Below are 1,153,433 nucleotides of genomic sequence, written 5' to 3'. Positions count from 1 at the left end.
TACATCCACGTGATTTGTATTCTGAGTATTGGCTGGTTCCAGGAACTGCAGTCATATCTCATTAATACAGGTACCTGCTAGCAGCGTGGACATATTCTGCTGACGCATAAGCCGTTCTGTAATGAAAATTCGCAGAACTGAAAAGGGTAATGTTTAATCGATTGGGACAGATACACTGCACCGCATGCACGAAAGCAGTAATGGACGTTTTTTGCCGACAATGTGTCTTTTGCTTTCGTTTATTTTTTTTGGACTGCGTCCGTTACTCTGCTCGGATTACAGTGAATTGCGTGGACATTTAAATAGCATTAAATACCTCTCAATGTTTTGACAAAAACCGTTCGCTGCCTGGTAACATGTTTCCGTCGTTATCCTTTAAATTCAGAGTCTCCACAGTTCCGGTTCAGTATTGCTTCGTACAAAGGACGTAATACAAAAATCATACTTATATCTTTTATTATAAACGAACCAATAATCCCCACCGCCGGTTATCTAATGAAGCTAACTATCAATCACGAAACATGCATTGTACGCATCTCAGTATTTTTCACGCTATATCTATTGAAGTATGGTTTGTAATATTATTGGCATTTCCGTCGTATGAAAGCCGTGAGTACCCTTTGATATGCATTCGCCTAGCTGTGCATTAAATGATCAACTTATGAGATGAGACCCATTCTTTGAAAGACATTTGTTTTATATAATTTACGTAACTAAAGATGCGCCTCTAGCGCGGACGCTAATTCAACGATTGCGCAGTCAAAGATACATTCTAACAGAAGCTGAACTGAATGTTTCGCCTCGATCTAAATAAAAGATGACAGTAAAAATCCTTTGTAGATCTTCAGATTTTATCGTACTTCTGCTTGTAATGTGAAAACGTAAAGAAGATCGTCTTTAAGCCATGAATGTGAGCTGCCTGGCCAGCGTGCGGACAACATTATTAATTAATAAAATTCAAGTAATTTATGTTCGATACTGTAAACCGGGAAGTTATTGTTATGAAGTGTTGAACGGTGCAAGAATTGTCTCGAAGAAAGGAGAAAAGTAATGACTGTAATATGTGACAGAAACGGGAACCAAAAAAGTTAGCACAGGACAGTCTGAAATCTGATCGGACCATACAGTTAGAAAATTACTTATGTAAATTATACTGTTTATAGATAAGCCCTAATTGCTTGTGAGAATTATTTGAATATATTTAGTGTTTACCAGATCTCTTATTCTATTCTTTTCCTTTATTTCTCTTTTTTTTGCCTTCATGTCATATTATTTTTATAAATGTCAAACAGCCTTTACTACAGCAGAGAATACTGTGGCATCCTGATCGTAGACAGAAGGCCACTCCTTGTCTTCTATACAACTCATAGCTGCCTTATTTATTAATGATTTCATATGCAAATGCAATTTTTTTATTGTTCATTGTTAAAGGTCCCTTAGGTAATTATAAAATTCATACTGATTACGCAAAGAAATCCGAGTTAATCTTTTCCGAATAATAGAAACCTTTGCGTAATCAAAAACTAGCCTCCTCCTGACAACGATCAGGAGCCGAGCAGAGGACGGACGTCTTGACCGCTTTCGTGTTTCCTGTGGCATAGTTGTGCCAAACTGGGAATACGACATTCTAGTATGAAACACAATATATATATATATATATATATATATATATATATATATATATATATATATATATATATATTTCTTTTATCATACTAGAGGTTGCATAGTGATACAATTTGCAGATACATTCAGAGATCTGTATCTGCAAAATGTGTTGTGAAAAGAGTTAGTAGTAAAGAAGTAATAAATTAAAAGGTCATGCCTAATTCTGAAGTTTTACTGCAAGATCAGCGAGTATGTAGAAAGTGACAAATTATTTTCCTATATTTCGCAGGAAGTGCGAGGAAGAGAAAGCTTCTCAAAGATTTTAAATTATGTATAAGTTTGTTGGGAGTGACTCAGTGTCTTCATTTTCAGATACTGGACGATTGTTGCTAGGTAATCTGCACGCCATGAGAGTCCTCAGACATATATGCAGTTTGTAACTTTAATGCTTGGCTTATTATGTTAAATCTTTAACGTAAGATTACACCTATTCATGAGCAGATTATAATACCATTTTAAAGTATTAAATCGCTCAGTAATTATACGAAATTCCCCTAGAAGCCATTAACACGCAGCTTCCAACACGGAACTTATGACCGATTTAGCTGTTTAGTAATATAAGAATACCGGCTAGGATTCGAAAATACAGGTACACGTACAGGTGGTGGAATACACTCAGCACTACGTGGACTAAGTAGGTAATTTTATGACCACACGTGAATCACAGGCGCCTCAAAAAACCTACTGAGGACTACATAGTGTGAAGTGTTCTTGATACACAACATTTTGACTAATCAACTGAACTTCGGCTCCCCAGTTCGTACATTGATATTTCAGCCTTAGGTACTTATGTCTTTAACATTAACAGAGCAGGGCATCAGTTAGCGAATAGTTGCCCTGGAAACATTATGGTAAAGTCTCTACATTTCCTTTCCACCTGTTTTCTGACTGATGTGAACAGTCGCGACATGCTCTCCTACACCAACCTCTTCATCTCGCAGTATCATTTACATCTGTAATCCCCAGCTATCTGTTGGTTATATTCCAGTATCCGTCTGTCCATAATGTTTTTCAATTCTGTATCACCCTCGAGTGCAATGGAAGTTAATTATAATACGAACCCATTCAATTTATAAAATTCCCTTTTCTCTGATTGCGCATACGTCCTATTAAGTATTCTTCCCTCGATTAAATCGATCAACATAACGCCTCATACGCTTCTTTTCCAGTTCTCACATACAAACCTATCGAATTTCTGTGGGGTACCAGCCACTCGTCGATTATAGGGTGCCTAAAGGTTGCTGACTTTTCGGACAGCTATTCAACAATTCAAGAATATCGGTATCCATGTAGAACTGTGTGGCTCTGTTAGACTCCGTCTAGTACTCTGCTGGTCTGCTAGCCTCTGTATTGTACTGTGCTGGTGTGCTAGCCTCTGTCTAGTATTGTGCTGGTCACCTAGTCTCTGTCTAGTACTGTGCTGGACTGCTAGTCACTGTCTAGTACTGTGCTGGTCTGCTAGTGTCTGTCGACTACTGTGCTGGTCTGCTGGTCTCTCTCTAGAACTGTGATGGTCTGCTAGTCTCTGTCTACTACTATGATGGTCTCTAAGTCTCTGATTAGTACTGTGTTGGTCTGCTAGTCTCTGTCTAGTACTGTGCTGGTCTGCTAATTTCTGTCTAGTACTGTGCTAGTCTGCTAGTCTCTGTCTACTACTGTGCTGCTCTGCTAGTCTCTGCCTAGTACTGTACTGGTCTGCTGTTCTATGCCTAGTACTGTCCTGGTCTGCTAGTCTCTCTCTAGTACTGTGCTGGTCTCCTAGTCTCTATCTAGTTCTGTGCTAGTCAGCTAGTCTCTGTCTAGTATTGTGCTGGTCTGCTAGTCTCTTTCCACTCGTAGTACTGTGCTGGTCTGTTACTCTCTGTGTAGTACTGAGCTGGTCTGCTAGTCTCTATACAGTACGAAGTTGGTCTGCTAGTCACTGTCTAGTACTGTGTTGGTCTTCTATTCTCTGTCTAGTACTGTGCTGGTATGCTAGTCTTTGTCTAGTACTGTGCTCATCCGCAAGTCTCTCTCTAGTACTGTACTGGTCTGCTACTCCCTGTCTATTACTGTGTTGGTTTGCTAGTCGCTGTCTAGTACTGTGCTGGTCTGCCAGTCACTGTCTAGTACTGTGCTGGTCTGGTAGACTCTCTCTAGAACTGTGCTGGTCCGCTAGACTCAGTCTAGTTCTGTGATAGTCAGCTAGTCTCTGGCTAGTATTGTGCTCGCCTGCTAGTCTCTGTCTAGTACTGTGCTGGTCTGCTAGTCTCTGTCTAGCACTGTGCTGGTCTGCTACTCTCTGTCTAGTACTGAGATGGTGTGCTAGTATGTGTATAGTGCTGAGCTGGTTTGCTCAGTCTCTGTCTAGAACTGTGCACAGTCTGCTACTCGCTGTCTAGTACTATGCTGGTCTCCTATTCTCTGTCTAGTACTGAGCTGGTCTGCTATTTTCTGTCTAGTACTGAGCTGGTCTGCTAGTCTCTGTCTAGCATTGTGCTGGTCTTCTAGTCTCCGTCTAGTACTGTGCTGGTCTGCTAGTCTCTGTCTAGTACTGACCTGGTCTGCTAGACTCCGTCTGGTACTGTGCTGGTCTGCTAGTCTCTGTCTAGTACTGTGCTGGTCCGTTAGTCTCTGTCTAGTACTGATCTGGTCTGCAATCCTCTGTCTAGTACTGCGGTGGTCTGATAGTCTCTGTCTGGTACTGAGCTGGTCTGCTAATTTCTGTGTAGTACTCAGCCGGTCTGCTAGTCTCTGTCTAGCACTTTGCTGGTCTCCTAGTCTATGCCTAGTATTGTTCTGATATGCTATTTTCTGTCTAGTACTGAGCTGGTGTGCTACTCTCTGTTTAGCACTTAGCTGGTCTGTCAGTCTCTGTGTAGTACTGTGCTTGTCTGCTATTTCCTGTCTAGTACTGGGCTGGTGTGTTACTCTCTGTTTAGCCCTTAGATGGTTTGTTAGTCTCTCTCTAGTACTATGCTGGTCTGTTACTCTCTATCTAGTTCTGTGCTGGTCAGCTAGTCTCTGTCTAGTATTGTGTTGGTCTGCTAGTATCTCTCTAGTTTCTAGTTTTGTAGTCTAGTTTCTGTCTAGTACTGAGCTGATCTGCTGGACTCTGTCTAGTTCTGTGATGGTTTGCTAGTCTCTGTCTAGTACTGAGCTGCTCTGCAAGTCTCTGTCTAATACTGCGCTGGTCTGCTAGTCTATGTCTAGTACAGTGCTGGTCTGCTACCCTCTGTCTAGTACTGAGCTGGTGTGCTAGTCTCTGTATAGTGCTGAGCTGGCTTACTCAGACTCTGTCTAGTAATGTGCTGGTCTGCTAGTCTCTGTCTAGTATTGTGCTGGTGTGCTAGTCTCTGTCTAGTACTGATCTGGTCCGCTAGACTCTGTCCAGTACTGTGCTGGTCTGCTAGTCTCTGTCTATTACTGTGCTGGTCTGTTAGTCTCTGTCCAGTACTGAGCCGGTCTGCAAACCTCTGTCTAGTAGTGTGCTGGTCTGCTAGTTTCGGTCTAACACTGTGCTGGTCTTCAAGTCTCTGTCTAGTATAGTGCTGGTCTGCTAGTCTCAGTCTAGTACTGTGCTGGTCTGCTAGTCTCTGTCTACTTATGTGCTGGTCAGCTAGTCCCTGTCTAGTAATGAGCTGGTCTGCTGGCCTGTGTTTGTACTGTGTGGGTCTGCTAGTCTCTGTGTGGTACTGTGCTGGTATACTAGTTTCTGTCTAGTACTGAGCTGGTCGGCTTTTTTCTGTCTAGTACTCAGCTGATCTGCTTGTCTCTGTCTAACACTGTGCTGGTCTTCTAGTCTCTGTCTTGAATTGTGCTAATCTGCTAGTCTCTGCCTAGTGCTTCGCTGGTCAGCTAGTCTCTGTCTAGTACTGTGCTGGTCTGCTTGTCTCTGTCTAGAACTGTGCTGGTCTGCTATCCTCTGTCTAGTTCTGTGTTAGTCTGCTAGTCTCTTTCTAGTAATGTGCTGGTCTGCTAGTCTTTGTTTAGTACTGCTCAGGTCTGGTATTCTCTGTCTAGTACTGAGCTGGTGTGCTATTCTCTGTTTAGCACTGAGCTTGTCTGTTAGAATCTGTATAGTACTGTGGTAGTCTGCTAGTCTCTGTCTAATATTGTGCTGGTCTGCTGCTCTCTGTCTAGTACTGTGCTATTTTGCTAGCCACTGTCCACTGCTGTGCTGGTCTGCTAGTCTCATTCTAGTACTGTGCTGGTGTGCTAGTCTCTGACTAGTAATGTGCTGGTCTTCTAGTCTATTTTTAGTACTGTGCTTGTCTGCTAGTCTCTGTCTAGCACTGTGCTGGTCTGCTATACTTTGTCTAGTACTGTGCATGATTGCTAGTCAGTGTCTAGTACTGTGCTGGTCTGCTAGTCTCTGTCTAGTACTGAGTTGGTCTGCTAGCTTTTGTCTAGTATTGTGCAGGATTGCTAGTCAGTGTCTAGTACTGTGCTAATCTGCTAGTCTCGGACTAATACTGTAGGGGTGTGCTAGTCTCTGTCAAGTACTGAGCTGGTCTGCTAGTCTCTCTCTAATACAATCCTGGTCTGCTAATCTCTGTCTAGTACAGAGCTGGTCTGCTAGTCCCTGTCTAGTACTGTGCTGGTCTGCTAGTCCCTGTCTATTGCTGTGCTTTTCTCCTAGTCTCTGTCTAGTACTGTGCAGGTCTGGTAGTCTCTATCTAGTATTGTGCTGGTCTGCTATTCCCTGTCTTGTGCTGTTGTGGTCTGCTAGTCTCTGTCTAGAACTGATCTGGTCTGCCAGTCCCTACCTAATACTGAGCTGGTCTGCTAGTCTCTGTCTAGTACTGGGCGTGTCTGCTAGTCCCTGTCTAGTACTGTGCTGGTCTCTTAGCCTCTGTCTAGTACTGTGCTGTTCTGCCACTTTCTGTCTGGTTCTGGGCTTGCCTGCTACGCTCAGTACTGTGCTGGTCTGCTAGCCCCTGTGTAGTACTGTGCTGGTCTGCCACTCTCTGTTTAGTATTGTGCTGGTCTGCAAGTCTCTGTCATGTACTGCGCTGGTCTACTAGTTTCTATATAGTACTAAGTTGGTCTGCTAGTCCCTGTGTAGTACCGTGTTTGTGTGCTGGGTCTCTGTCTAGAACTGTGCTGGTCTCAGAGTCTCTGTCTAGTTCTGAGCTGGTTTACTAGTACCTGCCCAGTAGTGAGCTGGTCAGCTAGTCTCTGTCTAGTACTGTGCTGGTCTGCTTGTCTCTGAGTTGTAGTGTACTGCTCTGCTACTGGTTTTCTAGTACTGTGCTGGTCTGCGAGTCTCATTCTAGTACTGAGCTAGTCTACTGTTCTCTCTGTAGTACTGAGCTGGTTTACTTGTGTCTATCTACTACAGTGCTGGTCTGCTAGTCTCTTTTAAGTACTGTGCTAGTCTGTTAGCCTCTGTCTAGTACTGTGCTGGTTTGCTAGTCTCTATCTAGTACTGTGTTGGTCTGCTTGTCTCTGTCTAGTACTGTGCTGGTCTGCGAGTATCTGTCTAGTACTGTGCTGGTCTGCTAGCCTCTTCCTACTTAGTACTGTGCTGGTCTGCTAGTCTCTGTCTAGTACTGCGCTGGTCTGCTAGCCTCTGTCTATTACTGTGCTGGTCTGCGAGTCTCTGACTAGTACTGCTCTGTTATTCTAGTGTTTGTCTAGTACTGACCTGGTCTGCCAGTCTTTGTCTAGTACTGAGCTGGTCTGCCAGTCTCTGTCTACTACTGTGCGGTTCTGCTAGTCACTGTCTAGTACTGAGTTGGTCTGCTAGTCCCTGCCTAATTCTGTGCTGGTCTGCTAGTTCCTGTCCAGTACTGAGCTGGTCTGCTAGTCTGTATATAGTACTTAGGCGGTCTGCTAGTCTCTGTTTACTACTGTGCTGGTCTGCTAGTCTGCGTCTAGTATTGTGCTGGTCTGGTAGTGTCAGTCTAGTATTGTGCTGGTCTGCCAGTCTCTGTCTAGTAGTGAGGTAGTCTGCTATTCTTTCTCTAGTACTGAGCTGGTCTTCTTGTGTCTGTCAAGTACTGCGTGAGTCTGCTAGTCTCTGTCTAGTATTGTGCTGGTCTGCTAGTCTCTGGACAGTACTCTGCAGGTCTGCTACTCTCTCTCTTGTACTGAACTGCTGTGCTAGTCTCAAACTAGTACTGTACTGGTCTGCTAACCTCTTTCTGTTACTGAGCTGGTGTGCTAGTCTTTGACTAGTACTGAGCTGGCGTGCTAGTCTCTGTCTAGTACTGGGCTGGTCTGCTAGCCTCAGTCTAGTACAGTGCTTGTCTGCTAGCCTCTGTCTAGTACTGTGCTGGTCTGCTAACCTCTGTGTAGAACTGTGCTGGTGTAATAGACTACGACTAGTACTGTACTGGTGTGCTAGTGTGTGTCTAGTACCATGCTGGTGGTCTAACGTCTGTTTAGTACTGTACTGGTCTGCTAGCCGCTTTCTTGTACTGAGCTGGTCTGCTAGTCTTTGACTAGTACTGAGCTTGCGTGGTAGTCTCTGTCTAGTACTGAGCTGGTCTGCTAACCTCTGTGTAGAACTGTTCTGGTGTAATAGACTACGACTAGTACTGTGCTGGTGTGTTAGTGTGTGTCCAGTACCGTGCTGGTGGTCTAACGTGTGTCTAGTACTGTACTGGTCTGCTAGTCTCTGTGTAGTACTGAGCTGCTGTGCTAGCCTCTGGCTAGTACTGAGCTCGTCTGCTAGTCTCTGTCTAGTACTGAGCTGGTCTGCTACTCTCTGTCTAGTAATGTGCTAGTCTGCTACCCGCTGACTACTACCGTGCTGGTCTACTAGCCTCTGCCTAGTACTGTGCAGGTCTGCTAGACCTTGCCTAATACTGTTCTGGTCTGGTAGTCCCTGTCTATTACTGAGCTGGCCGCTGTTCTCTATATAGTACTAAATTGGTCTGCTGGTCTCTTTCTAGTACTGTGCTTGTCTGTTAGTCTCTGTCTAGTTTTGTGGAAGTCTGCTAGCCTCTATCTAGTATTGATCCGGTCTGCTAGTCTCTGTCAAGTACTGAGCTAGTTTGCTAGTCCCTGTCTAATACTGAGCTGTTCTGCTGGTCGCTGTCTAGAACTGTGCTGGTTTGCTAGTCTCTGTCCAGTACTGTACTGCTCAGCTAGTCCCTGTCTAGCAGTGTGCTGGTGTGCTAGCCGCTGTATAGTACAATGCTTGTAAGGTAGTCTCTGTCTAGTACTGTGCTGTTCTTCTAGGCTCTGTCAAATACTGCGCTGGCCTGCTAGTATCTGTCTAGTACTGTCCTGGTCTTCTTGTCTCTGTCTAGTACTGTGCTGGTCTTCTAGACTCTGTCTAATACTGTGACGGTCTGCTAGCCACTTTTTAATACTGTGATGGAATGCTAGCCACTGTCTAGTACTGTGCTGGTCTGTTAGCCACTATCTAGTACTGTGCTGGTCTGCTAGTCTCTGTCTAGCACTGTGCTGGTCTGCTACTCTCTTTCTAGTACTGAGATGATGTGCTAGTATGTGTATAGTGCTGAGCTGGTTTGCTCAGTCTTTGTCTAGAACTGTGCACAGTCTGCTACTCGCTGTCTAGTACTATGCTGGTCTCCTATTCTCTGTCTAGTACTGAGCTGGTCTGCTATTTTCTGTCTAGTACTGAGCTGGTCTGCTAGTCTCTGTCTAGCATTGTGCTGGTCTTCTAGTCTCCGTCTAGTACTGTGCTGGTCTGCTAGTCTCTGTCTAGTACTGACTTGGTCTGCTAGACTCCGTCTGGTACTGTGCTGGTCTGCTAGTCTCTGTCTAGTACTGTGCTGGTCTGTTAGTCTCTGTCTAGTACTGAGCTGGTCTGCAAGCCTCTGTCTAGTACTGCAGTGGTCTGATAGTCTCTGTCTGGTACTGAGCTGGTCTGCTAATCTCTGTGTAGTACTCAGCCGGTCTGCTTGTCTCTGTCTAGCACTTTGCTGGTCTCCTAGTCTATGCCTAGTATTGTTCTGATCTGCTATTTTCTGTCTAGTACTGAGCTGGTGTGCTACTCTCTGTTTAGCACTTAGCTGGTCTGTCAGTCTCTGTGTAGTACTGTGCTTGTCTGCTATTTCCTGTCTAGTACTGGGCTGGTGTGTTACTCTCTGTTTAGCACTTAGATGGTTTGTTAGTCTCTCTCTAGTACTATGCTGGTCTGTTAGTCTCTGTCTAGTATTGTGCTGGTCTGCTAGTATCTCTCTAGTTTCTAGTTTCTAGTCTAGTTTCTGTCTAGTACTGAGCTGATCTGCTGGACTCTGTCTAGTTCTGTGATGGTTTGTAGTCTCTGTCTAGTACTGAGCTGGTCTGCAAGTCGCTGTCTAATACTGCGCTGGTCTGCTAGTCTATGTCTAGTACAGTGCTGGTCTGCTACCCTCTGTCTAGTACTGAGCTGGTGTGCTAGTCTCTGTATAGTGCTGAGCTGGCTTACTCAGACTCTGTCTAGTAATGTGCTGGTCTGCTAGTCTCTGTCTAGTATTGTGCTGGTGTGCTAGTCTCTGTCTAGTACTGATCTGGTCCGCTAGACTCTGTCCAGTACTGTGCTGGTCTGCTAGTCTCTGTCTATTACTGTGCTGGTCTGTTAGTCCCTGTCCAGTACTGAGCCGGTCTGCAAACCTCTGTCTAGTAGTGTGCTGGTCGGCTAGTCTCGGTCTAACACTGTGCTGGTCTTCAAGTCTCTGTCTAGTATAGTGCTGGTCTGCTAGTTTCAGTCTAGTACTGTGCTGGTCTGCTAGTCTCTGTCTACTTATGTGCTGGTCAGCTAGTCCCTGTCTAGTAATGAGCTGGTCTGCTGGCCTGTGTTTGTACTGTGTGGGTCTGCTAGTCTCTGTGTGGTACTGTGCTGGTATGCTAGTTTCTGTCTAGTGTTGTGCTGGTCTGCTATCCTCAGTCTAGTACTGTGCTGGTCTGCTAGTCCCTTTCTAGTACTGAGCTGGTGTGCTACTCTCTGTTTAGCACTTACGTATTCAGTAAGTTTCTGTGTAGTACTGTGCTGCTCTGCTAGTCTGTGCCTGGTATTGTGCCGGTCTGCTACTCTCTGTCTAGTACTGAGTTGGTTTGCTAGTCACTGTCTAGTGCTGTGCTGGTCTGTTAGTCTCTGTATAGTACTGTACTGGTCTACTATTCTCTGCCTAGTACTGACCTGGTGTGCTATTCTCTTTTTAGCACTGAGCTCGTCAGTTAGTCTCTGTCTAGTACTCTGTTAGTCTGCTAGTCTCCTTCTAGTATTGTACTGGACTGGTAGTATCTGTCTAGTACTGTGTTTGTCTGCCAGTCTCTGTCTAGAACTGTGCTGGTCTGTTAGTCGCTGTCTAGTACTGCGCTGATCTGTTAGTTTCTGTCTAGTACTGAGCTGATCTGCTGGACTCTGTCTAGTTCTGTGATGGTTTGCTAGTCTCTGGCTAGTATTGTGCTCTTCTGTTAGTCTCTGCCTAGTGCTGTGCTGGTCTGCTAGTCTCTGTCTAGTACAGCGCTAGTCTGCTACTTTTGTCTAGTACAGAGCTGGTGTGCTAGTCTCTGTATTACGCTGAGCTGGTTTGGTCAGACTCTGTCTAATACTATGCTGGTCCGCTAGTCACTGTCTAGTACCTTGCTGGTATACTAGTTTCTGTCTAGTACTGAGCTGGTCGGCTTTTTTCTGTCTAGTACTCAGCTGATCTGCTTGTCTCTGTCTAACACTGTGCTGGTCTTCTAGTCTCTGTCTTGAATTGTGCTAATCTGCTAGTCTCTGCCTAGTGCTTTGCTGGTCAGCTAGTCTCTGTCTAGTACTTTTCTGGTCTGCTTGTCTCTGTCTAGAACTGTGCTGGTCTGCTATCCTCTGTCTAGTTCTGTGTTAGTCTGCTAGTCTCTTTCTAGTAATGTGCTGGCCTGCTAGTCTTTGTTTAGTACTGCTCAGGTCTGGTATTCTCTGTCTAGTACTGAGCTGGTGTGCTATTCTCTGTTTAGCACTGAGCTTGTCTGTTAGAATCTGTATAGTACTGTGGTAGTCTGCTAGTCTCTGTCTAATATTGTGCTGGTCTGCTGCTCTCTGTCTAGTACTGTGCTATTTTGCTAGCCACTGTCCACTGCTGTGCTGGTCTGCTAGTCTCATTCTAGTACTGTGCTCGTGTGCTAGTCTCTGACTAGTAATGTGCTGGTCTTCTAGTCTATTTTTAGTACTGTGCTTGTCTGCTAGTCTCTGTCTAGCACTGTGCTGGTCTGCTATACTTTGTCTAGTACTGTGCATGATTGCTAGTCAGTGTCTAGTACTGTGCTGGTCTGCTAGTCTCTGTCTAGTACTGAGTTGGTCTGCTAGCTTTTGTCTAGTATTGTGCAGGATTGCTAGTCAGTGTCTAGTACTGTGCTAATCTGCTAGTCTCGGACTAATACTGTAGGGGTGTGCTAGTCTCTGTCAAGTACTGAGCTGGTCTGCTAGTCTCTCTCTAATACAATCCTCGTCTGCTAACCTCTGTCTAGTACAGAGCTGGTCTGCTAGTCCCTGTCTAGTACTGTGCTGGTCTGCTAGTCCCTGTCTATTGCTGTGCTTTTCTCCTGGTCTCTGTCTAGTACTGTGCAGGTCTGGTAGTCTCTATCTAGTATTGTGCTGGTCTGCTATTCCCTGTCTTGTGCTGTTGTGGTCTGCTAGTCTCTGTCTAGAACTGATCTGGTCTGCCAGTCCCTATCTAATACTGAGCTGGTCTGCTAGTCTCTGTCTAGTACTGGGCGTGTCTGCTAGTCCCTGTCTAGTACTGTGCTGGTCTTTTAGCCTCTGTCTAGTACTGTGCTGTTCTGCCACTTTCTGTCTGGTTCTGGGCTTGCCTGCTACGCTCAGTACTGTGCTGGTCTGCTAGCCCCTGTGTAGTAGTGTGCTGGTCTGCCACTCTCTGTTTAGTATTGTGCTGGTCTGCAAGTCTCTGTCATGTACTGCGCTGGTCTACTAGTTTCTATATAGTACTAAGTTGGTCTGCTAGTCCCTGTCTAGTACCGTGTTTGTGTGCTGGGTCTCTGTCTAGAACTGTGCTGCTCTCAGAGTCTCTGTTTAGTTCTGAGCTGGTTTACTAGTACCTGCCCAGTAGTGAGCTGGTCAGCTAGTCTCTGTCTAGTACTGTGCTGGTCTGCTTGTCTCTGAGTTGTAGTGTACTGGTCTGCTAGTGGGTTTCTTGTACTGTGCTGGTCTGCGAGTCTCATTCTAGTACTGAGCTAGTCTACTGTTCTCTCTGTAGTACTGAGCTGGTTTACTTGTGTCTATCTACTACAGTGCTGGTCTGCTAGTCTCTTTTAAGTACTGTGCTAGTCTGTTAGCCTCTGTCTAGTACTGTGCTGGTTTGCTAGTCTCTGTCTAGTACTGTGTTGGTCTGCTTGTCTCTGTCTAGTACTGTGCTGGTCTGCGAGTATCTGTCTAGTACTGTGCTGGTCTGCTAGCCTCTTCCTACTTAGTACTGTGCTGGTCTGCTAGTCTCTGTCTAGTACTGCGCTGGTCTGCTAGCCTCTGTCTATTACTGTGCTGGTCTGCGAGTCTCTGACTAGTACTGCTCTGTTATTCTAGTGTTTGTCTAGTACTGACCTGGTCTGCCAGTCTTTGTCTAGTACTGAGCTGGTCTGCCAGTTTCTGTCTACTACTGTGCGGTTCTGCTAGTCACTGTCTAGTACTGAGTTGGTCTGCTAGTCCCTGCCTAATTCTGTGCTGGTCTGCTAGTTCCTGTCCAGTACTGAGCTGGTCTGCTAGTCTGTATATTGTACTTAGGCGGTCTGCTAGTCTCTGTTTACTACTGTGCTGGTCTGCTAGTCTGCGTCTAGTATTGTGCTGGTCTGGTAGTGTCAGTCTAGTATTGTGCTGGTCTGCCAGTCTCTGTCTAGTAGTGAGGTAGTCTGCTATTCTTTCTCTAGTACTGAGCTGGTCTTCTTGTGTCTGTCAAGTACTGCGTGAGTCTGCTAGTCTCTGTTTAGTACTGTGCTGGTCTGCTAGTCTCTTTCTAGTACTGAGCTGGTTTGCTAGTCTGTATATAGTACTAAGTTGGTCTGCTAGTCTCTGTCTAGTATTGTGCTGGTCTGCTAGTCTCTGGACAGTACTCTGCAGGTCTGCTACTCTCTCTCTAGTACTGAACTGCTGTGCTAGTCTCAAACTAGTACTGTACTGGTCTGCTAACCTCTTTCTGTTACTGAGCTGGTGTGCTAGTCTTTGACTAGTACTGAGCTGGCGTGCTAGTCTCTGTCTAGTACTGTGCTGGTCTGCTAACCTCTGTGTAGAACTGTGCTGGTGTAATAGACTACGACTAGTACTGTACTGGTGTGCTAGTGTGTGTCTAGTACCACGCTGGTGGTCTAACGTCTGTTTAGTACTGTACTGGTCTGCTAGCCGCTTTCTTGTACTGATCTGGTCTGCTAGTCTTTGACTAGTACTGAGCTTGCGTGGTAGTCTCTGTCTAGTACTGAGCTGGTCTGCTAACCTCTGTGTAGAACTGTTCTGGTGTAATAGACTACGACTAGTACTGTGCTGGTGTGTTAGTGTGTGTCCAGTACCGTGCTGGTGGTCTAACGTGTGTCTAGTACTGTACTGTTCTGCTAGTCTCTGTGTAGTACTGAGCTGCTGTGCTAGTCTCTGGCTAGTGTTGAGCTCGTCTGCTAGTCTCTGTCTAGTACTGAGCTGGTCTGCTACTCTCTGTCTAGTAATGTGCTAGTCTGCTACCCGCTGACTACTACCGTGCTGGTCTACTAGCCTCTGCCTAGTACTGTGCAGGTCTGCTAGACTCTGCCTAATACTGTTCTGGTCTGGTAGTCCCTGTCTATTACTGAGCTGGCCGCTGTTCTCTATATAGTAGTAAATTGGTCTGCTGGTCTCTTTCTAGCACTGTGCTTGTCTGTTAGTCTCTGTCTAGTTTTGTGGAAGTCTGCTAGCCCCTATCTAGTATTGATCTGGTCTGCCAGTCTCTGTCAAGTACTGAGCTAGTCTGCTAGTCCCTGTCTAGTACTGAGCTGTTCTGCTGGTCGCTGTCTAGAACTGTGCTGGTTTGCTAGTCTCTGTCCAGTACAGTACCGCTCAGCTAGTCCCTGTCTAGCAGTGTGCTGGTCTGCTAGCCGCTGTATCGTACAATGCGTGTAAGGTAGTCTCTGTCTAGTACTGTGCTGTTCTTCTAGGCTCTGTCAAATACTGCGCTGGTCTGCTAGTATCTGTCTAGTACTGTGCTGGTCTTCTTGTCTCTGTCTAGTACTGTGCTGGTCTTCTAGACTCTGTCTAATACTGTGACGGTCTGCTAGCCACTTTTTAATACTGTGATGGAGTGCTAGCCACTGTCTAGTACTGTGCTGGTCTGCTAGTCTCTGTCTAGTACTGTGCTGGTGCGCTAGTCTCTCCTCTAGCACTGACGTGGTCTGCTAGTCACTGTCTAGTACTGAGCTGGTCTGCTAGTTTCTATATAGTACTAAGTTGGTATGCTAGTCTCTGTCGAGTACTGTGTTGGTCTGCATTTCTCTGTCTAGCACTCTGCTGGTCTGCTAGTCTCTATCTAGTACTGTGCTGGTCTGCTACTCTGTGTCTAGTACTGGATTGGTCTGCTAGTCTCTGTCTAGTACTGTGCTGGTCTCCTAGTGTCTGTCTACTACTGTGCTGGTCTGCCAGTCTCTGTCTAGTAGTGAGGTAGTCTGCTATTCTTTCTCTAGTACTGAGCTGGTCTTCTTGTGTCTGTCAAGTACTGCGTGAGTCTGCTAGTCTCTGTTTAGTACTGTGCTGGTCTGCTAGTCTCTTTCTAGTACTGAGCTGGTTTGCTAGTCTGTATATAGTACTAAGTTGGTCTGCTAGCCTCTGGTTAGTATTGTGCTGATCTGCTAGTCTCTGTCTAGTACTGATCTGTTATAGTACTCTCTGTCTAGTTCTGGGCTGGTCTGCTAGTCTCTGTCTAGTCCAGAGCTGGTCTGCTAGACTCTGGTACTGTGATGGTCTGCTTGTCTCTGTTTTGTACTGATCTGGCTGCTAGTCTCTCTCCAGTACTGATCTGGTCTGCTAGTCTCTGTCTAGTACTGTGCTGGTCTGCTAGTCTTAGTCTAGTGTTGTGCACGTCCGCTAGTCTCTGTCTGATTGTGAACTTGTGTGCTAGTCTCTGACTAGTACTGAGCTGTCGTGCTTGTCTCTGTCTAGCACTGGGCTGGCCTGGTAGCCTCTGTCTGGTACTAAGCTGGCCCGCTAGTCCCTGTGTGGAAATGTGCTGGTGTGCAAGACACCGACTAGTACTGTGCTGGTGTGCTAGTGTGTGTCTAGTACTGTACTGGTGTGATAATCTCTGTCTACTACTGTGCTGGTCTACTAGCCTGTTTCTAGTACGTAGCTGGTGTGCTAGTCTCTGACTAGTACTGAGCTGTCGTGCTAGTCTCTGTCTTGTACTGTTCTGGTCTGCTAGCCTCTGTCTAGTACCGTGCTAGCTTGCTAGTCTCTGTGCAGGACTTTGCTTGTGGTATAGACTCCGACTAGACTGTGCTGGTGTGTTAGTGTGTGTCTAGTACCGTGCAGGTATTCTAATCTCTGACTAGTACTGTACTGGACTGCTAGTATCTGTCTAGTTTTGAGCTGCTGTGCTAGTTTCTGTCTAGTACTGCGCTGGTCTGCTAGCCTCTGTCTAGTACTGTGTTGGTCTGCTAGTCTCTGTCTAGTATTGATCTGGTCTGCTAAACTCTGTCTAGTACTGAGCTGGACTGCTAGTCACTGTCTATTACTGAAATGGTCTGCTAGTCTCAGTCTACTGCTGATCTGGTCCGCTGGTCTTCTTCTAGAACTGTGTTCGTGTGCTAGTCTCTGTCTAGTACTGTGTTAGTCTGCTGGCCTCTGACTGGTACTGCGCTGGTCTGCTACGCTCTGTCTTGCACTGGGCCATTCTGCTAGTCTCTGTCTACTAATGTGTTGGTCTGCTAGTCCCTGTCTAATTCTGTGCTGGTCTGCTAGTTCCTGTCTAGTACTGTGCTGGTCTGCCAGTCTCTGTCTAATAGTGAGGTAGTCTGCTATTCTTTCTCTAGTACTGAGCTTGTCTTCTTGTGTCTGTCAAGTACTGCGCTAGTCTGGTAGTCTCTGTTTAGTACTGTGCTGGTCTGCTAGTCTCTTCCTAGTACTGTGCTAGTTTGCTAGTCTGTATATAGTACTAAGTTGGTCTGCTAGTCTCTGTCTAGTATTGTGCTGGTCTGCTAGTCTCTGGACGGTACTCTGCAGGTCTGCTACTCTCTCTCTAGTACTGAACTGCTGTGCTAGTCGCAAACTAGTACTGTACTGGTCTGCTAACCTCTTTCTAGTACTGACCTGGTGTGCTAGACTTTGACTAGTACTGAGTTAGCGTGCTAATCTCTGTCTAGTACTGGGCTGGCCTGCTAGCCTCTGTCTAGTACTGTGCTTGTCTGCTAGCCGCTGTCTAGTACCGTGCTGGTCTGCTAACCTCTGGGTAGAACTGTGCTCTTGTAATAGACTACGACTTGTACTGTGCTGGTGTGCTAGTGTGTGTCTAGTACCGTGCTGGTGGTCTAACGTCTTTCTAGTACTGTACTGGTCTGCTAGCCTCTTTCTAGTACTGAGCTGGTGTGCTAGTCTGTGACTAGTACTGTGCTGGCGTGGTAGTCTCTGTCTAGCACTGTGCTGTTCTGCTAACCTCTGTGTAGAACTGTGCTGGTGTAATAGACTACGACTAGTACTGTGCTGGTGTGTTAGTGTGTGTCTAGTACCGTGTTGGTGGTCTAACGTCTGTCTAGCACTGTACTGGCCTGCTAGTCTCTGTGTAGTACTGAGCTGCTGTGCTAGTCTCTGGCTAGTACTGAGCTCGTCCGCTAGTCTCTGTCTAGTACTGAGCTGGTCTGCTACTCTCTGTCTAGTAATGTGCTTGTCTGCTACCCGCTGACTACCACTGTGCTGGTCTACTACTCTCTGCCTAGTACTGTGCAGGTCTGCTAGACTCTGCCTAAAACGTTTCTGGTCTGGTAGTCCCTGTCTATTACTGAGCTGGTCCGCTGTTCTCTATATAGTACTAAATTGGTCTGCTAGTCTCATTCTAGTACTGTGCTTGTCTGTTAGTCTCTGTCTAGTGCTGTGGAGGCCTGCTAGCCACTATCTAGTACTGGTCTGGTCTGCCAGTCCCTGTCAAGTACTGAGCTAGTCTGCTGGTCCCTGTCTAGTACTGAGCTGTTCTGCTGGTCGCTGTCTAGAACTATGCTGGTCTGCTAGTCTCTGTCCAGTACTGTGCTACTCAGCTAGTCTCTGTCTAGCAGTGTGCTGGTCTGCTAGTCGCTGTATAGTACAATGCTTGTAAGGTAGTCTCTGTCTAGTCTTGTGCTGGTCTTCTAGGCGCTGTCAAATACTGTGCTGGTCTGCTAGTATCTGTCTAGTACTGTGCTGGTCTTCTTGACTCTGCCTAGTACTGTTCTGGTTTTCTAGTCTCTGTCTAATACTGTCACGGTCTGCTAGCCACTGTTTAATACTGTGATGGTATGATAGCCACTGTCTAGTACAGTGCTGGTCTGTTAGCCACTGTCTAGCACTGTCTAGTACTGTGTCGGTCTTATAGTTTCTGTCTAGTACTGTGCTGGTCTGCTAGTCTCCTTCAAGTACTATTCTGGTCTGCTAGTCTCTGTCTAGTACTGTACTGGTCTGCTAGTCTCTGTTTGGTACTGTGCTGGTCTGCTAGTCTCTGTCTAGTACTGTGTTTGTCTGCTAGTCTCTGTCCAGTACTGTGCTGGACCGCTAGTCTCTCCTCTAGTACTGATCTGGTCTGCTCGTCACTGTCTAGTACTGAGCTGTTCTGCTAGTTTCTATATAGTACTAACTTGGTCTGCTAGCCTCTGTCGAGTACTGTGTCGGTCTGTAAGTCTCTGTCTAGAACTGTGCTGCACTGCTAGTCTCAGTCCAGTACTGTGCTACTCAGCTAGTCTCTGTCTAGCAGTGTGCTGGTCTTCAAGCCGCTGTATAGTTCTATGCTTGTAAGGTAGTCTCTGTCTAGTACTGTGCTGGTCTTCTAGGCCCTGTCAAATACTGTGCTGGTCTGCTAGTATCTGTCTAGTACTGTGCTGGTCTTCTTGTCTCTGCCTAGTACTGTGCTGGTCTTCTAGACTCTGTCTAACACTGTGACGGTCTGTTAGCTACTTTTTAATACTGTGATGGTATGGTAGCCACTGTCTAGTACTGTGCTAGTCTGTTAGCCACTGTCTAGTACTATGCTGGTCTGCTAGTCTATATCAAGTACTATGCTGGTCTGATAGTCTCTGTCTAGTACTGTGCTGGTCTGCTAATCTCTGTTTGGTACTGTGCTGCTCTGCTAGTCTCTGTCTAGTACTGTGCTGGTGCGCTAGTCTCTCCTCTAGTACTGATGTGGTCTGCTAGTCACTGTCTAGTACTGAGCGGGTCTGCTAGTTTCTATATAGTACTAAGTTGGTATGCTAGTCTCTGTCGAGTACTGTGTTGGTCTGCAAGTCTCTGTCTAGCACTCTGCTGGTATGCTAGTCCCTATCTAGTACTGTGCTGGTCTGCTACTCTCTGTCTAGTACTGGGTTGGTCTGCTAGTCTGTGTCTAGTACTGTGCTGGTCTCCTAGTGTCTATCTAGTACTGTGATGGTCTGCCAGTCTCTGTCTAGTAGTCAGGTAGTCTGCTATTCTTTCTCTAGTACTGAGCTGGTCTTCTTGTGTCTGTCAAGTACTGTGCTGGTCTGCTAGTCTCTGTTTAGTACTGTGCTGGTCTGCTAGTCTCTGTCTAGTCCTGAGGTGGTGTGCTAGTCTGTGACTAGTACTGAGCTGGCGTGATAGTCTCTGTCTAGTATTGTGCTGGTCTGCTAGTCTCTATACAGTATTGTGCAGCTCTGCTACTCTCTGTCTAGTACTGAACTGCTGTGTAAGTCTCAAACTAGTACTGTACTGGTCTGCTAGCCTCTTTCTAGTACTGAGCTGGTGTGCTAGTCTCTGACTAGTACTGAGCTAGTGTGCTAGTTTCCATATAGTACTTAGTTGGTCTGCTAGTCTATGACGAGTACTGTGTTGGTCTGCAAATCTCTATCTACTACTGTGTTGGTCTGCTAGTCTCTGTCTAGTACTGTGCTGGTCTCCTAGTGTCTGTCTAGTACTGTGATGGTCTGCCAGTCTCTGTCTAGTATTCTGCTTGTGTACTAGCCTCTGTCTAATACTTTGCTGGCTTGCTAATCTCTGAGTAGTTTTGGGCTCGTCTACTTGTCTCTGTCTAGTACTGTGCTGCGTTTCTAGTCTCTGTCTGCTTCTGTGATGGTGTGCTAGCCACTGTCTAGTACTGTGCTGGTCTGTTAGCCATTGTCTAGTACTGTGCTGGTCTGCTAGTCTCTGTCTAGTACTGTGCTGCTCTGCTTGTCTCTGTCTAGTACGGTGCTGGTCTTCTAATCTCTGTCTAATACTGCGCTGGCCTGCTAGCCACTGTCTAGTTCTGTGCTGGTCTGTTAGCCACTGTCTAGTACTGTGCTTGTCTTCTAGGTGCTTTCTAGTACTGTGCTGGTCTGCTAGTCTGTGTCTAGTACTGCTCTGGTCCGCTAGTCTCTGTGTAATACTGATCAGGTCTCATAGTCTCTGTCTAGTACTGAGCTGTTCTGCTAGTTTCTATACAGTACGAAGTTGGTCTGCTAGTCTGTGTCTTGTACTGTGTTGTACTGCAAGTCTCTGACTCGAACTGTGCTGGTCTGCTAGTCTCTGTCTAATACTGAGCTGGTCTGCTAAACTCTGTCTAGCACTGAGCTGGTCTGCTAGCCTCTGTCTGGTACTGATCTGTTATGCTAGTCTCTGTCTAGTACTGTGCTGGTCTGCTAGTCTCTGTCTGGTACTGAACTGGTCTGCTAGTCTTTGTCAATTACTGAGCTGATCTGCTAGTCTCTTTCTGGTACTGTGCTGGTGTGTTACTTTCTGTCTAGTGCTGAGCTAGTCTGCTAGCCTCTGTCTAGTACTGTGCTGGTCTGCTAGTCTCTGTCTAGTACTGCTCTGGTCCGCTAGTCTCTGTGTAATACTGATCAGGTCTCTTAGTCTCTGTCTAGTACTGAGCTGTTCTGCTAGTTTCTGTATAGTACTAAGTTGGTCTGCAAGTCTCTGTCTAGTACTGTGCTGGTCTGCAAGTCTCTGTGTAGTACTGTGTTGGTCAGCAAGTATCTGTCTAGAACTGTGCTGGTCTGCTAGCCTCTGTCTAGTACTGTTCAACTCTGCTAGTCTCTGTCTCGTACTGTGTTGGTCTGCTAGTCTCTCTCTTGTACAGTTCTGGTCTGCTAGTCTCTGTCTAGTAGTGTGCCGTTCTTCTAGTCTCTGTTTAGTACTTTGCAGGTCTACTAGTCTCTGTTTAGTACTGTGCTGGTCTGCTAGTCTCTGTTTAGCACTGGGCTGGTGTGCTAGCCTCTGTCTGCTACTGTGCTGGTCTTCTAGTCTCTGTGTGGAATTTTGCTGGTGTGCTAGATTGCGACTAGTACTTCGCTGTTGTGCTAGTGTGTGTCTAACTCTGTGCTAGTGTGCTAATCTCTGTCTAGTAGTGCGCTGGTTTGTTAGTCTCTGCCTAGTGCTATGCTAGTCTGCTAGCCTCTGTGTAGTACTGTGCTGGACTGCTAGTCTCTGTCTAGTACTGATCCGGTGTGCTAGTCTCTGTCTAGTACTATGCATGTCTGCTAGTCTGTGTCTAGTACTGTGCTGGTCTGCTAGTCTCTGTCAAATACTGAGCTGGTCTGTTAGTCTCTGTCTAGTGCTGTGCTAGTCTGCTGGCCTCTCTCTAGTACTGTGCTGGTCTGCTTGTCTCTGTCTAGTTCTGTGCTGGTCTGTTAGTCTCTGTCTAGTGCTGTGCTTGTCTGCTAGCCTCTCTCTAGTACTGTGCTGGTCTGCTTGTCTCTGTCTAGTACTGTGCTGGTCTTCTAGTCTCTGTCTAACACTGGGCTGGTCTGCTAGCCACTGTCTAGTACTGTGCTGTTTTGTTGGCCGCTGTGTAGTACTCTGCTGGTCTTCTAGTCTCTGTCTAATACTGTAGTGATGCGGGTGGTACAAGAAGAGGTGGTGGAGGGTTCGCCACGCGGTGTCGTTATAACACTCTCTTGCGGCTGCTGTGACCGTGCTGTCCTCTGGATCCTTGAATCTGGGGGAAGTGTCACAGATAGGTAATCGGGTACGCGACAGAGGTGAAGTTGATTGAGATGTCGGCGCTGCAAGCCATCTGGACCTAAAATAAGATACATGCAAGAGCCAAGTCGACGAACGATCTCCCATCGCGCCCTACATCTGCTGCCGCCAAAAATCCTGTAAAAGTCTATATCATGGGGAGCAAAGCAATACTTGCGGCCTTCCTTCGGCGCCGGACCCTGAGGAGGGTGGAGTAATTCCGCCGGCGATGCTCCATCTCGTGGGTGCGATCGATATGAGGCGAGAATAATTTGCAATGCTTGATCCCTGGTGTGTGCTCAGCGAAGTTTGGTCATCTGCCGCTTGAAGGTTCTGGCAAAACGTTCCGCTTCACTGTTTGACTATGGATGGAACGGTGCACTAGTTAGGTGCTGTATACCATTGCGTTCATAGAATGTTTCAAATTCATGTGACATTAAATGATGGTCGATGTCCGACACTGTGACCTACCGTAAACCTTCGAGGCAAAAAATCGATGACAACACCTGAATTGTGCTACACGATGTTCTCGAGGTCATTGGCACAGCAAAAGGAAACTTGCTATACGAGTCAACCACAATCATCCAACGGGTATTCCAGAAAGGTTCCTAAAAATCTGTGTGCTCACGTTGCCATGGCGATAGCAATTTAGGCCAAGCAGAAAATTTTTATTGCCGAGCGGACTGATTTTCCGCACATACATGACACTGTGACGTCATCTGTTCTATTTAGGCGTACACACCCTGGCGAGTACAGTGTCGACACGCTAACTATTTTGTACGAACAATATGGTTGCACTATCGGTCGGAGGATGGCATTCACGTACTTTACAGGGCTCCTTCCATGACCAGCAGCGGCGTACGTCGGCTCCAGACAATGCCACCCGAAAAACAGCAGGGAACCTCTATCTTGCTGCACTCGTTGGACAGTGTGTCTAATGCATTCAGCCTGACCGCGTTACCTCCAAACACGCCTCAAACGATTATCTGGTTGAATGCCAATGCGACACTCATCGGTGAAGAGAACGTGATGCCAATCCTGAGCGGACCATTCGGCATGTTGCTGGGCCCATCTGTACTGCGCTGCATGGTGTCGGCGTTGCGAAGATGGACATCGTCATGGACGTTGCGAGGGAAGTTGTGCGCCATGGAGCCAATTGCGCACAGTTTCAGTCGTAACACGACGTACTGTGGCTGCACGAAAAGCATTATTCAACATGGTGGCGTTTTTATCAGGTTACCTCCGAGTCATAATCCGTAGGTAGTGGTCATCCACTGCAGTAGTAGCCCTTGGGCGGCCTGAGCGAGGCGTGTTATCGACAGTTCCAGTCTCTCTGTATTTCCTCCATGTAAGATCAGCGTCGCTTTGGTTCACCCCGAGACGCCTGGGTACTTCCCTTGTTGAGAGTTCTTCCTGGCACAAATTAACAATGCAGACAAGATCAAACCGCGGTATTGACCGTCTAGGCATGGTTGAACCACAGACAACACTAGCCGTGTACCTCCTTCCTGGTGGAAGACTGGAACTGATCGGCTGTCGGACTGCCTCCGTCTAATAGGCTCTGCTCTTGCATGGTTGTTTACACTTTGGGCGGGTTTAGCGACATCTCTGAACAGTCAATGGGAGTGTGTCTGTGGTACACTATCCACAGTCAACGTTTATCTTCAGGAGTTCTGTGAACCGGGGTGATGCAAATCTCTTTTTCACCAGAAACTGCTGTCATAGCGGTCTCTGCTAGGCCGGGTATAGCACTCTACTGTTTTGCTAGTGTCCATCTAGTGTTGTGCTGGTCTGCTAATCTCCATCAAATACTGTCCGACCGTGGCTGTCAGGAGCAGCGCCTGTATTTTCTTGTAGAGGCTGCTCCTGCCCTGGTGACGTCCTGGTCAGAGCGCTATTGGCTGACGCCGTCTCACAGCCTTCCCTGCGGTTGCGTTCTTCGTGCCATTGCCTTTTGTTAACCTGGAACGATTTCCAATGTAGCAGAATTGCGTTGCGACTACTTATTGGTCACCAGCGCGTACGTTAAGTTTACTGGTAGTCGATTGTCTGCTACCACTCATTACTTTCGTCTTTTATTTAAGTACTTTCACAGAGTTTGTGTGTTCAGTCGACTGTTCATTCCATTTAACATGTCGTCGAGTTCTCCCTCTCTTTAGGTGGATAGCAATGTCATCAACGGATTTTTTCAGAGATATCATTCCACCCAAAACTTTATCCCACTGCTGAATCTTTCCTTCTTGTCCTTCGCTGACGGGTAGAAGAGGAAAACTGGTTCCTCGTCTTTCGTTTTTCATCCGAGTACTTTTCTCTTTTTGTCATTCATTTATATTGTTTCCTCTTGAATCCTGTACGTTTCGCACATTACCCTTCTTTCCCTATGTCCTGTACTAATTTTCATGAAACTTTAAAATGTCTAGTATCATTCTACTTTGGAATCTATCTTTAGGTCAACAAATTGTATTAAGGTGTCTTAAATTTTCTTACGTCTTTTCACGGGTGGAAGAAGTAAAAACAGAGCTGTTTCTTGTCTGTCCTCAATTTTCTTCTCCATTCCTATGTAAATTATTCTGATCAGTACCTTGGATTACTAAACCGTTAAGCAGATTGTGCGGTAGTTCACAGACTTATCGCCCTTTGCTACCTTCAGGATTTTGTGGATGATGATCTTCCTTATACGAAATGGCGCCTCTCCGCTCTCGTAGAGTGCTCGAGTCGAAACGGAAAAGCTGCCATTACAATGGTTAGCACTTGAGATACTTAGGGTCTCTCGGTGCTGGCATTCCTATCCTTCCTTCAGTGGATGATATCTTCATGTGGCAATATAGGATGCACAGTTTTGCATAAAACTCTGTATCTGGCACTCGACAGTTGTCTAAGCCAAGTGCCGCCCATAAACTTTATGTAAAAGTTGTGGTTAGAGAGGGAGTTGACTTCTGAGCACACGTGGTGTCCTTATGCTGCAGATATTAAGCTACCAGCCCGTTCCTTGATACTCACTCACTATTCCTCTCTCAGACGTAAGCCAGGTCAGTATATACCCATAAAGGCGTACCGTTTTCCGTAACGCCGATTCTGCAAGCTTCTGTCGTCACCATAACTTATGTTTCAAGACTTTTATTGTCTTTTTGCTGAAAGTACTCCACTTATTTTCTATTTGCTGAAAGTGCTAAAGCTTCGATGTTAACATTATAATATTACAAGCTTTATCCGAACTGGTTCTGAAGCATCAAAGATACCGACCGATCGCCGTGTCATCCTCACTTACAAGGTCATTGGATTCATATATCGACGGGCTTGTAGAGGGGCTGTTGTCCCTTTTTGTGACGCACCTGCTACTTCTCAATCAAGTACCTCCTCAACTGGCCTCAAAAGGACTGAGTGTAGCCGCGCGGGATTAGCCGAGCGGTCTAGGGCGCTGCAGTCATGGACTGTGCGGCTGGTCCCGGCAGAGCTTCAAGTCCTCCCTCGGGCAAGGGTGTATGTGTTTGTCCTTTGGTTAATTTAGGTTGAGTAGTGTGCAAACTTAGGGTCTGATGACCTCAGTAGTTAAGTCCCATAAGATTTCACATACATTTGAACATTTGATTGACTGAGTGTACGCCACTTGCCAATAGCGCTTAGCAGACCCGGGTGGTCACCGTCCCAAGTGCTAGCCAAGCCCGACAGCACGTAAGTTCGATGATCTGACGGGATTGGTGATACCACAAGTGCAAGGATGTTGGCCTATAATATTATATGGTCATTTCAAATCGATCATCAACAAATTTCACTTGTTTGTCCCTAATATTCCATAGGCAATCCGAAATTGCAATAGGATAGTAGGTAATATTGGAGAGAGATGCGACAAATCACTAAAATGTAGACATCAAACATATTCACACGCCCGTCGGACTTCAACCCTCTCTCTTCCTTTTTTTCTCGTTTGAGTCAGTAGTCTTTTGAACGGTCTGATGTGGTTTGCCACGAATTACTGTCCTGTCCCAGCCTTTTCATCTCACAGTAGCACTTGAAATCTGCGTCCTCTGTTATTTGCTGGATGCATTCCAATATCTGTCTTTCCCTACAATTTTCACTCTCTACAGCTCCCTACAGTACCATGGAAAGTATTTCCTGATGTCTTAACAAGAGTCCTAACATCCTGTCTCTTCTTCTTGTCAGTGTCTTCCTTATATTCCTTTCACCACCTATTCTACGGAAAGCCTCCTCATTCCTTATCTTATCAGTCCACTTACATTTCAGCGTTCTTATTTAGAAAACCTTCGATTCTGTTCCAGTTTTCCCACTGTCCACGTTTGACGACCATGCAATGCTGTGTTCAAAACGTATATTCTCAAAAATTTCTACATTTGATATCAACAAACTTCTCTTTGGCTTGGAATGCCCCTTTTGGTCAGAGATAGTCTGCTTTGATGTCCTCCTTGATCCGTCCTTCAGGAGCTATATTGCTGCATAGATAGAAGAATTCCTTGGCTTCATCCATATCTTGATCCCCAGTTTTCCACTGTTCGCCAGTTCAGTTGTACAGAAAAGGTCATCTCTAAAAAGGGCAGTCACAGAAGCTGGAAAGAAAAACGTAGGTACAAGGGTGCCATGGGTAAAAGAAGAAACACTTCAGCTGATCGTTGAAGGAAAGATGCACAAAAATGTTCAGTGGAATTAGGGAGTACAGAAATACAAGCTGTTGAGGAATGAAATAAATAGAAGTGTAGGGAAGCTAAGACGAAATGGATACACGAAAAATGTGAAGAAATGACTGACTCAGAATATAGAAAAGTCAAAAGAACCTTCGGTAAAACTAAACGCAAGGGTTGTAACATTAAGATTACAGTATGAATGCCACTGCTAAATGTATCGAACATGTTAGGCAGATGGGAGGAATAAACTGAAGGTATCTATGAGGGGGAAGACTTTTCTGATAACATGATAGAAGAAGTAACTGGAGTCGATACAGAAGACGCAGAAATCCAGTATTGGAATCAGAAGACTTTAAGATAGAATAAGGCAGTAGGGATGGGTAACATTCCATCAGAATTTCTAACATGATTGGAGACTGTGGCAACAAAACGACTGTTCACGTTGGTGTGTTGAATGTATAAGACTGACATTCGGAAAAACATCATTCGCACAATTCCGAAGACAGCAAGAGCTGACCGTGCGAGAATTAAAGCATAGTCAGCATAACAGATCATGCATCCAAGTTCCTGATAACAATATTATACAGACGAATGGAAAAGAAAACTGAAGATATGTTAGTTATGATAAAAAAGTTGATGACATTGCTATCGCCAGTGATAGTGAAGATGAATTTGAGGATCTGTTGAATAGAATGAACAGTCTAATGTGTTTCTTCTTTTACCCATGGTTAATTCGCAGTGCCCTTCTTTGTACCTATGTTTTTTTTCCAACTTCCGTTACTGCTCTTTTTACAGATGTCCATTTCTCTTCAACTCAACTGGCTTCTGAGCTATTCCTTACCGCAATATCTATAGCCTTAGAGAACTTCAAGCGTATCTCCTCATTATTTAGTACTTCTATATCCCACTCCTTTTTGTGTTGATTCTTCCTGACTAATCTTTTAAAGTTCAGCCTATTCTTCACCAGTACTAAATTAATTATAGCCTGAGCCTACATCTGCTCCGCAGTACGCCTTACAATTCAGTATCTGATTTCGGAACCTATGTCAGACCATGATGTAATGTAATTGAAATCTTCGAAGTATACCTCGTTCTCTTCCGGTGATTCTTGAACAGATTGTTCGGTATTACTAGCTGAAATTGGCACAACTCTATTAGTGTTTCTCGACTCTCATTCGTACTATCAACCCCATGTTCTCCTGTAACCCTTTCTTCTGCTCCTTCCCCTGCAGCTGCTTTTCACTCCCCCATGACCATTAGATTTACCTCTACCTTTAAGTACTGAATTACAATTTTAGTATCCTCACATACTTTCTCTGTCTCTTCATCTCCAGCTTGCGATGTCGGCTTGTATACCAGGACTATCGATGTCTGAGTTGGTTTGCTGTCGATTCTGATAAGAACAAACCTGTCATCAAACTGTTTGCAATAATACACTATCTGCTCTACCCTTCTATTCATAACGAACCTTACTCCCGTTGTAACATGTTTTACTGCTATTGATATTACCGTATACTCATCTGACCGGAAATCATTGTCTTCTTTCCATTTCACTTCACTGACCTCCACTATATCTAGATTGTGCTTTAGCATTTCCCTTATCAGATTTTCTAGCTTCCTTGCGAATTCAAGCTTCTCACATTCCACATCCCAACTCCCAGAAACTTAAACTACCGTAATTTATTGAATCTTTTTCTCATCGTCACCTCCCCCTTGGCAGTCCCATCCTGAAAATTCGTATGGAGGCCTAGTCGTGAATCTTTCCCCGATGGAAAGATCATCATAGCACTCTTCAGTTACACGCCACATGTCCTGTGGATACAAATTATGTGTGTTTAATGTAGTGATTTCCATTCCCTTCTGGATCCTCATGTCGTTGCTCATTGATGATTCTTCCACCTTTAGGGCAGATTCCAACGCGAAGGGCAAGTGAGTGCCCTAAACCTATGTCCCCTCATCCGCCTTTCGGACAAGGCAGTTGGCAGAATGAGGATGACTTCTTATGCTGGTATTGTTGACCACTTGTGTACAAAATTTCATCAGTGGTGGGGATCGAACCTTGGACAGAGGACGTTTTGATTACTAGTCAAAGACGTTGCCCTTGGAGCATAAGAGAGGATAACAATGTTGTCAAGTTTCTGATAACAATAAATTAAATGAGAAGAACTACAAAATTTACAGATCGCGTATCTGACACATTGATGACATACGACAACGCCTTGGAAGATACCCGCTAGTAGTGTAGCAGGGAGAGGACAATATAGCCTTAAATCAACAGAAAGGTCATTCCGGGAAATCTCAGGCATGTTGCTTGTCATATTCACTGACATCAGCATCAGCACATCCTTATCCCCAAGGTCATTCAAGGACTCTTGATATCCTTCCTTGTATCATTGTCAAGGAGAGAAAGGCGTCTCCACCCTCCCACGTACTTCTGCAAATTTTGCAAGCAGCGCCCCCTGCCCCAAGTGCACCTTCCCTGCTGTGCGTTCGTGGGATCGACAATCGACTGCAGTTCACATGCATTTCATATTTCACTCACAACAACAACATCCAGCTATTAGCATGTCTGCGCCCTGTACCTCCACTCCAGCAACTTGCATGAACGAACACCTTGCTGCGCATTGTGCATCGCGCGCCCGAACGCCGGCCCGCACGCGCGCATACTGACCCGTGCACCTCAGGTCTCCACTCTGCAGCTAGGTTTGCATTACTGACTACTGCATGGGGGCTTAATTAAATGGATATGAAATGCAAATACTTTTAATTTTCAGTCGCTGACTGTCCGGTTACGAAGTCTCGTAAACGGTTGGCCCTGACTAGTTTTAGTACGCAATCTGACTGCATAGAATAACAACAAAGAATGAAACGAAAATTTCCGTTAACACAATTAATTAATTAAGTCCCCAGCAACTATAAAACGTACAAAACCAAAGCACAAGTGTAACTGTTCTGTGTGTGGAAGTGTGATTCAACGTACACATCTGGCACGGTTCTTCTTCAATAAGACAAGAAATTTTAAATATCATTTATACTGAAGTAATTAAAAAAAATAGAAATACTATAATTGCGCAAGTGAACCAGAATTACACTCTAATACAAGAACACAAGCCAGATGCTTGTTGACTGAACCTGTAATGACGCAATATTCAAGACATTGAAATAATAAAAAGAAAAGGGAATTTTTTTACCTTCATATATATTGACGAAAAGCACTCTAGTCATTAGAATATCTCCATTGGAACAACATCTGCTGTCTAGCCCATCAAACAACTGCATAAAACATGGAACAAGCACTCCCTACTACAACATCTCAACACCGACTCACTACTGCCACATCTCGATAAGCACTCTCCACCACGACTTCTCGACAAGAACTCTTCACCACGACATCTCAGCAAGCACTGACTACTACGAGTTCTCAACAAGCACTGCCAGTGGAGGCGGCGGAATAAAACTCTTTGGCGCAATCTCTGGCGCTGTGGCTCAGTGTAGCCACCTTTCAATACCATAAATTTGTTTGAACACTGGCACACCAGTCCTGATATTGGAAACTTTGGTTTGAAGCTATATGTCATTCGCCAAGGAATACTGGTATGATTACATACCATATATCCCTACAAAAAGTTAAAAACCAACATTTACTTATAAAATACAAAATAACAAATTGGGAATTCATATTTGACGAACATAGGTTTCCCCACAGCCCATATTTCATTACTCAGAAATTTCTTCCTCAAATTAAGACCTATATTAGATACTAGTAAACTTCTCTTGGCCAGTGATACCCTTTTTGTCCTTGTTAGTTTTTTTTGCATCCTCCTTGCTCTGGCGATTATGGATTATTTCTCTGTCTAAGTACCAGAATTCCTTAACATCATATACTTCGTGACCACCCATTTTGGTGTTAAGTTTCTCACTATTCTCATTTCTGCTACTTCTCATTACTTCAGTTCAGCCCGTCTTAGTTTTCCACTTCTTAAATCGTCAGTATTGACAAGGCTCTCCGATATTGCAACAAAACACCAGCTTTGTAAGATGGGGAAATGCTGCCTGAGGTACAGGCAGGATTTACCCGTTACAAACAAAACTGGGTTACTATTACAGTATCGGGCAGCCTCGGCAATACTGACGTTTTAAGAATGGGAAAATCAAAATGGGCTGAGAGGTAGATGGAAGTCTGTGTTATGGAAATGCATTGCACTGAGGTAGTCCGTATAGCTGAGTTAGCCGCAAAGCCCGGTTGGTGTAGCGAAAAACCCAGAAACGTAATAAGCAACAGTCCTGGGCTCGGGTACCGGGATTGGCACAAATTGTAAGTCATTGCTTCGAGTTATATCCTTACCGAAGGTAAAGTTGCGACTCATTATGTCTCTAGGAAAATTTAATTACATAACATCAATAGATATGTATTAATCTGTGAATGTGGAGTTTAACATGTTGCAAAGGCAAAAAAAAAAAAATCAATAAAATAAAGTATTTGCTGGTACTTCGTAATTACGCCCACATGGATGAAACATTGCACCCACTCGTCCTGGAAGCAAATTTTACCACATTCTGTTGAGATGACACTGCTTTGTTCAGAATATCTGACTCAAGTATAGTATTTAACACACTGCTCGCTGTTAATTATCGCATTTTTCGTCTAACACTGACAGGACACTAAAGATGTAATCTCAGTTAAACATGAATAAAATTTGCACCCATCGCACTGAGGGGAACTTGACTTTGAGTCGGTGGAATCTGCTCACCAATAATGATCTCCGTTGGCTTTCCTTTTGGTGTACGCTTTCTGACAACGTTAACCAGAGTCCGGACAGGATGGTTGGCCAGAACGAATATTAAGAGTGGACAGTTTTTAATCAATTTTTATCCACTGATGATAAGTTTCTATTACTAAAGAATTAGATGCCGATGATCTCTCTGTTCCTTGACAAAGACTAGTGACTGATGGAGAATGTTTAGTCTGAATGCAACAAAACAGTGGCGCTACAAAGAAGAGAAATTCCATAGTTTGTATTAGAAAAAACTATTGGGCTGTGAGGATGGGCTCTCACCTGACTGCATTAGTCGTCAGAGGCTTTTTCTGTTTTCACAATTATATGATATTTCGTGTCGGGCCATCTCAGTTTACTGTCCACATGAACACCCAGTAGTTTTGTCAGTGATTGATCAGTAAATCTAAACTGCGTAAAATTCCGCTATGCGTCCAGAGCATTGGGAATTTTTGCCTAATATAATCTACTGTATACTTTTAAAGCACCAGCAGAATTCATCCATGCGCAACTAAGTTCTCAGCTACCAAGTTATGGACATATCGTCTGCATATTCTAAGAGTGGAACATAACTGCCGCGAATAAAGCATCTACATCGATAATCCGCAAGCCACTGTATGGTACCTGGTGAAGGGTACCTTCTACCACTATTAATCATTTTCTCTCCTATTCCACTTGAAATAGAGCTACGGTAATGACTATCTATATGCGTCCGTATGACACTTAATTTCTATTATCTTCTTGATCATCATGCGAATATGTTGGCGGCAGCAGAATTGTTCTGCAGTCAGCTTCAGATTCCGCTCCCCTAAATTTTCTCAACAGAGTTCCGCGGAAAGAATATCGCCTTCCCTCCACTGATACCAATTTCAGTTCCCAAAGCATCTCCGTAATACTTGCGCGTTGTTCAAATCTACCGGTAACAAATCCAGCAGCCCGCCTCTAAATTGTTTCTATATATTCCCTTAATACTACATGGTTCGGATTCCAAACACTACAACAGTATTCCACAATGGGTTGCACTAGTATCCTATATGCGGTCTCCTATATAGATGAATCACACTTTCCTAAGATTCTCCCAGTAAACCGAAACCAACCATTAGCCTTTCCTACTACTATCCTTAAATGCTTATTCCATTTCATATTGCTTTGCAAAATTTCACCTACCGACGAGACAGTTTCAAGAGCACACTATTAATGTTTTCAAACATTACGGATCTGTTTTCCCTAATCAACTACATTAAGTTACATTTTTCTACATTTAGAACAAACTGTCATTCATCACATCAACTAGAAATTTTGTCTGAGTCATCTAGTGTCCTCCTAAAGTCACTCAACGACGAAACCCTCCTGTACACCACGGAATCTTCAGCAAACAACTACAGAAAGCTGCTCACCCTTTGCACCGCATCATTTATGCATGGAGAAAATGACAGCGGTCCTATCACAATTCCCTGTGGCATTCCTGACGACACCATCATCTCTGATGAATACTCGCCCTGGTTATGTTTCAGAAGTCATGAAGCTGCTCACGTATCTAGGAAACTATATCGCATGCTCTTAACTTCTTTAACAGTCTGCAGAGGTGCATTTGTGTTTCGGAAATCGAGGAATGTGGAAACTACCTGTTGCCCTTCATTCATGGTTCTCCGGATATCATGTGAGAAAAGAGCACGTGGGTTTCGCACGAGCGATGCCCTTAAAAACCATTCTGATTCATGGTCAGGAGCTTGATCGTCTCAAGAAAATTCACTACATTCGAGCTGGGAATATTTTCGGGAATTCAGCAACAAACTTATGTTAAGGAGATTGGTATAAAATTTTGTGGGTCCGTTCTTTTGTCCTTATTACATATGGGATTAAGCTGGACTATTTTCCAATCGCTGGGGACTTTTCTCTTGGCGAAAGATACGCGGTAAAAGGAAGCTAAGTAAGGGGCTATTGTTGTAGAGTACTCTTTATAAAACGGAACTGTGATTCCATTTGGACTCTGCGACTTACTCGTTTTCAGTCTCTTAAAAGAGAATAAGGTTGGTTTCCGAACAGTTAGAGTTCCGTCAGTTAGTCATCTCAGGCCATCCTTACCCCCATGTTGTCGTGAAACCAAAGGTTCCGTGTCGGAAGAGAATAAGGGACAAAAATTCCATAACAGGTGTTACTCCCTGCTGCGCGACTGAGAAGACAAACAGGAAAACTACGCAACTTTCAGTTGTTTCTCTACGCCAGGTCTGGTTGTTATTACGCCATCCGTACGGGAATCTGTGCGATCGTCAAACGATAGTATGCATGTATGATCCTCCTGCGTGTCCTATTTCTTAAATGCGAAATTTAAATCCTCTCCTTTGCTTTTGCCATCACGTACTGCTACACCAGACTGCTTAGCGGGTGAATGGATAGAAGCCTTAAACACGCTTAATCATTTTACGCAGGACCACTGTTTTCTCGTGTCCTCGACAAGATCTTTTGCTAAAGTACAAAGACGCCAGTTATATCCATCAAGCATCGACTTTTCTGCAGCCGCAGCGCAGCCTCCGTATGTCTGAGGATAGTAAAAACAGATAACTGCAGACTGCATTGATCCAAATATTTTTACGGAAAACGTGACTTATATGTTCGTAAGAAAAACATCAATGGGGTTGTATGCATCCGATATATCTAAAACTAAGCCTCTAAAATAAGTAATGTAGCACCGGCTTTTTTCGATATACTTTGTACGAGTATTTACGTAGTCAGTGGTTCTTCTCTCTTTCCGAAGTAATCTTTGTTACGATACTGGAAGAAGAAATTGGGAGAATATACTGGAATCAAAAATACTCAAGATAGCAATAGTAGTAAAATATAGTTTCTATTTGTATTTACAACAGCTTCTTTGTTGTTCAGAGCTAATCTACTTATTAGAAAAAATTATTCATGCTGTCCGTGAATTAACGTAAGTTAATATAGGTCATGTTTTCTGCAGTGAGGTTCACTGTTGTAGCAAATAGCATAGCTAGCCTTACGAAGTAAACGTCACAAGAAGATTGCGTCTAACGAAACCAACCGAGGACAGGTGTCTAAAAGTTTGTGTAACTTCGAATCTTCACCTTAAATAACTGTTTTCAGCTATAATCAGCTATATTAATAACTGCGCTCTTACGTGACGCAAATTGGATTCAGTGCGTACATTTCCACCTATCACCAGTGGTTAACTGCCGTTTGTGGTAGTTCCGCAATATTAAACTTGTGACTTCCGATTATATGTCAATTTTAGCTCCTTACGTGACCTAAGTATGGCGCTCCTTTCCGCATACTGTATGTCCACTGACGCATAACCTGTCACCATACATATTGTGTCTAGTATGGTTCCCTGATACGTAAATTCACACAGTGAGGATTAAGAAATCTGGTGGGAGAGGACAAAGGTAACGCGTGAACATTAAGTCCCTATTGAAACTCCGATGCAATAGCATGTGATGGCAAGCACGGCGCGGTGTGGGTTATACACTTATTACGCCACTGCAGCTTAAATAGACGCTGACAAGATTAGTCGAGATGTCCCTCTGCAGTGAACAGCGCATTTTCGACTACGAACAGCAAAGTCCTGCGTCCATGATTCGGACCCAACTACTACTTAGATTTGGAATAAATCATCGAAACTGGCTGTCGAAGACTTCTGGTATAAGACGTCACTGCCCCTAGAGGTAGACGGCTCAGCAATGATCAGTGGAAGGAGGGAGTGGAAGCCAGTGCAACATTAAAGGCATACAATATCTCTCCATGGAAAAAGTACTGCACAAATGTCTCAATTTCACTACTGCAAAAGATTCTGGACGAATCCCCCTGTCGGAACTACGGGAGAGGTCAGCCCACAGGGAGGTGCCGATAAAAAAATTTATTGAGAAATCAACAGTAGAACATTACCCTATGAGTCGGAGTGTGTAGTGACGTACGTCTGGATGTGGCAGTGAAGCTAAAAAGTCAGGAAAAGGAATTGTAAATAATGAATCCAGATGTAGTAGAAGACAGTGAAATGGTTGGGAAAGAAGATAACTATATCCGTTGAGAAGGTAAATCCAATAGCAGCAGAACGTGGTATGAATGGAGTGCGAATCATTACGAACAGGAAGATAAGATACGGATGTCACAAGTCAGACATGTCGAGGTACAGAAATTGTACTAGGAATCTGATCAGGTATTTCCGTATTACAAGTAAATAAAAATCAAATAATTATATTCACCTGTAATACTGCAGAACGGTAACGAATTGTAGGCTAAGAGAGAATACGAGATCATCAGTAGAAACGATGTCCGCCCCTGGTAGCTGAGTGATGCCGGCACGGTAGCTCAGCGTGTTCGGTCAGAGGGTTAGCTGCCCTCTGTAATAAAAAAAAACTGAGTTAATCGATCAACAACGAAACTAAACGGATGTCTTACGACGTCCGCCCTGAGCAGATGCAACGAACAAAAGCGAACAAAAAAAAAAAAAATTGTGGTCAGCGCGACAGAAAGTCAATCCTAAGGGCCCGGGTTCGATTCCCGGCTGGGTCGGTGATTTTCTCCGCTCAGGGACTGGGTGTTGTGTTGTCCTAATCATCATCATTTCATCCCCATCGACGCGCAAGTCGCCGAAGTGGCGTCAAATCGAAGGACTTGCACTAAGCGAGCGGTCTACCCGATGGGAGGCTCTCATCACACGCCATTATTATAGTAGGAACGACAGAGGAGGAATTTTTTTTTTTTTGTCATCAGTCTACTGACTGGTTTGATGCGGCCCGCCACGAATTCCTTTCCTGTGCTAACCTCTTCATCTCAGAGTAGCACTTGCAACCTACGTCCTCAATTATTTGCTTGACGTATTCCAATCTCTGTCTTCCTCTACAGTTTTTGCCCTCTACAGCTCCCTCTAGTACCATGGAAGTCATTCCCTCATGTCTTAGCAGATGTCCTATCATCCTGTCCATTCTCCTTATCAGTGTTTTCCACATATTCCTTTCCTCTCCGATTCTGCGTAGAACCTCCTCATTCCTTACCTTATTAGTCCACCTAATTTTCAACTTTCGTCTATAGCACCACATCTCAAATGCTTCGATTCTCTTCTCATCCGGTTTTCCCACAGTCCATGTTTCACTACCATACAATGCTGTACTCCAGACGTACATCCTCAGAAATTTCTTCCTCAAATTAAGGCCGGTATTTGATATTAGTAGACTTCTCTTGGCCAGAAATGCCTTTTTTGCCATAGCGAGTCTGCTTTTGATGTCCTCCTTGCTCCGTCCGTCATTGGTTATTTTACTGCCTAGGTAGCAGAATTCCTTAACTTCATTGACTTCGTGACCATCAATCCTGATGTTAAGTTTCTCTCTGTTCTCATTTCTACTACAGCTCATTACCTTCGTCTTTCTCCGATTTACTCTCAAACCATACTGTGTACTCATTAGACTGTTCATTCCGTTCAGCAGATCATTTAATTCTTCTTCATTTTCACTCAGGATAGCAATGTCATCAGCGAATCGTATCATTGATATCCTTTCACCTTGTATTTTAATTCCACTCCTGAACCTTTCTTATATTTCCATCATTGCTTCCTCGATGTACAGATTGAAGAGTAGGGGGAAAGGCTACAGCCTTATCTTACACTCTTCTTAATACGAGAACTTCGTTCTTGATCGCTCACTCTTACTGTTCCCTCTTGGTTGTTGTACATATTATATATGACCCGTCTCTCCCTATAGCTTACCCCCACTTTGTTCAGAATCTCGAACAGCTTGCACCATTTTATATTGTCGGACGCTTTTTCCAGGTCGACAAATCCTATGAAAGTGTCTTGATTTTTCTTTAGCCTTGCTTCCATTATTAGCCGTAACGTCAGAATTGCCTCTCTCGTCCCTTTACTTTTCCTAAAGCCAAACTGATCGTCACCTAGCGCATTCTCAATTTTCTTTTCCATTCTTCTGTATATTATTCTTGTAAGCAGCTTCGATGCGTGAGCTGTTAAGCTGATTGTGCGATAATTCTCGCACTTGTCAGCTCTTGCCGTCTTCGGAATTGTGTGGATGATGCCTTTCCGAAAGTCAGATGGTATATCGCCACACTCATATATTCTACTCACCAACGTGAATAGTCGTTTTGTTGCCACTTCCCCCAATGATTTTAGAAATTCTGATGGAATGTTATCTATCCCTTCTGCCTTATTTGACCGTAAGTCCTCCAAAGCTCTTTTAAATTCCGATTCTAATACTGGATCCCCTATCTCTTCTAAATCGACTCCTGTTTCTTCTTCTATCACATCAGACAAATCTTCACCCTCATAGAGGCTTTCAATGTATTCTTTCCACCTATCTGCTCTCTCCCCTGCATTTAACAATGGAATTCCCATTGCACTCTTAATGTTACCTCCGTTTCTTTTAATGTCACCAAAGGTTGTTTTGACTTTCCTGTAGCTGAGTCTGTCCTTCCGACAATCATATCTTTTTCGATGTCTTCTCATTTTTCCTACAGCCATTTCGTCTTAGCTTCCCTGCACTTCCTATTTATTTCATTCCTCAGCGACTTGTATTTCTGTATTCTTGATTTTCCCGGAGCATGTTTGTACTTCCTCCTTTCATCAATCAACTGAAGTATTTCTTCTGTTACCCATGGTTTCTTCGCAGCTACCTTCTTTGTACCTATGTTTTTCTTCCCAACTTCTGTGATGGCCCTTTTTAGAGATGTCAATTCCTCTTCAACTGTACTGCCTACTGCGCTATTCCTTATTTCTGTATCTATAGCGTTAGAGAACTTCAAACGTATCTCGTCATTCCTTAGTACTTCCGTATCCCACTTCTTTGCGTATTGATTCTTCCTGACTAATGTCTTGAACTTCAGACTACTCTTCATCACTACTATATTGTGATCTGAGTCTATATCTGCTCCTGGGTACGCCTTAAATCCAGTATCTGATTTCGGAATCTCTGCCTGACCATGATGTAATCTAATTGAAATCTTCCTGTATCTCCCGGCCTTTTCCAAGTATACCTCCTCCTCTTGTGATTCTTGAACAGGGTATTCGCTATTACTAGCTGAAACTTGTTACAGAACTCAATTAGTCTTTCTCCTCTTTCATTCCTTGTCCCAAGCCCATATTCTCCTGTAACCTTTTCCGCTACTCCTTCCCCTACAACTGCATTCCAGTCTCCCATGACTATTAGATTTTCGTCCCCCTTTACATACTGCATTACCCTTTCAATATTCTCATACACTTTCTCTGTCTGTTAATCTTCAGCTTGCGACGTCGGCATGTATACCTGAACTATCGTTGTCGATATTGGTCTGCTGTCGATTCTGATTAGAACAACCCGATCACTGAACTGTTCACAGTAACACACCCTCTGCCCTACCATCCTATTCATAAAGAATTCTACACCTGTTATACCATTTTCTGCTGCTGTTGATATTACCCGATACTCATCTGACCAGAAATCCTTGTCTTCCTTCCACTACACCTCACTGACACCTACTATATATAGAGTGAGCCTTTGCATTTCCCTTTTCAGATTTTCTAGTTTCCCTACCACGTTCAAGCTTCTGACATTCCACGCCCCGACTCGTAGAACGTTATCCTTTCGTTGATTATTCAATCTTTTTCTCATGGTAACCTCCCCTTGGCAGTCCCCTCCCGGCGATCCGAATGGGGGACTATTCCGGAATCTTTTGCCAATGGAGAGATCATCATTACACTTCTTCAATTACAGGCCACATGTCCTGTGGATTCATGTTACGTGTCTTTAATGCAGTGGTTTCCATTGGCTTCTGCATCCTCTTGTCGTTGATCATTGCTGATTCTTCCGCCTTTAGGGGCAATTTCCCACCTTTAGGATAAGAGAGTGCCCTGAACCTCTATCCGCTCCTCCGCCCTCTTTGACAAGGCTGTTGGCAGAATGAGGCTGACTTCTTATGCCGGAAGTCTTTGGCCGCCAATGCTGATTATTTATCAAAGTTTAGGCAGCGGCGGGGATCGAACCTGGGACCGAAGACGTTTTGATTATCAATCAAAGACGCTACCCCTAGACCACGGGTACAACGCGAAGGAATACTAGTAGAATATGGCAATATTTATTTAATTATTTCTTATTTAACCTATAAGGGTAGGGCCTTAATATACAGTCTTACTTATGACCAGGAATAACACGTATCAAAGATACTACAACAGATTCACAGCAAAAATTATAATAATAAAAATAATTTAGTAATAAGAATTAACACTAATAATGATAGTAAAACGTATTAAGAAACCTATAAATTAGTTTAGCAACTTTGAGACCACGTTAAGCATTATCAGAAGGAGAAGGGGTAAAGTAAAAGGAAAAGACCTGAGATGATAGTGACAGTGACTTTTATGAAAGAACAGAACTTAAACAAAGAACTCAGACACAGACGAAGGAAAAGTTGTGGGGAGGGTGGACTGACGAGTGCGAGCTGCAGAGAGAAGCTATCGTGACAGAAGATGGACCGTTAGCTGTCTTCCGAAGTTTGAAAGGAATTTCATTCCTCAGATATTTCGACGAGTGTTAAGATATTCCGATGACTAGCTACATTATAAGGAACAAAATTCAAGTTTAACCAGCCATTATTATGAGCTCTAGGATTTATTTTCCTATTCGCAATTGATGGATAAACAGGTCTATTATTAGCAGACTCAATTTCTCAGATATTTTGACGAAGTCCATGGACCATTATCTGTCTTTGGAGTTAGAAAGGAGTGTAAGTTCCCTGATATTTTCAGGAAGATTCTCCAATGATTCTCCAATGATTTAGAGAACGTGGCAGGCATATGTAATGGTACAGAGAGGATTTTACTTTGTTGAGAACGAGTATTTCTGGTGTGCTGTTCAGATAAGGGTTGAAGAAAAATAAGGGTTGAAGACGAATAAGGGTTGAAGACAAATAAGGGTTAAAGTCAAATAAGAAAAGACGATAGAGTAAACTTAATGATACTATCTACGCTTGGCGGCACATAGCCGTGTTAATTGTTCGGAAGCGGGAGTCATGTGGTCGAAGTAGCGTACGTCACAAGCATTCATCGTTAGTTGTAGCCGGTGCAACCTTTTGTACGAGAGCTCTTGCATTATAGCATCGCCATAATCAAATATGAGAAGTGTTAGTGACTGAAACAGTTTCTTTTCAAGATCGAAAGGAAATATATTTTTAATGTTTTTTTAGTGAATGAAATTACGCTGACACATACTCACAGGCCGCAGTTGTGTATTCAGTCCATTCTATGTTGTGGTCCATAACAATCCCCAAGTTCTTTGCAGGAGGAGATTGGGATTCGAGATGGAACACATACTCTGAAGTGAGCAGTATTAAGTCTATTGTGACCAATTATAATTGCCTGCGTTTTAGGTGGGTTAAGTTGCAAACCTATGTTATGCACCGACTTTCATAAGGCAACTAAATCAGCACTTACATTCTGGACGGCTGTGCACAAGTTTGTAGGGCTTGCATTTGGATACAACCATAGGTCATCTTCGTATAACTGATATTTGCAGTGGGAGAAAATAGTTCAGACATCACCAACATATTACGAGAAAAGTAATGGTTCCAATACCGATTCTTGTACGACCCATGATATTACAACCCTCCACTGGGACTTTTTTGATGCAATCATGATGCACTGTTGTGATGAAATGGGTCTGAAATTCTCTAAAACTGTGAATATTGGATACTGATAGGTCAGTTGTGGAGGAATGGACATATACGTAAAGAGTAATCTCAGAGTATGAATCTACAAATATAATTTTAAGAAGCGTCGTATGATAAGATGTTGAGTAACAAACGATACACTCAAAAATATCAAGGAAAAAAGCAAACATTAGAATGTTCAGAAGAAAGGTAGGAATGTACCACTTTAAGTACACTTAATCTAAGAACAAAGCCAGTTTTAAGCGCAAAGGAGATTAATGAAATGTGTAGAAGAAAACGAGAAGAAATTGAAAAAAAATGTTTGTTTGAAGGGCAGAGTCAAAATAATTCTCGGAGAATTGAGATGCCTAAGCATTATGGTCATGAGAGTAACATCGTTGTTCAACGCAGAGGAGAAAAGGATTTAGGTAGAAAGAGTGCATTGAGGGTTTCTAAGAGTCTGAAATGTGTCGGGCACTGCAGTGGAAATATGTTTAATAAATCTGTTTCTGGGAGATAATTCGTCCCTAACTGTAGATCTAATTTCAGAATATCCGTTTCGGCCTCAGTTTCCGTGTGATGCTACTTCCTGTAGCCTATGTATTAAGCATTATGTGTGTCTGGCAAAAGGTGAACAAAAATAAGTGTCAGTACCCAATTTAATCAAGAAATGAGCAACATAAGAGTTAAAAAAATTGAATAAACGTACCTGATAATGCTTTCCTCCTGATTTCCTACGACTGCCTCAGGAAGGTGTCTTCTTAAGATCTAGTAGTAGTCGGACATCAACGCTGTACTTCAATTGCCTTGATAACGCTTTTGCATTTGAGAAATGTCCTGATGGAACAGTTATCCATGTTACTTAGTAACAACACCAAGATTTCCTGGAAATAACTCCAAATGGTTGACCAAGAAATGTAACCTAAGTTACCTGTTAGTTCCCATGTGGCGATGGCCGGCCGAAGTGGCCGTGCGGTTAAAGGCGCTGCAGTCTGGAACCACAAGTCCGCTACGGTCGCAGGTTCGAATCCTGCCTCGGGCATGGATGTTTGTGATGTCCTTAGGTTAGTTAGGTTTAACTAGTTCTAAGTTCTAGGGGACTAATGACCTCAGCAGTTGAGTCCCATAGTGCTCAGAGCCATTTGAACCAACCCATGTGGCGATATGACCTCACTAATTGTAGTTGCCTAAAAAAGTTCTTACGAGATAGCCATGCCTTTTTCAACATCATCCAACAAATCAAGGAAATGTTCATCAGCCCTTAATTCCGATATCTGTCGTCCTACAAATATCCCCTCCCTAATTTTTGCTTAACTGGTCTTTGGTATCTGTTCTCGCAAGTATATGAATCCATAAGATGTTTTGTCGGTGGCCTTCACGACGTTTTTGATAAGACCCATTTTAATATGCAATGGAGGTAGGTACACTCTTTTCCGGTCAACAGGAGGAGTCTTCAAGACATTTTTCTCTTCAGGCAGAAGATTTTCTCCGAGCAGGTTATTTTAGCCAGATTAACGGTTTTTTCTGTCTGCGCTGCTTCTCTCGCATATGAAACAGCAGTAATTCGTGTACATGAGATGCAAGCAGAGCATAACTGCAATAACCTTGAGATCACATTTATGCCATTTGGACTGGATATATGTGAACAGCAGATTATGAGTTCTCATGTGTCTCATTCTTGTTGAAAGCATGAACCTTCAGAAACCACATGCAAGATTTTTATATTCTCTCGCTCGCTAGGTCTAAACTATTAGTCGTACAGGAAATATGAATGGGACCATTTAGTAGGAAATTTAATGTATTTAAATTTAATACTGGGAGATGTTTTCGCTGGAGGTCACTTTTGAGTTATTCAGGAAAACCAGTTTGAGTGTAACTTGTATGGTTTTCTTAAAATAAGTCGAAAACTATTTCCTCAAGCGGAAACGTATTACATTAGAGCTAACTACATTAAATTGCTTCCAAAAGAAGTTGTGTTCAGTTTTTGCTGTATGACTAACAGTTTGCACGTGTTGTGGAAGAAAAGATGAAAATCTTGCTTATGGTATTTGAAGGCATTGTAGATCACATAAAAGCATAGGTAGGAACAACTGATTCACCCTGTACAGGTCTTAAAGCACATGGGAAACTAGGATGTTACACAGTTTTCTTTGTATTGGTCCTGATGACCAGATATTTCTGTCACACAGCAATAATGTCTCTTTTGTGATCCGTTAGTTCCCAGCAAATCATGGGGACACCAAAGGACATGTGACGTGATCCTGTTATCCAGGCGGTCAGGAGTGTAGCACATATCAAACAGCATATATGTTAGGGGGGGGGGGGGGGCGGCACTTTTTGCCTCGGTCGTCGGACTTGCACTCAAAATGAAGTTCACAGGAATTTTATTCGAGAGAACTTAATTTTCGTCTCTGAGAATTCTGAGTTAACTCACCATATATTAGGAACGAAGCATTTCCTATTTCCTCTCTTGAATTTACACATAGCACAGACTTTCGCCAACCTACAGCAAATCACTTCACAAAGTCAAAGCTCTCCAGAATTGAGACTTATGCAATAAACAGCGCGTTGCGATGCAAAAAGAACGTGATTTAACGGCCTTCTTAGCATCCTGGTGCTGAATGTCAGAAATAAGAATCATAAATGGAATTCCATGTATATATTTCGATTGTTTGTCAACAATCATATGAGCAAAAAGTAAAACAAGATAATTAAGCAATACCAAAGTAACTAACATCCATCATTTTCAAGTTATTGTATAGACAGAGGGTAGTGTATCACAAAAACTGAGTCCAATACAGCAAAACGGATTTCGTTGTAGAATCAGTAACTGCGACTTAACTAAGAAAGCCAGTCACATTCTTTGTGATACAAATGGTATTCGCCAGTGAATTTAGTAGACTTGGAGATATGTCCCCCATACTTCTTTCCTCTTATCAGTCTGGTGATAGTAACTGAGTTCCTCTCTTAGTGACTTGCAGTAATTTCAGGAATTTTCAAAAGAAACTCTACAGGGTATGTTTGTTTCTGTGTTGCACAGGAAAGTCTCCGACAAGAGAAGTTTCCATAGTTGTAGAAACCTTTTTCTGTCGTCATTAGAAGTAACCAGGTAACATAAAACATAGCAAGGCGGAAATTGTTAGGGGAAAGAAAGCTGGGTCGCCAAAGGTCAAGAAAAACTTGTTCTCTAGGAGTGCTCGTGAGTGGATGCAAATGCTGCTAGTCCTCCCAAGTATAATTTCGTTCGACCTGAGGAGTATGTATGTCTATTGTTGATATGTTTCTGATTGCTATTTAACAGTTGAAAACTTCGTGGAAGCATTTTGATTATTGATTCCCTATAAATCCCCCTTTTACTGTGTGAATATATGCAACCGCTTTTGTGCACTGAACCATGTTCACTGGTCAGCTTAAGCACTTCGTAATTCCAATAAATGTTTCGATAGTGCTTCCATTAATATATTATGTTATATACAATATTTATATCGCGAAGTGTTCTGCTTATTGGGTCTCTATAAATTCCGATTTAGTTGTGTAAATATTAGCCATCTAGTTCAGTTTGCCTCTTATGAAACAAGTAATGGTTCTGTGTGCAAAGCATTTTGTTTCGCATGCTTCCCTATTTCTGTACTACGTAAATAATGTCTCCAATCTATTCGGAATGATTAAGAACCGGGGATGAACATTACATCTTAATATTCCTGTCCATATCTGAAACGTGTGTTCTACTGTGATGGTTTGTACTATGTGCTCTCCACCACCAATTTATTGCTTCTAGTACGTTTTTACTATTTTTTATTGTCTGTCATGTCATTGAATTCATGTTCATGGTATGACTGTTTATCATACAAAAGGTGTGTCACATGATACCGCACCACTATAACTGCTGCAAATGTCTTCTTTTCCCACACAGGCTTCGGTGTCAATCACAATGAGGCACAACTCTACACAAGCGGAAGACACCACCGGACATTGATATCTAGCCATGAACTGACACCTCGTCCCGCAAATACTCAAATAGTCGCTACAGAGGCGAGTAAAACATTTCAGTATTACGTTAGATTAAGATAATTTATCTTTATGTAACAGCTTTATGTGTAAATAAGCGCCTGATAAGTAGCAAAACATGCCTGAAGCGTGTTGCAATGTGTTAAAACCAAACACTAAATATGTAATTAAAGTGCTTCTCACTGCATTGTTCTGTACTACACCAATGAGAGAATGTTCGCATTCTTGATTAAACAGTGCATGTGTGCTACTGAAACTGAATCCATAGGTACAAATCCCGCTTGAATAGTATATTTACAGTTAGACTTTTTCCTCTCCCTCTACTGAACCGGTAAAGACCGCAACGAATTTAAGTGTCAGGTTCGTACTAAACGCTTAAATTTGTACTGCAGTACTGGGTGGGTCAAAAAACATGTTTCGTGGTCGTCAGATGACTGGTGTAATAAGCCAAATTTTAGTGCTTATTATTTATTAACTGATGATTGCTTCTCTGTCCCATATTTTCACAATTTTTCGAATTATGTGCCTGGGAGAACAGAAACACTGGATGACCGTCATACAGAAAATTCGTATTTATCTTAAGCAGTTCTCTTCAGGGTAACGACAGGACACCAGGTCAGAAAACCTGATAACAAGCTGGTTACTTTTGGTATAAATCTGCGTTAGCGTCATAATTTACGAGACATCCACAGTGAGTGTGCGGGTGGGCAGAGGGTGTGGGCGTGAACGATGGTGAGGGAGACCATAACATTGTTTATCGCCCGGTTAAGGGGTGACAGTCCAGCGATAGAAATGAAGTCATTTGCAGTATGATGCAAGCAAAGAGCGCTTAGCAACGACCAACTGGCAAGGACTGTGTTGTGTCTAGGGTGCTATTCAACCATTGCTGAGCATTTCTGTCGCAGACAGAAATTAAGAATAGCCTATAATCTGATGTAGTGGTAGTTCGTTGTTATGATTCAGCAGCGTATGGATTGTCTCTCCAAATTCTAGAGCCATGTGTCCATCTTTGCCGCCGCAACGGAACTCGATAATTCTCATATGACTGTTGATGTAGCCTAGAATCGTCGTTAATATTAAAATGTTAGGGGCTTAATAAATAACACTTTGCGCAAGCGATGCATAGAAGCTCAGCACCAAGCTCAGCTCAATGAACCTGTCGTTATTTCGAGTTCTCTGTGTCTTAAACATACTGCACTTTGAAAAGCTCTTCAACATAAGCGCTTTTCGCTTTTACAGTCAAAGTATGAGCAGCCGATATATTTTAATCATAACGAATAAGTGATACTTTTCTTTCTTTTAGTATTTATGGACTGAATGATAGTTTTACTTAAGGGTGACATTCTTAGACATTACTATCGGCATTTTGTGTTCCTTTTTACACTTTCTGATAGCAAATGCTTCTCCTTTCACGTCAACAGTAGCTGAAATCAGAGTTGCCCTGCATACACTGACTAGATTAATTTTCAACGGAACTTCGTGCCTGCGTTTTCTGTCATTTCTTATGATTTCCTGCATGGTAGCCTTTCTTGATTCGGAACTTACGAAGTTTGCCTGTGGATGTTACATTTTGTAATCGAAGCTGTCTTTTCATTTGTGTGCCTGTCTTCCATGGATAGTGCCATTGACACTGATCTCAAGATAAATATTTTCCAATCCTATTATTGTAAAAAGACGTGTTGTCCACTCATAACGTTTGCAGTATAACTCCAGGAGATGTTATAAAAATTTGAACCACGTCTGGCGATGGGATTTTTGGTTTCAGTACATTTAGGAGAGAAAAACACAATTAATTGTGTTAGTTAATGATTTATGTTGTTTGGTCTGCAGTCGGCACATCTGAGTTTTACTAGTGACGACGCTCTACTCCCTGAACTCAGTTACAGAAACGCAAATAAGATTCACTGACATCTATTTTTGGCACATCGACGCTCGGCAGCCACGTCTTTGGGACACGAACTGTAATCACTTCCTTGATCGCTCACGGCTAGTATTCTCCCTGCTAGAAGTATAACTGTTTATTGACAAAAACGCAGGATATGTTTAGCAACCCTGTGACCGATAAGTTACTCCCTGGATGACACAAAAGTAACCTACAATTCAGTTGATACATTCGTATCCTTTGCATTAAATAACGTGATGGATTTTCACGTAAGGTGCGAAAAGCCATCAGTTCTGGTTTTGAGTCCAGTAAAGTAATCCGATCTGGAAATTCCAATTAATCTCGCCTCTTACATTGCGAGCTGATATATTCTAGCCAGTACTACATCAATAAGGGGCAGCACAACGTTCAAGTATTCCGCTAGCTGTTAGGTCAAGTGTTCGCCTGTAAAGGATGATGGGGAGGGATGGGGGGGGGGGGTTCCGCTTTGGTTGTCGATTCTCCAGTCTCGCTCAACGAAACGTTTTCAACTGTTTCGAGACAGAGCTACGAGCAGTCAGACCTAAAATCAATATATGAAATGCCATGTTTCCATACTATTGAACTGTGAGACAGGACATTAAGTGAACATAGACCCTTTAGAAGACCAAAATGAGTAATATGTTACTAAATCGAGCTGATACAGGCATGTTCATGTTACAGTTTAGACTTCCGACGTAAGGATATCGCGGTAATTTGAATATCATTTGAAATAGTACGGTGCATATTTCAATAGCGTTGTCAATTATTCTATTGAACAAAAGTAAACAGCAAATAGAAATTAATCAACAGTATAATCTCTCGCATTATGTAAAACGACATCTTTGAAGTGCATTTTCATCCAGAGAGGAATTTTCTTGACTGTTTCCCGCTAAGGAGCTTGGAAGGTAAACATCTAAGGGCACAATATCAGAAGGATAAGTGTGTGAGAGAAAACTTCTTGAACTTCTGGATAGTTTTGTTAGTGAAATGGTCAGAGTATATATGTTATCGTGTTTATCAACACGTGATGAAGAATTGCAGGTCGTTTTTCAAGCACTGCGACTGATACATGACTCAGTTGTTGGCAAAAGATACTAGCTGCGGTATTCTCTCTCCTGGCGAGGTTTGCGTAATGCATAACTCCCTTTTTGAGTCTAAATATTATGTTCCTACTACCTTTTGCACAAGTATATGTTTCTTCTTAGGGCCCAGGCATTAATTCTTAAGACGTTAACATGAAGTCATCTAACTAATCACCAATAGCAATCTTGCATAGGAATTTTCAATGACCAAGTTGATGACGACTAAGCATAAGTGCATTAATAATCATGTCTTTGATTTTTGACGTTTTAAATTAGAGCATGCAGTGCTACTGCTTCCGACTTCTGGACCTTATCCATCGAATACAAATGTTACCCGACACTCAAATGGTCGAACATCATCCCATATGGCTGTTATCGAAGCTCCCTGAATGTGCAAACACATTCATACCAGGACAATGTTTCTTGACTCAACAAGATCTTTTTCTGATCTGTTTTGTCGAAAAGTACACGTCCCACATACAGCACAAATGTTCAGGACAGCCTCTGCAACATTCACCCCCCTACCAAACCCAAAGCAAATGTTCGACATTTGACCAGTTGCGTCTATATATTATCACACTTGAACAACTTCATAAGTTTCAGCCATGAAAAATCCAAATCGTAACTGCGAGATAAATAAGAGAACTACAGAAAACAACCGTTTATAAATGAGCTCACAGCGCCGCACCATGTTCCCCTGGTCAGAGGCATCTAGAAAATGAGACGAATTATGTTTGAGGTTCCATCAGACAAATAACTTTATCAGATGTCCGACACGCGGTTTGAAGAAATTAGGGAATAGGGTGGACGCGAAAGCGCGACTTTATATTTAGAGAGCATGACGCTCATAATTTTTTTTATTTTTACAGTCGGGCCCTCTACATTACCTTCAGCCCGTCCTTACGCTCGCCAATATTCTTCCTTCTCGGCCTGGCTTCATTTACTTTAATGTTCTTCACTGCAGCCGTAAAACGATAGGCTAATTTCTTCATTCTTGAAACTAAAAATAAATACATAAATAAATCTTCTTTTCTTAACAAAGAATTCACTTCTTTGAGACAATATAAAACAATTACTAGAATTTTTTTTTCACTGATTTTATTCTTCCGTGTTGTGCCTCCTGACTACAGTATAGTTGTTCTGACGCACCCTGACATGTCAGCAGCACAAACTTTTCTGCCAAATTAATTAAAATGATGCCCACTTCGTGCAAGCTCTCGCAACTGTAGTATGAAATCACAAATTACTTCTTCTTTACATTACAGTGGGAAGTAAAAATTTTGAAACCAACGCTTTATGTTTCGGACTCTTTGTAGATTATGATCTGGATATACTCTTCTGTACTTGTATTTTTGTCCGTAGTTGTGAAATATGCGAACTGGCAGTCTGCACGATGCAGTTGCCACATGAGCAACTTTGCCATCACTCTGTCGAAGTTTTATGACCCTTGCGCTAGTAGTTATTAAGTTCTCACACTGTCACACACACGGAATCCCCAAAATAAGCAGATCTGATAAAACCTAGCGGAATACCTACTGTGTCAGTTTCAATGAGTTTATGTTCTTCATAATTCCGCTTATGGAATTCAAAATGAGATGGACTGCTTGCATTTCCGTTGAAGACGCAATTCGCCACGTTCTCTCGGTATATCATTTCTTTTTTCATGGAAAGGGTGTGAGATCCCAGACCATGTAATACCATTTCGTAAGGGAATTCGTGGTCAGTTTCCGATCTGCAGGTAAGGGTTTCGAAACCTGTCACTTCCATGAATTTTAATTCGTGGTAAGAGTTTTTAGTTTAGGAGGACAACGAGGATTATTAAGTATTCATAATTTTAAAGTATTCATAAGTATATAACTGAGGATGTAGTGGACTCAAACGCTCGACTAGAATTCTATGCTACCGTTCTTGTGACACTTTTTCTCTTTATGGATTGGGATTTCTCCTTGGAATTAAAAGAAAATGGCATCTCCTTTGTGCTTTCGTCGGTATTGGCATCCTATTTCCACATAAATATAGAGGATACAAATCAAGATGATGACTTCTCTCGGCGAAGAAAAACTAAACACTTTATTTTTGATGCCTTCATTGGCACTGACATCAAGCGCCAAGTGAGAAAGGAAATTAATTTCATATTTGTCTCAGCATTTTTGGTCAAAGGTCATAAAGCAACTTAAAATCAAGAGTCTCTCGAACTTCATATTTGCTAACTGATACTAGTGAAACCTTCGATATTTCACAACATTTTATGTCTAGTTAACAATGACGATCGTTGCTTTGGTCGGGTCTCGAGCAGGCACGATAGCTTTGGTTAGTTACAGTGGCTGTAGGTGCTTGGTTTCAATTCACATCAAAAATAAAACGTCCATGATGACATTTAAAGTTCTGTAATGTGCGCAAATAATTGTTTAGTCGTGAGTACAAAGCAATTATTGGTGATACGATGCTAATTTTGAGATTTCGATAAGAGCGCTTGACGCTGTTAATCGCGTTGCTTGTAATTAATTAGATCAACGTCCAGTTTACGACCAAACACTAGTATCGGAAACGACGTTACAGAGTTGTAGAAACTTTTAAAAAGCAAAAATTCTTCGAATTCTCATAGAACTTCAGGGGTGCAGATATTGTCTCGAAATATGTTCTTCATAAAAGTATTTATTTTTGCCTAACGTTTACTGGAATGACTTCGTGACAGAGATAGTTAACTCAGGTTCTAATGTGTGTTGTAGTGATTTTGAAATGTCGCTTACTGTAATAAAACTGAGTTTACAAGTGCTATGGGCAGTCTTATCTCTAATGAAGCGTTTACTAATACTTACAAAATTCTGGTGTTGATTTTCATCTGGACTGATTACCTTAAAGAACAGTGTTCTCTAGTGATCAGGTGTGTTATCCGTTTTGTAGAGTCAATTGAATGTACTGCAAATAGGCTAGAGGATCTGCAAGACAACTATGTTATGTGTCCTGCATGCAAATCAGCTTAAGCTTCAATACGTTTTTTGTGGTTATGTGAATGTAGCTTCAACTCTCCCAGTAACTAGACGTGGGGAAAATTTTTCGTTTCATTATATAGTCTTTACCTATCCTCTCTGTTACTTTTTTGTTCTCGCATCGCATGACAGAGAGAGCGTGTTCTCTCCGTGGTCTGTGCTCCACGTTTTGGAAGAAAAAAACTAATGCTGTATGGAGGCACAGGGGATTTGTGCATGTTTGCACAAAACGCTCTCACCCAAATGCTTGGCAAACGTGCTGTTGATTGTGTAGCCACCTTTAATCAAAGATCGTTGTTAAAGAAATGATAAAACTTATTCTAGATATCCATTACTTAGTATGTACATTCGATTCCCGTTGCTGGATTACTGACAGCACTGAAGGTGCTGGTAATTCGTTTTCTGAACACATGATGGCTATCAATTATTACAGTCACAACTACACTTGGCATCCCACAATTTATATTACAGGCATTTAGGATTTTGTGAAGATGATTAAATAACAAATTTTCAATAAGGAACCCGTCCATAAGTATACCGTTTGGATATACGTCTGAAGATCAGATCCCTTTAAAATTTCTAGATTTTCCGCAAGCATTTGACTCAGCAGCGAACCTACGCATATTGTCAAAAGTACGGTCATATGGGTTATCAAGCGACATTTGTGACTGGATTGAGGACTTTTTGATGGTTAGGAGATAGCATATTATATTGTAAGGAGAGTTGTCGTCAAATGTAGAAGTAAATTCGGGTGTGCCACAGGGAAGTGTGTTTGGGACACATGCTGTTCATATTTTATATTAATGACCCAGCAGACAATATTAATAGTGAAATCAGGCTTCTTGCAGGTCATGCAGTCATATACACCGAAGGGCCAAGGAAATTGGTATAGACAAGCGTGTTAAAACACAGAAACACGTAAACAGGTAGAACACGGCACTGCGGTCGGCGACGCCTACATAAGACAACAAGTGTCTGGTGCAGTTGTTAGCTCGATTACTGCCACTAAAATGGCAGGTTATCAAGATTGAAGTGAGTTTGAACGTCGTATTATAGTCGGCGCACGAGGATGGGACACAGCATCTCCGAAATAGCGACAAAGTGGGGTTTTTCCCGTGCGACCATTTCACGAGTGTACTGTGAATATCAGGAACCTGGTAAAACATCAAATCTCCGACATCGCTGCGCCCTGAAAAAGATCCTGCAAGAACGGGGCAAACGACGACTGAAGAGAATCGTTCAACGTGAGGGAAGGGAATCCTTTCGCAAAGTGCTGCAGATTTGAAGTAGACCATCAACAAGTGTCAGCGTGCGAACCATTCAACGAAATATCATTGATATGGTGTTACGGGAGCGATGGCCCACTCGTGTACCTTTGATGACTGCATGACACAAAGCCTTACGCCTCGGCTGGGCCTGTCAACACCGACTTGGGACTGTTGATGACTAGAAACATGTACCTCCCGAACGAGTCTCGTTCAAATCGTATCGAGCGGACTTGTAGAGGTATGGAGAGAACCTCATGAATCCAAGTACCCTGCATGTAAGCAAGTTGGTGGAGGCTCTATAATGCATGTTCACAGGTTTGTTTAATTCGTGGGAAGTGTCAGTGAGATACAGAAGGAAATGGACTGCACGATTCTTGACGATAGACTTAAAGTATCCAAAGAAAGTCTATTAAGAAAGTTTTAAGAAACCGGCTTTAAATGACGACTCTAGGAATATACTACAACCCCTACGTATCGCTCAAATACGGATCGCGAGGATAAGATTAGAATAATTGCTGCCCTCGCAGAGGCATTAAGACAATCGTCTTTCCCTCGCGTGAATGGAACAAGGAGAAGCCCTAATAACTGGTACAATAGGACGTATCCTCTACCATGTACCTCGTGGTTTTCAGAGTAGAGATGTAGATTTAGATACCCTGCTTCACGGTGCGCACGCAAAATACGAAATGGGAGCCGTCGTCAGTCGTTGTTGTGATTACATCACAAAGCAATTTCGTCTGATCATAACAAGGGCTGTCGTCTACATAATGAGAGGTCACCAGCACAGTAGCTCACAGTGCTCGTGTTTCGCCTGGGGACTGGCCACTCTCTTTGTAATAAGTGAACTGAACCACATTTTCAACGACGGGAACTGCGACATCTGTACAAAAATGCTGGCAAAAATGACGAATAAATATATAGAACGGAAGAAAAATGGTCAGCACAAAAGCCTGCTATGTGAAGGTCCTGAGTTCAGTTCTCGGTACTAATAGCGATTCTGCCCCGGTGGAACGACTGGAGGATGATTCACTCAGCGTCATAATGCCAACCGAGGAGCTGCTTGAATGAGAAGAAGCAGACTCCAAGGTCTGCAAAGTTAACAAGGCATGGTCGGGAGGTGTGCTGACTCAGCGCCCCTCCGTACTTTTTCCAGATGACGCAATTGGGTAAGGATGGCACGGCGGTCGGTAGTCACGATTGGCCACTCTGCGGCTAGAGGAGTGGTGTTCTGCTTTGTTTCTACACGAAAGGCTGCGAGAAACTGATGTATTTATAACTTAGAGTATTAACTGTGTTGTTCCAGGGGCTGAAGAGGACGTTCTTCGTCACGTAGTAGAGAATAGAGCACGCAGGTTGGAGCTCATTGCCTCCCTTGTGTGGGTGCAGTTCGTTCTGAACACTGAAAGTATTTCCTCTGTTCAGGTTAGGTTCACGAGAGTGATGAAACCTGGTCAATAATATCCGTGTAGCCTTTCACCCTTAGTGTTCAATCTGTACGTCAAATAAGCAGTGATGGAAATAAAAGAAAGGTTTAGGAGTAAAGTTAAAATTAAAGGTGAAAAGCATATCATTGACAGGAATTGCTGATGACATTGCTATCCTGAATGAAAGTGAAGAAGAATACATGACAGTGTAATAAGTACAGAGATTAAGAGTAAATCGAAAAAAGAAGAAAGTAATGAGGAGTAGCAGAAATGAGAACAGCGACAAACTTAACATTAGGATTGAAGGTCACGAAGTAGATGAAGTTAAGGAATTGTACTACCTACGCAGAAAGATAACGAATGACTGACGGAGCAAGAAGGACTTCGAAAGCAGATTAGCACTGGCAAAAAGGGCATTCCTGCCGAAGAGAAGCCTACTAGCATCAAACATAAGTATTAATTTGAGGAAGAAATTTTTGAACATTCACGTTTGGAGAATGTCATTGTATGGTAGTGAAACATGAACTGAGGGAAAACAGAAGAGAAGCGAAGCATTTGAGATGCGATGGTACAGACGAATGTTGAAAATTAGGTGCACTGATAAGGTAAGGAATGAGGAGGTTCTCCGCAGAATCGGAGAGGAAAGGAATATGTGGGAAACACTGAAAAGGAGAAGGGACAGGATGATAGGACATCTGTTAAGACAGCAGGGAATGACTTGCTTGGTACTAGAAGGAGCTGTAGAGGGAAAAAACTGCAGAGGAAGACAGATATTGGAATAAATGCATAAAATAATTGAGTTTGTAGATGGCAAGAGCTACTTTGAGATAACGAGGTTGGAACAGGATAGGAATTCGTGTCGGGCCGCATCAAACCAGTCAGAAGACTCAAAAAAAAAAAAGTCCTTGCGGGAACAGGAAACTTTATCTACAACAACCTCTACGAAGGTCAAGTTGCTATAAACTGTTTCATGAAGCAAAACTGAATGTTTGTCAGGAGCTGTGCGGATTCTGAACTCAGTACAAGAACCATTCGCTCTAATTCATTTCCGCTGTTGTATATGTTCCTCCCAGAGTTTAAACAGGCAGGTTAGTATCTCTTCATGAATACGCAAACCTTCCTGCCATCCAGGTTAAATAAAATAAGGAGAATATCATTCTGCTGTGTTTCGTAACCTGCTGTAAAGATTTTCTGCCCTGAACACGTTAAGTGCTAAGAGCTACTGACATATCAGAATACAGTCCCGAAATCGCCCAATAACACGCACTGAAATTACGACCGTTGTCTGTGAGCACTCTCTGACGCCGAAATGTTCGTTTCTGATTCTTGATTGTCTTTAAAGTCTCGGCCGGCAGCCGTGCCCGAGCGGCTCTAGGCGCTTCAGTCCGCAACCGCGCGATTGCAACGGTCACAGGTTCGAATTCTGCCTTGGGCATGGATGTGTGTGATGTCGTTAGGTTAGTTAGGTTTAAGTAGTTCTAAGTTCTAGTCGACGGATGACCTCAGATGTTAAGTCCTATAGTGCTCAGAGCCATTAGAACCATCTTAAGTGTCGGAAGTTCTACTGCTATAGTCCGGGCCATCTGTCTCAGTTATGTTTGATGAATTCCTTTAGATGGTTATTATTGGGTAAATGGTTAAGAGGAAAATGATTTGCTAACAGAAACTGTCTGCAGTCTACTGTTAAGTTCCGTGTACCATAAAATTTCGCTGCGTCACCACGCAGTTCAATTAAAGCTGAGGAAACTCAATATACAACAGAACTGATTTAATCACTGATTTGGCAAGCATTACGAACGTGCTAGTATTACTAAAAAGATCCAAGTGAAGATATGGAATGAGCATAAGGGAAAAATTTAAGTACAAACGATAACTCAAATAACTGCGAACATCAGGTTAGATGTACTAACATAATCTTACAAAAAGTGAAGGGTTTGACTGAGAAACAGTCCTCACAATTTAACACAGTTTATTGAAATAAAACATAATATTAAATATTCACAAAGTAGTTTTTAACTATAATTTCTTGTTGTGTATCATTTCATTAACTCACTTACATTGTTACTATGTTGGGTGCTGCGGTACATTGCAGCTATAAATGAAACGGAAATCTTAGGCGCGCATGGGAAAGTTCATACAATCATATTCAATTCACATGAATAGAGACAAACAGAATTTTGCTCGTCACAATAAGCCAAAGGCCCAGAGTTTTATCCGTGTCGCTATGATTGAAATACTGTGAATACGAGTACAAACGTATAGACACAACGTTAAAATATCACGCGGAGTCAAGAATAAGACATTCAGTATGATACGAACAAAGATATTCAATCTTAAAGCTTAACGAAATGAAAAGTACAACAGACAAAACACATACACACGATAAAAGTCTATATACCTACTCCAGTTAGGAGAGAAATCCAGAAACTGAATTTACAACCCCTCACTGGAATAACACTCTTCCTACACCACGTGTTCTGGTTACACAAAGCAAGGACGAGAAAATCTTATTGAACACTGAAAATATGCTCGTGGTGAAACTCTAAAAAATATAAGAATTCGACTACCGAACATGAAACCGCGCGAGGTGGTGCTGTGGTCAGCACAATTAACTCGCAGTCGGGAGGACGACGGATTAAACCCGCGTCCGACCCTCTTGATTTAAGTTTTCTGTAACTCTGCTAAATCGCTTCAGGCAAATGCCGGTACGTTTCCTTTCAAAGGGCTCGGCAGATTTCCTTCCCCACCCTTCCCCAATGCGAACTTCTACTCCGTCTCTGATGACCTTGTTGCCGATGGGGTGTCAAAAACTAATCTCCTTCACCTCTTCTTCCTCCTCCTCCTCCTCCACCGACCTTGAAACTGAACTAGCAAAGGAAATGGTTACGTCAGTTAGAACAGTTACACACCATCACACATTAACACACTCATCAGCCCCAAGTCATTCTTCGTTGACCATTGTCTCAGACCCGAGTAACGAGAGCACTCCCTCTCTGTAACGAATTTCTCCTGGGAAGCCGGAAGAGACCAGAGGGGTTCTTTCCACCACCAACATAAGTCATGTCCATGACTATCAAAGAGAATAAACCTCTCTGCCTTGAGTGAGAAATCTACGTTGTCTACACTGTTGCTACCACAGCACCACAAAAGGCAAATTAAATATACATACTCACCCATTCATACAGAGAACGAAAAAAGAAAGGAATTTTGGAAGCACAAACAGTAGGTAATATACTTACTATTAGGTGCTTACTGGAAAAATTGATACTTTAATGCAATTTTATATCACTACATGGTGATAAACACGAAGTACAAAACTAAATAACAGTGATTGAGGGTGAGAACACAAAATACAAGATAAATAATATGAAACGATTCTAACAGACGTTTCACCCTCTGTATGCACAAGGTACTCCACCTTACGCATCGCCCTGAAATCCCACTTCCGGCAGTAATTGTATGTGCTGTTCAGGAACTGTCGCCGCATCTTGCTACTATAAAAACAATAATACTTTTCGCCCTCTACGCCTGGGCGTAAGGGTATAAGGGGGCAGCCCGCCTGCTACAGGCTGAAGAATCCTAGCTTTCAGTGTTACAAGTGACTGAATGACGTTTCAGGTCGATCTGAATGCTATGGGATAAACACATCGGTGGTGTAGTGTGCTCTCCATTTTTTGGCGTACGCTGCTTCGCTGCAACTATGTACTGAATTGATGAGGAGCCCTCCAATTGCCAAAAAGCTTAATTTTTCCATCAACCATTTCTGATTTTATTTTCAAGCCATTTTCTAGTGGAATCTGAAAACTGGGATATTCTAATAATTCCTGGTCACCAGAATTCTGGGTAGGTGATTTGGCTGGTGAATCCTAAAGTAGGCTATATGGTGTGCGTTGAAATCTCGACGTAGAAGGAGTGGTTACAGCATCTACATGATGACTTCAGCAAAACCCTATCTCGTCGAAAATTAGGACCAACGTGATTTTAGTTTAATAAGGCATTTCTTGCAGATGAGAGAACTGCAGAAATCTTATGAAAATATAGAAAGATAACTGGTAGTTTAGTAAGATAATATTGTCGTTATATCACAGTGAAGTTCACGCAACAACGATAAGATGTGTGCACAAAGAGATTTGTGACATAGCAGCCATTTATTCTAGTAATTCGTCTGTAAAATTGGAAAGAGAACATTAGATAATCGTTTCATATAGCCTCAGCTATGCCCTACAGAGAGACAAGCGCAACTATCATGTCAAAATATTTTTGTTCGAACAACTGTAACACATCACTTATACGTGTGTGTTTGAATCTACAAGGAAAACAAAGCTGCCGTCAGTTTGTCGCTTACTGATTTCGTTGCGTAGGCAGTCAGAAACAAACCACTAACAATTATTGTTAAGGCGGCATTCATTTGTAAATAAAGAATATAAATGCAACTGAGCTGTTGCTAAGGAACAGTATTCCGCAAGATGGACTGCATATGTATGTTCCTGTTATCGGTAGTAACTATGACAGAGTTAACTGTTTTAGCGTTGGTCAAGGAGGGGATAATATTAGAGCGCGTCCCAATCCCCTGTAGTTGGAGCTTCCCACAATGGGTCACCTGTACCATATTCGCTGTGATAGTGGTCTGCCACGCGTTCTACGAGTTTCGGGATGCCTATAAGGAATCTAAACCTCCTTCCTGTCTGCCATTAACAAGTGTAGAAGATGAGGAGGCAAGTATTAACCACAGAGTGTTTCACTATTCTCGTTATGTGTTCCTGTCTGCAGCTCTTGAATTTGGTTAGTAGTGATGTACGTTCATCAACATATCGTGTTATCGGTTCTGACGTTGTTATTAAAGAATGTCCTATATGTTGGGTAGCTACAACGACATACATAAGGGCAAATTATTTTACAACTAATAAGAGGTGAAATATTGTGGGTGCAATATTTGACGTTAGTTATAACTGATTAAGTATTCGTGACAGGTTTGGATTTCATATGTATGTGTATTATGTTTTACTCAGGATATATATTATTTAATTTGTGAGTTCTTGATAGGAGCAATACATGCTATTTCCTTAGGACTGAGTGTGTCATTCTCCTCCTATTTCCAGATACTTATATACTCTTAATTTTTCTTGTCTACTTCTTTACACTTTGATCTCCATTAGTTTCTCACTGTTAACGTGCAATGTGTACAAGATAATGTTGTCATCATGTACCTGATTGTATGGAATCATTTTCAGGAGCGGGGCCAGGCGCCTGTATGAGGAAATGGACGGACATCTGCGTCTCCAGCAAGAGTGACTCTCCCAAATGCCGACGCCACCTCAGCGAAAATCCATCTCTGAGTTAGCTGGGGATTCCGCCCACTCCTACTGGCAAATTTTCCGATCCCAGTTATAGCGACGTGTAAATAGAAACTGACGTTTTGGCCGATTCTGGAAACCTCAGCGTGCTCTCCCTTGTGCGCTGCAGCTGTTGAGCCAGCAGAGAAATACCTGTAGTTATTTTCACTACATGTCCTTACAAGTGACTTAACAAGCTACAATTGTGACGTGCTCTGGCATACGCCAGCAGATAAATTTCAGGGGGATCTGAACAGAAAAGTGATAAACAAGACTGGTTATTTCTCTCATCTTTACGGAGCCAAAGCCATTAGGGGTGAGTATTTAGTGTATCAAGAACGATGCGTCCCTGTGAAGACTTAGATTACTGTGTGGTAACAGAGCACCGTTTATTAAGTCACTGCTACATGACGTCCTCAAGGTGTTCGTCATCAGAAAACTGGCGTAATGACTTCTTATCGACGTAGTGCCAATTCTGTACAGACACTGGAAAACTGATATTGTTTACAAGTACCTTTGGACTAAATGTGAATGTAGTTGATTAATCTTATGGAACAAATGTTGCTATTTTCTGCTACGCACGCCAGTTGAAATTATTGTGTTGCAGCATGATGAACCGACTATGTGTTAATATGTCTTAAGAAGAATTAATAAATAATTCACGGACATTATCAGCGTTCTTTTACTCTCACTATGTAGCACAATATCTAAGGCTACATATCTGTGACTGGACGTGGAATTACTGTGGCTTGCGCCAATCAGTTTCGCAATTCGTGAAAACTTTCTACAAATCCTTAACTAACTCAGATGTGATAAGATGCAAGTGTTTTATCTTGGGAAAAGGCGTACGTCAACAGTTTACTGGCATACACTGAATATTATTGAAAAGATACCGGAACGCAGTCGGCTAATGTCATGGGGATGTTATGACTCACAGGCCAAGGATTTTGTAGCCATGGTTCACACTGTTAAGTCACAGGAGGAAGTATCAAACTTGCTCTTGCGTTTAAAGGAAAATCTAACTCACCCAACAACTGAGAAGATAACATTAAAGTTGTCATGAAACAGATAATAGACTCTGATAACCTGAATGTGATATGCATTCTCATCTAGTGAATATTAGCTTCAACCGCAGTGTCGAATAGCATATCTTCGTTTCACTTATGTTAAAAACATTGTCGGCGACAAGAGTCCATTTAAATGACCGACAGGTTAGAATGAATGTCACAGGAGAAATTTTCTTTTTAGTAAATGTCAATGTGACAAACATTGGACAACAGTTGATTTGAGGAACTTTGAAGATGAGCGTTCCGACTCTAGGAATGTTGAAGTTACATGTTAATAACAGTTCTACGTAATATCAGCCTGATGATATTGCCTAGACTCCATCGGATGTGAATCATGGAAATGGCTAGCTGTATCGACATCACAACACATCTAGAGAAGGTGATCCAGTAGTCAGTGAAGGGCAAAAGGAAGCTATTACTCATCAAAACTGATTTGATAAATAGAGCCAATAAACAGATGTAGTCAGAATAGTGCATCGGATCGCAAGAGCTTTTCTCTAGCTGGGGATTAATGTGTCTGCAATGCAGTTACTGTAGTTTCTTTTTTACATGCTTCTTCTTGGAAGTCAGTAGTAGAGTGTGCTTATTTTTAATTTACTTACTTATTTCTGACTTCACGAGAGTTGTCAGCCACATAGTTGTATATCTGAGCACCACAACAAATGATACAGTCTCCTGATTCAGTGAGAAACAGAGACTGCTAGCACTTTGGCTCCTGTGTAATCGGAGCAACATCTCAACAGTAGGACATGGAGGCTTTTGCGTTGCTCAAGCTTAGAATCTCCCGTAATACTCAATTTAAAATTAGAACGCGATACTATATTATGTCTCTGTAAGGAGCGAGCTTCACGAGTTGATAGACTAGAAGTTATGGCCATTGCAGCTGGCTTCTGAACTGACAAGTGTCTCTCGATGTCATATGTTGTTGTTGTTGTTGTTGTGGTCTTCAGTCCACAGACTGGTTTGATGCAGCTCTCCATGCTTCTCTATCCTGTGCAAGCTTCTTCATCTCCCAATACCTACTGCAACCTACATCCTTCTGTATCTGTTTAGTGTATTCATCTCTTGGGCTCCCTCTACGAATTTTACCTTCCACGCTGCCCTCCAATGCTAAATTTGTGATCCCTTGAGGCCTCAGAACATGTCCTACCAACCGGTCCCTTCTTCTTGTCAAGTTGTGCCACAAACTCCTCTTCTCCCCAATACCACTCAATACCTCCTCATTAGTTATGTGATCTACCCATCTAATCTTCAGCATTCTTCTGTGGCACCACATTTTGAAAGCTTCTATTCTCTTCTCGTCCAAACTATTTGTCGTCCATGTTTCACTTATATAGATGGTTAAACTCCATACAAATACATTCAGAAGCGACTTCCTGACGCTTAAATCTATACTCGATGTTAACAAATTTCTCTTCTTCAGAAACGCTTTTCTTGCCATTGCCAGTCTACATTTTATATCTTCTCTACTTCGACCATCATCAGTTATTTTACTCCCCAAATGGCAAAACTCCTTTAATACTTTAAGTGTCTCATTTCCTAATCTAATTCCCTCAGCATCACCCACCTAATTCGACTACATTCCATTATCCTCGTTTTGCTTTCCTTGATGTTCATCTTATATCCTCCTTTCAAGACACTGTCCATTCCGTTCAACTGCTCTTCCAAGTCCTTTGCTGTCTCTGACAGAATTACAATGTCATCGGCGAACCTCAAAGTTTTTATTTCTTCTCCATAGATTTTAATACCTACTCCGAATTTTTCTTTTGTTTCCTTTACTGCTTGCTCAATGTACTGATTGAATAACATCGTAGCGAAGCTAAAAACCTGTCTCATCCCCTTCCCAACAACTGCTTCCCTTTCATGCTCCTCGACTCTTATAACTGCCATCTGGTCTCTGTACTAATTGAAAATAGCCTTTCGCTCCCTGTATTTTATCCCTGCCACCTTTAGAATTTGAAAGGAAGTATTCCAGTCAACATTGTCAAAAGCTTTCTCTAAGTCTGCAAATGCTAGAAACGTGGTTTGCCTTTCTTAATCTTTCTTCTAAGATAAGTCGTAAGGTCAGTATTGCCTCACGTGATCCAGTATTTCTACGGAATCCAAACTGATCTTCCCCGAGGTCGGCTTCTACCTGTTTTTCCATTCGTCTGTAAAGAATTCGCATTAGTATTTTGCAGCTGTGACTTAATAAACTGATAGTTCGGTAATTTTCACATCTGTCAACACCTGCTTTCTTTGGGATTGGAATTATTGTATCCTTCTTGAAGTCTGAGAGTATTTCGCCTGTCTTATACATTTTGCTCACCAGATGGTAGTGTTTTGTCAGGACTGGCTCTCCCAAGACCGTCAGTGGTTCTAATGGAATGTTGTTTACTCCCGGGGCCATGTTTCGACTTCGGTCTTTCAGTGCTCTGTCAAACTCTTCACGCAGTGTCGTATCGCCCTTGTATAGACCCTCTATATTCTCCTTCAACCTTTCTGCTCTCCCTTCTTTGCTTAGAACTGGGTTTCCATCTGAGCTCTTGGTATTCATACAAGTGGTTCTCTTCTCTTCAAAGGCCTCTCTAATTTTCCTGTAGGCAGTATCTATCTTACCCCTAGTGAGATAAGCCTCTACATCCTTACATTTGTCCTCTAGCCATCCCCGCTTACCCATTTTGCACTTCCTGTCGATCTCATTTTTGAGACGTTTGTATTCCTTTTTGCCTGCTTCATTTACTGCATTTTTATATTTTCTCCTTTCATCAATTAAATTCAATATTTCTTCTGTTACCCAAGGGTTTCTAGTAGCACTCGTCTTTTTACCTATCTGATCCTCTGCTGCCTTCACTACTTCATCCCTCAGAGCTACCCATTCTTCTTCTACTGTATTTCTTTCCCCCATTTGTGACAATTGTTCCCTTATGCTCTTCCTGAAACTCTGTACAACCTCTGGTTTAATCAGTTTATCCAGGTTCCATCTCCTTAAATTCCCACCTTTTTGCAGTTTCTTCAGTTTTAATCTGCAGTTCATAACCAATAGATTGTGGTCAGAGTCCACATCTGCCCCTGGAAATGTCTTACAATTTAAAACCTAGTTCCTAAATCTCTGTCATACCATTATATAACCTATCTGATACCTTCTAGTATCTCCAGGATTCTTCCATGTATACAACCTTCTTTTATGATTCTTGAACCAAGTGTTAGCTATGATTAAGTTATGCTCTGTGCAAAATTCTACCAGACGGCTTTCTCTTTTATTTCTTACCCCCAATCCATATTCAACTACTATGTTTCCTTCTCTCCCTTTTCCTACTTTCGAATTCCAGTCACCCATTACTATTAAATTTTCGTCTCCCTTCACTACCTGAATAACTTCTTTTACTCATCATACATTTGTTCAATTTCTTCGTCATCTGCAGAGCTAGTTGGCATATAAACTTGTACTACTGTAGTAGGCGTGGGATTCGTGTCTATCTTGGCCACAATAATGCTTTCACTATGCTGTTTGTAGTAGCTTACCCGCACTCCTGCTTTTTATTTATTATTAAACCTACCCCTGCACTACCCCTATTTAATTTTGTATTTATAACCCTGTATTCTCCTGACCAAAAGTCTTGTTCCTCCTGCCGCCGAACTTCACTAATTTCCACTATATCTAACTTTAACATATCCATTTCCCTTTTTAAATTTTCTAACCTACCTGCCCGATTAAGGGATCTGACATTCCACGCTCCGATCAGTAGAACGCCAGTTTTCTTTCTCCTGATAACGACTCCTCTTTAGTAGCCCCCGCCCGGAGAGCCGAATGCGGGACTATTTTACCTCCGGAATATTTTACCCAAGAGGATGCCATCATCATTTAACCATACAGTAAAGCTGCATGCCCTCGGGAAAAATTACGGCTGTAGTTTCCCCTTACTTTCAGCCGTTCGTAGTACCAGCACAGAAAGGCCATTTTGGTTAGTGTTACAAGGCCAGGTCAGTCAATCATCCAGACTGTTGCCCCTGCAACTACTGAAAAGACTGCCGCCCCTCTTCAGGATCGACACGTTTGATGGCCTCTGAAAAGATACCCCCCCGTAGTGGTTGTACCTACGGTACGGCCATCTGTATCGCTGAGGCACGCAAGCCTTCCCACCAACGGCAAGGTCCATGGCTCATGGGGGGAGAACACTGTGAATGTGTACCGTTGATGGTGTGACAGGGTCGTGTCCTGTAGGAAACTATGTGAGGAGGTTGCGAGTACTCAAAAGTGTACACCTGATGGTACATGGCAGGCTGTCCACGTATCTGAAGCTGTTTTCTCGGGAAAAACTGGTGAAGGCTAGGCTAACAGCTCTAGTAAATAACTTTCATACATTTAATCCCTCCGTTGCAAGACAGTTCCACTGTTGAATCAAATGGCTCTTGTGATAAGTCAGCAATAACGATGTCACGAAGGCACGCACTGCAGCCATCTTTCTAACTACGTGCCACGTCACACAAACACGCATTTAGTATGCAAGAACCAGTATTCCGCAAGCTGAAAATGTGGAATGCTCCAGTATTGTGTCCTCAAGGTCCGACTGCATGAAGAATTTAATGACTTCAATGTAGTATTAACACGGGCCATGGAGGAGTTGAGACGTTCTGCCAGTGCTAAATTTCTTGTTTTCAGCGATTATTGAATGTCCTTCACCCAGCGGATAAGTAATCCGGGAAATCCAGAATGCACTCCTCCAGCTACAACGATTGGGGTAGTGGGTGTCATTCTTTTGGCTACCTGGGAACATGCGTCTTGTGAGGAACGAATGGGCTGATCTAGCACGCAAAGAGGAGTGCCGTGATCAACAGTTATTTCATTGTGCCATCCCTCTGCATGATACCACTTCATTGCTGAGTACAAATGTATTGATGACCTCGCCGTTGAATGCTGATGAGATCGGCACACACACACACAAACGCCCATTCGTTTAAAATAACCAATAAATGATATTATCTTTTAAAACTGTGCATTTATTTATTCAGCTCCTCCGACGCCTCTTTTAATATTTTAAACGCTGTTGCTGTGAATAACATGTATCGCTACACGGTTCGGCGAATGCCTCACCACAGAGATATCCTTCGCGAGCTGCTATGGACACACAGAGCACGTCATATATCAGAAAAGAAGCTTCGCGCTCGCTGGCAGCGTCGTGCCAACGTACTATTGGTTCTGTTAAAACTCATGGTCAACTATTACGCACTGATGTGTCAACGACTTCTGGTCATGTGCACAACCAAATGCCTGTGGTGAAATATAATTTGCTTCTCATAACCAACAGAAAAAAAAAATGCATGATTCGGCAGTGTAATGTCGTACTTGTGGTCAGGACTATTAACTGTATACGGGGAATATTTGATACCTTTGTGCTATGCCGAACCTTAATGCCTAATAATGCCGTTGCCGACATTTCGACTGCTTTTTGGAACTTTCGGTTCCAGATGGCTGCAGTCGCAAATCCACAACTCTGTGATACTACACAATTCGTCATTAACATTGCTACACAAGAAGAAATGCGGATGATAAACGGGTATTCATTGGACAAATATATTATACTATAACTGACATGTGATTTCATTTTCACGCAATCTGGGTGCATAGATCCTGAGAAATCTGTACCCAGAACAACCAACCACCTCTGGCCGTAATAACAGCCATGATACGTCTGGGCACTGAGTCAAACAGAACTTGGATGGCGTGTACAGATACAGCTGCCCATGCAGCTTCAACACGATAGCACAGTTCATCTAGAGTAGTGACTGGCGTATTGTGACGAGCCAGTTGCTATGCCATCATTGACCAGACGATTACAGTTGGTGAGAGATCTGGAGAATGTGCTGGCCAGGGCAGCAGTCGAACATTTTCTGTATCCAGAAAGGCCCGTACAGGACCTGCAATATGCAGTCGTGCATTATCCTGCTGAAGTGTAGGGTTTCGCAGGGATCGAATGAAGGGTAGAGCCACGGGTCGTAACACATCTGAAATGTAACGTCCACTGTTCAAAGTGCCGCAAATGCGAACAAGAGGTGACCGAGATTTTGTAACCAATGGCACCCCGTACCATCACAGCAGGTGATACGCCAGTATGGTTATGACGAATACACGCTTCCAATGTGCGTTCACCGCGTTGTCGGATGCGACCATCACGATGCTGTAAACAGAACCTGGACTCATCCGGAAAAAAATGACGTTTTGCCATTCGTGCACCCAGGTTCGTCGTTGAGTACACCATCGCAGATGCTCCTGTCTGTGATGCAGCGTCAAGGGTAACCTCAGCCATGGTCTCCGAGCTGATAGTCCATGCTGCTGCAAACGTCGTCGAACTGTTCGTGGAGATGGTTGTCCTGCAAACGCCCCATCTGTAGACTCAGGGATCGAGACGTGACTGCACGATCCGTTACAACCATGCGGATAAGATGCCTGTCATCTCGACTGCTAGTGAGACGAGGCCGTTGGGATCCAGCGCGGCGTTCCCTATTACCCTCCTGAACGCACCGATTCCATATTCTGCAAACAGTCATTGGATCTCGACCAACGCGAGCAGAAATGTCGCGATACGATAAACCGCAATCGCGATAGGCTTTTATCAAAGTCGGAAACGTCATGGTACGCATTTCTTCTCCTTCATGAGGCATCACAACAACGTTTCAACGTTTCACCAGGCAACGCCTGTCAGCTGCTGTTTGTGTATGAGAAATCGATTGGAAACTTTCCTCATGTCAGCACGTTGTAGGTGGTGCCACCGGTGCCAACCTTGCGTGAATGCTCTGAAAAGCTAATCATTTGCATATCACAGCATCTTCTTCCTGTCGGTTAAATTTCGCGTCTGTAGCACGTCATCTTCGTGGTGTAGCAATTTTAAAGGCGAGTGGTGTAACATCCCTTGTTTGCGGAGAGCGTCAATCGGAATTTTTCTTCAGTGCTCGTTATGTGTGATCACAATGATTGTATCGAATCGTATAAGTCGTTTTCTTGGCTGAGTTACGTGTTGATCACGATTATTCATGAGGGGGCACAAAAATATCCCTGTGAAATTGCTGTTTTAGTTTAAACCTATCCCACTACTCTCCGACATATGGTCCCTAAATGATTGTTATTAGAAAACATTTATTCTGTGTAAGTCTAAGAGATGTGGAATCAGGCAAATAGGAAAATGGAGATGAATCACAAAAAATTGATCATCAATAGAATATGACAGCCCACATCACAGAAACCATTTGAAAACAATGTATGCTGTCAGTAAGATTTTGGGTAAATTTTATCATGTTTTAGACGTGCTTTTCGTATATAATTTGTCATCCCAATCACCTTATTGCTGAAGGTCCCCAAGAAGAATCTCTTAGAGATCATACCTTATTTAGGGGATGTTTTACCTGGATGTAATTAAAATGTAGATTGTCTGTTTTTGTTTGTAAGATGTGTATTGCGGCCCGAAGATTGGTTAATAATATTCTTACACTGGAGTGTTGATGACTACGCTTACTCAGTTTTGGAACTTTAGATATTTCTGATCATTCCCTTAATTGCACATGTCATGTAAACATTGCTGACTTTCATTTTATATCCTGCTGTGTATTATACCGAGTCAGTGCTTGATTATTAAATGGCCTTTGCTGCCAGGAACGCTGCAGAGGCAGTTACCGAACACAGGCAACGAGCAAGGCCCACTCTGACTGGAAGACGGATTATTGTGAATCTGTAGAAGAAAACGGACTTAAAGCGGCACCTAGGTGGCCATGGCCTTGCCGGCGGCCAGTAATACGATTTTGCTGTCTGAATGGTGGGAGAGCGGTATGTCTGACGCTGTTTTGCTGTAGAGCAATATGTTACTTGCGGTTCCTGCAGAACACTAACTGTAGCAATGCAATGAGTTCAGTATGTGTGTGTGTGTGTGTGTGTGTGTGTGTGTGTGTGTGTGTGTGTACATTTCACATACAGTGCTACCCTGGCTTCAGTGCTAGTTGTTACTAATTCTGCCCATTATACGCCCGGCATCGCATTTACAGGAAAGAGCAAACAGCAGTGTTGTGTGGTGTACTTGGGTAGTTACTCTGTGTAAGGATGTCCATATGATTGCTACCCTTCTGTTAACTGATTTATAAATGAATGCACCTGTTTCTGAGAAGACAGGCAATGATTATTTCGGGCTATTCATACATCACTTTTCAGTGAACCAAATTGTATTTGCGATTGGTGATGCTTGTGCGCCAGAGTAATGAAACTGTTTTGGGGTAAATAAGGCTTGATGAATACAGTAATTTCATGTCATCCTGCAGTGTGCCATAGCCTATGGGCACTTTCAGTAGAAGTACTTTAACGAGTATTTTTTGTCTCTTCTCCAGTATGATTTCATTACGCCTCTGGTAGCATTTGCTTTGAGGTTATTGTGAATGTTGTCTATTCTCTCTTAATTGTTTTTAATCCGTGTCATTGTCCCAGAGCAAATTAATTGTCCCATGTGGCAACTATGTCTTTCATCTTGTAGTACTTGTTCTTCCATGTTGGACTGTAATTGTAATTGAAATCACTTTCGTATTCTGCCTTGACTGAGCAAGCCCTGGTTTGAAACTTTTTGTTTCTTCTGTATGCCCCTGTGTCGGGTGATTTAATGTTTTTTATGAAGGCTCAAATCTTAGTGTAAACTGAAAAATGGCTCTTACTGTTAAATTAAAATTATAAAGTTTCTGTTCACTCACAGCTCTGCGTAGGTCACCACTTCCCTGCTCGACTACAGTACGCTTATCTTCCAACCATAGATTCTAAGGGAAATGGTCCTTCCAAATGGGCAACGAATCATTGGATCCTACAACCGAACATATTTTCATTTGAGAAGCAATGACAGTCACGTCATAAAACATGTAAATACACAACATAGAGAGGTTCAAAAACGGTTCAAATGGCTCTGAGCACTATGGGACTTAACGTCTAAGGTCATCAGTCCCCTAGAACTTAGAACTACTTAAACCTAACTAACCTAAGGACATCACACACATCCATGCCCGAGGCAGAATTCGAACCTACGACCGTAGCGGTCGCGCCGTTCCAGACTGTAGCGCCTAGAACCGCTCGGCCACCCCGACAGGCCATACAGAGGTCCATACGATTATTCTTAGGCTGTTGTAGGCACGCATCAACAAACAGGTAATTAATGTACAATACTTAATTACGCAGGACACCTCCAGCGCTAAAGTCAGTCAAAAGACAGACTCCACTTAATAAATTACGTGAGTAATATAGACAGAGAGTTTCAGCTAGTACGTCTGTCAGTGCAACAGAGGTAGTTTGCCACCTACATATCGTTTAAGCTGAACTTTATTTAGTAGTTAAACTTGTTGTGATTGGTGGCGAGATGCTGAAAATCTATGTTCTAAAATAATGGATTCTTTTCTTGTCAGTGTAAGCGAAACCTTAAGTTATTAAAAATATAATTTTGCCGTCTAGCACTCATTCCATGAACCAAATTGTTAATACCAAAAAGATGTAATATAAATGACAAACTTAACTACGAAACAGGTATGTTGGTAAGCATTGGTTTGTATCCCCAGTTCCTTGAATAAGCCTCTGTAAGACTTTCATGAGTTCACACGACAAGTAATTTCTGTTTCAAAATTCTGGACTCAAAAACTTTGTATTGGCTGAATGAGTTGCCCCTAAAAATTAAATGTCTCTTTTATTTTATTTTGTAAATCATAAACGCCTGATAACATACGAGTAGGAAACAAGGATTAGTTTCGACGCATTAGCTGTTCTGCTGTATGCTCCTGCGAAATTAGGAAATTATTAATTTGTAATCTCAATAACTGTATACCTTTTCTACCTGCTCGTCGTCATACTTTAGATTTATACTGGCAGGACACCTCCGGCACGTTCTGAACTCTATACGGGCTTCAATAGGCCCATTTGAAGTTTCCACATGTGTTTGGAAGCTGGCAACATTGCAAAATCTTTTCTTTCGTTTATGTTAGAACACTCGATAGAACAAGGACCTGCTTCTGCATCTATAGCGAATCCAACGATTTTTAGCGTGTGTGGTAAGTGGCTGTACCGTAAAATAATACCAAATATTTCCGATTTTTTAGAAGAAGCTTTCTTTTATCAACGACTCTTTGAAGTAGATTGGTGTTACCTTACTTACTGTTTATTACTTGAATTTTGCAACACCTACAGTACCGTCATCTCGATCTGTCATTTTCAGTTATAAATGTGACTAATATTTTTTGTCAAGAGTGTCGTGTAACATAAAATAATCATACTGTTTTGTCAAGATTTGCAACTATAGTACAAAGCGATATAATTTTTAACTAAATAAGCTTGAATTTCGTTTAAGATAATGTGGTTCTATGACCATTAACACCATCGGGTGCAACCTATACTGGATTATGGGCTCCTGTCGAAATAATAAAAGCTCTCCGCACGCCGAACGTGGTAGATACGATACTGTTTTTGGCATATGTCTTTGGTGCTTATGCCCCCAATGATGCGAATCATTGCCCACGGGCAAAATAAGACTATTTTTGCCCTGTTATTTGACTACGTCTACACAGCTATATCCCCATGAAAGTATCATGGATATTCACATAGTTTTGCCGGCCGGTGTGGCCGAGCGGTTCTAGGCGCAGCAGTCTGGAACCGCGCGAACGCTACGGTCGCAGGTTCGAATCCTGCCTCGGGCGTGGATGTGTGTGATGTCCTTAGGTTAGTTAGGTTTAAGTAGTTCTAAGTTCTAGGGGACTGATGACCTCAGATGTTAAGTCCCATAGTGCTCAGAGCCATTTCACATAGTTTAGATAAACGATCAAAGATTCTAAGTAATCCTCTTAAAGTACCACCAGGTTCCACAATTTTCATCATCACTCACTTTTCAATCTGTAGTTTGTCTACCACGATTCACTATGACTGTCGAAATAAAGTCATGGGCATAAACATCTGTTACACTTTATTCCCAAAAACTTAAGTGTATCAGGCATAAACCAAGGGTTTCAACCATATTCGAACAGACAGTTTAAAGAGGAACATTTACCACATTCATCAAAAGTCTACATTAAACCGCACTGTTTTGGTACCACCTCGTCTATTCTACAACGTAAGAGCTACGTCAAACTTGAAATGGCTGAAAGGATAGCAGCCTAATATATTTTAACGATAATCACACCAATACTTAAATACCAAACAATCTGTTGTCAAAACAGAAAACATCACGTCACTGAATCGTTGCAGGAAGCATATACCGATAGTAAGAGTGCTTGCAAGAAATCGCACTCGATGAAATGAATAGCAGCACATCTCAGCCGTCAGTGAGAACAAGATAATGGGTATACAGGGTGGTTGTAACTGAACTTTCGCTACCTGACATTCCCCCATGGTAATCCGGTGATTATAGGACAATGCTACATTGTAGGAAATTAGTAAGGATGTGCGGAAGGAAATTAACATATAAACCACCGAAAGAAATACCCTTTAATATCCACATTAGGGCGTAACATTTGTTAATTGCGTACCATGTTTACGTTCCAGGTTATAAATGTTCCTTGGTGTGACAACCATCCACAACCCCGAAAGCCTGAAAGTTTGTACAGATACCATTTTACAATACTTTACTAATGGTGGGCCATGAAATGTGCAGCTATAGTGCCACAGCTCATGTACTGCTTGACGATCATACGCTACATCCAGCATTCTCAGCCAGGGAAACACTATCTTCTTCAACAACCGCTGCCGTTTTGATAAAATAGCTCCACGAATAAAATCCTGCTTATCCTGTCCATACACTCGTTGACTGCCTGGGACTGGAACTGTTATGCTCTGATGCTTGTGTTTCTACCCTATATCCCCGTAACAGTGGATCTCAACTTTTCTTGTTCCCCAAGAAAAGGTGGAATATGTTTAAGACAAACGTGGCTTTGGTTTCATTAGGCATTTCTTGGAGACAAGAGAGCTACAGAAATGTTGTGGAAAATATAGAAGAAAGACTGGTACTTCAGTAAGTCAATCCTGTAGTTATGTCATGGTGAAGCAGACGAAACAATGATAAGAGGTGTGCACAAAGAGGTATGTGACGGAGGAGGCTTTATGCTAGCAATCCGTCGTCAGTAAAATTGGAAAGAGAACAGTAGGTAATGTTTTAATATAGCCTCAGTTGTACCCTACAGAGTGGCAAGGGCAATAAGCATGTAAAAGAATTTTTGTTCGAACAACTGTAACAAATCATTCATACATGTGTGTTTCAATCTACAAGGAAAACAAAGCTGCCGTCAGTTTGTCGCTTACTGATTTTGTTGCGTAGGCAGCCACAAACAAACCACTAACAATTATTGTTAAGACGACATTCATTTGTAAATGAAGAATATAAGTGCAATCGAGCTGTTGCTAAGGAACAGTATTCCGCAAGATGGACTGCATATGTATGTTCCTGTTATCGGTAGTAACTATGACGGAGTTAACTGTGTTAGCGTTGGTCGAGTCGGGGATAATATTTGAGCGCGTCCCAGTCGCCTGTAGCTGGTGCTTCCCGCAATGGTTTACCTGTACCATCTTCGTAGTGATAGTTGTCTGCCACGCGTTCTACGAGTTTTGGGATCCCCATAAAGAATCTAAACCTCCATCCTACCCGCCTTTACCAAGTGTAGAAGATGATGAGGCAAGTATTAACCGTAGTGTGTCTCACTATTCTTGTTATGTGTTCCTGCCCGCAGCTCTTAAATTTGGTTAATGGTGATGTACGTTCATCAACATATCGTTATATCGGCTGTGATGTTGTTATTAAAAATATGCTCTAAGTTGGGTAGCTACAGCTACACACGTAAGGGTAAATTATTTTACAACTAATTAGAGGTGAAATAGTGTGGATACAAAAAGACAACTGAATTTAAGTGTGGTTCTCCTTTGTACGCACATCATTGTTTGACCTTCATTATTACTGATTAGGTATTGGTGACAGATTTTATACTTAATATTATATTTTACTCTGGATGTATATTATTTAATTTGTGAGTGAGTTCTTGATATGAGCATCACACGTAATTTTTTGTAGGACTGAGAGTGTCATTCTTCCCCTAATTCCAGATAATTACAGTCTTATTTTTCCTGTCTAGTTTCTTAGACTTTGATCTCAATTAGTTTCTCACTGTTAACGAGCAATGTGTACAATAAAAAGTTGTCATCATGTACGTGATTGTATGGAATTATTTTCAGAAGCGAGGCCAGGCGCCTGTATGAGGACATGGACGGAGATCTGCGTCTCCAGCACGAGTGACTCTCCCAAATGCCGCTGCCACCTCAGCGAAAATCCAGCGCTGAGATAGCTGGGGATCGCGTCCCGTTCTACTGGCAAATTTTCTGAGCCCAGTTACAGCGACGTGTAAACAGAAACTGACGTCTTGGCCGATTCTGGAAACCTCAGCGTACTCTCTCTTGTGCGCTGCAGTTGTTGAGCCAGCAGAGAAATACCAGTAGTATTTTCACTACATATCCTTACAAGTGACTTAACAAGCTACAATTGTGACGTGCTCTGGCATACGCCAGCAGATAAATTTCAGTGGGATCAGAACAGTAAAGTGATAAACAAGACTGGTTATTTCTCAGTTTCTTTTGGAGCCACAGCCATTATGAGTGAGTATCTAATGTATCAAGAAAGATGTATCATTGTGAGAACTGAGACCACTGTGTGCAAACAGTGTGCCGTTTATAAAGTCACTGCTGCATGACGTCCTCAAGATATTCGTCAGCACCTTGATGGAACGTTAAGAAAATGTAGAACAGGAAACTGATGTAATGATTTCTTCATCGATGTACTGCCACATCTGTGTACCTACTGGAAAATGTGTATTGTTAACAAGGACGCTAGCAATGCCTGTGAATGTAGTTGATTAATCTTGTAGTACAAAAGTTGTTAATTTCTCCTACGCACGCCATTTGAAATTATCAACCGACTCTGTGCTAATATTTGTTTATGAAGAAGCAATAAATGATTCATGGTCGTTATCAGTGTTGTTTTACTGTCACTATATAGCACAATATCTAAGGTTACATATCTGCGACTAGATGTGGAATAACTGTGGCTTGCGCCAGTCAATTTGGTGGTTTGTGAAAGCTTTCTACAAATCATTAACTAACTCAGCTATGATAAGATGCACATGTTTATCTTGGAAAAAGGCGTATATGACAGTCAGCTAATGTCATCCTGATGGTATTACTCTCACGCGAAGTATTTTGTGGCCATGGTTCGCACTGGTAAGTCACAGGAGGAACCATCAAACTTGCCACTTCTTTAAAGGCAAGACCAACTCACCCAAGGACTGAGTAGATAACGTTTAAGTTGTCATGAAGCTTGTCTACTGAATATTCGCTTGAAGCGCAGTGTTCAGATGTAAATATGCTTCTGACTAGTGTTAAAAGCACAACTGTTGGTGACATGAGTGCACTAAAATGATTGACAGATCATAATGAAGGTCACAGGACAAATCTTCTTCTTTTCAGTCACATCTATTTTAATGTGACAAACATTGAACAATAGTTGATTTGAGGAATTTTTAAGTTGAGCGTTCTGACTCTAGGAATTCAGGTTCCTGTGTGATAGCAGCTCTGTGTAATATCAGACTTATGCTATTGCCTGGTCTCCATCTGACGTGAAACTTAGAAATGGCTAACAGTATCGACTTAACAAGACTTCTAGAGAGAGTGATCCAGTATGTCAGCGAAGACAAGGCGAAGTTGTTCCCCATCAAAACTGACAAGATGTACAGTCAGAATCGTGCATCAGATTTCAAAAGCTTCTTCATTAGCTTTGGATTAGTGTGTCTGAAATGCAGTTAGAGTAGTTTATTTTTTACATAATTCTTCTTGTTAGTTAGTAGTAAAATGTGCTTTTTTTCAAATTCCCTTTCTTATTCTGAGTTCACAAGAGTTCTCAAGCACATACTTGTGCATTTGAATGCCATGACACAAACAATACTATCACCTACTATCACCTGAGTCAGTGAGAAACGGCGACTGGTAGCTCATTGGCTCCTGAGTTATTGGAGTTAGTGGCAACTTTTCAACAACAGGACACGGAGGCTTTTGCGTTGCTCATAGCTTAGAATCTCCCGTAATAATTTAGAGCTTGAACATGATATTATTTTGTGTCTCTGTAAGGAGCAAGCTTCACGAGTTGACGGACTAGGGGTAATGGTCGCTTCATAATTGAGGTAAACAGCTGAGGTGAAGAACTATCATCTGAACTGACAAGTGTCTGCCGATGTCATACGAGCACTGTGAATGTGTACCATTGATGGTGTGACAGAATGGTGTCCTGTTGGAGACCATGAGGAGGTTGCGAGTATTCAGCGTGGTCTGCAGAGAAGCCCGGTCTGACGTCAAGTGTTCGCCTGATGTTTTACGGCAGGCTGTCCACCGATCTGGTGCTGGTTTCGCGGGGAAAACAGCTGAAGGCTAGCATGAAAAATCTAATGAATAACTTTCAGACATTTAAACTCCCTGTAGCACCACAGATCCACAAGTGAATCAGAAGGCTCAGCAATAGCGATACGATATCATAAAGACCCGCACGGCAGCTATCTCTGTAACTACGTGTGTTGTCGGACGAACACGCATTCAGTACGGCAAGCTGAGAATGTGGGAGTCACTGAACAAGGTTTCTGAAAGGAGAACCTTGGACACTATTTAAAAGTTCCACCAGGGTGCTGAAGTGCTGATGTCATGCAAGGTTCGGAGCAGTGAGGTAATGCCTGGGGCTCGCGCTTTTGCTTATAAGGAAAAACTGCTGCTGTTGCAAAGAGAACAGCAGATCTGGCCTGGCTAAACACTCAAATTTAGGCACATATTCACAGTCATTACCAGCCACTAACTGCTGGGACGTCCGTTCCACTCGATGGACCAAGATGACCAGCCAGCTACCGTCACTGGACTATACCACTACTAGCGCAAGACATTGCGTGTGGTGAGTCCAACGTGGCCTAGTAATAAGGATCGCACAGGAAACCCGCCAAGGAAATGGAGTCGTGAGACCTGAGGATGGCGGTAATGTGCAGCCGAAATTAGCCATGTGATAGAATACAGACGTTCTCGAGATACAGCTGTAGTTTCTCATACATATCTTCATCCTGAGCGTCCGTGGGATGATTGACTGAATGCCCACGACTGTTTTGCCTGATTGGCATACCGATTATGGACAGTTCGGTCTTCAAACAGAAGCTTTTGGATCACCTCTTATACAGTTAGAGCCGTTAGAAACTTATTTGTGAAGGTACGATCACAACTACAATCCAGAAAACAAACGACGCACAGAAGTAAAGGCGTACGAGTTAATCAAGGCAAAGACGGATATCCAAATTTTCTCTTCAGCATATAACGTCCTTTTGTCACATTACTAGCAAATAAACCTTCTCTGCCGTATGGAGCACGTTTGCAAAAACTTTTCATTTGCCAAGATCGTAAGGATCCCTCCTTGCGAACGTACCAAATAAAAGATTTACCTAAAGAAGACTGCAACACTATTTTTATAGACCGCCTCCTACAACATTGTAAGTGGCAGGTTAAATGGGTCAAATAGCTCTGAGCACTATGGGACTTAACATCTGAGTTCATCAGTCTCCTAGAACTTAGAACTACTTACACGTAACTAACCTATGGACATCACGCACATCCATACACGAGGCAGGATTCGAACCTGCAACAGTAGCGGTCGCCCGGTTCCAGGATGAAGCTCCTAGAACCGCTCGGCCACATCTGCCAGCAAAGTGGCAGGTAATTATGATTATAAAGTACTCGCAGTCTTTCATTACTTTCCCCATAACTTTACAAGGTGAATTTTTTGTGTTGGTCCGTAGATGATACAGCATTTCTGTGATGATATCTGTTCGACTGTCACAGTCCTCTTATTTGTCTTATGCCGTTAGTTTTGGCTCGCAGTCCAGTTGCACAGGTATTCCAGGGCTATTAGAACCTACATCCATGTGATTTGTATTCTGAGTATTGGCTGATTCCAGGAACTGCAGCCATATCTCATTAATACAGGTACCTGCTAGCAGGGTGGACATATGCTGCTGCCGCATAAGCCGTTCTGTAATGAAAATTCGCAGAACTGAAAAAGGTAATGTTTAATCGATTGGGACAGATACACTGCACCGCATGCACGAGAGCAGTAATGGACGTTTTTTGCCGACAATGTGTCTTTTGCTTTCGTTTATTTTTATCGAACTGCGTCCGTTACTCTGCTCGGATTACAGTGAATTGCGTGGACATTTAAATAGCATTAAATACCTCTCAATGTTTTGACAAAAACCGTTCGCTGCCTGGTAACAAGTTTCCGTCGTTATCCTGTAAATTCAGAGTCTACACAATTTCGTTTCAGTATTACTTCGTACAAAGGACGTAATACAAAAATCATACTTATATCTTTTATTATAAACGAACCAATAATCCCCACCGCCGGTTATCTAATGACGCTAACTATCAATCACGAAACATGCACTGCACGCACCTCAGTATTTTTCACGCCATATCTACTGAAGTATGGTTTGTAATATTATTGGCATTTCCGTCGTATGAAAGCTGTGAGTACCTTTGGAAATGCATTCACCTAGCTGTGTATTAAATGATCAACTTAGGAGATGAGACCCATTCTTTGAAAGACATTTGTTTTATATAATTTACGTAACTAAAGATGCGCCTCTAGCGCGGACGCTAATTGAGCGATTGCGCAGTCAAAGATACATTCTAACAGAAGCTGAACTGAATGTTCCGCTTCCATCTTAATAAAAGATGACACTAAAAAACCTTTGTAGATATTCAGATTTTATCGTACTTCTGCTTGTAATGTGAAAACGTAAAGAAGATCGTCTTTAAGCCATGAGTGTGAGCCATCTGGCCAGCGTGCAGACAACATTATTAATTAATAAAATTCAAGTAATTTATGTTCGATACTGTAAAACGGGAAGTTATTGTTATGAAGGTGTTGAACGGTGCAAGAATTGTCTCGAAGGAAGGAGAAAAGTAATGACTGTAATATGTGACAGAAACGGGAACCAAAAAAGTTAGCACAGGACAGGCTGAAATCTGATCGGACCATACAGTTAGAAAATTACTTATGTAAGTTATACTGTTTATAAATAAGCCGTAATTGCTTGTGAGAATTATTTGAATATATTTAGTGTTTACTGGATTTCTTATTCTATTCTTTTCCTTTATTTTTTTTACCTTCATGTTATATTATTTTTGTAAATATCAAACAGCCTTTACAACAGCAGAGAATACTGCGGCATCCTGGTCGTAGACAGAAGGCCACTCCTTGTCTTCTATACAACTCATAGCTGCCCCATTTATTAATGATTTCATTTACAAATGCAATTTTTTTATTGTTCATTGTTAAAGGCCCCTTAGGTGATTATAAATTTCATACTGATTACGTAAAGAAATCCGGGTTATTCTTTTCCAAATAATAGAAGCCTTTGCGTAATCAAAGACTAGCCTCCTCCTGACAACGATAAGGAGCCGAGCAGAAGGAGGACGTCTTCAACCGCTTTCGTGTTTCCTGTGGCAAAGTTGTGCCAAACTGGGAACACGACATTCTAGTATGAAACACAATATATATATATATATATATATATATATATATATATATATATATATATTTCTTTTATCATACTAGAGGTTGCATAGTGATACAATTTGCAGATACATTCAGAGATCTGTATCTGCAAAATGTGTTGTGAAAAGACTTAGTAGTAAAGAAGTAATAAATTAAAAAGTCATACCTAATTCTGAGGTTTTACTGCAAGATCAGCGAGTATGAAGAAAGTGACAAATTATTTTCCTATATTTCGCAGGAAGTGAGAGGAAGAGAAAGCTTCTGAAAGATTTTAAATTATGTATAAGTTTGTTGGGAGTGACTCAGTGTCTTCATTTTCAGATACTGGACGATTGTTGCTATGTAATCTGCACGCCATGAGAGCCCTCAGACATATATGCAGTTTGTAACTTTAATGCTTGGCTTATTATGTTAAATCTTTAACGTAAGATTATACTTATTCATGAGCAGATTATAATACCATTTTAATGTATTAAATCGCTCAGTAATTATACGAAATTCTGAAAAGCAAATTTTTGTTTCCCCTAGAAGCCATTAACACGCAGCTTCCAACACGGAACTTATGACCGATTTAGCTGTTTAGTAATATAAGAATACCGGCTAGGATTCGAAAATACAGGTACACGTACAAGTAGTGGAATACACTCAGCACTACGTGGACTAAGTAGGTAATTTTATGACCACACGTGAACCACAAGCGCCTCAAAAAACCTACTGAGGACTATCTGGTGTGAAGCGTTCTTGATACACAACATTAATCAACTGAACTTCGGCTCCCCAGTTCGTACATTGATATTTCAGCCTTAGGTACTTATGTCTTTAACATTAACAGAGCGGGGCACCTGTTAGCGAATAGCAGCCCTGGAAACATGATGGTAAAGTCTCTACATTTCCTTTCCACCTGTTTTCTGACTGATGTGAACAGTCGCGACTTACTCTCCTACACCAACCTCTTCAGCTCGCAGTATCATTCACATCTGTAATCCCCAGCTATCTGTCGGATATATTCCAGTATCCGTCTGTCCATAATGTTTTTCAATTCTGTATCACCCTCGAATACAATGGAAGTTATTTATAATACGAACCCTTTCATTTTATAAAATTCCCTTTTACGCTGATTGCGCAACGTCTTTTAAGTTTTTTTCCCTCGATTAAATCGATCAACATAACGCCTCATACGCTTCTTTTCCAGTTCTGTCATAGAAACCAATCGAATTTCTGTGGGGTACTAGCCACTCGTCGATTATAGGAGGCCTAAAGAATGCTGTTTTCGGGCAGCTATTCAACAATTCAAGATTATCAGTATCCATGTAGAACTGTGTGGCTCTATTAGACTCTGTCTAGTATTGTGCTGGTCTGTTAGCCCCTGTCTAGTACTGTGCTGGTCTGCTAGTCTCTGTCTAGTACTGAGCTGGTCTGCTAGTCAGTGTCTAGTACTGTGCTGGTCTGCTAGTCTCTGTCTACTACTCTGCTGGTCTACTACTCTCTATCTAGTACTATGCTGGTCTGCTAGTCTTTGTCTAGTACTGTGCTGGTCTGCTAGTCTCTGTCTACTGCTGTGCTCGTCTGCTGGTCTCTCTCTAGTACTGTGATGGTCTGCTAGTCTCTGTCTACTACTCTGATGGTCTGCTAGTCTCTGATTAGTACTGTGTTGGCCTGCTAGTCTCTGACTAGTACTGTGCTGGTCTGCTGGTCTCTCTCTAGTAGTGTGCTAGTCTGCTAGTCTCTGTCTACTACTGTGCTGGTCTGCTAGTCTCTGCCTAGTACTGTGCTGGTCTGCTAGTCTCTGTCTAGTACTGAGACGGTCTGCTAGTCTGTATATAGTACTAAGTTGGTCTGCTACCCTCTGTCTAGTACCGTGTTGGTCTGCTAGTCTCTGTCAAGTACTGTGTTGATCGGTTAGTCTCTGACTAGTATTGTTCTGGTCTGTTAGTCTCTGTCTAGTTCTGAGATGGTCTGCTAGTCTCTGTCTAGGACTGTCGTGGTCCGCTAGTCTACTGTACTGGTCTGCTAGAATCTGCCTAGTACTGTGCTAGTCTGCTAGTCTCTGTCTAGTACTGTGCTGGTCTGCTGGTCTATGCCTAGTACTGTGCTGGTCTGCTTGTCTCTCTCTCTAGTACTGTGCTGGTCTCCTAGTCTCTATCTAGTACTGTGCTGGTCAGCTAGTCTCAATCTAGTATTGTGCTGGTCTGTTAGTCTCTGTCTAGTACTGAGCTGGTCTGCTACTCTCTATATAGTACTAAGTTGGTCTGCTAGTCACTGTCTAGTATTGTGTTGGTCTTCTATTCTCTGTCTAGTACTGTGCTGGTCTCCAAGCCTCTATTTGGTTCTGTGCAGCAATGATAGCCTCTGTCTAGTACTGAGCTAGTCTTCTAGTCTCTATATAGTACTAAGTTAGTCTGCTGGTCTCTGTCTAGTACTGTGTTTATTTGCTAGTCTCTGTCTAGTACTGTGCTGGTCTGCTAGCCGCTGTTTATTATTGTGTTGGTCTTCTAGTCTCTGTCAAGAACTGATCTGTTATACTAGTCTCTGTCTAGTACTGAGCAGGTCTGCTAGTCTCTGTTTAGTACTGTGCTGGTCTGCTAGCCTCTTTCTAGTATTGTGCTGGTCTGTAAGTCTCTGTCTCGTGCTATGCTAGTCTGCTAGCCTCTGTCTAATAGTGTGCTGGTCTGCTAGTCTCTGTCTAGTACTGAGCTGGACGTCTAGTCTGTATATAGTACTAAGTTGGTCTGCTAGTCTCTGTCTAGTACTGTGTTTGTTTGCTAGTCTCTGTCTTGTACTGTGCTGGTCTGTTAGCCTCTGTTTAGTATTGTGTTGGTCTTCTAGTCTCTGTCTAGTACTGATCTGTTATACAAAACTCTGTCTAGTACTGTGCTGGTCTCTGTCTAGTAGTGTGCTGGTCCGCTAGACTGTGTCTAGTTCTGTATTGGGCTGCTAGTCACTGTCTAGTATTGTGCTGCTCTGCTAGTCTCTGTCTGCAATCTGCTAGTCTGCCACTCTCTGTCTAGTACTGTGCAGGTCTGCTAGTCTCTGTCTAGTACTTTGTTCGTCTTCTAGTCTCTGTCTAGTACTGTGCTGGTCTGCTAGTGTCTGTCTAGTATTGTGCTGGTCAACTAGACTGTGCGTAGTACTGAGCTAGTCTGATGTTCTCTCTCTAGTACTAAGCTGGTCTGCTTGTGTCTGTCTAGTATCTGTGCTGGTCTGCTAGTCGCTGTTTGGTAATGTGCTGGTCTGCCAGCCTCTGCCTAGCACTGTGCTGGTCTGCTAGTCTCTGTTTACTACTGTGCTGGTCTGCTAGTCTCTGTCTGGTACTGTGCTGGTCTGCTAGCCTCTGCCTAATACTGTGCTGGTCTGCTAGTCCCTGTCTAGTACGGTGCTGGTACGCTAGTCTCTATATAGTCCTAAGTTGGTCTGCTAGTCTCTGTCTAGTACTGTGTTGGTCTGCTAGTCTCTGTCTAGTACTGAGCTGGTCTGCCAGCCTCTGTCTATTACTGTGCTGGTCTGAGAGTCTCTGACTAGTACTGACGTGTTATGTTAGTCTCTGTCTAGTACTGAGCTGGTCTGCTAATCTCTGTCTAGTACAGAGAAGGTCTGCTAGCCTCTTTCTAGTAGTTTGCTGCTCTGCTAGTATCTTTCTAGTGCTGTACTGCTCTCTTAGTCTCAGTCTAGTGCTGTGCAAGTCCACTAGCCTCTGTCTAGTACTGAGCTGGTCTGCTAATCTCTGTCTAGTAGTGTCTGGCCTGCTAGGCTCTGTATAGTACTATGCATGGCAGCTAGTCTCTATTAAGTACTGTGCTGGTCTTATGGTCTCTGTCAAATACTGTGCTGGTCTGCTAGTCTCTGTCTAGTACTGTGCTGGTCTGCTAGTCTCTGTCTAGTACTGTGCTGGTCTCCGAGTCTCTGTGTAGTAGTGTGCTGGTCTGCTAGCCTTTGTCTAGTACTATGCTTATATGCTAGTCTCTATCTAGTACTGTGCTGGCCTTCTAGTCTCTGTCAAATACTGTGCTGGTCTCCTAGTCTCATTCTAGTACTGTGCTGGTCTGCTTCTCTCTGTCTAGTACTGTGCTGGTTTGCTGGTATCTGTCTAGTACTGTGCTGGTCTGCTAGTCTCTGTCTAGTACTGTGTTGGTCTTCTAGTCTCTGTGTAGTACTGTGCAGGTCTGCTAGTCTCTGTCTAGTACGGTGCTGGTCAGCTAGCCTCTGTCTAGTACTGTGCTGGTGTGCTAGTCTCTCCTCTAGTACTGATCTGGTCTGATAGTCTCTGTCTAGTGCTGAACTCGTCTGGTAGTTTCTATATAGTACTAAGTTGGTCTGCTAGTCTCTGCCTTGTACTGTGTTGGCGAGCAAGTATCTGTGTAGAACTGTGCTGGTCTCAAACTAGTATTGTACTGGTCTGCTAGCCTCTTTCTAGGACTGAGCTGGTGTGCTAGTCTCTGACTAGTACTGAGCTGGCGTGCTAGTCTCTGTCTAGTAATGTGCTGGTCTGCCAGCCACTGTCTAGTACTGTGCTTATCTGCTAGTCTCTATCTAATACTGTGCTGGCCTTCTAGTCTCTGTCAAATACTGTGCTGGACTCCTAGTCTCATTCTAGTACCGTGCTGGTCTGCTTCTCTCTGTCTAGTACAGTGCTAGTCTACTAGTCTCTGCCTAGTGCTGTGCTGGACTGCTAGTGTCTGTCTAATACTGCTACTCTCTGTCTAGTACTGTGCTATTCTGCTAGTCTCTGTTTAGTAATTTGCTGGTCTGCTAGTCTCCGTCTAATACTGTGCTGGTCTGCTCGCCTCTGTCTAGTACTGTGCTGGTCTGCTAGTCTCTGTCTACTACTGAGCTGGTCTGATAGTCTCTGTCTATTACTGTGCTGGTCTGGTAGCCACTGTCTATCACACTGCTGGTCTTCTAGTGTCTGTCTACTACTGTGCTGGTCTGCTAGTCTCTGCCTAGTACTGTGCTGGACTCCTAGTGTCTGTCTAATACGGCTACTCTCTGTCTAGTACTGTGCTAGTCTGCTAGTCTCTGTTTAGTAATTTGCTGGTCTGCTAGTCTCCGTCTAATACTGTGCTGGTCTGCTAGTCTCTGTCTAGTTTTGTGCTGGTCTCCTAGTCTCTGTGTGGAGTGGTGCGGGTGTGCTAGACATCGACTAGTACTGTGCTGGTGTGCTAGTGTGTGTCTAGTACTGTGCTGGTGTGCTGTTCTCTGTCTAGTACTGTGCTGGCCTCTTAGGCCCTGTCTAGTAATGGGCTGCTGGGTTAGTCTTTGTCTACTACTGTGCTGGTCTGGTAGCTACTGGCTATCACACTGCTGGGCTTCTAGGGTCTGTCTAGTACTGTGCTGGTCTCCTAGTCTCTGTCTACTACTGAGCTGGTCTGATAGTCTCTGTCTAGTACTGAGCTGGTCCGCTAGTCTCAGTCTAGTACTGAGCTTATCTGCTACTCTCTGTCTAGTACTGTGCTAGTCTGCTACCCTCTGTCTAGTACTGTGCTGGTCTTCTAGTTTCTGTCTAGTACTGATCTTGTCTGCTAGTCTCTGTCTCGTACTGAGCTGGTCTGCTAGTCTCTGTTTACTATTGTGCTGTTCTACTGTGCTCTGTCTAGTACTGTGCAGGTCTGCTAGCCTCTGCCTAGTACTGTGCTGGTCTGGTAGTCCGTGTCTAGTACTGAGCTGGTCCGCTATTCTCTATATAGTACTAGGTTGATCTGCTAGTCCCTTCCTAGTACTGTGCTGGTCTGTTAGTCTCTGTCTAGTGCTGTGCAAGTCTCCTAGCCTCTGTCTAGTACTAACTGGTCTGCTAGTCTCTGTCAAGTACTGAGCTAGTCTGCTAGTCCCTGTCTAATACTGTGCAGGTCTGCTAGTTGCAGTCTAGAACTGTGCTGGTCTACTAGTCTCTGTCCAGTACTGTGCTACTCTGCTAGTATCTGTCTAGTAGTGAGCGGTTCTGCTAGAAGCTGTGTAGTACTATGTTTGTCAGCTAATCTCTGTCTAGTACTGTGCTGATCTTCTAGGCTCTGTCTAATACTGTGCTGTTCTGCTAGTCTCTGTCTAGTACTGTGCTGGTCTGCTAGTCTCTGTCTAGTACTGTGCTACTCTGCTAGTCTCTGTCTATTAGTGTGCTGGTCCACTAGACTCCGTCTAGTACTATGCTTGTCTGCTAGTGTGTACCTAGTAATGTGCTGGTCTTCTAGTCTCTGTCAAATACTGTGTTGGTCTACTAGTCTCATTCTGGTACTGTGCTGGTCTGCTAGTCTCTCCTCTAGTACTGATCTGGTCTGATTGTCTCTGTCTAGTACTGAGCTGGTCTGCTAGTTTCTATATAGTACTAAGTTGGTCTAGTAGTCTCTGTCTAGTACTGTGTAGGTCAGCAAGTATCTGTATAGATCTGTGCAGGACTGCTAGTCTCTGTCTAGTACTGTGCTGGTATGCTAGACTGTCTAGTACTAACCTGGTCTGCTAGTGTCTGTGTAATAGTGTGCTGGACTTCTAGTCTGTTTCCAGTGTTGTGCTGGTCCGCTAGACTCTGTCTGGTACTCTGTACGTGTGCTAGTCTCTGACTAGTACTGACCTGGCGTGCTAGTCTCTATCTTGCACTGGGCTGGTCTGCTAGCCTCTGTCTGGTACTCTGCTGGTCTGCTTGTCCCTGTGTGGAACTGTGCTGGTGTGCAAGACTCCGACTAGTACTGTGCTGGTGTGCTAGTGTGTGTCTATTGCTGTGCTGGTGTGCTAATCTCTGTCTAGTACTGTGCTGGTCTACTAGGCTCTGTCTAGTACTGAGCTGATGTGCTAGTCTCTTTCTAGTACTGTGCTGGACTGCTAGTTTTTGTCTAGCACTGTGCTGGTCTGCTAGCCTCTGTCTAGTACTGTGATGGTCTGCTAGTCTCTGTCTAGTACTGAGATGGTCTCCTAGTCTCTGTCTACTATTGAGATGGTCTGCTAGTCTCTGCCTAGTACTATGCTGGTCTTCTAGTCTCTGGCTTGTTCAGTGCTCGTCTGCTAGTCTCCGTCTTGTACTCAGTCTTCTGGCCTCTGTCTGGTACTGCGCTGGTCTGCTAGTCTCTGCCTTTTACTAATCTAGTCTGCTAATCTCTGTCTAGAACTGTGCTAGTCTGCTACCCTCTGTCTAGTACTGTGCTGTTCTGTTAGTTTCTGTCTACTTCTGATCTATTCTGCTAGTCTCTGTCTAGTACTGAGCTGGTCTGCTAGTCTCTGTCTTGTACTGAGCTGGTCTGCTAGTCCCTGTCTACTAATGTGCTGCTCTGCTAGTCTCTGTCTAGTACTATGCTGTTCTGCTAGTCTCTGTCTAGTGTTGTGCTTGTCTTCTAGTCTCTGTCCAATATTGTGCTGGCCTGCTAGTCTCTGTCTAGTACTGTGCTTGTCTGCTTGTCTCTGTCTAGTACTGTGCTGGTTTTCTAGTCTCTGTCTAATACTGTGCTGGTCTGCTAGCCACTGTCTAGTACTATGCTGGTCTGTTAGCCACTGTCTAGTACTGTGCTGGTCTGTTAGTCTCTGTCTAGTACCGTGCTGCTCTGCTAGTGTCTGTGTGGGAGTGTGCTGGTCTGCTAGCATCTGTATACTACTGTGCATGTGAGCTACACTCTGTCTAGTACTGTGCTGGTCTTTTAGGCTCTGTCAAATACTGTGCTGGTCTGCTAGTCTCTGTCTAGTACTGTGCTGGTCTGCTTGTCTCTTTCTAGGACTGAATTGGTCTGCTAGTCTCTGTCTAGCACTGAGCTCGTCTGTTAGTCCCTGTCTAGTACTGTGCTGATCTGCTAGTCTCTGTCTAGTACTGTGCTACTCTGCTAGTCTCTGTCTAGTAGTGTGCTGGTCTGCTAGTCTCTGTCTAGTACTATGCTTGTCTGCTAGTCTCTGTCTAGTACTGTGCTGGTCTTCTTGTCTGTGTCAAATACTCTACTGGTCTGCTAGTCTCTGTCTAGTAATGTGCTGGTCTTCTTGTCTCTGTCTAGTACTGAGCCGTTGTGCCAGTCTCTGTCTAGTACTGTGTTAGTCTGTTAGTCTCTGTCTAGTGCTGTGCTAGGCTGCTAGCCTCTGTCTTATACTGTGCTGGTCTGCTAGTCTCTGTCTAGTACTGATCTGGTCTGCTAGTCTGAGTCTAGTACTTAGCTGGTCTGCTAGTCCCTGTCTAGAACTGTGCTGGTCTTCTAGTCTCTGTCAAATACTGTGCTGGTCTGCTAAACTCTGTCTAGTACTGTGCTGGTCTGCTTGTCTCTGTCTAGTACTGTGCTGGTCTTCTAGTCTCAGTCTAATACTGGGCTGGTCTGCTAGCCACTGTCTACTACTGTGCTAGTCTGTTAGCCGCTGTGTAGTACTGATAAGAACAAACCTGTCATCAAACTGTTTTCAATAATACACTCTCTGCTCTACCCTTCTATTCATAATGACCCTTACTCCCGATGTAACTTGTTTTACTGCTATTGATATTACCGTATACTCATCTGACCAGAAATCATTGTCTTCTTTCCATTTCACTTCACTGACCTCCACTATATCTAGATTGTGCTTTAGCATTTCCCTTATCAGATTTTCTAGCTTCCTTGCGAATTCAAGCTTCTCACATTCCACGTCCCAACTCTCAGAAACTTAAACTTCCGTAATTTATTGAATCTTTTTCTCATCGTCACCTCCCCCTTGGCAGTCCCATCCTGACAATTCGTATGGAGGTCTAGTCGTGAATCTTTCCCCGATGGAAAGATCATCATAGTACTCATCAGTTACACGCCACATGTCCTGTGGATGCAAATTATGTGTGTTTAATGTAGTGATTTCCATTGCCTTCTGGATCCTCATGTCGTTGCTCATTGATGATTCTTCCACCTTTAGGGCAGATTCCCACGCGAAGAGCAACGGAGTGCCCTAAACCTATGTCCCCTCATCCGCCTTTCGGACAAGGCAGTTGGCAGAATGAGGATGACTTCTTATGCTGGTATTGTTGATTATTTGTGTACAAAATTTGATCAGTGGTGAGGATCGAACCTTGGACAGATGACGTTTTGATTACTAGTCAAAGACGTTGCCCTTGGAACATAAGAGAGGATCAACAATGCTTGTTGAGTTTCTGATAACAATAAATTAAATGAGAAGAACTACAAAATTGAGAGATCGCGTATCTGACACATTGATGACATACGACAACGCCTTGCAAGATACCTGCTAGTAGTGTAGCAGGGAGGGAACATGATAGCCTTAAATCAACAGGAAGGTCATTCCGGGAAATCTCAGGCATGTTGCTTGTCATATTCACTGACATCAGCTTCAGCACATGTTTATCCCCAAGGTCATTCAAGGACTCCTTCCTCGTATCATTGTCAAGGAGGGAAAGGCGTCTCCACCCTCCCACGTACTTCTGCAAGTTTTGCAAGCAGCGCCCCCTGCCCCAAGCGCACCTTCCCTACTGTGCGTTCGTGGGATCGACAATCGACTGCAGTTCACATGCATTTCATATTTCGCTCACAACAACAACATCCAGCTATTAGCATGTCTGCGCCCTGTACCTCCACTCCAGCAACTTGCATGAACGAACCCCTTGCTGCGCATTGTGCATCGCGCGCCCGAACGCCGGCCCGCCCGCGCGCATACGGACCCGTGCGCCTCAGGTCTCCACTCTGCAGCCACGTTTGCATTACTGACTGCCATAAATTGGTTTGAACACTGGCACACCAGTCCTGACATTGGAAACTTTGATTTGAAGCTATATGTCATTCGCCAAGTAGTACTGGTATGATTAGATACCATATATCCCTACAAAAAGTTAAAAACCAACATTTGCATATAAAATACAAAATAACAAATTGGGAATTCATATTTGACGAACATAGGTTTCCCCACAGCCCATATTTCACTACTCAAATTAAGACCTATATTAGATACTAGTAAACTTCTCTTGGCCAGTGATACCCTTTTTGTCCTTGTTAGTTTTTTTTTTGCATCCTCCTTGCTCTGGCGATTATGGATTATTTCTCTGTCTAAGTACCAGAATTCCTTAACATCATATACTTCGTGACCACCAATTTTGGTGTTAAGTTTCTCACTATTCTCATTTCTGCCACTTCTCATTACTTCAGTTCAGCCCGTCTTAATTTTCCACTTCTTAAATCGTCAGTATTAACAAGGCTCTCCGATATTGCAACAAAACACCAGCTTTGTAAGATGGGGAAATGCTGCCTGAGGTACAGGCAGGATTTACCCGTTACAAACAAAACTGGGTTACTATTACAGTATCGGGCAGCCTCGGCAATACTGACGTTTTAAGAATGGAAAAATCAAAATGGGCTGAGAGGTAGATGGAAGTCTGTGTTATGGAAATGCATTGCACTGAGGTAGTCCGTATAGCTGAGTTAGCCGCAAAGCCTGGTTGGTGTAGCGAAAAACCCAGAAACGTAATAAGCAACAGTCCTGGGCTCGGGTACCGGGATTGGCACAAATTTTAAGTCATTGCTTCGAATTATATCCTTACCGAAGGTAAAGTTGCGACTCATTATGTCTCTAGGAAAATTTAATTACATAAGATCAATAGATATGAATTAATTTGTGAATGTGGAGTTTAACATGTCGCAAAGGCAAAAAAAAAATCAATTAAATAAAGTATTTGCTGGTACTTCGTAATTACGCCCACATGGATGAAACATTGCACCCACTCGTCCTGGAAGCAAATTTTACCACATTCTGTTGAGATGGCACTGCTTTGTTCAGAATATCTGACTCAAGTATAGTATTTAACACATTGCTCGCTGTTAATTATCGCATTTTTCGTCTAACACTGACAGGACACTAAAGATGTAATCTCAGTTAAACATGAATAAAATTTACACCCATCGCACTGAGGGGAACTTGACTTTGAGTCGGTGGAATCTGCTCACCAATAATGATCTTCGTTGGCTTTCCTTTTGGTGTACGCTTTCTGACAACGTTAACCAGAGTCCGGACAGGATGGTTGGCCAGAACGAATATTTAGAGTGGACAGTTTTTAATCAATTTTTGTCCACTGATGATAAGTTTCTATTACTAAAGAATTAGATGCCGATGATCTCTCTGTTCCTTGACAAAGACTAGTGCCCGATGGAGAATGTTTAGTCTGAATGCAACAAAACAGTGGCGCTACAAAGAACACAAAATTCCATAGTTTGTATTAAAAAAACTATTGGGCTGTGAGGATGGGCTCTCAACTGACTGCATTAGTCGTTAAAGGCTTTTTCTGTTTTCACAATTATATGATATTTCGTGTCGGGCCATCTCAGTTTACTGTCCAGATGAACACCCAGTAGTTTTGTCAGTGATTGATCAGTAAATCTAAACTGCGTAAATTTCCGCTATGCGTTCAGAGCATTGGGAATTTTTGCCTAATATAATCTACTGTATACTTTTAACGCACCAGCAGAATTCATCCATGCGCAACTAAGTTCTCAGCTACCAAGTTATGGACATATCGTCTGCATATTCTACGAGTGGAACATAACTGCCGCGAATAAAGCATCTTCATCGATAATTCGCAAGCCACTGTATGGTACCTGGTGAAGGGTACCTTCTACCACTATTAATCATTCTCTCTCCTATTCCACCTGAAATAGAGCGACGGTAATGACTATCTATATGCGCCCGTATGACAATTTCTCTTATCTTCTTGATCATCACGCGAATATGTTGGCGGCAGCAGAATTGTTCTGCAGTCAGCTTCAGATTCCGGTCCCCTAAATTTTCTCAACAGAGTTCCACGGAAAGAATATCGCCTTCCCTCCACTGATACCAATTTCAGTTCCCAAAGAATCTCCGTAATACTTGCGCGTTGTTCAAATCTACCGGTAACAAATCTAGCAGCCCGCCTCTAAATTGTTTCTGTATATTCCCTTAATACTACATGGTACGGATTCCAAACACTACAACAGTATTCCACAATGGGTTGCACTAGTATCCTATTTGCGGTCTCCTATATAGATGAATCACACTTTCCTAAGATTCTCCCAGTAAACCGAAACCAACCACTAGCCTTTCCTACTACTATCCTTAAATGCTCATTCCATTTCATATTGCTTTGCAAAATTTCACCTACCGACGAGACAGTTTCAAGAGCACACTATTAATGTTTTCAAACATTACGGATCTGTTTTCCCTAATCAACTACATTAAGTTACATTTTTCTACATTTAGAACAAACTGTCATTCATCACATCAACTAGAAATTTTGTCTGAGTCATCTAGTGTTCTCCTACAGTCACTCAACGACGAAACCCTCCTGTACACCACGGCATCTCCAGCAAACAACTACAGAAAGCTGCTCACTGTTTGCACCGTATCATTTATGCATGCAGAAAATGACAGCGGTCCTATCACAATTCCCTGTGGCATTCCTGACGACACCATCATCTCTGATGAATACTCGCCCTGGTTATGTTTCAGAAGTCATGAAGCTGCTCACGTATCTAGGACTATATCGCATGCCCTTAACTTCTTTAACAGTCTGCAGAGGTGCATTTGTGTTTCGGAAATCGAGGAATGTGGAAACTACCTGTTGCCCTTCATTCATGGTTCTCCGGATATCATGTGAGAAAAGAGCACGTGGGTTTCACACGAGCGATGCCCTTAAAAACCATTCTGATTCTTGGTCAGGAGCTTGATCGTCCCAAGAAAATTCACTACATTCGAGCTGGGAATATTTTCGGGAATTCAGCAACAAACTTATGTTAAGGAGATTGGTATAAAATTTTGTGGGTCCGTTCTTTTGTCCTTATTACATATGAGATTAAGCTGGACTATTTTCCAATCGCCGGGGACTTTTCTCTTGGCGAAACATACGCGGTAAAAGGAAGCTAAGTAAGGGGCTATTGTTGTTGAGTACTCTTTATAAAACGGAACTGTGATTCCATTCGGACTCTGCGACTTACTCGTTTTCAGTCTCTTAAAGAGAATAAGGTTGGTTTCTGAACAGTTAGAGTTCCGTCAGTTAGTCTTCTGAGGTCATCCTTACCCCCATGTTGTCGTGAAACCAAAGGTTCCGTGTCAGAAGAGAATAAGGGACAAAAATTCCATAACAGGTGTTACTCCCTGCTGCGCGACTGAGAAGACAAACAGGAAAACTACGCAACTTTCAGTTGTTTCTCTACGGCAGGTCTGGTTGTTATTACGCCATCCGTACGGGAATCTGTGCGATCGTCAAACGATAGTATGCATGTATGATCCTCTTGCGTGTCCTATTTCTTAAATGTGAAATTTAAATCCTCTCCTTTGCTTTTGCCATCATGTACTGCTGCACCAGACTGCTTAGCGGGTGAATGGATAGAAGCCTTAAACACGCTTAATCATTTTACGCAGGACCACTGTTTTCTCGTGTCCTCGACAAGATCTTTTGCTAAAGTACAAAGACGGCAGTTATATCCTTCAAGCATCGACTTTTCTGCAGCCGCAGCGCAGCTTCCGTATGCCTGAGGATAGTAAAAACAGATAACTGCAGACTGCATTGATCCAAATATTTTTACGAAAATCAACAGTAGAACATTACCCTATGAGTCGGAGTGTGCAGTGACGTACGTCTGGATGTGGCAGTGAAGCTAAAAAGTCAGGAAAAGGAATTGTAATAATGAATCCAGATGTAGTGGAAGACAGTGAAATGGTTGGGAAAGAAGATACCTATACCCGTTGAGAAGGTAAATCCAATAGTAGCAGAACGTGGTATGAATGGAGTGCGAATCATTACGAACAGGAAGATAAGATACGGATGTCACAAGTCAGACATGTCGAGGTACAGAAATTATACTAGGAATCTGATCAGGTATTTCCGTATTACAAGTAAATGAAAATCAAATAATCATATTCACCTGTAATACTGCAGAACGGTAACGAATTGTAGGCTAAGAGAGAATACGAGATCATCAGTAGAAACGATGTCCGCCCCTGGTAGCTGAGTGATGCCGGCACGGTAGCTCAGCGTGTTCGGTCAGAGGGTTAGCTGCCCTCTGTAATAAAAAAAACTGAGTTAATCGATCAACAACGAAACTAAACGGATGTCTTACGACGTCCGCCCTGAGCAGATGCAACGAACAAAAGCGAACCAAAAAAAAAAAAATGTGGTCAGCGCGACAGACCGTCAATCCTAAGGGCCCGGGTTCGATTCCCGGCTGTGTCGGTGATTTTCTCCGCACAGGGACTGGGTGTTGTGTTGTCCTAATCATCATCATTTCATCCCCATCGACGCGCAAGTCGCCGAAGTGGCGTCAAATAGAAAGACTTGCACTAGGCGAGCGGTCTACCCGATGGAAGGCTCTCGTCACACGCCATTATTATAGTAGAAACGATAGAGGAGGAATTTTCTTTTTGGTCATCAGTCTACTGACTGGTTTGATGCGGCCCGCCACTAATTCCTTTCCTGTGCTAACCTCTTCATCTCAGAGTAGCACTTGCAACCTAAGTCCTCAATTATTTGCTTGACGTATTCCAATCTCTGTCTTCCTCTACAGTTTTTGCCCTCTACAGCTCCCTCTAGTACCATGGAAGTCATTCCCTCATGTCTTAGCAGATGTCCTATCATCCTGTTCTTCCTCCTTACCAGTGTTTTCCACATATTTCTTTCCTCTCCGATTCTGCGTAGAACCTCCTCATTCCTTACCTTATCAGTCCAACTAATTTTCAACATTCGTCTATAGCACCACATCTCAAATGCTTCGATTCTCTTCTGTTCCGGTTTTCCAACAGTCCATGTTTCACTACCATACAATGCTGTACTCCAGACGTACATCCTCAGAAATTTCTTCCTCAAATTAAGGCCGGTATTTGATATTAGTAGATGTCTCTTGGCCAGAAATGCCTTTTTTGCCATAGCGAGTCTGCTTTTGATGTCCTCCTTCATTGACTTCGTGACCATCAATCCTGATGTTAAGTTTCTCTCTGTTCTCGTTTCTACTACTTCTCATTACCTTCGTCTTTTTCCGATTTACTCTCAGACCATACTGTGTACTCATTAGACTGTTCATTCCGTTCAGCAGATCATTTAATTCTTCTTCACTTTCACTCAGGATAGCAATGTCATCAGCGAATCGTATCATTGATATCCTTTCACCTTGTATTTTAATTCCACTCCTGAACCTTTCTTTTATTTCCATCATTGCTTCCTCGATGTACAGATTGAAGAGTAGGGGCGAAAGGTTACAGCCTTGTCTTACACCCTTCTTATTACGAGCACTTCGTTCTTGATCGTCCACTCTTATTGTTCCCTCTTGGTTGTTGTACATATTGTATATGACCCGTCTCTCCCTATAGCTTACCCCCACTTTTTTCAGAATCTCGAACAACTTGCACCATTTTATATTGTCGAACGCTTTTTTCAGTCGACAAATCCTATGAAAGTGTCTTGATTTTTCTTCAGCCTTGCTTCCATTATTAGCCGTAACGTCAGAATTGCCTCTCTCGTCCCTTTACTTTTCCTAAAGCCAAACTGATCGTCACCTAGCGCATTCTCAATTTTCTTTTCCATTCTTCTGTATATTATTCTTGTAAGCAGCTTCGATGCATGAGCTGTTAAGCTGATTGTGCGATAATTTTCGCACTTGTCAGCTCTTGCCGTCTTCGGAATTGTGTGGATGATGCTTTTCCGAAAGACAGATGGTATATCGCCAGACTCATATATTTTACACACCAACGTGAATAGTGGTTTTGTTGCCACTTCCCGCAATGATTTTAGAAATTCTGATGGAATGTTATCTATTCCTACTGCCTTATTTGACCGTAAGTCCTCCAAAGCTCTTTTAATTTCCGATTCTAATACTTGATCCCCTATCTCTTCTAAATCGACTCCTGTTTCTTCTTCTATCACATCAGACAAATCTTCACCGTCATAGAGGCTTTCAATGTATTCTTTCCACCTATCTGCTCTTTCCTCTGCATTTAACAATGGAATTCCCGTTGCACTCTTAATATTACCACCGTTGCTTTTAATGTCACCAAAGGTTGTTTTGACTTTCCTGTATGCTGAGTCTGTCCTTCCGACAATCATATCTGTTTCGGTGTCTTCACATTTTTCCTGCAGCCATTTCGTCTTAGCTTCCCTGCACTTCCTATTTATTTCATTCCTCAGCGACTTGTATTTCTGTATTCTTGATTTTCCCAGAACATGTTTGTACTTCCTCCTTTCATCAATCAACTGAAGTATTTCTTCTGTTACCCATGGTTTCTTCGCAGCTGCCTTCTTTGTACCTATGTTTTCCTTCCCAACTTCTGTGATGGCCGTTTTTAGAGATGTCCATTCCTCTTCAACTGTACTGCCTACTGCGCTATTCCTTATTGCTGTATCTATAACGTTAGAGAACTTCAAACGTATCTCGTCATTCCTTAGTACTTCCGTATCCCACTTCTTTGCGTATTGTTTCTTCCTGACTCATGTCTTGAACTTCAGCCTACTCTTCATCACTACTATATTGTCATCTGAGTCTATATCTGCTCCTGGGTAAGCCTTACAATCCAGTATCTGATTTCGGAATCTCTGTCTGACCATGATGTAATGTAATTGAAATCTTCCCGTATCTCCCGGCCTTTTCCAAGTATACCTCCTCCTCTTGTGATTCTTGAACAGGGTATTCGCTATTACTAGCTGAAACTTGTTACAGAACTCAATTAGTCTTTCTCCTCTTTCATTCCTTGTCCCGAGCCCATATTCTCCTGTAACCTTTTCCTCTACTCCTTCCCCTACAACTGCATTCCAGTCGCCCACGACTATTAGATTTTCGTCCCCCTTTACATACTGCATTACCCTTTCAATATCCTCATATACTTTCTCTATCTGTTCATCTTCAGCTTGCGACGTCGGCAAGTATACCTGAACTATCGTTGTCAGTGTTGGTCTGCTGTCGATTCTGATTAGAACAACCCGGTCACTGAACTGTTCACGGTAACACACCCTCTGCCCTACCTTCCTATTCATAACGAATCCTACACCTGTTATACCATTTTCTGCTGCTGTTGATATTACCCTATACTCATCTAACAAGAAATCCCGTTGGCAGAATGAGGCTGACTTCTTATGCCGGAAGTCTTCGGCCGCCAATGCTGATTATTTATCAAAATTTATGCAGTGGTGGGGATCGAACCTGGGACCGAAGACGTTTTGATTACGAGTCAAAGACGCTACCTCTAGACCACAGGTACAACGCGGTGGAATATTTGTAGAATATGGCAATATTTATGTAATTATTTCTTATTTAACCTATACATTGTAGGTCCTTAATATATGCCGGCACGGTAGCTCAGCGTGTTCGGTCAGAGGGTTAACTGTCCTCTGTAATAAAAAAACTGAGTTAATCGATCAACAACGAACTTAAACGGATGTCTTACGACGTCCGCCCCGAGCAGATGCAACGAACAAACACGAACAAAATGAGATTTAAAAAAAAAATAATAATAATATACAGTCTCATTTATGACCAGGAATAACATGTATCATCGATACTACAACAGATTCACAGCAAAAATAATAACAATAAAAATAATTTAGTAATAAGAATTAACACTAATAATGATAGTAAAACGTATTAAGAAAGCTATAAATTAGTTTATCAACTTTGAGACCACGTTAAGCGTTATCAGAAGGAGAAGGGGTAAAGTAAAAGGAAGAGACCTGAAATGATAGTGACAGTGACTTTTATGAAAGAACAGAACTTAAACAAAGAACTCAGACACAGGCGAAGGAAAAGTTGTGGGGAGGGTGGACTGACGAGTGCGAGCTGCAGAGAGAAGCCATCGTGACAGAAGATGGACCGTTAGCTGTCTCCAGAAGTTTGAAAGGAATTTCATTCCTCAGATATTTCGACGAGTGTTAAGATATTCCGATGACTAGCTACATTATAAGGAACTAAATTCAAGTTTAACCAGCCATTATTATGAGCTCTAGGATTTATTTTCCTATTCGCAATTGATGGATAAACAGGTCTATTATTAGCAGACTCAATTTCTCAGATATTTTGACGAAGTCCATGGACCATTATCTGTCTTTGGAGTTAGAAAGGAGTGTAAGTTCCCAGATATTTTTAGGAAGATTCTCCAAGGTTGGGCTCCGCATACAGGAAGTGATTTAGAGAACGTGGCAGGCATATGTAATGGTACAGAGAGGATTTTACTTTGTTGACAACGAGTATTTCTGATGTGCTGTTCAGATAAGGGTTGAAGAAACATAAGGGTTGAAGACGAATAAGGGTTGAAGACAAATAAGGGTTAAAGACAAATAAGATAGAGGGAAATGATTGAAAAGACGACAGAGTAAACTTAATGATACTATCTACGCTTGGCGGCACATAGCCATGTTAATTGTTCGGCAGCGGGAGTCATGTGGTCGAAGTAGCGTACGTCATAAGCATTCATCGTCAGTTGTAGCCGGTGCAACCTTTCGTACGAAAGCTCTTGAATTATAGCATCGCCATAATCAAATACGTGGAGTGTTAGTGACTGAAACAGTTTCTTTTCAAGATCGAAAGGAAATAATTTTTTTATGTTTTCGTAGTGAATGAAATTACGCTGACACATTCTCACAGGCCGCAGTTGTGTAGGTTGTTGTGGTCCATAACAATCCCCAAGTTCTTTGCAGGAGGAGATTGGGATTCAAGATGGAACACATACTCTGAAGTGAGCAGTATTAAGTCTATTGTGACCAATTATAATTGCCTGCGTTTTAGGTGGGTTAAGTTGCAAACCTATGTTATGCACCCACTTTCATAAGGCAACTAAATCAGCACTTACATTCTGGACGGCTGTGCACAAGTTTGTAGGGCTTGCATTTGGATACAACCATAGGTCATCTTCGTATAACTGATATTTGCAGTGGGAGAAAATAGTTCAGACATCACCAACATATTACGAGAAAAGTAATGGTTCCAATACCGATTCTTGTACGACCCATGATATTACAACCCTCCACTGGGACTTTTTTGATACAATCATGATGCACTGTTGTGATGAAATGGGTCCGAAATTCTCTAAAACTGTGAATATTGGATACTGATAGGTCAGTTGTGGAGGAATGGACATATCCGTAAAGAGTAATCTCAGAGTATGAATCTACAAACATAATTTTATGAAGCGTCGTATGATAAGATGTTGAGTAACAAACGATACACTCAAAAATATCAAGGAAAAAAGGAAACATTAGAATGTTCAGAAGAAAAGTAGGAATGTACCACTTTAAGCACACCTAATCTAAGAACAAAGCCAGTTTTAAGAGCAAAGGAGATTAATGAAATGTGTAGAAGAAAACGAGAAGAAATTGAAAAAAAAATGTTTGTTTGAAGGGCAGAGTCAAAATAATTCTCGGAGAATTGAGATGCCTAAGCATTATGTTTGTGGTGTCACCGCCAGACACCACACTTGCTAGGTGGTATCTTTAAATCGGCCGCGGTCCATTAGTACATGTCAGACCCGCGTGTCGCCACTGTGTGATCGCAGACCGAGCGCCACCACAAGGCAGGTCTCGAGATACGGACTAGCACTCGCCCCAGTTGTACGGACGACGTAGCTAGCGACTATACTGACGAAGACTCACTCCTTTGCCGAGCAGATAGTTAGAATAGCCTTCAGCTAAGTCAATGGCTACGACCTAGCAAGGCGCCATTAGTAACATTGCATGTATCTAAAGAGTCTCACTTGTATCGCCACAATCTCCAGATGTACCAAAAGGATGGATTAAAGTTAAGTCTTCCCGAAGCTACGTACTTTTCTTTATAGCCTTCATTACGTATCCTGTTTCAGACCTCACGCATCCGACTTTAGCTTAGCGCGTGCCTTTCGGCTTCCTCTCATTGTGTCTAGGCTGTCTTGCCTAGACACAACAATGTTCATGAGAGAAACATCGTTGTTCAACGCAGAGGAGAGAAGGATTTAGGTAGAAAGATTGCATTGAGGGTTTCTAAGAGTCTGAAATGTGTCGGGTACTGCAGTGGAAATATGTTTAATAAATCTGTTTCTGGGAGATAATTCGTCCCTAACTGTAGATCTAATTTCAGAATATCCATTTCGGCCTCAGTTTCCGTGTGATACTACTTCCAGTAACCTATGTATTAGGCATTATGTGTGTCTGGCAAAAGGTGAACAAAATTATGTCAGTACCCAAATTAATCAAGAAATGAGCAACATAAGAGTGAAAAAAATTGAATAAACGTACCTGATAATGCTTTCCTCCTGATTTCCTACGACTGCCTCAGGAAGGTGTCTTCTTAAGGTCTAGTAGTAGTCGGCCATCATCACTGAACATCAATTGCCTTGATAACGTTTTTGCATTTGAGAAATGTCCTGATGGAACAGTTATCCATGTTACTTAGTAACAACACCAAGATTTCCTGGAAATAACTCCAAATGATTGACCAAGAAATGTATCTTAAGTTACCTCTTAGTTCCCATGTGGTGATATGACCTCACTAATTGTAGTTGCCTAAAAAAGTTCTTACGAGATAGCCATGCCTTTTTCAATATCATCCAACAAATCAAGGAAATGTTCATCAGCCCTTAATTCCGTTATCTGTCGTCCTACAAACATCCCCTCCCTAATTTTTGCTTAACTGATCTTTGGTATCTGTTCTCGCAAATATATGAATCCATAAAATGTTTTGTCGGTGGCCTTCACGACATTTTTTATAAGACCCATTTTAATATGTAATGGAGGTAGGTACACTCTTTTCCGGTCAACAGGAGGAGTCTTCCAGACATTTTTCTCTTCCGGCAGCAGATTTTCTCCGAGCAGGTTATTTTAGCCAGATTAACGGTTTTTTCTCTCTGCGCTGCTTCTCTCGCATATGATACAGCAGTAATTCGTGTACATGAGATGCAAGCAGAGCAGAACTGCAATAACCTTGAGATCACATTTATGCCATTTGGACTGGATATATGTGAACAGCAGATTAAGAGTTCTCATGTTTCTCATTGTTGTTGAAAGCATGAACCTTTAGAAACCACATGCAAGATTTTTATATTCTCTCGCTCGCTAGGTCTAAACTATTAGTCGTACAGAAAATATTAATGGGACCATTTAGTAGGAAATTTAACGTATTTAAATTTAATACTGGGAGATGTTTTCGCTGGAGGTCACTTTTGAGTTATTCAGGAAAACCAGTTTGAGTGTAACTTGTATGGTTTTCTTAAAATAAGTCGAAAACTATTTCCTCAAGCGGAAACGTATTACATTAGAGCTAACTACATTAAATTGCTTCCAAAAGAAGTTGTGTTCAGTTTTTGCTGTATGACTAACAGTTTGCACGTGTTGTGCAAGAAAAGATGAAAATCTTGCTTATGGTATTTGAAGGCATTGTAGATCACATAAAAGCATAGGTAGGAACAACTGATTCACCCTGTACAGATCTTAAAGCACATGGGAAACTAGGATGTTACACAGTTTTCTTCGTATTGGTCCTGATGACCAGATATTTCTGTCACACAGCGATAATGTCTCTTTTGTGATCCGTTAGTTCCCTGCAAATCATGGGGACACCAAAGGACATGTGACGTGATCCTGTTATCTAGGCGGTCAGGAGTGTAGCACATATCAAACAGCATACATGTGTGGGGCCAGGAAGGGGGGGGGGGGCGTCACTTTTTGCCTCGGTCGTCGGACTTGCACTCAAAATGAAGTTCACAGCAATTTTATTCGAGAGAACTTAATTTTCGTTTCTGAGATTTCGGAGTTAACTCACCATATATTACGAACAAAGCATTTCCTATTTCCTCTCTTGAATTTACACATAACACACTTTCGCCAACATACAGCAAATCACTTCACAAAGTCAAAGCTTTCTCACTATTGAGACTTATGCAATAAACAGCGCGTTGCGATGCAAAAAGGACATGATTTAATGGCCTTCTAAGCATCCTGGTGCTGAATGTCAGAAATAAGAATCATAAGTGGAATTCCTTGTATATATTTCGATTGTTTGTCAACAATCATATGAGCAAAAAATAAAAGCAAGATAATTAAGCAATACCAAAGTAACCAACATCCATCATTTTCAAGTTATTTTATAGACACAGGGTAGTGTATCACAAAAACTGAGTCCAATACAGCAAAAAGGATTTAGTTGTAGAATCAGTAACTGCGACTTAACTAAGAAAGTCAGTCACATTCTTTGTGATACAAATGGTATTCGCCAGTGAATTTAGTAGACTTGGAGATATGTCTCCCCATACTTGTTTCCTCTTATCAGTCTGGTGATAGTAACTGAGTTCCTCTCTTAGTGACTTGCAGTAATTTCAGGAATTTTCAAAAGAAACTCTACAGGGAATGTTTGTTTCAGTGTTGCACAGGAAAGTCTCCGACAAGAGAAGTTTCCGTAGTTGTAGAAACCTTTTTCTGTCGTCATTAGAAGTAACCAGGTAACATAAAACATAGCAAGGCGGAAATTGCTAGGGGAAAGAAAGCTGGGTCGCCAAAGGTCAAGAAAAACTTGTTCTCTAGCAGTGCTCGTGAGTGGATGCAAATGCTGCTGGTCCTCCCAAGTATAATTTCGTTCGACCTGAGGAGTATGTACGTCTATTGTTCATATATTTCTGATTGCTATTTAACAGTTGAAAACTTCGTGGAAGCATTTTGATTATTGATTCCCTATAAATCCCCCTTTTACTGTGTGAATATATGCAACCAATTTTGTGCGCTGAACCATGTTCACTGGTCAGCTTAGACACTTCGTAATTCCAATAAATGTTTCGATAGTGCTTCTATTAATATATTATATTATATGATATTATATTATATACAATATTTATATCGCGAAGTGTTCTGCATATTGGGTCTCTATAAATTCCGATTTAGTTGTGTAAATATTAGCCATCTTCATTGTGCAATGAAACAAGTAATGGTTCTGTGTGCAATGCATTTTGTTTCGCATGCTTCGCTATTTCTGTACTACGTAAATAGTGTCTCCAATCTATACGGAATGATTAAGAACCGCGGATGAACATCACATCTTAACATTCCTGTCCATATCTGAAACGTGTGTTCTACTGTGATAGTTTGTACTATGTGCTCTCCACCACCAATTTATTGCTTGTAGTACGTTTTTATTCTTTTTTATTGTCTGTCATGTCATTGAATTCATGTTCATGGTATGACTGTTTATCATACAAAAGGTGTGTCACTTGATACCGCACCACAATAACTGCTGCAAATGTCTTCTTTTCCCACACAGGCTTCGGTGTCAATCACAATGAGGCACAACTCTACACAAGCGGAAGACACCACCGGACATTGATATCTAGCCATGAACTGACACCTCGTCCCGCAAATACTCAAATAGTCGCTACAGAGGCGAGTAAAAGATTTTAGTATTAAGTTAGATTAAGATAATTTATCTTTATGTAACAGCTTTCTGTGTAAATAAGCGCCTGATAAGTAGCAAAACATGCCTGAAGCGTGTTGCAATATGTTAAACCAAACACTAAATATGTAATTAAACTCCTTCTCACTGCATTGTTCTGTACTACACCAATGAGAGAATGTTCGCATTCTAGATTAAACAGTGCATGTGTGCTACTAAAACTGAATCTATAGGTACAAATCCCGCTTGAATAGTATATTCACAGTTAGACTTTTTCCTCTCCCTCTACTGAACTGGTAAAGACCGCAACGAATTTAAGTGTCAGGTTCGTACTAAACGCTTAAATTTGTACTGCAGTACTGGGTGGGTCAAAAAACAGTTTTCATGGTCGTCAGATGACTGGTGTAATATGCCAAATTTTAGTGCTTATTGTTTATTAACTGATGATTGCTTCTCTGTCCCATATTTTCACGTTTTTCGAATTATGTGCCTGGGAGAACGGAAACACTGGATGACCGTAATACAGAATATTCGTATTTACCTTAAGCATTTCTCTTCAGGGTAACGACAGGACACCAGGTCAGAAAACCTCATAACAAGCTGGTTACTTTCGGTATAAATCTGCGTTAGCGTCATAATTTACGAGACATCCACAGTGAGTGTGCGGGTGGGGAGAGGGAGTGGGCGTGAACGATGGTGAGGGAGACCATAACATTGTTTATCGCCCGGTTAAGGGGTGACAGTCCAGCGATAGAAATGAAGTCGTTTGCAGTATGATGCAAGCAAAGAGCGCTTAGCAACGATTAACTGCCAAGGACTGTGTTGTGTGTAGGGTGGTATTCAACCATTGCTGAGCATTTCTGTCGCAGATCGAAATTAAGTATAGCCTATAATCTGATGTAGTGGTAGTTCGTTGTTATGATTCAGCAGCGTATGGATTGTCTCTCCAAATTCTAGAGCCATGTGCCCATCTTTGCCGCCGCAAGGGAACTCGATAATTCTCATATGACTGTTGATGTAGCCTAGAATCGTCGTTAATATTAAAATGTTAGGGGCTTAATAAATAACACTATGCGCAAGCGATGCATAGAATCTCAGCACCAAGCTTAGCTCAATGAACCTGTCGTTATTTCGAGTTCTCTGTGTCTTAAACACACTGCACTTTGAAAAGCTCTTCAACATAAGCGCTTTTCGCTTTTACAGTCAAAGTGTGAGCAGCCGATATATTTTAATCATAACGAACAAGTGATACTTTTCTTTCTTTTAGTATTTATGGACTGAATGATAGTTTTTCTTAAGGGTGACATTTTTAGACATTACTATCGGCATTTTGTGTTCCTTGTCACACTTTCTGATAGCAAATGCTTCTCCTTTCACGTCAACAGTAGCTGGAATCAGAGTTGCCCTGCATACACTGGCTAGATTAATTTTCAACGGAACTATGTGCCTGCGTTTTCTGTCATTTCTTATGATTTCCTGCATGGTAGCCTTTCTTGATTCGGAACTTACGAAGTTTGCCTGTGGATGTTACATTTTGTAATCGAAACTGTCTCTTCATTTGTGTGCCTATCTTCCATGGATAGTGCCATTAAAACCGATCTCAAGATAAATATTTTCCAATCCTATTATTGTAAAAAGACGTGTTGTCCACTCATAACGTTTGCAGTATGTTATAAAAATTAGAACCATGTCTGGCGATGGGATTTCTGGTTTCAGTACATTTAGGAGAGAAAAACACAATTAATTGTGTTAGTTAATGATTTATGTTGTTTGGTCTGCAGTCGGCACATCTGAGTGTTACTAGTGACGACGCTCTACTCCCTGAACTCAGTAACAGAAACGCACATAAGATTCACTGACATCTATTTTTGGCACATCGACGCTCGGCAGCCACGTCTTTGGGACACGAACTGTAGTTACTTCCTTGATCGCTCACGGCTAGTATTCTTCCTGCTAGAAGTATAACTGTTTATTGACAAAAACGCAGGATATGTTTAGCAACCCTGTGACCGATAAGTTACTCCCTGGTTGATACAAAAGTAACCTACAATTCAGTTGATACATTCGTATCCTTTGCATTAAATAATGTGATGGATTTTCAGGTAAGGTGCGAAAAGCCATCAGTTCTGGTTTTGAGTCCAGTAAAGTAATCCGATCTGGAAATTCCAATTAATCTCGCCTCTTACATTGCGAGCTGATATATTCTAGCCAGTACTACATCAATAAGGGGCAGCACAACGTTGAAGTATTCCGCTAGCTGTAAGGTCAAGTGTTCGCCTGTAAAGGATGATGGGGGAGGGGGGGGGGGTTTCCGCTTTGGTGAAATGCCATGTTTCCATACTACTAAACTGTGAGACACGACATTAAGTGAACATAGACCCTTTAGAAGACCAAAATGAGTAATATGTTACTAAATCGAGTTGATACAGGCACGTTCATGTTACAGTTTAAATAGACTTCCGACGTAAGGATATCGCGGTAATTTTGATATCATTTGAAATAGTACGGTGCATATTTTAATAGCGTTGTCAATTATTCTATTGAACAAAAGCAAACAGCAAAGAGAAATTAATCAACAGTATAATCTCTCGCATTAAGTAAAACGACATCTTTGAAGTGCATTTTCATCCAGAGAGGAATTTTCTTGACTGTTTCCCGCTAAGGAGCTTGGAAGGTAGACATCTGAGGGCACAATATCAGAAGGATAAGTGTGTGAGGGAAAACGTCTTGAACTTCTGGATAGTTTTGTTAGTGAAATGGTCAGAGTATATATGTTATCGTGTTTTGTCAACACGTGATGAAGAACTGCAGGTCGTTTTCCAAGCACTGCGACTGATACATGACTCAATTGTTGGCAAAAGATACTAGCTGCGGTATTCTCTCTCCTGGCGAGGTTTGCGTAATGCATTACTCCCTTTTTGAGTCTAAATATTATGTTCATACTACCTTTTGCACAGGTATTTGTTTCTTCTTAGGGCCCAGGCATTAATTCTTAAGACGTTAACATGAAGTCATCTAACTAATCACCAATAGCAATCTTGCATAGGAATTTTCAATGAGCAAGTTGATGACGACTAAGCATAAGTGCATTAATAATCATGTCTTTGATTTTTGACGTTTTAAATTAGAGCATGCAGTGCTACTGCTTCCGACTTCTGGACCTTATCCATCGAATACAAATGTTACCCGACACTCAAATGGTCGAACACCATCCCATATGGCTGTTATCGAAGCTCCCTGAATGTGCAAACACATTCATACCAGAACAATGTTTCTTGACTCAACAAGATCTTTTTCTGATCTGTTTTGTCGAAAAGTACTCGCCCCACATACAGTACAAAGGTTCAGGACAGCCTCTGCAACATTCACCCCCATACTAAACCCAAAGCAAATGTTAGACATTTGTCCAGTTGCGTCTATATGTTATCACACTTGAACAACTTCATAAGTTTCAGCCATGAAAAATCCAAATCGTAACTGCGAGATAAATAAGAGAACTACAGAAAACAACCGTTTATAAATGAGCTCACAGCGCCGCATCATGTTCACCTGGTCAGAGGCATCTAGAAAATGAGACGAATTATGTTTGAGGTTCCATCAGACAAATAACTTTATCAGATGTCCGACACGCGGTTTGAAGAAATTAGGGAATAGGGTGGACGCGAAAGCGCGACTTTATATTTAGAGAGCATGACGCTCATAATTTTTTTTATTTTTACAGTCGGACCCTCTACATTACCTTCAGCCCGTCCTTACGCTCGCCAATATTCTTCCTTCTCGGCCTGGCTTCATTTACTTTAATGTTCTTCACTGCAGCCGTAAAACGATAGGCTAATTTCTTCATTCTTGAAACTATAAATAAATACATAAATAAATCTTCTTCTCTTAACAAAGAATTCACTTCTTTGAGACAATATAAAACAATTACTAGAATTTTTTTTCACTGATTTTATTCTTCCGTGTTGTGGCTCCTGACTACAGTATAGTTGTTATGACGCACCCTGACATGTCAGCAGCACAAACTTTTCTGCCAAATTAATTAAAATGATGCCCACTTCGTGGAAGCTCTCGCAACTGTAGTATGAAACCACAAATTACCTCTTCTTTACATTACAGTGGGAAGCAAAAATTTTTAAACCAACGCTTTATGTTTCGGACTCTTTGTAGATTATATACTGGATATATTCTTCTGTACTTGCATTTTTGTCCGTGTTTGCGAAATATGCGAACTGGCTGTCTGCACGATGCAGTTGCCACGAGCAACTTTGCCATCACTCTGTCGAAGTTTTATGACACTTGCGTTAGTAGTTATTAAGTTCTCACACTGTCACACTCACGGAATCTCCAAAATAAGCAGATCTGATAAAACCTAGCGGAATACCTACTGTGTCAGTTTCAATGAGTTTATGTTCTTCATAATTCCGTTTATGGAATTCAAAATGAGATGGACTGCTTGGATTTCCGTCGAAGTCGCAATTCGCCACGTTCTCTCGGTATATCATTTCTTTTTTCATGGAAAGGGTGTGAGATCCCAGACCATGTAATACCATTTCGTAAGTGAAATGTACGCGATTCGTGGCCAGTTTCCGATCTGCAGGTAAGGGTTTCGAAACATGTCATATGAATTTTAATTCGTGGTAAGAGTTTTTAGTATAGGAGGACAACGAGGATGATTGAGTATTCATAATTTTAAAGTATTCATAAGTATATAACTGAGGATGTAGTGGACTCGAACGCTCGACTAGAATTCTATGCTACCGTTCTTGTGCCACTTTTTCTCTTTATGGATTGGGATTTCTCCTTTGAATTAAACGAAAATGACATCTACTTTGTGCTTTCGTCGGTATTGGAATCCTATTTCCACCCAAATATAGAGGATACAAATCAAGGTGATGATTTCTCTCGGCGAAGAAAAACTAAACACTTTATTTTTGATGCCTTCATTGGCACTGACATCAAGCGCCAAATGAGAAAGGAAATCAATTTCATATTTGTCTCAGCATTTTTGGTCAAAGGTCATAAAGCAATTTAAAATCAAGAGTCTCTCGAACTTCATATTTGCTAACTGATACTAGTGAAAACTTCGATATTTCACAACATTTTATGTCTAGTTAACAATGACGAACGTTGCTTTGGCCGGATCTCGAGCAGGCACGATAGCTTTGGTTAGTTACAGTGGCTGTAGGTGCTTGGTTTCAATTCACATCCAAAATAAAACGTCCATGATGACATTTAAAGTTCTGTAATGTGCGCAAATAATTGTTTAGTCATGAGTACAAAGCAATTATTGGTGATACGATGCTAATTTTGAGATTTCGATAAGAGCGCTTGACGCTGTTAATCGCGTTGCTTGTAATTAATTAGATCAACGTCCAGTTTACGACCAAAAACTAGTATCGGAAACGACGTTACAGAGTTGTAGAAAAAACTTTTAAAAAGCAAAAATTCTTCGAATTCTCATAGAACTTCAGGGGTGCAGATATTGTCTCGAAATATGTTGTTCATAAAAGTATTTATTTTGCCTAACGTTTACTGGAATGACTTCGTGACAGAGATAGTTAACTCAGGTTCTAATGCGTGTTGTAGTGATTTTGAAATGTCGCTTACTGTAATAAAACTGAGTTTACAAGTGCTATGGACAGTCTTATCTCTAATGAAGCGTTTACTAATACTTACAAAATTCTGGTGTTGATTTTCATCTGGACTGATTACCTTAAAGAACAGTGTTCTCTAGTCATCAGGTGTGTTATCCGTTTTGTAGAGTCAATTGAATGTACTGCAAATAGGCTAGAGGACCTGCAAGACAACTATGTTATGTGTCCTGCATGCAAATCAGCTTAAGCTTCAATACGTTTTTTGTGGTTATGTGAATGTAGCTTCAACTCTCCCAGTAACTAGACGTGGGGAAAATTTTTCGTTTCATTATATAGTATTTACCTTTCCTCTCTGTTACTTTTTTGTTCTCGCATCGCATGACAGAGAGAGCGTGTTCTCTCCGTGGTTTGTGCTCCACGTTTTGGAAGAAAAAAACTAATGCTGTATGGAGGCACAGGGGATTTGTGCATGTTTGCACAAAACTCTCTCACACAAATGCTTGGCAAACGTGCTGTTGATTGTGTAGCCACCCTTAATCAAAGATCGTTGTTAAAGTAATGATAAAACTTATTCTAGATATCCATTACGTAGTATGTACATTCGATTCCCGTTGCTGGATTACTGACAGCACTGAAGGTGCTGGTAATTCGTTTTCTGAACGCATGATGGCTATCAATTATCACACTCACAACTACACTTGGCATCCCACAATTTATATTGCAGGCATTTAGGATTTTGTGAAGAGAATTAAATAACAAATTTTCAATAAGGAACCCGTCCATAAATATACCGTTTGGATATACGTCTGAAGATCAGATCCCTTTAAAATTTCTAGATTTTCCGCAAGCATTTGACTCAGCAGCGTACCTACGCATATTGTCAAAAGTACGGTCATATGGGTTATCAAGCGAAATTTGTGACTGTATTGAGGACTTTTTGATGGTTAGGAGATAGCATATTATATTGTAAGGAGAGTTATCGTCAAATGTAGAAGTAAATTCGGGTGTGCCACAGGGAAGTGTGTTTGGGCCACATGCTGTTCATATTTTATATTAATGACCTAGCAGACAATATTAATAGTGAAATCAGGCTTCTTGCAGGTCATGCAGTCATATACACCGAAGGGCCAAGGAAATTGGTATAGACAAGCGTATTAAAACACAGAAACACGTTAACAGGTAGAACACGGCGCTGCGGTCGGCAACGCCTACATAAGAAAACAAGTGTCTGGTGCAGTTGTTAGCTCAATTACTGCCACTAAAATGGCAGGTTATCAAGATTGAAGTGAGTTTGAACGTCGTATTATAGTTGGCGCACGAGGATGGGACACAGCATCTGCGAGATAGCGACAAAGTGGGGTTTTTCCCGTGCGACCATTTCACGAGTGTACTGTGAATATCAGGAAGCTGGTAAAACATCAAATCTCCGACATCGCTGCGCCCTGAAAAAGACCCTGCAAGAACGGGGCAAACGACTACTGAAGAGAATCGTTCAACGCGAGGGAAGGGAATCCTTTCGCAAACTGCTACAGATTTCAAGTAGACCATCAACAAGTGTCAGCGTGCGAACCATTCAACGAAATATCATTGATATGGTGTTACGGGAGTGATGGCCCACTCGTGTACCTTTGATGACTGCATGACACAAAGCCTTACGCCTCGCCTGGGCCTGTCAACACCGACTTGGGACTGTTCATGACTAGAAACCTGTACCTCCCGAACGAATCTCGTTCAAATCGTATCGAGCGGGCTTGTACAGGTATGGAGAGAACCTCATGAATCCAAGCACCCTGCATGTAAGCAGGGGACTGTTCAAGTTGGTGGAGGCTCTGTAATGATGTGGGAGGTGTGCAGTTGGAGTGATATTGGACCCGTGATACTTCTAGATACAACTCTGACAGGTACATGCTGTCTGATCACCTGCATCCATTCATGTCTATTGTGCATCCCGACGGACTTGGGCAATTCCAGCAGCACAATGAGACAGCCCGCACATCCAGAATTGTTACAGAGTGGCTCCAGCGATAGTCTTCTGAGTTTAAACACTTCCGCTGGCAGCGAAATTCCTCAGACATGAACATTGTTGAACATTTCTGAGATGCCTTGCAACGTGCTGTTCAGAAGAGATCTGCACCTCCTGATACTCTCACGGATTTATGGACAGCCCTGCAGGATTCATGGTGTCAGTTCTCTCTAGCAATACTTCAGACATTAGTCGAGTTTATGCCATGTCGTGTTGCGGCATTTCTGCGTGCTCGTGGGGGGCCCTACACGATATGAGGCAGATGTGTCACTTTCTTTGCCATCATAACGACCGGGAGAGCGGTGTGATGACCACACATCCCTCCCGTCCGCGTCCTCAGCTGAGGATGACACGGCGATCGGATGTTCCCGATGGGCCACTTGACTGAAGACGGAGTGCTATCAGTTTCTTTGGTCTTCAGTGTATAATGGAGTACTATCTGAAAGAAGTTGCATAATATTCGCATAGATCTTGATAAGATTTCAAAGTGGTGCAGAGATTGGCAACTTTCCCTAAATGTTCAGAAATGTAAAATTTTGGACTTCACAAAACGAAAAAACCTCGTATCCTGTGATTATAATATCAGTGAGTTACTATTCGAATCGGCCAACTGATAAAAAAAGTTCTGTGTAGCACTTTGTGGGGATATGAAAAGGAATCATCACATAGGTTCAGTCGTAGGTAAGGCAGGTGGTAGGCTCCGGTTTATCGGTGGAATACCGGGGATGTGCCATCAGTCTACAAAGGATATTGTTTACAAATCACTCATGCGACCAGTTCTAGAAAATCGTTCAAGTGTGTGGTACCGGTTCCAGATAGGACTAAGAGGGATATAGAACGTATACAGAGAGGGGCAGCACGAATGTACACAGGTTTGTTTAATTCGTGGGAAGTTTCAGTGAGATACAGAAGGAACTGGACTGCACGATTCTTGAAGATAGACTTAAAGTATCCAAAGAAAGTCTATTAAGAAAGTTTTAAGAAACCGGCTTTAAATGACGACTCTAGGAATATACTACAACCCCTACGTATCGCTCAAATACAGATCGCGAGGATAAGATTAGAATAATTGCCGCCCGCGCAGAGGCATTCAGACAATCGTCTTTCCCTCGCGTGAATGGAACAAGGAGAAGCGCTAATAACTGGTACAATAGGACGTATCCTATACCATGCACCTCGTGGTTTTCAGAGTAGAGATGTAGATTTAGATACCCTGCTTCACGGTGCGCACGCAAAATAAGAAATGGGAGCCGTCGTCAGTCGTTGTTGTGATTGCATCACAAAGCATTTCTGTCTGATCATAACAAGGGCTGTCGTCTACATAATGAGAGGTCACCAGCACAGTAGCTCACAGTGCTCATGTTTCGCCTGGGGACTGGCCACGCTCTTTGTAATAAGAGAACTGAACCACATTTTCAACGACGGGAACTGCGACATCTGTACAAAAATGCTGGCAAAAATGACGAATAAATACTATATACGAGTAGAACGGAAGAAAAATTGTCAGCACAAAAGCCTGCAATGTGAAGGACCTGAGTTCAGTTCTCGGTACTAATAGCGATTCTGCCCTGGTGGAACTACTGGAAGATGGTTCACTCAGCGTCGTAATGCCAACCGAGGAGCTGCTTGAATGAGAAGAAGCGACTCCAACGTCTGCAAAGCCGACAACGCATGGTCGGGAGGTGTGCTGTCTCCGCGCCCCTCCGTACTTTTTCCAGATGACGCCATTGGGTAAGGATGGCACGGCGGTCGGTAGTCACGATTGGCCACTCTGCGGGCAGAGGAGTGGTGTTCTGCTTTGGTTCTACACGAAAGGCAGCGAGAAACTAATATATTTATAACTTAGAGTATTAATAACTGTGTTGTTCCAGGGTCTGAAGAGGACGTTCTTCGTCACGTAGTAGAGAATAGAGCACGCAGGTTAGAGCTCATTGCCTCCCTTGTGTGGGTGCAGTTCGTTCTGAACACTGAAAGTATTTCCTCTGTTCAGGCTAGGTTCACGAGAGTGATGAAACCTGTTCAATAATATCCGTGTAGCCTTTCACCCTTAGTGTTCAATCTGTACGTCAAACAAGCAGTGATGGAAATAAAAGAAAGGTTTAGGAGTAAAGTTAAAATTAAAGGTGAAAAGCATATCATTGACAGGAATTGCTGATGACATTGCTATCCTGAATGAAAGTGAAGAAGAATACATGACAGGATGAATGAAATAAACAGTGTAATAAGAACAGAGATTAAGAGTAAATCGAAAAAAGAAGAAAGTAATGAGGAGTAGCAGAAATGAGAACAGCGACAAATTTAACATTAGGATTGATGGTCACGAAGTAGATGAAGTTTAAGCAATTGTACTACCTACGCAGAAAGATAACGAATGACTGACGGAGCAAGAAGGTCTTCGAAAGCAGATTACCACTGGCAAAAAGGGCATTCCTGGCGAAGAGAAACCCACTAGCATCAAACATAAGTATTAATTTGAGGAAGAAATTTTTGAACATTCACGTTTGGAGAATGTCATTGTATGGTAGTGAAACATGGACTGTGGGAAAACAGAAGAGAAGCGAAGCATTTGAGATGCGATGGTACAGACGAATGTTGAAAATTAGGTGCACTGATAACGTAAGGAATGAGGAGGTTCTCCGCAGAATCGGAGAGGAAAGGAATATGTGGGAAACACTGAAAAGGAGAAGGGACAGGATGATAGGACATCTGTTAAGACAGCAGGGAATGACTTGCTTGGTACTAGAAGGAGCTGTAGAGGGAAAAAACTGCAGAGGATGACAGATATTGGAATAAATGCATCAAATAATTGAGTTTGTAGATGGCAAGAGCTACTTTGAGATAACGGGGTTGGAACAGGATAGGAATTCGTGTCGGGCCGCATCAAACCAGTCAGAAGACTCAAAAAAAAAAAAAAAAAGTCCTTGCGGAAACAGGAAACTTTATCTACAACAACCTCTACGAAGGTCAAGTTGCTATAAACTGTTCCATGAAGCAAAACTGAATGTTTGTCAGGAGCTTGGCGGATTCTGAACTCAGTACAAGAACCATTCGCTCTAATTCATTTCTGCTGTTGTATATGTTCCTCCCAGAGTTTAAACAGGCAGGTTAGTATCTCTTCATGAATACGCAAACCTTCCTGCCATCCAGGTTAAATAAAATAAGAAGAATATCATTCTGCTGTGTTTCGTAACCTGCTGTAAAGATTTTCTGCCCTGAACACATTAAGTGCTAAGAGCTACTGACATATCAGAATACAGTCCCGAAATCGCCCAATAACACGCACTGAAATTACGACCGTTGTCTGTGAGCACTCTCTGACGCCGAAATGTTCGTTTCTGATTCTTGATGGTCTTAAGTCTTGGCCGGCCGCCGTGGCCGAGCGGTTCTAGGCGCTTCAGTCCGGAACCTCGCGACTGCAACGGTCACGGGTTCGAATTCTGCCTTGGGCATGGATGTGTGTGATGCCGTTAGGTTAGTTAGGTTTAAGTAGTTCTAAGTTCTAGTCGACTGATGACCTCAGATGTTAAGTCCCATAGTGCTCAGAGCCATTAGAACCATCTTAAGTCTCGGAAGTTCTACTGTTATAGTCTGGGCCATCTGCAGTTATGTTTGATGAATTCCTTTAGATGGTTATTATTGGGTAAATGGTTAAGAGGAAAATGATTTGCTAACAGAAACTGTCTGCAGTCTACTGTTAAGTTCCGTGTACCACAAAATTTCGCTGCGTCACCACGCAGTTCAATTAAAGCTGAGGAAACTTAATATACAACAGAACTGATTAAATCAATGATTTGGCAAGCAGTACTAACGTGCTAGTATTACTAAAAAGATCCAAGTGAACATATGGAATGAGCATAAGGGAAAAATTTAAGCACAAACGATAACTCAAATAACTGCGAACGTCAGGTTAGATATACTAACATAATCTTACAAAAAGTGAAGGGTTTGACTGAGAAACAGTCCTCACAATTTAACACAGTTTATTGAAATAAAACATAATATTAAATATTCACAAAGTAATTTTTAACTATAATTTCTTGTGGTCTATCATTTCATTAACTCACATTGTTACTATGTTGGGTGCTGCGGTACATTGCAGCTACAAATGAAACGGAAATCTTAGGCGCGCATGGGAAAGTTCATACAATAATATTCAATTCACATAAACATGAATAGAGACAAACAGAATTTTGCCCGTCACAATAAGCCAAAGCCCCAGAGTTTTATCCGTGTCGCTATGATTGAAATACTGTGAATACGAGTACAAACGTATAGACACAAACGACCTTAAAATATCACGCGGAGTCAAGAATAAGACATTCAGTATGATACGAATAAAGATATTCAATCTTAAAACTTAACGAAAGGAAAAGTACAAGAGACAAAACACATACACACGATAAAAGTCTATATACCTACTCTAGTTAGGAGAGAAATCCAGCAATTGAATTTACAAACCCTCACTGGAATAACACTCTTCCTACACCCCGTGTTCTGGTTACACAAAGCAAAGACGAGAAAATCTTATTAAACACTGAAAATATACTCGTGGCGAAACTCTAAAAAATATAAGAATTCGACTACCGAACATGAAACCGCTCGAGGTGGTGCTGTGGTTAGCGCAATAAACTCGCAGTCGGGAGGACGACGGATTAAACCCGCGTCCGACCCTCTTGATTTAAGTTTTCTGTAACTCCGCTAAATCGCTTCAGGCAAATGCCCTGAAATCCCACTTCCGGCAGTAATTGTATGTGCTGTTCAGGAACTGTCGCCGCATCTTGCTACTATAAAAACAATAATACTTTTCGCCCTCTACGCCTGGGCGTAAGGGTATAAGGGGGCAGCCCGCCTGCTACAGGTTGAAGAATCCTAGCTTTCAGTGTTACAAGGGATTGAATGACGTTTCAGGTCGATCTGAATGCTATGGGATAAACACATCGGTGTTGTAGCGTGTTCTCCATTTTTTGGCGTACGCTGCTTCGCTGCAACTATGTACTGAATTGATGAGCCCTCCAATTGCCAAATAGCTTATTTTTTTCCATCAACCATTTCTGATTTTATTTTCAAGGCATTTTCTAGTGGAATCTGAAAACTGGGATATTCTAATAATTCCTCGTCACCAGAATTCTGGGTAGGTGATTTGGCTGGTGAATCCTAAAGTAGGCTACGTTGCGTGCGTTGAAATCTCGACGTAGAAGGAGTGGTTACAGCATCTACATGATGACTTCAGCAAAACCCTATCTCGTCGAAAATTAGGACCAACGTGATTTTAGTTTAATAAGGCATTTCTTGCAGATGAGAGAGCTGCAGAAATCTTATGAAAAATATAGAAAGATAACTGGTAGTTTAGTAAGATAATATTGTAGTTATATCACAGTGAAGTTCACGCAACAATGATAAGATGTGTGCACAAAGAGATTTGTGACATAGCAGCCTTTTATTCTAGTAATTCGTCTGTAAAATTGGAAAATGAACAGTAGATAATCGTTTCATATAGCCTCAGCTATGCCCTACAGAGAGACAAGCGCAACTATCATGTCAAAATATTTTTGTTCGAACAACTGTAGCACATCACTTATACGTGTGTGTTTGAATATAAAAGGAAAACAAAGTAGCAGTCAGTTTGTCGCTTACCGATTTCGTTACACAGTCAGTCAGAAACTAACAATTATTGTTAAGGCGGCATTCATTTGTCGGTGAAGAAGATAAATGCATCTGAGCTGTTGCTAAGGAACAGTATTCGGCAAGATGGACTGCATATGTATGTTCCTGTCATCGGTAGTAACTGTGACAGAGTTAACTGTTTTAGCGTTGGTGAAGGAGGGGATAATATTTGAGCGAGTCCCAGTCGCCTGTAGCTGGTGCTTCCCGCAATGGGTTACCTGTACCATATTCGCTGTGATAGTGGCCTGCCACGCGTTCTACGAGTTTCGGGATGCCTATAAGGAATCTAAACCTCCTTCCTGTCTGCCATTAACAAGGGTAGAAGATGAGGAGGCAAGTATTAACCACAGTGTGTCTCACTATTCTTGTTATGTGTTCCTGTCTGCAGCTCTTGAATTTGGTTAGTAGTGATGTACGTTCATCAACATATCGTGTTATCGGTTCTGATGTTGTTATTAAAGAATGTCTTATATGTTGGGTAGCTACAACGACATACATAAGAGCAAATTATTTTAGAACTAATAAGAGGTGAAATAGTGTGGGTACAAAAAGGCAGCAGAGTTTAAGCACGGTTCTCCTTTGTCATTCGACAATATTTGACGTTAGTTACAACTGATTAAGTATTCGTGACAGGTTTGGATTTCATATGTATGTGTATTATGTTTTACTCAGGATATATATTATTTAATTTGTGAGTTCTTGATAGGAGCAATACATGCTATTTCCTTAGGACTGAGTGTGTCATTCTCCTCCTATTTCCAGATACTTATATACTCTTAATTTTTCTTGTCTACTTCTTTACACTTTGATCTCCATTAGTTTCTCACTGTTAACGTGCAATGTGTACGAGATAATGTTGTCATCATGTACGTGATTGTATGGAATCATTTTCAGGAGCGGGGCCAGGCGCCTGTATGAGGAAATGAACGGACATCTGCGTCTCCAGCAAGAGTGACTCTCCCAAATGCCGCCACCACCTCAGCGAAAATCCATCTCTGAGTTAGCTGGGGATTCCGCCCACTCCTACTGGCAAATTTTTCGATCCCAGTTATAGCGACGTGTAAATAGAAACTGACGTTTTGGCCGATTCTGGAAACCTCAGCGTGCTCTCCCTTGTGCGCTGCAGCTGTTGAGCCAGCAGAGAAATACCTGTAGTTATTTTCACTACATATCCTTACAAGTGACTTTACGTAGCATAATTGTGACGTGCTCTGGCATACGCCAGCAGATAAATTTCAGGGGGATCAGAACAGTAAAGTGATAAACAAGACTGGTTATTTCTCTCATCTTTACGGAGCCAAAGCCATTAGGAGTGAGTATTTAGTGTATCAAGAACGAAGACTGAGATTACTGTGTGGCAACAGAGCACCGTTTATTAAGTCACTGCTGGATGACGTCCTCAAGGTGTTCGTCAGCAGAAAACTGGCGCAATGACTTCTTATCGACGTAGTGCCAATTCTGTACAGGTACTGGAAAACTGATATTGTTAACAAGTACCTTTGGACTAAATGTGAATGTAGTTGATTAATCTTATGGAACAAATGTTGCTATTTTCTGCTACGCACGGCAGTTGAAATTATTGTGTTGCAGCATGATGAACCGACTATGTGTTAATATGTCTTAAGAAGAACTAATAAATAATTCACGGACATTATCAGTGTTCTTTTACTCTCACTATATAGCACAATATCTAAGGCTACATGTCTGTGACTGGATGTGGAATTACTGTGGCTTGCGCCAATCAGTTTCGCAATTCGTGAAAACTTTCTACAAATCCTTAACTAACTCAGATGTGATAAGATGCAAGTGTTTTATCTTGGGAAAAGGCGTACGTCAAACAGTTTAGTGGCATACACTGAATATTATTGAAAAGATACTGGAACGAAGTCGGCTAATGTCATGGGGATGTTATGACTCACAGGCCAAGGATTTTGTAGCCATGGTTCACACTGTTAAGTCACAGGAGGAAGTATCAAACTTGCTCTTGCGTTTAAAGGAAAATCCAACTCACCCAACAACTGAGAAGATAACATTAAAGTTGTCATGAAACAGATAATAGACTTCTGATAACCAGAATGTGATATGCATTCTCAGCTAGTGAATATTAGCTTCAACCGCAGTGTCGAATAGCATATCTTCGTTTTACTTATGTTAAAAACACAATTGTCAGCGACAAGAGTCCATTTAAATGACCGACAGGTTAGAATGAATGTCACAGGAGAAATTTTATTTTTAGTAAATGTCAATGTGACAAACATTGGACAACAGTTGATTTGAGGAACTTTGAAGATGAGCGTTCCGACTCTAGGAATGTTGAAGTTACATGTTAATAACAATTCTGTGTAATATCAGCCTTATGATATTGCCTGGACTCCATCTGATGTGAATCATGGAAATGGCTAGCGGTATCGACATCACAACACATCTAGAGAAGGTGATCCGGTAGTCAGTGAAGGGCAAAAATGAAGCTATTACTCATCAAAACTTATTTGATAAAGAGAGCCAATAAAAAGATGTAGTCAGAATAGTGCATCGGATCGCAAGAGCTTTTCTCTAGCTGGGGATTAATGTGTCTGCAATACAGTTACTGTAGTTTCTTTTTTACATGCTTCTTCTTGGAAGTCAGTAGTAGAGTGTGCTTCTTTTTAAGTTACTTACTTATTTCTGACTTCACGAGAGTTGTCAGCCACATAATTGTATATCTGAGGACCACAACAAACGATACAGTCTCCTGATTCAGTGAGAAACAGAGACTGGTAGCACTTTGGCTCCTGTGTAATCGGAGCAACATCTCAACAGTAGGACATGGAGGCTTTTGCGTTGCTCAAGCTTAGAATCTCCCGTAATACTCAATTTAAAATTAGAACGCGATACTATATTATGTCTCTGTAAGGAGCGAGCTTCACGAGTTGATAGACTAGAAGTTATGACCATTGCAGCTGGCATATGAACTGACAAGTGTCTCTCGATGTCATATGTTGTTGTTGTTGTTGTTGTGGTCTTCAGTCCAGAGACTGGTTTGATGCAGCTCTCCATGCTACTCTCTCCTGTGCAAGATTCTTCATCTCTCAGTACCTACTGCAACCTACATCCTTCTGTATCTGTTTAGTGTATTCATCTCTTGGTCTCCCTCTACGATTTTTACCTTCCACGCTGCCCTCTAATACTAAATTTGAGATCCCTTGAGGCCTCAGAACATGTCCTCCCAACCGGTCCCTTCTTCTTGTCAAATTGTGCCACAAACTCCTCTTCTCCCCAATTCTACTCAATACCTCCTCATTTGTTATGTGATCTACCCATTTAATCTTCAGCATTCTTCTGTAGCACCACATTTAGAAAGCTTCTATTCTCTTCTCGTCCAAACTATTTGTCGTCCATGTTTCACTTATATAGATGGTTACACTCCATACAAATACATTCAGAAACGACTTCCTGACGCTTACTTCTATACTCGATGCTAACAAATTTCTCTTCTTCAGAAACGCTTTTCTTGCCATTGCCAGTCTACATTTTATATCTTCTCTACTTCGACCATCATCAGTTATTTTACTCCCCAAATGGCAAAACTCCTTTAATACTTTAAGTGTCTCATTTCCTGATCTAATTCCCTCAGCATCACCCAACCTAATTCGACTACATTTCATTATCCTCGTTTTGCTTTCCTTGATGTTCATCTTATACCCTCCTTTGAAGACACTGTCCATTCCGTTCAACTGCTCTTCCAAGTCCTTTGCTGTCTCTGACAGAATTACGATGTCATCGGCGAACCTCAAAGTTTTTATTTCTTCTCCATAGATTTTAATACCTACTCCGAATTTTTCTTTTGTTTCCTTTACTGCTTGCTCAATATACAGATTGAATAACATCGTGGCGAAGCTAAAAACCTGTCTCATCCCCTTCCCAACCACTGCTTGCCTTTCATGCTCCTCGACTCTTATAACTGCCATCTGGTTTCTGTACAAAATGAAAATAGCCTTTCGCTCCCTGTATTTTATACCTGCCACCTTTAGAATTTGAAAGAAAGTATTCCAGTCAACATTGTCAAAAGCTTTCTCTAAGTCTGCAAATGCTAGAAACGTGGTTTGCCTTTCTTAATCTTTCTTCTAAGATAAGTCGTAAGGTCAGTATTGCCTCACGTGATCCTGTACTTCTACGGAATCCAAACTGATCTTCCCCGAGGTCGGCTTCTGCCTGTTTTTTCATTCGTCTGTAAAGAATTCGCATTAGTATTTTGCAGCTGTGACTTATTAAACTGATAGTTCGGTAAGTTTCACATCTGTCAACACCTGCTTTCTTTGGGATTGGGGTTATTGTATCCTTCTTGAAGTCTGAGAGTATTTTGCCTGTCTTATACATCTTGCTCGCCAGATGGTAGAGTTTTGTCAGGACTGGCTCTCCCAAGACCGTCAATGGTTCTAATGGAATGTTGTCTACTCCCGGGGCCATGTTTCTACTTAGGTCTTTCAGTGCTCTGTCAAACTCTTCACGCAGTATCGTATCGCCCTTGTATAGACCCTCTATATTCTCCTTCAACCTTTCTGCCCTCCCTTCTTCGCTTAGAACTGGGTTTCCATCTGAGCTCTTGGTATTCATACAAGTGGCTCTCTTCTCTGCAAAGACCTCTCTAATTTTCCTGTAGGCAGTATCTATCTTACCCCTAGTGAGATAAGCCTCTACATCCTTACATTTGTCCTTTAGCCATCACTGCTTACCCATTTTGCGCTTCCTGTCGATCTCATTTTTGAGACGTTTGTATTCCTTTTTGCCTGCTTCATTTACTGCATTTTTGTATTTTCTCCTTTCATCAATTAAATTCAATATTTCTTCTGTTACCCAAGGGTTTCTAGTAGCACTCGTCTTTTTACCTATCTGATCCTCTGCTGCCTTCACTACTTCATCCCTCAGAGCTACCCATTCTTCTTCTACTGTATTTCTTTCCCCCTTATGTGACAATTGTTCCCTTATGCTCTAACTGAAACGCTGTACAACCTCTGGTTTAGTCAGTTTATCCAGGTTCCATCTCCTTAAATTCCCACCTTCTTGCAGTTTCTTCAGTTTTAATCTCCAGTTCATAACCGATAGATTGTGGTCAGAGTCCACATCTGCCCCTGGAAACGTCTTAAAATTTAAAACTTAGTTCCTAAATCTCTGTCATACCATTATATGATCTATGTGATACCTTCTAGTATCTGCAGGATTCTTCCATGTATACAATCTTCTTTTATGATTCTTGAACCAAGTGTTAGCTATGATTAAGTTACGCTCTGTGCAAAATTCTACCAGACGGCTTCCTCTTTTATTTCTTACCCCCAATCCGTATTCACCTACTATGTTTCCATCTCTCCCTTTTCCTACTCTCGAATTCCGGTCACCCATGACTATTAAATTTTTGTCCCCCTTCACTACCTGAATAATTTCTTTTATCTCATCATACATTTCATCAATTTCTTCATAATCTGCAGAGCTAGTTGGCATATAAACTTGTACTACTGTAGTAGGAGTGGGATTCGTGTCTATCTTGGCCACAATAATGCTTTCACTATGCTGTTTGTAGTAGCTTACCCGCACTCCTGCTTTTTATTTAGTATTAAACCTACCCCTGCACTACCCCTATTTAATTTTGTATTTATAATCCTGTATTCTCCTGACCAAAAGTCTTGTTCCTCCTGCCGCCGAACTTCACTAATTCCCACTATATCTAACTTTAACCTATCCATTTCCCTTTTTAAATTTTCTAACCTACCTGCCCGATTAAGGGATCTGACATTCCATGCTCCGATCAGTAGAACGCCAGTTTTCTTTCTCCTGATAACGACGTCGTCTTTAGTAGCCCCCACCCGGAGAGTCGAATGCGGGACTATTTTATCTCCGGAATATTTTACCCAAGAGGACGCCATCATCATTTAACCATACAGTAAAGCTGCATGCCCTCGGGAAAAATTACGGCTGTAGTTTCCCCTTGCATTCTGCCGTTCGTAGTACCAGCGCAGCAAGGCCGTTTTGGTTAGTGTTACAAGGCCAGGTCAGTCAATCATCCAGACTGTTGCCCCTGCAACTACTGAAAAGACTGCCGCCCCTCTTCAGGAACGACACGTTTGATGGCCTCTGAAAAGATACCCGTCCGTAGTGGTTGCACCTACGGTACGGCCACCTGTTTCGCTGAGGCACGCAAGCCTTCCCACCAACGGCAAGGTCCATGGTTCATGGGGGGAGAACACTGAGAATGTGTACCATTGATGGTGTGACAGGGTCGCGTCCTGTAGGAAGCTATGTGAGGAGGTTACGAGTACTCAAAAGCGTACACCTGATGGTACATGGCAGGCTGTCCACGTATCTGAAGCTGTTTTCTGGGAAAAACTGGTGAAGGCTAGCCTAACAGCTCTAGTAAATAACTTTCATACATTTAATCCCTCCGTTGCAAGAGAGTTCCACTGTTGAATCAAATGGCTCTTGTGATAAGTCAGCAATAACGCTATCACGAAGGCACGCTCTGCAGCCATCTTTCTAACTACGTGCCACGTCACACAAACACGCATTTAGTATGCAAGAACCAGTATTCGGCAAGCTGAAAATGTGGAATTCTCCAGTATCGTGTCCTCAAGGTCCGACTGCATGAAGAATTTAATGACTTCAACGCAGTATTAACACGGGCCCTGGAGGAGTTGAGACGTTCTTCCAGTGCTAAATTTCTTGTTTTCACCGATTATCTGAGTGCCCTTCACCCAACGGATAAGTAATCCAGGAAATCCAGAATGCACTCCTCCAGCTACAACGACTGGGGTAGTGGGTGTCATTCTTTTGGCTACCTGGGAACATGCAACTTGTGAGGAATGAATGGGCTGATCTAGCACCCAAAGAGGAGTGCCGTGATTAACAGTTATTTCATTGTGCTATCCCTCTGCATGATACCACTTCACTGCTGAGTGCAAATGTATTGATGACCTCGCCGTTGAATGCTGGTGAGATCGGCACACACACACACACACACACACACACACACACACACACACACAAACGCCCATTCGTTTAAAATAACCAATAAATGATATTATCTTTTAAAACTGTGCATTTATTTATTCAGCTCCTCCGACGCCTCCTTTAAGATTTTAAACGCTGTTGCTGTGAATAACATGTATCGCTACACGCTTCGGCGAATGCCTCACCACAGAGATATCCTTCGCGAGCTGCTATGGACACACAGGGCACGTCATATATCAGAAAAGAAACTTCGCGCTCGCTGGCAGCATCGTGCCAACGTACTATTGGTTCTGTTAAAACACATGGTCAACTATTACGCACTGATGTGTCAACGACTTCTGTTCATGTGCACAACCAAATGCCTGTGGTGAAATATCATTTGCTTCTCATAACCAACAGAAAAAATGCATGATTCGTCAGTGTAATGTCGTACTTGTGGTCAGGACTATTAACTGTATACCGGGAATATTTGATACCTTTGTGCTATGCCGAACCCTAATGCCTAATAATGCCGTTGCCGACATATCGACGGCCTATTGGAACTTTCGGTTCCAGATGGCTGCAGTCGCAAATCCACAACTCTGTGATACTACACAATTGGTCATTAAAATTGCTACACAAGAAGAAATGCGGATGATAAACGGGTATTCATTGGACAAATATATTATACTAGAACTGGCATGTGATTTCATTTTCACGCAATCTGGGTGCATAGATCCTGAGAAATCTGTACCCAGAACAACCAACCACCTCTGGCCGTAATAACAGCCTTGATACGTCTGGGCACTGAGTCAAAGAGATCTTGAATGGCGTGTACAGATACAGCTGCCCATGCAGCTTCAACACGATACCACGGTTCAGCAAGAGTAGTGACTGGCGTATTGTGACGAGCCGGTTGCTCTGCCATCATTGACCAGACGATTACAGTTGGTGAGAGAACTGGAGAATGTGCTGGCCAGGGCAGCAGTCGAACATTTTCTGTGTCCAGAAAGGCCCGTACAGGACCTGCAAGATGCGGTCGTGCATTATCCTGCTGAAATGTAGGGTTTCGCAGGGATCGAATGAAGGGTAGAGCCACGGGTCGTAACACATCTGAAATGTAACGTCCACTGTTCAAAGTGCCGTAAATGCGATCAAGAGGTGACCGAGGCGTGTAACCAATGGCACCCCGTACCATCACAGCAGGTGATACGCCAGTATGGTTATGACGAATACACGCTTCCAATGTGCGTTCACCGCGATGTCGCCAAGTACGGATGCGACTATCATGATGCTGTATACAGAACCTGGACTCATCCGGAAAAAAATGACGTTTTGCCATTCGTGCACCCAGGTTCGTCGTTGGGTACACCATCGCAGGCGCTCCTGTCTGTGATGCAGCGTCAAGGGTAACCTCAGCCATGGTCTCCGAGCTGATAGTCCATGCTGCTGCAAACGTCGTCGAACTGTTCGTGGAGATGGTTGTCCTGAAAACGTCCCCATCTGTTGACTCAGGGATCGAGAGTGACTGCACGATCCGTTACAACCATGCGGATAAGCTGCCTGTCATCTCGACTGCTAGTGATACGAGGCCGTTGGGATCCAGCGCGGCGTTCCGTATTACGCTCCTGAACGCACCGATTCCATATTCTGCAATTGGATCTCGACCAACGCGAGCAGAAATGTCGCGATACGATAAACCGCAATCGCGATAGGCTACAGTCCGACTTTTATCAAAGTCGGAAACGTGATGGTACGAACGTTTCAACGTTTCACCAGGCAACGCCTGTCAGCCGCTGTTTGTGTATGAGAAATCGGTTAGAGACTTTCCTCATGTCAGCACGTTGTAGGTGGTGCCACCGGTGCCAACCTTGCGTGAATGCTCTGAAAAGCTAATCATTTGCATATCACAACATCTTCTTCCTGTCGGTTAAATTTCTCTTTTGTAGCACGTCATCTTCGTGGTGTAGCAATTTTAATTGCGAGTAGTGTAACATCCCTAGTTTGCGGAGAGCGTCAATGGGAAGTTTTCTTCAGTGCTCGTTATGTGTGATCACAATGATTGTATCGAATCGTATAAGTCGTTTTCTTGGCTGAGTTACGTGTTGATCACGATTATTCACGAAGGGGCACAAAAATATCCCGGTGAAATTGCTGTTTTAGTTTAAACCTATCCCGCCACTCTCCGACATATGGTCCCTAAATGATTATTATTAGAAAACATTTATTCTGTGTAAGTCTAAGAGATGGGGAATCAGGCAAATAGGAATATGGAGATGAATCACAAAAAATTGATCATCAATAGAATATGACAGCCCACATCACAGAAACCATTTGAAAACAATGTATGCTGTGAGTAAGATTTTGAGCAAATTTTATCATGTTTTAGACGTGCTTTTCGTATATAATTTATCATCCCAATCACCTTATTGCTGAAGGTCCCTAAGAAGAATCTCTTAGAGATCATACCTTATTTAGGGGATGTTTTACCTGGATGTAATTAAAATGTAGATTGTCTGTTTTTGTTTGTAAGATGTGTATTGCGGCCCGAAGATTAGTTAGTAATATTCTAACACTGGAGTGTTGATGACTACGCTTACTCAGTTTTGGAACTTTAGATATTCCTGATCATTCCCTTAATTGCACATGTCATGTACACATTGCTGACTTTCATTTTATATCCTGCTGTGTATTATAACGAGTCAGTGCTTGATTACTAAATGGCCTTTGCTGCCAGGAACGGTGCAGAGGCAGTTACCGAACACAGGCAACAAGCAAGGCCCACTCTGACTGGAAGACGAATTATTGTGAATCTGTAGAAGAAAACGGACTTAAAGCGGCACCTAGGTGGCCATGGCCTTGTCGGCGGCTAGTAATACAATTTTGCTGTCTGAAGGGTTGGAGAGCGGTATGTCTGACGCTGTTTTGCTGTAGAGCAATATGTTACTTGCGGTTCCTGCAGAACACAAACTGTAGCAATGCATTGGGTTCAGTATATGTGTGTGTGTGTGTGTGTGTGTGTGTGTGTGTGTGTGTTTGTGTGTACATTTCACATACAGTGCTACCCTGGCTTCAGTGCTAGTTGTTACTAATTCTGCCCATTACGTGCCCGGCATCGCATTTACACGAAAGAGCAAACAGCAGTGTTGTGTGGTGTACTTGGGTAGTTACTCTGTGTAAGGATGTCCATATGATTGCTACCCTTCTGTTAACTGATTTATAAATGAATGCACCTGTTTCTGAGAAGACAGGCAATGATTATTTCGGGCTATTCATACATCACTTTTCAGTGAACCAAATTGTTTTTGTGATTGGTGATGCTTGTGCGCCAGAGTAATGAAACTGTTTTGGGGTAAATAAGGCTTGATGAATACAGTAATTTCATGTCATCCTGCAGAGTGCCATAGCCTATGGGCACTTTCAGTAGAAGTACTTTAACGAGTATTTTTTGTCTCTTCTCCAGTATGATTTCATTGCGCCTCTGGTAGCATTTGCTTTGAGGTTATTGTGAATGTTGTCTATTCTCTCTTAATTGTTTTTAATCCGTGTCATTGTCCCAGCGCAAATTAATTGTCCCATGTGGCAACTATGTCTTTCATCTTGTAGTACTTGTTCTTCCATGTTGGACTGTAATTATAACTGAAATCACTTTCGTATTCTGCCTTGACTGAGCAAGCCCTGGTTTGAAACTTTTTTTTTCTTCTGTGTGCCCCTATGTCGGGTGATTTAATGTTTTTTATGAAGGCTCCAATCTTAGTGTAAACTGAAAAATGGCTCTTACTGTTAAATTAAAATTATAAAGTTTCTGTTCACTCACAGCTCTGCGTAGGTCACCACTTCGCTGCTCAACTACAGTACGCTTATCTTCCAACCATAGATTCTAAGGGAAATGGTCCTTCCAAATGGGCAACGAATCATTGGGTCCTACAACCGAACATATTTTCATTTGAGAGGCAATGACACTCACGTCATAAAACATGTAAATACACAACATAGAGAGGTTCAAAAATGGTTCAAATGGCTCTGAGCACTATGGGACTTAACATCTAAGGTCATCAGTCACCTAGAACTTAAAACTACTTAAACCTAACTAACCTAAGGACATCACACACATCCATGCCCGAGGCAGGATTCGAACCTACGACCGTAGCGGTCGCGCCGTTCCAGACTGTAGCGCCTAGAACCGCTCGGCCACCTCGGCCGGCCATACAGAGGTCCATACGATTATTCTTAGGCTGTTGTAGGCACGCATCAACAAACAGGTAATTGATGTACAATACTTAATTACGCAGGTCACCTCCAGCGCTAAAGTCAGTCAAAAGACAGACTCCACTTAATAAATTACGTGAGTAATATAGACAGAGAGTTTCAGCTAGTACGTCTGTCAGTGCAACAGAGGTAGTTTGCCACCTACATATCGTTTAAGCCGAACTTTATTTAGTGGTTAAACTTGTTGTGATCGGTGGCGAGATGCCGAAAATATATGTTCTAAAATAATGGATTCTTTTCTTGTCAGTGTAAGCGAAACCCTAAGTTATTACAAATATAATTTTGCCGTCTAGCACTCATTCCATGAACCAAATTGTTAATACCAAAAAGATGTAATATAAATGACAAACTTAACTACGAAACAGGTATGTTGGTAAGCATTGCTTTGTATCCCCAGTTCCTTGAATAAGCCTCTGTAAGACTTTCTTGAGTTCACACGACAAGTAATTTCTATTTCAAAATTCTGGACTCAAAAAACCTTGTATTGGCTGAATGAGTTGCCCCTAAAAATTAAATGTCTCTTTTATTTTATTTTGTAAATCATAAACGCCTGATAACATACGAGTAGGAAACAAGGATTAGTTTCGACGCATTAGCTGTTCTGCTGTATCTCCTGCGAAATTAGGAAATTATTAATTTGTAATCTCAATAACTGTATACCTTTTCTACTTGCTCGTCGTCATACTTTAGAGTTATACTGGCTGGACACCTCCGGCACGTTCTGAACTCTATACGGGCTTCAATAGGCCCATTTGAAGTTTCCACATGTGTTTAGAAGCTGGCAACATTGCAAAATCTTTTCTTTCGTTTATGTTAGAACACTCGATAGAACAAGGACCTGCTTCTGCATCTATAGCGAATCCAACGATTTTTAGCGTGTGTGGTAAGTGGCTGTACCGTAAAATAATACCAAATATTTCCGATTTTTTAGAAGAAGCTTTCTTTTATCAGCGACTCTTTGAAGTAGATTGGTATTACCTTACTTACTGTTTATTACTTGGATTTTGCAACACCTACAGTACCGTCATCTCGATCTGTCATTTTCAGTTATAAATGTGACTAATATCTTCATATTTTTTGTTGGGAGTGTCGTGTAACATAAAATAATCATACTGTTTTGTCAAGATTTGCAACTATAGTACAAAGCGATATAAATTTTAACAAAATAAGCTTGAATTTCGTTTAAGATAATGTGGCTCTATGACCATTAATACCATGACCATTAATACTGGATTATGGGCTCCTGTCGAAATAATAAAAGTTCTCCGCACGCCGAACGTGGTAGATACGATACTGTTTTTGGCATATGTCTTTGGTGCTTATGCCCCCAATGATGCGAATCATTGCTCACAGGCAAAATAAGACTATTTTTGCCCTGTTATTTGACTACGTCTACACAGCTATATCCCCATGAAAGTATCGTGGATATTCACATAGTTTTGCCGGCCGGTGTGGCCGAGCGGTTCTAGGCGCAGCAGTCTGGAACCGCGCGACCGCTACGGTCGCAGGTTAGAATCCTGCCTCGTGCATGGATGTGTGTGATGTCCTTAGGTTGGTTAGGTTCAAGTAGTTTTAAGTTCTAGGGGACTGATGACCTCAGATGTTAAGTCCCATAGTGCTCAGAGCCATTTCACATAGTTTAGATAAATGATCAAAGATTCTAAGTAATCCTCGTAATGTATCACCAGGTTCCCCAATTTTCATTATCACTCACTTTTCAATCTTTGGTTTGTCTACCATGATTCACTATGACTGTCGAAATAAAGTCATGGGCATAAACATCTGTTACGCTTTATTCCCAAAAACTTAAGTGTATCAGGCATAAACCAAAGGTTTCTACCATATTCGAACAGACAGTTTAAAGAGGAACATTTACCACATTCATCAAAAGTCTACATTAAACCGCACTGTTTTGGTACCACCTCGTCTATTCTACAACGTAAGAGCTACGTCAAACTTGAAATGGCTTAAACGATAGCAGCCTAATATATTTTAACGATAATCACACCAATACTTAAATACCAACCAATCTGTTGTCAAAACAGAAAACATCACGTCACTGAATCGTTGCAGGAAGCATATACCGATAGTAAGAGTGCTTGCAAGAAATCGCACTCGATGAAATGAATAGCAGCACATCTCAGCCGTCAGTGAGAACAAGATAATGGGTATACAGGGTGGTTGTAACTGAACTTTCGCTACCTGACATTCCCCCATGGTAATCCGGTGATCATAGGACAATGCTACATTGTAGAAAATTAGTAAGGATGTGCGGAAGGAAATTAAGATATAAACCACCGAAAGAAATACCTTTTAATATCCACATTAGGGCGTAACATTTGTTAATTGCGTACCATGTTTACGTTCCAGGTTATAAATGTTCCTTGGTGTGACATCCATCCACAACCCCTAAAGCCTGAAAGTTTGTACAGATACCATTTTACAATACTTTACTAATGGGGGGCCATGAAATGTGCAGCTATAGTTCCTCAGCTCATGTACTGCTTGACGATCATACATTACATCCAGCATTCTCAGCCAGGGAAACACTATCTTCTTCAACAACCGCTGCCGTTTTGATAAAATAGCTTCACGAATAAAATCCTGCTTATCCTGTCCATACACTCGTTGACTGCCTGGAACTGGAACTGTTATGCTCTGACGGTTGTGTTTCTACCCTATGTCCCCGTAACAGTGAATAAGAACTTATCTTGCTCCCCAAGAAAACGTGGAATTTGTTTAAGACAAATGTGGCTTTGGTTTCATTAGGCATTTCTTGGAGACAAGAGAGCTGCAGAAATGTTGTGGAAAATATAGATGAACGACTGGTACTTCAGTAAGGCAATCCTGTAGTTATGTCATGGTGAAGCAAACGCAACAATGATAAGAGGTGTGCACAAAGAGGTATGTGACGGAGGAGGCTTTATGCTAGCAATCCATCGTCAGTAAAATTGGAAAGAGAACAGTAGGTAATGTTTTCATATAGCCTCAGTTGTACCCTACAGAGTGGCAAGGGCAATAAGCATGTAAAAGAATTTTTGTTCGAACAACTGTAACAAATCATTCATACATGTGTGTTTCAATCTACAAGGAAAACAAAGCTGCCGTCAGTTTGTCGCTTACTGATTTTGTTGCGTAGGCAGCCACAAACAAACCACTAACAATTATTGTTAAGACGACATTCATTTGTAAATGAAGAATATAAGTGCAATCGAGCTGTTGCTAAGGAACAGTATTCCGCAAGATGGACTGCATATGTATGTTCCTGTTATCGGTAGTAACTATGACGGAGTTAACTGTGTTAGCGTTGGTCGAGTCGGGGATAATATTTGAGCGCGTCCCAGTCGCCTGTAGCTGGTGCTTCCCGCAATGGTTTACCTGTACCATCTTCGTAGTGATAGTTGTCTGCCACGCGTTCTACGAGTTTTGGGATCCCCATAAAGAATCTAAACCTCCTTCCTACCCGCCTTTAACAAGTGTAGAAGATGATGAGGCAAGTATTAACCATAGTGTGTCTCACTATTCTTGTTATATGTTCCTGTCCGCAGCTCTTAAATTTGGTTAATGGTGATGTACGTTCATCAACATATCGTTATATCGGCTGTGATGTTGTTATTTAAAATATTCTCTAAGTTGGGTAGCTATAGCTACACACGTAATGGCAAATTATTTTACAACTAATAAGAGGTGAAATAGTGTGGATACAAAAAGACAACTGAATTTAAGTGTGGTTCTCCTTTGTACGCACATCATTGTTTGACCTTCATTATTACTGATTAGGTATTGGTGACAGATTTTATACTTAATATTATATTTTACTCTGGATGTATATTATTTAATTTGTGAGTGAGTTCTTGATATGAGCAACATACGTAATTTTTTGTAGGACTGAGTGTGTCATTCTCCCCCTAGTTCCAGATAATTACAGTCTTATTTTTCCTGTCTAGTTTCTTAGACTTTGATCTCAATTAGTTTCTCACTGTTAACGAGCAATGTGTACAATAAAAAGTTGTCATCATGAACGTGATTGTATGGAATTATTTTCAGAAGCGAGGCCAGGCGCTTGTATGAGGACATGGACGGAGATCTGCGTCTCCAGCACGAGTGACTCTCCCAAATGCCGCTGCCACCTCAGCGAAAATCCAGCGCTGAGATAGCTGGGGATCGCGTCCCGTTCTACTGGCAAATTTTCTGAGCCCAGTTACAGCGACGTGTAAACAGAAACTGACGTCTTGGCCGATTCTGGAAACCTCAGCGTACTCTCTCTTGTGCGCTGCAGTTGTTGAGCCAGCAGAGAAATACCAGTAGTATTTTCACTACATATCCTTACAAGTGAGTTAACAAGCTACAATTGTGACGTGCTCTGGCATACGCCAGCAGATAAATTTCAGTGGGATCAGAACAGTAAAGTGATAAACAAGACTGGTTATTTCTCAGTTCCTTTTGGAGCCACAGCCATTATGAGTGAGTATCTAATGTAACAAGAAGGATGTATCATTGTGAGAACTGAGACCACTGTGTGGAAACAGTGTGCCGTTTATAAAGTCACTGCTGCATGACGTCCTCAAGATATTCATCAGCACCTTGATGGAACGTTAAGAAAATGTAGAACAGGAAACTGATGTAATGATTTCTTCATCGATGTACTGCCACATCTGTGTACCTACTGGAAAATGTGTATTGTTAACAAGGACGCTTGCAATGCCTGTGAATGTAGTTGATTAATCTTGTAGTACAAAAGTTGTTAATTGCTCCTACGCACGCCATTTGAAATTATCAACCGACTCTGTGTTAATATTTGTTTATGAAGAAGCAATAAATGATTCATGGTCGTTATCAGTGTTGTTTTACTGTCACTATATAGCACAATATCTAAGGTTACATATCTGCGACTAGATGTGGAATAACTGTGGCTTGCGCCAGTCAATTTGGTGGTTTGTGAAAGCTTTCTACAAATCATTAACTAACTCAGCTATGATAAGATGCACATGTTTATCTTGGAAAAAGGCGTATATGACAGTCAGCTAATGTCATCCTGATGGTATTAATGTCACGCGAAGTATTTTGTGGCCATGGTTCGCACTGGTAAGTCACAGGAGGAACCATCAAACTTGCCACTTCTTTAAAGGCAAGACCTACTCACCCAAGGACTGAGTAGATAAAATTTAAGTTGTCATGAAGCTTGTCTACTGAATATTAGCTTGAAGCGCAGTGTTCAGATGTAAATATGCTTCTGACTAGTGTTAAAAGCACAACTGTTGGTGACATGAGTGCACTAAAATGATTGACAGATCATAATGAAGGTCACAGGACAAATCTTCTTCTTTTCAGTCACATCTATTTTAATGTGACAAACATTGAACAATAGTTCATTTGAGGAATTTTTAAGTTGAGCGTTCTGACTCTAGGAATTCAGGTTCCTGTGTGATAGCAGCTCTGTGTAATATCAGACTTAGGCTATTGCCTGGTCTCCATCTGACGTGAAACTTAGAAATGGCTAACAGTATCGACTTAACAAGACTTCTAGAGAGGGTGATCCGGTATGTCAGCGAAGACAAGGGGAAGTTGTTCCCCATCAAAACTGATTTGATAAAGAGCGCTCATGACAAGATGTACAGTCAGAATCGTGCATCAGATTTCAAAAGCTTCTTCATTAGCTTTGGATTAGTGTGTCTGAAATGCAGTTAGAGTAGTTTCTTTTTTACATAATTCTTCTTGTTAGTTAGTAGTAAAATGTGCTTTTTTCAAATTACCTTACTTATTCTGAGTTCACAAGAGTTGTCAAGCACATACTTGTGCATTTGAATGCCATGACACAAACAATACTATCACCTACTATCACCTGAGTCAGTGAGAAACGGCGACTGGTAGCTCATTGGCTCCTGAGTTATTGGAGTTAGTGGCAACTTTTCAACAACAGGACACGGAGGCTTTTGCGTTGCTCATAGCTTAGAATCTCCCGTAATAATTTAGAGCTTGAAAATGATATTATTTTGTGTCTCTGTAAGGAGCAAGCTTCACGAGTTGACGGACTAGAGGTAATGGTCGCTTCATAATTGAGGTAAACAGCTGAGGTGAAGAACTATCATCTGCACTGACAAGTGTCTGCCGATGTCATACGAGCACTGTGAATGTGTACCATTGATGGTGTGACAGAGTGGTGTCCTGTTGGAGACCATGAGGAGGTTGCGAGTATTCAGCGTGGTCTGCAGAGAAGCCCGGTCTGACGTCAAGTGTTCGCCTGTTGTTACACGGCAGGCTGTCCACGGATCTGATGCTGGTTTCGCGGGGAAAACAGCTGAAGGCTAGCATGAAAATTCTAATGAATAACTTTCAGACGTTTAAACTCCCAGTAGCACCACAGATCCACAAGTGACTCAGAAGGCTCTTGTGTTGACTCAGCAATAGCGATACGATATCATAAAGACCCGCACGGCAGCTATCTCTGTAACTACGTGTGTTGTCGGACGAACACGCATTCAGTACGGCAAGCTGAGAATGTGGGAGTCACTGAACAAGGTTTCTGAAAGGAGAACCTTGGACACTATTTAAAAGTTCCACCAGGGTGCTGAAGTGCTGATGTGATGCAAGGGTCGGAGCAATGAGATAATGCCTGGGGCTCGCGCTTTTGCTTATAAGGAAAAACTGCTGCTGTTGCAAAGAGAACAGCAGACCTGGCCTGGCTAAACACTGTCAAATTTAGGCACATATTCACATTCATTACCAGCCACTAACTGCTGGGACGTCCGTTCCACTCGATGGACCAAGATGACCAGCCAGCTACCGTCACTGGACTATACCACTACTAGCGCAGGACATTGCGTATGGTGAGTCCAACGTGGCCTAGTAATAAGGATCGCACAGGAAACCCGCCAAGGAAATGGAGTCGTGAGGCCTGAGGATGGCGGTAATGTGCAGCCGAAACTAGCCATGTGATAGAATACAGACATTCTAGAGATATAGCTGTAGTTCCTCATAGATATCTTCATCCTGGAGCGTCCGTGGAATGATTGACTGAATGCTCATGGTGTTTTGCCTGATTGGCATACCGATTATGGACAGTTCGGTCTTCAAACAGAAGCTTTTGGATCACCTCTTATACAGTTAGAGCCGTTAGAAACTTATTTGTGAAGGTAGGATCACAACTACAATCCAGAAAACAAACGACGCACAGAAGTAAAGGCGTACGAGTTAATCAAGGCAAAGACGGATTTCCAAAATTTCTCTTCAGCATATAACGTCCTTTTGTCACATTACTAGCAAATAAACCTTCTCTGCCGTATGGAGCATGTTTGCGAAAACTTTTCATTTGCCAAGATCGTAAGGATCCCTCCTTGCGAACGTACCAAATAAAAGATTTACCTAAAGAAGACTACAACACTATTTTTATAGATGGCCTCCTACAACATTGAAAGTGACAGGTTAAATGGGTCAAATGGCTCTGAGCACTATGGGACTTAACATCTGAGGTCATCAGTCTCCTAGAACTTAGAACTACTTAAACGTAACTAACCTAAGGACATCACGCACATCCATGCCCGAGGCAGGATTCGAACCTGCAACCGTAGCGTCGCCCGGCTCCAGGCTGAAGCGCCTAGAACCGCTCGGCCACACCAACCGGCAAAGTGGCAGGTAATTATGATTATAAAGCACTCGCAGTCTTTCATGACCTTCCCCATAACTTTACAAGGTGAATTTTTTGTGTTGGTCCGTAGATGATACAGCATTTCCGTGATGATATCTGTTCGACTGTCACAGTCCTCTTGTTTGTCTTATGCCGTTAATTTTGGCTCGCAGTCCAGTTGACAAATTCCATGCTCATATGAGCGAAGCCTTCAGGCAGCTACCTCGTATCTTGATTTCCAGTGACATTGGCAGCTCGCAGTACGACAGCTTGACTGATCCGAACGAGAATCAGTAGTTCTGAATGGAGCTACCACCCTAAATCTAGAAAAATAGGAAACAAAAGAATATAAATGAACAGTGAATAGCTTTGAAGAATCTATCTGTAGTAAATTGTATTTCCAGTGTGTTCCTCTGTGGTTGCAGAATTTCATTGCCCCAGAGGCGAAGTCGTAGAACCGCAGCACAGGTATTCCAGCGCTATTAGAACCTACATCCACGTGATTTGTATTCTGAGTATTGGCTGATTCCAGGAACTGCAGTCATATCTCATTAATACAGGTACCTGCTAGCAGGGTGGACATATGCTGCTGCCGCATAAGCCGTTCTGTAATGAAAATTCGCAGAACTGAAAAGGGTAATGTTTAATCGATTGGGACAGATACACTGCACCGCATGCACGAGAACAGTAATGGACGTTTTTTGCCGACAATGTGTCTTTTGCTTTCGTTTATTTTTTTCGGACTGCGTCGGTTGCTCTGCTCGGATTACAGTGAATTGCGTGGACATTTAAATAGCATTAAATACCTCTCAATGTTTTGACAAAAACTGTTCGCTGCCTGGTAACATGTTTCCGTCGTTATCCTTTAAATTCCGAGTCTCCACAGTTCCGTTTCAGTATTGCTTCGTACAAAGGACGTAATACAAAAATCATACTTATATCTTTTATTATAAACGAACCAATAATCCCCACCGCAGGTTATCTAATGACGCTAACTATCAATCACGAAACATGCATTGTACGCACCTCAGTATTTTTCACGCCATATCTATTGAAGTATGGTTTGTAATATTATTGGCATTTCCGTCGTATGAAAGCCGTGAGTACCCTTGGAAATGCATTCACCTAGCTGTGTATTAAATGATCAACTTATGAGATGAGACCCATTCTTTGAAAGACATTTGTTTTATATAATTTACGTAACTAAAGATGTGCCTCTAGCGCGGACGCTAATTCAACGATTGCGCAGTCAAAGATACATTCTAACAGAAGCTGAACTGAATGTTCCGCATCGATCTAAATAAAAGATGACAGTAATAAACCTTTGTAGATCTTCAGATTTTATCGTACTTCTGCTTGTAATGTGAAAACGTAAAGAAGATCGTCTTTAAGCCATGAATGTGAGCTGTCTGGCTAGCGTGCAGACAACATTATTAATTAATAAAATTCAAGTAATTTATGTTCGATACTATAAACCGGGAAGTTATTGTTATGAAGGTGTTGGACGATGCAAGAATTGTCTCGAAGGAAGGAGAAAAGTGATGACTGTAATATGTGACAGAAACGGGAACCAAAAAAGTTAGCACAGGACAGGCTGAAATCTGATCGGACCATACAGTTAGAAAATTACTTATGTAAGTTATACTGTTTATAAATAAGCCCTCATTGCTTGTGAGAATTATTTGAATATATTTAGTGTTTACCAGAGCACTTATTCCATTCTTTTCCTTTATTTCTCTGTTTTTTACCTTCATGTCATATTATTTATATAAATGTCAAACAGCCTTTACTACAGCAGAGAATACTGCGGCATCCTGATCGTAGACAGAAGGCCACTCCTTGTCTTCTATACAACTCATAGCTGCCTTATTTATTAATGATATCATTTGCAAATGCAATTATTTTATTGTTCATTGTTAAAGGTCCCTTAGGTAATTATAAAATTCATACTGATTACGTAAAGAAATCCGAGTTGATCTTTTCCGAATAATAGAAACCTTTGCCTAATCAAAAACTAGCCTCCTCCTGACAACGATCAGGAGCCGACCAGAAGACGGACGTCTTCGACCGCTTTCGTGTTTCCTGTGGCAAAGTTGTGCCAAACTGTGAACACGACATTCTAGTATGAAACACAATATATATATATATATCATACTAGAGGTTGTATAGTGATACAATTTGCAGATACATTCAGAGATGTGTATCTGCAAAATATGTTGTGAAAAGAGTTAGTAGTAAAGAAGTAATAAATTAAAAAGTCATACCTAATTCTGAAGTTTTACTGCAAGATCAGCGAGTATGAAGAAAGTGACAAATTATTTTCCTATATTTCGCAGGAAGTGGGAGGAAGAGAAACCTTCTGAAAGATTTTAAATTATGTATAAGTTTGTTGCAAGTGACTCAGTCTTCATTTTCAGATACTGGACGATTGTTGCTAGGTAATCTGCACGCCATGAAAGCCCTCAGACATATATGCAGTTTGTAACTTTAATGCTTGGCTTATTATGTTAAATCTTTAACGTAAGATTGTACCTATTCATGAGCAGATTATAGTACCATTTTAATGTATTAAATCGCTCAGTAATTATACGAAATTCTGAAAAGCAAATTTTTGTTTCCCCTAGAAGCCATTAATACGCAGCTTCCAACACGGAACTTATGACCGATTTAGCTGTTTAGTAATATAAGAATACCGGCTAGGATTCGAAAATACAGGTACACCTACAAGTGGTGGAATACACTCAGCACTACGTGGACTAAGTAGGTAATTTTATGACCACACGTGAACCACAGGCGCCTCAAAAACCTTAAGGACTATATAGTGTGAAGCGTTCTTGATACTCAACATTATGACTAATCAACTGAACTTCGGCTCCCCAGTTCGTACATTGATACTTCAGCCTTAGGTACTTATATCTTTAACATTAACAGAGCGGGGCACCAGTTAGCGAATAGTAGCCCTGGAAACACTATGGTAAAGTCTCTACATTTCCTTTCCACCTGTTTTCTGACTGATGTGAACAGTCGCGACTTGCTCTCCTACACAAACCTCTTCAGCTCGCAGTATCATTTACATCTGTAATCCCCAGATATCTGTCGGATATATTCCCGTATCCGTCTGTCCATAATGTTTTTCAATTCTGTATCACCCTCGAGTGCAATGGAAGTTATTTGTAATACGAACCCTTTCATTTTATAAAATTCCCTTTTACGCTGATTGCGCATGCGTCCTATTAAGTTTTTGTCCCTCGATTAAATCGATCAACATAACGCCTCATACGCTTCTTTTCCAGATCTCTCATTGAAACCAATCGAATTTCTGTGGCGTACTAGCCACTCGTCGATTATAGGGTGCCTACGGATGCAGCTTTTTCGGGCAGCTATTCAACAATTCAAGAATATCAGTATCCATGTAGAACTGTGTGGTTCTGTTAGACTCTGTCTAGTACTGTGCTGGTCTGCAAGCCTCTGTATAGTACTGTGCTGGTCTGCTAGCCTCTGCCTAGTACTGTGCTGGTCTGCTAGTCTCTGTCTAGTACTGAGCTGGTCTGCTAGTCAGTGTCTAGTACTGTGCTGGTCTGCTAGTCTCTGTCTACTACTCTGCTGGTATACTACTCTCTGTCTAGTACCGTGCAGGTCTGCTAGTCTCTGTCTAGTACTTTGTTCGTCTTCTAGTCTCTGTCTAGTACTGTGCTGGTCTGCTAGTGTCTGTCTAGTATTGTGCTGGTCCACTAGTCTGTGCCTGGTACTGAGCTAGTCTGATGTTCTCTCTCTAGTACTGAGCTGGTCTGCTTGTGTCTGTCTAGTGTCTGTGCTGGTCTGCTAGTCGCTGTTTGGTACTCTACTGGTCTGCTAGCCTCTGTCTAGTACTGTGCTGGTCTGCTAGTCTCTGTTTACTACAGTGCTGGTCTGCTAGTCTCTGTCTAGTACTGTGCTGGTCTGCAAGCCTCTGTATAGTACTGTGCTGGTCTGATAGCCACTGTCTAGTACTGTGCTGGTCTTCTAGTCTCTGTCTAGCACTGAGCTGGTCTGCTATTCTCTGTCTAGTACTCTTCTGGTCTGCTAGTCTCTGTGTAGTACTGTGCTGCTCTGCTAGTCTCTGTCTAGTGTTGTACTGGACTGCTAGTATCTGTCTTGTACTGTGCTGGTTTGCTAGTCACTGTCTAGTGCTGTGCTGGAATGCTAGTCACTGTCTAGTAATATGCTGGTCAGCTAGTCTCTGTCTAGTATTGTGCTGGTCTGCTAGTCTGTGGACAGTACTGTGCAGGTCTGCTACTCTCTGTCTAGTACTGAACTGCTGTGCTAGTCTCAAACTAGTACTGTACTGGTCTGCTAGCCTCTTTCTGGTACTGAGCTGGTGTGCTAGTCTTAGGCTAGTACTGCGCTGGCGTGCTAGTCTTTGTCTAGTAGGGGGTGGTCTGCTAGCCTCTATCTAGTACTGTGCTGGGCTGCTTAGTCACTGTCTAGTACTGTGCTGGTCTGCTAACCTCTGTGTATAACTGTGCTGGTGTAATAGACTACGGCTAGTACTGTGCTAGACTGCGAGTGTCTGTCTGTGCTGGCCTGCTAGTCTCTGTCTAGTATTGTGCTGGTCTGCTAGTCTCTGGACAGTACTGTGCAGGTCTGCTACCCTCTGTCTAGTACTGAACTGCTGTGCTAGTCTCAAACTAGTACTGTACTGGTCTGCCAGCCTCTTCCTTGTACTGTGCTGGTCTGCTAGTCTCTGTTTAGTACTGAGTTGGTCTGCTAGTCTCTGTCTAGTACTGTGCTGGTCTGTTAGTTACTGTCTAGTGCTGTGCTGGTCAGCTAGACTGTGTCTAGTACTGTGCTGGTCTGCTAGACTATGTCTAGTACTGTGCTGCTCTGCTAGTCTCTGTCTAGCAATCTGCTGGTGTGCTACTCTCTGTCTAGTAATGTGCAGGTCTGCTAGTCCCTGTCTAGTACTTTGTTCGTCTTCTAGTCTCTGTCTAGTACTGTGCTGGTCTGCTAGTGTCTGTCTAGTACTGTACTGTTCCACTGGTCTGTGCCAAGTACTGAGCTAGTCTGATGTTCTCTCTCTAGTACTGAGCTGTCCAGCTTGTGTCTGTCTACTCTCTGTGCTGGGCTGCTAGTCTCTGTTTGGTATTGTGCTTGTCTGCTAGCCTTTGTCTAGTACTGTGCTGGTCTGCTAGTCTCTGTTTACTACAGTGCCGGTCTGCTAGTCTCTGTCTAGTACTGTGCTGGTCTGCTAGCCTCTGCATAATACTGTGCGGGTCTGCTAGTCCCTGTCTAGTACTGCGCTGGTACGCTAGTCTCAATATAGTGCTAAGTTGGTCTGCTAGTCTCTGTCGAGTACTGTGTTGGTCTGCTAGTATCTGTTTACTACTGTGCTGGTCTGCCAGCCTCAATCTATTACTGTGATGGTCTGAGAGACTCTGGCTAGTACTGATGTGTTATGCTAATCTCTGTCTAGTACTGTGAAGGTCTGCTAGTCTCTTTCTAGTGCTGTACTGCTCTCTTAGTCTCTGTCTACTGCTGTGCAAGTCTACTAGCCTCTGTCTAGTACTGAGCTGGTCTGCTGGTCCCTGTCTAGTACTGAGCTGGTCTGCTAGTCACTGTCTAGACCTGTACTGGTCTGCTAGTCTCTGGCTAGTACTGTGCTACTCTGCTAGTCTCTGTCTAGTAGTATCTGGTCTGCTAGGCTCTGTATAGTACTATGCTTGTCAGCTAGTCTCTGTTACGTACTGTGCTCTTCTTCCGTTCTTTGTCTCTTCTGCTGGTCTGCTTGTCTCTGTCTAGTAGTGTGCTGGTCTGTTTGTCTCTGTCTAGTACTGTGCTGGTATTCTAGTCTCTGTATAATACTGTGATGGTCTGCTAGCCAGTGTCTGGTACTATGCTGGTGTGCTAGCCACTGTCTAGTACTGTGCTGGTCTTCTAGTTTCTGTCTAGCACTGAGCTGGTCTGCTATTCTCTGTCTAGTACTCTGCTGGCCTGCTAGTCTCTGTGTAGTACTGAGCTGGTCTGCTATTCTCTGTCTACTACTCTGCTGGTCTGCTAGTCTCTGCGAAGTCCTGAGTTGGTCTGCTAGTCTCTGTCTAGTACTGTGCTGGTCTGCTAGTTCCTGTCTAGTGCTGTGCTGGTCAGCTAGACTGTGTCTAGTACTGTGCTGGTCTGCTAGACTATGTCTAGTACTGTGCTGCTCTGCTAGTCTCTGTCTAGCAATCTGCTGGTGTGCTACTCTCTGTCTAGTAGTGTGCAGGTCTGCTAGTCCCTGTCTAGTACTTTGTTCGTCTTCTAGTCTCTGTCTAGTACTGTGCTGGTCTGCTAGGGGCTGTCTAGTACTGTACTGTTCCACTGGTCTGTGCCAAGTACTGAGCTAGTCTGATGTTCTCTCTCTAGTACTGAGCTGTCCAGCTTGTGTCTGTCTACTCTCTGTGCTGGGCTGCTAGTCTCTGTTTGGTATTGTGCTTGTCTGCTAGCCTTTGTCTAGTACTGTGCTGGTCTGCTAGTCTCTGTTTACTACAGTGCCGGTCTGCTAGTCTCTGTCTAGTACTATGCTTGTCAGCTAGTCTCTGTTACGTATTGTGCTCTTCTTCTGTTCTCTGTCTCTTCTGCTGGTCTGCTAGTCTCTGTCTAGTAGTGTGCTGGTCTGCTTGTCTCTGTCTAGTACTGTGCTGGTATTCTAGTCTCTGTATAATACTGTGATGGTCTGCTAGCCAGTGTCTGGTACTATGCTGGTGTGCTAGCCACTGTTTAGTACCGTGCTGGTCTTCTAGTTTCTGTCTAGCACTGAGCTGGTCTGCTATTCTCTGTCTAGTACTCTGTTGGTCTGCTAGTCTCTGTGTAGTACTGAGCTGGTCTGCTATTCTCTGTCTAGTATTGGGCTGCTGTGCTAGTCTCTGTCTAGTATAGTGCTGGTCCGTGAGCCTCTGTCTATCACTGTGCTGGTCTTCTAGTTTCTGTCTGGTACTTATCTGGTCTGCTAGTCTCCGTCTAGTAATGTGCAAGTCTTCTAACCTCTGCCTAGTACCATGCTGGTCTGGTAGTCCCAGTCTAGTACTGAGCTGGTCCGCTATTCTCTATATAGTACTAAGTTGGTCTGCTAGTCTCTTTCTAGTACTGTGCTGGTCTGCTAGTCTCTGTCTAGTACTGAACTGGTCTGCTAGTCACTGTCTATTACTGATCTAGTCTGTTAGTCTCAGTCAAGTACTGAGTTAGTCCGCTGGTCCCTGGCTAGTACTGAGCTGTTGTGCTAGTTGCTGTCTAGAACTGTGCTGGTCTACCAGTCTCTGCCCAGTACTGTGCTACTCTGCTAGTCTCTGTCTAGTAGTGTGCGGTTCTGCTAGCCGCTGTATAGTAATATGCTTGTCAAATAGTCTCTGTCTAGTACTGTGCTGGTCTTCTAGACTCTGTCAAATACTGTGCTGGTCTGCTAGTCTCTGTCTAGTACAGTGCTGGTCTGCGTGCCTCTGCCTAGTATTGTGCTGGTCTTTTAGTCTCTGTCTAATACTGTGATGGTCTACTAGCCACTGTTTAGTACTGTGAGGGTCTGCTAGCCACTGTCTAGTCCTGTGCTGGTCTTATAGTCTCTGTCTAGTACTCTGCTGGTCTGCTAGTCTCTGTCTAGTACTATGCTGGTCCGCTAGTCTCTCCTCTATTACTGATCTGGTCTGCTAGTCTCTGTCTAGTACTGAGCTGGTCTGCTAGTTTCTATATAGTACTAAGTTGGTCTGCTAGTCTCTGTCGAGTACTGTGTTGGTCTGCAAGTCTCTGTCTAGAACTGTGCTGGTTTGCCAGTCTCTGTCTAGTACTGAGCTGTTTTGCTGAACTCTGTCTATCACTGATCAGGTCTGCTAGTCTCTTTTTTCTACTGTGCTGGTCTGTTAGACTCTGTCTAGTACTGTGCTGGACTGCTAGCCTCTGCCTAGTACTGTCCTTTTCTGCTGGCCTCTGTCTAGTACTGAGCTGGTCTGCTAGTCTCTGTCTAGTACTGTGCAGACCTGCTAGTCTCTCTCTAGTACTGTGCTGGTCTGCTAGCCACTGTCTAGTACTGTGCTGGTCTTATAGTCTCTGTTTAGTATTGTGCTGGTCTGCTAGGCTCTGTCTAGTATTGATCGGTTATGCTAGTCTCTGTCTAGTACTGAGCTGGTCTACTAGCCTCTGTCTAGTAGTGTGGTGGTCTGCTAATCTCTGTCTAGTACTGATCTGGTCTGCTAATCTCTGTCTAGTACTGTGCTGGTCTGCTAGTCTCTGTTCAGTACTGTGCTACTCTGCTACTCTATGTCTATTAGTGTGCTGGTCTGCTAGACTCACTCTAGTACTATGCTTGTCTGCTAGTGTCTATCTAGTACTGTGCTGGTCTTCTAGTCTCTGTCAAATTCTGTGCTGGTCTGCTAGTCTCATTCTGGAACTGTGCTGGTCTGCTTCTCTCAGTCTAGTACTGTGATTTGTTTGCTAGTCTCTGTCTGGTACTATGCTGGTCTGCTAGTCTCTGTCTAGTATTGTGCTGGTCTGCTAGTCTCTGTCGAGTACTGTGCAGGTCTGCTAGTATTTGTCTAGTACAGTGCTGGTCTGCTAGTCTCTGTGTAGTACTGTGCTGGTCTGCTAGTCTCTGTCTAGTACTGTGCTATTCTGCTAGTCTCTGTCAATTAGTGTGCTGGTCTGCTAGACTCTGTCTAGTACTATGCTTGTCTGCTAGTGTCTATCTAGTACTGTGCTGGTCTTCTAGTCTCTGTCAAATACTGTGCTGGTCTCCTAGTCTCATTCTGGTACTGTGCTGGTCTGCTTCTCTCAGTCTAGTACTGTGCTTGTTTGCTAGTCACTGTCTGGTACTATGCTGGTCTGCTAGTCTCTGACTAGTACTGTGCTGGTCTGCTAGTCTCTGTCAAGTACAGTGCTGGTCTGCTAGTCTCTGTCTAGTACTGTGCTGGTCTGCTAGTCTCTCCTTTAGTACTGATATGGTCTGATAGTCTCTGTCTAGTACTGAGCTGGTCTGCTAGACTGTCTAGTACTGACCTGGTCTGCTAGTGTCTGTCTGGTAGTGTGTTTGTCTGCTAATCTCTGTCTAGTACTGTGCTGGTCTGCTAGTCTTTTTCAAGTGTTGTGCTGGTCCGCTAGTCTCTGTCTGGTACTGTACTGGTGTGCCAGTCTCTGACAAGTACTGAGTTGGTGTGCTAGTCTCTGTCTAGCACTGGGCTGCTCTGCTAGCCTCTGTCTGGTACTGTGCTGGTCTGCTTGTCCCTGTGTGGAACTGTTCTGGTGTGCAAGACTCCGACTAATACTGTGCTGGTGTGCTAGTGTGTGTCTAGTGCTGCGCTGTTGTGCTAATCTCTGTCTAGTACTGTGCTGGTCTACTAGGCTCTGTCTAGTACTGAGCTCATGTGGTAGTCTCATTCTAGGACTGTGCTGGTCTGCTAGCCATTGTCTAGCACTGAGCTGGTCTTCTAGTCTCTGTCTGGTACTGTGTTGGTCTGCTAATCTCTGTCTAGTACTATGCTGGTCTGCCAGTCTCTGTCTAGTTCTGAGCTGGTCTGCTAGTCTCTGTCTGCTACTGAGCTGGTCTGCTACTCTCTATTTAGTACTGTGCTGTTTAACGAAATTGCTATGAAATTATTTCGTTAAAGAATAATAAATTTTTGCTTTTAAGTTAATTTTCTTTTCTTTTCTGGACGTACGAACTTTGTTGTAGAACCTGTCTCTTATTTACGTGTGGTAATAAAAATTTTCACTTTCAAAAGAATTACGTACATCTAAAATTTACGTGAACTAATATAAACCGATTAAGAATATTTAGTTGAAAATTAAATATTTTATATCATTCGGCCTTGGCACACATTTTCTGAATGCAGTGGATTTTCTGTTAAATATTTATTTAATTCTATCCCGGCGTTAGCTTTTGAACACAAGATTATCACTATTAGCAGAAAATGGTTAATTATTACCAAGCCAACATTTAATTATCACTGATCAAACCTACTTCGCTATACATTTAAGTTATTTGAAAGAACCAAAATTGTTAGATTTCAACAATAACTATCCGTCTAAGAATGCACAAATGTGTAACTATTTTTAAAATCTCAGTCAGTCTCTGGATCGCTGTAAAAGAAGAACATTCTCTTGGTTCACTGTTAATGTTTATCTATCTGTTCCTGATTTACGGGTTTGGTTGATTTTTTCCTTTAGCGGAACAATTATTTTAAATGTGCCGCCGCTGCAAATCGATCGGTCGCGGCACAGCCCAGCAACACCGCTAAAAAAATGCTGAAAACTCTTTAAAGAAATATTATAGATGATATGGGCAAGCTAATTTACATTAATAATACACACTTTTGATAAATTATAATATATTTAAACCAAGCAATAATTCAACTCACATTAGTTCGTAATTTCTCCTTCAATGGCGGCTAAATCTAGATACAGACAAATGACGTCTACCCATTCCCCAAATACATCGACACAGCTTCCTACCACTTTCAGCTCTAAACGAGGAAGACCAAAGAATACATAGTGCATTGTGCTTTTATAGTACTGCTGACTATTAACATTTCTTTGTAATTTCACGACATTATTTTCCACTGGCTGAATTTCACATCTCTGTTATCGCAGATATTGACACATTTCACAATTACATTATAAATATAGAAATATTACCATCCTAAATACAGAGAGAATATTACTACAAAAAAATATTACAATAATAACAAATGTCTTTTACACAAAATTCAATAATATTTTTCGTTAAATAATTACATTATATACAGATTGCTCAGAGCGGCGTGTATGGTACAAATAAATTTTAGTTTGTTAATGTGTGAGTTTGCCAGGGAACGTTACATTGCCCCCTGGCAGCATTTGGCAAAGAGTTTCTATACTTTGACACAAAGGTGCCAGTAACGTTCTTTACAATTCTGTATTTTTTTATGGAATGGCTCTTTTAATTAGTCCCAGGGTTAAGTATGTTCATGGCTCCCCCATTTGGGCGAAGGCAGACAGGAAACCTGGGCAAAACTGTGCCGGAGCCCAGCCATCCCAGTTGGTTCATGATTAATCTTGTCTCTTTAACAGTCATTCTTTTGAATTGATTTAGCAGTTTGTCATCAACGGTTACATAATATCACAGTCACATACAGTTCAACGATATACTGCATGGTCACTTGTTCTAGGATATATCACTTAGTTTTTTGAAATCATTTAGCACAGCATCACTTTTTATAATGTTGCCACTACCTACGTGTCACAAATCCATCTCCTACACTTGTTAGTGTTCATTTTCTCTTATCAGTTCACAGGTATACATAATAAATGTTCAATGTTTATCAAAAATGGAGTCATTGACATGTTATGCAGTTTGTGTAAATATTTTGGAAAAATGACAACAATGCTGTAGTCGGTGAGCGGTGCGGAGTGATTGTTGAGCGGCGCTCGGCGCGGCGCGTTGGCTCCGTGTAGGTCACCGCCCCCGATGTTGACAGCTACGGCGCAGAGGGGCGTGGCTGTCTGGTCTGCTACGGGCTGCTGCGGCCGCTGCATGGTTGATGTAGCCGGATGCGCGTCGTATATCAGCTCGCCCGTGTGACGTCTTCTTGCAGTGCCCCAGCAAACATGCAACAAGTTCACAAACAGTGTACTATCCTTATGGGCATTTTTCCTGCTGTGGGAAAGAACGCACACAGTTATTGGCAGTTATTATTCAGTAGGCCTTCACTAGTCTGGTTTGCACAATGTTTCGTTGTCACAGTAACACGTTTTATGGGCACACAATAATTTTCACCATGTCATGACTTGTCATTAGTCACACGCAAGTTTCACCTTAGGACAAAATGTATCTCTGTAGTCAATGCGCTTTTCTGGCGTCCCTTGACACACAAAGAGTTATATTTTGACACTAACTTGGTCCACCGTCCGTTATCGGCTCACTGTTCGTGTCGTGCTAGTTCCTTGTCCACTTGCACACACGGCGATGATACAGTTTTTTATTACTTATACACAACAACTTCGTGACGTATTGCTGCAGGTTTAACAGTCACTGTCTGTCTCTGCCACACAATACTGCACTTTTGTTTAAGTTCCTTTATTTTTATTTACAATGTCCGCTGTGCAATTTTTGTAACAGCACATTCGTAACTCTTTACCACGGTGTGTAATATTTGCGTACATGGTAACAAATATTAAAATTTCGTATTAGTTTGCCCAAAAATCATCTATATTCGTGTTCGAGTAGATTTTATTTGTGCATTCGGGCCGGATTCAGGCATATTGTTCAATAACTCCTTTGAAATCATGTCACACTTTACTCTCAAGGTCCTATGTAACTACAGTGTAGTCTCTGTAGGTTAAAATTGACTTGGACTGTATCTGGCTAGTTCCCTTTTTTTTTTTTTTACTGATTGAATCTGCACATGCTTCAATTGAAGCTTCTTTGTGCGTAACTTTGCGTTACTTAAATTTGCAATAAGTTTGCCTCCCATGGTGCCCTCAGGTCACTACTGGGTGCGTTATTCTTTCTGATAACATTGGTTAGATAATAAAGTTCTCAGGGCCTCATATTATTGATATTATTCTGGGTTCGAATCTGTCAATCTGACAGCTACACATATATACATACATACATATATAATAGAAAAGATTGTGCCAAGAAATATTTCAATTTTAACACACATATAGAAAATTATGCAGTACACTAACTAATCATTACTAAAATGTTTCTCTTGACTGAACTCTGTCACAGCTTAACACTATAAATAATTGCACTAATCAGATTATCTGTGCAGACAGTTAGAGCATGTTTTAGCCAACACAAATTAAAAGTGGACATGACACAAATATTCATAAACACATGAGAAAGTCAATCATATTCTTATAACTAAACACTTCTACACTAGTACATTATCTCTACAGATCACACATCATTAATGTTCATTATTTACAAAAGAATGGTGGCCACATAGGACTATTGGTCTTTTACTGTAGGAATATTTTTACATCCTTACGCGGATACAGTCCCCGTACTCTCCCTGAGTGGGGGTCTGCTAAGAGATAGCTACACTCATGTGGCACACTTACTACTCTAAAAGGTCCATTGTACACCAATTGCCACTTGCTATTCTGTTTCAAGGATGCCGAGGACTTAGGATGATTGCGTAAGAGTACCAAGTCCCCAACACTAAATTTTTGATTATTCGTCACATGTCGATAATATTTTTCTTTCCTTTTCTGAGCGCACCTGGTAAGGTTGCACCCTGCTTTTCTTATCTTCTCTTCCTTAGGCTCAGGAATGACTGGGACCTTAGGCAAAGGTGCCAGCCATTCATTCAGAACTCTATTATTATTCATTTTAATCTCGTTTGGTGGATACGCCGTAGAGGCATGCGGGTTTGCGTTGTGAATTTCCACAAACTTAGGTATCAGATCTGGCCATCTTGTGTGCTTATATGCAATGTATAACCTGAAAAATTTATTTAACTCTCCAAATGTTCTCTCTACTAAACTTGCTTGTGGGTGAAAACGGGATATTAGTATGTGCTTTATATCTTGTTCATGTAAATAGTTTTTCCAGGTATGGCCTGTAAAATAGGAAGCATTATCCGATATTATCGCTTCAGGCTTACCCACTTGTGTAAAATATTCTTTCCCTAACCATTTAACTATTCCACGAGCAGTGGTTGATTTAAGGCAGTATATTTTTAAGTATTTAGAGAAAAGGTCATACACCGCTAAAATGTACTTTAATCCACCCCTGGCTCGTGGGTAGGGTCCTGCTATGTCTATAGATACTAACTGAAGTGACCGATGAGGCACTATAGGATGCAGTTCAAACCTTGTGGACTTATTTTGAAACTTAGCTTTTTGGCACAGAGGACAAGTCCTGATAATGGTGCGAGTCTGCTGGCTTATTCCCTTAAAGTAACAGAATCTGGATAAAATCCTTATTGTTTTGCCTATCCCAGCGTGACCCCATGCTAAATGCGTGTGCCACACTACAGCTGGGATAGCCTGTTGCGGTATACACACGACTCCATGGTCATTTGACACACCCGTTTTATAATACAGAATATTATCTATTATTTTGAAATTCTGAACACTTTTAAGATTGGTTCCCTCTTTAATTTTGCTAATGATATCTCGCCAAATCGGATCAGTTTCCTGCAATATAGACATATTCTTACACATATGTAAAAAGTCCCTCCTATGTACCTTATCTTGTACTAAGAGTATTCGATATTCTTCCGATTGTTCCAAAATCTTTGACATTGGGGATTGCCCTAGTGGAAGCCTCGACAAGGCGTCAGCTACAACATTATCTTGTCCTTTTAGGTACATAATCTTAATTTTATATTCCTGCAATGCTAACCTCCATCTTAGCAAGCGGGTATGGTATAATTTGCAAGACATTAAATAGCTCAGAGCCTGGTGGTCACTGAATACTTTGACTTCTTTACGTTAGATGTAATAATTGAATTTCTTTACCGCCCAAACCACTGCAAGAGCCTCTAATTCGGTAGCGGAATATGCTCTCTCGCAGCTGTTTAGTGTGCGGCTGGCAAATCCGATTACATTGATTGTTGTGGGGTCGTTGCTCCTGTCCCACCGAAATAGACAAGCACCCAGACCGTATGAACACGAATCTGTCGCTATGCAAAAATCTTTTGTCATGTCTGGGTGTCGCAGTATGTTTGCATTCACCAAGGCGTTTTTTATAGCGTCAAATGCGCGTTGACATTCTTCTGCCCACACCCAGTGCGCATTTTTACGCAACAGGCTCAATAAAGATTCGTTATTCATTAATTGGTTTGGAACAAACCGTCTAAAAAAGGATGCAAGACCTATAAACGCTTTGAGTTGTCTCTTAGTTCCCGGACTAGGAAACCCACGAATTGCGTCAAGTTTTTTGCTGTCAGGTTTGATGCCTTGTGGTGTTATTATGTGACCTAGAAATTTAATCTGATTACGTCCTAATTTGGATTTCTCAAGATTCGCTGTTACTCCCGCTTGCTTAAACCTTTCTAAGACTCTACTCAGTAGTTCTACGTGCTCCTCCCAGCTGGCAGTAGCAATCACCAGATCGTCTACATACACTGTTACCCTTTGCAGCAAATCCGGACCTAAAACCGCGTCGAGGGCTGTTATGAAAACTCCTGCACTTACATTTAAGCCGAAAGGTAGTACCCTAAATTGGTAGCTCCTTCCCCCAAATACAAATGCAGTATATTTCCTCGACTCGGGTGTGAGCAGGATTTGCCAGAATGAACTTTTCATATCAATAGATGTCAAATATTGCACTCCATGGAATTTTTGAATTTGCTCATCTAAGTTTTCCGGATGAGTCCTGACAGGTACAATAATTTCGTTTATGTCTCTCGCATCTAATACTAACCGTACCTGTCCGTCTGCTTTTGCTACCGCCACCAAAGGACTACTATAAGGGGACAAAGACGGTTCTATTATTCCCCACTCCATCAGTTTTCTTATCTCTTTAGCTACTACTTCCTTCTTGGGCCAAGGAATGGAGTATGAGGCTCGACAGTAGGTTTTGTGAGGCTTCACCTCGATATTGTACTGATATCCCTTAACAATTCCTGTTAGTCCTGAAAATACATCTGCATATTCAGATAATAACTGTACCAAATCCTGGTGTTGCATTGAATTCAAATTTTCGGACTGTGATACTTTGTTCACAAGTGCGTCGACATTTGCTTTTAATTGATCACTTTGTACGTCTGGATAATAGAGATTTTGTCCTATAGAATGATTGTCTAAATGTAGTATCCACTGATTCCTACATTTTATGTTAATAGTATTACAATTAGGCACAGGTACCTCTTCAGATCCGAGCATGGACAATTCTATCCTCCTACCAGCGTTCATCAAACTTAATTTTCCCCGAGAAAGGTCGATTACTGCGTCCCTTTCTCTCAAAAAATCTACCCCCAAAATGCAGGCTACCTTTAAACCCTTTACTACCAGGAATGAGCACGCTATGGCTTCATCCCCTAAATACATCTCTACCCGCACTTGGAGTTTAATTATTTGTCGCTGTGCACTTATGGCTCCAGTGACTTTACAATTATTCACGGGAAAAGTCAGCATACGCTTTTCTTTCCCCAGTACTCTGAATAAGTCCATACTCATGACACTGACAGTAGCACCTGTATCTACGATTGCTTGCACATCAATATTGTTAATTTTGATCTCTATTATCGCTTGTACTTTGTCTTTGTGCTCCTTTATGCACGTGGATGGTTCAGTTATTAATTCATGTCCCATCTGTACCCCGTCATTATACCTAAGGATACAGATTCCCGATGTTTTGTTCTGTGTCGGGCTGCTCTCACTCCAAACCTCAGCCGACGATGGAGAGCGTATCTCGGCTGAATCTAGTTTGTTGGATTATTGCTGGTGGATGGGTGTGGCTGCTCTGTGTCACTGACCTCTACTATGTGTAAGTTGTGTTGCGTCGGCCGCCACGGTTGCGCAATTGGCGCATTTTGTGGTGGCGGTCGGTTATTGTATAACTTTCACTGTTTTGCCGGTCCGGACTGGGCCTCTGGTTCTGTGGCCAAGTTCGGTTTGCATCATTATAAGTATTAGTGTTCCACGGCCCCCTGGCATTTTTCCATCTACTATTGCTTGGTGGGTCTGTTTCATATCGGTCATCTGACCTCCTTTTCTGGTCATTATTCACCGGCGGACTATTGCCGTTCCGGTCTCTACCTCTATTCCCGTTTTGTACATAATCTTGTCTCCTATTGTTACCTCCGCCGTTTCCATTACTTGGTGGAGGCGTGTTATTTCGACCATTTCTGTAACCGTTTCCGTTACTTCTAGCCTGTTCAGAGGCTTAACATCCTCCTGAATCAGGTCAATTGAGTCCAGAACAGACAAGAAATGTTCCAGATCGTTTTCGGGCACGTGTATAAGTTTTTCCTTTACGTGTATCGGCAAGTGTGATTTCAAAAGTCTGATCAAATCCCGGGATGAAATCTGCTCGTCCCAATAACGGGTCTTATTAATGTAATTCTCAAAATATTTTCGCAAATTGCCTAATCGTGGAGAATACGGCTCTGGATTATATACCTCCTTCCGTAATCTCTCCTGAATACATGTTGACCAATATTTGGCCAAGAATGCCTTTTCAAATTGCTCATATGTATCGCAACTGTCAGCTGCTTCGGTTGCCCATAATGCAGCATCTCCTTGTATGTAAGACATAACGAACTGTATTTTTTGTGTATGACTCCAAACGCTAGGCAAAATGTTTCTAAATCCCTTGATAAACACTACAGGGTGAACAGATTTCTTCTCCGTTGTAAAGATCTGAAACTGTCGGTTTCTAATCAGACTTTCTTCAATCACTACTTTGGAATGACATTTATTTGTTTCGCTTACATTAGTTACCTGTTCTGTCTCGCAGTCGCAATTTTTCACTGCTGTATTTATATGCCTATCATTGTTGGACCTGGCTGGCGTGACATACAGCTGTGAGTCGTCCTGCCGCAAGCTAACTTCTATCTCGGCAAGACGATGGTTGACACTCCGCTGCCACAGCGGAATGTCAGTGTGTACCGCTCTTTTAAGGTTCTGCACTTCCGCATTTGAGCCACATCTTTGGCTTCAATCACGGCGTGCACTTTCTCGTCTATTTCCTTTATAAATTCGCCTTCCATTTTACGCACTTGTTCGGACACTTTGTGCTCAATTACTTGACTTGTGTCAATCTCTAATTGTTCCACCCTGTTGGTCAGTACGCTGATTTCCTCTACGATACTGGCGTTAGCCACTTGGATACTATCTACTCTTTCGCTTAGTTCTTTCACCGCTTTGGGTATGGTTTCATAGTTTTGCTTCATACTAACAATCTCACTTTGCATAGCTTCTAAAGACTGCATTAACTGCAAGTCTTTCTCATGCAGGCGTCGGTCACGCTCTGCTTGTTTAGCATCACGTTCTCTATCGCGTTCTGCTTGCATACATGCAAATTCAGCTACCAATCTCTGATCACGCTCTGCTTGTATACGTACAAATTCACTTTGGAAATTGAGCTTGCGCTCGAACATAACTCTTAATGGCCGGCCGAAGTGGCCGTGCGGTTAAAGGCGCTGCAGTCTGGAACCGCAAGACCGCTACGGTCGCAGGTTCAAATCCTGCCTCGGGCATGGATGTTTGTGATGTCCTTAGGTTAGTTAGGTTTAACTAGTTCTCAGTTCTAGGGGACTAATGACCTCAGCAGTTGAGTCCCATAGTGCTCAGAGCCATTTGAACCATTTTTTTAACTCTTAATGATTGCACTTCTGACACCTCACCACTCTCTGGTCCGTGTCCAGTGCTTGCGGGTGGCACACTATTTCCGCTATCAACTGAATCACTGGGTGGCAATGGCAACATTTCTTGCCCTTCTGCCCCCAGATTCTCACATTGTACTTCCTGAACTACGTCACTAACATTACTTTGTGTCCCACTTTCTAACTCGGTATCACTACTTACTAACTGTTGTTCATTATCCATGTTGATATCCTACTGACTACGCAATCTAACCATAGTAAAGAAGAGAAATAAAATCTGAACTAAATATCCTAACACTCAGGTTTCACAGACATAATCACACAAGAAATGGTCATTTGTTAAAACACACTTATTATATACTACAATGACTAACTACTCAAATGTCCTGTTATTTTAAAACAAAGCACTAACAACAAGCACACCACTAATGATCCGAGAACACTGCACTGAGGCTACTTTACTACCCACAGGACAACTACACTGTAGCTTTACCTTTTGGTGATCTATCTTGGGTGCTGCTGCCCCCTGGTATTGTGGTAGGTAATTAATTTTTCGAAATAATGAGCTCTCTTCTTCAGCTTGCCTCTGGGTATATAGTGTTCTCATGCAAAAAATCATATACAGGTATTACCACACAATATTGGTTATGCAATACATACAATACATGGAAAAATTATTAACTGTTCTCCAACAAAGTTCGACTATAATAATTCCCTAGTTATCTCATGGGTATTTAGTGGCCACTGCATATTCGAGCCACACGTTGGGCGCCAATTTAACGAAATTGCTATGAAATTATTTCGTTAAAGAATAATAAATTTTTGCTTTTAAGTTAATTTTCTTTTCTTTTCTGGACGTACGAACTTTGTTGTAGAACCTGTCTCTTATTTACGTGTGGTAATAAAAATTTTCACTTTCAAAAGAATTACGTACATTTAAAATTTACGTGAACTCATATTAACTGATTAAGAATATTTAGTTGAAAATTAAATATTTTACATCATTCGGCCTTGGCACACATTTTCTGAATGCAGTGGATTTTTTGTTAAATATTTACTGAATTCTATCCCGGCGTTAGCTTTTGAACACAAGATTATCACTATTAGCAGAAAATGGTTAATTATTACCAAGCCAACATTTAATTATCACTGATCAAACCTACTTCGCTATACATTTAAGTTATTTGAAAGAACCAAAATTGTTAGATTTCAACAATAACTATCCGTCTAAGAATGCACAAATGTGTAACTATTTTTAAAATCTCAGTCAGTCTCTGGATCGCTGTAAAAGAAGAACATTCTCTTAGTTCACTGTTAATGTTTATCTATCTGTTCCCGATTTACGGGTTTGGTTGATTTTTTCCTTTAGCGGAACAATTTTTTTAAATGTGCCGCCGCTGCAAATCGATCGGTCGCGGCACAGCCCAGCAACACCGCTAAAAAAATGCTGAAAACTCTTTAAAGAAATATTATAGATGACATGGGCAAGCTAATTTACATTAATAATACACACTTTTGATAAATTATATAATATATTTAAACCAAGCAATAATTCAACTCACATTAGTTCGTAATTTCTCCTTCAATGGCGGCTAAACCTAGACACAGACAAATGACGTCTACCCATTCACCAAATACATCGACACAGCTTCCTACCGCTTTCAGCTCTAAACGAGGAAGACCAAAGAATACATAGTGCATTGTGCTTTTATAGTACTGCTGACTATTAACATTTCTTTGTAATTTCACGACATTATTTTCCACTGGCTGAATTTCACATCTCTGTTATCGCAGATATTGACACATTTCACAATTACATTATAAATATAGAAATATTACCATCCTAAATACAGAGAGAATATTACTACAAAAAATATTACAATAATAACCAATGTCTTGTACACAAAATTCAATAATATTTTTCGTTAAATAATTACATTATATACAGATTGCTCAGAGCGGCGTGTATGGTACAAATAAATTTTAGTTTGTTAATGTGTGAGTTTGCCAGGGAACGTTACAGCTGGTCTTCTAGTCTCTGGCTTGTTCTGTGCTCGTCTGCTAGTCCCTGTCTAGTACTGTGTTAGTCTGCTGGCCTCTGTCTGGTACTGCGCTGGTCTGCTAGTCTCTGTCTAGTACTGAGCTTGTCTGCTAGTCTCTGTCTTGTAATGAGCTGGTCTGCTAGTCTCTGTCTAGTACTGTGCTAGTCTGCCAGTCCCTGTCTACTAATGTGCTGGTCTACTAGTCTCTGTCTAGTACTGTGCTGTTCTGCTAGTCTCTCTCTAGTATTGTGCTTGTCTTCTAGTCTCTGTCCAATACTGTGCTGGCCTGCTAGTCTCTGTCTAGTACTGTGCTCGTCTGCAGGTCTCTGTCTAGTACTGAGCTGGTTTGCTAGCCACTGTCTAGTACTGTGCTGGTCTGTTAGCCACTGTCTAGTACTGTGCTGGTCTGTTAGCAACTGTCTAGTACTCTGCTGGTCTTCTAGGTTCTGTCTAGTACTGTGCTGGTCTGCTAGCCTCTGTCTAGTACTGATCTGTTATGCTAGTCTCTGTCTAGTACTGAGCTGGTCTGCTAGTCTCTGTGTAGTACTGAACTGGTCTGGTAGTCTCTGTGTAGTACTGTGCTGGTCTGCTAGTCTCTGTCTAGTACTGAGCTGGTCTGCTAGTCTCTGTCTAATAGTGTGGCGGTCTGCTAGTCTCTGTCTAGTACTATGCTTGTCTGCTAGTCTCTGTCAAATACTGTGCTGGTCTGCTAATCTCTGTCTAGTACTGTGCTGGTCTGCTTGTCTGTGTCTGGTACTGTGCTGGTCTTCTAGTCTCTGTTTAATACTGGGCTGGTCTGCTAGCCACTGTCTAGTACTGTGCTGGTCTGTTAGCCGCTGTGTAGTACTGTGGTGGTCTTCTAGTTTCTGTCTAATACTGTGCTGGTCTACTAGTCTGTGGCTAGTGCTGTGCTGGTCTGCTAGTCTCTGTCTAGTACTGTGCTGGTTTGCTAGTCTCTGTTTAGTACTGTGCTGGTCTGCTGGTCTCTGTCTAGTACTGTGGTGATGCGGGTGGTACAAGAAGAGGTGGCGGAGGGGTCGACACGCGGTGTCGTTATAACACCCTCTAGCGTCTGCTGTGACCGTGCTGTCCTCTGGATCCTTGAATCTGGGGGGAGAGACACAGATAGGTCATCAGGTACATGACAGAGGCGAAGTTGATTGAGAGGGCGGCGCTGCAAGCCATCTGGACCTGAAATAAGATACACGCAAGAGCCAAGTCGACGAACGATCTCCCATCTCGCCCAACATCTGCTGCCGCCAAAAATCCTGTAAAAGACTATATGATGGGGAGCCGGACGCTAAGGAGGGTGGAGCAATTCCGCCGGCGATGGTCCATCCCGTGGGTGCGATCGATATGAGGCGAGAATCATTTGCAATGCTTGATCTCTGGTGTGTGCTCAGCGAAGTTTGGTCATCTGCCGCTTGAAGGTTCTGGCAAAACGTTCCGCTTCACTGTTTGACTATGGATGGAACGGTGCACTAGTTAGGTGCAGTATACCATTGCGTTCATAGAATGTTTCAAATTCATTAGACATTAACTGATGGCCGATGTCCGACACTGTGACCTAACGTAAACCTTCGAGGCAAAAAATCGATGACAACACCTTAATTGTGCTACACGACGTTCTCGAGTTCAGTGGCACAGCAAAAGGAAACTTGCTATACAAGTCAACCACAATCATCCAACGGGTATTCCAGAAAGGTTCCTCAAAATCTATGTGCACACGTTGCCATGGCGATAGCAATTTAGGCCAAGCAGAAAATTTTTGTTGCCGAGCGGACTGATTTTCCGCACATACGTGACACTGTGACGTCATCTGTTCTATTTAGGCGTACACACCCTGGCGAGTACAGTGTCGACACGCTAACTATTTTGTACGAACAATATGGTTGCACTATCGGTCGGAGGATGGCATTCACATACTTAACAGGGCTCCTTCCATGACCAGCAGGCTCCAGACAATGCCACCCGAAAAACAGCAGGGAACCTCTATCTTGCTGCACTCGTTGGACAGTGTGTCTAATGCATTCAGCCTGACCGCGTTTCCTCCAAACACGCCTCAAACGATTATCTGGTTGAAGGCCAATGCGACACTCATCGGTGAAGAGAACGTGATGCCAATCCTGAGCGGACCATTCGGCATGTTGATGGGCCCATCTGTACCGCGCTGCATGGCGTCGGCGTTGCGAAGATGGACATCGTCATGGACGTTGCGAGTGAAGTTGCGCGTCATGGAGCCAATTGCGCACAGTTTCAGTCGTAACACGACGTACTGTGGCTGTACGAAAAGCATTATTCAACATGGTGGCGTTTTTATCAGGGTTCCTCCGAGTCATAATCCGTAGGTAGTGGTCATCCACTGCAGTAGTAGCCCTTGGGTGGCCTGAGCGAGGCATGTTATCGACAGTTCCTGTCTCTCTGTATCTCCTCCATGTCCGATCAGCGTCGCTTTGGTTCACCTCGAGACGCCTGGGTACTTCCCTTGTTGAGAGTTCTTCCTGGCAGAAAGTAACAATGCAGACAAGATCAAACCGCGGTATTGACCGTCTAGGCATGGTTGAACCACAGACAACACTAGCCGTGTACCTCCTTCCTGGTGGAAGACTGGAACTGATCGGCTGTCGGACCGCCTCCGTCTCATAGGCTCTGCTCTTGCATGGTTGTTTACATTTTGGGCGGGTTTAGTGACATCTCTGAACAGTCAATGGGAGTGTGTCTGTGATACACTATCCACAGTCAACGTTTATCTTCAGGAGTTCTGGGAACCAGGGTGATGCAAAACTCTTTTTGACCAGAAACTGCTGTCATAGCGGTCTCTGCTAGGCCGGGTATAGCACTCTACTGTTTTGCTAGTGTCCATCTAGTGTTGTGCTGGTCTGCTAATCTCCATCAAATACTGTCCGACCGTGGGTGTCAGGAGCAGCGCCTGTATTTTCTGGTAGAGGCTGCTCCTGCCCTGGTGACGTCCTGGTCAGAGCGCATTGGCTGACATCGTCTCACAGCCTTCCCTGCGGTTGCGTTCTTCGTGCCATCGCCTTTTGTTAACCTGGAACAATTTCCAATGTAGCAGAATTGCGTTGTGACTACTTATTGGTCACCAGCGCGTACGTTAAGTTTACTGGTAGTCGATTGTCTGCTACCACTCATTACTTTCGTCTTTTATTTAAGTACTCTCACAGAGTTTGTGTGTTCAGTCGACTGTTCATTCCATCTAACATGTCGTCGAGTTCTCCCTCTCTTTAGGTGGATAGCAATGTCATCAACGGATTTTGTCAGAGATATCATTCCACCCAAAACTATAATCCCACTGCTGAATCTTTCCTTCTTGTCCTTCGCTGACGGGTAGAGGCGGAAAACTGGTTCCTCGTCTTTCGTTTTTCATCCGAGTACTTTTCTCTTTTTGTCATTCATTTATATTGTTTCCTCTTGAATCCTGTACTTTTCGCACATTACCCTTCTTTCCCTATGTCCTGTACTAATTTTCATGAAATTTTAAAATGTCTAGTATCATTCTACTTTGGAATCTATCTTTAGGTCAACAAATTGTATTAAGGTGTCTTAAATTTTCTTACGTCTTTTCACGGGTGGAAGAAGTAAAAACAGAGCTGTTTCTTGTCTGTCCTCAATTTTCTTCTCCATTCCTATGTAAATTATTCTGATCAGTATCTTGGATTACTAAACCGTTAAGCAGATTATGCGGTAGTTCACAGACTTATCGCCCTTTGCTACCTTCAAGATTTCGTGGATGATGATCTTCCTTATACGAAATGGCGCCTCTCCGCTCTCGTAGAGTGCACGAGTCGAAACGGAAAAGCTGCCATTACAATGGTTAGCACTTGAGATACTGAGTGTCTCTCGGTGCTGGCATTCCTATCACTCCTACAGTGGTTGATATCTTCATGTGGCAATATAGGATGCACACTTTTCCATAAAACTCTGTATCTGGCACTCGGCAGTTGTCTAAGCCAAGTGCCGCCCATAAACTTTATGTAGAATTTGTGGTTAGAGAGGGAGTTGACTTCTGAGCACACGTGGTGTCCTTATGCTGCAGATACTAAGCTACCACCCCGTTCCTTGATAGTCACTCACTATTCCTCTCTCAGACGTAAGCCAGGTCAGTATGTACCCGGAAAGGCGTACCGTATTCCGTAACGCCGATTCTGCAAGCTACTGTCGTCACCATAACTTATGTTTCACGACTTTTATTGTCTTTTTGCTGAAAGTACTCCTCTTATTTTCTATTTGCTGAAAGTGCTAAAGCTTCGATGTTAACATTATAATATTACAAGCTTTATCCGAACTGGTTCTGAAGGATCAACGATACCGACCGATCGCCGTGTCATCCTCACTTACAAGCTCATTGGATTCATATATCGACGGGCTTGTAGAGGGGCTGTTGTCCCTTTTTGTGACGCACCTGCTACTTCTCAATCAAGTACCTCCTCAACTGGCCTCAAAAGGACTGAGTGTAGCCGCGCGGTATTAGCCGAGCGGTCTTGGGCGCTGCAATCATGGACTGTGCGGCTGGTCCCGGCGAAGCTTCAAGTCCTCCCTCGGGCAAGGGTGTATGTGTTTGTCCTTTGGTTAATTTAGGTTGAGTGGTGTGTAAGCTTAGGGTCTGATGAGCTCAGTAGTTACGTCCCATAAGATTTCACATACATTTGAACATTTGATTGAGTGTACGCCACTTGCCAATAGCGCTCAGCAGACCCGGGTGGTCACCGTCCCAAGTGCTAGCCAAGCCCGACAGCACGTAAGTTCGATGATCTGACGGGAACAGGTGATACCACAAGTGCAAGGATGTTGGCCTATAATATTATATGGTCATTTCAAATCGATCATCAACAAATTTCACTTGTTTGTCCCTAATATTCCATAGGCAATCCCAAATTGCAATAGGATAGTGGGTAATATTGCAGAGAGAAGCGACAAATCACTAAAATGTAGACATCAAACATATTCACACGCCCGTCGGACTTCAACCCTCTCTCTTCCTTTATTTCTCGTTTGAGTCAGTAGTCTTCTGAACGGTCTGATGTGATTTGCCACGAATTACTCTCCTGTCCCAGCCTTTTCATCTCACAGTAGCACTTGAAATCTGCGTCCTCTGTTATTTGCAGGATGTATTCCAATATCTGTCTTTCCCTACAATTTTCACTCTCTACAGCTCCCTACAGTACCATGGAAAGTATTTCCTGATGTCTTAACAAGAGTCCAAACATCCTGTCTCTTCTTCTTGTCAGTGTATTTCCCTACAATTTTCACTCTCTACAGCTCCCTACAGTTACCGTGGCAAGTATTTCCTGGTGTCTTAACAAGAGTCTTAACATCCTGTCTCTTCTTCTTGTCAGTGTCTTTCTTATATTCCTTTCCCCACCGATTCTACGGAGAGCCTCCTCATTCCTTATCTTATCAGTCCACTTACATTTCAGCGTTCTTATGTAGAAAAGCTTCGATTCTGTTCCAGTTTTCCCACTGTCCATGTTTGACGACCATGCAATGCTGTGCTCAAAACGTATATTCTCAAAAATTTCTACATTTGTTATCAACAAACTTCTCTTTGGCTTGGAATGCCCCTTTTGGCCAGAGATAGTCTGCTTTGATGTCCTCCTTGATCCGTCCTTCAGGAGCTATATTGCTGCATAGATAGAAGAATTCCTTGGCTTCATCCATATCTTGATTCCCAGTTCTAACGTTAAGTTTTCCACTGTTCGCCAGTTCAGTTGTACAGAAATGGTCATCTCTAAAAAGGGCAGTCACAGAAGATGGAAAGAAAAACGTAGGTACAAGGGTACCATGGGTAAAAGAAGAAACACTTCAGATGATCGATGAAGGAAAGATGCACAACAATTTTCAGTGGAATTAAGGAGTACAGAAATACAAGCTGCTGAGGAATGAAATAAATAGGAAGTGTAGGGAAGCTAAGACGAAATGGATACACGAAAAATGTGAAGAAATGACTGACTCAGAATATAGAAAAGTCAAAAGAACCTTCGGTAAAACTAAACGCAAGGGTTGTAACATTAAGATTACAGTATGAATGCCACTGCTAAATGCATCGAAGATGTTAGGCAGATGGAAGGAATAAACTGAAGGTATCTATGAGGGGGAAGACTTTTCTGATAACGTGATAGAAGAAGAAACTGGAGTCGATACAGAAGACGCAGAAATCCAGTATTGGAATCAGAAGACTTTAAGATAGAATAAGGCAGTAGGGATGGGTAACATTCCATCAGAATTTCTAACATGATTGGAGACTGTGGCAACAAAACGACTGCTCACGTTGGTGTGTTGAATATATAAGACTGACATTCGGAAAAACATCATTCGCACAATTCCGAAGACAGCAAGAGCTGACCAGTGCGAGACTTATAGCACAGTCAGCATAACAGATCATGCATCCAAGTTCCTGATAACAATAATATACAGACGAATGGAAAAGAAAATTGAGAATGTGTTAGGTATGATAAAAAATTTGATGACATTGCCACCGCCAGTGATAGTGAAGATGAATTTAAGAATCTGTTGAATAGAATGAACAGTCTAATGTGTTTCTTCTTTTACCCATGGTTAATTCGCAGTGTCCTTCTTTGTACCTATGTTTTTTTTTCAACTTCCGTTACTGCTCTTTTTACAGATGTCCATTTCTCTTCAACTCAACTGGCTTCTGAGCTATTCCTTACCGCAATATCTATAGCCTTAGAGAACTTCAAGCGTATCTCCTCATTATTTAGTACTTCTATATCCCACTCCTTTTTGTGTTGATTCTTCCCGACTAATCTTTTAAAGTTCAGCCTATTCTTCACCACTACTAAATTAATTGTAGCCTGAGCCTACATTTGCTCCACAGTACACCTTACAATTCAGTATCTGATTTCGGAACCTATGTCAGACCATGATGTAATGGTCCAAGTATACCTCGTCCTCTTCCGGTGATTCTTGAACAGAGTGTTCGGTGTTACTAGCTGAAATTGGCACAACTCTATTAGTGTTTCTCTACTCTCATTCGTACTATCAACCCCATGTTCTCCTGTAACCCTTTCTTCTGCTCCTTCCCCTGCAGCTGCTTTTCACTCCCCCATGACCATTAGATTTTCCTCTACCTTTAAGTACTGAATTACAATTTTAGTATCCTCACATACTTTCTCTGTCTCTTCATCTCCAGCTTGCGATGTCGGCTTGTATACCAGGACTATCGATGTCTGAGTTGGTTTGCTGTCGATTCTGATAAGAACAAACCTGTCATCAAACTGTTTGCAATAATACACTCTCTGCTCTACCCTTCTATTCATAACGAACCTTACTCCCATTGTAACATGTTTTACTGCTATTGATATTACCGTATACTCATCTGACCAGAAATCATTGTCTTCTTTCCATTTCACTTCACTGACCTCCACTATACCTAGATTGTGCTTTAGCATTTCCCTTATCAGATTTTCTAGCTTCCTTGCGAATTCAAGCCTCTAACATTCCACGTCCCAACTTTCAGAAACTTAAACTTCCGTAATTTATTGAATATTTTTCTCATCGTCACCTCCCCCTTGGCAGTCCCATCCTGAAAATTCGTATGGAGGTCTAGTCGTGAATCTTTCCCCGATGGAAAGATCAACATAGCACTCTTCAGTTACACGCCACATGTCCTGTGGATACAAATTATGTGTGTTTAATGTAGTGATTTCCATTGCCTTCTGGATCCTCATGTCGTTGCTCATTGATGATTCTTCCACCTTTAGGGCAGATCCCAATGCGAAGGGCAAGTGAGTGCCCTAAACCTATGTCCCCTCATCCGCCTTTCGGACAAGGCAGTTGGCAGAATGAGGATGACTTCTTATGCTGGTATTGTTGACCATTTGTGTACAAAATTTGATCAGTGGTGGGGATCGAACCTTGGACAGAGGAAGTTTTGATTACTAGTCAAAGACGTTGCCCTTGAAACATAAGAGAGGATCACCAATGCTTGTTAAGTTTCTGATAACAATAAATTAAATGAGAAGAACTACAAAATTTACAGATCGCGTATCTGACACATTGATGACATACGACAACGCCTTGGAAGATACCCGCTAGTAGTGTAGCAGGGAGAGGACAAGATAGCCTTAAATCAACAGAAAGGTCATTCCGGGAAATCTCAGGCATGTTGCCTGTCATATTCACTGACATCAGCATCAGCACATCCTTATCCCCAAGGTCATTCAAGGACTCTTGATATCCTTCCTCGTATCATTGTCAAGGAGGGAAAGGCGTCTCCACCCTCCCACGTACTTCTGCAAGTTTTGCAAGCACCGCCCCCTGCCCCAAGCGCACCTTCCCTGCTGTGCGTTCGTGGGATCGACAATCGACTGCAGTTCACATGCATTTCAGATTTCACTCACAACAACAACATCCAGCTATTAGCATGTCTGCGCCCTGTACCTCCACTCCAGCAACTTGCATGAACGAACACCTTGCTGCGCACTGTGCATCGCGCGCCCGAACGCCGACCCGCACGCGCGCATACTGACCCGTGCACCTCAGGTCTCCACTCTGCAGCTAGGTTTGCATTACTGAATACTGCATGGGGGCTTAATTAAATGGATATGAAATGCAAATACTTTTAATTTTCAGTCGCTGACTGTCCGGTTACGAAGTCTCGTAAACGGTTGGCCCTGACTAGTTTTAGTACGCAATCTGACTGCATAGAATAACAACAAAGAATGAAACGAAAATTTCCGTTAACACAATTAATTAATTAAGTCCCCAGCAACTATAAAACGTACAAAACCAAAGCACAAGTGTAACTGTTCTGTGTGTGGAAGTGTGATTCAACGTACACATCTGGCACTGTTCTTCTTCAATAAGACAAGAAATTTTAAATATCATTTATACTGAAGTAATTAAAAAAAAATAGAAATACTATAATTGCGCAAGTGAACCAGAATTACACTCTAATACAAGAACACAAGCCAGATGCTTGTTGACTGAACCTGTAATGACGCATTATTCAAGACATTGAAATAATAAAAAGAAAAGGGAATTTTTTTACCTTCATATATATTGACGAAAAGCACTCTAATCATTAGAATATCTCCATTGGAACAACATCTGCTGTCTAGCCCATCAAACAACTGCATAAAACATGGAACAAGCACTCCCTACTACAACATCTCAACACCGACTCACTACTGCCACATCTCGATAAGCACTCTCCACCACGACTTCTCGACAAGAACTGTTCACCACGACATCTCAGCAAGCACTGACTACTACGAGTTCTCAACAAGCACTGCCAGTGGAGGCGGCGGAATAAAACTCTTTGGCGCAATCTCTGGCGCTGTGGCTCAGTGTAGCCACCTTTCAATACCATAAATTTGTTCGAACATTGGCACACCAGTCCTGATATTGGAAACTTTGATTTGAAGCTATATGTCATTCGCCAAGGAATACTGGTATGATTACATACCATATATCCCTACAAAAAGTTAAAAACCAACATTTACTTATAAAATACAAAATAACAAATTGGGAATTCATATTTGACGAACATAGGTTTCCCCACAGCCCATATTTCACTACTCAGAAATTTCTTCCTCAAATTAAGACCTATATTAGATACTAGTAAACTTCTCTTGGCCAGTGATACCCTTTTTGTCCTTGTTAGTTTTTTTTGCATCCTCCTTGCTCTGCCGATTATGGATTATTTTTCGGTCTAAGTACCAGAATTCCTTAACATCATCTACTTCGTGACCACCAATTTTGGTGTTAAGTTTCTCACTATTCTCATTTCTGCTACTTCTCATTACTTCAGTTCAAACCGTCTTAATTTTCCACTTCTTAAACCGTCAGTATTGACAAGGCTCTCCGATATTGCAACAAAACACCAGCTTTGTAAGATGGGGAAATGCTGCCTGAGGTACAGGCAGGATTTACGCGTTACAAACAAAACTGGGTTACTATTACAGTATCGGGCAGCCTCGACAATACTGACGTTTTAAGAATGGGAAAATCAAAATGGGCTGAGAGGTAGATGGAAGTTTGCGTTATGGAAATGCATTGCACTGAGGTAGTCCGTATAGCTGAGTCAGCCGCAAAGCCCGGTTGGTGTAGCGAAAAACCCAGAAACGTAATAAGCAACAGTCCTGGGCTCGGCTACCGGGATTGGCACGAATTTTAAGTCATTGCTTCGAATTATATCCTTACCGAAGGTAGAGTTGCGATTCATTATGTCTCTAGGAAAATTTAATTACACATCAATAGATATGTATTAATCTGTGAATGTGGAGTTTAACATGTTGCAAAGGCAAAAAAAAAAAAAAAAAAAAAAAAAAAATCCATAAAATAAAGTATTTGCTGGTACTTCGTAATTACGCCCACATGGATGAAACATTGCACCCACTCGTCCTGGAAGCAAATTTTACCACATTCTGTTGAGATGACACTGCTTTGTTCAGAATATCTGACTCAAGTATAGTATTTAACACATTGCTCGCTGTTAATTATCGCATTTTTCGTCTAACACTGACAGGACACTAAAGATGTAATCTCAGTTAAACATGAATAAAATTTGCACCCATCGCACTGAGGGGAGCTTGACTTTGAGTCGGTGGAATCTGCTCACCAATAATGATCTTCGTTGGCTTTCCTTTTGGTGTACGCTTTCTGACAACTTTAACCAGAGTCCGGACAGGATGGTTGGCCAGAACGAATATTTAGAGTGGACAGTTTTTAATCAATTTTTATCCACTGATGATAAGTTTCTATTACTAAAGAATTAGATGCCGATGATCTCTCTGTTCCTTGACAAAGACTAGTGCCCGATGGAGAATGTTTAGTCTGAATGCAACAAAACAGTGGCGCTAGAAAGAAGAGAAATTCCGTAGTTTGTATTAAAAAAACTATTGGGCTGTGAGGATGGGCTCTCACCTGACTGCATTAGTCGTTAAAGGCTTTTTCTGTTTTCACAATTATATGATATTTCGTGTCGGGCCATCTCAGTTTACTGTCCAGATGAACACCCAGTAGTTTTGTCAGTGATTGATCAGTAAATCTAAACTGCGTAAATTTCCGCTATGCGTTCAGAGCATTGGGAATTTTTGCCTAATATAATCTACTGTATACTTTTAACGCACCAGCAGAATTCATCCATGCGCAACTAAGTTCTCAGTTACCAAGTTATGGACATATCGTCTGCATATTCTAAGAGTGGAACATAACTGCCGCGAATAAAGCATCTACATCGATAATCCGCAAGCCACTGTATGGTACCTGGTGAAGGGTACCTTCTACCACTATTAATCATTTTCTCTCCTATTCCACTTGAAATAGAGCTACGGTAATGACTATCTATATGCGTCCGTATGACACTTAATTTCTATTATCTTCTTGATCATCATGCGAATATGTTGGCGGCAGCAGAATTGTTCTGCAGTCAGCTTCAGATTCCGGTCCCCTAAATTTTCTCAACAGAGTTCCGCGGAAAGAATATCGCCTTCCCTCCACTGATACCAATTTCAGTTTCCAAAGCATCTCCGTAATACTTGCGCGTTGTTCAAATCTACCGGTAACAAATCTAGCAGCCCGCCTCTAAATTATTTCTGTATATTCCCTTAATACTACATGGTTCGGATTCCAAACACTACAACAGTATTCCACAATGGGTTGCACTAGTACCCTATAGGCGGTCTCCTATATAGATGAATCACACTTTCCTAAGATTCTCCCAGTAAACCGAAACCAACCATTAGCCTTTCCTACTACTATCCTTAAATGCTTATTCCATATCATATTGCTTTGCAAAATTTCACCTACCGACGAGACAGTTTCAAGAGCACACTATTAATGTTTTCAAACATTACGGATCTGTTTTCCCTAATCAACTACATTAAGTTACATTTTTCTACATTTAGAACAAACTGTCATTCATCACATCAACTAGAAATTTTGTCTGAGTCATCTAGTGTCCTCCTACAGTCACTCAACGACGAAACCCTCCTGTACACCACGGCATCTTCAGCAAACAACTACAGAAAGCTGCTCACCGTTTGCACCGCATCATTTACGCATGCAGAAAATGACAGCGGTCCTATCACAATTCCCTGTGGCATTCCTGACGACACCATCATCTCTGATGAATACTCGCCCTAGTTATGTTTCAGAAGTCATGAAGCTGCTCACGTATCTAGGAAACTATATCGCATGCTCTTACCTTCTTTAACAGTCTGCAGAGGTGCATTTGTGTATCGGAAATCGAGGAATGTGGAAACTACCTGTTGCCCTTCATTCATGGTTCTCCGGATATCATGTGAGAAAAGAGCATGTGGGTTTCGCACGAGCGATGCCCTTAAAAACCATTCTGGTTCATAGTCAGGAGCTTGATCGTCTCAAGAAAATTCACTACATTCGAGCTGGGAATATTTTCGGGAATTCAGCAACAAATTAATGTTAAGGAGATTAGTATAAAATTTTGTGGGTCCGTTCTTTTGTCCTTATTACATATGGGATTAAGCTGGACTATTTTCCAATCGCTGGGGACTTTTCTCTTGGTGAAAGATACACGGTAAAAGGAAGCTAAGTAAGGGGCTATTGTTGTAGAGTACTCTTTATATAACGGAACTGTGATTCCATTCGGACTCTGCGACTTACTCGTTTTCAGTCTCTTAAAGAGAATAAGGTTGGTTTCCGAACAGTTAGAGTTCCGTCAGTTAGTCTTCTGAGGTCATCCTTATCCCCATGTTGTCGTGAAACCAAAGGTTCCGTGTCAGAAGAGAATAAGGGACAAAAATTCCATAACAGGTGTTACTCCCTGCTGCGCGACTGAGAAGACAACAGGAAAACTACGCAACTTTCAGTTGTTTCCCTACTCCAGGTCTGGTTGTTATTACGCCATCCGTACGGAAATCTGTGCGATCGTCAAACGATAGTATGCATGTATGATCCTCCTGCGTGTCCTATTTCTTAAATGCGAAATTTAAATCCTCTCCTTTGCTTTTGCCATCATGTACTGCTGCACCAGATTGCTTAGCGGGTGAATGGATAGAAGGCTGAAACACGCTTAATCATTTTACGCAGGACCACTGTTTTCTTGTGTCCTCGACAAGATCTTTTGCTAAAGTACAAAGACGGCAGTTATATCCTTCAAGCATCGACTTTTCTGCAGCCGCAGCGCAGCCTCCGTATGCCTGAGGATAGTAAAAACAGATAACTGCAGACTGCATTGATCCAAATATTTTTACGAAAAACATGACTTATATGTTCGTAAGAAAAACATCAATGGGGTTGTATGCATCCGATATATCTAAAACTAAGGCTCTAAAATAAGTAATGTAGCACCGGCTTTTTTCGATATACTTTGTACGAATATTTACGTAGTCAGTGGCTCTTCTCTCTTTCCGAAGTAATCTTTGTTACGATACTGGAAGAAGAAATTGCGAGAATATACTGGAATCAAAAATACTCAAGATAGCAAGAGTAGTAAAATATAGTTTCTATTTGTATTTACAACAGCTTCTTTGTTGTTCAGAGCTAATCTACTTATTAGAAAAAAACTATTCATGTTGTCCGTGAATTAACGTAAGTTAATATAGGTCATGTTTTCTGCAGTGCGGTTCACTGTTGTAACAAATAGCATAGCTAGCCTTACGAAGTAAACGTCAAAAGAAGATTGCGTCCAACGAAACCAACCGAGGACAGGTGTCTAAAAGTTTGCGTAACTTTGAATCTTCACCTTAAATAACTGCTTTCAGCTATAATCAGCTATATTAATAACTGCGCTCTTACGTGACGCAAATTGGATTCAGTGCGTACATTTCCACCTATCATCAGTGGTTAACTGCCGTTTGTTGTAGTTCCGCAATATTAAACTTGTGACTTCCAATTATATGTCAATTTTAGCTCCTTACGTGACCTAAGTATGGCGTTCCTTTCCGCATACTGTATGTCCACTGACGCATAACCTGTCACCATACATATTGTGTCTAGTATGGTTCCCTGATACGTAAGTTCACACAGTGAGGATTAAGAAATCTGGTGGGAGAGGACAAAGGTAACGCGTGAACATTAAGTTGCTATTGAAACTCCGATGCAATAGCATGTGATGGCAAGCACGGTGCGGTGTGGGTTATACACTAATTACGCCACTGCAGCTTAAATAGACGCTGACAAGATTAGTCGAGATGTCCCTCTGCAGTGAACAGCGCATTTTCGAATACGAACAGCAAAGTCCTGCGTCCACGATTCGGACCCAACTACTACTTAGATTTGGAATAAATCATCTAAACTGTCTGTCGAAGACTTCTGGTATACGGCGTCACTGCCCCTAGAGATAGACGGCTCAGCAATGATCAGTGGAAGGAAGGAGTGGAAGCCAGTGCAACATTGAAGGCATACAATATCTCTCCATGGAAAAAGTACTGCACAAATGTCTCAATCTCACTACTGCAAAGGATTCTGGACGAATCCCCCTGTCGGAACTACGGGAGAGGTCAGCCCACAAGGAGGTGCCGATAAAAAAATTTATTGAGAAATCAGCTGTAGAACATTACCCTATGAGTCGGAGTGTGCAGTGACGTACGTCTGGATGTAGCAGTGAAGCTAAAAAGTCAGGAAAAGGAATTGTAAATAATGAATCCAGATGTAGTAGAAGACAGTGAAATGGTTGGGAAGGAAGATAACTATATCCGTTGAGAAGGTAAATCCAATAGTAGCAGAACGTGGTATGAATGGAGTGCGAATCATTACGAACAGGAAGATAAGATACGGATGTCACAAGTCAGACATGTCGAGGTACAGAAATTATACTAGGAATCTGATCAGGTATTTCCGTATTACAAGTAAATGAAAATCAAATAATCATATTCACCTGTAATACTGCAGAATGGTAACGAATTGTAGGCTAAGAGAGAATACGAGATCATCAGTAGAAACGATGTCCGCCCCTGGTAGCTGAGTGATGCCGGCACGGTAGCTCAGCGTGTTCGGTCAGAGGGTTAGCTGCCCTCTGTAATAAAAAAAACTGAGTTAATCGATCAACAACGAAACTAAACGGATGTCTTACGACGTCCGCCCTGAGCAGATGCAACGAACAAAAGCGAACAAAAAAAAAAAAATGTGGTCAGCGCGACAGACTGCCAATCCTAAGGACCCGGGTTCGATTCCCGGCTGGGTCGGTGATTTTCTCCGCTCAGGGACTGGGTGTTGTGTTGTCCTAATCATCATCATTTCATGCCCATCGACGCGCAAGTCGCCGAAGTGGCGTCAAATCGAAAGACTTGCACTAGGCGAGCGGTCTACCCGATGGGAGGCTCTCGTCACACGCCATTATTATAGTAGAAACGATAGAGGAGGAATTTTTTTTTTTTTTGGTCATCAGTCTACTGACTGGTTTCATGCAGCCCGCCACGAAATCCTTTCCTGTGCTAACCTCTTCATCTCAGAGTAGCACTTGCAACCTAAGTCCTCAATTATTTGCTTGACGTATTCCAATCTCTGTCTTCCTCTACAGTTTTTGCCCTCTACAGCTCCCTCTAGTACCATGGAAGTCATTCCCTCATGTCTTAGCAGATGTCCTATCATCCTGTTCTTTCTCCTTATCAGTGTTTTCCACACATTCCTTTCCTCTCCGATTCTGCGTAGAACCTCCTCATTCCTTACCTTATCAGTCCAACTAATTTTCAACATTCGTCTATAGCACCACATCTCAAATGCTTCGATTCTCTTCTGTTCCGGTTTTCCCACAGTCCATGTTTCACTACCATACAATGCTGTACTCCAGACGTACATCCTCAGAAATTTCTTCCTCAAATTAAGGCCGGTATTTGATATTAGTAGACTTGTCTTGGCCAGAAATGCCTTTTTTGCCATAGCGAGTCTGCTTTTGATGTCCTCCTTGCTCCGTCCGTCATTGGTTATTTTACTGCCTAGGTAGCAGAATTCCTTAACTTCATTGACTTCGTGACCATCAATCCTGATGTTAGGTTTCTCTCTGTTCTCGTTTCTACTACTTCTCATTACCTTCGTCTTTCTCCGATTTACTCTCAGACCATACTGTGTACTCATTAGACTGTTCATTCCGTTCAGCAGATCATTTAATTCTTCTTCACTTTCACTCAGGATAGCAATGTCATCAGCGATTCGTATCATTGATATCCTTTCACCTTGTATTTTAATTGCACTCCTGAACCTTTCTTTTATTTCCATCATTGCTTCCTCGATGTACAGATTGAAGAATAGGGGCGAAAGGCTACAGTCTTGTCTTACACCCTTCTTATTACGAGCACTTCGTTCTTGATCGTCCACTCTTATTGTTCCCTCTTGGTTGTTGTACATATTGTATATGACCCGTCTCTCCCTATAGCTTACCCCCACTTTTTTCAGAATCTCGAACAGCGTGCACCATTTTATATTGTCGATCGCTTTTTCCAGGTCGACAAATCCTATGAAAGTGTCTTGATTTTTCTTTAGCCTTGCTTCCATTATTAGCCGCAACGTCAGAATTGCCTCTCTCGTCCCTTTACTTTTCCTAAAGCCAAACTGATCGTCACCTAGCACATTCTCAATTTTCTTTTCCATTCTTCTGTATATTATTCTTGTAAGCAGCTTCGATGCATGAGCTGTTAAGCTGATTGTGCGATAATTCTCGCACTTGTCAGCTCTTGCCGTCTTCGGAATTGTGTGGATGATGCTTTTCCGAAAGTCAGATGGTATATCGCCAGACTCATATATTCTACACACCAACGTGAATAGTGGTTTTGTTGCCACTTCCCCCAACGATTTTAGAAATTCTGATGGAATGTTATCTATTCCTACTGCCTTATTTGACCGTAAGTCCTCCAAAGCTCTTTTAATTTCCGATTCTAATACTGGATCCCCTATCTCTTCTAAATCGACTCCTGTTTCCTCTTCTATCACATCAGACACATCTTCACCGTCATAGAGGCTTTCATTGTATTCTTTCCACTTATCTGCTCTTTCCTCTGCATTTAACAATGGAATTCCCGTTGCACTCTTAATGTTACCACCGTTGCTTTTAATGTCACCAAAGGTTGTTTTGACTTTCCTGTATGCTGAGTCTGTCCTTCCGACAATCATATCTGTTTCGGTGTTTTCACATTTTTCCTGCAGCCATTTCGTCTTAGCTTCCCTGCACTTCCTATTTATTTCATTCCTCAGCGACTTGTATTTCTGTATTCTTGATTTTCCCGGAACATGTTTGTACTTCCTCCTTTCATCAATCAACTGAAGTATTTCTTCTGTTACCCATGGTTTCTTCGCAGCTACCTTCTTTGTACCTACGTTTTCCTTCCCAACTTCTGTGATGGCCGTTTTTAGAGATGTCCATTCCTCTTCAACTGTACTGCCTACTGCGCTATTCCTTATTGCTGTACCTATAGCGTTAGAGAACTTCAAACGTATCTCGTCATTCCTTAGTACTTCCGTATCCCACTTCTTTGCGTATTGTTTCTTCCTGACTAATGTCTTGAACTTCAGCCTACTCTTCATCACTACTATATTGTGATCTGAGTCTATATCTGCTCCTGGGTACGCCTTACAATCCAGTATCTGATTTCGGAATCTCTGTCTGACCATGATGTAATCTAATTGAAATCTTCCCGTATCTCCCGGCCTTTTCCAAGTATACCTCCTCCTGTTGTGATTCTTGAACAGGGTATTCGCTATTACTAGCTGAAACTTGTTACAGAACTCAATTAGTCTTTCTCCTCTTTCATTCCTTGTCCCGAGCCCATATTCTCCTGTAACCTTTTCCTCTACTCCTTCCCCTACAACTGCATTCCAGTCGCCCATGACTATTAGATTTTCGTCCCCCTTTACATACTGCATTACCCTTTCAATATCCTCATACACTTTCTCTATTTGTTCATCTTCAGCTTGCGACGTCGGCATGTATACCTGAACTATCGTTGTCGGTGTTGGTCTGCTGTCGATTCTGATTAGAACAACCCGGTCACTGAACTGTTCACAGTAACACACCCTCTGCTCTACCTTCCTATTCATAACGAATCCTACACCTGTTATACCATTTTCTGCTGCTGTTGATATTACCCTATACTCATCTGACAAGAAATCCCGTTGGCACAATGAGACTGACTTCTTATGCCGGAAGTCTTCGGCCGCCAATGCTGATTATTTATCAAAATTTAGGCAGTAGTGGGGATCAAACCTGGGACCGAAGACGTTTTGGTTATGAGTCAAAGACGCTACCCCTAGACCACAGGTACAACGCGGAGGAACACTAGTAGAATATGGCAATATTTATGTTATTATTTCTTATTTAACCTATACATGGTAGGGCCTTAATATATGCCGGCACGGTAGCTCAGCGTGTTCGGTCAGAGGGTTAACTTCCCTCTGTAATAAAAAAACTGAGTTAATCGATCAACAACGAACTTAAACGGATGTCTTACGACGTCCGCCCCGAGCAGATGCAACGAACAAACACGAACAAAATGAGATTTAAAAAAAAAAAATAATAATAATATACAGTCTTACTTATGACCAGGAATAACACGTATCAACGATACTACAACAGATTCACAGCAAAAATAATAATAATTAAAATAATTTAGTAATAAGAATTAACACTAATAATGATAGTAAAACGTATTAAGAAAGCTATAAATTAGTTTAGCAACTTTGAGACCACGTTAAGCGTTATCAGAAGGAGAAGGGGTAAAGTAAAAGGAAAAGACCTGAAATGATAGTGACAGTGACTTTTATGAAAGAACAGAACTTAAACAAAGAACTCAGACACAGGCGAAGGAAAAGTTGTGGGGAGGGTGGACTGACGAGTGCGAGCTGCAGAGAGAAGCTATCGTGACAGAAGATGGACCGTTAGCTGTCTCCCGATGTTTGAAAGGAATTTCATTCCTCAGATATTTCGACGAGTGTTAAGATATTCCGATGACTAGCTACATTATAAGGAACAAAATTCAAGTTTAACCAGCCATTATTATGAGCTCTAGGATTTATTTTCCTATTCGCAATTGATGGATAAACAGGTCTATTATTAGCAGACTCAATTTCTCAGATATTTTGACGAAGTCCATGGACCATTATCTGTCTTTGGAGTTAGAAAGGAGTGTAAGTTCCCTGATATTTTTAGGAAGATTCTCCAAGGTTGGGCTCCACATACAGGAAATGATTTCGAGAACGTGGCAGGCATATGTAATGGTACAGAGAGGATTTTACTTTGTTGAGAACGAGTATTTCTGATGTGCTGTTCAGATAAGGGTTGAAGAAAAATAAGGGTTGAAGACGAATAAGGGTTGAAGACAAATAAGGGTTAAAGACAAATAAGATAGAGGGAAATGATTGAAAAGACGACAGAGTAAACTTAATGATACTATCTAAGCTTGGCGGCACATAGCCATGTTAATTGTTCGGAAGCGGGAGTCATGTGGTCGAAGTAGCGTACGTCATAAGCATTCATCGTCAGTTGTAGCCGATGCAACCTTTCGTACGAAAGCTCTTGAATTATAGCATCGCCATAATCAAATACGAGGAGTGTTAGTGACTGAAACAGTTTCTTTTCAAGATCGAAAGGAAATAATTTTTTTATGTTTTTGTAGTGAATAAAATTACGCTGACACATTCTCACAGGCCGCAGTTGTGTATTCAGTCCATTCTATGTTGTGGTCCATAACAATCCCCAAGTTCTTTGCAGGAGGAGATTGGGATTCAAGATGGAACACATACTCTGAAGTGAGCAGTATTAAGTCTATTGTGACCAATTATAATTGCCTGCGTTTTAGGTGGGTTAAGTTGCAAACCTATGTTATGCACCCACTTTCATAAGGCAACTAAATCAGCACTTACATTCTGGACGGCTGTGCACAAGTTTGTAGGGCTTGCATTTGGATACAACCATAGGTCATCTTCGTATAACTGATATTTGCAGTGGGAGAAAATAGTTCAGACATCACCAACATATTACGAGAAAAGTAATGGTTCCAATACCGATTCTTGTACGACCCATGATATTACAACCCTCCACTGGGACTTTTTTGATGCAATCATGATGCACTGTTGTGATGAAATGGGTCCGAAATTCTCTAAAACTGTGAATATTGGATACTGATAGGTCAGTTGTGGAGGAATGGACACATCCGTAAAGAGTAATCTCAGAGTATGAATCTACAAATATAATTTTAAGAAGCGTCGTATGATAAGATGTTGAGTAACAAACGATACACTCAAAAATATCAAGGAAAAAAGGAAACATTAGAATGTTCAGAAGAAAAGTTGGAATGTACCACTTTAAGCACACTTAATCTAAGAAGAAAGCCAGTTTTAAGAGCAAAGGAGATTAATGAAATGTGTAGAAGAAAACGAGAAGAAATTGAAAAAAAAAATGTTTGCTTGAAGGGCAGAGTCAAAATAATTCTCGGAGAATTGAGATGCCTAAGCATTATGTTTGTGGCGTCACCGCCAGACACCACACTTGCTAGGTGGTAGCTTTAAATCGGCCGCGGTCCATTAGTACATGTCGGACCCGCGTGTCGCCACTGTGTGATCGCAGACCGAGCGCCACCACAAGGCAGGTCTCGAGATACGGACTAGCACTCGCCCCAGTTGTACGGACGACGTAGCTAGCGACTATACTGACGAAGCCTCGCTCCTTTGCCGAGCAGATAGTTAGAATAGCCTTCAGCTAAGTCAATGGCTACGACCTAGCAAGGCGCCATTAGTAACATTGCATGTATCTAAAGAGTCTCACTTGTATCGCCACAATTTCCAGATGTACCAAAAGGATGGATTAAAGTTAAGTATTCCCGAAGCTACGTACTTTTCTTTATAGCCTTCATTACGTATCCCGTTTCAGACCTCACGCATCCGGCTTTAGCTTAGCGCGTGCCTTTCGGCTTCCTCTCATTGTGTCTAGGCTGTCTTGCCTAGACACAACAATGTTCATGAGAGTAACATCGTTGTTCAACGCAGAGGAGAGAAGGATTTAGGTAGAAAGAGTGCATTGAGGGTTTCTAAGAGTCTGAAATGTGTCGGGCACTGCAGTGGAAATATGTTTAATAAATCTGTTTCTGGGAGATAATGCGTCCCTAACTGTAGATCTAATTTCAGAATATCCGTTTCGGCCTCAGTTTCCGTGTGATACTACTTCCTGTAGCCTATGTATTAGGCATTATGTGTGTCTGGTAAAAGGTGAACAAAAATATTTCAGTACCCAAATTAATCAAGAAATGAGCAACATAAGAGTGACAAAAATTGAATAAACGTACCTGATAATGCTTTCCTTCTGATTTCCCACGACTGCCTCAGGAAGGTGTCTCCTTAAGGTCTAGTAGTAGTCGGCCATCATCACTGTACTTCAACTGCCTTCATAACGCTTCTGCATTTTAGAAATGTCCTGATGGAACAGTTATCCATGTTACTTAGTAACAACACCAAGATTTCCTGGAAATAACTCCAAATGATTGACCAAGAAATGTATCTTAAGTTACCTGTTAGTTCCCATGTGGTGATATGACCTCACTAATTGTAGTTGCCTAAAAAAGTTCTTACGAGATAGCCATGCCTTTTTCAACATCATCCAACGAATCAAGGAAATGTTCCTCAGCCCTTAATTCCGTTATCTGTCGTCCTACAAATATCCCCTCCCTAGTTTTTGCTTAACTGATCTTTGGTATCTGTTCTCGCAATTATATGAATCCATAAGATGTTTTGTCGATCGCCTTCACGACGTTTTTGATAAGACCCATTTTAATATGTAATGGAGGTAGGTACACTCTTTTCCGGTCAACAGGAGGAGTCAAGACATTTTTCTCTTCAGGCAGCAGATTTTCTCCGAGCAGGTTATTTTAGCCAGATTAACGGTTTTTTCTCTCTGCGCTGCTTCTCTCGCATATGAAACAGCAGTAATTCGTGTACATGAGATGCAAGCAGATTAGAACTGCAATAACCTTGAGATCACACTTATGCCATTTGGACTGGATATATGTGAACAGCAGATTAAGAGTTCTCATGTTTCTCATTCTTGTTGAAAGCATGAATCTTTAGAAACCACACGCAAGATTTTTATATTCTCTCGCTCGCTAGGCCTAAACTATTAGTCGTACAGAAAATATGAATGGGACCATTTAGTAGGAAATTTAACGTATTTAAATTTAATACTGGGAGATGTTTTCGCTGGAGGTCACTTTTGAGTTATTCAAGAAAACCAGTTTGAGTGTAACTTGTATGGTTTTCTTAAAATAAGTCGAAAACTATTTCCTCAAGCGGAAACGTATTACATTAGAGCTAACTACATTAAATTGCTTCCAAAAGAAGTTGTGTTCAGTTTTTGCTGTATGACTAACAGTTTGCACGTGTTGTGGCAGAAAAGATGAAAATCTTGCTTATGGCATTTGAAGGCATTGTAGATCACATAAAAGCATAGGTAGGAACAACTGATTCACCCTGTACAGATCTTAAAGCACATGGGGAACTAGGATGTTACACAGTTTTCTTTGTATTGGTCCTGATGACCAGATATTTCTGTCACACAGCGATAATGTCTCTTTTGTGATCCGTTAGTTCCCTGCAAATCATGGGGACACCAAAGGACATGTGACGTGATCCTGTTATCTAGGCGGTCAGGAGTGTAGCACATATCAAACAGCATACATGTGAGTGGCCGGGGGGGGGAGGGGGGGGCGGCGTCGTCACTTTTTGCCTCGGTCGTCGGACTTGCACTCAAAATGAAGTTCACAGCAATTTTATTCGAGAGAACTTAATTTTCGTTTCTGAGATTTCGGAGTTAACTCACCATATATTACGAACAAAGCATTTCCTATTTCCTCTCTTGAATTTACACATAACACACTTTCGCCAACCTACAGCAAATCACTTCACAAAGTCAAAGCTCTCTCACTATTGATACTTATGCAATAAACAGCGCGTTGCGATGCAAAAAGGACATGATTCAATGGCCTTCTTAGCATCCTGGTGCTGAACGTCAGAAATGAATCATAAGTGGAAATCCTTGTATATATTTCGATTGTTTGTCAACAATCATATGAGCAAAAAATAAAAGCAAGATAATTAAGCAATACCAAAGTAACCAACATCCATCATTTTCAAGTTATTTTATAGACACAGGGTAGTGTATCACAAAAACTGAGTCCAATACAGCAAAAAGGATTTCGTTGTAGAAGCAGTAACTGCGACTTAACTAAGAAAGCCAGTCACATTCTTTGTGATACAAATTGTATTCGCCAGTGAATTTAGTAGACTTGGAGATATGTCTCCCCATACTTTTTTCCTCTTATCAGTCTGGTGATAGTAACTGAGTTCCTCTCTTAGTGACTAGCAGTAATTTCAGGAATTTTCAAAAGAAACTCTACAGGGTATGTTTGTTTCAGTGTTGCACAGGAAAGTCTCCGACAAGAGAAGTTTCCGTAGTTGTAGAAACCTTTTTCTGTCGTCATTAGAAGTAACCAGGTAACATAAAACATAGCAAGGCGGAAATTGCTAGGGGAAAGAAAGCTGGGTCGCCAAAGGTCAAGAAAAACTTGTTCTCTAGCAGTGCTCGTGAGTGGATGCAAATGCTGCTGGTCCTCCCAAGTATAATTTCGTTCGACCTGAGGTGTATGTATGTCTATTGTTCATATATGTCTGATTGCTATTTAACAGTTGAAATCTTCGTGGAAGCATTTTGATTATTGATTCCCTATAAATCCCCCTTTTATTGGGTGAATATATGCAACCACTTTTGTGCACTGAACCATGTTCACTGGTCAGCTTAGGCACTTCGTAATTCCAATAAATGTTTCGATAGTGCTTCCATTAATATATTATATTATATTATATACAATATTTATATCGCGAAGTGTTCTGCTTATTGGGTCTCCATAAATTCCGATTTAGTTGTGTAAATATTAGCCATCTTCATTGTGCGATGAACTATGTGGCCTAGTTCAGTTTGCCTCTTATGAAACAAGTAATGGTTCTGTGTGCAATGCATTTTGTTTCGCATGCTTCCCTATTTCTGTACTACGTAAATAATGTCTCCAATCTATTCGGAATGATCAAGAACCGCGGATGAATATCACATCTTAATATTCCTGTCCATATCTGAAACGTGTGTTCTACTGTGATGGTTTGTACTATGTGTTCTCCACCACCAATTTATTGCTTCTAGTACGTTTTTATTCTTTTTTATTGTCTGTCATGTCATTCAATTCATGTTCATGGTATGACTGTTTATCATACAAAAGGTGTCACATGATACCGCACAACAATAACTGCTGCAAATGTCTTCTTTTCCCACACAGGCTTCGGTGTCAATCACAATGAGGCACAACTCTACAAAAGCGGAAGACACCACCGGACATTGATATCTAGCTATGAACTGACACCTCGGCCCGCAAATACTCATAGTCGCTACAGAGGCGAGTAAAACATTTCAGTATTAAGTTAGATTAAGATAATTTATCTTTATGTAATAGATTTCTGTGTGAATAAGCGCCTGATAAGTAGCAAAACATGCCTGAAGCGTGTTGCAATATGTTAAACCAAACACTAAATATGTAATTAAACTGCTTCTCACTGCATTGTTCTGTACTACACCAATGAGAGAATGTTCGCATTCTTGATTAAACAGTGCATGTGTGCTACTAAAACTGAATCCATAGGTACAAATCCCGCTTGAATAGTACATTTACAGTTAGACTTTTTCCTCTCCCTCTACTGAAATGGTAAAGACCGCAACGAATTGAAGTGTCAGGTTCGTACTAAACGCTTAAATTTGTGCTGCAGTACTGGGTGGGTCAAAAAACAGTTTTCATGGTCGTCAGATGACTGGTGTAATATGCCAAATTTTAGTGCTTGTTATTTATTAACTGATGATTGCTTCTCTGTCCCATATTTTCACAATTTTTCGAATTATGGGCCTGGGAGAATAGAAACACTGGATGACCGTAATACAGAATATTCGTATTTACCTTAAGCATTTCTCTTCAGGGTAACGACAGGACACCAGGTAAGAAAATCTGATAACAAGCTGGTTACTTTCGGTATAAATCTGCGTTAGCGTCATAATTTACGAGACATCCACAGTGAGTGTGCGGGTGGGGAGAGGGAGTGGGCGTGAACGATGGTGAGGGAGACCATAACATTGTTTATCGCCCGGTTAAGGGGTGACAGTCCAGCGATAGAAATGAAGTCGTTTGCAGTATGATGCAAGCAAAGAGCGCTTAGCAACGATTAACTGGCAAGGACTGTGTTGTGTGTAGGGTACTATTCAACCATTGCTGAGCATTTCTGTCGCAGATAGAAATTAAGTATAGCCTATAATCTCATGTAGTGGTAGTTCGTTGTTACGATTCAGCAGCGTATGGATTGTCTCTCCAAATTCTAGAGCCATGTGCCCATCTTTGCCGCCGCAATGGAACTCGATAATTCTCATATGACTGTAGATGTAGCCTAGAAGCGTCGTTAATATTAATATGTTAGGGGCTTAATAAATAACACTTTGCGCAAGCAATGCATAGAATCTTAGCACCAAGCTCAGCTCAATGAACCTGTCGTTATTTCGAGTTCTCTGTGTCTTAAACATACTGTACTTTGAAAAGCTCTTCAACATAAGCGCTTTTCGCTTTCACAGTCAAAGTATGAGCAGCCGATATATTTTAATCATAACGAACAAGTGATACTTTTCTTTCTTTTAGTACATTTTTAGACATTACTATCGGCATTTTGTATTCCTTCTTACACTTTCTGATAGCAAATGCTTCTCCTTTCACGTCAACAGTAGCTGAAATCAGAGTTGCCCTGCATACACTGGCTAGATTAATTTTCAACGGAACTTTGTGCCTGCGTTTTCTGTCATTTCTTATGATTTCCTGCATGGTAGCCTTTCTTGATTCGGAACTTACGAAGTTTGCCTGTGGATGTTACATTTTGTAATCGAAGCTGTCTCTTCATTTGTGTGCCTGTCTTCCATGGATAGTGCCATTGACACCGATCTCAAGATAAATATTTTCCAATCCTATTATTGTAAAAAGACGTGTTGTCCACTCATAACGTTTGCAGTATAACTCCAGGAGATGTTATAAAAAATTTGAACCACGTCTGGCTATGGGATTTTTGGTTTCAGTACATTTAGGAGAGAAAAACACAATTGTATTAGTTAATGATTTATGTTGTTTGGTCTGCAGTCGGCACATCTGAGTATTACTAGTGACGACGCTCTACTCCCTGAACTGTTACAGAAACGCAAATAAGATTCACTGACATCTATTTTTGGTACATCGACGCTCGGCAGCCACGTCTTTAGGACACGAACTGTAGTTACTTCCTTGATCGCTCACGGCTAGTATTCTTCCTGCTAGAGGTATAACTGTTTATTGACAAAAACGCAGGATATGTTTAGCAACCCTGTGACCGATAAGCTACTCCCTGGATGACACAAAAGTAACCTACAATTCAGTTGATACATTCGTATCTTTTGCATTAAATAATGTGAAGGATTTTCACGTAAGGTGCGAAAAGTCATCAGTTCTAGTTTTGAGTCCAATTAATCTCGCCTCTTACATTGCGAGCTGATTTATTCTAGCCAGTACTACATCAACAAGGGGCAGCACAACGTTGAAGTATTCCGCTAGCTGTTAGGTCAAGTGTTCGCCTGTAAAGGATGGCGGCGAGCGGGCGGGGGGGTTCCGCTTTGTTTGTCGATTCCAGTCTCGCTCAACGAAACGTTTTCAACTGTTTCGTGACAGAGCTACGAGCAGTCAGATCTAAAAACAATATATGAAATGCCATGTTTCCATACAACTGAACTGTGAGACACGACATTAAGTGAACATAGACCCTTTAGAAGATCAAAATGAGTAATATGTTACCAAATCGAGCTGATATAGGCACGTTCATGTTTCAGTTTAATAGACTTCCGACGTAAGGATATCGCGGTAATTTGAATATCATTTGAAATAGTACGGTGCATATTTTAATAGCGTTGTCAATTATTCTATTGAACAAAAGTAAACAGCAAAGAGAAATTAATCAACAGTATAATCTCTCGCATTATGTAAAACGATATCTTTGAAGTGCATTTTCACCCAGAGAGGAATTTTCTTGACTGTTTCCCGCTAAGGAGCTTGGAAGGTAAACATCTAAGGGCACAATATCAGAAGGATAAGTGTGTGAGGGAAAACTTCTTGAACTTCTGGATAGTTTTGTTAGTGAAATGGTCAGAGTATATATGTTATCGTGTTTTGTCAACACGTGATGAAGAATTGTAGGTCGTTATCAAGCACTGCGACTGATACATGACTCAGTTGTTGGCAAAAGATACTAGCTGCGGTATTCTCTCTCCTGGCGAGGTTTGCGTAATGCATAACTCCCTTTTTGAGTCTAAATATTATGTTCATACTACCTTCTGCACAGGTATATGTTTCTTCTTAGGGCCCAGGCATTAATTCTTAAGACGTTAACATGAAGTCATCTAACTAATCACCAATAGCAATCTTGCATAGGAATTTTCAATGAGCAAGTTGATGACGACTAAGCATGAGTCCATTAATAATCATGTCTTTGATTTTTGACGTTTTAAATTAGAGCATGCAGTGCTATTGCTTCCGACTTCTGGACCTTATCCATCGAATACAAATGTCACCCGACACTCAAATGGTCGAACATCAGCCCATATGGCTGTTATCGAAGCTTCCTGAATGTGCAAACACATTCATACCAGAACAATGTTTCTTGACTAAATAAGATCTTTTTCTGATCTGTTTTGTCGAAAAGTACTAGCCCCACATACAGTACAAAGGTTCAGGACAGCCTCTGCAACATTCACCCCCCCCTACTAAACCCAAAGCAAATGTTAAACATTTGTCCAGTTGCGTCTATATGTTATCACACTTGAACAACTTCATAAGTTTCAGCCATGAAAAATGCAAATCGTAACTGCGAGATAAATAAGAGAACTACAGAAAACAACCGTTTATAAATGAGCTCACAGCGCCGCACCATGTTCCCCTGGTCAGAGGCATCTAGAAAATGAGACGAATTATGTTTGAGGTTCCATCAGACAAATAACTTTATCAGATGTCCGACACGCGGTTTGAGGAAATTAGGGAATAGGGTGGACGCGAAAGTGCGACTTTATGTTTAGAGAGCATGACGCTCATAATTTTCTTTATTTTTACAGTCGGGCCTTCTACATTGCCTTCAGCCCGTCCTTACGGGCGCCAATATTCTTCCTTCTCGGCCTGGCTTCATTTACTTTAATGTTCTTCACTGCAGCCGTAAAACGATAGGCTAATTTCTTCATTCTTGAAACTGAAAATAAATACATAAATAAATCTTCTTTTCTTAACAAAGAATTCACTTCTTTGAGACAATATAAAACAATTCCTAGAATTTTTTTCACTGATTTTATTCTTCCGTGTTGTGGCTCCTGACTACAGTATAGTTGTTCTGACGCACCCTGACATGTCAGCAGCACAAACTTTTGTGCCAAATTAATTAAAATGATGCCCACTTCGTGGAAGCTCTCGCAACTGTAGTATGAAACCACAAATTACCTCTTCTTTACATTACAGTGGGAAGTAAAAATTTTTAAACCAACGCTTTATGTTTCGGACTCTTTGTAGATTATGTACTGGATATACTCTTCTGTACTTGCATTTTTGTCCGTAGTTGCGAAATATGCGAACTGGCTGTCTGCACGATGCAGTTGCCACATGAGCAACTTTGCCAACACTCTGTCGAAGTTTTATGACACTTGCGTCAGTAGTTATTAACTTCTCACACTGTCACACACACGGAATCTCCAAAATAAGCAGATCTGATAAAACCTAGCGGAATATCTACTGTGTCAGTTTCAATGAGTTTATGTTCTTCATAATTCCGTTTATGGAATTCAAAATGAGAAGGACTGCTTGCATTTCCGTCGAAGACGCAATTCGCCACGTTCTCTCGGTATATCATTTCTTTTTTTCATGGAAAGGGTGTGAGATCCCAGACCATGTAATACCATTTCGTAAGTGTAATGTACGCGATTCGTGGCCAGTTTCCGATCTGCAGGTAAGGGTTTCGAAACATGTCATATGAGTTTTAATTCGTGGTAAGAGTTTTTAGTATAGGAGGACAACGAGGATTATTAAGTATTCATAATTTTAAAGTATTCATAAGTACATAACTGAGGATGCAGTGGACTCAAACGCCCGACTAGAATTCTATGCTACCGTTCTTGTGCCACTTTTCTCTTTATGGATTGGGATTTCTCCTTGGAATTAAAAGAAAATAATATCTCCTTTGTGCTTCGTCGGTATTGGCATCCTATTTCCACATAAATATGGAGAATACAAATCAAGATTATGATTTCTCTCGGCGAAGAAAAACTAAAACTTTATTTTTGATGCCTTCATTGGCACTGACATCAGGCGCCAAGTGAGAAAGGAAATTAATTTCATATTTGTCTCAGCATTTTTGGTCAAAGGTCATAAAGCAATTTAAAATCAAGAGTCTCTCGAACTTCATATTTGCTAACTGATACTAGTGAAACCTTCGATATTTCACAACATTTTGTGTCTAGTTAACAATGACGAACGTTGCTTTGGTCGGACCTCGAGCAGGCACGATAGCTTTGGTTAGTTACAGTGGCTGTAGGTGCTTGCTTTCAATTCAGATCCAAAATAAAACGTCCATGATGACATTTAAAGTTCTGTAATGTGCGCAAATAATTGTTTAGTCATGAGTACAAAGCAATTATTGGTAATAAGATGCTAATTTTGAGATTTCGATAAGAGCGCTTGACGCTGTTAATCGCGTTGCTTGTAATTAATTAGATCAACGTCCAGTTTACGACCAAACACTAGTATCGGAAACGACGTTACAGAGTTGTAGAAAAAACTTTTAAAAAGCAAAAATTCTTCGAATTCTCATAGAACTTCAGGGGTGCAGATATTGTCTCCAAATATGTTGTTCACAAAAGTATTTATTTTTGCCTAACGTTTACTGAAATGACTTCGTGACAGAGATAGTTAACTCACGTTCTAATGTGTGTTGTAGTGATTTTGAAATGTCGCTTACAGTAATAAAACTGAGTTTACAAGTGCTATGGACAGTCTTATCTCTAATGAAGCGTTTACTAATACTTACAAAATTCTGGTGTTGATTTTCATCTGGACTGATTACCTTAAAGAACAGTGTTCTCTAGTGATCAGGTGTGTTATCCGTTTTGTAGAGTCAATTGAATGTACTGCAAATAGGCTAGAGGACCTGCAAGACAACTATGTTATGTGTCCTGCATGCAAATCAGCTTAAGCTTCAATACGTTTTTTGTGGTTATGTGAATGTAGCTTCAACTCTCCCAGTAACTAGACGTGGGGAAAATTTTTCGTTTCATTATATAGTCTTTACCTTTCCTCTCTGCTACTTTTTTGTTCTCGCATCGCATGACAGAGAGAGCGTGTTCTCTCAGTGGTCTGTGCTCCACGTTTTGGAAGAAAAAAACTAATGCTGTATGGAGGCACAGGGGATTTGTGCATGTTTGCACAAAACGCTCTCACACAAATGCTTGGCAAACGTGCTGTTGATTGCGTAGCCACCTTCAATCAAAGATCGTTGTTAAAGTAATGATAAAACTTATTCTAGATATCCATTACTTAGTTTGTACATTCGATTCCCGTTGCTGGATTACTGACAGCACTGAAGGTGCTGGTAATTCGTTTTCTGAACACATGATGGCTATCAATTATTACACTCACAACTACACTTGGCATCCCACAATTTATATTACGGGCATTTAGGATTTTGTGAAGAGGATTAAATAACAAATTTTCAATAAGGAACCCGTCCATAAATATACCGTTTGGATATACGTCTGAAGATTAGATCCCTTTAAAATTTCTAGATTTTTCGCAAGCATTTGACTCAGCAGCGAACCTACGCATATTGTCAAAAGTACGGTCATATGGGTTATCAAGCGAAATTTGTGACTGTATTGAGGACTTTTTGATGGTTAGGAGACAGCATATTATATTGTAAGGAGAGTTGTCGTCAAATGCAGAAGTAAATTCGGGTGTGCCACAGGGAAGTGTGTTTGGGCCACATGCTGTTCATATTTTATATTAATGACCCAGCAGACAATATTAATAGTGAAATCAGGCTTCTTGCAGGTCATGCAGTCATATACACCGAAGGGCCACGGAAATTGGTATAGACAAGCGTGTTAAAACACAGAAACACGTAAACAGGTAGAACACGGCGCTGCGGTCGGCAACGCCTACATAAGAAAACAAGTGTCTGGTGCAGTTGTTAGCTCGATGACTGCCACTAAAATGGCAGGTTATGAAGATTGAAGTGAGTTGGAACGTCGTATTATAGTCGGCGCACGAGGATGGGACACAGCATCTCCGAAATAGCGACAAAGTGGGGTTTTTCCCGTGCGACCATTTCACGAGTGTACTGTGAATATCAGGAACCTGGTAAAACATCAAATCTCCGACATCGCTGCGCCCTGAAAAAGATCCTGCAAGAACGGGGCAAACGACGACTGAAGAGAATCGTTCAACGTGAGGGAAGGGAATCCTTTCGCAAACTGCTGCAGATTTGAAGTAGACCATCAACAAGTGTCAGCGTGCGAACCATTCAACGAAATATCATTGATATGGTCCTACGGGAGCGATGGCTCACTCGTGTACCTTTGATGACTGCATGACACAAAGCCTTACGCTTCGCCTGGGCCTGTCAACACCGACATGGGGCTGTTGATGACTGGAAACATGTACCTCCCGAACGAGTCTCGTTCAAATCGTATCGAGCGGACTTGTACAGGTATGGAGAGAACCTCATGAATCCAAGCACCCTGCATGTAAGCAGGGGACTGTTCAAGTTGGTGGAGGCTCTGTAATGGTGTGGGAGGTGTGCAGTTGTAGTGATATTGGACCCCTGATGCTTCTAGATACAACTCTGACAGGTACATGCTGTCTGATAACCTGCATCCATTCATGTCTATTGTGCATCCCGATGGACTTGGGCAATTCCAGCAGCACAATGAGACAGCCCGCACATCCAGAATTGTTACAGAGTGGCTCCAGCGATAGTCTTCTGAGTTTAAACACTTCCGCTGGCAGCGAAATTCCTCAGACATGAACATTATTGAACATTTCTGAGATGCCTTGCAACGTGCTGTTCAGAAGAGATCTGCACCTCCTGATACTCTCACGGATTTATGGACAGCCCTGCAGGATTCATGGTGTCAGTTCTCTCTAGAAATACTTCAGACATTAGTCGAGTTTATGCCATGTCGTGTTGCGGCATTTCTGCGTGCTCGTGGGGGGCCCTACACGATATGAGGCAGATGTGTCACTTTCTTTGCCATCATAACGACCGGGAGAGCGGTGTGATGACCACACATCCCTCCCGTCCGCGTCCTCAGCTGAGGATGACACGGCGATCGGATGTTCCCGATGGGCCACTTGACTGAAGACGGAGTGCTATCAGTTTCTTTGGTCTTCAGTGTATAATGGAGTACTATCTGAAAGAAGTTGCATAATATTCGCATAGATCTTGATAAGATTTCAAAGTGGTGCAGAGATTGGCAACTTTCCCTAAATGTTCAGAAATGTAAAATTTTGGACTTCACAAAACGAAAAAACCTCGTATCCTGTGATTATAATATCAGTGAGTTACTATTCGAATCGGCCAACTGATAAAAAAAGTTCTGTGTAGCACTTTGTGGGGATATGAAAAGGAATCATCACATAGGTTCAGTCGTAGGTAAGGCAGGTGGTAGGCTCCGGTTTATCGGTGGAATACCGGGGATGTGCCATCAGTCTACAAAGGATATTGTTTACAAATCACTCATGCGACCAGTTCTAGAAAATCGTTCAAGTGTGTGGTACCGGTTCCAGATAGGACTAAGAGGGATATAGAACGTATACAGAGAGGGGCAGCACGAATGTACACAGGTTTGTTTAATTCGTGGGAAGTTTCAGTGAGATACAGAAGGAACTGGACTGCACGATTCTTGAAGATAGACTTAAAGTATCCAAAGAAAGTCTATTAAGAAAGTTTTAAGAAACGGGCTTTAAATGACGACTCTAGGAATATACTACAACCCCTACGTATCGCTCAAATACAGATCGCGAGGATAAGATTAGAATAATTGCCGCCCGCGCAGAGGCATTCAGACAATCGTCTTTCCCTCGCGTGAATGGAACAAGGAGAAGCGCTAATAACTGGTACAATAGGACGTATCCTATACCATGCACCTCGTGGTTTTCAGAGTAGAGATGTAGATTTAGATACCCTGCTTCACGGTGCGCACGCAAAATAAGAAATGGGAGCCGTCGTCAGTCGTTGTTGTGATTGCATCACAAAGCATTTCTGTCTGATCATAACAAGGGCTGTCGTCTACATAATGAGAGGTCACCAGCACAGTAGCTCACAGTGCTCATGTTTCGCCTGGGGACTGGCCACGCTCTTTGTAATAAGAGAACTGAACCACATTTTCAACGACGGGAACTGCGACATCTGTACAAAAATGCTGGCAAAAATGACGAATAAATACTATATACGAGTAGAACGGAAGAAAAATTGTCAGCACAAAAGCCTGCAATGTGAAGGACCTGAGTTCAGTTCTCGGTACTAATAGCGATTCTGCCCTGGTGGAACTACTGGAAGATGGTTCACTCAGCGTCGTAATGCCAACCGAGGAGCTGCTTGAATGAGAAGAAGCGACTCCAACGTCTGCAAAGCCGACAACGCATGGTCGGGAGGTGTGCTGTCTCCGCGCCCCTCCGTACTTTTTCCAGATGACGCCATTGGGTAAGGATGGCACGGCGGTCGGTAGTCACGATTGGCCACTCTGCGGCCAGAGGAGTGGTGTTCTGCTTTGGTTCTACACGAAAGGCAGCGAGAAACTGATATATTTATAACTTAGAGTATTAATAACTGTGTTGTTCCAGGGTCTGAAGAGGACGTTCTTCGTCACGTAGTAGAGAATAGAGCACGCAGGTTAGAGCTCATTGCCTCCCTTGTGTGGGTGCAGTTCGTTCTGAACACTGAAAGTATTTCCTCTGTTCAGGCTAGGTTCACGAGAGTGATGAAACCTGTTCAATAATATCCGTGTAGCCTTTCACCCTTAGTGTTCAATCTGAACGTCAAACAAGCAGTGATGGAAATAAAAGAAAGGTTTAGGAGTAAAGTTAAAATTAAAGGTGAAAAGCATATCATTGACAGGAATTGCTGATGACATTGCTATCCTGAATGAAAGTGAAGAAGAATACATGACAGGATGAATGAAATAAACAGTGTAATAAGAACAGAGATTAAGAGTAAATCGAAAAAAGAAGAAAGTAATGAGGAGTAGCAGAAATGAGAACAGCGACAAATTTAACATTAGGATTGATGGTCACGAAGTAGATGAAGTTTAAGCAATTGTACTACCTACGCAGAAAGATAACGAATGACTGACGGAGCAAGAAGGTCTTCGAAAGCAGATTACCACTGGCAAAAAGGGCATTCCTGGCGAAGAGAAGCCCACTAGCATCAAACATAAGTATTAATTTGAGGAAGAAATTTTTGAACATTCACGTTTGGAGAATGTCATTGTATGGTAGTGAAACATGGACTGTGGGAAAACAGAAGAGAAGCGAAGCATTTGAGATGCGATGGTACAGACGAATGTTGAAAATTAGGTGCACTGATAACGTAAGGAATGAGGAGGTTCTCCGCAGAATCGGAGAGGAAAGGAATATGTGGGAAACACTGAAAAGGAGAAGGGACAGGATGATAGGACATCTGTTAAGACAGCAGGGAATGACTTGCTTGGTACTAGAAGGAGCTGTAGAGGGAAAAAACTGCAGAGGATGACAGATATTGGAATAAATGCATCAAATAATTGAGTTTGTAGATGGCAAGAGCTACTTTGAGATAACGGGGTTGGAACAGGATAGGAATTCGTGTCGGGCCGCATCAAACCAGTCAGAAGACTCAAAAAAAAAAAAAGTCCTTGCGGAAACAGGAAACTTTATCTACAACAACCTCTACGAAGGTCAAGTTGCTATAAACTGTTCCATGAAGCAAAACTGAATGTTTGTCAGGAGCTTGGCGGATTCTGAACTCAGTACAAGAACCATTCGCTCTAATTCATTTCTGCTGTTGTATATGTTCCTCCCAGAGTTTAAACAGGCAGGTTAGTATCTCTTCATGAATACGCAAACCTTCCTGCCATCCAGGTTAAATAAAATAAGGAGAATATCATTCTGCTGTGTTTCGTAACCTGCTGTAAAGATTTTCTGCCCTGAACACATTAAGTGCTAAGAGCTACTGACATATCAGAATACAGTCCCGAAATCGCCCAATAACACGCACTGAAATTACGACCGTTGTCTGTGAGCACTCTCTGACGCCGAAATGTTCGTTTCTGATTCTTGATGGTCTTAAGTCTTGGCCGGCCGCCGTGGCCGAGCGGTTCTAGGCGCTTCAGTCCGGAACCTCGCGACTGCAACGGTCACGGGTTCGAATTCTGCCTTGGGCATGGATGTGTGTGATGCCGTTAGGTTAGTTAGGTTTAAGTAGTTCTAAGTTCTAGTCGACTGATGACCTCAGATGTTAAGTCCCATAGTGCTCAGAGCCATTAGAACCATCTTAAGTCTCGGAAGTTCTACTGTTATAGTCTGGGCCATCTGCAGTTATGTTTGATGAATTCCTTTAGATGGTTATTATTGGGTAAATGGTTAAGAGGAAAATGATTTGCTAACAGAAACTGTCTGCAGTCTACTGTTAAGTTCCGTGTACCACAAAATTTCGCTGCGTCACCACGCAGTTCAATTAAAGCTGAGGAAACTTAATATACAACAGAACTGATTAAATCAATGATTTGGCAAGCAGTACTAACGTGCTAGTATTACTAAAAAGATCCAAGTGAACATATGGAATGAGCATAAGGGAAAAATTTAAGCACAAACGATAACTCAAATAACTGCGAACGTCAGGTTAGATATACTAACATAATCTTACAAAAAGTGAAGGGTTTGACTGAGAAACAGTCGTCACAATTTAACACAGTTTATTGAAATAAAACATAATATTAAATATTCACAAAGTAATTTTTAACTATAATTTCTTGTGGTCTATCATTTCATTAACTCACATTGTTACTATGTTGGGTGCTGCGGTACATTGCAGCTACAAATGAAACGGAAATCTTAGGCGCGCATGGGAAAGTTCATACAATAATATTCAATTCACATAAACATGAATAGAGACAAACAGAATTTTGCCCGTCACAATAAGCCAAAGCCCCAGAGTTTTATCCGTGTCGCTATGATTGAAATACTGTGAATACGAGTACAAACGTATAGACACAAACGACCTTAAAATATCACGCGGAGTCAAGAATAAGACATTCAGTATGATACGAATAAAGATATTCAATCTTAAAACTTAACGAAAGGAAAAGTACAAGAGACAAAACACATACACACGATAAAAGTCTATATACCTACTCTAGTTAGGAGAGAAATCCAGCAATTGAATTTAAAAACCCTCACTGGAATAACACTCTTCCTACACCCCGTGTTCTGGTTACACAAAGCAAAGACGAGAAAATCTTATTAAACACTGAAAATATGCTCGTGGCGAAACTCTAAAAAATATAAGAATTCGACTACCGAACATGAAACCGCTCGAGGTGGTGCTGTGGTTAGCGCAATAAACTCGCAGTCGGGAGGACGACGGATTAAACCCGCGTCCGACCCTCTTGATTTAAGTTTTCTGTAACTCCGCTAAATCGCTTCAGGCAAATGCCCTGAAATCCCACTTCCGGCAGTAATTGTATGTGCTGTTCAGGAACTGTCGCCGCATCTTGCTACTATAAAAACAATAATACTTTTCGCCCTCTACGCCTGGGCGTAAGGGTATAAGGGGGCAGCCCGCCTGCTACAGGTTGAAGAATCCTAGCTTTCAGTGTTACAAGGGATTGAATGACGTTTCAGGTCGATCTGAATGCTATGGGATAAACACATCGGTGTTGTAGCGTGTTCTCCATTTTTTGGCGTACGCTGCTTCGCTGCAACTATGTACTGAATTGATGAGCCCTCCAATTGCCAAATAGCTTATTTTTTTCCATCAACCATTTCTGATTTTATTTTCAAGGCATTTTCTAGTGGAATCTGAAAACTGGGATATTCTAATAATTCCTCGTCACCAGAATTCTGGGTAGGTGATTTGGCTGGTGAATCCTAAAGTAGGCTACGTTGCGTGCGTTGAAATCTCGACGTAGAAGGAGTGGTTACAGCATCTACATGATGACTTCAGCAAAACCCTATCTCGTCGAAAATTAGGACCAACGTGATTTTAGTTTAATAAGGCATTTCTTGCAGATGAGAGAGCTGCAGAAATCTTATGAAAAATATAGAAAGATAACTGGTAGTTTAGTAAGATAATATTGTAGTTATATCACAGTGAAGTTCACGCAACAATGATAAGATGTGTGCACAAAGAGATTTGTGACATAGCAGCCTTTTATTCTAGTAATTCGTCTGTAAAATTGGAAAATGAACAGTAGATAATCGTTTCATATAGCCTCAGCTATGCCCTACAGAGAGACAAGCGCAACTATCATGTCAAAATATTTTTGTTCGAACAACTGTAGCACATCACTTATACGTGTGTGTTTGAATATAAAAGGAAAACAAAGTAGCAGTCAGTTTGTCGCTTACCGATTTCGTTACACAGTCAGTCAGAAACTAACAATTATTGTTAAGGCGGCATTCATTTGTCGGTGAAGAAGATAAATGCATCTGAGCTGTTGCTAAGGAACAGTATTCGGCAAGATGGACTGCATATGTATGTTCCTGTTATCGGTAGTAACTGTGACAGAGTTAACTGTTTTAGCGTTGGTGAAGGAGGGGATAATATTTGAGCGAGTCCCAGTCGCCTGTAGCTGGTGCTTCCCGCAATGGGTTACCTGTACCATATTCGCTGTGATAGTGGCCTGCCACGCGTTCTACGAGTTTCGGGATGCCTATAAGGAATCTAAACCTCCTTCCTGTCTGCCATTAACAAGGGTAGAAGATGAGGAGGCAAGTATTAACCACAGTGTGTCTCACTATTCTTGTTATGTGTTCCTGTCTGCAGCTCTTGAATTTGGTTAGTAGTGATGTACGTTCATCAACATATCGTGTTATCGGTTCTGATGTTGTTATTAAAGAATGTCTTATATGTTGGGTAGCTACAACGACATACATAAGAGCAAATTATTTTAGAACTAATAAGAGGTGAAATAGTGTGGGTACAAAAAGGCAGCAGAGTTTAAGCACGGTTCTCCTTTGTCATTCGACAATATTTGACGTTAGTTATAACTGATTAAGTATTCGTGACAGGTTTGGATTTCATATGTATGTGTATTATGTTTTACTCAGGATATATATTATTTAATTTGTGAGTTCTTGATAGGAGCAATACATGCTATTTCCTTAGGACTGAGTGTGTCATTCTCCTCCTATTTCCAGATACTTATATACTCTTAATTTTTCTTGTCTACTTCTTTACACTTTGATCTCCATTAGTTTCTCACTGTTAACGTGCAATGTGTACGAGATAATGTTGTCATCATGTACGTGATTGTATGGAATCATTTTCAGGAGCGGGGCCAGGCGCCTGTATGAGGAAATGAACGGACATCTGCGTCTCCAGCAAGAGTGACTCTCCCAAATGCCGCCACCACCTCAGCGAAAATCCATCTCTGAGTTAGCTGGGGATTCCGCCCACTCCTACTGGCAAATTTTTCGATCCCAGTTATAGCGACGTGTAAATAGAAACTGACGTTTTGGCCGATTCTGGAAACCTCAGCGTGCTCTCCCTTGTGCGCTGCAGCTGTTGAGCCAGCAGAGAAATACCTGTAGTTATTTTCACTACATATCCTTACAAGTGACTTTACGTAGCATAATTGTGACGTGCTCTGGCATACGCCAGCAGATAAATTTCAGGGGGATCAGAACAGTAAAGTGATAAACAAGACTGGTTATTTCTCTCATCTTTACGGAGCCAAAGCCATTAGGAGTGAGTATTTAGTGTATCAAGAACGAAGACTGAGATTACTGTGTGGCAACAGAGCACCGTTTATTAAGTCACTGCTGGATGACGTCCTCAAGGTGTTCGTCAGCAGAAAACTGGCGCAATGACTTCTTATCGACGTAGTGCCAATTCTGTACAGGTACTGGAAAACTGATATTGTTAACAAGTACCTTTGGACTAAATGTGAATGTAGTTGATTAATCTTATGGAACAAATGTTGCTATTTTCTGCTACGCACGGCAGTTGAAATTATTGTGTTGCAGCATGATGAACCGACTATGTGTTAATATGTCTTAAGAAGAATTAATAAATAATTCACGGACATTATCAGTGTTCTTTTACTCTCACTATATAGCACAATATCTAAGGCTACATGTCTGTGACTGGATGTGGAATTACTGTGGCTTGCGCCAATCAGTTTCGCAATTCGTGAAAACTTTCTACAAATCCTTAACTAACTCAGATGTGATAAGATGCAAGTGTTTTATCTTGGGAAAAGGCGTACGTCAAACAGTTTAGTGGCATACACTGAATATTATTGAAAAGATACTGGAACGAAGTCGGCTAATGTCATGGGGATGTTATGACTCACAGGCCAAGGATTTTGTAGCCATGGTTCACACTGTTAAGTCACAGGAGGAAGTATCAAACTTGCTCTTGCGTTTAAAGGAAAATCCAACTCACCCAACAACTGAGAAGATAACATTAAAGTTGTCATGAAACAGATAATAGACTTCTGATAACCAGAATGTGATATGCATTCTCAGCTAGTGAATATTAGCTTCAACCGCAGTGTCGAATAGCATATCTTCGTTTTACTTATGTTAAAAACACGATTGTCAGCGACAAGAGTCCATTTAAATGACCGACAGGTTAGAATGAATGTCACAGGAGAAATTTTATTTTTAGTAAATGTCAATGTGACAAACATTGGACAACAGTTGATTTGAGGAACTTTGAAGATGAGCGTTCCGACTCTAGGAATGTTGAAGTTACATGTTAATAACAATTCTGTGTAATATCAGCCTTATGATATTGCCTGGACTCCATCTGATGTGAATCATGGAAATGGCTAGCGGTATCGACATCACAACACATCTAGAGAAGGTGATCCGGTAGTCAGTGAAGGGCAAAAATGAAGCTATTACTCATCAAAACTTATTTGATAAAGAGAGCCAATAAAAAGATGTAGTCAGAATAGTGCATCGGATCGCAAGAGCTTTTCTCTAGCTGGGGATTAATGTGTCTGCAATACAGTTACTGTAGTTTCTTTTTTACATGCTTCTTCTTGGAAGTCAGTAGTAGAGTGTGCTTCTTTTTAAATTACTTACTTATTTCTGACTTCACGAGAGTTGTCAGCCACATAATTGTATATCTGAGGACCACAACAAATGATACAGTCTCCTGATTCAGTGAGAAACAGAGACTGGTAGCACTTTGGCTCCTGTGTAATCGGAGCAACATCTCAACAGTAGGACATGGAGGCTTTTGCGTTGCTCAAGCTTAGAATCTCCCGTAATACTCAATTTAAAATTAGAACGCGATACTATATTATGTCTCTGTAAGGAGCGAGCTTCACGAGTTGATAGACTAGAAGTTATGACCATTGCAGCTGGCATCTGAACTGACAAGTGTCTCTCGATGTCATATGTTGTTGTTGTTGTTGTTGTTGTGGTCTTCAGTCCAGAGACTGGTTTGATGCAGCTCTCCATGCTACTCTCTCCTGTGCAAGATTCTTCATCTCTCAGTACCTACTGCAACCTACATCCTTCTGTATCTGTTTAGTGTATTCATCTCTTGGTCTCCCTCTACGATTTTTACCTTCCACGCTGCCCTCTAATACTAAATTTGAGATCCCTTGAGGCCTCAGAACATGTCCTCCCAACCGGTCCCTTCTTCTTGTCAAATTGTGCCACAAACTCCTCTTCTCCCCAATTCTACTCAATACCTCCTCATTTGTTATGTGATCTACCCATTTAAACTTCAGCATTCTTCTGTAGCACCACATTTAGAAAGCTTCTATTCTCTTCTCGTCCAAACTATTTGTCGTCCATGTTTCACTTATATAGATGGTTACACTCCATACAAATACATTCAGAAACGACTTCCTGACGCTTACTTCTATACTCGATGCTAACAAATTTCTCTTCTTCAGAAACGCTTTTCTTGCCATTGCCAGTCTACATTTTATATCTTCTCTACTTCGACCATCATCAGTTATTTTACTCCCCAAATGGCAAAACTCCTATAATACTTTAAGTGTCTCATTTCCTGATCTAATTCCCTCAGCATCACCCAACCTAATTCGACTACATTTCATTATCCTCGTTTTGCTTTCCTTGATGTTCATCTTATACCCTCCTTTGAAGACACTGTCCATTCCGTTCAACTGCTCTTCCAAGTCCTTTGCTGTCTCTGACAGAATTACGATGTCATCGGCGAACCTCAAAGTTTTTATTTCTTCTCCATAGATTTTAATACCTACTCCGAATTTTTCTTTTGTTTCCTTTACTGCTTGCTCAATATACAGATTGAATAACATCGTGGCGAAGCTAAAAACCTGTCTCATCCCCTTCCCAACCACTGCTTGCCTTTCATGCTCCTCGACTCTTATAACTGCCATCTGGTTTCTGTACAAAATGAAAATAGCCTTTCGCTCCCTGTATTTTATACCTGCCACCTTTAGAATTTGAAAGAAAGTATTCCAGTCAACATTGTCAAAAGCTTTCTCTAAGTCTGCAAATGCTAGAAACGTGGTTTGCCTTTCTTAATCTTTCTTCTAAGATAAGTCGTAAGGTCAGTATTGCCTCACGTGATCCTGTACTTCTACGGAATCCAAACTGATCTTCCCCGAGGTCGGCTTCTGCCTGTTTTTTCATTCGTCTGTAAAGAATACGCATTAGTATTTTGCAGCTGTGACTTATTAAACTGATAGTTCGGTAAGTTTCACATCTGTCAACACCTGCTTTCTTTGGGATTGGGGTTATTGTATCCTTCTTGAAGTCTGAGAGTATTTTGCCTGTCTTATACATCTTGCTCGCCAGATGGTCAGTTTTGTCAGGACTGGCTCTCCCAAGACCGTCAATGGTTCTAATGGAATGTTGTCTACTCCCGGGGCCATGTTTCTACTTAGGTCTTTCAGTGCTCTGTCAAACTCTTCACGCAGTATCGTATCGCCCTTGTATAGACCCTCTATATTCTCCTTCAACCTTTCTGCCCTCCCTTCTTCGCTTAGAACTGGGTTTCCATCTGAGCTCTTGGTATTCACACAAGTGGCTCTCTTCTCTGCAAAGACCTCTCTAATTTTCCTGTAGGCAGTATCTATCTTACCCCTAGTGAGATAAGCCTCTACATCCTTACATTTGTCCTTTAGCCATCACTGCTTACCCATTTTGCGCTTCCTGTCGATCTCATTTTTGAGACGTTTGTATTTCTTTTTGCCTGCTTCATTTACTGCATTTTTGTATTTTCTCCTTTCATCAATTAAATTCAATATTTCTTCTGTTACCCAAGGGTTTCTAGTAGCACTCGTCTTTTTACCTATCTGATCCTCTGCTGCCTTCACTACTTCATCCCTCAGAGCTACCCATTCTTCTTCTACTGTATTTCTTTCCCCCTTATGTGACAATTGTTCCCTTATGCTCTAACTGAAACGCTGTACAACCTCTGGTTTAGTCAGTTTATCCAGGTTCCATCTCCTTAAATTCCCACCTTTTTGCAGTTTCTTCAGTTTTAATTTCCAGTTCATAACCGATAGATTGTGGTCAGAGTCCACATCTGCCCCTGGAAACGTCTTAAAATTTAAAACTTAGTTCCTAAATCTCTGTCATACCATTATATGATCTATGTGATACCTTCTAGTATCTGCAGGATTCTTCCACGTATACAATCTTCTTTTATGATTCTTGAACCAAGTGTTAGCTATGATTAAGTTACGCTCTGTGCAAAATTCTACCAGACGGCTTCCTCTTTTATTTCTTACCCCCAATCCGTATTCACCTACTATGTTTCCATCTCTCCCTTTTCCTACTCTCGAATTCCAGTCACCCATGACTATTAAATTTTTGTCCCCCTTCACTACCTGAATAATTTCTTTTATCTCATCATACATTTCATCAATTTCTTCATAATCTGCAGAGCTAGTTGGCATATAAACTTGTACTACTGTAGTAGGAGTGGGATTCGTGTCTATCTTGGCCACAATAATGCTTTCACTATGCTGTTTGTAGTAGCTTACCCGCACTCCTGCTTTTTATTTAGTATTAAACCTACCCCTGCACTACCCCTATTTAATTTTGTATTTATAATCCTGTATTCTCCTGACCAAAAGTCTTGTTCCTCCTGCCGCCGAACTTCACTAATTCCCACTATATCTAACTTTAACCTATCCATTTCCCTTTTTAAATTTTCTAACCTACCTGCCCGATTAAGGGATCTGACATTCCATGCTCCGATCAGTAGAACGCCAGTTTTCTTTCTCCTGATAACGACGTCGTCTTTAGTAGCCCCCACCCGGAGAGCCGAATGCGGGACTATTTTATCTCCGGAATATTTTACCCAAGAGGACGCCATCATCATTTAACCATACAGTAAAGCTGCATGCCCTCGGGAAAAATTACGGCTGTAGTTTCCCCTTGCATTCTGCCGTTCGTAGTACCAGCGCAGCAAGGCCGTTTTGGTTAGTGTTACAAGGCCAGGTCAGTCAATCATCCAGACTGTTGCCCCTGCAACTACTGAAAAGACTGCCGCCCCTCTTCAGGAACGACACGTTTGATGGCCTCTGAAAAGATACCCGTCCGTAGTGGTTGCACCTACGGTACGGCCACCTGTTTCGCTGAGGCACGCAAGCCTTCCCACCAACGGCAAGGTCCATGGTTCATGGGGGGAGAACACTGAGAATGTGTACCATTGATGGTGTGACAGGGTCGCGTCCTGTAGGAAGCTATGTGAGGAGGTTACGAGTACTCAAAAGCGTACACCTGATGGTACATGGCAGGCTGTCCACGTATCTGAAGCTGTTTTCTGGGAAAAACTGGCGAAGGCTAGCCTAACAGCTCTAGAAAATAACTTTCATACATTTAATCCCTCCGTTGCAAGAGAGTTCCACTGTTGAATCAAATGGCTCTTGTGATAAGTCAGCAATAACGCTATCACGAAGGCACGCTCTGCAGCCATCTTTCTAACTACGTGCCACGTCACACAAACACGCATTTAGTATGCAAGAACCAGTATTCGGCAAGCTGAAAATGTGGAATTCTCCAGTATCGTGTCCTCAAGGTCCGACTGCATGAAGAATTTAATGACTTCAACGCAGTATTAACACGGGCCCTGGAGGAGTTGAGACGCTCTTCCAGTGCTAAATTTCTTGTTTTCACCGATTATCTGAGTGCCCTTCACCCAACGGATAAGTAATCCAGGAAATCCAGAATGCACTCCTCCAGCTACAACGACTGGGGTAGTGGGTGTCATTCTTTTGGCTACCTGGGAACATGCAACTTGTGAGGAATGAATGGGCTGATCTAGCACCCAAAGAGGAGTGCCGTGATTAACAGTTATTTCATTGTGCTATCCCTCTGCATGATACCACTTCACTGCTGAGTGCAAATGTATTGATGACCTCGCCGTTGAATGCTGGTGAGATCGGCACACACACACACACACACACACACACACACACACACAAACGCCCATTCGTTTAAAATAACCAATAAATGATATTATCTTTTAAAACTGTGCATTTATTTATTCAGCTCCTCCGACGCCTCGTTTAAGATTTTAAACGCTGTTGCTGTGAATAACATGTATCGCTACACGCTTCGGCGAATGCCTCACCACAGAGATATCCTTCGCGAGCTGCTATGGACACACAGGGCACGTCATATATCAGAAAAGAAACTTCGCGCTCGCTGGCAGCATCGTGCCAACGTACTATTGGTTCTGTTAAAACACATGGTCAACTATTACGCACTGATGTGTCAACGACTTCTGTTCATGTGCACAACCAAATGCCTGTGGTGAAATATCATTTGCTTCTCATAACCAACAGAAAAAATGCATGATTCGTCAGTGTAATGTCGTACTTGTGGTCAGGACTATTAACTGTATACCGGGAATATTTGATACCTTTGTGCTATGCCGAACCCTAATGCCTAATAATGCCGTTGCCGACATATCGACGGCCTATTGGAACTTTCGGTTCCAGATGGCTGCAGTCGCAAATCCACAACTCTGTGATACTACACAATTGGTCATTAAAATTGCTACACAAGAAGAAATGCGGATGATAAACGGGTATTCATTGGACAAATATATTATACTAGAACTGGCATGTGATTTCATTTTCACGCAATCTGGGTGCATAGATCCTGAGAAATCTGTACCCAGAACAACCAACCACCTCTGGCCGTAATAACAGCCTTGATACGTCTGGGCACTGAGTCAAACAGATCTTGAATGGCGTGTACAGATACAGCTGCCCATGCAGCTTCAACACGATACCACGGTTCAGCAAGAGTAGTGACTGGCGTATTGTGACGAGCCGGTTGCTCTGCCATCATTGACCAGACGATTACAGTTGGTGAGAGAACTGGAGAATGTGCTGGCCAGGGCAGCAGTCGAACATTTTCTGTGTCCAGAAAGGCCCGTACAGGACCTGCAAGATGCGGTCGTGCATTATCCTGCTGAAATGTAGGGTTTCGCAGGGATCGAATGAAGGGTAGAGCCACGGGTCGTAACACATCTGAAATGTAACGTCCACTGTTCAAAGTGCCGTAAATGCGAACAAGAGGTGACCGAGGCGTGTAACCAATGGCACCCCGTACCATCACAGCAGGTGATACGCCAGTATGGTTATGACGAATACACGCTTCCAATGTGCGTTCACCGCGATGTCGCCAAGTACGGATGCGACTATCATGATGCTGTATACAGAACCTGGACTCATCCGGAAAAAAATGACGTTTTGCCATTCGTGCACCCAGGTTCGTCGTTGGGTACACCATCGCAGGCGCTCCTGTCTGTGATGCAGCGTCAAGGGTAACCTCAGCCATGGTCTCCGAGCTGATAGTCCATGCTGCTGCAAACGTCGTCGAACTGTTCGTGGAGATGGTTGTCCTGAAAACGTCCCCATCTGTTGACTCAGGGATCGAGACGTGACTGCACGATCCGTTACAACCATGCGGATAAGCTGCCTGTCATCTCGACTGCTAGTGATACGAGGCCGTTGGGATCCAGCGCGGCGTTCCGTATTACGCTCCTGAACGCACCGATTCCATATTCTGCAATTGGATCTCGACCAACGCGAGCAGAAATGTCGCGATACGATAAACCGCAATCGCGATAGGCTACAGTCCGACTTTTATCAAAGTCGGAAACGTGATGGTACGAACGTTTCAACGTTTCACCAGGCAACGCCTGTCAGCCGCTGTTTGTGTATGAGAAATCGGTTAGAGACTTTCCTCATGTCAGCACGTTGTAGGTGGTGCCACCGGTGCCAACCTTGCGTGAATGCTCTGAAAAGCTAATCATTTGCATATCACAGCATCTTCTTCCTGTCGGTTAAATTTCTCTTTTGTAGCACGTCATCTTCGTGGTGTAGCAATTTTAATTGCGAGTAGTGTAACATCCCTAGTTTGCGGAGAGCGTCAATGGGAAGTTTTCTTCAGTGCTCGTTATGTGTGATCACAATGATTGTATCGAATCGTATAAGTCGTTTTCTTGGCTGAGTTACGTGTTGATCACGATTATTCACGAGGGGGCACAAAAATATCCCGGTGAAATTGCTGTTTTAGTTTAAACCTATCCCGCCACTCTCCGACATATGGTCCCTAAATGATTATTATTAGAAAACATTTATTCTGTGTAAGTCTAAGAGATGGGGAATCAGGCAAATAGGAATATGGAGATGAATCACAAAAAATTGATCATCAATAGAATATGACAGCCCACATCACAGAAACCATTTGAAAACAATGTATGCTGTGAGTAAGATTTTGAGCAAATTTTATCATGTTTTAGACGTGCTTTTCGTATATAATTTATCATCCCAATCACCTTATTGCTGAAGGTCCCCAAGAAGAATCTCTTAGAGATCATACCTTATTTAGGGGATGTTTTACCTGGATGTAATTAAAATGTAGATTGTCTGTTTTTGTTTGTAAGATGTGTATTGCGGCCCGAAGATTGGTTAATAATATTCTAACACTGGAGTGTTGATGACTACGCTTACTCAGTTTTGGAACTTTAGATATTCCTGATCATTCCCTTAATTGCACATGTCATGTACACATTGCTGACTTTCATTTTATATCCTGCTGTGTATTATAACGAGTCAGTGCTTGATTACTAAATGGCCTTTGCTGCCAGGAACGGTGCAGAGGCAGTTACCGAACACAGGCAACAAGCAAGGCCCACTCTGACTGGAAGACGAATTATTGTGAATCTGTAGAAGAAAACGGACTTAAAGCGGCACCTAGGTGGCCATGGCCTTGTCGGCGGCTAGTAATACAATTTTGCTGTCTGAAGGGTTGGAGAGCGGTATGTCTGACGCTGTTTTGCTGTAGAGCAATATGTTACTTGCGGTTCCTGCAGAACACAAACTGTAGCAATGCATTGGGTTCAGTATATGTGTGTGTGTGTGTGTGTGTGTGTTTGTGTGTACATTTCACATACAGTGCTACCCTGGCTTCAGTGCTAGTTGTTACTAATTCTGCCCATTATACGCCCGGCATCGCATTTACAGGAAAGAGCAAACAGCAGTGTTGTGTGGTGTACTTGGGTAGTTACTCTGTGTAAGGATGTCCATATGATTGCTACCCTTCTGTTAACTGATTTATAAATGAATGCACCTGTTTCTGAGAAGACAGGCAATGATTATTTCGGGCTATTCATACATCACTTTTCAGTGAACCAAATTGTTTTTGTGATTGGTGATGCTTGTGCGCCAGAGTAATGAAACTGTTTTGGGGTAAATAAGGCTTGATGAATACAGTAATTTCATGTCATCCTGCAGAGTGCCATAGCCTATGGGCACTTTCAGTAGAAGTACTTTAACGAGTATTTTTTGTCTCTTCTCCAGTATGATTTCATTGCGCCTCTGGTAGCATTTGCTTTGAGGTTATTGTGAATGTTGTCTATTCTCTCTTAATTGTTTTTAATCCGTGTCATTGTCCCAGCGCAAATTAATTGTCCCATGTGGCAACTATGTCTTTCATCTTGTAGTACTTGTTCTTCCATGTTGGACTGTAATTATAATTGAAATCACTTTCGTATTCTGCCTTGACTGAGCAAGCCCTGGTTTGAAACTTTTTGTTTCTTCTGTGTGCCCCTGTGTCGGGTGATTTAATGTTTTTTATGAAGGCTCCAATCTTAGTGTAAACTGAAAAATGGCTCTTACTGTTAAATTAAAATTATAAAGTTTCTGTTCACTCACAGCTCTGCGTAGGTCACCACTTCCCTGCTCAACTACAGTACGCTTATCTTCCAACCATAGATTCTAAGGGAAATGGTCCTTCCAAATGGGCAACGAATCATTGGATCCTACAACCGAACATATTTTCATTTGAGAAGCAATGACAGTCACGTCATAAAACATGTAAATACACAACATAGAGAGGTTCAAAAACGGTTCAAATGGCTCTGAGCACTATGGGACTTAACGTCTAAGGTCATCAGTCCCCTAGAACTTAGAACTACTTAAACCTAACTAACCTAAGGACATCACACACATCCATGCCCGAGGCAGAATTCGAACCTACGACCGTAGCGGTCGCGCCGTTCCAGACTGTAGCGCCTAGAACCGCTCGGCCACCCCGACCGGCCATACAGAGGTCCATACGATTATTCTTAGGCTGTTGTAGGCACGCATCAACAAACAGGTAATTAATGTACAATACTTAATTACGCAGGTCACCTCCAGCGCTAAAGTCAGTCAAAAGACAGATTTCACTTAATAAATTACGTGAGTAATATAGACAGAGAGTTTCAGCTAGTACGTCTGTCAGTGCAACAGAGGTAGTTTGCCACCTACATATCGTTTAAGCTGAACTTTATTTAGTAGTTAAACTTGTTGTGATTGGTGGCGAGATGCTGAAAATCTATGTTCTAAAATAATGGATTCTTTTCTTGTCAGTGTAAGCGAAACCTTAAGTTATTAAAAATATAATTTTGCCGTCTAGCACTCATTCCATGAACCAAATTGTTAATATCAAAAAGACGTAATATAAATGACAAACTTAACTACGAAACAGGTATGTTGGTAAGCATTGGTTTGTATCCCCAGTTCCTTGAATAAGCCTCTGTAAGACTTTCATGAGTTCACACGATAAGTAATTTCTATTTCAAAATTCTGGATTCAAAAACTTTGTATTGGCTGAATGAGTTGCCCCTTAAAATTAAATGTCTCTTTTATTTTATTTTGTAAATCATAAACGCCTGATAACATACGAGTAGGAAACAAGGATTAGTTTCGACGCATTAGCTGTTCTGCTGTATGATCCTGCGAAATTAGGAAATTATTAATTTGTAATCTCAATAACTGTATACCTTTTCTACCTGCTCGTCGTCATACTTTAGAGTTATACTGGCAGGACACCTCCGGCACGTTCTGAACTCTATACGGGCTTCAATAGGCCCATTTGAAGTTTCCACATGTGTTTCGAAGCTGGCATCATTGCAAAATCTTTTCTTTCGTTTATGTTAGAACACTCGATAGAACAAGGACCTGCTTCTGCATCTATAGCGAATCCAACGATTTTTAGCGTGTGTGGTAAGTGGCTGTACCGTAAAATAATACCAAATATTTCCGATTTTTTAGGAGAAGCTTTCTTTTATCAACGACTCTTTGAAGTAGATTGGTATTACCTTACTTACTGTTTATTACTTGAATTTTGCAACACCTACAGTACCGTCATCTCGATCTGTCATTTTCAGTTATAAATGTGACTAATATCTTCATATTTTTTGTCAAGAGTGTCGTGTAACATAAAATAATCATACTGTTTTGTCAATATTTGCAACTATAGTACAAAGCGATATAATTTTTAACAAAATAAGCTTGAATTTCGTTTAAGATAATGTGGTTCTATGACCATTAACACCATCGGCTGCAACCTATACTGGATTATGGGCTCCTGTCGAAATAATAAAAGTTCTCCGCACGCCGAACGTGGTAGATACGATACTGTTTTTGGCATATGTCTTTGGTGCTTATGCCCCCAATGATGCGAATCATTGCCCACGGGCAAAATAAGACTATTTTTGCCCTGTTATTTGACTACGTCTACACAGCTATATCCCCATGAAAGTATCATGGATATTCACATAGTTTTGCCGGCCGGTGTGGCCGAGCGGTTCTAGGCGCAGCAGTCTGGAACCGCGCGAACGCTACGGTCGCAGGTTCGAATCCTGCCTCGGGCGTGGATGTGTGTGATGTCCTTAGGTTAGTTAGGTTTAAGTAGTTCTAAGTTCTGGGGGACTGATGACCTCAGATGTTAAGTCCCATAGTGCTCAGAGCCATTTCACATAGTTTAGATAAACGATCAAAGATTCTAAGTAATCCTCTTAATGTACCACCAGGTTCCACAATTTTCATCATCACTCACTTTTCAATCTGTAGTTTGTCTACCACGATTCACTATGACTGTCGAAATAAAGTCATGGGCATAAACATCTGTCACACTTTATTCCCAAAAACTTAAGTGTATCAGGCATAAACCAAAGGATTCTACCATATTCGAACAGACAGTTTAAAGAGGAACATTTATCACATTTATCAAAAGTCTACATTAAACCGCACTGTTTTGGTACCACCTCGTCTATTCTACAACGTAAGAGCTACGTCAAACTTGAAATGGCTTAAAGGATAGCAGCCTAATATATTTTAACGATAATCACACCAATACTTAAATACCAACCAATCTGTTGTCAAAACAGAAAACATCACGTCACTGAATCGTTGCAGGAAGCATATACCGATAGTAAGAGTGCTTGCAAGAAATCGCACTCGATGAAATGAATAGCAGCACATCTCAGCCGTCAGCGAGAACAAGATAATGGGTATACAGGGTGGTTGTAACTGAACTTTCGCTACCTGACATTCCCCCATGGTAATCCGGTGATTATAGGACAATGCTACATTGTAGGAAATTAGTAAGGATGTGCGGAAGGAAATTAACATATAAACCACCGAAAGAAATACCCTTTAATATCCACATTAGGGAGTAACATTTGTTAACTGCGTACCATGTTTACGTTCCAGGTTATAAATGTTCCTTGGTGTGACAACCATCCACAACCCCTAAAGCCTGAAAGTTTGTACAGATACCATTTTACAATACTTTACTAATGGTGGGCCATGAAATGTGCAGCTATAGTGCCACAGCTCATGTACTGCTTGACGATCATACGCTACATCCAGCATTCTCAGCCAGGGAAACACTATCTTCTTCAACAACCGCTGCCGTTTTGATAAAATAGCTCCACGAATAAAATCCTGGTTATCCTGTCCATACACTCGTTGACTGCCTGGAACTGGAACTGTTATGCTCTGATGCTTGTGTTTCTACCCTATATCCCCGTAACAGTGGATCTCAACTTTTCTTGTTCCTCAAGAAAAGGTGGAATATGTTTACGACAAACGTGGCTTTGGTTTCATTAGGCATTTCTTGGAGACAAGAGAGCTACAGAAATGTTGTAGAAAATATAGAAGAAAGACTGGTACTTCAGTAAGTCAATCCTGTAGTTATGTCATGGTGAAGCATACGCAACAATGATAAGAGGTGTGCACAAAGAGGTATGTCACGGAGGAGGCTTTATGCTAGCAATCCGTCGTCAGTAAAATTGGAAAGAGAACAGTAGGTAATGTTTTAATATAGCCTCAGTTGTACCCTACAGAGTGGCAAGGGCAATAAGCATGTAAAAGAATTTTTGTTCGAACAACTGTAACAAATCATTCATACATGTGTGTTTCAATCTACAAGGAAAACAAAGCTGCCGTCAGTTTGTCGCTTACTGATTTTGTTGCGTAGGCAGCCACAAACAAACCACTAACAATTATTGTTAAGACGACATTCATTTGTAAATGAAGAATATAAATGCAATCGAGCTGTTGCTAAGGAACAGTATTCCGCAAGATGGACTGCATATGTATGTTCCTGTTATCGGTAGTAACTATGACGGAGTTAACTGTGTTAGCGTTGGTCGAGTCGGGGATAATATTTGAGCGCGTCCCAGTCGCCTGTAGCTGGTGCTTCCCGCAATGGTTTACCTGTACCATCTTCGTAGTGATAGTTGTCTGCCACGCGTTCTACGAGTTTTGGGATCCCCATAAAGAATCTAAACCTCCATCCTACCCGCCTTTACCAAGTGTAGAAGATGATGAGGCAAGTATTAACCATAGTGTGTCTCACTATTCTTGTTATGTGTTCCTGTCCGCAGCTCTTAAATTTGGTTAATGGTGATGTACGTTCATCAACATATCGTTATATCGGCTGTGATGTTGTTATTAAAAATATTCTCTAAGTTGGGTAGCTACAGCTACACACGTAAGGGTAAATTATTTTACAACTAATAAGAGGTGAAATAGTGTGGATACAAAAAGACAACTGAATTTAAGTGTGGTTCTCCTTTGTACGCACATCATTGTTTGACCTTCATTATTACTGATTAGGTATTGGTGACAGATTTTATACTTAATATTATATTTTACTCTGGATGTATATTATTTAATTTGTGATTGAGTTCTTGATATGAGCAACACACGTAATTTTTTGTAGGACTGAGTGTGTCATTTTCCCCCTAGTTCCAGATAATTACAGTCTTATTTTTCCTGTCTAGTTTCTTAGACTTTGATCTCAATTAGTTTCTCACTGTTAACGAGCAATGTGTACAATAAAAAGTTGTCATCATGTACGTGATTGTATGGAATCATTTTCAGAAGCGAGGCCAGGCGCCTGTATGAGGACATGGACGGAGATCTGCGTCTCCAGCACGAGTGACTCTCCCAAATGCCGCTGCCACCTCAGCGAAAATCCAGCGCTGAGATAGCTGGGGATCGCGTCCCGTTCTACTGGCAAATTTTCTGAGCCCAGTTACAGCGACGTGTAAACAGAAACTGACGTCTTGGCCGATTCTGGAAACCTCAGCGTACTCTCTCTTGTGCGCTGCAGTTGTTGAGCCAGCAGAGAAATACCAGTAGTATTTTCACTACATATCCTTACAAGTGACTTAACAAGCTACAATTGTGACGTGCTCTGGCATACGCCAGCAGATAAATTTCAGTGGGATCAGAACAGTAAAGTGATAAACAAGACTGGTTATTTCTCAGTTCCTTTTGGAGCCACAGCCATTATGAGTGAGTATCTAATGTATCAAGAAGGATGTATCATTGTGAGGACTGAGACCACTGTGTGGAAACAGTGTGCCGTTTATAAAGTCACTGCTGCATGACGTCCTCAAGATATTCGTCAGCACCTTGATGGAACGTTAAGAAAATGTAGAACAGGAAACTGATGTAATGATTTCTTCATCGATGTACTGCCACATCTGTGTACCTACTGGAAAATGTGTATTGTTAACAAGGACGCTTGCAATGCCTGTGAATGTAGTTGATTAATCTTGTAGTACAAAAGTTGTTAATTTCTCCTACGCACGCCATTTGAAATTATCAACCGACTCTGTGTTAATATTTGTTTATGAAGAAGCAATAAATGATTCATGGTCGTTATCAGTGTTGTTTTACTGTCACTATATAGCACAATATCTAAGGTTACATATCTGTGACTGGATGTGGAATAACTGACTGAATATTATTGAAAAGATACCGGGACACAGTCAGTTAAAGTCATGCTGATTGTATTACTCTCAGCCGAAGGATTTTGTGGCCATGGTTCGCACTGGTAAGTCACAGGAGGTACCGTCAAACTTGCTCTTGCGTTTAATGGCAAATCCAACGCACCCAAGAACTGAGTAGATCACATTTAAGTCGTCATGAAGCTTGTCTACTGGATGTTAGCTTGAACCGCAGTGTTCAGTTGTAAAAAAAATGGTTCAAATGGCTCTGAGCACTATGGCACAACATCTATGGTCATCAGTCCCCTAGAACTTAGAACTACTTAAACCTAACCAACCTAAGGACAGCACACAACACCCAGCCATCACGAGGCAGAGAAAATCCCTGACCCCGCCGGGAATCGAACCCGGGAACCCGGGCGTGGGAAGCGAGAACGCTACCGCACGACCACGAGTTGCGGGCGTTCAGTTGTAAATCTGCTTCTGACCAGTGTTAAAAACACAACTGCTGGTGATATGAGTGCACTATAATGACAGGTTAAAATGAAGGTCACAGGACAAATCTTCTTCTATTAAGTCACATGTAATTTAATGTGACGAACATTGGACAACAGTTTATTTGAGGAACTTTTGAGTTGAGCATTCTGACTCTAGGAATTCAAGTTCGTGTGTGATAGCAGCTCTGTGTAATATCAGACTTAGGCTATTGCCTGGTCTCCATCTGACGTGAAACTTAGAAATGGCTAACAGTATCGACTTAACAAGACTTCTAGAGAGATTGATCCGGTATGTCAGCGAAGACAAGGGGAAGTTGTTCCCCATCAAAACTGATTTGATAAAGAGCGATCATGACAAGATGTACAGTCAGAATCGTGCATCAGATCTCAAAAGCTTCTTCATTAGCTTTGGATTAGTGTGTCTGAAATGCAGTTAGAGTAGTTTCTTTTTTACATAATTCTTCTAGTTAGTTAGTAGTAAAATGTGCTTTTTTCAAATTTCCTTACTTATTCTGAGTTCACAAGAGTTGTCAAGCACATACTTGTGCATTTGAATGCCATGACACAAACAATACTATCACCTACTATCACCTGAGTCAGTGAGAAACGGCGACTGGTAGCTCATTGGCTCCTGAGTTATTGGAGTTAGTGGCAACTTTTCAACAACAGGACACGGAGGCTTTTGCGTTGCTCATAGCTTAGAATCTCCCGTAATAATTTAGAGCTTGAAAATGATATTATTTTGTGTCTCTGTAAGGAGCAAGCTTCACGAGTTGACGGACTAGGGGTAATGGTCGCTTCATAATTGAGGTAAACAGCTGAGGTGAAGAACTATCATCTGCACTGACAAGTGTCTGCCGATGTCATACGAGCACTGTGAATGTGTACCATTGATGGTGTGACAGAGTGGTGTCCTGTTGGAGACCATGAGGAGGTTGCGAGTATTCAGCGTGGTCTGCAGAGAAGCCCGGTCTGACGTCAAGTGTTCGCCTGTTGTTACTCGGCATCCTCTCCACCGATCTGTAGCTGATTTCGCGGGGAAAGCAGCTGAAGGCTAGCATGAAAATTCTAATGAATAACTTTCAGACGTTTAAACTCCCTGTAGCACCACAGATCCACAAGTGAATCAGAAGGCTCAGCAATAGCGATACGATATCATAAAGACCCGCACGGCAGCTATCTCTGTAACTACGTGTGTTGTCGGACGAACACGCATTCAGTACGGCAAGCTGAGAATGTGGGAGTCACTGAACAAGGTTTCTGAAAGGAGAACCTTGGACACTATTTAAAAGTTCCACCAGGGTGCTGAAGTGCTGATGTCATGCAAGGGTCGGAGCAATGAGATAATGGCTGGGGCTCGCGCTTTTGCTTATAAGGAAAAACTGCTGCTGTTGCAAAGAGAACAGCAGACCTGGCCTGGCTAAACACTGTCAAATTTAGGCACATATTCACATTCATTACCAGCCACTAACTGCTGGGACGTCCGTTCCACTCGATGGACCAAGATGACCAGCCAGCTACCGTCACTGGACTATACCACTACTAGCGCAGGACATTGCGTATGGTGAGTCCAACGTGGCCTAGTAATAAGGATCGCACAGGAAACCCGCCAAGGAAATGGAGTCGTGAGGCCTGAGGATGGCGGTAACGTGCAGCCGAAATTAGCCATGTGATAGAATACAGACGTTCTCGAGATACAGCTGTAGTTTCTCATACATATCTTCATCCTGGAGCGTCCGTGAAATGATTGACTGAATGCTCATGACTGTTTTGCCTGATTGGCATACCGATTATGGACAGTTCGGTCTTCAAACAGAAGCTTTTGGATCACCTCTTATACAGTTAGAGCCGTTAGAAACTTATTTGTGAAGGTAGGATCACAACTACAATCCAGAAAACAAACGACGCACAGAAGTAAAGGCGTACGAGTTAATCAAGGCAAAGACGGATATCCAAATTTTCTCTTCAGCATATAACGTCCTTTTGTCACATTACTAGCAAATAAACCTTCTCTGCCGTATGGAGCATGTTTGCGAAAACTTTTCATTTGCCAAGATCGTAAGGATCCCTCCTTGCGAACGTACCAAATAAAAGATTTACCTAAAGAAGACTACAACACTATTTTTATAGATCGCCTCCTACAACATTGAAAGTGGCAGGTTAAATGGGTCAAATAGCTCTGAGCACTATGGAACTTAACATCTGAGGTTATCAGTCTCCTGGAACTTAGAACTACTTAAACGTAACTAACCTAAGGACATCACGCACATCCATACCCGAGGCAGGATTCGAACCTGCAACAGTAGTGGTCGCCCGGTTCCAGGCTGAAGCTCCTAGAACCGCTCGGCCACATCTGCCAGCAAAGTGGCAGGTAATTATGATTATAAAGTACTCGCAGCCTTTCATGACCTTCCCCATAACTTTACAAGGTGAATTTTTTGTGTTGGTCCGTAGATGATACAGCATTTCTGTGATGATATCTGTTCGACTGTCACAGTCCTCTTATTTGTCTTATGCCGTTAGTTTTGGCTCGCAGTCCAGTTGCACAGGTATTCCAGCGCTATGAGAACCTACATCCATGTGATTTGTATTCTGAGTATTGGCTGATTCCAGGAACTGCAGCCATATCTCATTAATACAGGTACCTGCTAGCAGGGTGGACATATGCTGCTGCCGCATAAGCCGTTCTGTAATGAAAATTCGCAGAACTGAAAAAGGTAATGTTTAATCGATTGGGACAGATACACTGCACCGCATGCACGAGAGCAGTAATGGACGTTTTTTGCCGACAATGTGTCTTTTGCTTTCGTTTATTTTTATCGAACTGCGTCCGTTACTCTGCTCGGATTACAGTGAATTGCGTGGACATTTAAATAGCATTAAATACCTCTCAATGTTTTGACAAAAACCGTTCGCTGCCTGGTAACAAGTTTCCGTCGTTATCCTGTAAATTCAGAGTCTACACAATTTCGTTTCAGTATTGCTTCGTACAAAGGACGTAATACAAAAATCATACTTATATCTTTTATTATAAACGAACCAATAATCCCCACCGCCGGTTATCTAATGACGCTAACTATCAATCACGAAACATGCATTGTACGCACCTCAGTATTTTTCACGCCATATCTATTGAAGTATGGTTTGTAATATAATTGGCATTTCCGTCGTATGAAAGCCGTGAGTACCCTTGGATATGCATTCACCTAGCTGTGTATTAAATGATCAACTTATGAGATGAGACCCATTCTTTGAAAGACATTTGTTTTATATAATTTACGTAACTAAAGATGCGCCCCTAGCGCGGACGCTAATTGAGCGATTGCGCAGTCAAAGATACATTCTAACAGAAGCTGAACTGAATGTTCCGCTTCGATCTAAATAAAAGATGACACTAAAAAACCTTTGTAGATCTTCAGATTTTATCGTACTTCTGTTTGTAATGTGAAAACGTAAAAAATATCGTCTTTAAGCCATGAATGTGAGCCATCTGGCCAGCGTGCAGACAACATTATTAATTAATAAAATTCAAGTAATTTATGTTCGATACTGTAAACCGGGAAGTTATTGTTATGAAGGTGTTGAACGGTGCAAGAATTGTCTCGAAGGAAGGAGAAAAGTAATGACTGTAATATGTGACAGAAACGGGAACCAAAAAAGTTAGCACAGGACAGGCTGAAATCTGATCGGACCATACAGTTAGAAAATTACTAATGTAAGTTATACTGTTTATAAATAAGCCGTAATTGCTTGTGAGAATTATTTGAATATATTTAGTGTTTACCGGATTTCTTATTCTATTCTTTTCCTTTATTTTTTTTACCTTCATGTTATATTATTTTTGTAAATATCAAACAGCCTTTACAACAGCAGAGAATACTGCGGCATCCTGGTCGTAGACAGAAGGCCACTCCTTGTCTTCTATACAACTCATAGCTGCCCCATTTATTAATGATTTTATTTACAAATGCAATTTTTTTATTGTTCATTGTTAAAGGCCCCTTAGGTGATTATAAATTTCATACTGATTACGTAAAGAAATCCGGGTTATTCTTTTCCAAATAATAGAAGCCTTTGCGTAATCAAAGACTAGCCTCCTCCTGACAACGATAAGGAGCCGAGCAGAAGGAGGACGTCTTCAACCGCTTTCGTGTTTCCTGTGGCAAAGTTGTGCCAAACTGGGAACACGACATTCTAGTATGAAACACAATATCAATATATATATATATATATATATATATATATATATATATATATATATATATATATATATTTCTTTTATCATACTAGAGGTTGCATAGTGATACAATCTGCAGATACATTCAGAGATCTGTATCTGCAAAATGTGTTGTGAAAAGAGTTAGTAGTAAAGAAGTAATAAATCAAAAAGTCATACCTAATTCTGAGGTTTTACTGCAAGATCAGCGAGTATGAAGAAAGTGACAAATTATTTTCCTATATTTCGCAGGAAGTGCGAAGAAGAGAAAGCTTCTGAAAGATTTTAAATTATGTATAAGTTTGTTGGGAGTGACTCAGTGTCTTCATTTTCAGATACTGGACGATTGTTCCTAGGTAATCTGCACGCCATGAGAGCCCTCAGACATATATGCAGTTTGTAACTTTAATGCTTGGCTTATTATGTTAAATCTTTAACGTAAGATTATACCTATTCATGAGCAGATTATAATACCATTTTAATGTATTAAATCGCTCAGTAATTATACGAAATTCTGAAAAGCAAATTTTTGTTTCCCCTAGAAGCCATTAACACGCAGCTTCCAACACGGAACTTATGACCGATTTAGCTGTTTAGTAATATAAGAATACCGGCTAGGATTCGAAAATACAGGTACACGTACAAGTAGTGGAATACACTCAGCACTACGTGGACTAAGTAGGTAATTTTATGACCACACGTGAACCACAAGCGCCTCAAAAAACCTACTGAGGACTATATGGTGTGAAGCGTTCTTGATACACAACATTAATCAACTGAACTTCGGCTCCCCAGTTCGTACATTGATATTTCAGCCTTAGGTACTTATGTCTTTAACATTAACAGAGCGGGGCACCTGTTAGCGAATAGCAGCCCTGGAAACATTATGGTAAAGTCTCTACATTTCCTTTCCACCTGTTTTCTGACTGATGTGAACAGTCGCGACTTGCTCTCCTACACCAACCTCTTCAGCTCGCAGTATCATTCACATCTGTAATCCCCAGCTATCTGTCGGATATATTCCAGTATCCGTCTGTCCATAATGTTTTTCAATTCTGTATCACCCTCGAGTACAATGGAAGTTATTTATAATACAAACCCTTTCATTTTATAAAATTCCCTTTTACGCTGATTGCGCATCGTCTTTTTTCCCTCGATTAAATCGATCAACATACGCTTCTTTTCCAGTTCTCTCATAGAAACCAATCGAATTTCTGTGGGGTACTAGCCACTCGTCGATTATAGGAGGCCTAAAGAATGCTGTTTACGGGCAGCTATTCAACAATTCAAGAGTATCAGTATCCATGTAGAACTGTGTGGCTCTGTTAGACTATGTCTAGTATTGTGCTGGTCTGTTAGCCTCTGTCTAGTACTGTGCTGGTCTGCTAGTCTCTGTCTAGTACTGAGCTGGTCTGCTAGTCAGTGTCTAGTACTGTGCTGGTCTGCTACTCTCTGTCTACTACTCTGCTGGTCTACTACTCTCTATCTAGTACTATGCTGGTCTGCTAGTCTTTGTCTAGTACTGTGCTGGTCTGCTAGTCTCTGTCTACTACTGTGCTCGTCTGCTGGTCTCTCTCTAGTACTGTGATGGTCTGCTAGTCTCTGTCTACTACTGTGATGGTCTGCTAGTCTCTGATTAGTACTGTGTTGGCCTGCTAGTCTCTGTCTAGTACTGTGCTGGTCTGCTGGTCTCTCTCTAGTAGTGTGCTAGTCTGCTAGTCTCTGTCTACTACTGTGCTGGTCTGCTAGTCTCTGCCTAGTACTGCGCTGGTCTGCTTGTCTCTCTCTCTAGTACTGTGCTGGTCTCCTAGTCTCTATCTAGTTCTGTGCTGGTCAGCTAGTCTCAATCTAGTATTGTGCTGGTCTGTTAGTCTCTGTCTAGTACTGAGCTGGTCTGCTAGTCCCTATATAGTACTAAGTTGGTCTGCTAGTCACTGTCAAGTGTTGTGTTGGTCTTCTATTCTCTGTCTAGTACTGTGCTGGTCTCCTAGCCTCTGTTTGGTTCTGTGCAGCAATGATAGCCTCTGTCTAGTACAGAGCTGGTCTTCTAGTCTCTATATAGTACTAAGTTAGTCTGCTAGTCTCTGTCTAGTACTGTGTTTATTTGCTAGTCTCTGTCTAGTACTGTGGTGGTCTGCTAGCCGCTGTTTATTATTGTGTTGGTCTTCTAGTCTCTGTCAAGTACTGATCTGTTATACTAGTCTCTGTCTAGTACTGAGCAGGTCTGCTAGTCTCTGTCTAGTACTGTGGTCTGCTAGCCTCTTTCTAGTATTGTGCTGGTCTGTTAGTCTCTGTCCCGTGCTGTGCTAGTCTGCTAGCCTCTGTCAAATAGTGTGCTGGTCTGCTAGTCTCTGTTTAGTACTGAGCTGGACTTCTAGTCTGTATATAGTAAAAAGTTGGTCTGCTAGTCTCTGTCTAGTACTGTGTTTGTTTGCTAGTCTCTGTCTTGTACTGTGCTGGTCTGTTAGCCTTTGTTTAGTATTGTGTTGGTCTTCTAGTTTCTGTCTAGTACTGATCTGTTATACAAATCTCTGTCTAGTACTGTGCTGGTCTGCTAGTCTCTTTCTTGTACTGTGCTGCTCTGTTAGTCTCTGTCTCGTGCTGTGCTAGTCCGCTAGCGACTGTCTAGTACTGAGCTGGTCTACTTGTCCCTGTCTAGTACTGTGCTGTTCTGCTACTCTCTGTCTAGTACTGTGCTAGTCTGCTAGTCTCTGTTTAGTAATGTGCTGGTCTGCTAGCCTTTGTCTAGTACTATGCTTGTCTGCTAGTCTCCATCTAGTATTGTGCTGCTCTGCTAGTCTCTGTCTGCAATCTGCTGGTCTGCTACTCTCTGTCTAGTAGTGTGCAGGTCTGCTAGTCTCTGTCTAGTACTTTGTTCGTCTTCTAGTCTCTGTCTAGTACTGTGCTGGTCTGCTAGTGTCTGTCTAGTACTGTGCTGGTCAACTAGTCTGTGCCTAGTACTGAGCTAGTCTGATGTTCTCTCTCTAGTACTGAGCTGGTCTGCTTGTGTCTGTCTAGTATCTGTGCTGGTCTGCTAGTCTCTGTTTGGTAATGTGCTGGTCTGCTTGCCTCTGCCTAGCACTGTGCTGGTCTGCTAGTCTCTGTTCACTACTGTGCTGGTCTGCTAGTCTCTGTTTGGTACTGTGCTGGTCTGCTAGCCCTGCCTAATACTGTGCTGGTCTCCTAGTCCCTGTCTAGTACTGTGCTGGAACGCTAGTCTCTATATAGTCCTAAGTTGGTCTGCTAGTCTCTGTCTAGTACTGTGTTGGTCTGCTAGTCTCTGTCTAGTACTGAGCTGGGCTGCCAGCCTCTGTCTACTACTGTGCTGGTCTGAGAGTCTCTGACTAGTACTGACGTGTTATGCTAGTCTCTGTCTAGTACTGAGCTGGTCTGCTAATCTCTGTCTAGTACTGAGAAAGTCTGCTAGCCTCTTTCTAGTACTTTGCTGCTCTGCTAGTATCTTTCTAGTGCTGTATTGCTCTCTTAGTCTCAGTCTAGTGCTGTACAAGTCTACTAGCCTCTGTCTAGTACTGAGCTGGTCTGCTAGTCTCTGTCTAGTAGTGTCTGGTCTGCTAGGCTCTGTATAGTACTATGCATGTCAGCTAGTCTCTATTAAGTACTGTGCTGGTCTTATGGTCTCTGTCAAATACTGTGCTGGACTGGTAGTCTCTGTCTAGTACTGTGCTGGTCTGCTAGTCTCTGTCTAGTACTGTGCTGGTCTCCGAGTCTCTGTGTAGTAGTGTGCTGGTCTGCTAGCCTTTGTCTAGTACTATGCTTATCTGCTAGTCTCTATCTATTACTGTGCTGGCCGTCTAGTCTCTGTCAAATACTGTGCTGGTCTCCTAGTCTCATTCTAGTACCGTGCTGGTCTGCTTCTCTCTGTCTAGTACTGTGCTGGTTTGCTGGTATCTGTCTAGTACTGTGCTGGTCTGCTAGTCTCTGTCTAGTACTGTGCTGGACTCCTAGTGTCTGTCTAATACTGCTACTCTCTGTCTAGTACTGTGCTAGTCTGCTAGTCTCTGTTTAGTAATTTGCTGGTCTGCTAGTCTATGTCTAATACTGTGCTGGTCTGCTAGTCTCTGTCTAGTTTTGTGCTGGTCTCCTAGTCTCTGTGTGGAACGGTGCTGGTGTGCTAGACTTCGACTGGTACTGTGCTAGTGTGTGCTAGTGTGTGTCTAGTACTGTGCTGCTGTGCTATTCTCTGTCTAGTACTGTGCTGGCCTCTTAGGCTCTGTCTAGTAATGGGCTGCTGGGTTAGTCTCTGTCTACTACTGTGGTGGTCTGGTAGCCACTGTCTATCACACTGCTGGTCTTCTAGTGTCTGTCTAGTACTGTGCTGGTCTCCTAGTCTCTGCCTAGTACTGTGCTGGACTCCTAGTGTCTGTCTAATACTGCTACTCTCTGTCTAGTACTGTGCTAATCTGCTAGTCTCTGTTTAGTAACTTGCTGGTCTGCTAGTCTCCGCCTAATACTGTGCTGGTCTGCTAGCCTCTGTCTAGTACTGTGCTGGTCCGCTAGTCTCTGTCTAGCACTGACCTGGTCATCTAGTTTCTGTCTAGTATTGATCTGGTCTGCTAGTCTCTTTCTAGTACTGAGCTGGTCTGCTAGTCTGTGTCTACTACTGAGCTGGTCTGATATTCTCTGTCTAGTACTGAGCTGGTCCGCTAGTCTCAGTCTAGTACTGAGCTGGTCTGCTACTCTCTGTCTAGTACTGTGTTAGTCTGCTACCCTCTGTCTAGTACTGTGCTGGTCTTCTAGTTTCTGTCTAGTACTGATCTTGTCTGCTAGTCTCTGTCTCGTACTGTGCTGGTCTGCTAGTCTCTGTTTACTATTGTGCTGGTCTACTATACTCTGTCTAGTACTGTGCAGGTCTGCTAGCCTCTGCCTAGTACTGTGCTCGTCTGGTAGTCCATGTCTAGTACTGAGCTGGTCCGCTATTTCCTATATAGTACTAGGCTGATCTGCTAGTCCCTTCCTAGTACTGTGCTGGTCTGTTAGTCTCTGTCTAGTGCTGTGCAAGTCTCCTAGCCTCTGTCTAGTACTAACTGGTCTGCTAGTCTCTGTCAAGTACTGAGCTAGTCTGCTAGTCCCTGTCTATTACTGTGCAGGTCTGATAGTTGCAGTCTAGAACTGTGCTGGTCTACTAGTCTCTGTCCAGTACTGTGCTACTCAGCTAGTATCTGTCTGGTAGTGAGCGGTTCTGCTAGCCGCTTTATAGTACTATGTTTGTCAGCTAATCTCTGTCTAGCACTGTGCTGATCTTCTAGCCGCTGTCTAATACTGTGCTGGTCTGCTAGTCTCTGTCTAGTACTGTGCTGGTCTGCTAGTCTCTGTCTAGTACTGTGCTACTCTGCTAGTCTCTGTCTATTGGTGTGCTGGTTCGCTAGACTCTGTCTAGTACTATGCTTGTCTGCTAGTGACTACCTAGTAATGTGCTGGTCTTCTAGTCTCTGTCTAATTCTGTGCTGGTCTACTAGTCTCATTCTGGTACTGTGCTAGTCTGCTAGTCTCTCCTCCAGTACTGATCTGGTCTGATAGTCTCTGTCTAGTACTGAGCTGGTCTGCTAGTTTCTATATAATACTAAGTTGGTCTAGTAGTCTCTGTCTAGTACTGTGTTCGTCAGCAAGTATCTGTATAGATCTGTGCAGGACTGCTAGTCTCTGTCTAGTACTGTGCTGGTCTGCTAGACTGTCTAGTACTAACCTGGTCTGCTAGTGTCTGTCTAGTAGTGTGCTGGTCTTCTAGTCTGTTTCTAGTGTTGTGCTGGTCCACTAGACTCAGTCTGGTACTGTGTACGTGTGCTAGTCTCTGACTACTACTGAGCTGGCGTGCTAGTCTCTATCTTGCACTGGGCTGGTCTGCTAGCCTCTGTCTAGTACTGTGATGGTCTGCTAGTCTCTGTCTAGTACTGAGCTGGACTCCTAGTCTCTGTCTACTACTGAGCTGGTCTGCTAGTCTCTGCCTAGTACTGTGCTGGTCTTCTAGTCTCTGGCTTGTTCAGTGCTCGTCTGCTAGTCTCCGCCTTGTACTGAGTCTGCTGGCCTCTGTCTGGTACTGCACTGGTCTGCTAGTCTCTGCCTTTTACTAATCTAGTCTGCTAATCTCTGTCTAGAACTGTGCTAGTCTGCTACCCTCTGTCTAGTACTGTGCTGGTCTGTTAGTCTCTGTCTAGTGCTGTGCTAGGCTGCTAGCCCTGTCTTATACTGTGGTGGTCTGCTAGTCTCTGTCTAGTACTGATCTGGTCTGCTAGTCTCAGTCTAGTACTTAGCTGGTCTGCTAGTCCCTGTCTAGAACTGTGCTGGTCTTCTAGTCTCTGTCAAGTACTGTGCTGGTCTGCTAAACTCTGTCTAGTACTGTGCTGGTCTGCTTGTCTCTGTCTACTACTGCGCTGGTCTTCTAGTCTCAGTCTAATACTGGGCTGGTCTGCTAGCCACTTTCTACTACTGTGCTGGTCTGTTAGCCGCTGTGTAGTACTGATAAGAACAAACCTGTCATCAAACTGTTTGCAATAATACACTCTCTGCTCTACCCTTCTATTCATAACGAACCTTACTCCCGTTGTAACTTGTTTTACTGCTATTGATATTACCGTATACTCATCTGACCAGAAATCATTGTCTTCTTTCCATTTCACTTCACTGACCTCCACTATATCTAGATTGTGCTTTAGCATTTCCCTTATCAGATTTTCTAGCTTCCTTGCGAATTCAAGCTTCTCACATTCCACGTCCCAACTCTCAGAAACTTAAACTTCCGTAATTTATTGAATCTTTTTCTCATCGTCACCTCCCCCTTGGCAGTCCCATCCTGACAATTCGTATGGAGGTCTAGTCGTGAATCTTTCCCCGATGGAAAGATCATCATAGTACTCATCAGTTACACGCCACATGTCCTGTGGATGCAAATTATGTGTGTTTAATGTAGTGATTTCCATTGCCTTCTGGATCCTCATGTCGTTGCTCATTGGTGATTCTTCCACCTTTAGGGCAGATTCCCACGCGAAGGGCAAGTGAGTGCCCTAAACCTATGTCCCATCATCCGCCTTTCAGACAAGGCAGTTGGCAGAATGAGACTGACTTCTTATGCTGGTATTGTTGACCATTTGTGTACAAAATTTGATCAGTGGTGGGGATCGAACCTTGGACAGAGGACGTTTTGATTACTAGTCAAAGACGTTGCCCTTGGAACATAAGAGAGGATCAACAATGCTTGTTAAGTTTCTGATAACAATAAATTAAATGAGAAGAACTACAAAATTTACAGATCGCGTATCTGACACATTGATGACATACGACAACGCCTTGCAAGATACCTGCTAGTAGTGTAGCAGGGAGGGAACATGATAGCCTTAAATCAACAGGAAGGTCATTCCGGGAAATCTCAGGCATGTTGCTTGTCATATTCACTGACATCAGCTTCAGCACATGTTTATCCCCAAGGTCATTCAAGGACTCCTTCCTCGTATCATTGTCAAGGAGGGAAAGGCGTCTCCACCCTCCCACGTACTTCCGCAAGTTTTGCAAGCAGCGCCCCCTGCCCCAAGCGCACCTTCCCTACTGTGCGTTCGTGGGATCGACAATGGACTGCAGTTCACATGCATTTCATATTTCACTCACAACAACAACATCCAGCTATTAGCATGTCTGCGCCCTGTACCTCCACTCCAGCAACTTGCATGAACGAACCCCTTGCTGCGCATTGTGCATCGCGCGCCCGAACGCCGGCCCGCCCGCTCGCATACGGACCCGTGCGCCTCACGTCTCTACTCTGCAGCTACGTTTGCATTACTGACTGCCATAAATTGGTTTGAACACTGGCACACCAGTCCTGACATTGGAAACTTTGATTTGAAGCTATATGTCATTCGCCAAGGAATACTGGTATGATTACATACCATATATCCCTACAAAAAGTTAAAAACCAACATTTACTTATAAAATACAAAATAACAAATTGGGAATTCATATTTGACGAACATAGGTTTCTCCACAGCCCATATTTCACTACTCAGAAATTTCTTCCTCAAATTAAGACCTATATTAGATACTAGTAAACTTATCTTGGCCAGTGATACCCTTTTTGTCCTTGTTAGTTTTTTTTGCATCCTCCTTGCTCTGCCGATTATGGATTATTTTTCTGTCTAAGTACCAGAATTCCTTAACATCATCTACTTCGTGACCACCAATTTTGGTGTTAAGTTTCTCACTATTCTCATTTCTGCTGCTTCTCATTACTTCAGTTCAGCCCGTCTTAATTTTCAACTTCTTAAATCGTCAGTATTGACAAGGCTCTCCGATATTGCAACAAAACACCAGCTTTGTAAGATGGGGAAATGCTGCCTGAGGTACAGGCAGGATTTACCCGTTACAAACAAAACTGGGTTACTATTACAGTATCGGGCAGCCTCGGCAATACTGACGTTTTAAGAATGGAAAAATCAAAATGGGCTGAGAGGTAGATGGAAGTCTGTGTTATGGAAATGCATTGCACTGAGGTAGTCCGTATAGCTGAGTTAGCCGCAATGCCCGGTTGGTGTAGCGAAAAACCCAGAAACGTAATAAGCAACAGTCCTGGGCTGGGGTACCGGGATTGGCACAAATTTTAAGTCATTGCTTCGAATTATATCCTTACCGAAGGTAAAGTTGCGACTCATTATGTCTCTAGGAAAATTTAATTACATAAGATCAATAGATATGTATTAATCTCTGAATGTGGAGTTTAACATGTTGCAAAGGAAAAAAAAATCAATAAAATAAAGTATTTGCTGGTACTTCGTAATTACGCCCACATGGATGAAACATTGCACCCACTCGTCCTGGAAGCAAATTTTACCACATTCTGTTGAGATGACACTGCTTTGTTCAGAATATCTGACTCAAGTATAGTATTTAACACATTGCTCGCTGTTAATTATCGCATTTTTTCGTCTAACACTGACAGGACTCTAAAGATGTAATCTCATTTAAACATGAATAAAATTTGCACCCATCGCATTGAGGGGAACTTGACATTGAGTCGGTGGAATCTGCTCACCAATAATGATCTTCATTGGCTTTCCTTTTGGTGTACGCTTTCTGACAACGTTAACCAGAGTCCGGACACGATGGTTGGCCAGAACGAATATTTAGAGTGGACAGTTTTTAATCAATTTTTATCCACTGATGATAAGTTTCTATTACTAAAGAATTAGATGCCGATGATCTCTCTGTTCCTTGACAAAGACTAGTGCCCGATGGAGAATGTTTAGTCTGAATGCAACAAAATAGTGGCGCTACAAAGAAGAGAAATTCCATAGTTAGTATTAAAAAAACTATTGGGCTGTGAGGATGGGCTCTCACCTGACTGCATTAGTCGTTAAAGGCTTTTTCTGTTTTCACAATTATATGATATTTCGTGTCGGGGCATCTCAGTTTACTGTCCACATGAACACCCAGTAGTTTTGTCAGTGATTGATCAGTAAATCTAAACTGCGTAAAATTCCGCTATGCGTTCAGAGCATTGGGAATTTTTGCCTAATATAATCTACTGTATACTTTTAACGCACCAGCAGAATTCATCCATGCGCAACTAAGTTCTCAGCTACCATGTTATGGACATATCGTCTGCATATTCTAAGAGTGGAACATAACTGCCGCGAATAAAGCATCTACATCGATAATCCGCAGGCCACTGTATGGTACCTGGTGAAGGGTACCTTCTACCACTATTAATCATTTTCTCTCCTATTCCACCTGAAATAGAGCGACGGTAATGACTATCTATATGCGTCTGTATGGCAGTTAATTTCTCTTATCTTCTTGATCATCATGCGAATATGTTGGCGGCAGCAGAATTGTTCTGCAGTCAGCTTCAGACTCCGGTCCCCTAAATTTTCTCAACAGGGTTCCGCGGAAAGGATATCGCCTTCCCTCCACTGATACCAATTTCAGTTCCCAAAGCATCTCCGTAATACTTGCGCGTTGTTCAAATCTACCGGTAACAAATCTAGCAGCCCGCCTCTAAATTGTTTCTGTATATTCCCTTAATACTACATGGTTCGGATTCCAAACACTACAACAGTATTCCACAATGGGTTGCACTAGTATCCTATATGCGGTCTCCTATATAGATGAATCACACTTTCCTAAGATTCTCCCAGTAAACCGAAACCAACCATTAGCCTTTCCTACTACTATCCTTAAATGCTCATTCCATTTCATATTGCTTTGCAAAATTTCACCTACCGACGAGACAGTTTCAAGAGCACACTATTAATGTTTTCAAACACTACGGATCTGTTTTCCCTAATCAACTACATTTAGTTACATTTTTCTACATTTAGAACAAACTGTCATTCATCACATCAACTAGAAATTTTGTCTGAGTCATCTAGTGTCCTCCTACAGCCACTAAACGACGAAACCCTCCTGTACACCACGGCATCTTCAGCGAACAACTACAGAAAGCTGCTCACTGTTTGCACCGCATCATTTATGCATGCAGAAAATGACAGCGGTCCTATCACAATTCCCTGTGGCATTCCTGACGACACCATCATCTCTGATGAATACTCGCCCTGGTTATGTTTCAGAAGTCATGAAACTGCTCACGTATCTAGGAAACTATATCGCATGCTCTTACCTTGTCTAACAGTTTGCAGAGGTGCATTTGTGTTTCGGAAATCGAGGAATGTGGAAACTACCTGTTGCCCTTCATTCATGGTTCTCCGGATATCATGTGAGAAAAGAGCACGTGGGTTTCGCACGAGCGATGCCCTTAAAAACCATTCTGATTCATGGTCAGGAGCTTGATCGTCTCAAGAAAATTCACTACATTCGAGCTGGGAATATTTTCGGGAATTCAGCAACAAACTTATGTTAAGGAGATTGGTATAAAATTTTGTGGGTCCGTTCTTTTGTCCTTATTACATATGGGATTAAGCTGGACTATTTTCCAATCGCTGGGGACTTTTCTCTTGGCGAAAGATACACGGTAAAAGGAAGCTAAGTAAGGGGCTATTGTTGTAGAGTACTCTTTATAAAACGGAACTGTGATTCCATTCGGACTCTGCGACTTACTCGTTTTCAGTCTCTTAAAAGAGAATAAGGTTGGTTTCCGAACAGTTAGAGTTCCGTCAGTTAGTCATTTGAGGTCATCCTTACCCCCATGTTGTCGTGAAACCAAAGGTTCCGTGTCAGAAGAGAATAAGGGACAAAAATTCCATAACAGGTGTTACTCCCTGCTGCGCGACTGAGAAGACAAACAGGAAAACTACGCAACTTTCAGTTGTTTCTCTACGCCAGGTCTGGTTGTTATTACGCCATCCGTACGGGAATCTGTGCGATCGTCAAACGATAGTATGCATGTATGATCCTCCTGCGTGTCCTATTTCTTAAATGCGAAATTTAAATCCTCTCCTTTGCTTTTGCCATCACGTACTGCTGCACCAGACTGCTTAGCGGGTGAATGGATAGAAGCCTTAAACACGCTTAATCATTTTACGCAGGACCACTGGTTTTTCGTGTCCTCGACAAGATCTTTTGCTAAAGTACAAAGACGGCAGTTATATCCTTCAAGCATCGACTTTTCTGCAGCCGCAGCGCAGCCTCCGTATGCCTGAGGATAGTAAGAAACAGATAACTGCAGACTGCATTGATCCAAATATTTTTACGAAAAACGTGACTTATATGTTCGTAAGAAAAACATCAATGGGGTTGTATGCATCCGATATATCTAAAACTAAGGCTCTAAAATAAGTAATGTAGCACCGGCTTTTTTCGATATACTTTATACGAGTTTTTACGTAGTCAGTGGTTCTTCTCTCTTTCCGAAGTAATCTTTGTTACGATACCAGAAGAAGAGATTGGGAGAATATACTGGAATCAAAAATACTCAAGATAGCAAGAGTAGTAAAATATAGTTTGTAACGTCTAGTAAGAAACAAAAACAACATATTATGTAGTAACGAGAAAATTATATGTATCATATTGTGTTATTGTATAAAATTATGTATTTTTTTTATTATTTATTTTTGAGAATATCTGCGTCGGCGAGTAATGAAACCGCCACAGACGATAAATGTCGAACAAAGATTAAAATAAGTAACTAGTATATAATACGTGACGAACATCAATGTTTGTCTTCTTCATCTGGGAGTCGAGCGAGTAAGATATCCTGTGTCGCAGTAGCGAACGCTAGTGTAGCATTCTTTTGTCGAGACTAAGAGATGTACGCCATTACGTGTGAATTCATAAAGGTGTGTAACAATTGAAATATTTAAATGTTTTAATAGAGTTATGTAAATGAAAACTTGCATTATTAATTGTTAAAGCTTGCTTGCCTATTATCCCATCCAGTTGAGACATTTTTCAGTTATATAAATATTATCTGTGGTGCTGAGCTGCGTGGCGAACGAAAGAGCCGCTGCCGCGGCGTATTCAAACGACTTCCAATATAGTCTATCATACCGCAAGGAAGCGGTAAAGTAACAGTAAAATAATATTATTTCTTTTAGCTTCCAGACTTGCAGAGCAGATCAGCAGATTTTGTGATGTGTTGCAGGTTGACGCGGGCTGCTGATAGTATGTAACTCACAGTACAAATAAGTTAATGTACCGTCAAAATCTAATAGGAATCTTGCTGTGCTCCGTTCTGGTCTGGCAAACTTTATAGTGAAAACGTATTTTTTTTTAATAAGAGTCTCATGTTCTTGTGCTAGTCGTGGCATTGAATGGTGTTTTACCGAGAAACAAAATCCACTGCAAAATTTTGTTGTTGAACGATCATACGAACTGTAACATCAGTGTTCATAACCAAGTAATTTCAATTTTCAATAACTATAAAGTAGGGAAGATATGTTGATTTTTAGAATGAGTTACCGCCACGAAAAAACGTTCCTTTAATTGTAGGCCAGATACAGAACAATAAGATCTCAATATATATATATATATTGCTTTGTTAAAAGGTAATGATGATAAAGAAATTCAAAGCACGGCATTACTAACAGATATTTCGCGGCTCTTTTCGTATATGCGTTATTAAAAAACGCGAAAAGTTTCTATTTGTATTTACAACAGCTTCTTTGTTGTTCAGAGCTAATCTACTTATTAGAAAAAAATTGTTCATGCTGTCCGTGAATTAACGTAAGTTAATATAGGTCATGTTTTCTGCAGTGCGGTTCACTGTTGTTACAAATAGCATAGCTAGCCTTACGAAGTAAACGTCACAAGAAGATTGCGTCTAACGAAACCAACCGAGGACAGGTGTCTAAAAGTTTGCGTAACTTTGAATCTTCACCTTAAATAACTGCTTTCAGCTATAATCAGCTATATTAATAACTGCGCTCTTACGTGACGCAAATTGGATTCAGTGCGTACATTTCCACCTATCATCAGTGGTTAACTGCCGTTTGTTGTAGTTCCGCAATATTAAACTTGTGACTTCCGATTATATGTCAATTTTAGTTCCTTACGTGACCTAAGTATGGCGTTCCTTTCCCCATACTGTATGTCCACTGACGCATTGTGTCTAGTATGGTTCCCTGATACGTAAGTTCACACAGTGAGGATTAAGAAATCTGGTGGGAGAGGACAAAGGTAACACGTGAACATTAAGTTGCTATTGAAACTCCGATGCAATAGCATGTGATGGCAAGCACGGTGCGGTGTGGGTTATACACTTATTACGCCACTGCAGCTTAAATAGACGCTGACAAGATTAGTCGAGATGTCCCTCTGCAGTGAACAGCGCATTTTCGACTACGATCATTAAAGTCCTGCGTCCATGATTCGGACCCAACTACTACTTAGATTTGGAATAAATCATCGAAACTGGCTGTCGAAGACTTCTGGTATAAGGCGTCACTGCCCCTAGAGATAGACGGCTCAGCAATGATCAGTGGAAGGAAGGAGTGGAAGCCAGTGCAACATTAAAGGCATACAATATCTCTCCATGGAAAAAGTACTGCACAAATGTCTCAATCTCACTACTGCAAAAGATTCTGGACGAATCCCCCTGTCGGAACTACGGGAGAGGTCAGCCCACAGGGAGGTGCTGATAAAAAAATTTATTGAGAAATCAACAGTAGAACATTACCCTATGAGTCGGAGTGTGTAGTGACGTACGTCTGGATGTGGCAGTGAAGCTAAAAAGCCAGGAAAAGGAATTGTAAATAATGAATCCAGATGTAGTAGAAGACAGTGAAATGGTTGGGAAAGAAGATAACTATATCCGTTGAGAAGGTAGATCCAATAGCAGCAGAACGTGGTATGAATGGAGTGCGAATCATTACGAACTGGAAGATAAGATACGGATGCCACAAGTCAGACATGTCGATTTACAGAAATTATACTAGGAATCTGATCAGGTATTTCCGTATTACACGTAAATGAAAATCAAATAATCATATTCACCTGTAATACTGCAGAACGGTAACGAATCGTAGGCTAAGAGAGAATACGAGATCATCAGTAGCAACGATGTCCGCCCCTGGTAGCTGAGTGATGCCGGCACGGTAGCTCAGCGTGTTCGGTCAGAGGGTTAACTGCCCTCTGTAATAAAAAAACTGAGTTAATCGATCAACAACGAACTTAAACGGATGTCTTACGACGTCCGCCCCGAGCAGATGCAACGAACAAACACGAACAAAATGAGATATAAAAAAAAAATAATAATAATATACAGTCTCATTTATGACCAGGAATAACACGTATCAACGATACTACAACAGATTCACAGCAAAAATAATAATAATTAAAATAATTTAGTAATAAGAATTAACACTAATAATGATAGTAAAACGTATTAAGAAAGCTATAAATTAGTTTAGCAACTTTGAGACCACGTTAAGCGTTATCAGAAGGAGAAGGGGTAAAGTAAAAGGAAGAGACCTGAAATGATAGTGACAGTGACTTTTATGAAAGAACAGGACTTAGACAAAGAACTCATACACAGGCGAAGGAAAAGTTGTGGGGAGGGTGGACTGACGAGTGCGAGCTGCAGAGAGAAGCTATCGTCACAGAAGATGGACCGTTAGCTGTCTCCCGAAGTTTGAAAGGAATTTCATTCCTCAGATATTTCGACGAGTGTTAAGATATTCCGATGACTAGCTACATTATAAGGAACTAAATTCAAGTTTAACCAGCCATTATTATGAGCTCTAAGATTTATTTACCTATTCGCAATTGATGGATAAACAGGTCTATTATTAGCAGACTCAATTTCTCAGATATTTTGACGAAGTCCATGGACCATTATCTGTCTTTGGAGTTAGAAAGGAGTGTAAGTTCCCTGATATTTTTAGGAAGATTCTCCAAGGTTGGGCTCCTCATACAGGAAATGATTTAGAGAACGTGGCAGGCATATGTAATGGTACAGAGAGGATTTTACTTTGTTGAGAACGAGTATTTCTGATGTACTGTTCAGATAAGGGTTGAAGAAAAATAAGGGTTGAAGACGAATAAGGGTTGAAGACAAATAAGGGTTAAAGACAAATAAGATAGAGGGAAATGATTGAAAAGACGACAGAGTAAACTTAATGATACTATCTACGCTTGGCGGCACATAGCCATGTTAATTGTTCGGCAGCGGGAGTCATGTGGTCGAAGTAGCGTACGTCATAAGCATTCATCGTCAGTTGTAGCCGGTGCAACCTTTCGTACGAAAGCTCTTGAATTATAGCATCGCCATAATCAAATATGAGGAGTGTTAGTGACTGAAACAGTTTCTTTTCAAGATCGAAAGGAAATAATTTTTTTATGTTTTTGTAGTGAATGAAATTACGCTGACACATTCTCACAGGCCGCAGTTGTGTAGGTTGTTGTGGTCCATAACAATCCCCAAGTTCTTTGCAGGAGGAGATTGGGATTCAAGATGGAACACATACTCTGAAGTGAGCAGTATTAAGTCTATTGTGACCAATTATAATTGCCTGCGTTTTAGGTGGGTTAAGTTGCAAACCTATGTTATGCACCCACTTTCATATAGCAACTAAATCAGCAATTACATTCTGGACGGCTGTGCACAAGTTTGTAGGGCTTGCATTTGGATACAACCATAGGTCATCTTCGTATAACTGATATTTGCAGTGGGAGAAAATAGTTCAGACATCACCAACATATTACGAGAAAAGTAATGGTTCCAATACCGATTCTTGTACGACCCATGATATTACAACCCTCCACTGGGACTTTTTTGATGCAATCATGATGCACTGTTGTGATGAAATGGGTCTGAAATTCTCTAAAACTGTGAATATTGGATACTGATAGGTCAGTTGTGGAGGAATGGACATATCCGTAAAGAGTAATCTCAGAGTATGAATCTACAAATATAACTTTAAGAAGCGTCGTATGATAAGATGTTGAGTAACAAACGAGACACTCAAAAATATCAAGGAAAAAAGGAAACATTAGAATGTTCAGAAGAAAAGTAGGAATGTACCACTTTAAGCACACTTAATCTAAGAACAAAGCCAGTTTTAAGAGCAAAGGAGATTAATGAAATGTGTAGAAGAAAACGAGAAGAAATTGAAAAAAAAATGTTTGTTTGAAGGGCAGAGTCAAAATAATTCTCGGAGAATTGAGATGCCTAAGCATTATGTTTGTGGTGTCACCGCCAGACACCACACTTGCTAGGTGGTATCTTTAAATCGGCCGCGGTCCATTAGTACATGTCGGACCCGCGTGTCGCCACTGTGTGATCGCAGACCGAGCGCCACCACAAGGCAGGTCTCGAGATACGGACTAGCACTCGCCCCAGTTGTACGGACGACGTAGCTAGCGACTATACTGACGAAGCCTCGCTCCTTTGCCGAGCAGATAGTTAGAATAGCCTTCAGCTAAGTCAATGGCTACGACCTAGCAAGGCGCCATTAGTAACACTGCATGTATCTAAAGAGTCTCACTTGTATCGCCACAATCTCCAGATGTACCAAAAGCATGGATTAAAGTTAAGTATTCCCGAAGCTACGTACTTTTCTTTATAGCCTTCATTACGTATCCTGTTTCAAACCTCACGCATCCGGCTTTAGCTTAGCGTGTGCCTTTCGGCTTCCTCTCATTGTGTCTAGGCTGTCTTGCCTAGACACAACAATGTTCATGAGAGTAACATCGTTGTTCAACGCAGAGGAGAGAAGGATTTAGGTAGAAAGATTGCATTGAGGGTTTCTAAGAGTCTGAAATGTGTCGGGCACTGCAGTGGAAATATGTTTAATAAATCTGTTTCTGGGAGATAATTCGTCCCTAACTGTAGATCTAATTTCAGAATATCCATTTTGGCCTCAGTTTCCGTGTGATACTACTTCCTGTAACCTATGTATTAGGCATTATGTCTGTCTGGCAAAAGGTGAACAAAAATATGTCAGTACCCAAATTAATCAAGAAATGAGCAACATAAGAGTGAAAAAAATTGAATAAACGTACCTGATAATGCTTTCCTCCTGATTTCCTACGACTGCCTCAGGAAGGTGTCTTCTTAAGGTCTAGTAGTAGTCGGCCATCATCACTGTACTTCAATTGCCTTGATAACGTTTTTGCATTTGAGAAATGTCCTGATGGAACAGTTATCCATGTTACTTAGTAACAACATCAAGATTTCCTGGAAATAACTCCAAATGATTGACCAAGAAATGTATCTTAAGTTACCTGTTAGTTCCCATGTGGTGATATGACCTCACAAATTGTAGTTTCCTAAAAAAGTTCTTACGAGATAGCCATGCCTTTTTCAACATCATCCAACAAATCAAGGAAATGTTCATCAGCCCTTAATTCCGTTATCTGTCGTCCTACAAATATCCCCTCCCTAATTTTTGCTTAACTGATCTTTGGTATCTGTTCTCGCAAATATATGAATCCATAAGATGTTTTGTCGGTGGCCTTCACGACATTTTTTATAAGACCCATTTAAATATGTAATGGAGGTAGGTACACTCTTTTCCGGTCAACAGGAGGAGTCTTCCAGACATTTTTCTCTTCAGGCAGCAGATTTTCTCCGAGCAGGTTATTTTAGCCAGATTAACGGTTTTTTCTCTCTGCGCTGCTTCTCTCGCATATGATACAGCAGTAATTCGTGTACATGAGATGCAAGCAGAGCAGAACTGCAATAACCTTGAGATCACATTTATGCCATTTGGACTGGACATATGTGAACAGCAGATTAAGAGTTCTCATGTTTCTCATTCTTGTTGAAAGCATGAACCTTTAGAAACCACATGCAAGATTTTTATATTCTCTCGCTCGCTAGGTCTAAACTATTAGTCGTACAGAAAATATGAATGGGACCATTTAGTAGGAAATTTAACGTATTTAAATTTAATACTGGGAGATGTTTTCGCTGGAGGTCACTTTTGAGTTATTTAGGAAAACCAGTTTGAATGTAACTTGTATGGTTTTCTTAAAATAAGTCGAAAACTATTTCCTCAAGCGGAAACGTATTACATTAGAGCCAACTACATTAAATTGCTTCCAAAAGAAGTTGTGTTCAGTTTTTGCTGTATGACTAACAGTTTGCACGTGTTGTGGAAGAAAAGATGAAAATCTTGCTTATGGTATTTGAAGGCATTGTAGATCACATAAAAGCATAGGTAGGAACAACTGATTCACCCTGTACAGATCTTAAAGCACATGGGAAACTAGGATGTTACAGTTTTCTTTGTATTGGTCCTGATGACCAGATATTTGTCACACAGCGGTAATGTCTCTTTTGTGATCCGTTAGTTCCCTGCAAATCATGGGGACACCAAAGGACATGTGACGTGATCCTGTTATCTAGGCGGTCAGGAGTGTAGCACATATCAAACAGCATAAATGTGAGGGGCCGGGAGGGGGGGGGGGGGCGGCGTCACTTTTTGCCTCGGTCGTCGGACTTGCACTCAAAATGAAGTTCACAGCAATTTTATTCGAGAGAACTTAATTTTCGTTTCTGAGATTTCGGAGTTAACTCACCATATATTACGAACAAAGGATTTCCTATTTCCTCTCTTGAATTTACACATAACACACTTTCGCCAACCTACAGCAAATCACTTCACAAAGTCAAAGCTTTCTCACTATTGAGACTTATGCAATAAACAGCGCGTTGCGATGCAAAAAGGACGTGATTTAATGGCCTTCTTAGCATCCTGGTGCTGAATGTCAGAAATAAGAATCATAAGTGGAATTCCTTGTATATATTTCGATTGTTTGTCAACAATCATATGAGCAAAAAATAAAAGCAAGATAATTAAGCAATACCAAAGTAACCAACATCCATCATTTTCAAGTTACTATATAGACACAGGGTAGTGTATCACAAAAACTGAGTCCAATACAGCAAAAAGGATTTAGTTGTAGAATCAGTAACTGCGACTTAACTAAGAAAGTCAGTCACATTCTTTGTGATACAAATGGTATTCGCCAGTGAATTTAGTAGACTTGGAGATATGGCTCCCCATACTTGTTTCCTCTTATCAGTCTGGTGATAGTAACTGAGTTCCTCTCTTACTGACTTGCAGTAATTTCAGGAATTTTCAAAAGAAACTCTACAGGGTATGTTTGTTTCAGTGTTGCACAGGAAAGTCTCCGACAAGAGAAGTTTCCGTAGTTGTAGAAACCTTTTTCTGTCGTCATTAGAAGTAACCAGGTAACATAAAACATAGCAAGGCGGAAATTGCTAGGGGAAAGAAAGCTGGGTCGCCAAAGGTCAAGAAAAACTTGTTCTCTAGCAGTGCTCGTGAATGGATGCAAATGCTGCTGGTCCTCCCAAGTATAATTTCATTCGACCTGAGGAGTATGTACGTCTATTGTTCATATATTTCTGATTGCTATTTAACAGTTGAAAACTTCGTGGAAGCATTTTGATTATTGATTCCCTATAAATCCCCCTTTTACTGTGTGAATATATGCAACCAATTTTGTGCGCTGAACCATGTTCACTGGTCAGCTTAGGCACTTCGTAATTCCAATAAATGTTTCGATAGTGCTTCCATTAATATATTATACTATATGATATTATATTATATACAATATTTATATCGCGAAGTGTTCTGCATATTGGGTCTCTATAAATTCCGATTTAGTTGTGTAAATATTAGCCATCTTCATTGTGCAATGAAACAAGTAATGGTTCTGTGTGCAATGCATTTTGTTTCGCATGCTTCGCTATTTCTGTACTACGTAAATAGTGTCTCCAATCTATACGGAATGATTAAGAACCGCGGATGAACATCACATCTTAACATTCCTGTCCATATCTGAAACGTGTGTTCTACTGTGATAGTTTGTACTATTTGCTCTCCACCACCAATTTATTGCTTCTAGTACGTTTTTATTCTTTTTTATTGTCTGTCATGTCATTGAATTCATGTTCATGGTATGACTGTTTATCATACAAAAGGTGTGTCACATGATACCGCACCACAATAACTGCTGCAAATGTCTTCTTTTCCCACACAGGCTTCGGTGTCAATCACGATGAGGCACAACTCTAAACAAGCGGAAGACACCACCGGACATTGATATCTAGCCATGAACTGACACCTCGTCCCGCAAATACTCAAATAGTCGCTACAGAGGCGAGTAAAACATTTCAGTATTAAGTTAGATTAAGATAATTTATCTTTATGTAACAGCTTTGTGTAAATAAGCGCCTGATAAGTAGCAAAACATGCCTGAAGCGTGTTGCAATGTGTTAAACCAAACACTAAATATGTAATTAAACAGCTTCTCACTGCATTGTTCTGTACTACACCAATGAGAGAATGTTCGCATTCTTGATTAAACAGTGCATGTGTGCTACTGAAACTGAATCCATAGGTACAAATCCCGCTTGAATAGTATATTTACAGTTAGACTTTTTCATCTCCCTCTACTGAACTGGTAAAGACCGAACCGAATTTAAGTGTCTGGTTCGTACTAAACGCTTAAATTTTTACTGCAGTACTGGGTGGGTCAAAAAACAGTTTTCATGGTCGTCAGATGACTGGTGTAATATGCCAAATCTTAGTGCTTATTATTTATTAACTGATTGCTTCTCTGTCCCATATTTTCACAATTTTTCGAATTATGGGCCTGGGAGAATAGAAACACTGGATGACCGTCATACAGAATATTCGTATTTGCCTCAAGCATTTCTCTTCAGGGTAACAACAGGACACCAGGTCAGAAAACATGATAACAAGCTGGTTACTTTCGGTATAAATCTGCGTTAGCGTCATAATTTACGAGACATCCACAGTGAGTGTGCGGGTGGGGAGAGGGAGTGGGCGTGAACGATGGTGAGGGAGACCATAACATTGTTTATCGCCCGGTTAAGGGGTGACAGTCCAGCCATAGAAATGAAGTCGTTTGCAGTGTGATGCAAGCAAAGAGCGCTTAGCAACGATTAACTGGCAAGGACTGTGATGTGTCTAGGGTGCTATTCAACCATTGCTGAGCATTTCTGTCGCAGATAGAAATTAAGTATAGCCTATAATCTGATGAAGTGGTAGTTCGTTGTTATGATTCAGCAGCGTATGGATTGTCTCTCCAAATTCTAGAGCCATGTGCCCATCTTTGCCGCCGCAATGGAACTCGATAATTCTCATATGACTGTTGATGTAGCCTAGAAGCATCGTTAATATTAAAATGTTAGGGGCTTAATAAATAACACTTTGCGCAAGCGATGCACAGAATCTCAGCACCAAGCTCAGCTCAATGATCCTGTCGTTATTTAGAGTTCTCTGTGTCTTAAACATATTGCACTTTGAAAAGCTCAACATAAGCTCCTTTTCGCTTTTACAGTCAAAGTGTGAGCAGCCGATATATTTTAATCATAACGAACAAGTGATACTTTTATTTCTTTTAGTACATTTTTAGACATTACTATCGGCATTTTGTGTTCCTTGTTACACTTTCTGATAGCAAATGCTTCTCCTTTCACGTCAACAGTAGCTGAAATCAGAGTTGCCCTGCATACACTGTCTAGATTAATTTTCAACGGAACTTTGTGCCTGCGTTTTCTGTCATTTATGATTTCCTGCATGGTAGCCTTTCTTGATTCGGAACTTACGAAGTTTGCCTGTGGATGTTACATTTTGTAATCGAAGCTGTCTCTTCATTTGTGTGCCTGTCTTCCATGGATAGTGCCATTGACACCGATCTCAAGATCAATATTTTCCAATCCTATTATTGTAAAAAGACGTGTTGTCCACTCATAACGTTTGCAGTATAACTCCAGGAGATGTCATAAAAATTTGAACCACGTCTGGCGATGGGATGTTTGGTTTCAGTACACTTAGGAGAGAAAAACACAATTAATTGTATTAGTTAATGATTTATGTTGTTTGGTCTGCAGTCGGCACATCTGAGTATTACTAGTGACGACGCTCTACTCCCTGAACTCAGTTACAGAAACGCAAATAAGATTCTCTGACATCTATTTTTGGTACATCGACGCTCGGCAGCCACGTCTTTGGGACACGAACTGTAGTTACTTCCTTGATCGCTCACGGCTAGTATTCTTCCTGCTAGAAGTATAACTGTTTATTGTCAAAAAACGCAGGATATGTTTAGCAACCCTGTGACCGATAAGTTACTCCCCGGATGACACAAAAGTAACCTACAATTCAGTTGATACATTCGTATCCTTTGCATTAAATAATGTGATAGATTATCACGTAGGGTGCGAAAAGCCATCAGTTCTGGTTTTGAGTCCAGTAAAGTAATCCGATCTGGAAATTCCAATTAATCTCGCCTCTTACATTGCGAGCTGATATATTCTAGCCAGTACTACATCAATAAGGGGCAGCACAACGTTGAAGTATTCCGCTAGCTGTAAGGTCAAGTGTTCGCCTGTAAAGGATGGCGAGGGGGGTTTCGCTTTGGTTGTCGATTCCAGTCTCGCTCAACGAAACGTTTTCAACTGTTTCGTGACAGAGCTACGAGCAGTCAGATCTAAAATCAATATATGAAATGCCATGTTCCCATACTACTGAACTGTGAGACAGGACATTAAGTGAACATAGACCCTTTAGAAGACCAAAATGAGTAATATGTTACTAAATCGAGCTGATACAGGCACGTTCATGTTACAGTTTAAATAGACTTCCGACGTAAGGATATCGCGGTAATTTGAATATCATTTGAAATAGTACGGTGCATATTTTAATAGCGTTGTCAATTATTCTATTGAACAAAAGCAAACAGCAAAGAGAAATTAATCAACAGTATAATCTCTCGCATTATGTAAAACGACATCTTTGAAGTGCATTTTCATCCAGAGAGGAATTTTCTTGACTGTTTCCCGCTAAGGAGCTTGGAAGGTAAACATCTGAGGGCACAATATCAGAAGGATAAGTGTGTGAGGGAAAACTTCTTGAACTTCTGGATAGTTTTGTTAGTGAAATGGTCAGAGTGTATATGTTATCGTGTTTTGTCAACACGTGATGAAGAATTGCAGGTCGTTTTTCAAGCACTGCGACTGATACATGACTCAGTTGTTGGCAAAAGATACTAGCTGCGGTATTCTCTCTCCTGGCGAGGTTTGCGTAATGCATAACTCCCTTTTTGAGTCTAAATACTATGTTCATACTACCTTTTGCACAGGTATATGTTTCTTCTTAGGGCCCAGGAATTAATTCTTAACACGTTAACATGAAGTCATCTAACTAATCACCAATAGCAATCTCGCATAGGAATTTTCAATGAGCAAGTTGATGACGACTAAGCATAAGTGCATTAATAATCATGTCTTTGATTTTTGACGTTTTAAATTAGAGCATGCAGTGCTATTGCTTCCGACTTCTGGACCTTATCCAACGAATACAAATGTCACCCGACACTCAAATGGTCGAACATCATCCCATATGGCTGTTATCGAAGCTTCCTGAATGTGCAAACACATTCATACCAGCACAATGTTTCTTGACTCAACAAGATCTCTTTCTGATCTGTTTTGTCGAAAAGTACTCGCCCCACATACAGTACAAAGGTTCAGGACAGCCTCTGCAACATTCACCCCCCCCTCCCCCCCTACTAAACCCAAAGCAAATGTTCGACATTTGTCCAGTTGCGTCCATACGTTATCACACTTGAACAACTTCATAAGTTTCAGCCATGAAAAATCCAAATCGTAACTGCGAGATAAATAAGAGAACTACAGAAAACAACCGTTTATAAATGAGCTCACAGCGCCGCACCATGTTCACCTGGTCAGAGGCATCTAGAAAATGAGACGAATTATGTTTCAGGTTCCACCAGACAAATAACTTTATCAGATGTCCGACACGCGTTTTGAAGAAATTAGGGAATAGGGTGGACGCGAAAGTGCGACTTTATGTTTAGAGAGCATGACGCTCAAAATTTTTTTTATTTTTACAGTCGGGCCCTCTACATTACCTTGAGCCCGTCCTTACGCTCGCCAATATTCTTCCTTCTCGGCCTGGCTTCATTTACTTTAATGTTCTTCACTGCAGCCGTAAAACGATAGGCTAATTTCTTAATTCTTGAAACTAAAAATAAATACATAAATAAATCTTCTTTTCTTAACAAAGAATTCACTTCTTTGAGACAATATAAAACAATTACTAGAATTTTTTTTCACTGATTTTATTCTTCCGTGTTGTGGCTCCTGAGTACAGTATAGTTGTTCTGACGCACCCTGACATGTCAGCAGCACAAACTTTTGTGCCAAATTAATTAAAATGATGCCCACTTAGTGGAAGCTCTCGCAACTGTAGTATGAAACCACAAATTACTTCTTCTTTACATTACAGTAGGAAGTAAAAATTTTTAAACCAACGCTTTATGTTTCGGACTCTTTGTAGATTATGATCTGAATATACTCTTCTGTACTTGCATTTTTGTCCGTAGTTGCGAAATATGCGAACTGGCTGTCTGCACGATGCAGTTGCCACATGAGCAACTTTGCCATCACTCTGTCGAAGTTTTATGACACTTGCGTTAGTAGTTATTAAGTTCTCACACTGTCACACACACGGAATCTCCAAAATAAGCAGATCTGATAAAACCTAGCGGAATACCTACTGTGTCAGTTTCAACGAGTTTATGTTCTTCATAATTCCGTTTATGGAATTCAAAATGAGATGGACTGCTTGCATTTCCGTCGAAGACGCAATTCGCCACGTTCTCTCGGTATATCATTTCTTTTTTCATGGAAAGGGTGTGAGATCCCAGACCATGTAATACCATTTCGTAAGTGAATTCGTGGTCAGTTTCCGATCTGCAGGTAAGGGTTTCGAAACCGGTCACTTACATGAATTTTAATTCGTGGTAAGAGTTTTTAGTTTAGGAATACAACGAGGATGATTAAGTATTCATAATTTTAAAGTTCATAAGTATATAACTGAGGATGTAGTGGACTCAAACGATCGACTAGAATTCTATGCTACCGTTCTTGTGCCACTTTTTCTCTTTATGGATTGGGATTTCTCCTTTCAATTAAAAGAAATTGACATCTCCTTTGTGATTTCGTCGGTATTGGCATCCTATTTCCACATAAATATAGAGAATACAAATCAAGATGATGATTTCTCTCGGCGAAGAAAAACTAAACACTTTATTTTTGATGCCTTCATTGGCACTGACATCAAGCGCCAAGTGAGAAAGGAAATTAATTTCATATTTGTCTCAGCATTTTTGGTCAAAGGCCATAAAGCAATTTAAAATCAAGAGTCTCTCGAACTTCATATTTGCTAACTGATACTAGTGAAAACTTCGATATTTCACAACATTTTATGTCTAGTTAACAATGACAAACGTTGCTTTGGTCGGATCTCGAGCAGGCACGATAGCTTTGGTTAGTTACAGTGGCTGTAGGTGCTTGGTTTCAATTCACATCCAAAATAAAACGTCCATGATGACATTTAAAGTTCTGTAATGTGCGCAAATAATTGTTTAGTCATGAGTACAAAGCAATTATTGGTGATACGATGCTAATTTTGAGATTTCGATAAGAGCGCTTGACGCTGTTAATCGCGTTGCTTGTAATTAATTAGATCAACGTCCAGTTTACGACCAAACACTAGTATCGGAAACGACGTTACAGAGTTGTAGAAAAAACTTTTAAAAATCAAAAATTCTTCGAATTCTCATAGAACTTCAGGGGTGCAGATATTGTCTCGAAATATGTTGTTCATAAAAGTATTTATTTTTACCTAACGTTTATTGTAATGACTTCGTGACACAGATAGTTAACTCAGGTTCTAATGTGTGTTGTAGTGATTTTGAAATGTCGCTTACTGTAATAAAACTGAGTTTACAAGTGCTATGGACAGTCTTATTTCTAATGAAGCGTGTACTAATACTTACAAAATTCTGGTGTTGATTTTCATCTGGACTGATTACCTTAAAGAACAGTGTTCTCTAGTGATCAGGTGTGTTATCCGTTTTGTAGAGTCAATTGAATGTACTGCAAATAGGCTAGAGGACCTGCAAGACAACTATGTTATGTGTCCTGCATGCAAATCAGCTTAAGCTTCAATACGTTTTTTGTGGTTATGTGAACGTAGCTTCAACTCTCCCAGTAACTAGACGTGGGGAAAATTTTTCGTTTCATTATATAGTCTTTACCTTTCCTGTCTGTTACTTTTTTGTTCTCGCCTCGCATGACAGAGAGAGCGTGTTCTCTCCGTGGTCTGTGCTCCACGTTTTGGAAGAAAAAAACTAATGCTGTATGGAGGCACAGGGGATTTGTGCATGTTTGCACAAAACGCTCTCACACAAATGCTTGGCAAACGTGCTGTTGATTGTGTAGCCACCTTTAATCAAAGATCGTTGTTAAAGTAATGATAAAACTTATTCTAGATATCCATTACTTAGTATGTACATTCGATTCCCGTTGCTGGATTACTGACAGCACTGAAGGTGCTGGTAATTCGTTTTCTGAACACATGATGGCTATCAATTATCACACTCACAACTACACTTGGCATCCCACAATTTATATTACAGGCATTTAGGATTTTGTGAAGAGGATTAAATAACAAATTTTCAATAAGGAACCCGTCCATAAATATACCGTTTGGATATACGTCCGAAGATCAGATCCCTTTAAAATTTCTAGATTTCCCGCAAGCATTTGACTCAGCAGCGAACCTACGCATATTGTCAAAAGTACGGTCATATGGATTATCAAGCGAAATTTGTGACTGTATTGAGGACTTTTTGATGGTTAGGAGATAGCATATTATATTGTAAGGAGAGTTGTCGTCAAATGTAGAAGTAAATTCGGGTGTGCCACAGGGAAGTGTGTTTGGGACACATGCTGTTCATATTTTATATTAATGACCCAGCAGACAATATTAATAGTGAAATCAGGCTTCTTGCAGGTCATGCAGTCATATACACCGAAGGGCCAAGGAAATTGGTATAGACAAGCGTGTTAAAACACAGAAACACGTAAACAGGTAGAACACGGCACTGCGGTCGGCGACGCCTACATAAGACAACAAGTGTCTGGTGCAGTTGTTAGCTCGATTACTGCCACTAAAATGGCAGGTTATCAAGATTGAAGTGAGTTTGAACGTCGTATTATAGTCGGCGCACGAGGATGGGACACAGCATCTCCGAAATAGCGACAAAGTGGGGTTTTTCCCGTGCGACCATTTCACGAGTGTACTGTGAATATCAGGAACCTGGTAAAACATCAAATCTCCGACATCGCTGCGCCCTGAAAAAGATCCTGCAAGAACGGGGCAAACGACGACTCAAGAGAATCGTTCAACGTGAGGGAAGGGAATCCTTTCGCAAACTGCTGCAGATTTGAAGTAGACCATCAACAAGTGTCAGCGTGCGAACCATTCAACGAAATATCATTGATATGGTGTTACGGGAGTGATGGCCAACTCGTGTACCTTTGATGACTGCATGACACAAAGCCTTACGCCTCGCCTGGGCCTGTCAACACCGACTTGGGACTGTTCATGACTAGAAACATGTACCTCCCGAACGAATCTCGTTCAAATCGTATCGAGCGGACTTGTACAGGTATGGAGAGAACCTCATGAATCCAAGCACCCTGCATGTAAGCAGGGGACTGTTCAAGTTGGTGGAGGCTCTGTAATGGTGTGGGAGGTGTGCAGTTGGAGTGATATTGGACCCCTGATACTTCTAGATACAACTCTGACAGGTACATGCTGTCTGATCACCTGCATCCATTCATGTCTATTGTGCCCGCACATCCAGAATTGTTACAGAGTGGCTCCAGCGATAGTCTTCTGAGTTTAAACACTTCCGCTGGCAGCGAAATTCCTCAGACATGAACATTGTTGAACATTTCTGAGATGCCTTGCAACGTGCTGTTCAGAAGAGATCTGCACCTCCTGATACTCTCACGGATTTATGGACAGCCCTGCAGGATTCATGGTGTCAGTTCTCTCTAGCAATACTTCAGACATTAGTCGAGATTATGCCATGTCGTGTTGCGGCATTTCTGCGTGCTCGTGGGGGGCCCTACACGATATGAGGCAGATGTGTCACTTTCTTTGCCATCTTAACGACCGGGAGAGCGGTGTGATGACCACATATCCCTCTATCCGCGTCCTCAGCTGAGGATGACAAGGCGATCGGATGTTCCCGATGGGCCACTTGACTGAAGACGGAGTGCTATAAGTTTCTTTGGTCTTCAGTGTATAATGGAGTACTATCTGGAAGAAGTTGCAGAAATATTCGCATAGATCTTGATAAAATTTCAAAGTGGTGCAGAGATTGGCAACTTACCCTAAATGTTCAAAAATGTAAAATTTTGGACTTCACAAAACGAAAAAACCTCGTATCCTGTGATTATAATATCAGTGAGTTACTATTCGAATCGGCCAACTGATAAAAATAGTTCTGTGTAGCACTGTGTGGGGATATGAAAAGGAATCATCACATAGGTTCAGTCGTAGGTAAGGCAGGTGGTAGGCTTCGGTTTATCGGTGGAATACTGGGGATGTGCCATCAGTCTACAAAGGATATTGCTTACAAATCACTCATGCGACCAGTTCTAGAAAATCGTTCAAGTGTGTGGTACCGGTTCCAGATAGGACTAAGAGGGATATAGAACTTATACAGAGAGGGGCAGCACGAATGTACACAGCTTTGTTTAATTCGTGGGAAGTGTCAGTGAGATACAGAAGGAACTCGACTGCACAATTCTTGAAGATAGACTTAAAGTATCCAAAGAAAGTCTATTAAGAAAGTTTTAAGAAACCGGCTTTAAATGACAACTCTAGGAATATACTACAACCCCTACGTATCGCTCAAATACAGATCGCGAGGATAAGATTAGAATAATTGCTGCCCGCGCTGAGGCATTCAGACAATCGTCTTTCCCTCGCGTGAATGGAACAAGGAGAAGCCCTAATAACTGGTACAATAGGACGTATCCTCTACCATGCACCTTGTGGCTTTCGGAGTAGAGATGTAGATTTAGATACCCTGCTTCACGGTGCGCACGCAAAATAAGAAATGGGAGCCCTCGTCTGTCGTTGTTGTGATTGCATCACAAAGCAATTTCGTCTGATCATAACAAGGGCTGTCGTCTACATAATGAGTGGTCACCGGCACAGTAGCTCACAGTGCTCATGTTTCGCCTGGGGACTGGCCACGCTCTTTGTAATAAGAGAACTGAACCACATTCTCAACGACGGGAACTGCGACATCTGTACAAAAATGCTGGCAAAAATGACGAATAAATATATAGAACGGAAGAAAAGTGGTCAGCACAAAAGCCTGCTATGTGAAGGACCTGAGTTCAGTTCTCGGTACTAATAGCGATTCTGCCCTGGTGGAACGACTGGAGGATGGTTCACTCAGCGTCGTAATGCCAACCGAGAAGCTGCTTGAATGAGAAGAAGCAGACTCCAAGGTCTGCAAAGCCAACAACGCATGGTCGGGAGGTGTGCTGACTCCGCGCCCCTCCGTACTTTTTCCAGATGACGCCATTGGGTAAGGATGGCACGGCGGTCGGTAGTCACGATTGGCCACTCTGCGGCTGGAGGAGTGGTGTTCTGCTTTGCTTCTACACGAAAGGCTGCGAGAAACTGATATATTTATAACTTAGAGTATTAACTGTGTTGTTCCAGGGTCTGAAGAGGACGTTCTTCGTCACGTAGTAGAGAATAGAGCACGCAGGTTAGAGCTCATTGCCTCCCTTGTGTGGGTGCAGTTCGTTCTGAACACTGAAAGTATTTCCTCTGTTCAGGTTAGGTTCACGAGAGTGATGAAACCTGTTCAATAATATCCGAGTAGCCTTTCACCCTTAGTGTTCAATCTGTACAGGATGAATGAAATAAACAGTGTAATAAGTACAGAGATTAAGAGCAAATCGAAAAAAGAAGAAAGTAATGAGGAGTAGCAGAAATGAGAACAGCGACAAACTTAACATTAGGATTGATGGTCACGAAGTAGATGAAGTTAAGGAATTGTACTACCTACGCAGAAAGATAACGAATGACTGACGGAGCAAGAAGGACTTCGAAAGCAGATTAGCACTGGCAAAAAGGGCATTCCTGGCGAAGAGAAGCCTACTAGCATCAAACGTAAGTATTAATTTGAGGAAGAAATTTTTGAACATTCACGTTTGGAGAATGTCATTGTATGGTAGTGAAACATGGACTGTGGGAAAACAGAAGAGAAGCGAATCATTTGAGATGCGATGGTACAGACGAATGTTGAAAATTAGGTGCACTGATAACGTAAGGAATGAGGAGGTTCTCCGCAGAATCGGAGAGGAAAGGAATATGTGGGAAACACTGAAAAGGAGAAGGGACAGGATGATAGGACATCTGTTAAGACAGCAGGGAATGACTTGCTTGGTACTAGAAGGAGCTGTAGAGGGAAAAAACTGCAGAGGAAGACAGACATTGGAATAAATGCATCTAATAATTGAGTTTGTAGATGGCAAGAGCTATTTTGAGATAACGAGGTTAGCACAGGATAGGAATTCGTGTCGGGCCGCAGAAAAAAAAAAAAAAAAATGTCCTTGCGGGAACAGGAAACTTTATCTACAACAACCTCTACGAAGGTCAAGTTGCTATAAACTGTTTCATGAAGCAAAACCGAATGTTTGTCAGGAGCTGTGCGGATTCTGAACTCAGTACAAGAACCATTCGCTCTAATTCATTTCCGCTGTTGTATATGTTCCTCCCAGAGTTTAAACAGGCAGGTTAGTATCTCTTCATGAATACGCAAACCTTCCTGCCATCCAGGTTAAATAAAATAAGGAGAATATCATTCTGCTGTGTTTCGTAACCTGCTGTAAAGATTTTCTGCCCTGAACACGTTAAGTGCTAAGAGCTACTGACATATCAGAATACAGTCCCGAAATCGCCCAATAACACGCACTGAAATTACGACCGTTGTCTGTGAGCACTCTCTGACGTCGAAATGTTCGTTTCTGATTCTTGATGGTCTTAAGTCTCGGCCGGCCGCCGTGACCGAGCGGTTCTAGGCGCTTCAGTCCGGAACCGCGCGACTGCAACGGTCACAGGTTCGAATTCTGCCTTGGGCATGGATGTGTGTGTTGTCGTTAGGTTAGTTAGGTTTAAGGAGTTCTAAGTTCTAGTCGGCTGATGACCTCAGATATTAAGTCCCATAGTGCTCAGAGCCATTAAAACCATCTTAAGTCTCGGAAGTTCTACTGCTATAGTCTGGGCCATCTGTCTCAGTTATGTTTGATGAATTCCTTTAGATGGTTATCATTGGGTAAATGGTTAAGAGGAAAATGATTTGCTAACAGAAACTGTCTGCAGTCTACTGTTAAGTTCCGTGTACCACAAAATTTCGCTGCGTCACCACGCAGTTCAATTAAAGCTGAGGAAACTTAATATACAACAGAACTGATTTAATCACTGATTTGGCAAGCATTGCTAACGTGCTAGTATTACTAAAAAGATCCAAGTGAACATATGGAATGAGCATAAGGGAAAAATTTAAGTACAAACGATAACTCAAATAACTTTGAACGTCAGGTTAGATGTACTAACATAATCTTACAAAAAGGGAAGGGTTTGACTGAGAAACAGTCCTCACAATTTAACACAGTTTGTTGAAATAAAGCATAATATTAAATATTCACAAAGTAATTTTTAACTATAATTTCTTGTTGTCTATCATTTCATTAACTCACTTACATTGTTACTATGTTGGGTGCTGCGGTACATTGCAGCTATAAATGAAACGGAAATCTTAGGCGCGCATGGGAAAGTTCATACAATCATATTCAATTCACACAAACATGAATAGAGACAAACAGAATTTTGCTCGTCACAATAAGCCAAAGGCCCAGAGTTTTATCCGTGTCGCTATGATTGAAATTCTGTGAATACGAGTACAAACGTATAGACACAAATAACGTTAAAATATCACGCGGAGTCAAGAATAAGACATTCAGTATGATACGAACAAAGATATTCAATCTTAAAGCTTAACGAAATGAAAAGTACAAGAGACAAAACACATACACACGATAAAAGTCTATATACCTACTGTAGTTAGGAGAGAAATCCAGCAATTGAATTTACAACCCCTCTCTGGAATAACACTCTTCCTACACCACGTGTTCTGGTTACACAAAGCAAGGACGAGAAACTCTTATTAAACACTGAAAATATGCTCGTGGCGAAACTCTAAAAAATATAAGAATTCGACTACCGAACATGAAACCGCGCGAGGTGGTGCTGTGGTTAGCACAATGAACTCGCAGTCGGGACGACGACGGATTAAACCCGCGTCCGACCCTCTTGATTTAAGTTTTCTGTAACTCCGCTAAATCGCTTCAGGCAAATGCCGGTACGTTTCCTTTGAACGAGCTCGGCCGATTTCCTTCCCCACCCTTCCCTAATGCGAACTTCTGCTCCGTCTCTGATGACCTTGTTGCCGATGGGGTGTCAAACACTAATCTCCTTCACCTCCTCCTCCTCCTCCTCCTCCGACCTTGAAATTGAACTAGCAAATGAAATGGTTACGTCAGTTAGAACAGCTACACACCATCACAAATTAACACACTCATCAGCCCCAAGTCATTCTTCGTTGACCCGAGTAACGAGAGCACTCCCTCTCTGTAACGAATTTCTCCTGGGAAGCCGGAAGAGACCAGAGGGGTTCTTTCCACCACCAACATAAGTAATGTCGATGACTATCAAAGAGAATAAACCTCTCTGCCTTGACTGAGAAATCTACATTGTCTACACTGTTGCTACCACAGCACCACAAAAGGCAAATTAAACATACATACTAACCCATTCATACAGAGAACGAAAAAAGAAAGGAATTTTGGATGCACAAACTGTAGGTAATATACGTACTATTAGGTGCTTACTGGAAAAATTGATACTTTAATGCAATTTTATATCACTACATGGTGATAAACACGAAATACAAAACTAAATAACAGTGATTGAGGGTGAGAACACAAAATACAAGATAAATAAAGTGAAATGATTCTAACAGACGTTTCACCCTCTGTCTGCACAAGGTACTCCACCTTACGCATCGCCCTGAAATCCCACTTCCGGCAGTAATTGTATGTGCTGTTCAGGAACTGTCGCCGCATCTTGCTACTATAAAAACAATAATACTTTTCGCCCTCTACGCCTGGGCGTAAGGGTGTAAGGGGGCAGCCCGCCTGCTACAGGCTGAAGAATCCTAGCTTTCAGTGGTACAAGGGATTGAATGACGTTTCAGGTCGATCTGAATGCTATGGGATAAACACATCGGTGTTGTAGCGTGTTCTCCATTTTTTGGCGTACGCTGCTTCGCTGCAACTATGTACTGAATTGATGAGGAGCCCTCCAATTGCCAAAAAGCTTATTTTTTCCATCAACCATTTCTGATTTTATTTTCAAGCCATTTTCTAGTGGAATCTGAAAACTGGGATATTCTAATAATTCCTCGTCACCAGAATTCTGGGTAGGTGATTTGGCTGGTGAATCCTAAAGTAGGCTACATTGTGTGCGTTGAAATCTCGACGTAGAAGGAGTGGTTACAGCATCTACATGATGACTTCAGCAAAACCCTATCTCGTCGAAAATTAGGACCAACGTGATTTTAGTTTAATAAGGCATTTCTTGCAGATGAGAGAGCTGCAGAAATCTTATGGAAAATATTGAAAGATAACTGGTAGTTTAGTAAGATAATATTGTAGTTATATCACAGTGAAGTTCACGCAACAATGATAAGATGTGTGCACAAAGAGATTTGTGACATAGCAGCCTTTTATTCTAGTAATTCGTCTGTAAAATTGGAAAATGAACAGTAGATAATCGTTTCATATAGCCTCAGCTATGCCCTACAGAGAGACAATCGCAACTATCATGTCAAAATATTTTTGTTCGAACAACTGTAACACATCACTTATACGTGTGTGATTGAATCTAAAAGGAAAACAAAGTTGCAGTCAGTTTGTCGCTTACTGATTTCGTTACACAGTTAGTCAGAAACAAACCACTAACAATTATTGTTAAGGCGGCATTCATTTGTAAATGAAGAATATAAATGCAACTGAGCTGTTGCTAAGGAACAGTATTCCGCAAGATGGACTGCATATGTATGTTCCTGTTATCAGTAGTAACTATGACGGAGTTAACTGTTTTAGCGTTGGTCAAGGAGGGGATAATATTAGAGCGCGTCCCAATCCCCTGTAGTTGGAGCTTCCCACAATGGGTTACCTGTACCATATTCGCTGTGATAGTGGTCTGCCACGCGTTCTACGAGTTTCGGGATGCCTATAAGGAATCTAAACCTCCTTCCTGTCTGCCATTAACAAGTGTAGAAGATGAGGAGGCAAGTATTAACCACAGTGTGTCTCACTATTCTTGTTATGTGTTCCTGTCTGCAGCTCTTGAATTTGGTTACTAGTGATGTACATTCATCAACATATCGTGTTATCGGTTCTGATGTTGTTATTAAAGAATGTCCTATGTGTTGGGTAACTCCAACGACATACATAAGGGCAAATTATTTTGCAACTAATAAGAGGTGAAATAGTGTCGGTACAAAAAGGCAGCAGAATTTAAGTACGGTTCTCCTTTGTCATTCGACAATATTAGACGTTAGTTATAACTGATTAAGTATTCGTGACAGGTTTGGATTTTATATGTATGTGTATTATGTTTTACTCAGGATATATATAATTTAATTTGTGAGTTCTTGATAGGAACAATACATGCTATTTCCTTAGGACTGAGTGTGTCATTCTCCTCCTATTTCCAGATACTTATATACTCTTAATTTTTCTTGTCTACTTCTTTACACTTTGATCTCCATTAGTTTCTCACTGTTAACGTGCAATGTGTACGAGATAAAGTTGTCATCATGTACGTGATTGTATGGAATCATTTTCAGGAGCGGGGCGAGGCGCCTGTATGAGGAAATGGACGGACATCTGCGTCTCCAGCAAGAGTGACTCTCCCAAATGCCGCCGCCACCTCAGCGAAAATCCATCTCAGAGTTAGCTGGGGATTCCGCCCACTCCTAATGGCAAATTTTCCGATCCCATTTACAACGACGTGTAAATAGAAACTGACGTTTTGGCCGATTCTGGAAACCTCAGCGTGCTCTCCCTTGTGCGCTGAAGCTGTTGAGCCAGCAGAGAAATACCTGTAGTTATTTTCACTACATATCCTTACAAGTGACTTAACGTGGCATAATTGTGACGTGCTCTGGCCTACGCCAGCAGATAAATTTCAGGGGGATCAGAACAGTAAAGTGATAAACAAGACTGGTTATTTCTCTCATCTTTACGGAGCCAAAGCCATTAGGAGTGAGTATTTAGTGTATCAAGAACGATGCGTCCCTGTGAAGACTGAGATTACTGTGTGGCAACAGAGCACCGTTTATTAAGTTACTGCTGCATGACGTCCTGAAGGTGTTCGTCAGCAGAAAACTGGCGCAATGACTTCTTATCGACGTAGTGGCAATTCTGTACAGGTACTGGAAAACTGATATTGTTAACAAGTACCTTTGGACTAAATGTGAATGTAGTTGATTAATCTTATGGAACAAATGTTGCTATTTCCTGCTACGCACGCCAGTTGAAATTATTGTATTGCAGCATGATGAACCGACTATGTGTTAATATGTCTTAAGAAGAATTAATAAATAATTCACGGACATTATCAGTGTTCTTTTACTCTCACTATATAGCACAATATCTAAGGCTACATGTCTGTGACTGGATGTGGAATTACTGTGGCTTGCGCCAATCAGTTTCGCAATTCGTGAAAACTTTCTACAAATCCTTAACTAACTCAGATGTGATAAGATGCAAGTGTTTTATCTTGGGAAAAGGCGTACGTCAAACAGTTTAGTGGCATAGACTGAATATTATTGAAAAGATACCGGAACGCAGTCGGCTAATGTCATGGGGATGTTATGACTCACAAGCCAAGGATTTTGTAGCCATGGTTCACACTGTTAAGTCACAGGAGGAAGTATCAAACTTGCTATTGCGTTTAAAGGAAAATCCAACTCATCCAACAACTGAGAAGATAACGTTAAAGTTGTCATGAAACAGATAATAGACTTCTGATAACCTGAATGTGATATGCATTCTCATCTAGTGAATATTAGCTTCAACCGCAGTGTCGAATAGCATATCTTCGTTTTACTCATGTTAAAAACACGATTGTCGGCGACAAGAGACCATTTAAATGACCGACAGGTTAGAATGAATGTCACAGGAGAAATTTTCTTTTTAGTAAATGTCAATGTGACAAACATTGGACAACAGTTGATTTGAGGAACTTTGAAGATGAGCGTTCCGACTCTAGGAATGTTGAAGTTACATGTTAATAACAGTTCTGTGTAATATCAGCCTTATGATATTGCCTGGACACCATCTGATGTGAATCATGGAAATGGCTAGCGGTATCGACATCACAACACATCTAGAGAAGGTGATCCGGTAGTCAGTGAAGGGCAAAAACGAAGCTATTACTCATCAAAACTGATTTGATAAAGAGAGCCAATAAAAAGATGTAGTCAGAATAGTGCATCGGATCGCAAGAGCTTTTCTCTAGCTGGGGATTAATGCGTCTGCAATGCAGTTACTGTAGTTTCTTTTTTACATGCTTCTTCTTGGAAGTCAGTAGTAGAGTGTGCGTCTTTTTAATTTACTTACTTATTTCTGACTTCACGAGAGTTGTCAGCCACATAGTTGTGTATCTGAGCACCACAACAAATGATACAGTCACCTGATTCAGTAAGAAACAGAGACTGGTAGCACTTTGGCTCCTGAGTAATCGGAGCAACTTCTCAACAGTCGGACATGGAGGCTTTTGCGTTGCTCAAGCTTAGAATCTCCCGTAATACTCAATTTAAAATTAGAACGCGATACTATATTATGTCTCTGTAAGGAGCGAGCTTCACGAGTTGATAGACTAGAAGTTATGGCCATTGCAGCTGGCATCTGAACTGACAAGTGTCTCTCGATGTCATATAATGTTGTTGTTGTTGTGGTCTTCAGTCCAGAGGCTGGTTTGATGCAGCTCTCCATGCTACCCTATCCTGTGCAAGCTTCTTCATCTCCCAGTACCTACTGCAACCTACATCCTTCTGTATCTGTTTAGTGTATTCATCTCTTGGTCTCCCTCTACGATTTTTACCTTCCACGCTGCCCTCCAATGCTAAATTTGTGATCCCTTGAGGCCTCAGAACATGTCCTACCAACGGGTCCCTTCTTCTTGTCAAGTTGTGCCACAAACTCCTCTTCTCCCCAATTCTACTCAATACCTCCTCATTAGTTATGTGATCTACCCATCTAATCTTCAGCATTCATCTGTACCACCACATTTCGAAAGCTTCTATTCTCTTCTCGTTCAAACTATTTGTCGTCTATGTTTCACTTATATAGATGGTTACACTCCATACAAGTACATTCAGAAACGACTTCCTGACGCTTAAATCTATACTCGATGTTAACAAATTTCTCTTCTTCAGAAACGCTTTCCTTGCCATTGCCAGTCTACATTTTATACACTCCTGGAAATGGAAAAAAGAACACATTGACACCGGTGTGTCAGACCCACCATACCTGCTCCGGACACTGCGAGAGGGCTGTACAAGCAATGATCACACGCACGGCACAGCGGACACACCAGGAATCGCGGTGTTGGCCGTCGAATGGCGCTAGCTGCGCAGCATTTGTGCACCGCCGCCGTCAGTGTCAGCCAGTTTGCCGTGGCATAAGGAGCTCCATCGCAGTCTTTAACACTGGTAGCATGCCGCGACAGCGTGGACGTGAACCGTATGTGCAGTTGACGGACTTTGAGCGAGGGCGTATAGTGGGCATGCGGGAGGCCGGGTGGACGTACCGCCGAATTGCTCAACACGTGGGGCGTGAGGTCTCCACAGTACATCGATGTTGTCGCCAGTGGTCGGCGGAAGGTGCACGTGCCCGTCGACCTGGGACCGGACCGCAGCGACGCACGGATGTACGCCAAGACCGTAGGATCCTACGCAGTGCCGTAGGGGACCGCACCGCCACTTCCCAGCAAATTAGGGACACTGTTGCTCCTGGGGTATCGGCGAGGACCATTCGCAACCGTCTCCATGAAGCTGGGCTACGGTCCCGCACACCGTTAGGCCGTCTTCCGCTCACGCCCCAACATCGTGCAGCCCGCCTCCAGTGGTGTCGCGACAGGCGTGAATGGAGGGACGAATGGAGACGTGTCGTCTTCAGCGATGAGAGTCGCTTCTGCCTTGGTGCCAATGATGGTCGTATGCGTGTTTGGCGCCGTGCAGGTGAGCGCCACAATCAGGACTGCATACGACCGAGGCACACAGGGCCAACCAACACCCGGCATCATGGTGTGGGGAGCGATCTCCTACACTGGCCGTACACCACTGGTGATCGTCGAGGGGACACTGAATAGTGCACGGTACATCCAAACCGTCATCGAACCCATCGTTCTACCATTCCTAGACCGGCAAGGGAACTTGCTGTTCCAACAGGACAATGCACGTCCGCATGTATCCCGTGCCACCCAACGTGCTCTAGAAGGTGTAAGTCAACTACCCTGGCCAGCAAGATCTCCGGATCTGTCCCCCATTGAGCATGTTTGGGACTGGATGAAGCGTCGTCTCACGCGGTCTGCACGTCCAGCACGAACGCTGGTCCAACTGAGGCGCCAGGTGGAAATGGCATGGCAAGCCGTTCCACAGGACTACATCCAGCATCTCTACGATCGTCTCCATGGGAGAATAGCAGCCTGCATTGCTGCGAAAGGTGGATATACACTGTACTAGTGCCGACATTGTGCATGCTCTGTTGCCTGTGTGTATGTGCCTGTGGTTCTGTCAGTGTGATCATGTGATGTATCTGACCCCAGGAATGTGTCAATAAAGTTTCCCCTTCCTGGGACAATGAATTCACGGTGTTCTTATTTCAATTTCCAGGAGTGTATCTTCTCTACTTCGACAATCATCAGTAATTTTACTCCCCAAATGGCAAAACTCCTTTAATACTTTAAGTGCCTCATTTCCTAATCTAATTCCCTCAGCATCACCCACCTAATTCGACTACATTCCATTATCCTCGTTTTGCTTTCCTTGATGTTCATCTTATATCCTCCTTTCAAGACACTGTCCATTCCGTTCAACTGCTCTTCCAAGTCCTTTGCTGTCTCTGACAGAATTACAATGTCATCGGCGAACCTCAAAGTTTTTATTTCTTCTCCATAGATTTTAATACCTACTCCGAATTTTTCTTTTGTTTACTTTACTGCTTGCTCAATATACCACTGCTTCCCTTTCATGCTCCTCGACTCTTATAACTGCCATCTGGTTTCTGTACAAATTGGAAATAGCCTTTCGCTCCCTGTATTTTATCCCTGCCACCTTTAGAACTTGAAAGAAAGTATTCCAGTCAACATTATCAAAAGCTTTCTCTAAGTCTGCAAATGCTAGAAACGTGGTTTGCCCTTCTTAATCTTTCTTCAAAGATAAGTCGTAGCGTCAGTATTGCCTCACGTGATCCAATATTTCTACGGAATCCAAACTGATCTTCCCCGAGGTCGACTTCTACCTGTTTCTCCATTCGTCTGTAAAGAATTCGCATTAGTATTTTGCAGCTGTGACTTATTAAATTGATAGTCCGGTAATTTTCACATCTGTTAACACCTGCTTTCTTTGGGATTGGAATTATTGTATCCTTCTTGAAGTCTGAGAGTATTTCGCCTGTCTTATACATCTTGCTCACCAGATGGTAGAGTTTTGTCAGGACTGGCTCTCACAAGACCGTCAGTGGTTCTAATGGAATGTTGTCTACTCCCGGGGCCATGTTTCGACTTAGGTCTTTCAGTGCTCTGTCAAACTCTTCACGCAGTATCGTATAAGTGGTTCTCTTCTCTGCAAAGGCCTCTCTAATTTTCCTGTAGGCAGTATCTATCTTACCCCTAGTGAGATAAGCCTCTACATCCTTGCATTTGTCCTCTAGCCATCCCTGCTTACCCATTTTGCACTTCCTGTCGATCTCATTTTTGAGACGTTTGTATTCCTTTTTGCCTGCTTCATTTACTGCATTTTTATATTTTCTCCTTTCATCAATTAAATTCAATATTTCTTCTGTTACCCAAGGGTTTCTAGTAGCACTCGTCTTTTTATCTGTCTGATCCTCTGCTGCCATCACTACTTCATCCCTCAGAGCTACCCATTCTTCTTCTACTGTATTTCTTTCCCCCATTTGTGACAATTGTTCCCTTATGCTCTCCCTGAAACTCTGTACAACCTCTGGTTTAATCAGTTTATCCAGGTTCCATCTCCGTAAATTCCCACCTTTTTGCAGTTTCTTCAGTTTTAATCTGCAGTTCATAACCAATAGATTGTGGTCAGAGTCCACATCTGCCCCCGGAAATGTCATACAATTTAAAACCTAGTTCCTAAATCTCTGTCATACCATTATATAATCTATCTGATACTACCTGAATAATTTCTTTTATCTCATCATACATTTCATCAATTTCTTCATAATCTACAGAGCTAGTTGGCATATAAACTTGTACTACTGTAGTAGGCGTGGGATTCGTGTCTATCTTGGCCACAATAATGCTTTCACAATGCTGTTTGTAGTAGCTTACCCGCACTCCTGCTTTTTATTTACTATTAAACCTACCCCTGCACTACCCCTATTTAATTTTGTATTTATAACCCTGTATTCTCCTGACCAAAAGTCTTGTTCCTCCTGCCGCCGAACTTCACTAATTCCCACTATATCTATTTTGAACCTATCCATTTCCCTTTTTAAATTTTCTAACCTACCTGCCCGATTAAGGGATCTGACATTCCACGCTCCGATCAGTAGAACGCCAGTTTTCTTTCTCCTGATAACGACGTCCTCTTTGGTAGCCTCCGCTCGGAGAGCCGAATGCGGGACTATTTTACCTCCGGAATATTTTACCCAAGAGGACGCCATCATCATTTAACCGTACAGTAAAGCTGCATGCCTTCGGGAAAAATTACGGCTGTAGTGTCCCCTTGCTTTCAGCCGTTCGTAGTACCAGCACAGCAAGGCCGTTTTGGTTAGTGTTACTGTGGTGTCACCGCCAGACACCACACTTGCTAGGTGGTAGCTTAAATCGGCCGCGGTCCATGTAGTACATGTCGGAGCCGCGTGTGTCGCCACTGTGATCGCAGACCTAGCGCCACCACCAAGGCAGGTCTCGTGATACGAGAGTGGACTCGCCCCAGTTGTACGAGAACCTAGCTACCGCCCAGTTGTACGAGAACCTAGCTACCCCCAGTTGTACGAAGCCTTTTTCTCTCATTAGCCGAGAGACAGAATAGCCATCAGCTAAGTTAATGGCTACGAACTAGCAAGGAGCCATTTGTATCAGTGCCTATAGCTTACGAGTATTCAAGAGAGATGTATTCCAAGGACTATTAAAAAGATAAGTAATAAGCATCTACATACTTTTCTTCTTATTCATTTATAAGTTCTCATGTTCCAGACTTCACGCCCGTCTGCTTTATGCCGTGCGTGCACTATCGGCTACAGCGTTAGTCTAGCATTCCTTTTCAGCAATTAACTTCACGGTGTTGGCACAGCTACCGACACAACATTTATTGGCGACGAGCAAAAGAGTTTGTATTAATTCGTTTGTGACATTGGCGACGATTTAAAGTGTTTTCTGATTGCTTACATTTAATTGTGTCATGGCTTCGCCACATTCTCCAGATGTACTGTCCGAATTTTATCGCTTGCAGAATCAGCAGACGCAGGCGTTACTGGATGCCCTTGGACAGCTCGTCCAGGGTCAACGTACCATTCAAACCGATGCGGCCGCCGCCGCTTCTTCGCTACCGCTGCCACTGAACGCTGTTGCACCTCCCTTTCGACCATACGTGGCAGCCGATGAGACCTGGCAAGAGTGGTCCCGCCAGTTTGCCTTCCACCTCGCTGCCTACAGAATTCAAGGTAATGAGCGGCAGCCGTTTTTGCTTTCTTGTGTCGGTGTGTCCACATACCGTGTGATAGTGAAATTGTTTCCCCGACGAGACGTAGCAACTCTGTCCTACGAGGAAATTTTGTCTGCATTAGATGCCTATTTCAAAGAAACAGTTAATGTGGTTGCAAAACGGTATACGTTCTTTCGTACAAAACGTACGGCCGGTCAAACTAATAGGGAGTGGGTAGCAACATTGCAAGGACTTACTAGGGACTGTGCCTTTGAATGTGACTGTGGTCTTTCTTATTCAGATACAATGGTGCGTGATGCAATTGCACAGAACGTTTCTGATGTTCGCATACGGGAGCAAATTTTGAAACTAGTTAATCCCTCCCTTCAACAAGTGATAGACATATTGGATAGACAGGACACACTGGACTGTGCTCAGGAATCTTTTGATACTTCGCCAGCCGTGTGTAACATTAACCGGCCCGCTGGACGCGCCGCGCGGCCCGGTAACCGGGCCTCGCGCACGGCGACACAGCGACCGCCGCGTGCTACGCCAGGTGTGCCGCGCCGGCACACAAATGCCGTGAAATCATGCCCGCGGTGTGCTACTAGACATTCGCGTGAACATTGCCCGTCACGCCAAGCTATTTGCTTTTTCTGCAATAAGAAAGGACATGTTCAAAGTGTTTGCCAGAAAAAGCTCAGATCAGACAATCACAATCATTCCAGGCCCTTTGCTTCGCGCCGGAATCGAACCAAGGACACTCAGGCTCGTGGACCTTCGCCTATGGACATTCATGTCGTTAATTCCACTTCGTCCAGTGACACTTTCTCTAACAGTAACAGTGATCGTCCCACAAAAACTGTGCGTCGACGTCGCCGGAAATCACGTCAATTAGCAAGTGATTCTGTACCAGTGTCTGTTCCAATTGCACAAAACAGTCGCTCTTGTCGTCAGCAGGACAATAAACTTTTTGTGGACTTAGACTTTGAAGGCCAAGTGATACCATTCCAGCTCGATACCGGAGCTGCAGTTTCATTGCTCAATCACGACACATACAAACAACTGGGCGCACCTCCGTTGCGTTCCGCAAATGTTAAGCTAACTACATATTCCGGACAGAAAATTCCTGTGTTAGGACAGTGCAGCCTTCTTGCAACATACAAGGGACAAACAAAACTTGTGTCATTTTACGTTCTTCGTTCTTCTTCTGCAGTGAACTTGTTTGGTCTAGATTTATTTAAGTTGTTTAACATGTCTATTGTAAATCAGGTCCTATCAGTGAATCAGACTGTGCCTACAGACAGTGTTTCTCGGCTGTGTGCCGAATTTGCAGACATTTTTGCACCGGGCTTAGGTTGCGCTAAAAACTATGAAGCACATTTGGAACTGAAGGTGAACGCGCAACCGAAATTTTTCAGGGCGCGCAATGTTCCCCACGCATTGCGTGATGAGGTCGCAAGAACGTTACACGATCTCGAATCACAGGGTGTCATTGAACGTGTGCAAGCTTCTCTCTGGGCCTCACCCTTAGTAATTTTGCCAAAACCTTCCGGAAAATTGAGACTCTGCGTGGACTTCAAGGCCACAGTGAATCCACAGCTAGTGACTGCTACTTTTCCTTTGCCCCGCCCGGAAGATCTTTTTGCTAAACTGTGCCCGGGAAAATATTTTTCAGAGTTGGACCTAGCCGATGCGTACTTGCAAATACCGGTGGACGACGAATCCCAGCGCGTATTGGTGGTTAACACGCATCTTGGATTGTACCGCTTCAAAAGACTGCCATTCGGGTGTGCATCCGCCCCTGCCTTGTTTCAGCAATATTTACAAACTATTTGTGCGTCGGTCCCTACTGCAGCCAACTATCTGGACGATATAGTGATCTCCGGACAGACAGAAGAAGATCATCTTTCGAACTTACGAACATTATTTCAGGTCTTGCGGCAAAATGGTCTTCGCTTGAGGAAGGACAAATGTGTGTTTTTTGCTCGTGACTTACCATACCTGGGACATGTCATTAATGCCCAAGGCATACATCAGAGTCCAGAGCACCTCCGTGCCATACAAGAATTGCCTTCCCCTCAAAATGTGAAACTGCTACAGAGTGTGTTGGGTAAAATTAATTATTACCATAAATATGTGCGCAATGCCTCTTCCATTTCAGCTCCGCTTCATCGCTTACGCCGTAAAGGTGTTCCGTTCGTCTGGACGATGGAATGCGAACGCGCCTTTCGCCAGTTGAAATCGGCGTTGCTTTCTAATACTTGCCTTACGCCATTCGATCCCCAGAAACCCCTTTTGTTGATGGTAGATGCCTCGGATTTCGGGATCGGTGCTGTGCTTGCGCACAAAGTTGGCTCCCATGATCGCCCTATTGCCTTTGCGTCCAAATTGCTCTCGTCTGCGCAAAGAAATTATTCACAGATAGAGAAAGAAGCTTTGGCTCTCGTGTTTGGTGTTACTAAGTTCCATGATTTCTTGTATGGTCGTCACTTTACCATCATCACAGACCACAAACCTTTGACATCGCTTTTTCATCCGACCAAGCCTGTACCTCCACGTACAGCGCAGAAATTCATTCGCTGGTCTATTTTCCTCTCGCAGTACCGCTACGATATCTTGTATCGGTCCACTGCTAAGCACGGAAACGCCGATGCGTTGTCCCGTTTGCCTGTTGCTGAGGATAAAGCATTCGATTCTTCCGAACTTGCTTGCATGTTCATTGATTCGGAAACCGATGAAGTGGTCGAATCGTTTCCGATTGATGTTCGTCGTGTAGCTACCGCCACAGCTGCTGACCCTGTCCTTGCTACTGTTTTACGTTTTGTTGCTACGCAATGGCCTTTGTCAAAGTCTCGGATCGAGGATCCGTTGGTTCGCAGATTTTTTGCTCACAAGGAGAGACTTTTTGTTCGACGTGGTGTTTTGTTGTTGCGTTCTGATAATGATCAGTCCAGAGTCGTGGTCCCACGTTCGTTACAGTCCTCTGTTTTACGGCTTCTTCACCAAGGACATTGGGGTATAGTGCGAACGAAACAACTTGCTCGTCAGCACTGTACTTGGTTCGGAATCGATGCTGCGATTACGAATATGTGTTCTTCGTGCCCGGCGTGTGCCGAACAACAGTCCGCACCGCCGCGGAAAGTCTTTGCGTGGCCAAAAGCCACTTCCCCTTGGCAACGCTTGCACATTGATTTTGCTGGTCCATTCTGGAATGCTCGATGGTTGGTTCTGGTCGACGCCTTCAGTAATTTTCCTTTTGTTGTCCGGATGTCTTCCACGACGTCCTCCGCCACCATCCAAGCGTTGTCTGCTATCTTTTGCATTGAAGGTCTTCCGCAGACTATTGTTTCCGACAATGGCCCACAATTCATGTCCGCAGAATTTCAGTCATTCTGCCAGGCCAATGGTATTCAACATCTGACTTCCGCGCCGTTTTCGCCTCAGTCCAACGGTGCCGCTGAACGATTGGTCCGGACTTTCAAGTCACAGATGTTGAAATTGAAAGAGTCGCATTCTCGGGAGGACGCATTGTTGCTCTTTTTGTCTTCGTATCGCTCTCAGCCCCGAGATGGTCGCTCGCCGGCTGAGTTGCTCCACGGTCGTCCTCATCGCACCTTGATGTCTTTGCTGCATCCGCCGCATCAGGTTCCTGTGCAGCGGCAGACTCCTGCTTTTGCTCCAGGCGACGTTGTATTTTATCGCAACTATCGAGGTTCACGGCGTTGGCTCGCAGGGCGCATTCTTCGCTGCCTCGGCCGCGCGATGTATTTGGTTGTGGGGGCCTCTGGTGAGGTGCGTCGGCATCTCAATCAGCTGCGCCTCTGTCGTCGCTCGGGTTCTGCCGCTCCCCGTCTGCTTTCAGCGACGGTGCCGTCCGGTCAGCGCCCTGGGGACCCATCTACTGGCTCGCCTCATCCCCAGGTGTTACCGACGATGCCTTCCATTTTGCCCCATGGCGACGCGCCGCCGCCGCCGCAGCAGCAGCAGCCGCCGCCGCCGCCGCCTGTTCTCCCGCCGGCGTCGCCCGCATTAGACGCTTCGCTGCAGCCGCCAAGCGCCTCCCAGGGTCACGCGCCGCCGATCGCTTCCCGTGACCAGCTGTCCTCCGCCATGGAACTCCCGCCCGCTCCGGACCATATGACGTCATCGCGCGTCGGCTACCCCGACGCAATGGAAATTGATCCTTCGGTCCCTCCTGTCTCTTTACGGGCGCATACACCGCATGTTGACGTGCACCCTGGACTAGTTTTGCAGGCGTTTCCTAGCTCCCCTCGGACCGAATGGCCGGGTGCGGGTGGCACAGCCTCGCCTGTTGTTAGGCTCCCCGCCTCATCGCATACGTCAACATGTGGTCCTCCCCACGGCGGGCGGAAGCCTTATCTCACGACCGTTCGCCGATTTGCGGGGGAGGAATGTGGTGTCACCGCCAGACACCACACTTGCTAGGTGGTAGCTTAAATCGGCCGCGGTCCATGTAGTACATGTCGGACCCGCGTGTGTCGCCACTGTGATCGCAGACCTAGCGCCACCACCAAGGCAGGTCTCGTGATACGAGAGTGGACTCGCCCCAGTTGTACGAGAACCTAGCTACCGCCCAGTTGTACGAGAACCTAGCTACCCCCAGTTGTACGAAGCCTTTTTCTCTCATTAGCCGAGAGACAGAATAGCCATCAGCTAAGTTAATGGCTACGAACTAGCAAGGAGCCATTTGTATCAGTGCCTATAGCTTACGAGTATTCAAGAGAGATGTATTCCAAGGACTATTAAAAAGATAAGTAATAAGCATCTACATACTTTTCTTCTTATTCATTTATAAGTTCTCATGTTCCAGACTTCACGCCCGTCTGCTTTATGCCGTGCGTGCACTATCGGCTACAGCGTTAGTCTAGCATTCCTTTTCAGCAATTAACTTCACGGTGTCGGCACAGCTACCGACACAACAGTTACAAGGCCAGGTCAGTCAATCATCCAGACTGTTTCCGCTGTAACTACTGAAAAGACTGCCACCCCTCTTCAGGAACGACACGTTTGATGGCCTCTGAAAAGATACCCTTCCGTAGTGGTTGCACCTACGGTACGGCCATCTGTATCGCTGAGGCACGCAAGCCTTCCCACCAACGGCAACGTCCATGGTTCATGGGGGGAGAACACTGTGAATGTGTACCATTGATGATGTGACAGTGTCGTGTCGTGTAGGAAGCTATGTGAGGAGGTTGCGAGTACTCAAAAGTGTACACCTGATGGTACATGGCAGGCTGTCCACGTATCTGAAGCTGTTTTCTCGGGAAAAACAGATGAAGGCTAGCCTGACAGCTCTAGTAAGTAACTTTCATACATTTAATCCCTCAGTTGCAAGACAGTTCCACTGTTGAATCAAATTGCTCTTGTGATAAGTCAGCAATAACGATGTTACGAAGGCACGCACTGCAGCCATCTTTCTAACTACGTGCCACGTCACACAAACACGCATTTAGTATGCAAGAACCAGTATTCGGCAAGCTGAAAATGTGGAATGCTCCAGTATTGTGTCCTCAAGGTCCGACTGCATGAAGAATTTAATGACTTCAATGTAGTATTAACACGAGCCCTGGAGGAGTTGAGACGTTCTTCCAGTGCTAAATTTCTTGTTTTCGCCGATTATCTGAGTGCCCTTCACCCAGCGGATAAGTAATCCAGGAAATCCAGAATGCACTCCTGCAACTACAATGACTGGGGTAGTGGGTGTCATTCTTTTGGCTATCTGGGAACATGCGTCTTGTGAGGAACGAATGGGCTGATCTAGCACCCAAAGAGGAGTGCCGTGATCAACAGTTATTTCATTGTGCCATCCCTCTGCATGATACCACTTCACTGCTGAGTGCAAATGTATTGATGACCTCGCCGTTGAGTGCTGATGAGATCGGCACACACACACACACAAATGCCCATTCGTTTAAAATAACCAATAAATGATATTATCTTTTAAAACTGTGCATTTATTTATTCAGCTCCTCCGACGCCTCTTTTAATATTTTAAACGCTGTTGCTGTGAATAACATGTATCTCTACACGGTTCGGCGAATGCCTCACCACAGAGATATCCTTCGCGAGCTGCTATGGACACACAGGGCACGTCATATATCAGAAAAGAAGCTTCGCGCTCGCTGGCAGCATCGTGCCAACGTACTATTGGTTCTGTTAAAACACATGGTCAACTATTAAGCGCTGATGTGTCAACGACTTCTGTTCATGTGCACAACCAAATGCCTGTGGTGAAATATCATTTGCTTCTCATAACCAACAGAAAAAATGCATGATTCGTCAATGTAATGTCGTACTTGTGGTCAGGACTATTAACTGTATACCGGGAATATTTGATACCTTTGTGCTATGCCGAACCCTAATGCCTAATAATACCGTTGCCGACATATCGACTGCTTTTTGGAACTTTCGGTTCCAGATGGCTGCAGTCGCAAATCCACAACTCTGTGATACTACACAATTGGTCATTAAAATTGCTACACAAGAAGAAATGCGAATGATAAACGGGTGTTCATTGAACAAATATATTATACTAGAACTGACATGTGATTTCATTTTCACGCAATCTGGGTGCATAGATCCTGAGAAATCTCTACCCAGAACAACCAACCACCTCTGGCGTAATAACAGCCTTGATACGTCTGGGCACTGAGTCAAACAGAACTTGGATGGCGTGTACAGATACAGCTGCCCATGCAGCTTCAACACGATACCACAGTTCAGCAAGAGTAGTGACTGGCGTATTGTGACGAGCCAGTTGCCCTGCCATCATTGACCAGACGATTACAGTCGGTGAGAGATCTGGAGAATGTGCTGGCCAGGGCAGCAGTTGAACATTTTCTGTATCCAGAAAGGCCCGTACAGGACCTGCAATATGCGGTCGTGCATTATCCTGCTGAAACGTAGGGTTTCACAGGGATCGAATGAGGGGTAGAGCCACGGGTCGTAACACATCTGAAATGTAACGTCCACTGTTCAAAGTGCCGTAAATGCGAACAAGAGGTGACCGAGACGTGTAACCAATGGCACCCCGTACCATCACAGCAGGTGATACGCCAGTATGGTTATGACGAATACACGCTTCCAATGTACGTTCACCGCGATGTCGCCAAGTACGGATGCGACCATCATGATGCTGTAAACAGAACCTGGACTCATCCGGAAAAAGATGACGTTTTGCCATTCGTGCACCCAGGTTCGTCGTTGAGTACACCATCGCAGGCGCTCCTGTCTGTGATGCAGCGTCAAGTGTAACCTCAGCCATGGTCTCCGAGCTGATAGTCCATGCTGCTGCAAACGTCGTCGAACTGTTCGTGGAGATGGTTGTCCTGCAAACGTCCCCATCTGTTGACTCAGGGATCGAGACGTGACTGCACGATCCGTTACAGTTATGCGGATAAGATGCCTGTCGCCTCGACTGCTAGTGAGACGAGGCCGTTGCGATCCAGCGCGGCGTTCCGTATTACCCTCCTTAACGCACCGATTCCATATTCTACAGTCATTGGATCTCGACCAACTCGAGCAGAAATGTCGCGATACGATAAACCGCAATCGCGATAGGCTACAGTCCGACTTCTATCAAAGTCGGAAACGTGATGGTAAGCATTTCTTCTCCTTCATGAGGCATCACAACAACGTTTCAACGTTTCACCAGGGAACGCCTGTCAGCTGCTGTTTGTGTATGAGGAATCGGTTGGAAACTTTCCTCATGTCAGCACGTTGTAGGTGGTGCCACCGGTGCCAACCTTGCGGGAATGCTCTGAAAAGCTAATCATTTGCATATCACAACATCTTCTTCCTGTCGGTTAAATTTCGCGTCTGTAGCACGTCATCTTCGTGGTGAAGCAATTTTAATGGGGAGTAGTGTAACATCCCTTGTTTGCGGAGAGCGTCAATCTAAATTTTTCTTGAGTGATCGTTATGTGTGATCACAATGATTGTATCGAATCGTATAAGTCGTTTTCTTGGGTGAGTTACGTGTTGATCACGATTATTCATGAGGGGTCGCAAAAATATCCCGGTGAAATTGCTGTTTTAGTTTAAACCTATCCCGCCACTCTCCGACATATGGTCCCTAAATGATTATTATTAGAAATCATTTATTCTGTGTAAATCTAAGAGATGTGGAATCAGGCAAATAGGAATACGGCGATGAATCACAAAAATTTGATCATCAATAGAATATGACAGCCCACATCACAGAAACCATTTGAAAACAATGTATGCTGTGAGTAAGATTTTGGGCAAATTTTATCATGTTTTAGACGTGCTTTTCGTATATAATTTGTCATCCCAATCACCTAATTGCTGAAGGTCCCCAAGAAGAATCTCTTAGAGATCATACCTTATTTAGGGGATGTTTTACCTGGATGAAATTAAAATGTAGATTGTTTGTTTTTGTTTGTAAGATGTGCATTGCGGCTCGAAGATTGGTTAATAATATTCTTACACTGGAGTGTTGATGACTACGCTTACTCAGTTTTGGAACTTTAGATATTCCTGATCATTCCCTTAATTGCACATGTCATTTAAACATTGCTGACTTTCATTTTATATCCTGCTTTGTATTATAAGGAGTCAGTGCTTGATTGTTAAGTAGCCTTTGCTGCCAGGAACGGTGCAGAGGCAGTTACCGAACACAGGCAACGAGCAAGGCCCACTCTGACTGGAAGACGGATTATTGTGGATCTGTAGAACAAAACGGACTTCAAGTGGCACATGGACAGCCATGGCCTTGTCGGCGGCTAGTAATACGATTTTGCTGTCTGAAGGGTTGGAGAGCTGTATGTCTGACGCTGTTTTGCTGTAGAGCAATATGTTACTTGCGGTTCCTGCAGAACACAAACTGTAGCAATGCATTGAGTTCAGTATATGTGTGTGTGTGTGTGTGTGTGTGTGTGTGTGTGTGTGTGTTTGTGTGTACATTTCACATACAGTGCTACCCTGGCTTCAGTGCTAGTTGTTACTAATTCTGCCCATTATATGCCCGGCATCGCATTTACACGAAAGAGCAAACAGCAGTGTTGTGTGGTGTACTTGGGTAGTAACTCTGTGTAAGGATGTCCATATGATTGCTACCCTTCTGTTAACTGATTTATAAATGAATGCACCTGTTTCTGAGAAGATAGGCAATGATTATTTCGGGCGATTCATACATCACTTTTCAGTGAACCAAATTGTATTTGTGATTGGTGATGCTTGTGCGCCAGAGTAATGAAACTGTTTTGGGGTAAATAAGGCTTGATGAATACAGTAATTTCATGTCATCCTGCAGTGTGCCATAGCCTATGGGCACTTTCAGTAGAAGTACCTTAACGAGTATTTTTTGTCTCTTCTCCAGTATGATTTCATTACGCCTCTGGTAGCATTTGCTTTGAGGTTATTGTGAATGTTGTCTATTCTCTCTTAATTGTTTTTAATCCGTGCCATTGTCCCAGCGCAAATTAATTGTCCCATGTGGCAACTATGTCTTTCATCTTGTAGTACTTGTTCTTCCATGTTGGACTGTAATTATAATTGAAATCACTTTCGTATTCTGCCTTGACTGAGCAAGCCCTGGTTTGAAACTTTTTTTTTCTTCTGTGTGCCCCTATGTCGGGTGATTTAATGTTTTTTATGAAGGCTCCAATCTTAGTGTAAACTGAAAACTGGCTCTTACTGTTAAATTAAAATTATAAAGTTTCTGTTCACTCACAGCTCTGCGTAGGTCACCACTTCGCTGCTCAACTACAGTACGCTTATCTTCCAACCATGGATTCTAAGGGAAATGGTCCTTCCAAATGGGCAACGAATCATTGGATCCTACAACCGAACATATTTTCATTTGAGAGGCAATGACAGTCACGTCATAAAACATGTAAAGACACAACATAGAGAGGTTCAAAAATGGTTCAAATGGCTCTGAGCACTATGGGACTTAACGTCTAAGGTCATCAGTCACCTAGAACTTAGAACTACTTAAACCTAACTAACCTAAGGACATCACACACATCCATGCCCGAGGCAGGATTCGAACCTACGACCGTAGCGGCCGCGCCGTTCCAGACTGTAGCGCCTAGAACCGCTCGGCCACCCCGAAATAAAGTCATAGGCATAAACATCTGTTACACTTTATTCCCAAAAACTTAAGTGTAGCAGGCATAAACCAAAGGTTTCAACCATATTCGAACAGACAGTTTAAAGAGAAACATTTACCACATTCATCAAAAGTCTACATTAAACCGCACTGTTTTCGTACCACCTCGTCTATTCTACAACGTAAGAACTACGTCAAACTTGAAATGGCTTAAAGGATAGCAGCCTAATATATTTTAACGATAATCACACCAATACTTAAATACCAACCAATCTGTTGTAAAAACAGAAAACATCACGTCACTGAATCGTTGCAGGAAGCATATACCGATAGTAAGAGTGCTTGCAAGAAATCGCACTCGATGAAATGAATAGCAGCACATCTCAGCCGTCAGTGAGAACAAGATAATGGGTATACAGGGTGGTTGTAACTGAACTTTCGCTGCCTGACATTCCCCCATGGTAATCCGGTGATTATAGAGCAATGCTACATTGTAGAAAATTAGTAAGGATGTGCGGAAGGAAATTAACATATAAACCACCGAAAGAAATACCCTTTAATATCCAAATTAGGGCGTAACATTTGTTAATTGCGTACCATGTTTACGTTCTAGGTTATAAATGTTCCTTGGTGTGACAACCATCCACAACCCCTAAAGCCTGAAAGTTTGTACAGATACCATGTTACAATACTTTGCTAATGGTGGGCCATGAAATGTGCAGCTATAGTGCCACAGCTCATGTACTGCTTGACGATCATACGTTACATCCAGCATTCACAGCCAGGGAAACACTATCTTCTTCAACAACCGCTGCCGTTTTGATAAAATAGCATCACGAATAATATCCTGCTTATCCTGTCCATACACTCGTTGACTGCCTGGAACTGGAACTATTATGCTCTGATGCTTGTGTTTCTACCCTATGTCCCCGTAACAGTGAATCAGAATATTTCTTGTTCCCCAAGAAAAGGTGGAATTTGTTTAAGACAAACGTGGCTTTGGTTTCATTAGGCATTTCTTGGAGACAAGAGAGCTGCAGAAATGTTGTGGAACAGACAGTTTAAAGAGAAACATTTACCACATTCATCAAAAGTCTACATTAAACCGCACTGTTTTCGTACCACCTCGTCTATTCTACAACGTAAGAACTACGTCAAACTTGAAATGGCTTAAAGGATAGCAGCCTAATATATTTTAACGATAATCACACCAATACTTAAATACCAACCAATCTGTTGTAAAAACAGAAAACATCACGTCACTGAATCGTTGCAGGAAGCATATACCGATAGTAAGAGTGCTTGCAAGAAATCGCACTCGATGACATGAATAGCAGCACATCTCAGCCGTCAGTGAGAACAAGATAATGGGTATACAGGGTGGTTGTAACTGAACTTTCGCTGCCTGACATTCCCCCATGGTAATCCGGTGATTATAGGGCAATGCTACATTGTAGAAAATTAGTAAGGATGTGCGGAAGGAAATTAACATATAAACCACCGAAAGAAATACCCTTTAATATCCAAATTAGGGCGTAACATTTGTTAATTGCGTACCATGTTTACGTTCCAGGTTATAAATGTTCCTTGGTGTGACAACCATCCACAACCCCTAAAGCCTGAAAGTTTGTACAGATACCATTTTACAATACTTTACTAATGGTGGGCCATGAAATGTGCAGCTATAGTGCCACAGCTCATGTACTGCTTGACGATCATACGTTACATCCAGCATTCACAACCAGGGAAACACTATCTTCTTCAACAACCGCTGCCGTTTTGATAAAATAGCATCACGAATAATGTCCTGCTTATCCTGTCCATACACTCGTTGACTGCCTGGAACTGGAACTATTATGCTCTGATGCTTGTGTTTCTACCCTATGTCCCCGTAACAGTGAATCAGAATATTTCTTGTTCCCCAAGAAAAGGTGGAATTTGTTTAAGACAAACGTGGCTTTGGTTTCATTAGGCATTTCTTGGAGACAAGAGAGCTGCAGAAATGTTGTGGAAAGTATAGAAGAAAGACTGGTACTTCAGTAAGGCAATCCTGTAGTTATGTCATGGTGAAGCAAACGCAACAATGATAAGAGGTGTGCACAAAGAGGTATGTGACGGAGGAGGCTTTATGCTAGCAATCCATCGTCAGTAAAATTGGAAAGAGAACAGTAGGTAATGTTTTCAAATAGCCTCTGTTGTACCCTACAGAGTGGCAAGGGCAATAAGCATGTAAAAGAATTTTTGTTCGAACAACTGTAACAAATCATTCATACATGTGTGTTTCATTCTACAAGGAAAACAAAGCTGGCGTCAGTTTGTCGCTTACTGATTTCGTTGCGTAGGCAGTCACAAACAAACCACTAACAATTATTGTTAAGACGACATTCATTTGTAAATGAAGAATATAAGTGCAATCGAGCTGTTGCTAAGGAACAGTATTCCGCAAGATGGACTGCATATGTATGTTCCTGTTATCGGTAGTAACTATGACGGAGTTAACTGTGTTAGCGTTGGTCGAGTCTGGGATAATATTTCAGCGCGTCCCAGTCGCCTGTAGCTGGTGCTTCCCGCAATGGTTTACCTGTACCATCTTCGTAGTGATAGTTGTCTGCCACGCGTTCTACGAGTTTTGGGATCCCCATAAAGAATCTAAACCTCCATCCTACCCGCCTTTACCAAGTGTAGAAGATGATGAGGCAAGTATTAACCATAGTGTGTCTCACTATTCTTGTTATGTGTTCCTGTCCGCAGCTCTTAAATTTGGTTAATGGTGATGTACGTTCATCAACTTATCGTTATATCGGCTGTGATGTTGTTATTAAAAATATTCTCTAAGTTGGGTAGCTACAGCTACACACGTAAGGGTAAATTATTTTACAACTAATAAGAGGTGAAATAGTGTGGATACAAAAAGACAACTGAATTTAAGTGTGGTTCTCCTTTGTACGCACATCATTGTTTGACCTTCATTATTACTGATTAGGTATTGGTGACAGATTTTATACTTAATATTATATTTTACTCTGGATGTATATTATTTAATTTGTGAGTGAGTTCTTGATATGAGCAACACACGTAATTTTTTGTAGGACTGAGTGTGTCATTCTCCCCCTAGTTCCAGATAATTACAGTCTTATTTTTTCTGTCTAGTTTCTTAGACTTTGATCTCAATTAGTTTCTCACTGTTAACGAGCAATGTGTACAATAAAAAGTTGTCATCATGTACGTGATTGTATGGAATTATTTTCAGAAGCGAGGCCAGGCGCCTGTATGAGGACATGGACGGAGATCTGCGTCTCCAGCACGAGTGACTCTCCCAAATGCCGCTGCCACCTCAGCGAAAATCCAGCGCTGAGATAGCTGGGGATCGCGTCCCGTTCTACTGGCAAATTTTCTGAGCCCAGTTACAGCGACGTGTAAACAGAAACTGACGTCTTGGCCGATTCTGGAAACCTCAGCGTACTCTCTCTTGTGCGCTGCAGTTGTTGAGCCAGCAGAGAAATACCAGTAGTATTTTCACTACATATCCTTACAAGTGACTTAACAAGCTACAATTGTGACGTGCTCTGGCATACGCCAGCAGATAAATTTCAGTGGGATCAGAACAGTAAAGTGATAAACAAGACTGGTTATTTCTCAGTTCCTTTTGGAGCCACAGCCATTATGAGTGAGTATCTAATGTATCAAGAAGGATGTATCATTGTGAGAACTGAGACCACTGTGTGGAAACAGTGTGCCGTTTATAAAGTCACTGCTGCATGACGTCCTCAAGATATTCGTCAGCACCTTGATGGAACGTTAAGAAAATGTAGAACAGGAAACTGATGTAATGATTTCTTCATCGATGTACTGCCACATCTGTGTACCTACTGGAAAATGTGTATTGTTAACAAGGACGCTTGCAATGCCTGTGAATGTAGTTGATTAATCTTGTAGTACAAAAGTTGTTAATTTCTCCTACGCACGCCATTTGAAATTATCAACCGACTCTGTGTTAATATTTGTTTATGAAGAAGCAATAAATGATTCATGGTCGTTATCAGTGTTGTTTTACTGTCACTATATAGCACAATATCTAAGGTTACATATCTGCGACTAGATGTGGAATAACTGTGGCTTGCGCCAGTCAATTTGGTGGTTTGTGAAAGCTTTCTACAAATCATTAACTAACTCAGCTATGATAAGATGCACATGTTTATCTTGGAAAAAGGCGTATATGACAGTCAGGTAATGCCATCCTGATGGTATTACTCTCACGCGAAGTATTCTGTGGCCATGGTTCGCACTGGTAAGTCACAGGAGGAACCATCAAACTTGCCACTTCTTTAAAGGCAAGACCAACTCTCCCAAGGACTGAGTAGATAACATTTAAGTTGTCATGAAGCTTGTCTACTGAATATTAGCTTGAAGCGCAGTGTTCAGATGTAAATATGCTTCTGACTAGTGTTAAAAGCACAACTGTTGGTGACATGAGTGCACTAAAATGATTGACAGATCATAATGAAGGTCACAGGACAAATCTTCTTCTTTTCAGTCACATCTATTTTAATGTGACAAACATTGAACAATAGTTCATTTGAGGAATTTTTAAGTTGAGCGTTCTGACTCTAGGAATTCAGGTTCCTGTGCGATAGCAGCTCTGTGTAATATCAGACTTGTGCTATTGCCTGGTCTCCATCTGACGTGAAACTTAGAAATGGCTAACAGTATCGACTTAACAAGACTTCTAGAGAGAGTGATCCGGTATGTCAGCGAAGACAAGGGGAAGTTGTTCCCCATCAAAACTGATTTGATAAAGAGCGCTCATGACAAGATGTACAGTCAGAATCGTGCATCAGATTTCAAAAGCTTCTTCATTAGCTTTGGATTAGTGTGTCTGAAATGCAGTTAGAGTAGTTTCTTTTTTACATAAGTCTTCTTGTTAGTTAGTAGTAAAATGTGCTTTTTTTCAAATTCCCTTACTTATTCTGAGTTCACAAGAGTTGTCAAGCACATACTTGTGCATTTGAATGCCATGACACAAACAATACTATCACCTACTATCACCTGAGTCAGTGAGAAACGGCGACTGGTAGCTCATTGGCTCCTGAGTTATTGGAGTTAGTGGCAACTTTTCAACAACAGGACACGGAGGCTTTTGCGTTGCTCATAGCTTAGAATCTCCCGTAATAATTTAGAGCTTGAAAATGATATTATTTTGTGTCTCTGTAAGGAGCAAGCTTCACGAGTTGACGGACTAGGGGTAATGGTCGCTTCATAATTGAGGTAAACAGCTGAGGTGAAGAACTATCATCTGCACTGACAAGTGTCTGCCGATGTCATACGAGCACTGTGAATGTGTACCATTGATGGTGTGACAGAGTGGTGTCCTGTTGGAGACCATGAGGAGGTTGCGAGTATTCAGCGTGGTCTGCAGAGAAGCCCGGTCTGACGTCAAGTGTTCGCCTGTTGTTACACGGCAGGCTGTCCACGGATCTGATGCTGGTTTCGCGGGGAAAACAGCTGAAGGCTAGCATGAAAAATCTAATGAATAACTTTCAGACGTTTAAACTCCCTGTAGCACCACAGATCCACAAGTGAATCAGAAGGCTCAGCAATAGCGATACGATATCATAAAGACCCGCACGGCAGCTATCTCTGTAACTTCGTGTGTTGTCGGACGAACACGCATTCAGTACGGCAAGCTGAGAATGTGGGAGTCACTGAACAAGGTTTCTGAAAGGAGAACCTTGGACACTATTTAAAAGTTCCACCAGGATGCTGAAGTGCTGATGTCATGCAAGGGTCGGAGCAATGAGATAATGGCTGGGGCTCGCGCTTTTGCTTATAAGGAAAAATTGCTGCTGTTGCAAAGAGAACAGCAGACCTGGCCTGGCTAAACACTGTCAAATTTAGGCACATATTCACATTCATTACCAGCCACTAACTGCTGGGACGTCCGTTCCACTCGATGGACCAAGATGACCAGCCAGCTACCGTCACTGGACTATACCACTACTAGCGCAGGACATTGCGTATGGTGAGTCCAACGTGGCCTAGTAATAAGGATCGCACAGGAAACCCGCCTAGGAAATGGAGTCGTGAGGCCTGAGGATGGCGGTAATGTGCAGCCGAAACTAGCCATGTGATAGAATACAGACATTCTCGAGATATAGCTGTAGTTCTTCATAGATATCTTCATCCTGGAGCGTCCGTGGAATGATTGACTGAATGCTCATGACTGTTTTGCCTGATTGGCATACCGATTATGGACAGTTCGGTCTTCAAACAGAAGCTTTTGGATCACCTCTTATACAGTTAGAGCCGTTAGAAACTTATTTGTGAAGGTAGGATCACAACTACAATCCAGAAAACAAACGACGCACAGAAGTAAAGGCGTACGAGTTAATCAAGGCAAAGACGGATTTCCAAAATTTCTCTTCAGCATATAACGTCCTTTTGTCACATTACTAGCAAATAAACCTTCTCTGCCGTATGGAGCATGTTTGCGAAAACTTTTCATTTGCCAAGATCGTAAGGATCCCTCCTTGCGAACGTACCAAATAAAAGATTTACCTAAAGAAGACTACAACACTATTTTTATAGATGGCCTCCTACAACATTGAAAGTGGCAGGTTAAATGGGTCAAATGGCTCTGAGCACTATGGGACTTAACATCTGAGGTCATCAGTCTCCTAGAACTTAGAACTACTTAAACGTAACTAACCTAAGGACATCACGCACATCCATGCCCGAGGCAGGATTCGAACCTGCAACCGTAGCGTCGCCCGGCTCCAGGCTGAAGCGCCTGGAACCGCTCGGCCACACCAGCCGGCAAAGTGGCAGGTAATTATGATTATAAAGCACTCGCAGTCTTTCATGACCTTCCCCATAACTTTACAAGGTGAATATTTTGTATTGGTCCGTAGATGATACAGCATTTCCGTGATGATATCTGTTCGACTGTCATAGTCCTCTTATTTGTCTTATGCCGTTAATTTTGGCTCCCAGTCCAGTTGACAAATTCCATGCTCATATGAGCGAAGCCTTCAGGCAGCTACCTCGTATCTTGATTTCCAGTGACATTGGCAGCTCGCAGTACGACAGCTTGACTGATCCGAACGAGAATCAGTAGTTCTGAATGGAGCTACCACCCTAAATCTAGAAAAAAGGAAACAAAAGAATATAAATGAACAGTGAATAGCTTTGAAGAATCTATCTGTAGTAAATTGTATTTCCAGTGTGTTCCTCCGTGGTTGTGTTCCTCTGTGGTTGCAGAATTTCATTGCCCCAGAGGCGAAGTCGTAGAACCGCAGCACAGGTATTCCAGCGCTATTAGAACCTACATCCACGTGATTTGTATTCTGAGTATTGGCTGATTCCAGGAACTGCAGTCATATCTCATTAATACAGGTACCTGCTAGCAGGGTGGACATATGCTGCTGCCGCATAAGCCGTTCTGTAATGAAAATTCGCAGAACTGAAAAGGGTAATGTTTAATCGATTGGGACAGATACACTGCACCGCATGCACGAGAGCAGTAATGGACGTTTTTTGCCGACAATGTGTCTTTTGCTTTCGTTTATTTTTTTTGGACTGCGTCCGTTACTCTGCTCGGATTACAGTGAATTGCGTGGACATTTAAATAGCATTAAATACCTCTCAATGTTTGGACAAAAACCGTTCGCTGCCTGGTAACATGTTTCCGTCGTTATCCTTTAAATTCAGAGTCTCCACAGTTCCGTTTCAGTATTGCTCCGTACAAAGGACGTAATACAAAATTCATACTTATATCTTTTATTATAAACGAACCAATAATCTCCATCGCCGGTTATCTAATGACGCTAACTATCAATCACGAAACATGCATTGTACGCACCTCAGTATTTTTCACGCCATATCTATTGAAGTATGGTTTGTAATATTATTGGCATTTCCGTCGTATGAAAGCCGTGAGTACCCTTGGATATGCATTCACCTAGCTGTGTATTAAATGATCAACTTATGAGATGAGACCCATTCTTTGAAAGACATTTGTTTTATATAATTTACGTAACTAAAGATGCGCCTCTAGCGCGGACGCTAATTCAACGATTGCGCAGTCAAAGATACATTCTAACAGAAGCTGAACTGAATGTTCCGCTTCGATCTAAATAAAAGATGACAGTAAAAAACCTTTGTAGATCTTCAGATTTTATCGTACTTCTGCTTGTAATGTGAAAACGTAAAGAAGATCGTCTTTAAGCCATGAATGTGAGCTGTCTGGCCAGCGTGCAGACAACATTATTAATTAATAAAATTCAAGTAATTTATGTTCGATACTGTAAACCGGGAAGTTATTGTTTTGAAGTGTTGAACGGTGCAAGAATTGTCGCGAAGAAAGGAGAAAAGTAATGACTGTAATATGTGACAGAAACGGGAACCAAAAAAGTTAGCACAGGATAGTCTGAAATCTGATCGGACCAAACAGTTAGAAAATTACTTATGTAAATTATACTGTTTATAAATAAGCCCTAATTGCTTGTGAGAATTATTTGAATATATTTAGTGTTTACCAGATCTCTTATTCTATTCTTTTCCTTTATTTCTCTTTTTTTTACCTTCATGTCATATTATTTTTATAAATGTCAAACAGCCTTTACTGCAGCAGAGAATACTGTGGCATCCTGATCGTAGACAGAAGGCCACTCCTTGTCTTCTATACAACTCATAGCTGCCTTATTTATTAATGATTTCATTTGCAAATGCAATTTTTTTATTGTTCATTGTTAAAGGTCCCTTAGGTAATTATAAAATTCATACTGATTACGTAAAGAAATCCGAGTTGATCTTTTCCGAATAATAGAAACCTTTGTGTAATCAAAAACTAGCCTCCTCCTGACAACGATCAGGAGCCGAGCAGAGGACGGACGTCTTGACCGCTTTCGTGTTTCCTGTGGCAAAGTTGTGCCAAACTGGGAACACGACATTCTAGTAATATATATATATATATATATATATATATATATATATATATATATATATATTTCTTTTATCATACTAGAGGTTGCATAGTGATACAATTTGCAGATACATTCAGAGATCTGTATCTGCAAAATGTGTTGTAAAAAGAGTTAGTAGTGAAGAAGTAATAAATTAGAAGGTCATACCTAATTCTGAAGTTTTACTGCAAGATCAGCGAGTATGAAGAAAGTGACAAATTATTTTCCCATATTTCGCAGGAAGTACGAGGAAGAGAAAGCTTCTGAAAGATTTTAAATTATGTATAAGTTTGTTGGGAGTGACTCAGTGTCTTCATTTTCAGATACTGGACGATTGTTGCTAGCTAATCTGCACGCCATGAGAGCCCTCAGACATATATGCAGTTTGTAACCTTAATGCTTGGCTTATTATGTCAAATCTTTAACGTAAGATTATACCTATTCATGAGTAGATTATAATACCATTTTAAAGTATTAAATCGCTCAGTAATTATACGAAATTCTGAAAAGCAAATTTTTGTTTCCCCTAGAAGCCATTAACACGCAGCTTCCAACACGGAACTTATGACCGATTTAGCTGTTTAGTAATATAAGAATACCGGCTAGGATTCGAAAATACAGGTACACGTACAGGTGGTGGAATACACTCAGCACTACGTGGACTAAGTAGGTAATTTTATGACCACACGTGAACCACAGGCGCCTCAAAAAACCTACTGAGGACTACATAGTGTGAAGTGTTCTTGATACACAACAATTTGACTAATCAACTGAACTTCGGCTCCCCAGTTCGTACATTGATATTTCACCCTTAGGTACTTATGTCATTAACATTAACAGAGCAGGGCACCAGTTAGCGAATAGTTGCTCTGGAAACATTATGGTAAAGTCTCTACATTTCCTTTCCACCTGTTTTCTGACTGATGTGAACAGTCGCGACATGCTCTCCTACACCAACCTCTTCATCTCGCAGTATCATTTACATCTGTAATCCCCAGCTATCTGTTGGATATATTCCATTATCCGTCTGTCCATAATTTTTTTCAATTCTGTATCACCCTCGAGTGCAATGGAAGTTAATTATAATACGAACCGTTTCAATTTACTAAATTCCCTTTTACTCTGATTGCGCATACGTCCTATTAAGTATTCTTCCCTCGATTAAATCGATCAACATAACGCCTCATACGCTTCTTTTCCAGTTCTCACATACAAACCTATCGAATTTCTGTGGGGTACTAGCCACTCGTCGATTATAGGGTGCCTAAAGGTTGCTGACTTTTCGGACAGCTATTCAACAATTCAAGAATATCAGTATCCATGTAGAACTGTGTGGCTCTGTTAGACTCCGTCTAGTACTCTGCTGGTCTGCTAGCCTCTGTATTGTACTGTGCTGGTCTGCTAGTATTGTGCTGGTCACCTAGTCTCTGTCTAGTACTGTGCTGGACTGCTAGTCTCTGTCTAGTACTGTGCTGGTCTGCTAGTGTCTGTCGACTACTGTGCTGGTCTGCTGGTCTCTCTCTAGAACTGTGATGGTCTGCTAGTCTCTGTCTACTACTATGATGGTCTCTAAGTCTCTGATTAGTACTGTGTTGGTCTGCTAGTCTCTGTCTAATACTGTACTGGTCTGCTAGTTTCTGTCTAGTACTGTGCTAGTCTGCTAGTCTCTGTCTACTACTGTGCTGCTCTGCTAGTCTCTGCCTAGTACTGTGCTGGTCTGCTGTTCTATGCCTAGTACTGTCCTGGTCTGCTAGTCTCTCTCTAGTACTGTTCTGGTCTCCTAGTCTCTATCTAGTTTTGTGCTAGTCAGCTAGTCTCTGTCTAGAATTGTGCTGGTCTGCTAGTCTCTTTCTACTCGTAGTACTGTGCTGGTCTGTTAGTCTCTGTGTAGTTTTGAGCTGGTCTGCTAGTCTCTATATAGTACTAAGTTGGTCTGCTAGTCACTGTCTAGTACTGTGTTGGTCTTCTATTCTCTGTCTAGTACTGTGCTGGTACGCTAGTCTCTGTCTAGTACTGTGCTCATCCGCAAGTCTCTCTCTAGTACTGTACTGGTCTGCTACTCCCTGTCTAATACTGTGTTGGTTTGCTAGTCGCTGTCTAGTACTGTGCTGGTCTGCCAGTCACTGTCTAGTACTGTGCTGGTCTGGTAGACTCTCTCTAGAACTGTGCTGGTCCGCTAGACTCAGTCTAGTTCTGTGATAGTCAGCTAGTCTCTGGCTAGTATTGTGCTCGCCTGCTAGACTCTGTCTAGTACTGTGCTGGTCTGCTAGTCTCTGTCTAGCACTGTGCTGGTCTGCTACTCTCTGTCTAGTACTGAGATGGTGTGCTAGTATGTGTATAGTGCTGAGCTGGTTTCCTCAGTATCTGTCTAGTACTGTGCACAGTCTGCTAGTCGCTGTCTAGTACTATGCTGGTCTCCTATTCTCTGTCTAGTACTGAGCTGGTCTGCTATTTTCTGTCTAGTACTGAGCTGGTCTGCTAGTCTCTGTCTAGCATTGTGCTGGTCTTCTAGTCTCTGTCTAGTACTGTGCTGGTCTGCTAGCCTCTGTCTAGTACTGACCTGGTCTGCTAGACTCCGTCTGGTACTGTGCTGGTCTGCTAGTCTCTGTCTAGTACTGTGCTGGTCTGTTAGTCCCTGTCTAGTACTGTGCTCATCCGCAAGTCTCTCTCTAGTACTGTACTGGTCTGCTACTCCCTGTCTAATACTGTGTTGGTTTGCCAGTCGCTGTCTAGTACTGTGCTGGTCTGCCAGTCTCTGTCTAGTACTGAGCTGGTCTGCAAGCCTCTGTGTAGTACTGCGGTGGTCTGATAGTCTCTGTCTAGTGCTGAGCTGGTCTGCTAATTTCTGTGTAGTACTCAGCCGGTCTGCTAGTCTCTGTCTAGCACTTTGCTGGTCTCCTAGTCTATGCCTAGTATTGTTCTGATCTGCTATTTTCTGTCTAGTACTGAGCTGGTGTCCTACTCTCTGTTTAGCACTTAGCTGGTCTGTCAGTCTCTGTGTAGTACTGTGCTGGTCTGCTATTTCCTGTCTAGTACTGGGCTGGTGTGTTACTCTCTGTTTAGCACTTAGATGGTTTGTTAGTCTCTCTCTAGTACTATGCTGGTCTGTTAGTCTCTATCTAGTTCTGTGCTGGTCAGCTAGTCTCTGTCTAGTATTGTGCTGGTCTGCTAGTATCTCTCTAGTACTGTGACAGTCTGCTAGTCCCTGTCTAGTACTGAGCTGGTCTGCAAGTCTCTGTCTAATACTGCGCTGGTCTGCTAGTCTATGTCTAGTACAGTGCTGGTCTGCTACTCTCTGTCTAGTACTGAGCTGGTGTGCTAGTCTCTGTATAGTGCTGAGCTGGCTTACTCAGACTCTGTCTAGTAATGTGCTGGTCTGCTAGTCACTGTCTAGTATTGTGCTGGTGTGCTGGTCTCTGTCTAGTACTGATCTGGTCCGGTACACTCTGTCCAGTACTGTGCTGGTCTGCTAGTCTCTGTCTATTACTGTGCTGGTCTGTTAGGCTCTGTCCAGTACTGAGCCGGTCTGCAAACCTCTGTCTAGTAGTGTGCTGGTCTGCTAGTCTCGGTCTAACACTGTGCTGGTCTTCAAGTCTCTGTCTAGTATAGTGCTGGTCTGCTAGTCTCAGTCTAGTACTGTGCTGGTCTGCTAGTCTCTGTCTACTTATGTGCTGGTCAGCTAGTCCCTGTCTAGTAATGAGCTGGTCTGCTAGCCTGTGTTTGTACTGTGTGGGTCTGCTAGTCTCTGTGTGGTACTGTGCTGGTATGCTAGTTTCTGTCTAGTCTTGTGCTGGTCTGCTATCCTCAGTCTAGTACTGTGCTGGTCTGCTAGTCCCTTTCTAGTACTGAGCTGGTGTGCTACTCTCTGTTCAGCACTTACCTACTCAGTAAGTCTCTGTGTAGTACTGTGCTTCTCTGCTAGTCTGTGCCTGGTATTGTGCTGGTCTGCTACTCTCTGTCTAGTACTGAGTTGGTTTGGTAGTCACTGTCTAGTGCTGTGCTGGTCTGTTAGTCTCTGTATAGTACTGTACTGGTCTACTATTCTCTGTCTAGTGCTGACGTGGTGTGCTATTCTCTTTTTGGCACTGAGCACGTCTGTTAGTCTCTGTCTAGTACTCTGTTAGTCTGCTAGTCTCCTTCTAGTATTGTACTGGACTGGTAGTCTCTCTCTAGTACTGTGTATGTCTGCCAGTCTCTGTCTAGAACTGTGCTGGTGTGTTAGTCGCTGTCTAGTACTGCGCTGATCTGTTAGTTTCTGTCTAGTACTGAGCTGATCCGCTGGACTCTCTCCAGTTCTGTGATGGTTTGCTAGTCTCTGGCTAGTATTGTGCTCTTCTGTTAGTCTCTGCCTAGTACTGTGCTGGTCTGCTAGTCTCTGTCTAGTACAGCGCTAGTCTGCTACTTTTGTCTAGTACAGAGCTGGTGTGCTAGTCTCTGTATTACGCTGAGCTGGTTTGGTCAGACTCTGTCTAATACTATGATGGTCCGCTAGTCACTGTCTAGTACCTTGCTGGTATACTAGTTTCTGTCTAGTACTGAGCTGGTCGGCTTTTTTCTGTCTAGTACTCAGCTGGTTGCTTGTCTCTGTCTAACACTGTGCTGGTCTTCTAGTCTCTGTCTTGAATTGTGCTAATCTGCTAGTCTCTGCCTAGTGCTTTGCTGGTCAGCTAGTCTCTGTCTAGTACTGTGCTGGTCTACTTGTCTCTGTCTAGAACTGTGCTGGTCTGCCAGTCTCTGTCCAGTACTGTGCAGGTCTGCTAGTCTCTGTCCAGTACTGTGCAGGTCTGCTAGTCTCTGTGTAGTTTTGTGGTGGTATGCTAGTCTCTGTCTAGAACTGTGCTGGTCTGCTATCCTCTGTCTAGTTCTGTGTTAGTCTGCTAGTCTCTTTCTAGTAATGTGCTGGTCTGCTAGTCTTTGTTTAGTACTGCTCAGGTCTGGTATTCTCTGTCTAGTACTGAGCTGGTGTGCTATTCTCTGTTTAGCACTGAGCTTGTCTGTTAGAATCTGTATAGTACTGTGGTAGTCTGCTAGTCTCTGTCTAATATTGTGCTGGTCTACTGCTCTCTGTCTAGTACTGTGCTATTTTGCTAGCCACTGTCCACTGCCGTGCTGGTCTGCTAGTCTCTTTCTAGTACTGTGCTGGTGTGCTAGTCTCTGACTAGTAATGTGCTGGTCTTCTAGTCTCTTTTTAGTACTGTGCTTGTCTGCTAGTCTCTGTCTAGAACCGTGCTGATCTGCTAGTCGCTGTCTAGTACTTAGCTGGTTTGCTAGCCTTTGTCTAGTATTGTGCAGGATTGCTAGTCAGTGTCTAGTACTGTGCTAATCTGCTAGTCTCGAACTAGTACTGTAGGGGTGTGCTAGTCTCTCTCAAGTACTGAGCTGGTCTGCTAGTCTCTCTCTAATACAATCCTGGTCTGCTAAGCTCTGTCTAGTACAGAGCTTGTCTGCTAGTCCCTGTCTAGTACTGTGCTGGTCTGCTAGTCCCTGTCTATTGCTGTGCTTTTCTCCTAGTCTCTGTCTAGTACTGTGCAGGTCTGGTAGTCTCTATCTAGTACTGGGCGTGTCTGCTAGTCCCTGTCTAGTACTGTGCTGGTCTCTTAGCCTCTGTCTAGTACTGTGCTGTTCTGCCACTTTCTGTCTGGTTCTGGGCTTGCCTGCTAGTCTCAGGCTAGTACTGTGCTGGTCTGCTAGCCCCTGTCTAGTACTGTGCTGGTCTGCTAGCCTCTGTTTAGTATTGTGCTGGTCTGCAAGTCTCTGTCATGTACTGAGCTGGTCTACTAGTTTCTATATAGTACTAAGTTGGTCTGCTAGTCCCTGTCTAGTACCGTGTTTGTGTGCTGGGTCTCTGTCTAGAACTGTGCTGGTCTGCGAGTATCTGTCTAGTACTGTGCTGGTCTGCTTGTCTCTGAGTTGTAGTGTGCTGGTCTGCTAGTGGGTTTCTTGTACTGTGCTGGACTGCGAGTCTCATTCTAGTACTGAGCTAGTCTACTGTTCTCTCTGTAGTACTGAGCTGGTTTACTTGTGTCTATCTACTACAGTGCTGGTCTGCTAGTCTCTTTCAAGTACTGTGCTGGTCTGTTACCCTCTGTCTAGTACTGTGCTCGTTTGCTAGTCTCTATCTAGTACTGTGTTGGTCTGCTTGTCTCTGTCTAGTACTGTGCTGGTCTGCGAGTATCTGTCTAGTACTGTGCTGGTTTGCTAGCCTCTTCCTACTTAGTACTGTGCTGGTCTGCTAGTCTCTGTCTAGTACTGCGCTGGTCTGCTAGCCTCTGTCTATTACTGTGCTGGTCTGCGAGTCTCTGACTAGTACTGCTCTGTTATTCTAGTGTTTGTCTAGTACTGAGCTGGTCTGCCAGTCTTTGTCTAGTACTGAGCTGGTCTGCCAGTCTCTGTCTACTACTGTGCGGTTCTGCTAGTCACTGTCTAGTACTGAGTTGGTCTGCTAGCCCCTGCCTAATTCTGTGCTGGTCTGCTAATTCCTGTCCAGTACTGAGCTGGTCTGCTAGTCTGTATATAGTACTAAGGCGGTCTGCTAGTCTCTGTTTACTACTGTGCTGGTCTGCTAGTCTGCGTCTAGTGTTGCGCTGGTCTGGTAATGTCTGTCTAGTATTGTGCTGGTCTGCCAGTCTCTGTCTAGTAGTGAGGTAGTCTGCTATTCTTTCTCTAGTACTGAGCTGGTCTTCTTGTGTCTGTGAAGTACTGCGTGAGTCTGCTAGTCTCTGTTTAGTACTGTGCTGGCCTGCTAGTCTCTTTCTAGTACTGAGCTGGTTTGCTAGTCTGTATATAGTACTAAGTTGGTCTGCTAGTCACTGTCTAGTATTGTGCTGGTCTGCTAGTCTCTGGACAGTACTCTGCAGGTTTGCTACTCTCTCTCTAGTACTGAACTGCTGTGCTAGTCTCAAACTAGTACTGTACTGGTCTGCTAACCTCTTTCTGTTACTGAGCTGGTGTGCTAGTCTTTGACTAGTACTGAGCTGGCGTGCTAGTCTCTGTCTAGTACTGGGCTGGTCTGCTAGCCTCTGTCTAGTACTGTGCTTGTCTGCTAGCCTCTGTCTAGTACTGTGCTGTTCTGCTAATCTCTGTGTAGAACTGTGCTGGTGTAATAGACTACGACTAGTACTGTACTGGTGTGCTAGTGTGTGTCCAGTACCATGCTGGTGGTCTAACGTCTGTCTGGTACTGTACTGGTCTGCTAGCCGCTTTCTTGTACTGAGCTGCTGTGCTAGTCTCTGGCTAGTACTGAGCTCGTCCGCTAGTCTCTGTCTAGTACTGAGCTGGTCTGCTACTCTCTGTCTAGTAATGTGCTAGTCTGCTACCCGCTGACTACTACCGAGCTGGTCTACTAGCCTCTGCCTAGTACTGTGCAGGTCTGCTAGACTCTGCCTAATACTGTTCTGATCTGGTAGTCCTTGTCTATTACTGAGCTGGCCGCTGTTCTCTATATAGTACTAAATTGGTCTGCTGGTCTCTTTCTAGTACTGTGCTTGTCTGTTAGTCTCTGTCTAGTTTTGTGGAAGTCTGCTAGCCCCTATCTAGTACTGATCTGGTCTGCCAGTCTCTGTCAAGTACTGAGCTAGTCTGCTAGTCCCTGTCTAGTACTGAGCTGTTCTGCTGGTCGCTGTCTAGAACTGTGCTGGTTTGCTAGTCTCTGTCCAGTACTGTACTGCTCAGCTAGTCCCTGTCTAGCAGTGTGCTGGTCTGCTAGCCGCTGTATAGTACAATGCTTGTAAGGTAGTCTCTGTCTAGTACTGTGCTGTTCTTCTAGGCTCTGTCAAATACGGTGCTGGTCTTCTTGTCTCTGTCTAGTACTCTGCTGGTCTTCTAGACTCTGTCTAATACTGTGACGGTCTGCTAGCAACTTTTTAATACTGTGATGGTATGCCAGCCACTGTCTAGTACTGTGCTGGTCTGTTAGCCACTGTCTAGTACTGTGCTGGTCTCATAGTGCCTGTCTAGTACTGTGCTGGTCTGCTAGTCTCCTTCAAGTACTATGCTGGTCTGCTTGTCTCTGTCTAGTACTGTGCTGGTGCGCTAGTCTCTCCTCTAGCACTGATGTGGTGTGCTAGTCACTGTCTAGTACTGAGCTGGTCTGCTAGTTTCTATATAGTACTAAGTTGGTTCGCTAGTCTCTGTCGAGTACAGTGTTGGTCTGCATTTCTCTGTCTAGCACTCTGCTGGTCTGCTAGTCTCTATCTAGTACTGTGCTGGTCTGCTACTCTCTGTCTAGTACTGGGTTGGTCTGCTAGTCTCTGTCTAGTACTGTGCTGGTCTCCTAATGTCTGTCTAGTACTGTGATGGTCTGCCAGTCGCTGTCTAGTAGGCAGGTAGTCTGCTATTCTTTCTCTAGTACTGAGCTGGTCTTCTTGTGTCTGTCAAGTACTGTGCTGGTCTGCTAGTCTCTGTTTAGTACTGTGCTGGTCTGCTAGTCACTGTCTAGTACTGAGCTGGTCTGCTAGTCTGTATACAGTACTAAGTTCGTCTGCTAGTCCCTGTCTAGTATTGTGCTGGTCTGCTAGTCTCTGGACAGTACTGTGCGGGACTGCTACTCTCTGTCTAGTCCTGAACTGCTGTGCTAATCTCAAAGTAGTACTGTACTGGTCTGCTAGCCTCTTTCTAGTACTGAGCTGGTGTGCTAGTCTGTGACTAGTACTGAGCTGGCGTGATAGTCTCTGTCTAGTATTGTGCTGGTCTGCTAGTCTCTATACAGTACTGTGCAGCTCTGCTACTCTCCGTCTTGTACTGAACTGCTGTGTAAGTCTCAAACTAGTAGTGTAGTGGACTGCTAGCCTCTTTCTAGTACTGCACTGGTGTGCTAGTGTCTGACTAGTACTGAGCTGGTGTGCTAGTTTCTGTATAGTACTTAGTTGGTCAGCTAGTCTATGACGAGTACTGTGTTGGCCTGTAAGTCTCAGTCTAGATATGTGCTGGTCTGCTCGTCTCTGTATAGTACTGTGTTGGTTTGCTAGTCCCGTCTAGTACTGTGCTGGTATGCCTGCCTCTGGTTAGTATTGTGCTGATCTGCTAGTCTCTGTCTAGTCCTGATCTGTTAAGGTACACTCTGCCTAGTTCTGGGCTGGTCTGCTAGTCTCTGTCTAGTCCAGAGCTGGTCTGCTAGACTCTGTCTGGTACTGTGATGGTCTGCTTGTCTCTGTCTTGTACTGATCTGGCTGCTAGTCTCTCTCCAGTACTGATCTGGTCTGCTAGTCTCTGTCTAGTACTGTGTTGATCTGCTAGTCTCTGTCTAGTGTTGTGCAGGTCCGCTAGTCTCTGTCTGATTGTGAACATGTGTGCTAGTCTCTGACTAGTACTGAGCTGGCGTGCTTGTCTCTGTCTAGCACTGGGCTGGCCTGGTAGCTTCTGTCTGGTACTAAGCTGGTCCCCTAGCCCCTGTGTGGAAATGTGCTGGTGTGCAAGACACCGACTAGTACTGTGCTGGTGTGCTAGTATGTGTCTAGTACTCTACTGGTGTGATAATCTCTGTCTACTACTGTGCTGGTCTACTATCCTGTTTCTAGTACATAGCTGGTGTGCTAGTCTCTGACTAGTCCTGAGCTGTCGTGCTAGTCTCTGTCTTGTACTGTACTGGTCTGCTAGCCTCTGTCTAGTACCGTGCTAGCCTGCTAGTCTATGTGCAGGACTTTGCTTGTGTGATAGACTCCGACTAGACTGTGCTGGTGTGTTAGTGTGTGTCTAGTACCGTGCAGGTATTCTAATCTCTGACTAGTACTGTACTGGACTGCTAGTATCTGTCTACTATTGAGCTGCTGTGCTAGTTTCTGTCTAGTACTGCGCTGGTCTGCTAGCCTCTGTCTAGTACTGTGTTGGTCTGCTAGTCTCTGTCTAGTACTGATCTGGTCTGCTAAACTCTGTCTAGTACTGAGCTGGACTGCTAGTCTCTGTCTATTACTGAAATGGCCTGCTAGTCTCAGTCTACTGCTGATCTGGTCCGCTGGTGTCTTTCTAGAACTGTGTTCGTGTGCTAGTCTCTATCTAGTACTGTGCTAGTCTGCTGGCCTCTGACTGGTACTGCGCTGGTCTGCTACGCTCTGTCTTGCACAGGGCCATTCTGCTAGTCTCTGTCTACTAATGTGTTGGTCTGCTAGTCCCGGCCTAATTCTGTGCTGGTCTGCTAGTTCCTGTCTAGTACTGAGCTGGTCTGCTAGTCTGTATATAGTACTAAGTCGGTCTGCTAGTCTATGTTTACTACTGTGCTGGTCTGCTAGTCTGCGTCTAGTATTGTGCTGGTCTGGTAGTGTCCGTCTAGTACTGTGCTGGTCTGCCAGTCTCTGTCTAGTAGTGAGGTAGTCTGCTACTCTTTCTCTAGTACTGAGCTGGTCTTCTTGTGTCTGTCAAGTACTGCGCTAGTCTGCTAGTCTCTGTTTAGTACTGTGCTGGTCTGCTAGTCTCTTCCTAGTACTGAACTGCTGTGCTAGTCGCAAACTAGTACTGTACTGATCTGCTAACCTTTTTCTAGTACTGAGCTGGTGTGCTAGTCTTCGACTAGTACTGAGCTGGCGTACTAATCCCTGTCTAGTACTGGGCTGGCCTGCTAGCCTCTGTCTAGTACTGTGCTTGTCTGCTAGCCGCTATCTAGTACCGTGCTGGTCTGCTAACCTCTGTGTAGAACTGTGCTGGTGTAATAGACTACGACATGTACTGTGCTGGTGTGCTAGTGTGTGTCTAGCACCGTGCTGGTGGTCTAACGTCTGTCTAGTACTGTACTGGTCTGCTAGCCTCTTTCTAGCACTGAGCTGGTGTGCTAGTCTTTGACTTGTACTGAGCTGGCGTGGTAGTCTGTCTAGTACTGTGCTGATCTGCTAACCTCTGTGTAGAACTGTGCTGGTGTAATAGACTACGACTAGTACTGAGCTGGTGTGTTAGTGTGTGTCTAGTACCGTGTTGATGGTTTAACGTCTGTCTAGCACTGTCCTGGTCTGCTAGTCTCTGTGTAGTACTGAGCTGCTGTGCTAGTCTCTGGCTAGTACTGAGCTCGTCCGATAGTCTCTGTCTAGTACTGAGCTGGTCTGCTACTCTCTGTCTAGTAATGTGCTAGTCTGCTACCCGCTGACTACCACTGTGCTGGTCTACTAGTCTCTGCCTAGTACTGTGCAGGTCTGCTAGACTCTGCCGAAAACTTTTCTGGTCTGGTGGTCTCTGTCTATTACTGAGCTGGTCCACTGTTCTCTATATAGTACTAAATTGGTCTGCTAGTCTCATTCTAGTACTGTGCCCCTCTGTTAGTCTCTGTCTACTGCTGAGGAAGCCTGCTAGCCCCTATCTAGTACTGGTCTGGTCTGCCAGTCCCTGTCAAGTACTGAGCTAGTCTGCTAGTCCCTGTCTAGTACTGAGCTGTTCTGCTGGTCGCTGTCTAGAACTGTGCTGGTCTGCTAGTCTCTGTCCAGTACTGTGCTACTCAGCTAGTCCCTGTCTAGCAGTGTGCTGGTCTGCTAGCCGCTGTATAGTACAATGCTTGTAAGGTAGTCTCTGTCTAGTACTGTGCTGGTCTTCTAGGCTCTGTCAAATACTGTGCTGGTCTGCTAGTCTCTGTTTGGTACTGTGCTGGTCTGCTAGTCTCTGTCTAGTACTGTATTTGTCTGCTAGTCTCTGTCCAGTACTGTGCTGGACCGATAGTCTCTCCTCTAGTACTGATGTGGTGTGCTAGTCACTGTCTAGTACTGAGCTGGTCTGCTAGTTTCTATATAGTACTAACTTGGTCTGCTAGTCTCTGTCGAGTACTGTGTCGGTCTGTAAGTCTCTGTCTAGAACTGTGCTGGACTGCTAGTCTCAGTCCAGTACTGTGCTACTCAGCTAGTCTCTGTCTAGCAGTGTGCTGGTCTGCAAGCCGCTGTATAGTTCTATGCTTGTAAGGTAGTCTCTGTCTAGTACTGTGCTGGTCGTCTAGGCTCTGCCTAGTACTGTGCTGGTCTTCTAGACTCTGTCTAACACTGTGACGGTCTGCTAGCTACTTTTTAATACTGTGATGGTATGCTAGCCACTGTCTAGTACTGTGCTGGTCTGTTAGCCACTGTCTAGTACTGTGCTGGTCTGCTAGTCTATATCAAGTACTATGCTGGTTTGATAGTCTCTGTCTAGTACTGTGCTGGTGCGCTAGTCTCTCCTCTAGTACTGTGTTGGTCTGCTAGTCTCTGTCTAGTACTGTGCTGGTCTTCTTGTCTCTGCCTAGTACTGTGCTGGTCTTCTAGACTCTGTCTAACACTGTGACGGTCTGCTAGCTACTTTTTAATACTGTGATGGTATGCTAGCCACTGTCTAGTACTGTGCTGGTCTGTTAGCCACTGTCTAGTACTGTGCTGGTCTGCTAGTCTATATCAAGTACTATGCTGGTTTGATAGTCTCTGTCTAGTACTGTGCTGGTGCGCTAGTCTCTCCTCTAGTACTGTGTTGGTCTGCTAGTCTCTGTCTAGTACTGTGCTGGTCTCCTAGTGTCTGTCTAGTACTGTGATGGTCTGCCAGTCTCTGTCTAGTAGTCAGGTTGTCTGCTATTCTTTCTCTAGTACTGAGCTGGTCTTCTTGTGTCTGTCAAGTACTGTGCTGGTCTGCTAGTCTCTGTTTAGTACTGTGCTGGTCTGCCAGTCTCTGTCTAGTACCTAGCTGGTCTGCTAGTCTGTATACAGTACTAAGTTCGTCTGCTAGTCTGTGTCTAGTATTGTTCTGGTCTGCTAGTCTCTGGACAGTACTGTGGAGGACTGCTACTCTCTGTCTAGTCCTGAACTGCTGTGTTCTAATCTCAAACTAGTACTGTACTGGTCTGCTAGCCTCTTTATAGTACTGAGCTGATGTGCTAGCCTCTGACTAGTACTGAGCTGGTGTGCTAGTTTCCATATAGTACTTAGTTGGTCTGCTAGTCTATGACGACTACTGTGTTGGTCTGCAAATCTCTGTCTAGTACTGTGTAGGTCTGCTAATCTCTGTCTAGTACTGTGCTGGTCTCCTAGTGTCTGTTTAGTACTGTGATGGTCTGCCAGTCCCTGTCTAGTATTCTGCTTGTGTACTAGCCTCTGTCTAATACTTTTCGGGCTTGCTAATCTCTGAGTAGTTTTGTGCTCGTCTACTTGTCTCTGTCTAGTACTGTGCTGCGTTTGTAGTCTCTGTCTCCTTCTGTGATGGTGTGCTAGCCACTGTCTAGTACTGTGCTGGTCTGTTAGCCATTGTCTAGCACTGTGCTCGTCTGCTAGTCTCTGTCTAGTACTGTGCTGCTCTGCTTGTCTGTGTCTAGTACTGAGCTGGTCTGCTAGTTTCTATACAGTACGAAGTTGGTCTGCTAGTCTCTGTCTTGTACTGTGTTGTACTGCAAGTCTCTGACTCGAACTGTGCTGGTCTGCTAGTCTCTGTCTAATACTGAGCTGGTCTGCTAAACTCTGTCTAGCACTGAGCTGGTATGCTAGTCTCTGTCTGGTATTGTGCTGGTCTGCTAGTCTTTGTCTACTACTGAGCTGATCTGCTAGTCTCTTTCTGGTACTGTGCTGGTCTGTTACTTTCTGTCTAGTGCTGAGCTAGTCTGCTAGCCTCTGTCTAGTACTGTGCTGGTCTGCTAGTCTCTGTCTAGTACTGTGCTGGTCTGCAAGTCTCTGTGTAGTACTGTGTTGGTCAGCAAGTATCTGTCTAGAACTGTGCTGGTCTGCTAGCCTCTGTCTAGTACTGAGTTGCCCTGCTAGTCTCAGTCTAGGACTGAGCTGGTCTGCTAGTCTCTGTCTAGTACTGTTCAACTCTGCTAGTCTCTGTCTCGTACTGTGTTGGTCTGCTAGTCTCTCTCTTGTACAGTTCTGGTCTGCTAGTCTCTGTCTAGTAGTGTGCCGTTCTTCTAGTCTCTGTTTAGTACTGTGCAGGTCTACTAGTCTCTGTTTAGTACTGTGCTGGTCTGCTAGTCTCTGTTTAGCACTGGGCTGATGTGCTAGCCTCTGTCTTGTACTGTGCTGGTCTTCTAGTCTCTGTGTGGAATTTTGCTGGTGTGCTAGATTGCGACTAGTACTGCGCTGTTGTGCTGGTGTGTGTTTAACTCTGTGCTAGCGTGCTAATCTCTGTCTAGTACTGCGCTGGTCTGTTAGTCTCTGCCTAGTGCTATGCTAGTCTCTGTGTAGTACTGTGCTGGTCTGCTAGTCTCTGTCTAGTACTGCTCCGGTGCGCTAGTCTCTGTCTAGTACTATGCATGTCTGCTAGTCTGTGTCTAGTACTGTGCTGGTCTTCTAGTCTCTGTCAAATACTGTGCTGGTCTGCTAGTCTCAGTCTAGTAATGAGCTGGTCTTCTTGTCTCTGTCTAGTACTGAGCTACTGTGCCAGTCTCTGTCTAGTACTGTTCTGGTCTGCTAGGCTGTGTTTAGTACTGTGCTGGTCTGCTGGTCTCTGTCTAGTACTGTGGTGATGCGGGTGGTACAAGAAGAGGTGGTGGAGGGGTCGCCACGCGGTGTCGTTATAACACCCTCTTGCGGCTGCTGTGACCGTGCTGTCCTCTGGATCCTTGAATCTGGGGGAAGTGTCACAGATAGGTCATCGGGTACATGACAGAGGCGAAGTTGATTGAGATGGCGGCGCTGCAAGCCATCTGGACCTAAAATAAGATACATGCAAGAGCCAAGTCGACGAACGATCTCCCATCGCGCCCTACATCTGCTGCCGCCAAAAATCCTGTAAAAGTCTATATCATGGGGAGCAAAGCAATACTTGCGGCCTTCCTTCGGCGCCGGACGCTGAGGAGGGTGGAGTAATTCCGCCGGCGATGCTCCATCTCGTGGGTGCGATCGATATGAGGCGAGAATCATTTGCAATGCTTGATCCCTGGTGTGTGCTCAGCGAAGTTTGGTCATCTGCCGCTTGAAGGTTCTGGCAAAACGTTCCGCTTCACTGTTTGACTATGGATGGAACGGTGCACTAGTTAGGTGCTGTATACCATTGCGTTCATAGAATGTTTCAAATTCATGTGACATTAAATGATGGTCGATGTCCGACACTGTGACCTACCGTAAACCTTCGAGGCAAAAAATCGATGACAACACCTGAATTGTGCTACACGACGTTCTCGAGGTCATTGGCACAGCAAAAGGAAACTTGCTATACGAGTCAACCACAATCATCCAACGGGTATTCCAGAAAGGTTCCTCAAAATCTGTGTGCACACGTTGCCATGGCTATAGCAATTTAGGCCAAGCAGAAAATTTTTATTGCTGAGCGGACTTATTTTCCGCACATACATGACACGGTGACGTCATCTGTTCTATTTAGGCGTACACACCCTGGCGAGTACAGTGTCGACACGCTAACTATTTTGTACGAACAATATGGTTGCACTATCGGTCGGAGGATGGCGTTCACATACTTTACAGGGCTCCTTCCATGACCAGCAGCGGCGTACGTCGGCTCCAGACAATGCCACCCGAAAAACAGCAGGGAACCTCTATCTTGCTGCACTCGTTGGACAGTGTGTCTAATGCATTCAGCCTGACCGCGTTGCCTCCAAACACGCCTCAAACGATTATCTGGTTGAATGCCAATGCGACACTCATCGGTGAAGAGAACGTGATGCCCATCCTGAGCGGACCATTCGGCATGTTGCTGGGTCCATCTGTACCGCGCTGCATGGCGTCGGCGTTGCGAAGATGGACATCGTCATGGACGTTGCGAGGGAAGTTGCGCGTCATGGAGCCAATTGCGCACAGTTCCAGTCGTAACACGACGTACTGTGGCTGCACGAAAAGCATTATTCAACATGGTGGCGTTTTTATCAGGGTTCCTCCGAGTCATAATCCGTAGGTAGTGGTCATCCACTGCAGTAGTAGCCCTTGGGCGGCCTGAGCGAGGCATGTTATCGACAGTTCCTGTCACTCTGTATCTCCTCCATGTCCGATCAACGTCGCTTTGGTTCACCCCGAGAGGCCTGGGTAATCCCTTGTTGAGAGTTCTTCCTGGCACAAAGTAACAATGCAGACAAGATCAAACCGCGGTATTGACCGTCTAGGCATGGTTGAACTACAGACAACACTAGCCGTGTACCTCCTTCCTGGTGGAAGACTGGAACTGATCGGCTGTCGGACCGCCTCCGTCTAATAGGCTCTGCTCTTGCATGGTTGTTTACATCTTTGGGCGGGTTTAGCGACATCTCTGAACAGTCAATGGGAGTGTGTCTGTGATACACTATCCACAGTCAACGTTTATCTTCAGGAGTTCTGGGAACCGGGGTGATGCAAAACTCTTTTTCACCAGAAACTGCTGTCATAGCGGTCTCTGCTAGGCCGGGTATAGCACTCTACTGTTTTGCTAGTGTCCATCTAGTGTTGTGCTGGTCTGCTAATCTCCATCAAATACTGTCCGACCGTGGCTGTCAGGAGCAGCGCCTGTATTTTCTTGTAGAGGCTGCTCCTGCCCTGGTGACGTCCTGGTCAGAGCGCTATTGGCTGACGCCGTCTCACAGCCTTCCCTGCGGTTGCGTTCTTCGTGCCATCGCCTTTTGTTAACCTGGAACGATTTCCAATGTAGCAGAATTGCGTTGCGACTACTTATTGGTCACCAGCGCGTACGTTAAGTTTACTGGTAGTGGATTGTCTGCTACCACTCATTACTTTCGTCTTTTATTTAAGTACTCTCACAGAGTTTGTGTGTTCAGTCGACTGTTCATTCCATTTAACATGTCGTCGAAATCTCCCTCTCTTTGGTGGATAGCAATGTCATCAACGGATTTTGTCAGAGATATCATTCCACACAAAACTTTATCCCACTGCTGAATCTTTCCTTCTTGTCCTTCGCTGACGGGTAGAGGCGGGAAACTGGTTCCTCGTCTTTCGTTTTTCATCCGAGGACTTTTCTCTTTTTGTCATTCATTTATCCTCTTGAATCCTGTACGTTTCGCACATTACCCTTCTTTCCCTATGTCCTGTACTAATTTTCATGAAACTTTAAAATGTCTAGTATCATTCTACTTTGGAATCTATCTTTAGGTCAACAAATTGTATTAAGGTGTCTTAAATTTTCTTACGTCTTTTCGCGGGTGGAAGAAGTAAAAACAGAGCTGTTTCTTGTCTGTCCTCAATTTTCTTCTCCATTCCTATGTAAATTATTCTGATCAGTATCTTGGATTACTAAACCGTTAAGCAGATTATGCGGTAGTTCACAGACTTATCGCCCTTTGCTACCTTCAGGATTTTGTAGATGATGATCTTCCTTATACGAAATGGCGCCTCTCCGCTCTCGTAGAGTGCACGAGTCGAAACGGAAAAGCTGCCATTACAATGGTTAGCACTTGAGATACTTAGTGTCTCTCGGTGCTGGCATTCCTATCACTCCTACAGTGGTTGGTACCTTCATGTGGCAATATAGGATGCACACTTTTCCATAAAACTCTGTATTTGGCACTCGACAGTTGCCTAAGTCAAGTGCTGCCCATAAACTTTATGTAGAATTTGTGGTTAGAGAGGGAGTTGACTTCTGAGCACACGTGGTGTCCTTATGCTGCAGATACTAAGCTACCAGCCCGTTCCTTGATACTCACTCACTATTCCTCTCTCAGACGTAAGCCAGGTCAGTATGTACCCGGAAAGGCGTACCGTATTCCGTAACGCCGATTCTGCAAGCTACTGTCGTCACCATAACTTATGTTTCAACATTTTTATTGTCTTTTTGCTGAAAGTACTCCTTATTTTCTATTTGCTGAAAGTGCTAAAGCTTCGATGTTAACATTATAATATTACGAGCTTTATCCGAACTGGTTCTGAAGCATCAACGATACCGACCGATCGCCGTGTCATCCTCACTTACAAGGTCATTGGATTCATATATCGACGGGCTTGTAGAGGGGCTGGTGTCCCTTTTTGTGACGCACCTGCTACTTCTCAATCAAGTACCTCCTCAACTGGCCTCAAAAGGACTGAGTGTAGCCGCGCGGGATTAGCCGAGCGGTCTAGGGCGCTGCAGTCATGGACTGTGCGGCTGGTCCCGGCAGAGCTTCAAGTCCTCCCTCGGGCAAGGGTGTATGTGTTTGTCCTTTGGTTAATTTAGGTTGAGTAGTGTGTAAGCTTAGGGTCTGATGACCTCAGTAGTTAAGTCCCGTAAGATTTCACATACATTTGAACATTTGATTGACTGAGTGTACGCCACTTGCCAATAGCGCTCAGCAGACCCGGGTGGTCCCCGTCCCAAGTGCTAGCCAAGCCCGACAGCACGTAAGTTCGATGATCTGACGGGAACAGGTGATACCACAAGTGCAAGGATGTTGGCCTATAATATTATATGGTCATTTCAAATCGATCATCAACAAATTTCACTTGTTTGTCCCTAATATTCCATAGGCAATTCCAAATTGCAATAGGATAGTAGGTAATATTGGAGACAGATGCGACAAATCACTAAAATGTAGTCATCAAACATATTCACACGCCCGTCGGACTTCAACCCTCTCTCTTCCTTTTTTTCTCGTCTGAGTCAGTAGTCTTTTGAACGGTCTGATGTGGTTTGCCACGAATTACTGTCCTGTCCCAGCCTTTTCATCTCACAGTCGCACTTGAAATCTGCGTCCTCTGTTATTTGCAGGATGTATTCCAATATCTGTCTTTCCCTACAATTTTCACTCTCTACAGCTCCCTACAGTACCATGGAAAGTATTTCCTGATGTCTTAACAAGATTCCTAACATCCTGTCTCTTCTTGTTGTCAGTGTCTTTTCCTACAATTTTCACTCTCTGTAGCTCCCTACAGTTACCGTGGAAACTATTTCCTGATGTCTTAACAAGAGTCTTAACATCCTGTCTCTTCTTCTTGTCAGTGTTTCTTATATTCCTTTCCCCACCGATTCTACGGAAAGCCTCCTCACTCCTTACCTTATCAGTCCAGTTACATTTCAGCGTTCTTATGTAGAAAAGCTTCGATTCTGTTCCAGTTTTCCCACTGTCCACGTTTGACGACCAGGCAATGCTGTGCTCAAAACGTATATTCTCAAAAATTTCTACATTTGATATCAACAAACTTCTCTTTGGCTTGGAATGCCCCTTTTGGCCAGAGATAATCTGCTTTGATGTCCTTCTTGATCCGTCCTTCAGGAGCTATATTGCTGCATAGATAGAAGAATTCCTTGGCTTCATCCATATCTTGATCCCCAGTTTTCCACTGTTCGCCAGTTCAGTTGTACAGAAAAGGTCATCTCTAAAAAGGGCAGTCACAGAAGCTGGAAAGAAAAACGTAGGTACAAGGGTACCATGGGTAAAAGAAGAAACACTTCAGCTGATCGTTGAAGGAAAGATGCACAAAAATGTTCAGTGGAATTAAGGAGTACAGAAATACAAGCTGTTGAGGAATGAAATAAATAGGAAGTGTAGGGAAGCTAAGACGAAATGGATACACGAAAAATGTGAAGAAATGACTGACTCAGAATATAGAAAAGTCAAAAGAACCTTCGGTAAAACTAAACGCAAGGGTTGTAACATTAAGATTACAGTATGAATGCCACTGCTAAATGTATCGAACATGTTAGGCAGATGGGAGGAATAAACTGAAGGTATCTATGAGGGGGAAGACTTTTCTGATAACGTGATAGAAGAAGAAACTGGAGTCGATACAGAAGACGCAGAAATCCAGTACTGGAATCAGAAGACTTTAAGATAGAATAAGACAGTAGGGATGGGTAACATTCCATCAGAATTTCTAACATGATTGGAGACTGTGGCAACAAAACGACTGTTCACGTTGGTGTGTTGAATGTATAAGACTGACATTCGGAAAAACATCATTCGCACAATTCCGAAGACAGCAAGAGCTGACCAGTGCGAGAATTAAAGCATAGTCAGCATAACAGATCATGCATCCAAGTTCCTGATAACAATATTATACAGACGAATGGAAAAGAAAACTGAAGATGTGTTAGTTATGATAAAAAAGTTGATGACATTGCTATCGCCAGTGATAGTGAAGATGAATTTGAGGATCTGTTGAATAGAATAAACAGTCTAATGTGTTTCTTCTTTTACCCAGGGTTAATACGCAGTGCCCTTCTTTGTACCTATGTTTTTTTTCCAACTTCCGTTACTGCTCTTTTTACAGATGTCCATTTCTCTTCAACTCAACTGGCTTCTGAGCTATTCCTTACCGCAATATCTATAGCCTTAGAGAACTTCAAGCGTATCTCCTCATTATTTAGTACTTCTATATCCCACTTCTTTTTGTGTTGATTCTTCCTGACTAATCTTTTAAAGTTCAGCCTATTCTTCACCACTACTAAATTAATTGTAGCCTGAGCCTACAGCTGCTCCACAGTACGCCTTACAATTCAGTATCTGATTTCGGAACCTATGTCAGACCATGATGTAATGTAATTGAAATCTTCCCGCATCTCCTGGCCTTTTCCAAGTATACCTCGTCCTCTTCCGGTGATTCTTGAACAGAGTGTTCGGTGTTACTAGCTGAAATTGGCACAACTCTATTAGTGTTTCTCTACTCTCATTCGTACTATCAACCCCATGTTCTCCTGTAACCCTTTCTTCTGCTCCTTCCCCTGCAGCTGCATTTCACTCCCCCATGACCATTAGATTTTCCTCTACCTTTAAGTATTGAATTACAATTTTAGTATCCTCACATACTTTCTCTGTCTCTTCATCTCCAGCTTGCGATGTCGGCTTGTATACCAGGACTATCGATGTCTGAGTTGGTTTGCTGTCGATTCTGATAAGAACAAACCTGTCATCAAACTGTTTGCAATAAAATACTCTCTGCTCTCCCCTTCTATTCATAACGAACCTTACTCCTGTTGTAACATGTTTTACTGCTATTGATATTACCGTATACTCATCTGACCAGAAATCGTCTTCTTTCCATTTCACTTCACTGACCTCCACTATATCTAGATTGTGCTTTAGCATTTCCCTTATCAGATTTTCTAGCTTCCTTGCGAATTCAAGCTTCTCACATTCCACGTCCCAACTCTCAGAAACTTAAACTTCCGTAATTTATTGAATCTTTTTCTCATCGTCACCTCCCCCTTGGCAGACCCATCCTGAAAATTCGTATGGAGGCCTAGTCGTTATAGCGTCCCCAGTGCCATATTACGAAAAGACTTTAAATTATTTATAAAGAAGACATTCATAATTTGTAAGAGATTTTTTTATCATGTAGCCGTAAAATAATAATTTCTCTGTGTAGGTTTAGATTGCAAAGAAATAATTTATGACAGAATGATCTAAAGAGACGACAAGATACGCTCTTTTGTTAATTTTTTAGTCGACTTCACTTCTTCTTTTGTCTTGAATGTGTCTAGAGGGACATCTTGCGTGTGCTGACAAATGTAAGCATATTTGTATGAGTTAAACATATAATATAACGATTTAATATTATTGTGCACTTTTAATTTGTAAGAGGTGATCCCGATTTCATGTCCGCCTTCCTTGAATTAACCTGCATTCAAGTAATTTACAGCTCAACAATCGCAGCGGCCGATGCAGCCAACGACGCCATTACGTGGCGATATTAACTTACGAAAAATTAGCGGAAGCGGAAAACTCGCCAGCTATTAACATAATATTAATTTTTCTCCACAGCCGCACGAAGTTGCAGAAATACTTAGCTTTAAGATTCTTATTTTCAGTACCATAGCTGAGAGCCAGAGCCAGGACTCCGACTACAATACAGTGGTCAACGGAGGTAAGAAAATTACTCTCGCGCGTGTGTGGGCCGCAATTGTAATTAATCACTAAAGATCTTTTGCTTTAGCGTCAACTGACTAGCCGAGGAAATTTATATGAAAAGTTTATTACATTGTTCAACTTAAATATCATTTTTATGAAGGCCCACCACGTAAGTCGGCAACAATCAAAAAATAATAATAACAATAATAATATATACATTAAATTACGACGACCGACGGACGCGAGATCGTGAATCTTTCCCCGATGGAAAGATCATCATAGCACTCATCAGTTACACGCCACATGTCCTGTGGATACAAATTATGTGTGTTTAATGTAGTAATTTCCATTCCCTTCTGGATCCTCATGTCGTTGCTCATTGATGATTCTTCCACCTTTAGGGCAGATTCCAATGCGAAGGGCAAGTGAGTGCCCTAAACCTATGTCCCCACATCTGCCTTTCGGACAAGGCAGTTGGCAGAATTAGGATGACTTCTTATGCTGGTATTGTTGACCATTTGTGTACAAAATTTGATCAGTGGTGGGGATCGAACCTTGGACAGAGGACGTTTTGATTACTAGTCAAAGACGTTGCCCTTGGAACATAAGAGAGGATTACCAATGCTTGTTAAGTTTCTGATAACAATAAATTAAATGAGAAGAACTACAAAATTTACAGATCGCGTATCTGACACATTGATGACATACGACAAGGCCTTACAAGATACCTGCTAGTAGTGTAGCAGAGAGAGGACAAGATAGCCTTAAATCAACAGAAAGGTCATTCCGGGAAATCTCAGGCATGTTGCTTGTCATATTCACTGACATCAGCATCAGCACATCCTTATCCCCAAGGTCATTCAAGGACTCTTGATATCCTTCATCGTATCATTGTCAAGGAGGGAAAGGCGTCTCCACCCTCCCACGTACTTCAGCAAGTTTTGCAAGCAGCGCCCCCTGCCCCAAGCGCACCTTCCCTGCTGTGCGTCTTGGGATCGACAATGGACTGCAGTTCACATGCATTTCATATTTCACTCACAACAACAACATCCAGCTATTAGCATGTCTACGCCCTGTACCTCCACTCCAGCAACTTGCATGAACGAACCCCTTGCTGCGCATTGTGCATCGCGCGCCCGAACGCCGGCCCGCACGCGCGCATACCGACCCGTGCGCCTCAGGTCTCCACTCTGCAGCTACGTTTGCATTACTGACTACCATAAATTTGTTTGAACACTGGCACACCAATCCTGACATTGGAAACTTTGATTTGAAGCTATATGTCATTCGCCAAGGAATACTGGTATGATTAGATACCATATATCCCTACAAAAAGTTAAAAACCAACATTTGCTTATAAAATACAAAATAACAAATTGGGAATTCATATTTGACGAACATAGGTTTCCCACAGCCCATTTTTCACTACCCAGAAATTTCTTCCTCAAATTAAGACCTATATTAGATACTAGTAAACTTCTCTTGGCCAGTGATACCCTTTTTGTCCTTGTTAGTTTTTTCTGCATCCTCCGTGCTCTGGCGATTATGGATTATTTTTCTGTCTGAGTACCAGAATTCTTTAACATCATCTACTTCGTGACCACCAATTTTGGTGTTAAGTTTCTCACCATTCTCATTTCTGCTACTTCTCATTACTTCAGTTCAGCCCGTCTTAATTTTCCACTTCTTAAATCGTCAGTATTGACAAGGCTCTCCGATATTGCAACAAAACACCAGCTTTGTAAGATGGGGAAATGCTGCCTGAGGTACAGGCAGGATTTACCCGTTACAAACAAAACTGGGTTACTATTACAGTATCGGGCAGCCTCGGCAATACTGACGTTTTAAGAATGGGAAAATCAAAATTGGCTGAGAGGTAGATGGAAGTCTGTGTTATGGAAATGCATTGCACTGAGGTAGTCCGTATAGCTGAGTTGGCCGCAAAGCCCGGTTGGTGTAGCGAAAAACCCAGAAACGTAATAAGCAACAGTCCTGGGCTCGGATACCGGGATTGGCACGAATTTTAAGTCATTGCTTCGAATTATATCCTTACCGAAGGTAAAGTTGCGACTCATTATGTCTCTAGGCAAATTTAATTACATAAGATCAATAGATATGTATTAATCTGTGAATGTGGAGTTTAACATGTTGCAAAGGCAAAAAAAAAAAAATAAATAAATAAATAAATAAATAAATAAATCAAAAAATAAAGTATTTGCTGGTACTTCGTAATTACGCCCACATGGATGAAACATTGCACCCACTTGTCCTGGAAGCAAATTTTACCACATTCTGTTGAGATGACACTGCTTTGTTCAGAATATCTGACTCAAGTATAGTATTTAACACATTGCTCGCTGTTAATTATCGCATTTTTCGTCTAACACTGACAGGACACTAAAGATGTAATCTCAGTTAAACATGAATAAAATTTGCACCCATCGCACTGAGGGGAACTTGACTTTGAGTCGGTGGAATCTGCTCACCAATAATGATCTTCGTTGGCTTTCCTTTTGGTGTACGCTTTCTGACAACGTTAACCAGAGTCCAGACAGGATGGTTGGCCAGAACGAATATTTAGAGTGGACAGTTTTTAATCAATTTTTATCCACTGATGATAAGTTTCTATTACTAAAGAATTAGATGCCGATGATCTCTCTGTTCCTTGACAAAGACTAGTGCCTGATGGAGAATGTTTAGTCTGAATGCAGCAAAACAGTGGCGCTACAAAGAAGAGAAATTCCATAGTTTGTATTAAAAAAAACTATTGAGCTGTGAGGATGGGCTCTCACCTGACTGCATTAGTCGTTAAAGGCTTTTTCTGTTTTCACAATTATATGATATTTCGTGTCGGGCCATCTCAGTTTACTGTCCAGATGAACACCCAGTAGTTTTGTCAGTGATTGATCAGTAAATCTAAACTGCGTAAAATTCCGCTATGCGTTCAGAGCATTGGGAATTTGTGCCTAATATAATCTACTGTATACTTTTAACGCATCAGCTGAATTCATCCATTCGCAACTAAGTTCTCAGCTACCAAGTTACGGACATATCGTCTGCATATTCTAAGAGTGGAACATAACTGCCGCGAGTAAAGCATCTACATCGATAATCCGCAAGCCACTGTATGGTACCTGGTGAAGGGTACCTTCTACCACTATTAATCATTTTCTCTCCTATTCCACCTGAAATAAAGCGACGGTAATGACTATCTTTATGCGTCCGTATGACACTTAATTTCTCTTATCTTCTTGATCGTCATGCGAATATGTTGGCGGCAGCAGAATTGTTCTGCAGTCTATATTCCCTTAATACTACATGGTTCGGATTCCAAACACTACAACAGTATTCCACAATGGGTTTCACTAGTATCCTATATGCGGTCTCCTATGTAGATGAATCACACTATCCTAAGATTCTCCCAGTAAACCGAAACAACCATTAGCCTTTCCTACTACTATCCCTAAATGCTCATTCCATTTCATATTGTTTTGCAAAATTTCACCTATCGACGAGACAGTTTCAAGAGCACACTATTAATGTTTTCAAACATTACGGATCTGTTTTCCCTTATTAACTACATTAAGTTACATTTTTCTACATTTAGAACAAACTGTCATTCATCACATCAACTAGAAATTTTGTCTGAGTCATCTAGTGTCCTACAGTCACTCAACGACGAAACCCTCCTGTACACCACGGCATCTTCAGCAAACAACTACAGAAAGCTGCTCACCCTTTGCACCGCATCATTTATGCATGCAGAAAATGACAGCGGTCCTATCACAATTCCCTGTGGCATCCCTGACGACACCATCATCTCTGATGAATACTCGACCTGGTTATGTTTCAGAAGTCATGAAGCTGCTCATGTATCTAGGAAACTATATCGCATGCTCTTACCTTCTTTAACAGTCTGCAGAGGTGCATTTGTGTTTCGGAAATCGAGGAATGTGGAAACTACCTGTTGCCCTTCATTCATAGTTCTCCGGATATCATGTGAGAAAAGAGCACGTGGGTTTCGCACGAGCGATGCCCTTAAAAACCATTCTGATTCATGGTCAGGAGCTTGATCGTCTCAAGAAAATTCACTACATTCGAGCTGGGAATATTTTCGGAAAATCAGCAACAAACTTATGTTAAGGAGATTGGTATAAAATTTTGTGAGTCCGTTCTTTTGTCCTTATTACATATGGGATTAAGCTGGACTATTTTCCAATCGCTGGGGACTTTTCTCTTGGCGAAAGATACACGGTAAAAGGAAGATGAGTAAGGGGCTATTGTTGTAGAGTACTCTTTATAAAACGGAACTGTGATTCCATTCGGTCTCTGCGACTTACTCGTTTTCAGTCTCTTAAAGAGAATAAGGTTGATTTCCCAACAGTTAGAGTTTCGTCAGTTAGTCATCTGAGGTCATGCTTACCCCCATGTTGTCGTGAAACCAAAGGTTCCGTGTCAGATGAGAATAAGGGACAAAAATTCCATAACAGGTGTTACTCCCTGCTGCGCGACTGAGAAGACAAACAGGAAAACTACGCAACTTTCAGTTGTTTCTCTACGCCAGGTCTGGTTGTTATTACGCCATCCGTACGGGAATCTGTGCGATCGTCAAACGATAGTTTGCATGAATGATCCTCCTGCGTGTCCTATTTCTTAAATGCAAAATTTAAATCCTCTCCTTTGCTTTTGCCATCACGTACTGCTGCACCAGACTACTTAGCGGGTGAATGGATAGAAGCCTTAAACACGCTTAATCATTTTACGCTGGACCACTGTTTTTTCGTGTCCTCGACAAGATCTTTTGCTAAAGTACAAAGACGGCAATTATATCCTTCAAGCATCGATTTTTCTGCAGCCGCAGCGCAGCCTCCGTATGCCTGAGGATAGTAAAAACAGATAACTGCAGACTGCATTGATCCAAATATTTTTACGAAAAACTTGACTTATATGTTCGTAAGAAAAACATCAATGGGGTTGTATGCATCCGATATATCTAAAACTAAGGCTCTAAAATAAGTAATGTAGCACCGGCCTTTTTCGATATACTTTGTACGAGTATTTACGTAGTCAGTGGTTCTTCTCTCTTTCCGAAGTAATCTTTGTTACGATACTGGAAGAAGAAATTGGGAGAATATACTGGAATCAAAAATACTATAGATAGCAAGAGTAGTAAAATATAGTTTCTATTTGTATTTACAACAGCTTCTTTGTTGTACAGAGCTAATCTACTTATTAGAAAAAAATTATTAATGCTGTCCGTGAATTAACGTAAGTTAGTATAGGTCATGTTTTCTGCAGTGCGGTTCACTGTTGTAACAAATAGCATAGCTAGCCATACAAATGAACGTCACAAGAAGATTGCGTCTAACGAAACCAACTGAGGACAGGTGTCTAAAAGTTTGCGTAACTTTGAATCTTCACCTTAAATTACTGCTTTCAGCTATAATCAGCTATATTAATAACTGCGCTCTTACGTGACGCAAATTGGATTCAGTGCGTACATTTCCACCTATCATCAGTGGTTAACTGCCGTTTGTTGTAGTTCCGCAATATTAAACTTGTGACTTCCGATTATATGTCAATTTTAGCTCCTTACGTGACCTAAGTACGGCGTTCCTTTCCGCATACTGTATGTCCACTGACGCATAACCTGTCACCATACATATTGTGTCTAGTATGGTTCCCTGATACGTAAGTTCACACAGTGAGGATTAAGAAATCTGGTGGGAGAGGACAAAGGTAACGCGTGAACATTAAGTTGCTATTGAAACTCCGATGCAATAGCATGTGATGGCAAGCACGGCGCGGTGTGGGTTATACACTTATTACGCCATTGCAGCTTAAATAGACGATGACAAGATTAGTCGAGATGTCCCTCTGCAGTGAACAGCGCATTTTCGACTATGAACAGCCAAGTCCTGCGTCCATGATTCGGACCCAACTACTACTTAGATTTGGAATAAATCATCGAAACTGGCTGTCGAAGACTTCTGGTATAAGGCGTCACTGCCCCTAGAGAGAGACGGCTCAGCAATGATCAGTGGAAGGAAGGAGTGGAAGCCAGTGAAACATTAAAGGCATACAATATCTCTCCATGGAAAAAGTACTGCACAAATGTCTCAATCTCACTACTGCAAAAGATTCTGGACGAATCCCCCTCTCGGAACTACGGGAGAGGTCAGCCCACTGGGAGGTGCCGATAAAAAAATTTATTGAGAAATCAGCTGTAGAACATTACCCTATGAGTCGGTGTGTGTAGTGACGTACGTCTGGATGTAGCAATGAAGCTAAAAAGTCAGGAAAAGGAATTGTATATAATGAATCCAGATGTAGTAGAAGACAGTGAAATGGTTTGGAAAGAAGATAACTATATCCGTTGAGAAGGTAAATCCAATAGTAGCAGAACGTGGTATGAATGGAGTGCGAATTATTACGAACAGGAAGATAAGATACGGATGTCACAAGTCAGACATGTCGAGGTACAGAAATTATACTAGGAATCTGATCAGGTATTTCCGTATTACAAGTAAATGAAAATCAAATAATCATATTCACCTGTAATACTGCAGAACGGTAACGAATTGTAGGCTAAGAGAGAATACGAGATCATCAGTAGAAACGATGTCCGCCCCTGGTAGCTGAGTGATGCCGGCACGGTAGCTCAGCGTGTTCGGTCAGAGGGTTAGCTGCCCTCTGTAATAAAAAAAACTGAGTTAATCGATCAACAACAAAACTAAACGGGTGTCTTACGACGTCCGCCCTGAGCAGATGCAACGAACAAAAGCGAACAAAAAAAAAATGTGGTCAGCGCGACAGACTGTCAATCCTAAGGACCCGGGTTCGATTCCCGGCTGGGTCGGTGATTTTCTCCGCTCAGGGACTGGGTGTTGTGTTGTCCTAATCATCATCATTTCATCCCCATCGACGCGCAAGTCGCCGAAGTGGCGTCAAATCGAAAGACTTGCACTAGGCGAGCGGTCTATCCGATGGGAGGCTCTCGTCACACGCCATTATTATAGTAGACACGATAGAGGAGGAATTTTTTTTTTGGTCATCAGTCTACTGACTGGTTTGATGCGGCACGCCACGAATTCCTTTCCTGTGCTAACCTCTTCATCTCAGAGTATCACTTGCAACCTACGTCCTCAATTATTTGCTTGACGTATTCCAATCTCTGTCTTCCTCTACAGTTTTTGCCCTCTAGTACCATGGAAGTCATTCCCTCATGTCTTAGCAGATGTCCTATCATCCTGTCCTTTCTCCTTATCAGTGTTTTCCACATATTCCTTTCCTCTCCGATTCTGCGTAGAACCTCTACCTAATTTTCAACATTCGTCTATAGCACCACATCTCAAATGCTTCGATTCTCTTCTGTTCCGGTTTTCCCACAGTCCATGTTTCACTATTATACCATACAATGCTGTACTCCAGACGTACATCCTCAGAAATTTCTTCCTCAAATTAAGGCCGGTATTTGATATTACTAGACTTTCTTGGCCAGAAATGCCTTTTTTGCCATAGCGAGTCTGCTTTTGATGTCCTCCTTGCTCCGTCCGTCATTGGTTATTTTACTGCCTAGGTAGCAGAATTCCTTAACTTCATTGTTTCGTGACCATCAATCCTGATGTTAAGTTTCTCGCTGTTCTCATTTCTACTACTTCTCATTACCTTCGTCTGCCTCCGATTTACTCTCAAACCATACTGTGTACTCATTAGACTGTTCATTCCGTTCAGCAGATCATTTAATTCTTCTTCACTTTCACTCAGGATAGCAATGTCATCAGCGAATCGTATCATTGATATCCTTTCACCCTGTATTTTAATTCCACTCCTGAACCTTTCATTTATTTCTATCATTGCTTCCTCGATGTACAGATTGAAGAGTAGGGGCGAAAGGCTACAGCCTTGTCTTACACCCTTCTTAATACGAGCACTTCGTTCTTGATCGTCCACTCTTATTATTCCCTCTTGGTTGTTGCACATATTGTATATGACCCGTCTCTCCCTATAGCTTACCCCTACTTTTTTCAGAATCTCGAACAGCTTGCACCATTTTATATTATCGAACGCTTTTTCCGGGTCGCCAAATCCTATGAAAGTGTCTTGATTTTTCTTTAGCCTTGCTTCCATTATTAGCCGTAACGTCAGAATTGCCTCTCTCGTCCCTTTACTTTTCCTAAACCCAAACTGATCGTCACCTAGAGCATTCTCAATTTTCTTTTCCATTCTTCTGTATATTATTCTTGTAAGCAGCTTCGATGCATGAGCTGTTAAGCTGATTGTGCGATAATTCTCGCACTTGTCAGCTCTTGCCGTCTTCGGAATTGTGTGGATGATGCTTTTCCGAAAGACAGATGGTATATCGCCAGACTCATTATTCTACACACCAACGTGAATAGTCGTTTTGTTGCCACTTCCCCCAATGATTTTAGAAATTCTGATGGAATGTTATCTATTCCTTCTGCCTTATTTGACCGTAAGTCCCCCAAAGCTCTTTTAATTTCCGATTCTAATACTCGATCCCCTATCTCTTCTAAATCGACTCCTGTTTCTTCTTCTATCACATCAGACAAATCTTCACCCACATAGAGGCTTTCAATGTATTTTTTCCACCTATCTGCTCTCTCCTCTGCATTTAGCAATGGAATTCCCGTTGCACTCTTAATGTTACCACCGTTGCTTTTAATGTCACCAAAGGTTGTTTCGACTTTCCTGTATGCTGAGTCTGTCCTTCCGACTATCATATCTTTTTCGATGTCTTCACATTTTTCCTGCAGCCATTTCGTCTTAGCTTCCCTGCACTTCCTATTTATTTCATTCCTCAGCGACTTGTATTTCTGTATTCCTGATTTTCCCGGAACCTGTCTGTACTTCCTCCTTTCATCAATCAACTGAAGTATTTCTTCTGTTACCCATGGTTTCTTCGCAGCTACCTTCTTTGTATTTATGTTTTCCTTCCCAACTTCTGTGATGGCCCTTTTTAGAGATGTCCATTCCTCTTCAACTGTACTGCCTACTGCGCTATTCCTTATTGCTGTATCTATAGCGTTAGAGAACTTCAAACGTATCTCGTCATTCCTTAGTACTTCCGTATCCCACTTCTTTGCGTATTGATTCTTCCTGACTAATGTCTTGAACTTCAGCCTACTCTTCATCACTACTATATTGTGATCTGAGTCTATATCTGCTCCTGGGTACGCCTTACAATCCAGTATCTGATTTCGGAATCTCTGTCTGACCATGATGTAATCTAATTGAAATCTTCCCGTATCTCCCGCCCTTTTCCAAGTATACCTCCTCCTCTTGTGATTCTTGAACAGGGTATTCGCAATTACTAGCTGAAACTTGTTACAGAACTCAATTAGTCTTTCTCCTCTTTCATTCCTTGTCCCAAGCCCATATTCTCCTGCAACCTTTTCTTCTACTCCTTCCCTTACAACTGCATTCCAGTCGCCCATGACTATTAGATTTTCGTCCCCCTTTACATACTGCATTACCCATTCAATATCCTCATACACCTTCTCTATCTGTTAATCTTCAGCTTGCGACGTCGGCATGTATACCTGAACTATCGTTGTCGGTGTTGGTCTGCTGTCGATTCTGATTAGAACAACCCGGTCACTGAACTGTTCACAGTAACACACCCTCTGCCCTACCTTCCTATTCATAACGAATCCTACACCTGTTATACCATTTTCTGCCGCTGTTGATATACCAGATTCTCATCTGACCAGAAATCCTTGTCTTCCTTCCACTTCACTTCACTGACCCCTACTATATCTAGAGTGAGCCTTTGCATTTCCCTTTTCAGATTTTCTAGTTTCCCTACCACGTTCAAGCTTCTGACATTCCACGCCCCGACTCGTAGAACGTTATCCTTTCGTTGATTATTCAATCTTTTTCTCATGGTAACCTCCCCCTTGACAGTCCCCTCCCGGCGATCCGAATGGGGGAATATTCCGGAATCTTTTGTCAATGGAGAGATCATCATGACACTTCTTCAATTACAGGCCACATGTCCTGTGGATACATGTTACGTGTCTTTAATGCAGTGGTTTCCATTGCCTTCTGCATCCTCATGTCGTTGATCATTGCTGATTCTTCCGCCTTTAGGGGCAATTTCCCACCCCTAGGATAAGAGTGTGCCCTGAACCTCTATCCGCTCCTCCGCCCTCTTTGACAAGGTCGTTGGCAGAATGAGGCTGACTTCTTATGCCGGAAGTCTTCGGCCGCCAATGCTGATTATTTATCAAAATTTAGGAAGTGGCGGGGATCGAACCTGGGACCGAAAACGTTTTGATTATGAATCAAAGACGCTACGGCTATACCACAGGTACAACGCGGAGGAATACTAGTAGAATATGGCAATATTTATTTAGTTATTTCTTATTTAACCTATACAGGGCAGTGCCTTAATATACAGTCTTACTTATGACCAGGAATAACACGTATCAAAGATACTACAACAGATTCACAGCAAAAATAATAATAATAAAAATAATTTAGCAATAATAATTAACACTAATAATGATAGTAAAACGTATTAAGAAAGCTATAAATTAGTTTAGCAACTTTGAGACCACGTTAAGCATTATCAGATGGAGAAGGGGTAAAGTAAAAGGAAAAGATCTGAAATGAAAGTGACAGAGACTTTTATGAAAGAACAGAACTTAAACATAGAACTCAGACACAGACGAAGGAAAAGTTGTGGGAAGGGTGGACTGACGAGTGCGAGCTGCAGAGAGAAGCTATCGTGACAGAAGATGGACCGTTAGCTGTCTCCCGAAGTTTGAAAGGAATTTCATTCCTCAGATATTTTGACGAGTGTTAAGATATTCCGATGACTAGCTACATTATAAGGAACAAAATTCAAGTTTAACCAGCCATTACTATGAGCTCTAGGATTTATTTTCCTATTCGCAATTGATGGGTAAACAGGTCTATTATTAGCAGACTCAATTTCTCAGATATTTTGACGAAGTCCATGGACCATTATCTGTCTTTGGAGTTAGAAAGGAGTGTAAGTTCCCTGATATTTTTAGGAAGATTCTCCAATGATTCTCCAATGATTTAGAGAACCTGGCAGGCATATGTAATCGTACAGAGAGGATTTTACTTTGTTGAGAACGAGTATTTCTGGTGTGCTGTTCAGATAAGGGTTGAAGAAAAATAAGGGTTGAAGATGAATAAGGGTTGAAGACAAATAAGGGTTAAAGACAAATAAGATAGAGGGCAATGATTGAAAAGACGATAGAGTAAACTTAATGATACTATCTACGCTTGGCGGCACATTGCCATGTTAATTGTCCGGAAGCGGGAGTCATGTGGTCGAAGTAGCGTACGTCACAAGCATTCATCGTCAGTTGTAGCCGGTGCAACCTTTTGTACGAGAGCTCTTGAATTATAGCATCGCCATAATCAAATATGAGAAGTGTTAGTGACTGAAACAGTTTCTTTTCAAGATCGAAAGGAAATATATTTTTAATGTTTTTTTAGTGAATGAAATTACGCTGACACATTCTCACAGGCCGCAGTTGTGTATTCAGTCCATTCTATGTTGTGGTCCATAACAATCCCCAAGTTCTTTGCAGGAGGAGATTGGGATTCAAGATGGAACACATACTCTGAAGTGAGCAGTATTAAGTCTATTGTGACCAATTATAATTGCCTGCGTTTTAGGTGGGTTAAGTTGCAAACCTATGTTATGCACCCACTTTCATAAGGCAACTAAATCAGCACTTACATTCTGGACGGCTGTGCACAAGTTTGTAGGGCTTGCATTTGGATACAACCATAGGTCATCTTCGTATAACTGATATTTGCAGTGGGAGAAAATAGTTCAGACATCACCAACATATTACGAGAAAAGTAATGATTCCAATACCGATTCTTGTACGACCCATGATATTACAACCCTCCACTGGGACTTTTTTGATGCAGTCATGATGCACTGTTGTGATGAAATGGGTCTGAAATTCTCTAAAACTGTGAATATTGGATACTGATAGGTCAGTTGTGGAGGAATGGACATATCCGTAAAGAGTAATCTCAGAGTATGAATCTACAAATATAATTTTAAGAAGCGTCGTATGATAAGATGTTAAGTAACAAACGATACACTCAAAAACATCAAGGAAAAAATGAAACATTAGAATGTTCAGAAGAAAGGTAGGAATGTACCACTTTAAGTACACTTAATCTAAGAACAAAGCCAGTTTTAAGCGCAAAGGAGATTAATGAAATGTGTAGAAGAAAACGAGAAGAAACTGAAAAAAAATGTTTGTTTGAAGGGCAGAGTCAAAATAACTCTCGGAGAATTGAGATGCCTAAGCATTATGTTCATGAGAGTAACATCGTTGTTCAACGCAGAGGAGAGAAGGATTTAGGTAGAAAGAGTGCATTGAGGGTTTCTAAGAGTCTGAAATGTGTCGGGCACTGCAGTGGAAATATGTTTAATAAATCTGTTTCTGGGAGATAATTCGTCCCTAACTGTAGATCTAATTTCAGAATATCCGTTTCGGCCTCAGTTTCCGTGTGATACTACTTCCTGTAGCCTATGTATTAGGCATTATGTGTGTCTGGCAAAAGGTGAACAAAAATAAGTGTCAGTACCCAATTTAATCAAGAAATGAGCAACATAAGAGTTAAAAAAATTGAATAAACGTACCTGATAATGCTTTCCTCCTGATTTCCTACGACTGCCTCAGGAAGGTGTCTTCTTAAGGTCTAGTAGTAGTCGGACATCATCGCTGTACTTCAATTGCCTTGATAACGCGATTGCATTTGAGAAATGTCCTGATGGAACAGTTATCCATGTTACTTAGTAACAACACCAAGATTTCCTGGAAATAACTTCAAATGGTTGACCAAGAAATGTATCCTAAGTTACCTGTTAGTTCCCATGTGGCGATATGACCTCACAAATTGTAGTTGCCTAAAAAAGTTCTTACGAGATAGCCATGCCTTTTTCAACATCATCCAACAAATCAAGGAAATGTTCATCAGCCCTTAATTCCGTTATCTGTCGTCCTACAAATATCCCCTCCCTAATTTTTGCTTAACTGGTCTTTGGTATCTGTTCTCGCAAGTATATGAATCCATAAGATGTTTTGTCGGTAGCCTTCACGACGTTTTTGATAAGACCCATTTTAATATGCAATGGAGGTAGGTACACTCTTTTCCGGTCAACAGGAGGAGTCTTCAAGACATTTTTCTCTTCAGGCAGAAGATTTTCTCCGAGCAGGTTATTTTAGCCAGATTAACGGCTTTTTCTGTCTGCGCTGCTTCTCTCGCATATGAAACAGCAGTAATTCGTGTACATGAGATGCAAGCAGAGCAGAACTGCAATAACCTTGAGATCACATTTATGCCATTTGGACTGGATATACGTGAACAGCAGATTAAGAGTTCTCATGTGTCTCATTCTTGTTGAAAGCATGAACCTTCAGAAACCACATGCAAGATTTTTATATTCTCTCGCTCGTTAGGTCTAAACTATTAGTCGTACAGAAAATATGAATGGGACCATTTAGTAGAAAATTTAATGTATTTAAATTTAATACTGGGAGATGTTTTCGCTGTAGGTCACTTTTGGGTTATTCTGGAAAACCAGTTTGAGTGTAACTTGTATGGTTTTCTTAAAATAAGTCGAAAACTATTTCCTCAAGCGGAAACGTATTACATTAGAGCTAACTACATTAAATTGCTTCCAAAAGAAGTTGTGTTCAGTTTTTGCTGTATGACTAACAGTTTGCACGTGTTGTGGAAGAAAAGATGAAAATCTTGCTTATGGTATTTGAAGGCATTGTAGATCACATAAAAGCATAGGTAGGAACAACTGATTCACCCTGTACAGGTCTTAAAGCACATGGGAAACTAGGATGTTACACAGTTTTCTTTGTATTGGTCCTGATGACCAGATATTTCTGTCACACAGCGATAATGTCTCTTTTGTGATCCGTTAGTTCCCAGCAAATCATGGGGACACCAAAGGACTTGTGACGTGATCCTGTTATCCAGGCGGTCAGGAGTGTAGCACATATCAAACAGCATATATGTTAGGGGGGGGGGGGGGGGCGGCACTTTTTGCCTCGGTCGTCGGACTTGCACTCAAAATGAAGTTCACAGGAATTTTATTCGAGAGAACTTAATTTTCGTTTCTGAGAATTCTGAGTTAACTCACCATATATTAGGAACGAAGCATTTCCTATTTCCTCTCTTGAATTTACACATAGCACAGACTTTCGCCAACCTACAGCAAATCACTTCACAAAGTCAAAGCTCTCCAGTATTGAGACTTATGCAATAAACAGCGCGTTGCGATGCAAAAAGAACGTGATTTAACGGCCTCCTTAGCATCTTGGTGCTGAATGTCAGAAATAAGAATCATAAATGGAATTCCTTGTATATATTTCGATTGTTTGTCTACAATCATATGAGCAAAAAATAAAAGCAAGATAATTAAGCAATACCAAAGTAACCCACATCCATCATTTTCAAGTTATTTTATAGACAGAGGGTAGTGTATCACAAAAACTGAGTCCAATACAGCAAAAAGGATTTCGTTGTAGAATCAGTAACTGCGACTTAACTAAGAAAGCCAGTCACATTCTTTGTGATACAAATGGTATTCGCCAGTGAATTTAGTAGACTTGGAGATATGGCTCCCCATACTTTTTTCCTCTTATCAGTCTGGTGATAGTAACTGAGTTCCTCTCTTAGTGACTTGCAGTAATTTCAGGAATTTTCAAAAGAAACTCTACAGGGTATGTTTGTTTCAGTGTTGTACAGAAAAGTCTCCGACAAGAGAAGTTTCCATAGCTGTAGAAACCTTTTTCTGTCGTCATTAGAAGTAACCAGGTAACATAAAACATAGCAAGGCGGAAATTGCTAGGGGAAAGAAAGCTGGGTCGCCAAAGGTCAAGAAAAACTTGTTCTCTAGCAGTGCCCGTGAGTGGATGCAAATGCTGCTGGTCCTCCCAAGTATAATTTCGTTCGACCTGAGGAGTATGTATGTTTATTGTTCATATATTTCTGATTGCTATTTAACAGTTGAAAACTTCGTGGAAGCATTTTGATTATTGATTCCCTATAAATCCCCTTTTTACTGTGTGAATATATGCAACCACTTTTGTCCAGTGAACCATGTTCACTGGTCAGCTAAGGCTCTTCGTAATTCCAATAAATGTTTCGATAGCGCCCCCATTAATATATTATATTATATTATATTATATAAAATACTTATATCGCGAAGTGTTCTGCTTATTGGGTCTCTATAAATTCCGATTTAGTTGTGTAAATATTAACCATCTTCATTGTGCAATGAACTATGTGGCCTAGTTCAGTTTGCCTCTTGTGAAACAAGTAATGGTTCTGTGTGCAATGCATTTTGTTTCGCATGCTTCCCTATTTCTGTACTACGTAAATAATGTCTCCAATCTATTCGGAATGATTAAGAACCGCGGATGAACATCACATCTTAATATTCCTGTCCATATCTGAAACGTGTGTTCTATTGTGATGGTTTGTACTATGTGCTCTCCACCACCAATTTATTGCTTCTAGTGCGTTTTTATTCTTTTTTATTGTCTGTCATGTCATTGAATTCATGTTCATGGTATGACTGTTTATCATACAAAAGGTGTGTCACATGATACCGTACCACAATAACTGCTGCAAATGTCTTCTTTTCACACACAGGCTTCGGTGTCAATCACAATGAGGCACAACTCAACACAAGCGGAAGACACCACCGGACATTGATATCTAGCCATGAACTGACACCTCGTCCCTCAAATAATCAAATAGTCGCTACAGAGGCGAGTAAAACATTTCAGTATTAAGTTAGATTAAGATAATTTATCTTTATGTAACAGCTTTCTATGTAAATAAGCGCCTGATAAGTAGCAAAACATGCCTGAAGCGTGTTGCAATATGTTAAACCAAACACGAAATATGTAATTAAACTGCTTCTCACTGCATATTTCTGTACTACACCAATGAGAGAATGTTCACATTCTTGATTAAACAGTGCATGTGTGCTACTAAAACTGAATCCATAGGTACAAATCACGCTTGAATAGTATATTTATAGTTAGACTTTTTCCTCTCCCTCTACTGAACTGGTAAAGACAGCAACGAATTTAAGTGTCAGGTTCGTACTAAACGCTTAAATTTGTACTGCAGTACTGGGTGGGTCAAAAAACAGTTTTCATGCTCGTCAGATGACTGGTGTAATATGCCAAATTTTAGTGCTTATTATTTATTAACTGATGATTGCTTCTCTGTCCCATATTTTCACAATTTTTCGAATTATGTGTCTGGGAGAATAGAAACACTGGATGACCGTCATACAGAATATTCGTATTTACCTTAAGCATTTCTCTTCAGGGTAACGACAGGACACCAGGTCAGAAAACCTGATAACAAGCTGGTTACTCTCGGTATAAATCTGCGTTAGCGTCATAATTTACGAGACATCCACAGTGAGTGTGCGGGTGGGGAGAGGGAGTGGGCGTGAACGATGGTGAGGGAGACCATAACATTGTTTATCGCCCGGTTAGGGGGTGACAGTCCAGCGATAGAAATGAAGTCGTTTGCAGTATGATGCAAGCAAAGAGCGCTTAGCAAACGATTAACTGGCAAGGACTGTGTTGTGTCTAGGGTGCTATTCAACCATTGCTGAGCATTTCTGTCGCAGATAGAAATTAAGTATAACCTATAATCTGATGTAGTGGTAGTTCGTTGTTATGATTCAGCAGCGTATGGATTGTCTCTCCAAATTCTAGAGCCTTGTGCCCATCTTTGCCGCCGCAATGGAACTCGATAATTCTCATATGACTGTTGATGTAGCCTAGAAGTGTCGTTAACATTAAAATGTTAGGGGCTTAATAAATAACACTTTGCGCAAGCGATGCCTAGAATCTCAGCACCAAGCTCAGCTCAATGAACCTGTCGTTATTTCGAGATCTCTGTGTCTTAAACACACTGCACTTTGAAAAGCTCTTCAACGTAAGCGCTTTTCGCTTTTACAGTCAAAGTGTGAGCAGCCGATATATTTTAATCATAACGAACAAGTGATACTTTTCTTTCTTTTAGTATTTATGGACTGAATGATAGTTTTACTTAAGGGTGACAGTTTTAGACATTGCTATCGGCATTTTGTGTTCCTTGTTACACTTTCTGATAGCAAATGCTTCTCCTTTCACGTCAACAGTAGCTGAAATCAGAGTTGCCCTGCATACACTGGCTAGATTAATTTTCAACGGAACTTCGTGCCTGCGTTTTTTGTCATTTCTTATGATTTCCTGCATGGTAGCCTTTCTTGATTCGGAACTTACGAAGTTTGCCTCTGGATGTTACATTTTGTAATCGAAGCTGTCTCTTCATTTGTGTGCCTGTCTTCCATGGATAGTGCCATTGACACCGATCTCAAGATAAATATTTTCCAATCCTATTATTGTAAAAAGACGTGTTGTCCACTCATAACGTTTGCAGTATAACTCCAGGAGATGTTATAAAAATTTGAACCACGTCTGGCGATGGGATTTTTGGTTTCAGTACATTTAGGAGAGAAAAACACAATTAATTGTATTAGTTAATGATTTATGTTGTTTGGTCTGCAGTCGGCACATTATTACTAGTGACGACGCTCTACTCCCTGAACTCAGTTACAGAAACGCAAATAAGATTCACTGACATCTATTTTTGGTACATCGACGCTCGGCAGCCACGTCTTTGGGACACGAATTGTAGTTACTTCCTTGATCGCTCACGGCTAGTATTCTTCCTGCTAGAAGTATAACTGTTTATTGACAAAAACGCAGGATATGTTTAGCAACCCTGTGACCGATAACTTACTCCCTGGATGACACAAAAGTAACCTACAGTTCAGTTGATACATTCGTATCCTTTGCATTAAATAATGTGATGGATTTTCACGTAAGTTGCGAAAAGCCATCAGTTCTGGTTTTGAGTCCAGTAAAGTAATCCGATCTGGAAATTCCAATTAATCTCGCCTCTTACATTGCGAGCTGATATATTCTAGCCAGTACTACATCAATAAGGGGCAGCACAACGTTGAAGTATTCCGCTAGCTGTAAGGTCAAGTGTTCGCCTGTAAAGGATGGCGAGGGGGGTTCCGCTTTGGTTGTCGATTCCGGTCTCGCTCAACGAAACGTTTTCAACTGTTTCGTGACAGAGCTACGAGCAGTCAGATCTAAAATCAATATATGAAATGCCATGTTTCCATACTACTGAACTGTGAGACACGACATTAAGTGAACATAGACCCTTTAGAAGACCAAAATGAGTAATATGTTACTAAATCGAGCTGATACAGGCACGTTCATGTTACAGTTTAAATAGACTTCCGACGTAAGGATATCGCGGTAATTTGAATATCATTTGAAATAGTACGGTGCATATTTTAATAGTGTTGTCAATTATTCTATTGAACAAAAGCAAACGGCAAAGAGAAATTAATCAACAGTATAATCTCTCGCATTATGTAAAACGACATCTTTGAAGTGCATTTTCAACCAGAGAGGAATTTTCTTGACTGTTTCCCGCTAAGTAGCTTGGAAGGTAAACATCTAAGGGCACAATATCAGAAGGATAAGTGTGTGAGGGAAAACTTCTTGAACTTCTGGATAGTTTTGTTAGTGAAATGGTCAGAGTATATATGTTATCGTGTTTTGTCAACACGTGATGATGAATTGCAGGTCGTTTTTCAAGCACTGCGACTGATACATGACTCAGTTGTTGGCAAAAGATACTAGCTGCGATATTCTCTCTCCTGGCGAGGTTTGCGTAATGCATAACTCCCTTGTTGAGTCTAAATATTATGTTCATACTACCTTTTGCGCAGGTATATGTTTCTTCTTAGGGCCCAGGCATTAATTCTTAAGACGTTAACATGAAGTGATCTAACTAATCACCAATAGCAATCTTGCATAGGAATTTTCAATGAGCAAGTTGATGACGACTAAGCATAAGTGCATTAATAATCACGTCTTTGATTTTTGACGTTTTAAATTAGAGCATGCAGTGCTACTGCTTCCGACTTCTGGACCTTATCCATCGAATACAAATGTCACCCGACACTCAAATGGTCGAACATCATCCCATATGGCTGTTATCGAAGCTTCCTGAATGTGCAAACACATTCATACCAGAACAATGTTTCTTGACTCAACAAGATCTTTTTCTGATCTGTTTTGTCGAAAAGTACTCGCCCCACATACAGTACAAAGGTTCAAGACAGCCTCTGCAACATTCACCCCCCTACTAAACCCAAAGCAAATGTTCGACATTTGTCCAGTTGCGTCTATATGTTATCACACTTGAACAACTTCATAAGTTTCAGCCATGAAAAATCCAAATCGTAACTGCGAGATAAATAAGAGAACTACAGAAAACAACCGTTTATAAATGAGCTCACTGCGCCGCATCATGTTCACCTGGTCAGAGGCATCTAGAAAATGAGACGAATTATGTTTGAGGTTCCATCAGACAAATAACTTTATCAGATGTCCGACACGCGGTTCGAGGAAATTAGGGAATAGGGTGGACGCGAAAGTGTGACTTTATGTTTAGAGAGCATGACGCTCATAATTTTTTTTATTTTTACAGTCGGGCCCTCTACATTACCTTCAGCCCGTCCATACGCTCGCCAATATTCTTCCTTCTCGGCCCGGCTTCATTTACTTTAATGTTCCTCACTGCAGCCGTAAAACGATAGGCTAATTTCTTCATTCTTGAAACTAAAAATAAATACATAAATAAATCTTTTCTTAACAAACAATTCACTTCTTTGAGACAATATAAAACAATTCCTAGAATTTTTTTTTCACTGATTTTATTCTTCCGTGCTGTGGCTCCTGACTACAGTATAGTTGTTCTGACGCACCCTGACATGTCAGCAGCACAAACGTTTGTGCCAAATTAATTAAAATGATGCCCACTTCGTCGAAGCTCTCGCAACTGTAGTATGAAACCACAAATTACCTCTTCTTTACATTACAGTGGAAAGTAAAAATTTTTAAACCAACGCTCTATGTTTCGGACTCTTTGTGGATTATGTACTGGATATACTCTTCTGTACTTGCATTTTTGTCCGTAGTTGCGAAATATGCGAACTGGCTGTCTGCACGATGCAGTTGCCACATGAGCAACTTTGCCATCACTCTGTCGAAGTTTTATGACACTTGCGTTAGTAGTTATTAAGTTCTTACACTGTCACACACACGGAATCTCCAAAATAAACAGATCTGATAAAACCTAGCGGAATACTTCTGTGTCAGTTTCAATGAGTTTATGTTCTTCATAATTCCGTTTATGGAATTAAAAATGAGATGGACTGCTTGCATTTCCGTCGAAGACGCAATTCGCCACGTTCTCTCGGTATATCATTTCTTTTTTCATGGAAAGGGTGTGAGATCCCAGACCATGTAATACCATTTCGTAAATGAAATGTACGTGATTCGTGGCCAGTTTCCGATCTGCAGGTAAGGGTTCCGAAACCTGTCACTTACATGAATTTTAATTCGTGGTAAGAGTTTTTAGTTTAGGAGGACAACGAGGATTATTGAGTATTCATAATTTTAAAGTATTCATAAGTATATAACTGAGGATGTAGTGGGCTCAAACGATCGACTAGAATTCTATGCTACCGTTCTTGTGCCACTTTTTCTCTTTATGGATTGGGATTTCTCCTTGGAATTAAAAGAAAATGACATCTCCTTTGTGCTTTCGTCGGTATTGGCATCCTATTTCCACATAAATATAGAGAATACTAATCAAGATGATGATTTCTCTCGGCGAAGAAAAACCAAACACTTTATTTTTGATGCCTTCATTGGCACTGACATCAAGCGCCAAGTGAGAAAGGAAATTAATTTCATATTTGTCTCAGCATTTTTGGTCAAAGGCCATAAAGCAATTTAAAATCAAGAGTCTCTCGAACTTCATATTTGCTAACTGATACTAGTGAAAACTTCGATATTTCACAACATTTTATGTCTAGTTAACAATGACGAACGTTGCTTTGGTCGGATCTCGAGCAGGCACGATAGCTTTGGTTAGTTACAGTGGCTGTAGGTGCTTGCTTTCAATTCATATCCAAAATAAAACGTCCATGATGACATTTAAAGTTCTGTAATGTGCGCAAATAATTGTTTAGTCATGAGTACAAACCAATTATTGGTGATACGATGCTAATTTTGAGATTTCGATAAGAGCGCTTGACGCTGTTAATCGCGTTGCTTGTAATTAATTAGATCAACGTCCAGGTAACAACCAAACACTAGTATCGGAAACGACGTTACAGAGTTGCAGAAAAACTTTTAAAAAGCAAAAATTCTTCGAATTCTCATAGAACTTCAGGGGTGCAGATATTGTCTCGAAATACGTTGTTCATAAAAGTATTAATTTTTGCCTAACGTTTACTGGAATGACTTCGTGACAGAGATAGTTAACTCAGGTTCTAATGTGTGTTGTAGTGATTTTGAAATGTCACTTACTGTAATAAAACTGAGTTTACAAGTGCTATGGAGAGTCTTATTTCTAATGAAGCGTTTACTAATACTTACAAAATTCTGGTGTCGATTTTCATCTGGGCTGATTACCTTAAAGAACAGTGTTCTCTAGTGATCGGGTGTGTTATCCGTTTTGTATAGTCAATTGAATGTACTGCAAATAGGCTAGAGGACCTGCAAGGCAACTATGTTATGTGTCCTGCACGCAAATCAGGAGAAACGCAATCCAGGTCGTTCGTTTACTTTTGCGTATGATAGTACATCTACATAGTGTAAGTCGTGATCTATTACTATTTCGGTTTGCTTCCAATATTTCAAAGCCCAACAAATTTAAGGTAATTAAAAACATTAGGGGACCTTTTTATATGTCTTCGAGCTACACGGTTTACAAAAAGGTACGGCCAAACTTTCAGGAAACATTGCCGGCCGGAGTGGCCGTGCGGTTCTAGGCGTTACACTCTGGAGCCGAGCAACCGCTACGGTCGCAGGTTCGAATCCTGCCTCGGGCATTGATGTGTGTGATGTCCTTAGGTTAGTTCGGTTTAATTAGTTCTACGTTCTAGGCGACTGATGACCTCAGAAGTTAAGTCGCATAGTGCTCAGGGCCATTTGAACCATTTCAGGAAACATTCCTCGCATACAAAGAAAGAAAATATGTTATGTGGACATGTGTCCGGAAACGCTTACATTCCATGTTAGAGCTCATTTTATTACTTCTCTTCAAATCACATTAATCATGGAATGGAAACACACAGCAACAGAACGTACCAGCGTGACTTCAAACACTTTGTTACAGGAGCTGTTCTAAATGTCCTTCGTTAGCGAGGATACATGCATCCACCCTCCGTCGCATGGAATCCCTGATGCGCTGATGCAGCCCTGGAGAATGGTGTATTGTATCACAGCCGTCCACAATACGAGCACGAAGAGTCTCTACATTTGGTACCGGGGTTGCGTAGACAAGAGCTTTCAAATACCCCCATAAATGAAAGTCAAGAGGGTTGAGGACAGGAGAGCGTGGAGGCCATGGAATTGGTCCGCCTCTACCAATCCATCGGTCACCGAATCTGTTGTTGAGAAGCGTACGAACACTTCGACTGAAATGTGCAGGAGTTCCATCGCGCATGAACCACAGGTTGTGTCGTACTTGTAAAGGCACATGTTCTAGCAGCACAGGTAGAGTATCCCGTATGAAATCATGATAACGTGCTACATTGAGCGTAGGTGGACGAAACTAAAATGAGCTCTAACATGGAAATTAAGTGTTTCCAGACGCATGCCCACATAACATCTTTTCTTTATTTGTGTGTGAGGAATGTTTCCTGAGAGATTGGCCGTACCTTTTTGTAACACCCTGTATAATGTTCTTTTTTAAGAATGGAACGTTGTTTAGATTTATATAACTGCACAGGCTTCCGGGCCAACGTCGGTTGACATAAAAGTTACTAAATATCGTACCGTGTCATTATGCAGAAAAAAAAGTGACTTACAGTTCATTTTAAAGTCATGATTTTTTTTAAATCCAAAAAAATGCTAAATATTTCGACAGTAGTGGACGTACTATCAGTGAAAAGCATCAGTTTAGTAAGCTGAGAAAAATAGAATATCATGCAGCTGTGAAACTGTCGCCGTACGATTAGGGCAACAGTTGCGACGTAGTATATGACAGTATAGGGTGCCATTGGTTACACGTCTCGGGCACCTCTTGTTCGCATTGACGGCACTTTGAACAGTGGACGTTACATTTCAGATGTGTTACGACCTTTGGCTCTACCCTTCATTCGATCCCTGAGAAACCCTACATTTCATAAGGATAATGCACGACCGCATGTTGCAGATCCTGTACGGGCCTTTCTGGATACAGAAAATGTTCGACTGCTAGCATTGCCAGCACATCCTCCAGATCTCTCACCAACTGAAAACGTCTGGTCAATGGTGGTCAAGCAAGTGGCTCGTCATAATACGCCAGTCACTGCTCTTGATGAACTGTGGTATTGTGTTGAAGCTTCATGGGCAGTTGTACCTGTACACGCCATCCAACCTCTGTTTGACTCAACGCCCAGGCGTATCAAGGCCGTTATTCCGGCCAGCGGTGGTTGTTCTGAGTACTGATTTCTCAGATTGTATGCACCCAAATTGCGTGAAAATGTAATCTCATGTCAGTTCTAGTATAATATATTTGTCCAATGAATACCAGTTTATCATCTGCAATTCTACTTGTTGTAGCAAGTTTAATGGCCGGTAGTGTACATTAGCTTCAACTTCAAAGAGTTGAGTCTTACGATTATGCGTTTAGTGTAGTTATGTAGTTAACTATAATGATTGTTTGCGTAGCGCGATGCCATTTTTGTGTTGCATTGTACCTAATCTTTTGAATTTTTATTTATTAAATTTTAGTTGCTAGTGCTTGATATATGTAAGAGGGAAGTAAGAATTTTTGTTTGTTGATCAAAGCTGTTCCCATGAGCTGTACTTCGGGGAGTAGACCGCTATGAGCTGTACGCCACCGTACAGGAGGAATTTTCCAGCCCTGCGCAGTAATTTCGAAACCAATGAGCCTAGATTTCAGTTTCACAGTAAATTATCGTAGTATCAGGCTGCTATCCTCTCTGTGAACAGATACCAGCGGGACGTAAATTTTCCCACACGCTATCTGCAGCAGACGGACAGTCGAGATAATTATCCGCTGTCGAGGACCGCAGCCCAGTTAGTGAGATAATAGATAAAGTGAGGAATACGGCCGACATTGTAGAATTCTGTAAGACATACGTCATTTAACGTTGTTTTCTTCTTTTGGACTGAAATTCCTTCAACACAAGTATTAATTCCTGATCAATGGTCTCACATCTTTTATAATTCTTTTCTTTTTTAATTTTCCCAAAACTAGTCTAGGTCATTTAACTTATGATTGCATGATTGGATCCTCGGAGACAACTAAATTTAGATTTCGGGTAACATGGAAAGACAGAAAAATTCCTGTGACAAATTCCACTGTAAGCGTATGGAGGTCGGTTTGTAATAAAGTCACATTGCAGTTATGAGAGACTTGTAACAGCGATTTTAATAAATGTAAACCAACGTTTTTTGCATGTAACACTGCAGGTGATCAAGGACGGATTTTGTCTATGACTGCATTATCAGACTGACGAAAAATAGTCGCAACAACCATAAACAGTTAATGTAGAGTAACGCAGTCACAGGTTAATGTAAGCTCGAGGTAAGTCATCCAAATGTCAAATGCTGCTATATTAATAACCGGTGCGCCCACCAGAATGTTGACGCAAGCATGTGAAAGTGCGTTCATTCTGTTCAACAGGTGCCGAATATCAGTTCATGGGATGGAGTTTCATGGCTGTTGCACTTGGTCAGTCAATAGAGGGACGGTTAACACTGGTTGTTGGGACGCTGTAGTTGACGTCCGATAATGTCCCATACGTTCTCGTTTGGAAACAGATCTGGCGATCGAGCAGATCAAGGCAACATATCGGTATTGTGTATTGCATGTTCGGTTACAACAGCGGTATGTAGGCGAGGCATTATCCTGTTGGAAAACACCCCCTGGGATGTTGTTCATGAATGACAGCAAAAGAGGTCGTATCATCGGATTGGCGAAATAATTTGCAGTCAGTGTGTTTAGGATAACCACGAGAGTGCACCTGCTGTCATACGAAATCGCACTCCAGACCATAACTCCAGGTGTAGGTCCAGCGTGTCTAGCACGCTAACAGTTTGCTGCAGGCCCTCAACTGGCGTGCTTGTGACTAGTGAACGGCCGTCAGTGGCACCGAGGGAGAACTAGCTTTCACCAGGAAACACAACAGACCTCCACCCTGCCCTCCAACGAGGTCTCGCTTGACATCCCTGAAGTCGGATAAGGCGGTTGTTTGGGGTTGCTGGAATGCACGCTACGGAACGTTCGTTATGCCACAGTGGTGCCAACTCGTACTCAAATTGCTGACGCAGATGCAGTACGATGCACCAGAGCCATACGCCGAACACGATGATCTTTCCGATCGGTACTGACACTTGGCCGTACGGAGACCAGTCTCCTTGCGAGCATACATTGTCGTGACGGCCGCTGCCAACAATCATTTACAGTGGCTACATTCCCGCCAAGTCTTTCTGCAGTATCACAGGAGGAATAACCAGCTCCTCGTAGCCATATTACACGACCTCGTTCAAACTCAGTGAGGTGTTGATGATGGCGTGTTTGTCGTCTTAAAGGCGTTCTTGACTAACATCAAATCACCAGGTCCAAAATCGAAGGTAACTAACGCTCACGATGTTACAACGTGTAGTTAAGGCAAATCCGATTTGCATCCTCACATCCTCGCAATGGTGCTTACTAGCGCCATTGTTATGCAACCGTTGCGAAATTTGAATGGACATGATCTTTCAGATATTGAAACACACTACTCCTTCTTGGTGTTGCGATTTTCCCCTGTCGATGTATAAGCTTTTTTTTTAAACTGTCTTAAGACATTTCAAAAGGCGCTAGGAGGATTATAAATTTCATAAGTAGTAGAAATACAACAAAAAGTAAAACAATTATAGTTGAAAGGAATAAATGAAATTTTAGTTTTAAACGTGACAAATGCATTGATAAAAAAATTGAACAGTTTTAAGTTATGACATGTGTATAACAAAATATTTACAGAGGATATATTCTATATTCGAAGGCTACAGATTTGATCCTCGTCCTTCTGACTTGTGGACTGATATTTATAATGCTGACTATTTCTTTATCATTGAGTCTGAACGTTGTAGGAGACGCTCCCACCTGCTGGACGATCGAGATCATTGCAGAAGAAACTTGTCACAATGTTGACAATGTGGTAATGAAGATTGCAAAAATGAATGAATACCAAGTAGCAGACGTTTCGTAAGTTCACACCAAGCATGTGGCCTGTTGGTAGTCGCCCTGATCTGCAACGACGAGCAGTTAGCTCCACATCGTGTCGGAAGTGAAAAGAAATCCTGTCACGCAACAGAAACGTTAGAAAATTAATAGCCCAAAAAGCTGAGCACAGGGTGTGATCCTTACATGTACAAATAGCAACAAGCAAACAATGGAAAATCCAGGATGGAACGTAACAAAATTGTGAGAAGGAAGTTGTTACTCACCATATAGCGGAGATGCTGAGTCGCAGATACACACAACAAAAAGGCTCTCACAATTACAGCTTCCAGCTATTATCCTTCGTCAACATACGCACACACACACACACACACACACACACACACACACACACTCACGCAAACGCAACTCACTCACACGACTGCAATCTCAGGGAACTGAAACCACAATGGCCGAAAGCTTTAATTGTAAGACTCTTTTCGTTGTGCGTATCTGCGACTCAGCATCTTCGCTATACGGTTAATACACTCCTGGAAATTGAAATAAGAACACCGTGAATTCATTGTCCCAGGAAGGGGAAACTTTATTGACACATTCCTGGGGTCAGATACATCACATGATCACACTGACAGAACCACAGGCACATAGACACAGGCAACAGAGCATGCACAATGTCGGCACTAGTACAGTGTATATCCACCTTTCGCAGCAATGCAGGCTGCTATTCTCCCATGGAGACGATCGTAGAGATGCTGGATGTAGTCCTGTGGAACGGCTTGCCATGCCATTTCCACCTGGCGCCTCAGCTGGACCAGCGTTCTTGCTGGACGTGCAGACCGCGTGAGACGACGCTTCATCCAGTCCCAAACATGCTCAATGGGGGACAGATCCGGAGATCTTGCTGGCCAGGGTAGTTGACTTACACCTTCTAGAAAACGTTAGGTGGCACGGGATACATGCGGACGTGCATTGTCCTGTTGGAACAGCAAGTTCCCTTGCCGGTCTAGGAATGGTAGAACGATGGGTTCGATGACGGTTTGGATGTACCGTGCACTATTCAGTGTCCCCTCGACGATCACCAGTGGTGTACGGCCAGTGTAGGAGATCGCTCCCCACACCATGATGCCGGGTGTTGGCCCTGTGTGCCTCGGTCGTATGCAGTCCTGATTGTGGCGCCCACCTGCACGGCGCCAAACACGCATACGACCATCATTGGCACCAAGGCAGAAGCGACTCTCATCGCTGAAGACGACACGTCTCCATTCGTCCCCCCATTCACGCCTGTCGCGACACCACTGGAGGCGGGCTGCACGATGTTGGGGCGTGAGCGGAAGACGGCCTAACGGTGTGCGGGACCGTAGCCCAGCTTCATGGAGACGGTTGCGAATGGTCCTCGCCGATACCCCAGGAGCAACAGTGTCCCTAATTTGCTGGGAAGTGGCGGTGCGGTCCCCTACGGCACTGCGTAGGATCCTACGGTCTTGGCGTGCATCCGTGCGTCGCTGCGGTCCGGTCCCAGGTCGACGGGCACGTGCACCTTCCGCCGACCACTGGCGACAACATCGATGTACTGTGGAGACCTCACGCCCCACGTGTTGAGCAATTCGCCGGTACGTCCACCCGGCCTCCCACATGCCCACTATACGCCCTCGCTCAAAGTCCGTCAACTGCACATACGGTTCACGTCCACGCTGTCGCGGCATGCTACCAGTGTTAAAGACTGCGATGGAGCTCCGTATGCCACGGCAAACTGGCTGACACTGACGGCGGCGGTGCACAAATGCTGCGCAGCTAGCGCCATTCGACGGCCAACACCGCGGTTCCTGGTGTGTCCGCTGTGCCGTGCGTGTGATCATTGCTTGTACAACCCTCTCGCAGTGTCCGGAGCAAGTATGGTAGGTCTGACACACCGGTGTCAATGTGTTCTTTTTTCCATTTCCAGGAGTGTAGTAACAAGGGAATGTGGAGGCTTTATCAGGGTACTGAAATTAGTGGTTCTACATCTACATCTACATTTATACTCCGCAAGCCACCCAACGGTGTATGGCGGAGGGCACTTTACGTGCCACTGTCATTACCTCCCTTTCCTGTTTCAGTCGCGTATGGTTCGCGGGAAGAACGACTGCCTGAAAGCCTCCGTGCCCGCTCTAATCTCTCTAATTTTACATTCGTGATCTCCTCGGGAGGTATAAGTAGGGGGAAGCAATATATTCGATACCTCATCCAGAAACGCACCCTCTCGAAACCTGGCGAGCAAGCTACACCGCGATGCAGAGCGCCTCTCTTGCAGAGTCTGCCACTTGAGTTTATTAAACATCTCCGTAACGCTATCACGGTTACCAAATAACCCTGTGACGAAACGCGCCGCTCTTCTTTGGATCTTCTCTATCTCCTCCGTCAGACCGATCTGGTACGGATCCCACACTGATGAGCAATACTCAAGTATAGGTCGAACGAGTGTTTTGTAAGCCACCTCCTTTGTTGAAGGACTACATTTTCTAAGCACTCTCCCAATGAATCTCAACCTGGTACTCGCCTTACCAACAATTAATTTTATATGATCATTCCACTTCAAATCGATCCGCACGCATACTCCCAGATATTTTACAGAAGTAACTGCTACCAGTGTTTGTTCCGCTATCATATAATCATACAATAAAGGATCCTTCTTTCTATGTATTCGCAATACATTACATTTGTCTATGTTAAGTGTCAGTTGCCACTCCCTGCACCAAGTGCCTATCCGCTGCAGATCTTCCTGCATTTCGCTACAATGCTGCAACTTCTCTGTATACTACAGCATCATCCGCGAAAAGCCGCATGGAACTTCCGACACTATCTACTAGGTCATTTATATATATTGTGAAAAGCAATGGTCCCATAACACTCCCCTGTGGCACGCCAGAGGTTACTTTAACGTCTGTAGACGTCTCTCCATTGATAACAACATGCTGTGTTCTGTTTGCTAAAAACTCTTCAATCCAGCCAGACAGCTGGTCTGATATTCCGTAGGCTCTTACTTTATCAGGCGACAGTGCAGAACTGTATCGAACGCCTTCCGGAAGTCAAGAAAAATAGCATCTATCTGGGAGCCTGTATCTAATATTTTCTGGGTCTCATGAACAAATAAAGCGAGTTGGGTCTCACATGATCGCTGTTTCCGGAATCCATGTTGATTCCTACATAGTAGATTCTGGGTTTCCAAAAACGACATGATACTCGAGCAAAAAACATGTTCTAAAATTCTACAACAGATCGACGTCAGAGATATAGGTCTATAGTTTTGCGCATCTGCTCGACGACCCTTCTTGAAGACTGGGACTATCTGTGCTCTTTTCCAATCATTTGGAACCCTCCGTTCCTCTAGAGACTTGCGGTACATGGCTGTTAGAAGGGGGGCAAGTTCTTTCGCGTACTCTGTGTAGAATCGAATTGGTATCCCGTCAGGTCCAGTGGACTTTCCTCTATTGAGTGATTCCAGTTGTTTTTCTATTCCTTGGACACTTATTTCGATGTCAGCCATTTTTTCGTTTGTGCGAGGATTTAGAGAAGGAACTGCAGTGCGGTCTTCCTCTGTGAAACAGCTTTGGAAAAAGGTGTTTAGTACTTCAGCTTTACGCGTGTCATCCTCTGTTTCAATGCCATCATCATCCCGTAGTGTCTGGATATGCTGTTTCGAGCCCCTTACTGATTTAACGTAAGACCAGAACTTCCTAGGATTTTCTGTCAAGTCGGTACATAGAATTATACTTTCGAATTCACTGAACGCTTCACGCATAGCCCTCCTTACGCTTATTTTGACATCGTTTAGCTTCTGTTTGTCTGAGAGGTTTTGGCTGCGTTTAAACTTGGAGTGGAGCTCTCTTTGCTTTCGCAGTAGTTTCCTAACTTTGTTGTTGTACCACGGTGGGTTTTTCCCGTCCCTCACAGTTTTACTCGGCACGTACCTGTCTAAAACGCATTTTACGATTGCCTTGAACTTTTTCCATAAACACTCAACATTGTCAGTGTCGGAACAGAAATTTTCGTTCAAAGTAACTCAGATTTATTACAATCATAAATTCAATCAAGGACAAAAACGTAGTTTCGTTCCAGCACAGCATTAATGACTCTGAGCACTATGGGACTTAACATCTGAGGTCATCAGTCGCCTAGAATTTAGAACTAATTAAACCTAACTAACCTAAGGACATCACACACATCCATGCCCGAGGCAGGATTCGAACCTGCGACCGTAGCGGTCACGCGGTTCCAGACTGAAGCGCCTTTAACCGCACGGCCACACCGGCCGGCGAGCATTTCTAAAGCAATGTACCATAACATTATAGAAGACCATCTCATGTCCTAACCATTCTCATCTCCCCTTCACCTTGGGAGAAAGATCTTACAATATTTCCTCTCAGCTCCAAAATTGACTCCATACGTCGCGTTGCCGCTAACTTCAGCGTTTTAGATGTTGGATGTGAGTCACACCTGAAGGCTCCAGTCTCCGAATATGTGACTATCCCCCGACCTAATACTTCTTTGCTTAAAACATAAGAGCTAAGTGAAATTGTCTCGCAACTCATTTAAAAGTTCAAAGCGAATTGTCTGAGAAAATCCATCTGCTGACAGTTCTGCCAGGAAACACATACAAAACACATTCACCTTCCAGTCACAAATTTTGTTAGCCGTTCTTGAAATGGGAAATCTTTCAGCAACACCGGTCCTCCCTCCTCCGAAAAAAACTGAAAAATCTTGCATTTCAATGAGTATTAACAATTTAGCGACCATCTACCACCTTTGAGAAAACTACGCAATGCAAGCAGAAGCTGCGGTGTCTTTTCCCAGAAAATGGCATCCGATTCCCCACTCACACTCCTTATTTAGCAGTATCAAGCTACATTTCTTCCCACTATTTTGTACAGTGCTAAGATGAACAAACTCCGTGGCCCGGTAAGGGAGTGACGGGATACAGTCTATTTACGAACTACCCAACATTCCACGCCCAAACACGAGTTCTTTTCTCTCACTAGTCAAATAAGGTGTTATCTACTTTTCTGAGCGCACACACACACTATTCTTTTATGACCAGCATCCGGCCTTTCGCCAGCAACCATCACGTGATACCGCTTTAGCTGAATAACCACACAAAGAAGACACACAGGTCGAACACTGACCCGGCTTTCTCCTTAGTGCACACGCCTGATCACTATTCGGCGACAACTGCCCTTTAAATGTCTCTGCAATTTCTGTGAAAACCCAGAATGACGGGTGACGAACACATAATGGCACTGGCCCAGGTACCGACCAGCGTTCACTACCGGTCACTACACGATGTTGCTCTACACTGCCCAGTGAGGGTTTTTAGATTTCAATTTAAGTTGTCCCCTTTGGGTATCATGTGGTTTCAAGTGAGATGGGTCCCCAAGACTCACTTAAATTCCCCGGCCCAGTACTACAAGCAAACTATCTATTCAGAGTTATCAGAATTACTTTGTAGACTAATGGCTTGATACATGTAATTATTTGTATCACCCATTTTCGTATAAAAGTTTGAATTAAACGAGAGAAAATGGGGAAGTCTGTCACGTGATCGATGAATGATTAATACAATCAGAATAAAACGACAGTCTGGCACAAGCCTGACGCGTTTCAGATTCTCCATTAAAAGTGGCCGCACGTCATGTGCTGTGTGAGAAGTTGTCATAAGAGCTATGGCTATTGCGGATGGTGAGTTTTCATATGAAACAGTGTGGAAGAATATTTCAATGAAAGTATGGTTCGTAAACGCAGACGAAATGGCTTCCGATCATAGCTTTTACTGAATCTGAATGTGCTATCCCGATACACCTGGCTGAAAGTGAAAGACTTACGTCATGGACAGTTTCATTGAATTCTATCAAACCGATGCTCTTGTATTTTTATGCCTGTATGATTTGGGAGAGTATTTTCTGTACTTTCTCTAGAGAAAAATCCCATTTCTACGAGTGAAGATTGGTGTGAATTGTTGTTACTGTTTTGGTCTTCAGTCTGAAGACCGTTTTTTTTTTTCTTTCATTTTGTTCAGTATAGTTCGTTGCGTTTGGTCTGTGCGAACGTCACATGGCGTCCGTTCAAGTTGATCGTTGATTTCTTTACACAGTTTTTTTTATTTCAGAGGACAGTCGGCCCTCTGACCGAACACGCTGAGCTACCGTGCCGGCGTTTCTTTTTTGTTCATCTTCGTTCTTTGCATCTGCTCGGGGCGGACATCGCAGCATACCCGTTTCAGTTCGTTGTTGATCGATTAACTCAGTATATATATATATATATATATATATATATATATATATATATATATATATATATATATATTACTGAGGGCTGCTAACCCTCTGACCGAACACGCTGAGCTACCGTGCCGGCTGCTTACTCTATTCTTCTCTTGGTGTCCCTCTAAAATTTATACACTCCACTCTTCACTCCAATATTAAATTGTTGATTCCTTGATGCCTCATAATACGTCCTGTCAACCTATCCCTTCTATTCAGGTTGTGCCACAAATTTCTTTCTCCCCAGTCCTGATCAATAACCCCTCACTGTTACGTGTTCTACTCACCTAATCTTCAGCACTCTTCTGTAGCACCACATTTCGAGAACTACTATTCTCTTTTTGTGTAAACTGTTTATCATCTACAATTCACTTCCATACAAATGTTTTCAGCAAGGACTTTCTAAAACTTAGATCTAAATTCGAAGTTAGTAAATTTGTTTTATTCAGAAACGCTTTTTTTGCCTTTGTCAGTCTACATTTTCTGTCCTCTGTACTTCGGCAATCATCAGTTTTTCTGCTGCCCAAGTACCAAAACTCGTCTACTACTTTATGTGTCTCGTTTCCAACTCTTACTTCCTCAGCATCTCCTGATTTAATGCAATCGACAGACCCAGGGTTTTTATTTCTTCTCTCTGAACTTTAATTCTCACTCCATTTTATTTCCTTTACTGGTTGCTCAAGGTACATATTGAATACCATTGGCAATAGATTTCTTATTCATGCGTTTCAACTCTTATTACAGCCGTTTGGTTACTGTATTAGTTGAGAAAAGACTTTCGCTCCTTGTATTTTACGCCGGCTAACTTCACAGTGTCAAAGAGAGTATCCCATTCAACATATTCAAAGGCCTTCTCTAAGTCTACAAATGGTGTAAACGCAGGTTTGTCTTTATTTAAGCTATCTTCTAAGATAAGTCGTACGTTAAGTACTGATCGAGTCTTCCTACATTTCTCCGGAATCCGAACTGATCTTCACCGCAGTGGGCTTCAACCAGTTTTTCCATTGCTGTGTAAAGGAATTCGTGTTAATTTTTTTGCAACCGTGACTTATTACACTGAAAATGAAATGAAATGATCGTATGGCATTGTTGGCCGGGAGGCCCCATGCGGGGCAGTTCGGCCGCCGTATTGCAAATCCTTTTTAGTTGACGCCACTTCGGCGACTTGCGAGTCAATTATGATGAAATGATGATGAAGAACACACAACACCCTGATAGTCCGGTAATATTCATGCCTCTCAGCACCTGCTTTCTTGGAAGTTGGGATCATTACATTCTTCTTGAAGTCTTAGGGTATTTCTCCTGTCTCGTACAACTTGCACACCAGATGGAGGAATTTTGTCATTACTGGCGCCCCCATGGTTGTCAGTAATTGAATGTCATCGACTTTCGGAGCCTTGTTTCGGCTTAGGTCTTTCAATCCCCTGACAAATTATTCTCGCAATACCATAGATATGTGAGTGTGTGTACGTGATAGCTGTTGGATGTGTTTAACGTTACGGGACCTTTTGAAGTCGAGATCGCAACATGGCGTATCAAGAGGACGAGAATGTGGAGCTTATCAACATCTTACAAGTTCTTTGAGAGATCTAACTATTGAAATGAGGGTCATGGGTGCGACATAAAGATAAACAACACAGGCAGTTGGATGGTGCGATGACAGCAGAACTAGTAATAACGAGATGGAATGAAGACGAAACTTCGGGCAAATTATCACGCACGGGTCCGTCCAGAGCACTTCACCGAGATAATAGTAAGGTTGTTCGACTGGCTCTGACGAACAGATGAAAACTGTTGAAATCAAGTCAACGTTTACAGCCAGAATATCACAAGGAAACCTTCAATAACAGATTATTCGAAGCTGGGCGGAGTTCTCGTGTGTCCATTCGTCGTTTACCGCTGATACCATGGCGCAGACCAAAGACTTATATGTCGAAGTGCCGGAATCCACTGTAACATCTAATGGCATTCTGTGGTTTTCAGCGACGAGTCTTACTTCTGCCTGCGGCGTTCTGATCGACGCCAAATTGCCTGTAGACGATATGGTGGAAGGCCACAGGAGTCAACGATGCTTGAGACCCATCCCACTCCAAATCCTGGAATCATGGTGTAGGAAACCATTGGATGTGTCAACAAAACTGCTTTCATTATTAGAAAGATGCTCCAGAATAGTTCCTTATGACAGTTAACCTTTATTAACGACAGTCTGTTTCGGTAATTATCGCTATTGTCGAGCACCTGCGAATACAATTTTTGTGAGAACTTGTATAAATGTGAACGTCATTTACTTTAAACTGACTATATTGTACTCATGTCTACAATAATGTGTAGTCCATACTACATCGTTAATGAACCGTCTTATAAATTCCAAAGTTTTGATTAGATGGTAAATAACGTAAATATATATAAAATATGACGAGGATTATGGTTTGACAGTAGTTTTAGTTCTACTCTTCCGACGTTATATGCTTACAAAGATTACGCAGAAAAACATCATATTATTTCAGTATCTGAAAGTTTATCTTTGATTGTTGCATATGTTATTCCCAGTTTTGTGTTCTAAGACTTCAATAAAGTTATCATTCATGTCTAAATACTGTATGCTTGTTTAACATTTCTTGTGGGTACTTTTTCATGTGTATATATAATTTCCACTTTTCATCTCGGTAGCGTAGCGGTAGCGTTTCCGCCTACCACGCAGGAGGCGCGGATTCTATTCCGGCAGGGGGTTTTGTGTGTCCTTAGTCATCATTTTGATCATCATTGACTCGCAAGTCGCCGATGTGGCGTCAGCTAAAGACGACTGCAATACGGCGCCCGATCTCCACCGCATGGGGTCTCCCGGCCAACAATGCCATAAGGTCATTTTATTTCATTCATTTCAGTTTCCACTTCTGTAAGAACGTTCACTGTAAAACCTAGTGGTATTCTATGTAGAATCTGGAGTGATTTTCGATTGTATCAGCAGGGTGGTTTTGATTTGTTGAATGTAGAAAGAAGATCGACTGATTACTCTCGCTAGTTCTAATATGTTCTACACACCTGATGTTAAAATTTCTTCCAGCTTAGCCAATGTAAAAGCTATTACAGTTGCCACATGTCATTTCATATATGCCTTGATTATCATCTCCGAATGTTCCAGCGGCGGCAGATAGTAATTTTATTCAACTAGCTTTTTGAATCAATAATAACTTCTCAGTTCAATTAGCCTTTCGAACCAATTACAAGCTTTAAACAAAATTACGTTACGCCAGCACTAGAACAATCGGATATAACAATCCAGGCATATATAAAATCGCATGTGCATTCGTAATGGCTTTTGCATTGACCAAAAAGGAAAAAAATTTTAACGTAAGATATAAGGAACACATTCGAGACAACGAGAATAATCAATCGAACTTCTTTCTAAGTTTGAAAAATCGAAATTACGCTGCTTGTACAATCGAAGATACACTTTAAAACCAGGAACGAAATACCAAAAGGTTTTGCAGTGAACATTGTTGAAAAACTGGAAACCTACACACACATGAGTAAATACCCAGAAGAAATATTAAGTGAGCATATAGAATTTAGACCCAGGTACTACCTCAAATACTTTATTGAACTTTTAGAACACGAAACCCGATAAGCCGGAAATAATGCAGGCAACAACCAGGTATAATCGGGACAAAATTTAGTTATATATCGCTATTCCTCTGTATGATCTTTGCAGTCATATAACGTTGTAAGAGCAGAACTGTCAAAACACAATTAACGTAATATTTTCTCTATATTTACGTCATTTACCTTCTAATCAAAACATTGACAGTTACAAGGCAGTCCACTATCGACGCAATATGGATGTCACATCGTTCTACACGTAACGACAATATAATGTAATCACTTTAAAATAAATGACATACATTTGTACATGTTCTCACCAAAATTGTCTTCGCAGATACTTGGCAATGGCGATAAACGCCGAAACAGTCTGTTGTTAATAAAGTTTAGTTATTGTAAGCAGCTGTTCCGGTGCAGCTTTCTAATAATCGTGTTATTATCTGGCATATATTACGCTGCTGGCCACAAAGAAGAAAAACGGGACAGACTAATATAAAATTTGTAGATTAGAATTCGAGTGTTCTCCATTCGGCTAAAATTGTAAACCATTTTGTAATTCCCTTCTTTACTAGGATACCAAATGACGCAGTATAACAGAATAATTCAAGACACCATACCAACGTTCGCACCACAAACGCCTCGAGGAATCTCCAGTTCCATGACTGGACACCCGAGTCCTCTGACTTTCACATCATTATCCAGGCAGCAGTCTAAACGATCTGCGATAGCACATGTTTCAGGCAATGCACGGAGATTGTTAGTTTCCATACCACAACGAATACAAGAATAGCGGTCACACCTCATACTGATATTGTCTACGTTCCGAATGGAATGACAGTTTAAATAAATCAATTCTCGTTATGTGACAAACTTCTGTATAGCGTTTAATAAATGTCTGGTTGGTGCTTCTAGGTGTATGAGTTTTCATTTGCATCAGTGTTTGATACACATTGAGAACAGTTATTGTCTGTGGCACTTCATTACTGGATTTTTTTTAATGCCCTAGTCTGACATAACAGCAATCAAATTGTAATAGTTTCGTAAACTTCGATTCAACAATACCTTGGTACAGTACTGGTTCCTCACCAACTTTTTATCCAATCCGTTGGAGAAATGTTTGTCTGTTTGATTGAATACGTGCTTCAGCTGGATGACATTTTTACTGCACGAGGAAATTTTTTATACGATAAAATGACGACCTGCGTAATAGCCAATTTTCTTTACTCTGAAAAAAACTTATTTCTGCCTTGAAGTGAGAAGATCGCAGTTAAGTCGATGAGGAAAATAAGACAAGTAATAATTTTTCAAGAAAAAAATATATTTTTAGATATACGAGCACATTCGTTTCAACTGGACAGTATATGTCCGTTGTCGTGAGAATTCGTTCCATTGCTCGGATTGCTGCATCCACTGTCGAAAACATTGTAGTCACGTGGGAAATTCATGATCACCCATGGTTTATCTTTCCTTCTCACTCCAAACGTGTCTCCATCATTTGTAATTGATCGTAATTGATTGTCGATATGGTCATCTCGTGATTTACTGCGGCTACGCTGTTCGCTGTGTAATTTATATCGCCATCCATCAGACAGATAACAACGCCCGCAGAATTTGTTAATTCTGTCAGTCCATTAACAATGGTACTTCGCCGCACGTTTGAAACTTCTGTACTTTTATTCTCGTAAAATATTTCAAATGTAATGGCCACTGTAACCTAGTTTCCACTGAAAACCGATGTTCGTCGGCGCTCGAACACATTCAATTGCCAGTCTTCAAAACCGAAACTGGAATTCAAATAACTTCTTTTGTTTTTTTCTGACACTGAATCGCCGTTTAGGGTGCGTGCCATTTTCAAATGACAGCTGAAGATGAAGTGCATGAGTACATATTCTTTACTGTTCATCAAAAAAGATAAAAACGAAAATATGCGATAAGTTAGAGGAACTCGTTTATAGCTTGAGGTACCTAGGTTGCAACTCGTGACACGTAATCCACTCATTTATTGTTATGGATGTCCGTATCTGTGGATGGATTTACGTTTATATATCTTCCGCATCTCCTTCTAAACCACTTGACCTATTTCTACCATACTTCGTAGACATATCCTGTAAAATCTGGAAAGAATCGATGTTGGTTCAAGGGAAACCTACGAAACAAATGGGTCGGGGTTAAAAAGAAGTGTTGCCAATACCCAGATTTTATTCGTCCAGTACTTGAGAATGACAGTGCTTAGTGACATTCAACAAACTTTAGACGTAATTTTAAACCCTTGAGAAACTTTTTATCGCTGAGAACCTCCACAAAATGAGGAAAGGAAAACTCTTTATCACATACTAAATTTTTGCTGTTCCTGCATTAAAACTGCCTCCTCGAGCATGCTTCTTTAAACTTTTTACTGCTTTGCTACTACCTTTACGCGCAATAGTACCCACACATGCCACTGAATGTACCTACAAAGTTATATCCATGTATGACACGCGCTTTAGGAGATGCGACGTCATGAACATTGAGCTGCGTGAAAACGAAGCTGAGGGTGAAGTTCGATAACGATAGAGTGAATCAAGTGTACAAATATATGTGAAATATGTTAAATAGATGTAACTTTTGCGGGAAAAACTGTGTGTAAAATATTTCCCTAAACCACTGGATCGATTTCAACCAAACTTTGTCCACATATCGCTTATTATCTGGAAAGAAATATTATGTGAGTGAGAAAAAGTATCCTGCTATTGGGCTGGTGGGTGGGGGGGGGGGTGATAATTGTGGAGAGAAAAAGGGAAGAAGGAGAGACAGAGATGGGAGGAGGAGATAGACACTTATAGTGGAGAGGAGGTGATGGACAGAGAGCATGGGAGAAGTGGACACAGAGAGGTGAAGGAAGAGATGGATAGAGAGAGGGAGGAACAGATGTCCAGAGTAAGGGGGAGGATGAGATATAGAAGGAGAGGGGGAAGAAGATGAAAAGAGATGGAGTGGAGCAGATGATCAGATGCGTAAGGGGTGATAGGAGGGGAGGGGGGAGGGTGAAAATGGATGGAGGAAGATGGAACAGACTGAGATTGGGATGGAAAAGCTGGACAGAGAGGGGGAGAAAGAAGATGGACTAATGGAATAAATTTATACCCAAGCAACGCTAGGTCCTCAGTTAGCCAAGAAATAACATAAATGATTCAAAAGAGCTATTTTGTACGAGAAAGAAAATTTGTTGTGGTTAGTTGAACATACAGTTAAACGTTTTATCTGCTTATCGGCCCATATCGTCCCGAAATACGGCTACTGCGACGGAGAGAGAAGGAATACTTAGAGGTTTCTGATATGTGGATTTGGAGAAGAATGGAAGTTGTGAAAAATATTCAATCGCTCGATTTGCGTCAACAGCTATTTTATTTCGTCTAGCCACTGTGAGCTTAGCATATAGTGGCAGACCCAGTCACGTAATTAACATATATTGAAATTATTGGAGATTGTTCTTAGCTATAATTACTTTAAGTTTGGTGTACTTTTTTACCAACAACAACGGGGGCTTGCCACGAGACCACGACTTGCTTACTGTTTTTGACTAAAATTTTCATGTACAACTGAATATTACATTAGCATAGGTGTTACTTAATTTGAAGATAGAATTATAAGCGGGAGTCCTTATGTAGACGATTTATTACTTTTATTTCGGGGAATTGTAATAATTGCGTAACTTTTGTGGAAGCGTTAAGTAAGCAGCATACTAATTTCCAGTTCAGTACGTAGGATAATTGTCAATAAAGATCCCCTTACCCTGACCTGTTTGTAACGTTGTATGATGTTAAAACTGAATTGATACACACAGAGCGCCAACTTCGACAAATTTAGTTTTACCTAATGATCCCAGTCACCCACGCTCCTGCAAGGTGGTCACCTTTAGGTCATTGCTACACAAGCTACAGAGCGTGTCATTTAGCCGCGAGACCTTTAACAAGGAATTTGAAGTGATGAAGTATATAATCTATACTAACGGCTATAATGTAGATTTCGATAATATTACAAATTAAGGAATGATTAGAAAGAAGGTGAAATCTGGTAAAGTTGACCCTCATTCAAATCCGGATCAATTACTTACATTAGCGCAGGAAGAAGGGCTAGGTCGTAACACACATAGTAGGATCCGTTACATGCATTATGTTTCTGGAGGAATAGGGACAGCTCTCCGTACTAAGAATATACACTCCTGGAAATGGAAAAAAGAACACATTGACACCGGTGTGTCAGACCCACCATACTTGCTCCGGACACTGCGAGAGGGCTGTACAAGCAATGATCACACGCACGGCACAGCGGACACACCAGGAACCGCGGTGTTGGCCGTCGAATGGCGCTAGCTGCGCAGCATTTGTGCACCGCCGCCGTCAGTGTCAGCCAGTTTGCCGTGGCATACGGAGCTCCATCGCAGTCTTTAACACTGGTAGCATGCCGCGACAGCGTGGACGTGAACCGTATGTGCAGTTGACGGACTTTGAGCGAGGGCGTATAGTGGGCATGCGGGAGGCCGGGTGGACGTACCGCCGAATTGCTCAACACGTGGGGCGTGAGGTCTCCACAGTACATCGATGTTGTCGCCAGTGGTCGGCGGAAGGTGCACGTGCCCGTCGACCTGGGACCGGACCGCAGCAATGCACGGATGCACGCCAAGACCGTAGGATCCTACGCAGTGCCGTAGGGGACCGCACCGCCACTTCCCAGCAAATTAGGGACACTGTTGCTCCTGGGGTATCGGCGAGGACCATTCGCAACCGTCTCCATGAAGCTGGGCTACGGTCCCGCACACCGTTAGGCCGTCTTCCGCTCACGCCCCAACATCGTGCAGCCCGCCTCCAGTGGTGTCGCGACAGGCGTGAATGGAGGGACGAATGGAGACGTGTCGTCTTCAGCGATGAGAGTCGCTTCTGCCTTGGTGCCAATGATGGTCGTATGCGTGTTTGGCGCCGTGCAGGTGAGCTCCACAATCAGGACTGCATACGACCGAGGCACACAGGGCCAACACCCGGCATCATGGTGTGGGGAGCGATCTCCTACACTGGAAGTACACCACTGGTGATCGCCGAGGGGACACTGAATAGTGCACGGTACATCCAAACCGTCATCGAACCCATCGTTCTACCATTCCTAGACCGGCAAGGGAACTTGCTGTTCCAACAGGACAATGCACGTCCGCATGTATCCCGTGCCACCCAACGTGCTCTAGAAGGTGTAAGTCAACTACCCTGGCCAGCAAGATCTCCGGATCTGTCCCCCATTGAGCATGTTTGGGACTGGATGAAGCGTCGTCTCACGCGGTCTGCACGTCCAGCACGAACGCTGGTCCAACTGAGGCGCCAGGTGGAAATGGCATGGCAAGCCGTTCCACAGGACTACATCCAGCATCTCTACGATCGTCTCCATGGGAGAATAGCAGCCTGCATTGCTGCGAAAGGTGGATATACACTGTACTAGTGCCGACATTGTGCATGCTCTGTTGCCTGTGTCTATGTGCCTGTGGTTCTGTCAGTGTGATCATGTGATGTATCTGACCCCAGGAATGTGTCAATAAAGTTTCCCCTTCCTGGGACAATGAATTCACGGTGTTCTTATTTCAATTTCCAGGAGTGTAATACCTGCCTTCTTCATACCTCGTATTTTTTATGCTTCCATTAGGCACAAATAGATGGTGGAAACTGATCATTTTATGGGCATAGGTATGGTATATGTTGCGATTTATACCCAATAACATCCATCGGGCAGACAGGGAAAGTTTTAAGGTCTGGTTTAAAGAACGTACCTAAAATATAAACTCTAGAACGGCACTGGTTGCACATCTCCGTACTGGAGGACATTCCATCAACAACATTTCTAAAAATTGAAAATCTGGAAATATTTCGTAGGGAAACCAACGACCGTTTACGTAGTAATCTGAAAGGAGCAAAAATAATAACATCATTAAAAACAAATCAGCAATCCACCCCCAATGCGCAGCTGCAATTATGGCAAGGTGCTCTGAGGGTTGCTTTGGTCATCTACAAGGGAAACAGGCGAATGTGATCCAACCATCACACGGACATCAACTGTTCTTTCTAGCACATCTGACAGTCAAGTTCCCGTTTCATGATTCTTAGGTTGGCAACATATTCGTTACACCAGTTTCTTTCCTGCTCTGAAAATTCGTACAACTGATATTTGTGGCCAGATGCTTGCACCTTGGTTTACAATTTGTCATGATTCAATTAATATTGTTGGTAACTGTCAAGTTATATATATATATATATATATATATATATATATATATATATATTTGAGTTTATAAAATTTACTAACATTGTGTTGAATATCCCATGATAATTAGGGATATTACAAAAATGTTCAGGGAAATCCAGGAACATAGCAGTACAAGTCGCTGAGGTATGAAATAAATAGGAAGTGCAGGAAAGTTAAGACGAAATGGGTGCATGAAGAATGCGAAGAAATCGAAAAAGAACTGATTGTCGGAAGGATTAACTAAGCATTAGGAAAGTCAATACAACCTTCGGTGAAATTAAAAGCAAGGGTGGTAACATTAAGAATGCAACTGGAATTCACTAATAAATGCAGGGGAGAGAACGAATAGGTGGAAAGAGTAGACTGAGGGCCTCTATGAGAGCAGAAGACACAGGATCCGATTTAGAACAGTTAGGGGATACAATATTAGAATCAGAATTTCAGAGAACTTTGGACGACTTAAGATCAAATAAGGCAGAAGGAATAGATAACACTCCATCAGAATTTCTAAAATCATTGGTGAAAGTGGCAACAAAACGACTATTCAAATTGGCGTGTAGAATGTATGAGCCTGGCGACACACCATCTGACTTCCAGAAAAATATCATCCAAACAATTATGAAGACTACAAGAACTATAAGCGCTAGAATTATCACTCAATCAGCTTAACAGCTCATGCATCAAAGTTACTTACAAGAACAATACATAGAAGAATGGAAAAGTGAGTATGTGTTAGATGAAGACCAATTTGGCTTTAGCAAAAGTAAAGGCACCAGAGAGGCAATTCTGACGTTACGGTTGATAACGGAAGCAAGACTACAGAACAATCAAGACACGTCTATAGGATTTGACGCCATGGAAACGCCATACGAAAATGTCAGATGGTGCAAGATGTTCGAAATTCTGAGAAAAATAGGAGTTAGCTTTAGGGAGAGTCGGGTGATACACAATATGTACAAGAACCAAGAGGAAATAATAAGAGTGAACGACCAAGAACAAAGTGCTCGGATTAAAAGAGTGTAAGGCAGGGACGTAGTCTTTCGCCCCTACTGCTCAATCTGTACATCGAAGAAGCAGTGATGGAAATAAAAGAAAAGCTCAGGACTGGAATTAAAATTCAAGGTGAAAAACTGTATCTATGACGCAATTCACTGATGACTTTTTTATTCTGAGTGAAAGTGAAGAAGAATTTCATGGCGTGTTGAATTGAATGAACAGTGTAATGGGTAAAGAATATGAACTGAGAGTAAATCGTAGAAAGACTAAAATAATGGGAAGTTGTAGAAATGAGAACTGCGATAAAGTTAATACCAGGATTGAAGGTCACGAAATAGATGAAGTTAAAGAATTCTACTACCTAGGCAGTAAAATAACCAATGATGGTTGTCAAAAGCAGACCAGTAATGGCAAAGAAGGCATTCCCCACCAAGAGAAGTCTATCAGTATCACAAATAAGCCTTAATTTGAGGAAGAAATTTCTGAGAATGTACGTTTATTTCAGCTGGTCTTTTACTTGTGGGCCGGCCGTTGAGGCAGAGCGGTTCTAGGCGCTTCACGCAGGTTCGAATCCTGCCTCGGGCATGGATGTGTGTGATGGCCTTAGATTAGTTAGGGTTAAGTAATTCTAAGTTCTAGGGGACTGATGACCTCAGGTGTTAAGTCCCATAGTGCTCAGAGCCATTTGAAGCATTTTTTTTTACGTGTGACAGCCGCGTTGAAAATAGTATGAACCAATTTTAACTTCCTCTTTTATTTTATCAACATCAAAACTACACAATGCCTCCCAAAATTACAAGTTAAAAAATCGACTAGGCTCAATTAGTAAAACTTCATAGATTAATAAGAGACAGGTCTCATCAAAAAGAAAATATCAAGTATTCAAATAAAAATATTATCTAGCTCCCATTCTGTACATCCACATGAAAGAAATAAAAGCATAATTTAAACAGGCATTAAAAATGGTTGAAACGGCTCTAAGCACTATGGGACTTAACATGTGAGGTCATCAGTCCCCTAGGCATAGAACTACATCCATGCCCTAGGCAGGATTCGAACCTGCGATCGTAGCGGAAGTGCGGTTCCGGACTGAAGCGCCTAGAACCTCTCGGCCACAGCGGCCGGCAAACACACATTATGGAAGCCAAAATAAATGGGCAGGTACCCCAAAGAAACAAGGGTATATATCCGTTTGGCTTTAGTTACTTCGCCAGCTACAAGAAAATAGAGAACTTTTTGGGTATACACTAAAAGTTGTTTCGCCGATCCAAGGCAGGTTGAGCAAATTATGTGTTATTTCTCAATATCTGTCCTAAAGGCTACAGAACGTATGTCTAAAACAGTGAATGAATACCAAAATTTTACATCATGTGATTTACAAACTTTTACAATTTACGTCAATCCAGGCAGTTCCACGCGCCTCTGGTTTGTTTAGCCATGAAACCAGTTTTCCGCTTTTCTTAGCGCGGAATGGGGTACGCATCGTTCCCCTGTCCCACCAAAGAATAGTAAACAAATAAATTCAGAGACTCTGGGGAGCGTACGCATGATCCAACCTCAAACAGGGACGGAACCATTGCACATCAGTACTCAAGAAATTTGGTTTATCATTCCAATAGACTTAATAGGATTGGCCCAAACCAAAACACTCTCCGCAATAACCTTAAAGATTTATCATGTATCAGTACTTTCAGCTGTTCACAATTGTTAATAATTACACATTTAGCAACTATGGACGAAATGCCTAAAGAGCTTACTTCTGCAGGAAATGATTAAACAACAATAAAGAGTTTAACACAGTAATTGGCACTGCCAAGACTGGCACACAGACAAGCAGATGAATTAAATGCAACGTACCGAAATCCGTGAGGATCAAAAAACCAACACCACAATGCAGATCTTGGTACGGCGTGAAGCAAAAGTGATGCACTCTGACAGTTATAATAACAGCCTTCTTACCACTAACTTCAAACTGTAACACATATAATTGTGTAACGCCACATACCAAAACTAAACTCCTCCCGAACAGACCATGAAGGCCCAACGGTACCGACCGGCCGCCGTGTCATCCTCAGACCACAGGCGTCACTGGATGCGGATATGGAGGGGCATGAGGTCAGCACACCGCTCTTCCGGCCGTATGTCAGCTTCCGAGACCAGAACCGCTACTTCTCAATCAAGTAGCTCTTCAATTTTTATCACAAGGGCTAAGTCCACCCCGCTTGCCAACAGCGCTCGGCATACCGAATGGTCATCCATCCAAGTGCTAGCCCAGCCCGACAGCACTTAACTTCGATGTTCTGACGGGAACCGGTATTACCACTGCGGCAAAGCCGTTGACAGTGTAACGCCACAGGATACTAAAAATTCATCCAAGTTCTACCTTGGTAGCTCATGGAAGGCAAACCACCTGTGTAAATGGTCAGTAGACTACCAGCTAGGGGGAAATACCGAGCGAGTTTCAGCAAAAATGGACACTGTGGCAGCTGAGCGAAGCATAATGACATCTTGGAAGCGACAGATACCGTCATACTAGTGATAACAGTAGAATTTCTTAAGGAAGGCTATATACAATGCAATTTTAAACATTCAGCTGTCGAGCCAGCAGAAAAGGGGCTCTAAAGGGAGAAGTTGCGGACGTCTGAAGTCAATAGTTGCGCTGACAGCGAGGAAAAGAACAGGATACATGATGACCATCCATACGGCCCCAGAGTTCACGAGAAACACAAACATAAGTACCACACCCTTCGTAACACATGTCTTATTGTTGATTGATGAGTGCTGGTTCCGACTGTCCAGTGTATGTCTCACCCTTCTGTCAGTACCAATTATCCAATGAGAGGGGCGACTATTGAGGGTGACCCTCGGCATGCCTAGCTGTCTTTGATCGTCTATCGAACCACGAGTCCGACTGGAAGGATGCTGCTGCTACCAACTGCACTGCCAGCATCCGAGACCACAGTGATGGGGCGCAGAGACCACATCACCCTGAAGGCCTGCTGTAGACATCCTGCGTGACCTGGACACTGCCTGTCATCTGCCATCAAGTGGGTCGGCACCACTGCTGCCCATCCCGTTCCTTTGGTAGAGATCAATGTTGCTGGCTGCTGGTTCCTAAACAGGGGGCTGAGAGCTGGTCCCTGTGTGCCTGCAAGTACTTCATGCGGAAATGAGTCGCGACTCCTGAGAGCATCTCCGACGTCCATGAGAGTACCTCAGGGATCGTTACGCAAAGCTGGATACCGTCATATTCCGCGGTCGACAGCCACCCTTGACGTAGTAGCTGCCACATGACGCTTAGATGTGATGGCATTATTATGTATCGAATGCACACTGGACTTCCACTGCTGACAAGGCAGTGTTCCACCTGTCTAGGTGAGGTGCGGCACTGTGGAAGACAAACCTGTATTGCTGCCTAGTAAATGTGACAGTATCAGTGATGTGCCCTTGGCGCTCTCGAGCATAACTATGACCTCACCAATGCAACCTGCCCAGCCCTCTCCTGATGACTGCAGGAGTCTGGGACTGTGGACCCCTATAATAGTTATGGCGAGCATATATGATCAGTAATGTAATGCGAAATATTTAGCATATTGATCAAAATTGGGTGTGAGATCATAATTGTGCAGCACTTCACAAGTTTGACATACTAGCCAGTAAACAACCTGATAACTGCATTCGCAAAATGGCAAACAACCAGAGCACAATTCTCCATGTGACACGTATCCTTATAACTGAAATGAAGGCTCAAAGCATTTACCCTTATTTAAGACTTTATTTAAAAAAAAAAATATATCCAGCGCCCAAGACACCAGCACACAATTCAACTAAAGCGGCCATGGCGACTAGAAGTTCAGCCCCACTATGTAATGCTTACAAATGGGGACCTAATTCCCTAGCCTTAGCAAAAGAAGCAAGCTTAAGAACACTAAATTAATAATCCGACTTTACTTACCAGCAGCGCTTCTCTTAAACACAATAGGGCCGATACATTTATACAAATGACTTCAGCTTTGTGTTAATCTAATACGTCAGGCACATACTCTTCCTACCAAAGCCGTAACATAGTGAGCAATATGCAATCAGACCAAAAACACCAGAGATGGTGTTTCGTAAATAAATGTATCTTGAATCACCCCTATTCTCTTCGTGTTATCGGTACTGAAAGGAATGCAGATTCCTCACCAGTTCCAGAATGAGATTTTCACTCTGCAGCGGAGTGTGCGCTGATATGAAACTTCCTGGCAGATCAAAACTGTGTGCCCGACCGAGACTCGAACTCGGGACCTTTGCCTTTCGCGAGCAAGTGCTCTCCTGCGGTTCGCAGGAGAGCTTCTGTAAAGTTTGGAAGGTAGGAGACGAGATACTGGGAGAAGTGAAGCTGTGAGACGGGGCGTGAGTCGTGCTTCGGTAGCTCAGATGGTAGAGTACTTGCCCGCGAAAGGCAAAGGTCCCGAGTTCGAGTCTCGGTCGGGCACACAGTTTTAATCTGCCAGGAAGTTTCATATCAGCGCACACTCCGCTGCAGAGTGAAAATCTCATTCTGGAAACATCCCCCAGGCTGTGGCTAAGCCATGTCTCCGCAATATCCTTTCTTTCAGGAGTGCTAGTTCTGCAAGGTTCGCAGGCGAGCTTCTGTAAAGTTTGGAAGGTAGGAGACGAGATACTGGCAGAAGTGAAGCTGTGAGACCGGGCGAGAGTCGTGCTTCGGTAGCTCAGATGGTAGAGCACTTGCCCGCGTAAGGCAAAGGTCCCGAGTTCGAGTCTCGGTCGGGCACACAGTTTTAATCTGCCAGGAAGTTTCATATCAGCGCACACTCCGCTGCAGAGTGAAAATCTCATTCTGGAAACATCCCCCAGGCTGTGGCTAAGCCATGTCTCTGCAATATCCTTTCTTTCAGGAGTGCTAGTTCTGCAAGGTTCGCAGGAGAGCCTCTGTAAAGTTTGGAAGGTAGGAGACGAGATACTGGCAGAAGTGAAGCTGTGAGACCGGGCGTGAGTCGTACTTCGGTAGCTCAGATGGTAGAGCACTTGCCCGCGTAAGGCAAAGGTCCCGAGTTCGAGTCTCGGTCGGGCACACAGTTTTAATCTGCCAGGAAGTTCCTCACCAGTTGTTGGTGCATTTACAGCCTCACGTATGAACGCCAGCTGCCCACTGGTCCTGGCCGCACAGACACCACACAGCAGCGCGGCCGCGTTCCTCATCAGTCCCATTCTGATATGTGTCAACATAGTCTGCCGCATGCTCCGTCCTCAAACCACGCCAACTATTTCCCAGGAGAGAGTGCCTCCAGACCCAGCACGGCATGGCTCTAAATACGCTTCTCACTAGCCATCACAGGCCTCTCCCAGAGTGTCACAAGCTCCGTCCAGATAAATCAAGGAGTATATGCGCGAAGTGTTGAAACCAAACGGACGCCAACTAGCATTTACCTACATGGCACCATCTTCCCACCGCCCCCTCCCCCCCCCCCCCCCCTACAAGGCGGTGCGGCTGCTCATTAGACTGTTCCCCAACATCCTGAGTCTAACCAGCCAGCTTAAGTTGTCTAAGTTATGTCCTGATCAGTTTCCCACTCAACAGACTTTACTGGCAAGTTAACATGGACCACTCTACAAGGTCTCACAAAGCGCGAGGAGTTTCACAGGTGGTATTGTGTATTTTATTATGCCGCCCTATAAGTTCCTTGCACGCCCTCCTTTGTTATACTGTATTCCGTCCTCCCATTCTTTCTGTATCTTCGGGTGGCTTCTCAGTTGCTTCGGATGATGTTCGGATCGGTATTCTCTGAAGGAAGGTCGTTGATTTTCCGTAGGAGAGTGAGTGGTGAATTTACCAGGAAGGTAAACATCAACTTGAAGGGTGAGGTCCAGTGCTTTTCATTAACTGTAGTGTTAAATGCCACACTCTACCAACACAGAAACTTGTCCCACTTACTTTGAAATTTCTGATAGAATATAATTAGGGGTGATTTAAGATTTCTGTTTACCAGTTTGGTAATGCACGGCTGGGATGAGAGGGTGTAATGGTTGCGTGGTCAGTGGAGCTAGTAAAAACAAAACCTTTTCAACTCCCTTGAAATGGAAACAGCGGCATTATTACTCAAGATGTCCTTCAGTGTCCCAAATAAGGCGAACATATTCAGATGCCTGCTAGCTATACTACTGGTGCATCCCCTGCTAGATAACAACCGCACAAAACGGGAAAACCCATCCACCACCACCAGAATGAAAGTGTTCCCCATATTGATAGGTGCAGTGGTCTCAAATATTCAACGAAAACCGTATCCATAGTGTGTTGCACACACTTAGTTAGTGTGTATGTGTGAAATCTTATGGGACTTAACTGCTAAGGTCATCAGTCCCTAAGCATACACACTACTGAATCTAAATTATCCTAAGGACGAACACACACACGCATGCCCGAGGGAGGACTCGAACCTCCGCCGGGACCAGCCGTACAGTCCATGGTTGCAGCCCCTGACCGCTCGGCTAATCCCGCGCGGCCACTTTGGTAGTCTGACATGATTTTGCCTTGGAACATCCCTCACACTCAGCCACAAATATCCTGACGTATCCACTCAAGGTGGAACAGGTGAAATGTTCTTTGGTCTTATGAATGGTTTTAAACTACGAAATGTACCCCATACAATGAACTGGAAAAAATCAAATACAGCTGACATCATTTCTTGAGGAAGACAGCTTTTATCCTTACCACTAACCCATGAGCGAAAGCAGAGCAAACCTTCATGAATGGAATAAACGAAGTACTTATTTCCTCCCTTTAACCTGACCCTTTACGCCGCACTGCTTAGGGTCCGCCTCTTGGCCTTTCACCTAAACTGCCAAACAGTTGAGGGTTGACTGCTGACACAGATCCACACATCCATATTCCTCCAGACACCCAGTGTCCCCATCTGCGTCGCCCGCCTCTCCAAACAAACGACTCATTGCATCGACAGCCCCATTTTCGGTGCATACATCAAATCAAAAGGCTGTTATATCCATGGTTCAGCGTGCTATCCAACCGTTTTCCAGAGGTCTGACAAGAACTCACGTGAGCGCCTGACAATCGAAGTGGTTCAACTGGCTCTGAGCATTATGGAACTTCTGAGGTCATCAGTCCCCTAGAACTTAGAAATACTTAAACCTAACTAACCTAAGGACCTCACACACATGCATGCCCGAGGCAGGATTCGAACCTGCGACCGTAGCGGTCGCGTGGTTCCAGACTGTAGCGTCTATAACCGCTCTGAAACCCCGGCCGGCCCTGGCTATCAGTTTCGTGGTTGAGTGGTCTGTGTCCTAGATGGAACTTGGACTATTCCATCCTGAACAAAACTGCCAACTCCTATAACTTGTTCACCCAGTATCTGGTCTCATCGACACCAGACAGTATAAGGCAAGCGCACTGCATCAGTATCCCTTTCGCTCCTGGAGTAGCACTGCGGCAGTCACTGAGTTCGAACAGTCAGTCTGCAATATAGTCCTCCCTCACAAAAAAAAAAAAAAAAAAAAAAAAAAAAAAACTGCGAAGACCGGTGCAATGGCCGGAGCAAACTTCAGGGCATAAGATGACGCTTGGGATTTTCACAACTGAAAGGTTTCCTATTTGCGCCTAAAGTTATTAACATATATGGCTAATACCATGTTCGTCAAACGTTTTAATATGAATAGCCACATCGTGAAGATAGATATATTCACATCGAAGCATTAAGTCCCGCAGAACCGAATCTAAAAATACGTGACAAAATAGCTGCTCGAGTGGCCAGTCCAAAGGGGACTCTATTATATTAAACTAAGTTCCAGACAGTTTCTTCTGACAGGCCACCACTGCTCTCTCTAGACCTTAGTCACAGGTTCCGCTCAGCCTAATCAAAGAGTACCTGCACGAAGTATCGATATTGAACTGGCAACAACTGGGACTTATGTGTACACGGCACACTTTATAGTCTCGAAACTAGTTATGAACCGATGGGAGACCAGTATATCTTTCGAAGCAGATGTTGTCGTTATCTATTTATTCAAAAGGATTTTTTCAGCTGTGGCTGCCCCTATCACCAAGCGATTTGAGGATAACTCTTCCATTAGCATTTCCATTAATTAAAAGCCAAACACGGCTTTATTATCAAAGACGTTCGTGGAATCTCCTTATTGCGTTCTCAATAATTTCTTAATGTGTGGTCTCTCTCTCATGCTCGATTGTCACTTTCAGCTCAGCAGTGTTATGGCGTCCCCATGAAAAAACATCATTCTGTGGATGACCCCAGAGAGAAACATCAGGGCCTGAAAGGTCAGTTGGTATCACCGTCAAGGAAGTCACTGAATCATGAGAGAAATCGATGTGGAAAGTGGCTCCTCAATGTAGTCATTTAATTATGTGTCATGTTGGTTGTAGCCCCATGTTTCTGAAACGACATCGCATTTAGACGGTAGTGTCCTACAGCTGTGGGATGCAGGAATTATTCCAATGGATAGTCTAACACACACGAGGCCACGATATCTGGGAAATCTTGAATGATCCGCCCAGTAATTTAGCGAAGAAGTTTCTCCTACTCACTTCTTCTTCCTGTGATGAGTGCCGTACCACTTGCAGTTTACAAGAATAGATCGTTAAATCCTGTTCCACAATCCTCTAAAAGACGTGTGACCGATCTGTAATGTTCTGGAATGGCCATGGACATATCGCAGTGGACTTGGTTACTTTTATTACAGAACCCGTCTCACACCGTTAGTTTATCCACTTAGATATTGAGCTGCTGCCCGGAACACGGAAATTGCGGAGTCAAATGATACATGGCGTGTGAGGTACCGACAACGCACTGCATACGACAAACACCACCACTGCTTCAACCCACGCCAGTACTTGCCAACGCTCCATACTGAACTAAATGGCAAATTACGTGGGAAAGAATAGGTGTATGGTGGCTCACTGAAAAAATGTATTTTCCTTAGACTACCCTATAATTGAATAAGATAAAGGGTTTCCGGTAATTCAGTAATTATTTGGATAACGCTACATACCATCTGGACTTACCACCATATTTACTGCTTGTTTATTACTATTTAATATTTCGGTCGGACCGTAACAGCACTTAGTTAAAAAATAGATAAGGTTAGGTTTACGGCCTACGGCACTAGTAAAGTGCTTCTGGAATCTAAAAGCCCATAACCGGTAAAAATGGAAATGGAAATGTCGTGTGGCTAGGGCCTCCCGTCGGGTAGACCGTTCGCCTGGTGCAGGTCTTTCGATTTGACGCCACTTCGGCGACCTGCGTGTCGACCCATAACCGGTAAGAATAGTTCACATCTGATAACTTCTGGTTTTCCTTAAATGTTTCCGCTGGTAAATACATCACTTTGTGCCGCTATCAGTGCACCAACAGTGCGTGTCCAGTCTTCTGGTTGTCTCTGGTCCTGTGTACAACAACTTGTCACAGATGACTGCCGTGGGATCCGCAGCAGTAACTCCTGGAATTCCCAAAGCTTATTGCCACTCCCGAACCCCACATCCTCCCCCCCCCCCCCCCCCCACACACACATTCTCAGCTCATGTCCACTAGCAGCTTCTCTTACATTTATTTCACTACAACGAATCACTGATGCCGGCTGGAGTGGCCGAGCGGTTCTAGGCGCTTCAGTCTGGAACAGCGAGACCGCTAAGGTCACAGGTTCGAATCCTGCCTCGGGCATGGATGTGTGTGATGTCCTTAGGTTAGTTACATTTAAGTGGTTCTAAGTTCTAGGGAAGTTAAGTCCCATAGTACTCAGAACCATTTGAATCCCTGTTATTCCTCTTTAGTCTTTGAAGATAACCTCGACTTTCTTCTGGATAACTTGGGGGCCATTTTGTGTATTGTTTCATTCCCTAGTTCAGCTCTTTATTACTGAGCAACGCCTACGGAATCATTACAGTGCCGAGCAATTTGTCCGGCTTTTCAGTTTCTCCACAGGTACAGACGATCTCTTCCGCCTTGATGGGTGTTAACTATCCCACCCTAGGCTGATAACATGAATGCAACTTATTTGATCTGTACATTCAGAAAGCAGTAAATGAAATCAAATAAAAGTTTAGAGCTCGCGCCAACGTACGTGATGTGATACGGCCAAAGCCTTCCTGCTGTGACTTCGAGAAACGACCATATTATTTTCCGACAGAAGTTTCCCAATACAGTCTCAGCTATCGGAAAATTGGTGACCTCCACTGCACGCCCACACATAGATGAATAAGGATCTATTCAAAATTCAAGAGTTTTAAAAGTTTCCGCCGTTTGAATAGAACAAAAAGTCTCTAAATAGCGAAATCCATTTCCATAACTACGTTCCTCAGTATTTGTGGAATAATTAAAATATCTGTGCTCTCAGAATTTTCGTTAGTGTTGTTCGTTAAGCCAGAAATGTAATGGAACTCGAAATAAAATTGATAAAAGAATGAGTACACCATTTTCACGTTTATCATCAGAGGGTCCTGTAATCACATCGACTGGATTTCAATTACTCTTATTTTTTCCCCTGTCTGAAAATTAAGGACAGTGTACACGTGCATATGCTGAGGCATCTACTATTAGTCGATGCCCCATTCCGTTCAGATGCCTTCCATAAGGCCCACGTCCAATAGGAAAATAATTTAATTCCTCTAGAGGGGTTAATGTACTCCAAAAAGTGTTCAAATGTGTGTGAAACCTTATGGGCCTTAACTGCTAGGGTCATCAGTCCCTAAGCTTACACACTACGTAACCTAAATTATCCTAAGGACAAATACACACACCCATGCCCGAGGGAGGACTCGAACCTCCGCCGGGACCAGCCGCGCAGTCAATGACGAATGTACTTCACTTAAAACCTTTCTCTCAGAGTGAAGGTATGGATACGTCGTCCTGCTCTTTCTGCTTAACATTCTTACACCAATTCTCGCATTATATCTGAAAATATTTTCTGTTCGTTGTATGCTCCATGTAATTATATCTCTGTCCAACATCACCTTTTCGTAGCCAGAACGCTGATGATGTACGCTGTGTTCCAAAATTATGAAGTACTTCAAAGAAAATGATACAGACTCATAATCAGTACTGATTCAGAAATGCCGGCCGGAGTGGCCGAGCGGTTCTAGGCGCTACAGTCTCGAGCCGCGCGACCGCTACGGTCGCAGGTTGAAATCCTTGCTCGGGCATGGATGTGTGTGATGTCCTTAGGTTAGTTAGGTTCAAAAATGGCTCTGAGCACTATTGGACTGAACTTCTGTGGTCATCAGTCCCCTAGAACTTAGAACTACTTAAACCTAACTAACCTAAGGACATCACACACATCCATGCCCGAGGCAGGATTCGAACCTGCGACCGTAGCGGTCACGCGGTTCCAGACTGAAGCGCCTAGAAAGGCACGGCCACACCGGCCGGTTTTAGTTAGGTTTAAGTAGCTCTAAGTTCTAGGGGACTGATGACCTCAGAAGTTACGTCACATAGTGCTGAGAGCCATTTGAACCATTTGATTCAGAAACATTGTTATCGTGAAACACAACGAGCTGTTTATTCAAGGTAAAAAATGCTAATCTAGGGATGACAGTTACCTACAGTTTAAATTAGAACAAACACACTGAAAACGTTGTAGGGAATATAAATCTGTGACTCCATTTTATGTACAGCATGCTTAGACCATGTAACAAATCAGCTAAAGAGTTCTTATACATTACGACTGTCCATATTCTAAGGTATTACTGTGTCGTATGGGATCCTCAAGAAATGGGATTGGCGAATAGTAGTAGGATAAGAGCAGAGCTAGAACACTTTTTATATCAAATTGATATGGAAATTAATTAAACAAATCAATTAATTACCCCATTACCACTCCCACCCACACCCCAGGATGACGTCACGTTTTCCTCAGTATGTGCCTCCGAACCCCTCTCCATGCCTCCCCCCCCCCTCCATCACCTATCCTATTGGTGCGAATTTCGAATTTTGGCGGGAATTTTAAATTTTGGTGGGAATGTCTTTCCCAAGGCTGTGCTGACGTCCCACACCACTCCCTCCCACAGAAATTGGCGAGAAATTCAAAACGGCAGTACCCATTCTGGGACTGCAGCCCTGGTCCTTGTGGACAGAAAGCCCTAGTGCACCCCCCCCCCCACCCCACCCCCAACGCATGGAAACAGCCCATATGCCGGAGAGGAAGGTTAGAGTAGTGTACTTTATTTATTTTACTTGGAAAACTGAAGTAAAGGTATACTTATATACTTATATGGGTATGGTGTCTGTTCTTTCGGACATGTGGACATACATAGTGAGAATGTGAGTCTCGCAGGAGGCGGGCGCGAGATAGTCGCTCCAGTGGCACAATCATCTGTGCCCTCGGTGGCTTAGATGTATAGAGCGTGTGCCATGTAAGCAGGGATCCCAGGTTCGAGTCCCGGTCAGGGCACACATGTTTACCTGTCCCCGTTGATCTATATCAACGCCCGTCCGCAGGCTTAGTACTACACAAGGAGTGTATACAATCATAATGCAGCTCAAAAATTGATGATATCATAGAACTCTTGTTACCGTGAAGGGAAAAAACCTCACAATACACTGCGAAACTAATGGCAGATGTACTCAAACGATACCCTTCACCTACAATTGGGCGGGAGAGAAAGGTTGGGATGTAAGGTACTAACATTATTCATTTTGGTGGGAAATATAATCAACTCATGAGATGCTGCCTTTAGACAGAGAGGAGTTTAATAAGTCTGTTACCTGCCCGCCTGTTCAACAATCACCCTGAACGAACGTAATTGAGGCCAATACACACCATCAAGTCTGATGGAAAATGCATCACTGCTCTAATTACACATCGAAATCATCATGAAAGAAACCAGCACTCGTAACCAAATGATTATAATGTGCTGGGGACTGGGAAAAAATCATCATAATAATACAACTACAGCAAAAACCGACCCCAGAAGATTGCACACGGGCAGCTGTTGCAGCTGTCTCTTCCTCGACAAGTGCTTATGAACGAAATAACTTGGAGGTATGTTTTACCCACTTCCCCCTACCGCTCCTCCCCATAGAAAGGTATAAAGACCTGCTCTATCTTGCTGGTGGTGGTCTAATCAGAGATCCTTCTGGTGGCATTGCTGTAGTGTCTCCAAACTGCAGAAATCAATCAAAGATAGAGAAAAGACAAGAACAATACGCTTCATGCAATCTGTTAAACATATTCATCGGAAAGAGGGGACCCTCCTGGAACAACAACGAAATTCTGTAGAACTCTCCAGATCGCCTTTTCATACGTCTGCTTTTTGGAAAACAGTGAGGCATCCACTTAAAGTGACCGCAGACCCCCAGAGTAGCCTCCCACCAATCTGGTTGCCGAGTCATCAGTACAGCGCATCCTCGATTATCATTTGGCAGGTTGATCAGCGTTATCGACACCGACAAAAGCTACACATACAACAGAGGGCGACGCCAGTATCCTTCAGCACAAAAGATAAACGAAAACAGTCCTCATTGCATATTGTTTGTCTATAAGGATAGTTGCCACCTCATTCAGAACTCCCCCTCCACACCTATAGTTTCTCCGCCAGCAAGCACACGCTGTTCAGAGGGGGAAGGGGGGAAATACGACACTGTAACAATTGTATTTAACATCAATAAATCTCTTATAGTAAAGCATTTATAGTCAATGAAAATAAATGTCCTCTTCTACAAAAATAGGAGCAGTGCATTTTCTTTTAGTTATATGACCAAAGTCGCTATAGTTTTCACGTTCGACTGCAGGATACAATTCGTATCTGATTATGTTGCGACATCCAATGAAGTGCACCGCCGCCCAAATTCAGAGGTCAGGCTGTACTCCCCCTACACACTTCCACGCTATACAAAATTGGAAAGAAAGACTTCCACTACGTTTCTGCAGAAACTACCAATGACCACAGAACATCATTTTTGTTTCTAAACGGTCATTGGAGTAAAGAAAAAGTGGGAATAAAAACTCTATAGGAAAAGATCTATATTAGGCAATTTCCGTCAGCTTGATGGAAAAACCACAAGACCTGTCAGCGTCTCTCACGTTCAAATCAGTTTCTGTAAATGAACTGTCATGTGAACATGTGAAATAAAATTAGAGAATACACGATATTAGCTCAAATGCCGGAAAAAAATCAGCCATAATTCAAGTGGACGTTGCTGTTCAGTACACTATGACAAGTCTCATTTTACCAATGCAAAGCTATATCACACCTGCGCTTACGAAATAAATCGTGAGAGCCGTTCTTGTAATAGAAGCTCTTACAACGTTTTACTGGGTCTCTCTCTTCTGTTACATCAAAACTAAGTACCATCTGCATGCTTACATTTGACATTTTTGCGCCGTAACTCCCATCTACCGATATGTCTGTAAGGTTTCTATCATGTAGCAGATCCTTCTGTTCTAGTTTTGTAAGCAGTTTGATGATCATAGCATGTTTCACGCAATCTACTCACATGCCACAAAAAACAGTATCATTTCCATGTTCCTTAACGAGCTATAATTGAAGTGGTGCCTACTTTATAACCAGACGTTATGAAGTATTAAATAACACAGGACTTAAGGTAACACATTGTTTTTAAACACACAATCGTGGAGATAATAATGAAAACACTTATGAGTCCACAAGGATAGATACAGCCGATTTCTGTAAGTTTTATGAGCAAAATCGGGGTAGTATTGAGAGAAATATTTACATTCAAACTTTAGCCAGTGACACCATTCCTCGTAATAGAACCTCATAAAACGTTTTACCACATCTCTCTCTTCCGATATATCGAAAAATCAAATACCATGTGCATGTTGGTATCGAGCATATTACATCTCGTATATCGCTCCATTGGAGTACAAGACCAGTGCTCGAAGTCATTTGTACAGGTTTCTGTAAAGTCTTATTGACTGTATTGGAGGAAAACCGTATCAAACAATCACAAGAGAGGGTTCCTATATTGGTCCTTCACAAGCAGCTTAATAGATTTGTATTCAGCTTGAACACATCCAGGCAATGTACAACAACAGCTTTGTACTCTGCCATATACTTAGTTTTTCTACCATGGCTTCGAAGTCTGTTCAGGTGCTAAACCAATAATAACATGTTTCGATTCTTTAGCTCTCACAGAAAGCTGAACATCACATGGTGTAAACTACACAGCTCCCACAACACACAGGTTGATAGAAATAAAACGCATAGGCGATGTTTCTCATTGCCAAAATGCAGAAGACATTGCATTATGTGGACACTGGAGAAGTTAGCGGCATTGTAGAGCGTTTTCAACAGCTACCCAAAGGTGATGAGCTATGAAATTAATCTCATCTTCGATAGTGACGGGGTAGCGAATGCCTGGGTGTTCTGTTTCAAAGATCATTGTTTCCTTATTTTGCAGTCATGTACATCATTACTGTTCCAATGATCCAATAATGACCATCGCTGGAAGGTTTCATCCACAACATGTGCAATATAGTAGAAATAAAAAGAGGTATTGATACTTTATTGGTGAAAACGAAATAAAATCTGTGAAGGGTACCACAGCATATGGAAATGGGACAAATCTGCTACATTGAGGAATACTTCCAAACAACTGTCTGAAGCTGATGTCCTCTAAATTTAATCCCATGCTCCACAGTGGCAAGTAGCAGATATCCAGTGTTCCGCCAAGTCTCCCTCCACCTCAACCAAGTGGTGACAGTCATTCATTATGCAGTGATCAACAGTGTACCAGTGGATGGACAGGACAGGAAAGACACAGTTAATATGGGGGGATGTATGGTAATACACACCGCAGTTGATAGCGGCATCAGTTTTAGTAATTTTACCAGTTGTTCCATAATTTCAACACCAGACAATGACATTGCAGAATGCTTCCAAATTTTTGTACCACTGCTAAATCACCCACCCACTACATTGCAAATACCATTCTTTTTTTTGTCATCAGTCTACTGACTGGTTTGATGCGGCTCGCCACGAATTCCTTTCCTGTGCTAACCTCTTCATCTCAGAGTAGCACTTACAACCTACGTGCTCAATTATTTGCTTGACGTATTCCAATCTCTGTCTTCCTCTACAGTTTTTGCCCTCTACAGCACCCCCTAGTACCATGGAAGTCATTCCCTCATGTCTTAGCAGATGTCCTATCATCCTGTCCCTTCTCCTTATCAGTGTTTTCCACATATTCCTTTCCTCTCCGATTCTGCGTAGAACCTCCTCGTTCCTTACCTTATCAGTCCACCTAATTTTCAACATTCGTCTATAGCACCACATCTCAAATGCTTCGATTCTCTTCTGTTCCGGTTTTCCCACAGTCCATGTTTCACTACCATATAATGCTGTACTTCAGACGTACATCCTCAGAAGTTTCTTCCTGGAATTAAGGCCGGTATTTGATATTAGTAGACTTCTCTTGGCCAGAAATGCCTTTTTTGCCATAGCGAGTCTGCTTTTGATGTCCTCCTTGCTCCGTCCGTCATTGGTTATTTTACTGCCTAGGTAGCAGAATTCCTTAACTTCATTGACTTCGTGACCATCAATCCTGATGTTAAGTTTCTCGCTGTTCTCATTTCTACTACTTCTCATTACCTCCGTCTTCCTCCGATCTACTCTCAGACCATACTGTGTACTCATTAAACGGTTCATTCCGTTCAGCAGATCATTTAAATCTTCTTCACTTTCACTCAGGATAGCAATGTCATAAGCCCCTACTTTTTTCAGAATATCGAACAGCTTACACCATTTTATATTGTCGAACGCTTTTTCCAGGTCGACAGATTCTATGAAAGTGTCTTGATTTTTCTTTAGCCTTGCTTCCATTATTAGCCGTAACGTCAGAATTGCCTCTCTTGTCCCTTTACTTTTCCTAAAGCCAAACTGATCGTCACCTAGCGCATTCTCAATTTTCTTTTCCATTCTTCTGTACATTATTCTTGTAAGCAGCTTCAATGCATGAGCTGTTAAGCTGATTGTGCGATAATTCTCGCACTTGTCAGCTCTTGCCGTCTTCAGAATTGTGTGGATGATGCTTTTCCGAAAGTCAGATGGTGTATCGCCAGACTCATATATTCTACACACCAACGTGAATAGTCGTTTTGTTGCCACTTCCCCCAATTATTTTAGAAATTCTGATGGAATGTAATCTATCCCTTCTGCCTTATTTGACCGTAAGTCCTCCAAAGCTCTTTTAATTTCCGTTTCTAATACTGGATCCCCTATCTCTTCTAAATCGACTCCTGTTTCTTCTTCTATCACATCAGACAAATCTTCACCGTCATAGAGGCTTTCAATGCATTCTTTCCACCTATCTGCTCTCTCCTCTGCATTTAACAGTGGAATTCCCGTTGCACTCTTAATGTTACCACCGTTGCTTTTAATGTCACCAAAGATTGTTTTGACTTTCCTGTATGCTGAGTCTGTCCTTCCGACAATCATATCTTTTTCGATGTCTTCACATTTTTCCTGCAGCCATTTCGTCTTAGCTTCTCTGCACTTCCTATTTATTTCATTCCTCAGCGACTTGTGTTTCTGTATTCCTGATTTTCCCGGAACATGTTTGTACTTCCTCCTTTCATCAATCAACTGAAATATTTCTTCTGTTACCCATGGTTTCTTCGCAGCTACCTTCTTTGTACCTATGTTTTCCTTCCCAACTTCTGTAATGGCCCTTTTTAGAGATGTCCATTCCTCTTCAACTGTACTGCCTACTGCGCTATTCCTTATTGCTGTATCTATAGCGTTAGAGAACTTCAAACGTATCTCGTCATTCCTTAGTACATCCGTATCCCACCTCTTTGCGTATTGATTCTTCCTGACTAATGTCTTGAACTTCAGCCTACTCTTCATCACTACTATATTGTGATCTGAGTCTATATCTGATCCTGGGTACGCCTTACAATCCAGTATCTGATTTCGGAATCTCTGTCTTACCATGATGTAATCTAATTGAAATCTTCCTGTATCTCCCGGCCTTTTCCAAGTATACCTCCTCCTCTTGTGACTCTTGAACAGGGTATTCGCTATTTCTAGCTGAAACTTGTTACAGAACTCAATTAGTCTTTCTCCTCTTTCATTCCTTGTCCCAAGCCCATATTCTCCTGTAATCTTTTCTTCTACTCCTTCCCCTACAACTTCATTCCAGTCGCCCATGACTATTAGATTTTCGTCCCCCTTTATATGCTGCATTACCCTTTCAATATCCTCATACACTTTCTCTATCTGTTCATCTTCAGCTTGCGACGTCGGCATGTATACCTGAACTATCGTTGTCGGTGTTGGTCTGCTGTCGATTCTGATTAGAACAACCCGGTCACTGAACTGTTCACAGTAACACACCCTCTGCCCTACCTTCCTATTCATAACGAATCCTACACCTGTTGTACCAATTTCTGCTGCTGTTGATATTACCCGATACTCATCTGACCAGAAATCCTTGTCTTTCTTCCACTTCACTTCATTGACCCCTACTATATCTAGATTGAGCCTTTGCATTTCCCTTTTCAGATTTTCTAGTTTCCCTACCACGTTCAAGCTTCTGACGTTCCACGCCCCAACTCGTAGAACGTTATCCTTTCGTTGATTATTCAATCTTTTTCTCATGGTAACCTCCCCCTTGGCAGTCCCCCACCTGTTGTACCAATTTCTGCTGCTGTTGATATTACCCGATACTCATCTGACCAGAAATCCTTGTCTTTCTTCCACTTCACTTCATTGACCCCTACTATATCTAGATTGAGCCTTTGCATTTCCCTTTTCAGATTTTCTAGTTTCCCTACCACGTTCAAGCTTCTGACGTTCCACGCCCCAACTCGTAGAACGTTATCCTTTCGTTGATTATCCAATCTTTTTCTCATGGTAACCTCCCCCTTGGCAGTCCCCTCCCGGAGATCCGAATGGAGGACTATTCCGGAATCTTTTGCCAATGGAGAGATAATCATGACACTTCTTCAAATACAGGCCACATGTCCTGTGGATACACGTTACGTGTCTTTAATGCAGTGGTTTCCATTGCTTTCTACATCCTCATGTCGTTGATCATTGCTGATTCTTCCACCTTTAGGGTCAATTTCCCACCCCTAGGACAAGAGAGTGCCCTGAACCTCTATACGCTCCTCCGCCCTCTTTGACAAGGCCGTTGGCAAAATGAGGCTGACTTCTTATGCCGGAAGTCTTCGGCCGCCAATGCTGATTATTTATCAAAATTTAGGCAGTGGCGGGGATCGAACCCGGGACCGAAGATGTTTTGATTATCAATCAAAGACGCTACCCCTTTTTTTTTTTTTTTTTTTGCATTTTGTTCTTTATTGGTCGTTGTGTCTGGTCGTTGCGGACGTCGCAAGACATCCTGTTCAAGTTCGTTGGTTGATCCTTCCACTCAGTTTTTTATTACAGAGGCCAACCGGCTCTCTGACCGAACACGCTGAGCTACCGTGCCGGCGACCCCTAGACTATTAACGCAGATAGATGACTATGACTTGTCCATTTGGCCATATGGATCAAAGTATACCATACAGTGTCCTATACCAATGCAATTGGGTTACCCACATATTTCCAGTGCATCGCTCATAGGGCAGAATTTATGATTACAACTGGGCTTTCTTTCCCTATGTGGATGGGCATCACAGTATATGTTCAGATTTATAAGATAAAGACACTCCCTCATTGTCCTTGACCAGTCCTCCCTGAAACACCAATCTTAACCAAAGCACCCATCCCCAAAGCACAAAATATCATCAGATGTGTGCATGTCGGGGAGGGTAGCACTTCTTACCAGTGTATAGTAGACTTCAGGGTCTTGGAATGACATAATAGGTGGTGTAGAAGAAATGTGTGGTTTATGCATGATGGAACTCCAGATGGATGGAGTTTGAAACATTCCATGTAAATCAACCAAGCTATGAGTTCTGAAGCATTATTCCACTGTCTGGAGTCAGGTACAGAAACGTACTGGTGTAAGAGAAATGACCCAGAGCATAAACACATACTCCAATCATTACTCGGTTCTACACCTAAAAATGCTATATTTTTAAAGCCATAAAGTTTCCAAAGTCATACGCAATACAAAACTATTAATACTCTAATGCAGGATATATTTGACCAACATTAGACATACAATCACCCTGCAAATTTCTTAAAATGATAAGACTACTTTCTTCTACACCACTCTGGTGCCCTAGAAAGGCATCATCTGTGTATATGTACTGCTCAAGCTGCTTAAATCAAGTAGAATGAATTCCAGAGACTGCTGTTTTGTCTCTTAGGAAGTTAGTGGATTTTATACATGTTTTTAAATGATAAACGTACATACCCTGAGTCACACTTCCCACATCAGTCACCCTTGTCAGTAATAGTAGTAGTTGTAGTAGTAGTAGTAGTAGCAGTAGTATCGGTTTTGACGAATGTGGTTACATGTCACTGTTAAATAGAGCAAAGAAAAACCGACATGAAAACTTTCTATAGATAATACATTGAGGTACCGCCCACACCATACTGCATGAAAATACACATGAAGAAACAACAACTCCTTATAAGGGACTAAGGACCACTATCAGTAGCCAAAGGAGCTGTAACAGTCTTATTGCTGTTTACAGCAGCATCACCACAGCTCTGGTACCAGTCCTCTCGCAAAAAGAAGTCCTCATCTGAAGTTAAGGAGTTTTGCTCATATGTGGGATAATACAGCAATTTCGTCATAACAACACATTTCTCAAGAACATTCCCTCATACTATTAAATTTTACATATGTGACATGAGGTCACTCTCTTACAGAATACTCTAGGGAATGGCTTAAGTCTAATCAAGTCATAAACACCAGAACTGCAATCATGTACATGACTGTCCAATAAGGAAACAATGCTCATCGAAAGAGAACACCGCGACATCCACTGCCCCATCACCGTGGAAGGTGTGATTAACTGTCATCGCCTTCCAATAATTCCTGGAAATGCTCTACAATGTTTCAAATTTCCAGTTTCCATACGTTGCGATGTTCTTCCACATTTCTGTCATGGAGAAACATCGCCTCTGTATTTTATTTCTACCACCATGTGTGTTGTGGAAGCTGCATAGTTCATACCGTGTGATGTTGAGCTTTCTCTGAGAGCAAAACAATCGACACATACTACTGTCGCTTTAGCAGCTGACACAGACCTCGAAGTCATGGTAGGACAACAAAGTGCATGTCGGTATACAAAGATGTACTTGTACACTGTTTGGATGTGTTATAGCTTAAAAACAATCCATTAAACAGCTTATGAAGGACCAGCATAGAAATCTTATCAGGTGATTGTTAGTCTGTTGGATATGGTCTTCCTCCAGTTCAGTCAATAAAACTTTATGCAGATCTGTGAAAGCAACTTCGAGCAATGGCCATGTGCCCCAGTGGAGCGATATCTGCATATGTAACATGCCCAATGTCGACACACAGATGGTATTTTTGGCTATATGAGAAGAGAGAGATGTGATAAAATCTTATAGGAGGTTATATTACATGGAATGGTAGAACCAGTTAAAGATTGAATGGAGATAGTTCTCTCAAAACTACAACGATTTTGCTCATGAAACTAATAGAAATCAGCCGTATCTTTCCTAATGAATCATGAATTTCATTCCTGTTTAAAAATAGGTATTACCTTAAGTTCTGTGTTATTTCAGATTTAATAGCCTCTAGTTGTGAAGTAGACAACACTTGAATTACAGCTCATTGTCGAACCTAGAACTGATAGTGATTTTTCTGACATGTGAGTAGTGTACATGAAACAGTCAGTGATAATAAAATCGCTTACAAAACTAGAACGCAAGAATCTGCTGTATGATAGAAACCTTACAGACATCTTGGTAGACGGCAGATATGGAGCAAGAGTGTCAAATGTAAACATGCATGCTGTACTTGGTTCCGATGGAACCGAAGAGAGAGAGAGAGAGAGAGAGAGAGAGAGAGAGAGAGACATGTGGTAAAATATCATAGGAGCTTCTATTACAAGACAGGCTCACAGGTTTTGTTTCGTAATTGCAGGTATGACACAGCTTTGCATTCGTAAAATGGGAGTTGTCCTAGTGTACTAAACAGCAATGCCCTCTTCAATTATAGCTTGTTGTTGTCAAATCTGAAATGTGTGTGTTTTTTGTGACATGTGAGCTGTTGGCCTGAAAGACTGTATTCTCTAATGTTATTTTACATGTATGTACAAATGTTTGTACTACACACGTGAGTGACAGGTGATTTACAGACACTTATTTGAACATGAGAGATGCTCTCAAGTCGTGTAATTTGTCCATCAAGATACGTACTCCTAAAGGATTTGAAAATTAACTCAAAAGATTGCAGATTATTGAGACAAATGTTGCAACTACTACCTTACATATGTTTTAACGGACCAAATAGAAGATCGGTACAATAGATGCAGTGTTGTAGTTAAATTGCTTAGTAAAGGTCTTCTTCTTCAGAGCTTACATTCTCGATTTTCCTTTGCTCCAATGACGGTTTTGAAATAACAAGGACATTCTGCGGTGATCGGTAGTTTTTGCAGAAAAATAGTGGAATTTCTTTTCCCAATTTTAACTAGTGATGTATACCCTGACCTCTAAATTTTGGCGGTGGTGCCCTTCATCAGATTTCGCAATATTATGGAACAGCGGTGGGGGAGTTCCGAAGGAGGTGGTGAAACGTCCCCTTAGAAAAATTAATGAATTACTGTGCTGATTAACTTCTACGTTATTTAATTTTCAAACAGCTGAGCAAACTGAACGTACTCAGACATTCCTCTCTTTACTTATTCTGATCAACACTAAACTGACACACAATATTTTCAGCGCAACGCAATCTGACTTTCAATAATCCCTACAAAAGAATGGCCCTGACTAACAATAACTTATACCTTTCATGAATCACTTACCCCACAAAAATCTTCGTTATTCGAGCTACTGCAATACAGTGAGCGCCACTACTGCCAGCTAAATAAAAGATTCTAACTACTGAAGGCACTAACTACTGATTGGCATAGTTAGCAAATGAAAGATTTGGGTAGAGAACAAACAATGTATTTGCCTTAATAGTTTTCAAAAGTCATAATATATATATATATATATATATATATATATATATATATATATATATATATAAGTTCATGATGTCCAGTATTACAAATTTACTCTTTCTGGCGGACACACGTCCAGATCATTCGCTCTCAAAACTCCGCCATCTCTCTCCCCACATCCACCACTGCTGGCGGTTCACCTCCAGCTGCACAACGCTACGCGCTGTACACATCCAACTGCCCGACGTTGCAATAGCGAATATTTCAACAATGCCAACCAGCCACAGACTGCACACAGCACAGTCAGTGATTTTCATCCAGAGCGCTACGTGGTGTTACCAACATAAAAACCTAAACAGCCTACTTACAGTGGCAGCTGTCCTTTTAGACAAACAAACCGTGGCCAGGATAGCTTTCATTTATCTTGGTTTTCTTCTGAGGAATACCGGTGTCGCCTCGGTCGTGTGTAGCTTTTGTCAGCGTCGATAACGCTGACCAGCCACGTGCTCAATGGGCCACATTGTACTGAAGACTTTGCAACCAAATCTTTGGGGAGCTACTCTGGGTTCTGCGGTCGCTTTAGTTTTCTCGTTTGTTCTGAGGAATGCCGGCATGGACACTTGAAAAAGCGATCTGGAGTGTTCTTGGGAATTTAGTTGTTGTCTCAGGAGGGTCTCCTCTTTCCGAGAAATACGTTTAATAGATTGCATGAAGTGTCTTGTCTGGTCTTTAGTCTATCTGTGACTGGTTCCCTCAGACAGGAGACAGTATATCAACGCCGTCAGAAGGATCTCTTTGTGGAGCACCAGCAGCAAGATAGAAGAACCCTCTATCCCTGTTTTCAGTTTTCAGTGTGGAGTGATTACCGGGGTGGGGGGAGGAGGGTAAGACAATCTACAAGTTGGTTAGCTCATGAGTGCCTACTGACGAAGACAGAGCTGCAACATCTACCCCTGTGCAATCAAATGGTTCAAATGGCTCTGAGCACTATGCGACTTAACTTCTGAGGTCATCAGTCGCCTAGAACTTAGAACTAATTAAACCTAACTGACCTAAGGACATCACACACATCCATGCCCGAGGCAGGATTCGAACCTGCGACCGTAGCGGTCGCTCGGTTCCAGACTGTAGCGCATAGAACCGCACGGCCAATCCGGCTGGCCCCGTGCAATCGTCTGGGGTCGGTTTTTGCTGTAGTTGTATTACTATGACGATTTTTTCCCTATCTCCAGCACATGTGTTGCATTATCCCTTTCCTCATTGGCCCGCACAACCTTATGGGTGTGGTTTTAAAATTTCTGTGCCTCATATACATCACTTTTCTGCGTCACTTTGCAATGCAACGACTATGCGTGCTCCCAGCTTGCGTTTGGCAACTGTTTTGTTTCATAATACGACCTCGAGGGAGCAGCAAACGGCATCAAAGTTCGATGAGAAGACAGAGCCATTTGTCTGCGAATAAAAATACAATGTATTTTCTTCCATTTCATTAATTTAAAGAAATACTGCATTATTGTAGAATGATAATGTTTCACTTAACATGCGTAAGGTGTCGAAACAAGTGCATGGAGTGTAAGTTGGATTTTACGCATGTTTATATTTTGAGTAGGTTGATCGTAAGTTTCATGTGTTAATAGTACGAATTTTTATCGCTAATCTCAATTTCACTTGCAGACGGTAGAGTAAATATTCGCACTAAGATCTGTGAAGAAATAGTAGAGCTTTGGTTTTTATATATAAATTAATTATCAATTTGTCTTTTAATGTTAACAGATGAAGAAATACTACAACTTATTTTGGAGGATTTCGATTTAAATGACCTCTTCAGTGAAGACAGTGACGACGATTTTCAGCCAATTACCTCATTGTGCAATATTGTGGGCGACATGCTTGCGGTGGTGAAGATGATGACAAAAGGAAGGAAAATGAACAGGAGGTACAACAGAAATTAACTGTTCCATCTCAAGCCATGAGGCTTCTTTTCTGTAAGCAGAAATTTGAATCGAAACCACATTTTCCCGCGCCCGGGTTCCCCGGTTCGATTCCCGGCGGGGTCAAGGATTTTCTCTGCCTCGTGATGACTGAGTGTTGTGTGATGTCCTTAGGTTGGTTAGGTTTAAGTAGTTCTAAGTTCTAGGGGACTGCTGACCATAGATGTTAAGTCCCATAGTGCTCAGAGCCATTTGAACCAATGAAACCACATCCTCCTCCAAAGGATAACACCGCAATTTAGGTTATTGCCGCTGATGATACCCTGTCAGACTATGCCCAAAATAATAGACTGCATCAATTCAGTTATATTAAACCTTAATTAACTAAATTTGTGCTTTAGGACTTTACGTTCTTCAGCACTGCCAATTGTTGGTTGCAGTACAGAGAAGATTGCAGAGAAAACAAAGTTCCTAAGAGAGTATGTTCGATTTGCTGAGGTTTAGGATGGCCATTGCATAGGCACTGATATCAACACCATAGAGATAGAGAAGTCATGCAGAAAATGACGATGATCATGAAAACGACCAACTTGAGAAGGAAAAAATGAAAATTGACACTCCATTAGCAAAACAAGTTGTAGACATGCTTTAGGATGCTTATGACCATTATCCCATATGGATGACACATCTTCAACATATTGCGGATATGAACACTGGGAAACAGGAAGAAGTCACGTTGCATCAAGTGTGAACAATATTTGTGCATGTCTAAGGAAAAAACTCCTTTCGTTTATTCCATATTAAAAATTGATGTGTGTGTGGTGTGAGTGTTTGTGTGCGTGTGCGTGTGCGTGTGTGTGTGTGTGTGTGTGTGTGTGTGTGTGTGTGTGTGTGTGAGTGAGTGAGTGAGAAAGGGAGATAAGGGAGAGTGGAGGTTATTCTGCAACATACACATGTTTATATCACTTTAGTCATAATATTTATTCAACGTCCTTGAAAGAAAAATAAATAAAAGCACTTCTCGAACAGCACAATACAAATTATTTAGAATAACATAAGACCTTACTAGCACGATCTTCCTAGTGACGATTTTAGAAAGCTATCACCCTGGGAATTTTTTCAGTATTTTTACCTGACTCTATAGGTAATAGAGGATGAAATTGGCGTATTTCAGATAAAGGTTTAAATAATTTTCTCTCACGGTTTAAAGGGTTATGACCAACTGATTTTGAGTGTTGTCTTTTTTTACGACAATTACAGCCGGCCGTTGTGGTCGAGTGGTTCTATGCGCTTCAGTCCGTAACCACGCGCTGCTACGGTCGCAGGTTCGAATCCTGCCTCGGGCGTGGATGTGTGTGATGTCCTTAGGTTAGTTAGGTTCAAGTAGTTCTAAGTATAAGGGACTGATGACATCAGATGTTAAGTCTCATATTGCTCAGAGCCATTTTAACGACAATTTCGATGTGGAATTATAACAGTGATGCATTTTCCATCAGTTGTGATACCATGTTTGGCCTCGATTACCTAGACTCCAGGCTAATTCTCGAGCTGGCATTTGTAGCGATCTCTGAAGTCAAATAGCAATAGACACAGTACTCAGTTGTACGCTTACAGGTAAAACATTTACTAAACTAATCGCTGTGCAACAACAGTGTATCGTCCGATGAATATCTTTCCCACAAAAAAGAATAATGATAGTACTTTACACCCCAGCCTTTTCCTCTGGCAGCTTGTTGGTGAGGGTAGTGTTTGAGTGCGTCTGCCACCTATTTCGAGCGTATTGTGAATTTTTTTCCCAGTAGGATAACACCGGCTGTATGACATAAACGATTTTAGGCATTACTTGTGTAGCGCTATGCATATAGTTGTGTGATTTGGACCGATATTTATGATTAATTACGTAATTAGGACCAATCTTCACTTCAGTTTCCCAACTAAAATATAAAAAGCACGATACCCTTATCTTCTTCTCCTGCATCTGGGCAGTTTCCATGTGTTGGGGGGTGCACTTGGGCTTTTCATCCGGATGGACCTCGGTTCAAGTCCCAGAAAAGGCGGCGCCATTTTGAATTTCCCGCCAATTTCTGTGGGAGCCGTGGGGTGGGACGTCAGCACAATTATGGGACAAAGAAATTCCCACCAAAATTAGAAATTCCCACCGAAACTCGAAATTTCCGAAAATAGGATAAGTGTGATGGGGCTGGGGTAGTGGTGGGGTGGGCATGGTCGTGACGGTAATTATTTGATCAGTTTAATTAATTGCATATCAGTTTGATAACAATTTTATATCAAAAGTGTCCTAGCAAGACCCTTACGTTACTACTATGAATGGCGGCCGATGTGGCCGAGCGGTTCTAGGCGCTTCAGTATGGAACCGCGCGACCGCTACGGTCGCAGGTTCGAATCCTGCCTCGGGCATGGATGTGTCTGATGTCCTTAGGTTAGTTAGGTTTAAGTAGTTCTAAGTTCTGCGGGACTGATGACCTTAGCTGTTAAGTCCCATAGTGCTCAGAGCCATTTGAACCATTTTGAACTACTATGAATGACATCGAAAACAAAGAATGGCACTTCCTTTCGTACTAGCGTGAGTTGTGGAAAGAGTGTCACAATTATGATAAGCAAGTCCAGGTGGCAATCATTAAAACAAAGGCGCTCCTTGTTACGGGGATGTCTTTTCACGGAAATATTTTGTTGGCTCGCTCTTACATAGGAAGAAATGAGAGCGGTAAAAAAATAAGACAAATTAGAGTCCACACGAAGAGAGTTAGGTGCACATTTTTCTCAAGTGCTATCCGAAAGTGCACCGGGTGGCAGATTTTTTGAACGTGATTCTGTGAGTATTTTGGCTAACAGGTAAGTATCAATGGCAGAGTAATCATGTGGATGCAGACATGTACGTTCTGGCCTCGTATTACTAGTCCTTGGGAACATAGACCTCATATATTATGGGAAGAGACCATGTAGAAATGGTCCTGTGTGGTTCTACAACTCTCGCTAATACACTCATTTGCAGCCTGTGTTGACTTAATATTGATTTAACTAGTCTTTTACTAGGTACCTAATCACTTGAATTGTAACCTACTACGGAAGCAAATATAACTCCATGAGACACTCTGATGGACTAAAAGAACTGAATGCTCACAAACTTCCATACCTTCCATCCACAATCGAGAAGCCGAAACCGTACCACTGAAGAGTCAGTTTCAGACCCTGTATCTATTAAAGCCCTCTGAAGGTCCTTACTTATCTTCTGAGGATGAATTTTACGGTTTCGAAGCAAAGTGCTGTCAGTTCTAGGGGTGATGTTTCGATTTCGTCCACATCTGCCTTTTCTCTTTTTGACACAACGAGGATGTAACTTTAATAAGTCTTGAAGCACTAGAGGCAATGTGTGTTGAAGAAGAACAGCTATTTTACTTATCTTCTGAGGGTGAATTTTACGGTTTCGAAGCAAAGTGCTGTCAGTTCTAGGGGTGATGTTTCGATTTCGTCCACATCTGCCTTTTCTCTTTTTGACACAACGAGGATGTAACTTTAATAAGCCTGGAAGCACTAGAGGCAATGTATGTTGACGAAGAACAGCTATTTTTGCCTGCTTCATAGTTAAACGACCATTTTAACACAATCACGAAGTTTTCCTATAGAAAGCACAGAAGGAACACACGCTCTTGCTACACATAGAAGCACTCAACTGCACTGGAGAGGACCTCCAATTGTCGTCCATAGTCAAGGCAACAATAGTACACCAAGAGTTCTACAACTGGCAGGGTAAAATTGGTTACTGCTGACCAATTCTTTCTAATATATGAGTTCATCTTAATTAATTTGCACACTACTTCACATCAAACAAGTAGTTCCAAGGTGGACTTCCATGAACCAAACGCTTGCTAACACACAGCTCCACTCAACACGGTATGAGCACTATACGTTTTAAGGAAGCATCAGAATAGTGTCCAGCGATTGCCGGACTCGTCTATAGCCTCCGACAAGAACCGAACTGGTAATTTTTGGTTAATCATACTCGGTGTTCAGTCAATTGAGAACTAAAGCATTGCTTAAAGATTTATCACTGTTAGTGACCATTGAAATACGTTGATCGGCACATTTTTCAAATTCCAGTTGAGTATGGTACCGTTTCCGTTAATGAAGTGTTGTAAACTTTTGATAATCTGTGTGGCATCACCATTTGCCGTAGTTTACCTTACCCTATTTGAACATGTGACTAGGCTATATAGCTGTTCCATGTAAGCAAGCAACTCGTAAGAGCAACTATTTTCGTTGGTAAGTGGTTCTCTTCCTTACACATTTATGTTTGACGCCAAGTGCATTTACTGAACAAAAATAGAACAGTACGCCGAGTAGAGCTGTGCGAATAGTTCTTTTGCACACGTTCGTTAGGGTGTTCCTGCTCTTCTCAAATCCTCTCAAGAGGTTACGTCGTTGACTTTCATATCACAAAGCGAACACACTACTATAACGTGGTTGGGATCTGCGATCTTACTTGAATGTTCTACATTCTCTCTACGTGCGTAGGATAACAGACGTACCCAACCTGACATTTTATACACTCCTGGAAATTGAAATAAGAACACCGTGAATTCATTGTCCCAGGAAGGGGAAACTTTATTGACACATTCCTGGGGTCAGATACATCACATGATCACACTGACAGAACCACAGGCACATAGACACAGGCAACAGAGCATGCACAATGTCGGCACTAGTACAGTGTATATCCACCTTTCGCAGCAATGCAGGCTGCTATTCTCCCATGGAGATGATCGTAGAGATGCTGGATGTAGTCCTGTGGAACGGCTTGCCATGCCATTTCCACCTGGCGCCTCAGTTGGACCAGCGTTCGTTCTGGACGTGCAGACCGCGTGAGACGACGCTTCATCCAGTCCCAAACATGCTCAATGGGGGACAGATCCGGAGATCTTGCTGGCCAGGGTAGTTGACTTACACCTTCTAGAGCACGTTGGGTGGCACGGGATACATGCGGACGTGCATTGTGCTGTTGGAACAGCAAGTTCCCTTGCCGGTCTAGGAATGGTAGAACGATGGGTTCGATGACGGTTTGGATGTACTGTGCGCTATTCAGTGTCCCCTCGACGATCACCAGTGGTGTACGGCCAGTGTAGGAGATCGCTCCCCACACTATGATGCCGGGTGTTGGCCCTGTGTGCCTCGGTCGTATGCAGTCCTGATTGTGGCGCTCACCTGCACGGCGCCAAACACGCATACGACCATCATTGGCACCAAGGCAGAAGCGACTCTCATCGCTGAAGACGACACGTCTCCATTCGTCCCTCCATTCACGCCTGTCGCGACACCACTGGAGGCGGGCTGCACGATGTTGGGGCGTGAGCGGAAGACAGCCTAACGGTGTGCGGGACCGTAGCCCAGCTTCATGGAGACGGTTGCGAATGGTCCTCGCCGATACCCCAGGAGCAACAGTGTCCCTAATTTGCTGGGAAGTGGCGGTGCGGTCCCCTACGGCACTGCGTAGGATCCTACGGTCTTGGCGTGCATCCGTGCATTGCTGCGGTCCGGTCCCAGGTCGACGGGCACGTGCACCTTCCGCCGACCACTGGCGACAACATCGATGTACTGTGGAGACCTCACGCCCCACGTGTTGAGCAATTCGCCGGTACGTCCACCCGGCCTCCCGCATGCCCACTATACGCCCTCGCTCAAAGTCCGTCAACTGCACATACGGTTCACGTCCACGCTGTCGCGGCATGCTACCAGTGTTAAAGACTGCGATGGAGCTCCGTATGCCACGGCAAACTGGCTGACACTGACGGCGGCGGTGCACAAATGCTGCGCAGCTAGCGCCATTCGACGGCCAACACCGCGGTTCCTGGTGTGTCCGCTGTGCCGTGCGTGTGATCATTGCTTGTACAGCCCTCTCGCAGTGTCCGGAGCAAGTATGGTGGGTCTGACACACCGGTGTCAATGTGTTCTTTTTTCCATTTCCAGGAGTGTAGTTGTAGCGTCTGGATAGTTTTCCCCGTGTAAACTACGTTTATGACGGAATGCTCGGCTGTATTGTTATGTAATATTATTCTTTCGACTGATGAGAAATTTGCCACAGCTCAGTCCACTTCTGAAAGACTTACGTTTTAAGGCAGAAACGGAAGCCTTATACAGAAGAAAGGTGTAGTAGATTTGACCATTAATAGCACTATGGTTCGCCAGACTGATCATTACCTCGTTAGGAGAAATACAGTGTGACCTTTGATCCATTGCAACTGGATACAGCGGAATATTAATTACCGTGCATAGAGCACATTGTGGTTAGTTTTGGTGCTTTATTTCGGTTTTCCTAGATTTCTCAAAACGCTCCGCGTATCTGTGACTAAAAATTCGAACAGAATTTCTGTAAATCGAAGGGCTCCCTGGATCGAAATAACTACAGCAATGAAGACCACGGACTGGCATCCGTAGACTTTTGAGACAGTGATCACCTGAAACATCACCTGCCGACCGGCTGGATACCACTTACTGAACGCTGGACCCTATTTTGACTGGACCAAAAAAGAGTCTTCCTATGCCCCGGTCAGGGGGCCTGAAGGTGGCGAAATATATCGCCGAAACTGGTAGACCAATGAAATAACAATTTTAAAATTTAGGCAGCTGAAAGATGTTAGATTTGATATTTTGTGGTAAGTGCCTATGGGACCAAACTGCTGAGGTCATCGGTCCCTAGGCTTAAACACTGCTTAATCTAAATTAAATTAACTTACGCTGTGGACAACACACACACCCATGCCCGAGGCAGGACTCGAACCTCTGATGGGGGGAGCCGTTCGAACCGTGGCAAGGGGCCCTAGACTCCACGCAGCTTGGTTTGATGTTCTGAAAATGAGAATGTACTACGAAATCAAGCAACAGAAGTAAATGATGAAGGAACGTAGAGAACGCATATAGTCTCCCAGGCCAAAGTAACAATTAAGAAGTGGACGCCATATCAACATATAATCCTGATAATGGTGTTAATTGACTTAGACTTTGCATTTAGCAATAATTATCTCAACAAGAGCACTACCTACAAAAAACCTTGAACTGGTGATAACATTCGGAGCGGAATCCACATGACTAACAAGGAGGTGTCCCACCAGATTCGCCAACACTTTACAAGTCTACTACCAGGTAAATCCGATGTCCATCCTCCAGATGCAATAATGTGCACGCCAGGCTTTCAATTGCTGTTCCATCTATCTTAGGGCCAAGATATGTGGACGGCGGCGCGTGTCCTTGCGCCTCAGGAAGTCCAGAGACAGCCGCGCATTATATAAGTATATGGCCCAGTGCAGTTGCCCATTGCTGTCACCTGAAAGTTAACATTCCGTGCCGGCGCCACTGGAATGGTGACGTGTCCACCACAGTAAAACTGTATATGTTACACGTTAGCAACTCAAAAAACTTATAGTTATGTGAGGTCCAATAAGAAAGCAAAGAACACTAAACAAACTAGCACAAAATGCTGAAAAATTTTTAAGAGTAAATGAAGTTTAAAGTAACTCAGTGTCCTGTCAGGTAAATTCTGTTTTTTTTTGTTTGAAAGCCGGCCGCTGTTGCCGAGCGGTTCTAGGCGCTTCAGTCCGGAACCGCGCTGCTGCTACGGTCGCAGGTTCGAATCCTGCCTCGGGCATGGATGTGTGTGATGTCCTTAGGTTAGTTAGGTTTAAGTAGTTGTAAGTCTAGGGAACTGATGACCTCAGATGTTAAGTCCCATAGTGCTTAGATCCATTTGAGCCATTTTTTTTCTTCGAAAGCATGGAAACAGGACTAAAATAGGGCACAGTTGCTGTCAATGGGCTGCCTCCATCAAAGGTCTGGATGAATTTCTCTGTGAACAATTGATACATTCTAGTATCATTAAGTCTAGCACGTGTTTTCAATAATTCGCCGTCGTAGGGGTGAGTTGTTCCACGAAGACATCTGCCAGCGATGGAAACAAGTAAGATTTGCACTATGTTGTTATAATTGATTAGTATTAATGATTGATAGGTCGTAGCTATATGGTAACAGTGTGCAAGTGTGTACAGCCACCATCACTGGTAAGTACGAGGAAACTTACACTATTTTGTCATGTTTGCAATATGAAGTTACGTGCTGTACTTGGGGAACAGGAGTTATGCAGGGTTCTGGCTAATAGACTTGTAGTGTATGGCAGACTTGTAGTTTATCCCGTTAGGCACGACCACCTCCCCCTCTCCTCCCAGTCATGTTTCTCAGGCCTTAACATGACAGCGCTGCCCTCAAGCAAGTTATTCGGTCTTCGATTCGCTTCGTAGTGTATCAAGAGGTTTTGGTGGGTGGGCACAGTGTTCTTTTCTGCTAACCAGCTACAGACATGAATGCCTCATTACTAGATAAACAGCGATAGATAAACATCGTGTTTCCCGCCAGCTCCTAGTGGTCAAACAAATGGCTTCAAATCATTTTTGAATACTGTAGGGGAAGGTTGCTGTCCATGGGTCACCTACATAAGGTGTATAATAAAAATCCTCAGATATTGTAACGCATATTTTATTTAAGGTGTAAACTGAATATCATCTTTTGCATATGCCTATACCAGACACAGAAGTCATAAATATTCACTATGAATGAAATATTTAAAAAATAAAAACGTGCGTCATTGGACCAATCAAGGAAACTGGTTTCATTCATTGCGCCAGGCCGTTTTGTGAATGAGTTGTAGTATCATAGATAACATGTTTTCTAATTTTAGGACTTTTTGTTGGCGTTTGAGACCAAATAACACGAATACAAAACCAAAGAGACAAAAATAGGGCTCCTTTGAGGGTCGAAAGAAATATACATTTCACAGATTATCAAAACAAAAACTAACACAATACGTATAGGGCCTAACGAAAACTATTACTTAAACTTTATTCTCGATGTGTATTTGTGTTAGATCACTGCTTACGATGCGCACAGTCGCATTACTAATCATTTCATTGGCTGTAGTACCGCATGTCTGGACGTCAATTAGAGCTGAGGGCTGACAGAAATGATGATGTGGGCAACGCACCCCTAAGAAGCTGCTTTTAGGTAAAGAGGGGCTAGGAAGAGAATTGTTGTGCTGAACGTTTGCTGCCCTGGGAGAGAACAGCAACGAGGTGGTGATTTGCAAAGATGGAGGCCGTAGAACCCCCATAGTGCAGACAGTGTAGATGGGTTATTGCCGTCTGATGGGCAGAAAAATTATTTCAGGAGAGTTCACCAGTGGAAGAGCATCGGGGCAGAACAAGACGATAAATATCCTTTTTAGTGCAATGTAATGCGCTGGGTCACAAACGTTGGTCACAAGCCTACCTCCGAGGAATCTTCTCATGAGAAGAGCTGGGGCACATTTCTCACTTGCAAGTAGAGACATTTAACTAACGGTTTTCTAAGGATGTAGGAGGGGAGATGGAAACATCCAGAAAATGTTCTGCAAGGAGTGTGAACTTCAGGCGAGTGGCTGCCAGATTCGTGACGCATGTAGTGAGAGGTAATGATTTTTGTAATTGCAGCTGGGATTCGTCCACTGAGACAAATGTAGATACCGCGTGTCCAGGAGGGAGAAGGTATATGAAGCGAAGACAAACTTGCCTGCAGGGACTGATCGAACACACTTCCCACTGGGAATCAATCTACAGACTTCGCTGGCGAGACCCACCGCAGAGGATCTGGGGGCTAGATCTTGAGATGTGCAGATTCCACCACAAGGTATGCGTGAAGTCGCGTTTCTGTGAACAGAGTAGTTATTCTATTTACTCGAGTGACCATTATTTACCTCTCTGTCGAGTCTGACTCATATTGAAGAAAACTGCACTCGAATTTCTGTTCCTGACTAGTTAGCAAACAGAAACCTTGATCCATGTTCTGTTTTGTATTGACGTAATTGTCTTAGGAGTTCGCTAGCACCATATTGGCGTCCACTGCGTTTGTAGAGAATTATAGGTATACCACGTACATCATCTGCCCAGCGACCGACGCCTCAGCGAACAGGTCATCAGTGCAGAGTAACAGCTGTCTGCATGTCAATAGGAGATATACACGCTTCGGTGTGGCGGATAAGGAAACACTCACAGTAAAAATGTTGCGTTCCACTTGCATGTCCACTGAACTTTCTCTGAAAGTGTCAGTAGGTAGTAGGTCTTCTGTTTCTTACAGCTATTTTGTATCAGTCGCCGTTGTGACCATCTAATAAAGGGGGACGCGGTGTAAAGTAAGTTTACCAAATGTCTACATTTGAGAGAGAATATGACATTGTACTTTATATATGTACAACTTTTGCACTATATATTCTTACTGTGAATAAATCATTTATGGTATAAAACTTGTGTTCTTCTGGTAGCATCCTGATAGGCATAATTGGTTTGATTAGCATAACCGAAGTAAGCCACTACACGGTATTTCGCTGTTTGGAAATCCCTGGGTGTAGGTTGTAAATTTCAGGGTCGTTTTAATCATCTGAAGGTGTAAGACTTCCTACGTGCACGTTGTCAACTTCAGGGTCGTTTTAATCACCTGAAGGTGTGAGACTTCCATTGCAGTGACATTAGACTACAAAACATACACACTATGTGTGTGGCAAACACTAGGGGCGACTACACGTTTGCAGTTATCCTCCCGTCCAACCGTAAAAACATTTATTCACAGGGAAATGTGTCCGAATAATCCACTGGCCTTTAATTAAGATGCTTTATTTCTTCATTAATGTGTAACGGTGTGTGATTATTTTGAAACCATGTCTTCTAGTTCACACATCATGATTCGTTTATTCTACGACATGTAACATCAACAGAAGAATGTTTCTTCATTACTAGCCTTAACCCTTTCTTTGTTGATTATACACACACGTTTTGGATTTTGGGACACCTCCTATATCTTTCTGATGCAAACGAGAAGATTTCTAAAGTCGGAGGAAAAATCGATGACACCAATGGAGGATACATACAATGCTGTGAGAGATCAAGTGGGGCGGAATGTGTATAAAAACAATGCGCACTGCATCTGCTTTTTTAAACACAAATCAAATCACTACATTTATTCTCTACATTTCTTTAGACGTTATTGACACTGTTTTGAAAAATTTCTCCTCAGTATTTACTCAACTATACATAACATGTAATTGGTGCGACGAATATGTCCCAGAAAAACTTTATTGTAACCATAAAACATCGTTATGTGACATATCAAAGCCACATTTAAATTTTATGTTGAAAAATTTGTACGGGATATTTCATATGTTTATTGAATTGAGAATGAATGTGTTTCGATCGTGATTTGTTATACTTTTCCCGTATTGACCATTCTCATAAGCTCCTTTGCACCCTCCCCCCCCCCCCCCCCCCCCCCTCGGTTCTCAGAACTCTTGAAGATAGACGTTGAATGTAGATATTGTATCACAGACACAGTCACTTTGACTGTTCAGAGACGTCACTAAACCCGCTCAAAGACGTAAACAACCATGCATGAGCAGCGTCTATTAGACGGAGGGGTTCCGACAGCCGATCAATTCCACTCATTCCACCAGGAAGGAGGTACACGGCTCGTGTTGTATGTAGTTCAACCACGCCTAGACGGTCAATATCGCGGTTCGATCGCGTCCACACTGTTAATTTGTGCCAGGAAGGGCTCCCAACAAGGGAGTATCCAGGCGTCTCGCAGTGAACAAAAGCGATGTTGTTCGGACATGGAGGAGATACAGAAGAGACATTAACTGTCGATGACATGCCTCGTTCAGGCCGACCAAGGGCTACTACTGCAGTGGAAGATCACTATCTATGGATTAGGACTGGGAGGAACCCTGACAGCAACGCCATCATGTTGAATAATGCTCTCCGTGCAGTCAAAGGACGTCGTGTTACGACTCAAACTGTGCGCAATAGGCTGCATGATGGGCAACATCATTCCCGAACGTCCATGGTGAGGTCCATCCTTGCTACCGACACCTTGCAGCGCGGTACAGATGGGCCCAACAACATGCCGAATGGATCGCTCAGGGTTGGCATCACGTTCTCTTCAGCGATGAGTGTTACATATGTCTTCAACCAGACCTTCGTCGGAGACGTGTTTTGAGGCAATCCGGTCAATCTGAACCCCTTAGGCACACAGTCCAGCGAGTGCAGCATGGTGGAGGTTCCCTGCTGTTTTGGGGTGGCATTATGTGGGGCCGATGTACGCCGTTGGTGGTCATGGAAGACGCCGTAACGGCTGTACGATAAGTGAATGCCATCTTCGACCGATAGTGCAACCATATCGGCAGAATATTGGCGAGACATTCGTCTTCAAGGACGACATTTCGATGCCCCATTGTGAACATCTTGTGAATGACTTCCTTCAGAATAAGGACATCGCTCGACAAAAGTGGCCAGCATGGTCTCCAGACATGAACCCTATCGAACATGCCTGGGATATATTGAAAACGGCTGTTTATGTACGGCGTTACCCACCAACCACTCTGAGGGAGCTACACCGAATCGCCGTTGAGGAGTGGCACAATCAGGACCAACAGCGCCTTGATGAACCAGTGGATAGTAGCCATGACGAATATAGGCAAGCACCAATGCAAGAGGACGTGCTGCTGGGTATTAGAGGTATCGGTGTATCAAAGCAATCTGGACCACCACCTCTGAAAGTCTCGCTGTTTGTTGGTAAAAATGCAATACGTGGTTTTCATGAACAATAAAAAGGGTGGAAATGATATTTACGTTGATACCTATTCAAATTTTCTGTACAGGTTACGGAATTCTCGGAACCGAGGTGATGGAAAACATTTTTGATATGTGTATAAGTTTCAAACGATAATTTGGGTTTAGCTGCACTCATGAAATGCATGAATACTGAGTTCCATAAACGGTCAACTGAAAAAAAAGTTTGATACTCAAATAGTAATATTATTAATCACAGAAGTCTGTCTTTGATGTTTTATTTTTGAAACGTGAGTAAAATGAAATTTAACCACGGAAGTGTTTAACACGATTTCTGTTCAACAAAAGCTGTGAAATCTTTGGAAAGTTGGTGTCCCTTGCGTTTCCCACAATGTCGCAGGAATTGCTGCCTTCTGTTATTTCAGTGGGATATGTATTAATTTTTTCGGTAGATGTTTGAATGCAATTCCGCTCATCATGGTGTCTTTCCTGCTTACTCAAACATTCCTCTTGCTCGTTCCTTCACCTTTCCGTCAGTATTGACGCCACTTTCTCTTCGTCATCATCAGCAGACTTAATTAGGTCAACAACAAGCAGTCGCTCCTATCTGCGAAGTACGTTTCCTCTACCGCTTTCCGTGCATGTACAGAGAAGTAACAAAGCATACTAGTTCCAACGGGGGAGTGGGTGTGTTTAGTCGCGTGACGATTCGTTTTGTCAAGTAATAATTATAGAGAAAGTTTCAAAATACGTCTACAAACTTTGGGGATAGGCTCCTTTCATCAAAACAAGAAAAAACCATATAAATTCGTGTCCGAAATTCCTTCGTTTTCGAGTTATGAATGAAAGTTAATGTTCAATGGTATTCCTTGTACAGACCAACGACGTCACTTGTCTATCCACCCGCTTGTTTCATTGTATCCTGCATGACGTTGTATGCCAGAAAGACTTGTTTACATTTGTCATTCGTCTGTCTTCAATGTGTCCATTGTGAAAATGTATTAAAAATAGAGATTTGGCTCTAAAGGCTCCTTTCAAACATAACAGGATATTCATTTCGTGAGGATCCAGACGTGAGTTTTATATGCGAGTCATCTAACGTTTGATATGGTGCGTTCCCCAAAAAGTATCCATACCACCATAGACTGATGACTGAGGAATACCACGTGTCGCTCATACATCTGATCAGGAAGAGCATTTTCCGTGGGCTGTCGAAGAAGAGCTAGATAACAGCGCAAGACAAGTGGTCCTGGCATATGGTTCATCGCCAAGTACCACATGGTGCGTATTTAAGAGCTCCTCTTGTATCTGTATTACCTTCAACGTGTGTAGGGTCTTACCCCTGACGATCACGCACCACGGGAAAACTTTCGTGGACGGTTTGTTGCACAAACATGTGGTTTACGCTTGATGCTGCTACAGCATACTTTGCCCTCAGTGATGGTGACTCACTGGCTGGTATCTACATAATAGATGGATGGGTAGAGGACCAGTTCCATCGTCTGCAAGTACCCTCGGCCTCAGTCCTTTGGATTATTATCTCTAGTAGCAGCTTAAACAATTGGACTGCGCAGCATACCACCATGCTGCAGAAATTCTTCATCGAGGTGTCATGTAAGCCTGTGAAACAAATCGTCGACGTATGCATACTTGTTTAAAAGCAAGAGGAGGACATTTCGAGCATTTATTGTGAGTTTATGTGTTGATGAATTCCTATCATCTAAATTTCAGTGTTCATTAAAAACTCGAAAATGAAGGATTTTCGGATAAATGTATATACATACTTATCTTCTTGCTTTGGTGTAAGAACCATTCCACAAAGTTTCTAAAACTATTTTTGAAACACCCTGTGTAAGCTTTCTACTATGAGACAGATAGCGACCTCTCACAGCTGATCTCTGGAATGCAGACCTTGGTATGACGAGATTTGATTATATTTGTAAGCGTAGGCTTCCGCGGCCGTTGTCTTCTTCAATAAAATTCTTCAGGGTATCAGACCGCATCGTCATAATTTAAAATGCGCCAACGTTTCGGCCAGCGTTGCAGCTAGCCTTCATCAGGGCCTTACGTTAACTGCTAAATGAACACACTTGATTCCTTAAATAGCTGCACGGGAAAACCGTGTCGTTACTTGATTGGCTGTAAAGGGAGGAGGAGGAGGGGTGAAAGGTATGCTTTATTGGTGTTTCCTTTATTATCTGTCATTGGCTGAAATAGCTGTTTTCTATTGGTCTTTATATTAATCCACCCCATTGGAGGAGACGGACGAATAGCGAACAGGTGATGGCTGTGACGTCACACTGTTTCCATGCTGTCCAGAAGCCGGCTGCGGCGTCCCATTGCTCTGTGCGCTCGCGACCACTGCGGCTCTCCGCGTGTCTGCATGGGCCGCCACGGCTCTGCCGCCGCTCCGTAGCCCTGCTATTGCAGGCAGCCAAGACCTCGGAAGCTTGTACCCGTCCTCTCTATTCATGTTGGCGGGTCTTTTGGCTATTTCTATCGCCTCTCTAATCTTTCTTTTGAAAGTGAGAGGCTGTTTCGCCAGGACGCGGGCTTCTTGAAAAAATATTGGTTTCCCGCACTTGTCTCGGTGTTCCGCCACTGCTGACTTAGTGTGTTGTTTCAGGCGGATATATCTTTCATGTTCCGAGAGCCTTGTGCTAATCGGACGTCCCGTCTCACCTATGTAGACTAATCCACACGCACAACCAATTTCATACACGCCAGCTGTGTGTAGTTTGTCAACTGCGTCCTTGGTAGAACCGAGCATGTCATCTGGCCCCACGGAGAAGAGGAGTTACAGAACTTCCACAAGCACCTTAACCAACAGCATAGGAAAATTCAGTTTACAATGGAAACAGAGAAGAATGGGGTGCTGCCTTTTCTCGACGTGGAAGTTTATCGAAAACCTGATGGTAAACTTGGCCACAAAGTGTACAGGAAACCAACCAATACGGACAGGTACCTTCACGCCTCCTCCCACCATCACCCCACGCAGAAGAAGTCCGCCCTGCACACGCTAACGAAGAGAGAGTACAGGATAAGCGACGAAGAACATCTGAAGACAGAACTTGAACGCCTCAGGTCCATCTTCGGAACTAATGGCTATGGGAAGCAGATGATAGACAGCACCATGTCGACAAGGGAGAAGACTAATAGGGAAGAGGAGAAGGAGGCACAGAGCATTGCTGTGTTACCATATGTACAAGGGGTCACCGAACGTATTGGCAAAATTCTACGAAAAGCCGACATCAAACCAATTTTCCGAAGCAGAAACAAAATATCAGACATGCTCGGTTCTACCAAGGACGCAGTTGACAAACTACACACAGCTGGCGTGTATGAAATTGGTTGTGCGTGTGGATTAGTCTACATAGGTGAGACGGGACGTCCGATTAGCACAAGGCTCTCGGAACATGAAAGATATATCCGCCTGAAACAACACACTAAGTCAGCAGTGGCGGAACACCGAGACAAGTGCGGGAAACCAATATTTTTTCAAGAAGCCCGCGTCCTGGCGAAACAGCCTCTCACTTTCAAAAGAAAGATTAGAGAGGCGATAGAAATAGCCAAAAGACCCGCCAACATGAATAGAGAGGACGGGTACAAGCTTCCGAGGTCTTGGCTGCCTGCAATAGCAGGGCTACGGAGCGGCGGCAGAGCCGTGGCGGCCCATGCAGACACGCGGAGAGCCGCAGTGGTCGCGAGCGCACAGAGCAATGGGACGCCGCAGCCGGCTTCTGGACAGCATGGAAACAGTGTGACGTCACAGCCATCACCTGTTCGCTATTCGTCCGTCTCCTCCAATGGGGTGGATTAATATAAAGACCAATAGAAAACAGTTATTTCAGCCAATGACAGATAATAAAGGAAACACCAATAAAGCATACCTTTCACCCCTCCTCCTCCTCCCTTTACAGCCAATCAAGTAACGACACGGTTTTCCCGTGCAGCTATTTAAGGAATCAAGTGTGTTCATTTAGCAGTTAACGTAAGGCCCTGATGAAGGCTAGCTGCAACGCTGGCCGAAACGTTGGCGCATTTTAAATTATGACGATGCGGTCTGATACCCTGAAGAATTTTATTGATTATATTGTTGACAGAACTCATACAGCGATTTCCCGTTGAATTCCCGTCATTTTCTGCAAGCCGCATTCTTCGTGCGGCTAAGTACTCGTACGTCTCTTTCTGTCGGAATTCGAATTTATGCAAAAAATGTTCAAATGTGTGTGAATGACTAAGGGACCGAACTACTTAAACTAACCTACGCTAAGAACAACACACACACCCATGCCCGAGTGAGGACTCAAACATCCGGCGGGAGGAGCCGCGTAATCCGTGACATGACGCCTTAAACAGCGTGCCAATTGAGCGTGGCCAAATTTATGCGATTTATAGTGTGTATCACCCGTATGTGTCAGGCAATAATCGATTCACAGTAGAGTATTCGAGTATAAAACGCAACGACATATACGAGACGGTACCCAAAAATAACGAAATTACTTTTTAGAAGCTATATACTTTCAAATTGTTTCCCGAACAACCGTAACCGCTTCGAAATACTCTCCATTACAACTAATACATTTTTGCTACCGGTGCTCCCACTTTTCGAAACATTTTTTGTAAATATCATTAGAAATGGCTGACAGCTCCTCCCTAGTTTTTTCTTGACTTCTTAAGCGATAGAAAATCGGTGTTCTTTCATGACCCTTTTCATGCGTGGAAATAAGAAAAATCGCACGGAGCCAGGTCAGAGGAGTATGGTGCGTGGGGCAGCACAATCATGCCATTTCTAGTCAAAAGCTAACAGAGATGGCTGTTAATGATACTGCATTGTCGTGGTGGAAAAACTAGTCTCCTGTCTGCCATAAATCGGGTCTGTTTTGATGAACACTGTTGCGCAGTCTTCTTAAAACATCCAAATAAAAATTTCGATAGACGGTCTGACCTGAGCGAACAAACTCTGAATGAACTATACCCTTGGCATCAAAAAAGAAAGTCAGCATTGCTTTGCTGTTTGATTTGACTTGACGATATATTTTTGCACGGGGTAATGATTACTTCTTCCATTAGTTTGACTCTTGCTTTGTTTCTGGGTCGTAAGCGTAGCATCATGACATCACCAGTAATGACCTTTGGAAGAAAATATGCATCTGTTTCAAGCTGTTATTTCAAATCACAAAATTTTCACTTTCCTTTTCAGAACCCGAAGAACAAAGTTGGCAGCAATCCTTTTCATTCCCAAATCTCCCACTAAAATTCACTGAACTGAATTGCAAGATAATCAACTAAATCCGTTATCTGTCGACCGTCTGTGAGCACAGGCTCTCGAATGTTTTCAATTTTTTGCAGGTTTGGGGAGTTGTTGGGTGTCCAGAACGAGGTTTGTCATCAATTGAGATGTCGCCAATTTAAATCGAGCAAACCACACATACACTTAAACCTGAAACCGCGTAAAACGAAACAAAAAGACCACAGCGCTTGCAGAAACAACCACTGCAGATGAACAGAAGAAGCCAAGTCGACAACGCAGGCGGCACTGAACTGGGCAATAAGTTGCGATGTACACGCCTAGCGGCAAAAATGCGTACTACAGAAGCTCCGCCCACGACAATGTTATTCCGGATTTGTTCGGGTTCTCCCTCGTATTAGGAGCAGTGCTGAATTTCTGGTCGCTGTCATAACTTACAAAGCTCTAGAGTTAGCTCACTTGGGCAAAACCCGCCGGCCGCTGGTGGCCGAGCGGTTCTGGCGCTACAGTCTGGAACCGCGCGACCGCTACGGTCGCAGGTTTGAATCCTGCCTCGGGCATGGATGTGTGTGTTGTCCTTAGGTTAGTTAGGTTTAAGTAGTTCTAAGTTCTAGGGGACTTATGACCTCAGCAGTTGAGTCCCATAGTGCTCAGAGCCATTTGAACCACTTTTTTTGGGCAAAACTATAGAACAGAATCGGTCGTCACCTTGTCAAAGTATCTGTCATCAAATTTGCCTGATATGACTTCTGCACCCTATATCCCACCTCCTAACGTCCTTAACACTAACGCAGTGGTTTCCTGTCTAGGCACGTTTAAGGATGAGCTGAAAATTCTATTCAGGCGTACTGGTTTATGTTTTCAGAAAGAAAATATGGTCCAAATAGGATACATTCTTCTTATTATCTGTGCAATCGTTCAGTATCAACCGTGGGTTATTTTCAAGCACGTATCTTAAACTTCCTGCTTGATTTTAAATATGTTGTTGAAAATTACCCAAGGATGAAATTGCGAAATCCACAGATAATGAAAAGAATACAGCCTACTTAGACCATGTTTTCATTCCCAATGCGCACTGGGGCTGTGGACCTCAACAAAAATAATATTTGAATGTGTTTCAGGTTTTTTAAAATAAAATAATTTCAGTATGGCTCTTTCAATAGGGACTTCGTTATTGTAACTGTATCGATCTAAGAGAATGATATCAACGTCTACACGGCCATTAATTCTGAAATTCTCACTGGACTCGCATTCGGGAGGACGACGGTTCAATCCCGCGTCCGGCCATCCTGATTTAGGTTTTCCGTGATTTTCCTAAATCGATCCGAGCAAATGCTGGGATGGTACCTTTGAAAGGGCACGGCCGACTTCCTTCCCCATCCTTCCCTCATCCGATGAGACCGATGACCTCGCTGTTTGGTCTCTTCCCTCCAAACAAACAAACAACAACAACAACAACAACTGAAATTCTTCCCGCTAGCCCATTTCTTCCACACGGTAATACACACAGCTTCTAACTAGATCTGTGCTATAAAGCTCTGCGAACGTTAAACAGGCGAAGTGACTCTTACCACGGCTGAAGCAAACAAGGAGCACCCAACTCAGTTAGCAGCAGAACGGTGAAGATAAGCTGCCACTAATGAAGGCCATAACTACCAACCCGACGGGCACCTCGGGGATTTTTTTGTTTAATCTGCCATCTTCCAGTCTTTGCCTTGTAATCAGCGAAACGACTTGAATACGCCGTGATTAAGTGGCCGGCGGAAATTAGTCGTGCCGGCGGCCGTCCCACGACGCGGCTTCATCATCGCCCTCTTCACTGTGGCCTAAAAACCGCTGCCAGTATTGCTCTGCGCAGCCTATTTCGCCAGATAATTCAAAGACCGTGGATGTGGACATAACGTCGTGACACCATGACTGCGAATGAATGACTGAAAAAGACTAGTGTTTAATATCCCGTCGACTCGTTTTACGAGTCCATGTCATCTGCAAGAACATGATATTGCTTCAAATTTTATTGTACTAATGGCAATTCGGGCAGAAAAATTCGTTTTATCGCCTCTAGATTGTCCCACTGCCCACATGTAAAGCTAATTAAACCAACCACTATTACATATGACAATGTAGTTAATGAAAACAATTACAATGTAGTTAACGTTATTTTATAGGTCGAACAATACAGCTTTTATGAGTTAAGTATTACTTGTGTCGAGGCTCTGAAGCCGAAACACTTATGAGACGACAGATTCGTGTAGGCCTGGTTCGACATTTTTGCTAATAATTGTTGAATGTGATTTTAATTGCTGATAGTGAACGTGTAAATAAATGTCCGTGAGAAGTGTTCGTTTTGGTGCATTTTTTATCATGAAACAATAAAGAAAATCTGTGTTAGGTTCTGCTTAACACCTAGCTTACACCACTAATAGGGTAAGGGATAAGGATGTGAACATCATTTTTACAAAGCTATCGTAAGTACTCGCTCACTTCATTTATACATAGTTCAGTAATATCTTATTTTCGCTCCTAAATGACACTACCACTGTTCGTTTTTAGTGTACACTCGGTACTCGACATAAGTCCTCAGTTTCGCTGCATTTATCGTCATACAGGTCTCTATATTCGGGGAAATGTAGACCTAGATATTTTGAATTGCCACTGAGCACGCGGCTGTTAAAAGTCAGTCAGCTAGCATTGTCAGATGCGATACATGCCACTGTTGCCTCGGGTTATTAATAGTGCTAGTGATGTGACTGCTGGCACCTGATTCACAACAGGAGGTAAATAATGACGTAGTTTTGGGTTCATCTTCGTACATTTGCAGTGACACTTAACACTAGTTAACATTGTTCTCCAAGCGCAAGTGATGGACTAAGAAATACATTTCGAAGACCAATGCCAGCTATATTAGAAGTAAAACTACTCTAGTTTGTTTCTTTTTCCATTCGTACTGTGTCCTCGATGTTTCGGAAGGCACGTACGCTTGTTTCATCTTCTCCACCACAAGTCAGATGGAGATTATGTACCGCGAATGGAGGTGGTAAAGCAACCGAGAGGATTGTACTCCACTGACCCTTGGCGAAAAGATTGTTATGCATATGATAGTAGTTGCGGGACAATCCATGTGACCTACGTTGCTGGACGGTGTATACCTCTGCGAAGTAGAAGTAATGGACAGTCCAGCTTAGTGGTCCCCATCCATAGACGCTGGTAAAAAAATCCACACCGAAACATCTGTCCTCAAGGACATTGATGATGTAACAAAATTGTGTTTAGAGAATAACAATTTATAAAATAAATAAATGAATACATTTGATTATAGAATGAAACTTTATTCCATCTCTTAATTTTCCGTAGAAATTCAAACGTAAGAATTGCGAGGGTTAATAATATTGAAAAAAAATTGTAATTTGACAGAGATAGTGGCAAATGGCAGGTGTTTCAGATCCATCTCCAAAACAGTGATCTAACTAGAAAAAGGAAAATTGAGATTTGCTAACGAAACGTATACGGAGGAAATATAATAAATCATTAACTGGGCGTAATTCAGATAAAGAAAATGCAGTACAGTGGAAAAAAATAAAAGCAGAATAAATTACTCGTTTAGTACCAGACAAATTATCACAAAAGAATCACAATTCAGCAGCTAGTACTCAATTAAGAAGAGCTTAATCGAATATGGTCATCAGTTTTACTGGCATGTATTAAGGCACGATACAAAACGCAGCCGTCCCTCTTTTTTCAGGAATCGTGTAACACAGAAAAACAATCAGTGGCGGCTCGTGAGTATACATTTTGGGTGTTCACGAACTTTTAGACTCAGATCAACCTGAATGTGTGAAAAAGCATCTGCTGAATAACAGTTACGATTATGAATAAATTTATACAACTCCAGCAACTGTCAATGATAATAGTAATAATAATAATAATAATAATAACATGCGTAACTTGTCCGACGAAAGAAAGACTTGCTTTTGTGATATTTTATTGTTTTGGAGATAATTGAGTAAAGTTTAAGGAAGGAAGAAATAATGTGTAAGCTTTCACTACTCTCCGTCTCGTCAAATAAATATTAATACTACTAAAGTTTTGTCAATCGCCAGCTCTCAGTTTCTGAAGCAGGAAAACGGTATAATCTCTTGTGTGCTATTCTTTCGTACAGTCAACACAAATGTTACGCTACCTTGTAGGTATACATTAAAAATAGTAAACTATACTGCAGAATGGCTGACAATGCTAATTTACAAAGAAAAACCATGCTTCTATTTTACAATCACGCACATATCTCGATCATTCTATGATTGAAGTCTTTAGTGCTCTTTAGTGTTATTTAACAACTTTTTCTGAATCGTAAGCACCGCCAATGCGGAATACTTGTTCTATGTCTTCGTGTTTCGAAGAGAAGTTTTATCCTTTTCATTGTTGAGAAACAACGTTCAGGTTCAGCTGTTGTAAGAGGAGTTGTTATAATTATCCTCATTCGTTCATGTAATTGAGGACATGTGTCTTCATCCAAATGTTGTCTAGTAGAAGCTGCGGCGTTGCAAAAGCGCCACGTGCATTTTGAAAGTCTTTTCTGCTGCAGAGTACTTCCCCTCTGTCCTCAGTTGTGCCTTCGATAAACATCGTCTCGTTCCAACAGTAATGTCAAGTTCACTCTGAAGAAAATTTGTAGAAAATAGAGAGAATGAGCTCAGGTCTAACAATTTTGATGCCACAAGCTGATTCGTGAGTGAAAATCTTCATGTCTATACATAATCACGAATTACTGCATGGTAGACACTTCCGTTGTTTCGTCCGTCTTTATAGCCAAATAATGCGACTTAAAATTTCTTGTGTTATTATTTCTCTGCACACACTTAGCACACAATCCAGAAGTTCAGTTGAACTGGTTTGGACGTATCTTTAAACGCATTTGCAGTTTCTAAGTGTTCCTACATTAAACTGTCAATAGCACTTACTAAATTTACAAGCCCACGAAACACTCCTGGGTTTTCTGAGTCTTACCTTTCATCGTAACCACATAAAGCTAACGCAAACGCCCCATAAAATTAATTCAGTCCATTAACATGGAGAGGCTATGTCTATTCCTGTCAACTTTCTCCTTATGTTTCCTAACAGACTCTCTGTACACGCTGTCAAGCCTTTTTGCGTAAGTGGGAGTTTTCGTGCTGTTTTCAGACAGCAAGATTCGTAACACCTGTATTAGTCCATGAATTAACTTCCCGACTGAAAATCAGACTTGGGAAACAGTGCAGTGGCTGTCTTACGTTGCACTCACACACCCACTAATGCTTGTTGACCACTTCTTTGTTAAATGTTCGCTTGTAGTCATGATTATTTGATTTTGTCACATTCTCAGCCAACAAATTAGGTCTATGGGTCTTAGTTCCTTTGTTGGACATCTTATCCTGGTAATTTAGTTTTCTGTTAGCTTTTAAAATCGATTCAACAGAGTTAATCTTGACACTCCACACGAAAGCCCATTCACTGTTTTGTGTCCTTAATGCCACCCACACAATACCCAACCAACTTCAAACACAAACAGACGTTTATGGAAATGATGAAATCAGGTAGTAACGTCTTAATGATTACGAACATGGTCACCTGCCTACAGGTACATGCAACCAAATAAACTGGTGCACTCACCTGTTAGGAAATCAAAAGGATTAGTATATGATAAAATCCAAAATTTAAAGTACTAAACTTATTCAGAAACCCATAAAATACGTTTCTCTGTCCGTAGAACTATAACATATACTGATATCCGATTTAATTTTACACGACAAGGTGGAGAAAAAATATGTCGCGATATTTGAACCCTAGATAGGTGATGCCAGTAGGAACCAAAATTACTGACGTTGTGCAGGTCGACAACGAACAATTTTTAAACTACTTCGAACCATTCCGTGCAATTGCGTTGTTGCCGGATGCTCAGGACAAAACACGACCGTGAATGCTTTTTTGCGGAGATCACGATGTACCCAACGAGGGACGTTTGTATGAGTGAACAGACAATCATAGCGCTGTCTGTCAACCGACGAAAGGCAACAGGGAAATCCCACTGCCAATCGGAGCGCGTGGCGCCAAGTTTCCGTACTTTAAAAATGGTGCGTTGTCAACCAACACAAAATTAGTATTTTTTGTTCTTACTGCCATCAGCTACGCAGGGTAAAAATTTCGTGACACAATTTTTCTCCACTCTGTATATCGAGTGAAATGGCGTATCTGACGAGTGTGCTACCACCTTATGGGATTTACCCCAATTTCCAAGTGAATGGAAGTTATGTTGTAGTGTGCTACCATCTCGTGCCATTGTTGTAAACTTGTAGTTGATGCCTAGCTGTGCAAACCACGAGCCGTGCACATTGTCTATCTGATCCGCATATATTTGACTATTACTCCTTCAAACGTGCACAGCTGAAAGTGTCCTCGCGCGCCTGATGCCAAGCTTCATAGAGCCTACAGGGGTACCAATGCGGCATAGCACGATAGATTTAAGTTCCGCATACTTTATGTTACTGCATCTATACAATGTTCAACAACATACAACGAAAAATAAGCAATAAATCCGCATGGTGTCAAAAATTTGGGTATTTATGTGCTCTAGTGCTCTTCCACGGTAGCTGCCTCTGAAAACAAGTATTGGCATTAGATAGAGAAACAAATAAGTTGCAAAAGAATTTTGCGGCAGGACTGGTTCTCATAACATTCAAATAGAATGAAATTATAAAGCAACTGTGTATACTGAAGTATACATGTTAGGGAATTTTTCAATCGTTTAGAAAAAGAATGGTGCAAAATAGTTTTCTAAAATAAGGAGGGGGGGTGAGAAATGTCCTCAATTAAATAGCAAGAACAGTGTCAGCAGTGAAATTTTCTCATTATTACCCACTGTTAAATGGGAAATCATTCTGGGTATATTCTTAGGATCCATGTTTATCGTAGGCAGTCAAAGTAGAAGGAAACAGATGTAAAAAGCAAGTATATTGATTATTTTAAACCTAATCGCTGCAACCCTTAATACATATATTACACTATGAGACAACATAGTCAAGCCCTTCTTGGAAAAATGACTGCGGTTGCCTATGGAACCATGATTAAACACAGGTGTATACTTCTTCACCACAAGTAAATCTAAAGTCATAAATGTGTTTTTTCAAAGATCCAGAATTATGTAGATCCCATGGAGAGAGATCAGGATTATATGGAGGATGTGTAACGGCTTCCTAGCGATTCTTCTGCAGCATAGTCGAATCAGCCTTGATAAAATGTGGATCCATATCACTGATATACATCTTTGTACTCCGCTGGACATTCTCTATTTCTACTATAGCTCTGAAGCCTGCAACAGGTACTAAACAGATATTAAAAAGTTTCAGTTCATTAATGGTCAACTGATAATTAATGCTGACGGATAGGATTATGAAAAAACGTATCTGAGACTCAGTAAGTGGTTCAGGCTTTGGTTATGGTGGAATCACAAAGTCTTGAAACCATCTCGCTATGTGCGATACATTCTCGCGACACACCCGAAGAGCAATATGGTGTAATAATCTGAATTACGAGCAAGGTGCAAAAGTTACATTTTTATGTGTTTAAAAGCAGTTGGAAGTCGACCAACGGACGTGAGTACATGAAAATTACCTAACAATCTTTTTTTCTTGGCGTATCAGTCTTATGACTGGTTTGTTGCGGCCCGCCACGAAGTCCTGTCCGGTGTCAAACTTTTCATCTCACAGTGGCACCATCAACCTACGTTCTCAATTATTTGCTGGCTGTATTCCAATCTCTGTATTCCACTACAGTTTTTGTCCTCTAAAGCACCCTCTTGTACCATGGAAGTCATTCCCTTATGTCTTAACAGATGTCCTATCATCCTGTCCCTTCACCTTGTCATGTTGTCCACATATCCCTTTCCCCTCCGATTCTATGCAGAACCTCCTAATTCCTTATCTTATCAGTCCATCTAATTTTCAACGTTCGCCTATAGCACCACATCTCAAATCCTTTGATTCTCTTTTGTTTCTGTACATGTTTCATTAACAAACAATGCTGTACTCCAGACGTAAATTCTAGGCAATTTCATACTCTAATTAAGGCCTATGTTTGACCGTAGCAGACTTCTCTTGGCCAGGAATCCCCACTTTACCAGAGGTAGTCTGCTTTTGATGTCCTCCTTGCTCCGTAAATCATTCGTTATTTTGCTGCCTAGGTAGCAGTATTCCTTCTATTAATCTACTTCGTGACCATCAATCCTGACGTTACGTTTCTAGCTGATCTCATTTCTGCTAGTTGATACTTTCGTCTTTCTTCGATTTACTCTCATTCCATAGTCTGCACTCATTAGAGTGTTCATTTTACTCAGCAGATCATGTAATTCTTCTTCACTTTTTCTCAGCATAGCAATGTCATCAGCCAATCGTATCATTGACATTCTTTCATCCTGAATTTTAATTACACTTCTGAACCTTCCTTTTATTACTATCGTTGCTTCTTCGATGTTCAGATTCAACAGTAGAGGTGAAAGATTACATCCCTGTCTTACACCTTTTTTTATCCGAGCAGTTCGTTCTTGGTCGTCCGTTCTTATTATTCCCCTCTCTGTTCGGGAGTGGAATGGTAGGGAGATAGTATGATTGTGGTTCGATGAACCCCCTGCCAAGCACTTAAATGTGAATTGCAGAGTAATCATGTAGATGTAGATGTACCAGGCCACTGAAGTATGTTGATGTTTTCTTCCCTGTTTCCGAAGTGTGACACGGGGTGAGACCTGTCAAAATCTTTCTCCACCATCTGAAAAACTCTTTAGGAATAGCTCAGTTTTGCGCCTAAGGATTTCCATGTATTTAGTTCATCATTCCATCAACTCGAACTACTAAACCAGGGCCACCTGCAGTGAAGAAACTCCAAAACATATTTGAGTTCAAGATGCTGCTCGAGATACTGTTCAAGATGCTCAGTTCTTACCGATTCATGGATTCTTGGTCTAAAAACCGTTTATCTGTATCCTTAAGCAATAAAATGTAAAGCATCACTGAACATTACACGTTTCCAGTCACTGGAGCTCCAACATTTTGCCTCGTGCCATCCTTTATTTCTCCATGGCAGGTCTTAGCAACTTCTTCTTAATTGACTTTCATAGCTTCCACCTACTGCCGAGAAGCCTAAACCGTACCACTGAAGAGTTAGTTTCCGACCCTGTAGCTATTAAATCCCTCTGAAGGTGCTTACTTGTCTTCTAAGGACGAATTTTACGGTTTCAAAGCACAGTAATGTCAGTGGTAGGGGTTGTGTTTCGATTTCGTCCCCTATTTTTCTCAGAATTTCAAACATCTTACACCATTTTACATTGTCGAAAGCTTTTTCCAGGTCGACAAATCCTATGAACGTGTTATCATTTTTCTTTAGTCTTGCTTCCATTATCAACCGCAACGTCAGAATTGCGTCTGGGTGCCTTTACCTTTCCTAAAGTCAAACTAATCGTCATCTAACACATCTTCAAATTTCTTTTCCATTCATGTGTACATTATTCTCGTCGTCAACTTGAATGCTTGAGCTGTTAAGCTGATTTGTTCGATAATTCTCGCACTTGTCACTATTGCAGTCTTAGGAAATGTGTGAATGATACTTTTCCGTAAGTCCGATGAAATGTCACCAGACCCATACGTTTTACACACCAACGTGAATAGTAATTTTGTTGCCATTTCTCCCAATGATTTTAAAAATTCTGATGGAATGGTATCTATCCATTCTGCCTTATTTGATCTGAAGTCCTCCAAAGCTCTTTTAAATTCTGATTCTAATACTGGATCTCCTATCTGTTCTAATTCCGTTCCTTTTTCTTCTTCTACCAAATCAGACAACCCCCCCCCTCCCGCCATAGAAGCCTATAATGTACTCTTTCCACCTACCCGTTCTCTCCCCTGCATGTAATAGAGGTATTTCCCCTTGCACTCTTCGTATTACCACCCTTGCTTGTTATGTCACCGGAGGTTGTTTTGACTTTCCTGTATGCTGAGTCCTCCCTTCTGAAAATCATTTCTTTTTCGATTTCTTCACATTTTTCATACAACCATTTCGTCTTAGCTTATACGCACTTCCTATTTATTTCATTTCTCAGCGACTCGAATTTCCGTATTCTTTAATTTCCCTAAACATTTTCCTACTTACGTCTTTCATCGATCAACTGAAGTATTTCTTCAGTTACTATTTCTTCAGTTACCCGTGGTTTCATCGCAGTTACCTCCTTTCTACCTATGTTTTTCTTACCGGCATCTGTTACTGCCCTTCTTAGAGATGTCCATTCTTGTTCAAATGTACTGCCTTCTGAGGTATTCCTAACTGCTGTATCTATAGCCTTAGAGAACTTCAAGGGTATCTCGTCATCCCTTAGTAGACTGTAAATCACTTCTTTGCGTATTGATTCTTCCTGACTAATCACTTGATCGTTACCCTTCTTTTCATCACTACTGCATTTGGATCTGAATCTATATCTTGTCCTGGGTACGCCTTAAATCCAGTATCTGATTTCGGAATATCTGTCTTACCATTGTGTAAGCTGACTGAGATCGTTTCGTACCACCTCCTCTTTTCCAAGTATACCTTCTCCTCTTGTGATTCTTGAACAAAGTATTCGCTATTACTAGCTGAAAATTATTACATGCGTCACTTAGTCTTTCTCCTCTGTCATTCCTTGTTCCAAGCCCACATTTTCCAGTAAACTCTACGTGCTGTATTACCCTTTCAATAACCCCATATACTTTCTCTATCTCTTGTTCCGCAGCTTGTGATGTCTGCATGTATGCCTGGACTATCGTCGTCGGTGTTAGCTTGAGGTCAATTCACATAAAAACAACTCTATCACTGAACTCTTCTGAGCAGAAATCCTTATCTTCATTCCATTTCACTTCACTGACCCGTGCTATATCTACGTCGAGCCTTTCCATTTTCCTTTTCTTATTTTCTAGCTTCCCTACCACATTCAAGCGTCTGATATATCACGTTCCGAAGCGTAGATCGTAATCGTTTTGTTGATTATTCAGTCTTTTCTCATGGTCACCTCCCATTTGGCAGTCCCCTCCTGGATATCAGAATGGCAAACTATTCCAGTATCTTTTGCCAATGTAGAGATCGTCATGACACTTTTCCTATTACAGGCCACATTTCCTGTAGATATGCATTATGTTTCTTCAATGGGGTGGTTTTCATTGCCTTCTGCATGATAATGACACAGATCATTGCTTAGGGGCAGTTTCCCACCCAAAGGAGAAGTGTGTGCCCTGGACCTCTGTTCACTCCTCCGCCCTCTTTGACAAGGCGCTGGCTCTTTATGCTGATTATTAATCAAAATTTAAGGCGATGCGGGTTTCGAACCCATGGACCGAGAACGTTTTGATTGCTAATTAAAGACGCTACCTTTTTTTATCAGAAAGACTTGGTACTATCATGACAATGCAGTAGACCATAATCAGATCATCATGTAATACAAGCTGCAAACGGGAGAAAAAATTTATTATGATAAAAGAATAATAAATAAAAGAGAAAGGAAAAAACAAGAACGTAGCCATCAAACCACCACCAAGGTCACATGATATGTATCAACAATTATTTTTAAAAATTTTTAGTGATTTTTTACTTCTTTTTAATTTTGTGGTTTTTATATATTTTGTAGTTTGTAATAGAATCGAAAAGTTGAGCGAAAGCGAAACAAGATTACATTCGAAACAGCAAACTAAGAAAAACTCCACGTTGATTTCAAGGATTTTATACGCTCATGTGTATCTATATGAAAGTTGCGTGCTCTGTCTTCTTATCTCGCGTTTTCTACTGAAAAGCTCGTGCTTGTACTCTTGTTAACTTTACTATTACAGAGATCGCCAAAACGTTATTTTTTTTTTTGGTCCTGTGCGCAACAAATAACTTACTTGGTCGTTCTGCTGCCACTGCTTGATCTGCTGCATTCCATTATTTAACAAAAACATAAAAAACCTATTATTCATGCTGAGTGCAATGCATGTTCTGTATGGCGGCTCCTGCTGTTGCTGCGGCTGCTGCTGCTTACTACAACTACATATAAGTCAAGAGAAAGGGTTTGGTCAAATCTAAACTCGATAAATGATTAACCAAACACATAATCCTTTTTTTTTAACTATATTCTGAAAGCGATTCTTTCTCATTCAGTTCAAAAAGCTAGAAACTCTTTGAACAACCGCTTCGTACGTAAATCTGCCTCCAGTGGCATTAAAGCGATATTGCAAATTAATCAAACTCTTGAGACAGACTGAAATACACTCCTGGAAATTGAAATAAGAACACCGTGAATTCATTGTCCCAGGAAGGGGAAACTTTATTGACACATTCCTGGGGTGAGATACATCACATGATCACACTGACAGAACCACAGGCACATAGACACAGGCAACAGAGCATGCACAATGTCGGCACTAGTACAGTGTATATCCACCTTTCGCAGCAATGCAGGCTGCTATTCTCCCATGGAGACGATCGTAGAGATGCTGGATGTAGTCCTGTGGAACGGCTTGCCATGCCATTTCCACCTGGCGCCTCAGTTGGACCAGCGTTCGTGCTGGACGTGCAGACCGCGTGAGACGACGCTTCATCCAGTCCCAAACATGCTCAATGGGGGACAGATCCGGAGATCTTGCTGGCCAGGGTAGTTGACTTACACCTTCTAGAGCACGTTGGGTGGCACTGGATACATGCGGACGTGCATTGTCCTGTTGGAACAGCAAGTTCCCTTGCCGGTCTAGGAATGGTAGAACGATGGGTTCGATGACGGTTTGGATGTACCGTGCACTATTCAGTGTCCCCTCGACGATCACCAGTGGTGTACGGCCAGTGTACGAGATTGCTCCCCACACCATGATGCCGGGTGTTGGCCCTGTGAGCCTCGGTCGTATGCAGTCCTGATTGTGGCGCTCACCTGCACGGCGCCAAACAGGCATACGACCATCATTGGCACCAAGGCAGAAGCGACTCTCATCGCTGAAGACGACTCGTCTCCATTCGTCCCTCCATTCACGCCTGTCGCGACACCACTGGAGGCGGGCTGCACGATGTTGGGGCGTGAGCGGAAGACGGCCTAACGGTGTGCGGGATCGTAGCCCAGCTTCATGGAGACGGTTGCGAATGGTCCTCGCCGATACCCCAGGAGCAACAGTGTCCCTAATTTGCTGGGAAGTGGCGGTGCGGTCCCCTACGGCACTGCGTAGGATCCTACGGTCTTGGCGTGCATCCGTGCGTCGCTGCGGTCCGGTCCCAGGTCGACGGGCACGTGCACCTTCCGCCGACCACTGGCGACAACATCGATGTACTGTGGAGACCTCACGCCCCACGTGTTGAGCAACTCGGCGGTACGTCCACCCGGCCTCCCGCATGCCCACTATACGCCCTCGCTCAAAGTCCGTCAACTGCACATACGGTTCACGTCCACGCTGTCGCGGCATGCTACCAGTGTTAAAGACTGCGATGGAGCTCCGTATGCCACGGCAAACTGGCTGACACTGACGGCGGCGGTGCACAAATGCTGCCCAGCTAGCGCCATTCGACGGCCAACACCGCGGTTCCTGGTGTGTCCGCTGTGCCGTGCGTGTGATCATTGCTTGTACAGCCCTCTCGCAGTGTGCGGAGCAAGTATGGTGGGTCTGACACACCGGTGTCAATGTGTTCTTTTTTCCATTTCCAGGAGTGTACTTCCCAATTAAATACATAGTGAAACAATTACAAAAGAAATCAATGACAAAAATCAATACTTAACCTAACAATGGTTTCCCCTTAAGAATTCAACTCCTATCATTATCAAAATTACCGTCTGCTGCTACGCACATACACAAACCCTTTTATTTAAATTAATAAGCGCCCTGCAAATTATAAAAAATATCAACTTAATACCAAATCCTGTGTCGCTGCTGGCGGACACGACAGTACGGCAGCTCGGCGACGACCCCTCGCCCAACACACATGCGTACCACAGCAGACGGGCTCCTACACTGGCCTCCAAATTGCTACTAGTTAATCCGTGCGCTGCGAGGCGCGACAACAATATCTTAGATTCCAGAGCTTGTGTATGCGCGCTGTAGCCAACTTTTACATCCTAAGAGAGTATTGCCACCTCTCATAACCCCCAACCTCATTTTTGAATATTTTGCGGGTGATTCTTGCCGAACATTTTGGCAAGGAACAAACAGTATTTTTTTTTTACAAAACGGCGAAAAAATTAGGCAAAGAGAAAAAATGTTACAATTTATATCCAAAGACTAATAGTATTTCTTGCTTAGCATCTAAGTAAAATTTTTTTTTTACAAAAGGACGAAAATTTTCTTGCATGGCATATAGGCAAGAGAAAAATGTTAAAATTTAAACAAAATGGCAGAAATGTTGCTTGCCAAATTGATTGGAAAGGAGAAAACATGGCTCCTCTTACAAAAATAATATGAAAATTTTGCTAGCCTAGTATGTATGTAATAAGAAATCATCAAAGGAAATATAACAAATTTCTTACATAAGCAGATAAAAAAGATCATACAAGTTTTAACATATGTGTAACAGTAACAAATTAAGCATGGAATAGTTTTCAATAAGCTAACATAACCTAATAACCAGTAAAAAAATAATATTTTATTTTCTGCATTTGGGCACTTACGTTTCCATGACATCAATCGGTAGTGGTCTGACTACATGATACTGTATGTTTTATGCTCGCAGTTCCCTCTGGTCAAAAGAAACCAGGTCTACATGTTTTAAATGCAGCAGACTCAGGAACTTCATATCCACTGACAACCACACAAATATTCCAACATCAGTTAATTTACGGTGTAGCCTGACTCAGGGACTTCATATCCACTGACAACCACACCTGAAGTCAAATTTTCCTCTGGTGACACAGTTTGACAACGTAGGCAGACTAAGGGACCTTGTGTCCACTTCCAAATATACGTAACGTCCATTCTCCCAGGATGACACAGTTTGACAGTGTTGGCAGAATCAGGGACCTCGTGTCCACTGACAAGCACACGTCACTGCGTTATTACATAAGTACCTCCTCAAACGTATGTAGTACAAGACTCGGTCGAGTATTTCTGTATACTGAAAACGTCATATTTTATAGAAAATAGATTCTCCCTTTAAAATACGATATCTCTAATTACAGATATGAAGCAAGGAATAATATTATATCATATAAACAGGCATGTGAGCTCTGAGCTCATTTAAATGTTTTCTTTAACTCTATTGCCGCAGCAATTACAGATTTGTGGCATATATCTCAAGTCATGAATAATGTGAGGCTCACCACACGGTGGCAAAGTCAATTTTCTTTACATTTCTCGTCACAGCAATCACCGATTTGTGGCACGTATTTTTCAATTCAGTCATAATGTGAGGCTCACCACACGGTGGCAAGTTAATTTTCCTACGATTAGTTTGGACAATAACAGTGGCAAAGTTTTGATTGTGACGATGAATCATTACAAAAGGGGCACCACACAATTTTAATTTCAAGGCATAAATCCTGTGCTGTCGAACTCTAATTACCTACTATTTTTACATTACTAGTGATGCTGGAAAAGAATGTTACAATATTTGTTACAATATTTGTTACAATAATTGTTAAGTACATTTTGGTTATAAAATATTTAAATAATCCTACAAATAGAGAAGTAATTCCATAGTGATGCTATTGTATGTAATAAAAGTTACTGAATCATTTAGAAAAAGTCTAGCCAACAGCTCGCCAAATCAGTTCATGAATATGTACAAAATTTAATGAATAATTACGTGACTTTGCGTCAGAATGTTTACACTCTAATTACTAAGTTATACCAAATTTATAATTATTAGTCTGTAATGACTGTCAATATTTCTGATGTCAAACGTCAATGTCTGTGGCATAGCATCTCAATCGTTTTTTATATGGCGTCCTCATTGTCTCTGTTTGGAGGCCTCTCTAGTCTTTGTATGAATCTGTGTGGCCGTACCTTGGACGGCCACAAAGAACAAGAATAAGAAACAACCTACAAAGTACATAATAAAAAAAATTATTTACAAAATACAACACACAAAACCCCTCCACCTGTCCAGTAGAAACTGAATAAAATAGTTTATTCATCAAGGTGACAAGAAATAAATTTATGACATAACAAGAGAAAAATCATCACCTTCCAATTAACCTCGTGCTGGAATCGGCACTGCAACACTAAATTACAATCATGAAATAGAAAAACACAAGATAAATATTAAATTGACTTATTTTACACTACTATTTACACATTCATAAAATATGGCAGATACTCTCGCCTCTTGGCGTAAGTCATTTCGCTCTGGAAAGAGCATTTTTAATGCACGACGTAATTATCTAGGTCATAGCTCGGTGTTTTTGTCACGGACGACTGTTTCTGGAACGTCTTTCTTCTCGCGACCCCTAATGGTAAGCGTGCTACACTCCGATCTGAAAATATCGTCTACTACACAAAATTAGGTCACGTTAAGTGCTTTCGTTCCTGCAATGGAGAAAACTTCCGTTGCGATCATGTTTCTGTAAGAAATGCAATAAATTCAACCTTAACAACAATAAGAAGAGAAAACACTATCATTCTTACCATTCCACAATTTCACAGAGCAAAAAAATTTCTTGGCACTCATTCATCACATAAGTCAACACTTTGCTGTGTATTTGCATCAGAACTCATTTCGAGACTCATAGCTACGTCTTAACTTTACTGTGACTTAGATTTTAAGTAAGTGTGTACTCTACCTTAACATTACTGTGACTTAAATTTTACGCAAATGTGTATAAGCTACATCTTCCTTCATAGAATACCGTTGTGGGTTTCTTCGTTTAGAAGTATATCTTTCTTACCTTCTCTTGTTCTATAAATGTCCGCAAAGTGTTCACTCATTGTGTCACACTAATCATGAGTGGTCCATAAATCCTAATACGCCTTGCCTGGCAAACTAATAAACACGAAAAATCCACATAAATCATCACTCTTCAAACTACCTCATAAATCAGAACAAGTGTCAGTTCGAAGGTTTCCTAATTATACTATTACCCATCAAATACACCTTCTCAATTCAGAGCCACTTATACACTATATTTTTCCAGAAGATAATGTCAACAGTTTGTTATTTCATGTTATTTCTCAATAAAAACGTACATAGTTATTTCTTGCATTTTCCTTCAAATAAGTCACGAAAATTTCATTCTGTCAGTGAACAATCGCAAGATGTCAACAGCTGGTATAATCCTCTCGTCAGAAATGTCCTTTGCAAAGTTCTCATTCTCTCAAACAATACAAATCATTCATAATCATCCATTCTTGGTCTTTCACACAGGATAGATTGATAGTAAAAGATTAATAGATAAACATGTTAGTAAAAGATTATGAAACAGTACTGGAAACTAAAATCGGAAGAATATACTGTAACGGCTGGGGCACCTATGCTTGCCAAACATATATTTACTAAAGATCAGTAAACCCTCTAGGGCCTTATTCCTTGAAAATTTTAATGTGTGATGAGTGATGAAGACCTCGCGATTTGTGTGTTCGTATTGTCTCAAGTTCCACAGCGTTTGTGTGTGCTATGCGTCGTATACGGAAGGGTCTTTCATACACCAAGATAAAACTTCCTACTCAAGTATTTTCCCTTATGAGATAGTCGATCTGATCTCAGCAATACTTTTTGACCTACCTGTAAATTCTTGACGTTGACTCGTGGATTATGCAGCTTCTTTCTTCTGTCTGCAGCTTTCTTGATGTTCTGTAATGCTATACTTACCACTTCATGGTGTTTTTGCAATAGTTTATCTAGATTCTGTGGTCTATCGTTTTCATGTTGGATTAGTGTGTTAATTTGTCTGGAATCTAGAATCAGTCTAATGGAATTATCCCTTTTCTTAACCACGTGTAATGGACTGTTGTATGAACTCACAGCAGGTTCGATTATTCCCTGCTCTAACATGGATTGTATTTCCTGTTTGGCTTTGTCTCTGTATGTCAATGGGATGGCGTATGGTGGTACAAAAATTTATTATGTTCCTTGACCATTAATTCATAATGAAAGTTACGTATTGCCCCTGTCTTGTGAGAACACAATTTGTTTGTATGATTTCAAATAACTCATCGGTGCCTGCATTAGGATCTACTTCGTCTCGGTAAACTTTCCTTTTAATTAATTTTTCTGTACTAATGGGTTGTTCTGTTTCACAGTAAAACGTAGTGATGTTATCTGTGCAACTATTAGTCAAATTCAGTGATTGTTGTGCCTCAAGCGGAAAGAGAAAACGCAAATAATTCACTTCCTCATCCTCCTTTGTTAGCCATGCTTGAAATTTAAGCGTGACTAGCATTTAATTTACTCGTAACATGACTTCAGCATTACACAAGTTTAACATTGCTTTGTATTCACGTAGGAATTCCACACCCAAAATCATTTCTGTTAATAAAAGAGGGACTACTAAGAAATTTGCAGAAAACTCGTGTCCTTGACACCTGAAAACTAAAGAAGTCTGATTGCGTACGTCTACACTCTTTCCTTGAATGACTCCCTTTAATTTGGTCTTTAATAATGGCAAGGTTGGACAAACAGATGCCTATTCACACCTAATAATGGCAAGGTTGGACAAACAGATGCCTATTCACACCTCGTTAACACTGTCTCGCTAATTACTGTCACAGGGCTGCCAGAATCAAGTACAGCTGAAAGTAGAATATTTCCTACCGAGATTTATGTAGTTGGATGATTATACATAATTTCACTGTTGTCATTTTCTTGTAATAATGTGTCCCCTAGTCCAACAAAGTTAACATAATTTGTGTGTCGGCTTTCCGCCGCTACAAATGGTTCGTTTGGAGTCCTTGTTGCTAGTCATTGTTGTGCCGGCTCGTGTTGCCGCGAATTATTGCTTGGGTTGGGTGGTCTGATTTCTACATTGTCCCCACGCTCTAAATTGGAATTTCTGCGATCCTGTCAATTTTGATTTGTCCCCTCATCATAACAGTTTTGGTTCTCATAATTGTTATGACCATAATTATCACGTGAGCTCGATGCTCTGTATTCTGCATGAGCACCGCGTTCCGAATTGTGATTTGCGTGTCCGCGCCAATTTCGGTTGGCCCTACCGCGACCATTCCTTCTAAAATAATTTTCATTTCCATAACGCCTTTCCTCTCGCGGTCCGCGATCTGTATTACTGAGAGTTCCTATGATCATAAAAATCTATGAACTATGTTATACGGTTGATGCCGTATATCGCGCCTATCTTCTTCCGCCCTGTACGCGTGAGGTTCGTCCGAGTTCCATACGCGATTACGGTCAGGCCGCGGATTATTATTTTCCCAATACTGATTACTGTTATCTCTTTGTGTGTTTTCGTAGTTGTCAAATTCTAATTCTTGCAAAAGAGCTTGGAATGCCTCCAAGTCATCTTTGCACCTACCTGCCAAAATTATGTGGCGTAGTCTGATCGGCAGTTTTGTAAAACAGATACGAATTAATTCCGACTGACTGTACGGATTCGTTAAATATCTGTACATGCGCATGATGTTTTCAAAATATTGCACTGGAGTTGAAAATTTCGACTGCTCATAACTTTGAATCATAATGATGTAATGTTTTACACGATATTGTGTAGTCTCTGACCAGTAAGCAGATAAGAATGCGTGATAAAAATCACCATATGTGTGACTTTCACGTACTAAAAAATGGCTCAAATGGCTCTGAGCACTATGGGACTCAACCGCTGAGGTCATTAGTCCCCTAGAACTTAGAACTAGTTAAACCTAACTAACCTAAGGACATCACAAACATCCATGCCCGAGGCAGGATTCGAACCTGCGACCGTAGCGGTCTTGCGGTTCCAGACTGCAGCGCCTTTAACCGCACGGCCACTTCGGCCGGCTTTCACGTACTATTGAGCGCATTCTTGTTGCAGGCTCTCCTTCAAGTTAACTGCAAAAGAATTCCAGTTTGTGGCCAGTTGGCCATGTTGGTGGTAAAGAATAGTCAAATCGTTGTAACCACTCTCGAGGGTGGATTTCGTGACTAGCATTCCGAAAAACTTTAAATTTCCTAACTGTGAGAAAATTCTTATAGTCAAACTCGTCATTTTTCTTGGCGGATGAGTTTTCTTTTAATGCATGACTCACGTTTCCTTCATTACGTCCCGCAAACGTGTCATATCCACGAGAAAAGTGGTCGGCATTACCATAATTAACGCACTCATTGTCGTTACCAATTTGGTAACTATCGGATCTACCCGTGTCATTGCTGCGATCGATCTTTTCTTCGATGCTGGCAAGCTGTTCCTGTATTTTTTTCACATCACGTTTGTTTTGCTGATTAATTGCCATGTACCCTTGTTTAAAACGTTGCAGAGACTGAAATTCTTCGGTATCCGCGATCGGTACCCGCTGAGTGTCATCTGACCTCGTATCTAACCCGCTACTCTGTTCCGTCACTGTCATGGATAATTCATCTACCTGTTTAGCTACTGTCGTTAATTGAGTTTCTATCTTTGGAACTTCATTGGTGGTCTGTAATTGCAATGACTCAATATTTTTCACTAATTCCTCTACTTGCAGTTCTTGTTGTGACGTCTGTCGTTTCACTTCAACAATATGAACATTTTGTACGTGATCGAGGCGAGATACAAGATTATTAAGATCTGATTTGAATTCTTCACGTAGCTGACTTTTCAACTGACTGGTCATTTCTTCAAATTTACTATTTAAACTGTCATTCACCTCCGTTCTGAAGCGATTTGAAATTCTTTGCATTATTGTCATTAAATTCAGTGAGTTTGCTCTTAAATTCAGTGAGTGTACTCTCCTGTCTGTTATTAAATTCAGTGAGTTTACTTTCCTGTCTGTTATTAAATTCAGTGAGTTTACTCTCCTGTCTGTCATTAAATTCAGTGAGTTTACTCTTAAATTCAGTGAGTTTACTCTCCTGTCTGTCATTAAATTCAGTGAGTTTACTCAGTAATAATTGTAAAACATCATTACTGGGGGCAGGGAGTACAATGTTACTCCCCTCTGTTAAAGCAGAAGCAGTACCTGCATTTCCACTAACTGAAGGAAGGGCAAAATTACTCCGCTCTATCGGAGTGGCAACCAGACCTAAATTTCCACCGTAAGTGGGGAAAACAAACTTACTCTGCAATTTTGAGGCGGAAGCAACGCTGGAATTTCTCATAATGCATTCTGTTTGCGTCACTGTATTGTCATGTCCTAAGTTGCGGTTCTAGACGCTTCAGTCTGGAACCGCGTGACCGCTACGGTCGCAGGTTCGAATCCTGCCTCGGGCATGGATGTGTGTGATGTCCTTAGGTTAGTTAGGTTTAAGTAGTTCTAAGTTCTAGGGGACTGATGACCACAGATGGTAAGTCCCATAGTGCTCAGAGCTTTTTGAACCTAAGTTGCGTGTAGCACACAGTTGTTCATCACGCATTGTTGGCAAATGATCGCCTACATTCCGATTTTCCGCACTATTGTTCGAAAATTACCGGATCTCAATATTCTCTCTGTTCCGAATTTTCGGAAACTGCGTTTGAAACCGCTCCTACATTCATGTTCGTAACCGTATCTACGTTCGCGTTTGCTGTAGCATCTGCATTATTTTCCATTTTCCTTTGTGCTCGCCCACTCATTGTCGCAATACGAACGAAAACATGTCACTAAAATACACAGCTAACTTAAAAATTCCACTGTTCAATTAACTATTACACGATGCACCAACAAATTCAAAGGCAAAACTGCTGAAATAAAATTTTGTGTTAATACAAAGCAGTGCGCAAGCGATCAAAATGCTGTGCATCCACTAATGGTTACTGTTGCGTAAGCTTGCAGTTGGCAGTAGAAACACGAAGCATATCTAACTACGACTCATACAAAAAAAACGTATCCTGGCAGGCATGTCGACAGGTGAAAGTTGCGAGCTCTATCTTCTTACCTCGCGTTTTCTACTGAAAAGCTCGTGCTTGTACTCTTGTTAACTTTACTATTACAGAGATCGCCAAAACTTTATTTTTTTTATTGGTCCTGTGCGCAACAAATAACTTGCTTGGTCTTTCTGCTGCCACTGCTTGATCTGCTGCATTCCATTATTTAACAAAAACATAAAAACCTATTATCCACGCTGAGTGCAATGCATGTTCTGTATGGCGGCTCCTGCTGTTGCTGCGGCTGCTGCTGCTTGCTACATCTACATATGATTCAAGAGAAAGGGTTTGGTCAAATCTAAACTCAATAAATGATAATCCAAACACATAATCCTTTTGTAAAACTATATTCTGAAAGCGATTCTTTCTCATTCAATTCAAAAAGCTAGAAACTCTGAACAACCGCTTCGTATGTAAATCTGCCTCCAGTGGCATTAAAGCAATATTGCAAATTAATCAAACTCTTGAGACAGACTGAAATACTTCTCAATTAAATACATAGTGAAACAATTCCCTGACAATTACAAAAGAAATCAATGACAAAGTCAATACTTAATCTAACAATGGTTTCCCCTTAAGAATTCAACTCCTATCATTATCAAAATTATCGTCTGCTGCTACGCACATACACAAACCCTTTTCTTTAAATTAATAAGCGCGCTGCAAATTATAAAAAATATCAACTTAATACCAAATCCTATGTCGCTGCTGGCGGACACGGCAGTACGGCAGCTCGGCGTCGACCCCTCGCCCAACACACGTGCGTACCACAGCAGGCGGGCACCAACACTGGCCTCCAAATTGCTACTAGTTAATCCGTGCGCTGCGAGGCGCGACAACAATATCTTAGATTCCAGAGCTTGTGTATGCGCGCTGTAGCCAACTTTTACATCCTAAGAGAGTACTGCCAACTCTCATATACTTCACCTATACACATTTACAATAGAACTGGAGCGATACTGAGTCAAAACATAAAACAAAACGGACAGGGAAACCAGGAGAGGGCAAGCCGAAGCATATAAGATCGGAACAGACATAACAAAGAAAAACACTTATCAGAAAAATTAAATTAACCAACACCTTGACGACGGGAAACAAGAATCAACATGTTGGCGAACAGGTCTCGATATCGGGGCATTCGCAAGCATATTCAATAGGCTGTGATCATGTACTGCATGAAGTTAATGTGATGTTCCCCCTCGTCTTCTACAATGAACGAAGTGTCGCAGCAACCATGTAACGGTATGGGTTTTCGGCCATGGAAAGATAGAAGAATCTATGCGCAACATGATGTCCGGAGTGAACGCATTCTCAGAAGATTGTCTAAGGAAGGCCAACTGTGTCCTGATCCAAGACCAGTTTGCCGTATGACCTCCACAAGTAAAGCGATGTCGTTTCGCATCTGGAGACGTACAACGACTACATAAATCCGTGTCACTAAGCTCAATATGGAAAAGTCGCTCGTTCGCTGGAATCAAGTTATTTACTACCTTCTACTACGAGGACTGTACGCGCTTCGGCAAAATCTTAAGTCTCATATTGAACCAAACTGTCTTTCAGGTTGTTTGCGGCGATTCTCTTTCAACGAGTTTCGGGCGAGGGACTGCTTCCCGACGGGTCTTTAGGAATTTCATGGTGAGGACAGATCTCCATAACAGTCCCGAAACAGCTCACCTCAAGGTAGAAGTCACGAATGCGTTTTAACTTATAATTTATGCGGCCAACATCAATAGGGAGTTCAAGACTAGCACGACGAACACAGAGAAATAAATGAAACGTGAATGTGTGAGTTTCTTCAGTCATCTTCAAAATAGTACGACGCATATACAGCATCAGCGTCTTCTTTTGTATATCAGTCAGTTCCAGCCCACAAATGAGCGAGGCTTCGTGGTCACCTCATACCGTAAGCGAAATATATGTACACTACGCGACATTAAAAGTGCTACACCAAGAAGAAATACAGATGATAAACGGGTATTCATTGGACAAATATATTACACTAGAATTGACATGTGATTACATTTTCACGCAATTTCAGTGCATAGATCCTGAGAAAACAGTACCCAGAACAACCACCTCTGGCCGTAAAAACGGCCTTGATACGACTGGGCATTGAGTCAAACAGAGCTTGGATGGCGTGTACAGGTACAGCTGCACATGCAGCTTCAACGCGATACCACAGTTCATCAAGAGTAGTGACTGGCGTGTTGTGACGAGCCAGTTGCTCGGCCACCATTGACCAGACGTTTCCATTGGTGAGAGATCTGGAGAATGTGCTGGCCAGGGCAGCAGTCGAACATTTTCTGTATCCAGAAAGGCCCGTACAGGACCTGCAACATGCGGTCGTGCGTTATCATGTTTAAATTTAGGGTTTCGTAAGGATCGAATGAAGGGTAGAGCCACGTGTCGTAACACATCTGAAATGTAACGTCCACTGTTCAAAGTGTCGTCAATGCGAACAAAAGGTGACAGACGTGTAACCAATAGTAACCCATACCATCACGCCGGCTGATACGCCAGTATGGTGATGACGAGTACACGATTCCAATGTGCGTTCACCGCGATGTCGCCAAACACGGATGCGACCATTAAAAAAAAATGGTTGAAATGGGTCTGAGCACTATGCGACTTAACTTCTGAGGTCATCAGTCGCCTAGAACTTAGAACTAATTAAACCTAACTAACCTAAGGACATCACACACATCCATGCCCGAGGCAGGATTCGAACTTGTGACCGTAGCGGTCGCTCGGTTCCAGACTGTAGCGCCTAGAACGATGCGACCATCATTATGCTGTAAACAGAACATGGATTCATCCCAAAAAATTACGTTTTGCCATTCGTGCACACAGGTTCGTCGTTGAGTACACTATCGCAGGCGCTCCTGTCTGTGATGCAGCGTCAAGGATAACTGCAGCCATAGTCTCAGAGTTGATAGTCCACGCTGCTGCAAACGTTGTCGAACTGTTCGTGCAGTTGGTTGTTGTCTTGCAAACGCCCCCATCTGTTGACTCAGGGATCGAGACGTGGCTGCACGATCCGTTACAGCCATGCTGATAAGATACCTGTCATCTCGACTGCTAGTGATACGAGGCCGTTGGGATCCAGCACGGCGTTCCGTATTATCCTCCTGAACCCACCGATTCTATATTCTGCTACCAGTCATTGAATCTCGACCAACGCGAGCAGCAATGTCGCGATACGATAAACCGCATTCGCGATAGGCTACAATACGACCTCTACCAAAGTCGGAGACGTGATGGTACGCTTTGCTCCTCCTTACACGAGGCATCACAACAACGTTTCACCAGGCAACGCCGGCCAACTGCTGTTTGTGTATCAGAAATGGGATGTAAACTTTCCTCATGTTTGCACGTTGTAGGTGTCGCCACCGGCGCCAACCTTGTGTGAATGCTCTGAAAAGCTAATCATTTGCGTATCACAGCATCTTCTTCCTGTCGTCTGTAGCACGTCATCTTCGTGGTGCAGCAATTTTAATGGCCAGTAGTGTATTTTTCATAAGAAACGACCAGACAATTGTTTAGTTTCTTCGCCATCATCGAGGGAAGCGGATAAACTTGGGCCGCGTAGAAAGCATTGCACAAGACATAATAATATATCCAATATTCGGACTTTCTGGAGCAGAGTAAGAGAACGCCTTTCATGCTATAGTAACGCTCCCTGAAATTTTTTTGTAACAGACATCAAGTTGAGTGCCGCTATTTTGAGTGGACAACGATCAGTGATGACACCGAGAGACTTATGCCGATCCACCGCAGTAGCCCATGTAACAAACACGTCTTCAAAACCACGCAAGGGAAGAGGCTTGCATTTACCTTCATTAGGTTTTGCACCTGAACTCAGACAACATTCAAGGATTACAGCCTTCAGTCGAGTTATCTCAGCAGGATTTCGAAGTAGAACCATCACGACGTCAACGTACGCACAGAGAACTATAGTCCTTCCGGAAAGCGTCCAACCTGTCAGCTAGCATCCAAAGTAGAGGCTCCGAAGAATACTCAAACAAAGTCATTGACAGCGGGATATTTATTGAGAACGTCAGTTGGCCATTAACAACCACCGAAGCCGAAATACCCGTAAGCAGATTTGAGTGGCAACAGTGAAACCAACTGCCTCCAGAACCCGAAGCAGAAAGTCGTGATTAACACGATCAAATGTTTTATCCAAGTCTACTAAAGCAAGGGCACAAGGGGCGGACGTGACAGTAGCAACCGAAAGCACGTCACGACACTCAACTACAGGGATAAGAATTGTACGACCAGGTACGCAGCTTTGATGTTTTGCAACAATCATATCTATCAGAGCCGCCATCCTATTATTAACTGCCCTCTCCACGGTCTTGTAATCAAAGCTGAACAAAGTAAGTGAGCGAAAGATATCAGGGGCAGCCGGTCCATTGCGTTTCGGGATTAAAACAATTTTTCGCACTTTGAACGAGGTCGGCACTACTCTACCCTCTAACACTTAATTCAAAAGGGAGGTAAAGGTAGAACCCAACAACGGACCTTTGGAAGACCTTGTGGACCTGGGGTTTTTGAGAAGGCGATCCCACAATAAGTTTGTAAACTTCCTCAGGATGAAAGGCAGCTAAGAGCTAGCATTATGTTCAGGTGTAATTGTCGTATCCATGATGCTCATAGGGCAATAAAAGGTTTCATTGGACTCATCGATGTCGTAGATATCTACATAGCACTGGTGCAAGACACGCACTATATCAGCTTGCGCCATTACGATCCCTCTATCATTTGTCGTGAGAGAATCAATACAACCGCCTCGGCGACGGGTCTGCTGCCGAAGAAAATGATATAAGAAAGTCAGTACTTCCGTCCCCAGTGAACGCGGCTTCGATAGGATTTTCAAACCTTCCATTTGTATTCTCTTCAAGGTCACCAATTTTATCTTTACGCGCCTAACATACTCAATTCGCAAAGGGGCGTGATCCGAAGCAGCATATAGTTCACGCAGAATGGAATAGTAATATTCATAAGTTCTCAGAAACTCTCATGCTTTGGCAGCACAGAAAAGTATCAAAATTTGCCTGAGCCTCTGTTTTTCTAGCTGTGTCCACCAGTCAAGGGTGGAAGAGTATTTCCCAGTGGACAGTAATGCTCACACACGACTCGCGTCACGTCTTCGAGAGAGGCGTCAAGTAGGTAAGCGACGTTTAGCATCCACGGAGGGCGAAACAATTTGGTTGTCGTTCAAGATTGAGAGTTGCAGCCACAGCACAGTGATCCGTAAAGAAAGCTGGAATGACTTCAACAGTAAGAATACTATCGCTCAGGCAGTCTGATACGTAAAACCCATCTAACCTGCTACTAGAAGTTGCAGTAAAGTGGGTAAATTTAACTAACGTCAGCTATTTACAAATCCAGACGTCTTTTAGGCATAAGGAGCAGACCAATTCATGTAAGTCACGAGAGAATTTAAAATTGGGATATTGATTTGCAGGAAGCAGTACACAGTTAAAATCACCACCCAACAGAATAACTGGAGAACTCTTTACAAAAACGCGAACGATCCCCTGAGGCAGGCCGCTGTGACCGAGCGGTTCTATGCGATTCAGTCTGGAACCGCGCGACTGCTACGGTCGCAGGTTGGAATCCTGCCTCGGGCATAGATGTGCGTGATGTCCTTAGGTTAGTTAGGTTTAAGTAGTTATAAGTTCTAGGGGACTGATGACCTCAGATGTTAAGTCCCATAGTGCTCGAATGCATTCGAATCATTTCGATCCACTGAAAGACCAGTGCAAGAAGGGGCATATAGTTGACAACCTATGCCCCTGCCAGAATCCAACTCCAGCAATAGGAACGCCGTCGCGAAAGAATAAGGCGGTCCCCGTAGAATATTCGAGTCTTACATTAAAGATCATACAAAAACCAGGTAACGGGAAATTAATAACACTTCCTGTAAGAAGACTGTCGGCACATGAATCATAAATGAACTGACACAGCGAAGCCAATCACAATTCTGACTCCACATTTAAGGAAAGGAAAGTATAGGCTTGAGTCATTTATCACAGCTATACAGGGATGTACATGTTGAGCAGAATTAGCTAGACAGCTGAGCGTCGAAGTCAATTGCGGAGTCCACAGATGAATCAGAAATCGAAAGACCAGAAAACCCATCATCACAACCATTTCTCTTCGACTTCCTACGTGCCTCCGCACTGTCAGGTTGTATACGCTGTTTTTGTCGCCTACGTGGCATGACGGCCTCTGGAGACGAAGTGTGGGAGGGGTCATAGGCACAGCACCCTGCCTGTCAGAACAAGGGTCATGTGCTGCAAGTCCAGACACTAAGGCGGAAGCATTCTGTGAAACTTCCAATGCAACAGGTGATACTTCGTCGCTAATTTTACCCTCCTCAGGAGTTGCTGTAGGCGGCAAATTCGGGAAACCGTCGGCGTCTGAAGACGATGGAGCAGGAGGACGTTGCGTTTTCTCATACTGTAACGGTGGACACAGAGACAAAGGGGCAGGGGGGCGGGGACTCCGCACACACACACAGGCAGTTCAGGTGGAGCCACTTCGCGAGCAGGAGGGATGCTGGAGATAACTTGTTCGCCACTCACCGTACCACGGATGGGAGGCATCGTAGCATCGAGAGGAGCAGGGGACACAAGAGATGCGGGGGAGGTTGGGGCAGAAGTCACAGCCAAATCCTCACTCTCACCATCTTGAGTGCGACGTCTCTTGTCTGTCACTGTTTAGGGTTCTATCCTGGAGGCAATAGGGTTCTGAACCTGTCGCGTAGGTAAAGGTGGAATTTCAGTTAACACAATTATTACAACCGACTTTTTGTTCATTATGATCTGAAGCAGAAGTAGGTCCGACGTCGGGAGTGGAAGGAACAAGATCAGCAACCGTCGATTTGCGACGCTGCATTAATGACGGCTTTAATGCAAAAACCCTCAGCGGGCAATTAGACCAAACGTGGCCACTTTCATTACGTAGTAAGCAGGTTCCCTCTTGACCAGTATACATGACACGAACGCGATAACCACACACAAGTAAATGCGATGGAATATTGCGCTTGACATGTAATTCCACTATAACACCCTAATCTGTGTTGAGAAGATCAACGTTCACGACGGACGTTTTTCACGTTACCATAAGGAGTCGATATGTCCTTTAGAAAGTTGTCATCGACCTCCGGCGGGAGGTTGAACACTCGAACATTGGTATAGCCAATTTCAGCATCTGCTAATGACACCATACCAACGGAATTATCGCGATGATTGAATGGGACTTGAGAACCATGCCGCGACAGTAATCCTTCAGCGTGAAGGGGATTCATAAATTTCACGTAAACACGTACTTGTCTGCATCAGAATAAGCGGCGTGCACCTGATCAGAGTTCACATGAATTGTATTGACAAGCCAGTCATGGATTTCTAGATCCTCGGGCTGCAAATGTCGCGTTGTTTTATTGAAAGTGAAGCTGAAAGTACCTTTTCGTGAAACACACGTAGAAACCATGGTAGCCACAGAGGAGCGGCCGAAGCCTCTGCAAGTAGACGAACACAAACGGACAGTAAGGCGGAGCGAAGACGCTTCGACTCACTCGGCAGACAGAACAACACTAACGGGGAAAACTTGACACAAACGACGCTCCAGCAAGTGAAATAAACAAGAACCTTCCCGCTCGGCGCTCGATACGGAACTGTGCGTACCCCTAGACCACGTTTTTTCATGTTGCTACACTTGTCACCACAGATTAGAGTATAATAGCACGTATTACGAAACTCTCAGTAGTGCAAAACATACATATAAATTATTTCGCGGCCAAAATATACCTAATTACAGTATTAAAATTCAGTCATTCATTTGTCTCTATGAATAATCACAATCGTCTCATGGCACGTAACGGCTTCCTTAGGGGCACAGCAACACAATTCCAGGTAGTATAAGACCTACACGCATAAGTTCACTTCATATTTTTGATGGCAGTCGCAGAGGTTGTTGCAGATGATACGCTGTGTGCCTCAGAAATGGCAACTAAAAACACAGGAAACGTGCCGGAAAAAATGGCAACAAACGTAGAAACCATGCTGTAACTTATAGCAAATATACTATTACGAATCTATTTGCAGAATAAAATACTTGGATCAAAACAGTACACATGTAATAATGTTTTATAATAATTACAACGATGCCATTTTTGCATGTTTTAGAATAAAGGAAAAACCCTCTGGCGATGGCGACACTGTCACTGAACCTAGTTTGAGAATGAAAACAAAAAAAGAAAAAGAATAAATAAAAATGTAAGTGCTTTGCATCAAAGCAGACCCACAATCCCATGTTACTGTAAATAATTCCAAGTCAGGTTCTGATATATCGAGCACTGGATCAAGAGAACTTGTCTGTTTCCCAACTTAGTGATGTCGGTGACGGATTTAGTAAAACTTAAATTATAGAAACAGTTCTTCTGCATGTTGATTTGATTTCCAGTCCAACGTGTAGGGAGGTACATCAGGGCACGAGACTGTGTACTGGCCTAACCTCTGCTGCGGCTAAAATATATCAAGCGCGACGTTATGGTCAACCTATCGACATACCCATGTGGATGTCAGAAAAATCTGTACTGGATGATTTTACCAACAGCAAGATTGCTGCTCATATGATCACAAGCCGGCCGCTGTGGCCGAGCGGTTCTTGGCGCTTCAGTCCGGAACCACGCGGCTGCTACGGTCGCAGGTTAGAATCCTGCCTCAGGCATGGATGTGTGTTATCTCCTTAGATTAGTTAGGTTTAGGTAGTTCTACGTCCAGGGGACTGATGACCTCAGATGTTACGTCCCATAGTGCTTAGATCCATTTGTACAATTTTTTGATCACGTGAATTGTACTACAGGTGTCCAATAACTTAAATACGTAATGAATTGACTTTACTGAACAGGTTCGCCCTAGCTTACGTGAAGCACGGGTGCTGTGAGTTCTAAGATGATGAAAACAGGGATTTTTATCAAGTTACTGAAAGAGCCAATGGTCACTTTAAAATCCTTTTTAATACAGTTTCCTGTAGGTTTAAAATTAAACAGAAGTTCACGTAGACAGAAGACCGTTGCGTTCATTAATTATTAAAACAGGTTGGCAAGATAGGATAATGAGCTTGTGGTGAATGCGTTAAATTCAACACTACATATGGAGAAACAGCTAAGATCGGAGAAGTCACACAGATATTGCCGACTGTTAACCAGAGAAGACACAAAGAACTGCAAAAAGAATCATTCATACATCGACTATCTTGATAAGGATAATCCCTGACTTAGAATTGTTTCCGGAAATATGCGATTGTGGGTCTGCCATGATGCAAAACAATTTTGATTTCATTTATCTTATTTCATTTCCCAAACTAATTTCAACTACAGTATCATCATCTGCAGTGGATTTTTCTTTAGTCTACAACATGGATAAGTGGCATTGTTATAGACACATGTTGAATTCGCCATTATCAATAAACTTAGTTGAATTAAAAATGTGAAAACCCCTAATGTCAATCTGGAATCGCTGCATACGTCCTCTAAATTGGCAGTGATGGTAGCTGAAAATTTTTAGTCTGCTTGTCTCTTCATTAAAGACAACAATCCCTCAGAAACAAAATTCCCTCTCTCGCCTGAAGCTTCTCCTGGTGAGTCTCGGATGGGAGCAACTTTTACAGAGCGCTCTCAGCAGAAGTCGAACTTTTACTCCATCTTTTTGAGTGTGCAGTTTGTGCATGAATTTTGAAACGTTATGTGTATGTAGGTGAGCTAATTGGCCGCCAGTATTGATAACGCATAAGACCAATTTGTCTGAATGTTAGCGGGCCCGGGCCTCAGAGCATGACACAGCACATACGGCTAGGCGACTGGTATGGGTCAGTCCAGGTACAAAGACGAACAGCGTCTCCAGAAATAGGTAAATCCCAAAGCTGAGAATTTGGACGGCTGTATTTCGCACGGCCTTTGTGCAGGAAATACTCCAAAAAAATGGCGGAGTGTCAGACAAGCTGGAAGATGGCCTCTTACAGCTGTCTATTACAATTTGCAGTCAAGTGTTAAAGTAAACCTGAATACATTTGCGATTACTTAAAAACGAGGCGCATTTAGAGACAGCAATATTTTTAGTATCTTTAAAACTACAGAAGTTAATTTTTCACAGTGAGTAAACGTTTTCACAATGAACGTCTGAATTAACGACTTTTAAACGCTTCATACGATTTAAACAAACAACATCTCAGATGATAGCTTTGCACAAAAGCTATCATTCCAGCAAACCACTCCTCTGCATCTATTTTACGTGTTGACTTATGACGTCATTTATATCTCTTTTATTACACAGATGTTTGTCAGAACATCGTGTTCTCCACAATTACACAACAAATGAATACAATGTGAATACCTCAATGTAGTTATACTTGTGTAGTTATTTAATCAACAGTTTAGAATTTTGCCAGTAACTTCATATAAATGTTGATTGTGTGTACTGTTAAAAATGTGCTAATTTAAAACTGGTCAGCTGCTGTGTTAGCAGACACCAAAACTGAAAAGAGAATCAAAAAAAGATTGAGTCAAGAAAGCATAAATAATTGTTTAAAGAATGTTTAACGTCAATTCGTTGAGTTTTAACACGAGTGCACTTGCACGAGAACACTAGCTTATTTATTTATGAACGATTCTTTATTTGTAATTATTGTGCATGATCTGACTGCGAGCGTATATTTATCACAGTTCTTTCTTTAAATATTGTTGAGCTATATTAGTTTGGTTAGAAAAGTGGTTAAGTTGAATCAGATAATGTCTGTTGAAAGTAATAGTGGTGTATTTTTGGCGAGGGCAGCCTTCAGTCAATGGAAACGCAGACAGCAGCGGAGCACTACTGTGTAACGAGTGGTTTTTCAATCAAAGGGGTGTATTTTAACTTTTGAATGGATCTCATATTTCGAGAGGTCTGAATGTGCGAAAGAGTGGAACTCTAATTTTTTCTTCTTTTGTTACGGAACTGAGGATAGACAGAGTATGAATTACTATTCTTTGTATTGCGCGCGTTAATTTATGACTCATCATGCTCAAATGAAATGGACTCAGTTTCCGCGTATCTTTGATTACAATTTAGTTTGAGGATTTCTTTACCATTCTAATAAGGCTCTCAACGCAGCTTTTCTGCATGCGATAAGTGTAGCTTCTGTCTACATTTGAAATGAATATCGTAGGACCATTACCCATTGATTTGAGATGTCCTTTCTTGAATGAAAGTTATTCAGCATAATTCTCTGCCGTCTATATCAATTAAGTTAGACGTTAGAGTAAAAACATTGTTATTAAATTATTCATTTAACTTTTAATTATTATTTCTGTGTATTTTATTACCTCTCCAGTGCATAGACTATTTGACAGCAGGATCAGAGCTACAAGTTTCCAGCCTGACGTATGTGGTGCCATGTTCTGAAGCGCAAAAAAATTACGTACATTCTTCCCTCACCCCACATCAGATGTCTTACTTTTGCACGATCCTCAGCCTAGCGGTTCCCAGCTAAGGACGTTTCTCTTTGGTGCACCGGACTCCCAACATTGAAAACAATACACTATAGCTTTCCGACATTTAGGACGCAAAAATGGATGTTGTCATAAACGAATCGGGATGCTACATGCCGAAAATTCTACAGCTATAGTACTTTGACGTGTGTGTTCCACCGATATATATACCAATATATATATATATATATATATATATATATATATATATATATATATATATATATATATATATATATACCAATTGACTAGACGAAGGTATCATGCATTCGTCTCAAACTATATCCATGATGCGCTGGAAGATGTTCCACTACATGTTCGGCAGAGGATATGGCTCCAACATGATGGTGCACCTCTACACTCTGGAATTAATGTGCGACAGTATTTGGATAGAACATTTCCAGGGAAATGGCTCGAACGTGGAGGTTCAGATGTAGGGCCACCGCATTAATCTGATCAAAATCTCCTGGATTTCTTCCTATGGGGCAACTAAAGCAGCACGTGGTCTCTACTCCGCCGACGAATGTGGAAGAACTGGAAGCGTGTGTTCATGCTGCTCTTGTTACTGTGGATGCAGTTACAAAGGGTCCAGAGCTGTATGACCCGGCGGGTTGCGCAATGTTTTGACGTGCAGGGAGGTCACTTTGAGCATCTGTTGTTCTGAGGATAAAGTATTCTGTTGTGAAGGTCATGTGGTCATTAATATGGAGATTATTATTGTCACTGGCTGCTAATGTGCGACATCTGAGCGCTCATATTACATGTAGTAAAAACGACAAGCAGATGTGTTATTATACTGTGGTATCATCTTTAGCACCTCCAAATTAATATTATTTTCGTAGTTATTCTGTCCTACGGCAGCTCATTTGTTTCAACTGTCTATTTCTTATTTGTCCAACCACGTGTTTGTTATCTTCAGCGTTACAAAATGTTGTAAATTTAGAATACATGTGACCTAAGAAACGGTGTATATTACAGTATGAAATGTCAGAATGAAATGAGCAAATTAAAATAATATGCACCCCAACATGGGATCGAACCCTCGACCTCCTGTATTCTAACCCAAAACTCTATCCACTGCACCAACTGTTCAGCACAAATAGTTAGTGCTGACAGTATTTACCATACATGTGGTTACAGTGTTGCCAGATTGGCACTCGTTAATGTCCTTTTTCTGCCGGATGTACTCGCCGGACGAAGTTTCGTGAGTGACATTTTTTTATCGCTGGCGTGTGAGGAGTCTGGCTGCGAAGCCCGAGTGTGCAAATTTCTCTTCACACTGTATACAGGGTGTTACAAAAAGGTACGGCCAAACTTGCAGGAAACATTCCTCACACACAAAGAAAGAAAATATGTTATGTGGACATGTGTCCGGAAACGCTTACTTTCCATGTTAGAGCTCATTTTATTACTTCTCTTCAAATCACATTAATCATGGAATGGAAACACACAGGAACAGAACGTACCAGCGTGACTTCAAACACTTTGTTACAGGAGTTGTTCAAAATGTCCTCCGTTAGCGAGGATACATGCATCCTCCCTCCGTCGCATGGTATCCCTGATGCGCTGATGCAGCCCTGGAGAATGGCGTACTGTATCACAGCCGTCCACAATACGAGCACGAAGAGTCTCTACATTTGGTACCGGGGTTGTGTAGACAAGAGCTTTGAAATGCCCCCATATATGAAAGTCAAGAGGGTTGAGGTCAGGAGAGCGTGGAGGCCATGGAATTGGTCCGCCTCTATCAATCCATCGGTCACCGAATCTGTTGTTGAGAAGCGTACAAACACTTCGACTGAAATGTGCAGGAGCTCCATCGTGCATGTTGTGCCGTACTTGTAAAGGCACATGTTCTAGCAGCACAGGTAGAGTATCCCGTATGAAATCATGATAACGCGCTCCTTTGAGCGTAGGTGGAAGAACATGGGGCCCAATCAAGACAGCACCAACAATGCCTGCCCAAACGTTCACAGAAAATCTGTGTTGATGACGTGATTGCACAACTGTGTGCGGATTCTCGTCAGCCCACACATGTTGTTTGTGAAAATTTACAATTTGATCACGTTGGAATGAAGCCTTATCCGTAAAGAGAACATTTGCACTGAAATGAGGATTGACACATTGTTGGATGAGCCATTCGCAGAAGTGTACCCGCGGAGGCCAATCAGCTGCTGATAGAGCCTGCACACGCTCTATATGGTACGGAAACAACTGGTTCTCCCGTAGACTCTCCATACAGTGTCGTGGTCAACGTTACCTTGTACAGCAGCAACTTCTCTGACGCTGACATTAGGGTTATAGTCAACTACAAAAGAATTGCCCCGTCCATTGCAGGTGTCCTCGTCGTTCTAGGTCTTCCCCAGTCGCGAGTCATAGGCTGGAATGTTCCGTGCTCCCTAAGAAAAAAATGGCTCTGAGCACTATGGGACTCAACTGCTGAGGTCATTAGTCCCCTAGAACTTAGAACTACTTAAACCTAACTAACCTAAGGACATCACACACATCCATGCCCGAGGCAGGATTCGAACCTGCGACCGTAGCGGTCACGCGGTTCCAGACTGAAGCGCCTTTAACCGCACGGCCACACCGGCCGGCGATGCTACGTACTAATGCGCTTGATGCTAGTATTGTAGAGCAATGAGTCGCATGTCAACACAAGCACCGAAGTCAACATTACCTACCTTCAATTCGGCCAACTGGCGGTGAATCGAGGAAGTACAGTACATACTGACGAAACTAAAATGAGCTCTAACATGGAAATTAAGCGTTTCCGGACACATGTCCACATAACATCTTTTCTTTATTTGTGTGTGAGGAATGTTTCCTGAAAATTTGGCCGACTCTTTTTGTAACACCCTGTATATATATTCCCACGTCACCTAACATTCCTTGTAATACCCATAGTCATAGTTGCTATCATAACCTTATGACCACTGATACGTTCCATGGCGTTAACTGATTCGATATACTGCTGCTATTGCTGACTAACGTATCCCTATGTTAAATATTCCAATATGAACTTTGTCGTTGTTATTCATTTCCGGTTTCAATCGACTTTCGGTTCCTAATACTATCTCGGCAGTATTTAATTCAATAAGCGCTGCTAATTGTGGAACCTTTCGTTGGATGTTCCTGCAATTAAAAATATTATATTAACATTTTCGATATTTGATCTGTGACGACGAGCACTCTCTGAGAACATTGTTGCTCATGCACGATTTTGGCAGGCAAATAATCCCTGATCCCAATGGGAAGGGGGGCTCTCTAACCTAAAACGGCCCCATATGCACACCACATGTACTGTGATAGTCTAGTAGGCACTTCCTGCGTGTAGTGCACGCCTGAAATATTAAAAAGAACCCAAAAATTCTCCGCCCGGTAGCGGAGGTCAAGAAATTTTCTTTCGACTCTCTTGCAGAGTCGTCTGAGCCTCTGGTTTAGAGCTTCGACTCTGCTCCAAACCAGGGGCCGCGATCGACCCTAGGTACGATCCAACAAATAGACAGCTTACCCTGCACCCCATATGTCATGCTACATGTCCTCACTAAATCAGCCATCTATGGGAAAGAGCTGGGGATAACCTCAGAACGCAAGCGGTAGTTGTCGTTCGTGTGCCACTGTTTGCAAGTGGTTGCACCGATTGCACCGAACGTCATAGACGAGCTCTCCCTCCCCTCTCCCCCCCCCCCCCCCCCGCTCTATTCTCACGCAAACGCACCGAGTGCACGAGAACATTCTTTTCTGTCCTGTATGCAATTTCCCATGAGGGGCTACATCACTTGTCCAACGTTGGAGCTCCCACTGATTAGCTGACGCTGGAAAGACGAGCCTGTCCTTGTCTCGAGATGGTGCAGCTTAGACAAAAATTTGTCATTCGTGCGGTTCCTAGGGGGGGGGGGGGGGAGAGAATAGATCTTACCATTCTTGTTGATTTGTCCTTTCTGGTGGAGCCTGAAAAAGAGCTGAACACACTCTGATGGGGGATTAGTAAAACTTAATCCCTCAGCAGGTCGGCCGACGTGTGGTTGGCCTTTGGTGAAGTTGTTGACTCAGTCCTCGGATGAGCCAGTTGCGGGAGAGGCCCACTTCCTCGTAGAACTTCTTGGCGATGGCTCCAATCCTATCTCGGAGAGGCAGGATCCCGGTGTCCTCTTGGAGTTGGCACGTCGATTAGCGCCTCGAATGATGCATGGCAGTCTTTAGGGCGCGATTCTGTATCCGCTGCAGAGTCACAATGTGATCATCTGCGGCTATCCCCCAGACCACGGTAGCGTACTCCAAGAGTTGGCGGACCAATGTTAGGTATAGCGTGATGCCGTGTTGCGGTGGCAATGACAACTGAGGGTTTAACAGCCGATATAGGGCGCGAAGGCGGCCTATTGCTCTCCCTTTGACATCATGGATGTGATGCTTCCAGGTGAGGCTGCGGTCTAGGATGACCCTTAGGTATTTGGCCGTCCCAGTGCATGGGATAGGTTCTCCCAGGATTTAGACTGGCGCAAGCCCTGACAGCAAAAGTCTTTGGGTGAAGACAACTGCCCCAGTGACTAGCAAACCCACCTTCTACACTTGTCCAGACTGGGCAGGAGAATTGACCGCTGGCCCAACAGTAGAGGCAGCCCATGCTAGCTCAGAAGTGCTGTATTATCAACATTGGGTAGCACCTCGCACATACTCCTAAGGTGTAAGACGCCAGCCATGGGTCCCCACCTCTGTTTTGCCTTCTGCCCAGTGAGGCATTGACCCACCGTTGTCCGTCACTCGCTCTCGATTGAGGATGGGCCATCAGATGTTGCGCATTGGAAGACGCAGTGACAACCAGGTCATAAGTGGAGTCCAACACCACCAAAGGTGTCGCAGGCCTCGTCATCCGCACCCTGTTGTCGCCACAGCCTTGATCATGAGACAGAATCTACCATTTTTAGTGTATTACTTATATACAACTACCGCTTTTTGTAACATTTTGCAAACGGCTTCCACATATACTACTGGATGTACCTGCGAACTTGCGTCAGTGTAAGAGAAAGTTCATATCATGTCATGAGATGTGTGAAAACTATCTTTTGGTTAAAATGGGACGCAAATTACTCAGACTACACTCATCTAGCGTTATTAATACACTAGCCGGCCGGAGTGGCCGAGCGGTTTTAGGCGCAACAGTCTGGAACTGTGCAATCGCTACGGTCGCAGGTTCGAATCCTGCCTCGTGCATGGATGTGTGTGATGTCCTTAGGTTTAAGTAGTTCTAAGTTCTATGGGACTGATGACCTCAGATGTTAAGTCCCATAGTGCTCAGAGCCATTTCTTTTATTAATACACTGAGGTGAGGAAATTTAGGGAATTCCTCCAAATATCGTGTAGGACCTCTTTTTGTCCGATGTAGTGCAGAACTCGACGTGGCATGGACTCAACAAATAATCAGAAGTCTCCTGTAGATATACTGAGCCATACTGCATCTACAGCCGTCCATAATAGTGGAAGTTTTGCCGGTGCAGAATTTTGTACGTGAATTGACCTTTCGATTACGTCTCATAAATGTTCTTTGAGATTCATGTCTAGCGATCTAGGTGGCCAAATCATTCGTTCAAATTGTCTAGAATGTTCTTCAAAACGGTCACGAACAATTGTGGCCCAGTGACATAGCGCATTGCCTTTTATAAAAATTTCATCGTTGTTTGGGACAAATGTAGTTAAGATTTGTACTATTATAATATAGGGCTCATCATCTGGTCATTTTCGTCCATGAATGGCTGCAAATTGGCCCCAAGTAGCCCAACGTAACTATTTCCATTCAATAATCGGTTCAGTCGGACCAGAAGACCCAATCCATTGCATGTAATCACAGCTCACACCATTACGAAGCCACCACCAGCTTGAATAGTGCCACGTTGACAACTCGGGTCAGTGGCTTCGTGGGATCTGCGCCCTACTAGAAACCTACTATCAGCTTTCACAAACTGAAATTGGAACCTGTTGTGTCGGTAGCTGGGCCGACACCGTGAAGTTGAGATGGCTGAAAAGGCAAGCTAGACTAACGCAGACGGGCGTGAAGTACTGGAACAGGATACGTAATTAATGTTAGGAAGAAAAGTACGGAGCAGGTTTAATACTTAACTTTACTCAATCATGGTGGTACATCGATCTTGACGATACACAGGAGACTTTAAGTACAATCACTGTATGGCTAATGGCGCCTTGCTAGTTCGTAGCCATTAACTTAGCTGATGGCTATTCTGTCTCTCGGCTAATGAGAGAGAAAGGCTTCGTACATCTGGTCGGTAGCTGGTTCTCGTACAACTGGGGCGAGTGCTCTCTCGTATCACGAGACCTGCCTTGGTGGTGGCGCTAGGTCTGCGATTACACAGTGGCGACACGCGGGTCCGACATGTACTAAATGGACCGCGGCCGATTTAAGCTACCACCTAGCAAGTGTGGTGTCTGGCGGTGACACCACATTCCTCCCCCGCAAATCGGCGAACGGTCGTGTGATAAGGCTTCCGCCCGCCGTGGGGAGGACCACATGTTGACGTATGCGATGAGGTGGGGTGCCTAACAACAGGCGAGGCTGTGCCACCCGCACCCGGCCATGCGGTCCGAGGGGAGCTAGGAAACGCCTGAAAAACTAGTCCAGGGTGCACGTCAACATGCGGTGTATGCGCCCGTAAAGAGACAGGAGGGACCGAAGGATCAACCTCCATTGCGTCGGGGTAGCCGACGCGCGATAACGTCATGTGGTCCGGAGCGGGCGGGAGTTCCATGGCGGAGGACAGCTGGTCACGGGAAGCGATGGGCGGCGCGTGACCCTGGGAGGCGCTTGGCGGCTGCAACGAAGCGTCGAATGCGGGCGGCGCCGGCGGGAGAACAAGCGGCGGCGGCGGCGGCTGCTGCTGCTGCGGCGGCGGCGGCGCGTCGCCATGGGGCAAAATGGAAGGCATCGTCGGTAACACCTGGGGATGAGGCGAGCCAGTAGATGGGTCCCCAGGGCGCTGACCGGACGGCACCGTCGCTGAAAGCAGACGGGGAGCGGCAGAACCCGAGCGACGACAGAGGCGCAGCTGATTGAGATGCCGTCGCACCTCACCAGAGGCCCCCAAAACCAAATACATCGCGCGGCCGAGGCAGCGAAGAATGCGCCCTGCGAGCCAACGCCGTGAACCTCGATAGTTGCGATAAAATACAACGTCGCCTGGAGCAAAAGCAGGAGTCTGCCGCTGCACAGGAACCTGATGCGGCGGGTGCAGCAAAGACATCAAGGTGCGATGAGGACGACCGTGGAGCAACTCAGCCGGCGAGCGACCATCTCGGGGCTGAGAGCGATACGAAGACAAAAAGAGCAACAATGCGTCCTCCCGAGAATGCGACTCTTTCAATTTCAACATCTGTGACTTGAAAGTCCGGACCAATCGTTCAGCGGCACCGTTGGACTGAGGCGAAAACGGCGCGGATGTCAGATGTTGAATACCATTGGCCTGGCAGAATGACTGAAATTCTGCGGACATGAATTGTGGGCCATTGTCGGAAACAATAGTCTGCGGAAGACCTTCAATGCAAAAGATAGCAGATAACGCTTGGATGGTGGCGGAGGACGTCGTGGAAGACATCCGGACAACAAAAGGAAAATTACTGAAGGCGTCGACCAGAACCAACCATCGAGCATTCCAGAATGGACCAGCAAAATCAATGTGCAAGCGTTGCCAAGGGGAAGTGGCTTTTGGCCACGCAAAGACTTTCCGCGGCGGTGCGGACTGTTGTACGGCACACGCCGGGCACGAAGAACACATATTCGTAATCGCAGCATCGATTCCGAACCAAGTACAGTGCTGACGAGCAAGTTGTTTCGTTCGCACTATACCCCAATGTCCTTGGTGAAGAAGCCGTAAAACAGAGGACTGTAACGAACGTGGGACCACGACTCTGGACTGATCATTATCAGAACGCAACAACAAAACACCACGTCGAACAAAAAGTCTCTCCTTGTGAGCAAAAAATCGGCGAACCAACGGATCCTCGATCCGAGACTTTGACAAAGGCCATTGCGGAGCAACAAAACGTAAAACAGTAGCAAGGACAGGGTCAGCAGCTGTGGCTGTAGCGACACGACGAAAATCAATCGGAAACGATTCGACCACTTCATCGGTTTCCGAATCAATGAACATGCAAGCAAGTTCGGAAGAATCGAATGCTTTATCCTCAGCAACAGGCAAACGGGACAACGCATCGGCGTTTCCGTGCTTAGCAGTGGACCGATACAAGATATCGTAGCGGTACTGCGGGAGGAAAATAGACCAGCGAATGAATTTCTGCGCTTTACGTGGAGGTACAGGCTTGGTCGGATGAAAAAGCGATGTCAAAGGTTTGTGGTCTGTGATGATGGTAAAGTGACGACCATACAAGAAATCATGGAACTTAGTAACACCAAACACGAGAGCCAAAGCTTCTTTCTCTATCTGTGAATAATTTCTTTGCGCAGACGAGAGCAATTTGGACGCAAAGGCAATAGGGCGATCATGGGAGCCAACTTTGTGCGCAAGCACAGCACCGATCCCGAAATCCGAGGCATCTACCATCAACAAAAGGGGTTTCCGGGGATCGAATGGCGTAAGGCAAGTATTAGAAAGCAACGCCGATTTCAACTGGCGAAAGGCGCGTTCACATTCCGTCGTCCAGACGAACGGAACACCTTTACGGCGTAAGCGATGAAGCGGAGCTGAAATGGAAGAGGCATTGCGCACAAATTTATTGTAATAATTAATTTTACCCAACACACTCTGTAGCTGTTTCACATTGTGAGGGGAAGGCAATTCTTGTATGGCACGGAGGTGCTCTGGACTCGGATGTATGCCTTGGGCATTAATGACATGTCCCAGGTATGGTAAGTCATGAGCAAAAAACACACATTTGTCCTTCCTCAAGCGAAGACCATTTTGCCGCAAGACCTGAAATAATGTTCGTAAGTTCGCAAGATGATCTTCTTCTGTCTGTCCGGAGATCACTATATCGTCCAGATAGTTTGCTGCAGTAGGGACCGACGCACAAATAGTTTGTAAATATTGCTGAAACAAGGCAGGGGCGGATGCACACCCGAATGGCAGTCTTTTGAAGCGGTACAATCCAAGATGCGTGTTAACCACCAATACGCGCTGGGATTCGTCGTCCACCGGTATTTGCAAGTACGCATCGGCTAGGTCCAACTTTGAAAAATATTTTCCCGGGCACAGTTTAGCAAAAAGATCTTCCAGGCGGGGCAAAGGAAAAGTAGCAGTCACTAGCTGTGGATTCACTGTGGCCTTGAAGTCCACGCAAAGTCTCAATTTTCCGGAAGGTTTTGGCAAAATTACTAAGGGTGAGGCCCAGAGAGAAGCTTGCACACGTTCAATTACACCCTGTGATTCGAGATCGTGTAACGTTCTTGCGACCTCATCACGCAATGCGTGGGGAACATTGCGCGCCCTGAAAAATTTCGGTTGCGCGTTTACCTTCAGTTCTAAATGTGCTTCATAGTTTTTAGCGCAACCTAAGCCCGGTGCAAAATATCTGCAAATTCTTCACATACACTAGAAACACTGTCTGAAGGCACAGTTTGATTCACTGATAGCACCTGATTTACAATAGACATGTTAAACAACTGAAATAAATCTAGACCAAACAAGTTCACTGCAGAAGAAGAACGAAGAACGTAAAATGACGCAAGTTTTGTTTGTCCCTTGTATGTTGCAAGAAGGCTGCACTGTCCTAACACAGGAATTGTCTGTCCGGCATATGTAGTTAGCTTAACATTTGCGGAACGCAACGGAGGTTTGCCCAGTTGTTTGTACGTGTCATGATTGAGCAATGAAACTGCAGCTCCGGTATCGAGCTGGAATGGTATCACTTTGCCTTCAAAGTCTAAGTCCACAAAAAGTTTATTGTTCTGCTGACGACAATAGCGACTGTTTTGTGCAATTGGAACAGACACTGGTACAGAATCACTTGCTAATTGACGTGATTTCCGGCGACGTCGACGCACAGTTTTTGTGGGACGAACACAGTTACTGTTAGAGAAAGTGTCACTGGACGAAGTGGAATTAACGACATGAATGTCCATAGGCGAAGGTCCACGAGCCTGAGTGTCCTTGGTTCGATTCCGGCGCGAAGCAAAGGGCCTGGAATGATTGTGATTGTCTGATCTGAGCTTTTTCTGGCAAACACTTTGAACATGTCCTTTCTTATTGCAGAAAAAGCAAATAGCTTGGCGTGACGGGCAATGTTCACGCGAATGTCTAGTAGCACACCGCGGGCACGATTTCACTACGTTTGTGGGCTGGCGCGGCACACGTGGCTTAGCGCGCGGCGGCAGCTGTGCGGACGTGCGCGAGGCCCGGTTACCGGGCCGCGCAGCGCGTCCAGCGGGCCGGTTAATGGTACACACGGCTGGCGAAGTTTCAAAAGATTCCTGAGCACAGTCAAGTGTGTCCTGTCTATCCAATATGTCTATCACTTGTTGAAGGGAGGGATTAACTAGTTTCAAAATTTGCTCCCGTATGCGAACATCAGAAACGTTCTGTGCAATTGCATCACGCACCATTGTATCTGAATAAGAAAGACCACAGTCACATTCAAAGGCACAGTCCCTAGTAAGTCCTTGCAATGTTGCTACCCACTCCCTATTAGTTTGACCGGCCGTACGTTTTGTACGAAAGAACGTATACCGTTTTGCAACCACATTAACTGTTTCTTTGAAATAGGCATCTAAAGCAGACAAAATTTCCTCGTAGGACAGAGTTGCTACGTCTCGTCGGGGAAACAATTTCACTATCACACGGTATGTGGACACACCGACACAAGAAAGCAAAAACGGCTGCCGCTCATTACCTTGAATTCTGTAGGCAGCGAGGTGGAAGGCAAACTGGCGGGACCACTCTTGCCAGGTCTCATCGGCTGCCACGTATGGTCGAAAGGGAGGTGCAACAGCGTTTAGTGGCAGCGGTAGCGAAGAAGCGGCTGCGGCCGCATCGGTGTGCAGCGCACGTTGACCCTGGACGAGCTGTCCAAGGGCATCCAGTAACGCCTGCGTCTGCTGATTCTGCAAGCGATAAAATTCGGACAGTACATCTGGAGAATGTGGCGAAGCCATGACACAATTAAATGTAAGCAATCAGAAAGAACTCTTTTCCCTCGTCGCCAATGTTGTGTCGGTAGCTGGGCCGACACCGTGAAGTTGAGATGGCTGAAAAGGCAAGCTAGACTAACGCAGACGGGCGTGAAGTACTGGAACAGGATACGTAATTAATGTTAGGAAGAAAAGTACGGAGCAGGTTTAATACTTAACTTTACTCAATCATGGTGGTACATCGATCTTGACGATACACAGGAGACTTTAAGTACAATCACTGTATGGCTAATGGCGCCTTGCTAGTTCGTAGCCATTAACTTAGCTGATGGCTATTCTGTCTCTCGGCTAATGAGAGAGAAAGGCTTTGTACATCTGGTCGGTAGCTAGGTTCTCGTACAACTGGGGCGAGTGCTCTCTCGTGTCACGAGACCTGCCTTGGTGGTGGCGCTAGGTCTGCGATTACACAGTGGCGACACGCGGGTCCGACATGTACTAAATGGACCGCGGCCGATTTAAGCTACCACCTAGCAAGTGTGGTGTCTGGCGGTGACACCACAGAACCCATCTGACCAGGCCACTGTTTTTCAATCTTCTAGGGTCCAACATATATCGCCACGAGCCTAGGAGAGGCACTGCATTCGATATCGTGCAGTTAGCAAAGTACTCGCTTCGGTCGTATGCAACCTCAGCCCATTAAGGCAAATTTCGCTACTCTGTCCTCACGGATACGTTCGTCGTACGTCCGACATTGATTTCTGCGGTTATTTTACGCAGTGTTCGTTGTCTGTTATCACTGAAAACTCTACGCTAACGTCCCTGCTCTCGGTTGTTATTTGAATGCCGTCGGCCAATGCATTGTCCGTGGTGAGAGTTAGTGTCGGAAATGTCGTATTCTAGACATATGCATGACACTGTGGATCTCGAAATATTGAATTCGGCAACGATTTCCGAAATGAAGTGTCCCATGTATCTAGCTTCAACTACCATTCTTCATTCAAAGTCTGTCGATACTCGTCGTGAGATCATAAACACGTGGGAAACCTTTTCAAATGAATCATCTGAGTACAAATGGCGGCTCTGCGAGTGTACAGCTTTTTGTACGTTGTGTGCGTGATACATTTGTATATGGCACATCGCTGTCCTGTGACTTTTGTCACCTCAGTGTAATGGCACTCAGTGACTTCCAACAAACTTCAAACATAATTGAAAACCTTTTCTAATCATCTTAACGTAGTAACTTATTAGCAAAAGTAATCAGACGTTGGACCTGTTTCATACACGGAAGTTCGATTGTTTGAAGTGTCTTGGTGGGGGTTACCGGCACCGTACTGAAATATAAATACACTCCTGGAAATGGAAAAAAGAACACATTGACACCGGTGTGTCAGACCCACCATACTTGCTCCGGACACTGCGAGAGGGCTGTACAAGCAATGATCACACGCACGGCACAGAGGACACACCAGGAACCGCGGTGTTGGCCGTCGAATGGCGCTAGCTGCGCAGCATTTGTGCACCGCCGCCGTCAGTGTCAGCCAGTTTGCCGTGGCATACGGAGCTCCATCGCAGTCTTTAACACTGGTAGCATGCCGCGACAGCGTGGACGTGAACCGTATGTGCAGTTGACGGACTTTGAGCGACGGCGTATAGTGGGCATGCGGGAGGCCGGGTGGACGTACCGCCGAATTGCTCAACACGTGGGGCGTGAGGTCTCCACAGTACATCGATGTTGTCGCCAGTGGTCGGCGGAAGGTGCACGTGCCCGTCGACCTGGGACCGGACCGCAGCGACGCACGGATGCACGCCAAGACCGTAGGATCCTACGCAGTGCCGTAGGGGACCGCACCGCCACTTCCCAGCAAATTAGGGACACTGTTGCTCCTGGGGTATCGGCGAGGACCATTAGCAACCGTCTCCATGAAGCTGGGCTACGGTCCCGCACACCGTTAGGCCGTCTTCCGCTCACGCCCCAACATCGTGCAGCCCGCCTCCAGTGGTGTCGCGACAGGCGTGAATGGAGGGACGAATGGAGACGTGTCGTCTTCAGCGATGAGAGTCGCTTCTGCCTTGGTGCCAATGATGGTCGTATGCGTGTTTGGCGCCGTGCAGGTGAGCGCCACAATCAGGACTGCCTACGACCGAGGCACACAGGGCCAACACCCGGCATCATCGTGTGGGGAGCGATCTCCTACACTGGCCGTACACCACTGGTGATCGTCGAGGGGACACTGAATAGTGCACGGTACATCCAAACCGTCATCGAACCCATCGTTCTACCATTCCTAGACCGGCAAGGGAACTTGCTGTTCCAACAGGACAATGCACGTCCGCATGTATCCCGTGCCACCCAACGTGCTCTAGAAGGTGTAAGCCAACTACCCTGGCCAGCAAGATCTCCGGATCTGTCCCCCATTGAGCATGTTTGGGACTGGATGAAGCGTCGTCTCACGCGGTCTGCACGTCCAGCACGAACGCTGGTCCAACTGAGGCGCCAGGTGGAAATGGCATGGCAAGCCGTTCCACAGGACTACATCCAGCATCTCTACGATCGTCTCCATGGTAGAATAGCAGCCTGCATTGCTGCGAAAGGTGGAAATACACTGTACTAGTGCCGACATTGTGCATGCTCTGTTGCCTGTGTCTATGTGCCTGTGGTTCTGTCAGTGTGATCATGTGATGTATCTGACCCCAGGAATGTGTCAATAAAGTTTCCCCTTCCTGGGACAATGAATTCACGGTGTTCTTATTTCAATTTCCAGGAGTGTACATTCGACGTTTTGGACGTTCTGTAGCGGATTTTTTCAGGAAGGTGGCAGAGATGAATGTATTATGTGGACATTTGGTGCAGGTTTGTACTCATGTGCCTCTTAGCACACTTCCTCCTCAATTTCCTCGGTTCTGGCAACAGAGAAACAAAAAGGGGCTATAGAGGCCTGGGAAACGTGTTATCTCGGTAGGCGTATGTTGTATCTATGAGTGCGTTGTTGGTGCGAGACACAACGTTCATCATGGATCTTGAGGGAGTATAATACGGTACTTGTGCACACGGTGTAGTGTGCAACACGGGAGGATTTCTGACGTTCTCCGGAAACTTCAGCTACATGCGCTGAGTTCTTTGTTAGAGACGAAAGGCTAGGTCGACTTGAAGGAAAACTGTCCCTTGCTGATACAGACCAAGACATTTGATTTCGGTCACAGTTCAACATGCATGAAGAAGATTCAGATGCATTCTCACATCTTGGTTAGGCTGTTAGGCCTTACGGTGTGTACCATTCTGGAGATGGTACAGAACCGTCTCGGGACACGTGTGAAATGCCAGAGAAGTTATCACTACGGTATAAATCTTATGCATCCAAAAATGTGCCGCAGCGAATAGAGATTACCATTATATTTCATGGAGGATAATTGTTATTTTGTTTTTGGGGTGTGTAGTATGCCTGTATCTTTGAATAAAGTGAGTATTTGGAAGTGGTCATTATTTTATATCATTGGATGAATAACCACTAGGTTATTAAGGTCTTCTAAATGGCAGGAAGTTTATGTAGATCCAGTGTCATAATTGAATATAGTTTGAATTACATTCGGTCTGAAATGTGCTACGTCACAAATTCCACAACTAAAGATTCATTCTGCAGCGTGACTAGTAAAACCTTTACTGTTCATAGAAAAGTATTCGAATGTAAGCATTTAAAATTATGCAAGTATGTGTCCCTTGTTGCGAAAACTTTGAAATTAATTCTTACCCTAAGGCTCAAATAAAGTTGCTAAAACATGTGTAATCTGTACTTTGCCAGCCAAGAGGTGGATTTTCTCTGATTTTAAGAGAACACCCTAATAAGAGAAAGGCGAGGCAGGAACGCTTTGCGAAATAGCGACCATCTTTCGCTTGTAGAATGGCCCATTTACCATAGTCGCAGTTGGCTTTCATTCCCAGCATGTTAAAGCAATTGTAGGAAATGAGAATTATTATTTATTTTCTCATTAAGCGCGACAGCATTTGCGCTGGATTCATAAGCAATAATCGTTAGCGCTGTACGCACAGTTGGGGCCGAATTATCTGCGCAACGATGCAGAATTCCAGCGGTCAATTAGTGGCTACACGCCCACCATATAGCCGGCATAATGACCCGGCGAATGGGGCGCACGTGACCATACTATTCACAAGTTTCACACAGTCGTACTTCGCAGGACCCGAATTGAATATGCTTACCATTTCAGAGGATTCGTTTCACCACAAACTCAGGAAATGCTCTGGAGATCTTTAGTGATGTAGAGGTGAGGATCCGAAGGTCCCATTCTGGCATACCACTTTATTTTTTCCGATCGCATCTCTGCTGTAGAGTACACTATTCCCACTAGAACGGCTGTATATGAATATCGTTAACTTGAACCAGTACATTTCATTGATCCGCTCGACAGAATAACTACGAGGGCAGTTGTGCCGGTCTCCTTGGATGTTGTCTTTAGGCCGGTTCCGAAATCCCATCACTTCAATAGCTCTTTGGTACATGCGTCCTGTCTCATTTGTACAACTCAAAAACATTCTGAAAAACTCTGGCGCTCTTTCACATTGGGTAACTCTCCACTCTAACAGCTCGGCTACACGAAATCCTTTACGGAGGATAGGTGGAAGGAGCGATGGCATCCGGCCAACCTCTACCACTAACACCGCCAGATACGAGGTCATACCGATCCCGTGAAGGTATGGGACGAAGGCCAGGAAAAATGACGCAAATACCAATACCATTTTTTCCACATTTAAACACTATAGTGTCTTCTAATTCTATTTATCAGTTTTCGCTCCGTAGCTGCAATCCAACTTCGAAAGGTGCAGTGGAAATGTGAATGTTCAACTTGTACTAGAGGGGGACAGGGTCATCCCCTCCCCTTAGACGACAACCTGACTTGTTCCCAACCTACATCAACTTTTGCTGTATAAAATGGTTGAAAATACAAAGACATCAATTGTAAATACGAATAATTTAAGTTAGAATACCGTGACTGTAATGAATATCAAGCTGCTGTTACCAACCCCAATATGGCTCATTTCCATAACGAATTTCAAAAGAATAAACCTCCATCTTCAGATAAACTTACGTCAATTAATAAGACATGTATATATCGTATGTGTGACTTTTCGTTATCCTGTGAAAGTTTTTTCACTGGTCAGAGGCTCTTTCTCCTGTCGTGTTTTCATCACATACGACATCACATACACTTTTCATACAACACGTGCAGATTGTATACAACTTTTACACAACTTTGTATACAGCCAAGAGTACGCGGTGTAAACCTAACAGGAAAAGAAGCCTGCGACCACTGGATGTATTTACGTTTATATTAGCTTTCATCTTGAGCCTTGTGTTGAAATAGTGTTTTCTTTTCTGTCTTATAAATGACATCATATGCGACGTGAAATGTACTATTTATTACACTTTCCACGAGTACAGTTTCGACATTACGTCATTTTCAAGCAATTACAGCAGTAATCAATATATACATGAAGACCATACGACTGATAGAAGTACATAAGCGAGTAATCTGTGTAAACAAAAGATTTCTCATTAACCAAAAATTACTTACATGGTTAAAACACAGCAGTCGTCAACATTAATAAAATGAATAAACAGGATGTGAGCCATTATGGCCCATGTCGCCATGAGACTAGTCCGCAAGGAATGTTTCGTTACGATTTCTTTGATGCACGCTGCGTATGTATCACGTTCATTTTCTTGTGGATTATTCAGTTTCTCCATAGCCCACTAGTATATCGAAAAAAGGTGGGTCGAATTTTTCATTTATGTAGTGGTAAACGTCTCCGGTCTTGTAGACCCTTTATGTTATCATGACTGAATGAAAACGGTTGTATTGGAATACTTACGCAGGAACCCATAGACGCATGAGTGCTTGGAGGTCGATGGGCAACCTAGATTCTTAAGTATCCGCTTGGGTAGCTGAAGGGTTAGCGCGGCAGACTGCTAACTAAAGGAGGGTGCGTTAGATTCTCAGCCGGTTTATGTCGGCCGGTGTGGCCGAGCGGTTCTAGGCGCTTCAGTGTGGAACCGAGCGACCGCTACGGTCGCAGGTTCGAATCCTGCCTCGGGCATGGATGTGTGTGATGTCCTTAGGTTGGTTGGGTTTAAGTAGTTCGAAGTTCTTGGGGACTGATGACCTCAGATATTGAGTCCCATAGTGCTCAGAGCCATTTGAACCATTTGAATTTCAGCCGGTTCAGAAATTTTCTCCGCTCGGGATTGGCGTGTGGTGTTGACCCGATTTTCGTACTGTCATAGTTGAGATGAAAATCGCCTGCATGGCGTCACATTACATAACTTCATACTGGGATACTTCTGGGCCATAATGAATGTTCTTAAATGTCAAAACACAGTGCTGTATCTTCCAGTGTTGAGATGGCGGCATGGGAACGTCTCGAAAGCAATCAAATAAAGCAGCTTCGTGAGCACGTGTACCAATGAACGGTGATTAGGGGATGATTCAAAGATAAACGGTAGGTTACAACTTTGTCGTGCTGTGGTTGGTCAAGCCCAACGGATTCCTTTCTCAGCTGTTTTTCAGTGTTTGCCTTATTTCCATATTCTAGTCCCAATGTGGTTTTTTTGAGAAACACTCATAATAGGGTGTGTAATAATCACTGATTGTTTTACAGGTTTTTTGCAATTCTGTTTGTGTAGCTGTACCAGTATTGACCAACAGCGTTGTTCCATTTCACTTACTGTTGTGTGTTGTTCTTTTGGGTCAAGGTTCATTCATTTAAACATGTGTTGTGAACTTCTTGCTATCTAAAGACTTATCAGACCTCAGTTGAGGTTTTATAGCAGCAATAAATATTTCTTCAACGTCATGTTAGGGTTACAATATTAATAATCGTACCAGCAGCAAGTAAATATACGGAATGAATATTGCCTCGAGACCCGGACCAAAGAGTATTGTAAAGATCGATTATGAACAGAGTAGTGATTTTATAGAGATCGGGCAGGTCCAAAAGTTTACAGAGGCAGGTGCAGCCACCCTTGGTGTGGAAATTATTAATGCAGGTCATAAGATTAAACTATATGGGAGGTAGGAAACATACAATATTCCATTACAAACTAAATGACAATTTTGTGCCAGATAATTCACAAGTTGCAATCACTTTTAACAATTACTTTCTAAGCATAGCACCAAATATAGGATTAAATGGTTGAGCTGAAGAAGCAAGACAGTATATAAAAAACGTCATTCCACAAAAATTAAACAACTAGAAGTAGAGCCGACATCCTTCATTGAAATTAATTAAACTAAAAAAGAAATCTAGTTGGACTGATGAAATTTCGAAGATAATTCTGGAAAGTTGTTTCAAGTTTGTAAGTAATGTCGTCAGTGAGATAAGCAATGCATTACTGGCACAGGGAATTTTTACAGACATGTTAAAACATCAATTGTTAAATCGCTTCGGAAGGAGGGTGACAAACAGGCTTAAACAATTATCGTCAAATTTCCTTACTGACATTATTTCGCAAATTATTAGAAAAAGTAATCTAACGTACTCAAGAGTAATCGCAATGGAAACAGTTTATTTAGCATATCACATTTTGTGCTCCAGGAGGATTGTGCAACTGAGAATGCTGTTTATAAATTCACTCTTCAAACAGTACAAGTCTTAAGTAATAATGTATCGTAAGGTGGCAGTTTTCGCAATCTCTCCGAGGCTTGTGATGAACATGACAGTCACTTGGAAAACTCAAGTGTTATGGAACTGATGGCTTTATGAAAAATAATCCACATTATGTTGGAAAGGTAAAAAATTTTAGTGACTGGGGAAAAAATCGCAAAGGAAGCCCTCCAGAATTCAACTTTGGGTCCGCTCCTATTCCTCATACATGTGAAAGATCTTCCAATTAATATCCAACAAGTAGAACTGGTACCTTTTGCAGATAATACTAGTGTTATAGTAAATTGGATTAGAGCGAAAGCAACATAAGAGTTGGTAGACGTTATTTTCCAAAGACTTATTAAATATAACTTAGGAAATGAACTCTGCACCTATTTTGGAAAAACGCACTACATTCAGTTCTGATACAAGAAACAGAGTCATACCAACAACTGATGTAACACATGAGCAGGAATTTGTAAGTAGGGTTAAATACTCCAAATATCTGGGTGTACATATTGACGAAAACGTGAAATGGAAGAATCTTATTACTGCACTTCTCAAACAGCTACTTTTGCTCTACGTGTAAAAGCTAGACTTGGAAAGACCTCCTGACATATTTTGGACAGTTCTACTCAGTAATGTCGTGCGGAATAATTTTTGGAGAAACTCATTACTTAGAATGAAAGTATTGATTTCACAAAAGCGAGCAGTAATATAATGTGACATGTAGTAGCTCTTCAAAGAGCCAGGCATTTTCACTGCTGCCCTGACAACACATACATTCGCTAATGCAATTCTTTATAAGTAATCCATCACAGTTTGAGAACTGTGATATCCATATCTACAACACTATAGGGAAAAATGACTTTTATTACCCATTGTTAAACCTGACAGTGGCTCAGAACGGAGTTGAATATGCAGCAACAAAAAACGGTAATCATTTGCCCAATAACATAAAATGTCTTACAGGCAGCAAAGCAGCTTTCAAATCTAACATGAAATTATTTCTGCTGTGCACATCCTTCTTTCTACTGACAAAAAAAAAAAGAATTAATTGTTATTGCGTAAGACTGAAAATAACAATGTGTTTGCTAACATTAACACTAATCATGTGCACATATCCTCTAAATTGATTAGTTCCACATCATTTCAATAAAATAATCGTTTAAAAGATCTGTGGAACATGTAAGTAATTAACTAGCTGTCTAGCAGCAGGGGGAGACGTAAGAGAACTTGTTCGGCAGGTAGTTTTTTGATGCCTAATGACAATGCCAGGACAGTTACGCTCGGCTGGGAGGACCTCTGGAGGTCCTGGACTGCGCCATTAGAGAAGAACTGAACAGTTGTTTGCTACGATGGGTTCGCCGGACAGCGTTCATGCAGAGAGAAGAACAATGTCCACTTCAACACACACTGCGACTGATACACGCGTGCTGCTTCTGCAAAAGTTCAAAGAGGTCTCAAAGAACAGAGTAAGAATTTAGACATACATAAGAAGAGCATTAATAGAAGGTTCAAAAAGCTGAATGAAAGGTTAAACACGACGAACAAAATGTTTGACGAGGTGTGGGCGAAAATAGATGCAATATTGCGGAGTATCAGGTGACCACTGAGTTAATTCAGCAGGAGGTGGACAAGATACGTCAATGTCATTAAAAAGTGCAAAACAATTAACAGATGAGCTGTGTGGTGGCGTCTGATCATGACTTGATGTCATGTGTCGGCTGTGTTGAGGCATTAGAGGCTGAATTAGTGTGGAGTAACAAAACAGTATTTGCCGTTTATCAGCAGGTAATACAACAAGAAGCTTTACTGCAGAAGTAGGGAGTTGAGGACGGCAAGAAGGCGGACATACTGAATGTACTTGGCGGTTGGTCAGATTACACTATGGAGCAAGGGTGAATCAGACCGAACACAAGCTGTTCCCATGGGCGTCTGTGAAGAAGTACTTTCATCATTGCGCTTTAACCAAGGGAAATCGTAGAGTGTTTGCTGAGCTGCTATGGGCAAGTTCCTATGCTGGAGGATCACTTGTAGGTAGGGTCAATGAAATCGTATACAGTAAATGAAGTAAGGAAGACACGGGCAAATATAGTGAGTTAGAAGAACGATTATGCAACATTGGCTAATTTGCAGAAACTGTAGCTACCGTTACTCGTAGGAGGGATATAGAAAATGACGGTGACAAGTGCAGGTGACACTCTATGCAGGTGAAAAACTGTTATCTGTTCCAGGAATAAACTAATGACCAGTGTCGTAGGATGTGGCTTGTTCGATTTGATCATGCTCTTCCCTCGTTCTGGGGACACTTCTTAAAACTGAAATATGTCTGTAGCCATTTGTCAGAAGAGGCGGTTATGAAAATGCAGATTCTGATACGTGAGTGTACTTAATATTATTATTTTCGTAAGGCTTTTATAAACGAGTATTGATAAAACAGGACAGAGACTAGGTGAAATTGAACTCCTCATGAAAGAGAATTATAATGATACTAATCATCGTAGTCCCACACCATTTTTCAGGGACATGGTAAAACGTAATCAGTATCTGAAACTCCTTATAATTTGACGGAACTGATTCACACGTGTTCAAACAAATTTCCGCTCAAGTTGCGACGGGGCACAATAATTGCAAGAAGCAGTAAGAAACATGTAAACCGTTTCCAAGATCTATTACAGGTGCTCCAATATGATTGGGAATGGTATAACTTCCATCCTGTAAGAAAGTCTGGGGCCACTCTTTTACTAAACAACACCTGTGAGTGAAGAAACTGGTAGCCAGATGTCTCAGGAGATAGGAATTTTTGCAGTTCGTAAGGAATCATGCTCGTGGATCACGGGGACAGCGATAATAATAGACAGCGTTTCAACGAAAATGGAACGCAGATGTACCGTAGGGCTTCTCCACAGGTAGAAGAATTCCGCCCAGTTGACCATCGTCAAAGTGACAACCACAGGTATGAGGTCAATAGTGACACTGACTAGAATAAGGGGTAGTGAAATCCGAGTGTGGACTGGAGAGGGGGAAAAGGAAAGAAGTACTGTATGTAGACAGTGATGATGTGACAATGTTTTTGCCTCTAGAGAATGAAGAGACGTTCTCTCAGGTGTCTTATGATTTGAGTATATATTAAGATTATTGTTGTGTCATGTATCATCAATTCAACCAGTCAAACGTCCATTAGTAAGGAAGAAATTATCCATTGCTATAGCATAAATGGAACATGGCCACGTTGTAACACATTTGAAACAAAGATCCATCGTGTTGAAGGTATATGGACAGACAAATTTTGACGAGTGTACGACTTATTAAGTAAAAATATTGAACAAATCAGGAAGAGGACAATGAAGAGGGAACATAGGCTGAAGGGACAGGTACATCAGATTTACGTGAAGTAGAAGACAAGGTATTAATCAGGTCACTTAGACTGTCGGTAAAATGCCGATTTCTGTGCAATAAATTTTTCAGTGTTTGTGTCGACCCTTCCTTCGTACGGAGAGTAATACATGAAAGCACTGTGGAGATTGAAAAAAATAACATCAAAGAAGTCTCGTTTTTTGAGCAACGACAATAATGTGAAAATCTTAAAAAAATATGTGATCGTTAAGCACTGTGTTTATGCTTCAGTGTTTCTTGGATGAATAGCGCTCCCTTCCTTTTTGTGTGCATTGTTTTAAAAGAAGAATGTTCAAGTTAAATATCGTTTTGTTGTATGGTTAACTTTGACATACGCTGATAATGTGAAGTCATATGTTCAGGGATATGTGAAAGACTATTCAGAGTGAATTTCTTACGATGGGGATCGCGATTGTTAGGCATAATATATAATGTGTAGCTCCGAAAATACAATGTGAGTTGTAGTTTGTGTGGTTTCTAACCAAGAGAGCACTGGATACTAGGCACCAGTAGCTTCTTTTTCTGTTGTCTAAGGAGTCTTTCCCATGCTGACAAAGTGCTGGAGACTTTTAGGACATGTTCTGCTCATATAAATTACTTACATTGAACAAGGAGATACTGAAGAAGAGAGAACTTCACGATTCTGCATTTCAGAGGAGCAGAGTGTGTCACTGCCTCTACTGAGACAGGTTCTCAATAGAGAGAACAACAAAATTGGAATGGACCATCGGACAGGCGTCGTCAAAACAACTGTGTGAGAGAGAGTATAAGCGATGATTTATTATTTGTCAACTTGAATACTAATTAAGAAGAATGCCATAAGAGGTATAGACCTAAGTAAGTGATGTAAATCAGATATTGTGAGCTAATAACGTGTATTTACTTCAACAGAATTAAATCTTTTCCGACCAAATGATAGTTGTGTGTAGCTAATAAGGAAAGATTCTTGGTACTTAACACTCAAGTAGAAAGCGACGATAGTGGGTGGACAAGAGGAGCTGTGGAATTGAGTTACCTATTGTTCAAGTACATTGTTCTACAACGAGGAAGGAAATGGTTGCGGGAGAGCCCACGAAGACAACTGTAAATGCGAGAGATAAGGTTCACTAATGGCATGGTAAAGTAAGGAAACTGTTTCATGTTTCAAGAAATGTGGTACATGCGAGGAAAACTAATTCTTTTTATTCATTTCTTGCTGTATTGTCGAACGACGACTAGGGGTAATCATGTGTGGATTCGCCCACATGAGTGACTAAATCTGTGCAGCCAGTATGAGGTACTGTCAACTGACTTTACAGATATCAGGTAAGCTAATGCATCGCGAATACAAGTAGTAGTGAAGGGGTACTAAATTAAAATGTCATTGTAAAGGTGTGAAATGATGTATAAAGTTTGTCGCAAGACACCAAGCGCTCTCATTCTCAAATACTGCATGAGTGAAGTACGGGCATTCGTGCATCACGGGCTGCAATGGTTTTTAACCCACATCCCACCCGTTGGTCGGTATTACACTCACTGCGATTCTTTCCAGACAGTTAATGATGTGTGCCAAGTTTGGTTGAAATCGATCCAGTGTTTCAGGGAGAGATGCGGAACATATACATACATAAATATACCGTATTTTACGGACTGTAAGACGCTACGGACTATAAGACGCACCTTAATTTTTAAGTAATTGTTCAAAACAACAGCATTTGTACCATTTTGTTATTAGATTGCAAAGAAAGACTAAAAAGAAAATTATTATTTTAGAATACCCAACTGACCTTTAAAGTCCGTGAAAATCTTCACTTGCACTTTCATCTTCTTCTTCAACTTCGTCATCGTCGTTGTGTTCTTTATATATCTTGAAAGATTTGAAAATAATCTTTACTCTCAGTCTAGACCACTATTGTTTTATAAACTGACAGACTTATTTTACTGCAGATCGTCTAAAAGTTTCCTTCGGAGTGAATTGATGTTATGTTTCATCGAACATCCATTTATTCCACTCCTCTCTCAAACCCACTTTAAATGGTTTATTTATCGACACATCAAGACGCTGCAATTGTAAAGTAAATCCTCCCGGAATAACACCAAGCTCTCTATTACCCTGTCTCAGTTTCTCTTTCAGTAAACGTTTCAAACAACAACTAAACTGATCTACCACAAGAAGATAGCCGTTCTTCAAAAAGTACCTTTCCTTCTCTCCCAAACTCTATTAACCCATATGATACCTCAACAAGGATTGCAGTAATTTTAAAGAAAGGCACTTGGAAGATGAACCCATATATTTCGTCATTTATTTGATATGCAATACACTTTATTGCTTAACAACAGTTACTCTAATTACAAATTTAAACCTTGTCAAAATAATAAGAAGGGCACAATAATTTAAAAATTTGAACAAGATAAATTCATTAATGACAAAGAACCTTAACAATCTATACCATTTAGAACGGGCCTTAAAACCAGGAATATGCAAAAGTTCGCAAATGCAATTAAGAAGTCACACCAACTAGATGTGACTGCAAGCTGGTTCAAACAAACTGAGTTTACCAGTAAGATGAATTAGAAGTGAGTGCCACTAAAGGCACTCACAATTCCCAAGCATGGGTTAAACGTTTAAGAACAGTCAACACTCACCAAAAATACAATAATTCTAACAAGTCAACCCACTGACGGTGGCTGCTGGAAAGCCCTTAACAATTTATAGCCTCAACAAAATTCCTTTAGCAATAAAATATAGTCCCCCAAAATACAAGAAAATTTTGAAAGGCATACAATTTGAATGTGTCTTCCAGCTGGTAAACACCAGCATAAACACTGACAATGTCAATATACAGTCCCCAAAATACAAGATAATTTGGGAAGACATGCAATTTAGATATGACTCCCAACTGGTATGCACAAGCAGAAACATTAAAAACGACCCTTAAATAACGATCCAGTCTCCAAAAATACAAGATGAGGTGGAAAATTACAGTAGATAGCTATCAGAGCCAACAGACAACAAGCAGGCAAGTTGCGCAATGAAAAGAGTTAGCTAATGACTGTGGATAAAAAAGGAAAAACTTAACAGTTCATACTCATAAAAAAGGGCTTTAAAACTTAACGCACTCCAGAACTAGCTACAAGGGAGCAAGGTTTAAACGAGTACTTAAAGAGCAGATATAGTGACAAGGAACATACATTAAAGCTTATGTGCTTGCCTAACTCACATTATTGAACAGATAAATAGTTCCGGAACTAATGGGTGACACTCCGACTTGGCACGTATCAAACGATCAGGATTTACTTAACTTGAGCCAACATGAGGCGGCTGGCAGAGACGGCAGTGTCACCACAGTAGAAAGAAAACACGTCTCTGCTCCCGGCGCAAAAAAGAGGAATGCGTCGTTCGCTGCCAGAACTATCCTGCCAACACACATCAGAAGCGAACAGTAATCTGCCCAAATAATACTACAAACGAGAATGTCTATAGCTGAATTCTTTTATCTTGGCGGTTCGCGCATGCCCGCCCAGACGCGGGAGATTGCTGCGTTGCCAGTTGCACGCGCCAAGAGAAGCTGCGCCATAGTATAGTTCGCAAACTTACGTTTAGGGGGGAGCGCGCACTTTATGAAGTAAAGCCACCATGGCCACATTAAGCCTTTCGCTGCTACAGAGACGTGCTCCCCGCATTCCGCGCTGTGCGCGATTTTGTCATCACTGCACTGCTCGCCTGTGCAGACACATGGTGTTTCGACTGCTTTGACACACTTTATCATTCGATTTCACAAAAACTATTTGGCCTAAAAATTTGATTTTTACACATCTTCTTGACTGATACCTTCCCCCCATAAACGAATTAATTTTGTTTCGATGTTCAAAGCAGTTATTGTGCAGCATTAGATGTTGTAAACCATTGCACGAAATTTTGAAGAGTTTCCAGAGGTAAAAGTCCATAGCGTATACATTCCGTATGGTCGATTTTAGTTGCCACCAGAAATTTCAAAAAATTATATTCAAACGAATAAAATTCATGAAGTAAGACACTTCCATACTGTTTTTAAATAAAAAAAAATTTAAGCACCAAACAAGGTTTCAACTCACAACCTTTCACTTAGCAGCAATACACTTTAACCATTACGCTAACACAACTTTTTTTTTTCGTGTTCGTTGTTGATCGTTGGGTTTGGTCGTTGCGGACATCACATGACATCCGGTAAGTTCGTTTGTTGATCCTTTCACTCAGTTTATTACAGAGGCTGACCAGCTCTCTGACGGAACACACTGAGCTACCGTGCCGGTGTACAACTCGTCACTCAAAAGATCTCCCGGCGGATGACTTCAAAATATCACGCAAAATACCGACAAACACTGTTGGTATGACTATGAGTTACTCACGTTTCGTCGAGGTACAATAGGAAATAAACAATTACCACTGTTCTTTATTGCGAAAAAGCGGTTAGTGAGAATGATACAAACACCTTTCCATGCTATCGCCTGAATTAGAAGGCTTATTGTTTGTTTGGTTTAATTAATTAATAGAATATGAAGCAGTTGGTATAAAAAATGCTTTCCCCAAACTTTCTATAAAAGAAAGTCTGGTATCAAGACATTGCTTTTGTTCAGTTACTTTATTTATTACTGAATGTTTCTAAAACTGAAGACACTCGTCCGTGCTCTGCACTGCAGTCCAGCTCTGGCAACGTCGTTCTCTGTTCATTGGCTAACTGTGTTTTGTGACGTCAGATGAGCAGAACGTACCTAAACTCGTCCGTCGTCGTAAATGACGCGCGCTGGATGTAGGCAATATTGACTTATTCTGCAAGTGATTACACATACAAGTTACAAGCTTAACACTCCTTAAAATTACTCGATAATTAACAACGTGAAATAACAGCGCTTGCAATTCCAATTACTAGGGCATACTCATCTATAAAAGGTGCCTTGCATTCGACGTGGACTATGTTGCAATTTAAACTCCATCAATTCAATTTAGAACAGAGAATGCTCATATACTTGAGTGGAATACGGCCTAGAAATAGAAATTATTGTCAGTTACACTGACCGATGACCACCCACACAGTCACTCGGAGGCGCGTTATATGACAGGTCAAATTCCACATTAATACTGAGATGAGCTTACGATAGTAAGTACCAATAAAAAACAACACTTAGCTCCACTCAGGTGTGAAGGAGCAGTGACTTCCAGGATTTCAAGCAGGGGAGTTGTTGCCTCCAACCTAGGCAGGTGATTGTGCAGGCGCCGTAAAATTTAAGCCTGTTGAGTTGGCCCGCAACTTGCTGACTGGGGTGCAAACGGCATCCGCTGATCTTCCCGCAACTCGTCGCTATCGGTCCTTAATCCAACCAGCAAGGTTTGCCTCCGACCGATTTAACCATTCGTGGCTTCTCAAGGCCCGCACCAGACAGCAGGAGTCCCGCAAAACCAACAACTTGCCAGAGACGCGCCCTCCAGCTAACTGGCAGAACCAGAGCCCGCCAAAAACCAACAACATACACATCAGCCAAAGACCGTAGATCCCGAGATATGACCAGGATCGATATTGCAGTCGAAGTAGTTAGAGGAGCCAGGGGAGTGCCACGCCCGCCAAAATTAACGCCGCCACGGCTCACCATAATTTCATGCAAACCTCGTCCATCCAACCCTTCTCATGTATATGAAAAACAACACCTGGTGGTATTTCAAAAGGTTATGACATTGTACTGGGCTTGAAAATGACCACTGGATTAAGTTTACTACCGTCAGCATAACATGAAAGGACAACAGTGTAGTGCATATGGAAGGATAATATTTTCTCCTTATATCTCCTGGCATTTTCTGAGATATTTTGGTTTTGGTTCGCATGCTAAGTACATGACGCTTAATAACCTGTAGCACCAACCAACTCTACCCTTTAAGTCTCTTTTAGTTCCACTGTAGCGCTAGTTAACGAACATGTATTTGATTTTTTTCTTGTATTAATTCCACTGCCGTTTTGACGATGTCCTTGAATCCAATTCAGTACGTCATCTTCTAGTTTTGGGCAACTTTGCGTTCAGTTCTGCTTTACTAGGCCACTAATCACGACTGGTTCTTTTTTCTGTTTGTGGAGGGCGAAATGCTGCTCAGTTACTCTGTTTCCATGTTCTTCTGCGTATGCTATTACTTTGAATTTATAGCCCACGTGATATGAAAACCTTTTATTTTTTATCGTTGCGAAACTAGCTACTAACAAAAATATTGTATTGTTGAAAATAACACAAAGCAGTTTCGATTTAAGTTCGCTGACACTGTTGACTGCAGTGACGCATCACAGACTAGACAGTGTTCTGGGTTTGTGACGGCGCGGGGGGCAGTGTTAGGAAGCTTGTGAATGCCCGCAACTCATGATCGTCGCATCGGTGCACTGCTGCTGCCAGTTTAATCTGATGTTGCCAGATAGACTATAACTGACGGGAATTCCAATCAAACAATGGACATTTTTATGTTACTTTGAAGTGTAAGATGCACCTGAAATTTTTAGGAAATTTTTCGCAGGAAAAAGTGCGACTTAATGCTCTTAGAATACCGTATACATAGGCAAATCCATTATTATAATTTTTGTGGATGATGCGAGTCGCTTAACACAAGGCAGTGGCGCCACGCACAGTGGGTTCCCGTGCCCCGCTCGCCGCCGCCGCTGTAGCGCGTGCAGAACGGACACCACACGCAGCTGCGACCGCAGGCGCGCCCTATAAATCCCGAGATAAAGCGACCCGCAGTCTGGCCCATGTAATCGCGCACTCCATAAAGCAATGGTCCAACTGACAGCCCCCGCAGCGCCACTCGTTAAACACCCGCCACTGCGTCCAAATGCCAAGAAACGCTAGCGCAGAGCCCAGCAAGCCAACACTCGCCTTACGCGCAGTCCTAGTTCATACACAGAGGTGACAAAAGTCATGGGGTAGCCATATGTACGCATACATACGCCGGTAGTATTTCGTTCACAGGCATAACAGGGCAGTTCATTGGCATAGTTGCCATTTGCACTCAGGTGATTCATGTGAATTTTCATGTGAATTTTGGGAATAGCGTTTCTTTATTAAGTATGACAATATACAATAACATCTCCTTCTAGATCAATTAGTCCTTCTAAAGAACCAGGAAATATCTCTCAAACCCTAATAATGGTAAAATCGTCTTATAAAAATGAATGAATTACCTAGAGAATCCCAGAGTGTCCCAGAGACAATCACAGAGTTACCCAGAGAGCATCCCAGAGTGCCCCAGAGACCTACAACACTAAGAAGAATCGCTTCTCGGCTTTTGGCAAGATCAATGTGTAGGTTAAAAATCTAAAAAACTATAAATATAAACATAAACACAAACTGGTATCTGTATCTTATGCTGCAGCTTTAAGACGACATGGCTGTGTGTAATTTGCAGCTGCCTCGAATAAAATGACAATGCTGTTGCCTCACGAGAGAGAACATACTGATAACAGCACAAATAAAAGCAGTACTATACGTAACTACAAGGACTCGAAAACATGTGTACTGTGCGGCTGCCTCGAGACGAACGAGCATGCTGTTGCCTCACGAGCGAGACCTGGGCCCCCACCAGTGGATGCAGCTACTGATAAGAGTGCACCAGCCAATCAGAACCCAGCCGGAAGGGCGTCGCTGCACCGGAAACGCTTTTTAGCAGCGGATCGCGCTTCGTTAAAACTTCGTGCGATCCTCCAAGCCCTAGCGGCAGCCAGTGGAACTCGTTTCAAGGTCACCTGCCTTGCGCAACAAGATGGCGGCTACTAACAAAGCCATGCATGCGCAGTCCTAGTTCATACACAGAGGTGACAAAAGTCATGGGGTAGCCATATGTACGCATACATACGCCGGTAGTACTTCGTACACAGGCATAACAGGGCAGTTCATTGGCATAGTTGCCATTTGCACTCAGGTGATCCATGTGAAAAGGTTTCCGACATGATTGTGGCCAGACGGAAGGAGTTAACAGACTTCGAACGTGTGACGGTAGTTGGAGCTCAACGCATGGGACATTCAAATGGTTCAAATGGCTCTGAGCGCTATGGGACTTAACATCTGAGGTCATCAGTCCCCTAGAACTTAGAACTACTTAAACCTAACTAACCTAAAGACATCGCACACATCCGTGCCAGAGGCAGGATTCGAACCTGCGACCGTAGCGGTCACGCGGTTCCAGACTGAAGCGCCTATAACCGCACGGCCACAACGGCCGGCGGGGCATTCAGTTTCGGAAATCGTTAGGAAATTCAGTACTCAGAAATCCACACTGTCAAGAGTGTGGCGAGAATCCCAAATTTCAGGCATTACAACGCAAAACGACCAAAAGCAGCGTCTTTTTTCTTAAAGTTTTCTTAAAGTTGTCAATGCTAACAGACGAGCAGCACTGCGTGAAATAATGTGGGACGTATGACGAACGTGTCTGTTAGGACAGTGCGGCGAAATCAGACGTTCCCCTACCGGAGGCTCGAGTCCTCCATCGGTCATGGCTGTGTGTGGTGTTCTCAGCCTAAGTTAGTTTATGTAGTGTGTGTGTAAGTATAGGGACCGATGACCTCAGCAGTTTGGTTCTTTACGAATTCACGCTCTGAAACCTGTTAGTCAAGGAAGGCAGGATTGGGTTACGATTGTGGACGGGGCCGTAATTCGTTACGATTGGTTGGCCTTTTTTTATCACACACAATTTATTTAAAATCAATAACAAATTAAAGTAATGACAATAATTTAAGAATTGTTTCACAGCTGAAAGCCTTAATGGGCATAAATTAAGAATGGTTTAAACTTGCTGTAACTTACAATTACAGTTATTAGAATACAAAAGACAAATCACCAACAATCTTAAAGCTCACTGCTAAAATGCAAATACCAAATTAGGATTTTAAAACAAGTAAACATGCTCACAGGTGAGGGCCTTAATGGCAATAAATTAAGAATTGTTTCACGGCCTTAAACGCCAAGATTGTTAATTATTAAAAAAAATTTAACAAGCATACTGTCAAACAGCAATGCAATAGCAAAAGATAATTGAAAAGATAGGCAACTAATCTCCAAACAGGTGAGACAAAATGACAATAAACTTGGTAGCACAATCGTTTAACTTGCTGTAACGTCAAGAGTGGCAATTACAAAAAAAAAATGGTTCAAATGGCTCTTAGCACTATGGGGCTTAACATCTGTGGTCATCAGTCCCGTAGAACTTAGAACTACTTAAACCTAACTAACCTAAGGACCGCACACACATCCATGCCCGAGGCAGGATTCGAACCTGCGACCGTAGTGGTCACGCGGTTCCAGACTGAAGCGCCTAGAACTGCATGGCCACACTGGTCGGCGTGGCAATTACATTAAAAAATTTAGAAACATACAACAAAACAGCAAATATAATAACGGGGTTAATTCAAAAGAACAAGCAACTGATCCCCAAACAGGTGAGAAACATGATGGTAATTTGGTAATACAATAATAAAATAATGACACAACAATAAAACACAAAGGCTAGTCACAGACGATGCTCCACGAATCGACTTCTGAGTAGATCAGGCCAAGAACACTTTCTCGAGCAATGAGAAATGCAGCCAAGAGTTGCATTCACATCACAAGATGGTAACTCAGACTAGTGGCAGTCTAACGAATGACTAATGATAATCTGCTGAAACTACTTAACGTCCGATAACCAATGCAACGATGGAACAACATGGCAAGGGCCGAACCGGTTGTCAGCACTACGTCCTCAGAATTCTGTGTTTAGAGCGTCCGAAAGGAGATAAGAACCACTACTACCAGAGCAGAAGAAACATCAACCGACCTAGAAATCAAGGAAACTGTCACAACTACACGCCTTACCGGACAGCAGCGGCAAGGCGAGGAAACGTACACTGCCGTTAGGTACACTAACCTCTAGGGCAGGCAACTGGACCGTTAGCGGCCCCCAGGCAGAAAAACTACGCTCGTTGAACTTCAAAAACAGTGACACATAGAATGCAGCAACTAGTAACAAGAAGACGAGGAAAGCTAATTAGATTCGCCTTCCCCAAGCACTCTACTCGCTGCTCTTCGTCTCGGCGACACTGCGAGCAGCAACACGAAGCCACTGGAGAATCGCGAGATCTCACAATGGTGGATGTTTCACCATTCGGATTAAAATCGACTCATCTTAAAGCTTGTTGGACCGGTTAACGACTAGGTCATGTACCCTCGCGACCACAGCCCTTCCATCCGGCAGTGCATGCGTGCCGCCAGCGGTTCCAGTGTTATCGCACTGCAATCATGGCTCGTGCGGAGTCCCCAACCGAACTACTCACTCACATGACCCGGAAGAGCAACCACGTCACCCCAAAGATATGGCCTCAGATACTACATATCGATAAGGCCGCTGCTGCCACTAGCGGACAGGCAACGCTTGCGAAACGAAGTGGCGCCAGTGGACACAAGAAGAAGACAAACAACCGCAACCATGTCAACTAAACGATACTGTTTGGCCTCCAACAGAAGACGGAAACCTACAACAGCACCAACGCGAGACGCAGCACGGCTCACCCATATTTGAACATTTTGAACAAATCTGATGTAAACGACCTGTGCTAGCAGATGACCAAAGCGAGTGCCTTTACTAACAGCACTACATCGCCTGCATTGCCTCTTCTGGGCTCGTGACCATACCGGCCACTCCTTAAACGACTGGAAAAGTGTGGTCTGGTCAGATGATTCAAGATTTCGGTTAGTAGGAGCTGATGGTAGCTTTGGAGTATGGCGTAGACCGTATGAAGCCATGGACCCAGGTTTTCAACAGGGCACTGTGTAACCTGGTGGTGGCTTCATAATGGGGTGAGTTGTCCTGTGGTCCAACGGATCCCATCATTGAAAATGGTTATGATCGGCTACTTCGAGATCATCTGCAGCCATTCAAGAAATTCATGTCCCCCGACAACGACAGAATTTTTGTGAATCAGAATGTGCAGTATCATCGGACCACAATTGTTCGAAACTGGTTTGAAGAACGTTTTGGACAATTGGATGGGGTGGGTTGATGTGGGGGACGAGACCAAAGAGGGAACTGATCTGTCTCATCGGATTAGGGAAGGATGGGGAAGAAAAACGGCCGGGCCCTGTCAAAGGAACCATACCGGCATTGGCCTGAAACGATTTCGGGAAATCACGGAAAACCTAGATCTGGATAGCCTGACGCGGCGATGAACCGTCGTCCTCCCGAATGCGAGTCCAGTGTGCTAACCTCTGCGCCACCTCGATCGGTCACTGGACAATTGGAATGGATAATTTGGCCACCTAGACCGCCAGATGTGAATTTCATTCAACATTTATGGAACGTAATCGAGAGTTCCATCCGTGCAAAATTTCTGCACCGTCGATACTTCCCCAATTATTTCTTCAGACTAATTCCAGTGACGTTTTGAGTCCAAGTCACACTGAACTGCTAGGCCACTCCGGGCAAAAGGAGGTCCGACACGATATGAGGAGGAATGCGATGACTTTCGTCATCTTAGCGTCTTCACCGTTTAACTATAGAAGAGAATAATATTCAGGCTGCCATGAGAACGGATACTCTCCAGCATCTGTCAACACAAGTGTGACATAAGGTCACCAAGGAAGCTAACTACTATTGTAGTACATCTGTTATATCTGTAGTTCAGCTGGCTAAGTGACATAAACAGTCATACAGTAGGTAAGGAAAACCTTTTTCGATCACTAAGTTTGCGTGATGCTTTTCGTAATTATTTCCACCATCCTAAATTTAAGTGCAAAGGTAACACGAGAACAAGAGCGTTGCCAGTTGTGTACATAACATTATATGACAGATGGATTTCAAAAAATGGAAATAATTCCGAAAAGCGTTATGGTTATTTTGTGATCTATGCCGTCATTCTTCACTTGCTGTATGACATTTTGTACGACATAACCACCTTAGCTACATATCTTCGCATATTCAACGATCAGTAATAAGCAGCGACAAGATGCAGAGTGTAACACCTCGGTTCAGTTTACAGTGATAAAAGCTATAGAAAGAATAATTAAAAATTAAGAATAGAATTTTTAGAGGGGAAAATAGTGTAGAAGCAGAGTCCGGTAATTGCAGATCAAAATTATAGTATATCAGCAAGTAGTTTAACGTCTAAGCACAGCAAAGCCACGAAAGCTTCGTCATGGAGAAGGCAGTGACAAACTCTTGTGATGAAAAACCTATAAAAAGGCCTGATCGTCGTTATTGCCGCCTTGTTTCCTTGATTGTTTCGTTAAAGGGCGGGGAACCCGTGTCAGTCATCGAGACAATAATTAGATTGGACTTTATCGTGTTAAGATTCACGATAAACGGTTAGAATATTACGGAGATTAAAAGTGATGTAGTGTACGATCTCTGACTGTTGGTAACAACGGAGTATTAAGGGGATTTTAGGACTTTAGTGCTAGAATGGAACTTTACGGACATATAGACGACAGAAACTCAAATTATCTGCTGATACGAGTGAATTCAGAGGTACCGGTATTCAGATATTAACGTGTGCACTTATGAAAGTGTCGTGTGCCGTTAGTTGCGAATCTGGACGTAGAGCGCGTGCATATCGGCATTTGCGGGCTATTTAGATTCCTCCAGGCTAGGAAAATTTAAAAAGACCATCATCCATCACCATCTTAATCCTTGAATATAGAGTGAAAGTGAAATACAAGAGTGTTGTACTTATTTCATTTACCTAGTACTAATCAGTGAAGGTTTTACGGAACCAAAGCTATTCAGCAGTAAGTCAGCACCATCTAGCGGAAAGCGTAGGCGATACTAACACGCTAACTGAAGTGAACGTTTACGTGTTTTACGGACTGGTTAATATGAACTTTTGTGACTCTTTGACGTCCCCACTCCCTCCGAAAGGTGGCGTAGGCTGTGTTAATCATAAAAGGGGAGAGTTTTAGCCGATCAAATTACTAAATAAAAGCGATATTTACAAGTCTCGCAGTAATAGCAAAACACAAGGTCAGCACCTCATCGGAGAGTCGTCGCTGCCACGTCGGGAAGTAAAGAGGGAAAACCTACCGACCATACGTATCTACGAGCAGACGTCGACGTGGAGTACCTAAAAAGGGAACCACAGGAGAGTTGGGGATGCTTCAAGAGGAACAGGGTCCATTAGAAAATTTTGTTTCCATTCTTTCGGTACATAACTCACAACTCCCAATTGAGCTCTAACAAGTCACATAAAGTAATTCATGTGACAGGATCATGGATTTCACTTAGCGGCAGCCAAACGATTTCCCCCATTACGAAACATTGCTTTATAATTTTGTACTGAGGTTTTATAGTATGACGTACGCTCAGAAAATCTTTTGTCGTTTCTATCGACAGCAGCACTATAATCGCAATTTGCGCATGCATAGTAGTGCTGTGTGTCAAGGATAAAGAAAATACACCATTTTGAGATCTCTGCGTGTTGTTTCTGCTGTGCTCGTTTAGAGCCGTAACGGCGATTGAAAGTAGTATTGCATCTCAGATTAGACACGTAATTCGGTTTCTTGATGCAGAGAACACTAGACAGTCGACATAAACCGACAGAGTTGCGAAGTTTATGGAAAATAGAAACGATGAGGTATTCAGTGGCGAGGAGATGGATCAGTCACTTTAGTGGAGGACACGATGAATTGGACAACAACGAAGGATATGGCTGTCCATGTTAGGTTTACGAAAAAATGCTTCGTGCCGTTCAGCAACTGGTCAATGAAAAACGTAGATTGAAATGTACGATCCCTCCAAGAACTTTCCGCAAATTTCAAGATCGCTTCTTTACGAAATCATTTCTGAAAACATCTTCCGAAATATTTGCGCTCGTTGGTCGCTAAAAACTATTACAGACCAACAGAAAAAACAGCGTCGGGGCAGCGCACTTTACTTTTTGACATGTTACAACAAACACACTGATGAATTTCTAAGCAAGATACAGGACGCGGATGAGACTTTGCTCGCTTATGAAACCTCTCAATCGAAACGACATTCAAAGGTGTGAAGTCACATAGCGTCACCATTAAATATTAAAGCCGACCAACGATTGATACCTCGTGAAGTCACAGTATTTTGTGAAAGATAGGGTGTACTATTGGTACAGTTTTTACCGCAACGTGAAATAATCACTACAAACGTTTACGAAGAGACGCTTGTGAAACTGTGTAAGTGCCGCGGAATTCTCAGAAACGGTATTGTTTTGCTTCATGTCAGTTCCTGGCTGCACGCCTCCTGGCTCCACGCTTTTAACAAGACACAACAAGTCGTAGAGGACTTTGACCTCCATACAGTCCTGGCCTCACCCATAGCGACCTTCATCTCTTTTTGAACTTTCAGGCGTGGCCTAGCGGTTCTAGGCGCTTCAGTCTGTTACTGCGTGACTGCTGCGGTCGCAGGTTCGAATCCTGAGTCGACCATAGATGTGTGTGATGTCCTTAGGTTAGTTAGGTTTAAGTAGTTCTAAGTTCTAGAGGACAGATGACCTCAGATGTTAAGTCCCGTAGTGCTCAGAGCCACTTCAACCATTTTTTTTTTTTTTTTTTTGAATTTTCAAACGTTTCTTAACAGTCAACAATTCGACAACGATGACCAGATCAAAGAATATTTTAGCACGTGGCTGCCAACAAAGGTGGTAAAATTTTGAGGGATAGGAATGTGAAAACTTGTACTCCTCTATGACAAGTATCTACAAAATGTTGCGAGGTAAGTGGATAGATAATATTAAGATTTGTAGTCTTTTATAGTCAATATCTTTTTCTGTATCTCTAAATATCACTACCAAACTTAACTTACTTTCTGGTTACACCTCGCAATAACAACCGTCATGGTGCACATTGTACGAGATTCACTATTAACGCACTGTCAATCACAGTGTGGCTCACAAAGAAAACATTAGTATTTAACTTTTCGTCGAAGTATCAAATGGGTCACGTATGGCTGCACAGAAGGAAAATCTCTGATGTTACTACCAAATAAACCTTCATGCATCGCAGACATATCTTCAGGGATTGAATGGTAGAGGAGCTGTGGGCGGGAGGGGAAGAAGGTATCGAAATGGAAGATGTACTGTAGCCCATTGGTACAATGCCAAGATGGCAGTAATACTGAACTTGTCCACTTTGAAACAAGATATTGGATTTCTGTAACCAGGACCGAAACGTCAGAATATCTAGACACTACCTGTAGGGAATGAGGGCAAAGTAGCGCATTTTTGTATCATTCATCTTCAGACAAAGCTTAAAACTTAGCATAGAGGTGTTTCCTAAAAGATTATAGGTCTTCAGCCCAAATGTAGCATCTTTCCAAGGAATGCTACATTTGTACTTCTTCGTGATATTTGAGCATGTGTATCGTTTCACTGTTAACTAAAATGTTTCTCGCACCTCAAAGGCTCAAGCCACACAAGCTGTAAATATTAAAATTTTTTTGCTGTTTCATCTTTCGTATATTTTGCAGACATCGTGGAAGCTTATTATTACTTTATATTTCGCATTACAGAACCGAAATACAGAACACATTCTCCCTAATTTAGTCCTTTTTATACGACTTTTTATTAAGTTAGTCGTAATTTATTGTGAAATTACACAGCCGACCGTCACCATTGGAGAGGGTATCTTATGGCTGCAATATGAATGAGTCACAACTGGAATCGATCGACTCATACAAATACTTGGATGTAACAATATTTTGAGGTATGAAATGGAACGATCACACAGTCTTAGTCGTGAGTAAGGCGGTTGTTCACTCTTACAATACTATGGGAGTTTAATTAGAAGACTGTTTAAAAAATACTTGTGCAACCCATCCTATAATATTGCACAAGTGTGTGGGGCCTGTAGCAACAGATCTAACAGGGGGTGTTGATCAAATGCAATAAAGAGTGCCACAATCGGCCATAGGTTTCTTAGACCCGTGAGTGAAATAATGAAAGAATTGAATTGGTGACGGCTTGAAGACACACGCAAAGTATTTAGTGAAACTCTACTCAGTGTTACAAGAACCAACTTCATATGATGTACTTAGAAATACATGAGTTGGTTGTAATTAAAGTGCAGGTAGTCACGGAGCTCCAGTGTGGGCTGTGATTACCGTATGGCAGTGAAACTTGATAGGTATTCCTCTCGTTAACACGGAATCGATTGACACTGGAAAAATATTAGTTGAAATTTTAGCCATCAGGTCAAAATCTGGTACTGTGAATGCAATGAAGACATGTAGGAATGCTTCCATATGTAGTGGATAAGAAACTGAACGTGGGCAGAAAAGGTCAAAAACTGAGAAAGGCATAAGGTTGATTTTATTATCAACCCTCAAGCGGTCGCAGGTTTGTAACATCATTGTTTGCGAGGTTGACTTTGTCAACCAGCCATCGCCTTACTATTCTTGGTATTGAAAAAAAAAACTTTATTTTGCTTTTCACAAACATAAACAAATATTTTCATGTTTGAACTTTATTTCTTCTTAATACATAATTAAAAAATACAACAATAGTATCCTACTCTTTTATTTAAAAACAGATGTAATAATCTCACATCACACTTGGCCAGCACTTACTTCGCACTGCACATTATTTCTACAGCACTTATTGCATCAAATTCTGATTATTTATTAGATGTGTTACTATTGTTATAATGTATACACAAATTTTTCTCGTCCTGATCATCCAGCTCATCCTTAGTGTTACATGCGCACATGTCACTGACAGTCGAAGAATACTTTTCGCATACAAACGTTTTACTCCGACAACAACGAGTTGTGGTAACAACATTCTTTTTCCTGCCACACACAGTGCATCGACTCTTTTATTGTTTTTAGGCTCTTCTATTTGTTGAGGCTCTTCCACTGTATAAGATGCGAAAAATATTTAGCGGTCATTGGGAATGATAAGGATGTGGGTTCTTGCAACTAAATAAGCTTCCTTACTCTGTTGATACAGCTGTTTCAAAGGTATCCCCCTTGGTTTTTCTTGGGTTTTCTGCGTTGGACTAAATACTTGGGCATCGACACCAACGGTATTTAATAAGGCCAACCATACAGCCATTGTCCATATTCTAGTTACGCTAGCCAAAGAGTGTTTACTGCACGTCGGGTCGATTATGTCAACCCCTCCATTTGTCATGATGCAGTCCATGATAACGTGTAGGTTATCGGTTCCTTCATCAATTGTGTCTTAAATGTGAATGGTGCGAAGCAGAACAACACTCTTTCTTTGGGAACATAGAATACCATTCCAATATCTTTGTGGTATCCAAACAGCAAAGACCCAATTAGCCTGGAATTCAGTGGTAAGAATTCCTGTGGATAACCGTTTCATGTGTTTTCAGAGTTTCCAAGTGATTTTTTCTGTAAAAACAACACTGCCCATGGATAACTAGCCCACCAATCATCAAAAGTAATATTCCGAATGGATCCATTCAAAGTTTCTGCCAGTTGATGCTCAGTATCATTTATCTGACATAATGCAAGGGCCACCTGGTTTTGTTCGACAATATCGCTGAACTGATGCTTTATAGAATGTTTTAGCATCGCAAATAACAAAGAATTGCAAGCCGTACTTCACTGGCTTTTTCGTTATATAATGCGCAAACGAACACCTTCTCCTAGAAGGCGTCAGCATGTCATCTGTAGTTCCCAACTCTCCCAAACTCTTGGTTTTCTTAAAATTTATATCCGATTGATCCAAACATGGCCTAACTTATCTTTCTCACATTGCCATCGAACCTCAGACATCTGAGGAGAAATTAGAACCATCTGTATGACACACAAGCTCTGAGAATTATCATTTCAGTGCCACCATTACTCCAAAGTTCTTCAACATTTGTTTTATTTCCACCTTTCAAGCCAGTCAAAGTAAGGGTTCCAGTATGAGGACAGATGTCTTCACTCGAAGTCTCCTTTACATCACAGTCTACAGAATCGTTGTTTTGTGATAATGAGGTATCTAATATCCAAGTTGGTGTATTCCACAAGTCAGTCAATCATATTCTCACTAACAATCTTGTTGGATTCCAATTTCTTCCTGCGTACCACCCTTAGCTGACTTCTTTGAACCAAGAAAAATTTTCATTATATTTTTTGAGGGCGTAGATCCTTAGTTTTACTACAGTCACCGACAAAATACCCACAAATAAAATCAAAATCGTCGTCACCATCATCATCTTTATCATGACGTTGCATTTCCTCTTGACACGCTTCTATTTCTGATTCACTGTCGTGATTGCTAGCTCGCACTTATTCTTCCTTCCCGTTGGACCACTTAAATTCAGAACACTCAGTGACTTCAGAATCGTCATTTAGAAGCTTCCCGCTTTCCACCCCTGACACCTCTTTTTTAAAACGAGTGCTAAAAGTAAAAGCAAAAAATGGCTCTGAGCAGTATGGGACTTAACTGCTCTGGTCATCAGTCCCAGAACTTAGAACAACTTAAACCTAAGTAACCTAAGGACATCACACACATCCATGCCCGAGGTAGGATTCGAACCTGCCACCGTACCGGTCGCGCGGTTCCAGACTGTAGCGCCTAGAACCACTCGGCCACTCCGGCCGGCAAAAGTAAAAATGAAACTTACTTTATAATGAAAGATTTTCACGCTTAAAAACTATTGTATAAACAAATAATGTAAATTTTTTTAATTCCATCGCCTTTCGCATGGTTGACTCTGTATACCAAACAGAAGGAACACAAAAATTAGCTGGAGTGATTACCAAAGCTTTCTCACTAAAACTACAGTAACAATACAGATGACTAGCAGAGATGCAACTTGAAGATAGGTGGAAACGCCTGCATTCGAACAATGTGTCACGAAAATTCAGAGTAAAAGAATTGTTGGTTCAGTCAATCAACGCAACCGCTCGAGCGATAACCGCAGCTTACTCAATTTTTTCAATATGAGCACAGATGTGCACCTGGTGACCCAGATTGAAAATAATGTTTTTCCAGTATAAAACGGTTCCGCTTTAACGCTTTAGCATAATTACGAAGTTTCGGTTCCGTAGGATAAGTACAGCCCACACTGGTCGTCAGTGAGTAGCTGCAATTTAATTATAATCACTTGGTACCAAAAGCCCCTAACTAACGCTCTCGTAAGTTCGCGAAGACAATATGAGGCTAATTACATTTTAAGCAGAGAAGTTTAAGGAGTCATTCCGCCTGCGCTCCATACGAGAATGGAACAGCGAAACGTCCAAGTTGTTGGACCAATGGGAAATAACTCGTGGCACGTATTTCACAGTGATTGAAAGAGTATGAATGTAGATGAAGATGTAGATCTTGACGTAGATGTAGAATGGCAATCATTCTGTGGTAGTCTGCAACGTCCGAGGGCTCATAGGCAGAGTTGGACAGTTCCACATGTGGGGCGACAGCATTGAAACCGCAGAGGACAACTATCAGCGTTGTAGGTCGTAACTGTAGATGAGGCCACGGATATGAAGATCATACAACTTATAATTACATGGTGCTTCAGGTATGGCGTTTTTCTCTGTAACTTACAAATTTATAAATGAATGGAATATATATTTACATAGGTTAACGTAACAGACACTACTCTTCAGAATTACGGACAAAAAATTTAGTTATATTTTAGACGTTTATAGGACCGAGTCACATATTTTGAAACAGAACATATGTTTTTGGTGGTGTAGCCGACATCTTTAAACCAAATACGCAGGAATCAGTTTAAATCAATATCTATCAGTTTCAGTTAAGGAGCAGGAGACTGAAAAGGCCCTAAATTGTCTCTTTTGCTGCCTGCATCTATCACCACTTTTGCTGGTTAAGGCAGTTTTACAAAAATTTGAGGAGCTTGCAAACCGTCGAAGCACCTTACGGCAGCTCCGAATAAATAAAATGAATTCACCCCCCTCCCCCCCCCCCCCCGCACCACACGTACTATTCACTGAGCTGACAAAAGTCATGGGTCATGGTAGGGTGAGACACCGCCAAATATTGCGTCAGTGCAGCAGCTCCACGTAGCATGGACTCAACAAGGCGTTAAGAGTCCTCTGCGGAAATATTGAGCCAATGTGCCTCTGTAGGGGTCCGTAACTGCGAAAGTGTTCTGGTGCAGGATTTTGTGCACGAACTGACCTTTGGATTATAATTCATAAATGTTCGATGGATTCATGTCGAGCAATCTGGATGGCCAAATCGTTCGCTCGAACTGTCCAGAATGTTCTTCCAACCAATCGCGAGCAGTTGTGGGCCAGTGGCACAGCTCACGGTGATGGGAGCATAAAGTAGCCGAATATTATCATTTCCAGCTAATGAGAAGTTCAGTTGGACCATAGGACACAGTTCATTCACTGTTAACGTAGCCCATACCATTATGGAGTCATCACCAGCTTGAACACTGCCTTCTTGGCATTTTGCATCCATGGCCTCGTGGGGTCTGCGCCACACTCGAACGTTACCATCAGCTCTTATCAACTGATATCGCGATTCATCTGACCAGGCCACGGTTTTCCACTCGTCTAGAGTCCAACCGATACAGTCATGAGCCCAGAAGACGCGCTGCAGGCGATGTCGTGCTGTTAGCAATGACACTCGCGTTGGTCGTCTATTGCCAGAGCCTATTAACTCCTATTAACGTTCGTCTTACGTCCCATTTTGATTTCTGTGGTTGTTTCACGTAGTGTTGATTGTCTGTTACCGCTGACGACTCTACGCATACGTCGCTGCTCTCGGTCGTTAAGCGAAAAAAAAATGGTTCCAATGGCTCTGAGCACTATGGGACTTAACATCTATGGTCATCAGTCCCCTAGAACTTAGAACTACTTAAACCTAACTAACCTAAGGGCATCACACAACACCCAGTCATCACGAGGCAGAGAAAAATCCCTGACCCTGCCGGGAATCGAACCCGGGAACCTGGGCGTGGGAAGCGAGAACGCTACCGCACGACTTCCCGTTAAGCGAAGGCCGTAAGCCACTGTGTTGTCTGTGCTGAGAGGCAATGCCTGTAACTTGGTATTCTCGACACACGCTTGACAATGTGGATCTCGCCACATTAAATTCCCCAATGATTCCGGAAACGAAACATCCCATACGTCAAGCTCCACCTACCATTGCGCGTTCAAAGTTTGTTAATACCTGCGGTGCTACCACAATCAAGTCGGAAACATTTTTACATCAGTCACCTGAGTACAAATGACAGCACCGCCCTTTTTATACCTTGTGTACGCGATATTTCGGCACATGGAAAAATGAGCGTTTGGCGTCATTGGCCGGGACGTCCCTTGAGGGGCAGGTCTGGCCACCTTGGTGCAGGTCTTATTACATTCGACGCCACACTGGGCGATCTGCGCGCCAGATGAGGATGAAATGATGATGAAGACAACACAACACCCAGTCCCTGAGCGGAGAAAATCTCCGACCCAGCCCGGAATCGAACCAGGACCCGTGGGACGGCAATCCGTCACGCTGACGACTCAGCATATGTGTATCACTGTCCTATAAAATTTATCACCTCGGTGTATAGTACGATGTACTGTCACAGATAACGTCTCAGTACACAAGGAGACGCGAAGACACCTCGCTGATCAAAATTTAACTCAAAGGGCCACGCACTCCTTTCAGATTCGGTTCAAAGCAAAATGTTTTTAATCGGAATGACAGCGTCTATGAAATTATATGTCGCGTTTTTCTCTTGGTATCTGAGATGATTACTGCTGCACACACGTAAGCACCTACAATCACTCTTACAAATCTTTTAATAGAATTCAGTACGTATGTAGGTAAGAATACATCCTTACTACTCAACGTACTAATGACTATGACTACTGTGTAGCTAATGGTTTGTTATTGCAAACCAATGTTTTCGATAGCTACATGTGTCTATTATACATTGAGAAAAGAGACAGACTGACTTTTGCTGATGTAAAGAAAGTCAGTCAGATCATAACAATAAAATATTAATTATTGTGCGGGATAGCAGTATGTATCTTAATTGGAATTGGAGTTAAATTAATTGTAGTATTGTTCAGTCATAGCGTGGAGTGAATGTTCATTAGCATTTACTTCTCAAGTCTCAACAGTATGCTGTTATCAGTTACATAAACTACTCTTCCTTTCGTCATGGTTTCAAACGAATTTGCAACGCTCTTGAAATTTCACTAACATACTCCTCATCACTGCTCAACTAAACTTTTCTCTATCGATCAGCACGCCCCAATGCAAGTAATACTTCTTTTATTTCATACATGGACACCTAGGGTAACACCGCTTCATTGTGTTATGTTATGATAAAGCACCTGCGAGAGAAATTTATGTACTGCAAATGTAATTAGCAGACTTTCGAATTCAGTTGCTTATTGTCTTAAGGTTTCTAACAACGATCTTTCAATATTATACACTTCGATGTAATATTTCACAGGGAAATCCGTTTTAATACGACGTGTCAACCAAGCCGAGGGATCATAGTTGACTGCTGAATTAATGATATTTACCTATCACGTGATGGAAGACGGCACTCTAACGGCTGAAAAATACACATATAGCAACCTACGTACCAACATTCCTAACGAAATATTCAAGAACATACGGAACAATCATCCGTTTCCGGATAAATGCTGCGAACAAATTGAAATTAGATACGGTACTCAGTTTACCTTACCTCATCGTGCTACTTGGGGACCGGTTAGAACGTAGTTGTTTCACTATTAAGCGCAGTTATCTAACTGGTTAGTTTAGTAATCACTTTATTCAAAAATGGTTCAAATGGCTCTGAGCACTATGGGACTTAACAGCTGAGGTCATCCATCCCCTAGAACTTATCACTACTTAAACCGAACTAACCTAAGGACATCACACACATCCATGCCCGAGGCAGGATTCGAACCTGCGACCGTAGCGGTCGCGCGGTTCCAGACTGAAGACCCTAGAAGCTCTCAGCCACACCGGCCGGCCTTCAATAGTTACTCGTATAATCAACCGAAGGTACCGAATGGTGTTTATTCGACCTGCAACTATGTTACGTTATCTGGGCTGTATGCAAATGAGGCCGAAAGCAATGCACGTCGTGCGAATACTTTTGAGCATGATAGCACCTTCATACTCAGCCTCCAAAACTTTTATCCTCGTCTTAGTTGTTATAAAAAATATCACAGATAGTTTACACAATACCCACAACAAGCAACTCCATGTCGCAGCACTGCACAATTTTAGAGAAAGATATACGTAGATTTGTGTCTTTTAGTGAAAGTGTGTTTCCGTCATTTGAAATTTAATTATTTAAACACTTACCACAATTCAGAAATTGCACACGATGCCGAAGGCTGACTGTGCCAATGAAACCAGCTGATAAACATATTGAGGATTAGGGGGGTATACATATTCATTAATCTTAACTTTTCATTACTTAAACTCTTACCACAATTCAGAAATTGCACACGATGTCGAAGGCTGACAGTGCCAATGAAACCAGCTGATAAACATATTGAGGAATAGGAGGGTACACATATTCATTAATCTTAACTTTTTATTATTTAAACACTTACCACAATTCAGAAACTGCACATGATGTCGAAGACTGACTGTGCCAATGAAACCAGCTGATAAACATATTCAGGATTAGGGGTGGGGGGGGTTCACATATTCATTAAGCTTAACTATTTATTATTTAAACACTTACCACAATTCAGAAATTGCACACGATGTCGAAGGCTGACTGTGACAATGAAACCAGCTGATAAAAATATTGAGGAATTAGGGGTGGGGGGTACATATATTCATTAATCTTAACTTTTTATTACTTAAACACTTACCACAATTCAGAAATTGCACATGATGTCGAAGGCTGACTGCCAATGAAACCAGCTGATAAACATATAGAGGCCTAGGGGGGTACACATATTCATTAATCTTAACTTTTTATTATTTAAACACTTACCACAATTCAGAAACTGCACACGATGTCGAAGGCTGACTGTGCCAATGAAACCAGCTGATAAACATATTGAGGATTAGGGGGGTACATATATTCATTAATCTTAACTTTTTATTATTCAAACACTTACCACAATTCAGAAATTGCACATGATGTCGAAGGCTGACTGTGCCAATGAAACCAGCTGATAAACATATTGAGGATTAGAGGGTACACATATTCATTAATCTTAACTTTTTATTATTTAAACACTTACCACAATTCAGAAACTGCACACGATGTCGAAGGCTGTCTGTGCCATTGAAACTAGCTGATAAACATATTGAGGGTTAGGGGGGGTACACATATTCATTAATCTTAACTTTTTATTATTTAAACACTTACCACAATTCAGAAACTGCACACGATGTCAAAGTCTGACTGTGCCAATGAAACCAGCTGATAAACATATCGAGGAATAGGAGGGTACACATATTCATTAATGTTAACTTTTTATTATTTAAACACTTACCACAATTCAGAAATTGCAAATGATGTCGAAGGCTGACTGTGTCAATGAAACCAGCTGATAAACATATCGAGGATTTAGGGGGGGTACATATATTCATTAATCTTAACTTCTTATTATTTAAACACTTACCGCAATTCAGAAATTGCACATGATGTCGAAGGCTGACTGTGCCAATGAAACCAGCTGACAAACATATTGAGGATTAGGGGGGTACGCATATTCATTAATCTTAACTTTTTATTATTAAAACACTTACCGTTATTCAGAAATTACACATGATGTCGAAGGCTGAATGTGCCTATGAAACCAGCTGATAAACGTATTGAGGATTGGGGGGTACACACATTCATTAATCTTAACTTTTTATTATTTAAACGCTTACCACAATTCAGAAACTGCACACGATTTCGAAGGCAGACTGTGCCAATGAAAGCAGCTGATAAACTTATTGAGGATTAGGGGGCTACACGTATTCATTAATCTTATCTTTTCTTTGTTGTTGCCAATTTTCATATTTACCTTAATTTTTTTTATATTAGACTGTGTATTACATTGTGATTGAATGATCAGCGCACAATGATAGCATTGTTGTACTTCTATGGCATTTTATGAAATGACTGCACATGTATTAGAATGTAATGAGCAGATTCTACCAGTAAGTGATGTGGTGGGGAAGACAGAAAAACAGTCAGAAGGCAGTACAACGGGAGGACAGTTGTATCTGGGTTGTGTTGTATCACAGTTTTTAGTTTATTCAAATAGTGGTGAACATTTGATACGTTTTTATGACAAGTAATTCTTAGTTCATTCTGAGGAATGAAGCATAAACTTTTCTATCAGATGTTACAACCACTTGTGTACTTGCTGCGGAAACTGATTCATGCCACTGCAGTTGAAAATTCTTTGCGGATTAAAACTATTGTATAAAAACTACAAACATTTATGAGTGAATCTATTGGCAATGTATTATTTGTATCAACTATCTCTTTAAATTTAACCATCGAAGAAATACATACCTGAGACATAATGTTCCTTGTGGGTGATACTGACTATAAAACATAAGGCAGGGCAGAATTTTCATTTCAAATTGAACAGTATCCTGACTCTGAACCCATAAAAGAATTTTAAATAACAGACGGTACCCCTGTGCCATAATAAGCACCTAACATCACTGTGTTTACAACGCTCATGAAAATCAAGGAAAATATTCAGTGACTGTTACTTTGGATAGCAGACACCGAGATGACAAAAGTCATGGGATACCTCCATTACCTCCATTTTTCTCAAGGTCGTCTCCCCCCTGGCAATCCCCTCTGAGAGATCTGAATGGATTGTTGAGTTTTTAGCCAATGGAGAGATGATCATTACTATTTTTCAGTTACAGGCCACATGTCCAGAGGATATACATTACATGTCTTTAATGCAGTGGTTTACATTGCCTTCTGCACCTCTATGCCACTGATCATTGCTAATTCTTCGCCCTTAGGAGCAGTTTCCCATCCCATGGAAGAGAGAGTGTCCTGAACCTTTGTCCACTCCTCTGCGCGCTTTGACAGGGCCATTGGCAGGATTAGGATGACTTCTTATACCAAATGTCTTGATATTTATTCAAAATGTAAGTGGTGGTGAGGTTCGACCCAGTAGTGAGGACCCAGGAATGAGGACGTTTTAGTTAGTAATCTAAGACGCCAAATTTATTCAAGATTGTGGCTGTCTCCCCATCTCCTCTCTGTAGGGGATAGATATATGTGGCAATGTCAATACTCCCACACCTGGCCGCCTACTGCTTCCTCTCCCACCTTTTACTTGGCCACTCCCCTTCTCCACTTTCCCTTCTCTTACCCACTTGGAAATTGACGGGAGAATGACTCAGCCTGTGCTGAGCTGCTGGAGAAGAAGGACATAAGATTCTGTATTCATTTGTGTATTACCCTGTTGTCCTAAAGCCGTCCCCACTTGCTGTCACTACCTGTCCCCACTTGGGAATCTGTTGGGAAAAAGTGACTGTCTTTGCTGGAGAGAAAGGACATTAGGTATTTAAATGTATGTTTTTGGTGGAAAATGCGTGCAATTGGGGAGATGTTGGCGTTGGACAGAGACGAACTTAAAATACCATACCTTTAATTACGCAGTTGAGACCTGCACCTATAGCCTTCTACACAAAGAGTGAAAGGAGACAATAACTGTCAACTGCTGGGGGGGGGGGGGGTGGAATACTTTTCAGCAAATAATGTTGATGCAGAGGGATGGACTGAAGACACATTTTACAACTCATAAAGGTTATTGCCTGTGCTGGAGGTGTTCATGTTTTTTTAAATGGCCACACTGGAGAAGACTACTCCAGACTGAGTGAAGCAGAGGTCCTCACGTCGGTGTACAGAGCCCAAATGAGGGTGCTTGAAATGGGTTTTACGCCCTTTTCCGAACACGTGTGTGTATACATTTGCCTTGAAGTTTGAAGAATGACTGCCACCAGACGGTGCTGGAAACTGTCCTACCGTCGCCCCCACCTACCCCACTTTCCGGCGCCCTCAAAAATGGTTCAAAGAGCTTTGAGCACTACGGGACTTAACATCTATGGTCATCAGTCCCATAGAACTTAGAACTACTTAAACCTAACTTACCTAAGGACATCACACAACACCCAGTCATCACGGGGCAGAAAAAATCCCTGACCCCGCCGGGAATCGAACCCGGTAACCCAGACGCGGGAAGCGAGAACGCTACCGCACAACCACGAGCTGCGGACCCGCCGCCCTCATCCCCACGTTTTCCGATCATGAGTTATATGTTCACCTTGCTGTGTACTTCAATCGATAATACCACTCGACATTGTCAGGAGATTGCCGAAACGAGAAATGGAACAATGCTATAAACCGATCTAAAAATTTACGGAGTGCCAAAAATGAGAACCGCAGCGGAGGTTCAAATCGGACTACACATACAAAAACCTGAAACTGTTCACGACATATAAATTGTCATATAAGGCAAAAACGTTACTGATAATAACGCTGTTTTGAAATACAGGTGTTCAAATTCAATACACTGTGCTAAAAAGGAATGCATATAGCAAACTGTAGATATAAACACTTCATGTGTAAATCACGGGTGTACCCACACTGAAGAAAAAGAAAGTTTACTGCGGAGGTTAACAGATATAAAGGGTCACGAAAAAAATATTGCAAATTATAGGGTGCTACCTCACCGGAAATTAAAAGTGCTGATGCTAACGCAATACACATAATCGCTCATAAACGCGATCGTGTATTTAAGGAAAAATAACGTGCGGTCTCCTGTCTGCTGGTTGCCACACGAGGCGCTAATATGTACAGCTTTCTTCACGGGCCGGCCTGCGTGGCCAAGCGGTTTTAGGCGCTACAGTGTGGAACCGCGCGACCGCTACGGTCGCAGGTTCGAATCCTGCCTCGGGCATGGATGTGTGTGATGTCCTTAGGCTAGTTAGGTTTAAATAGTTCTAAGTTCTAGGAGACTGATGACCTTAGAAGTTAAGTCCCATAGTGCTCAGAGCCATTTGAACCATTTTTTCCGTCACGGACCAAAGCGACTACCGCCTCGTCTTGGCCACCAGAACCGCCTCCAGTGGCGGCGTCTGCTGGACGCAGCCTGAACTAACGCCCCGGGATCATTAAATCGTGTTCCCCTAAAGCCTTGGCGCCTGTAGACTGCAACCCCCTCCCGCCCGCAGGAGCACCTATCACGACTTCTCGATACATTTCGATCTGCACGTGCATGTTTTCGCTGCAGACGACCACCGCTCCTGTATATATGTTACCAGGAAAAACAGCTCTGTCTGAAACAAAACAATATATTTCGATGTCAAAGATAATAACGACTCCTATCTAAGAAAGGGAGATTTCCTCACAAAGAAGCCTTGGCCAGCCAGGAAAAGTAACTAGTTACTTTCTGCATGTGTGAGGACTCGCAGTTTTGTGTGAAAGTCGACAGTTTATCTCGCTGATGATCTTTCTCAAATGTTCCCCAACCACTCAATAGATGTCGGCAGCATCCTGCTTTTCAAAGACGATGGTAACATCTGCACGTTGCCAGGTTCCTGCCTGTGGGCAGAGACATACAATGCGTGCGGTCCAGCATTCATCTGCTGACTTGTCACAACTTGTGTTTGCATGAGGCTGATTTCCAAAACCAGCCAGTTTTTGTGGATCGCTGTTTCTGTATTACTTTTGGCTACACAAGGACATGGGGTGGAGCTTGGGTCTATATAAGCTCTACCCCTATCACACTCATCTTCATTCTGCTCTTGTGTCTGACTACGTTCATTTGAAGTCGTCGTGATTGTTTGCGTCTCTGAGGCCAACGTCTTAAAGCGATCCTCATCCACCGAAAGTGTCAGCAGCAAACGCCTGAAGTTGGATGGATATTCCTGTATGTACATATTTTCATTTCATAGTAAGTGTGAGGACCGAGTAGATCTATGTGTTTTCGTTATCTGAGTTCGGGTTTAGTACCTGCGCGTGTTTTTTCGTCAGTACTGGTTAGTCCATACGTCTCGTTGAAACAACTGTATTTCGTAGCTGTTCTCATGTTTTCCGTTTAAACGAATTTTATACCACGTGTACGTCGAGAATTAGGTTCAAGTAGCTCTATGTATTTTCGTTAACACGACCACTCTTTGTGCAAGACTGCTATTTGTTCATAATCGTTAAAACAAATGCTGTATGTAAACGACTGCTGTATATTCAGTGTTGTTGAAACGAGTTTCATATCAGGATTGTGTCGGGAATTAGAAAGCCGCCTCCACCGCCGCCGCAGTCCCTGTCGACTTCCGCCACCAAAGCCCCTGCAGCCCCCACTACCACCATCAACCCCGCAGCACCCACCGCCCCCAATGCCCCGACCGACCCCATCGTCTCCACCTCCTCCGCAGTCCTCGCTGCCAATGCCGCCACAACCCCCGCCACCCCTATCTGGTGTCCACAGATAGCACCACCACTGCCACATCCGGCATTTGGAGCATGGGTAGCCGCTGCTGGTACATCCTGATGGTCTGCATACCCCACAGACTGGCTGCTCGCTTAGGATCAACAACACCCCATGAACTGGAGCAGAAACTACTGGTGCATCCCACCATTATGCTTCGCCTCAGCCCAGGTGATCAGCACCAATTTAGTAATGTAATGCCAGAGGTAAACTACGTGATGATTAAGGGCACTTTTGATAAATGAATCTTATTTTCGCGAATTGAGCATCTATCAGAGGGGTAGAAAGACCCGTTAGGGTTGTTGAGAGCATGCCTCCTCCGACTCCCAAGAGAGAGCTCACTCTCCTTAGTAATCATCTGCGTACCCCCACATTAACTGCAGCGCATTGTTGTGTTGCTAGCACATGCCCACCCACAAACAAGGTGGTGCTACAGAGGGGATTAGCATTGCCTTCCTTTTGGGGAGAAATGGAGTGGAATCGTGGAACACCTCAGTTGTTATGTGATTTCAAGATTTTACGTTGAGTGACATACAAGTTTTCCGAGATGGGAGTTAGGTGTCGAGGTAAAGCACTCAGCTGGGTAACATACCTCCATATCCATTCGCATATCCAAAATCCAGTCAATGAGGAGAGGGGGGAGGGGGTCCAGCTACACTATGTGATCAAAAGTTTCCGGACACCTGGCTGAAAAGACTTACAAGTTTGTGGCGCACTCCATCAGTAATGCTGGACTTCAGTATGCTGTTGGCCCACCCTTAGCCTTGATGACAGCTTCCACTCTCGCAGGCACTCGTTCAATTAGGTGCTGGAGGGTGTCTTAGGGAATGGCAGCCCATTCTTAACGGAATGCAGCACTGAGGAGAGGTATCGATGTCGGTCGGTGAGGTTTCGCACGAAGTCGGCGTTCCAAAACGTCCCAAAGGAGTTCTGTAGCATTCAGGTCAGGATTCTGTATAGGCCAGTCCATTACAGGGATGTTGTTGTCGTGTAACCACTCCTCCACAGGCTGTGCATTATGAACAGGTGCTCTTCAACAGTGGGCAGCAAGAAAGTTCTTAAAACATCAATGTGCTGTGATAGCGTCACGTAAAACAGCAAGGGGTGCAAGCCCCCTCCATGGAAAACACGACCACACTACACCATTACACTACCGCCTCCAAATTTTACTGTTGGCACTACACGCGCTGACACATGACATTCACCGGACGTTCGCTATACCCACACCCTACCGTCGGATCGCCACATTGTGTACTCTGGTTCGACAGTCCACACAACGTTTTTCCACTGTTAAATCATCCAATGTTTACGCTCCTTACACCAAGCGAGGCATCGTTTGCCATTTACCACCGTGATGTGTGGCTTATGAGAACCCACTCGAACATAAAATCCAATTTTTCTCATGCTATCATAGTACTTGCAGTGGAGCTGTACGTGTCCCTTCACGTTTCAACTTCACTATCACTTCGGAAACAGTGGACCTAGGGATATTTAGGAGTGTGGAAACCACGCCTGCAGACGTATGACACAAGTTACACTCAATCACCTAACCTCCTGATGTTATACCATCCAACTGGGCACGTTCTAATGACCAAACTGTTGGTCAGTGTTGTTTTGAATGGACATTCGTAGCTTTCAAAAGAAGTTACAGAAAGATACGCAGCATACATCTTGATACAGTGACGGTATTAACGTCCCTGGGTTTTATAACTTTCATGATATCGTATTCCCCCTTCTACCCCAGGACATACCCTAATCTGAGGCACAGAATACCGATATATCGCCTCATATTTATCCTGAATAAGTCAGATGATGGTAAAGTTTCGAACACAGTCGTCAGACCCATCCGTTTCTCAGAATTTGAAGGTTAGCAGGAGATGGATGTGAACATCCTGTTATTCTCAGACGTGGAAAATAAGAAGAAAGACAATAATAATAGAATTTACTGGTCAGCGTAAGATGCATTTGAAGATGCTGTTATTTGCAAATGAAGAAATTAAGAAGAAAAACAGTTATCATCACTGATATATCACGGACAAGAACCACCTCATCTCTATCCAATCGTAAAAAAAATTGTCATGTAAAACAGTTTTGTGTTAGGTGCCTAAACGCCTCCTTCACTAGTGGCATTTTAGCACAGAACCAGGTTCATTGTGCTACCAAGACACCTATATGTATTCTAATGTCTACTGATGAAAACGAATTCATAATGTTTAATAAGAATGCCCACAAACAGGAGCGATGCCCCTTTGCAGTTTACGCTGATTTCGAATGCTTCCTCCCTCCTATGACTCGCTGTGAATGCGACCCTACAGCCTCACAGAAAAACACGTAGCATATGTGGCAGCGTTCCCAGATGCAGCGTTTTATGATTCAAGTCGTAAGCGATACGTGTAATATGCTGGGGATAATTTTTGCGGAGTGGCTTCTCACTGAGATTGAAAAACTTTCGTAGGAGGTTGATAAGCTTTACAGCACCAACATTCCAGTGGCCAAGTCAAAAGAGAATTATGGAATAATGGTTTGTACATGAAGGCTGTTGACTGCCATATTTGTGGGCTGCTCTTTGATAGAAAAAAACTCTTCATTGAGACCATCTAACAGGGAAGTTCCACAGCTCAACTCACAACACATGCAACTTGAAGTATCAATTACCACGAGTCATATCTGTTTTTTTCCATAATGTAATCTGGCATGATCCTCACTTTATCATCGAGCATTTGGCTAAATTCGGTATAGAGAAGTACTGTGCTAGTATTAGTCCTAGTAGTACAAGGAAAGGGAAATTTTGTCAAATTACAGTGAAGACATGGTTGGGTGATGAAATCTGAGGCCGCTGGCAGAATGTGGTAACAGTCAACAGCCAGCTGGCCAGGCAAGATAAACAAGGCACTCGCTGGTGCATAACTGCGATGGCAGTATTGCACACACGGTTTGTTTTGAGTGGAATTGCAACGAGGCAGAAAACTGTAGCGTTGCTTTAAGTTATTGTGGTGTATGAAGCAGTGCACTAGGCCAGAGCCAAGAGTGGCGATAAGTAAGTAATTGACGTGTGGGAATTTATCCTTGCCATAGTTTCAGTCTCTCTCTGACACTACATCACAAGTGAGGGAAAAACTGATATAAATAGATGGGCAATTTTAGATTGGTATAGAGTGTGTCAGATCAGTCGAGCATTGGGATGGACCTGTGCTGGTCTTCGCTTATAGGAGCCAGGCTAGCAGAAATGTTATAAGTATTCTCCCTAAACTTGTATTCTGCTTCCTATGTGCTTGTGCGGGCTATATTCTGCCTCCGGGGACACAGAAGTGGGGCGGGCTGAATGGCAGCTTGGAACTTGAAGATTGCATGGTCTGCCTGAAAGAGGGCAGTGACAGCGCTCTGCAGCCGGTTCAGGAGGGGCTCAGTTCCACTCAGGTCTACAGGCCATGTTCGCTTCCCACCTGGCATACCAGGGTCCGGGTGAGGCATACGCTGTAAGAGGTGCAGCAGTGCTGCAACAGCGTCAGAGACGGCGGCGGGTGTTGCCATCTGGCAAGCACCACTAGCGGCAAGTTGCGGCACAGCATCCAGGAGGGCGCAGTGAATGGACAGGAGCATCCGGTGGTGTATGCTTCTAGATAGTCAAATAAGACAGAGCAGAATTATTCCACAAGGGAAAAGGAGATGTTCCGGCTGTAATATATAGAGTAACGTATTTTTGTTGTTACCTGTATGGTAGGAAGTTTAAGGTCCTGACGGATCATGCAATGTTGAGATGGTTACTGGGAGTAAAGGATCCTTCTAGTCGATTAACACGGTGGGCTCTAAAATTAACTGAATTTGACTTTGAAGTAATTCATAAGCCAGGGAAGAAATACAGGAATGCAGATGCATTAAGTCGCAAATTAGATGCATTAGAAGTACGAGGTGCATTCAAGTTCTAAGGCCTCCGATTTTTTTCTCCGGACTGGAAAGAGATAGAAACATGCACATTGTTTTAAAATGAGGCCGCGTTCATTGTCAATACGTCCCAGAGATGGCAGCACCGCACGACAGATGGAATTTTACCGCCAGCGGCGAGAATGAGAACTGTTTTAAATACTTAAAGTGGCGACGTTTTCCTTACCTGAACAGCGTGCAATCATTCGTTTTCTGAATTTGCGTGGTGTGAAACCAATTGAAATTCATCGACAGTTGAAGGAGACATGTGGTGATGGAGTTATGGATGTGTCGAAAGTGTGTTCGTGCGTGCGACAGTTTAATGAAGGCAGAACATCGTGTGACAACAAACCGAAACAACCTCAGGCTCGCACAAGCCGGTCTGACAACATGATCGAGAAAGTGGAGACGTTTTGGGGGATCGCCGAATGACTGTTGAACAGATCGCCTCCAGAGTTGGCATTTCTGTGGGTTCTGTGCACACAATCCTGCATGACGACCTGAAAATGCGAGAAGTGTCATCCAGGTGGGTGCCAAGAATGCTGACGGACGACCACATGGCTGCCCGTGTGGCATGTTGCCAAGCAATGTTGACGCGCAACGACAGCATGAATGGGACTTTCTTTTCGTCGGTTGTGACAATGGATGAGACGTGGATGTCATGTTTCAATCCAGAAACAAAGCGCCAGTCACCTCAATGGAAGCACACAGATTCACCGCCACCAAAAAAATTTCGGGTAACTGCCAATGCTGAAAAAATGGTGTCCATGTTCTGAGACAGCGAGGGCATAATCCTTACCCATTCCGCTCCAAAGGGCACTACGGTAACAGGTGCATCCTACGAAAATGTTTTGAAGAACAAATTCCTTCCTGCACTGCAACAAAAACGTCCGGGAAGGGCTGCGCGTGTGCTGTTTCACCAAGACAACGCACCCGCACATCGAGCTAACGTTACGCAACAGTTTCTTCGTGATAACAACTTTGAAGTGATTCCTCATGCTCCCTACTCACCTGACCTGGCTGCTAGTGACTTTTGGCTTTTTCCAACAATGAAAGACACTCTCCGTGGCCGCACATTCACCAGCCGTGCTGGTATTGCCTCAGCGATTTTCCAGTGGTCAAAACAGACTCCTAAAGAAGCCTTCGTCGCTGCCATGGAATCATGGCGTCAGCGTTGTGAAAAATGTGTACGTCTGCAGGGCGATTACGTCGAGAAGTAACGCCAGTTTCATCGATTTCGGGTGAGTAGTTAATTAGAAAAAAAATCGGAGGCCTTAGAACTTGAATGCACCTCGTAATGGGTAAGAGTGTCATGGAATGGAAAAGGGCTTCTATCCTCCATTGTCTCATCTTTCCAACCATCTTGAAGGATGTTATGAATGCTGTCGTTTACAGTATGTTTACATGTAATATCGATGTTGAACTCCACAACTCATCAAAATTACAAACTGTTCACACACACAGTAATATCCTCGCCAACAGCTGAACGCAGACAGAGCTCTCCCAGCTGTTCACAAGTGGGGGGAGGGGAGGCAGCTATAGGGCAATCCACATTTGAATTAATAGAGCCTGTACCTATACGTTCTCCCTCTCCAGCAGCTCAATGCAGATTGAGTCTTCATCCTGCCAATTCAGAAGTGTAGATGGGGAGAGGAAGTGAGGAAGGAAACTGGGGAAGTGAGAGAGGGATATGGAAGTGGGGGGAGGATAATGGAGGTGGTGATGTCATGCAACATGGCCATATCTTTCGCCAGAGAGAAGAAGTGGGGGCAGTCGCCATATCGAATAAATTTAGCAGCAATGGAGACTGTGCTGTAACGAGCATTGTACTTTTACTGGGTTATTAGCATCAGTACCTTATCCTTGGTTCTTTACTTCTCTCTCCCTACTTCAAGTCGAAAAAGTTCATATTGAATAATGTGTCCAGGAGCCACCATATTTAGGCAAACGTCCACGTTGCCGTCATTAGGTACCTGATGATGGCAATATGGTCCTTCGCTGAAATGGTGTGCACATTGGGCACTTACATCCGGCATAAACTATTTCAACATGAAGTACGCCAGGAAAAGCTGAAGAATCACATCACATACCTCTGCAAGGGCGAGATGTATCATAGCAAGAAAAGACTTGACAAGCTGGTCCACTGGAGAACACTTATGATGGAAACGTGAACGTTCGCTGAAATTTTGTCCCTGTTGGACACTGATATCTGGCAGTTCACCTGTGAACTATTTCAACAAATCATTTTTTTGAAATGAAATTAGTACCGAGGGCTAGCAGAAACATCTTTCAGAATACTTTATTTAAGAAGTGTGGAAGATGAAACAAGAAGAAGAAGATGGGAATTACTTGTAACATTCTGATAAAAAATGAAAGGTTGAATCTTATATGTTTGTTGAGGGCCCTTATTCTTCTGTAGCCAGTGGTAGTCCTCAGCCTACAATAGATTTTGGAACACTACGATATTTAATGGATAATGGCAATAGTTTGGATTTCTTGAACACATATATAAATGTAAATGAATATAATACCTATTTACGAAGTTCTGCTCCGACTGAACGACTATCTTCTTTTGGTGGAGTGATAAACAGGCCACGAATGTGGGAAATGAAAAGTGAAAGATTAGAACAATTACTGGTATTAACATGAGTCAAATGAATGGAATGTAAAATGTTCATTAACTAATGCGTATTTTGAAAACACATATTTTGTATTTTGTACTTGAATACATTTGTTAAAACAATTTTCTATATACATTTGAAACAGGAAAAGTAAACACATATTTGCATTTTGAGTTTAAGTACCTGCTCGATAAGCAGAGGTCCCATGCAGTCGAAGGACAAGAACAGCACAAAGCCTGTGCCCACAGTGCCAATTGGACGAAGGCTACGCTTCAGTGATCCGACTGGGAAACACTGCAACATCCTCCGTACAGCCCGAATATTTCACCGTATAATGTTCACATCTTTGGTGAGCAAAGAAAGACATGCGTGGACATCGGTTTCAGTCGGACGAGAAAATGAAAGAGTGGCTGCGGTTGTGGATCCGTCATCAGCCGACCTGTTTCTATAAAAAGGAAATTGAACGTCTCGTCTCCCAGTGAGATAAATATCTGACACGTGTGGTGACTATTTTAGAATGGAACCTCTCCACGGTTCCGTTGTGGTGGGTCTTCAGTTTTCACTTGCCTGTGTCTTATATTTTATATTGGTTTGGAACGAAATACAAACGGAATTAAAGTCGCAAGATGTTTCTCTTACAAACGGTAATATGCGCTTTAGAAGATATCTGAAAAGTCACAGTAGACGCCAAAGCGGAAATGGGGTTTTGAGTATGGATCGAGATCCCAAAAAAGAGAAGGAGAGGCTTGAAACAAATGTGCTTTTTTGTCGCTAGTGGCAAAATTCATACTGTGATATTTTTCTGGAGAGTTTTAATTTTCGCCAGGAGAAAAGGTGTGCACCTAAAAGTCCAAACCCTGGCGATAATATCGACACGAAAAGAGGGCATGGGCATCCGAAGAGAATGAGTGAGGAGAAAAAGCATTAAATGATGTGTTAAATGAGGGACAGGAGACAAGGAGGGAGGCCAAGAAACAAGTCGCTCAGAGGAATAGAAGAAAGATTACGGAAGAAAGGACTGACATAGAAGTGATGGGAAAACTGGAGAGGACAGAGAGCCTTGTGTTCCAAGCAGCCCCTGCCAGTAGCGGGAAAGTGATCATCATGATGACAGATTTATTTAGCCATGACGATAATAAAAGAGAATTTAGAGCCACCTTATTGTCTATTTCTCTTCTGTTTCTTCCCAAATTACGCAATGAGTGGCTGGTAAGAGAGGGAATTTCGATTTGTGCTACGAGCGAACAGAATGAACGTAAACTGGAAGATGATGACCCACAATGCCAGCTGTTGATTCGTCTCCAACGTCTGCTTCACAGTTGGTGCATCCCTGTAGCTGTTGACTAAGAACAGAGCGTACGTCGCGTGAGCAGACACAAAATGACGGGGAATTCGTCCCGCATGCCAGCCGTCGCATCACTGCCGGAGTTCGTCTTCTCCATATTGTTGTCACTCCTTCAGACAAAGCGCTGCCGGCGTCTCTTGAATTATTCATGAGCCCTGGAGGATCTGACTCCAGTGATACCCAGATAACTTCCTGAGGAGGTCGCTCCAGCCACCGTGACTGTATTAAGGGGACGGAAATCCTGGCAGCGCAGCGGAGCCGACACGTCACACGATGGGTCGCGACGCAAACAGATCTCCTTCAAACTTTTTTCAGAGCTGAGACAAGTACGACTGAAAGTAGCCCAACGAGGAACCTGAATAAGAAATCTACACACTCATCTCCCGTCAAAGTGAAGTTTAAACGGGCACCGCACATCACACAACTTCTGTCCTTGACTGTAGCGTGGGCACTCTGGGTACTAGTTACGTACTGGAATGTGATTCAATAAAGATTTAAGACAGTTTCATACCATATCTAATAGTCGGTTGCTTCCTCAACGATTTGATTTTTGTTTTGCACATTTCTCTTGTAATAAACAAACACCGCCTGGATCACAACTTTTTATTTACCGACATCTGGTTCCATTCCGCTGAAGCGTCTTAACAGATCTCTATTTGCAATGCCAATTGTGGCAGACATAGCGGAAAAAAATGAAAAAGCTGGCATACTATGCTTACTTTCATTCCATAATGTCATATTGGATTATTTTTTACAAGCCAAGCTAAAGTTTTCTAGTAAGAGTTGTATGTGGTTTGAACTCAAGAACATCCTGCAGAAGCCTGTTTAGCGAACTAGGGCTACTAACTACTGCTTCCCAGTATATTTATTCCTTAATGAAATTTCTTCACGATAAAGGATGACAGCCAAAAACAGTTGCAGGATAAAAATTTATTAACATTTCTTGACCAAAGTTTCGGTACATATAAAAACATACTAGTCAATTAACCACAGATACACATCGAAAATCACAACCAACAAACATCAAAAATACGTATTTATTCACAACGACAGATGGTTTCGTTTTATTATAACATTTTGGTTGTTTTCGCTAGTATGTATTTCACAGCCTACGTTACGCGAGATTCTCGCGCATTACACTAGTGCCCTCTCTCGTTAGATGTTCCATAGCGCAAGGTTTATCTGTTTGACACTAGGACACAGGTAAATTGGTTCTATATTTTCTATTTTACATAAATGTTTTTAAATGGCCTGATACGTTTTATTTATTATGACAGAAAGTTTGAATTAACACAACTTTTAATAATGTTTGATGCGCTTATGTATGTATTCATGGATTTTAATATGCGCGAGTGTCTGGCACATACAAGTGCCCTCTCTCGGCGAAACCATCTACCCTATTGCTTTCACACTCTTGTCTCGATAGTTCATAGGAGAGGTAATGGTGCTAAACTGTTCGCTTTGGCGCTGTGCCCATAGTCATGTTGTACTAATAGAGAAGATGTCTCAATTATTGACGACGCCTTTGGCACAATTGTTTTATTAATCTCCATTACATGATGTAATTTCAGTAAGTAACTAAAGATTTTGTGCCCGTATTACTTTGGTAATTTCACTGTTACATAAGCTTTTGTTTCTCATTTCCGATGCTATGGTTTTTCTAATGAAAGTGTCTTCCTGTTCAGGATTTTTTACTTCTGATGAAGATATATTTATATGTACCGAAACCTTGGTCAAGAAATTTTAATAAATTTTTATCCTGCAACTGTTTTTGGCTGTCATCTTTTATCGTGAAGAATTTCAACAGTTGCTGTTGCAGCTATGTTTAAAATTTTGTTAATGAAATTTGTCATTAAAAATATACCACTTTTTCAAACCAACAGGTCAATTCATGGAATCAACACTAGAAATAAGAATAATCTTCACAAGGATTTAAAGTCAGTTACTCCTGTACAAAAAGGTGTGCGTTATTCAGGAACACACATTTTCAATAGCTTGCCAGCAGCCATAAAAAGCTTAACAACCGCTGAAATCCCGTTTAAGAGAAGCCTAAAGGATTTTTTGGTGCCCAACTCCTTCTACTCCATTGATGAATTTCTCACTAGAACCAACTGATTTGTGTGTGTGTGTGTGTGTGTGTGTGTGTGTGTGTGTGTGTTTGTGTAAGTGCAATCTAACTTCTGCACCATTTCAGTGTAGTAATGTGTTCATTGTAAATAAGTATTATAGCAGTTCCATTACATTTTTATTATCACATAAATAAAACAAACATGTTTTATTTTAAATTCAGTGCATTAGTGCTTTAGTGCTTTTAAAATGATTGTTTCATATCGTGTTCATTTCACTTGGAACCTGTGGAAGGTACATTAGCCTATTTGTTTCAGTTGTAAATATTTGTCATGTATTATTGTTTTTCTGAGATGTTCTACATACTGGAGGACCTCCTCACAACGGATCTATTGGAATAAAAGTAAATCTAATTCTGCGGTGCACATCGTCTTCAGGTCTAAGTTGGGACAAGAAGACAATGAAAATGATGATTTTACAGGAGTGTGATATTAAAAACTCTTGTGTTACGAATAACAGAAAAAACAACAAAATATTATGAACTCTTACATAACTGGCGCAGCAAAGTGTAGTTTGTCAGTGTTATGTGCAACTAAAATAAAGAACCGGTAGGTGTGGGGAAAATGCCATTAAACAATATTTTACAATAATAACTTGTTAGTTGTCGAGTGCAGCAGTTACTGTAGAAGAACTGGCGGTGATCATCCACATTGCCTTACCTATCTAAGCCTTCTTAACCATCCAACATCAGCCAACCAAGACACCGTCTAGAATCAATATTATATAAAAACCAACGTAAAATTAATAATAGTTATGGTACATTGGCAGTAGTGCAGCCCCACATAATTTGTTTTCATTGTCACGTATTACATATTTCAGTTTTGATTTTTCATACGAATCTGAGATAACACCTACAGAATGGAATATAACTGTATTATGACAATTACGCTCGATTGTACATGTGACAAATTAAAAACGAAGAGTTAAAAAATTAAAAATGGGGTTGGGGAAGGAAAAGATTGAGAAACAGAATAGGATTAAAATTAGCATTTCAAATAACGTATATAAGACTACTCTTCGTTCTTTAACAACGAAATTGTTTTGATATAATTAAGAATCTCTTCTGTTTCAAATATAATATTCTGAAAGCATTTTAGAATGCCATAAAAGCAATTTAAAGAGGGAGGATTGGAAGGGGATGGGAGTGGGGCAGAGAATGAAGGGATTAAACTCGACACACATTGAAGCACCATTTAAACTGCCTGTTGTCCTAAGACTACAACTGTTGTATAAATTGACAACTACTAACTAAAATAACGTTAAAGCATGGATAGCCACAATGGTACTGTTATATGAGCTTTCGACATTTCCCATGCAGCATCAAGCACTAAAGATCTTACAATAATCAGTCGGTGACTAACGCGAGCGTATGATACTATACATATAGTCAATAATTTAGGTTTTTTCATCTTCAAGTAAAAACCAAAACACAGGGAAATGACCCCTAAAGATGCACAGCATTGAGGATAAGATACGGGATGGTTCAGCGTTTAGCACAAAAAGAATACTGTGTAACAGCAAACTGTAGGGCACTGCCATCTCCTGAGACCCAGGCAAGCAGTAGAATTGTATCTACAACTGTTCACTGAATAAAATGAAAAACCAGTTCTTAGAAAAATCTGTTTGCTCATGTATTATTTCTCGTGAAAATTTTGTGTTACACTGAAAGGTTTCAAATTACTCAATGTTATTAAGAGCAGTGCAGTATTTTAAGATCATGTTTAGTTTCACTTAATGTATGATTGTTTTGTACAAGAAGCATTTTCATGCCGCCTTCATTGCTTTCATGTATATGTTCTCTAAAATGGTTTTGAAGGACCTAATAGTCTGTTCAAACTAAAAAAGTTTGCAATCACCACTCAACGCCGTCATATCTGCTGTTCCTGGGCTCAGTCGTATGTCGTAACTTTTTTCCCTATTTACTGTTCGTTTTTAAACAAAAAATCAGCAGCACGCTTCCATATCTGTTTATTACCTGTTCATTATTAATTTTTGTTGTTTTCTTGAGAGCTGGATATTTCTGCTACTTATGTTTATCATACTCAGATTTTATATCTGTACTTTGTAGCCAATGGTCCTTGCTGTTCTAGAATATTCATTTCTCTTTCAATGTCATTCGCATTTAAGTGCAGCCTGATTAACCTATATAACATATCCTGAGAATTATATTGCGTGGCATGATTCCTCTAGTATAAAGACGTCACTAAACGTTGGCTTTCTGAAAATTCCAAATGACAGTCTATCAGTGGACCTATTTATTGTTAAAACAAGATAATTTATAATTTTTTCAACCACAGTGTTCAAACCCGGGTCTTCTGCTTACTACGCAGAAGCGCTAGATGTTACATCACATTCGCTCTACAACTACCACGGCTCCTTTCCAGTCACAAATTCCTACTCACACCACAGCTCATTGCTGTGCCCTTCTGAAGCCGCATCAGTATTGCTTAGGCTCTCCAGTATTGGAATAGCACCACAGCGATGAGCAAAATGTTGTTAATACTGCCTGTACCTCACACGGAGGTGATACATTACATACAGATGATGTACATGAGACATACCGAGTCTTACTTTTAGCTATGATAATGATCTTGGCCGAAGCAATAAATTAAAATTTCTATTGCTTTACTCATACGATCTACGATAACGATCTATACCAAAGCCATGAATCAAAAACGCTGCAGCCTACATCATTATCGTAGATAAAGATGAGCCTCACTATATATCAGGAACATCAACTGTATATGATTAATATGTCGCTTATCCCTGAGGTACAGATTGGTTTTTATCCAGTGCCACTCATTGCTAAGGTGCTATTGCAGCAATGGAGAGCCTTAGCATTCCTGATGCGAGTTCAGTATGGGGAGCAGCAACTGGCTGAAGTGTGAGCTGGAATATGTATTGGGGAGGGAGACTTACATGGGAAGTCCATGCAGCAGCGATGGCTGCAGCACCAGCGTGGCGTAGTGCATGTGCTTAGTAATGTAAAGGATGAGCCAGACAGTAAGAGATTTTACTTAATTATATGAGCTTTCAAATGGTAACTTCATTTTTCTATTACGGCCAAGCCACGGCCGGCAGTGTTAGCTGCCTGTAAATTCTTTCGTCCCACGGTTTAGCAACAGGAAGTCAGCACCGATGAAGGGCTCCTTGTTCACTCGCCTTTCTCATGTGCCTACGAGGTAACGCCGCCCCAGGCGTCGCTTAGCAGGCAACGCTCTGGAAAGTTCCATGCCGCACGCACGGATTTCTCGGTCCCGACCAGTCAGGGCGGAGGAAGCCGCGCGGTGCGTCGAATATACCCGACCGCCCGTCGCCGGGCCCCCTCTCTGGTATTCTTGCTCACCCGCGAGTCGGATGCGCGCCCTGTAGCAGTGAACATCTCCCGCTTCTCCCAGTGCTGGGGCACTGTGTACTTAGTTTTGGCAGACAACCACTTTCGGCAGCTTCGCGAACAATGTTTCGGCAAACTCTAAGCTCTGGCTCACCCTCACCTTCCTAGGCATATGTAGCCCCTTTCAACATGCTTTAGCCAATAAATGGCCTTTCTCTAAAAATAATCCTAATCGTTACATAACGTCCACTGCCTGCCTATACGCCCGTCCTGTACACTAAGCAAGAGACCCAGGTTTTAATTTTAACTCATTGCTTTGGTCTACCTTACAGTCGCAGATAAAAGTGAGATTCTATATGTCTCTAGAACATCATGTATTTATGAATAATCACAGTCGTTACATCGAAATCCCTTTTTAAGATTTCATCAGTTTGACTTTGTTGTCATTCTGTTTTTCATTCCATTGTCTTAATGTTTCTAATAGCACTGAGAATTTTTCTTTCCCTCCACCGTTCCTAAATATTTAATTCTTAATTTTAATTTTGCTAATTTATCATATATGTAAATTCAGCATACACTGTTGTAATTAAAGTCATGAGATACCGATATGCACATATACAGGTCGTGGTAGCTCCTCGTACACGAGGTATGAAAGGGCAGAGCATTGGTGGAGCTGTCATTTGTATTCATATGATTCATGTGAAAAGAGTATCAGTACGGACGGGAGGGATTGTGCCTAGTCGGTCACACAGGGAATTATGAAAGCCGAAACGAGCTATCGTGAAGAACATGATGAGAATACACTTGAACAAGGCATGTTTATTCCATGAAATTCCCGGGTACCCGGGTTCGATTCCCGGTGGGGTCAGGGATTTTCTCTGCCTTGTGATGACTGGGTGTTGTGTGATGTCCTTAGGTTAGTTAGGTTTAAGTAGTTGTAAGTTCTAGGGGACTGATGACCATAGATGTTAAGTCCCATAGTGCTCAGAGCCATTTGAACCATTTTTTCCATGAAATTATACCAAAATATGCAAGAATTAAATAACTTCAACTTCTCCAGAACAGCAGCCGAGACTGAAAAGCAATACGAAGGACCGCTGGTAAAATTTGAAAGAAAACATGCATATAGATTAAGAGACATGTACAGGAGAGAATTTTTCCATCTAGAAACATTCTTTATTAACAATTTTATTGTGTTGATATGCACTACCTTGTTCAAAGCTAGTGGTGATTTGGAGCCGTATGAACACTAATGTATTTTACAAAAGGATAAAAAGAAAATTTCCGAGATAACTACACACTTTAGGCACGGGAATAACAATGAAGCTAGGCATGTATTTGTTAGTAGGGAATCTAATTAGAGTAACGTTAATTTAAATAATGATTAACTGAATTTGACTGACACCGAGCGAGGTGGCGCAGTGGTTAGCACACTGGACTCGCATTCGATAGAACTACGGTTCAAACTGGCGTCCAGATATCCTGATTTAGGTTTACCGTGATTTCCCTAATTCGCTTCGGGCAGTTGTCGGGATGGTTTCCTTGAAAGAGTACGGTCGACTTACTTCCCCATCCTTCCCGAATCCGAGTTCGTGCTCCGTCTCTAATGACGTCATATATATGGCATGTTAAACACTAATCGCCTCCTCCTCAAATTGACGGTAAATGAATCAAAAGCACAATTGCTGAAGTAAAAACAAATTGCGAATTAGCTAAACTAAACAAATGTCAGCAGGCAGACATCGCCTTTAACCTAAAGAGTGCAACAGGTAAAGCCAAACAAGACATCCATCTACATCATACTCCGAAAGCCACCAAATGGCGTGTGGCTGAGGGTACTTTCTGCACCACTGACTGAGCCTCCAACCATGTTACACACTCGAATAGCGCGTGGGAAAAATAATTGTCAGTAAACCTCTGTACTGGCTCTAATTTCTCGAATTTTCTGCTCGTGGTCATTATGTGAGGCGTATGTGGATGGAAGCAATACGTTTACCGACCCTTCCGGAAAGTGCTCTCTCGAAATTTCAATAGTAGATCTCTCCAGTGGAGTTTGTTGAGTATTTCCGTAACACTTTCGCGCCTGCTAAACTATCCCGTGACGAAACGCGCCGCTCTTCGTTGGATCTTCTGTATCGCTTCTATCAGTTCTACCTGGTAGGGATCCCAGACAGATGAACGACACTCAGGAATCGGTCGAACAAGCTCCTTCTAAGCCGCTTCCTTCGTAGATGACTTAATTTCCTTCCTATGAATGTGGGTTTGGCATCTGCTTTTCCCACTGTTTATTTTATGACGTCATTTCATTTAAGGTCGTTCTGGATAGTTACTCCTAGAAACGTTACAGTAGGTAGTGTTTCTAGCGGCTGGTCGTCAATAGTATAGCTGTGCAGCAGTGATTTTCTTTTCATATGCAGGCGCTAGGTTTCTTTTCCTATGTATGCGCATTGTGTTACACTTATCTAGTTCAGGGTGAACTGCCTGAGACTGCACCACTCATCAACTCTTTGTAGGTCATTCTGCAAATCGTTCCTGTCTTCTGACGTTGTTACTTCGTTACAGACAAGCGCATCATCTGCGAACAACCTTAAAGAGAATGCGTTACTCGATAATCTCGTATTTTTTTTTCACTAAACGGCAGTGTGGGACCGTGTCAAACTGTATCAATCTGAGCGCCGTTTCCTAGGCCCTGTGGGTCTCATGCAGGATCTCTGTTCGCGGAATCCAAGTTGATTTCTACAGTGGAGATTTTCATTCTCTAAAAGGGTCATAATCCTTTAGCGTGAAACACGTGCCATAATTCTACAACATGTTGGCGCTTCCCAGTAATACTGAAAATCGTAAGACGATTGAATGAAAAATTGTATGACAACACAGCCAAAGGGACTAAAGCTGACTAAAGCAACTTAATTGTGTTAATTAACAATTATGATACATTAACAAAACTGCGGGAGTCTTTTTAAGTAGGAGAATTACCAAGGTTGAATTTAGCCCATTGCAAAAATTTGCCATTTACGGAAATAACATTAAGAAAAGCAATGTCCTTAGGAGCCAAACTCCTTTTTCCGAATTTACAAACACGTTGCTCAACTTCTTTCGTGTATCAGATCTCCTACATAGATATATTCGTACATTATCAGTTAGATGGAACAAGCGCACAGACAATATCATTGATGTTTCAAATTCTTTTCTATACCATATAGCATTAAATGGTGTCAGTGCGCAAACTAATCAATACCTGCGAATGTTACGTATTGTCACGTATAGGAAGGTGCAAGTAGATGAATGACGAACACTTCACTTAACGAAAGCTTTTTCAGCACCTGCACATGCAAGAGAGCGGAGCGAACTGCCTCCGGCGAGAACACATATGGTATATATACAGCTACAGAACATTCCAGTACAATGATGCTTGTCATTTGTGGGTACTTCGAGAATGTACCTGAACCGAATATAGAAATTAAAGTTTTTCAGTTTAGGTGAGTATTGAACTCACCACCCTGCACACAATATCCTAGTGTCAAAATCACTACACTACGGCGTCTGCGCTACTCAGCGTTTTCTGCGACAATATTTTGATGTTTCTACTTAGAATTTTTATTACTGAGGCCATATAAAACGATAGACTGAATAGACAATGGTCCGTTTCGAAACGTGGAAGATACAGGGTGTTTCAAAAATGACCGGTATATTTGAAACGGCAATAAAACCTAAACGAGCAGCGATAGAAATACACCGTTTGTTGCAATATGCTTGGGACAACAGTACATTTTCAGGCGGACAAACTTTCGAAATTACAGTAGTTACAATTTTCAACAACAGATGGCGCTGCAAGTGATGTGACAGATATAGAAGGCAACGCAGTCTGTGGGTTCGCCATTCTGTACGTCGTCTTTCTGCTGTAAGCGTGTGCTGTTCACAACGTGCAAGTGTGCTGTAGACAACATGGTTTATTCCTTAGAACAGAGGATTTTTCTGGTGTTGGAATTCCACCGCCTAGAACACAGTGTTGTTGCAACAAGACGAAGTTTTCAACGGAGGTTTAATGTAACCAAAGAACCGAAAATCGATACAATAAAGGATCTGTTTGAAAAATTTCAACGGACTGGGAACGTGACGGATGAACGTGCTGGAAAGGTAGGGCGACCGCGTATGGCAACCACAGAGGGCAACGCGCAGCTAGTGCAGCAGGTGATCCAACAGCGGCCTCGGGTTTCCGTTCGCCGTGTTGCAGCTGCGGTCCAAATGACGCCAACGTCCACGTATCGTCTCATGCGCCAGAGTTTACACCTCTATCAATACGAAATTCAAACGCGGCAACCCCTCAGCGCCGCTAACGATATAGTGCACAGGATTGATGACGGCGATATGCATGTGGGCAGCATTTGGTTTACTGACGAAGCTTATTTTTACCTGGACGGCTTCGTCAATAAACAGAACTGGTGCATATGGGGAACCGAAAAGCCCCATGTTGCAGTCCCATCGTCCCTGCATCCTCAAAATATACTGGTCTGGGCCGCCATTTCTTCCAAAGGAATCATTGGCCCATTTTTCAGATCCGAAACGATTACTGCATCACGCTATCTGGACATTCTTCGTGAATCTGTGGCTGTACAAACTGCCTTAGACGACACTGCGAACACCTCGTGGTTTATGCAAGATGGTGCCCGGCCACATCGCACGGCCGACGTCTTTAATTTCCTGAATGAATATTTCGATGATCGTGTGATTGCTTTGGGCTATCCGGAACATACAGGAGGCGGCGTGGATTGGCCTCCCTATTCGCCAGACATGAACCCCTGTGACTTCTTTCTGTGGGGACACTTGAAAGACCAGGTGTACCGCCAGAATCCAGAAACAATTGAACAGCTGAAGCAGTACATCTCATCTGCATGTGAAGCCATTCCGCCAGACACGTTGTCAAAGGTTTCGGGTAATTTCATTCAGAGACTACGCCATATTATTGCTACGCATGGTGGATATGTGGAAAATATCGTACTACAGAGTTTCCCAGACCGCAGCGCCATCTGTTGTTGAAAATGGTAACTACTGTAATTTCGAAAGTTTGTCTGCCTGAAAATGTACTGTTGTCCCAAGCATATTACAACAAACGGTGTATTTCTATCGCTGCTCGTTTAGTTTTTATTGCCGTTTCAAATATAGCGGTCATTTTTGAAACACCCTGTGTATACAGCATACATTTTTTACACTTTCGTATTTCCTCTCCCCAAAAGCAACTACACTGCATGACGAAAAGAAAGGAACGCAAAGAACACACGTTCCGAAGTCAGTTTATCTCTTTCATGTACACAAAATGAGTCGGTACATAAATGATTAAATTTGCAATCCTCTGTCACAGCTAGAACTCCCACCAGAGTGGTGTTAGTTGATGTTCAGTGTTGTTACCAGACTTGCTAGGGTGTATGCGTATATAGAGCGTGAACAGCTGCAGATCAAGTGTGATCACTGTGAAGGGCGCATAGGTGCCGAGTACTCGTTTGAGGCAGCATCATCAGCACCTGTCAGAGATCTAAAGAGATCTCTACTCGGCGAGCTGGCAGAATCTGAAATATCCAGATTTGTAGAACATTCTGACGTTTCAGTGGCCTGATGTTGGACTGCATGGATATGTGAGGACAGGCTTACTCATCGTCAGGGATCCGAACTACTACATGTGACCACCGGAAGGGAGGAACGCCACACTGTGCACCAAGCACATCGAAGCCCTTTCACATCTCCACCTACCATCTGAGAACAAGTAACTGACCTCTGTTTTCTGTGTCGTTTGCAACCACTCGTCGAAGACTAGCAACAGCTGCACTGGGGAATTACTGTATCATTCGTAGTGTGCCGTTAACATCGTAATGCAATCAGTTTGGAGTCGGTGAATAAGGCGACGACCTGGGAAGAGGTCCTATTCGTCTATTGTTTTACGCCTGCCATGATGGTGTGAGGAGCCATGGAACGTGACTTCAGGTCTCCACTGGTTGGGATTGCAGGAACGCTGATGGCACAGTGCTGCGTCACTAACTACGTGTTACCTTCTATATGACAGTACCACTGTGTCATTTTTCAGGAAGACAGTGCTCGTGCACACGTGACACGTGTCTATGAACTGTCTGCTTGATGCTGAGGTACAGCACTCAGCAAGATCCCCAGATCTGGCTGCTACAGAACATGTTGCCAATGCCGCTGCCATTATAGAGAAAATCAAGGATCACTTTAAATAGTAGTAGTCCACTTCCCTCAAGGGAAGAAACATCTTCTTTACGACACTATTCCCAAGTCAGTGCTTGCCAAGACACAGAGGTGTATTGTCGCAATGATAAGTGGGCTTATATTGGTGTTTGTAAATTTAACTCGATTTGCAATCACTGCAATAACGTCATATGCCCTTTCAGCTCATGAAGCCTGTTTTGTTTGTCTTTCCCTTCTCCTCACTTCAATTATTTACTTTTTCTGATAAAACTGACTGTTCGTATACTATCGTGTAGCCAGAGGTCCCGCCGGTGAAGAATACATTAGGACGATCAGCCCTTCGTACGTCGTACGGGAGCTGTAGTCGTGGCTGTAGAAAAAAATGAGGACGTCACGGAAAAATGCAATTAGCCTGCTTCGGCAGGTAATGACACCGGGGCAAGAGAAAACTTGAAAATGTTCGTAGGGGAGCAAGAAAGCACTGACGACAGTTCGAATAACGATAAAATTTGCGAAGGTGAGTTGTCAGGGGTTACTAGTTAGTGAGAAAAGATAGATGGTCTCTATCAAGAGTAAAAGCAATGCGTGTGGGAGGATTTCAAAAGGAATTATGGAACCAAAAGATTAGGTAGTAGTGAAAGGAGAAAAAGTGACGTCGAGAATAGGACACGGCCCGATAGCAAGGAGGAAACGGAACTATTTACCACCGCGCAAAGTTCGCAAGCAGCTACGAGTAAACAGGTAGCAAATAATGAGGAAAAGGCACCGCGCAAAGAATGCGAGCTGCCAATAATAGTGAAATTAATAGTAAGAAAAGAAAAGAAAGAAAGTGACTGGAGGAAGATGTAATCATCAACGTTGCTGACGAAGCATTCCTAACTAACAAACTGCCAGTACAACAACCTGTTGTCTCTAGGCTGGAAGAAGCAGATGCAGACAATTGCTTACGAATTACTGAAGTTCACGAAGACCACGCAAATTACGAAGAGAAGTTGGACGTCATTAGAGCTGATGTAAATAACAATTCAGACGAAATGACAGCATGAAAGAAAAAGAACTAACAACATTAGAAGGGAACCGTGACCCTGAGTATTTAAGGATCGATAAAAGGTCGGATGAGAAAATTAATTTGTGTCCAAGAAATGAGTTTCTGTTAGAACCGAACTGTGATCTAGGAAGGTCAGATACAGAAGATAATTCGGATGAATAATGTACTGAAGTAACAGAATCGAGGAAGGCGTGACGAAATGTTGTATTGTACTACCAGAGGAAGCAACTTCAAAACAAGATCCCGATGCATACACTGCACAGACAAAACTGTTTGAGTTGTTGTTTCATTTGGTGTATTACTTACAATTGTAAGTTGAACGTAATAAATTCTACAATGCCTAAAAACCGGTATGTTCATTTTGAAACACCCTGTATAGCCGCTTGCGGAGATCGTACAAAAAAAAAAAAAAAAGTGGTTTGGAGGTTTCATTAATCGTCGTCTGCAAGCAGTCGTAGGTTGAGGTTGCATGTGTTTCTTCCCTGCGGCCTAATGCATGCTGTACCGTACAACCACAGTTACAGTATGCATCAAACATTGTCTCCACGTACGCGAACACCATAAATACTCTGCCACGCAAACATTTGGGGTTACAGTCGTCTGGTATGAGACGTTCCCGTTGAGGGGGCGAGGGGTGGTCTCCACTGGGTGCCGAACCGTACAGTTATCCTGGGTTCGGTGTGGGGTGGCGGTGGTGTGGGTGGACCGCTGTGGCTTGATGTGGGGTTATGAACCACTGAGGGCTAGGGCTGGACGAAGCCTCTCCCTCGTTTCTAGGTCCCCGGTTCAATACACAATACACACACATCACAGTATGCGTGGTTTTCCCATAGAGGGTGGTACTGCTCGTCATACTTCATGCCCTATCACCCGGTCCTGCCACAGATTTTTGGTAATGTGTCCGATTCACTTCTCTTGCTGACCCACCTTGTAGTGGATGTGATACAGCGTTGTACACAACGGTTCCATATTCACATTGAGAGCTTGCTGACATGGTGTTTACTTACGAAAAGGCAAATGGCAACGGGCGGCAGGCAACAAGGTTGTATCAGGAGACCTATTCCCGACAGCAACAACCGCAGCAGTCATTGTTTGCAACAGTGTTTACCGTTTGTCTGAGACGGTATCGTTTCAGGCATCAGGAAACCACGGATGACGTACCAGAAATGTTCAGACACCAGACTTAGAGGAAAATGTGATTAACACTGGGGAAGGCGACCGTAGGATCAGTACCAGGCAGTTGGTCCGCCAGTAAAGGATAAGCCAGACGACCGTGTGGAACATTTTCTATGACAATTGTTACCATTCTTATCACTTACAGCGCGTGCAGGGCTTACTAGCGACAGTCTTTCCACTTCCGGAGCAGTTTTGTCATTGGTTTCTTCACCAGACAACCAGGATTTCGCGATTTGTGTCATACATCATATTCATAGATGAGGCCATCTTTACGCGGAGTAGTATCTTCATCTTTCATAACAGTCACCTTGGCAGTAGTATGCAGAACCCCCATGGTATGCTGACAGCGAAACATCAGCGTTGATGCAGCCGGAATGTGTGGCGATCGTATTTTGGGACCAGTATTCCTTCCACGGCGACTAACAAGACGAAACTATCGGCATTTCTTGCGGGTGACTTTGCCTCCCCTGCCAGAAGAAGTGCCCTTGATGATTCAAAGGGTTATGTGCCTGCTACATAATGGTGCTCCAGCCCATTTCACCGTAAACGTCCGGCCGCATCTGAATCGTGTGTTCCTGGTAGAAGTATCGGACGACGGCGTCCAGTTGAATGGCCTGCTCGATTCACCGAACCTAAACCCTTGCTGTTTCTGGTTATGTTGCAGTGTCAAAAGTATCGTGTACGCAGAGCCCATTCCAGATATGGAGACACTGGAGCAGTGTATTCATGCTGCGTTTGACACTGTTGCAGCCTGGCCGATGTGAACGTGTAAGACAGAACATGCTACGGCGCGTACACACATGCGTTGAGGCACATGGAAACCACTTCCAACATTTACTGTAACTGTGGTTGCTTGGCACAGTGCGTATTAGACTGCAGCCTCTGTAAGAACATATGGCTGAATAAATGATCTCTAGCATGGAAACCATGCGTTTCCAGGCATAAGTTCATTAAAAAATGGTTCATATGGCTCTGAGCACTATGGGACTTAACATCTATGGTCATCAGTCCCCTAGAACTTAGAACTACTTAAACCTAACTAATCTAAGGACATTACACACATCCATGCCCGAGGCAGGATTCGAACCTGCGATCGTAGCGGCCACGCGGCTCCAGACTGAAGGGCCTAGAACCGTAAGTTCATTAGACCTTGTTTGATCCGTATCTTCTCATCTATCAATCCCTAAAGTTTATACACAGTGGAAAAAATCACACTGTATGTCATAATATAACCACAGAATTTCTTAGGGTCTTCTCATTTCTTGTTTGCTTCTGATATTAAAACTCTATCAGTATTGCATCGTTTTATTCCTTTGTTAGTTGTTCTTCTTTAATGCTCGTTAAACTAATACCCCACGCTACTATTTTAAAACTTTTCCATCGTCTTTTATTCATAACGTTTTTCCTTCCTTTGGCCGTCAAAGGAAGATCAGTTCGATTTTATGTTTGATATTTATGAGCTATGATATGATTCCCATGTTGCACGATGCCATCCTGTAGCGAGGCTAGCTATGTAGTGGAGCTACAACATTTAGGTATCCCAGCGAACATGTCTTTGCCACGTGGAGCGGCCGTGCGGTTTAAGGCACCATGTCACGGACTGCGTGGCCACTCCCGCCGGAGGTTCGAGTCCTCCCTCGGGCATGGGTATGTGTGTGTGTGTGTTGTTCTTAGCATAAGTTAGCTTAAGTAGTGTGTAAGTCTAAAAACCGATGCCCTCTGCACTTCGGTCCCTTAGGAATTCACACGCATTTGAGCATTTGAACCTGTCTTTCTGTTTGGATTGCCTATCTTTCATGGTTGATTTCACTACGACTATGGTTCCAGATCTCCAGGTTTTGTAGCGTTTTTGTAATTTGGAGAATTTCAGTACATTTGTTTGACTTTCCTTAGACCATACCTGCCCGCTCCCCTCCCCTCCCCCCCCTCCCCCCCTTCCCCTGCTCCACACACACACACACACACACACACACACACACACACACACAAACAAAAAAAAATTTCTGATACTGATTAGCGATGAGAAACAGAAGACCAACACCTTGACTGGCACTTTTAGAAAAAATCCGCTGGACAGAAAATGGACCTGGAACTCAGCTGGAGTGTGCATATCACTTAGTGAAGTGTGACAAGCAGTTGCATTGCGTCTGTGAGCTGCTCGTTGGGGGCATTGGCCACATTGCAGATGATGTTACGTGGTGTACCTGCAATTCTCTACCTACATAATTGGCGCAATATGTCTTCCGCTAATTCCTTGGGCTGAAATTACCTCAGTGCAAGACGGAACACGACTCACAAGTTCTGTTGGCTCACTGCCGAGAAACAGATATCTGACTCAACTATTCTCCCACAACGGAGTATTTCAGCGACTTCGAGACTCCACAGGAAGCTAATTAATCGTCATACGCGAAAACAGAATAATAGCTCTGTTCACAGAGAAACCACTTCATGCATCCCTTGCATCGCAAGAAACATTTCTATTGATATCTAACCGCCAGGTTCTTCACTGTCGTTACCACCAGCTAAGTCTCTAGGTCGATCCCCAGAGAGAACTGTCTTTGATCAGTGCCCTCAGGGGAGTGTCTGTCCACGTCATAACCTGTTCTCTTCTGGACATTTGCCGTCTACGTTCGTTCTAGGGCGAAGTATCCCAGCGGCCGTTACAAAAACATTACCCCCTACTAAATGGGTCATGGATCCTCCAGCCAATCACTTAAGGTTCACACTCATTTCAGAAGATTTTCTGGAAGATTTCATTTCCCTGTACATCCTTAGCCCTCCATCAATTTCATACTCATCTCTGCTTTTGGTGGTTAGCGTTTGCTGGAATTTCCCTAGAGAAAAAACCTCGGATTTTTGGTCGCGACCATCATTTGTAACCTCGTGCATTCCCTTGCACTAAAAAGATATTTTTTCGTCTTGTTCCGACCCCGAATCTCTTTCTCCAGGTACGCTACTATGAAACGTTTTTATTCCACCAGAGTGCAACCTCCCACCTGCCCTGTGTACACTACGGGGCTTCTGCAGTTTCCAGCATTGTAAACCGTCACCTCCTCGCTTTGCCCTCCCTCTCACAGGTGAATAAACGCCCGCCCCTGCAAAACAAGACTACTCTCTTCCCTGTCCTCTTCTGCCGATAGCGGCTTCTGGGGAACGTGAGACCTGCCTCGCCCTTCGTCAGTGCTCAGTTCTAATTAAGTCTCAAACATGTAGTTATTACAAAAATTGTTTGTATGTGGTGCTAGTCGGTATCAGCAACTGAAATGATTGGTAACCCGATTGTACATTGTGAACAACGATCTAATATAAATATAAATCGAAGAGAATATACACAGTATTAAATAAATTTTGTAAAAATCCTGCTGCCTTAGGGTTATAAGGCATATTATTGAGGAAAGGAACAATACAAATATGAAATGAGAAGCTCGTCCAATATCAGTGTTAGGGAAGACAAATGGAAGAATTAGATAAGTTGGAAGTCTTCTGGGAACGTGTGGCGCATCTGCAAAGAAAATCGCATACGAAATGCTACCGAGACCAGTCATAGAACATTTTCCAAGTGTTTGGAGTCATTATGAAGTTGTAATTACAGAAGACATCGAGCTAGGACTGTGACACGTCTGTGTGGGAGAAATTCTGAGGGCATTAAAATGGGAATCCTTAGAAGAAGGATGATGTGTTTCTCGGGAATTTCTGTTTGGTAGGTTTAGAGAACTTGTATTCGAAGTAGTCTTTGTGAGCATCGTGCAAACACCATTGTAAATTCCGCGTAGCGATCATTAGAATAAGGAAAGAGAAATTAGGCGCCGGCCGCTGTGGCCGTGCGGTTCTAGGCGCTTCAGTCTGGAACCACGCAGCTGCAACAGTCTCAGATTCGAATCCTGCCTCGGGCATGGATGTGTGTGATGTCCTTGGGTTAGTTAGGTTTAAGCAGTTCTAAGTCTAGGGGACTGATGACCTCAGATGTTAAGTCCCATAGTGTTTAGAGCCATTTGAACTATTTGAAGAGAAATTAGGAACCGTGAAGAGACATGTAGACAGTTTCTCTCTGGCTTAATATGCGAACGTATTACGAAAGAAAACTGGTAATATTATTACGATGTATCCTCCGCCGAGCCCTGTAGAGTGGTTTGCGAAGTATTTATGTGCTTGTGAGTCTCAGTATACGAGGAGCGTTCAGTAAGTAAAGCAATTTTTTTTGTCGGTCAGTTTTGGTTCAAAATATAAATACTTTGTTGTGGAACGTAGAGGAATATTTCACGTAAGCCTCTAAAGTTACATGAAGTTACGATGGTTGACGGCGCTATACGTGGCCTTCAAATGGGCTTCTATAGTGGAGGTGTGTTACAAGCAGAGAGCTGTCACTGAGTGTCTTTTGGGCGAAAACAAGGATACTACAGATATTCATAGGCACTCGCTGAATTCTACGGAGACCTGGCAGTGAATAAAAGCACGGTCGGTCGTTCAGGAAGGCGTCTATTTTCGCAAACACATTACTCAAACCTGTCTGATCTACCTCCTACCGCCCGGCCGCACACAGCAATATCGCTTGCAATCTGAGGACGTGTGGACACTCTCATTCGAGGTGATCGACGGATCAGAAACAAACACGTAGCTGCTGTACTGGACGTCTATGTTAGTAGTGCTGACATGATCGTCCACCTGTTGTGGTGCTCAGAGGTGTGCGTTCGAAGCCGCCTAACAGAAGAGCATAAGGACCAACGAAGGACCATTTGTGCGGAATTGCTTGCGCAATACGGGGCTGCGGGCCAGAATTCTTTTACGAGCATCGTCGCAGGCGATGAAAAGTGGTTCCATCACTTCGAAACGGAAATAAAACGGCAGTCCATGGAGTGATTCCACACCACAGCACAGCACACCACACCACATCGACGACAAAATTCAAAGCCGCACTCTCTGCTGATAAAGACATGGCGATGGTCTTCTGTGTGAAGTGATTATTCTGGTTGAACTCCTCCCTCATGATGCAACCATCAAGTCTGGAAAGTATTTTTCTGTCCTCAGGAAACTGAAGAAATTCAGCGTGTTCGTCGCCACAAAAATGCAAACGAACTTCTCCATGACAACGTAAGGCCTTACCCAAGTCTGCCCACCTGAGAGGAATTCACGTAACTTCATTGTTTTCCCTCATCCACCATACAGCCTGGATCTCGCTACTTCAGACTTAGATCTGTTTGGCGCACTGAAGGATGCACTTCACTGGAAGCACTGCAGGGCATGCGGGCCCTGCCAGTAAAGTGCCTTAAGGTCGGAGATTACGATGAAAAATAGTTTTCTAGCGAAAAGAATGAGGAATATGTTTACAGGAATCGTGATGAAGCCAACCCTCATTCAGGAAGAAAAGTTTGGACTGCTTATTGAAACCCCCCCTCGTGTCACTGTTTCAGATCGATTTCCTAGATGAATCCTCGTGAAGGATTTTTTCACCTACTTAAAGTACAAGAGAGAGGTATCTTCGTGACAGAACATGAACTATTCATTGACACGGAATCTTATAATGTGGTTTCTACTGCTTTAACGTTATGAAGACGAACGCAGTTGCTTCCAAGAACATTCCGTCTGCAATTCTGTTATTTGCTTGACCCGTCATGTGAAAGGCAAAATTACAATTTTCTTAGGCGCTCATGTAGAAGGCAATTTCTTCTAAAATAAAGGCAGTAGTTCTTGCATGTCCGGTACGCTCCATATCACACCAATTGTATATTAAAACCCCATTACATTGAGCTTAAATTGTATCTCCTGGAGATTTTATTATTGCGTCTTGCAAAAAATATCTAACATAATTTCTTTTTCAAAGGGTACCGAGAACGGGAAGAATTTTGTTCCACTACTCTTTAGTTCATTTTTATTCGAATATCACCGCCCATTCTTTTGACATTTACAGACAGCACGCTATTTTTATTCCGCGGCGGATGTCTCTCTCACCCAGCATCGTTTCCATTCTTCTTTACTTTGCTACATTACGTATGGAAAATAGTCGGCAATGTTTGTGATGGACTTATGTCAGGTAAGAGAATATGCGTGTCAATATTGATTAATAAATACGAAGGACAAAGCATTATATGAATTACAATTGAATCAGTTTTTGCTCGTGCGAATTCTCGAATAAGTTTTAGTGATCGGAGAAATTAGGAAATTGGTTAGTTGAACTGTACTATATTTCACGCCACATGTTTGGACGCATTGGCGACAGCGAACCAAGCAAGTCGGTGGGTGTGGAACGTAGGACGGAGCTGCTGAGTAACGACCTGTCCTGTCAAAGCTGTGCGGGACCCCAAAAATTATAAAAGAAGAGGTGTCCAGCTCCTTATCAAGTACTCACACACACACACACACACACACACACACACACACACTTGTTCACACATAAGCACATTATAGAGCAATCAGTCACACACATCCGTGCGGCACAATGGGCAATAAACTAAAAGCAAATTCAGCTTCCACCTCTGGGTTCCAACCACCGTTTACACAACGTTTCCCTTTTCTGTAAGGAAGATGCCAGAACTGGAAGTCCCCTCTCGTTTACTCCCATTTCGAAACTCCTTTGCCCCACAACCAGTCTGCCTATTAGGAGCACGAAAATAAAAAAGGAGATTCATAATAGGTTGGGTCAAATGGTTCAAATGGCTCTGAGCACTATGGGACTCAACATCTGAGGTCATAAGTCCCCTAGAACTTAAAACTACTTAAACCTAACTAACCTAAGGACATCAAACACATCCATGTCCGAGGCAGGATTCGAACCGGCGACCCTAGCGGTAGCGCGGTACCTGACTGAAGCGCCTAGAATCATTCGGCCACACCGGCTGGCCATAATAGGTTGGACCCCAAAGACTTCGCTCTACTCTTTACTGTAGATCATGATACGTACTGTAACAAGTGCTCAACACCTGTGCGAGAACGCGTCTCATGAGCACAGTTTATTTTTTTATCCATTTAATTAACTTTAAAACTGTGTACTGGACCGGGACTCGACACCGCAGCCTTCGACTTTGTGGAGTCTTATCTGGATGTCTCTACTGGCTGTGAGAAGCAAAGCCTCTGGTTTCGAATATTGGTCCGGCACACTGTTTTAATCTGCCAAGAAGTTTCAGTTCAGCACACACTCCGCAGAAAAGTAAAAATTCATTTTGGAATTTGTTAAAATGTTGGTATCTGGAACCACAAGAATAAAACACGAAATTAATCACCGACGTGTCATCCATAACATTAAAGTGCAAAATGGGTACAAAGATCAGGAATCCAAGAGCACCACGAAAAAATTTAAATTTAGTTCATCAACGTGGTTGATGATAACTCAGTCTAGAATGAAGATGATGAGAAAATATTATACCAAGTGTTTCAATATTAAATACACAAACGTCACACTTTATATATTTCCTGACTTTAACGGTCATGCCGAAAACTAAAAGCTTACAGTAGAGCACTCACCAGCGTGCTGAAAATTGTGAGCTACGCCAGACAACTTTCGTGGTCAAATCCACACATCTAATAGAACTACTTTTCTCCTCTCCTTCCTGATCTTGTTACTCTCTTTATTAAAGAAAAAGATGAAAATTTAAAGTACCGCACTCCACTGAACCGCTTCACAAAACACCAAATTATCCTCTGTGTCCATTGTCAGTATACGTTACTCTAAGTGCCACTTCCCGCTTACTCGTACTTCAGGTGCTACTCTATCAGTGGTTGTGCATTTTTATGATTATTGTCAGTGAATTCTTTAGGTTGAATGGAGGCAGAATTTAGAGGAACTTTATCACATGTTATACCGCTAAATATAAAATGTGATATTAACACAGACAACTCATACAGCAGAGGAAATGTAGTGAGAGGGAGCACACAAAACAACTTACATAAGAAGGTGGCCACTGCTCGTTATGGAAGGATTTCGCTGGTGTCAGCACCAGCATTCCAGAAAATCGCTGTCATGAAGCATCAGCATCCCCAGAATCTGGTTGATTGATTGGTTGATTTGGGGAAGGGGACCAAACAGTGAGGTCATCCGTCCCATCGGGTTAGGGAAGGATGTGGGACGAAGCTGGCCGTGGCCTTTCAAAGGAACCATCCTGGCATTTGCCTGAAGAGATTTAGGGAAAGCACGGAAAACCTAAGCAGGATGTCTGGACGCTGGTTGAACCGTCATCCTCGCATTCGGGAGACGACGGTTCCAACCCACATCTGGCCATCCTGATTTAGGATTTCCGTGATTTCCTTAAATCTCTTAAGGCAAATGTCAGGATGGCTCCTTTGAAGGGACACGGCCAGCTTCTTCCCGATCCTTTCCTAGCCCCGTCCTTCTCTAACCCTGTGGGACCGATGACATCGATGTTTGGTCCTCTTCCCCAAATCAAACAATCAACAAACCAGAACACCTTCCCTATCTCTCCATCCCCCTCCTCTCTCTCTCTCTCCTCCCCATCATGGGCAATGGCATTCTATAGTGTCATATCATGCGGTCAACCAATCGTTGTGAGGCTCTGGGTTACTAACGTTGCAGCCAATGGCGTACAAGCTCATCCCCCTAACCTACAACAGTTTTAATTTTTGTAATTCGACTGCGTGAGTGCCATCGTTTGCTGTTTGCACCTTACAGTGCCAGCAGCGATCTGCCAAACACAAGAAGACCAACAGAAAATATTTGTCAGATCCTTTTGTATTAAGAATGTGGTTTTCATAAACAAAGTCAACCTATGTGAGAGCAGCAGCAGCTATCTTACTGATTCCATGCAAGCCTTAGACAACTATTTGTCTTTTTGCATTGACTGTGCGTTTTATCTGACATGCTAAATTAATGATGTCATGGAATTTTCTGCATGCATTATATATTTAATGTGTTTATACGTAGGTGGTAGTATGCACACAAAATCAGTGCTGTGTTAATAAAATTAAGATCAGAAACTTGACAGGACTGGGTTGTTGGTGTTACTTATAGTACATTAATTTCTTATTATCACTCTAATTATACGATGCAGTAGTGAGTATCGGGTTTAAAAAATGGCGATGTGAGATACTTGGTTAGCATAAAATGATGTCACCTTAGCACAGTCTTCAGAATGTTAGTCGTGTGCCAACAAATTTTGAAATTGGTAGTATTGCCAGCGCAAATTACAGATACGTAGGACACTGACTCCTGAAATTGATAAATTTGCCGGAACTGATAAACTGAGTGTGAAAGTGTTCAAATGGTAGGATACCAAATCCAGAAATTGCTAAAACTGGCTGTAAGATCGGCAAATTATTAGGACACTAAATGTAGAAAGTGGCAAACCGGCAGGGAAAACATGTAGGTTAGGCCATACAATTGCTAAACTGGTAGGATGCCAAAACTCGAAACTGGCAACATGAATGCGATATTGATAATTTTGTATGACGTCATATCTGGTTATTGGAAAAATGGCAGTAAAAATAGTGAACTGGTAGAACAGCAAACTTGGAAATGAGTGAAATTGGTATGATAGGTGAAAATTCAGATGTACTAACCAAAAGAAGTGAACATTTTATGCAGACACATAAATGGCTCCATTCTTACAAATATGCATTTAAATTAAATATTCGAGCGCTATGCATTAATGGAGAAACTTAAGATCAAAACTGGAAACCACGAAGTAGTTGAAGTTAAGGAACTCTGCTGACAAGCCAGTAAAATAACCCAGAACGGTCGGAGCAAGGACGACATAAAAAACAGACTAGCACTGCAGGGCATTCCTGGCCACACGAAGTTTACTAGTATCAAACACGTCTTAATTTGAGGAAGAAATTTCTGAGAATGAATGTTTGGATCACGGTATTCTATGGTAGTGAGGCATGGACTTGGGAAAACCTGAAAAGACGAGAATAGATGCGTTTGAGACGTGATGCTACAGAAGGATGTTGAATATTAGGTGGAATGATAAGGTAAGGAATGAGACGTTTCTCCAGAGAATCGGCGAGGAAGAGAATAAATGGAATTCTCTGACAAGAAGAAGGGACAGAATTACAGGACATCTGCTAAGAGATCAGGAAATAACTTCTGTGGTACTAGAGGGAGTTGTAGAGAGTAAAAACTGTAGAGGGAGGCACAGATTGGGATTCATCTACTAAATAACTAAGGATGTAGGCTGCAAGTGCTAATTTGAGATGAAATGTTTGGATCAGTAGAGGAATCCATTACAGGCCGCATCAAACTGGTCAGAAGACAGATGATTAAAAAAAATGCATTAATCATTGCTGCAGATAGGTTTAACTGTTGGCATCCATATGTTAGAGTATGACTTTGTATAATGGCTGTATGACATCCATGTCAAATAGGCAGCAGCAGCAGACCTAAACTCACATTTTTACAAGTCTCAGCCTGTCCTTACACACAAGAATTCATTTCTACCGAGTCAGTGATTGTTAAATGTTTTGACTGAATACTTTTGCAAGCCCCACATTATCAGGACTAGTCGCAGACGCACATTCTGTCTACCGTTCTTTGTAAACCGCTGCCTTTGCCACTGCGCATATGTTGTATCACAGCAACAGGAGCAACATTTTTTCATCACAGTGCCGTCAAATAATGATATTAACTAATTATGCCTGAGTTGCTCAAGCAACGTTGTTTTGTGCATCTTAAGAGAAAGGACCAGTATGTCTAATGCAAACTGTTGCCTATCTGTCTATTGTTTTGATTCTTCTTATTCTTCTTCTTCTTGTACTTCTATTTCTTCCTCGTTTTTCCTGTGCTGAAGCCTGTTTCCTTCTTTAGACGGTCTATACTTGTTTTACCAGTTCGTGATTTATTTCTTACGATTTTCACGATCTCCCATTCGTCCATCCTATCAGTATTCGTTGTGTTCATACATTCTCTTATGTTCCCACACAACAATGGCGTCTATCTTTCATCCTGTTCTAGTACTTCCACTTCTCTATCTGTCAGTGCATTCCCTGCAATCCTTCGCAGAATGTTTATTTCCGTAGTTTCCCAAAAACATCTGTTTTTTATGTTTCAGCTCTTGTTTCAGCTGCGTATATCATAATTGGTCTTACTATTATTTTGTTTATTCTTATATCTTATCTTTTACTATATATTTGTTCTTCCAAATTGTATTATTTGAACACGCTGCCATCTTTTTGTTGCTTTAGCTATATGCTGTCCGTTTTGACATTTGCATTGTGTGACAGTTCAATACTGCTTCGATATTTTATTTCTTACACCTCAGATCTACGTTATTCTCTGCATTAATGGGGTTCCATTTTATTTTCTGTGCTAATCGTTTCTGAAATAAAGCTCTTGTAGGTTCATTCCACAGAGACTCTTTATTAAAATTTTATTCTTTTAAGGTAGGTTGTTTAGCAGTCTTATTCTTCCTACATGCAATCTGAGTTTTACTATTAGTAGGCTGTGATCACTCGCTATGTTGGCAGACTTTACTGCCCTAACATCTAGGACTGAGTGAGATTGAGTATTCCTATTTGTAACAATGCAATCCATTGTAGCTTTATAACCACTATAGTTACGAAAAGTGTATTCATACTGATCTATGAGGTCATACCAGTATTATTTACTGTTAGTTTGTTGCTTGCGCATTGGCTGATCATTGTCTCTCCATTATCATTTAGAAACTTTTCATTGAATCGTTGTTTAGCTTCGGGAATGTCACTATTTCCATTAAGAGCATTGAAATCCCCCACTATGACTTTAAGATCGTTTGAAGGTATCAGATTGATAATTTCTTGTAACTGCTCATAGGACCTCTCTTTCTGCTCTAAGTGTATAATCTTCAGGGGTGTACAGAGAGATAATATTCAGTTTGTTGTGAGCCAGTTTTTTCTGTGATGTGCAGGCACTTTTCAATAAGAAGTTTGTATCCTTTGTGGATAAGTATTCCTAATCCTACTTCAGCTCTTGTCCCATTCGCAACTCCGCTATAAATGAATAGGAAATGGTCATATCCCTTGTACCATTTGTCTTTCTTTTTTGTCTCTTGGATACTATATATTAGGATTTGATAATGTTTCAATATCGCTGTAAGAAGTTCGTCTTTGTTGTCAAAGGATTTTATGTTCTGTGTTCCGTTTCTTAGAATATTTTTATTTTTCGACGTCTTGGACCTTGGTGGTAATATTTGTAGCCCGTCCTGTCTGAAATATAGTACTGCTACTCTGAGCACAGAAATTACATCTTCACTAGGTGAACGGCTGGCTGTTGGCGGGTTCGTTTTCTACATTTTTCTTACCTTGACTGGCTGCTATCACCACAGCTCAGGAGTACAACCTGCCCCATGAGCCTTTCTTTTGGAGTTCTGGCATCTCGTAGACCATGGTGTTCCCACAGAATTAATCCAAAAGGCGGCAGGATGTGGTGAAATTTTTCTTCAGGGTTTTCTTTCCTTATCTATTAGAGATCCAACACCCAGTTCTACAAGACAGAAGATTTGAACGTCTGAGTTGAGAACAGGAAAAGAACATTTCCTCCGGACCTCTAAACCTGAAACCGTTCGTGTCGAGAAAACAACAGATGGCTAGGAGAGGCTGACAGGAAGAAAAAAATAGGAGCTTCATCCCAGTAAGTGAAAGTAATGTCAAATTCATCTCAGCGCCACGGTCGTTAAGCCGAGTGCTTCCAAAATGGGAGACCTCTGTTTTAATTGTTTAATGAAGAAATCTAGATGCTGTTGTATAGAAGGCACTATCACGTCTTGCAGTGTATAGTTGATCTATTGCATGTCCTATCTTCGATTTGTATCTACAGTGTTGGTACTAGACATACGAAAAAGACATTAATCGGACATTGTTACCATTATGACATTTTTTAAACTGTACTCTGCAGCGCGTACACACCGAAAAGGGCGTTAGCGTATGTACTTAACGTCTTTATCAAGTGCGGTCAGCCTTCATAATTGGAGGCTGCATTTGATACAAGTGAGTGGACTGTGTCCACTAGAAAGAAAGACAAACTGTTTCTGCGTACGAAAGAGTCGATGTGACATCCTGCGCTATGCAGGGCAGCCACTATATAAGTATTGAGAATGCTGATAAGAATGTTTGTGCGTAAGGATGACATTTCTATTTCTTAATTATTTACTGCTACGTCTTTTCGCAACACATTTCTCAGAATTGATCACATATACCACTGGATTTATCTATAAAACTATATTACTGTACGACAGATAGTTCAGGAAATACAACATTGTAAACAATGAGCGTGGTGAAAATGAAACTGCAGTGCGAAATTCACTAGACGCAGATGAGATATGTGTACAAATATGTGTGAAACATGTTAACTATATGTGAAATATGTTTGTTATATTTCAACGTAGCAAAGACGTGGGCAAAAAGCTCATTCTAAGCCCCTGCAACGATATTATCAAAATTTGGTAGTAAGAAGAGCAGGCTTTTATTTAGGTGAGGGTGATAATGCGGAGAGAGAAGGGGGCGAGGCAGATGGATAGAAAAAGAGGGGGAAACAGAAGATGGACTCAGATACTGGGGGGGAGGAGAGGTTGGACTGAGAGAGAGGGCAAGGAGGCAGTGGACAGAAATAGAGGAGAGGAGGGGATAGACAGAGAAAGGAAAGAGGAGGAGATGGGTAGAGATAGGAGAAGGAAATGCTCTCTGCTGGTAGCCACGGAATAGTCTTTCAGCGTGCGCTGTGGACAATGACTGTGCTGCCAGAATCTCCTGCGGTTAAAAGCTGAATTAAATCACAGCATTGGGTTGCGTCGTGTCATGAATCTGAAGTTGTTGTTTTCCCAGTTTTAATTCATGGCAGCCGGTGCTGGATTCCAGGCAGTGCTTTATTGAAAAATGCATTCCTGTTGATAGATTGTGCATCTTGCGGATATTTATGGTCTCCTTAACAACACAGTCCCAGAAAGATGACGCAAGTGATAAAATTCCTGCCTTTTCGTAAAACATGCGATGCCCCGAATCCAAGCAATGCTCCGCCGCCGCTGATTAATCGGGAAGCCCCTGACGTATATGACGATGGTGTTCGACGCAATGTTCTTGCACGGTTCGGCATATATATACCTAATGTAAGATTTTCCACATGGGATCTTAGATACACCACTTTTACTAAGGGCAATCAATTTTTCTGGTGGCCGGAAAACACACTTGATGTCGTCTCTTTTGGGGATTCTTTCTATTCTTGAACAAATGCTGCGAAAACAGGGCAAGAATGACGTTGTAATGGGTGCCCCGCATATTCACTTACATCCCTGCTTTCAATTTGCTTCGAACGGAAAGCATTGCACATTTGTCTATCGGAATAGCCAATCTGTTGGAGTACCGTTCTTAGGTGTTTTAGCTGACCAGGTAGACTGTCGGCATCTGAGACCACATGTACTCTAAGCACCAAAGAGCGTAATACACTACCGCTCTGTGCAGATTGATGATAACTTATAAAGGCACATTTGCATGCCGAGCGTGAGTTTCCGCGGAAACGCGAAATATTAATTAAATAAATAATCAGTGACAAATAAATAAAGCCTATGGTACACAACTGCAGCGCTGTGTCGCTGATAAAACAAAAGCACAATTACGTTACTCTTATGTTTGATTAAGAAAGGGAGAGCTCTGGTTGAAGTGGTGCGAGAAGCACGTATTTTTTTTTATTGTCTGGCACACCACCATATTTCATGTTATAGAAGAATACTGCGAGTTGCAACCACACTAGGCACTCGATTCTGTAAAGAATTTATATTTATAAAAGTAAGTAGCATTATGAACTGTAGGCTTATTCATTGAATATATCTGATTTAACTAACTGTGTAACTTTTTTATGTTTAGTAGACAATCACCTCTGTACGACGTATTGGCATGGCTGGCAAATTATTGTAATATTGAGATTTAGATTATGAGTCCGCACCTACCGCAGCAGTCTTTGGAAACGATTTAATTACGAAGTCCGATTATTCAGTTTTATTTCACGGTCAACTACGAGTAACATTGCCTTTACGAAAAAGCCATTGTCAAGCGTCTGATACCGAATAATTAAACGTCCACGTTCCAGATAAGCAAATACAATTGCAATCACAATCACCATCATACAGATAGAATAATTAACATATTTAAAATAACAACATATTTTTTTTATTTATTTACTTTATTTATTTTATATTGGCGACTGCGTGTCGGACTTGTTATTTTGTCATTTGTTACATTGTTCTCTTTGTTTCATGTAAAAAATCAACTTTCTGGACCTGGACGTCAATGTATGAGAGATAACAAAATCTGAAGATATTTTCCAATTCTCAAATTTTGCGGGAAGACGCAATGAAACTTCCAGCAAAATAAGGTAAGACGCAGCATCTTTGCATTGGTAGGCTTGACCAGACGTATAATTCAGTGTATTAGCTTTTCAGTAAATTCTGTAGTGTTTCTTTTCTGCATAACAGTTTCAGTGATAAATTTCATTCTCAGTACTTTTCCCTAAACAATAACGTATGCAACAATACCAATACACGAGTGTACAATATGGCCGACTTCTGTACGATATCATGTAACATGGCCAGCAGCCATTACCAATAATCTCAAATTCAGTTTATATTTTTAAATTAACAGACAGCCATTGTTGCTACGAGCGATTCATGCTCAACTACATTTTATTTTAAAATCAGTGTCAAAAATTTTCTTGAAACATATATCACGTGTGGCATGGTAATAACTAGAAAACAATACGCAAAAATGGAACAGCAAGGACGTACTATTCAGACGCAATCCGACTCGGACGTGAGACAAGTGTTAGAAAATGACTTTACGACAGCAACCGGTAGTGACGATTCATCAAACATTGACGCAAGTGTTGACGAAAATTTTGACGATAGGCCGTCCACTACAAAAATTTCAAAATCTCAATCAGAGCCCATGTTGGTGCATAACGTCACGTCTAATGACGCGGCGGGGGCAGAGACCTTGCAAAAGGTAAACATTGCCGACATGTTACAAATGCTAATGAAACAAAACGCCGAAAACATGGCAACCTTAAAGGCACAATTAGAGACACAAAATGAACAGTTAAAAAACACAAAATGACGAAATCAAATCTGATCTCATAGCAATCAAGATAGGTAATGACACTTTATGTAAGCGTGTGGAACTTATAGACGCCACACTGACCAAACAGATGACCGAACTCAGTACTAAATTTTCCCAGCTCAATACGAGACAAGAAAAGACTACAACTGACGTAGCACTTTTACAGACACAAGTAAAAAACCTTAATGTCACGTGTGAAGTTCTTACTGAACAAATTCAAACATATCCTTCAGTACATGACAATCTTGAAAAACGAATTACTGACGTACAGAATAAATTTGACAATGTTGAACAACACCTGACTGACATCTTACAATCAGATGCCACAGCTCATTTTCAAAATATTAATAAAGAATTTCATGATTGGGTTGAGAACAAAGACAAACATTTTGATAGATGCTTACGTGAAAATTTACCAACAATTGTGCACGACTCCGTAGCGCAATACATTACTAATAACAAACAGCTGATCAGTGACGCAGTACAATCCGTCACTGCACCCATGAGACAATTCACCGATCAACTACAGTCTGAATGTAACGAAAATATCAGTCAAAATGTACAGTTCAGAAACCAATATACATTCGAGTATGATACACACATTCCGCACACTACAAATACACAAGAACAAAACACACCACGACTACAACACATACCACGATGTGGAAACACAAACACAAGCTATTATCATGGTAAACCACAGCAACATTATCGTAATTACTCGCCAGCTGAACATACCAGTAATTACAGTGGAATAAATCCATATCACAATGCGAAGGAAGATGAAAGCTTAATGAAACACAGGCAATTTCAGATTTTTATCCCAGAAAAACGAACCATTCATCCGGTGATTTTTCTTAAATCTTTTAGTAACGCATTTCCACGCACTTGGAGTGACCGGAAAAAGATTTCATATATTGTCGGTTACATCCAAGGCGATGCAGCTGTCTGGGCATACAGTCAAGCTGACGTATGTACCACGTACAGTGAGTTTGAGCGTGCTTTTCTGAACAAATTCTGGTCGCAATCCGTCCAGGAGCGACTCAGAAGACAAATTTTAGAACCTGAAACTTTTAACAGTAAAAATGGTAACTTTGAAAGGTGGCTACACTGTGCCACTGCGCCAGAGAGTGCGCCAAAGAGTACTATTAAGCCGCCTCCACAGTGCGTGTTTAGAGTTCGTAGCAGTCAGTGCTTGTTATGAGATCGGACTAGACAGTGCCTGTTTAGAGTTCGTGGCAGTCAGTGGTTGTTAAGAGATCGGAGAAGACAGTGTGTGTTAAGAGTTCGTACCGAGATGTACTAGTGGGCACTGCTTGTCGTGAAGTCGGAGTAAGATGTTGTAGTAAAGAGTGTTGTTCCTTGTCTTATGCAGTGATTTGATGGGAGAGATAGCAGATGTTATTGTAATGAGTGCATTTCGTCAATATATATGAAGGTAAAATTTATAATGTTCCTTTATTAGTTGTGTATCTGAAATAATGTGTCACTACAGGTTCAGTCAACAAAGCATCTGGCTTGTGTTCTTGGATTAGAGTGTAATTGTGATTTTTTTGCGTAATTGTAGTTTTTCTAAATTTCTTTGTCACGTCAGTATAGTTGGTATTTAAAAATTCTTGTCTTGTTGGAAAAGAACCGTGCCAGATGTGGGCGTTGAGTCACACTCCCACATACAGAACAGTTACTCTTGTGCTCATTGGTTTCGTAGATTTTTATAGTTGCTGGGGTCTTAATTAATTAACTGTGTTTACGAAAATTTTCTTACATTGTTCCTTGCAGTCAGATAGCGTAATAATACTAGTCAGGGCCAACCGTTTACGAGACTTACGTAATCGGACATACAGTTACTAAAAACAAAAAAAAAAAAAAAAAGAAATCATTTTCAATCATATACATTTAAAGAAGCCCCCATGCACGTGGCGACCGCTGCTTCGGATCGTCCCTTGGATTCTTCTGATTGTGAAAATTGTAGACTGTAGTATTGTTGTAGTAATTTGTAGTTCAGTAATTGTAGGTTATATTGCATGTGTAGATTTGGTAATTAGCATTCTTCTAATGGTATTTTTCAAAATTTAATTTTTATTGCCTTGTATACGCGTTTGACAAATTAGTGCAATTATTTCAATTGTCCGATCAATCGTGTTTGAGGGAGTCATTGCATGTGAATGGTATTGTTGAGATAAAGAGTCACCGTGTGTAATTTTCGTACAGTGACGAATTTTTTGTATATTTTGTAAATGATTACGCGATCAATGAAAAAGGCAAAAATGATGAATAGTGAGGACGAAATTGTTATGATGGCGAACTCGCCGACAGAGGAAAACAGTATGATGGATAATGAAGGGGAAAACAATGTAATAAGTCGGGAAGACAGTCCGGAACCATTTCAAAATTTTTCTCAATCAGAAAATTCGCAGAATCTGAGATTAACGACAGAAGATTCTGGAATAGTATCGAACACAGATAGCCTTATGGCTATGCAGAAGGAAGTTAGTTTTGCGGGAAATGTTAGGGGCGAAAAGAATTCTGAACAACTTAATATGGAGCAGTTGATGAGTGCTATATTAAATTTGGGAGCACGTATGGAAACACGGTTAGACTCACAAATAGGAACGATTAAAACTGAGATGGGAACAATTAAAACTGATATGGGAACAATGGGAACAAAGTTAGACTCACTGGGATCACAAATGGGAACAATGGAAACACGGATGGGAACAATGGAAACTCGGTTAGGATCTGTATTTAAAACAGAGATGGGAACTTTGGAAACACGGATAGATTCACGAATAGGGACATGTTTCAAAAATATGAAAGATGAATTAAAGAAAGAAATCAGGGAAGAAGTACAACCGATTCTGAATTCTCACAATAATAGATTAATTGCAGTAGAAATCAGACAAAGGGAACAGGATAGAGAACAGGAAGAAAGAGATCGCGTGATAGTACAGAATTTTTCAGAGTTAAATTTACAACGTGCAAAGGATAAGGAAGAAATATTTGAGAGAATCGAAGGATCCGTACCAAATGACAGATTAAATAACCTAACACAACAATATGAACAGCTAGCTACCAAATGTGACAATACTGAAACCCGAGTCGCGACACTTACGGAAGACGTAAATAAACAGAAAGAACAATTAGGTGACTTATCGGAAAGAGTTGAGGAAATTTCAGATAAACTGACAAATCTTAGTTTACATGGGGACAGAGATTCGGATGATACAGCTCCATTACCATTTGCAGAAACCGAAGAGTATCAGAACATAAATAAGCATGTTGAAAATCAGGGAAAATTTAATGAACGCGTGAAAAAGGAATTTGAGGCATTACGGAAGCAAGTCAAACAAATCGAAGGCGAAATTGTAGAAAAAGATAGCAGAAGAAATTTAGAATCACAGGTAGCTGAGGGGTATGAAGAAAATAATTTGTTTCATTTACGGGATGCAGTAAGAGAGCGCGAGGCGCGTGAATTTAACAATAATCGACATTCGGACCGGGACAGACGCGGTAGGTCTTTGTCGCCACGAGGCGAAAACTTTGATTATAAACACTTTTTGACTGTCCGGAAATTTAAGATCTTCCGCAATTCTAAGAATGACATACATCCATGTGCATGGTTAGATCAATTTACGTACGCACTTCCGCCAGATGTGCCACAAAGTCACAAACTTGAAATTATGAGCAGCTATTAACGTCCTCAGGGGATTCACTACTCTAAGTGAATATGTGCCGTAGCGAGCATAGGGCGCCGAGCTGTAGTGGTGCTATTTCTCTTTTAATTTTCTGGACCGCTACCTACTCTCTTACTATTCTTTGCATCTGTCAAAACAACTCTTCGACTATCAATCTATCTAGTGAGTAAGTAAACAATAACCGAATATGACTAATTGTACCCAAAAGTGACTTCTGAAATTTACCGTTTGGACTTACTATATTTTCTGCAGCATTCATTCGTCGTCTAAATGAAATCTTACCTGTTTATTTTCGTGACAATATTACTTCATATGTTGACGATATTATTATTGCTAAACGTCTTGGAGTGAGCACAACAAAATTTTGGATTCATTATTGCGTATTTTTGCACGAGTTGGCATGACAGTGAATTTGGAAAAATCTGAATTTGGTCGTTCTCAGGTGAAATTTCACGGTCACATTATTTCTACAGAAGGTATTCTTCCTGATCCAGAGAAATTAGACGCTATTCGTAATTATGCTGTTCCTACCACAAAACGTGATGTTCGTAGTTTTCTTGGTCTCTGTAATTTTCTTCGACGCTTTGTTAGTTTGGACGATTTGGCCACACCTCGTTTTTGCGATCTATCTGGAAAGTTCTTTTTAAACGAAAATCGGTCGACAACTCCGTTTGGTTAGTTTGTATTCCTGATGAGTGGGTCAATAAATTGATTTGGTATACGCATCTCAGTTATGCACACTTTGGTCCCCGAAAATGCTTTCATAAATTACGAGAAAATTGTTACTTCAGTAATATGGAAAAACGTATTCGATCTGTTCTTGCCAAATGCAAATTATGTCAAATGGCTAAGCCTCCAACGATTTCTCACAGAGCACCGTTGTTTCCCGTCATTCCAGCGAAATTAAAGGAGATGGCTGCAGTCGATTTGTTTGGTCCAGTGGTTCGTTCTACTAATGGTTTTGCGTACATTTTCGTAGCAGTGGAGTTGACGTCAAAATATGTGTGTTTTACACCTTTACGCAAAGCAACAGTTCGTTCAGTATCTAACGCTTTCATCAAACATTTTCTTAAAGAAGTTGGTCATGTTGATACGGTTATATCAGATAATGGATCACAGTTTCGTTCTAAAATTTGGCTTCGTACTCTACAGCGTCGTAAAATTAAACCAATCTTCATTTCACTTTTTCACCCTCAATCGAACGCTTCAGAGAGATGGATGAAGGAAATCAATAAATTGTGCCGTCTTTATTGTCATCAGAATCACAGAACTTGGGATCAGTATCTTCATATTTTTCAAAATATTCTGAATGAACTTCCTAATGATTCAACTTCTTTACCGCCTATACTGACATTAAAAAATAAAGTACCAACAAATCGCATTTCTGAAATCGTTCCTTTTCCGCCTTCACGGAAACTACGGCATTCTGAAGTTGTGAACATGGCTCTACGAAATATTGCATCTGCGGCTGCTAGAAGAAAGAAATCGGCGAAGCGTCCTGGTCGTTTAAAAAATTTGTCGGTTGGTCAAAAGGTATTAATTAAATCTCATCGTTTGTCTCATAAAGGAAAAGGCTTGTGTCGCAAATTTTTTCTGCTTTATAACGGCCCATATAGAATTCGCAAAATTATTCATGATAACACTGTCGAAGTGGAAACTCTTAAATCACGACGCTCTAAAGGAATACATCATATATCTAACGTAAAAATTTTTGTGGAATGACATACTTGTGAAAAACTAACAGCTAGATGTAAACACGCAGAGAGTACAAGGATACCGCGCTGTGTTTTGGCGGCGGCACATACTCAAAGCAACAGTGAAGTCTGCGCGCCGCACGAGGCAGTCGTTGACCGCAAACAATGACTTCCTACGTCGCGCGGCTACAGCTGATCGAGCGCTCAGTGCGAATGCACTGACAGCCGTAAACAAACACACAGTCTAATTTCTCCGACTAAATTCTGTATAAAGCTATAAGAACTTGTTGAATTGTGTTATTAACATTCAGTATTTTGCAGGATACGGTTGTATAAAATATTTAAGACCTTCAGGTAAATTCTGTGCGTGTCCGACGTTAAGACGACCTGCTATCGAGAAATTTTCAGGAAGAATGTAATTTCGAAGAAGAAACTAATAAACTAAAAAAAGGGTAACTATTCATTGAGTTCATTTACAGGTAACCTATTTCCACTTAGGTACGTACTTTAGACGTAATTTGCTGCTCGCGATTACGTGATTCATACTTTGTGCTAAATTTCATGTTCTGTGAATTTACGTGTGAAGCGACGTGCTTGTATACATTTACTGATTTTGACAATTATTGATTAATGAACTGGGTTGTGACTTGTATATATTATGCATCGCTTAGCCGCTATGCTTTTTCACTGATGTCATATTTTCTTATTATGTGTCTGTTGTGCTTATTTATTTAAATTGTAATGGTAACCTGATTTATTGTGCTGATGTGTTTAGGTATGTAAGTTATACTTTGTGATTTATCTGCTTGCGCCTCCATGTTTACTTATTAAGATGACATATGAACATTTATTTGCTTATGCTGATATGTTGCTAATAACCTGTTTATTACGTAAGATATATGTTTGCTGCTTTTTGCATGGATTACATATTTACACATTTCTGTTTTGTTGCCATAACTGCTCTTTAATTTGGTGTATAGAAATGCTGATATACTGTGTATAAACATAGAGTTTAGGTCACACTATTGAATTAATTATAGATTGTTCGCTTGGCAGAGCCTCGTTGTAGGAATTGTGCTGCATACACTTGTGGACATTCTGTTCACTACTGGTATATTTAATCGCTATTGCTTGTTTTGCTTACGCTCAGTGCCATATTTTTAAGATGAGAAAATGAACTGCTATAATTCGACGAACGACATTAGTACAAGAGAGTCATAGAAGTCACATGAGCTGAGGTTTTATGAAAGCTGTATAAATTTATGCTAATAGGAAGGAAGCTAACGACATGACATACCAATACTAGGTTTAGACCATTAACAGTTATTACACTGCATTTTTCGTGAGCAATTGAAATAGGAAGTGACACTTTACACAAAAAATACTCCACATGTTTGCTTCTGCTATGATTCTTGAAGTGGTGTACACACTGTGAAATATTATGATCATTCACACTCCGTAATCGTACGTAATTACTGAGAGTTATTCGAACTAAGTCTGTTAGAGGTCAGGTATGCATTTCTTTTATTTAATGATGGACAAGGAACCAAAATGTATCTTATAATTTATAATGAGTAGAAAATTTGGGTCAGATGGATTACACAGAGGTTGTGTGTGGACACTGTGTCTTCGGATTGTATGGGATGCTGAATTGAAGTTGCATTAGGATTTTATCTGTACTTGTTCAAGGAGACTGACTAGAGGAAAGAGTTGTGTTGGAAGTGAGATGATATTGGCAATGAGGTTTATATTTATCGATGTATTATTATAGGTATTGAGAGTATATGAAGTTGTTTGTGGACAAGAGGTAAGGTGATATTGGTGCTGAGGTTTACATTTATCGACGTATTATTGAGGTATTATTGAGATTATGTGATGCTGATGATTATTGGAGTTTTGGTGGATAAGAGGTAAAGTAAGTGAGGAGCATATTTTTTTTGTTGGTCTTATGGAACAAAGAGGATGAAGAGAGCAGACTAAAACACTAAAGTAGAAAGAAGACAGTCTATATACACACTTTGTTAAATCACTAAGCAGTATATACTTTTTTTTGGAGAGAGGAAGTAATTGCATATCTTGGCTCACTGACAGTTGTTCAACAACAGTACATTTTGATCTGGCTTGGCAAACATTGGTCTTGACATGATGACTATGACGTTGACTTAACTATTATTGACTGTTATACATTGCTGCCAGTACTACTTGATACACATGATGAACATCAGATTTAGACAGAATTTCATTTACACAATTAACACTATTCAATTACACAGTAGTACTTAATGTGGATGAAGGATGAGTGAGTGTGTTCTGTGTGTTTTCCTTTCCTAATCCTACCCACCTATCTCCTAAATATTATTTTATTTGTTTGTAGTGGCTTGCACTGACACCCATGAATATTATAGGTTTAGTGGTATTTGTGTATTGTAATAGTTAATAGGACAATTATCTGATATCATTTGTGTGTTTGTTATGATTTGTATGTTACTGTAAAAGCATCTGTATGTGCATTCAAACTATTGTTCATGCCTGAACTGTCTGATTAGTGAAGATAAATATTCTGAACTGTTACCTGCACTTTTCAACATGATGTGTGACATTTGGTCGTGTTTAATTTCTGCTGATGAACTGTGTGATCAGTGTTAGTGGATTTTGTGGAACTGCTTCTGCTGAGAAATGTGACTTTTTGGTGTCTGCACCTACTCAATATTGCTGGGTGCAACTGATGGACTGCTTCTACTGAAATGGTGTCACTTGTTGGTGTCTGCACCTGCTCTCAACTTTGCTGGGTGCAACTAATGGACTGCTTCTACTGAAATGATGTTACTTATGAACTGTTTCTACTGAAATAATGTCACTTGTTGCTGTCTGCACCAACTCAACATTACTGGGTGAAACTGATTGACTGCTTCTACTGAAATGATGTTACTTATGAACTGTTTTTACTGAAATGATGTCACTTGTTGCTGTCTGCACCTGCTCAACATTGCTGGGTGCAACTGATGGACTGCTTCTACTGAAATGATGTCACTTGTTGGTGTCTGCACCTGCTTAACATTGCTGGGTGCCACTGATGAACTGTTTCTACTGAATTAATGTGACTTGTTGCTGGGTGTACCTGCTAAACTTTACTGGGTGCAACTGATGAACTGTTTCTACTGAAAAGATGTCCCCTATTGCTGTGAGCACCTACTCAACATTGCTGGGTGCCACTGGTGGTCTGCTTCTACTGAAATGATGTCACTTGTTAGTGTCTGCACCTGATCAACATTGCTTATGCCACTAATGGACTGCTTCTACTGAAATAATGTCACTTGTTGGTGTGCACCTGCTCAACATTGCTGGGTGCAACTGATGAACTGTTTCTACTGAAATGAAGTCACTTGTTGCTGTTTGCACCTGCTCAACATTGCTGGGTGCAACTGATGGACTGCTTTTACTGAAATGATGTCACTTGTTGGTGTCTGCACCTGCACTCAACATTGCTGGGTGCAACTGATGAACTGTTTTTACTGAAATGAAGTCACTTGTTGGTGTCGGCACCTGCTCAACATTGCTGGGTGCAACTGATTGACTGCTTCTACTGAAATGAAGTCACTTGTTGCTGTTTGCGCCTGCTCAACATTGCTGGGTGCAACTGATGAACTGTTTTTACTGAAATGATGTCACTTGTTGGTGTCTGCACCTGCTTAACATTGCTGGGTGCCACTGATGGACTGTTTCTGCTGAACAATGTGACTTGTTGCTGGGTGTACCTGCTAAACTTTACTGGGTGCATCTGATGAACTGCTTCTACTGAATTAATGTGACTTGTTGCTGGGTGTACCTGCTGAACTTTACTGGGTGCCACTGATGGACTGCTTCTACGGAAAACATGTAACCTGTTAGTGTCTTTTTTTTTGTATAAACCAATCATTGAAAGCATTTTATGTGAACATTTGTATAAACTGATTTTTGTATATTGTGTAAACTATTATGTAAAGCCACATGCATGAAAAGAAGTTGTATTGCTTACTGTATTTTTCATATATTAGGTTAGTAAAAGGTCAGTGCAAAGCCAAAATTTTTAACTAATTATGTGATGTTTAGGTATTAATATTATCTTTTATTTTTGTCTGTATTTTTCTGGACGAATTTGGTGGTATTTTCACCACCAATGCTGGCAAAAATACCATCAAATTCTGGCCTGTGGAGGAGGGGCATATGAAAGGTGGCTACACTGTGCCACTGCGCCAGAGAGTGCGCCAAAGAGTACTATTAAGCCGCCTCCACAGTGCGTGTTTAGAGTTCGTAGCAGTCAGTGCTTGTTATGAGATCGGACTAGACAGTGCCTGTTTAGAGTTCGTGGCAGTCAGTGGTTGTTAAGAGATCGGAGAAGACAGTGTGTGTTAAGAGTTCGTACCGAGATGTACTAGTGGGCACTGCTTGTCGTGAAGTCGGAGTAAGATGTTGTAGTAAAGAGTGTTGTTCCTTGTCTTATGCAGTGATTTGATGGGAGAGATAGCAGATGTTATTGTAATGAGTGCATTTCGTCAATATATATGAAGGTAAAATTTATAATGTTCCTTTATTAGTTGTGTATCTGAAATAATGTGTCACTACAGGTTCAGTCAACAAAGCATCTGGCTTGTGTTCTTGGATTAGAGTGTAATTGTGATTTTTTTGCGTAATTGTAGTTTTTCTAAATTTCTTTGTCACGTCAGTATAGTTGGTATTTAAAAATTCTTGTCTTGTTGGAAAAGAACCGTGCCAGATGTGGGCGTTGAGTCACACTCCCACATACAGAACAGTTACTCTTGTGCTCATTGGTTTCGTAGATTTTTATAGTTGCTGGGGTCTTAATTAATTAACTGTGTTTACGAAAATTTTCTTACATTGTTCCTTGCAGTCAGATAGCGTAATAATACTAGTCAGGGCCAACCGTTTACGAGACTTACGTAATCGGACATACAGTTACTAAAAACAAAAAAAAAAAAAAAAGAAATCATTTTCAATCATATACATTTAAAGAAGCTCCCATGCAACTTACGCAGATATTTTGAAAAATACTTGAACATGGGACATTTTTTAGACGAACCAGTCGCAACGCGTGATATACTCCGAGCGTTGTAGGCCAAATTGCCTTTCAACATTAAGGAAAAACTTCTACATATCCCGGATGACGATTCAGATTATTTTTTAACAGCTTTAGATTCGGTTGACATGTTACTTGAAGATCAGCGCTTCGCGCGGCAAAACAGCAGCCACAATGTTTACACTAGTGGTATGCAAAACATGCAGGCTTGCCAACACAATTCTGGCGCGCCCACAGTTGGATACGCGGTACAACAAAAACAGCAAACTCACATGCCGTCTCAGTACGGAAATCAAAATCAACACGCGTATTCCAATGCAAACAATAGTTACAACAGTAATAACATTTCATGCGGCAATCCATACAAAAGGCACCGCGGTAATAACTACAACGGTAACAACGGATACAAAGGTAATAACAAAAACACAAACAGAAATAGAAATAATAATAACTACGAGCCAAGACAGCATCAAGGTTGGACTCGTAACGATCAGTACTTTCATACAAACTCTGCTTTACCACAGCAGCCACCAGGTCAAAATTGGAGCATACCTTACGACCGACAGGTAAGTTATAATGCGCAACAGCAACAACAACCGCAAAAGTTTGGAGATCATAATAGGCAATATCCGAATGTGAATATAATAGAAATGACACCTGATGCACAACCTCAATCTGTGTCAGTACCTAGTACAAATGATAATCCAACAAACTAGAAACAGTCACTACTTTGCCCCAGGTCGTGGCTGAAGAATTCTTGGGGGGCGACTTCAATGTTAATCAGTTATTTGACACCACACTTGAACAACAGAATAATGATATGCCGAGTAATTCTAAACAAAAACTACCTGTTTTATTTATAAGATACAACCACAATAACAATATATCAGATGAACTTTTACAAGACAGTACACAATGTCGTTTAAACACAAATGAAATTGTTTTAGCATCTACTACTAGTGTAGTAGGTGGGATTCCAACTACTATTATCCTAGATACAGGTGCAGCTGTGAGCGTTTTGTCTTTTAATTTCTATAAAAAGATGTGTGAATTGGAACCTGTGCCTGAGTTTCCTGCCCAAAACTGTAAAATAACTACTGCACTAGGTAATAAGTCATGTAGGGTTACGAAGCAAGTTTTTGTAAACGTTAAAATAGGTAATGGAACCGTACAATGGCCATTCCTGGTTGTACAAAACCTTGTGACAAATTGCATATTAGGAATAGATATTATGAGCGAGAAGGACTGCATTATAGACTTCTCCAAAGGTAAATGTATTTTAAATGATAAAAGCAGGGTAATTATTATTGATTTGGACAGGAGAACTCTAAAGCATGACAAACACTGTACAGGGTACAAGGTTCAGTTAGTACTTGACAATGACATTCAAGACATGGAAACACACTCATCTGACACAGAGCTAATGGACTTGAAAACATTGCTTGATCATAAGATAAGTGAAGCTACAGCTCTCAGTGTACATGAACGTATAAAACTACAGGAAGTGTTATCCAAATATTTACAAGCTTTTACCAAACGATTAGATGTTATCAACACGTATGTGTACAAGATTGAAGTTAAGCCTCACAAGATCTTCTACCATAAGACATATAACGTACCGTTATCTCAACGACCTGCTGTGTGGCAAGAATTAAAACAAATGTTAGACTGGAAGGTCATTGAACCATCCACCTCACCTTATTGTAGTCCTCTACTTGTTGTCAAAAAATCAAATGGAAGCATTAGGTTAGTGTTAGACGCACGAGCTATTAATGAAATAATTTTACCGGTTCACACAAAACCTGAAAATTTAGAAGAGCAATTACAGAAATTTCTAGATGCAAAATATTTTTCCACAATAGATCTCGCTAATTCGTTTTGGCAGGTGGGTATCACTCCTGATTCTCGGAAATATACTGCATTTATGTTCGGGGGGCGAACCTACCAGTTTTGTGTTCTACCCTTCGGACTGAATGTCAGCTCTGGGGTATTCATTACAGCCCTGGATACCGTGCTTGGCGACGATTTAGTTGAGACAGTCACACACTATGTAGATGATATACTGATAGCTACACAATCTTGGAATGAACACGTTGACACTCTTCAAAGAATTTTAGGAAAATTTGCACAAGCTGGAGTCACAGCCAACCTAAGAAAATCAAAATTTGGTTGCAGTGAGATAAAGTATTTAGGACATATCATTAATTCACAGGGCATACGTCCGGATCCCAGTAAATTAGATGCTATCAGAAACTTTCCTAGCCCTCGAACTAAAAAGCAGTTAAAATCATTCCTTGGGCTATGTTCATTTTTCAGACGTTTTTTGCCACAACCACTTTTGAACAGTAAACATCTGCTAAATCTACTCAGAAAGAATCAAGTTTGGATCTGGTCGGAACAGTGCCAGAATGACTTTAATACAATTAAACATGCTTTAGTGGGTGCTAACATATTGAGCCATCCAGATTTCAATTTAGATTTTTGTATGACTTGTGACGCTTCACGTACTGGCTTGGGCTGTTGCTTATTTCAAGTTGTAAAGAATAAAGAGGAGGAACAGATAAGAATTATTGGGTTTGCGAGTCGCACTCTAACTGAATGTGAGCGTACATACTCCACTACTGAGTTAGAAACACTTTCCATAGTATGGGCATTCAAGAAATTCAATTATTATTTATTTGGAAAACATACAGTAATTTACACCGATCACCAGGCCCTGACATTTTTGTTAACTTGTAAACTTGTACATCCTAGACTATCACGATGGGCAGTTACACTTCAGAACCACTCTTTTGAAATTAAGTACATAAGAGGTAAGGACAACACCATTGCAGACACTTTGTCTAGACTTCCACAAGGTATGAATGATACCAACAGTGACTTAGAAAATATAAATGACTACAGGATTCTCTTAATGCAAGACAAGCAGTATCACCAATATTATATTGATATGTGCAGAAACATGGCTGAATTACAAAAATCTCATCCTCACTGGTATAAGATAATAACATTACTGGTAGAAAAACACAATCATCCTTTGACTAAGTATTACAAGTTACACAATGATGTGTTATTTTACCGCCGACATCCAAATGCTACTAACTGGTGTGTATGCATTCCCAAAGAGTCTGAACGTAATCTAATTTGGCACACACACTTAGTTTGGGGTCATTATGGGACGAAAAAGTGTTTGGCAAAGCTCAGCACATACTGTTATTTTAGCAATATGAGAAGAAAAATTTACAGGGAACTAAAAACATGTGTCATATGTCAAAAATCAGAACCTCAGAATTTATCCACAAAAACAGATTTACATTCTATTTTACCTAGTAAACCCCTGGAAATTCTGTGTACTGACATCAGTGGACCGCATCCAGCAAGCTCTGGAGGCGTCAAATATATCTCAGCTTTTTACGATATATTTTCTAAACATGTAAAACTTTATGCTTTAAAATCCGCCACTGCAAATGCTATAATACGAAGATTCTCAAGTGATTACCTGACGCACGTGGGAAAACCTAAAGCAATTCTATCAGATAATGCAGCATCCTACTCTGGGTACAAATGGAGAAATTTCTTGAAGGACAATAACATTAAAAGTATATTTATTTCGAGGTTTAGTCCACAATGTAACGCGACTGAGAGACTTTTCCGAGAATTAAATCGATTCATGAGGACCTATATTTCATCAAAACATACTAATTGGGTGTCCTACCTAAGTCTTTTCGAAGATGTACACAATAACTTAAATATTTACGATACGAATTACACACCTAACGAGATCATGTTCAATTGCAAACAGAACGATCCGTGGATAGAACCATTACCTAAGTTGTCAGACAAGGAAATCACACCTGAACAGAAAATAAAAGTATTGACTACATTGACACATCACGCACAAATACGGAACAAACATCACAGAAACATAATAAAAAGAAAACAAAAATTCGAGGTAGGAATGCTTGTACTACTTCGTACTCATCATAAATCTGTAGCACTCAAACGACGCAACGCTAAGTGGCGTCTGCTATATGAAGGACCTTATATAATTGTTAACATACCGCATCCTGGTGCGTATCTGTTACAACATCCTAGAACTAACAAAATTATTGGGCTATACGCACACCGAGATCTTAGAGCATTTCATGCTGAATAATGTCAAGGTCATACCCATCAAAATATTGCTAAGCAACTCGAAAAACTCTGTTGTTACAACACAGATAATAAGTAGTATAGAAATTTTCATTTCAGCGGTTCCAGTGACGCAGTTGAAGACAGAAGAACTCTTCTTTCAGCGCGCACCTCCACCTGAAGGACGGAATATTAAAGTAAAATTTATGATTACGTAGCAGTGGATGACATATTAATTTTTCACGGAACATTTGTTACTGAAGGTACCACTGACTTGGTGTGACACCTGACGAACTGACAGACGTCATCTGTGAAGCGATCTTTTACTTTGAGAAATAGATTAGACGCACATCTCTCAACACGAAAAGCATCTATCAGTAGTCAAGGCCACACAGACACTCTACACACACGCACAAAACGCGAGGAATCGAACATTTTCTCTCTGTTACTATTTTGAATATTTATTGAGTAGTGAAAACGCCTGGTCTTGCCTACTGATGTAATGAATGTTGTGTCTAACCTATCTTAATTTCAGATGACATCACAAAAAAAAAACATCGATAATATCCCAGAAAAACCGCTAAAGAGGATGTAAATATCTGCAATTCATGTAATCAAATGTGACACAATGTAATAACCTATAGCGATGTAATGATGATGTAAACATGTTTATGTGCTACTATATTATGGTTCAAAATGGTTCAAATGGCTCTGAGCACTATGGGACTCAACTGCTGAGGTCATTAGTCCCCTAGAACTTAGAACTAGTTAAACCTAACTAACCTAAAGACATCACACACATCCATGCCCGAGGCAGGATTCGAACCTGCGACCGTAGCGGTCTCGCGGTTCCAGACTGCAGCGCCAGAACCGCGCGGCCACTTCGGCCGGCTAACTATATTATGTTTATGCTAAGAAAATATGTGACGTGTGTATGTATAATTACTTATTTTTTTAACTGATGTGTAGTGTAACTGTTACTATATAAAAATTTGAACAAAACGAGTGCCAAAAAGACATTGCATAGTGAACCACTGTTCACGGACATTAACGAACATTACTAACTCTGCAACTACGCGGAAACCTATGTGAAAGAAACTGTTAATGCCATTCATTATGCAGTGTATCTATGTAAACGCGATGAACGATTTCCTTGTTTAATAACTACGAACATTTAGGTGAGCTATATTCAGCAAAAAACTGAAAATGTGAAGTGCATAATTCGTGCATCGTCTAGTGATATTACTACAGTACCCAACTTCAAGATGTTAACTGGATTAAATGGACACAAAGTGCCTGTCAAGGAAACAACACGACGGGTGGAAGAATTTTGGTTGGAACTTCAGGGAATGAAATGTTCTCGAAATGTGATGGACACTCTTACCTGGACTGTCCAAGGATCGACGCCAGCTATGTGCCGTCCGAGGTTCTGCAGCCAAGCTTCCACGGAATGTAAAAAACGAACTGCACGTGGACCAATTACTCGACGGGTCACGTCTGATCTGTAATAAGCAATGCTTTTAGTCACAACGAACTGCATCACTACGACTATAATGGAAATGAGAAATGGACACGCTTATCTATTAATCACGTTGTTATACAACGATGTTACTCTGATCAAAAAACTTTACCACGACGATACTAACCTGTAAAAAAATTATTGTGCAGCGGATGAATATGAACTGTAATAACGACACGATGTGTATAGGTCAACGCACCTGAAACGTACGTACATTTTTCTTTGAAGTATTTCAAAACAATACTATGTAACTAAGAACATTCAACAATCTAAGTTGTATTGTGTTATAACAAATATTGTAAATTTAAAACTAAGTTACCTGTCATAGAATGTAGTCTTCATATGTAATCCTGGTTGAATATTTTCTTTGTGCAACGACTGAAAAACGCGCGCACACGAACAATATGATCTGCAATACTGTGCCACGTGATCTAACTGTACGATATAACGGCAGTGCTGCAGTTACACAGACGCTTCTGCGCATGCGCGCACTCCATCTGCCAACATAAGAACTTTTACGGCGCACCCGCGTCATTCAAATTTTGTATATAATGTGTATAATGTGTAATGTAAGTCATGTAAATAGTTGTAGATAACTTAGATTTTCTTGTGCCTTTAGGTGAATTGCTCGCCTGCAGGTGTGTCCTTTCGCCTCGCAATTCAGGGGGCAATATAAAGGCACATTTGCATGCCGAGCGTGAGTTTCCGCGGAAACGCGAAATATTAATTAAATAAATAATCAGTGACAAATAAATAAAGCCTATGGCACACAACTGCAGCGCTGTGTCGCTGATAAAACAAAAGCACAATTACGTTACTCTTATGTTTGATTAAAAAAGGGAGAGCTCTGGTTGAAGTGGTGCGAGAAGCACGTATTTTTTTTTATTGTCTGGCACACCGCCATATTTCATGTTATAGAAGAATACTGCGAGTTGCAACCACACTAGGCACTCGATTCTGTAAAGAATTTATATTTATAAAAGTAAGTAGCATTATGAACTGTAGGCTTATTCATTGAATATATCTGATTTAACTAACTGTGTAACTTTTTTATGTTTAGTAGACAATCACCTCTGTACGACGTATTGGCATGGCTGGCAAATTATTGTAATATTGAGATTTAGATTATGAGTCCGCACCTACCGCAGCAGTCTTTGGAAACGATTTAATTACGAAGTCCGATTATTCAGTTTTATTTCACGGTCAACTACGAGTAACATTGCCTTTACGAAAAAGCCATTGTCAAACGTCTGATACCGAATAATTAAACGTCCACGTTCCAGATAAGCAAATACAATTGCAATCACAATCACCATCATACAGATAGAATAATTAACATATTTAAAATAACAACATATTTTTTTATTTATTTATTTTATTTATTTTATAAACTTGTGGACTGCAAATAAAGCACTGTGTGAGTTGGTTTACGATAGGCGCTGTGTTCCAGTATACCATCGACGTTTCGTCTGATCATGGCATCTAAGAATGGTGTAATGCCACCTTTTTCCAACATGCTCTGAGCACTATGGGACTTAACATCTGAGGTCATCAGTCCCATAGACTTAGAACTACTGAAACCTAACTAACCTAAGAACATCACACACATCCATGCTCGAGGCAGGATTCGAACCTGGGATCGCAGCAGCAGCTCGGCCCCGGACTGAAGCGCCTAGAACCACTCCGCCACAGTGGCCGGCACCTTTTTCCACTTCTACTGTGAATTGCATATTCGAGTGCAGTGCTGCCGCATCACAAATGTATTCCATATCCGGGATTCAGAGGACTTCCTAGGCCGCCTGAAGACACTTAAGCTACAGCGGTCGAATCTTTTGGTTAGCTTTGACGCTGTAGTATTTACGAAAATAACTCTGCAGCTTATTAGCAGTAAAGTTGAGAAAGACATTGTGGCATTGTTTAAATATGAGCTTATCTCAACTTCTTTCTTATTCAATGATAAGGATTTTGAACAAGTGGACGGTGTCGCCAGGCGAACTCCTTTGTCTCCCATGGTGGTAAACTATTTTATGGAAGACTTTGAGGAAAAAGCACTGCAGTCGGTAACTTTCGAACCTTTCTGCTTCTGGTGGTATGTAGACGATACAATTTTGGTCTGGGCACACGAAATAGAGACATTATCTCCTTTTCTTCCCCCGACATCTGAACTTACTACGCCCGAATACACCCGAATATACAGTTCACAATGCAAGTGGAAAAATATGGCATTTACCATTCTTGGATGTGGTGGCCAGAAAACATAAGGTGTATCCTAAACCATCTCACGTGGGATTATATTTTCAGGCCACAAGTTGTCATCACCATGCACAACGCGGTAGTCAATTACGCTCTTTGGTGCTTACAGCAGATGTGGTCTCAGTTACCGACAGTCTACATGGGAAGCTGCAACTCCAAAAACTGGTATTCCAACAGAATGGCTATTCCGATAGACAGATGCTATAAGCATTCCGTTCAAGCAAATTCAAAACAGGGTCGTAAATGAAGATGCGAAGTCACCCATTACAACTGCGTTCTTGCCCTATTTTCGCAGCATTTGTTCAAGAATAGAAAGAATCCTCAAAAGACACGACATAAATTGTGTTTTCCGGCCACCAGAAAAATTGATTAATTTATTGTGTGCGGTCAAAGACAAACTTGGCCTTAGGAAGAGTGGCGTGTCTAAGATCCCATGTGGAAAATCTTGTGGAGGATATGCAGAACAATCCGAGAACGTTGCGTCGAACACAATCGTCATATACGCCAGGGGCAACCTGATAAATCAACGGCGGAGGAGCATTGCCTGGATACGGGGCATCGCATGTTTTACGAAAAGGCAGGAATTTTATCCCCAGTGTCATCTTTGTGGGGTTGTGTTGTTAAGGAGGCCATACATATCCGTAAGAAGGAAAGTCTTATCAACTGGAATGCAGGTTTTCAATTAAGCACCGCCTGGTCTCCAGCACCGGCTGCCATTAATTAAAACAGGGAAAACAAGAACTTTCGATTCATGACTCAACGCGACACACTGCTGAGATTTAACTCCTCTTTTACAGCAGGAGCGTCTGACAGCACAGTAATTGTCCACAGGGCATGGGCGGAAGGCCGGCAGTTGTGGCCGAGCGGTTCTAGGCGCTTCAGTCCGGAACCGCGCTGCTGCTACGGTCGCCGGTTCGAATCCTGCCTCGCGCATGTATGTGTGTGATGTCCTTAGGTTAGTTAGGTTTAATTAGTTCTAAGTCCAGGGGACTGATGACTTCAGATGACAAGTCCCATTGTGCTTAGAGCCATTTGCACCATGTGCGCTATGCCTTTCTGTAGCTCTCAACAGGGGGCTCTAGGAGCGCCGCTTTCCTTAAACTGCGAGTGCCTTCACGTGCAGGCGTATACCCTGCTGCTGGCCTGATAAATTTCGATGCCGCCGCGCGATAATCATCAGTCGCGCCTTGGCAGCAGTGACAGCAGCATATACCACCACTTGAAGATGACGAGAAATTGCATCGATGAAGTACTGTGGATTTACACAATACGATAAGGCGGCAGATCCGAGAAGTGTATTTGCAGCAGATCCGTCGGAAAAGCCTGAAGAGTACAGCAAAGTACGGATTGTTTAAGATGATGTCTGTTTTTGGTTCTTCTGTGGGCGGAGAGACGATTTATAGTGTTAAACGACATGTAGACATTGGGCTATGACGCATTTCCGTAAATTACAAATACTCTGACCAATCCTGATACTACTATGCATCAAACCATGTGGTGAAATATCGTCGGAGATAGTATGTCTTTCCGCTATAGGATATAAACACAGAGACCAATAACTAGGTAACCTGAGTAGGTTCGAAGCCATTGGCAACTCCTTTTAAAATAAGAAAAAGTTTGCTTATTTTTTTCCATGTTGCTCGTTTTCATTTGACTGCAACTTAGGTATAGGATAGTTTAGTTAATAATTGAGATGTTTGAGAGTGTTGTACACCAACATAACTCATCGTGGAGTTATATATCTAACTTCTTACTTTTGGCAGTGTCTAATGGCATGGTATCTTAAAGTACATAGTACAACAGGACAATATAGACATAGTTTCACGATTGTCAGTTTATGTAGCATTTTCATGTTTTGATTTGTGTCTCCTTGTTTTATAGCGCTTCATAATGCGATAAAGTATCTCCGACGCATATTGCAGTAAATATTTCACACGTTTATGACAACTGTGCGTAGCATTTTCAGCATCGTTCCTTATGGTGCCTTATTACGAATACCTGAATCAGAAACGAAATGTCCTATACGATTTTGTATACATTCGGAAACGATGCAGCAACCTCAGAGCAGTGTAAATGAACAAGAGTAGTAACAAGGCACCTAACAAACCGACACTCCTCTATTTCATTCGTACACACTGGATCTGAAGGTCCGAGCGCGGACTTGAAAATTTATAGACTTCCGACCGCAGACAATTACAAAAAAGTTGTATGTAGCTGGGAGCATAGCGTAAAAAACTTTTTAGACTTAAACTCATTGATTGTAGCCTTGTTGGTTGCAACTTCTGTTTTTAATTTTATTTAAAGTCCACATTTATTAACAAATAGAAATATTAATGTATCCAAACATATTATAAAAATTGTGTGCATGCACTCATATATATATATATATATATATATATATATATATATATATATATATATATATATATTTGTGTGTGTGTGTGTGTGTGTTTGTGTTTGTGTGTGTGTCACTTCTACTCCTAAATCACTGCACCGATTTCAATCAAACCTGGTACACTTATCTCTTACTGTCAGGCTTCCGTTATAAGAACTACCTACCTATCGTAGTGCACTAGATATGACGTCACAAACAATGAGATGCGCTAGCACTGCTACCACATCATGACGTTTAAATTCATAACTTCTGTGCTACTAACGCTATTCGCAACGTATTTCTCAGACAGTATCCAGACATACTGCTAAATGTGCCTACACAAATACGTCACTGTACGACACGTAGCCTAGGTGAAGGTTCATAGCGTCATGCATGAAGTTTTAATACATTTTCTCTTTACTGGTGATACACTCCTACAGTCCAATCAACTTTAAAAAATCCCTGACTCATGGTAGCGCCTATTACAACTTGCAACAGCGAATAGCCATCTATAAAACTGTTACGATTTCTGCACCACTTGTTAGCAGCAGACACAGTGGCTGCGCCAAAGACTGAGACGGGGTGGAGTTTTACAATTATTTATTGAACTTTCTTTACGATTTCTCCCTCGTCGTCGCTGCCCAGCCCTGTGGATCCCTCTCACTGGCTGCTGCTGTGTAGATTCTCCGACAATGCGCGAAACGCACGCCACTGATCGCACTCAGGAGCCTCAGGCCACCAGTGCTCCGCTGAAAACAGGATGCCCTGTGGTTGAGATGAACTCGTCTCTGCTCGGCGCCCCCAGTACGGGCACGCCCACGGAGCCGCGTCACCGTGAGGTCAGCTGCCGACGCCTGCTGTACCGGTCAGTCGCGATGTCGGCGAGGTCCCATCATGGACGGACCACGCGCCGTGGGGCCGGGTCGCCGCGAAGTCCGGGCGTCAGTCTCCGGCGGCGCCTATGACCAAGACGCCACTGCGGCCGGTCCTGCTGCAAGTTCTCGCTGTAGTTAGTCATGGTGCCGACCGAACTCGGGCCAACCCCCAGACCTGAAGTTGACCTCTGGCGGCGAACGGATGACTCCTGCGAGCTGGAACAGACTTCCGGAATCGTCACCTACGAAGATTGAACATTCGGACACGGACCACGTCCATCCTCAGATCCGAACTGCTTCCTAATGGCTTCTGTCTGTTGCTGCCTGCGCTCCAATATTTATATATCCGGCAGGAGGACGTTTCTTACCCTCGGTGGTAGCTTTTTGTTATTACTCCTGCAGTATATTGCAACATAACTTAGCGTACTGGCCTCACTTCCCCTTACTCAGCACTCTCCACGCTTCCCTCGGCGCTCAGTCTGTGTGCGTCCTTGCGTCAGCCGGTTGGTAGACTGTTGCTGTCAGCGAGGTTATCTGTGCGTGCGTACTTCGCAACGCCTCGATCACCGGCGTGCCTCTGTTTTGCCATTCTCCACTGCGTTAAGCAACGCTTACTACATGTGGCCACAACAGAACTATGAGGAGGTGTTCCTTAGAGACATTCACGAAATCGCGTTGTAGCAGCTCCACCAGTTGTAGGGATGTGAAGGAGATCTACTCACACATTTGTAAATTATGCTTATTTTTTTGTACGACTGTTCTATATTTTGAAGATGTTTTCACGGATATACGGAAAAGAATTTTTTTTTCGATATTACGTTACAAACACTTTTCAATTTTTCATTATTTATGTTCCAAATAGAGCCAATGCCCTTGCCGCAGTGTTAATACCGGTTCCCGTCAGATCACCGAAGTTAAGCCTGTCGGGCTGGGCTAACACTTGGATGGGCTACCATCCGGTCTGCCAAGCGCTGATGGTAAGCGGTTTGCACTCAGCCCTTGTGAGGCAAACTGAGGAGCTACTTCATTGAGGAATAGCGGCCCCGGTTTCGTAAACTGACAGAAGTGCAGGAGAGCGATATGCTACCTACATGCCCCTACATTTCAGCATCCAGTGAAGCCGGTGGTCTCAGGGTGACACGGCAGCCGGTCGGTACTGTAGGGCCTTCATGGCCTGTTCGGGCGGAGTTTCATTTGGCTTGGTTTCATATAGAAAATTAGTGAGTTGAATGCTCAGGTAATGCTGTGTTTGTCAGCTAGTAAATAGTAAAAGAGAAGATTTTAAAAGAAATATCTTCGTATTTTAACTTACGAATTGCATGAAAATGGCAGTACTCACAGCTATTTAAAATTTTGGTAAAAATTGCAAAACATCAAATATAAGGAAAGAAAATATTTTATTTCTAGAAACTGGACAGCAATATGGATGTGCACAACTTCTTCATTTCACAAAAAGGAATTCCATAGAGGCCACTTATCAAACTGTAATTTATTTTCATGCAATTAGTAATTACATATAGAAATATGTTAACTTCACTAAAAATTATGAGTCAACATACATTAGCTTTTCGTTTGTTTACTTACGAGGAAAGTAAGTAAAAGTTATTACAAACTATCCTAGAATCAGCGTGATTATTAGACATCTACATTCCACACTAATAGCAAGACATGAACCAACAGCTTCACGAGTACAACATTTTTAGGCAGCGCACTCATACCACACACTGATCAACTACCGAGAGGTTCGATAATTAATTGGAAATATTTTGTACTTACCAGCGGTTGGAAGTCCTCAGACTTTCTAACGCGACTTTTTCAGAATTTTTTAAGTCTTTATAGTGCTGCTTTAGGAAATCTATGTCCAGGTTCAAATAGTTTTGGTATCTGTGCACTAACACCAACAATGTGCCTACTGTCCACAACCTGAACCTGCTGTAATGGTATAGAATGAAGTATCTGTGCATAACCATGGGATTATGACTGTTATTTGTACGGGAGATACCAGATCCGGCGCGTCGAGTCCAGACACGGCGGTAAAAGAGCATTTTTCTTTTCTTGGCCTGCTGCTACTCGGCAGCCTCGCAGAGGATATGAAGGCGCACTCTGAGGGCGCCTCCAGGAAGCAGAGCTGTAAACGCCGCCATTTCCTCGCCGTTTAGGATGGGCGAAAGGGTGGGGTGAGAGTGCAGCTGGGTAGCGAATGGCGCACCTTGGACCCACGACTTATAGCATACTTTACAGGGCTAGGGGCGCAACTCATCTCAGAGGCGGCTCTTTTTATACTAAAAACTGTTGCACTGTTCATTACTAATTACGCGAACCCACCACATCTTCGGGAACCTCAGTATCTCGTGTATTTTATTAATAGCTGAATAATTAAAGCTATGGTATGCATAAAGAAATCTACCCTTAGTTGTACCCCACTTGTTATGTACAAGTTTGCTAAAAATGCACCTGTAAAATAAGGAAATGTTGTCAAACAACATTGTAACTATTTGCATCACGTTTTAAGACAGTTGGTAAAATCGGCCGCGAGAAAGAGGTGCAACAGCAAAACACGAAAACCGCAAGGTTGGGGAGACGGCAGCCTGGGTAACGATAGTACATAACAGAAGACAGAGGCGAGAGGATGGATGAGAACTTGGTGAGCAAATTCAGGCACCCTGTGGGATTGGACGTGAGAATGAATTCGGCTGATGATATGAGGGAGATGTATAAATATTCAGATATTCAGCAGTTTCAGAAGGAATATCGAGGGGATAAAATAGAAGTGACAATTATATAGGAAAATTATTAAACAGGTTTTATTTTTACGAAGTACTGAACGGAGAGAACGAATTAGGTGTAATCAAAGGTAAGGGTGTATGATTAAGGTTGATGCCAGGAACAATGACTGGGGAACAATGAGATATAAGTAAGAAACAGGGACTTGAAGGCCTACTATGTCAAAGAAGCAGTTACGTACGAAATAAATGATAGAAAAAATCGATGCACTCGAGATGAGCTCACCATCATCTTAAAGGTGAAACTTCTTGATAAAAATGTTTTCTGCTTATAGTGATGAGTGAAATTGACCTTACTCTCACTCTCCTATTTTATCATTTCCACACTGACCCACAATATCCTGGCGCAACGCAATCTGATTGCTTTAAAATTGATAAATTGACTTCAGATAATTAGTGCAGAAGAATAGCCCTGAATTAGAATAAATCCTGACGATAACCTACGCACTTTGTAAGTCACTTACCTCACAAAAATCTTCATTACCCGAACTACAGCAATGCCTCAAGCACTAGTACTGCCAGCTAGATAAAAGATTCAAACTACTGAAGGCTCTAACTATTAATAGACATGTGGTTAGCAAAGGAAAGATTTTGTTGCAGAGCAAACAATGTATTTACCTTAAGAATGTGACAACCAGTTCAAAAATTATATAATCATGAGTAATAAATCACACTGACGGACATACATTCAGACCGTCTGCTCGCTCTAATACTGCAAACCTTCAACACCGATAATTATCTGACTACTCACATCTAACTTCCATCTCTGCTGGCTGTTCACCTCCAACTGCAATCACTGCTGACTGTTGAGTTCCAACAACGAGTCCGACCAGCCACAGAGTCACTTACAGTGTGCACACAGCGCTCTCAGAGTTATTAATGCAGAGCGCTACATAGTGCTGCCAACGTACAAACACATAAACAGCCTACTTACAAAGGTAACACGAAGCAGATTATTTTAAGCATACGTTGCAAAGCAATTGTTCCGAGATACTCCAGAACACCTGATGAGAATTAAAAGTTAGCACGCAGCACATTCTTTCAATCACATTTCTGTGGCAGTCAGATAATATCACAGGGAAAAATATGAACAAATAATCATTCATAAAATTTTCTCATTAAATAATTGCCATGTAAAAGTGCATAAACAGTTTAATAATCTATACTACTGGCTATTAAAATTGCTACACCGCGAAGATGACGTGCTACAGACGTGAAACTTAACCAACAGGAAGAAGATGCTGTGATATGCAAATGATTAGGTTTTCAGAGCATTCACACGAGGTTGGCGCCGGTGTCGACACCTGCAACGTGCTGACATGAGGAAAGTTTCCAACCGATTTCACGTACACAAACAGCAGTTGACCAGCGAAACGTTGTTGTGATGCATCGTGTAAGGAGGGGAAATGTGTACCATGATGTTTCCGACTTTGATAAAGGTCGGACTGTAGCCTATCACGACTGCGGTTTATCGTATCGCGACATTGCAGCCCGCGTTGGTCGAGATCCAAAGACTGTTAGCAGAATATGGAATCGGTGGGTTCAGTAGGGTAATACGGAACGCCGTGCTGGATCCCAACGGCCTCGTATCACTAGCAGTCGAGATGACAGGCATCTTATCCGCATGCCTATAACGAATCGTGCAGCCACGTCTCGATCCCTGAGTCAACAGATGGGGACGTTTGCAAGACGACAACCATCTGCACGAACTGTTAGACGACGTTTGCAGCAGCATGGAGACCATAGCTGCGGTTACCCTTGACGCTGAATCACAAACAGGAGCGCCTACGATGGTGTACTCAACGACGAACCTGGGTGCACGAATGGCAAAACGTCAGTTTTTCGCATGAATCCAGGTTCTGTTTACAGCATCATGTTGGTCGCATCCGTATTTGGCGACATCGCGGCTAACGCACATTGGAAGCGTGTATTCGTCATCGCCATACTGGCGTATCACCCGGCGTGATGGTATGGGGTGCCATTGGTTACACGTCTCGGTCACCTCTTGTTCGCATTGACGGCACTTTGAACAGTGGACGTTACATTTCAGATATATTACGACCCGTGGCTCTACCCTTCATTCGATCCCTGCAAAACCCTACATTTCAGCAGGATAATGCACGACCGCATGTTGCAGGTCCTGTACGGGTCTTTCTGGATACAGAAAATGTTCGACTGCAGCCCTGGCCATCACATTCTCCAGATCTCTCACCAATTGAAAACATCTGGTCAATGGAAACTTACTTCAGATTCGAAGCAGAAGGACTACACATTATTGTGGTGCATATCATGTAATAAATGGAACAACATATGCATAAGAAACTAAGCATATAGCAACTGTAAGACTTACAGAAAATGTCCCACACTTTGCTCTTCTGCTCTTCGTAGGAGACATGTTGGACATAGGCTTTTACACGTATAACAAAAAAGCAACTATATTTTATGAATTAACGTTCATTGAATTTCTATATTTCGGTTTTTAGATTTCATTTCCGATAAGTATCCGATCAGTGATTTTTCAGCAGTTGTTTTCTCCGTTCGAGGGTAGAGCCAGTGCGGGCTGCGCAGCGTCGCTCTAGCAGATGTACACCTAGCTGTTGTTTCATGGTCGACACAACACACGATGGTGGGGACGGGCCATGGCAGCCTTTGTGTACGGTTAGGGAGTACTGTCCGTTAATGGCGGTGCTATATGTGCGTGATCTGGCGCATCAGACGGAGCTGCGAGGCAGACTTTGGATGCTTCACAATAGACGACTATTGGATTTTTATGGCAGAGAACAAGCAACACTTCACTGCGTTACGTTCGTTTATAGTCAGTTCTGGCTTGCGTTGAAACAAGTGACAAATTTATTTGCTTGATGTTGCGGTGCGCTATTTTTGTGCATTCAGTGGGCACAAGGTGTCTGCATGCTTAGGAGGAGGAGGACGAGATTAGTGTTTAACATCCCATCGACATTAGAGGTTATTAGAGGCGGAGCACAAGATCGGATAGGAAGGACGGATGAGGAAAGCGGCCGTGCCCTTTCGGAGGAATCATCCCGGCATTTGTCTTAAGCGAATTGGAGAAACGACAGGAAAACTTAATCTGAATGGCCGGACGCGGGTTTGAATCGTCGTCTTCCCGCTTGCGAAGACAGTGTTCTAATCATTGACCCAACTCGCTTGCTGCGTGCTTAGGAGTGGCAGGAAAATCGCTTCGTGTTTCATTATATGTTCTCCTAAGTGTAGTGTTTGAAATTTTTCATTTGCTGGCTCAGTTATTCTAGTGGCGTTAATTTTTCTGAAACAGCCACTCAGGTCGAAAAGAATTAACCCTTTTCTCCATGTACATGTTTTGAAATAAATCTTAATGACAGATTCTGGCTAAGCTTCTCAGCTGGGCAGAGCCAACTTATTCTGGAAAATCATGCTTTTTTAATCGAAATATGATTTCAGAGTCTTCCTTTGATCATAAATGATGCTCAGTGAATGTGCAGTGTACAGTTACAGTATCTATTAATCGTAGTAATGAGACGGTTGGAATGACGAACAAGACTCTAGCATTTTTTCATATGTAACATTTCTTGTATATATCTGTCGTATTTTCCAAATTTTTACGTCGTATTCCCTGGATTTTCAAGGGCATATGGAGTGACTTAATTAAAGTACAGTCACTAGTGCATCAAGTGGGGCCGGTCGGAGTGGCTGAACGGTTCTAGGCGCTACAGTCTGGAACAGCGCGACCGCTACGTCGCAGGTTCGAATCCTGCCTCGGGCATAGATGTGTGTGATGTCCTTAGGTTAGTTAGTTTTAAGTAGTTCTAATTTCTAGGGGACTGATGACCTCAGATGTTAAGTCCCACAGTGCTCAGAACCATTTGAACCATCAAGTGGGCCTTAGATATCGACAATACACCTATTAGCCCAGAGTAAAATTAAACTAGAATAGTGCTTTGGACTATGGATATATATAAGCTAGTCTTCACCTTTTGTACACACATCCTTTGAAAAACAACGATCAAACACAAAAATATTTAACCATTACAAGGTGGGAACAAGCGGCGTACTAAGTGTAGTTACATACGCACGTCTTATGTTAGGGCTTCTTGTGCTGGTGCCTAAAAGTACTGGTTTTATGGCCTCTATCCTAAACGGGAGAGACACTGTACCAAAATGTACTGTAGTGAAATATGTACTGCAGAAAAGAACAGAATTACAGTTACAAACAGAGGACAGTACACTGAAATCTGCTTCGATTCTTTAATTAAAGAAACTTTTGTTTAAAATAACGGCGCACATTCTCTCTACAGACGCGTGGCGCGAAGCGCCCTATAATATTACACGTAAGGTGTTTACGTGATCTGTCTAAATGCTGAAGATCGCAGGGTATCTTTGATAAGGTTAGGGATGAGAAAATATTATTATTCGTGGGCGTCGCGTGGCGAAATATTGTTGTCTCTTCGTATAGCAACGTAAATTATTTTTAACATCGAAATAATGTCTTTGAAACAGTTCCCGATCGCCGTGAACTGGCATGTTTCAATCACTGAACTGATAGCCAAAAAATTAACGATAAATGCTGCAAATGCCTTCAGGTTACTAATATAGTCATATAAGGGCCGCCACAGACAAGTTATTTATTCACTCTCAGGAGTTTACGCCTGAGACAAGCTGTGAAAATATGAAAAGAAGTGCTATGTCCGGTAATAGCGGCCAAAAATGACTTTTACTGGCGCCATCTTTCCGCACTGCTGCAGTCACCGAAATTAGGAAAGTTACTACTTCCTGCGTGGGAAATGACGGTCTGCTTAAATGAAACAGTAACATCTCTTTCTATAATATACACTCCTGGAAATTGAAATAAGAACACTGTGAATTCATTGTCCCAGGAAGGGGAAACTTTATTGACACATTCCTGGGGTCAGATAAATCACATGATCACACTGACAGAACCACAGGCACATAGACACAGGCAACAGAGCATGCACAATGTCGGCACTAGTGCAGTGTATATCCACCTTTCGCAGCAATGCAGGCTGCTATTCTCCCATGGAGACGATCGTAGAGATGCTGGATGTAGTCCTGTGGAACGGCTTGCCATGCCATTTCCACCTGGCGCCTCAGTTGGACCAGCGTTCGTGCTGGACGTGCAGACCGCGTGAGACGACGCTTCATCCAGTCCCAAACATGCTCAATGGGGGACAGATCCGGAGATCTTGCTGGCCAGGGTAGTTGACTTACACCTTCTAGAGCACGTTGGGTGGCACGGGATACATGCGGACGTGCATTGTCCTGTTGGAACAGCAAGTTCCCTTGCCGATCTAGGAATGGTAGAACGATGGGTTCGATGACGGTTTGGATGTACCGTGCACTATTCAGTGTCCCCTCGACGATCACCAGTGGTGTACGGCCAGTGTACGAGATCGCTCCCCACACCATGATGCCGGATGTTGGCCCTGTGTGCCTCGGTCGTATGCAGTCCTGATTGTGGCGCTCACCTGCACGGCGCCCAACACGCATACGACCATCATTGGCACCAAGGCAGAAGCGAATCTCATCGCTGAAGACGACACGTCTCCATTCGTCCCTCCATTCACGCCTGTCGCGACACCACTGGAGGCGGGCTGCACGATGTTGGGGCGTGAGCGGAAGACGGCCTAACGGTGTGCGGGACCGTAGCCCAGCTTCATGGAGACGGTTGCGAATGGTCCTCGCCGATACCCCAGGAGCAACAGTGTCCCTAATTTGCTGGAAGGTGGCGGTGCGGTCCCCTACGGCACTGCGTAGGATCCTACGGTCTTGGCGTGCATCCGTGCGTCGCTGCGGTCCGGTCCCAGGTCGACGGGCACGTGCACCTTCCGCCGACCACTGGCGACGACATCGATGTACTGTGGAGACCTCACGCCCCACGTGTTGAGCAATTCGGCGGTACGTCCACCCGGCCTCCCGCATGCCCACTATACGCCCTCGCTCGAAGTCCGTCAACTGCACATACGGTTCACGTCCACGCTGTCGCGGCATGCTACCAGTGTTAAAGACTGCGATGGAGCTCCGTATGCCACGGCAAACTGGCTGACACTGACGGCGGCGGTGCACAAATGCTGCGCAGCTAGCGCCATTCGACGACCAACACCGCGGTTCCTGGTGTGTCCGCTGTGCCGTGCGTGTGATCATTGCTTGTACAGCCCTCTCGCAGAGTCCGGAGCAAGTATGGTGGGTCTGACACACCGGTGTCAATGTGTTCTTTTTTCCATTTCCAGGAGTGTATCTTAACAATTATGAAGTTATTATAGATTGGCGATATTCAATGGGCGACAGTTGCGTGCATTCCATAACAAGAGAAACATAGTAGTGAATTGTTTGTCCTTGTAGAATGCGTAACAAATAAAATCTTGCCATCCTGATTGCACAGTACAAACAGTTTCTCCATTGTAATACAATTTATATGCTGATATTATCTACATTACTCTTAAATAAATTTTAGTTCCTTTTTTATTTATGAAACCTCTGACGAAGTCTTTGTGTATAGTAAAAAATATTTTAGCAAATAAAAATGTTCAGTTTATTTAATGTCGTCACCAAGTATCGGTAAATTCTGGTGAATTCTCTTTTCATGGAGGCATAAATTCTAACATAATATGAGATGAAAGAAGACAGTTCTATCTTACATTAGAACTGCTGAAAGCCACACAGTAGTTATGAAGCGAAAGAGTCTAGCCTATTATTTGGAATCGTCCCCAACAGCGACGACAGTTAAAATATTCATTAACGATTGCTGGCGTCTGCTTTCTCTATAAATACCAACGGTTAGTGTAAATATATTTCTTTAATAGATATGTAAAACAGAACTTCCTACCGGGAAACACTATAAACTTCATCCAACCCGAAGGTGTAATAACTGTAGGAATTGTTCAAATATTCGTCATTAACTGCAGAGTAAGATACATCTGTAGTTACAGAAATGAACGTGTTCACATAGGTCACCAGAATAAAGCAGCAGCTCACACATCGTAAACATCACCCTTGAGATGTCGTAGTGCACGAGAAGCGAGTTTCATATTTTGGATTCATTTTCCGGAACGCTTCGTGCGGCCACTAAATAACTAAATAAAGCAAAAATCGCGACTGGCAGTGCCAAATGTTATTATATGACAAACAAAACCGAAATGCGTGCTAGTAGAGGGCTGTATCGCTTAAAATGACGTTGCAAACCATGGAAGCTAAGTTTTCAATTGGCTTCAAATAAGGCGGTGCTTAGCCAGTCTGTCGTTTATATATGTCGTTGGGAAGGGCGCAGCATAAACGAATCTAAGAAAAACTATCCATCGGAACAGGCCTCGGAAGGCCCAACGCTGCCGACCGACCGCCGTGTCATCCTGACCATAGGTGTCATCGGATGTGGATACGGAGGGGCGGAAGGGCATGTGGTCAACACACGGTTCTCGAGCCTCGTTGTCAGTTTTCATGACCGGAGCCGATACTTCTCAGTTAAGTAGCTCCTCAGATAGCCTCACAAGAGCTGAGTGCACCCCGCGTGCCAACATCTCTCGGCAGACCTAGATGGTCAACAAGCCAAATTCTAGGCAAGCCCGACAGCGCTCAACTTCCATGAACTCTGAGAACTGGTGTTACCGTTGGTACAACGTCGTTCGCACGTTATGAAAGATTACATACAAATACTTGTCCGCGATAACTGTCAATAGGTGCGTAGGTTAAGAAGTTCGTTCAGCTTGGAATATCACGTTAGCGGAAATTCGACGAGGCTGGGCCCTGCACGCAAGGCGCATCCCGAATGTACCTGGAGAGTTTCGAGCGCTACCTCCGGCACTCCCGCCACCCACTACTGATCGGAATGACTTAATGGAAACAATTAATTCAGTCGGTTGTTGGAAAGCAGTAGAAACATTGGCTGTAGTTTTACGTGCCTGGTCAACCATTTATTCTTTTCAGTGAAACCAGTCTGTGAGAGCAACAGAATGAAAACAGTCGCTGCAGTCTGGCGCTTTCAGTTTTGAGCGAAATCATTCGATAGACGGTTTTCGCATTATTAAATAATTGTTGCTGGCATCGTTTTCTTACCACTTACAGTCACTGATATTCCCTTTCTCTTTTCCTTTTTCTTTTTTTTTTTTTTAATCCCAACAATCAACTTGCAGTTGGCTTTTTGGTCGGTGTTGAATACGCATTTTCTTAATGGTGACCTTTGCTTGCGTCAGAATGCTGAAACGACCACTGCAGTTTGCAGTCGGAATGCTACAAATCATGTATCTGGGTAAAAAGTGATACTCAATGAGATGTAGAGTATCTGGAAGGACGATGCATATTGTAAATTAAAGAAATTCAGAGGAAGTTAACGAATAACTACAAATAGTTCCCAAAAAAATGTTTCCAGAAAAAGATAGTAAATGATTAAAAAGGAAGTCACTGGCCAACGAATTCGTCTTGCTTGATTCAGCAACTCTATTGATATTTATGATAATTCTCATTTATTTATGCGTTTCTGTTGCTCATTTTTATGTAAATTACGTGTTGCGATCACTCAGCATCATCTCCAGATCATAGTAGTTGCGTCAAAAACCTGTCTTGTCTACTCAGAACCTTATCTCAAAGTACTCTGATATGTGTTTCTAATTAGATTAGACGGGTTGCTCACGCAACTACTAAAATATGAAGGTGATACTGAGCGATGGAAAAATGAAATACAAATAAAAGTTCCCCAACACAGGCGGAACAAAAAATAAGAATTATACGGAAAAAGAAATGGTTACAACACCAAACAATTTTTAAAAAAGGAGCTCTGTATGATTATGTTTTCTGTTCACTCTCAGTCTTTACTGTAACACCAACAATGGTACTGGGTGCAAGCAATCGGGGAGATACCGATAGAATAAAAAAATAGTGATCGTTCATTTGCTTAGACATAAATTTATAATGTAGCACCAGCTATTAAACTTTCAAAATCAACCAAAAATCCATATTTAAATATTTTGAAAATACCTTACTTTTGAGAATGTACTGTTTCTTCACCTCTCCTTAAAATAACTAAACGGGTAACGTATGGTTCACGTCTAGCCAAAAACGCTGAAGAAGTATGTAAATGAAATCACACAAAACCAGAGATTGAAAGCATTCATACAGCTGACGAGGCTGCAGCGCCTAGTTTCGTTCAGTTGTTTCATTTGACTGAAAACAACCCATTGTAGAAAAAGTACAACAAACTGGCCAATTGGTTCTTAGAACCAGTCAGCTGTCCTGTCACTAAGATACACCTGCGCATCCTACCAACAACCGTCGCCACATCTCTGCATCCCCACCGCACCATCACTCCACGCCATTTTCTCCTCCAGCCGTACAGGACCTAGCCGCCTGTAGTGAAGATGAGCGGTATAGCATTAGTATAAAATATAACAAGACGTCTGCAGTATCTCGAAACTTCGCCGGAAGATAATGACACTTGTCGAATCAAGGCGATATTTTAACGCTGCCACCCTGCTGGAAACCCGGAATTCAGCAGTTGTATACCCCGGAAGTCTATGTTCACTACTCGCATTCGGGAGGACGACGGTTCACATCCGCGTCCTACTTTCCTGGCGTAGCTTTTCCATGATTTCTCTAAATCGCTCCACACAAACGCTTTCGCAATCCGAGCTTGTGCTCCGTTTCTAATGACCTCGCTGTCGACGGGACTTTAATCTCTTTTTCTACGGCCACACGTTTACATATGCAGTCCTCAAACCATGTAATCTGCAATGAGGAAGGCCACTTAGCACGAGATTTCTTCCAGTTTCGCAAGACATCGCCATACAATAACGGCCTAAGAGCACTCTGACTTCCTCGTATCAAGTGGGTCTTGCATTCGCAGTACAGATCGTTTCGCTCGTTTGGTCTGCACGAACAGCGATAACTTCTAGTAGAAAAGCAGGTCTCCTGTACGGGGCGTAGAAGTTTTGCTGCTTAAAAAGACTTCGAATTTTTGAATTTGCAGATTTGAGCAAGATAATGTCAAGCTAAATATTACTCTGGAATGATTTTGAAAGGAACGTTTCTTTTCCCTGTCGCTTCATTGCTTTTAGCACGAGTAAAGTGCAAGCTACTGAAGAAAAACACTATTTAACAGGCGTTACATACACCCAAGTTGAATCAACCAAAACACATGCCTAGGGGGAATAATGAAAGAAGAGGACATTTAGAAGCAGTTCCACCATGGGACACATTCGTTGTTAGATTTGATGAGGGCCGTTTTATTTCTCAGTCACACGCACAAGCAGGAGCTATCACCAAGATCTGCTGACAAGTTCCCATATGCTTCTTAAAAACCTTTAGTTACTCTACACCAGTACACTGGCAATGAAGTTACTGCTTATGAAAGTCAGTAACTTATGTCCGTAAACGATCAACTTTCAATGCTCTTACTTGAAGTTTTCCCGGCAGATTGAATATTCCACCACTTTCCGGGAGTGCATCTGGGATAGTATTAACTCTTGTACCGATATTCTGGCTGACAACCTTTCAGCCATTCCCAAGGAGAGTCGCTTCCAAGACTTTTCAAGCAATTTACACTCTGGAGTAAATGCGCAGACACAGCAATGATGAACACATGAGTGTCAGTAATAGATAAAAATTTACCGATCACTGGGAAAAACAAATCAAGCGAAGAGTCAGTGAACCCTTAACGGTTTTGAAGTATTTGGTTGATTATTATGGTTGCCATATACTGGAATGCTTGGAAGTGAAGACTTACAACGATATTTGCTTTGAGAACGCAGACATGAAGTGAGGGTTTTCCATTACATCTCGAGAGTGTGAGGCTCTCTTCTCGATTGAGCCAGTTGTCTGCTAATTGTATTTTCACAGCTCCATGGACCACTAAATTCCAGTAGGTTGAAGCATTGCGCAGTGTTTTACTTTCCCTGTAATCTATGGAATGGCCAGCGGAAATAGTATTTTCAGCCACTGCAGATTTGTTGGCCAGAAGAAGGGGAGAGTATCGTTGGTGTTCTCAAAGGAAATACTAGGCTGTTTGCTGCTTGGTATTACAACAAATGCCATCCATAATAATCAACCACATACTTCGAAAGTATTGTGGATACGCTGACTCTGCGCCTCCCAACCTGTATGTAAAAATAAAATCATATCCAGTTTTCATTTAGCCATGCTTGCCGGTACCAATTTCAACTAGATTACAGCATTCTTTCCATCTCATCTTAGGAAGCCCAACAGTTATTTTCACTTGTGGTGTGAATTTGTAAATTGATTTTGTTATTCGGTCATATGTCATCCTTTCAATGTGCTCATGCAATAACTTTCTGTACCATTCTGTTTTCTGAAGTATGATTTTGACGTTCATTTCATTTCTCATTTAACTGTTCTTTACATCCATAGATATTACAAAAATAGGTGTGCATAATATATATATATATATATATATATATATATATATATATATATATATATATATATATATGTTCCAAATCTTCTCCTAAACCACTTGGCCGATTTCGAGCAATCTTGGTATGCGTATCACTTACTGTCTGTGATTCATTACTTTGGAGGTAAGAATCATCTACCTGTCAAAGTTTTGGAGCTGGAGTGAAAAGTCTGAGCAGCCCACGACGCGCAAACATACATACTTCAGTTATCCAGCATTTATGAATTAGAGCACTTAGAGACTTGAAACTAACTTTACACATTTCAAAGCTTTACGAAACATTTTCTTGCTGACTACCCACACAAAATGATGAAAGGAGAAAGTTTATCGCTTATGCATTTTGACTGTTTATTCAGTAAAACTGCAGCAGGAGGCATGATGTTTTAGTTTATTACTTCTTAACTGCTAACTATATACACGACAAATTTTGCAGTGTTCACATATACCACCGAATATACCAGCAAAATTATTTCTTTGTACGAGACATGATTCAGGAAATACGACGTCATAAACACTGAGATGCGTGAAAAATTGCCGATCACGGAAGATGGTTAAATGTATTACATTGTTGCTACAAAACGTACCTCTATTAGCAACACTTTCCGCAGAAAATAGTCACGTATGCCTCTGAATGCACCTACAAAAATATATATAATTATAATACCCGTAGTCCAGAATATGTGACGTCAAATGTGTGGAAAACAGCCGCATCATGCACGACGTTTTAATTTATTACTTATTTACAACTACCTCTATTCCCAACACGTTACGCAGACAGTGTCCGATATGCCGCTGAATGTATCAAGAAATACACTGGTGTCCAAAACTAAAGCAATAAACGGAAATTTTGCAGGGTTGCGTTTATTTTGCCACAAAGTAAAGTTGAAACAATGAAAGAAACACACAAATAACTGCAACATGCTTAATGGTAGACAAAAATATTCTTCGTTTTTCCAACTTGACGGATTTGCACACAAATTCCGACAACTGGCTAATGTGCTCAGTATAGGGTGTGACCACCTCTGGCTGCAATACAGGCCTGACAACGACGGGGCATGCCATGAATAATGTCATCAATCTCATGTTGATGCAGTAGCGTCCATTCTTCCTCCAGAGCTGTTCGCAGTTTTGGAGAATCGTTGGTTGATGCTGACATGATGCAAGCCGTCTACCTAGTGCATCCCTGACATGCTCTATGGGATTCAAATCGGGAGAGCCACGCCACGCATACAAATCTTCTGTTTCCAAGAAAAATTGCCGCGCGGAGTGGCCTCGTGGCTAGAGGTGCGATGTCACGGATTGCGCGAGTCCTCCCTCGGGCATGAGCGTGTGTGTTGGTCTTAGCATAAGTTAGCTTAAGTAGTATGTAAGTGTAGAACTGACGACTTCAGCAGTTTGGTTCCTTAGGAATTCACACACATTCGAACATTTGGACAAGAAAAATTCAACCATCTGTGCTCTATGAGGTCGAGCATCCGTCAGTACGAAGTGTGGGCCCACAGCACTTCGAAAAAACCGCAGATGAGGTCCTAAGATCTCGTCACGATATCTGACAGCAGTTAAACCTTGCTGATTCATCCCTAAAATTTGATGAAACGGTGTTCGAGTGGTATATATATTCGTTGGCTATATCGTTAGGGATCATCCTCGTTATCGGTCTCTTTCCACAATATTTGGGTCCCCGAAATCATGTTCCACGTTCTCTACAGATGCGAATCCGTCGATAATCACTTTCGAGGCTAAATCGGCACTCATCTGTCAAAACAACATTGGTGCACTATTCGACTGCCCAAGTGGCATTTTAATGTCTCCACTCTAGGCGTTCCCTTCTGCGAATGTGAAGAGAGAAGGGGCGAGAAGGATATGAACAAGCAGTGAGGGGGAATAGGACATGGAAACATATAGGGGGTAGGAGAAGAAGTACAGAGAGAGGGGAAATGGTCAGAGAGAGAGGAGAGGAGTATATGGACGAAAAATGGAAAGAAGTGTCGATGTGCAGAGACATATGAAGTGATAGACACAGTGAGGAGGAGGAGATGAAAAGAGAGAGAGGGGAGGAAATGGACAGGGAAATAGAAGAGGAGATAACGAACAGGCTGAGGGGAGAGGAGCTGATGGACGAAGAGAGGGGAAGGATAATCTGCCGATGTAGAGTAAGAGGAGGTAGACAGAGAGAGAGGGGAGGAGGAGAAGAGGAGAAAGATGAAATACAGATGGACAAAGATAGAGGGAGGAGGAGATGGGTAGAGATAAGGAAAGGTGAGATGGACAGAGAGTATGGTGGAGTGTAGCAAGCCGACGGAGAAGGGGTGGAGAAGGAGACAGACAGAAAGAGGGGGAAGAAGAAGATGGACTAATCGGAATTTGGAATAAACATCCAGGCAACACTGGGTACTCAGCTAGTGGCCTTGGGAGTCTCATGTTTGCTGTTTCAATGAGTGGCAGTTAGAGTCCAAGTCTCTGAACCATACATAAGAACTGGCATTACTGCTCACGTTGTAAAATTAGAGTTCAGTCTCTTTTCTGGTTTTTACGAGGAGCATGCAATTTTTAGTACATAACAGGTGTTGGACTTTTCAGAATTTGTATTACTGATCATTGGATGTAGCCAAATATATTACATCAAAGATATTTAAAAGTGTTAATTTGTTCTACGAGTTTATGATTCATATTTTTCGTTTTACATACTCCTTACGATGGAAAGCTATTATCTTTAATTATTGTCATATTGCAATGACTTGGTACCTTGTGGAAGTACCAGATACCTGTCTATAAATGACCTTCGTAGCATTTACAATTTTGTTATTCACTGATAATGGCACACTCTTTCATTGTGCAATGTCTTTACAGTGCTGTTAATGCATTAAATAATGTGTGTGATGAAGAACATCCTTGTCTCACTCCTTGACACATGGTTCTCGCAAATGGACTTCCCTTTTTACTTCATTATGCATTTTAATTAAATTTCTGCAGTTGGATCCTTAATGTATATATTTGTTCATTGCGAATGCTACATGTATTTGCATATATTGGAATTAATCAGCCTCTCAAACTGGATTACACACTAAATACAATCAAAATCAAATCACCACATAAGTAGTTTTCCTAAATGCCCTTAGTAAAAGATCACCACACAAATTTGTTCCCACACGTCTGGTGAAAGGTGGCTACACTGAGCTACAGCGCCAGAGATTGCGCCAAAGAGTATTATTCAGCCGCCTCCACAGGCAGTGCTTGGGGAGAACTTGTAGCAGGCAGTGCTTGGGGAGATGTCGTAGTGAAGAGTGCTTGCTGAGATGTGGTACTGAAAAGTTCTTGTTGAGATGTGGTAGTAGCGAGTCGGTGTGGAGATATTGTAATGTTTAGAGTGCTTTTCATCAATATAAACGAAGGTAAAAAAAAAAAAATTTTTTCTCTCTCATTATTTTAGTGTCCAGAATAATGCGTCATTACAGGTTCAGTCAACAAAGCATCTGGCTTGTGTTCTTGTATTAGAGTGTAATTCTGCTTTCCTTACGCAATTACAGTATTTCTAATTTTTTTTATCACGTCAGTATAAATGGTATTTGAAATTTCTTGTCTTAGTGAAGAAGAACCGTGCCAGATGTGTACGTTGAATCACACTTCCACACACAGAACAGCTACACTTGTGCTTTGTTGGCTTCGTACGTTTTATAGTTGCTGGGGACTTAATTAATTAATTGTATTAACGAAAATTTTCATTTAATTCTTTGTAGTTATTCTATGCAGTCAGATTGCGTAATAATACTAGTCAGGGCCAATCGTTTACGAGACTACGTAATCGGACATACAGCTACCAAAACTAAAAATGATTTTCAAAAATAATAATTAAGCCCCCATGCATGTGGCGACCGTTGCTTCGGATCGTCCCTTGGAATTCTTCTGATTGTAAAAATAGTAGACAGTAGTATTGTTGTAGTAATTTGTAGTTTAGTAATTGTAGTCTTTTTTGCCGGTGTAGATTTGGTAATTGTCATTCTTCTAATGGTATTTCATGATTTAATTTTGTTGCCTTGTCTACGGGCTTCATAATTTAGTGCAATTATTTCAATTGTTCATTAATCGTGTTTGAGGGAAACATCTCGTGTGAATGGTATTGTTGGAGATCAGGAGTCATTGTGTGTAATTTTCGTACAGTGACGAATTTTTTATGTTTTGTAAATGATTACGTGGTCAATGAAACAGGCAAAAATGATGAATAGTCAGAATAACGAAATTGTTGACATGGCGAACTCGCCAACACAGGATAACAGTATGATGAATAATGGTGTTGAAAACAATTTAATAAGTAGGGAAAATAGTCCGGAAACAGTTCAAAATTATTCACAATCGAAAAATTCTCAGATTACGTGGTTAACGACAGAAGAAATGGAGCAGTTAATGAGTGCAATATTAAATGTCGGATCACAGTTGGAATCTGGATTAAGAGCAATGACAACACGGTTAAGCTCAAAAATAGGAACAATTGAAACAGAAATAGGAACAATTATAACCGAGATGAAAGCAGTGGGATCACAGTTACGATCTGAATTAGAAACTGATATGGGAACAATGGAAACACAGTTAGGCTCACGAACAGGGACATGTTTCAAAAACATGAAAGATGAATTAAAGAGGGAAGTTAGAGAGGAGGCGCAACCGATTTTGAATTCTCACAATAATAGATTAATTGCAGTAGAGATTAGACAAAGGGAACAGGATAGAGAACAGGAAGAAAGAGATCGTGTGGTAGTGCAGAAACTTTCAGAGTTGAATTTACAATGTGCGCACGATAAGGAGGAGATGTTTGAGAGAATCGAGGAATCCGTACCAAATGACAGAGTGAATAACTTAGCACAACAATATGAACAGTTAACTACCAAATGTGTCAATACCGAAACCCGAGTCGCGACACTTACGGCAGACGTAGATAAACAGAAAGAAAAAATAGGTGACTCATCGGAAAGAGTTGAGGAGATCTCAGATAAACTGATAAGTCTTAGTTTAAATGGGGACAGAGATTCGGGTGATTCAGCTCCATTACCATTTGCAGAAACCGAAGAGTACCAGAACATTAATAAGCATGTTGAAAAACAGGGAAAATTTAATGAACGCGCTAAAAGGGAATTTGAGGCATTACAAAAGCAAGTCAAACAAATTGAAGGGGAAATCGTAGGAAAAGATAGAAAAAAAAATTTAGAATCACAGGTAGCAGAGGGGTTTGAAGAAAACAATTTGTTTCATTTACAAGATGCAACAAGAGAGTGCCAGGCGCGTGAATTTAACAATAATCGTCATTGTGACTGGGACAGACGCGGTAGGTGTCACACTTTTTGACTGTTCGGAAATTTAAGATCTTCCGCAATTCTAAGAATGACATACATCCATGTTCATGGCTAGATCAATTTATGTACGCACTTCCACTAATTTGGCCACTAAGTCACAAACTGGAAATTATGTGCGGCTATTAATGTCCTCAGGGGATTCACTACACTAAGTGAATATGTGCCGTAGCGTACATAGGGCCCCGAGCTGTAGTGGTGCTATTTCCCTTTTAGTTTTCTGCACCGCTGCCTACTCTTTTACTATTCTTTGCATCTGTCAAAACAACTCTTCGACTATCAATCTATCTAGACACTAGATAAAAAATAACCGGATATGACTATTTTACCTAAAAGTGATTTCGGAAATTACCGTTTGGACTTACTGTACCTTCAGCAGCATTCATTCCTAGTTTAAACGAAATTTTATCTGCTTATCTTCGTGACAATATTACTTCATATGTTGACGACATTCTTATTGCTAAACGTTCTTGGAATGAGCACAACAAAATTTTGGATTCATTATTACGTATTTTTGCACGAGTTGGCATTACAGTGAACTTGGAAAAATCTGAATTTGGTCGTTCTCAGGTGAAATTTCTCGGTCACATTATTTCTACAGAAGGTATTCTTCCTGATCCAGAGAAATTAGACGCTATTCGTAATTATGCTGTACCTACCACAAAACGTGACGTTCGTAGTTTTCTTGGTGTCTGTAATTTTCTTAGACGCTTTGTTAGATTGGACAATTTAGCCACACATCGTTTTTACGAACTATCTGGAAAGTTCTTTTTAAATGAAATCGGTCGACAACTCTGTTTGGTTAGTTTGTATTCCTGATGAGAGGGTTAATAAGCTGATTTGGTATACGCATTTCAGTTATGCCCACTTTGGTCCCAGAAAATGCTTTCATAAATTACGGGAAAATTGCTACTTCAGTAATATGGAAAAACGTATTCGATCTGTTCTGGCCAAACGCAAATTATGTCAAAAGGCTAAGCCGCCAACAATTTCTCACAGAGCACCGTTGTTTCCTATCATTCCAGCGAAATTAAAGGAGATGGCTGCAGTCGATTTGTTCGGTCCAGTGGTTCGTTCTACTAATGGTTTTGCGTACATTTTCGTAGCAGTGGAATTGACATCAAAATATGTGTGTTTTACACCGTTACGCAAAGCAACAGCTCGTTCAGTATCTAATGCTTTCATCAAACATTTTCTAAAAGAAGTTGGTCATGTTGATAAGGTTATATCAGATAATGGATCACAGTTTCGTTCTAAAATTTGGCTTCGTACTCTACGGCGTCGTAAGATTAAACCAATCTTCATTTCACTTTTTCACCCTCAATCTAATGCTTCAGAGAGATGGATGAAGGAAATCAATAAATTGTGTCGTCTTTATTGTCATCAGAATCACAGAATGTGGGATCAGTATCTTCATATTTTTCAAAACATTCTGAATGAACTTCCTAATGACACAGCTTCTTTACCGCCTATTCTGATATTAAAAAATAAAGCACCGACAAATCGCATTTCTGAAATCGTTCCTTTTCCGCCTACACGGAAACTGCGGCATTCTGAAGTTGTCAACCTGGCTCTACGAAATATTGAATCTGCGGCTTCTAGAAGACAGAAATCAGTTAAACGTCCCGGTCGTTTAAAAATCTTGTCAGTTGGTCAGAAGGTGTTAATTAAGTCCCATCGTTTGTCTCACAAAGGAAAGGGCCTGTGTCGCAAATTTTTTCTGCGTTATAACGGTCCATATAGAATTCGCAAAATTATTCATGATAACACTGTTGAAGTAGAAACTCTTAAATCACGACGCTCTAAGGGAATACATCATATATCAAACGTTAAAATTTTTGTGGAATGACATACTTTCGAGAAACCAACAGGTTACGTAAACATGCAGAGAATACAAGGATACCGTGCTGTGCTTTGGCGGCGGAATATACTCAAAGCAACAGTCAAGTCTGCGCGCCGCACAAGGCAGTCGTTGACCGCAAACAATTACTTCCTACGTCACGCGCCTACAGCTGATCGAGCGCTCAGTGCGAATGCACTGACAGCCGTAAACAAATACACAGTTTAATTTCTCCGATTAAATTCAGTATAAAGCTATAGTGACTTGATGAATTATGTTATTAACGTTCAGTATTTTTCAGGATACGGTTGTATAAAATATTTAAAAACTTCAGGTAAATTCTGTGTGTCTCCGACGTTAAGAGGACTTGCTATCGAGAAAATGTCAGAAAGAATGTAATTTGCAAGAAGAAACTAATAAATTAAAAAGGTAACTATTAATTGAGTTTATTTTTTCAGGTAACATATTTCCACTTAGGTACGTACTTTAGATGTAATTTGCTGCTCGCAATTACGTGATTCATACTTTGTGTTAATTTCATGTTCTATGAATTTACTTGTGAAGCGACGTGCTTGCGTACATGTGCTGATTTTTGTCAATGTTTTATTAATGAACAGGGTTGTTATTTGTATATATTATGCATCGCTTGGCTGCACTGCTTTTTCACTGATGTCATATTTTTTTATTATGTGTCTGCTGTGCTTATTTATTTAAATTATAATTGTCACCTGATTAATTGTGCTGATGTGGTTAGGTATGTAAGTTATACTTTGTGATTTATCTGCTTGCGCCTTCATGTTTACTTATTAAGATTACATATGAACATTTATTTGCTTATGCTGATATGATGCTAATGACCTGTTTATTATGTTAGATAACATATTTGCTGCCTTGCTTATGGATTGCATATTTACTCATTTCTGTTTTGTTGTCATAACTACTCTTTAATTTGGTATATAGAAATGCTGATATACTGTGTATGAACGTGGAGTTTAGGTCACATTATGGTATTAATTATAGACTGTTCGCTTGGCGGAGCCTCGTTGTAAGAATTGTGCTGCATCCACTTGTCGACATTCTGTTCTCTACTGGTATATTTACTCGCTATTGCTTGTTTTGCTTACTCTCAGTGCCTTATATTTTTAAGATAAAAAAATGAACTGCTATAATCCGACGAACGACATTAGTACAAGAAATTTCATAGAAGTCACATGAGCTGAGGTTTTATGGAAGCTGTATAAATTTATGCTAATAGGAAGGAAGCTAACGACATGACATACCAAAACTAGGTTTAGACCATTGACAGTTATTATACTGCATTTTTCGTGAGCAATTGAAATAGGAAGTGACGCTTGACACAAGAAATACTCCACATGTTTGCTTCTGTTTGCCATAATTCTTGAAGTGGTGTACACACTGTGAAATATTATGATCAGTCACACTCCGTAATCGTACTTAATTACTGAGAGTTATTCGAACTAAGTCTGTTAGAGGACATGTATGCATTTTTTTTGTTTATAATTCATAATGAGTAGAAGATTTGGGTCAGATGGATTACACAGTGGTTGTGTGTTGACAGTGTGTCTTCGGATTGTATGGGATGATGCGGTTTGCATTAGGATTTTATCTGTACTTGTTCGAGGAGACTGATTAGAGGAAAGAGTTGTTATGGAAGTGAAATGATATTGGCGATAAGGTTTATATGTGTCGACGTATTGAAGAGGTATTATTGAGGTATTGAGATTATATGAAGTTGATGATTATTGGAGTTTTGGTGGACAAGAGGTAAGGTAAATGCTATTAATGATAAGGTTTATATGTATCGACGTAAGAGGTATTATTGAAGTATTGAGATTATGTGAAGCTGATGATTATTGGAGTTTTGGTGTATAAGAGGTAAAGTAAGAGAGGAGCATATTTTTTTTGTTGGTCTATATGGAACAAGGAGGATGAAGACAGCAGATTAGAACACTAAAGTGGAAGGAAGATTGTCTACACACACTTGTTAAATCAATAAGCAGTAATTTTTTTTTTTTTTTTTTTTTTTTTGGAGAGAGGAAGTAATTGCATATCTTGGCTCACTGACAGTTGTGCAGCAACCGTACATTTTGATCTGGCTTGGCAAACATTGGTCTTGACATGATGACTATGACGTTGACTAACTATTATTGACTGTTATACATTGCTGCCAATACTACTTGATACACATGATAAACATGAAATTTTGACAGAATTGCATTTACACAGTTAACACTGTTCAATTACACAGTAGTACTTAATGTGGATGAAAGATGAGTGAGTGTGTTTTGTGTGTTTTCCTTTCCTAATCCTACACACCTATCTCCTAAGTATTATTTTATTTGTTTGTAGTGGCTTGCACTGAGACCCATAAATATTATAGGTTTACTGATGTTTGTGTATTTGTAATAGTTAATATGACAATTATCTGAGATCATTTGTGTGTTTGTTATGATTTGTATGTTTAGTGTAAAAGCATTTGTATGTGAATTCAAACTATTGTTCATGCCTGAACTGTCTGATTAGTGATGGTGAATATTATGAACTGTTACCTGCACTTGTTCAACATTGATGTGTGACACTTAGAAATGATTAATTTCTGCTGATGAACTGTATGATTAGTGATAGTGAATATTATGGACTGTTACTTGTACTTTTTCTACATGATTGGTGCCACTAGCACATGTTTAATTTCTGCTTATAAACTCTGATGAGCAGTGTGATCAGTGATAGTGAATATTATAGACTGTTACTTGTACTTTTTCTACATGATTGGTGCCACTAGGACATGTTTAATTTCTGCTTATAAACTCTGATGAACAGTGTGATCAGTGATAGTGAATATCATGGACTGTTCTCTGGACCTGCTCATCATTGCTAGGTGCAACTGATGGACTGCTTCTACTGAAATGAAGTCACTTGTTGGTGTCTGCACCGGTTCAACATTGCTGGGTGCCAATGATGGACTGCTTCTACTGAAATGAAGTCACTTGTTGGTGTCTGCACCTGCTCAACATTGCTGGGTGCCACTGATGGACTGCTTCTACTGAAATGAAGTCACTTGTTGGTGTCTGCACTTGTTCAACATTACTGGGTGCCACTGATGAACTGCTTCTACGAAATAATGTCACTTGTTGCTGTCTGCACCTGCTCAACTTTGCTGGGTGCAACTGATGGACTGATTCTACTGAAATGATGTTACTTCTTGCTGTCTGCACCTACTCAACATTGCTGGGTGCCACTGATGGATTGCTTCTACTGAAATAATGTCACTTGTTGGTGTCTGCACCTGTTCAACAATGCTGCGTGCCACTGATGGACTGCTTCTACTGAAAAGATGTCACCTGTTGGTGTCTGTACTTGCTCAACATTGCTGGGTGTCACTAATGGAACTGCTTCTGCTGAGAAATGTGACTTGTTGCTGTGTGTACCTGTTCAACATTACTGGGTGCCACTGATGAACTGCTTCAACTGAAATAATGTCACTTGTTGGTGTCTGCACCTGTTCAACATTACTGGGTGCCACTGATGAACCGCTTCTATTGAAATGATGTCACTTGTTGGTGTTTGCTCCTGTTCAACATTGCTAGGTGCCACTAATGGACTGATTCTACTGAAATAATGTCACTTGTTGGTGTCTGCACCTGTTCAACATTACTGGGTGCCACAGATGGAACTGCTTCTACTGAAATAATGTCACTTGTTGCCGTCTGCACCTGCTCAACATTGCTGGGTGCCACTGATGGACTGCTTCTACTGACATAATGTCACTTGTTGGTGTCTGCACCTGTTCAACATTGCTGGGTGCCACTAATGGAACTGCTTCTGCTGAATGATGTCACTTGTTGGTGTCTGCACCTGTTCTACATTGCTGGGTGCCACTGATGGACTGCTTCTACTGAAATGATGTCACTTGTTGGTGTTTGCACCTGTTGACCATTGCTGGGTGCTACTGCTGGACCTATCAACTATTTTTTTTTATCATTGAAAGCATTTTATGTGAACATTTGTATAAACTGATTTTTTGTGTATTGTGTAAACTATTATGTAAAGTCACATGTAGGAAAGAATTTGTATCGCTTACTGTATTTTATATATTAGGTTATTGAAAGGTCAGTGCAAAGCCAAAATTTTATGTAATTATGTGATATTTATGTATTATATTATCTTTTATTTTTGTCTGTATTTTTGTGGACGAATTTGGTGGTATTTTCACCACCAATGCTGGCAAAAATACCATCAAATTCTGGCCCGTGGAGGAGGGGCATATGAATGGTGGCTACACTGAGCCACAGCGCCAGAGATTGCGCCAAAGAGTATTATTCAGCCGCCTCCACAGGCAGTGCTTGGGGAGAACTTGTAGTAGGCAGTGCTTGGGAAGATGTCGTAGTGAAGAGTGCTTGCTGAGATGTGGTACTGAAAAGTTCTTGTTGAGATGTGGTAGTAGAGAGTCGGTGTGGAGATATTGTAATGTTTAGAGTGCTTTTCATCAATACAAACGAAGGTAAAAAACAAAAAAAAATGTATTTCTTTTCTCTCTCATTATTTCAGTGTCCTGAATAATGCGTCATTACAGGTTCAGTCAACAAAGCATCTGGCGTGTGTTCTCGTATTAGAGTGTAATTCTGGGTTTCTTGCGCAATTATAGTATTTCTAATTTTTTTTATCACATCAGTATAAATGGTATTTGAAATTTCTTGTCTTGTTGAAGAAGAACCGTGCCAGATGTGTACGTTGAGTCACACTCCCACACACAGAACAATTACACTTGTGTTTTGGTTTCGTAAGTTTTATAGTTGCTGGGGACTTAATTAATTAATTGTATTAACGGAAATTTTCATTTAATTCTTTGTTGTTGTTCTATGCAGTCAGATTGCGTAAAAAAACTAGTCAGGGCCAACCGTTTACGAGACACAGCGTAATCGGACATACAGCTACGAACGAAAAATAAAAAATTATTTTCAAAAATATTTAATTAAGCCCCCATGCACTGGTTAAAGTCGCTAGTACTATAACTGTATGTAGTATTAGCGGCATATTTGAAAACTGACATTTCGAAATCCGTTCTAGTTTTATTACTGTATGAATGTATGCTGCTTTTTGTAACCAGACTCTTAACACAATATTCTCCACTATTTCAAGCTCTTGTGAGAAAAGTTTCTCCAAATGGTTCAAATGGCTCTAAGCAGTATGAGACTTAATATCTGATGTCATCAGTTCCCTAGACTTAGAACTACTTAAACCTAACTAACCTAAGAACATCATACACAACCATGTCCGAGGCAGGATTCGAACCTGTGACCGTAGCAGCCGTGCGGTTTCGTGCTGAAGCGGCTAGAGCCGCTCTGCCACAGCGGCCGCAAAGTTGCTCCAAGATGACCAACATTGCCTCAGTTAATTCAAGTGTTTGTATTTTTCTGTTGTCTTTTAATATTGTATGTGACTTGCTCTGTCGCAAAATTAGTCAATTCTCGATACTCTTGAACGTATCTAGTGTACTGATGTAAGGCAGCACCTAACGTGTCCACAATGTCTGAACACTGCTGCTGCCTAATAGTGATGTATTTTTTTTTTTGTTTCCAGTCTCGTCCTTCGTAACATTCTCCATCACGCTGAAGTTTTCACAGTTCAGACAGCTTTTGTGCTTCTTTTCCACGATCAAAAATATGCTGTTGACTAGTACTACCCATTACTTAGGAGGAAACAACAGCATGAATAAGGTCGGAAATTTTCACAAGATACTCCCGCTGTTTTAGAGTTTACTAGAAATTCATCGTTTAGTAAGGAATAAAAAAAATTAAAATATTAATTATTGATTCAATGCACCTGCACTGACACTAGAATTTTAGAGATGTCCGTGACTGAATTTGGAACGAAAATTTCCACGTCCTCTCTGTTTCTGCATTACGTTTTCATATGAAGAACTGTGGACGTTTATTTACCATCACGAAGATATAAAACTGAGAAAGAAATTTATGTGGTGTACTAAATGCCGTCAGGAAGGGCATTCGGCAACAGTAAGTGCCAAAATTATGGCACAAACGATGCTCTCGTAAGAGAATTGACAGAACACAAAACACGGAGAAGATTAGGAGAAATAAGGATTAAGGGGGATGGGGAAAAAGAGAAAGAAAGAAGGAACTGGTAGGAGGTAGCTCAAGCCTACACAACGAGGTTTCAGCTGCCTGCTGCGGATATTGCAAAGCGGTTCATCAAGCTCGCAGTAAAGTAAATTGCATTTCGTTTACACGTAAGGCGAAACTGCCAGCTACAGCTGATGAAAGGGGAACTGCGTTAACGAGCGTGTAACGAACAGTTTGGCAGGAGGTATGTCTTCCATTGAGAATCACGAGGCCATAGTTTTGTTTAACCTGGACTTGAATTGTAACAAGCATACTCAATAATTCCAACGGAATCGAACGTCTTTTATGTTGAGTTATATTAGGCGGTATTTGGAAATATTCCACTACATATCTCAGGTATTCTCAGGGACGACAATTCATCTTGCACGTAGATAACATCCATAAAAAAACATCGGAATTATGTAAGATAATATTGCTTTATACAAATTTAGCAATAATCCTCCAAAAAGACTTGAGAATTCCGACGCTGTTTCAGCAGACACGAGTGAAATCACTGCTACCAGGCTCTCTTTTTGTTGAAAAACCCATTCATTCTCTGATGTAAATACGTAGGCTTCCACGTACAGTGTCAATCGAATTAAAATCGTTCTGGATGTACTGCCACGTCGCTTTACAAAATACTTCAAGTATTAAAACACCGACAATTCGGTTGCATTCTAGTGGCTTTCCTCTAGATATAGACAATCTGTGTAACTAATGTTTAACCTAGGATCGTCTGTCAATGGCAGCATATATTTCAGATTCATATCAAGTAACTTTGGCCCCTAATTGCGAAAAAATACGACTGTTCCAATTCATAACATGATATTCCACTGATCATAAGGTGGTTTGCTGGTATTAGTTTGAATATATTCGTACAGAAGGCAAACTGTTTGCTGTTTGGCGCACTGCATCATGAGATAAGTGTAAAAAACAGACTTATTTCAAAAGATAATTTATAAAACTTACTATTATTATTTATTTACAGAATTAAATGCCACCTTATTGGACACAGACTGTTTAATAGTTCAACCTGACACACATAAAGAGAACGTATGAACTGTGGATGATGCAGCTTTCCTCGTGATTAATATATATATTTTCATTTATTGTACTACTGTGCAATGTTTTCATGTTTGTTCCAAGTTGCGACTTGATGTGGGATGGAACACCGACGTTTCTGGATATCTCAAGAGACCAAACAGTCTTCATGTATCTTGTGGATATCTATAAAACTGCGTTTATATTGCCCCTGTCTTTTTGCGTGTAGTTCCAGGAATCTCCACGCCCAGTGTTGCTCATCTTTCATTTAACGGAGTTTCGTCTCGCCAGAAAGTGTTCATCATTCCATTGCAGTACTCTTATTGGGTATCTTCAGACACTGTGACACGGAAGTTGGTGTACAGGTGCGAGCTGGGATGTCCTGCGTACTACACGAGCTCAAGCTCCGTCTTATGCTGTTCTCTCAAGGGGTATATGTTTTACAAAAGATCAGAGCTCGCTCCCGAAAATAATTCCTTTCCCGCAGTGAAGATTTAGAGTGAGGATTTTCCCGGCAGAATCGCCGAAAACAGGAGCATGTGGAAAACACTGACGAAAAGAAGGAAAAGGGTGACAGGACATGTATCACTACATCAGAAGATAACTTCCATGGTACTAAGCTAAAAACAACAGGGAGACAGGTATTGCATTACATGTAACAAAGAAATGAGGATTTATGATGGAAGTGCAACTCTAAGATGTAGAGCTTAGGGAAAGAGAAGAATTCGTAGTGGGCCACATCAAAGCAGTCACGAGATTGAAAAAAAAAAAAAAAAAAGATAACGAGAGAGTTCAGAAATTTTAAATTTTGCCACAGCAGTCGAGGACAGCCATAATCGTCTTCCTGCTACGGATATAACTCATTCTAACTGTCCATCTGCTCCTTCCCCCTCTGTCGATCTTCTCCTTCCCCCTCTAGCTACCCCCTCCTGCCCTCTTTCTGCCCATTTCCTCCTCTCCTTTTCCCCTGTCCATCTCCTCCTCTTTCATTATCGTCCAATTCACCACCGCCCTCTCTCACTCCGTCTCCAATTACCGCCGTCTTTGTAGATCTCCTCTTTCTCCTTCCCTGTCAATTCCCTTCTCCCCGTCCTCTCTCTGTATTGTCAGTCTCACCCCAATAGTATATTTCTGGTTCTTACCACCACAGTATTTCTTTCCAGATAGTAAATAATATGTGTACCAAGTTTCGTTGAAATCGACCTGGTGGTTTAGGAGGACATGATAGAAATATGTATGGATTCTTTCGTTGATCGTCTCGGTAGTCGTGACGGAGAACCAGTAACAGCTTACTTGACTATTAAACTGATAAATTTGTGAAAACATTGTCATATTGGATGATAATCACTCTAACTTTGGACGGAAGCAAGGATGAAACAAAAAAAAAAAAAGGTTTTAAAGGCCAGTCGACATCAGGATCGTTAGAGAATGACCACAACCTCGATAGCAAAAGAATAAAGAAGGTAATGTACCGTGCCTTTTCAAAAGAACCATCCTCACATTACCCTTAAGGAGTTTAGGGAAATCACCGAAAATCTAAATCATGATTACCGTATGGGGTTTGAAACGCTATCTTCCGGAACGTGAGTCCAGTGTGTCGCTACAAAAGTACTTCGTCACACCAACCATACGATCCGTGCTAGGACGATTAGGGGTTGGTGCATCACCAGATTACATTGAGTCTGACCTACATCACGTACTGTACTCCAGTTTACATCTTAATAAATGAGAAACCTAGGCTATGCATCATCTTGGTCAGCAATACCCGCTTTTTACTATGACTCAAAAATCTCGTGTACAGATAATTCGACGAATTGAACAGTTGGATAGAAAATACTATTTAGTGTGCAAATAACGTAAAAGTATGTGCTAAATTTCAGTTTAAGAAAAGTGAGTGTGCATCTGTGTTCGACAATTTACTAGTAAAGGATTATGTGCCAGATAATTTTCAGTTTCCAGGGCTTCCAAAAGGTCCATTTTTAATCCTTTCTGTGCCAAGTGGGGAGCATGGGATTATAAATATTAGCTGTGACTTTTTCAATATTTAGTATTGAACACATCAGCAAAAATTTTGCATTAGCCAGATAGATCGTGTAGGTGTGTTACTATTCTAACTGTTTCTGTACCCATCGGAAGGTAGCCTGTAACGTTGTTTGTAAACATACATACAGTTTTCATGAGGTCTACCTGCGGGTAGTATGCTTAACTCGAATAGCTTGCATCATTTCAGTTGAACTTCAATCGCCAGTAGGGATGCATATGCGACATCTCTGGTGCAGTAGAGTCAGAAACCATAATGCCACCAAGGAAAATCGTGACTGACTGTGGCACACACCATCATGTTACGTGCAGAGGGCTGATCAGCCACGGAAGTTGCTTGACGTGTGCTCTGAAGTCAAGGTGATAACGGGGGGACATGGAATCGGATCCAGTTGGAGACTTACACCTCACAGTCTCTGCAAGCATGATAGGTGCACAGGATGATGAGTATACCGACTTTTGAGTCAAAGAAACCATTGGCTCTGTGCTTCAGAACTTAGTTCTGCTTTTGAAGAGGCCAATGAATGCATCAAATTGTCACGAGACGACAACTTGATGCGAATCTCCATTCCCGATGTCCATGGCGAACACAGCGTCCCACACCACAACGCCGTAGTCTCCGTTGGCTTAGAAATCAAGCTGAATGGATGTCTGAGGACCGACGTTGAATGTTGTTTATGAACGAAATTCGGATGCGTTTGTACCCTGATAAGCAAAGGCAACAAGTCTGGAATCAACTAGGTAACATAGAATAGCTCCAACATTGTATCCAATATGTGCAACAAGGCGATGGTGGAGCGATGTCCTGCAGTGTTGATACACTTTACCATACATACCCCATGTGTTTGTTGAGTACAATCTTACTGCTCTGCATTATAGGGAAGAGTTTCTGCAATGAACGGTGAAACCGTGCCGCCAACGTTTTTGAATGATAATGTGCGTGGTCATCGGGCTGTTCTCGTGGACAAGTTCCTTCAACGTTCTAGTGTTTCCAGAAGGGGGTGTCCTGACTGTTTTTGATGTCGACAACGACAACATAGTCGGCGTGACTTACACAGGATCGTCACTGAAGAGTGGGACGGTTTGGACCAGAACTGGCTTGACGATCTCGTCGATCGTGTGCCACGATCCCATGACAGATTTAAGCATACGTCCGAGTAATTGGACGCTCCAGCACGTATTGACTTTGCTCAAGAGTGCTGTGTAAACCCCCTTGGGAAAGAGAAGCAAAAAAAAAAAGTTTTTAAGTGATTTTTGTTTAATGACCTGGACATATACAAATAAATGGACGCTCATGCCTCTAAATTAATTTTTTTCTCAGTGCCATCGTAAGGTGGCAGAATAAATGGTCAGATTCGCACTTTACATGAGACCTCTACTAATTGCAATGAGAAGGTGTAGATGACACCTAACGTAAATCGACGTTAATGAGACCATTTGCCTATCAATATTCAAGGCAAAAAGGGATAGCAGTCAATTGATGGTAATTAACAACCCATTCCTCTTCAATGCATGTTTTTGAGTGGAAGGTAGAACAGGTAACGTGAGTCGAGTCGCTTTTAGTTTTGAAAAGCCAGCTTCACAATGGCATAGCGAAACCGCACTGTGTTACACCGGCGACCACTTAAAGGGGTGGCAGGGACAGCGACCCTGGGTCAGGTGATTCAAGCTGGAGGGCCGCCTGTAGGGGGGCATCAATACAAGGGCAGAGGAGAAGCTTTAGAAAGCTGCGTTTCGAAATTCCAACGGGATACGATCAAAAGCAAGTGACGCATTTTCGTCCAGCAAGTGCGACACACGGAAAGGTCAATGTACTTTAGGCATCTATAATGGGCACAAAACGTACGATTAGCGGAAACTCACTAGGAAGGAGAAAACTACTGAAGTTTCGACGTATTTGATAGAAGAGAGAATGGACGCTCGATTGGTAGAGGATGTTTCTACAATATGAGAGGAACACTCCTATTGGTGGAAAATAGCCATGATGTGAAAAAGGAATCCAAGTGGAGGGAGGCAGTTCTGCCACGAGTAGAACAAGAGAGAAATTTTGTGTGGTCTCTTCTCTGAACTGGCGTCAAGTGCAGAACGGAGCGCTTAACGCTCCATACGACGCAGAGAAGAGATTGGTGTGGACACTGCATTCACAGTGGCTGCACTCCAGCTAAAATTAGCTGTAGCAACGTTTAGCTCCAACTGTGGAGAAACGAGCCTGCCAAATTAGTTAATTGCTCTTGCGGAAACCGAGAGGGCACTATAATGTGCACATTGCTCCAACTACGCACATGTATATCGCCACATAATAAGTCTACAGCTTTTCTTGCATAACGAGGAACACAGGGAAAGTTTCTGCTGGAAAGTTCAGCAAAGGCCAGATTAGTTATGTAGGAATTTCAGTGGGAGAGAACAGCCTTGCAGACAGCAGCACGTCGCTGCTTAAGGTAAATACCATGTGCAGAGGCGTAAACTTTGTTGCTTTACCAGCTTGCGCCCACTGTAAACTCGAGCGGCCGTGGGTAATCTTGCGGTCAAATTTGTCACTTGACTAGCCGTTCTCTGTAGACTTGATTGTCATCCTCAATAGTACCGAACTTTGAACCGGAATCGGACGATTTTCGTAGTACTGACCAACATCATAACATACGTGTAGAAGCAATTTGGTAAATAAACGTCCAATTAAACTGTCATATTATTGTGCTTAGGATTAATATAAAGAAACTTCCGATTAAACTTTCATAATATTGTGCTCAAGGTTAATGTTCTTTCAGAGAGTTAATATTTAACATTGTTGCGTATAAACGTATTTCACTTTTTGATGTTGGCAAGATGCATTATCGATTGCGCTGTTTTTATGTTGGCAAGTTGAAAATTCTGTGAAAAGCTGTAATTTGGTGAGAAATATTGTGTCATTAAACTTGTCATATCGCCTCACACAGTGTTCTCAGTTCAAGAATAAGCAAGCAAAAACAAAAACCCCCGGAACCATACACCATGAATTTCCAAATAAAGGGGTGATTCGTAACTTTTGTTGATGTGCGTATAAGTGTCTCATGTGTAATTTAATTTTAGACGTGGCGTTGAGAAACGGTTGAAAACGCTAAAGTTAAACATGGCCCATGTAATCCCTGGTACATTTTATACAGAATTTGCAACTGATCTAGGACTACTTTTAAAATACTATAGAACTGCGCAACAAAAAACGAGCCCAGTAGGCAGAACAAAGAGCAGCTACATGAAGTGCTCAATAAGACTGCCGCCCTATCTCAATGTCGTCAGTTTTAGAATCTCTTTACGAAGTCGGCGCTTAAACATTATTAGTATGTCGTAGGGAATGAGCACCTCTACATCACTCAGAATGGCTTCCGAAAACAAAACCCAACTCGTGCCTTTCTCAACGATATCCGGCAACATTGTATTATGGTCATGGAGTGGTTGCAGTGTTTCTTGACATCCGAGAAGCATTTAAGATTATATCGGACCAACGTTTATTAACGAAAATAAGTTCGTATGGGGTATCAAACGAGATTTGTGACTGACTTGAGAATTTCTTGCTAGGGAGAACGCAATAATACTCCATGGAGAATCGTCAACAGCTACAAAAGTAACTCCGGGAATGTCCCAGTGAAGTGCACCTGAGCCCTTGTTGTTGATGATGTATATCTATGATCTGCAACTAATATTAAACGTACCCGCCTTTATAGTCGTCTCCGTTAAAGTGCCCGCTTCCGGCATGGTGAGACCCACGGAGCTCTGAACAAAAGTGCACTGTCGGCCAGACAGCATGTCGGTTTTAGGCTATTTGCCACATCCCACAAGATGAATATGAAGCTGCTACCCACTTTCTGTCTCAGATATACGCTATGCAAACATTTATAAAACTTTACTACATCTGCACACAGAATATACTCTAGTTGCCGACAGATGGGGTACACTGATTTCGTCCCGCGAGGTGAATTGGAGACTGATGACCTTAGATGTTTGGTCTTCTTTAATCCATAATGATTTGCAGCAGCATTGGTAGTAGCCTCATGCCTTATAGATGGTTTAAATATATACAATGAAGTACTGTATGGGAAAAGTGTCAGACCATGATGTCTTGAATGTGGTGTGAAGGTTGGCAACCTGCTTTCTGTGTACAGAAGTATAAAACTGTGAGTTTCACAGAAGACATTCAAGTAACATGTTATGACTACAATAACAATGAGTCAGACCTAGAATCACTCAACCTATATAAAATTTCTGTGTACCAATTTGTAGGGATATGAAATGAATGTATCACTTAGGCAGTAGGCAAAGCACGTGGAAAACTCGTTTGATTCGCAGATTGCTGGAGAAAATGCCGTTTAGGAAGAAGTCTGTTTACAAAACACTTACGCGCCACATCTTCGCATATTGCTTATGTGAGTGGGACCCATACCAAATAGTACTGACAGGGAAAATTGGAGGTATTTAAAAGAACACACGAATACCAACAGGTTATTTGAACTCGTGGAAGAGCGTCTCGGAGATGCTGAATTTTTAATTAGCCGGTATTTTTGAAGTAAACGTCAATAACACCGAGTAATGGGTTTAGTCAGACTCGAGTGCACGTATTTTTAACATTATGATCAATTTCTGTACCATATGATGCATCCGCGTTGTGGTTGACAAGAAACCAAAAGTCCTCGTTCCCTGGTTCTAACCCAGCTACTGGCTAAATTTTGAATAAAACTCATCACCAACGACGGCTGAAGACTTCCAGCATAAGAAGTCACCCTCGCTCCGTCAATGGCCTTGTCAAAGAGAGCGAAGGAACCGACAGAGGTTCATGGCACCCTCTTGGCATTGGCTTAGGAAACTGCCTGTAAAATGTGGAACAATCAGCAATAATCATCTGCATTATGATACAGGAAGTAGTTTGAACCACTGCATTAAATGTGGCCTTTAACTGAAGTATCGCGATAATCTCTCTATTATTAGAAAAATTTTTTTTGGATTAGCCCCATCTAAATCTCCGGAAGTGTACTGCGAAGGAGCTAGTGACCATGAGAAAAAGATCTGTTAACCTACCAAGAAATAACATTCTACGAGCTGGAATATGGAATATGGGAAGTAAGAACATAGTCAATTAGAAAATCGACAAGAGAGGGTATTGAGGTCCCCTAGATATTTCAGCTAATAATAGTGAATATCTTCAAGAATTGCAAGAGGAAGAGGTATACTTGGAAAAGACCCGCAGTACGGGAAGATTACAGCTGGATTACATCATGGTGAGAAACAGGTTCCGAAATCAGATACTGGATTGTGTGTACCCAGGTGTAGAACAAAGATTCAGATAACAATTTTAAAATAATGAAGAGTGGACTGAACCTTAAAAGGGTCATCCGGGAGAATTAGCATGCAAGGATGTGGGATACTGAAGTGCTGAGGAATGATGAGACACGTTTGAACTTCTCTACGGATATGGATACTGCGTGGATATCTCCAAAAAGGGCAATCACAGATTTGCACAGACAAACTTAAGCACAACAAACGTGACGGTGAAGAAACTGTTCGCAAGAAAAAAGTGCTTAAATTGATCGACGAAAGAAGGCAACATGAAAACTGTTCATGGAAAGCTCGGAAAACAGCTATACAGACCATTAGGAAATAAATAAATTGGACGTATAGGGCTTCCAAGGCCAATTGGCTCCTGACAAAATGTGAAAAATCTCGAGAAAGGGAAGATCGTCGGAAAGACTGTCCCAGAAAATAGAAAAGTCAAAACAACGTTTTGTGAAATTAAAAGCAAAGGTGACACTGTAAGAGTCCAATGTTACTTCCACTGTTGAACGCAGAGGAGAGAGTGCATGGGTCAAATTAGGACACTGAAAGCCTCTATCACAGGGAGAAACTGTGTTATGATGTGAAAAATGAAGAAACTGGGAGTCGATGTGAAACTAATAAAGGACCTGGTATTAGAATTTCAAACAGCTCTGAACGGCTTGAGACAAAAAAGGCAGAAGGGATAGATGATATTCTATGGGAATATCTAAAATCAGTGGGGACGTGGAAGCCAGATGCTCTTCCCAGTTGATGAACAGACACTAGGAGACTCCCGAAGTACTATCAGAATTTCGGAACAATATCATCCACACGATTCTAAAGACAGCAATGGAAAATCATTGCGAGACCTATCGCGCAATCACGTTAACATTCATGCATTCAAGTTGTTTAGAAGAATAATACAGAGAAAAATGGAAAAGGAAATTTAGGTTCTATTAGATGACGATCAGCTTGGATTTAAGAAAGGCGGCTCTGACGTTGCGCTTGATAATGGAACGAAGACTAAAGACATGTTCATAGAATTAGTCGACCTGGACAAAGCGTTCGACAATGTAGGATGATGCAAGATGTTCTAAATTTAAAAATGGGTATAAGAAAGGCATGCGGTCATTCACCCCTTCTGTTCAATCCAAGCTTCGAAGAACCAGTGAGGAAAATAAATAAAAGGAACAAGATTGGAAGTGAAATTAAGCATATAAAGAAATTAACGATAATATTTAGTGACGATATTGGTGTCCTCAGTGAATATGAATAAGAATTACAGTACCTATTGAATGGAACGAACAGATTAATGAGTACAGAATATGGTTTGAAAGAAAACCGGAAAAAGCCAAAATGAATGAGAAGTATTAAAAATGAGAATAGTGAGAAACTTAGGGTCACAATTAATCATTAAGTAGAGTAAGTAAAGAAATTCTGCTGCATTGGAAGCAAAATAACCCGCTACGAACGAAACAAGGGTACATAAAATTCAGACTAGCACAGGTAAGAAAGGAATTTCTGACCAATTTAGTTTCCTGCTCTAAAAACAGCCCTTAATATGAGGAAGAATTTCTTGATAATGAACTTTTGACGAACATCAGTAAAACTGTTCTTCAAAAGTCATTATGGTATTTAGTCACAGGCAGTGGGAAAACCGGAACAGACGAGGACAGAACCATTCGTAATGTGGTGTTACACAAGAATGTTGAAAATTAGGTGGGCTGATGAGGCAAGGAATAAGGAGTTTCTCCGCAGAACCGACGAAGAAAACACTGCAAACAGTGAGGGCATGACAGGACATATGTTAAGGCATCAGGGAATAACCTCTATCGTGTAGAAAGAGCTGTAGAGAGTAATAACTGTAGGGGAAGATTGGAATGCATTCAACAAATAATTGAGGACATCGGTGCAAGCATTACTCTGAGGTGAACAGGTTATCGCAAGAAAGTCGTTCATAGTGGGCTGCATCAGATTGTCTAAAGACTGATATTCCTCAAAAAATAAAGTACACTGACGTGACAAAAATCATGGATACCTATCAATATCGTATCGGAACACGTTTGCCTGGCGTAGTGCATAGCTCGACGTGGCGTGACTCAACAATTCGTTGGAATTCCCCTGCAGAAATAATGAACCTTGCTGCCTTTATAGCCAGCCATAACTGCGAAAGTTTTTCTGGTGCAGGATTTTGTGCACGAACTGATGTTTCGATTGTTTCCCATAAATGTTCGATAGGATTTATGTCAGGACATCTGGATGACCAAATCATTCGGCCGGCTGGTCCAGAATGTTCTTGAAACCAATCGCGAACAAATATGACCCAGTGACGTAGAGTATCGTCATCCATAAAAATTGCATCGTTGTTTGGGTTCATGAAGCCCATGAATGGAGGCAAATGCTCTCCAAGTAGCCGAATATAACCATTAACCATTTCTAGTCAATGATCATTTCAGTTTGACGAGCATCCAGTCTACTCCATGTAAACACAGCCTACACCATGATGGAGCCACCATCAGTCATCACTGTGCCTTGTTGACAACTTGGGTCCATGGCTTCGTAAGGTCTGTGCGACAGTCAAACGTCCATTAGCTCTTATCAAATGAAATCGGGACTCATATGACCAGGCCACGGTTTTCCACCCGTCTAGGGTACAATCGGTATTGTGGCGAGCCCAGGAACGGCGCTGCACGCGATGTCGTGCATTTAGCAAAGGCGTTGGTCCTCATTGCCCATTAATGAGAAATTATGCTGCACTCTCCTAAGGATACGTTCTTCGTGCGTTGATTTCTTCGGTTACTTTAAGCAGCGTTGTTTGCCTGTTAGCACTGAAAACTGTACGCAAACGCTGCTGCTCTTGGTCGTTAAGTGAAGTCCGTCGGCCACTGGCTTGTTCATGAGGAAAGGTAGCGCCCGAAATTTGGATGTTTTTTGATACTGTTGACTTCGGAACATTGAATTCCCTAACGAATGAAATTTTCCCTGCGTCTAACTCCAAGAACCATTCCTCGATCGAAATCTGATAATATCCGTCGTGAGGCTAAGTCGGAAACATTTTCACATGAATCACCTGAGTACAAATGACACTTCGTCACTGCGCTGTCCTTTTACAGCTTGTGTAAGCTATATGCATTAGTGCACGTAGCAATCCCATGACCTTTTTTATCTCAGTTTTTATGGTGGTTTACTCTTGAACCTGATACATTCCGATTTGATAATGGTTAAAAGCACCTGAAACTGGTATCAGTTACAAAAGTGCATGCACACTAGACGAACAATAAAATGTGTTTAGAAACAATTTATTGTGCAGAGCATATAGTCTTTTGCAAAAATCCGCTGAAAGCATTCTTAAAATCATTCAGTAACCAGCATTAAGGGAGAATATAGAAATATTCTTCAGCCGCATTCGTATCGCTGCAGTAGCAGCTACGAAGAGTAGACTAATTACTGGCTGCAACGGAGTCATTTAAACATTCAGTCTTCCAACACACCACCAGCAGCTGAGACGGGAAGAAACCGTAACCTGCGATAGAATGCTGAGTGACGATAACCAAGTAGTTAATAGTGGTGGTTTGAGGAATGCGTATATACACCTAGATCACACACTCTCCACTGACAGAAGAAACTACATGAGTGCTGGCCGTACTCCGACGGGGCGTAGACAGATCTGAACATCAGGGGTGGACTAAAGACTCACTAGCGTGGTTATGCGACTGTTTGATTTCCCGTCCAAAGAGAAACTCCTGTAACTGAGAAGCTAACATGGTCTTTCTCCCCCAATCTGATGATTCGTGACGAGAAAGTCGTCTTGGAAACGAGGATATTGGTAACATATTTTCTTGTTCCGTTCAGTATGTGTTACTTTGCTTTCAAGGTAGCAGAATTTCTTCATCTCGTCCCCAAATTCCGTGTTATGTTTTCTTCCCTTGCTTTATTTTCAATCCATACTACATACTGAGCAGACTGTTCATTGGATTCAAAAGCTCGAGTTGATCTATGCTGCAGATAGACCGAAACCCTGCCTTGTGGTCTTTTAATCCGAGTAGTTGTCTTTTCGTCTCGGTGAACATTTCAGGTACACGATAACTATCGTTCATAGTTCTGCCTATTTGTTCACTGTGAAACGTCCCCTTAGAAAAATTATTAATTACTGTGCTTGGATACCCCTTACGTTATTTGATTTTCAAACAGCTGAGCAGAACTGAACGTACTCAGACATTTCGCTCTTTACTTATCCTGATCAACACTAAACTGACACACAATATTCTTAGCGCAACGCAATCTGACTTTCAATAATCTCTACAAAAGAATGGCCCTGACTAACAATAACCTATACCTTTCATGAATCACAAAAATCTTCGTTACTAGCGCTACTGCAATACAGCGAGCGCCAATACTGCCAGCTAAATAAAAGATTGCAACTACTGAAGGCACTAACCACTGATAGGCATAGCAAATAAAAGATTTTGATAGAGAACAAACAATGTATTTACCTTAATAGTGTTCAAAAGTCATAATATATATCAGTTCATGACATCCAGTCTTACAAATTTACTGTCTCTGATGGACAGACGTCCAGATCATCCGCTCTCAAAACTCCGCCATCTCTCTCCCCACATCCGCCACTGCTGGCGGCTCACCTCCAACTGCACAACGCTACGCGCTGTTCACATCCGAATGCCCAACGCTACAATAGCGAATAGCGAATATTCCAACAATGCCAACCAGCTACAGATTGCACACAGCACAACCAGTGATTTTCATACAGAGCGCTACGTGGCGTTACCAACATAAAAACCTAAACAGCCTACTTACAACTGCTACACGCCTGCTGATGTTCCGGAGGCATAGTGTTATAGAAGTGCAGCACAGTAGAGAAATAAGTAACCGCTGATAACAATTTGAGTTACCTTGTAACAATTCTGCCTGCTAGGATCCTTAGCCGGCCGATGTGGCCGAGTGGTTCTAGGAGCTTCAATCTGGATCCGCGCTGCTGCTACGGTCTCAGGTTCGAAATCCGGCGTCGAACATGGATGTGTGTGGTGTCCTTTAGGTTAGTTAGGTTTAAGTAGTTCTAAGTCTAGGGGACTGATGACCTCAGATGTTAAGTCCCATAATACTTAGAGCCATTTGAACCATTCGAGGATTCTTAGCTTATGCACAGTTTAGGGAACGCTATTGAGCTTATGAAAGAAATGCTGATGTTAAACTAATTAAAGTGTGTACTGGATATTCGTTAGAAAGTTACTCATAGTATGGCTCACAGTAATCTTATGTTTGTTGTTTTTGAAAAAAAATTCACTGAAGTTGATCGTTTATTACACTAATACGGCTGAGACAAATTGACGTTCATCGTAGTACGTGCACCGGTTTGGAGCCTTAATCCAGATCAAGATTTTCAATTAAAGCTTATTAAGTGATTATATTCAACTCAGAGTATCATAATAACAGTGAAACTAGCCACAGACTTAGATAAAAGAAAAGTTGAAAGGTCGAGAGGGGTACCCCCATCTTCCAGTCTTACAGTTCTCTCTTGATATTGAATACATATTTTTCAGGGAATTTTGCACCTATTTATATTTCCTAATGGTGTTTATAGCTTCCAGGGGCGCCCATGCCTGATGGTCATGGAGGCCGCCTCCTTCCTCCACCTTACTCTCAGGGTAAGGAGGAAAAGTATATTGTAGTCAGATGTTTCTCTTCCAAGAAAATGATTTAAAATTCGGTGTTACGCTACGCAGGGTTTTAACTGGGTCAGAACTGAAATTTTTTATGGCTGCTTATAAGTCGCCATTCGTCTTCCAAAACATTAAAAATACTCCATACCCTCAGCCTCAGGTCTAGCTGTCTCCCTCCCCCACCCAACCCCCCCGTCCAACCACGCGGGATGAGCCGAGCGGTCTTGGGCGCTGAAGTCATGGACTGCGCGGCTGGTCCCGGCGGAGGTTCGAGTCCTTCATCGGGCATGGGTGATTTAGGTCAAGTAGTGTGAAAGCTTAGGGACTGATGACCTTAGCAGTTAAGTTCCATAAGATTTCACACACATCTGATCATCATCATCTTCCCCCCCTCCGCCCCACCCGTTCCCCTACAAACTATTATATGGGTGTTTTTATCAGGTCACCAGTGTCTATAAAAGTGTTTCAGTTATCAACGGTGGCTACTGAACTGCCTCGCGTGCGACTTCGTCTTTGATAAATCGAAACACATTAATGTATAACATGTCACAAGGTTCATTAACTATTATTCTTGTTAAAAAAATTGGATGCCTAAGCTGTTAAGCTGATTGCGATATAGTTATCACCCTTATTTACCAATGTTATCGTCGGCATTGTGTGGATAATATTCTTCTGCAACACCGATGGCGTATCTCTAATCTTATAGAGTCTACACACTAGCTTGAATAATGTTTCGTTGCCTCGCATCTAACGAGACATCTCTTCTGTTCTGTTTGGTGGTAAATCCTTTAAAGCCTCTAAAACCTATCAACTGAACCCTGTACATACTCCAAATATACAAACATTTATTTTTAAATCATGTTGTCATGAAGTTCCTCTCCTTACCAAGTACATTAAGTGCAGTAATTTCGACCTATCCGCCTTTTCCTCTGCTGTTTGCAATGGAATTAGCTTTCCACTTTTTATATTAACGCCTTTATTTAGTTCCCTATATCTGACTTGAAACATTTTCCAATTTCGCTAAGAGATTCTTCCAGTGGAGAAGAAATGCTTTGCATTGTTTTTTTTAAACGAAAAAAATTTCCGTATCTTTATAATTAATACCACTGTGATAATAAGAGGGTCATCGATTAGTAAATGGATTTTTTTCTTGTTCAGTTAGATGAAGCAATAACAATAAAGTACTTAAGACAGAAGCTTGTCACCCTGTGCTCTGTACACTAACATTCGTTGCAAATGTTACTCTGAGATGAAAAATCTGGATCAGGAGAGAAATTCGAATACCTGCAGCATTCCGAAATTCACACTAACAGTATTTGCTACAGTTCGGTAGGACCCAGAATTGACATTAGAATATTTTAAACGTCAAACAACAATGTGTCATGCAGCCATAACTTATTCACATTTACTGGACCGAAAATTTGTTTTGTTAATACACATTCCCTTAAAAAGTGTCGCTTGAAGCGTTAGTCGATCATACTAATTGCGCAACTTATTACAATACCTCCAATTAATACCAGCCCTCGACAGAGTTACCAATATCGTATGCATGAACGAATGGTGTATGCATATGAATGATCCCCGTGTTTACAGATTGACTGCTCGTTTCCAAAGGCGGTTGATTGTCATTCCAATCGGAAACACAGTATAAAGCTTTCAAATTCACATTTATTCCTTTAGTACATATGTTTCGCATCACTGGAGCGCAGGAATTAATTTATATGTGTGTCGCCTACCAATAAATTCAACAAACCTGTCTAAACTCTGTCATGGTTTATCGCAGTTCCGTAACTATTCGTGTTTTTCACTTTGGTTAACTTTTCACGAAGGAACAAAGCTTTATACAGGTTTTTCAAGGATCGCATAATGCTTGTGTTTTGCTTCCTAGATATATTAGGTAGTTTCCTAGTTTACTTAGGTATATGTGAGAAAGACTGACTAGAAAAGACAAACTACATCACGCTGAACGTTCAGAAGCATTTGCAACGAAACATGTTCTTAACAGGAAATATTTAACAATTTATGACTTTATTCACACAATATGACGTTACTGTCCCTTATTAATTAATTAATTCATTCATTCATTTAATTATTTATTTCGCTGTTAGTTCATTGAGTATACTGGACGGATAGGCTTGGAAGGGCAAACTGGCCCTCGCACATTAGGGCAGAGAGGTCGCTAGAAACGTTTCTGCTGCATCATTTGTCGGCAGAAGGCAATCGATGAAGAGGTGCTGCTATGGCCGTACGGGCAGTTTCTCGGAAGTCGTAGGGAACCTCTCCGCAACTTCTGAATGCCAGGCAGGTGCCTAAGGCCCCTGTGGTCAGCGAATATTGCAGCCTGCTCACAGCCCCTCGTGAATAATTCAGCCCGACATATTTGCCATTCTGCACGTACTTCAAAGTGTAAGGCGTCGCAGTACCATCCGATCAGCGGAGGAGAGTTGCGTTCGTTCTAAAAATTGGTTCAGCCAATAGTAGTATGTCGCTGTAGACAGTGTTCTTGTTCTGGAAGGCTGACGAATGATGAAGACTCTGCTTCGGCCCAGTAGCAACTTTGTGTTTCGATATGCCCGTCTGCTACACAAAAAGATAGAGATTATATGTACTTTCACCTGATTTTTCATTAATTTTACCACAGTTCTCACCCGTCATATTAGCAGAAGCATAGAATTGTCCTCTACAAGTGGGGTTTTTGAGATGGGGAGTCAGAAGGAGGTTACAATCAACTGGCGCTCGGCCACAGTCTGGAGAGATGATTTTATCGGATCGAATTCTAGCGGCTGTCTGATTGTGTTCACCACGTTTTGCTGCTCCAGAGGAAACGTAAGTCTGCAATTTGTGGCAGCAAGGTCCATCTTTTGAGCAGCTCACGTACTTGTGTCTTTCTAATAGGCAACTTGTGTTGCTCATTTTAATTACTGCAAATGATAATTTTGAATATGTGAGCAGCACTCGTTAGGATCATGGTACTTTGTTCTCCATGCAGCCTCCCTGATAAATCTTGGTACCTCCCACGGTGGTAGCGTGGTTATTAATCAATTGAAGTGAATATTTATATGACTTTGCTTTCTGTCAGATAGTTGTTAATTTCAGAAAGCAACAGAGCAAACAAACCTCCATTACACACACATTTTAGTAAAATTCAATTCAACAACTTTTCCTCACTAGCCGACACATCAAAAAATAGGTATAATCTGTTGTATACCTAACTGGTTAACTTCACTGTGCCAGGATTTCCTTTGTGTTCACTGGCCAAATAGAAGGATGATTTTGTGAAAGCAATGACCATTGCAAACAATCCTCTTGTATCAGTACAATTTGAGTTTAATCAACTAAGAGGGGCAGAAAGTTTCATGGCGAAATGTTTACTGGCCACCAATCAGTGACACAAAATAGCGTCATTGAGAGGGGAACGTGTCCATCATTGAGGTCTGTATCCAAAAACGGATGATAAACACCTTTTTTTTATTCACTGACGAAATTTCTCACTTACACATCAGGACGAGACCTGCATATTACAGCTTGGATGGGACTAAGGACAATCTGCCTAACTCCTAGTCAGTGCGAAGAAAGATAATGTTTTGGAGTGGTTATATGAGTGGAAAGATTATCACGAAAGTTTTACCCATCATCAGACACTGTACCAACCTACACAGAATTCGAATCCGAGGTAATGAAGTTGAACTGGTAGGCTGCAGAGGAAAATACAGTTTGATTAAGTTTCGTAAAATGTACCTCTACTCGGAGCAACATGTTTCCAATCTTATCTGCTGGCTAAGTTCGTCATTAATACATCAAAACATGAGAGTCACCAAGTCACGCTCGCCGAATTGTTCCACAGGTTTAAGATTACAGGTGTACTGAGTTACTTGTAATCCATCGACAATCTGTTGCCAGAGCGGATATCTCCTCATGATCCTATTATACAGTGGGGGTGAGCCAACAATAACATCATAAAAGCCTGTCACATGGACAAGCAGAGATATGATCGGAACTGGCAGCCAAACACCTACCGCGTCGGTGATGGCATGATAGTGTCAAATCTGGAAATCTGGGAGGCACCCCGGTGGTCCCGGTCGCCTAAGGTGGACTGGAGGCCGAGAGGCGACCTCTCCAGTTGTTAGGATGCTAGGAAATGACTGTGGAAACGTCAGAAACGCCAAAGAAATATTATTAATTCATAACACCTTTATTCCTGCCGAGTACAATGTGGCCCGCGTAACACAGGCTGCCTGAGCTTGGTGATATCAACGACCTTCCCCGAGTCCTCGCTGACCGTAGCGATGACACCAGCTCCGGGCTGCACCAGTCTTGCTAGCGCACCGCCACGTGCTGTGACGTAGTAGCGGAATGGCCTTACTTCGGCCGCGCGTGGCTGGCAGCGCCCGGCTTGCCGGTCGGCTCGGCAGCGGACAGCAGGCCGCTACGTGTAGAAGGCTCTGGGTTGGAGTCCTGGCGCTGTCGGCACGAGAAGCGTTCTCGTAGTGCGGAGTGTACTCCATCTCACCCCGTCTGGTGGCTCGTCTGTGGTGGACAGGCGGAACGGGCTGCAGTCCCCCAGCGTCGTCAGCTCACCTGGTTGTGACGGCGGATGCACAGGGCGTAGGCCTCGCACGATCTCGACGACGGCTCACTGATGTGGTCAGCATTGGCAGCGAGCGAGTCTGCCGCGATGTCTGCTAATCCTGGGTTGATGATTGACGGTGGCAGCAGAGAGGACCAGAGCTGGTACTGTCCCCTCACGTCTGCTGCTGGATGGGCCGCCCTTACTGCAGCATTTCCTTAATAAAGATTAACATGTCGACCACCGAGCTGAGCGCTATGCAGCGGCCCAGTACACATCTAACTGCAAGTCTAACAGCGAGTGCATTGTCGCTATCAATGCTGGCGTATTTAATGAAGCAATTTCCTGACGTCATGCTCGTTTGTAATGAACGCATTCGTTCCACTTATACCACAGATTCATCTGTCGTTCTCACCCCTTAGGTGTTCTTGTGACAGAGCTACATGTTGTTACGGCAGACTTACGCGAAGTTCTGAAATGCAGTACAGCTGACGCTAAACCTCTGTCTTGCACTCTACGAAAGTCTCTGCCTAACACAAACCCACGTGCTAAGCTATTGTCTCTTGCCTGATGTGTGTAACCAGGCCATTGCCCCTGCGTGAAGACACATTCTGATACATGTGCAATCCTCTTACCTCTTGGCTAACCTACTGCCTCTGGCTTTCGGCATAGGCAACGAAACTTTGACAATATTCCACGTTTCCAACTCTTTACTATTCCGCAACACTACACTAGTAAGGCAGTTGTGAGTAAATTGTCACAAGTATACACCGGGCCTAGGGAAGTCGTAGGAATTTTAACACTTGTCACCTTCTTATTGTTTACCCAAGAAGAAAGAAAATCTTCAGAGCTGATCTGTACCTTATGACTGAGGCATTGTTCTTTGAAGGTGTGGGACTCGATCTCTGCTTTCCTGAAGCGGTTTGGGGGGAGGATTATGTGACGTACGTTGGTTCATCTTGCTTCTGTCAGAGGAGACTGGCACATTTTCACAGTGTGCTGGCTGTCACGACACGAGCGTCATCGGGAGAGAGTGGCGGGAGGAGAGAAGGACGGGAGGAGGGTAAGTTGGAGCAAGCTGTTAGCATCACAAGTGCGACGACCAGCAACGGTTGGTAGGAGATGATAGAAGACTGTTAAAAGGATACCACAAAGAGTTTTTGAAGAATTTTATAAAGCTGAAATCCGTCGATGGTTTTGATCTATGTATAAACTAATGCTAATGGTTTTAATCTCTGATACTGCATAATTTCGGTGCGTAGCTGGACGCGCAGTGGAAATGGAACGTGGGAGGTCGGATTTTTGGTGGTGTCTGGGGGAGGGTTGCTTAAGCCTGTATGAATTTGGAGTCTTGTGGGTAGTCGGGGTGGTGTAGTTTCCTCCATTCTCCATTGATTGCTTTTTGGCGCCGTAATTCAGGTGGTGGCATGTTGCTGATGGTGTGCAGCCAGGATGTGCCCGTAATAATCCTCATTGACTCGTTCAGGTATACGTCCAGCTTCCTCGTATGGGTACTATTTTGCCACACTGGAGCACAGCGTGAGGCAACTGGGTACACCAGCGTAAGTACTGTAGTGCGTAGAGTCGATGCGTCGGCACCACATGTTTCTTTATGTTGTTTTGGGTCTTTAGTTTTTTGGTTGTTTTTTCCAAATGTTTTTCATACGTCAGAGACTGATATAGTGTGACACAAAGGTATTTAAGCTGGAAATTATATCTAAGCTTTTGTTGGCAGAAGCTCACATTCAACTGCTGTTTTGCAATTCTGTTGTTTAGATGGAATGCGCAGACTTCTGTCTTTGCTGGATTTGGCTGGAGTCTCCATGCTTTGTAGTATGTGTTGACAGTTTCTAAGTCTCTAGATAACATAGCTTCTCCTTCCTCAAGTGTGCTGGTTTGTATGGCTATGGCAAGGTCATCAGCCTAGCAAATCTTTTCGCTAGAGTGTTTGGCATGCCACTGGTGTACAGACTGGAAAGTAGCGGTGCTAGGGCAGACCCTTGGGGGGAGCCCATTTTTCAAGGTAATGACTTGCTCTGTTGTTATCCAATCCTAATCTTGAAGTAACGATTGGTTAACATATTTCCCACGAGTGTTGTCAGTTTCTTACTTGGGACATGCTTTTTTAACTTCAGCAGGAGTTCTTCTAGCCTCACAGTGTCATATGCTGCTGACAGATCAACAAAGGCCACTGATGTCTTTAGTTGCTTTTGGAATCCAGCCTCAGTGTAGGATGCCATTACTAGCACCCGCTCACAGAAGCTCCTCTTGCATCTGAACCCAGCCTCACGTGTTGGGGTTATGTTGTTTATTATTCCCTGTATTCTGTTATGGATGAGTCGTTCCAGTAATTTGAAGCACACGCTCAGCAGTACAATTGACCGGTAACTTAGTGGTTATGTATTGGCTTTCCAGATTTGAGGATTGCTAATATGTGTGCGAACTTGAACGAAATTATGATACATGAATCCAAAATTATGAGACATGAATCCAAAATACTCTCATATTATGTGCTGTTTTATTCTACAGAAGAGATTTTGGCTTTCTCCGAGGTAGTGTTATAGCCCCTTTGCTGCTCCTTATCTGTATAAACAATTTAGCAGACAATCTAAGCAGCCATCTTACGTAATTTTCAGATGATGCTGTCGTTAATCGTCTAGTAAAGCCATCAGAAGATCAAAACAAATTGCAAAATGATTTTGAAAAGACATGTGTATAGTGAGATAAAGGGAATTAATCAAAACTAATGAAAAGTGTGAGGTCATCCACATGACTGCTGGAAGGAATCCTTTTGAACTTCCGTTACCCGGGAAATCTAAAGGCCGAAAGTCCAACTAAATAATAATAAACTACAATTACGAACAATTTAAATTGGAAAAAACGCATGGAAAATATTCTGGAGATGGCGGATCAAAGACTACGTTTTATTGGCAGAATACATGTCTACACTACGCTTGTCCGTCCCCTTTTGGGGCTGCACGATGTTGGATCTTTATCAGATCGGGTTAACGGACTACACCGAGAATGTTCAAAGAAAGGCAGCACGTTTTGTACTATCGCGAAATAGGGGACAGAGTGTAACAGACATGGTACATGATTTGAGGTGGACATCGTTAAAACAACTACTGCAAGATCTTTTCACACAATTTCAGCCATCAGCTTTCTCCTTCGAATGTGAAAATATTTTGTTGACGCCGATCTACATAAGGAAAAGCGATCATAACAATAAAATAAACAAAATCAAAGCTCGCACGGAAAGATACAGGTGTTCGTTTTTTCCACGCTCTGTTCGAGAGTGGAATAATAGAGAACTATTGTGAAGGTGGTTCCATGAACCCTCTACCAGGCACTTACGTGTAATTTGCAGATGATCCATGCAGATGTAGATGTAGATATTCAAATCTACGGAACCTGGGCGCATACACGTGTCTACTCTCCGGTAATTTTTGCGCATCTCTTAACCTCTTACTGTATGCTTGTTATCATGGCACTGCGATTACAATTAACAACAACAGCAGATTTTAATTATAGTTACTCGTTCCATATTGGACCTGAAATTTAATTAATTTAACAATGCAATCCATAGCGCTAGCTAAAGCTCGAACCAACACATTCAGTACAGAGGCGGTAGTCATTTGCTTTATCATAACCACAGTGGAAGTATTCTTTGACGTTGTTTGGCTAATGCTGTAATCATTCTGCCCGCAATCGCTTTTTTCGTATTTCAAATCATTCTTTGCGATGACGTTCAATACAATCCGGATTTAGTAAGGAGAAGGAGCTATGTTCCGGTTATTTTGTCACAAAATGTGGTTCTTTATAGTTATCTCCATTTATCGGTCTAAAACATTGCCTTCAACATGAGGTTACATATGTAACATTGACCCTAGGTTTGGTAATCACGTTTAGATTAATGAAAACGGTTATGGATTTTACGTTATTTTGTCTCCTACGTACAAAAGGAACTTCAATCACACTATGGGGTAGGGGCACGGGTTAAATTCAGTGACGTTTCACGTAGCAGCATGCAGCATCACATCACACAATGGCAGGTAAAGAGGTATGGCGAGGGGGAGAGAAGCTGAGCGTGGTAGGTATTCCGACTAATTACGCCAGCTTGCAATGTTGGAAAGCAAATCAAATCTGAAGTTCCTGAGGGGCTTTGTGTAGCTGCACTTTGACGGACACGCAAATTATGCTATACACTATCAGAATAGCTACTGTATGAGCTGTCGTTTAGCAAAGCTAGTTGGTGTGGACTGAATTAACAAATAAAGTCTACTGTGAAGTTTAAAATTCGATATAAGCTTAAGAATTAGGTTTCCACAGGCTATTATTCAACGTTAATAGATTCAGGCAGGTGGTTTGGAAGGACTGGGAGTACCGAAAACACAGTGGCGGTAGCACACGTAGTCCTTTAGCTCTGACAAGAGATACTTAACGAAAATTTCTAAATTATTACGTAACACATAGCAGATGGCTATCAAAATCGCTATAACGTACTGCATAAATTAAACAGCTTCTGAATCACTCTCAATTTATGCTAGATATGAATTGCTGCTACCATTCACACACGAATAAACCTCACTTACAGAGAAACAAGTTACATTCGAACGAATGTTCTCACAGGAGGGGTATCAAATTTCGGAAAATCGCTTATGGAAAACATTAATACCCTTAACGCTCTATAATACTTCAAGTGGCTCAGAGCAGATTACACGCATTCACGTGGTGAGCACTGCATTTCCAGTACAAGTCACGAAGAAACTGCCCAGAATTTATAAAATAACTGTATGAGAATACTATTCTCTTTCGCAAGCATTTAAGATGATTAACCACCTGAAAACCTTGAATTTCTAGTTGTTGATCTGCACTCACAGCATTGGTGCGAACATGTGCTCATGACCACATTACAAAAAAAACTGATATAAAACTGAACATTATCCCACAAAACTTTTCTAATGAAGCAACAGTTCTATACAATCTTTCAAATGAAAATATTTTACTCAGAACAATTCTCCAAAGAGAGTTCATAGCCGATGGCCAACACTCACACTCAAAGGCCACGACCACAAATTAAGAACAATTATAATAATTAAACCAACACTTCCCTGACTAAAGTGACCCTTAACGACACATTACGGGCGTTATCCGTGTTGATATAACTCATTTTGATGTCTTTTATTCACCATAACAGCAAGAGCTCCGCAGCAGCGTCCAGACCTCGTGCCAACTCGTCTAACAGTGCGCCAGCGTCCGGACTTCCGGGACAACGTCTCCTTGTTCCAACTGCCCGAACGGGAGCCTCTCCTATTGCCTGCAGCCACCTGACGCTCTCTATTCTGGACTCTGTCGATGTGTGTCGAAACTTACAGTTAATCTCTCTGCTTAGCTTTCTCACAAGTTAGGCTTTGACAAATCCCACCATATTCTGTCTTTGTTACTCCCTCACATTTCTATATCCCATCACATTCAAACTTCATGCAGTCACACACTCTTGGAAGGGTATAGACAGGAACTGGAACGGATGACACATTAAAATAAAACGTAGGACTCTGTCTCATATCCAAAGGCTATACCTCTTGAGTATAAAACATAAAAATTTTTCTTATGCCACAGAGTACCGCGACAATCAGTCTAATGACGCTCTGGATTGACAGGCACACAAATGGCTTAAATGGAGCTTGCTAACAGTTCCGCTTTAGAAGTTCTGTTACAGTATGTGTGATGAGTTCCGTTGTCCGAATAAACACAAATTTTGACGTGTCTAGTGGAACATGAACAAACTCTCAGTAGTGACATTTGGTAACGTGTTATATAACTACCGATATAACCGCTGTGGAACCCACGGTCAGTCATTGTCAGACTGAATTGTTGCTGTTAGGTTGAGTTTAAGGGTCAACATAGGCATATAAATGCTGAAATTCAAATAGATATTAAATAAAACCGCAAAAGACTCTTTACTAACATGTTCCTTACTTGTAGTGACAATGATGACGTACGATCTATGCCTACAGGCGTACTTATTGAAAATTTAAAATATATATAAGCCACCGGCAACAAATTAGGCACTTAAACCGCTTCCCCAACGATAGGGAAATGCTTTCAGTCTATAAATTAGCCGTCCAACCTTAGGGAATATTGCTCAAGTGGATGGGACACATGCTGAACGTATACAGAGAAGGACAACACTAACAGTAACAGGTTTGTTTCATCCATAGGAGAGTGTCGCAGAGATGCTCAATCAACTGATCTGGAAGACACGTAAAGATAGACGTCAACTATCTCTAGGAAGTCTACAAGCGATGTTTCATGATTTAGCTCTGAATTAAAAGCCTTACGTATATCTTTAGTAGGGATCCCCAAGAGCAAATTAATTACATTGTCTAATAAGGCGCCGGCCGCAGTGGCCGTGCGGTACTGGGCGCTGCAGTCCGGAACCGCGAGACCGCTACGGTCGCAGGTTCGAATCCTGCCTCGGGCATGGATGTGTGTGATGTCCTTAGGTTAGTTAGGTTTAACTAGTTCTAAGTTCTAGGGGACTAATGACCTAAGCAGTTGAGTCCCATAGTGCCCAGAGCCATTTGTCTAATAAGGCATTTTAACAGTCATTCTTCCCATATTTTATATATGAGTGGAACGTGAAGAAGCCCTAATAAATGGTACTATAGTAAGTAGCCTCTGCCACGCACCCGACAGTGGTTTGAAGAGTATCGATGAGATGCAGTTTGGGATTCAGTTTGTGGTGTCACCGCCAGACACCACACTTTCTAGGTGGTAGCCTTTAAATCGGCCGCGGTCGGTTAGTATACGTCGGACCCGCGTGTCGCCACTGTCAGTGATTGCAGACCGAGCGCCGCCACACGGCAGGTCTAGAGACACTTCCTAGCACTCGCCCCAGTTGTACAGCCGACTTTGCTAGCGATGGTTCACTGACAAATTACGCTCTCATTTGCCGAGACGATAGTTAGCATGGCCTTCAGCTACGTCATTTGCTACGACCTAGCAAGGCGCCATTATAATTTGCTATTTATCTTGTGAAGCATGTACCGTCAGACAGATGTTCACCAATTATGGATTAAAGTTAAGTATTCCAGTAGTTACTTACGTTCTTTGCTGCTATAAACTCCCTTACCTGTTCCGGACTTCACGCCAGCCTGGGTGAGCTTAAACGCGTGCCTTTCGGCTACCCGTCACTGTGGATTGGCTGTGTTGCCAGTCCACAACACAGTTCTCAAGGAAGCTTCGGAAATACAGTTAATAGATAATCTGCCCAACTGAAACGATGTTTTTCAGTTTTCCTGCCTGTTTTAATTATGAAACTATAAGGTATTGCCTATGACTGCCACCCTTACTAACACACTGCTATTTCTGAAACACGCTCTTTTAATTCACGGTATTTCGCCAAGTGCTTTAAATTTTGCCTGTTAGTTACCCAAAATATGACTGCAATATGATCTGCCGAAACATCGGAAGACAAAAATGTCATGATTGCACGTCAGGAAGATGATTGAATAAGGAAGCAATTGCCTACCAAAGAGTTGTGAAATTTTATTTTTAGTCATCATTCTCCTGACTGGTTTGACGCAACGCGCCAGGAATTCATCTCCTGTACTAAACTTTTCATCTCAGTGTAGCACTTGCAACCCTCGTCCTACGTTATTTGCTGGATGCATTTCAATCTCTGTCTTCCTCAACAGTTTTTACCCTTTACAGCTCCATCTGGAACCATGCAAGTTACTCCCCGTATGTCTGAAGAGATGTCCTACCATCCTGTCCCTTCTTAAGTGTTTCCCATATATTCCTTATCCCACTTGTTCTGTGCAGAATGGCCTTAAACCTCACCTTATCAGTCTATCCGATTTTGAACATTTGTCTATGGCACCACATCTCAAACGCTTTTATCCACTTCTGCTCCGGTTTATTCACAGCCCATGTGTCACTACCGTACAATACTTTGTTCCAAACGTAAATTCTCAGAAATATTCCTCAAATTAAGACCTATGTTAAATACCAATACACTTGTCTTAGCCAGAAACGCCCTTTTTGTCAGTGTTAGTCTCAATTTTATATTATCGTCACTCCGTCCATCATAGGTTATTTTGGTGCCTACGCTGCAGAATTTCTTAATTCGCCTGCTTCGTAATCCCCAATTTTGCTGTCAATTTTCCCCTTGTTTTTTTTTCTTCTACATCTCATTGCTTTAGTCTTACTTAGATTTACTCTTAATCCGTATACTGCACTCATTAGACTGTTCATGTCGCTTAACAGATACTGTAATTCTTCTTCACCTTGATTGAGGATAGTAAAGTCGCGAATGTTACCAATGGTAGCCTTTTGGCTTAAGTTTTCACCCCAACTTTGGTCCTTTATTTCATTTCCGTCATTGCTTCTTCAATAATTAGACTGAACGGCGGGGATGAAAAACTACATCCCTGTCTTACACCCTTTTTAATCCGAGCACTTCATTCTTGGTCTTTCAGTCTTATTGCTTCCTCTTCGTTCTCTCTTCCAGTCTTGTTGTTTCCTCCTCGTTCTTGTATATAATGAACATTACCCGTCTGTCCCTATAACTTCGAACCTCTTGGATCATTTGACATTGTGTAAAGCTTTCTCCAGATTTTCAGTATTCCTTCCTTTATCAACTGGAGAGTCAGAAATGCCTCTCCTGCAGCCAAACTGATCATCATCTAACAGATTCTCATTTTTTTCCATTCTTCTGTATATTATTCTTGTCAGAAATTTGGAAACATGGGCTGGTAAGCTGATTGTTCGATAATTGTCTCACTTACCAGCTCTTGCAATCTTCAGAATTGTGAGGATGATGTTCTCTGAAAGTATGATAGTTTATCTCCAGTCTCATACATTCTACACACTACAGAAAATAGTCATCCTCACAGAATGTTGTCATTGATCCATGACTACAATGGGGTGAGGATGACCTCAGATCATTAAGTGGTTTTATTTTTTACACCAGAGAGTGGAATATTAAGTGTTCCGAAACCGGTCTTGTACAGAATAAAAGATTGTGGATTAAGTAGCAAACCTGCGGTTTGTTCTTTTTTCACAATGGACTTGTATAGTTGCGGCTACCCCACAAGAAGATCTATCTGTACATTTTCCTTTCCCTTTATGTACTGCATTACTCTATCAATATCCGTGTGTATTTTCTCTATCTCTTCATTTTCTGCTTGCGATATGGGCATGTGAACCTGAACTGCTTTTGTCGTTGATTGTTTGCTGTAGAGTTTGGTGGGAACAACCCTGTCAGACTGTTTACAGCAGCTCATCCTATGCGCCACCTTCCTGTCCATAACGAATCCTTTTCCAGTTATTCCATTTTCTGCTGATGTTGATATTACTTTATACTCGTCTGACCTGAAATCATTGTCTTCTTTCCATTTAATTTCACTGATATCCACGATATCTACATGCAGTCTTATATTTCTCCTTTCAGATTTTCTAGCTTCCCTACCACATTCGAATTGCTGATATTCCTCGCTCCGACTCGTAGATCGCTGTCCTTTCCTTGGTTTACTTAGTCTTTTCCTCATGGTCACCTCCCCATTGGCAGTCCTGTCCAGGAGATCCGATTAGGGGACTAGTCCGGAATATTTTGTCAATCGAGAGATCATCACGACAGTTTTTCAGTTACAGGTCGCATGTCATTTGGATAGACATTACATTGGTTTCCAGTGCCTTCTGCGTCCTCATGCTATTGCTTATTACTGGTTCTTCTGCCTTTAGGGGCATTTTCCCACCCGAACTCCAGGAGAGTGTCCTAAAACACTTTCCGTTCCAACGCCCTCTTTGACAAGGCCATTCGCAAATTGAGGATGACTTATTATGCTGCAAGTCACCGACCTCCGTTTATGATTATTTTTATTCAGTATTTAAGTAGTGGTTGAGTTTCACACCAGGGACCTAGAATGTTTTGATTACTAGTCAAAGACGGTACTCCTATATTAAGGGTGCTCCAAAAGTGTTCCCCAGTAACGACCTTACACCAACTACTCTCAACCAGAAAACAGAAAAATAACTACTTAATAGTGTCGCAATGCAATTTGTAATATACAGAAACCGACCCACCAATTGTTCTAGATGTCCAGAACTACAACTAAAATTGTTGAAGTTCAGCCAAAAAATTCAACAAATGATAAGTTTATTTCCATTCGACAAAATTGTCATTCATGTAGCAGAATTGGCAATTCGGTACTCATGGACCAATGACAGGGCGAATGCTACACTCACCTTCCTCGCTACTTTTTTGCCGTAGCAGAAGGTATATTGTGACCTTCTCTTCGTAGTTAGTGCCGCCAACAATACTGCAAACAGCTGCAAAATACAACTGCTTTCCGAAATACCTATCCTGTATCTTTCCAGCTGCAGGTCAGAAAAATTGTATTACTGCTGTCTTCGACATCTTAGAATGTCATCATTGGTCTATTTCAATATTTCGCATAGTAACTCGTCAAAAGAATGTGCAAAACATTTTCATAAAAGTGTAAAAGTCACATTTCTACCGAAGTGCTGTACGCATCCTTTTTACGAGCTATTATTTAACATAGTCAGTTCATGTGACTGGAATTTACATATTGGAAACTACTAATGGGTGTGAGCAGTTGCTTACGAACGTGAAGGTATACGTCCCCTGCCTGAACCAGCATTACTCACATTCATCTTCGGTCAGTTTTGAAATTAATCAAAGCAAACAAAATTTCCTCCAAAATCGAAAAAATAGTGGTGAGAAATTTATCAGGAAGAAAACATATTTTTTTTGTAATTCTTCTCCTTTTTTGTACTGCACCATCGAAGTGCAACGTTACTATATGAAAACTTCAGTTCATGTTCATACATAAGTTTTCACAATTTAGTTCAAACAGGTTAGCCTTTAAATCTGACATTGCAGTAGAATCATCGCGTAACTGTCAAGTGAAAGGAAGTATATACCCGACGTTCTCTTAATTAAACTCTTACACCTTTTTCGTGACAGGAAGGGCATTCGGCTACTGCTGACATCGCCAGATCAAATTATTAAAATGCCAACCCGATGAAGATGCACCACAGAAGTCAGGAAAAATGTGAAGAATCATTCTAATAACAACATGAAAACAGATCAAATAGGCGGATTATCGACCAAATGTGGTTTGATGCCGTCATATATATATATACTCATTCTTTGAATTATACTTGTCATCACCACATTCTAATGACACCGATGGTTCCCGACAATATGTGTAGTGTATTTTATACTTTAATTTCCCTAACAGTTTTCTACATCTACTCATCCTTTCAAAGCCAAAGTAATATTATATCTGTATGCCATAGTAGACGTCTGGCGAATCTGAAACTTTTTGTTGGCGTTAGGTATCCGACTTTTTCCAACATCATTTCCACACAGTTCTGTCCCCTGAAGGTACACATTCAGAAAATTGCTTCTATCATCACAAAAACTGGCACCAATAGAGCTCTTCTGTTGAAAATAGCTCTCTCAAGCATAAGTAAACAATATAAGATTACGCCTTGTATTGACCAAACAAGCAATCTTCCTTCTTAGATACAATTAGGTACACACTTTTCCCACTCCTGTGCCTCCCCTACTTTCAGTACATGAGAAGTAGCTGTTCAACTTATCTACGACATTTCTATTGCTTTCAGTTTAGCAATTTTTCAAATAATATTTTGTACACTTCACAGCGATAAAAGATTCTCTTAAGTTTATGATTGCTATAAAGATTTGTCGATTTTTCTTTATAATTTATTTCACCAGTACAAAGTTTGCTTCCTGTCTTTTTTGCGTTTGGTGATAACTGTGGTGTCTGGCGGTGACACCACAATAACATACTTACAAGGGAACCTCCCCATCGCACCCCCCTCAGATTTAGTTGTAAGTTGGCACAGTGAATAGGCCTTGAAAAACTGAACACAGATCAATCGAGAAAACAGGAAGAAGTTGTGTGGAACTATGAAAAAAATAAGTAACATATACAAACTGAGTAGTCCACGCGCAAGATGGGCAACATCAAGGATAGTGCGAACTCAGGAGCGCCGTGGTCCCGTGGTTAGAGTGAGCATCTGCGGAAGCAAAGGTCCTTGGTTCAGATCTTCCCTTGAGTGAAAAGATTTCTTTTTTCATTTTCGCAAAGTTATGATCTGTCCGTTCGTTCATTAACGTTCACTGTAATAAGTTTAGTGTTTGTGTCGACCGCATCGCAAAACCGTGCGATTAGTAGACGAAAGGACGTGGCTCTCCAATGGGAACCGATAACATTTGATCGCAAGTTCGATTCCTCCACAGGAAAACACGTCTGATATATTCTATACGACACTGGTGACGGCATGTGCGTTACGTGACAGGAATATGTTGTCGATCCACCCAACTTGTACACTTGGCGAATGGGTAAAAAGATTCTTCTACCTTGCCCGATTTATGTTTTCTTGTGGATGTGATAATCACTCCCAAAAAAGTTATTGCATCGGACGGACGGACGGAGAGATATAATTCTCTGAAAATAAAAAATTAAACTTTTCACTCGAGGGAAGACTTGATCCAAGGACCTCTTTTTTATATATTTTTTCATTTTGTTCGTTGTAGATCGTTGTGTTTGGTCGTAGCGGACGTCACATGACTTCCGTTCAAGTTCGTTTGTTGATCCTTCCACTCAGTTTTTTATTACAGAGGCCAACCGGCTCTCTGACCGAACAAGCTGAGCTACCGTGTCGGCGGGACTTCTAGTTCGGCAGCTGCTCACGCTAACCAGGAGACCACGGCGCTGCTGAGCTCAGATTATCATTGATGTTACCTATCTTGCGCATGGACTACTCAGTTTGTATATTTTGCTTATTTTTTTCATAGTTCCACACAACTTCTTCCGGTTTTCTCGATTGATCTGTGTTCAGTTTTTCAAGGCCTATCCACTGTCCCAACTTATAACTAAATCTGAGGGGGGTGCGATGGGGAGGTTCACTTGTTAAATTCTCACAGTGAATGGAGCATTTTTATGTTCTTCTCAGTTATTGTAAAAGTTATAGTAATGAGTTTTCAGATTTATTAAAATACTAATCCATTCTGGTTTTATTCGATAACGTGTTGAGATTAGTTTAATTTGGAAATCCGTGAACAGATCTACAGATAACTATTATCGTTACTCCAGGAGGTCGTACGACCGTATTTGAGTACCACTAGAGTTAAGTTCGCTCTTCTACAAATGCTTAGGGAGAAATCTACCGTACCCAGTAGTATTCGGTGATCACTGTACCTTAGTCACAACTCGCGGGTGCAAGCCACCAGTGTTCCGTTCCCTGTCTTAATCCTCACGCAGTTCATATGGTAGTTATCGCTCTGCGTGATTCCCTCTTGACACTCCTTCGCTTCATCTCTTCCTGTTTATACAGACCTCCACTAACCTCTGCTAAAATAGTGCTAAGCTCCCATATTCAATGTTCCCTTAAGATCCCACCTGCTGTGGTTGGCCCCAAAACCCATGGCACTCCAGTAATAACTAAACACAGTCCAGCGTATAAACAGTGCTTGACTCCATGGCTCTTAAACACGATCCCTGCGAGAATTCGACGAAAACAGTTAAAACTAATTCCTCGAAGTGACCACAACTCTGGAAAGTCAATATATTCAAAACTTCAGTTAACTTGCCTAATTCATTTCTAACATCAGTCGTCCTCACAAAAGTCGCTCACGTTCTATTATGCCTAATGTCTTGAAAGTTAGTTTCTCGCATTTACATAATTACACTGAAGCGCCAAAGTAACTGCAATAGCCATGTGTATTCAAATATTAGATAGAACAGCCAGAACACGGCGTTGGGGTTGGCAGCCAGTATCTGGCGCAGTTGTTAGATCGGTTACTGCCGCTACAATGGCAGGTTATCAAGACCAAGTCAGTTTGAATGTGGTGTTACAATCGGCGCACGAGCGATGGGACACGGCATCTCTGAGGTAGCGATGAAGTGGGGATTGTCCCGTACGAACATTTCACGAGTGTACCGTGAAGATCAGGAATCCGGTAAAACATCAAATCTCCGACATCGCCGCGCTCCGAAAAAGATCCTGCAAGAACGGTACCAATGACAACTAAAGAGAATCGTTCAGCATGACAGACATGCAATCATTGTGAAAATTGCTGCAGATTTCAAAGCTGGACCATTAACAAGTGTCAGCGCGCGAACCATTCAACTAAACATCACCGATATGGGCTTTCAGAGCCGATGGCCCACTCGGGTACTCTTGATGACTGCACGACACAAAGTCTTACGCCACGCCTGGACCCGTCAACACCGACATTGGGCTGTTTATGAGTGGAAACAAGGTATCTCATCGGACAGGTTTCATTGCAAATCGCATGGAGCTGATGGACGTTTACAGGTATGGAGACAACCTCATGAATCCATGGAACCAGCATGTCAGCAAGGGACTGTTCAAGCTGGTGGAGGGTCTGTAATGGTGTAGGGCGTGTGCAGCTTGAGTGATACGTGACCCCTGATACGTCTAGATACGACTCTGACAAGTGATACGTACGTAAGCATCATGTCACATCACCTGCATCCATTCATGTCCATTGTGCATTCCGACATCCCCTGGCCACGAAAATCCCCAGACATGTACATTATTGAGTATATCTGGGATGCCTTGCAGCGTACTGTTCAGAAGATATCTCCACCCCCTCGAACTCTTACGAATTTACGGATAGCACTGCAGGATTCACGGTGTCAGTTCCGTCCAGCACTACTTCATACATTATTGAGTCCATACCATGTCATGTTGCGGCACTTCTTCATGCTCGGAAGGCCCTACACGGTATTAGGCAGGTGTATCAGTTTCTTTCGCTCTTCAGCGTATATAAAGCTGGGTGTCTGTTTTTTTGTAATCTTAATCAAATTTTGCACACTGTCTTCAAGACGAGAGCAAAATCACTGTCCACATAATATTTCGTAATCTAACTTGAAAAGCACGTGTATGTAATATACAAAGGGGCAAGGCTGTTACCAAAAATCTCTTGAAGTTCTTGGCTGCTTTGCTAGAAACTTTGTTACCAAACACCTCGGAAAGAACTTGACCGATTTACTTCGAAGTTCTCGGACACCTTACTTCAGATTTATACATACAAATTTCTACAGGAAACGCAGTAAAGGAAATTAATGAAAAATTAAATGCCTAACAGATGAAGTATATCGTGGTAATTAGACTGTAATTCCTATCGTGAGAATAAAATACAATGACAATACTCGTCTTGGAGATAGTACCATCAAACATCACTAGGTCGCACAACGAGCCGAAGCTCGAGAATTTGTAGAAAAGTAATTGAAAACTATTATTGATTAGCTGCCGCTGTTACAAATGACATATGCTCTAGAAAATATTTTAGTCCGTATTTCACATTAATTTTTTTATTATTAAAGTCCACAGTGCTACACAACTGAAGCAGGTCGTGGAGGTAATATCAACAATGCAAATGAAATTTCTTAGATATTGTACCACTACCGTTCATTGTTTCCGTTTCTAACAGAAAATTGGCAAAATGAGTACCCGGGAAATGTCGTGTTTCTCAGCTAGTTAGTAATATTTGTGTAGACAGTGTAGAAAAACTTCAATAAGTTAGGAACTGCATCATATATTAGCGCATTCTGACCATCCTTGGGCACCGTAAAACACATCTTTTCTGGTTCGAGAAAGATCATGGTGTGAACGAAATCGATTGTTAAATTAAAACTACCAACTGTTATAACATAACGTCTAAAATTCGTGATTCATTTAGCATCAGTATATTCTACATGCCATTTCTAGTCCATCGAATCCATACTTCCCTATTTTTAGCACCATTTTTTACGTTGTCAGTATTCTGACTGCTTTAGCGCAGCCAGTCACGACTTGTTTTCATGCCACAGATTCTTCATCCCAGAGTAGCACACTATTGCAACACGTGATCTTTCCAGGTCTGTGTTTCAGTCTAATGATTGATTTTAGGACAACATGAAAGAACATGTATTAGAAACCGTTATGAACTTTTTCCGTCTTTTTCTTCTGTTATTGATTTTGTGAGACACGTGGTTGTGTTTTGTGCAGTGTTTCTATTTATTGCGACTTCTGCATCTTTAAATGCTGTGTATTATGTTCAAGTTATTTGGAGTGTGTTGTTAGGTCTTCAGTTACAGAGTTTTGTGGTGAGTAAAATTCAGTATACTTTTAAAAGTAGTTACACAACATGTTGACAGTTAAGACTAACTTCTTCGGTCGTGTAGTGTCTTCTACCCAGAAACGTAAGAAGAACTTCTACCACGGAACATGTGAACTTGCAAATGAAATGAGTTTCGTTAATGTGTTAACAGTTTTCCCTGTCTTGAAAATGAAAATTTGTGTGGCACTTTCAAGACAGGGAAAACTGTTAACACATTAACGAAACTCAGTTCATTTGCAAGTGTCACGTGTTCCGTGGTGTAAGATCTTACGTTTCTGGTACAAGATGGTGCATGAAAAGACTGACAAGCTGGTAATAATTAGAGCACTTGAGGGAGCACTAGAGGATAAAATCTATAAGGTAAGACAGAGATTGAAATACAACGAGCAAATTATTGAGGAGGCAGGACGTAAGTGGGAGAAGGCAGGAATTCATGGTGGGTCGTATCAAATCAGTCACAAGACTAATGACTCCAAAAAAGGGAATAAAAAGTTCCATTTTGATTTAAAGCCAACGGGCTTGTCAAAGAGAACTGGTAAGCGAGAAAGTATCCTGTCTCTCCTATGAAAAGTACGGTGAGAGCTTGCAGCATAGACGGGCGGAGAACGAGAGGCATGAACTGTTTGTGAACGCGTTGTTTCGGGTTGACTGAGTTCTGTGATTTCTTTATTTTTCCTTATGTGCTTAACTTTATGACCACGGTTTAGTTCAGCTTTTTGCATGGGGCAACTCGAAGCATCAATGTGCGCCTATTGTGGTCTTGTCTTCATATTGACGATGATCATTCCCATTTACCATCCCGCACGGACTTTGGCAAGTCATTCAGTTCTTAGTTTAGATCTATTCAGTATTTCTGTAAGTAGGCTGTTTAGGTATTTATGTTGGTAACGCCACGTAGCGCTCTGTATGAAAATCACTGACTGTGCTGTGTGCAGTCTGTGGCTGGCTGGCATTGTTAGAATATTCGCTTGTGTAGTGTTGGGCAGTTGGATGTGAACAGCGCGTAGCGTTGTGCAGTTGGAGGTGAGCCGCCAGCAGTGGTGTTTGTGGGGACAGAGATGCCAAGAGTTTTGAGAGCGGACGATATGGACGTGTGTCCGTCAGAAAGAGGAAATTTGTAAGACTGGATAAGACTGGATATCATGAACTGATATATGTGTATTATGACTTTTGACCACTATTAAGGTAAATACATTGTTTGCTCTCTATCAAAATCTTTCATTTGCTAACTATGCCTATCAGTAGTTAGTGCCTTCAGTAGTTAGTCTTTTATAATTTAGCTGGTAAGTGATTCATGAAAGGTATACGTTATTGTTAGTCAGGGCCATTCTTTTGTGGGGATTATTGAAAGTTAGACTGCGTTGCGCTAAAAATATTGTGTGTCAGTTTAGTGATGATCAGAATAAGTAAAGAGAGAAATGTCTGAGTACTTTCAGTTTTGCTCAGCTGTTTGAAAATCAAATAATGTAAGAGGTTTCCCAGTACTGTCATTTTAAAATTTTTCTAAGATGACGTTACATTTCTAACGTGTTTTCATGTTCCGTTTGTGTTATATATCACAGTAACATTCTGTCATTAGCTCATATTCATGTGTGTCATAACAGAGAAGATTTTAATAACAGGGCGTGATGAAAAGTAATGGCTCAGTTTTTTTATGTGAAAGCTCTTAAAGGTTTCGAAATGAAACAAACGCTATTAACATTCTGCATTTTTATTCTCCAAGTCTACATATTTATTTCTCAACACAGTCACCTGGGTGACGAACACGTTTCTCCCTGCGAAAGACAAGTTTGTTGATACCGTCACCGTAGAATGTTTGAGTTTGTCGACGGAGTCACAACCTGATCTCTGCTTGCACCGCTTCATCATTATCAAAGTGAAGCCCCAGAGGTATTCTTTGCGTTTTGGGAGCAGGTGAAAATCGGATGGGGACAATTACAGAGGATGATCGATGACGGTGAACCCAGGCCGTCGGATTGTTGCACGTGTCGCAGCGCTCGTGTGTGGTCTGGCATTGTCGTGTTGATGGAGATGGGAAGAACGCTTGGAATCCGTGCTTTCAGTTTTCTGACGATTTCGCATTACCTTTCAGACCTTAAGGTAGCGCCTTGAGACATGAATTCCACATGAATCATACCTTAAACATCCCAGAACACTGTGAGCATGAATTTGTCAGCTGATGGCGTGGGCTTGGCGTTGGTGATACTTCGTTTGGTGGAACCCCACACTGATGCTGTCTTGTTTTCAGGGTCAAAATGGTGGCCCAGCTTTCAACACTTGTTACAATGTTGTTTAGGAACCCTCACGGTAAAATTTAATTCTTCTATAGATTCCTGTCGGCGAAACGTTTTCTGCGGTTAGAAACTCGACTACCGCACGCTGTTTCTTACGCACAGTCGTAGTTACAATACAGACCGCCATGTTACACGCTACTATTCCGAGTCCTCTAGTGGCAGATGGTCGTAGCTTACATTAGCGAAGCTGGAAGTCGACCGAGTAATATACATGAAACGCAATACCTCAACCGATGTTGAGGACAGAGCAGAAAATTCGGAAGCATTACTTTTCAGCACGCTGTCGTATATTGTGGTTCATTCTGCCCTGATATTTCGTTCCGTTAGGTGATCACCCTCTTCAATTATCCATTCATTAATATATTTCTGGGAGAAAAAAAATGTTCAAATGTGTGTGAAATCTTATGGGACTTAACTGCTAAGGTCATCAGTCCCTAAGCTTACACACTACTTAACCTAAATTATTTTAAGGACAAACACACACACCCATGCCCGAGGGAGGATTCGAACCTCTGCCGCGACCAGCCGCACATTTCTGGGTGAACCACCATGTAAGACCAATTTGCTAGGGCCCACAATTTTAGTTTCCGTTATCGCATCTCACTGTATCGCGAGCGACCTCGCTCTCGGTTGGTCCACCCGAAGTGGACAATTGCAACAGCCAAGAGGCACGTCGAGCACAGCTGGCATCTCTCATCCTGTCTGGAGTGTATGATGGTGAGAGAAGTAAGAAGTTGAAACCTGATGCTGTCATGTATCCTACGCTCTAGTAGAAACAAGATGACCTCGAGATTCACGGCCCACACGATGGATGGATAACCATCACATGCCATCCCTTTAGAAGACACCTCAGCGATGTTTGAAATTTAATTCAAAACAATGACGCGAAGTCTGGCGAAGTTTACATCACTGGCCATTCTGCCCATGCTGGTCAGATACTAGCAGTGAATGTTCCTTTCACCAGCAGCTACCTCAGAGTCGAGTGCCCCTTGCAGGTTTATGTTAAATAGCTCTGTGTAGAAGGCGAGTATAAATTGTGAATGTCTGAGTTCATTTACATGTGTATGTGTTACAATAGGACGAGGCACAAACGATAAGAAGAGCGTCGTATCCACGAACGTAAGTTCCCGAACAGTAGACATCCGCACAACACATTAGCTACACTTCAATTATGCATTCGAGAGACAAGGAGTTTTCGTCTTGATTTTGTTGCTGCTGGACGACGTAATGTCTAGATACAGGATTTTCAGCGTAAGGTACAGCAAGGTTTAGTGATGCACTTTCAACAAGTAAAATTTGCTATGGATACACTTGAAGGTATTTCAGAAGCACAATTTACACGTAGATTACCTTCAGAAGATTCAAGCACTTGGACACCTGACTTTTATACCATGTGATTAAATTGTGTATGGTCTCTTAATCAAAAACCTAAAGATGTCGCTTCCACAGACGAGACCTGCTTTACAAATTCCGGCTAATCACATCGTAAGTTATGAGTTGCTACGTCCGATTACTGTAAGATACAAACAACAAAAGCTTACCTGAACATTTTGACTTAGTCAGTTGTCTTCCAGCTCCTTTAATTCCCTAATACAGTTAACTGGAGCAGGGTAGCGTAAGTTACTGCATACTATCACTGTTCATGAAGGGCGTTATTTGTCGGCATGACCTGCATACACTAGAAGGTTTCGCACTTCAGCAGACCATGGCCTTTGTTTATATTTTCAAACGCTGCCTTTTGTAGCTCAGTGGGGTTGTAAAGACCATGACGACTTCAGTACATTTATTAAATACTACCTACAGTATAAGACCGTATTTTTAATTTTCTATATACAGAAAGCAATACGTCCAAGGTCTCAGTCCTTCGGTGCTATGCCATCCCAGCGGACGGGAGTCAAAGCCTGCTTTTGAGCGGGTCGCCGGCCGAATATATCAATGACGAGAGGGCTCTGTTGCGATGATGAGCGACTTCAGAGACCGGCGGTGAGGACCCGGACGGTGATGTTAGCAGGTTCTCGTGGTCAGCAAGCAGCCTAATCACGAGAGTGGTTGGTAAAGGCAGAGCTTCCTAGTACTCTGGTGTTTCTAACAGCAAGTGACAGACATTTACAGTGGTATACTTGCAGTACGTAATTGGTAGAGTTAGTGACCATTGACGTGTGGAGGAATATTTAGTTCCATCGTGAGGTTGCGCTGACACACTTCGAGCCAGATATAAGCACAACTTGCTGTGAACATCGGGGACCACTGGATAGATTGAGCAAGTACCTGTTGTACTGCAAGCTCCTTTGCCTGATGTAGCAATACACTGATTTCTTAGAACATGAATGATTTCCTGGGAAAATGAAGGATTTCAGCGACATAAAACAGTAGCTTCCAATGCTCGTGAGAGTTGGATAATCACAGCTTCAAAGATGTTAAACGAGTTACAAAACTTAGAGCAGAGTGGAGAGCTATTGTAAATTTATTCGATAATGGTGACATTAAAATGTCATCTTCACCACCAGTATTTCTACGTCCATTCCTGGATAAAGCCTCGTCTAGTCTTTACCATGCTATACAGTCCTCAACTTCACGAAATTATGTCCTACATTTTCATCTGCCTTTCTAACAGGGTATCATCCATGGATTTTTTTCTCTGAACTTCCTTGGACCATCTAAGATTAGTTCGCCTGCTTACGTGCCTCACCTACAATGACTTCATTTTTATTATGGGCACAATTATGTCTTCAAACATATCCTGTTCTCTGATTCATTTGTTTCTGTTTGCCTTAATAATTTTCAACTTGTTTCTCTCAATTGCTCGGCGAGTGTCCTTCAGGTTTTAGACGGATTTCGCATTGAAAGCGAACACCTGACTATCGTAAAACTTTTAAAATGTAATATAGGCGCAATTTTTATTGCCGTACACGTAGGCAACTGAGAGGGTACAATGCCCACCAAATTTGAACAGCTTAACATTGTTTCTCCACTCTGTGTATCACTTACTAGGAATTTCCAACTCTTCTATCACCATGCCATAGGCGCTGAAGCCACCACAACAACTTATGGAAGGTATTCTCTGATATATTACCATATGTCCTGCCATTCTGTCCTTTCTTCTTGTCAGCGTTTCCTCCATGTTCCTTTATTCACCTGTACTGCGGAGAACCTCCTCATTCCTTACCTTAACAGTCAATATCCCTTAACCAACACGTCTCCGATTCTTCGACCCTTTAATGTTCCGGTTTACCTAGAGTTCATGCTGTGCTCCCTCAAATTAAGGCCTACGTTTGATACTAATGGACTTCCTTTGGTCAGGAATGTTCGTTTTCCCTGTATTAGTCAATTTTTTTATGTCCTCGTCGCTTTGTCCGTCAGTGGTTACTTTGCTTTTATGTTTGCTTTTATGGTAGCCGAATTCGTTAAGTTCATCTAATACGTGATCATTTATTTCGATTTTAAATTTAGCGCTGTTCTAATTTCTGTTACATTTCATTACTTTCGTCTTTCTTTGGTTTACTCTCAAACAATGTTCTGTACTTATTACGTTGTTTATTTTATTCAACAGATTTTGTCTTTCTTCTTCACCTCCACCGCGGATAGTAATGTCATCAGCGAATCTTACCATTGACATCTTTCACCCTGAATCTTAATACCACTCATCAACTTTACATTTACTTCCTTCATTGCTTCTTCTAAGTATACACTATAGACACACTTTGTGTTTCATTAATAATTGACTTGAATATGTTTCCTATGTCATGATTTAAGGTGCCTAACACGACGGAGCACATACTACTACACACGCAGTGATTTCATTACGAATGGCTCTGAGCACTATGGGACTTAACATCTGTGGTCATCAGTCCCCTAGAACTTAGAACTACTTAAACCTAACTAACCTGAGGACATCACACACATCCATGCCCGAGGCAGGATTCGAACCTGCGACCGTAGCGGTCACGCGGTTCCAGACTGAAGCGCCTAGAACCGCACGGCCACACCGGCAGTGGACAGTGATTGACATTTGCCTAGTCACGTTATAGTGAAGGAACAGTTCGGAGACTATGGTGGGTTGTATCAACACTGCAGTATGTCGTTTTATAAAGCAGCGTCTGAGAGACAGTGGTCTGTGGGCAATAATATTCCTGAAATTGAACTGCCTGCTCAAAGTTCAAAACTGAAATCAATGAAACACCTTTGGGATGAGTGTGAACGTTGATTTCGCTCCAGCTACCTACACTGACCCTTGATCGTCTTGGGAAAGAGCGTTCTACCTTTCCTGCACACATAGGCAGACACCTAATTGAAAGTGTTTCCAGCAGGGTTAAGCTTTCATAAAGACGAAGGGTGGACACACCCTCAATAACTTTTCACTAATAAACTGTCCGGATACTTTTGATTAAACAGTGTACGTAGATGAGACCCCTTGAGAAGTAGTGTCTCCCTTGTCTCCAATAACATGACCAGAACAGAACGTTGAATTCCTCTGGCATTGTCTGAAAATATAACAACGCTAACAGTCCCTTTGTGATGAGGCGGTAATTATTTGTCTTGCTCTCATGTTTTCACTTTAATTATTCGCAAGAAGTCACTCAAGGCAGTTGATTACAAAAGAACCGATCTTTCATCACCTGTCGTAGTGTTGTTAAGGAATCCAAGTGCATTAGAGGCACTCGCCATGCACACAGTTTTCTAGTTTTTCGGTACCGCAGTAATGAAATGATGGTCTTTACGTCTCGTGACGTGACACACATACCCCAGAGCTGTGTTGTGTTATGCGACGATTTTCTCTGGTGAGTACATCAGCCCGATTCCGACGAGTCTCGTCGGCTGCCGCATGCGATCGTCCACTCCGTTTTCTACCCCGCACGTTTAGGCTACCACCACCATTTCGTTCATTACGAGCACGAACAACCCAACGTCTCGCGTTACTGATGTTGATACAATGATCATCGTATGGATTTCAATCGGAGGCAAATTCTCTGAGGTTGGACACTTGATTGCAGCACATTGTTTCTCACGCACCGGCATCATTACGTTACACACCGCCATGTTACGCGCTACAATTAGAACCCATTAGTGGCATAGGGTTACAACATGCATGTTAATGGGAAAGTCGACCAAGTAATATGCATGATACGTAAGAGCTCAATCGATACTGAGAACAGAATAATAAATTTGGAGGCAGTACTCCCCAGCACGCTCTCGTAGGTGCTACAAACTGCTACATGATTCTGGAATTATCATACCCATAATCGTTACCTCACCGATGGTTTAGGGGAACGTCATTGGGAGGAAGGAAAATACACTCCTGGAAATGGAAAAAAGAACACATTGGCACCGGTGTGTCAGACCCACCATATTTGCTCCGGACACTGCGAGAGGGCTGTACAAGCAATGATCACACGCACGGCACAGCGGACACACCAGGAACCGCGGTGTTGGCCGTCGAATGGCGCTAGCTGCGCAGCATTTGTGCACCGCCGCCGTCAGTGTCAGCCAGTTTGCCGTGGCATACGGAGCTCCATCGCAGTCTTTAACACTGGTAGCATGCCGCGACAGCGTGGACGTGAACCGTATGTGCAGTTGACGGACTTTGAGCGAGGGCGTATAGTGGGCATGCGGGAGGCCGGGTGGACGTACCGCCGAAATGCTCAACACGTGGGGCGTGAGGTCTCCACAGTACATCGATGTTGTCGCCAGTGGTCGGCGGAAGGTGCACGTGCCCGTCGACCTGGGAACGGACCGCAGCGACGCACGGATGCACGCCAAGACCGTAGGATCCTACGCAGTGCCGTAGGGGACCGCACCGCCACTTCCCAGCAAATTAGGGACACTGTTGCTCCTGGGGTATCGGCGAGGACCATTCGCAACCGTCTCCATGAAGCTGGGCTACGGTCCCGCACACCGTTAGGCCGTCTTCCGCTCACGCCCCAACATCGTGCAGCCCGCCTCCAGTGGTGTCGCGACAGGCGTGAATGGAGGGACGAATGGAGACGTGTCGTCTTCAGCGATGAGAGTCGCTTCTGCCTTGGTGCCAATGATGGTCGTATGCGTGTTTGGCGCCGTGCAGGTGAGCGCCACAATCAGGACTGCATACGACCGAGGCGCACAGGGCCAACACCCGGCATCATGGTGTGGGGAGCGATCTCCTACACTGGCCGTACACCACTGGTGATCGTCGAGGGGACACTGAATAGTGCACGGTACATCCAAACCGTCATCGAACCCATCGTTCTACCATTCCTAGACCGGCAAGGGAACTTGCTGTTCCAACAGGACAATGCACGTCCGCATGTATCCCGTGCCACCCAACGTGCTCTAGAAGGTGTAAGTCAACTACCCTGGCCAGCAAGATCTCCGGATCTGTCCCCCATTGAGCATGTTTGGGACTGGATGAAGCGTCGTCTCACGCGGCCTGCACGTCCAGCACGAACGCTGGTCCAACTGAGGCGCCAGGTGGAAATGGCATGGCAAGCCGTTCCACAGGACTACATCCAGCATCTCTACGATCGTCACCATGGGAGAATAGCAGCCTGCATTGCTGCGAAAGGTGGATATACACTGTACTAGTGCCGACATTGTGCATGCTCTGTTGCCTGTGTCTGTGTGCCTGTGGTTCTGTCAGTGTGATCATGTGATGTATCTTACCCCAGGAATGTGTCAATAAAGTTTCCCCTTCCTGGGACAATGAATTCTTATTTCAATTTCCAGGAGTGTAGGTGTTTAGACTCTATACCAAGCTCCTTCGAAAATTTCGCAAGATGGCCACGTGGCATTATCGGGAGGGAAGATCATCGTGTTCGGCGTATGACTCTACCGCATGCCATGTAGCGTCCATTCCACTGACTCCAAGCCACTGACACTTGCGACATCAGTGGTGACAAGCGAGAGCTCATTGGAGGGCAGGGTGGAGGTCTGCTGTAGTTTCTGATGAAAGTTGTTTCCGTCTCGGTGCCACTGATGGCCCCTTGGTGGTTAGGAGGAGGCCAGTTGAGGGCCTGCATCCAACCTGTCTACATGCTAGACACACTGAACAGCACCTGATCTGGGGCGTGTTGTATGACAGCAGGAGCACTCTCGTGGTTAACCCAAGCAGCCAAATTGCAAATTTCTACGTCCAGATGGTGATTCGACGTGTTTTGTTACGATTCAAGAACAGCAACCTAGTGGTGTTTTCCAACAGAATAACATTCGACCACATACCGCTGTTGTAACCCAACATGCTCTACAGAGAGTCGACATTTTGCCTTGCCCTCCACAGTCACCAGAACTGTCTCCAATCGCTTAGGTATGAAACATGGGAAACCATCGGACGACAACTCCAGCGTCATCCACAAATAGCTTGAATTGTCTCTGCGTCTCTGTATTGATCGACCAAGTTCAATGGGCGTAGAACACCATCCTACAAACTGACATTCGGCACTTGTAAAACGCAATGTATGCACGCTTGAATGCTTGCACTCAACATTCTATTTGTTACTGTACGAGCATTTCACATCTGCAATTTTTTATCTCACGTTTACATTAATCCGTGATTCTGACACTGTTAATCATTTAAATATGTTACCTATACAAACGTATTCCAGAAATTTCATTATTGTACATTAATTATATTTTTGGTGTTGCAAGCCGGCCGCGGTGGTCTTGCGGTTCTAGGCGCTCAGTCCGGAACCGCGGGACTGCTACGGTCGCAGGTTCGAATCCTGCCTCGGGCATGGATGTGTGTGATGTCCTTAGGTTAGTTAGGTTTAAGTAGTTCTAAGTTCTAGGGGACTGATGACCACAGATGTTAAGTCCCATAGAGCTCAGAGCCATTTGAACCATTTTTTGGTGTTGCAATTTTCTTTCCGTCAGTGTACGTATAGGCCACACGACACCAACGTGCAACGTCTACTTGTCTACTTCTCCCCCCGCCCCACTCCCAGACAAAAATTCTCTAGACACTTTAAAATTTTAAGAATCTATGTTGAATATTGGATTTTAAACTCTTAACCGGTACCAAATTTTCTGTACGTGATTAAGAGCATCATTCAAAGATGCGTCAAAGGTTTCTGTAATCTTCTTAATTTCTAATTTTTAGACAAAACATTTCACAGAGTATTTGACCTGTTTCTTTAATCTTTTCTTTTTCAGGTTTTGTTCACAAAGTGTGCTATTTTTAAGACCATATTTACTTTCCTAGCCCCCTTCTCCTCTCAAAATGTCCTGAATTTAGTAGTTGAGTCAAAGTAATCCTTTCTGACAGATATCCCAGCAGTTGTGATGTGACATGGTGATTCTGCGGAATATGTTCCACTTCATTTAGGTCAACGAAAGACGTCTGTAAGAACTTAAAAGGTAGTTTATATAGTTGTTAAGCGTGAAATATCCTACTGTGCACACTTTGGTTCATTATACATACAGATGGATATAAATGGAAGTAGTCAGCATATCGACAAGGGCAATGGCCATTGCGCGTCTCTGTCTTCTGTGGAAGCTCGCTAATATGTGAGCCGTGGCTGGCTTATGTTATGTGTTGGATTAAACCTTGGTCGCTATTCTGTGTTTAGTCTTCCGCAGTTATTGCGACTTCGAGAATGACAGCAGCGGTGTGTATCGATATTCGCACCTTGTACTATCTTTGGCGTGGCGCTTATAGTTTCTGGCTGTGCTGTGTGCGACCAGTTGGTCGGTTGGCGTGGAGCACCGAGGAAATCTCCACGGCGCGTGGTTTGATCGGGCCGCTGGCGGCGCCTAGTGCGCTCGGAGTGCGCTCTTAAGGTGTCAGATTGTGTGGGCCTTGAGCCTAATTAAAGAACTATTTTAAGGTATGGCCTTTGGCCTTTTAAAAATTTATTTTGGTTTGAGTCTTAAGTGATGGGCCTTCAGCCGATTTTTAAATTAAAGTTGTTTTGATCTTAAGGTGTTAGATTGTTTGGGCCTTCAGCCTAATTAAAGAAATGTTTTAAGGTAAGGCCTTTTGCCTTTTTTTTAGTAAAAGGTATTTTAGTCTTAAGTTGAGAGATCGTTTGGGCCTTCAGCCTAATTGAAAGAACTGATTTAAGATAAGACCTTCTGCCTTTTAAATTTCTGATTTTGATTTTAGTTTGAAGTTTTTGGCTTCCAGCCGATTTCAAATTGAAGTGGTCTTGCCCTTAAGGCATGAGATTGTATGGTGTATTCAGCCAGTTATTAAGTTCCAAAAATTAATGCTGTTTTTTTTAAAATTTTCTTGGCTCTTGTAATGTTTGGTCAAATAAATAAAGTTGTATGTTCGAGTGTAACTGACAGCCGCTTATTTTGCCCCCATTCCTCAATTTAAACTACCTGTCCTGTCCTACAGGTTTGGCAGGGCGTCTCAATATGATTTGAGGTTGCGGCTTGGCGGTACCTTGGAAGTCATGGAGGAAAGGGCGCGGGCAAGAATGTAAACACCCGAACGAAGGGAAAATACTGTCATTCGAGTATATAATGTGAAACCAGTACAGCAGTATATGTAATGATTTATTGTGAGCTACGATACATTGGCGATCTGTGTCACCCGTAATTGTAAAAGTAATTGCATTGAAAATACTTTGCGATTAAAATAAGAATAATTGCAAAACGATTTACGTCATTTAATAGCTTCAATAAATTCGGGCTCTTTCAGCACCTGACCCAACTGCGAAAGGTTCAAATGGCTCTGAGCACTATGCGACTTAACTTCTGAGGTCATCAGTCGCCTAGAACTTAGAACTAATTAAACCTAACTAACCTAAGGACATCACACACATCCATGCCCGAGGCAGGATTCGAACCTGCGACCGCAGCGGTCACGTGGTTCCAGACTGAAGCGCCTAGAACCGCACGGCCACACCGGCCGGCAACTGCGAAAGGTGGAGAAGCAAAGGGCACGCTCTAGTGGCACTGCTTGCCAGGCCCACTCAAGCAGTTACTTCAAGAAGGGTGACCGCAAATTATTTCCAATGTAAGTTTGGCACACAAATCCAACCAGGTGACAGATCGTGTATGGAATGGAGCACATCATAAACTGAAACCTCAACTCACAACACACTGTTTTGGTGCCGTAGTGCAGAAGGTGAATTAGAGGTGCTAAAAGAAGAGATCATGAATAATAATGACATCTATCGTTCTGTAGCTGACCCTTCTCACGCCATCAGAACTCGACTCAATAAAGAGGTCAGAACATCTTCCAATACCGAGGCTACTGGAGCAACGAGGTCCGATAGAAGGTGGAATTTTATCTTCTTTCTTTTTCGAGATCGTTAACCGTGGGGTTGAAATGCTTCTGTATGTGACTCACAATAAAATGTGGTCAATGAAATCAATATTGACATGTGATATACCTGTTTCGACTGCTGTGGGATGACACTGAGCGGTATCCATTTAACACATTTTCTTTTGGAGTGAAGAGAAGACCTTCATTGGTACGTCTTCCGTCCACTATCCTGGCTTCATAATCCACCCACTTCTATCTGATTGCCTTTACTGTTATAACTTCGTCTTCTACAATGAAACGGGAGCAATAATTTTCATGGGATGTCTAAATATTATTCTAGCCCTTGTGGTATGCTGTTTCTCTGGCCACTATGACATTTGATGTCCTCCTATTGTCAACCCTCACTGAAAGGGTCTGGTGACATAAGAGTTTAGAAGCCTATATCATAAGCGAAACATTATCAAGTGGAACCTCCGCGTAAGGACGGTAGTATGAAAGGTGAAATGGTAGACTTCGGTTTATAGGGAGAATTTTAGGAAAGTGTAGCTCATCTATGAACTAAAACACTTCTAAAATGTTACTGTGACCCATTCTTGAGTAATGCTCGAGTGTTTGGGTTCTCCAACAGGTCAGGTTAAAGAAAGAAATCGAAGAAATTCAGAGGTGTGCTGCTAGATATGCTACCGCTAAATTCGATCAACACGTGAGTGGTTCGGAAATGCTCCGTGAACTCAAATGGGAGTGTCTGCGGGGGAAGACGACACTCTTTTTGGGAGACCCTATTGAACAAATTTAGAGAATCGGCATCTGAAGCTGACTGCAGAAAGATTCTACCGTCGCCAATCGTACATTTCGCGCAAGGACCGCAAAATAGGCTAAGACAAATTAAAGCTCATACTTAGGCTTATAGACAGAGGCTTATGCCTCGCTCCATTTGCGAACGGGACAGGACCGTACGGTTGCTTGCGAACTGTGTGTGTAGATGTAAATGAAGATTCGACATACACTCAGATTGCCATCATCACGAATTTTTTGATAACCAACGATGCAAGAAAATCTCAGTCGGGCTTCCATGGTCATCAGCCATCCATCTTACATTAGGATGTTACAATTGGAGCGCTAGAAGTACATCTAGCATCCATTAGCCTGGCTTCACGTCCCGCACACTTCTACTTGATTCCCTTTACTGATATAATTATGTCTTCCACTTTGCTTTTATCCCACGTCCATTTGCGCGCCGTTGCAGGTGGTCATGAGTTGCGCTGGCATGAGTTCTCCATCGTGCCACTCGCTGCAGCGTGGCGCTGGGAGCAGCGCTACTGTGGCGCCGCCAAGTGGCAGCTGCGGCGTACCTCACACATCTGTGGAGCGTCCTTCTGCATTGAGCCCTCGGCCTGGACGTACCAAGCAATCGCATCGCTCACCATTAAAGACGCTGCTGGCCGTATCACTGCAGAGCGGTTTCGATCAAGCATTAATGTTATTTTGTGTACTAGTTACGGCCGATTCTGGAGAAATCTTGCACGCTAGACCTCCAATTTGGCGGGCGCCGCTGCATGCATCGGCCGATGTTTCCGTGTGGCTGTTGAGGCGGGTAACTGCACGTGAATAGTGGCCGATGGCATCTTTATGTAAGCCTCATTGACTGGTTGTAGTTGCATGAGGTTTATCGGAAGTGACCAGTTTTGAAGGATAAGAGCGGTGCCGAATTGTGTTATACACAAAGGTAACGATTTTTCTCGCTATTTGGACTAGTCGATAGACATTCATAGGATCATGTTGCTTGTTGTTTGAGCGTATTGTAGTATACCGTTGAGTTGAAGTATTTCATGGCTGAAAGGCTTGTATTCTCTAAGATTGTTGATTTTAATTTTAGCTTGATGACATTAAATTATACCTGATTGGTAATTGTAGTTAAGAGATTAATGCCTATTCCATTATAACTGTGTGGTAAGCCATGTGTATTGATTTATTATAATTGTGTGTGAGCATACGTAACGCAAAAGTATTACTGCATACCATTTGCAATCTTGATTTCGCAGGAAGATGAAAGTTTAGTTCAAAAACTGCTGTCTACGTCATCAAAATTATTACTCGTTCGGATATGCTAGTACTCAGTTCGGTGGGTCAAATTCAAAAATGGCTCTGAGCACTATGGGACTGAACATCTATGGTCATCAGTCCCCTAGAACTTAGAACTACTTAAACCTAACTAACCTAAGGACATCACACAACACCCAGTCATCACGAGGCAGAGAAAATTCCCGACCCCGCCGGGAAACGAACTCGGTGGGTCATATTCATATGTTTGACGGCCTGTAATTTCATTCAATAAAGCGGGTTATAAGTTAATATAACTCCATTAACGTATGAATTATTTTCTTTAGAGTAACTTACTTACACGTATCGGAAAGAGGTTTCATTCTAGTTAATCAGTCCCAGCCATCCAACATTGAATCCCCATGGTTGTGCAGAGGCAAAATAGTTCCTACTAATAGTCTGTGGCCGACATCTTCCCCGCAAAAACTGTTATTTTTCCAAAGCTGTTTTTGCATCACGTCCTCTCGGGAATGCCGTCCATATCCCTTGTGTTTGTATCGCAATATTTCGAGAATGTAATTTGTCATCAGCAAGTATTTCTTGACATGCTGTATCACCTGAGGAACTGCTCTTATTTTCGTTTGTACTTTCTAAAGTACTGGAGTCTGTGTTCCGCATGTCGGACCGGACGACGTGGAAGTCACGAGACTACTCACTCTCCTTTTGCAGATGACACTGTAGTGTTCAACCCAGTACAAACTAAAATTATATCTGAAGAGAAGTACTTCAATGAGAAAATTTGAAAGTAAGACTCATAATTAAAATTTGGTAAGCCAATATGTAACAAACGCTTCGTAAAAAAAAGTGTTAAAATTAACAAGGACGTAACAGAACCGGCAGATGATGAATTGCATTAGTCCAGTTGAAGACTGGTGGAAAGGGGGAGGATAAATAAATATAAGAGCAAAAGATAACCAATAATGCGTTTGATAGACTAAATGAGGTTTGTAGCTATTTTTCCGTTGACTCTGAAGCGGAAAGCTTTCAGTTAGTGTATGTCAGCAGCATTGGCTGCTAACAACAGGATTCAGAACTAGTAAATCTAAAATCGGTAACTGATAGTCGCTAAGCGAGCAATAAAGAGAGCCATGGTGGGAACTACTATATCAGATTTAAAAAATGTTCAGTGTATGGATTGTACTATAAACAAAAATAAATCAAGACTAGCATAATCGTAACCTGGCAAACGGATGGCAGATTGGCCGGAGGTTTGCAATTGTGCAGTCAGAGATGTAAGATACGACCTACTCGAAGGTCAGTGCATGGTAACAGAAAGCATGCAAGAACGACAGGGACACCTACGTGTGGAAGGTGTGGCCGAGCGGTTCTAGGTGCTACAGTCTCGAACCGCGCGATCGCTACGGTCGCAGATTCGAATCCTGCCTCGGGTATGGATGTGTGTGATGTCCTTAGGCTAGTTAGGTTTAAGCAGTACTAAGTTCTAGCGGACTGATGATCTCAGATGTTAAGTCCCATAGTGCTCAGAGCAATTTGAACCTACGTGTGGAGGCCACGATGCATGAAATAGTCTAGAAGAATGCGTCACTGAAAACGTACTCCAGAGACGACGTACGCGGGAAAGCCCGTTTCTTGTTGACAAAACATCTAAACCGCACACAGAATCACCGTGAAATTACGGCGGTGTACGGGCACAATGCAATGTCGCGTCCACCCGTAGTGAAATGGGGTTGATCTGGGGGAAAGGACATCGACGTCAGCTACAGGCGACAATATCTGAGCAATCGAGGAAATGATCGGCAAAGATCGCAGATGATTCAAAGATGGGGATGATGTCACAGCGATTCTCAGCTGGCTCCGTGACAAGGAAACAGATATTCTTCGTCTTGGAACCAAACGACTGCTAGAAGTTCCGACCTTATCTTCACAGAGACTCTATTAAACAATTGAAAAATGTTACCTGTTTTCGCAAAATAACATATAAATTATTTTTGGAAGCCTCCTCATAAATGAGTTAGCTTTAGGCTCCCTCAACACGGGAATATGGCAGAAATACTCTGTGAACTCAAATGAGAACCCCTGGAGGAAAGTGACGTTCTTTGCGAAATGCTTTTGAGAACTTTTAGACAATGTGAATTTGCGGTTGAATGCAGAATGATTCTGCTGCCACAAACGTACATTTCGCGTTAGGTCTGCGAACACAAGAGAAATTATGGCTCGTACGATGGCATACCACGCGTCGTTTTTTCCTCGCTCCATTTCGGACAGTCTCAAATGATGTCGTTGCCTTCTTTCCATTTGTGAGGGGATCGAGGGACGGAAAAGCTAGTATTGATAGAAGGTAGCCTCTGTCATGCACGGTATAGTGGAGTCTGGTGTATGCATGTAGATGTAGGCGTAGATGATGATGATGATGGTGGTGGTGGTGGTGGTGGTGGTGGTGGTGATGATAATGATGATGCATATTTACTTACTACCATTTATTTTCTTGGCACATTTATATGTTTTTTCATATGTAATAATTTCTCAATATGTTACAATGCATTTCAGAAATACGTGTGATTAATACTGGAGTCATACACTGGAGCGCCAAAGAAAGGCATGAGAATTCAACTGCTCAGAATCAGGTATTGAAGATCGCTAAGCGAGCAATAAAGGGAGGCGTGGTGGGAACTACTACATCAGACTGAAGAAAAATGTTCAGGCAGAATACAGCGCTGTGTCGGCAACAAGTGTTTAGCGCAGTTGTTAGATTGGTTACTGCTGCTACAGTAGCAGATTATCAAGATTTAAGTGAGTTTGTACGTGCTGTTATAATAGGCGAATGAGCAATGGGACCCAGTATCTCCGAGATAGCGATGGAAATTTTTCCGTACGACCATTCCACAACTTTACTGTCAATATCAGGAATCCGATAAAACGTCAGATCTCCGATATCGCTGCGGCCGGAAAAAGATCCTTCAAGAACGGTACCAAATTGCTGCAGATTTCAATGCTGGGCCAACAACAAGTGTCAGCGTGTAGACCTTTCAGCGAAATATCATCGATATGGGCTTTCGGAGCCGAAGACTAACATATCTACTCTCGACGACATGTCAAAAACGAAGTTGGACTGTCGATGGCTGGAAACATGTTGCCTGGGCAGACGAGTCTCCTTTCATAATGTATCGAACGCATGGACGTGTACTGGTATGGACACAACGACATGAAACCATGGAACCTGCATGTCAGCATGGGACTGTTCAAGCTGATGAAGGCTCTGTAATGGTGTGGGGTTCGTGCAGTTGGAGTGATATGGGACTCCTGGTACGTCTTGATACGCCTCTTACAGGTGTCACGGTTAGAAGCATCCTGTCTGATCACCTGCGTCCATTCATGTCCATTGAGCATTCTGAAGGACTTGGGCAATTCCAGCAGGACAATGCGACACCCACACGTTCAGAATCGTCACAGAGTGGCTCCAGGAACACAGTTTAAACAATTCCGCTGCCTACCAAACTCCCCAGACGTGATCATTATTGATCATATATGGCATGCCTTGAAACGTGCTGTTCAGAGAGATCTCCACCCCTTCGTACCTTCGTACTCTTACGATTTATGGACAGCCCTCCAGGATTCATGGTGTCAGTTTCCTCCAGCACTCCTTCAGATATTAGCGGAGACCACGGCACGTCGTGTTGGGCACTTTTGCGTGGGCCACATACGATATTACGCAGTTGTACCAGTTGCCTTGGCTCTTCAGTGTCTATATTTAAAAATAAGTAAATGATACCAATTATTTGTTTTGTACACCGTTGCCACTACACAGAAAGAAGCTCAGAAGGATTTTTTATAGGAATGGAATCAAAGTTCTACCTTCACAATGCTTTTACATTCTCGACCCGTTCTGATCAGTAACTGCTGATCTTCACAAAACATTCTACCCATAATGAATTATGTGATGTTTTATTGCCACTGTATAACCATATAACCATCGCACTTTGCACCCAGTGGTCTAGGGGTAGCGGCTTTGATTCATAATCAAAACATATTCGATCCCGAGTTTGAATCCCGCTGCTGCTTAAATTTTGATTAATAATCAGCATTGGTGGTCGAAAAATTGAGCCCTAAGAAGTCAGACTCATTCTGCCAACGGCCTTGTCAAAGAGGGTGGAGGAGCGGATAGAGGTTCAGGGCACTCTCTTGTCCTAGGGGTGGGAAATTGCCCCTGAAGGCGGAAGTATCAGCAATGATCAACAGCATAAGGATGCAGATGGCAATGGAAACCACTGCATTAAAGACACGTGACGTGTATCCACAGGACATGTGGAAGAAGTGTCATGCTGATCTCTCCATTGACAGAAGATTCCGGAATAGTCCCCCATTCGGATCTCCGGGAGGGGACTGCCAAGGAGAAGGTTACCATGAGAAAAAGACTGAATAATCAACGGAAGGATAACGTTCTCCGTGTCGGGGCGTGGAATGTCAGAAGCTTGAACATGGTAGGGAAACTAGAAAATGAGAAAAGTGAAGTCCAAAGGCTCAATATAGATATAGTAGGGGTCAGTGAGGTGAAATGGAAGGAAGACAAGGATTTCTTGTCAGATGAGTATAGGGTAATATCAACAGCAGCAGAAAATTCTGTAATAGGAGTAGGATTCGTTATGAATAGGAAGGTAGGGCAGAGATTGGTTTACTGTGAACAGTTCTGTGATAGGGTTTTTCTTCTCAGAATCGACAGCAAACCAACACCGACAACAGTTGTTCATTTATATTTATACATGCCGACGTCGCAAGCTGTAGATGAGGATATTGAAAGGGGAGTACAATACGTAAAGGTATATGAAAATCTAATAGTCATTGGAGACTGGAATGCAGGTGTTGGGAAAGCGTAGAAGAAAGGGTTACAGCACAATAGGGGCTTGGGACAAGGAATGAGAGAGGAGAAAGACTAGAGAGAGGAGAAAGACAAAAGTTTCAGCTAGTAATAGCGAATACTCTGTTTTAAGCATCATAAGAGGCGTAGGTATACTTGGAAAAGGCCAGGTGATAGGGGAAGATTTCAGATAGATTACATCAAAGTCAGACAGAGAATCCGAAATCAGATACGGAATTGTAAGGCGTACCCAGGGGCAGACGTAGACTCAGAGCACAATATAGTAGTGATGAAGAGTAGGCTCATGTTTAAGACACAAGTCAGGAAGAATTAATACGGAAAGAAGGGAAGGACTAAGGTATGACCAGATACGCTTGAAGTTCTTTAAGGCTACAGATATAGCGATAAGGAGTAGCACAGTAGGCAGTGCAGTTTAAGAGGAATGGACATATAAAGGGCCATCACAGAAGTTGGGAAGGAAAATATAGTTACATAGAAGGTAACTGCGAAGAAATCGTGTGTAACAGAATACTTCAACTGATCGATGAAAGGAGGAAGTACAAAAATGTTCCGAGAACCTCAAGAATATAGAAATGCAAGTCGCTGAGGAACGAAATAAATAGGAAGTGCAGAGAAGCTAAGACGAAATGGCTGCATGAAAAATGTGAAGACATCCAAAAAGAAATCATTGTCCGAAGGGCAGACTTAGCATACGGGAATGTCATAACAACCGTCGGTGACATTAAAAGCAGGGGTGATAACATTATGAGTGCAACAGGCATTCCACTGTTAAATGTAGAGAAGAGAGCAAATAGGTGGAAAGAATATACTGAAAGCCTCGATGAGGGGGGAGATTTGTCTGATGTGATAGAAGAAGAAACAGCAGTCGATTTAGAAGAGATAGGGGATCCAGTATTAGAATCAGAATTTCAAAGAGCTGTGGAGGACTTAAGATCAAATAAGGCAAAAGGGATAGATAGCATTCCAACAGAATTTCTAAAATAATTGGGGGAAGTGACAATGAAACGGCTTTTCACATTGGCGTGTAGAATGTATGAGTCTGGCGACATACCATTTGACATTCGGAAAAGCATCATCCACACAATTCCAAAGACTGCAAGAGCTGACAAATGCGAGAACTACCGCACAATCAGCTTAACAGCTCATTCATCTAAGTTGCGTACAAGAATAATATACATAAGAATGGAAAAGAAAATTGAAGATGCGCTAGATGACGATCAGTCTGGCTCTAGGAAAGGCAAAGGGACGAGAGACGCAATTCTGACACTGCAGTTGATAATGGAAGCAAGACTAAAGGAAAATGAAGACACGTTCATAGGATTTGTCGACCTAGAAAAAGCGTTCGGCAATGTTATATGGTGTAAGATGTTCGAAATTCTGAAAAAAGTAGGGGTAAGCTATAGGGAGTGACGGGTCATACACAATATGTACAACAGCCAAGAGGGGATAATAAGAGTGGACGAAAAAGAACGAAGTGCTGGTATTACGAAGGGTTAAGACAAGGATGTAGGCTTTCGCCCCCACTGTTCAATCTGTACATCGAGGAAGCAGTGATGGAAATAAAAGAAAAGTTCAGGAGTGGATTTAAAATTCAAGGTCAAAGAATATCAGTGATACGATTCGCTGATGACATTGCTATCCTGAGTGAAAGTGAAGATGAATTATATGATCTGCTGAATGGAATTACTGTCTAATGAGTAAATATTATGGATTGAGAGTAAATTGAAGAAAGATGAAGGTAATGAGAAGCAGTTCAAATGAGAACAGCGAGAAACTTAATAACACGATTGATGGTCATGAAGTAGATAAAGTTAACGAATTCTTCTACCTAGGCGGTATAATAACCAATGACGGACTGAGCAAGGTGGACATCAAAGCAGACTAGAAATGGCAAGAAGGGCATTCCTGGCCAAGATAAGTCTACCAGTATCAAATATCGGCCTTAATTTGAGGAAGAAATATCTGAGAGTGTACGTCTGGTCTACTCATTGTATGGTATTGAAACATGGACTATGGGAAAACCAGAGCAGAAGAGAATGGAAACATTTGAGATGTGGAGCTACAGACGAATGTTGAAAATTAGGTGGACTGGTAAGATAAGTAATGAAGAGGTTCTGTGCAGAATCAGAGAGGAGAGGAATATGTGGAAAACACTGATAAGAAGAAGGGACAAGATCATAGGACATTTGTTGAGACACGAGGAAATGTCTTTTCTGGTACTTGTGGGAGCTACAGAAGGCAAAAACTGTAGAGGAATATAGAGATTGGAATACATCGAGCAAATAATTGAGGACGTAGGTTGCAAGTGCTACTCTGAGATGTAGAGGTTAGCATAGGAGAGGAATTCGTGGCGGCCCGCATCAAACCACTGAGACGACTGATGACAAAAAAAAAAAAAAAAAATAAAATAAAATAAAATAAAATAAAATAAACCGTTGACTTTTGACTTTAAAGCGTTAATCGTAGTTGACGTACAATCCTGCTATTCTCAGTCATTTACAACCACGATAGTTGAATGGGTTCTGGTCGATATGCTTATACAAGAGTGTTAATGATAATCTACGGCAGGTCGAAATCTTCTTTTTGGAGACAAAATATATATATCTGAGTACATCACTGTACAAGACAGTACGTTGAGCACGTCAACTAATATTATTTTCTCATTTAATTAAAGATATTAGTCTTCGTGAAGAAATAGTAAGCAGCCAATCAGTTGCAAAATGGAAGGTTTTTTTAAACCTCTTGACAATTGTTTCAATGTTTGTAAAAACAGTTTCGCCAGAAGGATGTTAATGACAGCGGCGTTACATGTTGTAGCGGAGGTATGTTAAAAACAGCCGAAAGGCAGCAGTAAAATATAAAATTTCTCCTCCATGTTTTACTGACGTCATTTGGCTATTTTCTTAGCGCAACCTACGCTACAACATGTAAGTTTTCTTAAACGTTGAAACCATGGTCAAGAGGTTCAAATAAACCTTCCATTTGGCAAGTGATAGGCTGTTTACTACTTCTTCACGAATCCTTGTGTTTCTGTTCCAGCCATGTACAAAATTTGGAAGACATTAGTATTCTATCCGAAACCAGTAGCCTATGCACTATATATTCATTTGTGTTTTCCTGGGTCCGTTGTGACAACTGAATCTCAGAACGAATGATTTTGCAATTCTCCAAATACTAACAAATAATTTTAAAATGAGAAACTAAAACGCAAGGAAACGGGGAATATTATTTTGTTATGGCAACGTGTCTAACCGTTAGGAATATGCTTCCAGTGTCGTCTGATCAGTTTGAAGATTCATGACCCTCACAGGTCGTTAAATATACTTACAGAAGACACTGGCCCTTTCACGTGCCGTAACAACAGTTATGTAATTCACGATAACAAACGGCTTTCATTGCTATGTTCCCTGCGTTGTAGGAAACTGAAAGATGGTATATACATTTGATTTGTTATTAAATCGAAAACTAATTTCACTATCCAGTGTTTTGCTACTGAAGGTGGCCTTTGCTTGTGTTCATCCGACCACACAACCGATTACTATAATTACATTTTGGTGATCTCCCTAGTATCTAAACGTATCCTCCTCCTCTGAATCTGCAAAGCACTGGTGTTGTTAAAAGCGACGTTCTGAGAATGAAAAGACTCTGCCACATTCCAGTCATTTAATTCTGCCTTCATTTAGGCAGATCTAAAAAGTTTGTATTCTGGCTTGAAATGCTGGAATTGGCAGTCACGTGTGCATGAGGTTTGCTTAGCTATATGTATGAATGGTGTGTGTTTCTCTTTTGTTGATGAAAGCTGTGGCCGAAAGCTTTATGTGCCTTTCAATTGTGTCTGTCTGCAACTTAACGTGACTTCATTACAGTAAGTAACAATGTGTCTTTTCCAACAGTGTTGATATTCCTACCAGGAGTTTCCATTGTTTGATTTTAAAAAGCTTTTGACTTCTTCATGCAATAAATTATTCACGTGAAAGTGGCAAGCTGATCTGTGCTGAAAAGCACATGTTAAAACTGCCGTTCCAAGCTCATTAAAAGACCTGTGAATGGCGAGACGATACTACCTCCAGTGGGAGAGTAGATATTAAGGGGGTGTGGGGTTCAAACTTTGCCTCAGCATGCCGGGCGCTTATTTTAAAGGAACAAGGGAGGAGCATTTCTTTAGCAAGCTGATAATCCATGTAAAAATTTCTTATTATTTAAAATATTTTACAGCTTGTCAAAAATATCTTTGTACAATGAAACACAAGCATCTTTTCCCTAGGCTATGATATATTTGAAAGAAAAAATTTGTATGCATCTCATGACTTTAACTCACACAGCGTATATATTAAAATTTCTTTGAAGAATTAATGGAATACAAGTAAGTTGAGGATCGAAAGTACTCAACTAATTAACCTTTTCTAATTAACATTTTCTAAATAAGTTGCATACAAATTGTCTCTTTGATTTGTATTTTGGAAAAAAGTTGTAGAAGTCGACCATCCTCTGATACAGTTCTAGGAATGCGCACTCTGTGGTTCCTGGAGCAGTAACCAATCACAAGTCGCAGAGATACACTGTCTGCGTAGAACATCTCTTGATTAGTCGTGTTGAAGTGTCCCCCTCTTTCTTGATGAGTGCAGTGCAGTTCTGAAACATAAACTACTGGATATGCCGAGACATCTACATTTAACGCCAATGAAACAGTCAGAGGTAAACAATAACAATATTCTACATTATTATCAGCAGAGACATGCATTAACCCTCTAACTTTTGTGGGTTATTGTTAAGTATAAATTTATGTGAACTGCTTCAGACTGAAATGGTATTTACAAGGGAAGAACAATAACGTACACTACGTAACTGTGATACAAACCAGATTGTTCATTTTTATGACATCCAGATATACAAGTACATAGCACTCAATTAAACTTGAGTGTGTGTGTTGCTGTGCAGCTGATCATTATCAATGCTGTTTATCTGGTGGGTTGGCGTGTAGTACTGAAAAGAGGAACACATAATTAAGCAGGGATAAATTACTTGTTTCTTATAATTTAATGATATCACCTATTTAGTGAAACAACTGAACACATACAGCTACAATTCGGGGTTAGCTGTGTTCCTTATTTTTGGTGATTCGGGTTTATTTCGGTTTTAACAATACTAAAACTGAGTTTCCGAAGTTAAAAGGCTGTAGAGATCAAATTTCTCTACCTGACAAAATGTTAACCACTCAGAAGGTGAGGAGGAAACGAAATGAAACCTCACAACTGAGAGGGTACGTGATGTTAGTGCAGTTACTCCATAATCGAGTCAAACCTACAAAGAGATTGGTAGTTCTATCCGACATATCAGTATGACGTTGCATCCTTTTTGGCTTCGACGCATGCACTGATTCGGTTGAGACGGGTATCGTATGGCCGTTGTATTATTTCCTATGTCAATCTGACCCACAAGTGCTGTAGCTGGCCCTTGATATTGTGGACATTGGTGCTGGCAAGGAGTTCACGTCCGAGCTGATCACACACATGCTGTACCGGGTATCGGTGACGTATCTGGGGATCATACAGGTCACAGGCAAAGCCAGAACCATGCAAACAGTTCATGGAGACTAGTATCATGTGTGGACGAGCATTGTCCTGTAGTAAATTGGTACCACTGCACTGTCATATGAGAGATAACACGCGAGGACACAGTCCCGTGACTTATCTTTGCGCCTTCCAAGCTCCTTTCTCTCACTGCCACCCGTGACCTGAGGTTGTCCCCCATGTCTTCCGAATCCACGATACCAGATGTAACACACCTGTGTTTTTCGAAAACATTGGAAGTACGTGAGCATACTCGCCGACGATAGCGAGCCTGATGACAACTTTAAATACACGACGCTAACGTACTCTACTGGCCGTTCTGTCACAGAAAATTTCATCTCTAATTATTTACAGACCAGTCGATGGCTTATAAATGCACGAAGTTACATTTACGTTAGACCATGACCTCCAAGTGCTTCACTTCTTCTATCGGGCAGTGTATACTGATATAAGAAGCTCCAGAAACATCGATCTATTCGCAATGTATATTCAGTGAATTCAATGTTAGAAGTTTGAACTTTGTATATTAATAGTGAAAAGCTACGAGTATCTTATCTCCTGCACAATATCATTACCTAAACATATATCATGCTCATAAAAATGTTCTGTATTAATCTCAATCAGTTTAGAACAGTAGTTGGCTGCAGCTATCATAATTTCCAACAGTAATTTTCATCACTTACATTTTTCTCACACACACGGACACACACTTCTCTACGTTGAGCTGTACATTGAGCTGGCATTTTCTACCTTGAGCCAGTCTTATATCTCTGGTCTTTACTCTCTAAATTCAATCTTTTCGACGCAAAAAATTGTTTACTATGACATAAGTATAGTCAGCTGTTGTTACATTAGCAAGGATCAATTATGTCAATTTCCTACGTATATAATTCTATATAATTCTTTTTTTACCAAAAAGTAAGTGTTCTTTCTTAATTCAATGTTATTCCAACTATATCCACACAAATAGAATTAAAGTTAAATGATGAGTAATTATAACAGACGTTTTTCTTTATAAACATTATGTGAGATTCGCTACCATTTTATTATTTTTGTTTATGTTAACCATTTACTGAAGAGCAAAGTCTTACCTTGAGTCATGTGGTGATACTGCATCATCAACAGACACAACCTACATTTTAATACACATTTACGGTATGGTAATAGATATTAAGGATACACAAATGCTACATACGCATAAAATTGACTAATTATTGTGATTTATTTGAATGAAAGAGTTAAATAAGTGCCTCAAAAAACAACTATTACAAGCCCTTCTCCTACATAGCTTCCTCTAACTTTTTTCAGCTGTTTAATCAGTAAGTAAGTAGTACCTGGTATTTCAGAATCTTCATTTACTCAACAAACATAGATGAAAATAAAAATCTGAATTTTATACTCTACAATCTCATGCAGAAACTACTGACGATTCGTTAATTGTCAGATACCTATTAGGATGCAGAGGCAACATTTCCACAAATTTACCGTATTAATCTCTCGTACCATCAATGGGCTACACATAAAACTAAAAAACTAAATGTTGACATGTTCAGTAACTTATGTATTCATTTTGAATGAAACTATTGCAGTTAAGAGATAGACAGAGAGAGAGAGAGAGAGAGACAGAGAGAGAGACAGACAGAGAGAGAGACAGACAGAGAGAGAGACAGACAGAGAGAGAGAGAGAGAGAGATCAGAACGCATTTCGAGAAACAGAGGTACAGAATTTGTCCAGAGTGCGTTCACAAATGAGGTAACTAGCACTTTATCGTATTCGTAATAGACTTTCAGACCATATCTCCTTCTAATAGGTTGTTGCACCAAGCAGTGATATTCTTTGTGATGTATTCCGAGCTTCACTATATGAAGTACCACTCGCAAAAGGATCTAGCTGATCTTACCCTTTGATTGTTAAAATCGATCCCTGCTCCAATTGTCAACCTTGCTTTCGCTTTCATGGCATCAGACAGTGACATCTGTAAAGAAAAAATATTATCAAAAAAATCTTAAGTATCTTATAATAGATCAAGGTACGTTTAAACACTTATCCATACGTTTTGTCCTGTGGGGAGCTACAGCCCTGGAAATACATTTTGACAAATGACGAATCGCAACAGCTGTTAAATGATCTTTTACTGAAACGACCAGTTTCGCAGCTGTAGCGTCTACCTCAGGCATTTCTCTAGTAGAAAATGGTGAAAAATTAATTTAAAAAGGGGTTGTCTGTACTTCACAATAAAAAGAGATGTAGTAAACAACGGATATTTACTATATGGGGTGGTCGACTCCATCGTTCCGCTGATTTTATTACCTGACTACCGTTCCTTTGTGATTTGACTGAGAACGTTGGGCCATCCGTTTAAACCCTGTCTGGACTTCATACGAATGGATCGTAAGTGCTCATATCCATTACTTACTGCATCTTTTTTTCCAATTTGGGCTGCAGACAATACTATATTTAATTTTTCCCCATTACGATACACAGATCTGCGGTATATCTGAATGTGGTTCAATAAAGTATCATTTAACAGCTATTATGGTTCTTCGTTTATGAAGAATCAACTATATGACTACAAACACCTGCAGTTATTCAACAGCATGAAATCTGGCACAGTCAAGGCATGTTCTTAAGGCGGGACATAGACTTTCTTTCTATATTTTTTCCGGCTCTGGCGGGGTTGGGTGGCTCACTGAAAGCATCAGCTACAACGGGATGTACAAAGAAGTAGCAGATTGTCACACATTTAAATGAGCTACATTTTAAGCCATATTTGGTGTGATATTTAATAGTGTCTCTTCCTCCTTCCCCACATGTTAAATTACGTGACCTGTCTAGGCTAAGGACATAACAAGCACTTCCTCTGTAGATGGGTAGCGCCGGCCGGAGTGGCCGAGCGGTTAAAGGCGCTACAGTCTGGAACCGCACGACCGCTGCGGCTGCAGGTTCGAATCCTGCCTCGGGCGTGGATGCGTGTGATGTCCTTAGGTTAGTTAGGTTTAAGTAGTTCTAAGTTCTAGGGGACTTATGACCACAGCATTTGAGTCCCATAGTGCTCAGAGCCATTTGACCCATTTTTGAGATGGGTAGCAATTTATTTCATACTGGCCCATGAGCAGGTCTGTTCCATACGTTGCGGTGCACTCGGAATACCGCGATGCCAAAGAATTTACTTAGCGTCCGAAATCCATGCGTCTGACAACACAGCCATCCTAAAAACTGCCCCAAACATTAGGTCAACGGGTGGGAAGATTCCGGTAACGACGCATCGCATCAGTCGGATACGCATGCTACAGGCGCCTGGCAGCGCGACGGTGCTTCAAATAGCTGCCTACCAGCAGCGAAGGGGTCAGCGAAGAATTCAACAACAGATCGCGCAGACGTGTGTGTCCGTTCTACGTGTACATACATATTCCGGAAGCCATCGTGTGGTGAGTGGCGGAAGGTCACCTGTACAGTTACTAAATGGCATCCTCCAGCCGGCTGCCGGCCATGATCTTCGCAGTCCGAGGTTCGACAACATAGGCACACCACAGGGCTGCCCATGGAGTACAGTGAAGCCTTCGCCTAGCCGCCGACGCCTATGCTAATCTCATTTGTCACGGCCTGAAAGAATGCTGCAGTAGCTCCAACTTGTCTACCGCCACATCCGCCACCGCCACTCTTAGGCTCTGAGCACCATGGGACTTAACATCTATGGTCATCAGTCTCATAGAACTTAGAACTACTTAAACCTAACTAACCTAAGGACATCACACAACACCCAGTCATAACGAGGCAGAGAAAATTCCTGACCCCGCCGGGAATCGAACCCGGGAACTCGGGCGTGGGAAGCGAGAACGCTACCGCACGTCCACGAGCTGCGGACCGCCACTCTTACTCACCGTTGAAGTAAGTGCGCTGCCTCAGAACAACGAACGTGGTTTTCAGCCACGTCCACTGTACCTACACGAAGGCAGACAAGGACGCCCACCTGTAATTGGCTTGATGAATAATAAAGAGTGTTCAGTGACTTCCTCCACCTAGCTGCGGTAACCGTCACCTCCGACGGATTCTTGCATTCAATGGTAAAAAATCGAACACACAACACCAGAATAGTAGAGTAAAGCAGTAACTTGGCAGAACAGAATGACAGCTCCACACCTGTCCGTTGCAGTCTTCACTTCAGTCGTATGCTCGTAATTTCACTTACAATTCAAAGTGAACTGATCAGTGGAACATTGTATGTTTGTGACTGCGTTCGTACTGAAATTTCCTCATCCCCCTAATATACATCCATTACACAAAAGACTACACAGGTGGACGATGTTCAAGAGTGAGTTTATCCGGACACACGATATCACAGTTTCCTATTGACAAATATGTGATCGCCCACTCTGATCTTCGTATCGTTTCTGCCACCTTATTAATTTCGACTTTCTGTACTGTCCAGTTCCCAAAATCTTGCGAGAAGTCAGCTGTGATTGTACGCAGGCAAAAAGTCCTAAAGTTCCAATAGTGAGAACGTTGTACAAACGACACAGATACAGCAGTTTTTGTAAATTATTGCCGGTACAACCCACTGTCTATGGCTTCTTTATTACGATTATCTTATAGTAATTTTAGTTTCCTTACTCCTTTTGTGTGCTCGTCGCTGTAGCTGGCAAGATTTAAATAACTGTTTGAAATGATAATTCTGGTTGAAGAGGAAATTTACTAACATTTCTGCTGAAGGGAAAACAATTGTCTCCTTCATTCCTTACACTAGTGTAATTACACCTGCACTTCAGTAGGTTTCACTCTGTGACTCACAATTCACTTTCCTCCAAATTTAAGTGGTCATTAATACGAAAGTTAAGTTTCTTTCATATTTACTCATTATGTCCTTCACGTGGCACTACTAACTGTACATACAGATGTATCAGAACTGAAGAGATTGTTCAGAATTGCGTTCTGTGTATTCTGCTACGAAGGCCTCACGGCCATCGGTGGCTCATTGGAGAATTACACATCAAAAAAAGTGTTCCTCTGACTGTTCAGAAACGTCATTAAACCCGCCCAAATATGTAAACAACCATGCATATGCAACGCCTTTTAGACGGAGGGGGTCCGACAGCCGATCAGTTCCAGTCATTCCACCAGGAATGAGGTACACGGCTCGTGTTGTCTGTAGTTCAACCATGCCTCGACGGACAATACCGTGGTTCGATCGCGTCCGCATTGTTATTTTGTGCCAGGAAGAGCTCTCAAAAAGGGGGAGTGTCCAAGCGTCTCGGAGTGAACCAAAGAAATGTTGTTCGGATATGGAGGAGATAAGAGAGACAGGAACTGTCCATGACATGCCTCGCTCAGGCCACCCAAGGGCTACTACTGCAGTACATGACTGCTACCTACGGATTATGGCTCGGAGAAACCCTGACAGCAACGTCACCACGTTGAATAATGCTTTTCGTGCAGCCACAGGACGTATTGTTACGACTCAAACTGTGCGCAATAGGTTGCATGATGCGCAACTTCACTACAGACGTCCATGAGGAGGACCATCTTTGCAACCACGACACTATGCAGGATGGTACAGATGGGCCCACCAACATGCCGAATGGACCGCTCACGATTGGTATTACGTTCTCTTCACCGGTGAGTGTCGCATGTGCCCTCATTCAGACAACTGTCGCAGACATATTTGGAGGCAAACAGAGCAGGCTGAACTCTTTAGACACACTGTCCAGCAAGTACAGCAAGGTGAAGGTTCCCTTCTGTTTTGGGGTGATATTATGTGGGCCGCCGTTTGCCGCTGGTGTTCATGGAAGGCGCCTTAACGGCTGTACGATAAGTGAATGCCATCCTCCGACCGATAGTGCAACCATATCGGCAGCATCTTGGCGAGTCATTCGTCTTCATGGACGACAGTTCGCGCCCCCATCGTGCATTTCCTTCAGAATAACAACATCGCTCGACTAGAGTGGCCAGCATGTTTTCCAGACATGAACCCTATCGAACATGCCAGGGATAGATTGAAAAGGGCTGTTTATGGACGACGTGAGCCACCAACCACTCTGAGGGATGTACGCCGAATCGCCGTTGAGGAGTGGGACAATCTGGATCAACAGTGCCTTGATGAACCTGTGGATAGTATGTCACGACGAATACAGGCATGCATGCATGACGTTCTACTGGGTATTAGAGGTACCGGTGTGTATTGCAACCTGGATCACTACATCTGAAGGTCTCGCTGTATGTGGTACAACAAGCAGTGTGTGGTTTCCATGAGCTATAAAAAGGGCGGAAATGATGTTAATATTGATCTCTATTCCAGTTTTCTGTACAGGTTCCGGAACTCTCGGAACCGAGGTGATGCAAAACTTTTTTTTGATGTGTGTATACGGTTTCTTTCCTCAATTAGCTCCGTATCTGTACTGACTGAAAACAAGCTACAAAAGTGCAGATGCAGACAGTATGAAATTTGTATCTTGTTTCCACTAGCTCACGGTACCTGCTGTTGACAAGACTACAGCGCTCTTTAACTCGTTGTTCTCAAGTTGGCATTTACTGTTGCTCGGTTCTGTCTAGGCTGGCTCAAATGGCTCTGAGCACTATGGGACTCAACTGCTGAGGTCATTAGTCCCCTAGAACTTAGAACTAGTTAAACCCAACTAACCTAAGGACATCACAAACATCCATGCCCGAGGCAGGATTCGAACCTGCGACCGTAGCGGTCTTGCGGTTCCATACTGCAGCGCCTTTAACAGCACAGCCACTTCGGCCGGCTTCTGTCTAGGGTTTTACTCTTCTTCAGAGTTAGTTGAGCGTTAACAGCGGTACACAACAATACTCTGGATAGGTTTACTCAGATAAAGAGTTAAGCGATAAGCATCTCGTGTACGGGTTCACTAAAAGCAACTGAAGACAAGCACAACAACACCATGCCGAGCTGTTACCATAAGAACTGCAAACGCATCACAGCACTTTTTGTCTGAAGTTTCTTGCATTACTTTGTTTCGTGCGTCCTACGTTTTGGTTACTGCATTTACAGGTTTCTTCATTGTTCTGATTTTCACAGCAACGGGGTTATTGTGGTCACAAAACTTGTATGCTCTCTAAAGACCCGTTGGAGACTGTGGGTCCTTTGTAGCAAAACACTCAAATGTTCCCTCTCAACAAGTTTGAAATCTATGGCGATAATATATGAAGTATAACTTTCACTTGTAGTATAAGGCAAAATGTGACAACTCACCTTCAATTTAGACGCTTCGACGTGAGATTTGTAACAAAACTCCAACAGAGCCACAGCCATAGCAAACAGCAACCCTCCAATCAGGATGTAAAATATACCAGCGACGTTGCTCAATGAAAGTTCATTTCGAGATGCATCCTACAAAAAAGACATTAGAAGGGTGTCGTTGATTTAAGGCTCATGAGAAACATCACTTATGCTGTTTAACACAAATTCTTAGCTCCACAAAAAAATCGAAAGGTATGCTTACGTTATGCGTCATTGAAGCCGCCTTACCTGCTTGTCGCTATGCTTGCATTCCGTGCGGTCGTACCACCAACGGTTTTTAAGTTTTGTTAGCTCGCCATTTTCGGTCAGAGAAAGGACTGCTAAATTTATTTTCTCCCTACATTACAGACATGAGACAGTTACTGCTGACATCAAGCAGAGTTGGACAAAATTTATTCGAAGGACGAATAACAAATACGGATAAAAATTATAATTCATTGTTTGTGAAAAACAAATAAAATATTTTTCAAAGTATTATTCATCTACACGAATAAAAACATTACTTGTCATCATTGAATAAAAATAGTTACAAATTAATTACAAATTCAAAGACTGTTACTGCTCCAAACCATCATTTATAAAATGTATTTACATTTTGTAGTTTCCAAATTAATTATCAGAGCAATTTTCTTTAAAACACCTCATGAGAAATTTTGTTCTTTTAGAAGAGTTAGCATTAGGGCAAATTAAAATTATACACAAATATATTAAAACTATATAATTTAATGAGAATGAGATTTTCACTCTGCAGCGGAGTGTGCGCTGATATGAAACTTCCTGGAAGATTAAAACTGTGCGCCGGACCGAGACTCGAGCTCGGGAGTACGAGTCTCGGTATGGCACACAGTTTTAATCTGACAGGAGGTTTTATATAATTTAATGTTTTAATATACCAGAGTGGTAACTTTCCAAAAAAGAAAATCGTTGTATATTACTTCTCTAGAAAATCGCCATTTTTTATGAATAAAAGTTTAAGATTTTGAAATCAAGTTTGTCTTCAGCAAAAGATTGAAAATCATTAGTTCCCATCGAGATTTCGGACAATGATTCCTTTGTTGTTCCACATCATGTACACCTCAAATTCAATCCAATTCAGAATGTAAAAACTGTCTTCTTTTGTCACAATGTTATTTGGAACTTTTCATTTAATTTCTCCGTTTTTCGGTATTTTATGTATGAATATCACTGTAACTACTTTTTTAATCCTGGGTTAGACAGTAGTGCCATAATTGCATTTACTCCTGTTATTGTAGAAAGACGGAAAAGTCTTTATAAGGCCATTTGATATTTTCTCGGTAGGAAACTGCCAATGTTCTGCACTATTTAAGCGGATTGACCTCCGTTTTCCGCCACAATTTTTTGCCGTGCACTGTATCTATTGCAGGAAATGTTATGAATTCTTTCCCGTATTGACAGTGTTCGTTACGAAATGTTTCAGTTCCAAAACTCTGCACTGACGTCTCTCGATGTGACACAGTGTTCCATCTCATCTGGTAATGCAAATTTTAATCAGAGTTCGTGCTTAATTACATTGTATGAGTTGGGACGACCAGCACTATTCGACGAACTGTCGCTTCGATAGTACAACCACTAAGGCCACTTGGAAAAAAAGCACTTTTGTTGTATTTTTTACGCTTTAAAGGAAGCAAAGCTATTTTAGACCCAATGGTTTACTTAAACACTGTAGTGCTTTACAAGGCGTAGTTCTGTTGTGGTGATATGGCAATGCCTTCCTCCGGTACTCTGAAACTATTTATGCACCTGTCATAGAGACATATAGTTTCACACGGACTCTGAAAAGTGGTGCAACTTCACTTGGCAATTTTCTCGTTTTTTAGAAATGGAAAAAACAACAGGTGACAGGAGAGATCCTAAGACCAACGGAGCGTCGCAACCCATACCCTTCGCTATGTGTCAGGACTGTTCATTACATAATACCTCAATTATTTAAGTATTTATTTATTAAATTTTTCATCTTCGCTTCTGTGAAACACATATCTTCTACTGTGCAAGTGCTCATAGCTTTTATGGTATGAATATTAGAGCCGGTTTTTTGCTTTGAATGGTCGTTCCCGTCATATCTCCGAACCATGCGCGGCTCGGGTTCAAGCCGTTTATTGCTTGTCACCTTGTCTTTTCTTATTCAATTTATTGGCGTAACTAAGTTGCTGGTTTGCTTGCCCGTGAGTGGCAGCAGCAGTGCTTATCGATAAGTGCACTCTCGTACTATCTCTGGAGCGACCGCTAGTGTTTCCGTGTCGTCGTCTGTCGGGAGTTCAGTGGGGACGGAGCGCCAGTGAGGTGCGATCAGCCAGTACTAGCCGACCGTTGGCAACACACATGAATTGTCCGACGGAAGGAGACTGGAGCAGGAACGACTGTTGGTTGGTCGTTCGGTCGGTCGTCTCACCGGGCGACGTGTATTTGGTCTTTTGACCGTTTCTGGGGTTAGTCAGTTGGTCATCTTGCCAGACGTGGGTCGGTTCCTTCCCTGTGCAGAGATGTCGGGTCGCCAATGGGCCGGTGTTCTCTCCGCATGTTTGGGTCGTCGTGTGTCCGAGTTGCGAACGGACATCAAGGGAGTCTGGGACGGAGCAGCAGTGACGTTCGGACAGCCATGGCTTGGCCAACCGTTGCCGACAAACATGACTTGAGTGGGGACGACCGTTGGTAGGTCGTCTCATCGGACGAACTGTAATTTGGTCGCCGATCACTTATGGAAACTCTGTGTATGTCGACTTGTCATTTCTCCCTGTTGTTCCACGGCGACTGGTTTTAGGATTGTCGGAGTTCTTGGTGCAAGTGTTTACGTGGAACTGTGTGTAGCTTCTGTGATTTCCACTGAGGAGATGAATGCTTTCAGCGTACAGGAGTAGGTAGTCGGTCGGTTGGGACAGAGTAGCGGTTGTGTGTTTCCTCGCTGTGTTGATGCTGTCCGACACGGCGTGTAGTTCGACAGCCTTCATGTTTGGTCATATTTTTGAGTGCTTATTGTACCTTGGTTGTATTTAGACGCCAATATTTGAGGACTTAGTGTTGCTGGTATCTTCGCCGTCGCTATATTTTCAGTTGCTATGCCGTTGGTCGGGTGAAGGCGATTGATTAGGTTGGTGGTTGGTCCTTCAGCCGTCCCTGGGTCGGGTTTCCATCCGACTATTTAGTATTACGCTTGTTTGTCTGTCTCACATAAATAGTTGCTAGAGATTCCTCCCAAGGCTGAACCTTGGAACACTTCTGAGCACCACTGTTGTGTTGTTCTTGATTGTGATCTTTTGTCGCAAGTACTGCGTCAGGCCTTCAGCTGTGTATGAATTTTGTCTGTTCTGTGTTCAGTATATGGTCTTCGGCCGAACCTTAGGTGAAATATTTTAAGAAATAATTTGTTAATCCTTCACTCAGCCATTATTGATACTTATACAGTCATTGTGAGGCATTTCGACATTATTAATACTTGGTCAAGATGATTTCTGAAGCTTATAAATAGACTTAATTTATGAAATCCCTTCTTACAAGTGCCGGCCGGTGTGCCCGTTAGGTTCTAGGAGCTTCAGTCTGGAACCGCGTGGCCGCTACGGTCGCAGGTTCGAATCCTGGCTCGGGCATGGGTGAGTGTGATGCTCTTAGGTTAGTTAGGTTTAAGTAGTTCTAATTTCTAGGGGACTGATGACCACAGATGGTAAGTCCCATAGTGCTCAGAGCCATTTGAACCATTTTGAACCTTCTTACAAGTTATTTAGTAGTTAACAAGGCCCAAGCTCCTTTTTATTAAATTCGTTCTTAGTAACAATAAGCTTTAGCCGCTGCTGTTTCATGCTGCTTCAAATTGTTGTAAACCACATGGAAAAAGGCAGTCATCTAAAGAGGTGAGCGCAAAACTTAGGACCAAACCAGAGATACTGACACACCACAACATGTCATGTCCTCCAACCCAGTAAATTCCGTTGCACAAGTCAGATTCTGTATCACATGTAAATTCTTATTCAAATACGCAGTCAGATAGCTTATCCAAACGTTAGTTTTAAGTTTTTCATGTAACGATCTGTTGAGGGCTTAAATGACAGTGAATCTGACACTCATACAACACGCACACAGTGTTATGCAGGTTAGATTCCGATTACTGACAGCTCAGGTTGCTTATCGAGTCCTTTTGCACAGACGAACGTAAGCAATATTTATTGTAGCTACGGTACGTATTAACTGCATATATGTTAGAACTCACATGTAAAATTTTGTAAAGGACATGTATACACGCCGGAGGATTTTAAAGTCTGACATATACTGAAATAAAATCTCTTGCGATACCACTTGAAAATGGCCCAAAGGCCGAAACTGCAATGTTGCGAAATAAATAACCTCCAAGTCGACTGTGAATATAATCGGCTTCAAAAATGAGCTGTGATGCAGAAATTAGAAGTTCTACAGAAGCTAAAAGTGAAATCAATTGTCTTCAAAAGAAAAGCGATATGGTCAACAGCAGTTTCAGAGTCTTCGTTAATGGCGATGTTAACCACAGGAACGTCACACCGTTAGGAGATGGCACGGAAATGGAAAATGACTTGGACAATATTTCTAGTATTGATAAATTGAATAGAAGTTCGACATACGTCCAGATAAATGCATGCTAATTCAAAGAAATCAGGTAAAGCTAAATTCACAGGATGTAAAGGTCCAATAGAGATACAGACAAGTCGCTGATACCGTAACAGGTGCCGGCCGGTGTGGCCGAGCGATTCTAGGTGCTTCAGTCTGGAACCGTGCAACCGCTACGGTCGCAGGTTCGAATCCTGCCTCGGGCATGGGTGAGTGTGATGCCCTTAGGTTAGTTAGGTTTAAGTAGTTCTAATTTCTTGGGGACTGATGACGTCAGATGTTAAGTACCATAGTGCTCAGAGCCATTTGAACCGTAACAGATTGATGAAGGCCTTAACTGTTGACAGAGAATATGGCGAGTCTTCAAGGGGAATCTTTGTAAAGGAAGACAATGTTGTTCTTGAGAAATCCCGCTGGCTGATCCTGGAACACCTCTGTTTGAGGCAGACCAAGCATTTGCATATTTCGTGTGAGAACAATCAGAATAACATGAGACTCTAAGGTGTAAAGTCACATAGGGACACATTTACTCTCTTCATACATTAATGGAAAAGGACAGGCAGTTGCCTGGTAGCACTGTACAGTGATTTGCAGGCTCTACAGGGTGAAGCAGAACTCCGACAATCTTCCAGAGGTTGTAGTATGGAACAAAATAAGAAAAATCATTTAGTAATCATTGACTGTAGAATACATAACTTAAGAGCTTCGAGTACTTTGTCATCTTCCCTACTGGAGCACTCACTTACTGAACCGTTTATTTTCTCTGTTGTCGTCCTTACTACCACTTCTGACAGTTTTTCGACTGAGTTTTAGTTCACGATGTACATTTATGTAAATATACACTCGTGCTCATAAATTAATGATAACGCTGATACATGGTGAAACAACGCTCTGGTGGACACATTGCGGGTTTAAATCACCTCGGGGTATGACGATGCGGTCGTCCCACGGTGGCGCTGCAGCAGTCCACATACCCACAGGTGTGTTGGTGCACGTCAGAGTACGGATCAGCGAGTAAGTGTGCAGACGTTTCCAGACGTGCTAATGGTGACTGTGTGTTGAAAATGGCTCAAAGAATACATTTTGATGACGTTATGAGCGGTAGAATACTAGGGTGACTGGAAGGATGGTCAAACACAGCAGGTCTTAGAACGGTCCCTCCGTGTGCGCCAAAGTGTGATTTCAGTATTTTGGCAACGATTCCAGCAGACAGGAAACGAGTCCAGGCGCTACAGTACGGGACATCTACAGTGTACAATATCACAAGAACACCGATATCTAACCATCAGTGCCCGCCGACGGCCACGGAGTACTGCAGGTAGCCTTGCTCGGGACCTTACCGCAGCCACTGGAACAGTTATCTCCAGACACTCAGTCTACATACGACTGAACAGACGTAGTTTATTTGCCCGGAGACCTGTAAGGTGCATTCCACTGACCCGTGGTCACAGGAGAGCTCGTAAAGCCTGGTGTCAAGAACACATACATGGTCATTGGAACAGTGGTCCCAGGTTATTTTCAAGGACGAGTCCAGTTATAGTATGAACCATGATTATCGCAGAGTTTTCATCTGGCGTGAACGAGGAACCAGATACCAAACCCCAAATGTCCTTAAAAGAGATCTATATGGAGATCGTGGTTTGATGGTGTGCGGTGGGATTATGATTGGTGCACGCACACCCCTGCATGTCTTAGACAGAGGAACTGTAACAGGTCAGGTATATCGGGACGTCATTTTGCATCAGTATGTCCGCCTTTTTAGGGGTGCAGTGGGTCCCACCTTCCTACTGATGGATGATAACGCACGGCCTCACCGAGATGCCCTCGTGGAGGAGTACCTTGAAACAGAAGATATCAGGCGAATGGAGTGACCTGCCTGTTCTCCAGACCTAAACCGCACAGAGTACGTCGGGGATGCTCTCTGTTGACGTATTGCTGCACGTCTTCAAACCCCTACGACACTTCAGGAGCTCCGACAGGCAATGGAGCAAGAATGGAAGGCTATACCCCAGCAGCTGCTCGACCACCAGCTCCAGAGTATGCCAACTCGTTGTGCGGCCTGTGTACGTGTGCATGGTCGTCATATCCCATATTGATGTCGGTGTACATGCGCAGGAAACAGTGGCGTTTTGTAGCACATGTATTTCGGGACGTTTTTCTCACATATCACCAATACCGTGGACTTAACAGATCTGTGTCGTGTGTGTTCCCTATTTGCCTATGCTATTAGCGCCAGTTTTGTATAGTGCCATGTTGTGTGGCACCACATTCTGCTATTATCCTCAATTTATGAGCATGAGTGTACATGGGATCAAGCGTGTGAAACATTGTAGCATGTAAATAAAATCCAGTAGAGACCAGAATCAGAGTATTCGTGGGCGTACAAATGGCCGTGAGCTGTAGCTCCAGATGAGACACACGTGGAGTACCTGAGGGGAGAGCCTAGGGGGGTGGCGACCCCGAAGCCCTTGGCGTCCAGGTTGCGGCCGACCTTCATCGTGTCGCACGGCTCCCGCTCGTTGGTGTAGTCGTTCTTGGGAGACTCGATGAGCAGCGCGTACTTTCCTTTGGATGTCCTCACCCGTCTAATGCCTTCGTCGTATGTGCGCACGAACACGTGCTTGCGTGAGTTCATGAACTCCCACATCTTGCTGTACAGCGTGATCTGTGACCGCTGCAACGAAAAACAATGTAGTCCGTAAACAGAACACTCCTATTTAACGGTGGTACACTTTTGCTCGTTACGTATGACAGTAATTTACAGTAAGGACAATGTGGTAAAAATATTAAAGAGGGGGGGGGCATTAGTGGGAAGATACAAGAACATTGGAATAACGGTGGTAACGAAATGAGACGACGGTACTCTTTCAGATAGACTCAAACAATATCTACAAAACGTAAATTAGATTTTTAGAAAGGATCAAAGGATTTTATTGGTTGTAGAGGAAAAGTAATCACGAATTACGAGCTAAAACAATAACTCAGTACATGAGCAGAAACTTAAAAGATTAACAGACTTAGGAGAGCTCGAGAAAGGTGCGAGCAGCTCTTCGGGTGCTATGGCAAAAGTCGTTGTGATCATCGAGTGAAAAGGAAAGGAAGAATATAAATAGGAAAAGGAACGGAAGGATATAAATAGGAAAAGGAACTTTACATACAAGCCTTCAATGTCGGCCGTCATCTGGATATACTTTCACATTTTTGCACAGAGTGCTGAGAAAAAGTATCAATGGATTATATACAAGGTCCACAGGACTCCCAAAGTACTGAGAGACATGCGTGCTCTCTGAGAAGATGTTGTACTCCAATGACTTCTAAGTTTAGCAGGCGGATACACGTGAAGAGGTGTTTTCTTTCGTGAAAAAAAATGTCACCTTTTGATGGTAAGCATTGGGCAGAGGTTGATAAAGAACGTTTCCGTAGCTCTGTGTTTGAAGCACGGGACACTGGACTGTGAAAGTGGGCAGGGAGGAAAAATCTAGAAAGAAATCGAAATTAAATTTTCACTGTTGAAACTTTCTGGCAAATTAAGTCCGTGTGCCGAACCAAATAGGACTCGGAGGCTGAAGCACTGGCGGGTGGTGAGTATTGGCCGGATTGCTCAAGACGGTAGAGCTCTTGCCCGCGAAAAACAAGGGCTCTAGATTCGACTGCGGGTCAGTCACACAGTTTTAATCTGTCACGAAGTTTCAGGAAACACCATATCAGAAGAATGGTATGCGAAGACACGTTTTTTAAGAGATCGACTGATGGTGAGACTTAATAATGATATAATCCAAATCTATATGTTTACGGCACGGATCTGTACGATAAAAGTACGTGGTCAATAAAGAAAGAATAGTGATATCAGAATTAATATTTGAAAGCTAATGCTGTTGGTTGGTTGGTTTGGGGAAGGAGACCAGACAGCGTGGTCATCGGTCTCATCGGATTAGGGAAGGATGGGGAAGGAAGTCGGCCGTGCCGTTTCAGAGGAACTATCCCGCCATTTGCCTGGAGTGATTTAGAGAAATCACGGAAAACCTAAATCAGGATGGCCGGACGCGCGATTGAACCGTCGTCCTTCCGAATGCTTGTCCAGTGTGTAACCACTGCGCCACCTCGCTCGGTAAAGCTAATGCTGTAATCAAGCCGAAGTTTGTTTGAAGGCCACAGTGTTTTATTAAGGATGGTCCAATTGAAAATGATATGGCTTAGTCTTCTTTCTATGGTTCAATTGACTTGCCAAGACAGACAGAGGGCAACATAGAGTTCAGCGTGAACTCTGTACCGTGAAGAAATTCGGCATTTTTCATAAATAAAAATCAATTTCAAGGGCGAAAGCAGTGACAAGTAATAAAATCCCAGGAATTACTATAGAAGACAAAAATCTGTAAATGAGTCCTATCATAAGAAGGGAAGAAGCATAGTAGGGCATGCGGTAGTACATACAGGCGTACTTTGGTTTCGCGTGATCGAAGAAAGAGTGAAGGCATGGTGATTTTAGTGGCACGAATGACGATTTGCTGCAGATATGTCAGGGATTGAAAGTATTGTCAAAACTGATAGTTGATAAATAAACTAGAAGAAAGAAGTGAGAGAATGAAAGCGAAAACGTGCTTCCATTAATATTTACTGTATTAGCACTAAGTTACATGTATTTTTGTTTTTTTTTGTTTTTTTTGTTTTTTTTGTTTTTTTTTAATACGTATTCCATTTCAATGGGGGCGTAATCTGTGAGACACATCAAATAGATATTCTACAGAGAAGATTATTCCTAAATTCTTTTATAACATCGGACATCTCAAGACTGCTTTGTAACAGGAAGCGATTCCAACTGATATTTTTTCTGCTGAAAGGTGAGAAATAACGTTATGTGGTAGTGTGTTCTGACACACGACGCGATTTCGTACTCATTCACCAATATCATATTTCGAAGAAACACTAAGCAGTGAAGGAGGACAACTCGTGTCCTTGATTACCCTGAAGAAGTCCCAGGTGGAGCCATGGTAGAGCGTGCCGTACTCGACCTCGGTCTGCGAGGCCAGGTCCTCGGGGCTGTTGATGGGCGCCACCATGCGCTCGACGGTGAGGAAGGCGGCCAGGTTGGCCGTGTAGGACGAGATGAGGATCAGCGTGAAGAACCACCACACGCTGCCCACGATGCGGCCCGAGATCGACCTGCGCACCACGCTGCAGAGCTCAATCCCATGTTCGAGATCCACGTTTTCACACAAATTGGCACTCTGAGCTCCATCTAAGACTAAAACTAGAAACGTTCATGAATGATGAATGTCATAGACAATGAAACCCATTTTATACTCAGTCTTCCCTCCGCTCATAGTTCCGGTATGTGGCACATTATTGAGAGTATTTGAAAACAGTTTATTCTGCTTGTCAAGACTGTGTCTTCTGCACGAATGAAGACGGAATTAGGGATGAATTTTAACTTACGCTTAGGATTTCCAAGTTATTCCATACAAAAGAATTGTCCGATTTTACACGTGCATGTACTCTATACGTCTAAAGGCAGAATTACGGGTAAATTTTAACTAATGCATAGGACTGCAAAAGTTTTGATGCCAAAAAAGTCATCCGATATTGCAAGCGTATGTCTTTTACAAGAGTGCACTTGGAGTCATTTTTATTTATTTTCCACAAATGTTCAACGTGTTCTCCACTGAACACATGACAAAAAATGCGGACTGTAATCAAACTGTGGGGCGCGGAAGTCCCCCAAAGTTGCTGGAAGGGGACGCACACCGGCAGATTATTACACGAACTTTTAGCTAAGTAAACATCTAAGAGTGTGCGATCAGGAGCCCCTGGCAGCTAATGGTCCAGTACAAGATCAGATCCATCGTTCTATCGATCAAGAGCCCTTGGAAGCCAATGACGGAGCACAAAATCAGACCCATTGTTCTGGAAGCTCATTGTTAAATGTTGGAAGTGCCACTGCAGTGATGGCACGTCCTATTGAAAAATAAAATTTTCATAATATTCTCGCACTTACATCAAAAACCATTAGAATATGCGAGCGCTCTAGCTCCTCCCGAGACGCCTAAAAGCAACCATACGAATTGACAACTTATTAATGGTACCACGATAATCTCTTACTTTCCTTACATAAGTTAAAATTCACCCCCGGTGAAGTCTTGTGAAGCCAGACAAATCTTTTTTAAAAACACTGAATGTCTGGCATAATTTTTATGAATTAATGTTAGCAAAAAAATGATTCAGATGGCTCTGAGCATTATGGAACTTAACGTCTGAGGTCATCAGTCCTCTACTTAAACCTGACTGGCCTAAGGACATCACACACATCCATGCCCGAAGCAGGATTCGAACCTGCGACTGCAGCAGCAGCGCGATTCCGGACTGATGAGTCCAGAACCGCTCGGCCACCACGACCGGCTAATGTTAGCATTTATTTATCTTTGTCTTAACCACCAAATAAAATGACAACATACTTTATTTATTACTGATAAATTCTACTTCAGTTGCAGCAGGAGAGTTTGTCTGCAGTATATCCTCTACGTATTCAGTGACATCTATGAGTAATATTGCCCTTTCGCTTAATTTCTATCAATTATGCCGTTATACCAACGGCAATGCGAACGTAGGTATCTGCAGACACTCTTCTAATTCCAGTCACTTCAAAGTTTCCGCTCTGACTAAGACAGACAGTTGCGATGTGCAAATTCTTCTCAAAGCTTCTTCTACTTCGTAGCGGATCCGTACGCTGTTACGAAAGAGCGGGATGGCCTCTTTGCCTGCAGCTAAGCAACGACTGGTTTCGTCGATAGCTAGAAGATGGATATTCATGGGCATATGCTGGCGATTAGGTGCAAATTGGACGCAACGGGGAACTGCTCAGAATTAATACCATTTCCAGCGACTCTGTGTTGTTAATCTATCAGCTTACATGCACAAAAAGCGGCATTGGAGGTCGGTTTGTTACTTGTTTCTAGAGACATCACGAGCAAAGTCGAATTGCTCAGACATACTGACTTGTTTCGTGAGCTCCCTTACATGTATATCTTATGAGCTGATACGTAAAGCTATACGCTGCGTCGTTAGGCTCTTAGCTAAATTAAAAAAAGAAAACCCTTACGCACCACCGTACGAAGAAGAAATTATCTGAATTGGATGGAAATTTGTAGATATGATATACATGTACAGAGAAACAAACCATTAAAGTTTCAGGAAAAAAAATACTTCAAATGGCTCTGAGCACTATGGGACTTAACATCTGAGGTCATCAGTCCCGTAGAACTTAGAACTACTTAAACCTAACTAACCAAAGGACATCACACACATCCATGCCCGAGGCAGGATTCGAACCTGCGACCGTAGCGGTCACGTGGTTCCAGACTGACGCGCCTAGAACCGCTCGGCCACACCGGCCGGCAGTCTCAGAAAAATTGGATAATTTATTCAAAAGAAAGAACTTCACAAATTGAGCAAGTCAACAAGGCATTGGTCCACCTTTAGCCCTTATGCAAGCAGTTATTCGGCTTGACGTAGATTGACAGATTTGTTGGATGTACTCCGACGGATATCATCCCAAGGTCTGTCCAACTGGCGCCCTTAGATCATCAAAATCCCTAGACGATTGGAAGGCCTTTCCTTAACGCTCCAGACGTTCTGAACTAGGAAGAGATCCGTCCATTTGCCTGCCAAGACAAGCACGAAAACAAGGAGTAGAAACTCTCGCCTTGTGCGGGTGGGCAATATCTCGCTGAAATGTTAGTCCGGGATTGCTTGTCGAAAAGGGAAAAAGAAAACAAACAAAAAACGGTAGTGTATATGCTTGAGGTACCGCTGTGCTGTTGGGTGCCGCGGTTGACTACAGAAAGGGTCCTGCTATGGAAAGAATTGGAACCTCGGACCAACATTCTGGGTTGTTGCGCGGTATGGAGGGTGGCTACCGGTTTTGCATCCCACCACTGCACGCAGTATCTCCAGACTTTGCTGGACACCAGGGCTCATTTCGAAGCAGAACTCACCACTGAAGACAATTGTACTCCAGTGAGTGAGATTCCAGGCCATATCCTACGCCCCCTTTTGTTTCTCTTCTCGACAAGCAATCCAGGACTTACATTTCAGTAAGCTATTGCCCAGCCGCATACGGCGAGAGCTTCCATTCCTTGTTTTCGTGCTTGCCTTGGCAAGCAAGGTCGGCGGACCTCTCCCTAGTTCAGAAGATTTGGAACATTGTGGCAAGACCCTTCAATGGTATCGGGATTTTGACGACCTAAGGGCGCCAGTTGGACAGAAATTGGCACGATAGCCTTCAGTAAGTTGTCCAACAAATCTATCAGTCAATGCCAAACCTAATAACGGCTTGCATGAAGGAAAGTGAAGGACCATGTGTTACTGACATATTCAATTTTTTAATCTCTCTCTCTTGAATAAATGATCCAATTTGTCTGAAATTGTATTCATTTGTTTGTCTGTATGTATACACCACATCTGTCTATTTCCGTCTCTTTCGTATAATTCCTTAGTGGTACGTCCTTATTTTGTCTTAAAGTGTACTACGTGCTTTAGGTTTTAGTTAGTACTGTTTTAATTAAGGGGTTTATCGGTGGTGCTAACTTACATAGGTAAAATAAATGAAAGTTAAAGCCACCATTCGAAATACACTATTCATTGTAATCGAGGGACTCAGTGAACATCACTTGCACACTGCGTCGAGACGATGATAAAATGGTCATGGGAACCCCTTGTACATCCACTTCACTTACTAATGATGTTATTATCCGTAAAGCCTATGTAGCTGATCCTCACCCAGTTCAAATAGTTATTTTCAAATGTTCGGAAGTTTTTCTTTTTTGCTTTGAGGTCACTGAACTGACAAAAAATTTTCGCTACAGCGGTTTGGTAAAATGTCATGAACTAAACCAGTCAGATTCAGTTTTTTTCTGTAAGCCTTCTCTATGGTTGGCGCACAAAAATTCATAACCTAAATGCCAGTTGGAATATCAACTCCATGGTTGACAGTCATCTTCGATTGATTGACGATCGCTTTTAAATCGGGAATATCAGTAGGAATACCATTAGCAACGTCTCACAAATTTGCTTCAGGGAAGGGAAATGATGAGTTTTTTTATTTGCGCAGCAAAATTCAGACTGGCAATATCAAGAAAAGAATTTCTGGAAAATAGAAGTTCATCACAGGTAAACCTATCACTTTTGAAAATTTTCAACTCAGAAAAAGCGACATCTGCCAGGTTGTTAAAGTATAACATAACAATTATGTCGGTCGCATCACTCTGCCTTGTACAGTCTGAGTTTGTAGATGCTATTTGGCTGTGCACTATTCGTGTCAAAAAATTGTCGTTCATGACATTAATGAATGAACTTTTCTCAGAAAAAATACCAAATGGGATTTATTTTAAACTTGGAATTTCTTACCTTCTGGTAGGATCCGACGACCTAGAAAAATTATTCGTTCACGCGATATTTCAAAACCTCAGAAAAATAGGTATCTGCTGTAACGAAAGAGTTTATGTAGAACTAAGAGGGGAATATAGAAACGGTAGTCATGGGATTGAATGGGGGTAAGGCAAGGATGTAGTAATTCCCCTCTACTGTTCCGTCTATACATCGAAGATGCACTGAAGGAGATAAAGCAATGTGGCATAAAAGTTGAGGATGAAATGATATGAATGTTAAGTTTCCCTCACGACATTGTTATTGCCTGTGACGATTTGGAAGATTTACAGCACCCTATGAAATGAGTATCCGTTAACTGATAACTACCATACACAGGAATAGACTTACGAAACAATGTTAATCATTTGTAGTATACGAAGGATTAAGATGTGGGGTCACAAAAGACTTCAGTAAATTAAGTGTAGTTACTAGAAATGAGAAGAGTCTCTGCAATAAAGACGAGCAATTAATACTCGAAAATTTTAACTAATAGAAGGGACTGAATGACAGGAAAGTGTCCAGCCGTCAGGGAATAACTTCTGTGCCATTACAGGAATCTGTAGAGAGCGAAAATTGTAGGAGACGGCAAAGATTCCTGTGATCCGCAGAAATTTTTTCCGAAAGCTGAAAAAAGGAGCTAGAAGAAGAAACCGTCAAAATTTGCGCGTATGGATTGAAAGACATTATTAATCAGAGGCTGAGTGGGTGAAATGAATGGAATGAGTGAAGCACTATTTCTCAATTTCTTGATAATGCATTGTCAAGTTTTCTTTTTCTGCTTCATGCTTTCGTATCTTTCTTACACTATATAAGTTGTTGTTTCCTTAAAAAAAGAAGTTTCGTCTAGGGATTTCCTGTACCTTAACAAATGTCTGTGGCACGAAAGAAGCAACGGCTCATCTCCGAACATGTAAGCCGGACGTGAAACTTCTCGGAATTTTACCAGTGGGAGCAGTTTTTAGCCAGCCTTGTGCTTCTCCTGTTTTACATCTGTAAGTTGCGCGCAAAGGCGAGAAGACTTTCACGAAATGTGTAAGTTTGAGAAAACTTTTTTAATATCCCATCTGCCGCTGTTCTCGAGTGCAGCGACCGCAGGATTCATAGCTGCTGCCATGAAGCAATGATAGAAGAGGTGAGACTTGCTGTGTGTTACTTTACCGTTTACAATGGTCTGATAATTAGCGGCCGTGTATGTTCAAATCAATATCATAATGTGAATGCATAGGTACACCGTCATTTTACTGAAAGAAAGAATTAAATGTAACCTCAAATAAAGGCTATCCTCTGACAAGAATACACAGTACCTGTCGTTATAATAGTCTGCTACATTTGTTAGTCTCGTATTTTAGATGTGAATCACGGAAGCTGTTGCAAGCATTTACTGCAAGCAAAGTGCTAAAGGTTGTATGAGAGATTACTCAAACCGATCATTACAAGACCTCTGGATTCCTTGTGTATCGGCCGCACACGGATTAGAGGGACATACTAGTCACCATAATGATAGTAGTGTCATTTGTTGCTGTGGAGTTTAATCGAGGAAGAAATTTTTTCAGTGAACTGCAGTTTAACTGAATGTTAGACCAGACGCATTTCACTTTTATTAACAAAGTTTGATCAGTGATGTTTGGAGCACAGCATTGTATGATACTGTATCATGGACTGTGAGAGCACAGACGAAGAAAATCGAAATGTTTCGGATGAGGCTGAATATGAAGTATTGATAATTAGGTGGACTGTAGACTTATGAGGTCGGGAATGAGTAAGTTCTCCGCACAATCGGGGAAGAATAAGCATATCGAAACAATGAAAATAAGACGGAGGAGGAAGATATGGCATAAATTAAGACAGCAAGAAGTAACAGCAAGGTTAAAAACTGCAGGGGAAGACATGTATTGGACCACAAGTAACAAATAATTGAAAACGTTCGTCTAATTGCTGCACAGGGATGAAAATGTTAATACAAGAACCAGTCAGAAGACTTATGACTAAAAAAAAGTCGGTGATGACATATATTACATCTTTTTACGTATTCAAAAAACGATTTCTCCCCTCCTTCCTAGACTACGCTGCAGTCGAAACAGTCTTGATTTCACTTTGAAACTTAGCTTTTTTCGACTTTTTAGGAATGCAGTTTTTCTTTGTCTGCATTTCATTTTGGCTATTTCACTTGACTACTGTAAATTTTCCCACAGATTGCCTTCATACAAATTCAAATTTGCCTTCACATCCAAACGCTTCGTAAATTTATGTTCAAGGTATACGAAAACGAAATCCAAAATGTACAGTCCAAAATCTGTGACCGCTCTGTACATAATAACGCTTGCAAGACATCGTAGGTGAACTGATGAAATTGTGCTACTTTGGAAGGAAATTAATTCACGAAGGACGAAGCAAGAGGGTCAGAAGCAGCAGGGAAGCTCATAACAATATGACATTCCTCGCTAAAAGAAGTCTAATATGAAACATAGGCCTCCATTTGAGGTACAAATGTATGAAAAAAGTGTAGATAACACTCCTAGTTAAGATCGCTAAAACTCCTTTACTGATCAGCAGTTTCAACTCATTGATGATGCATCTTCAGATCAATAAAAATTACTGCTCAATTACATGTGTATCAGCCACGAGGTCTCATGCATCGTCATAATCTGTTCAGCTGAATCGGTCTTGTTGCTTACACATGAAAGTGGTTCATATGGTTCAAATGGCTCTGATCACTATGGGACTTAACTTCTCAGGTCATCAGTCCCCTAGAACTTAGAACTACTTAAACCTAACTAACCTAAGGACATCACACACATCCATGCCCGAGGCAGGATTCGAACCTGTGACCGTAGCGGTCACGCGGTTCCAGACTGTAGCGCCTAGAACCGTTCGGCTACAACGGCCGGCCATTAAAGTGGCTCGTCATGGTTACGTAACGTACAACGTTTACCATATACGTCTGCAGTGCTCATACTGCCACACTTGTGTTTAGATGCAAAGTGACTGACAATGGTAACTGTCATATATTCCATGTGTGGGTGTAAATAAGGCGTATCACACGAAACACTGCAGTAAACAGCTGTATTACGGCTGTCAGAGTACTCAAAGAACTTATGTTTGTAAACGATAACCAGAGCGATTCAGCTCAACAGATTATGAAGATTGTGATGCCTGGTGGCTGATACACACGTGAATAAGTAATAATTTTTATTGATCTGAAGATAGCTCTTCGATGAGCTGAAACCAGTAATCAATAAAGGAGTTTTAGCAATCTTGACATAGGATTTTTATCCATACACATTAACCTGACAAATCGCCTGTCTTCCGTGTTGGTCGAGTCAAGTAACAACAGCAGTGTATGAGTATGTACGTTCGCAGAACAAAATTATGAAACAGAGTTTTTTTTTTCCCTCTCGATTTCTGCCTTGTCCATGATCGACCGACACATTATGTAATTCAGTCATGGACAAAATGTATACCGGAAAAAAAAGAGTCGAGGGGTTTGTTGAAACCTGGGTGCACTTAAAAGAAACGATGAGGCCCTTTGCCGAATCTTGCCGCATCAGGAACAAAGATTATTCACAGAGATTATTTATATTTTGCCAAAATTAAATGAAAATACGAAAAAATAATTTGGGTGAGCAGTATTCCACAGTTTCAATGTTTTTGTCTGACTTCAATGTATTCGGCCCAAAGCTGCTGAATTGTTTCAGTCACATGATCATCTTCATTCGGAGTTGTATTGTACTAGGAGACAATAGAGCATCTTTTGTTGGAATGGGGTGACGTTTTTTGAATAAACGCTAGTTTTGGACTTACGGGTATCTACTACGAAATTATTCAAGCTTTGTGCGCAAGACTATAAGGTCTAGAAGTTTTCGGAATTGAATTATTAAACTTGGACTGAAGAAATGATATAAATCCTTTTTCCTTTACCTAAACGAAGCTAGCTGATCACTGCACTAAACTTTTCTTTCGAGACTGCTGATTGAGACCACTTCTCCTGTCACTACAGATCACAAAGACGTGTGGCATCTGGGACACGGAAACACTTGGGGAAGTATTCAGTCGCCTAATTTTCGCACAACCACAGCTTTATTTCATTACTTATGAGTATTAAGTGTATTGCTTTCAATTATGTGACCAATAAAATGAAATAAAGTAAATAAAAAGATAATAATATCAAGGTACAAACTTATCACGAAGCTAACTTATGAAATGAAATTCCATGCTACAAAGGTGTCCCGTGTTTACCGTAACATTTGTGTACATGAGAAACTGACCTCTGACCTTTCTCTCGGTCTTGTTGAAACTAAATTCAGTTCCATGGCTACAGCCAATGCAGCACACAATACTTCTGCGTATGATTCAATTGTCATTATAGCACGGTATTAGGTTCCAGTCCAGAGAATAAACTGGCAGTAACTTCTGCTAAAGACAAGATCAGTTATAGGATGTAGTGCAGAAAACTAGGATCAACTCCAGTGGAAATACGGAAACGTACGATCTCTTTTGGCCAGGGCTACATCAGTGACACTGATTCGCCCATTGGATTGGACACCAGGAAACGCGCGTCCTGTGGTTAATAGGACAACAGTGGTGAAACTGGCTGGTCATCTGGACTAGAACCCAGGTATTGCATGCACCGAGGTTGTCACAACTGCAGTAGTGAGACATTCCTACTCATTAGGTTGATCCCCTGAACAAGCTTTTTCTGAGCTTTTCAGAGCTGCCACGATGAAACTGACCTTTCACCTGAGTTTTATACCAGGAAATATATGACCGAAGAGAGATTCTTCAGTAAGATCGACACCAGAAAATGCACATTCTACCCACTGAGTTGGGTGAGACGAAATGCACGTTCTAATGTTGGTAGGACTACAGTGGTAAAATTAACCTTCATCTGGGTTGGTAACTAGGAAATACACATTCTGAGGTTGCTACAGCTATAGTGGCGAGAGTGACCTGTTCACAGGGCTGGTAACCAGGAAATTCTTGTTCTCTATTTTCAGGCTTGCAGCGAAGATACCGACCTTAAAACTACATCTACGTTTACATACATACTACGCAAGACACCGCGCGGTGCCTTGCGAAGGGTACCCTGTGTCACTACTAATGATTTCCTTTCCTGCGAGTGAAAAACGGCTGTCTTTATGCCTCCATATGAAATATACATTTAACGATAGCAAAATCATTCTTTAATCAGCTTTACATGCCGATTGTTTGAATTTTCTTAATGGTGTTCCTCGAAAAAAATTTCACATTCCCTCCAGGGATTCCCATTCAGTTCCCTAAGCGTCTCCGTAGCAATCTACATCTACGTAGATAATATGCAAGTCACGGTACGGTGAATGGCGGAGGCAACCCTGTACTACTAGTCGTTTCCTTTCCCGTTCTACTCTCAAAGAGAGCGAAGGAAAAACGAACGCCTATATGCCCCCGTATCAATTGTAACTTGTCGTATATTATCTTCGTGGTCCTCACGCGCAGTGTATGTTGGCGGCTGTAGAATCGTGTGGCAGTCAGCCTAAAATGCCGGTCCTCTAAATTTTCTCAACAGTGTTTCTCGAAAAAACGTAGGTTTCCCTCCAGGGATACCCATTTGCGTTCCCGAAGCATCGGCGTAACACTTTTTTTTTTTCGAACCAACCGGTAACAAATCTGTCAGCCCGCCTCTGAATTGCTCAAGAATGGGTCGCGCCAGCGTCTTATATGCGGTCTCCTTTACAGGTGAACCACTCCTCCCTAAAATTCTCCCAATAAACCGAAGTCGACCATTCGTCTTCCCTACGACAGTTCTCGCATGCTCGTTCCATTCATATCGCTTTGCAACGTTGCGCCCAGATGTTTAAATGACTTGACGGCCCAAGCTGGACACTAGGAACACTGTATCCGAACATTACACGTTTGTTCTTCTTACTCGTCCTCAAACTTACATTTTTCCACATTTAGAGCTAGCTGCCACTCATCACACGAACTAGAAATTTGTCTGTCTTGTACACACATCAACAAAAGTTTTGCATCACTCGCTTCGGAGTGTTCCGGAACCTGTGCGGAAAATTGGAATAGAGATCAACATAAACATCAATTCCGCCATTTTATTGCTCATGAAAACCACACACTCCATGTTGTACCATCAAACAGCGAGACCTTCAGAGCCGGTGCTCCATATTTCTGTACACAGCGATACCTCTAATACCCAGTAGCACGTCCTCTTGCATTGACGCATGCCTGTATTCGTTTTGGCATACTCTCCACAAGTTCAACAAAGCACTGTTGGTCCACATTGTCCCACTCCTCAACGGCGATTGAGCGTAGATCGTTCAGAGTGGTTGGTGACTCAAGTCGTCCATAAACAGGCCTTTTCAACCAATCCCTGGCATGTTCGGTAGAGTTCACGTCTGGAGAACATGCTGGCCACTCTACTCGAGCGATGTCGTTATCCTGAAGGAAGTCATTCACAAGATGTGTACAATGGGGCCGCGAACTGTCGTCCACGAAGACCAATGCCTCGCCAGTATGCTGCCGATATGGTTGCACTATCAGTCGGAGGATGGCATTCACTTATTGTACAGCCGTTACGGCGCCTTCCATGACTACCAGCGTCGTACGTCGGCCCCACATAATTCCACCAAAACACAGGGAACCTCCACCTTACTGCACTCACTGGACAGTGTGTCTAAGGCGTTCAGCCTGACCGTGTTGCCTCCAAACACGTCTCCAACGATTGTCTGTTTGAATGCATATGCGACACTCACCTCTTAAGAGGACTTGATACCAATCCTGAGCGGTCCATTCGCCATTTGTTGGGCCCATCTGTGCCGCGATGCATGGTGTGGTTGCAAAGATGGACCTCGTCGTGGACGTCGGGAATGAAGTTGCGCATCATGCAGCCTATTGCGCATAGTCGTAACACGACGACCTGTGGCTGCAGGAAAAGCGTTATTCAGTATGGTAGTGTTGCTGTCAGGCCTCGTTTCTCCGAGCCATAATCCTTAGGTAGCGGTCATCTATTGCAGTAGTAACCCTTGGGCGGGCTGAGCGAGGCATGTCATCGACAGTTCCCATGTCTCTGTATCTCCTGCATGTCCGAACAACATGGCTTTGGTTCACACGAGACGCCAGGACTCTTCCGTTGTTGAGAGCCCTTCCTGGCACAAAGTAACAATGCGAAAGCGATCGAACCACGGTATTGACCGTCTAGGCATGGCTGAACTACAGAGAGCACGAGCCGCTTATCTTCTTCCAGCCGGAATGACTGGAACTGATCGGCTGTCGGGCCCCCTCCGTCTAATAGGCGCTGCTCATGCATGGTTGTTTACATTTTTAGGCGCGTTTAGTGACATCTATGAACAGTAAAAGGGACTGTGTCTGCGATACAATATCCACAGTCAACGTCTATCTTCAGGAGTTCTGGAAACCGGGATGATGCAAAACCTTTGCTGACGGGTGTTCCTTACTACAGGCACTCATCTTCGACACCTTTCTACGAGCGACTCTTACATCTGTTAACTTATTCCATACGCTCGTACCTACGCTAACAGCCTGCAATGGGGTACCGTGTCAAACGCCTTCCAGAAATCTAGAAATATGGCATCTGTCCGTTGCCCTTCATCTATAGTTCGCAGTATATTGCGTGAGAAAAGGACAAGCTGAGTTCCACAAAAGCGATGCTTCCTAATACCATGCTCATTCAAGGACATAAGATTATGTTTCATGAAAGTTTATTGTATTCGAACTGAGCATTTGTTCAAGGATTCCGTGTTGTTCGAACCTACCGGTAACAAATCTGGCAATCTACCATTGAACTCCTTCGATGTCTTCATTTATTCTGACATGGTAGGTACCCCGAACACTCGAGCAGTACTGAAGAATAAGTCTCACTAGCGTTCTATATGCCGTCTCCTCTACAGATGAACTACACCTTCCCAAAATTCACCCAATAAACCGAAGTCGACCTTTCATCAAGAAAAATCTCCAAATAAACAGCCTCAATCGTCACATGCTCCTTCAGTTTCATATAGCTTTGCAACGTTACTCCCAGATATTTAGACGACCTGACTATGTGAAACAGGACATTATCAATGCTGCTTCCGAACTTTACGGGTTTGCTTTTCCACTCATCCGCATTAACTTCCTTTTTCCACATTTAGAGCTAGCAGCCACTCACGACACCAGCTAGATATTTTATCTACCTCTGCAGTGACTCAACTTCGGTAGCTTCCGTACAGCACAGCGTCATCAGGAAACAACCGCAGACAGCTGCCCACCCTGTCCGCCAGATAATTTACGTATTTAGATAATAATTCCGGTCGTATGACGATTCCCTGGAGCACTCCTGACGATACCCTTGTCCATGATGAACGTTCGCCGTCGAGTACAACATACTGGGTTCTGCCATTTACGAATTCTTCTAGCCACTCACATATCTGGGAACCTATTCCTTATGCTTGTACCTCTGTTAGCAGTCTGCAGTGGGACACCATGACCAATGCTTTCCAGAATTCTGAGTTGGACACAGGGAAAAGTACGTCGTAAGTAAACCTAGGCAAGAGGTACAATTCGATTTCGATCGGTTTTGAATCTGTTGTAGTGTAGCGCAAAATAAGAGACTCATATTGATTTATACTTGCCTATAAAGACCTTTGAGAGAGTGAAACAACTCGTTCGAAAAAAAAAAAAAAAAAACAGCAGAGTTCAATATTTCTGAATTGATACTGTTGAATCGGTAACAGATATGAAAAAGAATTTCGCATAAAAGTTCTGTGGTTTTTAAGGTATGTTACAGTGGTGCACCAAGAACTGCCGAAACATTATTTCGTTCGAAATACCCCTCAACCCCCCCCCCCCCCCAAGAACCCGCCCACTCGCATTATTTTGTTTTCATTAAAATATTTGACTAATAGCAAATCGTATAGCATCAGTAGTACCAAATTCAGTAACTTACGCTGAAATGATATTTCAAAGACACATTTGCCAGAAATAAGCTACAAATATCTTTACATTATATATTTGTGCTCACCCAATATGATCCACGTGATGCCAGTTGTCTTGTTGGGATGTCAAATAATTCGTTCCCAGATAAATGATTGCTAAATATATGTTCCAGATGTAATGTTCTACATATACAGGGTGTTTCAAAAAGGTACGGCCAAACTTTCAGGAAACATTCCTTACACACAAAGGAGTGGCCGTGCGGTTCTAGGCGCTACAGTCCGGAACCGCGTGACCGCTACGGTCGCAGGTTCAAATCCTGCCTCGGGCATGGATGTGTGTGATGTCCTTATGTTAGTTAAGTTTAAGTAGTTCTAAGTTCTAGGGGACTGATGACCATAGATGTTAAGTCCCATAGTGCTCAGAGCCATTTAAACATTTTATGTGGACATGTGTCGGGAAACGCTTACATTCCATGTTAGAGCTCATTTTATTACTTCTCTTCAAATCACATTAATCATGGAATGGAAACACACAGCAACAGAACTTACCAGCGTGACTTCAAACACTTTGTTACAGGAAATGTTTAAAATGTCCTCCGTTAGCGAGGATACATGCATCCACCCTTCGTCGCATGGAATCCCTGATGCGCTGATGCAGCCCTGGAGAATGGCGTATTGTATCACAGCCGTCCACAATACGAGCACGAAGAGTCTCTACATTTGGTACCGGGGTTCCGTAGACAATAGATTTCAAATGCCCCCATAAATGAAAGTCAAGAGGGTTGAGGTCAGGAGAGCGTGGAGGCCATGGAATTGGTCCGCCTCTACCAATCCATCGGTCACCGAATTTGTTGTTGAGAAGCGTACGAACACTTCGACTGAAATGTGCAGGAGCTCCATCGTGCATGAACCACATGTTGTGTTGTACTTGTAAAGGCACATGTTCTAGCAGCACAGGTAGACTGTCCCGTATGAAATCATGATAACGTGCTCCATTGAGCGCAGGCGGAAGAACATGGGGCCCAATCAAGACATCACCAACAATGCCTGCCCAAACGTTCACAGAAAATCTGTGTTGATGACGTGATTGCACAGTTGCGTGCGGATTCTCGTCAGCCCACACATGCTGATTGTGAAAATTTACAATTTGATCACGTTGCAATGAAGTCTCATCCGTAAACTAAAATGAGGTCTAACATGGAAATTAAGCGTTTCCGGACACATGTCCACATAACATCTTTTCTTTATTTGTGTGTGAGGAATGTTTCCTGAAAGTTTGGCCGTACCTTTTTGTAACACCCTGTATATTTTCTTTTAATTTTTTGAAATTAACAATATCTCGTGTCGCAGTGCGTTTTTCGGCTTGATGTGTGTTTTAGTTTTCAAATTTTAACCTCTTCAGATTTAATTATGTTTTATTGGAAGCTATTTGTACCTTTGAGCCGTGCTCTGGCTCGTATTTGTGCCGTTGACAGGTTGGCGAAGTGCATTCGGATTGTGACCTCTCGTTTTCTTAGTCCGTTCACTGGCGCCAACACATTTGCTCGCATTGTCTGTCCGTGAGTGGCAGCAGCGGTGTGTATCAATAGCGAGTACTGTGGTACTATCTTTGGAGCGACCTCTAGTATTTCCGGGTCGTCGCGTGTCGAGTTCAATTGGGACGGAGCAGTAGTGAGGTCCGACAGCACCAGTACTTGCCCAGGGAGCTGGCGATGTATGCACTGCCCGATGGAAAGATGTGATCGCCAGAGTGCACGACCACGACGAGGTCCGGATTCAGCGAGTTTAAGTATAATGGATCGTTATATTCGAGTAGTGCAACCTTCACTTGTGTGTGTGTGTGTCCGTCTGTGGAAATGACCTCATGGCAGTAAGCTGTCAGTCGACGATTCACACTGGCACCTTTCAATGAACTGTGGATGAAGCCCGACCAACAGGCATTACATGCATTGATCAAAAGTGATAGTGCATTGGGAATGGCTAGTTTATTTCTGAAATCTAGATCTGCCAATAAAATATAAAAAGCACGACTGATAACTGAAATCTATTATTAACAAATTATTTGAGTTGTTGGTGGGATTGTTTTCGCGGGTCCGTGTGTATCTAGTGTGTTTGAATGAGCAGTTATTTTAACGCTGTCTGCGTACTGCATTTGTGGAGTGGTTCCTTCGGCCTTTTGGTGTTTTAAAAGCCGGATTCTGCAGACGCAGTGCTGTCTGTCACTTCTCCTTCGCCTGAATTATTTCTTCGTCCTACTGGTTATCGTATGTTAGGTGGATTTGGTAAGAGGGTTGGTCGGCGTTTAAACTGACCCCAGTTTGAGTTGTCATCCTGTTACGTGAGCATAACGCTCGGCTACCTGTCTCACCGCCTACGCAGCTTTAGGAACTTTTCCCATGTCGATCCTTGGAGCACTGTCTCTGGATCACCCCCTTCTTTATTTGGTCTGATTATGTCAATTGTTTAAAAAGAAAATTATTCCTATTGCTTGCGGCCTTCAGCTGGCAAATAATTGAATTCTTCTTAGTAATGCCTTCAGGGAGTAAATTTTTTTAAATGACTGTTTTAAAAATTGTTTTGGTATTTTTAACGTGTAATTGTCGTCTTAATTTGTAATTCAAGCCTTCAGCCGTTAATTGTTCTAAAGTATGGCTCGTGGCCTTCACCCGACAAATAATTTTTATTTCTTTCTTAATAAGGCCTTCAGGCGTTAGTGTAGCTTGTGTTACAGTCAATGTTTTTAAAAGAATGTTTTTTTTAATATTTCCTTAAATAAAGTGTATGTGGTTACTGTGCAACCAACGGGAACTGATTAGGCCCCGTCCACACCTTTCCCTGCCTTCCCTTGGTTCCACGTCCGAACATTATTGTTGTAATATTATTGTAAATCCGTACAAAAATAAGGATGCGTAGATTTTTTGGGTTAAAAAATCATGAATGCGCTTTGAGTTTTCAAGGAGGGTGTTTCAACCCTTAAGGGATTACGGGCACGTTTAAAAACGTGTGACATATTTGCTCTAAATTAAAATAAATTCAAAGCCAATCAAAATCGAAGTTTATCGCTTCGGTAGATATATTTATTTGTTCTACAGCAATACAACTGACTTCCTCAATGGGTTGATCATCAAGAAACATACGTCCTGAGGTCATTAGGTCTATAGTTCTCAGAGTGACATGTCCACTGTGGTGGACGCCAGGAAATTCATGATCTGATGTTACCGTGGCTGTAGTGGTGCGACTGATACGCCATCTGGATTATACGAAGTTTGGTCGGAAAATACGTAGAAAAGTTGAATAATGTCTTTGTGTTACAAGTTGCAGTCACCGCCAGGTGGGACTACTGCTGTAATCAATCCCATCAACGCTCAGTTCGAGTCAGAGCACTCTGCGTGAAGGTGGGAGTGTGCGGCAGCTTGTTGACAGTTACCCTTTCTCACCTGCCGTCGGCATGTAGCTCTCTCTGATTGAGGAACAGCGCGTCAGTATCAAGTTTCTTGCAAAGCTAGGCAAGAATGGCCGTGAGATTTTCGAGTGTTTGAAACAGGTTTACCGAGACAATTCTCTGAAGGAACCAACCGTGACCTAATGGTTAAAAAGGTTCCGGGATGGTAGAGAAGAAGTGAACGGTGACCCTCGCCCAGAGCGCCCGTCGACATCGAGTTCCGACGCAAATGTTGAACGAATTCGGGCTTGTATGCATAAAGACCGTAGATTGACAGTCAGAATGATTGCTGACGAGCTGTCAATCCCCAAAACAATCGTTCACGAAATCCTGAGACAAAAACTTGAAATGAACAAATTGTGTGCGAAAATCGTACCGAAGCTCTTGACGCCAGAACAGAAAGCAAAGAGGGTTGAGTGCTGTGAGGATTGGTTGGAAACAGAGGAACGAGGGGAGTTTCTCAACCAGTCATCACTGGAGACGAGTCCTGGTTTAACGAATTCGATGTGGAGCTCAAATCTCAAAGCAAGGAGTGGAAACTAGCAGGAGAACCGAGAACAAAGAAGTTGCGAAAATCAAGGTCCAGTGTGAAGACAATATTGATTGTTTTCTTTGACCGGAGTTGGCAAAAGGGGGCAGGTGGATCGTTCATCACGACAATGCGCCCGCTCACACGTCACTCGTTGTGCGCGAGTTTTTGGCCCGAAGCTCAATCACCGTGACAGACCATCCGCCTCATTCATCCGATTTAGCTCCGTGTGACTTCTTCATGTTCCCGAAATGCAAAATGGTGCTTCGGGGGCGGCACTTGGGAGATGTGGAAGCCATCAAGGCGGAAACGACACAGCAAGTGAACAACATCACAACTGAAGACTTTCAGCAATCCAGAATGATATTTTCACTCTGCAGCGGAGTGTGCGCTGATATGAAACTTCCTGGCAGATTAAAACTGTGTGCCGGGCCGAGACTCGAACTCTGGACCTTTGCCTTTCGCGGGCAAGTGCTCTACCATCTGAGCTATCTAGGCACGACTCACGCGCCGTCCTCACAGCTTTACTTCTGCCAGTACCTCGTCTCCTACATTCCAAACTTTACAGAAGGTCTCCTGCCAGGAAGTTTCATATCAGCGCACACTCGGCTGCAGACTGAAAATCTCATTCTGGAGACATCCCCCAGGCTGTGGCTAAGCCATGTCTCCGCAATATCCTTTCTTTCAGGAGTGCTAGTTCTGCAACGTTCGCAGGAGAGCTTCTGTAAAGTTTGGAAGGTAGGAAGTTAGGAAGGTAGGAGGCGAGGTACAGGCAGAAGTAAAGCTGTGAGGACGGGGCGTGAGTCGTGCTTGGGTAGCTCAGTTGTTAGAGCACTTGCCCGCGAAAGGCAAAGGTCCCGAGTTCGAGTCTCGGTCCGGCACACAGTTTTAATCTGCCAGGAAGTTTCACTTTCAGCAATGTTATCAACAGTGGAAACGGCGTTGGCAAAAGTGTATCGCGTCTCAGGGCAAGTAATTTGAAGGAGACCATATTGTAATACCTGAATAATTGTAAAATAAAGTTATTATTCAACTTTCCGGACAAACCTCGTACACCAGAAAATGCACAGTCTGAGGTGACTAGGAGTTAAAGGATGAGGCTGACCTGGGCGCTATGTCGCTGCCCTGCTGCATGAAGGCCCCGAGGGCGAACCACAGGCTGTTGAGGATGCTGAACTCGTTGGTGAGCGCGCCGCCGGCGGGATCCTTGCCGCCCCCGCCGCCCGCTCCACCGCCCCCGCCGACCCCGACGGCGCCGATGCCGACGACGCCGTCGGCCGGGCAGGGTCCGGGCCCGCTGACGAATGCGAGCCCGGGGGGCTCTTGGAAGGCGGGCTGCAGCAGGCGCCACTCATAGGGCGAGAAGCGCGACACGATGAAGAGCACGATGCTGACGCCCACGTACGAGAAGATGACGCACACCCAGATCTCCTTGCTGAGCGGGTTCAGGAAGCTGAACACGCCCGGCTTCTGCTTCACCGGCTTCTTGATCATGATGCTGATGCCCAGCGACATGAACGGCTTGCTGAAGTCGATCACGCGCTCCCGCTCCGAGGTGATCGTCATCGACGCGATCGCGATGTCCGCCTCCTGGTGGCACACCGCAATGATTTCATCATGACTCGTGCTGCGATCGTAACACATAATCACTTTTGTAGCATCACATTCGTGCAGATTTCGATATCAACTACGAGAGTTGGAACTTTAATGGTGACAACTATGTATTTACAGCTCGTACAGAACAGATACGTCTTTCAAAGTTTTAATAACCTTCAAATTAGAGTCACCAGCATTGTGCATAACCCGTTTCCAGCGATGTGGAAGTCGTAGGATACCCTTCGCAGTGCCAGTTGTGTTGGCAGTTCGAGCGGCTTGGTCTATTGCCCGACGAATTTGTAGCAGTTCTGAAGCGAGTTGAACTCACGAGCGCTTACGTCAGGGGAGTGCAGTAGATGGTATACAGATACAACCACCAAAGATCTTGCTGAAAACCCAAGGAAATTCTGAGGTTTGGGTTGTTTGGGGAAGGAGATCAGACAGCGAGGTCATCGGTCTCATCGGATTAGGGAAGGACTGGGAAGGAAGTCGGTCGTGCCCTTTGAAAGGAACCATCCCGGCATTTGCCTGGAGAGATTTAGGGAAATCACGGAGAACCTAAATCAGGATGGCCGGACGAGGGATTGAATCGTCGTCCTCCCGAATGCTGGTCCAGTGTCTAACCACTGCGCCACCTCCCTCGGTGGAAATTCTGGTCTTAGGTAAAATCGGTAAGCGGGTCGAAGGCGGAAGCCACTCACTGATCAGTCTGGCCTGGCAACGGAAGACAGCAAAACGAAAGCTGAAATTTTAAATTTAACATTTGAGAAATCTTTCACGCAGGAGTACCGTAAAAACATAGCGCCGTTTGAGTCTTGTACAGATTCCCGTATGGAGGACATAGTGATAGACATCCCTGGGGTTGTGAAGCAGCTGAATGGGTTGAAAATAAATAAATCGCCAGGTCCTGATGGGATTCCAGTTCGGTTTTACAGAGAGTACACTACTGCATTGGCTTGCGTTTATCGCGAATCTCTTGCCCAACGTAAAGTCCCGAGCGACTGGAAAAAAAGCGCAGGTGACGCCTATATGCAAGAAGGGTAGAAGGACGGATCCTCAAAATTACAGACCAATATCCTTAACATCGGTTTGTTGCAGGATTCTTAAACATATTCTCAGTTCAAATATAATGAATTTCCTTGATACAGAATAGTTGCTGTCCATGCATCAGCACGGTTTTAGAAAGCATCGCTCCCGCGAAGCGCAAAATGGTTCAAATGGCTCTGAGCACTATGGGACTTAACTTCTGTGGTCATCAGTCCCCTAGAACTTAGAACTACTTAAACCTAACTAACCTATGGACATCACACACATCCATGCCCGAGGCAGGATTCGAACCTGCGACCGCAGCGGTCACGCGGTTCCAGACTGAAGCGCCTTTAACCGCACGGCCACACCGGCCGGCCGCGAAGCGCAACTCGCCCTTTTGTCACATGATATCTTGCGAACCATGGAAGAAGGGTATCAGACGGATGCCATATTCCTTGACTTCCAGAAAGCGTTTGACTCAGTGCCCCACTGCAGACCCTAACTAAGGTACAAGTATATGTGATTGGTTCCCAAATATGTGAGTGACTGGAAGACTACTTAAGCAATAGAACCCAGTATGTTGTCCTCGATGGTGAGTGTTCATCGGAGGTGAGGGTATCATCGGGAGTGCCCCAGGGAAGTGTGGTAGGTCCGCTGTTGTTTTCTATCTACATAAATGATCTTTTGGGTAGGGTAGATAGTAATGTGCGGCTGTTTGCTGGTGATGCTGTGGTGCACGGAAAGGTGTCGTCGTTGAGTGATTGTAGGAGGATACAAGATGACTTGGACAGGATTTGTGATTGGTGTTAAGAATGGCAGCTAACTCTATATATAAATAAATGTAAATTAATGAAGATCAATAGGAATAAGAATCACGTAATGTTTGAATACTCCATTAGCAGTGTAGCGCTTGGCACAGTCACGTCGATTAAATATTTGGGCGTAACATTGCAGAGCGATATGAAGTGGGACAGGCATGTATTGGCAGTTGTGTGGAAGGTGGATAGTCGTCTTCGGTACATTGGTAGAATTTTGGGAAGATGTGGTTCATCTGTAAAGGAGACCGCTTATAAAACACCAATACGACATATCCTCGAGTACTGCTCGAGCACCGAGCGAGGTGGCGCAGTGGTTAGCACACTGGACTCGCATTCGGAAGGACGACGGTTCAATTCCGCGTCCGGCCATCCTGATTTAGGTTTTCCGTGATTTCCCTATATCCCTTCAGGCAAATGCCGGGATGGTTCCTTTGAAAGGGCACGGCCGATTTCCTTCCTCATCCTTCCCTAACCCGAGCTTGTGCTCCGTCTCTAATGACCTCGTTGTCGATGGGACGTTAAACACTAATCTTCTCCTCCTCCACTGCTCGAGCGTTTTGGATCCCTATCAGGTCGGATTGAGGGAGGACATAGAAGCAATTCAGAGGCGGGCTGCTAGGTTTGTTACCTGTAGGTTTGATCATCATGTGAGTTTTACGGAAATGCTTCAGGAACTCGGGTGGGAGTCTCTGGAGGAAAGGAGGTGTTCTTTCCGTGAATGGCTACTGAGAAAATTTAGAGAACCAGCATTTGAGGCTGACTGCCGCCAACTTATATTTCGCGGAAAGACCACAAAGATAAGATAAGAGGGATTAGTGCTCGCACAGACGCATATACGCAGTCATTTTTCCCTCGTTCTGTTTGGGAGTGGAACAGGGAAGGGAAAATGCTAGTTGTGGTACGAGATATCCTCTGCCACGCACCGTATGGTGGATTGCGGAGTATGTATGTAGATGTAGATGTAGATGTATAGCACTTAGCAGCCCCATCAGCTAAGCAAATCAGTAACAGCTTGCACTGTACGTGCTTCAGCATTGTACTGCAAAATGATGGTCAGGTCCTGCAGAAAGTGTCATCACTTCTGTCTCTATGCTGTTTACTTTTGGAACACAACCTGCGACCAGCTTAGAAATAATGACAGTTTCTTCAGGACCTGACCATCATTTTGCAGGACAATGCTCAAGCACGTACAGTGCAAGCTGTTACTGATTTGTTTGACTGATGTGCCTGGCAAGTGCTATACTACCTACTGCACTCATCTGACAAGTCCTCGTGAGTTCAGCTCGATTTCTAAACTGAAGGAAACATTTCACGGCATTCGCTTCAGAACTGCTACAAATTCGTCGGGCAATAGACGGCGCCGCTCGAACTGTCAATACACCTGGGAGTGCTAAGTGTATACTACGACTTCCTCATCGCTGGCAACAGGTTATACACAAAGCTAGTGGCTACTTTGAAGGTCAGTAAAACTTTGAAACACGTATATATTTTGTCACTATTAAAGTTCCAACCCTACTACAACTACGGCTACATCTACATGTACGTGAATACTCTGCAATTTCAGAAGGTGACTTCATAAGTCTGGTGAATTTCCGTGAAAGAGTGGAACATTTTTGTTGCGCCTTCATGGTTGGTAAGCTTCATTATTCCAAGAATTGTACAAAAAATTTCAACAATGTACAGCTTACAGTTCACTGCTGACAGCCGTCTGAATTGGTCAATGTGTCGACTACTAATGAAAATGGAAAAAACGAAGTTCCGTGCACCTAAGAAACCTTTTCATTTGAAGGGTTGGACTGCCGCATAAATCAAAACAGAGCTGCGTGGAGTGGCTCATGACCGTCCATCTGAGGTCATCACAAAGGAAACCATTGTCTTAGTGCGTGATATGATAATGCTAGACCGCCGAATAAAAATTCGGAGTTGCTGAGACCGTAGGCATTCTACTGAGCGAGTATATAATGTCTTACGCGATGAATTGACTGCGAACAAGGTGTACGCGATGTGGGTACCACGACTGCTCACAGTCTACTTAACGCGCATCCGTCACATTTCAACAGAAAGTCTAGCGGTGTCCATTCGCAATCCGCAAGATGCTTTGCACCGATGTGTGACTGCTGATGAAGCATGAATCCATCATTACACACCAGAGTGATAACAGCAATAAAAGCAATGGGCAAAGCTTGGAGAAAGTTCACCAAAAAGGTAAAGATCATTCCATGAGATGGTAAGATGATAGTCGCGGTTCTTTCGCACTCTCAAGGAACAATCCTCGTAGATTACTCGGATAAAGGCAGAACCGTAACTGGACCGAATTAAGATTGATTGACGGATCGTGTGGAACTTCCGTTGGTTGCAAAAGGACTGAGGTTGGCACATAAAATAGGTGCTCTTTCACCAGGATAACGCACCATTCCAATCACCAGGAATAAGAATGGCGAAAGTGTATGAATTTGGCTTTGAATTGCTACTTCGTCAACTGTGTTAACCAGGCGACTTCTTCCCGTTCCCTAATTTGAAATTCCGGTTGCTGCGATGAAATTTTTGTCAAATGAGGAAGTATTAAATGCATTCAATGAGTATTTTGCAGAGACCGACAAAACCTATTTTTCTGATGGGATGAAAAAGGTGGTGGTTGCTGGATGGACCAAGTGTATATTTCTCAATATATCGAGAACTCAGGTGAAGTGTTAATGAAACATTTCATCTTGCTTTTTTACCAGACTTATCAAACCACACTCTAACAGTTAAAAAGCACGTAGAAGAAATGAATACCTCAATCTTTCCCGGCGAGCTCTGATTTCTCTTATTTAATTATGATGATTGTTTCTTCCTTTGTAGGTGGGAGTCAACGAAATATTCTGATGAGAAAGTTGGTGACAAAAATTTCGTTTAATTAAAAACGCCTTCGGTTTAATCATTGCCACCCATATTATACTAGTACACTCTCTCCCATATTTCGCATAATACAGAACGAGCTGCCCTTCTTTGAATTTCTTCCATATCCTCCCTCATTCCAGCCTGGTAAATATGCCATACTACATACTACCGGAGAAGAGGAAGGACAAGCAATATGTTTAGTAGCTTTGTTGTAACTTCTAAATATTCTGCCAATAAACACAGTCTTTCATTCGTCTTACCCATAACATCGTTGTATTTGTTTGCATGACATATTTAATCTTTTATGGGACGTAGTATATGCGGTCATTATTGTCACAGCACCACAATGCATTAGCTTATAATCGACATGCGATTCAGCGATACAACAGGTAACATTTGAAGCAGCATTTTTTAAATTCTGTAATCCATAACGATTAAAATGAAATTATTGATTAATTACAGCTTCTGGACAACTGCATCCCTTAAAGTATTTTACGGCTGCAGACCACGTTTCCTCGTCAGTTATGCTATGTAGGAGGAGTTGAAATTGCCTGAAAAAACTGTTGTCCAGAGAGAGACATCAGTTTCTTATTCCTTAGAATTTGTAAGGATGTGACTCTCTCCAGCTGTTTAGTAGTACGACCCGAAATGGCATTTCTCAACCTAGGAAATGAGAAGAAAATTTTATTCTTAAGATGTTAAATGACAGAAAGTACCATAGCTTACAGAATATTTTGTGTCTTATGCTGTGATCAACATTCCACTTAATTATTGATTTAAACTATTGTGGTTTGCATCCTCACTTCGACTACTGTGCTACGTTATTTGTTCCTTGACAACAGGTGTACTTTCATTAATCGTCTGAAGTGTCCATATTCCTTCTACATCAATGTGTCCTTTATTACAGCAGTCTAACACGAAGTTCTTTTATTTGATTTCCCACGGTCCACGGGTAGCCTCAATGGGTAAAAACACAACTATATAGACAAACGATTGCCCATCTACTGTTTGAACATCCCTTATATGAGGTGATTTTTTCCACCGTCGCTTCTTATTACGACTTCGCACCCCTTTATAAAATCCTCGTAAAGGCTTCCGAAATGCAGGGTGAAATATTTCCACAGCAAAGATTAAAGATTTTTTTACGTTAGATTGCGACATGAAATTAATGAAGCAGTTAACTCTATTCTGAATCTCTATACTTTCTACCAAAGAAAACCTGAATAACTGTAAACCCATAGCAATAGATTTTTGAGTCATCAGTCTTCTGACTGGATCGATATAATCCTTCACGAATTTCTCCCCTGTGCCAACGTCTTCATCTCATAATAGCACTTGCAACCTACGTCCTCAATTATTTGCTGGATGTGTTCCAATTTCTGTCTTCCTCTACAGTTTTTACCCTCTATAGCTCCCTATACCAGGGAAGAAATTCCGTCATGATGTAACAAATGTCCTACCATCCTGACCCTTCTTATTCTCAGTGTTTTCTATATATCCTTTGCTGCCCGATTCTCCAGAGAACCTCTTCATTCCTTACCTTATCAGTCCACCTACTTTTCAACATTCTTCTGTTGCGCCACATATCAAATGCTTCGATTCTTTTCTGTTACTATTTTCCCACAGTACACGTTTCACTACCACATAATTCTTTGCTCCAGACGCACATTCTCAGAAATTTCTTTCTCAAATTAAGGCCTACGTTTCATACTAGCAGACTTCTCTTGGGGCAATGCTCCGTGCGTCATGGGTTATTTTGTTGCCTCGGTAGATGAGTTGCTTAAACTCATCTACTTCGTGATTACCAATCTTTATGTTAAGTTTTCCGCTGTTCTCAATTCTGCTGCTTTTCATTACTCTGCCCTTTTCTCAGTTTACTCTCAATCCATATTTTGTACTCAACAGACTACGCATTCGATCCAGCAGATCCTGTAATTCTTCTTCATGTCATCAACGAATCGTATCATCGATATCCTTGCAACTTGAATTCCGCTGTTGAACTTTGCTTTTATTTCCGTAAGTGCTTCTTCGATGTCTGTATTGAAGAGTAGGGGCGAAAGACTACATCCATGCGTTACACCCTTTTTAGCCTGACCTTTTCGTTCTATGCCTCCCAGTGTTGACTCTTGGACACATTATATAATATCCGTATTTCCGCAGAGCTTACCCCTATTTTTCTCAGAATTTCAAACACCATGCACCATTTAAATTGCTGAATGCTTTTTCCAGATAAAAAATGCTATGAACGTGTCGTGCCAGAACTGGCCCTCTAATGCCTTTACCTTCCCTGAAACCAAACTGATCGTCATCTAACACATACTCAATTATCTTTTCCATTCTTACGTGCAGGGTGGTTATAATTAACGTTAAACTTTCAAACCACTGTAGAAACAACATCACTGGTCAGAATGATGTAAAATTGCAACGGAATATTGTCGGACAAGTGGAAAACGTATGGCAGGAAAAAAAGAAATGGTTACAAAATGTAGCAATAGATGGTGCTGTAAGCCTCAGAATTTAATAGTGGTCGACTACAAATGACGAATGAATCATACAACAATGCCTAAGGCGTACGTTTGACGTTAAACAAACCGTACTACTCAGTGTGCATAGGTGTGTAGGTGTGATACTGTTAGTTACGTAAGACCATCCACCATGGCAAGGTCATATCACATTGAATGGGAAAAATCGGTTTTTAATTGTCCTGAGGCCAAAAACCGCAAAAAAGGCATGAATCACATCGGTTTTTAACTTTCCTGGGGCTAAAAACTGCATAAAATGCATCAATCAGAATGAAATCGGAATATTATTTTCCGTGTGACTGGCCAAAACATGTTCAATATGCTGTCCACCGTTTTCTGCAACGTGCATGTTCCACGACTGATCGATGCGTTTCCGGGATCACGTTCAGAATGTGTTCCGCAATGCGTGCCTTCAATGCATCTAAGTTTGCAATCAGAAAACTGAACACAGCCAGAAGTCAGACGGATTGAGATTAGGTGATCGGGACGGCCACGCTGTAGGGAAATGGTGGCTCACAATTCTAGCATTTCCGAAATAGTGCTTCAGCATCTGCTTAACTGGATTTGAAATGTGCAGAGGTGCTCCATCTTGCTTAAAAATGATCTCATCAACACATCCACGCTGTTAGAGAGCTGGAATGACTTGGTTGCGCAAAAGACACTCATAGAGCTTACCAGTGACGGTACAGGTAACAGGACCGGAAGCACCTGTCTCTTCAAAAAAATATGGCCCTGTGACAAAAGATTTGCGTGTGGATTTTCCGTTGCCCATATTAGACGACTCTGTGTACTAACATATCCTGTCAGACGGAAGTGAGCTTCGTCTGTCCACAAAATCTTTCACGGCCAACCATTGTCCACTTCCATGCTAGCAAGAAATTCTAAAGCAAAAGTCCCTCTCGCTGGCAGATCAACAGGAAGCAACTCGTGCACATAGGTAATTCTAAATGGATAGCAAATAAAAATGTTTCGCAGGATTTTACGCACCGTACCTACGGGCATGTCCAATTCTCCGTGCACCACACGTTTGCTCACCACCACTCGTCTCCTCCTACATTGCTGAGGCAACTGCTTCCACTGACGTCGAATCAGTTCGATTCTTCCCTCTACCGGGTTGCACACCAAAAGAACTCGTCTTTTCGAATTTCCGAATCAGTTTCTCCAGACTCACGCCTTTTTTTTCAAACTCGTCAGTGTCCGGAACTTCCGAAGAGCGACGTGTGTAGAGCAGAGCGCGACCCTGCATTGAGACAGTTACGCCGAACGCCGCCGACCAAAAGGAGGAAAAACCGTGTACCTGGCGTGTTTATACCGGCTTCAATGGGTCGTGCGCATGACAGGTGTTTTCATTTACGTATTCTGACATATACGGCGCCACCTATTGATCAATATTCACAATATTTTTTCCTTCTGCCATACGTTTTCCCCTTTATCCGATAATATTCCGTTGCAGTTTGACGTCATTCTGACCAGTGGTGTTATTTCTACAGCATTTTAAAAGCTTAACTTTAATTATAATCACCATGTATCTTGTCAGCAACTTGGATATCTGAGCTGTTAAGCTGACTGTGCGACAATTCTCGCACTTGTTGGCTCTTGCAATCTTCGGAATTGTGTAAATGATTTTTTTCCGAAAGTCAGATATTATAACGCCATACTCATTCATTCTCAACACCAACATGAATAGACGTTTTGTTGTCACATTACCCAATGATATTAGAAATTCTGACGGAATATTGTCTATACCTTCCGCATTACTCTTATGTCTTCCTAAGCTCTTTTAAATTCTGATTCTAATACTGGACCCCCTACGTCTTCCCTGTCGACTCCTGTTTGTTCTACCACGTCACCAGACAAGTATCTTCCCTATGTGGATGCCTTCAGTGTACTATTTCCACCTATCCTCTCCCTCCTCTGCATTTAAGAGTGGAATTCCCGTTGTAGCCTTAATGTTACTATCCTTGCTTTTAATTTCGCCGAAAGTTGTTTTGAATTCGCTATGTTCTGAGGCAGTCCTTCCAACCATAATAGCTTTTTCGATTTTTCACATTTTTCCTGCATCCGTTTCGCCTTAGCTTCCTTTCACTTCCTATTTAATTCACTTCTAAGTGACTTGTATTCATGTATTCCTGAATTTTCCTGAATATCTTCATACGTCCCCCTTTCGTCGATCAGCTGAAGTACTGCTACCGTTACTCATGGTTTCTTCACAGTTTCCTTCTTTGTACCTATGTTTTCCTTTGCAACGTCTTTGATTTCCTTTTTTGGAGACGCCCACTCCTCTTCAGCTGAACCACCTACAGAGTTGCTGCATATCGCTTTATCTGTAGCCTCACAGAATTTCAAGTGTATCTCTTCGTTCCCTAGTACTTCTGTATCCCAGTTATTTCTGGGCTGATTCTTCCTAACTAGTCTCTTAAACTTCAGCTTATTCTTCATCACAAGCAACAATCTAGCAAACATAAAATGCAAAAAAGATTTTTAATTAGCATCTTCACTTTGTTGAGCCTGTTCCGCATGGGCTTCATTACTAACGGAAGTGGCATTATTAATTTAACGGATGGCTAGATGATCTTCCTGTCGCCACCCCACTAGCCCTGGGACGGAAATCTGAACCGCACAGTCTGTATGTAGTGTTACCCAAGCGAACCGTTAACTGAGGCGGGACTTCGGTTTCAGCTGGGTATTTACCTCGTGGGGTGTGGAAAATCGCCTAAAACCCGCATCAGTGTAGGCAGCATACGATCCTTGTCGTCCGTCCTCTGGGCATTTTCAATCCGGAGTCTGAGCTGCTCCCCGTTCCGGAAGCGCGCTTAACACGAACGGTTGTGCAGGCGGGCTGGTTTTCTGTTAATAGACTGTAGGTCGGTTGGAATCCAGAACATCAAGGTACTAAATACATTATATTTTCTCGAAGAAACGCTCTACAGCTTTCAAGTTACTTGGAATAATGCACTGCAGACCACTGCAGCGATTTCCGTTCATAAAATATCATCACTGGAAGGAAAGCTGGACATTCATGATTTACACATTCACCTCATCTACATCTACATCTACATGATTACTCTGCAATTCACATTTAAGTGCTTGGTAGAGGGTTCATCTAACCACAATCATACTATCTCTCTACCATTCCACTCCCGAACAGCGTGCGGGAAAAACGAACACCTAAGCCTTTTTGTTCGAGCTCTGATTTCTCTTATTTTATTTTGATGATCATTCCTACCTATATGGGCTGGGCTCAACAAAATATTTTCGCATTCGGAAGAGAAAGTTGGTGACTGACATTTCGTAAATAGATCTCGCCTCGACGAAAAACGTCTTTGCTTTAATGACTTCCATCCCAACTCGCGTATCATATCTGCCACACTCTCTCCCCCATTACGTGATAATACAAAACGAGCTGCCCTTTTTTGCACCCTTTCGATGTCCTCCGTCAATCCCACCGGGTAAGGATCCCACACCGCGCAGCAATATTCTAACACAGGACGAACGAGTGTAGTGTAAACTGTCTCTTTAGTGGACTTGTTGCATCTTCTAAGTGTCCTGCCAATGAAACGCAACCTTTGGCTCGCCTTCCCCACAATATTATCTATGTGGTCTTTCCAACTGAAGTTGTCCGTAATTTTAACACCCAGGCACTTAATTGAATTGACAGCCTTGAAAATTGTACTGTTTATCGAGTAATCGAATTCCAACGGATTTCTTTTGGAACTCATGAGGATCACCTCACGCTTTTCGTCATTTAGCGTCAACTGCCACCTGCCACACCTAACCCTATTGCAAACCGACGTCAATGATATAGGTCTCTGGTTCGATGGATTACTCCTACTACCCTTCTTAAACACTGGTGCGACCTGCATAATTCTCCAATATGTAGATACAGATCTATTGGTGAGCGAGCTGTTGTATATGATTGCTAAGTAGGGAGCTATTGTATCAGCGTAATCTGAAAGGAACCTAATCGGTATACAATCTAGACCTGGAGACTTCCCGGTATCAAGCGATTTGAGATGCTTCGTAACGCCTAAGGTATCTACTTCTAAGAAACCCATGCTAGCAGCTGTTCGTGTTTCAGATTCTGAAATATTTCATTCGTCTTCCCTGGTGAAGGAATTTCGGAAAACTGCGTTCAATAACTCCGCTTTAGCGGCACAGTCGTCGGTAACAGTACCTTCGGCACTGCGCAGCGAAGGTATTGACTGCGTCTTGCCGCTTGTGTACTTTACATACGACCAGAATATTTTCGGATTTTCTACCAAATTTCGAGACAATGTTTCGTTGTGGAACTTATTATGGCGTCTCGCATTGAAGTCCGTGCCAAATTTTAGCCAATCTTCGGGATTTGGCGTTCTTCTGAACTTCGCATGCTTTTTCCGTTGCCCCTGCAACAGCGTTCGGACCTGTTTTGTGTACCATGGGGGATCAGTTCCATCTCTTACCAATTTATGAGGTATGAATCTCTCAATTGCTGTTGCTACTATCTCTTTGAATTTGGGCCACATCTCGTCTACATTTGCATAGTCAGTTCGGAAGGAATGGAGATTGTCTTTTTTAAATAAAATTATTTTGCATTTGGTTCTAAAATGGTTCAAATGTCTCTGAGCACTATGGGACTTAACTTCTGAGGTCATAAGTCCCCTAGAACTTAGAACTACTTAAACCTAACTAACCTAAGGACATCACACGCATCCATGCCCGAGGCAGGATTCGAACCTGCGACCGTAGCAGTCACGCGGTTCCAGGCTGTAGCGCCTAGAACCGCACGGCCAATTCGGCCGGCGCGTTTGTTTCTGGTGGATTTGGAAGAAACGGTATTCAGCCTAGCTACAACGACCTTGTGATCATTAATCCCTGTATCAGTCATGATGCTCTCTATTAGCTCTCAATTGTTTGTGGCTAAGAGGTCAAGTGTGTTTTCGCAACCATTTACAATTCGCGTGGGTTCGTGGACTAACTGCTCGAAATAATTTTCGAAGAAAGCATTTAGGACAACCTCGGAAGATGTTTTCTGCCTACCACCGGTTTTGAACAAGTATTTTTGCCAACATATCGAGGGAAGTTTGAAGTCCCCACCAACTATAACCGTATAAATGGGGTATTTATTTGTTACGAGACTCAAATTTTCTCTGAACTGATCAGCAACTATATCATCGGGGTCTGGAAGTTGGTAGAAGGAGCCAATTATTAACTTAGTTCGGCTGTTAAGTATGACCTCCACCCATACCAATAGGCACGGAGTATCTACTTCGACTTCACCACAAGATAAACCACTACTGACAGACACAAACACTCCACCACCAATTCTGCCTAATCTATCTTTCCTGAACACCGTCTGAAACTTCGTAAAAATTTCTGCAGAACTTATTTCAGGCTTTAGCCAGCTTTCTGTACCTATTACGATTTCAGCTTCTGTGCTTTCTGTTAGCGCTTGAAGCTCAGGGACTTTCCCAGCACAACTACAACAATTTACAACTACAATTCCGACTGTTCCTTGATCCAAGCAGGTCCTGTATTTGCCATGCACCCTTTGAGATTGCAGCCCACCCCGTACTTTCCCGAGGCCTTCTAACCTAAAAAACCGCCCAGTCCACGCCACACAGCCTCCGCTACCCGTGTAGCCGCCAGCTGAGTGTAGTGAACTCCTGACCTATTCAGCGGTAGACGAAACCCCCCCACCCTATGGCGCAGGTCAAGGAATCTGCAGCCAACATGGTCGCAAAACCGTCTGAGCCTCTGATTCAGACCCTCCACCTGGCTCTGCACCAAAGGTCCGCAGTCGGTTCTGTCAACGATGCTGTAGATTTTGGGCTCTGCCTTCATCTTGTAAGCAAGACCGGCAGCCTTCACCAAATCAGATAGCTGCTGGAATCCAGAGAGAATTTCCTCAGATCCAAAGTGACACACGTCATTAGTGCCGACACTTGCCACCACCTGCAGCTGGCTGCACCCTATGCTCTTCATGGCATCCGGAAGGACCCTTTCCACATCAGGAATGACTGCACCCAGAATGCACACGGAGTGCACACTGGATTTCTTCCCTTCCTTAGCCGCCATATCCCTAAGGGGCCCCATTACGCGTTTAACATTGGAGATCCCCACTACCAATAAGCCCACCCTCTGTGATTGCCTGGACCTTGAAGGCTGAGAATCATCCTCTGAAACAGGGCCGGCAGCTGCATCCGGCTCAGCCAGAGACAGTGCCTGAAACCTGCTTGTCCAACGCACCGGGGAGGCTTTCTGATCAGCCTCCGGGAACGTCTTTCGCTGCCTGCCACGCCTTGGAACAACCTCCCAATCAACCACAGGCGAGGGCTCAGCCCCACTGCAGGCAGCAATCAGAGCAACCACAGCGGCAGACCAATCTGGGGACAGACGGGATGAGGTTGACATCCCCGTGATACCCAAGTCCGGCTCCCCACAGTGGTGCCCATTGGCAACAGCCTCAAGCTGCTCGACCGAAGTCAGCGCCGCCTGCAGCTGTGAGCGAAGGGATGCCAACTCAGCCCTTATCCGAACACAGCAATCACAGTCCCTGTCCATTCTAGTCGATGTTGAATAACAGTTACGGAAACATGAGCCCGTGCCTAGATAACACAAGGGAAACACGCAAAGAATGTATGAACTAACCTGTACAAATGCCTAACGACTGCGCTACAATCTGCCTGAATTTACGATTACAGTAACTAAAACTCGAAATTACACCTCCTATACGAAACGCGCACGCAATGGAAGTAAGAATCTACGAAGTAAACACAGAAAAGAAGCTATATACTTATCTTTCTGCGCTGTCGATGTGCACCAACTGGGAGCTCAGGCCACACCTCACTATGAACTTGCCTCTAATTTGGCTCACGCAGTATTTGCTAAACAATACGGCAACTTATGTCAGAAAATCATGATCACAAGCTTGTACCGAATTTGCTCTAATGATTAGCAAATGTTACGTGAACCAAGACAGAGGGAAATATGTAGTGAGTTACTGCTATATATATATATATATATATATATATATATATATATATATATATATATATATATATATATATAAGCAAAGAAAGTGGTCCAACTAAAACACTCATATTTCTTGACGTACATCACGAAAATGTAATAAAAAGCGAGGGTTCCTATTTTTAAAAAACGCAGTTGATATCCGTTTGACCTATGGCAGCGCCGTCTAGGGGGCCAACCATACCGCCATCTCGTTTCCCCCTTCAAGCTAGACAAGTTTCGTTCTTTGTAGTTTTTTCGTTTTTCGCTTGTTCCGTGAGATATTTGGCTCGGTCACTATCAATGGACCACCCTATGTGTGTGTGTGTGTGTGTGTGTGTGTGTGTGTGTGTGTGTGTGTTTCAATCACTAATGTCCAGCTTTCTCTCCAGTGATGATAATTTTGTGAACTGAAGCATTAGATGATGAAGTTGCAGCTGGTGGTTTGCAATGCATTATTTCAATTACTAAATATAGTCAAACAATGACCGGCAGACACACATAAATAATTTTTTACGTGGCAGTTGTTCGGAAACGATGAGAAGGTGGTCTGTTATTGTTGCTGAGCTTGTAAAAGATGTATCAAGATGCGTTCTTTGGTACAAGTAGCTCATTTACAAGACTAAAGTTGTTGAGGTTGGCTTTCTTTATACTCACACTGCGTATGAAACTTTACGATGCATCATTTTGTAAGCTGATGTTTACTTGCTAGTATATCAAGTTTTCATTTTATCTGTTAACATTACAACATCCTATCCCAGTAATATGTATTAGGTAACTTATTTTTCGGCAACTGAGATGTTTTGTAGTATACAAAATTTCGAAATTGTGGGATTATCTGGTGTATTGATGTCGTTAAATGGTTTAATATGATTTAAGTAGATTTATTTGCAACAGCTACCTTGTATTTTAGATTACAATCGTTGCCAGTGTGGCATTTCTTTGTGTATTACATCTGTGTATATGGAATTTCACGATCTCGCTCACTAATGTTCAGTGTTTACTTGCAACCAAAGATCATAATGTACCTCTTAGTAAATTAATACTGAAAGCTATTGCATACTATAGTTTTATCTCCCATATGGTGATGTCTTTGACTGTATCGTTGACTTTTTGGCCTAGTTACATTCGTCGGTGTGTTACTAGCTCTCGATGTGGACCTGGTTCTTGACTAAGATTATCGTACACAGTTATTATTGGTATAAATTTTTACGTCCTATGGTGGACTTAAAGGAGCAGATTACTATTGTTCAAATTATGGTTTAACTTTTATTCCGTTTACGGCAGTAGGTGAAATAGTATTTAACGTCATATCTCCTGGTTAACTATGTAATCTCTAATCGCAATTTATTCGTTTTAGGCAAAGCTTCATAATGGTCATTGACCGAAACCAGTGGCGAATTGCGCAAAATAAATTACAGCTGAAGATTTAACCATGAATTTTAACAATTTAGAAGACTAAAGGGATGCAAGAAGAGGAAGAAAAATTTAAAATGTCTAACAACGATTTGATTAATGGATGGTAAAATAATAGTTCACAATCTTTATGAAGTGTGCAACTTACGTGTCATAGAATATGGTCTGAGTATATTTTCATTCAGTCCATGCAGCAACATGCTGAGCCGGCTGCTTACCTTGCGGACGAGCTCCCCCACCATTCCATCCCAGCCTCCCTCCACATCCGGGTTCTCCGCTCCGTATTGGCCGTCCTTCACTATCCTCAGCTCGTCTGCAACAGGACACCACCTGTAAGAGGCTCTCTGCACAACGTAAACATTTTATACATGCCAATGATCTCTTTGAACCAACATGAGTTTCTCAGGTTTACAGGCAACTCGTACTTTACTATTTTTCAACACCTAACGCCATTTTAATCTTCCCACCGGGTGTTGTAATATATGTGAAATTCAAGCATATCAAAGGAACAGGGAAGCCACTATCTCTGGCAGCATCACTAGACGTTTCCGTCGTCCAGGTTTCCACCACTACATCCACAGCCAACCTATTCCTCTCACTAACAAAGTAACGACTAACCGCTGACAGAAAAGTAACATAGTATACACGCCTTCTTACCATTCATCATAACTGAGTAAAGCTACTTTCTCTCGTCTATGTTCTCTACTATTACCCTCACCTACAGAACACTCAGCGACCCCATCCTAGCATATGCCTGTGTTCCCTGGATCTCCAGTTCTTCCAGGTAATACAAATCCCTTGAAATCCTAGACGAACAAGCACCGTACTGCACCTACAGTATCCGTATACCTTCCCCCAACTCCCATTCTATTCCACATTTTCTTCGGGACACCTTCTAATCCTATTTTAATCCGAAAACCCAGCGCCAGCACCAAATATCCCACCTACTCTTCATCATTCTCGGTATGCTGCTGTGTTAGGGGTGACTGTATCCATACTCAACGCCCTATCCATCCTTTCCCGCCGGAACCCGTACCAATCCCCACTACCGAGCAATGAAATTCCTCCACAGATATACCCTTCTTCAAGCGCTAATCAAATGGCTCTGAGCACTATGGGACTTAACTCCTGAGGTCATCAGTCCCCTAAAACTTAGAACTACTTAAACCTAAGTAACCTAAGGACATCACACACAACCATGCCCGAGGCAGGATTCGAAACTGCGACCGTAGCGGTCGCGCAGTTCCAGACTGAAGTGCCTAGAACCGCTCGGCCGCAAGGCCGGACTTCAAGCGCTAATCAACAACGCTCCACTTCAACCCATTCATCCATTGCCCCTCCTCTCCCTCACCAACTTAGTTGTTGCCCATAGTGCCAAAGGACTCTGTTGTGGTATTCATCACTCCAAAAGAATGATGATTACTACAACAATACTATTATAACAAAGCAGCACGCTTCCTTGTGTAGTGATCCTTTTTTCTTCGAATAATTAAAGTTTCCACAAAAGTGTATATTTTTAAAATAGTTTTTTGATCTGTTTTATGTATTCGAAACTTTTTTTAAGATGTTAAGCGTTTGTCTTCGCGCGGTTTTACACGCAGCCTTCCCATCTCTCCTAGGAAACTCAACTACCAAAAAAAAGTAAAACGAGATGCGTACACAGGCCATCATATATCGATCTGTCTCACTTCTATCACTTTCTGGTGAAGTGTCGAAACAGAAAATGGGTCGTTTTCAAACAAGTGACGGCTAACAGCGGTCAGCTCTCTTCCACCGCCATAGGGCGAGTCTGAGCGTAATCTGTCAGGCTCCACCTCGTGTGCCGTCTGGATTTGTCTCGGCTGCGACAGCTCGCAGCCTATTTCAGCCAGTAGCTCCCGTCAACCAGAGCTCACTTGGTGGCCACGGTCTCTGTTATGGGGTATTGTTCGAACTTGGATGACTTTTATTATTATGCTGCCACGCACAGCACCCTGATTGTACAAAATCGAGCATATTGCATTCCTCCTCGACTGAAGATTTCTCTGTCAGGCTAATGCGTATCTGGAGTGCTCCGCGTATCGCTACATGGACGCAGCCTTGTACCCGCCCTTTCACTGTGGAACTGAATGTCACTGTCACGTACTCTGTCAGCACCAAAACAACGCGGAGGGAGCTCCACAAGCAGGAAACTGCTCGGTGAACTGGGATTCAGAAACCACTCATCAGTGATGCAACTTCTCGCAACCGGAGCCATGAAACCAGGACTATGGAGCAATTGAAGGTCATTTGGTCAGATGAGTCTTGTTGCACACTATTTCCAACTTCTGAACAGGTTTACATGCCAAGAGTGAAACAGGGTGGGGGTACGGTAATGTATTGGGCTCCCATATCGTAGTGTTCAGTGGGCTCCATGGGTACTGTACAAGGTCTCGTTGGGGCTAAGGATTATGTGACCATTTTAAGTGTTCAGGTCCGTCCCTTGGTGCAGTGTTTGTTTCGCAAGGCTGATACTGTGTTCCCAGACGACAGAGCCGCTGCTCACACATCTCGCACCGTCCAGGACTGGTATTGTGAGCACGAGGACGAATTGGCGCATCTCCTCTGCCCGCCACACTCACCAAATATCAATATTATTGCGCCTGTGTGACCTAGTTTGGAGAGAAGGTGCGCGATCGCCATCCACCTTCATCATCATCACATGCAATTGCTACTGTTTTTCAGGAAGAATGGTATACGTTTTAAATGTCAATTGTTCTCCTACGCCGTATTAGGCACGGTGATGTGTTTCCGCGTTTTTGTCCAACGCACGTAGTCGTAACATGGTGTTTGTTCAGAATCCTAGTGATCTTGGCTGTTGGTGGTGCCCCGTACGGTAGAGAAACCGCTCGTTTGTTCCTTTGTCGTCTTCTTTCGGTAGAACACGTTGTTCGTATTGCCTTTTAATTTGTGTATCACTGGAGCCATTCCGACGCAAGACCTGTTTCAGGTGTTGCAGTACAGCCGGCGGCATGTGGTCGAGAGTTCTCGGCACATGTTTCGCTGGGCACGTGTCAAGCAATAGTAGACACACGCCATTTCGCTTCTTCGCCGGTAAATATGGAGAATGATATTCGTCGACTTTTCGTTCAAAAATGGTTCAAATGGCTCTGAGCACTATGGGACTTAACATCTATGGTCATCAGTCCCCTAGAACTTAGAACTACTTAAACCTAACTAACCTAAGGACGGCACACAACACCCAGCCATCACGAGGCAGAGAAAATCCCTGACCCCGCCGGGAATCGAACCCGAGAACCCGAGCTTGGGAAGCGAGAACGCTACCGCACGACCACGAGATGCGGGCACGACTTTTCGTGAATGACGAAATGAAAAGTTAAAAACTGCAGAGTGTAACACTAGTCTGCGCTTCTGTGGCATGTCGAGCACACTTCACTGATGAATAAATTGCACTACGTATAAAGTATGTGGCCAAAAGCCTATGTACTCGCTTACGCTATGAATACGGGCGTGCCTAAGCGTACAGATATGTGACCGTTCAACAGGTGTGCTTGCAGTCAGAATAACTGAAGCGAGAAATTGATGTTGAATGTATGTAATATCTATTTAACTTGGCACGTGCTCTTAGTTTGACGACTTCATTGAACTTTCAAAATCGGATACTGCGAGTGACCTGAATACATACATCTTAAGCATAATCGTTATTTGTGACGGTGATAGCTCGAACATCATTAACTGAAATCCGTTCCAGTTTCTTATGCCCTCTGTAACGGGAGTTGGATGAACAACTCCAAGGTTCTTTCAACTTAAATTCCGAGGGTCCATCCTATGTTGTCAACGAACATATTCCTTCCTACAATATATATCTGGTGAAAAGGTCAAGAAAGGGAAATGAAACATATTCGAAATGATACAGAAGTTTACCAACAGTAGCCTTGCCTGGAAGCATCCGTGACTTGAACAGGAAAAGTGTGAATCACGGTTAGATTAGATTAATAGTAGTTCCATGGATCATGAATACGATATTTCGTAATGATGTGGAACGAGTCGAATTTTCCAATGCATGACATAATTAGGTTAATTTAACAACATACTTAAGTTAATATAACAACATTATTTTTTTGTGTTTTTTGTTTTTCTTTATTTTTTATTTTTATTTTTTTTATTTTATTTTTTTATTTTTTTAATATTTTTGTTTTTTTTTCTTTTTTTTCTTAATTTATATCTAAAAATTCCTCTATGGAGTAGAAGGAGTTGTCATTCAGAAATTCTTTTAATTTCTTCTTAAATACTTGTTGGTTATCTGTCAGACTTTTGATACTATTTGGTAAGTGACCAAAGACTTTAGTGCCAGTATAATTCACCCCTTTCTGTGCCAAAGTTAGATTTAATCTTGAATAGTGAAGATCGTCCTTTCTCCTAGTATTGTAGTTATACACACTGCTATTACTTTTGAATTGGGTTTGTTGTTAATAACAAATTTCATAAGAGAGTATATATACTGAGAAGCTACTGTGAATATCCCTAGATCCTTAAATAAATGTCTGCAGGAAGATCTTGGGTGGACTCCAGCTATTATTCTGATTACACGCTTTTGTGCAATAAATACTTTATTCCTCAGTGATGAATTACCCCAAAATATTATGCCATATGAAAGCAATGAGTGAAAATAGGCGTAGTAAGCTAATTTACTAAGATGTTTATCACCAAAATTTGCAATGAACCTTATTGCGTAAGTAGCTGAACTCAAACGTTTCAGCAGATCATCAATGTGTTTCTTCCAATTTAATCTCTCATCAATGGACATACCTAAAAATTTGGAATATTCTACCTTAGCTATATGCTTCTGATTAAGGTCTATATTTATGAATGGCGTCATACCATTCACTGTACGGAACTGTATGTACTGTGTCTTATCAAAATTCAGAGAGAGTCCGTTTACAAGGAACCACTTAGTAATTTTCTGAAAGACAGTATTGACAATTTCATCAGTTAATTCTTGTTTCTCAGGTGTGATTACTATACTTGTATCATCAGCGAAGAGAACTAACTTTGCCTCTTCATGAATATAGAATGGCAAGTCATTAATATATAATAAGAACAACAAAGGACAAAAGACTGACCCTTGTGGAACCCCATTCTTGATAGTCCCCCAGTTTGAGGAATGTGCTGATCTTTGCATGTTACAAGAACTACTTATTTCAACTTTCTGCACTCTTCCAGTTAGGTACGAATTAAACCATTTGTGCACTGTCCCACTCATGCCACAATACTTGAGCTTGTCTAGCAGAATTTCATGATTTACACAATCAAAAGCCTTTGAGAGATCACAAAAAATCCCAATGGGTGGTGTTCGGATATTCAGATCATTCAAAATTTGACTGGTGAAAGCATATATGGCATTTTCTGTTGAAAAACCTTTCTGGAAACCAAACTGACATTTTGTTAGTACTTCATTTTTACAGATATGTGAAGCTACTCTTGAATACATTACTTTCTCAAAAATTTTGGATAAAGCTGTTAGAAGGGAGATTGGACGGTAATTGTTGACATCAGATCTATCCCCCTTTTTATGCAAAGGTATAACAATAGCATATTTCAGTCTATCAGGGAAAATGCCCTGTTCCAGAGAGCTATTACACAGGTGGCTGAGAATCTTACTTATCTGTTGAGAACAAGCTTTTAGTATTTTGCTGGAAATGCCATCAATTCCATGTGAGTTTTTGCTTTTAAGCAAGTTTATTATTTTCCTAATTTCAGAGGGAGAAGTGGGTGAGATTTCAATTGTATCAAATTGCATAGGTATGGCCTTTTCCATTAACAGCCTAGCATCTTCTAATGAACACCTGGATCCTACTATATCCACAACATTTAGAAAATGATTATTAAAAATATTTTCAACTTCTGACTTTTTGTTCGTAAAGTTTTCATTCAATTTGATGGTAATACTGTCTTCCTCTGCTCTTGGTTGACCTGTTTCTCTTTTAATAATATTCCAAATTGTTTTAATTTTATTATCAGAGTTGCTGATTTCAGACATGATACACATACTCCTGGATTTTTTAATAACTTTTCTTAATATAACACAGTAGTTTTTATAATTTTTGATAGTTTCTGGGTCACTACTCTTTCTTGCTGTCAGATACATTTCCCTTTTCCGGTTACAAGATATTTTTATACCCTTAGTAAGCCATGGTTTGTTACAAGGTTTCTTACGAGTATATTTAACTATTTTCTTGGGGAAGCAGTTTTCAAATGCATTTACAAAAATGTCATGAAATAAATTATATTTTAAATTGGCATCAGGTTCACGGTACACCTCATCCCAGTCTAACTGCTGTAGGCTTTCCCTGAAATTTGCAGTTGTTAAATTGTTGACTGAACGTGCTACTTTGGAGGACTGTTTAGTATTGCTGAATGGAGCTATGTCATATATTGTAACTAGCTGTGCACCATGATCGGAAAGACCATTCTCAACAGGCTGAGCATTTATCTGGTCAAACTTATCTTGGTCTATAAAGAAGTTATCTATCAGTGAGCTGCTATCCTTTACCACCCGAGTAGGAAAATCAATAACGGGTGTCAAATTGAAAGAACCGAGTAATACTTCAAGGTCATTTTTCCTATTACCCTCTTTCAGAGAATCTACATTGAAGTCCCCACAAATAATAATTTGCTTCCCCCTGTCTGACAGATAGCACAACAAGGAGTCCAAATTTTTCAGAAATAGATGAAAATATCCTGATGGGGACCTATATACAGTTACAATTATAAATGTGCCTTTATTTAATTTAAGCTCACAGGCACATGCTTCTATATGTTTCTCTACACAAAACTTTTTTGTTTCTATACTTTTTGCACAATGATAACTTTTGACATATATGGCAACTCCTCCTTTTTCCATATTTTCTCTCATTACATGTGCAGAGAGCTTATAACCATTTACATTTACCTTATCCATATCAGTAACAGTGTGATGCTCAGACAGGCATAGTATATCTATTTCATTCTCAGCTTCTAAATCTTCCAAACAAACCAGAAGCTCATCTACTTTATTCTTTAAACTCCCAATATTTTGATGAAATATACTTACATTATTTTTAATTATACTTTTATGAGAACCTTTCCTTATTCTAACATTTGCAGTACTCTCCTGTCTGAGTTTCTCATTGTGCTTAGGCCTAGTTCCTATACCAGTGGTCACATGGTGTTCAGAGAGGCAGATTATGTCAACTGGGTTGGGTGACTTTAGTTCATCAATGCAATTACCTAGGACTGAGATACAACTTGGTGGAGATAAAATTTCTGGTGATTGGTGAAAATTTATAATTGATAGCTGTGATTGGTGATCCAATGTGCTAGAATTGTGCTGTTGAATTTCTTTCCTAAACTGAAGATTTGTTTCAATCCTGACCTCTCGTAGAACTTGACATCTTTCTGTCTTACCTATCCTAAAAAAGGTGCTGCTCCAACACCTGTAACCACTGGTATTTTACCATTCATGGCAATGCCTCCCCCCCTTAAATTTCCTGCTATTACCCCAGCCAGTTTCCCCTTCCCTTTCCTGTTGAGATGTAGGCCGTGCCTGGTATAGTCCCACCTACTGAGATAATCAACAGGAACCACACCAATATGAGCCCCCGCACCCGACACAAGCAGCCGTTCCAACTCCAAATTAACTCTCCCAACAGAAGAGTTCAAATGAGGCCGGTCATGGCGTCTCAGGACAGATACAAATTCAACATTGGTGTGTCTCGATGCCGACTCAATCTTTAACAGGTCACACTCTATACTGTATCCAGGATCTCTGTCGATGCTGTTCCCTGGCCCTCCCACAATAACCACGGTGTCTTCCCTGGTAAGTCCTTTACAGAGTGAACCTAAATCCTCTGTCACCTGATCCAGACTAGCACTTGCTTTGAAAAAATTTGTGACCTGGTATTCTGGTCCTAATTCCTCCTGCAGAAGTTGGCCTACACCTCTGGCATGAGAACTGCCTAACAACAAAACTTTCTACCTTTTCGATGACTTTCCTACATTCTTTTTCAATTTCCTATTGAAAGTTTGTTGTGTCCTGTCTACACCTACCTCTGCTTGAGGCTCATCAGTTTCTAACTGAAGCAACAGGTCAAACTTATTTTTGACATTCACCACAAAACTGTCAGACTTAGTTCTAGGCCTGTTTCTTCTGCTACCTGTTGCCACTTCCCACCTCTCTTTGCCCTTCTCCCTCCTTAACCTGTCCAGATCTTCCCTAGCCTGATCTAGCTCAGCCTGAAGGGCAGCAATTTTACCCTCCTGTTCCACTATCTTCCTATCTCTGCTGCAAATCCTACATAACCACTGATGAGCCTGATCCACTTTCCCAACACCCACGCCACTGCAGTCCCCCCAGTGAAAAAAACTACTGCATCCATCACACCAAACCCCGGAACTAACAATTCTACGGCAAGTCAGGCACTTCTCACTCATGGCAAAAAATAAGACTTTAGTTAGAATAAATCAATTAAATTACCGAAAATCAAAAAAAGACGTTACAAGAATTAAGCCTATTCACAAATGTATATAAGCAAGTTTCTGATTTAAAATTCCGCTGGTTTTCTGAGATATGTATTAAAACAACGAAGGTATACGCTATTTATTATATATTTCACTCAATGGAATGAAAAAAGGCCAATTAAATGAGATACTTTAACTTTGATTCTCCAAAAACGTTACGAGAATAGGCCTATAAACAAATGTATATAGGCAAGTTTCTGATATAAAGTTACGCTGTTTTTCTGAAATCTGTATTAAAACAATGAAGTTATACGCTATTTACGGTAGTTTACTTATTTGTTACCGAGAAACTAGTTAAATTACCTTGAAACAAGAAACAAACACGTTTACAAAATTTAAGCCTAAGCACGACTTCGCGAAGCTACGATCTTTTCGTGTTTTCTGAAAAAATACGCAAATAAAAGTCAAACCTTTAACGGCAAGACTAAACGATACACTAATGCACGTATTTAATTTGTTGTCAGCGTTAAACTAAATTATATTCCTGTCTAAATCACTTAACTTTCTGGAAATGGTTTCTGGCGTCACTTACTCGGGGGCCATCTTGGAACAGCAGTTAAGAAGTATCCTCCATCACATACTGAAAGTAGCTCTCGAAGTGTAAATATAGATATACATGTGTAAACATATCAAGTGGTGTAAAAGATGTATAGAAAATGCAGCGTTTTACACTGAGAACGACATTTGCATTATAAGCGAAACTTTTCGGAGGTTACCTGATGACGAGGAGCTCATTTGGTTTCGGGTTATTACTTTTTATATATGGTAAAAGCAGTGATCAAAGAAAAAGCTGTTAATTTCCTACATGAGCCATGTGTGGCTTGTGTTCGCCCCTTATCTCATTTGACATCCTGTTTTTACTGTACTACCACCTCGTTATGAGCCGCCCTCGGGCATGGGTGTGTGTGTGTTTGTCCTTAGGATAATTTAGGTTATGTAGTGTCTAAGCTAGGGACTGAGGACCTAAGCAGTTAAGTCCCATAAGATTTCACACACACACCTCGTTATGTTATTTCAATTACTGGTGTCACCGAGTTGCCGCCTTGCCTGCCCGTGAGCGGCAGCAGCGGCGGTTATGGATATAAGCCCTGTCGTATTATCTCTGCTAACTGCTGTTATTTCCAGGTTGTCGTGTGTTCGGAGTTAGTTCTGATCTGCCAGTGGGTTGGAATGTGCCAGCAGTTAGTTCGGATCTGCCAGTGTTTGAGCTGGCATGCGGCACAAGTTCAGTCGGGGCGTAGCAGCAGTGAGGTCCGAACCGCCATGACTCGCCCAACGGTTGCCGACACACATGATTGGAGCGGGGACTACTTTGGTTGGTCGTCGGTCGGTCGTCTTGCCGGACGACGTGTATTTGGCTGGCGATCGCTTATGGGTAGGTTTTGTGTGCCGACACGTGATTCGTCCCTGTTACTGTACAGTCACTGCCGTTAGCATTGTCTAGTTCTTCGTGCAAGTGTTCGTGAAATGTTGTGTAGTTTGTGTGATTCTGACTGACAAGTTATTTTAAATGTTGTCGGCATATTGGCTCTGGGGAGTCGGTCGGTTGGTGTGGATCAGCCAGGAAGTCACCGCACGGCGCAGTCGGCGGGGCCCGCTGGCGGTCTCTACGCAGTGTCGGAGTGCGTGGGAGCTGTTCCGATTGCTACAGGGTTCGTGGCTCACCGACCCAGGACATCAAGGTTGAGTGGTGATTTAATGACCGAAGCCAGACTGTTCACATTGTGCCGTTAGTTTTCATGGTTGGCTGTTGGGGGTATTCCCGTGAGAAACAGTGAGTGTTTAAGTTGGCGAAAGTTTGGCCACGATCCGGTGGACTTTAACTGTATTTTGGTTATTTGAAGTCCAAGAGCACCAGCGAAATTTGCTGCCATGTGGCCGTTAGCGTTTCGGTTACCTGCCTTGGCTGCTGACGTAAAATTAAGGCAGTGTCCTTTCGTCACCGTGTTGTCGCTGTCCAACACGTGTGTGTAGTTTTGACCGCTTATGCATACTTAGTTGTGGGCAGCTACGCCTTTCACGGTTTGGCTTTGGAGTTCCTTGTGCATTGGTCAGGTGGAAAGCAAGTCGTCTTGTCGGTGGGTCCGTTGACTGTCTCTTGGCTGGGTTACCGGCGGATCGTACATTTCGGCTGACTACCTGTCTCCCTTAAGCGAACGTTAATATTTCAAGTGCAGACCGACCCGCGGAAATTTATGAGCGCCGCTGGCTGTACTGCCTTTTCTTGTTGGTGTTTGATTGTGTATTTTAATGGCTTATAGACGATGGTTTGAATTTGTATACTTTTAGTTGGCTTTTAAATAATGGGCCTTCAGCCACTTTAAAATTGAAAGTTCCTTACTTGTCAAGTCTTGCATTGGTTGGGCCTTCAGCCTCATTTAAAATATTTTTTAGATAAAGATTTGGGTCTTCTGCCTTTTGAAAGTTTATTGTCGTTGTGTTTTTCAACAATGGACCTCCAACCGCTATAAAATTTAAGTTACTTACGTGTTAAATCTTAGATTATTGGGGCCTTCAGCCTGTGTAAAATATTGTTTGCAGATAAAGCTTTGGGTCTTCTGCCTACTAAAAATTATTTTAGTTGTTTTAAGCAATCGGCCTTCAGCCGTTTTTAAATTAAAGTTCTTGTCTTTCATGCATCAGACTGCGTGGGGCCTTCAGCGTAATTGAAGATAAGGCCTTCTACCTTGTGTTTTTTAAATTAATTTTGCATGCAGTATTACATCATGGGCCTTCAGCCCTCTTTAAATTAAACTTGTTTGCTTTTCAAGTGTTACATTTGTTGGGCCTTCAGCCAAGTTATAGAACGTACGTGAGGCCTTCTGCCTTCTTAATATTCTGTTTTGAGTCTGAATTTTTAGTTAATGACTTTCAGCCGTTTTTAAATTTAAGTGGTTGTGCCCTTAAGGCATAACGTAGTGTGGCCTATTCAGCCGATAACTAAGTTCAAAAATTTTTGCTGTATTGTTTGGACAACTAAATAAAGTTATGCGTGTTTGAGTGTAACTGACAGCCCCCTTTTGACCCCTTTCCACAAGTCCAAGTACCTGTTCTGTCCTGCGGACCTAAGCATGGCGTTTCACTACACAGTGAGAAGAATTTGGATTCGAACCTTGCCTACGTCGGCACTGTAATATTGTGGTTGAAGAAAGTATTTCAGGATTTACCTCAAGTGATTGAGCGAAATTTTGAGGGTAAGGTCATAGTTTATAGTAAATTTCTGTATTAGACTGCTGTAATGCCAGAGCAAAGGCGAACTGCACATTCGTCGAAACGCACGAATGTACTGGTATATCTGTTTTCCTACAAACCTGGCAGCAACTGCTTACCACAAATACACCCTTAACTGAGTTACAAATCCGAGAAAATCCGTCTCAAAAGTTGTATAACTGTAGCTCAAGGAGAAACAGTTCAGAAGCGACACTTACAATTGATGCCGAGCTTCTGGGCGATGAGGTCTGCCAGGTCCTTGCAGTATCCCTCAAAGCGGTCGTTGCCCGTCAGGTTCTCTCCTGGTTCCTCCGTCCGGATCATTACGTACGGCTCCTCCTGGAAACAACGCATACATCACTGTGGAATGCTTCAAGTCGCACGGCATCATGTGACTCCAAAACGAGAGGGCACTAAATGGAAGAACTGAGTTCCTAATAAACGTCTGGTCGTCTAGAAGATCCCTAAGGTTTCGCTTAATTACTTCAAGTAAGTCCTGGGATACTTTCTTCAGTAACTCAACGGCTAGTTCATATCCCTTCACCGCTTCCGCTGTATTTGACAATGTGGACCGTCAAAATGTTGAAACGTGTGTGAAATCTTATTGGACTTAGCTGATAAGGTGACCCGTCCCTAAGCTTACACACTACTTAACCTCCTAAGGACAAACACACACAACCATACCCAAGGGAGGACTCGAACCTCCGCCGGGACCAGCCGAACAGTCCATGACTACAGCGCCTTAGACCGCTCGGCTAATCCCGCGCGGCTGTGGACCATCGCTCTATGCTCTAATGTTTTCGATGTCTCAGCTGCCGAGAATTCTTCAGGGTAGTATGGCCACGGCCCATGCAACTCTTCTATCTCTCACGTTTCGTCCGAAGCTACGTTGGACATCTTCGGAGGTGCTCCTGGTTGTGCTAAGTCGGCCGACTCACCGCAACCAGGAGCACCTCTGAAGATGTCCAACGTAGCTTTGGACGAAACGGCAGGGATAGAAGAGTTCTATGGACCACGGCCATACAACCCGGAAGAATTCTCGCCACCAGAAACATCCGGTCGTCAAATCAAATGGCTCTGAGCACTATGGGACTTAACTTCTGAGGTCATCAGTCCCCTAGAACTTAGAACTACTTAAACCTAACTAACCTAAGGACATCACACACATCCATGTCCGAGGCAGGATTCGAACCTGCGACCGTAGCGGTCGTGGGGTTCGAGACTGCAGCGCGTAGAACCGCTCGGCTACCCCGGCCGGCCCATCCGGTCGTGAAAGCCTTCACTGTATGGTTTTCAATGTCTCTCACAACGGAAAAATAGACATGAGGGACATTTTCAATTAGTTAATAAATTCCGGGAATATGGTGTCAACCATGTATGGCTTTACCTGTGGTTTCTAGATGGTTTTCTAATTTTAAAAGTGATCGCTTACCTCTGGGGCAAGAAGTGTGGGCACAACGTCCATTAACTACGAGGATGAAGCATCAAAATTACTGTAACACGTGTTTTTCGATAAACAGGGAGCTGTAGGTGCGTATGTCTGCTAAGAATTGAAAGTAAAGTAGACAACTGGTTCTGTCTTTTTATGAAAAATCATTACGGGTAGCAAGATGTAATCCTGACACTGAAATAATCCAGAAAACAAGCTCCATTTGAGCCAGAATCTTGCTTCATCACTGCGACTGAAGAAAGGAATACACGCATGTATTCGAAGTCATTATGGGTTTATAGGGATTGTCACTCATGAATTCATAAACCAAGTTGTTTTCTCGGCGCACTGAATACCCGATGATGTTCCGGGATTGTAACGTCGTCATTCGTTATTATGCAAGATATTTCAAGTATACACCTGCTGTTGAAGACCTGTAGAAGGCATCTAGTTTCTCATTGTAGGACCAAATTTCTTATCGCGAATTTTTAGGTTGGAACCCTGGAAACGCCCTCAGACCAAATTTTTTTCAGGGGTAATGTTAATGATGCTTTCATAGTGTGTCACCATGAAAAGGACAAAATAATGGAGTTTTTGTAACATCTAAACTCCATTCATGATAGTATCCAAATCACAATGGAAACAGAAAAGACAGTTTGCCATTCTTCGACAGTCAGTTTAGAGGGAATTATGATAGCTCTCTAGGTTATTCAGTTCGCGCGCACACATTTTGACTTATCTTAAACTATCACTGTCTCATGCTTTTTGGTATACAAATTACTCACAGTTTTCGTAGACAACTTGCCCGTCCAAGAGCACGTTTCAGCTTAAATCGATTTCGTGCCTGGCAGATTAACAAGGACTATCAGCTAAAAGGCCAGCAATGGAATAAGGAGCATAGTGCACCAGTATGATTCACAGCTAGCTTTTCTTCCGTGTTTTGGCAACTTCTTAAGCAAGATATCCAGAATCCTCCGGGAATTCCAAGAAGCCGTTTTCCCGTTCACAGTCTAAGACTTCTTACATCTTTGATGAATCATCTAGTGTTGCGGAACACTGGAGTCCTTAAAATGACCTACGGTTGTGGTATGACTTCGATGATTAAAACTGAGGCTCCGTGGATGAGCATTGCGTGGAATATCAATGTTGCACTCCTTCTGCACCCCACTAACACAGCAATTGCGTAGCACTGTACATTACCGGAGGTTAAATGGACCATGACGAAACAACAGCTTTGGCTGCAGGTACGCAGTCTGGAGATTGTGGTGATACACGTAGCTGTGGTTCTAAGTATCCGGAACAGCAGCTGTCAGCTGGCCAGTGCATCCATTGACTTCCACAATTTGGTCTAAGTGAATACTACACAACAGACCGACGGCAGTGGCAAACAGCTATAACAAGAGAGCTGAGGCTCGCAGTTCTGCCATCGAGGGCCTTGGCCATCGGCGGAGTGGTCGGTCTCGCAGTAACAATCTCGTCGAAACTGTGAAATACTAGCAGCTCACTAATACATGGTACGCCGTGGGTAGTAGATTTCTTCGACGAATGATAGTGAACGACGAGCAACAGTATTCCCGGAACATCAAAGAGCATCATTAATTTGCCCCTTAGACTGTCACAGTCATCGAGATTTACTGTCTTCAACAGCCTTCTCCAGCGCGAACTGTCCTCATAATGGCATCAGGACGACGCTCCGTGTCAGGCAGCATTGAACAGCAGGAGGATTTTGGCTAACAACAATATGACTTGTTTCGTACTTACTCAGTTCGGTGGGTCCGGTCCCGTGTGACATTTTCCTGTTACCTACAAATGAAAATCTTAAAACGGAAGCGTTTCCAGGATGCGGCGCAGATGAACCAAAGTACCAGTGAAAGCACTGCACAAAATTAATTCGGATGATTTTGAAACCTGCTGGCCGGAGTGGCCGTGCGGTTCTAGGCACTACAGTCTGGAGCCGAGCGACCGCTAGGGTCGCAGGTTCGAATCCTGCCTCGGGCATAGATGTGTGTGCTGTCCTTTGGTTAGTTAGGTTTGAGTAGTTCTAAGTTCTAGGGGACTGATGACCTTAGAAGTTAAGTCCCGTAGTGCTCAGAGCCATTTGAACCATTTTTTTGATTTTGAAACCTATTACAATCAATGGGTGGATTTTTTGGGTCATTTCATTAGGTCTGTTGGAGTTGGTTTTTGAAGCTCATACAATTCTGTAAACAGTGAGCTACAGCGATGAGGCAAAACATTGTGACTACTCATCACAGAACTGAATGCCACTTGGGGGGTGTTGCAGATACGTGATATGGTAAGGAAAATACAGCCTGAGGTGAAAAAAGTCGTGGGATAGTGATATGGCCGGCCGAAGTGGCCGTGCGGTTAAAGGCGCTGCAGTCTGGAACTGCAAGACCGCTACGGTCGCAGGTTCGAATCCTGCCTCGGGCATGGATGTTTGTGATGTCCTTAGGTTAGTTAGGTTTAATTAGTTCTAAGTTCTAGGGGACTAATGACCTCAGAAGTTGAGTCCCATAGTGGTCAGAGCCATTTTTTTGATAGTGATATACACACATACAGATGTCGCTAGTATAGCGTACACGGGGTAGAAAAGGGGAATACATGTGTACTGTGCCGAAAGTATAATCGCCACATGTCCGACGCCTCTGAATGCCGCTCGCAACCTTCCCGCGTCGGTACTACAGTGCGGCGCGACCGGCGACATTCAGGTGTCGCCCTCTGCCGACTGCCATGAGGACCATACAAGGAGGACGGTTGCAACCAGGCAGCGAGACGGACTGCGTCAACCTGCTACACGACGTGATCGGGATAGAAGATGCCTATCGTCGGATCGGTGACACCGTGGATAATACCGGTCGTTAACCTTTTTGAGTTATTGTGAGCTGTGGTGATTGGAACGGTCGTCACCCAGGGGTCTGAATACCGGGCATGTTCTATGTGGATCAGCAGTGGCGTATATTTAACAAGGGGACCCTCCATACTGTTAACCACGGACTTTGATGAGTTTCAAATATGTTTTAGAGGCATTTACCCTGAGTACCTGGCTATCCAGTTTTTTAGCGACGGGCCTTGGGTTTTGGGAAAATCGATTTCGAAGTTCACTGCGCGCTTTCTATACCCGTAACAATACATACATCTCGAGCAAGTCAGCGTAGCGCAGCGGTAAAGGTTGACGGCTACCGCGCTGGATGTACAGTGTTCGAATCCTGCTCGTGTCCTTTTTTTTTTTTTTTAAAAAAAATCGACCGCATTTTTGAATTTTATTTCAAGGAATATCAACAAACAGAGTAAGGTGTGCGAAATTATAAAAATATATTCATTATAAATTTTTTCTGTCTCACAATATTACAAAATCTTATTTGTCATTGTCCACACAGCTTGATGTGCCAGAACAGTACTGTGGGTGATGCTTATGATAGAAACAAACGAAGCACAAATTTTCACAGCACCACATGCATTTTACGAAAGCAACCGTCTTGCAGGCGCACGGTTTCTTCATGAGCGATACCGGGAAACACAATTGTTTTGCATTCAAAAAGATTTCTCTTTCATCCGCTAATTTCGATGCGAACCATGCGTATCTAATCATGCTTTCAAAATTAGGTGCGCTGAATTGATGAAGCATTAGCGTATGTAATTTTATCGAATCTTCGGTAGAAGCGATCTCTCTATTGTCTTTCATCAAGTCGGGAGCATTCTGAATAATTTTCGTGAAGATTTTCACCTATCAGTAAAAATGAACATCGCAGGGTTGGCAATAAGGAGTGCACTTTGGTGGCAAACCTTGATTCAGGGCGCAGGTGCTCGCTTTGCTTTCATCAGTGAATATCGTATAAAGTTAATTCGGTTTGCTCTCCCCACGTATCGATAATGTACAAACATTTTTTTCTGTCGCAAGTAGGGAAGAATTACAGACGGCAAAAATTCTTCGTACACCAGTTCCGTGAACTTCCCGCATTTCGTGCAGGACACGACTACATTTCTGTATATCCCAGTTAATTCGTCTACTCGTTTTTGAACGTTAGGATCAAATAAAAAAAAAACATAGTTGCAACAGGCTTCGAACACGGTATCTCCAGCGAATTAGCCGTAAAACTTTACAACTGCGCTACGCTCACTTGCTCAGAATGCATCTAATGTTATGGTATACGAAGCGCATAATGAACTTCAAAATCGATTTTCTCAAAAACCAAGGCCCGTCGCTAAAAAACCGGATACCTGGTACTCAGGGTAAGTGCCTCTACAACATATTTGAAGCGAATCAAAATCCGTGATTTACAGTATGGAGGGTCCCCTTGTAAGAGAACTCTGCAGGAAGGGGAGTCCGAAAACTTGTCACGTTACTCATATGTACTATATTCAGATGGTTATTTTCGTGTCTCTTCCAGGGACTATTTCTGATAGTTGTGTTTGTCTTTTGTAACTGTTTGAATTGAGCAAAGATAGACTAATGAGGAACTGCAGTAATTGTGATAGTATGAGCGCATGTGTTATATTCATTTCTGGTTGGAAAGTTTTCTTTGCCAGGGTACCAAATTAAATTAAACATTACATTGTAAAGTTTTTTGACATATTGTTTTAAATCAGTTATTTCGTGTTGTTTTTAAAAGTTTGGTTTTAAGAGTATAAGTGGATTTTAGTGGATGGTTACTTACAATAAAATTATGCTTAGAACTGTTGTATTACGCCTAATTCCTCATCCCCAGCCCTTCCACTTAACGCTCTGTACAGTACTCAGGTGATTCTGTGCGTAAACGTTTCCGTCGTGGTTATGGCGCTACGACGGGATTTAACAGACTTTAACCGCGCTATGATAGTTGGAGCTAGACGCACGGGACATACCATATAGGAAATCTTGCAGTGAACACATGGTGTGTCGTGGGCCGATCACTCTGTTTTTAAAATAACTGAAAAGCCACGATCGTTTCAGTAGTTTATTAGATGACCGGTTTCAGCACTCTGAAGGTGCCATCATCAGATCTGAAACGTGGATTAACATTTATAAAACCATATGGACATCATGGCACATGGCAATCATTTTTTATTGGTTGTGACAATGATTTTATAAGACGGTCTGCCTCATGTGCCATGATGTCTACATGGTTTCATAAATCCACGTTTCACATCTGATGATGGCACCTTCAGAATGCTGAAACCGGTCATCTAATAACCGATGAAAGTGATCGTGACTTTCCTATTATTTTAAATACAGGAAATCATTAGGGAATTCAATATTTCGTGATCCACAGTGTCAGTCCCAGGAACAAAAGATTTCAGGTGTTTTCTCTCACTACGGACAACGCAGTGGCCGATGGCCCTCCATTTAACGGCCGAGAGCGTTGGCGTTTGTTTTCGGATCGAATTGACGAACCGATGTTTCCTAGCCTGTGACGATCTCCGACAAAAAACCTGTCAGGATCAGCCTCACAGCGCGCAATGCATTTCGCGCATATGATCCTTGGTTACCCTATAGGGTCTTCCATTAGGCGGCGGGGTACCTAGCGGGCGCTGGTGGACGAGTGTCTGCACGTTCCATTATTTCAGGACTCACAGCTGCGTGAGGCCGGCCGGTATGCGGGAGAACGGACAGGCCAGCGCGACCGAGTTGCGATGATGCCAGACACCTCACCCAACTACCCGCCGTCATTTTTCTCACTGCCAGGTCACTGTAGACAATCTACAACCGCCTATGAACATGCGCGATGCTCTGGTTTTCGACCAAAGAAACTCAATGACAGCTTTCTGCTTGGGATGTACCTCCGTTACAGAAGCCATTTTGAAGGCTAAATTAGTGCCGCCACCTATCAGAACTTAATGAAACTATAGGGACTGGAACGGAAATATTCCACAATTTTCCACAACAACTTCTGCATTTTTTCAACTGAAATCTGCCGAGAAAAAATTGTGTTCCAGTATTTATCAAAAGCGTCTCGTTACAGTCAAAAGTGTATTGGGGGTGTTTGTGATTTTGAAATACTCACCACTATGGTGGTCACGATGTACGTCTTGTTCTTCTTGCTATCCGAACTCGTTCTGAGCCTCATGTACTTGGCAGCTACAGGAGTCAGACCCAGTTCGTCGGACCATTCAGCTACCTGAAATATACCAATTTCACAGGTAAGTGGAGTGAGAAACTAAATCAAAAATCGATAGTTAAAATAAGAAACAGTATTCTTTGAAAATTGTTAATTGTAGTCCTCCGTGAGCTAGACACGTCCTTCAGTAGAAGTCTTTACAACTTTCAGTTTAATAATCTGGTTAAAGCGTTGACTACGTCTTCATTTTCATCCCTCTGCAAAAGCCCTGTCTTGAGGAACTCAATGAAATTAAATTTTCTTTAGGAAATTATTTTGTCAGAAACGACTTCTTCAATCCTGTTGTTGCTAAGTTTTATAATTCGATCGTTTCCTCTCTGAATTCTTGAAATATTTTGATCTCTTGGTCCTACTACACCATTCAAAAGAGCGTCCAAATTCATATTTGATTCAGAAGGGTTATCTATGATCGAAATAGACAAGGCGACAGAAGTGATAACAGGTATCATAAAAACGATTTTTCAATTTTTGGGAATATCTGAATCAACAACATGATCTACGTAATGTTTTGAAAGAATTCTTAAAGACATACACGGCGTGTTGGCTCCTTCTATAGTAAAAGAGCTAGAATACGCGTTGTAAGCCACGCTTTTCAACTCAGGATAAGAATCTTACAGGCCAATGGCACTTTACAGGAAACTTTTATGGTACTCACCTTAGCGATTGCGCTGTTGACTGTCATTTCGACCACTTGTAACGTGTAGTTACGGCGACGACCGTCGTCGTTAAACCGCACTTCACCAGTCAGACCCTCCAGCTCCACCTGCGAATACGACAATATCGATTTTTTCCGAGAGCATTTATTTACTGTAAAAATAATTTCATTTCTACAGTGGGTAAGAGATAGTGAAATTCTAATATAACTACTTCTAGTAAATTTTTTGCGTGGTCTCACCACGTTTTTATATACCCGTTAGGATGAAGGCTGACGTACTGACTTTGTATTTCCTCTAGAATACGAAGTCCGAACACAAAAATAAAGCTAATGTAGGCTTAAATCCTCCACCGGCAACTACTGTGGCGTTCATTTTTCTGATATGTCATCATCAACGCAGAATATATTTAGCAGCTATATAACGTAGCTCTTCTGATTGCAGTATCCGTTTCGTCTCCATCTAGTCGTGCGATTCGCTTGGGCAAAATTTAGTGATACCGACCTGAGCTTGCTTCACTTTATGCGATTACGTGGAGAGGACCTTACGCTGTTACACACCTCTTTCCACTGGATCTTCTTTCTTTCTCGCTTTCACCAGTCATCCTCCGCGCGAATCTGCAGAAGGTCATGGTTTCCATCTCTTCACTTTTGCTTTGGTCTGTCTAGTGATCTTCTTCCACAGGGAGTAAACTCCATGGAGTTCAAAGTTCCAACTGTGTTTGTTCGTCCTAGCGACAGGTCCAGCCCATACATGCGGTGTGGTTCTCATCACGTCTACAGTATTTGACCTATTGTAAATTTCAACCAGCTCACAATTACGTTTGACCCTCAGTTTCGCTGTGACGTCATCTGTACCGGACCATAGATCTTCCTTAAGACTTTCAGCTCGGAAACGGAGGATTATTTGTGACTTTGTGACCCGGTAGTCAGGGAGAGGCAGGATAAGGCAACGATTGTGGATCGGGCCGTAATCAGCTACTGTTGGCTACCGTAAACATATACACTTTATTTGAGCAAATAATTTTCAAAAATCAATTCAAAAGAGTTTACAACAATGACAGCTGAAGGCCTTACTAAGAAAGAATTCAAAATTATTAGTCGCCTGACGGCCACAAGCAACTTCGGAATACTCAACAGCTGAAGGCCTGAATTACAAATAAGGAAGACAGTTACACGTTAAAACATTAAGGTAAATTTTAAACAATTATGACAACTTGACCAAGTAAGACGGAGTGATCCACAGACATTCCTCCCTGGATCGAATTGAGGAAGGTTACTACAGCTGTGTAAGTGGTGAGACTGGTAGCCAAGAGTAATATTCACCTAAGGAGGGCAACTCAAACTAGAGACGGTTTAAACGCCGATAAACCTTCTTAGCAAATCCACCTAACGCCAGATAACCAATACAACGATGGAATACTTCAGGCGAGAGCGAAATGACAGACAGCACTGCGCTTCCAGAAAGCGGTGTTTAAAACACCAAAAGGCAGAAGGAACCAAGATAGACAAGGAAAACAATTATCCATACCCCAATCAAGGAAGCTGTCAAATTACACGCCATGCCGGACAGCATCGGCAAGTCGAGGGAAAGTACACTGTCGCAAATTACGCTAACCTCCAGGGCAGGTAAGTGGAGCGTTAGCGGCCAGTAGGCAGTAAGATACCGCTCGTTGCACTTCACCAATAATAACACTAAATTGAAACTAATATCAAGCAGTAGAAGGCGGCTAATAGCATCCGCCAACCTGACAGACTCCTCTTGCTGCAGTTGGTCTCACCGACCCTGGGAGCAGCAATACGCAAACAACAGAGAGATCTCAAACAGTGGAGGTTTAACTACTGGTTAAGGTTCACTCAACTTCAAACGTCCTGGATTCGGTCGTTAGCTACAGCCCCTCGATCCGACAGTGCCTGCACTCCGCCAGTGATCCCGACCTGCCCACGTGATGCGGACCTCCTCGCTGCTCCGTCCGAAGCCGAACTGCCTGACGCACACGACGATCCGGAAATACAAGCGGTCGTACCAAAGTATTGGCTATCGATAACCGCTGCTGCTGCAGCTCGCGGGCAATCAATACTAGCAAACTCAGTGGCGCCATTAACACAAGAAGGAAACGAGACACCACTACCGTTATTACAAGACTCCATGTTATGGACGGCAAGAACGTGAGCCGCACACGGCTCAGACTTCTTCTGGGACACTCCAAGTATCGTAAACATATAGCTCTATGGATCTGATGAACGTTTTGTGCGGCTGAAGAACTCAGGTTAAAGTACGAGAGATTTACACTTGAATCCTCGCTTTGATTTCTGCCTCACACGATTCATCCGCTGTAAAGTTTACTCCCAGATATTTAACATTATGGACTCTCATACAGGATAGGTTTTTATTGGAGTGGGTTCCTTGAATGGGTATGAGTCCTGTTCACCATAAGATACACGGTCTTCGATTCAGTCACAAGGACACTCCCTCCTCCACGTTGTGGCCTGTGACCAAAAGTACTTCGACACCCTATTTAATGCAGAATTGAGAACTAAATGTCACGAGAAGCGGACGCAGGGTGGAAGTCACTAGAGAAGCAGTGAAAACAGAATAGGTTGGCCAGAAGAGCTCACTGGCTTTGAACGTGGACTGGTAATTGGATTTGACCAGTGTAACAAATCACTCAGGGACTTTCAACCCTTACAAATCTGACCAGGTCAACTGCCGGTGACGTGATTGTGAAGCGGAAACCTAAGGAACAACGACAGCTAAACCAAGACCCGGTAGACGTGATGTACTGAAGGACGGTAACCGTCGAGCATTGGTGAGAGTGGTTGTGAAAATTAGCATGCCATCAGCAGAAGCCATCACTTGTGACCTCCAGAGTGCTAACAGTAATCTAGCTAGAGCAGTGACTGTCCGTGGGGAATTAAAGGGAACGGTATAATAGTCGAGCAGCCCCTCATACGCCATGGCCTGGCCAGATGATCAGTCGTAGAAGCTGATGGTAGAGCTCGCGTGTGGCGCAGACCTCACGAAGCGGCGGACTCAACTTGTCAACAAAGCACTGGTAAAGCTGATGGTGACTCCATAAGGGTGCCGGCTATGTTTACATTGAATGTACTGGGTCTTCCAGCCAAACAAAACCTATCATTCGATTGGAAATGGTTGCCTTCGGCTACTCGGAGACTGTCTGCAGCCAATCATGGACTTCCTATTCCCAAACTACGTTGGAATTTTTATGGATGACAGTGCGCCATGTCAGCGGTCCACCATTATTCACGGTTATTTTGAATACCATTCGTAACAATTAGTGAATGATTTGGCCACCAGAATCGTCCAACATGAATGCCACCGAACATAAACAAGAGGTCAGTTCGTGCATAACTTCGTGCATCGACACTTTTGCAGTAATGGACAGCTATAGAGGTAGCATAGCTCACTATTTCTGCAAGGTCTGCCAACGAATTTTTGAGTTGATATCATTCCAAGTTACTGCTCTACACCTGCAAATAGGACGTTCGAGATGATATGAAGAAGTGTAGTGGCACCACCGTTTAGAATAGGGAAAGTTAGTTTGGTGCAATATTCTGGGTACAAGTTACAGCCAGGTGCGGGCCGGATCGCAGTGAGTTACTCATACCGACAGTTTCGAAGTAGAATAGAGGCCACAGCGCCGTCAAATTGCTGAAAGAGTATACGTAGCGGTTTTGCATGTCGCAAATCACAGGCAGAAGTGGCCCGCTGGCCAACTTAGCATGTTATGAATACATGACGCAAAGCGGCTCATATGGCAAAACAGAGGTGCACAGCCACATGTAAATAGGTGCGGATTTGCAACGAGATTCATTCAAGTGTGGCAGCTCTCCTGGACAGCAGGGCCTGTCACACCACCATCTACATACAGCAACAGATGGGGCGCCAGCGTTCCAAGCCATGGCGGGTCGCTCGTTAGACCCTCTCAGGCCGACGTCGGGTCCATAGCCAGCCAGCGGAGGGCCACTCCATGGCTTACTACCGTGGGCAGTCGTCCTGGTTTGCAACACACGCCAGAGGCATCCCAAGGCGAGGGCCGCAGATTCAGACACCGGATAGTTGGCGCTTGTTGTCACCACGATCTCAGCCGCACCAGCGACAAGCATGTAGCTGGCCGCCTGCAGCTCACACCAAGCAGCGCTGAGTCGGCAGGAATGCAGACCGCTGAGCCAACTGCCGGCATCCTGATGGCGACGCAACTCCACTGGTGTACAAGGCCAATACAAAGTGCATTCACAGGTCACTGAGGTAGCAATTCCGTGTGAAGCCATTTCTCAGACAATGAAGTGGTGTCCTCAGCACTGTGGGACCCAGTGACGCAGATCGAGAGGAACGGGCGCACTGTAGTTGGAAACAATAAATCACTTAAAAAGCTCGGACGAGTCTTACTACAGTGCCTTCTAACTCTTCGCACTACATTTGGTCATCCTGATACATTTGGTGGCAGAAGCCGCCACTACAGAAGTATCCCACGACTTTTGTCACCTTTGTTTATATTCCAGCACCGTGGACTGCAAACGCAGCGTCTTTGATCAGTAATCAAAACGTTCTAGGGTCTGGGTTCGAAACCCATCACCGCTTAAAATTTCAGTTAATAATCAGCATTCATGATCCATGATTTCAGGCATAAGAAGTTGCCTTCATTCTGCTAACGGCGTTGTCAAAGAGGGTGCAAGAGGGCACAGAGGTTCTGGGAACTCTCTTGTCCTCGGGGTGGGAAAATGACCCTAAAGGCGGAAGAATTAGCAATGATCAAAGGCATGCGCATGCAGAAGGCAACGAAAAACTACTGCATTAAAGACACATAAAGTGTATCTGCAAACATGCGGCCGATAATTGAAAAAGTGCCATGAGGGTATTTCCATTGGCAAAAGATTCCAAATAGTCCCCATTTGGATATGCGGGAGGTGACTGCTAAGGGGCAGGTGGCCATGAGAAAAAGACAGAGTAACCAATTCTCGGGGTGGAATGTAAGACGCTTGAACGTGTTACGGAAGCTAGAAAATCCGAAAAGAGAGATGCAGCGGCTTAGTCTAGATATAACAGGTGTCAGTAAAGTGAAATGGAAGGCAGAAAAGGATTTCTTGTCAGATGAGTGTAGGATAATATCAACAGCAGCAGAAAATTCTGTAACAGGAGTAGGATTCGTCATTAATAGAAAGGTAGGGCAGAGAGTCTGTTACTGTGAACGGTTCTGTGACGGGATTGCTCTTGTAAGAATCGACAGTAAACCAACACTGACAACGATAGTTCAGGTATACATTCCGATGTCGCAAGCTGAAGAGGAAGAGATAGAGGAAGTATATGAGGATATTAAAAGGGTAATATTGTATGTAAAGGGAAATCAAAATCCGCTAGTCGTCGGGAACTGGAATGCAGTTGTGGGGGAAGGAATAGAAGAAAAGATTACAGGATAGTATGGGCTTGGGACAAGGAGTGAGAGAGGGCAAAGACTAATTGAGTTCTGTAATAAATTTCAGCTACTAACAGCTAATACTCTGTTCTAGAATCGCAAGAGGAGAATGTATACATGTAAAAGGCCGTGAAGTACCAGAAGATTTCAATCAGATTACATGATTGTCTGACACAGGTTCCGATATCAGATACTGGATTGTAAAGCATATACAGGAGCAGATATAGACTGAGATCACAATGCAGTCCGGCGACGTACCATCTGACTTCCGGAAAAATATCATTACGAAGATAACAACAGCAGGCAAGTGCGAAAATTGTCGCACAACTAGCTTAAGAGCTCAGGCATCAAAGTTACTGACAAAAATAATACACAGAAGGATGGAAAACAAAACTGGAGATGTGTTAGATGACGATCAGTTTGGCTTTAGGATAGGTAAAGGAACAAGAGAGGCAATTCTGACGTTGCGGTTGATAATGGAAGCAAGACTAAAATGAATCAAGACACCTTCATAGGATTTGTCGCTCTGCAAAAAGCACTCGACTGTGTAAAATGGTGCAAGATGTTCGAAATTCTGAGAAAAATAGGGGTAATCTATAGGGAGTGACGGGTAATATACAATATGTACAAGAGCCAAGGAGGAACAATAAGGGCTAAGACAGGGACGCAATCTTTCACCCTTACTGTTCAATCTATATATCGAAGAAGCACTGATGGAAATAAAAGAATGGTTGAGGAATGGAATTCAAATTCAAGGTGAAAGGATATAAATGATATGATTCGCTGATCACATTGCTATCCTGAGGGAAAGTGAAGAAAAATTAAATGATTTGTGGAATAGAATTAACAGTCTAATTGAGAGTAAATCGAAGGAAGGCGAGCAATGAGGAGTACCAGAAATGAGAACAGCGTACAATTTAACATCAGGATTGATGGTCACGAAGTAGATGTAGTTAAGTAGTGCTACTGCCTAAGCAGCACGATAGCCAATGACGGGCAGAGCAAGGAAGATATCAAAAGCAGACTAGCAATGGCGAACAGGGCAGTCCTCACCAAAAGAAATCTACTAGTATCAGGCATAGGCCTTCATTTGAGGAAGAAGTTTTGGAGAATGCAAGTTTGGAGCACAGCATTGTGTGTAGTGAAACATGGACTGTGGGAAAACCGGAACAGAAGAGAATTGAAGCATTTGAGATGTGGTGCTACATCAAACCAGTCACAACACTGATGGCTCAAAAAAAAAAAAAAAAAGAAAAAAAAAAGTCTGCTGCGTACAGAGGAGGAAGTGTTTAGGGAAGATGATTGTTTGCATCACCATGCCAGAGGACCCTGTAATAAACCAGAATCTGCGAGAGGTCGGATTTTGAACAGTAACATTATTGATACGGTCTGACACATCCAGAATACCGACCTCACCCAGATGGAAAATATTTTTGATGAGTTAGAACTATGCAAATATTTACTTGAAGAACAAATCCCCCATCAGTGGTTTTCAGACTGATTTATTATCTAATTTGATTGTATTAATTTTATTAAATGACCGAATTCGATTCAACATGAACCATTCTCAGATCTGAATGTATCGCTTACATGAGTAACCCGTCCAACTATCAGAAAATTTATGTGCTACGTCGCGTGTTATTAAGAGATTATTCATGTTGAACCGATATCGATCAATTAAAACGTTAACGGCAACAAGACGGACAATCGACCAGTATAAATTATTAAGACGATTCACTCCAGCCCCAGCGTCCAATGTTACTACATCCTCTTGTTTCGGCCTTTGAGGAAGAATGGGATCTCATTCCTCCTCAGATTTTCAGACACCTCATTGAATTTGGATAAGGCAAGTCGTCATAAAGGGCGACTGACAGATCCCACTTTAATGCCCACAAGTAAGTGTCCGGACACTACTGATCATGTAGTGTATATCTTAATTTTAGGTTCGGGTCATTACGTGTAATTAATCTCATCAGGTGGACAAGCACTTCAGATACAATATGTACCTTCACGTTGAAAACCATATGATGGAGATAAAAGAAAATTTTGGAATAGCATTTAAAGATCAAGAGGAATAGGTAGCAGCGCTAAGGATAATTGAAACAAGGATCTTCTGACTGTATGTAAGAAGATTAAAAGATCTGTGATAGAGAATAGACACGAGGCTTGATAAAGAATTTGGGTTAAAGGTGGTGATGGTTGTGTGTCCTACAGATGAAAAAATATAAATAATAAATAAAAAGAAAAGGAGTGATAGAGGATGTTCAGAATAAAGACCAAGGTGATGCAGTACGGACATGAATATCAACATATAGCTAGGAAAAGACTTGGTCGTGGAATAGGTAAGCGTTGGGAGAATTCTTGTATCTAGAAAGAAGCAGAGAAGTCATAGCTAGAAAGACGTCAGCAGCAGACTGGGTCAGATGTGAGACACATATGGAATGTGTTTGCATTTAACTGCTTTGACAAATCGAATGTAGTAACGCAACAGTTAAAGCAGTAGCCTCGTGTTCAAGAGAATCAGTTCAAAACTTTGTCGTATTTTACATGTAGAGTCCGGAGAATGATGGGGAGGCTACTAGTCAAAATATGAGGTGAATCAAACAATTCTATCCCATCGCGTTTGCGTTAGCTGTTCGAACACACACGCACTATTGCATGAAAAAATGTAACAACAGAAAAACGTTCCATTATGATGATCATCATTTACAAATGTCTCTTGCAGAAACTACTGGATACATTGCAAGTCCTCAGCTACTCTTTATTTTTCTTTTTCATTCAAATGGTCATTCCTGGTGCCACTTTGACCACTGATCTCGGCGTCAGAGGCGCAATGTAGCAGGCTACGTCCCTGCATAACAAATCTTTCAGACTTTTCGAGGAATTAAAACAAGCGTATCAGGATGCGATCACAAGTCTTCCACATTCCTGCCAGCTAATTGGACTTTTCGAGGAATATCTATTAAAACAAGCATATCAGGATGCGATCACAAGTCTTCCACATTCCTGCGAGCTAATTGGAAAGTACACCATTGATTATGTGAAGAAGACTATGAAAGCAGCATGAAAGGTTATCGGAGTATGAGATGGTCATAAGGGACCTTCTTGGAAATTTGTGAGTTATCTTTCATAATGTTCCTTCCAGAAAAGAAGACAAATAGACTGAATTACCTTATCGTTGAATGACGCTGAAGCTTTAGCAGCTAAAGGTAAATCTGTATCTACTCACCGCGAAGGGCCAATCAGTATCACACGTCATTCGCATGAATTTTCAGGGACGTAGGGTCAGCATTCAGCTCACTCGGTCTTTGACAGCTTCCCAGACCGTAGTGCCGGTACTTCTGACTCGAACAGTCCCTTAACTGGGATCAAAAAGCTGAGTTCACTCTGTTCTCCTTCTCCCCCAAAGGAATAACCACTCGCAGTACCAGGATCTTACCCGGGTGCCCGAATAACAGTGAGACATGCTGACCTCTGACCTATGGGGGTGGCCAAAGATTTCTAGACTGCTAAGAAGTGAAGGTCCCCCAAAACGTCCAAGCCACTAGAGAATACTAAAGAAGGCAAAATTGTATGGGAGTAAAGGGCTCATTCTGCAGCTCCCTCTGGTACCATGCACGTTGTTCTTTGCCGTCATTAAACATGTCCTATCATCCGGTCCCTTCTCCTTTTTAGTGTCTTCCATATCTTACTTTTTCACCGATTCCGCGAAGGACCTCCTCGTTCATTGTCACATGAGCCCACCTAATTTTCAGTACCCTTTTGTATTATCACACCTCAAGAGCTTTAGTACTACACATTTCGAGATTTCCCTAAGATTCACTGCCAAACAAACGTACATTCTTAAAAATTTATCAAATTAAGGCCTATGTTTAATACTAGAAGACTTCTTTGGGCGGGAAATGCTCTCGTTTCTCGTACTAGTCTGCCTTTTATGTCTTTGCTTCGTCCGCCAAGAGTTATTTTGCTTTAAAAGAAGCAGAATTGCTTATAGTTCCCTGGTTCGTAGAAGCCAATTGTGATGTCAGCTTAATCGCTAATTTAAATTCGGCTTCTTCTCATTTCTTCTGATTGCTTTTGGTTCAGTCTTAGTCCTTATTATGTTTCTTCGATGAACAAATTGTACATTATGGGCGAGAGGTTGCATACTTGTCTTACACCCGTCTTAATCACTCCGAGAACTTCTCTCGTTCTTAGTCTTTCATTCTTATTTTTCTCTCTTGGTTCTTTTGCATATCGTATAACTTCCGTTTATCAGAATTTCGAGCATCCTCCACCATTTTACATAGCACTACGTTTCGTCTAGGACAACCAGTCCTATGAACGTTTCTCGTTTTTTCTCAAGTCTTCAACCCATTATCAAGTGCAACGTCAAGTCTCCCTCTCTTGCGTCTTTACCTTTTCTAAAGCGAACTAATCGACATCTAACAAGAACCTCATTTTATTTCAGTTCTGCAGTTCTTGGCACAAACTAAGGTGCTTCAGCTGGCAAGCTGATTTTGAAATAATTCTATTTATTTGCCCTAACTATATTCGGGTTTGCACAGGTCACATTTTTCTGAAAGTCTGAGATTGTGGCGGTAAGTCTCCCGTCTCATACATTCTACGAGGGCTATTCGGAAAGTAAGGAACGATAGGTCTCGAAATGGAAACCACAGTGAAAATCAAAACTTTTATTTTGGATCAGTTAGCTACAACTTCCAGCTACTTATCTCCATAGTCGCCGATGCGACTTAACGCGTTTTTCGTAGCGTTGTACCAACTTCCCAAAAGCCTCGTTATATAGGGCAACCGCCAGCGCTTTCCGCCAATTCTCTATGCTGGTATACAGCTCGTTGTCTGTGCCAAAATGTTGTCTTCATAGCCAGAGGTTCATGTGAGTGGAGATGAAACTCAGAGGGAGACAATTACGGGTTGTATTGCGGGTAATTAAACATATCCAATTGTCCCTGCACAATGCATCTGAGAATTGACTTGAAGAAGAAAAGGTAAGACAGTTACGTAATGTTGGCTGCATAGCTTCAGGCGAAATTTCTCACCAGGCCCTCGTACTTAGTGGGAGACACTATTGTTCTAGGTATCTATATTATATCCCTCTGTGCTCAGAACCAAAAAGAAAGACGTAATGCGATCGACGGGCATACTAAGGACACTTCCCAACACACCTGTGCAAAACTTCATCGTATTTTCACTGTGTCCCATTTCGCGACCGATCATTCCTTACTTTCTGACGAAACCTCGTACGTACCAACAAGAATAGTTGTTTGGTTTCCACCCCCCGCATTGGTTTATAAATTATAAAGCAGTCACTTCTGCCTTATATGATCGCAGATTATCCCATGCTGTGTTGTCCTACTACGCTAATACTAGATCTGCCATGTCCTGCATATAGACTCTCATTTCTTCTTCTATCATGTCGTCAGACGAGTTCTTGTCCTCACACAGAAAATCATTCTTCAGCATTTCAGTATCCCACTTCTTTCCACACTGATTATTCCGTACCATTCTCTTAAATTTCCTGCTATTCTTCATCGTTGCTAAATTGCGATCAATCTGTATCTGCCCCTGGATAAAGCTTAGAATGCTATACCTGATTTCGAAATTTCTGCCAGACTCATTCCGTTTCTCAGGACCTTTTACAAGTATCCGTCCTCCTCTAGTGACTTTAACAGTATTTTCGCTATTACTGACTTAAACCTGTTGCAGAAGTCAGTCATTCTCCTCTCTCATTCCTGCTATTGAGCCCAGATTCTTCCTAAATCAGTCTTTTGTTCCTTCACCTGTTACCTCATTCCAGTCAACCATAATTACAACATTATTTTATCCCATTACATACTCCCCGTTTAACACCCTCACACACTTTCTGTTTCTCTTCACATTCTTGCGAGATACGTTTATTGGTGGTGTTCTGCTATTGATGCTGATTAGAATATATCTACCACTTAACTGTTCACAGCAGCTATCTCTGCAATAAGATCTAATTCATAAAGAATCCTGCTACAGTTGTTCCATTTGCTACAATTGTTGTTATTGGGCTATAATCCTCTAACTATAAATCCTTGTCTTCTCTCCATTTCACTGCATTGATCCAAATACACACAGACTGTACCTTTCCATTTCCCTTTCCAGATTTTCTAGATCGCAATATCCTTTCTTCCAGGAGTGCTAGTTCTGCAAGTTTCGCAGGAGAGCTTCTGTGAGGTTTGGAAGGTAGGAGACGAGATACTGGCAGAAGTAAAGCTGTGAGGACGGGTCTTCTGTACTACATGGGTAGCTCAGACTGTTTTCGACCCCTGTCCCCTGAGCACCCACCAGTCCAGTAGCCTTAAAAAGAAGTCGAAAGCAAAGAGATCGATTCTCGGTCAGGTACATATTCTGAATTTTTCAGGAATTTCATACCAGTGCACACTCCGCTGTAGAGTGAAAATCTCATTCTTTTTTTAAGTTTGCTGCGCCGTGTGAGATACTAACAAGATAAATTGACGGAGGACATGGAAAATTTCCATGCAAGGGTAGTTTATTTTACATTATCACGAAATAGTGGAGAGACCGTCACGGTTATGATAAGCGAATGGAAATGACAATCATTAACACAAAGAACTTTTCGTTGCGATGAGATATTTTCCCGAAATTAGAGTTACCAACTTTCACTTCTGAAGGCAAAACATTTCGTTCACTACCGACTACGCAGGGAGAAATATCGTGATATACAGCATAAGAGTTCTAACAGGAAGATTTGGATGTTTATTTTTTCTGTGCTGTTCGAAAGTGGAACGATAAAGAGACTGAAAGTGATTGCATTTTTCCTTTGCCAAACAAGTGTGTATTACAGAGTAATCATGTACGTATAGATGACGGCACAGCAATTATTAACAGAAATGTAGCTAACGCTCTAACCGAAGCAACACAATCCGCAGTCCATACAAGTGAACTTGAATGTAAGACTCGCTGTGGATACAGGCAGAAGTTTGAGCCCCCGCAGTCAACGGCAGAGGTAACATTTCCTATCACCTGGTAAAGCTTAGCTGAAAACCATTACCGTTCTATCTGGTGCCCTCCTCGCAATTGCAGAAAACATTTTCCATAAGCTGCAGGAACGCGATGCACAAACACGAGTCCATCTCAAACGTCAAAATAATGAACCAAGGAGACTCGTCCGTAACAAATAACGGGTCATTAATACAACTAAGCCCAGGTATAGTTATCAAAACGCTCTGCATTTGACATTGTGCACAGCGAGGTAAGTTCTCGGAAGGCAGCTTGATCGAGGAAAATGTTTGAACTGATTTTATCTCCCATGCAGACGCAAAGAATTCCAACGAAGCACCTTTGTTTCCTGTGTCTTATCGGTGCAGGGTGAAGGCATTTTGCGTCCACCTGACGTAAAGCCTACTGGGATGAGCGATTCTTCCACAAATTCTTACACAATATGCAAGAAATGAGCTTATCGGGCACTTTTTGAAGTGCTGTTGAGAACAGGAAGTTTAGAGTCGTCTTTCTGAAATTCGAGTACGAGAAGATTGCGCATTGGTGTCCTAAACAGGAGAAAGAGTCATGTAGGTTTGCGACCACAATTTTAGAATGAAGCGTAGGTGGAAAGCCGGCTGACTGGACAATGTCTTTTACACAGTTATTTCGTGGGAAAGAAAAGAAACTAAAAGTACGCCATTGACCATTGCTGCGTATAACTTTTTAGTTGGTAAATGACACATTTGGCGCGTGGAGGCAATTAAGGTAACCGTTCTAGAGATGTTCAGCACCCGGATTCAATTCCCACTTGGACTCAAATTTTCGACCTTCACCACTTGTTTATTTTTATGCCTTAGAATGCATTCCTAATTTTTCGTAATACAGTTTCCTCATCTCAGCTGTACAATCAGTGGTGTATGTTTGGTCGGACATGTCCGACAGGACACAAGCCACTGAGGACGGTGGGGATTGTAGCCGGGAGCCGAGGACATATCCCAAACAAATATCCACATTGACTCATACTCATAAATTAAGGATAATTGCAGAATGTGGTGCCACACACCGTGGCACTACACAAAACTGGCGCAAATAGCATAGGCACATAGGGAACACACACGACACAGATCGATAAGTCCACGGTGATAAGTTGAGAAAACCGTCCCGAAACACATGTGCTACTAAACGCCACGGTTTCCTGTTCATGTACCCCGACACCAGTATGGAATATGATCACCATGCACACGTACACAGGCCGCACAACAGGATGGGAAACTCTGGGTCAGGTGGTAGAGCAGCTGCTGGGGTACAACCTCCCATTCTTGCACAAGTGCCTGTCGGAAGCTCCTGAAGTGTCGTAGGGGTTTGAAGACGTACAGCGATACGCCGACCGATAGCATCCCAGACGTGCTCGATGGGATTTAGATCTGGAGAACAGACAGGCCACTCCATTCGTCTGATATCTTCTGTTTCAAGGTGCTCCTCCACGATGGCAGCTCGGTGGGGCACTAAGTTATCATCCATCAGGAGGAAGGTGGGACCCACTGCACCCATGACGTCCCGATACACCTGACCTGTTACAGTTCCTCTGTCAAAGACATACTACAGGGGTGTACGTGCACCAATCATACATAATCCCACCCAGCACCATCAAACCACGACCTCCATACAGGTCCCTTTCAAGGACATTAAGGGGTTGTTATCTGGTTTCTGGGTCACGCCAGACGAAAACCCGGCGAGAATCACTGTTCAGACTATACCTGGACTCGTGAACATAACCTGGGACCACTGTTCCAATGACCGTGTACTGTGTTCTTGACACCGGGCTTTACGAGCTCTCCTGTGACCAGGGGTCAGTGGAATGCACCTTGCAGGTCTCCGGGCGAATAAACCATGTCTGTCCAGTCGTCTGTAGACTGTGTGTCTGGCGACAAGTGTTCCAGTGGCTGTGGTAAGGTCTCGAGCAAGGCTACCTGCAGTACTCCGTGGTTGTCTGCGGGCACTGATGGTGAGATATCGGTCTTCTTGTGGTGTTGAACACTGTGGACGTCCTGTACTGTAGCGCCTGGACACGTTTCCTGTCTGCTGGAATCGTTGTCATAATGTTGTGATCACACTTTGTGGCACACGGAGGGCCCGTGCTACGACCTGTTCTGTTTGACCAGCCTCCAGTCGCCCTAGTATTCTACCCCTCATAACGTCATCAATACGTGTTCTTTGAGCCATTTTCAACACACGGTCACCATTAGAACATCTGAAAACGTCTGCACACTTACTCGCTGCACCGTACTCTGACACGCACCAACACACCTCTTCATTAGTGGACTGTTACCAGCGCCACCGTGCGACCGCATGGTCATACCCCAAGGTGATTTAAACCCGCAAACCGTCCACCAGAGCGTTGTTTCACCTTGTAGCAGCACTATTCTTAATTCATGAGCATGAGTGTATATGGGATGACTGCTCCAGGTACTTTCAGTGTGAATGCATTGTATCTTCCGCACTCCTGCAGGACTTTCCGAATGCTATGAGCAGAGATCCTAGTTGAAACTGGCGCTACATGTGCGTTACATGTCAAGAATTTGGGTTCGACGGGAGGAATGTCTGTGTGGCTTAGCCGACTAAGGAAATGGGTCTAGACATGCAGCGGAGTATTCGCGTCTGACACAAATGTTCAGTCCTCTCCACTGATTTAGTTCAATACCGAAAGGCGACTGAGTTCGTGATTTCTCGTAATATAGTTCTTTTACAGCTCCTGTCCAAACAGTGGTCTGTCCGGCACAAATTTTCAAACTTCACCATTGATTTATTGCAGTACCTGCAGGCGACTGAGGTCCTGATTTGATGTAGTATAGTTCAACACACACCACTGAGGACGGGGGTGATAGTAGCTGGTGAGCGGGGACACCCACGACATATCTATGTGCATATATGTGACAGGATGGCTCGAGGTACTCTCATTCTGGATGCACAACATCTTCCAACTTCTTTAGGACCCTACGAATGCCATAAGCAGAGGGTCTAGTGGAAGTGGGCTTTACCTTTGTGTGACAGGTTCAGTCTTTGAGTTGGACAGGAAGGGTGTCCAAATGGCTGAGCCGTTTAAGAGAACTGTTCTAGTGATGTGGCAGAGCATCTGGACTCGAGTCCCAGTAGAGCACAAGTATTCAGACTTCACCATTGATTTATTTCAATGCCTGTAGGCGACGGAATTCCTGATTTCAAGTAATAAAGTTGTTTTACGGCTCCTGTACCAGAAGTTGCGTGTGTTCTGTTGGACATGTCCGACAGAACATAAAGAACTGAGGACATTGGGTTTGTACTTGGGAGCTGGGGGACATGTGCACAGGACATACAACACATACCTACATACATAAGGTGGCGTGACGACTGTAGATACTTTCACTGCAGATGCACCTCATCATTCGAACTCCTGCAGCAATTTGCGAACGCTACGAGCAGAGGGGTTAATGGAAGGGAGGCTACTTGCGCAAAACAGGTAGAGAATTTGGGTTTGACAGGAACCATGTAATGGGTGGCAACTATAATGTTCCTTTAATACTCATGCGGAACATAGAATGATATTTACCGTGATGGTATTAAATACTACTTTACGCCTGAGTTCACCCAAAGCAGTGGCTGACGAGTGGTGGAGTTCCAGTTTCCTGGGAACCCATGAACCAAACGTTTTAAATAGACGAGACATATGGAGCACACATTGTGCAAGGCAACATTCGAACACCCTCTGTAACGGGATAAGGCAAGAAAGAACAAACAGTATGTAGTCTTGTTTATCTTGCGTAAAGTTGACGTCCAGGAGACTTCGAAAATAAGTAACAGCTACTCGTCTTTGGATGTAAGAAATAATTGTTCTTTCTGGTTATATGAGCCAGATGTGATTGAGAGGTGTACTAAGTAGCACCAGGTTCTCTACCCATATGACGGTTACGAATTCAGTTGAATGATTAACTGGGAGGTCAAGAGCATATAGCTGGAATTTACAGGACACTGATAACGTCCCTCGCTACATGGAGAATAATCGCGGCATAAAGACTGGAGCACGCAGAACTACAGGAACGTGTCTTCCAGTTCCGCTGTTACACTTTATTTATTTATTTATTTATTTATTCATTTATATTACGTGGCAAGATTAGGGCCTACAGGCCCTCTCTTACACGTAACCAGGCATACTCAGATTGAACGAATTTCAGTTTTTACAGAACATTATGGACATATCACGTGTTATACAGTATTTATGTTAAAAAATTAGACATTATGACAGTAGTACAAGGATAATGATAACAATCAAAAAATAATTATAACAATCGAGAATAATAATAATAACAATAATAGTAATGACTATTTATATGAAAGTAAACATATTTTACTTTCATATTGCTTTCATATTACTTTCCTATTGCTAGTTGGGAATTTTCTCGTTATGTTCTTGCAGCTTGTGAGTTATTCACATCGAGCAGAGACACAAGACGATAGAATGGGGTGAAAGAGATACAGAAGAGGTAGCTAGGTTAGAGGAAGAGAAATAGAATGGTAAAAATCGAAGCTATGATGGAGAGGAGAAAGAAAGAAATGAGGGGGCACAACAATGGTGGCTATACCGCCCCTAATATGTAAGTTCTGAGTTCCCTCTTGAATGTCGAGTGGTTCTGGATAAGACGCAGATCACAGAGGAGCGCGTTCCATAGTCGTATGGCTGAGATACAGAATGACACGGAGAAAGATTTTGTGTTATGTGAAGGTACAGCCAAGATGCTAGACGTATCCGATCTGGTATTGCGGTTGTGGAATGATGATAGGTGTTTAATGTGAGAAGATAAGTATTGGGGGCACCAGTGACTAAGAAATCGAAGAAGTAAGCATATCATGTAGAGATCGCGCACCTTATCTGGACGTATCCAACCTAGCTGGGAGTATGAAGGACTGGTATGAGCATACAACCGTATATTGCACACATATCTAACGCAAGCATCCGTCACTAGCTCGAGGCATCTCGAATTTTCACTATTTGTGCCGTGTTCAACTACATTACAATGGTAAAGATTAGGCAAGACTAGAGTTTGGACTAATTTTTGTTTAACATGGGTTGGAAATATTTTCTAAATTTTTGGATTGCATGTTGGGAGGAGAGCGATTTCCGGCAAGCTGTGACTGTTTGTTCTTCCCAGTTTAGGTGTTCATCCAAGATTATTCCAAGGTCTTTTACTGCATTTTGGTATGCTAGTTGGGTACCATTGAGGAGTATTTGAGGGACTGTTTCGCGAAAGTACCGGCTGATTAACTTTAGATGACATATAAGAATGACTTGGGATTTCTTGGGGTTTAGTGTCAGACGTAGGTTCTGTGCCCATCAAGAAACAGAGCAAAGATCTGCGTTCATACTCGCAACTGCGTCAGCAATGTTCTTGGGGCCTGTACTTATGTACAGTTGGATGTCGTCGGCATATAGATGGTAGTTGCAGGAGTGAACCACTGAAGAAATATCATTAATGTACAGCGAGAAGAGTAATGGACCAAGGACGGAGGCTTGGGGAACTCCAGAGCGCAGGTTTTTCTAAGATGACTTCTCCGAGCCACAAATGACTTGTTGACTTTTGTTTTTGAGGTAGCTGTCGAACAAGTGTATGGCGCTGTTTGAGAAATTCAGCTGTTTCATTTTAATCAGTAATACATCAAAGTCAACTGTATCAAAAGCCTTGCTAAAGTCAAGCAGTACTGTTTGTTTCTCAGTTAGGGTTTCCTCTGTCGCCTGTACAAGTTCGGCACTTCGATGACCAGGCCCAGCAGAAACAGTGGCCTTTTAGCGAGGAACTCCGCTCTGTAGGTTAGGTACCAAAAAGCACCGCGTAACTGGTGACTCCGCGCCACGTACCTTCCTGAGGATGCGCAGGATTTTGTCGCCGTGCTCCCAGGGCGTGACCCAGCCCTTGCTGGTGTTGCACTCTATGCCGCGGCTGCCGTTGTTGAAGACCTGGCCGCGGCGGAAGTTGGCCCGGAACACGTCCGGCTTCTTGCGCAGCAGCCGGTTGAACGCCTCCACCAGCACGAAGACGGCGTCGTACATCAGCGCCGCGGGGGCCTTCGTAAAGGAGAGCATTTGTCACACTGAGACCTACCCACAGTTTATTAAATTACGAAAAGGCGATAAACATCAGCAGATTCTCAAATCCATAACTCACATGGATATAAACTATCAAAATAACCAGGCACTAATATTGGACATTAATATGAGATTATTATTATTATTATTATTATTATCATCGTTGTAAGAGGTATGCGCTATATGCGCTGCCTGCAACAGGCAAGACTTAGGAGAGTCTCTGACCAGAGAGCAGTATGTAGTTAGTTGTTGCTTGTCAGTAGTCGGCATCAGTTTGCAGAGTTTGCAGTAGTCTGTAGTAGTCTGCGTGAGTCGGCGGTAGTGTGCGGTAGTCGGCGCTTGTCTGCGGTCTGCTCTGGTTGGGACTCTGGAGGATGAGTATTACTGTAGAAGGTAAAGAAGCAGACTTGCGCATATCAGGTAATGTATACCAACTGTCATCCAATTTCTTTCAAAAAATGCCCCAATAATAATTTTTATAATATAAAGTAATTTTTTTTAAAAAAAAGCATTCGTTTCAATTTAAAGACTTTATCCAATGAATAATTAATTCCTTTCACGAGTCACAAAGCATAGGCCAGCATTGCACGGAGCTGTGCCGAAAATTTTTTAGGTAAGAGCAGATATATTCGCGGTTTTTATTGAGGTAAGAATTTTTTGCTTTTTTTTATTCAGAATACAGGGCCGAGGCGCAGCGCTGCTGTCGTCATAAAAATTACCAGGTTACTGAATTTTTTTATTATTTTGTGGTTTCGGAATTTTTCTGTTTCGAATTTAACATTAAATGAGAAAAGAACTTTGTGGGTACATTGAATGTGAATGCATTTCTGCTCACAGATTATGAATGGGAACCAATATTTAAAATTCATTTAAATTAATATTTCCGTGGGGAGGTTACACTTGGTTCACTTAATTAATATTTTTGTGGGGAGGTTACACTTGGCGACATCCGGCCAGGATCGTATTTCTTTGTGAATCTTCTGATAAGTAGTCATATATCTGCTCTTATTTACCGAAACGTAGTTTGCATCTGGCGCAACGCATTTACTAATTTGTCACTCTTGCTTTCACAGATCATTGGCAATTTGTTGCTCTCTGTTGTAATTGTGTTTGTTGCATTTTTGCATTGTCCTTGTTTCATTTGTGCTTAATTTTGATTAGTGAAAATGCCGCGAAAAACTGTTAACGGTACATCGTGATGTGCCATGAGTGAAATAGCCGACTCGAATAGCTTGACCGATAATAGTTGCAACACTCAGTGTAATAGCGATAATCCTCCATATACTGACAACCAGTGCGTACCGACCACTAATAATGATTTTAATGCTAATAATGAGCAAACAGATTCAATTATGTCCTCTGTTAATTTATCGACAATTGATGACGCGGGACGTTCTGTTACAATGAACGCTACCCAGCTTGACACACCCGGTTTGCAAAATTTACGTAACGAACAGGTAAATGTTTTTAACGAAAATGAACAGTGTAGTCAGAATACATCAGATTTATTTAATTCCGGTGTAGTGCCTAACAGTGCACATCCGATTGGCAAACCTTTTCGGGAATCACAGAATGACCAAATGGTTACACAAAATGTGACAATTGCAGGTACGCCATCAAACAGCACAGAGAATAGAGTAGGTAATATTAGCTTGGATCAAATTATGGCATTGTTGCTACAAATTAATGAACATAATAAAAAACAAGACAACAACTTCAAACAACTTAATGAAAATAATGAAAATCTCAAACAACAACTTAATGAAAAACTCGACAACCATTTTAAACAACTCACTGAAAAATATGACAGGTCGATCAAACAATTTAATGAAAGTTTCAAACAGTCGAACGAAAAACACGACAACCTTAATAAACAGAACAAACAACTTAGTGAACAGATTACAGCCGTTACCGTACAACGTCATGATACTAAAGAACAATTACGTGACGAAATTGAGGCTTGCGCTAGGAACAGTAGTGGAGAAGTTCGATCTGTTGCACAAAAATTAAATAATACACATGCAGCCACAACAGAATCACTTAGAGATGAAATTAATGCAGTCACTGAACAATGTTCAGAAAACGCAACACAGATACGCGACGAGTTTCAATTAATGTCAGCAGAAGTTTCATGCACTCTGGATTCGGAAGTCGATAATAAATTTGAACAACAGATCAACCAAATTGACGAAAGTATTGAAGTGACAGAGATGAAAAATGTTTCAGTCACTAACACGTCACAGCATACGCCACATTCCGAACATTTCTCACACTCACACAGCCAGTATCATTTAGGTAATTTACAGAGAATACGTGAGTTAGATTCCGAAAAGACACAGACAAACAGATTCTTATGCAATCCTGAACTTGTTCACACATTCAGAGACGATAACGTTGATTATAAGCAATTTTTATCCGTAAGAAAATCTAAGGTATTTAAAAATGACAGAGCACAGGTACACGCTTAGAACTGGATACGACAATTTGCTCTTGAATTTTTACCGGCATTTCGTGTAATGCAGAAACTAGCATTGGCTTGGATACAACAATTTGTTTTTGAATTTTCACCGGCTTTGCCTGTAACGCAAAAGCTAAAATTAATTTGCAGCGCGTAATAGACCTCAGGGGATTCATTACGCTTCGATGAATATGTGCCGTAGCGTGCGCAGGGCCCCGAGCTGTAGTAGTGCTATTTGATCTTTAGTTTTCTGCACTGCTGCCTTCTCTTCTACTATCCTTTATATCTATCAGAACAGCTCTTCAACTATCGATCTATCTAGGATTAAGAATAAGTAAAGAAAACCCGATAAGACAAGTTTATTAAAGTGACAATTTTCATTAGGCACTCCAGAACTACCAGCGTAATTTTAATGAAAGACAAAATTTTAATCATCAGTATGTGTAAAATTATCAGCAACAGCGAACGCATTTTGGTAACAATAGAGGTTTTTCCCATCAACAGCAACAAAACCAACCGGTTAGCATACCCAACCAACAATTCAGTCTGCAAGGTCAACCAAGCTTTAATGTTTCGCCGCCTACGCGTATAGCGTCGGCTCCAACAAATAGTAACGCACAGCAACAAGGGAATCAGTACGTACAGAAAACACACCATTTCAATTCCTATCGCAATGCACCGTATAGAAATGACTATCATGACAGACGTCAAAATAATGAGCACAATTTTCAGCGTACGTTTAATAACAGTCGGTCTTATCAGCAGCAGAATCATCCGCAACAACATATTATCATGAATGAACCAGACAGTAGGTATCATCCAGAACGTAATACGTCAGGAAGAAATAACAGAACAGTACAAATAGTTGAAATGCCACAGCATCCTCGCGAAAATAATAGCACGTCAGATAGAATTTGACTAGATTCAGTACAGGTTGCATCTTCCAGCAATGTAAGCAGTACTTCAGATACACAGAATCTTGTTCACGAAAATGTTATTTGAAACATGCCTTGTTGAATGCACCACTTTTATCACATCCAGATCTTACTAGAAATTTTTCCATTGCCACCGACAGTTCTAACACCGCTTTACGAGTACACATTTTTCACGAAATTGAAGAAGATGACACTACAGTAATTAAAAACATAGCCTTTGCGAGTCGCATTCTGTCACCTGCTGAACGTAATTATTCTGTTACAGAACTTGAAACATTATGTGTTGTATGGGCATTTACGAGATTTCGGCATTTTCTTTATGGAAGACATACTACCGTTTACACAGATCATAGAGCTATACAGTTTTTACTTTCGGCTAAATTTACACACGACAGATTAAGCAGATGGAAACTTTATTTGCAGGAATTTAATTTTACAGTTGTTCACATTCCCGGTACACGAAATATTGTAGCAGACGCACTATCCTGTTCTCTCATCAACGATCATCGCAACCAACTTCTGCAAAGCAAATTTCAGCGTCATGTACATTCAACAAGTTGCATCTGAAAATTTCATTTCGTCGTCATTACAAGACATAGCACAAGAACAGAGTAAAGACAACGTGTGGAAAGAAATTAAACACCTTTGGCAAGATAGGAATAATGTTACCATTAGAAACCATTACACTGTACGCAATAACATTCTGTTTCGCCGCTCTCACCCTGACAGCAACAATTGGTTATTATGCATTCCTGACGAACTTGTTAACAAATTAATCTGGTATACTCATTTAAGTTACGCACATTACGGAGCCAGAAAATGTTTTCTTATACTGAGACAGAACTGTTATTTTACCAACATGGAGAAACGTATTCGATGAGTTTTAGCGTCATGTAAAATCTGCAGAAAGGTAAGTCAGATACGACTTCACATATTCCTCCATTACATCCGACTGTACCTGTTAAATTGAGACACATGGCCGCTGTAGATATTTTTGGTCCGATTCCCAGAACTAATAGAGGTTTTTGCTACATCTTTATCGCTGTTGAACTCACTTCAAAATTTGTTACCTTCACTCTGTTACGCAAAGCTACTGCTAAAACTGTTTCGAAAGCATTTGTAAAACATTTTCTATTTCATGTAGGGCATGTATTGAAAGTAATTTCCGACAATGGATCACAGTTTCGATCTGCTATATGGACACGTATGTTACGAGCTAGAAACATTTCTCCGATTTATATATCCAGGTACCATGCTTCTTCGAACCGTTGTGAACGATTAATGAAAGAAATTGGTAAACTGTGCAGAATACACTGCCATAAAAAACATATTGATTGGGACACACGCATACTCTCATTCCAGGATGTAATTAATTCCATACCAAATGAATCTACTATGCTATCTCCGACTGTTATACTGAAAAATGTCGAACCACCTAACAAAATTAACGAATTAGTAACCTTTCCTTTATCTCGTCGACTACCAAACCATGAAATAATTGACATTGCGCTGAAGAACATCAAACGTGCCGCAGAGCGCCGGAGAAGACAGCAAAAACAGGTTTGTACACGCCGTGACTTTCACATTGGACAGGAGATATTAGTACGCACACATTATTTATCTAATAGAGGAAAAAGTAAATGTAGAAAATTTGAGCTTCTATATGCAGGTCAATATCGAATTCGCAGCATTCCTCACCTCAATGTAGTACACGTCGAAACTTTGAGAACCAGAAAAACCAAAGGGAATCACCACGTCTCCAACATCAAACCTTTTATTGAATGAACATACTTTATGATTTATCACACTGTAATGCCATTTCCTGATTTTTTTTATGACCACTTATGCAATTATATTCACATGAACACTTACTTATGATTATCGTATTTTTTTTCTTGGCAAGTGCCCGGCAAGGTAAGGTTAGCAGGTCGCTCTTCTTGTCGTTACACCTCAGACCGTGCACATTTTTCCAGGTAAGCTTACACATTTTATGACCACTTATGCAATTATATTCACATGAACACGTACTTATGATTATCGTATTTTTTCTTGGCAAGTGCCCGGCAAGGTACGGTTAGCAGGTCGCTCTTCTTGTCGTTACACATCAGACCGTGCACATTTTTCCAGATGAACTTACACATTTTATTACCACTTATGCAATTTTATTTATGTGATTACTTACTGATGATTATCGTATTTTTTCTTGGCAAGTGCCGGCAAGGTAAGGTTAGCAGGTCGCTTTTCTTGTCGTTGCACATCAGATCGTGCACCTTTTCCATTCTTCATGTGTATATGATTGTTTTCCTGTTTTGTTTGTATGCACTATGAAATATTTAAGATATAACAAACACCAGTTGACTTTGACATTTTGCCTTATGATATCTCAACATCGTGACTATTTTACAATTTATTTATTTATTTATTTATTTATTTTTTTTTTTTTTTTGCTGTTACATTGTGATACTCTGTGTACATTTTTGCATCTGAACACTGTCTATGTTTTTGACATATTACGTTTTCTGTCATGCTATGCTGTATGCTCAATTATATAACTAGAAACCAGTTTTTATTTAATGGGTATATGATTTAAATGCAAGACATTAATCATTGTTCATCATTTTCAGAAAGCAATAACGTGTCAAAGAAATAAATTAAACAAACCACAGTGGATTACTGTGAAATGGGAATTTCACCTTCGCAGTGAACGAAAGAAGATGCAATATCTCGTCACGAAGAGTAAATGGATCAGAATTAAGAAGCATTAACAAGAATATACTATACACATCTTATCATAGCGGTCTCAACTAATTTTTTCTTTCAGAATACGAGGCGATTGATGCAGGCTGTCAGAGAGAGCTACACATCTTTGTTTTAGTGATGAAATATGGTAGAAATAAGAAACTCTGTACTATGAATAGTTGTATAATGAATAATGAAGTGATTTTTTGCAGATGATAATGAATGATGATGAATAGTGACGAAGAATAATACGGATAATGAAGTTTTTCTTTACAGGTGATGATAATAATGGAATTATGTTGATATGGATAATAAAGTTTTTCTTTGCAGGTGATGATAGTAATGATAATGTAGTTTTTTCTTTGCAGATAAGGATAATGTTGAAGTTTATGTATTAATGCTATGTAGTTATTTAAGTATTTGTTGCAGTTCGTTTTGACAGTATGTCTTATGTCGCAAGGTATGATGACTGAAGGTTTTGGAAAGGACAGCTAGAGAACATATATATTTAATACACATTTCATTACCTGTTAATTCGAAGTTCACTACTTTTCAGCATAATATGCTTTTCTTCTTTCAGTTTAATAATCCATTTTGTATTTTTCCAGGAGAAGCTATTCATGAAATTAATGTGCTATAAGCAGTTGGTCATTAAACCTGTGTCATTCATGAATGTGATCACATATACTATATTTGATTCATAATCTTGCTACAGCTGACTCATGACGAATGACGTTACCCATCTTCATTTGCAGCAATAAGTCAAAAGCAAATATTGTTATCCCCCAGCAATTTATTATAGATCCCAACGCAATGCATTGCTAGCACAAAAAAAAGTGTTACATTTTTAATTATGTCTTATGTCACTTGAATGATGAGTTCTGAGTAATAGTGAATGATATTTTGTAATAATGCATGCATGCCGTACGCTCATTAACTCCTGTTTTGATTGATGACTTCTAATGATTTGTAGCTGACCAATGAGTGCCAATAACTGTTTGTAAATATGTCACATGTCACTTGAATGATGGGAACCAATTTTGTTCAGAGGTTACAATATATTTATGATTCATTTAATTAATATTTTTGTGGGGAGGTTACAGTTGTTTCATATTTTATTTAAATATTTTTGTGGGAAGGTTACATCGTATGCATCAATTACAGTAATACAAATTTAGTAAAACAAAGAAATATATATAAAAATGAACATTTGAAATTATATACAGAAAACAAGTCTTAAAACGGCACAGACTGCACTCGGATCTTGATGGACTCGATCCAGCGGAGTGCCTCGTGGGATGCTTGATGGAGCTTCTCAATGCCACCAGGGAAGCGTCTGATTGGACAGTTATTCACAATGTGGCTCATTTTTTAGGTGTCATCATAGTAACACACACTGCCACTTGAAAAGCCCCACTTGTGTATGTTGTATTTGCACCTACCCTCTTCAGTCCGATATCTGTTTAACTGCACCCACACCTCCCTTGATTGGTGGAAGATTGGAATTGGAACTGTTGGATTGTCCACAAGTACATGGTTTCGGGTTCTTGTAGGTTGCCACTCGCGTTTCCACTCTGCGTCCTGGTCAAATCCTGTGGATAGAATTTGGACTCCCATTTCATATGCTGGTGTTCCAGATTTGAGGCGTTTCCTGGGCAGTGACAGCAAATCGTCATGAAGAGGGATCGAGTTCTTTTCAGAAACTTGCTGACAGAGGTTGTAAAGAGCAGCCTTTCGACGGAGATCTGGTGGACAGATGTTTGAAAGCACTGGTAGCCAGCAAGTAGGTGTAGACCGGACTGTACCACTAATTACTCTCATAACTGAGTTCTGTTGCACGACTACTGTCACTACGTGGGCGCTTCGGAGGCAGACTGGTGCACAGTATTCTGCTGCAGAGTATACCAGTGAGAGGGATGCCCCTCGGAGGACTGATGTGGTTGCTCCCCTGGTAGTGCCTGCAAGCTTTCTCACAAGGTTCACACGTGTTTCTATCTTCTTAGCCAAGTTGGAAAGGTGTTTCTTGTATGTTAATGTTCTGTCCAGAGTGACTCCCAGGTATTTTGGGCTTTCGTTGTATCTGTGTCCACCCTTCATCTCTATGACGATCTCTGCTCGGAACACTTTCGGTGAGGTATTTGAATGTCTGTACCGGAATGCCTGTATCATTCTTCCTAAAGCTCCGAAACTAGGGAAGGCAGAGATATTTTACGATGGAGTCTGGAGGGAATTCGGCGTTCTGACTCATCCCGAATATGTTCAGTTCGGCTCAGGTCGGGACTCTGGGCCGGCCAGTCCATTTAAGAAACGGTACTGTGCACAAACTATTGCTTCAAATTTGCTGCTTTGTGACAGAGTCCACTGTCATGTTGATACAGTCATCGACTCCGAACCGTTCCTCTAATGCACGCAGTACAAAATTCCGTAAAATGTGTTCATACCCTTCCATATACAGGCATTAACCACTAGCACTCCCCGCCCCCCTCGTCATCCCCCCTCCTCACCACCACCACCAAATACTTTAAAATCAGCTCCTCCGTATTTCGCTGTTGGCACTACACATGATGTCAGGTAACGTTCAACAGACGTTCACCAGATGCAAACCTTTCACTGAATTGTCACAGGATATTTAACATATCTAGTCACACATTTCCATCCATTCAGTCTTCTGTAGCGTCTATCCTTACACCGCTTCAACCATGTATTATCTTTGAATACATAAGCGTTTGGCTTATGAGAGGCTGCTCAACCGCTCTACCCCGTTATTTCTAATTCCTGCGTGCAATGACTGTGTCATATGGACTTTTGGCGGCACTTCGACACTCATAAAGGATTCTATCCGCTGATTTCATGCAATACCTCCCGCATTCAACCTTCCGCAATGCCCGACGTTCCCTGCTCGTCAGTATATGTGGTCTGCCTAGTCTTTCTAGATGTTATTGTTCCTTCGCACTTTCCTTTCAAAAACGTACAGCACTTCACTTAGAAGGGTTGAAGTTTTCCTTACTGATATACACTGAAGCGCCAAAGAAACTGGTATAGGCATGCTATTCAAATACAGAGACGAGTAAACAGGCAGAATACGGCACTGGGATCGTCAACGCCTATAGAAGAAAACACGTGTCTGGCGCAGTTGTTAGATCGGTTAATGCTGCTACAATGGCGGGTTACCAATATTTAAGTGAACTTGATGTTACACTCGGCGCACGAGCGATGGGACACTGCATTTCTGAGGTAGCGATGAAGTGGGGATTGTCCCGTACAACCATGTCACGGGTGTACCGTGAATATCAGGAATCCGATGAAACATCAGATCTCCGACCGCTGCGGCCGAAAAAAGATCCTGCAAGAACGGGACCAACAACGACTGAAGGGAATCGTTCAACGTGACAGAAGTGCAACACTTCTGCAAATTGCTGCAGATTTCATCAACAAGTGTCGGCGTACGAACCATTCAATAAAACATCATCGATATGGGCCTCTGGAGCCGATGGCACACTCGTGTACCCTTGATGCCTGGACGACACATTGCCTCTTATCTCGCCTAGGCCCGTGAACACCGAAATTGGACTGTTGATGACTGGAGACATGTTGCCTGGTCGAACGAGTAATAGAGTAGTAGAGGGGTTTTTGGGCACACGACAGCAAGGTCTTCAGCGCCCGTTCAGTAACATAGGGAGACGGGCGTCAAGAAAAATCCCAGAACAGGAATATAAAACGGAACATAAAACACGGGTAACTATCGTTGAAAAATATGTGCTCATCCACACCGAAGCGTGGGATGAAGCAGGGTGTCAACAGTAAAACATGGACAACACAGGAAGAAAATGATAGAGGGAGCTAAAACAATGTAGCAGATGGAAGTGGCTGGCTGACCACAAGGAAAAAAGGGGAAGAGTCAGCCACTCTGCAATACACTAAAACCTCCAGCCTAAAAGTTTAGGCCAGAGTCCAGACACGTCACAAAACTTAAAAACCCTAGGCACACACGTCTCATCATTAGCTGAAACAGAAGGCAGATCCCCATCAACTTGTGCTTCTGCCCGTGCATCACGGTATAAAATGCAGTCTTTTAAAATGTGCCGGACAGAGATGTGCACACCACAAGAATCACAAAACGGAGGATCCTCCCGCCGTAATAAAAAGCTATGTGTGAGAGGATAGTGCCCGATCCGAAGACGTGTGAGGGCCACCTCTTCCCGCCTGAGCAACCGGCAGGAGGAACGCCACGGCCGAGTGGTTGACTTTACCAATCGCAGTTTATTGGCCGTCACCGCCAGCCATTCGTCCTCCCACAACTCCATGCACTTCCTGTGGAGTGCAGCAATGACCGACTGCGAGGGGATAGGACACTGGACCACATCCTGCTCTCTGCAGGCCTCCTTGGCAGCCCGATCGGCCTGTTCATTGCCCCATATGCCGACATGACCAGGCACCCAGCAGAAGGATACCTCTTTACCCCGCCGTTGGAGCAAGTACAGTTGGTCATGTATCAGCTGGACCATCTCCTCAGTCGGGCATAGGTTCTGCAGTGATTGTAAGGCACCAAGAGAATCGGAGCAGAGAAGAAATCGATCGCCCCGAACACGATGCATCAGGTCCAGTGCCTTCAGGATCGCGTGGAGCTCCGCTGCGAAAACGGTATATTGAGCAGGGAGGCGAATCCGGGTAACATGATCAGGGAACACCACAGAACAGCCAAGGAAATTCTCCTGTTTGGAGCCATCAGTGTAAACGACAGTGAAACCGTGATGCACATCTAAAATGTTAAAAAACAGTGGCTGGAATGTAAAATCTGGCGTGTCATCCTTCTTAAAACGAGTCAAATAAGTTTGGGTCTCTGGAGGAGCCAAGGTGGAGATCTGCTCCAACCGCGACGTAAAACACGAAGACCAGCCATAGACATCGCAGCGAGGCAATCCTGTGCGCGAATCCCATAGGGCTGCGTCGCACGTTGCCGGTTATGAAATAACCGTGCCAGAGGAGGCTGAGCAACGGTATGGTATGCAGGTGTGTATGGTGTGGACAAAGTTTTATACGCCTGGCGTACCGTAAGTAGCCGTCGCCGCATATGAAGTGGCGGTTCACCTGCCTCTGCACAGAGGCTTGGTATGGGGCTAGTTCGGAATGCCCCAGTGGCCAACCGAAGCCCTTCATGGTGGACAACGTCCAAAATGTTTAAGTAAGAAGGCCTCGCAGACCCATACACCGTGCACCCGTAATCGAGCCGAGATCGCACAAACGCCCTGTAAAACTGGAGCAGACAAGTCCTGTCAGCTCCCCATGTAGTGTGGCTAAGACATTTTAAAATACTTAAAGCCTGAAGCGACCGCCGTTTCAGATCTTTAAGATGAGGTAACCACGTGAGCCTCGAGTCAAAAATGAGCCCCAGAAATCTCACCGTGTCTTTAAAAGTAAGAATAGTGTCCCTCAACCGCAACTCAGGAAAGGTTAAAATCGAACGAGAACGGTTAAAAAGAACACATACAGACTTCTCGGTGGAAAACTTAAAACCACTGTTCTGCGCCCAGTCATCCAAACGCCTAATCGTAAGTTGCAACTGACGAGTTGTCGTTGCAAGGCTTGAAGAAGAGCAGAACAAAGAGAAATCATCCACAAACAAAGAACACTGGACAGGACTTTTCACTATGGACGTAATGCTATTACTAGCGATGGCAAAGAGAGTCACACTTAAAACGCTACCCTGAGGGACATCATTCTCCTGCTCAAAGCGATCAGACAGGACGTCACCAATTCGGTATCTAAAATATCGTGGCGAGAGGAAAGACTGAATAAAAAGAGAAAGACAACCACGAAAACCCCATTCGTGAAGCTGCTCCAGGATGAGACGCCTCCAAGTGGTATCGTAGGCCCTCTCGATGTCGAAAAATACACCTAGAACGTGATGACGGCGGAGGAAAGCTTGGTGTATAGCCGCCTCCAGGAGGGCAAGGTTATCGAAGGTGGAACGAAACCTCCTGAACCCACACTGAAAGCGACTAAGGAGTTGCCGGGATTCTAACATCCAGACAAGGCGGCGGTTGACCATCCGCTCCAAGGTCTTCCCTATGCAACTAGTGAGGGCAATACTACGGTAGCTACTTGGACTCGTGCGGTCTTTCCCAGGTTTTAAAAAAGGGATTAAAACTGCCTCACGCCACGCGTCAGGAAAGTGACCCGACGCCCAAATGTCGTTAAAAAGTGCGAGGAGGAGTTCTCCGTTGCGCATTGTGAGGTGCCATAGCATACTGTAATGGATCCTGTCGTGACCAGGGATGTGTCACGAGCACCAGACAATGCAGAATCCAGCTCCCACATAGAAAATGGGCAGTTGTGAACTTCATGAGAGGTGGACTGGAAGTTCAGATTACATCTCTCAGCAACCGCTCTATGGCGCTGGAAACCTGGATCCTGACTGGTTGTTGCAGTAACTGTGGCAAAATACGCTGCCATAGTCTGGGCAATGTCTCGCGGATCCGTGTGGAGAGTGCCGTTAGTCATTACAGCAGCTATGGGGCACCTCCCTCCTCTGCCAGAAATTCTCCTGATGGTCTCCCACACAATGGAACTTTTGGTGAAACGATTAATGGTGTTCAGGAACGTTTGCCACGACCTCTTCTTGCTCTCACGAATAATGCAGTGACATCTTGCCCTCGCCACCCGAAAGGCTGCAAGATTCTCAGCAGTCGGCCGACATTTGAACCGACGCAGAGCCGCACGCCTTGTCCTGATTGCAGAGCGGCATTCGGCACTCCACCAAGGCACAGGTGGCCTCTTCCGGTGGCCTGTGGACTGTGGAATGGATGCTGCAGCGGCGTGGTGGACCGTTTTGGTAATATGATCCACCCACACCTCAACATTCGCACAGTGTTCGAATTGGGCCAACTGGCTATAAAGTGTCCAGACAGCTCTACTGAGCACCCATCGTGGTGGTCTCCTTTCGGGCCCCACGCCATCTGGCAGGTGAATCCAGATTGGGAAATGATCACTGCCGTGCAAGTCAGCAACCACTTCCCAGTGAGCACTGGCGGCAAGAGCTGGAGAGCAAAGCGAGAAATCAATGGCAGAGAACGACCCAGTCGCCGTGCAGAAATGAGTACTGTGTCCTCCATTGAGCAAGAAGCCACAGGATGACAGGAGAAGCCTCTCAATCGCTCTACCCCTGGGGCAGGTAATTGCAGAGCCCCAAAGCACATTGTGGGCATTAAAATCACCACAAATAATGAATGGCTGGGGTAGCTGTGTAAGAAGGTCGGTGAGGGCCGCTTCATCAAGAGCATCATGTGGGGGCAAGTAAAGTGAACATACAGTCAATGGATGACGCACGTGCACGGACACAGCGACGGCCTGTAAAGTCGTCGTAAGTGAGAGAGGCGAGGAGTGGTAGTCCGTCCTGACGAAAATACCTACGCCTCCTCTAGCTCTCTCTCCACGCAGGTCGTCCTTTTTGTGGAGTGTATAGCCTCGTATCTCAGGGGAGTATGATGGATGGAAATACGTCTCCTGGAGACAGAGACACAGTGGTCTACCCTGAGAGAGTAGACGAAGTTCCTCCACATGCGTCCTGAACCCTTGCAAGTTCCACTGGAGTATGGGAGCCATCTATGTTGGGGGTAGCACCTTCATCCTGTCTCTCCGACGGGGCGGGGAGACCGCAGCAGGTGGAGGGGCAGGTGTGGGACGAGATGATTGCCCCATACATACATCGTACTCCATCAACTCTGGGGAAGAGATGAAGCCTCATGTAAAACAACATCTGCATGGTCAGATGGTTTACCACGGGATTTGACCCGCTGTTGCTGCTGTACAGTAGCTTTCTGTGGTTTGGTGGACTTTGGGGGAGCTGATGTGGGAGTGGGAATTGGCGCACTGGGCTTGGGAACAACCTCAGCTGTTGGAAGCGCGAGGGGCTGGACCAAGTTCGCCGCTGTACCTTTGTCTGCCGTTCGAGTAGGGGCTACTGGCTCTGAAACACTGGCTGCGTTGCAAGAGCACTGACAGCTGCAGGTATTAGTGCCAACACTCACCACCCCTGCGTTGAGGCATCGACTTTTGGTGTAGGCTTCTGTACCAGGGATGCAAAAGATGTAGCAAATGTGGGAGGGTGCATCGACTTATAAATCTTCTGGGTCTCACCATAGGGGATACGCTTGGTTGTTTTTATTTCCTGGACCTTGCGTTCCTCTAAAAATATGCGGCAGTCCCTACTCCAAACAGGGTGCTTCCCAGAGCAATTAATACATTTAGCCGGAGACGAGCAACCAACTCCTTCATGAGCAGCCTGACCACAGTTTCCACAAGTCGCTTCGCCTTTACAGCCTAAGGTGGTATGCCCAAAACGCTGGCATTTAAAACAGCGCATTGGGGTCGGGAAATAAGGCCTCACACTAAGGCGAAGGAAGCCAGCTTTAACATGTTCAGGAAGTATTGTGCTACTGAAGGTCAGAATAAAGGAGTCGGATTTGACAAGAGTGCCATCAACCCTCTTCATGATGTGTTGGACATCAACGATACCTTCTGGAGCCCACTCACGTTGCAGTTCTTCCTTGGGAATATCAACTAGATCCCGGCATGTCACAACACCTTTGCTGTAGTTCAAGGTGCTGTGCAGTTCAGTGTTGGTTCAAATGGCTCTGAGCACTATGGGACTCAACTGCTGAGGTCATTAGTCCTCTAGAACTTAGAACTAGTTAAACCTAACTAACCTAAGGACATCACACACATCCATGCCCAAGGCAGGATTCGAACCTGCGACCGTAGCGGTCTTGCGGTTCCAGACTGCAGCGCTTTTAACCGCACGGCCACTTCGGCCGGCTGCAGTTCAGTGTCTATGGCATACTCTCCAAGGCATTTAGCAGATTGGAGGTTAGTTGCTTGCTGGGAAGTGGAAGTTTCCACTAGCAAGGTCCCATTGCGTAAGCGCTTCACCGATTTTAAGGAGCCACAGATTCCCTACAATCCCTTTTGTATATAGAAGGGCGAAACCTTCTCAAAACTACCCTCCTTCCGTTTCACAATGAGAAACACATTCGGATTACCAGAATGCATTCTGTTACCTAAAACTGGACTTTTTAAAGAAGCGCCGGAGTCATGGGGACTGACTGCACGGGCTCTCTTAAGAGACTGGGTGTTAGAACCTTCCAGCGGCCCACCCTTTCCGCTGGGAGGAAGAAAAGAGGATTTCGAAGGATCCATCACGGTCCCACGAGCAGCTAGGGAACTAGAAGTCCACCTAGACAGAGCCCCGCGTGCCTAGGTAAGCCTTATACAACTGAGGTACGGCAGGTTCCCCAGAGGTTGGCCGCTATCGACTGTTCCACCTCAACTGCCATGCATCTCATCAGCGCACAGCACACCTTGAGATTGAGGGTTTTTTTTTTTATAGAGGTTTATTCCATCCTCACGATCCGGGCGGTCAAGCAAAGATCCCCATTCCCTGAGACACACAACGTTCCACTGCCGCGCCGCATGGTGGTCGCTGAAGTGTGCTCAGAGGTTACGGTGACAGGGGACGGGCGGCGCTTACCAGTCCCCAGCTCAGGAACCCCGGGGTCGCCAAGCCCGTACCCAGCAAATGAATGCTGAGCCCCTGGGGGCTGGTCGAACGAGTCTCGTTTCAAATTGTATCGAGCGGATGGACATGTACAGGTATGGAGACTACCTCATGAATCCATGGAACCTGCGTGTAAGCAGGGGACTATTGAAGCTGTTGGAGGCTCTGTATTGGTGTGGGGCGTGTGCAGTTGGAGTGATATGGGGCCCCTGATACGTCTAGGTACGACTCTGACAGGTGACAAGTACGTAAGCATTCTGTTTGATCACCTGCATCCAGTCAGGTCCATTGTGCATTTCGTCAGACTTGGGCAGTTCCAACAGGACGAAGTGACAACCCATACGCCCTGAATTGCTACAGAGTGGCTCCAGCACTACTCTTCTGAGTTTAAGCATTTCCACTGGTCACCACACTTCCCAAACATGAACATTATTGAGCTTATCTGGGACGCCTTGCAACGTGCTGTTCAGAAGAGCTCTCCACCCCCTCACATTCTTACGGATTTATGGACTGGGTGTCCGAGTGGCACTGTTTCAGACATTAGTCGAGTACAGGCCACGTCATGTAGCGGCACTTCTGCACGCTCACGGTGTTCTTACACGATATTAGGAAAGTGTACCAGTTTCTTTGGCTCTTCAGTGTATTACTCAAATGACATCCTATGACTAGACCATGTTCCAAGTCACTGAGCTCTACTGACTGACCCATTCTGCTGTTACTGTTCTTCTAATAACATCACAATACTTCCCGGATCTTTTTATCCTGGTCGGTCCGTCTCTCGCGATATCTACTGGTCAATTTCGGATTAGTTAGGGGTGTCTGGAAAGTTTTGATTGGATACTGTATTTACCATTTACTTGTTAGTTATTCACGGTTGCGTGTCCATGATTTCATCTTATGACTAAGATGATTTTAAATAACAAACAAAAAACTTCCGTAATTATTGTTTTTCAGTTCAAAAACAATAATATGAGTGAGACGCACTGGATTGCCTCGCTGTGTCAGTGTTGCCATCGCCATGTTAGGCATAGCAGTACAGCACCACCTTGAAAACAAGCACATCTTTAGCTGTAAAAGCATCTGCACAAATACATCATTATTGTGACGTATGTCAAACAACTCTGCTTGATCAGAAGACTGCTAAAGCTAAATTCCACGTTGTTTAGGCAAGTTATTACGGAAGTTGCCAACGTATCGCTGTCGATGTTTTAATTAATCAGCAGAAACAAGTACAACAACAACAGAAAAAAGTATAACAATTTATCAGACTCGAGATATCATGATTTCATGGTTCGATTGAAATACTTGGACTGCTTGATAACACTTAAGACTGAATACTGAGTATCAGTCATTATGCAAAAATAATAAAATAAGGAACGGCATTGTAATGGATGTGACAGATCTGTTTTCGGTGTCACAATTGGTGAAATCATTGATAAATGGTTTGTTATACCGACATCACATTAGGCGATTGTTATAATTTAATGACGCTGCCATTTGTTGGTTACTGGCCCATAATTTGAAAATCTGAAGGAAAGGTTGTAATTGCAGTATGTAAAATGAGTGAATCTGCTGCTAAATACGGAATGAGAATCGACATATAAAGCAAAAGAGATGACATTTAAGGACTGGAACCTCCAAAAGTTAAAACTGTTATACATGAGCAATTAAATCAGAGTTGTGGGGGGCTTTATATACCTAGGATGCAGTTTTAAATATCCCAAGCCAGATGGTTTAGAGGTAAAATTGATCTAATTCAGACATTTACGTGGAGTCACATAATGTACTTCAAAAGGTACTCTACACAAACAAATATTAATTAAATTTTGGAAACTAATAACATTCCCTTTGCTGCTGTGTGGTTGCGAATGCTGGACCCAACATGAAATCTGTTACCACAGATCAAATCGTCAGAGATGATGTTCCACCACTTCGTAGGTGCCATGAAAGAACACCGGTTTTGGACAAATGCTGAATGCAGAATCTGTTACAACTATAACAGAACACAAAGACCAACGTTTGTTCTGAGCCTTAAGAGGCCGAAAGTCCTAATTTTTAAAGACGAACGTAGATGACGATGATGAAAAGGAACTAAAGGTAGTAATTGAGGACTTCATGAGAATTCGTTTGGGTTAATACAGAATTATGAAGTCATAAATAGTAGAAGAGCTTAGGTCAACAGCTTAGATGAACGAAATATATATACACTACTGGTCATTAAAATTCCTACACCACGAAGATGTGCTACAGACGCGAAATTTAACCGACAGGAAGAAGATGCTGTGATATGCGAATGATTAGCTTTTCAGAGCATTCACACAAGGTTGGAGCCGGTGGCGACACCTACAACGTGCTGACATGAGAAAAGTTTCCAACTGATTTCTCACACACAAACAGCAGTTCACCGGCGTTGCCTGGTGAAACGTTGTTGTGATGTCTCTTGTAACGATGAGAAATGCGTACCATCACGTTTTCGACTTTGATAAAGGTCGGATTGTAGTCTATCGCGAGTGTGGTTTATCGTATCGCGACATTTCTGCTCGCGTTGGTCGAGATCCAATGACTGTTAGCAGAATATGGAATCTGTGGGTTCAGGAGGGTAATACGGAACGCCGTGCTGGATCCCAACGGCCTCGTATCACTAGAAGTCGAGATGACAGGCATCTTATCCACATGGCTGTAACGGATCGTGGAGCCACGTCTCGATCCCTAATATATTGGGACGTTTGCAAGACAAGAACCATCTGCACGAACAGTTGGACGGCGCTTGCAGCAGCATGGACTATCAGCTCGGAGACTATGGCTGCGGTTACCCTTGACGCTGCATCACAGACAGGAGCGCCTGCTATGGTGTACTCAGCGACGAACCTGGGTGCACGAATGGCAAAACGTCATTTTTTCGGATGAATCCAGGTTCTGTTTACAGCATCATGATGGTTGCATCCGTGTTTGGCGACATCGCGGTGAACGCACATTGGAAGCGTGTGTTCGTCATCGCCATACTGGGGTATCCCCCGGCATGATAGTATGGGGTGCCATTGGTTACACGTCTCGGTCACATCTTGTTCGTATTGACGGCACTTTGAACAGTGGACGTTATATTTCAGATGTGTTACGACCCGTGGCTCTACCCTTCATTCGATCCCTGCGAAACCCTACATTTCAGCAGCATAATTCACGACCGCATGTTGCAGGTCCTGTATGGCGCTTTCTGGATACAGAAAGTGTTCGACTGCTGCCCTGGCCAGCACAAATCTGTCACTAATCGAAAACGTCCGGTCAAAGGAGGCCGAGCAACTGGCTCGTCACAATACGCTTGTCACTACTCTTGATGAACTGTGGTATCGTGTTGAAGCTGCATTGGCGTCTGTACCGGTACACGCCATCCACGTTCTGTTTGACTGAATGCCCAGGCGTATCAAGGCCGTTATTACGCCCAGAGGTGGTTGTTCTGGGTACTGATTTCTCAGGATGTATGGACCCAAACTGGGTGAAAATGTAATCACATGTCGGTTCTAGTGTAATATATTTGTCCAATGAATACCCCTTTATCTTCTGCATTTCTTCTTGGTGTAGCAATTTTAATGGCCAGTAGAGTATATTTTAGGAAGGGTTTGTTCTGTCGGATATTTCATCATTGTAAGAGTACGGTGACTCCTTGACTTTTGTCTCAGTGCGGATGCACTATATCGTCCGAATACCTACGGGAATCAGTAATTTGCAAGTAGCGGGCTACTGCGTGCGATAAGTTGGAGATCTGAGTCTGTCAGGGGCCGTGTCCGGATGGCCGAAACGGTTAAGGCAACCGCTCATTAGAAGCGGTAATTCCGGGTCCGACTCGCGGTCTGGTAGAAGGGTTCAACTTTCGCCATTGCATTACCACAATGCCCTGTGTGGCTGGAAGTCACGAATTCCGACCCATACTCTTTCTTTCTTTATCCATTCCGTACTTCAGATAAATTAGATGAATGAACCTGTATTGTGGTACTGGTTGCTCACCGAGATGTAGTCCCGGCCGGCGCCTGGAGACGTGCTGGGGTCGATTTTCCTCCAGCCATCGAGGAAGTCGCGCACGAAGTTCCGACTGCCGTCCACGATCCGGAAACCCGTGATGTTGACGGCGCCGTACTCCGTCACGTCTGTCTCCCAGTGGTCATCCATTATCTGCAACATTTCAGTCCTTGTTCTGTTTCAGCGTCTCTTGCGTCTAAAGCGTGCCGTTGCCAGAACGTCGTTTAAAAATGTTCAGTTCTCTGTGATTCGTATGACGGTCGCTAGAATGCGTTAGGGGTGTTCGTGTTTAGTGTTGTCACGAGGTCTGGGAGGATATATGAGGGGTGTGAACAGTGTCAGATGTTGAGTAACCACTGTTAACGATACAGATATACTACCTAATTGTGTGAGACACAACCTGACACAATTTGAAAGGGGGCCTCATTGTGGTTTCCATATGGTCAGCTAGTAGAATTGTGCAGTATACAGCCTCCCAGATTTGTGTAGCATTCGGATGTGACAGCGGGAATGTGAGGCTCGGCATGCTCATCGTCAAGGAAATTTTGTTGTTGTAAGATCTTATGGGACCAAACTGCTGAGGTCATCGGTCGGACTATTCAATCTATTTTAAACTAACTTACGCTAAAGACAACACACACACACCCATGCCCGTGGGAGGACTCGAATCTCCTCGAACCGTGACAAGACGCCTAAGACCGCGCTGCCCATCGTCAAGGTTCTAGTTGACCACGTATGATGCGCACAAGGGAGGATCGCCATGTTGTGTACCTAGCACATATGAGCCTGTCGTACGAGAACAAATAATGGACGTCCTGTATCATTCTGTATAAACTTGGAGTATTGGTCGGAGACTAGTGGCAGCTGGACAAGAGAATTACAGACCCAGGGGTAGTCTGCCGTTAACACTACAGCGCAGACGGTCGAGCTGGGAGTGGTACTGATGAATGACGTCGCACCGTGCTCACCTATGACTCGTCTATCAGCACTACCCTGGACGACCATAGTCGGCGAATAAGGCAGCGATATGGGGCAGTTCCCATCCTTTAAATGATACGGAGAGGCACAGCGGTGTTACTCCTGCCGTTATAGTATCGGCAATTATCAGGTATGACTTCAAACTACGCTTGGTAGAAGCTGTGCCGAACAGCGGTTTCTCATGAACTCCCTGCGCCCATGTGTGCTATGTCTCGTCCGACAGTGTCTTAGTGCCATTTCAACAGTAGAACGCTCGGCCACACAGGGCCAGTGTCTCCAAGCACTCTGATTTGTCTTGAAAATTTTATGAAGAGTAGCTTTTAAAGCAGTGGGACTGGGAAAAGTAATGAAATTTCACTAAAATAAATAACTAAAGGCAAGATTTAACTTTCTAACGAGCAAGTGGAAGTTATCTTTGGATTATAAAAACATACATAAGTCGACAGCTGGACTTTGCTTATCTGATTGCTGATAAGAAATCAGTTGAACCTAAAAATTGATATTGAAATATTCTTTAGAACGTTTCAAACAGTTCGGTTAAGTGCGAGCTGAGATTTGAAGCCAGTTACACCGAAGAGCCAAAGAAAATGGTATAGGCAAGCGTATTCAAATACAGAGATGTATAAACAGGGAGAATACTGCGCCGCGGTCGGCAGATAACAAGTGAATGGTGCAGTTGTGAGATCGCATACTGCTGCTACAGTGGCAGGTTATCAAGGCTTAAGTGAATTTGAAGGTGGGGCTATAGTCGGCGCACGAGCGATGGGAATCAGCAAATCCGAGGTTGCAATAAAGTGCGCATTTTCCCGTAAGACAATTACTCGAGTGAACCGTGAATGTCAGGAATCCGGTAAAACATCAAATCTGCGATATCGCTGCGGTCGCAAAAAGATCCTGCAAGAACGGGACCGACGACGACTGAAGAGTACCGTTCAACGTGACAGAAGTACAAGCTATCCGCAAATAGCTGCAGATTTCAGTATTGGGCCATCGACAAGTATCATCGTGCGAATCATTCAACGAATCATCATCGATGTGTGTACCCCTGATGACTGCACGACACATTGCCTTCCGTCTCGCCTGGGCCCGTGAACACCGGCATTGGACTGTTGATGACTGGAAACATGTTGAATGATACATGAGTATCGTTTCAAATTGTATCGAGCGGATGGACGTTTATGGGTGTGGAAGCAACCTCATGAATCCATGAACCCTGCATGTTAGCAGGGGACTCTTCAAGCTGGGCCGACCTCTGTGGCCGAGCGGTTCTAGTCGGTTCAGTCGAGCCGCGCTGCTGGTAGGTCGCAGGTTCGAATCTAGCCTCGGGCATGGATGTGTGTGATGTCCTTGGGTTAGTTAGGTTTAAGTAGTTCTAAGTTCTAGGGGACTGATGACCTAAGATGTTAATTCCCATAGTGCTCAGAGCCATTTGAACCATTCTTCAAGCTGGTGGAGGCTCTGTAATGACGTGGGGCGTGTGCAGTTGGAATGATATGGGATCGCTGATACTTCTATATACGACTCTGACAGGTGACACTTCCGGAAGCATCCTGTCTGATCACCTGCATCCATTCATGTCCATTGTGCGTTCCGACGGACATGGGCAGTTCCAGCAGGACAATACGATATCTCACACGTCACAGATTGCTACAGAATGGCTCCAGAAACAGTCCTCTGAGTTTTAAACCTTTTCGCTAGCTACCAAACTCCTAAGATGTGAACAGCATTGAGCATATATGGGATGCCTTGCAACGTGCTGTTCAAAAGAGATCTCCAACCCCTCGTACTCTTACGGATTTATGGCCTGCCCTGCAGGATGCATGGTGTCCTTTCCCTGCAGCACTACTTTACACATTAGTCGAGTCCATGCTGCGCTGCGTTGAGGCTCTTCTGGGTGCTCGCCAGGAACCTACACGATATCAGGTAGGGGTACCAGTTTCTTTGGCTCTTTCGTGTGGTATTTAATTTTGGAGGTGGACATTACGTATCAGAGACTACATCACTGAACTGCGCTGAAGTAGTTGTGACCTATGGTGAAAACAATTTAACGAATTATAAACAAAAAGTGCAAATGTTTGAAATTTAATGAAATGATATGTCTATACATCACCGAAAAGTAAAGAATATTGCAAATTAAATAGTCAGTGTGCTGAAAGAGGCTTGGCGAGTCCTCCCTCGGTCCTGGATGTGTGTGTTGTTTTTACAAGTTAGTTTAAATTACGTTAAGTAGTGTGTAAGTCTAGGGACCGATGATCTAAGCGGTTTGGTCCCTTATGAATTCACACACATTTGAACATTAGATGCGCTAAGTGAGTTCTAGATAGCAAGAACTTTGTGACCAGCCGAGAAGACGGATCGTAAAGATTCTGCAGTTTAGCCTGATTTCAGAGAAATAGAAGAATCCGATTGCAGCTGATCGCGAACCTGGGATCTGTAAATTACAGTGTCTATCTGGTAGCTAATATGACGAAGGCCAACATTCTGACCGCGAGAGCGTATAGGTATCTGTAGTCATTTAGTTTTCTTCGTATGCATGCGAGATGCGATCTTCGTAGGTATAACTCACGAATTGACGAAGAATAGGTACGATGTCTTACGTATATAGTGGTGGCGTAATAATAACGTTAATCTTCATTAAGATGGTCTTTTCAGTATGTGCCGTGTGCTCCATACAGTAAATATCTCTGGAGTGAGCATACACATGCGCAGAACAGATTTTGTGTTGTCAACATACATTGCCGGGCTGGTCACGTGATCTCGGGACGTCGTGTGTTTGTTCGTATAGCGCCCTTTATATTTAGAATGTCACTACATCCCTAGTACAGACGGATTCTTTTCGTACGTGTCGTGGATTATTTACATATGTTGCGCACACATTTTAACAGTATCCATTTGATACCGGGAATAAACCAGCTACGTAACTTTTAAGGGCAAGTGATATTACATTCTGCTTCTTTGCGATAGGTGTCATAGTTCAGATGCACCCAATTTTTGGTACAGAGCCTGACGTACATTTTTGCAGTGATAGTCCTGCAAAACGTCTTGACAGTACGCTAGTACTTTTGCAAGTGTCCGAAAAACATCGAATTTGCCACACATTAGCGATTATATCCCTGCTAATTCGTCCTTTTTTCTTGTATTTCTGCGTATTTATTTTCTCGTTTTTGCGACCTAAAGCACAATTTTTCTTATTGGTGGCACTTTGAGGTATTTATTTAACGCATTTTAAGTACTTTCTCCCAGTTTATTAAATAAATAATAGACTGAGTAATCTATATACATAATCGGCAAGTCGATGATAAATGCATGGAGGATAGTATTAACTGAAACAACTAACCATTCCCTTTCCTGTTCCACTAGCAAATTTACGAGAGGAAGCGAATGTTTGTAAGCGTTTGTACGAGGCGTAATATCTGTTATATAGTCATAAAATCGTAGAAAAATAGGTCTACAGAATCAAGCCTTAATTATAAGGCGTCTAGAAATTTTTAAACATATACAGTGTCTCTTAATAATATGATAACTATAATTAGAGATACACGGTATGTACACATGAAACGTTATTATCCCCCCTTTCACATATTTTTCTTTGCATCCGTAGCAACAACATTAATTCACCCTCGCTATTACACTATCAACAAACGGTGAAACACAACAAAAACTCTTGATATTATAAACTTCAAACGCTGCAGAAAGCACACACGCACAGCGAAGTCCCGAAAACACGTGACAATCCTGATTTAATGTTGACAACATGCGCAGAACGCAATGCTCACTCCAGAGATATTTACTCTATGCTGTGCTCCTGCGATTTGATTGTTCCGGTGTAGTGTGTTCGATCACTTTCGATCCTCTTTGCAGTGCGCGGATTGATGCGCCCTCTGGGATTCCGTGCGGGAAGGCGAATGGGAGTCTCAGGCAGAGAGAGAGAGAGAGAGAGAGAGGGGCGAGCGAGCCTGGGTGGAGCGACGCCGAAAGACCGCGGAAGTCGCGTCGGCAAGTGGTGTGAGTGTGGCAGTTGCATTGGGGCCGGCCGAGCAGCGGAACTGGAGGTGCTGCAGTGACTCGCTGTCGTTCGTTCGTTCTGTTTACGAGTTCAACTTTCCTCACGCTGTGGCTACGGGCTGGTGTTATTCTGGTCATTACCTTATTAGCGGCATTTGGTTAATATTGTTAAAGGTGAGCTGTTAGTTTGTTGGATCTTCATCTGGTGGAGTTACAGCGAGACTTCTTTCTGTCGTATTCTGCCTTGCGCTGCTGAGCAGTGAGTGTTCCCACGTCGCATGTCGAAATACTGACTTGTGCCCTGGTTGATTTACGTATGAACTGGAGTGCCTATGTGGGAGTGTTTGCTTAAGTTGTTGATGAAGTGCTTCACAATACTCTTACTTGAGTGTCTTTAAATTGCATTTCAGTTTGTTACTGAACTTATGTCAGTTAAGGGACGCCCAAATTGTCACGCTAGTCAAGTAAAGTTTTAGTCTACTGTGACACCACTGTTTACCTGTTGGATTAAAATTAATTCAATCTTAACCACAGCTAGGAATAATTCAAGGCTGATTGTAAGTGCCGTGTGTGTTTGTTTGTTTGTTCTTTTCTCTTACGCACTACTGTTGAGCGTTAAACTGTTTTGGAAACCCCTTTGACGTCATTTAACGGTGTGGTTTAGAAAGAGTTCTGTGGGTACCGTTGTTAACGGCTCCTGTTGCAACGGGGTTTCTGGCCCACACAGGTATCGCGCGCCAGGGGTTTAGTGCCAACCGCCAACAGTGCGGTAACCTGTTATCAGTCCGTTTCGAATCACCGTCTGGCCTACGACTGTTGATATATTTCTGTGGTATAATTCTAATGGAGGCACTGTCTTGTTAACTTGTCTGAACTGGATGTGCTTGCCTTGTAAAACAGTTCATTACTGATTCTGAGTAGTTTAATCGGTGGTAGGGCACTCGTTATTCTGGACCTGACTGTACTTGGCATTAATTGCATTGTCTTGGTAAATCTGTGTGCTACGTAAGATTATAACGCATGCGTCATTGTGGGTAATATTTACCATTTAACTATATGAGTTGGTTCTGTGAATCATTGTGGCACACAAGGTCACGTAAGACAGTGCTGTAGTGGGCATATATTGCTATACGTCTGTGATGTTATTTCCTGTAAGCCACTTTACCCATTAGGTTATGGAAGGCTTAAATACAGTGACCAGTTTGGTGATTTTCTGTGTTTCGTAATAACATGTTAGAAGCATTAAAATTGTGGGAAAGGTTTAAATCTCGTATTTGCAGATTGTTGGATGTTAGATAACTTGTTGATTCAGGTTAAATCAGCTGATGTACATTTAAATTGAACAAGTTATATGTCATTATGTTGTTAGCAGTACCTTGCATCAATTTTCTTGCGTAATAAATTAAATTTTATATTCTATCCTCAATTTGTTGCTCAGCCTTCCACTCCAGCAGCCCCTGTATCCTGCTCCCAACCATATCACAGTGCTATATCAGACACTAATTGCAGCAGTTGGCGTCCAGCCTACCTCAGCTTTGACACCCGTCCCACTAAATCAGTGCATGCATCCAGACCAGCGGGGGTTATAACGGTACTTTGCGGGCAGGCGTCTCAATTAGCATCATATTAATTAAAATCGGGGATAAATAGACTTTATTTTGGAAGAATTAAAAAGGGGAAAGTAATACGAAATTTTAATAACTGCACAGTATTACTAAGAAGCAATATAATGAAAAGTAATAAAGCAAAGTAGCAAAGACCAAGCGGGACTGAAAGAGATAGGGGCGCGTTTGTTTCTTAATACATATAAAAGAACATGTAACACATTATTGAGCTCTCTACCTTCAGTTATCGTGATCGGGCTAGCCGATGAAAAAGTGGTACGCGACTGCGAAATTCGTAAGGAGATTATTTGAAGACTCTTGAAGCACGTTTAAAATACATTACGTGTGACGAAGTGATCATAGACGTTTATTGTCGGGTGAAGTGAAAATGATTCCGACAACATAATTCTAACTTTGTGTTACCTGGGAAAAATACTCTTGGGAAACTATTATGGTTGTGGAACCCACGAAAGTTGTACGCAACGGAAAACTATAGTTTACGTAATTCTGCATTTTATAAAATTGTGAAACACGTCTGCGCGGGACATTAAGGGAATCTTATCCTTGGACGGTTGCGGGGATAACTGATACAAACAACGCGCCAGCATAAAAGTAGTTCGCTTATTAACTACCAGATGATAATTAACGGGTACCTAAAATACTAAAAACTGTGCATACACCGTTAAATTGAACCCTGCGTGGGAAAGACAGTCACATCGAACATTTCGAGAGCGAAGAATAGACATTTAAGTGCCGAATTGAGAGCCTGGGTCGTGTAAATTTTTGGACATTATATGACACGCGTTATTCGGAACACGATATTGACCATTCTAATACTGAAAAGAAGGATAGCATCATCGCCTCCAATCCCGATTCATATTTCATATTTAGTCAGTGAAAAGAAAAGTGTTAATAAACAAATTACATTTCAATTTTATGCACGATTTTGGCTACATTACGAAGTCTTGACTACATGATAAACAATATCTGTGGAAGTTTTATACAACGTATCGTCATAATATTTAGCCAACCAATATTGTGCGACACCAAAAATGTAAATGCATGAAATTGTTCTTCCAGTGGATGTATAATGCGAGTGCGACGAACTATATTGAGAAACTGAACATCCATTACGTACTTGCATGTTTATCTGCGAAAATGGTCCTTGTCGGTACATCAGCATAGAGATCGAATAGAATCGCTGGAACATTGCAAACCACTCAGATTAATCGAACATCTAAATATACATAATGCTGGTAACACCAGGATGTGTTCTTTCTCCTCACCCCCGTGGCAGTAATTGAATTAAGAGCCAGCCGGGAATAACATTTAAATCAACTGACGACAATTGAGCTAGCGTCATGAATTTTCAAACGTCCACTGCCATGTATGAAGATGAGTGACAACACGAGTGCTAACGTCGATCGAGGGATGTCGTCGTGATGGTATTGAATGACATTGAGCGATCACAGGGTGCAACATCATACTGCCAAGTGCGCTCATACTTTCTAGTTATTTATAAATTTGACTCCATTTTGTAATACAACAACACCTCACTCTCGCTCAACTCGTAAAATTTCAGTTGGCTTCCTCCTTTTCTTGTCGGTATTCCACTTTTTTTTGCTAGGCACTGTGTTTGTAAAAAAGTCAGTGGATGATTACTAGAATAAAAGCAAATAAAAATGTTCCTCTGGGCATCCATCACCGAGCAGCATGCACGATGATCGGTGGCCACCAGTGGCGGCTCATGAGTACATATTCTGGATGTTCACAAATTCTGAGATTCAGATAAACATGAGAATTTGAAAATAACAGCATGTGCTATATAACAATCACGCTTATCAGCATATTTATACCACTACAGCCGCAGATAATAATAATAATAATAACAATATGCACAACCCGTCTGAAAAAAGAAAGAATGATTTTTGTGGACTTTTGTTTTTTTGTGCATACTTGAGTACAATTTAGTGCAACAACTATATAATGTTTAATCTTTCGCTAATTCCTGTTTCGCATTTTTGTGTAAGTGTGAGTTGTCGTGCTATTTTATTTTTTTGAACGAATGTGCAGACACCTAACACAAGTATTAGTTAACGAATTAACTTATGGGCTGAAAATCAGACATTCTTACGTTGCACCCACACAACAACTTACGCTTATTATGTACTTCTTTGTTAAATGATCCCTTATAGTCACCCTATTTCATTCTGTCACTTTCTCAGTCAACAGATCTGGTCTGGGATGCCCTAGTTCCTTTGCGGCATAGTTTCCCTGGATATTTTTGTTTTGATAGCACTTCAAACAGATTCATCAGAGTTCCTGCAGAGTAAACGACCAACTCCAAATACAAACTGCCATTGGTGTAAATGCTTAAATACAAGTAGTACTGTCTACCATCATTGAAACTTGACTAGAATTCAAATGAGGCGCTGAGAACCATAAGGACTAAAAGTACACTGTCTTCGATCCCACATCTAAGAGAATGCCAAAGAAACCGAGACAGCTTTTCGAGAATTGTTTATGTATGGAACCTGACCCACCATACGATCAACAGATGTCAGAAACACGAATAAATTCTATAGTCTCATAATCGACGATTATTTGGTTTATCGTTCTCAACGCCTGAAATGGATTAATATATGATAATATCCTAAACTTAATATAATACATCTCATTCAGAATCAGACAAAATTTTCTATCAGTATAACTGTAACATATGCTGACGTCCGATCTAATTTTACTATATATCGAGTGAATTGACATATCTGAGGAGTGTGCTTCTGACTAGCAGGATTAATGCCAAGTGGAAGAGGATAAAAATCTTCTGCAGTGTACTACCACTTAGTAGCACTGAGATAAACTTGTATTTGATTGGTAAGGGCTAGCTGTGCACTCTGTGAATCGTGCACATTGTTTATCAAAGCTGTAAGCATTTGGCCCATAATGCAATTACATCACGCCAGTTGCACATGCGCAAAAGCTCCTTAAAACGTGCTCAACTGAAAATGTACTGGTGACCCTGATGCCAAGTTTCACAAAACCTAGAAGATGAGCGATGTAGCGAAGCACGATAGATTTAGTGCCATGTATTTTACATTACCGCATCTACATTACGTTTAACAGCATTCAAAGACAAATAACCAATAATTCCGCAAGTTGTCAAAATTAGGGTGTTTACTTGCTCTTGTTCTCTTACACAACACCCGCCACTGGTGGCCACGTGAGAGGAAATGGTTAGTTTGCACTGTAGCGTAATTCACATGTGACAACCCCATAACATGCAATGGTGAGGTCTTTAAATGGTATTCAGATCATATATATCAGTACACAGATGTCACAGGTACAATGTTACAAGTTGATGATGTCGCTGCTAACTGTAGTATCTGCAATCCCAAACAAAGTAGGTGCTGACAAGTTTAAATGCTGATGCACTGTCAGTCGAATAAGTCATAGATGCCAAACTACTACTACGAGTTAGAATATAGAGTAAAGAAAAGGTGCCTAATTTATAGTACTTGTAGGTTTAGAGAAAGCTTTCGATAATGTGCAAGGACTGTGTTTTTCGAAATTTTAAAGGCAAAACAACAATAGAAAGTTATCTACACCTAGTGCAGAAACCAGACTGCAACTAGGCCCATGATAAGAAAAACATGAAAGGGAAGGAGTGGTTGAGAAATGTTACTCAGTTGTACATAGAGCAAGTTGTAAAGGTACTCTAGCAGAAATTTAGAAAGGGAATTAAAGTTGACAGTGAAGAATTTAAGAATTTTGAGACTTGCTGATGACATTTTAATGCCATCAGAGACGCAAATAACTGGAATGAGCAGTTGAATGGAAAGTATAATGTTTTGAAAAGGGGCTATGACATGAAAACCAACAAAAGTAAAACAATTGTAATGAAATATTGTTGAATTAAATCAAAAGATTCTGTGAGAATTAGATTAGGAAATGAAACACTGCAATTAATAGTTGACTTTTGCTATTAGGGCACCAAATTAACTAGTGATGGGTGATGTAGAGAGGATCTAAAATGTAGACTGCCAACAGCAAAAATATCAATTCGGAACTAGAGGTATTTGCTAATATAGAACATAAATTTAAACATTCGAATAACTTCTTTGACGTTGTTTGTGTGAGGTTTGGTTCAAAATGTTCAAATGTCTCTGAGTACTATGGGACTTAACATCTGAAGTCATCAGTCCCCTAGAACTTAGAACTACTTAAACCTAACTAACCTAAGGTCATCACACACATCCATGCCCGAGGCAGGATTCAAACCTGCGACCGTAGCGGTCGCGCGGTTCAAGACTGTAGCGCCTAGAACCGCTCGACCACTCGGGCCGGCTGTGTGTGGTTTAACGTTGTATGGTGGTGAAACGTGGACGATAAACAGTTCAGACCAGAAGAGAATGGAAGTACTTGAAACGTGGCGCTTCAGAAGAATGGTGAATAGTAGAGGTAGAACGAATAACTAATGTGGATGCAGTGAATAGAACTGGTAAAAAAAGAAATGTATGACGTAACTTGCCAAAAAGAATAGAAAGGTTGTTAGGACATTTGCTGATGCTTTTAGGAGTCGTAAATTTGCTAATGAAGGGAACTTTAAAGAGTAAAAATCTTAGCAGAAGACCAACTAATGAACACAGTACGCAGGTTCAAATGGATGTCGATTGCGGTAGTTACTCAGGCATGAAGAGAGATGTAAGAGGACAAACAGTCATGGAGATGTGTATCAAAGTAGCCTTCGAACTGAAGACGATAATATCAATATTCTATCCTAATTATCGACTCTTCGCTCCATAAAACCATCCTGTATTGCGACCCATTTAAAACCTTTGTTCACGCCCTCCCCTTCATCTAAGTCACTATGTCACGATTCGTCAGTGGCGTTTGTAGCAGAACTGCTGCAGATAAGTTCTATACTAAATGACAACAATGTTTCAGAACGGTGGCCCATGCCAATAACTTCATTACGCTCATCCTGGACATTTTTAGATATATTGTTTCTTCCGGTCTCCGTCACGTAACAATGGAGTGGGTGAACGCATTTCTTGTTGGATTTTTCAGATCAGTCATTTGAATCAATCACAAGTTCGGTTATACAACGACAATTGACATGTAAATACAATTGGGGGAGAATTGTACCAGAGAAATTTATCAGACTACACTAACCAAGCGTCACTTAGAAAACTGAGTACTGGCTGGTTCCCGTGTGTTGTTAGTTAGAATGTAAATTACGACATGTTAGGTTTGTGAAAGCGAAAGAAAAAATAAACAGGAGTTTCATAACAATGTTACATAGTCCGTACAAGACGTCACAGAAAGGGTAAGTAGTGCTCTGTAGTAATCATTAAAATAAATGGTTTTTGCTTTGCTCTTACTTTTAATATCTCAGGAGAATAAACTCCAAGGCTAGTCTAGGAACATATTAGTTCCTTCGACAGACATCTCGAGTAATGATCATGACGGTATAATTAGAAAAATGCAGATGTGATTAGATGCTTACTGACAATTTACATTCCCATTTGCCACTCGCGAATAGAAATTTGGGGGCAGGGGGAGACTGTTCTCCATAGCTAAAGTTCGTTTGGTTCATCGATACTACAAGTCGATAAAGAATTGTATAAACCACAACTACGGTCTCGTTTTCCTTCATCCTTAACTTCTATTCTTACAACTTACAACTTGTCCGAACATTTTAAAATAACTGAAGTAAACTATGTTTGGTATTGATAGCTATGTGCTGACCAACACATCTGTAAATGGAAACAATGTTCAGAATAGAGTGAAGTGTTTCCATTTACTCTTATTATCTTCGTATTATATAACTGATGTCCATAGTGATCTATTTTAAAAGGTGAGTAAAGTACCACTAAATATAGCTGATGAAATGTGTCATTATCTATAAATCTGTGAATATTTTTGTCATTTCAGTGGATATTTACATTGGAAGAATTTTCCAGAACTGTAACACATGTTAAGGCAACGTTGCTAAGAAAAAAAGATAGACGATTTTACTTAATCCTCGCACTTTTATCGTGTGTTTCCTTGTACGAAGCAGATGTACGAGTAAGTTGAGTGCAATTTCGGTAGCTTAATCATCATCTATTTCAGCATAATTAGTCGAATTCGTTATTTCAGGATGACAACCATACTTTCTGCATATCATTTAATAAATTTGTATTGTATCTTTTAAATGAGTTTCAGCGAAAAAGCATGAGATGCTGGCGGCGGATGGTTCGGAGTGGAGCAATCGACCACTATCCGTGTTCTTTCGTTAACTGTATTACAACAAAGTCAGAAACGCCCCTGCATATTCTATCCCATCATTTCCCTCGCTTTTCGTAATATTTTAAGTTGAGAATGGCGTGGGTTTGATCGGTTATTGCTTTCGAACAATGACGTCGGGCATTTTGCTCACTGGCCTTATCCAGTACCAATTAAAAGGAAACTTTCCAATGATGGACCATAATTAGGTAATCTCAATTAAAGCAACAGAAGTTTTAATGAGCTGCATTGTTCATCACTGTGGGTTGCCTCGGTGTCGCAGCTGTTGAGTACGAAAAATCACATATTATCTTGTTAGCTACTAATTAATCGGCCCGTCGATAAATCTTTCCAGTGAATTATTCATTTAGAGGCAAGAGGTAACTTGTAGGGAAAGACTTGTGGAACGATCTGAGAATGACTGAACTTAAGTACGTACTACCTTTGTACAGCTTGTCGTTGTTTTTAAGAGTGCAATATTTTTTTATATTGCGATATTATAGCCAGCTTTTTCTCGCACCGTAACGTATAAGTCTCCAATATTTAGAATATTCCACCTGAAAATTCCTCTGTGACGAATCCCTTTCGACTCCCTCTTCCCATGTTCTTTAAGGAAATCTTCTTTATTTGGTGGAACCCATCATTTCTCACCCAAACGGTATACATTTCCGTACCGTCTCAACCGATTTGATTCGATTTCATCCGTTACAGTCTTGATTAGTAAATTTGACTCAAATGAGCACCAGAAATCACATCCACAGCACCCTTTGGGCTGTCTGAATCAGAACGTCAGGTTTATTATTCTTACATACACACTCTGCCAAGACGAACGTGGAAGTCTCCGAATCAGGTAGCAAGACTTGAAGCCAAACCAATATAAGCAGCTAGATACCAGTTAGGCCGAAATAATCTCTACTAAAGATAGTTGCTGTATTTATTTCCTACGTTTACTTCCACAGGTAGGATTTCCAATCATCAATGTTCTACGCAGCGTTTATAAGCTGAACCAAGTGTTTCAGTACAGAAACGATAACGAAGTTCCACGTAGAGAAGTTAAGCAGTGGTACTGTGCACAATGTGACGTGTGTCGGCTGGCGCTTGACTCACCAGTCCGCTGAGCAGGTAGTGGTAGGTCCTCTTGCCCAGTGAAATGTCGCGTACGTGAGTCACGACGATCTCCTTCGCCATCTCCGTGGGGCAGTCCAAGACAACGTACTTGTTGGTCCACCTGCGACAAACAGCTTTGTCAGGTATATTCCATAACACATTTTCGGTTACTTTTTAAATAATCAGCTTCTCGAGATTTTGAACTGAAGTTAACGTTGTGCAGATGTTACTGAACGATATAAAGGACATAAAATCCCGTCTAAGGCCTGCGATCGTTTCTATGTTAATAATTGGCAACCAGCTGACTTCTTCAACTCTGCCTGTGTCGCAGTTATAGCCATATGTTATTGGACACTTTCTTTGAGTTGTCAAGGCTGTACGCCTGGTTGGTTAGGAAGGAGTTGAAGTTTGTGATTTCTGAAGATGAGTGTAATCCCGAAACGCGTAACATGTTCTAATAAGAGTCAATTGAACATCTTATGACTTTATTGCGATTGGACAGCATTGGTTGCCAATTATGTTACTGAACAAATCATCAGACCGTTATACTGCATAATTTGCATTACATTTGGCTTGCGCACCACAACGCAATCGTCAGGGGAATCTAGTACCAGCAAAGACAGCTAACGCCAATGGAGTTAATAATAAATAGCACACTAGTGGAATATCGTACAAACTTTGTTCTGTAATGCCATAAACGATGTGACTTCGGTCGTCCACGGAAGACCATTAGAATATGAAGTGGGAGAGTGATCTGAATGCCTTGTCGTGTCGTGGAGGCCGAAGAAGACGCTACTTAGTCCGTCTTTGATACCCACGTTGGCCCAAAACCCAGTGGGTTTCTGAACCATAGTGTTCGATTGCCATGGGTCGCCCTACACCCCCGGTAAGAGAAACTGTCTGGACAGGGGAGCCGATAAAGTTGTCAGGAAGCAAGTCAAGACTGAAAATACAAGGGGAACTGGAGACTTTTCACGACGTCTGTCGTCAGAAGGGCTATAAGAATTTCTTTGCGTAAACACAATAAAGTGATGTAATGGAGATTAAAATTTATAACAGTCGCAAGTTTGTATCTTGGTACGGTGTCTACACCGGCTGTCGCGGGGCTCAGCAGTAGCAGGGTACACACAACGAAAACATTGAACATTGCCCTATGGAGCGGTGGAGTGTACATCAGAGGTATCACAGCCAGTATCACGGCTGTATAAGCACGAGACTAGCGACAATACGGTCGGTGTATGGCCTGCCAACTGTAACACCGCAGGTAAGATACACCTTTGGAGCAAGTCTTCAAACTCATTAAGAGATAGTCAAACGTACTTGGGCTTCACAGTTTTGTCTAGGATATCTCAGAACTCAGTCAAAACTGGCTCAGATCTCCTAGTCTCGATAAGGCTTTTCGGGAGTGTTTCCCGTAGTTACCAGGCAAAGACTGGAACTGGAAATTCCTCTCGTATACACACTGATTTTCATCATTTATGCTCAGGATGTTCGTAAATTCCCGTTAAAAACTTCTAGGACTTGCACGAAGTAGTGGTCGCATAACATTTTGAACAGGAACTCATGTCCGAAAACGAACCGTTTCCGTTCTGCGATGGTTTCAGTTTGGATGTGTAACGCGACCACGTCTGCAGAGGGAAACAGAAAAGACTCAGAGTTTAAATTCCAATTAAATCATTACGCTTAGCTGCATATAGGAGTTGATATACATCAACGGGGACAGGTGAAAGTTTGTGTCCCGACCGGCGCTCGAACCCGGGATCTTCTGCTTACATGGCAGACGATCTATCCATCTTTTCTTTTAATTTTTTTTGCATTGTAAGACATCCGTTCAAGTTGGTCTTTGATTCCTTTACTCAGTTCTTTCATTACAGAGGGCGAGCAACCCTCTGACTGAACGCGCTGACCTACCGCGCCAGCAATCCATCTGAGCCACCGAGGACACAGAGGACAGCGCGACTGCAGGGTCTTATCTCCGATACGCCTCCCGTGAGACACACATTCTCAACTTATAGTCCAGCACTAATTCTTTACAGACGAATGGAAAAACTGGTAGAAGCGGACCTCGGGGAAGATCAGTTTGGATTCCGTAGAAATGTTGGAACACGTGAGGCAATACTAACCTTACGACTTATCTTAGAAGAAAGATTAAGAAAAGGCAAACCTACGTTTCTAGCATTTGTAGACTTAGAGAAAGCTTTTGACAGCGTTAACTGGAATACTCTCTTTCAAATTCTGAAGGTGGCAGGGGTAAAATACAGGGAGCGAAAGGCTATTTACAATTTGTACAGAAACCAGATGGCAGTTATAAGAGTCGAGGGGCATGAAAGGGAAGCAGTGGTTGGAGAAGGAGTGAGACAGGGTTGTAGCCTCTCCCCGATGTTATTCAATCTGTATATTGAACAAGCAGTAAAGGAAACAAAAGAAAAATTCGGAGTAGGTATTAAAATTCATGGAGAAGAAGTAAAAACTTTGAGGTTCGCCGATGACATTGCAATTCTGTCAGAGACGGAAAAGGACTTGGAAGAGCAGTTGAACGGAATGGACAGTGTCTTGAAAGGAGGATATAAGATGAACATCAACAAAAGCAAAACGAGGATAATGGAATGTAGTCAAATTAAATCGGGTGATGCTGAGGGGATTAGATTAAGAAATGAGACACTTAAAGTACTAAAGGAGTTTTGCTATTTAGGGAGTAAAATAACTGATGATGGTCGAAGTAGAGAGGATATAAAATGTAGACTGGCAATGGCAACGAAATCGTTTCTGAAGAAGAGAAATTTGTTAACATCGAGTATAGATTTGAGTGTCAGGAAGTCGTTTCTGAAAGTATTTGTATGGAGTGTAGCCATGTATGGAAGTGAAACATGGACGATAACCAGTTTGGACAAGAAGAGAATAGAAGCTTTCGAAATGTGGTGCTACAGAAGAATGCTGAAGATACGGTGGGTAGATTACGTAACTAATGAGGAGGTATTGAATAGGATTGGGGAGAAGAGAAGTTTGTGGCACAACTTGACTAGAAGAAGGGATCGGTTGGTAGGACATGTTTTGAGGCATCAAGGGATCACCAATTTAGCATTGGAGGGCAGCGTGGAGGGTAAAAATCGTAGAGGGAGACCAAGAGATCAATACACTAAGCAGATTCAGAAGGATGTAGGTTGCAGTAGGAACTGGGAGATGAAGAAGCTTGCACAGGGTAGAGTAGCATGGAGAGCTGCATCAAACCAGTCTCAGGACTGAAGACCACAACAACAACAACAACAACAGTCCAGCACTATATTCATAGTACCCCTGCACATTATGCTCTTTACTCGCGGCTTTTTCTTGCCGATTCCCGTAAGAGTTTGGGCACTGTTTATGCATCCGCACAGAAGAAGATGGTGAAATCTCCGGTGAGTCTTAACTATATATATATATATATATATATATATATATATATATATATATATATATATATATGAAGATGGTATCTGCTCTTTTGGACATATCTGAAAGAACAGAAACTATTTTCATATATATAAAGTCTCAGAGTTGCTCCTTCTAGAATGCACTACGGTAGACGGATGATGTGTACTACGTCAGACGGTCACCTTATGTCACATAATGTCTTGCTGCGAGATTTACGAGACTGCTGTAGAGACAGAGGATGATATGATGTTACGCATTCTGGCCTCTGCGCTAGAAATTGAAGAGACGCCAGGTGTGATGGAGAGTGCGTACCAGAACATGCTTTGTGGGCATACTGCACGGAACCACGTTTTTGGTGACCACATCCAGCCGCTGTTGAAACGCATCAGTAGTGTTCTGTACGTACAGGATGCTGGGTTTCTTTTTGTTTTGTTATAATGTAAACACATAATGTTCAAGTGTTAATACAAACAAATGTGCTCAAGTGATAAATGGATGTTTCGATATGTTTCCTCTGGAATTTAACTAATAATTACACTGCGTCATGCCTAACTCAATTCCTCAAGCAGAAATGGATGAGTTAAACATCTGAACTGAATCGGTACGTTTCCATACTTGGGTTCCTATTCAAAATATTTTGTACTCTCTCCGAGAAATTTGTAACAGGAATTTCCGAGAACCCTGCTATAGTGTCCCAAAAAAACACCTACATCGCTTAGTATGTTGTGTGGGAAAGCATACCGATCGGTTTTCAAGTATGGCGCTAGAGAGCGTCAACGTCTGAGATGCTGAAATGGATGTGCGTTCCACATTATCAATAAACCAAACATGAAAAACACCATGCTGTCTACACTTCAGATGGAGTTTTAAGTGCGTACCTCCTACGTCAGTGCAGAGTCTACATCGGTGGTGCTGAGCCTAACGCACACGAGCCAATACGTACGGTGTCATTGAAGTACGAAGGTTGTCCATAAAGTAAGTTCCGATCGGTTGCGAAATGGAAACCATAGTGAAAACCAGAAACGTTTTATTACCAACAGTTAGGTACACCTTCCACCCACTTCTCTACATAGTCACCGCCCCAGCTTCAAGTGTTGTCGTAGTGTTGTCAGCTTTCCACTATTCACGTCATAGAAAGCAACCACCTGTGCTTTCGGCCAATTATCTGTACTGGTCTGTAGCTCGTTGTCTGTGGAAAAATTTTGTCTTCATAGCCAGCAGTTCTTGTGCGCAGAGATGAGACTCAGAGGGAGCCAATACGGACTGCACTGTGTGTGATCAAACACTTCTCATGGGAAACGCTGCAGGAGCGTCTTCATTGCTCCTGCAGTGTGCGGCCGAGAATTGGAATGAAGAAAGAACTGCTCGACAGTTGTGTTACGTGGGCTGCATGACAAAGGCGAAATCGCTAACCAGGCCCTCATACTTGGCACGAGACGCTATTCCCTACTCATGTTCACGTGCTCACTTTTCACTCAAAACTGAAAAGAGCGACGCGACATGATCGCGTGCATACTAGAGACACTGCGCAACACATCTGTGCAAAGCTTTACCGGATTTTCCCAGTGATTTCTATTTCGAGACCGATCGGAACTTACTTTCTGGACAACCCTCGTATTTCAGTTGCTCTGTGGAATTGAGCAGAAATGTCCTCCGCTGAGGTTAAAGGTGTGACATACACTATATTCTTCATACTACGCCTTATAAAATAGTCGAGAAATGTCCATCTAGTGACTCTGCTCGCCATGGAACTAGTCCATCTCCACCAATCCATCTGTTTGGTTATGCGGCGTTGAGATGATTCCACATATGACATCAAAGTGTGCTGGAGTTCCGCCGTAGTCCAGCCGCATGCCCATCTGAACATTTTGTGGGCATTACGTCCAACGCGTTAGCAAAATATCTCTAATAAATTGAGATAGATCAGTCCTGTTTGTCTGGCAGTATATGCGACCCAATGATATGGTCACAAATTGTTCCGCCCAGATGTTAACGACCCTGTGTTTGTGATTTTGAATCATTTGCGCGGACGGATTTTCATCCACCCAAACATGTAAGCTGTGAAACTTTTGTATGCTGTCTCTATTAAAGGCGCAATCATCCATGAATAGCACCTATCTCGGGAATTGTACCTGAAGTACGCATTGTTGTAGACACCACTGCGCAAACTATACCCCTTGACGGCAGTCCTCCTCCAGTAACATCTGGATTTTCTATAGATGGTTTGGAAGGAGCCGGTGTTCATGGACGACACGCTGCATGACACTTTTATCCGTGAGCATCGTTTGTGTCACCTGTCGATTGCTGGTGGCTGGGTCCACTTCGAACACTGTCAGCACATCCTCCTCCAACAGTTGCGTTCGGACCGAGTACGTTTTGGCACCTACCAGAACACAGGCTATAGACTGGGGCTGGTATTCGCAAGTGACGAAGTTCTGCTGTTTTACTGTACAGTAGTCACACCTCAGGCAGAAATTACCTGTGTGCAACTTTCTGGCTTCCCTGAAGCGTCTGCCGATGTCGGCGAACTTGGAATGATGTGGGTTACGTCTGTTTCGAAACAGTTACGCATACAATCTTGCACCGCATCCCTACTAAAATCCCCTTTGTCGTATGCAAGCACCACGTCGCCCATTTCTGCAATTGCGAAATGGTACACGTCAGACTGCAATGTCCCACGCTCGGGTTCCGGGTTCGATTCCCGGCGGGGTCAGGGATTTTCTCTGCCTCGTGATGGCTGGGTGTTGTGTGCTGTCCTTAGGTTAGTTAGGTTTAAGTAGTTCTACGTTCTAGGGGACTGATGACCATAGATGTTAAGTCCCATAGTGCTCAGAGCCATTTGAACCATTTAGCCAGACTGCAATGATACTAAAGTCAGGTCGACCATCAGCAGTACACAGATGGCTAAAGGGTTGCATACCTTACGTATTCAAACACCAAAACAAATCGGAATAAACCGTCAAAACCGCTCGTTCTCAGACTTTGACGATCTCCAGTGCCAAACCCGTGGGTTTCCGGATATGGCTTCCTCATTAAACCCCGATCAGTCTGCCATCCCGCATAACATAATGAGCCTTATTGGTCTTCTTTGGGACATCCTACATGTACAAATGGTGAACGAGAACTGCACTGACAAACTCTCAGAGATTATTAAAATGGCTCTGAGCACCATGGGACTTAACATCTGAGATCATCAGTCCCCTAGAACTTAGAACTACTTAAACCTAACTAACTTAAGGATACCACACACATCCATGCCCGAGGCAGGATTCGAACCTGCGACCGTAGCAGTCGCGCGGTTCCGGACTGAAGCGCCTAGAGCCGCTCGGCTACCGCAACCAGCAGAGATTATTCAGAGATGTATGTTGCATATGTTGGCAAAAGGGGCTCATGGGCTTCGGTGACTCACCATAGTTTGGTTTCTTTCCCCATTTGACTTTGTATCTTAATTACACTAAAAATACAGCGAAACATTGCAGATACCGAAGGTACGCAATATGTCTCATTCCGATTCGCTCACAGCAGTTCCTGTCGAAAACAGTAACGCCCTGTTTAACTTATTGCCTTCACGTCTGCAGTCAGTATTGCGTGATTCTCTCTAGAGTTTTATTTTCATCAGCGCTAGTTGCGTTTGCTCAGTGATACAAAGCTGTAGTATGGATAGGTTTACTGATGAAGACTTAGCCGATATGCACCTCGTGAAAGGATTCACTGAATGCATAATGAAGCTACGCAGAGCCATTCCCGAACATAGGATAACTTCATCACAGTACTTTTGCAGTGTTGTGAGGGTTGTTGTATTACTCTGCGATTTGTATTGTACGTTTCGGCAACTCTCCTTTTCCCTGTTGTGAACGTATACTCACGGAAACAAGGCTAGTCACAATAACAAACCACCGAGCGAGGTGGCACAGTAGTTAGCACACTGGACGCGCATGCGGGAGGACGACGGTTCAATCCCGCGTCCGACCATCCTGATTTAGGTTTTCCGTGATTTCCCTAAATCGCTCCAGGTAAATGCCTGGATGATTCCTTTCAAAGGGCACGGCCAACGTCCTTCCCCTTCCTTCCCCCAAAACAACCCAACCCAACCAGTAACAAACCGAATAAATCATTACTAAAGAACGATCTGCGAAACACTGCGGATCTATGATGCCAAAATAAGTATAATCACGTCTAAATGTATAGAAAATGTGATTAGGAAAACGTTTGTGAAAACAGTATCGCGATAAAAATGGAGAATCATGAGATATCTGAAGTTTAATTCATATCATTGATCTGAATTCACGGGAGACAGAGGCGAGTATGGGCCACAATGGTTGAGTAGCACTACGATGTTAGTTACGAAAAGGCAAGTCATTGGTGACGCGGACTCTGATTACACGTTTTGTAATGCTCCAATGCTGGTGAAGTTTACTGTGTCCGAAGGAAAATAACTGCGTAACTTGCAGAAATTGACACCCCTTCAGTATGTCCTTGTAGCAAAGTCCATAGTAGCGCAGAAGGGCAGAGGAAAAGTAGTACAGGAGAAAGATAAGTTAAGAGATAGGGTAGATTCTGTTAAACGTAGATCTGAAAGCATGTAGTTCTCATAGAGCAATCGATGTAAGTTATTACAATGGATGTGTAACATCACTGATGCTCAGGACGAGCAGCAGTGCAGAGTGATGCGCCATTGTTAGAATGAATGATCAGACATGTGGGAACGTCACCTCGACAGTTATGAAATATTAAGCTTTTGTTTGTGCATGGTAAGTTAACAACATCACAGCAAGTAAAGTCACGTAGAAAGTGAATTTGTGTGGTTTTGCCAAAGTATATATGGATTTGTGACAACTTACGCAGACTTACACGATGTCCGAAAATGCGCAAAGCTTTTGCCAGGCGCGACTATCACTGCAGTTCACGTCAGTAAGTCCGGAGAATGCAATGCAGGCCAGAACGGCAGGCATTTCACTCCACAGCAGGGCCAGCTTGTGCGATAGCAGGCGACACGTCGTCAATTGCATCCAAACCTAAGCTCTCATAACCTTTAACAGCTGTTAGATGTGTTAGAGAAATTAGAAAACAGATTAGCCGGTACTGACAGAGACCAATAATTTCCACTTCACCAAGTGAAATAGAAGTATAATTGACATGGGTAGAATTACGAGAGAATGGAACAGCACAAAAGTCTGCTGCCATGATAAGTACTCAACAAGAGTTTTTGTGAGGAGGAAACGGGGTTAGCATCACCCAGCAATGTATCGTTAGAACCAGTGAAAGTGGAACTACTAGAAATCAGTCTGAGTGATTCAGTGCCTACAGGTATTGATGAAAGTCAAGAAATGATAAATGAGTAGTGGAACAGTAGGATTCAGATGTAAAGCCACACAAGCAAAATGTGTTACTATTGTCACTAGTTCAAAAGGTAGGTAGTCTTAAGATGCAGTTTATGAATGAAATCAGCAAGGGTAACGAAGAGGCATAGTTGGATTACAATTTTTTGTATGAAATCTGAATTTTAGATAATTACCATGTGTCAGTAGAAGCGGCAAAGATAAAATCGGACATAGAGCACACACTGAACAATCGTTTGCCTAAATTTCAAGCAATAGCTTGCGCTAAACTGAAAAAGGTGGTTTCAAAAGTAGATTCAGATCCCAACGAAGTGCGCAAATGTCGTGAGGCACGAGGATGGATTCTGAACGGAATATACTGCTAAGTTCGGGAGCTAACGAAACTATCTATCGCACTTTCACTAAGCAATTTGAGCAGGCACTGGTCCAAGAACTAAGCAATTTGGTAATAGCACTTGATCAAAGTACAAATTTTAAGGGGCATGTAACAGAGATGTGTTGCATGTTGGGCACCGAGTGGGCAGAATGCAAGTCATTTTGAATAGAACTGGAACCCAACGAAACCGTTGATAAAATTGATTAAAACAGAAGATGTGGCTCTAAAGCCCATACTGCCTAACAATAAAACTATTTTGCAGCCGAAGCAATCTTATTTCTCAAAATGATTAATCGTGATTGTGATTGTTCAGACTACGAAGTTTATCGAAATGTAATAATAGGAACAGTAAAATACATAGAATAAAATCTGAGCAGCTTATGAACAACTGATGGAGATGTGGAACTCTGTTTTAAAAATAATTTTATTTTAACGTGAAAGTGAGTGCCCTCTTTGTCGACACTGAAAGCTACATCAAGGCGGTGATCAGAAACACTTATTTGGGCTAACTCCAGCTAAGTGAAGCAAAAACGACATTTGCAAATACCTGCCAAAACAATAGATAGGAAGTGCGTAAAAACTCACCCTTATACACCCAGAAAAGACAGAACGCCTTGCGCGACTAGAGATAGGACGTTCATATTCACAGGATGTTCTGCAGAAGTGATTTGCATTTCAGTCACCTCGTTTCAGGATGTGTCCTGTTGCCTAGTAGGCACAGGCTCCATCATGGGTCCTGATAACGTGTTCCATGGGTGATGACATCGACCCGAATATGGCATGAATAATGTCCTGTGGTATACCAATTCATGCTACATTCACCTGGTTCCAGTGTTCATCTGCAATGATTGGCATTAGGACACACAGTTGCACCTTTTAGTTCACCATATCGCACACATTTTCGACTGAGGCAAGTCTGGTGATCGGACGGGACAGGACAAAAAGCTGACTTCCTGTGACATGACACCAAGAAGTCACGTTATAATGCATTGTGGTCTTACATTATAGTGCTTGAAAGCAGTGTCTGAGGTGTTTCTGCAGAAAGAGTAAGGTTACAGCTCGCAGGATGCCCACGACACGCACCAGCTGTGGTTTGTGGTTGTACCCAGTAGCACCCCACGCCATAAGACCTTGAATGTAAGTGCAGTCAGTGTGATGCCACTCCCTCCTCTCAGCAGCAAACCAAAAGGCCGCCATCCTTTTCAAACAAATAGAAACCGGATTCAGCAGAAAACACTATCTGATGCCATTCCTGTCCCCAGTGACGTCGTTCCATATACCATTGCCGTCTAGCATGTTCCTGCACATTCGTCGAAGGTAGGCGAGGAATGGACGACGCTCATGTAATGCACCCCCAGTAAACGGCGATGACCTGTCACCCCTGATAGTGTACGATGTGTTCCACTGCTCCATTGTTGCACCAGAGTCGAGGATGAGGTGTCTTTTGTTTAAAGTGTCGATCTTCTCAGGGTGGAGGGGGCGTAAACCATTCTGCACACAGCCGTTGCACTGCCGAAACACATTTCCCACATGAGCAGCTGATTCCCGGATATGTCCATCAGATATTCTCACGCCAATACTGCGCCTACTTTCAGACACACTGACTTGATGGTACTGCTCGCGAGGTAGCTTGCTAGTCTGCTCAAGTCACACTGATCAATTACCTTCAGTTTAAAGCGACAACGAGAGCTGCAGGCACATTTTGCCGGTAGGGGCTGTTGCGCAGCGATATCGATGTTGATCTTGAACCCGCGGGCCGACATGTTTCAAAGGATAAGCATTTCTGTAGAATATGAACGTCCTACCTCTAGTCGTTCGAGGTGTTCTGTTTCTTCTGAACATGACTGTGAATGCGATATACTGAGGTGATAAAAGCCATAGATTACCTCATAATATCGTGTCGCACTTGCTTCTGTCCGGCCTAGTGCAGAAACTCGGCGTATCACGAACTCAACAAGTAGCTGCAAGTCCCCTGCAGAAATACTCAGGCATGCTGCCACTACAGCCGTCCATAGTTGCGAAAGCGTTGCTGGTGCAGGATTCTTTGCACGAACTGACCTCTCGATTATGTCCCCTAAATTTTCATTGGTGTTAATGTTTGTCAATCTGGGTGGCCAATCATTCGCTCGAATTGTGCAAAATGTTCTTCAAACCACTCGCAAACAATAGTAGCCCAGTGACATGGAGCAATGTCATCCATAAAAATTCCATTGTTGCTGGGAATATGAATAGCTGCAATAGGTCTCAAAGTACACGAACGGAACCACTGCCAATCAATGATCGGTTCAATTGGACTAGAGGACCCAGTAGCAAGAGATTAATATTTAGTATCTGGTCGACAATGAGGTCATTAGAGACAGAGCACAAGCTCGAAGTATGGATCGAAGGAGAAGGACATCTGCCGTGCCCTTCTAAAGGAACCATCCCAGAAATTGTCTTAAGCGTTTTAGAGAAATCACAGAATACCTAAATCTGGATTGCCGGATTGAACTGTCATCCTCCAGAATGCGAATCCAGTGTGCTGACCACTGTGCTACTCGCTCAGCCCATGCAGGCACAGACCACACCATTAATAAGCCGCCACCAGCTTACACAGTAACTTGCTGACAACTTGGGTTTATGGATTCGTGGGATCTGCGCCATTCTCGAACCCTAACGTCAGCTTTTCAGAACCGAAATCTTTTACCAATTGAAATAGGAATTGACCCGACCAGACACGGTCCTCCAGTCGTCTAGGGTCCAACTGAAATAGCCACAAGCCCAGGACAGGCGCTGCAGTCGATGTCATGCTGTTAGCAAAGGTACTCGCGTCGGTCGTCTGCAGCCTCAGCAGCCCAGATTACGCCGCACTGTCCTCAAGGATACGTTCGTCGCATGTCTTATTTCACGCAGGGTCACTTGTATGTTGGCACTAACAACTATACACAAACACCGCTGCTCTCGGTCGTTAAGTGAAGGTCGATGGCGTTGTCCATTGTGAGAAGTATTGCCTGAAACGTGGAACTCTCGACATATTCTTGACACTGTGGACCTTGGAATGCTGAATTCCCTGAGGATTTACGAAATGGAATGTGTCATGTGTCTAGCTTCAACTACCATCCCGCATTCAAAGTCTGTTAAATTTCGTCGGAAATACTTTCACATGAATCTCCCGAGTGACAGACTCACCAATGCCTTGTCCTTTTATACCTCGTGTCCGTGATATTACCACCACCTATCATCGCTATACTATGAGTTAGGTCACCCCAGTATATATATATATATATATATATATATATATATATATATATATATATTGTGTGTGTGTATCTCTGGATGTGGTTCAATACCAATGTAACACCTCACATGTGCACATTGTTGGTGCATATGAAAATGGGCTAGAATTGCGTCTTTCTCTAGCAGGTCGAATGGCCACCAAAGTGCATTTACGTTGTTGCTGTGTAGTGTTGTTATGCCAGTCCTGGTAGACTGTATACGGTTTGTGAAACCAATCAGACGTTAAGTGATTTCTGTGACACTGAGTTATTGCATGCTCCTGAAGCACATCGTTATCAGCACGTGACAGATTCCAAAAGAGTAGTCATTGTTTGTCTCCATTTGAATGGTTGAGTGAATCTTGCAGTATCCAGGTACTTCGGAAATTCGGATGTGATAGTGAACCGTTGTTGTACTATATGACAACTCATAAAGGTTCTGGTAACTACAAGGGTGTAGATAGACTGAGAGCATTCTGGTACAGAGTAGATCACTGATGATGTCATCAGTGAGTCGTCAGATTTCTCCACCCATGCGCCCTCCAAACCTCTGACAAATGCTAATTTTCCTATGTAAAAAATGAAAATTTGGCAGAAAATTCATATATCCCAAATGGGACAGTTTCATCACGCTTGTGGAATTGCGTTAAATTTCTTTCAATTTACATCACATATAACTCGTACTTCGTGTTTTTGGACCCCAAAACTGTCACTTGGAACGAGTAGTTACAGGGAAATCGACACAAAATGACACTTCAGAATAAAAGTAATCAAAATGTAACTGATATATTATGTATAAGCCACAAGTGTTAAAAAAACACTGCTTCGAATTTAATTTAGGGTAAAGTTACATTGAAGCGCCAAAAAAACTGGTATCAGCATGCGTATTCAAATGTAGAGATATGTAAACAGGAAGAATACGGCGCTGCGGTCGGCAACAAGTGTCTGGCGCTGTTATTAGTTTGGTTACTGCTGCTACAATGGCAGGTTATCAAGATTTAAGTCACTTTGAACTTGATGTTATAGACGGCGCACGAGCGATAGGACACAGCATGTCCGGGGTAGCGATGAGGTGGGGCTTTTCCCGTACGACCATTTCACCAGTGTATCGTGAATATCAGGAATCCGGTAAAACATCAAATGTTCGACATCGTGGCAGCCGCTAAAAGATCCTGCAATAACGGGACCAACGATGATTGAAGAGAATCGTTCAACGTGACATAAGTGCGAACCTTCGGCAAATTGCTGCATATTTCAATGCTGGGCCACCAACAAGTGTCAGCGTGCGAAGCATTCAAAGAAACATCATCAATGTGGGCTTCCGGAGCCAAAGACATACTCGTATAAACTTTATGACTGGACAACACAAAGCTTTACGCCTCGCCCGGACCATCAACACCGACATTGGACTGTTGATGACTGGAAACACGTCGCCTGGTCTCCTTTCAAACTATATCGAGCGGATGGATATGTGTGGATATGGAGACAACCTCATGATTTCATGGACCCTGCATGTTAGCAGGGGAGTGTTCAACCTGGTGGAGGCTCTGTAACTGTGTGGGGCGTGTGCAGTGTGAATGATATGAACCTCTGATACGTCTAGGTACGAATCGGACATGTGAGACGTACGTAAGCATCCTGTCCAATCACCTGCAGCCATTCATGTCCATTGTGCATTCCGCTGGACTTGGGCAATTCCAGCAGAACAGTGCAATACCCCACACGTCCAGAATTGCTACGTAGTGGCTCCAGCAGCACTCTTCTGAGTTTAAACACTTTCGATGGCCACCAAACTCGTCAGACATGAACATTACTGTGCATACTTAGGATGGCTTGCAACGTGCTGTTCGGAAGAGATCTCAACCCTTTGTACTCCTACGGGTTTATGGAGAGCGCTGCAGGATTCATGCTGCCACTTCCCTCCAGTACTACTTCAGACAACAGTCAAGTCCATGTCAAGTCATGTTGCGGCGCTTCTTGGTGCTAGCGGGAGCTCTACACGATATTAGGCAGGTGTACCATTTTCTTTGGCTCTACAGTGAATAATTCTAAGAATTTTATCGGCCTATTGGTGGCCCTGTTATACTTCACACTCATATCTTCTGAGATGACTCCATGGAAATCTGGGAATCACCTCCTGAATAATATTAGTGAATGTTTTAAAAGCAGTGACAGATACAGGACGGCTGTATTTTCTTAATGTCAATGAAAATTGGTTACGAGCCCTCTCTAAGTCTGTCCTTGACTTACAGTTTGTCACTATATTTGTATTACCTGCAGCCATTATAAGCTTAGCGTGTTACAAAGTAACTGCTGAAAGATTATTAGAAAACACGAGAAGCAGTGTCCCTAACACCTAAGTAGAAACTTGGGAACGGTGAACACTGGTGTATACTATGCTGGTATCCAAGGGTTGTCTAAAGGTCGCTAAAGAATAAAACTTGAACTATGCATATATAACTACAAAAGAACGAGCGAGGTGCCCCACTATTTAGCACACTGGACTCGCATTCCAAAGGACGACGGTTGAAACCCAAGTCCGGTCATCAAACCCGCGTCCGGCTATCCAGATTTAGGTTTTCCGTGATATCCCTAAATAGCTTCACACAAATGCCGGCATGGTTCTTTTGAATGGGCACGTTGACTTTCTTCCCAACCATTCCCTAATCCGATGAGATCGATGGCCTCGCTGGTTGGTCCCCCCTCTCACAAACCAGCCAGCCAACGACCTGTGTAGGCCTCCGCGGCTTGAGTCAGTTGACGATAAAAATTTCTGAATATGGCGCCGCGTCATGATGTAAAAGACTGCACTGAACAAACCAACGTTTCGGCCACGGCTACAGTGGCTTTCTTCTGTGACCCAGAAGTTGCCCATTGTAACCGCGAATGAAACATTGCTTAATCCAGTATATTTTTTGCATCATGGTGTGGTAACATAATCAGAAATTATTTACGCCAATTGCACTGTGCAGTTAATCTGTAAGGCTTTTACCGGGGATTTATCCTAAAAGCATATTTAAAAGGAACGCAGTGGACATTGCGGAACGGCAGCTAAAGAAAGGTCATTGTGACTTCCCTCTGCCGTTTGTCCTATCTTCCAGGTGAAGCTTTCCTTCAACCAGCGACGGGAGAGGTTAAGCCACAGGCAAAAGCGACTAACAGCGTCACAAAGCACGCTCTTAACGAGCACTGCCAGCACTGCGCTTATCAACTACCCAGTGCCTTTAGAAGCAAGAAAACTCTGCTTTCTTTTCCTTCCTCTTAGCTCACTGCCTTCCGTTGTGATATCTATATAATTTGACAAGGAGAAAAAAGCCAAAGAAAGGCACGGAAAAGAAAGATACTCTTTAATTGCCATTGTTCAGTGCAGCTATAGGAATGACAACCCATTTCGTGCACCACTTATCCAATTATCGTCTTTGCTTTTTGTAGGTTTAAACGCAGTTCCTCGTGAGATGCTGAATACATTATTCGTTTTCCTTACGTTTTCGTCTGTCATTGCTTTCACTTATGTGATTTTTGTTATGGTAATCCACTGTTCAAAGTACTAATAACAAAGGAATTTTCTATGGATTCAAAATTTCTTTCCTTATAGTACCTGCATCTGTTAACGCAGAGATTCGTCGCCTGATATTAAGAGATAGTGCGATAGACCCTGACGAGATACGAAAGAATACGCTTGCAGAAGAATAATGTGAGATGTTAGTTCTGGAGGAGCTTTGTTGAGTTTCGTCGACGTAAATACGAGGCGTATTATAAAGTACTGAGTTTGTCGCCCTTCTGGATACCCCACTTTTCATGACCTATACACTCTCCGAGGAAGCTCGCTGGGTGACGAACTGAATGTAACTTCAGCTCAAAACAACACATATTATTACTTGTGGCTTGAGGAAGAGACTCACTGATGTTGCAGTAGAAATGAAATCTGATTAAATTTTGTTTGATATTCATGTCACATAAATTCCTGTACGGCCAACAATACGATGAACTTAGCAGTATCCTAATGCTGTTTACGTTTCTACTTTCCATAAGCGGTAATTCACTGTTGTCACACCGAGCGAGGTGGCCCAGTGGTTAGCACAATGGACGCGCATTCGGGAGGACGACGGTTCAATTCCGCGCCCGGCCGTCCTGAATTAGGTTTCCCTGTATTTCCCTAAATCACTCCTGGCAAATGCCAGGATGGTTCCTTTGAAAGGGCTCGGCTGACTTCCTTAACCGTTCTTTCCTATGATGGGACCACGGGCCTCTCCGTTTTGACTCCTCCCTCAAACAACCCAACCCAACTGTTGTCACACCTATAATATGCCATGTGCAGAGCGGTATAGACAATGACAATTTCCGAACAAGGAAGTGCTTGATCCCATGTTCTCCAGAGTAAGGAAATCGACAGAGTTTTTTGAGTTGACTGTGTGACAGGTATAATTTTTGAACATCACATTTCCCTAGAACCATATAAAAATCAGCTCTAAACTCGCGAAGAAAGGTAAAGATGGTAAAAGCCAGCTGTCAGGTAATTAAATCGTGAAATAATTTCAAAATTACTATGCGAAAATATAATAGATGTATGAGCCATGTTCTCCAGAGTAAGGAAATCAACAGATTTTCGAGTTGACCGTGTGACAGGTATAATTTTTTAACATCATATTTCCATAGAACGCCGGCCGCGGTGGTCTAGCGGTTCTAGGCGCGCAGTCCGGAACCGCGCGGCTGCTACGGTCGCAGGTTCGAATCCTGCCTCGGGCATGGATGTCCGTGATGTCCTTAAGTTAGTTAGGTTTAAGTAGTTCTAAGTTCTAGGGGACTGATGACCACAGATGTTGAGTCCCATAGTGCTCAGTGCCATTTGAACCATTTGAACCATTTCCATTGAACCATATGAAAATCAGCTCTAAAGTCCCGAAGAAAGGTAAAGATGTTGAAAACCAGCTCTCTGATTATTAAATCGTGAATCATCATCATCATCATCATCATCATCATCATTTGAGACTGATTATGCCTTTCAGCGTTCAGTCTGGAGCATAGTCCCCCTTATAAAATTCCTCCATGATCCCCTATTCAGTGCTCACATTGGTGCCTCTTCTGATGTTAAGCCTATTACTTCAAAATCATTCCTAACCGAATCCAGGTACCTTCTCCTTGGTCTGCCCCGACTCCTCCTACCCTCTACTGCTGAACCCATGAGTCTCTTGGGTAACCTTGCTTCTACCATGCGTGTAACATGACCCCACCATCTAAGCCTGTTCGCCCTGACTGCTGCATCTATAGAGTTCATTCCCAGTTTTTCTTTGATTTCTTCATTGTGGACACCCTCCTGCCATTGTTCCCATCTACTAGTACCTGCAATCATCCTAGCTACTTTCATATCGGTAACCTCAACCTTGTTGATAAGGTAACCTGAATCCACCCAGCTTTCGCTCCCATACAACAAAGTTGGTCGAAAGATTGAACGGTGCACAAATAACTTAGTCTTGGTACTGACTTCTTCTTGCACAAGAGAGTAGATCGTAGCTGAGCGCTCACTGCATTAGCTTTGCTACACCTCGCTTCCAGTTCTTTCACTATGTTGCCATCCTGTGAGAATATGCATCCTGGGTACTTGAAACCATCCACCTGTTGTAGCTTTGTTGCTCCTATTTGGCACTCAATCCGTTTATATCTCTTTCCCACTGGCATTACTTTCGTTTTGGAGATGCTAATCTTCATACCATAGTCCTTACATTTCTGATCTATCTCTGAAATATTACTTTGCAAGTTTTCAATCGAATCTGCCATCACAACTAAGTCATCCGCATATGCGAGACTGCTTATTTTGTGTTCACATATCTTAATCTCACCCAGCCAGTCTATTGTTTTCAACACATGATCCATAAATAATATGAACAACAGTGGAGACAGGTTGCAGCCTTGTCTTGCCCCTGAAACTACTCTGAACCATGAACTCAATTTACCGTCAGCTCTAACTTCTGCCTGACTATCCATGTAAAGACCTTTAATTGCTTGCAAAAGTTTGCCTCCTATTCCATAATCTCGTGGAACAGACAATAACTTCCTCCTAGGTACCCGGTCATATGCCTTTTCTAGATCTATAAAGCATAGATACAGTTCCCTGTTCCCCTCATAGCACTTCTCCATTATTTGCCGTAAGCTAAAGATCTGGTCCTGACAACCTCTAAGAGGCCTAAACCCACAATGATTTTCATCCAGTTGGTCCTCAACTAATACTCGCACTTTACTTTCAACAATACCTGAGAAGATTTTACCTACAACGCTGATTAAAGAAATACCTCTGTAGTTGTTACAATCTTTTCTGTTTCCATGTTTAAAGATTGGTGTGATTACTGCTTTTGTCCAGTCTGATGGAACCTGTCCCGACACCCAGGCCATTTCAATTATCCTGTGTAGCCATTTAAGACCTGACATTCCACTGTATTTGATGAGTTCCGACTTAATTTCATCCACCCCAGCTGCTTTATTGCACTGCAATCTATTGACCATTTTCTCCACTTCCTCAAATGTGATCCTATTTCCATCATCATTCCTATCCCATTGTACCTCGAAATCTGTCCTAATTCATGAACCACGGGCAACGTATGAGTGGCCAAGTAAGTGGTCCCGACAGTCGGTATACCAGTTACTTTGGAATAAGGCTGGGCATCTCGGACATATTCTGAGGCGTGGTCACCTTTGTGCTCATACGGCAAAGACTACCAAATCCACCGGTTAGTCCCTCAACCGTTAGGGGTAAAACTCAGTGGGACTCGGGGCAAGTAAGGCTAGCAACCTGCTTCCCTGGTACTTTAAATCGTGAAATAATTTCAAAATTACTCTGCGAAAATATAATTGCTATATGTTAGGTTAATATCTGTAGAAAGGGTTACTGGCAAAACTGATAAACACTAACACCATAGCAGAAGCTGGAACGTTCGAAAATAAGTGCTGCAGTCATGCGTCTGTAGCTATCTTTCAACCGTCCTCTAAGGGAGTACAGCACCAGAGGTCACAACAGCTGCAGAAACGCTACATGTTCAGTCTGTCCAGTTGATACAAAATATACCTAAGAAAGTGTGCTAAAAATAAGGCTCCGAATTTTTCGTATGTAAACTCTTCAGACATATTAAATAAATCAAACGTTATTAAAATTCTACCTTCTTCTTCGTGTCTACATATTTATTTCTCAATATATTCACTCTGGTGACAAATACTTTTCTCGCAACGAGAGACCAGTTTGTTGATACCGTCACTGCAGAATGTATAACTTTGTTGACGGGGCCACAATCTCATCTCTGCTTGCACCACTTCGTCATTATCAAACTGAAGTCCTGGAAAGTGTTTGGAAACAGATGAAAAAGGGCTGGGGAGAGGTCGAAACTGCATGAAAATTGATCAATGACAACGGTCCAAAGATGTCAGATTGTTGCAGATGTCTCAGCGCTCGTGTGTGGACTGTCACTGTTATGATGGACAGGTGCTCCATGTGTGGATGATCTCTTCGAATTCGAAAGTCGAATGCAGCTCGCCGTTTCTCGCACGCCGACATGGTTACCAAACATTACACCATTTTACAATCTACGGTTCTGACTCCTCTGGAGTAAGATGTCTACACATATTATGTAGGTATGAAGAATAAAGATGTAGAATGTTGATAACGTTAGTTTCACTTAAAAACCCTTACGAATTTTTACATACAAGTTCGCAGGCATCACTTTTCAGCACGGACTCGTATTTATAAATGTTGATATGTGTGTTATGGTCCCCACCTCCTTCTACAATCTTATACAGGTTGCATGTGAAATCTGATACATGCCCGACTCATTTGTTGTATAAAATCAGAGTTGGAATAAGATAACCTTGTTACCTTCGCAGACGGGGATGGGGAACGGGATGAGAAGAGAGTTACGTGTAAAAACGTTGTAAAACCATCTGCGGATGTAACTTTCCTATATGTAGTTGGTTTTGAATAATTTAAATGTGTGAAGTTCGTCCCTTATTTATGTGGTCACAAGAATAATTTTGGCAACTTGGTTTTGGACCTAGGACAATGCCACAGTAAATTTAACATGCGCTGTTGAGTCGTATGCAGTGAAGCAGTAGCGAATAAATCACATATGTGCGCAAAATATGAGAAAACACGAGTAAAATTCTAGTTCTAAAAAAAGTTATCAATGGAAATATGAAGGCTTCTAAAAACGATGTCAATCTCAAAAAAATCCTACTGGGTGTATAGTTGAGTCAACTTACAAAATACTTTAAACACATGTTTTAAAATATTTTAGGTATTTAAAAATGGCATGACAATACACACACAGAAAACCTGTTAGTCCAAAAACCGGAACTGAATGAGCTGTAACTTCATGTTGCATGACAGTACATTTGAAACAAACTGTAAATTAGCGCCTATTGCTGTACCCCATAAGAAGCCGAAGGTTTGGAAATGAATGGCAAAGTTAAAAGTAAGTGTTTTAAAGTGCTCCAACTTCCAGCCAACGAGTACGTGGAAATGACGCGGCGTTCGGTTAACGCCCCTTCCATCATTTTCTAACGAAGTTTCGGTGTCTTTATAGGCCATGCAGTGTGGCACACAGCCCCTCTCTTGCCACAGGGCAAGTGGAAATTGGGGGAGGGGTGGGCCTTACGCCGGTTTCACACAAACAACATAAGGGTCGCCACAGCTAATGGTATATTGCATTTGCACTGCAGTTGCATATGAGAACTCCCAACTTTTAGTGGCGCAACTTTAGACACGAAAGTTTTCTCAAACCACAAAAAGTTTTACTTGGTTGTACTCGGTCCCGCCACTTTCCTTCCACTACTGCTCCCTGGTGGCGATATTTTGAAACACGAGTGTTCTGCTGCAGTTCTGTAGAGTAATTGCTGGTGTCCTCCGTTCGATTTGTGTGTTTTCATTTTATTATTGTAAAACGTAAAAACAGAGGTCGGCAAGTAAGATTTCGCAGCTTATGGAACTACAGGAATGGCAACCTGTTTGATTTTCTGCAGCAGTGTGTGTATGTGAGGGGGAGGGGGGGGGGGGGTGGAATACTAGCAAACCAATAAAGTGTCCTATGATTTTTGGATGAATAAATAAGTAAACTTAAAACAAGCAACGAAAAAAGCGAATCAAATAAACTTCGTGATTTTCGAGCTCTTGCATGGTATATAAAGAAAATAGCTCCAGAATGTGATGTAGCAGCTGTTAAACTAATTACTCTAAATGCCTATATCAACAAATACAATAAGATTCCAAAATCTTGAAAGAGTGACGTGTCTGAAGAAAATACTTACATGCCATTGCAGACAGCTTTTTCGTCTCCGAGAGTTATTTCCTTTATAAATGTGTTCCTGGCCCCTGATTTATACCTGTGCGAAATCTGTTTTAGGATCCAACGTTTGAATTTTGTCTTCCTTGTCTTTAACTCGTATCACAGTCCTAATGCCATCAACTGCACTAAAACATTCACACGCGCCCATATGATTTCAATTGACGCCATATTGAAAACTGTGCAAGTACGTAAAATTATTGGCGCTCTGTGTGAACGGCAACTTAGATGCTGCTACAGAATGCCACAAGTTGTGGCGCCACATTAGTTGCTTGTGTGAATCCGGCTTTAGTCACGGTGTGGTCAGGCACCGTACAGCCTCGCGCTGCCCTCCCATCCGTCCGTTCTGAGTGGACGGTCTGCCTGCCATGCCACATCACCTATGCAGACACCATTTTGACACCTTCGCCAGAAGATGATGGAACTTTTTCTCATCGAAACAACGATTTCGACGTACTGACATGGCTCGAAGTACAAGAGCCTTATGTTACTTCAACTCGCCGAGAAAGTGAAGTCGGCCGATGTGGCCGAGGGGTTCTAGGCACTTCAGTCTGGAACCGCGTTACCATAACGGTCGCAGGTTCGAATCCTGCCTCGGGCATGTATGTGTGTTATGTCCTTAGGTTAGTTAGGTTTAAGTAGTTCTAAGTTCTAAGGGACTGATGACCTAAGATGTTAAGTCCCATAGTTCTCAGTGCCATTTTCTTAAGAAAGTGAACGAGCTTAAATAAAGATAAAGGCCACACAATGCGCTGTCACGACAATCTGAACCATATTTTTGGAATGCTGCAGTGGACATCATACCCAGTCAGATAAAGAAGCATTCATAATACAGAGGATGCAGGGTGGAAACGGAGGCTGATCAAAAGTGGGTAGGGTGACCAAAAGGTACAGAAGTGATGGCATAAGCACTCAGTGTGTTGATAACCTCGCTATTGCCGACCGCCGGGAACGGATGGTAAAATGTGTATGGGTATCACTGCTACTAGTTATTAACTGGACTATTCCAGGGTTGTTATTTATATTGCTTCTTGCTAGTGTTAATCGAAGAGAATAAAGAGGAAACGAATAGCGTAGTTCCACTTCTGAGATTCAGATTTACATAATGCTACTCAAAAAGAGCCAATTGCGCAATATTCAGATGAAGTGAGGGACTGCCTTCCGGAATAAGAACATTATGAAACTGTTAGCTGGAAAAGTAATAAAAAGTGAGTTCTATGTTCTTGAGGGAAGCAATTTTCTTGCGTAGGCTATTTTTATTTTTGAAATAAATACTTTATATCATACTTTCGCTATTTGATAGTTTCGCCCCGTTGGGTAGTTTCAAGCTACCGCTATTATTCGTGTAACAGTGAATAGCTAATGTCACATAATACTTTAAGATATTATGTGACTACAGTTTTTTAATGTGACACAAATAATAGAACTGGCTTGAAAATGCCAAAGGATGTGAAATTAGCTAACAGCAAACGTGTTTATTTCAATAATAAAAACAGCTTACTTTCCTCAAGAAATTCTAGGCGGTTGTGGACCCATAACAGACTATTCAGTTCTACGTCTTGTATCATTACCCTAATGGAGAGTACAACTCGTTTTAAGAACACGTAAGGGGTAAAAATATTCAGGAGCCAAGATCCCATAAAAATTTCTTCATTTAAAACAACCGGTTTCGACAGACTATGCTGTCATCTTCAGGTCTTAAAGAATCTTTTTGTAATGAAACACGCTCGTGCTACGTTGGGCCTCAAGCCACCTTGCCATGTGTATAAAAATCAGCTCATTATGAATGGCTTGTAATAACCACTATGTTATAACGCGTTGTGAAAATGCGTTTACCACCTCCCCTCTCCGGAGTTTGTATGTCCGGTTCTGTTGATCTCGGGCGTAAGGGGTCAACTGTTTTGGATATATATATATCTCGGAATAACGGGCACAATATAGCTGTCCTACGGTACAGAGCCTAAATTTAAACACACTTCCTCAAGCCCATGCAAATGGAGCAAATCATTTGGTTCCATTATATTAGGTATGTTCTAGAGTGGCCCTTTGGCGGCTTACAAAAGCCCCATTAGTTTCTGGATGATGCCTCAGGAAAACTCCGAATGACGATGGTTATTAGGTACGAAAAGTATAAATTGTGGGGATGGCCACTACTATAATTTTTATTTATGGCAGACCGACGAAATTTTTACCATATATTTTTGATATGACATTCTCCGCTAAATTTGACACTTTTTTGATATCATTATCCATTACCGGGAAGTAGTGGTTCAAAGTTGTCGTACTTATTCAGAAAACGGTGAAAATCGGTTTTTAGCCCTCTTTTCGTCGTGGGCTGCAGTTGTCTAAGTAAATAACCATAGCAGGTGTCTCAAACTGTAACTGCCCATTTTTTATACATTAGTCTAGAACAACTACCGTCTCTTTTCCAAAAACTTGTATCTGTTTTCAAGATACACTCGAAAAACCATGATTTCGCGGTACCAAAAGCACTAGTTGTGCGGATGGCCACTTCTCTAATTTCTACTCATGAAAGAACGTCGAAATTGTTACCATATGTTCTTAAGATAATGTTCTCGGGAAACTTTGAAACTTTTCTCTATGTTGTTATTCGTGACCGAGACCCAGAGTTTCATAGTTACTGTATTTATGCACATAACTTTGCACGTAATATTCAGTCTGCAGCAGAAATGTAGTATTAATTGGCGTTGTGAACACGTGGCAATGGTTCTAGAATCATCAGAAGGGTTCTGAAGTCACCAAACTGTTTTTCAACAGCATTTCTTCACCAATAACAGTTAATGACCTAGCTCTCTCTGATAATAAGCACTTCTCGGGAATACAGATATGCCCGAAGCGGTACGACAGTGACAAAAATGGAATGGAGTCTTAGCATGCAGGGATTTAAAGTAGAAAGACCACAAAAATTATCTAATATTGGAAAGACTGCTAATAATAATAATAATAATAAATCCCGTGGAGGCCCGGGAAAAGAATAGGTCTCCGGTATGTTCTGCCAGTCGTAAAAGGCGACGAAAAGAACAAACCACTAATAGGGCTAACCCCCCTTTTAGTGTGATTAGTTGGTTCAGGACAGAACTAATGAAGCCTCGGACAAGCGCCGTCATGATCGGGGACGACGCTTGAACCCTATGCCTGCCCACAATGGTAACGACACTGCTAGCCAACTGGAAAATGATTTAAATCCAAATAGAGGTGTTTTGCAGGATATGCTTCCTGCAACAACCCTAGAAGGAAAACAAAGACAGAGGATGAGATGGTCAGATGAAGTTAATCGACACCTCATGTTCTGTTATTACCAAGCAACAAACCTAGGAACCAACACAACTGGATACAGGTCACAAGTATACACAACATTTATTACCAGATACCCAGAATTAAAATTTTTAACAGAACAACGACTAGCTGATCAGATCCGTGGAATAATAAAAAATAACAGGATACCCCAGTCAGAATTAGATAACATCAAACAACAAGTACAACAAATACTGGAACAAAATAATGTGCAATCAGAAGAAGAAGAAAATACAGTAATGGACTCAAACATCCCAGAGCAAACAAACAAAGAACAACACACACCAATTAAACAATCAGAGGAAAACGAAATCTTAAGGCAGCCACCAGAACAAGCACAAATAGAACACAGTGACACAGATATTAGATATAGAAGAAAAATTTCAGCTAACATATATAGAATAAAAAGACACAAATACAGACATTAGACCATTCTTGCATAGACCACCAAATAACCCACAAGTCGAAACAACAATAAAAACTATCAACACAATCATACACAACAAAATAAATGAAAACACAACTATGGAAGAGTTACAACTACTGGTATATATAGGAGCACTCACTACACTAAATATACACACTAGGCAGAGATCAGAACCAACCAACACACAGAAGAAACCCACAAAACCAGCATGGCAACACAGGCTACAGATCAAAATAGAAAAACTAAGAAAAGACATCGGACAGCTAACACAATTTATAAGAAATGAAATCTCAGAAAAAAAACGAAAAAGGTTAGGTAAAATCTCACAACAAGAAGCGACAGAGCAATTAGACGAAAAGAAGCAGAAATTACAAGCATTCGCCAAACGACTCAGAAGATACAAAAAAAGTGAAAATAGAAGGAAACAAAACCAAACATTCAACACAAACCAAAAGAAATTTTACCAGACAATAGATAACACACACATTGAAATAAACAATCCACCAAACATAACAGACATGGAACACTTCTGGAGCAACATATGGTCAAACCCGGTACAACATAACAGGCATGCACGGTGGATACAAGCAGAAACAGACACATACAAGATGATACCACAAATACCTGAAGTGACAATTTTGCAACATGAAGTCGAAGTCACCCAAGCAATTAATTCTACTCACAATTGGAAAGCCCCTGGAAATGATAAAATAGCAAATTTCTGGTTAAAGAAGTTCACCTCAACACATTCACATCTAACTAAATTATTTAACAGTTACATTGCAGACCCATACACATTCCCTGATACACTGACACATGGAATAACTTATCTGAAACCTAAAGATCAAGCAGACACAGCGAACCCAGCTAAATATCGCCCCATAACATGCCTACCAACAATATACAAAATATTAACTTCAGTCATTAAACAGAAACTAGTGACACATACAACACAGAACAAAATTATAAATGAAGAACAAAAAGGCTGTTGCAAAGGAGCACGAGGATGTAAAGAGCAACTGATAATAGATGCAGAGGTGACATATCAAGCTAAAACTAAACAAAGGTCGCTACACTACGCATACATCGATTACCAAAAAGCTTTTGATAGTGTACCCCACTCATGGTTACTACAAATATTGGAAATATATAAAGTAGATCCTAAATTGATACAGTTCCTAAACATAGTAATGAAAAACTGGAAAACCACACTTAATATCCAAACAAATTCAAATAATATTACATCACAGCCAATACAAATTAAGCGTGGAATATACCAAGGAGATTCATTAAGTCCTTTCTGGTTCTGCCTTGCTCTGAACCCACTATCCAACATGCTAAATAATACAAATTATGGTTACAATATTACTGGAACATACCCACACAAAATCACACATTTGCTATACATGGATGATCTAAAACTACTGGCAGCAACAAATCAACAACTCAACCAATTACTAAAGATAACAGAAGTATTTAGCAATGATATAAATATGGCTTTTGGAACAGACAAATGTGAGAAAAATAGCATAGTCAAGGGAAAACACACTAAACAAGAAGATTACATATTGGATAACCACAGCGACTGCATAGAAGCGATGGAAAAAACAGATGCCTATAAATATCTAGGATACAGACAAAAAATAGGAATAGATATTAAGGAAGAGCTAAAAGAAAAATATAGACAAAGACTAACAAAAATACTGAAAACAGAATTGACAGCAAGAAACAAGACAAAAGCTATAAATACCTATGCTATACCAATATTGACCTACTCATTTGGAGTAGTGAAATGGAGTAACACAGACCTAGAACCACTCAATACACTTACATGATCACAATGCCACAAATATAGAATACATCACATACATGCAGCAACAGAAAGATTCACATTAAGCAGAAAGGAAGGAGGAAGGGGATTTATCGACATAAAAAACCTACATTATGGACAGGTAGACAATTTAAGAAAATTCTTTCTAGAACGAGCAGAAACTAGCAAAATACACAAAGCAATCACCCACATAAATACATCGGCTACACCACTACAATTTCATAACCACCTCTACAACCCTTTAGATCACATAACATCAACAGATACAAAGAAAGTAAATTGGAAAAAGAAAACACTACATGGCAAGCACCCGTATCATCTAACACAGCCACACATCGATCAAGACGCATTCAACACACGGCTAAGAAGAGGCAATATATACAGTGAGACGGAAGGATTCATGATTGCAATACAGGATCAAACAATAAACACCAGATATTACAGCAAGCATATTATTAAAGATCCCAATACCACAACAGATAAATGCAGACTTTGCAAACAACAAATAGAAACAGTAGATCACATCACAAGCGGATGTACAATACTAGCAAATACAGAATACCCCAGAAGACATGACAACGTCGCAAAAATAATACATCAACAGCTTGCCTTACAACATAAACTTTTAAAACAACACGTTCCTACATACAAGTATACACCACAAAATGTACTGGAGAATGATGAATACAAATTATACTGGAACAGAACCATTATAACAGATAAAACAACGCCACATAACAAACCTGACATCGTACTCACCAATAAAAAGAAGAAATTAACACAACTAATTGAAATATCCATACCCAATACAGCAAATATACAGAAGAAACCAGGAGAAAAAATTGAAAAATACATCCAACTGGCTGAGGAAGTCAAGGACATGTGGCATCAGGATAAAGTTGACATTATACCAATTATACTTTCAACTACAGGAGTCATACCACGCAATATCCACCAGTACATCAATGCAATACAGCTACATCCAGACTTATATATACAACTTCAGAAATCCGTAATTATTGATACATGTTCAATTACCCGAAAGTTCCTAAACGCAATGTAACATATACCGTACAGTTAAAAGGAAGTGACGCTTGATCAAGGTCCGCGTCACTTTCATTCCGAACCAGACCTAAGGTCTGAGAAAGGAAAGATAATAATAATAATAATAATAAAAATAATGTAATATAGTATAAGATAGTGCAACTGCAGGGACTATCCAGGACACACCTCCCGCGAGACCCACATCTTCACCTTGTATGACCACGCACTACATTTGTAGTGTCCCTACCCAACACAGTCATTACTCGGGGAAGACTTTCTACCAAGTCCCGTAAGAGTACGGGTAATATGCGTGCATCCGCACAGAAGAATGAGGTCATGGTCGATATTGACAGAACTATATACCTATATGGCTACGGCGTTTGTTCTTTTCGACATCCCGTGTTCGTGTCCCTGTCGGGGTGCACATTTTCACCTGTCCCCGTTGATATGTATCAACGCCCGTCAGCAGCTGAAGGTATTAATATATAATTCTAATTTCGTTCAAGACGGCTGCAGGTCATCAATGGTGTCTTCTTTCGGCCATGTCCGAAAATACGGACACCATTTCCACATAAGTAAATAGTTCTGGTAATAGCGGCCTTGACCTTCTGTGCGCATGCACACATATTACCCGAACTCTTACGGGACTTTGTAGAATGTCTTCCATGAGTAATGAGTGTGTTGGGTAGGGACACTACGAATGTAGTGTGTGGACATATAAGGTGAGAATGTGGGTCTCGCAGGAGGCGTGCGTGAGATAGTCCCTGCAGTCGCACTATCCTCTGTGTCCTCGGTGGCCCAGCTGGATAGAGCGTCTACCATGTAAGCAGGAGATCCCAGGTTCGAGTCCCGGGTGTGGCACACATTTGATTATATCAACGCCTATCAGCAGCTGAAGGTATTAATATGTAAGTCTAATTATATATGTGTGGTTAATTGTTGTTTGTATGTGTCAAAATGGATAGGGTGAGTCATGTAACACCACTTTTTATTTCCTAAATGGTTCCAGGTATCTAAACGAGGTTTCCGACAATTTGTTTTGAAAACATGCAATGTTTTGTGTAGATGAAGTTCTGAGCTCTGGTTTCAACCGAGGTATTGAAACAAGTATGGTTTTTTTTTCCATGGAATCGTATACGTTTCATACCTGCATTCAACAGCTCTTGGAAAGTGATGTTGCGCTTACTAGTATTGATGTTGCAACATTTCGCAAAAAGAGTCCTATAAATGCACTACAATTTGAAAGCAAGTCGGCCAGAGTCGGCTATTGAGGTATTAACATCGCCAAGGAGAGCTTTGATGCCAGGGTCCGTCGATATGTATAGCAAGACAGGATTGCGCTACTAGCGTTGATACAGGGTACAGGGTCAGTTGTGATGTCTGTACTACGGCATACATTAGAAATGCTAACTTCTGGTGCACCAGATGGGACATAGGAAAAATATTTCAAATGTGTGTACGTTTCCAGGTTTTGGTAGAAGCTACTACTGCTTCGTCAGCAGTTTTCCATTACCAGTTCGACAGTATTTGTCTGACATTTTCCTTATAACTGAAGCACGTCTAACTTCTCTTCAAGGACGTATACATTGAGGGATAGCGATATGCCTATGCACAGATGGCGGCAGTGTCATGTACACAAGGTATAATGAGGCATTGCATTATCGGAGCTATCATGTCTACTCAGATGACTCATGCAAAAAACTTAACACTTCCGGGCTGAGATGCCTTGGTCCATACATATGACTCTCCCATGAAGTTTCGCCTTCGACTGCGGAAGGCATCCTCCGAGGACAATCGGTGAACTCCAACGAGAGCGCGAGTGAGCGCCGTATATATAAGCCAACCAGAGGGCGCCGCTCTCAATCACGTGACGTCGGCTGTGCAATGATCTCTGATATTGCCAACTTTCTCAATTGAAATGAATCGATTGTCACGCTGTTAGTGCAATGTTGACATCCATATCTTCTCCAGCTTAATGCCTTCATCTTTTCTATTCAAATTATTGCAGTGTTTGGCAATCTCAATGGCCTCTCTGTACATTCGCGCATAACAATGCGACGTCTTTGCTATGACAGTCGTCTCACTAAACTTTACTTCATGATCACCTTCCTTCCTATGTATGGACCACGGCATCTCAAGCCGGAAGTGTTAACAGATGACAACACCTGCCGTGAAAGTCTTCATACTATGATCATGCAAAAAAGTTTCTGTCCTGATTGCGGCCGCACGACAAGAGTTAACAGGTCTTGAAAGCGGAATGGTAGTCAGAGATAGACGCATGGGTTTCGGAAATTGTTAGGTAATTCGATATTTCCACATTCACAGTGTTAATAACTGTCGGTAATACCAAATTTCAGGAGTTACCTCTCACCATGGGGAACACAGTGGCCAGAGGCCTGAATTTAATGATCGAGAGCAGCAGCATTTGTCGGTGGCAACAGACAAGCAACACAACGTGAAATAAGTGCAAAAATCAGTGTGGACGCACGACGAACATATCCGTCAGGATAGTGCGACAAAATGTGGCGTTAATGAGCTATGGCAGCAGACGACCGACGCGAGTGCCTATGCCAACAGCACGGCATCACTTGCAATGGAAATGGAAATTATCGTATGGCGTTAGTGGCCGGGAGTCCCCAGGCGGTAAGTTCGACCGCCAAGTGCAAGTATTATTGAGTGCGACGCCACATGTGTACGAAATGATGATGACAGCACAACACTCATCCCTGAGGGGAGAAAATCTCCCTCCCCAGCAGGGAATCGAACCCGGGCCCACGTGAGTGGCATTCCAACGCGCTGACCGTTCAGCTATTGGGGCGGCCATCACTTGCAATGCTTCATGTGGACTGGTGACCATACTGACTGGGCGATAGACGAATGGAAAACCGTGGCCTGGACAAATGCGGCCCGATTTCAGTTGACAAAAGCTGATGATAGAGTGTGGTGCAGAACCACTAAACCATGGACTGAAGTTGTCAACAAGGCATTTTGAAAGCTGGTGGTGGTATCACAATGGTATAACCACTATGGTGTTGGCTGCGTTTCACATGGAACTGACTGGGTGCTCTGGTCAAAGTGAGCCGATCACTGACTGGTAATGGTTATGTTCGTGGAGACAATTCGAAGTTGTTCTTGACTTCACATTCCCCAAACAACGATCCATCATGTCACCGGGCCACGAAAATTGTTCGCGATTGATTTGAAGAACATTATGGACTGCTCGATCGAATGATTTGACCAAATTGCCCAACATGAATCCCATCGAACACTTATAGGACATAATCCGAAGCCGGCCGCGGTGGCCGTGCGATTCTGGCGCTGCAGTCGGGAACCGTGGGACTGCTACGGTCGCAGGTTCGAATCCTGCCTCGGGCATGGGTGTGTGTGATGTCCTTAGGTTAGTTAGGTTTAAGTAATTCTAAGTTCTAGGGGACTTATGACATAAGATGTTGAGTCCCATAGCGCTCAGAGCCATTTGAACCATTTTGAACATAATCCGAGGTCAGTTCGTGTACAAACTTCTGCATCGGCAACATTTTCGCAGTTATGGGCGGCTATAAAGGAGCATGGCTCAATATTTCTACAGAGGAGTTTCAACGTCTTGTTGAGTCCAAGCTTCAGTACGCCGGGCAAAATGAGGTCCAACACAATATTAGGATATATCCCATGAGTTTTTTTACCTCTGTGTGTGTCTGCGTGTAGGAAATACTGGAGCAGAAATGACTTGCCGGTAGACAACACAATTCCCGCTAGTTATGCAATGCAGACAAGTAAACAGTCTAAATCCTGGACACAATGTAATGTTGCATGAGCCTACATATAAAGCAAAAGACGATTTCATTAGACTATCTTTTGAATTTTAGAATATTTCTTGGAATCTTTCGCGAAGAGTCTCAACATCAAAATTAACAGCCGTTATATCACTGTTACCGTCTTTTCAAGCGCTTCCGTGTGCCGTTATAGAAACTACATCGTTCTATTAAAAAAAATCATATTTGCTTCAGTATATCGATCGATACACGAATCAAGATTCTTTGTTACATACCAAATTGCGTGCTTCTTGGTGTACTATAATTTGCCGAAAACCTCGTTTCTATATATGAAACCGTTTACGGAATAAAAGGAATGCTACAATTTACGTGACTCGCCCTGTATCAACAACAGTATTCCGAAACCTAGACAATGCCTTTCATGTATGCAGCGCACCCTTCTGCAGCACAGGTAAAAACGGAACAGGCGGAAAAATTCCCCTGTCCTCTTTAAAAGGCTATGACAAAAAAGTGGGGAACTAGCTGCCTCAATCCTCATTCCGCGTTCCTCACCAAATTTTTTTGTGGATGAAATGAATTTGCATTTGCGAATAGGGAGAACCATCAGCTGTAGAATGGAATGACAATGAAAATTTGTGCCAGACCGGGACTCGGAACCTTCTCATTTGGTTACCCGTGCACGACTCACAGCCAGGCACAAACTTCCATTTATCGTCAGCCATGCGTCTACGTTTTGTGCTTTTTTTCTAATGAAACAGAGTAGTAGAGAGACAGTGACAGTGGTAACCAGAGGAGACTGTGTCAGTGGGAGCGAAAGAGAGAGGAGACATGATGGAAGAGAAAAAATGGCATGAATGAGAAAGAGAGGTAAATGAAGACAATCGTAGTGCGAGCCAAACAGGAAGGAAATATTGATGGTCAGTGAGAAACAGTGACAGTAGAAGAGAAAGAGAGATGAATGGAGATAGAAGTATTTGGAACTAAACAGTATACTGTGGAAATCAAAGATACAGAACAGTGGAGACCGGGAACATCTACATCTACATTTATACTCCGCAAGCCACCCAACGGTGTGTGGCGGAGGGCACTTTACGTTCCACTGTCATTACCACGCTTTTCTGTTCCAGTCGCGTATGGTTCGCGGGAAGACCGACTGTCTGAAAGCCTCCGTGCGCGCTCGAATCTCTCTAATTTTACATTCGTGATCTCCTCGGGAGGTATAAGTAGGGGGAAGCAATATATTCGATACCTCATCCAGAAACGCACCCTCTTGAAACCTGGCGAGCAAGCTACACCGCGATGCAGAGCGCCTCTCTTGCAGAGTCTGCCACTTGAGTTTGCTAAACATCTCCGTAACGCTATCACGCTTACCAAATAACACTGTGACGAAACGCGCCGCTCTTCTTTGGATGTTCTCTATCTCCTCCGTCAACCCGATCTGGTACGGATCCCACACTGATGAGCAATACTCAAGTATAGGTCGAACGAGTGTTTTGTAAGCCACCTCCTTTGTTGATGGACTAATTTTCTAAGGACTCCCCCAATGAATCTCAACCTGGTACCCGCCTTACCAACAATTAATTTTATATGATCATTCCACTTCAAATCGTTCCGCACGCATACTCCCAGATATTTTACAGAAGTAACTGCTACCAGTGTTTGTTCCGCTATCATATAATCATACAATAAAGGATCCTTCTTTCTATGTATTCACAATACATTACATTTGTCTATGTTAAGGGTCAGTTGCCACTCCCTGCACCAAGTGCCTATCCGCCGCAGATCTTCCTGCATTTCGCTACAATTTTCTGATGCTGCAACTTCTCTGTATACTACAGCATCATCCGCGAAAAGCCGCATGGAACTTCCGACACTGATTTAACGTCTGTAGACGTCTCTCCATTGATAACAACATGCTGTGTTCTGTTTGCTAAAAACTCTTCAATCCAGCCACACAGCTGGTCTGATATTCCGTAGGCTCTTACTTTGTTTATCAGGCGACAGTGCGGAACTGTATCGAACGCCTTCCGGAAGTCAAGGAAAATAGCATCTACCTGGGAGCCTGTATCTAATATTTTCTGGGACTTATGAACAAATAAAGCGAGTTGGGTCTCACACGATCGCTGTTTCCGGAATCCATGTTGATTCCTACAGAGTAGATTCTGGGTTTCCAAAAACGACATTCTACAACAGATCGACGTCAGAGATACAGGTCTATAGTTTTGCGCATCTGCTCGACGACCCTTTTTGAAGACTGGGACTACCTGTGCTCTATTCCAATCATTTGTAACCTTCCGTTCCTCTAGAGACTTGCGGTACACGGCTGTTAGAAGGGGGGAACTTTAATATGTAGATAAATGGAAGGGCTCTTTTTAGACCGAAATTTTAAATACACGAGTCTAGGGTAAAAAATAAGTTGTACCTTCGGAACTTTTGAGAAGACTGAGGCAGTGAGAAAGATTGACAAAAGGAGAGAGTGGATGTGAGGTAATAGACAGTGGTGGTGTGATATTAATTCATCGGGAGAAGGAGGCATTATGAGAGAGACCTATGTAGATGGTAGCAAAAGGTTTTAAGGAATTGGAATCTTATGTGTTAAAAGGGCCCGAATAAGTTAGCCAAGGTTTTTGGCGAAGAAGGCGGAATGATGAGTAAGGACTGAGGGAGTTGGTTCCCTCTTTTTTGTCAGTCTATCAGGGAGGAACGTACTAGTCTTTTTTCTGCTCCAACAGGAGCCTTATTCCTTTGATATGGAACTATTCGACTGTTACGTCCACCGGCGTTCGTTGGCCGATATCCCGGTGTATGGCGCAGTGTCACCGATTGCATAATTAGCAGATGCGGCTGTCCAACAAGACTGGTAGCCAGGCTGCCTTAAGGGGTCACCACTGCTGACGAACTACAAGTCACGCATTCCATATACGCCAATCAATAGCCGTAGGGCAACAAATTGTGTGGGAAATCAATGAGCAGGCAGCCTATTATTAAGTATGGAGGTATCCAATGACGCAGACCGAGTGTACTGACCCTCGTGATTATATAACCAGTGCCTCTGCAATCAATCTATACTCAGCTCACAGTGAGTACAGCGGGTTTACTGAAGTCCACGATTGAAGATCAGGCCAAGAAGCGAGCGAGTCACCTCCAACAGCAGTCATCAGTGAGCGGTACCACTGCCAGTACAGCGGACTTTCAGGAAATTTTCTCGGAATACAATGTGTTAGATAAAGCTTCTAAGAAGCGCTATAAGATTTTAATTTCGTTGTGAAGTTGTGGACTTCATTATTGGAAGTTGCCTGTCCTAGGAAGTTATTTGTGTACGTTTCTACTAGAGTTCTATTTCCTATTTGAGTGCTCTAACAAATACCGTTATGGTACTTGGTCTATTTATTTCTGTAGTTGTCTTCAACAGTACACTGGCGCAGTAGTCATATAGACGTGACATGCAACTACAAAGATAGCCACGTGGCATCATTGACTAAGCAAGTCAAACTGCTGGTAATACATTATTTGTCGGTGATTGGTAAACTAAGAATATTTAAGCGACATTTATCTAACTGAAACGCAAAACCTTCGGTTGCTGACGATTCTGAAAAATACGTGGGAGACACATTGACATCGAAGATATTACCATGGGCTCAATCAGTAGCGTAACTACGCAAGAAGCAGATGGAAACTGATTTACACTATGGAAAAGCAGCCAAACGTAGGTACTTGGACGCTAGATTTTGTTTTCTTCTCGTCTCGTTTCTGTTTTGGACCTATTAATATTTTTGAAACAAATTAAAATTGTATCAAAAAGAATCGATACTTTAACATCCGAAAATATTTACAACTGACAGCTGTTTTATATTAGCTTCGGTTACCTTTTTGCCCAGTAAATTAATGAGGCTATGAGTGCGGACCTCTGCATAAAAGAAACGAGAGTTTAATTCAAGTGCTACAGTACTCTGCTTTCAACTTTTTAAGTTCATTAACGATCTGACAACGGTCTTCCATTAAACGACTCCGCCTGCCGCGAAAGTATAAAGGTACTTTACAGACTTCCCATCACGCTCCAGCTATGGAGATTTTGAAACGGAATTTGTGCCTCGGTAATTGCATTTCAAGTAACTAGATTACGTGAAAGAGTGGAAGAAGAGAAATGTGTCTGTCAGCGCCGAAGAATGAAACTCGCGCGTCGCCTGCTGCTCAGTACTAAGTTTCGTGGCATTACCAACTTTGTAGTTTAATAGACATCGTTCGCGCCTGGCTTTTCGTAACAACTGCTTCACGACAGCAAGGGATTTTTCCATCAACTGTGAAAAGACAGTTATTTAAGGAAAAACCTGGAGTATTTTTTCATTCCTTCAACTGTTTGCTTCGTCAACTTCCAGGTGTCAAAATCAATTGATGCAAAGGAAACGAGCTTATCAAAATAATCTGATATCCCGGCCAAAGTGTACTAACGCAGAGGAGCTTCAAATATTTTTGTGTATAAGTCGTCCGATAGTTTAGTTGTTTCAAGAGAATACACCATTCATGACGCTGTCTTGCGTATTTAAAGACATGATGACAGTAGAATCAGGGTCTAGGAAGTGAATATGGGTAGTGCTGCTGGAATGATTCATATACTCACATGAATTTCTTTATTAGTTATCTACTGGGATACAGCACGGAAAAGAAAATCACCTGAGAAAATACGAGTAATTACAGTTTTTATCTCGATATTTATTACGCAACCGCTGCATACAATAAATCACAGTGGAATAAAACATCATGTGTGGAGCAGAAATATGCGCAGACACTAAACGAACGCTATTTGCAGCCATCTAACGTATACAACTGTTGATGTGGTAGGTACAGGAGGTGGACAGAAATAAGCGAAAGCCACAAACACATTATCATATTTAATAAGATGTAGGGCAGTCGTCTCGGAATGAGTAAATACAGGCCCTGTGCGGTTTTCCGGGGAATTTTATACCATTCTTCCTGCAATACAGTGGCAATTGCGAATACAATAAAGTTTCTTGAGCCTGAGAAGCTTATGTCCACGAATCAACATGGTTTCAGAAGGCACACAGCTTGGCCTTTTCTTACTTGATATGGTGCGAAGTATGGATGAAGGACAACAGGCAGATATCATATTTCTAGAATTTCGGAAAGCATCTGACACGGTGCCCCATTGCAGGCTTTAACCAAGGTTCGAGCACGTGCAATAAGTTCACAGATATGTGAGTAGCTCTAAGACGCGGTACGTTGTCATCGACGGCAAGTGTTCATTAGAGACAGCCGGCCGTTGTGTCCGAGCGGTTCTAGGCACTTGAGTTCGGAAACGCACTGCTGCTGCGGTCACAGGATCGAATCCTGTGATGTCCTTAGGTTAGTTAGGTTTAAGTAGTTCTAAGTCTAGGGGACTGATGACCTCAGATGTTAAGTCCCATAGTGCTCAGAGTCATTTGAACCATTTCAACCACTAGAGACAAGGGTACCGTCAGGAGTGGCCCGGGGAAGTGGGATAGGACCACTCTTGTTCTCTGTGTACATAAATGATTTGGCGAACAGGGTGGGCAGCAATCTGCGGTTGTTTGCTGATGATTCCGTGCTATATGGTAAGGTATCGAATTTGAGTAACGATTTAGAAAAATTAACAGTTCGTGGGATGAATGGCAGCTAGCCCTAAATGTGGAAAATAAGTTGATACGGATGCGTAGGAAGATCAAACCTGTAATGTTCGGATAGAGAATTACTAGTGTTCTGCTTGACACAGTCACATCGTTGAAATATCTGGGCCTAACGTTGCAAAGACATGAGAGATGGAACGAGCTTATGAGAACTGTGGTGGGGAAGGCGGAATGGTCGACTTCGGTTTATTGGGAGAATTTTAGGCAAGAGTAGTTCACATGTAAAGGAGACTGCATATAGGACGCTGGTGAGATCTGTTCTTGTGTACTGTCCGAGTGTTTGAGATCAGTAACAGGTCGCACTGAAGGAAGACAATTCAGAGGCCGCCTGCTAAAATTATTACTGGTAGGTTCGAACAACACTTAAGTGTTACGAAGTTGCTTGAGGAGCTCAAATGGGAGTCCCTGGAGCGAAGGCGACGTTCTTTTCGAGAAACACTATTGAGAAAATTTAGAGAAGTGGCGTTTGAATCTGACTGCCAAACGATTCTATTCCCACCAACATACATTGCGCTTAAGGACCACAGAGATACGAGAAATTAGGGCTCATACGGAGGCATATAGACAGTCGTTTTTCCCTCGCTCTAGTAGAACTAGTAGTGGTACAGGGTACTCTCCAATCAAACACCATACGGTGGCTTGCGGTGCATCGATGTATATGTAACGATGGTGGAGATATTCCCCCAAGTAAGTAAACGCTGAATAATATTGATATCTGATGAGTGGTGGCCGTGGAAGATGCAACAGTCCATTAGTTCATCGTCGTGCTCACGGAAACAGTTCTGGACGATGCGAGATGTACGCACAGGGATCTTGTCGTCTTCGAACACAGCACCAACGTGGGGGAACAAGTGATCAACCTTGACAATAATACGACATTGTAAGGTAACTTTGGTCTACATAGCTTCCCAAATCATGTTTCATTCTTATGACGCAAACTCGACCAGAAGTTGGAAAAGTGTGAAACAGAACTAATCCGACCAAATGACATTCTTCCACTGCTTCGTAGTCTAGGTTTTATGGCTTCGGCGCCGTGTTTTTCAGCTACGGGCATTTGCATGACATGCGTGGTTATGGAATCCTAGCCCGCCCTGCAATTCCCTGCTTATGGAGCTCATGATGTTTTGATGACAAGGTTCGAGAGTACGACATTCAGCTCAGCAGTGACTTTTGCACCTGTTGTTTTTCTCTGCCTCGTGACGACTGGGTGTTGTGTGCTGTCCTTAGGTTAGTTCGGTTTAAGTAGTTCTAACTTCTGGGGGACTGATGACAATAGATGTTAAGTCCCATAGTGCCCAGAGCCATTTTGCACCTGTTGTTCTATTATTTTTCGTCACAATCCTCTTCAATGACCAACTATCACGACCACTCAGTCGAGACTTCGGTCCGCGTTGAGAGTTGGTGGATGATGCCTTCCGCTTTCCCTGTATGCGGTGTAAATCTTCAATATGGTGTCCCTTCAAACTCGAAACGCTTGCTTCGACTATCTTGGTTACGGAAGCGAACACCATACGAGCACCAACAATTTGCCTACGTTCGAATTCATTTGGATCTAGCTCCGACATAATGCACTCACAACTACACCGAACGCTGTTCTGGACACAACTGACAGTTGAAAGGACAAAAACGTTGCACAGGCGCTCTTCGTCGCCAAATAAAACAGCGAAACCTGCAGGTTCGGCTAGAATCTGCATTTATGTTCAAGAATGTATTCCTAGCGGTGTTTCCATATTAACGTTTAGCCGTTGCATATCAAGTCTGACTGTCAAATAAATAACTCAGGATTTACCCTTTACGACTCAGTCCTCAGTGAGAGACATTTCTTCCTGACAATGAGCTAGCCGAGTGGTCGATCCTGTCGTCCGAATCTGTCCTCCGTCTCGCAAGAAGGGCGGCACAATCTGGTCATTGAGGAAATTTCGCTACCTCGCTGAACTATTTGTCTGTCATTACTTCGTTACTTCCGCTAATTTTCTCGATCAGGTTTATATAAGGGAACCAGGGGTAGAACGGGGTACCGGGGCAGAATGAAGATGTACGTGTTTTCGTGTCAAGGAGGTGCTACCAACGATCGGTAGTAAGTACAACTAGTTCTGACAGTTTCTTTGGTTTTCGTAAGCGTTGGATCGTGTAGTTTTCGTTATGCTAATTTTTGCTCCTGCCTTGTAACTTCTGGTGAAATGGAAGCAAGAAAAGGTATACCTACTTATTTACTATATGGCTATTGTCAATAGATGCTTAAAATATGTTTAATAATCTTTAGTTTCATGCAGTTAAATGTTTGTTTTCGTATCTTTGTTTAGTGGACTTACCTCCATAACCTAAACCATGTACCTGGGCCGGAACGAGGAAGTACCCCATTCTGCCCTGCTATTTTTTTAAAAAAGAGGTCGCTTTTATTAGGCTCCTAATCTATTTTTATTTCAATTTCAGATGGTTAGAGTATATAAGAGAAAAGCAAATAGGCAGTCATTGTCTACTGAGGCCATGAACAATGCTGTGGAGGCAGTTAATTCTGGCCATTGTGGATATTTGAAGGCTTCAAACCAATTTGACGTTCCCAAGACTACTCTGGAAAGATAAGTTAGAAAAAAGGGAAAACCTTGACTACAAAGTTGATAAAATGACTGGAAATTTTAGAAACGTTTTTACAGAAGAACAGGAACTTGAGCTAGTTAAGTACTTAAAAAGAATGGTGGTTAGGTTATTCGGCTTAACAGTCAAAGGCTTTCGTAACCTAACCTATCAGTTGGCTGTAAGAAATGGCATTGTTCTTAGATTTAAAAATAAAATTGCAGGCGAAGATTGGGCCAATGGATTCCTTAAAAGACATTCTACTTTATCTGTTCGCAAACGCAATGCAACATCTGGTGCAAGAGCCGTGGATTTTAATAAAGTAGCTGTCAATAGGTTTTCTTCGTTACTACCAAATGTAACTGAAAAACGCAAACTAATGGCTTCTCAAATATTTAATTGTGAAGAAACAAGCGTTTCGGTTAATCCCAAAAACCAATCGAAAATCATATCTTGCAAGGGGAAACGTCAAGTAGGATCGTTAACATCTGCAGAAAGGGGCGAAACTGTAACCTGCCTCATTTGTACGACAGCAAGCGGAGCTTACATGTCTCCAATGTTTATTTTTCCACTCAAGAAGAAACAGAAAGAATTAGAGTTAGGACTGCCACCAGGAGGTTGAGCTGAGGTCCACAGCACCGGATGGATGACCACAGAGTCATTCCTTGTATGGTTTCGAAAATTTGTGAGATTTTCTAAGGCATCAAAAGACATCCCTGTTCTTCTTATATTAGATGGCCGCTCGACACGTACCAATAACATTGACTTTATAGAATATGTAAGGGATAGTGGCGTTTCGTTGCTATGTGTACCACCACATTGTTCTCACAGACTTCAGCCGCTTGATGTTTCTTTTATGAAGTCGTTAAGTCTTCATTATAGTGATGAGCTTTGAAAATGACTACGAAGCAACCTAGGGAAACTTGTTGTAACTCTCTTTCAAATTTCAACGCTTTTTGGTTCAGTTTTCATCAGAAGTGCAAAGGTGAAAACCGCTATTAAAGGTTTCGAAGCTACTGGAATATGGCCCACGGACCCATCGGTATTCACCGATGCAGATTTACTCCCGGCAGACACAACTGACATCGGACTTGATAAGCCGTCAGATAAAGAGGTTTTCAACTTTGTACCCCGTTCTGCCCCTGATTCCCCTACCTGCTGTTAATTTATGAATGCAGCAAGGGTCAGAAATGCACTACCTCTTTCTACTATCTATTCTACATGTAAGTAATCAAGAGTGTACCTTTAATCGTAGTCTCGTTTTCTGGAACAGGCCGCAGGGGAAAATCTGTATCTACAGAACGGTTATAATTAAACCTGCCGACCTACTTGAGACAGTCCCATGAAAAACTATTCATCATAGGACAATGAAATTCTGTGGTAACATTAATGAAGGACATGCGGAAGAGAAATAACGAATAAACCACTGAGAGAATCACATTTTTTACTTCTACACGGGAGGGTAAAATTTATTAATTGTGTACCATGCTTACGTTCCAGGTTACAAAACTTGCTGACTGCGACGACCGCATGTATCTTCGACAGGTTGGAACCGCACTATAGATTGCTCTACTGCTGCCCGAAACATCTTTTCGAACAGTGGGCCGTGGAGTGTTGATGTGTCATGACACACCTCGTGCACTGCTTGAGGATAGCACGTTGTGTCCAGTGTTGTCAGACATGGCAACAGTATCTTCTTCAACAATTTGTGCGGCATTTGGCTGTAGCCCACTCTCTGAAGCTATTCCCAAATCACCAGTTAATTGTAACTCCTCAAAAAATTCAAATGGCTCTGAGCACTATGGGACTTAATATCTGAGGTCATCAGTCCCCTAGACTTAGTACTACTTAAACCTAACTAACCTAAGGACATCACACACATCCATGCCCGAGGCACGATTCTAGCCTGCGTCCGTAGCAGCGGCGTGGTTCCGGACTGAAGCGCCCAGAACCGCTCGACCTCAGCGGCCGGCTGTAACTCCTCAATTATGCGGAAAGAGGACGTCTCCGTATTTCTTTAATGTGCCGATACTCGCAAAGAGCAGCAGCGTTGTTACTGTTGTTTCGATGAAACAGCTTTACGAGTACAGTCCAGCTCACCTTGCCCTCACCCAGTTTTTCGGTCGTCGTTCATACTGGATGCATAAGTACTGTACGCCCTCAGGAAGGCCTTAGTCGATGAGTGAGATGGGCGTGAGGTTCAACGTCGCGACCACCTCGTGCATAGCATTCCAATGACGACTGAAACGTCTGACAACCCAGTAGCAGGAGCTGCATCGAGCGGATGAGGGAAGGACGGGGAAGGAAGTCGGCCGTGTCCTTTCAAAGGAATCTTTTTTGTAGGAAAATTATTGTAGTTTAATTTTGTACTGAGAAATATTTTTCTTTACACGCCGTGGTTTTTTAGTTATTCATGAAAAATTTTAAGAAGTGACCCCGACGCTCTGACCACAAGGTCAGGAATTTTAGTGTGTTGTTCATCGCACTCCTCCCTACCACTGCACAAAAATCTGCGACTACTAAAAAAAATGTTCAAATGTGTGTGAAATCTTATGGGACTTAACTGCTACGCTGATCAGTTCCTAAGCTTACACACTACTTAACCTAAATTATCCTAAGGACAAACACACGCACCCATCCCCGAGGGAGGACTCGAACCTCCGGCGGGACCAGCCGCACAGTACATGACGCAGCACCTAAGACCGCTCGGCTAATTCCGCGCAGCCACGACTACTCTATTTTTTTCCTTTTTCCAAAGGTGACTGTGCCTTTCCTTGCTGCAGTGTATTTTCTTTCTTCCAGACTCGTTTCGTCTTTTACTCCAAGGCATTTTCAGTGGCATCTAGAAATATACAGTTTTCTTTTTATATACGATATTTGTATATTGTAAAACAGCGTGTCTGTAAGTGGACAAAAGACGAAGCAATAATGATGGCTTGAACACCAGTACTGTACACAAAAAATTGCTTTTCTGTCTACATTCATACATTTTTTCGATTTTGAGATGTCAAAAATTAATATAAGGAAGTACGTCTGAATCCACTAGTATGTCGCCTGGTGGTAAGCCCACTGACATTTTGATAAAATGTCCCGAAGTTTCAAACACTTTTAAATAACTCAATTTTTTTTTACGTTAAAGATAATTACAAACGTTTCCTAACTGTCCCGCAAGTGAGTGTGTGTACAAAAAGGAAGATCACTGGTCAAGCGATTTCTTATTACTACTATTGGAACAAGATGTGTGTGGACTGTGTTACTGCTTACTTTAAATTAAATGGGAGCTACAGCGTCACTTTAATAAAAAGCTAAAAGCTTTACTGTAATTGTGTAGGAGTAACGTGCTCTTGCGGAAATTGAAATAACAAAGTATAATTTGAATATGTGTTTGTTTTCGTATACTGCTGTCATTGTTTACATAAATGAGAAGACCAACATGTCAGTGTAATCGTCATTATAATAGCTGAAGCGAAGGGTAAGTTTCTACCCTAGGCACATGAGAAGCTGGGCTTGCAAACTCATAGGTCTAGCCTAAAATTATTCATACTCCCCATAAAAGCTGTAGTGAAGTAAACACTCATCACAAGCAGCTCTCTTCTGCACTTAGAGATAGACTTTACTTTATTTAGCCGGCCGCTGTGGCCAAGCTGCTATATGCGCTTCTGCCTGGAACTGCGTGACCGCTACGGTCGCAGGTTCGAATCCTGCCTTTGGTATGGATGTGTGTGATGTCCTTAGATTATTTAGGTTTAAGTAGTTCTAAGTTCTAGGGGACTGATGACAGATGTGAAGTCCCATAGTTCTCAGAGCCATTTGAACCTTTTTCTTTACTTTATTTAGATTCGCAAAATTTATTTAATCTTGGTACAAATTATTGGCAACATTTCTTAGGCTAGTATTATTCTGCGGTTTCGGGTTCAATTTTCAAATTAAGACCTGTCCTCGCAGAGGCACAAGGACAGGATTATTGGCATGCAGACTGTCGCTTTCCCCTTGCTTCATTTTCGAGTGGAAAAGGGATGAGAATGACTACTAGGAATACAATGTACCCTCCACCATGGTGGCTTGTGGAGTAAGAATGTACATAGATGTAGAACTTTTGTTAGTAGTAAAACGTCCAGTTTGCCTATTATAGAAGCAGCACTCCTGTATTTCCTTCATCCTCAACCGACGTACTGGTTAATACAGTGTGCGGCAGAACAGACGAAGCAGTTTCTATCGATTACCGCTGGGGTTGTGTTGGGGATAGGTTGTTGCATCTGGTTTGCCTTTCTTCAGTCGGTGACCCCATTTCAGTAGTCAGCATGGTCTGGACCGGAGTACATCGTGGTTTAGCCGTTCGCGCTTATTATGAAAACAACAGATCTGTGGTCGGTGCACAACGAGCTTTTCGGCGACATTTCAATATTCCACGCAACAATGGCGTTCCTAATGCAAACACAATTCGGTCCGGGATTCGGCAGTTGGAGGAAACTGGTAGCACACTAAGAATAGATACACGTGGCCGGCTCAGATCCATCAGAACGCCATAAAACGTGCAGTGGGTGAGAACAGCAGCTCAATAATCGCCGCAACGTTCTGCTCGACGACATGCTGTTGCATCCTGAATTTCAGACCGCAGTTTGAGAAGGATTCTGCAATCCGATTTGAAGTTCCATCCTTTCAAAATTATGTTTGCTCAAGAATTACGCCCAGCAGACTACGCCAATTGTCAAAATCTGTGTGAGCAGATCCCTGCGAATGCAGTTACTTCAGAGTAGTGGCAGGGCACATTTTCATCTTAATGGGTGCGTTAATAAGCAAAACGTTCGCTACTGGGCTGAAAATAACCCCCGAATTAGTCATGAGAGACCGCAACACTTTCCTAAAGTGACAGTGCGGTGTGCCATATCACAATTTGGCGTGGTAGGCCCTTACTTTTTTGAGGAGGAAGGAGTGACCGTGACAGTGACTTTCGCACTTCATGTTTCAATGTTGGAAAATTTTGTGCAACCCACAGTGGACGAAATTGTTGAAGAACATGGACAGGGGGGACTTGTGGTTCCGACAGGATTTAGCTACTGCTCACACAGCTCGAATTTCACTTGATGTTTTGAGAGAAATGTTTCCGGGACGCCACGTCTCTTTGAGGGATGACGTCGGGTGGCCTCCGCGGTCACCAGATTTGAGCATTTGTGACTACTTTCTTTGGAGATATCTGAAGGTAAAGGTTTTAAAAAAAACCCTCATGCCCTACCATAGTCAAAAGAGCGGAATATTGACGACGTGATGCCGTATTCTGCGATATGTGTGCAAAACCTGCTCGAAACTTCAGGGATCGTCTACAACAATGTATTGATGCTAGCGGCCGCCATCTTGAGGACATTATGTTCAAAACTAAATGAATGTAAAATTGTATATTGTACTAATTTAGAAAACAAAAAAAAAATTTTTTCTCAATACATCCAGATTTACTTTTTATTGCTCCTTAAAACTGCGTATTCGGTTCTGCCGCACTCTCTGTAAGCAGCCCAAGAGACGACCGCTATAGGCAGCAGTTTACAAAACAGAATAGCAAACACAAATGAAACTGATAGATGTGAAACTCTTTACTGATACGTTGACATTATTATAGTCGTACATGCTTCAGCCAGTGGAACTGTTTGGTTCCATCATCAGAGGGCTGCCACTACAACTCTGTCAGTTGGCTCTGCATAGCATGCCAGAGCTTGGAGCACTTTCCACCAAGCTTTGCTAGCTGTCATGCAGTGGACGCGCAATGTCAGTCCGTCACTTCAGTACATCAGCGAAGTAACAAGGATGTTCCGTCGACGTTTGACGTAGCCGATGTTCGTATGCTCATATGTTCAACGAGCGGGAAAATGCTCCTGTCGGAGCAATCGTACCACACAAAAGGCGAATACACTTCTCTTTAACTCTGAAGGAAAGTGGGGAACCAGCTTCTTCAAACCTTATTCCAATTTCCTCGCCATTCATGGCCACTGTCTTCTTCTCTGCTAATTTCAGTCTCTGTCACGCTGTCATTGGCCTCGCCCCATTCTTTTTCTCTCCCATTGCTACTCTCTTCCGTCCGTTTACAGTCGGCAGTCTTCTCGTCAACCGCCACAGACTCTTCTCCACACATGTCCTTGGAAATGGCTTGCTTGGTGTTCTGACCACTAGACCACTAACGTTACCTCGTGTGGATAGGGAATCAGGAGAAATTTTGTATGCTCTTCACTCATCCTTCTTGTTTCATTTCCACTGTCCCTTCTCCCCTTTACTCCCACTGCTATTATCACCATCCACCTCTCTTTCTCTTTTACTGCCACTGTGTCTCACCGGCGATCACTGTCTCTTCTCTATTTGGCTCCCAATGCTATTGTCTTCATCCGTCTGTATTTCTCTTTCATTGCCAGTGTAGTGTTGACAGATTGCCAACACTACGCACATTATTTAAGGGAGGCGGCCATTAAGCAAGCAGGCGGACTTGATGGTCTGAAACAGGATACTTATGAATGCTATAAAGAAAAGTACGTAGCTGCTGGAATACTTAACTTTAATCCACCATTTGTATACAGCGTTCTTGATGAGACATTTCATACGAAAACTATCAAACTATCAATTGCTATGTAAGGCTAATGGCGCCTTGCTAGGTCGTAGCCATGGACTTAGCTGAAGGCTATTCTAACTATCTGCTCGGTTAATGAGCGATGCTTCGTCAGTGTAGTCGCTAGCAATGTCGTCCGTACAACTGGGGCGAGTCCTAGTCCGTATCTCGAGACCTGCCTTGTGGTGGCGCTCGGTCTGCGATCACACAGTGGCGACACGCGGGTCCGACATGTACTAATGGACCGCGGCCGATTTAAAGCTACCACCTAGCAAGTGTGGTGTCTGGCGGTGACACCACAGCCAGTTTCTCCCATCATTGAGGTCTCCTTCTCTAGCACTGGCACTGTGTTCTCTCTCTCTTCCATCGTCATTGTCTCGCTACCCTCTTCCAGCACGAGAAGCCTCGAATACGTTCGCGTACTGAAAGTTTTGATGGAGACGAAATGAAAATTGAGGGCTGGCCGGGGCGGCCGAGCGGTTCTAGGCGCTACAGTCTGGAACCCCGCGACCGCTACGGTCGCAGGTTCGAATCCTGCCTCGGGCATGGATGTATATGATGTCCTTAGGTTAGTTAGGTTTAAGTAGTTCTAAGTTATAGGAGAATGATGACCGCAGTAGTTAAGTCCCATAGTGCTCAGAGCCATTTGACCCATTTTTTTGAAGATTGAGGCAGCTGGTTCCCGATTTTCTGTGAGACCCTCATAAAGAGAAGCATATTGCCTCTTTTTTGTACTTCATCAGGACCATTTTTGCGCTGGTTCCCTTACTCTCCTTGTTGCAGCAGTGTGACTGCTATATAAAACAAGTTTTGTACGTCTGAAATTTGTCATTTTATTTACATACTTTGACAGATGTAGGCACTTCACTCATATAATGAAAAAAGGTACACATAACACACTGAAGGGCCAAAGAAACCGTTATACGCATGCGTATTCAACTACACAGATATGTAAACAGGTAGAATACGGCGCTGCGGTCGGCAACGATTACATACGACAAGTGTCTGGAGCAGTTGTTAGATAGCTTACTGCTGCTACAATGCCAGTTATCAAGATTTAAGTGTGTTCGAACGTGGTGTTATAGTCAGAGCGCAAGCGATTGGACACAGCAGCTCCGTGGTAGGGGTGAAGTGGGGATTTTCCCGTTTTACCATTTCACGAGTGTACCGTGAATATCAGGAATCCGGTAAAACATCAAAGCTCCAAAATCGCTGCCGCCGGAAAAAGATCCTGCAAGAACGGGACCAACGACGACTGAAGAGTATCGTTCAACGTGAGAGAAGTGTAAACCTTCCGGAAATTGCTACAAATTTCAATGTTGTACCATCAACAAGTGTCAGCGTGCGAATCATTCAATGAAACATTAGCGATATGGACTTTCGGAGCCGAGGGCCCACTCGTGTACCCTTGATGACTGCACGACACAAGTTTTACGCCTCTCAACACCGACATTGGACTGTTGATGACTGGAAACATGTTGCCTGGTGGGACGAGTCTCGTTTCAAATGTATCGAGTGAATGGTGCTTGAATACATGCACCCCGCATGTCAACAGGGGAGTGTTCGAGCTGGTGGAGGCTCTGTAATGGTCTCGGGCGTGTACAGGTGGCGTGATAAGGGACCCCTGATACGTTTAGATATGACTCTGACAGGTAACACGTTCGTAAACATTGTGTCTGATCGCCTGCATCCATTCATGTCCATTGTGCATTCCGATGGACTGGGGCAATTCCAACAGGACAATGCGCCTTCCCGCACGTTCAAAATTGCCATATGTGGCTCCAGGAACACTCTACTTCCGCTGGCCACCACACGCCTCAGATACGAATGTTATTGAGCACATTTGGGATGCCTTGCAATGTACTGTTCAGAAGACATTTTCACACCCTCATGCTCTTACCGATTTATGGACAGCCCTGCAGGATTCACAGTGTCAGTTGCCTCCAGGATTGCTTCAGACATTAGTCCAGTCCATGTCACGTCCTGTTGGGGCACTTCAGCGTACTCGCGGAGGCCCTACACGATGTTACGCAGGTGTTCCGGTTTCTTTGGCTTTTCAGTCTATAAGGTTAACACACAATCGTATCACATCCTAGCAAACAGCTTTATATTACTTTGCGTAAAAATCCATACATTTTAAGTTATACCTACAGTATACAAAAAAAATACCGTGGTTCACTTGCAGTTAAAAAGAATTTAGTGTGACAAAATAACATTTTGCAATTTTCTGACACTGTCAGGTGGCACGATGCAATAATTTCCAAGTTGCGACAGCCTGCACAAGCGTGGAGTGCCCATCACGCAGACACAGCGCGTCATAAAGCTAAATTGGTGACTAATAATATATTTTAGGGAACTCAGAACCCTTGCGATGATCCCAGACCTCTTGCCATGAGTTCACTACCTCAGTTAAAACTAAATTTTAGTCTCAGACCGGACACTACATGCTTTCTTTCGTGCATATGTACCGTGTTCGAAACCCGCCAGCGCTTAAATTTTGATTAATAATTAGCATCGGCGGCCGAAGACTTCCGACGTATGAAATCACCCTAATTCTGCCAAAGGCCTTGTCAAAGAGGGCGGAGGACTAGACAGAGGTTCAATGCACTCTCTTGTCCTTTGGAAGGGAAACTGCCTCTAAAGGCGGAAGAATGAGCAATGATCAACAGCGTTAGGGTGCAGAAGGCAATGGAAACCATTGCATTAAAGACATGTAATATGTATCCACAGGACATGTGGCGTTTAATTGGAAAAACTGTCATGATGATCCCTCCACAGCCAAAAGTTTCCGGAATAGTCCTCCACTCGAATCTCCGGGAGGGGACTACCAATGTGGAAGCGAACATGAGAAAAAGACTGAATAACCAACGAAAGCATAACGCTTTACAGTCAGGGTGTGGAATATCAGAGACTTGAACGTGGTAAAGAAGCTAGAAAATCTGAAAAGAGAAATGCAAAGGCCCACTCTGGATATAGTATCTGTCAGAGAAGTGAAATGGAAAGAAGGCAAGGATGTCTGGTCTAATAAGTCTAGATTAATATCAAAAGCAGCAGAGAATGATGTGATTGGAGTGAGATACTATATTAATAAGGAGGTAGGGTAGAGTGTGTGTTACTGTGAACAGTTCAATGATAGAGTTGTTCTTGTTAGAATCGGCAGCAAATCATCACCTACAACGGTTGTTCAGATATACATACTGACGTCGCAAAACGAAGAGCTAGAGTAAGTATGTGAGGACATTGAAAGGATAATACAGTACGTAAAGGGTGATGAAAACAAATACTAATGGGGGACTGGAATGCAGTCGTAGGGGAAGGAGTAGAAGAACGGCTACAGAAGAATGTGGCATGGAACTGGGAATGACAAACGAGGCGATAGACTAATTGAGTTGAGAAGCAACAGCTAGTAACAGCGAATTCTCTGTTCAATAATCACAAGCGGTGGAGGTATACTTGGAAAATGCAGGCTGATACGGGAAGATTTCAGTCAGATACCATCATGGTCAGACAGAGATTTCGATTCATTTACAGGATTGTAAGGCGTATCCAGGAGCCTACATAGACTCAGATCACAATGTAGTAGTAGTAGTAGTAGTGGTGGTGGTGGTGGTGGTGGTGGTGGTGAAGGTTAAGACATAAGTCAAAAGAATCAATAAGCTAGGAAGAGGGATACGAAAGTACTAAGGAATGAAGAGATACGTTTGAAGTTTTGTGAGGCTATAGATGGAACAATAAGTAGTAGCTCTGCAAGTAGTACAGTTGAAGAGAATTGGCCACTTCTAAAAAGGAAAATAACGGAAGTTGGAAAAAAACATATGTACAAAAAGGTAACTGTGAAGAAATACTTTAGTTGATCGACGAAAGAAAGAAGATCAAAAATGTACAGGGAAATTCAGGAATACAGAAGTGCAAGTCATTGAGGAATAAAATGGGTGCATGGAAAAGTGAAGAAATCGAAAAAGAATGATTGCCGCGAGGACTGACTTCGCATATAGGAAAGTCAAAACAACCTTTGGTGAAATTAAAAGCAAAGGTTTTAATGTTAAGAGTGCAACGGAAATTCTACTCTTAAATGCAGAGGAGAGTGCGGACAGGTGGAAAGGGTACGTTGAAGGTATTTATGAATCGGAAAATTTGTCTGATGTCCTATTCGAAGAAACAGGAGTCGATTTGTAAGACATAGTGGCTCGAGTATTAGAATCAGAATTTAAAACAGCTATAGACGAATGTTGAAAATTAGGTGGACTGATAAGGTAAGGAATGAGGAGGTTCTACGCAGAATCGGAGAGGAAAGGAATATGTGGAAAACACTGATCAGGAGAAGGGACAGGATGACAGGACATCTGCTAAGACATGAGGGAATGACTTCCATGGTACTAGAGGGAGCTGTAGAGGGCAAAAACTGTAGAGGAAGACAGAGATTGAAATACGTCAAGCAAATAATTGAGGACGTAGGTTGCAAGTGCTACTCTGAGATGAAGAGGTTAGCACAGGAAAGAAATTCGTGGCGGGCCGCATCAAACCAGTCAGTAGACAAAAAAAAAAAAAAAAAAAAAAAAAAAAAAAAAAAAAAAAAAATGGCGGACTTGAGATCAAATAAGGCAGAAGGGATGGATAACATTCCATCAGAATTTCTAAAATCATTGGGGGAAGTGCAACAAAACGACTATTCCCGTTGGTTTCTGGAATGTATGAGTATGGCGACATAGCATCTGACTTCCGGAAAAATACCGTCCCGACAAATCCAAAGACTGCAATAGCTGACAAGTGCGAGAATTATAGCACAATCAGCTTAACAGCCCATGCATCAAAGGTGTTTACAAGAATAATATACAGATGAATGGAAAAGAAAATTGAGGATGAGTTAAATGACGATCAGATTCTCTTTAGGAAAGGTAGAGGCACCAGAGAGGCAATTCTGACGTTGCAGTTCGTACTGGAAGCAAGACTAAAGAAAAATCAAGGCACGTTTATTGGATTTGTCGACCTGGAAAAGCGTTCGACAGTGTCAAATGGTGCATGATGTTCGACATTCTGAAGATAGCCGGGGTAATCTATAGAGAGAGATGGGTAAAATGCAAGGTGAACAAAAGCCAAGAGGGAATAAAAAGAGTGGAAGACCGAGAACGAAGTACTCAGATTATAAAGGGTGTAAGACAGGGATATATACTTTTGCCCATAACGTTCAATCTCTATACCGAAGAATCAATAATGGAATTAAAAGAAAGGTTCAGGAGTGGAATTAGTATTCGAAGTGAAAGCATATCAATGATACGATTCGCTGATGACAGTACTACCCTCAGCAGAAGTGAAGAAAAATTACATGATCTGCTGAATGGAATGAACAGTGTGATGAGTACAGTATATGGATTGAGAGTACATGGGAGAAAGGCGAAAGTAAAGAAAAATCAAGGCACGTTCGTTGGATGAACAGAAACGAGAACCACGAGAAAACTAACATCAGGATTGGTGGTCACGAAATAGATGAATTGGAATTCTGCTACCTAGCCAGCAAAATAACCAGTGGCGTATCGAGGAGGACATAAAAAGTAGACTAGCACTGGCAAAAAGGGCTTTCCTGGCCAAGTGAAGTATGTTAGTATCAAACATAGGCCTTGGTTTGATGAACAGATTTTTGGGAACGTACGTTCGGAGCACAGCCTTGTATGGAAACATGGGCTGTGGAAAACCGGAATAAAAGAGACTCGAACCATTTGAGATGTGGTGCTACAAACAAATGTTGAAAATTAGGTGGACTGATAACGTAAAGAATGTGGTGCTGAGCAGAATCAGAGACGAAGGGAATATGTGGAAAACCCAGAGGAGGAGAAGGGACAGGATGACAGGACATCAGTTAAGTCGTATGTCGCTAAAATTATACAATTTTAATTAGTTCTGTCAAAATGTATTTACTGGCAGAGCCTATTCGAATTTGTGAGGGTCGATGTACTAGCCGATTACTATTATAACGGTAACTGTGATTTTACGAAATATTGGAGGGTTTATCACCAGCCTGTCTCCATCTTCATTTCAAATTTCAGATTGTGTAATTTAACTGCAAAAGAAAAGGTAGCCAGGAAAGCTGCAGCTCGTGTCAGGTGCTTAGAGTTGACCGATATGGGTAACTTTTCGTGTCAATATTGCTCCTTTCATAGCTAATAACCGTGTACAGCTTCCCTAAACTTACTTTGTGAGGTGCCGTGGCTAATAATATGTTGGTGCATAAGTTCGTAGCATTTTTGTTTTGCATGTTGGCATTCCGGCTGCTATGGGTTTATTTGTCAACTGTCATTTTTTTTTTATTTGTCATCCACTGTTGCTGTTTGAGTTTACAAATTGTTACTTTGTCATTCGTATATAGTGAGTGGAGCTGTGGACGCTAGTGTGCAAGTTGAAACATTTATCGGATATTCTTCTGTTTCGGTAATTTTTGAGAATATGTCTCAAGGAGAACAGCGACTAGATTTGAGTACTTTAAAATGAACATAAACAGTATCGACAGCAAAATAAAAACCTTTATCTTTGCGATTATCATTTTCGGTTAGTTTTTGACCATATTCAGACCTGATACGGAATTTGGGCTTGAAGTCAATTCTCCATCCCATTATTCACCTAAACTTGCGCACCCATTCACCTTTTCCATTCTCGAGCGAACATTTTCTTTTTCGGGTGAAAATGCGCTCCGAACATTTATCGACGATTTCTTCGCCGTAAAACCATGGATTTCTACAGTTGCGGAATCGAAAAGTTACTCCAGATTTGGCAGGCTGTTGCAAATATTGACGGAAAATATATTATTCATGACTCAAACCTCTGTTATATGTATCTCTTGTAGTTATTAAACTTACGGAAAAACGCTGCGAACTTATGCACACGCCTAATAGGTGAGGTTAATGTTGGCTATGTTACACACTGCTATGTGCAGGAATCATCAAAAACGTACAAACGCTCTCCGTTGTTCACAGTATCACCTGATCAGTCTCCGATAGAAAATATGTGAAACGAAATTGGAAACGCACCACTGCACGTGTCTCAGTTGAGGAATATTGTAGTAGAATGTGTGACTATGTAAGCTGCCTGACTAGGGATCCAGAACCATGCACACAGGGAAATTTCTGGCCAATTCTAACGGAGAGGACTTTTCACCTACCGGGAACAATAAGGTGTAATTGCACGACGCAATATGTATCAGCGCTGCTCTCTCAAAGTGTTATCATTTCGAATTATTCTTCGTCGTATCTCTCACTCAGCTTAGAAACAATGCTCATGGTGCGAGTGCTTTATTATCTCCTGACTGCCCAGATATCCATTTTGCCAGTCTTCGACAAGAAACGAGAACAAAAAAAATAAATATATTTGCAGTGTAATATCGAAAAAAATCGATATTTTCGTGAAAACTCATTTTAGATTATGAAACAGTCGTACAAAGAAACAGGAGTTGTATACAGATGTGTAAGTACAGTATACCGGTTTCTGTACGGTTACACCTGCTTCGCGTGTGTAGAACTCGAATTTTTAAACGTCACTATGGCAACGCCTTTTCGCCTGCACCCTTTGCTTGGCAGCTGAAAGCTGCCAAAAGCATTACCAGCTGTAGGGATTTTTTAAAGTTGACTCGACTGTAGGAGTGTATTAGTAGTAAAGAAAAAATGTTTTCAACCTTCATGCATGATGTGGCAGTTTCTCACGCAGCTTAGTGTTTATCACGCCATATCTCCTGCCCTACGTGTCATACAATAATATAATTTTGTAGATTCATTCAGCGGCATATGTGGATAATTCGAGAATGAAATTTTCGCTCTGCAGCAGACCGTGTGCTGATATTTTTGTGTAGATACTGTCTGAAAAATGTATTGTGAATAGAGCTAGTAATAAATAAGCAACGAATTTAAGCGTCTTACACAAGGCGGCCAATTTTCAGGCGCATCAGTGTTCAGGAAATGACATATCATATGTGTGGTACCATGATATAACTTATGTACATTTAGTGGTCTATTTGAATACTGTCTGTGAAATTTATTGCGAATAGAATTAGTAGCACAGAATTAATAAATTTCATCGTCAACGCTGAACTATGAGAGGCAGGTGATTCTTAACCGAATAACGATTGTTATGTGATAGCAAGGGATATGTGTACCAAGTGTGGTTAAAATCGCTGCAGTGGTTTATAGCGAGATGTGGTACATACACAAACACACAAATCCATTTTTATAATAAAATAATAATTAAATCAAGACCCTAAGCAGTCGACAGGCTTGATATACATCAACGGGGACAGCTGAAAATGTGTGCCCCGACCGGGACTCGAACCCGGGATCTCCTGCTTACATGACAGGTGCTCTATCCATCTTTTTTTTCTTGTCATAGTTCGGTGTATCTCTTCCTGGTGGACGTCCCTTGACACGCGAAGAAGTTCTTAGTTGACCCATTTACTCATTAATTTTTTTTTTTTTTTGTTACAGAACGCAGCTAACCCTCTGACCGAACACACTGAGCTACCGTGCCGCCATCCATTTGAGCCACAGAGGGCACAGGGGATAGTGCGACTGCAGAGATTTATCCCTTGCACGCTCCCCGTGAGACCCACATTCCCAACTTAATGTTCACACACTACATACGTAGTGGCCCTGCCCATTACACTCATTACTCGCGGCAGACAATCTTACCGACTCCCGTAAGAGTTCGGGCAATGTGTGTGCACCCGCACAGAAGAAGGTCAATGGCCGGTTAGCCTTAACTGTAAGAAGATGGTATCTGTTCTCTCGGACATGTCCAAAATGTGGGTCTCACGGGGACTGTGCAAGGGATTAATCCCAGTAGTTGCACTATCCTCTGTGCCCTCGGTGGCTAAGATGGATAGAGCGTCTCCCATGTAAGCAGGAGATCCCGTGTTCGAGTCCTGGTCGGGGCACACATTTTCAGCTGTCCCCATTGATGTATATCAATGCCTGTCGACAGCTTAGGATCTTGATTTAATTATCATTTCATTCTAAGAGAGCAGCATGGTCACTGATGGTAGCTGTTCTTTCGGACACCATTTTCACACATTTTTATAATATGTCTGGATTTGCGTGTTCCCTCAGCGGCAGTTTCTCCAGTGAATAGTCAAGCATTTTACATACATGTGGCAAAGGTACACCCTGTAAAAGGCGATGGCTTTGCTGAGTAGTTCTGGCATGCCGCAGTACCTGCTGACCTCCTCCAGGCTGTGCAGGTAGTCGATGGCTTCCGACGCGTTCTGGACTCGCTTCACGGCTGCTACGTTCAGAGCCTTCGGACCAGGACGCAGGTTCTGGTAGATGTTCTGTAGCCTCAGCAGACCTGAAAACAGGAGAACGATTCAGTTGTAGACTAGTAAATGTTACTGACAACTGATGTTCCTAGGGTATCCAACAGCAAACATGACATAATAAAATAATGAGGGAGAACGTTTACTTCAGCGGCTTCTGTATAATCGTCGCTGCTCTTGTTTTAGCTCAGCTTCACGGTTGACCGTAAACGACTGAGCAGACTATGTTCCAGGCAATTCCCAGACAGAACATCCTAAGGTAGTTCCTGTGAATCGAACGTGGAACTTCAGTAGCCGTAGCTAATCGCTTAGTAACAAAGAGGCTTTAGCTTGCAAACAAATTGGCTTATAAATAGTTTACAAATAGCAGACACAGGCGGTTTTATTTTTCTTGTAATACGTTTTATTCTTCTCATCAAGGCTAGAGTAAGCTATTCGAGATGTAACCAATTGTAAAACCAAGTTCTCATCTTTATTTTATTTTTTTTATCCAAATATCAGGTGGGCTGGTTGACGGGCGGAGTGAATGCCAAATTGGATGGAATCCAGTACAGGGGATTTTCAGTCTTAGAATTTGCCTCACAGTCGAAGAGAACCTTCTGCAATCCTTGATCAGAAATAGAGGACAGAGATACTGTTATTTCTGCGACAGTAAGGTCCAGACAGAAAATTGAAACCTAGAATGTGCTTGCGATTCTGGTTTTGTTTGCAACGGAAGTCGATGACCTGCTCACCTTTAACTGAACCATGAAGCAGCGGTACCTCGGGATTGTTTATTGGAATCTTCTAAAATGCGCGTGCAGTGATCCACGAAAAGAAAATAGAAATCCTAATGTGAATTCATGATCATGTTCATCATCATCATCATCATCATCAGCCAATTCGAGTACTTGGTGATGCGGCCTATTTGACGAGCAAATTAGGACCCCTACAGATTCTTCCATTTGTGCCGATCTTGGGCTTCCCGTTGTAAGTTCAGTCCAGCTGTCTTTCAGCACCATCTGTCCGGTGGCCTCCCCTTAAATCTTTTTTGGTTAACTGGGCACCAATCTAGTACATATTTTGACCACTCACCATCTTTTCACCGAGCGACTTCCTTTACAACACGGATGTTTGTGCCAAAAGTCTGGTGCGGTGTTATTCCATAGCGTTAAAATCGGACAAATAGTGAACTGCAGCCACCGACGTAAATGTCTGTAGTAAATAGGTGAGCCGATTTTATTCACGGTGGGCATACCGTTTGACCTACATATTCCTTTCCGATATGACGGGGGATATACACACATCAAAATAAATAAAAAATGTGTGTGAAATCTTATGAGACTTAAGTGCTAAAGTCATCAGTCCCTAAGCTTACACACTACTTAACCTAAATTATCCTAAGGACGAACACACACACACACACCCATGCCCGAGTGAGGGCTCGAACCTCCGCCGGGACCAGACGCACAGACCATGACTGCATTCCCCTAGACCGCTCGGCTAATCCCGCGCGGCTACACACACAAAAAAACGTTTTACATCACCCCGGTTCCCTGAACTCTTAAAGACAGACGTTGACTGTGGATATTGTATCAAAGACACAGTCCGTTTGACTGTTCAAAGGTATCACTAAACCCGCCCAAAGATAACAACGATGCATGAGCAGCTCCTATTAGACGGAGGAGGCCCAACAGCCGATCATTTCCAGTCATTCCACCAGGATGGAGGTACACGGCTTGTGTTGTCTGTAGTTCAAACCCGCAGTTCGATCGCATCCGTTGTTAATTTGTGCCAGGAAGCGCTCTCAACAAGGGAAGTGTCCAGGCGCCTCGGAGTGAACCAAAGCGATGTTGTTTTGACATGGAGAACATAAAGACAGACAGGAACTGTCGACGACATGCCCCTCTCAGGCCGTCCAAGGGCTACTACTACAGTGGATGACCGCTACCAACGGATTATGGCTCGGAGGAACCCTTCAGCAACGCTACCATGTTGAATAATGCTTTTCGTGCAGCCACAGGATGTCGTTTTACGACTCAAACTGTGCGCAATAGGCTGGAAGACGCGCAACTTCACACCCGACGTCCATGACGAGGTCCATCTTTGCAAGCACGACACCATGCAGCGCGGTACAGACGGGCCCAACAACATGCCGAATGGACCGCTCAGAATTGGCATCACGTTCTCTTCAGCGATGAGTGTCGCGTATGCCTTCAACCAGACATTAGTCCGAGACATGTTTGGAGGCAAACCGTCAGGCTGAACGCCTTAGAAACACTGTCCAGCGAGTGCAGGAAGGTGGAGGTTCCCTGCTCTTTTGGGCTGGCGTAATGTGGGCCGCTGGTGGTCATGGAAGGTGCCGTAACGGCTGTACGATACATGAATGCCATCCACCGACTGATAGTGCAACCGTATCGGCATCATACTGGCGATGCATTCGTCTTCATGGACGACAACTCGCGCCCTCATCATGCACATCTTGTGAATGACTTCCTTCAGAATAACGACACCGCTCGACTAGAGTGGCCAGCGTGTTCTCCAGACATGAACGCTATCGAACGTGCCTGGGATAGATTGAAAAAGTCTGTTCAAGGACGACGTGACTCACTCAGAGGGATCTACGTTGAATCGCCGTTCAGGGGTGAAACAATCTGGACCAACAGTACCTTGATGAACTTGTGGATAGTGTGCCACGACGAATACAGGCATGCATCAATGCAAGAGGAAGTGCTGCTGTGTATTACAGGTACCGATGTGTACTGCAATCTGGACCACCACCTCTATAGGTCCCGCTGTATGGTGGTACAACATGCAATGTGTAGTTTTCAAGAGCAATAAAAAGACCGTAAATGATGTTTATGTTGATCTCTATTGCAATCTGCTGTACAGGTTCCGGAATTCTCGGAACCGAGATGATGATAAACTTTTTTTGATGTGTGTAGTACACTGTATTTATGCTATATCGTCTCATTCGTGTGCTAGTTCTAGTCCAGGATCATTCCAATAATTCGATAGAAGGGCAACGTACGGGATAGTCTGCGGTCACTTCTTTATCCTGTTCTTCTTCTCTCTCTGTCGTAGTGTTGTAGCGTAGCATAGGACTCGTCGGTTCTGTTATTCTGCATAGCCATCCTCTCTTCTGGTAGATGGTTACAGATGGTCTGTTTCTCATGGGAGTTGTTCTATGTCCGAGAGATTATGAGCCCTGTGTACAAGTGTCTTGAGCACTCTGTTCCTCTCTGCCGGGTGGTGGCAGCTGTAAAAAAAAAATTGTTCAAATGGCTCTGAGCACTATGGGACTCAACTGCTGAGGTCATTAGTCCCCTAGAACTCAGAACTAGTTAAACCTAACTAACCTAAGGACATCACAAACATCCATGCCCGAGGCAGGATTCGAACCTGCGACCGTAGTGGTCTTTCGGTTCCACACTGCAGCGCCTTTAACCGCACGGCCACGTCGGCCGGCTTAGAACTTGAATGCACCTCGTAATGGGTAAGAGTGTCATGGAATGGAAAAGGGGTTGTATCCTCCATTGTCTCATCTTTCCAACCATCTTTCCAACCATCCGTGTACAGGTATAAGTCCGTGTGTTTCTCTTACAATAAACTCTGTGGCTCGAAATGTCATACGCTCTTGTTTCAAGCAGAACATTCAGTAAGGGGATTGCTCCAACATCCTCTACCTCCGCCGTAACTTAGATGATGTTGGGATGTCTCGAATCCATATGTGTGATCAACTCATTGTGTCCAAATAAAGACTGGCTCACCCAGGTAACGGAAAAAGCAAGTGTGTTTGCTCATGGCTAAATGTAGGGCTCTCTTCTCTAAATGCTCCATGTAAAAGTTTGCGACTACTAGCGAGAACTGACTGCCTATGGCAACTCCTTCAAGTACAAAGTTCCATGGACCAAGGGCTACGCCACTCGCACGCCTCCAGGATGTCAGATCGTCAGCGCACTTATTGGTGGAGACATGGCTGCTCGCCGCAATATTTTGTCCGTTCGATACCGCGTACCGGCCATTCGCCAGTAGATCGTTCTGTCAATAAAAATGCCGCGAGAAGCTAATGTTTTGCATAAATTACTAAGGCAGATTTAAATACGTGGTCTACGTAGTTACAGCACAGATTAGAACGAGATGCCAGAAGAGTTTTGCTGGGGCTGAAAGATAGCCGTGGCACGCCATTTTTGGCGGGATGTTGAATAGACGAGTAGTAGCGTTTAGATAATGCATTACGTCGGGCGTGGCATTGCTAGAGGTTATTCTGAGACAAAAATTAACTAGTAATATGTTACATTGTTAACGCAGCCACCAAAGGTCAATGTATGGTCCGCCCATTCTCAGCAATACAGGACGCATGCTCAACCGAAGTAACACATCTAAGGGAAAAATTTAAACAAGAAGGCTATAAGGAAACTTTGGTGACTTCCAAAGACATGAAAAGTCGTATAACAAGAGCTAACGATATGATAAATACAAGTGGAATATACTGCGTACGTCAGTGGTCAAAGTCAACATTTTCGGTGGTTGATATTATTGTTCTGTGCTTTCTTACATTTGGTACAGCAGGCCTAACGTTTATGAGAGCTGCTATCGTGACGCCGAGACAGTGGTCATTACAATTTCATCAAATTTCACCCACGTTATGTCCTCTTAAACTAATGCCTGAAAAGTAAACAGTTAAAAAAATGTGTAAATCAGCTGCCATAAACCTTATAATTGCTTGCGTCGCCACAGAATTGTCCGTTGAAAATTAACGGAAATAGCACCTCGAAATATGTACCTCTCTGGATACGTAAGGAGCAGTGAAATGGAAATAATATAGATGGAAAAAGATAAGTGTTGTGTACATAGTTCCGCGTAGTCAGCGCGTACACAACTTTCCCAATAGAGCGCGCCCCGCTAAGCACAACAGCGCAGGCGCAGCGCTCGTCCATCTCCGCACTACGAGATGGCGCTGTCTTAGAGATGGACCAAATTCTGCTTCCACCGATCCACATATTAATATGTAACGCAGCCAATGAGATTGCTGCTAACGTAGAACCTTTTCTCCTCGCGGATCACACTCGCGCAGTGATACCTGAACGCGCGAGGTATTCTAACGAGTGTACAGACCTCCGATTAGTCAGTCTGCATTAGTCTATAGTCAAGTTTCAGTCTGCGCCTAATAAGATTATATTTCTGTACATAGCCATGAAGATAAATGAATAGACACTTTGTCAAGTATCAGAGATATGTGAGAATAAGATTAACGTACCAAGTCCAAAGGAACTTCAGATTGTCAATTGTAAACAGCATCCAGAATCAAGTTACGTAATATCTGTGATTTTTATTATTTTAATAAATGTGTGTGAAAATTAATCTAGTTCTGTTTAAAGTTGGTCACCGTATATCTGCTACTCTAAGCGTGCAAGTAGTATTTCTATCGTCTGACCTAACGGCAGAAGATAAACACGCCACGATAAGACCACGAGACATATTGCTGGCACTCGCCTACTTCGTTAGAGCGACAAGTCAAATAATCTGATGGTGTGTGTACCGAAGGTCTTACAGTACGCACACCGCAATAAGTATTATGTTTATTACTTCAAAAATTATCACCATGGATGTTAATACAGTGACTCCATTGTGAGACGAGATGGTCAGCGGCTTCATGAAAAAATGTTTTCATTTGCCTACTGAAGAATGGTTGTATCCAGGCGTGCACATCTTCGTCCGAAGCAAATTGATGGCCACGAATATCGTTCTTAAGGGCTCCCAAACTAGTGAAATCGTATGGCGAGAGATCAGGGTTGTATGGAGTGTGTGTAAGGGGGCCCCACATGTTACAAATGTTGTCTCGGCTACGCAGCAGAAGTTTTGCTGGGGAGCCGTTATACATGTTCCATACAGTCACGATCTCTCCCCACAGGAATTCCATACTCTTGGGGACCCGAAGAGAAACATTCGTGGCCGCTGATAAGCTTCGAACGAAGAGGTACACATCCGGATACAATCTTGGTTGCGTATGCAGCCGCAAACAGATTTCCACAAAGTAATTGACCGTGTTGTCTCACAGTGGGATAAATATACTTACAGATAAGGTGATTACTTTCGAAACAATAAAATGTTGCTTACATGATCAGTCTTGGCCAACACGTGGTATGCATTCCGGCATTGGTCCATGGCCCAATTGTAGAACCTTTAGTATCACGCCAAATAAAATCAAAAAATCAGAAAACAAATATATATACCGGGTGACACAGAACTTCACTGACAATATTTCAAAAGTTGTTAAGGGATATTTTTCTAGTATTTAGGTACACAGGGGCTAGGCAAAATAATGTGAACACCTGTACTACTTGGGAATAGTTTATTAATAAGGGGTCGGACACCGATTTGTCAGTAATATAGCAGCGATTATGTTCCGAATAGAGGCATATAATTACTGTATAGTCTCCAACGGAATGTTATGCCACTCTTCTATCAGAACCTCTTCTAACTCCTGTAGTGACGGGAGAGGGGTAAATCTGCTCTGGAGTCTGTGCCCCAATACCGACCACAATGGCTCAATATTGATGAAGTCCGGGGACTGTTTTACCCAGAGAATACGCTGCTCTTCAGTTGCATGCTCCTCGTACCACGATTTCACTGTCCTGGCTGTGAGAATGGGTACATTATCGTACTAAAATATGGTACCATAGTTGGGAAACATCTGAATCACGGGGTGCACCTGACCACCTAAAATGTTCACATAATCATTGGCTGTAACACGGCCTATGAGAGTAATGATGGGACCAGCAGAATACCATGATACATCTACCCACACCATCACACTTCCACCTCCATGCTTAACCGTTGGACTCAAGCAGTCAGGATCGTAAGCTTCTTTCGGCGTTCTCCAGACGTAACCTCGGCCCGATGTTGGGAATAACGAGAACGTTAAGTCGTCGGACCAATAGAAGTGTTTCCACTGATCAGCCGTCCTGGATTTATGCTTCTGACACCATGTTTTAAGCTTCTTTGCGTTGATTGTCTCCGTGATTTCGATAGCAGCTCGTCCACGAATATTTGCTTTATGGAGTTCTGAGTGACCAGTATCGATAGATACGGGGTCTCGAAGACGGCTATTGAGCTCCTCAGTCACTTTAGCCGCCGTTGTTTTGTGTTGTTTTGACACACTTCGTATTAGCGTACGACGATCTCTGTCATTTAGTTTTGATTTGCGCCAACATTATGTTTACACGATGATGTCTTTCCATGTTTTATGTAGGCTGTCATGACTGTTGAACTACAGCGACTAATCTTAATATTCGGACACTAAGAGATTTTCACTTTGCTGCATCATGACTGTATTCTGAATAAAAAAAATATATCCAGGTATTATATGAAGGTAGATGTCTAGTAAATAATAGTATGAATGACGTTTACACAACGTATAACACTTGTTAAATAATACGATTGAAATAAAGCACTCTTCGATGGTCCCGTTACTTTAATATCCGGACTGATGGCAGTGCCACACTTGTTTTCACCGTTCACACCGAGGTAAATACTTAGTCAGACGGCAAGTGTATGTTTACAAGCGCGGTCGTCTGTCCAGACGCTACGATGCCACGCAAAGCTAATACTAGTTTTGAGATACGACAAAAAATGTTTCAAATGGTTCTGAGCACTATGGGACTTAACTTCTGAGGTCATCAGTCCCCTAGAACTTAGAACTAATTAAACCTAACTAACCTAAGGACATCACACACATCCATGCCCGAGGCAGGATTCGAACCTGCGACCGTAGCGGTCGCGCGGTTCCAGACTGAAGCGCCTAGAACCGCTCGGCCACTCCGTGAGATACGACAGCCTGCGATTTTTCACAGCTCTAAAGGTAAATCACAAATAACAAATTACTGCCACGCTCGACATAAGTAAGAGTCCTGTGGTAGATATCGTCAGACGACTCAAAAAATGAGGACCGTATCGACTCTATACCGCAAAAGGGCCAGCCACCGAAACTGGATGCACGTGATAAGAGCCAGCTAACATGAAAAAAAAAAAAGGATCCTACACTCAGTACACCTAGATTAGCAAGTGAACTGCTAAACGAGACCGGCAAGAAGGTACATCCTCAAACGATTCATTGAACGGAAGTGCCTAAATGGTAGAGAGGCCAGGAAGAAACCGCATAGGAATGTACAGAATCGAAGAAAGAGATTGTACTTTGCCAGGAAATTTATTAAGAAGTATGGTGGAACGACGTCATTTATGCCGACGAAAGTAAATTTCACGTTTTTGTGTCGGGTGGACCAAGGATGGTGTGGCGGAAGAACAACTAAGAATTTACAGTCAAAAATGTTAAACCGGCTGTAAAGCATGGACGTGGCAGCGTTCTTGTCTCGGGCTGTATATTGATATTTGGTTCGGGCGAATTGGTGTCCACCGACGGTACTATGGACATATGTGTGTATTTGAACATATTAAACAACGATTTACGGTAAAGTGCTGAAAATATTGGGATATCAAAAACGTTCAAGTTTTACCAGGACAATGACCCGAAACATAAGGCTCGCATTGCGCAGGAATATTTGTTGTACAATTGGCCAAAGTCTTACGCATGTGGGGGGGGGGGGGGGGACTGGAACGAGGTATTAGAAAAAAAGAAGTCACAATCTACATGCGGACTATTTAAAAAAGATCATTTGCGTATGCCGCAGCGTTTGAAAGAACTAATGAAACAGAATGGCTACCCGTCAAGATATTCAAACATTTTATGTTCCAAAAACTCTTGTCTTGAAAGGATTAGTTCTGGAAAGTGACGTGAACATAGGACCGAGTTGTAGTTGAATAGTATTACAAAAGAAATTATGTACGTTATCTTAATAACGTTTATGCTATTATTTACAAGACACATCACGCAATATAATACTTGGTTATATGTTTCGTTTGTTTTGTCACGAATAAAGTTATGATGCTACAAGGTAAACATATCATAGTGTCCGAATATTAATGTGTTTCTCTGTAGTTGCTCTTGAAACATTCAATAAGTTGGCTGTCATGATTACTGACGCGCCAGTTTATCGAGCCCCCATAATCTGCCATCTTTGGAACACTGTTAGGTCTTTCATTGCACGTCTACCTCGGCCTCCAAATGCAGATATGAAGTGTGTACTACTCGTAAACAACGTGCAGTGATGCCTAGTCCGTACTGAACATGCTCAGTCCATCGTGACACGTGCCTTCGTTGTTGACCGTCAAACACAACCATCCAAGTACTAGCACTGTTCTCATTATTTTTCCTATCCCCTGTAAGTGACTCATGTTTTCACGTGTCCCATTACACTGAAATTAACTTGCGTGTACTTTCTTAGCAGGCCGACGTGGCCGTGCGGTTAAAGGCGCTGCAGTCTGGAACCGCAAGACCGCTACGGTCGCAGGTTCGAATCCTGTCTCGGGCATGGATGTTTGTGATGTCCTTAGGTTAGTTAGGTTTAACTAGTTCTAAGTTCTAGGGGACTAATGACCTCAGCAGTTGAGTCCTATTGTGCTCAGAGCCATTTGAACCATTTTATTGTACTTTCTTACGGCTTGTATCGGTATTGTAATGAAACTAGCTGCGCAATAGTGCAAATGTTGACGGTAAGCGCTGTGTGCTCTGTTTGGAAACAAGACTTGTTCCATTCACTCACGGTACTTTCTGTTGACAAGAGTAAGGCCTACTTTACTCTTGGTCCTCAAGCTTTCATTCAGTGTTGCGCTGCATTGTCTCCGGGTTTTGTTTTTCTTGCAGTGTTAGTTGTACGTTAACAGCGATACACTTCATGCAAACAGAGGAGCACACGCTTGCGCAGGAGGGAAAATGCAAGGGAGGGAAAAAGCAAAGAGGTTAGAGCCGGCACGAGCATATATAAGAAACTGTACCATGTGAAACGTATAACTTGGTCGTAAACAGTAGCTTCACTGTTAAAAAGACGTTCCCTGATCTTGTGAGTAACTCAGTCACAACTACACATTACAAACCATACAGTTCATCGTTTGACATAATATTACGCACATTTCACTGTGGCTATTTTCACACTGAAAGCATGGTAGGTTTCTTCATTTTCAATAGACGTATACGTTTCTCTTCAGCTGACGGTGTAAGTTCATTCACTTTCATTTCCACCTGAGAGTCAATATTGGTTCATCACTGTGACTACTACTATTCGAGTCTGTACCACTTCCCACATTCATGGTCATCTACAGCACTTCTTGCAGTAAACATTCACTTGAATTACACTGCTCTTCAATTTTATTTACGTACTAGAGCGTTCCTTCAAATCCTCTACCGTTATGGAAGTAGTTTGTTCATCTATTAGCGTTAATTCTGAATGCCAGATTGCGTTCAGAAACACCGTTCTTGACTGTTGCCCGTATCAGCTATATTACAATGCTCGGTTAAAATACTGTCTGTTTTATAAGTGATGGGGCCTGGTTTGTTCATTTTGATCAGTGCATACTGAGGTCTGAGCATGTCCTTGTGGAAAGAAATTTCCTCTTCTTTTAACCAACCTCTCCTCGTGGAGCTTTATGTTGGAGCACGAGTCTGTTGCTTATTGCGGTAAGGGGCTTTATCTACAACGAGGGCTGTAGGACGTAGCAGATTAGATATTAATCTCTCCCTGAGCCACTTTTCGTAATTAGAGAAAGTCAGGTTGTTGTCATAATCTCCCTTTTTCTGACCAGATTTAAATCTTACGTAGGCATTAGCCACAAAATCGTCCTCCCTGCCGCATCGATGTTGAGAATAATGCTTCTTTTCGAAACACGATGCAACAGATGCTGTAGTGAACTGTCACTCCATCCGTAAAATACTACGGGACAAGTATTAACATATGTTTCGTCCATACAGACAATTTGAAGATACTCGCGCCTGTACTCTCGAATACTTTTTAAGCAGGCTATTCCTTGTGCTCTGATACTGATTTATTCTTGGGGAACTTTTGAATTATTTTCCGTCCTACTTCACCTAAAACCAAGGTTGTGAACAATTTTACGAATCTTGTAGACCCATCCTGTGGTGTCACCGCCAGACACCACACTTGCTAGGTGGTAGTTTTAAATCGGCCGCGGTCCATTAGTACATGTCGGACCCGCGTGTCGCCACTGTCAGTGATCGCAGACCGAGCACCACCACACGGCAGGTCTCGAGAGACTGACTAGCACTCGCCCCAGTTGTACGGACGACGTAGCTAGCGATGTACACTGACGAAGCCTCGCTCATTTGCAGAGCAGATAGTTAGAATAGCATTCAGCTAAGTCAATGGCTACGACCTAGCAAGGCGCCATTAGTAACATTGCATGTATCTAAAGAGTCTCACTTGTATCGCCACAATCTCCAGATGTACCAAAAGGATGGATTAAAGTTAAGTATACCAGAAGCTACGTACTTTTCTTTATAGCATTCATTACGTATCCTGTTTCAGACCTCACGCCATCCTGCTTTAGCTTAGCGCATGCCTTTCAGCTTCGTCTCATTGTGTCTAGGCTGTCTTGTCTGGACACAACACATCCAACTAAATCTACTGAACTTTGTAATTTTCTACGATTTTCCTTTAGTGGGTCTTATTTTAAATGTAATGTATAAACTGTTCACCACGCGGAGAAAGTCTTGCTTATTAAAACTATCCGAACTAGAGCCTTCTTTAAGCCAAGATGTTTTGAGTCTTTCGTTATCAGCTTGAAAATATCGCGGATTTACTCGCTTGGTCTCATTCCAGTCCCCTGTTGTTTGCCAAATGGATGTAACCTATGCACCATTTGCTTAGACCTCTCGTTTCAATGTGGATTTTAGTTTCAGTGGAGCACCTAGTGCAGTTTCTTTCGCCATAAACTGTTTCACATTTTCAACAACTTCTCGTGTTTTACTATAAATATCTTTGCCCTTTAACTTGTACCAGAGGAGCGCTCCGCTTGATTCGATGGCAACACGTCCCACGCTGGCGGTCGACTGAACGATGTGTACTGCGTATCTCGTTTACGGTGTTCACGTCTCTTTGCATGAACTGTACACACTGCAGTACGCGTGTATTTGCTGATGAAGAATCGGCTGATGTGCATCTCATCAGCGAGTTCAATGACTGCTATGGAAAAGCGTCATGGCGACGTTGTGCTCAAATTTTCGCGCAGCGACTACAAGCACATCACACTAGTTTTGCAACTGAGCTTATGCACCCTAAATATCAGCACACTAAAAAATTTTGTTGATTGCGTATTACAACATGCTGTTCTACTGACATGAATATATTTTCACCGAATTGAAGATAACTGCGATAACAGAACTGAATAAATAATAATTACAATACTACTCTGTAACGAGCCACTGGAGACCACATGCTACTTTTTACGAAATGTGCTGATACATTCTTCAAAATTTATCAAGCTTTGTAGCTTTTCATGTAATTCCTTTAGTGAATCTCCTTTTACATGTAGTGCAGAAACTTATCACTCCGCGACGAACAACTTGCTTATTAAAATAGCCTAAACTGGCCTTCTAAAATCTTATAAGTCAGTCCAGTGGTTTACGAGAAGATGCGGAATAAACACACACACACACACACACATATATATATATATATATATATATATATATATATATATATATACTCCTGGAAATGGAAAAAAGAACACATTGACACCGGTGTGTCAGACCCACCATACTTGCTCCGGACACTGCGAGAGGGCTGTACAAGCAATGATCACACGCACGACACAGCGGACACACCAGGAACCGCGGTGTTGGCCGTCGAATGGCGCTAGCTGCGCAGCATTTGTGCACCGCTGCCGTCAGTGTCAGCCAGTTTGCCGTGGCATACGGAGCTCCATCGCAGTCTTTAACACTGGTAGCATGCCGCGACAGCGTGGACGTGAACCGTATGTGCAATTGACGGACTTTGAGGGAGGGCGTATAGTGGGCATGCGGGAGGCCGGGTGGACGTACCGCCGAATTGCTCAACACGGGGGGCGTGAGGTCTCCACAGTACATCGATGTTGTCGCCAGTGGTCGGCGGAAGGTGCACGTGCCCGTCGACCTGGGACCGGACCGCAGCGACGCACGGATGCACGCCAAGACCGTAGGATCCTACGCAGTGCCGTAGGGGACCGCACCGCCACTTCCCAGCAAATTAGGGACACTGTTGCTCCTGGGGTATCGGCGAGGACCATTCGCAACCGTCTCCATGAAGCTGGGCTACGGTCCCGCACACCGTTAGGCCGTCTTCCGCTCACGCCCCAACATCGTGCAGCCCGCCTCCAGTGGTGTCGCGACAGGCGTGAATGGAGGGACGAATGGAGACGTGTCGTCTTCAGCGATGAGAGTCGCTTCTGCCTTGGTGCCAATGATGGTCGTATGCGTGTTTGGCGCCGTGCAGGTGAGCGCCACAATCAGGACTGCATACGACCGAGGCACACAGGGCCAACACCCGGCATCATGGTGTGGGGAGCGATCTCCTACACTGGCCGTACACCACTGGTGATCGTCGAGGGGACACTGAATAGTGCACGGTACATCCAAACCGTCATCGAACCCATCGTTCTACCATTCCTAGACCGGCAAGGGAACTTGCTGTTCCAACAGGACAATGCACGTCCGCATGTATCCCGTGCCACCCAACGTGCTCTAGAAGGCGTAAGTCAACTACCCTGGCCAGCAAGATCTCCGGATCTGTCCCCCATTGAGCATGTTTGGGACTGGATGAAGCGTCGGCCCACGCGGTCTGCACGTCCAGCACGAACGCTGGTCCAACTGAGGCGCCAGGTGGAAATGGCATGGCAAGCCGTTCCACAGAACTACATCCAGCATCTCTACGATCGTCTCCATGGGAGAATAGCAGCCTGCATTGCTGCGAAAGGTGGATATACACTGTACTAGTGCCGACATTGTGCATGCTCTGTTGCCTGTGTCTATGTGCCTGTGGTTCTGTCAGTGTGATCATGTGATGTATCTGACCCCAGGAATGTGTCAATAAAGTTTCCCCTTCCTGGGACAATGAATTCACGGTGTTCTTATTTCAATTTCCAGGAGTATATATATATCCGAATCTTCAACTAAACCGCTGGACTGACATATATATACAGGGTGGTCCATTGATCGTGACCGGACCAAATATATCACGAAATAAGCTTCAAACGAGAAAACTACAAAGAACGAAACTTATCCAGCTTGAAGGGGGAAACAAGACGGCGCTATGGTTGGCCCGCTAGATGGCGCTGCCATAGGTCAATTAGGTCAAACGGATATCAAGTGCTTTTTTAAAAATAGGAACCCCCATTTTTATTACATATTCGTGTAGTACGTAAAGAAATATAAATCTTTTAGTTGTACCACATTTTTCGCTTTGTGATCGATGGCGCTATAATAGTCAGAAACGTATAAGTACGTGGAATCACGTAATATTCCGCCAGTGTGGACGGTATTTGCTTCGTAATACGTTACCTATCTAGCGGGTCAACCTCAGCGCCATCTGGTTTCCCCCTTCAAGCTAGACGAGTTTCGTTCTTTGTAGTTTTTTCATTTGATGCTTATTTCGTGAGATATTTGGCCGGGTCACTATCACTGGACCGTCCTGTATACATACAGCGTATAAATTTTAAGTTGACCAACCAGAAAACCTCTAAAAATAAGGTTAACAAGAAAAAATGTGTAGAGTCCAAAGATGATTATTTTCGAGGGTGACATCTGCTGGTGCTAAAATTAGCCAACCACCCCAGCCCCCTGCGGGTGGGGCGGGAGTCAACTTTAAATTTTCAAATGGGAATCTCCATTTTTTATTGCAGATTCTTCATATAAAAACTACGTACATTTTGTCTTAAACATTTGTTTTGATTCTTGGTAGTTGGTGCTGTAATTCAAGAAATCAATGTTCTCATTTTTATTTGAAAAATGGTTACGGATAAATAAAAAATACTTAATTACTTCGAAAATTTTGATTCACTAAAACTGAAACTCTCCCTCTTTCCCCTTAGCGTGGGGTTTGAGAGAGAGAGGAATTAAGAGTTTTACACACGTTGACCCAGATATTGATTTTTTCCGCAGATAAGTTTTGTTTGTTTCGTGGCTCAAAATTTGTAAAATGTATGCACTCATACATACTGGTTGAGATGAGCAGATGTGGATGCTTGAAGAAATACAGCAAGCCGCTAATTTTTATGTTACAGTATTTGTGCCAAGCTACGCTTCAGGTTTCCACCCGTCTTCAGTTGACACCATACGGTTATATCTTCATAATACAGCTTAATAATTATGAAGAAATAACTTTTACATGAAACACGCTTCGGATAAACATGATGCTGTATACAGAATTGTCTAGGTCCAATACTTTTTCAAGCAATAACTTCGTGTTTGTGGCCTGATTGAATCCACCCAGGTTTTTTTCATTTCTTTTAACTACAGTATAAGCGTCACGTTTTTAATTATAACTGGTTTTTGAGGAGCATTGGCCAACTTCAAAAAACATAAGCCATACGCAGCATATGGTGAAAGTGACTGACAAAGAACCCCATGAGTGCGAAGTCGCAAGTTCACCCTTCAGTAATGTTGTGTTAACAATCATGACAGGAAAAATATTAGCTGCCAATAATCACCATGCGAATCAGGAGGGCAACAGAAAATGAGTGTCCATGAAGTGCAGAGATCAACCTTCTATGGGATGTATGTGTTACATTTAAAAAAATGGACATCTTCGATGTTCAATAAATGTTCAAAACAAACTACACTCCTGGAAATTGAAATAAGAACACCGTGAATTCATTGTCCCAGGAAGGGGAAACTTTATTGACACATTCCTGGGGTCAGATACATCACATGATCACACTGACAGAACCACAGGCACATAGACACAGGCAACTGAGCATGCACAATGTCGGCACTAGTACAGTGTATATCCACCTTTCGCAGCAATGCAGGCTGCTATTCTCCCATGGAGACGATCGTAGAGATGCTGGATGTAGTTCTGTGGAACGGCTTGCCATGCCATTTCCACCTGGCGCCTCAGTTGGACCAGCGTTCGTGCTGGACGTGCAGACCGCGTGGGCCGACGCTTCATCCAGTCCCAAACATGCTCAATGGGGGACAGATCCGGAGATCTTGCTGGCCAGGGTAGTTGACTTACGCCTTCTAGAGCACGTTGGGTGGCACGGGATACATGCGGACGTGCATTGTCCTGTTGGAACAGCAAGTTCCCTTGCCGGTCTAGGAATGGTAGAACGATGGGTTCGATGACGGTTTGGATGTACCGTGCACTATTCAGTGTCCCCTCGACGATCACCAGTGGTGTACGGCCAGTGTAGGAGATCGCTCCCCACACCATGATGCCGGGTGTTGGCCCTGTGTGCCTCGGTCGTATGCAGTCCTGATTGTGGCGCTCACCTGCACGGCGCCAAACACGCATACGACCATCATTGGCACCAAGGCAGAAGCGACTCTCATCGCTGAAGACGACACGTCTCCATTCGTCCCTCCATTCACGCCTGTCGCGACACCACTGGAGGCGGGCTGCATGATGTTGGGGCGTGAGCGGAAGACGGCCTAACGGTGTGCGGGACCGTAGCCCAGCTTCATGGAGACGGTTGCGAATGGTCCTCGCCGATACCCCAGGAGCAACAGTGTCCCTAATTTGCTGGGAAGTGGCGGTGCGGTCCCCTACGGCACTGCGTAGGATCCTACGGTCTTGGCGTGCATCCGTGCGTCGCTGCGGTCCGGTCCCAGGTCGACGGGCACGTGCACCTTCCGCCGACCACTGGCGACAACATCGATGTACTGTGGAGACCTCACGCCCCACGTGTTGAGCAATTCGGCGGGAACGTCCACCCGGCCTCCCGCATGCCCACTATACGCCCTCGCTCAAAGTCCGTCAACTGCACATACGGTTCACGTCCACGCTGTCGCGGCATGCTACCAGTGTTAAAGACTGCGATGGAGCTCCGTATGCCACGGCAAACTGGCTGACACTGACGGCAGCGGTGCACAAATGCTGCGCAGCTAGCGCCATTCGACGGCCAACACCGCGGTTCCTGGTGTGTCCGCTGTGCCGTGCGTGTGATCATTGCTTGTACAGCCCTCTCGCAGTGTCCGGAGCAAGTATGGTGGGTCTGACACACCGGTGTCAATGTGTTCTTTTTTCCATTTCCAGGAGTGTATTATCGTGCACCATGTACACGAATGAAAAACAGCACGCCGCAGTAAGCACAAATGGTCGCACCATCAATATCGAAGGCGAACTCCTTGGGAGTTACAAACGGTGAAGGACGTTCAGCTAGGTATCCACTTTTAAAGAATGGAACCGTAATGGTGTAACGGGGTGATGAGAAATGATGGCATGTGATGGCATGCAATCGAATGCGAAAGTGTCGCGGAGCTCATCGTGATAGTGCCTATACTGGCCGTAACTGCAGATAATACGATAATATGTTTTATAAGCACGGAAAAAACAACCATCCAGTGGCTGAATTTGTCCAACGGTTCCATGTGGTAAGAGCTGCAATGTCACACACATTTCAGGATGGATAGTTTAAAAGTGTATGGTTTTTATATGCAGTCCAAGAATCGAGCAAAAGCAATTTATTTTGGCCAGCTATTATGAAAAAGCAGTGCTCATGCCATTGTCGCAGTTCTCTTACGCCCATTTTCCCAATCTTGCAAAATCACACACCGAGATATAGTCTCAGGGGACAGAGCACCTCTCAACTTCTCGCAGCACAATAAATAACCTTCCAGCCAATTTACCATCCAGATTAACAGTCGGCGTAATTGTATACGCTTCCGTCAAGGCATTGATGTTAGTTTATCTTGAGACAACTGTCTTGGTACCTCTGGTTTCCAGGATTTCTTTCATATGCATATCCTGTTCAAATCCCGATTGGTCGCCGTTGTTTATCTCAAATACAAATTTTCGGGCCGGTTACGCAGTTTGAAGTGCATCTTCAGCTTGACGCTTTGTGTGATATTTCGGCATCTTACGTCTTCCAAGGAGAAATTTCTGAGAATGTACGTTTGGAGCACAGTTATGTATGGTAGTGAAACATGCACTGTGGGGAAACCGGAAGAAAAGAAAATCGAAGCGCTTCAGATGTGGTGGACTGATAAGGTAAGCAATAACCGAAACCGGTCATATGAATAAGAAATTTGCAAAAAAAAAAAAAAAAAAATGGCAATCAAGACGGATTTTAAGTAAGGCTCTATCCTACAAGGATGGGGAACTACACGACTAGACACTTGTCTTACTATCACTTTCACTTGTTATCGTCTTCGTTGTAGCTCGTCATGTGCGTTATCGAGCGTATACGACACAGCACACTCCACTGACTGATCTTGCAGAAAAGCTAATATTTCATCTGCCGCTTCTTTCTCACTCTGTGAAATTCGTGGGGTTTGTTTCTGACGAAATGTCAGCTTTGGCAAAAAATGGCTCTGAGTACTATGGGACTTAACTTCCGAGGTCATCAGGACCCTAGAACACACATCCATGCCCGAGGCAGGATTCGAACCTGCGACCGTAGCGGTCGCACGGTTCCAGACTTTAGCGCCTAGAACCGCTCGGCCACTCCGGCCGGCTCAGCTTTGGCAACTGTTGTTGTAGATATAACGCAATGTTTGCTTTGTTTATCGTTGTCATTGGTCTGCTTTGTGTCAACACCTTTAGTAATGTAGCACTGTTGTAAATTAGTCGTCGATTAAGCAGTTCAACTACGCTCCGTCGCCTCACGCTGTGCTCACAATTGGACACCCCCACCCCCATGCTGTTGCCATTAGCAGGCAACATCGTAGCTGTTTGGTATGCAGTATGTGGGACGTCTAACGCTGTGAATATCATTGACCTTTCGCGACGCTGCACACAAGGAGTCCCTTGTAAAAGAAGTTAGAAAAAAATGTATAGGGAATGTCAATAAAGCTTCTACGAGGGCAGTTCAATAAGTAATGCAACACATTATTTTTCTCGGCCAATTTTGGTTGAAAAAACCGGAAATTTCATGTGGAATATTTTCAAACATTCCCGCTTCGTTTCGTATAGTTTCATTGACTTTCGACAGGTGGCAGCGCTGTACGGAGCTGTTAAAATGGCGTCTGTAACGGATGTGCGTTGCAAACAACGTTCAGTGATCGAGTTTCTTTTGGCGGAAAACCTGGGCATCTCAGATATTCATAGGCGCTTTCAGAATGTCTACGGTGATCTGGCAGTGGACAAAAGCACGGTGAGTCGTTGGGCAAAGCGCGTGTCATCATCGCCGCAAGATCAAGCAAGACTGTCTGATCTCCCGCGTGCGGGTCGGCCGTGCACAGCTGTGACTCCTGCAATGGCGGAGCGTGCAAACACACTCGTTCGAGATGATCAAGGGATCACCATTAAAAACAACTCAGTGCTCAACTTGACATCTCTGTTGGTAGTGCTGTCACAATTGTTCACCAGTTGGGATATTCAAAGGTTTGTTCCCGCTGGGTCCCTCGTTGTCTAACCGAACACCATAAAGAGCAAAGGAGAACCATCTGTGCGGAATTGCTTGCTCGTCATGTGGCTGAGGGTGACAATTTCTTGTCAAAGATTGTTACAGGCGATGAAACATGGGTTCATCACTTCGAACCTGAAACAAAACGGCAATCAATGGCGCCACACCCACTCCTCTACCAAGAAAAAGTTTAAAGCCATACCCTCAGCCGGTAAAGTCATGGTTACAGTCTTCTGGGACGCTGAAGGGGTTATTCTGTTCGATGTCCTTCCCCATGGTCAAACGATCAACTCTGAAGTGTATTGTGCTACTCTTCAGAAATTGAAGAAACGACTTCAGCGTGATCGTAGGCACAAAAATCTGAACGAACTTCTCCTTCATGACAACGCAAGACCTCACACAAGTCTTCGCACCCGAAAGGAGCTCACAAAACTTCAGTGTACTGCTCTTCCTCATGCAGCCTACAGCCCAATGAAGGACGCAATCCGTGGGAGGCACTACGCGGATGATGAAGTTACTGATGCAGTACGACGTTGGCTCCGACATCGACCAGTGGAATGGTACCGTGCGGGCATACAGGCCCTCATTTCAAGGCGGCGTAAGGCCGTAGCATTGAATGGAGATTACGTTGGAAAATAGTGTTGTGTAGCTAAAAGATTGGGGAATAACCTGGTGTTTCAATGCTGAATAAAACAACCCCTGTTTCAGAAAAAAAATGTGTTGCATTACTTATTGAACTGCCCTCGTACATATAGGTTACGTGTTTATGTCCGTAATAATTGTATCTTCCTCCCTATCAGGCAACTGTACAAGATGAACCAGTACGCCATGACAAATTTCGGCTGTTCTTGATGGATATTTTCGGAGAAGGTAGGGGGGAGGGGGGGGGGGGGTGGGGGAGGGTTCGAGGAGATGGACTGAGAAAAAAATGGCTCTGAGCACTATGGGACTTAACTGCTGAGGTCATCAGTCCCCTAGAACTTAGAACTACTTAAACCTAACTAACCTAAGGACATCACACACATCCATGCCCGAGGCAGGATTCGAACCTGCGACCGTAGCGGTCACGCGGTTCCAAACTGAAGCGCTTAGAACCGCACGGCCACACCGGCCGGCGAGATGGACTGAGAGAGAGGGGTTGAGTACATTGGCAGAAAAAGGGGAAAGGAGCAGATAAACGTAAGGGAAGGAAGAGATGGACCGATAGAGTACTGAAATAAGTACATACCCAGGCAACACTAGGTCCTCAGCTACTAAAGCAATAAATATGTTGCACTGTGAGTCTATTCAGTTTGCGGAATTTGATAAATGGTAGAGGTCTCTGGCGTTAGCAGCAAGTATGATACCATAGGATTTTAACATTCAAGTTAATGGATTGAAACCGGAAAAATAATTGTTGGATGGGGTGGCGAGGAGGGGTGGTGGATGCGGTACGGGAGATAGATTCGCAGTGCGGGCTATCTACGTGTAATTGGTGGTTGGTCGACATGTAACAAATTTTTGTGGTAGTCATATCAATATATAACCCTTCATCAAGCGAAATATTTCATGCACATGTTAATTAAACAGCCTTTCATCCAAAAAATTGGAATTCATTGACAGAGAGTCAGTTTTAATATAGGAAACCTCTGCGTGAAATTTTATCAGTTCTCTCTGCTAATAAGAGAAGGGAACGTGTTAATAATTTTACCGGGTGGAATTGATTGACATACGATGTACGGTATAAATTTCCGCCTACTTCAGTATTTCGCCTAACTCTGTTAGTACTCGTATGTTCTTCGTCATTGTTATCTACTTTAAAAGTATTAACCGTAAACTGTTTAAATTACGCACTGAATTTCACACCAACAATGCACTGCGAAATAAAAAGTATATGTATAGATTTCTAATCAACAGGTAGTGGTATTACTCATCGTTATTAACATAATCCCCTCTCCCCCCCCCCCCCCCCGCCTCACCCTCTCATCACACGACAACAATATATTATATCTGTACTAAGACAACAAAGTTACAGACCCTAAAAATTACCCATAATAGCTAAGTTTATTGCTATTTCATAACCTCGAACCACTACATTGACAAAATCAGAATCGAAGGACTTCTACTGCTTTCTTTCGAACAGGCTCATATCACTAACGTCGATTTGCAGTAGGGTTTTGGATCATATACTGTATTCGAACATTATGAAGTTCCTTTGAAGAAAACGATTTATTGACACATAGTCAGCACAGATTCAGAAAATATCGTTCTTCCGAAAAACAAGTAGCTCTTTATACTCATGGACTAATGAGTGCTATCGATAGGGGATGTCAAATTGATTCCATATTTTTTGATTTCCAGAAGGCTTTCGACACCGTTCCTCACAAGCGTCTTCTAACCAAACTGCGTGCCTATGGAATATCGCCTCAGTTGTGCGACTGGATTCGTGACTTCCTGTCAGAAAGGTCTCAGTTCGTAGTAATAGACGGAAAGTCATCGAGTAAAACAGAAGTAATCCCTGGTGTTCCCCAAGGAAGTCTTATAGAACCCTCTATTATTCCTAATCTATATTAACGACATAGGAGGCGACCGATAGGCGGCAGGTTCGAATCATGGCTCGGGCATGGATGTGTGTGATGTCCTTATGTTAGTTAAGTTAAAGTAGTTCTATGTTCTAGGGGACTGATGACCTCATGACCTCAGATGTTAAGTCCCATAGTGCTCAGAGCCATTTGAAACATTTGACTAGTCATCTTAGTTTGTTTACGGATGATGCTGTCATCTACCGTCTTGTAAAGTTATCAGATGACCAAAGCGAATTGCAAAACGATTTAGATATCTGTATAGTGCGAAAAATGACAATTGACCCTGAATAAAGAAAAGTGTAAAGTTATTGACATTAGTAATAAAAGAAATCCGCTAAATTTCGATTACACGATAAGTCACAAATCTGAAGGCTGTACATTTAACTAAATTTTTAGGGATTAAAATTACAAATAACCTAAACTGGAACGATCACATAGATAACGTTGTGAGTAGAGCAAACCAAAGACTGCGATTCGTTGACAGTGTCGCCTTGCGCGTGGAGCGAGCAGGTCGTTGTTAACTTTCGTCTGTGCCGCAGCGCCGCTTGTGTCGAAGCTACTCAGTCTTGTTGGTCTATCGGACAGAGTCACATCGTAGTAGCGTAGCGGAGTTCGTTGTCGTTTTTCTATCGGCCGCGGGGTTTCCTGCCCGCGCCATGGCGTCTCTCAGTCTCCTCAGTCTGTTCATCGTCGAGCTACTGTTCGTTTCAGCTTTGACTAGAGTACGCGTCGTGTTCAACCTGGCTCCTTAGCAATTCTCGATGGGTTGGCTGATGTTATCCGTGTTACACCTGATCAGGTAGATACTGCTTGCATTGACTCTGATTTGTATGCATTCTTTGTGAAGTTTCATGATCCTGTTCAAGTAGAACGGCTTCTCTCTCTGGTTGGTTCCAAATTGCTTGAAACACCTGGTTAAATCCGCAGGACAGAACAGGTGGTTGGAATTGAGGAAAAGGGCCAAAATGAGCGGCTGTCAGTTACACTCAAACACATATAACTTTACTTAGTTGCCCAAACATTACACCGCAAATTCCCGAGCTTAATTATCGACTGAATATGTCACACAATCTTATGGCTTAAGGGCACAACATCTTTAATTTTTAAAATTGCTGAAGACCCAAGATTTAAAACACAACTACGATAAATTTTCAAAAGGCAGAAAGCGCAAAGTTTTATCCTTAAATGATATTTCAAATGAGGCTGAAGGCCGAAACAATCTAAGGCTTGACAAGTAAGGAATTTTAATTGTAAAACGCCTGAAGGCCCATGATTAAAAAACACAACTACAATAAATTTTTACAAGACAGAAAGCCCAAGACTTTATCCTTAATTTTTTTTAATGCGGCTGAAGGCCCAAACAATCTAAGATTTAACAAGAAAGGAATTTAAATTTTAAGACGGTTGAAGGCCCATGATTGAAAAACACAACTACAATGAATTTTCAAAAGGCAGAAGCCCCAAAGCTTTATCCAAAAGGCCCAAACAATGGAAGACTTGAGAAGTAAGGAACTTCCAATTTTAAAGTGGCTGAAGGCCCATTATTTAAAACCCAACCAAAATCATACAAATTCAAACCATCGGCTATGTGCCATTAAAATACACAATCAAACACCAATAAGAAAAGGCAGTACAGCCAGCGGCGCTAAGAAGTTTCCGGGGGTCGGTCTGCACTTGAAATATTAACGTTCGATTAGGGGAGGCAGGTAGTCAGCCCGACTATATCCGATCCGCCGGCAACCCAACCAAGAGACAATCAACGGACCCACCTACAAGCCGACTTGCTTTACAACCGACCAGTTCACAAGGAACTCCAAAGCCAAAATGTAAAAGGCGTACCCGCCCACAACCAAGTATGCATAAGCTGTCAAAACTATGGCGACAACACATTGAAGAAAGGACACTGCCTGAATTTTACGTCAGCGTCCAGGGCAGGTAACCGGAACGCTAACGGCCACAAGGCAGCAAATTCCGCTGGTGCACTTCAAATAACCAAAATACAGTCAAAATCCACTCGCAAGTGGCCAAACTTTCGCCAACTCGAACACGGTGTTGCTCAAGGGAATTCCCCCAACAGCCACCCATGGAAACCAACGGCACAATGTGAACAGACTGGCTTCGGTAATAAAATCACTACTCAATTTTGATGTCATGTGTCGGTGAGCCACGAACCTCGTAGCAATCGTAACAGCTCCCACACACTCCGACACTGTGCAGAGACCGCCAGCGGTCTCGGCCCACTACGACGTGCAGAGATATCCCGGCTGATCCACACCAACCGACCGACTGCCGCACACCGACAAGCCGGAAACTATAAGCACCAGACCAAAGATAGTACAAGGTGCGAATATCAATACACACCGCTGCTGCCACACGTAGAAAGAGGAAGAACCACGGCATAACTGCAATAGCCGTGGGAAACCAAATGCAGAGTAACAGTCAAGGTTTAAACCAACGCACAAGCCGTGGCCAGCATGGCTCAGTGTTGTTTACACATCGAGATGGTTCCGTTAGACAAGTCCTCCTTGAAATTGCGGCACTCGGGTATACTCCGGTTAGAGTTTGTAACCTTCCTCCTGATGTCGACGATTCGTTTCTTAAAACAGCTTTGCTTCCGTCTGGAACAATACGACATATCCGATGGGAACGCTGGCCAGCACAACATCGCTTCCAGTGTTATAATTGTATCCTGACTGTGGATATGTGCATTAAAAAGAATATTCCTTCCGCAACTTAACTGTTTGTGGTTACCGGATCCATGTTACGTATGCAGGGCAAGAAACGAAAGCGGTCAACTCAGATCCGATTGCCCGCGCCGTTCTACTGTTCTGACATTCTCTTATCAAAAACGTCTTCCATTAACATTAGCAGACATAGTGTCTTCGCAGTCTACTGACAGTAAATCTCCAGCTTTAGGCGATGTTGGGGGCAACATTACCTCTACTCGTCGCGAATTTCCACCCTTACCGGCCCGCCCCGGTGCGGCCTCTGTCCATGAGGGGACGACGGCTCCTGCAGCGCAAGTCAAACGCCGGCAGACTGAGGGCGGTACAGATTTCGAGAGCGTCCCTCTCCAGTCTCGTTCTTCTGATACGGCGTTGACAGAGGGTTTACATTCTGGCGGTAATGAGTTGTCTACTGACGTTAATTGTGATTCCAGTATTACCAGAGATCATGTAGCTGCTTCTGTTGATGTTGAAATGTGCGTTGTATCTGCGTCCCCCATTTCACCTGTAGACGCGACGGTTCCCGTGAGTTCCGATGTTCCCGCAGAGACGTTGCTAGGTGGCCAGTCTTCACAGTGTTCCAGTGAAATACCACCCCTCCTCCACGCTGAGACGGTGGGTCAACGGGATTCTACGGGTTCTCATCCTGATGATCAAGTGATGGAATCCGACAATGGCACTGCATTACCAGTCTCTTCCGTACCTGCTGTTGCTGTAAGTCGTTCTGGGTTGTGCTCCCCGATTTCCGGTGAGTGCAAGGAGATGGCTCCTCTATCAAATCGGAGATCTACGTGCCCCCAACCCTACCACATCAAGAGCATTTGTTTTCACGGAGTGGTGTGAAACAGCGTTTTCAACCTGCACGTGCAGCGGCGCGTCGTAAAAAGATAAACAAGGATATCTTGGCTTCCGGTGAAGAGGATTAGAATTATACCTTCTTTCCACCGGCTCCGGACGTTGAGAAGGGCGTGATGAGTGCACTTTCCTTAGTGTTGTTTCATTGACCTAACATGTGCTAACGGATGCAGGCATATACGTTTCTAACCGTCAATGTTAATAGGATATGTTCCCAATCATGGTTTGCTGCATTACGCCAGTTTATTTACGATTCCCAAGCTGATATCGTGTGTTTGCAAGAGGTGTTATTTGATGTGTTTTGTCTTCCTGGATACTCTGTTTTTCAATGTCGCGCCTTAAAATTCTACCCGTATGGCTTTGGTTTATAGAGATGGAATCCCAGCTGATGGACTTCGAAACACTAGATGATGGTCGCGGTATAGGCTGTAGTTTTTATGACCTCACCTTAATTTTTCTTTACGCTCCGTCTGGATCCGATCGTTCACCCGACCGCGCGCGGTTTTATAAGGAAGAAGTTATTTATTTACTCCGATGGAACCCACGGAAAGTTTCGTTGGGGGGGGGGGGTGCGATTTTAACTGCGTCTTTCGTCGTGTAGATCAAAAAATGTTCAAATGTGTGTGAAATCTTATGGGACTTAACTGCTAAGGTCATCAGGCCCTAAGCTTACACATCACTTAACCTAAATTATACTAAGGATAAAGACACACACCCATACACGAGGGAGGACTTACTACTATTCTTTCTTTAGATGGTCGTGAATGGTCCTCCCAATCTCATATCATGCGTGAACTTTACCGGTACTTTTCCGAACTTTACAATGAAGTGGATACAGACGGTCTATCGTGTGTTGATTCTACCTTCCTCTTTGATAGTGTTGTTACGCCAGCTCTCCAGGAAGAGGTTTTCCTCTGTATTCCATCGCGATGATATACTTGATATTGTGGCTCGTTCTCCCACCCACAAATCGTCTGGCTTCGATGGCCTTCGCAAAGAATTTCGTATTCGATTTTGGCCCCTGATAGGAGATACGATAGCTTCTATGGTTCAAATAGCTCTGAGCACTACGGGGCTTAACTTCTAAGGTCATCAGTCCCCTAGAACTTAGAACTACTTAAACCTAACTAACCTAAGGACATCACACACGTCCATGCCCGAGGCACGATTCGAACCTGCGACCGTAGCGGTAGCGCGGTTCCAGACTGCAGCGCCTAGAACCGCCCGGCCACCCCAGCCGGCTTAACTTCTATGGTGAATGAAGTATTCCACAGAGGCCTTATTCCGTCCAGCATTAAGGTTACTGAAATTGTGCTGATCCCCAAGAAGCCGGGACGTTTGCGTGTGGATCAGGTCCGCCCGATAACCCTCTTCAACTACGATTATAAAATAGTGGAGCGAGCGGTCAATAGCAGACTATGGGTTTTGTTGGCTACCGTCATCGCTAGCCTTCAAAGTTGTCTTCTGGTTCGTACTCTCCTGACTCCCGTTACTGAATGTCGTGATCTAATTTCGATTGCTTCCACCATTTCCGTGCCAAGCGCTGTGCTTTTCATTGATTTTCACCATGCGTTCAATCACGTTAATCATGGATTTCTCATGTGAGTATTGACGATGTTGGTTTTAACGATACTGCATGACGGTTGTTTAGCTCTCTAATTACTGGTATTCGGGTGCCCATTGACTTAAATAGCCATCTTACTTCCCCCATCGCGGTGTGTCAGAGTGTACTTCAAGGGAGTCCATTATCTATATCGCTCTACGTTCTGTTTCTGGAACCCTTATTGCGATCTATAACTGTTCGTTTGAGTGGCTGGTCGCTGTTGGGAGAAAGATGTACCGTTGGGGCATATTCTGACGACGTCATGGTTCTTCTCCGTACCCCTGATGATATACCGCTGCTGAAGGAAGTTTTGGATTCTTTCTGTCGTCTTACGGGAACGTAGGTTAATGCCCAGAAATGTCGCTTACTCAGTTTGCGATGATTTGACGCTGTTGAAATTCCATGGGCTCTGAAGGTCACCCGACATCGATCGTTAGGTGTTATAATTGACAGTTGTCCACTAAAGATGGAAGTCTGTCACGGATAAGATTCAGGGAGAAATCATTAAACACGCGCGTCGCTCTCACTTCTTCATAAGGACCGGGCCATGGAAACGTATGTGTTAAGTAAGGCTCATTTTATTGCACAAATCTTTCCACTTCCTCCGTTGATGTACCGCAAGTTGCAAAGTTTAACTGGCTGGTTTTACTGGCGCAAATCCATATTTATTGTGCGTTATGGGGGTCATAGCGCGCCCCCGTCTGCTGGGAGGTTTGGGCCACCCTGACATTAGAGTTAAGGCTTCTGCCTTATTATCCGTTGCACCGTTTCAACATGTCTAAGCGCGCCCCCCACCCCAGTCATTACAGCTCGCCTTCATGACTGTATCCGACCGGCCATTTTGACACCTCCAGTAGATATTGGTAGGATTAGTTATAAACTAAGGCACGTTAAGGACTTCTTTCTTGAAGTCAGTTATTTAGGAGTAAATATCCTTTCCTAAGGGAATCTCCCCCAAAAAATGCTGTTATGCGGCTGACTAATTTGTCATAGCATTCCCTCTGTGGAAGCCCTGTCACCAGAAACGAACTGGAAGATTGAAACTTCCTGGCAGATTAAAACTGTGTGCCCGACCGAGACTCGAACTCGGGACCTTTGCCTTTCGCGGGCAAGTGCTCTACCAACTGAGCTACCGAAGCACGACTCACGCCCGGTACTCACAGCTTTACTTCTGCCAGTACCTCGTCTCCTACCTTCCAAACTTTACAGAAGCTCTCCTGCGAACCTTGCAGAACTAGCACTCCTGAAAGAAAGGAGCTGCAGAGTGAAAATCTCATTCTGGGAACTGGAAGATTGTTTCGTCTAACGTTAGCCTCCCGATTTTCACGGTGGAAGTGACGTCCTCGTGGTACCAAGCTGTTCATGATATTGTACGTACCAACGTGTAATTTTTTTCGGATTGGCCTCAGTGTGACGGATACCTGCAATCGTTGCCATGAAACTAAAACATTATATCATCGATTGATCTCCTGCAGTCATGGCCATTGGCAATGGCTTCACCGACAACTGGCTTTTCTTCTCAGGACGCCGGAGGCGGCTATCTCGGGGGAGATTCTCGTGCGTCCCGATGCAACTTTCTTTCCCCGATCGAAGAACAATGACATCATGTGGCTTGTTGGACATTATGTCCACTACGTGATGGTGAGTGGATACGACGCAGATCCGAGTGCCATTTCCCAATATATGCCCACTGCACATTGGACGTGGCTCAGGATGCCACGTTATAGAGAGCTTTTTCTAATATGCTGTATCTTATTTTTCATCGACAAGGAGTAGGATGAGCTGAAATCCCCCCCCCCCCCTTGCCCCCCTTTTTTTGTGGACACTGTTGTATGGATTTAAATGTTACACGATTTAGAAGTGACGGAGGAGTAAAGGTGAGGGCACGTTAAAATTAACTCCCTATTCCTTAACTTACTTTTTCTTATTTAACCCTTTTATGTCGAAATGATTGTTGTTCTATTTCTAATTGATTGCCTTAAATAAGTGCTTTGGAGGGAGAAAAAAAAGCAATTAGCGTTCGAGACGCGTATGAAAAGCTTGTGTGAAATGATGGTTCGACTCCCGCCCGCTCTTACTTTTTAATTTACATACTTTTCGTCACTGGTCATATTTAATTTAGGACGTTTTAGAGGTAATATAATATAAAAATCACGTATGTTTCCATGAAGTCTTAGTGAATGTCATGTTATCTGAAAAAAAGTGGTTAGAAATTGCGCATAGCAAAAGGGTCGTAGATGAAGCGACAGTACGAATCTTGCCGACACTTACTTTTTTCATCACTGGTCACGTTATTTAATTGATATGACATTTAAAAGGTAATATAATAAAACAAAACCAAGTGCGTTTTCATAAAGTTGTAGTGAATTTCGTATGTTGTTTGTAGAAAAAAAGAATTGGCAGAACACTTAGAAGGTGCAACGAGTCTACTAAAGAGTGCTTCCACCCTGTTTGTCCGCCCTATTCTGGAGTATTGTTCGGGTTCTCGGGTCCGATCCCCGGCGGGGTCAGGGATTTTCTCTGCCTCGTGATGACTGGGTGTTGTGTGCTATCCTTAGGTTAGTTAGGCTTAAATAGTTTTAAGTTCTAGGGGACTGATGACCATAGATGTTAAGTTCCATAGTGCTCAGAGCCATTTGAACCATTTTTCGGAGTATTGTTGTGTGGTGTGTTATCCGCATCTGCTGGGACTGACGGATGTCATCGAAAAAGTACAAAGAAGGGCAGCTCGTTTTGTATTATCGCGAAATAGGGGAGATAGTGCCACAGACATGATACGTGAATTGAGTGGCAATCATTAAAACAAAGAATTTTTCGTTTGCGACGGAATCTTCTCTTAGAATTTCAACCACCAGTTTTCTCCTCTGATTGCGAAAACATTCTGTTGGCACCTACTTACATAGGGAAAAATGATCATCACGATAAAAGAAGAGAAATCAGGGCTCGCACAGAAAAACTGAAGGGCACGTTTTTCCCGCGCGCCGTTCGAGAGTGGAACGGCAGAGACACAGCCTGAAGGTGGTTCATTAAACCCTCTGCCAGGCACTTCATTGTGAATAACAGCCGGCCCCTAAGGACGAGCGGTTCTAGGCGCTTCTGTCCGGAACCGCGCTGCTGCTACGGTCGCAGGTTCGAATCCTGCCTCGGGCATGGATGTGTGTGATGGCCCTAGCTTAGTTAGGTTTAAGTAGTTCTAAGTCTAAGGGACTGATGACCTCAGATATTAAGTCCCATACTACTCAGAGCCATTTTTAATCTCTCAGTGAACAGGAGTGTAAGCGTACTTTTCATCAGATGTGTGTATCATAAATGCTCCAACGTCACTATTTCAGTGATAAGCTACACTATGTGGTGAAAAGTATCCGGAAACCTGGCTGAAAATGATTTAAACGTTCGTGGCGCTCTCCATCGGTAATGCTGGAATTCAGTACGGTGTTGTCAACCCTAGACTCTGATGACAGCTTTCACTCGTGCAAGCATACGTTCAATCAGGTGCTGTAAGGTTTATTGGGGAATGGCAGCGCATTCTTCTCGGATTTCTCGGAGTGCTGCACTGGGGAGAGGTATCGACGTCGGTCGGTGAGGCCTGGCACGAAGCCGGTGTTTCAAAACATCCCAAAGGCGTTCTACAGGATTCAGGTCAGGACTCTGTGCAGGCCAGTCCATCACAGGGATGTTACTGTCGTATAACCACTGTGCCACAATCCGTGCATTGTGAACAGGTGCTCAATCGTGTTGAAAGATCCAATCGTCAGTCCCGAACTGCTCTTCAACAGTGGGAAGCAAGGAGGTGCTTAAAAAATCAATGTCGGCCTGTGCTATGACAGGGACACGCAAAATAACAAGGGGTGCAAGGCCCCTCCATCAATAACACCACTGCCTCCGAATTTTACTGTTGGCATTACACACGCTGGGACATGACGTTCACCAGGCCTTCGCCATAACCACACCGTGCCATCGGATCGCCACATTGTGTGCCGTGATTCATCACTCCACGCAGCGTTTTTCTACTTTTCAATCGTCCAATGTTTACGCTCGTCACTCCAAGTGAGGCGCCGTTTGCCGTTTACGGGCATGATGTGTAGCTTATGAGCAGCCACTCGACCATGAAATCCAAGTTTTCCCACCTTCTGCCTAACTGTCATAGTGCTTGTAGTTGATCCTGATGCAGTTTGGAACTCCTGTGTGAAGGTCTGGATAGATGTCTGCCTATTACATATTACGTCCCCTTCAGCTGTCGGCGGTCTCTGTCAGCCTGACGAGGTCGGCGTGTATGCTTTTGTGCTGTATGTGCACCTTCACATTTCCACTTCACTATCGCATCGGAAACAGTGGACCTAGGGATGTTTAAGAGTGTGGAAATCTCGCGTACAGACGTATGACACAAGTGACACCCAATCGCCTGACCACGGTCGAAGTTCGTGAGTTCCCATAGCGCCCCATTCTGCTCTCTTACGATGTCTAATGACTGTTGAGGCCGCTGACATGGAGTACCTGGCAGTATGTGGCAGCACAGTGCACCTGATATGAAAAACGTATGTTTTTGAGGGGTCCGGATACTTTTGATTACATAGTGTATCACTCTTTATAATTCAACTATTTAAACTTTTAAGAAATGTTGGATTGACAGAAATTTTTTGTCTGCAGTTAGTTACTGCTACATTGTCTTTTTTGCTGTAGAACAGCCAGTGAACAATCGGATACTGCAGCTGATCCTATCTGACAAGTCGTTTATGCACGTTGTCAACATCAAAGGTGCCCTGCAGTTATAGGTCCAACACATTCGACACCAGGAATTTGAAACTGACTTGTCTTAACGGATCAATATTACGCAAAACTACAAAAATTTTCAGTCTTGGTCGCACTTTATTGCTTATGACTCTGATTACGTGTTTAGGCTAACGGCCATCGTCGAATCGAATGCTTTAAAACATCGGTACAGAGAACTTCGTCAAATAGTACATACTCATATGGTGTATAGGTGCTTACTTTGTACTGATATTTTAAAGTATTCGATTCGATGATGGCAGTTAGCCGAAACACGTAATCAGAGTAAGAAATAATAATGTGCAACAAAGACTGAAAAACATCTAAACCGATCACAAAGTGCAAGTTCCAGGACCTATATCGAAGAGCTTCAAGAGGCCATTATAACTATCAACCGAATTTAAAAACTTCAAATGCTGTTACGATCTACTCGTTAAGAGGTGAAATATTAAGTTAAAATTTTAAGAAAGTAATTTACAGAAACTGTGCTTATGTCTTGACACAGCTGACTCACTATATTCATCCAGTATTTTGGGATGAGAGCGACTTGCCGAAAACTCTACAGGTAATTTCAAATCTCTTCAAATTTTTTTCTCGCTAACATCGCTCACAAAATATAAGTTTATCTCTTACCATACTTTCTCTGCCCATGCCGTAAAACTTCAGCAGCAGGCAAGATTTTTCAGTTTATTATTAATACTATCTGACAAAGTAGGGGTTGTTCGGGTATTCGTTTCGCCAATTTTCTGTTAGAGACGAAAGTAAAAATAAAATAACTGTGTTTATAGTGAAGCATCGAAAAATATTTCATTTCCATATATTTGTGAAAACACCACTGAAATTGTGAAACAGCCGTACTATGAAACTTCCAAAATGTACAGATGTATAAGTACAACATCCATATTAAGAAACGTGATCCCGGACCGTTTTTGTACATTGGGCGCAGTTGCTGTCTCTCTGTAGATGGCTACTGCTTTCGCCTGCAACCGTTTATGCTTCGCAACTGAAAGCTGTCAAAAGTACTGCCAGATTTCATGGATTTCTTTTATTTAATTCGGCTGTCCGAGTTGTTGGTACCTTGATACAATTTTGTATGTGCATTCAGCAGCATGCGTGTATTGCGAATAGAGATAGTACCATAGAAGTAATAAATTGAAACGTCATGCATGATGAGACAGTTTCTCACGCATCTCACTGCTTGGGACGTCGTATCTCCTGAACTATAGCAGGTACGTGGTTCTTACCCCGACAGCGATTGTTGCCTGACAGTAAGGGATGTGTTTACCAAATTTGGTTGACACCAGTCCAGTAGTTTAGGAGAGAATATGATGCACGCATACGTACATACATTCATTTTTATAATATGTATGGAGGACACATGTCAGGTGTTGGTAGTAATGCATAGAAGGAATATTATTAAATATGTAACAGTTCAGGAGTTTGCCAGGAGGGGCGGTGTTCTGAACTGAACAAATTCAAAATTCGTTTGTTTATGAGATTTTTGTGTAGCATCGTGTGTAACTTCTCAATTGTTTGATATCAAGTGAATTTTGTGACTGATAACCGTTTTGTGGTCATCTGTTGTGTAAAGAAAGCTCCAGATATGAAATTTTTATTGCCTTGATCGCAAGTAGATACACTGGATTGCTGGTTTCGGCAGGGCTAAGCTACCATCTTCGGATCCTCAGTTTACACGTAATAAAATCATGCTGTGCAATAAACCGCACGTTTGTTTTTGTATCATCGTAGCGTACTCATGAAGAAAAGAGAGTAAACCATTACAAAAGATAATTGTGTCCTCATGGCAGCAAAGAGTCATAAAGGTGGGTACCATCAAGAAGTGCCGCAGGTGTCTGAGTTGACTGCCGGCAGTGAAAACTTCTTGTCTGAAGCTCTCTTTATTTTGAATTCATGATCGCCCTCCAGCTGATAATGACAGGCATTTATAATCTGTTCTTGTATTTTCAAACTTGTTGTAAAACAAATAAACCCAACTCTCAGTTAATCGCTCCCAGGCTCCAGTACTGCTGCCAGTTTTGCTACACACTGAATGAATGAATAACTAAATCAGTAACATTCAAAATAACTAGACAAAAGTGTAAAAACTATTCTCTAGCGTTTTTGGCGGATTAAACAGTTTTCAAAGTAAATGTCTTATACATCTGAAACAAAAAGTTCACTACAAATGATTTAATAGATTTGACTTACAGTAGTGGGACGTGGATGTTCAAATATGAAACCATGTACAAAATTACTGTTGTTGAACGAGAAATGAAGACGTGCATCTTGGGAATTGCTAGATTGCTTAAAACAGATTGATCTGGCAATAAAGTGACCTGAAAGGAGCACTGATAATCGCAATGAATATTAAAGAGGGGTGGATGAGATATGTAGCCAGGGAAATATATCATTTAGGAACGAAAGTTCTTTTCTCAATTCAGTGAGACTGGAGAAGCAAGGGACGACGACCAACCGCAGTAGCTGGCATGGGTAACACGTGTGCCTAAGGCTAATTGCGGAATGTCATGGTAAAGCTTAAAGCACTCCTTTTTCCTACACGAGTTGTTAAATGTCTAGTGACGGTAATGAAGATAGGCAAAAATATTCGTTAATTTATCGATGTGGAATTAAGTGCTTTAAGTGGTTTATACGGAAATGGTTTACATATTTTGACCATTTTAATACTGACAGTATTTAACGTATCCTCCCTTGTACCACGCTTGACACCTGTGAATGAGTTTTCGTTCTACTACAAGAAAATTCAATCTACCCATATCCGCTATTTCATCACTGTTCAAAATATAATTTAATGACTTTTTGAATTTTTCACTTTTAATAAATTACGTTGTTTTCTTTGCACTTGTGTTCATATTCATGAAACGCCGCTGTTGATGCACTTGAATAAAGTATGTGATTCGTCACCACTGGTCAATTTAAACCACGTGGTTACTACAAAGTGTCGCTTACATATCACCATCTACTTACTAACATCAGAGGATACACACAGTCGTAAATAAAGGTGAAGTTGTTCACGGATGTTACCAGTTGACTAAAGGCTGTAAAGCAACAAACAGTAACAGTTTATCGTGATCGCACCTATTAGCAAACGGAATATAGTTCTTAAATGTACTTTCCTGTACTGATGTATGATATCTTTGATGTTCCTCTCCCACACAGGAATTTTTTTGATTTAGCCCGCAAGACAGGTAGCCTAACGACTCATCGTTTAGGCATATACGGGTTCAGACAATGGAATTTTTATTGTGTATTCCACTTTGAGGATAAACGTGAGCTGAGCGAGCTATTATTATTTGACGCAATTTGATTGACAGCCATATATGGCTATGTTCCAGTGGAACATGTTTCTATATTTTACTTTTTAACAATAGTTTCAGGTTTAATCTGGTATTGGCTACAGGGGATCATTTGTAGGGTAAAGTCTTATAGACTGCACCATATTATATATGGTGCCACTAACATATGCAGCAAACTACTCTGCATGGTAATGCCGTATATTAGACAGACTGTGTATTAGGCTGTATCAAGTTGTTGTTCATTAACAGCTCGACAAACCAGTGACAATTTTGCCATAGAGCGGTTAAAATTTATCTTGTGCTCTGAGAAAGTAAATATTTCTTGCGAAGCTAAGCATACGTACATTTCTGGATATGTAAAGTCTGTCTGTAATTTGTATGAACATAATCGTACTTGTTCAGTAGTAATATTCAACATAAGCATTTAAAAGCACTCTAGTGTCTGTGCAGAAAAAATTAACTTTAAACAGCATAGCATCGTCTTAAAATTGTACCACCACGTTTCTTACACACTGTGCCTGTGCATTTTAAAATCATTTTTGCTATATATATTTTATCCACCTATTCTGTACAGCAACTAATCTACCAACATATTGTAATGCTGTATGTGTTGCTTGTTAGAACTTTAGCTACTGGTATTAGAGTAATCATGCTTTGCCTGTTTACACACACCAATAGTCGTTGCATATTTTAAGCCTTTTGCACCTCATTACAACAAAGCAGCTGACAAGTGGCTTCACAAGATCTTGACAGCAAGTATTTCTGAGCTGTTAGAAGATCCATGTGGTAGGGCTGAGACCGTACAAAATGCTGTGAGTGTCTTCTCCAAAACTGGAATCTGACGTATCGATCCACACGTTTGTTGGTTTTCGGATATCATGCTAATTAAATTCAATACTTGATCATGTGGCAGAAATGAGTTGGATGAAATGAGTGAATAGACAAGTCAAGAACTTCCACGAAAATCAGACTAATCGAAATTTTACACTCCTGAATTCCTCAGCTCCCACAAAACGAACCTGTAGTAGGAGAGTGTTAGTAAGCCCACAAGACATCTCTCCTATCTCTAGTCTACAAAAAAGAATAAGAAACAGAGCAGCAGCGTCTGCTGTTGAGATCATTCGTAGTCCTTAGGAGAGGCTCCTCATTGACAAAGAATCTGAGAAAGACAAAGAGAGACTAAGAAAACTAAAACCGGTAAAATGAAAACTGGTCACAGGTCTTGGAGTTGGTTCTACAAGATCTTCGAAATTTACCAAGATGAATAAATTAAGTTCGTCAAATGTTGTGTACGATTCCATACCCATTGTGCGAAGATATTGGGTGTTCAGTGTAATTGCAGAAGTAGCTTAATGTTTTACATAATGGAGGCGTATTTTAGCAGTACGAATTATAACAGTGGCACAATTAAGAAGTCCTGCTCATGAATTTTACTAGTTTGCACCTCTGTCTATTGTGTTATACGCTTTAAATTGAAGAACGTTTATTTTCGATATTTTCGACGTATGTGTCTGAGAGATTGGTCTACACATTATTAGTATTACATTTTAATAATGTACGATGGCATGCTGAGAAATAATATCTCCGAATTTTTCTGTGGAAACTCGGAAAGCTATTAAAACAAAACAAATGTTATTAACATTCTACATCATTGTTTTTCATGTCTATATATTGTTTGCTCAACACAGTCACTCTGGCATCGAGTATATTTCTCCCAGTTTTCCTCACTTCTGCCTTCGGAGCTCCACAACAATCGAAGTGAGGTGCTTGGAGGTATTCTTTAAGTTTTGGAAACAGATGAAAATTCGATGGACCAAGTCGGGACTGTTGGTGGGAAATCGGCGACTCACGGGCCGGGTACTGCTCGCGATTGGTTGCAACGCTGCCAGCGGAAGTAATTTGTGGGAGGGAGAGCAAGGCGCTGCAGTATTTTGCAACGGATAGTTTTAAGCTTGCTATCGTAAAAACATTATAAGTGAATAAAAAACATTCATGGTGCATAAATAAAAGTAAACATGTGAAGAAAGGCTCAATATAAATGAATTTACCATCAAAAACGAACGATTTGAGGCTCTGTCAATTGTCGTGGCGTATCGGGAATTGGGTTAATACGTATCGCTGTGTTTCCCCATAAACGTTAAACGTCAAGGATCCTATAGTATTGAGTTCATCGTTGCGTCACGTGAGGATTCGGCTCATTAGCTTGTATTAGTATGTGACTCACCTCAGGTGTCACCAAAGATTGCCCATGCCTGGATAGAGTGAACGCAAGGTGTAGGGTTGTTGCATATGTTACAGTGCTCGTGTGCTATCTAGTATTGTCATGCTGAAGGAGAGGGTCCCACGTGTGAGGACGAAATCTATTACAGCATGATGTCCCTCACGTTCTGCCGCAGTTACGTCACACACCACCATGTTACACGCTACAATTCGGAGGCGTGCGGTGGCAGAGGGCTGTAGGTATGTAGACATTAAGAATAAAGGTGCAGAATGTCAGTAACATTGGTTTTATTTAAAAGTCTTAAGTCTCTTCACAAAAAAATTCAGAGGAAATATTTTTCAGCACGCTCTCGTATATTAGACTTCATTAAAATCATAATAATGCTGAAAGTGGTACAATTTGAGACTTTATCCTACATGACTGTTGGTAACGTCTGTGTGGAAGAATCCGACCAGTACTGAAGAATAAAACATTAATGCAAATAACACAGCCTCAGCGGTGTCATGAAGTCTTTTAGTCAATAAATTACATATGTAAGCTATCGTAAACTTTAAATGTAATTCTGTCAGAGACGTCATAGGACTTGGAAGAGCAACTGAACGGAATGAACAGTCACTCGAAAGAAGAATATACGATGAACATCAAGGAAAGGAAAAACAAAGATAATCGAATGTAGTCGAATCAAATGTGCTGATGCTGACGGAATTAGATTACGGAACGAGACGCTTTAACTAGTAGACAAGTTTTGCTATTCGGACAGCAAAGTAACTGATGATGGCCGAAGTAGAGAGGATATAAAATGCAGACTGGCAATGACAAGAAAAGCGTTTCTATAGGAGAGAAATCTTTTAGCATCGAATATAGATCTAAGTGTTAGGAAGTCTTTTCTGAAAGTGTTTGTAGTGAGTGTAGCCATGTATGGAAGTGAAACATGGACGATAACCAGTTTACAGAAGAAGAATGAAATGTGATGCTACAGAAGAAGGCTGAAGATTAGATGGGTAGATCACATAACTAAAGGATAGGTACTGAAAAGGATTCGACAGGAAAGAAAGGAAAGACGTAAGTGACACAACATAACTAGAAGAAGGGATTCGTTGATAGAAAACATCCTGACACATCAAGCGTTCACAATTTTAACGCTGGAGGAATTTTTGGGAGGTAAAGTTCGCAGCGAGAGACCAAAAGATGAATACAGTTAGCAGATTCAGAATGATTTAAGCTGCAGCAGTTATTTGGAGATGGAGAAGATTGCACAGGGGGAAGACCAAGAGATGAATACAGTAAGCAGGTTCAGAATGATTTAAGCTGCAGTAGTTATTGGGAGATGGAGAAGCTTGCACAGGACAGAGTAGCATGGAGAGTTCCACCACACTGCGCTTTAGATTGGAGTCAACAACAACAACAGCAACAACAAGCTTTAAATGGAAAATGATAGCTTCCTCCCCCCCTCCACCCGCCTCCCGCCCTGCTCGAATTTCTTGGAAAACCCACAGATTCTCCCTTAAATCATAATCTATGTGCATTGAACTAATGTGTTAAAGTGGGACGCAGCTCACCGTCGTTGGAGTCGTACAGGTAGACGACGCTAGTCCAGCCGTAGTACCTCACCACGTCGATGATGGCCTGGTGGTAGTCGGGCCGCATGCTGAGCGCGTAGTCCAGCAGGCCGGATGTTGGGGCCAACGCCTGGAACAGACAACGAGCAGTACGTTCTAGCTGGCAGTGGTCCCCAGGGACAAAAACGAAAAGTATTCGACTGTGCTAGAGTCATGGCTCTAAACGATTTTAGGGAAATAATCTCTATCATCAGTACCCGACCACATTTTAGTGGTTATTAGGTCAACTCCACCTTCGCCAACATAATAACAGTACGCTGTCTTGGGAGAAATGCATGGTAAACACTGTGCTGTCTTACAACACACTTATTCAAAATCACTTTTTGATCGTTAATCATCTTCACAGTGGAATAACACTGTAACAACTTGACGTATAATACATGCTAGCTAACATCCACTGCAGTCTTCAGAGCTCTGAAGGCTTTCTGCGTGTGAAGTTAATGTCAGAAGGCATATACAGGCACAGTTTTGTTCTGAGAACTCTGTGCAGTTCACCAGATTCACTACAGTCAATTTTTACTTTTCTGTTTAATTCTTTTTCTGCCAATCCAGTGTTTGCAGTCAGCACTTCCAATCTGCAGTAAATTTGTGATACTCAGTTTCTCCGGGTGTATTTGTTGATCGAACAGTCCACGGGTACTGCCGGTTCGTGGTGTCCAACGGGCACAATAATTCGCGATCTGACATGTCACCAACGCCAGGCGTGCTAGCTCTAGAGCGTGGGACCGACTTATATACCATGCCTCGCGAGCAGCTCCCTCCGCGGTCCGCGCCCGCGCCCGCGCATCGGCGGTCGCGGAGACGCTAGCGTCGGCGTCTATGGTAGCACAGGTTTACGTTCTCTGTCCGCCCTGGCCTCCAGATACTTCTATTTGTTGATAGTTTTCTTAATTAAACTCAGTATTGGTTCATAAATTTTGCTGAGATTACAGCCACATTCTCGGTTGATAAGATTATTGCTCGTGCGAATTTATACGACCTCCCTGACGAAACTTTCCTAGTATTTGGAAGTCTATGCCCGGATCATGGTTGATTCGTAACCCATCACGTCAGTCTCGAATAAACAGTACTCTGCCACTGGTGACATGTTGGGATACGTTGGGTGTGCCTCTGGTGTTCTCGGCAACGATCTTCGACGGTGCCCTCTGCCTGTCCAATATGTGTCTTTACACATTGGCACAGAATCTGGCGTACGCTGGCCAACCGCAAACTGAGACCATCTTTGACAATTTAGAATAATGCTCGTGTTTTACTGGATGGGCACTCGGTGCTTCTTCAGTATGTGTCCGATTTTTCTCGACAGTGCCCTATTGTACGGTATAAAGGTAGTGACTGCCTTTACCTCCGTGACTTCTGTCTCCACAGGCTGTTCTGTTGTGGTGGGGCGGAGAGCGCGCCTAATCTGCCATTCTGCGTACCCAATTTTTTGGAAGACGGTTCTGAAGTGTTTAGGCTCCGGGAGGCAGACTTCCGGAGTGTCAAACATTGCGTCCCCTACATACTAGTTTTTTAGTACCCCATTTCTCTGCATAGCTTCGTGACAGCTGTCTGCATGAAAATACAGACCAGTGAGAGTTTTCTTCCGGTACACACCGTGGCTCAATGTACCATCAGCTCCTCTTTTGAAGATCACGTCGAGGAATGGTAATTTTCCTGCTGCTTCGGTCTCAATAATGAATCTCATGCTGGAATTTACGGAGTTCAAATGCGTAAGGAAGTCAAGGAGTTTATCCCTTCTATGGGACCAGATGACGAGCGTGTCACCTACATAAAAGGAAAAAAAAGTCGGTTTTGGTTTGGATGACGCCAGGACTTCATCCTCGAAGTACTCCATACACAAATTCGCGACCACAGGCAAGAGTGGGCTGCCCATTGGGACTCCTTCTGCTTGAGCATGGTATTCTCCATTAAACAAAAAATACTTGGAGGTCAAGACGCCAGGAAAGGTCAGTGATATTCTCGTCGTTCTCACAACTAAGCTCTAGTGACACGAATCACTTGTTTACGTTCGAAGTTATTTAGCTCTAACGTAATGCATTTACATCTATTTAGAGCATTGTTCTGATCACAGCTGACAGTTATATTGAGGCATTGCACAGGTTCTGTTCGTGGTCAAACACAACAGAGCAACCGTCAGGCTTAGCTAGCATCTGCATTTGTGTTCAAGCATGCATTTCTCACTGTATTTCAGTACATTTTACCAACTCGCTGTATATTCATAGTACCAAAATTTACTGATTCAAGTAATAGTTCATGGTCTAAATGTTGTTCGCGAACTCTATTGTCATATATTGCATATCACACATTAAAAACCGTCTTATTCATTTATCGTCGTAGTGTAGACAGTGGCTTTGAGTGTAGACTAAGGAAAGTAGCTTTGTATATGCGGACGGTTCTGTAACGTTTCCAGTTTTTGACTGGTTCCCCCCTGTTGTATGCTTAACGGTCGGTGTAGTTTAGGAATAGCTATGGTACTTTTTGCGAGTACATCTAAACAGTGTTGAATAAAGAACTGGTGTTGGGTATATTTTAATAAGCAGTATAGCCAAGAAGCAATACACGGCTGCGCAAAATTTTTTTCCTGTAGATATTGCATCAACACAGACTTGTAAAATTACGACAAATCTTCTGACTGAAATAATAGCTAACATCAAAGTGTTATTGAACTGGTGCACTTTTTTAAATAGTTAGCTTTCTTTCCGAATATATATTCCCGTACAAGAAACTGAATGCATTCGACTGAATAGCATAGTTTGCTGCAGATAACCGAAAAAAAATTTTGTCTAATGATTGCTCATCCCTCCAAGAATCATTAGAAGTTGGCGACTATAATTTAGTGCTGAGCTGTGCACCAGCAATATTCTCCTTCAGTCGTCCTTATCGATCTTGCCACTCCTCGATATGCTCATGGTCTGATTGAAGTGTTAATTTTTCCTCCAGAGTGTAGCGAGGTCAGAGACGTAAGTTATTTAGCTGCTTGCTTGGTGTCGCCGGAAATTAGACGGGGTGTAGAGAGTCAGGTGACCAGTGGTTGGACGGCGTGTTCCGGCTGTTAAGACCTAAAGTTTGCCACAGGCGCCGATACGGTCGGCACGCAGTGTGTGTTTGTAAGAAGGAAAAGGGGGCGCCTGCGGGTATCAGTTGTACTATTGAGGGCTCTCTTCAGTCGTGACAGTGTTAGGCGTATCCTGATGGTGCCCTGTAAGTGCAGTGACGATTTTTTGTGAGGATCAGCCATCATTCTTGAATATATGACACATCAGAGGTGAATTCTCTCCAGTATCGTGGCACGTTCTCAGTATTATGACAAACTATAGTCCGATTAAAATTTCTTGATAGTTAACGACAGTCTCCTGCCGCTACAGTGTTGCACATCAGCTGCCAACTTTCGCTCGGTTGTAGGGGACTCACAAACACTTAACAAATGATAAATGTTGGATGTAGCCGCCACGAGGTAAGTCGGAAATGCGAGATGTTCTGTCGACAGCTGATTTTATGTGACCAATGACCTAAACTGCGGCGGACGACGCGTTCTATAGCCCTGAATTTAAGCTCGTGATGTGCAACGTCCCTGAGAAAAAGGCGGCCAACAATCTGGGGCAGATCACTTTGTTCACGACGATTAAAGCTAACCGCCGACGGCCTTGACGCAATGGTAACACTGGTTCTCGTCAGATATCACCGAAATAAAGCGCTGTCGGGATTCGCTTGCAACTGGATGGGTCACCGTCCGGGTCTGTCGAGTGCTGTTGGCAAGCGGGATGCACTCAGCCCTTGAGAGGCCAATTAAGGGGCTACTTGACGTAGCAGCACCGGTCACGCAAACTAATAGCGGCCGGGAGAGCGGTATGTTGATCACATGCCTCTCCGTATCCACGTCCAGTGACGCCTAAGGGCTAAGGAAGATACAGTGGCCGGTCGGTATCGCTGGGCCCTCAAGGCCTGCTAGGATGGTGCTCTTTTTTCTTTTAATTAAAGCTAACCTCAGCGAAAAAACCCAAGGTGGAAAACATTCAGTCTTAGCGCTAAAAGCGAAATGTTATTTCTCGCTATCATTGGTTGCCTGGAAGTACAATCATGCTCATAAATTAAGGATAATGCTGATACATGGAGAAACAACGCTCTGGTTGGCGGTTTGCGGGTTTAAGTCACCTCGGTGCATGACCACGCGGCGCTTTTGACCTGCGGTCGTCGTACGGTGGCGTTGGCAGCAGTCCACATACACAGAGGTGTGTTGGTGCATGTCAGAGAGCGGTGCAGCGAGTAAAGGTGCAGACGTTTTCAGAGGTGCTAATGGTAACTGTCTGTTGAAAATGGCTCAAAGAACACACATTGATGACGTTATGAGAGGTAGAATACTAGGGCAACTGGAGGCTGGTCAAACACAGCAGGTCATAACACGGGCCCACCATGTGCCACAAAGTGTGAACTCAAGATTATGGCAACGATTCCAGCAGACAGGAAACGTGTCCACGCGCTACAGTAGGGGACTTTCACACTATACAACTCCACAAGAAGACCAGTATCTCACCATCAGTGCCCGAAGACGGCCACGGAGTAGTCTACTGCAGGTAGCCTTGCTCCGGACCTTACCACAGCCACTGGAACAGTTGTCTCCAGATAAACAGTCTACAGACGACTGAACAGACTGGTTTATTCGCCCGGAGACCTGCAAGGTGCATTCCTCTGACCCCTGGACACAGGAGAGGCCGTAAAGCTAGTGTCAAGAACACAGTACATGGTCATTGGAACAGTCGTCCGCAGTTATATTCACGGACGACTCCAGGGATATTCTGAATTGTGATTTCACCGGATTTTGATCTGGTGTGAACCAGGAACCAGATACCAACCCCTTAATGTCCTTGAAAGGGACCTATGGAAGTCGTTGTTTGATAGTGTGGGGTGGGATTATGATCGGTGCACATACACCGCTGCATGCCTTTGACAGAGGAACTGTAACAGGTCTAGTGTATCGAGACGTCATTTTGCACCAGTATGTCCGCCTTTTCCTCCTGATGGATAATAACGCACGACCCCACCGAGCTCCCATCGTGGAGGAGTACCTCGAAACAGAAAATATCAGGCAAATGCAGTGGCCTGCATGTTCTCCAGTCCTAAACCCCATGGACCACGCGTGGGGGTCGCTCTCGGTACACGTATCGCTGCACTTCTTCGAACCTCTAGGACACTTCAGGAACACCGAGAGGCACCGGTGCAATAACAGTAGGACATACCCCAGCAGCTGCTTGATCACCTGATCCAGAGTTTCGGGATCGATTTCTCAAGTTATCACCCATGGACTTACAGATCTGTGTCGTGTGTATTCCCTATGTGCCTATGCTATTAGCACCAGTTTTGCGTAGTGCCACGTTGTGTGGCACCACATTCTGCAATTGTCCTTAATTTTTGAGCATGAGCGTATGATCACACACTGAATACACATGCTGCCGCGTTACCAACCGACGAGCAGCTTTCAATGGCACTTGGTTGCAGATTATAGGCGATACAAACAGATTTTAAACGAAAAATTAATAACCTACAAAAAAGTCATTACGATGGAGGAAATTATGTGGAAAAGAATCAGAAAAAAATACATTTAAATCGGTTAACCGAATAAAAATAATAATCAGACTCTTTCATCGTATTTAGAAATTAAAAAAAAAATTCTGTAGACACGTATATGGTGCTAAATCGTGTCTTGTGCGGAAGTATCCACTAGTGCAAGGCTGGGTATGAAACGTGTGTATTTCATTAGGATCGTTGTGTGTGTGTGTGTGTGTGTGTGTGTGTGTGTTGTTGTTGTTGTTGTTGTTGTTGTCTTTGTGTGGTTATCATACGTGTCGAAATACGAAGTAATAGTGTGAGATTCGGGATCCAAACACATCAAGAAACAATGCATGACAGGGTATTGGAAGTGAACTGACCAATTGTTGTGGCAGTTTGGCAACGGCGAAGGGTTCGTGCGAGACGTTGAGTACTCTGATTGTCGAGTCTGTCGGGTCTGTCGACTACCAAGTAATTGTAATCGGACTATAATCACGGGAGTCATGATCGTACCACATGGCTCCGGCAGTCTGTAGCTAATATGTTGTTATCGTTACAGTCGAGGAAACTGTAATATTTAAACCGTGCTCTGCAATATTTGGAGCCACCAAAAACTTGTGAGAAATTGTTCTGCATTGATAGACTTGTGCTTAATTTCCTGATGAAAGCGTGTTTATCTATGTGAAACCTCAGAAAGGTTCATTAAGTAACTAAGTAACTTGCAGCATTCTAAGTAGAATGCTTAACTTTACAGTGACCTGGCTGCCGGTCACATTATTTGTTGTTTTAGTATATACTGAACTGTTGTGAATACAGAAATACGGATAAGTAAATATTCCGTTTTAAACTTGTGAGTTATGTACCTTGCGTGTTTTCGTATACAGTTCGCTGCTTGTAGTAATTGCTTTATGCTACAGGAGTTCGTTGCAGAGTTGTTTCACTCTGTTCAAAATTTTGCAAATTCATCCTGATCTACAGAAAAAGATAGACTCGTATGATGGTGAGCAGTTTGACAGAGGGTTACTCTCGTACTATTAATGGCTGAGTACGACGTCATCTGCATGAGCTGAGTAATTTGTTAAATTCATCTGCTCTTTTGCGAGTTGCCTCACTTGTAATTACGTAACTGTGATCACCTTGTCTTAAACTATCTTCAGGCATTAAGTAGGCTTCGAGAAGCAGATATTTGTTACAGGCTGTGTAAGTTATTATGAGCTATTCTCAGAATATTTTACTAGATTTTAAGCCGTGTATGGAAATTTAAATTTGGTACAAATGAACAGCACGTTCCTCGAGTATCCCTGGTTTAGGATTTTATGAAAAAATGTAAAATCTAAAGATTTTAGGTGACTGCAGTTATAGCTAACGAACGCTGGCCCTATTGAATCATATTTCAATTTTAAATGGATTACTGGATGAACTGATCATTCATTAGTTTTCCATGCTGTGGCCTTTACTCCCACTCTGACGTGGGCCACACTAATTTTTTTTCAATTTACTTTCTTAAAACTTACCTTAGTTCAGAATACTGTGTCCAAGATTTACTTTGAAAAGAAAATAACTTGAATCTTCAGGTCAATGGCTTTAAACAGTATTTGATTTTTTCATCCATATGTTACAGCTATCGTCTAATCAGTTTTCATAACTTCTTTGTTCTATTTTGAACTGGTGTGTAATAAAATCTTTCTGAAAATGATTCATTTATTTTGGGCCCGGCAACTTACGTTTCTTTGGCCGCTCCCTATGACTACGCATACACTGGTGAATATTCTGCCTAGTGAATGTTATCTGTCGTCTTTTACTATTGCAAGTTACTGGTAAGATCAGCTGATTTCCTAGATCAGAGAATAACTCTGCAAGTAGAGGCTATCGGGTGATGCTGCGGGAATTAGAATAGGAAATGACACTTAAAGTAGTAAAGGAGATTTTCTATTTGGGGAGCAAAATAACTGATGATGGTCGAAGTAGAGAGGATATAAAATGTAGACTGACAATGGCAAGGAAAGCGATCCTGAAGAAGAGAAATTTGTTAACATCGAGTATAGATGTGTCAGGAAGTCGTTTCTGAAAGTGGTTGTATAGAGTGTAGCCTTGTATGGAAGTGAAGCATGGACTATAAATAGTTTGGACAAGAAGAGAAGCTTTTCAAATATGGTCCTACAGAAGAATGCTGAAGATTAGATGGGCAGATCACATAACAAATGAGGTATCGAATCTATAAAGATGTCTTATCCTTACGCCAGGCTTTTTATTCGGTGAAGAGTTTTAATTTGAAACTTTCCGGCAGATTAAATCTGTGAGCGGGATCGGGATCCGAACTTGGACCGACACGTTTCGTGGGAAACTGTGAAAGGGAAGGGTCCCATGTTCGAGCTCATGCGTGGCACACAGTGAAGTTTCAAATCAGAACACATACGGCAGCAGAGTGAAAATTGTTTATGTGGTCTAATCTGTTGCTAAATTTTCAAAATGAATTAAGTGAAAATGATTAATGGTTTTTGTTTAAGACTAGTAATGTATGTGTAGGCGCAAAGCATCACTACATTGGTCACTATCGTTAGTGATTTTTAGAGCTACGTCTACAAATATATATAAGGCCATTATAAACCCTCAGAAAACTGTAGTGGGTGTCACATGGGAAGGATGGGAAGCTGGTTGGGGTGCTGGTTCTATACGTTTCAGTAACAGTTTACTACCGCTTCTCACCTGCATCTCTTTGCCTATTCCGTGCGGGCCTTGCAAGCATAACGTCGGTATGGGCGTCGGATTTTATGTAATATTCCCGTAATCGTGTTTACCCTAGAAGGAAGTTATACAGGTTGGTCCATTAATCGTGACCGGGTCAAATATCTCACGAAATAAGGGTCAAACGAAAAAACTACAAAGACGCGAAGCTTGTCTAGCTTGAAGGGGGAAACCAGATGGCGCTATGACTGGCCCGCTAGATGGCGCTGCCATAGGTCAAACGGATATCAACTGCGTTTCTTCAAATAGGAACCCCATTTTTTATTACATATTCGTGTAATACGTAAGGAAATGTGAATGTTTTAGTTGGACCACTTTTTTCGCTTTGTGATAGATGGCGCTGTAATAGTCACAAACATATGGCTCACAATTTTAGACGAACTGTTGGTAACAGCTAGGTTTTTTAAAAATTAAAATAGAGAACGTGGGCACGTTTGAACATTTTATTTCGGTTGTTCCAATGTGACACATGTACCTTTGTGAACTTATCATTTCTGAGAACGCATGTGTTACAGCGTAATTACATGTAAATACCACATTAATGCAATAAATGTTCAAAATTATGTCCGTCAGCTTCAGTGCATTCGGCAATACGTGTAACGACATTCCTCTCAACAGCGAGCAGTTCGCCTTTCGTAATGTTCCCACATGGATTGATAATGCGCTGACTCATGTTGTCAGGCGTTGTCGGTGGATACGATAGCAAATATCCTTCAACTTTCCCCACAGAAAAAAATCCGGGGACGTCAGATCCGGTGAAAGTGCAGGCCATGGTATGGTGCTTGGATGACCAATGCACCTGTCATGAAATATGCTATTCAATACCGCTTCAACCGCACGTGAGCTATATGCCGGACATCCATCATGTCGGAAGTACATCGCCATTCTGTCATCTTGTAGTAACATCGATAGAACATTACGTACAAAATCAGCATATATTGCACCAGTTAGATTGCCATCGATAAAATGGGGGCCAATTATCCTTCTTCCCATAATGCCGCACCATACATCAACCCGCCAAGGTCGCTGATGTTGCACTTGTCGTAGCCAACGTGGATTTTCTGTTTCGCAATAGTGCATATTATGCCGGTTTACGTTACCGCTTTTGGTGAATGGCGCTTCGTCGCTAAACATAACGCGTGTAAAAAAATCTGTCATCGTCCCGTAATTTCTCTTGTGTCCAGTGGCAGAACTGTACACGACGTTCAAAGTCGTCTCCATGCAATTTCTGGTGCATAGAAATATGGTACGGGTGCAGTCGATCTTGGTGTAGCATTCTCAACACCGACGTTTTTGAGATTCTCGATTCTTGCTCAATTTTTTTGCTACTAATGTGCGGATTAGCCGCAACAGCAAGTAAAACACCTACTTGGGCATCATCATTTGTTGCAGGTCGTGGTTGACGTTTCACATGTGGCTGAACACTTCCTGTTTCCATAAATAACGTAACTATCCGGCGAACAGTCCGGACACTTCGATGATTTCGTCTAGGATACCGAGGAGCATACATAACACACTCCCGTTGGGCATTTTGATCACAATAGCCGTACATCAACACGATATAGACCTTATCCGCAATTGGTAAACGGTCCATTTTTACACGTGTAATGTATCAAGAAGTAAATACCGTCCGCACTGACGGAATGTTACGTGATACCAAGTACTTATACGTTTGTGACTATTACAGCGCCATGTATCACAAAGCGAAAAAAGTGATCCAACTGAAACATTCATATTTCTTTACGTATTACACGAATATGTAATAAAAAATGGGGGTTCCTATATAAAAAAAAAACCAGTGGATATCCGTTTGACCTATGGCAGCGCCATCTAGCTGGCCAACCATAGCGCCATCTTGTTTCCCCCTTCAAGCTAGACGAATTTCGTTCTTTGTAGTTTTTTCGTTTGCTTATTTCGTGAGATATTTGGCCAGGTCACTATCCATGGACGACTCTGTATAATTCTTCACTTGTATTGACACTTTTCCATGATACGCAATAGCCGTCTTGTAGCAAGGTGGGCTGGAGACTGAAATGTGGGTATACTTATATAAGATTCTGAAAAACACCAAAAACAAAACTCCAGTCAGTCTGCTCTTCTTCGAATCTTCTCAAGCACTTCTGCTAACAAAACTAATCAGGGCCCTCAAAATAACCTATAGTATCCCTGAATCATATTTGTCAGGTATAGGCCTTATGCAGGAGACTCTGTCTGCCACTCACTTTACGCGCGTTTTCATTCCGCTGTCAGTTCCCTTTGACTAACGTTGAAGGAAATAAGTTTGGTGCTTGACGCCCCTCCGATGACTAAATAATGTGCTGCCTGCCAAAGACGGACCAGGAAATAGATTTGCCCATTTTTATTTTTTTTTGAAATCTTGAAATATATAGGGAAACTGCAGCTTGTACATAGATTTAACTGCCGCTCCTGTTTATGGACGGAAGGAAGGAAGGAAGTTTAGGGTTTAAGGACTCATTGACGAAGGTCGCTAGGAAGGAGAACACATACTTGTAAGTGAAAAGGATGGGCTATGAAAATGGCTGTTGCTCTTTGGAAAGAATAGTTCCTTCTTTTTTTTTCGTGTCGGTCAGAGAATTTATATGTCAATCTGCGTGACGCTTTCATGCTTGGTACGTGAAGCTATCGCGATACTCGCATTCTGTACCTTCTCTATTAATCCCTTCTGTTGAGGGTTCACACTATGCAGCAATACTCAATAATAACCTAAACGAGTGTTTTTCATGCTATTCTTCCGTTAAGTCTCACCTTTGTAATGTACTGTTATTCCTCTTTAAATAACTCCGGATGCATACTTCTAGATATTGGACAGTCAGTGCTAGTGACTGTGTCTAGTAATTTTTCGGCCGTCGATAATCAAATACAGCGCTCTGCACGTTTTGACACATGCCTATCATTAAATGCAAGTCTCTTCACCAAGCGTCGATTCCGTACACATTTTCCTTCGATTTTCGGGCATCTTGTCTTCCTTGCGTACAAACGACTTCATGGAGCTTGCGACATTGTCCATCAATGCATTAATAAGTGTCTTAAATGTCACACAAAACCTACTTTGAGTACGGTAAAAGATATTTTCCCTTGCGACCATTTGCCTCTGTTAAGAACAACGTGCTGAATTATGTTTGCTACGATGTCTTGATTACACTCACAATGCAAATCAGACAATTCCTGAAGTGGCACGTAAATTCAGAAAAAACGGAAAAGTTAAGACTTTATGGTAAGAGGGGGAGTTGGACCCTTCTCCGCAGAATTTAAATCCAAGTTCTTAATAATTGTGCCTGATTCCAGTGACTGATTGCCATTTAAATAACAGCTGGGCTCTCCACCTCCTGCATCATTTAAACGAGACTGAAGTTCAGCTCACACAGCAATAGATTGCAACGGAATGCCTATGCAGCCCATGTTAACTTATGAGTAAGTGGTCATCACGATTTTTATATAACATTACTGCTCAGGGGTCAGTGGTGAGCCGGTACGTGGAATTTTGTGTTTGCTTATATGTATGGACATGTTGCAGAAACCTATCACTTGATCGAGTCGCGACATCGCGACTCGATGTCTTCGACGTGGGCAGCGCACCCATAGTAGCTGGACGCTTACAGTGTGCCCTACGACAGTCTCGTGATAATAAGGCAGCAGCCAAGAAGCGTCTGACTACGCTCGCTGAAGAAATTAAATAACTTACAATGAAGTTGTGTGCTCAGCCCAGGCTTATATGATACTTACTGAGATTGAAACTGAACTGAAAGCATTAAGTAGACAAGGGAATACCAGGGGGCACACATGATGTAATTATACTGATTCACAGTATATCATGATTCGTGACATAATGGGATTCTTCTGACTTTTGGATGGTGGCTATTGTTTATGTTTAGAAGTGATGAGTTTTAATAACACCGTCTGCACAGCTGAATTACGTATGTGAAAAACAATAAATTAGGTGAACATAAGAATTATTAAAATAAATTAGTGTGGGTATAGTGACATAAGTGCAAAGACACGAGCGGTGTAGGCGTAAAATTACCTGTATAAAGTATGAAAATGTTAAAACTTGCCTAACAATTTAACTGAAAATGATAGTAAAACATAACAAGTCAGAACATAAAAATTCAGTTAAAAGATAAAGGGAAGAATAAGATAGCATCACATTCACGATAAAAAAGTATTGCTAAGTGCTATATCTCCCACGGGGAGATGTTTAATAAGCAATAATGAGACTCAGGTAAACAAAAACAAAGGTTAATTACTATATTTGAGAGATCTAATAACAAATGAGAAACTCTTCTCAATTAAAAATGACACAACTTATGAAACACAAACAGGCACGCGCCTGAAACACGCAGAGAATAAACGTAGTAAGAGTTGAAAGCTACGCCACTGATAATGCCTAACAACGGAGGTAGAGTGTTCGGCATAGTTGTCGATAGATTGGTCTCAGAATATCACTGGAAAGTCGTAGATCCCAAGCTCTGACTTACTGGCTGCTAAGAGCAGGAGCATGAATTGGCCCAGAGCTTCGGTGGAGCGAACTGCCGACCTGTTGGCTTGCAGTGCCCTATATAGCAAGGGCGCCGAGGAGTATGTGGCGATTCAGTTACGTACACGTGTCAACGCGGAGGAAATAGGTCCCCGACACGGAGGACCGCTAATGGTGCTTGCCCTGCCGTCTGCCGTTCTAGTTGTGATCGAGGTATTCCAGCGAGGCAACGCCTGATCGATATGCAACCACGTGATGCTGGGGTATTGAGGAGTTGCCGACGCGTTTAGGCGAAAGTCGAGTACATGGAAGTAGGTTAGCGTAGTGGGTATCATAATATCATAATATCATAATGAAACTGGTTTTGCTAAGCAGTTAATCATTCAGTAATCTAACTTTCTTTGCAGCGGAATCCTTAAGAAATTCCCTTTCCTCTAAATGATTTAGCTTTTTTCCTTCGTGGGCCATACGGAGTACATGTAAATTCCTCAACTCCGGGGGCCGGTAGCCACTACATTTTACGTGCTCAGCAAAAGCAGAATGCCGTTTAATCTGTTTCTTGTTACGTAAGTGTTCAGTAAATCTTCTTCAAAATTTCCTACCAGTTTGTTCCACATATGAAACTTCACTGTCGACGAATTTAATTATATAATCTATTTGTTCTTTAGATGCAAATTTTCAGTCTGCTTACGTTCTCGGGGAACCACGGCGTGACGAAGGGCATCTGGAAGGTGTTGCTGTACGAGTGCAGCGTGTCGAACGAGTCCGGGCTGACGGCTCCGAGTAGAGAAAATACTCCCCTCGAAAACTGGCTGCAGACTGAAACAAAAAGATATGCGTCTCGATTAAATCTAGGAAGTCATGCAAAATAATTGAAAATATTTTTAGTAGTTGCTGCCCCCAGGGCTTTCAGATACTTGTGGAATACCATCCATTACAGTATCTGAAAGGACACATACATCCCATTACGTCCCATGGCACAAAAACCTCAAAACCTACGAGCTGTTGGAGAAAAATGTGTACATAGTGTGTGGGGCCAGAAATTCACCAACTAAACAGCGGTGGTTGATCATCGGCATTTTCTGAGCTTGTGGCATGAAGAACATGAGGTATCTGGTGGCCTGTTACAGAGTAACTGCTTTTCTATTGATTTCTTAGCTCCCATACATGCATACTGAAAACATCTGCACTCCGGTGCGAATTTCGTCGATATACTGTGCGCTTTATTCCATTCACTCACAGTATTTGCCGTCGACAACAATAACAAACTCATTAATCTTTGCACTCAAGCTTGCATTCAGTTCTGCTCGGTTTTATCACAGATTTGTTTTTATGAACTAACGGTGCTGGGTTGATTTCCATACTTTAGGACCTTGGAGAGCGCCAAAGAAGCCATAGTAATCATTTTTTGTTCGTTAAATGTCAACTTTCAGGCTATTCATTCTTCTGAATCAAAAGTTTTTCGCAAAGACATTCTGTACCTGGGTTATTGATTACTTGGCATACAACATTCTTTGACTAGTGAGGTGATGGTACGACTGACAAGCAACACTTAGGAGGCACAGAATACGACCCAATCAAGGGCCCGTGTGGATCGAGCCCTGTGTTACCGTGCCCTGTTGAACATCAAATGTAGCACTTTTTCTCGTGCTGCGATCTGAGTTAGTCTGTTCTGTTTCTGCTTTCATCTTACTATGGATGACGGGTTCTAGCCTGTTTATGGAGGCTGAGTAAATTAACTGACAAGGGAACTAGACGATGTGGCTGCCCTAATTTTTTTTAATACAGAAATAATTCACCGAAAGAAACACAGTGTCAAAATATTACCTACTAAGACGCGAAGGAAATTTTTTAAGAAATGTTGGAATTTGCGAAATTTCTAGCTCTCCGGACCGCCGGAAAAATGTACAGCCCTACTGTGGGTGTAACACACAATATATGCGCAACACGATAGGTACATATCCTTGCTTGACGACTCATCGGTAAATAGATGAAGTGGTGCAACGCGATCGTGATTTGTAATTTTAATTTCAGTTTCCGTTGATAGTTACTCTAACACAGTTGTTCACACTTTTTATTCGTTCGAATCTGCAATTCATTTAATATCCACAATAATTAGCAGTTGCTTTTGTGGTATTGCAAAGAGTTAGCAATGGAGATAAAACTGAATTAATTTTCTTTGAGACTTCTTGGCATATGCCAGCTCTGTGCAGGTTTCAGAATTTTATAATAGAGTGGAATCATATCAATGTTTTCTACCGTGAAATGATAAAATATGAAGAACATGGTATGCAATCCCGAAATCACCTACTTATTCTTAAGACTTAAAAGTTAGAACACATCATCCATATTAAGATGAAAGCAGGAATAGAACAGACTAACTCAGAACGCAGCACGAGAAAAAGTGCTACATCTAGTGTTGAACAGGGCACGGTAACACAAGGCTCGAGCCACACGGGCCCTTGACTGGATCGTATTCTATGCCTCCTAAGCGTTGCTTGTCAGTCGTACCATCACCTCACTAGTCAAACAACGTTTTTTGTTAAGTAATCAATAACCCGGGTACAGAAAGTCTTTGCAAAAAAACTCTCGATTCAGAAGACTGTGTGTTATTGTTCGTTAGTTTCTTGGTGGTTCATTCCAGTGATGTCAATATTTTGTTAGAAATTGTGTTGACTTTAGGTGAAACAGGAAACTTATCGGACAATTCTGTGGATTTTTCGAATGAAGGTTGTTGCGATTCCAGAACAAAAATAGAGTACCTGTCAAGCCCAAAGGAAACGTCAACAGTTTCAGCCTTCAGCGACAAAGAAAATGTTGTAAAGTATTTGGGTAAACGAAAGAAGAACAAAACCGTTAAATTTAAGCAGTGTGAAAAGCCATTTTGTTTCATAAGATCCGAGCACGGGTTGTATAAATGGAAGAAAGATTTACACGCAGTACGAAATACACTCCTGGAAATTGAAATAAGAACACCGTGAATTCATTGTCCCAGGAAGGGGAAACTTTATTGACACATTCCTGGGGTCAGATACATCACATGATCACACTGACAGAACCACAGGCACATAGACACAGGCAACAGAGCATGCACAATGTCGGCACTAGTACAGTGTATATCCACCTTTCGCAGCAATGCAGGCTGCTATTCTCCCATGGAGACGATCGTAGAGATGCTGGATGTAGTCCTGTGGAACGGCTTGCCATGCCATTTCCACCTGGCGCCTCAGTTGGACCAGTGTTCGTGCTGGACGTGCAGACCGCGTGAGACGACGCTTCATCCAGTCCCAAACATGCTCAATGGGGGACAGATCCGGAGATCTTGCTGGCCAGGGTAGTTGACTTACACCTTCTAGAGCACGTTGGGTGGCACGGGATACATGCGGACGTGCATTGTCCTTTTGGAACAGCAAGTTCCCTTGCCAGTCTAGGAATGGTAGAACGATGGGTTCGATGACGGTTTGGATGTACCGTGCACTATTCAGTGTCCCCTCGACGATCACCAGTGATGTACGGCCAGTGTAGGAGATCGCTCCCCACACCATGAAGCCGGGTGTTGGCCCTGTGTGCCTCGGTCGTATGCAGTCCTGATTGTGGCGCTCACCTGCACGGCGCCAAACACGCATACGACCATCATTGGCACCAAGGCAGAAGCGACTCTCATCGCTGAAGACGACACGTCTCCATTCGTCCCTCCATTCACGCCTGTCGCGACACCACTGGAGGCGGGCTGCACGATGTTGGGGCGTGAGCGGAAGACGGCCTAACGGTGTGCGGGACCGTAGCCCAGCTTCACGGAGACGGTTGCGAATGGTCCTCGCCGATACCCCAGGAGCAACAGTGTCCCTAATTTGCTGGGAAGTGGCGGTGCGGTCCCATACGGCACTGCGTAGGATCCTACGGTCTTGGCGTGCATCCGTGCGTCGCTGCGGTCCGGTCCCAGGTCGACGGGCACGTGCACCTTCCGCCGACCACTGGCGACAACATCGATGTACTGTGGAGACCTCACGCCCCACGTGTTGAGCAATTCGGCGGTACGTCCACCCGGCCTCCCGCATGCCCACTATACGCCCTCGCTCAAAGTCCGTCAACTGCACATACGGTTCACGTCCACCCTGTCGCGGCATGCTACCAGTGTTAAAGACTGCGATGGAGCTCCGTATGCCACGGCAAACTGGCTGACACTGACGGCGGCGGTGCACAAATGCTGCGCAGCTAGCGCCATTCGACGGCCAACACCGCGGTTCCTGGTGTGTCCGCTGTGCCGTGCGTGTGATCATTGCTTGTACAGCCCTCTCGCAGTGTCCGGAGCAAGTATGGTGGGTCTGACACACCGGTGTCAATGTGTTCTTTTTTCCATTTCCAGGAGTGTATGTGCCAAAGTGAAACTCGCAGACGTGTGAAACAAAAATCATTCCAAAGATTTAGAACTGATCGTAAGAGTCATGCTCTGTTACCGAGGGAGATTCATGTGACTGAACGACGACTCAGAAAATGATGAACATTAGTGATTTCCAAGCTTCATCGACATGGTTAAACATATTCAGGAAATTATACGAAAAAGGAAATCGCAAAAATTACGAAGTTTAGATCAAGCAAATATTAGGGAAGATGTCATTAATAGGTAGTACTATAGAGAAATCTGTAGTTGATGTGAAGACGAAGCTTCTTGTTATCCCGTAAAAGCTCTGTATAAAGCTAATCAGTCACGATTTATGCAAACCCCTATCATTTTCAGTGAAAAAACATAGAGTTGCTTGGGTACTCAATGTATACTACGACACATTCGTATGCAACAATGCCAGTGATAAGTATCAGTGGATTGTTGTTTCTGCATCTTTATCTCCGTCTTCAGGACCACAGATTAAATGAAACTGTTTACTTGTCAAAGTCTTTGAATCGACGTAGCAAAATATGCAAAAAAGGGGGAGTATAACTTTGTGTTGCACCCGAAATGACTTCTTACAATTTACAGAGAATTATTTATTACTTTTGTTCGACTGTTGACCTGGACAGAAGGGCATCTCTGTCTTTACAAACACGACAAAAGGACCGTTAACATAATTTGGATTTCACCTGGAGGCAATAGCATGATTCAGACTTTCGAAAAACATTTTTTCAACACTGGCAAGCATTAAACGTCTTCTCGGGTTTGTTCCCGGATTCTAAAATCAACATGATACAGTAGTTCGGCGATCAAACAGTCCGCAGCCTTCAAGAGAACACTGCTGCAGCTGCTGCTGTTGAGCCCCGCCGATGCTATGGAATTTTATATATGTCATGCTTCATAAGCCCAAAATCTACTTACACAGAGCCGAGTTGTGATCTAATTTTGAATGGTGAACAAAACACTATCAGGCGACTGTTGTAGAACTTTTCTTAAAAGAGGGACACGGGATGAAATTGAACAGACTACGATGGTTGCCAACACTTCCAATTTCTGGAACAGATTTTTTAAAGAGGCAACTGAATCCAGGTTGTCAGACTATAGAGACAATGGTTTTCCTCTTAGCAGGACTAAGTACCCTGTACTACCTCACAACAGAACAGAATGTTCTTCGGTGCAACAGTCCCAGTGTTTTAAATAGTCTTTGAGTGCGATATATCGTTGCTGCCCGTGTTCTACTAGGACGGCGCCACCAGCCCAGGCAGCAACTGTGAGGGCAGACAGTGGTTCTGACAGCGTAATACATATACATATCCATTGTGGATAATCACGCCCGTAAAATTTTGTGTTTGATTTCTCATGTACCGATTGGTGGCAAGCGTTTGCCGGTCGGTCCGTGGCTGTCCCTTGGTAGGGTTCTGACGGATCAAGTGCAGGTGGGCTCACCGTCTGTCTCACCTAAGTGAACGAGGGCAGACCGACCCCCTGGAGGCTTCTGAGTGCTGTTGTCTTTACTGTCTTTCGCACCGGTGTTTAATTGTCTGTTTATAATCCATCACAGCCAATGATAAAAGAAAAATCTTGGTTTTACTGTGTTTTATGTAAGTAAGTTTGAATTCCGGCAAGTGGATATTTGCTGAAAAGTTATTGCCGTTATGTTGTCTTTTCCTTTAGTCCGGTTTCATCTACTTAAAACTTAAGGCTTATGATTATATTTTTTTTAAAATTTAGGAAAATTAACTGTGGGTCTTCAGCCTCGGAACCTTGTTCTTAAAATTACCTTTAAAGCTTAAACATTGCAGTCTTCAGCCTTTGAAAGGTTATGGTAATTCATTTTAAAATCTTGAAATTTTTTTGTGGGCCTTCAGCAGTTTGTATTGCATCTTGTTTGTGTTTGTCTATCTATCTGCTTTCCCCCTTTTTGTGACATATGTAACTAATTGTTTTATTTGCTGTTGTAACTGCATTTTTATGTTGTTGATTTTTAAGGTTTCTTGTATGGAGGCCCTCAACCGTGAAAGAATTCCATTTTGAATCTCGTAGTTGTAAAGGTTCGTCTATGTGCCGCTTTGGTTGTAAATGTGTTGTTAAATTACAATACATTAGAATTTTGAGATGAAACAGACCCCAACCTGTTCTGCCTAACGGGTTAGCGGCGTTGCACATACAGTGGGTTTGAGGGTTTCATTTGATTAAGACCACTGAAACGATTTTATGTGACGAGATTCATTCATTCACGTGGGTAGTGCTTACCGCTGACGATTTCATCTTCCAAAATACATTACTTCACACAGGTTGCTGTAGAAGCCACGGATTGATTTTATGTGTATGAGAATGCCCTAAGACGTCTGGTCTTGACTCCATAACCACCACATTTAAATATTATTGTGTTTCAGTTTTTTCGGTTGTAATAACACTTAAGGGTCGTTCTCCTCCTGCTACCTGCCTGTGGCAGCGTCGTTCGTCGGGCAACCAACATAAATAAATAGCAGTTGGGAAAGTATAGAAGTTTTTTTAAGTTGTGTTCGACAAGTAACTTTGATTTACTGATTACACTCATGCTTTTTACACTTTTTCTTCTTTATTTTTCTTATAAGGCAGTATGAATGAGCGCAGTTTAGCTGTATGGACTCAAGACAAACATAATCATAAGAATGGGGAAAAAGTTCTTTGATGAATTTTGGATATAGTTTATGGTCAAAGTAGTAAATAAAAAACTTTTAACAGAAAAATCGAATTTAATGGGGTATCTGGCAAGGAATACAGCGCCGGATGCATTACAAATTTATGTAGCTGCATGGAGAACCCACGATCACTCCTTATTTTAAACGTGTATAAATTAACTCTATATATCACAATACAGTTATTTTACTTTATCGATTTCATATTTTTTGCAAAAAATCTCCTTATTTTAAACGTGTATAAATTAACTCTCGATATCACAATACAGTTATTTTATTTTATCGATTTCATTTTTTTAGCAAATAATCTCCACATCATTTCATCCTCAACGGCTGCAATAAGCATGTCGTATGTCATCCTACTGCATTCCATACCAAAAGCTCCTTGACTTGTCACATTACAGTCGTAATGGAAGGTGTTATCGGAAGATGGTTTACAACTAAATCGGTACCGGTAATCATCAGATATTTCTATTGTGATTATTAATAAACGCTCCTATAAAAGTATCTGACATATCAATGGAGAAAACTGGTTGGCAAGATGACTGCAGGGGAACGCATTGTTTGAATATACTGTACGATGACGACGATGGTATGTCAGGTACGTAGCTACGAAGAGATTGTTGTGAAATAGAAACAAATGAAGAATAGTGTCAAAAATGGGTAATGAAAGATAATGTGATAGACGAGAAAAGCATCGATTTACTTCATAGTTGAATAACCAGTGAAACCCTTACCTCCGTTGACTAATCTGAAACAGCAGGTTGATGAAATATTAATGGAAATTATATAAAGTGTAACAGTCAAACGGTTGCACACAACTTTTTTAAAAAAAAATCACATTAACCAGATATCTATAGCTCTAAGACGATCTTCATCAGAATGGTAAAAGTTACATGAACTCAAATGACAACTTTTAAATTTTCAGCAACAGTGCTGCCGTCAAATGATATTGTTTTATTCCTTGAGACAAGAGAAAGATTATTATGACCTTTATTCTCGACTAATGGAACAAAACCATGTCTTCCCACATTAGCACTGTTCCTGAAAATTTTAAAGTTGTCATGTAAAGTCATTTAACTTTTACCGTTCTGATGAGTGGTCATCACATATAAGCGCTAAATTGTAGTCATACATTCCTAACGTCAATCATTTGTGTAAAATGGAACAGATTTTCTGCTCGTGAATTATCAACTGGAAATATACGGAATATATCTTCCACAAGAATCAACATGGAATCCGAAAACAGTAATCCTGTGAATGTCTGGTCCTTTATGAATCAATAAGGCAGGTCGTAGTGGTCGACTAGCTGATGTATTCCTTGGTTGTCAGTGTTATGGCGTAAAGTCAAGCGCCAGCACGGCAGTCGAGAAGGACAGAGCAGAGGGGGCTGTGACAAGACGTCAGCCCATTGCACACTGACCGACCCATTTATTATTTTTTTTTTAGTTTACACGTCAAGTTCCGTAGTACCAAATTGATGGGCAAATATCGAAGGTCATGGAACGTGTCAGTACATGAACTTACAACATAAAAGTAATAAACAGATAGAAATAAATATTCATGAACCTGAAAAAAGTCAGTCCATAAGTTTAAGTAAACGCTATCAGCAATACATTAAGAATCAGCTTAATTTTTCAAGGAAATCCTTGACAGAATAGGAGGAGTGACCTATGAGGAAACTCTTCAGTTTCGAATTGAAAGCGCGTGGATTATTGCTAAGATTTTTGAATTCGAGTGGCAGATTATTGAAAATAGATGCAGCAGTATACTGCACACCTTTTTGCACAAGAGATAAGGAAGTCCGATCCAAATGGAGGTTTGATTTCTGCCGAGTATTAACCGAGTGAAAGCTGCTTATTCTTGGGAATAAACTAATATTGGTAACAAGAAACGACAATAAGGAATATACATATTGAGAGGCCAATGTCAAAATACCCAGACTCGTGAAAAGAGGTCGACAAGAGGTTGGTGAACTCACACCACTTATTGCCCGAACCGCCCGTTTCTGAGCCAAAAATATCCTTCTAAAATTGGAATAGTTACCCCAAAAATTAATACCACACAAGTGAATGAAAATAAGCAAAGTAGACTAACGTGTCGAAGTACCACTCACTTTTGATACCGTTCAAACAGTAAAAATGGCAGTATTAAGTCTTTGAACAAGATCCTGAACGTGAGCTTTCCACGTCAGCTTACTATCTATCTGAACACCTAGAAATTTGAACTGTTCAATTTCATTAACCATATGCCCGTTCTGTGAAATTAAAACGTCAGGTTTTCTTGAATTGTGTGTTAGAAACTGTAAAAACTGAGTCTTCTGTGATTTAACGTTAGTTGATTTTCTACAAGCCATGAACTGAGATCATGTACTGCACTATTTGAAACCGAGGCAAAGTTGCACACAACATCCTTTACTACCAAGCTAGTGTCATCAGCAAACAGAAATACTTTAGAGTTACCCATAATACTGGAGGGCATATCATTTATATAAATAAGGAACAGGAGTGGCCCCAACATTGATCCCTGGGGCACACCCCACATGACAGTACCCCACTCAGATCCCACATCACAGCCGTTATCAACATTGTGAATAATGACCTTTTGCAACCTGTTGCTAAAGTAAGAAGTGAACCAATTGTGAGCTGCTCCATTTATTCCGTAATGGCCCAACTTCTGGAGCAATATTTTGTGATCAACACAGTCAAATGCCTTAGTTAAATCAAAAAAATACGCCAAGCGTTCGAACTTTTTGTTTAGCCCATCCAATACCCAACAGAGAAAAGAGAATATAGCATTCTCAGTTGTTAAACGATTTCTAAAGCCGAACTGTACATCTGATAGCAAATCGTGTGATATAAAATGATCAATTAACCTTACATACTCAGCCTTTTCGATAACTTTTGCAAACACTAATGGCACAGAAATAGGTCTAAAATTATCTACATTATCCGTTTCTCCCGTTTTATAAAGCGGCTTTACTACTGAGTACTTTAATCGCTCAGGAAACTGACCATTCCTAAAGGAAAAATTACAAATATGGCTAAATACAGGGCTAACATGTGCAGCACAGCACTTTAATATTCTGCTAGACACTCCATCATAACCATGAGAGTCCTTACTCTTCAGTGATTTAATTATTGACTCAATCTCCCTCTTGTCTGTATCACAGAGGAGTATTTCAGACATCAATCTCGGAAAGGCATTTGCTAAGAAACTTATATGATTTCCTGTAGAAACTAAATTTTTATTTAATTCACCAGCAGTGCTCAGGAAATGATTATTAAATACTGTACATATATCTGATTTATCAGTAACAGAAATATTATTACTGCGAACTGACTTTATATCATCGACCTTGTGCTGCTGACCAGACACTTCCTTCACAACTGGCCATATGGCTTTAATTTTATCCTGTGAATTTGCTATTCTATTTGCGTACCATATACTCTTTGCCGTGCTAATAACATTTTTAAGCACTTTACAATACTGTTTGTGATGGGCTACTGTAGCTTGATTGTGACTACTTCTAACATTTTGATATAATTCCCGCTTTGTTCTACATGATATCCTAATCCCACTAGTCAACCACCCTGGCTGTCCATTACTGCTAGTACCCATTTTAGAATATTGTAATGGAAAGCAACTCTCAAAGAGCATGAGAAATGTGTTATGGAAAGCATTGTATTTATCATCTATCACTATAAACATCTTTCCACTCTTGTTCTTGACAAGTTTTAAGAACTCTCTATTGCTGTTGAATTAACTTTCCTACATAGTTTGTAATTAAATATGACATTGGTTTGAGTACAAAAGCCCTTTAGTGTTAAAATTTGTGCATCATGGTCTGAAAGGCCAATCACCCTTTTACTAACAGAATGCCCATCTAGTAACGAAGAATGAATAAAAATATTGTCTATGACTGTGCTACTGTTCCCCTGCACCCTAGTTGGAAAAAACACAATTTGCATCAGATCATATGAATTTAGGAGATCTACCAACATCCTTTTTCTTGCACAATCATAAACAAAATTAATATTGAGGTCACCACACATAACTACTTTCTGGTACTTCCTACAAAGTGAATCAAGAACTCTTTCTAGCTTAAGCAAAAATGTCTTGAAGTCGGAATTAGGGGACCTATAAACAACAACAATTAGAAGTTTAGTTTCACTAAATTCAACTAATGCTGCAAAACTTTCAAATATCTGTTCAGTGCAGTGTCGTGATACGTCTATGGACTCAAATGAAATACTATTTTTTATGTACAGAGCCACTCCCCCACCCTGCATGGAACTCCTTGAGAAACAGCCAACTAATCTGTAGCCTGGTAAAGGCAACCTCTGAATTATCAAATTATTTAAGTGGTGCTCTGATGTACCAATAATTTCAGAGTTAACCTCTATTAGCAGTTCACTAACTTTATCTCTAATACCTCTTATATTTTGATGAAATATGCTAATTCCTTCTCTACTTGGAAACATTACATTTTCTGAAGGTGAGCCCTTAGTTAGAGGGACTTCCTTTAAGCAGGTATACCTATCAGCTGACTTCAATCTAAAAAAGATGCAGCTCTAACACTAACTACAACAGGAATTTTTCCATGAGTGACACCACAACCACCACCACCACCACCACCACCACCACCCACTACACTGTCACCTATAAGCTTAGCCAGCCTCCCCTTCCCGTACTTATTGAGGTGCAGGCCATGCCTAGTGAAACCCCATCTACTGATAGACCCAACTGGTACCACTGAGATGTGATCCATGCCTTCCGCCATCAGTGCCCTCCCCAGCCCCACATTAACGCGCCTAACGGCCGCATTAAGGTGAGGCCGATCATGACGCTGAAACAGTTGCACGATATGCACATTTGTGCCACCAGTTTGAGTTGCTATCTTAACCAAGTCACCACTGACATCATATTCCCCGTCCCTATCGAGACTGTTCCCTACTCCACCGACTATCACTACCTGATCCTCATTCGTAAAATTCTTACATAACTTCCCTATGCTTTCAGTCACCTGAGCCAACCCTGCACTAGGCTTCACAATGCTGGTGACCTGGTACTCACTCCCCAACACTTCCTGCAACTGCTGGCCCACACCTCTACTGTGGGAACTACCTAGCAGCAGAACCTTCTTTCTGCTAGACTTTGTAAATAACCTTGGCCTCCTAATTGCTGAGGACTGCTGCAAGTTCCCTACATCTACAGCTACACGAGGCTCCTCTCCACTCAACTCTGACAGTTGGTTGTATCTATCGCATGTATGCAAAGTCAAACTGTCTGAATACCTCCTCTTCCTACCTACGTTTTTGCCAACTGCCAGTTCCCATTCCCCACCACCCTTCACCCTCCTCAACCTATCTAGTTCCTCCTTTGCTCATTGCAACTGCACCTGAAGGCCACAGATCTTACGCTCCTGCTCCTCTATTAACATGTTTCTACTACAGATTCTATATTCCCAGGAGAGGATCTCCCTAAAATGACCACTGGCTACCCAACTGCATTCCCCCCAATGAAAATACTTTGAACAAATCTCACACCGTAATCCACTACTCACAAACATACGACAGTGCCCACACTTTTCACTCATGGAAAATTTTACAGTTACTGAAAAAAAAAACTATACGTCTACGTTACCAAAGTTCAGTTACACCAGTAGAACTATTTAAGAACTAACAATAATGGTCTCGAAATTCTCTGCGTACTAAGAAAGCAGCTACTTGTATTAATACTACTACAACACAGCCAATACCAATACCAGCAAAACTTCACAAAATTACAAGCTAAAACCAAAAAATTAAAACGACCACTGTAACACTAAGCGAAGTTAAAACACTGAATGAAATTTTTACTGAAATATTTAAATAGAAAGAATAATAAACGTCAGTTGAAAACTGAAAGTTACTAAACAACTTCAACATACTGAAAACTCTAAAAAACACAGCGAGAGAACTATTACAAAAGTTTATTAGGTCGTTATTTCGCCACAAACGGCACGCAATACCGCTGAAATCTAGTAAAATTTGATAACTGTATTACAGAGCAAAAATAAGTTTGTCAGTACTTAGTTTATAACCGCTACAGCTGCAGTGCACGCCGCAAAATGTAAACACACTACTGAGGCGCGAGGCTTAGACGAACGACGAAAGCACACTCACAAATAATAGACCACTCGAGTCAATAACACAGGAAGAAAGGTTGAGATTAATAAAAATCCACTAATAAGTTACTTTAACGTCAAATATTAACACATCTCCAGGACGACAACGCGACAGAAGCGGCCTCTATGTGAAGAGGACATAAGCTCAGCGCCCAACTGGTCGCTGCTCAGACGAAGAGAATCTGCAACACAAGCGACCTGAATAGAAGCGTCAACTGTATTACTGTGCTTGTATTAGGAATTGTATATACTGAAGAAACTTGTTTATTGTGCCTGTCGCTCTTTGCTTGCGACACATCTCTCTAAGTCTCAGAGTTAAGTACTGTCATTTACTTTTTCGTAATAAAACTCATTATTACGATTTCTTTGAATTGTTGTCTAGCGATCCGAGAAAGCAGGTTTCCTAGACACCACATATTCAACGACTAGGCTGGATTTAACAATCAGGAAGCGTTTAATACACTTGCAGACGGTAGCCTAATGAACAAAATATGGCTTTACGTAAAATCGGACTACCTTTGTGGTAAATTAAGAGCGTCTGAACAGACAAAAAGCACGGCTTACATAACAGTGAGAAACCGCGAGATACGACCGTTACTGCTCACGAAATTGCTGGGATTTTCAGTCAGCAACGCAACAAGTATTTTCTCTCCTCCAGTTACGGTTGAAAAAATGCGGAATTAGCTGTGGGACGTCGTGAAATACTCCCACATCAGCCCTATAAATTCATGGAATTCCGGTGGTTGGCGACGCTGTATGTAGCCTTCAAAATGGCATTTGTAACGGAGGTAGGTTCCAGGCGGAGAGCTATCACTGAGTTTATTTTGAAGAGAGCGAAAGCATCGCAGATATTCGCGCTTGCAGAATGTGTGCGGAGACATGGTAGTGAACAAAAGCACGGTGAGTCTTTGGGCTAGGCGTCGTCGGCATCACCACTACAGTGCTAAATTTCGGCGTGTTCGTCGTCGCAAAATCCAAACGAACTTCTACTTCTCCATGACAACGCAAGGCCTCACACAGGTCTGCGCGTCGTAGAGGAGCCTACAACACTGCACTGGACTGTTATTTCTCATCTACTGTACAGCGTGGATGTTGCACCTTCCGACTTCCGGCTATTTGGTCCAATGAAAGATGCACTCCGCGGGCAGCAGTGCGTGGATGATGGGAGGTTACTGGTGTGGCTGGACGTTGTCCCCGACGTCGACCAGTAAACTCCTGGAATGCGAGGCATACAGGCACTCCAAATACGGTGGTGTAAGGCAGTCGCATTGTATGGAAATTAACGTTGAAAAATAGGGATTTTAAGCCCATAGTGTGGGGAATAACATGGTGTACTGGAATCGCCAATCAAATCAACCTGCTTTCAGAAAAACATGTACAGCTTTACTTACTGAATGCCCTCGTATGTTTTGGATCAAATCGGAACGTGTTCCCGTATGATGCTATCGTAGGTCAAGGCAAGAACGTTGTAGCAAAGTCATTGAAGATACGCTCAGAATCGACGTTTAGGGCAGATGTAAGTTGGCTGTTTAGGTTTTTATGTTGGTAACGCCACTTAGCGCTCTATATGAAGGAGGTGAGCCGCCAGCAGTGGTGGAAGTGAGGAGAGAGATGGGGGAGTTTTGAGAGCGGATGATCTAGACGTGAGTCCATCAGAAAGAGTAAATTTGTAAGACTGGGTGTCATGAACTGTTATATATATTATGACTTTTGAACACTATTAAGGTAAATACATTCTTTGTTCTCTGTCAAAATCTTTCATTTGCTAACTATGCCTATCAGTAGTTAGTGCCATCAGTAGTTAGAACCTTTTATTCAGCTGGCAGTATTGGCGCACGCTGTATTGCAGTAGTCTGAGTAACGAAGATTTTTGTGAGGTAAGTGATTCATGAAAAGTATAGGTTATTGTTAGTCAGGGCCATTCTTTTGTAGGGATTATTGAAAGTCAGATTGCGTTGCGCTAAAAAAAATATATTTTGTGCCAGTTTAGTGATGATCAGAATAAGTAAAGAGATGAGTGTCTGAGTACGTTCAGTTTCGTTCAGCTGTATTGAAAGTCAGATTGCGTTGCGCTAAAAAAAATATATTTTGTGCCAGTTTAGTGATGATCAGAATAAGTAAAGAGATGAGTGTCTGAGTACGTTCAGTTTCGTTCAGCTGTTTGAAAATCAAATAACGTAAGACGTTAACCAGTACAGTCATTTATAAAATTTTTCTAAGGGGAGGTTTCACAGGTAAAGTTGAAGTAAATCGTTAGAGTCGGGGCACAAACTCGAATTACGAGAGGATAGCGAGGGAAATCCGACACGCCCTTTTCAATGGAAACATCCTGGTATCCGATTGAAGTGATTTAAGGAAATCACGTAAAACCTGAAGTTGAATGAGAGGATAAGGGTTTGTGGCTTCGTTCTCCCCAATGCGAGTTAAATGTACGAGGGCAAATCAATAAGTGATGCAACACATTTTTTTCTGAATCAGGGGTTGTTTTATTCAGCATTGAAATACACCAGGTTATTCCCCAATCTTTTAGCTACACAACACTATTTTTCAACGTAATCTCCATTCAATGCTACGGCCTTACGCCACCTTGAAATGAGGGCCTGTATGCCTGCACGGTACCATTCCACTGGTCGATGTCGGAGCCAACGTCGTACTGCATCAATAACTTCTTCATCATCCGCTATGTGCCTCCCACGGATTGCGTCCTTCATTGGGCCAAACATATGGAAATCCGACGGTGCGAGATCGGGGCTGTAGGGTGCATGAGGAAGAACAGTCCACTGAAGTTTTGTGAGCTCCTCTCGGGTGCGAAGACTTGTGTGAGGTCTTGCGTTGTCATGAAGAAGGAGAAGTTCGTTCAGATTTTTGTGCCTACGAACACGCTGAAGTCGTTTCTTCAATTTCTGAAGAGTAGCACAATACAATTCAGAGTTGATCGTTTGACCACGGGGAAGGACATCGAACAGAATAACCCCTTCAGCGTCCCAGAAGACTGTAACCATGACTTTACCGGCTGAGGGTATGGCTTTAAACTTTTTCTTGGTAGGGGAGTTGGTGTGGCGCCACTCCATTGATTGCCGTTTTGTTTCAGGTTCGAAGTGATGAACCCATGTTTCATCGCCTGAAACAATCTTTGACAAGAAATTGTCACGCTCAGCCACATGACGAGCAAGCAATTCCGCACAGATGGTTCTCCTTTGCTCTTTATGGTGTTCGGTTAGACAACGAGGGACCCAGTGGGAACAAACCTTTGAATATCCCAACAGGTGAACAATTGTGACAGCACTACCAACAGAGATGTCAAGTTGAGCACTGAGTTGTTTGATGGTGATCCGTCGATCATCTCGAACGAGTGTGTTCGCACGCTCCGCCATTGCAGGAGTCACAGCTGTGCACGGCCGGCCCGCACGCGGGAGATCAGACAGTCTTGCTTGACCTTGCGGCGATGATGACACACGCTTTGCACAACGACTCACCGTGCTTTTGTCCACTGCCAGATCACCGTAGACATTCTGCAAGCGCCTATGAATATCTGAGATGCCCTGGTTTTCCGCCAAAAGAAACTCGATCACTGCCCGTTGTTTGCAACGCACGTCCGTTACAGACGCCATTTTAACAGCTCCGTACAGCGCTGCCACGTGTCGGAAGTCAATGAAACTATACGAGACGAAGCGGGAATGTTTGAAAATATTCCAAAAGAAATTTCCGGTTTTTTCAACCAAAATTGGTCGAGAAAAAAAATGTGTTGCATTACTTATTGAACTGCCCTCCTACTAGCCACTGCGCCATATTGCTCGGTGGGAAAGTTGAGTCACAAAGTATAGCTCATAAGGAAGCAGGACGACGCATTATTTTTCGATCTACACTGTCTTTCTGGAAACGGTTTCAACTGTAAATGCTTCTGCAGGAAGGTAAATTGATTCACTGAAAATTAATTGCAGAGAAAGAAAATGCCAAACTGGGTTTTATTGGAAGCCTGAAAAATGTAATTCATCCACGAGAGACGTAGCTTCCTAAATCCTCGATACTTTGAAACGTCCCCTTGGAAAAATTATACATGACTGTGCTTAAACTGACACACAATGTTTTTTAGCGCAACGCAATCTGACTTTCAATAATCCCTACAAGAGAATGGCCCTGACTAAATTTACCTATACCTTTCACAAATCACTTACCTCACAAAAATCTTCGTTACTCGAATTACTGCAATACAGCGAGTGCCAATACTGCCAGCTAAATAAAAGATTCAAACTACTGAAGGCACTAACTACTTATAGGCATAGTTAGCAAATGAAAGATTTTGATAGAGAACAAACAATGTATTTACCTTAATAGTGTTCAAAAATCATAATATCTATATCAGTCCATGATATCCAATATTACAAATTTACTGTCTCTTTCCAGATCATCCGTTCTCAAAACTCCGCCATCCCACTCCCCACATCCACCACTGCTGGTGGCTCACCTCCAACTGCGCAACGCTACGCGCTGTTCACATCCAACAGCCCAACACTACAATAGCGAATATTACAACAATGCCACCCAACCACAGACTGCACACAGCACAGACAGCGATTTTCATACAGAGCGCTACGTGGCGTTACCAATATAAAAACCTAAACAGCTTACTTACATAGCCCCCATGCTCCCCAAAAAACATTTTACAAATTGTTTTGCGCTGTGGCTAATAGAGATTTTAAAAATTTTTTCATAATTACACTAACACAGAAATCAAATGCACACACTTATTGATACAATGTTGGTCAAAAGCTAAAATTTTCTCACAGTCCATAAAGACAGTCCTGATCGTTCATCACAGTAAAATTGCAGTGTCTTTCTCAAAGTCTGAGCAGTAAAAGAAAGTAGTGAATTTCCATGCAGTCTTGAAGAAGTAGCGTTGTCCTTCCAATGGAAAGACAATGCTGACTCTTGACATGCAGACAGCTAATGGGCCACAACAGAGTAAACCCACAGCAGAGTCAGTCAAAGTTTTGAAGAATCTACATCTACATCCATACTCCGCAAGCCACCTGAAGGTGTGTGGCGGAGGGTACCCTGAGTACCTCTATCGGTCCTCCCTTCTAGTCCAGTCTCGTATTGTTCATGGAAAGAAGTATTGTCGGTATGCCTCTGTGTGGGCTCTAAACTGCCTGATTTTATCCTTATGGTCTCTTCGCGAGATATACGTAGGAGGGAGCAATATACTGCTTGACTCTTCGGTGAAGGTACGTTCTCGAAACTTTAACAAAAGCCCGTACCGAGCTACTGAGCGTCTCTCCTGCGGAGTCTTCCACTGGAGTTTATCTATCACCTTCGTAACGCTTTCGCGATTACTAAATGATCCTGTAACGAAGCGCGCTGCTCTCTGTTGGATATTCTCTATCTCTTCTATCAACCCTATCTGGTACGGATCCCAGACTGCTGAGCAGTATTCAAGCAGTGGGCGAACAGGCGTACTGTAACCTACTTCCTTTGTTTTCGGATTGCATTTCCTTAGGATTCTTCCAATGAATCTCAGTCTGGCATCTGCTTTACCGACGATCAACTTTATACGATCATTCCATTTTAAATCACTCCTAATGCGTACTCCCAGATAATTTATGGAATTAACTGCTTCCAGTTGTTGACCTGCTATTTTGTAGCTAAATGATAAGGGATCTATCTTTCTATGTATTCGCAGCACATTACACTTGTCTGCATTGAGATTGAATTGCCATTCCCTGCACCACGCGTCAATTCGCTGCAGATCCACCTGCAAAAAAATGGTCCAAATGGCTCTGAGCACTATGCGACTTAACTTCTGAGGTCATCAGTCGCCTAGAACTTAGAACTAACTAAACCTAACTAACCTAAGGACATTACACACATTCATGCCCGAGGCAGGATTCGAACCTGTGACCGTAGCGGTCGCTCGGTTCCAGACTGTAGCGCCCAGAGCCGCACGGCCTCTCCGGCCGGCAGATCCACCTGCATTTCAGTAGAATTTTCCATTGTTACAACCTCTCGATACACCACAGCATCATCTGCAAAAAGCCTCAGTGAACTTCCTATGTCATCCACAAGGTCATTTATGTATGTTGTGAATAGCAACGGTCCTATGACACTCCCCTGCGGCACACTTGAAATCACTCTTACTTCGGAAGACTTCTCTCCATTGAGAATGACATGCTGCGTTCTGTTACCTAGGAACTCCTCAATCCAATCACACAATTGGTCTGATAGTCCATATGCTCTTACTTTGTTCATTAAACGGCTGTGGGGAACTGTATCGAACGCATTGCGGAAGTCAAGTAACACGGCATCTACCTGTGAACCCGTGTCTATGGCCCTCTGAATCTCGTGGACGAATAGCACGAGCTGGGTTTACCACGACATTCTTTTTTGAAACCCATGCTGATTCCTACAGAGTAGATTTCTAGTCTCGAGGAAAGTCATTATACTCCAACATAATACGTGTTCCAAAATTCTACAACTGATCGACGTTAGAGATATAGGTCTATAGTTCTGCACATCTGTTCGACGTCTCTTCTTGAAAACGGGGATGACTTGAGCCCTTTTCCAATCCTTTGGAACGCTACGCTCTTCTAGAGACCTACGGTACACCGCCGCAAGAAGGGGGGCAAGTTCCTTCTCGTACTCTGTGTTAAATCGAACTGGTATCCCATCAGGTCCAGCGGCCTTTCCTCTTTTGAGCGATTTAGATTGTTTCTCTATCCCTCTGTCATCTGTTTCGATATCTACCATTTTGTCATCTGTGCGACAATCTAGAGAAGGAACTACAGTGCAGTCTTCCTCTGTGAAACAGCTTTGGAAAAAGACATTTAGTATTTCGGCCTTTAGTCTGTCATCCTCTGTTTCAGTATCATTTTGGTCACAGAGTGTCTGGACATTTTGTTTTGATCCACCTACCGCATTGACAAAAGACCAAAATTTCTTAGGATTTTCTGCCAAGTCAGTACATAGAACTTTACTTTCGAATTCATTGAACGCCTCTCGCATAGCCCTCCTCACACTACATTTCACTTCGCGTAATTTTTGTTTGTCTGCTAGGCTTTGGCTATGTTTATGTTTGCTGTGAAGTTCCCTTTGCTTCCGCAGCAGTTTTCTAACTCGGTTGTTGTACCACGGTGGCTCTTTTCCATCTCTTACGATCTTGCTTGGCACATACTCATTTAACGCATACTGCACGATGGTTTTGAACTTTGTCCACCGATCCTCAACATTATCTGTACTTGAAACAAAACTTTTGTGTTGAGCCGTCAGGTACTCTGTAATCTGCTTTTTGTCACTTTTGCTAAACAGAAAAATCTTCCTACCTTTTTTAATATTCGTATTTACGGCAGAAATCATCGATGCAGTAACCGCTTTATGATCGCTGAATCCCTGTTCTGCGTTAACTGTTTCAAATAGTTCGGGTCTGTTTGTCACCAGAAGGTCTAATACGTTATCGCCAAGAGTCGGTTCTCTGTGTAACTGCTCAAGGTAGTTTTCAGATGAAGCACTTAAAAAAATGTCACTGGATTCTTTGTCCCTGCCACCCGTTATGAACGTTTAAGTCTCCCAGTCTGTATCCGGCAAATTAAAATCTCCACCCACAGCTATAACATGGTGGGGAAATCTACTCGAAATATTTTCCAAATTATCCTTTGGGTGCTCAGCCACAACAGCTGCTGAGCCAGGTGGCCTATAGAGAATATTGGTAGGTAGGTCATCACAGAGCAGACCCACTGTAGTCCTGGTAGAGAGTATGGTATTGGTGGGCCACCAGAGGTGCAGACCCACTGCAGTCCTTGCAGAAATAATGGTATTGGTGGGCCATCAAAGATGCAGACCGACTGTAGCCCTTGTAGAGACGGCCAGCAGCCATCTGTTGCTACTGTGCAGGTGCACAATCACCATCGAAGAGTCTCGCAGACAATATAGCAAGTCCATAAACCACCAGTTGTGCACTCACGAAGATTTTGGAGTTGACCTTAGAACCAGCAATGCTGTTAACCAGTCCCTTGCTGAATTATAACACACATGCAAGCACTAACAGTCCCTACTTCTCACATATTGTCCATATACTATGACCAACAGAAACGTGTGCAGTGAAATGAAACTTAATTTGAATAACTGGTGTCTATAGAATTATAAATTTACGACATGAGAATACAATAACAAAGGTACAAAACACATCATTAAAGAACATAACAATACAGATAACATTTGTAGTAATACAAGCTTTACAAAAGAATAGAAATAAACATATACATCAGTGTTACAGGAATTATGACATAAGTAAATTTATAAAATAATGAGAATAGTTTTCGAAACATTAATTTCACACATGAGCATTGAAACAGAACAGAATAAATAATGTCTAAACATCTTTACAAAGAAAATAACATATTATAAATGCAAATTATATTTGAGGATGACAGTATTCCTCATCATAGTGAATGTAGCTTTGTACTAGAAAAATTCTACAACATAAATCGTTTTAGCTAAACACATAAAGACAGGAAAAACACAAATACACAAGAGTACACAAACACATAGCAGAATAACACAGGAGGAAAGGACAGGGTTTGTTTTCAGTGTAACATACGGTACTGCAGTCCAACCCAAAACTTCATTCCATAGATCTTTCGTCTTATTTCAATATTTGTTTCCACCAAAAAAATCCTATCCAAGCATGCTTTCAGTATTCTGTTCACATCCTCTTTCAAATTTAGTTTTTCTCACTGTACACCACTTTTTTGGCCAAACTATTTACTTAGAGCTTCTCAATGCATTTCTTCCAATTCATCACAACTCGTTCTCTTATATAGCCTACCCCATCTTAAGCTAACTTAAATCTATTGAGCTCAGATGCTAAACTAAGGGATGAGGCAATGCAGCAGCACAAAACAATTAACACAAACAGCAATGACAAAAAAATTGAAATTGGCAAAGCAAGCAGCATAAATTAGCAAAGCAAATGCAATATTACAACTAATATAAGGCAATGCGCAGCAAACAAGAAAAATAAATAAGTAGTAAAACTGGCTTAACAGAGTAATACAAAGTGAAAATCAGTAGCACTATGCATGGCAATCAGCAGCAGCAAATGCAACAACTTAAACTTAAACATGACAAAGCACAAACAGAAAAAATATTACAGTAAAAATGGCCATGTCTAATACCTATGTCACATCTTAACACTAGAGTGATGCATCACCTTCACTTACTGTACCAAAAAAGTTACCAAGTCATTGAAAAAAATTATCTATGCAATTCCTGTGAAGGGAAATGTCTTTTTGTGCTCCCTCGTTTTTTTGGAAGTAGATCATAAAATTATTATTTACAGGATCTGTAGCCATAAAATATATATATTAGTATATCTATAAAATTTTATTTTAACCAATGCTGCAGTGGAGCTGGATACTACACTCCTGGAAATGGAAAAAAGAACACATTGACACCGGTGTGTCAGACCCACCATACTTGCTCCGGACACTGCGAGAGGGCTGTACAAGCAATGATCACACGCACGGCACAGCGGACACACCAGGAACCGCGGTGTTGGCCGTCGAATGGCGCTAGCTGCGCAGCATTTGTGCACCGCCGCCGTCAGTGTCAGCCAGTTTGCCGTGGCATACGGAGCTCCATCGCAGTCTTTAACACTGGTAGCATGCCGCGACAGGGTGGACGTGAACCGTATGTGCAGTTGACGGACTTTGAGCGAGGGCGTATAGTGGGCATGCGGGAGGCCGGGTGGACGTACCACCGAATTGCTCAACACGTGGGGCGTGAGGTCTCCACAGTACATCGATGTTGTCGCCAGTGGTCGGCGGAAGGTGCACGTGCCCGTCGACCTGGGACCGGACCGCAGCGACGCACGGATGCACGCCAAGACCGTAGGATCCTACGCAGTGCCGTAGGGGACCACACCGCCACTTCCCAGCAAATTAGGGACACTGTTGCTCCTGGGGTATCGGCGAGGACCATTCGCAACCGTCTCCATGAAGCTGGGCTACGGTCCTGCACACCGTTAGGCCGTCTTCCGCTCACGCCCCAACATCGTGCAGCCCGCCTCCAGTGGTGTCGCGACAGGCGTGAATGGAGGGACGAATGGAGACGTGTCGTCTTCAGCGATGAGAGTCGCTTCTGCCTTGGTGCCAATGATGGTCGTATGCGTGTTTGGCGCCGTGCAGGTGAGCGCCACAATCAGGACTGCATACGACCGAGGCACACAGGGCCAACACCCGGCTTCGTGGTGTGGGGAGCGATCTCCTACACTGGCCGTACATCACTGGTGATCGTCGAGGGGACACTGAATAGTGCACGGTACATCCAAACCGTCATCGAACCCATCGTTCTACCATTCCTAGACTGGCAAGGGAACTTGCTGTTCCAACAGGACAATGCACGTCCGCATGTATCCCGTGCCACCCAACGTGCTCTAGAAGGTGTAAGTCAACTACCCTGGCCAGCAAGATCTCCGGATCTGTCCCCCATTGAGCATGTTTGGGACTGGATGAAGCGTCGTCTCATGCGGTCTGCACGTCCAGCACGAACATTGGTCCAACTGAGGCGCCAGGTGGAAATGGCATGGCAAGCCGTTCCACAGGACTACATCCAGCATCTCTACGATCGTCTCCATGGGAGAATAGCAGCCTGCATTGCTGCGAAAGGTGGATATACACTGTACTAGTGCTGACATTGTGCATGCTCTGTTGCCTGTGTCTATGTGCCTGTGGTTCTGTCAGTGTGATCATGTGATGTATCTGACCCCAGGAATGTGTCAATAAAGTTTCCCCTTCCTGGGACAATGAATTCACGGTGTTCTTATTTCAATATCCAGGAGTGTATATATTAAACAAAATGAGCAATCTCTCAACTACAAAGACAATAGTTATAAAATGTTTCTCATCATTTCATTAAGCATTTTAGTAAATATCATAAATTACGAGCTCCACAGTGTAATCATATGCTTTCAAGTTTGAGCGTGTCGTATTTGCAATGCTTTCTACAAAGAAATGTCAATAGCGAGTATAATGGCCTCCTTTTTTCTCCACCTGTGCCTCTGAAAGGCACACACTAATGGCTTTTTTCCAGGCGACTGTCGCTCAGCTGGGTGCCCATGGTGCATTACGTGAAGGTGGTCACTTAACTTTCTTACCGAAATATTTACACCAGTTTGCACTACAGTGACAGTCTCATATAAAATTTCACAGGTCGAGAATTTGCGTTACAAATGTGTAGAAACAAAATCCTTTAAATATAATTGTGTCCAAAAAAAATTTGTCGGCATTGTGATACATTCACGCATTTACACACATTTCATAACTCCTTAAAGTATGATTCTTGGTTTCCATCATCCTTTTTCACAAGTTATAGTCCCTAACCATTACTCCTTACTCCTTACCTTATTGCACATATACATATTCATCAACACATCTTCAATATTTCATCATAATAAATACATAGCATAATCAGATACCTCATATAGCATCATCTCATTGATCATAAACATACCTCAACAGCATAATACACATCGTCGTCATAATAATAACATCATAAAAACTCAGCCAAATCTCAAATTTCTGCAATAATGTCAAAACCTAAAAAACATTCTCTGCTCATTTCAATAGTGTCATCTACGTCAAACGCACTTTAAAAATCATGATCCCATACCAAATACGTCATAAGAAGGTCTCATAGTATCACAATGGTTCCGAAAAAATATATGAACAGTTCATACAGTACAGACAAAATACAATTTCAGGAGTGTGAAGTTATCCAACTGTGTAATTGCGTAAACATGTGTCACTGATGTAGTAAAAAAAAATGTTTGTCTCTCTCAGTTAAATGATCAGATAGCTGTGTAATTCTGTGTTACAGAAACATGGTACCGATGTGTAAAGTTGTATAAGCAAATACCATATTAGCTAGGGCTCCTTGTGCTTGCCAAACACATGGTACACACAGTAAGTGTGTACCCCCTGAGGATTAATGTAATTATACCCTCAGGTGTTACAGATTACAGCAATGGAATGAAATGTATCACGGAAAACTTTCTTTGTAACTCAAAAAACTTTAAAAATAAATGTTTTAAATATAAAATTAATCACTCAAATACGTGTACTGTAGCGCTAAATGTGCGTCTTGCTGTAAGATAATTCTGTGGAAGTGTCATAGTTATCGTCCTCCGAAAGCTAAGTTCTGCATAAGTCAGTGTACTTACCTCATGATAAACAAAAGTGAAATGCTATGCGTATAGATATCGTAGTTATTACGTACATTACTGTGATCAAGAAAGTACTATACTGTAACGTATTGTTGTGCTACAGAAAAGGCTGTCTCATTGTAGCTAAGTTACTACTAAAACATGTTTTCCTTTCCAGAAGAATTCAGAAAAACTGTGCAGATATAAAGCAGATACACCGCAAAAGCAACAATGCAAATGGTGTCACACATTAGTAGCGTCGTGATATAATCGCGTAGCTGTCAAAGAAACTAAATACTAAGTCATCTTTAATCTCACAGAAAGTACTTCAAATAAAGAATGCCTTTTCAACTAAGCCAAAATGTTGCATTAAAATCTCATTAGCAGTATATGTTCTAAGGATGTAAGCCTTATAGTAGTTACATAATCGTGCAATTAACAAGCAAGAATGTACACACAAAATAACACTGTGGCACCTTTTCACTATAACAATGCAGTGGTAATTACTGTCCAAATATGTTCCCTAGGTTCTAGACTGGATAGTTAACTTCAAAACATTGTTACATGATAACAGTTTCAAAGTCTGACAACGCATACTAGTACTGTGAAGTGAAAAGTTTTATGGCAAAGACAAAGTTAAAAAGCAGATTATCTTTCAATAAACGATTTTACAAGTGAAATGTGGTGCAAACCTTTACCCTTCATAGTACGCAGAGTTACAACTTAAACGCAATTATCATGTTGTATATGTCGGTAAGGAATGCTAAAATTTTTCTCGAGGTTAGCGTCTATGTTATTTTTCGCTGAGCCAGCCGGCGCACATGGCTGCCTGCGGTGCGAGTCATTGTCTGTCTCTTTGTTGGCGCGCGTCGTTATTGGGATTAGGAGACCTAACTTCTACAAATTCACCTTGCCGAGAGGGCCCTGCCCTGTTTGAATCACACCAGTTCTGATGGAATTCAGGTCTGTCGTTTTGTCGGTAGTTTACATAGTTTCTTGTTTGTTGGACATGTGGTGGAGAATTTCTCCCAGAGTCGTAACTGCGCGGTGGACCGTTGCGTCTGAAGTTATTCTGTCTCCCTTGATAACAATTATTTTGGTTCCCATATTGTCTGTTTCTCTCATTGTCTCTGTGATATTTATTACTACGGAAGTGCGATCTTTCTCTGTAACTATTATTCTGCCAACGGTTGTCATAAGGGTGGTGTCTGTTTTGGTCACGATTTGCGTTGTAAGAATAGCCTTGTCGTGTCCAGTTATTATTTCTTTCATCGCGGAATTGTGACGGATGTGAACTGTAATTGTTGTGCTCCTGTTTACACGTTCCGCGATTGTCAGTGTCAATTTCTAATTCTTGTAACAGTCCCTGAAAAGCTTCAATGTCGTCTTTGCAACATCCTGCCAAAATAATATGTCGTAAATGTTCAGGGAATTTGATTAAGCAAATGCGGATAAGTTCTGAAGGGCTGTAAGGGTTTGACAGGTACTGATTGTTGTGCAACATGTCTTCAAAATATTTCACAAGACTGGAGAATTCAGATTGTTCAAAATGTTTCATCATTATGATGCCATGTTTTACTCGGTCTTGTGTGGCTTGAGACCAATATGCTGAGAGGAAGGCATGGCAAAATTCTCCTTCACTGTGGCAATCGTGAATGACCGATCGCATTCTTACAGCTGGTTCATTCTCTAAGTAGCCACACATAAATTCTAATCTGTGCTCTATTGACAAGTTGGGAGGAGAACAATGAGAGAATTGATGAAGCCGCGCTTGTGGATGAATGTCGTTGCCGGAATTCTTTAATGTTTTGAATTTATGTGTAGTAATAAACAGCTTATAGTCAAAGTCATCATGTGGGCGAGTCGCATATCGGTCATTGTTACGTCGTGTCGGCGGTTCCATCTCAAAATTCGGTGCACCTTGCCAATTTCTTTCATAATTTCCGAAATGCCCTGTGTTATTATTTTGCGGCTTTTCCGTATTTCTAGGTCCCTCTTCCCGTGTTGGCGCTCGAGTGTGCTCTGAAATATGTAATTTTTGTATTACTTGTGCCAACTGATCTTGTACTTCCCGGATTTCTCTTTTGTGTTGCGTACCAATTTGATTCTGATTTTGTTTGAATTTCTTAATTTGTTCATACTCTTCTGTGTCAGTGATGGCTACAGGTCTTGTGTCATTCAGATCAGCATCTACCTTTGTAGATAAGTTAGTGAACTGATCCGAAAGTTCGGCTACTTTCTCCAATAGAATTACGCTCAGCACATGTCCTGCTTTATTCAGTGCCCTCTCCAAAAGTGTTAGTTAACACAGCTACCTGTCTCAGTCATAAGACACACAGCATATATGGGAATAAAATCGACTGCTTTTGATGTGGGGCCCGGCCCACCCGCAAAATTAGGCGTCCATTACATTTGCAAGTCGTTTACAACAGCGTCTCCCACGGTTTCATTTGCTCCTGTGTCCGCCCCCGGTAGCTGAATTACGGATGACGAGGTTTTTGATATACTCGAATCTCACCTTCACGTAAGTCTCCAGGTCCAGACGGCCTGCTTGTGGAGTTTTATAGGACTTTTTGGCACCTAACAGGTTCCCAATTCACGGAAGTAGTTAATGACGTCTTGAGGGGAGAGGAAATTCCTGCTGCTTTCAAGGAAAGTGTAACTGTACTACTTTCAAAGGGAAGGAGAACGGACACGAAAGATATTACTAAAATGAGGCCGATCAGTCTAATGAACTCAGATTACAAGGTAGTTGCACGTGTAATTAAAGAACGAATGGGACCGATTTTAGAAAAAGTCATTGGATGCTACCAGACGTGTCTCCCTCGACGTACCATTTTTAAGACTGTATGCGAATATCGAGACATCATTTCTATTTTCTCATCATCGTCAGCGAATGGAGGCATTGCCTTCATTGATTTTGCTAAAGCGTTTGACAGAGTCAACTACGGATATCTGTTCAGAACCTTGAAACACATAGGTTTCAATGATGGCAACATAGCGGTTTTAATGAACATCGTCAGAGGCATACGAACCAAAATCTCGATTAATGGACAATATACTAATGAAGTACTGATATCTAGTGAAGTTCCTCAGGGAAGTCCCCTGTCCATGTTGTTTTATGTGGTTTCTCTGGAACCCCTTTTACGGCTTTTGAACACAACCTTAGAAGGTTGGGCTGAAGACGGTTACAAATGCATACGCTGACGATATGGGAGTTCTAGTAAGGAGCGATGATGACTGTGCCCAGCTAACAGACAAGTTATTGCTTTATAGCAGGGCAAGTGGTGCGAGGATGAATGAAACGAAAAGTTCCTTTTTAAATTTACAGGGTCTTGACAATGTGCAGCTACCGTGGGCAAGAAGGGTAGAGCGTCGCACTGCTTTGGGCATAACTTTTTACAGTTGCCCATTAAGAACAACGGCTGCTAATTGGAAGCAGGTGTTAGGAAAAATCAGAGGCAGCTTAATACTGCATGAAACGAGAGACTTAAAAATCAAACAAAGAATTAAACTAGCTCCATATGTCGCTCAGATTTTACCAACACCTCCAGACATAGTGAAATCTGTAATGAGCACAATCTGTCGATACGTATGGAAAGGCCATATTTTTAGAGTAGCAGTAGGAACGACTACATCGAGACCCAAAAACGGAGGCCTAGGGCTGACAGACCTTCGGAGGAAAAACACGTCCCTCTTCATTAAAAGAACGCTAAAACTTACAGAGACACAGCCGAACAGCATAACTGCCGCTCTATCTGACCTTCTCAAACCCGGAAGCATGCAGCCGCCAGTAGATGGTCACAACATAAATTACAACCTAAAGCATATTAAGGATTTTTATGTAGAATTAAGCTACTTGACATGCATTTTAGCAGACAAAAATAAGAGGACAAGTAAATATATAGTAGAGAAGTTACAATCACTCGAAAACCAAAATAAAATGTAGCTGAAGTATACCAACAAAAACTGGGGAAAAATATGTACTAATATAAATAACAAAACACTGACTACAGAAGTGCAAGCGTCATGATACAGTGTTGTCAACAACATACTTAGTACCAATCGAAAACTGTATTCAATAGGACTACAAGCAACCAATGTGTGCCAAAAATGTCACAATTTGGACTCCTTAAAGCATCGCTTCATCTGTAATTGATACAAGAATATTTGGAATGACATTGTATTGCAAGTCGCTTTTCTCAAACGGACCGATGGAAGAGAAATCACACTAAACGATATACTCTTCCCAGAAGAAATTTCCTTTCCACCACAAAAAAAACAATGTCATCTTGTGGCTATCCGGAAATTTTGTCAATTATGTTGTTAACAACAAAGACAATGACAATCTACAAGAATATCGAGAATATATGAAAGACGAATACTTCAAAATATACCGGAACAAAGACGATAAAAAGAAGTTCGGAAATATGATGCAAATTTTGTTTTAGAAACAAGGCATCGGTTAATACCTAGATAATATGAAATCGACCGAACAAGATAGACTGCCAAAGTAGGGGATTACTGTTGAGGGTGAAGTACGGTGGGGACTTCGTGCGCCCCGGGACCAATACGGTAGCCGTGAAGGCCTCAACAGAACCCCGAAAAAGCATGTTTTCCCAAGAAGTAACAGGAGTCATGCCACAGCACAAGAATAGTAGGGAAGAACTATTCTCATGCGGAAGACGTGCATCACTGAAGAAGTTTAATTTCCTATCTTACTTTTTACTTTGCTTCTCTCTCACTTTTGTTTAAATTCTAATGGAAGAATATTTTGCATTCCGTTAATGCAGTCAATAGTATTACAGAGAGAGCTATTTTCACCGTAATCAATGCGGATTACAATTTACAATTTTCTAACATAAAAAAAGAAAAAAAAGTGGTCAGCGCAACAGAACGTCGATCCTAAGGACCTGGGTTCGATTCCCGGCTGGGGAGGAGATTTTCTCTGCTCAGGGACTGGGTGTTGTGTTGTCCTAATCATCATCATTTCATCCCCATCGACGCCGAAGTCGCCGAAGTGGCGTCCAATCGAAATACTTGCACCCGGCGAACGGTCTGCCATACGGGAGGCCCTAGTCACACTTTTTTTTTTTAACTTGCTCCTGTACGTTTCTCTTCCAAGGAATATCATGTAACTAGAGGATGCCGTACAGGATACAGAGATTGTTGTCGGAGAGTGTCTGTAGATGAATAAAGTAGAAATATCTATTGAGGGAGAATTCATATGCACAGTAAAGTTTTTTTTAAATTTTTTTATGCCAATCTACATACAATGACTCTAATAGTCACGCGGGTAGTGTGCGGTAGAGCCCTGCAGAGGCGAGGTCAGAACGCAGTTGCGGTGTGCGAAAGAGACGGCGAATGCCTTTCACGAATGTTGGCAGAAGTTGCGAAGATAACCGATGCTGTCTCCCCTGATAACGCAGCCGCGTAAGTCACGTGCTTGCCTACCAACACGCGGATGCCACGCATTTCTATTCGCTTGCATGATGACGTTGATGTTGGTGATGAGGATGAGGTCCCATACTCGGAGGAGCGTAGGGCACCATGTGGGAGACCCACACCGCCGTACTAGCCAAGGTCCTAGCGGACGTGGTTTGCCATCGCCTTTCTCCGACCGTAATGGGGAGGAATTATGATGATGAAGACGACACAACAACACCCAGTCGTCTCGAGGCAGGAAAAATCCCTGACCCCGCCAGGAATCGAACCCGGGACCCCGCGCGTGGGAAGCGAGAACGCTACCGCAATACCACTAGCTGTGGACTTTGCCTGCATACTGGCTGCGAATGTGGAGTCTGCGCATGGGCGATGCGCTACACTTACCACTGTACCTAATGCTTTCCAACTCTACTCAGTCAGTAGCATTAACATTATCGACTACAACTGATCGTATTAGTTTATTTACTCGGCATAGTCATGAGATAAGTGAACAACAGCAGAACGTCGGTGCAGGGTTATCGAAAAAGAAGGGGGTGAATAATTAGTTCCATCTTTTAGGTGGCCATCCTATGTACATATTTTCTCTTTATTCCTGTTGTATGGCCATCTTTACAATCCTTGTTTCTTTCGTTCGGGCCAGCTGCTCCTTTTAATTTTGTCTGTCTTCTTTTATTTTGCAATTTTCTATGAAAATATTCAGTTCTTGTCGTACGTTTTCATTAAGAACCTTGTCCGTCCCAGGTTATCTGAATGATCAACGTGATGGATTGTCAATCCTCTGGGCCCGGATTCGATTCCCGGCTGGGTCGGGGAATTTTCTTCGCCCAGGAACTGGGTGTTGTGCTCTTCTCATTATCATTCTATCATCCTCATCGACTACAGGTTGCCGCCGGCTGGCGTGGCGGAGCGGTTCTAGGCGCTTCAGTCTGGAACCGCGCTACAGCTGCGGTCGCAAGTTCGAATCCTGCCTTGGGCATGGATGTGTGTGATGTCCTTAGGTTGGTTAGGTTTAAGTAGTTCTAAGTTCTAGGAGACTGATGACTTCAGATGTTAAGTTTCATAGTGCTCAGAGCCATTTGAACTTTTTTTTTTTTTTTTTTTTTTTTTTACTACATGTTGCCAAAGTGGCGTCAAATTGAAAGACCGACCTACCCGACGGGGGCCCTCGCCATACGAGAAAAAAATTAATTAAGAACCCTGTTGAAATGGGACATCAGGTCGTAATGACAATAAGTAGTTAGCTGGTGAAAGACTAATTATATACGCAATTCTTCCTTTAATTACCTTTATTTTGTCAATGAACTGCAATTAAATTAAATTATCTGAAATAGTATATAGACTTACTCAACTTGAGCATGAGGACGCCAGAGAAAGCCGTTTTGTCACTGATTAAGAACGAGTTACGAGTAGTCTTTGAATAAGATAGGTATATCTCTGAGCTGAGCTCTTCTTGTTGTGATTAGCCCAGGCAGACGTCACGAACTGTCAGTCGTGAGTTGTCAGTTAACGGGACAGTAGAGAGATGCCAGACAATGTCACCTCGTATTATGTATAACTGCAATTGCGCGTTCTGTTCTGAAGTTAATGTTAAAAGTGAGTACTTCCATGAAGTGAAATTATATGTGAGTTACAGAAGAGAAAAATGTGTATCAGAAGATGTTTCAAGCTTTGTCCCGAAAAAAACCTTACAGAAAAAGAATTCTCCAATAAGGCAATGAAGTCCGTATAAATGCACGGCCACCGAACTTCTACACAGGATCCGAACGAGCAATTCATACGTCATCGCCTCTGACAAAATAAGAGAGACAAGGTACTGCCATAGCTGATTAGCAAAACTTACAATAATAGAGAACAGTTCTCTTTAAAAACATACTCTATAGGAAGCCGGTTTAATTACGCTGCGATTGTGAACTAAACGATTGTATTAAAAGACTGCATCCACCGGTATCACAACTTCCCCTTCAACACATTTCAGTACAGACAAATACCCTCATTTATATAATTAAATAACATCTCTTTAATTCTAATTTTTTATAATTTAATTACATGTTTATTAGATACTGCTACACTGTCCAACGCAGTGCAACCTTTGACTACTCACAAAAATTTCATTTCTTGAGCCTGAATAGACAAGAATCTTTTCTTCTTCATACTCCAGGTTTCACTGCCTTACCCTAGAATAAGTACTGCAATCAACTTACAGAATTTAATTTCTGTGATTTTTCTTGTATGTTTTTAATGTTGTGCTCATGGAACCGAATCCACTCTGATATGTCTGTAATTTAACACGTGAATTCTTATCTTAGTTGAAAGCGATATAACTCTCTAGGTAAAAATAAACGTTGCACTTCTTGCTAAATATCAACTTCAGTTACAAATCTGTTTCGTATTGGGTATTTCACATGAAACGCTATTGCCTTAGTCTTATGTAGTGTAGTCTTAAAATTAAGATCCTTTCCAATACATTTTGAAACATGGAATTTTACTGTTCGCCTTCAGAATATGCCATTAATACAGTGGCATCAGCATTTAATACTATATTAATATACTTATTGTATGACTCCCCTCTGGCGCTCTTTCCTTTCATTTTCGAATGGCGTTACTGCATAAATAATAAGAAGTATGCAATAAAGTATACTCTTGCCTATTACCTTGGTTTATTCAATTATTTGCCCCTGTATGGCCTCTTATACTATTACAGTTTAGGAAATTTCCAATTTACAGACCTGACGGAAGTAAAAAAGTATTCCATCATTACGATCTTCACATTATTTGTTGAAATTTCTCGATGTGCCTGTCCGGTTGCCTGCATTTGTTCAAGTCCAGTTATCGTTAATGTACTGGGTGTTTCACAATGTTTTTACGACTTCAAATTTTGAAAACTCATAACCTAATCCTGCAACATAGTTGAACATTTTACACAAGGCTCAACATGCATTCGAGTTTATTTATGAAATACTACGTCGGACAAATGACGACTATTCGTGGCTACACAATACTAGAGGCGTTTCATTGAAAGCATATTTCGTAACTGCTAGAGTAGTTCTGAAAATTTCATCGTGAATTCGTTCTTTCAAGTGTTAGAAGCTTCTCTGCCGATCGGAGTACACTCTCGCCTTCAGACAACCTCATAGGTAAAACTCTGGCACTGTCATATCAGATAAATGATGTGGCCATTCTACACAAGCACGTTTGGAAATTGTGCGTTACCAAATGCAGACCACACTAGATTAGGGCCGATTTCCACATAGGGCACAGACCGGCCGATGTGGCCGAACGGTTCTGGTCCTTCAGTCTAGAACCACGCGACCGCTACGGTAGCACGTTTGAATCCTGCCTCGGGCATGGATGTATGTGATGTTCTTAGGTTAGTTAGATTTAAGTAGTTCTACGTTCTAGCGGACTGATGACCTCAAATGTTAAGACCCATAATGCTCACAGCCATTTGAACCATATGTGAACATAGGGCACCTGTGCTCCTGCCGTGACGCGTCCCCCACATTCCCACATGAAATGCCGTGTATGAGCTGAGTTCAGTCGCCAGTGGAGAAAATAGACGAGGAGGTTGTTGTGACACTTGGGACTTAGTTCTGTTGAGAAGGAATTGGCAGCGGAAAAAAAAGAAACGTCTATTCAGAGTCAGAGAAGAAGAGAGAGAATTCCACACGATATTTAACAGCGTTTCTGATCATCCTCTGAAATTCATGAAGTATTTTAGAGCGAGTTTTACCAAAGTCAAAAATATGTTTTGAACTTCAGAATAGTCACAAATAATGGGGAAAAAGTCTATTGCAACCGAATAAAAACTGTCTGTGAAACTAAGTTAAAAACTTCCAATTGCACGTACCATTAGTTTTATACGTAATTACGAATTATTTACTTACGCAATTATCATTGATTGCTTATTGTTTTGTTTACTCTGCTCATTCGTTTCAATTTACTGTTTTGTAAATATTTTGTGGGAGTTTCTATGTGCTTCAGTTACGTAATACCCCCTGCATCAGTTCACCGGATCATGATTTCCACCTGTAAGTTCGCCTGGAAATTTCTCTCGGCGGTTGAAATGCCACAGCCAACAGAGTCAGCGTGGAAGAAGATTTCTGACGATATGTTTCCTAACCGTGTAAGTGCTACCGACGGATAACAGTTGTTCATATAAGTTCAGCAAAACAGTGTATGTCTCTACTATAATTATAAAGATTCGTTTTCTGTAGTTCCCTAGGTACTCGTGGACGCCAACTGTAAATTTAATTGCGTTAATGTTGGAGGATATGAGAAAGTCACTGATGGTGGACTCTCTGACAAACTTTCAGTGGGTACAATCTTTGACCGCAACTAAATTAACGTACCAGCTGCAGTATTACCTCCCTAGGGTAAAGAGAAGTACCGTTCGTTACAATTAGAGATGCAGCATTTCCCCTGAGAAAATATTTAATGAGACCGTACACTCGAAATGTAGGCTCACAAAACACATCAAAGCCCAAATGCAAGTGCCGCCTCTCTAGTTCCAAATGAGTTGTGCAGATACCTCTGGAATCTTGGTTTAAGGATTTCGAAGGCAATAAGAGCCGACCACAAGTCCAAGCTAAAAGTAAAGATGTGATTCCTTTTTGTTCATCTTGCGTTACACAACTTTTTGAGAAATGTTTCAGGAGGTCAACCGGCTAACGACACTTTTCCCGTACAAACCGTACTTGGACCTCTACATCGTGTTGGTATTCACGCCAGCTCTGACGATAGTGATTTCCGGCTAACTCCATGGCAGGAATTTATGGTCTCAAGGGGGTAGGAATTGGTGACACATTTTTGAACTGACTTGTAAAATACCTTGAAATTAACGACTCTTTTTGTTTTGTACAAGTAAAAAGTGAATATTAAATATTCTTTGAATACCAACACTGCCATATATTGATTTTACAGCACTAAAATTCTTTTTTATCGACATAAGCTTCTTTATAATTAGGTCTACGCTCTAACAGAAACAGAAGATAAGAAAAGGAAACTAGGTCAGTTCAAAGTATCGATGTATTTATAGAGACACGTACTGACGCACTTACTAGTATAAGTAATACTTGAAATAATACCACTACTGCTACTAATAACAAAACACTAGTAGCAGCCACCTTTTACTGCTGTTGATTTTGTAATTTACAACTAGCAGCATAACAATTTTTCGCTGTTAGCCAAAATTTGTCCTTTTCGAAAATCGTGTTTCACTGCGTCTACATCATATGAATTGGCACACTGCGTTGTGCAAACTGAGAATGAAAGCGAACAAAATCTTTGACAAGACTACTGTCGTAATCGTTATGCGAAAAATCGTACAGTTCTTAATGCTCTTCAACGAGTGTTACGAGCTCCTCGTCCATGCTTACGAGAAACAAGCAGAACCTAGTGTTGGTCAGACAGGACAGAGAAAGAGAGAGAGATATTCTCAGCAAGTCGGGCAAATCCTGAGAGAGGGGAATACAGAATGATAACCAGTAGGCGACGTACCAGCGCCTCGAAGTAGTTTCCACATGACACACTGTGTTCCCGCTGCACCAGTATCAAATGTCGTGGAATCCCTCTTCCGACACATAGCTTACAGCCCAGTAGGTGCACGGCATGGACACAGCAGCGAAACAGCAGACTATGTGAAAACGAAATACTTGACGCCTACGCAAAGTGAATAGGACGAGAACAATCGCGAACGCAAGCTTCTTGACACAGTCGGAGCACAGCCGAAACACAGGCTGAACACAGTACCCAACGTGATGCAGTGAATGGACGTCGTCGTCGTGTTCACCGTTTGGGCTCGTTTTCGTAACGAACGACTAGGGTGCGCCTTTAAACTGCTACGTACAAGTTCGATGTTCTCGGGAGTTCGGCCGTTTTCAGAGGTCCATTTGACTTTCGATTCGATGCACTAATGTTCGATAAGCAGGAATTTGGCATCACAGGTGAATCTTCAAATGCTTATGAAAGCCACGTTACACGCGCACGAAAGAATTCACCGGAGCGAAAATAACACTCCACCGAGAATGCACGAAGTTGCTTCGACCAGTACGTCATGATTACTGAACTGAATATGGGATGAAACTTGATACTCCGCACTACCAACTGACGGGGCAACTGTTGGTATATCTTGTTTCTGGAACTCGTTATTCAAATCTGAAATCGTCGAAACATTGTGAAACACTCTGTATACTCAGTTACATAGCCGTCTGTCTCAAGCACAAAGCTATGCACAAAAACACAGGCCTTAACACAATCCATAGAAAAATGAGTAAATCCACTGTATTCTCCCATTCAAACGACGTTAAGTTAAAACTCACGCAAACATTTGTACACGTTTCATTTCATTGGACTCGTACAGAGAGGCGGGGAGGAATGAAATGAAGGGAGCTGTTGTGCCGCTCACAATAGCAGCCGCATAAAAAATGTGAAACAGCCGCAGCGGCATGCAGTGTACGTGACACCGTTGGACAGCTGCTGAACAAGTGTGGCACATGGCTTGCAACCAGCTTGAAAGTTCAGGTGAAACACACTCAGCCTAAAGGGGCAGAGCCTGCCCGACTGACGTGACGCGACTACGTCGTGTGGCATTCCACATCGCTGAGAGATGAATGTGGCGTACTGCACTTAGCATCCTACACGTCAGCGTTATATTATGACAATTTACGCATTTCTTTCTTTGTTTTTCAATGAAGTTAGGGTATACAGCCATATACTCACTTACAATAGGCCAGCCGCTGTGGCCGAGCGGTTCTAGGCGCTTCACACCGGAACAGCGCGAGCGCTACAGTCGCAGGTTCGAATCCTGCCTCGGGCATGGATGTGTGAGATGTCTTTAGGTTAGTTAGGTTTAAGTAGTTCTAAGTCTAGGGGACTGATGACCTCAGATGTTAAGTCCCACACTGCTTAGAGCCATTTGAACCATATGAACTTACAATAGCCTTACGATTTCACACCTCCATCATGCTCCATCTCGACAATAATAAACATATGCTGTATGGCTTCTCGTATTGATATAACTATGTGGTATTGTATTGTACTGTATTAAACCAAGAGCCTAGAAACGACAGAAAGACTTCATCCCGCCGTAGCCCTCAATGCTTTATAACACCACAACAGGCCACAGCAGTCCACCCACCCCACCACTGCCCTACACCGAACCCAGGGTTACTGTGCGGTTTCGCCCCTCCTTTCACCATCCCGGGAACTTCTCATACCAGACGACTGTAACGCCATATGTTTGCGTGGTAGAATAATCGTGGGCCGCGCGGTATTAGCCGAGCGGTCTAGGACGCTGCACTCATGGACTGTGCGGCTGTTTCCGGCGGAGGTTCGAGTCCTCCCTCGGGCATGGGTGTGTGTGTTTGTCCTTAGGATAATTTAGGTTAAGTAGTGTGTAAGCTTAGGGACTGGTGACCTTAGCAGTTAAGTCCGACAAGATTTCACACACATTTGAACATTTGAGAGTAATCGTGGTGTGTGTGTGTGTGTACAAGAAAACGGTGTTTCCACATAATCGACGACACAGTGTCACTGAGGCGGAATACGGGACCCAGCCTGCATTCGCCGAGGTAGGTAGAAAACCGTCTTAAAAACCATCCACAGGCTGGCTGGCACATCGAACCTAGACATTAATCCGCTGGGCGGAGCACCCATTCCCTCTCGGGAAGCATCGCGTTAGACCGCGCGGCTAGCTGGGCGGGCTATGACTTTGCTGTACTTAACTATGGAAGGAAACTATACCTCTTTTGAAGGATTGATTTGCATCTGTGACATCAACTATAGACGATCGAGGCTTCAAGTAACACTCCAGATTAATGTGTGAAAAATGGGGAAACGCGTGAAATACAAAAAATTGAGTCGAAAACTGTTCAAGTGTGTGTGACATTTTATGGGACCTAACTGCTAAGGGCATCAGTCCCTAAGCTTACACACTACGTAACCTAAATAATGTTAAGGACAAACACAGACACCAATGCCCGAGGGAGGACTCGAACCGCCGCCGGTACCAGCCACACAGTCCATGACTGCAGCATCTAAGACCGCTCGGCTAATCCCACGCGGCTAAAATATTGAGTCTTAACGCAAAATGGGAAGATTAGATTCATAGGAACTTTGCCTCGTAATTTCGATTTGATGTTGGAGACTGGTCACTGCACTGATATCCGGTAGGCGTAAGCAGTGACCGTTTAAGCACCTAACGACATACGCCGCCGCTTTTGGGCGCCAAACTGAGAGGGTGCCAGTTGCGTCCAGGTGCAAGATTCGTATGTAGTGTCTATTACAAATAGTAGCGAAATCTGACGCGGTTGTACAAGGAGAAAGGGAGGAGGATGGCGGTTCCAAATGATAAGTCGACTGTGTAGGAGAAGGTTGTCGAAGAAACCTTGTATGTAGGACATTATTAAGCGCAGCTCTTATATACGCGAATAATAGATTCCTGAAGTAAGGTTAAGTTTACGTACAGGGCTATTACAAATGATTGAAGCGATTTCATAAATTCACTGTAGCTCCAGTCATTGACATACGGTCACGACACACTACAGATACGTAGAAAAACTCATCAAGTTTTGTTCGGCTGAAGCCGCACTTCAGATTTCTGCCGCCAGAGCGCTCGAGAGCTCAATGAGACAAAATGGCGACATGAGCCCAGAAAGCGTATGCCGTGCTTGAAATGCAATCACATCAGTCAGTCATAACAGTGCAACGACACTTCAGGACAAAGTTCAACAAAGATCCACCAACTGCTAACTCCATTCGGCGATGGTATGGGCAGTTTAAAGCTTCTGGATGCCTCTGTAAGGGGAAATCAACGGGTCGGCCTGCAGTGAGCGAAGAAACGGTTGAACGCGTGCGGGCAAGTTTCACGTGTAGCCCGCGAAAGTCGACCAATAAAGCAAGCAGGGAGCTAAACGTACCACAGCCGACGGTTTGGAAAATCTTACGGAAAAGGCTAAAGCAGAAGCCTTACCGTTTACAATTGCTACAAGCCCTGACACCCGATGACAAAGTCAAACGCTTTGAATTTTCGGCGCGGTTGCAACAGCTCATGGAAGAGGATGCGTTGAGTGCGAAACTTGTTTTCAGTGATGAAGCAACATTTTTCCTTAATGGTGAAGTGAACAGACACAATGTGCGAATCTGGGCGGTAGAGAATCCTCACGCATTCGTGCAGCAGATTCGCAATTCACCAAAAGTTAACGTGCTTTGTGCAATCTCACGGTTTAAAGTTTACGGCCACTTTTTCTTCTGCGAAAAAAACGTTACAGGACACGTGTATCTGGAGATGCTGGAAAATTGGCTCATGCCACAACTGGAGACCGACAGCGCCGACTTCATCTTTCAACAGGATGGTGCTCCACCGCACTTCCATCATGATGTTCGGCATTTCTTACACAGGAGATTGGAAAACCGATGGATCGGTCGTGGTGGAGATCATGATCAGCAATTCATGTCGTGGCCTCCACGCTCTCCCGACTTAACCCCATGCGATTTCTTTCTGTGGGGTTATGTGAAAGATTCAGTGTTTAAACCTCCTCTACCAAGAAACGTGCCAGAATTGCGAGCTCGCATCAACGATGCTTTCGAACTCATTGATGGGGACATGCTGCGCCGAGTATGGGATTAACTTGATTATCGGCTTGATGTCTGCCGAATCACTTGTGCGTTCACATATCGAACATTTGTGAATGCCTGAAAAAACTTTTTGAGTTTTTGTATGTGTGTGCAAAGCATTGTGAAAATATCTTAAATGATAAAGTTATTGTAGAGCTGTGAAATCCCTTCAGTCATTTGTAATAACCGTGTACTACACTTTGCCAGAACTGTATTTACGCACATAACATCACGTGGAGTCCCAGTTACACTTATGGCTGCTGTAAGCTTCTAGGCCGTCCGTCCGCCGGCAGGAGTAAGACAAACACGCTGCAGTAGGCAGGCTGGCGAGTAGCCGCCATTATCACGTGACGCGACAGGAAGCCGCGTCACTCGCAGTGGTGACAGCTGCCGGCGCCAGGCGCCTCTCCGCCCCACGTCTCCCTGTCGTCTGCACTCCCCCTCCCCCCCCCCCCCCCAACCCTGCGCTGTTTCTTCCGACGCACTAGGCAGAGCCCGCTCGGCTAGACTGTCTCACTGCTGGATTTAAAGCCGCTGCAGGTCCCATCAGTGTTGAAATATATCTCATCATCGGCCTGTTGAGCCCCCTTGGCAGTTTTGAGCTACTGCTTGTTCCCTTCCCATGAAAATATTTCTATTAGCAGTGACCCACACTTTTAAAGTGTGGGTGTCTGTTAATAGAAATTCCAACGATTTTAATTATACACTACTGGACATTAAAATTGCTACACCAAGTAGAAATGCAGATTATAAACGGGTATTCATTGGACAAATATATTATACTAGAACTGACATGTTACATTCTCACGTAATTTGGGTGCATAGATCCTGAGAAATCAGTACAAAGAACAACCACCTCTGTCCATAATAACGGCCTTGATACGCCTGGGCATTGAGTCAAACAGAGCTTGGATGGCGTGTACAGGTACAGCTGCCCATTCAGCTTCAACACGATACCACAGTTCATCAAGATCAGTGACTGGCGTATTGCGACTAGCCAGTTGCTCGGCCACCATTGACCAGACGTTTCCAATTGGTGAGAGAGTTGGAGAATGTGCTGGCCAGGGCAGGAGTCGAACATTTTCTGTATCCAGAAAGGCCTGTATAGGACCTGCAACATGCGGTCGTGCATTATCCTGCTGAATGTAGGGTTTCTCTGGGATCGAATGAAGGGTAGAGCCACGGGTCGTAACACATCTGAAATTTAACATCCACTGTTCAAAGTGCCGTCAATGCGAACAAGAGGTGACCGAGACGTGTAACCAATGGCACCCCATACCATCATGCCAGGTGATAAGCCAGTTTGGCGATGACGAATACAGGCTTCCAATGTGCGTTCACCGCGATGTCACCAAACACGGATGCGACCATCATGATGCTGTAAACAGAACCTGGATTCGTCCGAAAAAATGACGTTTAGCCTTTCGTACTCCCAGGTTCGTCGTTGAGTACACCATCGCTGGCGCCCCTGTCTGTGACGCAGCGTCAAGGGTAACCGCAGCCATGGTCTCCGAGCTGATAGTCCATGCTGCTGCAAACGTCGTAGAACTGTTCGTGCAGATGGTTGTTGTCTTGCAAATGTCCCCATCCGTTGACTCGGGGATCGAGACGTGGCTGCACGTTCCGTTACAGCCATACGGATAAGATGCCTGTCATTTCGACTGCTAGTGATACGAGGCCGTTAGGATCCTGCACGGCGTTCTGTATTACCCTCCTGAACCTACCGATTCCATATTCTGCTAACAGTCATTGGATCTCGACCAACGCGAGCAGAAATGTCGAAATATGATAAACCGTAATCGCAATAGGTTACAATCCGACAGTTATCAAAGTGGGAACGTGATGTTACGCATTTCTCCTCCTTACACGAGGCATTACAACAACCTTTCACCAGGCAACGCCGGTCAACTACTGTTTGTGTATGAGAAATCCGTTGGAAACTTTCCTCAAGTCAGCACGTTGTAGGTGTCGCCTCCGGCGCCAACCTTGTGTGAATGCTCTGAAAAGCTAATCATTTGCATGTCACAGAATCTTCTTCCTATCGGTTAAATTTCGCGTCTGCAGCACATCATCTTCGTGGTATGGCAATTTTAATGGCCAGTGGTGTAACAACAATAAAATAAATAAAATGTGTTGATATAATGGTTTTAATCTCTTTACATCAGTACATCGCTCTTATACACAGTCTAGCCACATTAGTGCGACCAGCACCTATATTCGACGTCAGACTCACAGATGGCAGCACTAGAAGTGGAGGCTATATTAAGTATGTCAGGGGAACGTGGAATACAGTGCAGTCGTTGCACTGCGGGAATGGACGAGTTAGCCGACGACCAGAACTGCATGATCATTGGCTTTCGGGCCAACAGTGAGAACATTTCCGAAACGGCTAAGTTTGTGAATTGTTCGCGTGCTGCCTTGGTTACAGTATACTGTGCATGACAAAATGGTGCTACCTAAAACCAGGTCTGAGGTAGCTGTGGTGTACCTCGGGCCATACGTGACAGGGCTGACCGGCGGCTGTGGAGATGTGTACGGCTCAAAAAAATGGCTCTGAGCACTATGGGACTTAACATCTGTAGTCTTCAGTCCCCTAGAACGTAGAACTACTTAAACCTAACTGACCTAAGGACATCACACACATCCATGCCCGAGGCAGGATTCGAACCTGCGTGTACGGCTCAATAGACGTGCAACTGTTGAGCAACTGACCGTCCAGATGAACCAAGGAATTGCCAACAGCTCAACCACCGTTCAGCGCAGGTTGCTCCTTAATGCCTCGGCAGCAGATGTGTGGTGTGCATACTGTAAGACCTTCAGTACACACGCCGTCAGATTATTTGACTTGTTTCTCTAACGAAGCAGGAGAGTGTCAGCAATATGTCTTGTGGTCTTATCGTGGCATGTTTATCTTCTGCTGTTAGGTCAGACGATAGAAATGCCGCTTGCACGCTTAGAGTAGCAGATTGACGGTGACCAACTTTAAACAGAATTTGATTAATTATCACACACATTTATTAAAATACTAACAAGCATAAAAATTACTTAACTTGGTTCTGGATGCTATTTACAATTGACAATCTAAAGTTCTGTGGTATTGGTACGTTAATCTTATTCCCACAGATATCTCTGTTACTTGACAAAAGTGTCTATACATTTATCTTCATGGCGATGTACAGGAAATGGTAATCTTATTAGGTGCAGACTGCAACTTGACTATAGACTGGTACAGACAAATGTAGAACTTATACAGACTGGTACAGACTAATGCAGACTGGTACAGACTGGTGCAGCCAAATGCAGACTCACGAAACGGAGGTCTGTACACTCGTTATAATACCTCGCCCGTTCATGGATCACTGTGTGAGTGTGACCCGCGAGGAGTAAAAGGTTATACGTTAGCAGCAATCTCATTGGCTGCGTTACATATTAATATGCGGATCGGCAGAAGCAGAATTTGGTCCATCTCTAAGGCAGCGCCATCTCGTAATGCGGAGAGCGACGAGCGCTGCGCCTGCGCTGTTGTGCTTGGCGGGGCGCGCTCTAGTGGGAAAGTTGCATACATGCTGACTACGTGGAACTACACTCCTGGAAATGGAAAAAAGAACACATTGACACCGGTGTGTCAGACCCACCATACTTGCTCCGGACACTGTGAGAGGGCTGTACAAGCAATGATCACACGCACGGCACAGCGGACACACCAGGAACCGCAGTGTTGGCCGTCGAATGGCGCTAGCTGCGCAGCATTTGTGCACCGCCACCGTCAGTGTCAGCCACTTTGCCGTGGCATACGGAGCTCCATCGCAGTCTTTAACACTGGTAGCATGCTGCGACAGCGTGGACGTGAACCGTATGTGCAGTTGACGGACTTTGAGCGAGGGCGCATAATGGGCATGCGGGAGGCCGGGTGGACGTACCGCCGAATTGCTCAACACGTGGGGCGTGAGGTCTCCACAGTACATCGATGTTGTCGCCAGTGGTCGGCGGAAGGTGCACGTGCCCGTCAACCTGGGACCGGACCGCAGCGACGCACGGATGCACGCCAAGACCGTAGGATCCTACGCAGTGCCGTAGGGGACCGCACCGCCACTTCCCAGCAAATTAGGGACATTGTTGCTCCTGGGGTATCGGCGAGGACTATTCGCAACCATCTCCATGAAGCTGGGCTACGGTCCCGCACACCGTTAGGCCGTCTTCCGCTCACGCCCCAACATCATGCAGCCCGCCTCCAGTGGTGTCGCGACAGGCGTGAATGGAGGGACGAATGGAGACGTGTCCTCTTCAGCGATGAGAGTCGCTTCTGCCTTGATGCCAATGATGGTCGTATGCGTGTTTGGCGCCGTGCTGGTGAGCGCCACAATCAGGACTGCGTACGACCGAGGCACACAGGGCCAACATCCGGCATCATGGTGTGGGGAGCGATCTCCTACACTGCCTGTACACGACTGGTGATCCTCAAGGGGACACTGAATAGTGCACGGTACATCCAAACCGTCATCGAACCCATCGTTCTACCATTCCTAGACCGGTAAGGGAACTTGCTGTTCCAACAGGACAATGCACGTCCGCATGTATCCCGTGCCACCCAACGTGCTCTAGAAGGTGTAAGTCAACTACCTTGGCCAGCAAGATCTCCGGATCTGTCCCCCATTGAGCATGTTTGGGACTGGATGAAGCGTCGTCTCACGCGGTCTGCACGTCCAGCACGAACGCTGGTCCAACTGAGGCGCCAGGTGGAAATGGCATGGCAAGCCGTTCCACAGGACTACATCCTGCATCTCTACGATCGTCTCCATGGGAGAATAGCAGCCTGCATTGCTGCGAAAGGTGGATATACACTGTACTAGTGCCGACATTGTGCATGCTCTGTTGCCTGTGTCTATGTGCCTGTGGTTCTGTCAGTGTGATCATGTGATGTATCTGACCCCAGGAATGTGTCAATAAAGTTTCCCCTTCCTGGGACAATGAATTCACGGTGTTCTTATTTCAATTTCCGGGAGTGTATGTACACAACAAAATGCCTGGTTCTCTGGTTCTTGCACCTATGCGGACTGCTGCTCATTGGCAACGAAGACTGGAATCTGAACGCCAGGTCCGCAACTGGGCGTCCATTGAGTGAGGACAGGTGGCGTTTTCACACGAATCGTGTTTCTTGCTTAATTGGTGAATCTATTCCAATGTGCCTCGTAGGGGTCTGCGCTGCAAATGCTGGTTATTGAGGCTTTTGACAGGCGGCCACATGAATGTGAGCAGACAGTGTATAATGCCCATGGAAATACAATTTACGGAAATATACTGCATGAAAAGCTTTGCCACATCCGGAAATATGAGAACATGCATCAACAATTTAATGTACTAACCATAAGAAACAGATGGCAGACGGCAGTTATAAGAATCGAGGGACACAAAAGGGAAGCAGTGATTGGGAAGGGAGTGAGACAGGGTTGTAGCCTCTCCCCGATGTTATTCAATCTGTATATTGAGCAAGCAGTGAAGGAAACAAAAATTCGGAGTAGGTATTAAAATCTATTTAGAAGGAAAAAAACTTTGAGGTTCGCCAATGACATTGTAATTCTGTCAGAGACAACAAAGGACTTGGAAGAGCAGTTGAACGGAATGGATAGTGTCTTGAAAGGAGGATATAAGGTGAACATCAACAAAAGCAAAACGAGGATAACGGAATGTAGTCGAATTAAGTCGTGTGATGCTGAGGGAATCAGCATCACTAAAGTAGTAAAAGAGCTTTGCAATTTGGGGAGCAAAATAACTGATGATGGTCGAAGTAGAGAGGATATAAAATGTAGACCGGCAATGGCAACGAAATAGTTTTTGAAGAAGAGAAATTTGTTAACATCGAGTATAGATTTAAGTGTTGGGTAGTCTTCGCTGAAAGTATTTGTGTGGAGTGTAGCCATGGAAGTGAAACATGGACGATGACTAGTTTAGACAAGAAGTGTATAGAAGCTTTTGAAATGTGGCGCTACAGAGAATGATGAAGATTAGATGGGTAGATCACATAACTAATGAGGAAGTATTGAATAGGATTGGGGAGAAGTTTGTGACACAACTTGACTAGAAGAAGGGATCGGTTGGTAGGACGTGTTCTGAGGCATCAAGGGATCACCAATTTAGTATTGGAGGGCAGCGTGGAGGGTAAAAATCGTAGAGGGAGACCAAGCGATGAATAGACTAAGCAGATTCAGAAGGATGTAGGTTGCAGGAGTTACTGGGAGATGAAGAAGCTTGCACAGGATAGAGTAGCATGGAGAGCTGCATCAAACTAGTCCCAGGACTGAAGACAACAACAACAACAACAACCATAAGAAAAAACAAACTCTCGAAACTTTGACGTCATGAAGTTTAACTGTGCACTCATCATTATCAGTGTTACTATCCTTAGGATTGCGAGTATGAGCACTGTTTAATTTAAGTGAGACGAATGCTGTTTCTTTCAGCTCTTTCACTAAGTTCGGTACGTCAGTTTCGTTGCTTATTTTTTCCTTATGCTGGGTTTTATATCCTTTATGTCTTCCCTTATTCAACTTCCTGTGATTTGTCGTCGCTTCTGCATGTGCACCAACAAACCGTGACAGACTTTCTGTTGACAGCCGATAGGGTCAGCCTTCGAATGTGCGCTTCTATCCGGCTGGAATGTAACCGATCAGTTCATAAGACCATCAGGTCATAAGACCATCCACCGGAAAGATCCTGACACATTGATTTGAAAAAAATTCCTTGCCATTTTTGAGAAGCGTTATTTTGAGGCTACATTTTCAAGGCCGTGCTTAAAAGTAATGACTCCGAACTCTTTATGTCAATATCCTCAAATCTTTCCAAAAGAAAGGTACTTGGTCGACATTTTGCTTCTTTATTCTTCATGTCTACATATCCATTTCTCGATATAGCCCCCATTGCGACATACACATTTCTCTCAACGAGAGACCAGTTTGTTGATACCACCACTGTGGAATGCTTGACTTTGTTGACGGAGTCACAACCTCACCTCTGATTGAACTGCTTCATCACTATCAAAGTGAAGTCCCCGAAGGTGTTCTGTGAGTCTTAGAAACAGCTGAAATCGGATGGGACATAGTCGGGACTATATAGGGATGATCGGTGACAGCGAAACCAAGGCGTAGGATTGTTGTATACGTCGCAGCACTCGAGGATGATCTGGCCTGTCATGCTGAAGAAGAGGGTGCTCCAACTGTGGATCAACCCTTTGAAGTCGTGTTTGCAGTTTTCTGAAGTTCTCGCGGGTTATGGTGGTGCGTTCAGGCATTAAATCCAAATACACCACAGCTTGAACATCCCAGAACACTCTGAACATGTCTTTTCCTGCTGATTCCTTGGCGCGGTACTCTATTCACGCTCTCTCGTTTTTTGGCTCAAAATGGTGAGCTCAGCTCTCATTATCAGTTACAACGCTGTTAAGAAACCCATCGACTTCACACTTGAAACGCCAAAGTAATTATTGTCACTTAGGAGAAGGAGTTCTTAGCCGAGATCGCCAGAAAAACTTAATTGTAGATAAAAGAGTTTTATCGAACCAAGTTACCATCTTTAGATCTGTAATGAAATTACAAGAAGTGCCACTAGCTGCTATACAAGTAATGCAACTTTAACCCATGGAAGAAACAAATGACAACATAACTTCATAAAGGTTATTACAAATGTCTTGTGCCACCTACACATAAAACCTTTCCATTGAATTTCCAGGTACATAAAACATGAAATGAGCGATGAGTGGGCACGTCAAAATTAAAATTACCATGTGCATCACAATTCGCCAAAACATCGTTCCCATAATATAACACGTCATGCCTACCAGGGAGCCACAAGACTATAACTGTCGACAACCAACGCATGAGACGAACTGAGTACAAGCACAACAGGTGTCGCTGCAGAACATAGAGTCTATCAGTAAAAGTCAGATATGTAATTTAAAAACAACTATGATTCCAAATATACACATATAAAAAGTTCTAGAATATTTATAAAATATTTTTGATAATATCTTCATGACAGAATACTGGAACGGTACTCTGCACACCATACTTACGATATCGCTATATAATTACAAAACTGCAAGTACCATTTTTGACAGTGTCGCAAAGTAAGCAACATAGTTACAAAAGAAAAAGAAGATTTTTAGAACTTATTATAAGAAACGGAAGTTACACTCTATGCTAAAAACTTTGTTAGTAAATTATTAAAATAAAAATACAGCAGTGGTCCAACCACTAGCGCAACCAATCTGAAAATTATACCATTATACTGCAACGCATCATACACTCCTGGAAATTGAAATAAGAACACCGTGAATTCATTGTCCCAGGAAGGGGAAACTTTATTGACACATTCCTGGGGTCAGATACATCACATGATCACACTGACAGACCCACAGGCACATAGACACAGGCAACAGAGCATGCACAATGTCGGCACTAGTACAGTGTATATCCACCTTTCGCAGCAATGCAGGCTGCTATTCTCCCATGGAGATGATCGTAGAGATGCTGGATGTAGTCCTGTGGAACGGCTTGCCATGCCATTTCCACCTGGCGCCTCAGTAGGACCAGCGTTCGTGCTGGACGTGCATACCGCGTGAGACGACGCTTCATCCAGTCCCAAACATGCTCAATGGGGGACAGATCCGGAGATCTTGCTGGCCAGGGTAGTTGACTTACACCTTCTAGAGCACGTTGGGTGGCACGGGATACATGCGGACGTGCATTGTCCTGTTGGAACAGCAAGTTCCCTTACCGGTCTAGGAATGGTAGAACGATGGGTTCGATGACGGTTTGGATGTACCGTGCACTATTCAGTGTCCCCTCGACGATCACCAGTGGTGTACGGCCAGTGTAGGAGATCGCTCCCCACACCATGATGCCGGGTGTTGGCCCTGTGTGCCTCGGTCGTATGCAGTCCTGATTGTGGCGCTCACCTGCACGGCGCCAAACACGCATACGACCATCATTGGCACCAAGGCAGAAGCGACTCTCATCGCTGAAGACGACACGTCTCCATTCGTCCCTCCATTCACGCCTGTCGCGACACCACTGGAGGCGGGCTGCACGATGTTGGGGCGTGAGCGGAAGACGGCCTAACGGTGTGCGGGACCGTAGCCCAGCTTCATGGAGACGGTTGCGAATGGTCCTCGCCGATACCCCAGGAGCAACAGTGTCCCTAATTTGCTGGGAAGTGGCGGTGCGGTCCCCTACGGCACTGCGTAGGATCCTACGGTCTTGGCGTGCATCCGTGCGTCGCTGCGGTCCGGTCCCAGGTCGACGGGCACGTGCACCTTCCGCCGACCACTGGCGACAACATCGATGTACTGTGGAGACCTCACGCCCCACGTGTTGAGCAATTCGGCGGTACGTCCACCCGGCCTCCCGCATGCCCACTATACGCCCTCGCTCAAAGTCCGTCAACTGCACATACGGTTCACGTCCACGCTGTCGCGGCATGCTACCAGTGTTAACGACTGCGATGGAGCTCCGTATGCCACGGCAAACTGGCTGACACTGACGGCGGCGGTGCACAAATGCTGCGCAGCTAGCGCCATTCGACGGCCAACACCGCGGTTCCTGGTGTGTCCGCTGTGCCGTGCGTGTGATCATTGCTTGTACAGCCCTCTCGCAGTGTCCGGAGCAAGTATGGTGGGTCTGACACACCGGTGTCAATGTGTTCTTTTTTCCATTTCCAGGAGTGTATTTTATAAATATTTCAGAACTTTTTGAACATGGGTATTTGGAATCGTGTTTGTACTTAAATTACGTATTTGACTTCTACTGATAGATTCTATGTTCTGCAACGACACCTGTTGTGATTGTAGTCTTTTCATCTCATGCGTTGGTTTGTTGACAGTTAGTCTTGTGGCTCCCTGGTAGGCATGACTTACGTTATGGGAACGATATTTTGGCGAATTGTGATGAACATAGTAATATTAATCTTGAAGTGCCAACGCATCGCTCGTTTCATGTTTTATGTACCTGGAAATTCAATGGACAGATTTTGTATGTATGGCACAAGACGTTTGTAATAACCTTTATGAAGGTATGTTGTCATTTGGTTCTTCTATGGGTTGACGTTACATTACTTGCATAACAGTTTGTGGCAGTTCTTGTGATCTCATTAATCAGGTTATCTGCGATCTCGGCAAAAAAGTTCTTCTTCTCGTAAGTAATCACTACAGACCGTCCCTTCGAGCTCAACTTGGGTAAATTAATAAACTGTTGTCACACGTCCAGTCATCTTCTTTTCATGTCAGGAGTGAGCATTCGATCACCCACTGTGCACACCGTTTTCTGTACCGCGGGTCTGCAATGACGACCTGCACAACCTCTAGTGATGTGCCACACTTACGGAGAGTTGTATCTGTGTTAGCCGACGATTTTCTCTGCTGAGTTCATCAACCCTATCGCGATGAGTCTCGTCTGTTGCCGTACGAGTACGAATAACACAGCATCGCACATTACTGATGTTGATACAACCATCACCATTGAAAGCTTTCAAATTTCTATGGATTTTTCTTGGAGCCACATTTGATGCTCTATTAGAGCAGTTTGTTTCTCACGCACTGACATCGTTGCGTTACACACCGTCATGTTAAACGCTACAGCTCGGAGCCTTCTAACGGCAAGGGTTTACAACGATACCTTTACCGGTGATGAGAACAAAATAAAAATTTCGGAAGCATTACTTTTCAGTACGTCCTTGTATACTAGCTGCCCCCGTCACCTCCCAGCCACCATGGATCCGTACATGCTTTTTATACAGGTTAATGCAAATCCTTCTCCCGATTTGAATCTGTGTCTCGGTTTTTAGTCATCCTCCACCGCAATGATACATCCACTGCCATACCACGTTTCATAATATGGTGGGTGACGATCTGGGGGAAAGACTGCGTACCGTTGGCTCAGGGACACGGAGGACACGAAAGACGAGGAAGTGAACTGAGTTTGGAAGACTTCCCCAGGCCGTCATGGCTTATAGTATTATAGTTATTATTATTATTCCAGTGATATATCTTTGCGCGTCCTTCTCTATTCATTATCTTCAGATGTAAATAACGATTGTGCTATAAATTCTGTATTTTATTATCGACCATGTCTATCCTGCTGTGTTTCTACGAAATATCTTATCTCCATTCTTGATCCTTGTGCTTTTTTTATGTTATAATCAGCTTTCAGTTCCGTACTTTATACATTCGAATGTGTGTTTTGTACAACATCGGAATTGTCTATTTTCTTACTATCCTTTGTAATGTATGTTTAATAGCATCATTTATTATGTTAAATTTCTTCACCCCATGTTGATTATATCAATCTGACACGGGAGAAATTACTGTATGTATATGTATGTCATCTGAAATGTTCCGAGAAATACCTAAGAACAATTGAGCTGTGCTATCCACCGACAACTGGAACAAAGGTAACAACAGATGTTCATGTTTGTAGCTTACATACACGCACACGCACGCAGTTGACCTTCGCTCCGTGTGCACTCTCAAGGTAATCATGAGCTTCTTCATGCAATAATTAGATCCTCAGCATTTAAAATAAGTTACTTAACTATTTCCCCGTTCATTACAATTCCGGTCTCATGTCCTTTCCATTAAATACCACAACCACTACTTTGTTATCAGATAACAGCAAGTTCAGTGAAGCACAAATCCTTTCAAGATGATATGTTGCACTTGCGTAGATTATACCAGCTGTTACTAATGATTACAGTCAATATCATTTTCAGTATAATTCCGAACTATCTTTACAAAAAAACACTTGTTGACAAACTGCCTGTTGGCTTCTGTCTCTGGTTCTTCAGCCTACAATCGTCTCATGATTTTTCTGACCTTTCGCCAGCACGAGTGGCTGACATTGTCGAAGTTTCACCCTCCATTGCTGGTGGTGGATTGGAGCCGAGGTTGCGGCCGCAGACTATATGTATCTGGCGCGTCAACGTCCAACGGCTTCTCCACAGTCATTTCCGGTGCGGTTCTCCTCTTGCTACCTGCAACAGTCTTTCACCGTGACCCTAGTGTTAATTGATCTTCCGGTCATTCCAACATAAACTTTTCCACATTTGCATGGTATGCGGTATATTCCCGTCATTGCAGTGGGTCCCTTTTATCCTTTGCTGATCTGAGACACTCTTTTATTATCTTTCTCGGCTTGTAAATAGTCTTTATGCCGTGTTTTCGCAATATGCGGCCGATTCTGTCCTATATACCCTGGGACTTCAAGGTAGAAAGGCCGTACCCGACATTTCTATCTCTGATGTGTCACTTCGCCGTGTGTTTTACTCTGTTATACTTCTAATATCACTTGTGGAGTGCCAATTGCTCCCCAGAACACTTTCCAGGTACTGAATTCCACGTCTGAATTATACCGGCTCACATATTGGTCTTGCTCGCGTTTTGACAGTATTAATCATGTGCCGGCCGGTGTGGCCGAGCGGTTCTGGGCGCTACAGTCTGGAACTGCGCGACCGCTACGGTCGCAGGTTCGAATCCTGCCTCGGGCATGGATGTGTGTGATGTCCTTAGGTTAGTTAGGTTGAAGTAGTTCTAAGTTCTAGGGGACTGATGACCTCAGATGTTAAGTCCCATAGTGCTCAGAGCCATTTGAACCATTTAGTAATCATGTTTTTTTTCTGGTTCGGGTGGCGATTTGGTAGTTTGTGCAGGTATCGGTTCGTGTGTGTCGGTTTTCGATACACTCTGTGTCTCAGATTTTCACTATGCCTTGTGACCAACATATCTAGAAACGGTAGATTTTCTGTCCTTTTCTACTTTCATGGTAAATTTTATGTTAGCATGGCGGTTATTCAGTTGTCTTAGGAAGTCACTGAGCTGTTCCTCACCATGGCTCCAGACAACGAAGGTATCATCGACGTATCTCTACCACACCTTAGGTTTACAAGGTGCCAAATCCAGCGCCTGTGCTTCGAAGTGTCCATGAAGAAGTTGCCCACCACTGAACTAAGAGGACTATCCATTGCGACGCCTTCCACCAGTTCGTAGACGTTGCCATTCCACGTGAAAGACATTGATTACTTTTTCCTGCAGTAGATACATGTGACTCTCAGTACATAAATTGTAGGGCGACTATTGAAAGTTTATACAGTTCTGTTATATGGCTGGTAACTTGCAGTAAATTTTTGGGTACACACGTTTTGAAGTGTATCTAATATTTTAGTAGCGATAGACTCCAATGCCACCACCAATCATCTCAACGATAACACACTGCCAGAGAAACTGTTACTGTATGGATTAACGCAACCATCTTTTCCGCGTTCATTGCTCCAGAGTTTCGACTGTATAGCCATTTTGAAACGGTTTTTTTACTATAATTCCTCAAACGAACGTACTTAAGCTACAGACCAAGCATTGCCTTACCCGATAAATGTTTCGATTCCAGCTGTACCTAACAGTCGTCCATAACTGTCTACGCAACCGAAACAACGCTGACTTGAAAGCAATATTAGCGGGTATTTTAATCCATCAAGAGGCAATATTTTCAAGGCTTGCTTTAAACCGTCTGAGTGCCCATGGACAGTAAGCTAAGGAAAGAAAAGACTGGTCAAAGGAAGCAGATCATGCACAGACCAAATCAACACTTTGAGGATCATTAATGAGCAGTCCATGGAATACTGGTCTCCTTTGTATCAGGCTTTTGTTGACTTTGAAAAAGCTTTTGATAGGGTGCAGCTTGAAGCCATCTGAAAAACAATGCAGGGTTACGGAGTACCTCCAAAGATCATCAGTATCGTGATGATTGTGTACAGAGAATATACTTTCCAGGTGAAACATGATGGAAATCTCTCAGAACCATTTATTTTAAATTCTGGTGTAAGGCAGGGTTATTTGCTTTCATCACTGTTATTCTTGCTGACATTAGATGGTATCATGAAGAAGGTAAATGGTTCAAATGGCTCTGAGCACTATGGGACTCAACTGCTGAGGTCATTAGTCCCCTAGAACTTAGAACTAGTTAAACCTAACTAACCTAAGGACATCACAAACATCCATGCCTGAGGCAGGATTCGAACCTGCGACCATAGCGGTCTTGCGGTTCCAGACTGCAGCGCCTTTAACCACACGGCCACTTCGGCCGGCGAAGAAGGTAACCCGTGAGGAAAGAAGAGGTAGATAGTGGAAGATATGATCGCCTGGAGGACCTGAACCTAGCCGACGACATCTGCTTCTCTCCCATACTTTCTAGGATATGAGTGAGAAGTTTAAGGAACTGGAAACAGAAGCTCAGAGAGTTGAATTAAAAATAAACACGGCTTAGACTTAAGAGCTTAGAATGAACAGTAAGAGCAAGAATGAACTAACCATGAAAGAAGAGGAGATTGAGCAGGTGGTGAGCTTTTGTTATCTGGAAGTATTGTTTCCAAAAATGGAGGAGAGACAGAAGACGTTGAAAGTAGGATCAAAAAGGCAAAAGGGGCCTTTGCCCAGCTCCGACCAGTTTGGACATCATGTGAAATATTGTTGAAGGTAAAGCTTAAAATCTCTTTTCCGGGTGTGAGACATGGAAGGTGACGGCACAAATTAAAACAAGAGTAGACCATCAGCAATAAATGTCTGAGGACTATACTGGGAGTACGCTGGCCAAATGTTATCTCAAACCAAGAACCATGGCAATGCACTCAACAATGGAAAGCCGAGATAACCGTAAAAGAAAGAAAATGGACTGGACACACATCCTCAGAAGAGGCCCGCAACATAATCCAAAGCAGGTTAGAATGGAACCCACAAGGAGCAAGGAGAAGAGGCAGACCGAGGTCGACCTGGCACAGGATTTTTGAAGCTGAGGTGGCAGCGTTTGGCCACTCCTGGAGTGACATCAAGGAGATGCAACGAGCAGGGAAAGATGGAGAGCTCTAATATGTGTCCTATGCTCCTATCGGAGTAAAAGGAATTAAGTCAAGTAAGTAAAGGGGCAGCAAGTGTAGCAGAGCATTGTGATATGTCAGAGATCGGAATAACATTACTCGTCACCCAAATCCTCTGTGCTCCACATACGGATTTACTTACCGGTACACATACTAGCTAGCATTCGCATTTTGATCTGGGACATTATTTTGGAGGGTTTTTTTTTGGGTCGTAAAGCGAAAAACTGTACTCAGAATCGTTCTCAAATTTCGTCATTTGGAATGCTGACTGACAGAGTTCCAGCCAACTGAATCCAGGCCGCAAAAGCGAACTTTGCAATGGGTCAGACTTCAGCCAACACCGAGAACCTTGTGAAGGAATGAACTATTAAGAAAACCTCAGTATTCTGAGCCCACTTACTGTACTATGGATCACTAAAATTATCAGTTATTTGGTAATAACTGATATCTTTTTTTTATAAACTGTAGGTTTGGTAGGTGGACTGATAAGGTAAGGGATGAGGAGTTTCTCCACAGACGCGGCGAGGAAAGGACTTTATGGAAAACATTGACAAGAAGAATTGGCAGGATGATAGGAGACCTGTTAAGACATCAGGGAATAACTTCCATAGTTCTAGAGGGAGCTGTAGCAGGTAAAAACTTTGGAGGAAGACAGAGGTTCGAACACATCCAGCAAATAATTGAGGATGTAGGTTGCAAGTGCTATTCTGAGATGAAAAGTGTGGCACGAGAGAGGAATTTGTGGCGGGTCGCGTCAAACCTCTCAGAGAACTGATGACTCCAAAAAAGACATCTGACTGCTGAAGAAAACACTGAACGGTGTATGCGACTAAGGCTGCTGTCGTGGTATCAGTGACAGACGGTCGTCAGATGGCGTCGCCAGAGGTCGCTAATAACATCAACTGACTTCTTGGTCCGATCCCCTTCGTCAATTTTTGGCGGGATTAAGGAGGTTGGAATCTGTTCTATCAAGGGTGTTGGAATATATTCCCAACTCTTTCCTCAGTTATTGGAATAACCAGATAAGTATTATGAATGCATGAGAGGAAAAGAGAAAAGTTCTACCAAACTTAAATGCAAGATTACATAACGGCTCCGAGCACTATGGAACTTAACTTCTGCGGTCATCAGTCCCATAGAACTTAGAACTACTTAAACCCAACTAACCTAAGGACATCACACACATCCATGCCCGAGGCAGGATTCGAACCTGCGACCGTAACGGTCGCGCGGTTCCAGATTGAAGCGCCTAGAACCACTCGGCCACTCCGGCCGGCGCAAGATTACAAACATTCCATAAAAATTCAGACAAATTCTGCAAACAGACGTATGCAATTTACCTTTAATGACTGCCACCCAACACATTCGTGAGAGACAAATATAAATTTTAGAATAAAATACTACAAACACCTAAAGTACTGAATATTGGTAACACATACACCATATTTTAAAACAACTTTCTATACCAGAATCACTACACTACTGACATAAAAATACCAGCAAGCCCTAATTATAATTCGTAGACTGATCATGCCCACTTATCACGAAACAAAACACATTCACTACAGTAATCTTAGCAATAAACACTAATATACACCATCTTTTTCACCTGAACACACAATTTTCGAGGTTGTAATATCGGCCTGAAATATCCGATATACATTTTTTTCTTTATAACACGAAACATTTTAAGTATAGACAGTTAGCTGAAGATGCTTAATATAAGATGCCGTTCGGTTAGTTATTATTCCACTTTTAAGTTGTTCGAAACCTGTAATTTCCGATAAAATAGTTATTTTAGACCATATATTCCGAGACATAGCTCTGTCATTATATTTCTCATCCTCGATATGTGTCAAACTCCTTTGCTGTACTAAACTTAACAATTTCTTACATTGCACATTGTGAGTTTGTGAATGTCACCCGATTCGGCCGAAGAAGCCGGCCGCAGTAGCCGGGCGGTTCTAGGTGCTTCAGTCCGGAATCGCACGACTGCTACGGTCGCATTGATGTGTGTGATGTCGTTAGCTTGGTTAGGTTTACGTAGTTCTAAGTTCTAGGGGACTGATGACCTCAGATGTTAAGTCCCATAGTGCTCAGAGCCATTTGAACCTTCGACCGAAAAATTTGACTAAATCCCCTCCCTCCGTCCTAAGTCTACATTTTCGGGCGTTGACATCGGTTGCACCTAGACTGTGCACTTAGTAAGATACTGATCAGAGACGAATGACCGTCTTGCCCAACGATGGTCTTCGGCGGAATGCCCCGGTATCGATGCTATTTTAGCACTACCTGCTTCAAACTCTTGGAGAGACTCTTGTATAATCGTATTGGGACGACTTTGAGTGAAAGAATCCCCATCGAGCAGGCTGGTTTTCGACCGCAACGTAACTGTTGCGACCAAGTACTGGCTTTAACAACACATATCGAGAACGGTTATGAACGGAAACTTAAAACAGCTGTTGCATTTGTAGATTTAACCGCTGCATACGATACTGTGTGGAGGCATGGTCTTCTTAGCAAGATACTTGAGATTATCCCTTGCCGGAACTTGTACAAATTACTAAGTGATATGCTCAGCAACAGAACCCTTGTAGTTCATCTAGAAGGAAAGAAGAGTCGAACCATTGTTTCAAACAACGGCTTACCACAAGGTTCTGTATTGGCACCATTACTTTTCAATGTGCACACAAGCGACATACCAACAACAAATGCGCGGAGGTTCTGTTACGCAGATGACATGGCCCTCGCTGTGCAACATGAAAGTTTTGAACAGTGTGAAAACTCCCTTAACCAAGACCTCGGAGTAATGGGTAAATATTTCATATCTTGTAGATTAATTCTTAACCCAATAAAGTCAGAAGTTACACTGTTTCATTTATACAACAAACAGGCAACCCAATCCCTTGACGTTACCTTTGCTGGTAGAAAGTTAAAGCATAAACCAAACCCAAAATATATTAGTATTAAATTAGATAGATCGCTTACATTCAAACCACACCTAATAGGTACTGCTGCTAAGATACGTACAAGAAATAATATTATTCAAAAGCTCGCCAATACTAGCTGGGGAGCTGATGTACATACTCTGAAGATTTCTTCTGTAGCGCTAGTCTACTCTGTTGCGGAATATTGCAGCCCTGTTTTGCTTAACAGCAGCCACACGTCTAAAGTGGATACTCAACTAAACAATACCATGTGATCCATAACTGGGACCATTAAATCCACCCCACTACCTTGGCTTCCTGTTCTCTGCAGTATAGCTCCACCACATCTTAGGCGGCAAACCACCTTAGTTAATAAATGGCGTAAAATCTCCTCCAATACCAACCTTCCAATCCATCAGGACATTGCCCCAAATCTTTTCCGACTAAGATCTAGACGATCACCATGGAGAACAGCTCAAAACCTTATGGCTACGTCTTTCAATGCTATGGATTCATGGAAAAATGAATGGTCTCAGACAGGACTATCCAACAATTGCAATGAAATATCACCTGGTGGAAACCTACCTGGTACAGACCTGCCAAGAAGAACTTGGGTTATACGCAATAGACTCAGAACTGGTCATGGCAGAAGTGGCGAGCTGCTCTGTAGATGGAGCATACGAGATTCACGACAGTGCGATTGTGGACATCCAGAGCAAATGATCCAGCACATCATTCAGGAATGCCCTAAACGTGCGTTTAAAGGATCCATTCGAGAACTTTATGCAGCCTCCCCTGCAGCCGTCGAGTGGATGGAAAACCTACATAGAACTTTAATGAGACTCTATAGCTCCATATATGTGATTGCTGAATGACCTTATAGCAACAATTTCTGTATGATAATTTTATCTTATCTATGACAAGATACCTTATTGTAACAACCTGTGTACGCGTACTTTATCCTTAATTGAATGTCCATAAGACGAGTCATTATTTATGTGTTATAATATATGTTGATTTTATCTTTATCTATATGTATGTATTTAAACATGAAACCATTTGTACTTGAAAACCACATACGCTACATAAATAACTACATTGAGTCTGTGTTCAAACGGCACTATAGTTGTGGGGGCTCCTTTATTTTGCTGACGTGAAAAGACAAATGACAATGATGATGATTTGAGGGTGAGGACGCTAAACAGCAAGGTCATCAACGCCAATGTATGAATGATATACAGACAAGCTTGTTCAAAATCTGTTAAAAAATAATAGTAAATCGGAAAACCAAGTTGCGCTCACACACAAGACGTGAAAAGACAACCCCGATTAGGCGCCATTAAAAAAGCCCTCAAAAAAATTCAGACGAAACACAGTAGGGTAACTGGATACAATCAACGACAAAATACACGATTAAAAGGGGATAAGTGACTGTGTCTGGATGGCTGTTTAGAAATAATGGATGACCAAACCACTCTGGGACGCACTAAAATCTCACAGCCAATACTTCAGGAAGAATTTAGGACATCACACAAAATTTTAAGACACGAACCACAGTCGCATCATTATCAGTTAAATGACAGGTCTGACAATGCGAGAGATCCGGATGAGCCCTCAGGTTGTCCACAAAATACATTCAGTCAAAATATGGGGACAGCTGTGTCCCACATCTGTGAAACACTGGGGGCACCTCGCGACGTGAGAGGACACCATGAGTCAATGGGCAATGTCACACTCTGTGCCTTGTAAAGGCTATTCCTTGAGATCGTTGTGATCGAAGGAGGTAAGCCACGGTCACTTATAATTCCTCACTTTCAGCCACTGAGTGCCCCATCAACACATGGTCTTCTTGATCACTAATGTGGTGACAGTGTGCAGTTGGACTGGGCAGCGAGAAGGAGGTAGAAGGTAGGAAGCCTCCTTGGCAGCCGAGTTGGCGAGTTCGTTCGTCGAATCCCTATGCGCCCCAGGGCCCAGCAGAAAAATATTTCCTTGTCCCACCTTTGCAAATGAAGAAGACCGTCCCGGTCTTCTTGCATCTTCAGATCTGCTGTGTGCATCTGGTCAATAGCGAGAAGGCACTGTGAGTATCTGAGCGGATGAGGAATTTCTTGGCACGATGCCGTCTCATCAGTTCCAGAGTCCTCAGGGTGGCATACAGTTCCGCACAATAAACTGAAAACTGCTGTGGGAGTCCTGTCCAGGGGCCACTGTTCGGGAGAAGGACAGAGCAGCCTGCTTAATCACTGTAAACGGAGATAAAATCCGAGTCAGAAGATTGACATCTAAAAATAAGAAAAAAAGGTGCCGAAAGGATCAGGGTAGTTTATCAAGAAGGTGTGTGAGGATCTCACTGCCAACAGGCTCGTGAGATGGTAGCTACACAGAGCACAAGGTGACGACTACATAGGACACTATCCGTACAGCAAGTGCTTGTAGCGTTGTGGCTAAGAGCACAGGTTAGAAGTGGCATGTGTCCTACACGAACACTGATACACCACATTTCGCCACGTCATCAGTTTCTGTAGAGCAGGCTGCAAACACAGGTGCGTCAGCCAAATGATCTTCTTGGAAACAGGCAAAAAAATCTGTCCTGTGCGAGGAGTCTCAATTCCTCCGGATGAGTCCTGTATCTACTCATATTCCACCGGAGAATCCAAGCCATTTCAGCAATGTGGCTGACGGGATACGTGGGTCCAATGTCGAGACATCGAAATCCAAGATGTGCTCCACATCAGTCAGACATGCCAGAATGGCGACTGATGATACCCGGCGCAACTTTCAACCCGAACGTCGTGATCCTTTCCCTGCCTGTACCCTTTCCCTTCGGAGATGTTGAGGGAGAGGGAGCATTGAGAATCACACTACTTTTGGAGTGCCTTCTCGACCCTCACTGCAAAAAATGTGTCCGATTTCTTCTGTCGTAGCTGCTTGGATTGCTATGTCTTTTGTCACTTTGCTTTGGGATATATAGGTGCAAGTACAAGTGCTGGTGGTGGACGTCACCTGCGTCGAGGCGTGTACCATGGGAATAGGTTTTTGCACTATGGAAACATACGAAGTGGCAGCTACAGGTCTTTGTCATCTTTTATATACACTCCTGGAAATTGAAATAAGAACACCGTGAATTCATTGTCCCAGGAAGGGGAAACTTTATTGACACATTCCTGGGGTCAGATACATCACATGATCACACTGACAGAACCACAGGCACATAGACACAGGCAACAGAGCATGCACAATATCGGCACTAGTACAGTGTATATCCACCTTTCGCAGCAATGCAGGCTGCTATTCTCCCATGGAGGCGATCGTAGAGATGCTGGATGTAGTCCTGTGGAACGGCTTGCCATGCCATTTCCACTTGGCGCCTCAGTTGGACCAGCGTTCGTGCTGGGCGTGCAGACCGCGTGAGACGACGCTTCATCCAGTCCCAAACATGCTCAATGGGGGACAGATCCGGAGATCTTGCTGGCCAGGGTAGTTGACTTACACCTTCTAGAGCACGTTGGGTGGCACGGGATACATGCGGACGTGCATTGTCCTGTTGGAACAGCAAGTTCCCTTGCCGGTCTAGGAATGGTAGAACGATGGGTTCGATGACGGTTTGGATGTACCGTGCACTATTCAGTGTCCCCTCGACGATCACCAGTGGTGTACGGCCAGTGTAGGAGATCGCTCCCCACACCATGATGCCGGGTGTTGGCCCTGTGTGCCTCGGTCGTATGCAGTCCTGATTGTGGCGCTCACCTGCACGGCGCCAAACACGCATACGACCATCATTGGCACCAAGGCAGAAGCGACTCTCATCGCTGAAGACGACACGTTTCCATTCGTCCCTCCATTCACGCCTGTCGCGACACCACTGGAGGCGGGCTGCACGATGTTGGGGCGTGAGCGGAAGACGGCCTAACAGTGTGCGGGACCGTGGCCCAGCTTCATTGAGACGGTTGCGAATGGTCCTCGCCGATACCCCAGGAGCAACAGTGTCCCTAATTTTCTGGGAAGTGGCGGTGCGGTCCCCTACGGCACTGCGTAGGATCCTACGGTCTTGGCGTGCATCCGTGCGTCGCTGCGGTCCGGTCCCAGGTCGACGGGCGCGTGCACCTTCCGCCGACCACTGGCGACAACATCGATGTACTGTGGAGACCTCATGCCCCACGTGTTGAGCAATTCGGCGGTACGTCCACCCGGCCTCCCGCATGCCCACTATACGCCCTCGCTCAAAGTCCGTCAACTGCACATACGGTTCACGTCCACGCTGTCGCGGCATGGCCGGCCGAAGTGGCCGTGCGGTTAAAGGCGCTGCAGTCTGGAACCGCAAGACCGCTACGGTCGCAGGTTCGAATCCTGCCTCGGGCATGGATGTTTGTGATGTCCTTAGGTTAGTTAGGTTTAACTAGTTCTAAGTTCTAGGGGACTAATGACCTCAGCAGTTGAGTCCCATAGTGCTCAGAGCCATTTGAACCATTTTTTTTTGTCGCGGCATGCTACCAGTGTTAAAGACTGCGATGTAGCTCCGTATGCCACGGCAAACTGGCTGACACTGACGGCGGCGGTGTACAAATGCTGCGCAGCTAGCGCCATTCGACGGCCAACACCGCGGTTCCTGGTGTGTCCGCCGTGCCGTGCGTGTGATCATTGCTTGTACAGCCCTCTCGCAGTGTCCGGAGCAAGTATGGTGGGTCTGACACACCGGTGTCAATGTGTTCTTTTTTCCATTTCCAGGAGTGTATATATATATATATATATATATATATATATATATATATATATATGTTTTTGTTTTCTGACTAGGTGACCTCGTTTGTCTACCTGAATTTTACGTTCCACAGCAAAAACAGTGCAGTCACGGCTGTAGACTGTGTGACTCCCAGAGCAATCAATTTATATTGATGGAGATGGGCAGACGGTCCCAGAAAGATTTCGTCATTTTATATTGTTGAGTAAATACGCAATCTTATAGAACACCCTTTACGATGTGGTCCTCACTACTTCATAAACAGTGCTGAGTCGCATGGTTCATGGGCGCCGGTGGCAGGGTACATCCATCTCTTCATGTTGACCAACTATGCAGTTCCGCAGATGCCGCCTGATGTCACTTTCCAGCAGGATGGTGTCCCACCCCATTACCATGAGGATGTTACCACATTTCTCCACGAGACGTTTCCTAAGTGTTGAATAGGAACAGTGATGATGGGGGTTGGGGTGGGGGGGGCACACTGTCTGGCCCCTGGTTGCCCCGGTCTGACTCCGTTGGATTGTAGTGCATGGATGTTTATCAAGGACATTGTTTACAGGACAAAGGTTCGAGATCGGATACATCTGATAGAATGGATCCATGCTACAGATAGATATTGTGCTAATAAAACAACTGACATAATATTTTGAACACGGCTGCGCTTGAGCAACGATTAGAGATCAATAAATGAAATCAATGCAGCCTACCAGTTGCAACAAAAAGTGGATTTACTGGATTTACTCAACCTTTAGCGATAGTTTCGACAGATGTAAACAGCTATTCTTCAGAAATACATGTAACTAAAATTTCAAGTTAGAAAAACACGAAATAGCGAAGTAATCTGAAATTTGTCCAATGAAAATACGCTGTCATAGCACATTATTGTAATTCGGTAGGGAAGCTAGAATACCTGAAAGACAATTGCTAAGGCTCAGTTTAGATATAGTGGGGGTTACTGAAGTGAAAAAGAAAGATAACAAGGGTATCATCAACAGTAGAAAATGGTATAATGGAGAAAAATTAGTTATGAGTAGGAAGGAACAGCGGAACGTCAGCTACTGTGAACAGTTCAGTGATAAGATTTCTCTCATCAGAAAGAACAGCAGACCAACAATGATAGTAATAGTTAAAGTATCCATGCCGAAGTTACAGTCAGAAGATGAAGAGATAGAGGAAGTATATGAGAATACTGAAAGAGTAATTCAGTACGTGTAGGGAGCTGAACACCTAATAGACATGGATAATTGGAATGCGGTTGTAGGGGAGCGTATAGATGAAACTTATACGGGAGAATATAAGATTCATAGTTGGAATGAGAAATGAGGAAGATTAATTGAATTCTGCATTAAATTTCAGTTAGTAATAGCGAATATTTTGTTCAAAAATCAAAGAGAAGAAGTAAACCTGGAAGAGGCAGGGAGATCCAGAAAAATTCCAGTCATGTTACATCATGGTGAGGCAATTATTCCGAAATCAGATAATAAACTGTAAGGCGCACCCAGGAGCAGTTATAGACTCAGATCACAAATTAATAATGGTGAAGTGTACACTGAAGTTTAAGAGGCTAGTCAGTAACTATCATTGTGCAAAGAATTGTGATACGGAAGTACTAAGGATGAAAGAGATATGGCAAAGGTTCTGTGAGGCTATAGATACTACGGTGGTGAATAGCTCAGTACTCAGTTCACCTCAAGAGGAATAGGAAATTTCCAAACCAGACAATCACAAAGAAGGTAACTGTGAAGAAACCATAGGTAATAGAAGAAACACTTCATTTGAGCGATGAAAGAGGGAAGTACCAAACTGTTCAAGGAAATTCAGGAATATAGAACTACAAGTCACTTAGGAATGAAATAAATACGAAGTTAAAGGAAGCTAAAACGATAAGACTGCATGTAGCATTGTGATGAAATCGAAAAAAATGAATCTCGGAAAGACTGACTCAGACTATAGAAAACTCTAAACAACCTTTGGTGAAATTAAAAGCAAGGGCGGCAACATTATAAGTGCAATGGGAATTCCATTGTTAAATGTAGAAAAGAGAGCGGATAGGTGGTAAGAATACACTGAAACCGTCTATGATGGGGAGGAGTTGCCTGATGATGAGATAGAAGATGAAATAGGAGTCGGCAGGGAAGAAACAGAGGATCAGGCATTAGAATTTAAAAGAACTTTGGACAGCTTTAGATAAAATAAGACAGAAGGGATACATAATATTTCGTCGGAACTTTTAGAGTCATTGGAGCGGAAGTGACAAGAAAACGACAATTCACGAAGGTGTGTAGAATGTACGAGACTGCCGTTATGTCATCAGGCATTCGGAAAAACATCCACACAATACTGCGCGAGGTAGCCGTACGGTCTCGGGAGCCTTGCCGCGGCTGTTCAAGGGCCTACCCACGTCTGATGCCCGAGTCCTCCCTCGGGTATGTATGTATATGTGTGTGTGTGTGTGTGTGTGTGTGTGTGTGTGTGCGTGTGTGTTGTCCTTAGCTTTAGTTAGTTAAAGTCAGCTTAATTAATGTGTGGGCCTAGGGACCGATGACCTCAGCAGTTTGGTCCCATAGAAACTTGTCAATTATTTCCAAATTTCCTGTCCACTCAATTCCGAATACTGCAAGAGGCGATAAGTACGAGCGTTATCGGACAATCAGCTGAACAGCTTATGCATCCATGTTGCTTAAAGAATAATAAACAGACGATTGGGAAAGAAAATTGAGTATATGTTTAACGACAAGTTTGTATCAGGAAAAAGTAAAAGCACCGAAGAGATGATTTTGTAGTTGCTCTTGATAATGGAAGAAAGACTGAAGAAAAACTCAAGACATATTCATAGCACTTTTTGACCTGGAAAAAGCGTTCGATAATGTACAATTATGCAGGATTTTCGAATATCCGATAAAACGCGGGGTAAGCTGTACGAAAAGACATGTATTATACAATATGTGCAAGAATCAAGAGGGAGCAATCAGACTGTAAGACAATGATGATGTGCTCGGATTAAAAAGGGCGTAAAACAGGAATGCAGTCTTCCGCTCTTTGTGTTCAGTCAATACAACAAAGAGGCAATGACGGATATAAAAGAAAGGTTCAATAGTGGGATTAAAATTCTGAGTGAAGCACATCAGGGATAATATTCGTTGATGATATTATCCTTTGTGGAAGCGAAGAAGATTACAGAACTCTGAGGAAGCACTTGGTATGTGGTGCTACAGAAGAATATTGAAAATTCGATAGACTGATAAAGAAAGGAATGAGGAGGTTCTCCAAGGAACCAGCGAGGAAAGGAATGTATTGAAAAGACTGACAAGAAGAAGGGGCAGGATGGAAGGACATCTGTGTCCTATTAAGGCGTCAGAGAATAACTTCCATGGTACTAGACGGAGCTGTAGAGGGTAAAATCAGAAGACAAAGACAGAGATTGTAATACATCCGGCAAATAATGTAAGTTCAAGATGTAGGTTGCAATTGCAAGGTTGGCGCAGTAAGTATCGAACGAGTCAAAAGGCTGGCGATAAGAAAATTGCCGTATTTGAGCAACAATGACATCAGTTTTTAATTCAAATCATCTGAGGTCATCAGTCCCGCAGAACTTAGAACTACTTAAACCTAACTAACCTAAGGAATCACACACAACCATGCCCGAGGCAGGATTCGAACCTGCGACCGTAGCGGTCACGCGGTTCCAGACTGAAGCGCCTAGAACCGCTCGGGCCACATCGGCCGGCGGTTTTTAACTATGCTATGGCAAACTGATGAACAGCCATAAACCCCACGTCTTTTAATTTGCATCATCTGCCGCTTACAGTACCATCTGGTGGTGAAATTTTAGTTTTTTATTTTCATACCGTTTATCCCGTCTTTCCTTCTGTTTTCAATCAAGTAAGATCCAACTGCAAACCCTATGCATTGCAGTCTCAGCATCAAGAAAGTAAGTCCTGTGGTCACTGTGGTAAATTTTACACGGGCACGGTCTCTAATAATAAGAAGTGCAACAAATTTTGAAACTGCCGTAAAAGTTAACAAATCAACTCATAACCAAAACACAAATTACCTAATATATTAGTTAAAGCTTATCACTTTTGAAATAACTCATTGTATTTCTCACATTTGTGTTCTACTTCCTCTACATCTACACTGTCCTGCTTAGCTGGATGGTAATGTGCCAGCAAATAGTTCGAGGAAAGAACGACTTTTACATGCGTCTTTAGAATCCCTTGTTTCCCTTATTTTATCTTTGTAAAATAGTGCAGTTTTTTACAGTGAAGGAAAGTGGAAAACCAGGAAAACTAAGTGAAACGTATTACACAACCAGACATAAAAAGAAGACTTGAGACTAACCACGACTTTCCCAGTCGTAAAATTTCGAAATAAATAACTTTTCTGCATCAAGTTCCATGTGGTGGCAAATGACAGACTTGAAAGGAAAGAACTGTAAAACATAAGAAAAACAGAAAACACACAGCGTGTGGTAACATGATGTGAATACAAAACCGTATCTGTTTTTCAAATTAGTAAATAATTTCCTCTAGGTTTTCAAGTAGTAAATAATTTCTTCTCGGTTTTCAAGTAGTAAATAGCATTAGTCCTGTTGTACAATATACAAAAATAAAATCCCACTGATAATGATGAAGCTTCAGCTACACATTTTGGATAAAATAATTTTTATTATTGGACCGCGCCAAACCGACTGAGCAGCCGATGTTTCGAACGACTTGTTGCGGTCCTCTTCAAGCCCCAGAAGAGGGTCGCAAGAGGTAAATCGAAAAGTCTACAGTTCAGTGGGTTTAGTAGTTTGAAGTGACGCAGCTCAATACCCAAAATTATTTTATCCATAATGACAACGGTGGTAGATGCAACTGAAAAAAAAAGTCTTTTGCTCAAGGCGAACCTCTTCCAAAAGCAAATTAATTTGTAAGTAAGCAAAGACAGATGAGCTTCAACCTGAAGATGTTTTTATGAAACATTTTGGATCTGAACGTAACTGTCACAGATCACTCACACAAACCTATAATGAAACTGATACACATATTTTCAATCCCACAGTCACTACAATATTTTGCAGTTGCCTGAGGTACTTAATTTATTCATTACCCGACTTAATCTCTATATGCTGTCACATGGTTAAAGAGCAAAGAATACAATGTTCACTATGAGATCAAAAGTATTTGGACACCCCGAAAACATAGCTTTTATATATTAGGCGCATTGTTCTGCCACCTACTGCCAGGTATTCCATATCAGCAACCTCAGTAGTAGTTAGAAATCATGAGGGAGCAGAATGGGGCACTCTGTGGAACTCACGGACTTCGAACGTGGTCAGGTGTCACTTGGGTCATACGTCTCTATGCAAGATTTCCACATTCGTAAACATCCCTAGGTCCACTGTTTCCGATGTGATAGTGAAGTGTAAAGGTGAAGGGACACGCACAGCACAAAAGCGTACAGGCCGACTTTGTTGACCGACAGATGCCGCCTACAGCTGAAGAGGGTCGTAATGTGTACTAGGCAGACATCTATCCAGACCATCACACAGAAATTCCAAACTGCATCAGGATTCACTACAAGTACTACGACTGTTAGGTGGCATGTGAGAAAACTTGGACAGTGAAAAAACGTTGTGTGGAATTACGAATCATGGTACACAATGTGGAGATCCGATGGCAGGGTGTGGGTATGGCGAATGCCCGGCGAGCTTCATCTGCCAGCGTGTGTAGCGCCAACAGTAAAATTTGGAGGCGGTGGTGTTATGATGTGGTCGTGTATTTTTATGGAGAGGGCTTGCAGTTCATAATGCACGGCCTGTGGTGGAGTGGTTATACGAGAGTAACATCCCTGTAATAGACTGGCCTGCACAGAGTCCTGACCTGAATCCTACAGAACACCTTTGGGATGTTTTGGAACGCCGTGCCAGGCCTCACCGACCGACGTCGATACCTTTCCTCAGTGCAGCATTTCCTGAAGAATGGGCTGCCATTCCCTAAGACTAGGCGCGCAGTCCGGAACCGCGGGACTGCTACGGTCGCAGGTTCGAATCCTGCCTCGGGCATGGATGTGTGATGTCCTTAGGTTAGTTAGGTTTAAGTAGTTCTAAGTTCTAGGGGACTGATGACCACAGAAGTTAAGTCGCATAGTGCTCAGAGCCATTTGAACCATTCCCTAAGAAACCTTTCGGCACCTGATTGAACGTATGCCTGCGAGAAAGATGTCAAGGCTAAGAGTGGGCCCACACAATACTCTATTCCAGCAATAGCGATGGAGGGTGCCACGAACTTGTAAGTCATTTTCAGCATGGTGTCCGGATCACATAGTGTATATCTTCCCAATGTACTGAAAAAGGAAAATTAGCCGTTAGCGCCCAGAGACTTGGGATCAAGGGCAAGTTTGGGTTCAGGAAGTTCGGGGACAGAAGTCATACTTCTTCTCGAAGATTTGCCCTAGGATTATCATGTTCAGCTTAGTGAAACCAAGGACAACCAATGAGAGGTTGAACTACCGTCCTCCCGAATGGTGGTAGTTACATTACGACTACACCACATCACTCGGACGTATACACTTGCTTCCTGAAGAGCAGCCGGCCGGAGTGGCCGTGCGGTTCTAGGCGCTACAGTCTGGAACCGCGTGACCGCTACGGTCGCAAGGTCGAATCCTGCCTCGGGCATGGATGTGTGTGATGTCCTTAGGTTAGTTAGGTTTAAGTAGTTCTAAGTTCTAGGGGACTGATGACCACAGCAGTTGAGTCCCATGGTGCTCAGAGCCATTTGAACCATTTGAACCTGAAGAGCATAGCCGGCACAGGCTTTGTGGAATGACACGTAAGACCACTGCACTGTGCCACCAATCTCTTCAATAATTCCTTCGTTACTGATAGGCTATCGGGCCTGCCAGTCTGTCTGGTTGCGACCGGATACCCACCAGATGATGCAATGCTGCTTCGACGCATTGTTGGTGGTGTTTTGGCGCAGGTTAACATAAAGTGTGGGACGATTTACAGACCGGCTGTGTAGTTAGTTGTTTGCCTTGAGGATGTTACGTGGTTCATTATGTCCCGAAATTCCTTTTCATTACAGTATTACTTCTGCACCGCGATATTATTGATTTTCCTACAACTACACTGCGCAACATAATTAGCGTCACCCAGTCAAAACCTTGTTATTTCCCCCCACTGCGGTGCAGGTCTGAAATTTAGCCCAAAGGTACGTACAAACTTCCTCTGCATCGGTGGAAAAGCGTGGCATACTGCAACTCTATCCTCGGATTCTGTAATGCTTCAAACGCCAAGGTTTCGACATATGCGAAAAAAGAGGTCAGAGTTCAGAAGTTCAAGCGACGTGTAAGGTGGGTTTATGATATCACCCTGACGCTAGATTTCACCATAATTCTGCCCACCGCCACCGTGGAAGTTCGTCGCAAACCCATCTTATCCACATTTCACGCCTTCTATTCACGCCTCTGTTATGGAGGTCAGAATCACCGCAACGCCCAGCAGTTGAAACCGTGGGGTTTTCTTGTGTGAGGCTAGGTGTTTCGGACACACCGATGTTCAGAATCGAAATGAGAAGGCCTTAGCGTACAGCGTAAATGGCATCAATGAAACCATCCCTTATTTGGGGCATTGATTTCCACACAATTCGCTGTCGAAAACTACAGTTCTCACCTCAATGAGCAGCATGACACTTTTCTTGATCATCCTTGAGAGCGCTGAAACGCCTTGGACGATTCAACCCTTCTATAAGAATCAAAGGTTCTCATGAACGCAAGGCGAACTGCCGTTTACGATCCAGAAATGTGTGGGAATCAAAGACCAAGAAAAGGGTTGGGTTCATTGACGCCCTGTGTGCCACCCCCTGAGGTCATTGCGTTACAGTTCTGAGCGTCGGTGCGTCTGAAATGGTTTCGTTGGCCACCCATTGCCAAATGACACGATTTCAACGATAGACGTCGTGATCCTGACCTCCATCGCAGAGATATTAGAAGAAGGGTGGAAATGCTGGCAACAGGGGGTGCGACACGTTGTGATATTTGGTGCCAATGTGACAACATTATCCCACCTTACACCTCACATGACTTACTGAGTTCTGGCCTACTTTTCGCACGTGTCGAAACGTTGGTGTTGGAATCGTTGCCAAGAACGAGGTTATCGCCGCAGTGCGCCATGCTTTTTCGTCTCTGCAGAAAGAGGTTGTGGACGCCTCTGGGCCCAATTTCAAACCTGCGTCAGAATGAGAGACAAAAATGGGGTTTCGAAAGAGTGAGCCTTTGATAGTGTTGCGCCGTGTAGGCCCGTACTTACCAAAGTTCGTAAAACAGTTTTTTAATTTAAGTTACCACTGACTGTGACTGTCCTATTCTCAAGAAACGTTTTTAGTGGTTGAGGTAGAACATGGTCGGGCGAACTTTGACATAATTTGACGTCCCTACTTACGCATTGCCACCCAAGGGAAAAAGGTTTATGCTACCTCCTAAACAAACGGCAACGAAAACATGGTGCAGCATGTCGTTGTAGGGAAACACAGACTGTATAAAGATTTGATCTCGATGCTTCTATCTCTTCATCGCCTTGTCGACGAATTCACTCGACGCCATGATAAATAAATCTTTTTGAACTTGTGGTCATTCTCAATCCACTTTATAAATAATGCTGTTAGTTGAGACCAGTAATGGCCTTGCAAACCTACGCACTGCTTATTAACTCATCCGACGATGCAGTGCGCCAAAGAATAAACCAAGTCAGATAGTACTTCAGCTTATCACATTCAAACAACGGTGTAATTATTGTACACCACACCTCTCTCTAGTTCCGCTTGTTACTGTTACCATGCGGCAGACCAGAATTTTAACTTGACCCAAGTGAGTTATCTTATACCACATGTTAAATATACTTTGCTCTTCGTTTCTCTGCTGTATGATGAATGCGATTGTATTTATAACATTTACAAGATCTAATTACGATTCTTCCTCTTTTTCATTCATAGTGCAATTGGTCCCTTTTTTCTAATTGGTTGATATGTAAATGAATTACGCTACTGGAATCACCACGTACGTCAGTGGGAGAAGGTATCTGATGTATCTGTTAGCAATCACGGTCCAATTTAATTTATCAGCGCCAGGCAGAGTTCATTAGGAACGGACGAATCGATAGCATATCCGCACGCCAACGACCAAGCCAGGAACGTTACATTAGTAAGCAGCTGTCTCTCATTCAACAATTCATGAGTGAATACTCCACGCAAGTGTCTGCTGTTTACTTTCACGTTCCTTGTGTCGTAAGAGACATATCATAAACACACAAGATGAAGTAAGACGCGAAGTAAAATACACTCCTGGAAATTGAAATAAGAACACCGTGAATTCATTGTCCCAGGAAGGGGACACTTTATTGACACATTCCTGGGGTCAGATACATCACATGATCACACTGACAGAACCACAGGCACATAGACACAGGCAACAGAGCATGCACACAGCCGGCACTAGTACAGTGTATATCCACCTTTCGCAGCAATGCAGGCTGCTATTCTCCCATGGAGACGATCGTAGAGATGCTGGATGTAGTCCTGTGGAACGGCTTGCCATGCCATTTCCACCTGGCGCCTCAGTTGGACCAGCGTTCGTGCTGGACGTGCAGACCGCGTGAGACGACGCTTCATCCAGTCCCAAACATGCTCAATGGGGGACAGATCCGGATATCTTGCTGGCCAGGGTAGTTGACTTACACCATCTAGAGCACGTTGGGTGGCACGGGATACATGCGGACGTGCATTGTCCTGTTGGAACAGCAAGTTCCCTTGCCGGTCTAGGAATGGTAGAACGATGGGTTCGATGACGGTTTGGATGTACCGTGCACTATTCAGTGTCCCCTCGACGATCACCAGTGGTGTACGGCCAGTGTAGGAGATCGCTCCCCACACCATGATGCCGGGTGTTAGCCCTGTGTGCCTCGGTCGTATGCAGTCCTGATTGTGGCACTCACCTGCCCGGCGCCAAACATGCATACGACCATCATTGGCACCAAGGCAGAAGCGACTCTCATCGCTGAAGACGACACGTCTCCATTCGTCCCTCCATTCACGCCTGTCGCGACACCACTGGAGGCGGGCTGCACGATGTTGGGGCATGAGCGGAAGACGGCCTAACGGTGTGCGGGACCGTAGCCCAGCTTCATGGAGACGGTTGCGAATGGTCCTCGCCGATACCCCAGGAGCAACAGTGTCCCTAATTTGCTGGGAAGTGGCGGTGCGGTCCCCTACGGCACTGCGTAGGATCCTACGGTCTTGGCGTGCATCCATGCGTCGCTTCGGTCCGGTCCCAGGTCGACGGGCACGTGCACCTTCCGCCGACCACTGGCGACAACATCGATGTACTGTGGAGACCTCACGCCCCACGTGTTGAGCAATTCGGCGGTACGTCCACCCGGCCTCCCGCATGCCCACTATACGCCCTCGCTCAAAGTCCGTCAACTGCACATACGGTTCACGTCCACGCTGTCGCGGCATGCTACCAGTGTTAAAGACTGCGATGGAGCTCCGTATGCCACGGCAAACTGGCTGACACTGACGGCGGCGGTGCACAAATGCTGCGCAGCTAGCGCCATTCGACGGCCAACACCGCGGTTCCTGGTGTTTCCGCTGTGCCGTGCATGTGATCATTGCTTGTACAGCCCTCTCGCAGTGTCCGGAGCAAGTATGGTGGGTCTGACACACCGGTGTCAATGTGTTCTTTTTTCTATTTCCAGGAGTGTATCTGTATAATTTCGTCGTCTAGTTCTCGAAGGAAGTGAAATTTGCTTAGTATGCGCTGAATGTACAAGAGTACTTTAAGGACATCGTAAGCTGGTAACGGAAGATGCACAACACGATCACCAACTGGAGGTGACATTCCGCAAAAGTGGATGTCCAATGGTTGACGACGGTGAAGATGATAATCATGTTGTTGAAGATGACCTTGACTTTTGTAATTACGTAGTAGGTATAGAGGTAGAGGAAACGAAACAGAGTATTACCCAACAAAAAAGTATGTAGTGTACTACGCTTCCTTGGCGAGAAATCGACACAGAAATACCTCCATTACACTGACAGAGCCTATCCACGACGCGGGAGCTGCCCAGTATTGTCATTACCAATCCACTCGGGAGATACTATATAACTTTTAGTGTTCGAGTCATCTATTACTGGTTTCAAACACTTAAATCGAATGAGCAACGCGTTGGTCCAGCTCTCGCCATTATGCAAGCAGTTCTTCGGGTTATTCGGCTTGGCAGTGCAATGCAGTGCAGTCGTACGGATACAAACGTAAATGGAGGTAAGAAATTCAAATAAATGCTATTGCTCTGTAATACCAGGCCGTGTATTATATTACATCCAACCCAAATGGACGTCGTGAACTCCTTGATACTTAACACTTTATGCCTGAGTATATCAAGTTTACTGGTGATGAAACTCAAGTAAAAACCTTACAGATATCACGAGCAATCCTAAACCAAAAACCGTTAACAGCCACCATTAACTGGCAAAAAGTTACAAAACTAAATGTTTCTATGGAGACTAAACAATATTCTTCAGTTTACAAGACTTGACTTCGTAATGAAACGCAAGGCAAGGGAATATTAAATATACTCTGACAAGTGCAGAAGCCACGGTTTATTTTCACAACCTGCATACATCGTTCACACAATCTCTTACTCTTGAGGTTTACCTTTCTTTGAAAATCACCAGCTCATTTTACTTTGAATCATGAGGATCTGTCTAAAACATTTCGAGACAGTGCTTGCATATCGAAATTAGCGACGGAAAAGAATCCACAGAACATGTAAAATTAACGGTATGCTTTAAATGTTTTCTTGGATTGAGCTATAAATAATTAGCAAAATGTGTTACTAATTTGAACATGTGCATCATTCCCGTCGAGAAATAAGTGATGAAACGATGAACGCATTAAGCTGAGGTAAATTCCTTAGGCGAACCGAATACAATGTCTACGAAGGCCGAGTGTGGTGGAATGGAGAAACATGACGTTTTGTTACATAGTGCAAAAATCAGTGAGACGGGGACAAATAACCCCAAATATACATGGTAAAAAAAAAAAAGTATTCATGGCAGTCTCTTGTTTACGATAGGTCGTAACGATGTTTGAAATCTGGTTCTACATTCAATGACATGTAATCGATCAATGATTAATGACGCTGTTACAAAACCGGAGCTGCCTCCGAGATTGGCAAGAAGAAGAGTGTTAATAGAGATTAGTAAAAACACTGTTAACGGAATTGTATGCAGTTTTGAAAAAGAAACTAAACTACATTAAACGCCGCCCCAGCAGGCCACGAAGGCCCAACAGCACCGACCGGCCGCCGTGTCATCCTCAGCCCATAGGCGTCACCGGATGCGGATATGGAGGGACATGTGGCACACCGTTTCCCCGCCCGTATGTCGGTTTACGAGACTGGAGCCGCTACTTCTCAAACAAGTAGCTCCTCAGTTTGCTTCACAAGGGCTGAGTGTACCCTGCCTGCCAACTGCGCTCGGCACCCAAGCGCTAGCCCAGCTCGACAGCGCTTAACTTCGGTAATCTGACTGGAACCGCTGTTACCATGCTCCAAGGTCGTTGGCCTCGGCTGACAAAAAAGCTCAAAATTTGACAGGTGTGTCGAGGGCACATGGATGGACGCTGAGAACTACTCCAAGACAACAGTGAGTCAGATGCATCCGTTCTGCAAATTGTCATCACAGGGTATAGAACTTCATGCTATTCGGAATGCGGTAGACAAACATCACGGACACAGTGAATAGCTTCCATATGTATCTTTGACGAACAGCCAGAGACGTAAGCCACCTCTTTTTCGTCACAAATTTCGACATACAATCTCGAAAACTTTCAGACAGATTGTTATGATTCAAAGTAAATTGAGCGGATGATTTTTCACAGAAAGATAAACCCGAAAGATAACAGATTGTGTGAACGATGTATGAAGATTATTGAAATAAATCGTGGCTTCCGTGCCTGTCAGAATGAATTTAATCTTACCTTGCGTGCCATTACGAAATGAAGACTTGTAGGGTGAACAATATTGTTCCTTCTCTGCAGGAACATTGAGTTTTATGACATTTTGAAACTTAAGGGTATCTCAATATCGATTTAAAGAGACTCCTCCACTGACACAGACCAGCAGGTTTATAAACGGCGTCAGAAGTTATTTTTCCAGAAATTACAATGTTTAGCTCGTATCTTACGTTTTATTTGTTTACCATAAAATGTACTTTCCCAATTCACCTTGCACTTCCCTGTAGCAAAGTATACTCACTAAGCCTGGACAGCTTGAAGGCGTCGGCAGTGTTGATAACGTCAACGAACGCCTGCAGCTCGAAGCGGCGGCTGTTGGAGCCGGTGACGTTCTGATTGTGGCTGAGCATCGCGTACTTGAACGCCGTCTGCACCTCGTCCGTCCCCTGCTCGAAGATGGCACCTGGAACGGGAAAATGAATAACGAAATTAAACAACAGGTTTTCTCATATTTGTACAATAGGACAAAAAATTGTGGAGCACCCACAACACACAGTCGAATTCAATGGAGCTTCATAAACGTACACACACCATCGGTCGGTATGTAAATGTTAATGGCTGCAATTCTCTCTAACTTGTATAACTGCCACCAGGGTGTATTAGTGTTTAATGTGTTACATGGCCTGGCAAGATGTATGAGAAGCGTGAGCACCATCAGATGCTGCGTGCTCACTGCGAAGGACATGGAGATGACACGTATTCGTGTGAGACAGTGTTATCAGCACCTGACAGTTGAAGGTGCCACACTGTGGGTATTAGTCTGATCAGCTGGTCTGACAGTGGTGTATCCAGATTTGTGGAGCATTCAGATGTGACGATGGCCCGATGTTAGATTCGGAACGTGAGTGCAGATATACTCGTCGTCACGGTTCTCGTCGACCACGTCTGACTACTGCAAAGAAGGATCGCCGTACAATGCAACAAGCATATCGTAGAGCCTACACATACAAACTTGCCATCTGAGAATTGAACTAGCAAAATAGAAATGGGGAAAACAAATCTGGAAACAATTTATTATACTCACCAAAAAGAAACAATAATACAATCTCAAAAAGAACAATCGAATCGATCCCAACTGCGGGTCGACACAAATACAAAATAACAAATAATAATAACAGAAAAGACCCGACTCTTCACCGGGAGTGAACAGAAACAATTCTACAACGTCAAGAGGTTCATCGACTATACCAAGAGATCGGCCAGCTAGAAGACGTGTCTGGTCGTGGCCACAGCTCTGTATCCTTCAGTGCGGTGCGTCGAACTGCGTTTTGCCGGCAGTGCGCCGCCTTATAAAGCCTATTGGCCGATGTATCTGCCGAAGCTATTTGCGATCACGTTACTGGAGTAGCAAAGTAGTTCCTACACTAACTGCGATCTATGGTGAAGCTGTTCCTCAGGCTCCACGAACGTGTAGCGGTCCCTGGCGGCCGTTGGTGGAGACCTGGTGTTGTGTTGTGTTGTGTTGTCGCCGTCGGTAAGTATTTGTTTTGACAGCACAGACGATGTAGGTTGTCCTGATGAATATACACCCTGTGATACAGGCATCCCGTGATAGTTGGACGTAAAGTGGGATGCCGATGCAGTAGGCGCTACGATTTCCTAAGTGGGCGGCCACAGCATAGAACAATAATGGATTCCCTGCATCATTGGACAGAAACTACCAGTCGCTGGATTAGGAAAATGCCGTCTTAGCTATAGGCTGCTGCTAACCTATAACACAGACGATTTCGTTTTGTGTGCTATTGTGATCGAGAAAGGATGAACTACTGATGATTCACGTCGCATTGTGTTTGGTGATGAGTTGTCGTTCTGCACTACCTGGATGACGATTGTCCACGAGCACGACGACAATCTGGAGGGACACAGTAGTGTTATTCATGACGTCACAGTATTGACAGTCATCGGGTATGTCGTCAGGTCACAGGGAGTAGTGATTAAGGGAACTCTGAGGGTATAATAGCACGTCACGGATATCGTGCATCTTCATGTGCTAACTCTCATGTGGCTATATCATGATGCTATTTTTCAACAGAAACATAATCTTGCACGTACGCCACGTAGCTATGTGGCTTGTATGCTACCAGGAGAAAATGGGTGGATGGAGATTGCAGGGTCTCAGCCAGATGTTCGTGTCCTCATATCATCGCCTCAGAGTTCACTGCTACATCACAACGTACAGTGGCTCCAATGGTTGAAAACCGAGACTACGTCACATGTTTAGCGGGAGAAACAGTGAGAGGAATTTTAATATCGGTGCAGCTTTTCATCACCTCGCTTGAGGGGGGAACATTATAGCAGAAACGCAGAAATGTGCTCTAAGTGGTAAGGAAATTTTCTGAAATCTTAAATATACAAGATTACTGTAAAAGACTGAAGCGATTTCACAGATTTTCTGTAGCTATATTTTTTGACAAATTGTCTCAGGGCTTTGAGCAGACATAGAAAAACTCTGAAAGCTTTTTTTCTGACATATCACTGGTACTCCATATTTGACTCTACTGAATATGCAGATATTGATAATCAGTTTCTTCTCAAGTTCAGTACAGCACGTCCCTAATAGACTGTTCAAAAGCTCTACTGACGCGAGCTCGTAGTACTGGGAGGGGTTTTTTGGTACAGGAAGCATAAACATTCAATCTTTCACGTAACCCCACCCACAAAAATCACATAGAGTTAGGTAGGAAGAGCGTGAAGCTCATGGTACGAATTGATGATCGATGGGTCCACCACATCCAGTCCATCGGTACTTAAAAAAGACAGATCTTGTTCTTATCCCATTCCCTTCCACTATCTGTTTCAACTGTACCGAAAACCCAAAGTGTCTTTGTCATCGGGAGTCAGCGCCTGTATCAAATGCAAGCGGTAACGCTCAAGTTCAATCGTTTCGTTAAGATCTGTGGTATGTTAAGCTCTCTGCTTGCTCTGTTCGTCGACTTCTGAGAGCTACGTAGTCAACAGATTCTTTATTCACTGCAGGCTGACCCGTTGATTTCCCGTTAAAGGGGCATTCTGAAGCTTTAAACTACGCACAGCATCGCCGAATGGAATTGACAGTTGGTGGATCTTTGTTGAACTCACTGCTGCCTTCTTATGGCAGAATTCTTAACTATGGCTGCCACAATACAAAAATTTTTGAGTGGTTGTTGAGTTTTTTTGACAATACATCAATGTATCCACAGTGAATTTATGACGTCACTTCAATCATTTTTAATACGTAACTCACCATAGGCAATTGAATTAAATAAAAATTGATCTATCGTGAAGCGTATTTCTATTCAGTTATTATATACTAATTCAGACGCACAATTAATAATGGCAATATAATGAAACTGTTCCTCGACTTCTAAGCAATTGCAAATGCAAAATACTATGGCTACGAAAAGTAGGAGGTTACATCGAAAACGTAGGAGCCAAGTTGGGCACAATAAGAAACAAACCACAGGCTTCCAGAACAGAAATGATGAAGAACTGGAAGAAAATCGATACAAGAGCAGAAGAAATAACATTCTCAAAGAATAAAAGAAGTGTAGATCTGAAGGAAACTACATTGAAAACAAAGAAGGAGAAAGAATGTTGATTTATCGTACCTTCCCAAAGGATTGTTTGCAAAAGAAGATACTAAGACACTAACATATTATTGTAATGGCGCAGGGTCCTTTACAGTGAAGACGAAAGCAAATCCAGACACGTATTACTTGGGAGCAGTTGATTCATCTATTAGGTTCAGTCTACAATGGAAATCCTGTGCCACGTCCTGCAGGTTGGCTGTTCTGACGAAACCACAGTCCTCGACAGCACTGCAGAGCTAAATTATCTCCTAGTCTCGAATAATGGATAATATGAAATAAAATATTTAATTAAGTTTTCGTAATTGCCTTTTGTGACTTTGGGTCTGATTCTGAAATAATTCGAAAATTTGAATTTAACTTCAGTAACGAAAAACACCGATTCCTGTAAGGAAAGCAGTGGCTGGAATACGGCTGCTCTCGGTGCAATGCGCACCAGATTGTAGATCTCGCCGAATTTTATTCGAGGTCTGTAAAATTAAGGGAGTTTGAAAGGCTCGCTTGCAGTCTCTTATCGAACTCTTTTTCTCCATAACAGAATAAAATTCAGAAATTTTGAAATAATTTAATATAAAAAATAAAGAGGCGTGAAGACCCTAGTTAAACCTCGCTATGTATTCGGAAAGACGTTCCTTAATCAATCTGTCGTTATTAAAGTCAACAAGTTGTTGTTCAGTGAGTAATGGTATCGATAAAAAAAATAACGGTAAAGCCAGTTACACCTTCGTCTCCCGTACAGCTCAAGAACCAGAGGTAATGGTATTAGATGGTACTTCCCGATAAGGAACAGAAACAACATTGCATCGAGACTCAGCTCACGGATCGCAGCAGACTACTGCTGTATAGACAATTCTAACTCTGGTCAACAAACTGACGCACTGTCATTTAAATATGTACATAAGAGAATTATGGTAAAGAAGTCTATTATATCGTATGGTCGCTTGAAACCAAAATGCTCATTATGACCCAACGGTAGAGTTGTGTCCGGTGGCGGCTATGGAGACTGGCACGGCTATGCCGAGAGCAGGGCGTGCTGGTGACCTGCCCAGCAGCAGGCGATGAGAGAAGCGATGGCATCCAGGCAGCGAACCCTAGACCCGACATTTGGCTGCTGGCACTTGACGTCGGTAAATTCCCTCTGGGTCGATAGCTAGAAGTACCTTAATTAAACTGTCGGACAACTAGAGCTGTTGCTGGATCATAAGACAGGCGGTGATGGCTGCTCCAGTGGATGATGGCAGGGCGAATTATTGAATTCTTGGAGTAGCTCACTGAAAATGGATACAGCAGTGTACTACACACCTTTACAAGACTTAAGGAAGTGTAATTCAAATGCAGATTGGATTTCTGAAGAGTGTTAACCGAGTGAAAGCTGCTTATTCTTGGGAAAAGAGTGATATTGTTAAAAAGAAAAGACAGTAAAGAATATTTATTGAGAGATCAGTGTCAAAGGACCCAGACTAGTGAACAGGGTGTAGGGTAGCAGCCTACTCACGCCGTAATAAATTCACATCAGTCTTTCCATTGTGTGCCAGCATAGCTCTGACGTCATAAATGTTGCGCAATACTTTAAAAATCAAGTAAATAACCCGAAACGTTTCTAGCATGTCAGGAGTAATACTAAATCATTATGTGTTGAATATCAGTTCAATAACTTTAACCGTTTTCGAAATTTGGATGTTTTTCTGCAAAAATCATTGGCGCAACCGAAAAGAGCTAGAGACTTAAAAATTTATATTTAGATTCCTTTTTCATAATTATTTAATAGAAACAGTACTTTGGATTTCACAAATTAAAATTTTAGTTGAAATTCATGATTTTCTGGTTTTTGTCTTAAAAATTAAGGAAGCAAGATAGATTAAGTAGGCTAATAAATAAGGCTAGGATGTTTAAATTTAAGTAGAAGGGAGATTCGCCATAATCATAAAGATGTGAGAAGTTTCAATTGAATAACTATAAAACTACAGCGATAGCGTATCTCCAAAGGGCAAGTTCAGAGCTCGTCTACTGCGTGTAGTGTAATTAAATTAATTCTCTCGCCCAAAATAATTGACTTAGCTACGTCAAACTTTTATTATGATTACTTACCTGTGTGCTGAATGCATATTTAAATTGAGAGCTTCATCGGCCATCAGCAAAGGAAGCAATGATTTATTCAATAACTTAATGTGGTGCATTACTAGCCCAGCGGCTAGTCGGGGGAGCCGATTTGATCAGGCGTTCCCTTAGCCGGCTTTATATATAAGAGAGAGAGTAAGGCCTAGTGATGGGCTTAACTGCGATTTTCCAATATCACAGATTTCTGTGAATGCTACTTTTCAGTATCTGTTATTCTTAACTGTGATTTGTCGCAGTTAAGAGTCGCAGTTAAGGAACCCAAGTCGCGTATCCCTCCGCCACTGCTATTTCTGCGATTTCTGCTACTTCCGCGACTTCTGTGACTTCTGCTACTTCTGTGATATCTGCTACTTCTGCGATTTCTGTGACTCCTGCGATTTCTGCGACTTACCACCATATGAAAAAGCTACATCTGTTCACACAGAAAATTGCATCTCAACAAACCTGTCATTGGTAAGTATGTTTTACATTTGTTCTTCCGTTGGCTTTAATCTTGTATTAAAGAAATAACAGTGAAAATATTAATAGTGTAATTAATATGTAAGTAGCCATACAGTACCGTAATAGTTCGTGTTTAGAAAATGAATTCTAACATATTGTTATGTTCTCAGGTACCCGAACTACATTTCAGTCACTCAGTAAAGTGATAACTCAAAATATCATTGTCAGCAGATCTGGAGAAATTGCCACTGCGTCTTTAGACCGTTTTCGTCAGACGAGAGGTTAGTATCTAAGTGTTTCGATGGACTTAAGTGAGATCGTTCTTGCAAATGTGAAATATACCCCATTGAGTGGCTTTCATTACAGCAAATATTAGCAATCTACTCTGTCAATTATATTGCTTGTAATTAGTGACAGCAAAAATTGTTTAATAATCCTTGTGATTTTGCAGACTCAGTTCTGGTTGATGTACGTATTTATCCACATGAAGGCTGTTGGGAGAGACTCGTGAAGATTCAAGAGAGCTCTTAGAGGATTTGCAGTTTAGAAGTGACATTATTGCGAAATAAGTGTGCAGATGAGTGATTAAACTGTGTTTTATTGAAGTTGTTGTGCGATTTTAAAGGAATAATAAATGTTAAATACAGTGAGCGCATAATGAAAATCTCATTTTCCACATGTTAAGCCGTCCTGTGCCCGTGTTTTTCCGCCACATATTTATTGGTAAACACTTGTTGGAGAGTGACATGCCGCCCCCCCCCCCCCCCCCCTCTATCTCCACAATCTTGGTGTGACACTGACCTGTAACATATCCCGAAGTCTACAATATGCATTTTGAGGCTGTTGATACGAAAGTGGGAAGTACAGATCTTACAGTTAAATCAGGAATAGCTTAAGTGAATTACTTGAAAGTAACACAGGAAAAGCTTACTTATGTAGGTGGTAGTAGTGTCGGCAAAAAGTTCTTGTGTGTGAAGTTGCCATGTAGAACACCAGGTGTAACGCTTTTCTCCCGAGTCTTGAACTGTGTCGAAACAAAAGTGAGGCATTCATATGACACAATAATACTGTTTTTATGTCACTACACTTATACAGGTGTCTGAGTTCTGCTGTGTTAACATTGCAAAGTCCTGTAGGCATGTGGAGTATTAACCAAAACTGTCATATTGGAAGCAGAATCAAACACATTTGTTACGTTACTTGATATTTTCAGGAGAAAAAGGCAATGTTGCTTCTTATTAATATAATACATTCAGAGTCACAGCTGTGTTTGACCAACCATAATTGACGCTGAATGTGCATGTCGTCATGTAATATGAAGGGCTTATTTCAATAGTGGTACAAGTCCATTATCTCCACTTTTCTGTCTATAATGCTTCTGAAATTAATGATCATAAATAAAGGTTCATCTCTAGCAAGAAGCCATGTGCTTGAATATTTCTGGTATCTCAACTGCAGATTTTTCAGCACTCATTTAACTTTACGACTCTGTATCTCAAAATGAACAAAAGTGGAGTTGTACCACCATTGAAATAAGCCCTTCATATTCAGTATTATGCACACAGTCACACACAGCACGTCGACCTCGTGAGGCACAAGGCTCTCGTAACGAAGTACGTACGTCGGTCAACAGATGGCACTAGGAAAAGAATGTTAATTGCACTTTTTAGTTCCTACTTGTGACTCTTAGTTGCGATTTGTCGCAGAAATCGCAGTTTGACTCGGTAGCGAATTGCATAGTATGAAATTTGCTCAACAGATGGCACTGCTAACTGCGCTTTTTAGTTGCTACTTGCGACTCTTAGTTGCGACTTGTCACGGAAGTCGCAGTTAGACTCGATAGCGTGTCGCAGAGATGAGCGTAGTACGAACTTTGGCCAAAAGATGGCACTGTTAACTGCGCTTTTTAGTTGCTACTTGCGACTTCTAGCCGCGATTTGTCACTGAAATCACAGAAAGCAGTACGGAATTCGGCCAACAGACGGTTCACGGCGTTGAATGTGAAATGCTACTTGCGACTGCTAACTGTGACTGAAATCGCAGTTAGATTTTGTAAAGTTGTTATTGTGATATCTGTGACTTCTCAATCACTGTGATTTCTAACAGATACGCGATTTCCTGCCCACCAAAAGTAAGGCCCCAGTTCTCTCCAGACGCCGAATAGCACACCATCTGTGTCGGGAGTCGCGTCGCGTCGGTATCATTGCTATAAACAGCCTAGGATGCCGTATTAAGTTACTCGGGATACGCGTAACCATGAAATCATTTTCGAGTGAAGTGTTAATTCTGGGATGACTTTAATTATCTATCTGCAGTTTGCGTATGTGGTATTTTCACGTGCCGTCGCGGGACAAACATTCTACCATTATTTAGCGTGGCGTTTGATGAACATTATCATCAAATTATGGCGAGCATTCATTTAAACATTTAATTTGGACAGTTATAGTTGCATCTGCGCATTAGACTCTGAACTGCTCTTTTAGTCAGATTGTGTGGATTCTTTTTTTTTTTTTTCATCTGTGAGTTTCAGAATATGGAGAACGTTTTTACACGATCGTTTTTGATTATGAGTCCCAGACAATCTCCTAATTCCTCAGAGCTATAAGCTGTACCTATAAGTGTATTTCTCAGATGAAGTGGGTACTAGGAATTCTAATTACAGGCTTCACGTTTTGCTAATCACTTTCTGGTTGCCAAAATTGTAGTTGGAAAGCCAGTGTTGAGAACGGCAAAACAACAGCATAAATAATAGGAACATTTTATATTTCATATAACAGACAACAATTCCACCCGCCGCCCCACAAGGGGACGACAAGAGGTTCGCGAACTTACACACTTATTGCCCAAACTGCCCATATCTGCGGCAAAAATAGTCTTTTAGAATGGGAAATGTTACCCAAAATATAATACAATACCACATAAACGAATGAAAATAAGCAAAGTAGACTAATTTTCGTGTCGAACAATCACTTACTTCAGATACCGTTCGAATAATAAAAATGGCAGTCATGACAGTTTTCTATTTATCTTAACATCTAGAAATTTGAACTGTTCAGTTTCACTAATAATATGCCCATTCTATGAAATGAAAACGTCGGGTTTTGTTGAATTGTGTGTTAGGAACTGTAAAAACTGTGTCTTACTGTGATTTAGCGTTAGTTTATTTTCCGCAAGCCATTAACTTATGTCATTAACTCCACTGGAACAGAGCAAATGTTGCACACAGTATCCTTTACTACGAAGCTAGTGCCATCACCAAACAGAAATATTTTGGAATTACCCATAATACTGTAGGTCATACCACTTATATAAATAAGGAACAGGAGTGGCCCCAACACAGCTTCATATGACACTCCCCAATTGACCGCACCCCACTAAGACCCCACATCACAGCCATTCTCAGCACTGTTAATAATGACATTTTGCTGTCTGTTGTTAAAGTAAGAGGTGAACCAATTGTGAGCTACTCGTCGTATTTCGTAATGGTTCAACTTTTCGAGTAATATTTTGTGCTCAACGCAATAAAACGCCTTAGTTAAATAAAAAAAAATGCCTAGTGTTAGAAATCTTTTGTTTAATCCACCCAGGACTTCGCAGAGAAAAGAGAATACAGCATTTTCAGTTGTTAAACGACTTCTAAAGCCGAACTGTACATTTGATACCAAATTATGTGATATAAAATGACCAATTATCCTTACCTACACAGCCTTTTCAATAACTTTGGAAAACTATTATGGTATAGAAATAGGTCTAAATTGTCTACATATTCCTTTCTCCCCTTTTATAATTTGATTTTACTACTGAGTACTTTAATCTTTCAGGAAACTGACCATTCTTAAAGCAAAAATTACAAATATGGCTAAGTACAGGGCTAATATGTCCAACACAGTACTTTAATATTCTCGTAGGCGCTCCATCATACCCATAAGAGTCTTTGGTCTTCAGTGATTTAATTATTGACTCAATCTTCCCGTTGTCAGCATCACAGAGGAGTATTTCAGACGTCAATCTCGGAAAGGCATACTTCTGTTACTGATAAGTCAGATATGTGTACAGAGTTTAACAGTCATTTTCAGAGCATCGCTGATGAATTATTGTTGGTGAATTAAATAAAAACTTAGTTTCTACAAGGAATCAAATAACTCTCTTGGAAAATCTAATAATCATGAGGTAATGGAACGTGGTGGTAGGACAACGATCAGGAGAAATGTGTGCAAGGGGATGTGGGCTCGGCAGTAGGAACTAGAGGGAATAAAGACCATCTGAGGTCTACAATAAACTTCAGACAGTGAAAGAGAATACTCTGTTCAAGAATCACAGGAGGATGAGGCATTATTTTGAAAAGACCAGTGCACATGGTAAGGTTTCAGCTGGATTACATCGTAGTTAGAGAGAAATTCTGAAATCAAATGTTGGATTGTAAGGCGTACAGAGGAGCAGATGGAGATTCAGATCACACTTCATGACGAGTAGACTGAAGTTTAAGAGAATCGCCTGGAAGGAGTGGAAGGAAGTGGGATACAGAAATACTGAGGAATGATGAGAGGTGTCTCAGGTTCGCTAAGGATACGCATAATGCGCTAAAGAACACGAAAGCAGGCATTTCCGTTGAACGGGAATGGACATCTCTGAAAGGGGCACAGATGTTGGTTATTCAGGTAACTGCGAAGAGACCATGAGTAACAAAGAAATATTACAACTGAAGGATGACAGGAGGAGGTACAAAAACGTTCATGGAAAGACAGAAAGACAGAAAAAAAATCACTTAGGAGTAAAATAAGTAAGTACCGGGCAGTCAAGGCGAAATGGCTGCAGAAAAGATGTGAGAAAATCGAAAGAGAAACAGTCATCTGCAGAACTGACTCAGCATACAGAAAAGTCATAAAAACCTTCGGTGAGAATAAGTGCAGTGAGAGGGTACAATAAAGGCCTACATGAGAGGGAGGCCTTTTCTGATGGTAGACGAAGAAACTAGAGTCGATCGTATGACATATGGGCTCCAGTATTAAAGTCAGAACTGGGGGAAGTGACAATCAAACGATTATTGTGTGTAGAGTTCACGAGACTGGTAACGTACCATTAGACTTTCGGAAAATTATCAACCACAGACTTTCGAAGATATCAATGGTAGACGAGTGCGAGATCTATCACACAATCAGCTTAATATCTCATGCATACAAGTTGCTGACAAGGACAATATACAGAAGAATGACTAAGGATGTTGAGGCTCTGATAGACGATCAGTTTGGCGTTAGAAATGATAAAGGCACGAGGGAGGTTTCTGAAATGTAAAGAAAGAGATCTGTAACTCTTAAAAAAATTGTCCCCTGTATCACTAATTAACAACAGAAGAAAATTACATGAAGAAATCTGCCTTACAGGGCGAAAGTGTTATGAATGGTCAAAATAGTACTGAGCAGCAGAACATTACTCAACACCCTAAGCTATAAAATAATACAAAATAAACTTACATAAACTCAACCACACCAACACTCACGCACACACACACACACACACACATATATATATATATATATATATATATATATATATATATATATATATATAACATAGGTGAAATACATATGTAAGCGGTTGCTGTTGTTTTTTGTCTTCCGTACAAAGATTGGTTTGATGTAACTCTCCATGCTCCTGTATCCTGTGCAGACATCGACATCTTCGAATAAGCACTGTAATCCATATTCTTCCAAATATGCTTGCTGTATTCCTCCCGTGGTCTCCCTCTACGATATTTACTCTGTAAGCTTCCCTCCAGAACGAAATTAGTGATCACTTGATGTCGCAGAATATGTCCTATCAACCGAATCCTTCTGATCATGTTGTGCCACAAATTTGTTTTCTTTCCAATTCTATGCGGAACCTCCTCATTGAGTACTTGATCTACCTATCTCATACTCAGCATTCTTCTGTAGTACCGCATTTCAATAACTTCTATTCTCTTCGACATAAAGTTTATCTGGGTATGGTACCGCGACATATTGTAAAAAGCCACTGCTGGCCACGGTTATAGCGTCCTTCTTCTAGGTCTATTCTGTTCTGTTTATCGTTCATTTTTCACTTCCATACATCGCTACAATACAGAAAAACTTCCAAAAAAGTTTTTCCGAGACTTAAAACTATAATCGATGTTAACAAATTTCTTTCCTTCAGAAACACTTTCCTCGTCGCTGCCAGTCAACATTTTATATCCTCTCTACTTCGGCCATCATCAGTTATTTTGCTGCCCAAATAGCAAAACTCATCCACTACTTCGCGCGTCTTCTTTCCTAATCTAACTGGGTAAGTGTCAACTGATTTAGTTTGAATACGCTCCATTATTCTTGTTCTGAATTTGTTGATCTTCATTTCATATAATCCTTCCAAGACACTGTCCATTCCGTGCTCTTCCAAGTTCTTTGCTGCCTGTGACAGAATTACGTCATCGGTAAATAACAACGTTTTTATTTCCTCTCCCTAGACTTTATTTCCTACCACAAATTTTGGTTTCGTTTCCTCTGCTGCTTGCTCAATGTACAGAGAGAACAACATTTGGAATAGGCCATAACATTGTCTCACTCTCTTTTCAACAGTTGATTCCCTTTCATGCCCTTCGACCCTTATAGCTGTCTACTGGTATCACCAGAAATTATAAACAGCCTTTTGCTCAGTGTGTTTTACAGTTATTAACTTTAGAATTTCAAAGAGAGTATCGAGTAAACATTGTCTAAGTATACAAATGCTACAACCATCATTTGTTAAACTGGAAGTTCAGTAATATTTACACCTTTCTTTGAAATTGGAATTATTATGTTCTTCTTGAAGTCTGAGAGTATCTTGCATGTATCATACGCCTTACATACCAGATGGACAAGTTTTGTCATGGCTGTTTCTCCCAAGGTTATTACTAGTTCTGAAGGAATGTCTTCTACTCCTGGGGACATGATTTGACTTAGGTCTTTCAGTGCTCTCTCAAATTCCTCTTGCACTATTATATCTCTCAACTCATTTTCATCTACTTCATCTTTCACTTCTATAATACTGCTCTCAACCACATCTCCATTGTATAGATCCCCCTCACACTCTTTCCAACTTTCAGCTTTCCTTTCTTTGCTTAAAACTGGTTTTCTATATAACTTCTTGATATTCACATAGCTGCTTTTCTTTACACAACTGCTTTTCTTTTCACCAAAGGTATCTTTAATTTTCCTTTAGGCGGTATCTATCTTTCCCCTATTGATATATATTTGTACTCTAGCCATTCCTGCATAATTTTGTTGTGGTCTTCAGTCCTGAGACTGGTTTGATGCAGCTCTCCACGCTACTCTATCCTGTGCAAGCTTCTTCATCTCCCAGTACGTACTGCAGCCTATATTCTTCTGAATCTGCTTAGCGTATTCATCTCTTGGTCTCCCTCTACGATTTTTACCCTCCACGCTGCTCTCCAATACTAAATTGGTGATACCTTGATGCCTCAGAACATGTCCTACCAACCTATACCTCCTTCTAGTCAAGTTGTGCAACAAACTCCTCTTCTCCCCAATCCTATTCAGTACCTCCTCATTAGTTATGTGATCTACCCATCTAATCTTCAGCATTCTTCTGTAGCACCACATTTCGAAAGCTTCTATTCTCTTCTTGTCCAAACAAGTTATCATCCATGCTTCACTTCCATACATGGCTACACTCCATACATACACTTTCAGAAACGACTTCCTGACACTTAAATCTATACTCGATATTAACAAATTTCACTTCTACAGAAACGCTTTCGTTGCCATTACCAGTCTACATTTTATATCCTCTCTACTTCGACCATCATCAGTTATTTTGCTCCCCAAATAGCAAAAGTCCTTTACTACTTTAAGTGCCTCATTTCCTAATCTAATGCCCTCAGCATCACCTGACTTAATTCGACTACATTTCATTATCCTCGTTTTACTTTTGTTGATGTTCATCTTATATCCTCCTTTCAAGACATTGTCCATTCCGTTCAACTGCTCTTCCAAGTCCTTTGCTGTCTCTGACAGAATTACAATGTCATAGGCGAACCTTAAAGTTTTTATTTCCTCTCCATGGATTTTAATACCTACTCCGATTTTTTCTTTTGTTTCCTTTACTGCTTGCTCAGTATACAGATTGAACTATATCGGGGAGAGGTTACAACCCTGTCTCACTCCCTTCCCAACCACTGCTTCCCTTTCATGTCCCTCCACTCTTATAACTGCCATCTGGTTTCCGTACATAGCTTTTCGCTCCCTGTATTTACCCCTGCCCTCTTCAGAATTGGAAAGTGAGTATTCCAGTCAACATTGTCAAAAGCTTTCTCTAAGTATACAAAAGCCAAAACGTAGGTTTGCCTTTCCTTAATCTATCTTCTAACATAAGTCGTAGGGTTAGTATTGCCTCACGTGTTCCAATATTTCTACGGAATCCAAACTGATTTCCCCCACGGTCGGCTTCTACCAGTTTTTCCATTCGTCAGTAAACAGTTCGCGTTATTATTTTGCAGCCGTGACTTATTAAACTGATAGTTCGGTAATTTTCACATTTGTCAACACCTGCTTTCTTTGGGATTGGAATTATTATATTCTTCTTGAAATCTGAGGGTATTTCCCTGTTTCATACATTTTTGCTCAGCAGATGGTAGAGTTCCGTCAGGAGTGGCTCTCCCAAGGCTGTCAGCAGTTCTAATGGAATGTTGTCTACCCCCGGCGCCTTGTTTCGACTCATGTCTTTCAGTGCTCCGTCAACTTCTTCAAGCAGTACCATGTCTCCCATTTGATCTTCTACTACAACCTCTTCCATTTCCATAATACTGTCCTCAAGTACACAGCCCTTGTATAGACCTTCTATATACTCCTTCCACCTTTCTGCTTTCCCTTCTTTGCTTAGAACTGGGATTCCATCTGAGCATTTGATATTCATACAAGTCGTTCTCTTTTCTCCAAAGGTCTCTTTAATTTTCCTGTAGGCAGTATCTATCTTACCTCTAGTGAGATAAGCCTCTACATCCTTACATTTGTCCTCTAGCCATGCCTGCTTAGCCATTTTGCACTTCCTGTCGATCTCATTTTTGAGACGTTTGTATTCCTTTTTGCCTGCTTCATTTACTGCATTTTTATATTTTCTCCTTTCGTTAATTAAATTCAGTATTTCTTCTGTCACCCAAGGATTTCTACTAGCCCTCGTCTTTTTACCTACCTGATCCTCTGCTGCCTTCACTACTTCATCCCTCAATCCAACCCATTCTTCTTCTACTGTATTTCTTTCCCCCATTCTTGTCAATTGTTCCCTTATGCTCTCCCTGAAACTCTGTACAACCTCTGGTTTAGTCAGTTTATCCAGGTCCCATCTCCTTAAATTCCCACCTTTTCGCAGTTTCTTCAGTTTTAATCTACTGTTCATAAGCAATAGATTGTGGTCAGAGTTCACATCTGCTCCTGGAAATGTCTTACAATTTAAAACCTGGTTCCTAAATCTCTGTCTTACCATTATATAATCTATATGAACCCTTCCAGTATCTCCAGGCCTCTTCCATGTATGCAACCTTCCTTCATGATTCTTGAACCTAGTGTTAGCTACGATTAAGCTATGCTTTATGCAGAATTCTACCAGGCGGCTTCCTCTTTCATTTCTTACCCCCATTCGATATTCACCTATTACATTTTCTTCTTTTCCTGCCTAATATGTAATATGTAATCTAAGCAACAAAAAGTTTGTGAGTGTATTCCTAACCTACAATGAAATTGTATATACGTATTTCAAGGACAATAAAAGAAAAAAAAGGCACTGAAGATGTCTCTATTACGGTGAAACATGTTTGGGAACTAAAAAAAACCAAGAAGGCAGACTCTGTATAGTTCATTATTATTTTCTGAAAGCAACGGGATAGAACTTAAAATTCCATTATGAAAATTTATAACCGAAGGAATTATGCACGGAATGATCTTAAAGATAACTAGGATATAATTTCGCGAAATCTTACTTGGATTATACTCCTGAGCGACGCATTTGTGGAATATTTCTACTATATTTTTAGAAAATTGCGTACATTCTATATACAGAGCGTAAAAAAATGTATTCCGTGTTTTGAGAGGTGGTATTGCGGACCAACACAAGATAAAATAGGCAGAAAACATAGGCTCCGAAATACATACGATATTACATTAAGAGCTATGAGACGATGAAGAAATGCTTAAGCTTTTAAGGGATACATTTTAGAGCCTATGTTCACAGGTAATTTACGTCTTGTTTTGGTCCACAGTATTACCTCCCAAAATGTGGAATACATTTTTTATCACTCTGTGTGTGTTGTACAATTCATTAATAAATGATCTATGCTACACAAATCTGAAATGGCATTGTTAGATCGTATCCGGATTTGAGTGTTGATATCTGTTTCTAGCTATCATTTCTGATTAAGAATGACTAACATTTAGCGCTCTACTAGCTAATGTCTAACAAATAGTTTTCATTTACGATGAACAAATGAGAAAAGTAATTTTAATAAACATCTATTAAGAGTTACTATTCGCACTGGTGATACAGCAAATATTTTTCAAAGCATTATTCGGTGCAACACAGTGCTCTGCTCAGCACGCTCCTATCGGAGGTATTATTGTATTCTTTCTTCTAGCCAGCCGCTGTGACCGAGTAGTTCTAGGCGCTTCAGTCTGGAACCGCGTTGTTGCTACGCTCGCAGGTTCGAATCCTACCTCGGGCATGGATGTGTGTACTGTCCTTAGGTTAGTTAGGTTTAAGTAGTTCTAAGGCTAGGGGACTGATGACCTCAGACGTTAAGTCCCATGGTGCTCAGTGCCATTTGAACCACCTTTTTTTCTAATCTGAGAAAAGTAATCACAAAACCATTTTACGGAAGTGTAACGGAGAAATCATCCTGGTAACACTAATCAGCTACAGCGTCACAAGACGTGTTAGGACGACGACTTAACAGAACACATACAAACATTTACATAACACAACTTCCAGTACTAAAATTTAATTTTTATCTGACCAATATTTATGGAACTTTTGGTTAGTACTTTTGTTGTTGTTAGGCCTCACTCCTCTCCATCCTTCACTGCAACATCTCCGATTTATTGTTCTATACCTATCCCACAGGTAAACTCCTGAAGCTAGCACACTGCGTGTGGCGGAAGGTACCCTGCAGTGATATTAATCACTGCCTTTGCTATTACACTCACAAACGGGGCGAGGGAAAAACGACTGCCTACATGCTTCAGTACGAGTCCTCATTTATCTTGTTTTCTCAGTTCTTATGCGAGATATACACTGATGAGGCTGCTTAATAGCTTGTTTGTGCGTATCAGTTTGTCGTCGGTATGTGGAGGTATGTGGCATTAAATGTCTACGAACACGTTATGTAATTCGCGAAAATAACGGGCCACTAATTTGCGTATGCGATGATGGTGCCTGATAGTGACTCAGATGGGTTCCGTAGGATTTACATTAGGTGAATATGGTCGTCGAGAAGTCAACGTCAGTTCACTACAATGCTCCTCGAACCACTGTACCACGGTTCTGGCTCCGAGACACGGACATACCGGACCGGATGACATCGCCGTCGGGGAAGATACCAAGCACGAAGGGATGCAGGTGGTTCGCTGCTGTCGGTGTGTCTGCGATTACAACCACAGGTCTCAAGCAAGGGCAGGAGAAGACTACTCCCACAAACCTGCGTCCGAGGCGCGCTGTACATTTCGAGCCGCCGTTCATCTCGATGACGGCGATCTAGTGTTGCAAAAATGTGATTCAGCCGAAGAAATTACAAGGTTCCATTGATCGACGGTCGGACACCGATGGTCCCATGCACATTGCAATCGTAATTGACGATGTCGTTGGATCAGTATGTGAACACGTAGATGTGGTCTGCTGCGGAGCTCCAGCTTCAATATCGTATGATGAACGGTATGCTCCTAAATACTTGCGCGTGCACCAGCATAGTGCTCATTCGACAGATCAGCTTCAACCCTACTCTAAAGAGCAGACAAGCCTCCGAACTCCACGTTCTATGAAGAGTCGCCGACTTCCAACCATTTAGCACCTAATGGTAGATTCACTGTCCTTCTACCTCTTTCCGAACATGCTCATGACTGTAGCATGTGAACATTCAATCAGCTTCGTTGTTTTCGAGATACTCGTTCACAGGCTATGCATGAAGATAATGTGCCCTTTGTCAAAGTCGCTTATCTCAATGGATCTCCAGGAGGGGACTGCCAAGAGGGAGATTACAATGAGAAGAAGAAAGAATAATCAACGAAAGGATAACGTTCTACGAGTTGGTGCGTGGAATGTCAAAAGCTTGAACGTGGTAGGGAAACTAGAAAATCTGGAAAGGGAAATGCAAAAGCTCAATCTAGATATAGTAGGGGTCAGTGAAGTGAAGTGGAAAGAAGTCAAGGATTTATGATCAGATGAGTACAGGGTAATATCAACAGCAGCAGAAAATGGTATAACGGGAATAGGATTCGTTATGAACAGGAAGGTAGGGCAGAGAGTATGATACTGTGAACAGTCAGGTGATAGGGCTGTTCTTATCAGAATCGACATCAATCCAACACCGACAACGATAGCTCAGGTATACATGCCGATGTCGCAAGATGACGGTGAAGAGTGAGGGAAAGAGTCTGAGGATATTGAATGTTTAATACAGTATGTATAGGGAGACGAAATCTAATAGTCATGGGAGACTGGAATGCAGTTCTAGGGGAAGGAGTAGAATAGAAGGTTAAAGGGGAATATGGGCTTGAGGCAAGGAATGAGAGAGGAGAAAGACTAATTCAGTTCTGTAATAAACTTCAGCTACTAATAGCGATTACCCTGTTCAAGAATCACAAGAGGAGGAGGTATACCTGGAAAAGGCCGGGAGATTCCGAAATCAGATACTGGATTGTAAGACGTGCACAGGAGCAGATATAGACTCAGATCACTATATAGTAATGATGAATAGTTGGCTGAAGTTTAAGACATAAGTGAGGAAGAATCAATATGAAAAGAAATGGGATATTGAAATACTAAGGAATGGGGAGATATGCTTGAAGTTATCTAAGGGTATAGATACATCGATAAGGAATAGTTCAGTAGGTAGTACCACTGAAGAGGAATGGACATCTTTAAAAAGGGCCATCACAGAAGTTGAGAAGGAAAACATAGATATAAAGAAGATAACTGCGAAGAAACCACGGGTAACAGAGGAAATACTTAAGTTGATCGATGAAAGAAGGAAGTACAAAAATGTTCCGGAAGACTCAGGAATAGAGAAGAACAAGCCGCTGAGGAATGAAATAAATAGGAAGTGCAGGGAACCTAAGACGAAATGGTTGCATGAGAAATGTGAAGAAATCGAAATGGTTGTCTGTAGGACTGATTCACCATACAGTAAAGTCAAAACAACCTTCGGTGACATTAAAAGCAAAGGTGATGACATAAAGAGTGCAATGGGCATTCCGCTGTTAAATGCAGACGAGAGAGCGAATAGGTGGCCAAAATACATTGAAAGCCTCTGTGAAGGGGAAGATTTGTCTGATGTGATAGAAGAAGAAACAGAAGTCGATTTAGAATTTAAAAGAGCTTTGAAAGACTTAAGAGCAAATAAGGCAGAAGGGATAGATAACATTCCATCAGAATTTCTAAATTCATTGGGGGAAGTGACAACAAAACGACTATTCACGTTGGTGTGTAGAATATATGAGTCTGGCGACATACCATCTGACTTTCGGAAAAGCATCATCCACACAATTCCAAAGACGGCAAGAGCTGTCAAGTGCGGGAATTATGGCACAAGTAGCTTAACAGCTCATGTATCCAAGTTGCTGACAAGAATAACATACAGAAAAATGGAGAAGAAAGTTAAGGATACGCTACGTGACGATCAGTTTGGCTTTAGGAAAAGTACGAGGGCAGTTCAATAAGTAATGCAACACTTTTTTTTCTGAAACAGGGGTTGTTTTATTCAGCATTGAAATACACCAGGTTATTCCCCAATCTTTTAGCTACACAACACTATTTTTCAACGTAATCTCCATTCAATGCTACGGCCTTACGCCACCTTGAAATGAGGGCCTGTATGCCTGCACGGTACCATTCCACTGGTCGATGTCGGAGCCAACGTCGTACTGCATCAATAACTTCTTCATCACCCGCGTAGTGCCTCCCACGGATTTCGTCCTTCATTGGGCCAAACATATGGAAATCCGACAGTGCGAGATCGGGGCTGTAGGGTGCATGAGGAAGAACAGTCGACTGATGTTTTGTGAGCTCCTCTCGGGTGCGAAGACTTGTGTGAGGTCTTGCGTTGTCATGAAGAAGGAGAAGTTCGTTCAGATTTTTGTGCCTACGAACACGCTGAAGTCGTTTCTTCAATTTCTGAAGAGTAGCACAATACACTTCAGAGTTGATCGTTTGACCATGGGGAAGGACATCGTACAGAATAACCCCTTCAGCGTCCCAGAAGACTGTAACCATGACTTTACCGACTGAGGGTATGGCTTTAAACTTTTTCTTGGTAGGGGAGTGGGTGTGGCGCCATTGATTGCCGTTTTGTTTCAGGTTCGAAGTGATGAAGCCATGTTTCATCGCCTGTAACAATCTTTGACAAGAAATTGTCACCCTCAGCCACATGACGAGCAAGCAATTCCGCACAGATGGTTCTCCTTTGCTCTTTATGGTGTTCGGTTAGACAACGAGGGACCCAGCGGGAACAAACCTTTGAATATCCCAACTGGTGAACAATTGTGACAGCACTACCGACAGAGATGTCAAGTTGAGCACTGAGTTGTTTGATGGTGATCCGTCGATCATCTCGAACGAGTGTGTTCGCACGCTCCGCCATTGCAGGAGTCACAGCTGTGCACGGCCGGCCCGCACGCGGGAGATCAGACAGTCTTGCTTGACCTTGCGGCGATGATGACGCACGCTTTGCCCAACGATTCACCGTGCTTTTGTCCACTGCCAGATCACCGTAGACATTCTGCAAGCGCCTATGAATATCTGAGATGCCCTGCTTTTCCGCCAAAAGAAACTCGATCACTGCCTGTTGTTTGCAACGCACATCCGTTACAGACGCCATTTTAACAGCTCCATACAGCGCTGCCACCTGTCGGAAGTCAGTGAAACTATACGAGACGAAGCGGGAATGTTTGAAAATATTCCACAAGAAATTTCCGGTTTTTTCAACCAAAATTGGCCGAGAAAAAAAAGTGTTGCATTACTTATTGAACTGCCCTCGTAAATGTACGGGAGGGGCAATTCTGGCGTTGCGGTTAAAATGGAAGCAAGATTGAAGAAAACTCAAGACACATTCATAGGATTTGTCGACCTGGAAAAACAGTTCAACAATTTAAAATGGTGCAAGATATTCTGAGAAAAATAGGGGTAAGCTATAGGGAGAGACGGGTCATGAACAAAATGTACAACAGCCAAGAGGAAATAATAAGAGTGGGCTGCTAACAACTAAGTGCTCGTATTAAAAAGGGTGTAAGACAAGGATGTAGTCTTTCGCCCCTACTATTCAATCCGTACATCGAGGAATCAATGTTGGGATAAAAGAAAGTTTCAGGAGTGGAATTAAAATTCGAGGTGAGAGAATATCAATGATACGATTCGCTGATGACATTGCTATCCTGAAGAAGAATTACATGATCCGCTGATGAAATGAACAGTCTAATGAGTATAGAGTATGAACTGAGAGTAAATCGAAGAAAGACGAAGGTAATGAGATGTAGAAAAATGAGAACAGCGAGAAACATAATATATCAGGATTGATGGTCCCGAAGTAGACAAAGTTAAGGAATTCTGCTACCTAGGCAGTAAAATAACGAGTGACGGACGGAGCAAGGAGGACATCAAAAGCAGACTAGCAATGGCAATAAGGGCATTCCTGGCCAAGAGAAGTCTACTAATATCAAATATCGGCCTTAATTTGAGGAAGAAATTTCTGACAATGTACGTCTGTGTGATAGTGAAACATGGGCTGTGTGAAAACCGAACAGAAGAAAATCGAAGCATTTGAGATGTGATGCTATAGAAGAATGTTGAAAATTAGGTGGACTGATAGGGTAAGGAATGTGGAGGTTCTGTGCATAATCGGAGAGGAAAGGAATATGTAGAAAACACTGAAAAGCGCCACGATGACGGAACATCTGTTAAGACGTGAGGTAATGACTTCCATGGTACTAGAGGGAGCTGTAGGAGGCAAAAACAGTAGAGGAAGACAGAAATTGGAATACATCCAGCAAATAATAGAGGACGTAGGTTGTAAGTGCTACTCTGAGATGAAGAGGTAAGCACAGGAGAGGAATTCGTGGCGGCCCGCATCAAACCAGTCAGAAGACTGAAGACACACACAAAAAATAAAAAAAAAACTCATGCTGTATGATCACACTACCACTCAACGACGGTATTTTCCCATACAGCACACGGTCATCAGTAAACAGTCGTCCTCTCCGTCAGATCGTTTACCTAAGAGAGCGTGCTGAAAATTAATGCCTTCGAGTTTTCATGTAGAAAAAATTTAAGCTTTTTCAAGCGAAATAAAATTTATTAACATCTACACCTTTATTCTTCAAGTTTAAATTTTTACTTCTGAACATAGTCACCCAAGCGGCGAACACATTTCACAGCGGCGAACACATTTCACCCAACAAGAGACCAGTTGGTTCATACTGTCACTCTAGAATGTTTGAATTTGCTGACAGGGGCACAACCTCTTCTCTGCTTGCACCGTTTCATTATTATTAAACTGAAGCCTCTAAAGAAGGTCATTAAGTTTTAGAAAGAGATGAAAATCGGATGGGGCCAAGTTGGGACTGTATGGTGGATGGTGACAGTGAACCCGAGGCATCGGATTGTTGGAGATGTCGCAGTGCTTGTGTGCAGTCTGGCATTGTCATGCTGAAGCAGAGGGTGCTTCGAATTCGAAACTACATTACAATACACTGTTTCACACGCACTGCCATAGTTATGTTACACACCACAATGTCACACGCCACAATTCAGAACCCTCTAGCGGCAGAGGGCTGCAAATGTGTAGACGTGAAGAATAAAGATTTAGAATGTTAATATCGTTTATTTTATTTAAAGAGCTTTATACGCTTTCCCATAAGATACCCGGAGTCATTACTTTTCAGCACGCCTTGTATACACAGAAAAAGAGCGGTCCTGTCAGACATCCCCCTGGCACTCTAGACGACACCCTTGTCTTCAATATTTCAGAAAGCATTCTGTAATTGGAACAAAGAAGTGATCGGTACAAAATGCTACAAGTCAAATAAAAATAATCTAGAGTGAATTTTGTCTTCAGTGAAAACTCGCCGTCCAGGGCAACTCAGTGAATTGTGTTACTTAAAAAGCCTTCGTGCCAGTCACATGCGTGAGTACGTACTCTGTATGCAGAGACCTTTGTTAACAGTCTGCATGGGGCACTGTGTCGAACGCTTTCCAGAAATCTAGAAAAATGCAATATTCATGTTCCCCTTCATCCGTGGTTCGCAGGATGTTATCCGAGAAAAGGGAAATCCGAATTTCGTACTCACGAATATTTCTAAATACAAGCTGATTTATGGATAGAAGGTTTGCTCTGTCAATGAAATGTATTACACTCAAACTCAGAATCACTGCTCCATATCAAGGAATTTCAGCGTCATATTTCCCAAGTTTTGTCTGATACGTTTCTTTACTACAACAGAAACCTGAGATTTATGTTTTTGTCCCTTAGTTGAAATTAATCGTCCCTCATAACATCTCACATTCACACAAGCGTATCTCATAGTTCATGCCTAAGTTAGTAAATAGGTTTCCCATTTCAAATAAATCATCATGAAATAATTCTTCTCAGAAAATTTAGAGCAAACAGGAATTCTGAAGGGGTACACCATAGTGACACTCGATTTTGGAACTGATATTCATGATTTTTTCAATAAAATAACAAAACATTTACAAAATTGACTTTAGACCTTTATTGTGCACTCTTAAGATTGTGTTACTTGCTTTTTAAAGTAAAAAATTTGCTTCTGGAGGACACTACGTGGCATCGACGGAAGGCCTTTGCGGAGTGCAAGGGCGGTTTGTGGGAGCTCTGAACGCACCCATGTTCCACGTACAACAAAATTTCAGGAAATGCTTTGATATTGAGAATATTGTCTAATTTATTACGTAGGTATATTTAAAAAATTGTTTTTAACAAATTGGTGGGATTCTGAAATACAAGAAAATATTTTCGACATAAAAATGTGAATGTCGTGTGACTAGGACCTCCCGTCGGGTACACCGTTCGCCGGGTGCAAGTCTTTCGATTTGACGCCACATCGGTGACTTGCGCGTCGAATTTTCGACATGAAAGTCATTACAAAAACATGCAATAAACATCGAAATTAAAATATACCGCAGAATTTCTACGTACTGCAGTAAAAAGCCGCCGACTCACACGTTAGCAAAAGGTATAAAGTAACTGCTTATACATTTCATGAGTTACAGCTCCCGCCAACTAAAAAATATTATGTTGCAAAAAAACAAGCGTTTAACGTTTCAGCTTCTGTTTTTTAATAGTGACACCGAACAACCCTTCAGTCGGCAATGCCAGCAGCGTGTAGTTGGCCTTTTTTTCGCCGATTTTGAAACACACTCATTTTGACGAACTTAAATAGATTCCACTTACCAATCCAAGGGTCTTTTTCACGACTCGGAGTACTATCAGAAATTTTTCTATCCACATAAATACGACTGTTCGTCATTTGCAAACACTCACGTTTTATTTCGTATAAAAACTCAAGGGACATGACAAGTAAAGCAGACGCGAGAAAGGGCAATGATTTCAGACTGTTTACTAGAACCATGTTACAAAGAGAACAGTACGGGTTGTGACCGCCTCTGGTAGGAACATAGGCTTTACAACGATGGAGCATACTGTGTATGATATCACCAGTCTCATGTTTAGGCAGTAATGCACATTCTTCCTGCGAAACTGCTCTCAAGTCTTAGAGAATGGTTGGTGAGTAGCCGGCCGATGTGGCCGAGCGGTTCTAGCCGCTTCAGTTCACAACCGCGCTGCTGCTACGGTCGCAGGTTGGAATCCTGCCTCGAAATGGATGTGTTTGAGGTCCTTAGGTTAGTTAGATTTAAGTGGTCCTAAGTCTACGGGACTGATGACCTCAGATGTTAAGTCCCATAGTGCTTAGAGCCATTTGAACCACTTTTGATTGGTGAGTGATCACATGATGGAACCCGTCTTCCTAGTGCATCCCAGACGCTCTCTATGGGATTCAAACGGAAAACGTCAGCCTCCCGTGCTCTATGAGGTCGAGCATTATCGTCCATCATTACGAAGTCTGGGCGCACAGCAGCTCGTGACAACTACGCATGAGGTCCGAATAGCTGGTCGCAGGACCTGACAGCAGTTAAACCTTGCCGATTCATCCATGCAATTTCACTAAGAGGTGTTCGAACTGTCAACATAATCCCTGCCCACAACATTACGGATCCTCCTCGATATCGGTCTATTTCCACGATGTTTAGCTCCCGAAGTCTTGCTGCTTCACACGTGAATCCGTCGAGAATCACTCTCCAGACGAAATCGGGACTCATCTGTGAAAATACAGGGCTATTACAAATGATTGAAGCGATTTCATAAATTCGCTGTAGTTCCATTCATTGACATATGGTCACGACACACTACAGATACGTAGAAAAACTCATAAAGTTTTGTTCGGCAGAAGCCGCACTTCAGGTTTCTGCCGCCAGAGCGCTCGAGAGCGCAGTGAGACAAAATGGTGACAGGAGCCGAGAAAGCGTATGTCGTGCTTGAAATGCACTCACATCAGTCAACCATAACAGTGCAACGACACTTCAGGACGAAGCTCTACAAAGATCCACCAACTGCTAACTCCATTCGGCGATGGTATGCGCAGTTTAAAGCTTCTGGATGCTCTGTAAGGGGAAATCAACGGGTCGGTCTGCAGTGAGCGAAGAAACGGTTGAACGCGTGCGGGCAAGTTTCACGCGTAGCCCGCGGAAGTCGACGAATAAAGCAAGCAGGGAGCTAAACGTACCACAGCCGACGGTTTGGAAAATCTTACGGAAAAGGCTAAAGCAGAAGCCTTACCGTTTACAATTGCTACAAGCCCTGACACCCGATGACAAAGTCAAACGCTTTGAATTTTCGGCGCGATTGCAACAGCTCATGGAAGAGGATGCGTTCAGTGCGATAAAGCAACATTTTTTCTTAATGGTGAAGTGAACAGACACAATGTGCGAATCTGGGCGGTAGAGAATCCTCACGCATTCGTGCAGCAAATTAGCAATTCACCAAAAGTTAACGTGTTTTGTGCAATCTCACGGTTTATAGTTTACGATCCCTTTTTCTTCTGCGAAAAAAACGTTACAGGACACGTGTATCTGGACATGCTGGAAAATTGGCTCATGCCACAGCTGGAGACCGACAGCGCCGACAGGATGGTGCTCCACCGCACTTCCATCATGATGTTCGGCATTTCTTAAACAGGAGATTGGAAAACCGATGGATCGGTCGTGGTGGAGATCATGATCAGCAATTCATGTCATGGCCTCCACGCTCTCCCGACTTAACCCCATGCGATTTCTTTCAGTGCGGTTATGTGAAAGATTCAGTGTTTAAACCTCCTCTACCAAGAAACGTGCCAGAACTGCGAGCTCGCATCAACGATGCTTTCGAACTCATTGATGGGGACATGCTGCGCCGAGTGTGGGAGGAATTTGATTATCGGCTTGATGTCTGCCGAATCACTAAAGGGGCACATATCGAACATTTGTGAATGCCTAAAAAAACTTTTGGAGTTTTTGTATGTGTGTGCAAAGCATTGTGAAAATATCTCAAATAATAAAGTTATTGTAGAGCTGTGAAATCGCTTCAATCATTTGTAATAACCCTGTATGTTCGATCGACCAGGTGGGATATTGACGACTCCAGTCTAGACGATCCCTTCTGTGAAGACGAGTCAGAGGTACACATCCAGCAGGTCTCTGTCAATCTCGGTCACTCTGCCGAAGCCTTATGTACACCATTTGACTCGATATAACACGTCCAGTGCATGCCGTGGTCAGATGCTAGTTGCCTTGCAGATCTAAGGCGATACCGTAGTCCCTTTTCGGCCAAAGAACGGTCCTCTCCTTCTGATGTTACACGTGGTCGGCTCTGCCCTCGACTTGGGGATACAGCTTCGATCTCTATATACTGTCCCCACATCCGAGAAACAACAGAACGATTCACATTCAACCATCGGACCACTTCAGTATGTGACTGTCCTTTTTCCACTCTTCTCATGGCCTTCCACCGCAGAGCGTCTGGTAGGCGTCTTTTCTGTGGCATACTGCACCGGCAAACACTACCCTGTTTGATACGCGCCCGACGTCATCGTTGACACGGTTGTAAGTTGACCGGAAAGGCATCTTCCGTGCACAACACGATCGTACTGGCGTCTGTTGACACTTTATATAATTATATCGTAAATGGCACACTTTATATAACTGAATCTTAAAAACAGACGCCCTAATAAATAGTTTGAGCCAATAAGAAAAATTTGACTCAAAAAAGTTTGTAGCCAGGACAAGCAATAAGAGGCGGATCTGCGCCTAGAATCGAAAACTGCTATAAAAAGAGGTACGAGGCAAAACGTGCTTCGGCGATTGGTAGGTTTCCTGACTGCTAGCGTTACAAACAATATAGTTGGCAACACCTTCCCATCATAAATGAAATCCCTAATCGATGTGGATAACAGAAAGAGCCTTAGTCTGCCTTCACGAAAGCCGTGTGGTACTTGTTGGTGCAGTTAAACGTAGCCCACCACTCCTCTGAATGCGAATGCACTACCTCAGCTTCTGAAATAAACAGCTACAACGATGGACAGTTTTATGCAATAATTGTCTGTTAACATTCATCTGTGAACATGAGTGCGAATTCCTTAGGGACCAAAGTGCCTAGGTCATCGGTCCACAGACTTACACACTACTTAAACTAATTTAAATTAACCTATGCAAAGAGCAACAGGGAGGCCTCGAGCCTCCGGCGGGAGTCAACATTTCAGTTTATTTCATCAGTGTAGTCAGACGTTCCTCTTTGCGGTCTGGAAAATTACTTTCCTGGTAGAAGAATAATTGCATGCCGCGCGGGATTAGCCGAGCGGTCTAGGGCGCTGCAGTCACGGACTGTGCGGCTAGTCCCGGCGGAGGTTCGATTCCTCCCTCGGGCATGGGTGTGTGTGTTTGTCCTTAGGGTAATTTAGGTTAAGTAGTGTGTAAGCTTAGAGACTGATGATCTTAGCAGTTAAGTCTCATAAGATTTCACACACATTTGAACATCTGAATAATTGTAATTGTGGAAGTACATGTGAAAACAGATTCGATTATGGAAACTAGCGAGATTTTCATGGTCAACTACCGGGACTATCAGCAAAGAGAGCTATACAGCGTTGGTATACAAACTGACGCACCTAGGCGTTTCAGTGCGGAACCGCGCTGCTGCTACGGTCGCAGGTTCGAATCCTCCCTCGTGTCTGGATGTGTGTGATGTCCTTAGGTTAGTTAGGTTTCAGTACTTCTAGGGGACTGATGACCTCAGACGGTAAGTCCCATAGTGCTTAGAGTCATCTGAAACATTTTTTGACGCATCTAAAAATCTGTGCAAACCCTGAAACGCGTAGGTCTCATATGTACCAGCGATGGCGAGGCATGACAGAATCTCTGACCAGAGAATTGTTTATCGTTGCTAGTCTGCGCTTGACTGCGCGAGAGTTCAGTTGCGTGTAGGGAGTCGCGAGTTGCAGTTGTGAGTTGCAGTCAGTCAGTGCTAGTAGGGCGCGCGAGGCAGTAGTCGTGTGTGAGGAGTCGGCGGGCGTCGACATGGGTCTCTGGTCACGATTCAAGACGAGGTATATTGTTATCAAAGGTAATGAAGCAGCATTGCGCTCAGCCAATAACATCTGTTAATTGTAATTAATTTGTTCAAGAAATGCCCCAATAATAATTTTGTTTTCAAAGCAATCGTTTTTAAGAACAGAATCATTCCAATTGAAACAATATTTCCTATGCTTTTCCTCCCAGAATCAATTGAATCAATTTATCAGATTAATTATTGCACAGGGTCTAAGGTCAGCGACGCTGCCCTTCAATTTACCAGATTAATTATTGCACAGGACCTAAGTCAGCGATGCTGCCCGATTATTGTGGGTTTAATGATTAAATTTCATTTCTCAATTTTTGTGTCGAGTTTACATTTGGGTCATTACTATTCTATAATTTTTGTGGGGACCAAATATTTGGCTCGTTTTCATTATCATATACTTTTCTTTTATTTCTTCTGGGAGGTTACGTTTAGCACGATGTCCATTAACATTTAAATATAAATCTCTTTTTATTTTCACGGGGAGGTTACAACCCTAAAACGACAAAGAATTCCTTCAGTTTGCGCACCAGAAGCTATTGCAGATATTCGCCGCCCAAAAAGTCTACGCGTAAATTGGGCCAACAGCCGCATGTAAGTAGCGGATAATGAAAATTCTTAATTTCAAGCCATATCGTGTGACGGTTGAGCAGCAGTTACGTGAGGATGACTATCAGAAAACGTGTTGATTACTGCACGTAGCTTTTGAATAACAACAACGATAGTTTGTCGACTCTTGCCATTACATCATGAGGGATAAAGCGTAGCTTTATATCTGCGGTCGTGTGAATTCACAGAGCCAGAGGTACTGGAACGGAGAACCCTAACATTGTGTATCAACAAACACTACATGATGGAAAAATCAGTGTTTGGTTCGGTGTAACAGGAACGCTCGCCATTGGACCGATATTTTTTTACACTACGCTCAACACGGTTGCATATAAGGAAATTATCGATACCTTTTGTGCCCAATTCACTGAATATGAAAGACAATACTGGTTCTTCAGCAAGTTGGGGCAATATCCCATACGTCTAAGATATCCCTGAAACGACGCCATGATATCTTCACTGACGAACGAACTGTCAGAAAACATTTATCACTACCACTTCTTTGGATCTAACAACATGTGATTTTTTCCTGTAGGTACATTTAATGGGCGAGGTCTATGAATCAAATCCACACACAGCAAAGGGGTTGAAAGACAACTGAAAGTCATAGAAAGAAGGATCCTTTATTGTGTGATTATATGATAGCGGAACAAACACTGGTAGCAGTTACTTCTATAAAATATCTGGGAGTATGCGTACCGAACGATTTGAAGTGGAATGATCATATAAATTGTTGGTAAGGCGGGTGCCAGGTTGAGATTCATTGGGAGAGTCCTTAGAAAATGTAGTCCATCAACAAAGGAGGTGGCTTACAAAACTCTCGTTCAACCTATACTTGAGTATTGCTCATCAGTGTGGGATCCGTACCAGGTCGGGTTGACAGAGGAGATAGAGAAGATCCAAAGAAGAGCGGCGCGTTTCGTCACAGGGTTATTTGGTAAGCGTGATAGCGTTACGGAAATGTTTAGCAAACTCAAGTGGCAGACTCTGCAAGACAGGCGCTCTGCATCGCGGTGTAGCTTGCTGTCCGGTTTCGAGAGGGTGCATTTCTGGATGAGGTATCGAATATATTGCTTCCCCCTACAAAAACCCCCCGAGCAGATCACGAATGTAAAGTTAGAGAGATTCGAGTGCGCACGGAGGCTTTCCGACAGTCGTTCTTCCCGCGAACCATACGCGACTGGAATAGGAAAGGGAGGCAATGACAGTGGCACGTAAAGTGCCCTCCGCCACACATCGTTGGGTGGCATGCAGAGTATAAATGTAGATGTAGATGCAGCAGTGAAGCTTTCGCCATCGATATCCGAACATTACGCGCTGTACAGACGATTACGCTTAGAAGTGCACAGCTGTGTGCTGTGGTTGCAGGCGGTCACTTCCAACATCTTCTATAAATGAATTTTTCACTTTTTTTGTCCATTGCAGCTAAATGGCAAATCCGTTTCAGCTCTTCGTTTCTGTAATTTCACTGCATTTACTGTATACTTATAAGGGCTACTTTTACCTGCGCCGCCCTGTATTTGTCTGAATTTAGAGTCACACGTGCGGTGGCTGTTTCACGTGTGGAGGCTACAGTGTCGGCTGCTCAGTCTCTTTGCGGTCGGCATTCGCGGAACGTTTGCGCGCTGCCTAAGGCCCGCTGAGAGTGCGCACGAAGTAATTCCGTGGGGAGCAGAGGTTGCGCTGGTAGGACAGGGTGTAATGGCGGCTGTGTCAGCTGCAGCCCTCCCCAGCTGGCGCCGCGCCAGGACTTCCTGCCAGGGCCGCCACCACCACCAACTCATATGGGCGACACGAGGCGCCAAAATCCCCCTGACATGAACAGCAGACTCCAGCCGAGGCCAGCAACCAGTTAATCACAACTTGTATCACAGATGGGACTCAGTATTCTGGCTTCTAACTAGGGCTGGCGGTTATCGCGGAGACAATAGTTTTCCAAGTCCATCGGTTTTTCTGTAAGCCAGTTTAACCGCGCAAAATAACTGATTTCTGAAAGAAATGCTGCGGAAGCTAAGGGAACTTCACAGCAAACATAAACAAAAATGGCTCTGAGCACTATGGGACTTAACTTCTGAGGTCATCAGTCCCCTAGAACTTAGAACAACTTAAACCTAACTAAGGACATCACACACATCCATGCCCGAGGCAGGATTCGAACCTGCGACCGTAGCGGTCGCGCGGTTCCAGACTGTAGCGCCTAGAACCGCCGGGAAACATAAACATAGCCAAAGCCTTGCAGACCAACAAAAATTACGCGAAGCGAAATGTAGTGTGAGGAGAGCTGTGCCCGAGGCGTTCATTGAATTCGAAAGTAAAGTTATATGTACTGACTTGGCAGAAAATCCTAAGAAATTCTGGTCTTACGTCAAAGCGGTAGGTGGTTCAAAACAAAATGTCCAGACACTCTGTGACCAAATCCTTGAGGATAACATCGGAAGTTCACTGAGGCCTTTTGCGGATGATGCTGTGGTATATCGAGAGGTTGTAAATGGAAAATTGTACTGAAATGTAGGAAGATCTGCAACGACTTGACGCGTGGTGCAGGGAATGGTAATTGAATCTCAATGTAGCAAGTGTAATGTGCTGCGAATAAATAGAAAGAAAAATCCTTTATCATTTAGCTACAACATAGGAGGTCAGCAACTGGAAGCAATTAATTCCATAAATTATCTGCGAGTAGGCATCAGGAGTGATTTAAAATGGAATGATCATATGAAGTTGATCGTTGGTAAAGCAGATGCCAGACTGAGATTCATTGGAATAATCCTAAGGAAATGCAATCCGAAAAAAAAGGAAGTAGGGTACAGTACACCTGTTCGTCCACTGTTTGGATATCGCTCACCAGTGTGGGATCCGTACCAGATAGGGTTGATAGAAGAGATAGAGAAGATCCAACGGAGAGCTGCGCGCTTCGTTACAGGATCATTTAGTAATTGCGAAAGCGTTACCGAGATGATAAATAAACTCCAGAGGAAGACTTTGTAGCAGAGACGCTCAGTAGCTCGATATGGGCTTTTGTTGAAGTTTCGAGAACATACATTCACCTAGGAATCAAGCAGTATATTGCTACCTCCTAGGTATATTTCGCTAAGAGACCATGAGGATAAAATCAGAGAGATTACAGCCCACACAGAGGCATAACGACAATCTTTCTTTCCACGAACAGTACGGGACTGGAATAGAAGGGAGAATCGATAGAGGTACTCAAGGTACCGTCCACCACACACCGTCAGGTGGCTTGCGGAGTATGGATGTAGATGCGCATGTAGAACCGATTTTGGATTTTTTATTCCCATTATTTCACGTACTGAACGTAGAAATCGAAAGAAGATTGAAAAACTTTGACTCTGTCAATTACAAGATAAATAGAGTCGAAATATTAAATAGGCAACTAGAAAACATAATTCGCTGCTTGTCTCGAAAAGTGATAAAAGTGATAAGCAGATGAATACCACAAAAAATTTTCAGTATTTACCGCCCCCCGCCTCCCCGATCCCCCATCCCCGTTGGACCATGGACCTTGTCGCTGGAGAGGCGGCTTCCGTGCATCAACGATACAGTTAGCCGTACCGTAGGTGCATGAACAATGGAGGGGTGTCTGTTGAGAGGCAAGACAAACGTGTGGATCCTGAAGAGGGGCAGCAGCCTTTTCAGTAATTTCAGGTACAACAGTCTGTATGATTGACTGATGTGGCCTTGTAACACTAACCAAAACGGCCTTGCTGTGCTGGTACTGCGAACGGTTGAAAGCTACTGCTGTAATTTTTCCCAAGGGCATGCAGCTTCACTGTATGGTTAAATGATGATGGCGTCCTCTTGCGTAAAATATTCCGGAGGTAAAATAGTCCCCCATTCGGATCTCCGGGAGGGGACTACTCGGGAGGACGTTATTATCAGGAGAAAGAAAACTGGCTTTCTACGGGTCGGAGCGTGGAATGTCAGATCCCTTAATCGGACAGGTAGGTTAGAAAATTTAAAAAGTGAAATGGATAGCTTAAAGTTATATACAGTGAGAATTAGTGAAGTTCGGTGGCAGGAAGAACAAGACTTCTGGTCAGGTGAATACAGGGTTATAAATACAAAATCAAATAGGGGTAATGCAGGAGTAGGTTAAATAATGAATAAAAAATTAGGAATACGGGTAAGCTACTACAAACATCATAGTGAATGCATTATTGTGGCCAAGATAGATACCAAGCATACGCCTACCACTGTACTACAAGTTTATATGCCAACTAGATCCGCAGATGACAAAGAGATTGATGAAATGTATGGTGAGGTAAAAGAAATTATTCAGATAGTGTAGGGAAAATAAAATTTAATAGTCATGGGTGACTGGAATTCGATAGTAGGAAAAGGAAGAAAAGGAAAAGTTGTAGGCGAATATGGAATAGCCATACGGAATGAAAGGGGAAGCCGCCTGGTAGAATGTTGCGCAGAGCATAATATAATCATCGCTAACATTTGGTTTAAAAATCATGTGAGAAGGATGTACACATGGAAGAGGCCAGGAGCCACTGGAAGGTCTCAGATAGATTGTATAACAGTAAAAGAGAGATTTAGGTTCAAATGGTTCTGAGCACTATTGGACTTAACATCTATGGTCATCAGTTCCCTAGAACTTAGAACTACTTAAACCTAACTAACCTAAGGACAGCACACAACACCCAGCCATCATGAGGCAGAGAAAATCCCTGACCCCGTCGGGAATCGAACCCGGGAACCCGGGCGTGGGAAGCGAGAACTCTACCGCACGACCACGAGATACAGGCAGACATTTAGGAACCAGGTATTAAATTGCAAGACATTTACAAGGGCAGATGTGGACTCTGACCACAATCTATTGGTTACGAATTGTAGATTAAAACTGAAGAAATTGGGAAAATAACGTGGGAATTTAAAGAGATGGGATCTGGATAAACTGAAAGAACCAGAAGTCGTAGATAGTTTCAGAGACAGCATTATGGAACGATTGTCAAGAACGGGGGAAAACGCAGTAGAAGAAGAATGGGCAGCTTTGAAAGATGGAATTGTAAAGCCAGCAGAGGTTCAAGTAGGTAAGAAGATGAGGGCTAATAAAAATCCTTGGCTAACAGAAGAGATATTGAATTTAATTGATGAAAGGAGAAAATACAAAAATGCACTATATAAAGCAGGCAAAAGGGAATACAGACGTCTCAAAAATGAGATCGACAGGAAGTGCAAAATGGCTAAGCAGGGATGGCTAGAGGACAAATGCAAGGATGTAGAGGCGCATATCACCAGAGTTAAGATAGATACTGCAACAGGAACATTTAAGAGGCCTTTGGAGAAAATAGAACCACTTGCATGAATATCAAGAGCTCAGATGAAAACCCAGTTCTAAGCAAATAAGGGAAAGTAGAAATGTGGAAAGAGTGTATAGAGGGTCTATAAAGGGCGATGTTCTTGAGGACAATATTATGGAAATCGAAGAGAATTTAGATGAAGATCAAATAGGAGATATGATACTGCGTGAAGAGTTTGACAGAGCACTGAAAGACCTCAATCGAAACAAGGAGTAGAAAACATTCCATTAGAGCTGCTGATAGCCTTGGGAGAGCAAGCCCTAACAAAACTCTACCATTTGGTGAGCAAGATGTATGAGACAGGATAAATACCCTCAGACTTAAACAAGAACATAATAATTACAATCGCAAAGGAAACAGATGTTGACAAATGTGAAAATTACGGAAGTATCAGTTTAATAAGTCAGGGCGCCAAATTACTAACACAAATTCTTTACAGACGAATGGAAAAACTGGCAGTGGCTGACCTCTGAAAGGATCAGTTTGGATTCTGTAGAAATGTTGGAACACGTAAGGCAATACTAACCCTACGACTTATCTTAGGAGTTAGATTAAGGAAAGGCAAACCTACGTTTCCATCATTTGTAGACTTAGAGAAGGCGTTTGACAATGTTGACTGGAATACTCTCTTTCAAATTCTGAAGGTGGCAGGGGTAAAATACCAGGAGCGAAAGGCTGTGTACAGAAACCAGATGGCAGTTATAAGGGTCGAGGGAGATGAAAGGGAAGCAGTGGTTGGGAAGGGAGTGAGACAGGGTTGTAGCCTATCCCCGATGTTATTCAATCTGTATGTTGAGCATGCAGTAAAGGAAACAGAAGAAAAATTCGGAGTAGGAATTAAAATCCGTGGAGAAGAAATTAAAACTATGAAATATGCCGATGACATTGTAATTCTGTCAGAGACAGCGAAGGACCTGGAAGAGCAGTTGAACGGAATGGACAGTGTCTTGAAAGGAGGATATAAGGTGAACACCAAAAGCAAAACGAGGACAATGGAATGTAGTCTAATTAAGTCGGGTAATGCTGAGGGAATTAGATTAGGAAATGAGACACTTAAAGTAGTACATGACTTTTGCAATTTGGGGAACAAAATAACTGATGATGGTCGAAGCAGAGAGGATATAAAATGTAGACTGGCAATGGCAAGGAAAGCGATTTTGAAGGAGAGAAATATGTTCACATCGAAAGAAATTTGTAAGGCTGTCTTTTCTGAACGTATTTGTATGGAGCGTAGCCATGGAAGTGAAAGATTTACGATAACTAATTTAGACAAGAAGAGAATAGAAGCTTTCGAAATGTGGTGCTACAGAAGAATGCTGAAGATTAGATAGGTAGATCACGTAACTAATGAGGAGGTACGGGAGAAGAGGAATTTGTGGCACAACTTGACTAGAAGAAGGCGTCTTTTCGTAGGACATGTTTTAAGGCATCAAGGGATCACCAGTTCAGTATTGGAGGGCAGCGTGGAGGGTAAAAATCATAGAGAGAGACCAAGAGATGAATACACTTAGCAGATTCATAAGGATGTAGGTTGCAATAGCTACTTGGAGATGTAAAAGCTTGCACAGGATAGAGTAGCATGGAGGGCTGCATCAGACCAGTCTCAGGACTGAAGACCACACCACAACACACATTCTACTGTTGATTCCAATCTTTTGAAACTCCGCTCGGAAACAATGTTGTAATTGGGGATCATAGCCTACTACTATTCGGGCGTTTCCAGTAGTCACTGTTAAATGGTGAGGTTGAAGAGCTATGATATTCGTGTTAATATGTCTGTTGTCAAGGGCTCCAAACATATACAGGCACAATAAGTAAACATAGGCAGTAACTCAGCTGTCTCCTAATTTTATCATATACTATAGTTGAATTCTTTTATCTTGGCGGCTCGCGCATCCCCGCCCAGACGCGGGAGATTGCTGCGTTGCCAGTTGCACACGACGCACGCGCCAATAGAAGCAGCGCCATAGTATAGCTAGTTCCCAAGCTTACGTTTAGGGGGGAGCGCGCAGTTCATGAAGTAAAGCCACCACGGCCGCATTAACCCTTTCGCTGTTACAAAGACGTGCTCCCAGCATTCCGCGCTGTGCGCGATTTTGTCACTGCACTGCTCGCCTGTGCAAACACATCGTGTTCCCACTGCTTTGACACACTTATCATTCGATTCCACAAAAACTATTTGGCCCAATAATTAGATTTTTACATGTCTTCTTGACTGATACCTTCCCCCCCATAAAGGACTGAATTTTGTTTCGATGTTCAACGCAGTTATTATGCAGCATTAAATGTAGTAAACCATTGCATGAAATTTTGAAGAGTTTGCAAAGGTATAAGTCCATAGCGTATATTTCCGTATGGTCGATTTCAGTTGCCACAATATTGAGAATGAAATGTGGACAAGATACCTAAATTTCATATAAAATTTACTGTACAACAATATCTGATTTAAGTACCACAGAGGTGTTGTATGTAATATTGAGAAATATTCCGTCTTTCGCGACTGTAACAAAAGTTTTATTTACACTGAGCACGTTTGGCTTTATTTTAAAGCACTTCAATCAATCAAAAGGAAGTAGACAAAATACATTAAACAAAACTGTGGACGTGTCTGCAGCAGCGAAAGGGTTAATGAAGAGACAAAGCACTAGAAATTTCAAAAAACTGCATTCAAACGAATTTAATTCATGAAGTAAGGCACTTCGATATTGTTTTTAAATAATTAAAGTACTAAGCACCGCACGAGGTTTGAACTCATAATATTTTGTGGAGAAGCCCAACACCTTAACCATTACGCTAGCGCAGATCGCCTGCCGAAAGAACGCTCTAACATGTCACAGAAAATACTGACAAACACTTTCGGTATGACTATGAATTACTCACGCTTCGTCGAAGTACAATACGAAATTAACAATTACCGCTCTACTTTAGTGCGAAAAAGCGGTTCGTGAGATTGATACAAACACCTTTCCTTGTTATCGCCCGAATTAGGAGTCTCATTGCTTGTTTGGTTTAGTTAATTAATAGAATATGAAGCAATTGGTATAAAGAACGCTTTTTCCAAACTTCCTATAAAAGAAAGTCTGCTATCAAGACATTGCTTTTGTTCTATTACTTTATTTGTGACTGAACGTTTCTAAAACTGAAGACACTCGTCCATGCTCTACACTGCAGTCGAGATGTGGCAACGTCGTTCTCTGTTCATTGGCTGACTGTGTTTTGTGACGTCAGATGCGCAGAACGAACCTAAACTCGGCCGCCAACATAAATGACGCCCACTTTACCAACGAACTGTTACATTTTATTTCACCCCTATTATTGACATTTACTACCTCTTTCATCTAGTCCATAACAATGCTATTAAACTCCAGAAAGTCACTACTTGTCTTTTTTTATGTGATATGTTACAATACAGCATCACTGGTCTATTGCGGTCTATCTGTGTTGGTGAGGCAGTAAATTTATACACAGGGCAGTGACTGCATCACTGCAATTCACTTTGGAGGTGTGGCGGTGGGACTTGTAGTCCCATACCACCCTCTGATGGTGACAGTACTACATGAGTCAGCCAGAAAAATTTAGCCTAACGTGGGCAGGTGTGGTTGGAAAGAATTGGACGTAGAATGGGGACTAGTCCCGCCAAAGGATGCGTCCGTGGTGGGCGTGCCAGGCCTATCGTTAGCCATGGTCGGAATCCGATTCCTCTAGGATGGTTAGGGGAACCGGATGTCGATGCCAGCGGCGTGGAAGTGTGGTCCCAACGTGGCGTAACCCATGGACAGTATCCCGCAAGGCATCCGCTTTCTCATAGAGTTGCCGCGTGTTGTTGCTTATGGTCGTCTTTAGGGGGACGATATCCGCTTCCTCGTGGAGAGTGACAATTCTCGTGAGTGGCGGGGCGTGCAGGCTCCACCTGAGCACCTTGTTCTGCAGGCGCTGCAATGTCCGCATCCTGGTGACACTAATCGTGGCCCACGCAGCAGATCCATACGTGAGGGGGCAGGCAGGATAACTGTTCGGTAAATGCGGAGCTTGGTATGCAGGTTAAGTTCCCTACTGAGGAAGAGCGGGTACAAAGCCCTGGTTAGCTTTTGCCCCTTGTTGGTGACATACTCTGCATGACAGTGGAAGAGCAACTTGTGGTCCATCTGGACCCCGAGATAGGTGGTTGTCGGGGACCAGGGCACCTGCACACCTGCAATCGAGATATTGCGGCGGAGGACTGGGCGCCGTTTCGTGAAGTAAACTGCCGTAGTTTTTGCGGCATTGAGAGCTATTTTGATTGTCCGGCACCAGGCGATAATGGAGTCCACCTGTCGCTGGAGGCGGGCGACGACGGCGTCAGTAATGCGGCCAGTGGTGTATAGTGCTGTGTCGTCAGCGTATTGAGCAAGGTGGCACTCGGGGATGACCGGCATATCATTGACATAGACATTAAAAAGGATGGGAGATAGCACTGATCCTTGCGGAGTGCCTGCCGACAATTGGCGAATGCCAGAACGCATTCCCCGTTGAGCCACTAGGAAAGTCCTACCACGGAGGAAGTCATCCACGATCTTGACATTAATATCTGGTATAGCGGTCTGTGTCAGCATCTTGTGTACGAGGTTGTCTTGCCAGATCTTGTCGTAGGCGTTTTGCAAGTCCAGAAAAACGGCAGCTGTCGACTTGGCGGTGTTAAAGCCTTTGCTGATGTGTTCAGTGATTTGTAGGACCTGAAGTTCAGCAGAGAGGTGCGTGTGAATCCAAACTGTTCAGGACGGATTGTCTCAGCTGCCGCAAGAGGTTGGGAAAGTCGGTGAAGGATCACAGATTCAAGGACCTTCGCCATAGTGTTTAGGAGGCTGATGGGCCTGTTGTTGGTGGGGACTGTAGGGTCCTTGAACCTCTTGGGGATCGCAATCAGCTTGGCTTTTTTCCACTGAGGTGGGAAAAGGCCAGATGTGAGACAACAGTTTATAATCTTGGTGAACAAGATGAGTGGTGTGTGGGGAAGGTGGCAAAGATGTTCATTTAAAATTCCGTCCAATCCAGGGGCCGACCGGCCACGTTTCCGTCGAAGGATGCGCTGAATTTCTGCCATGGACGTAAGAAGGGGAGCAGACTGGGGTGGGCGGTTGCGGAAAGCAGCAACAGCTGTCAGGACTTCATGTTCTTCCTGTAGCTCGTTCGGAGAAAGGTCGTGGAGCAGAGGGCGGTTTTGGGCCTCGAACGCATCTGCCAGCGTTTCCACAATTTGCAGGGTATCATATGACAAGCCCGCTGCTGTGCGAATAGGATGGGCAGTTGCTGGCTTAGAACGCCGCAGGGTGCGAATGACAGCCCAGTCAGATTTTTGGTGGAGTGGGGAAGTGGACATCCTTTCCTCCCACTGTTCAGACCTCCATTCAGCGAGCCGGTGGTTGAATTCGCGTTGGAGGCGTCTCATTTGGCGTTTGTCCTGAGGGTCACGAAACTGCTTCCACCTCCGACGGTAGCGGTTCTTCTCCACCTTCAGCTCTCGTAACAGAGGTGGCAAGTCGTCCAGGGGTGTTAAATTTCGAGGTGCAGTGGAGGTGGAGAGTTTCACTGTATTTTGGCGGTAAGGTAATCCACAGCATGGACTATATTGGCCGGTGTTGTCAAATCGAGGTCGTGTCGAGTGGTGTTGTTAAGTACCCTGGCAAACTCGTCCCAATTGGTGACGGTCGCAGTGGAACGAACATCAAATGAAAGGGCAGCTTTGGTGAGGTGCAAGAGTACTGGCTCATGGTCAGAGGCCAGTTCGTGGAGAACTTCCAGTGAAAACTGAGTGGTGATGTTTTTGAAGATGGCCACATCCAGAACGTCTGGCTGGCAAATTAGTACCGACTGGGATATGGTTAGGTTCGTGGGGGCCATAGACTGATAGTGCTGAAGTATCCTCCAGGTCAACGAGGAGACGGCCTTTGAGGTTAGACACGCGAGAATGCCAAGCTGGATGCTTGGCATTGAGATCTGCCCCAATGATGAGCCTGTCGCAGGATGAAAATGTGCGAAGGTCTGCTTCCAGCAGTGGCTTGTTTGGGCTCAAATACGCTGCTGCAAAGGTAATGGCACCAAGGCATGTGGAGATGGTAACTGCTGTGGCCTCTATGTGTTCCATTGGCTGGAGAGTCTCTTGGGTATGGACAAGAGCTTTGTTGAGGAATACAGCTGTGCCTCCACCACGGCGGTCGAGGCGGCCAGAGCGGTAACACACCATGTTGCGAAGGCGGAAATCGTCTGCCGGTTTGAGGTGTGTTTCTGTGACCAGTAAAACATCCACACGATAGTCATGGAGGAAGGTGTTCAATTCCGTCTTCATACGTTTAATGCCATTGGCTTTGAAAATGCAAGTGACAAGATCCCGAGGGGGCTGGTGGTGGTGTGGAGGTCGATTCGCCATTACAACGATATTTGACTAAGCCCTTCCACTAGGGCGATGACCTTGGAGAGCCCGTCCTCCGACTGACGGATTTTTTGTGCAGTGTCACGAATAACAGCCCGGATGTGGGGTTTCGTGAAAAAGGAGATGACCTGGAGGATTTCGCGCATGTCCGCCCGAAAGGACGCATCAGTCTCCACCACTGGGGAAGGGTCCCGGGTGGTCTGCTTGCCCCTACGGCGTGCAGGTGCAAGTGTAGTAGTAGGCAGATGGGGGTAGGGGCAGAGGGCTGAGATAGAGCAGCAGATGGACTGGAAGGAGCTGCAGCTGGCTTCTGTAGTTGGTGAGTAGTGAGAGCCGTCATGGAAGACAGACAGTGAGGAGGAGACCGAGCTGCAGCAGCAAAGGATGTCGTGGGAGTCTGGGCAGGAAGGGGCACAGGAGCCACCAAACCATCTGGTGCCTGAGTGGCTGGTACCAGAGTGGCTGCTGAGGACAGTGCACCAGGCTGACCCCGCAAAACAGGATAGTTGGTCATGTCCCGTAGCGGTGGGGGAGGTCGATTTGTTCTTGGTTTCTTTTTGGGTGGACGAGAAGACTTCAGTGCCTTCTGGTAAACAGGGCACCCCCTCCAGGGTTCCATGTGGTGGGGATCGTGCGTCGTTCCCAAACATCTGGCACGGATAGGTTTCACCAAAGCAGGGAGTGTGCAGTTCTCCACTAAATATGGGCCAGCACACTTAACACACCACAACGGCAGGGAGCAGTAATTCCCAGTATGTCGTAAACGTTGGCATTTGCGACAGATGGCTGGCCCGTTGCGGCCCTCGTACGATTCAATCTGTACTTTCGCGTACAGAAGATACCGGATTTGGTAAATCCGCTCTATGTCCTCCCTCCGGGAAAGGGAGACGACGTGGGTAGTGCAGAGGATCAATGCCCTGGTCTCAGAATTCCTCTTGCTATACTGGTGGACCAAAGGATCTTCGAAATCGAGTCGATGCAGTTCCTCCTTGACCTCCTCTGCCGTAACCTCTGGTGGCAAGTCCTTGATGACGATTTTGGTACGGCGATTACCCGACGTCTGGTGGGTAAAGTAAGGCATCGCCTTTGATTTTACGAAATCGAGAATGGTAAGATAGTCGTCCCTACTATCAAGCAGGTATTTCCCATGATCTTTTTGGTAAACAGCTCTCAATTGGCCGACAATGAGCCGCTGGAGCTCAGTGTTCAGTTTCGTATAATTAGTGACATTATATACCACAATGGGGGGTATCTTCTCTTTCTTCAGAGGGCTTGACGGGATCTCTTGAGAAGGAGGGTCGGGAGCATGAGCCATTTCCTCATCCACAGGACCATCCGGTGCGGTGTCCCCTGGCAGGGGGGTATCGGAACACGATCCGCTGCCACCACAGGCCGCGTGGGCGGGGGGGGGCGTCTGGAGCGACGGCCAGGGGACTTTCCGACAGGGTCAGGGTGTCCAGGGGGCTCGCCACGGTGGCGGCACGGCGTGGAGAGGGGTGCAGGTGCAGCCGGGTGGTGGTCAGACAGAGCCGATGTGTTCGTCGCCTCAATACGAGAGGGATCAATTACTGGGCGGTCAGGTGAATCGTCGGACGATGGCGGCGACGCGGATGAGCGGACCCTGACAAGCGACGGTGGACAGTCTTCATGAAGTTTGGAACGATAGTGCGAACCTACATTTTCCACGGTCAGAATTCGTCGAGAAATTATCTCCGAATTAATTAACTAACTTTCAAAATTGTTGGATGTATCATCCAGACTCATCAAACATCATAGCACACAGTTCTGGTGAACGATCTGCGTAGCGAGTAAAGGTTCTAGAAATTTCAGGTGGAGCAGATAACGAAGAGGAATACCACGAGATCGCCCCTGCGGAATACATCTCTTGCTCTCCTGTGGTTTTTAAAACTAAATATTTAAATTTTGCATGTTTTCAGGAGAGAAAAGCTAAAAGGAAAAAAGGAACTAAGCTGAACCAACTAACACCAATGACTAAACCAAATAATTTGAAATAAAAACACACATAAAGAATATTTATTTATAATAATAAATAAATAAATAATATTAATTAAAAAACCCACAACAATGTATTAAACAGGCGACGACAGCGACAAACTACCGTACAGACCACGTGGGGCTAAGTCTGGCACATTGCATGTACACGTTCACCTGAAGCCTCGACAAATGCAACAGGAACATTACTGCTGTAACAGTTCTTACGCCATGTGTTTGTTGCTCCTTTCTCTTGGTGTCGTTAAAATATCAGTAATCGCTTTTCTTATTTTCTATAATAGCGCATTATTCCAAACCAGTGGAAATTTAACGAATAAAAATTACTGCATTTTTTTAAAAAGGTTTATTTAAAAACGAACAGTTTTAGCATTGCTGCTATGGAAAATTGATATTTCAATTGTTTGCTATGTTGCTAGTAAAAAATAAAAATCGCTGTTATAACCGAGGCTAAACGAACACCGAAATATATCGATTATTCAGAACTAAAACTCCGGCATCGATTTCAAGGGGTCGGTTTTTTCATCTCTACTTATTAAAGGTGCGAAAAGTGGTGACACTGAATAATTTTTATAAAATTGAAGTCCTACACACCACCAATAAGAAGATTCCATTAAACTTCATTTGCACAATAAATCATAGAAATTTAAACGTTGCCGATGGAAGTAAACAGTTGGGGATTGCAGTTAAGGGCCGGTCGGGGTGGCCGAGCGATTCTAGGCGCTACAGTCTGGAACCGCGCGACCGCTACGGTCGCAGGTTCGAATCCTGCCACGGGCATAGATGTGTATGATTTCCTTAGGTTAGTTAGGTTTAAGTAGTTCTAAGTTCTAGGGGGCTGATGACCTCAGAAGTTAAGTCTCATAGTGCTATGAGCCATTTGAATCATTTTTTAGCAGTTTCGAGTTGGAGACGTCACGCAGAAAAAATGTGTGGAAGGCAAACAAAAGACCGTTTTACTGTCAGAAACGTAAAAGATGTCACGAATCTACTAAAATGATCTCTACACTACTCTTTGCGTTAACATGGCTAAACTGACAAGTGCAGTTTTCGTATCATAGATGACCTGAATGAAAAGAGCTTACTCCAGTTAGCGGGTGAGATACATATTAATAATCATCGGGATCTTATATCTGCACCATCAGACGGTGGGAAGGCATAGACTATGACACTACTGGCAGGAGACCACTGACTTAAATGGATACTGGGAGAAGGGGTAGGAATCGCAACACACACAAAAAATTAGAAAGCAATACAAAGAGATTAAAATTAGGACAGTGTGACGTACTGTTAACTGAGAACAGCCTCCACTGACATAAACACATTTAAAGAATGACATATAGAAATAGTATTCACCTGTAGCTGCACATGTTTAACTGATAACACTTCGGAGAGAGAATACTGAATCGTCCGCAGCTCGTGGTCGTGCGGTAGCGTTCACGCTTCCCGCGCCCGGGTTCCCGGGTTCGATTCCCGGCGGGGCAGGGATTTTCTCTGCCTCGTGATTACTGGGTGTTGTGTGATGTCCTTAGGTTAGTTAGGTTTAAGTAGTTCTAAGTTCTAGGGGACTGATGACCATAGATGTTAAGTCCCATAGTGCTCAGAGCCATTTGAACCAATACTGAATCATAAGTACTAGGTTTCGACAACAAAGGTTGGGGGGGAGGGGGAGGAGTTACGGAATTCGATGAGGCTTACGGCGTGGCTGCGTTACTACTCTGACATAGTATAAGGTAATACTTGCGGTTAGTGAACGACTGAAACGGCGGTCGAATACGAGCATCATTATTAGACTGGGCCTGAAGTCGCAGACCGTTAACCTTTACCTGCACACGACAGAGCGTACCTATGGTCAATAGGCGGTCGCGGGCGAGACTGCACCTGGTGGACCTTCCAGGAAAGCGTCACAGAATAGGCCGGACCGGCGATGCTAGCGGTTTTGTTATCTAGTCATCACCTCACACTAGTGTGCCAACTTCCTGCTTGGTCAAGCGACTAGTTGTCGCCTGCTGGACCACAGAACTAGTCGCTTCGTGTTTGCAGCATAGGTTTCCTAGTCTGGCGCAGTCTCGGCCATTGGGACGGCGGGAAGTTCTCTTTTCGTGGGCGGCTCAGTACCAAGGAGGTGCTCGGTTTGAACTGTAATCATTTTAACTGCCGTCGCCATACTGAACAATTTATTAATTCTTGTCAAAATGATGGCTGCCGAAATATGTTTACAGATTTAGGTTTCTCTGTTTGTAGGGAATTGCTGTAATAAAGTTTCTTACGTTTCTGTAATTTTTCTTCTGAATGACAAAATATTCAATTGCCTCCCAGCTACATAGGGAGAAATAGCCATCATAACAAAAGAAGAGAAATCGAGCTTACACTGAAAGATTTAGGTACTCACTTTTAACATTAAAGGGTACGACAGTCTAGGAAGAGTCCGAAAGCAGATCCATGAACTTTCTGCCAAACACTCAAGTGAGAATTCCAGACTAATGACGTAAATGTGGATGTAGACCTCAAACGCATTTCAAGAAACTTTACCCGTTGGCTTACTTTAGGTGTCGCCAGATACTCTTTAGATCGAGACTTATTCCCGATTTCCATTTTTTAATCGTAACTACAGCATCAGATATACCTTTCAGCATAATAGCGGAGGTTGGAAATACCGCTTCAGTTGTAAATTTCTTTATTTTGACGGTCCCCTAGCGCTGCGTGTATCAGGCGCGATGTGCTGCCTGTAAGCACAGAACAGGGAGTGCTCATAGGCAGCACACCGCGCCTAATACACGCAGCGCTACGGGACCATACTACAGCTAAGATACCTGAAGATGGGCGTATAACAGTCCGAAACTGGTCGTGTGAAAATAAAGAAATTTACAACTGAAGCGGTATTTCCAACCTCTGCTATAATGCTCAGTTGCGGATGTTCTTCCAACAGGATTGTTTTCAGCTTAATAATGTTAATAATAACACTAATAATAATTTAATGTGACTCAAATGTCTCGACACATTAAGGATATTGATAACTGGTACTCATGCAGTCAAATAATCTTGTTCTTCTTCTTCTTCAATAGCCTCCCTCAGTCAACTGCTCTATATAGGTCTCCTCCACACGATTCCAATGTTTTTGTCCACCTGAAACCATGTTCCAGGCAAAAGCTTCAGGTTATCAAGCCATCTATTTTGAGTTCTTCCAACGACACTCTTGCGGTCCCATGGTATCCAGTGTACAGTCAAACAATCCAGGAAGGGCAAATAAACTACAGATTAATGTTTGCTTCGGAATCTTCGTAATAAACATAAGGACGTCTACGTTGTGTTCTATATTTCCTAAATAACATTACGGATTTTTTTTAAAATCTGCGTTAAGATTGCAAAGGCGTCTATCACGTAATGGTTCACCAACGACTGCCTGACATTCGCCAGAATTCGTCACTTTTTTCTCGGACGTATACGGCATTCGGATGTTTGCATGTCTAAATGTCATTCTTTTCCTCGTGAAATAGGTATCATCACAGGGCCCTTAGTGCGTGGGTCATCACTGTGACGTATTCAATATTTCCTCCTGATCAACAATGAACACTAGCGAATCCATCGCTACACGTGAATGAATGGAGCCTTATTTGAGTTTAGACACTGCTTGGACCTGACTGTACCTGTTGATCTCGTAGATGCCATAATTCATCACTACGACTGTTCACAGACGCAGTAGAGCTACATAGAATACGTAGTCGTATACCGCCACGAACGCTGTCGACATTCGCGAGTGCGCCTACGTGTCTGCAGGGCTGAAGTGTATGCCTTTGGTGGTATTTACCGTGACTATTGGGGTACAGATGAAGTTCCGCCCAGTTCAGGGGGGCTTATTTCTCACTGTAGGCGAGAGGGTGTTGGAATGAAAGTAGACCGTGATTACGCCCACGAGTGTCCACGGGATAACGGTCGGGTTGTGTACGATAGCTGCAGAAACAGTGGGTCACCTGGTTAGCAAAAAGAAGAAGAAGCTTGGCGGATAGTGGGCCTCGTTGCCTCAGAGATAGTGCTTTAAGACAGGGCGCATTGACGTGCTGATACAGCTCTCATCGTCTCCGAACTGGTTCTCTACTGTACGCAGTAAACAAAACAGTAAAATCTGTTGTTACTCTGCTGCATTTATTGTTTTCTTAAGCGCAATAAGGAGACCACAATGTAATCTCGAAAATCGTCCTCGTACTGTAATGTAACATCACCTCCTGTCAGTACTTCTGAGCTGCGGCGCCTCCTCTTTATCTCTGGTGCCAGACGTGTGTTGGCTTTGCTGTGGTGCAGACGGCCACGTGAAGTATAAAAGGAGTGGGCTAAGACGGGCTGACGATCTCCGGCGGTAATCCGGAAGGATACCGCCCTTCGATTGGCCTTTCGGTTCTAATCGAAGTGTTAGGTGTATTGCAGGTGCCAGCCACCCTGCAGCGGTCCAGCCAGCGTCCAGCAGCGGTCCCAGACAGCGTCCAGCAGCCAGCAGCGTCCAGCAGCAGCAGCAGCAGCAATAGCGTCCCCACCGGCTGGCCAGCCAGGTCGCCTCCCCCGCCAGCAGCAGCAGAGTGGGGCTTCGGCCCCTGTCCCCTTCATAGTTTCTCCGTCCCTTCTACTCTGTGTTTCGCGTCGCCTTGTCCGTCCCTCGTTTGCTTCTTTGTCCTGTCCTAAGCTTTTCCCCTTCTCGTAATGTCGACCCCCACCACCACCACTACTGCCACCACCACTGCCATCATATACACATCCCCCTCCACCGCTGCCACCACTATCACGTGGTGTGCCGCATCACTCCCCCCTCAGTCCATCCCCCCACTCCTCACTCTCCCATCTCCCTCATTATTTGTCGCCCCATCCTCGGCTCCTCCCTCCCGCGCCACCTCTGATCCCTTCCCTCCACTCCCTCCCTCTTCTCCTTCCGTTTCTGCGGCCCCCGCTAGGGTGGTCGCCCGGCGGGCTCAACTCTCCTCTTCGCCTTCATCATCATCGTCTTCACCGTCGCCTTCGCCATCGCCCTCACCGTCTCTGGCGCCGATTCCAGCACCAGGACCTGCCACTCCCCGCCACATTCCAGTCGCTCCCATCCCCCACACCTCCTCCGCCGCCGTCAAGCGCCCCAGTGGCACCCCTGCCTCCTCTACTCCCAAAAAGGCTTCGCCTCATCCCCCTTCCCCAGCCCATGATGCCATGGATGTCTCCACGCGTGTCCCTGCCCCCTCCTTCTCCTCCTCCACCCCCTCCTCCTACCGCTACCTCCTCTACCGTCCTGATCCCTCCCTTCTTGAGGCATGGAACCTCATCCTCTTCGTTCGCCAAAATTTTCCTGGTGCCCCCATCTCCCTCCTCACTCCTCGCCATGAATCGGTGCTCATCTCCTCTCCCAGCCCTACCCTCCACACAGATCTCCTTTCCCGCATCCCTGTCACCCGGTTTGGCCCAAATGCCTACCTCACCCCTGCTCCTTCTCCACCTCCCTCCCGTCAACCCCAACCCCAGCGTCGCCCGCCGACCCTCACCGCCACGATCACTCAGCTTAGTCCGGCGATCACGGAGGAGGAGGTGTTGGTGGAACTCAAGGCGCTTCCCCATCTGGAGGTGTGTGCGGTTCACCACATCCATAATTCAGCCGGCCCCACCTGCCTTATGTGGGCCTTTTCCGAACACGCCCCCTCCATCGACCGTCTCCTGAAGGAGGGTGCCCTTCTCTTTCACCAATGCTACCAAGTTGACCCTTCCCATTCCCCTCCTCAATCCCTCCACTGCCAAAGGTGCTTGCAGTATAATGCACACCCGACATCTGAGTGCCGCGAGGCCCCCACCTGCCCGCACTGTAGTCAAGCCCACTTTTTACGGCAGTGCCCCAATCTCCAGTCCCCCCCCTCCTGTAATACCTGTAACCTCCCTCATCCTACTTACTCCCAGAAATGTAAGGCCTGACCCCCTCCTACCACTCCTGAACTCACCATTCATGTCCGCCCTCTGGATGCCCCCACACCTCCCAGCAATTCCCTTCGCCCACCTCCTACTGCTGAGGGCATCTTCAGATTCCTCACCATCGTCCTTCAGAATGTTCATCCTTTTCAGCACCCCCACACCCACCAACAGATATTCTTTGCCGTCCGTTCCGTTTTCCAACTAAAAATGTACGCCACCTACTCCAACAACCAGGCCCATTTCACCTTCTCCCACCTTGACACCCTCGTCTAAATCCCTGTCATGGAGCGACAGCACCATATCCTTTTCAACAATATCTGCTCCCTTCCTGCCAACAAAAACCTCTTCCTACACATCCTTGCCACCCACCATGTGGATGCCTTCATCCTCAATGAAACCTTGCTCCAACCCCACCACACCGTCCACACTTCACCCTATCTCCTCCACCGCTCTGATAATCCCCTCCTGATTGCTCGTGGCAGAGTTGCCATTGGTCACCACCGCCAGATCCCCCTTCGGCTCCAACCTCTCCTTCACAACCCCACCAAACACCTGATCCTTAGTCTCTTCTTCCCCGGACGTACCGTTACCTGCGCCACCATCTATGTCCGCCCTAACACCCCTATTCCCTTCGACTCCCTCTCCAACATTGACCATACCTTCTCCTCCTACATGATCGCCGCCGACCTTAACATCCATAGTCATTCCGCCACCCAGTTATGGCAGTGGCATCGGTTCCTCTCCTCCCTTCAAGGCGACCTCATCCCCATCCCCCAGCACACCCATCCCGAATCCAACTCCCGATGTTATCCTTTCCTCCCCCAACCTCCTTGGCCGCATAACGGTGGATGTCCTGGAGCCTATTGGTAGCGACCATCTCCCTGTCATCCTCACCGTTTCAGACGGTCGTCGCCCCCACCCCGACCCTTGTAATGACCCACCCCCTAAGTACGTCCATGACTATTCCCGTGCCAACTGGAATGCCTACCAGGATACCCTCTCCACGCAGGTCGATAGCCACCCCTTCACTTACCACCACCCGCACGATGTAACCCATACTGCCTCCTTTCTCCGGCAGACTTTGTCTGAGGCCGTGGAGGCCCACATCCCTACTGTCGCCATCCACCCCCACTATCCTACCTTACCCCCACAGGCCGTCCTCCTCCTCAAAGAATCCCGCCGTCTCTACCGTGCCTTCTTCCGCACGCGTGACCCGGACACACTATGATGCCACCGGCAACTCCAGCGACACATTCGTAATTTGCTCGTGGCTAAGAAACGCCGGGAATGGCGACAGACATGCACCTGTTTAAATGCTACCCGACCTACCAACTCATCCACGTTCTGGTCAGCCTTCCGTCGCCTTACTGGAACTAAACCCTCCCCCTACTATCCTCTTCTCCATGATGACCACCCCTTCCCTGACACCCTTAGTAAGGCCAATCACTTTGCCTCCTACCTCTCCGATGTATTTTCCATCCCCGATGATCCCCAGTTCGATTACTCCCTCTTTCCGGATGTCCGCGATCGAACTTATACCTCTGTCCCTCCCCTTGCACCTGGTTTCCAGTACTTGGACAACATTGCACACACAGAACTCAATGCCCCTATCACTACACAGGATCTCATTGCTACACTCCGCACAAAACGTAACACCGCTCCTGGTCACTATCGTGTCACCTACTGTCACCTTCGTGAAGCTCCTGTCTCTTTCCTCTCCATCCTGGCCAGGCTCTACAATGTAGTCCTGTCCATCGGTTACTACCCCGACCTGTGGATAACCTCCTGTATCCTGATGTTCCTTAAACATGGCAAACCGCCGTCCGCTGTCTCCTCCTACCATCCCATCAGCCTTACCTCGGTCTTCAGGAAGGTTCTGGAATCTATCCTCACCCAACGCATGCACCAGCATCTCCGCCAGCACCGCCTCCTTCCCGTTACCCATTGTGTCTTTCGGCCGTCCTTCTCTTCCGACGACCTTCTCCTTCACCTCACTCATCTCCTTTCCGACCAGCTTAATTCCCGTCACTGCGCAATCTTCCTCTCCCTGGACCTCGAACGAGCTTATGACCGCATATGGCATTCCCGTCTCCTCTTCAAGCTCCAAACCTTCGCCCTTCCCATTAACTACGTCCGTCTAATCAGCTCCTTCCTATGTCACCATCACCAACACGGATTACTACACCATTTTTCCCTCCGCCGGTGTGCCCCAAGGCTCCGTGCTCTCCCCCCTTCTGTACCTTTTATATACGGCGGACATGCCGCCACCGTCACCCCCTGTCCACCTTCTCCAGTTTGCCGATGACATCGCCTTCCTTGCCCTTGCCCCCACCCTGCAGTGCCCCCAACACCTTCTCCAATCCCATCTTGACTGGTTCACCGCTTGGTGCAACCAGTGGTTGCTCAAGGTCAATCCCTCCAAAACCCAGACGATCATTGTAGGCAAAACCACCCCTTCCTTCCGCCACTTTGATTTCTATCTCACCGTCTATGGCGTCCTATCGCCCTCACCCCCACCCTCAAGTACCTATGCGTCACCCTCGACTGTTGCCTCTCCTGGACGCCCCATCTCCGGACAATCGAAGCCAAGCCACACTCCCGACTGCGTCTCCTCAAGCTCCTTTAGGGCCGTACGTGGGGTCTGGACCCCACCACCATCCTCCACACCTATAAATCCCTCATCCGCCCTATCCTTTGTTATGCCCATCCGGCCTGGATCTCTGCCCCCCTACCTTTCATAAATCCCTTCAAATCCTTGAACGCCATGCTCTCCGCCTCGCCTATCGCATCCATCTCCCCTCCCCCATGCGGATCCTGTACAGTCTCATTCCGTTCCCCCACATCCTCTTTTTCCTTGAAAGGATACGCATCCTGTACACCTCCCGAAAACTCGATCCTCCTCACCCACTTGGCTCACCCACCCTCTCCCACCCCCACCCGCTGCCACACCTGTATTCCCACGTCCCACCCGGTCTCCATCTCTCCACCCTCCTTATCCTCTCCCAAGGTGGCTTCCGCCAGCTCCCCCTCCCTGATGATGTCCTCCTCCCCTCCATCTACCCCTCCTATCAACTTTGATCCTCCCACCTTTCCTGTGTCCTTTCCTTTCAGCACCCTCCCTGCCATCTCTTTCCTTTTCCCCTGTCCCCTTCCTCCACCCCTCTTCCCCCGGGCTTCCCCTCCCCCTTCCTCCCTTCCCCCTATCTCCCCTGCCCATGGCATCTGCTCTCCCCTCTCCCTCTCCCACCCCCCTCCTTCTCTCTTGGCAGGTCCCCGGACTCGTACACGGTTAGTGAGCTTTCGCGCACCGGAGATCAACGCTTCGTGTTTCTGTGTGTGCCATCGTTTTGTGCTTAAGTGGTTCAGTGTTATCTGTTTTGTGCACCTACGTTCACGTGTGACAATTTTCGTCTATGTATGTGTCCAAGTGTCTGAACAAATTTTATCTTGGACTCTATGCCCGTGAACGGCTTCATGTATTTTGAAAAGTGTTTGTCTCCGTTTATATGTCCACCATATTTTTATCTCACATTGTCTTCATTTGTCTCTTTTGTGTTTCTCTGAGGCCAAAGAGCGGCGTAGCATGCTGCTGCTGGCCTACCTGTAAACAGGTTAAAAAAAAAAAAAGACGGTCTGACAGGTCGGTTTCCAGGGAGGATCGAGGGAGTTACGAGCTCGTCCAGGAGAGGGGAGTAGGCTCGTGTCTCGAGCATGGTACAGCTATGCCATTTGCAGCGAGCATTCAATCCTGGAGCAGTGCAGCGCCACTGCTGGTTTTGGCTAAGGCCGTGTCCTACGTGAGCGACAGAAGGGAGCGACTGTTTCAGGCGACAAACCACAACCACAAGTGTAGCTACGGAAGTGTCCTATATGAGCGACATCTGTGCCGCTGTCTGTCTCCCATTGTAGCTAGCGACGTTTGAATTCAAACACGTTTGAATCTTGTTGCTGCAGCACGCGTGACAGAGAGCGACAGCTACATGTTTTCTCGCCAAAGCAGTGGAGCAGATGTGACGACAGCTATGAATTACTTAGCATTCGATTTTAAGAAAACTATTAGGTGCAAAAATTTGATTCTTCCACATCTTAGGCCATGTCCTACGTGAGCGACAGAAGCGAGTGACAGCGAGCGACTTCTGGATACGCGACACTCCAGCGACAAGGAGCCTCATCAGGCGAAAAGCTTGGATGTCCTGCGTGCGAGTGACTATTTCGTGCTACAAGATGGCTGCTTAGAGGCAACCAGCTGTTTCAATAAAATGGCGTCCCTAACTTGTAGAATTCTGTAGCTACAGAATTAGGTTTACTTAAGAAAATAAAGTGAATAGTAATGCTGTACATGGAATTTACAAAGGGAGCAATCTCAATGGAGAATTTCATAAATATCAACTGTGAAGATCACCAGACAAATTCTTCGAATACATGTGAATGAACAGAGGAGCATTCGACTGTCCCATCAATAAATTAAATACGAATGTGTTTTTTAGATGATCAAGATCTTTTAACAGCCAATAAGTGAAGAGGAATTACTACTACATGACTAACTAGCTAAATAAAAAAGGTGATAACAATATACCACATCTACCTGTGGTGTAGGGGTAGCGTTTACAGCTCGTGATTACGTGTTAGGAAAGGGTCCTGGGTTCGATTCCGGTTAGATTTTGTATATTTACTGTCTCAGTTACTATTCTGCATACTAGGTTTTATGTATACTGTTCACATTGCATCGTTAAGTATGTTTTTAAGGTCTTGCCAAAGAACTTGATCTTAACATCTATCCCAGTATATCACATACATTTAATTCGTAATAAATTACTATGAACCATGAACTTTACAGATATTTGACGTTTCGAACGTAATTCATCAGCAGTCAGTGTCAAGGCCAAGCGTATCAATTACTCTAAATCGTCTGTAAAGGTAAAGCGTAGAAAATTTTTGAAAAGAGAGTCCAGCGTTTTGTGTAATCATTTGTCTAAAAGTATGAAATAAAAAATATTAGGGAAACTTTTGGTGCACATTTTCTGTTCATGATTTTGAGCATCAATCAAAGGCACACAGAATGTTTCTCTGATCTACTTATTTCTCTTACACGAATCATTTCATAAAATATTTCACTGATGTTTTTCATTTTTGTTTCAAGTTTTGTTCATAAAGTATGATCTTACTGACTCCTCGTTTGCCTTCCTACCGTACTTGATTCGAAGTAAGCGTTTTTGACATTTAAATACCGCACCAATGTATCTTTTTATGTGCAAAATAGCTAGGTCTTGAACAGATAAAAATTTTTGACACTTCATTTACATAGCTTGGCAGCAGCGTTTAGTGAAATATTTCAATTTTCCCTCAGATTATTAATTAAGTTTTCGTTAATTACCGTGATGACTTTCAAGCAGTTAAATATTTTCGTGCCAAACTAGGCCTCATGCTGGTCACTTTGATACCCCGTTTACCCGTTTCTCTCACTTTGATTGGCTATGAAAGTTTGAAAAAGAACCTATGGTGTAAGTTATAGGATTTCTTGTTTTGGCTCTGCTCACCCGTTTAGAAAAACGTATCGAGTGTTAATCATATGATAAAATAGTCCTTTTTGAGTGTTGTCATTTCCAAACTCCATCTTTTCGCTATCTTGAACCGTTTATGAGATACGACGACTCTTACGACCACTTGATGCCCGAAGCGCAGGGAAGGTTCGGACGCGCCGCGAGCGAGCAGCCCGCAGATATAACAACCAATATCTCAAGAATAAAAAGACATATCAGACCGGTCGCAACTTTAAATACAATTTAGATATATTGATTACATTTCATACGCAATAATGGATGTCCTTAAATGAACTATACGGAAAGTCTACGCATTGTGATTTTACCTCTGCAATTTCTTAAAATTTTCGTGTAGCCATGTACTCAATTTCGTGCAGCACAGTAACTACACGAATAACGAAGATAAATTCAGACCTTTATCGTTTAGAGAGATCAAGCTATAAAATGCGGAAGAATCAAATTTTTTCACCTAATAGTTTTCTTAAAATCGGATGTTAACTAATTCATGGCTGCCGTCGCATCCACTCCACTGCTTTGCTGAGATGACACATAGCTGTCGCTCTGTGTCGCGCGTGCTGCAGCGACAAGATTCAAACGCGTTTGCTGCCAGTTGCAGCGGGAGACAGGCAGCGACGCAGATGTAGCTCATGTAGGACACTTCCGTAACTACACCTGCGGTTGTGTTTTGTCGCCTGAAGCTGTCGCCCACTGTCGCTCGTTTCTGTCGCTCACGTAGAACACGGCCTACGCACAGGAGCGACACTGCTGACGAGGGAACCTTCCCATCGCACCCCCCTCAGATTTAGTTATAAGTTGGCACAGTGGATAGACCTTGAAAATCTGAACGCAGATCAGTCGAAAAAACAGGAAGAAGTTGTATGGAACTATGAAAACAATAAGGAAAATATAAAAACTGAGTAGTCCATGTGCAACATATGCAACATAAGGATTATTTGAGCACAGGAGTGCTGTGGTCCCGTGGTTAGCGCGAGCAGCTCCGGGACGGAAGAGCCTAGGTTCAAATCTTCCCTCGAGTGAAAAATTTACGTTTTTATTTTCGCAAAGTTATGATCTGTCCGTTCGTTCATTGACGTCTCTGTTCACTGTAATAAGTTTAGTGTCTGTTTTTTCGATCGCACCGCAAAACCGTGCGATTAGTAGAGGAAAGGACGTGCCTCTGCAGTGGGAACCGAAAACATTTGATCGCAAGGTCATAGGTCAACCGATTCCTCCACAGGAAAACACGTCTGATATATTCTATACGACACTGGTGACGGCATGTGCGTCACATGACAGGAATATGTTGTCGACCCACCTAACTTGTACACTTGGCGAATGGGTAAAAAGATTATTCTACCTTGCCCTGTTTAGGTTTTCTTGTGGATGTAATAATTACTCCCAATAAGTGATGAAAACATAAGAGTTTGTCACATAAACTGCAACAAATTAATGAAACAGTTTCACAGTCGCACAGTTTTCTCTGTGCTCTGTCAAAACATATGTTTTTAACCTTTTTCAATTTTTTCCGTGTGTAGATCGTCAAATCCTGCATATGTCCAAGCAAATCTAAACGTGTCCTGGAATTTTGGAGAGCGAAGATGATTATATGTGAGTGCCTGAACTTTGATAATTGTCTGAAAATAAAAAATTAAAATATTTACTCGAGGGAAGAACTGAAGCAAGGACCTCTCGTACCGCAGCTGCTCACGCTATGCACGGGACCACGGCGCTCATGCGCGTACACTATCCTTAATGTTGCTTATCTGTCGCCTGGACTACTCAGTTTGTACATTTTGCTTATTTTTTTCATAGTTCCACACAACTTCTTCCTGTTTTCTCGATTGATCTGTGTACAGTTTTTCAAGGAGTGTCGGCACGGCGAGGCCACGTTAGCGTAGCGGAACTGTCAGCGTCTGCAGTAGAAGCCGTTGCTGTCCATGGGCGGTTAGACCTGGCGTCACACAGTATCTCCAACCCTCATTCTGCTTTTACAGACGGAGTCGTTTCTAGCGAGTGAGTCGTTTTAAGTTCTGTGCCTCAAAATACATAGTTGTTGGCAGTTATTTTTCTGTAGGAAACTATGCCATGTTGTGAGTGCACTACCTTACTTTCCGGCTCACCAGTGCCCGAGTTCTGCCCCTTCTATACTGCTACACATATTTAAATCACTTGGTTGTGCGTTTAGAATGAGCTTTCTATGGTCGTGCCAGTCACGTACCATGTAAAATGTTTTAACGTGGAGTCAGTGAAAAACGCTAAGGTCCTGTAGTTTCTGTTAGTGATTCGTAAATAATTACCGTAAATTTCAAATCTGTTAGTGCTGTGACTTGGCAAGACAGCCAAGTCACAATGAGAGAAAGCCGAAAGGCACGCGTTAAGCTCACGCAGATTGGCGTGAGGTCTGGAACAGTTAAAGGAATTAATAGTAGCAAATAAAGTACGTAGTTGATGTAATACTTAACTTTAATCCACAATTGTAGAACATCTCTCTTGACGGTACATGTTATAACCACAATATAAAATAATATCAAATGCTATGGCACCTTGCTAGGTCGTAGCAAATGACGTAGCTGAAGGCTATGCTAACTATCGTCTCGGCAAATGAGAGCGTAGTTGTCAGTGAACCTTTCCTAGCAAAGTCGGCTGTACAACTGGGTCGAGTGCCAGGACGTCTCACTAGACCTACCGTGTAGTGGCGCTCGGTCTGCAATCACTGACAGTGGCGACACGCGGGTCCGGCGTATACGAATGGACCGCGGCCGATTTAAAGGTTACCACCTAGCAAGTGTGGTGTCTGGCGGTGACACCACAGTTAGCTGCATGCTACTGGTATTTTGTCTTACTTACGTTACTTAAGCGTCTTAATTGCCCACTGTTTTTATAGCCTGAGTTGTGCTCTGTGGTTATGTGAAGACGAAAAGGAGAAGCCGAAAAAAAGAAAAAAAACATCGGAACAGAATGTGAAGGCCCAACAGTACGACCGGCCGCAGTGTCATCCTTAGACGTTAGACGTCACAGGTTTAACATAAAGAGAGACATGTGTTTAACACACTACTGTCCCTGCCGTTGTGAGTCTTCGTGACCTGTGCCGCTACTTCTCAATCAAACAGCTCCTCAGTTGGCCTCACAAGGGCTGACTGCAGCCCGCTTCCCAACAGCATTCACAGGACCTAAACGGTGACCCATTCAAGTACTAGCCAAGCCGGACAGCGCTTCACTGACGGGAACCGGTAGTACCACTGCGGCAATGCCATTATGTCATAGTTACATTTCACCTTGTTTCCCGAAAATTTGTGTGATCCTCTATATGAACTGTGTGGTATTTAACGAAACAGTTGGTTCAAAAACGTTCAGATGGCTCTGAGAACTATGGGTCTTAACATCTAAGGTTATCAGTCCCCTAGAACTTAGAACTACTTAAACCTAACTAACCTAAGGACATCATACACATCCATCCCCGAGGCAGGATTCGAACCTGCAACCGTAGCGGTCGCGCGGTTCCAAACTGAAGCGCCTAGAACCCTTTCAGTCACATTGGCTGACGAAACAGTTGGTTCCCCTGATCGGCTGATTTAGTGTTTGCTGTATTAGATAAGTGCTGAGTAACACGTTGACGGCTTCACAAGAGTCACAGCGCTTGGCTATAAATTTATTGGTTTTACCATATGTTGTGGAGCTCAATTTGTTTGTCCGTGTCGTGTCCGAGGCTGCCTTAGGTGCTGCTGCCGTCAGGGGCTCTCTCAAGCAACGTAGTGAAACACTCAACGTTGATGACAAAAAATTTTCGTTGGAAATCATACTATTTTACTGATTGTACTGGACCAATGAGACTGCAGAATAAACAAGCTAAAATTATTGTTTGAAGCATTTTTTTCTGCTATTCTCTGAGATAAGTTCGGTTTAAATGTTGTCAAATTTTGTCATGCTTAAAGCTCCCTTAACAAGGGACTGGTTGTCTCCTTCTGTTGGTCAGTTTGTTTTATGGAACTGTGATTTTTCAAAAGCTGAAGTATAAATTTAATTGAAGTACACTTTCACTAGACGTGCCTGTCTGTTCACGGTACAAGAGTGATTTTGTCTTACATTGAGGCATTCATATATAAATATCCTGTTTTTCTTAAGAATTTACGCTTTTAATTACTGTGTGTTACACGTCATGTGCTAATTGTTGGTGGCTTCGAACTATGAATTAAATATCTATGCTGAGACCAGTGCACGGTGGTATTATGCTAGTATGTTGTGGTGAACAAAAGAAGTAGAAAGGGATTGTTATATTGTATCCTTAAATGGGTCTGATCTTTCTACTCCCGCTACCAGGTGCTCTAAAGCCACCTATCGACCTCACTGTAAGCAATATACATGATTGCAGGTAACGTTCTCCCAGCATTCGCCAAACTCGAACACTTCCACCGAATTGCATCCTTCTATGCTAGCGGGTCCGCTTCTCCTGACATCTAGTGGTCAATCCCACATTACATTTTGGTTGGTTGGTTGGTTGGTTTGGGGAAGGAGACCAGACAGCGTGGTCATCGGTCTCATCGGATTAGGGAAGGATGGGGAAGGAAGTCGGCCGTGCCCTTTCAGAGGAACCATCCCGGCATTTGCCTGGATTGATTTAGCGAAATCACGGAAAACCTAAATCAGGATGGCCGGACGCGGGATTGAACCGTCGTCCTTCCGAATGCGAGTCCAGTGTCTAACCACTGCGCCACCTCGCTCGGTTTACATTTTGGTATCTAGTTTTTAAAAAAATGGCTCTGAGCACTATGGGACTCAACTGCTGAGGTCATTAGTCCCCTAGAACTTAGAACTAGTTAAACCTAACTAACCTAAGGACATCACAAACATCCATGCCCGAGGCAGGATTCGAACCTGCGACCGTAGCGGTCTTGCGGTTCCAGACTGCAGCGCCTTTAACCGCACAGCCACTTCGGCCGGCATCTAGTTTTTATACAGGGTATTTTCGGGCTTTTGTGGGTTGAAGCTTGGGAGGGGGGGGGGGGGGGGACTTAGTAGAAATTTTGATAAGGAATCCATGTTCGGTTCAAAATGGCTCTAAGCATTATGGGACTTAACATCTGAGGTCATCAGTCCCCTAGACTTAGAACTACTTAAACCTAGCTAGCCTAAGGACATCACACACACCCATACCCGTGGCAGGATTCGAACCTGCCACCGTAGCAGCAGCGCGGCTCCGTACTGGAGTGCGTAGAACCGCTCGGCCACAGCGGCCGGCCCCATGTTCGTACATAAACCTTTTGCATATAAAATAAATTTCAAGATTACTTCAATTTTCGATCTGCTCCTTCGTCTGTCTTTATTAGAAATACATCACATACAATTTTTATTCAGACACAACAGCGGCAGTGAGAAATTAGTGTGTTTACAATTAGAAGGGCTGATTGTGGTAATCCACGGACGTACTGCGTTCTTTGCTTTGAAGAGTACGTCCTTCCACACGTTGAACTGTACCCGACGACGTAGCACTCGAGACATTTCCCGTGCCATGCGTTCCTGTACCGCACACTGATCAGAGCTCATTGTCTACACTGTGTGCGTGCCTTGAAGCAGTAATCTGAAAGTGATCCGATCTTTAAACTTATTTTCAAACGGTACGAGCCTACCACCAAGAGCAGGAATGAAAAACACATCTTGCGTTGTTGCACAGAATTTACGTTGAGTGGTGACTGGGATGGCGGTTGTGCACATGTGCGGCTTAGTTTAACAATTGTATTATTGAACATAAAATAAGCTTCTCGATATCAGAGCAGTAATAGAAATGTAGTAAAGCAATATATCCCTCCGTAGTCTTTAAAGGTCCTTAATCCTCAAACCTAACACAGAGGTCCTAGGAACCCTGGTGTATTTTTATTGTGTGATACAAAGAATGTGTTGGCTACAGTTTATTGACACTTAATGAATATTATGTTGGTAACAGTGCCTACATGTATGCAATTTTAATACAAAGAATTATGTTGTTGTAGTGGCAATGACAAATTGTTAAAATTATTGATCGTCCATGGGATCTTCATATCCCCAGTGAGTTCCGTTTAGCGCATTTAAACAGACAGAAAATGTGTAATTTAATAAGTAATCTAACACTGAAATACATATTACACTACATGCTAATTCTTCCCAGTTTAAACCTAGAAGTTCTATTACAAACTATATCTTTTTCAACTAAAATCTTCTGTTGTGTGGTAACCCAGTGTAAAGTCCGTATTGATGATCTGTGCAGATCAGCTACAATGAGTAAAAGGCTCAGAACAGATGAAGATTTGCGTAATCCATTACACGTACGAAGAAATTAGTCACAAATGTTCTTCAGTCGAAAACCCGCCGCATTGCCATAATAGCACTAATATTGTACAAATAGGAGCTGCCATTGGTCTCTTGTATCTCAGCGTAGTAAACAAGGTTTCTTAAACAAATTTACGAGAACTGTGGTCTCCTAAATTTTTACACTGCCCTATTTCGTGCCACAACTTCACAAAGGCGATTTGAATTACTGAATAGTTGTCTAAGATGATAATAAAGCAACTCGCATGCAAAGAAAACAAGAAGATCAGTTTGCATCCATTCGGGACGTCTGTACTAAATTTATTGGCAACACCAAATCCCTATACACTCCTTTAGAATACTGTACAACAGACGAGCAGCTAATGGGTTTCCGCAGTAACTGCCCTTTCAGAATATATATAATCAAAGTGTGACAAAAATTGAATTAAGATTTTGATGTTGAATCATTCCAAGAACTATCACATGCTAAACGCTAAACGCCAAGGTAGTAACAGAAAAAAATGAAGCTGGCCCATCTTATTATTTGGGAAAGTTATCAGAACCCTTTCATGCCACTAATAGAAACCAGAATGTTGTCAGATGGTTTTCATTACTCCCTCTTTATCGTACAATGATTGCAAACTTTGGTTTGATAATGCTGGGAACTGTGAGAGAGAAATAAGCCTGATATACCAGAATCATTTTATTCTGAAAATGTCGGGAAAACACAATTTGCGTTTGATATGAATAAGTCGCTACTGTCATATGTCTCAAAGAACTATTAAGTTTTACTCTTGTTCCCTACCATGCACTACTCAAACGACATCGACAAAACAGCAGGAAGACCTGAAATGAAAATTTCACACAATAAAACAAAAGGTGGTACTGACACTTTTGATCGACTGTGCAAAACGTACACCACTGCACGTGCAACAAGAGTTTTCTGTGACATTTAGGATCAAAGTGAGATAAACACGATAGTTCTGTTTACCCTTTCCAATAATGAAGTAGGGAGACCACGAAGAAAATTTCTTCATGAAATGGCATGAAATTCGCTTGGACCATACCTAAGAGCAAGATTGAATGTATAAGAGAAATTTGGGATAAATATTGAAAGCAGACACTGTGTTTCCAAGTAGACCAGAATATCTAACAGTAAAGCGAGATGTTCACTATTTTAAAGAAAAATAAACAGAAAAGCAAAAATATGATACCAGAATTGTAAAAGGACGACATGTGATGAACACAGAGCACTAATCAGTTTAAAATTCGCCGGCCGGAGTGGCCGTGCGGGTCTAGGCGCTACAGTCTGGAGCCGAGCGACCGCTACGGTCGCAGGTTCGAATCCTGCCTCGGGCATGGATGTGTGTGATGTCCTTAGGTTAGTTAGGTTTAAGTAGTTTTAAGTTCTAGGGGACTGATGACCTCAGATGTTAAGTCCCATAGTGCTCAGAGCCATTTGAACCATTTTTTTTTTTTTTTAATTCAAGACCGTTGGCCATAAGCACTTATTATAACAGATTCAACCTTCTGCATGTGAACATATAATTTCCAAAACAGCTCTTAAGCTTATCTGGGATCAGTTACTGATCTACTACTATTACCGTTACCGGATAACTACCTCAACAACTACCCACAATGCTTTATCAAACTATCTGTGTACATGTCTCAATAAACTATTGTACAATATCATATAAAATCGATGACTCACACAGAACGACTACCAAACTAAATGAATTACACTCAAGGTGTAGTTCAAACAATTTCACTTTTTAGTTCAGTTAATTATGTGCACAGAATGTAGATTGAGAACTTACTTGGCTATCGAACACAGCGCACACACTCGCACTTCGCGTATACCATCTATTAACAACCTCACCCCTCTGTCACACAACAACAATGTACTTGTATGCAGAATGTTGTTTGTTAGCGAATGTACGCTAGTGGGTGACAAAATGCATAGTACCAGGCACTCAACGACCAGGTGGAGCAGTCAGTTATTAAAGCACTTAATTCACGCTCCGCCAGACGTGCAAAACCCCTTTCTCCACCTACATTAGGGTCGTTCCCCGTTGTGCAGGGAAAATGCACCTACCAACCCATCAGGCTGTTGTGTCCGCACACTGACCACGCCCCGCGGTGACCGTTTGTGACATCGACCTGAGTGTACCACAGCATGTCAGTTTGTCGAGGCCCTTCCTCTTGGCCCCGCCCAGAACTCGCTTGTTGGTCTCCGTGCAGCAGCAGCCGACACACCTGCCCGTGCTTGCCACCAGCTCGGCGATGACAGCGATCAATGCAAACGTGTACCCACGCCGTCCGCTCTCTCGAGATTACAATGCAACGCTTCGAAAAAATTGATCTATGAAGGTGGAGGAAACAGTGCTGCTCGAGGTGGCACATAATCAACCATCAAATCGCGTAGTGAATGTAACCTGTATCTCTTCTCCCACACTATTCAACAGCGACACGTCATTCCTGCTGAAAGAAAAACTATTTTTTTAGAACAATTCAGGTTATTGTAAGATTCTACCCGTGCTGGTTTTTTTTATTTCGATTTGGAGTGCAGCAATAACGGAAGTGGAGGTAGTGTTTGTGTCAGGTCCACTGTGATCAGTGATGTGGATTTCTAGATCACTGAGAATACCTACAGACTGACACCATCACTGTTTTTTCGGCAGACGTAGGCAGTGCAGTATATGATCGACTGTGATTATATAAAGTGTGTTCCAGAAATGTTGTAATGAACGTTGAGGATCTGCAGAGGGTGTCCGAGAACGTCATGTAAAGGCGCTGCGAAACGTCCAAGTTCTGGAGCCTGGCACATACCTCTAGATCACTACCTCAGCTACAAAAGTGACTTTGTACGTTGACGGACCGTAGGCGGAATGTCTCGCAATGATTGTTGTCAGCCGGCCGGGACGACCGAGCGGTTCTAGGCGCTATAGTCTGGAACCGCGCGACCGCTACGGTCGCAGGTTCGAGTCCTGCCTCGGGCATGGATGTGTGTGATGTCCTTAGGTTAGTTAGGTTTAAGTAGTTCTACGTTCTAGGAGACTGATGACCTCAGAAGTTAAGTCCCATAGTGCTCAGAATCATTTGATTTTTGATTGTTGTCATTCAGTGATCGATATTGATTGCGACGATCGGCAGTGGAGAAGATGGAGCTATCTGCTGCGTAGCAAAGCAATGTCTGTGACGATTGTGATGCTCTGTTTGATGGTGGATGACGGTTTCGCACATGGGTGTCCATCTGCAGTTTATTTTTCTCTTGGAACCGTCTAAAATCTCCAAGGATACAAATAAACTGCAGATGGGAACCTGTGTCTGCAGCCGCCATCCAACAATGTAACGGAGCATCGAATTGTTAGGAGAGAAGACCATTCTACGTAGCAGCTAGCTCCAGCTTCCCCAATAACGATCATGACAATCAGTCGCTACCACTCTATAACAAACGTCATTGCGAGACGTTCTGCCTAAGATGCGTCAGAGTACAGAGCCGTCGACGCTGGTGAAGGGGAATGGGCTGGTGGCAGGCACCTCCACTTCTAACTACAACGCTCTGTGGCGTCGTTGTATGATGTTTCCAGGCACTGGTTCCTATACTCAAAAGAAAAAGGTCAAATGGCTCTGAGCACTATGGGACTCAACTGCTGTGGTCATCAGTCCCCTAGAACTTATAACTACTTAAACCTGAATGAGATTTTCACTCTGCAGCGGAGTGTGCGCTGATATGAAACTTCCTGGAAGATTAAAACTGTGTGCCCGATCGAGACTCGAATTCGGGACCTTTGCCTTTCGCGGGCAAGTGCTCTACCATCTGAGCTACCGAAGCACGACTCACGCCCGGTACTCACAGCTTTACTTCTGCCAGTATCTCGTCTCCTACCTCCCAAACTTTACGGAAGCACTTGCCCGCGGAAGGCAAAGGCCCGAGTTCGAGTCTCGGTCGGGCACACAGTTTTAATCTGCCAGGAAGTTTCATATCAGCGCACACTCCGCTGTAGAGTGAAAATCTCATTCTGGAAAAAACATCCCCCAGGCTGTGGCTAAGCCATGTCTCCGCAATATCCTTTCTTTCAGGAGTGCTAGTTCTGCAAGGTTCGCAGAAGAACTTCTGTAAAGTTTGGAAGGTAGGAGACGAGATACTGGCAGAAGTAAAGCTGTGAGTACCGGGCGTGGGTCGTGCTTCGGTAGCTCAGATGATAGGGCACTTGCCCGCGAAAGGCAAAGGTCCCGTGTTCGAGTCTCGGTCGGGCACACAGTTTTAATCTGCCAGGAAGTTACTTAAACCCAACTAACCTAAGGACATCACACACACCCATACCCGAGGCAGGATTCGAACTTGCGACCGTAGCAGCAGCGCGGCTCCGGACTGGATCGCCTAGAGCCGCACGGCCACCGCGGCCGGCTTGCTATCCTCAATTTCTTCCTCAAGACACTCTCTACAGCCCCTCGTAGCTTATTGCAACATTTCTGGGACATCCCACGTAAGGAGTACGACAGTTGGGCGGATGCAGGGAGTGGTAAAGCTCAGTATATATTTTGGGAGAGAGGTGGTGAGCATGAGTTGCTCAGTTAGATTATTTAGTAGTAGTTGGGGCTATAAGGGGTATTTCGGAAGGAGAAAAGTGAGAGGAAGATGAGGAAGCGAAGACATGGAAAGGATGAGGTGTGTCTCTCAAAGCTGGAACAGGAAAGGGAGGTAATGACAGTGGCATGTAAAGTGCCCTCCGCCACACACCGTTGGGTGGCTTGCAGAGTATAAATGTAGATGTAGATATAGATGTAGATCAGATGATGTGTGGCTGGATAGCGTTGGGCGGACGCAGGAAGTGGCAAGGCTCAGTATATGATTTGGGAGAGAGATGGTGAACATGAATTGCTCAGTTAGATCATTTAGTAGTAGTTGGGGCTATAAGGGGTATTTCGGAAGGAGAAAAGTGAGAGGGAGAGGAGGAAACGAAGACACGGAAAGGATGTAGGTTGTCTCTCAAAGCTGGGAGGATGAGATTAAGTGTGGCTGGATTTCATGGGCGGATATGGAGAGACAACTGAAGTTTGGGATATTGGAGAGTGTAAGAGTAAGTCTGGGGATGGGGGGGGGGGGTCTGTTGGTATAAGCGTGGCGGAATATAAGGGCTGTAATCAAGGATGAAACTATAGAGTTGTTGGTGTCAAATTTGCGGCTGATGTAGCAAATATTGAAATCAGATGGTGTTCTGCCAGAGAGATTGGAGAATGGAAATTCGGGATCATTGTAGGTGATGGAAGATGGGTACTGAAGGCGTGTCACTCATGGATTTGGAGGTAGCTGGAAAATTCTAGAGGAGTGAACATCCAGGAGACTTTGCCCGGTGAAGGATTTGTAGGTGTGAAGTATGGTGGAGGTACCCAGTCCCTATATTCCGCTGTTTAATAAGTTTTGTCTACTATAAGCCTTTCGTTGTGTGGTTCGCAGATGCGGTTTTCATATTACTTTCAAGTCAAGGGTTAGTTCGATGTATTTTAGTATATTAGTTAATGGAGTAGGACGCTTACTAACGCTATGGAAGTTGTGGAAGCTGCGACATGTTTTTCATACAAGTATTGTCTGCGATTTGGAAGGGAGTACATTGAGGAGTCGTTGTTTCTATCCAGACCGATTGAGTTGAATGGAGTGTTTAGATTCCTAACGGATGGTATAAAGGAGTAGGAAGGCCGTGCCGTCGGCACACCTGGAGAGGAAGAGAGAAGGAAGCAGTTCTGGAAATTCTTGGAAATTTGCAGTAAGGTTTTATGGGACCTGCAGAGATCGTCGGTCCCTAAGCTTACACACCACTTAAACCAATTTACGCTAAGGATAACAACATACACCCATGTCCGAGGGAAGATTCGAACCTCCGACGGAGGGAGTCGGGTGAACCGCGACAAGACGCTTTAGACAGCGCGGCTCGGTTTTGGCATACCGGCAGAGTACAGGACAATATTTAAATGAAGAAGATTTTTTAGTATTTCTTCGTTCGCACGTAAGTAAGGCAGACTTAGTCACTAGAAAATGGCATAAAGGGCCGACACCTGGGTCCTAATTAAATAAACAACACGGTCTTGTAGCGGTGTATTCATTTAATGTTATAATATGACCGTTTCTCAGCAACATCAAAAACTGTTTAAGTAAGAGCCGTGGCGGGACCGGCGCCAGTTGTATCTCTGACATGAGTACGATAGATTTCCTAGTGCAGAGGTTTGTCTTTGGGCTTGGGGCGGCTCGAGATATAAGGGAGTGCCGATCCAAGTAGGAGGGGAGGACACAACGCTTGGGAACGTTACGCAGAAGTGCGCGAGTTTGTTGGTTCCCTGGCGGACAGAAGTGAAGACGGCGTGCCTGAGGCCGGGCGGCGGTTGCCACGTGGTTGTACTAGAGACGGCGGGAGTTGGCGGCGCTGTGTATTCTCCGGGAATCTCGTGAGCTGTGGATGTGCCCGCTTCCTAGGAGAAACACGCTTCTATGGTCTTGCGAAGTGATGGATTGACACCTACGCAAAATCGCCCCAGCATCAAGACACCAAGTTAAGTACGCTGTTTACTAAGAGCGCTTAGTTAACTGTCGTTGTGATAGCTCTTGGTACAGTGAGATGTTGCAAGACGTGTGACATTATGTTTGTTCGATTTCATTCGAGGCCTCTTCCTAGGCGTGTGCTCGGCTTCCGCGTAATATTGATGTATTTGCAGATATGTGTTATTAAGTTTTAGTGAGCATTGGTTTCCCTCAGTCAGTTCATTTCTCACTCCGTGTTGCTATCAAGTACTATTTCTCTTAAAGGAAGCACTTGCGAGTGAAATTAGTTATTGTTTAGCCTTGATTTTATAGAGTAATTTACTGGTCAATCTTAAATATTAAGGTTAAGATTTTTCAAATGTTCAAATGTGTGTGAAATCTAATGGGATTTAACTGGTAAGGTCATCAGTCCCTAAGCTTACACACTACTTAATCTAAATTATCCTAAGGACAAACACACACACCCATGCCCGAAGGAGCCGATGGTACTGTTGCCGACGACTGTGCCGCTAAAGCGGAGTTATTGAACGCAGTTTTCGAAAATTCCTTCACCAGGGAAGATGAATTTGAAACACGAACAGCTGCTAGCATGAGTTTCTTAGAAGTAGATACCTTAGGGGTTTCGAAGCAACTCAAATCGCTTGGTACGGGCAAGTCTTCAGGTTCAGATTCTATACCGATTAGGTTCCTTTCAGATTACGCTGATGCAATAGCTCCCTACTTAGCCATCATATACAACCGCTCGCTCACCGATAGATCTGTACCTACAGATTGGAAAATTGTGCAGGTCGCACCGTGTTTAAGAAGGGTAGCAGGAGTAATCCATCAAACTACAGACCTATATCATTGACGTCGGTTTGCATTAGGGTTTTGGAGCATAAACTGTATTCAAACATTATGAATCACCTCGAAGGGAACGATCTATTGATACGCAATCAGCATGGTTTCAGAAAACATCGTTCTTGTGCAACGCACCTAGCTCTTTATTCGCACGAAGTGATGGCCGATATCGACAGGGGATCTCAAGTTGATTCCGTATTTCTAGATTTCCGGAAAGCTTTTGACACCGTTCCTCACAAGCAACTTCTAATCAACCTGCGGGCCTATGGGGTATCGTCTCAGTTGTGCGACTGGATTCGTGATTTCCTGACAGGAAGGTCGCAGTTCGTAGTAATAGACGGCAAATCATCGAGTAAAACTGAAGTGATATCAGGTGTTCCTCAGGGAAGCGTCCAGGGACCTCTGATGTTCCTGATCTATATAAATGACCTGGGTGACAATCTGAAAAGTTCTCTTACGTTGTTCGCAGATGATGCTGTAATTTACCGTCTAGTAAGGTCATCCGAAGACCAGTATGAGTTGCAAAGCGATTTGGAGAAGATTTCTGTATGGTGTGGCAGGTGGCAGTTGACGCTAAATAACGAAAAGTGTGAGGTGATCCACATGAGTTCCAAAAGAAATCTGTCGGAATTCGATTACTCGATAAATAGTACAATTCTCAAGGCTGTCAATTCAACTAAGTACCTGGATGTTAAAATTACGAACAACTTCAGTTGGAAAGACCACATAGATAACATTGTGGGGAAGGCGAGCCAAAGATTGCGTTTCATTGGCAGGACACTTAGAAGATGCAACAAGTCCACTAAAGAGACAGCTTACACTACACTCGTTCGTCCTCTGTTAGAATATTGCTCCGCGGTGTGGGATGCTTACCAGGTGGGATTGACGGAGGATATCGAAAGGGTGCAGAAAATGGCAGCTCGTTTTGTATTATCACGTAATAGGGGAGAGAGTGTGGCAGATATGATACGCGAGTTGGGATGGAAGTCATTAAAGCAAAGACGTTTTTCGTCGCGGCGAGATCTATTTACGAAATTTCAGTCACCAACTATCTCTTCCAATGCGAAAATATTTTGTTGAGCTCAACCTACATAGGTAGGAATGATCATCAAAATACAATAAGAGAAATCAGAGCTCGAACAGAAAGGTTTAGGTGTTGGTTTTTCCCGCGCGCTGTTCTGGAGTGGAATGGTAGAGAGATAGTACGATTGTGGTTCGATGAACCCTCTGCCAAGCACTTAAATGTGAATTGCAGAGTAATCATGTAGATGTAGATGTAGATGAGGACTCGAACCTCCGCCGGGACCAGCCGCACAGTCCATGACTGCAGCGCCTTAGACTAAGATAAGATTTTCTCCTTCCTGTTGGGTGTGGTCTGTGTTTCAGTGAGCTGAGGCAGCGGGCAACCGAAGCACAAGGTTTCCCTTTAGATTACAAGTTTGGCTTACAGGCGGTGGACTTCGCCTGAGCTCGTGGTCCTCTTCGGTAGCGTTTCCTTGCTTCACATTTTGGTCTACTCGACATGGGGTTGCAAACGGAGCCACGTCTTGTTTCGAAGTTAAGTATTACTTCTCTCAGTCGGTTCCACCGTTCGTGGTTAAACTTCGGCCTTATATGCTTGGACCTTGCTTCCGTTGTTACACATTGATCGTTGCACAAAGTTGTAACTTTGTATGCCACAAAGGTTCATCTCACAAGTTGCTCGCTCTGGACGATTGACAAGTTACGTCTAATATATATGTGTTTTGAGTATTTCTGTAAAGCCGGGGCCCCGTGTCAACTGTTACGTTACCTGTACAGTTTAGAAATGAAGAGGGTTTTAAATAAAGTGTCTTAACTAGAGCTTTGTTAAAGTTATGGTTAAATTCAGCCTTATTGGCTTTTGTCAATTTTAGGTGGTAGATTGTGGGCTAATAGCTTGCTAACCTGGTTATGATCTTATATAATGAGTTTCTTAAATATTACGCCTGATTGGCGGTCCTTAATGTTTATGGGAAATGTTTTATTAACTTATGATTTTATGTAATGAATGTCTCTTAAAAAAATCTTGCCCAATTGGCGCCTGTTAAATCGTTTTGAGGAGTTAATAAACCCATTGGAATTGAAATGTTCACTTTATTGGGTCAGCCATTCCACTCCCTTTACATTTAAAGGTAAAATGAAACAGCTGTTAAATAATAACGTACCAAACAAATTTACCGATAAACAGAGACAGACAACATACTAAAGAATTCAAAAACAGGAGGCAATGGAGTATGAGGTGCAGCATCTTGCTTTTCGGGCGCTGGGTGCCACACAGCTAGCTTGACGTCAGGGGACGCCCTCATTCTCTGGCGCAGCGTGACGTGACGTCACAGACGAGGAGGAGGAGGCGGTGACAGGAGCATTTCTCACAGCAGGGAGCTCATCTAGAGCTTGTGGCTGGGCGGTCTGCACTGTGCCGCTCAGTGCCGGCGGCATTCCGTAACAAAGGCTGCTGTACCGGTTACTGTTAGGCCAGCTTACTCCCAAAAGATCGTAAAATGAAAAGAGAAGAGAAGTGCAGAAACAATGTGATTGTTAAATAATGCTGTTGGATTCTCGGCTTCTGTTTAGCAAAATGAGAGCGTTTGCACCCATTAGATCTAAGTGATACAAAAGTTAGGTTCTTACGCAACGCAACAGACACTTTCGGCAACGACACAAAATACCGTAGCTTGAAATCATCCAAAGATTTTCGCAACTCTCTTTCTACTTATATTTTCTGTGTTATTCAGTTTTTCGCATTTGGTTTCTTTCTTCGAAATTGACCGCAACATTACTAACATTTATCGAAAATCAGAATCACCTCTTATTCGCATTGGTATAATAGGCTTTCCTATGAACTAATCCAATCAGCCTAATATATGAGTACTGCTCAAATTCTTTTTGATATTTTCTCTAAATTTCACACCAACTGAAGTATCACACTCGAAGTCCTCGATACAGCTATTTATTTCACCCGAAAGTGTGGTTATTTCCATTTACAATTAAAACATCCATAAAATTTCATGTGTAACTCTCGAAATATCTCGAATTGGCTAAGTCAGCGTCTATTGTATACATTTGTACCACATTCTCTATAGTTTTTATTTTGTCATCTTTGTAGTGACTATCATTCTGGGCCGCCCAGGGTGGCCGAGCGGTTCTAGGTGCTACGGTATCAGGTTCGAATCCTGCCTCGGGAATGGATGTGTGTGATGTCCTTAGGTTAGTTAGGTTTAAGTAGTTCTAAGTTCTAGGAGGCTGATGACCTCAGAAGTTAAGTCCCATAGTGCTCAGAGCCATTTGAACTATCACTCTGATATGCTTTTAGCATTTCTAGACCAGTATCAACCTAGTTCAGTTAACGTATCATGAAGATGACTTGCACGCAAAAATTATGGAAAATCTCTGAATTTGTCCGAATTCGTTTTTTATCCACTTAAGCACGCTTGAAACTGGCCTTAAACGTCATCTCAGATCCTGTAAATCGTTATTTGCTTCAAAATACATTGTGTAAATCTCATGTACATCTTGCTTGACGCCATATCAATGACGTCATAAGCCATAACTACAAAAGTTACGAGCTCGACAGTTATAGACGGCTTCGGCAGACAGTTACAGAATAATGAAAGGAAAATGTGGTTATTTATCTAGACATCTTCTGATGATGTTTCTCATTTCTATGTCCTATTAACGGTATAGTAGCAATGCTGACGGCGGCCATATTGAGGTACAGCAGATACATGCTTTAACGGTTCCGTACACCCAAACATAAAAACGGAACCCTTAAAGGATCGCTTTGTTGTCCTTCTGTCGGTCTGTCTATCCACCCGTCTATTAAAAACCCTTATTTCGCAGGAATGGCTAGGTCACGTATTAACGCCTGTTGGCAGTGTAATAAACTGAAGCTTCTAAGTCAATGAAATCGAAAGATACGGCCATTTAAATCACAAATTTTGGTACTCCCAAACTCAACGTACTTCCGGTTGTCCTGGAACCGGGAAATCTGGCAAGAAGCAAGGTTTCGCAGTACAAATAAAGGAAAAACAGTGCGAAAATTGCAAATTCGTAAGATTACCACATGGGAAAAAACTTGTCGGTTATTATCCGACAGTATATCCATCTGATAAGACCCCTTTTTCTCGGGAACATGTAGACGAACATCTTGCCAGTATCGATACCGATAAAAGGCAACAATCCTTGAAATTCTCGATACCCATGATGAATGGACTATCTGTATATATAATTAAGTTCGTATGGAACATTTCGTAAGCCATTCTACTTGCACTTATCAAGAATTTTATTTGTGATGGCTGCTATTGCTAGTAAGCGAACGGCATAGCACTGTCTGATTTGGCTAGCACTTGTATGGGTCACTGTATGGGTCTTCCGAGTGCCGTTGGCAAGTGGGGTACACTCAGCCGTTGCTACTTGACTGAAAAGTAGCGGCACAGGTGACGAAAACAGACGACGGCCCGAAGAGCTGTGTACTGGCTCGGTAACCGCATCCGGTGACATCTAAGGGCCGAGGATGACACGGCTGCCGGTCGGACCTTGGGTCTTCAAGGCCTGTTAGGACTTTGTTTGTTTGTTGTATTGCTAATAAACGTTATGTTAAGTGTTACTTACTCTTCAGACATGTGAAGCTGTGGACCTGTAACCCTGGACGAAATAGTAATAATAAATACAGTACAGTCACGGCGGTTGTGGATTTGATACACTTCTGAAGAGTGCAAGGTGGCTACACTGAGCCATAGCGCCAGAGATTGCGCCAAAGAGTATTATTCAGCCGCCTCCACTGGCAGTGCTTATCGAGAAGTCGTGGTGGAGGGTGCTTGTTGAGATGTAGCAGTGGTGAGTCGTTGTTGAGAAGTTCCAATGGAGAGTGCTTGTTCAGAACTTGTAGTATTGTTTTGATGGGGTAGACACCAGATGTTGTTGGATTGAGGATGCTGTAATGTGCTTTTCGTCAATATATATGAAGGTAAAAAACCTCCCTTTTTTTTCATTGTTTCAATGTCTTAAACAATAATGCCTCTTGGTCACAGGTTCAGTCAACAAAGCATCTGGCTCGTGTTCTTGTATTAGACTGTATTTCTGGTTTCTATGTGCAATTATAGTATTTCTGTTTATTTTTTTTAATTACTTCAATATAATTGGTATTTAAAATATCTTGTCGTATTGAGGAAGAACCGTGCCAGATGTGTGCGTTGAATCACACATCCACACACAGAACAGTTACATTTGTGTTTTGTTGTTTCGTAGGTTTTATAGTTGTTGGGACTTAATTAATTAATTGTGTTGACGGAAGTTTTCTTTCATTCTTTGTTGTTATTCTATGCAGTCAGATTGCGGAGCAATACTAGTCAAGGCCAACCGGTTACGAGACAGCTACTAAATCAAAAAATTAAAAATATTTGCATTCTAAATTAATTAAGCCCCCGTGCAAGAGTGCTCCATTATATGTCACAGAGTAAACATTGGTAGATATCGTAGTAACTATCTTATTGAGTGCTGGCTTCATTTAAGGGATTATTATTATAACCCCTGCAGTTTTATGTTTGGTGTATACTAGGATATTTAGCGTAACAAGAGCAAAAAATTTGCAACACATACTAAAAGCATTAAGATGTTGACGACGGAGCAGGACAATGACAACTACACAAGGTGTAGAATGCATACCGGAATGTCACGGGATTGTATTCCAGTCGGACCACAGAATATTTCAGACTGCCATCAACCTAGCATTCATCTATAAATGATGTGAAGATTTACCAGCAACAATACATGATTCAGATTCCTGGCTACACTAGGCCACCTTAAAAAAATGGCTCTGAGCACTATGGGACTTCACATCTGAGGTCATCACTCCCCTAGAACTTTGAACTACTTAAACTTAACTAACCTAAGCAAATCACACACATCCATGCCCGAGGCAGGATTCGAACCTGTGACCGTAGCGATCGCGCGGGTCCAAACTGAAGCGCCTAGAACCGATCGGTCACTCGGGCCGGCAGACCACCTTCCCCAGATATGATTACTGGTGTAGATTAGAGATACCTAAGTCGCCGAAGTGGCGTCTGATTGCATGACTTGCATCAAGCAATTGAGAGGCGTGGAATTATTACAATCTAGGCTACATAAATGAAAAGGAAAGAACGTGAGATGGAGTACTGTGACAGAGAACTTAAATCTCGAATTCTAAACAAAGAAACTGGTACAAACGAATTCACTAGAAGCTATTAAGATGCTTGCATTAACCAACCACGATTAATGTTCCAAGTCATGTGCAAACTGTGAGAGTCGGGCGAAATACTCTTAGACGTCAAGAATAATCTAAAAATCACAACACCAAGGAATGTATATGTGGTGTCACCGCCAGACACCACACTTGCTAGGTGGTAGCTTAAATCGGCCGCGGTCCATTTAGTACATGTCGGACCCGCGTGTCGCCACTGTGTGATCGCAGACCTAGCGCCACCACAAGGCAGGTCTCGATATACGATAGAGCACTCGCCCCAGTTGTACGGACGACATTGCTAGCGACAATACGGACGAAGCCTTCCTCTCATTTGCCGAGAGTCAGTTAGAATAGCCTTCTGCTAAGTCCATGGCTACGACCTAGCAAGGCGCCAATTGTAACAGCGCATGTATCTTACGAGTCGCATTTGTATAGTCAAGAGAGATGTATCACAAGGAGTGAATAAAGTTAAGTATATTCCAGCTACGTACTTTTCGTGCTACCATTCAATAGTTATCCTGTTCCAGACTTCACGCCCGTCTGCGTTAGATAGCGTGCCTATCGGCCCTCTCAAAATAACACTGTGTCGGCACTTCTGTCGACACATCAGTATACGCTGCCCGTTGTATTGCTAAACAGTCAGTTTAATAATTCATGCTAGTGATAACTAACAATGGAACTGCTGATAGGAACCTACGTGGGGAGGATCAATTTCGATTCCGTAGCAATGTAGGAATACGAGAGCAACTACTGAAGCCATAGACAGGATGAAGATCCCGTAACCTACATTTATATCATTAAGAGACTGAGAAATAGATATTAAAAATTGGGACTGCAATACGCTTTTTAAAATCCTGGAGTTGTAAAGAGTAAAACATAGAGAGCTAAAGTCCGTCAGAAAAATGTGAAGGAACTAAAGTACAGTTTATTGTCCATAAGTCAGTAACAGATGTGTTTGTAAGGAGTGTCCATACTCGCTGCTGTGTGATATTACTTTTTATTTCCTTTCCTTTCACTACAGATCTGTTTAGGCTAAATTACCATTATCGAGTTTCTTGTGGTATAACATGAGAGACATAATCATCGTTATATATTTTTATGTTGTAGTTGAACACAGAGTATGGATTGCTACTTACGTTTAGTTTGTCAAGCAATCCATGTTCAGTATTCTACTACAACACAAAAATGTATAATGAAAATAATGTCACCAACACAGTACCACAGGTCACTCGATAGCGGCAATTTAACCGAAACATATCTATAGTGGTAGCGAAAGAAATAAAAATTAGTATCACACAGCAGCGAGTATGGACACTTCCTATAAATACCTGATTTGCGACCTAGACTGTATTTATTAGAAGAAAGAGAGGCAGTGGTGAATAAGAGGGCGGGTCAGTGATGGAGTATATCCATGATGTCATGAAATATTTCACAAAATATTCTATATTCTGGGCATCCGCAGCTGTAGAGTGCTTGATGTTAGGAAGAATTCCGCTGACAGCTGGTAAAATTGTTGTTTTATTAATACACGACGGTTTCGTGGCCTTAAGCTGTTTCATCAAGTTGATGTTAAAAGGTCGTATGTGTATCCATTACTACTAGTCAAGATATATTATTCAGTGAATACATTCGCCAATATATCCTATCTTCGTCAATGTAATGCAGGTAATATTCTCCAAATAACATAATTTGACTAAGAGCGATGGGTACACATATGACCTTTTAACGTTGTTGCGCCTGATAATGCAGCTTTAGACCGCGAAACAGATTGTGTACCAATTTTACCAGCTGTCAGAAAAATTCTACTCAACATCAATAAATATGCACATTAACCAAGTGGTAAAGCAAACCGAGATTTAAGGATTTGGAAGATGTCTTGAATGGAATGAATAGCGTCTCCAAAAGAATTTATAAGCTTATCATCAAACTAATTAAAACAAGGTAATGGAGAATAGCTGAAATTAATCAGGGTATTAGATTATGAAATTAGACGCTGAACGTAGTAGACGCGTTTTGCTTATGTTCGACACTATAATGGAGGATGACCGAAGTAGAGAGAATGTGAAATGCAGATGAGCAACAGCAACAAAGCATTTCTGAAAGAGAGGGATTTGTTAATTCCAAAAATCTGCAGTGTATCACAAATCAGAGTTGCTGTTATTCAACAGGCTCCCATGAGTAGCAAAGGACGTTAGGTCGCCACCACGCGCCCCTTCCAAATTCCAAAATGTTCGGGAGGGAAGTATATCCCTGCTCAAAATGGGAATGACAACGATGAAGTCTTTTTGAAAACGGGTGCTTGGAGTCTTCATAAAACTTGTGATTCACGACATCTGAGAAGATATTGCGAAACAAGAGATAGTCCAGCTTGTAAGTAATAGCATGCTACATCTTTCGGTTCTCAATTCTTGTTGGAATAAATCGAAATTTCCTATTAAAATCTTTTTGAATTAAAGTTCTGTCATTTACTGTGTATATCGTTTATTCTAATGCACAATGATGATTTTGGCCTTAGGCCACTTTCAAGTAACACAATAGCTTGGCTCTGAGCACTATAGGACTTAACATCTATGGTCATCAGTCCCCTAGAACTTAGAACTACTTAAACCTAACTAACCTAAGGACATCACACAACACCCAGTTATCACGAGGCAGAGAAAATCCCTGACGCCGCCGGGAATCGAACCCGGGAACCCGGGCGTGGGAAGCGAGAACGCTACCGCACGACCACGAGCTGCGGACTCAAGTAACACAATATTGCGCATGATCGGACTTGTAAAAAAGAAATGATCGTCGATATATATTAAAGCTGGTTACATAGCGGAGGTGTCACATCATGAAAACGACAACATATTCGTGTACGTTGTGAGACACCTCCATTACATAACCAAGCGTAGTATATTTTGAGGATGACTTCGTTTATACGAGAGTCACTTCATAAGTCATGGCAACTATGGCATATCCTGCTATAAAGCAAGAACATGGTAATTCCACGAGATTCTTTAGTCAGGTAACGCAGTGTGTATCTGAATGACAAGATAACGTGGGATTCGAGTACAGAAGATTACGGCAAAAGTTTCAATGAAAGACATGCATTTTAAGAAAATGAATCAAAATCAATTACGGTCCTCCAGAATAGTTCCCTAGTGTATCCACACAGAACAGCCAACGAAGGGAAAGGTGTTGAAAGCTGTTGGCATTGCCATCAATGTGTGCCACCTGTCGCCGAAGTGCTGTGAGGATATCAACCATGTTTGCAAAATACCTCTCACGCAAACGTTTCTTCTGTTGTGTAATGAAGTCCAATACGCATAGACTAAGATCTGGTGGATAGGATGGGTGTGGGAAGTTTTTCCATACCCACCGCAGTACACATCTATCTTGTAGCACGGCCGAGCTCACCTGAATGTTTCAGGCGCTGGTACCGAGCCATCCTCGAATAATCAGAATCAGTTGATTGATTTCGGTACCGTTTGTCGCAGGCTTTCGACTGTACTTACTGCGATTACAGGGTGCCACATGATCGCATGATATACCATACTTGGCATGACTTTCAGAATGACCCTCGCAGAAGTGCGATTATGCTCAACATTCCGGTATTTGAAAATGGCCGATGCCTGAAATCATTACTGCACGGTAGAATAAACGATCAAATAGTGGCACTTTCATTTGAAAAGCATTACATGACTATAGCCCCAAAATGTGGTAAAATTATCTGAAAATATATTTGTTGTTAAAACCTAAATTAAAACTTATACCTTGCTGCAAGATGCACCAAATCCTGAGAGAGAAAAATATGGAGACGATTAATATACCCGAGAGAAACATTGGATACTAAATCAGCGGTGTGAGTCACATGCTCGAAGACTGTCGCTTCGAGCTTGATCCCACAACATTAAGAAACAGTAAACAGTCGTCTCTACATCTACATCTACATGGTTACTCTGCAATTCACACTTAAGTGCCTGGAATTTTCATACTACTTCTCCACCATTCCAGTCTCGAATGGAGCGTGGGAAAAAGGAACACCTAAGTCTTTTCGCTTGAGCTCTGATTGCTCTTATTTTATTATGATCATCCTTTCTCCCTACGTGGGTGGGTGTCAACAAAATATTTTCTGATTCGGAAGAGAAATTTGGTGATTGAAATTTACTAAATAGATATCACCGCAAAGAAAACCGTCCCTTTGTTTCAGTGACTGCCACCGCAACTCGCGTATCAAATCAATGACACTCACACCCCTATTTAGCGATAACACGTAACGAGCTGCCCTTCTTTGTACTTTATCGATGTCCTCCGTCAATCCTACCTGTTAAGGATCCCATACCATGCAGTAGTATTCCAGCAGAGGAAGTACAAGTGCAATGTAGGCTGTCTCTTTAGTGGGTTTGTCGCACCTTCTAAGTGTTCTGCCAACAAAGCGCAGTCTGTGTTTCGCCTTCGCCAGAATATTATTTATTTGGTCTTTCCGATTTAAGTTGCTCTTAATTGTAATTCCCAGGTATTTAGTCGAATTGACAGCCCTTAGATTTGTGCGATTTATCGTATACCCAAAATTTATCGGATTAATTGGATTTGAACGGCTAATGTTTTTACTAGACGGTAAATTACAGCGTCATCTGAAGACAATCTAAGGGCGCTGCTCAGATTATCACCTAGATCCTTTATGTAAATCAGGAACAGCAGAGGGCCTTTGACACTACCTTGCGGAACGCCAGTTAACACTCTGTTCTACTCGATGATTTACCATCTATCACTATGAAGAGTAATCTCTCTGAGAGGAAATCACGAATCCAGTCACACAACTGAAACGATACTCCATATGCACGCAATTTGATTAATAGTCGCTTTTGAGGAACGGTATCGAAAGCCTTCTGGAAATCTAGGAACATGGAATCGATCGTATGTGGTCGACTGTGGAACATACCACACTCACCACTATTTGTCGTAGTGAACGCTGTATATCGTATTTGAGGTTGATAGTGCAGCGCCGTTACCATTGTTTTTGTTTGCCGTATAAATCTGTAACAGCTGATGACAAGAGTAATAAGTGTGGGTATTCAATGTGTAGAGTGTACCCTGAGGTGACAGAAGTCACAGGATACCTCCTAATATCGTGTCATACCTTTTTCTGGACCTCCGTAGTGCAGCAGCTCGACGTGGCATGGACTCAGTAAATCGCTGGAATTCCCCTGTCGACATTGCCATCAAAGTGTGCCTCCTGCCGCCGAACTGCTGTGAGGATATTAGCCGTGTTTGCAAATTACCTCCCACGCAGCAGTCCGTGATTGCGGAAGTGTTGCCGAAGCACGATTTTCTACACTAACTGACCTCTCTATTATGTGTCGTAAATGTTCCGTGGAATTCATGTCGGGTATTCTGGGTTGCTAACTCGTTAGCTCGAATTCCCCAGAATGTACTTCAAAGTAATAGCCAACAATTGTAGCCCAGTAACATGACGCATTGTCATCCATAAAAACTCCATCGTTGTTTGAGAACACTACGTCCATCAGTGGCTGCAGGTTTTCGAGTAGACGAGCAGTCGATTCCACCTAAACACAGCCTACACCTTTATGGAGCCATCACCAGCTTGCACAATTCCTTGTTGACAACTTGGGTCCCCACTAGAACCCTACCATCAGCTCTTGTCAACCGAAAATGGGACTCATCTGACCAGGCCATGGTTTTCCAGTCGTCTAGGGTCCAACCGATATGGTCATGAGCCCGAAAGAGGGCCTGCAAGTGATGTACTGCCAGCAAAGGTACTCGCATAGGTTGTCTGCTGCCATAGCCCATTAACGCCAAATTTAACTGCACTGTCGTAATGGATACGTTTGTCGTACGTCCTCGCATTGATTACTGCAGTTATATCACGCAATGTAGCGAGTCTGTTAACACTGACAGCTCTGCGCAAACGCCGCTGGTCTCGGTCGTTGAGCCTAAATGGTCAATCATTTCATTGTCCGTGGTTAGGGATAATGCCTGAAATTGGTTTTCTCGGCAAACTCTTGACACTCTGGATCACAAAATACTGAATTTGAAATACCCATGCGTCTAGCTCCAATTTCCATTCCGCGTTCAAAGTCTGTTAATGCCCGCTGTGCGACGATAATCACATCAGAAAATTTTTCACGTAATTATGTAAATTTAAGGAGTAGGGGGGAGAGATAAAAGGAAGGGAAGGGATTACTAATATCAGATCCATCACGATTTTGTGCAGCATCAGCGGTGACGAGCGAAAATTTGTGCCGGACCAGGATTCGAGGCTGCGCTCTCCTAGTTCTAACCGCTTCGCCACCCGGACACGGTGTTTAGCGTAACTGCGTGGCCTATTTCGGAACGCCCCTTGGCCGACCGACAATCCCATCCAGTTCACCTATCCGCAGTCCCTTCCCAAGTCCTCCATGCTCGCTACTTGGAGATTCCCGCGCTAAATATGGTGGATCCATTGCCTATCGAGATGAATCAGTTATATCAACGAGTGGTGTCACATCTCCAAAAGAGCGGACATCACGCATTCATACAACGTTTCACTTGAATCGCCTGAGAACAAATGGCAGTTCCGCCAATGCACTGCCCTTTTGCATCTTGCGTACGCGATATTATCGCCACTGTATTTGTGCATATCGCTAGCCCATGACTACTGTCACGTCAGTGTAATATAGGTTGGCCCACGCGGCGAAGCTATGAAAGAACCCGTGTAACGAAAAGTTAAAAAGTGTTTATTGATTTGTATTAGGAGGTACACAACACGTAACAGAATAGATGGTTCACGAAACACGAAAAGTTGAGACAAATCACAAGAAATACGAACGCACGTTTGCATAAACCTGTCCCGTCACGTGGACGCAGTTATTAATTACTGTGCCCAAGAACAGAGATTTGGTGGATTGCAGTAACTGAATGCAAATGAGGCTCCCAGGAATATATGAAGAGGGAAAAAATTCGCGCACTCAGCATTTGCGGGGCTATTCCTCACATCCTAGCATACAAAAAATCTCTCACAAATTGTAATCTTGCACATATTTTCGGTAGTAAATGTACGTTACAGATTCGCACTCTGGCAACTCTGTAGTCACAGGTACGGTAACTACGTCCGTCAGTGTATTTGAGTAGTGCCGTGCAGTAGGTGCAGTGGATAGCGCTTTGGGTTAGCATGCAGGAAGTCGCGGGCTCTATTCTGGTTCGAGACGTATTTGTCTCTGTTTGCTAAATGCAGTCTGCGTGGTTCGGTATCTGGAGACTTAATCATCGTACAGCTATTACAGTGAGTCTTCTACAGGCTACTTCTACGTACCACGAGCGCAGAAATTGAAGTACAATCGTGTTCATTAGTGAACTGTTAAAGAAATCTTTCACATTGCGTCCCCTCGATTCCAACCCTGTTTCCCGTGTATTCTCCGCCAATAGTCTCTTATCACATTTCATGTCTCTTATGTTTCGTTAGGACCTTCTATCATCAGTAGGGCTTGCAACATGCTTTGAAAATAATTTCCACATTCGGTTACGATTTGCCTGTCCGCCTCCGGTAGCTGAGTGGTCAGCGCGACAGCCTATCAATTCTAAGAGCCTGGGTTCGATTCCCGGCTGGGTCAGAGATTTTCTCCACTCAGGGACTGGGTGTTGTGTTGTCCTAGTCATCATTATTTCATCCCCATCGACACGCAAGTCGCCGAAGCGGCGTCAAATCGAAAGACTTGCACCAGGCGAGCGGTCTACTCGTCGGGAGGCCCTCGTCACGCCATTTGCAAGTACTGTCACCACGCAACTACTAATTATGCCTTTCATCACTGAATCTGATAAGCGCGTGCTATTCAGTAGGCACCTCAATGCATTAGTATTACTGTAGTCCGCCCCTGGTAGCTGAGTGGTAGCCGGGACGGTAGCTCAGCGTGTTCGGTCAGAAAGCTGGTTGGCCTCTTCAATAAAAAAACTGAGTGGAAGGATCAACAAACGAACTTTAACGGATGTCATGTGACGTCCGCAACGGCCAAACACAACGATCTGAAAAAAAGAAAATTCTCCGCTCAGGGACTGGGTGTTGTGTTGTCTTTATCATCATCATTTCACCCCAATCGACACGCAAGTCGCCGAAGTGGCGTCAGCTCGAAGGACTTGCACCAAGCGGACGGTCTAGCCGACGGGAGGCCTCCCGTATTTCTTCTTGTTTATTTTATAAAAGTGTAGCAGACGTATGGTATACGCAAACGATGAATATACGGAAATTCTTCCGGTACTTGGTATATCTGATAATCGGACTGGTGTTGCCGTTCGTGAATAGGCTGCTAGATATTCTGGTCGACGTCACCCAGATATAAACGTTTCGTCGTATGGAGCTTTGCCTTCTCTGCTTCCACCACCGCGCGATGAAGGTCGTCCATGGACTCGCCGTACTCCAGCCACTGAGGAAACTAATCTGGAGGTCATACACCAAGCACCCAGCGAAGTACGTCTAGCGTAGCAAGGCAGCTGAGTGTCTCGCAATGCACTGCCATTCACGTGCTGCACGGGCACTGGCTGCACTCCTGTCATGATTCTTTATTTCAACACCCGCATCCTGCAGACCACCCTCTGCGGATGCAGTTTTGTAAATGGCTCCAACAACAACAAGGATCAACGACGAGTGTATAAATACTGTAATATGGTCGGATGAAGCAGCATCCACTCGCGAGGATGTCTGCAACATTCACAATGCCCCCATTGGTGTGCCGCTCTTATCAGCTTTGCTTTGGCATCAACGTCTGGGCCGGAATACAGGAAGACAGGAGTTTGGGTCCCTACTAATTCTCTGACCGGCATTCCTCTGCCTGACGCAGTCGAAGATGTTCAATTTCATGTTCTGAACAGGTTATGGTTCCAACACGATGGTGCACCTCAACCCATTGGAATTAATTCACGATGGTATTTAGACTGAACATTTCCAGGGAAATGGTTCGGTCAGGGAGGTCCAGTTGTATGGCCCCCACATTCACTTCACCTAAATCTCCTGGATTTATGCCTGTGGGGACACTTGAAGGAGCACGTGTACTCTATTCCGTCAACGCATGTGGAAGAAGTGATAGCGCATGATCATGCAGCTCGTGTATCTGTGGACGCAGCGATGTTGCAGTGTGTCCAGAGCTGTGTGATACAGCGGGTCGCGCTAAGTTTGGACGTGCAGGGAGGGTCGCTTTGAGCATCTGCTCTGAGGACAATGTATTCTTTTGTAAATGTCGTGCGGTCATTAATATGGAAATTATTATTGCCACTGGTCACTAATCAGAGCTGACCTAGTGCATGTAGTATAGATGACTATTAGATGTTGAGCTATGTAACTGTGGAATCATCTTTAGCATTTCGAAATTGATTTTGTTTCTGTATTTATTCTGTCGTATGACAGGTGTTTTGTTTAAACTATCCATTTCTGACTTGTCTTCTGTTGTAGATACTGTTGCAAAACGCTGTACTATGTGTGGCTTATGAAATCGTGTGTATTAGAGTATTATATGGCAGACTGAAACTGGCAAATAAAACCAAATACACTTGCGCTCAAAATCTAACCCTCGACCTTCTGCATGCTGACAGGAAACACAGTCGAGTGTACCAACTGCACGACATTACTCCTAAATGCTGACAGGTAAAGTTACCGTACATATTATTACAGTGTTGCCAGGTTGCCAAGCTCTGACGTCCATTTACTGCCGGAAATATGCACTAGACGAAAGTTTGCGACAGACATTTTTGTACTGCAACTATATGAGGAATCGCGCTGCGAAATCCAAGTGCGCGAATTTTTCTTCACCCTCTGTAAATTCGTTTGAGAACGGTGCAGCCCTTTGTTGCATCATCCGGTAGGTTAGTGCCACCTTAATTCCACCTGTAGTAAACTGGTTGTTGTAGCAACATTTCATCTTCGTTTCATTGGAGACCTACGAAGGAAGAAGCGAACGTGAATTGGACAGTACAGGTGAGTGGGTAAGTAATACGGTCGTAAACATATCCCTCTCTCACCATATGTCAGTTCGCTGACAACGTGTGGAACTTTACTAGCTGACAGTGCATGCAGACGCAAATTAATATATAGTGCAACAGGATTCAGTGCTCGGTGAGCCGAAACATAGTGCAGGCGATAATTTCGCAACAAATCCCTTATATATAATCTTGTGAGAAAGGTAGATGGCCATACTTTTGATAAATAATTGCTAGCGTAGTAGTAACTGGAAGGATGCTGATGGATCGTGTGGGAGTAGAAGTACCTGCCATCTTCTCCGTGAAGCACACAGTTCAAAGAAAACAGAGTAATGATGGAGCAGAAGTTACATCCCCACCATAAAAATCGTGTGCCCGTCATGGGAAATAATGGTTTCAAACCCAGAATTGAGTTATGTCTGTCAATGGATCGAGCTCAATCAGACATGTATTTCTCAGCAGACGGAAGCAAAATAACATCTGAAATTCTAAATGAAACGTATTATTATCACTTTTACTATGTTTTACTTATTTTAATACTTCAAATGAAACGTATAGACAAATTGTCGAAAATATAAAAGAAAATTTTAACGTCTGCAGTTTGTCTTCGGTAGAGACTACGTCACGATACTTGTATTTTCTTCACAATTGCTAACACTGACGTAATTTTTTTAACTCGCTGGGCCACTTGTCACACGCAACGAATATTTCTATGCCAAGCCTTAGCTATATGATCACCGAAAGGTTTTCTTCGCCCTCTAAATTCACTCAGCCGTTTCAGTTGCTTGCGAACTCACGTTACAGGGTCCGTTTTCTCCTTCCCTATCATACTGTTCGCCAAACTTGTCTTTCTGCTTCGATTTCCTTCAATATGGATAACGGTATCATAACAGTCCTCTAAACGTAAAGAAACGCCACACTTTTTACAGTACCATGCGCTTTCAGTTCTTTTTCCTCTTGAGTAGCACACATGACACCTTTCTGCGATCTTTTGTTCTTGTCAGCTAAGTGTATGGGCATCTGGAAAGGAGCCCATGTTTTCGTCTGTACTCAAGTAGAAGTGGTACTCTCTGAGGCACTGTAAGACACAGAAAAGAAACATGCACGGGCGAACATCAGTGAACAATGTATGGTAGTGCGACTTACACTGTGTGTCAACCGACTCAGAAGGGAATCGAAGCATTTGAATGTGGTATTACAGAAGAATGTTGAAAATTCAGCAAACTGATTACGTACGAAATGAGAACGTTCTCCGCAGATTCGGCGAAGAAAGAAATGTGTGGCGACTTACGCTGCAGTTGTCTAGTATTCTCTTGTAAGAAATCTTGCAGCCAGTCTTATTCACGTCCGGTTTGTCACTTTTAGAGGATCCAATTAGTTGCTGGCCGTAATTGGCTTAGCCAGCGGCGGTGGCTGAATAGCAATACGTTTACTACTAGCTACACTGTAGTGGCAGCCGAAGTTTTCAAATCAACCAACTAATCCTAGAGAGTGTATTTCCTTTCTTGCCTACATATTCGCTAACTAGAGCTATGAGGGAGGGATTATGAAGCAGAGGAGCCGTCGTGACTGAAGGATAAGGATACCGGCCTTACGCTCTACATGATGGGCTGTACAAGCCCCAGCCCTTCGCAGAAGCCGCCTCTGTCGTAGCCTGTACTGTTACTGGGCCAAGTTCAACGTCCTGCACGGGGGAGCCGAAGGGCCATGCTGATGTACCAATGTGTAAGGGCGTTGATCCTTTTCTGTCATGACATACGACTTGAACCGTGGCGGTTGGCGCTAGGGTGTTCCACTTACATCGCTGATATCGATATTCGGATGTCCTGCTATCTTTGACTGCTCCCACGGCGGGTTTCCAGGTGAACGTGTGACGAGTGAGTCTCCGGTCGGCGTTCAACGAGCCAACTTGTGTTGTATACAAGCCCGCGTCCCTGACCGTGGTGCATTGGCCTCGCCGTGCTCGCCGCCCTTGTCTTTCGGCGCGCGCCGGATGTAAGGTGCCGATCATTGGGCGCCTTGACGTGCTAAATTGCGGTGGTTTCGTCGTTTCACGCTGATCAGCTTCCCTGCTCGTAGTTTGCATGCTCCAAGTTAAGTATGACTTTTATTCTGTGTTTAACTAAGAAGATTGTTGAAACTTATTCAGGTATGAGTAGCTGCCGGAGATGGTTCTTAACTTGGTTCCACAGTGGCTATTTTAAGGAGGCTGACGTTCCTCATTCCGCTTCTGATCATCCATGGGGTGTGTGTTTTAAGTGGTTTTCATGCAAATTTTAACTTGTTTTAGGATATATATTGTGCGCTTCGGGACTGGCTGCGGTTGTGTACGTGCCCGGCAGCCGTAGAGTTAATGGTTTAATCATCTGTCACGGCCGCATTTGGTATGTTTATTTAATGTTGAAAGTGTGTTAAGGCAACTGGAAGTGATCTCTAAGTTCTTTCCTAATTTACTGGCAGACGGGTAATATTAGAGTATTGCTCCATAATAATTTGGGAGCGTGCTTATTATATATTCCACTGTGGCTGTGATTTGACCTTGTCTTCATTGCAATCTATTTGTCCTGCAGGTCGTTTGCTAAGACAGCTTGTTCCCTGGCGTCGGCATGCTTATGGATTCTTGTCAGGACCGCTCATTGTGGGGTCGGTCGGATTATATATAAATATACACCGCCTGCTATGTGACCCTGTACACAAGCCGTGGGGAGTGAACGCTCGTATAGCCTCCCTGCAGTAGCGTTATTGCTTCCAAACACTGCTATGAGCCTTAACGCTGTTCCCTAAAGTTAAGTACAATTTGGGAATCATTCTGAGTCATTATGTCCGTTAGTTAAGTGAGGCCAATTTTTTTAATGTTAGCGTTTCTGTAAGTCATTTTACTGGTTGAGTTATTACTAGCTATTCTTATTTAGCACTTATGTTAATCATTTGTGTATCTTTAATGAACGTGCAACTTACTACTCCTCTGTGCGAGTTTTGCAACCTTTGTTGGCTCACTTTGTATTTTTAGTACAGGGTGATTCAAAAAGAATACCACAACTTTAGGAATTTAAAACTCTGCAACGACAAAAGGCAGAGCTAAGCACTATGTGTCGGCGAATTAAGGGAGCTATAAAGTTTCATTTAGTTGTACATTTGTTCGCTTCAGGCGCTGTTGACTAGGCGTCAGCGTCAGTTGATGCTAAGATGGCGACCGCTCAACAGAAAGCTTTTTGTGTTATTGAGTACGGCAGAAGTGAATCGACGACAGTTGTTCAGCGTGCATTTCGAACGAAGTATGGTGTTAAACCTCCTGATAGGTGGTGTATTAAATGTCCGTAACTACCTGAACGTCAACTACCCGAGGCGATGGATCGGCCGCCAGGCAGCCCGTGACAGAGCACTTCATCACTGGCCTCCAAGAAGCCCTGATCTTACCCCCTGCGATTTTTTCTTATGGGGGTATGTTAAGGTATGGTGTTTCGGCCACCTCTCCCAGCCACCATTGATGATTTGAAACGAGAAATAACAGCAGCTATCCAAACTGTTACGCCTGATATGCTACAGAGAGTGTGGAACGAGTTGGAGTATCGGGTTGATATTGCTCGTGTGTCTGGAGGGGGCCATATTGAACATCTCTGAACTTGTTTTTGAGTGAAAAAAAAACCATTTAAATACTCTTTGTAATGATGTATAACAGAAGGTTATATTATGTTTCTTTCATTAAATACACATTTTTAAAGTTGTGGTATTCTTTTTGAATCACCCTGTATAAGCATGTTTCACTGTCGAGCTTTATGTGGGCAGTTCAGTTTTATTAAGTTTTACGATCTCTTTGTTCTTATGAAGTTGTGGTATTATGTGGCTGTGTAACTTTGGTTGGAAGTGTGTAGTGTTATTATTCTCTTGAGATTTGGTTAAACAACAACGATTGTTTGTTATTGATTATTCACCTTGCCTACTATCAATGATTTTGGTTGCGGACGCAAAATAATGTGATTCTTGTTCGTGTTTATGTACAGGGCTATTACAAATGATTGAAGTGATTTCATAAATTCACTGTAGCTCCATTCATTGACATATGGTCACGACACACTACAGATACGTAGAAAAACTCTTAAAGTTTTGTTCGGCTGAAGCCGCACTTCAGGTTTCTGCCGCCAGGGCGCTCGAGAGCGCAGTGAGACAAAATGGCGACGGGAGCCGAGAAAGCGTATGTCGTGCTTGAAATACACTCACATCAGTCAGTCATAACAGTGCAACGACACTTCAGGACGAAGTTCAACAAAGATCCACCAACTGCTAACTTCATTCGGCGATGGTATGCGCAGTTTAAAGCTTCTGGATGCCTCTGTAAGGGGAAATCAACGGGTCGGCCTGCAGTGAGCGAAGAAACGGTTGAACGCGTGCGGGCAAGCTTCACGCGTAGCCCGCGGAAGTCGACGAATAAAGCAAGCAGGGAGCTAAACGTACCACAGCCGGCGGTTTGGAAAATCTTACGGAAAAGGCTAAAGCAGAAGCCTTACCGTTTACAATTGCTACAAGCCCTGACACCCGAAGACAAAGTCAAACGCTTTGAATTTTCGGCGCGGTTGCAACAGCTCATGGAAGAGGATGCGTTCAGTGCGAAACTTGTTTTCAATGATGAAGCAACATTTTTTCTTAATGGTGAAGTGAACAGAAACTATGTGCGAATCTGGGCGGTAGAGAATCCTCACGCATTCGTGCAGCAAATTCGCAATTCACCAAAAGTTAACGTGTTTTGTGCAATCTCACGGTTTAAAGTTCTTCTGCGAAAAAAACGTTACTGGACACGTGTATCTGGACATGCTGGAAAATTGGCTCATGCCACAACTGGAGACCGACAGCGCCGACTTCATCTTTCAACAGGATGGTGCTCCACCGCACTTCCATCATGATGTTCGGCATTTCCTAAACAGGAGATTGGAAAACCGATGGACCGGTCGTGGTGGAGATCATGATCAACAATTCATGTCATGGCCTCCACGCTCTCCCGACTTAACCACATGCGTTTTCTTTCTGTGGGGTTATGTGAAAGATTCAGTGTTTAAACCTCCTCTACCAAGAAACGTGCCAGAACTGCGAGCTCGCAACAACGATGCTTTCGAACTCATTGATGGGGACATGCTGCGCCGAGTGTGGGAGGAACTTGATTATCGGCTTGATGTCTGCCGAATCACTAAAGGGGCACATATCGAACATTTGTGAATGCCTAAAAAATCTTTTTGAGTTTTTGTATGTGTGTGCAAAGCATTGTGAAAATATCTCAAATAATAAAGTTATTGTAGAGCTGTTAAATCGCTTCAATCATTTGTAATAACCTTGTAATTCAATCAAAGTGAAGAATTGTATATTGCATGAGTAAGAGGGCAAATGTCCGAATTGAAGTTTATAATAAAGTCTGTTTTGAGTCAAATTAAAATTGCAAAACAATTACAAGCTTCTCCATCATCAGTGATCCCGGCTTCCTATTTCCTTTAAATAACTGTTGTGAGATTGTAATTTTTATTTTCTAATGCACTGCCTGAGTAGAACCACGGTACACGGCTACTCGCCACACCAGGTTGACCCGAATATCGATGGCGCCTGTGGCGCTGCTGAGGATAGGGACACCGCTTCCTTGATGCCCTTGATGCCGCTGCTTCTACCGTTGCAGCATAGCACGCAGAGAACGAGGGAACCAACGGGCAGTCGTCGACACCGCCAGTTGCAGAAACAACGAAAGACACAACGCTGCCAGCTGTTGCACACTCTGACTTGCGAACTATTTTCGGCCAGTTGCTGGCCGCCGTGGGTGCAAAACTAGATTATCAGAGACCTGAGATGAAGGTAATTATGGACATGAAATTAATTCCAATTTAGGTGAGTAAAGAAATAAATTAAACACAGAACTTAATACGAAGCTCTACCAGCACTCTCGACCTACAGAAGCTGTAAAATATTTTCTGCAGCTCTTCTGGGGCACAGCAATGTATTCTATTCTCGCTTAGACGCTCAGGCTAATTATGAATTAGGGAGAAGTCCTGGGCAAACTGCTTAAAGACAACGGGGAAGTGTGGGGTAATTTAGAAACTAACTCAAATATAGTAGATGAAAAATCTTTGGTAATGGACAAATAGAATATGTCTACTTCGAAGAATACACATCAATTTGACTGTGTATTACTGTATTTTTCTTGTGTACAATCTAGATTTCTGCTGTCTCGCCATTATGTAAAGTGGTAAAAATAGGAATATGTAAAGAATAAAATGCATAGCAATTTTTTTGAAAAAGCATGTTTTATATGAAAACTGACACAAAATTACGAGATATGCACTTACTTGTTAGACCATTAACATCATTTTGCTGTATCTGTGCAGGATGACAAATACACAGTTCAACACATTTGATTAGCATTAATATAAATTTCTTGTAGAAATGCAGCACATTGTTGTACAAGCACATCATATCCAGTAAAGTCGGTCCAAAGCAGACCTACTCAAGACTAGCACATGCCAATGTGATGTAAATATTAAAGTGACGTCAGAGAATGTAGACTCCAGAAGACCAGACATAATTCTACATTTTATTATGTCACAATGTATGCCAATTTTCATGATGATACTAAAAATTCCGCAACACGGTTGCCTAAAAAGTTTGATCACAATAGTACTTTCAAGTTGCCGTCGAAAAAGGCCTCTCAAAGACTGTAGTTTTTCCCGTGTCTGTTTTCTGTTGATTCCATGCAACATGTAGAGCACTACAACCCTGCCAGGAGGAGAAGTATCCGACAGCCAAGAGGCAGAGCATTAACATCTGAGTGACTGGCTGACAGGTTAAAGTTGTGGGGACACTTATAAGTCTTTCAACCCTGTCGCCACAGAGGCGCCGGTTGTTTGACCACTGTAACACTCCATCACGTATCAGTGATTAACCGAAATTCCTAGCCACTGTGGAGCGTTTAATAGATGAAATGAAACGACAGGACCAACAAAATGAGATAAATTCGCAGAAATATAGGGTCGTGTCACATAGAGGAAATGTCTCACATTATTCGGCGAGATTATTAAACAACAAAGAAGTTAAAACTTCATTCTGTTAGTGGGCTGCACTAGACACACAATAAATGAGCGATTTTTTAGTCATCGATGTTTTCATTACTTTTACAGCATTGATTACCGTTGGTTATATGACCACCAGTTACTCTGGAGAAACCTGACGATGGTGGATTGTACCATCAAAACCGGTCACAATTAAATAAATAGTATATACAGACACACTGCTGACAGTGTTATTAATTACTTCACATGTAGAAATATACTTCTTTGCGTCGACATTTATATCATTGGTGGCACTGATGCATATTTAACAAGACATTACAATCTTAGACAGATGCGGAAATGGTATAACGGGAGTGGGATTCGGCCCCAACAGGAAGGCATCCATAACGATACTTCAGGTATACATGCCGACGTCACAACCTGCAGATGAAGAGATAGAGAAAGTATATGAGGATATTGAAAGGGTGATACAGTATGTAAAGGGATATGAAAATCTAATAGTCATGGGAGTCTGTAATTCAGTTGCAGGGGAAGGAGTAGGAGAAAAGGTTACAGGAGAATATGGACCTGGGGTAGGGATGGGAGAGGAGAAAGACTAATTGAGTTATGTAATAAATTTCAGTAATAAGTAGCGAACGCTCTGTTCAAGAACCACAAGAGGAGGAGATGGAAAAAGCCTGGTGATACGGGACGTTTGATATACATTACATCATGGTCATACAGAGATTCAGAAATCAGGTACCGGATTGTAAGGAGTATCCAGGAGCAGATATAGGCTCCGATCACATTATAGTAGTGAGGCTGAAGTTCAGGAGATAATAAGGAAGAATCAATATACAAAAAGTGGGACACGGAAGACTAAGGAATGACGAGATACGCTTGAAGATCTCTACAGCAAATCAGGAATACCTCAGTAGGCAGTACAGTTGAAGAGGAATCACAGAAGTTGGAAAGAAAAACGTAGGTGCGAAGAGGATAACTGCGAATAAATCAAGAAAAACAGAATAAATATTTCAGTTGATCGATGAAAGCAGGAAGTACAAAAATGGTCAGGGAAATTCAGGAATACAGAAATACAAGTTTCTGATGAATTAAATAAACAGGAAGTGCAGGGAAGGTAAGACTTAATGGCTGCATGAAAAATGTGAAGCATTCAAAAGGAAATGATTGTAGGTAGGACTGATTTAGGATATAGGAAAATCAAAACAACCTTCTGTGAAATTGGCTCAAAAATGGTTCAAATGGCTCTGAGCACTATGGGACTGAACTTCTGAGAACCTGCGACCGTAGCGGTCTCGCGGTTCCAGACTGCAACGCCTAGAACCGCACGGCCACTTCGGCCGGCTCGGTGAAATTAAAAGTAGGGATATTAACATTCAGAGGGCAAAGAAAGTTCCACTTTAAATGCAGAGGAGACAGTGGATAGATGGAAAGATTGCACTGAAGGCCTCTATGAGGAGGAAGATTTGTTTGATGTGATAGAAGAAGAAACTGTAGTCGATTTACAAGAGATAGGGGGTCCAGTATTAGAATCACAATTTAAGAAAACTTTGCCATGACTTAAGGTCAAATAAGACTGAAGGGGTAGAGTACATTTCATCAGAATTTCTAAAATCATTGGGAGAAGTGGCAACAAAACGACTATTCACGTTGGTGTGTGGAAAGTATGACCCTGGCGACATAAAAGCTGACTTTCGGATAAATATAATCCACACAATTCCGAAGACTGCGAGAGCTGACAAGTGCGAAAATTATTGCGCAATCGGCTTAAAAGGTCATGCATTCAAGTTGCTGGGAAGAATTATATACAGAAGAATGGAAAAGAAAATTGATGACGATCAGTTTGGCTCTAGGGAAGGAAAAGGCACCAGAGAGGCAATTCTGACCTTGCGGGTGATGGTGGAAGCAAGAGTAAAGAAAAATCAACACACGTTCACAGGATTTGTCGACCTGGAAAAAGCGTTCGATAATGTAGAATGAAATAAATTTCCTTTACTTTACGTCTATGATTACAAACTAATTGACCATTTTCAGATCCGTTTTATAAAAACAAAATTCCCAATGTACTGCAGCCGTAGTGCCATCGTCAAATGTTAAATGCAAAATAAGCACCAGCATCGTCACATATACAGGATTGGTCACTAACTATTGCCACCAAGAATAACTCCGAAAGTATGATAGGAGCTACCGGTGAATAACCACTCACTCAGACATTGCCGTCAGTTCAAATCGGTTACCGTATACAGTATAATGCCTTTTATCAGTTGGTTTACTACAAAATTATGCTGCCAGTTTAGCCCTGTCTGCTTCTATTTTCTTTCAATCGATAGAAAATCAGTCCTCGGCCACTATTTTTAATAAATTAACCTCGTTTCGACACTACTAGGAGTTTCTTCCTCAGAAATTAAATCAAAGAATGGTCTATATTCTATAACATGGTCACAGAATTATGGCTAAAAATGTATGATAGAGTATAACTACGAAATCGTCGTAAAAGACTGGCAGTACTTACATGTCATTTATAAAATAATAAATATGCCAAAAGGGCATTAATCGCAGAATATTAAAGACAAAACTGTGATGGCGAGCCACTAAGGGCTGCTCGTTACTTGCGTGGTGCAGGTTTGAAAACGGACTGAATGAAAATGTGTCCCTTCAAGAGGAAGGTGCTTCAAAAGGTCGCTGGACCCATCTAAAATGGGAATTAAGAGCAAAATAGGATCTTCACCAGCGATTTGGAAAGCCACACCTTGGCCTAATATTAGGTCAGAAGAGGCTACAGCTGTTTGGCCACATCCTTGAATCTGATGGATCTCTCCCATACTGACTCCTCCATTCTCAAACTGCTGGAAAATGCCCAAGAGGAGAAAACGCCGAATAGGATGCCCAAGGATGCGACGGAAGGAGTAGGTATTAACAATCCTCTAACAGACGACAGCTGTAAAAGATGCAGTTAGACACAGGCAACGATAGTATATCACATGCAGGGCATTTATCTTGTGTTGTGAATGACTTCCATTTTTATTGTGCTTTTTTAATGCATTTTTTCATAATTTTTTGCAGTGTGTGTTTTTTTGCGTTTTCGAGTGTGGTTATTTCTTTTTCTTTTCCACTGTGGGCCTTACAGACCCATTAATTGAGCAAATAATTATGATGTGTGTAAATGTGTTAAAATTTTAAATAGGAAAATATAAATACATTGTACAAAATGTATGTAGTAGTCTATGCTGAACAATGTATAAAAATGTACGCAACACCCACGTGTGTATCTAAATTTATTTGGAATATGGCCCAGAAGATTTAGGTACTTTTGAAAAATAGTCTGCTACACACGCTGATTGGCCTATTAAGTTTTAGGTAAAAATATTGTGCTTTCATTGTCTCTTTAATTCTAATGAACTCCAAGAATATTTTAAATTTTCCACCTTCGCCTTCTTCCATTTTAGTATTTGCCACCAGCACCATCTTGCAGTTCTTAAACGTCCTGCCAACGCAATCTTGGATTTTTAAATTTCGAATAATCGCTATTTTATGGCATCATGCATTCAAGGTCATTAATTACATCATTGCCCCTGAAGTAGGCCATCTGTGCAGGTATCCTCGGGTGCTAGTCACATGGGAAATGCTCCACAATATACACAGCATCCCAAATTATGAATGTTACACCTTGGTATGTATGACGGGGAGTCTAATATGTCTGACAACGCATGTTTCTCACTTGCTTATTTTTGATAACACATAATGGCATCCTACCTTTAAAGTATGTAACACTACGTGGGCATGCACACAATATTTAATTACATGTACGTTACTATGCAAAATAACACGAAGCAATGATATGTGTCTTCCCTGCTTAAAGAAATTCATAATGAGATCATGTCTTCCTGAAACATGCTGAGTCCATAAATAAATCACACATTAGGACAAAGGACAACTGGTGTATCATAATCTGCTTACTCCTAAAAATACGGTAACCGAATCAAAATTTTATATGTTACTTCAAGTTCAGGAATAAGTTATAAACTGGATAGAGTGCGCAAATTAGAATCAAATATTTAAAGTTCATGGATCGAATGCATACAATAGATATTCAGAAGGAGGTACTGTGAAATGAATAAACACATTATGAAAATAGAAGTAATGGCAAAGCAAAGATTAATAGTTTTCAGACAGATTCACTGAATGAGCGAAAGAAGTTATAAAAAAAATAATACCTCATTTTTACTATAACAATCTTTTATCACAAAACTCAAGGAAGATCTGTAGTAAAACAGTACTCAAGAGATAAAATACACGCAACAGGACAGTACAGTAAAATACTCAGATTTACATGGTTACATACGCTGAGAACATTGAGAGACAGAGTGTTGAGGGAAGAAGATAGTGACTTGATTAAATTATATTTCGCACACGAAACAACCAAGAACTGGAAGTTATGACGTCATACTCAGTGTTCAGACATATATTGACGGAGAACTGAAACCATAACATAATAGTTTAGGTATCAGTTTTAAGCTCTGTAAAGGCACAAAAACTCGTATTAACCCATGCCACATTAAAAACCTTTGAAAATGAGTCTAACACTTTATCTTTATAAGGAAGATAATGAGTACTAACAACGAAACTGTCATATCACATTTTGTCGACTAAAAGTAGCGTGAACAACTCGCTCTAAAATATTAGCTGTCCACAATCCTATGGGTGAGACTGTATATGTAGCGCGCTTATTTGAACGTTGTTAACCGCGTTTGAACTAATTACGCTCTGTGTGCTTTGATTCCTTTTTCAGCACACGCACTGTGAAGCACTCCTCTTATTTGTTCTGTCGTTACACGGTCCACGGTCTGGGTGTTTGCCTGTGTCAGTTTATCGACATACAATAACGCCCTACAGCGACGCGTGCTTTTACTTTGTGAAGTGTTTACGCGATTTAGATGCCCAGGGGCGATTTAAATCGCGGACGCGAAGCAGGAATAAACAAAAACTGAAAGTAAATTTTCCCGAAAAACCCTTGCAGACTGCATTTTTTCGGCACATCTGTGCGATCTTTATTTACGAGGTCGATATTCCCTCTTTGTATTACAAGTCTGTTTGCCTGCTGCTGCTTTGCGGTTGCTATTAGCGTGGTAATAACTTCATTACCTACCGTACATTGAAACTTTCTTCTCGTTCATAAAGCTAACAACGGCTAATACGCCTAGATGGTGGGGTACATTCCTTTTCAAAAGTTAACCACCATCCCTCCTGTACCGTTGTGCACTTATGTATTAAACAACCATTCATAAACTTCCACGTCGTAGGCTGGGAAGGCTGGTAAAACCGGACAGGCGGGGAACTGTGGCGGAACTAATATCAGACCTTAATGTTGGGCAGAGTTCAAATGTGTCTGAACACACAGTGCACCGATCCATCCCTAACGATGGGCCTCCACAGCTGACGTCCCATGCAAGTGCCAGTGTTAACATCACAACATCGGCAAGTATGACTGGAATCGGCACATGACTATCGGCAATGGACGGTGGCGCAGTGGCAGAGCGTTGCATTGTATGATGAATTCCTGTGGTGTCACCGCCAGACACCACACTTGCTAGGTGGTAACCTTTAAATCGGCCGCGGTATACGTCGGCCCCGCGTGTCGCCACTATCAGTGATTGCAGACCGAGCGCCGCCACGCGGCACGTCTAGAGAGACGTCCTAGCACTCGCCCCAGTTGTACAGCCAACTTTGCTAGCGATGGTTCACTGACAAATTACGCTCTCATTTGCCGAGACGATAGTTAGCATAGCCTTCAGCTACGTCACTTGCTACGACCTAGCGAGGCGCCATTATCATTTGCTATTTATCTTGTGATGCATGTACCGTCAGACCGATGTTCACCAATTATGGATTAAAGTTAAGTATTCCAGAAGCTACGTACTTTTTTTACTAGACTCTACTCCTTTAACTGTTCCAGACCTCACGCCAGCCTGCGTGAACTTAAACGCGTGCCTTTCGGCTACCTCATAGTGGCTTGGCTGTCTTGCCAAGTCACAATAATTCCGATACCTTCTTCATCATGCCGATCGGAGGACGCGAAACCATCGTCTTCCAGCGCAACAGCTCCTTCAGACAAGCTGGCGGCGCTGCATTGTACTCAGGGTAACATTTACGGGGTGCACAAGGCCCTGTGGAGGTCGTGCAAGGCACCATGACGGCTAACGAATATCGTACGCTAGTTGCAGACCACGTTCACCCTTTCATGGCGGTTTCCCGACGACAGTGCCATTTTTCAACGAGATAATGCGCTATACTACGAAACCTGGAGTGTGATGGAGATGTTCGAGGAACACAGTAGCGAGTTCCAATTGACTCGCCAGATCGAAAATATCTACGATGTGATTGAACGTGGCCTCAGTGCTTGTCGCCCCCATCCAGTAAATTTACGAAAATTAGGACACTTGCCTGTGCAGATGTGCATTATGGCTTCCATGCCACGACGCGTCGCAACTGTTATCGGTCCCAAAGGTGGACATACCGCCTATTAGGTAAACAGTCATAATGTTCTGGCTGATCATTGTATATATGTGTGAACAGCTAAACGAGTAGCAATTTTTCTGGTGTAACCGATTCTTTAAATTAAGCCGGTCCAACATACATCTCAATGTAACGGATACTATATAATGCGACTGACCCGTACACGGCTCGTGTTCATGCCATTTATTGTTTGTCATCTTCTATTACGGTACTGCCTCCTCGTTCTCTTATTCTATTTACTGGCGTCACTAACTTCCTGCCTTACTTGCCCGTTGAGGCAACAGCAGCGCGTATCGATAAGTGAGTGCACTGTCGTACCATCTCTGGGGCGACAGATAGTATTTCCGGGTCGTCGTGAGTCTGGCAGTCAGTTCGGAACCAACTAGCCGTGCAGTCGGGACACAGCAGCAGTGAAGTCGGGGGACGGAACGCCGGTGAGGCGCCGACAGCCAGTGGTCGCCGACCGCTGGCGACACACGTGAACTGTCCGGTGGATGGAGATCGGAGCGGGACGACCGTTGGCTGGTCGTTCGGTTGGTCGTCTCATCGGCCGACGTATACTTGGTCCTTTCACCTTTTCCGGGCCTGGGGAGTTGGTCGGTTGGCGTGAAGCAGCGAGGAAATTTCCTCGGCGCGTAGTTTGGCCGGGTCCGCTGGTGGCCTCTATGCGGTGTCGAGAGTATGTGGTGCTGCTCCCATTATTACGAGGTTCGTGGCTCACCGATCCTGGACATGAAAGTTGAGTTTTGACTTAATCTACAAGCAAGTCACGACTGTTCACATTGTGTCGTTTGGTGTTTTTGGTCGGCTGTTGGGATATTCCTGCGAGCAACAACGTGTGTTTTCAAGTTCGCAAATTTTAGCCACCCTCTGGTGGAGTTTAACTGTACTTCGTTATTTGAATTGAAGTGCACAGCGGAATCTTCTGCCTTGTGACCGTTAACGTTTTAGTTACCTGTCCTGGCCGTTGACGTAAATTCAGGCAATGTATTTTCCTCATCGTGTTGCCACTGTCCAGCACAGTGAGTAGTTTGACAGCTCAATGTGTAATTGGTTATGGACGCCAATACCTTGTACGTTGTTCCATGGAACTCCCTGTTTTGTGCTGGTCGGGTGAAGTGGAGGTTAGCTTGTCGGTGGGTCCGTTGACTGTCTGTCGGTTAGGTTGTCGTCAGATCGTCAATGTTTGGGCCGACTGCCTATCTCACCTAAGCGAGGATTAATGTTTGAATTCCAGGCCGACCCTCGGAACTTCTGAGCACCGTTGGGTGTACTGCCTTTTCTTGTTTGTTCTTGTTGTTTGTACTTGTATGGCTTCTAGCCTACTTTTAGATTAAGGTTGTTTTGCCCTTAAGGTGTCAGATGGTTTGGGCCTTCAACCTAATTTAAGGATTGTTTTATGTGAAGCCTTTGGCATTTTTAAAAGTAATGTTATTGAGCCTTAAGTGTTAGGCCTTCAGCCGATTTTGAATTTAAGTTGTTTGCTCTTAAAGTGTCAGATTATTTGGGCCTTCAGCCTAATTAAGGAACTGTTTTAAGATAAGGCTTTGCCTTTTAAATTTCTGATTTTGGTTGAGCTTTAAGTTATTGGATTTCAGCCGTTTTTAAATTAAAGTTGCCTTGCCCTTAAGGCATGAGATTGTACGGCGCATTCAGCCGCTAATTAAGATTCCAAAACTAAAGCTGTGTTTTTTTTAATTTTCTTGGCTATTGTAATGTTGATCAAATAAAAAGTTGTATATTCGAGTGTAACTGACAGCCGCTAATTTTTTCCCTTTCCACAATTTAAACTACTTGACCTTTTCCTGCGGGTTTAGCGGGGCGTCTCAGCGACCATTTAAGAGAAACAGTCAATAAGACACGACGGTGGGTGCCTCACATGGGCGTGTGTTATTCACAGTTGGCATTGACAGAGTAAGTTTAATGTTGTTTAATCTCTTAAGTTATTGTAGGTTGCTGTGGGTGCCTCACAACGCACAATAACCTAATAAACAGCATTAAACTTACTCTTCCAGTCTCACTCTTATTTACAAGAGAATCGACAAATCAGAAGATTAACGTAAGACTTACGATGCCCATTCCAGCTGAGTGACAATTCTTAAGTCAATAAATATTTTCACCAAACTGCGCCGTAGGCGTTCTTGTCCTGATACAAGGATTCAAAATTTAGAATATACCAATGGCGCCCACTGTGCCGCCTCCCTGGCCAGTAATCGTCAGGGCCAGAAAGAATATCAGTTCGGTCGTCAGTCGTGTACCCTGGTTAATACTGTAACTTAAATAAAGAGAAATTACTTCATAAATCAATTATTAAGAAAATCAAAACACGAAAACCTTATTCCGACGCCACAGAGAGGGACAAGCAGACGTGCGCTTGTTCACCCACAGTCTTCGATTTTCAAAATACCGACAGCGCTCTATCACACGGACTCAGCAGTAACAGAAAAACCAGCAAGTACAGAACAGTTAGTCTTTGATTACTTATGTAGATATGTTACTACTGCAATGTACACAGAACGGAACTTTACTCCACAAGTTCACGAAGTACAAAACTTTTGTACCACACTAATCTAAACGCTCGAGAGAACAAAATAATTACAGACAGATGTGTGATTCCTTTATCAACTGATCAAACCTCAAGCCCAGACAAAAATATCACTCTGACCTCCGGAACAGCAAAAATGTATAGATCAGAAGGTAAAGCGGAAAAGTCGTAGATAATTATCTGTAGTTGGTACTACGTCGAGAAGTACAACAGTCATCAAAAATGGAGGAGCGACCAAGTTATAGCACATTCAAGTTGGTGGCTATGAATAACGGCCGTTCTCATCGAAGAAAGAACAAGTTGTTTGCCTTCCATCGGACGGCTCAATCTTGAAACAATTTCGACCGTACACAACCCTCCCACGTTGTACCAACAGCTTCTTCTTCAAGCAGCCGCAGCGTCGCGACTCTTTTCAGCTTTTCCCTAGTACGCTGCTCGTGGCTCTTTATAGCCGTTCTTCCCGATATAACTTGCAATTTGTTGTCACCGTACTTCTGCCAAAGATGTATCTAGGGCGAGAGCAGAGAGTGGAGCGCACGGCATAGATTTGCAGTGGTTAGAATCACTGAAACAATAAAAAACGTTGAGACACGGGTTATGCCTAGCGTCCTCTACACTGCGCTTATTTATATTTCGATATTAGTTGCAGAAAAAACGTGCCAAATTTAAACAGACGCAAAATCCCCAAGATTGGCGATCTTCAGCAGAAGCTCGAAATTTAGCGCGGACTTCAATGCGAGATGCCTATAACAGTTTCCACAACGAAACTTTGTCTCGAAACATGGCAGAAAATCCAGAGAGATTCTGGTCGTATGTGAAGTATGTTAGCTGGAAGAAACAATTAACGCCTTCTCTGTGCGATAGCAATGGATATACTATCGCAGACAGAGCTGCCAAAGCAGAGTTGCTATACACAGCCTTCCGAAATGCCTTCACAGAAGAATACGAAGTAAATATTCCAGAATACGAATCGAGAACAGCTGCCAACATGAGTAACGAAGGAGTAAATATCCTCAGAGTAGTGAAGCAACTTAAACCACTTAATAAAAGCAAGTCTTCTGGTCCAGACTGTATACCAATTAGGTTCCTTTCGGAGCATGCTGATGCATTAGCTCTACACTTAACAATCACATACAACCGTTCGCTCGACGAAAGATCCGTACCTAAAGACCGGAAAGTTGCACAGGTCACGGAAATTTTCAAGAAAGGTAGTAGGAGTAATCCACTTAATTACAGGCCCACATCGTTAACGTCGATATGCAGCAGGATTTTAGAACATATATTGTGTTCGAACATTATGAATTACCTCGGTGAAAACAGCCTATTGACACACAATCAACATGGGTTTAGAAAACATCGTTCCTGTGAAAATCAACTAGCTCTTTATTCACACGAAGTGTTGAGTGCTATTGACAAGGTATTTCAGATCGATTGCGTATTTCTGGATTTCCGGAAGGCTTTTGTCACTGTACCACACAAGCGGCTCGTAGTGAAATTGCATGCTTATGGAATATCGTCTCAGTTATGTGACTGGATTTGTGATTTCCTGTCAGAGAGGTCACAGTTCGTAGTAACTGACGGAAATTCATCGAGTAAAACAGAAGTTATTTCTGGCGTTCCCCAAGGTAGTATTACATACAAACGATTTGGGAGACAATCTGAGCACCCGTCTTCGGTTGTTTGCAGATGACGCTGTCGTTTATCGACTAATAAAGTCATGAGAAGATCAAAAGAAAGTGCAAAAACTACTTAGAAAAAATATCTGAATGGTGCAAAAAGTGGCAGTTGACCCTAAATAACGAAAAGCGTGATCTCATCCACATGAGTGCTAAAAGGAACTCGTTAAACTTTGGTTACACGGTAAATCAGTCAAATCTGAAAGCCGTTAATTCGACTAGATTCCTAGGTATTACAATTACGAGCAACTTAAATTGGAAGGAACACACAGAAAATGTTCTGGGGAAGGCTAATCAAAGACTGCGTTTCATTGGCGGGACATGTAGGAAATGTAACAGACCTACTATGGAGTCTGCCTACAGGACGCTTGTCCATCCTCTTTTAGAATACTGCTGCGCGGTGTGGGATCCATACCAGATAGTACTGACGGAGTACATCGAAGAGGTTCAAAGTTCTTGACTGAGAAGTAGCGACACCTGTCACGAAAATTTACAATAGCCGGGAGAGCGGTGTGCTGACCACATGCCCTCCGGATCCGCATTCAGTGACGCCTAAGGGCGTAGGATAACAAAGCGGTCCGTTAGTACCGTTGGGTCTTCACGCCCTGTTCGGATGGTGTTTGTTTCTTGTTTGCGCAGTTATTCATTCGTTTCTTACGGTTTTCATTTATATCTCGAGATTTTGCCTCTTCTTTCATCAAATCAGTACTTATACTGAGATGGAAGAAATTGTCTATGTATTCTGGAATTATCGTTCAGTGTGATTTTGTGTTGTAACTGCTTACTAGTTGAAGCGATAGTAGTGTGTGAAACAGTCTAAAAAAAAAGATGGCTGACCTTTTGCCATACCAGTGGATTCGATCCACATGTGGTTCATCACCACTCGTGGCCGTGGCTTGCGGGTAAAAGTCACTATTGCCAACCTTTCGACGACTGCAATAAAGCAGAACATAGGGTGTAACAAACGGCGGGGATGGGGCCTGATACCTGCGACGTTGTCGGCCTCGCAGCGGAAGTGGCAGAACTGTTTAATGTAGCTCTCACGGGGAAGTTCCCCGGAGACAGGAACTGTGCAAAACCAGGTTAGGGAAGCGAGGCGACGCACTTTCCCTTTACAGAACTGCTCAAAATGAGGTCGATACCTCATTTTAACCAGTTCTGTAACGGGAAAGGGCATTGCCTCCCCCGTCAACATGGGCACGTATCGAAGTCATCTTTAGTTAGTAGTAAAAATGGTTCAAATGACTCTAAGCACTATGGGACTTAACAGCTGTGGTCATCAGTCCCCTAGAACTTAGAACTACTTAAACTTAACTAACCTAAGGACATCACACACCTCCACGCCCGAGGCAGGATTCGAACCTGCGACCGTAGCAGTCGCGCGGTTCCGGACTGCGCGCCTAGAACCGCGAGACCACCGCGGCCGGCAGTTAGTAGTATCTTTCGAAAGAACGCACAACATGTTTCAGACATATTGGCCTATTTCTTTGTGTCCGGCATTCGTGTGAATCAAGGAAGTCGAGTGATTGCCAAAAATGTACGAAAAAGAATTTAATGTGGTGATTAAACATTAGTTTATGAAAGGCAAAAACGCCTCAGGAGACTGAAGAGAAGCGTGATCAACATTACGGTGACTCTGAACCTTCGATTAGAACAGTTTATAAGTGGTTTCAAGAATTTCGGAGTAACCATATGGGCGCAAGTGAGGTGAACGTTCTGGACGCCCTGTGGAGGTTACGTCTCCAGAAATCATTGATAAAATGCATCATATGGTGATGGATGACAGAAGAGTTAAGTTGCGTGAGATTGCTAGTGCTGTGGGCATCTCGAATGAATAGGTACATAATATTTTGGATAAACATTTGGACATGAGAAAGTAATCCGCAAGATGGGTACCGCGATTGCTCACGCTTGACCAAAACCAGAATCCTGTGAAATGTTGCAAGGATGGTTTGCAGCTGTTCTGAAAGAATCCGCAGGACTTTAAGTGTCGTTTCGTCACTTTGCATGAAACATTGATACATTACTATACTCCTGAGAGCAAACAACATTTCAAACAATGGGTTACCAAGAGAGAATCTGCACCAAAAAAGGCGAAGACCATTCCTTGGGGCGGAAAGGTTATGGCGACTGTCTTTTGGGATTCGCAAGGGATAATCATCAACTATCTGGAAAAGGCTAAAACTTATTACAGGTGCATATTATTCATCGTTATTGGACCGTTTGGAAACCGAGCTGCAAGAAAATCGTCGGCGATTGGACCGCAAAAAAGTCCTTTTCCATCACGACAATGCACCAGCACATACTTCAGCAGTTGTGGTCGCAAAATTAATGGAAATAGGATTCTAACTCGTTTCACATCCCCCCTATTCTCCAGACTTGGTTCCCTCGGACTACTATTTATTCCCCAATTTGAAGGAATGGCTGGTGGGCAATGATTTTCTTCAAACGAGGAGGTGATTGCAGCAGCTAATAGCTATTCTGCAGACTTGGACAATTCCTATTATTCGGAAGGGATCAACAAATTAGAACGGTGTTGGACGAAGTGTATAAGTCTAAAAGGAGACTATGTCGAAAAATAAAAAAGGTTTACCCCCCACATGTAAGTAGTTTTTATTTTTGCACGGACTTTTCAAACGCCCCTCGTATAAATCAGTGCCTTTAAACAACGACTTTGTAACGAATGAAATGAGATGCAGTATGGAGCTGTAAACGCGTACAGCATTTGCCAAGGAGGTATTTACTAAGCAGACTATGCTTCTAATGTGGGTGAACGGACAGGGACTTGAGGAAGAGGATGGTGATATATTTTGTATGGAGCGTGGCATTATAACGAGCTGATTCGTGAACACTCAGGAAAGAGGAAGAAAGAAGAATAGAAGCATTTGAGATGTGGATTTGGAGGTGGATGAAAGAAATAAATGGGCAGACAAAGTAAAAGATGAGGTGCTGAGGAGAGTGAAGGAAGGGAGAGAAATTTTAGTCAGGAGGTGGAATTACGACTGACATACAGGGTGGCGTATGAAATGTGTTACCAATTGTTTCTTTCACAATTTACGACGCACATTAAATATCCCGCTGGGATTTCTACAGCAGTACCAGCAGAGCTTGGTAAAATAAATGAGTTACGAAATGACGTGTAATTCACGATACTGCCGCTAGGAGACTAGTAAGCAGCAATGGCAGACAATGGGAGACTGACGACACAGCAACGATCGGCAATTGTGTTTCTTTTTCATGAAACGAAAAGCCTTATTGTGACTCAGAGGCGTTTTCGACAACAGTTTAACACACTATTGGTCCCTTGCAAGAAGACCATCCACAGGTTGTACGATAAATTTGTACAGGAAGGGACAGTATTGGAAGCGAAGCGACCTCGGCCTAAGCCTGGTTGTTCGCCGGAGAATATTGAAGCGGTACGAGTCGCTGTACAGAGAAGTCCCGGGAAATCGTGTAGAAAGGCAGCAGTGCAACTGGGAATATCCAGACGCTCCGTTCAACGCATTCCTCCATATGTACCCATACAAGATGACCTGTACACAGAAGCTCACTGATGAACACAAGCAGCGGAGACTACTGTCTGCTCAGTGGGCGGAGGATAGGGAAGAAACTCTCAACAACGTTTGGTTTTCAGACGACGCGCATTTTTATTTAGACGGTGTCGTTAACAAACAAAATGTACGTTTTTGGGCCACAGAAAGCCCACAAGTGCTTCATGAACGACAACATTATGCTCCGAGGATTACAGCGTGGGCAGCAATTTCCAGTCACGGACTTAATGGACCCTTTTTCTTTGAAGGAAGTGTAAACAGCGTTATTTGAACATGCTTTGCAATAGCTTCATTCCAAAGCTTCTTGCTACTGCCTTGAACTTCAAGACGCAGTGGTTCATGCAAGAAGGAGCGAGGCCACATACTCCAAACACTGTGTTGGAGTTTTTACACGAGCATTTCGACATGCGGATCGTTTCACGCAGGTTTCCAGGTCGCTTCAATGATGGATAAAATTGGCCCCCAAATAGTCCGGACCTCAATCCATGTGACTTTTTTCTTTGGGGGTACCTAAAGGAAAAAGTTTCCCGAAACGTCCACGTGATTTAATGGAGCTCAGAGGACTTATTCTTCAAGCTTGCAGTGAAATTAAGGAAGACATGTGCCTTAGGGTAATCACTAACTTCAGTGTTCGTTTGAAGGAAGTTAGGAAACGAAATGGTGGACATATTGAGCATGTGCTGAGTTAAAACAAATCTCCATGGACATCTCTTCATTGTAGTATATGTTCCTTTCAGACTGTATTGACAATAAAGTTTATATTCAAAAACAAAATGGTAACACATTTCGTGCGCCACCCTGTAGGTGAGAGTGGATTGTTTACTGAAAGGTGAATGCTGGAATAAGACGCAGAAGAAACCATGTTGTGGATAGAGTAAGGGTGGAAAACAATAATGAGAGAACGAAGAGGGTAGCACGTGACAGGACTGCATGGAGAGCTACATGTGAAGATCTGTGCTAGAACCGAACACTCATGATGATGGTTACAACTACGTATGGACTTCGCCGTGCGTGCATTGTAAGACTGTAAGCATATTATGGATCCCACGAAATCTCCTCACAGGATTTCATCAACACTATGCTTGGCCATACCTCGCGCAAAAGCGTTAAGCATTAACTTGTGTGTCATATAATGGGTTGTATCTAACATGTACCGCAACTAAGCAGTATAGTCGATCTTTCTAAATACGTTCAGCTTCCGTTACCAATGCCCCGATACCTAAGCCTATGTGCGTGCCCATATGAGTGTAATAAGACTATGTTTGCTTCTACCTCTACATCCATATTTACATGGTTCATCTCTGATTCTTCGGTAGAATATTCAACTGCTACCATCAGACAATTTATCTGCTATTCTTCTCTCTAATAGCATGGGCGATTACTGATTTCTCTTACTTTATTGTGATGGTCATGTCTTCCTATATAGGTCGGGGTCATTTTAATTTGGAAATTAAGAAGAGAATTAGTGAAAATATTTGGCCGCATGAAAAACGGCTATGTTTTATTGAAAATGTTCTTTATTCCAGTCTTTGATCACAATATCAATTCCTTTGACGATGACCGGTTTCAGTCAGTAATGACCGTCTTGAGAACTGTGCTACACCATGTCCTAATGTGATAAGGCTGTAATGGTATCGTCAGAACATACAAATATACTCAGCACAGCATCGTCAAATAGATCTAAAATATGGTGTAAAGTAGGCCACATCGTCCACACAGTTACTTTGCAACATTTTATTGATTGCCACCCCAAGTCTTGTATCACATCTGTGACACATTCTCCCCTATTTTGCGAAATATAATACGAGCTGCACTTCTTTCAGCTTTTTCGACCTCCTCGTTCATTCCTGTATTATAGGGAAATCATACAACGCAGCATCATTGCAGAAGAGGACGGATAAGCGTAATGCAGACTGCCTATTTTGTAGATTTGTTACATCTTCTAGGCGTTTTTCCATTAAAACGCAGTCTTTTGTTCACCTTAACCACAACATTTTATATGTGGTTATTCCAGTTTAGTTGTATATAATAGCAGTTCTCAGATATTTGGTTGAATCCACTATATTAAAAACTATATGATTTATCGTGCAAGAGAAATTTAACCCATTATTTTAGAGTCATGTGAAGAATCTACTGTTGCTTTCCACACGGCGCAAAAATCAAATACTTCAAATGATTATAAGCACTATGGGACTTAACATCTGAGGTCATCAGTCCCCTACAACTAAGAACTACTTACACCTAACTAACCTAAGGACATCACACACATCCATGCCCGAGGAAGGATTCGAACCTGCGATCGTAGCAGTAGCGCGGTACCGGACTGAAGCGCCTAGAAGCACTCTGCCACAGCGGCCGGCCACACGGTGCAGATATCCGGTCTAAATCATTTGTTTATTCATTTTGATCTTCTGGTGACTGTATAGGACGGTAAACGATAGCATCATCTGAAGAAAATTTAAAACTGCTGCAGAGGTTCTCTCCTCATTCGACAATATAGATTAAAAACTAGGGACATATAACACATTCTTGGGGAACCTCAGATTTCACTTCAGTTTTACTGATCGATCTGACAGGAAATCACGGATCCCCAATCCAAAACCCCCACCTTCATCATGGTTCCGGGATATAGGATTGGGTTTCATGAATCGCTGCTTCTGTGACCTTCAAACAGCTCATCTACAAACATATTAGAGTTGACCTAACCACCAGAAACTGATTCGAGAGTCATCGCCGAGAACCACAGTATGACACACGGTGCCTCTGTTTACTCTGGCTCTGCGTCATATAAATCTGTGTTCCGTATCTGATGTCAGTGGTACGCGATGCAATGCAACTCGACAACTCAACCCAGCGTCCGGTAATATGTTCACGATGGTGCGCCGTAACTTCTGTCCGGATTTCAGTTGTGCGCATGCACCTACTCGTCGGAGCCAGTGGAACAGTCCTACGATACATTCACGATATAGTCACTGTATAACGAAACGTTCCATGTTCTTGCTAGGTTGTTGTTCTGAGTCCATCCTACAAGCAGTCGCTGATTCCAGTCATTGTATTACAACCTACTGTCTCTGGTATCTGTCGATATGATGCTCCAACAGATGGGGTATCTGTCGATAGGACGCTCCAACAGATCTCACTCTAATGTTTCGACCTCTAGAAAGTTCTGAAAGACGGTGATAAACTGCAGTTGTGCTTCCTCTTGAAATTAAGTGTTGCGATCTCCATGCGAAAGTTTATGACGATAAGTTGTCTGGTCCTAGAACCCCGTATTTTTGTCAGAGCGAAATAGAAACACAGAACCACACTCGTTTCAGCCTCTAGACCATGAACTATCACGTTAAGCGCTGTTAGACACTAGACACGCTGCTTGACTTCAAAATGTCTAGACAATATGTTTTATATCTTCATATTAAAATAGTTTGTGAGGTCATTCGTCGATCCTGTGACCAATGTTGCATCGTGAAATTACTTATAACATGTTTCGACTGAAAAACGTTTCCACCATCAGGAATAAATACCCATGGTGCTACACGCTTCAAAATTATGTCTTCAACCACAAAACCTGCCAGTTTCCATAACTTCTGCAGGTACACACAGTTTTCATCGGGAGTAAACAGTCCAAAAACGAATTCACTGAATCCAGATACAATGGCTCCAGTTATGCAAGTACCGATGTATCTGACAGTCAATACAGGGAGTTAAGGTGGCATTAATAAGATGCCGAAACTGGTCGCCTAAATAAAATAAATTGTAAAGACACGTTTGCCTGGCGATTTTTCTTTAGTAAATTACTAGTTATTTCATCCCACACGTCGATTTGGGAAACTTTCCCTACAGGCCACCTCCAATCCTGTGACGAAGAGCAGCTGCAGAAGGAATTGATACCAGGTGTCTTGCAGGTAATTGAGGCCGTCGTGGGTTTCATTATGTCTAACAGATTGGTAGACGCCTAGCCAGTGGTACCTCTTTCACAAATTGCAGGTGACCTGAACTTTGAGGGTGGTAGAAATACTTCATTGTTAATAAGCTGCGATAAAGATCAGTTATTGCCATCTCATTGGTTCATAATTCCGTTTAACACATGTTCCTTTTATCTAGCTGAAATCTTATTTGACAGTTCGTTTCTTATTTATGATCTTTATGGTCTTCGGTAACAGTGGATCGCTAGTTTGTTCAGTTGCAGTGTCCCAATGACTGAAATTTTATCTGAGCTATGTTCCTTCAATGGATTCCGTGACAGACAATCGTCATCCTTGTGTTTTCTTTCGTTTTTGTATATTACTGTGACGTCATATTCCTGAAGCTTAAGAACCAGTCTTTACAATGGTCATGGTGGATCCTTCGAGCTTGCCAGATAGTATAGTGTTACAACAGTGAATGGGGCGTCACAACAATAAGGTAGGAAAGTACTAATTGTCCAGCCAACTACAAGGCTTGCTTTCTAAGTTATGGAGTAATTCTGCTCTGACTTTGTGAGTGTTCTAACTGCATAAGTAATTACCCAGGGCTGTTGAAGGTGTCAGTGCTTCCTTAGCAATACAAAAGGATTGTTTTTACTTCAAATTCTAAAAAAAATGGCGTTTCCCTGTTAATTATGAAAGTCAGGTAGTAAGAGGGCATTTCGACAAAGCCTCTCACATCACGTATGTGCAGAGGAATTGGAAAGTCTGTTATAGTTCCTAAATTCTTCACGATCAGGCAGGACTCAGGTAGCGTTAGCTGTGTGCCTCAGTAGCTATTTCTTTATATATTAGGCGATGAAAAAGCATTCAGATTAAGTCTTGCGTCATGGAGACATTTCATTACAAGTTTGGAGGAACTAAGTTGCTCTTCAAATGGGTTAAAGAAAACAACTTCTCAGCTAGCAAACGTACTTCGCGCATTTAAGAAATTGAAGCAGGTTGTCATTAGTTCAGAGATGGCTTGGAAGTTGCACAGAACAAACGGCACTCATTTGAACTCGCAGCGGGACTCCAGTGGTGTGAAACTTTTCCTGGTAAGTGTTGTAAACCTTGATCTGCATGTAACCAGTACGCATATCCATAAAGGTGAAATTCTTCGCATTCTTCTGACAGTGCAAGTTGTCATCAATTTGCTACGAAAGGACGATCGTTAACAAAATGTAACACTTTACACTGAAGGCTCATTTATGTAACTCACATGAAAATGAAGACGGAGTTGAACCGCCTGTTCCAGCGTAGAGTGCTGCTATTTGTACGCTCACAGAATCTTCTAGAAAATTACAGTATTTCATTAATCGGTTAATCCCATAAGATTCCAGAAATTGCAAATGGTAAGTAACTGGTCAAGAAGGGAATGAGATCAGTGGCCTCCTGATCGCCAAACACTGATTACAACCTCTAAACCTTGACTTTCGCCGAACAGCACAGGAAATATGCAGAAGTCCTTTTTTGCGTGAAAGTGTTAGGGCCATTGTCGGTTTCAAATTTTTTTTGTGTATGTTACTGTCAGTGTTAGACGACAGAAAAATCTCAAAAAAAAAGGAGATCATAGTCTTTCAGTACGACATAATTTTTTTCAACTACTTCACAGCAGATAACGTGGAGTTGCATAATGAATTCGTCTAAATTCAATGCTAAGGAATAAATAATTATCTTAGTCGTACTCCATTTATTTTAAGGAAAATTTTTTTTTCAGTTGAAACTTTTATTTTTATGAGTGTCTACAGCATCAACGTGCTTTGACAATGAAAACATTATCCAAGTAGACTGTATTCCTTTTATTTTCCGGGCAATTAGCCAGTAACAACCGTGGGTTATTTTCAAGCACATATATTAAGCTTCCAGCTTCATTGCGCTTCATAATACATCGCTAGTCTAACTTATTGGACTGATGACCCTGTAGTTTGGTCCCTTTATACACCAAACCAACCAACCAACTAACCAACTTATTAGAATGTGAAATGAAGCAGGAAGCTTAAGAGACGTGCTTGAAGATGAACGACGGCTGAAACTGACAAGCTGCAGGGAAAGTAAAAAAAATGCAGCCTTCTTGGATCATGTTTTCATTCTCAAAATATTTTGTAGTGCTACGTACGTAATTTTGAATCCTTACGAAACCTCTCAGAAAAATCGTACAACGCAGGTAGTTATATTCGACGCATTTGTCTGAAAATTTGAGCATAAGCTTTAGATGGATGACACTGGCCGATAGTCTTACTGCGTAGTAATATTTCAAATTATTTGCTAAGAACTTACAGTATTTACGACCGCTAGTGGTACAACAAGCTTCTAGTCGGAACCGTATCGCCTACCTAACAGCCAAAATAAAGCGTCTGATTTCTCATTAACTTTAGCTTGTTACTGTAAAAAGACAAACTCGTAGTGGAGATAGGATGAGAGAAAAATACTAGTGGTCCGAACGTGGAAGTGAAAGAGAGAGGGAGAGGCGATACGGCTTGCCAGAAACATAAAAACTAATGTTCTGATTTCGAGTAGCAGGATAGGCCACTACACCACTGATTAATGTGTGTTACGACGCTACTGCGCTACCTACATGGGTTCCTAACGCCTGGACGCGTTCCAAGTGCAGTGTCAAATTATCGATGGTACGTCTGACCAGAGAGGCTTACATGTACAGCACCCGAAACATTTAATTTTTTGTAGCACCAATTTTTGGTGCCTCGAAATTGTTTTGTAATTGAATCTCTCATCACTTTGAGTCGCGGTTCAGATATAAACCTCAGTCTGATGGAAGCCATCAACATTCCTGAAAATTCGGTGTCTACAGTTTTAAAAGCAAAACCTATGTTGGTCTAAGACTTACGCTGTTAGCCACCAGAACACATGTACTTCAAAGACAAAGAGGTGAAATTAAATATCAGATTCGAGAATATGGTTAAAAATCTGTTACGGAAACAACGAAGTAGCACTCAACCAATGTGTCAAAAACGAAATTGTACAATTTTACAAGAAGTGTACTGACCCGTAAAAGCGTTGACCTAGGTTTTCGCGTAGGCACCTTTTTTACAGCAATAAAATTTATCAGCTAACGCGGTGGCTAAAGTGAAGCAGTTGGAAATGTAAATACATTCCTGTGCACTAAAACTGAAACAACAGAAAGGGCAGCGTATTCAGAAACTTCACTTATTGTGCCTATTAAGCATAATAGGAATAATTCATGATTGTAGGCGGTTTGGAGCCAATGAAAGTACAAAATTTATGCAGATCCATTAGCTCTAGTAACAAGAACGTTTCTAGCCCGTTTGGACAATAAGTCGAGGTGAGACTGCATGACTGATGAGGGAATGTCATTCCACATAGTTTCAGCTGTATGCCAGATTTAATTAACCGTATTGGCTGGCGGGTGATGGAGTACCATTCCCTGGGCAAGGGCAGTATATGACGGTATGAAAAATGGAAACGGAAAACGCTGTGATCGCACTTTTTTTTTAAAAAAAAAAAAGAAAGAAAACATGCGATTGCAGTTCTGTTGTATTCTCGGTACTCTATTGCATCTCCCTAGACTTGATCCATGTGCTAAACCACTGAAAAAGTCTTTCAAACATGTATTAACAGGCTGTGCATGGTTTTTGTGCCAAGGAGGCCTTCCCTGTGGAGTTCTAAATTTAAAAGATATGAAAAGTGGCATTTGTTTAGTATCACTGGAGTTCATCTATCATCTCCGTAACGCTTTCGCGATTACTAAATGATCGTGTAACGAAGCGCGCTGCTCTCCATTGGATCTTCTCTATCTCTTCTATCAACCCTATCTGGTACGGATCCCACACCGGTGAGCAGTATTCAAGCAGTGGGCGAACAAGTGTACCGTAACCTACTTCCTTTGTTTTCTGACTGCATTTCCTTAGGATTCTTCCAATGAATCTCAGTCTGGAATCTGCTTTACCGACGATCAACTTTATAAGATCATTCCATTTTAAATCACTCCTAATGCGTACTCCCAGATAATTTATGGAATTAACTGCTTCCAGTTGCTGACCTGCTATATTTTAGCTAAATGATAAGGGATCTTTCTTTCTATTTATTCGCAGCACATTACACTTGTCTAAATTGATATTCAATTGCCATTCCCCGCACCATGCGTCATTTCGCTGGAGATCCTCCTGCTGCCCGCATCTCGTGGTCGTGCGGTAGCGTTCTCGCTTCCCACACCCGGGTTCCCGGGTTCGATTCCTGGTGGGGTCAGGGATTTTCTCTGCCTCCTGATGGCTGGGTGTTGTGTGCTGTCCTTAGGTTAGTTAGGTTCAAGCAGTTCTAAGTTCTAGGGGACTGAAGACCATAGATGTTGAGTCCCATAGTGCTCAGAGCCATTTGAACCATTCCTCCTGCATTTCAGTACAATTTTCCATTGTTACAACCTCTCGATATACCACAGCATCATCCGCAAAAATCCTCTATGAACTTCCGATCTTATCCACAAGATCATTTATGTATATTGTGAATAGCAACGGTCAACGACACTCCCCTGCGGCACATCTGAAATCACTTTTACTTCGGAAGACTTCTCGCCATTGAGAATGACATGCTGCGTTCTGTTATCTAGAAACTCCTCAATCCAATCACACAATTGGTCTGATAGTCCATATGCTCTTACTTTGCTCATTAAACGACTGTGGGGAACTGTATCGAACGCCTTGCGGAAGTCAAGAAACACGGTATCTACCTGGGAACCCGTGTCTATGGCCCTCTGAGTGTCGTGGACGAATAGCGCGAGCTGGGTTTCACGCGATCGTCTTTTTCGAAACCCATGTTGATTCCTACAGAGTAGATTTCTAATCTCCAGAAAAGTAATTATACTCGAACATAATACGTGTTCCAAAATCCAAGAGGGGGGTACTCTGTGTAAAATCGAACTGGTCCCGCGGTCCCGCGGCCTTTCCTCTTTTGAGCGATTTTAATTGTTTTTCTATCCCTCTGTCATCTATTTCGATATCTACCATTTTGTCATCTGTGCAACAATCTAACAATCTAGAGAAGGAACTACAGTGCAGTCTTCCTCTGTGAAACAGCTTTGGGAAAAGACATTCAGTATTTCGGCCTATAGTCTGTCATCTTCTGTTTCAGTACCATTTTGGTCACAGCGTATCTGGACATTTTGTTTTGATCCACCTGCCGCTTTGACATAAGACCAAAATTTCTTAGGATTTTCTGCCAAGTCAGTACATAGAACTTTACTTACGAATTCATTGAACGCCTCTCGCATAGCCCTCCTCACACTACATTTCGCTTCGCGTAATTTTTGTTTGTCTGCAAGGCTTTGGCTACATTTATGTTTGCTGTGAAGTTCCCTTTGCTTCCGCAGCAGTTTTATAACTCGGTTGTTGTATCACGGTGGCTCTTTTCCATCTCTTACGATCTTTCTTGGCACATGCTCATCTAGGTTAGTTCGGTTTAAGTAGTTCTAAGTTCTAGGGGACTGATGACCTCAGATGTTAAGTCCCATAGTGCTCAGAGCAACTGGAAACAATTGCTGTACGAGCAGACACTTAGTTGGTCGATTTAGCCAGTTACGCTAACAACGCTGCTTTATAGTAGGCGCTCTCGCTACCTGTACAAAGATTTCTAAAAAAACGCTTGGCGTGTGCATCATTTGTTAGATCAAAGTACGGACTGTAGTCATGCAGAAAATGAGCAAACTAGATGACAGTTCAGCTGTTCGCTCCTCTTGTAAGTAACGGCTATGACGTCAATTGAAAATGTGTATAGTACTTATTCAAATGGTTCAAATGGCTCTGAGCACTATGGGAATCAACTGCTGAGGTCATTAGTCCCCTAGAACATAGAACTAGTTAAACCTAACTAACCTAAGGACATCACAAACATCCATGCCCGAGGCAGGATTCGAATCTGCGACCGTAGCGGTGTTGCGGTTCCAGACTGCAGCGCCTTTAACCGCACGGCCACTTCAGCCGGCAGTACTTATTCATGAATAATCCCTAAGGTTCAGCTTCGAAATTTTAAAGATGTGCAAACTTTGGTTTCCTTTACTGTTGTCATCTGTAGTAAAATGTCGCCGGATATGTGACTGCGTCGTTGCTTTATTCATCAAGACTATTCTGTAAATATAGAAAGCTGATGCAGGCCATTTGCTACTATGACCGAAGCGGTGATCTAAAAAACCAAGAAAATCACATGGTTGCATATCTGGATACATTGCTATTAAAAGTTATTGGAAGGCATTAAATCAGGGGGACAAAATTTGCACGTTTCCACCATAATTCTATCGCTGTCTCTAAATTCTCGATTGCCGTGCACTTTTCCTCCGTTTCCGGAACTGTCGACCTTGCACCTTTTGAACGCAGTTTCTGCTTACGAAATGATTTGTCACATAACATCAACTTTATTAACAAATAATGTTCATTTGCCGTCGAACGACTTTGGAAGGCTACTTCACGAATTATTTTGTGCACGTGAGAAGTGAATAAGCTACCTCAGTGTGACTTGCGAGGAGTGAATAATTGAGTGATACATTTCTGATGGCAGAGAAGCATCACGCCGAATTTCGACGGCTAGGCCGAACCGGGCTCCTGTCTTGTCTGGCGTGCACGGAGGCGAAGGAGGCAGTGCAGGAAGTTTGGCGGCGCGGCTGCCTCGGCTGTTTACTCCGGTCGGTGTCGTCGGTATAAGGGGCATGGTGGCAGGTACGTAATCCTCCGTCTAGCTATATCACGTGCAAAACGCTGTCGACTGGTTTTGCCTGAAGAACCTAGCTGAAAGACGGCAAAACTGACGGTTTCGTCGACTTTCCATTATCGATATGTGAGATGCATATTATACAGAGTGATATGTTGATCAAATTAACTTGATTTGAAAGTAGCGTATGCCGGCCGAAGTGGCCGCTCGGTTCTGGCGCTGCAGTCTGGAACCGCGAGACCGCTACGGTCGCAGGTTCGAATCCTGCCTCGGGCATGGATGTGTGTGATGTCCTTAGGTTAGTTAGGTTTAACTAGTTCTAAGTTCTGGGGGACTAATTACCTCAGCAGTTGAGTCCCATAGTGCTCAGAGCCATTTTGAAAGTAGCGTATCTTTTTATTTCTATTAAGGATTACCCGGTAGTGATTATCAATACATGAAATACTTGTAGGCATTTTATTTTATGAGAATCATGTTTGGCTGGGCTGGTAGTTTCACAGACAGCAATCAAAGTGGACCGATGGGCATCAACGCAGGTTGCAAAGGTAAAGCCGACACCAAGTAGGAAAGCGTTCGGCGAAGGCTGCTGTGTGCACTGCACAGTTCGAGTGGACATCTGTCGCGAGCCGACAAAATGCTGACAGCAGGTAACGCCATCGTTGTAATCCTGCACGACATGACCGCCGCTCCTTCCTAAGACGTTTTTCTGTGGTGAAGGCGTTGTAAAGTACAATAAAGATCCCAGAAGGTGACCAAAAATGAGCTTTGGGTGGGGATTGTAGAGTAGATGTTGCCAGCTTGCCCATAGGAGAGCAATACGCCTGTAGACTACGCAGGCCCTGTTAAAAGCTACAGGTATTTATGGTTCTATGCTTTGCGCAGAACATGGCAGGCAAAATGTGAGGCTTCTATAAGTATGAGACTGCAAGTTTCTCGTCCCAAACAAAACAAAAAAAAAAAAGTAGGTGGAACTTCATATACGTGGGCTATTCGGAAAGTAAGTTCCGATCGGTCACGAAATGGAAACCACTGTAAAAAACATAAAAGAAGTAATTTGCAATCCTTAGTTACACCTTACAGATGCTTCTCTATATCGTGGCCGCTCCAGTTTAGACATTCTTAGTAGGGAGACTGCCTACACTTGTCCGTCCTCTTTTAGATTACTGCTGCACGGTGTGGGATCCTTATCAGATAGGACTGGTGGAGTACATCGAAAAAGTTCAAAGAAGGGCAGTACGTTTCGTATTATCGCGAAATATGGGAGAGACTGTCACAGAAATAATACAGGATTTGGGCTAGACATAATTAAAAGAAAGGCGTTTTTCGTTGCGACGGAATCTCCTCACGAAATTCCAATCACAAATTTTCTCCTCCGAATGCGAAAATATTTTGTTGACACCGACCTACATAGGGAGGAACGATCAACACGATAAAAAAGGGAAATCAGAGGTCGTACGGAAAGATGTACGTGTTCATTCTTTCCACGCGCTGTACGAAATTCGAATAACAGAGAATTGTGAAGGTGGTTCGATGAACCCTCTGCCAGGCACTTAAATGTAATTTGCAGAGTATCCATGTAGATGTAGGTGTCTGTGGTTTCCGCTCATTCTCTGCGCTCGTCTACACCTCGTTGTCTGTGCTAAAATATTGTCTTCATAGCCAGCGCCTAATGTAAGCAGAGATGAAAGGAAGAGCCAATTACGGGCTGTGATGTGGATGATGAAACGCTTCCCAGCGAAAACTCTGCAAGAGCATCTTCATTGCCCTTGCAGAGTGCGGCCGAGAATTGTCATGAAAAACAAAACGCATAACAGTTATGTTGGCTGCCTATCGTCAGGCAAAATCTCTCACGAGGCTCTCGCACATGGAGGGAGACACTGTTTTCTAAACATCTTTAAGTGCTCACTGTGCGAAAAGAACGATATGTCGCGATCGACGGGCATACTAGCGACAGTATCCAACACATCTGTGGAAAATTTCATTGCATTTTCACAGTAGTCTCCATTTCGTGACCGTCGGAACATACTTTCCGAATAGCCCTCACATATAAAGAAGACAGGAACCTTTGGTGTGTCGTCGTAGGAAACAAATTGTTAACGAGCTGCTTGAAAGCACCGGCAGGACAGAGCCAAAACACATTTCTTTCTTTAGCGGTAGGTCTCTCAGCACGAAAATGTGGGAATTACATTGGTTAGCCTGGTCTGACGTCATAGTTTTAGAAGATTATTGGGAAGTGGGAGGACGCTTCACAAGAACTGAGTCATGTGATTGGATGACTGCTCGCAAGAGGCTCTCGAACAAGGGTGAATGTTACGAGGGAAGAGAGCAGCAACTAGGGTGGCTCATCGTCCTCTGCTAGTGTCAGAACTTCTTCGAGTTCTGCTCGCAGAATTCGGTGTGAGAACTAGTCAGTTCACTTCCCAGCTCCAGCTGGAGCATGATGAAAGTTCACGTTAGGTGGCTTTTCGAGATTCACAGGGATTGTCCGACACAGCGGCAGCCGACAGCACCACTGGTGGACAACACAACGACGCTGTTAAATAAATGATAAGATCTGCAATTGCCTTCGACTTGTATAGGTCGCAATGTACCCAGCAAACGTTAGAGTGTTAATGAGTCGGAGCAAGACGCCCTTCTGGCATGCAAATTTTGGCAATTACTGTCTTCAGATCGCGGAAACGGATCGGTATGCTGCGCAGGAGAGGGTATACCTGCCCATATTACATCTTTCGTTGAAGAAGTGGTGCTGGAAACAGTCGAACGCTCTCCAGGAATCTCGACAAGGAGACTTTCCACACTAACTGCTGCAATGAGCCACAGTAGCGTTTGGAGAATATTGCATCCCAAGGCAATGTACCCACAACACCTCCAAAGAGGTCAGTGTATTAATGAGGCTTATCTGTCAGTCCTAGGCTTATCTGTTAGTGCCCGCACAGGCTTTACAACGTACGGATACAGGCGGTTCTCATGTAGCACTCTAGAGACAGCCATATGGTGAACATTACATGTTGCAGCTTATTGTCTTACGCTGACACCAGGATTGTCGTCCCTCACACGAAGAAGTTCCTCTCCCCAACTCGCAAGTAATGCACTTAAACGTTCCACGCTCCCAAAGAGGACGATCGACTGTTTCAAACGGCATCCCGTAGGGGCGCTTTCGTTCTGGAAATGTCTCCCGACACGGTGAGCCCGCGGCCGTTGCCGCCTGTTAATTCATACAGCAAAGGACCTTCTACATAAATAACTGTGTTGAAAGGATTAATGCTAATGTAACGGCATGAGGAAGAGGTAGGAAGGATATAGCGACTTCCAGCGGCATAGAACGTTGTGGGATAACGACGGCGAGAGATGAAAATTTGTGCTGGAATGTGACTCAAACCCAGATGCTCCGCTCCTCTACACTGGCTGACTTAACAGCATCGGCCATCCAGACACGTTTTTCTTCAGATCCAAATCCCCAACTTCTCGGTCGTCGCACTGTAATCACTCCTGCCCGTTAACCTCTACTCACAGTTTTCCAATTCCCGTAGGATTTCAGGTACAACATCGTATCCATACGATATTCGTCTAGATCGTATCGCCACTTTTACCTATAAATCTGTGGGCGCGAAATCTGTATGATGAAAAAGCTTCCGTGTGTATGCGTAACCAAGGCAAGGAAATAGTACGGGAATCATAAATGTGAAAGGAGGGCTTCGTGGGAGGGATGGGGGGGGGGGGGGGAGGCTGTACGGCGAGGAGGAAGTCGGAATTTGCGTCTAACAGAAAGCATGTCCAGATAGGCGGTTTAGGCAACTGTTTTAGAGAAGCGGAGCATCTGGGTTCACGTCCCGGTCTGCAATAAATTTCAGCTCTTGCCGTTGCACTGCCGCTATTCCCTGCGCGGCTAGAAGTAACTATTAACTTCCTATCTCTTTCCAATCCGATTTCGTTTCTATTCCTCCAGTTATTATATGTCCCAGATGCCATTGCAAGAGATGTCTGATCTGTTGGACATGTCCGTCAGAAAATGTACTACACTTATCTATAATTAAATGGGCATCTACCACCGTGGCATCTGAGTATACTTCCATTGCGCTGTACGGTAAACAATTTTCGTGATGAATACTAAACAGCTGATATACGTGCTTGACGATAGTAGACCAACGACGTTAATCGCATGTCAACATTACCTTCGTTGAATCAGAACATTGGCCGTGAGCCTAGGACTGACAACTTGCTGTAAATTCTAACCAAATATAATTAAGGAGGGGAGTCTAAGCGTTCCATATAAGAAAACGTTTCATGTAATGCAGCAACGTTCTGTTTCTCTCTATTTCCCACGATAAGCAAATGGTTCAAATGGCTCTAAGCACTATGGGACTTAACATCTGATGTCATCAGTCCCCTAGACATAGAAGTACTTAAACCTAACTAACCTAAGGACATCACACACAGCCATGCCAGAGGAAGGTTTCGAAACTGCGACCGTAGCGGCAGCGCGGTTCCGGACTGAAGCGCCACAGAGGTCGGCCCACGATAAGCGTGATTATAAGAGAAGTAGGAAATAAGGTATAATGTGAAAATAAAGCGTTTCCTGATCCATGGCCATATAACATATTTTATTCCTCAGGGTATGTGAGGAACGTTTCCTGTAAGTCTGTAGCCGGCGTGTATGGGCGAGTGGTTCTAGGCGCTACAGTCTGGAACTGCGCGACCGCTAGGGTCGCAGGTTCGAGTCCTGCCTTGGGTATGGATATGTGTGATGTCCTCAGGTTAGTTAGGTTTAAGTAGTTCTAAGTTCTAGGGGACTGATGACCTCAGAAGTTAAGTCCCATAGTGCTGAGAGCCATTTGAACCATTTGGAAGTTTGTACGGTACGAGATGAACTGGCGGAAGTAAGGCTGTGGAGGGCAGATATCCAGAATTTGAGGCTTGGTCTGGCGCGCTGTTTTAATCTGCCTTGAAGTTTCACATTTCGTGACAGTTTCACCATATCTTTCGTTACACCCTCTATTTCGTATAACGAGTGGTACTCTCTTCAATGCCCCTCAGAGAGAATTACAGCCGGCAGTTGTGGCCGAGTGGCTCTAGGCGCTTCAGTCCGGAACCGTGCTGCTGCTACGGTCGCAGGTTTGAATCCTGCCTCGGGCATGTGTGATGTCCTTAGGTTAGCTAGGTTTAAGTAATTCTATGTCTAGGGGACTGATGATCTCAGGTATTACGTCCCATAGTACTTATAGCCTTTTGAACCATTTGAAGAGAATTACATATTGATTAAACTGAGGAGATAGATCGAGCACTCCATCCCAGAAGAAAAATGTCCGAAAACGTGCAACAACAACATCCATCGGTGGGGAAAGTTTTTCTTCCATTCATCCACAATATTACGGACCGTATCGGGAAAGTGCTGGCCAAGTTCAGAGTTGAAACAATCTTCAGACCCACCAAGAAGATTAGTGAATGCTTAAGATCGGCGAAAGATGCACGACACCCTTTAGCTACTCCTGGTGTGTATAAAATTCCGTGTAATTGTGGGAAGGTTTACATTGGAATCACAAAAAGAAGTATCAATACTCCCCTAACTGAACATAAAAGGAACTGTCGACTGGGACACACGGACAAATCGGCTGTAGCGGAACATGTTTTTGAAACGGGTGAGCATGAAACAAAATTTAGTGAGACGAGCGTTCTAGCCAAGACATCGTATTATTATGCACGTATGTATAGAGAGGCTGTAGAGATTTTTAAACACCACAATAATTTTAACAGGAAAGAAGAAGGCTTGAAGTTAGATAAGATATGGCGATCGACTTTGTACCAAATATGTGACAATCGATTACCTTCGATCAAGAGTAATGACGTCAGCCAGAGGTAGTTTTACTGTTGACAACACGTGACGAGTGGTGGCGCCCTCTACACGCTCTATAAAATCAGAACCTCCACGGCCTAGCAGCCAGTCGTAGACTCACCTCAGATGCTGTTGCCCGCAGCTGGAAACGGAACGTCAGGGAGAAGTATTTCTACTATTGGACCACGGCCTCTTAGCCTGGAAGTTTTAATTACTGAAGACGCCGGCCGTGAAAGCCGACACGCTATGATGAGGTGACAAAAGTTATGGAGTACTTCCTAATGTCGTGCCGGACCTCCTTTTGCCCTGCGTATTGCCATAAACTTGACAGGGCATGGACTCAACAAGTCGTTCGAAGTACCCTGCAGCAATAATGAGTATTGCTGCCTCTATAGTCGTCCATAATTGCGAAAATGTTACAGCCGCAGGATTTTTTCACGAACTCTTCTTTCGATTGTATCATTCTGAATGACCAAATGATTTGCTCGAAATGTCCAGAATGTTCTTCAACCTGTCACGAACATTTTTTGTACGATGACGAAAGCATTGTCACCCATAAAATTCTATCGATGTTTGCGGCGGTGAAGTCAGTGAATGGCGCAAATTGTCTCCAAGTAACCGATCATTACCATTTCCATCAATGATAGATTCAATTGTACCAGACGACGCCGTTCATTGCATGAGAATCCTGATCACACCACTGTGGAGCGGTCACCTGCTTGCACAGTGCCTTGTGGACTGTTGTATAGCTAGAGAAGGCCGAAATGCACGCGTTAAAATCAAGCAGGCTGGCGTGAGGTCTGAAACAGGATACGGAATGAATGCTATAAAGAAAAGTACGTAGCTGCTGAAATACTTAACTTTAATCATCATTTGTATACATCGTTCTTGATGAGACATGCTTCATACGATAACTATCAATTGCTATGGCACCTTGCTAGGTCGTAGCCATTGACTTAGCTGAAGGCTATTCTATCTTCTCTGCAAATAAACGAGGCTTCGTCAGTGTTGCATCGCTAGCTAAGTCGTCCGTACAACTGGGGCGAGTGCTAGTAAGTCTCTCTCGACCTGCCGTGTGGTGGGGCTCGGTCTGCTATCACTGACAGTGGCAACACGCAGGTCTGACATGTACTAATGGACCGCGGCCGATTTAAAGCTACCACCTAACAAGTGTGGTGTCTGGCGGTGACACCACATGGACAACTTGGGCCCATGGCTTCGTGGGGTCTGCGCCACACTCGAACCCTACATCAGCTATTAGCAACTCAACTGACAGGCCACTGTATTCACGAACCCAGGTGCGGCGCTGCAGGCCATGAGTTGGTGTTAGCTAAGGCACTCGCGTCGGTCGTCTGCTGCCGAAGCCCATTAACGCCAAATTTTGCCTCGATGTCGTAACGGATATGTTGCCACATTGAGTTCCGCGGTTATTTCACGAGTTTTGCTTGTCTACTAATACTGGCAACTCTACGCAAACACCGCTGCTCTCAGTCGTTAACTGAAGACTGTCGCCCCTGGGTGTCAGTGGTGAGAGTTAATTCCCTAAATTTGCTATTCCCGGGTGACTACTGACACTGTTCATAGCGGAATACAACAATTTCCGAAATGTAATGTCCCACGTGACTGGCTCTAATTACCATTCCGAGTTCAACGTCTGTTAACTTCCGCCGTGCGGTCATGGTCACGTCGGAACCGTTTTCACCCGAATATAAATGACAACTCCCCCAGTGCAACGCCCTTTTATATCTCGTCTACGCGATACTTTCGCCGTCTGTGTGTGTGCACATCGCTGTCCCACGACTTTTGTCACCTCAGTGTATGTTTTTCTTTTGATAGTTTTTGTGTGCTTCAAGCTCTAATCTGGTGTTAACGCACGGTAGATCTTCACTCGTCATACAACTATATTGCGAGCACGAATGTTTAATCTGCAGAGCTAGCGTAAGAAGATAATATTCAGTAAGTACCGCTTTCGTCGAGGGCGTCCGAGGCCCAGAAAAAGCGCCACAGGAGCAATTCATGCGGGCTGGGGTCCATTGAGAACTGCGAAGGATTATTTGGGGCCGGTCTATCTCTGCTGCCCAACTAGAGCGCTATTTCTGCGAAATGGAGAGCAAATTAAAAAGGCAGCGGCGGCCGGAGGGAGGGACGCCTCATTGTTTGCTGCGCCGCAAGTTGGCCGGAGTCCGCTGGCGCCTCTCCAGGCTACAACTCCGCCCTCCAGCTCTGGAGCTGGAGCTGGGCCGGCCGCGCGCCCTCCAGCTCAACGCTTCACCGCACAGGGTCCCGACCGGTCCTACACGCCGTGTTACACTTGCATCATAGATTTATAATCAGACCCACAGGGGGAAAAAGAAGAGGAACTGGAAAGTACGGGTTGCCGAAGCAATAGTTTTCCCAGCTCTTGACACTGCTGGCGTCGATCCTAGAAAAAGTCAAAGACAAATATTCCTCTAATTTCGCGCGTACGAGGAAGCAGTAGAGCGTGAAAAGCAGATGGGGTTGAGATAGCACAAGGACGTAGAGGGATGAAGTAGCTCATCTTTATGTAAGAATGTGTATTCTGACTGTTGCTGTAATTATACGCTTCTTCTAAACTAACCGGAGCAACTCACTTCCTTTTGTTGCCTTGACAAGCATTAAAGACGAAAAAGAGGACGTAATGTGAACATACACATTATGGAAAGATGAAGGCACAGGACTATAACAGGCGTGTGGTAAAGACACTATTCAATATGAGTGTCATTTCAGAGGATCTGCACACGGTATGATAGAACAAAAAAATTACTTTATAAGACACCGTTACACGCCTTCAACATAATCTCGATTGACACCTTCCCAGCGTTTTGGCAACTTCTGTATTCCGTGTAGCCCACGTTCATTTTAGGGCTGTGTGATTACGCGAGTCACCTCACTGAAGATTCAGCACTTCCGTCAAATCGTTTTACACGGAGTTGTTCCTTATATTTGCGTAACATCTACATCTACATAGGTACTCTGCAAGCCACAGTAAAGCGCGTGGCGGAGAAATCCCTGAATCACTACTTGTCATTTCCTTTCCTGTTCTACTCTCAAACAGAACGAGGAAAAAAAAAACAACTGTCTATGTGCCTCCATATAAGCCCTAATTTCTCGTATCTTATCTTCATGTTCCTTTTCTCAATGGTGTTCCTCGGAAAGAACGTCGCTTTCCCTCGAGGGATTCCCATTTCAATTCCCCAAGCACCTCCGCAACACTTGTAAGTAGGCTGTTTAGGTTTTTATGTTGGTAACGTCACCTAGCGCTCTCTATGAAAATCACTGGCTGTGCTGTGTGCAGTCTGTGGCTGGTAGGTATTGTCGTAATATTCACCATTGTAGCGTTGGGCAGTTGGATATGAACAGCGCGTAGCGTTCCACAGTTGGAGGTCAGCCGCCAGCAGTGGTGGATGTGGGGAGAGAAATGGCAGAATTTTGAGAGCGGACGATCTGGACGTGTGTCCATCAGAAAGAGTAAAGTTGTAATATTGGATATCATGAACTGATATATACAGGGTGAGTCACCTAACGTTAGCGCTGGATATATTTCGTAAACCACATCAAATACTGACGAACCGATTCCACAGACCGAACGTGAGGAGAGGGGCAAGTGTAACTGTTTAATACAAACCATACAAAAATGCACGGAACTATGTTTTCTAACACAAACCTACGTTTTTTTAAATGGAACCACGTTAGTTTTGTTAGCACATCTGAACATATAAACAAATACGTAATCAGTGCCGTTTGTTGCATTGTAAAATGTTAATAACATCCGGAGATATTGTAACCTAAAGTTGACGCTTGAAACCGCCGACGTTCAGTTGCGTGTTGTAACAAACACGGGCCACGGTCGGCGAGCAGCATCTGCAGGGACATGTTTACGATGACGACCGTCTTTACGAGTGTGGCTGTAGTGCACTGTTGTGGTTTGGTCTAGCTGTCGCAGTGTCCGCATGTAGCACTTGCTGCTATTGTTATTCTGCATTCGTCTCCGCACGCAGACCAACTGTAGTACACCGTGTTACCAGACGTCTGTGATAGTGTAGTGTTGTAGTAACTGTGACCATGGTGTATTCGAACTCTGAAAAGGCGGAGATGATACTCATCAGGGTGTATGCAGAACGGTACCCGGACAGAGAGCATCCAACGTGCCGCACATTGCAAAACATCTACCGCCAACTGTACGCAACAGGTGTGATCGTAGCACGCAAACGGGTCCGTAACAGGCCCGTCACGGGAGAAGCGGGTGCAGTTGGTGTGTTAGCTGCTGTTGCCATGAACCCACACATGAGTACACGGGACATTACGAGAGCCGGTGGACTGAGTCAAAGTAGTGTCATGCACATACAGCATCGTCACCGCTTTCACCCGTTTCATCTGTCGCTACATCAGCAATTACATGGTGATGACTTTAATCACCGAGTGCAATTCTGTCAATGGGCATTAACAGAGAATGCGTTTCAGTTCTACCTGTTTACCGATGAAGCGGGTTTCACAAACCACGGGGCAGTGAATCTACGGAACATGCATTACTGGTCTGTGGACAATCCTCGCTGGCTCAGACAGGTAGAGCGACAGCGACTGTGGACTGTAAATGTATGGTGGAGAATCATTGGCGACCACCTCATTGGTCCTCACCTCATTGCAGGGGCCCAAACAGCTGCAACATACATCGCGTTTCTACAGAATGATCTGCCAATGTTGCTCGAAAACGTCCCACTGGAAACGCGTCGACGTATGTGGTATCAGCATGATGGTGCACCTGCACATTCCGCAATTAACACTACGCTGACCCTTGACAGCATGTTCGACGGGCGTTTCATAGGACTTGGAGGACGCATAAATTGGCCAGCCCGTTCTCCTGATCTTAAACCTCTGGACTTCTTTCTGTGGGGTACGTTAAAGGAGACTGTGTACCGTGATGTGCCTACAACCCCAGAGGATATGAAACAGCGTATTGTGGCAGCCTGCGGCGATATTACACCAGATGTACTGCGGCGTGTACGACATTCATTACGCCAGAGATTGCAATTGTGTGCAGCAAATGATGGCCACCACATTGAACATCTATTGGCCTGACATGTCGGGACACACTCTATTCCACTCCGTAATTGAAAACGGAACCCACGTGTGTACGTGTACCTCACCCGTCATGGTAATGTACATGTGCGTCAGTGAAAAAGACCAATAAAAAGGTGTTAGCATGTGGACGTAATGTGCTGTTCCAGTCTCTTCTGTAACTAAGGTCCATCACCCTTCCCTTTGGATCCCTACGTAATTCGGTGCTCTCCGATACACACGATCGAACAGCGGAGGAGTGGTACTCAAGCGTCAACTTTAGGTTACAATATCTCCGGATGTAATTAACATTTTACAATGCAACAAACGGCACTGATTACGTATTTGTTTATGTGTTCAGATGTGCTAACAAAACTAACGGGGTTCCATTTAAAAAACGTAGGTTTGTGTTAAAAAACAGACTTCTGTGAATTTTTTTATGGTTTGTACTAACCAATTACACTAGCCCCTCTCCTCACGTTCGGTCTGTGGAATCGATTCGTCAGTATTTGATTTGGTTTAAGAAATATATCCAGCGGTAATGTTAGGTGACTCACCCCGTATATGATGACTTTGGAACATTATTAAGGCAAATACATTGTTTGTTCTCTATCAAAATCTTTCATTTGCTGACTATGCCTATCAGTAGTTAGTGCCTTCAGTAGTTAGAATCTTTTATTTAGCTGGCAGTAGTGGCGCTCGCTGTATTGCAGTAGTTCGAGTAACGAAGATTTTTGTGAGGTAAGTGATTCATGAAAGGTATAGGTTATTGCCAGTCAGGGCCATTCTTTTGTAGGGATTATTGAAAGTCAGATTGCGTTGCGCTAAAAATATTGTGTCAGTTTAGTGTTGATCAGAATAAGTAAAGAGAGAAATGTCTGAGTACGTTCAGTTCTGCTCAGCTGTTTGAAAATCAAATAACGTAAGAGGTTTATCAGCACAGTAATTCATAAATTTTCCTAAGGGGACGTTTCAAACTTGCGTGTTTCTCAGAACTATCAATATCAAAATTTAGAAGCCCGCCTTTGAATTGCTTCGATGTCTTCCATTAATGCGACCTACGGGTCCAAACACTCAAGAATAGGTCGCACAAACGTCATCTCTGCGGTCTCCCTTACAAATGAACCACGCTTTCTTAAAATTATCCCAATAAACCAAAGTCGACCATTTTCTCTCCCTACCACAGTCCCTACATGCCCGTTCCATCCCACATCGATTTGATTCGTTACAACCAGACATTTAACGACGTGATTGTGTCAAGCAGGACACTTCTAATGTCGTATTCGAACATTACGGGTTTGTTTTTCCTACTCGTCGGCTTTAATTTACATTTCTGTGCACTTAGATCTAGGTGACATTCATCACACCAGCTAAAAATTTTCTCTGTGTCATTTTTTATCTTCGACAGTCCATCAACTTCGTTATCTTACCGTACACTGCAGCATCATCATCAATCAACCACATATCGCTGCCCACTCTGCCCTCCAAATCATTTAAGTATACAGAGAACAAATGCGGTCCTATCACCCTTCCATGGGGCATTACTGAAGATACCGTTGTCTCTGAAGAACATTTGGCTTCGAAGACAACATACTGGATTCTGCAACTTACGAAGTCTTCGAACCACTCACATAGCTGTGAATTTGTTACACACCTTCGTTAACGGACTGCAGTAGGGAACCGTGTCAAATGCTTTCTGTAAACCAAAAAAATATGCAATGCCCTTCATCTGTATTTCGCAGAATATCATATGAGAAAATGACAAGCTGAGTTATGCACTAACGATGCTGTCTAAAACCATACTGATTCGTGGACATAAGCTTCTTGATCTCTAGAAAATGTCTTATATTCCAACTGATTTCCGATGGACTCATATTAGGACTGTTTGATGGATGGGAAAGCCTAGCGTTTCGCTCACTGGTAGGGCATAAGCAGTCTTGCATTATCGTACTGTAGTGGCGTGGCAAGACAGCCAACCCACTCGGAGGTAGCCGAAAGGCACTCGTTAAGCTCACGCAGATTGGCGTGAGGTCTGGAACAAGGTAAAGTAATTATCCTATAAAGAAAAGAACGTAGTTCTTGGAATACTTAACTGTAATCCACAATTGGAGAACATCTCTCATGACTGTACATGCTTCACCACATAAATATCAAATGCTATGGCGCCTTGCTAGGTCGTAGCAAATGACGTAGCTGAAGGCTGTGCTAACTATCGTCTCGGCAAATGAGAGCGTATTTGTCAGTGAACCATTGCTATTAACGTCGGCTGTACAACTGGGGCGAGTGCCAGAACGTCTCTCTAGACCTGCCGTGTGGTGGCGCTTGGTCTGCGATCACTGACAGTGGCGACACGCGGGTCCGACGTATACTAACGGACCGCGGCCGATTTAAAGGCTACCACCTAGCAAGTGTGGTGTCAGGCGGTGACACCACACGTACAAAATGAGGTCACCAACTGCATGCATATCAGGCCTTCTTTGACAAATTTTCGGTTGGAAAACATTTTGAACAAACAGCTTGTACCACGAAGCACTTATAGACAGCCAGTCGGGCATTCTGTTTATAGGTATGACTTCTAGCATGTCATATACAAAGATCGGCGTCATTTTCACCTTTGAATGTTGGCGGCAGAATTTTTTCTGGCGTGGACAGTCGGAACTTTTCTACTCTGACGACTGAGACTTCCGGCTTAAAATTTGTGTCGAGGTTTTATTAAGTGCAACAATCCTTTCCAGAAACTGTTCTCCTTCAGTTCGATAACGAAGCAATTCTACTGTGATTTTTTTGCGACCTGCTTTCTGCTCTTCACGCAGATCATAGTGAACCCATCTGGCAGCAACTTTCCTCGTCTTTAACTTTTCAGTTGTGAGTCTTCAAACTGAAGTGACAGACATTCTGGCCTCAAATGCAGTTTCTTCTCATTTCTTTCTCTCTCAAAATGTCGTTAACAGTAGTCTTTCTCATGTGGCCTTCCATTTTTAGGGAGTCCTCTGTGCTTAACCGACCTTCACTTAAACAGACAGACAACCGTGATATTGTGCTACAATACACTACACTGTTCCCACACACCTCACTCAAAGCGTCGTAAATTTCCGTTGGGTTCTTTCAACGAAGTTATTCGATTTTGCTGTAGGAACCTCGGTCAATGCGTGTAATCCCACCTGACCCACTTTCATCTCCTCTTTTAATATTGAATTATTCACGAGACAGCCATACGAATCAGCAAACACGTATACGACAGTCACACTTAAAGTCTCGTTCACAACCGATATGAATTTCAAATTGCTCACGCACGCGTAATGATCACCCATGTGCAGTATACATGACTTTTGAAATGTTAATACACTTTTGTTAATTGCATATTTCAGACCATACAGCGAGATGCATAACGAGGGCAAGAAAATCATCGGGGCGTTAAGTGTATCGAAGCATTGAAGGTAGCTGATACAAGTAAAAAATTAAAAATAATAGGAGCTGAGCTAAGGTGAACTTTCATCTGGCAAACTGGATGGAAAGGAGATGAAATGCTGATCAAGCTTTCGGAATGTATGGTCGTGGTTTGATGCAGCCGGCCACGAATTCCTGTGCCATCCTTTTCATCTGATGGTTGCACTTGCATCCTACACCCTGAACTATTGTTTGTCGCATGTATTCCAGCCTCAGTTTTTCCCTGCTGATTTTACCCTCCGTATCTACCTCTAGCTGTATCCTGATTCCCTAACGTCATATAATCCTGTCCCTTAATCTTGTCGGTAATTTCCAAATGCACCTTTTTTCAATGATTTTGCGGTGCACCTCCTCATTCCTTCAGTCCACCAGATTTTAAGTATTCTTCTGCAGTCCAACACTTCCAACGCTTCGATTCTCTTCTGTTCCAGTTTGCCCATAGTCCATGATTCACTACCGTACAACGCTGTGCTACAAACCTACGTTCTAAGAACCACCTTGAAATAACGCCTATGTTTGATACTAGTAGACGTCTCTTGGCCAGGAATTCACTTTTTGCCCCTGCTGGAGTGCTTATTATGTTGTTCTTGCCTCGCCCGTCAAGTGCTAATTGAGGTCATCAGTTTTTATGCTTTTATCACTAGTCTCACACTATCATCATTACTTGCCTTTACTTTCTGTTCGCCCTTAATCAATAGCGTGCTCTTATTACAATTTTCATTCCATTCTAAAGGTCTTGCATTCTTCCTTAGTTTCACCGAGGACGTCAGTGCCACAAGCGATACTCTTTCATCCCGAATTTTAATCCCAAATCTGAAACTTTCTTTTATTTCCATAATTGCTTCTTCGACAAAAAGATTGAACATTAGGCGCGAAAATTTCATCTTTGCCTTGTATCCTTTTTAATCCGAGCACTTCGTTCTTGGTCTTCCATTCCTATTTTTTTCTCTTGGTTCACGTACATACCGTATATTGTAATATTTTCTCATAGCTTATTGTGATTTTTCGCTGACATTCGAACATTTTGCACCCCTATTCTATGTCGAATACTTTTTCTATGTCGACAAAACGTTTGTAGATGGCTTGATTTTTCTTAAGTTTTGCTTCCAATATCAGTCACAACGTCAGAGATACCTCTCTGGTGCCTTTACCACTCCTAAAGCCAAACAAATCTTCGTACAACAAATTCTAAGTTATCTTTCCCATGTTTCCGCATATTATTCTTTTCAGCGTTTTGGGTGCGAGAACCGTTAAACTGACTGCGTTTTCGTTTTCATACTTGCTGTCCTCGAGATTGTGTGGATGCTATTTTTACAAAAGCTTGATGATATGCCTCCTGTGTCATTGATTCTACACACCAGTTTTAAATCTTGTTCGTTTGCAGCTTGCGTCAATGATCTATTCCTTATGTCTTATTTGCTCGCAAGTCTTCAAAAACTTGGTTAAATTCCGACACTAATTCTGGATCCCCTGTGACTTCCCCTTAGAGTTCCAATTTTTCTATCATGTTTTGAGACCAATCTTCCCCTCAAAGAGTCGTTCAATACACTACTTCCATATATATATATATACTCTCTCCTCGCCGTTTATCAGTGGAATGTTCATTTCATCCTTGATGTTGCCGTATTTACTTTTAACTCCACTAAAGGTTGTTTCGACTTTTATCTTAGATCATACTGTCCTTTCTACGACTATTGTCATACACAACAGTACAGTGTTATTCAGTATGTCGAAACTCAGAGAGAGGAGGAAACTGTCAATTATCAATCTGAAGTATATATATGTGCGCTGAAAATACATACTTTCTGTATAAGCATTTGATGTGGGAAGAAGTACACCATAAAGATAAATCTTTTATAATAATCGTCAAGCTGCAATTGACACTACTCTCAAAACAGGAAAAATCTTGCTCATGGGAGATTTCTGTAGACGTGTTGGCGATTCGATGGTTCCAGGCATTAAACGAAGATTTAATGAAACAGAATTAAATGGAAGTGAGAAGACCTAATTCATTATGTTGCATTGGACGACTTACGAATTAATGACGCATACTTTGACCATTAGCTGTAGCATAAATGCATCTGGAGTTACGGAAGAAGTCAGCGCGCGGTTATCGATTTCATCACAACCTAGACTACAGCCAATAATCTGTAAGAAGCTATGTATAAACGAACAAGACGTGGAAGCTAGATGGAGTACTATGAGTTCGAATATACAAGAGGTAGCACGAGAAGCTTTAGGTATGAAAAGTGTGAATGTGATAGTAGGCAGCACAACATACAAAACACCATGGCTTAACTTAGATGTTAAAGAATTTACTACTTAGAAGAAGAAAGAGTTCCTAAATTAGAAAGCTAGTTAAACTAAAGAAGGTTATACGGAGTATAAGACCATTCGTAGAAGGATGAACACTGATATTTGGAAAATAAAACAGGATTTTTGAGAGCGATATACAAAGGTATGGAATGAGATCTTTGTGGATCACAAAAGAAATTATGCTGGATGCCTCAGGGTAAAAGAAGGATATTAATGAACATAATGTAAGCAAAGTACAGTGGGAAACTTATTTTAAATTACTTTTTTTTACATCAACAGCTTCAGATTTTGTTTAATAATATCATGAAGGAAGGCAGGATACCAAGAGAATAGAGAGAAAGTACTACAATTGGAGTGTGCAAAAAAGGAGATAAGAAACTAGTAGACAATTGCGGCGAAATTATGCTCCGTGATACAACCTTAAAACTGTTAACCTCAATAATTACAGACAAAGTGCATAGTTATATAGAAATAGCAGAAGAACAGCAAGGATTCAGGAAAAAGACAATCATAATAGATGCTTTTTTTCACTTTAGGACAGACTGTGAAGAAATCCACGAAATTTAATGACCCAGCCTACATGTGCTTCCTTGACTTGTCATAAGCCTTTGACAAGATTAGCAAAAAGGATATAAATCAAACCTTAATCGACAAGAGAAGATTTATATACAAGTAACAAAACGAAAAGATAAACGAATTAGACAAAGAGTCTCATTAAGTCCACTCCTGTCCAACTTAGTAATGGACCACATCATCGATGACGCAAGAAGGTAACTGGCCTATAAAACGAGAAATAAAGAGGTAATTATTAAATGCTATGCTGATGATGCCGCACTGATAGCAAATAATGAGGGTAATTTAGAAATTTTACTTCACAAGTTTAATAAAGCAGCTAAGCAATATAACATGGAAATCTCATCTAAAAAAGTTTAGAGCATGGTAACTTTAGAATCACCTGTACGATGTAAATTAAAAGTAGATGGTGTGTCAGCTGAACAAGTGAGGAGCTTTAATTACCTATGGACTGTTACCAAGAACTATAAAGACTTAACCATGTAAGAGAAAAATCAAGTAACAAAGGCAGTAAGCGTAGCCGAACGGCTGCAACATACGGTAGGGATAAACAAATTTATGAGAAATGAGGGAAAAATAAATACTTATAAAATGACCGTTCATTCTGTTTTGACATATGCAGTGGTGGTGGAAATGAAGATACTAAGACAGATCCAAGGAGTAATCATGTGGGACAAAAGAGCAAATGTGTCGATAAGGAAACAATGTGGAGTACAGAATATAAATTAAATAAACAAAAATCGGAAGTATCATGTGGAAAGGATGGACCCTTCAACACTAGGAAAAATTTGTAAACGTGGATGACCGCAAGGAAAACGACTAACTGGACGACCACCCAAGAGATGGGACAGCAGTCGACCTAGTACATCCACGGAATGAGGCAGACACAGGGGCAACCATAGTCAGCAGCAGAAGAAAAAGAAGAAGAAACTGCATGAAGGATGGTTTCAGGAGACAAAACAGACTGCTCAAAAACCTTCTCGACGTGATTACCGGTGTAAAAAAGGGCGTTAAACGATTTTTTTTATAATTGATATGCACGTCAGGAGAGGTTGGTACAGAAGAGAAATTTACAGAAGAGGAATTCGTGGCGGACCGCAACAAACCATTCAGAGGATACCTTCAAATATAAATTATATTCGTAATTAGTATTGCAAAGTTATCAAATAAACATACCACATTTCTTAACCAATGTCAGTGAACGTTTGTATGTACTTCGTCAGTAGATTTTTTACAAGAACATATTTACACGCTGTTTAAAATATGTATAAAAATCGCTGAACCTGTACCAACAGTGTCACTGAAACAATTAAGACAGTTAAGTGTTAACGAATCACACGCTGTAGTGTTTGCGGTACCACGAAGAGTAACGAAATCTCATACGATGCGGTTTCGAGTTCTTGTCACACATGCCCACAGAGATGCTTCGCCGATGATTTTTGACGCAGTCCTGACTGAAGCTCATGCATGGGAAGTTGGTTGTGAAGCTAGTTGAATAACAGAAATTCTTTTACTAGCGACGTAATGATAAAACTGTTCTGAAATTAAAAGCAAGTTAAGATGACGCAGTTCACTATGTGTGCTATTTGCGATGGCATACCGTGTCCTTCCCTTTCTCCCTCAACATTTCAGCTGAATTATAAAGCACATCTGGAGTTTAACGTTTACCCCGAACCACAGCATCTTTTAGCATACGACAAGGGTAATTTTTTCCGAGCCCTTTAGAATGACTTTCAACTTTATTTTTACAGTAGTGATAACCAGTGGAATCATACATTTCCTTTGTTTCTAACAATAATGCCTCATACGCTGCCTACACTTGGTGAGGTATCGGGTTGCTTGGGTGAACGCTTCTCTATTGGGTGATATGACTTGCCACGATATTGTGAATGTCTCTATCCGTCTAACAAGGACTTGACTAGTAATTCTGAACGCAATATAGTTTATCGCTAGGTAACATCAAAACAGTGTCGTATCTGAGTACATCTGCTATTGCGCGTATTTTAAATTCAAGACGTAAACAACGTTGCGAAATGTGTAAAGATCTGTTCAGGGTATATCTGAAGATAAAACTCATGCAGTTTAGGTAGTGAACAATTGTTAAGGTCAGATAATAATGAAACTGCGCTCGTTTTAAAACGAATTTTGTGCTGAGATCCTGAAATATGAAGCTGAGATTCATTCACCTCTACCAGTACGGACCTAGTTATTGATCATTACGGACTTTTGCGACTAAATCCGTCTAGTTCGTTGGTAAATCTTCATTAAATAAGACGTTTCGGCCATTGCAGCCATCAGACCAAAACATAAACTCTTAAAGCGTGGTTTAGTGACAGATGCTACGAAACATACTCCTAAGCGGGGAGTTAACACCAAGCTCTAGCATTATTTTATTGCAATCTACACTTAGTTTTACGAGTTCCAAAATTTGATCTGATCTTGGTTAGTGCAAAAACAATGGTGAAAATGTGGAAGACATCGTTTGTAAATATGGGAATGATTTCTAGGATCTGAAAGATAAATTCGGGCCCACGTTTTCGAGCTTATCCTGGAATTACGTATCACTAAAAAATTCAGAACCTGCTCATTCCTTACCTCATCAATCCACCTAAGTTTCAACATTCGTCTCTGGCACAATATCTTAAATGCTTCGATTCTCTTCTGTCCCAGATTCCCCAAATTCTATGTTTCATCACCATACAATGATGTGCTCCAAGGGCACATTCTAAAGCAATTTCTTCCTTAAATTAAGACCTATGTTTGATATTCGTAGAATTCTCTTGGCCAGGAATGCCCTTTTAGCCAGTGCTAGTCCGATTTGTGATGTCCTGCTTGCTCCGTCCGTCATTATTTATTTTGCTACCTAGGAGATGGAATTCCTTAACTTCAACTACTTCGTGACCATCAGTCCTGATGTTAAGTTCCTCGCTGTTCTCATTTCTTCTGCGTCTCATTACTTTCATCTTTCCTCGATTTACTCGCAGTCGATTCTCTGTATTCATCAGCCTGCTCAACCACTTCAACAAATCATGTAATTCTTCTTTACTTTCACTGAGGATAACAATGTCATCAGTGATTCGTATCATTGAGATCCTTTCACCTTGAATTTCAATTCCACTCCGAACCTTTATTTTTATCATTCCTTCTTCTATGTACAGATTGAAAAATACGAGCGAAAGATTACATGCCTGTCTTATACCTTTTTTTTTAATCTGAGCACTTCGTTTTTGGTCGTCCACTCGTATTACTCCCTCTTGGCTCTCGTGCATATTGTATATTACCCGTCTATCCGTACAGCTTACCCCTATTTTTCTCAGAATTTTGAACACCTTGCACCATTTTACAATGTCGTACACTTTTCCCACGTCGACAAATCCTATGAACATGTATTGATTTTTCTTTTGTACTACTTTCATTATCAACCACAACATCACAAATTCCTCTTTGGTGCCTCCTACAGCCAAACTAACAGCCAAGTTAACATCTCTTCTTTTTCTTTCTTCTGTACATTATTCTTGTCAGTAACTTGGATGCATGAGCTGTTAAGCTGATTGTACGACAGTTCTCGCACTTACCAGCTCTTGCAGTCATCTTAACTGTGTGGATGATATTTTTCCAAAAGTCAGATGGTATGTCGCCAGACTAATACATTCTACACACCAACGTGAATAGTCGTTTTGTTGCCACTTCCACCAATGATTCGAGAAATTCTGATGGAATGTAATCCATTCCTTCTGCCTTAGTGAATTTAGGTCCTCCAAAGCTCTCCTTAATTCTGATTCTAATATTGTGTCCCCTATCCCTTTAAATCGACTCCTGTTCCTTCTTCTATCACATCAGACAGACCTTACCCCTCATAGAGGCCTTTAATGTACTCTTCCTACCCATGCGCTCTCTCGTCTGCTTTTAACACTGGAATTTCTTGCTTTTAATTTCACCGAAGGCAGTTTTAACTTTCTCACATTCTGAGTCAGTCCTTCCCACAGTCATTTCTGTTCCGATTCCTTCACATCTCTCATGCACCCGTTTCGTATTAGCCTCCTTACACTGCCTGTTTATTTCATTCGTCAGCAACTTGCATTTCTGTATTCCTGGATTCACCGGACTTTTTGTGCTTCATTCTTTCACCGATCAACTGAAGAATTTCTTCCGTTACCCAAGGTTTCTTCACAGTTACCTAATCTCTACATATGTTTTTCTTTCCAACTTCTGTGATTGCCTTTTCTAGAGATGTCCATTCTTCTTAAACTGTACTGCCTGCTGAGATATTCCTTATTGCTTTATCTATATCCTTAGAGTACTTCAAGCATACCTTGTCATTCTTTAGTACTTCCGTATGCCACTTCTTTGCGTATTGATTCTTCCTGACTAATCACTTAAACTTCAACATACTCTTCATCACTACTACGCTGTGATGTAAGCCTATATCTTCTCATGGGTACGCCTTACAATCCGCTGTCTTACTTCGCAATCTCTGCCTGACTATGATGAAATGTAACTGAAATCTTCCCGCATCATCCGGCCTTTTCAAAGTATACCTCTTCCTGTTGTGATTCTTGACAAGAGTATTCGCTGTTACTAGCTGAAATTTATTACAGAACTCAATTACTCTTTCTCCTTCCTCATTACGTGTCACAAGCTCATAACTACTGTAACCTTTTCTTCCACTCCTTCCTCTACAACTGTATTCCAGTCCTCCATGACTATTAGATTTTCATCTCCCTTTACGTACTGTATTACACTTTCAATACACTCATGTATTTTCTCTATTTATTCATCCTCAGCTTGCGACGTCGGTATGCATACCTGAATTATCGTTGTTGTCGTTGGCTTGTTGTCGATTGTGATGAGAATAACTCCATCACTGAAGTGTTCACAGTAACACACTCTCTGCCCTACCATCATATTCGTAACGAATCTTCTCCAGTTGTACCATTTTCTTCTACTGTTGATATTACCCTATACTCATTTGATTAGAAAACTTTGTTTCCAGAATGAGATTTTCACTCTGCAGCGGAGTGTGCGCTGATATGAAACTTCCTGGCAGATTAAAACTGTGTGCCCGACCGAGACTCGAACTCGGGACCTTTGCCTCTCGCGGGCAAGCGCTCTACCATCTGAGCTACCGAAGCACGACTCACGTCCGGTACTCACAGCTTTACTTCAGCCAGTATCTTGTCTCCTACCTTCCAAACTTTACAGAAGCTCTCCTGCGAACCATGCAGAACTAGCACTCCTGAAAGAAAGGATACTGCGGAGACATGGCTTAGCCACAGCCTGGGGGATGTTTCCAGAATGAGATTTTCACTCTGCAGCGGAGTGTGCGCTGATATGAAACTTCATAGCAGATTAAAACTGTGTGCCCGACCGAGACTCGAACTCGGGACCTTTGCCTTTCGTAGGGAAAGGCAAAGGTCCCGAGTTCGAGTCTCGGTCGGGCACACAGTTTTAATCTGCCAGGAAGTTTCAGAAAACTTTATATTCTTTCCATTTTATTTCACTGACTTATATGTATCTCGATTGAGCCTTTTCAATTCCCATTTCGTATTTTCTAGCTTCCCTACCACGTTCAAGCTTCTGACGTTCTACGCCCAGAGTCCTAGTTGATTGGTTATTGAGTCTTTTTCTCATGTTCATCTCTCCCTTGGAGCCCCCTCTCGGAGATTCAGATGGGAAAACATACCAGATTCTTTTGGAAATGGAGAGATCATCATTACACTTTTTTCGGTCACAGACCAAATGTTCTGTTGACACGCGTTATGTGTCTTTAATACAGTGGTTTCTATTGACACCTGCAGCTTCATACTGTTGATCATTGTTGATTGTTCCGCCTTTAGAGGCATTTTCCCACCCCAAGGACAAGAGAGTGCCCTGAACCTCTACCTGCTCCTGCGATCGCTTTGACAAGGCCGTTGGCAGATTTATTACGCCGGAAATCTTCAGCCACCAATGCTGATTATTAATCTAAATGTAAGCCGTGGCGGGTTTCGACTAATTACTCAAACTGAATCTCCCCTTCGGAGAAGAGTGTGCGACCGTCCTCCTAGTCCCTCCTGCCCTACGATCTTGCCACCATTGTAAGGGGTGCCGCCGATATGCGGGTGTCAACGAAACAGAAAACACCGGTCGTCGGACAAGCAGGTCACCACTATGCTGTCTCCACGGCACTATGGAAAGTGAGATTGCGTGTCTTCCAGTCTTCTTAAATGTGACTCCAATTATATCCGCTGTTTGCAGAACTTACTGGACACCAGGTGTTATTCTTGACCAACTTCTATTCTTCGTGAAGCAGTTCTTTTAGTTCGGAACACTCCTCATAGACGTGAAACAGTTATGTAAGCAACGCCAAACTTCTGGGATGCATTCGTCACACTTCATCCTTCTCCCAGTTTCCTGATGATTCTTCCCCCGTGTGAAGTCATCCGGATGCTGTCTCCGGGCCACCACCACAGTGCACCATAACTGCTCACTGATTGACATATACCGTCTTCTCTCGTTCCTTCAAATGCCTCGTTTTGGGGGGGCAGCCCCGTTCGGGGCTATAATCACGCTGATCTGACATCATGTGACGTCCAACTGCGCACGAGTAGGAGACTTCTGGAAACACGCTCCCGCACTTTCATCGATTCCCACCAAATTATTAATGTGTTACACTACATTATCTTGCTCTCTCTTCCTTAATTTATGCATAGTAGTGTATATACGCTGGTGGACCTTAGTTCAAGCGTTAGAGCGTCTGCAAACGTTTAGTTTGTCCGTCCGTTCAGAAGACAGTTTCAAACGGATATATGCACTCTACCTAAAAAAAAAAAAAAAAAAAAAAAAAAAAAAAAAAAAAAAAAAAAAAAAAAAAAAAAAACTAGATCGGTTTACCATCTTATGCTGTCCAGTTCGTGCTTACGATGTGTCCCTAAATCTTTCTAATTTTCTTTGAAACTGAAAATACCCTGCAGACAGCCTTGTAGGTGAGGTAACCAAAGCCATGCGTATTCACCTTGGGTATTAATAATCGCTTCAGCTGTATTTTGGTCCTTTATTACTGTACCACTACCAGTTTAGTGACGTTAAAGCCACATCTTCATGTAGCATATGATTAAAACATTAGAGCAGAAAATCTCGTAAGCTTTTTCCCTATATTCGTTGTCTGTCAAATACAATACACCGCTAAAAGACGGGATGTCATGGAACTCCATGACGGAGTTGCAGATCGCCTCCACAGCGTCTGGGGACGCCAACCTCACCAACAGGATGCATGAATATCGAAGCAGAGAGCGTTGTCAGTAACGGACTATTTTGCTAGGCCAGCTTACGTGCCCTCGCTGCGCCGACTATTTTGGATACCGCCGGATCGTGCGAACTCAGCTACGCCCTAAACCTCGAGTCGGCAGTACCAGCAGTTCCGTCCTGCCTTACATCAGTGCTTCCAGCTGGCAAGCCAGTAGTTTCCTCTCATTGCTAAGCCGGGAGACCCTGCCCAGTTCGTCCTGGTCTGCAACAGCAGCACGTCATCAGCCGTCACACGCTGACAGCTCAGGCCCAGTAATATACCATGTCTTCACGCCACCACCTACCGGGCCTAGGGTTCTTCAGGTGGACATATGACAGACAACATCACAGCACAGAGATTTCTGTTGTATACTGTTGTGTGGATATTCATTCAAGGGCATTTATTATTGAGTTATGGTTTTGTTAATGAAATTATTCTTTCAAAGTATCTTCGATCACTCCTCTGTACGAGAACAGTACAATGTTGTCAGAAGTCGGGCAGATTCATTAACGAATCGCTGTTTCATATCAGATAAGACGATCGCCATGTAGGTGAGAGAGAGAATTCCTTGAAATTATTGCCGTGTGGGGTAGCCGCGTGATCTAGGTCGTCTTGTCACGGTCCGCACAGCTCGCCCGGTCGAAGTTTCGAGCCCTGCCTCGGGAATGGGTGTATGTACTGTCCATAGCGTAAGTTAGACTAAGTTGTGTGTAAGCTTAGGGACCGATGACCTTAGCGTTTTGGTCCCACAAGATCTTACCATAAATTTACAATTTTGTAGAAATTATTCGTAAGAGTTGTATTTGAATAAAACAACTTTACTTTACGCTGTTACTCAGTAGATGACCAGGAACTATTTTTTTAAAAATATTATTGGTGTACCAATATGTACTCGCACTGGGAGATTTCGTAAAGAAAAATTATGACTACATTGACAACTAAACAAATCGCTACCAATCCGCATAATTCTGTTCACCAAAAACTCAGTTCCACTTTAAGAAGAGCCATTAAAACACAATAAAAAGATAGAAATGATGTATCAGAACACAATACATCGTCTTCATCGCAACTTATTATTTAACGTTAGTTATACGGATTACGTGTCCGTTCATTTACAGGCCTGATGTAAAAATAACGACCTATCACACGAAAGCCATATAAGCAACGGATTCAAAATGGTAGCTGTTCATTTATCTTATACATGGAGATAATAAAGCACCGTTACTACGATTTAAGTCCAAATAACGTCGGAGTCCTTTCCTCGTAATAGTAGTATTATTTATTCTTCAATAAAATATCACTGTCTTTTCAGATGAAGTTTTACATACTAAGAGAGAAAAAGAAAACTCGTCATTGAGTCCTTCCATGTTCTACACGACAAAAGTAATAGCATTCAAATATAAATGAGAGTGTTAAATTGTTAATACACACTGCCGGAAAAAATCGCAGTGCAAGGAATAATTAACGCTGAGTAATGAGATTTCTGCAATAGATTTGCATAGGTAATATTTGTAAATGATAAACACTACAAGTTTAGTTTTATTATGTCATGTTCCGTAGATGATTTTCACCATTATTTTATCGATATGATGTGGAACAAGTCAGATTACAAGATATATAAGAATGGTTCAAATGGCTCTAAGCACTATGGAACTTAACATCTGAGGTCATCAGTCCCCTTGACTTAGAAAATACTTAAACCTAACTAACCTAAGGACATCACACACATCCATGCCCGGGGCAGGATTCGAACCTACGCCGTAGCAACAACCCGGTTCCGGACTGAAGCGCTTAGAACCGCTCGGTCACAGCGGCCGGCCCACAAGATATATATACACACATGAATAGCGCGAATATTAATATTACTGAAATTTTTAGTCCTACTACATTTAGAGGTGCAACTACATTTAGAGGCGCAATTTTTTTACCAGTTCTGAAACACAGAAACTCACCCATGAAATAGAAGGGGTTGTCAAGAAGACTACAGGTTAATATAAATGCGAGATAAACAATTCCAAATACGAAATGCTGGTACATTAATAACGGGTGTAACTGCCAGAATATTGAATTACAGCATGCAAACGTGCAGAAATTGTGTTGTGCTGGTGCCAGATTTCAGATTGTGGGATGGAGTACCATGCCTGTTGCACTTTCTCGGCCCAATGCACGGATGGTTAATGTTGTTTGTGGATGATGCTGGAACTGTTGTCTGATGATGTCCCGTATGTGCTCGATCGTAGACAGACCTGGTGATACAGCAGGCCAAGGCAACATGTCGACACTCTGTAGAGCATGTTGGGTTACAACAGCGGTATGTGGGCGAGCGTAATCTTGTTGGAAAATACCCTATGGGATACTGTCCATGAGTGGCAGCACAACAGCTCGAATCACTAGATGAAGGACAAATTAGCAGTCAGAATGCATGTGATAACCACGAGAGTGCTCTTGCTGTCATACAAAATCGCACTCAAGTCCATAACTCCATGTGTAAGTCAAGTGTGTCTAGGGCACAGATAATTTGGTTGCATCCCCTCAACTGGCCTCCTTCTAGCAAACACAGGTCATCCATCACTGGAACTGAGGCAAAAAAAGCTTTCATCAGAAATCACAACCCTCCAGCCCGCCCTACAATGAGTTCCCGCTTGAACCCACAGAAGTCCATGAAGAAACCGATTTGTAACAGCTGCTCAAATTGCTTCTGCATATACAGTACGACGCGCCACAGCTAAACACCGAACACAATGGTCTTCCCTCTTGGTAGGGCCGCGTGGCAGTCCATGGGCCCGGTCTCCTAGCGTTCAGAAAGTAACCTCCGGTTGATTTAAAACAATACACCAAGTTAAATAAAAATATTTTAATATATACATCTTACAACTACATCTTTGCACTATTTTTCTACATAGTCTCCATAGCGATTGAGGCACTTATCGTATCTCTTCACAAGCTTTGAAATTCCTTCTGCATAAAAATCACCCGCTTGTGCCTGGAGCCAGCCTGTGACCGCATCTTTGAGCTCTTTGTCGTCATCAAACCGCTGTGACCCGAGCCATTTCTTCAAATGCATGAAGAGGTGATAGTCACTTGGCGCCAGGTCTGGGCTGTAAGGTGGATGGTTGATAACGTCCCACTTGAAGGACTCAAGAACGGCCGTTGTTCTGCGAGCAGAGTGAGGACGGGCGTTATCGTGCAAAAAAACGATACCAGAAGTCAGCATACCACGGCGTTTGTTCTGTATAGCCCGTCGTAACTTTTTTATTGTTTCACAGTACACGTCTTGATTAATGGTCGTACCACGTTCCATGAATTCAACCAACAACACCCCTTTGGCATCCCAAAACACCGTTGCCATCAGTTTTCTGGCAGAAAAATCTTGCGAGGCTTTTCTTGGTTTGGTAGGCGAATTTGAATGTGCCCACATCTTTGATTGTTCTTTTGTCTCAGGGTTCACGTACTTAATCCAGGTTTCGTCACCGGTCACGATTCTGTTTAACAATGGTTCTCCTCCGTCCTCATAACGTGACAGAAAGTCTAATGCAGAGGCCATTCTTTGAGTTTTGTGGTGGTCGGTAAGAATTTTGGGCACCCATCGTGCACAGAACTTACGGTAACCCAATCTTGCTGTCACTATCTCGTACAAGAGAGTCTTAGAAATCTGTGGAAAACCAGTAGACAACTCCGACATTGAGAAACGTCGATTTTCACGAACTTTTGCATCAACTGTCTGAACGAGTTCGTCAGTCACCAATGATGGTCTACCACCCCTCTCTTCATCATGAACGTTTTCTCGTCCACTTTTAAATAAACGTACCCATTCACGGACAACTCCTTCACTCATAACTCTTGGTCCGTACACGGCACAAAGCTCACGATGAATAGCTGCTGCAGAATATCCTTTGGCTGTAAAAAACCTTATGACAGCACGCACTTCACATTTGGCGGGGTTTTCTATTGCAGCACACATTTCAAACTGCCACAAAAACTAAACTAGCGCAGGTACGACGTTCACTCGACCATGGCTTGATGCCGACTGACCTGTTGAGTGCGTGAACGCACAGATGGCGTCGCTACTCCCCCCACAACCCGCACTGTGACCAATCGGAGGTTACTTTCTGAACGGCCCTCGTGACTACCGTTGTCAGGAATCATTTACAGTGGCTACATTTCTGTCAAGTCTTGCTGCAATAATACGTAGCCCTAGCACACGACCTCGTTCAAACTCGGTGTTGATAATTGCGTCTTGTCGCCTTAAAGGCATTTTTTACTAACATTAACTCACCACGTTCAAACTCAAATATAACTAAAGTTCACGACCGTTACAGCGTGTATTTTAGACAAATCTCGTTTGAATAATTATAGTGGCACTACTAGCGCCATTCGTATGAGATTGGCTTGAAATTTAAACAGGCATCTTCGTCCAGTTGTAGAAACACCCCTACCATCTTTCGTAGATGTCGCACAACTCCTTCGTGATCTCGATATTTTTTTTCTGTCAGTGTATATTAACTACAGTTAATAAAAATAAATTATATATGACAATAAGGAATCAGTTGCATGTTAAACGCTTGTTAAATTTCGATAACAGTCGTGTATAACGTGATCAACTGGAGCATCCAGCATCCGAAAATTTTTGGAAGTCCGAACACTGTCAATGTTCATCGTAAGTAAAAGATTGCCAGTAGCAAGAGTGGTGTAATTAGCATTCCCAGCCTGTATGTATGAATGAGTCTATAATTTGTGAACAACACGTGTTTCAATACCAGGTCTACATCTTTGCCTCCACCGTTTTTTCTCGAAGTTCGGGGCTTAATTGTGAAAAATGTACAAACAATTATGATTAATAGTATTGCCTATCGCTGGCCACTACATTCTCCCATCTTTCTGATAGCATACGAATCCCGTTGCGGAAGAGCAGGGCGTCTGATCGCAAAAGGTGGTATTCAGAGAGAGAAATGTATGGTGAATACGGCGGGAAGGATATAACTTCTCATTTCAACGTTTCCATGTATGGGGTAGAGCAATGACCAGCTACAACATTATCTTTACGTGTCTATCGCTGTATTGTGGCCGTATGTGTTTCACTGATGGGCTGGAACGCATCAATTGCTTTAGATAACGATGTCCTGTAACTGTCTTCGTCTGTTTCAGTAGCTACGAAAAAGTTCTGTCTTCCCCCGCCATGCCGGTCTTCGGCTTCAGAATCACCGTTCTTAAGGCGTTGAAAACAATCTCTGCACTTTCTTCCACTAATAGATCCCTCACCATTGGTCTTACCCAGCATTTTAAGAGCCACAGCCGCAGACTTCTTCATGTTAAAGCAGACAATTAAACCTTCCCGAAAATGGCGAGAAATGGGTACGTAAGTTGACGTACTTAATCGAGAACAACCTTATGATGCAATCACAAATAGACTAATATTTTTATGGCATTATGTTTACAGATGCTTAAAATGGTTCAAATGGCTCTGAGCACTATAGGACTTAACTTCTAAGGTCATCAGTCCCCTAGAACTTAGAACTCCTTAAACCTAACTAACCTAAGGACATCACACACATCCATGCCCGAGGCAGGATTCGAACCTGCGACCGTAGCGGTCGCGCGGTCCCAGACTGAAGCGCCTAGAACCGCTCGGCCACTCCGGCCGGCTACAGATACTTACGCTTATTATATTACACCTATGCCCACCCACCTGAACCCCACTTGCCGCTACTGCAGTCTATTGCAAAACGACGGACGCGAAGTTGTAGATCTAATAATTGAAATCAGAAAATAATATTTTATAATCATTAAGATATCTTTTTCGAGGCGTCAGTTGGTTTGATGCAGCCTTCCACGAATTCACTTGAGCCAAGCTCTATCTCTCAGAACACCACTCGAACTCAACGTAATTTACTTTGTTGGATTTGTTCCAACGTCTGTCTTCCTCCACTGTTTTTATCCTGTGCAGCTGCATTTAGTTCGATGTAAACTATTCTCTGATGTCTGAATATCTGTCCTATCAACTTTTCCCGTCTTCTTGTCAGCATTTTCCACATAATTGTTTCTTCATCTAAACCACGGAGAAACTTCTCATTCTTACCTTAGCAGTCCTCCTAAGTACAACGTAAAACTCAAGTAACTCTTGAAAAAGCGAAGCCGAAGGAAAGAAAAATATTTTGTCTGATTTAAATGTTGATAATCACTTACGTTCATTAATTTCGTACATACTGTTCCTTCACACACACACACACACACACACACACACACACACACACACACACACATGTGACAGCATGCACATCATTATCATTATCTGTTCAGAATGAAGCGCCAACAGCAGCATCGATCATCTGATATGAACCATGATATCAGCATGTATGCCAATCCATCTCTAATTATTAATATTATTTCTAAGTGTGTATGTTTCATTACACTTAATTTTTTCCTACAATTGTTACAGACGCACATCAGCACCTGAAGCTCACAGAATGTTCGGTGTTGTTAGACTATGCGTTTGCACGAGCAGAGCAGCTGCAACGAGCGCCTGATCCAGTCCTGAACGAGGGGACTCAGCTGCATCCTCCAGGATGTGTTCCGACATTTCGAACCTGGTGTCGTTCGACTATGCCAACCACAGCAGTCAAGTCCCACAAGAGCATTGTTACTCACTAACATAGGAAATGTAACAGTAGATAGTTCTAACTGCATAAATGTACTTCTGGCATCCCAAAAATTACTTTTGAGTAGTTATGGAGGTAGAAAATGCAGAAAGTTCCGGTGCTAAAGCACAATACTGGTGCTATGAGTGGGACTATCGTTGCAGCATGATGGAAAATATAAGTAGGAAGATGGCAAATAGAGTATGACAAATCTCACTCCCCTTCTAACATTCATACGTTTACCGCAATGTGTCTATAGATGTATAGTGAGGCAGCGCTAGAATTAACTTCATGAGACTCGGAAACATATATAAAACATCATGGTGTTGTTAAACTGAAAGACTTGTACTGTGCTATATCCATTGCCACTGATACATTGTGTCATTGGCGCCAGTATGTGAGAGGAGCATACTATGAATGTGTTGCGTACCTGTGAGTGAAAGTGTAAATATCGATCCGGTGGAGCAATGCACCAATACCTGCTTTCCTCAGGTCCGAAAGTGTGTAAATGATGAGCCTGCGCCGCGAGGGGTTAGCCGAGCGCTACGGTCGCAGGTTCGAATCCTGCCTCGGGCGTGGATGTGTGTGATGTCCTTAGGTTAGTTAGGTTCAAGTAGTTCTAATTTCTAGGGGACTGATGAACTCAGAGGTTAAGTCCCATAGTGCTCAGAGCCATTTTTGGTCTAAGGCGCTGCAGTCATGGGCTGTGCGGCTGGTCTCGGCGGAGGTTCGAGTCCTCCCTCGGGCAGGGGTGTGTGTGTTTGTCCTTAGGATACTTTAGGTTAAGTAGTGTGTAAGCTTAGGAACTCATGACCTTATCAGTTAAGTCCTATAAGAACTCACACACATTTTTCTGATGAGCTTGCAACTATAAAATAAGTGGAGTGTGAATGTCTATGTATGTACAGTCGTGGACAAAACGAGCGAGGCCCCTCACCTTTTCGTTATGCTCATCCGCACAGTTTTAAAGTTCGCTACACAGCATAACAAGCAAGACGACGAAGTGTTACCAACATACTACGCACAGGCGTGAAATTGACAAACTATCCGAACTTTGTCAGACTGTTTTCAATCATGTGTAAGACTATATTAATCCTGATTAGTGTGTTAAACACAACAAGTAAATATAAGATATAAATGAAAGAAGAAACGCTAATTAGTATGAACTGCACTAATAAAAATGAATTTCAGCTTATCGAGATAAGACAGCTGTTCTAGTAAGACAAAGTACCCCGGATCGTTACGAATTAGCAAAGCATTATGCGCATTCGGCTGCGAAACGGTTTATGTCAACGTTCAGACCAGTCATGGGGGATTGTCGGTGCTGACCTACCATGTAAGTGTGCAAATTTAGCATTCGTGAAGGTTCATAACGAAAGTCAGTTAAAAATCATTCAGTGCCACACGTAAGTCAATTCAATTACTGAAAGAACTGGAAAAAGGAAGGCAGTAACAAGTATGAAATTCTACAAGAGTTTCATATTGACACCCACAGGGCGCCAGTACAGAATAATGGTAGCAATAAAACGTTTTGGGGGGCGCGAGAATTTCTTAAAATTATTCGCTATCATAGCAAACTTTTGAATCCACTGCACACTTGAATTGTCTATATTGATTCTGAGAGTTCTGTAATTCCTCTTGTTATTTACTGTCTCAATGTCATCCCTGAAAATAAAATTAAAGGCAGTGGGATTAGGTTCTTGATCTATATACTGTGTATTATTATTCGGCGCTGCTAAGTAAATTTTTAAGGTTATATTCTTTACGTAATACAGAGTATCGGTTTCAGTCCTAGGGTCGACGATAAACTTCAGAAGTACACTTACAGAATAGTGGCATATCGATTATAGCTCCTCACCATCAACAATAGTTGATACCCACATTTTCGTATTTGCTATTTGACCGTCGTCACTCTTTAGAGCCCAACCTGATCTTTCCACAACGCCATTTTTTTTGCTTCTTAATATGTCCTATAATTACAGATTTGTTGAAGATATTAATTGTTAAATACGCTATTCCACAAATTAAAAACTTACAGTTATTTTTTATATCTTGAAACTTACTACCGATCACTTTCACTGAAGAGAAGACGCATAATAATAAAATGAACTCATAGATTAGAATCTCAAAGCATACTGTGAATGGTTAAGACGAAATGAACTAAAAATCATCTTCTTGTCTGAAACACATTACTGTTCCAGAGAATTTCGGCGCCTCTCAAAATTTTATACACCTCTGACATTTATCCACATGTGGACATGTCTCAGGAAGTAGCACTGTTTAGCCATCACAAAATAAAGCCTAAAAAAAGCCGTTTATTTCCTGGTGTCGTGCAGAATTGTCGTACTAAATTTACTCGCTAATAATAGTATTTTGTTATTTCGATAAACATTCCGAATGATTGTCACGTAAGCGGTGCCATAAAGATAGAAAATTCATGTTTTAGAGTCCAGAAAGCTCTATGCAACAGAAACTACAGATCATTTTGCCATTTTCATTGCGAAATTGCCGTCTTACTCATGTCTGGAGTAACAATAGAGAGCTATTTGCCTGGTTTGTCTGCTAGCGTAGTGTGCTACTGCAAGGGAGGTCTGGTTTGTTTTCGGTTCTAATCTCGATGGTGGCAGATAGATTATCAGTAAAGCAATTTTAAGAAATTTTCGCGCCCCCCAATACGTTTTATTGCTACCTTTATTTTGTACTGGCGCCCTGTGGATGTGAATATGAAACTCTTGTAGAATTTCATACTTGTTACTGCCTTTCTTTTTCCGCTTCTGCCAATAATTGTGGCACTGAATAATTTTTGACTAAATTTCGTTATGAATCTTCACGTATTGCTAAATTTGCACGCATTCATTGTAGGTCAGCAACGGTAACTCACTATGACTGGTCTGAACGTTTGCACAAACCGTTTCGCAGCTGAATGCGCATAATATTTTGCTAATTCGTACTTTGACTTACTGGAACGGTTGTGTTATCTCGATAAGCTGAAATTCATTTTTATTAATACAGTTCATACTAATTAGCGTTTCTTCTTTCACTTATATCTTATATTTACGTGTTGTGTTTAACACACAAATCAGCATTAATACGAAGATTGGAACTTAAATAGGGGCAACTATTTACAACCGATACAAAAGAGTGACATGTTTGCACCTGTTACTGTCCTTCAAAGTAGTCACCGCGTCGTGTAGAACCGTTGCCATCGATGTGGAAGGCGTAATACACCGTTAGCAAAACTTGTTCTGCTGATGGTGCGAATGGAGCGGTCTAAATTTATGGTGATTCTCGTGTACGACTGTGATGGTGTTATTCTAACGCATTACTTTACTCCACTACAGACCGTCAATGCACAGTATTACTGTTCGTTTTTGCAGCATCACCTGAGATCGGCTTTGCGAAAGAAACGGCGACACTTTCTGCACGACCCACCCATCATTTTGCACGACAATGCGCGGGCGCATACAGCACAAACTGTGGCTGCTCTGTTCGGTCGATGGGTCTGAGAAGTACTGTACCATCCAAAGTCCTTGTAACTTTGATTTGACTGCTTCGTGGCTTTCGCTTCAGAACTGTTCCAGAGATTCGACAGGCAGTAGACCGCTCCATTCGTACGATCAACAGAGCAGGCTCTGCTAACGGTATACTACGCATTCCACATCGATGGCAACGGGGTTCTACACAACCCTGGTGACTTCTTTGAAGGACAGTAACAGGTGCAAACATGTAACTCTTTTGTATCGGTTGCGAATAAATAGTTGCCACTATTTAGGTTCCAACCCTCGTATAGTCTTACACATGATTGAAAACAGTCTGACAAAGTTCGGATAGTTTGTCAATTTGACGCCTGTGCATAGTATGTTGGTAGCACTTCGTCGCCTGGCCTGTTATACTGTGTAGCAGACTTTAAAGCTGTGCGGATCAGCATAACGAAAAGGCGAGGGGTCTCGCTCGTTTTGTCCACGACTGTACATCTCTGGCTGAATTCAAAATATATAACCAACAATTTTGTGGATATTTTATTTCGGCTAAATGACTCTATGTGAAACAATAAAATATGTTTTATAATTTAGTCCTTATTTGCTCGCACCCTGCAATACCTTCAATTGTGGAAGTATCAAATTATAGTAATAACAGAGGTATATGGTAAATTAACTCATGGTTTATTATTAGATACAATACATTTCATCATCATCATCATCATCATCATCATCATCATCATTTAAGACTGATTATGCCTTTCAGCGTTCAGTCTGGAGCATAGCCCCCCTTATACAGTTCCTCCATGATCCCCTATTCAGTGCTAATATTGGTGCCTCTTCTGATGTTAAACCTATTACTTCAAAATCATTCTTAACCGAATCCAGGTACCTTCTCCTCGGTCTGCCCCGACTCCTCCTACCCTCTACTGCTGAATCCATGAGTCTCTTGGGTAACCTTGCTTCTCCCATGCGTGTAACATGACCCCACCATCTAAGCCTGTTCGCCCTGACTGCTACATCTATAGCGTTCATTCCCAGTTTTTCTTTGATTTCCTCATTGTGGACACCCTCCTGCCATTGTTCCCATCTACTAGTACCTGCAATCATCCTAGCTACTTTCATATCCGTAACTTCAACCTTATTGATAAGGTAACCTGAATCCACCCAGCTTTCGCTCCCGTACAACAAAGTTGGTCGAAAGATTGAACGGTGCACAGATAACTTAGTCTTGGTACTGACTTCCTTCTTGCAGAAGAGAGTAGATCGTAGCTGAGCGCTCACTGCATTAGCTTTGCTACACCTCGCTTCCAGTTCTTTCACTATGTTGCCATCCTGTGAGAATATGCATCCTAAGTACTTGAAACCGTCCACCTGTTCTAACTTTGTTCCTCCTATTTGGCACTCAATCCGTTTATATTTCTTTCCCACTGACATTACTTTCGTTTTGGAGATGATAATCTTCATACCATAGTCCTTACATTTCTGATCTAGCTCTGAAATATTACTTTGCAAACTTTCAATCGAATCTGCCATCACAACTAAGTCATCCGCATATGCAAGACTGCTTATTTTGTGTTCACATATCTTAATCTCACCCAGCCAGTCTATTGTTTTCAACATATGATCCATAAATAATATGAACAACAGTGGAGACAGGTTGCAGCCTTGTCTTACCCCTGAAACTACTCTGAACCATGAACTCAATTTACCGTCAACTCTAACTGCTGCCTGACTATCCATGTAAAGACCTTTAATTGCTTGCAAAAGTTTGCCTCCTATTCCATAATCTTGTAGAACAGACAACAACTTCCTCCTAGGAACCTAGTCATATGCCTTTTCTGGATCTATAAAGCATAGATACAATTCCCTGTTCCTCTCATAACACTTCTCCATTATTTGCCGTAAGCTAAAGGTATTTTCTTTCGAAAAAAATGACTGCACAACTGCAGAAACATTTCTATTCACGATAACAGCTACTGACTGAAGCGTTGCGCGGTGGATAAGTGGCGCCACGTCTCCTGGATATTTGGCGTGAAGGGACCGTGGCAGGTTCACCGCGACTGGCGTTGAGGCTGTTTTCCGAAGTAGCACAGACATCACAGGTCTGCGGAGCAACGGGCGTGCTGTTTGTTCTACCGCCTGTGTGCCTTCCAACATTTGTCTGGCTGAGCATCTTTCGGACACGAGCGACGTGCACCGGAAACGAGAGTAGACACATCGTTCCTTAGGCCGACTGAGTCTGGAGGCTAACGGTAGGTCATCGTTGCCCATACATCTTCTGGAGTTCCCTCGTTTTTTTCGACTGTTTGTCACCGCACAGTGGCTTCGGATGCTCGTTGAGCCACTTTTAGTTCGTTGCTTCGGTGCCGGGACCACCCGAAATTCGTAAAAACTGATCTTGCTCCTCGCTGTGGACGTGATACTTGTGACTGTTTCGCTTCTTGCGCGTGTTTGTGTCTTGAAACTTCTGCATCGGGCTCGGTCCAACCTGCTGTTGTTGTTGTTCCCTGTCCGTGTGTCTGGCCAGGTGATTTGAGGAGTGTGTCGGTCGTATGAAATAATAATAGCTTCTATTTAGTAACTGTCATAGAGTTGTTAGTGGATTGCGTGTTTTAAATTATTTTAACTTTAGACAGCGTGAGGTTATGTAAATATTTTGTAATGTTCAATGTGTCATTGTTAGTGACATTATTATTTTTCACTAAATCGCCTAGTTGCTTTGTTTATAGTTATTTAGAGCCTACAAGCTTATGTGACTTACGAGGGCAAATATTGTTGCATATATTTTTGTGAGTTTTACTTCGTCAGTCAACCGTTCGCGTCTTCCTTCCACCTATGATTTCTGTCCCGCACCGACGGTTAAGTACTTACCGTCCCCGCATTGTGGTGTGATTTGAAACTGAATTTCAGTTGGCCGCTGAACTTCTTTTCAATGAAGTGTAAGTGGAGGGCATAGCCTTGGTCAGTTACCTTATCATCTTATAACGACTTATTACAACTGTACTGTCTACGCTTTCAGCATGTTTCTACTCATTTTATTTAAAATTTACGTCTATGTCCATCAGGCTATCATTGTACGTTTGTGTCTCGGGGCTTGCACCCACTGGTTGCTTATAAAAGGAGAGTGGTGAGCAGCAGCAGAGATACATTACAGTTGTTTTTTAGACAGACTGCATATTAAATGCAGAATGATTTTATTTACGTAACAGCAACCGATTAAATAGCAGATAGAATTTAGATGAAGATTTTTTAATTATTTAGAATATTTATACTCTATAGGGAATGTCAGCAACAGGTGAAGTACCACAAACGTACACATAAACACACAAAATATATTAATCCGAACAGCGCGGTGTTACCCTATTTGCCCCACGACCGAAAGACTGTTTTCTGCACCACATGAGGAGATTCGTCATCAGAAAACAGACATCCGTTATGGTCTTCGATTGTGAGCGACTGTGAGACCGCTTGACGCACACCGTTAGCCCGTCTCTGGGTGGCACCTAAACTGTCATTTCCAAAACCACATGTCGCAAGAGCCTTGCTTCCTGTGTTTAAATCAATATACGAGGGTCGCTGCTTGATGAAGATGACAAGGGTGGTTCTAAGAAGTCACGTCCCGAACCTCAGACACAGCTGGAGGTTTCCCTAGTGCAGAATGTATCTCTGCTTATTTCCCAACGTTGTCACCAGCTTGCAGACGGAACCATTTTGCGGGACTAGATGCTCAGGGCATGGCGCGCGTCATGCAAATCGGGTGAATATTCCAGATCTGCGTCCAGGACATATCCGCTACCGTCATCAGCAGCCATAGCGAGGATCGAATCCTTCAGTTTGTCGATTTTATCCTTGTACAGCAATCGGAACGCTCCATTTGGTAGAGATTGTTGCATGGCCTGTCAGTAGAGATTTCTCACTTCCAAGTAAAGTATGTACCTCAAATCCTCACATGGCATGGTCTCGTCGTTACTCAGTCCAGAGGTATTCGCCTTGGCCTAACTATAGACGTACTGGCAAACATTTCCGCAAATCTTGCGTTCAAAAAAAGCAACATACAAGCATCAGTCAACAATTTGAGGTTGATATGTGCCTTTCTTTTTTAATATTGTATCTCACAGAAGCCCTGGCGTGGGGTAGTAGAAGGCCGGATCCAGAGTGCATGTTCCCAGGCATACGCTTCGGACTCTCTCAAAATCTTCTGCGAGCGAGCGCACATCTGTCCCGATGTATAGTTTAATATAGCCTTCTAAAGCAGATACGCTGAACTCCTGCCAAACAATCACTGCCTGCCTATACTCAGCTTCTCTTACGCTGGTGCCTGTGAGATTCATGGTGGATATGATTATATCAGGCAACACGGTTTTGCGGAGTCTCCCCCCCCCCCCTCCGTGTCAGAGTGTTCGTACGGAATGACTCCAGACTTCGTCATATGCTGAAATTTTGCTTTGCGGGGAAATGCAGATCGAATGTTATCAAAATCCCTTCAACGCATCGTCTCAGTAAATTCCTGAAGTGGTGCCTGCATCAATCGTACTGAATCGAGGAAGCGGGCTGGTATTCTTGGCATCATGTCTTGGAGAATGCAATGTATTTTTCTATACCGCCAGGTACGATATTGATAGTATAATTCTCCAACCGAAAAGCATCCAAGTGATCAAAGAGGAAATGAGCATCATACCCGTTCAAATTACGAAAGAAGAAAGGTATGTATCGTTGCAGTTCCGTGTGCTGTGAGCTGCACCGCGGAACTTCCGCATTAGATAACGATTACCTCTACGTGGTTTCTACTTTTCTATCCAGAGGCAGGCCATAAATATGACATTTATCTTCCTTCTTGTGTAAGGTATCATTGTGCTTCAGGTTGCGCATTGGATGTTTTAGCTGTGAAGGCCATCAACATCCCACGCAAGTTTTTCGAGTCAAGAGAGCAACCATCTCACTGAATATCCCCGACTGTATAGACGCACATTTATAAAATTTCTTGAAAGCGGAAAATTTTCTATAGGTCTAAAATATGCTGTCTGTATGACCATACGCTCAGGGAGACTACAGCATATCTTCATACGCCATCGCTTCATCATGCCAGTAGTTTTCACAGTAAAATCGAGTCAGCCACGACGCCATTTTTCGGATTTCAGAACGCTTCACTGAGACAATATGTTCTGGTGATACAATAACTGTTGAGTACCTCATTAATATTTGTCCAATGTCGGAGAATGCAAGGAACTACATCTTTAACCTAAAATCGTCCATACTCGCTTTAAAAAAATTGCTTGCATCTACGTTTGCTACTTGAGGCATCGTTGTACAATCCATTTTATATTGTGGAATACCTCTACATTTACACAACATGTTATGCAATTTCCGTTTATGGCTCTAGTTTAAAAGATCGTCGTGAAATTTTAATGCTTATGGTGCAGTGACCTTAGGAAAGTTTTTGGATGATTCGAATTCAGTACGTGCATCCACAGTCCAGGTACCTATCAAACGGGGTAGTGTTTGTCAGGTAGAACAACATCCATTCCCGGTGTGTAAACAGTCATAAGGTTCAAATGGCTCTGAGCACTATGGGACTTAACATCTGAGGTCATCAGTCCCCTAGACTTAGAACTACTTAAACCTAACTAACCTAAGGGCATCACACACATCCATGCCCGAGGCAGGATTCGAACCTGCGACCGTAGCTGTCGCGCAGTTCCAGACTGAAGCGCCTAGAACCGCTCGGCCACATCGGCCGGCTAAACAGTCATAATCGGGGCAGTATTGCACAGAGACGACGGCTTGCTTTGAACAATCAATCATCACTAGGGGGTCATAATTCCATAAACTAGTGCGGGTTATGCGTGAACTCGAAACCATAATAAGTCTTTCCTTCATTTAGGCTGTAAATTATTGTATGGAAAAAACTGGCAGTTTAGGTAAAATCCTCCATTGGTTACATTAAAGTTGTCAAATAAGCTTGAATCATTTTCAGGACTCGCTTTCTGACTGTTTTTAGCTCTAGAACAACAAAGCGAGGTGTTTCCAGCTGCGCAGAAGTCTTCAAGAATCCACGCTTGGCCAGATGACTGCGAAAGGATTAGATACTCAAAGAACTCCAAAGAACTGAAAGGGGAGCTATACTCCTGAACTAAGAAAAAGTAAAAGTTTCAGATTCTCTTCGACTGTCAGCGACAGGTGCGGTACTTTCCATACCAATCTCTACAGCATAATATTATGCCCTTCTTCTCCTTGTCGTAGGACGTATTAATTGTAGCGCTTCGAACTGCATTGGCGTCCAAAATTAATGCAACAAGCCGCTACGTCCCCGTCCAATGTCTAATTAACAATGTAATCATACAAACTGTCAAGAGATGTCCGCACGATCACATTCTGCAGGAAAGATGGCCGTCTGGTCAACAGACAGTCACGTCATCGATGATGTCATGATACCTATCAGATGGGGTGGTGTTTGCCAGGTAGACCCCCATCCATAATCGGTGTGTGCACAGACAATGCAATATGGCACAGGGAAGACACCTCTAGGCTCTTTGCGGTGGAGGGGCATATGAAGAATGGAAGCAGGACAGTCGCAAACTCATGTAGCCCGACGGCTTAATGTAAATCGTTCTCTTGTTTCCCGAATGTGGCAGTAGTTTGTAGAGACCGAGACTGTATCCCGAACATGAGGGAATGGTCGACCACGTGTGAAATTGGAAACAGAGGACCGTTATATGCTCGCAGGGGCACGATTGGACCCTCTTAGCACTGCCCTGCAAGAGGCAACTCAAGTCGCAGCATCCACTGGACGTGTTGCATCGAGGCAAACGGTGCGTGGAGAAGGTCTCGGCACTTTACTGTAGGAAACCTGCTGTACGTGTAGCTCTGATGCGTCTTCTCAGAAGGGAAAGTCTAGCATGGAGTCACCAACATGCCACCTGGACAGTCGAACACTGGACCAATGTTCTTCTCACAGGCGAGTTCCGATTTGGTCTGGAGAGCCATTCTCGGCGTATTCGCATCTGGAGAGAACGTGGAACACGATTCTGGGACCTAAGCATTGTGGGGAGGGATTATGTTGACCACTCGAACACTTCTCACGAAATCGTGCAGATGAATCGGCAAGGTTAATGAGCTGTCAGGTATCGTGACGGAATCTTGGGACCTCAAGTGCGGTTTTTGCGGTGTGCTGTGGGCCCAGAGTTCGCACTGACGGACGATGAAGCTCGAACTGAAAGGGCACAGTGGGCGACGTTTTCTTGGAAACGGAAGATATTGAACATATGCCATTGCTTGCTTACTCTCTCCGTTTTAATCCCACAGAGCATGTCTGGGACGCCCTAGGGACACGGGTTACATCACGTCAACATTCACCAATCACTGTACTAGTTTCGAGCGGGAAGAATAGGCATTATTGCCTCAATACGAGATTGATGGAATCATTCACAGCATTCCCCGTCGTTGTCAAGCCTGTATTGTTGCCAGAGGTGGTTACACCCCATATTAAGCACATTAACCAGTTGTCGGAATTTGTGTGCATACCCGTTAAGTTGGAAAACTCGTAGAACATTTTGGTCTACCGTCATGCGTGTTGCAGTTGTTTGCGTTCTGTATTTTTTACATTGTTTCTACTTTACTATAATCTGTTTACACTGTTTCGAGGCAAAATAAAAGCAACTTGCAAAATTTACGTCAGTTGCTTTAATTTTGGACACCAGTGTAGAATCGTAGCGTTCATGCTGAGCGTTCATCAAAATTCGACAGCTGGTTTTAAGAAAGCCCATTAATATTTTCAACAGCTTGAGATGTGCTAAAGCCTGATCGGTCACAGGACAGGAAGATACATCAGATTACTAGGAACCTCTGCAATTATACAGTGTGGTCCATTGATAGTGACCGGACCAAATATCTCATGGAATAAGTGTCAAACGAAAGAACTATAAAGAAAGATACTTGTCTAGCTTGAAGGGGGAAACCAGATGGCGATATGGTTGGCCTGCTAGATGGCGCTGCCATAGGTCAAACGGATATCAACTGCTTGGGCGTCATCATTTGTTGCAGGTCGTGGTTGACGTTTCCCATGTGGCTAACACTTCCTGTTTCTTTAAATAACGTAACTGTCAGGCGAACGGTCCGGACACTTGAGTGATGTCGTCCAGGATACCGAGCAGCATACATAGCACACGCCCGTTGGGCATTTTGATCACAATAGCCATACATCAACTCGATATCGACCTTTTCCGCAATTGGTAAACGGTCCATTTTAACACGGGTAATGTGTCACGAAGCAAATACCGTCCCCACTGACAGAATGTTACGTGATACCACGTACTTATACGTCTGTGACTATTACAGCGCCATCTATCACAAAGCGAAAAAAGTGGTCCAACTAAAACATTCATATTTCTTTACGTACTACAAGAATATGTAATAAAAAATGGGGGTTCCTATATAAAAGAACGCAGCTGATATCCGTTTGACCTATGGTAGCGCCATCTAGCCCACCAATCTTATCGCCATCTGGTTTCCCCCTTCAAGCTAGACGAGTTTCGTTCTTTGTAGTTTTTTCGTTTGACGCTTATTTCGTGAGATATTTGGCCCGGACATGATCAATGGACCACCCTGTATAACCAGGGCTCACAGTATTTGAGACTATGTAAATGGTAAGCACTAATCTGTCGTTAAAGCACGAATTCGTTGCGTTATTACACCCTACACGAATCGTTGGACAGGCAGTATGTTCACTGACTGATTCAACTTTTAAAATTCATCAGTATTATGCTCCAGCAGTTGTCCTCATAATAAACCTAGTAGCGATGCTATTGAATCTTTGTAAATTAAGTTCACTATCTCTCCCATTGCTTTTATCTCTGTTTTAAACGTATTAACTTACGCATGTAGCTCAAATCCTTTTAAAAATTGTTTTAGTTTTGCATTTAAATCATTAATGCTGCAGCAGCCAGGAGTTATCACCGCAATTTAGCCGCTTCCTAGAGCATTTTATTATTTACCTCACTGACATTAGCTATGCTATCCTATGTTTGCAGACCGACCCACTTCCTTCTGTCCAGATCTATTCGAAGAAAGTAATTTGCCTTTAATTTAGACGAAAATTCTTTTGGAGTTTGAGCGTACGACATTGTATCTAAATTGTGAATGAGAGGGTGACGTGCATACTGCTCGTTTTAATGCAATCGTCAGGACAAACATTAGGCAGAAATGTCCGCAGAGGTACGAACTGGAGATTTGGTAGCGTCGAAAGCTGTGCAACACCTGGTTCCCTTCGGTGAAATAACGACACAATTCTTCAGGTGACTTAAATCACCGGTACCCTCCCACAACATCTAAATTGATAATCCCACATTCTTCGGATTTCCACATTGCCTCGGGCAATGTAACCTGCATAAACACGCCACAAGATCTCGGAAGTATGACTTTTCTGACGAGTTTATTTGCTGCCAGGAGTTATCACCACAACTTAGCAGCTCTCTAGATGCAGTTTAATATTTACCCTCTACAGCTCCCTCTGGTACCTTGGAAGTTATTCCCTGAATTCTTAACACATGTCCTATGATCGTGCACCTTGTCAGTGTTTCCCATATAATTCTTTCCTCTCAGATTCTGCGCAGAACCTCCTCATTCGTACCCTTATTAGTTCAACATTCGTCTCTAGCACCAAATCTCAAATACTTCGATTTTCTTCCATGTTTCACCATCGTACGAGCAGTGGCTAGCACACTGGAGTCGCATTCGGGAGAACGACGGTTCAATCGCGCGTCCGGCCATCCTGATATAGGTTTTCCGTAATTTCCCTAAATCGCTTCATTCAAATGCCGGGATGGTTCCCTTAAAGGGGCACGACCGACTTCCTTCCCCAATCCGATGAGACCGATGACTTCGCCGTCTGTTCTCCTACCTCAAACAACCCAAGCCTCACTATCATGCAATTATGTGTTCCAAACGCACATTCTCAGAAATTTCTTCATCATATTAAAGCCTATGTTTGATACTAGTAGACTTCTTTTGGCCAGAGATACCCTTTTTGCCAGTGCCAGTGTCCTCATTGCTTCACCCGTCATTGGTCATTTTACTGCCTAGGTAACAGAAATCCTTAACTTCAGCTACTTCGTGACTGTCAATCCTGATTTTAAGCTTCTCACAGTTCACGTTCCTGCTGCTTCTCATTACTTCCACCTTTTTTCGAATTACTCTCAATTCATATTCTGTACTCATTAAATTGTTCATTCCACTCAGAAGGGCATGTAATTTTTCTTCTCTTTCATTGAGGATAGCATTTTCGTCAGTAAATCTTGTCAATGACATCCTTTCATCTTGAATTTTAATTCCACTCCTGAACCTCTCTTTTATTCCCTTCATTGCTCCTTCGCTCTATGGATTGAACGGTAGGGGCGAAAGACTACATCACTTTCTTCCACCCTTTTTAATCCATGTACTTCGTTCTTGGTCTTCCACTCTTATTATTCTCTCTTAGCTCTTTTACAAGTTGCGTATTATCCCTGTTTTCCTCAGAATTTCGAACATCTTGCACCATTTTAATTGTTGAACGCTTTCTCCAGATCGACAAATCCTATCGACGTGTCTGGCTTTTTCTTTAGTCTTGCTGCCATTACCAACCGCAAAGTCAGAATTACCTCTCTGGTGCTTTCACCTTTCATAAAGCCAAACTAATCGTCATCTAACACGTCCTCAATTTTCTTTTCCATACTTCTTTACATTATTCTTGTCTTTTTATCTATGTTTTTCTTTCCAACTTCTGTGATTTCCGTTTTTAGAGATGTCCACTAACCTTCAACTGCACTGCATACTGAGATATTCCTTATTCCAGTATCTATTGCCTTGGGGAATTTCAAGCGTATCTCGTCGTTTATTAATACTTCCGTATCCCATTTCTTTGCGTATTGATTCTTCTTTGAACTTCAACCTATTCTTCATCACTACTACATTGTGACCTCAGTCTAAATCTGATCCTGGTTTTGACTTACAGTCCAGTGTCTAATTTCGGACTCTCTGTCTGACCAAGTTGTAATATAACTGAAATCTTCCAGTATCTCATGGCCTTTGCCAAGTACACTTCCTCCTCTTATGATTCTTGAACAGAGAATTCGCTGTTACAGCTGAAACTGATTGCACAAGTCAATTAGTCTTTCTCCTTCCTCATTCCTAGTACTATGACAATATTCTCCCGTAACCCTTTCTTTTAATCCTTCACCTGCAACGCATTCCAATCCCCTAGCATTATTAGATTTTCATCTTTCTTTACGTACTGAATTACCCGTTCAATATCCTCATGTACTTCCTCTATCTCTTCACCTTTTACCGAGCGAGGTGGCGCAGTCGTTAGCACACTGGACTCGCATTCGGGAGGACGACGGTTCAATCCCGTCTCCGGCCATCCTGATTTAGATTTTCCGTGATTTCCCTAAATCGTTTCAGGCGAATGCCGAGATGGTTCCTTTGAAAGGTCACGGCCGATTTCCTTCCCAATCCTTCCCTAACCCGAGCTTGCGCTCCGTCTCTAATGACCTCGTTGTCGACGGGACGTTAAACACTAACCACCACCACCACCACCATCTTCACCTTTGGCTTGCGGCTTTGGCATGTATACCTGTAACATCGTTGTCGATGTTGGTTTGCTGTCGATTCAGATGAGAACAAATCTGTCACTGAACTGTCCACTGAACACACTCTCTGTCCTACCATCCCATTCATAACATATCGTACTTCCTTTATACGATTTTCAGTTGCTATTGATGTTACCCTCTACTCGTCAGACCATGAATCATTGTCTTCTGTCAATTTCACTTCACTAACGCCCACTATATCTAGATTGAGCCTTAGCAGTTCCCCTTTCAGATTTACCGACTTACCTACTACGTTCAAACTTCTGATGTTCCACGCCCCTACTCGTAGAACGTTGTTCCTGCGTTGGTTATTGAAGCTTTTTCTCTTGGTCACCTTGCTTGGCATACCCCTCCCTGTGATCTGAATGGAGGGACTATTCCGGAATCGTTTGCCAATGGAGAGATCGTCATGACACTTTTTCAGTTACCGACCACGTGTCTATCGCCGTGGTTCCCATTGCCTACTACATCCTCGTGCTGTTGATAATTGATGATTCTTTCGCCTTTAGGTGCAATTTCCCATCACATAGGCTGAACCTCTGTCCACTCCTCCTCCCTCTTTGACAAGGCCGTTGGCAGAATGCAGGTGAACCGTTAATACACTGTACTCGCATTCGGGAGGACAACGGTTCAAACCCGCTTCCTGATTTAGAATTTCCGTGATTTTCCTAAATCGCTTCATGAAAATTCCGAGATGGACGATTTCCTTTCCCATCCTTCCCTTATCTGATGGGACCGATGGTCTCGCTGTTGGTCCTAGCCCCCAAACCAACCAACGAACCAGAATGCACGTGACTTGTTGTGCCGGAAATCTTCGGCCACCAATGCTGATTTTCGTTCAAAAGGCGGGACCGAGAATGTTATGACCACTAATGAAAGACGGTACCCTTAGACCACGGGTGCATGGTTCTTGATACAGGCCATTAGCCATAGCGATGTCCTCCATGGCCCTTTAATGCCTCTTGGCTGTTCAGCGTTTCTGATATTATTTGCTGTTTGAAATATGGTAGCGGCTCCCTCCACCTAACGAACCAATGGGTGATAGCCCAGTAAATGCAGGGATTAGATATGTATTCCACCAGATGTCTTGGCAAGACTCTGGGCATTTTGACACATATATTACTTTCTCCTTTCTGCCTCAAAGCCCCTTTTTCTGCTGTCAGAGCTGATTCGACGCTATTTTTTAAATATCTCGTCAGTTTTTTCTTCTTCTTTATGTGCGACGAGATCCATTCGTTATTTGCTTGAGGGTTATTCCAGTGCCCAATTTAAGTGTGACACGCATTGCTTTATTGATTACGAAATCAATACGTTGTACTATACCAGCATCCTTTCTTCAACGTATCTACCTATCCTTAAAAGCTAATGTTTGGTCTGGTTTCTATTTTTAGCATAAGAATTATCGCACTTTTTGCTTTTGTTGTCTAGGATATTAATACCCTTATCACTACGAACTAGAAGCAGTCTCAATTTCGTTGCAAGTCCACACGAACTGTATCCAGGGATATGGAGTTTGAGTGGTAGATTCTCAAGAATCCCGCCTCGACCTCAGCTGACACGTTCCCTAGAACTCTTGTGAAACTACTGGGTGACTTGTGGTTTGCGTTTCCTGTTATACAGCAAATTTCGAGCATTCCTCAAACTGTTGTGCTTTGATGGGAAGCTGAGCCATTGCACTAGTTCCTTGTTCTGATCTTAATACGTTTGTATACTGTGTATTAGAAATCCATTATCACGGACACCGATAGATCTCTTTTAACTGAATGCTGAGAAGCGCTATGATACTCGTCAGTGATTTTTGGTAGCATGTTTAGTAATTTTTACATCCCTTGGAGATTAAATTTCTTCCACGTCCTGTTTTAGATTCTCCTTTTCAACCAGTAGATAATACTAGCTTTGAAGTGGGAGAATGATGAGTAGCGATTTATTCCCTGTCGTTTCCCTACCCCTTTGAAATGTCTTTTGTAAATTTCACCTTCATGGTCGGTCTGAAGATTGTTGGGACACCGATTCGTTCGTGTCTGTAATTATTCTTCAAAGATCTCCAAAACTTCCTTGCCCGTTTTTACCTTCACAACTAGGGCCGGACCAACCAAATTTGGAATATGTATCTGCGACCATTAGAATGCACCTGAAACCGTTATTCGATCGTTAGTGGTCTCGCATATCTACGACATCAGCCTGCCGCAAATCATCCAATCCTCGTACTATCACATATCTGCGCCGAAATGATGGACAGACAGGTCAGTAAAACTCATGAACAACTGTCTCCACAGTTACTCGATGATGCCGCTTCCTCGAAGCTCAAGTATGACTAATAATATTTCGTTTGTGTGACCGGTGTACCATGCGGCAGCTGATGCTGTAAGTAATCGTAATTAATATGTGATTTCATTCGGATCATCGTAATATACAGTCTGTTTCAGTAGAGTTGTATGCTTTCTAGCTTGCAAACTAACAGGTGACGGGAAAATTTATTACGGCAGGTCAACATAAGAAACGTTACACTTTCTGCGGAGCTATGAACATAGTTTATTGTGCTATTTTTCAAAGAGTTACAGTAAAATTATAGAATTTTTAAATGGAAAGGTAGTTGTTTCTATCATGCACTGAAATCACTGAAACCAACTGTCTACAAATCAATTTAAATCACATTCCTACCACTTTTAGTTTGGGAACTACAACCTTTCAAAGTTTCTGTGGCTGATTCCACACGCCGTACATAATGTAATGCGCCTTCTAAAGGTGCCGCGAACGAGATGTAATGTCTTGGGTGTTACGGAGCGACAAGCTTCCTCTATGCGCTGTTAGACTTCGGATTGTCGAGGTACACGGCCGCATTAGCGACAGGTCGAACCACAGAGACAAGCGGGATTCAGTGTGCGGTGTTTACTGACGTCGGATGAAGGTGGCATACGCGTACAACGAGTACGTTGACATATTGCTGATGCTCGGCGAATGCCGGCACGATGCCACTGAAGCAGCCATGGCGTTTGCCATGAGGTATCATAGGAGAAGAGCTCAGGCAACCGTTATGTTCCTACGTGCTGACAACTACTTGGGTAAATAGGCAGCTTGGGAAGTCGCAGCAGTAACAGACGAAGGCCTGCAAGAAGTGAGGAGACGGGGATGTTCGTTTCAGCGTCAATACACCACTATCCCCATGTCAGGAGACGTTGCTGCCGTGGCTGGTACCAGCCTTACAGCTGTTTAACGTATAGTACGGGGTCAGAGGTTTCACCTGTGCCCCCTGTCACTGATCCAGGAGCTACATGGGAACGATTTCAATAGGAGAGCTGCTGTCTGTGGATGGGCCACGGGTAATTTCACTCTGGCATCCTTCACAGTGTTGTGTTCTCTTATGAGTCCACGTTCACAAAATAGGGTGCAGTGAACCGTCACGACTTGTACTACTGGGCCGCAGACTATCCTCGGTGGGTACGACCTGTCGAAAATCAACGTCTGTGGTCTGTCAGTAGATGGTGTGAAATCCCTGGCGATGAGATAATCGGTCCAAACTACTCTACAGGTCCACTGGTTGATAGGTCGGGTGCTCCTGTTGAACATGTGTGTCTAGACATCAGAGTCCACATGCGGATGCAGCACGATGGTCACCCAAACCATTGTGCGCATGCTGTTCTGGAAGAACTAAACAACAGAGTTCCTGGAAGACGGTTGGGGCATCGTTGTCCTCATGAACGGCTCGCACTGTCGCCCTATTTACCACCAGTAGTTTTTGAGGTTATCTAAAGAATCTTGGTTTTTTTATCACGAATTTCATAATTCCAGATGATCGAAAAGAGAGTAACGAGGAAGCATGTCGCTCCGTGACAACGACGACTTTACATCTCGTCCACACATCCTTCAGAAGGCGCTTTGCGCTGTGCATTCAAGAACATGGACACACATTTAACACCTCTTTTAAATCAGCATTCTGCCGCCAGAACGTTCATCACCATATAGTCACGTACTATGTACAGCGTGTGGTATCTGTCCCTGTGACTTTGAAGCATTGTAGCTCCCAACTAAACGTGATAGGAATGTGATTTAAATTGATTTGTGCACAGCTGGTTTCAATGATTCCGGTGCAAGATAGAAAAAACTATTGTTCCATTCAAAATCGTATCTGTTTGCTATAACTCTTTGGAAAATAACGCAATAAATAATCATAGCTCCTCAGGATGTGTAACATTTGTTATGTTGACATATGGCAAAACGTTTTCTCCGTCATCTATTATATTGTATGTTACAGAGGGAAAATCTTCCACTGAAACCCCTGTGTATAGTCTAGAGGTAGACAGTTCTGTCTTTTATGCTGAACCTCAACCCATTTACCCGCATTATCTGCAACTGCTACCACTGGTTTAATTATATTTTTCTATTTGTCACTCTTTCAGGCGTTCATTCTTCATTTTGGGGTCCTACGTGCCTTCTTCATGCATAAAATTTCACCATACGCTTCTGAATACTTCGGTGTTCACTTTTTGACATTCGACGTTTTTAAGAATATTTGTTTTTTTTTAATTCCTTTTCCTCATCTCTTATTGTTTTCTCGGTTAAACGTATTGCAGGATTACGTAACACATATCGTTTCGTCCCTCTGACCCCGCGTTTTCTATCCATCTTATGTTACTCTTCGAACAGACATAGATGCGCATATCTGTTAGTTTTGCGTTAACTTCTTCCCTTTTCTCATTGTCGTATAGTTCACGTTGCTGTTTTCGAGCATTAAACACATCAACGTTTACAGCCCTCGCCTCAACAAGACTTTCAAGTTCCATTAATTGAGCATTAATTGCCCTATTTTGCGTCAAACACGTGCTTGTGCTTTGCGCCATCTGACCATGCATATTTGTTCATAGTCTACGGTGTACTGATACAGTTACATATTGATACACTGCCTTTGATGCAGAATCTCATTGAAGTTTCATCTATATCGGTCCTCCTTCAGTTTCGTAGTTTTATCCATAACCAGAAAGCCACAGTGTGAGTAATATGGTAAATAACTCATTGAGAGACGTGTCAGTTCCTCAAGGTGTTTTGTAAATACGCTATAAATTTAGACCGTTCTGTTTGAAAGCGATAATAAGTTTTGCATTAGCCAGGACCAAGTGCTACGGGATCCTTGAGTACGTCTGGCTCGAATAAAGTATATTGACTTGCATGTGGCGACCAGAGCAGAAATATGGATCTCGTCCTGATTTTGCACTGCGACGTCGTCAAATATTAATGCGCTGTTCCGCTTTACTTTTTCAGGCGGTCTAATGTCGCTGCGTTAGCTTAACGCCTGTTGGGTTACTTCCTCACAGCTGTGAATAAACTCATGTAGTAGCTGATATACAAGGTAGAAGCGGACTGTGTGAACAGTGTTAGAACAAGATCAGCCTTCCCAGAGTCGAAAGGCTCAATAACCAAAGCACGTGTTATATCCAGAAGTAGTGATCCATGCATCTTGTTCTTCTGGTTTCCAGCTTCACCACCGAAGGATCAGTATCTAAATACAAGACCCTTGTGCTGAGTTTGTTTCGTCCATTCGGTCATGGTGGTAGCTGTTTGTTTATATTGGAATGCAGGGGTCTTATAAACCCTTGCATATATCTGGGTATACAAAAAGCGTAACCCTTGAGCGAGTGCAATGCGTAAGGTGCGTCAAGCACTTATATATAACATTGTCTTGACGGTTCCATTGTTGTTTTACAGTTGTGAGCCCCTACCTATTCCTTCATTATTAAATCAAGTAAAAAGAGTGATAAGTTGTATTGTCATACTTCCAAGTGGGAAGCAGTAACATAAAATAAACAGTGAGCCACGCAAGAAAAAAATTACAATCCATGCAAGAAAATAGTTCAGATTATGAGTTAGCAGCAAAATCTCATAATGAGGCAGTTGTCTACGACACAATTAGTAATAGAATAAGCGGTTGGCTGGCATCTGAAGAAACTGTGCTGTTTAACGCCGCGAGTGGATCATTTCTGTGCGGTAACACTCGCACGCAGCATAAGAGTGATATAATGAAAGTTTATTTTTTATTACTGTTTAATAAAACAGTACTATACCTCATACACTGTAAGTTTATTTTATCGTTGTTGAATTAAACTAAGAATAAACTGTAACTTTGCTCATACGTGTCTACCTTGGTAACATAAAGACAACTATCCTTTAAATGTGTACAATGTGTATCGTGCGCCATCTCGTGTTATCAAAAGTGGCGCTGAAGCACGGCGCGTCCGCTCAAGGGTTAAATAAGATCATGGTTCAGTGTCCACACCTGGTAATGCTTAATCATGGGCTTCAACTTCTATCGATGCACAGCATCCACTCCAGAGTTGAGCTATGGATTCTTCCGATATGAGGAAAGTTTGGCGAGCCAACTCCATTAGATTACTCCAGAATGTCTCGTAGAATCGGTAGACATATAATTGCCACCATTGTCGAAACTCTGACTTATGCTGTATTGCATAGCTGGCATTCATTAAACTCTTAAAAGTCTGCTCTTGTAGATGATGCACTCTCTGTTGTTAAATATTTTAGCTGTACCAGGGATGTGCCCTCAACAGTTTGCATTTTCATCCATCATCATCGAGGGGGTGTAAGAGGTTCCGTAGAACAAGGCCAAAATCTTTATTGCCACAAAATGGCTCTGAGCACTATAGGACTTAATATCTGAGGTCATCAGTCCTCTAGAACTTAGAGCTACTTAAACCTAACTAACCTAAGGGCATTACACACATCCACGCCCGAAGCAGAATTCGAACCTGCGACCGTAGCCGTCGCGTGGTTCCAGACTGAAGCGCCTAGAATCGTTTATTGACACATCATCCATGGATAAAGTTACTTTAAGGTTAATAAATCGAGGGTTTCCAAATACTGCTAATGGGTAGAGCACCCTATTCGATATCAGACTGACAGTGACACGCTTACATCCGCTGGTGTTCAAACGGTATATCTGGATAAACAGCACCATGTTCACATTAGGTGCCTGCTGCTGCAAAGACTTCACCTCACCTGCAAGGAAATCGCTCATTATTACTTAAATTTATTTGTATTTTCTTTTCTCGCAATTCATCAGCATTGTGAACTGTTTATCGGTCGCTGTATGTATGTTCGTTACTAAGAATGTTATTAGTATTACTATTATTGTTATTATTATCTTACGACATCTTCATCATTTGTTGCCGAGACGTAAATACACCAAGAGCGTGCTGTGCATTTGTATTTTAAAAAAAAGCTATAAAACTGTAATTCACGATACTGTTGACTTATTTTTCCAGTTACACGATAATATCTGTTTCTTTAATTTTTTCTCGTATATACGGTAGAGGTGTCCAACGAAGACTGACCTTTGCGTTTCTGTTACGTATGTAGGTTGTATTGCATACCTTATTTTTCAAATTAGCCGTCTTTCAAGTAAATAATAAGTCTTACAACATGGTTTTAAGAACTTATTGTATTTGAGAGAAGCATATTGCTCTTAAACCCGTTTTTAAACTGTTACCTTTTTCTGATGAAGACGCTCTCAGTCGGTGTCGAGACCATGTTAATTTAAATATTGTTGCAACGGTTGGATGTACAACCAGTAAGTATTTCATCCAGCATAAAATTCATTGTGACCCATTCCCACGCGCCGGCCGCTGGAGGCGAGCGGTTCTAGGCGCTTCAGTCCGGAACTGCACAGCTGCTACGGTCGAATCCTGCCTTGGACATAGATGTGTGTGATGTCCTTAGGTTAGTTAGGTTTAAGTAGTTCTAAGTCTCGGCGACTGATGACCTCAGATGTTATGTCCCATAGTGCTAGAGCCAGCTGAACCATTCTCATGCATATAAATATTTGGCATTCGTCACTGTGTTACGGTATTTCATTACTATTATTAAGGCTTCGTTTTGTGATTAAAAAGCACATATGTCTACTTGTTAGCTTTAGCCTCCTTGTTCTTATTGTATTATTGAAACATCATCATCCTGTCACTATGAGTCTATTGTCGCTCTATTGACCGCGCTCTTTTTAGTTTCGAACTGGCTTCTAACATTTGTTTGTAGGTGAGTTTCTGAGTATCATTCTCCGCCCTGTAAATAGTACATGTAGTAGCCTTTGTGTCAACAGTAACTTCCTTGAGGTTGCTATACATCGTACATTTTCGGGTCCTGTTTAAGACGTTGGTTACCTCGGTTGATCTTGAGTAGTTTGTGACAACCATTTATAAAATTAACACGATTGAGTAGTTGCTCTGTACTGTAAATATTTTTGTACGTGTTAAACTCTGGTCCATTGGAAGAGGGAACATGGACCTAATCTGATCATTTTAATTACTTTTTTTTGTCAACAGTGCTGTGTACGGTTCGATGCCACCCGCCATGACGTCCTTTCCTGTGTCGACCTTTCCATCTCAGAGTTACAAAAAAAGGAAAGTGATGAGTATTGTAAGCCACTTTTACCTTCTTGTGCAAGGCTTCTTCCCTTCGAAATTTCCTTAGAACCAATGCCGTATTTCAGTGATGTGATATATTATACACTGCAACGCAAAAAATACAGATAAAATACAGATACACGTAAATAGGCAGAATATGGCGCTGAGGTCGGTAGCGCCTAAGACAACAAGTAGCTGGCGCCGTTTTTAGATCGGTTACTGCTTCTACAATGGCAGGTTATCAATATTTAAGTGAGTTTGAACGTGATGTTATAATTGGCGCACGAGTGATGAGTCAGAGTATCTCGGAAGTAGCGATGAAGTGGGGATTTTACCGTACGACCACTTCACGAGTATTCCGTGAATATCAGGAATCCGGTAAAACATCAAATTTCCGACATCGCTGCGACCGGAAAAAAGATCCTGCAAGAACGGGACCAACGAGGACTGAAGTGAATCCTTCAACGTGATAGAAGTGCAACCCTTCCGCAAATTGCTGCAGATTTCGTTGCTGGCAATCCACAAGAGTCAGCGTGCGAACCATTTAACGAAACATCATCGATATGGGTTTTCAGAGTCGAAGGCCCACTCGTGAGCCCTTGATGACTGCACTACACAAAGTTTTACGCCTCGCCTGGGCCTGTCAACCGCGACATTGGGCTGCTGATATGTGGAAACATTATCTTGGTCGGACGAGTCTCGTTTCAAATTGTAACGAGCGGATAGACCTGTACGGGTATAGAGACAACCTCATGAATCCATGGATCCTGCATGTCAGGAGACTCTGAATGGTGTGGGAAGTGTGCAATTGGAGTGACATGGGACGCCTGATACCTCTAGATAGGACTCTGGCAGGTGACACATTCGTAAGCATCCTGTCTGATCACCTACAGCCTATCATGTCCACAGTGCATTCCGACGGATTTGGGAAAATTCCAGCACGACAATGTGACACCCCACACGTCCAGAATTGCTACAGAGTGGCTTCAGGAATACTTTTCTTAGTTCAAACGCTTCCGCTGGCCACCAAACTCACCAGAAATGAACATTATTGAGCACATCTGGGATACCTTGCAACGTGTTGTTCAGAAGGGATCTCCACACTCTTACGCATTTATGGTCCGCCCTACAGAATTCATGTAATCATTTCCCTCCAGCACTACTTCAGGCATTAGTCGTGTCCATGCGACGTCATGTAGCAGTGCTTCTCCCTGCTCGCGGGGGGCCCTATATCAGTTTATTTGGCTCTTCAGTGTATATTAAGACCTACAATTATTCCTTACATTACATCTTTTACATAACATTAATTTTGCTATGAACTCGTTCCACGCGATTAACCCATCTAACGGCTGATTACCGCTAGGATTTTAGACTGCATCTACAGTTCATAACAGTGTTTTCTGTCAGACCGTAGCAAATAAAATTAACAAATATTATTAATGTATATGAAAAGTCATCAGATTAAACGGTTCTCTGATCCGTTAATTCTTCCCTTTCCTATAAGGAACATGAGGAGAATAAATAAGTTATTGTGAAAAGCACTTTAGGGACGAAGATATGCGTTAATCCAATGATTTTCGTACCATAGGCTTGTTAAGCCCTCGCACAGTGCAGTCGGACACTCTAAACGTCCTACACATCCAAGTAGCCTAGTTATGAAATACTGAACTAGAATTCGACAGTAACACGATTCAGATCACCGTCCGGCGATCCAGATTTAGGTTTTCCGTGATATCTTTAGATCATTTAAGAGGAATGCTAGCATGAGACACGTTGGATTCAAAACATGCGCCGCGCGGGATTAGCCGAGCGGTCTAGGGCGCTGCGGTCATGGATTCTGCGACTGGTCCCGGCGGAGGTTCCAGTCCTCCCTCGGACATAGGTGTGTGTGTTTGTTCTCAGGATAATTTAGGTTAAGTAGTGTGTAAGCATAGGGACTGATGACCTTAGCTGTTAAGTCCCATAAGATTTCGCACACATTTTTGTGAACAAAACATGCCACATCAGAAACAACACTTTTCTCCGAAGTAGCCCAGCATATCACTCGCGATTTGTGGCTTAACATTTTCCTGTTGATATATGACGTGTCGAGTTGCCAGAATTAGAGATTAGGGGCGATATCTCGCTCAAAGTAAACGTCCTGATGTATCGATTACTACCGGTGGAGTCGAGTCTGATGCTGCGTCTAATCAGACCCAGAATTATCACAACTGGCGATTGTTCACTTAGTTCACAGCAATGCTAGCCGCTAGAATGCGGTCAGTGCGGTAGCGTCAAACCCGTATCTCTTCGGCCCTGAAGGGCGCGATGAAACTGTATTCTTCAGAAAACACTACGCACACCTTCGTAGGTAGGTGGAAATCCACTATACGCTGAGATCACAATACGGCGTCACGCAACCAGTCATCACTTACGCAAGATCCGCTTATGTCCACTGATGGATCAACACAAACATCACCGTCGGTGAAGCGCGTGATGCCTAAACCGAAGTGTCATAGAATGATCGACCCACTTGCTGGAGGCAAAGACTTCTAGTGCTTAGCAGCTTACCAACGTGCTCTTTGATGTCGCCGGGGCCGACTGGCAAGTGCTCTTACCTTTCCAATTCGTGTATCGCTAATCACAACCTGATCGTGGCTTCACATCGGCATGCCTAACTGCACAGGAGAGGGAGTGGTTTGAGGTTTGAGCTGTTCACACGCCATCTCCACACTCCACTTCTTTGAAATGTTAATAACTAACTCGTGAAACATTTCTCTACTCACTCTCAGTGATTTCGCTCAGCTCATCGCTGCACGAGCCCCAAGCTGGGACGGTAGCATCTGTCTGTACAGCCTTCAACATGAATCTGTATTTGCTATTTTAGTAATGCCAAGGATGATTGATTAACGCGGGAGCTCGATCAGACGGGGAAGCTGTTTGTGATTTATAGGTATGTAATCGTTTCAGTCATTAAAGTTCCAAATCAAAATTTAGTTCAACATTACACTGGACGTCGTATTGTGACTATGGCAGTGATTACATGAGATACTTTTCTTAAATCTACGAATGAGGTAACTTGATGAAGTCATTCTGAAATGGAAGAGAATTTGCCTTTCCGAGAATAAATTAGCCGGTTTATTGTCTCAGAGATCTGTTTATTTTATATACTATGCCACTGGCTGCCCGTCTGACGTCCTTAGATGAATGTTTATACCGAGAGAATTACTTAATGGTATGTACTTGAAATTTCCACTCTTAATATATAGTCAACTATGAATGTGTGATTTGTCCTGCATAGAACAGAAATACTTTCGTACAGCCATGTTATACGAGGAGCGAAGGAACGGAGGTGGACTTCACATCTTACATCCATTTCTAAACCTTGCGGTTGGAGTAGGAAGGTACTTTCTGCAACGCTATCACTTCGTACTTTTCCAAATATATGCTCTAATTTCTCTGATTTCACCGATATGATTATTTCTCAAGTATACGTGTGACGAAGGAACGTGATTTATAATTCTTGTTGGAATGTACATTCTCAGCTCTCCAAAAGTAAACATCTACTTAATGCGTACTACATATATTGTATCATCGGCCACAGGAGACGTGTATCTTTGCTACTGTTGTGGTTCCTAGACGATGCCTTGACAAGTCGTGGTGCTGTCCTTAGATCTCTTCTATATCTCTATTGGTCGTAACTTCTACGTGTCCCATACAACCAAGTAGTTTTTCTGAATCTATTAAATGAGAGTATTGGAAGCTGCCTTAGTTTTGGGGAATCAAGTTTCTGTAGGATCTTCCCAACGAATCTCAGTGATACGCAACTTCCCTAGTACAATTTTATGTTTATTTTAGTCAGATTAAATTAATTTGGACCTATACTTATACATATTTTACATTGTTTCGTTGTTTTCATTAAAAATCGAGTAACTGAACAATTGTAGAGGATGTCCGGGAAGTAGGGACGAAAATTAAAGTGCTGTAGAACATACAAAATTTACTGAAAATGTAACTTTTTTACAAACACATTGACTTACGTCTCCCATTTATATATGAAAAATTATGTCTTTCATATGACCATCCAAGGGCTTGCTGCAAATAGCAATGAGTTCGTTACAGTTCTCGATGACGCGTTCACAAACATGGAATGCCATTAATAACCCTTTGAATTTCATCCTTCAGTTGGTGTGTTGTTTGTGGTTTGTTTATGTACACCTTTGATTTCACAAATCCCCAGAAAAAAGGTCACAAGGCGTAGTTAAGATCACTTGGTCTGGTAGGCATTCCTGGCTGCCACGCAAAGAGATAATTTTTTTAGGAAACTTTTCACTCAGCAGAGCAATCGTTTCACGGGTTGTGTAACATATCGCACCAACTTGTTGAGATCAAAAATCGACATTTTCATCAATAATGGAGAAAAGCCTTACAGAAAGCCAGTTTTGGTAATAGTCGCCGTTCACAATGACGGGAGCTCCTCCGTCATTTTCAAAAATGTGCCGGCCGATCATTTCTCCCGCCCAGAAATCACATCAGATAATCGTGCGTTGTGGATGCATCTCATCTTCCACAATCGCTCTCGGATTTTCGTTAGCCCAAACTCTGCAGTTCTGCTTACTGAGGTTCCCGTTGAGATGTAAGTGAGCCTCATCTTAGAAAATTATTCTTTTTGTTAAGTTCTCGTTCTCCGCTTATCGAGCCAAGACACATTGAACAAATCTATGTCTCTTTCCATGATCTACAAGCTTCAACACTTGCGTGAGTTGAATCTCGTGCGCATGTATTTTCAGACCTTCTGCAGGGATTTCATGCAGTGAAACTCAGTTGAGCTCATCGGCAAACCGATTTTCTGGGGCTTACGGTCACATTGTCAACTGTGAGAGCAATGTTTTCTTGCGTTCGAACAGAACCCGGTTGTCTTGTTTTCTTCATGTTTGAAACAGAACCCGTGGTCTCAAACTTCTAGATCAATTTCCGAAGTGACAATTCGGTTGGAGCAGCATTAATTCCGAGTGTCAAACGCAGTTCACGAACGGTTGCCGTAGGACTTTTACTATTTTTGTCATAACTTTATATCACTTCAATATGTTGCTCAGTTGTCATCTGCCCCATGTCATAAGTAAACATCAAACACCAATGTTAACCATGCAAAAGCTATCAGGCTACTAATTGGAAGGATCGAAGATAATATAGCTCAAATGGCTCTGAGCGCTATGGGACTTAACTTCTGAGGTCATCAGTCCCCCAGAACGTAGAACTACTTAAACCTAACTAACCTAAGGACATCACACACATCCATGCCCGAGGCAGGATTCGAACCTGCGACCGTAGCGGTCTCGCGGTTCCAGACTGCAGCGCCTAGAACCGCTCGGCCACTCCGGCCGGCTCGAAGATAATAAACATGAGAAAACGACGACTGCCAACTGTCATATAACAAAATGACCCAAATTCAAATTCGTCCTTACTATTTAGAGGGTGCACAAAGTATCGATTATCACCCCCTCATTCTCTCTCTCTCTTACCTAAAGATCTCTTACCTGATGATGCTTCGGTTGCTCTTTTAGTCCTTATTAAATCGGTGATTTCATAGTAAACAAGTCTCTTGGGCTTTAAACCTAATAAACTTTTACGTTTTGTTCTTTCTATTTGCAATACAGAGTTTTATATTTGGAAATCTGTAATGATATAAGGAGGGAATTATAGAACCAGCAGAAATAAGAATGAAACATTAAATATGCTGTATATTAAGATCGAACAAAACATGGAAATTTTAATCACATATATTCACGTGACTGGACCACATTGTTCATTTGAGTCTTCTGGAACACACAGTATAGTTTCCGACAGTGTCTGTTGTGATCAGACGTGATGATAGTCTATCAAGCAAGCAGTAATGAAGAAAAGGAAAGAAAGGTTGCTGACCACCTGATTCAGCTTGACTGTTTGTTTCTCGGAACGAAAGTGAAATCGGTATGAAGTTACTACTTCCTGCGCGTGCCATCATGTGTCATTCTTGTACGGATGAAATACACACACTTCGTTGATTAGTCGGTAATCTGGCTATCCGTGGATCACATTCACCGTTAACTCTTTATAGCAAAGATGGACCCTGTGATTAAGCTGATGGAAGCAGCTCCGTGTGCGATAATAAACAATGCACCAGAATACGATGAAGCAGATTACTGCGGTAATTACTCTCTTGGAAATTCCCAAGTGCCGAAAAGGAAAATACATTCAGCGCCAACTAAGAACTAGAAAGATGTCTTATAAAGCATCTTTCATATGAATGGTCAGGAAGCTTATAGAGAAAAAGATGTGCAGTTAGTTAGTAAGGACTTTGTAAGTCGTAAAATGAAACATATTTTAAAGTACTACGGTTATTTCACTGTTTATGCACATTCGTCCCGTATTGTGAACCGAATCAGCTTCTGTTACTAATCGCAAGTAAATCATGCAAGTGTAATCAAGCAGAGTTTTCTAGTTTGGTTATCGTATTCATTTTATGAGCTTATGCTTTCTCTTCTTCAGATCTAATTGCTTCTGTTCCCGTGAACAAATGTCAACTAATTTGTTACAGAAAAGGCTTTATACCTATATATGTATTTAAACGCTCTCTTATCCGCAGCTATTGGCGTCTATAGAGCTACTGTTACCTTATACCGGAAATTTCTGCACAAGCTGTCATGTGATACCACACTCGACAAGTAAAAACAAGTCACCTATAATACTAACCCAAACACTTACAATTTTGATTACATGTGTGGTTATCTTATATTACAACATCATGATAATTGCTCATGGTGCATTTCTACATGAGTGTTGTTTATTTTGAAATGCTGGAATTCTAAACAATCTTCTACTTCTTCCTCTACACTTGTTACTTCGTGATTATTTCATTGATATTCGTACACACGTTGGAGAGATAAATGTGTGACTTCTTAAGCACTGTGCTTCGTATAATGCTATATCTACATGGGTGAGGTATGACCACGATAGTTTGCCGTATACTGCTGAGAAAAACCTCATCACCTCCAAATAGGTTACTTTGCGCAAAGTTCCCTAGATTGTATTAGCCTATCCCCTACAGCCGAGTGTGCGACTAAGATAATACTGTAAACTAAAGCGGGATTATATGTGAATAAGGTATAGAAGCAAGATTATGGTCTAGTACGCCACCAATGTCTAGGTCGCCAGAGATTGAACACCAAGTCGGTAGGAAAGGATAAGCAGAGAAGTTGCCCAAATACTTCAGCCCAGCATAAATAAACGGACTTTAAGTGAACAGTGGAAAATCGCCGTCTGTCAGTGGCTCCAAATACGAGTACTCAATATGTCCCTCTTTAGCAATGAAGACTACATTCCCCAACTTATTTAAGATTCAGCTCCGATATTTCTGCATTCCCCATTGTCTTAAGTTGGACAGACTATAGGCTCTTTGTCAGAAAGGCGAACAGGACAGCATCACCGGTATGCAGTTTGTCGAGGGAGTAAAACACCCTAGAGCAATCGTATGTTCATTACACAATTGAGGATTCTTGTGCGAGGGGTTCATACCCCTGTGGAATGTTTGGGCAGCTCAAAAAAATGGTTCAAATGGCTCTGAGCACTATGAGACTTAACTTCTGAGGTCATCAGTCCCCTAGAATGTAGAACTACTTAGACCTAACTAACCTAAGGATATCACACACATCCATGCCCGAGGCAGGATTCGAACCTGCGACCGTAGCGGTCTCGAGGTTCCAGACTGTAGCACCTAGAACCGCTCGGCACTCCGGCCGGCTTGGACAGCTCGTCCCATCAGTAAACAAGCCTTAAAATTGTTATCAAATGGTGTCTCCCGTCTACAGTACATAATTATTTATCATAAGCTACTCTAAACAAAATTGTTACTTGAGGTTTCTAGATATTTAGCTTAAATTACATTACATTAAAAAGTAAACTGCTTGTTACCTTTCTTTGGTGTGCGCACTATTTTAGAGCTTAGTACTTATAATATAACAATAATATAGCCGTAATCATGTCGTTATCATATTAATAAAAACGTATTCGTAGATTAGAATACATAATGTAGACGCTCATATGAATAGAAGGTGGGACAAATCGTTACAGCCAGTATTGGGAAAAATATAGTTTTAGATAACAGTCTTAGAAAAAACGCCTACCAATCTGCAACAAAAACATGTCAATGGGGCTGAGAAATTGTAAAAAAAGATATAGATTTGTTCAAATAGATGTCTGGAAGGAGACGCAAATACTGAAGAGATCCCACAGGCCTATCTGCATACAATAACTTAAATGGTAACTCAGCTTTCACCATTGTTTTCTGAAGAAAGTGCTTTTGGTGTATTGAAACTACTTATTCTACCGTACAGGAGATCTTTCTTACCACTCCTTACCATTCTTTTGATGATGATTTGCATCCGCAGCAATGCCAGTTCCAATAAATATGCCACGGAAATTTTTCATTGGAAATATTATTGCGGAGGTTGGAAATACCGCTTCAGTTGTAAATTACTTTATTTTCACACGACCGGTTTCGAACTGTTATAAGCCCATCCTAAGGTGTCGTACTGGAAATAGCAAAAGATGGGAGATAATTTTCGGGCTAGGTGCTATGAAACCTGTGTCAATGAGCAAGTAGCACCAGACAGTACTACGGACGACTGCCTGGGTAGGGAAATATATACAAATGATATCAAGACACTTACGCTGTGCTGTGGTCCCCGAGCGCAGAACAGGGAGTAGCGGATAACAGTCCGAAACGGGTCGTGTGAAATAAAAGTAATTTACAACCGAAGCGGTATTTTCAACCTCCGTTGTGATGCTCAGTTGTGGATGTTCTTCCAACAGGATTGTTTGTGGAAATATTATTGGTGTATTCCAGATATACCAACAGGTTTGATTGTCTTTCTTTGAAATTACTTATTGGCAACACTGTCCACTCTTAAAGAGTAAGGCTTTATTTAAAGAAAAGTAGAAAGTTGTTCATTATTTTTCAGTATCTTGGAATATATTTAGCTATTTCGAATATGTGCAAGACTAGTTTAACTTAGAAAAAAAATGAGTAACAATGTAACTCATTTTTCACAGTAACAATTTCTACAAAACTTTACTATTTTCAGATTTAATTAAATGTGCGTTCTTCCATCTGGCACTATGCTCCTTAATTGTATTGAAGTAATTACACAACGCCACTGTATCATTCAGCACAGATGTGGACGTCATTGTTGAGACTGGCTGTATATTGGAACCATCATCATAATCTTTGCGTGATACTTCAGGCACATTCAGGGCTTGTGAAACTGCAGTCCTCAAAGCGTCTACAGGTTTTCTTTTGTAATATGTTTTCTTTGTGCCACTACGTCCTAAATTTTCGCATGGGAAATGTTGAAGTGGGCATTCGTAAAATCTGCGAGGACGGCTGTTCGATTATCCTCCCGGACATGCTGATTAAGCTTTTCGGGTGTTTACTGAAATTGCGTTCAAATGGTTCAAATGGCTCTGAGCACTATGCGACTTAACTTCTGAGGTCATCAGTCGCCTAGAACTTAGAACTAATTAAACCTAACTAACCTAAGGACATCACACACATCCATGCCCGAGGCAGGATTCGAACCTGCGACCGTAGCGGTCACGCGGTTCCAGACTGAAGCGCCTTTCACCGCACGGCCACACCGGCCGGCCTGAAATTGCGTGTTGCAGATGTGTTGAAGGATACCGTGACAAGAACACGGCTGATTTTCTTCCTCGTTCTTAGGCAGTTCGTCTCTGTGCCCCGTCACTAATGACCAAGTCGTCGACGGGATGTAAATCCTCCACCTTTCGTCCTTTTCTTCAGCATGGGACTATGATCACAACGAAATTGCAGACATGTTAGTGAATTAATGTGGGTCTGCTGGTAATCTTTTCACATTATTAGGGATTCCATACCGGTACCTCTATCGCTAAAAACGGAGGGAACTCCTAAAAGTTCAGTTTGCTGTCCGACTACTAAATATACTTCTTCTCAGGAACGAGTATATGAATGAAGTTGAAATTTATGTCACACATTATTTAATACTCCTAGGTGACGTAATAAATTGAAGCTTGTAATGGAACACTAAGCAGCAAATTGCATAAAAGAAATTTAATTTCTTTACCTGTTTCGGGCACTTAGCGCCCTTCTTCGGAAGGTCATTCATATCGCATTATTTGCGTGTGTCAACAATAAAGTGCATACAGCAGACTTGTTGACTCCCGCAAATAATGCGTCAGGTACAACCTTCTGAAGAAGGGCAGTAAGTGTCGGAAACGGATAAAGAAATTTCCTTTATACGACTATTGCTTATTACTTCATATATACGACTACAGAAGTTGAGGATGGATAAAATATTGAAGCTTCTAAGTCAATGCAATCACAGAACGCAGGAAATTACGGCACACATTTTCATACTCAAAAACTAAGTCATCAAAACCTACAGGACACTTCGCACTGACAATCGTGAAATTTGGCAAGAAGCAAGAAGTAAAATAAAAAAAGCGTAAACTGTTAATTTGTAAGTATACACACGAGAAAAATATTTTTGTGGTCATTTGTTAACCGACTGTCTGTGCGTCCTTGTGATAGGACCCCTTTTTCTCAGACGTTATCTTCCCTACGTCGGTATCAATAACAGACGAAACTCATTGAGATACTTTTCTACATTGTTGAAGTGGATATTACCCCAACAGTAATTCCAAGAAAATGTGAACTTGGACTACGTAAAATGAGTTTATCGCAACGGAAAACAGTCGATATCCTGCAATATTTCGACCCTTGTACTATTTGAAATAGGTGGCGTCGACCAAGTTATCCGGACATATTGATCGTGTCCTATAACAGAAGACGTTAACAGCCCCTGGCATTAAAAGTGGTGTTTATCGCCAGTTTTAGCATACAAAGTGTCTGCCATGTAAGCAGGAGATCCCGGACATGTCCGAAAGAACAGATACCATCTTAGTAAATATATAGTGAAGACTCACCGGCCACTTGACCATCTTGTTCTTCTGTGCGAATGCACAAACAGTGCCCGAACTCTTACGGGAATCGGTAACGCGCCGCGAGTAATAAGTATAATGGGCGGGGGCACTACGAATGTATTGCGGGACAATACGTTGAGCCAGTGGGTTTCGCGGGAGGCGTGGCAGAGATAAATCCCTGCAGTCGCGTTATCCTCTGTGTCCTCGCTGGCTCAGATGGATAGAGCGTCGCCATGTAAGCAGGAGATCCCGGGTTCGAGTCCCGGTCGGGGCATACATTTTCATCTGTCCCCGTTGACGTATTTCAACGCCTGTAAGCAGCTAAGGGTGTTCATTTCATTGTAATTTAATCTACGAGCATTTGGAAATGTCTGATATCAACGAAAAGTATTCCCTAGGCATGGAAACAACTCAATAAATATTCCATACGCTCCTCTTGCCACAGAAAGGCGCAGCCATTTGCTGCCAAACAAATATTTACCTGTTTTTGGGTAACTGCTTCTAAAAATGACAAAGAAGCATTAAATGACACCTTCAAGCACATACGTAGCAGTATCTGATGAGGAATTACGACACACTCATTAATGGATTAAATCCGGTTTTCACCGGTCTCGTAGATTGATCTTAGTTTCTTAGTTGCTAGGTATGGGTTCAGATTCCATATCCGTCAATTATTTTGAACACACAGGAACAGATCTCCTTTTTCTCTAGTAATGCCAAGTGAAAAACATCAGGCTGCACCGTAGCTCAGAACCCGCATTATTAACATCATATTCCTTCGCTACCGGCTGGGGCAGAGGCGGAAGTCGCGGTAATCAGAAACTCTGTCAGCAGCGAACTTCCTTATGACAGAAACTTTATTTTATGTAATGAACCAATGGTCACTTCAGGCCTCTTGTTTTATTTTGATCTGACCCACAGGGAACGACATAGTTCGGTCATTTCGTTGGTTTCCCCAAGACTGCAAGCTCCTGTAAGTCTTCTCGAAACCCACATATGTGGCTCGAATCCCGGTCCAGCACAAAAATATTAATCGTTTCCTTTCTTTTCAAACCTTGCATATGCACACCGAATTACTAGTGATAAATAATTTTCATTTTTAAGGGCTCTTCATGTGTTGTCAACAGTAACAATAGATGCCTTTATTGCTCGTCAAACATGCACACATCTCACTGTTAGAGAACAAACAATTCGCGAATAGAAAACAACGGCGGTAGGTGCAGGGTTCGGTACTCGGTCAAGCAAAATATTGTATCCTCATTTCAAATTAGAATATCTCTCTGCTGGTGAAAAAATTCCGTATCTAACATTAGATTTTACTTAGTTAATAATCTCATCACGTGCTAGGTTCGAGTCCCATCACAAAACTTTACACCATAGCGCTCTGTTTTAAACAGGCGCAAGCTTCGTTACTTGAAACTATATTAAACGTTTTCCGTTGTTAGTTAAAAGGGACGTAAGGGTCTTAACAAGATTCCATGCAGAGCACAGAAATGTTCAAGTTCAGTTCTGTTAACTGGTGATGGTGAAAAGTTCGATATTCGACAACTCTTCACGCCTAGTCCGCAATGACGAACATTACTATGCTCTAGTGTCGGTCATTCACGAAAGCTTTGCGTAGTTCCAATGGCTATAGGTGCTTGGTTTCAATACAGATCCAGAACAAAAATATTCGTCATGTTGTTTAAGCTTTAGACATAGCGGGATAGCCGAGCGGTCTAGGGCGCCTTGTCACGGTCCGAGCGGTTCTTTCCGTCGGAGGTGAGAGTACTCCCTCGGGCATGGGTGTGTGTGTCGTCTTTAGTTTAAGTTAGTTGAAGTTAGATTAAGTAGTGTGTAAGCTTAAGGACCGATGACCTCAGCAGTTTGGTCCCATAAGACCTTACCACAAATTTCCCATTTCCCATATGGACAAATAATTGCTCAGCCAAGGGTACAGAGAGATTACTGCAGATACGATGTTAATTTTGAGGTTTTCATCGAGCCATTGCCGCTGTTAACAGCTGGTTGGTTCAAAATCCAGTTTATGACAAACCACTCTTATCAGGAACGACGTTTCACAGGTGTGGGATAACGTTTTAAACACCAAAATTCTTCCAATTATTAGAGAAGCTTGACTCAAAATTTCATGTTTTCAAAAATAATTCATTTTGCCCAGAGATTGGTGGGATGACCTGTGACGGAGTTTTTCAGCTTAGATTCTAGTGTGGGTGTAATTATTTAGAAATGCGACTTTCTGTAATAAAACTGAGTTCATAAGCGTTAAGACCGTCTCATCTCCAATGACGCGTTTCCTAGAACTTGAAACATCATGGTATTGACTTCATCTGGATTGATTACCTTAGAGAAAAGTGTTCTCTAGTGATCTGTTGTGATATCCAATGTGTATAGTCATTGACTGTACTGCAAAGAGGTCACAGGATCTGCAAGACAGCTATGTTATTTGGGCTGAAAGCAAATCAGACGGTATGCGATTCATGTCGTTCAGGTAGTTTTGGGTATGACCTCCTGAGCAATTTAACTCGTTTGTAATGCTGCCGAGATGACGATCTCCCGATGTTAGTAATATTTCCTTGAAGATTTTGTCTCTGTGCAGCTGAGTAAATGCAATTTACGTTAGACTATATTGTATTCTGAGCTGTTATAGCGTTACGCTGCTGGTAGTAGTGTAGTTTCACCATCAGAAAAGTAAGCGAGCACGTAGTGTATGTAATCTCAATACACTGAGACGAAATATTAACACATTTAAACCTTTAAACATATGTATGATTTCACTTCAGTTCTCACTAATCACTTTTAATCAGTCAGAATGCGACATGAGCTTATCTGCCCAAGACTGGAAGATAGATCGAAGACACAGTGACGTTAAATGGAATACTTCTATAGGCTACAGGTAAATATTTGTGCATCACTAGAGAGAGACATGTATGTTTTAAACTAAAAATGGGATGAATAAATACATGGTTGAGATCTAATGTAATACAAACACTCTGAATGGTTTCTGATTGCATACAAAAACGGTGTCAAGCGTCTGGTGGTTTAAGGGGTCCGTTGCAATTCCTATGAATATAGCGACAAGTACTGACATTTATTGCCAGCAACGCAAACGCGTTATTACCGTCTCTGATGAAAAACGACCGAGTGAGCAGCATAAAGTGCTGCAACTATACGACACTGCATGAACGCTTGCCAATAACATGACGAAAGCAGTTATCCAGTAACTTGGTTAGGGGGTGTTTCACATATCTCGCGCCCATGTTTCCACATTTTCAGCTTTTCTGCACTTTATGGTCCTACAAGGACAATCAGTTACCCTTGATGTAGAAATTAATATTTTTCTGTGTAACAAAATGGTACACCTACAGCAGTTCTTACGATTTTATTTATTTTATGGCTACAAGTACGCTATTTTCAGGCCTCAACTGACACTGAGTGAGGTTATCTCCTATAATGTACACGATTCCATCAGTGGCTATCATCTATGAACTGACTTTGGTAGCCTACCTGTAAAAACCATGTTGTGTCTCCAACCATCACACAACATCGTTGTTACAGGTAGTTTGCGAAAAGGAGTTCATAGATGTTGGCCACTGATGGAATCGTGTGTACGATTGGAGATAAACCCTCAGCGTCAATTAAGACCAGAAGATGGTGTACAGAAACACCAAAGCTGGTAGCCATATAATAAATAACATCTAAAAGACGTCTGTAGGTGTTCCATTTTATAACATAAGTGAACAGCCGAAGTCTCTCAAACCTCCAATCAGAAAAATGGACCTCCATTTTTTAAAAAATTTTATTTATGTGGTATGATGTCGTTCGTCTTTCCGGGAAGGTCGGTTTCACCATCCGCAATGTTTTAGGCATATTTCAAAAATTTTTGTCTATTTTTCAAGTGGTGATGGGAGCCAATGTGATGAATCACCACGTAATTTACCTATTCCGCCTGAAACCTGTTATCAGACTTGTTGCTGTGTCATGATGTTGCAATTTCAAATATTTCGCGCTACGGCTGTGTGTACAGTCCCCTTCGTCGCCTAGTACAAAGTTTGACATTTAGAAACGGAACTCATGAACGCTCTTCCAGGTAGCGCAAAAATAACACCGCCGATACTGGTATAATTTTTTAATCCGGTTATAGTGAAATATCAGTCGTTATTAACAACAGCCTCCAGCGTCACGACACGTGGGCGTGGCAGCCTGCCCGCGAATAACCATAATGACCGCGGACGCACGTGCGTGCGGCCACGTAACACGCAGCACTTCCGAAATTCGCGCTGGGCCGTGGCGAGATTGTACCCGCGACGCATTTACATCGAGCGCGGAGGAGCTGTGCTCTGGTGAGACGACCGAGGAATAAAATGACAGAGAGAGAGGGAGAGAGAGAGAGAGAGAGAGAGAGAGAGAGAGAGGGAGATCGGTGCTTCACCTCTCCCATTTGCCTTGACTCTCGGCCAATCAGCGAAGCCCTTTGGGCGACCCCGCCGCTAGCTTCGCCTCGGCCCGACTGTCGCAAATAAAATTACTCGCCCCCTGACACTGGCTGCGCCGCTCCGCCCCGACGAAAGAGCCGCCGGCCGCGTCTTTAGCCGCAGTTCTGCTCCTGCCGGCTCGTCACAGTCAACTCGCCCTCGTGCCTTTGTGGCGGGCGACAAGGAGGACTTCTTTCGAACCGGCAGTTCCTCCACCCTTAATAGAGACACGAAACCGGATAACCTCGAAGGGGAAGAACACTCTGGCCCTACATTACATGTTTTCGTTACACGAGACGAGGAATTATCAATTCTACTCCCATCTAATACACCAGATCATGCCTATAAAATTGTCTTTGACGGGGTATGGAAAATAAGACCAAATTACGTTAATAGAAATTGTAAGTATTCCATTCAAACTTCGAGTTTACAAACAGTAAGGGTTCTTGAAATTGCAACGATCGAAGATTAAGGCCCTGTTGGCGTCCGTAAAAGATTATCTTGGTTTGCGTAAGGCTGGGGTCTATCGTATTTCTTGCAGTTGTGGTATGTCATATATTGGTCAGACAATCAGGACTGTGGAAGACCAGTGTATTGAACATAAGCGTCACACACGCTTACAACAGCCGAGCAAATCCGCTATTGCAGAAAATTGCCTTGACACCGTCATCCTATGGAATACAACAACACGGAGATTCTGGCTTGCACGTCCAGCTATTGGGACAGTGTTATTAAGGAAGCTGTTGAAATCAGACTATCAATCAACCTTATTAACAGAGATGGTGGATTTTCTTTAAATGCTGCTTGGAATCCGGCTCTGTCTCTCATCAAAAAACAGAGGGACATAATTAGCGCTACCTCACGTGTTGATTAATAGTAACTATCGATATTTCTGATGTTGGTTATCTTTGGTTGTGTTGACACTTGTTCTGTGTGTGGCGTCTTCCTTGTTTCTCCTCTGTGAACCGAGTTATTAAATTTGCTTGCACATTTTTTCTTCCTTGCAATTGTGCCTTGAGAAGGGCTGGGTGTGCTCCTGTCGAAATATCGGCGGTGTTCGACGACGTCACCCGGCAGCAAACCCGTAAGTTATTTGAACATTCGATTCGCCGGGAAAAGTTAAGGTCTCACAGGGATGTATGTGTTTACATCCAGGATTTACTTCTAAATCTCTGCATCGATTTTAACCAAACTTTTCACGGAAACAACAGGCCTCACGAATATCATCACTGTGGGGTTTATAACGGCCTAAGTCCAATATGAAAGGAAATGGGGCAAAACTGTATTTTTTCCTGGTCCTTGCGTAGAGGCTGCCCTGCAGAACAGGCTTTTGTTGGAACATTACCAGCCTGCCAAATCAACCCGTCAAGTAGGGCAGCCTACATGTCAGGAGTAAGATATTGTTTCTGGGCCCTGCCATGTATGCTGCTTTTCATGACAGACGTGTTGTGTTCTAGTACTGTTGGCCTGGTTACCCGCTTTCCATGGCGACCTGTATGAGAGTGACAATAAATGACTATCGAGGCCTTGACGTGAAGCCTTCCCTGCATGGCAAGCATGTTATAGGAGCAGTATAATTCTGCTTTATTAAACTTGTATAGCAGCAGCTATACATATTGATGAACACAATAGAGGAGGGATTGAGATGGATAGAGGAGAGGATGGACGTGTGAGGGAAAAGGAAATGGATAGAGATTGGGGTGGAGGGGAGAGGCATGTAGCAGGGGGAATATGTAGATGGGTAGTGGGCAGGTTGAAAGAGAAAACGGGGAACTGGAAATGAAAAAAAAAGAGGGAGGAGAGAGAGGGAGGAAGATATGGTCAGAGATGGTGGAGGAAATGGAAAGCGAGGTGGAGGTGGAGATGAAGAGACAGAAAGAGTGGGGAGGAGGCGTTAGAGGTAGGATGATAAGGACAGAGAGAGAGAAAAAGAGATGGACAAAGACAGGATGGAGGAGATGTGTCTAACACACATGAGGGCGAAGCATTGGGGAAAGGGTTAGCGCATTAAGAAATTAAAGTCTCCTGCGAACTTTTTCTTTTTGTCTGTGAAGGTTAACCTCAGGAAGTACATTAGGGACTTAGAAACAGAATGATTCACAAAGAAAGGTGGTGTATACAATTTATTGTTTATAGTAACAATCAGTGTGTAACATATGTACTGTTATCTGATCCATATTTAACTGGTATTTGGAGTAACATCTTGTGGAAATGATGGGAGTTATGGACTAGTCAGATAGAGAGGAGGCGGCATCCACTTGGAAAAGTGGTACTTTAATAACCGCTGAAACACCCGAGAACAGCGAATGTTGACCAGATGCCGTACCATATATTCTGTTCATACTGTAAATTGAAGTCACCAGCTGAATTTTTCAGTCTGTATGTGAGGGTTAATCTCAGGAAATACTATAAGTATCTCAGTATGGTTTTCACAAGTAGACAGATTGATTCACGAGGAAAGTTTATGTAAACCACTCTATAAAAGTTTACAGTGGAGGTGTTCTGTCTGCATACGAAGACCAGTCTCAGAAACCACCGCAGGAATTTCGATACGCTCTTGACTAACAGATAAATTGGTTAATGAAGAAGTTTTGTGCATATTATTACATATTTTGCACAAGTTGTCAGGCGGTAGATATGTACTTTGTGTTGCGTATGGGTTCCCAATGTAGATCGCGAGTAAATTACAAAATAAATAATATTCATGTCATCCGGACGCAACAATTTTCATTTAAGAAGTCAGTGTGGAAACGAGGGAAACATTTGTCAAAACGTTGATCCAAAAACGAAGTGTTGGAGATGAGTCTGTTGCGAAGGGGACACCATGACGACTAGATAGAAAAGCCAATAAGGATGTTGTGATAGAAACCATACAGTAAATAAGTCGCATGAGTGCTATTAACGAAGAACGAAAGTAGTTTTTGGTAGTTTATTGAAACGAAAAACGAGAATGATTGAAGAGTCACCGAAAAAATCCGGTTTATTATTTCGCATTTTGAATTAATTCCCTAGAGAAAGTTCTAAATATGAGAACAGATCATGCAACGAGTATCTGACAACGAGCAATATAGGATTTAATAAGAAACAAGCTTAGTTTTTAACGTCACGTTGACATCATCGCAGCTCTTAAAGACTGCGTTCTGCCTCAGTTCGACAAAAGTGGGTGGAAGTGTGTGTGTGCGTGTGTGTGTGTGTGTGTGTGTGTGTGTGTGTGTGTGTGTGCGTGTGTGTGTGTGTGTGTGTGTGTGTGTCAGAGAGAGAGAGAGAGAGAGAGAGAGGAGAGAGAGACAGAATGGGCCGCCGGGAATTGGGTGCGCTTTCACCTGAAACCAAAAACGCGGTGGGCAGACAGACTCGTCGTGAAACTATTACATCTGAAATTTAATAACTAATGTGTGTACAATACTCATTGGCAAGTGATTCTGTAGCACCTCTCGCAGAAGGCGTAATAAGTTTTTGTTGTAATTAGTACATATTATGCAGTAAAATCTGGAGGGGCTTCTTGCCGCAAGAAATATTTTATCACATTAACATCCCATGAAAACATTCATACGCAGTACATATTACGCTTGTCTCTTACAATAGGTGCCACATTCATTATCTTCTCTCTGCTTAGTTTATTTATTTTGTTTGTTAGCCAGATTTTTAAGTTCATCAAGTCAATATTCTCTTTTGATCTACTCGTATTTTTCATCATTTTTGTCTAAATAAATAAATTGATAATCTTCAACTCTGCGTTACATCCTTCAGATCTATTTGATTTTACACTTTCAACTGGCGTTGCGGGTTTTGTGGCTTCTGTAGACGATTCGTCAGGTAATCTACTTTACGCACAGTCTTTTCGCACCTTCCAACGTCAAAAAACTTTTTGTTGCCCAGAACCACAATGGAGGGCTTCCTTTTTGTTATTTAGTCTATTAATTCCCTGATATCAAGCGGCATTACATCTTTATCAAATTTAATCTACGTCACTACTTCTGAAACTGTTGTTTTACTTTATATGCCTAAGTGCATTTACTTGGAACAGAATTAAAAATGTAGAAGTGCGTAGTACCCGTAATAAAGGCCATGATATGATGTCGTCAACACGCCGTATCCTGTAGGAAACCAACTTGATCATTTCCTTTAAACTGGCTTCACGTATGTGATAAAACATTTCTACGTATATCATCAGGAGGTGTTTAAAGTGTCTAATGCTCCACTAATCGTCTGCAACCTATTTGGTAGCGATAAACTCAAGCATCGCTGCCACTTCAGTCAAGTTGTAAGTGTAATAAGTGAGAAAACCAGCGAATTAATATTCGTCTTTCTTTCTGAGTACATGGAAAGGTGGGAGACTGATCTGTTCCATACCACAAATTCCAGTACATCTCTGGATTGGATTTCAGCTCAAATCATTATCTACGTGTTAACGTTTACGTTTGTTAGCGGATTTTGTGGGCATTTTAGAAGATCCATGTGAAGAGCTGTATAGAAAGAGCTGCGTTGCGTTCAACGGCATTCCTTGTGGCATGGGAACTCATGCTAGAATCATTACATTCAGCGCGATAAATATACAACTAGCTATTCTGCATTTATGCAGACGAGGTGATTTGGAATCGGTGACCTGACGTTTCCGACTCACTGCCGGAGTTATCTTCATGCAGAAGTCTCCGATAAATAGGTACATGCCCGGGATTTTGTGCTCTCTCACCTCCCTAGGGAATTTTAATCGATAATCGAATACTCGACTTTCAGCAAATGATTTTCGTTACTTGAACGTATACGCGTTTCCTCAGTGACAACAGCGCATTAGTTCGTTGCATATTGCGTGCGTGTACATCAGTATGCAAATATCCCCAACATTCTGAGAATTTGTGTAACATTGCTAAATAGGGTGCTACTAGGACAGTACGTTATCCAAGCCATCTGCATAGAATAAAAGTTAAGGATTCTTAATGCCCCGAAGAAGCTTTCGAATTAGCTGGCCTGAAGAACATAATTGTGGCGCAAAAACCTTGCAGGAAAGAGCAGGAAGATTTACAAAAGGAAAACAAGAAATAAGAGTAGCACTCCGACTTCAGTGTATATTCTATTACTTGGAAAAAGTTATGCAATTTACAAATCTTCAGTGTTCTGTTTGTTTCAGGCCAATATATTTTTCTTGTTTTGCTAATGCCTGTGTCCTGCATGTTTTACAGGGTCTGCATGTGTAAGTCAGATTTGGCATGGGTAATTCCCAGGATGGAATTGGTGGACCCCAGCTGTCTGCGTCTAGTGTAAAACAACGGAAAGTGTGCAAATGTCTTCGACGCGTGTAACTGAGGCGGGGCGTGGGGACCAGCCAAGTATTTACCTAGTGTGATGTGGAGAAAAACCGCCTAAAACCCACCTCCGGGCTGGCCAGTACACCGGTTCTCGTCGTTAATCCGCCGGGTGGATTCGATTCAGGGCCGGCGGGCCTACCCCGAGTCCAGGAAGCAATGCATTAGCGCTCTCCACTAACCTGTAGGGTCAGGTCAACATATTTTTCATAAATTAATAAATACTCCCGACCCATTCAACCAAACAAAACAAAGTGTAAACGAATTCTACTGTTTGTTGTTGGTAGAGAAGAACTACCAGTAAATATGCAGCGTTGATACAGTGTCATATTTTATACTTTTACTATCAGTGTTGTTAAATACGCTAGTTCTTTAGTCGGATTAACCGAGGTCAAGAAATATGGGATACGTTTTAGTTACACGAAGAGGTGTTGTCATTAAAGAGTAGAAACTCTGTCCGCATTTGTTAATTGGTGAAACTATGAAGACACTGACAGATAAATAAGATTTCATTTATCTAATGGTTATAGATAAGCTGAACATTGAGTACATAATTCCTGTAAGATAAAATGAAAGTTCATCCAGAAACTGCCGACCTCTAGGCATATGAAATTCTTATTTATTTATGTAGCGTGGAACCAGTTAATTCAAAGCTACATCCGTGTGGAACGGATCGTGTTGCAGTGATTGGAGCTCACTGAAATTAACAGAAAAGTAGAAATGTATTTTTAACACACGACTACTTAAACCGAGCGAGGCTACGCAGTGGTCAGCGCACGTGACTCGCATTCTGGAAGACGATGATTCGAAATCCTGTCTGACCATTGACATTTAGGTTACAGTGGATTTCTAAATCCCTTAGCGCAAATTCCGGGATGGTTCCTTCTGCATTCTTTCCTCCTCCGGGCCGTTGTCTAATGCCGACGTCTTTGAGGAGACGTTAAACACTGGTCTTCTTTCTTCGAATGCTCAATAGTCATATGTAGGAACATGTTACGTGCGAATGAATAATTCAGCTCCACTTGATCGTGTGGGGAAGTTACTGATGTAAAGAGGAGTCACGCTTTCTTCAGTGACCGAGTATTTTTTATATTATCTATGGTTTCCCAAAATCATTCCAAGCTAATGACTGCGTGATCCTCACTAATTTGGACCAGCGACGTGTTTTCTTTGGTTGTTATTATCCAGATTTCTGAAATCAAGTAACGTATGACAGTCATTTAATATTATTAATGTAATTTTAATTTTAATTTTGGTATTTTATAATCTACTGCTTTTTACTTTAAATGTCTATAAATCCAATGACATTCATTGGATCATGGTTTTTGGCGTACTAATACTGGTAAAACTAAATTAAATTTGTGAAAGGCATCACGGATAGTATATCCAGAACCGGTTCATATATAGAAAAGAACGGTTCAAACACTGAAATGGAAGTTTAGGCAAGTAAAGTCGCGAGAACATCATTGTACAACAACTTCTCAGAGCATTTGCAAATAACAGTCTTATGATGCAACTTGAGTTTCGAAAAACAGAACTGTATTTGAACAGACAGCTTTCCAGAGCCCCATTAGAAGAAGAATATTTTGATACGATGTTTGTTGCCGTTTCCCGTGGGGCACTGAGCCAGAAAAGCGGAGTTCGTTCATGTAAACATGTTTGTTTGGAGCCCCAGCATTTTTAAATTATTCTTTCAATTTTCGTAGAAGTCAGGAGTAATGAATTAAGATGGTGGCACGATACAACAAGCCCATGGCATCAGATTCCAGCGTTTATGTTTCCACCACGAGTAGTGCGAGTGCATCGTCAAAAGCAACAGAATAGTTACTGAACCAAAATATCTGTCCCATCAATCTGGATCGGCATTGGAAGCTTTGTACAGGAAGCTACGCTGTATAAAATGCTACTAATGACTGTATGACACTTCTGTTATGGAATGTCTCTGATGACCTAGACGAAGACGTCACAAACAATTATCGTTGTGGCTTCCATCTTTTGCTAAAAGACATTGATGCAAGCTAGCTTGACGAAAGCGAGGGTGTTGTTTTGTAATAAACATCAATGAAATTGAGTCATTTGACTCCACTCATAAAGTTACGATGATTACGAAAAATCAAACAAATGACAGGAGTTGCTGTAACACGCAATGCGTGGTTACCGGAGAACCCCTTGAAGATCATAAGAGAGCAGTAGCTTGCTGTATGTTCGTCTCATCGCCTCGAAATGCCACAAAAGACTCTCTACTAGCATCTCCGGCATAACGGATACAGGAGGAAGATTGACTTGATCACAACCTCAGGAGTATTACCGAGACCGGATTTCCCTGCTCGTGAGTGGAGCGTACTGCGTGTTTTCGATCAGTGTCACTTTTTTTATGATACGACTCGAGTAAATACTCGTAATTGGACATCGGTAAGGAGCGAGGCAGCACTGCAGTGTACCCCCACGTATAGTGTTCAAACGGTATGGGAAACCAGGGACAAATTAAGAGAAAGAATCAAAGTACAGGGAGAAAGAATAAAAATTTAACGTTTTACGCTGAAATTGTAATTCAGTCAAAGGCGGTAAAGAATGTAAATTACCCGTTCAACACGATGGACAGTGTCTTTCAACAGCGTTTTATGATCAATATCAAAAGAATTATGCAGGCGACACTGAGGAAATTCATTATGAAATGAATCAGTATAACTAATAAGCGAAACTTGCTATTCTGACACCGAAGCAGTGTTTCCGGGAAGTATATGAAGTGTATCCTGATGAGGTGTGAGGCATGTGCAATAAACAGAAAAGAAGTTAATAGATGGTTTGTAAAGCAAGGTGAACATAAAATTCAGTCTGGTTACAGAAAAAAATGTTTCAGTCTGGTTACAGAAAAAAATGTTTCAAATACAGAGATATTTGTTAATACTGAATATAAATTTTAATATTACGAAGTATTTTCTGATATTTGAAGTGTAGTCTAGTATGAGAGCGAAAGTTGGATGATGGATGAGAAAGAGATTAGCAGAAGGTTTGGAAACGTGGTGTTAACGAAGTAATACTTTACATTAAATTGTCATATCGAGTAATTGATGAAGAAGAGAACATCGGAGAAAGAGCGCTGTGTACAGGCTGACTAAAAGAAGAGATAGGTTGCTAGCATACCTTAGGAAGCATCACGTAATAGCTGCTGTCGTAATGGGTAGTCAGGAGGGGCGGGGGTTGGGGGCAGGGGTGCAGTGTGGGTGTTAAAGCTGCTTTTTGAAGACAAAATCTTGACTAAAATATGCAGGTAAAAATGAGCAAGGATTGCAGTAGTTATGGAGACATGAAGGAAGATATGTCATACCGGCTTTGGGTTGAAGACCGCAACAACAACAATAATAACAACAGCATCCACTCATTTCTCCATCGTTTTATATTACAGGTGGCTCTTCGCTGCTTCCAAGTAGTCCGACATCTAGTTCAGACAGTGACAAGACAGTCCACTTGGAAAAGATTGTTGTTTACCAAAGCCTTTCCCATCTTTATGCGAATTGGCGTTATCTCTGATTAACGCTCATTCTGGAAGAAACGGCTTGTAGTTCAGCATAAAATTTTGTGAAATGCTACACCGAGCAGCGAAATGTAGCAAGTATAGGAAAGTGTTATAATTAACGCCCAGCCGCACTAAAGTAGGCCGTTAACCGCTGCACGTGAACAGAGGAAACTCGACGCAGCATTACGTCGCGAGAGCAAGCGCAGACATACTCACCGATTGGGATCTTCTCGGCAGGCGTGTGCTCGGAGAGGACGAGCAGGCAGAGCAGCGCGGGCGCGTGGCGGGCGCCGAGGAACGCCATGGCTGGCGCCGCGACGTGCTGGCGTCGGCGTCGGCGTCGGTGTGCCGCCCCGGCGGCGACTCGCTCAGCGGACACTCGCGCGGCTAGCCACTGCCTGACGTCATCCGCGGCCGCACAGCGGGATCTGCGCGCCCCTCGTCCCAGCAGCAGCGGCGGCCGCTGGACCGGCCGCCGACCACTTCCGAGAACATCCGAGCGCTTCCGACATGCCCCCGTAGCGCCGCTGCCGATAGAGGGCGATCTGACGAGTAAAGGGGGATGCCTCGTTGCTGCCGGTGGCTAACTGCCGAAGAGACTTTCCACTTTCTACCCGAACGCGGCAGAAAATGGGTTGGGAAATTGTTTGTTCCCTCATCCACAGCTGCCTGAATAACAACTAATTGAAATAATTTATAGTGTTTCTGCACTTATAAACAAAACCACGATCAGCGATTTCACACCTTCGTAGTCGCCGCGAGCACTGTGCCGTACCAAACGTGGAAAGGAGTTGAAAGGAGTGCACGATCTGAAGCTCAATGAATTTCTACTTCACTTACCTTGTGGGACGATATAAAAGCTACTGTTTGTGGACGTTCCTGAACACAGTTTATGCAGTGTACCGCGAAGCGATGCGGCTATACGGAGTGTCTCAAACTGTTTCGGTCAAACTGAAACAGAGGACAGCGGGTCCATGACTGGTTGAAATGAGATAGGGGACGAATGGTACGAAATGTTATTTACTGTTTTATGGACATAAACAGCGTACATAGCATACCAACAACGTAGCTCATAGTAACTTGTTCAAATGTGTGTGAAACCTTAAGGGACTTAACTGCTAAGGTCATCAGTCCCTAAGCTTACACACTACTTAACCTAAATTATCCTAAGGACAAACACACACACTCATGCCCGAGGGAGACTCGAACCTCCACCGGGACGCTCACAGTAACTGTTCAAAGCGACGGCCGCCCATCTCAGTGCTTGCATGGCAACATCGCAGCCATGTCTCGAGTGAGGACAGTCCCACCACCACCCACATCATTGGCCACTTGCATCGATTCTCTGTCAACATTTTCAAGATCACCCAATTCCCTCCCCATTTGACTGGTGCAAGTTGAATGGTGCTCCTGCCGGATGTGCTTTCACAGTTCTTAAAGATTGTTCTCCTAGTCATCCACGAATGGATGTGGTTTCAACACGACGATGTACCAGCCACTTCCATGTTAATGCCCGCCAGCACCCGAACAACACATACTCTCATCGTCGAAGTGGAGATCCTGCCCCGTGGCCAGCGCGATCGCCGGATCTCGTTCTACATCTAATTATACATGGATACTCTGCAAATTACATTTAAGTGCCTGGCAGAGGGTTCATCGAACCATCTTCACAATTCTCTGTTATTCCAGTTTCGTATAGCGCGCGGAAAGAACGAACACCTATATCTTTCCGTACAAGCTCTGATTTCCCTTATTTTACCGTGGTGAACGTTTATCCTTATGTAGGTTGGTGTCAACAAAATATTTTCGCATTCAGAGGAAGAAGTTGGTGATTGGAATTTCGTGAGAAGATTCCGTCGCAACGTAAAACGCCTTTCTTTTAATGATGTCCAGCCCAAATCCTGTATCATTTCTGTGACACTATTTGTAGTTGAAAATAAATAAGCTTGCATGTTCTATATTTCAAAACTTATTGTGTTTCTATAAAATTATACATCACGAATGGTACGTGAAAAATTCTTCGTTACGTCGTTAACAGAGTACATCTGAAACCTCTGCGTATATAATACACATGAATCTCGAGGTAAATTGGATAATTATTTTAAAAACATCTACCTGTAAGTGCTTCAAGTGGCTTTGAGCAAATTTAGTAACGGTTCACAAATAACAATCATGACTTTAACACCGTTGCTTTCCTAAAAGGGTCGTATAATAAGAGTATAAAAGTGTTCTCTATTTTAACTCTGAATGGTTTTCTGTAATGATTAATGAAAAGTGTTCGTATGTGATTTAGGTTTAGTATTTCATAGATTTACTACTTCATTTATAGTATGATTTCATTTCTTATAACTCACAGAATCATTAACATTAAAAATTGAACTCGACGTAGAAAAGCAATAACATAGCCTATAAAAACATGTTTTATCCTTACGTATGATTCTACTGCTACTTATTACAACGTGGTAGGTTTCTACTTTATCACACATATTGAAAAATTCCTAATAGGTATTTCTAAACGTTAGCAGAAGCCTTCTACTGAATTTAAATTAATTTAAAACTTTATTTTCTAACGTAAATGCTCTTATTTGACCACTTAATGAAATTATCTCTTCACAAAACAACATAACTGCTTTGCTGGACTTGAAAATTTATTGCCTATTGGCATGCTACAAGTGATAAAATCATTTAAAGAATCTTCATTAGTAGTAAACAGTCTCTAACGTTTATAAACATAGAAACAGTAAACGAAGTATTGACTGCTACGTTTAATCCTCACTCTATCTACGTAATACCTTTCCACGAGTACCAACAACAATGTATTATCCGCAGTGACAATATTTTATTTTTCTGTTTAGGAACAACGGTTTTCGCAGTTTTAGGTTTTAATTTGCTGCTTTCGACCATCTGCTACAAAATACAAGTTTTTAATTTTACAATACAAGCCTTTTAAACGACACGTCATAAAAAATGTTCTTAAATTACCTACTGAGTGACGTCTCCTATGCAGGAAAAGTCTACTACTGAAATTATATTTCTCTAAATTTCACACTTTTGTGAACAACATGACTCAAATTGTCATGTAGAATTCGTATTATTAACTCAATATACTGCCTGTAAGTCCGTATACGTCATGAACTAAAGACAATTTTATGATTTTAGATCATATGCACGAATAAAAAGTAAATGAAGTACTGTAGAGGAACGGTAGAGTTCATAGAAGTAGGTCGTAGAAGAAGAAATGTGACATTATCGGCTGGGAGCACGTTAGGCAACATGGTGGAATTAGTGTTTCAGTTATTGCTAAGAAACTGATTATCGTGCAGTCACTCGTTGCAGGATTGTCTCAAGGTCGACACGAAACGAAAACACAGCATATGCCACTCCTTTACTTCTTTGTATTACGTTGGTCTATTACGTTTGTTAATCCAGTAGAGAAAGATGGTTAAAATTGATCGTGATGTCATCTATCTTTTTTAATGCATTGCAAATCTAGATTGCAACAGACAGTGCAGCTATCATCAGTGTGTTATTAGTATTCATGTAGACTGAATGTAATTATAACGACATAATCCAATCTAACTCAGGCATGTACAAGCATTAGTTTGACTAATTAATTGATCTTAATTGTAGCTGTGTGTGTGTGTGTGAGTGTGTGTGAATGTGTGTGTGTGTGTGTGTGAGAGAGAGAGAGAGAGAGAGAGAGAGAGAGAGAGAGAGAGAGTGAGAGATACGTACATCGCTGTGAGGTGGTTGTATTAATGTGTGTGTTCTGATAGTATAATTGTCCTCTGAGATCGCTGACTTAAGAGACAATACTGCTAAATGCAAGAGGCACTAGGGTGTATTCGTGAGCTATTTAGTACGTCACTGAATTACAAAATCTGTTACCCATATACTTCTAGTGCATCTTGCACTCTGAGATTTCTCTATATACTTCTAGTGCATCTTGCACTCTGAGATTTCTCTTCTGTCTGTGGCAGATGATATCCAGGAACCTTAAAGTTTTCCTTTGAATGCTGTTAGAGCTCCGGTAGGCATTCACTTCCAATAAATGTCTGAAAACCGTTCGTATATAACTGTCATAGTTTTGCTAACTTGAATTAAAATAAGCATAATCCTAAAATCTGATAGGTCTGTTGATAATGTAGTCCAATAAGTAATGAATAAGAAAAGTGACGAATGCTGCAGGCACCAGCATATATATTCATATGTAATTAGTGTGCACATACAAACTGTTTAGTAATTTTGATTGCTTTTAGGATTGTATTTCACGTTCATGTGATGGTATTCTATGACAATCGCTTTTAAATTAACAGAATCCCAACATTTCTTTTCTTTTGTCTGATCAATTTCTACGTTTCACATCCGTCCCAGCAATTCTGAAACCGTGACGCTGTAATATTTATTGTGCAAGTGTCTGTATGTCAATATTGCCATCACAGATTTTTGGTGATACTGTACTCAATAATTTTATTTAGATGCTTGAAGTTACTTAACTCTGAAATTGTACGATAGTTCGAAAAATAAACAAAAAACGACAGATGTAGGCGGTGTGTATTTATTCGAAATTCTGTATGCTTTTTGAAAGAAAATCTTCCAATAAACCATTTTTCCTTTTCTGTCATTTAATTATGCTTCTGAAGAGCAGCACAAGTCTCTTGTTATCGCTGACATGAATGTCTTCCGGTTTTATGCTACGGTATGTCCAACCAGTTTGCGTTGTCTGTAGTAATAGCTATTTCACTGTGCTAGAGAGATGATTGCCTCGAGTACTACCCTATAACTTCCGCTGTGTTATTGACACCATTGGAAAGGGCTCCAACAAACAAGTTAGTTCAACAAAATGCTTCTTTATTTCTGTAACTTGCTATGTACATCCTCACGTCACATACAGTGCAATCAGCTACGTTATCCCACTCCAGTCCCATCATGCAGAGACAGTGGACGTCGGGTTGCTTTCTTTCAAAATGACATGACCGGTTTTCTTCCCTGTTCGTCTGAAGTTCAAGATATCCCAAGTGTCTGATTTACTCTCCGCTAACCTTCCTTTGTCCCACTATCTGATATAAAGTTATAAATCCTTCACGTATTCTACATTTTCTGTCTCTTAAATTTAACTATAGATTAACGTACTTCTTGTCTAATATTTAAACTTTAGTTCTTTTAGTCGACTCTTCACATCAAAAATTGAAGGTCATTATCGATTCATGTAGCAAACGCGAAAGAACTACGAAAATAATGAAAGATTAACACAGTGTAAACTAATTAGTGCACTCTATATTCCATTAACTCCCAGTTAGACTGCTACGAAATGCCGGTTTTCCGCGTAGTCACTCAGGGATTACGTAGAATCGTTACGCAGAACGAACGCAGTAGGGGTTAACTAGCTGAAACTCCGGACACGAAACATTTTTTCGTATACTAAAGACATCAGTACACCGAAAAATACACTCCTGGAAATTGAAATAAGAACACCGTGAATTCATTGTCCCAGGAAGGGGAAACTTTATTGACACATTCCTGGGGTCAGATGCATCACATGATCACACTGACAGAACCACAGGCACATAGACACAGGCAACAGAGCATGCACAATGTCGGCACTAGTACAGTGTATATCCACCTTTCGCAGCAATGCAGGCTGCTATTCTCCCATGGAGACGATCGTAGAGATGCTGGATGTAGTCCTGTGGAACGGCTTGCCATGCCATTTCCACCTGGTGCCTCAGTTGGACCAGCGTTCGTGCTGGACGTGCAGACCGCGTGAGACGACGCTTCATCCAGTCCCAAACATGCTCAATGGGGGACAGATCCGGAGATCTTGCTGGCCAGGGTAGTTGACTTACACCTTCTAGAGCACGTTGGGTGGCACGGGATACATGCGGACGTGCATTGTCCTGTTGGAACAGCAAGATCCCTTGCCGGTCTAGGAATGGTAGAACGATGGGTTCGATGACGGTTTGGATGTACCGTGCACTATTCAGCGTCCCCTCGACGATCACCAGTGGTGTACGGCCAGTGTAGGAGATCGCTCCCCACACCATGATGCCGGGTGTTGGCCCTGTGTGCCTCGGTCGTATGCAGTCCTGATTGTGGCGCTCACCTGCACGGCGCCAAACACGCATACGACCATCATTGGCACCAAGGCAGAAGCGACTCTCATCGCTGAAGACGACACGTCTCCATTCGTCCCTCCATTCACGCCTGTCGCGACACCACTGGAGGCGGGCTGCACGATGTTGGGGCGTGAGCGGAAGACGGCCTAACGGTGTGCGAGACCGTAGCCCAGCTTCATGGAGACGGTTGCGAATGGTCCTCGCCGATACCCCAGGAGCAACAGTGTCCCTAATTTGCTGGGAAGTGGCGGTGCGGTCCCCTACGGCACTGCGTAGGATCCTACGGTCTTGGCGTGCATCCGTGCGTCGCTGCGGTCCGGTCCCAGGTCGACGGGCACGTGCACCTTCCGCCGACCACTGGCGACAACATCGATGTACTGTGGAGACCTCACGCCCCACGTGTTGAGCAATTCGGCGGTACGTCCACCCGGCCTCCCGCATGCCCACTATACGCCCTCGCTCAAAGTCCGTCAACTGCACATACGGTTCACGTCCACGCTGTCGCGGCATGCTACCAGTGTTAAAGACTGCGATGGAGCTCCGTATGCCACGGCAAACTGGCTGACACTGACGGCGGCGGTGCACAAATGCTGCGCAGCTAGCGCCATTCGACGGCCAACACCGCGGTTCTTTGTGTGTCCGCTGTGCCGTGCGTGTGATCATTTCTTGTACAGCCCTCTCGCAGTGTCCGGAGCAAGTATGGTGGGTCTGACACACCGGTGTCAATGTGTTCTTTTTTCCATTTCCAGGAGTGTAGTTGGTGTAGAGTAATGAAATTTCGGGTATACATTTCTCTAATAAGGGGGCCCTCCATACCGTAAATCACGGATTTTGATGCGCTTCAAATATTGTATAGAGGCACTTACCGTGAGTACCTGGCTATCCGGTTTTTTTAGCGACGAGCCTTGGTTTTTGAGAAAATCGATTCTGCAGTTCATTGCGCGCTGTGTATACCCTTGAAATTACATTTGTTTCAAGCAAGCAAGTGTAGCGCCGCGGTAAACTGTTAGGGTTAGCGCGCTTGAGGTGTCATATTCGGATCGTGCTCGTGTACTTTTTTTCAAAATCAACCGACTTTTTCAATTTTATTTCTAAAAATATCAACAAACAGAAAGAAATATTCAGTTCACTAATTTTTTCAAATATTCATTCTGTTTGTGTTTCACATCAAATTCTCCCAATTCATCTCGTCGTTGAAATCTATCAATTCATCATCAATAATAATCTGTCTTTCGCCCAATAGATCCTGTATTGCGATACATATCTCATCGCCAATTGCAACGGAATTGGCAGAGATCACGCTAGGCGGTGTATTCGTTACGAGATTCAAATCGTGGAGTAGATTTTCGGCGTATTTGATGGCATTTGTGATTTCGCCTTTTGATTCTTCGTTCAAGTCCTCTACTTGTGGATCTTCTTCTGGCTGTACTAATGCAGAAGCACTTGGTTCTTCCATTTCACAGAATTTTTCTATCACACGGCACTAGAGAGCAACAGACGCTGTAGTTAGACGCGAACGAACGTAAAGGAATGCAACTCGCATCCTCATTGGCCGCAACTAGGAGCTGGGGTTCTCGTTACGGCTAACGGTATTCACGGGAGAGGAGACAATAATGGGTGGAGATCGATTTCAGATAACACAAGAAGCGACCGTTGTACGAACATTTGGAACTCCAACTGCGAACCACAAATGGAATCAATATTTGAAAAAATTAATAACTGAATACATCTTTATAATTTCTCAAACCTTACACTATTTGTTGATATTCTTTGAAATAAAATTGAAATATTCGGTCGATTTTGAAAAAAAAATTGTACATAAACAGGATTCCAACACGGCATCTTCAGCGCAGTAGCGCTGAACCTTTACGCTGCTCTAAGTTTACTTACTTGAAACAAATGTAGTGTTATAGATATACAGAGCGCGCCATGATCTTCAAAATCGATTTTCTCAAAAACCAAGACCCATCGCTAAAATACCAGACAGCCAGATACTCAGGCTAAGTGCCTCTACGACGTATTTGAAGCTCATCAAAATCTGTGATTTACAGTATGGAGGGTCCCCTTGTAAGTAACATATTCCAGTGTTTAACATTGCAAGATAACAGCTTAATGTGTGTGCGAGATAAGCCATTGCAAATGCGAAATGATTGTGCATTAATAACCGGTGTAATCGCCAGAATGTTGAATCCAAACATGCAAACGTACATGCACTGTGTTTCACAGGTGCCGGATGTCAGTTTGTGGGATGGAGTTCCATATCTGTTGCACCTGAACGGTCAATACAGAGACGGTTAACGCTATTTGTGGACGACACTGCAATTGTCGTTCTATCATGTCCCGTACCTGCTCAATTGGAGACAGATCTGGTGATCTAGCAGGCCAAGGCAACATGTGGACACTCTGCAAAGCATTTTGGGTTAAAACAGCGGAATGTAAGTGAGCATTGTCCTACTGGAAAACAACCCGTGGAATGCTGTTCATGAATGGCAGCACAACACGTCGAATCACAGGCCAGAGGTATAATTAGTAGTCAGTGTAGATGGGATAACCAAGAGAGTGCCCCTGCTGCCCAGACCATAACTACAAGTGAAAGTACAATGTGTGTGTGTGTGTGTGTGTGTGTGTGTGTGTGTGTGTGTGTGTGTGTCACGCATAAAGGCTGGTTGCAGGCATTCAGCTGGCCTCCTTCTAACAACGCCGCCACTGGCACCGAAGCAGAACCATATTTCATCAGAAACCACAACACTTGCCATCCAATGAACTCTCATCTGATACCACTGAAGTTGGAAATGGCTGTGATTTGGGGTGAGTGGAATGCACGCTACAGGGCATCGGGCTTGGTGCTTGTCCTTGAAGTTCGTTGTCTCACTGTGGTTCCAACTGCTGCTCAAATTGCTGCTGCAGATGCAGTACAATGCCCCAGAGCCATACGCCACACGTGGTCTTTCATCCCAGTATTGCCAATTGACCGAGAGGACCGGGGTCTTCTTGCGACCCTACATTCTCGTGACCACCACCGCCAGCAGTCATGTACACAGGCAACTTTTCTGCCAACTCTTTCTACAGTATCGCAGAAGGAACATCTAGCGTCTCGTAGCCCTATTAAACGATCTCGTTCAAACCCAGTGAGGTGTTGATAATGGTGTCTTTGCCGCCTCAAAGACATTCTTGACTAACATTAACTAATGCCTACGACCGTGACAGCGTTTATTTAAACCAAACCTGATTTCATCCTCATAGTGGCGCTACTAGTGCCACACTTACGCGACCGGTGTGAAATTTCAGATCTAGAAACACGTCTAGCAAACTTACGTTTGTCACACAATTCGTTCATGGTGCTGCGATTTTTTTCACTTTTTTTTTTCACTAAGTTCCGATAGGTGGCGGCACTATACGTAACCTTCAAAATGGCTTCTGTAACGGAGGTGCGTTCCAAGCAGAGAGCAGTTATTGAATTTTTTTGCGGAAAACCACAACATCGGTGACACACTCGTCCACAAGTTCCTCGCCGCCTAACAAAAGACCATGAAGACCAACGAAGAACCACCTGTGCGGAACTGCTAGCGCCTTACGAGTGTGGTCGTGACAATTTCTCGTCGAACATCGTCACACGCGATGAAATGTGGGTACATATCTTTGAACCGGAAACAAAACGGCAATCCAAGCAATGATTTCACACCATCTGTCCTCCGGAGAAAATGTCCAAAGCCGCACCGTAAGCTGGTAGACATGGCGACGGACTCCTGGGAATCTGAAGCGGTTATTGTGTTTGAAATTCTCCCTCAAGTTGCAGTAATCAACTTTGAAGGATATTGTGCTACCATCAAGAAAATGAAGCAAAGACTTCACTGTGTTTGTTGCCACAAAAATATAAAACGTCTGTTTCTCCAAGAAAAAGCAAGGTGTCAAACAACTCTGTCGGACCGAGAGAAGCTCACAATACTACTTTCTCTGCCACCCTACACCCCCAGTCTCGTGTCTTCCGACTTCCATCTGTTCGCTCTAATGAAGGATGCACTCCATGGGAGCCAATACGTCAGTATTTAGATGATGGGGAGGCCTCTGATGCGGCATGACGTTGGCTTCAACATCGACCAGTAGAGTGGTACCATGCGGCATACAGGCCCTCCCTATAAGGTGGCGGAAGACCGTCTCATTCGACGGAGATTATTCTGAAAAATAGGGCTTGTAACCAGAAGAGAGAGGTTTAATGTGATGTACTGGATTCCTAAATGAAACCAACCTGGTTTCAGAAGGAGAATATGTTGCACTTCTTTTTGAACGCCCCTCATACTAAACAGTGTGGATAGGTTTACTGATGGTATGTCACTGTTGACCTTATACACGGTTGTTGTTGTTGTTGTGGTCTTCAGTCCTGAGACTGGTTTGATGCAGCTCTCCATGCATACAGTAAAGCTGCATGCCCTCGGGAAAAATTACGGCTGTAGTTTCCGCTTGCTTTCAGCCGTTCGCAGTACCAGCACAGCAAGGCCGTTTTGGTTATTGTTACAAGGCCAGATCAGTCAATCATCCAGACTGTTGCCCTTGCAACTACTGAAAATGCTGCTGCCCCTCTTCAGGAACCACACGTTTGTCTGGCCTCTCAACAGATACCCCTCCGTTGTGGTTGCACCTACGGTACGGCTATCTGTATTGCTGACGCACGCAAGCCTCCCCACCAACGGCAAGGTCCATGGTTCATGGGGGGGCTAATACAAGGTTAGCCTCCGGTAAATAAGCTGTGCCACTACATTCAATCAACCCTATAATAAAGGGGCCAGAGATTAATTTACCAAAATTGCAACATACCACTACGTAATATAACAGCAGAAAATATCAATAAATTAGATTCTCTCAATTTATCAGCCTTACAACAAAAGAGGCATGAGTTATTACAAGCATATAATAACACAGAAAAGGGAGCATACGAGAATTTCCCAGGAAAGATTTCATCTAGATCTAAATCCATAAATTCATCCAGCCAATGTCTACACCTTCTTTAACACTCGACAGCTAAAACAAGGGAGACAATGTCCACAGTAGAAACACAATATAGCACTAATAACACCAAACGTATAGCTGCAAACAAGGGAAACTCCAGAATTGGTGATACAGATTTGAAACCTTTTTTTTTTTATTATTACACTGCTGGCCACCGTAAATGCAACACCAAGAAAGACAAGAGGTAGCACAACAAAATTTATTTTGTAGATAACATGTTGACCAAGCATCAAATGATTACGTTTACAGACGTCTGTGACATGTGCTTCCTGCCAGAATCAGTAGCCAGAGTAGCCGCCATTGTTGGAGATCACCGCTGCCACACGTCTCGGCATTGAGTCAAAGAGACGTTGGATGTGTTCCTGGGGTACAGCAGCCCAAGCGGCTTCCACACGTTGCCAAAGATCATCTGGTGTGGCAGCTGGGGATGTAATCTGGGTCACTCGTTGAGCAACCATGGACCACATGTTTCCTATCGGCGAAAGATCCGGAGAGCGAGCCGGCCAGGGAAGCACTTCAATCTGGTTATTGACGAAGAACCTTTGGACAATGCGTGCCACGTGTGCTCGCGCATTATCCTGTTGAAATATGGCTGTGGCCGAGCCCTGAAGGTAAGGAAGGACAACTGGCTCCAGCACCTCCGATATGTAGCGCCGGCTATTTAAAGTACCGGCAATGCGTACTAGAGGCGTGTGAGAGTAATATCCAATACCGCTCCATACCATAATACCCGGATCAAGACTAGTGTGGCGGTGCATAATGCAGCTGTCCAGCATCCTCTCTCCACGGTGTCTCCACACTCGAATCCGACCATCGTGGTGCTGCAGACAGAAGCGTGCCTCGTCAGTAAAGACAACGTCATTCCATTCTGCCGTCCACATCCGTCGGTCATCGCACCATTGGCGACGGAGACGTCTGTGGTTCTGCGTCAATGGTAGACGAAGCAATGGACGTCTTGCGGACAGACCACTCTGCTGTAAACGGCGTCGAATGGAACGCGCAGACACTGGATGATGCGTTACAGACGCAATGTGCTGTGCTGTGGTTCGGGATGTCACTGAGCGATCCGTCACTGCCATGCGCACAATTTGCCTATCAGCAAGTGCAGTGGTGCACCGAGGTGAATGCGATCGACCACGTCGGTCCGTCGTACCCTCCTGCATCCAACGGTCACATATCCTCATTACAGTTGTTTGATTTCGTCCAACACGACTAGCGATTTCTCTGTATGATAATCCACAATCTCGGTAAGCCACTATCCTTCCTCTGTCGAACTCGGATACTTGATCAAACGATGTTCGCTGTTGTCTACGAGGCATAACTGATCGTCTTGTGAAACAACCACGAGGTAAACACACGTGCCGAACGTACACTCGTCGAAATCGTCAAGCCTTAAATGGCGCTATGAGGTGGCGCCACAGGCGCGCGTGATGTGCGTCTGCGCTGTAATTCTAATCAGTTGCATATCTCATCTCTGCAAACCCATGGTGTAAATTTCACTTGATTCGGATGCTTCCTTCAGGGTGTTGCATTTACGGTGGCCAGCAGCGTATATATCGATTTAAATCACTGCGTAGTCGTTTTCAGTGCAAGACTGCAGTGGACTCATAAAATCATGCAAAAAATATATATGACTCCACTTGACTTAATCTTGCACTGGAGATGACCACTCTAAGATTGCAATCGATATGCAGTAATAAAATCTGGTTTCAAATTTATATTGCCAATGCTCTTGACCAATGCTGGAGTTTCCCTTGTTTGCAGTGTTTTTTTGTGTGGTTGTGCTGCATAGATTTCCTAATGGCATCCAATGTTAACCTAACACACTCTCCTCTGTCGTATCCGAAACCAAACTTTCACTCGCGCTGTGTTCCCACGATTTGAATTACGGTTCCCCTCTCCGTCTGACACGTACTGATACAAAACCACCACCATCGGTCCACCAGGCCACTTCACTGATCTGCCCCACTCTTCCGGTTTCGCCTTTCCAGGTGACTGTCCTCGTACTACACTGTCTGGTCACATACATGTGATCACCACCTATGATCGATGTCAACGTGCAGTAACACTCACAAACGGCAAGTGGCAGCGCTAGCGGTGAAGGCTATGTAAAGTTTGGCGGGGGACAAGCGTTGTCGTAATGCGGACACGAAGCGATTTATCTGACGTCCAAAAGTGTTGGCTCTTGGGCCAAGAGTAAACGCATTCCCGAAACGGCTATGTTTGTTAACTGTTCAAGTCTTTCCGTGGTTGAAGCATATCGTTCAAGGCAAAACTGAGCCCCTAAAAACAGGCGCAGAGGCAACTGTGGTATAACACGAGCTATACATGATAAGGGTGAACGATGGCAAAGGAGACGTGTAACAGACGAACAGACGTGCAACTTTTGAGCATCTGACGGCCCACGTGAACCAAGGGGCTACCAGTAGTGTCTTCTCAGCGACCTTACAGGGAACATTTTTGCATATGGCCCTCCGTAGGCATCCATGCTGACTATTGCTCATTGTTGACGAAGGTTGGAATTTGCAGGCCAGTACCGGAAATAGGCATCCACTGAGTGGCGACAGGTGACTTTTTTTAGACGAATCTCGTTTTATATAATATTAGATCGTTGGCGTGTATGGCGTAAAATGTCTGAAAGCTAATACCTTACAACAATCGGCGGAAGTGTCCAGGAAGGAGGAGAGAGCGTTATGGTGTGTGAAATGTTTTTGTGGCATTTCCTTGGTGATCTCGTCATCCAGGAAGTCATAATGGATCGACGTAAGTACCCGTCCCTCCTTGAGAAATATGCTCACCACTATATGGTTTGCTTTTCCCCGACACGATGGCCGGCCGGGGTGGCCGGGCGGTTCTAGGCGCTTAAGTGTGGAACAGTGCGACCGCTGCGGTAGCAGGTTCGAATCCTGCCTCGGGCATGGATGTGTGTGATGTCCTTAGGTTAGTTAGGTTTAAGTAGTTCTAAGTTCTAGGGGACTGATGACCTCAGATGTTAAGTCCCATAGTGCTTAGAGCCATTTGAACCATCCTCGGCACGATGGCATTTACCATCAGGACAATGCAACGCATCACATATCTTGTATTGTACGTGCGTGGTTCGAAGAGCACTGCCATGGGTGTACCGTACTCCCAGAGCTGCCAAACTCTCCGGATAATAAACAATCGAGAATTTGTGGGATCACCTCGATCGGGGTGTTCGTTCCAAGGATCGTCAATCGAGAAATTTTTTGCAGCTGGCTACAGCACTGTGGTCGGCTTGGCTTCACATCCCTGACGGTGCCCTCCGAAACCTCATTGTTTCCTTTCCTGTATATCTCCCAGCGGTCAGCGCTGAAGAAGATGATTAGTCAGGTTTTTGACAGTTAGGCACATTAATATGATTCGTAAATGCATAAGCTTGTGCTATTGTGTTGCTTGACTGGCTTCTGCGAACTCCTTCCTCTCCTGCTTGGATGCCAATTTTGTGACAGCATCGGTACAATGTCCTCCGTCCACATGGAGCCGTGCCTATGCATAAACTCGAACATAATGCTATGCACGATGACTTGTCTGCCGCTGCCCACAGCCCCCCCAAGGCTGGTCAAAAGATGTTTTTGCAGCCACAGCTCCGGTCACCAGACTCTCCTCCGCTGTCCCAGGCAGTCACATATCACCTTGGCGTGGAGCTGCACATGTAAAACCGGCCAATATTCACATTCCTAGCGGAGATACAAACATAAGTGCCATGATAGCTTCGTCACCAGGTGGCTAAGGAAATCAATCGTGCAGTGAGTAGCTAAACTACTGCTTAGCAGCTCAGTATAAATGACCCATTGTCTCCGGTGTGTACTTACAGATTTTGCAAAACGTCTTTATTCAATATTTTACTCCACATACCCTTGTTTCTGTGAAATCCTGAAATCTGGTTTCGCAGGACAGAGCGGATCAGGTTGTGAAAAGGGCCAAGGTCAATTACTGTTAGTTATACAAGAACACACACAACTACATTGCTCAAACCAACGCACAGTTTTCTCTTTAAAACAACAAAGATCAATTCACGGCTGAGTGACGAAGTAACTTCTCCAGAATAAGTTTAAATGATTGCTTTTAACACCAGTAATGGCTGAAGGCCTTACTTAATTAAAATCACAATATCTTCTGGGCTAAAGGCCGAAATAATATTTCAGATCAGCTAAGGAAATTCTTTAAAAGCCAAGCATTTGCAAATTTCGACTAAACGCCATATTAAGGAACATTCAGGTTAATTCTTCGACTGAAAGACCAATTAAAAAAATTTATCTTACATAATAAAAGAGAGACCTTAAAGGTAAGCCTTTACACAGTACAGAAAAACTAAAGTATCTTGTCAGCTGAAGGCGCAAACAATTACTCAAGAATAATTGCAGAGAACGTTAAGATAAACATTTACAGAACACGGCTGAAGGCCGTTTCAAGAATTCAAGATAATTAAAGAGAAACCTTACAGACAAGGATTTACATATTAAAGCCACAGATTCTGAAACAAACGCGGCCGAAGGCCTAAATGCAGAGCAACAAGAAGTTTGAATGAAACACGGCTGAAGGCCTAATGTTAAAGTTGTTATGACGTTCGGCTAAAGGCCATATACTAAACATAAAACAGACAATATTAAAACACGGCTATAGACCTGGCACAGTACGTGCGGCTAAATTAAATGTGGTGCTCGGAAGTGTTCCAATGGTCGGCCTGGGGAGGAAACTCTAACCACCGTTTAGGTGAGACAGACAGACAAGCATTACACTAAACAATCGGGTTGCAGCACGACCTACAGACGGCAGAAGAGCCAACCAACCGCCTAATCAATTCCCTTCCACCCGACTAACAGCACGACAACCAAAAGTACCAGCGAAGACAAGGATCGCAGCAGGATTATGTCTTAATAAATAGCGTATAAACACAGTCAAGGCACACTCAAAGAGAAAAGGGGAACAACGTCAAGCTGTCGAACTACACGCCATGCCGGACAGCATCCACACAGCGAGGAAAACACACTGCCACAAAACAACGCTAACGACCAGGGCAGGTAACCAGATAATTAACGGCCACAAGGCAGAAGATACAGCTGGTGCACTTCTCTAATAAATGATAATCATTTCAAAGGTTAAACACCATACAGGGAGGCAACTGCAAAATTTTGACAACTCCAACACAACATCACGTTGCGGCTTGCGGGGACAGCCCAGGATGCAACAACCAGCAATCAACGAAGAGATGTCACAATGGTTGAACTTCATGAAAATTTCACTGATTACTCAACTCCAGTATGCAGGTGTGGTGGGTGACGAACTTAGCAGTTCTCGCAGCTAGTGCTGCACAATTCCGACTGCACATGCTCGTCGCCAGTGGCCGCGGCCTGATTACACGCTTCAGGGACTTCCTGGCTGCTCCGCCGCAACCGACCAACTGCCACACACACACTGACACGGAAATATAACTGCCACACCAATGATATTGCCACTGGCGGAGGTAAGTAAGCAACTCATTCAGATAGTAACTGAGGGAGGAATAAGACGCCACTCGACGGGTACTAAATGCCCAAAAGGAAAAACGGCATTGCCGCGAGCCGACCACGGCTCAACACGACAGTGAGAAACTCTGCAATAAGCAATTAGCAAAAATGGACGCCGCCAAAGAAAGAGTAATTCAAGAGCTGTCAGATGCTAGGATATTGTTGTGTAGTTGCCCCGTGGTCTAGGGGTAGTGTCTTTGATTAGTCCTCAGTTCCAGGTTCGAATCCCACCACTGCTTAAATTTTCATAAATAATCGGCATTGGAGGTCGAAGACATATGGCATAGAAATCACCCTCGTTCTGCCAACGGACTCGTGAAAGAGGGAGGAGGAGCATGCAGAGGTTCAGGGCACTCTAGTCCAAGGGGTGGGAAACTGCCCCTAAAGGCTGAAGGATCTGCAATGATCAACGGCGTGAGGATGCAGAATGCAATGGAAACCACTGCATTAAAGAGACATAACTTGTATCGACAGGACATGTGGCCTGTAATTGAAAAGTATCATGAGGGTCTCTCCATTTAAAGATTCCGGAGTAGTCCCCCATTCGGACGTCTAGGAGGGGAATGCCAAGGGGAAGGTACCCTGCGAAAAAGATTCAATAATCAACGAAAGGGTAACGTTGTAGGAGACGGGGTCATGGAATGTCAGATGTCTTTACGTGGTAAGGAAACTAGAAAATCTGAAAAGGGAAATGCAAAGGCTCCATCTAGAAACAGTAGGGCTTAGTGAAGTAAAATGGAAGAAAGACCAGGATTTCTGCCCAGATGAGTGCAGGGTAATATCAACAACAGCACAAAATGGTATAACGGGAGTAGTTTTCATTGTGAATAGGAAGGTAGGGCAGATAGTGTGTTACCTTGAACAGTTCAGTTTTAGGGTTGTTCTTACCAGAAGCGACAGCAAACCAACACCGACAGCGATATTTCAGGTATACATGCGGACGTCGCAAGATGAACATGAAGAGGTGGAGAAAGTATATGGCGATATTGAAAGAGTAATACAGTACACAAAGTGAGATGAAAATCTAATAGTCATTAGGAACTGGAATGCAGTTATAGCGGAAGGAGTAGAAGAAAAGGTTACAGGAGAATACGAGCTTGAGACAAGGAATGAGAGGGGAGAAAGACTAAGTTTCATAACAAATTTCAGCTAGTAATAGCCAATACTCTGTTCAAGAATCATAAGAGGAGAAGATACTCGTGCCCGCATCTCGTGGTCGTGCGGTAGCGTTCTCGCTTCCCACGCCCGGGTTCCCGGGTTCGATTCCCGGCGGGGTCAGGGATTTTCTCTGCCTCGTGATGGCTGGGTGTTGTGTGATGTCCTTAGGTTAGTTAGGTTTAAGTAGTTCTAACTTCTAGGGGACTGATGACCTGAGATGTTAAGTCCCATAGTGCTCAGAGCCATTTGAACCATTTTAGAAGATACTCGTATACCTGGAAAAGGCCGGGTGATGCGGGAAGTTAGATTACACCATGGTCAGACAGAGATTCCGAAACCAGACATTGGATTGTAAGGCGTACCCAGGAGCAGATCATAATATAGTAGTGATGAAGAGTAGGTTCAAATTTAAGACAGATAGGAAGAATGAACACGCAAAGAAGTGGGATACGGAGGTACTAAGCAATGACGAGATACGCTCCAAGTTCTCTACGGCTATAGATACAGAAATAAGATAGCTCAGTAGGCAGTACAGTTGAAGAGGGATGGACATCTCTAAAAAGGGCCATCACAGATGTTGGAAAGAAAAACACTGCTACAATGAAGAAATACTTCAGTTGATCGATGAAAGCAGGAAGTACAAAAACGTTCCGTTAAACTCAGGAATATTGAAATTCAAATCGCTGAGGAATGAAGTAAGCCGCGCGGGACTAGCCGAGCGGTCTAAGGCGCTGCAGTCATGGTCTGTGCGGCTCGTCCCAGCGGAGGTTCGACTCCTCCCTCGGGCATGGGTGTTTGTGTTTGTCCTTAGGATAATTTAGGTTAAGTAGTGTGTTAGCTTAGGGACTGATGACCTTAGCAGCTAAGTCCCATAAGATTTCACACACATTTGAACATTTTTGAATGAAATAAATGGGAAGTGCATGGTGGGTAAGATGAAATGGCAATAGGAAAAATATGAAGAAATCGAAGAAGAAATGATTGTCGGAAGGACAGACTCAGCATAGAGGAAAGTCAAAAGTACCTTCGGTGACATTAAAAACAAGGATGGAAACATTAGAAGAGCAACGGAAGTTCCACTGCTAAATGCAGAGGAAAGAATACGTTTAAAGCCCCTATGAGGGGGAAGATTTGTCTGATGTAATAGAAGAAGAAGCAGGAGTCGATTTAGAAGAGATAGGGGCTCCAGTGTAAGAATCATAATTTAAGAGAGTTTTGGAGGACCTAAAACCAAACATGGTAGTGGGGATAGGAAGGAAGCTGGTGTGGATTGGAAAGGTACTGAGCCATAATGAATTTACTAACGTTTCTGAAAACACTAATGAACATACTGTTAAAAGAAAACATCCAAGAATATCATTAGCTGAAAAGATTAAATTTCAATAACCAGTAAATGGCAAACACCTCAAAAGGGCAACTGTATAAAATCATTTCCTTTTAGTAGAGAATATTAAATGAAGTAAAAAAAAAAAAAAACTTTTACATTACAAACAGCAACTCAAATGATCAAATGATTATGTCACAAATATCAACCTTCGGCTATTTCCAGTAATTATCAAAATGCAATTGCCTTCGAAGTAGCCACAATGACTGACAGGGGAGACGCCAGTAGCAATAATTCTTGCTTTTGTGCTAATATAGGACTGCGGTTGCCGCTACCACAGTACTAGAAACCTTCATTAAAAATTTCAGTTATGACACTGAGGCATCTCTAACAAGATCACAATTAACAAGAGATACAATCACCTATCCTGTAACACAGAGACAACTCGTTAATTATTCAGTAAAATTTGGACATACTACAAATGCATAGATTCTTTTTTAGTTTTTTTAGATGCAAACAGTTTAGTAAACAGCTCGAGCTCGTGATACTAGCCAACAGGTAACGACAGACATGCCTTAGAAATTCAACATTTTCACTGACTATAAAGTACAATTCGTAAATCAGAAGACTACATCTGCATTCTATACACTTAGATTCTAAAATCAGTTTGGCATATTGACAGCCAGAAGTCCACACATATTGGCTGAATTGAACTGAAGTATTGCCAGGCAAAACCTTCATAAATAATACATTTATACACATAACAACGGGCAACCAGGATACGGAGTCAAAATAGCCGCCAGGCGACACCAAGCGACGTGCACACTAATCAGATGCTCACCGTGATTTCTCGTAAAATGCAGCGCCCATTGACAAACGCTTGCTTAGAGAGTGCTGAGAGAAGGATATCACGAAGATTGCTCGTAGTCGGAAACCCACGGGTATTATCCGCCAGTCACTACCGCGTCCAGTACCTGCAAAGATCACACCGGACTCCAACCCGGCACCACAATAGACAAACTGCTTGCACCTTCAACAGCAGAGCACACACCGAATACTTTGCGTCCCACAGAAGTAGCCTTTAACGAGGAATGTTCACGGCTGCGACCACCATTCGGCCCCGCCAAACCTGCAGCGAGCAAAGGCTCCACTCTTGCCATCGGACCACGGCAGACGCTTGGTGACCACAACATGCCGCCTCACGAGCTCCTCGTCGCCCTGACCTCTACCGGCGAGAGTACCGCATCATGCGCTCTTGCGGCCAGAGGGATTCCAAATCCGAAGGAATTACGCGAAATTAATCGTGGGTGCATGGCAGACATAGATAACATCCATCTGAATTTCAAAAATCACTGGGGGAAGTGGTGACAATACGAATATTCACGTTAGTGTGTAGAACGTATGAGTCTGGCGACATACCATCTGAATATCGGAAAAATATCGTCCACACTATTACGAAGGCTGTAAGAGCTGACGACAGGAGATACAGCAAATACAATAGCAAAGGTTAATTAAAATAAGAAGCAACTGATCATCAAACGGGTGAAATAAGATGCTGGTAAACTTTGTAACACAAGGGGCCACAGACGGTGCTCCAGGAATCGACCTCTGAGCAGGTCTGGCAATAAACACTTTCGTGAGCGATCAGATAGGCAGCCAAGAATTGAATTCACTTCACAAGATGGTAACTCAGAGAAGTGCGAGAATTATTTCAGAATCAGCTTAGCAGCTCACGCATCCAAATTGCTGACAAGAATAATACACAGAATAATCGAAAAGAAAATTGAGGATATACTAGATGACGATTAGTTTGTCTTTAGAAAAAGTAAAGCACGAGAGAGGCAATTCTGACTTTGCGGTTGCTAATGGAAGCCATACTAAAGAAAAGTCAAGACACGTTTATAGGATTTGTCGACCAGGAAAAAGCGTGCGACAATATAAAATGGTGCAAGATGTTCAGAATTCTGAGAAAAATAGGGGTAAGCTATAGGGAGAGACGGGTAATATACAATATGTACAAGAGCCAGAAGGTAATAATAAGAGTGGACGAACGAGAACGAAGTGCTCGTATTAAAAAGGGTGTAAGACAGGGATGTAGTCTTTCGCCCCTACCGCTCAATCAGTGCATCGGAGAAGCAATGATGGAAATAAAAGAAAGGTTCAGGAAGGGAATTAAAATTCCAGGTGAAAGGATATCAATGATACGATTCACTGATGACATTGCTATCCTGATTAAAATGAAGAAGAATTACATGATCTGCTGAACGGAATCAAAAGAATGAATACACGGTATGGATTGAGAGTAAATCGAAGAAAGCGAAGGTAATGAGAAGTAGCAGGAATGAGACCACCGAGAAACTCAACATCAGGATTGATGGTCACGAAGTAAATGAAGTTAAGGAATTCTGCTACCTAAGCTGTAAAATAATCAGTGACGGATGGAGCAAGGAGGACATCAAAAGCAGACTACCAATTGCAAAAAGAGCATTCCTGGCCAAGAGAAATCTACTGATCTCAAACGTAGGCCTGAATGTGAGGAAGAAATTATTGAGAAAATACATCTGGAGTACAGCATTGTATGAAAGTGAAACATGGGTGTGGGGAAACCGGAACAGAAGAGAATCGAAGCATCTGAGATGTGGTGCTACAGATGTATGCTGAAAATTAGGTGGATTGGTAAGGTAAGGAAGGAGGAGGTTCTGCGCAGAATCGGAGAGGAAAGGGATATGTGGAAAACACTAATGAGGAGAAGGGACAGGATGCGTGGACATCTGTTAAGACATGAGGGGATGACTTCCATGATACTAGAGGGAGCTGCAGAGGGCAAAAACTATAGAGGAAGACAGAGATTGGAATACATCCAGGAAATAAACGAGGACGTAGGTTGCAAGTGCTACTCTGAGATAAAGCGGCTGGCACAGGAGAGGAATTCATGGTGGCCGCATCAAACCAGTCAGAAGACTGATGACCCCCCCCCCCCCCCACACACACACACACATACAAAAAGCCGTTGCTGTAGGAACAGTTCAGCATAGATTCCTTATGCCACTCCCATCTCATTCAATACACGACATACGAAGTGCTTATTGCAGATATCATTAGTGAACCTATTCATACCGTTTTGTACGAGGGACGTTTAATATGTAATGGAACACCTTTTTTCTAAAACCAAGTTTCTTTAAATCAGGCTTCCAATACACCGTATTGTTCACCATTCTTTTGCCTACGAACCCTATTTTTCAACATAATCTCCCACCATTCTGGGAGGGTCTGTATGTTTACATGGTGCCACTCCACTGGTCGACGTCGGAGCCAACATCTTGCTGCATCAATAACCTCCCCATCATCCCACGGAGGGCATCCTACATTGACTTAATAGTTGGAACATGAGAGACATGATGAGGAAGAACAGTCTAATGAAGTTTTGTGAGCTCTTCTCAGGTACACATAGTTGTTTGAGGCCTTGCGTTATCTTGGAGAGAAGCTCGTTTGCATTTTTGTGGCGATGAACGCGCTGAAGTCATTGATTGAGTTTTCTGAGGATAGCACAGTACACTTCCGACTTGATTATTGCGGCATGAGGGAGAACATCAAACAGAATAGCTGCTTCAGATTGCTAGGAGACCGTCGCCAAAATTTCACCGGCTTAGTGTGCGACTTTTAACCTTTTCTCCGGAGGAGAGATGGTGTAGTATTGTTCCATAGATTACGATTTTGTTTCCGGTTCGAAGAGATTTGCCAATATCGCATGTGGCGATGTTCGACAAGAAATTGTCACGACCAGCCTCGCAACGGGCAAACAATTGCGCACTGATGGTCTTCTGCTAGGCGGTGAGGAACGCAGACGGCTTACACCGTTGGGTACCAAAAATGGTGGACGAGTATCGGCGATGATGTAGTTTTCCGACAAGAAACTCAATCACAGGTCTCTGCTTGGAACGCACCTCCGTTACAGAGTCTGTTTTGAAGGCTGCGTATAGCGACGACACCTAGCGGAACATCATGAAATTATACGGGCTAAAACGGGAATATCCAACGATGTTCCACACCTAATTCTACTCTTTTTGAAACTGAGACGGACCGAGAAAAAAATGCATTACATTGCTTATTGAATGACTCTCGTATTTTAACGTACAAGTAACAATGTGGGATAAACATATCCAAAAATGAACTACGAGTGCTGAATAATGGCATGAAGACCAAGAGCATATTGTTGACAACGCCATGCATGTTCTTCATAACTAGGTAAGTCGTAATGGACATAGACCATGAAAGGCCGGCACGGTAGCTCAGCGTGTTCGGTCAGAGACCTGGCGTATCTCTGTAATAAAAAGAAAACTGAGTGAAAAGATCAACAACAAACTTCACTGCATGTCATGTGACGTCTGCTTCGACCAAATACAACGAAGAACATGAAAAAAAAAATGGATAGAGCGTGTGCCATGTAAGCAGGAGATCCCGGGTTGGAGTCCCGGTCGGGGCACACCTTTTCGACTGTTCCCGCTGACTTATATCAACGCCTGTATACACTTAGGTGTCTCTATTTCATTGTAATTTCATGAATTTTATTGATAATTAAATTTGTTAGCCTACCTGGGCGCACGGAAGGCTAGTCTGTTCTGCAACCTGCTGCTATTAGGAATTTTAATTTGGCTGTCCGAAACCAAATTTCATTTGCCGTAATTGCGATGAGCACTGCAAGACGATATCTTATCACTTTTCATATAAATGCATCTGCAGCACACAATTCGCGATGTGTGATGCACGTATACGAGCACATTTGGGAATGTAAGAACTAAGGAACTAAACTTAACAGTAGCTATATATATATATATATATATATATATATATATATATATATATATATATATATATATATATAAAAACTGAGCTACCTTGAAATTTCCCTATTTAACGTTCTACTTATATAACCTCGCTTTCTTTTCTCAACACATATTAGTACAAAGTCCTTCTCAAACAATGCTGCCTCCACTACACGACGGGCCAGCTTCCATCCATTTCAAACTGGCTACATTGCTAGACTGTCCAACACACACTACATGCTACTCTCTTCAAATGAAGTAACCTCTTTGACTAACATCGGTGGTCTCAAGAACAAACTTACAAAGAGTATGATTATATCGATACTACAGAGGTTGAGTACTTTTATCAAATACACAGTTTCATTCCCATCTATGGGCAAAACTACCTGAAAATTGTCATGGCGAATACAACAGCCTCCTTTCATATTCACTGTCTAAAAGAGATGCTAATAACTGCTTATCATCTCTTTCCAGCCGGCCAGGGTGGCCGAGCGGTTCTAGGCGCTTCAGTCTGGAACCGCGTGACCGCTACGGTCGCAGGTTCGAATCCTGCCTCGGGCATGGATGTGTGTGATATCCTTAGGTTAGTTAGGCTTAAGTAGTTCTAAGTTCTAGTGAACTGATGACCACAGATGTTAAGACCCATAGTGCTCAGAGCCATCTCTTTCCAGCAGGAACACTAGCCTAGGCTACTTGATTGATTTATCAACTTTCGTAACCATAGTTGCTGTAATGACCTCATGATTATTAATCACTGTTTTTATACTTTGTCGATAAAGTGCGGCCTATTTGTAGCTATAAGGTCTAAGATATTTCTATTGCGTGTAGGTTGCCGAACTAGCTGCTCAAGACAGTATTCAAAAAACGTGTTCAAAACTAGCTCGCACGACTGTCTGGCTATACCAACGCAATGAATCCATAGACATCGTAGTCTATACTCGGTAGGTTAAAGTCGTATCCAACTAATATTGCACGATCTTGGTATTTACGCGCTACAAACCATAGACTTTCTTTAAATCACTCCAGAACTGTCACAGCGAAATTGGATGGCCGGTAAAAGCGTCCAACAATTAACGTTGTTTGATCTACACCCGTTATACGTGATCAGATACATAGCTTAAATAGCTTCACTGCCACACTCAACTTCGACCTCAATTGGGAAAATGTGTTTTTGTGCACTCCAATGAACAGTGCCCCAACTATGACCTCTAACCTGTCTATACTTATATTGATTTGGTGTCTCTTCTGTCAGACATGCCCGAAAGAACAGACACGATTGATAACCTGCAGCCGTCTAGAATGAAATTACATTTATATATTAATACCTTAAGTTGCTGACGGGCGTTGATATATATCAACGGGGCAGGTGAAAATGTGTGCTCCGACCTGGACCCGAACCCGGGATATCCTGCTTACATGGTTGACGGACATGTCCGAAAGAACAGACACCATATTCATATAAGTATATAGTTCTGGCAATACCGGCCATGACCTTCCTCTTCTATGCGGGTGCACACATATTACCCGAACTCTTACGGGACTTGAGTAATGAGTGTGTTAGGTAGGGATACTACGAATGTAGTGTGTGGACATGTAAGGAGGCGTGTGCAAAATAGTCCCTGCAGTCGTACTATCCTCTGTGCCCCAGGTGGTTCAGATGGATAGAGCGTCTGCCATGTAAGCAGGAGATCCCGGGCTCGGGTCCAGGTCGCGGCACACATTTTCACCTGTCCCCGTTGACATATATCAACGCCCGTCAGCAGCTGAAGGTTTTAATATATAAGTCTAATTTCTAACCTGTCATTCCATTATACATTCCACGACTCGCCAAATATCTCAGAGGTTTCCACTTTAGGTTTAAGCCACCTCTCGGCTGCAAGAACAATTTGAGATTGAGAACCTTTCTCGAGGACAATAAATTCGCAAACATTGTTACGAATACTTTTACAATTTCCTGATAAAAGTTTGATAGTCGTAGTGTCTTTACTCTGAACGCTGTCTGAGTTCCCTTGCTGTCTATCGAATGACGACTGGCGACTGTTGAATCCCTCAAACTACCGCCTAGGGTAAAAACTCTCATGTGCACTCTACAAGTAGTCTGTTACCCGCATAGCTGCTTCCTTTGCGTAGTCCACCAGCGATCTATCAAGTGGAGTCCTATACATAAGCACCCGATAACGCAGGTCTAGAAATCTGCAGCGAAGACCGTAACAAGACGAAGGCTTTGGTTAAGAGCCTTCACTCGGTTTCAAGCCAAAGGACACAATCTACAAATTCCGAGCTCTGCTTGAGCCACACGCGCGATGCGAGCAGTGTATCACCTCTGCGAGCCGAAAGTATGGAAGAGGATGACTGCAGAATCATGAGACAGAAGTCTTTGGTGCCATGTCTGTAATATAGAGAGATAAACCTTCAGCAGTGTAAATAGATGTTCATAGCTTGACTTCAAATTGAGATTACTGAGGATAGTCTAATAAAAGAGTGCATAAACAGAATTTGAAGGAGAACGCTCACATTGCTTCTACTACCAACAGAAAATGGAACTTCCATTATTCTGTGCGTACACTGGTTCACAGAAACTACTTATACAATATTCATTAATTGCCAATAGGGCTCCATACCAATAGACAGAAAAAAACTGAGATAAAAAACTATCAATAATAAGTTAGCGCAACCAGTAAACTTCTAAGTACCATCAGGGTGAACTGAAGGCTAATACACACAATATAAGAAACTTTGCGACACAACGGATCGTCCAGAATAACAGTTTACACATTGAGGTGCTCACCAGGAAGGTCCATACAGCTCATCACTCGGTGTTGCCTATTGTTTCTGTAGATGACAAACAGCAGACGCAATGTCAAGGCCCTCTTATAACAAATCCGAGCGACATGTTAGTAAGGCATGTAAATTGATAGAAGAATGTCACACAGTGCCCCTCAAACTAATGTTCAATTTCGGCAATTGCTTGTAGCGTCCACGTCCTACATAAATGCCAGCACTTGCTGTTGGATATCCACCCTCCAGTTATCGGTGGTCAGCGACTGACAGCTAGATCATCTGAGACGGCGTTCAGTCGACGTGATAGACAGAGCGCCAGTACAGTGGCGAGATGCGAAGAAGGCCGTTGCTTAACTATGGGCAAAGACTTCGTCTCGCTCATTCGATTACTCATCGGGAAAACGCACGAGTAAGTAAACAAATTCAACAACATGAAAGTGCAATTTTTAAATAACCCTTTGCTGTGTAACTCACTTATTTCAGATTACACAGAAGGCTGGCGTACGCACAATGTGCGATCAAAAGTATCTGGCCACCCTAATGTCATGCACATGTCACCACCAGATGTCACGAGAGGTGGAAACACCAATACAGAATGATGCGGGAGTATTGTATTGTTGGTAGAGAAGCAATAACAGTATAATGGGTCAGACAGGAGAGCTCAGCGACATTGAACGTGGGCTACTCATTGGCGTTCACCCAAGTAACAAATTATCATGGACACATCAACCCCTCTAACGGTACCTACGTCCATTGTGGGTGACGTGATTGTGACGTGGAAACGCGAAGGAACAACCATAGCTAAACCAAGACCAGGTAGACGTTATTTGCCGATGGACAGCAGCCAACGAGCATTGCCAATGGTAGTTGTAGAAAACAGCATAAAACAATCGCAAGGAACCGCTCGTGAGTTCTAAAGTCCTACTTTCAGTCGAGCTAGCACAATCACTGTGTGTAGGAAGTCAAAAGCAATGGTGCACAATGATCGAATATTTCTTCATAAGAGCTGAGATACACGTCAGAGTTATTGCTTTCATACAGTTTGGAACTATCAGAGAATGTTCGTAGAATTGGTTGCAATTGGGGCAAATTTCGCAGATAGTTACTGTCTGATAGTTACTTGCGAGTACTTTCTGTAAGTGAGGGTATTGGTAGAGCAGATGTTGTAAGCGTTTACACACAGCAGGGTGACAGAGCCTGTGAGGGCTGAGAGATCACTCTCAGCGAGAATTATCAGATGGAGTTCCGTGCGTGAAGGAAGACGCTGCGGTGGAAGAGCGTCGTGCCGCAGCTGCACTTTTAATACCTTTAGTGGCGAGGAGACAACGTAAACGAGGATGTTTGTTTTGGGTAAGAGAATGGATTAGGCGGCGGGGTGATTCTGGAGCATGCAAGAATCTTACGGTAGAGCTTGTCATGGAAGATCGACAACAATGTAGAAATTTTAGAGAATGTCAGCGATGGAGCTACGAGAGTTACTCCTTATAATCGGACACATATCTGTCAAGCAAGACATTATTAGGCGTAAATCCATTAGTGTTAGAGCAGACCGCTTTCTACTATTAGCTACGTTTATTCCCTTTAATGCTTAGTAAAGTAACAATTACGAGGAACTAAAATGACACATAATTTCGTCATGATATGCATACTATTTTAAAATCCAATTAGAATTGATGTCTGATAAATGAATCTTTGCTGGACGTAAAATTATTTGGGCGTTTTTCCTTATATTAACGAACTCCCCTCTCAATTTCTGAAGGTCTCCTCATGAACGCCTAATATAATCACTAATGGATAAATACCGCGTCATAACAATTATAGGAACCAGTTTATTACCTGAAGTTAAACGGCAATTTTCCGAGTTCCGAGACATTACTTTCTAATATAATTTCGTTTGGTTCTCTATATTAATTAATCTAAGTTGTAAAAATAATTTGCGTGTTTCTTTGCTTTAAATTTTGCGATATTCTCGTAAATTTATTCTGTAGAGGTATTAAATTGTGCAAACATTTCAGCCAAAAATTACGGTACCTGTTGTTCAGTAACTGTGTATTCCACATGTAGTGGGACGCGAAATTGAAGCGTCACCCATCCACCAGTGTCAGCCCAGATTGCAGGTGAATATAACTTTAATTTAGTGTTTTGTTTATGTATTTCGTAATATTTGTAATTGTTGTGAAATATCTAAAGTTTGTGTTTATTTTTTATGTTTCATGTACGGAGAGGGCGGCGCAACGAACGGAGACAGCATCTTCGCTGCTGGGACCAGAGAGAAAATTGCTGGCCACTATACGTCGCGGGTCGACAGCCAAATAGCAACAGAAGATCCTGAAACCGAGTTGTTGCGTCGTGCTTCTAAAAATTGAAAAATTGAGAATTTGTAATGTTTCTACAACAATGACGTCATAGAAAGTTTAATCATGTTGTAAGTGTTCAGTTCTGTCTTGTCAAGGCTCAGGTTCACGTCTATATGTAGGAAGATAATAAATCAGTGGATGCTAACTAAAGTTTAAATACGTGTTCCGAGAATTTATTTATGAAGAATTATTTTACGTAATTTATTTGACAAGATTATTAATTTTTGACAACGTTCATCGCGAGTTTGAGTCTTGAAAGTCTATTCAATGTGGCTCTAATATCTGTTAAAGCAGATAACTTGCATTAATATAATTTCTGAGGAGAAACAAACGACATCTAAATTGAAAAAGTTTGCGCAAACCAATTGGACTGAGTGACGTAATTCTGCACATACGACTCAAATGATGATGTCTCAATTACAGTTTTGTTTCGTTCAAGAACCATTCAGAGACAAATTTTAAAAAGAGTTTAAACAATTTTGAAGTGTGTTGTAACTGACGTAGGTGACGAAGTCTACACATGGTCATATGTCAAAAGAAAATCATTTATACACTACACATAACGCTGGCCGTTCCTTGTGGATACGCCAAGAAAAGTTTTGCATCACCGAGGTTCCACAAGTCCTGCAGACAGACGTTGACTGGATATTGTATCACACAGTTCCTTTGACTGTTAAGAGATGTCACTAAACCCGCCAAAAGATGTAAACAACCATGCTTGAGTAGCGCCTATTAGGCGGAGGGGGTCCGACAGCCTAACAGTTCCAGTCATTAAACCAGAAAGAATGTACAGGACTCGTGTTGTCTGTAGCTCAACCATGCTTAGACGGTCGATACCTCCTTTCGATCGCGTCCGCATCGTTACTTTGTGCCAGGAAGGGCTCTCAACAAGGTATGTGTCCAGGCGTTTCGGAGTGAACCAAAGAAATGTTGTTCGGTCATGGAGGTGATACAGAGAGAAAGGAACTGTCGATGACGTGCATCACTGAGACCGCCCAAGGGATACTACTGCAATGGCTGACCGCTCCCTACGGATTGTGGCTCGGAGGAACCCTGACAGAAAAGCCACTATATTGAATAATGCTTTCCCTGCAATCACAGGACGTCGTGTTACGACTCAAAGTGTGCACAGTAGGCTGCATGATGCGCAACTTCACTTCCGACGCCCTTGGCGAGGTTCATCTTGGCATGACATTCTCTTCACCGATGAGTGTCGCATATGCCTTCAACCAGACAATCGTCGTAGACGTGTTTGGAGAGAACCCGGTCAGGCTGAAAGCCTTGGACGCACTGACCAGCGAGTGCAGCAAGGTGGAGGTTCCCTGCTGCTTTGGGGTGGCATTATGTGGAGCCAGCGTACGCCGCTGGTGGTCATGGAAGGAGCCGTAACGGCTGTACGATACGTGAATGCCATCCTCCTACCAATAGTGTAACTATGTCGGCAGCATATTGGCGAGGCAATCGTCTTCATGGACGACAATTCGCGCCACCATCGTGCACATCTCGTGAATGACTTCCTTCAGGATAATGACATCGCTCGACCAGAGTGGCCAACATATTCTCCAGACATGAACCCTATCGAACATACCTGGGATAGATTGAAAAGAGCTGTTTATGGACGACGTGACCCACCAACAACTCTGAGATATCTACGCCGAATCGCCGTTGAGGGTAGGGACAATCTGGACCAACATTGCCTTGATGAACCTGTGAATAGTATGCCACGACAAATACAGGCATGCATCAATGCAAGAGGACGTGCTACTGGCCCTAGAGGTACACATGTGTACAGCAATCTGGACCAACACCTCTGAAGGTCTCGCTGTATGGTGGTATAAAGTTCAATGTGTGGTTTTCATGAGCAATAAAAAGGGCGGAAATTATGTTTATGTTGATCTCTATTCCAGTTTTCTGTACAGGTACCGGAACTCTCGGAACCGAGGTGATGCAAACCTTTCTTTGATGTGTATAGAAATTAATTAAATGCACAAGTTCGTCCTGAGTCCACTTCCAGGCAGCTTTCTTCATCGCATTTTTCCCGACACATCGGTGACACTCACTTCACTGTGTGTATCACGGCAGATGTATCGACTGTCCCGACATTGCTGGTAAATTTTATAGAGCTCTTAGCTGCAGTGTGTGTGTGCAGCCCAATGTGTTACGCACTAGTCTCACATTCAAGTAAACGTAGGATCTGATCTTCTGGATGACAATTTTTTTCGCTTGTTGCTTCTATGTAATATATCTATGACTTTTTATAAGTTCTCTGCTGCGTTGTATTGTTTAAGTATATAACTTTCGAAGTGGGCTAAGTGCTACTGCTATTTGTGGAAATTTCTGTCCTCAGAAACATGCTAGGGCCACAAATTTTGCCTTGAAGCAGGCTATTCGTGAATCTTTACGGCAAAATATATTACCAAAATGCGGTGGCGTAAACCCTGTGAAATGTGGCACACATTCTCGACGCAATATGGCCGCTCGGCAGTTACTGAATACTCTCAGGTGGTATAGCTTTTCTTGTCTGAGAGCTACCGCGAACAGCTGTTGACAGATGAAATTCGACGTCTACACGAGAGGTCTAAACTCGCGGAGCGTGACTAAGTGATATCTTGCCCCGCTCTCGGACACTGCCAACGAACTGACCCTCGGCGCTGATTACACGACACGCATTACTCGCAAAACTCTCTGAGCGTGAAAAGCTCTCACGTGCACAATAACTAGTTTCAGCCACACTCTTCTGAGTCAATGCTAAAGGACACAGGAGATGGAACAAAGAGTGGCGCTAGTAGACAGTGGATGACTGGCAACGGGTGATTCGGAAGGACGATTGATGCTATACACGGTGCCCATGCGGTGGAAGAGTTTGGTTTCGGCGAATGCTTGGAAAATGTTACCTGCTGTCATGAACAGTGCCAAACGCGAAGTACTGAAGAAGTGTGATACGGAAAGGGGATGTTTTTCGTGGTTAATATGTGGTCCCTTTATTGCAATTACTAAAACACTAAATGTGGAAGGATGCGAACACGTTTTACTGCACTTGGTACTACATAAGCCTACTGTTAAATATCGATACATCGATAATTATTGGCGATATCTAGTTAACCGATACATTGACATTTAAATGGCTGTGTCGTGTGGCGATATTTCTATTTTATATGCATATTTCTCGCAATATTCGTAGATATTTGAAATCGTTCTTTTGAAATTCTAGTAGAACGTAGTATTAATTTCATTTTGTGAGGAGTCTCACGACGTTATGAGCTTTGTGACGTCCAGTCTTTCTCTTTGACTGTGTGAAAGAAGTTAAAAAACAATTTTCTACGCAACTGGCATGCTATTTCTTCATATCGGCAGACTTCAAAAACAGTTGCTGAACATGACGAATAAAAATCTTGACACTAGATTGGTCTTTGCGGTGGGCGGAAACGTGTGAGGGAAATGCTGACGTAATCAGCACTCGCCGCTACCAGCAGAAACTGCAAAGTTTAACTTCACTGCGCAATATTGACACTACAGCTTCTACTTCGCTGGCGTTTGCAGAAATGAAAAAACAGAGAAGTCGGCATGAAGTGCCCCGGACAAATCCGATATGTGACGAAACCGAATGAAGGACTCTACTGACACCTTTTATTTAGTCACTAATTGTCAAATTGGTTATCGCAAAACGTGAACGTCCATCTTTTCTCTTCCAATTATTGCTCTGACGGGTATAAGCAGGTTGCTAGCTTCTTGATGTACAGAATATGTAATAATAAATCAATAATTAAACGTACAGCTCTAAAGCCTGCTGTATATTTACAGTTTGTAGCCGACTTTCTTATAGGCCGGTACGTCGATATTTTTTCAGTCAATATATCGATACATCGGTACTTTCTGGCTATATCGAGGGCTAGTGATAGCTTTTTTAAATATCGATGTATATGATTCCCGATATTTTTAAATATATCAACAATCCTAGTACTGCGTACAGCAGAGAAACAGTTCAGAGATGATAACTATCTCAGAATGTACTTGCACTCTGTAACAAAGCAGCATCTGTCAGGCCACGGTTTGTGGACAATAACACCTCTGATATGAACACACCTACCCAGAATCTGGAGCTGAAAACAACTGTACAACAGCTGGCCGCCATTCCTCCAAAGAAATTCAGACACCTCATTGGCAGTGTCGCCAAAAGCGTTTACACTCCGCGTTAATGTGCACTAATAGCAGTTCGGATACTTTTGATGAATTACTGTATGTCCAGTAACAACATGCCGTTATGTGTGTTTCCATAATTTTAATTATAAGTAACGTCTATTTACGTTGTTGTGACAAAATATCCTTTTAATAATTCCGATCTGATTTATTTTGTAAATGTAAACACACGAAGTATTCCGAGGAATGTAGCATGTATACTGCCATCTAAATGACAACGATATACTTATTAACGAAGAGGACAGCTGTTTTTGTATATAAGATATCTAACCTAGAGCAGAAACTGTGAAGCAACGTTTTGTGTTAACAGCGATTTAGAATGTTTCGATATGTAATAAACTACGAAAGTTACCCATAAGAATACATCGTCATAGCATTATATCATACATTGAGAACTGAGTTGCGCTGAACATCGATTAACACCTGTCTCTGCGGAAACGAAATATGTACGTACAACAGCACTCCATAACTTCCATTTTATGTGGAATAATTTTATCCGCTGCACTCACCTTTTACTAATATTTTATTAGTACAATGCATTTCGTCAGCATGCTGCCATCATCAGGTGAATTATACAGTTACTTGTACATCAGCTGACAGGTTATGTACATTAGCTGTGTGTGCCAGTGGGGTTATGAATCGAAAAATAAACCTGTGTGGAGGGACAAATCTGTTAAAGTGTGTACACTATGTGAATAGCATGATTAGGTAATATATATTAATACGTTTACTTACATTTTTGTTGGCAATTTAATTTTATGGCACACAGAGCGCAGTAACAGATAAATCACAACTTGGCATTTCCACAAACGTCTGTTTACAACATTTCAACGAGTTTTAAAATCTAACACAAAAAATTTACAATTTCAAAGCCTGTTTACAACTTTCAAGAGGGTTATAAGATTTAAGCGAAATTACTTACAATTTCAGAGACAGTAATATATACCTGTAGTGAAGATCAATACTTTTATGTAGGATGTATTGGCAATATGGAGAATGTTACATGGATACCTAATGAAATCTACTCTGCGAGTGATGTTTGGTTGTTTTCATTCCTTGTTGAAACGTAAGTTAGCTGTAGTTTTGAGGAGATTCAATTTCATGTTTTTTGTAACTGTATTTTAACCTCTTTGCCTCGCTTAGCGTAATAAATTTAAATTTATCCATGTCATATAGATGTTGTTTGAGGTCTGCGACTGTATTATAAGGTTATGTGAAATAATTTTATACTGTTGCAGTCACTTTTACTAATATTTTAATAGCACAATGCATTTCGGCAGCATGCTGCTATCATCAGTTGCATTATATAGTTACTTGTGCATCATCTGATAGGTTATGTATATTAGCTGTATGTGCCAGTGGGGTTAAAAATCGAAAAATAAACCTGTGTGGAAGGATAAATCTGTTACAGTGTGTACATTACGTGAGTAGCATTATCAGGTAATATATATTAATACGTTTAATTACATTGTTGTCGACGATGTCATTTTATGGCACACACAGCACAGTAACAGGTAGAGTACAACTTAGCATTTTCACAAACGGCTGTTACAGCTTTCGAAGGTGTTTTAAAATCTAACATAAACAACTTACAATTTCAAAGACTGTTTACAACTTTGAAGTATATATTGGAATAACGAAAAAAAGTGTAAACATCCGCTTAGCCAAACATAAAAGAAACTGTCACTTAGGACACATCGCAAAATCGGCCGTAGCTGAGCACGTTTTCCGAGACGGGAATCACGAAATTAAATTTAATGAGGCAAGCGTTCTAGCACGAACATCCCATTATTATGCGCCCATGTATAGAGAAGCAATAGAGATTCACAAACACCATAACAATTTTAATAGAAAAGAGGAAGTTTTAAAGTTAAACAAAATATGGATGTCGACGTTGCCCCAGGAGAATGACAATCGATTACTCTTAATCGAGAAAGATGACGCCTTCCAAAGATAGGCATACCGTCGGCATCACGTGACGAATGGTGGTGCCCTCTATGCGCTCTATAAATGCGAGAGTACCTGGAGCCTCAGTAGCAGTAGCTGGACGACCTCAGAAGACGTCTCCCGTAGATGGAGACGAAACGTCAGGTGGAAATTTTATACATCGATCAAGGCCTCTCAGCCCAGAAGTTTCAACTTAAAACTTTCAAGAGGGTTATAAAATCCATGCGAAACTATTTGTAATTTCAAAGACAGTAATATAAACCTGTAGTGAAGATGAAAATTTTTCTGTAGACATATTGGCAGAAGGGAGAATGTTACATGGATACTTAATGAAAACTATACTTTAAATGAAATAAACATTTAATGATGAAGAAGTTTTTGAAAAAGTTAACATTATTACTTTCAAGCTTATAATTTAATACTGCAGCTAACTTACGTTCCAACAAGGAATGCAAACTACAGACCATGACTGCCAGATACATGAGGATTAATATTGATAACAGCACCTCTACAACAGACTGGAAAGCAAAAATTGGAGGAATACCGGCTGGAATCTGAAATCAAGCGTCTTCACAAAAAGAAAGACCTGCTCAACAGGAAACTTATGAACATACACCTAGAATTAGCTAATTATTTTAATAACTACACCCTGTTAATAATTATAGATGACATCATATGAAGAACTGGAAATCTTCATTCATGGCACATCACAGGTAGATGTATTGTTAAATTATAAGCTTGAAAGTAATCATGTTAACTTCTTCAAAAACTTCTCCAAAATGAAATGTTTATTTCGTTGACAGAATAGTTTTTTATTAATTATCTATATAACATTCTCCATATTGCCAAGACATCTAGATAAAAATTTTCATCTTCACTACAGGTGTATATTACTGTCTTTGAAATTGTAAGTAGTTTTACTTACAGTTTATAACCCTCTTGAAAGTTGTAAACAGTCTTTGAAATTGTAAGTTGCTTATCTTAGATTTTAAAACTCTTTGGAAAGTTGTAAACAGATGTTTGTGAAAATGCTAAGTTGTGATTTACCTGTTACTGTGCACTATGTGACAGAAAATGAAATCGCCTACAAAAATATAAGTAAACGTATTAATATATATTACCGGATCATGCAATTCACATAATGTACACACTGTTACAGATTTCTCCT

At 42.6% G+C, this 1,153,433-nt stretch overlaps 1 protein-coding gene and 1 pseudogene across 1 annotated transcript; both read right to left on the bottom strand.

The window, feature by feature from the left end:
* Positions 1–341,397: 341,397 nt before the first annotated feature.
* On the bottom strand, positions 341,398–341,515 carry LOC124796912 (annotated as a pseudogene).
* A 270,906-nt stretch (positions 341,516–612,421) lies between these two features.
* LOC124795275 (glutamate receptor 1-like) lies at positions 612,422–1,117,315 on the bottom strand. Its single transcript, XM_047259221.1, has 21 exons — positions 1,117,247–1,117,315; positions 921,683–921,844; positions 846,012–846,139; positions 832,477–832,606; positions 793,336–793,468; positions 737,238–737,358; positions 723,262–723,426; positions 703,350–703,556; positions 685,062–685,169; positions 684,293–684,406; positions 677,098–677,218; positions 665,350–665,444; positions 649,164–649,470; positions 648,986–649,106; positions 630,533–630,731; positions 628,001–628,245; positions 621,210–621,318; positions 620,934–621,071; positions 615,624–615,698; positions 613,011–613,135; positions 612,422–612,784 (listed from the first exon to the last, which is right to left on the bottom strand). Exons 2-20 carry the CDS (start codon positions 921,789–921,791, stop codon positions 613,061–613,063), a joined length of 2,700 nt encoding a protein of 899 aa, XP_047115177.1. The 5' UTR covers positions 921,792–921,844; positions 1,117,247–1,117,315; the 3' UTR covers positions 612,422–612,784; positions 613,011–613,060.
* Positions 1,117,316–1,153,433: the final 36,118 nt, after the last annotated feature.

This window comes from Schistocerca piceifrons, chromosome 4 (genome assembly GCF_021461385.2).
Source record: "Schistocerca piceifrons isolate TAMUIC-IGC-003096 chromosome 4, iqSchPice1.1, whole genome shotgun sequence".
NCBI classification, from domain to species: Eukaryota; Metazoa; Arthropoda; class Insecta; order Orthoptera; family Acrididae; genus Schistocerca; species Schistocerca piceifrons.
This window is presented reverse-complemented; position numbering and strand designations above follow the sequence as displayed.

Coding starts and splice junctions, on each gene's coding strand:
- LOC124795275 (XM_047259221.1), bottom strand. CDS start 921,791: ATGCTCAGCCACAATCAGAACGTCACCGGCTCCAACAGCCGCCGCTTC. Junction 703,557..723,261: donor CCGGCCGGGACTACATCTCG/GTGAGCAACCAG, acceptor TCCTTTACGAAG/GCCCCCGCGGCGCTGATGTA. Junction 684,407..685,061: donor TCAACAGCGCAATCGCTAAG/GTGAGTACCATA, acceptor GGTATATTTCAG/GTAGCTGAATGGTCCGACGA.